The sequence below is a fragment of the Harmonia axyridis genome, chromosome 1, assembly GCF_914767665.1.
Source record: "Harmonia axyridis chromosome 1, icHarAxyr1.1, whole genome shotgun sequence".
Classification (NCBI taxonomy): Eukaryota; Metazoa; Arthropoda; class Insecta; order Coleoptera; family Coccinellidae; genus Harmonia; species Harmonia axyridis.
The window spans coordinates 1,448,725-2,587,244 of record NC_059501.1 but is presented as its reverse complement, the minus strand read 5'-3'; the positions used below and the strand labels follow the sequence as shown (position 1 = coordinate 2,587,244).

General features: G+C 36.4%; 60 protein-coding genes, 2 long non-coding RNA genes and 1 other non-coding gene across 124 annotated transcripts; 39 read left to right on the top strand and 24 right to left on the bottom strand.

The window, feature by feature from the left end:
• Window positions 1-13,812: 13,812 nt before the first annotated feature.
• LOC123671604 (poly(rC)-binding protein 3) lies at window positions 13,813-168,121 on the top strand. 9 transcript variants are annotated; one of them, XM_045605563.1, is made up of 10 exons: window positions 13,813-13,948; window positions 63,599-63,659; window positions 128,835-128,959; window positions 142,104-142,160; window positions 145,439-145,555; window positions 146,516-146,785; window positions 148,560-148,850; window positions 151,866-151,959; window positions 154,042-154,318; window positions 157,012-158,673. In XM_045605563.1, the coding sequence occupies exons 3-10, from the start codon at window positions 128,888-128,890 to the stop codon at window positions 157,343-157,345; spliced, it is 1,512 nt and encodes a 503-aa protein (XP_045461519.1). In that variant the 5' UTR covers window positions 13,813-13,948; window positions 63,599-63,659; window positions 128,835-128,887; the 3' UTR covers window positions 157,346-158,673. The 9 variants fall into 9 exon arrangements, with proteins under 9 accessions (XP_045461519.1, XP_045461525.1, XP_045461526.1 ...); XM_045605569.1 differs by lacking the exon at window positions 157,012-158,673 and adding an exon at window positions 161,763-168,121 and having other exon boundaries at window positions 13,820-13,948; window positions 148,560-148,682; XM_045605570.1 differs by lacking the exons at window positions 13,813-13,948; window positions 63,599-63,659; window positions 157,012-158,673 and adding exons at window positions 128,388-128,547; window positions 161,763-168,121 and having other exon boundaries at window positions 146,528-146,785; window positions 148,560-148,682.
• Window positions 168,122-168,375: 254 nt separating this feature from the next.
• On the top strand, window positions 168,376-183,262 carry LOC123671603 (fatty acid synthase-like). 2 transcript variants are annotated; one of them, XM_045605561.1, is made up of 26 exons: window positions 168,376-168,528; window positions 172,939-173,073; window positions 174,077-174,226; window positions 174,298-174,465; window positions 175,483-175,683; window positions 175,966-176,204; window positions 176,258-176,677; window positions 176,761-176,892; window positions 177,006-177,236; window positions 177,293-177,482; window positions 177,560-178,094; window positions 178,171-178,432; window positions 178,489-178,588; window positions 178,716-178,973; window positions 179,032-179,196; window positions 179,253-179,401; window positions 179,457-179,612; window positions 179,667-180,542; window positions 180,605-180,784; window positions 180,900-181,279; window positions 181,398-181,528; window positions 181,583-181,801; window positions 181,878-182,207; window positions 182,263-182,756; window positions 182,824-183,057; window positions 183,118-183,262. In XM_045605561.1, the coding sequence occupies exons 2-26, from the start codon at window positions 172,944-172,946 to the stop codon at window positions 183,223-183,225; spliced, it is 6,438 nt and encodes a 2,145-aa protein (XP_045461517.1). In that variant the 5' UTR covers window positions 168,376-168,528; window positions 172,939-172,943; the 3' UTR covers window positions 183,226-183,262. The 2 variants fall into 2 exon arrangements, with proteins under 2 accessions (XP_045461517.1, XP_045461516.1); XM_045605560.1 differs by lacking the exon at window positions 168,376-168,528 and adding an exon at window positions 172,829-172,853.
• A 2,704-nt stretch (window positions 183,263-185,966) lies between these two features.
• LOC123670733 lies at window positions 185,967-190,944 on the top strand. The gene is made up of 6 exons (XM_045604268.1): window positions 185,967-186,357; window positions 188,467-188,680; window positions 188,733-188,829; window positions 189,559-189,669; window positions 190,629-190,784; window positions 190,836-190,944. The coding sequence occupies exons 1-6, from the start codon at window positions 185,967-185,969 to the stop codon at window positions 190,884-190,886; spliced, it is 1,020 nt and encodes a 339-aa protein (XP_045460224.1). The 3' UTR covers window positions 190,887-190,944.
• A 3,735-nt stretch (window positions 190,945-194,679) lies between these two features.
• On the top strand, window positions 194,680-197,211 carry LOC123671602 (fatty acid-binding protein, liver-like). The gene is made up of 4 exons (XM_045605559.1): window positions 194,680-194,895; window positions 195,987-196,156; window positions 196,219-196,326; window positions 197,101-197,211. The coding sequence occupies exons 1-4, from the start codon at window positions 194,826-194,828 to the stop codon at window positions 197,158-197,160; spliced, it is 408 nt and encodes a 135-aa protein (XP_045461515.1). The 5' UTR covers window positions 194,680-194,825; the 3' UTR covers window positions 197,161-197,211.
• Window positions 197,212-206,898: 9,687 nt separating this feature from the next.
• On the bottom strand, window positions 206,899-209,714 carry LOC123671601 (zinc finger MYM-type protein 1-like). The gene is made up of 2 exons (XM_045605558.1): window positions 207,430-209,714; window positions 206,899-207,334 (listed from the first exon to the last, which is right to left on the bottom strand). The coding sequence occupies exons 1-2, from the start codon at window positions 209,297-209,299 to the stop codon at window positions 206,982-206,984; spliced, it is 2,223 nt and encodes a 740-aa protein (XP_045461514.1). The 5' UTR covers window positions 209,300-209,714; the 3' UTR covers window positions 206,899-206,981.
• A 7,215-nt stretch (window positions 209,715-216,929) lies between these two features.
• LOC123671600 lies at window positions 216,930-219,681 on the bottom strand. Its single transcript, XM_045605557.1, has one exon. It carries the CDS (start codon window positions 219,590-219,592, stop codon window positions 217,118-217,120), a length of 2,475 nt encoding a protein of 824 aa, XP_045461513.1. The 5' UTR covers window positions 219,593-219,681; the 3' UTR covers window positions 216,930-217,117.
• A 45,263-nt stretch (window positions 219,682-264,944) lies between these two features.
• Window positions 264,945-269,297, top strand: LOC123671599 (circadian clock-controlled protein daywake-like). The gene is made up of 5 exons (XM_045605556.1): window positions 264,945-265,101; window positions 266,644-266,884; window positions 268,252-268,385; window positions 268,733-268,882; window positions 268,973-269,297. Exons 1-5 carry the CDS (start codon window positions 265,020-265,022, stop codon window positions 269,125-269,127), a joined length of 762 nt encoding a protein of 253 aa, XP_045461512.1. The 5' UTR covers window positions 264,945-265,019; the 3' UTR covers window positions 269,128-269,297.
• Window positions 269,298-290,039: 20,742 nt separating this feature from the next.
• Window positions 290,040-291,761, top strand: LOC123671598 (venom serine carboxypeptidase-like). The gene has a single exon (XM_045605555.1). It carries the CDS (start codon window positions 290,066-290,068, stop codon window positions 291,455-291,457), a length of 1,392 nt encoding a protein of 463 aa, XP_045461511.1. The 5' UTR covers window positions 290,040-290,065; the 3' UTR covers window positions 291,458-291,761.
• A 32,506-nt stretch (window positions 291,762-324,267) lies between these two features.
• On the top strand, window positions 324,268-557,041 carry LOC123671595 (protein timeless homolog). 2 transcript variants are annotated; one of them, XM_045605549.1, is made up of 19 exons: window positions 324,268-324,913; window positions 325,125-325,305; window positions 348,084-348,218; window positions 348,277-348,536; window positions 350,311-350,688; window positions 354,497-354,906; window positions 357,952-358,102; window positions 368,394-368,474; window positions 384,611-384,708; window positions 524,429-524,479; window positions 524,727-524,799; window positions 524,867-525,068; window positions 525,132-525,277; window positions 526,036-526,127; window positions 527,374-527,574; window positions 527,638-527,781; window positions 550,469-550,663; window positions 555,534-555,718; window positions 555,773-557,041. In XM_045605549.1, exons 1-19 carry the CDS (start codon window positions 324,663-324,665, stop codon window positions 556,946-556,948), a joined length of 4,410 nt encoding a protein of 1,469 aa, XP_045461505.1. In that variant the 5' UTR covers window positions 324,268-324,662; the 3' UTR covers window positions 556,949-557,041. The 2 variants fall into 2 exon arrangements, with proteins under 2 accessions (XP_045461505.1, XP_045461506.1); XM_045605550.1 differs by lacking the exons at window positions 324,268-324,913; window positions 325,125-325,305 and adding an exon at window positions 344,479-344,742.
• LOC123671597 (trafficking protein particle complex subunit 1) lies at window positions 557,008-558,131 on the bottom strand. Its single transcript, XM_045605554.1, has 3 exons — window positions 558,003-558,131; window positions 557,490-557,699; window positions 557,008-557,414 (listed from the first exon to the last, which is right to left on the bottom strand). Exons 1-3 carry the CDS (start codon window positions 558,099-558,101, stop codon window positions 557,286-557,288), a joined length of 438 nt encoding a protein of 145 aa, XP_045461510.1. The 5' UTR covers window positions 558,102-558,131; the 3' UTR covers window positions 557,008-557,285.
• Window positions 558,132-558,421: 290 nt separating this feature from the next.
• LOC123671596 (transcription elongation factor B polypeptide 3-like) lies at window positions 558,422-564,638 on the top strand. 2 transcript variants are annotated; one of them, XM_045605552.1, is made up of 7 exons: window positions 558,422-558,767; window positions 559,086-560,726; window positions 560,806-560,969; window positions 561,441-561,532; window positions 561,824-562,158; window positions 563,002-563,128; window positions 564,078-564,638. In XM_045605552.1, exons 1-7 carry the CDS (start codon window positions 558,666-558,668, stop codon window positions 564,164-564,166), a joined length of 2,550 nt encoding a protein of 849 aa, XP_045461508.1. In that variant the 5' UTR covers window positions 558,422-558,665; the 3' UTR covers window positions 564,167-564,638. The 2 variants fall into 2 exon arrangements, with proteins under 2 accessions (XP_045461508.1, XP_045461509.1); XM_045605553.1 differs by lacking the exon at window positions 564,078-564,638 and adding an exon at window positions 562,320-562,414 and having other exon boundaries at window positions 558,434-558,767.
• A 2,274-nt stretch (window positions 564,639-566,912) lies between these two features.
• Window positions 566,913-574,010, bottom strand: LOC123671590 (A-kinase anchor protein 17A-like). Of its 3 annotated transcripts, none has more exons than XM_045605522.1 (7): window positions 573,898-574,010; window positions 572,044-572,591; window positions 571,527-571,886; window positions 570,068-570,275; window positions 569,783-570,008; window positions 569,524-569,721; window positions 566,913-567,653 (listed from the first exon to the last, which is right to left on the bottom strand). In XM_045605522.1, the coding sequence occupies exons 2-7, from the start codon at window positions 572,517-572,519 to the stop codon at window positions 567,061-567,063; spliced, it is 2,061 nt and encodes a 686-aa protein (XP_045461478.1). In that variant the 5' UTR covers window positions 572,520-572,591; window positions 573,898-574,010; the 3' UTR covers window positions 566,913-567,060. The 3 variants fall into 3 exon arrangements, with proteins under 3 accessions (XP_045461478.1, XP_045461479.1, XP_045461477.1); XM_045605523.1 differs by lacking the exon at window positions 573,898-574,010 and adding an exon at window positions 572,689-572,756; XM_045605521.1 differs by lacking the exon at window positions 573,898-574,010 and having other exon boundaries at window positions 572,044-572,783.
• LOC123671592 (heterogeneous nuclear ribonucleoprotein 27C) lies at window positions 573,178-587,992 on the top strand. 22 transcript variants are annotated; one of them, XM_045605536.1, is made up of 9 exons: window positions 573,186-573,333; window positions 574,986-575,216; window positions 577,280-577,483; window positions 577,589-577,779; window positions 578,382-578,464; window positions 579,135-579,498; window positions 581,870-581,968; window positions 582,037-582,279; window positions 587,479-587,992. In XM_045605536.1, the coding sequence occupies exons 2-9, from the start codon at window positions 575,203-575,205 to the stop codon at window positions 587,577-587,579; spliced, it is 1,299 nt and encodes a 432-aa protein (XP_045461492.1). In that variant the 5' UTR covers window positions 573,186-573,333; window positions 574,986-575,202; the 3' UTR covers window positions 587,580-587,992. The 22 variants fall into 22 exon arrangements, with proteins under 22 accessions (XP_045461491.1, XP_045461497.1, XP_045461488.1 ...); XM_045605537.1 differs by lacking the exon at window positions 573,186-573,333 and adding an exon at window positions 573,419-573,566; XM_045605538.1 differs by lacking the exon at window positions 573,186-573,333 and adding an exon at window positions 574,571-574,774.
• Window positions 587,993-588,315: 323 nt separating this feature from the next.
• On the top strand, window positions 588,316-632,955 carry LOC123671589 (probable phospholipid-transporting ATPase IM). Of its 7 annotated transcripts, none has more exons than XM_045605516.1 (15): window positions 588,316-588,579; window positions 613,707-614,208; window positions 619,392-619,450; window positions 619,887-620,099; window positions 620,479-620,684; window positions 621,088-621,418; window positions 622,656-622,983; window positions 623,186-623,790; window positions 623,868-624,144; window positions 625,846-626,167; window positions 627,909-628,180; window positions 628,359-628,582; window positions 629,133-629,358; window positions 629,882-629,985; window positions 631,376-632,955. In XM_045605516.1, the coding sequence occupies exons 2-15, from the start codon at window positions 614,166-614,168 to the stop codon at window positions 631,931-631,933; spliced, it is 3,768 nt and encodes a 1,255-aa protein (XP_045461472.1). In that variant the 5' UTR covers window positions 588,316-588,579; window positions 613,707-614,165; the 3' UTR covers window positions 631,934-632,955. The 7 variants fall into 7 exon arrangements, with proteins under 7 accessions (XP_045461472.1, XP_045461475.1, XP_045461476.1 ...); XM_045605519.1 differs by having other exon boundaries at window positions 588,320-588,579; window positions 625,846-626,119; XM_045605520.1 differs by lacking the exon at window positions 588,316-588,579 and adding an exon at window positions 588,777-588,801 and having other exon boundaries at window positions 625,846-626,119.
• A 409-nt stretch (window positions 632,956-633,364) lies between these two features.
• LOC123671594 (syntaxin-18) lies at window positions 633,365-634,415 on the bottom strand. Its single transcript, XM_045605548.1, has one exon. It carries the CDS (start codon window positions 634,308-634,310, stop codon window positions 633,378-633,380), a length of 933 nt encoding a protein of 310 aa, XP_045461504.1. The 5' UTR covers window positions 634,311-634,415; the 3' UTR covers window positions 633,365-633,377.
• Window positions 634,416-634,479: 64 nt separating this feature from the next.
• Window positions 634,480-650,356, top strand: LOC123671591 (glutamate dehydrogenase, mitochondrial). 2 transcript variants are annotated; one of them, XM_045605525.1, is made up of 7 exons: window positions 634,480-635,299; window positions 641,943-642,143; window positions 645,871-646,262; window positions 647,508-647,672; window positions 647,768-647,972; window positions 648,085-648,239; window positions 650,031-650,356. In XM_045605525.1, the coding sequence occupies exons 1-7, from the start codon at window positions 634,870-634,872 to the stop codon at window positions 650,145-650,147; spliced, it is 1,665 nt and encodes a 554-aa protein (XP_045461481.1). In that variant the 5' UTR covers window positions 634,480-634,869; the 3' UTR covers window positions 650,148-650,356. The 2 variants fall into 2 exon arrangements, with proteins under 2 accessions (XP_045461481.1, XP_045461480.1); XM_045605524.1 differs by lacking the exon at window positions 634,480-635,299 and adding an exon at window positions 635,628-635,997.
• A 2,525-nt stretch (window positions 650,357-652,881) lies between these two features.
• LOC123671588 (putative elongator complex protein 4) lies at window positions 652,882-657,155 on the bottom strand. Its single transcript, XM_045605513.1, has 6 exons — window positions 656,971-657,155; window positions 656,763-656,798; window positions 656,018-656,133; window positions 655,289-655,526; window positions 654,702-654,985; window positions 652,882-653,449 (listed from the first exon to the last, which is right to left on the bottom strand). Exons 1-6 carry the CDS (start codon window positions 657,074-657,076, stop codon window positions 653,132-653,134), a joined length of 1,098 nt encoding a protein of 365 aa, XP_045461469.1. The 5' UTR covers window positions 657,077-657,155; the 3' UTR covers window positions 652,882-653,131.
• Window positions 657,156-657,573: 418 nt separating this feature from the next.
• LOC123671586 (eukaryotic peptide chain release factor subunit 1) lies at window positions 657,574-664,046 on the top strand. The gene is made up of 7 exons (XM_045605511.1): window positions 657,574-657,789; window positions 657,848-658,023; window positions 658,152-658,376; window positions 658,432-658,676; window positions 659,081-659,431; window positions 659,765-659,912; window positions 663,222-664,046. The coding sequence occupies exons 1-7, from the start codon at window positions 657,704-657,706 to the stop codon at window positions 663,305-663,307; spliced, it is 1,317 nt and encodes a 438-aa protein (XP_045461467.1). The 5' UTR covers window positions 657,574-657,703; the 3' UTR covers window positions 663,308-664,046.
• Window positions 664,047-666,200: 2,154 nt separating this feature from the next.
• Window positions 666,201-668,008, bottom strand: LOC123671587 (charged multivesicular body protein 7). The gene is made up of 3 exons (XM_045605512.1): window positions 667,130-668,008; window positions 666,859-667,080; window positions 666,201-666,734 (listed from the first exon to the last, which is right to left on the bottom strand). The coding sequence occupies exons 1-3, from the start codon at window positions 667,940-667,942 to the stop codon at window positions 666,477-666,479; spliced, it is 1,293 nt and encodes a 430-aa protein (XP_045461468.1). The 5' UTR covers window positions 667,943-668,008; the 3' UTR covers window positions 666,201-666,476.
• A 226-nt stretch (window positions 668,009-668,234) lies between these two features.
• LOC123671585 (conserved oligomeric Golgi complex subunit 7) lies at window positions 668,235-672,757 on the top strand. Its single transcript, XM_045605510.1, has 9 exons — window positions 668,235-668,396; window positions 668,448-668,537; window positions 668,593-668,893; window positions 668,943-669,143; window positions 669,200-669,613; window positions 669,909-670,315; window positions 670,482-670,838; window positions 672,113-672,359; window positions 672,422-672,757. The coding sequence occupies exons 1-9, from the start codon at window positions 668,394-668,396 to the stop codon at window positions 672,589-672,591; spliced, it is 2,190 nt and encodes a 729-aa protein (XP_045461466.1). The 5' UTR covers window positions 668,235-668,393; the 3' UTR covers window positions 672,592-672,757.
• Window positions 672,758-673,396: 639 nt separating this feature from the next.
• LOC123671583 (U4/U6 small nuclear ribonucleoprotein Prp4) lies at window positions 673,397-677,019 on the bottom strand. 2 transcript variants are annotated; one of them, XM_045605508.1, is made up of 7 exons: window positions 676,982-677,019; window positions 675,720-676,004; window positions 675,462-675,666; window positions 675,046-675,378; window positions 674,779-674,961; window positions 674,237-674,452; window positions 673,397-673,883 (listed from the first exon to the last, which is right to left on the bottom strand). In XM_045605508.1, the coding sequence occupies exons 2-7, from the start codon at window positions 675,871-675,873 to the stop codon at window positions 673,463-673,465; spliced, it is 1,512 nt and encodes a 503-aa protein (XP_045461464.1). In that variant the 5' UTR covers window positions 675,874-676,004; window positions 676,982-677,019; the 3' UTR covers window positions 673,397-673,462. The 2 variants fall into 2 exon arrangements, with proteins under 2 accessions (XP_045461464.1, XP_045461463.1); XM_045605507.1 differs by lacking the exon at window positions 676,982-677,019 and having other exon boundaries at window positions 675,720-676,012.
• Window positions 677,020-680,478: 3,459 nt separating this feature from the next.
• On the top strand, window positions 680,479-726,886 carry LOC123671584 (protein tramtrack, beta isoform-like). The gene is made up of 5 exons (XM_045605509.1): window positions 680,479-681,609; window positions 716,772-716,997; window positions 717,751-717,911; window positions 720,063-720,415; window positions 722,171-726,886. The coding sequence occupies exons 1-5, from the start codon at window positions 681,322-681,324 to the stop codon at window positions 722,586-722,588; spliced, it is 1,446 nt and encodes a 481-aa protein (XP_045461465.1). The 5' UTR covers window positions 680,479-681,321; the 3' UTR covers window positions 722,589-726,886.
• A 1,703-nt stretch (window positions 726,887-728,589) lies between these two features.
• Window positions 728,590-739,556, top strand: LOC123671579 (putative ankyrin repeat protein RF_0381). 3 transcript variants are annotated; one of them, XM_045605503.1, is made up of 3 exons: window positions 730,714-731,718; window positions 733,131-733,289; window positions 736,788-739,556. In XM_045605503.1, the coding sequence occupies exons 2-3, from the start codon at window positions 733,229-733,231 to the stop codon at window positions 739,553-739,555; spliced, it is 2,829 nt and encodes a 942-aa protein (XP_045461459.1). In that variant the 5' UTR covers window positions 730,714-731,718; window positions 733,131-733,228; the 3' UTR covers window position 739,556. The 3 variants fall into 3 exon arrangements, with proteins under 3 accessions (XP_045461457.1, XP_045461459.1, XP_045461458.1); XM_045605501.1 differs by lacking the exons at window positions 730,714-731,718; window positions 733,131-733,289 and adding an exon at window positions 728,590-728,986; XM_045605502.1 differs by having other exon boundaries at window positions 730,714-733,289.
• Window positions 739,557-740,596: 1,040 nt separating this feature from the next.
• LOC123671581 (putative ankyrin repeat protein RF_0381) lies at window positions 740,597-742,951 on the top strand. Its single transcript, XM_045605505.1, has one exon. The coding sequence runs from the start codon at window positions 740,600-740,602 to the stop codon at window positions 741,209-741,211; it is 612 nt and encodes a 203-aa protein (XP_045461461.1). The 5' UTR covers window positions 740,597-740,599; the 3' UTR covers window positions 741,212-742,951.
• Window positions 742,952-743,099: 148 nt separating this feature from the next.
• Window positions 743,100-750,464, top strand: LOC123671580 (phenoloxidase-activating factor 2-like). The gene is made up of 4 exons (XM_045605504.1): window positions 743,100-744,534; window positions 747,213-747,611; window positions 748,260-748,546; window positions 750,017-750,464. Exons 1-4 carry the CDS (start codon window positions 744,338-744,340, stop codon window positions 750,331-750,333), a joined length of 1,200 nt encoding a protein of 399 aa, XP_045461460.1. The 5' UTR covers window positions 743,100-744,337; the 3' UTR covers window positions 750,334-750,464.
• On the bottom strand, window positions 744,568-746,178 carry LOC123671582. Its single transcript, XR_006746126.1, has 2 exons — window positions 745,141-746,178; window positions 744,568-745,080 (listed from the first exon to the last, which is right to left on the bottom strand). It is a non-coding gene; the product is annotated as an uncharacterized LOC123671582 (long non-coding RNA).
• Window positions 750,465-752,163: 1,699 nt separating the features above from the next.
• On the bottom strand, window positions 752,164-754,658 carry LOC123671578. Its single transcript, XR_006746125.1, has 2 exons — window positions 753,504-754,658; window positions 752,164-753,451 (listed from the first exon to the last, which is right to left on the bottom strand). It is a non-coding gene; the product is annotated as an uncharacterized LOC123671578 (long non-coding RNA).
• Window positions 754,659-757,283: 2,625 nt separating this feature from the next.
• LOC123671577 (phenoloxidase-activating factor 2) lies at window positions 757,284-762,784 on the top strand. 2 transcript variants are annotated; one of them, XM_045605499.1, is made up of 3 exons: window positions 757,284-757,440; window positions 759,131-759,519; window positions 761,621-762,784. In XM_045605499.1, the coding sequence occupies exons 2-3, from the start codon at window positions 759,176-759,178 to the stop codon at window positions 762,558-762,560; spliced, it is 1,284 nt and encodes a 427-aa protein (XP_045461455.1). In that variant the 5' UTR covers window positions 757,284-757,440; window positions 759,131-759,175; the 3' UTR covers window positions 762,561-762,784. The 2 variants fall into 2 exon arrangements, with proteins under 2 accessions (XP_045461455.1, XP_045461456.1); XM_045605500.1 differs by having other exon boundaries at window positions 757,309-757,597.
• A 3,385-nt stretch (window positions 762,785-766,169) lies between these two features.
• On the top strand, window positions 766,170-787,367 carry LOC123670713. Its single transcript, XM_045604245.1, has 12 exons — window positions 766,170-766,552; window positions 771,803-772,276; window positions 773,884-774,152; window positions 774,217-774,380; window positions 775,928-776,110; window positions 780,214-780,500; window positions 781,364-781,399; window positions 782,633-782,871; window positions 783,026-783,245; window positions 784,541-784,806; window positions 785,807-785,970; window positions 787,173-787,367. Exons 1-12 carry the CDS (start codon window positions 766,263-766,265, stop codon window positions 787,353-787,355), a joined length of 2,775 nt encoding a protein of 924 aa, XP_045460201.1. The 5' UTR covers window positions 766,170-766,262; the 3' UTR covers window positions 787,356-787,367.
• A 5,808-nt stretch (window positions 787,368-793,175) lies between these two features.
• LOC123671575 (glycerol-3-phosphate acyltransferase 3) lies at window positions 793,176-821,540 on the bottom strand. Of its 3 annotated transcripts, none has more exons than XM_045605495.1 (7): window positions 821,118-821,540; window positions 809,908-810,174; window positions 807,644-807,889; window positions 805,653-805,889; window positions 799,193-799,308; window positions 795,958-796,308; window positions 793,176-794,001 (listed from the first exon to the last, which is right to left on the bottom strand). In XM_045605495.1, exons 1-7 carry the CDS (start codon window positions 821,265-821,267, stop codon window positions 793,914-793,916), a joined length of 1,455 nt encoding a protein of 484 aa, XP_045461451.1. In that variant the 5' UTR covers window positions 821,268-821,540; the 3' UTR covers window positions 793,176-793,913. The 3 variants fall into 3 exon arrangements, with proteins under 3 accessions (XP_045461451.1, XP_045461452.1, XP_045461453.1); XM_045605496.1 differs by lacking the exon at window positions 805,653-805,889 and adding an exon at window positions 803,156-803,389; XM_045605497.1 differs by lacking the exon at window positions 805,653-805,889.
• Window positions 797,633-797,705, top strand: Trnat-ugu. The gene has a single exon. It is a non-coding gene; the product is annotated as a tRNA-Thr (tRNA).
• An 88-nt stretch (window positions 821,541-821,628) lies between the features above and the next one.
• Window positions 821,629-822,383, top strand: LOC123671576 (ATP synthase subunit e, mitochondrial). The gene is made up of 2 exons (XM_045605498.1): window positions 821,629-821,993; window positions 822,097-822,383. Exons 1-2 carry the CDS (start codon window positions 821,952-821,954, stop codon window positions 822,301-822,303), a joined length of 249 nt encoding a protein of 82 aa, XP_045461454.1. The 5' UTR covers window positions 821,629-821,951; the 3' UTR covers window positions 822,304-822,383.
• Window positions 822,384-822,881: 498 nt separating this feature from the next.
• LOC123671574 lies at window positions 822,882-828,096 on the bottom strand. Of its 3 annotated transcripts, none has more exons than XM_045605492.1 (4): window positions 827,201-828,096; window positions 826,614-827,136; window positions 824,770-825,315; window positions 822,882-823,320 (listed from the first exon to the last, which is right to left on the bottom strand). In XM_045605492.1, the coding sequence occupies exons 1-4, from the start codon at window positions 827,860-827,862 to the stop codon at window positions 823,048-823,050; spliced, it is 2,004 nt and encodes a 667-aa protein (XP_045461448.1). In that variant the 5' UTR covers window positions 827,863-828,096; the 3' UTR covers window positions 822,882-823,047. The 3 variants fall into 3 exon arrangements, with proteins under 3 accessions (XP_045461448.1, XP_045461450.1, XP_045461449.1); XM_045605494.1 differs by having other exon boundaries at window positions 824,770-825,273; XM_045605493.1 differs by having other exon boundaries at window positions 824,770-825,276; window positions 827,201-828,094.
• A 1,801-nt stretch (window positions 828,097-829,897) lies between these two features.
• On the top strand, window positions 829,898-832,527 carry LOC123671573 (tubulin alpha-1 chain). The gene is made up of 2 exons (XM_045605491.1): window positions 829,898-830,137; window positions 831,035-832,527. The coding sequence occupies exons 1-2, from the start codon at window positions 830,135-830,137 to the stop codon at window positions 832,382-832,384; spliced, it is 1,353 nt and encodes a 450-aa protein (XP_045461447.1). The 5' UTR covers window positions 829,898-830,134; the 3' UTR covers window positions 832,385-832,527.
• A 2,740-nt stretch (window positions 832,528-835,267) lies between these two features.
• On the bottom strand, window positions 835,268-840,629 carry LOC123671571 (NHL repeat-containing protein 2). The gene is made up of 5 exons (XM_045605489.1): window positions 840,065-840,629; window positions 839,842-840,008; window positions 838,892-839,732; window positions 837,090-837,280; window positions 835,268-836,224 (listed from the first exon to the last, which is right to left on the bottom strand). Exons 1-5 carry the CDS (start codon window positions 840,258-840,260, stop codon window positions 835,481-835,483), a joined length of 2,139 nt encoding a protein of 712 aa, XP_045461445.1. The 5' UTR covers window positions 840,261-840,629; the 3' UTR covers window positions 835,268-835,480.
• Window positions 840,630-841,329: 700 nt separating this feature from the next.
• On the top strand, window positions 841,330-845,138 carry LOC123671572 (E3 ubiquitin-protein ligase RMND5A). The gene is made up of 6 exons (XM_045605490.1): window positions 841,330-841,574; window positions 841,660-841,943; window positions 842,065-842,335; window positions 842,527-842,795; window positions 844,594-844,748; window positions 844,929-845,138. Exons 1-6 carry the CDS (start codon window positions 841,400-841,402, stop codon window positions 844,990-844,992), a joined length of 1,218 nt encoding a protein of 405 aa, XP_045461446.1. The 5' UTR covers window positions 841,330-841,399; the 3' UTR covers window positions 844,993-845,138.
• Window positions 845,139-845,419: 281 nt separating this feature from the next.
• LOC123671568 (protein MIX23) lies at window positions 845,420-846,326 on the top strand. 2 transcript variants are annotated; one of them, XM_045605486.1, is made up of 4 exons: window positions 845,420-845,599; window positions 845,653-845,698; window positions 845,846-846,109; window positions 846,171-846,326. In XM_045605486.1, exons 2-4 carry the CDS (start codon window positions 845,654-845,656, stop codon window positions 846,270-846,272), a joined length of 411 nt encoding a protein of 136 aa, XP_045461442.1. In that variant the 5' UTR covers window positions 845,420-845,599; window position 845,653; the 3' UTR covers window positions 846,273-846,326. The 2 variants fall into 2 exon arrangements, with proteins under 2 accessions (XP_045461442.1, XP_045461441.1); XM_045605485.1 differs by having other exon boundaries at window positions 845,540-845,698.
• A 50-nt stretch (window positions 846,327-846,376) lies between these two features.
• On the bottom strand, window positions 846,377-847,233 carry LOC123671570 (UPF0389 protein CG9231). Its single transcript, XM_045605488.1, has 2 exons — window positions 846,979-847,233; window positions 846,377-846,816 (listed from the first exon to the last, which is right to left on the bottom strand). Exons 1-2 carry the CDS (start codon window positions 847,164-847,166, stop codon window positions 846,627-846,629), a joined length of 378 nt encoding a protein of 125 aa, XP_045461444.1. The 5' UTR covers window positions 847,167-847,233; the 3' UTR covers window positions 846,377-846,626.
• A 132-nt stretch (window positions 847,234-847,365) lies between these two features.
• LOC123671569 (peptidyl-prolyl cis-trans isomerase NIMA-interacting 4) lies at window positions 847,366-848,333 on the top strand. Its single transcript, XM_045605487.1, has 2 exons — window positions 847,366-847,558; window positions 847,960-848,333. Exons 1-2 carry the CDS (start codon window positions 847,495-847,497, stop codon window positions 848,274-848,276), a joined length of 381 nt encoding a protein of 126 aa, XP_045461443.1. The 5' UTR covers window positions 847,366-847,494; the 3' UTR covers window positions 848,277-848,333.
• A 1,146-nt stretch (window positions 848,334-849,479) lies between these two features.
• LOC123671566 (thiamine transporter 2-like) lies at window positions 849,480-853,957 on the bottom strand. Its single transcript, XM_045605483.1, has 4 exons — window positions 853,762-853,957; window positions 853,065-853,415; window positions 851,746-851,950; window positions 849,480-850,514 (listed from the first exon to the last, which is right to left on the bottom strand). The coding sequence occupies exons 2-4, from the start codon at window positions 853,368-853,370 to the stop codon at window positions 849,757-849,759; spliced, it is 1,269 nt and encodes a 422-aa protein (XP_045461439.1). The 5' UTR covers window positions 853,371-853,415; window positions 853,762-853,957; the 3' UTR covers window positions 849,480-849,756.
• Window positions 853,958-854,053: 96 nt separating this feature from the next.
• On the top strand, window positions 854,054-855,366 carry LOC123671567 (dehydrogenase/reductase SDR family member 4). The gene is made up of 3 exons (XM_045605484.1): window positions 854,054-854,523; window positions 854,578-854,859; window positions 854,918-855,366. Exons 1-3 carry the CDS (start codon window positions 854,283-854,285, stop codon window positions 855,214-855,216), a joined length of 822 nt encoding a protein of 273 aa, XP_045461440.1. The 5' UTR covers window positions 854,054-854,282; the 3' UTR covers window positions 855,217-855,366.
• A 2,026-nt stretch (window positions 855,367-857,392) lies between these two features.
• LOC123671565 (3-hydroxyisobutyryl-CoA hydrolase, mitochondrial) lies at window positions 857,393-859,116 on the top strand. 4 transcript variants are annotated; one of them, XM_045605482.1, is made up of 3 exons: window positions 857,393-857,706; window positions 857,822-858,812; window positions 858,862-859,116. In XM_045605482.1, exons 2-3 carry the CDS (start codon window positions 857,891-857,893, stop codon window positions 858,996-858,998), a joined length of 1,059 nt encoding a protein of 352 aa, XP_045461438.1. In that variant the 5' UTR covers window positions 857,393-857,706; window positions 857,822-857,890; the 3' UTR covers window positions 858,999-859,116. The 4 variants fall into 4 exon arrangements, with proteins under 4 accessions (XP_045461438.1, XP_045461436.1, XP_045461437.1 ...); XM_045605480.1 differs by having other exon boundaries at window positions 857,774-858,812; XM_045605481.1 differs by having other exon boundaries at window positions 857,393-857,742.
• Window positions 859,117-860,594: 1,478 nt separating this feature from the next.
• LOC123671562 (CCR4-NOT transcription complex subunit 6-like) lies at window positions 860,595-944,041 on the bottom strand. Of its 4 annotated transcripts, XM_045605475.1 has the most exons (9): window positions 942,680-942,837; window positions 942,501-942,620; window positions 941,203-941,524; window positions 938,705-938,880; window positions 872,801-872,866; window positions 868,891-869,203; window positions 868,015-868,166; window positions 866,656-867,268; window positions 860,595-864,758 (listed from the first exon to the last, which is right to left on the bottom strand). In XM_045605475.1, exons 3-9 carry the CDS (start codon window positions 941,514-941,516, stop codon window positions 864,755-864,757), a joined length of 1,638 nt encoding a protein of 545 aa, XP_045461431.1. In that variant the 5' UTR covers window positions 941,517-941,524; window positions 942,501-942,620; window positions 942,680-942,837; the 3' UTR covers window positions 860,595-864,754. The 4 variants fall into 4 exon arrangements, with proteins under 4 accessions (XP_045461431.1, XP_045461430.1, XP_045461429.1 ...); XM_045605474.1 differs by lacking the exons at window positions 942,501-942,620; window positions 942,680-942,837 and adding an exon at window positions 943,869-944,041; XM_045605473.1 differs by lacking the exon at window positions 942,501-942,620 and having other exon boundaries at window positions 942,680-942,833.
• LOC123671564 lies at window positions 911,212-914,077 on the bottom strand. Its single transcript, XM_045605478.1, has one exon. It carries the CDS (start codon window positions 913,780-913,782, stop codon window positions 912,814-912,816), a length of 969 nt encoding a protein of 322 aa, XP_045461434.1. The 5' UTR covers window positions 913,783-914,077; the 3' UTR covers window positions 911,212-912,813.
• Window positions 944,042-944,279: 238 nt separating the features above from the next.
• Window positions 944,280-955,220, top strand: LOC123671563 (ubiquitin-conjugating enzyme E2 Q2). The gene is made up of 6 exons (XM_045605477.1): window positions 944,280-944,635; window positions 947,662-947,879; window positions 949,512-949,722; window positions 950,182-950,473; window positions 952,558-952,782; window positions 953,858-955,220. The coding sequence occupies exons 1-6, from the start codon at window positions 944,474-944,476 to the stop codon at window positions 953,887-953,889; spliced, it is 1,140 nt and encodes a 379-aa protein (XP_045461433.1). The 5' UTR covers window positions 944,280-944,473; the 3' UTR covers window positions 953,890-955,220.
• A 16,812-nt stretch (window positions 955,221-972,032) lies between these two features.
• On the top strand, window positions 972,033-989,241 carry LOC123671561 (protein obstructor-E). Of its 2 annotated transcripts, none has more exons than XM_045605472.1 (5): window positions 972,033-972,190; window positions 983,210-983,419; window positions 983,535-983,723; window positions 985,094-985,304; window positions 988,944-989,241. In XM_045605472.1, exons 1-5 carry the CDS (start codon window positions 972,142-972,144, stop codon window positions 988,996-988,998), a joined length of 714 nt encoding a protein of 237 aa, XP_045461428.1. In that variant the 5' UTR covers window positions 972,033-972,141; the 3' UTR covers window positions 988,999-989,241. The 2 variants fall into 2 exon arrangements, with proteins under 2 accessions (XP_045461428.1, XP_045461427.1); XM_045605471.1 differs by lacking the exon at window positions 988,944-989,241 and adding an exon at window positions 987,536-988,072.
• A 1,967-nt stretch (window positions 989,242-991,208) lies between these two features.
• On the bottom strand, window positions 991,209-995,143 carry LOC123671560 (acidic leucine-rich nuclear phosphoprotein 32 family member A). Its single transcript, XM_045605470.1, has 5 exons — window positions 994,847-995,143; window positions 994,368-994,531; window positions 994,052-994,264; window positions 993,700-993,980; window positions 991,209-992,300 (listed from the first exon to the last, which is right to left on the bottom strand). The coding sequence occupies exons 1-5, from the start codon at window positions 994,892-994,894 to the stop codon at window positions 992,257-992,259; spliced, it is 750 nt and encodes a 249-aa protein (XP_045461426.1). The 5' UTR covers window positions 994,895-995,143; the 3' UTR covers window positions 991,209-992,256.
• A 1,059-nt stretch (window positions 995,144-996,202) lies between these two features.
• Window positions 996,203-1,002,992, top strand: LOC123671558. 2 transcript variants are annotated; one of them, XM_045605469.1, is made up of 6 exons: window positions 996,203-996,521; window positions 996,719-996,820; window positions 996,886-997,722; window positions 997,828-998,730; window positions 999,652-999,946; window positions 1,002,095-1,002,992. In XM_045605469.1, the coding sequence occupies exons 1-6, from the start codon at window positions 996,434-996,436 to the stop codon at window positions 1,002,855-1,002,857; spliced, it is 2,988 nt and encodes a 995-aa protein (XP_045461425.1). In that variant the 5' UTR covers window positions 996,203-996,433; the 3' UTR covers window positions 1,002,858-1,002,992. The 2 variants fall into 2 exon arrangements, with proteins under 2 accessions (XP_045461425.1, XP_045461424.1); XM_045605468.1 differs by having other exon boundaries at window positions 996,886-998,730.
• A 674-nt stretch (window positions 1,002,993-1,003,666) lies between these two features.
• Window positions 1,003,667-1,014,162, top strand: LOC123671557 (zinc finger protein 98-like). The gene is made up of 7 exons (XM_045605467.1): window positions 1,003,667-1,003,785; window positions 1,004,034-1,004,134; window positions 1,004,213-1,004,290; window positions 1,004,348-1,004,425; window positions 1,005,601-1,005,916; window positions 1,007,295-1,007,699; window positions 1,012,620-1,014,162. The coding sequence occupies exons 2-7, from the start codon at window positions 1,004,065-1,004,067 to the stop codon at window positions 1,014,046-1,014,048; spliced, it is 2,376 nt and encodes a 791-aa protein (XP_045461423.1). The 5' UTR covers window positions 1,003,667-1,003,785; window positions 1,004,034-1,004,064; the 3' UTR covers window positions 1,014,049-1,014,162.
• Window positions 1,014,163-1,023,562: 9,400 nt separating this feature from the next.
• On the top strand, window positions 1,023,563-1,045,743 carry LOC123671556. The gene is made up of 5 exons (XM_045605466.1): window positions 1,023,563-1,023,726; window positions 1,035,312-1,035,347; window positions 1,043,184-1,043,364; window positions 1,045,351-1,045,471; window positions 1,045,534-1,045,743. The coding sequence occupies exons 1-5, from the start codon at window positions 1,023,657-1,023,659 to the stop codon at window positions 1,045,555-1,045,557; spliced, it is 432 nt and encodes a 143-aa protein (XP_045461422.1). The 5' UTR covers window positions 1,023,563-1,023,656; the 3' UTR covers window positions 1,045,558-1,045,743.
• Window positions 1,032,867-1,034,725, bottom strand: LOC123671555. Its single transcript, XM_045605465.1, has 2 exons — window positions 1,033,237-1,034,725; window positions 1,032,867-1,033,004 (listed from the first exon to the last, which is right to left on the bottom strand). Exon 1 carries the CDS (start codon window positions 1,034,574-1,034,576, stop codon window positions 1,033,437-1,033,439), a length of 1,140 nt encoding a protein of 379 aa, XP_045461421.1. The 5' UTR covers window positions 1,034,577-1,034,725; the 3' UTR covers window positions 1,032,867-1,033,004; window positions 1,033,237-1,033,436.
• An 88-nt stretch (window positions 1,045,744-1,045,831) lies between the features above and the next one.
• LOC123671553 (chorion peroxidase-like) lies at window positions 1,045,832-1,065,705 on the bottom strand. The gene is made up of 13 exons (XM_045605461.1): window positions 1,065,645-1,065,705; window positions 1,065,230-1,065,506; window positions 1,063,549-1,063,828; window positions 1,061,631-1,061,845; window positions 1,059,397-1,059,574; window positions 1,054,440-1,054,635; window positions 1,051,177-1,051,567; window positions 1,049,492-1,049,642; window positions 1,049,282-1,049,435; window positions 1,048,062-1,048,220; window positions 1,047,301-1,047,502; window positions 1,047,088-1,047,202; window positions 1,045,832-1,046,090 (listed from the first exon to the last, which is right to left on the bottom strand). Exons 2-13 carry the CDS (start codon window positions 1,065,492-1,065,494, stop codon window positions 1,046,012-1,046,014), a joined length of 2,385 nt encoding a protein of 794 aa, XP_045461417.1. The 5' UTR covers window positions 1,065,495-1,065,506; window positions 1,065,645-1,065,705; the 3' UTR covers window positions 1,045,832-1,046,011.
• A 1,152-nt stretch (window positions 1,065,706-1,066,857) lies between these two features.
• On the bottom strand, window positions 1,066,858-1,067,920 carry LOC123671554. Of its 2 annotated transcripts, none has more exons than XM_045605462.1 (2): window positions 1,067,769-1,067,920; window positions 1,066,858-1,067,491 (listed from the first exon to the last, which is right to left on the bottom strand). In XM_045605462.1, the coding sequence occupies exon 2, from the start codon at window positions 1,067,465-1,067,467 to the stop codon at window positions 1,066,997-1,066,999; it is 471 nt and encodes a 156-aa protein (XP_045461418.1). In that variant the 5' UTR covers window positions 1,067,468-1,067,491; window positions 1,067,769-1,067,920; the 3' UTR covers window positions 1,066,858-1,066,996. The 2 variants fall into 2 exon arrangements, with proteins under 2 accessions (XP_045461418.1, XP_045461419.1); XM_045605463.1 differs by having other exon boundaries at window positions 1,067,546-1,067,780.
• A 2,755-nt stretch (window positions 1,067,921-1,070,675) lies between these two features.
• LOC123671551 (MORN repeat-containing protein 5-like) lies at window positions 1,070,676-1,075,303 on the bottom strand. Its single transcript, XM_045605460.1, has 4 exons — window positions 1,075,123-1,075,303; window positions 1,073,028-1,073,209; window positions 1,072,210-1,072,414; window positions 1,070,676-1,071,094 (listed from the first exon to the last, which is right to left on the bottom strand). The coding sequence occupies exons 1-4, from the start codon at window positions 1,075,278-1,075,280 to the stop codon at window positions 1,070,710-1,070,712; spliced, it is 930 nt and encodes a 309-aa protein (XP_045461416.1). The 5' UTR covers window positions 1,075,281-1,075,303; the 3' UTR covers window positions 1,070,676-1,070,709.
• A 217-nt stretch (window positions 1,075,304-1,075,520) lies between these two features.
• LOC123671550 lies at window positions 1,075,521-1,078,721 on the bottom strand. The gene is made up of 4 exons (XM_045605459.1): window positions 1,078,414-1,078,721; window positions 1,077,977-1,078,255; window positions 1,075,892-1,076,149; window positions 1,075,521-1,075,836 (listed from the first exon to the last, which is right to left on the bottom strand). Exons 1-4 carry the CDS (start codon window positions 1,078,625-1,078,627, stop codon window positions 1,075,538-1,075,540), a joined length of 1,050 nt encoding a protein of 349 aa, XP_045461415.1. The 5' UTR covers window positions 1,078,628-1,078,721; the 3' UTR covers window positions 1,075,521-1,075,537.
• A 50-nt stretch (window positions 1,078,722-1,078,771) lies between these two features.
• Window positions 1,078,772-1,080,910, top strand: LOC123671549. Its single transcript, XM_045605458.1, has 4 exons — window positions 1,078,772-1,079,009; window positions 1,079,201-1,079,387; window positions 1,079,472-1,079,728; window positions 1,080,292-1,080,910. The coding sequence occupies exons 1-4, from the start codon at window positions 1,078,911-1,078,913 to the stop codon at window positions 1,080,832-1,080,834; spliced, it is 1,086 nt and encodes a 361-aa protein (XP_045461414.1). The 5' UTR covers window positions 1,078,772-1,078,910; the 3' UTR covers window positions 1,080,835-1,080,910.
• Window positions 1,080,911-1,082,579: 1,669 nt separating this feature from the next.
• On the top strand, window positions 1,082,580-1,084,986 carry LOC123671548. The gene is made up of 3 exons (XM_045605457.1): window positions 1,082,580-1,082,825; window positions 1,083,285-1,083,463; window positions 1,084,610-1,084,986. Exons 1-3 carry the CDS (start codon window positions 1,082,663-1,082,665, stop codon window positions 1,084,811-1,084,813), a joined length of 546 nt encoding a protein of 181 aa, XP_045461413.1. The 5' UTR covers window positions 1,082,580-1,082,662; the 3' UTR covers window positions 1,084,814-1,084,986.
• A 4,928-nt stretch (window positions 1,084,987-1,089,914) lies between these two features.
• On the top strand, window positions 1,089,915-1,096,768 carry LOC123671547 (synaptic vesicle glycoprotein 2C-like). 2 transcript variants are annotated; one of them, XM_045605456.1, is made up of 11 exons: window positions 1,089,915-1,090,069; window positions 1,090,174-1,090,238; window positions 1,094,023-1,094,184; window positions 1,094,244-1,094,406; window positions 1,094,460-1,094,581; window positions 1,094,821-1,095,062; window positions 1,095,215-1,095,402; window positions 1,095,604-1,095,869; window positions 1,095,927-1,096,086; window positions 1,096,376-1,096,503; window positions 1,096,565-1,096,768. In XM_045605456.1, exons 4-11 carry the CDS (start codon window positions 1,094,246-1,094,248, stop codon window positions 1,096,621-1,096,623), a joined length of 1,326 nt encoding a protein of 441 aa, XP_045461412.1. In that variant the 5' UTR covers window positions 1,089,915-1,090,069; window positions 1,090,174-1,090,238; window positions 1,094,023-1,094,184; window positions 1,094,244-1,094,245; the 3' UTR covers window positions 1,096,624-1,096,768. The 2 variants fall into 2 exon arrangements, with proteins under 2 accessions (XP_045461412.1, XP_045461411.1); XM_045605455.1 differs by having other exon boundaries at window positions 1,089,923-1,090,069; window positions 1,090,182-1,090,238.
• A 1,241-nt stretch (window positions 1,096,769-1,098,009) lies between these two features.
• Window positions 1,098,010-1,104,391, top strand: LOC123671544 (synaptic vesicle 2-related protein-like). The gene is made up of 11 exons (XM_045605452.1): window positions 1,098,010-1,098,274; window positions 1,098,862-1,099,065; window positions 1,099,175-1,099,337; window positions 1,100,705-1,100,883; window positions 1,100,939-1,101,123; window positions 1,101,175-1,101,329; window positions 1,101,382-1,101,523; window positions 1,101,581-1,101,695; window positions 1,102,223-1,102,382; window positions 1,102,575-1,102,702; window positions 1,103,941-1,104,391. Exons 1-11 carry the CDS (start codon window positions 1,098,211-1,098,213, stop codon window positions 1,103,991-1,103,993), a joined length of 1,548 nt encoding a protein of 515 aa, XP_045461408.1. The 5' UTR covers window positions 1,098,010-1,098,210; the 3' UTR covers window positions 1,103,994-1,104,391.
• LOC123671545 (synaptic vesicle glycoprotein 2B-like) lies at window positions 1,104,262-1,111,668 on the top strand. The gene is made up of 11 exons (XM_045605453.1): window positions 1,104,262-1,104,875; window positions 1,105,547-1,105,756; window positions 1,106,911-1,107,073; window positions 1,107,132-1,107,310; window positions 1,108,623-1,108,807; window positions 1,108,872-1,109,002; window positions 1,110,600-1,110,741; window positions 1,110,851-1,110,965; window positions 1,111,021-1,111,180; window positions 1,111,239-1,111,366; window positions 1,111,506-1,111,668. The coding sequence occupies exons 1-11, from the start codon at window positions 1,104,806-1,104,808 to the stop codon at window positions 1,111,556-1,111,558; spliced, it is 1,536 nt and encodes a 511-aa protein (XP_045461409.1). The 5' UTR covers window positions 1,104,262-1,104,805; the 3' UTR covers window positions 1,111,559-1,111,668.
• On the bottom strand, window positions 1,111,669-1,116,208 carry LOC123671543 (synaptic vesicle glycoprotein 2C-like). The gene is made up of 11 exons (XM_045605451.1): window positions 1,116,083-1,116,208; window positions 1,115,724-1,115,927; window positions 1,115,283-1,115,445; window positions 1,115,047-1,115,222; window positions 1,114,166-1,114,350; window positions 1,113,925-1,114,097; window positions 1,113,671-1,113,809; window positions 1,113,505-1,113,619; window positions 1,113,281-1,113,440; window positions 1,111,832-1,111,959; window positions 1,111,669-1,111,766 (listed from the first exon to the last, which is right to left on the bottom strand). The coding sequence occupies exons 1-11, from the start codon at window positions 1,116,153-1,116,155 to the stop codon at window positions 1,111,714-1,111,716; spliced, it is 1,569 nt and encodes a 522-aa protein (XP_045461407.1). The 5' UTR covers window positions 1,116,156-1,116,208; the 3' UTR covers window positions 1,111,669-1,111,713.
• Window positions 1,116,209-1,116,408: 200 nt separating this feature from the next.
• Window positions 1,116,409-1,131,727, top strand: LOC123671542 (synaptic vesicle glycoprotein 2B-like). Of its 2 annotated transcripts, none has more exons than XM_045605449.1 (11): window positions 1,116,409-1,116,700; window positions 1,126,058-1,126,255; window positions 1,127,386-1,127,548; window positions 1,127,856-1,128,034; window positions 1,128,242-1,128,426; window positions 1,128,806-1,128,993; window positions 1,129,775-1,129,922; window positions 1,130,325-1,130,436; window positions 1,130,493-1,130,652; window positions 1,130,706-1,130,833; window positions 1,131,432-1,131,727. In XM_045605449.1, the coding sequence occupies exons 1-11, from the start codon at window positions 1,116,607-1,116,609 to the stop codon at window positions 1,131,485-1,131,487; spliced, it is 1,611 nt and encodes a 536-aa protein (XP_045461405.1). In that variant the 5' UTR covers window positions 1,116,409-1,116,606; the 3' UTR covers window positions 1,131,488-1,131,727. The 2 variants fall into 2 exon arrangements, with proteins under 2 accessions (XP_045461405.1, XP_045461406.1); XM_045605450.1 differs by lacking the exon at window positions 1,116,409-1,116,700 and adding an exon at window positions 1,119,938-1,120,173.
• A 581-nt stretch (window positions 1,131,728-1,132,308) lies between these two features.
• Window positions 1,132,309-1,138,080, top strand: LOC123671546 (RING finger and transmembrane domain-containing protein 2-like). The gene is made up of 3 exons (XM_045605454.1): window positions 1,132,309-1,133,458; window positions 1,133,520-1,133,735; window positions 1,137,190-1,138,080. Exons 1-3 carry the CDS (start codon window positions 1,132,568-1,132,570, stop codon window positions 1,137,421-1,137,423), a joined length of 1,341 nt encoding a protein of 446 aa, XP_045461410.1. The 5' UTR covers window positions 1,132,309-1,132,567; the 3' UTR covers window positions 1,137,424-1,138,080.
• Window positions 1,138,081-1,138,520: the final 440 nt, after the last annotated feature.

Genomic DNA, 1,138,520 nt, shown 5'->3' with positions numbered 1-1,138,520 from the left:
GTCGTTTTTTGGATATCCTGATAAAAAAAGCTTCAAGATCTAGAAAGGAGTTGAAAATATAAGGCATTTTTCAAGACTTTTCATGCTTAGCTTAGTTCAATTGGGAAAGTTCTTCAAATGCTGAATCTGTAGTTCTGCGACAAAATGCTGTTTTGCGATCTATGCTTCATTTAGGTTACATAGAATCATTCATGGGATTCTTACCCGACTTTAGCCCATACGCGTAGGATATCTCCTCGCCATCGGTTTCTCACTCCCCGCTAAGAGGAACATTCACTCAATCCCAGATATTTAAAATATCAGAAGGGTAGAGCTCGGTCGTGTCCGGTCCTTGTGGTACCCCTGGTTCTCGTCGAACTTCTGGTCCTCTTACACTCAATCTCGCCGTTCCTTGGACCTGTCCGTCACATCCGAGGAATTTTCTCACCGTCTTTACTGAACCTAAAAGAACATCTTTCTGCATTATGTTACATATACATATACTCACTAAGTCCTAGTTGCTTGATATTCCTCTTGAGATTTTTGGGTACTATTCCAGTTGTTGAGATGATAATAATTGGAATAGTTCTCGTTGATATGATTCCCCACTGCCGCTTTATCTGAAATTCGAGGGGATTACTATTATTATTATTCACTGAAAGGGGATCGTTGCGGCTCTGTTAGCCTTCCGGAAACTGCGATCAAATTGATAATTTGTTTTTAACTCTACGTCGATGCTGTTAACGAAACCAACCACATCCTTAGGAGCCTTGGCTACTACTTCGTGAGTATCCAGAACAGACTTTTCCATTTGAGTGATTCTCAGGCCAGTCAGCTCTGGGCTATATGTTCGGCTGCTTCTACCTCCTTTCCACAGAGCCTGCAAATCTCATTTGCTGACTTGTAATTGCGGAACAACAAGTTTTTGCAATGACAGAATCCTATCAGCAGTCGAAGCATTACCCGAAGCTCAGCTCTTAGTAGCTTCAGGAGCTTTCTGGAAGAGGTCGGTTAAAGCACCACGAATTTCTTTACCTGAGCAAGACCTGGAGTATTCCTCCAGAAGGTTCTCCTATTCTCCATTTCCCATTGCTGGACCACGGCCTTCCATTGGTATTTTCCAAGCCTACACAAGGGCTCAGGATCAACAGTTGTCAACCTTGATGCCTTTTGTAAGTTTATCGGCTTCTTCATTTTCTTCAATACCACAAAGTTACTTCATTGCCTCTGGCCAGCTGCTTTATGGTATAACGGCATTCCCATGTTATTAGAGACCCCTGGCTATATAATTGTAGGGACCTCAGCGTAGCCTGGCTGTCCGAAGTGATGTAATTAGGCCCCCCTTTGAGGTTTCTTTTAAGAAAGCTAGTCTCGATTTGCAAGATACAGGGCTCACCTACTAGGGATCTAGAGATCCTCGTTTTAGGTCCATATATCCCAAAACCTGTGCTTTTTTCTGATTTTATCCTCTGCTTTATATTGTGGCGAACTTTTTGTTCAAGCGATTCACCAAGTAAAAGCGAAATATTTTGAAGGCCTCATTGATTTTGAACAAACCACAGTTCAATTGAAGAAATTTTCAATGGACTAGTTTAGTGATGTTGATAATACGTTATTCGATACGATAGAATTTAAATATAGAGCAAAACTTGTGAAAACATTTTGAAAATCCATCAATAAATGACTGAGAAATAGATTATTTATATTTACGTATTTTAGCGCGGAACGTCTTTGGTCTCCGACTCGTCTGTGACGTCACGCCACTTGCCTGTGATCGCTACACCATAAATTACGTTTAAATTCTTAGCCGCGCCAAGGCTCTCGCGCCGTTTGTGTTATACAGTGTAGTTTTAACTCGAGTTTTGTTTTTATGTCGCCATAATGGAAGAAGGCTTCGTGAAAGGACAAAGTTATTTTTACTCAATAACTTATTTCAAACCAACTTACACCTTAGTATTTTTATTATCAGAAATAGACTGCTAGTACTGATAGGTACTTACATCAAAATGATCTTCACACACATATGAAGTAGTTTTAGGTCCAATTAAGTCACGCCTCATTAATTTGCACCACTTCTTCCTTTGGTTCATGTCATTTGGTACATGAAAAAACAATTTATTGGGGTTTTTAATTGTCGTGCTTGCACACATAGGCACAATACAATATTTGTAGGATTTTTTTTTATTTCAGCCATCGTGTAACGAACAAAACACGATACGAACGGCACAAGTTATTGTACACAAATGAATTCGTAAGCACTCTGCGAATACCAGTCGCCTAATGTAAGTGGCGTGACGTCACACACTAGACGACTATGAAATTATTCTTTCAAGCGCAACTTCAAAGTCCCATAACTTTTTCATTTCTAGAGATATTTCAATGATTCTTCCACATTTCTGTTTCATTTTACTTAAATTTTTAGAATTAATCCTTACCAAAAAAATGAAAACTGGTCCATTGTGATCAACGTCATTCCATCAACAACCTCGAGTTAAAACAGTTAGCACTGTAAACTCCAAATATTCATCCCCTATCTTCATGAGTAACATCGGGTTATAAAAATCACAGACATTAACCCCAGTTCCCAAATAGGCCTATCCCCGTCGGAACATCAAACATTTCCCTTGAATCTCTCATATCCCGAGATGAATTAAAAGCGAAATAGACAAAACGTGCGGCAGTCGGAGAAATGACACCCGTACATTCAGAAGACCAAGATTAATTACAATTTAATTCTGGCAGCTGGCTTCCCTTTCCCCATGTTCAAACACAGTGACACTGAGGTGCAAATAATACATCAGATACATAACTTGAAGCACTCTACATAATAGAAATTCCGAATTAATGTCAGAACCTAAACATACACGGGAGCGAGGAGCGGTGTCGCCAAATCCCTCCATTTGTCCTGAACAATGCCTGGAGGTTAATCTGGATGTGGAACAACCATTGATGGTCCTAATAAATTGGCTGCCGTTCTTTGCTGCGTTTGGCCAGGGTGTTTTTTGTCCGGTTGACGGACGATGCGACGTGTTTCTGCGTTTTTGGGTTATCAGGAATCGTCGTGGAAAAAAATAGAGTAAAACAGTGGTGCGGTTTGAAAATTCTGCGTGCTTGATCATACAAAAGGTTTTCCAATAAGAGGTTTCATTTTTATCTGGACGGCTGTCACTTTTGAAACTGCATCTTTTGACATTTGTCAAGTAAAAGTTACACCATTACTAAAAATGGACGATACACGCTTCAAAAACGCGCTCTCTCCAACTGAGCCACCAAGGAAGTTGAAAGTTCCAACCGAATATTGAAGAACCGGTTCTCCCGGAATCAAAGTTAGTTGTATCCCTCACAAACTATTTAGTTTGCTAAGATTAAAGGAAGTTTATCTTGGAAACGAACTCATTCACTACCGGTGATTATCACGATTGTGTTTTACCTTTCCTCTAACGTGGTCGATATTTTATCGACTTCAGTATGACTTCCTTGGTAGCTTAGTTGGTGAGAGCGCTGGACTAGTGATTCGAAGGTTGCGGGTTCGAGTCCCGCTCGAGGAGGTACTTTTTTCGGAATTAAAAAATTGTCTGTAAGCCATCGAATATTTCACAGGGGAGCAGCTGTTTTGGTGCCGAGGTTTTTTGAGCTGATTCTATATCAATTTGATGTCCTGAATTCAAGTAACGTATTCATTTTTATCTAGGAGCTCAAATTTTTAAGATATGCAATTTTAGAGAAATACAAGTTACATTATTTTAGCTCAAACCCGTAAGTTTAGTAGACAAAAGTAGATACGAAATTTTCAATTTAGTTATACAAAACACAATTTAATGTCGTACTTGCAAACAAAAAAAAATATGAAGAAATCAAATAGTCGCACAACACTTTGAAAGCTTCTTTTCCGCGACATTCTTGAATGTTTTTTCAAACAGTCCCTTTGTGAACTCCTGTAGTAATCTGCCAACATGTGCATGTCCCATCTTCCTTGGTAGCGGTCCTCCATAACTTTAATATCTTGGTGAAATCATTCACCTTGTTCCTCACTCATGTCTCCTAAGTTTTCTGGAAAACGGTCTAAATGGCTGTGTAAATAGTGTATTTCAATACTTATATTGCACCCTAAGGATTTGAAACTATTAAGCATCTTGTTAACCATTTCAACATAGTTTTGAGCTTTATGTTTGCCTAGAAAGTTTTCTACAACTTCAATAAATGATGTCCATGCTTCTCATTCAACTTGATTCTTCGAATTTATGAAGGCAGGATCCTTAATTAATTGTCTTATTTGTGGGCCGTCAAATATCCCTGCTTTGAGTTTTTCTGTGCTCAACTGATGCATTTTTACCTCTATATTTGCAAAACAAGACCCATTTTTATCAAGAGCCTTTACAAATTGCTTCATTAAGCTCAAATCATACCTATGTAACGGAGGAAGTATGATTTTTTTCTTACTTACTTGAGTTAGGGGACTAAAGGGATCAGTTCAGGTACCTGATAAGCAATGGTTCCACTATTTATAGATTTATCTGGAATTGACTCAATTACAGACTGTCAATAAAACCATTGTACCTGCATTAATGAATATAACGGGTGTTTTTGTTTTTAGGTATATAACTTTAAGTTGGCATTACACTTCAAGATGGCGACCGATCTAACAGCAGTCAAGTGATTTATTCTCAGTTTGGTTTGGCAATTCATCATGAATAGACTCATGCCTAAACAACGCTTGCAAATAGTGCACTTTCATTTCGAAAATAATGGTTCTGTGCGGAATACGTATCGCGCACTACGTCCATTTTATTTTGTTTAGCGATGAAGCGCACTTCTGGTTGAATGGCTACGTCAACAAACAAAACTGCCGCATTTGGAGTGAAGCTAATCCTCAAGTGTATGTCGAAACACCGTTACATCCAGAAAAACTGACTGTTTGGTGCGCTTTATGGGCTGGTGGAATCATTGGTCCGTACTTCTTCAAAAACGATAATGGCCAGAACGTTACAGTCAATGGTGATCGGTATAGAGCCATGACTTTTTCATTCCTGAATTGAACAATCATGATGTCCAGGAGCTGTGGTTCCAACAAGACGGCGCAACATGTCACACAGCTCGTGCCACAATCGATTTATTGAAAGACACGTTTGGTGACCGCCTAATTTCACATTTTGGACCTGTGAATTGGCCTCCAAGATCTCGTGATTCAACACCGCTAGATTACTTTCTGTGGGGCTATATAAAGTCATTGGTCTATGCGGATAAGTCACAAACCCTTGACCATTTGGAAGACAACATTCGCCGTGTTATTGCCGATATACGGCCACAAATGTTGGAAAAAGTAATCGAAAATTGGACGTCCAGATTGGACTACATCTGAGCCAGCCGTGGCGGTCATATGCCAGAAATCATATTTAAAATGTAACGACACAAGATTATCTTGCGGATGAATAAAATTCATGTTGATCGAATAATCCATCGTTGTTTTATTGCAATTTGAAGTTCTACAGCTCTAAAAAAACACCCTTCATAATTAATTTAGAATATACTGAATGAAACCCACATTGGTAGATAAGTTGATGTATCTACGAAAGTAGAGCTGATAGAGAAAAACGGATTGCATGTACAGATTTAGCGCCCCAAGCACCAAAAAAAAAATATTCTGTTGTCCTGTGTAATTAATATCAGAGATTTACCAATTTGTTCTAATCTTGTCAAAGCTTCTGTCTCCACATCACTGCTTTCTTCATCTATTATGTGGACAAAATTGACTTTGGCCACTCATTTTCCATCAGAAAAACGTAATCATCTCTTCAAAGTTCGCAAAACGCAGCCATCGCCACAAAATGACAGGCAATCGAAAAAAAAGCTCGCAAAAAACCTCAACAGAGGTAAATTAGAAATTTCTAAAAGAGCGATCGATCCTGCCGCTCCAACTTCATGGAAATCGCCGACGTCCGGTGGCGATATCCAGAAATCCGTGGATAATTCCAGAGATTGGTATTAACGTTGAAACAACAATATAATAGGATACAATCGAATTCAAATTGACCGTTACAAACAGAGGCCGTGCCTGTTCGTAAATTGAATGCGAAATTAAATGGACCCGTACATAAATTGGTTTATTAGGGAAAATATGTTTGCGAGCACGAATTACTCGATTCTGAATATAAATATAATTTTCCCGATACACAGGTATAGAGAACCGGTGAAGTGCACAAAGGGAGTGCATCCATTCAATTTAACGTGAAATAATTCATTATGCTTCCATTAGTGTGCTTTCTTCTTTTCGAAATTTCAGGTAAAACGGAGTTAATTATTTTCAGGAAAATCTAATACTGCATTGCTTTGTTAAAGCTAAAATTTATGACATTTTGTGATGTTTTCTCTGAATGAAACATTGAATTCTTTCCGATAACTAAGCAATTAATAATGAATTCTAAAAAAAATGACAGTTGGTGTAGTAACAAGAAATCCATAATTTTTTCAATAGATGGTTTTATCTGTACCTATCTCGCATTGTGAAGGGAGTTGTTTTCAGAGCTAAAGAACTTTAAATTGCAATAAAACAACGATGGATTATTCGATTGACATGAATTTTATTTATCCGCAAGATAATCTTGTGGCATTACATTTTAAATATGATTTCTGGCATATGACCGCCACGGCTGGCTCGGATGTAGTCCGATCTGGACGTCCAATTTTCGATGACTTTTTCCAACATTTGTGGCCGTATATCAGCAAAAACACGACGAATGATGTCTTCCAAATGGTCAAGAGTTTGTGGCTTATCCGCATAGACCAATGACTTCACATAGCCCCACAGAAAGCAATCTAGCGGTGTTAAATCACAAGATCTTGGAGGCCAATTCACAGGTCCAAAACGTCTTGTTGTAACCACAGCTCCTGAACATCATGCTTGTTCAATTCAGGAAAGAAAAAGTTAGTAATCATGGCTCTATACCGATCACCATTGACTGTAATGTTCTGGCCATCATCGTTTTCGAAGAAGTACGGACCAATGATTCCACCAACCCATGAAGCGCACCAAACAGTCAGTTTTTCTGGGTGTAACGGTGTTTCGACATACACTTGAGGATTAGCTTCACTCCAAATGCGGCAGTTTTGTTTGTTGACGTAGGCATTCAACCAGAAGTGCGCTTCATCGCTAAACAAAATAAAATTGACGTAGTGCGCGATACGTATTCCGCACAGAAACATTATTTTCGACATAAAATTGCACTATTTACAAGCATTGTTCAGGCGTGAGTCTATTCAGGATGAATTGCCAAACCAAACTGAGAATAAATCACTTGACAGCTGTTAAATCGGCCGCCATTTCGAACAGTAATGCCAACTTAAAGTTATATACCTCGAAAAAAAACACCCGTTATAAGTCCAATAGGGTTCCAATAGATAGCGTAAGAAATATGAGATTTCGTACTACAAAAACTTGAAAGGCAGTTTTGTGATTAGTTGACCCAGTCTAACGCAAAAAACTTCATGGACCGAATTTCCATGTGTGAATCGCTGCTGAATAGCAACAAAATCGGCCTATTTTTGAAGCGGTTGATGAAGAAAAGTGGATCACTTACGACAACGTCAAGTGAAAACGGTTGTGGTAATAAAAAGGATTTTTTACAATGACACAATTTGGAATGGTTTCAATGGCAACACTGTGCATTATTTTTCAACATTTTTGTGTTCAGTAGCCAAGATAAAGATTAATCAATATGAATATAATCAATCAAATCATCCAGGACCTAACTCTAGCAGTATGGATTTCAAATCCACGCAACATTAACTGTTTTTTTAGCAAAAAAATGTTTGCCAGTCTGAAATATTCGATTTTAAATATAAATTCAAATTTTTCCGGTGAAGATGAATATCTAATGAGCTGTACGAAGAAATCAAATCTCAAAAAAATGAATTGATATCGATAAAGTCGAATTTTTCGAGTTTTGCGGAAGAATACCACATTCAAAGGATTGATTTATAGACACAGAGAAAGAGGTTAGGTAAGCATGTCAGAACGAACTAGCGGAAGAGATATTGATGTTGCTCTTCTCTTGTCTGTAACAATCATAGAATGATATATGTCTTCTTTCATGGCGTGAGTATTGTTTGATCTCAGCCTGGAACGAAGTATTCGATTTGTGTTTATTTCGGGAAACTGTAAAAGCGATAATCTAGAACTTTCATTTTCGATACGGAGATTTTCTAGTTATTGTTCACATTATCCTGAATTATGTTTGAATATTACGTATCTGATGGATTAGCTACCTACTTTTTCGAAAATCTCCGAAAAGTGTAATAGGAATTGGTTAATGGAAGAAATTAGTATTCTTATATTTTATCAAAATTCAAACATGACATCATGTATGCTACACCTTTTCCAATTTTAATTCAGAAAAGCAAATTAAAATTCAGAAGAAGGAAATTGTTCTTGAGGATAGGATGTTGCCTGTTATTTCGTGAGTATCCAGGACTGATTTTTTCATTAATATGAGTGGTTCTTGTGCCAGTCAACCCCGAACATTTGCACACTGTATGTTTGGCTGTGTCTACTTCCTTTCCACAGAGCTTGCAAATCTCATCTGTTAACTTACCTATGAGGTACAGAAGGAGGTACCAACAGTGTCCTGTCAACAGTTTCACCATTACCCGAAGCTTAGCTCGAGGTGCTTCGTGGAAGCTTCAGAGCTTCCTGATAAAGGTCGGTGAAAGCATCACAAGGAGGAGCACTCTTGCTCCTCCAGAGAGTTATTCTATTGTTCAACTCCCATTGCTAGACCCTTGACTTATATTGGTCTATTCCAGACCCATAAAAAGGACCAATACCAACAGCTGTTTACCTTGATGCTCATCGGCTTTTTCTTTTCCTTCAATATCTATATAATACCTGTGTTGCATTTTATACTATGTAGTATCAGACATTTGGTATTGTTCTGAATAACATGATCTGAAATTGAATTGATAACTTCGGAAATACAATTTTCCTCTTCTGAAATACACTTATCTGTTTCTGAAATTCAATTCACTATTCCGAATCACAGCTTTGATTTCCTGAATTCCAACTTCCTAATCTGAATTTCAATTTCGTTTTTCTGAAATTGAAACAACTCTCCTGAAATCCAATTTTTTCTTTCTGAATTAAACATTCCTACTCTGAAATACATGTTTCCTTTTCTGAAATTGAATTTGGATTTTTCAAATTCCAACTTCCTAATCTAAATTTCAATATCGTTCTTCTGAAATTGAATTGACTATTCTGTAAAACATTTTCCCTTTCCTGAAATTGAACTTTGATTTTTCGAACTGCATTTAGAAAAGATGTAGTCAGAAGTTCAATTTAACTGGGTATTTTTTTCTCAAAAGTCCTGGGTCTGGCGCACAGATGACAACGATAGGGATAAGATTGATGCAGCCTCAAAGACCCCCCTTGCTGCGCTTGTGTTGTAAAAGTATGGAACCATAAAATTTTTGAAGCCTTTGACAACTCCTTGATCAAAAACAAGGCGAATTAATAATATCCTATTCGGTTGTCATTTGTTTGCAAGCCGATTGTCGGATATTTACTATTGGAACAAACATTTGCTGTCTGACAGTAGTTCATCCTCTGCTGTGTTGCGGCCCGGCGCTGAAACCATAGTTAAACATCGAGTGTTCAAATATTATTCTATGCGTGACTCGAATCGCATCCTAAATACCGTCCACTTTATCGACTCTTGCTGTGATTATCGGAGATTTTGCCCATGTTTTGCCATGAAAGCAATTATTTGATCTGGTGAAGTTGCATGTATAGGGGTTTGCAGCGTTTCTGTTTTGTTTTTTTTTTTAGCTATTCACAGTGGAAATGGTATTCATAAGAAGTTGAGTAACCATAATATAATCAACAAAATATTTAGTGTTTAAACTTCGGTTTGACAACGATGTTGTCATCTTCAGAATCTCTCATCTACCAACACCAATACTATTTTATTTTTTTATAACTTATATACTCCCCAACTTAAAATAATCTTTCTGGCGTTCTATGACTCTCAAATGACGAATCAATCCTCAATCTCGATTTTGTTCGTCCGGACTTAGAGATTGAAATTTCCTGGGTAGGTTCAGACTCCAAGTTCGATAATGGGTAACATTTTTTGGCCAGAAGTTCTCGATCCAAATGTCGTTGGTTCATCCTCTCTCAAGAGATCACGGTGTTTCGTCCAGAGATCGCTGGATGACTCATCAATTGGGCTATCCAGCGATCACTGCCCAAGACACCTTCTCACACCATTGTGGAGAGGTGACTCTGCACAAATTCGGGGATTCAACGCGAAGCCAGCAACGCCATCTGTCGGGCGTTCAGATTCACTTATACCCTCATTCACCAACATATTAATTTCACCCTTGAAGACATATGTACCTATCTATATCTAGTAATATAGTCTCCAAAAGCTTTTTTTGTACTATAATGATTCCCGCAATGTATGCATTCATATCATAATCCTTGTGTTGTACACAATAAAATATATTCAAACACCACCGCGTGTTTCACTTCAATTGTAGTGGATTTACGACCCTCTACAATCCAGTATCTTCCTGAATTCAGAAGCCTTACAAAATACAGAATTCAGCACTGCTACTTCTACGGATTAACGACTCATTGAAGAAAGCAGAAACGTCTTTTGGGAACTCAATCTCAAAAGATGCACATTTTTTTACAATAAGAACTGTAAGCAGTGGATTGTTCATAGGTAAAACCTAGTCAAACTTTCTTTTCTTTTGAACATTTAAATAACGTTCATTGTGCCCAATTGGTGGCTGATAAAACTTCAAGTAGCAAGGCTATCCATCCGTATCTGTTCTAGAAATAGACATTGAGGCTCATTTTTCAACATATGTAACATTCAAAGTATTCTAGATTTTCTTTTTTTCGGACATACTCTTAGTTTTAAAGAAGGTTATTTGATATGGGTTGGTGTTTATAAATACACTGGTGGAGAGTCATTGCGATTCGTTTTATTCGAGATTGATGGCCGAAGAAATCCAAAAACATTTTTGGCATTCGTTGTATGCTAAGAAGATCGGATATAAGTTGAGGATGGTAAGCTATTATTAGTTTAGTCTCGTTGGAAGAGTTTCATCGGACTGTTTATTAGGGATTACAGAATTTACAAGGCTTCTATAGGAAACTTTTAATTCAATAAGAAGAAATTTTCGTGAATATATTATTATTTAATATTGAAACGATTATCATCTATGATATGAAATAAGTGTCATTTATGGCTGGATCCATAGAATTATAAACATAGATAGAGGAAGTATAAGCAAATTCTACATGTCTCCAACATGGTAAGATTACGTTGTCGGATTGTAATATATTTTCAAATCCAAAATTTCACTATATCGTTATGAATGAATATTATATTGAATGAAATATATTTATTTGAATGATTCCCGATTAAATATCCAAAGTTAAGTATTTGGAATCCGATATATTTCCTAATTGTCGAATTTATAATGATCAGAATATTTATTATTTTCTGTATCTCCTGCTGAAATCCAAGGTTTGCCAATTTTTGCTCCTCTAGTATCATCAGTTGTTTCACGTCGTTTGGCGCGCTTGAAGTTTGTTTTCTGAGTTTCTGATATATTGAGGTATTTATTTCAATATATGTTAATATGAAACGTTGATTCACTATGCGACATAAGAAGTGCGTTCTTTGTGGAGAAACTCGCGAATTGATTGAAAGATCGTATCACTGATATGTTTTCATTTCCTCGCGCTTCATGTCAAATTTGATGTTCCTGTTGGGGACAAAGTTTGCTCACTGAAAATGCCATATGCTCCCTCTATCTATGTTTATTACTCTGAGGGTAGATCTAAACGCAAGAGCTTGAGAAAGTTCAATTCTTGGAAAATATTCTGAAAAATAAGAAATTTTGTTTTCCTGATAATTTTAAAACTACTCATTTTAACGATATGGAATTTTGCATTTGAATTTTGAATAACAATTTCAATCTCATAATAATAATCAAGCAATATCTAAAACAATACTACAATTTCCTTCAGTAGAAACCGACTGATTTGAAATTTTCTATATATTAATGAAAGAGTTATTTTTAGCTTTGTGAGAATTTCAGTGGCGATTGTGTTATCAGAACTATATAAAATTCAAGAAGAATATCGAAAAAAAATCCCCCAAAACCAACGAAGTTGAGGTTTTGGGTATTGACAAGAAATAATAATTTCAAGCAGGAAGGAAGTGAAAAAATTAAGCTGACCAGAACCAGAAAATGCAAGAGAAATATTGAAGAAGAAATACTTAATATTTCTGTGACTGTGATTGAACTATTTCAGCCGATACTTTTCGGTAGTTGATAATAATTAAAACAAGTTTGTTAAACCAATTTCTGAATGGACAACCTATCTATCTTTTTTCATGTTGCAAATTTTTGAATTCAAATGTTTACTTATAAAATACTGATTTACTTGTGTTTGTGGTTGGATTTATTGCATTGAATAACAATATTGGTTTGAAGAAAATATTATGGTTTAATCTGGAAAAACAACTTTCCCATTTTTATCGCCGATCATTTTATACCATTCGTAGAATCTTCATTGTCTGAAGATGAACGGTTGAAAGGTATAAGGTTGACTTTAAATGTGGTCGAAGAACCACCGATGATACTCTGTGAAAAATTTCAAGACAATTTCGGCTTTGTCATCATAAAAAAATTCAAGCAGAATTTCGAAATAAAATGAGGGAAGCATTAACGTGAATTCAGGAATTTTTGAGCACCAATGGCGCATTTGGAGTCCAAATAAACATTTGTAGAGCTATGCGGTCTCTAAGGGAGTAATAGTCGCATTTATGATCAGGTGCTTGAAAGCTCCCGACTTCTGAGTTTTCTGCATCTTTTATCATTTCGAATTTTAAAAGAAGCCAGCGATGGACGAGGTCAACAATCAGCCTCTTCCCAATGGATATGCTCTCTCGCAAAATCCAAACGCGCCCTTCGATGTGCTGGGGTAAAAGCTGGGCCTCTTGCCACGACACGACGCCTTAAATCATATTCTCTGAGGCGATTTCTCATTGTCTGAGTGCTAATTTGCACCCCATGAGTTTGCTCAAGCTGATTTTGAAGGAGGCGAGCGGTTGCAAACCGTTGTCTCAACGAAGAAACTCTCAAGTAACGTTCTTGAATGGCAGTTGTTACCCGTGGTCTACCCTGTCCTGGTCTTCGGACATTCATACCAATCTCCCTGAATCGCTGCAACATTTTAGACACACTTGTATGGGAAACTCCAAACCTTTCTGCAATTCTTGTGTATGTCCACCCTTCTTCTCGCAAAACTACCGCTTGGGCACATTCCTGGAGCCAATACATTCAAAATCTGATAATCTCATCTTTTTTTATTCCTGCTGGGGAAAAACATCTGTATTGAAGAAAAACGTTGAAAGTGGATAACATATGCATGCATAATTCTGATAAAAATAATTATCATTGAGAACACCTTCAGTTGTAGAATAAATTTGAGATTTCCATAATGTGCGTTAATTCTTTTGCGCAGTGTATTTCCCTCGAATACATTTTTTTCGAGAATTTCACATCCAAACGAACACTCAAGTCGCAACCTTCCCGTTCCTTCCCCTGAAAAACAAAACCAAACCCCCTCTCCGTCCCCATATCCAAACCACGGTCCCGGAAAAACGGAGCCAAACTCCGTGACGGAACGCGAATAAATTCCCCCTCGTCCCGCAGGAACATAAGGCACGGTGTCAGATATAATTATCTCACCTTAAAACGTAAGGTAGTCCTTATAGCGCCGGTCCAAGTGCACACACAGCATCCCTACGCGCCCGCATCTCGCTGAAGCGCGCCTCAGTTCTCTTTGGGATCTGATCTTGTGCGGTTTGCCAACCTCCCTCCCGCGTTCTCTAACCTGTGTGCAACCTGCCAACGCGCTTTCCCGCTTGTCGACGAGCTATTTTTCCTGGTAAGTGGTGTTTTTGCTAGCCACGGACAGTTTTTCGAAATTTTATTTTTTGAGAAGAGACACCATAAAAAAAACTCAAAAAAATATATTTTTTTTTAATTTTTGAATGAGTCACTCCACACGTGTATGGATTGTTGTGAACTGTAAACACAACGAGCGCTTCTGCTGAACTCTGCCAATTTTCCAAATATTATTTCTTGGAAGATATCGTCTAGAAAAGTACTTTGAAACAATATTGATGGACCAAGAATTTTTCATTGAGTCATTCCACATGTGTACGAATGTTTCTGAACTTTTAACACAATCAGCGCGTCTGATAATCTCTGCCAGATTATTCTTTTTCGGAAGAAATCGTCTAGAAAAGTACTTGAAAACAATATTGATAGACCAAGAATCTTTCACTGAGTCACTCCACATGTTTACGGGTTGTTGTGAACTGTAAACTCAATGAGCGCTTCTGCTAAGTTCTGCCAATTTTCCAAATATTATTTCTAGAAAGATATCGTCTAGAAAAGTACTTTAAAACAATATAGATGGACCAAGAATTTTTCACTGAATTACTCCACATTTGTACGAATGTTTGTGAACTGTAAACACAATGAGCGCTTCTGTTAACCTCTGCTAGTATTTTCGAATATTAGTTTTCGGAAGAAATCGTCTACGAAAGTACTTTAAAACAATATTGTTAGACCAAGAGCTGTTTACTGAGTCACTCCACATGTATATGGATTGTTGTGAACTGTAAACACAACGAGCGCTTCTGCTAACCTCTGCCAATTTTCCGAATAATATTTCTTGAAAGATATCGTCTAGAGAAGTACTTGAAAACAATATGGATAGACCAAGAATTTTTCATTGAGTCACTCCACATGTGTACGGATTGTTTTCAACAGTAAACACAACGAACGCTTCTGCTAACCTCTGCCAATTTTCCGATTATTATTTCTTGAAAGATATCGTCTAGAAAAATGGTTGATTAACCATATTAATGGACCTTGAATTTTCCACAGAGGCACAATAAACATAATTTCTTAACGAACTAGACAAAAAATAGTGTATACTGTATATATTTCAATATACGGACGTAGAAATACGTTATTATACTTGTGAACTCCTGACAATGATTTTTTCATGACGTAAAGAAGAAATCCTAGTTTTTTTTCGTGGGGTTGGAATTTTTGGTAGGAATGATGATATCGGTGGGATTCCCCAAAAAGAATAATGCAAATTCGGCAAATTCGAAGAGTTTTTCAATGGAGTTTATTTAACCACTCAGCACGTGTTACTTTGTAGTAAACGGTAGGAGGAATGATCAAACTGCAATATTTGTGATGTTGGCAGAAAATTCGTAGATTTTTTCAGAACTATAAAATTTTGTTACTTCTATCGACTCAATAAAAAGGCGAGAACTTTGTCGATAAAAACAGAACGAAATTAATTCATTTCTAATGCAATAATGATGGATAAAGATTACAACGCAATTCTGTATTGTAATTCTGATTTCATTGAGAGTACATTTTCGGTAGGTTCCTACTGATTTATCGATGTAACAGGAATAAATCGATTGAATAAAATTATTTCGCGATTTTTTGGCCAGAATTTTTTATAAGAAACTTTATGGTTATCGAAGAAAATATTCATTACGGCCTTGATCTCCGAAGTACCCGCTATTTTATATCTGAAAAATTTGTAGGATTTCACGTATACCTACTTATGCGTTTCGTCCCTGGCACACACACCGGACTCATCAGTGTGACTTTGGTATAATTGTGTGTGCCGTGTCACAGACGCTTGGGGAATTTATTATTATGGGGAGCCGCCGGGACTCGAACCCGGGACCTTGTCGCATCTCGGTGCGTGAGTCTACCTCTTAACCTCTAGGCTACCGAATGCTGTGTATATAGTTGCTATGTGGAGCTTTATGACGAGCCGCCACATGACTCCCTCCCCAGTGACGGAGGAACGAAACTTATGCGTGTTACGAGGTCATCGGTGCAGCTGGGTGATTGCCGCCTAATCAGAGCTGCACCTCGCGGCATCGTGCGGACGGTGAATGCCGCCTATTCAGGTCCGCTATACCGCGGCAGACCAAGGAGCACGTATTGCACGACATGGGAATGGGCGTCTAGAGTTTCGTTGGAAATTGCAGATATATGGGAGCTATGCATCAACCTTCTGCTTTCCAGGACACATCGTTAAGATGGCCATTCCCATCACGTCGGGCTTGCATGCTGTGACGACGGAAACACGAGGCTCGGCGTGCCATCGGCTCTAGTGTCCGACGGACACCCCAGTAGCCGTAACGTTGAGCGGGGCAGTGAGTCGCCTCTGCGCTCCAACGCCGCAGTTTTTCCGCCATCACGTCGGGGTCACCAATGTAGGATTTCACGTATACCTACTTATGCGTTTCGTCCCTGGCACACACACCGGACTCATCAGTGTGACTTTGGTATAATTGTGTGTGCCGTGTCACAGACGCTTGGGGAATTTATTATTATCGGGAGCCGCCGGGATTCGAACCCGGGACCTTGTCGCATCTCGGTGCGTGAGTCTACCTCTTAACCTCTAGGCTACCGAATGCTGTGTATATAGTTGCTATGTGGAGCTTTATGACGAGCCGCCACAAATTCAACTTTTCTATTGAACAATTACTGACGTCGATTTGATGATTTTGCAATTATCCTAAAGAGCTTTAGAGATTTACATACATTGAGAAATAAATAATTTTTTCAAACATTATATTGTGTTTAGTGTCCCGTAATACAATCCACTACAGATCAAGACATTGCAAAATGTTGTCTGCTTATGAATTTTGTGCCAAGTAACTTAAACTCCATGGATTGACTATGATAGAGTATCCAGAGTATTATTTGAAATGAGTAGTTTACTATTATCTTTTTGGCGATAATTTTCATTTTTAGGTCTTTAGCACACGATAATTATTCATTCAAATGCAACAGATTGTGAACACATACAAGCTTTGCTTAGGTCATTCACAATCTTGTTATTTTATTTTCATATTCTATTTGATGTAATGGTGATGAATAAATTATTATTATTATTATTATTATTATTATCTCACACATAGTTAATGGGATTCAAATCTAGTACACGCAGTGGCAACTTCCTTGAAAATGTTCATGGTTCGAAGAAAAATACAGAAATGTAGGTGGCAGGGCATAGTGATAATGAACACGAATCGCTGAATTTGTTATATAAGTTATCAAAAGTAACACTTACTGGACCGGAATCCTTCTGAGGGCTTGAAAAAGAACACTACAGGGGAGTAGTTCAGTAACTGGAGCCTTGGAATAGGAGATCCTGGCTGCTATGAGCTGAGCTTTGAGTCGTTTCAGAATAACTTGATGCTAACAAATTTTGGTCAAGCAAAACCATGGCTTAATAAGTGCTCAATTCTGCTCCATCGACAACAATGGTTAAAGGGAAGAATGTTGACTTTAAAGGTGGTCGAAGACCCATCGACGATGCTGAATGTTCTGGTCGCCCGAACTGGCGAAAACATGTGAAAAAGTCCACGAAATGTTTTTGAGAAATCGTGAATTGGAGTTGCTTGAGTTGGAGGTGGCAGAAGGCAGTGCATTTTGTGTGAACATTTGTCCATAAGGAGGCTTAGCTTGAAAGCCGCCCAAAACCAAAATATCTAAAACACGAGCCGAAACGGTTATGACATAAGTATTTTGGGACTTGCATGGTATATTATCATCGATTACTTTGACAGCGATGAAACCAGTAACAAGAAATATTAGATAAGGTTATTGGTGCAGAAATGAAGAAAAAATGTCCCAAAATGCTAAAGAAAAAATTATCCTTCACCAAGACAATGCTTCTCGTCTCAAATCCTGGAAAAATCTTGATCAAATTGCACTTCCAACTTCTCCAAATTTGGCTCACCCACTAAGTTGTGATTTTGGGTATTGAGAGGTTATTAAACATAGGTACTGTCTGTCTTATACGTCCTATATCTCCAAATTTGGCTCTGAGGGATTACTTGCTGTTTGCAGACCTCAAAAGAGTGCTCCAGATAAAAAAATTTAGCTTTGATGAAAAAGTAATTGCCAAAATTTAATACTATTTCGAAATCAAAGAAGAATGTTTCTACAGAAAATGTATCGAAAAATTTGAGAAGCCTTGGAGTACAAGTATCTTTCTTGAAGGTGGCTACGTTGAAAGAGAAAGTCAAATTTTTAGTGAAGTGTTACCTTCTGCAGTATCCGGGCCTATAGGCGGATTGAAATTGCAAACCGCAATTTGGACATAGCTACATAACATTGGAATGCCCAGAACTAATCAGTCTAAGAAACACTCTTGAGAAAAGCCAGTTTTTAATGTTGACGAAGTGATAGCCAAAAATTCCTCGAAATTTGTCAGATTTATCGATATGGAAGATGACCTTTAGGTGAGTTTTGGTTAAGTTCCATGATCGGAATTCTCTGCCGGAGGAAGTGAGATCAGCACACAACACAGACACCTTCAAGAATAGGCTGGACAATTTTATGAACTCGTTGATTGAGTTGTTATTTTCATTTTCATTGTTTTTCTCCTTAAATTGGAGCACTATAAGATTAGACCTCTGCTCTTTCTTTTGTATAATAATAATAACAAAAAAAAGATCATTCCTTTACACTTCTATAATATATTTGAGTGCACTACAATAAATCGACTGTAAACGAGCTCCAGAACCGAAACTTCAACGTTACGTCCCTGAGGACGTCTCGAAACCTCCGAAACCAGTACGTCCCATCAACGGCATCGGAATTAAAAGCCAAGCCAACGCGTTCCTGATGAATCGTCCCCAAACCAACGGATGAATCGCGAATCCTAGACGATCATGATGAATTGGAGTGGAGAATAGACGACGCTAGCGTCGCAGCCGTCGCACCGTAGCGGAGTTGGCTTTGTTTACTATTAACGGAACGGATTGCAACATGGCGCGCGTTTTCCGAGTGCCAATAATGGTCTAATTTATAATTAGAATGCGACAACTGCTCCCTATTAATTACCGCGTGGACTGCGTGATGATCCGACGTGAAGGACCAGGTGGGTAATGAGAGGTTTTTGCGCTAAGAGTGGTACAACAGTATTGAAAAAAGTTGTGTAGTTTCTATGTTTTTGAAAGGTTTCCATTGAGAGAGGTTTCATTTTGACTATTTCCTTCGTCTTAATTCCCACCAATTACAAACGCTTAATCTATATATATAAAAATAAATCCCTTTTTCCCTTGGACACGGCATCACGCGTGAATGGCTGGACCGATTTCACTAATTCTTTTTTTGTTGTATTTGTTATTATTAGGAGAAGGTTCTTATGTAAGAGAAAAATACAAAAGTTGTACAGGAAACTAGAACATTTCACTTTTCTAATAAAATAATGTGTCACTGGCAGTAATATTCACGTAGTTGACATTAAAACAAAGAAGTATAGTTTACATGCTCTTTGCAAACTTTTTTAATAAAATAATTTGTCACTGGCAGTAATATTCACGTAGTTGACATTGAAAAAAAGAAGTGTAGTTTACATGCTCTTTGCAAACTTTTTCAATAAAATAATTTGTCAATGGCAGTAATATTCACATAGTTGACATTAAAACAGAGAAACGTGTTTACATGCTCTTTGCAAATATATCGGTCGGAGTTGGTCTGTGGTCGGAGTTATAATAGCAGGATACCTACATAATTCATTCACCATTTCTTAGTGTACTTTTCACATTGGTTTCTACAGAATAATTTGTAGTGTGTTTTTTTTTTCTGAAGTGTTTGTTCAACAAGGTTAATCAAATTAATATAGTGTTGGAAAGTTTTGATAGACTATTTTCAAACTTTTATAGAAGAATAGGTACTATAGTTTTTTATTTTCAGTTGAATTTTTGTTTCTGAAAATGCCGGCAATTAGACGTACAAACTTAAGTCGCAGAACCCGTAATGCTGCAAGTCAAAGAAATACAAGAGCAAGTCAAACTCATGAGCAACGTGAAACTCGGAATGAAGTTGAACGGAATCGATGGAACCGGAACCAACAAAATAAGCCACAAACCCTTGACCATTTGGAAAAACAAAATTCGCCGTGTTATTGCCGATATACGGCCACAAATGTTGGAAAAAGTCATCGAAAATTGGACGTCCAGATTGGACTACATCCGAGCTACATATGCCAGAAATCATATTTGAAATGTAATGCCACAAGATTATCTTGCGAGTAAATAAAATTCATGTCAATCGAATAATCCATCGTTGTTTTATTGCAATTCAAAGTTCTAAAGCTCAAAAAAACACCCTTTACTTTGTCTAAACATCGATGATGTAAACCGTGACAGGTTCCTGTTAATATTTGAAGTTGTAACTTCAGAGCGTGTGAAATATTTATATATAAAATCTATAGAATAGAACGTCATCAATGATGTCACCAATGATATAACTGATTTGAATGTACTGAAAGTTAAAAATATTCGATGATATTGACGAAAAATAAGTTTATATTCCGAGCTTCACAGTCCTCGTCCTCACTCGTACACGTGTTTCAGCAACCCCATTCACTTTCTAAGAAAAAAATTAAATCAGAATTTCAACTAAACAAACTGCTCTTTCTCCCTTAAATTCCCGGAATTACTCCACTCTCAAAAAGATACGCACCAAATATTCCTAGACGCTTTCAAAAACATCTCGTGAAACGAACGAGGAGTGCGGTTATAAAAGACACGTCTTTCCGATGAATAGAGCCGAAAGGATTCATCTCCAGGTTTGCAGCATGCCCGAAGCGGATTCCTGTAATATCCGCTTAGTATAAATCATTAACCTAAAACCATCGCCGGAGCAACGCAGGCGAGGAAATTAAACACCAAAGGCAGCCAGTTTGTGATGAATCGTCTTGCGAATAACAAATGAATCGGGGAGACTTTGACGAATTTCTAGGTTTGGGAGACGTTTCAAAGTTGACATGGATGGGATTCTCGTGACCTTTAGATATTAGATGTAGTCCTTGACGGATTTCTCTTAGAAATCCATCATTTGTCCAAGGGTGTTAGTAATCTATATCTCGCTTTGTATAAATTCGATCGGGTTCCACTTGATGGCGTTTAAAAGATGGGATTTGGTACTACAAAAACTCTTTCGACAGTTTTGTGATTAGTTTACTTCGTTTAGTAAAAGTATTTTTTTTCGAGGTATATAACTTTAAGTTGGCATTAATGTTCAAGATAGCGACCGATTTAGCAGCTGTCAAGTGATTTATTCTCAGTTTGGTTTGGCAATTCATCATGAATAGACTCACGCCTGCAAAAAGTGCAATTTCATTTCGAAAATAATGGTTCTGTGCGGAATACGTATCGCGCACCATGTCCATTTTATTTTGTTTAGCGATGAAGCGCACTTCTGGATGAATGGCTACGTCAACAAACAAAACTACCGCATTTGGAGTGAAGCTAATCCTCAAGTGTATGTCGAAACACTGTTACATCCAGAAAAACTGATTCTTTGGTGCGCTTTATGGGCTGGTGGAATCATTGGTCCGTACTTCTTCAAAAACGATGATGGCCAGCACGTTACAGTCAATGGTGATTGGTATAGAGCCAAGATTACAAATTTTTTCGTTCCTGAATTGAACAATCATGATGTCCAGGAGCTGTGGTTCCAACAAGACGGCGCAACATGTCACACAGCTCGTGCCACAATCGATTTATTGAAAGACACGTTTGGTGACCGCCTAATTTCACGTTTTGGACCTGTGAATTGGCCTCCAAGATCTTCTGATTTAACACCGCAGGACTACTTTCTGTGGGGCTATGTAAAGTCATTGGTCTATGCGGATAAGCCTCAAACCCTTGACCATTTGGAAGACAACATTCGCCGTGTTATTGCCGATATACGGCTACAAATGTTGGAAAAATTCATCGAAAATTGGACGTTCAGATTGGACTACATCCGAGCCAGCCGTGGCGGTCATATGCCAGAAATCATATTCAAAATGCAATGCCACAAGATTATCTTGCGGATAAATAAAATTCATGTCAATCGAATAATCCATCGTTGTTTTATTGCAATTTAAAGTTCTATAGCTCTGAAAAAACCTCAATGACCGAATTTCCATCTGCTACTAGCTGCTGAATTGCAACAAAATCGACCCATTTTTGAAGCGGTAGGTGACTGGCGATGAGAAGTAGATCACTCACGACAACGTCAAGTGAAAACGGTCGTTGTTAAAAAGCGATGAGCCTGCAGAAACGGTGGCCAAGCTAGGATTGACTGCCAGGAAGTTTTTTTTTGTGTGTTTGGTGGGATTGGCAGGGAATTATCTTTCATGAGCTGCTCCCCTACGGAGGCTTGAGAAAATCGACTGTCTCAATTTTTTGCCAGTAGGAATGAGGGCTTCTATGGGAGAGGCATAATGATATAACCTTCAAAATGGCAACAAGTTATCGAACAAAACAGCGTATACTCGACTTAAATCGTATAATTTTTTCTATAGTCATCAAAGTTTTGTTTTTCATGCTAAAATAATTACACCATATTTTGAACTATCCGGCCACAAAAGTGGATTGTGGATCATTTACATGAATCTTATCTTTCACATGTCCCTAAAGACAATCCCAGTTTCACTATTGCCGGTCAAGAAGGTGCTTCATGACATGTTTGTAGTGAATTTTAACATTTAAATGTGTTGTCGAAGAGTCTATTGTTATATTTCCAGTAATGGCGCAGTTTTTAATTTTCAATTTCCAAATATCAAAAGATGACAGCTGCCCACATAGTTGCCGGGCTATTCGAAAGGTAACCTCGTATGGGAAAACCTAATAATTCATTCATTTCATTCAATATTCGATGAAAAGTCCCTAATTCCATTGCGAATAAATAGAATTTTTCCCGAATTTCCGTCAAAATTCGAACCACACTTTGCACTCGCCAAAACATTTTCAATAATTATTTATTACAACCTCCCATGGTTACCCAGCCTCCTGCGACCCAATTCATCATGTTTTCCCATCGGAAAATGCCGAGCGAACTCAATGTAACAGCATCCAATCTATAGTTTGATAAAATTTCCCAACAACTTTCCCCCCTCTCTACTACCCGTTCATATTCATCAAACAAAATTGATGCGCTGTGAAAGTTTCTATTTATACTTTATTGTGAAGATCGATGTGTTTCGAAAGTACGAACCAACGTTTATTTTTCATTTAGAGTAGACGGTTAAAACGATTGTGAAACGAACAAGGGTTCCGTCAGACAGGACAATCTATTTTGGGACGTTCAAAACACCTGTTCAAGTTGCGTGAGGATATCAACATGATTCCTTGTGATTTTCCTGATCGAATTTGTGATGCTGGTTATCGTTAATCTTGATATAAATGCATCCAAATGTCGGTGTTAATTGCTAAAGGTTTGGCTCGGCTCCCTGGAATGAGGAAAAATGTAACTACAACTTTAGATGGTTCGTCACCTCAATATAGCTATTGTGTAGCTAGATTATTTCGTCATGATGCCTGTATTTTTCGAAAAAACAAATCAAACTGGGTTGAAATTTAGTTTTATTAGTAATAGTTATTTGTTTTACTAGGCAGCATAGTAGTAGGCTGATAGTTCATAGCTGAGCGTAGCGCGGCTAGGAATTCAGCCAAGGCAGTCAATCTATTTTGCTGCCGAGTTGAAGATATAATTTTTTCTTCGATTGTTTATAATGATACATGGAGGATATTATATTTGCAAATTATTACAATTCTCACAATGTTTTTATTTTTCCTGTAGTGACAAATCAAAACAAAATTTGTAGATATTTGATAGAAATAGCAATTGTTGGAATTTGCGGGAGGTTTAAATTTTCTGTTTTAATATGAAAAAATCTGCGGCTGAGGCTCATCGAATGCTCTCATATACCTATGGTGAGACCGCTATTAGGGAAAGAACGTGCCGAGAGTGGTTTCAACGCTTCAAGAACGGTGATTTTCAGGTCGAAGACCACCATGGCGGTGGAAGAGAAAAGGTTTTCGAAGATACTGAATAGGAGGCCTAACTTGATCAAGACTCGTGTCAAACGCAATAAGAGTTGGCATCATTGAGAGTGAAGCAACATGCCATTTCAAAACGCCTGAAAGTCATGAGAATAGCTCAGAAACGAGGAAATTGGGTGCCTTACGAATTGAAGCCTAGAGATGTTCACCGGCGTTTGTTTTTTTGGAAAAGCTGTTTACAAGGCAAAGACGAAAGGGATTTCTGCATCGCATTATGACTGGAGATGGTAAATTGGTTCATTTCGATGATCCCAAGTGCAGAAAATTATATGGATATTCCAGCCATGCTTCCATGTCGACGGCCAGACTGAATATTCACGGTTCCAAGGTCATGCTCAGTATTTGGTGGAACCAGCTCGGCGTAGTTTATTATTAGTTGTTAAAACCGACTGAAAAAATCACAGGCCATCGTTATCGAACGCAATTAATGCGTTTGAGCTGAGCATCAAAGACAAATTACAGCAAAACAACGAGAGACATGATTCTACAGCATCACAATGATCGACCCCATAGCCATACTTGGAAACGTTGAAATGGGAAGTCCTACTTCACCCGCCGCATTCTCTAGACGTTGCTCCCTCGGTCTACCACTTGTTTCGATCAATGGCACACGGCCTGGCTGACCAGCACTTCCGGTCTTATAAAGAAGTAAAAAATTGGATCGATTTGTGGATATATTCAAAAGATGACCAAATTTTTCAACGCGGAATTCGTACGCTGCCTTAAAGATGGAAGAAAGTAGTGGCCAGCGATGGACAATACTTCGAATAATAAATGTACAACCAGTTTTTTACAACGAAGCCTTGAATTTCGGAAACAAACGGCGGAAGCAAAGTTGTAGACCTATGTACTTATGAAATAAGAAATAATGAATCGGCAAGAAGCAAGTTGTAATAGCAGTTCCAGAGTTATGCAATTTTAAATACTCTCTCGATTAATGTGAAAAAGTAAATCTTTTTGTGTAATTTGCAACGATTTTTCGCTCGATGTTCAGTAACATGGTTGAAACAAACGATTTATAATGTGGTTCAGCGTGTTGGTGACATTATATGGAGCAATTTGTCAATTTTCAGGCTCTTAATTGGCCCGAACGAATTTAATATCTGGAAATCCTAGGAATTAAGACGTTTAACGTTGAAAGAGACAAATGTCTCGGTTATTATCGTTCCAATTCCCTGATTTAACGTTTACCGAGCAGGTGAAGATAATGAAGTGCACTACAAAATTGGTTTGGTCGTGATCCCCTGGTGAATATAAGCGATATTTAGACGTTATAAGCTATTTTCTTGAGAGAGTTATAGGGGGTGTTCTCTTTCTGGTTTATTATTTTCAATTATGGAAATAAATGTGAATTTTCTGCGCCACAATCTAACGAAACAATTAGATACTGTCAGTAGTAATATTTCTAGGACAATGATAATGGACAAGAAAAATTCATGACAATCGAAGCTCGTTACTTGGTAACTTGGTAAATATGTCATAATTAATAGACATTTGTCAATGCCCTAGGGCAGAAAAATTTTTGGCCAAAATTTTATGACTTTTTTGAAATTTAACCAAACATTAGATTCGTTGCTGTTCTCTACTATAGATGATCTATTAACAATGCATTGTTGGCATCTCGGGCTGATTTAAATATATACTATATTTTTAAACGGATCAATCACAATGTTATAGTCATTATAGTACTTTTTGCAACTTTTTTGCTCAAAACGTTCCACATTGTCTTCACCGCTTCTTTATATTCAGTCTCTCCTTTCTTTCTCTTATTTACCTCTCAATCTTTTAGTATCAACGTCAATCCTTCTGAGCTCCTATGTTCATTCAATTCATATTCTCGTTCGCAGCAAAAATATTCCCCAAATATATTTGTCACTGTTTGTTGTATTTCTGGGAATTTTTCTCTGATTAGCGCATTTGTACTTTGTTATACTTTGAATATACTCATTGCCAACACATTTCAAAGGTATGTAGTAGTTATGTTGTCAACTTTTGTGGCCTGAAAACTAGTGGCAACTAAAAACTATGTTAATAACAAAAAAAATGGCAGAACAACTGAGAGTAACTCAAAAGGCCACGGAAAGGATTATACTGGGTATAAGCTTGAGGGACAGAATTCCGAACACCGGAATATGAAAAAAGACCAGAGTAACTGACATCAAGAGTAGAATAGCGAAATTTGAGTGGCAGTGGGTGACACATGTTAAAAGGCAGAGTGTGGAGAGATGGTCACAAAAAGTGACATTTTGGAAACCCCGAGAAACACAAAGAAGCGTAGGAAGACCAAGAAAAAGATGGATAGACAACATATGGATGTAGCCGGAAAGAAATGGATGAGAATGGCAAAAGACAGAGAAGCATGGAAAAAACTGGAATGAGCCTAAGTCCGACACTAGATGAAAGATGGCTGAAGAAGAAGAAGAAGCTTGAAAACAGTTGAATTTATGAGGCTGTTTCCACCGAATTAATCCTCTCAAAAATCGAGATTGGGAATGTGCCATTCATTTTTTTCTAGCTCAGAGAGATTCTGAGATCTAGTCATGAGACAACTCATTTGGGACATCTAATACATATATACAATGGACGAGTTTTCATTTTTTTGTTAAGGATTAATTCTAAAAATTTAAGTAAATGAAACAAAAATGTGGAAGAATCATTGAAATATCTCTATATATATTACTTTTTACTTTTTACTCCTCACATAAATATGTTTTGCCATTGATAGACTTCAACAACCAGTACTCAACTACAAACTGTTTATGAAACGTTTTTTAAATAAATCATCGTTATAAGTTGAACCATGATGAAGCAAACTCAAAAGTAGATACTTACTTGAAAAGTTTAACTCCTTTTATTTCTGCACTGACATAAGATCGATTTGAAGAAAAAAACTCCATCACTGCGAATATATCTATTTTAGGCAAATTGTCACTTTGTCCTTTCACGAAGCCTTCTTCCATTATGGTGACATAAAAACAAAACTCGAGTTAAAACTACACTGTACAACTACAAACGGCGCGAGAGCCTTGACGCGGCTAAGTATTTAAACGTAATTTATGGTGTAGCGATCACAGGCAAGTGCCGTGACGTCACAGACCAAAGACGTTCCGCGCTAAAATACGTGAATTTAAATAATCTATTTCTCAGTAATTCATTGATTGATTTTCAAAATTTTTTCACTGATTTATCAGTTTTGCTCTATATTTTAATTCTATCGTGTCAAATATAGTATTATCAACATCACTAAACTAGTCCTGTGTAGAAAAATACGTAAATTAGAAAAAACTAGAAAAGTAATCTTTGTCGATTCTTCTTTTCTGAAAAACTCATTGATGTTATAAGTCAAACTCAAGGCACCATATGTTTTCTTTCTCCCAAATCCCTTTCAGAATTTTTCATGCTCCTTTGAATGCAATTAAAATATTCAATGAAGGATCAATGAAATAAATTACAAATTCTCATTGTTATTCATCTCTGAACGATACCATAACTTCCCCACAATAATCAGCAGTGTTATCACCGAACACGGCTAACAGGAAGTCATCCCTAACCTCAAACTCACCTCCGCACCATAAGTTCCACAACAACGCTAGATATTCAACCGTAGAAGTTTGTTCTCTCCGATCCGATATCTCCGGAATGAACGCGCACCAGCCTTCTACGCGGGTTCCCCAAACCCCTTTCATCGCGTATCGCGATCCAGATGGAACAATGGGCAGCATTCGTAGTCTGGAGAAGAGGAAACCCCTCGAAAATCCATCGATGTGCACCGCCAAGCAAAACAGGAAAACCGTGCCTCGCTTTTGTCAAGCCATACGATTCGAGATCCGATAGTTCTATCTCAGCCAGCTATGCCGAAAGTTTTGCTTCGTCATTTGTTCTATTGATTCCACGAATCGAACGTGGATGACTTGATTGGGGTATTGTTTCTGGGGGGTGGGATGAAATCTACGTGCAGAAACGAACTTACCTATACGAGTACTCGTTCCCCGAACATAACGACGATTTTAACTATGCATCAGAATTCGGCTGCATTCAATATTTCAGCTTGTGCAGACATTTTTTTCAGGTTCCCCTCTTCATATTCTTTTCATTTTTTAATCATTATTCATCTGGTGACCGAGACCGAATAGTATTGTAGAATGGACTAGTTTTCATTTTTTTGTTAAGGATTAATTCTAAAAATTTAAGTAAAATGAAACAAAAATGTGGAAGAATCATTCAAATATCTCTAGAAATGAAAAAGTTATGGGACTTTGAAGTTGAGCTTGGAAGAATAATTTCATAGTATTCGCAGAGTGCTTACTAATTCATTGGTGTACACTTGTGCCGTTCAAGTCGTGTTTTGTTCGTTACACGATGGCTGAAATAACTTACTATATACATACATATAAATTACTTTTTTCTCTTTTCACTTATAACTCCTCACATAAATATGTTTTGCCATTGATAGACTTCAACAACCAGTACTCAACTACAAACTGTTTATGAAACTTTTTTTAAATAAATCATCGTTATAAGTTGAACCATGATGAAGCAAACTCAAAAGTAGATACTTACTTGAAAAGTTTAACTCCTTTTATTTCAGCACTGACATAAGATGGATTTGAAGAAAAAAACTCCATCACTGCGAATATATCTATTTTAGGCAAATTGTCACTTTCTCCTTTCACGAAGCCTTCTTCCATTATGGTGACATAAAAACAAAACTCGAGTTGAAACTACACTGTACAACTACAAACGGCGCGAGAGCCTTGGTGCGGCTAAGTATTCAAACGTAATTTATGGTGTAGCGATCACAGGCAAGTGGCGTGACGTCACAGACCAAAGACGCTCCGCGCTAAAATACGTAAATTTAAATAATCTATTTCTCAGTCATTTATTTATGGATTTTCAAAATTTTTTCACTGATTTATCAGTTTTGCTCTATATTTTAATTCTATCGTGTCAAATATAGTATGCATTATCAACATCACTAAACTAGTCCATTGTCGCTAACCCAAGGGGATTTATTTACGTTTTTGATCTCGAAATATTCCAGTGATCGTTGTCTGGATTTTTGGAAAACTTGATAGCTCTTTGAAAGAGGATTTTTGTCTCGATGCTTGAAAGGCTCGATTTTCTTCTTTCGATAAATACTGGGTGATTCACCGCGATTGCCTATTACAAGGTTATAGAAAACTGATCATAATTTTGTGCTGAAAATATATTATATTTATGAAGAATTTAATTAAGTAAGTGGATTACATTTATATTGTTTTCGATAGCCGAGTGTTTAATAAAGTTTATTTATTTAAAATTTGCATGTTGGAATTTGAGGCAATGTTATATAGTTATACCGGAAACAGACTACTACTTTTTTTATTTCAAATGGCACACTGAGTATATTGTTGCATCATTAGATAGCTTTTCTGATGACTATTTTTGCAATATGCCATAACTTGGGTAAAGATTCAAGCACAGGCTACGTCACTCAGAAATTGCCTTTTTTCCTCATTTAAAGTTCTACCTCGATAACTCTCAAAGTATTAATTTTAGATATAGTGTTTGCTTGATTAATCAATCCTTTTTTTTTCGTAAAATTGACTGAAATAATGATTTCAGTATTTGCTGAATAAAATAGATAAGGCTTTTACGGGAAGAACTTCTTCTGAGGAAATATTAAAAAAATGTGAGAACTTGTTCAGAAGAATCTCATTAACATGTTGCGTTGCCTTTTCACCCGTGATATGGCATAATTCTGAAATTGTCATAAAAAATATCTAATGATATACTGGGTGTGCCATTTGAAATAAGAAAGTAGTAGTATGCTTCCGGTGTAACCGAATGTTGTAGAGATCTGAAAATAATTCAGGGGGAAAGATCATTGTCTCAAATCGCAATAGAAAATTTTTCAACACAAAATTATGATCAGTTTTCCACAAACGTCTAATAGGCTATTGCAGTGAATCACCCTGTATATTGTAACATTCTAGCTATATGTTGTTGCGACAAAAAGCAATTAGACATAATGTATGTGTCTAGCAGAATTTGTCGTCACAATACTTAATATAAATCTAGCTGCATTACTGTAACAATGATCTTTCGTGGTACTTGTGCATACAACTTCTCATTTATAGGGTTCTCAGAAAGATACAATAGCGAATATCTTTCCCTTATCCTAATTAGTGTGCAGGCAACATGATACCATTGCGCAGGCAAACATCTTAGAGAATAAGAAAAGGAAGAAGAAATTCAGGGTGTACAATATGATTTTATGATTGTAATTCAGGTATAAAATTGTGTGAAAGAGAGTTCAGGGGAGTAAGTTACGAGGTTATAACCAGTTGATTTAGTAGAACACTCTACTAACGCAACTGCTCATAACATAGTAACTTAAGGATGTTTCCAAGTGCTGTACCACAATAAAGTTCTCGTCTATCGTCCATCAGTTTTTAATAATTCCCACGAAAGCGTAATACCCTAAACTAAACATTATTTTGGAATCATTTTAAAAATAAAACCACACTTAATTAAAGTGTGTTTTTTAAAAATTCAGGGTGTACAATATGATTTTATGTTTGTAACCTAGGTATAAAACTGGGAAAAGGAGAGTACAGTGGAGTAAGTTACAAGGTGATGACCAGTTGAGTTAGTAGAATGCTCAAGGGTGTTTTCAAGTGCTGTACCACAATAAAGTTCTCGTCTGTCGTCCATCAGTGTTTTAATAATCCCCACGAAAACGCGATACCCAAAAACGTGATATTTGCGATCAAACTCTTAATCAGTCAATGCCTTAAAACATCATCCAATACCGATTCTTTGAGCTCAATTCAGGCAATAATGAACATGTACTCCAAAAATCCAATCGTAAACAACATCTCAGACTTGATGAACCAAAACCAGGCACCAACAAAAATAATCCTGGTATGGGAACGATCTCATACAGGAATCGAGGGTAACGAACAAGCCGACGAATTAGCAAAAAAAACTATATACGAAGGACAACCTGTGGAAATCACGACTACTTATGACCTAATAATAACTCTCATTCATTGAACGTTCTAATGTCAAATACAATCCCATCATGACGAAAAGAAATCAACTTGTAATTCTGAGAAGACTTAGAATTGTACATATACGATGTACCCACTCATACTTATTGAAGAAAGAACCCCCACCACAGTGCACTTCATGTAAAGTCCAAGTAACCGTCAAGCATATATTAACAGAATGCCCGCTTTATGAAAATCAAAGAAAATCATGTGTACTTAGCTCCAAAATGGAAGATGCCCTTGACATCAACAGACCAGAGGCTCTCAACACGATATTATTCATTAAAACAATTGGTATCAACATATAACAGTACAATATGTTAACTATATAAGCTTTGTAAATGAAATGTAAATTCTATTGTACCAAAATCGCTAATGACCCAGATGTCGAAGCGAAAATTTATAAAATAAAAATCATCCAATACACATCAACTCCCAAACCGACTCCTCTATCACCCCCAAGCGTCGCGAAAAACCCACCCTGTAGATCCGGCAGAAGGTGGAATAATTCATACAGTCCAATATTGATACAAATCGCTTTTCCGAACGGTCGTAAATCACGCATTTCCCGTTCCACGCGACCTTTTGTGAGAGGTGTAGCAGCATGTCGGTTCCATTCAAACGCGACATTCATCGGGAGAGATGATGGAGATTGGGGATGCTGGTAGGAGGGCGATGAGTAGAAAAGAGTGCCAGAATGGGGAAGTCAGAAGTGGCGTGACGATGTCGTTTTATGACTGTTCGAGGGAAAAAAAATCGGTGTTTACAGCTTTCACAGATTGATGTATGTTGAGAGCAGAATGGCAGCTCTATGGGGATACCTAGAAATGCGAGCTTTCAGTTTGTTGCATTTCAAATTCGATGTAAGGTGGAAAATTGTCGCTTTATGTGATTATTACTAGGTCGAACTGAGCCAACGTTCCTTCTAAATATGAACACTTTGTCAATGCTACAGAGAAATCAAACAAAATGAGTAAAGGTTTATCCATTTCTTGGATGCAAATGTAAACGTAACTAAAACACACTTTAATTGAGTGTGTTTTTAATTTGAATCTGATTCCAAAATAATGTCTAGGGTATTACATTTTCGTGGGGATAATTAAAAACTGATGGACGACAGACGAGAACTTTATTGTGGTACAGCACTTGGAAACATCCTTAAGTTACTAGGTTATGAGCAGTTGCATTAGTAGAGTGTTCTACTAACTCAACTGGTCATAACCTCGTAACTTACCCCTCTGAACTCTCTTTTACACAGTTTTATAGCTGGGTTACAATCATAAAATCATATTGTACACCGTGAATTTCTTCTTCCTTTTCTTATTCTCTAAGTTGTATGCCTGCGCAATGGTATCATGGTGCCTGCACAGTAATCAGGATATATACTGTTGAACAGGGTCACCACGAGAAACATTCACATTTTAGAAATATTAAAATAATATCAATTTTTCGAGATAATATTGATTGACATAATATGTTTCATTGTTGTGGGTAATGAAGTCGAAGAAATAAAGAGAAATTCGATTGTTTTATATCCTTTATTCATCTTGGAATCAATTAACAGAAAAATAACCGTTTTTATGCATAATCTTACAATACCCACCTGAACTGTAGACAGAACAATTATTGTTTAATTCAATGAATTCTGCGCCAATAAAGTTAATGTATTTTCAATCAACATAAAGGAACAAAGAATAAACCATTTGAAATCATGAATCATAATCTGAAATTATTCTACAACTCATTATAACTGTCAAAAGTCTAAAAACAAATTCATCTAAAGAATCTGGCTCACAAATTAATTACAAAACACCATTCAACGTTCCAATTAATATACTGACATGTCCATTCTAACCTTTACCGCTTATATTCACAAGTTAATGAAAATCCCCTTAGAGGGCGCCCCGCAGTCAAATTAATCTCTAGCGAACGTCTTCGAACGGTTCCTATGGAAATGTGAACATTGGTTGAATTAATAAGCCTATTTTACAGCAGAGGTAGCCTGAGGCCCATTTCTTGCTGCTATATTGTATAGTTGCCTCGAGTTGGGGTTAGTTTTTTTGTTCCTCACTTCTTAATCCATCTAGCAGATAACTAGCTTGTTTCAGCATGTTCCTAAACTACGAGAAATCATTTTGTTGTACTTGAAATTCTCAACTGAGGAGATCTTGTAGATTTCCAATAGTAGATGATTCGATAGCAGAAGAGGAACGAACTAAGGCCAAGTGAACTTGAACGGAAAATTAAAAATACAATAATTTTCAGACATCTGAACCTCTCCAACGATTTCGTTCCTTTCATTTCTCACGAAAATTATATAGTTTTCCTGCGTAAGCCTGTGCATTTTATGAAGCAGAAAAAACTATAGTGTCTTCATTTAGGTATCATTTTGATACTGAAAAAAAAGAGTATATTTTAAGAGAAATCAAAGGATATTCGTTTAATTGTAAACAGAACGATATTGGTTGCCAATTGTGATTAGATACCTTTCGCTGGAAATAATACGACTAGGAAACTTTTTTGGCAAAATTGCGTTGTGTGCCGTCTTATTGAAAATGAACGTTATCTATATCAATATCATCTAATTATTTCAATAGACAATTATAAATCAAGTTTGGTAGCGCAATCCATTCAAATTTCAATTTTCTGCTTCAATATGAAGAAATTTGCAGCTGAGGCTGATCGAATGCTCTCAAATACCTATAGTGAGGCCACGATTAGTGAAAGAACGTGCTGAGATTGGTTTCAACGCTCAAGAACAGTGTTTTTGACCAGAGAGAGAAGGTTTTCGAAGATGCAGATTTGGAGGCATAACTTGATCAAGACTCGTATCAAACGCAACGAGAATTGGCAGAATCATTGGGAGTAACGCAACAAGCCATTTCAAAATGCTTGAAACCGACTGAAAAATCGCAGGTGATCGTTATCGAACGCTATTAATGCGTTTGAGCCGAGCATTGAAAGACGAACGGCCGCAATACAACGAGAGACATGATAAAGTGATTTTTCAGCATGACAATGCTCAACACTATGTTGCGAAATTAGTCGAGACATACTTGGAAACGTTGAAATGGAAAACCTACTCCACCCGCCGTCTTCTCCAGAAGTTGCTCCATCGGACTATCTTTGGTTTCGATCAATGACACACGGTCTGGCTGACCAGCACTTCCGGTCTTATGAGTAAGTAAAAAATTTGATCCATTCGTGGATCACTTCAAAAGATGATCAGTTTTTTCAACGCGGGTTTCGTACGTTGATCAATACTTTGAATCATAAATTGTATAACCAGTTTTCCCCAATAAAGCCTCGAATTTCGGAAAAAAACAGGCGAAAGCAAACTTGTACGCCTATGTAGTTATGAAATAATCAGTGAGATGAAACTATAGGAACTAAATTCCACAGCTTCCATTATAATTGTGTCTATAATAACAATAATGAAGTGCACAGCCTCCCATTCCAAAGAACCATACCTGTACTTTATAGGGCACTCCAAGGCCCAGATATCTCTCGACAGTAGCGTACCCAGACAATTTGGTTATTCGCTTTCGATGTCCTTTGAATTAACAGAACCTTCTTGAGAATGAGTTTCACCTGTAGTAGTGATGCTGTTGTTTTCAATCGCTAAAAACTTGAAAATTCACCTGCTAAAATATACCTTCCTTAGAAGAAGTTTTTCAAAAAAGTTACTCATAATAAGTTTGTGATATAAGGGGTGTTTTTTTTCGAGGTATATAACTTTAAGTTGGCTTTACTTTTCAAGATGGCGACCGATTTTACAGCTGCATTTCATTTATTCTCAGTTTGATTTGGCAATTCATTATGAATAGACTCATGCCTGAACAACGCTTGCAAATAGTGCAATTCCATTTCGAAAATAATGGTTCTGTGCGGAATACGTATCGCGCACTACGTCCATTAGCGATGAAGCGCACTTCTGGTTGAATGGCTACGTCAATAAACGAAACTGCCGCATGTCACACAGCTCGTGCCACAATCGATTTATTGAAAGACACGTTTTGTGACAGCCTAATTTCACGTTTTGGACCTGTGAATTTGCCTCCAAGATCTTGTGATTTAACACCGGTAGACTACTTTCTGTGGGGCTAGGTAAAGTCGTTGATCTATGCGGATAAGCCACAAATCCTTGACCATTTGGAAGACAACGTTCGCCGTGTTATTTCCGATATACGGTCACAAATGTTTAAATAAGTCATCGAAAATTGGACGTCCAGATTGGACTACATCCGAGCCAGCCGTGGCGGTCATATGCCAGAAATCATATTTAAAATGTAATGCCACAAGATTATCTTGCGGATAAATAAAATTCATGTCAATCGAATAATCCATCGTTGTTTTATTGCAATCTGAAGTTCTATAGCTCTAAAAAAAACACCCTTTATAAGATTGTGACTTATTTGAAGAGTTGGTTGATGTCTGAAATTAATTGAAATAGCATTATACTTTGATGGCTAACAGAAAGTTGTTTAACTCCGGATAAAGTACCTCCCTGAGCGAGACTCGAACCCGCAACCTTCGAATCACTAGTCCGATGCGCTACCAATCGAGCCACCGAACAATTGTCTGTTAGCCATCAAAATATTATGCTGTTCTGACTTCTAATGGCTTTGTCTCTTGGAGGGATATATCCCCCTTATCCCCCTTGGGTACGCCACTGTCTCTCGAATAATCGCCCCCCTCTCCCCAACAGAATCGCCGCTTCATTCGGTTAGGTTATTACGTCCAACCAAGGGCCATATAATTAATCAGTCGATGCAACTGAGGTTCCCACATTGCCAGACTGCCGTTCGGCCATGTACACTGCAGATAACAGTCTGCCAGTGCGGGGTCAGCCTTAGAAGATTGCTACCACCACATCGATCCCGGGTTCCAATCTGCAACAGGCATGTTAATATTAGAGCCGATTCGACCGCTATTAAGAAATAGAGGGTATGTTCAGAATGGGTTGTCCCCGTTTGTATCGAGATGGAACGCGGGGGTGGTTTTGGGGACAGAAATTGGATTGGTTATTATCGGATGTTGTTGCGGTTTCATCCGTACTGGGTGGGTAGGTCTTTTTGTATGTTTTGCTGAGGATTGTAAGTGATGTTTTGAATTTTGAGACTCGTAGACCAAGTTAGTTTATGAGGTTTGCGGACTGTGATATTGATTTGGCTTGGAATATGTACCTACAATTGAGGAATTTATATTGGAAGTTCCAATTTAATAATATCGATTTATACAGTCCTATACTCTTTCAGTGAGGACAACTAGATTTGCAGAAAGTTTTGATATCAGAATACCTTTCTTTCGGAAGAGTTATACTCAAATATTCGTTTTCTATTTTGTTCCAATATTGTATAATCTTATAAGACGAGATCTGAAAGTTATAACGAATATCAAGAAGTTCAAATCAGCTCTTTGAGATCTCATTCTGAAATAGTTATTTAAAATACAAGTGCAGAAGGCATTGATATTTTTACACGAGTTCAAAAAATGGTTATACATTTATGATTATTTTGTCCATTGCTGGCAGTGGCCAGCAGTTCCCATCTTTCGGGAACCGTACAAATCCGCATTGAAAAAACTGGTCATCTTTTGAAGCGATCCACGAATCGAACCAATTTTTCACTTCTTCATAAGAGCGAAAATGCTGGTCAGCCAGGACTTCCCATTTCAACGTTTCCAAGTTTGTCTTGACCACTTTCGCAACATGGGGTCGAGCATTGTCATGCTGATAAATCACTTTATTATGTCCTCGTTGTATTGTGGCCGTTTGTCTTTAAATGCTCGGCTCAAACGCATTAATTAATTGTCGGTTTCAAAAAATCATAATACACTAAGCCGAGCTGGTTCCACCAAATACTGAGCATGATCTTGGAACCGTGAATATGCGGTTTGGCCGTCGACGTGAAAGCATGGCCGGGATATCCGCATGATTTTCTGCAATTGGGATTATCGTAATGGACCCATTTTCCATCCCCAGTCACAATGCGATGCAGAAAGTCCTTCCGTCTTTGACTTGCAAGCAGCTGATCACAAGCAAACAAACGGTTTCAACTCGGCTTCAATTATCTTGTTTCTGAATCATTCCCAAGACCTTCAGGCGTTTTAAAATGGCTTATTGTGTCACTCCCAATGATCCTGCCAATTTTTTTTGCGTTTGACACGAGACTTGATCAAGTAATGCCTCCAATTCTGCATCTTCGGAAACCTTTCCTCTTCTATCGCCATGCTGGTCTTCGACATCAAAATCACCGTTCTTGAAGCGTTAAAAATACTCCCGACACGTTCGTTCACTAATAGCGGCCTTGACATAGGTATTTGAGAGCATTCAATGAGCCTCAGCCTAAGATTTCTCCATATTTTAGCTGAAAATTAAAACCTCCCGCAAATGATGAGAATTTGGCTGGTAAACTGACATGTTTAATCGAGAATAACCTTGCGATGCAGACACAAATCGAATAATATTTCTATGGCGTTATATTTAAAAATACCTAAGCTTATTGTATGACATCTACGATCTTTTTATTTCGACTACCACTCACCGCTATTACCATCTATGTATTGCAAAACGGCGGAAGCAAAGTTTTACACCTCAATATCTTATTATTCTATACTCAAAGCTCCTGAGAGTCGAGAATCGCGAGAAATGTCAGATATCTCTCACAATCAAGTAGGCATAAATCTCCCGTTTTGTCTTGAAATTTAACAGTTATAAGTAGACACATCAGTGATTCTGGAAATCTTACACGACAGTTCCAGGTACCAACATATAATAGTGAAATATAATCGTGAAATTTGTGTGAAACTGAGATATTGTTCTAGAAGATGTGGCTGAATGCACGGATTAGCTATCATAGAATTAGATGAAGAAAAATAGCGTTTTTCTCCAACGGCAAAAAGCCGTTTTCACCTGACACCTGAAACAACCCCCGATATTCATCAACCCTTACCCCCTCCCCTCCTACTCCCCCCCCTCCTACACAACTTAAATTCAAACAGATCTACAGGGTTCAAAAGTGACGTATCACCCTGTCACGTGCACCGTTCGATGCGCGCTTTTCGGAAATGAAACAATTTAAAAAGTTTTCCCATCGAAATTTGAACAGTGACGGGCGCCGGGGAGGCACGCGTGGGAACGGAAGCATATTCTTTTCGAAGGGATCCCAGATTTAACCCAACTTCCTACGGATTTTGTCACTGTTTCATCCGATTACGGATCGGGGTTGTCAGAGATGAGGAGGGAGGCGGAGGGTGGTTTGGGAAGGGGTTTTAACGATAACGATGGGAAAATATTTTTCCTCAATTTCCATGACGCGGAAAAATCGGCCGGATTAGGCTGACAGTGTGTTGTGGGACAGGTCTTTATATTTTAGGTTTTTTTTTTCGGTAGGTGAATACGCCTCTTAGCGTGATGTGATTTAGTCTTACTGGGAGAAAATATAAGATATCTGGGAAACTTAACTATTTCATTTTTTTCGTAAAAAAATGTTTGCTCTTTTCTTTAGTATGTTTTTTATCAATTGACATTTCGAAAATAATTCCCAAAGTTATAAAATAGAAACTGGCACAAGATTTACTTATGTGTCTTCATACCAATTATCTTGAAAAGGAAACATCTTACAGAAAAATGTTTCTATTAAAAAGAAAGTGGTTTTGAAGGAAAAGTCCTCTTATGACAAAAAACTCTTCAACTCATCAAATTCCTTGTTGTGGGGGTACGGTGGAGAACTTTTGACTTTCAAAAGGGAAACTCCATTTCTTAAAGAAGATTTCTATTGGACAAGCGTCACAGATGGCTCTGTATAGGAGTTCGAATTTTCCGTCTGAACGAACCACATTCACATGACATTCTGACGTTTTCTGCTGAACTGTTTGTTTTCAGTACATGTTCTGTCATTGATTATTTGAAAATGGCAAATTATTTGTTCTTGATTCAAAATAATTCTGATTATTTGTGGCTGTATTAATAATGATGTATTTTTTCGAATAGTCCCCTATTTGGGAAACTGACACTTTTGAACTTCTGAAGCTGTCAAATTTCTAATTTTAACATGTAAAAACAACGACATTACGAAAAATGAAACGATAAGCTCTTCAATATCGTAATGACATTTTTAAAATTCACTGCAAAATTGTAAAACTTGAGAAGAAGAAGGAGAAAATTTATTTTCGCCTAATAAACTGGTTACATCGCTGAAGTATATAATACATTAAAACCAGTGGGCGATATGAAATTAATAATAATTCAAAAAATTGATCTATGAAAAAAATATCAAATAACTCAAAAAAAAATGAAAATTATAAAGAGGAATATGTCCAAACAGGAATCAGTATTTTCTATGCTATGATCATGATCTTCTGATAAACACCCTGTATATTTTTGGTCCAAATCGCATACAGTTTAATAATAGTAGGTACGTATTTGCAGAATCAAGAAAAAAATGTCTGCAGAAATATTCAGAAAAATGTGAGGACTCACATTTTTCTGTAATTTTTTGCCACTTTTTTTATAAGAATCCCATTAATCCATGAACCGTTGAGTTTATACTCAAGGTATGGCATTTTGCTGAAATTGTCATCAGAAAAGCTATCTAATGATGCAATAATATACTGGTTCTGCCATTTGAAATGAGGAATTAGTAGTCTGTTTCCGGTATAACTGGAAGTTGCAGAGATCTGAAAATATTTTAGGGAGAAAGATCATTGCCCCGACCCCAACATCCAAATTGTCAGCACAAAATAATGATTAGTTTTCCATAAACGTCTAATAGGCCATCACGGTGAGTCACCCTATATAAATCGTTATTTATAGCAGATATAGCTTGCTCATCGACATATAGTAATGTTGAATTGACGAAATGAATTAGATGAGAAAAGTACCCAGTATAGAACCTTGTGGAACTCCAGCAACTATATTCAATCGATCCATCAAATTCCCTCGAAATATACTCGTTTTTCATTAATGTCAAAACGAAACCTTTTATTCGAAAACCATTAATATGATAAAGTTGATTGCGATTTCAGAAAAAAAAAAAAGTATGTGTACCTCGTGGTCAAAGATAATTCCTGGAATCCAACGCTTGTTGTTTTTGGCTTAACGTCTTGGCCAACAATTAAGAATGTCATCCGGGAAAATATCGCTTCCTCTACTAGATACACAATGAGGATAACATCTTCTCAAGATAGAAGTAAAACGTAGGTACCATATTTCAGTACCTAAGTGGTGAAACAAGATCAATATTCATCTGTTCAAAAAAAAAAATTGCTTTCTCTTCTCATCATCCAAAAAATCCAAGAGTAAAAGGAAAACAACTCCCTACCCCATAACTGGATAAATCTCAACGAAACAAGACCACCACCCAAAAATTGGATGATATCCCTTATTACCCGGCAATTACCCCAATTAGGCAGGGCGTAACCGGGTACTAACGCAACAAGGCACACTGCCTTATTTTCCAGTTCAGACTTGCCCAATTAGCATTTCCGTTCCGGGAACAGGGATCGAGTTTTCCTCCCTGGGAGAAATTCGTTAAATACTGCCGCGCGATATAAACGACGAAATAATGGATAAAATTTGAATTTGTAATGTTCCCAGACTCGGACTGAACTGTGTAAATATTAAGGAACGCGAAGGTCGGCCCTTTCTGTTTTTTCTATCTACCGAGAGAGAGAAGAGAGAATAAATAGCGGATCAGGTAGGGAAGAAGATTGCGGCATAATCTCGCTTCATTTGGTGGAGAATCCGAAATGAATTGAGTAATTTCTTTGATGTTATGGTTGGAGATGGGCCTTGCAGGCTCATCTGGGTAGGAAACGGGGAGGTAATTGCTTCTTTGGAAAGGGTGGTGGGGGTGGTTTTCTTAGGTTATGATTGGAATCCGTTGCTGTTTGAGAGATCGCGAAAGATTGGTTGGAATTTTGGGAGGACAAAGAAGCTGGGTGAAAGTAGAAGGATCATTCATTGTATTTATTTCAAGGAAATAAGAGTTCATTCAATAATGCTCCTCTCGCTTTTCAATACCTTTTCTGTAGAAAGATTCCGGAGCCAAATTCTTTCCTTCGGAGCATTCTCTTGAGTTCTCTCAGAAGTCTTTACTCACTGGGGTCAGACCTGGAGAACGAGCTAGGTTGTCAAGCAGTTGAAAGAGCAATTCTTTCAATTTGACCATGATTTTCATCGATTTTCAACAATGAGTATTGTCTTGGTGAAAAAGAATTTTTTTTGGATTTGAGTAGGTAGGTTTCTTCTTAATTTCTGTTTTCAGTCGATTCAATAGCTGTTAAAAGTTCAACCTTTGTCAAGATAGTCAATGAACAATATACCATACTGATGTCATTACCTTGACGACACCTAGTGTTTGAGCTATTAGTCTCTTTGGATGGCTTCCAACGCCTGATTCCCACTTAGCTGAAACTCTGTTTGATTCAGGATCGTAGTAATGAATCTATGTGTCATCCATTGTCAAATATTGACCCAAAAAAGCTGAGTTAACTCTACTTTCCCAAATTTTGATACGCATCTTCTGAAGCTCAGTACTAACAAGAAAAAAAAGTTGCATGGTACTGTTGGTACCATCTATCTAAAATTTGAATTGGTTACCTATGTTCCCAGACTCGGACGGAACTGTGTAAATATTAAGGAACGCGAAGGTCGGCTTTTCTGTTTTTTCTCTCTACCGAGAGAGGGAGATAGCGGATCAGGTAGGGAAGAAGATTGCGCCATAATCTCGCTTCATTTGGTGGAGAATCCGAAATGAATTGAGTAATTTCTTTGATGTTATGGTTGGAGATGGGCCTTGCAGGCTCATCTGGGTAGGAAACGGGGCGGTAATTGCTTCTTTGGAAAGGGTGGTGGGGGTGGTTCTCTTAGGTTATGATTGGAATCCGTTGCTGGTTGAGAGATCGCGAAAGGTTGGTTGGAATTTTGGGAGGACAAGGAAGCTGGATGAAAGTAGGAGGATCATTCATTGTATTTATTTAAAGGAAATGAGAGTTCATTCGATAATGCTCCTCTCGCTTTTCAATACCTTTTCTGTAGAAAGATTCCAGAGCCCAATTTTTTTCCTTCGGAGCATTCTCTTGAGTTTCCTCAGAAGTCAGTATTCACTGGGGGCCAGATCTGGAGAACGCGCTAGGTTGTCAAGCAGTTGGAAGAGAAATTCTTTCAATTTGACCATGATTTTCAACAATGAGTATTGTCTTGGTGGAAAAGGTTTTTCATTGGATTTGAGTACGTTCGTTTTTTCTCAATTTCTGTTCTCAGTCGATTCAATAGCTGTTAAAAGTTCAACCTTTGTCAAGATAGTAAATGAACAATATACCATACTGATGTCATAACCTTGACGACACCTGGTGTTTGAGCGATTGGTCTCTTTGGATGGCTTCCAACGCCTGATTTCCACTCAGCTGAAACTCTGTTTGATTCAGGATCGTAGTAATGAATCTATGTGTCATCCATTGTCAAATATTGACCCAAAAAAGCAGAGTTAACTCTACTTTCCCAAATTTTGATACGCATCTTCTGAAGCTCACTACTAACAAGAAAAAAAAGTTGCATGGTACTGTTGGTACCATCTATCTAAAATTTGAATTTGTAATGTTCCCAGACTCGGACTGAACTGTGTAAATATTAAGGAACGCGAAGGTCGGCCCTTTCTGTTTTTTCTCTTTACCGAGAGAGAGAAAATAAATAGCGGATCAGGTAGGGAAGAAGATTGCGCCATAATCTCGCTTCATTTGGTGGAGAATCCGAAATGAATTGAGTAATTTCTTTGATGTTATGGTTGGAGATGGGCCTCGCAGGCTCATCTGGGTAGGAAACGGGGCGGTAATTGCTTCTTTGGAAAGGGTGGTGGGGGTGGTTCTCTTAGGTTATGATTGGAATCCGTTGCTGGTTGAAAAATCGCGAAAGATTGGTTGGAATTTTGGGAATACAAAGAAGCTGGGTGGAAGTAGAAGGATCATTCATTGTATTTATTTCAAGGAAATAAGAGTTCATTCAATAATGCTCCTTTTGCTTTTCAATACTTTTTCTGTAGAAAGATTCCAGAGCCAAATTCCTTTCCTTCGGAGCATTCTCTTCAGTTTCCTCAGAAGTCAGTATTCACTGGGGGTCAGATCTGGAGAACGAGCTAGGTTGTCAAGGAAGAGCAATTCTTTCAATTTGACCATGATTTTCATCGATTTTCAACAATGAGTATTGTCTTGGTGAAAAAGGATTTTTTTTGGATTTGAGTAGGTAGGTTTTTTCTTATTTTCTGTTCTCAGTCGATTCAATAGCTGTTAAGAGTTCAACCTTTGTCAAGATAGTCAATGAATAATATACCATACTGATGTCATCACTTTGACGACACCTGGTGTTTGAGCTATTGGTCTCTTTGGATGACTTCCAACGCCTGATTCCCACTCAGCTGAAACTCTGTTTGATTCAGGATCGTAGTAATGAATCTGTGTGTCATCCATTGTCAAATATTGACCCAAAAAAGCAGGGTTAACTCTATGTTCCGAAAATTTGATACGCATCTTCTGAAGCTCACTACAAACAAGAAAAAAATGTTGCATGGTACTATTGGTACCATCTATCTAAAATTTGAATTTGTAATGTTCCCAGACTCGGACTGAACTGTGTAAATATTAAGGAACGCGAAGGTCGGCCCTTTCTGTTTTTTCTCTCTACTCAGAGAGAGGGAGATAGAATAAATAGCGGATCAGGTAGGGAAGAAGATTGCGCCATAATCTCGCTTCATTTGGTGGAGAATCCGAAATGAATTGAGTAATTTCTTTGATGTTATGGTTGGAGATGGGCCTTGCAGGCTCATCTGGGTAGGAAACGGGGCGGTAATTGCTTCTTTGGAAAGGGTGGTGGGGGTGGTTCTCTTAGGTTATGATTGGAATCCGTTGCTGGTTGAAAAATCGCGAAAGATTGGTTGGAATTTTGGGAATACAAAGAAGCTGGGTGGAAGTAGAAGGATCATTCATTGTATTTATTTCAAGGAAATAAGAGTTCATTCAATAATGCTCCTTTTGCTTTTCAATACTTTTTCTGTAGAAAGATTCCAGAGCCAAATTCCTTTCCTTCGGAGCATTCTCTTGAGTTTCCTCAGAAGTCAGTATTCACTGGGGCCCAAATCTGGAGAACGATCTAGGTTGTTAAGCAGTAGGAAGAGCAATTCTTTCAATTTGACCATGATTTTCATCGATTTTCAACAATGAGTATTGTCTTGGTGGAAAAGGTTTTCCATTGGATTTGAGTAGGTACGTTTTTTCTTAATTTTTTTTCTCAATCGATTCAATAGCTGTTGAGAGTTCAACCTTTGTCAAGATAGTCAATGAACAATATACCATACTGATGTCATAACTTTGACGACACCTGGTGTTTGAGCTATTGGTCTCTTTGGATGGCTTCCAACGCCTGATTCCCACTCAGCTGAAACTCTGTTTGATTCAGGATCGTAGTAATGAATCTGTGTGTCATCCATTGTCAAATATTGACCCAAAAAAGCAGAGTTAACTCTATGTTCCGAAATTTCGATACGTATCTTTTGAAGCTCACTACAAACAAGAAAAAAATGTTGCATGGTACTGTTGGTACCATTTGAATTTGTTATGTTCTCGACTTGGAATATTGTCGTGTTTTCGGGGGAGTTTTAGAGTTGTGCTGCTGTGAAGTTGGTATCTTCCTACTAATTGGCGAATGAATGAACGAGCGCCGAGAGCTCCGGACCACATATTTTCTTCTATATTCTTATCAGATAAATAATGGTTTAACATCTATGTATCAACATATTAAATTAATTTCACGGCTTGCAGACAATTTTTCAATGCTGGAAAAAGTACCTCTCCGAGCGGGACTCGAACCTGCGGAGAATCTTCAGCTTCCTCGATGGCTCAAGTGGCTAGAGGGTCGGACTAGTTATTCGGAGATTGCGGGTTCGAGTCCCGCTCAGGGAGGTATTTTTTCCAGAATTGAAAAATTGTATGAATGCCGTGAAATTAATTCAATATGTTAATACATAAACGTTGAATCCTTATTTATCTGATAAGAATATAGAAAAAAAATGTGGTCAGGAGCTTTCGGCACTCGTTCATCCATTCGCCAATTGGTAGAAAGATACCAACTTCACAGCAGCAGAACTCCAAACCTCCAACGCACTCCCAAAACTCCCCGGAAAACACGCCAAACTTCCGGTGGTCCCAAAGAGACAATCGAGTCCCAAAATTACCTCCATTGCCACCCCCATGAATTCCCAAAACCACCACCACCGTCCTCCTACCCCAAGAGAACAACAATAACAGACGCCATAAATCTATATTCTCGTTACCAACCTAATGTAGGTATTTGTTGTACCTATTTACTATATTTAAAATAAATATTTCACTCATTCAAGGTATATCTACTAAATAAATTATTTCTCTAATTCTGTGGTTATTCCGTTCATTCTTCCACATCTTGTAGAACAAAATCGTGCGAGAATATATCAGAAACGCACAGTTTTCATGGTTATATTTTATTATTCTATGTTGGCACTCCGAACTTTCCGCTACGGCTTTATCTGTCAATTCATCAAATTGCCTTAAAGAAATCAGCTCTGCCAACCAACATTTTTCAATGCAAAAATCACTAAATTATATTTATGGAAATATTTCATTGATTTCAATGAAAATGCAATGAATTAGAGAAAATAATGTATAATACTCGTACAGAAGGCTCATTCTACCACTCGTTCATTCCAAAACTCGCCACTTCGTGGCTCGTTTTTGAATTTTGAACTCGTGGAAGAATATCAATGCCATCTGCACTTGTATTATTAATTGTATTATAAATAACTATTTTCGAACTCTTTCAAACTAGTTTCACAAAGAGTTTATGTTTTCAAACCTGAAACCATTGTCTAGTTCGATTTGACTTGAATTATCTCCTTGAGCGGGACTTGAATTACTATATTTAACATTAGTTATATCTACTAAATAAATTATTTTTCAAACTCTTTCAAACTAGTTTGACAAACAGATTGAATTTTCAAACCTGAATCCAGAATTATTTGTCAAACTTGTGCAACTCTAATAAGAATACGTAAATTATGTTCTTTCTGATTTCAACATTCCTCAACCCTTGCGAGTTAATTATATATATATATATATATATATATATATATATATATATATATATAGTTCGTAAGGCATATTAACACTTGATTCTGGGATTAGTGGTTCCTCATTGCAGAGAATCTTCAGCTTCCTCGGTGGATTAGTGGTTTGAGTATCGAACTGGTTATTCGGAGGTAGCGGGTTCGAGTCCCGCTCAGGGAGGTATTTTTTTTCCGGAATTGAAAAAATTGTCTGAATCCCGTGAAATGCGAATATCAAAAAAAAAGTGTGGTCAGGAGTTTTCGGCACTCGTTCGTTCATTCACCAATTGCTCGAAAGATCCCGACTTCACACCAGCGAAACTCCAAACCTCCATCGCACCTCCAAAATTCCCCCGAAAACACGACAAACTTCCACCGGTCCCAAAGAGGACAATCGAGTCCCAAACTTACCCCCACTCACACCCTCATAAATCCCCAACCACCTCCACCGTCCTCCTACCCCAAGAGAACAACAATAACAGACGCCATAAATCTATATTCGAAGAATCCTCGTATCTCGTTACCAACCTAATAGGTGTTCGGATTGGCGTGGCGCAGGGCACCCAATACGGCCTTATTAATTTCAATTTCGTGCCGGGGCGGAAGCGGAGCCGGGCGCGCGGGGGCGGTATCGATTAAAAGTCCGTTAATTAAAACTGCACCGACATGAATAGAGATGCGCTCTACCTGTTTCGACCACGCGGGTGCTTCCGGGAAGCGTCGATTTCGATGTTGGGATGTGCATGATGGATTGCGTGCAGGCTGCAGATAAGGCCGATGGCTCCATTGGGGATGGGATCAATTGGAATCTGGGCTTATAACTTGGGCCGGTTGTTGGGAGATTTCCCGTTGACATTAAAATCCACGGACGTTGTTGTTTACGGTGAGATGGCCTTGGTGGGTAATTGGAGAGTATTATGAAGTTTTTTATGGGGTGTTTTGGAGGGTTGGTGACTTGTTGGAGGGTCAGAGTTGAGGTTGGTGATTAGAAAGGAATGTATGAAAAATGATTACCGGTTAATTTGATATAAATATAAAAAAATCACAACTTTTGTCTATTCCTTCACAATAAAATATCTTCATGATATATTTGGTTTATTTTTGTCTTGGAATATAATATCAATTCTAAAAATGACAAAATTAGTGACCAACCAAAAGAAAATTGAAAATAAACTAAAAATAACTAAAACTGTACAAAATGAATTAACGGTTAACAAATTGAATAGCTAAATTAACATTAAGACAGACTTACGTTTCGGATTTTTTGTATTTACCAATACAATTTTTCCTCATCAGTACCTTATAGTTCAACCAAATTACTGAATTCACCAACTCACCATTCGTATTTGGACATTCTGTATAGTTGGCATAAATGCTATCTCTTGGGACTCGAGTTCTTTCATCATAATACGAAAATAAATTTATGCAATTCTTACATTAGACTGATTTCAGTTTCAGTTTTCTGTGAATTTGCAGATGAAAAAGTTAGTTCTTTTGCTTCGACGTATTTTCTCTCAAGGTAATCTAATAATTTCAACTCATTGTTAATTCGACGGTGTAGTAACGAATACCTACTCGAACATAGACAATATATTTCGATTATACGAATCTCTTCAATCTACGTCGTTCGAGAAACACTACTTGAACTATGCTCTCGTAATGTTTCACGAACTACGTCTCCTGAATCTGTGTATAATCGAATATTGTCTATGCTCTTGTGATACTATAACTGAATATTTCCCTCCTGTCAAAAATTCTATGTATATGGAGAACAATTATCGAAAATTACAGCGATAATTGTATTCAGTGCAATTATCAATCTCTATGACTACACGATTGAGTTTGACAATTTCAGTCTAAATAAATTTCGAAACGTCACGTTTTGACAATATGTATGTTGAAAGTGTAACAAGTTATAAATGTGCTAATCGAAGAAAAATTCCCAGAAATCATCACAAATATATTTGGGGAATATTTATGGACTTTTGCTGCGAACGAAAATATGAATTGAATGAATATGTGGAGCTTAGAAGAATTGACGTTGATACTGAAAGATTGGGCGATCAATATGCGAAAGAAAGACCAGACCGAATATAAAGAAGAAGCAACGGTGAAGAAAATGTGGGACGTTTTGTTCAAACTCTTGCCATAAGGTATGATAACGACTATAACATTATGATTGACCCGTTTAACAATATAGTATTTAAATCAGCCCGAGATGCCCACGATGCAATGGTAATAGATCATCTGCAGTAGATAACAGAAACGAATATAACGTTTGGTTAAATTTTAATAAAACCACAATTTTTTTTGTCACAAAATTTTCCGCCTAAGATCCTTTGGGCATTGATAAATGCCTTATAATTTTATAACAAATTTCTCTAGCTCGTATCTTGGTAACAGCTAAGATGTATAGAATACCTGGTGTGTGCAATGATTCGATTTTGTTTCAGACTTTTTGAGAGACCCACCTGTTGCTTTGGTGTTCTGCTTCACCAGAGTTCTGTAAGGTGGCGCTCTTTAAAATTTTTCGAATTCCCGCTATCTGCTAGGTGCCGTTTAAAAAGGAAATACTGATTTTATACACTGCAAACATTCACAAACAATTACAATTCAGTTCATATCGTATTTTTTATCAAATGAATGGAATATAATGACAGACTATAGAATATAAAATATTATTGTTCTATACTCAAAGTTCACGACAAGAGCGTAGAAATAGGGGGATACTGGGGGTAATTACACGGTGTTCCTGAATTGGAGATACTAATGAAAATGACAGATTTCCGGATCATTTTAAGAAAAAAAGTCCTATAACATGAGTCCCCATACATTTTGTTTTGAGATACATGTGTTAAAATTTAAGTTTTTTTCTCGTATAACCTTCCCTTCACAAGATATTCGATTTGAATTGGCCATAGATATTCCAGTTTAAAGTTTTCACCATTTGATATGCTAATTTTGAATGCAAATCTACAGAGTGATATTTTTCTGGAAAGATGCCTGCTTCCTTCCTCCAAAACTATATTTTGGTGAATGGCTGTTAGTTTAGAAAAATGTAGAAAAAACTCTGGTCCAGTACTACACTTTGTGGTTTGTTATAGTTTTGTCGTGTCTGCTATCGATTTAGGGAAAAAATCTCTAGTAATCCTCAGGAAAATCCAAATTATTATTAAGATCCAGCTAGTAAGCTCTAATGAATGCATTAATCATAAGTTTTGGTATTAATTCACCCAATCTGTAGCGAAGATTACTAAATATTTGATAAACTGATATTAGCATCACAAAAAAGTACGACACACTAGAAGCAAGCTGTATATTGAAAGCAAAGCGTTTGTGGGCTCATATTCATGAAACTTTTTTTTCTCAAAATTATCCAAGTAATTTCTCATTTTCCTTCGTAACTCTAATTTGAGAACACCCAGTATAAGATAATACCAACCGAATTAGTAATAAAAAAAATTATTTCGAGTAATTGATTATTTTCGTTATTAAACTTCTTTTTCTAACATTACAGATATGAGTCAAAGTTGTCGTCAAAAAATTTTTTTTCGATTGTCCCTCCCCCAAGAAAAAAAAGATCTACGCCCTTGGTTCACAAGAGTTGAGAATTGAGAGAAATGTCAAATGTAAACGATGTATGCGCCATCTGAAAAAAACCCGATCCTTCGAAATCAAGTAGGTATAAATCTGAAAAATCTCCCGTTTTGTTTGACAGTTTTACAGGTATAAGTAGACACACCAGGTTTTCTATGCATCTTGGTAACAGCCAAAGGCTTCAGGCCTTCTAGCTTTCAATAGTCATGGAATTATCTCGTCTATAATCAATGGCCTAGGGATATAACTACCGATTATCCCGCAGTAGCGAGTAAGAATCCTCACAACCGCCATCTGTGAGTAACTCGATAACCCTTCCACCTGGAAAAGGGTCAATTCGACCGATTGAATCAAGTACACTCAGCTCCGGGCGTCTTCCGCATAACATTGAAACTCCCACCAGTTCACTGGAACGTGATTGTAGCACGATCTGTAACATGAAAACCGGATCATGTACATCATTACGTCACTCGACATGCCTAAATCAATGAGACAGAGACACAGCGCGGCGCAGTGACCATGGCAACTAAAAATTAGAGCCGCGTGTTGCCTGGTTACCTGTGTTTCACATCCAGGTGAAAGCGTGTTGTCTGGAGTGCCGAGTATCGCTGTTCCAGACCGGAAATAAAGCGGGAAACGAAGGAAATGCTGGAGATGCGCGGCGTGTGTGGAATTATTGAAAAACGGGAAATGTGCGTCGGTACAGGGAAGGGGTCTTCGACCTGATGGAAATAAAAGATTTTATGATTCGCGAAATTTTTTTCAAGGATGAGATTTTGGACTTTGCAGGAATGTGGCAACAGAAATACGCTGCGTTGGGACAGCGATGGAACTGATATGGGGTCTTCGAACTGATGGAAACGATTATTTTTAGATTAGATTTCAGGAATGAGATTTCCGGACTTTTCGAGAAATTTGGCAACATAATCACGCTTCCAGGATCTCTAACCGTATATGTTTTTGAGACGCATGGTATTGTTTACTGATTATTGGAGCAAAGGTGTTGATGAAACTTTTTGCAGCTGCCAAAATTCTTCATAATGACACATTCAATTTTAAGAATATTATATCAGATATATAGGGTGGGTTTTCAAATAACAGGCGTAATGAACTCATTTCGAAAAACTGCTCAGGCACGTCGATTTTGTTTTGAAGGGAACAATTTTTCAGATCAAATTCATATCCATATCAGTTTCAGCCCTTAGAGTTACAACCCCAATCCCTCAATTTCGAATAGGGAAGATGAGGTAAGTGATATCTCATTTGAAAAGTTTTTCTGTCCCGAGTTCAGCATATTGAATTTTTTCTCATTTGATCTATTGGTTTTCGAAATATTCATATTTAAATTCTGAACAACACTGTGAGGAATGCTGTTTAATCAATAGAATTCATCATTCATTTATTCTGTAGAGTTGATGATACTCCATAACTCTCACACCTTCTTTCTTAAAAATTCTACTTTTTTCATCAACATAGTCAAACTATTCGTCGTTGGCTTCATAGGCACTCACTTCCGCTTCAAGGCCAAATGAAGCGGAAAAAATGAAATGAACTTATGGCAACTGTCGACCATTTGCAACCACCCGAAAAGTTTTCTTACAGCCAGCATTGTAAAGGGTGTTTTTTTTAGAGCTATAGAACTTTAAATTGCAATAAAATAACGATGGATTATTCGATTGACATGAATTTTATTTTTCCGCAAGATAATCTTGTGGCATTACATTTTACATTTTAAATATGATTTCTGGCATATGACCGCCACGGCTGGCTCGGATGTAGTCCAATCTGGACGTCCAATTTTCGATCACTTTTTCCAACATTTGTCGCTGTATATCGGCAATAACACGGCGAATGTTGTCTTCCAAATGGTCAAGGGTTTGTGGCTTATCCGCATAGACCAGGGACTTTACATAGCCTCACAAAAAGTAGTCTAGTGGTGTTAAATCACAAGATCTTGGAGGCCAATTCACAGGTCCAAAACGTGAAATTAGGCGGTCACCAAACATGTCCTTCAATAAATCGATTGTGGCACAAGCTGTGTGACATTTTGCGCCGTCTTGTTGGAACCACAGCTCTTGGACATCATAGTTGTTCAATTTAGGAATGAAAAAGTTAGTAATCATTGCTCTATACCGATCACCATTGACTGTAACGTTCTGGTCATCATCGTTTTTGAAAAAGTACGGACCAATGATTCCACCAGCCCATAAAGCGCACCAAACAGTCAATTTCTCTGGATGTAACGGTGTTTTGACATACACTTGAGGATAAGCTTCACTCCAAATGAGGCAGTTTTGTTTGTTGACGTAGCCATTCAACGCTTCATCGCTAATGGACGTAGTGCGCGATACGTATTCCGCACAGAACCATTATTTTCGAAATAAAATTGCACTATTTGCAAGTGTTGTTCAGGCGTGAGTCTATTTATGATGAATTGCCAAACCAAACTGAGAATAAATCACTTGACAGTTTTTAAATCGGTCGACATCTTGAACAGTAATGCCAACTTAAAGTTATATACCTCGAAAAAAAACACCCGTTATGAATAAAATAGTAACTTTAATATATCAAATTTCTTCGAATACTGTAGCCTCCCACCTAGTTGCAACGTCTAGAACACACTGATCTGATCAGTTGGTAGACGAGCCCCCAAAAATGATCGATAAAGCTAGGCCCTCTAATTAGGTCTTCCCCAAAACCCTTTTCACTCAAGTTCCGCCTCTGCTTTCGGGGATATGAGAGCCTTTTTCTATTGGCGTGTTATTCAATATCGCTGCTGCACGGTAAGAGATGTGGAACTGAACCATTTCCCCCAAAAAACTACCGGAAAATTGGAGGTTGATCAGGGAAACTCGAATACGCAATGCAATATGCTTCGTAGGGTCGATCCTTTCCGGTTTTTTCCCAGAACTAAAAGGCTCCACTTCGGGAAATGAGTGATTTTCCACAGTTTGCATTATTATCTGGAATTTACAGATTTTCGTAGATAGGCAATCGGTTGATTCGGCATGTGAAACGGAAACTTTTGATGATTTTTATATTTTGATAAGGAATTTATATATCATGTTATAGACGGCAAAAAAGGGAATTTATTTCTTGAAAAAAATTTGTTTGGTTTACATTTAAAATATTTCGAAGTATTTGCAATAAAAAACGAATTATTACGCCAATGGATTTTACTAAAATTAGTGCCAGTAGAATGTTTTTGTTTCGGTAGGTACTATAAACCAATTAGACTTCCAGATAGAGATGAGCGATACCGTGATTTCTAGAGCACGTTGTGAAACGTGAACGTTACTTTATGATATCAGTGAAATTAAAGCGTGACGTGATCACTGTTTAGGTTGCTTGTTATTAGTATTTGTATATTTGAAACATTATTATGAAAACATCAATTTTTCTTACATTTTCAACTCTTTTCCTGGTTTCAGCTTTAGTTAGAAACGTAACAGAAGGATATCGATTTTTCAAATGTTTCCTCAAATTTGAAGAGGTGGTTCTGAAAGATAATATCACCTTGCATAAATTACAAGTAGCATAATTTACATCAACTTCTGTGAAGAAAGCCCAAAGATTGCTGGTCTTTCGCCTGTTATTATTCTTTCGCCTATTATTATTATTATGTCTCTGACGTGTTTTCGTTTATTTTTTATAATACAGTACCATTTATTGCTTCGGTCGGCAACTTCAATATAGAAAGAATTTCTTTGGGGTTGTTTATCAAAGATAAGCATAAAATTAGAATTTTATTGCCACCACCGATTATGCAGTAATTCAGTAGTTATTATTTGTTTGTTGCAAGTATTTATTGTTCAACTAGTCCTACAAAAATACTTCCTAAAGCAGGCGAAGTTGCCTACGATGCTGGGATTGTCGAAAAAATATGCAAAATGTAAGTCGAAAAAGGTTCCGAAAGCTGCCTTCATAATTTACGATTGCAACGGACGATGATATGCCCTGAAAAGATCTGTGAAATGTTCAAACTGTGATCGCGTCACGCTCTGTATTCGTTTTTCGGAACCGTGACTACCTATGACATTCTGATATCGGTGATTAAATCACAGTTCGTGAAATATCGCTTATCTTTACTCCCAGAGGTTGTTTAAGGGTTCTGTTGGATGACTCTATCAAGTTATCCAATACGAAGACCCTGTGCTAACTTGAGGAGGGCCGAAGAACTTCAACATTTTCGGACTTTTTTCGGTTTTTTGCTCATAACTTCTAACCTAATGAGTTTTCCTCCAAAATGTTCATGTTTAAGTTGTAGAGTATTAAATTCTCTACAATTTAGTATTCCACAAACTTTCTCGTAAACCCAATATCAATTGAGATACAGTCCATCAAAATAATAGTTCAGTAGACAAAGCATCGAAAGTGGGGTCTACTGGAAAAATTTCCGAACTTCCTCTTGATGAAGCTTCTACAGGTTGTTCGGGAGTGTTGTGGGATAATTCTGTCAAGTTATCCAACACAAGGACCTTGTGTTAATTTGAGAAGGGCCAAAGAATCCCAACTTTTTTGGGACTTTTTCGGTTTTTTGCTAATAACTTTCAACTTGGTTTTTGACCAAAACTTTCATTTTCAAAATTGTAGATAATTGAATTACCTATATGATTTTCTTCCAGAAACTTTCTCCTAAACCTCATATTAACCGAGATGTAGACAATCGAAATTAGAGGAATTTTTCCAAAATGCCAAAAATTGAAGAAATATCACCCTGTAGACTTGCATTCAAAACTGGCATTTTACATGATGACAACTTGAAATTGAAATATCTATGCCAAATTTAAGTTGAATATCTTGGGAAATGCAGATGCTATGAGAAAAATCTTGATAAAATCAAACATCAATATCTCGAAAACATATAGCGATTGCGTACTCATGCTAAAAGGACTTTTTTTCTAAAAAATATCCGAAGAATCTATCCTTTTTGTTGGTACCTCCAATTTAGGAATACCCTGTATAGTGACATCCCTTCGCAACATCCTCGAAATCCGACATTAATTCTCAGACATTACAAGGACACGAGGGAGAGAGCAAAAAAAAAAATAATGCCCATATATGGCCTTGGAAATCGACAGCGATGAGAACTTCATTGGACCGTTTCTGGAAGTCCCAACACTGAATGAAAGAACTTGGTTGGGTTTATCTTTGTAGAGTATTTTCCGAAACATAGTAGTCGACTTGGGCAAATCCCCTTCATCCAGAAACTTCCCTCTAACTTTCCCCAGAAACACGGAGAGACTTTGAAAGTGGCTTATATCGTTTGCTGTGAAAACAAGAATGGACCTGTAAGACGTTATTAGTCTACACGAGAATGGAGAAAGGATGTTGTCAAGACACTGTGAGGGGATGTTTGAAGAAGCAGAGGGGTTTTGTATCAATAAGAACTAGGTTTGATTGATTTAGTATTTACTTGATGCAAGTTCATCGTTATTTTTTATTTCTGCAGAAAATTTGAAATGAAATCCCAATTCGATAGTTATTTACCTAACAAGTAGGATATAAATATATTAATAGACGATGAAACTGCAACACCCAGAGGGAGCCGTTCAAATTTTAAAGTTTTTCTTGGTGAAACATAGATAGTATAGCAAGGAGTGAATGATTGAATGTGGAGAAAAAAATCGTGAAGGTTTTTTCATGTAAACAATTTTTGTTAAATATTGTAGTCGTTTTTTGCAAGTTTTTCTCATTTTACAACAAACCAGCTGTTCGAGGAGATCCACTGTTAATGTTTATTTGTTGTTGAAATGCCTAGAGCATGTCTACGCGTAATTTATCACCAGCTAAGTGAATTTGAAAGAGATCGAGTTATTGGTCTACAGGAGGCAGAGTTGTCATCTTGAGAAATTGTTAACCATACGAACAGAAATCCTACAACTGTTATCAGATGTTGTCAGGCGTAGTTTGATAATGTCCAAAATCGAAGAAGAGTGGGCATTGGACGTCGAAGGGGCACAAATGAACATCAAGATCGACGCCTAAGAATTATGGCCATTAGAGACCGATTTGCGACAACTCGATCTTTGGCTGATGAGTGGTTAGGAGAACAAAGCCATCCTGTCACTGTCCGAATGGTTTACCACCGGATAAGATCTTTTGGACTGTAGCATTATAGACCCCATCTTGTGTTACCTCTGACGGTTGAGCATCGCCGGCAACGATTACAGTGGTGCAGAGAACGGCAACGTTGGAATGTGAAATGACATCAGGTCGTCTTTTCTGATGAATCTCGATTCTCCTTGGGTGCACATAATGTCCGAAGAAGGGTTAGACGACGTCGGGGAGAAAAACGTGAACCTCAGTTTGATGTTGAGCGTCATCTACATCGGATAGTAGGCGTTATGGCGAGGGGTGCTATTGCACATGAAAGAAGGTCACCTTTAGTCTTTATTCGAGTTAACATGACAGCGCTGCATTACCTTCAAGAAAAAGTGGAGCCATATGTTCTTCCTTAACCTTAACCGGCTCGAGAATCCAATAATTCAGCAAGATAATGCCCGGCCTCATGCTGCAAGTGGCATCAGCCACTTATCAAAAAATCATTGAAATTGGTTAAAAAGCATAAACGTTATTCTAGATGGTTATTTTTTCAGTCCGGTAAATTTTTCTGTCCAGTGTATTTACAAATCTGATCTGACGTCCAGTGAAAATTGACCAAATTCCAGGAAATATCCATCAAAACATCATTCCCACCTCACAATCTAAAGTATCCTACGTTCCCGTGAACTTCCATTGCTACTGAACCGGAAGCTGTTCATACTCGAAGATACCTACAGGAAGCTTGCTTCGGTACACAATTCACGAACGTGTCATGTATCGGATAGTTCGGAAATCGGGAACAGGAAAATAGAAATTTTCCACTCCATTGCCTCGGCCTCCTTCCCATCTCACTCTCTCTCTCTCTGTCTTTCCGAGAACGTCTTGAATTCCAGCGAGGTCGTGAAACCGAATTCTGCCACAACAACATTTCGTTTCTGCGAAAACGGTTCTGGCTTCTGCGCCAGAAAAGAAGAGGCCTTTGTGTTGTCTCTGATTAGGCACAAATAAATTATCAAAAATCCCACCCTTGTCTTCGGTACAAGGGGATGTCAGGGCGCTTTGTAGTAGGCACATCAAAAGTTATAATGCGTGTTCAATATGGGAATTTCATAACCAACTGCCTAAAAGTTGGAGAACAAAGAGAAGGAACGTCGGAACAGAATAAAAGCCTCAGAATATAATCCTCAATTTGGGAAGGAAGGATGATGTTATATTATAAATATGCCGGTCTTTACTTCGTATATGAGTGGATTTTATTACGGTCGTCATAGAAGCGAACATTCCGGTACGCAAAATGAATGTGAGCAGCTTGAAATTCACGCACCAAGTGCGAATAGTAACGGGTGTTTTTTTTTCGAGGTATATAACTTTAAGTTGGCATTACTGTTCAAGATGGCGACCGATTTAACAGCCGTTGAGTGATTTATTCTCAGTTTGGTTTGGCAATTCATCATGAATAGACTCACGCCTGAACAACGCTTGCAAATAGTGCAATTTTATTTCGAAAATAATGGTTCTGTGCGGAATACGTATCGCGCACTACGTCTATTTTATTTTGTTTAGCGATGAAGCGCACTTTTGGTTGATTGGCTACGTCAACAAACAAAACTACCGCATTTGGAGTGAAACTAATCCTCAAGTGTATGTCGAAACACCGTTACATCCAGAAAAACTGAACTTCGAGACTTGTTATATGGTTATAACGGGTGTTTTTTTTCGAGGTATATAACTTTAAATTGGCATTACTGTTCAAGATGGCAACTGATTTGACAGCTGTCAAGTGATTTATTCTCAGTTTGGTTTGGCAATTCATCATGAATAGACTCACGCCTGAACAACGCTTACGAATAGTGCAATTTTATTTCAAAAATAATGGTTCTGTGCGGAATACGTATCGCGCACTACGTCTATTTTATTTTGTTTAGCGATGAAGCGCACTTTTGGTTGAATGGCTACGTCAACAAACAAAACTACCGCATTTGGAGTGAAGCTAATCCTCAAGTGTATGTCGAAACACCGTTACATCCAGAAAAACTGAACTTCGAGACTTGTTATATGGTTATAACGGGTGTTTTTTTTCGAGGTATATAACTTTAAATTGGCATTACTGTTCAAGATGGCAACTGATTTGACAGCTGTCAAGTGATTTATTCTCAGTTTGGTTTGCCAATTCATCATGAATAGACTCACGCCTGAACAACGCTTACGAATAGTGCAAAAATGAGATTGCCGTTGTTCCTGATTTTCATAAGCGAATTTTGTTTAGCGATGAAGCGCACTTCTGATTGGATGGCAACGCCAACAAACAAAACTGCCGCATTTGGGGTGAAGCTAATCCTCAAGTGTATGTCGAAACACCGTTACATCCAGAAAAACTGACTGTTTGGTGCGCTTTATGGGCTGGTGGAATCATTGGTCCGTACTTCTTCAAAAACGATGATGGCCAGAACGTTACAGTCAATGGTGATCGGTATAGAGCCATGATTACTAACTTTTTCATTCCTGAATTGAACAACCATGATGTCCAGGAGCTTTGGTTCCAACAAGACGGCGCAACATGTCACACAGCTCGTGCCACAATCGATTTATTGAAAGACACGTTTGGTGACCGCCTAATTTCACGTTTTGGACCTTAGAATTGGCCTCCAACATCTTGTGATTTAACACCGCTAGACTACTTTCTGTGGGGCTATGTAAAGTCATTGGTCTATGCGGATAAGCCACAAACCCTTGACCATTTGGAAGACAACATTCGCCGTGTTATTGCCGATGTACGGCTACAAATGTTGGAAAAAGTCATCGAAAATTGGACGTCCAGATTGGACTACATCCGAGCCAGCCGTGGCGGTCATATGCCAGAAATCATATTTGAAATATAATGCCACAAGATCATTTTGCGGATAAATAAAATTCATATCAATCGAATGATCCATCGTTGTTTTATTGCAATTTAAAGTTCTATAGCTCTAAAAAAACACCCTTTATAAAGAATAGTGCACATGTAGCCTTGATTATACTGTTGGCTTTCAAAGAAATTCCCTCTGTTTTCAGTTCCTTGGGTTATGCGATACCGACTAACAAGTGTATCGCTACTCGCCCTGAATGACAGCAAGTTTCTCTATAGTTAACTTTAAACCTTTAGTGCTTCCAATTGGACAATCTTAACTGTTTACGGTCGCTCTTATTTGGGGCCTTATCCATTATTATTATTGTATTTTTTAATTTAAGTCCTGACTCAGTGAAATTTTTCCGTTTCACTCAACAAAACCCACGACTCGACAACACCGCAAGCCGCCATCTTCCCATTCCTCCACAAGAGGTCCTCAATCCCCATCAAAAGCGACAGCTCTCTCGTAAACTAAGGCCCGAATTTCATACACGTCAACCTCCCTCCAACCACCCCCTACCCTTTGCACAAAGAACCCCCTCCGACGCCATTGAATCATTCATTACGAAACGATTAACTTTGCGGCTGGGCCGTAAATCATTAATTTAAATTGACAATTTTGCGGATCCGACGCCGCCGCCGCCGCCGCCGCCGCGGCGCGCGTACGTAATGCCGCCTCGCGACGTCCACCAGAGGTGTCGCCCACCTGGTCTCCCCGCTTATTTCCCGATTAATCGAGACGGGCCGAAAAAGCCCCGAATTTACGGCCCTGCTCTCGTTTAGACGTAACTCAAATTTTGCCCGAGACGGGGCTCTGTTGTTGTATCGAGAGGAATAACAGATTGCTGCGGCTCGTTTGGCGGTACGCTATTGGTTGGGTGGGTTGAAAAGAGGAGGGGGGTGGAGAATATGACGTTACTTTTTTTTTTGTTGGTAGCAATTGAGTGACGGGTGACAGGTGACAGCGAGTTGCGTCAGTTTGACGTGTGGAACTGGCTGGACTATGGGCAGATTTATGAATTATGAGTATCGTCGAGGGAAATTTGGTTGTAGTGAAATGGAGCACGGAAATGTTGGGAAAAATTGAAATTGGAGCGTGATTTTATTTGCCCCCTACTTCCTATCAAAAAAAAAATAATAATAAGGAATAATTTCATCACAATCGGAAGAGTACTCGAGGAGATTCAGGTCATTTTGTGTCAAAATCGAGTAATTTTTTTCTATGGTTGTGATGCAACCACAGAAATAAAATTCGGCACAATTCTCCGTTCAAGGACTGTGATCCTCACTGCAAAATTTCATCACAATCGGAAGAGTACTCGAGGAGATTCAGGTCATTTTGTGTCGATATCGAGTAATTTTTTTCTTTGGTTGTGATACAAGTACAGAAATGAAATTTGACACAACTCTCTGTTCAAAGACTGTGATCATCAGTGCAAAATTTCATCACAATCGGATGAGTACTCGAGGAGATTCAGGTCATTTTGTGTCGATATCGAGTAATTTTTTTCTTTGGTTGTGATGCAATCACAGAAATGAAATAGTAAAAGTCAAGTGCTATAGGTTCACCTTAAGAGTAGTTAACATAGATAGAGGGATCATTTATGTAGTTTTCAGTAAGTAAATTTTCTCCCTAACATGAACTGTTGAATTTGACATGAAGCGTGCGGAAATAAAAACATATTTCACTCAATTCGCGAGTTTCTCCACAAAGAACGCACTTCTTATGTCCCATAGTGGATCAACGTTTCATATTTACTCAAAATATGTATATTGACATAAATACCTCAATATATCAGAAAACAAACTTCAGGCGCGCCAAAAGACGTGAAACAACCGATGACACTAGGAGAGCAAAAGTTGCCAAACCTTGGATTTCAGAAGGTATTTTTTTCCCAAATTTCTATTTCAAATTTCCTGAAAACCGTTTTTTTTATTTTCTTGCATCAGATCAGAAAAACTCCGACACAGTGTGGTTGCATCTAAAAATTGAACCAATTAAGTATAGCAAGTTGAAGAATTTTTAACCTTACTAATATAATTTAATTACTCATCGCTTGATTTCAATGTAAAATTAATATTATTTTAAACCACCCATCAAAAAACCATTTCAAACTCTCCCCTCACCTAAAATCACCACATAATGAACCTCCCTAACCATAAGCAATTCTGCAACAACACTCTGTCGTCTTCCTTTTCGGCCTTCCTTATTCCTTAACATTCCCCCCCTCCCTAACGACGTAATTTGGGCCTTTGGAACTTTCGGCTTATGACCCAGATTTAAAAGTCCGAAACTTCTAAGGGGATATCTGCCAGATTTAAATTCACTCAAGGACGGGATAAATATGTATATATTTCGTTCAAAACGCTGTGGTGCTATGTAAGTGAATGGGGAAGCGTGCCTTCGTGTGGTTGGTGCTTAATCGCGCTGATGAATATGCATGAAACTATCTCACACTCGGAGGGTAGTAGTTGTTGACTGGAAAACACGTTGGTAATCTGGTAAGGGATTGCTGTCGGCGAAATATTTTATGCTGGGTATGGAGCTACAGAATTACATTTTTGTGGGAGAGTGTGGGAAGTAACTGCTTGCAGCATTTAGTGCGGAGAGTAAATATTTGGCTGTGGATTATTATCAATAACATTGGTGTTTATTTTGTCAATATGTCATCAAAATGATATGAATTATGCATCACCATATTTGGAATTACACTGCGCAAAAAAATTAACGCACATTCTGAAAATCTCAATTTTAATGAAAGTTAACTCTACATTGACTTTATAACTTATTTTTTATGTTCTCTCGGGAAGGTTTTGAACGAAACAAGACACATTAAATGGCAGAAAAATTCAGGATTACACCGAATCTTATGTGAAAGAAGAGAAATGAACAATTTTCAAAATACTGGAATGCTGATAAGTGATTTAATATTTGGTATTTCCACCCCTTGCGTTAATTACAGCTCGGCAACGACGGTTCATACTCAAAATGAGTGATCTTAAAATATTCTGATCTAATCCTTCCCAGATTTCTCTGAGTTGGATTCCTAAGTCATTAAGAGTAGCTGGATGATTTTCTGAACATCTCAGCCTTCTATTGAGGTTGTCCCAAACCTGCTTAATCGGATTGAGATCTGGACTTCTTGCTGGCCATTCCATTCGAGAGACTTCAACTTCTTCAAGGTACTCCTGAACGATGCGCGCAAGATGGGGGTCTGGCAGTATCGTCCATAAAAATGAAATTTTCACCAATGTATGGGTCAAATGGCACTACTTGCTCTTCAAGAATGTTCCTTATATACCTATCAGCATTCATAGCTCCATTATCAACGACCACTAGGACTGTGCGAGCAGTCAAAGATTTTCCACCCCATACCATAATCGATTCTCCCCCGAAACCATTATTCAGGAAATTGCACTGAGCATATCTTTCATGTGAACGTCGATCATAATGGTAAAGGCAGAATCTAGACTCATCTGTGAAGAGAACTCTTTCCCAATCAGTCTCTTCCCAATGGAAATGCTCTCCCGCAAAATCCAAACGCGCCCTTCGATGGGCTGGGGTAAGAGCTGGGCCTCTTGCCGCGACACGAGGCCTTAAATTATATTCTTTGAGGCGATTTCTTATTTTCTGAGTGCTAATTTGCACCCCATGAGTTTGCTTAAGCTGATTTTGAAGGAGGCGAGCGGTTGCAAACCGTTGTCTCAACGAAGAAACTCTCAAGTAACATTCTTGAATGGCACAAACCCTTGACCATTTGGAAGACAACATTCGCCGTGTTATTGCCGATATACGGCCACAAATGTTGGAAAAAGTCATCGAAAATTGGACGTCCAGATTGGACTACATCCGAGCCAGCCGTGGCGGTCATATGCCAGAAATCATATTTAAAATGTAATGCCACTAGATTATCTTGCGGATAAATAAAATTCATGTCAATCGAATAATCCATCGTTGTTTTACTGCAATTTAAATTTCTATAGCTCTGAAAAAAACACCCTTCACAAACTAATTTGAATGCTCAAAGGTCGTTCTTCATCAACAGCCCCTTCTCCCTCTTGTCTGACCCCGTACATCCCCTAGCGTATACCAGCTCACCGCAGGAATGTCCCGAATCTATCTAATCAGTCAAACAGAATATCGAATCCAATTTTCCTGCACTGATGCTGCAACGCCGTATGGACCCGAGGTCAATATTTGACTCGACATCCACACACACTCCTACCGTCCATCACATGATGCATATAGGAAACCCTGACCGCCGCCCCCCCTCCTTTATGTTTGAATAGTGAATACCTGGAATATCGATCGGAAAGAGTAGCAGGCTTTGACCAGATATGCGCTAACTGAATATTTCGGCTTATGAGAGAGGGCATTGTGAGGTTGGGGATTTTTATCTCTCTACTGATGGTGTGTTTGGGGTTGTGGAGGGAGATTGATGGGTGTTTATTAGAGGTTTAGTGGTGGTTGGCTGGTTCGGAAGGGTTGTTTTTGTGGTTATGAATGAATAACATTGTTAATGAATGTAGATGAGGCAATGTTTTTCCGAGAAATATTCGGTGATTTGGGGTGAATGGATTGTTCGTATTCGTACTCACGTGTGATTTTATTAGGGTGCTAATGCTAGTTGGAAGCTCCCCTCAAAACAGCAATGTTTGAGAGTTGGGTAGCTTTCGATTATTTTCCACTCAGCTGACTCTCTTTTTGACTCAAGAGTATCGTGCAGACCAAAGCGAATCAGAGTGTCCAGCATCTTCGGTTCAAATTTTCGATTGCTTCATACCTGTAATTGGGATATTCCTGTTGGGTAAAGAAATGTTATTATTATTATTATTATACCTGTAAAACATGACCTTCATTATGTTGGAAAAGCTAAATTGTAGTGATTTAGTTCTGTGTTTTGATTTGAAAATGCTAATTGTAGTTATTTGTTTCAGAAAACATCCTGATTGAAACTACAACCTGATCATCAGCGTTCTACTTCTAATAGAAATATACGTAAGTTGGAAATTCATAAATCATGGTGTTATAGAATGAAGAGAATGATCTCTCATCAGAATCTTAGATGATAATCCAAGAACTATATAAGAAAGGAAAGACTGTTGGTGTAAGTAAGGATCAATTTTCTGCTTTTTGATCCTTACATTTTCGCTCTTTTATCGTATATCATGCACTGCAAAAAAGGACTTTCATCTACTGCATTAGGTACTTCAACAAATTATATGGAATCGAAAAAACAGTTTTATGGTTTGAAATACACATTATTAGCCGTTATAGTCTCCATGAACATCAATACACTTGTTCCAACGAGATTTCAATTTATGAATTCCATCCCTGAAGTGAAAATCTGGAAGGGTTGCATAGAACGCTTCTTCAGATGTTATTTTATGACCTCATCATTTGATGAAAAATGCTCTAACAATTCAAATTTCAATTAATGGATTTTAGCCATTGTCAAAATGTTTTTTTACACGGAGCATTGTCCTTATAAAAAAGAATTTTTTTCTTCTGCAAATCGGATCTTTTTTCACGAATTTTTTCCTTCAGCTCGTCTAAAACGTTACAATGATATTCAAAATTTATTGTTTTGCCAGTTTCCAAGCGATCCAAAAACAAAATTCCTTTCGCATCCCAAAAAACTGAGGCTAACACCTTCTTGGCCGATTTCTGGACACGAACTCGGCTCACATCACTCTTTAGCCTCTTTTGATTCAGAATCATGGTGTTAGATCCAAGTCTTATCCATAGTGATGAGTCGATGACAAAATTCACTTTAGTCTTTCGAAAAGGTTCTAAATGTTAATGAGAAAGTTGCATTCCAATGAGTCTCATATTACACACAGCTTTCTGAAACCTTAAACTTCCGTCAAAATATTGCTAACACTACACAATGTTAAAACAATATGGAATCTTGTTCGGAAGGAGACTGCCAGCAAGAGCTGCCATAGTAGCATCAATTTAAATGTAAACGGGAGAATTTATTGTGATGAACGAGAGGTAGCTGATATTTTCGGTGAATATTTTTCGAATATTTGTTCTTCGAGTTTGAGTCAGCATTTTCAAGATAGTTTGTCTGGCTCCTGTACAACTGAGCCACTATCAGCTCGAAATTTCTTTTTTTTTCCGGTGGTTGCCGATGAAGTTTATGCCGTTATAAATAACTTTAAGAATAAAAATAGCTGCGGATTCGATATGATTTCGATTAAAGTTTTGAAAGTTCTTTCACCTCAGATCTCGGAGCATCTCGCCCACCTGATTAACTTGTCGATCACTTCGGGTAAATTTCCTAGTGTCTTGAAAATCGCGAAGGTTATCCCCGTACACAAGAAGAATGCTGTTGACGACATTTCAAATTATCGTCCCATATCTCTTTTGAGCACTTTATCGAAAGTCATAGAGAAATTGGTATTCAATAGAATGTTGGATTATTTGAATAGGTTTTCATTAATTACTGAAAGCCAACACGGCTTCCGACTCAACCGATCGACCAATACAGCTGCTTGTGATTTACTTAGTTTTGTTTACGACTGCCTTGATGGCGGATCCTATGTTGCAGGGCTCTTTTTCGATGAATCAAGAGCATTTGACTGCCTTAATTTTGAGTTCATTCTGGCTAAGTTATACAGCCTTGGATTCAGGGGTGTTTTTCTTGAGTGGGTCAAAGATTTTTTGAATAGTAGGTATTTCTATGTCCGCATAGGACAACAGGATCTTCCAGATATCCAGTTGAATTGGGGGTCCCGCAGGGTTCTGTATTGGGACCTCTATTATTCATTCTGTTTGTCAATGATCTTCCTCTTCACGTCATGATGTATTCAGCAATGTTGGCCCATATCAAGATAGTTTTGTTTGCTGACGATACATCCTTTATAATTTCCGCATCAAGTCTGATTGAACTCACAGCCAGGTGTGAACTTTTAGTGCGCTGTTTCACTGATTGGTGTTTTCGTAACTCGATAATTCTGAATGTCAATAAAACCGATCTTTTGTACTTTCAGTCGCGGGATATGGGTCGCCAGTTAATCTTGGAGCTTCCGTCGGGTGAGTTGAAGTGTTCCGAATGTGTGAGGTTTCTTGGACTGCAGGTTGACGGTGTCCTGAGTTGGAGGAACCACGTTGACTCAGTATGTTCGAGATTGAGTAGTGCATTTTTCGCAATTAGACGTCTCAAGCAAGTCCTTTCGGAGGAATCTCTAATTTGCGTCTATTATTCTTTGGCCTACTCTCACCTTAACTACAACATCGTGTTATGGGGAGGATCCTCCTCGAGTCATCGTGCATTCATCGCACAGAAAAAAATCATGCGGCTCATTTTCGGCCTTTCACCAGTGGAGTCCTGTAGACCCTACTTCATTTCCAACAGATTGTTGAGTTTTCCCTGCGTTTTCATGTTAAGTTGTTTATTGCATATCAAAAAGAACTCAAGGTTGCTGAAAAAATGCTCTGATTACCATGATTACGATACAAGACATAAAGATATTCTCTGTATTCCAAAACATAGAACAACAAAATTTCAGCACTCGCCAACCTACTATGGTATCAGATTGTTTAATCATCTTCCGGAGAGACTGAAAGTTTTGGAGTACAGAAAATTTAAGAATGAAATTAAGGAATTATTGTTGATGAACTGTTTTTATAGTGTCAGCGAATACTTGGATTACTCTTTTGTTTAAGGAATTTGAATCTTTTGTAGATACAATTTTCTGTTTCTGTTACTAATTTCTTTCTTTTTTCGTATTATTATTATATGCATATTCATTTTGACGTTTTCTATACAGTGTACTCTGTCTTAAGGAAATAAAGAAATATTATTATTATTATTATTATTAATGAGAAGCATGGGGCTAATGCTACATCTGTTCCATTCATTCGACGATTTTCCAATACGTTATCTTGTATTTTTTTCAGGATAACTGTTGTTATTACTGTTTTTCGACGTCCTTGACTTGGATCGTCTTCAAGGCTTGTACGAGTACGTTCAAATCCAGAAACCCATCGCTCTACTGTACTAATTGATAGCGAAGAGTCGTTTTACACTTTCAAACATTCGTTCATAATAGTATATTATTCAACGAGCGGTAATGTAGGTCATAACTTACGCAGATGATGTTTGCAGCACGAGCCGCAGGCGAGTGCTGTAATTCATCAAGTGAGTTATGACCATTACCGCAAGTTGAATACTATACTTCATCTACGACTATATCAATAAATACTAAGAAAAAAATACAGACTTAGAATATAGACAGAAGGAATGGGAAATAAACATATAATGTGCTCGATCCCGTACAAGAGAGATGGAAACCTAGGGCCACCAATAACAATCGAACTAGATTCGGCTAGCTCGAATCCAGTATTGAGTACAGACATTGAACTTCATTGAAAAACCTCAATAGTTACCTATAAAAATGCATTAAAATATACCAAAAAATTTTCCCTGTTAACGATGTAAACTTAATGATCTTACTGCTATACCAATCTTGAAAATTTTTTCAAACTCCTTTATATTTTTTCGGCAATTAATTCTATATGGTAACATTAACTGTTTGTCTTTTGGAAATGTATACCTATATAATATTTCATCTTCACTATCTGAATTAATCGTTTTCAGCAAAACATAATTAGATATCAACTTAATTTGAAAACGTCAAGAGTGACATTCCCTCGGACATACCTCCCCTCAATAACAATAATGGAATGTTCCCTTTCGGCCAATCGAATAGAAGCAGAGAAGTATAGAAGCACAGATCCATATTTTCCGATTTACTACAGTGAGTTATAGTAGTGAGTTATTATAACTCACGGCTGTTTGTTAATAGATACTATTAATTGCTCAAAAGCAGTTGAATAATGAATATATAATTCAATAAGAGTAAAAAAAAAAAAAAAATCATATACCCAATCTCGCATATAAATATATTTTGCTATTGAACCTTTCAAAACTTAAAATTCAATCACTGCACGATACTTGATTTTCCGATTGTAATGGGTGTTTTTTTTCGAGGTATTTAATATTAAGTTGACATTACTTTTCAAGATGGCGACCGATTTAACAGCTGTCAAGTGATTAATTCTCAATTTGGTTTGGCAATTCATCATGAATTGACTCACGCCTGAACAACGCTTGCAAAAAGTGTAATTTCATTTCGAAAATAATGGTTCTGTGCGGAAAACGTATCGCGCACTATGTCCATTTTAGCGATGAAGCGCACTTCTGGTTGAATGGCTATGTCAACAAACAAAACTGCCCTATTTGGAGTGAAGCTAATTCTCAAATGTATGTCGAAACACCGTTACCTCTAGAAAAACTGACTGTTTGGTGCACTTTATGGGCTGGTGGAATCATTGGTTCGTACTTCTTCAAAAACGATGATGGCCAGAACGTCACAGTCAATGGTGATCGGTATAGAGCCATGATTACTAACTTTTTCATTCCTGAATTGAACAACCATGATGTCCAGGAGCTGTGGCTCCAACAAGACGGCACAACATGTCACACAGCTCGTGCCACAATCGATTTATTGAAAGACACGTTTTGGACCTGTGAATTGGCCTCCAAGATCTTGTGATTTAACACCGCTAGACTACTTTCTGTGGGGCTATGTAAAGTCATTGGTCTATGCGGATAAGCCACAAACCCTGGACTATTTGGAAGACAACATTCGCCGTGTTATTGCCGATATACGGCCACAAATATTGGAAAAAGTCATCGAAACTTGGACGTCCAGATTGGACTACATCCGAGCCAGCCGTGGCGGTCATATGCCAGAAATCATATTTAAAATGTAATGCCACAAGATTATCTTGCGGATAAATAAAATTCATGTCGATCGAATAATCCATCGTTGTTTTATTACAATTTAAAGTTCTACAGCCCTAAAAAAACACCCTTTATTTGATGAATTATTATTTATTAATCTGTCCTGGGAACTAGCGCACAAAAATAGCTAAAACTAGTCGATCACCCTAATTGAACATCCGCCCCTCCCCACCACCGGCAACATACCAATAAATCATAATTGGCGTCTGAACGCGGAATGACAGATCCCTCCGGAACACGTCAAAACTCCGTGAAGCTGCACTCCGGCTGATTGCGTCTCCGAAATTTCCATTTTCACCGATGCTGCCCCCAATGAGGCGTCTCGGCGGCGATCTACGCCAGTTATTTAAACTTTAACGGACTCGAACCGTTACGATTCCGCGCCCGTTTCCAGATAAGAACATTTTTCCGAGAGTTTTTTCACGCGAATTTATTGGGGGTCCTATTGATTTCGAGCAGAGGCGGGTTGTGTTTTTTTTTTTATTGAAGTTGGTAACTGGGGGATTTGATTCGTATTAATGTCTCATATGCGCGGAATAGGCGTTGGGGGGTGATACAGTGAAGCGATCGTTTCAGGCACCTCAATTTGAGGGGCGGCAATTCAGCCCACTTTGCTGGACGCTTTTTTTTCATATTTCATCCTTGATTCTTAAAAACAACACAAGGTTGTTCCACTCCGCTGCGTTTGTCAACATTCCCCGCAATAAAAATCTCCAAACCGCCTCTATTCGACCGTCTGTATAAGAAACACATGGCAGCTCAACCAGTATTAACAGAATTCCTTATTATCCTCATATAAGAGTTTCCGCTCCACTGTATTTGTCAACATTCTCTGCAATAGAAAATAACACATGAAAGCCCAGCCAATATGAACATTCCAAACTAGTTACTGTTAAATGCCAAATATTTCCACTAGAATTTATTTTTTTTTGCGCATGATTGCAAAATTCTCCATTGGAAGCAATAAGTTTTGTATTATCATTGGAGCAGGTGCTTTTTTTGTGGTGGTCATGGAGGTCATGTTGCTATTGATGCTTTTTCAGCAGGGGCATGGAAAATTTTTTGTGCTCCGGGCTACAAAATTACTTGTCTACTTTATTGAAGTTGGTTAATAGATTCTCATTTCGCGAGAATATAGATAAAGAAATTCCAAAAGGAATTATACAATTGGAAAAGGTTATCACACTGTGAATTATTCTTTGACATTTCTTATGTCATTCGTATTCAATAGGTTATGTAATTCAATAATGGAAATATTCAACAACGTCTAGAAATTGTTGACTTGTTTCATCAAAATCAGTCTCATTTGTGAATACTGAGAGAAATTCAAGAAGTAAATTGTCTTTCAGAAGAAAAAAATTGTATTTCCGAAGCTATCAATTCTATTTCAGATAATGTAATAACTAATTCAGAACTGTAGCGAATGTGAGGTGCCAGTACAATATGCAACACAGGTATTACATAGATATGACCACCGGGGCATGGTGGTATTGAAGGTAACAAAAAGCCGATCAAAGTTAACACCTTTTGGACTTAAGTCTTTATGTGGGTCTGGTAATGACCAATATAAGTCAACGGTCCAACAATGGGAGTTGAAGAATAGAATACCTTTCTAGAGAAACACTCCTGGTCTTACTGAGGCAAATAAATTTGTGGTACTCTCACATATCTATACCAGGAAGCATGGATCTACCACGACCTAACACAGCTATTATTGGAATATATGGATCTAAAACCAGGATCACTAGATCCCTGGGTAAGGAGCCCTCTATCTTGCAATCCGAGACACTAGCTGTATATACTTGCGTCCAAGAGTGTCTTAAACGAAGAAGAAGAAAAAGTTTATTTTTGCCTAATAAAACAATAATAATAACTGAAGAAACCACAAAGGGGTGCATATTTACATCACTACAGACAGCCAAGCCACGCTAAGATCCCTGAAATCATATTGTCAGGGGTATCTACTGACATGGGAGTACCGTAATACCATGAAGCAATTGGCCACAGGCAATAAAGTAACTGTACTTTGGTACCGGGACATTGTGGTATTGAAGGAAACGAAAAAGCCGATGAACTTGCAAAAAGGGCATCAAGGTCAATGCCTGATGGTCCTGAGCCCTTCTGTTAATTGGAAAAGTCATATGGCAGTGGTCTAACAATGGAAGTGGAGCAATAGAAAATTCCTCTGCAGAAACACTCCTGGTTTTACTTAGGCAAAGAAATTTATGGTGCTTTCACCGACCTCTACCAAAAAACTCTTGACGCTACCTCAAGCTGAGCTTTGGGTAATAGTGGGACTGCTGACAGGATAGTGTCAGTGCAAATACCTTTTGTACCGCATGAGTAGGTCTGCAGATGAGATCTGCAGACTCTGTAGAAACATCCGAACACATAGTGTGCAAAACTGTCCGGGGTTGACTGGTCTAAGAACCACTCATATGGAAAAGTCAGCCCAGAATACTCACGAAGTAACAGGCAAGGCTCCTAAAGATGTAGTTGGCTTCATTAATAGTATCTACGGCCTCCTTGGTTTGTATGAATAGCTTGGTTAAAAACCCACGACGACAATGATTCAGTAATAATAATAAAAAAAGATGTGGCTAACCATTTAAATTCATTCAGATATACATGTAACTATGTAATTCTGAATTACAATTTCCATCTACTGAAATTCAATTTGCTTTTCTGAATTACATACATTTCACGTTTTCTGAATTACAATTGAAAAAGGTGTAGTTAGTGGTAGAAAAGTTTATCTACAGCTAGCACGAATGAGTAAATCTGTTTAAAAATGATTTTGTTTATTTTTGTCATTTGCTTCCAGGATATCAATCGAAAGTGGTGAACTAAATATTCCTTCATTTTTTTTTCCTCTTCATTGTTGCTTAAATTCCACTTCACCGTGTATTTAACAAGTCTCGAAGGTTCCAATAAAAATCAACTCTTAATTTCCGAAGGAACAACATCGTCAAATAGAGCCCCACCTGCAGCAACCGCCCCTGATTTTCCCAGACGCCGTCCAGAATTAAAATGGGAAAAGAATTATGCCGCGGAACGGCGAGAGAGGAAATGAACGATTTTTATCGGCGACTACTGTCAACGACGGCGGGATTGAATTTTTTTTCTCGTTCGGAGAGGGGAGCGTTACAATAGATCCAGATTCGGTCTGGTTGACGAGGCGTTGAAACTTACCAGGGGGAGTGGGGTTGTTGACGGCATGTTCCGGATAATCGTGACAAGACGTCATAACGTTGTCTCTAGGCTTTCACTTCCTTCTTCCTGCTTTGACCGAGGTAACTTCCCGATCTAGAAAATGCTCGTTAGTTGGTGACTGGGGATTTGATTCGTAATCAATGTCTCATATGCGCAGAATAGGCGTTAGGGGTGAAACGGTGAAGCGACCGTTTCAGGCGCCTCTATTTGAGAGACGGCAATTCGGCCCAGTTTGCTGGACACTTTTTTTTCATATTCTATCCTTGATTCTTAGAAACAATATAATGTTGTTCCGCTCCGCCGCGTTTGTCAACAATTCCGCAATAAAAATCTCCAAACCGCCTTTACTCAACCGCCTGTATAAGAAACACATGGCAGCCCAACTAGTAATAACAGAATTCCTTATTATCCTCATTGAAAGAAAGATAAAATCACAAGGTATATCACAAGGAGAAAAAACAACAATACCTTCGCTTTCGAATTATCTGGAAGCCAGTGTTCCGCTTCGCTGCGTTTGTCAACATTCCATGGAATAAAATCCTCAAATGGCGTTTATTATTATTATATTAAAAACATATGGTAGCCCAGCCACTATAAACATTTCAAACTAGTTATTGTTAAATGCCAAATGTTTTCACTAGAATTCGGTTTATTACGCATCTGAGTTCATAACGTGGTCTCTAGGCCTCCTCTTCCTTCTTCTTGCTTTGACCGAGGTAATTTCTCGATCTGGAAAATGGTTGTTAGTTGGTTTGAACCGGTGCCAATTTTGATCGGTTTCGGTTTCTTAACATTCGAAGTATCTATATATACTAACTGATTAATAAACTGTAACACCCAGAAAGAGCTGTTCAAATTTAAAATTATTTTTGGTAAAACATAGATGGTATAGGAAGAAGAAAATGATTGAATTTGGAGAAAAAAATGAGGGGTTCACAATTTTTTCTTATAAATTTGTTTATAATGTGATTGTCCACCGCGATTATCTTAACACTCTCCTACACGTCCCGGCATTGATGCAATAAGATGGTCTATTTCTTCTTGAGGGATACTATCCCACGCTTCTTGTATTTCATGTCTCAGAGACGCTGAAGTCCGTGGTGGCTAGGATGAATTTTTAAGCCTTCTTCCCATGTTAACCAAACATGCTATGGGCCATGGCAAAAAATTCACATTGGTCGGTTCGAAAAAGTTTAAACTAACTCTGGCAACATGAGGTCGGGCTTTATCTTGCTGAAATATTGGATTCTCGAGCCGGTTATTATTATTATTATTTGAACTGGGGTCGTTTTGGTTTGGTAAGCCTTCCGGGAACTACGACCATGTAGATCTTTTGTTCTCTACCCTACTCATTTATAGAAACCCTGGGAGGTCGTCAATGACGTTAATAAAACTGACAACCTCCTTAGGGGCATTGGCCGTTACCTCTCTGGTATCTAGGACCGGCTTACCCATCTGAATGGTTCTTAGGCCAGCCAGTTCTGGACACTTGCATATCAAGTGTTCAGCTGTTTCTGCTTCCGATCCACAGAGCCTGCAAATCTCGTCTGCTGACTTTCCCATACGGTACAAATGATGTTTGTACCGACAGTGCCCCGTCAGCAGTCCCACCATCACCCGAAGCTCGGCTCGCGACAGCTTCAGGAGCTTTTTGGCGTAGGTAGGTGAAATCTTCACGAATTTCTTTGCCTGAACAAGTCTAGGAGTGTTAGTCCAGTGTATTGTCCTGCTGTTTAACTCCCATAGCTGGACCGCAGCTTTAAGTTGGTCTTTTCCTAGCCCACAGAAAGGCTCAGGTCCAGCAGGTGTTAACCTTGTTAATCAGTTGCTTTATGGTGTTACGGCACTCCCAAGTCAGCAGAGACCCCTGGCAACACGATTTCAGGGATCTCAGCGTGGTTTGGCTGTCCGTGGCTCACTTCCCATGATGCCATTCCATATTCCAATGTTGACGTTCTCTGCACCGTTTCCGGCGATGCTTAACCGTCAGAGGTAACACAAGATGGGGTCGATAATGCTGCTGTCCAGAAGACCTTATCCGGCGGTAAACCGTTATAGGAAGGCCTTGTTCTCCTAACCACTAATCAGCCAAAGATCGAGTTGTCGCAAACAGGTCTCTAATGGCAATAAGTCTAAGACGTCGATCTTGATCTTCATTTGTACCCCTTCGACGTCCGGTGCCTACTCTTCTTTGATTTTGGGCATTATCAAACCACGCTTGACAACATCTCTCAAAAGTAGTTGGATTTCTGTTCGTTAAGTTAGCGATTTCTCGAAATGACAACCCCGCCTCCCGTAGACCAATAATTCGACATCTTTCAAATTCACTTAGCAAGACGTGCTCTAGGCATTTTAACAACAACTAAACATCGACTTTGGATCTCCTCGAACAGCTGGTTTGTTGTAAAATTTAAAAAACTTGCAAAACGACTACAATATTCAAGTACGTAACAAAAATTGTTGGCATGAAATAATCCAACTCTTTTTTTTACAAATTTCAATCATTCACTCCTTGCTATATTATCTATGTTTCACAAAAAAAAAATATTAAAATTTAAACAGCTCCTTCTGGGTGTTGCAGTTTCTTCGTCAGTAAGTATATTAATGAACAAAATCACTTTGAAACATCAAATATACTGATTAAATCACGTCATTCAAACCTTCTCATTCGTGATTGAGTAGGAAATTCCCCTGCGACCGTCCCTGTCCCGGAAATCCAAACCGGATCCAGTCGTTGATCAGGTGCAAATTGATACCAAAGTTCGCCAATAGCCGTAACGAATTCCCAATCACTCGAAAAGTAGCTTGTATACATCGGAATGATCGGAAAACCCCGTCTCAGTCTCCAATTTACCGAAGGAGTGGATTTCCTCCTGACGGACGATAGGGATGAACCTTTGAATGAAACGAGAGGGGGTTGGAGGGGGTGGATTTTCACGAATTTCCACAATTTTCACTCCGCTTTCCCGCCTAATCCAATTAGCGGGAGGATATCTCACGTTCGATTCCCTGGATTCAACCTACCCCCTTCCACCCCTTTTACCTACCCCCGGGGGGTGGGGGTTATTCTTGATTATGCCGGGAGTGCACGGCCTTCTAGTTTTCCCTGTCGGCGTACGTTCTGCTCAAAATTCAATTAACGGGGTATGATGAAGAGGGGGTGATGAGGGGGTGTTTGGACCGTAATTTTGGCCTGCGACATTTTTAGGGGCGCGGAATCAAAACGGTCATGTTTATGGAGGCCGTGAAATTTTATGGTTCGTCATTTATTCTTTTGAAATTACGGGTCCACGGGTTTTATTGAAGAAATATCGAGTTGTACGATTAGAGAAATTGAAATATGGAAATATGGACCTGCCGGTTGATTTCGACGAGTGGAGGTCAATAAAAAGGTTATTTATAGTTGAGGGATTCTCATTCATAATGAATTTATTTATGGAATTTATTAACATGCAAATGAAAATATTTTATTATTGTAACGGGTGTTTTTTTTTTCGAGGCATTACTGTTCAAGATGGCGAGCGATTTAACAGCTGTCAATTAATTTATTGTCAGTTTGGTTTGGCAATTCATCATGAATAGACTCACGCCTGAACAACGCTTGCAAATAGTGCAATTTTATAACGAAAATAATGGTTCTGTGCGGAATACGTATCGCGTACTACGTCCATTTTATTTGTTTAGCGATGAAGCGCACATCTGGTTGAATGGCTACGTCAACAAACGAAATTGCCGCATTTGGAGTGAAGCTTATCCTCAAGTGTATGTCGAAACATTGTTACATCCAGAAAAACTGACTGTTTGGTGCGCTTTATGGGCTGGTGGAAGCATTGGTCCATACTTCTTCAAAAACGATGATGGCCAGAACATTACAGTCAATGATGATCGGTATAGAGCCATGATTACTAACTTTTTCATTCCTGAATTAAACAACCATGATGTCTAGGAGCTGTGGTTCCACCAAGACGGCGCAACATGTCACACAGCTCGTGCCACAATCGATTTATTGAAAGACACGTTTGGTGACCGCCTAATTTCACGTTTTGGACCTGTGAATTGGCCTCCAAGATCTTGTGATTTAACACCGCTAGACTACTTTCTGTGGGGCTATGTAAAGTCATTGGTCTATGAGGATAAGCCACAAACCCTTAACCATTTGGAAGACAATATTCGCCGTGTTGTTGCCGATATACGGCCACAAATGTTGAAAAAAGTCATCGAAAATTGAACGTCCAGATTGGACCACATCTGAGCCTGCCGTGGAGGTCATATGCCAGAAATCATATTTAAAATGTAATGCCACAAGATTATCTTGCGGATAAATGAAATTCATGTCAATTTAAAGTTCTATAGCTCTAAAAAAAACACCCTTTACTTTAAAGAGTATGTAATTTCTTTTCAAATCCTCCTGCATTAAATTTAAGCTTCCTAAAACTTTTCAATGAATCCCTTAGCAATAACAAAAGGTCGAATCACACCCAGCCAAACAGCCCTCTTATCTGTCCCTATTAATTTTTCCCAACCCACGCTAGTTCAACACCTAGGAAGCCTCTTCTTCCCTTAATTAACGCTCGAAAATTACAACCCCTACCCCGGAAAAACGTCTTGAGATGTCAGTTTTACACTCATTGGACATCCGAATTGTTCTTTTGAATCCCGGGATGCTCGAGAAGATCCCTCTTACACTCTCCGCCTCTAACGAAGCCTGAGTCCCATCCCTGCGAATTGCCATGACAAAATCAGGAAGGTTTTTTTCATTATTAACGCTGAAAAGATGGTAGCGAAGGGTTTTTTCACGATCGTTTTGCCATAATTAAAACGGCGAAAAATTTCATTACGCTGGCGTCGTTACGTAAAGGTGTTTTAACTGTGGATAGGCTACGTAAAGTGAGGAACGTGTAATTGGGATCTCGAGCGAGAGGAATGGACCAAAGGTTGGGGAGAGTAAGGGTGGAAAACTCGATTGTTGAAAAATAATGGACGTGTTTTTTGATGACTAATATTTTTCTCAATAGATGCAAGTTTGCTTGTACAGTATTTTTGGTTTTGTGAAATGAAAAACGAAATTTATCAGACAAGATTTGTATACTAACTGACAAAGAAACTGCAACACCCAGAAGTAGCTATTTCAATTTCAATTTTTTTTTTTGTTAAACATCGATAGAGTAAATGATTGAAATTTGGAGAAAAAATTAAAGGTTTACAATTTTTTTTTTATAAATTTGTTAATAATGTGTTTGTCCACCGTGATAATCTATACACTTCCCAACACGTCTTGGCATTGATGCAATAAGATGATCTATTTCTTCTTGAAAGAAGCTACCTATCCTTCATGCTCAGAGCTGCCAAAGTCCGTGGGGGCTGGGATAAATTTCCAAGCCTTTTACCCACGATGTCCCAAACATACTCTATGGGCTTTGGTCCATGGCCAAAGATTCACATGGGTCGCTTCGAAAAAGTTTAAACTAACCCTGACAACATGAGGTCGGGCATTATCTTGCTGAGATATAGGATTCTTGAACCGATTAAGGTGAGGGAGAGCATATGGCTCCACTATTTCTTAAAGGTAACGCAGCGCTGTCATGTTACCTCGAATAAATACTACAAGACTTGCATGTGCAATATCACACCATATCATAAAACCTACTGTCCGTGTACATGACGCTCAACATCAAACTGAGGTTCACGCCTTTCTCCCCGATATCGCCTAACTCTTCTTCGGCCATCATGTGCACCCAAGAAGAATTGAGATTCATTAGAAAAGACGACCTGATGCCATTCCACATTCCAATGTTGACGTTCTCTGCACCACTGTAATCGTTGCCGGCGATGCTCAACCGTCAGAGGTATCACAAGATGAGGTCGATAATGCTGAATTTCAAAAGACCTTATCCGGCGGTAAACCATTCGTACAGTTACAGGAGTCCCCGGATCTCAGAATGGCCGATTTCTGTGCATTCCGGAATAATTTTGGCCCTTTGTCAGCATTCGCGGCTGACGCTATATGTCGTCTCAACTCCTAGCAATAATGTGAATGTGGCGTAGTGATGAGCACTGCTCACGAACTACATTTTGCACTGCTGAGTTAGTTAGTTACAGGATGGCCTTGTTCTCCTAACCACTCATCAGTCAAAGATCGAGTTGTCGCAAATCGGTCTCTAATGGTACTAAGTCTTAGACGTCGATCTTGAACTTCATTTGTGTTTTTGGGCATTATCAAACCACGCTTGACAACATCTCATAACAGAAGTTGGATTTCTGTTCGTACGGTTAGCGATTTCTCGAAATGACAACCCTGCCTCATGTAGATCAATAATTCGACTTAGCTGGCGATAAATTCCTCGTACACGTGCTCTAGGCATTTTAACAACAACTAAACATCGACTTTGGAACTCCTCGAACAGCTGGTTTGTTGTAAAATTCAAAAAACTTACAATAAACGTTACAACGTTACAAAAATCGTTCATTTGAGAAAACTTCACAATTTTTTTCTCAAAATTCAATCATTCACTTCTTGCTATACTATCTGTTTCACCAATAAAATTTGAAATTTAAACAGCTGCTGTTTTGCTGTTTCTTTGTTAGTTAGTTTATTTGGATATTGGATATTTCTGTTTGGTAACAATTTACTTTTGAAGGTGCGAATATGTTATAGATCGTCTGTTGTTCGGTGTTCTTCAACACCACCTCATCCAGAAAAAGATCACAAACTCCTTTATTGGCTAAAAACCTTTGTTTGGTATAAGTAAATGTAACTGCAGACATAGAAAGAGATTCAGGAGAAGAGCTGGATTATTTCAAAAAGTAGGCACCTCATGAGAATGAGTCTAGCAGAAAACGAAGAGTACAGATCCTGCAGGAAGAAAATCCTAATCACCTAGACTCAGATATCCCTGCCAATACAAGCCAATGCAAAAAATGCTTCATCAATAGACTTGAAAACTGAAGAAGTTACCTCCCTGAAGCCATTCCAGATACTGGAGTTCATTAGAATTCTAGACCTGGAGGGCGAGCTGTAGACTAAGAAGACTAATGGCGAGAAAAGCTCTCCTGGGGGCACAATAGTCCATAAGGTCTCGTAGCAATGAAACGCCTCTAAAATCTAAATTTAAAATCTAACAACACCTCATAACTTCCACCGTTCCCAAATCAACCCCGGTCAAAATTGAGCCAACAACCGTCCATAACTGGCATATTTCTCGCACCGCCCACCCTCCAAAAGTTAGCTCATTATCACTTCCGAAATCCGACATAGCAAACAACAAACCGAAACCGATCAACTCCGCGGAAAACTGCCAGAGTTTTCCGACGGCATTCAAACTTTCCACCGTCAGGTACGTACGAATTTTCCGAGATCACGTACAACCCGGCGAATTTTCAATTTTCACGGAACGCGCATACCGTCCGTTCTGATTTTTCCGACGGTCCGTTTTCCCTGGAAAACGTGCAGCAGATCGATTTCCACCACGTCTCGCCGAATCATGTTCAACAACTCGGGGAACAAGGTAGATTAATAGCGAGAATTGTCGTGCATTAAGATTGCTTTGTGGTCTTTTTGTGTTAACGTCGTAGGCTCTGTTGTGGCTGAGGTGATGAAGCAGAGATGAAAGGACTGTAGGTTGTTGAAGGCGACTTTGATGCATCGTTTGCAGGAGATTGTCGTTTATTTACAACGAGAGACGCAGTTGGGTTTTAAGCTTCGGCTACACAAGTTGGAACAGCCGAAATGCGTACTGAACTTGTCGTGATTGTTCGTCAGATTCTTTTTATTGTGTCTTACTAGATTACAGATTAAAGCCACGCAGACCTTTATGGATTAATACCTTCCTTCAATTTAATGGAAGGGACGAGGAAATTTGGCGTCTGAAATGGAGTTCTTGTAATGTTTTCAACAAAAAGTCTAATCGAAGATCCTTCAGAAAGAGTTCTGGGTTACAATATCCCTAGAAAAATTTGGTGTTTTTTAAATCGACTTAGGACTGGTCATGGTCGTTGTAATAGTACCCTCTTCAAATGGCATTCTATTAATAGTCCATTATGTGAGTGTGGTGCAGAAGAAACCATTGACCACTTGGTGAATACTTGTCCAATTTATAAATTTCATGGTTGTTTCCAAGCTATCCATTCAGTTTTTGATTCTTTTTAGAATGAGTCGCTAACTTCAAATCAATATAATAGAAACTAACATTTAATACTCCTTTCTGGTTCTTTTCTATTTTGTTTTCAGATTTAATTATAAAGTCATCAACCGTTGGCGAAGAGAAAGGATGGAGATGATTTTGTTTTGGATGAAGAGAGCGCTCTTCAATATAAATATGTCAGCTTATTCTGTAAACAAATACACAAACCTGTCACTGCACCTATACGGGGAGACTGAGTTTTTGCTATGGTTTTTATCTGTGCTCTTGTATCTTACGTTGAAATGTATAATGCTCCGTTTACATTTTTTCTGCTACTACTTACATCTACACATGCTTTGTTGTTTGAAATTGTTAATTTTTTTGTATATTTCTATCTCAAAGAAATATATACAGGGTGTCCCGTAAAACGACGTCAAGCGGGCGTATGATGACAACTTAAGTAATGCCCGATCAGAATATCCAAATTTGAATTAAGTAAAAGTGTCTTAGTTTTCGAGATATCGACAGTTCTGTGCCACAGCTACAAATGTTGGTATTTTTTATTCTTCTCTCGATCGAAAATTGCAGGTGGATCAGCCTACCCAACACGACGAGATCTATTACCACAGCTAGCAGTCAGCATCTCTTTCTACACTGAAACATAAATGAATGAATAATTACATTTACCAAGAGTCATAACTCCGATAAATCAAACACGTGAATGATGATGTCATAGATCGAGGTTTGATAAATAATTACTGTTACTCAATCGGAAATTTTGAAGCCAGATATTTCAATTGATTGGTGTGGTATATACAAAGTCACTTGGAGGAAGCCAGAATATTTTGATTATACAAGGGTTGTCTATAAGTTTGCAGAAATTCCTTTGGGGCCAAATAATTTATTGCCTTACAATACTTTAAAATAAATCCCGGTATTCAGCGGATCGCAGTATCCACATCAAAGGGACATCTGGCCAAGCGTTTTAATAGACTAGTTCAAGTGACTTTGAATATTCTATACCTTTTCCGAATAGCATAATTGCAGAGCCAAAATTCTCCTCAGCTGCGCTAGTGTTACATTGAATTCGAAATGAAAATTTTGTTTTTATAAAACCTTCAATCAAAAATGTTTCGAAAATATACATGTTAAATTATCTAAAGTTTGTAATGTAAGAAATAATACTATCACCCTGTTCATTATAACGAACACAGTTGAACTAACTTACTATGCAGGATCTAAGTCGAAGTGAAACCAGTGCGAGCCATATCGAAAGTGTGTATTAGAGCGACAGTACCTTGGTACCTACTCTGATGATTGGGTTCGATCATAGAGACTCATGTACGTGATTGATTCTGACATTTATGTCCTCAGCATGATGTGCTAAGGATCACATGGGCTTAGTATTGAATTATGAATTCCTAACTTTTTTTCAAGTTGTATAAAGAAATTTTTGCCAAATCTTCTGATACATACATTATGAAACTCTGAGCAAGTCCCATGCGTCCAAATTTCAACTACCTCATCTGAATCCACTAGTGGTTCAAATATAATCCTCTCTTATCACCATTTCCTCCTACTACAATAAGGTGTGCATATTCGATAAGGCTCCATCCCGATCAAGATCCAGGGGATGCTGCTTCTCCTCCCAAAGGAGATAACCATATTCCATTATTCACAAAAGTACCTAATAGCCAACATACAGAAAACGCTCAGGGTTCCGTCGTAGCTCTTCGGGGCTTACGGAGCCCCGGTAAACCCTGAAAGCATGTCGTCGGGACGTCGGGCGTCGCATTCCCTACCCCGTGTGTCTTTTAAAATATCAATTTCAATAGACAGTTGCGAACGAGCCCACGGGACGAAAAAAAAATCTTTTGATCAGAGATCGCCTGAAAGGGGTTCTTCCCCCCCCCCCTTCCGATACCTGTACAGTTGGCGGGGATGATAAAGGGACGCTTTGAATGGGGCTTTCACGCGACGCCGAGCGTCGGCGTTAATTTACGATTCGGGCGAGTTGGATTCCGTCGGCGGGCCAATTTGATGCCGTGATATTTCGTCTTTCATTTTTCTGTTGTGTAGGAATGGGGAGTATACGCGGGGTGAGAGATAGAGAGTAAGGGTGGGAGGTTTGAGTTAGTTTCGATCATTGCGAAGGTTGTTATCGTGTGGTTCGTTAGGGTTGTTAATTATAGGAGTAGGTGAAGTGAAAGAAGTTTTTCGGTGACGTGGGAAGTGAAACGACCATAGAGAATAATTTTTGGACATGGGGTTGTCATATATCGAGAGTGCAACGATAGCATTCGCAAATTTTGCATGTACCTATATCAGTGGTAGCCAGCCAATTGCTCGCTAGCTACCGGTAGCTCACCGAGGTTTAGTGAAATTACAGACGGTTATAAATCAAATAAGGCCTCTAACAATTTCGCAAACAATGGCATCTTTTCAGTAAGCAACCATCCAGGAAAATTTTATTCATGAAAGATATTATTTACTACTACTTTGAAAGGAATAAATATTAGGTATACAACTCGTAGATTCCATACAATAAGTTTTTGTATATGTAATCATAGCGCCATGTTTGCATCATAAAGTTATGTCAGCTTATGAGCCAAATTCTCGTAATTTGCGGGAGGTTTTAATTTTCTGCTCAATGAAGAAATCTGCGGCTGAGGCTAATCGAATGCTCTCAAATACCTATGGTGTGGTTTCAACGCTTCAAGAACGGTGATTTTGGAGTCGAATACCAGCATGACTGTGGAAGATAGAAGGTTTTCCAAGATGCAGAATTGGGGGCATTACTAGATCAAGACTAATGTCAAACGCAACAGGAATTGGCAGGATCATTAGCAGTACAAGCCATTTCAAAACGCCTGAAAATCGTAGGAATGATTCAGAAACAAGAAAATTGGGTGATGTGCGAGTTGAGTCCGAGAGATGTTGAACGGCGTTTATTTTCTGCTTGCAAGGCAAAGACAGAAGGGACTTCTGCATCGCATCGTGACTGGAGACGAAAAATAGGTTCATTACTATAATCCCAAGCGCAGAAAATCATGGGGATATCCAGGCCATGCTTCCACGTCGACGGTCAAACCAAATATTCACGGTTCCAAGGTCATGCTCAGTATTTGGTAGGACCAGCTCGGCGTAGTGTATTATGAGTTGTTAAAACCAACTGAAACAATTACAGGTGATTGTTATCGAACGCAATTTATGCGTTTCAGCTGAGCATTGAAAGACAAACGGCCGCAATACATCGAGAGACATAATAAAGTGATTTCACAGCATAACAATGCTCGATCCAATAATGGGACAGTGGTTAAGACATACCAGGAAACATTGAAATGGAAAGTCTCATCTCACCCACTGTGTTATCTAGACGTTGCTTCCTTAGACTCCCACTTGTTTCGATCAATGGCACACGGCCTGGCTGTCCAGCACTTCCGGTTTTATGAAGAATTAAAAAACTGAATCGATTCGTGGATCGCTCCAAAAGATGACTAGTTTTTTCAACGCGAGATTTGTACGCCACTCGAAAGATGGGAGAATGTAATGGCCAGCGATGGACAATGCTTGGAATCACGTGGACAGAATGACGAGAAAAAGACTAGTGACAATCGCTAAAGATGGTGTACCACGGACACAACGCCTCTTAGAAAGACCTCCAAAGAGATGGAAAGATTCGTGGTCTTCAATATCTCAGAAGAACTGAGAGTTGGAGATTGCAAGCCTAAGACCCACGATACGTGGAAGAAAATGAAGAACTTTGAAATCAGTTGATAATTGAAAGAAAGGAACATGTCAGTCGTCAACCTCAAACTGTTGAAGTAGTCTTTGTGGGATGAGATAGTGACAAAAAAATTTATTGACTTCTTATAAGACTGGAGGAACTGATTTTGAGTGAAGACGGCAAAATCAGATAAGTTCGAGTGAGAAATATATTACTTTATACTGAAACAATATTATAAAGGGGGATTCATGTTCTGAAACTTATATTTTCCGCAAAGCTTCATAGTTTTTTAAATATCAAAATTAATTTGACTCAATCTTTCAAGTTTCAATTGAAGAAGAAAAAAAATACAATACATTTTTTCGAAATTCAACTCCCTGTATTTCGGTAAGTGAGCATTCACAACCCCACGCTCATGGCCTCTTTCTCTTATAAGAGTTCCAAGAACAACCCTTTCGATATTTTTTGGAACACCCTGTATACACGAATCGAACGACATCCAAACAATCAACGCAAAATCCGCACCGATATCTCGTCGTCACATAAATCAGAAATCTGCAATTCGAATCCCTTCAATCTCCCCACCACCCCACTCTATTACCTGACCTACCAAACCCCCCCTCCTCTGCGGAAACTCCATTATCCTAACCCTTTCCGGCCCATCGGCCGCCCGCGATCCCGTAACGCCGCCAACGGCGAGAAGATCACTGCAAATCGAGTCTCAATCACTCGAACCCAGTCCGAAGTGACCTATCAGTTACATGCGACGACGTGCTTCTAGCGTACCCGTAATCTATACCGACGATGGCGCCATCTCTCATACCGGATCCCTTTTCGCCGCCGGTCAGGGGCGGCCACGCGGTATGGAAGCTGGGAGATGGAAATTTCAACTTCTCCTCTTGTTGGCGTTGTTAGTCGAAAATTATGTATGTGAAGAATGAATAGTTTAATACTAAGCCTATGTAATACTGAGGCCATAAAATCCTAAGCACATCATGCCGAAGCTATAATTGTCAGATTCGAACCCAACCTCAAGGAAGGTACCAAGGTACTGCGAACATAAAATCATATTGAATTAAAAATGTTATTATTCAATTAGGGAATATTGTATTGATAATTGGTCTTAGATTTAATCTTCTATATGTGTATATATATATATATATTTTTTTTTGTTGACTTATCCTATATACCTTTTGTATGGTGTCTTAAAGGATGAATAAACTTATTATTATTATTATTATTATTATTGTACACCGTGAATTTCTTCTTCCTTTTCTTTTTCTCTAAGTTGTATGCCTGCGCAATGGTGCCTGCTAATTAGGGTAGGGGAAAAATTGTATCTATTGTACCTTTTTAGATCTCGGAGTATCAAAGTTTAGAAGAAACTTATTGGAATGATCGAACCTAGGAAAATTCTATCAGTTTCCGTTTCTCTTTCGATTTTTTCCTTCTCCTGAAACTATTTTCTTTTGGTACCTACATTTATCCATACCACAGAAAGGTTCTGGGCCAATGAAAAGAGGTTTTGCTGCTTTTCTATCAAGCGTGATGGCCTCTTCATTTCCTGTAATTACCAGGAAACCCAGACTAAAAATAACTCGTTATTCTTGCCCATTTCATTGAGTGTGTCTTTCTGTACTCCAATACCATCTTATAATTGATGATATGTGAGCTCAATGCTTTGATTGCAGCCTGCCTGTCAGAATGTACCGCTATATCACATTCCTGATAGTTTCTTAATAGATTTTCCACAAATCTTTCATCGCGAGTCTTTCTGCCTTAAAGACACTTGGACAGCGGCCTAATGAAACTCCATCGTGGTTTTGGAACTATCTGTGCACCACTTGATGGTATTCTTTTTGAGAGCTGGGATTTTGGACTTCCTTTCCCTATTTTCGTTTCTACTTAGCATCGTAATAAAATTTACTAAAAAGATGGCTGTAATGGACAACAATTTCCTCTATTGGCATTATTGGGTCTCATTTGTTGGAATCATTATTATTTTCCAGGAATTTTATAGGAAAAATTATCCTCCAATTTAAAGGCTGAATTTCCCTTGAGGTGCATAAATACCCAACAACTTTTTGCATAACCTTCAGATTGGAACTCCCCCTCCTCCTATCTAACGGCATCGTGGAAACTAATCGAAAGTTCGCTTGATAAATATTCACGAGCCGCCACTGATTTCCAGAGCGTGGTCTCGGACCGTCGTTTACGAGCGTAATCCAGCGAACTGGATGTTCGGATCTTCGCTGATGAGCCTCGATTTGAGACAATGGGGGGATGTTGATGGAGATCCGACATTGAATCGGTTTTGCCCCGTTTGGCCCGAATCCCGTAAAGAATTGCAGTTTCACACGCTATTGGTTCGAGTGATTTCGGTTCTTGAGAAGACGATCATCGGTGCCTACCTTATGGTCCCTTCGAATGGGGTGATAAACAAGGGGGGTTTATTGATAATTGGACGGGTCATTTATGTGCATAAAGGAAAACAATATTGGAAAAAGTTTTTGTGAAGTAACCAAATCCGTAATTACAATTTCGTTAGTTAGTCCCCATAGTCTTTGGTCATGGTGACTTTGGCAGGTATCGCATCTTGAGTCGCCCCTAATCTCTATGCCAATGGAAAAAGGAGGTTTTTAGAGACACTGTATGTTCTTTCCGACCTTACTCCACAAAAAAAAAGCCGCTAAGAAGTACAGTTTACAAGAAAAATGATTTCAAAGTTATCGATACTCCAGTATGTTACAAAAAAGGAGAACGAATGAAAATATTGATTACTGTGAGCCAAATATTGGTGTCTCATTGGTGATAACATTGAAGTCACATTTCTCGAAGAGAGTACGTCCTAGCAGCTTTTAAGAATGATACCTTCTTAATGAAGAGAATTCGAGAAAATTAGGAAATGGCTCCTTTCCTTGTTTACGTACCTAGGGACTAGAAGCGACTGAAGACACGATACCTCTGAAAACTACTTCACTAACGCATTGTAGGAACTCAACAAAAACATGAAATATTGGGAATTCTCTGAGTAAAACATCCTTCAAAATTCAAACTCTTAGATATTATCCTAACTAGTTCAACTGCTATCATTCGGCTCGTTGAGTTTTCAAGAGTTTTGAAAATCCACACTCACTATTAATAAATGTGTAACTGTTTGGCTTTGTTGAATATTGTGAATTCCCTTGAGTATCTTTAGGTCTCAGGTTCCAGTACTTTTCATTTTGTAATTTTATTTGGCTGTATTGTTTATTCATTTCATTGTCACTGGTCAATTCTCAATTTATGATGTGTTAATCTTGCCTCCCTCATGTGATAGTCATTTTAATTGATTTTGAATATAAATTCATTCAATTTCCCTTAGATCTCATCCATTTTATCTATTATCGATTGTCCAAGGACTCTGTGAGACTTATCAGAATTTTTGAGCTAGTACGATTCAAGAGATGCGATGTGATCTGTGCATTCTTACTGTAGCACAGTATTGTTAATTGTTTACTCAAGATAGAATGATATCCACTGTAAACAAATAATTTCTTTCCTGCTCCTCGTATCGAACTACAGAACCATACGTATCAGTTATTAATCTCCTCAAATATTGACCAGTAAAGAAATGCAATAAACGTTCTATCAACCTCCAATAAAATCGACTGTATTTCTTGACGATAAGGATTTATCACACAGATGCTGGTTTAGGAGATGACACAATTAACTATTTGTATTTGCAATATGAATACTAGTTTTACATGTAATACAAAATAAGTCCCTGACTAAGCACACAGATGGCACCGACAGTGTCATACTACTTTTTTTCTAGTTAGTTTCGATCTACGAAAGATGCGTGTCATTTCGGATTTTCAGATGTATTAGTTTTTATAGTTTTTTCGCGAATAATATGAATTAATGCTTTGTGAAGGGTGTTTTTTTTTCGAGGTATATAACTTTAAGTTAAGCATTACTGTTCAAGATGGCGATCGATTTAACAGCTGTCAGGTGATTTATTCTCAGTTTGGTTTGGCAATTCATCATGAATAGATTAAAGTCTGAACAACGCTTGCAAATGGGCCCAAAATGAGATTGCCGTTGTTCCCGATTTTCATAAGCGAATTTTGTTTAGCGATGCAGCGCATTCTGGTTGAATGGCTACGTCATCAAACAAAACTGACGCATTTGGAGTGAAGCTAATCCTCAAGTGTATGACGAAACACCGTTACATCCAGAAAAAACTGACTGTTTGGTGCGCTTTATGGGCTGGTGGAATCATTGGTCCGTACTTCAAAAACGATGATGGCCAGAACGTTACAGTCAATGGTGATCGGTATAGAGCCATGATTACTAACTTTTTCATTCCTGAATTGAACAACTTCAGGAGCTGTGGTTCCAACAAGACGGCGCAACATGTCACACAGCTCGTGCCACAATCGATTTATTGAAAGACACGTTTGGCGACCGCCTAATTTCACGTTTTGGACCTGTGAATTGGCCTCCAAGATCTTGTGATTTAACACCGCTAGACTACTTTCTGTGGGGCTATGTAAAGTCATTGGTCTATGCGGATAAGCCACAAACCCTTGACCATTTGGAAGACAACATTCGCCGTGTTATTGCCGATATACGGCCACAAATGTTGGAAAAAGTCATCGAAAATTGGACGTCCAGATTGGACTACATCCGAGCCAGCCGTGGCGGTCATATGCCAGAAATATGGTGATCGGTATAGAGCCATGATTACTAACTTTTTCATTCCTGAATTGAACAACTTCAGGAGCTGTGGTTCCAACAAGACGGCGCAACATGTCACACAGCTCGTGCCACAATCGATTTATTGAAAGACACGTTTGGCGAACGCCTAATTTCACGTTTTGGACCTGTGAATTGGCCTCCAAGATCTTGTGATTTAACACCGCTAGACTACTTTCTGTGGGGCTATGTAAAGTCATTGGTCTATGCGGATAAGCCACAAACCCTTGACCATTTGGAAGACAACATTCGCCGTGTTATTGCCGATATACGGCCACAAATGTTGGAAAAAGTAATCGAAAATTGGACGTCCAGATTGGACTACATCCGAGCCAGCCGTGGCGGTCATATGCCAGAAATCATATTTAAAATATAATGCCACAAGATTATCTTGCGGATAAACAAAATTTATGTCAATCGAATAATCCATCGTTGTTTTATTGCAATTTAAAGTTCTATAGCTCTAAAAAAACACCCTTTATGTAACAGTTTAGATATCCGATTGAGCACACGTCACATATTTGCAAATTCGATTCTATATTTCAACTGTTACATCTTAATATGAGTCCCAATCCTTATTGAGCTAAGTGTTAAAATTAGGTATATGCCATTTAAAATTTGAGTCCACATTAAAATTCTCATCAACTATTGCGAGAATGAATACATTTTACATCTCACCTAGCCCTATACAGTTCAGAAAAAAGTTAGTATATTCTAGTTTTTAAGTATCCAAGAAGAAAAATGAAAGAAGAGAAGAAGAAACACGAAAGAGCGTTTCCCATTGTTGTACCCAACGCGAAAATGTTAGGGACCGCTGTTTCAGCGACACCTGAACGGTGTACAGACCGAACAGCATCAGCAATAATAAGGCCCTCATAAAGAGTCAACAAAAATCAATAACGAATGATAAGACATCCCCCAACATCCATTCGCGTTTTCTTCTTCGACGTTCTGGTCCGATCCCCCCCTCCCCCTCCACCTTCTTGTGTAGCCCCGGGGACCGTAATGGATGTTCCTGAAATATCAATTCCATTTTGCCTCGGATTATATTGACGTTAAAATACGACTAAGAGAGTCGACGGCGCTTTTAAGCGCCCCGGCGAGTTCAAAGGGACGTGTCGGTCTTCTGTAATTACCAATTTGACGTCGGCATCAGGAACTGCAAGGCTGGAAGCGGCCCTGGCTGCTTTTTACTGTGTTTTACATTTTTCATGCAGAAACGTTCCGGGAGGATATGCGTTCAAAAGATGCCATAAGATTGTACATTTTATCTACATTTGGGTTTTGTAGTTACTTTGAATTTTTGTTTCTTGTTTAGTGTTGTCGTTTTGTAATCTTTGTCTAACTGAATTGAGGATGATTTGTAGACGTCAAAGACGTCAAAAATATCAATTCTATGGATGTTCATATTATTGAACTTTGATTTCAACGACGTCTATTCTTCATCTTCTTCCTCTAATGAGATCGTAGGATTTTATCTTTATGTTTGATATTCAGTAAATCGAATATGCAAAGGAACCAAATAATTCATTCCTCTTTCATACTTTGACTATTGCCTCCTTAGATTAGAAGAATTTATGGCTTGATTGTTATAAAGCAGTCTTCAAAAACTACTACTTCTTTCATTTGATGCCTACTCTCCTCAACCATTCTCGAAGAGATCGTCTATTATATTGGCAAGTCTGGTATGTTCACGGAAGCCTTGGTTATCATTTGGTGAGCATAAAGAACTGGTTTCTCTAGAAGAGAGACTGGCCAGTTTTTCCACAATATGTATTCAGCTGAGTCCTCAAATTCAATCTGCTGACAGTTCCATGTGGTACAGATGGTGCTTATACATACAATGGCCTGTTAGCAGTCCCATAGTAATTCGAAGTTCAGCTCGTAGCATCCGCATATGACCTCTTTTGAGCAGGACGGATAAAATTCTTCCTATCTTTTTGCTTGTGCAAGTCCAGGTACAGCCTGAAGCAACTCTTATTCCAGATATTCCATTACTGTACTGTTGTTCTGCTTTGTTATCTTTCAAGCGAACATATGGGTTGTTTGGTGTAACCTTTGAGGCACTTCTTGCAAGTTTGTTCACGGCCTTCGCTCAGCACGCATACAACATAGCAATTCTGTAGCTTCTAGCATACGGTATTACAACACTCCTATGTTTGCAAGAATCTTTGGTTATGTGATTATGAGTATATTTGAGCTTCTTTGGATTTTTTCAGATATCCTTACAGATACAGGCCGTTAGGCCTAGACAGAGGATTCCTGACTAAGAGGCATATTCTTCTTCAAGTACCATCTCCCAGGCGATTGCATCTTTACTTTAGACGATACTGCTTTAAAAAGTTGATTAGAAGTGCATTCAAACCACTCTCTCAGGTTTCGTAAACATGACGTGCTCATTATACCTATACTAGGCTTCTCTTGGATTCTCCCATGGATCATGAGATCATTTTTTTCCTCTCATGACCCATATAATTATTATTAATATTAACCAAAAAGAGGAGCTGAGGCTAGGCCTATCGCTAGCTCTAAATATCCAAATAATTAGTTGATAGTACACTTCGCAGCAAAGTTAAGACAGAAGAAGCACCAAGGACCTCCGAATTATGCAGGAAGATCTGACGAGGGGTGTTTCTGAACTTTTCCTTCTGCAACTTGTAGCAATGACCCCTCAAATTGATGGTATTGGATGGAAACAAGCCAACTTCATCATGTAGAGCTCTGTAAGCCACAATCAGGTCTCCGCTGATTTCAATTTTCGTCTTTTGATCGTATTAACAAGCTATCTATCCTTGCCTACGCTTCTCAGAACTCAGACGCCATTAATTTGGCCATAGGCACCTTCGAGAACCATTCTCTGATTGTCATCCATTTTTCTACCAAACGGATGACTTATTGTCCAGTTGATTCACAAAATCCACAGCACCTTAGTGGCTACTAATGTCTGTATGTCCCTTCGTTGATATCACCTGAGATATCAATATTTTTTTTTATTTTTTTTCAATAGATTGAATATTCCCTGAATTGCGATACCTAAATAATGGAGTTGAGGAAAAATTCGGAGAGTTTCAAAATTCTGTGTATTGAACTCCTCAATACTTCAATCCATAATTGGATTATTCTCATGATCAGTAATTCAAACAGTGGATTTCAAAGTGGAAACTGAAAAATTTAGATAGAATCGAAAACCAATAAATTTCCTGTTAGGGCAGGAATTATGGCAACACTGGCAACGAAAAAGTTTCTTCGATGGGTCGAGAGGGAATTTCCCTGAACCGTTGAGAATTCCTGTTGTTGAAATCGTCGTAAAACGAATCTCCGGACTTGAGTTCGAATCTCCGGAAAATATGCAAATGTAGTTTCGCTAATGACCAATTTTCCAAGTTTAAGGAGGCTTTGAAAAGGTACCCGGATTTTTGTTTCACCGTGGGTTGCGATAGCGAGAAACTTTGATTAATTGGGTCTGAATGGCAGCCATGGATTTTTAGGCAGGAGTCGACGGTACTTCTTGAGTGACTCAAAGTCTTTAGACTCCCTAATTTGCCACATCTCATTGCTAGATCCTTTATGAAGAAGTTATTTCACATATTTATACCTGGTGATTTTAATAAGTTGGATCAGTAAAAATCTCGAAAAGGAAACAATAATCTTATTTAGAAAAACCCTATAAGTTTTCATAAACTATTCAGAAGTGGAATCAACAAAATTTGAATAAAGGAGCTCACAAATCCAGAATTTTGGAACCTGTTAAGTCCTGTCAATTCCTATCTAAAAATCCCCCTCTGCCATTCATTTTCTATTTGTCAAGCATTCTTGCTATATCCATCCACGTCGAAATAAAAAAACCAAGTACCATATCAAAGCGTGCTCAAACTTGGAAAACTGGTCATTAGCGAAACTGCATTTACATATTTTCCGGAGATTCGAACTTGAGTCCAGAGCTCCGTTTTACGACGTTTTCAACGACAGGTATTCTCAACGGTCAGGGAAATTCCCTCTCGACCACTCGACGGAACTTTTCCATGACCAGCGTTGCCATAATTCCCAACTTAGCAGGAGATCTGCTGTTCTTTATCCGATCAGATTTTTTTCGTGTTCCACTTTGAAATATCCTATATTATAGTCGATATTAGCCATTCAGACTAATAGCGAGAATAATAATAAGAATAATACAAACTTTACACTTAGTTCAATATAATAACATGATACTGTTCCGATTATTATTCAACCTATTAAATTAAAAATTAAAACGAAAATTTGATATTATCAAATGTTTACAACAAGCATTAGTGTCCATTAAGGTGATGTGGATTTTGGATATAAACTGGACAATAAGTGGCCAGTCTGATGAATTCTCGTCTGGACTAGCAAGATCTTATCCTCACTAAATGATAGCCAATGCTTTCTTGGATTTTTTCAGATTTGGATCTCTTTGGAAATTGTTGAGGAGGCCAAGCGAGCCATACTTTCCCTCTAGCATAATCACACTGTATAAATAATCAAAATTTGATCGATGTCTACAATTTGCTCCGACATAAAAACAGTCAAACCGGCAACACCGCTCGAATTTTACGACAAACATACCATTCGGATCCGTTTTTATTGTCAAGAACTTTACATCCTCATGGAGGTCTTGAATATTCTGCATTCTCACAACGGATCGTGATAGGTGTTGACCTGCAATAAGAATTCGATAAACAAGCCCTGGGGAGAGATTTGGTGATGAGGGGAAGGGGGTGATTCTGTAAGGCACAAGAGAAGGAGCATTCCTAGTCGATATGCTGCACGAAAAATACGATCCTCTCGATTCGAATACCAACTACTTAGGTGTTTTCGCATTGAATGAAAGAAACTCGACGCATTGATGCTTTCTACAGTGACTTCATAAACCACAGTGGCGACACCCGTAGTCTCGTTTTTGATTGGCTGAGCCTAAAATTGGCGACTTTTTGTTTATTTTCACCGAGATATTCGAAGAATTTTAAAATCTTTTCTTTTCAGTAATTGTATGTTTTATATGCTCCCTCTCCCAAGAGTTTGTATTTCATCACGAGATCTCTAGTGGACTCTTCAGTTAGGCTATTCAGCGATCTCTGCCTAAGACTCTCAAACTATCGTGAAGAGGTGATTCTGTTGCAACGCTATGACCCCTATAAATCAGCCGGGGCCAAAGTAAAGGGTGTTTTTTTTAGAGCTATAAAACTTTAAATTGCAATAAAACAACGATGGATTATTCGATTGACATGAATTTTATTTATCCGCAAGATAATCTTGTGGCATTACATTTCAAATATGATTTCTGACAAATGACCGCCACAGCTGACTCGGATGTAGTCCAATCTGGACGTCCAATATTCGATGACATTTTCCAACATTTGTGACCGTATATCGGCAATAACACGGCAAATGTTGTCTTCCAAATGGCCAAGGGTTTGTGGCTTATCTGCATTGACCAATGACTTTACATAGCCCCACAGAAAGTAGTCTAGCGGTGTTGAATCACAAGATCTTGGAGGCCAATTCACAGGTCCAAAACGTGAAATTAGGCGGTCACCAAACGTGTCTTTCAATGAATCGATTGTGGCACAAGCTGTGTGACATGTTGCGCCGTCTTGTTGGAACCACAGCTCCTGGACATCATGGTTGTTCAATTCAGGAATGAAAAAGTTAGTAATCATGGCTCTATACCGATCACCATTGACTGTAACGTTCTGGCCATCATCGTTTTTTAAGGAGTACGGACCAATGATTCCACCAGCCCATAAAGCGCACCAAACAGTCAGTTTTTCTGGATGAAACGGTGTTTCGACATACACTTGAGGATTAGCTTCACTCCAAATGCGGCAGTTTTGTTTGTTGTTGCCATTCAACCAGAAGTGCACTTCATCGCTAAACAAGATAAAATGGACGTAGTGCGCGATACGTATTCCGCACAGAACCATTATTTTCGAAATAAAATTGCACTATTTGCAAGCGTTGTTCAGACGTGAGTCTATTCATAATGAATTGCCAAACCAAACTGAGAATAAATCACAGCTGACAGCTGTTAAATCGGTCGCCATCTTGAACAGTAATGCCAACTTAAAGTTATACCTATACCTCGAAAAAACCACCCGTTAGTTAATTCATGAATATCAAAATACATTACTATTAACCTATAAAAACCTGCACACCTCCTTCATATTATCTCTTTATCGCGTTACCACTGCAGCCAGACGCCAGGCAACGACGTCTAGTTATTATCATGAGGAAACAACAAACCCCTCACTCCTCCCCCCCCCTGCTACACCGACTCCATTATTAAAAAGGTATTGTCTAGCATCGCCTATCAAATGTATGCGTTTCTCCATTGAAATTGATATCTCGAAAAGCGACTCATAGGTACCCGGTCGCCAGATAAAGCCGTTGTAACATTTAAAGCGTCCGTGTCAACGTTGACATGCTTTCAGGCCATTTTCCCTCACGGTGTTGCCATTCTTCCCCTTTCAATGGAGGTCTACCATTTTTTTAATACAACCCATTGTTCTTTCATTTTTTCTCCGCTGTCTACTGTTTCCAATTGGGCGTGAAATGTTTTCTATAGATTTAATGTAGCCGTTTTACATTTTTTATGTTCTGGTGTATCTTTGTTGGCGTTGAGGAGGAAATTGCAAAATTTATATGTAGTATATAGGGTTTTCCAATAAGAGGCTACATTTGATATTGAAAAAACCAAGTATAAGTGTGGGATCCGAATTCTTAACACCCAACTGAATGATACGCTACTGACTTGACAATACGAAAACTACACGATCGATCCTAAAACGGTGGACCATGCAGTTTTATCGATATAGGGAGACGTAAGGGGAAGAGGTACTTGAGACTGAAGACGGAGACTGGAGAACGATACGAACGAGGGAGGTATTCGACGATACAGATTAGACGGAAAAAGTTAAAGAATTCGACGTTAGAGATTAGAGTGATTAGACGCATAGAATTCGAGGTGAGAGAATAGACGGACATAGTTAGAATTCGACGTGATAGACGCATATGATTCGACGTGAAATATATTAGACGCAGCTAGTTAGATAATTCGACGTTAGATATAGACAGATCTACTCGAATAATCATACAATAGACGAAAGTTCAGTGGCTGTACATTCAATTGACGTTGAATTGTACCTAGTGTAAATAAACAATGGTTTAGTACCGGCGGCCTTTCATATGAACCCCTAGACAACAATATAAAATCCTACATAAGTATAAGTTAAATCAAAAGTCTCAAGACCTAGACTTTACGCTAAATACGGTGTTATTGCATTAAAATTGAATTTGTCAGTTCTTGATAATAAAGTCTTATTAAAATATCTCTCAACATTGATTTTAATATTGTCAAGTAGCATACACTCGTATTGTTTTCTCACCTGAACTTAAGCGACGAGACGTGCCTCTAGCTTCATTTTTATATTACTGTTATTGAAGATTTCTAAGACCCATTTCGTGGGGATTATCAAAAAACTGATGGACGACAGATGAGAACTTTATTGTGGTACGGCACTTGGAAACATCCTCGAACACTCTACTAACTGAACTCCCCTTTTTCCATTTTCATACCTGGGTTACAAACATTAAATCATATTGGACACCGTGAATTTCTTCTCCTTTTCTTATTCTCTTAGTTGTATGCTTGCGCAATGGTATCATGGTGCCTGCACACTAATTAGAGTAGGGGAAAGATATTCTCTATTGTATCTTTCTGAGAACTTTATGATTAAGAAAGTTGTATGCACAAGTACCACGAAAGACCGTTGTTACACTAATGCAGGTACATTTATATTAAGTATTTTGACGACAAATTCGGCTAGCCACAGACATTATGTCTAATTGCTTTATGTCGCCACATACACATCTACAGAGCAACAGAACTTACAGAGCCGCAGAATCCGTTGAACGATTGACCAATGAACGTTGAAAATCTACTCTCCTAGATATTCTTGTGGTTCCGGCAACATTGCCGACAACCCTGACGACGTCTGTGACATGCTTTCAGGCCGCGTCCTCAGAAATCCTCGCGTCCGGGGAAGACCCCTTTCGCCGCCCCCTTGTCTGTATTATTTATACTTTCGACTGTCAGGACGTTTTCGGATTTAGTGTGAGAAACGGTTGATTGCTTCCCAGACCCGGCCCCGGTGTACATTATTTAGGATTTCCATTAAGTTACAACACGGCGGACGGACGCGTTGCTCGGGATGAAATTTTCATGCGTCACTCAGCCAGTGACAGTTGGAGGCGTCCTGTCAAGTCGCGGGAGAGACGGCGGATTACGTGCCGAGCCTGGGATGTCACACGATTTTCGGTGGTTTCTCTCGTTTTGATGGTGGGGCCGCCCACGATGTTCTGTGGTCTGGCTGTCAGCTATAGAATGATAGCAAGCAACCTTTTAGAGAAAGTTGCGAGACGTCTGAATCCCAAGAATTCATAAAAAAATAAATATCGAAATATAAAAGCAGAATGTATAATAACTCAAGTATATACAGGGTGATTCACCGCGATGGCCTATTAGCAGTTCATGGAAACATGAAAATTTGCATTTTGGGGTTTGAGACAATGATCTTTCCTTGAAATATTCTCTAATTTCTTCAACTGCCGGTTCTATCGGAAACTACTACTTTCTTATTTCGAACGTATTTGTGAGCTCCTTTCTTCAAATTTTGTTGACTATGCTTCTGAATTCGCGAAAAGTGAATAAAAACTATTTCAAAGGCCACTTTGATGTGAAAATTGTTTATATAAACTCGATAAATATATACAGGGTGATTAACCGGGATGGCCTATTAGACGTTTATGAAAAACTAATCATAATTTTGCGCTGAAAATTTGCATATTGGGGTTTGAGACAATGATCTTTCTTCCTAAAATATTTTCAGATCTCTACAACTTCGGGTTATACTGGAAACAGACTACTACTTCCTTATTCCAAATAGCACACCCAGTATATTATTGTATCATTAGATAGCTTTTTTTTATGAAAATTTCAGCAATATGCCATACCTTAAGTATAAACTCAAAGGTTCCTAAGTTAATGGGATTCTTATGAACGAAATGGTGACGTCGGGGGACTCACTTTTTTTTAATATTTCTGTAGAATTTTTTTTTTCGAAAATGCCTTTTTTATTTTTGTTTCTGCAAATACGTGACATAATAAAACTTTTTGCATTTTGGATCAAAAATATACTCTCGACTCTATAAGTCGATCATGAATTTGGACAAGTCAAATTCATCAAAACTGAAGATTTTCCAATTTGAACATATATTTTTTATCATTTCAATCGATTCTATGTACAATAGCCCTGTACTTATAATGAATATTTTAATAGTTATCGAGAAAGAATTTTCAATGAGGAAAAACGAAAATTTCTTACTGTGTAGAGTAGTTTGTGACCGGAAAACAGAGAAAGGAACTAAAATTCGATGTTTCGATAACTAAATTGGACAAAAATTGTAATGAATTATTCGCAATTGAAAATTGTATTATTTTATGTATTTCTCAACAATCCTAACGAAAAATTAGTTATAATCCATAAAATATAACATTTAGTCATAAATATCGAAACCACAGACCATTCCACTCAGTTAGCTCAGTTAGAAATTGTGGTTTTTCCTCATTTCAAATTCTTTTTCGATAACTCCCGAAGTATTCGATTTGGGTATGAGGTTTGCTTAAGTAATTCCCATTCTTTCTGACTAACACTTGTTAGATTTCACAAATGAAGTAATAATCAACCTCACTTGACAACGCTGAAGAGTCACATACGGTACTACTTATTAATGAATACAGATTTTTGTCACTGCCTATAAGTGATAATAAATGATAAAAATTTAATGAATCAAAACATTGAACCAGTAAAATGAAACAACAGAGAGTAACGTCCATATTACCCTTCAATCAATCAATACTTGAGCTGCAAAATAAATACCTCCAGCAGAAAATGAATTCTCCTTATTCAAGTTTAAAGTGATCATTTTTCAAATAAATCAGTTCTTACAGTGAATAAATGAACAAGGATATAAAACTTCCTATTCCATTTATGTGCTTCTCAGAATCTCTTGAAAGTACACAAGAGAACAGCCGAATATCGAAGTAACACTCATTAAAATGCTTGATGTGAAACACTCACAGTTACTTCCATATTGACATTGAAAAATTGTAGATGTTCAAATGGCTAATCAAAACAATAGAACAATAAAATAAGTCTTCCCTTCTAAATTGCAGCATCAAATACCCACCTCGGGGAAATACTCGTAATAAACCCGCCTTTTATTGAAAATACCGAACGTTACATCAACCAAATATACAATCACTCAAACTACCGGGGGGAAGATTAAAACCTCTACCGCGCATTCCTTTTACAGCCTCCTCATCTTATCCCGAAACGCGTGTTCTTTATGAATAAGGCAGTTATGTTCCTCATTTCCCATCGCACAAAACGGCTAATCCAATATCCCCAGCATGGAAATTCTTTATAACCCGCCGACGCGAAATTGTCAAACGATAAAATGAAACCTTTCAAACCGCGAGGAAGAGATAAAGGGCGTATTAAAGGTTTCGAAACGTCGACACGATTCGCAGTAATAAGGAATTGAAGACGGTATTACAGTATACTGATTGTCGAATGAGTTTCTGCCAAGCTATAATGTTGGATGAGGAATCACTACTGTGACTTTTGAGTTCATATAATTACGTTGTGATTCAAGCTCAGGTCCTTACACTGTTGATAGAGACTAGGAATATTTATATAGCTTCTCATCTTCCTAGATGTACCTTACAAATATTTTTTCTGTATTATCTCACAAAGATGTTTCTCAGATTATCCTTGTTTTTGTTTTTTATTTGTTACAATCGTTGTTTTTTTTTGTTACAGTTGTTGTTTTTTATTTGTTACAATTGTATTTTTTTGTTGTATTTTTTATTTGTTACAATTGTATTTTTTTGTTGTATTTTTTATTTGTTACAATTGTTGTTTTTTATTTGTTCCAATATTGAATCAATCAATAAGATATAATTTTTCTGAAATATCCCTACTAACATAGGGGATATAATACTGTATTCAAACCAAGTCGATCGTCATAATTTTATGCATTCGTTAAAAACGATTTTCAAATAGTTTTTCTTATTATTTCTCAATGAAAATATATTAACTGACAAAGAAACTGCAACACCTAGAAGGTACTGTTTAAATTGTATTTTTTTTTTGTTGGTAAAACATAAATAGAAAAGCAAGGAGTAAATTATTGAATTCGAAGAAAAAAATCGTGAAGGTTTTTTCATGTGAACAATTTTTGTTAATTAAATGTTGTAGTCGTTTTTTGCACGTTCTTTAAATTTTACAACCAACCAGCTGTTCGAGAAGATCCAAGTTCTATGTTTAGTTGTTGTTAAAATGCCTAGAACTCGTGTATCGCTAGCTAAGTGAATTTGAAAGAGGTCGAATTATTGGTCTACGGGAGGCGAGGTTGCCATTTCGAAAAATCGCTGACTGTACGAACAGAAATCCAACTACTGTTATGAGATGTTGTCAAGCGTGATTTGATAATGCCCAAAATCGAAGAAGAGTAGGCGCCGGACCTCAAAGGGGCACAAATGAAGTTCAAGATCGACGTCTAAGACTTATGGCCATTAGAGACCGATTTGCGACAACTCGATCTTTGGCTGATGAGTGGTTAGGAGAACAATGCCATCATATAACTGTCCTAACGGTTTACCGCCGGATTAGGTCTTTTAGACTGCAGCATTATCGACCCCATCTTGTGTTACTTCTGACGGTTGAGCATCTGCGGCAACGATTACAGTGGTGCAGAGAACGTCAACATTGGAATGTGAAATGACATCAGGTTGTCTTTTCTGATGAATCTCGGTTTTCCTTGGGTGCACATGATGGCCGAAGAAGGCTTAGACGACGTCAGGGAGAAAGACGTGAACCTCAGTTTGATATTGCACCGGACAGTAGGCGTGTTGGTATGCAGTGCTATTGCATATGCAAGTAGGTCACATTTAGTCTTCATTCGTGGTAACATGACAGCGCTGCGTTATCTTCAAGAAATAGTGGAGCCATATGTTCTCCCTTACTCCAACTGCCTCTAGAATCCAATATGTCAGCAAAATAATGCCAGACCTCGTGTTGCCAGAGTTAGTTGAAACTTTTTCGAAGCGACCGATGTGAATCTTTTGCCATGACTGCTCAGATCCCCAGATCTTTCGCCCATAGAGCATATTTGGGACATTATGGGTAGAAGGCTTAGAAATTTACCCCAGCCCCTACGGACTTTGGCGGCTCTGAGACATGATGTACAGGTAGCTTGGGATAGTATCCCTCAAGAAGAAATAGACCATCTTATTGCATCAATGCCGAGACGTGTTGGGGAGTGTATAGATAATGTTAGATAATCACGGTGAACAAACACATTATTAACAAATTTATTAAAAAACTTGTAAACCCTTCGTTTTTTTCTCCAAATTTCAATCATTTACTCCTTTCTATACTTTCCATGTTTTACCAACAAAAAAAAATTAAAATTTAAACAGCTCCTTCTGGATGTTGCAGTTTGTCAGTTAGCATATATTCATCATTATTTTACTTCGGGGCAAATGATGAAATAGAGGCTGGCTTGCTTGGATTTTAACGCGAGCAAAACCATTCGAGCAAGTGCATCTCCTCTAAGTTTTAAATACATAAATATGCAAAATGTAATCAATCTACTCATTTGTTGTGGATCTGACAATTTTCATACAAATAAATAGCATAATTCATAGAAATTTTATGTTCGCAATGGTTGTGTTCTGTGCTATCTCTGTGTGTCAAACCTAGGTTTTCGTCACTACTACGGGCGATAGCAGCAATATTCTCGGTTGATCTTGAGCGACGTAGACGGTTTCGATTCTATTCATCACCATCTTGTCCCACCAGCTCTAGAAGTTTACGACGACCAGTGATCTTGTTTTACGAACAGCGATCATTTCACCATTTTTGTAGTGATAAGTGATAGCTGTCCAGATAGCGGGCTATTCGAAATGAAACCTCCTATTGGAAAACCCTATAAAATAGTTTGACAATACATCCTGCTGAACAAGCTTGTAAACTACAAACATTCATCTCAATGATGATGCTCTGTTAAATCGAACAAGCTCGCTAAACACAATCTGATTACTTTTCGTCCATTGTACTACAACCTGTTCAGTGCCTTCCAGCACGCTGTGCACCAGTCAGAAACTTCACCAAAACCCCCACCACGTCCAGAACCAATATATAGGAATATCGGATCAGACGTTTAATTAACTGCACTTCAAAAGGAATCGAACGCAGAGACAACTCCCGGTACAGGCCGGTCAAAATCCGCAATTCAATTTGATTGGTTTAATAGATTGAACGCTCACCTTCGTCACGCTCGCAGCTCGGCAAAGTTTCGAATAATCCCCGCAAAGACTGACGCTTTGTCGATAAAGAGGATGCCGCCTACGTTTGTGATTGAGCCTTAAACTGGCCTGGATTTTCGGACCCGAATTTATGGGCCGATACTACGTATCGGTGCTAAGTGTTGGGATGCAGACGCGGCCAGACAGCGGTTGCTAACCCTTGCAATCTTGTTACCTCGTGACCTAGAGGCTGATTTGAAAGTCTGGAGGCTTCTGGTTGATGGAGGAATGGAGAGTTTTTTTGATTTATAGTTGATGATTATTAGCAGTGGCATAAGTGTCATCTATGTGATTTTGTTGTGAAGTGTGTACTTTAAAGTGGGCTCAAATACTGATGGTGATTTTTGAATAAGCGTTTGATACACGCTTCAACTATGAGTTACAATATCAATCAATAGTTAGGATGATATTTTCATCAGTAATTTTAATCCATCCTACTATCGCCTGAAATCATTGCGAGTCAACCTCCATTCTTTCAATTGAACGAAGTAAAAAATGAAGTAGCTCACATAAATACAGAAATACTGAGGATTCTGGAAAAACTGCGGATTGAGATAGGTAACGGGTGTTTTTTTTCGAGGTATACAACTTTAAGTTGGCATTACTGTTCAAGATGGCAACCGATTTAACAGCTGTCAAGTGATTTATTCTCAGTTTGGTTTGTCAATTCATCATGAATAGACTCACGCCTGAACAACGCTTGCAAATAGTGCAATTTCATTTCGAAAATAATGGTTCTGTGCGGAATACGTATCGCGCACTACGTCCAATAGCGATGAAGCGCACTTCTGGTTGAATGGCTACGTCAACAAACAAAACTGCCGCTTTTGGAGTGAAGCCAATCTTCAAGTGTATGTCGAAACACCGTTACATCCAGAACAACTGGATGTTTGGTGCGCTTTATGGGCTGGTGGAATCATTGGTCCGTACTTCTTCAAAAACGATGATGGCCAGAACGTTACAGTCAATGGTGATCGTTATAGAACCATGATTACTAACTTTTTCATTCCTGAATTGAACAACCATGAATAATTTCCAGGAGCTGTGGTTCCAACAAGACGGCGCAACATGTCACACAGCTCGTGCCACAATCGATTTATTGAAAGACACGTTTGGTGACCGCCTAATTTCACGTTTTGGACCTATGAACTGGCCTCCAAGATCTTGTGACCGCTAGACTACTTTCTGTGGGGCTATGTAAAGTCATTGGTCTATGCGGATAAGCCACAAACCCTTGAACATTTGGAAGACAACATTTGCCGTGTTATTGCCGAAATACGGCCACAAATGTTGGAAAAAGTCATCGAAAATTGGACGTCCAGATTGGACTACATCCGAGCCAGCCGTGGCGGTCATATGCCAGAAATCATATTTAAAATGTAATGCCACAAGATTATCTTGCGGATAAATGAAATTCATGTCAATCGAATAATCCATCGTTGTTTTATTGCAATTTAAAGTTCTATAGCTCTAAAAAAACACCCTTCAGTGCTCTCTCCGTGAAGGAGCGAGGAACACGAGAATAAGTCTCCTATATCAGAAAACTAACCTAAAAATCAATGGTACTGCTACTAATAACGAAAAGCATTCGATTATTTGAAATGGAAACGTATGTGGCATATACTAAAGGAAATGAGAATACCTTATCCACTCATAAGTCAAATAAAGAACCTATACTAGTTAACAGGCATTTAATATACGCAAGATGTGTTGACAGGGATTTCTCAGCCTTTCAACGCATAAGCGAATACATAATGAGAAGTACTCTAGACAACTTTGAGGAGGGAGTGTCATTTGGTTGTTAAAAACTAACGCATTTATGATACGCAGACGGTACAACGTAACTGATGAGAAAGGAGGTAGAAATGATGGTTATGTTGGAGAAGAGCAAGAAGAGAAAGTGCTTACATCGGATGAAATATTTCTATGAATCTCCTCAATATAGAAAATGTGTATGAATTTAAATACCTTGGCTACCTATCAAGTATACTAAGATGGTGACATGAAAGTGTTGAAAAAGGAAGAGACAGAAAGTCGAACCAATGTATCTAAACTGACGATCATATAGAGGAAATCAATACTTTGGACGCACTAGAAGACAAGATAGTGATAATCTGGATAGCTCCGAAATTTACCTGATACTAAGAGTATATGGGTAATCAAAGCAATAATAACGAATCACTCTATAAATCCTGGGCCTAATCAGTGAAAACACTTTTCTTGAACTCTATTTGTCAACATAGTCACCTTCAATAAACTCCAACACTTCTCTAACTTTTCAAAACCTTCTATGTGGAAAAATTAGTCTCAGCTTCATGAATAGCCAGCAACCTTCCATGAAGAAATGAAAGAATGTTTCAAGGAAGATGCTGTATAATGAAACAGCTTCTTCCATGGATCATTGTTTTGAGATCTGTAAAAAGCTAGTGATCACAAGTAGTCTAGATCTGGAAAATGCGCTGGAAGGTCAAGCTGTTGTAAGCGCAATTCGTTCTATTCGACCAAGGTTTTCATCGATTTGTGATAAGGAATCACTTCACATGGTGTTCTCAACCAATCTTTCCATTTTTTTCTAGTAAAAGTTAGAAAAATAAGTGAATAAGGACGGCATCTGAATATTCACCGAGGAATCAACCTACAAATGAAAAAAAAACTAAAATAGGCCATTGGGTCCAAGAGGAAATGAACTACAAACTTGTTTCTTCCTCTAAAAAAAATCGTTCCAACTTTCTCGCAGCAAATAAGTCCTGGCTCCTGCGTGGTGTATTCACACCTGGATTTAGAGCCGTAATAAGAAATTGAATAACAACCTTCAATGGGAGACCATTTTCGTGTACACGGTGTTAGTTCTCGGACCATTTATGGCTGATCCGTATCAACGTCGATTGTTGGGACGCAGACAGCAAGAAAAGTTCCCGTTGACGTCTCTGGAACAGGCTGGGGACTCGTTCGGGATTTGGATGGCGTTGACGCTTCCTTCGCGGTATCCTGGTGTATTTGGCGGGGATGTAAGACGTGGGGGATTACCCTGTCTCCGAAGAAGCGTTCGTGCTTTCCGTCAGGTATGATATGTTCCAATCGTCGCCCGAAATCCATTACAACGTCGAGGAAAACAGGGGATTTGAAGAGAGAATTTAGTACGCTGCTGGTGGAATATCAGATTTTTTTGGATGCGAAGGATTCTGCAGAACCATGCTAGAAATTTCACTGGTTCTTAATGGATATTTCGATCTGGAAATATGGAATTTTAATTTGATCCTTGTTCTACTTCAAAATTAAAACACGTAGTATTTTGAAGGTTGGTAGGTAGCAAAAATAAATCTAAGTAAAATGATCATTACGAGTTTCTCTATAATCTTTCATGTTGTTGTTTCACAATCAACTACATGCTTAGTTTCAATTCCATCTATTTGATGTTTTTCTCGTTATTGAGAACACTGAATTATGCTATAAATCTGTATACATCAGGCAGATTAGGCCAATTAACGAACTAAATCAGCTCATTTGGAATAAAAATACCCTGAAAATACCAATATAATGAGTTCTATTCATTAGAAAAATATTTGTAGAATATACATTTTCAAGTAAATGAGGTTCTTAGTGATACGGATCATTCTTCAATTCAAGGCAATATTAGAATTCATCAACGATTAAGTATCGAACATTGAACCTCGTTATCAGAGGGCGTACACTTCAAATAATAACAGTCTTAAAGGATATAATATGTCAATTATAACTTGACAACGCTGAAGATTCCAATGTGGTAGTATCTCTCAATACATACCTCAATATCAATGTTCGAATGCCCGGTAATTTCAATAAGACCACAGATATTATATGTGATCTATAAGTCAGGTCGGTTTCTGCTACTCATTGGGCTGTCAAAACTTTATGAAATTTGTGGTGACTTCAAGATCTTCTATGCTTCCGCATCACATATTCTACCACTGTTGCCAAGGTCAGCATAAAATAATGGTCAAGGTTTGTGGCTTATCCGCATAGACCAAAGACTTTACATAGCTCCACAGAAAGTAGTCTAGCGGTGTTAAATCACAAGATCTTGGAGGCCAATTCACAGGTCCAAAACGTGAAATTAGGCGGTCACCAAACGTGTCTTTTAATAAATCGATTGTGGCACGAGCTGTGTGACATGTTGCGCCGTCTTGTTGGAACCACAGCTCCTAGACATCATGGTTGTTCAATTCAGGAATGAAAAAGTTAGTAATCATGGCTCTTTACCGATCACCATTGGCTGTAACGATCTGGCCATCATCGTTTTTGAAGAAATACGGACCAATGATTCCACCAGCCCATAAAGCGCACCAAACAGTCAGTTTTTCTGGATGTAACGGTGTTCGACATACACTTGATGATTAGCTTCACTCCGAATCATTCATCGCTAAACAAAATAAAATGGACATAGTGCGCGATACGTATTCCGCACAGAACCATTATTTTCGAAATAAAATTGCACTATTTGCAAGCGTTGTTCAGGCGTGAGTCTATTCATGATGAATTGCCAAACCAAACTGAGAATAAAACACTTGACAGCTGTTAAATCGGTCGCCATTTTGAACAGTAATGCCAACTTAAAATTATATACCTCGAAAAAAACACCCCTTATATAAAATATTCTAACCATATTGGGTACATGTAAAAATTGCATACACTCCCTCTATCTATGTTCACTACTCTATTAACCTCCCTGTCGTTCCACAAACTCGTCATACCCACCACAAAATTCCCCACGATTAATATAAGTCGGTCACCAAACCACAAAAAACCGTTATATGTTACATGCCTCCCACTCTCTTTCGTCCGTCACGTGCTTCCCTAATCCGGCCAGAGGTCGCCCCGATCGCCTGTCGGTTACCTAAGCGATAATTCACGCCCCCGCCACCCTCGATTTTCACGTGGTCGTCCTCGGTCTGTGTGCCGGAACAATAGCCCCACAGAGAAGACGGCTTAGGCCGCTCGCCGACGTCTCCTGAATTATATACCCCGATAGAGAAGCGCGGCCCGCTTCGATCTATATCCTCTCAAATATTCAGGGCGCCCGCCGCAGGCTGCATTATGAGAAGCATGAATCAAAACGCTCCGTCGTTTGTTTCAATTTGCCCGCGCGTCGGTTTTTGTTCGCCGATGAAGATAAAACGTTTCCTTGGCGCTGCCGGCGGAGCGCATTCTTCTTCTTCCGCTGACGGGCCTGGGCTAGGGGTAACAATGGACACGGATAGCGGAAGGCTTGCTTGCGTTCGGATCTTTGGGGGGTAGGTATGTTTAGAGGGAGGGGGTTTTCGAACGGTTAAGGAGGTGGATGATCGGGTTTTTGAGGTGAGATTTATGTGGGCGTTTTTTTGAGAGTGTCCGTATGTTGGAGAGGGGGGAAAAGGTGTGTGTTTTTCATTGGGGGTTAGTTTATTTTCGCGTTGAGGAAAGCGGCGCATTTTTTTGGGGATCAATTCGACATTGAACCGAATTTAATGAAAAAATTATGTATTTTCCTTTAGAAATAGTGACGAATGCTGAAGTATCAATGGCTTTGATTTTTTTCTCGACTTTCATCAGAAAAAAATTTAAAAAAACACGAATAAAGATATGTTTGTTGACAATTACTCCTGAAAACATTGATTGCTGAAAAAAAATTGAATAGGTACACATAAAAGGTGTTTTTTTTAGAGCTATAGAACTTTAAATTGCAATAAAACAACGATGGATTATTCGATTGACATGAATTTTATTTATCCGCAAGATAATCTTGTGGCATTACATTTTAAATATGATTTCTGGCATATGATCGCCACGGCTGGCTCGGATGTAGTCCAATCTGGACGTCCAATTTTCGATGACTTTTTCCAACATTTGTGGGCGTATATCGGCAATAACACGGCGAATGTTGTCTTCCAAATGGTCAAGGGTTTGTGGCTTAGCCCCACAGAAAGTAGTCTAGCGGTGCTAAATCACAAGATCTTGGAGGCCAATTCACTGGTCCAAAACGTGAAATTAGGCGGTCACCAAACGTGTCTTTCAATAAATCGATTGTGGCACGAGCTGTGTTACATGTTGCGCCGTCTTGTTGGAACCACAGCTCCTGGACATCATGGTTGTTCAATTCAGTAAAGAAAAAGTTATCATGGCGCTATACCGATCAGACTGTAACGTTCGGGCTATCATCGTTTTTGAAGAAGTACGGACCAATGATTCCACCAGCCCATAAAGCGCACCAAACAGTCAGTTTTTCTGGATGTAACGGTGTTTTGACATACACTTGAGGATTAGCTTCACTCCAAATGCGGCAGTTTTGTTTGTTGGCGTAGCCATTCAACCAGAAGTGCGCTTCATCGCTAAACAAAATTCGCTTATGAAAATTGGGAACAACGGCAATCTCATTAAGGGCCCATTCGACGAATGTACGCCTTATTTGATGATCGTTTGGCTCTTCATGATGAATTGCCAAACCAAACTGAGAATAAATCACTTGACAGCTGTTAAATCGGTCGCCATCTTGAACAGTAATGCCAACTTAAAGTTATATACCTCGAAAAAAACACCCGATAATACACATGAATACACTCGAAATTGTTTCCTTCAGTCATCTACAACAATTTTGTCAATACTATACTAGCGTCTGAATTTGCTCCTGTAAGTGGACATTCTCGAAGGATTCAAGAACGATTATATTAGGCCAATTGTAAAATCCCCGGTCTGATGCACAGATAACGGTGCTAGTCATTAGTTTGTGAGATATTACGTTGTGAGTGTAGCTACTTTTGTTATTTGAAAAACGATGGAAAAATATTTTGTGTGCTGATAAAATATTGCTCTTTGAAGGGAAAAAATACAGTTGAAGCAAAATCTTGGCTTGATGAAGAGTTTCCGGAATCTGCACCAGAAAAACCAACCATTATTGATCGGTATGCTAAGTTTAAACGTGTTCAAATGAGCACCGAAGACGGCAAACGCAGTGGACTCCCGAAAGAGGCTGTATTTTTCAATTCATCGCCTTATTTTCACTTCGAATCAGACGCTCGAACAAATGTTAGGATCCTTCGTACGTGGCTCCATCTGACGTAACCCCCCTTACCGTATAATTCAACTCTTGATGGGGGTTTGAACACGTGATCAAATCGAGCGCCATCATCCGATATGTGATAGCGATTAATTAGACGAAATGAAGTTGTCGTGATAGCGATTCGGGTCTTAGCAAACAATTGTGTTCGAGTAGGTATCAGTTAGATAAACATCGTTCGGCTGTAGGCGATTAGCAGGTTTAAACCTGACTGCTTTCCGCCCTGTTGGATCGTGGCCATTGTGGATAATTGTCGTGTCCTTATTGCAGTAAGGATTGCTTTGTGAACGGGTACTGTGTGGAAGGATGTTTGTTTATTGGATGATTAGAATTTAACGGACAAAGAAGTATTTATGAAGTTCAAGAAGAGGATTTAAATAAACTTCTTTTCCTTTTTTGCTATGTCATGAATATACAGGGTTTACACTTTCAAAACGGCCTCAATTTAAGGGGAGATTATACAAGTGATTTGCAACAAAAAATGTGATATAACACTTGGTCGAAATGTTGGTGGTAATTCTTCAATTTAATATTTTTCGATTTCACGGAATTTATCACTTCTTTCCATAAAACCAATCATATCTTATTCATTTCTGCGCGTATATATTCATGCAGCATACTATGTTGCGTCCATACATTGTCTTTGGGCCATACACTGTTGCGTCCTGAATAATACTGCGTCCGTATAATGGACGCAGCATTGTTTTTCAAGATTTTCTCTGGTATCACGCCACCACAATGACAAGAGTGGTCGCAAACACTTCAGGACCCTCGGAGATTCTTTTGGAACAACTATAGATCTCTTTCGTCTTATGAGAAGATAGTTATGCCGTCTCGAAAATCGAATCTTAGGACGTAGTATGGTACGTTGAATGAAAGTTGGTGTATATTTTTAGTTCACGTGAATTCTGCTTCGTGGGCGCTGCAATAGGTGAAAGTTTTTATAATTCCAATATATAGGGTGTTTTTTTTTTCGAGGTATATTAGACTTAAAGTTGGCATTACTGTTCAAGATGGCGACCGATTTAACAGCTGTCAAGTGATTCATTCAGTGTTTGGTTTGGCAATTCATCATGAATAGACTCACGCCTGAACAACGCTTGCAAATAGTGCAACTTCATTTCGAAAATAATGGTTCTGTGCGGAATACGTATCGGGCACTACGTCCATTTTATTTTGTTTAGCGATGAAGCGCACTTCTAGTTGAATGGCTACGTCAACAAACAAAACTGCCGCATTTGGAGTGAAGCTAATTCTCAGGTGTATGGCCTGGAAACTATGGCAATAACTAAGAAGACCGCAAACCAGCTGAGGGTGATGCAGAGAGCGATGGAAAGAACTATGCTCAATGTCAGTCTTAGAGACAGAAAAAGAAATGAAGAAATCCGACAAAGAACTAAAGTCGTAGATATTATAGCGCGTGTTACAGAATTGAAGTGGCAGTGGGCAGGACACGTGGCTCGACAGGACAAATCGAGATAGACATATAAAGTAACACACTGGCGACCAAGAACGACGAAACGCAGTGTAGGTAGACTTGCAGAATGATGGCTTGATGATATAAAGCAGTATGCGGGAAATAGATTGTTTCAGAAAGCTCAGGACAGGACAGCATGGAGGAACATGAAAGAGGCGCCTACATCCAGGAGTGGATAAGGGAAGGCTGACGAAGAAAAAGAAGAAGAAGATGTCGAAACACCGTTACATCCAGAAAAACTGACTGTTTGGTGCGCTTTATGGGCTGGTGGAATCATTGGTCCGTACCTTGACCATTTGGAAGACAACATTCGCTGTATTATTGTCGATATACGGCCACAAATGTTGGAAAAAGTCATCGAAAATTGGATGTCCAGATTGGACTACATCCGAGCCACCCGTGGCGGTCATATGCCAGAAATCATATTTAAAATGTAATGCCACAAGATTATCTTGCGAGTAAATGAAATTCATGTCAATCGAATAATCCATCGTTGTTTTATTGCAATTTAAAGTTCCATAGCTCTAAAAAAAAACACTCTTTACATTCTCGAACTCTACCAAAAACTTTTACAACTTCGTGTTCAACTGACTGACTTTTTCCGTCAGAATAAGAAAATAAATTCATGCAATTTTCTGATTACACTCCTTCTTGCTGAATTATCTGTGTGATTATAGCCGAAAATTACACAAATATTTTAGCAGAATGATCACCTGCTCTCCCTTGGAAAACACGCCCAAAAATTGCGTAGAAAATTATAAAAGTTTAACGAGTCTTCTTGATGAAGGATATTTAATATAAATCAAATAATTTGACAACTTTGTGTCTAATCCTTCACAATAATATATCTGTATGATATATTCAGCGTATTGCGTAGAAAATATTTGTCCCCAAAGTGGGTTGGACTTCGAAATCCATCACTTTCACGTTGAATTATTCACCAAAGATACACCCCGGGAGAAAATCCTGATTTGACGAGAAAACTTGTTGAATCCCAGTATAATACCAGTGGGATTGTAAAAAGTTATCTCGAATAAATTTCAATTAAGCGTTCTTTCCCCAGTTCAAGCACTTTCCATGTTGAAATAATATCAACAGTTTAATTAAACACTTGTCTTATCTTTCCCTTAATGAATTCCCTCGAAGGGATTACCATTTTTTTCCTTTCTCCCGCTCATTCGCCAACTGAGGCAGCTTCACTCAGTTTATGATTTTCATTATCCCCATATAACCTTACTTTAGTGAAGAGTACGAAGGAATCTGGGTCAGTGCAGTAATTTGAAACCGTCATCATTTTCATTTCTTGCGGCAATATCGTTAGTTTAACGATATTATAACTGGAAGTATGGCTGGCTTCATTTGATGAGCTGTGACAAAAAAATACCTGTTGATTTGTTTCTTTTCGACCTGAAAATTCATATAAAGGGTGTTTTTTTAGAGCTATAGAACTTCAAATTGGATTATTCAATTGACATGAATTTTATTTATCCGCAAGATAATCTTGTGGCATTACATTTTAAATATGATTACTGGCATATGACCGCCACGGCTGGCTCGGATGTAGTCCAATCTGAACGTCCAATTTTCGATGACTTTTTCCAACATTTGTGGCCGTATATCGGCAATAACACGCAGAATGTTGTCTTTCAAATGGTCAACGGTTTGTGGCTTATCCGCATAGACCAATGAATTTACATAGCCCCACAGAAAGTAGTCTAGCGGTGTTAAATCACAACATCTTGGAGGCCAATTCACAGTTCCAAAACGTGAAATAAGGTGGTCACCAAACGTGTCTTTCAATAAATCGATTGTGGCACGAGCTGTGTGACATGTTGCGCCGTCTTGTTGGAACCACAGCTCTTTGACATCATGGTTGTTCAGATCAGGAATGAAAAAGTTAGTAATCATGGTTCTATACCGATCACCATTGACTGTAACGTTCTGGCCATCATCGTTTTTGAATAAGTACGGACCAATGATTCCACCAGCATATAAAGCGCACCAAACAGTCAGTTTTTCTGGATGTAACGGTGTTTGACATACACTTGAGGATTAGCTTCACTCCAAATGCGGCAGTTTTGTTTGTTGACGTAGCCATTCAACCAGAAATGCGCTTCATCGCTAAACAAAATAAAATGGACGTAGTGCGCGATACGTATTCCGCACGGAACCATTATTTTCGAAATAAAATTGCACTATTTGCAAGCGTTGTTCAGGCGTGAGTCTATTCATGATGAATTGCCAAACCAAACTGAGAATAAATCAGTAGACAGCTGTTAAATCGGTCGCCATCTTGGACAGTTATGCCAACTTAAAGTTATATACCTCGAAAAAAAGCAGAATTATATATCCATTAATGATTCTCGAAATCCATTGAAATTCTCTGAATCATTAAATTTATATGCTACACTATTTCTAATTCCGTGTAAGTATTCGTTTCCATTGTTATCATTTTTCATTTCTCTCATGTTATTCTACAAATTCAGATAAAGCCGCACTAACCAAGGTTATTTTTTTACATACCTACTTCCGCGTAATGAAGTCTCATACGGCATATCATTCTCACTCTCTCAAGCTTGCGAAATTTGAGGAGTCGTATATTTCCATGTTATCCTCCGAAGCGTTCGAAGTTTGATGAGCCATATATTTGCTTGTTATTCTACGGAGTCTCAGAAGTTTGGTAAGTTAGTCGTGATTCTCCAAACTCTGCGACATGTCCCAATCCATGTGATTTATATGTTACCATCCGTCTGTGGCTTCAGGTTGACTTTGCAAAATATCAATCATATTTGATTGTGATTTTGTACTGTCAGAAAAATATGACAATCGGAAAATCTCTTTTTTCACGCATCTTTCCAAATTGAAGGGTTTCTCCAGAAGAGGTTTCATTATGATATGAAAAAAACGAGTATATTACAAGGAAAATCAATGGGTGTCTATTTCAATGTAAATAGGAAGGTATGTCGTTAATGATGGAAAGCGATATCAGCCAAATGGCAGCTACGGCAAAAGTGGCAGCACCATGTCCTTTTTATGAAATTTTCCATGACTCTTCACACATTTGCTGCTTTATGTCTTCGCTAACTTACCACCACGTGAATGCTCAGTTCAAAACGAAATTATAAATTTTTCCAATTTTCATTAGATTTTCACATAATTTCTTTAAACAATATTCTACATTGTAACGGGTGTTTTTTTCCGAGGTATATAACTTTAAGTTGGCATTACTGTTCGAGATGGCGACCGATTCAACAGCTGTCAAGTGTTTTATTCTCAGTTTGGTTTGGCAATTCATCATGAATAGACTCACGCCTGAACAACGCTTGCAAATAGTGCAATTTTATTTCGAAAATAACGGTTCTGTGCGGAATACGTATCGCGCACTACGTCCATTAGCGATGAAGCGCACTTCTGGTTGAATGGCTACGTCAACAAACAAAACTACCGCATTTGGAGTGAAGCTAATCCTCAAGTGTATGTCGAAACACCGTTACATCCAGAAAAACTGACTGTTTGGTGCGCTTTATGGGCTGGTGGAATCATTGGTCCGTACTTCTTCAAAAACGATGATGGTCAGAACGTTACAGTCAATGGTGATCGGTATAGAGCCATGATTACTAACTTTTTCTTTCCTGAATTGAACAACCATGATGTCCAGAAGCTGTGGTTCCAACAAGACGGCCCAAAATGTCACACAGCTCGTACCACAATCGATTTATTGAAAGACAGGTTTGGTGACCGCCTAATTTCACATTTTGGACCTGTGAATTGGCCTCCAAGATCTTGTGATTTAACACCGCTAGACTACTTTCTGTGGGGCTATGTGAAGTCATTGGTCTATGCGGATAAGCCACAAACCCTTGACCATTTGGAAGACAACATTCGCTGTGTTATTGCCGATATACGGCCACAAATGTTGGAAAAAGTCATCGAAAATTGGACGTCCAGATTGGACTACATCCGAGCCAGCCGTGGCGGTCATATGCCAGAAATCATATTTAAAATGTAATGCCACAAGATTATCTTGCGGATAAATAAAATTCATGTCAATCGAATAATCCATCGTTGTTTTATTACAATTTAAAGTTCTATAGCTCTAAAAAAAACACCCTCTAGAATGACACTATTTTTAATTTGCGAATGAAAAGAATGTTGGTTTTTCGCGAAAGAATTTGTGATATGTTCATTCGACATAACACTGATATTCTTGGAAAAAACCTACAAAAAGTCATTACAAAATACAAAAGAATTAAAACAATAATTTAGTAAAAAAATAATTGACCGTCGTACAGTGCTGCCCTCTTTCTATATGCTTCGTGAAGAGAAAGAAGATAAAGCGAATGTACAACTTCGTACACCGTATAAAGTTTGGTCATGGCAGGAGCGCTAGAGAGGAATTGAATGGCTACCTAATATTTGACTGATACGCGGAAAGCCACTTGGTGGTTATCCCTTTTAAGGATTTGTGGAGCATTGCCATCGACCTCATCTTTCACGGGACCCCAAAGAAAAAAGTCTAAAGGTGTTAAATTATAAGATCTCGGTGGCCATTTGTGATCACCTCTTCGAGAAATAACACAACCAGGTAAGTTCTCCTATAAACTTGCGATTGTTTCGTTTCTTGTTGAAAATAAACGTCTTCTACATCAAAATCTTTCAAATCTGGCCATAAAAAATCATTAATCATAGCTCGCAAAATAAAACATTTCTTATGTAAGAAACATTTTTTTTCCCAATCCGCGCATTTTTTCCGCGTCTGCCCCTCTCCCATCGGGGCCAGTCCGTCCCTCCATCCCAGACATTAGAAGAAACATGATTATTATCATGTTAGGCAGGCGCACATTTAGTTCAGTTATGGGGCGTTCACAGTCGCTGTGGGTTATTGATTTATGCGAGTCCGATGGGATAACTTCCGCTCGCTCTTTCACTCGGTTCCCCTTTGTTTACCTTAACGGGTCTCTTTCTCGTCCCCAAGCGGGATTGCTTGCTCCGAATCCGATCCCTTCAATAATAATAATCGGATGATTTCTGGAATGGGCGACGGGAATCGCGAAGTTGTCGAAGTAGAGATGCATCTCTGTCTCGCTGGAAGAGAGCTTCGATGCGGGGCAGTAATTGGCATGACTGGAAGGGTAAATGACTGTTTGAAAAAAGTTTGGAAAACATTTTGGAACCGGAAATCCAACAACTGATTTTGAAAGTTTTTAATTCGGTGATTTCAAGAACGTTACAATTTTTTTTCTATCAGCTTAAGTTTTTGAGATACAGTCGAAATAGAGATGCATCTCTGTCTCGCTGGAAGAGATCCTCGATGGAAGACTGTAATTGGCATGACTGGAAGGGTAAATAACTGGTGATGGTAGAATAAAACATGCAACGAAGATCGTCTTTCGAATGTCTGAAGGTTAAGTGATACTTGACGGTCTTTGTGGGATAGCATATTCGCCAGTTACACAGGCCATCAATGATTTTGAATGTTTTTAATTCGCTGATTTCAAGAACCACGCAATCATCTTCAGTTTTTGAGATACAAATTGATTGATTCAAGCTTTGACACTAGCTCGAAGAGTCGAAGTAGAGATGCATCTCTGTCTCGTTAGAAGAGGTCCTCGATGGAAGGCTGTAATTGGCATGACTGGAAGGGTAAATAACGAGAGATGGTGGAAGAAAACATGCAAAGAAGACGGTCTTTTGGATGTCTGAAGGAAGGTGAAACTTGACGGACTTTGGGGGATAACATATCCTTCAGTTACACAGGCCAACAAGATGGGAAGAAGAAGGTGGTACCGGAAATCAAACAACTGATTTTGAAAGTTTTTAATTCGCTGGTTTCTTCACAATTTTTTTCTATCAGTTTTAGTTTTTCAGATACAGATTGATTGATTCAAGTTCTGATACTAGCTTGAAGAGTCGAAGTAGAGATGCATCTCTGTCTCGCTGGAAGAGAGCCTTGATGCGAGGCTGTAATTGGCATGACTGAAAGGGTAAATAACGGGAGATAGTGGAAGAAAACATCCAAAGAAGACGGTCTTTTCGATGTCTGAAGGAAGGTGTAACTTGACGGACTTTGGGGGATAACATATCCTTCAGTTACACAGGCCAACAAAATTGGAAAAAAATTAGTACCGGAAATCCAACAACTAATTTTGAAAGTTTTACAAATTAGCTGATTTCAAGAACGTCATAATGCGTTTTCTTTAGTTTTTGAGAAACAGATTGATTGATTCAAGCTTTGATACTAGCTCGAAGAGTCGAAGTAGAGATGCATCTCCGTTTCTCTGGAAGAGATTCTCGATGAGAGGCTTTAATTGGCATGACTGAGTGAATAAGGGGTAAATAACAGGAGATGGGTAGAAAAAACATGCAACGAAGACTTTGGAATGTCAGAATTTAAGGTGAGGAGATCTTGACGGACGTCAGATGGTTCTAAAACCACAACGGGGACTGGCATCACATGTTCAATATTGTTAGACCACTGTCTAAGTTTCTTTCAGGCAAAGATACTCGCAATAGAAATATGAATGGAATTTGACCTAGTAAGAAACTATCAGATATGTGCCGAAGAGAACTCAATGAAATAGGCAAAAATAAAAAGTTCTTTTCAGTCTGGGTTCCCGGTCACTCGGAAATTAGAGGGAATGAAGAGACCAATAAACTTACCAGTAAAGAAGCACAAACTCCTTTAATCGACCCGGAAGCTTTCTGTGGTATAAGCACGTTTACCTACAAGAAATAGTTCCAGGAGATGAAAAAACCGAAAGAGAAACACTCTGGTGGAAGCCTCCTGGTTAGGATCATTCCAAAAGTTTCTTAGAAACTTTGACTCTGTGAGATTCAAGAATTATCTGTATCTTAGCAAGAATATACTACACCTCCTCACTGGAATCCCCACATGGCATTGTGTCCTTAGAAAACACCTCATGAGGATGGATCTAGCAGCAAATGACGAGTGCCTCGCCATCACTAACCAAAATTTGCTTTGGTCAAGAAACATGTTGAAATGAGGAAGTAGCCTTCTTGAAGTCAACCCAGATACTGGAGTTCATTAGAACTCTGGAACTGAAGGGTGAGATGTAGATCTTCTAATGGCGAGATAGCTCTGATGGGAGGTACAATAGACCATTAGGTCGCAGTGCAAAGGAACCTCCTTAATTAAATCTAATCTTCACCATATTTGTAGTGAATTGTAGTTTTACTTGTCAAATGTCAACAGATGATAGCTTCAAAAGTAACAGCTTCCCAGATAGCTAACTATTCAAAACCAAACCTCTCATTGGTAAACCCTCTATAAGGACATATTGTTGCATTTTTCCGAATCCCAAACAAATTACCATCAACTGCGGCCGGTCCTCTCCAAACAGATCCTCCTCCTTTGTCAACAAGACATCGAATACCTCTATATCAAACACCCCGCATTCTCTGACACCCCGTCCTGTCACCGACCGTCACCCCCTCCACACCCCTAGAGTCTCGATTGTTATTAAAATTCGTTTCCGTCGTCTACCTTGAGAGGGAGCCTCGCAAACAATCCTCGGAGTCAGACGTCCTGACTCCTCTGAAATGTTTAGATAACTGTTCAGTCAGTTCGTTCGCAGCCGTTTGAAGCAGGAATCTTTGTCTTGGGCCTCATTGTCGCAGAGAATGCGGATTCAAATTCAAATAACTAAATTATAAAGGGTAATGCATTGTGTTGATTAAGTTGTAGGCGTCTGCCTGAAGGGGGCGTCCCTGGTCCTTATGTTAATTCCTGCCGGGGCTCTTGCAGGAGGATTTTCGTCTATTTGATGGTGACGTCGGGTCCGGGGGGGGGGTGGGTATAAATTGAACTTTTTCGGCTTCGACGACCGCCCCGAAGGGTTGGGATGAAGTCGTTGGTTTGCTGTTGATTTTTACTGATAAGAAGAGTTGTGGAGTTTCCGAGTGTTTTAGTGAGTTAGATTGCTTGGGAACGATGAAAAATTATTCCAGAAAGGCACTGATACCAGGTCAGGAGATTTTAGGTGATAGATAAATCATTGTTAAACATTTTCCACAGATTATAATGTTCGAGATTAATATTTCGAACAGCTCGCTAACTGGGAAGCTGTCACTTTCGAAGCTGCAATCTTATGGCTTTTGACAATCAAAAACTGAGCCAATACTAAAAATGAAACAATTCACTCTTCAACAACTCATTGGAATTGTTAAAGTTCACTATAAAAATGGTGAGTGCAGACTAAACCACAGGTGAAGCACCTTCTCGGCCGGCAATAGTAAAACTGGTGAAAAAATGTGTGCTGTTGGAACAAGTTATTATTATTATGCCGTAGGGGAGCAACTCATAATAGATAATTCTCTGCCAATCCCACAAAACATACAGCCTTCCTGGCCGTCAATTCTAGCTTGGTCGCCGTTTCCACCGGCTCACTATGTTTTGACCACGACCGTTTTCGTTTGACGTTTTCGTATGTGATCCACTTTTTATCACCAGTCAGCAATCGATTCAAAAATGGGTCGATTTTGTTGCGATTCAACAGTGATTCGCTGATGGATATTCGGTCCATGAGGTTTTTTCGCGTTAACACGTGTAGTACCCATACATCTAGCTTCTTCTTGAGACCATCCTTATGCTAATGGTTCTGAACGGTTTTAGTGCAATCTTTAGCTCTTAGGCAATTCAAAACCGTGCTTACATGACTATCGCACTCGACAATGTCCATGATTTTATCGACATTTTTGACAATTGGCCTTTCAGTGTGTGGTGCGTCTTTGTCATCAAAATTGCCGAAACCAACATTGCGCGTGATTGATACCATAAACAGTACAGGACCATAATAGTAATTTACGTAACAAGTCCGGAAAATAGGGTTTTTTTGGACGAATAGACAAAATTCCAGGACGAGCGTAAGCGAGTCCTGGAAGTCTGTGAGTCCAAAAAAACCATTTTCGGGCGTGTTGCGTACAATATTTTTTCGGCAACCATGTAAAATAACACTATCGCTGCTGCTTTCCATATTTTATTGCGATTGCGATCAAAAAACATGCAAATTTTTGACAACTAATTTCATATGAACTGTCAGCCGTTATCTCGGTTGCTATGGATTCTATGATCCTTTTCCGGCCTAGTCCGGGAAGTACGTACTTTCCGGACTATGCCGGGAAATGCTACTTTCTCAGAGAAAAAGCGTCCAGAAAGTGAGCACTTCCCGGACGGTTGCCGAAAAACATTATTTACATCGTCAGCCGCCTAAGTCGAATTTATGCCTCTATCGAAGAAAAACGATAAATATTTCCCGTTGCTAGTGTCCATCTCAAACTAAACTGAGTCAACCAATCACAAAACAGTCAGGAAAGTTTTCTCAGTACGAAATCTTACAATGACCTCATTAAACACAGTGGCGACAATTCGTTCAAATTGAGCCTAAAAATAGCGAATAGAACCATAAAACTTAAAAATACAATTGACTGAACTGACACACGTCAAAATCAAAATTATTGAGCCTGATAGTATTTTTCGTGTCAAATAGGCAATACAATTGAAATAGGAAAAATAAAACCTATGACAAACAAACTAAAATACCACAAAGTCAGAGACTGTCGAAGAAAAACAAGAAAGATTAACGCAGATTGCGAAAATTGCAAAGAAAAAGCACCCCAAGAAGTACATCTATTAACCAGACTATGGATCTCATATCTATCTCACCCCATCAAACACTGCTTCAATCTTCTCTTGAACATACCCAAACTTGAAAGCTTTATATTGTTCGGCAAGTAGTTGAAGAACCGATTGTAAATAAAACAAATTTGTTCAACTGAAGAATACCTACTACAGTGACTTAATAAAATGGGCTATATTGAATAAATCCCAAAAATCAGGTAAACGAAGGATGTAAACAAAGAGCCGCCATATTTAGGCTCAGCCAATCAAAACGAGACCACGCGTGTCGCCACTGTGGTTTATTAAGTCACTATACAAAATCTCATCTTTCTTCGCCATCTAATGAAACCCGATCGGACTTATACAACGCGATATACAAATAACCAAAGTCATCCATAGGAAAAATAATGGATTTTTTTTCCTACACCTAATACCCATATGAAGATCTGGGGTTTCCAAGGCCGCATGAGAAAGAGCTCAAAAGCTCCTGACTTCGCACCAACGCTTTCCCAATTTTTTTTAATCATTTAACATCTCCGCAACACATCGTCCATCGGGAACCTCACATAAAACCCCCCATTACTGCACTCCAAAAACCTCCCAACGACTAGCATATTCCCACCGTAAGAACTCCGGGGCGAATAACACACTTTTCTTCCTCCGGTAACGATCATCGTCCGACACGTTCAGCATCCCCCAAACAGGGCCCGATCTGTTGTCCTGTAAATAATCAGCGGGCGTCTTGAGAGGCTCGTTCGAAGAGAGAGGGATCCTTTAATTTTTCAGCGAAATTTTCCCCCGAACTCCTCGGAGTCGAGTGCTTCTGTGGGAGATGGTGGGGAGGAGGGGGTAAAACTGCCGTTCGGCATATTTTCACGAGCTCGTGGGTCCCCCGGACTTGGAGGAGATTGTGAAAGTTTCTATTATTAAAATATCCACCTTGTTATTTTCGCTCCTCGAGGTAGGAGGAGGGTGAAAGGGAGATGAGTGGGATCGTATTTTTGCTCTTCGATAAGGGTGTGCGGGGGTGGGTGGAATTTTAAATGATGACGGTGGTGATAAGAAGAAAAGAGAAGATTTCATATAGCGATTCAGTCTTTCCTCTATCTATACAATTTTTACTTCCCAAGTTACTAGGCGTTAAGGTTTACCCAGGAAAAAGAAGAATTCCTTTATGGTTCAACTGCTTACTCGCATCATGCTCTCGCCTCTATCGAGTGCTTCCATAATAATTAGTATTCTTTTGTATTATTACAATTACGATTATATTCAGTGTATGTGTTCTCTCGCTTAACGAGGCAAATTGAACAAGTTAAAATCATTATCGTATTTTCCTTCATCCACAATCAACATTAAACAGTCCTTCGAACAAGAAGCAACAGTTTTGGTACTTCGAGCCAGAAGAAACAACATTTCAGTCCTTCAAATACAATGGGCGTCTGTACAAGGTCTTTTCGTCGAGGTATGGCTGATGCGAATCGAACTAAACAGTCGCAGGCGATCGTTATCGAACGCAATTAAGATATTTGAGCCGAGCATTGAAAGACAAACGGACGCAATAGAGTTAAAGACATGATAAAGTGATTTTACATCATGACAATTCTCGACCCCATGTTGCGAAAGTGGTACGACAGTTAGAAACATTGAAATGGGAAGTCCTACATTTTTTTCCATTTTCATTATTAATTATAATAGTTATAAGACCTCAGCCTATAGGATATATTTCGATAAATAAACAAATAAATAATAATATTCCGTCTCTACAACACGACCATATGGACATAATACATGACCATATGGACATAATACATTAAACTATAGTGACTTAATTAAACATAGTGGCGACAATTCGTTCAAAGTGTGCCTAAAAATGGAGGATTGGGATATAGAACCAGAAACCTTAAGAAAACAATTCACTGAACTGAACTGACACACGTCAAAATCAAAATTATTGGGCCTAATAGTATTCGATTGTATCGATTGTATATAGAACAAATTTATTTGAATGAAGAATATTACAGTGACTGAATAAAATGGGCCTTACATTTTGAATATATCCCAAAATTCAGGGGAAAGGAAAATATAAACAAAAAGCCGACATATTAAGCCTCAGCCAATCAAAAATGAGACCACAAGTGCCGCCCCTGTGGTTTATTGAGTCACTGTACATTCAACGTAACTGCGACTCCCTCTAGCGGATTTCCCCTAAAACTTCGAAAGTAGGTACATCTCAAACACAAACGTCTCCCAATATTCCACAATCTGCCACCTCGAAACGACTTTTTATCGATTTTCAACTCCCGTTCGCGGCTCAAAAAGCGCACCATCGCCTACTACGGAAAATTTCAATTTGAGCGCCGATAATTAGTTAGCAACTTACTATCCCCGATTATTAACTTCTCGAGTCGGTGCACCGTATCAAAACGCCCAACAAAGCCGTAGAAATAAGCGTCTGTCCGTCGCACACTACGTTTATTAAAGTTCTGGGGCGGGTGCCCCTGGGGGGGCCGAAGGGGTGGGTAAAGTTGCTCGTATCTCTTCTTTCGATGGAATTAGAAGTTTAATTGCCCTACGATTCCGGAATTTGGGGATATCGATCCGGGATAGGTCCCGGTTACGTTGAATCAATTACGCTGATGAGTTGTACGATGGGATTTCCACTTCTTCTGGGGTCTTTTTTTTTTCTTGTTGGGATATATGAAGAGGGGTTATATTTAGAGATGATTTGGATTTGGGGGGTTCTTTCGTGGTTCTGAATGGCGTGGATTCTGAAAGGATGGCTTTCTCGTCGGACGTAAGTTAATGTATTTCTTGTAATGGGGTTCTGAATAGAAAAGACGGATGAGAAAATTAAAGGGAATCTGTGATGAAGTAGGGGGGATTTGGACATGTTTTTATGATGATAACGTTGATTAAAAAGAGTCAAAAATTTAAAAATCGATATCATGTCTGTTTTATGTACGATGGACCTTCCATTTCTTGTACTATTTTTTTTTTCATGTTGGAATATATGGAGAGGGCGCAACATGTGACACAGCTCGTGCCACAATCGATTTATTGAAAGACACGATTGGTGACCGCCTAATTTCACGTTTAGGACCTGTGAATTGGCCTCCAAGATTTTGTGATTTAACAACGCTAGACTACTTTCTGTGGGGCTATGTAAAGTCATTGGTCTATGCGGATAAGCCACAAACCCTTGACCATTTGGAAGACAACATTCGCCGTGTTATTGCCGATATACGGCCACAAATGTTGGAAAAAGTCATCGAAAATTGGACGTCCAGATTGGACTACATCCGAGCCAGCCGTGGCTGTCATATACCAGAAATCATATTTAAAATGTAATGCCACAAGATTATCTTGCGGATAAATAAAATTCATGTCAATCGAATAATCCATCGTTGTTTTATTGCAATTTGAAGTTCTATAGCTCTAAAAAAACACCCTTTACTATAACACAACGTAAAATGTAAAAAAAAATCCCAGAACCACTCGAAAGGTTCAATAACACAAATAAAAGAAAAAGACAAAAAGACCTCTCCAGACCAAGTCCTCGCGCTCTTTGATCAGATTCAAATTGTTTTTGCGGTATCCACATCTTATTCAATCTTCGAAACGCTCTCGCCGAAACTACATCATATTGGCCCTTTCGCGGTGAAATGGCTGTTTCATTCGATCAGCGAGAGGAAAATGCAGTAAATAGCATGCCGCGGCGAAGCACGTTCGCCGCCTACGATATTGGAGAGGCGAATAGTCAAGTGGAAAAACAACGGCGAAATGAAATTTCCATGTTTCGAACGCAGCGGATCGGATCTGTTGTTGTCGGCACGCCTCATCAACTTTTCCAAACTACACACTCTCTCTCTCGGGAAAATATGTTGTTTCACCTTCGCTTCAGATTTGCTATCGACTACAAGGCGGGTTTTGTAACAGGAACGTATGCTTTTGTAACGTCAAGATGATGGTATATCGTAATACTATAAAGTTATTGGCGCATTCGCCAAAAAAAGAATTGAGATTTGAACGCAGCGCATCCACCATTTCGAATAATACAAGATCGATATGAAAGTTCCATTAGTGTGACGTCACACACCGCCATTTTTGGTTTTCCTGTCAGTGTTCGGAATCCAAACAAATAAATTGTCATTCAAATTAGTACGGTGTCGTTGAAGGAATTGGCTTATTTTCCTAAATAAGAGTATTTGAAGAACGCTTTCAGTATTGATTGATAGATAGAAGGAACGAGGTTAATACCAGTAAGTTTGAATCCTATATCATTCTCCAGATTTTGTAAAAAGCCGTGTTTATTAGTTGAATTTCAAGTTCGAACTTAATGGCATTAATCTCGTGCCTTCTGTCTATCAATTAATATTGAAATCGTTCCTTAAATAATCTTATTTATCAAAATAAGCCAATTTTTTCAACTACAACGTACTAATTTGAATGACAATTTGTTTGTTTGGATTCCAAACACTGACAGGAGAACTAAAAAGTCTTGAATTTTCCTAGTCCGTGCGCATGCCTTAATAAGAACTAACAAGGGAGTGCATAAACGCCACTGAATTTTTAGGTTTAGTTCTTAATTCATAGTTCTTAGTCCTTAGTTCTTAGTCCTTAGTTCTTAGGTACGGTGCATAAATCCACCGTAACACTAGCAGGCCAACAGTTGACTAAGAACTAAGGGCTCAGGTAAAATATAGAAGTGCACGTGCGCCGCATGGAATTTCAATATTAACGAGTATATCATTTTATGTTCTTTATTCGTGTATATCGATGAAAAGTATTATGTGTATTTGAAAAAATCAAATTTAATTTTTTCACAATAAATATCAACGTCAAACATCAAAGTATAGAACAAATAGAAAGTAGTTCGAGCACGTGCGCATGCCTTAACTAAGAACTAACAAGAGAGTGCATAAACGCCACTGAATTCTTAGGTTTAGTTCTTAGTTCATAGTTCTTAGTCCTCAGTTCTTAGGTACGGTGCATAAATCCACCATTAAAGAGTTATTGAACTGTCAAATTTCACTCATGAGATGAACATCACCCTGTATATCCCAAACGCACATAGGCGATTGAAACCTCTAGATACGAGTCCTCCATGATCACCTTCAGTCATGGTATCCGTTTGTCGCATTCTTCCCGGGACTAAGCATATATTTAGTTATTTTACGTTATATGACGTTCGAGGGCACAATTGTCTCATAAAACAAGTGACTCAAAAGCCCCTGACTTCAATTCAGTGCTTTCCCCATTTTAATATCATGCATAAAAGATATCTAGAATAATAACTCCAAGAGTAAAACTAGCCACAATGTAAGTTCCATAATGAAGTCGTAACTTGTCAGCATTGTTTGAAGAAGTTAGTTATTTATTCAAGCCGACAATTCCACAGGATCCCAGCGAACTCAATAACGCTTTTGTTCAGCGCATCCGCCAAAAACTCTAACAGCGTTCTATTAGAATTCTCCTCGGCGCATCCGCCATTTTCGGTCGAAGAAAACTCTTGTATTCACAATTTAGGACAAACCATCCCTGTTCGCCCGAAATACCGGGGTCGGAGCATCCCTTCCGGAGAAACATCCACATTATCTCAATATCGAATAGCCGGCATTCCCCGCGCAACCTCCCTCCGTGCAAAGAAGCGCATTTTTCGAATTTAATATTCGGATAACTGAAATATATTAAGGAGAATTTCTCATTGTAGGAGACTGCCCTATATTAGTGCCGTCCCGAGATTGCTTTACCGCCCGCCCGCGAAATTCTGACATTCCCAAATTAAATTAAAGCCAGGTATTAGTCCGTCGTAATATTTTTACAGCGGCGGGCATAGCAGTGGGGGAGAGGGGGCAGGTTAACGATGCCGTTTAACGCCCTAATAGAAAAATATTGGCGGCAATAATTCTCGGCCGTGGTGTTTAGGAGGGGGGGGTCGCAGGAAGACGCCCGGGCGTTGGGGATTAGAAGGGAAGACGAACGGCCGCGCGCTTATGCTAAATGGCTTGTTGGCGGGTATTTGGGAAAAGGGGGTCCAGAGATTATTCGACAGATTTTTCAAACCCTCCTAAATCATTTAAAGATGTTTAGAGCACATGAAAAGTGATTATTTTCAGTTTCCATAAATATTCCTCAGAAAAAAAATTAGGGAAGCACTGAAGTGAAGTCAGGAGATATTCGGCGCTGGATATATCTACGAGGCGTGTATTTAAAGTAAGGTCTTCATTTATTTTTTTCACATCACAGTTTTGTACATTGCTGTAAAGCTTGAAATCTAAGCTATTTTTCTACTTATTCGCCAGTCGCTTCGATGAGCTTCCTCATTCGTACGACAAACTTTTGTATCCCCTTCTCGAACCACGATCCCGCCGCCTCGCGCAAAAACGAAATGACCGCTTCATGCACTTCTTCATCGTTCGCAAACTTCATTCCTCCTAGATGAATGAATAGAGTCACTACTGCACAAATCTTCGAGTTTTTCGGCCAACTCATTGAGAGTCAACCTGCGATCTTTCAGCACAAGCGCCTCAACTTTCCGCACTGTTTCGTCCGAGTGTGACGGCCTGCCGCTGCGCTCCTCGTCGTGAACGTTTAGTCAGCCAGCAGAAAATTCTCTACACCATTTTCGAATGTTTTTCATGTCCATACAATTCTCACCATACACTTCTTCCAATTGACGATGAATTTCTATAGGTGAAGTTTTTTTTTAGTGCAAAAACTTAATGACTGAACGTAACTCGTACCTGGCGGGAGCAACAACCGGCACTTCCACCGACCACCAGGTGTCGATTGGTGGAGGGGGGCCTAACGTATACAACAGTGTTGCCGGATTTCATCTAGCGTAACTTGCGGCGATACAATGGCCTTGGAGACCTTACTTTAAATACACGCCTCGTATATTAAGTTACGTTAGTACAATTGGCCCATGAATAAAGAAAACTCATTTAACGTCAGTGAAATTTTTTTTTCGACATGCTGCTATTAGTCCAGTCAATGTGTGATTTTCACATGAAAGTTTTGAGGTAGTTTTGATTTCTCCAATTGAATATGTTTTTTTGTGGTGCTGAATCCGAATCTATGGTTTGCCACCATAATTTCGTGACGGAACATTAAAAAAAAGGGAAAAAATACGAAAAATTGCATTTTTTGGCGGTTTTGGCATATTATTCGGAAAATATCGATTTTTGTGAATGAACTTCCTTTACAAAAATAAAGTATATAAAATTTCCTATAAATTTTTCTTCATTATGTTTTACTGTCCGATAACCGTTCTGGCTCAAAATTCAGTTGAAAATTTGTGTATCTGTCTTGGCAAAAACCCACTTTTTGGAGTAGTGTTGATTTTTTCGATTTGATATTTTTTTGGGGGTGCTGATTCTGAATCTGAAGTTTACCATCAAAATTCCGTGACGGAACGTTGAATAAAATTAAAAAAACGTAAAAATTTAATTTTTTCGGTTTTTTGCATATAACACGAAAAATATCAATTTTTCGTAAATGGCCTTAGCATACAAACACAAAATAGTTCCTACAAATTTCTTTCACTAGGGTTTTTTCTCCGATGAACCGTTCTGATTCAAACGATAGTTGAATTAATACTAGCGTATTTCATCTGTCTACAAAAACCAACTTTTTCCACTCTAAAACTTCAATTTATTATTAATGGTATGCCTTCTACTCGATGAGTTCCTTTTCCAATATAATCCTGATGGGTTTAAACTATAAAGCCATCATCAGTTCAAAAAAAAAGCATTTTCAAAATTAATTTTTTGAAATTTAGTTTATTTCTTTGTATTCATTTCTATAAATTTATGGAGCAAATAATGCCACCTAGTATTTATACAATAGAGTACTCAAGGGAAATTTTTGGATAGAAAAGTCATCGACAAAAATTGATATTTTTCGAGTTATACGCAAAAAACGCCAAAAAATAAAATTTGTCACCTTTTTTCTACTTTTTCGATGTTTCACCTCGAAACTTCAGTAGAAAACCTCAGATTTGGATTCAGCACCCCAAGAAAAAAATAAAATCATATCATATCCAAAAGAAACATAAGAAATCAAAACTACTTCAAAAAGTGGGTGTTGAAAAGAGGGATAAAACACCCCAATTCCCAAATATCGTTTGAGCCAGAACAGTTTATCAGAAAAAAAAAATTGATAAAAGAAATTAGTAAGAAGCATAAGTTTCCTCGAAATATTATGTTTCACCCAGGGTCAAAAGAAATATTACGATTGAATTTGACATTATTTATTGTGATTCATTTTCTCTTCAACATCCGTCATGTTTTCGAATCCGATTTCCATTATCGCATTCCACTTAGAGTGAATCAATTGGTCGGATCTGAATATTCGCAATTCATATTGTGCTAGATGCGGTCCTGTCGGTTAAGCCGCTCTACCACGCAGACCTGTGAAAACGTTTTCGATTCTGTATTCTGTAATCGTATTCTGTGATCCGCATGACATTTCTTTGAGCATGCCGGACAAATACTACTGCGTCGATTCAGTTTCTAAAGCATTAGAAAGAGACTGTAAAGTGTAATTGTTTGATTTCGTCCTGGAAGTGGTAAATCTGCAGACTCAAACAAAAGTGGAGTGGTTGTTGTCGATAATTATCTTCGTACAAAATACACGTGAGTAAATCATTGAAATATAGCGTCCAACGTTGTTGCGAATTCTTCGACACAAGCTCGTTTCGAAGGTTATGTTTGATCTAGTCGAATTTTTAGCATTTGCAATTTCAGCATTTTTGTTAACTTGTTTTCGCTAAGGTAATCTGAATAGAAACTTACCTAGCACCACGTGTTTCAAGGATTTCTTAAGGCATTACTGAATATATGTTTGTTTCATATTTATTATTGCGCCATTTTCAGCCTATGTATAGCATGAACCTTTGTTTGAATGTTTATTTCTTTTTCAGATCACAACTACAATTCCTATCCCTTTGCCCTGACCTTTGCTCAATAACTCAAAATGGATTTGGATATGCCGCATAAAGATGAACCCAATGTCACACTCACCATTCGACTTATTATGCAAGGAAAGGTAAGAAAATGCTTTGTTTGTTACATCAAACCTTGTTTCACATGCTTGTAATAATTGATTAAACACTGACTTATAGTTCCTCTCGAAGCCTAGCAATGTATTTGTATATCGGGTGTCCCAAGGTGAGTGGCCTATTAGATTATTATGGAAACTATTGATGGTAAAGATTTCAAATTTTGTGGATAGATATTTGGCCATGTAAGGTATATTTTTAAAATAATTTCACATTTCCAGTGTTGCCGGATGTACGACAATTTGGCAACAACTTTGTTATTTTGAATGGGACATCCGGTATTTCTATTTTTTTTATGATACTCCATAAAATATTAAATCTATTCACTCTTACTTTTTCATCCCTATCTTTAACGGTTTTTGAGTTATTAATTATTTTTCGAAATTTTAGATCAAATTGGCGTATTACGAAAGTGTCTCTAGTTCGCTCAATATTTGAGATTTAAGTCAGAAATTTTGCGAGTCGTTAGATATTGATCTGATCTGTGTCACTGCTTCTGAATTATGGTCGTCAATAATACAGGACGGACCAAAAACAATCATCATTTGCCAAGTTACAAAATTGTAAAAAAGTCTATTTTTTCAAATTAGACACCTAGTATATTTTTCAATTTTTGGAATCAGTACAACACACTCTACAATTTTCCTTTTCACGTCCCTATACCTATCTCAACTGGATTCCGAGTTATATGCGTTATATGTATATATCTTTCTTGAGCCATTATTTATAGAAAAACCTCGGAACAAAACACCTGTTAGGCAATAATTGTTTATTTTGACATTTATGGATTGAACTGATTCATTGATATATCGATCTATGAACGACATAGAGAAAATAACAATACAAAAGAAATTAACGCTTATTGAATCAATGTGAGTTCTAATAAACGCATATAACTCGGAGTCCAGTTGAGATAGGTATAGGGACGTGAATAGAAAAATTGTAGAGTGTGTTGTACTGATTCCAAAAATTGAAAAATATACTAGATGTCTAATTTGAAAAAATAGACTTTTTACAATTTTGTAACTTGGCAAATGATGATTTTTTTTGGTCCGTCCTGTATTATTGACGACCATAATTCAAATGCAGTGACACAGATCAGATCAATATCTAACGACTTGCAAAATTTCTGACTTAAATCTCAAATATTGAGCGAACTAGAGTCATTTTCTTAATACGCCAATTTGATCTAAAATTTCGAAAAATAATTAATAACTCAAAAACCGTTGAAGATAGGGATGAAAAAATAAGAGTGAATAGATTTAATATTTTATGGAGTATCATAAAAAAAATAGAAATACCGGATGTCCCATTCAAAATAACAAAGTTGTTGCCAAATTGTCGTTCATCCGGCAACACTGGAAATGTGAATGTATTTTAAAAATGTACCTTATATGGCCAAATATCTATCTACAAAATTTGAAATCTTTACCATCAATAGTTTCCATTATAATCTAATAGGCCACTCACCTTGGGACACCCGATATACTAGTGAAATATTCTTTTCTTAATGAAATAAATACATATTTCCTTCTTCGAGATACATAACGAATTTAAAATAAATCATAGTGTATTCCACTTGTAAATATAGTTTGAACGATACAAATTATGGTAAATGTATAATAATAATCATTGAAATGATTGTGAAAAATGTAGTTTTTCAATGTAAATATTTTTCTGCAATGCTTTGAGTACTATGAAAAAGAATTTCAATGCCCTTTCAAATGCTTCAGATCTCAATCGTAAGTCGTAATATCACTTTCATTGGCATTATAACAATTTAATATAGATATAGGAAAACTACCAAATTTAATCGTAGGTCAATGTATCCATACCTTTTCTACGTTATTACTAATCTTCAAAGTAAATATAAAAATATTTTGATTGTTAGTATGAATTATATGAATATAAAAATTAACAATTAGATCTCCCGATGAGAAAAATTATTTTCTCACATTTATTAAATGATTGATGTTTAGTGTTATTTTTAATATTGACATTGTGAGCCTTGTCACTATTTTATCTTGAAATTCAGTAGTACCCTTACAAAGGGTTATTCTAGTTTTATGAAGAAGTTAATTATTTAATATGATAACTCAAAAAAAAATCATTTCATCATTAATAATAATTAAGACCCTTTCTTACTTATTGCTATAAAGTCTTGGCAACGATACGTCTTCATAGAGTAGATATTTAATGAGCGGAACAGAGATAAAATCCTATTATTTGAATAAAGGGAGTAGATGCAGACATTTAAATAATTCCTTTTCAACATTTCTTTGAGGGAAGAGGGGTGCTAGAAGGAGTGCTCAAAAATGATTCAGTCTAAATTACCTGAAAGTATTTTGTAGGAAATGATAATGATGTATTCTCATATTTTGCCATGTATTCATAGTGATATCATAGTATTGTAATTTGATGATACCATGCAACGGCGTTATTCTAAATAAAAATAGAATCTTAGAAATGAGGGACTCAAACATATAACCCAATTTCTCAAAAATGCTCCACTTAGATGATATTATGACTGTATTCATTTAGAAGTCATTAGGTACTCTAATTTAGGGGAATCGAAAGATCTCGAAAAGGGTATGTTGAACTTGGTTCATTTATTTCATGCATTCAATTAAAAATAGGGTGTTCCATAAGAAAAATAATTTTCTTTTTCATCATTTACAATTTTTTGGGTACATCCTGTGTATTTCCAAACAATTAGATATGTAGCTCTGACGGAGTTATAGAGTAATGAATATAGATAGGTGGAGTATACATAATTTTTACATGTCCCCCAACATGTTTAGATTAGGTTGTCGGATTGTGATATAAAGGGTGTTTTGTTTTACAGCTATAGAACTTTAAATTGCAATAAAACAACGATGGATTATTCGATTGACATGAATTTTATTTATCCGCAAGATAATCTTGTGGCATTACATTTTAAATATGATTTCTGGCATATGACCGCCACGACTGGCTCGGATATAGTCCAATCTGGACGTCCAATTTTCGATGACTTTTTCTAACATTTGTGGCCGTATATCGGCAATAACACGGCTAATGTTGTCTTCCAAATGGTCAAGGGTTTGTGGCTTATCCGCATAGACCAATGACTTTACATAACCCCACAGAAAATAGTCTAGCGGTGTTAAATCACAAGATCTTGGAGGCCAATTCACAGGTCCAAAACGTGAAATTAGGCGGTCACCAAACGCGTCTTTCAATAAATCGATTGTGGCACGAGCTGTGTGACATGTTGCGCCGTCTTGTTGGAACCACAGCTCCTGGACATCATGGTACTGTTCAATTCAGGAATGAAAAAGTTAGTAATCATGGCTCTATATCGATCACCATTGACCGTAACGTTCTGGCCATCATCGTTTTTGAAGAAGTACGGACCAATGATTCCACCAGCCCATAAAGCGCACCAAACAGTCAGTTTTTCTAGATGTAACGGTGTTTCGACCTACACTTGAGGATTAGCTTCACTTCAAATGCGGCAGTTTTGTTTGTTGACGTAGCCATTCAACCAGAAGTGCGCTTCATCGCTAATGAACGTAGTGCGCGATACGTATTCCGCACAGAACCATTATTTTCGAAATGAAATTGCACTATTTGCAAGCGTTGTTCAGGCGTGAGTCTATTAATGATGAATTGCCAAACCAAACTGAGAATAAATCTCTTGACAGCTGTTAAATCGGTCGCCATCTTGAACAGTAATGCGCACTTAAAGTTATATACCTCGAAAAAAACACCCGATATTTTCAAATTCACAATTTTACAATATCGGTATGAATGTATGTTATATTGAATGAAATATATTCATTTGAGTGATTCCCGATTAAATATGCAAATTTGAATATTTGGAATCCGATATTTTTCCTAGTTGTCGAATTTATGATAAGCAGAATATTTATTATTTTCTGTATCTACCTGCTGAAAAGCAAGGTTTGGCAACTTTTGCTCTCCTAGTGTCATCGGTTGTTTCACGTCGTTTGGCGCGCTTGAAGTTTGTTTTCTGAATTTCTGATATATTTAGGTATTTATTTCAATATATTTTGAGTCAATATGAAACGTTGATTCACTATAGGACATAAGAAGTGCGTTCTTTGTGGAGAAACTCGCGAATTGAGTGAAATATCGTATCACTGATATGTTTTCATTTCCGCGCGCTCTATCTCAAATTTGATAGTTCATATTGGGGACAAAATTTGCTTACTGAAAATTACATATGCTTCCTCTAACTATGTTTATTACTCTCTGAGGATAACAGTATCGAAAAAAAAATTAAATATCAGCGCTAACCGCAACAGGGCTTCACGTCAACGGCTGAACACCCTGTATTATGATTTAATTCGAACGATTTACGAGACAACAAACGTACAATAAAGATCTCCTTAAATATCGTCTATAACTCGCCGAGAGCGCTTCCGAGCAGATAAATCGTGTAACGTTTTCTTGGATCTCGACCAAGTCTCTTAAAATTCCTCCGGGTCGTTTTCCGTTTCGCGCGCGTTACACGCCGATGACAAATGCGAATCGACATCCGATTTCGTCATTTCTTACATTCGGCCGTCTTGTTCATTATCGGGACAATGTCGGTCTGCCAATTAAGAACGGTTTAATTATAGATCGATCCGAGTCGGCTGGGACGGCGGCAACACGCGTTTGCCAAAACGTTCCAGATCGGCCGGAAAAACGAGCCGTTTATCTGACACCTTCCCCGAGGAGGATCGACGGAGGATAGGCGCATCGAAACAGACGCGATTTTTTTCAATCAAATTGTAACTGGCAAATTCCTTAGATCGTTTTAAGAAAAAGAAAACCTATAAATATGGGCCCTTAAACGCTTTGTTTACGAAATAAAGGGTGTTTTTTTAGAGCTATAGAACTTTAAATTGCAATAAAACAACGATGGATTATTCGATTGACATGAATTTTATTTATCCGCAAGATAATCTTGTGGCATTACATTTTAAATATGATTTCTGGCATATGACCGCCACGGCTGGCTCGGATGTAGTCCAATCTGGACGTCCAATTTTCGATTACTTTTTCCAACATTTGTGGCCGTATATCGGCAATAACACGGCAAATGTTGTCTTCCAAATGGTCAAGGGTTTGTGGCTTATCCGCATAGACCAATGACTTTACATAGTCCCACAGAAAGTAGTCTAGCGGTGTTAAATCACGAGATCTTGGTCCAAAACGTGAAATTAGGCGGTCACCAAAAGTGTCTTTCAATAAATCGATTGTTGCACGAGCTGTGGGACATGTTGCGAACCACAGCTCCTGGACATTATGGTTGTTCAATTCAGGAATGAAAAAGTTAGTACTCATGGCTCTATACCGATCACCATTGATTGCAACGTTCTGGCCATCATCGTTTTTGAAGAAGTACGGACCAATGATTCCACCAGCCCATAAACCGCACCAAACAGTCAGTTTTTCTGGATGTAACGGTGTTTCGACATACACTTGAGGATTAGCTTCACTCCAAATGCGGCAGTTTTGTTTGTTGACGTAGCCATTCAACCAGAAGTGCGCTTCATCGCTAAACAAAATTGAATGGACGTAGTGCGCGATACGTATTCCGCACAGAACCATTATTTTCGAAATAAAATTGCACTATTTGCAAGCGTTGTTCAGGCCCGAGTCTATTTTTGATGAATTGCCAAACCAAACTGAGAATAAATTACTTGACAGCTGTTAAATCGGTCGCCATCTTGAACAGAAATGCCAACTTGAAGTTATATACCTCGAAAAAAAAAAACACCCGTTAGTAGAAACAAGCTTTGTATTCCAGATCATGTCTCCCTGTCATCAAAAATCGACCTGTCTGAGCGTTTTCACAAATTCTAATTCTTTGTTGAGTTATTGAGGGTGGACACTCTTATAGCAACGTTGCCAAGCCGACGTAAAAATCCCCAAGTCCCCGGAAATCTCTACCGTTTCACCCTTCTCGCATTTTCCATGGGGGAAAACCTGTGGGTTTTCCCTCAATCAGCGTAACCGAATTCGGGGATCGACTTATGAACACGACGACGGCTGTAACATAATTATACAAACAGGGTTAAGCCAGTAAGGTTTCTTGAAAAGATATTTTAATCCCATAACATAAGTAGCGGTGTAACGACGATACACACGGCCGACTACTTTTCTCTTCTAATTTCGCGAGCGTGGGGGCGGCGGGGGATGGCGAACCGCCGCCGAGACGCGGGAACGGGTTGTCGCCCGCGGCCCGCCCTCCAGGACCGTAACGGGCCGCGTTTCCTACCCCGCGGGCCATCTTCAGGACGCCCGTCTTCGGTTGTTATTGGCTTCGGAGAGAGAGACGAAATTTCGGGTTTTCGGGCAGGAAATGAAGCGGGGTCTTTTCAGAGAGAGGAGATTGAATAAATAACGAGTCCTTTCGTTCTGGTCGATAGATAACGAGCGCAGGGCACGGTTTTCGGCCCTATTATGGCTTGAAAAATGCTCGCATTCGCGATTATTCCGGGATTTCCAATGGATTACATAATGCCAATTTTGTATGCATATTTTCCATCGAGAACTTTGACGTATTGTCGAATGTCACCGTGACTTGACATAGCCTTCAAACTTTCGTATAATATATTTCTATGATATGGAAAACTGTCATTACTTCTTCATACAAAATCATTCTCTGAAGTTTGTGGCACTTATTCACCAATACTCTGTATAATTTTTATATGATTATCGTCATTAAGCATTCACATCACTTGAAAAGACCATATCTTAGTGACAAACACGAGAATTTTTGGCGCAGACGACCTGGGTTCTGGTCCTCCGTGTTCGATAAATTTTTTTCATTTTGTCAAACGGTTTTACTCAGGAAAATTATAGAACATAGTGTGAAATTCGACGTGCTTTTCCACAACAACTTCGGCACAATACAGGGTGTTTCTGAATTGGATATACAAAGGAAAGATATTTTTTGATAATTCTAAGAGAAAAAAGATTATATACATAGGCGTACAACTTTGCTTCCGCCGTTTTTTTTTCCGAAATTCGAGGCTTCACTGTAAAAAACTGGTTATACATTTATGATTCAAAGTATGGTCCATCGCTAGCCACTACTTTCCCTATCTTTCGGGCAGCGTACGAAACCCGCTTTGAAAAAACTGGTCATCTTTTGAAGTGATCCAATTTTTTACTTCTTCATAAGACCGAAAGTGCTGGTCAGTCAGGCCGTGTGCCATTGGTCGAAACAAGTCTTAGGCCGGGGGAGCAACGTCTGGAGAATACGGTGGGTGGGGTAGGACTACCCATTTCAACGTTTCCAAATATGTCTTGATCACTTTCGCAACAAGGGGTTGAGCATTGTCATGCTGTAAAATCACTTAATCATGTCTCTCGTTGTATTGCTGCCGTTTGTCTTTCAATGCTCGGCTCAAACGTATTAATTGCTTTCGATAACGATCGCCCGAGATTGTTTGAGTCGATTTTAACAACTCATAATACACTACGTCGAGCCGGCCCCACCAAATAATGAGCATGACCTTGGAACCCTGAATATTCGGTTCGGCCGTCGACGTGGAAGCATGGCCGGGATATCCCCATGAGTTGCTGTGCTTGGGATTATCGTTATGAACCCATTTTTTGTCTCCAGTCACAATGCGAAGCAGAAATCCTTCCGTCTTTGCTTTGCAAGCAGTTGTTCACAAGCAAACAAATGCCGTTCGACATCTATCAACTTCAACTCTTACAGCACCCAATTTACTTGTTTTTTAATCATTTCCAGTATTTTCAGTCATTTTGAAATGGCTTGTTGCGTCACTCCCATTGATCCTTCCAATTCTTACTGCGTTTGACACGAGTCTTGATCAAGTCATTACTTGATCAAGAATTGGAGATGCAGAATGAACCGATGAACACCCGTTACAAGAAAATTGAAATTCATGATTTCTCTATGATCACCATCGTTATTTTGGAATGTTGCCAAACATATCTCCTGTTTCGCTAGACATCGGAAATTATCAAACAGTGCAATCGGTAGAAATTATAAGCAATGTTTATTTTTTGAATGGAGCAATTGACCCTGAAAAGTGAACTGAAAATTTCATTGATAATCAAAAAAAATTTCCTCGATCGATTCCAAAAGTTTATTATTAAAAATAATAAACCAACAGACAGATCCGAAACGTCTGGAGCAACGAGATTATTCACTCGTGGAAATACCCAAAACACCGTCGGAAATAGCAGCGCGCTGCACGGTTATCTGCGAAAAATGTCGCCTGCAAGCACGCGTCGCGAATTTCTCTCTAGGAAGTCTCTCCCGTCTATTTTTAAGCGGCCGGACGGTCGGGCCCCCCAAGTGTAAGGGTACTCGTGCACCGGATACTCTCGATTTGAGTCACACCACGCTGGATAAGAGATGATGATCCTGGATTTGTCTGGTTACTGGTCGTAAATTTCCAATTGTTTATTCGTTTCGTGAGGTTGGTAACATGTTACTCGATAAGTCAAGAGTCTGACGCATATGTGGCTCCGCCAATGACACTGACACTTTTTTTTCTGGTTTGTTCTTAGTTTCAAAAGGTGCGTGTCCAAATTCTGGATCATGAGTTGAGTCTGGAGCTCAGAGTAATAAACATAGATAGAGGGAGCATTATATCATTTTCAGTAAGCAAATTTTGTCCCCAACATGAACTATCAAATTTGACATGAAGCGCGCGGAAATGAAAACGTATCAGTGATACGCTATTTCACTCAATTCGCCAGTTTCTTCACAAAGAACGCACTTCTTATGTCCCATAGTGAATCAACGTTTCATATCAACTGAAAATATATTGAAATAAATACCTAAATATATTAAAAATTCAGAAAACAAGCTCCAAGCGCGCCAAACGACGTGAAACAACAGATGACACTAGCAGAGCAATAGTTGCCAAATCTGAATTTCAGCAGGTAGATACAGAAAATAATTAATATTCTGCTCGTTATGAAATTGACAATTAGGAAAAATATCGGATTCCAAATATTCAAATTTGCATTTTTAATCGGAAATCACTCAATTAAATATATTTCATTCAATATAATATACATACATTCATAACGATATAGTAAAATTGTGGATTTGAAAATATATCACAATCCGACAACGTAATCTAATCACGTTGGGGACTTTTAAAAATTGGGTATACTCCCTCTATGTATGTTTAGTACTCTATGGTTGAGGCCTATTTGGAAAGGTATTGAAAAGTTAGAGGAGCCTTGAAGTACACGTGTCACTCTTGAAGTTGACGAACTAAGTCGAATTTCAAGAAAAATAGAATGGTTTTTGCTGGTTGGGCCCATAACCTGTTGACTGAAGTATAACATTATTCTTCACCCCAAAGTTCTAGACCCAGTGGTAACAACTGAAGGCTCATTCGACAATGTTAAGCAATTGCAATATCCGATTTAGTTCCCCTTTGAAACACAACCCACCTCCACCGTCGTCGGGGTACCTCAGGGACCGTTCCGAGACCCCGCGAGTTTCCTGTCGCGTGGACTGCCTATTCGAAACACCGCTAAAAGGTTTCAATCATCGGAATATTGTGTTAGGGAACCGCGTAGCGCGGTCCAGGTATCCTACGAATTTCTACACCTCCATATATGTATATACCGACCGCTTTATATTCCGTAAACGATCGAGATCGACCGACATGCTTTCGCACTTTCGAAACAAGCGAAAACGTTCTGCCGGTTGTCGCGCGGGAACGGATTTGTCCGATGATTTTGATTGGTTTTAGAGAGGTTTGGGAAGGGGGAGGTGGTATAGGGGGGGGGGTTGAGGTAGGAACCGGATCGGTTTTGGATATGGAGGGGTGGGGGATCGAAAGGTAAAGGGTTGTGTCTTTAACTGCTGGATTTTGATAACTAGTTAGGTTAGGTGAGATGGGAAAAGAATATCGAACCAAGAATGGGTTCAGATTTTTTTCAATTGCAACAAAACGTGATATGTAAATTACTTGAGTACTAATGAGGAGATGTTGCTTGATTTGGCAGTTTTTATATCACACGACCTATGAATTCCATAGGTTATAAATAAGAGGTCTAGAACACTGGTGTTCTCATTTACACTTGAAAAGCCTTAAGTTTAAATTGGAGACTTTTGAAGGGGACAACCTTCTTGGATTTTAATGGTATTGGTCCCTTTTCATTTGATTTTCTCATCGTTTCTTATTGTGTCGCTCACGTCGTCTTTCTGTCAATGTCATTTTGAGATTGAATCAACTACTTTTGACAGAACAAATGAACAATTTACAATGATGTCGATAATTAGATAATTTTCAGAGACTTAATGAACCATAGTGGCGACACGTGTGGTCTCGTTTTTGATTGGCTGAGCCTAAATATGTCGGCTTTTTGTTTACATACTCCATCTACCTGATTTTTGGGATTTATTTAAAATTTAAGGCTTGTTGTATCGAGTCACTGTAGTATTCTTTAGTTGAATAAATTTGTTCTATATACAATCAAATACTATCAGGCCTAATAATTTTGATTTTGACGTGTGTCAGTTCAGTCAATTATATTCGTAAACTTCTATGGTTCTATTTCCCCATTCGCCATTTTTAGACTCAATTTGAACGAACTGTCGCCCCTGTGTTTGATTAAGTCACTGTAAGTTCTTTGTATACCGCCACCTTGAGGTAATCAGTACAATACACACCAGTATCTTAGACATATTAGGTATAAGCTATCAAAATATTAATTATGAGCTTGTTTGAATCTAAAATAATCTAATATTATTTAGAAGACATCTTCTATACAGGTGTTCCTAAATTGAAGGCCGAAAGGAGAATTATTGATCCCTTTGATAATTTTTATAAAAAAGTCCTATAAATATGTTTTCGAGGTACAGGGATTCTTCTAGTCGTACTTTTTTGTGATGATTATGTTGATATTTATCAATATTCGCTACATTTTGGGTAAAGAAGTACCAAAACTTAAAATTAACTTATACATCACAACTTATTAACTAATGGAGAATTGTTAAAAAATTTTTCTCGTAATCGGTAGCTGATAAGATTAAACTAAAAAGTGTAGCACTGGATCAAAGTATCTTTTTGCATTTCTCTGAAGTTCAAATCATTTAAACTCATTGGTCAAGTCATTTACCTCTGATTTATATCGTGAATACCTCGGATCGATGCCAAAAAACTTTTTTTGTTTGTTTTATTGATAATAAAATGGACGTTTCAAATGCATTCAAGAGATGTTTATGAATAATATAACGCTAAGTTAGTTATGTTTATGTCTTGATTGCTCTGATTCTAGCAATTCATTCAAAAAGCCGTTTCAGCAAAATTTCCATGTAAACCTTGGAAATTATGACATATTTTCATCTTGTTGAAATGTTTATGTGAAAATTTAATCGGAATAGGAATCCTCACTGTCATAAATCCGTTAAGGTGATTTGAACGATCAAGAAGTTTATGTTTTTCTTAAACATTTGGCAGGAATTATGAGAATAACTTATGAACGATAAAATGAATATGGATTGTTGATAAATAAAAACCACAAAACCGCAATAAAAATGTTATATCCGAAAGAAGAAGAGAACTAGTGTTAGAATGAGCCTTCTGTACTAGTATTATTTCATTTTCTCTAACTTATTATCTATATTATCTAAATTATTGGAATATTTTCATAAATATCCTTAAGTGATTTTTGCATTGAACATGTTTGTTGACAGAACTGTTTTTTATATCACAAATTTGTACCAACACATTATAGTGAAATATAAACATGAAATCTTTGTGAAACTGAGATATTCCCGCACGATATTGTTCCTCAAGGTATGGCAAATTTACCACATAATTAGATAATAGTATAGTATTCAACGAACGGTAATACGGGTCATAAGTCACTCAGATGAAGTTTGTAATTCATCAAGTGAGTTATGACCATTACCGCAAGTTGAATACTATGCGTTATCTACTCCTATTGAATTATATCTTCATTATTCAACTGCTTTTGAGCAATTAATAGTATCTATTGATAAACAACGTGAGTTATAATAACACACTGCTATAACTCACTATAATAAATCGGAAAAGATGGATCTGTGCTTCTATACTTCTGTGCTTCCATTCGATTGGGAACATTCCATTATTGTCATTGAGGGGAGGAATGTCACTTTGATAATTTTGACGTTTATAGGTATGTTTTGGAGTTTGTCGATAAAGTTTTTTCTCTATTCTTGTATTTTAGTATTTATTGTAATAGTCGTAGATAAAGTATAGTATTCAACTTGCGGTAATGTTCATAACTCACTTGATGAATTACAGCACTCGCCTGCGGCTCCTGGTGCAAACTTCATCTGCGTGAGTTATGACCTACATTACCGCTAGTTGAATAATATTCTATTATCTACGACTATAACAATAAAGAAACAAGAATAGAGAAAGAACTTTATTGACAACCCCAAAAGTTACCTATAAATGTCAAAATTATCGTAAATAATTGCACAAGTGAATCAAAATTACCGAAAATTTTGTATGACAGTCTGTTGTCATAGTAACATTCCTCCCCTCAATAACAATATTGGTTGGTTGGCCTTTCGGCCAACCGAATAGAAGTATAGATGCACAGAGCCATCTTTTCCGATTTATTATAGTGAGTTATGGCAGTGAGTAATCACAACTCACGTTACTTGTTAATAGAAGCTATTAAATGCTCAAAAGCAAGCAGTTGAGTAGAATACATAATTCAATAGGAGTAGATAAAATGATTTTAGTCACTCAAAATGTTCTACGAGGAAATAATAAAACATAGAGGAAACTTTCTACCGTTTTCAACCAAATAACAAAATAATCCATAACACGAATCATAAAATCCTCCTCCTTCCCGGAAGATCCTTCTTTTCCAAGACGGATGTTACCAGAAGGAGAAACGGGACCGCAGAGAGATCCCATGCATCATATTAGCAAAGACACGCATTGAAATATAACGTCGAAAAGCTTAATATCCCGTGGGCGGCGAATTGCCCAACTTTTCCCGCCTTCGGCTCAGATCACCCCCCCCCTACACCCCCCTCCATGCCTTTTCTTTCTCCCCCAACCCCAAACATTCCCGAAGCCCGATGAAAGATTGAACATCTATTAATTTGTAATTTTGTTTCAGGAAGTGGGAAGCATCATCGGCAAAAAAGGAGAGATCGTAAACAGTTTCAGAGCCGAGGTAAGTAGTCGGTTCTCCCGTATGGGGGAGCTCATCAGTTTTTTAACGTTGCGCGAAGTTTGTTGTCGATTGGGCGACTTCGGAAAGTCGGTAACGATCTCTGAAGCTTGGAAATAGGTGTCTGCTCAAAAGGTGAGATGGGAGGATGGCTAGACAGGAAGTTGGGAAATGTTTATGTCTGATTGGGACAATGTAGCTTGTTACAGAAGTCTTAGAGGATGATTAGTTGAAGGATTGAATATAGTCAGATGGAAAAATGAACAAAAACATACCTCCAAGCGTTCTTCAACATAGTTAGAAAATTCCTGTTCTTCTAGCCGCATTTTTGAAACTTGATATTTAGCCTACATCTAGACTACTACTAGAGATCTCCAGAAGTTTCTAGGCTGTAGATTTCAACACCAACCCTTCTGGCTGATTTAGTTGTTGGTGCGCTATGAACAATTGATAACTCTTCTCAGACGTTGATGTTATTGAAATGTTCATATGTTTCCATATTCACCATCGTGTAGTAGCCCTTATTGCTTGACAGAATACCTGCCTTCACAAACAAGATGTAAGGTTTGTAATGCAATTCCTCTCGGATGTATTTTGGCTCACATTTAGGTCGGGTTCTTTCTACAAGTGTCTTGATCATTCCTTGTTTTTGTTGTGGATGGTGATTAGAATCCTTGTAGCAGATATCTATCGGTGTGGGTACTGAGATAGTTAAAAAAGGCGTTTAAATGATCTTCACTGTTGGTCAGATTGAGAAGTTGAAGACTTCCATAAAGAAGCTTGCGATAGCTGGGCAAAAGGTTCTCCATCCAGTTCTCAAAATTCATCCTTCCACTGAAAAAAGATAGATGTTAGGCACACTTGTATCGATAATTCTGATATACTATAAGTATGAAAGGCAAAAAGCTATCTTATTTCAAGAACCAAGAAGGTTTGACTCGAGTGATCTAACTAAGGTCTACGATAAGTCTTTATGCCCACCACTCACGAAGCGTTTCTTCCAGCGTTTGGTAGCTAGCGTCGAAGAGATTCCAGTCGGGCAGTCAAGTTCATACTCTGATTTACAGTCGTACGGCCGTGTCCCGAGCTGTCTGACTGGAATCTCTTCGACGCTAGCTACCAAACGCTGGAAGAAACGCTTCGTGAGTGGCGGGCATTAGGGTTTCTTGTTACCAAAATGTCCAGACACAACAAGGCATTATATCTCTCAATTTCCATGCTGAACTGAAAGTCAGGGAATCTACTATTCAGATTACTTCAGATGGTCCCTTTTTTAGAACAGATGGCGAATGGAAAGAATATTATATCAGCTCCTAGCAGTATGGCTTTGAAGAAATAGAACAAATTCATCATAACATACAAAAATTACGATTATGACTCGACTAGACGAGTTCTATAACTCAATATCCTTGGCCTGGCTCATAGATGACATCGCTAGGACCATACCACTTTTTCTCGTTAGTACCAAGCTTCAACAGATCCGAGTTAATACCTGACCACAGGCACCTGGCACGAGATATTAGAGGTTGAGTGAAGCTACATTTATTGTTGTTTGAAACATGGATAAAACTACTTTTTTTTGTAAAACGCTGTTTTTCAATGGGAAAAAGTTCTGTTCAAGCAAAGCAATGGCTTGATAAATGTTATTTCAGACTCTGCTCCACCGACAACAACGGCTGAAGGTGCTCCAGGGAAAGAAATTATGATTATATGTTGACGAATAAAGTCTAAATTTCAAGAAAAAAATGTTATTAAACTTGTTATGCCCGGTACCTATTGAGTGAAATATTGCATGTGCTAGTAGGTATCTATAGACCAAGTTCAAACAACTCTATGAACGCATATTAGCGTCTCACACCTACTTGACGTTTAAAAGGTGTGCAAATTGTATTACAGATTCCTTCAGACTTCAACTCATATTTTTCCATAACTTCTATAGATTGTCCTGAAGGTCGAAAACAATTAATTAATTCAATCTGAGATATTTTAGAACTTCTTCATGATCTTTGTAGGCCCCCCCCCCCCTTCAAACGGTTTTGTTTCATTCCCCAGCCGTACCGATGACCTTGAGCCCCATCTTACCGCGACCTGCTTACTATTAATCACTCTCATTCCACATATTCCCCCGTTGAGTCATCAAAGTCCCTCGCCCGAAAGGAAAACGGAAAAATTGGGGTGAACTTCCCTCCTCGTCCGACCGGAGTAACTACTTTTCCCAGAGTCTAATGGCCCTTCAACCTCCGCTGATATCTTTGATGTGGACCAGACGCCCGAAAAAAAGGCAAACTTGACGCAATCTGGCGAATTAAACTTTTCGGTAGTGGTCAGAGAGATGAGTGACGTGGTTGGGGGTGGAGCTTGGTTCGGGGGGGGAGAAAAGTTCGTTTCGTTGATTGGTGCGTTTTTTTCTGTGAGGTTAAGAGGGTCGCAGCGGACTTTTAGACTTTGATAGTTTTCCCACTCTGTGAATGTTTGACTTTAATTTTCTATTATCTTAGGAGTTGTGAGTTTTATTTACCGCTCTGAAAGAAAGCAATGGGAGTGATTAAATAAAGCGCGCTGATTATTTTCCACTCCCCTTATTACATACTGGGTGATCCACGGGTATTGGATTTTTTAGTAATCGTTTCTTGGTTATTCTTTCTGAAAAAAATTAATTTATTCACACAAACATGTGTAGTTTCATGTCTTTTGTTAATTCGCATATAAAGGGCTTTCGAATAGGAACGAGATACAATTTTAAATGGTTAGAATAGCAAACTCCATTATTTTTTGTCATTTCTTATGTCATTTGTGTTCAATAGGTTATGTTTATAAACGTATATTCGTTTGGGAAGAAGCAATACAAAAAGCAACATAAAGTATGTGTAGATAAATCTCAGTATTAGCCCAAATGTGAACGGGGCAGCATACATTTGAACCTAAAATCCAAGAGCTTATATAGAAACCTCAGCCAAAACTGTGTCTCCCTGTATAGATGTAATGATTGGTTTATGTATATGTTTACAGAATAAGCTGACATTTATATTGTAGGGCTTCTTCTTCATCCAAACAGAATCTTGTCCATCCATCTTTTTCACCAAAAGTTCTACGACCACTGAGATCACAAAATTGGTGTTCTACCTTTAACATTCCTGCAAGAAAAACTTTTTGTTCAACCTAATTGTATGCTTATGTTTCCATTATTATACTGTTTGGTGCCATTTTCGTCAGAAACTAGTTTATGCCTCACTATATGAATCAAGAATGTTCTTTCTTCTAATCTTTGCCTACTCTTTCAGTCTGGAGCCAAAATAAATATATCAGATGGGTCATGCCCCGAAAGAATCGTTACAGTGACAGGATCTACAGGTGCCATATTCAAAGCGTTCACTCTCATCTGCAAGAAGTTCGAAGAGGTATGTCGGGGGAGTTACATAATATGCTTAAATTTAATTTGTAGTCCATGGTTTTTTTATTCGCACCGATTAGAGCTGAGTTGATTTCCTTTGACACTTAGAAGAAATATTCTTTTGACTAACATTGCTTTAATTTTCATGAAACCTGAGTCACAAAATTCTTGAGATTTTTATAAGATATTTATGAGAATAATTGTTTTATAACAAATCAAATGATAGATATTGACTTATTATCGTGAGATGTACATCAGTCCATTCAATTCACTATGGAGGTAAAACCAAAAAAACTCGGTGAATCAGAATTGAAGGTTTACACACCGATACAAAAGTAACCTAGCTTTGTCATGCTATCGAATGTTGAGTTTACCGAAGAATTACTTTTGTTGAATTTATTCATATTCATTATTTCCCATTTTTCTTTGAATAAACATTATGATTTGAGATAGTTTTAGGTTCTTGATTAAAAAAAAATAATTGATGATAGGTTATGATCAGACACACTGTTTAATCTACTTCATGTAATGAGCGGTTAAAGTCCAACAATTATGTTTATTTACCTCCATTAGAGTAGAATTAGAATGATTCGCTTATACCTGTAGCTATAGGACACAATTTAACGTAGCTAACTGAGTCCCAGAAAAACCTAACCTAAGTGGAACTACTAACTCGGTGAACAGTGAAGGTATCGATAACTTTTTACAGAACCCACCGGAGCACCTAAAGTTGCACTGATCAATATCTAACCCCAATTTTTTTCATTCAGGTTGGCTCGAAACATTAACCCAATAATAGAACCCCACCCGTAAGGAGGTAGGAGGAAATTTTTGGGAGCAGACCAATGGAATGAGTAGTTTAGTTGTATGAAGTTGGCTGTATTGGCAAAATGTAACCCCACCCTTTTTTATTAGTGCGTATATGTTGCATTCGTTAATGTGTTGTATGTATGGTGGGTACCCTCAGTGGTGTTCCCAGTTCCAGGAAGTAAATACCAGTGGCAGCGGCGTACCGAGGCCACCGATCACCCTTAGGTTGATCGTCCCGGCAAGTCAGTGCGGTTCGTTGATCGGCAAGGGCGGTTCGAAGATCAAGCAGATCAGAGAAGTTACCGGAGCGTCCATACAGGTGGCGTCCGAGATGCTGCCCAACTCGACGGAGAGAGCTGTGACCATTTCTGGAACCGGAGAAGCCATAACGCAGTGTATCTATCACATCTGCACAGTAATGCTCGAGGTGAGTGGATTCTATTTATACATATAGGGTTAAGTCTTAATTGTTCCCCAAATTTTCCACAATACTTTGTGGACATTACATTCATATTCTCCTTAGAGTAATAAACATAGATAGAGGGAGTGTACGCAATTTTTACATGTCCCCAACACGATAAGATTACGTTGTCGGATTGTAAAATATTTTCAAATCCACAATTTTACTGAATCGTTATGAATGTAAAGGGTGTTTTTTTTAGAGCTATAGAACTTTAAGTTGCAATAAAACAACGATGGATTATTGGATTGACATGAATTTTATTTATCCGCAAGATAATCTTGTGGCATTACATTTTAAATATGATTTCTGGCATATGACCGCCACGGCTGGCTGGAATGTAGTGCAACAATCTGGACGTCCAATTTTCGATGAATTTTTCCAACATTTGTGGCCGTATATCGGCAATAACACGGCGAATGTTGTCTTCCAAATGGTCAACGGTTTGTGGTTACCCGCATAGACCAAAGACTTTACATAGCCCCACAGAAAGTAGTCTAGCGGTGTTAAATCACAAGATCTTGGAGGCCAATTCACAGGTCCAAAACGTGAAATTAGGCGGTCACCAAACGTGTCTTTCAATAAATCGATTGTGACACGAGCTGTGTGACATGTTGCGCCGTCTTGTTGGAACCACAGCTCCTGGACATCATGGTTGTTCAAATCAGGAATGAAAAAGTTTGTAATCATGGCTCTATACCGATCACCATTGACTGTAACGTTCTGGCCATCATCGTTTTTGAAGAAGTACGGACCAATGATTCCACCAGCCCATAAAGCGCACCAAACAGTCAGTTTTTCTGGATGTAACGGTGTTTCGACATACATTTGAGAATTAGCTTCACTCCAAATGAGGCAATTTTGTTTGTTGACGTAGCCATTCAACCAGAAGTGCGCTTCATCGCTAAACAAAATAAAATGAACGTAGTGCGCGATACGTATTCCGCACAGAACCATTATTTTCGAAATAAAATGGCACTATTTGCAAGCGTCGTTCAGGCGCGAGTCTATTCACGATGAATTGCCAAACCAAACTGAGAATAAATCACTTGACAGCTGTTACATCGGTCGCCATCTTGAACAGTAATGCCAACTTAAAGTTATGTACCTCGAAAAAAACACCCTTTAGTATCACTGATATGTTTTCATTTCTGCGCGCTTCATGTCAAATGTGATAGTTCATGTTGGGGACAAAATTTGCTTACTGAAAATGACATATGCTCCCTCTATCTATGTTTATTACTCTGAGATATTGTCTAACTGGTAAACTAAGGTTATGCATCACCAACTCTAGCAATTGATACTTGCAATAAGGTGAACCTAAGCACACGTTATCTTCATTAATGATTGACGGCGGATTGACCAAAATTTTCTCAACTTGAGAAACTGAAGGTTACTAACTGGTTTTTGAACTCATTGACTTAGTTTCAGAGCAGAAGTTGTAGTAATCACACGTTGAACAACTAACTTTTACTTTCTGAAACTAAACTAATAGTTGAATAACTTTTAGTTGTTGAAGAGTTCCACATCGTTGTGGATGTAGAAACTATTCGTTAAACGCTTATTAAGATTCTGTTGATTTGAGTGTGGTGGTTACTGCAACTAGTAGATACTACTTATTTAAGACAACGTAAGCAAAGTTGTGTTTAAATAAACCTTACAAAAGGTACAATTAGAACTCAAAATTTTTCTAATGCTATCCAATTACAAGTATTGACCACATTTTTTTCTTCTGTTGCAGTCCCCTCCCAAAGGAGCAACCATACCCTACCGCCCCAAACCCCAAGTAGGCGGCCCTGTGATCCTAGCCGGCGGTCAGGCCTACACCATCCAAGGCAACTACGCCGTACCCACACACACAGACGTAAGTAACTCAGTAATCACTCCCATACTTACTCCCACTCACTTGACCGCACTTGGCCATCCCCTGACCGGCGCGGTGGCGCCCGTCACCGCTCCCCTCGTGCCCCTCGAGCCGCTCAAGGACATGCACTTTCAGGCAGCTCTACCGCCGGGGCACCTGTTGCCAGATGTAAGTTTTATGGTTATGGTGACCCCCTCTCTGAACCCCATTCACACGACCCCCTCGTATAAGTATACCACCGTTTACGTCGTATACGTTCGGACACGTGCGGATCTGACGGAGAATTCGTCGGGTTTTGCAAGTGAGTTCGAAGGGTAGGCGCTGGATGCCGGTTGATCGGTTCAAAGTGCGAGACGTATATACGTTTCGAACTCCACGTTTATCTCGGGAACGGATTGTCCGATTTCGATGGATTTTAGTGTGCTAGGATTTTTTTGATACGGCCGATGTTACGGTGGTATATACATTGTTGTCAGATCTTTCCTTTTTCCGGATAAATGATGAACTTTGTTATTTTAAATGGATCGACTTGTATATTTTTTCCTTTTTAGATCTGAAATACAGAATATTTTTCATGTAATGGTGATCTGACAACAATGTAAAAACCACCATAATACGCTCTTAGTGATGACGTCACACGCCGCCATTTTAGTTCTCCTGTCAGTGTTCGGATTCCAAACAAACAAATTGTCATTCAAATTAGTACGTTGTCGTTGAAGAAATTGGCTCATTTTGAGAAATAATATTATTTAACGAACGATTTTACTATTAATTGATAGAAAGAAGGCACGAGATTAATGCCAATAACTTCGAACTTGAAGTTCAACTAATAAACACGGCTTTTTACAAAATCTGGGGAATGATACAGGATTCAAACTTACTGGTATTAACCTCGTTCCTTCTGTCTATCAATTGATACTGAAATCGTTCTTCAAATACTCTTATTTACGAAAATAAGCCAATTCCTTCAACGACACCGTACTAATTTGAATGACAATTTGTTTGTTTTGATTCCAAACACTGACAGGAGAACCAAAAATGGCGGTGTGTGACGTCACACTAATAGAGCGTAAATCGGCCATCACAAGACTCTTGAACACCAAAATCTATAAAAATCGTGCGTTTTTTTTTCTGAGATAATTGTTCCTTAGTTCAAACAATTCAGCAGAAAAAATATATTTTTATATGATAAGAAAGTCTAAAAATTGAAATAATTAATGTAATTGTATTGGGTGTTGGGTCTTTTTGGGCTCATTAGTAATTCTTAACCTGTTGAATGTTTTATTGATAAATTGTCATAAATAAAAAATGTTCTATGGATCCACATAGTTTCGTTGTAACTTTTATTACCATCCAATTCAAAATTTTCATCAATTATTATAACTAGGTAATGTTAATTTTTGAACTCTGATATAGAGATAGATTCAATCAGAAAATTTCGATTCACGGATATTATATTCTAGGACTAGACTAGATGTTTTCGATAATGTATTAATTTTGCACTGGTCCAATTGCTCGAGTAGCTCCTATCCTTCTAAACTCACTGTAAATCTGTAGGCCGATGATTTTCTATTCAGATCTGTCTACTTGATACGATCATTCCCAGTATTTTAGAGCGTGTTCATAATTTTTTTTAGTATGTGATGCACTGGCATGCCCCTAGTGACCTCTACGATCCCGTTCACCAGAGAGACTGTAGGTCTTCTGCAAAACTGTCCTACCAAATCCGAATTTCTATGGGTTGGCATTTTCAAATTGATTTCAGCATTGTATAAAGATACTATTTCGACCGGGGGGTCGAATCAACGATCGGTTAGAAGGCTATTCCATGGCCCCTGCTTTATACACCTCGGCATTAAGCGTGGTAACTTAGCTAAAGAAAGGCCGGGTAGATATCCCTTGAGATGACGTTCTCCCTAGTATTGCAAAGCGTGTGGCGTCACTAAAATATTATATTCTATATTTGTGTTCTCAGAGAGGTATATATTTTAAAGTTTTCTTGTCGAAAATAATCAAGTTAGTTTCATTAGTGAATTTCTATGTAATAACCAAGATTGACCGGTGTGAAAACAGCAAACATCTTACAATTGAATGAATTTTGTTGTGTATAAAAAGTCGGTAATAAATAAATTTCTTTAAAGTTTAAATGTTTCACCCGAAGCATCTGAAACCATGCACAATGACTTGTTTATGTATAACGATCATTTGAAATAGTTGTGAGGTTAGTTATGCAGGCTCTAATTGTGTATATCTGAAGGGAGAACCCCTTTTATCAGTAGGATATGTTGATAAAAACCAGCGAATAATTAATTTCACTCTGCTCCAATGGAATGAAGTTTCCATCGGAGAGCAACAGAAGGGTATCAATTATTTATTTCCGAGCTCCGAAGGGATTGATGCGAACTGTATTGAAGAAAAATTTGGAGAATTTGCTAATAATTTGATGGGGTGGGGGTAGATACAGGTATTTTTCCGTCAATTAGGGAAGTTTTCCATTAGAGAAACTTTTAGGAAAGACATCAGGCATTTTTAATAATTGATTTGAAGTGAAAGAAAAAAGTAATAGAACGAATATCTGTAGCTATCTGAGATGTTTTTTACTTTGATTGGAACCTCCATTATGGATCGATACCCGTTTTTATCAATACTTAATAGTAAAACTCAGTCTCTCGCTTCGATAAGGTTCAATATCGCAGCATGCTAAAAGTTTTTTAGTCCCCTAGCTTAAAAATATACACATTTTTTCGTAGAAACTTTTGATCTGCATTGGGGCTGATTGATATATCATCTCTAATGGATATACAACAAAAATGTATCTATAGAAAGGGTGGTCCACATATGGCATGATTGGCATTATAAGGAGCTTCTCAATTGCCTCTGCATGCTGTTCCTATTTTTGAGGGAACATAATTTCCTTTGGCTGAATAACTAACTCGATTCATAGTCGAAATTTCGATTTCGGTCTCCTCTAGAAGCATGATCCGACACATTAGAACAGAAAGGTCAACATTGAATTTTGGAACGATATCCACTCATAAATACTATTATACACTTTTTTGTACCCCAAACAATTTATCATGACCGAAATATAGATTCCTACTTTGTAACTATGGTTCTTAAGGGAGTATATTGTACGGGGCATGTAAAATCTTGGTCTAATCTTCATTGCCTTTTTTGTTTCAGATCGCATCGCTTGGAAAGAGTCCACTGGCAGGTTTGGCAGCCTTGGGATTGGGAGGTTTGACACCCACGAATACTGGCGGATTAAACCCAGCAGGTATAATTTTATAAGTTCAGAAATTCGAATTGATTGAATCAATATATTGAAGTGAAGTAAACAGTAATATTTTGGCAAAGGTGTTCTCTGCCAATATTGATAGCATCCTCTTTAGGGCGATTGAATCATCGGTAAGGCTATTCGGTGGTTCCTGCCTTATACACCCCTATAGCCGAACATAGTGGTGACTGCCAAATGAACAATCTTCTCTTTCTCGAGTATTGCGGTGCGTTTGGCGCTATCCTACGAGATCGATCGTGATATTCCGGGTTCATTTTTACTTTTCAATTGGGTTTAGACTGTTTAGAGCATTGTTTTTAGTCGTTCTATTTTTTTATTTCTTTATTGTCATATTCCAATACTTTGTTTTTACGTTATTTTGTCAAATGCTACTTTCGCCAATGTTTCATTATAATACTCTCTATACAGGGTGGCCACTTTTTCAATGGGATTGTATTGGTAACTTTAAAACCATAAGAGTTAGAAGGTCGGTCAAATGGAGAAAAAGTTACATGCATAGAAGCATTATCAAGCAGTTCAAACAAATCGAGATATCAGGGCCGGTTATTGAGATATCATAGGAAAAGTAAATTCTGTCATTTTGATTTTTCTTTTTTTCCCACTTTATTTCAAATATTATCAAAAAATGTTACAGGAATTTTTTATTCGACAGTAAATTGTTCTCAATTTGACGTAATCAGATTTTGTATCCAACGTTTCGTGCTCTCTGGGCCACCCTCAACCTCATTTTTTTCAATACGGACCTGCATATTTTATGACACTTTTCGAAATAACTTTTAACGCTGAATTCAACGATATATCATACAATATCATTCAAAGTTGATTTTGCCCCTTATCCAATTTTTTTGGGTCGGATCTGTAGTGAATGCAAATTATCAAAAACTGCTGTTAATAAAATAGTTAAGAGACGCGAATACAATGATTTTAAATTTGAATACCAAGCCTTGCAAAATAAAGTTCGATTCTGTAATTTGTTTCAATGGAACAAATGATAAATCCAACAATAGTGATTTCTCGCTAGAAGATTGAGAATGTATTGGAAGTTATTCAAGAAGACGAAATAAGCAAATGTATAAGAAGTATGGAATCCGGAACCATTAAGTGCATTTTACAAAATGGTGGACATTTCGAACACTTACTTCATTCATTTTCATTTACTTTCGAATAATCATTCGATTTTTCTTTCATTAAATGATAATTCGTTTAATTATTATGAATTGAAATATGTAAATAATTATTACTTGTTTCTTGATTTGATTCTGATATGTTCCATTTAGTTCAAGATGAGTAAGTTAATTTTCTCATCGAAATGTATTGCATGTTGTTAATTAAACTAAAGGTACCTAAATGTAATACAGATCCGACCCGAAGAAATTTGGATAAGGGTCAAAATCACCTGAATATCAAGTTTGAATGACATTGTATGATATATCGTTGAATAAAATATGCAGGTCCGTATTGAAAAAAATGAGGTTGAGGGTGGCCCAGAGAGTACGAAACGTTGGATACGAAATCTGATTACGTCAAATTGAGGATAATTTACTGTCGAATAAAAAATTATTGTAACATTTTTCGATGATATTTGAAATAAAGTGGGAAAAAAAGAAAAATCAAAATGACAGAATTTACTTTTCCTATGATATCTCAATAACCGGCCCTGATAATCTCGATTTGTTTGAACTGCTTGACAATGCTCCTATGAATGCAACTTTTTCTCCATTTGACCGACCTTCTAACTCTTATGGTTTGAAAGTTACCAATACAATTCCATTGAAAAAGTGGCCACCCTGTACTATATCTCTAACTTTCAGTGATTCATCAAGTGTGCTTTTGCTATCGATCAATCAAGTATTCATACTTTATCTACCGGAGGAGGCGGAGCTAAGGGGTTCCTCCCCTCTGTTGATTGTACGAATTTCATAGCTCCGCCCCCAGGTGAAAAACCGAGTACTAGATCACGGCTAAGCTAAAGCTTAGAATTGAATCGATGTTCAAATCAAGCGTTTGATCCTTTTTTTTTATCAAATTTTTCTAAACTAACCTCAAACGCCCCTTTTTCAGCATTGGCTGCTCTTGCTGGCTCACAGCTGAGGTCCTCATCCTCCAGAAATCAGCAGAACGCCAATCAGCAGACCCACGAGATGACTGTGCCGAACGAACTGATCGGCTGCATAATCGGCAAGGGGGGTACCAAGATCGCGGAAATTCGTCAGATTTCTGGGGCGATGATAAGAATCTCCAATTGCGACGATCGCGAAAGTGGCGTGACAGACAGAACGATCACCATATCTGGCAACCCTGACGCTGTAGCGCTGGCCCAATATCTCATAAACATGAGGTGAGTGTTTAATTGTTTTCATTTGCAGGTTACGAGACGGTTTGGAAGTCCCTCTTAATCCTTGAAAAAGTTCCCCGGTATTCCTTTAAAACAGACTCAGAACTGAGGTTGGTGAGGAATACGATGATTATGTGCAATAATCTCTAGTCATTGAACGGTCGTTCAAGTTTGTTGTTTCTCTTATTTTTTTTTTCATTATTTTTGTTTTATTCTTATTTGTATTGTTGATATTTATTGATTGTTATTAGTTTGTTGTTGAAATAAAGGTAGTGATACCCGTAAATCATTTGATGTGTTCTTGGAATCCTAGTTTGTTGACATCCTAATGTTCCGATCTAATTAATACCTCAAGAAGCTAAAACTTATCGATCCTAACAATAGCACATCAATTGATCCAATGCTTTGCTTGGAAATAATTTTGTCTAAGTCAAGGTCAAGATTTAGACTTAATTATTTCCCGGTTTTTAATCCTGTTTTTCTCTTCCAGTGAAACTCCTCCCAAGCCGTTATGCTGTATTTGTGGTTATACTCATGATAAGTTTTCTTCAGATTGATAAAAGTATTTAGGCAGTTTAATTGCTCGTATACAATTTGATTTACGAACAAATATGGTATTCTTACAAATACAGCATTCAATGGCAGTTACTTCAATTGTTGGAAGGCGTCTAAAGTAGTTTAAATCCTTATTTTTACAAAAAAAAGATTATTATATATTATTTTGAATGATCTATTATATTCTAAGGTATTGCCGAATGTTTTCAAAAAATTTTAATTTTGTCAATTAAGGGCCAGTATGTTGAAATACATGATTTTCTACTCTTTAGGAAAGCTTACAGTAAATTCAAAGAACCTGAAACTTTTGAAAATTCTAATCAAATTCTTATCCTCTAGTTGTGGGGTTTCACTATAATCGTTGTATCTCCTTTGAATGCAACTATAGTGAATGAGCCCAACTTTCATAAGATGAATAATTGTATTGATACTTAGGGTCAGTTTCATAATTCATCCAAAAAGGCTCCCCCTTTGGTGAAGATCGTTTCATTAGAAAGTCACTTTCAAATCGAGCTTGAATGATGTTTTGGTTTCATGAACATATTCCGACCGTCTTTCAGAGAAAGCTTTCTTTTATTCGTGAGTGTTGAATTTCCTAAGGTTGGCTACTCTTAGAACAAGTGATTATTATCTGCATTTGATAGTATTTCATATAAATTGAAATTTTGTGGATGAAGAGAAAGTAAATTAAGGTCCTTAATTTTGAATATGATAATTTTAACAAAAAAGTTTGAAAGTTTGATGGAAATGACACAACAGAAAAGGATCCCTTTCTTGCCATAAAGGGCCAATATTGGGACTTTCTGAGGAAAAACACTTCAAACCTTTTTCTAACCTCAAAATTGTTTTATGGAAAACGTTTCATTTGTGAAGGAAACTTCTTACGAAAAACGGGACTTTATTTTTCGTTTATTAAACTGGCACTTACTGACCCGTGGGCTAAGAAAAGAGAAAAGATAGTTTACAGTGCGTACAACTTAATAAAACATCAATAACAAATGTTTTTGGCATTAATTTGAGCTATTTAGTAAATAATCTAGCTATATATCAATTAGAGATGAGCGATATTTCACGAACTGTGATTTAATCACTGATATCAGAATGTCACAGGTAGTCACGGTTCCGAAAAACAGAGCGTGACGGGATCACAGTTTGAACATTTTACAGATCTTTTCAGGGCATATCATCGTCCGTTGCAATCGTAAATTATGAAGACAGCCTGATGTTTTTATTGTTTCAAAACCATTTTCGACTAACATAATTGCATATTTTTTATCAATCCCAGCATCCGTAGGCAACTTCGCTTGCTTTAGGAAGTATTTTTGTAGGACTTGTTAAACAATAAATACTAGCTACAAACAAATAATAACTACTGAATTACTGCATAATTGGTGGTGGCAATAAAATTCTAATTTTATGCTTATCTTTGATAAACAACCCCAAAGAAATTCTTTCTATATTGAAGTTGCCGACCGAAGCAATAAATGATACTGTATTACAAAAAATAAACGAAAACACGTCAGAGACATAATAAGAATAGGCGAAAGACCAGCAATCTTTGGGCTTTCTTCACAGAAGTTGATGTAAATTATGCTACTTGTAATTTATGCAAGTTGAAATTATCTTTCAAAACCACCTCTTCGACTTTGAGGAAACATTTGAAAAATCGACATCCTTCTGTAACGTTCCAACTAAAGCTGAAACAAGGAAAAGAGTTGAAAATGTTAAAAAAAAAATGGATGTTTTTACAATAATTTTTCATTAATTTTGTTATGCTCTGAATGATAATAGTGACCAATACGAGTTGCAGAGATAAACGAGCTAAGGTTTGAGTGATTCATACAAATATTAATAACAAGCAACCTAAACAGTGATCACGTCACGCTTTAATTTCACTGATATCATAAAGTAACGTTCACGTTTCACAACGTGATCTAGAAATCACGGTATCTAATATCAATCAACCTTTCAATAGTTGATCGTAGATCTTTCGAGTGAAAATCATGTAACATACAGATGCTTCAGACTGAAATAATTAATAAAATCTTAAAACCTTCCAACATTCGATCTCATACTTTACCCCCCTCACCTCTGGTCACAATCTCATACTACAATCCTGTGTTTCTATGTTATCTCCCTAGTGTTGAACTGCAGAAAGCTAACCTTGAGGCCCAAAACTCTCCCAGCACTGGCGGAACAAGCCAGTCCTCCACCACTGCCGCCTCCCCCCTGGCCAGTGCAATCCCCCTCGCCCAATTGCTCACGAAACCGGGGGCCCTCAACGCTCTGACTAGTCTCAGTGCTCTGGGCGGCCTCACCGAGCTATTGGGCGGTCAAACCGGAGCTCCTCCCGTCCAGACCACGGGGGTACATCGATCCCACAAGAATTACACTCCCAGACTCCGTTCCCCTGGTGGCGGTGGTCAGTCGGAAGGATCCAAAGTCAAGAACGACAGAAAGTTTAACCCCTATTGAAAACACACACTAACACCGCTACTACCACCACCCGATCAGGAATCTTTCACTTCACCGAGCCCCGCCCCCTCGTTTCGGGTCCTGAGAAGACTTTTTTTTCAATTATTTTTGTTTTATAATTTTTTTTTTTTTTTTCAATAATCCAAAGATACAGATTTATTTGGTACAATGAGTTTATACAATTAGTTTTTTTCTTTTATTATATACAATAGTAAATATTCGATATTTAGAATAAAGCCAGCCATTTGAGCGGAAAACTGTTTTGTTCTCTAGCTCGATCTGGCACTTAATCATATTTTCTCCAATTCCTCAATCGTTTATGCATAATTGTATATATTTCGTATACTTTATCAAGCTCGAGAAAGTATAATTGATAAAATCATTGTTATCGATTTTTGAACGCATAAATTCTTATGCCACATTTACAATCTCTGTAGTTTTAAGTGTTTTTTGAAACAAAAGGGAACAATATTTTTTTTGTGTTGATTATTTCGTTTTTGCCTCTTTTTTTTTGTATAAAATCATTTTTTTCTCATAATTTAATATTTCGTTTACATTGTCTCAAAGAGGTTTGTCTTTACAAATCGACTGTGTTTATACAGGTTAAATTATTTACATTCAACTTTTGTGATAATTGATGACAGTATTTAGATTTCTAAAAACAAATTAATCAGCGCCGAAATTTCTAAAGTAAATAAAAACATTTTCTCATTTTTGTTTTTCTTTTTTTCTATTTTTTTTTTTTTCATGTTCGAATAATAAGGAAATTTGAAGTGTTCAAATGATTATTCTTAATGGAATTAAACAAAATTTATATTTTCACAAAATAAAGGTGATAATAAAAATATTTCCAGTTAAAAATTGTTGACACACTACACTCTAAATTTGAATAATAGACATTTCATTTGAAAAAATATACTGTTTCTCTATTGGACAAATTGGTCATTTTGGAACAATTCAAAATTCGAATTATTCAAATATAATAGAATCATTTTAATTTTGAATTCTTTTTTTTGCGAAAACCAAATTATTTACACGTCGATTTCAATTGATTTTTCTGGCAATTTTAGTGCCATGTGTATAGACACTTTCCACGTAGTCTAGGCTTAAATTTAGGTTTTTTTTGAGCAATTGTATAAAAGTCAGAGCTACTAAAAGATAATCTGAATGATTTAGATTAGAGGAGTCGATTTTTAATCGGATATTGTGTTTTGTATATTGATATTCAATGTGGCTTTCATTAAGATTAGGACTTACAATGAATGTTTTATAATTAGATATATTGTAAGATTTACACAATACAAATTGAGTGTTTTATTGACTCTTTATTTTTGGTGTTTTATTATTCCAAAACACACCATGTTTTGGCAAATGAGAGGTTCGCATAGAATCGAATAATTTCAGCTACTAAATTTTTTCAAAAATAAACTTCAGGAAACAGTGAAGTTTTCATACATCTGCAAAAGGGGATTTCAATGTGGAGATCATTTTGAGTTTGATGCAGGATATTTTCAAGGATGAGTCATTTTTTTAAGATTGAATTCGTAAAAAAAAAATATATTTCACCAAAAATCGCCTATAGAAGAGATTTACTCAAAGTAGTAGAATTTAGATATTAATTCTGTGGCCATATATCGGCAATAACACGTCGAATGTTGTCTTTCAAATGGTCAAGGGTTTGTGGCTTATCCGCATAGACCAATGACTTTACATAGCCCCACATAAAGTAGTCTAGCGGTGCAAAACGTGAAATTAGGCGGTCACCAAACGTGTCTTTCAATAAATCGATTGTGGCACGAGCTGTGTGACATGTTGCGCCGTCTTGTTGGAACCACAGCTTCTGGACATCATGGTTGTTTAATTCAGGAATGAAGAAGTTCCTAATCATGGCTCTATACCGATAACCATTGACTGTAACGTTCTGGCCATCATCGATTTTGAAGAAGTACGGACCAATGATTCCACCAGCCCATAAAGCGCACCAAACCGTCAGTTTTTCTGTATGTAACGGTGTTTCGACATACACTTGAGGATTAGCTTCACTCCAAATGCGGCAGTTTTGTTTGTTGACGTAACCATTCAACCAGAAGTGCGCTTCATCGCTAAACAAAATAAAATGGACGTAGTACACGATACGTATTCCGCACAGAACCATTATTTTCGAAATAAAATTGCACTATTTGCAAGCGTTGTTCAGGTGTGAGTCTATTCACGATGAATTTTGCCAAACCAAACTGAGAATAAATCACTTGACAGCTGTTAAATCGGTCGCCATCTTGAACAGTAATGCCAACTTAAAGTTATATACCTCGGAAAAAAAAACACCCGTTATAACGTGATATGACATTCAAGGGCACATCAGTGCTTCCTCATTTTAATATCATTTATACACCTTGAAAAAAAAACACCCTATATATCACTTTTCAGATTTAAATTTTTGGCATATTTTTGTGGTTTATTTGAATTGCTGCTACCACCGGTTGATGAAAGACTCACCTTGAAAAATATCCTGTATAATTCAAAGATGAACACAATTCCTACAACCCGAGTGTGAACGAGAAAACAATATGCATTTTCTCAGCTCACAATTATAACAAAACTTGTGTTAATACTAAGAGATTGATAATTAAGTCCTTTGAATCGATAGAAGTGTTAACTATTTATTGCTGATAGGAGCAAGAAGAAAAAAGGGTCAACTTTAAAATTTGTTCAAGCTTTAGTTTCGAAAGAAGTTTTCAATTATTCATTTCAATAAACACTCTCTTGTATTTATTGAAAAGCATTTTAGTTGCATATAATTGTAAAATCTCTTGCATAACCCGTTATACGCTAGCAATGTGAAAAATATCATTCTGAGCCATTCCTAAGCCTGCTAACACAGAGATGTCCATCATCCTTTCCAGTGAAGAGAGCCGAACCATCCTGGTAAGATTCAACCATCCATAATTTTCCTTACATACCTCTTCAAATTATAATTTTTTTTACAAAATTCTCCATTTGTTCAATATCTCGAAAAATTATTATTTCAGTCCACTGATTTTCCAATTTTTCATTTTAATTCATCATACTATACATTAGTTCAACTTATCAAAGTGTCCCATAAGTTTATTATTTATCAATCCCAATCGGAATGTTCAATTGTCTTTGTTTTTCAGTTTATTCAAAATGACCTGTTGAGTTTTGAATTTAATTTCGAATACTTTAGTCTTAAAATACCACCCATATCTACTACCTATCAGGTCTATCCGATATTTTCATGTTTCTGTATTAAATATCTTTCTCTGAAAAAAATTTCAACCGATGAAATGATGATCCTATCCGTTCCTATTTTGGATTATAAGCTTTCCAAGAACCTTAGGTCTAACCGAAGTATATAATTTCCTCAGCTTTTTTGCCCAGATATGTTTCTTGTGATAGTTATCTAGTACACTGGACAAAAAGAAATGAGACTCTATTTTTCAAAATTTTTTTTCCCTATCAAATGGGCGTGTAAGTGTATACACTATGATCAAAAGTACCGAGGAAATCAAAATAGACTTTATCTCCTTGAAAGTAACATCAATCTGAAATGACACACTTATGCCAACAATTGATCCATACACTTCTTAAGACCTCCGAAGGAAAGGCCTTTAGTTCCTTTGTATTTTGTATGATGGCCTCCAACATCTGAAAAAGTCCTAAACCCAGAATTACATTAGGCCTTTTTCGTGCCTATTTAAAAAGGTCCATGCTTGTAATACGCATGTCTTCAGGCCTTTTCTACGTTTGAATCAAGCACGGAATTCAACTTTTCCCCTGAAATGTCAAAAAGCAGGTCGACCAACACAATTTGTTTATGTTTAACATGACATTACAACTAACATTAGGATGGATAGGGACTATAAGAGATCATTTTTCTAATTTCACTTCATGTTTTCCGACTTGTATTAATGCAGAAAATGTTATATAAATGTCTCAAATATTTACGTAGAAAACATGAATATAACTTCAAAATTAATTTCAAGGTTTACAGTCCTCGAAGTAAGCCTTGAAATGGCCTGAAAAGACTCAGTGTATATAATATAAAAAAGAGTTCATACTTATCTATAATGAGCCCTAAAATAAGCACCAAAGAAGTATAGTGTAGAAATTAATAAGACTCAAAATTAAAATGTAAAAGGCCTAGTGTAAAACCGAAACCATTAACACTAGTTTATTTGAATTAAAATGTTTTTCTGGTAGGTACTTTTTGATCATAGCTTGCATAACACAAGTATTTTTAATACAACAGTCTGGTTACTTTTATTCCATTAGTATTTACTCAGTTGCTGATGAGTTTTATACTGGCAAATCATCAGCCAATTCTGCTGATTGCACTGAAATCTCGTAGTCATGATTCGGTCTTCTCAGAAATCACTGTATGTCTGTTTTTCAACAGGATATCCATGGAGACAGCCGGTTTGCCACTTCCAGGATATCATTACATTGCACCGAACCATATCGTCAAAGCTCCGATACATTAACTGGACTGGTTCTGGCATCCAGCAACTTGGATGCCATTAACATATCCCCAATTACAATGATGGCATCAAAGATGCCAGAGTAAAAGAATTTATACGTGTGAGAGATTCTTACAAATTTTGACAATACGATTGTCATTGATTATTATGATGGTTATTTAAACTTAAAAGATTGGTAACGGGGAACAAGCCAAAGATTTGTTATTTTTAATTTTTTATATATCATATTTATATGGATATATTTAGATACAATCACAGGTAAGTGTGTTGCGTTTTTCGAATATAATCGTATTGCAACAGGTTAAAAAAGACATTAGTTTTAGGATATTGTTGCAGTATCGTTATATGCATTGTTTTTATTATTATTGTTTTATTAGACATTGGAATTGTACATAGTATTAAGAATAGGAAGCTTTTTGATTTATTGTCCCCACTTATCGATTCAATCATAATATCAAATTCAGTTCACATCTTTTTCGTGTAATAGTAACAATAGTTAATTTTTTAAAATACTTGCATCATAATACTTTATCATATGCAATAAAAAGTGTGCTAAATCTCCAGATCAAAATACAGCTGTCTTTTAAAGGTAGCAAAAACGTTATTTTGAATATGTTTCTTGAAGTTATGATGCAGGTATAATAAAAATAGCGTATGAGACACGTGTATGCTTTCAAAGCACCTTGCGCGTGCTTATACAGCTTAATCATAATATATTAATGAAGCATTCCATCGTACAAAATCTTCAAAATGATATTTTTTAACTTTCGCTATTTTGTTTAGTCAATGGGATGAATTATTTAAGTTTTAAACTTGATGGAAAGTAGGTATTCGGAATGGATTTTCCATTCGAATAAAAGATGGAAAACTGATCAATGACCGTTTCAAAGTACATTAGAAAGTGCCTTTTCTAAATTTTATGGAGTTTCAGTTGTACTCTTGAACAAAAACTGGGCAATAAGTTGAAAAGCAATTTCTCATTCGTATTAAGCATGTAGCCTCGTTGAATAGTGTCATATTTTTTTTAACGACGAAGAAAAATTGTTAACCAGTCTTTTTGTCTGGTTGGTAATGATAACAGTGGTCGAAAACCATTGTTCAAGCGAATCAGGCTGTGGGTGTCCCATTGAAAGTTTTCATTCAACTTCCATACCATTGATTAATATGTGCCAAAATTCACCAGCCCAAAACCAATCAACCGGATTGCCTATTCGATCTTTCTTTAGCGATCCCTCCCACACAGCGTTCCAAGTGGCAAGTGAGAAAAAAAATTATAACCTAATTTAAAAACCAAAAATTAAACCAAAGATTTAATGACGAGAAGGGTCAACTGAGCATATTCTGTTATTCACAAGCTCAAATTATGCTCAATATAGAGGCCAATAAAGGAGATAAGCAATAAATATATGAATAACCGGATATGCTCTGTTCTTATTTTTTAAATTTTATTGCTGAAAATTATTATATCTATTTATTATTAGGAAAAAATTGACGTGAAGTATTAGATTCTGAGTAAATTGATTTATTTTTATATAGACAGTGTAGGCCATGTTATGGCTCTTAACTCTTAAAATATAGGGAGGTCCTTTTGGAGGTACAAACTTAAATGGCAGATTCCTCGAAACATTTTAAGAAGAAAAAAGTCCTATAAGCATTGGTCCGCAAAGGCGTTTTGTTTTCGATATACAGGCTGTTAAAGTTTGCCTTTTTTTCAAGTTTTTTTTTCTCATAGCACCTTTCCTTCACAAGATATTTAACTTAAAAATTTTTGATCATGTGTGTTATATTAAATTTTAATGCAAATCTACAGGGTTATATTTTTTCTGGAATTGTGTTCGCTTCTTTCCTCCAGAACTTTTTTTGTGTGGATTACTGGTAGTTAAGAAACATGAAAAAAGATACTTTGGTCTATAACAACACTTCTGGTTGCTTGTAGTTTTAACGTATCTGCTACCGATTTCGAGAAAAAAAAACAAACCATTCTCTAGAAATCCTTAGGAAAAACCTAATTATTTTAAAGGACTAGTTAGTAAGCTGTGATGAATAAATTAATTATAAGTTTTGGTACTTATTTACCTTATCTGTAGCGAAGATTAATAAAGTTTCGATAAACTGGTATCTCGAAAACAAAGTGTTTGCAGACGATCTTTATAGATTTTTTTTCTTAAAATTATGCAAGGAATTTGTACAATCAATTTAGGAACATCCTGTATATGTTGTAATGAAAAAATCATGTAACAAAACTATAATTTCCTATTATTTCGATGAACAGTTAAAAGTCTCATTGATGTGAAAAAAATATTACATTAGATTTATGTGGATAATATACCTAGTCCCTCAGTAATTATAAGATATTGTCAGGCTCAGGGCCGTATCTAGGGCGTGGCAAAGGTGACACTTGCCACGGGCGCCCAAAAATATCAGAAGAAAAAAATATTGGAGCAGCAGGCGAAATAATTCGAAAGATCACAACTCGGTTTTCATGTATACATCTCGCAATGAGCGATGCCGAGGAATCTAGAAACATTTAAAATATTGTTATCCTTCCCTAGAACTTGCGTACTAAGCCTAAAATAATCACAAGATCAGCAAAACGAAAATATGCAATATCTCAGGTAATTTACATTATTTTCCTGAATTTCTAGTCTCTTTCACTTTTGTCACTTGGAACAGCGTTCTACAAAATTTTATCTTTATGATGTTGACGCGAATGAAATCTCAGAATTGTATTATCGAACAAAAGATGTTCGTTTGTTATAATTAGATAGTTACTGTGATCACTAGAATTGAAACTGCACCTAAGAAAGTATTAAACAGTTAAATTCATCAAATTGTTAAAGCAACTCCTGGAACTGATACCTAAACAACCCTGTAAGCAATTAGCAGGCCCTCAAGTTAAAGTTAAAAAGAAAACAGTTCAACGGAACTGATTATAAAAAAAGTTAGTTTCAAATTGAAACATTTATCCAGTACGATGTATATCTTCAAGTAAAGGCATCCAGATATTTGAACAAGGGCCAAGTTAAGGTATATCAGATTTATCAATATATCACAGTAATTTTTGAAAGTTTCTAAGTGGATTGTTTTTAATGGAAACAGTGATGCTGCTGATTGAACCAAGGCACAAAGCAAAAGCAGTTTCGATTTATACAGAAGTAAAGACGTGTGATCTATCGTTTTTTGTAGCAATATTATAGTTCTTTGAGACACAAAGGAATTGAGAAATTAGTTGTATGTGTAGATCACGAAACGCTTGATTTAAGCAAAGAGATAGTCTTTTATAGTTTAAGTGTTGCTTTTATTAGATTTTGCTTCGAGTCTTGGTTTTTGTGTCGAAAATATGGAAATTAGTGATATGATCTAGTCTTTTTCCAACTTATTTATGTAGTACTCGTTAATATTTGTTGAAAATTAACAATTGACTATAATAGGGACAATCTATTGTTATCCCTCTCGATGTTACTTGATGTTCTTTGATAAAAATTATAAAATTTTCATATTTATGTGCCAAATTTTCGGAGATATCCATAGATTATACAGAGGGTCGTATAATTTTGAAAATAATTGCTCTTTCGAATAGAATCTAGTGTTTAATGATAGTTATCGTACGTTCAACTGCAATTGGTTATTGCTTCTATAAAAGAGAGTAGCAGCACTTACAGAGTGGGATATTAAATTGTTGAATTTACTTTATTGCTTAGTGGTTATAGTATAGTGGGGCCTTAATGTCGGCTAGCGAATAGTTGTCGTGTTGTGAAGGCTTTAATTATTGACTACCTACTTCTTGAAGTATATTTTCTACTCCGATCTAACAGACGCTTAACATGAAGTTTATTTATTATTATATTATTACCATTCTTACATTTTTATGACAAAATGTTACTATACCTATCATTTTTTTCAAGCATAAGAATTTTTGAGATAAATTAGTCATGGAAATAACATTTTCCCAGTATCGAATTGACAAAAATTAAATTTTGTTGAATGAAGAGAAAGTATGAAGGCATATTCATTAAAAATCAATATTCGTTAAAATAAACTCATAAAATGAAGATTCAAGTGCTATAAATTGAGAGAAAATCAAAGATAATAGAGACAATTCCTGTGAAGACTAATTTGAAGTATTTTTGTTTTAGATGGGAAAGGGTACCTGAATGTTTCTAAAAGAAAATTAATTTCCAATACGAATGATGCAATTTGAAATTGTCATAAATGACAATAGTGTATATTAGTTATTGATATTTTATGTCTGATTATCTTGTCCGAAAAAATTTTGAAACAACCGATGAATGATCTGCTAAGGATCTGAATGAATGGAAATGCTCTTAAGTCAATTTGATACTGAGAAAAACCCAATGCGGGAAAGTTTTTTGTCAATGTCATTTTATCAATATCTACACTCAGACATTGAAGTGAGCTTCCCCGCATTTGAGATGCAAATATAACTTTTCCTGTAATAAAATATAAAAAAAAACAGCAGGATACAAATAAAACCAACAATAAGCTAGCCGTATTATCAGCCCTCAAAAAGGAACAAAATTACAATCAAATAAAGTGAAATGAAACTATATATAATTTATAGCCTTTAAAGAAACAGGGTCATAAAAATAATTAGAAGATTGTGAAATTAGATAGAAATAATATTGTGGAATCATATTCAGTATCAGAATCCGACAGTATTTTTTGCGATATAACATTTCTAAGTAGTTACTATCTAAGACTTTTTTGCAAAACTTAACTCTGCCAGCACGGGACTATGAAAATATATCCCTAAAACTATTACGGCACCTTTTAATAAAGAAATGGGCAACATTTTTTAATGTTTTAGGCCTTAGGGGGTTGCTGTATTTGTTCACGTTTTTATTGCAACAAATATTGAATTGTCATATCGGAATATGTCTTATATTCATATCTAGGAGAAAGAGATTCGAATATTTTGAGACTTATCTAGCCTTAAAGCATCATGGCCAATATAGTGAGAAGCAATAGATGTTAATTCGCTTATATCGTATTTCTCGATATTGTTATTCGTTTGAGTGCCAAATATTGCAGATTTTCTGTATTGAAAATACTTGAGAATATTTAAAAGACTGTGTTAAATGTATTCACGTTTCCTAGTTCGATATTTTTCTCCTAGAGTATTCTTGTCTTTGATATAGATTTATTGTAAGCTGCTTACTTATCTGTTTAAAACAATAGTGCCATGAAAAAAAATGAAATATAGAAATTAATTATTCTCTATCTACATGTAAGGCAAGTTATACTGCTTTTTGCTCATACACAACACGACTATGTATTTGTTGTATTTAGGGTAGTTGCAAGCTGTTACTCTAATTATATGGTACGATTTTTTTTAGTATCGTCATATCACGTCTACATATCGTAAAATTCGTTTTATTTAATAATGATTTGCTCAATATAGTATCTTGTTTTAGTGAAATTGAGTAACAGCGTTGAAATTATTTTGATATCTATCATTGAAACTTGTCTGTTGATATTATAGTTTTGACGTTCAATGTTTAGGGCCAAATAAATTCAATTGTTAAAATCTACAGAATGAGTTTAATATGTAACCTCAACGGTCTTATTGAAGAACAATAACTGGAATAATGATCCAATCATTATACTGCATCTTTTACGATATATACCACTACAATTATAAAGAGCATCTTACAAAAAATTATTATTTAATTTATTTCAATATAAGTTACTTTACTCCTTTTGAAATTTCGCATTTTTGAAAGAATGTTGCACACAATTCAAGAATAACTAGAAAAACATATCAGAATGGAGTCAAATTGAAAAATAGTGGAAAATTCCTTACTGAATATATTGGATCTGTGATTCATCAATTGGCATTTTGAATAATAATTTTTAGAATTATCGATATTCATATTATTATTCCAGTTAACTATTCAGATCAGAAATAAGCTTAAAAAGAATGGGGACCAAACCGTTAATCCATGATTATAACACAAATAATTCAGATCTTGAGCAAATATAACTATTATAGAAATTATAACTGAAAAATTCAATTCGATTTACTTTTCCCTTTTAATAAAGTTATAACATTGGCTCTAAACTTAATTGTATGTAATAAGTGGTGAATTATTTAAATTGTGCTGAATTAAATATTCAATGATGCACTTAAGAAGTTTTTCCATATTGCAAGATGTTTAGAATATACGTAACTAGAAGATTAAGCTGTTTTATGTTTTGTTTTTATTGATTATTGAAGTGTGATTATTGACGAAATAAAATCTTATTTAAAATTGAATGATTGTATCTTTTCATCCTTATATCATGGTTTATTATCATTTTCAACAGTAAAATTCTCGAATCACTAGAAAAAGAATTCTCCATGGCCTACCACCCTTACAATTTAAATAATTTATTCTCTCATTAGATATGCAACAATTTTGGTTATTAAATGGGAAAAAAGGTTGTTGACAGTGTTCTGTCAATCACCTTTTCATCCTTTATCCTAACGAAAAACATATCAAAGCTCAGACTGTATAAATAGTATATTGTCAAGTTGACCCCTAAGATCACTGTTTCCTATTTGTCTTATGCATAATTTTATGAGTTTTGGTTAAAGTTATAAAACAATCACCGTTGCATTTCGAATGCATAGTCGTGGTTGTGAAACCAGGGTGTGTTTCTCTTGGATAATATTAATATAAGGTGAGCCATGAAAAAATTTGTAAAATTTTTTGGTCAGGCAATAATATGATTGGATTATTTTGGGTTGCAGTTAATATGTTTAAATACGTATTATTTTAATCGAAAGAACTGAATCAAACTAGGATTATCATTTGCGTAGATAAAGAATTTTAATAATTTAATATAGATCAAATTCCTGAAACATGATAAAAGTAATAGGTAACACAAAAAGCATCTTCAATGAGTCCTGTAACTAATGTGGATTTTTACTCTATATTACTTTGTCGTTGATGATAGTTTTATAGTGTGTAGACTAAACCTGGAATTCTATTGAATATTGATAAAAGAAAACGTAAAACTCTCATTCAAGAAAAAGAACAAAATTTAGAATGTATTAAGAAAATGAAAAAAATACTGCGAAATTTGCACTATACAGTTTGTTTTTTCTTCTTTCAACGATAAATATCTCTAGTCGTGGAAAAATTTTGCAATAATTTAATATCAATATAAAAAATTCAATGAATAAGTAACCTGAGATTATGTTCTACACATAGGTATTGAAAGTTAAATTATTGTAGAAAACTCAAAATATCTCACTTTTAGCATCCAGGAAGAAACTGAATGCAGATTCAAAATTCTTTTCGATATTACCTACATTTTGACCACGAAGAACAATTATATTCTAAAAAAAATTCGGAAAATCTCAGTTTTGGACTGTGCTGTATAGAGAAGATAAATCTTTCACTTTCAAGGTGTGTTTTGCAGAAATTGATTGAGTCGTGAGCATAGATTAATGAAGTGTGCAACTTGAAAAATATTTCATATCAAATTTTGAAGGTGATCCGATTACCTATATGAAAATGCTCATTTTTACCTGGTTAAATTCTATGGTGACATCTAGAAAGAGTAGCCTCAACCAAGTTTTGGTAGGGGCTTCCATTTTACAGGATTCTATACGTGAATGGCCGCAGAAATAATTAGTTCATTAATATTTGTATAGATGACGAAAAAGCCAATTCCATTAAATTTCGTTTTTTTTTAGAAAAATCGATATTTTTGATGTACTACCAGTTATGTATCAAGTCTGACTGCATACGCCTATTCGAATTGATCATTTATTTCTTTTAGACCAAGAAGATTAAGATTCATCGATGCAAATAATCTCCAACTAAATCCCCTGTGATTGTTTCCACAATTCGAAATATCTCAGTTTTCGGACCTTCTAGGAAAGTACTCATTGCAAATAGGTATTCATTATTAACAATTCTTCATAACATCCAATTTCGAAGCCGATTATAAAGAAAAGTTCTTTTTATCGAAAAAATATCCAAGTTTATAGTTCTGGTTTTTCCGAAAAAATCAACTGATCGAATTTCAACATATTTTAATGTTTTTGAGGGGCGTCGAGGTCGTAGATACCGAAAAGGGCATCGACTTCTAACCGAAAAATTTATCTTCACATTCAAAGCATTATTTTTCTACAAAATTTGCGATATATCTCACTCATTAGGTGTGTTAAGAAGAAATTGATTTCACGTGAGTATTCAGACTGAAAAAATCTTCATGATACCAAATTTTGAAGGTGATCCGATGCAATTTTTTCATGAATCCCAAGATTTCTCTGTTCAGAATTGCTTCAAGTAGATAGTGATTGTGGATGGAGCATGGAGATACTTCCTCCTTTTAACGAATTTTCCAGTTGATTTGTGCGAAAATAGTTGGCAAGAACGATATAATTTTACATCATAGACCTATAATAAGAAAATGCAATTTGAAAAATTCCACTAAGAGAGTTTATGACCGGATCTGTTTCAAAATTTAATGTAAAAAGGAGATCTCTCTGGAACTAAATGAAATGTTTGAATTGAATAGGAAAATTTTTCGAATAGCGAGAGAGAGAAACTAAATTTATTGATCATGTCAAATGGCTATCGACCGCAGTCTTCCAGCCAATTTTTCGAATATTTTTTCGCGAAATGAATTTTTATTCAGATCGACTTCAAAATTTGATATAGGAAGAATTTTGTATGCTGAATTCCTATTCGTAATCAGTTCCTCCCTAGAATACCCCAAATTTGAGTTATTTCGAGTTTTGTAAGAGAATTTAAAGTGGGTTTGGCCTGCCCTCTGGTGGCATAAATCTGAAACTTGTGAATGGGAAAAAAAATGCCCCCCAACAGTTGTATGAAAACTGTGATTTTATAGTGTAGAAAAATTTTTCTGGAAAGAATGGATGCCTAATTCGGATTCTACGACCCCGAAACCCTCTAAAACCATCATAAAATGTTTGAATTCCATCGGTCGATTTTTTCGGAAAAACCAAGACTATAGTCTTGGTTTTTCCGAGGATATTTTTTCACCAAAAAAAGTTTTTGGTTCAGATCGACTCTAAAATTTGATATTTCGAAGAATTTTTTCTGCTGAATCCGTTTTTGCAATCAGTTCCTCTCTAGGAGTCACCAAAATTGAGTTATTCCGAATTTTCTGGAAAAATTTAAAAGGAGTATGGTCTGCCCTCTGGTGGCATAAATATGAGGCTTGTTAAATGAGTATGCTGCCCCACAACTGAGACTTTCCAGTTGTGTAAAAACTGTGCTTTTAAGGTGTAGAAAAAATTTCCTGTTAAGAATCAATGACAAATTTGCAATCTACAACCTTGAAACCCTCTATCATACTATAACCTTGGATAGTTTTTTCGCCGAAAAAAGATTTTGATTCAGATCAACTTCAAGATTTGATATCAAGAAAAATTTTTCACACTGAATTTCCATTTGTAATCAGTTCATCCATAAAATTCCCCAAAACTGAGTTGATTGGAGTTTTGTGGGAGGGATTTTTTCAAGTGGGTTTGGTCTTCTCTCCGATGGCCAAAATTTGTGGATTGTAAACTGGGCAAGCATAGATTTACATGTCCAAAATTGCGACATTCCTTTGAATGAATTTCAACAAATTTTTTTTTTTTGATGAATAATGGTTCATAAATGTTGTCGGATCATCTTCAAAATTTGAGATCTTGAAGAATTTTCCATGCTGAACACTAACCCGCAATCAGTTTTTTGAACATAGTTCAAAACTGAAATATTCCCAATTTCACAAGAAAATTATGATTTTATTATGTAGAAACACTTCTCTGCTAAGAATCCATACCTACTTCGGAATCTACGATCTGAAAACCCCTCAAATAACGCGGAAAACATGTTTCTGGCCTAATACAGAACTAGTAACAATCGAATTATGTCAGTTTTTCCTAAAAAAATCAAAAATTTGAATCAGTTAGCAATTTGGCTATACCTAAGCCATCTACCCCCATTTTACTGAACTAATTTTTCCGGCGGCCAAATACGTATAGATTCCTGTGATACTTTCCCCCTCACCAATAAAGGGTTCGAGCTACTCTTCCTAGATGACACCAGTGAGTTATAGAAGAAAATGCAATTTGAAAAATTCCACTAAGAGAGTTTATGACCGGATCTGTTCCAAAATTTAATATAAAGAGGAGATCTCTCTGGAACTATTATATAATGAACTGTTTGAATTGAATAGGAAAATTTTTCGAATAGCGAGAGAGAGAAACTAAATTTATTGATCATGTTAATCAAATGGCTATCGACCGCAGTCTTCCAGCCAATTTTTCGAATATTTTTTCGCAAGAATAAATTTTTTATTCAGATCGACTTCAAAATTTGATGTTATGAAGAATTTTGTATGCTGAATTCCTATTCGCAATCAGTTCCTCCCTAGAATGCCCCAAAATTGAGTTATTTCGAGTTTTGTAAGAGAATTTAAAGTGGGTTTGGCCTGCCCTCTGGTGGCATAAATCTAAAACTTGTGAATGGGAAAAAAATGCCCCCCAACAGTTGTATGAAAACTGTGCTTTTATGGTGTAGAAAAATTTTTCTGGTAAGAATGGATGCCTAATTCGGATTCTACGACCCCGAAACCCTCTAAAACCATCATAAAATGTTTGAATTCGATCGGTCGATTTTTTCGGAAAAACCAAGACCTTGGATATTTTTTCGCCAAAAAAAGTTTTTGGTTCAGATCGACTCTAAAATTTGATATTTCGAAGAATTTTTTCTGCTAAATCCGTTTTTGCAATCAGTTCCTCTCTAGGAGCCACCAAAATTGAGTTATTCCGAATTTTGTGAGAAAATTTGGAGGGAGTATGGTCTGCCCTCTGGTGGCATAAATATGAGGCTTGTAAAATGAGTATGCCTGCCCCACAACTGAGACTTTCCAGTTGTGTTAAAACTCTGCTTTTAAGGTGTAGAAAAAATCATAATTTTTTTTATATTGATATTTATTATATGTTTTTTTATATGTTGTTGCATATTTGATGATAGAAGGTAATAACTTTTTTTGTAAACCTATAGTATTTGTAACGTATTCATTTGGACGCATATTTTAATAGTTTTTCCAAATATTTTACAGCCACAATGAAGGTAAACGAATTTGAAGTTGTTATTTCTGGAGTTGGTGGTCTCTTCCCCAAAGCAAACAACATCGAAGAGCTGAAACAACGCCTCTTGGACAATGAGGTTCTTTTGGAACATCGTTGGAAGTATGGTAAGGCAAACACAAGAACAAGATTTTTCTGATCACAAGTTCTTCTGAATATAGACATTCAGAGAAGTCAATTGGGTAGATATAAAATCACTCATCAGTAGTTATTTGGTTGAGAGGTACTAGTAAATAACCTAACATATTTTTATTGAGTTCTTTCTGGGATGACAGTGTGAGGAAACGTCTGAGGAGGTGAAGTATATGTTCTTACTGAGATGTAGTTACTTTTTGTATCATTATTAAAGTTTAAAGGAACTTATCCAACTCTGAAAAATTCACCAAAAGTTTTCTCCCTTCAGTTTCCACCATATCTCGAAACTCTTTATTATAGCTGCAATTTTCTGGAAAGTTATTGGTTGTTTTTCATTAAAAATGTAATTTATCTTATATTTACCTATCGTTGACATCTCAAGTACTTCCAATTAAGATGTCTAAAAACATGGTGAATGCACTCGTCAAATTTTGAATGCAATGACATTCGACCAAATTGAAAATATTAGTTTTAGTTCGTGGCGGCGCCGCAATGTCATACTTGTCATTTCCGTTGATTTTGATTGGATACATTAATTAAAACCCGATACTGACCAATCAAAAGCGACGTGTAGCCTAGTATGATCGTGCAAAGTCGTGAAACAAAACACGAAACGTTTATTGGAATGAATTCAAATATTTGTAATAGAGAGAGTTTATTGGTATTTCAATTACAAGAATTAATTCCATAGATCATAACTATAATGAAAGATATACATATAGGTATATAATGGCACAAACCTCGTAAATAATAAATAACAAGAATCTTAATTTGTTGATAGCGCTACCTACAGTTGACATAACGAAGCTTATCTAATATTCTCAAAATTGGCAAAACAAAAGCTAATCAGTTCATACACCTGAATTTTAGACATCTTACTTCCAATCAAATACGAATGCTGCAAATCAAAAACCCACTTCGACTACCCAAGCACAATTTTCTATGGACCGATCAGTTTCATAAAGATTTTTTTAGGTGAACGTGGCTGCACCAACGTCATAGGAAAAATAGACGTGGAAACCTTCGACAACGCCTTCTTCGGTATACATCGTCAGCAATGTACCTACATGGACCCCATGCAACGTTTGGTTCTCGAAAGAACCTTCGAAGCCCTATTGGATGCTGGTAAGCTACTCACTTCCAAATTCCGACCCATATTTGAACCAGGCTGTTATCTCATAATAATCTTCTAACAGGTGTGAATCCTGCCGATATCAGAGGCCGCAGGATTGGATGTTTCATGGGTTCGAGTGTTGGAGAAAATGACAACTTGTTCTTGGAGTCTGTGGTCAGCGGTTTTGGTGTCACTGGTCACTCGAGAGCTATGATGCCCAACAGAGTTTCTTATTGGTTGAATTTGAAGGGTAAGTACTGTTGTCGAATACTGTTGTCTTAGTGAAACGCATTTTATTTGTAGCGGGTGTTTTATTTCGAGGTATATAACTTTAAGTTGGAATTACTGTTCAAGATGGCGACCGATTTAACAGCTGTCATGTGATTTATTCTCAGTTTGGTTCGGCAATTCATCATGAATAGACTCACGCCTGAACAACGCTTGCAAATAGTGCAATTTCATTTCGAAAATAATGGTTCTGTGCGGAATACGTATCGCGCACTACGTCCATTTTATTTTGTTTAGCGATGAAGCGCACTTCTGGTTGAATGGCTACGTCAATAAACAAAACTGCCGCATTTCGAGTGAAGCTAATCCTCAAGTGTATGTCGAAACACCGTTACATCCAGAAAAACTGACTGTTTGGTGCGTTTTATGGTCTGGAGGAATCATTGGTCCGTACTTCTTCAAAAACGATGATGGCCAGAACGTTACAGTCAATGGTGATCGGTAAAGAGCCATGATTAGGAACTTTTTCATTCCTGAATTGAACAACCATGATGTCCAGGAGCTGTGGTTCCAACAAGACGGCGCAACATGTCAGACAGCTCGTGCAATAATCGATATATTGAAAGACACATTTGGTGACCGCTTACTTTCACGTTTTGGACCTGTGAATTGGCCTCCAAGATCTTGGGATTTAACACCGCTAGACTACTTTCTATGGGGCTATGTAAAGTCATTGGTCTATGCGGATAAGCCACAAACCTTTGACCATTTGGAAGACAATATTCGCCGTGTTATTGCCTATATACGGCCACAAATGTTGGAAAAAGTAATCGAAAATTGGACGTCCAGATTGGACTACATCCGAGCCAGCCGTGGCGGTCATATGCCAGAAATCATATTTAAAATGTAATGCCACAAGATTATCTTGTGGATAAATAAAATTCATGTCAGTCGAATAATCCATCGTTGTTTTATTGCAATTTAAAGTTCTATAGCTCTAAAAAAAACACCCTTCAAATGAATTTGCCTTTTTTTTTAGGACCAAGTGTGGCCTACGACAGCAATTGGGTCAGTGGAATCGAAATTCTTCGTATTGCCTTCGATGCTATCAAGAGTGGACAATGTGAAGCTGCCATCGTTGGTACTGCTAATCTTGCTCTGAACTCAGAGTTTCAGTTCTTGTACAGTGACATGGGAATTTTATCTCCTGATGGAAGCAACAAGTCTTACGACGCTGAAGGTATTTTTTCTCTAAATCTGTCACATAATAATTATAATTTGACAATTATCTTATCTTATCTTCATTACTGCACTAGTGTGGTAAAGGTATCCAATAAATTCAAACTCATAGAGGTGCTGTTGGAGATTACAAATGTAAGAGTTTCAGTGTTACAGAAATTGCCACCATAAAATTTGAAGAATTCTTGACCAAATAAAAGCCAGTGTAGCTTCTTAAGTATTCAAGTTATATATTTATATTCATTCTCTATTGATAAAAACTGCAAAGGTTGAATTATTTCAGCAACCGGTTACGCAAGAAGTGATGGTGTAGTAGTCTTATTCGTCCAGAGGGCTGAAGAAGCCAGAAGATCCTACGCCAACATCGTCCATGTTGCTACACGTTTCGATGGACATCGTGAAGGTAAACTCACGGACATAGATGTGGACAACCTCACCGAGTTCCTTGGTGAATTTTATGAAACCGCTAAAGTAGATCCCAGAGACGTCGAGTTTGTGGAAGCCTATGGTGCTGCTATAAAGGTACTTGAACGTTTTCAGTATTCGTACAAGTCTTACGTTGTATCTTCCTACAGGAGACTGATAAAAAGGAGATAGAAGCTTTGGAAAGGATCTTCTGCAAGGACCGCAAAACCCCTCTGTTGATAGGCAGCGTCAAACCCAATGCAGGACACAGTGAAGCCACTTCGGCCATGTTTAGTATTGTTAAATCCTTGATAGCTATTGAAAATGATACTATACCAGCTACACTCCAATACACCAAACCTAACCCTGAAATTCCTGCTTTGGTTAATGGTACCATTCAGGTCGTCAGTGAGAACAGGAAGTTCAATCCAAAATACGTTGCTGTTAACGCTTTGGGTTTAGATTCTTACTATGCACATATTTTGCTCAAGGCTAATCCCAAGAAGCTGCCAGCTAAGATCAATGATTTGCCTAGACTTCTTTTGGCTTCAACAAGAACTGAAGAGGGTATCAAAGCTATTCTCGAAGTTGTAAGTTTTTGGATTTCACAAAATATTGTTTTATCTACATGATATTTTACGTATTGGATTTTTGGTTGACATTTTTGTTTCAGTTCAAAACGCGTGAGGACATAAACGATGAGTATGTGTCCCTTGTTCAAGGAGTATATTCGAAACCTATCCTTGGACATCTTCATCGTGGTTATTCTCTACAAGGTGCTGAAGATGTTAAATGTGAATCTGAAGTGAGTATAAATTGAAGTAAGCTAAAGAGGATAAGGTCGTTGTGAATATATATCAATAGTTTGTAACTTAATAATAATGATGATACCTCGATTAAAAACGAACCATTCTCCAGACTCACTTGGGTAACAAACGCCAAATATGGTTTATTTACTCTGGTATGGGCAGTCAATGGGCCGGTATGGCTAGCGACTTGATGAAAATACCAGTGTTCAATGATGCAATCCAGAAATGCCAACAAGTCCTGTTAAAGAAGGGAGTAGATCTCATTTCTATCATAACCAATCCTGACAAGAGCGTTTACGATAATATTTTGAACTCCTTCGTTGGTATTGCAGCAATTCAGGTAAATTTGAGAGTTTTGCTTCGATATCTTTTTACTAAATGGTCATCTCATTTTAGATTGGTTTGACCGACGTCCTACATTCCATTGGTATCACACCAGATGGAATCATGGGTCATTCAGTTGGTGAATTAGGATGTGCTTATGCTGATGGATGCGTCTCAGCTGAGCAGATGATTATGTGTGCTTATTCCAGAGGAAAAGCTTCCTTGGAAGCTGAGTTGATTCCAGGAATGATGGCTGCAATAGGTAACTGTCAAACTTGTAAAATTAAACAGTTTCAGATATTTCAATTACGAGCGAGTTGTAAAATTCTCGGCTTACAGGTTTGGGATACAACCAAATCAAGGACAGATGCCCTGAAAGCATCGAGGTAGCTTGCCACAACGGTCCAGACAGTTCAACCATATCTGGACCAACCAAAGACATGGAAGTCTTCGTCAAACAACTACAAGACGATGGAATCTTCGCCAGATTGGTCAACGTTTCCAACATAGCTTACCACAGTAGATATATCAAACCAGCAGCTCCACTTTTACTGAACTACCTCAACGAGGTGATCCCAACACCTGTGGCAAGGTCTCCTAAGTGGGTCAGTACTTCGAATTTGGAGGAGAACTGGGGAACGGACTTGGCCAAGCATTCTTCAGCTGAGTATCACACCAATAACTTGCTCAGTTCTGTGTTGTTTGAGGAAGGTTTACATCACATTCCCAAGGATTCTGTACTCATCGAAATAGCTCCACATGGTCTCCTTCAGGCTATCCTTAAGAGATCCTTGAAACCTGGGTGTACCAATGTTCCTCTCACTCAACGTGGCAGCAAGAGTGGTGTTGAGTTCTTATTCAACAGTCTTGGAAAGTAAGATTCACTTTCTTCTTAGTTGTCTCAATTTTATAGTATTGGCGTTTATAATTATGATGAAATTTTCTTTAAGGTTGTACTTGGCTGGTTTAGATTTGAACATTCAAAACTTATATCCCAAAATTGAGTTCCCGGTTAGTCGTGGTACTCCTAGTTTGTCCAATCTGGCACATTGGGAACACAGTGAAACATGGAGAACTGGTCTGGAAGACAAGATCAATTCTATGTTGTACGGTGTGAGAAATATAGATGTTTCTTTGAACACTGAAGAGTTCAGAGAGTTCGTTGGTCATCAGCTAGATGATGAGGTTATCTTACCTTCAAGTGCTTACTTGGTGAGTCGAAGAGTTGATCTTAAGTTTGTAGGTTTTAACATAAATTTTATTTTTAGAATATAGTAGCTCAGATCATCTCTAGTATCAGCAGTGGACACCAAGAGGTGGTTTTTGAAAATCTTCACTTCAGAAGCTGTTTGAATATTCCTAAAATGGGTAAATGGTTGATCATATTAGATAACTTTAAAATTAGCTTTAGTGTGGGATGAATTTGAATGATCTCCCGAATGAAACTTCTTCGTAGCATACTAAAAGATAATATTGACTTATTATTTTATCATAGGTGCTGTTGCAATGCATGCTATGATCCAAAAGGGTAGTGGTTCTTTCGAAGTTTTGGCAGATGGAGAAATTGTAGTGACCGGAAAGATGACTTTCCCCCTATCCACAGACAAGTTCATTCAAGAAGATACCGAATTACAGATAAATGAGGAATATGTTCAATTATCTGGCAATGACGTCTATAATGAATTCCAACATCGTGGCTACAAATATTCTGGACCTTTCAAGACCATCAAGAACTTGATGATCACAGAAGAAGGTGAGTAGATTCGAAATTCTTCTTGACATTTTGTTCACATTCCTTTCTGCACTTATAGGTTCAATCGGTACTCTTCAATGGAATAACAATTGGCCAATGTTCTTAGAAGGCATCTTCCAACAATACCTCTTGCAAGCAGGAGAACGCAACCAAGATATCCAGGTGCCAAGGGTCATTCAGAAGATTGCACTTTCACAAGGAGATCTTCCTTCAGAGAAGTGTGGTATGTAAAATCATTTCTAGCTGAATGAACCCATGTAATAAGTCATTTCTTTCTAGATTTGACTGTTCACTACAATTACTCAACACAAATTTTGGCCACCAAGGGTATCCAAGTCGTAGGAATTGAATCAACTTCCATCCCAAGAAGACAAAGAGAAATTTCCTATGAATCCATTGAATTCTTCCCTCTCAACAATACGAGCACAGTAAATATTTTTTTCATTCAAACTTGATATTAATAATACAGCGATATCTTTCCAGGGAATGCAAGACATCTTACACGCATCCCTATACCTGGCTATTGAAAGCTTCTCAGGTTCTGAAGGCGTAGCTACAGTGATGGTCACCGAAATCGAGACTGAAAAATCACTGAACGAACCGCTTAAAGACGTTTTAGCACACTTCAAGAAGTTCAACGTAAGAAGAATCAAAACCATCAAAACAATTACTTAACTAAGTTTCAATTTGCAGCCCAACGTTGCTAAGGCATCCAATCTGAAAGATGTGATGATACAACAAGCATATCCCTCCCTTTACATTTACAATGACTACATTAACGATGAGTTGGCTAGGATAACTGCTGCCAGCAATGGTTTCCTTTTGGTGAAAACAAACAAAGATATTTTGTCCAACAACCAATTGATACAGATAGCCCAATGGAACGTTGGTGGTGTCAGCTATTCCCTTCTGAAGAAGGTACCACTGAAAGAACCAACTATTATCTTAGTTAAAGGGGAAACACTCAGCACCAAGGATTTCTCTAGAGGATCTGTGACTTGGGTGAATGAGCTCACTGCTGCAGCAAGCTCGAACCCTGATGGTGTTCTTCTGGTATCAACAGTTATGCCTGTTGAAGGTCTTGTCAATTTCGCTCAAGAGCTCAGATCTGTGCCAAATTTGAATAAGGTCTTCTGTTTCTTCAACTTCGACAAGAGATCCAGTGAGATAAACGTGAAGGATACTTTGTACCAAAATATTTACAGGTACAGCATTGGTTTATCCGTTCTCAAAGACGGAGTTTTTGGCACCTACCTGCCAATTCCAATCATCTACAAGGGCAATATCCAGCAGAATCTTTCTTTGGCCTCTAACGTTATCAACAACAAGACTATTCAATACTTGAGTGTGAATCCAGTGGATGAAACTATTGATCCACCTATGTACAAGCCTGTAAAACTTGGTAATATCGATTACTCTGCAGTAACAAGTTCTGGCAAAAGGGTTATGGGTCTGGCCAAGATAGACGAAGATACTTTCAAGCTTCTGCCTGATCCCATCTTCTGCTGGGAACTACCTGAGGAGTGGACTATCCAAGATGGTGCAACAGTGCCTAACGCATTCGCTTGTGTAAGTATTCTTTGGTGTGGCCTAGGTTCACAGGTTTTTCTAATATATTGGTTAATTTACAGGCCTACTATGCACTGAAATATAAGGGAGATCTTGTAGCCGGAAACACTGTTCTGATCCATGGAGGTTGCACGAGTATAGGAATGGCTGCTATATGTATTGCCTCTACTTATGGTTGTCACATCTACACCACAGTGGCAGACAATTTGCAAAGGGCTTTCTTGAAGAAACACTTTGTATTTGTAAGTGCTACTTTAATATTATAGTTATATAGGATGTCTCAAAATTGGTGGCTAGAATTGACTTACCTTTTTAATGAAGAAATATTAAGTGATTGATTTTGGTTCCTTTTTTCAGTTGAAAGACCGCAACATCTTAAGCAGCACTGACTCAACCTTCGAACCAGCTCTTCTAACTGCAACCGGAGGATCTGGTGCTGATGTAGTTATGAACTGCCTTTCAGGACCTCTACTCCAAGCCTCAATGGGATGTTTGGCAAGCTACGGAAGGTTCATCCAGTATGGTAAATACGACGTCGACGAAAATAACTCTATAGGAATGTTTGTGTTCTTGAGAAACGTATCTTTCTACGTTGTGGACTTCAACGATCTACTCAACGAGGAAGATAGTGTTAAGAATGAGATTAAAGACTGGCTCCAGGAAGGTTTGAAAGAGTTGGCTGTCAGACCTCTGCATAGGAAGGTGGTTGAACACCAAGACGTCAAGTTGATCCTGAAGTAAGTTTTGTTTTTTGTTTGATGAGTAGTTTTTTGGCATTTTTCGAATGGATTTTTACTTGAAATACCCATGAACCAAGTGTTATAGACATAAGATTTGAATCTGTTAATTTTTTAGTAATTTGAGAAACAACGGAAACATAGGAAAGACTGTCATCAAGATAAACAATACCCTGGAGATGAACAAATTTAACGTGAAGAAATCCAATCAGTTCATATGTGATGGAAAGAGCTCCTATTTAATTTATGGTAAGGTCCAATTTATTTTCTTCGCATGCCAGAATCTAACATCTTCCATTTCAGGAGGAAGTGCTGAAGCATGGACCGATCTAGCTGAATGGCTTATCCTTAGAGGTGCAAGAAGGATTGTTGTCGCTTCTGATTCGAAACCTCAGCAAGTGCACATCAACAGACGTTTGTCGCTGCTGCTCTCCTACTTTGGTGCTGAGATTATTCTGTCTCAAACTAAATCCCATGTGAGAGAAGGTGCAGCTGAACTACTTTCAGAAGTTTATTGTCTAGGTGAGTTTTGGTGACGAAATGTTTGAGAAATATGTAGTCAAAAACAACAATATGTAATCATGAATCTTTTTTTTAGGATCTATCCACATGGTATTCTTGCTTCCAAGCAAAACCAATCTTTCGAAGACACATGACAACAGGACTGTGCAGTATATAGACCACTCCTTACGCACTACAGCGCCCAAAGCTCTGTTTATAAACTTCATAAGTAGTGGTGCAGGTTTAGCTCAAGCTAGAGCAGATGCTGGATTTAACACCTTCAACATTCAGTACGACAAAGGGTTAGACTTCAGCTCTGCACTCCTCAGCTTGGACGATATTCTGTCCTTCAGGGTTAAGAACATCATTATAAAAGACGATAAATTGGAAGATTTCAATCAAGAAACAGCTGCTGTTCTATTCAAGAGTAAGAATTAACTAGAAGAATCGGAATTTTGGTTGTTATCATGTTATTGTTTCAGAGCTTGACTACATCCTGCCAGCTTCTATAGAAGAACTGACCGAACAATATGTTAAAGCTCCCAAGAAACCTGACTTCATTCAACTACCAACTCTAGGACCAAGGAAGATAAGGGAGCTAGCTCCAATGTTTGTCATTCCAGGACTAACGGATATTTCAAGAATAAAGGACCTTGCCTTGGAGCTCTTATACCCCACATATTGCGCAGTGTATTCTCAACAAAACCAAAGCATTACCCAACTAGCCAACGATTTTGTGGTACGCATGAAGGCGATATGGCCTAAGGGTCCATACACCTTGGTTGGAGTATCTTGGGGTGGAGCACTTACAATGGAGATCGCCAGGATATTGGATCAGCAGAAAGCCAGCATCCACGTCTACCTCATAGATGGTGCACCAAAAACCTTACAGATGGCTCTCATGAACTTGGGAGAGACCGCAAGCAATGTTGAACTGAATTTGATCACTAGGTACTTCAAAATCAACGAAGCATCTGTAAGTAACGTTAACATCTTTGAAAATTCGCTTGGCAAATTTTAGTATTTGTGTTTTTCTCTTTTAGCTCATCGAAAAGTTGAGTAACAAAGCAGATTGGGATTCTCGAGTAGCGTTAGCCTTGCAAGAGTATACTGGAACCTTACACGACAAAGCGGCTGCCAAGAAAGCTCTAACAAACCTGAGAGACAAATTGAGGGATATTATTTCATACAGAAAACCTGAGGAGAGGTTATCTGGAGAAATATACTTGTTAAGACCTTCTGGTTGCAGCAAACATGATGGTTGCGATCTTTTAGAGGTAAATAACCTCGTTGAAAATAGTTATGGATAGAAGTATTGAGATTTTGTTTGTTTTCAGGCATCCAAACGTACCCTTGCTGTTCACATAATAGAGGGAGATCACACAAGCATCGTTAAGAGTCCAGAAACTGCGTTATTGATAAATCAAACTTTCTCATTAATTTGAAGATGTTATTCACGAAGAAATAAATGATTTTTCAGAATATTGTTTTTCTTTTTGATTTCTCTTCTGATTTTTAATGATTTCAATCTTGGAAATGACGAGAAAACTCAAATTTTATGCAAATATTCATTGTCTTTCACAGGGTGTCACCTCAGTAGGTGATACGAATTGAATAGAGGATAGTAATAATTAAAATAAGAACTAATTCTCTGCAAATAATATGGCTTTAAACTCTCTTCACTTTCGAGGGTGTTGAAATTTAAACAAAAATACTTTGATGGAAATTTGTTTTCAAAATACTGAAGATGTCTATCATTTTGATAGTTATTCAACACACTCCAAATCAAATGTTTCATATAGGAAATTAATAGAGCATCATCTTGTATTGGGAAGATTGATGCAGAATCTTTTTGATATATGGTTGAAAAGTGAAAATCCTGTGGCGTGGCCTAATGAAGATTTCGTGGCATTTTCCTTCATAAGGTATTGATCGCAGAAAATTCTCGGAGAAACTTCTCCCTTCATCTAAAACGGTGTAGTTCTTGAGGCAATAGTAGAAATGGAAAATTCCTCTTTGATGGTTCTTGCATATAGGTACATATACATTCATTCCATTGGATTTCTACACTTTGCATAATATTGACTTCGGAATCGCTATTTGCAATTCTTATTCGGAATAGATAGAGCCAGTTGAGATATTTGGTTGCAGGGTTGGCCTTGACGAAATTCGTACTCAATAATAGAAGGAAATGAAGGTATTCACTATGGGTGTTTGCACAATATAATTTTTTTTAATTTCCATTTGAGAATTTTCATTTTTACGTATTTTTATTTTGGTGTTAGAATTTCCAATTTGTAGACTTATTTAGCATAACTTATAGAAAGTGTTACACTTGGTTGTGCTTAGTCAAAAAATTTTTTTCGGTTGAACTATCAGAAAAAGGATGGAGAAATATTGAATTCTCAAAAAGGTAACCCTTGTTGATTAATGTAACTAATCGAGTAATTTACTTTCAAAAATTTCATAGAATTTCAATTTCGTAAAAATTAATTCTCTGAGTGTAATAAAAGTAATGAAATTTTCATGGTATGTTCACAGTAATATAGGGTGTTTTTTTTTTGAGGTATATAACTTTAAATTGGCATTACTGCTCAAGACGACAACCGATTAAACAGCTGTCAAGTGATTTATTCTCAGTTTGGTTTGGAAATTCATCATGAATAGACTCACGCCTGAACAACGCTTGCAAATAGTGCAATTTTATTTCGAAAATAATGGTTCTGTGCGGAATACGTATCGCGCACTACGTCCATTTTACTTCTGGTTGAATGGCCAAGTCAACAAACAAAACTGCCGCATTTGGAGTGAAGCTAATCCTCAAATGTATGTAGAAACACCGTTACATCCAGAAAAACTGACTGTTTGGTGCGCTTTATGGGCTGGTGGAATCATTGGCCCGTACTTCTTCAAAAACGATGATGGCCAGAACGTTACAGTCAATGGTGATCGGTATAGAGCCATGATTACTAACTTTTTCATTCCTTAATTGAACAACCATGATGTCCAGGAGCTGTGGTTCCAACAAGACGGCGCAACATGTCACATAGCTCGTGCCATAATCGATTTATTGAAAGACACGTTTGGTGACCGCCTAATTTCACGTTTTGAACCTATGAATTGGCCCCCAAGATCTGGTGATTTAACACCGTTAGACTACTTTCTGTGGGGCTATATAAAGTCATTGGTCCATGCGGATAAGCCACAAACCCTTGACCATTTGGAAGACAACATTCGCCGTGTTATTGCCGATATACGGTCTCAAATGTTGGAAAACGTCATCGAAAATTGGACGTCCAGATTGGACTACATCCGAGCCAGCCATGGCGGTCATATGCCAGAAATCATATTTTGAATGTAATGCCACAAGATTATCTTGCGGATAAATGAAATTCATGTCAATCGATTAATCCATCGTTGTTTTATTGCAATTTAAAGTTCTATACCTCTCAAAAAACACCCTTTAGTTAGATCTCCCAAGTAACGAGAGTCATACCAAACTTCATGATTTAGCTGCGTTAGATCCATCTTAAGGGCTGCACTTTGGAAGGACTATTGTTCTGTAGAGAAAAATTTTTCGAAAAAATGTTTTCAACTTCTCCCAATATTTTGATCGAAGAGTACAGATAATTGTCCAATTCTGGTAACCTTTCAAAGTAACAGCGATGGCAGTTTCAGAGAAAACAGTCGGAGGAATAGCTATCCTATTTTCTGTATTAATAAGAACCTTCAAACTTCATTGAACTTTCATAAGATCAAATAGGTACCTTCAATTCGAAAACTAAGTTTCCAACACTTCCTCTGAATATTCCACCCTCAATGTTACAAACTAATTGTTGGATGAGAAGCATCCAGAAACGACAAAAAGACAATTAATATTTAATTGGGTCAGAGAATTCAATATGTCACCCTGGAATAAAATATGACTCCATCTAAATTTTTGATGAACGATAGACAGTGTTGCTTTTGATTCAAGTGTGAACCATACGAAGTGTTACTAGCGCTAATGAAGAACTCAAAATTTTTTTCATTTATCCATTCCTTCATCCTAATCAGCGGCTTCAACACCCTCTGGTACAATACGGGATGGAAGGGAAAACTGATAAAAGTCTACTGTGTCGTATCCAGACTAATTTTCATCGTACAAATGGTTCTGGTGAACTTGTATATAAAAAAAGTTGCTAACATGGAAGACTGGAAGGACTTATTCTTCTTTATGGCCAGTACCCTGACTTCCAACGTATCTCTCTACAAATCTTTCTTATTCGATTCTAAGACCATGAAGAATCTGATAAAAGAGGCGTTTTTGCATGACAATTCAGTACAAAAATCCCATTATAAGATTAAGGAGGATTTGGAAAAACATGGCAACGTATGCACGAAATTTTTGATGATTTATATCACCATCTTCTTGTGTATCCTGTTCTCTTTGTATGCTGGTTGCGTTATCCTCTACTTGATGTCTTTGAAATGCGATGGTCATATTGAAGTATGTGAGAGAAGTTTGGTGTGGCCCTCTTTGTCAATTTTTAGTTTGGAAACGCATTATGGGCTCTCTCTTTTCGTCCATGGAATAGGTAAAAAAAAAGAGAAGAGTAGGCCAATTTGGCTCCTGTCATTCTACTGATTTCTATCTAGAAACAAAATTGTTTTTAGTTAATCACCAAAACATACTGAATGGGCATTTTTGAAATGTTCATTCGTGGATATGATCTCATGATTACATGACATTGAGTTATCCTTCAGTTGTTGGTATTTAGTCTTGTTGAAAAGTACCTATGCGGAGTTTAATTTTTTGTAATATGTATACCTTATATATAGGGTGTTTTTTTCTAGGTATATAACTTTTAGTTGGCATTACTGTTCAAGATGGAGACCAATTTACAGCTGTCAAGTGATTTATTCTCAGTTTGGTTTGACAATTCATCATGAGTAGACTGACGCCTGAACAACGCCTGCAAATAGTGCAATTTTATTTCGAAAATAATGGTTCTGTGCGGAATACGTATCGCGCACTACGTCCATTTTATCGTCGACAAAATCGTCCATCAGAGCAGTTAATTCGATTAACCATGTAACGTTTTCGCACCACGTTTACTCTTATTGATTACTCGCATCCCCAGAAACGACGTACGGTGCGTAAAGAAGAAGCTATTGCTGCTGTAGAGCGAAGCATTGAGGAAGACCCTTAGGCTAGAAACATAGTGAAGCGACCAAGAGGTGAGAAGAGGATAGTAGAGAGGATAGAGGCCAATTCAAACAAATATATTCTAATAAGGTGGTACATAGTGCAGCGATCCCGAATGCGGTTGCGTGAGGCGGTTAAGCGAGGATAGAGGCGAGATCGGGGAAGTTTGTTTTCCTTCATCGCCACGCGGCTGTGCAATTAATAAATAAAATTGGATTGACGCATTCATTAGTTCGATATTTGTGAAAAGTAATTTGTGGAATCAGAGAGATGCTCAACATCATAATTGATATATTTTGGACAAGTTATGGGACGCTGTAGCGGATGAAATGAAACTAACAAGTAATTAATCCGTGGAAGTGATAGGGTCGCGAATGAAATTAGTCTAGTTTTTCATCAATTTAGATTCAATTTCTTCCAGAATGTAGTCGTTGCAATATTCATACGAAAATATGAAAGACATTTCTCTGGATGATCGCGTAATTCTTTATACAAGTGATGAAATTTACCATGTACTTTCCTAGATTTATTAATTTCGTGAACACTACAAGTTCTTCTATTTTCATCATTTTTCATTACATACCAGAGTTTCAATAACGAATTTTTTAACAGTTTAAATCCATTTTTCGGAAACGCGCCTCCTCTATAATAATCAAACTCGACTATCGCCTTGATTTCTTGTTCGCCTCACTATGAGATGACACCTCGTCATCGCCGCTACTCTCGGGAACCGCTATCCTTTCTGCTATCCTCTTCGCACCTCTTGGTCGCTTCACTATGTTCCTAGCCTTAGAGTCTATCCGCCATCGAGCACAGGAATTGGATCTGTATCCATCCACTTTATGGAAGATTTTGCGGAAGGATCTTGGTTTGCATGCTTACAAAATCCAACTCGTGCAAAAATTGAAGCCAAACGATCATCAAGTGAGGCGTAGATTCGTCGAATGGGCACAAAATGAGATTGCCGTTGTTCCCGAATTGTGAATTGGCCTCCAAGATCTTGTGATTTCACACCGCCAGACTACTCTCTGTGGGGCTATGTAAAGTCATTGGTCTATGCGGATAAGCCACAAACCCTAGACCATTTGGAAGACAACATTCGCCGTGTTATTGCCGATATACGGCCACAAATGTTGGAAGAAGTCATCATTGGACGTCCAGATTGGACTACATCCGAGCCAGCCGTGGCGGTCATATGCCAGAAATCATATTTAAAATGTAATGCTACAAGATTATCTTGCGGGTAAATGAAATTCATGTCAATCGAATAATCCATCGTTGTTTTATTGCAATTTGAAGTTCTATAGCTCTAAAAAAACACCCTTTACATAGAAGTCCGAATACCTAGATATATGAACTTTCTTATTCTCTTCAAATCCAAAGCCACTTAAGAGGTGAATTGGAATGAAGAAATATCCAGCAAAATCTGAAATATGTTATTATCTCTACTTACAATAATGTACCTATTCTACATTATTAACCTTGTTGTTGATTTCAGGAATGACTTACCTAGGTGTCTTTGTCTTAACGTCGAATGTAACTCTTGCTTCACTCTGTATTTTTCCAACATTTAAACTGAAGCATTTACAAAACGTACTGGCTAATTTTCAATACTATGCCGAAATTTCCAGTAAGTCTTTGAATATATCACTTCGAGAGGCTGAATATTATGTGGTCAGAGAATGTATAATAGAGCATCAGAAAATAATAAGGTGCATTACGTAGCAAATGTGAGGCTCCTGATGTTTCAAATTTTTTTTTCAGTCAATTTGGAAAGCTAAAAAAGAATACCCAAACCTTGTTCTTGGTCGATTTTATAACTCGTGCACTTCAAACTGCACCTTACCTAGTGATACTTATGGTGAGTTGTGGAGCTAATAGCCTTTTTGTTTGTAGTTTTTAACGCTGCAATTTTGGGTCTTCATTAATGCATTATCCTAGTGGAGACCACAGAACTGTAGTACATATCATATTATTTTGATTTATTATGATGTGATAGTTGTAGGTTATTTTATAAAGATGAGGACCTCTGAAAATACGATTGAGTGTATTTTACATATAAAGAGTTTTCCAATAAGCAGTTTCATTCGGAATAGACTGCTATCTGGTAGCTGCCACTTTTGAAGTTACATTCGACAAGTAAAAACTACGTCAATACTAAAATTGAGAAGATACACGCTTCAAAAACGCATTGAAATATTTTAAATTCACTGCAAAACTAAAGCACTTTTGTAGAATTGGTGAAAAAAATTTAAGATAAGGTTATTGCCAATGCTCCACAATCGATTCAAGACCTTCAAGATGGAATTAGTGAAGTTATCGAGGACATACAGTCGTGAATGTGCGAATTGATAATGGAAAATTTTATGAAAACTATATGATGATCTGAAGTAGGCGTGGCTGCACTTTGGCTGATATCGTTTTCTATCGTTGATGGAATACCTTCCTCTCCACAATGAAACAAACATCCATTGATTTATCTTAAAATATACTCTTTTTTTAATATCAAAATGAAATCTCTTATTGAAAAACTTTTTATAATACTCCTGTCCGGTAGAATTTTTTTCTATTCGATGAATCTTTGTTTTAGGCTTCTGACGGCCACATAGACTATGTGCTTATAATGACAATATCCTGCATGGCTTTTGTCTTATTCGAGTTGCTCATGATTTACTGGTTTGCACAGATGATCGTCGATGAGGTAATATAATTTTATGAATAATATAGTGTGATATTTTATTCGAATTCGATTAAAAAAGGACTAGCAATACTATCCGAAAATTCATTCATGTAAAGCTTCATTGCTGTTGAATAACCCTAACCTAGCCTAACCTAATAATGAGAGGTTTAATGAAAAGAAATCTATTATTCTTGCATGTAAAAAGGCTTTATTTACCATAGTCAGAATGATCCGATTAAGGTCAAATATGCGTCGTTTTCTTCGATAATTTGTTGCCATTTTGAATGTAATATCTTTATGTCCCTCTCATAGAAGCTCTCGTTCCTATCGGTCAAAAACTGAGACAGTCAATTTTCACAAGCCTCTGTTGAAGTGAATTTTTCACTAGCAAATATGGTAGCCATAGACAGGAACAGATGGTGATCACTTGGTGCCAGGTCCGGACTATGAGGTGGAAGCATAAAAACCTTCCAACCAGGCTTCCGGAGCATCTGACGAGTAACCATTGGTGTGTGTGGTCTGTGGTCCTGTTGAAACACCACTCCTCTCCTATTGGCCAAATCTGGCCACTTCTGGGCGATTATTGATTCTTTCAGACGGTCCAATTGTCGACATTACAGTTCTGAGTTAACAGTTGTGCCGTAGGGGGGCAGCTCAAAGTAGATAATTCCCTGCCAATCCCACCAAACACAAAGCAAAACCTTCCTGACGAAATCAAAATAGGTTGTTACAGTATCAGGATCATGAACACTATTTATCAGAATATTTTCTGTAGTCGATAACTCAGTCTATACTATATTGAAAAAATAATGGATTTATCTTTACTACGCCTAATAGTATTAGTTTTCCAGCTAAACTCTAGCTAGTTTGAGAATCATTTTCGTGAAACTATCTCTGTCCTTCTATTGTATCTAAATAAAATGGTAGATATTATAATAATAACTGTGATAGAAAAGAAACTCTCAAATCCTTGATTGCAGAGCATCAACATCGGAACAAGCATAAGCCTTTCCAATTGGTATGAATCAGACACAAAGACTCTCAAGTTAATCCATTTGCTGATGGTCAGATCCAATAGACATCTGGCTCTGAAGGTGGGCCCTTTTTATGAGATGGACTTGCAGGTTTTTCTTAAGGTTAGTTTGGTTCTGATCTAAGGATAGTCTTAAACTATAATTTTCTTGCAGATATTCAAAGGAATGTACTCGGTTGTAATGATATTCCAGAGGAATACATGAATACCTAGTTATTTACGTCTGATTTGTATCAAACTTTTATTTTTATTTTTCAGCTTTTATTAGTTTTTTTTTTTTGAATAATTGCACTACCATTATGCTTGTTATTAATTGGATTATTAAATGAAAAAATTGGTGAGATCAATGAAATGAACACCTATGTACATTTTTATTCTTTCCATACGAACATAGTTCATATTAATTCTGCTTACATATATTCATTATGGGTACATTTCTCGAAGGCGTCTGCTCAAATACTTCAGAAGAATGCTCCTTTTTATTTTTCAATTCATCGTCAAAAAGATAAGAGTCTGCTCCTTTTTTTCGCTAAGCAAAATAACCGTGTTTTTTGTAACAATATAAAATTACCCTTAGCAATAATGGGTTTGACAGAATTCACTTCAGATTATTGGTTCTTTTTTATTGACAGTATAAAACAAAATTTTAAATGTGTTTTTCTACATACCGATTACAAATATGGTTCAATTCGTATTGGTCATTCTATTAGCATGAAGGAGAAATATAAAACCTTTGCACTATTTAAAAAAATATCAAATACGAAGAACATCAATGGACAATTTCTTTTGATTTAAAAATGGTTAACTTCCTCTTTGGATCCCAAAATGGATCTACAAAATATAATAGCTTGTTTTTGCCTCTTGGACAGTAGAATCGGCTCTACTTTTTAGGATACATCAACTTATCTACCAATGTGGGTTTCATTCAGTATATTCAATTATGAGTGTTCTAAAATCATTATATATTCATTAATGTAGGTACAATGGTTTTATTGTCAAACTGTAATTGAGTAAATTCCAAGTAATCTATAAATAGAGGAACTGTTGCCTATCAGGTACCTGAACTGACCTTTTAATCCCCTAACTCAGGTAAGTAAGAGAAAAAATCATATTCCCTGCGTTTTACATATAAAGTTGGGATTAATCAAGAATCTGAAGGTTCTTGATAAGAATGAGTCATGTTTTGCATATATAGAGGTAAGAATGCATCAGTTGAGCAAAAAAACTCAAAGCAGGGATATTTGACGGCCCAAAATTAAGACAATTAATTGAGGATCCTGCCTCCATAAATTCAATGAATCAAGTTGAATGAGAAGCTTGGACATCATTTGTTGCTGTTGTAGAAAATTTTCTAGGCAAACATAAAGCTCAAAACTATGTTGAAATGGTTAACAAGATGCTTAATAGTTTCAAATCCTTAGGGTGCAATATGAGTATTAAAATACACTATTCACACAGCCACTCAGACCGTTTTCCAGAAAATTTGGGAAAAATGAGTGAGGAACAGGGTGAAAGATTTCACTAAGATATTAAAGTTGTGGAGGATCGCTACCAAAGAAGATGGGGCATGCACATGATGGCAGATTATTACTGGAATTTAAGAAAGGTCTGTTTAAAAAACATTCAAGAATGTCGCGAAATAGAAGCTTTCGAAGTGTTGAGTGACTATTTGATTTCTTCATTTTGTAAAACCAAAATAAAATTAATGTAACTTATATTTCTCTGAAACTGTATATCTTAAAAATTTGAGCTCCTATGTAAAAATGAATACGATATTTGAATTCAGGACATCAAATTGATATATAATCAGCTTAAAAAACCTCGACACCAAAACAGCTGTTCCATTGTGTATTGATTACAAATTCTGGACACCCTGCACAAAGCAGTTTTTTAAAATTATAAAAAATTGACGATCCTTTGAAGCAGAATTTTAAATTTATCAATTCCCGCTTCTGTCTAAATAAAATGTAGAATTGGAGCAAAATGATCTCGCCCTGTTCTGTAAACTAAACTCACGAAGGGTAAATGAAAGCTAAAAAATCCAATTAAAATGAATCTGAAAGGTTTTCGGAAAAACCATGTTCAAACAATTCCCAGAATCCATTCTGGATTCTCACCTGAAAATGACTATTTCAGCATGACTGCCCTCTATTTGCCTTAGAAGAGTAGCTACGACCTTTGTACTCGTGTAATATTTGCGAATGGCGCACAGTAAAATATCGAGCAAACCTTCATGTGAAATATATTTTCCTTCCTAAGCAAACATTATCTAGAATCTGGACATAGTTCGAGTTTGTTTTTTCAAAAGTTGGTATATTTAACTTCAATACCTGATCCTCAGCGATATCTTATCGGTGGATTATCGAATTTTGTCATTCTGTAACAACTCATCAAGTTGCCAGTGGCGTACAGCGAAATTTGGAAGAAAGTGAGCAATTTTAAAAAGGGTTGTTTGGAGATTGCGGTGTTTCACCCTAGGAACATTAATGCAATTGTCACTGTGGAAAACCGGTGTTACCTGCCATATACACCTACCATATTCATAGAAGAGCATGGTGACTATACCGTAACGTATGTCCTGAGCAGTGTCGTTGAAAATCGAACCTCCAAAATAAGCATTTTTAATTCTATTCGCGTTTCTTCAAGGAAATAGTTACAAAAAAGTAAATTGAAAGTATTGCATAATTCTTTCGTTTTATGATATCTCAACAGGGATTTCCAATATAAGGTTTCATTCCAATATTGGAAAAACGAGATTATTTTAAGATAAATTATTGGATATGTTCATTTCATTGTAAGATGAAAGTATGCTGTTAACCATGGAAAACTTTTTTTTGCAAAAATGCGATTGTTTAGTTGATTGTGTGACACGTAGCGCAGTATTGTTGACAATAAACGTCATCCACTCCATATGCCTCCAATTTACCGACTTGAGTTCATGTGTTAATAAAATTCTAAATGCCTTAAGACCAATGTCTTTATTCAAAATTCTCAAGATCGTCCAGTAAGCTACAAACCTGTGTTTTCGTCAACAATACAGGCTATAGCACCAATATTCTCAGTTGTTATTGAGCGACGCCAACGATTTCGATACTTCACATTAGTAACTTGTCCCATCACAAAATTTTTCAGCAGTTTCACTATTGCCGGCTGTGAAGGTGATTCACAACGACCCAATAGTACTTTAGTTTTGCGAATTGTGACTTTTCACCGTTTTTGAAGCGAATTTGAACAATTTCAATGAGTGTTTATTTATCCTTCCATTTTTAGTAATGGCGTAGTTTTTGCTGCGAATGTCAAATTCGACAACAGCCCAGATAGTTAGCTATTCAAAATAAAACCTTTCAATGGATAGCCTTTTATTATAATGGTTTGAAAGTTCATATGTAAATGTCGACAAAAATTAGATAGATACGAAACGGTTGTCCAACAAGATAAAACTTGTGTGTGAAAGAATACTGAACAAATATGCCATTACGCCTTTCAATAAAATACAAATAAGAACAAACCACAAAAGGATTCCGGTCAAAAAGCTGCACATGTATTGAGGTACTATTGTTACCTCATATACTATTGTAGTGACTCTGTCTGCCCGAAAGGTGGCGTTGTATGTGTCGCGCCACACTCTAGTGCTGCCCCGACGAATTTATAATGGTCGCCGCGTTGCAGCAGAGTCACCTCTCCACGGTGGTGTGAGAGGGTGTCTTGGGCAGAGATCGTTGGATAGCCAAACTGAAGAGTCCACCAGCAATCTCAGGACGAAACACCGTAATCCTTAGAGAGACTTTTGGCTAGAGAAAGACACACCAAACTTGTTTGAAGTTTCGAATGCAAGAATATTCTTTCGGCTGATAATTTTGAGGGAATCAATGTTTTAGTTGCTTCCATTGCAGCACGCCTCTGAAAATTTGAGGATCTGACTGTAAGAAAGTGCATCCCAACTGCTCCTTTAAAATTATCGAAGCTTATCTGATAATCTCGTATTGATTTCATCTTACACTTTGTGCCTACGAATCAGGCAACATTGATTATGTTTGCCCATCATTCTTAATCACCAGATTAAGAAGTGCATCCTATATAAGGTAGGTTTTTAGTAGTTTATTACTCTAGATCTTCTGAAACGTCGTCTTGAAAACTAACAAAAATGGTGCAGATAACTGGCAAATACCAATTGGTGAAGAGTGAAAACTTTGCCGCCTACCTTATTGGCATTGGTGAGATTTTCTTTACATTTTTCTTTCAATAAAAAAATTCAAAAATAAGTATGTGGTATTGGCATAATTTTTCGAAAAACTCGACTGTTTGAAGCACTGAAGTCAAGAGCTTTTGAGCGTTCATTGTTTTATGCGTCAAATTGTGCCCTGTGTTTCACCATGTTCTATCAAGGTTAATCGTTGGAATTTCGAATTTGTTTTCGACGAACTGTTAGGAGGCTCCATAGAGTAATAAACATAGATAGGAGGGAGTAAACGTAATGTCCCTAACATGGTTAGATTACGTTGTCGGATTCTGATATATTTTTAAATCCACATTTTTACTATATCATTATGAATGAATATTATGTTGAATGAATTATATTTAGTTTAGTGATTCCTGATTAAATATGCAAATTTGAATATTTGGAATCAGATATTTTTCCTAATTGTCGAATATATAATGAGCGGAATATTTATTGTTTTCTGTATCTACCTGCTGAAATCCAAGGTTTGGCAACTTTTGCTCTCCTAGTGTCATCGGTTGTTTCACGTCGTTTGACGCGCTTGAAGTGTGTTTTCTGAATTTCTGATATATTTAGGTATTTATTTCATTATATTTTGTGTTGGTATGAAACGTTAATTCACTATGGGATATAAGAAGTGCTTTCTTTGTGGAGAAACTGGAGAATTGAGTAAAATATCGTATCACTGATATGTTTTCATTTCCGCGCGCTTCATGTCAAATTTGATAGTAGGTACATGTTGGGGACAAAATATGCTTACTGAAAATGAGATATGCTCCCTCTATCCTTATTTATTACTCTGAGGTAGGCTCCTATATAGGTTTTTCCATTTATGAAGAAACGAAAAAGTGGCAGGTTTTAATCTTATAAAATTTCGAACAAATAAGATTTATTTGCTCAATGCAACTTGATGATTAAATGAAAAAACATAAGTTTGTAACACCACGTGCATTTTCAAACAATTTGAAAATGTAGCTCTAATAAAGCCTAATGATACCTTGTCCAAACAAAATTTAAGCTCTGAACCGTAATAGAGCGTCAATTGTGGAACACTTTGTATTTAAATCTCAAAAATCTTTTGATCAGGTCTCCCAGAAGACAAATCCAATGAGGTCGACAAGATAAAGCCAACTTACGACATCAAACATGAAGGCGATAAGATCTGCGTTGATGTCGACCTTATGGCCGACCTACACGTCGAGTATATCCTCAATAAAGAAATCGATGAGAAACTACCATACGGTGTCGTTGTCAAGGTTAGTAGTCCTTGATTTCTCATAATTTTCACAATTTAATGCATGAAAATGAATCGTTACAGACCACCACTGTCATGAAGGGAGATGACACAATCGTTATGAGCAGTAAAACACCAAAAGGAAGAACAGGAACAAGAACCTATACTTTCAGCGGTAACGAAGTCACCATTGTAAGTACTTTGATGTCTAAAAATAGTTCAATAACAATAGTACTTGTTAATCGACGACAAAAGTTTATTTTACATCTATCAAATATTTTTGAAACGAAAACACTTTGACAAGATTCCCCTGTATATTTCTATATCTCCAACTTATAACAATTCGGAGACGACAACTTGTTCAACTTGAGAACTCGAAACAATACAAAATACAATTTCCACCTGAATAAAGAGACGATTAGAAAACAGGGCCCATAACCTGTTGACGATCGTAAACTCACAGCGCCTCCGTTAACATTCTTCTCATTGCTATGTATATCTATGTCGCTATGTACTAGGGATTCAATTTAGGCATGAATATTATTCTCAAATTAACATTTTACTCGAGTTTATCGTTAGTAAGAATATCATTTTTTCTTTCAATAAAGACATTAAGAAGAATGAATATTAAAAGGGTGTCATACAATATTATATCTCATGAATTTTTATGTTGAGTAATCTTCGCTGGAAGATGGTCGTTTTTAGTTCCATATTGAAAAGATATAATATATCTCGATCTTGTTATCTCTTCCCACTTGATGTCTCTATTTTCAGAACGAAGCAGGTGTAGTTGATAAAATACGAACGTAATCATGTTATATGAATTGGCATAATTTGGAATCCATTTAAGTTGAGAGTGTTTCACAATTAGGGAAATTTCTTTATTGAATTTTTATCTGCCTGAACCTGAAAAGTAGTAAATTATTGAATTGTTTATCGCTCTTTTCAAACTAATTTTTTTTCCAGATCTACAAAGATGACGATCCAAAATGCCCTGTTGCAACTCGTGTATTCAAAAGGCTGTGAAAAGTTAATTTGAAGATGTGAATCTTTGAATAAATATATTCTTTCAATTTTGTTATTTTTTTCATTGAGTTTTTCCTTAAAATAATGCAAGTACCTGGTTAGCATTAGCGAATTTATCGAAGAAATACTGTGAAATATAATGTATTTTCTCTTTGCTAGGGTCCATCTTTGAAGCGCACTCAAACTGAACTCTGTCAACTAATCACAAAACTGTCGGAAAGGATTTTATAGTATGAAATCTCATCTTTCTAACCAAATCTTGTAGAAACCGGTCGGACTTATACAACGCGAGATATAGTCTAAAGCCATCTATTAGAATTTGGGGTATCGCGTTTTCGTGGGACGAGAACTTTATTGTGGTACAGCACCTAGAAACATCCTTGAACACTCTACTAACTCAACTGGTAATCATCTCGTAACTTATTTCATTGACTCTTCTCTTCCCAGTTTTATATTTGGGTTACAAACATAAAATCATATGGTACACCGTGAATTTCTTCTTCCTTTTCTTATTCTCTAAGTTGTATGCCTGCGCAATGGTATCGTGGTGCCTGCACACTAATTAGGGTAGGGTAAATATATTCTCTATTGTATCTTTCTTAGAACCCTATGAATGAGAAAGTTGTATGCACAAGTACCACGAAAGACCATTGTTACAGTAATGCAGGTACAATCATAAAGGGTGTTTTTTTAGAGCTATAGAACTTCAAATTGCAATAAAACAAAGATGGATTATTCGATTGACATGCATTTTATTTATCCGCAAGATAATCTTGTGGCATTACATTTTAAATATGATTTCTGGTATATGACCGCCACGGCTGGCTCGGATGTAGTCCAATCTGGACGTCCAATTTTCGATTACTTTTTCCAACATTTGTGGCCGTATATCGGCAATAACACGGCGAATGTTGTCTTCCAAATGGTCAAGGGTTTGTGGCTTATCCGCATAGACCAATGACTTTACATAGCCCCACAGAAAGTAGTCTAGCGGTGTTAAATCACAAGATCTTGGAGGCCAATTCACAGGTCCAAAACGTGAAATTAGGCGGTCACCAAACGTGTCTTTCAATAAATCGATTGTGGCACGAGCTGTGTGACATGTTGCGCCGTCTTGTTGGAAGCTCAGCTCCTGGACATCATGGTTGTTCAATTCAGGAATAAAACAGTTAGTAATCATGGCTCTTTACCGATCACCATTGACTGTAACGTTCTGGCCATCATCGTTTTTGAAGAAGTACGGACCAATGATTCCACCAGCCCATAAAGCGCACCAATCAGTTCGGATCTTCCTCAATGCTACGCTCTACAGCAGCAATAGCTTCTTCTGTACGCACCGTACGGCTTCTCTGGGGATGCGAGTTATATCAATAAGAGTAAACGTGGTGCGAAAACGTTCCATGGTTAATCGAATTAACTGCTCTGATGGACGATTTTGTCGACGATATAATGGACGTAGTGCGCGATACGTATTTCGCACAGAATATTATTTTCGAAATAAAATTGCACTATTTGCAAGCGTTGTTCAGGCGTGAGTCTATTCATGATGAATTGCCAAACCAAACTGAGAATAAATCACTCGACAGCTGTTAAATCGGTCGCCATTTTGAACAGTAATGCCAACTTAAAGTTATATACCTCGAAAAAAAACACCCGTTATTAAGTATTGTGACGACAATTTCGGCTAGACGAAGACATTATGTCTAATTGCTTTTTGTCGCCACAAGAAAAATAATGAATTTCTTTTTACTGAACCTGATATAAGTTCAACTGTCTCTTGAGACACCTTGTATTTTCATGAATCAATTTCACAAGCGCTTCTCAGCTAAATTCAGGATTATAAATCCACTCAATAGAAATGAAATGATATTCGCCTCCGGAGATGAGGCACAATCCTATCAAACACACAAGAACGGATTGATGGCGCTCCAAGAAGACTGCATAATGTGATAGCCAAGAGTCCCTCACGGGGGCGCAGATGTGCAAGCATAAAGGGGCCTGGAGAAAAGACGAAGAAGCCGGAGAATCATACCGAGTTAGCATTAATGAAGTGGCTCCTTTGTTCGAATTACAATTTCAACGTTTGAAGATCATTCCTTTATTCCCTCAAATTGAAAATATTTCACTCTACTTCTTCGTTATCTCTGCGAGGACAGTCGTGTTTGCTTTGTCAGTTCTTCTTTTGCTGGTGTGCTCAGGTGTCATTTTTAGCTTTTGCAGATAGATAGATGGTATTTTGAATATCAAGAACGGTAGGTATGCACGTTTTACACATCGAATAGAATTATCTTGAAGTGATGATCTGCTTAATTTTAGTTTATTCATTTTAAAATAATTGTATATTAAGAATCAAGAACGGTATGTTTACCGACGAGTTTGGACGAGTAACGTAGCAGCCACTACAATTATTCTCTGGAAACGGTAATCGAAAAACTTTTTTCTTAAGACGTCTACTCATATCTTTAATATGAGAAGGAAAGGTTTGATAACAAAATTTGAACCAAAAAGTACTCGAAATAATAGCATTTTTTTGATTCGATTGTCTTACCATTCGATTGTTCCTAGATTGAAGGTACGAAGAAAAATGATAAATTCCTTGAAAATTTTAAGAAAAGAATGTCTTAAACATGCTTTGTTTTCGAGATACAGGGTGTTTATTGTAGTCCTACTTTTGTGAGATGCATATAACAGTTTATCTAATCTTTATTGAACTTCTCGATAGATTGGGTAAATGAGTACCAAAACTTATATTTCACTATTTATTCATCACAGCTCACTGGATTTTATAATATATAATATATATATTATATATATATATATATATATTATATATTTTATATATATAATAATGTAACGTTTTTCGGTTAATTGAATCACTTATTCTTACTAACACTAATTTATTTCAGATACACAACCATAAACAACTATTCACAGATAATTTATTTCCATTACTACATTAATTTATTTCCACTACTACATTAATTTATTTCCACAACTTATATCTAACGGGTGTTTTTTTTCGAGGTATATAACTTCAAGTTGGCATTACTATTCGAGATGGAGACCGATTTGACAGCTGTCAAGTGATTTATTCTCAGTTTGGTTTGGCAATTCATCATGAATGGATTTACGCCTGAAAAACGCTTGCAAATAGTGCAATTTTACTTCAAAAATAATGGTTCTGTGCGGAATACGTATCGCGCACTACGTCCATTTTATTTTGTTTAGCGATGAAGCGCACCTCTGGTTGAATGGCTACATCAACAAACAAAACTGCCACATTTGGAGTGAAGCTATTCCTCAAGTGTATGTCGAAACACCGTTACATCAAGAAAAACTGACTGTTTTGTGCGCTATATGAGCTGGTGGAATCATTGGTCCGTACTTCTTCAAAAACGATGATGGCCAGAACGTTACAGTCAATGGTGATCGGTATAGAGCCATGAATACTAACTTTTTCATTCCTGAATTGAACAACCATGATGTACAGAAGCTGTGGCGCAACATGTCACACAGCTCGTGCCACAATCGATTTATTGAAAGACACGTTTGGTGACCGCCTAATTTTACGTTTTGGAGCTGTGAATTGGCCTCCAAGATCTTGTGATTTAACACCGCTAGACTACTTCCTGTGGGGTTATGTAAAGTCATAAACCCTTGATCATTTGGAAGACAACATTCGCCGTGTTATTGCCGATATACGGCCACATATGTTGGAAAAATTCATCGAAAATTGGACGTCCAGATTGGACTACATCCGAGACAGCCTTGGCGGTCATATGCCAGAAATCACATTTAAAATGTAATGCCACAAGATTATCTTGCGGATAAATAAAATTCATGTCAATCGAATAATGCATCGTTGTTTTATTGCAATTTAAAGTTCTATAGCTCTCAAAAAAACACCCTTCACATTAATTCATTTCCACAACTTATATCTACTTGAGTGTACGGCACAGACTGCCGTTTACGTCGTCACTGCTCTCTTCTGTGGTTTCCATTGGTATACCGCTGGCATCTTTCTCTAGAAGACTTGATCTTTCCATCGAGCTCTCGGTGCGTCCGGTACCTTCTAGAAAGAGGCAGTGGTGTAGGGTTTGCTAGTGCGTTACAATAATTTGAATTTTCCTGAGGATTACTGAAGAATTGTTTTTCAAGAACGTCAATAATCAATAAAGTGTAGTACTGGACCACAGTTTCTTTTTACGTTTTCCTAAACTACCAGTGGTTCACTAAAATAAATTCTGGTGGGAAGAAGCTGGTACTCTTCCAAAAAAATATCACCCTGTAGATTTGCATTCAAAATTAGCATATCACATGATGAAAACTTCAAATTGGAACATCTATACCTAATTTAAGTTGAATATCTTGTGGAGGGAAGGTGCTATGAGAAAAAATCTTAAATTCGATGTGAATAACTTAGTTCAGTTCTTTGATAACTGCAAAATTAAAATTTTGTGAGGAAAATGATGCAAAAAAACTGAAAACAATGGGTGAGTGTATACCGATGACAAATAAAAAAATCACAGATGGTGAAACAAGGGGGAAGCTGACAAAACGGGTAGAAGAAGGAAAATAATAAACATCGGACATAGATTTGCTTACAGTGTAATCAGAGTACTCATCTTGAAAGCGATAATAAACTCATAAACCGTAATAGGGTCCGATTTTTTGCTGCTGTGTTGATTTTAAAGAAAAGTAAAAAGAGTATTGGTTTATTTTATGGAAGAATTTTCTTTCATCGTCTTTGAGAGAATTCTGAAATTTTATATAATGGAAATCTTGGGGGGTAATTACCCCCAGAACCCCACCATTTCTACGTGACCTTATTGGAGACACAGTGCATATAAACATTCAGCTTTTATAGTCTGGGGTCCAAGCGTTCTTACTCTATAATAAACTGACAAGATACCAACTATTTCTTACGACACCATTCAACGTCCTTTGTCCCTGGGTCCAACCCTGTCCCCAGAGTGATCTACGATCCGCGAATTGCGCTATTTAACTTGACGATGTAAAATTACGGCTTGCTACGAATTATTCCCGATTCATATCTCCGTAATAAAGTGGTTGTTATCACTTCCGCCCAGTTGCTAATAGGACAATGCAGGGAGCGCTGTACAAAGATAATGCGCTGCTCTGGACCCGGCCGAACATGCATGATATACTGGCTCTTTCGGGACCTTCGTACTTTTGTGGCTCGACGCTGGTTCGCCTCGGCGGACTCCACTTCGAATTATGGCCGGTGGTGCCTTTCCTGCAAGTTGCAATTTTTTTTAAGTTTTTTTTTGGAACTACCGGCTGAAAGAGCTCGAACGGATCTTGATTCGTTTAGTAGCTCATATGGTGATTCATAATTTAATACTAAGCTAATGTAATATGCAACGAAATTGCACGATTCAATTCATCGTATGCTATTGGTCGCCGGTGAAGCACAAACGGATGCGCGTAACTAGATAAAGGAACAGAGAGAATTTTCTGAAAGATTTCAATAATGATCGATATTTCAGGAAAGATACGCACCTTGTTTTAGATTTCAGCCATTACTAGTTCAATTTGAGTTTTAGAATTTGATTTATCAGCGAGAATTGTGTCGGGATTCTCGGTAAGTGTTGACATGAATATTTGCATTCAACAAGTAATAATTTCACCAGAGCGAATCGATTAATTTTGAAACGGTAGTTTCTTCTCAGGTTTATTTTATGATAAATGTATGATTTCTTTATAATTTTTTACTTAGAAATCCGAGAAGGAGTTGTAAATTCAGGTTAACCTATTCTAATATCGTTGTTCATTTTCCCAACGCACCTCCCGTGGGATTGGAACAACAGAAACCACTCTTGGGATTGAAAAATATCAAGGTGTATTTCCTTGAGATACAGAATTTGGAATAGTACGCACGTTAAACCAATTTAGTTCCTGAAACTCAGAGAATACCTGCGTAATACCTGGCGTTATTACATCAACTTCGCTGAATGAAAATTGGAGTACTGTAGCTTCCTGATAAGATCTGGTGTTCAGAAGGCTGAAAATAATTTACAGAAGAGGTTTCATCCTAATAGCGGAGTAATTCATTAAAAACTGATTTTATGTTAAGTTTTTATTCCAATAATATTTGTTTAGAGTGAAAAGGATCGATCTTTGTATATTTAAATTTTATTAAATTTGTAAAAACCTGGGTAGGAATTTTGTTGCCAAATAAGCCAAACCACCTCAAGAAATCAGTCTTTAGAGTGTCATGGGCAATTGTAACATTACAAATACTTCTTCTTCTTCTTGAAATACTGAGACCATAAAATCCTAAGCACATCATGCTGACGCCATAATTGTCGGAATCAATCACGCGCATGCGTCTCTTTGATCGAACTCAATCTTTAGGGCAGGTACCAAGGTGCCTTCGCTCTAACACACACATTCACTGGTATCATTTCGTCTTAGATCCTGTATAGTTAGTTCTACTGTGTTTGTTATGATAAACTCTGAATCTGGGGTGATAGAATTATTTCTTACATTAGAGACTTTACGTTATTTAACATATATACATAGGTGTACAACTTTGATTCCGCCGTTTTTTTCCGAAATTCGAGGCTTCATTGTCAAAAACTGGTTATACATTTATGATTCAAAGTATTGTCCATCGCTGGCCACTACATTCACCCATCTTTCGGGCAGCGTACGAATCCCGCGTCGAAAAAACTGGTCATCTTCTGAAGCGATCCACGAATCGATCCAATTTTTACTTCTTCATAAGACCGGAAGTGCTGGTCAGCCAGGCCAAGTATATCTACTTTCGCAATGTGGGGTCGATCATTGTTATGCTGTAAAATCACTTTATCATATCCCTCGTTGTATTGCAGCCGTTTGTCTTTCAATGCTCAGCTCAAACGCATTAAATGCGTTCGACAAAGATCGCTTATTATTGTTTCAGTGGGCTTTAACAACTCATAATACACTACGCCGAGCTGGTCCCACCAAATACGGGCGGAAGCAAAGTTGTACACCTAATACCAATTGCCTTCCAGAATTATATTGAAATGCTCAACATTATTGGTCAATAGGGATTAATGCCATGATAACCTCGTTCACCGGATTTAATGCAGTTGGATTTTTATACACAGTGTTCCCAAATTGTTTGAAAAAAAAAGTTTGGTCCAGTGCTAGACTTTTTAGTTTCTTGTTGTTTGTCGTATCAGCTACCGATTTCCAGAAAAAAACAACAATTCCCTAGTATTCCTCAGGAAAATACAATTTATCATGAAAATTTAGTAAGTTAGCTGTAGCGAATATTAATAAAGATTATAAGAATATTATATATAATCATCACAAAAAGAAGGATTACGATAAACACTCTGTATCTCAAAAACAAAGCGTTAGCAGGCCTATGTTGAAGAATTTTTTTCCCCATCCAAGGAATCTCTGATTTTATTCTGTACCTATCCCCAATTCAGGAACACCCTGCGTTTCCGAGTAGGTATAAAAAGAAAATAATATTCTTCAAATTCTTTAACATCAAAACGAAAAAGAAACTGCATAAACAAAAAGAATGAGGGTTTATGGTGAGAAAGACGGATTCCTCATCAGTGAACCGAATCATATCGTTTTAGACCATGTCAGGCTCGAAATCTGAAAATTACATACAACTTGACAAAATATTAAAGCAATTTATTTAGAGAACGAGTACTTGAAGAAGATGCTAGGCAAAAAACGTAGCAACTTATCGAACATAATATAAAACCCAATTTTATATTCACTCAGTCTAAAAATCATTAATCTGATGGATTTTCATCTCTTTCCAGTTGAGACAGACAGTTCTATCAACACGATACGAAGAACACAACATCCAACCATCTCCATTTCAAAACTGTCACCTCACATCAAAGACGTTACGGTTACAAGCAGACCATAACATAATCCCCCAGATTTCATCTTTACGCTCCCAAGTATGGCACTGCAACGATCCTGCCTGCAAAATAATTCAACTCGGGGAGTCCTGCTTAAGCCTCGCGTAGACTTTGGAACGGTGACGCTTCAAAACTATCACGTTGTTCGGAGTAAATAGGTCAATAAAAAAGGATCAACTGAATTTACGTTATCGTTCCAGCCTTTATGTTGGCCGCGTCATCAATTTTTCCTTCTGTATACATAGTTGAATAACCGTCCTGGCAAGATTAAGGGGTAAAGGAACATCCTATTCTTCCGTCTGACTTTTATTACCTGCCTGGAGACGGCGACAGAGCGGTGTTCGATCTGGAGAACAGTGGCTTGGGGATATTGGATCTCAGAAACGTATCACAACATGTTTGTCAATATTACAGGAATTGAAAGAAATTCGAAATATATATACTAACTGAGAAAGAAACTGCAACACCCAGAAGGAGCTGTTTAAAATTTATTTTTTTTTGGTGAAACATAGATAGTATAGCAAGGAGTAAATGATCAAAATTTGGAGAAAAGAAACGATGGGTTTACATTCTTTTCAATAAATTTGTTAATAATTTGTTTATCCACCGCGATTATCTTTACATTCCGCAACACGTCTCGGCATTGATGCAATAAGATGCTCTATTTCTTCTTGAGGGATATTATCCCGATCTACCTGTATTTCATGTCTGAGAGCCACCAAAGTGTGTGAGGGCAGGGGTTAATTTCCAAGCTTTCTACCCATGATGTCCCAAACATGCTCTATGGGCGAAAGGGATCAGGGCGGCCATGGCGAAAGATTCACATGGGTTGCTTCGAAAAAGTTTAAACTAACTCTGGCAACATGAGGTTGGGCATTATCTTGCTGAAATATTGGATTCTCGAGCCGGTCAAAGTAGGGGAGAACATATGGCTACACTATTTCTTGAAGGTAACGCAGCGCTGCCATGTTACCTTCATGTGCAGTATAGCACCCCATAACATAATGCCAACTGTCCGATGTATATGAGGCTCAACATCGAACTGAGGTTCACGTCTTTCTCCCCGACGTCGTCTTATCCTTCTTCGGTCATCATGTGCATCCAAGGAGAATCGAGATTCATCAGAAAAGACGACCTGATGCCATTCCACATTCCAATGGTGACGTTCTCTGCATCACTGTAATCGTTGCCGGTGATGCTCAACCGTCAGAGGTAACACAAGATGGGGTCGCTAATGCTGCAGTCCAAAAGACCTCATCCGGCGGTAAACCGTTTAGACAGTTACAGGATGGCCTTGTTCTCCTAACCACCCATCAGCCAAAGATCGAGTTGTCGCAAATTGGTCTCTAATGGCCATAAGTCTTTGACGTCGATCTTGGACTTCATTTGTGCCCCTTCAACGTCCGGTGCCTACTCTTCTCTGATTTTGGGCATCATCAAACGCCTGACAACATCTCATAACAGTAGTTGGATTTCTGTTCGTACGGTTAGCGATTTCCCGAAATGACAAACCCGCCTCTCATTCACCAATAATTTGACCTCTTTCAAATTCACTTAGCTGCAGATAAATTCCGCGTACACGTGCTGTAGGCATTTTAAAAACAACTAAACATCGACTTTGGATCTCCTCGAACAGCTTGTTTGTTGTAATATTTGAAAAACTTACAAAAAATGACTACGATTTTATCATTCACTCCTTGCTATCAGGGCCGTAGCTAGAAATGAATTTAAGGTAGGGCAATGAAGGTTACAGGTAGGGCAGAAGTAAAAAATTGTACTCGATGTGATCTGATGAATCAATTTTCATCGTACCTACTTTTGAGTGTATGGTAGTATGTATATATAAAAATATTTATTTCTTCAGTTTATATTATTTCTTTCAACATGTTGTGATTAATATAATGATGATAAAAAACTTCCTCAAAACAGCTGAATCCTTCGATTTGTCATATTATTAAATATGCGAAGGACTTCATTCAGATCAACAGACTGAGTCCTTCTCTTTTCAAAGGCCAGAAATACCATGCCTGCCATTCTTTCGTGACTCATTGACAGCCTCTGAGGTCTATTGATTGCAGTTAAGGTTGAAAAAGTAGATTCACAAACAGCAGTGCTACATCCTATGGTCGCCACAGATGCAAAGAGTTCATATGTATCTTTGAAAGCCTCTCGCTGTCTGTACAAAACTTGCACTATGTCTTCTGTTTTATCCTCACGACGACTCAAATAAGCTTTAACCACTGTAGCCTCTTCATTTGATGGAATTGTTATACCTGAAAAGTTAATTTAAATTGTGAATTGAATATGAATAAACAAGCGTAATATTTTAGAAGCAGCAACATCATTTTGTTAATTGCCTTACACTCACCTAAATTTTTCAAAGGTTCCATTTTGTTCACATCCAACTCATCGAGACTCGCTACAGAATTTAACAGATCATCGTTGTCTGAAAACCTTCTCTGTAATTCAGCAACTAGTATGTCCAATGTTTCGAAATACTCAGATTTAAATGGTTGATCTTCTTCATTTTGTTTCGTTGAGGAACAGGAAGAGTCAAACATCAAGTAGTCATCCATGCGATTAGATCTTCTGACTTGCCTTTTTTGGGTGTGAGTCCTATTTTCAGAATCAATGCTTGTCATAGATTTAGCTTCTTCCAAAATTTGATGATACATTTCATCTGTTCTCAATTTTGTGATTTCATTTTGGACGCAATTTATGATTATTAGGGCGTCTTTCAATCCTGCGCTTCGGGCTTGTAAACTTGCATCTGCAGGCTGAAGCATGGATAGTATTTTTTTGGCCACAACCATAGCCATTCGGAATTCCAAATTAAGCATAATTTTTTTGATGCCGACACTCTTGGCAACGTCGTCACCATTGAATCTGTCATTTTTCATTTTATCTAAAGTTAGCAAAATCTCTGAATAATTATCGTTTACAACTTTTGTAACCGCCAAGTGTCCTGACCAACGTTGTTCGAGTAATCTGCCAATTATTTTTCCACCATACATTGCAGCTATTTTTCCATGATGAAAGAACTCATGTAACATGATGCATTGATCAAAAAATAAACGGATGAAAGTCATTTCAGAGATAGTCCTGATAACTATTAAATGTAAGCGGTGGTTATAACAGTGGACATAAGGAATTTTTCGGCCCAATTGATTCTCTATTCTAGTCGCAACTCCTGAAACTTTTCCGCTCATAACACTTGCTCCATCATAGCATTGGCTTAGCATACGGGAGAGATCAATGCCATTTTTCGTAAGAGTGTTTAAAGTTAATTCGGTAAATGTTGCTGCATCAAGATGTTCAGTTGTTGTAACTGTCAGCAACGACTCATTGACGATTCCATCCTTAACGTAACGTATTGCTATAGCAATATTTTCACGATTATTCTTATCCCTCGTTCCATCTTCCATTAGAGTGAACCAATTCACGTCAGATTCCTTGATATCTTTGACAATGGAGTTCTGTACTACTTGAACCATTGCTTGAATTATTTGGTTTTGAATTTCCGGTGAATGATATGTCGCATTTTGTGGTATATGGCTGAAAGCCTCCTTCAAATTCGGATCTTTCATGCACGTGTATTCAAATAAATTCTGAAATAATCCTTGTTCTTTTTTTTCCTCCAAAACATAATTTCCTCGCAAAGCTAACTCGTTGACAACTAAAAATTGTATAACTTCAACAATTGATTTCATGTAATACCGGTTTTTTTCTAAAACTTCATGATTTATCAAAGTTTCGACACTGCTACCTGTAGATATTCTGCGTAGTTTGTCTTGCCACATCGCCATGGCTTGTGTATGAGGAATTGATTTCTCATGTTTTGGAAACCCAGTTCTTGTATCACTGGCATTTTTCCAGTTTCTGAATCCTGTGGAAGTATAAGAACTTTGTTTGCTTCCATGGGGTAAAAATTGTTGACAAGGATAGCAAAAAGCAGCATCTCTCTCGACCGAATACTGCAACCATTTATATCGCTTAAACCAATCCGCAACAAAGGCCCTATTATTTTCTTTGGGATATATATTTAAAATAATTTGTTTTATCGGTTCTCCGATTCGTGCAATATCCGAAGGAATACCATAGTTAATTCTATTTCTACCAACCTGTTTTGCCAAACTAGTTTCCATAGAACTAGGAGTGGGTTTTGAGCAATGGGGTTCATCGTGATGAATTCCCTCTTCAACTCTTCGTTTTTTGGTAAAGAAAGTCCTTATATCCATCGCTAAATGAGTCAATCAACACTTCACTTCACTTCAATAAACAAACAATTATTTCGCTAAACTCTATTTTGGGTTATATGGGGATCCCCCTACCAAGGGGCGTATATTCCAGTACAGGTCCCATACATACTTCAAATGCCATCTATGTGCGGAATCAAGAAAATAAGCACATGAGGTGCTTCTGAAAATACAGCGTGCTGTATATATACAATGACCACGGTGCACTCTATTGATGTAGTTCGCAATCTCTAACAACTCGTGATTAATTCAGAATTGATTTGCGAGTGATAATTTTTTCCTCACGTCACATAATGAAATTTCCTTTGAATATTATTTAAATTGTTACTATTTTTTAAGGTAGGGCATTGAAAATTAAAGGTAGGGCATTGCCCCATAATGCCCCCCCCTGGCTACGGCCCTGCTTGCTATACTATGTATGTTTTAACAAGAAAAATTTTAAATTTAAACAGCTTTTTCTGGGTGTTGCAGTTTCTTTGTGAGTTAGTATATTAATGTTTATAATATTGGGAGGTAACTATTAACACTTATTGCCTGAGGGAAGAACCTACATGGCATTGAAATGCAGAATTTACGAATTTTTGAAATTTTAACATAACCATTGACATTTTTGCTAAAACAATTCTACCTACCACTAGCTACGCCACTGCTTTCAGGCTACCGACAGAATAGCATCCACCGTAGCACATCAAACTTCGATCCTAGCCGAATTTGGCTTTTCTCCAGACCACGGTATGTTGAATAGGGAAGTTTTGAGATTTTTATAGTTTCATTTTTATGCAGCCAAAGACATCAATTTATTCGTCGTCTACTTCCAACTTTATTACCTTAAGAACGGTAATAAATATAAGTGTGACTGTTTCGACCCCAACTTGAAGTGAATATCTTTAAAGCCTCCAAATGCTGCTCGAATATTTTGTGGTTTTGTCGTCGCTATTGATACGAAATTTTGCAAGCTTGAATTGATATTTTATATATGCATTTTTTTGAACACCCTGTGTAGTGTTTATGCCTCGAAAATAGGTTCAATGTCATAAAGCAAAAATGATTTTCTCTACAGGACTATGTACAAATATGTATGTTTTTGCCAAGATTGTGGTTAAACCTGTATATTAAGCCACTTAAAGAGTCACTGGTCTGATGCACAGATGGCGGTGCTAATATTAAATCCATAAGATTTTTACTTAGTACCAAACTTCAAACGATACGTGTCAAAATTTGACAGCACTCCGACCATTAGTTTGTGAGATTTGCGTTGTGAGTGTAGCTAGTTTTGTTATTAAGGAAAAGATGAGAAAAAAAATTTCGTGTGCTGTTAAAATATCGCATCTTGAAAGGAAAAAATACAGTTGAAGCAGAATCTTGCCTTGATGAAGAGTTTCCTGGGTCAGCACCAGGAAATCAACCATCATTGATTGGTATACTGAGTATAAACGTGGTGAAATGAGCACCGAAGATGGCGAACGCAGTGGAAGCCCAAAAGAGTCTGTCACAGCGATAATTATATAGCGTTATTGGTTCGTTGAAAGGATGAAATCGTTAAAAAACGGCTACATTTGAAAAAGAGTGCTGTTTCATGAAGACAATGCGCCGTGTCACAAATCGATGAAAACAATGGCAAAATTGCTTGAATTAAGCATTGAATTGCTTCTGCATCCTCCGTATTCGCCAAATCTGGCCCCCAGCGACTTTTTCCTATTCTCAGACCTCAAAAGAATGCTCGCTGGAAAGAAATTTAGCGCCAATGAAGAAGTAATCGCCGAAACTGAGGCCTATTTTGATGCGAAAGACAAATCGTACTATAAAAATGGTATCGAAAAGTTGGACGATCCCTATAAAAGCTATATCGCCCTCGAAGGCAACTATGTTGAATAATAAACTCGAATTTTGCCAGAAAAAAATGGAGACTTTTCTATTGACCTATTATCACAATGCGACAACGTAATCTAACTTTGTTGGGGACATGTAAAAATTGCGTATACTCCCTCTATCTATGTTTATTACTCTATGATATTTTCCAATAGCTCATATTGGACATCTCCGTCAAAACACAGATGAAACGAAGAAAACCAAGAAAACCCTCTCACAAGGAACAAATTACGACAAATCGATCCTGTTAACGTAGTTCTGCCGAACTTCCTGAAACCCAATCTCCCAACGCCATCTCGCGATCATATCCACCGCGTCGATATCAATTTCATATAATTAGATCAATCAAAGTTCTCCGACGCCGATGCTACGTGACTGATCGGCCTAATGCGCGTTTTGACAACTTCAGTGTGATATACGATACCCAAGACTAATTCGACCAATCGCAGTTGCAATAAGAGCCGTTTGTACGTTAAAGCGGATAACTTTGCCGCGAACGATGTTCGGGGGATGATTTTCGCAGTGCTCTCCACGCTGTTTGCTCACGGAAGGAAACACGGAAACGGATAATGCCAAAGTTGAGGCCCCTCGACTGTTTGATGTGTTTGATTAACAGTCCCAATATAGATGCCGAGCCGTCATAGCCTAGATTGATTGTATTGGATTAAATTGGTGGATATTATCCGATATGAATCCATAAACTGGAGTGTGTGTGTCAATAAGAGGCTGTCTATTATTTGACAGGGGGTAGTTTGGCAGTTGTCGAATGTTGACTTTGTCGTTTGTTATTGCGGGGATCTAGCATGCGGTGGTATACTTCGAAAAGAGCATTGGAAAGGAATTAAATTTTGAAATCTCTGCAGTAATTTGTCGAATACGGGTGTTGACTTATAAATTTATAAGTTCCGGAAATTAGCATCCCTGTGACTAAACATAAACAGTGTCGTTAACATCGTGAAGTATGACATTTTTTATTCCCAAGAAATAGTGGAAAGTAACAAGACATAGTACTAATGTAACGAAGTATATTCCTGAAATAATTTTTTATTACTTTCAACGTGGATTAACTCAACAAATATGCATCGATGCTGATTTTAACTAAATTCGGGACGCTAAATCTGTACATGCAATCCGTTCTTCTCTATCAGCTTTACTTTTTTAGATACATCAACTTATCTACCAAAGTGGGTCCCATTCAGTATATTCATTTATGAGAATTCTAAAATTATTATATATTCATTTATATCAAATTAAATTCATGGCGTTCAGATACTTTTTCAACTCTGGAAAAAGTACTCCTCCGAGCGGGGCTTGAACCCGCAACCTCCGAATTACATGTCCGAAGCTCTAGCCGTTGAGCTACCGGGGAAAATGTAGATTTTTCGCATCATTATTTATCTATTTATCCCGGCTAGGTAGGTCGGTTGGTCAGATTTAAATACCTGAATCGAGTTGAATTCGCGATATGTCGGAATACTAACATTGACGGGGCTATACGTGAAAAAGTGCATCTTTCTTCCGGCAGCAAAGTTCTTATTTCGAAAAATTCAGAAATACTAATAGTACAAGGAAAATGATTCCCTTTCATTTTCCCCAACACTCTTTAACTTTGACTGAGAGGAATGTCAAATATATGTGCCTGAAATTGTATAACTCTTTACCAAGAAAGATTCAACAAATCGATAATTTCAAAAATTTCAAAAGAGAAATATTAAACTTTCTAATTGAAACTGAACCTTATAATGTTCAAGAATATTTAGATCACTGTAAGTGTAAAGGATTAGTATAGCTGATTTATATTGACTTGTATTCTATTTTTGTTATGACATGTTCTTCTTCATGTATTGTACATTGATTTGGGAATAAAATTATTAAATTATTTGATTTGATGCGAGAAGAAAGGTTAGATGAATCGTAATGATCACTGACGCTGTTGTTATTATGTTATTTTCCATCAATTTCATCTTTCCTCAACCATTTCGCAAGGTGTATTAACACTCAATTCTGGGATTGGTGGTTCCTCGTTGCGGAGAATCTTCAGCTTCCTCGGTAGCCCAACGGCTAGAGCATCGGACATGTAATTCGGAAGTTGCGGGTTCGAGCCCCGCTCGGGGGGTATTTTTTCCAGAGTTGAAAAATTGTCTGAACGCCGTGAATTGAATTTGATATTTATTAATATACAGACGTGAAATCATTATTTATATATTCAATAATGTTTACCAATGGTTTTATTGTCAGTCTGTAATTGAGTTAATTCCAGGTAAATCTATAAAATAGTGAAACTATTCCCTATCAAGTAACTGAACTGAAACTTTTAATCCTCTAACTCAGGTAAGTGAAAGAAAAAATCATACTTTCTCCGCTACATATAAAGTTGGACATAATTAAGCAATTTGTAAAGGCTCTTGGTAAGAATGGGTCATGTTTTGCATACATAGGGTTGAAAATCATCAGTTGAGCACAGAAAAACTCAAAGCAGGGATATTTGACGGTTCACAAGTGAGACAATTAACTAAGGATCCTTCCTTCATAAATTCAATGAATCAAGTTGAACGAAAAGCTTGGATCTCATTTGTTGCAGTTGTGAAAAATTTTCTAGGAAAAAATAAAGCTCAAAACTATGTTGAAATGGTTCACAAGATGCATAATGGTTTCAAATTCTTAGGGTGCAATATGAGTATTGAAATACACTATTTACACAGCCACTTGAACCATTTTCCAGGAAAATTTAGGAGACATTAGTGAAGAACAAGGTGAAATATTTCACCAAGATATTAAAGTTATGGAGGACCACTACCAAGGAAGAAGGGACATGATGGCAGAATACTGCTGGAATTCAAAAATGGAATGTTTAAAAAGGAAAATAAGCTTTCGAAATGTTGAGAGACTATTTGATTTCTTCAATGTTTTATCTTGTTTGTAAGTGCGACATAATATTTTATTTGGTATAACTGAAATAAAAATTTCGTTTCTACTTTTGTTTACTACATTTACAGATTTTAGTTGAGAAAAGGTAACTCATATTTCTCTAAAATTGTGAATCTTAAAAATTTGAGCTCTTAGGTAAAAATGAATACGTTACTTGAATTCAGGACATCAAACTCAAAATCAGCTCAAAAAACCTCGACACCGAAACAGCTGTTCGGCTACAGCAAAAATGACGTTTTCCTGAATCCATTTTCCATTACGATTCCTCGAAATTAATTTATCGCTTCTGCACTCTGCAATCCAAGAGTGTCCAGCACTTATCGATCGACGCGATGAACGGGCCTAATCAAGTTTGCCGAGGATTACCATAAACCGCGCGACCTCCACCTCTTACCCCTTGGAACTTTGGACGTTTAATCGCTCATCAACCTCGACGACAAACTCCTAGGTCACTGAATTAATTATGTAAGTGGGCGGAGTGTCATCTCGCCAGCAACGACATCGAATCTCCATTAAATGTGCAATTTATGACCAAACGAAGAAAGATGTCTCCCCCGGGGAATATGGCTTTTGTTCCTTCCAAAGCCACCGGAGTGGCCCGGAGTCTCTTAATGGATTGATAATAAGGTGTAGTTACACCAAACTTAGTTATATTCCGGATGAAAAGTGATGAAATACTAACTTTTCATTTTTACCCTGGCCATCTGATAGTAAACATCAGTGTTTGTTCTGAAAGTTTTCTTTGATTATTCAATTTGAAAGTATATCAAGTAACGAGGTATATAACTTTAAGTTGGCATTACTATTCAAGATGGCGACCGTTTTTACAGCTGTCAAGTGATTTATTCTCAGTTTGGTTTGGCAATTCATCATGAATAGATTCACGCCTGAACAACGCTTGCAAATAGTGCAATTTTATTTCGAAAATAGTGGTTCTGTGCGGAATACGTATCGCGCACTACGTCCATTTTATTTTGTTTAGCGATGAAGCGCACTTCTGGTTGAATGGCTACGTCAACAAACTAAACTGCCGCATTTGGAGTGAAGCTAATCCTCAAGTGTATGTCGAAACACCGTTACATCCAGAAAAACTGACTGTTTGGTGCGCTTTATGGGCTGGTGGAATCATTGGTCCGTACTTCTTCAAAAACGATGATGGCCTGAACGTTACTAACTTTGATTACTAACTTTGTCATTCCTTAATTGAACAACCATGATGTCCAGGAGCTGTGGTTCCAACAAGACGGCGCAACATGTCACACAGCTCGTGCCACAATCGATTTATTGAAAGACCGCCTAATTTCACGTTTTGGACCTGTGAATTGGCCTCCAAGATCTTGTGATTTAACACCGCTAGTCTACTTTCTGTGGGGCTATGTAAAGTCATTGGTCTATGCGGATAAGCCACAAACCTTTGACCATTTGGAAGACAACATTCGCCGTGTCATTGCCGGTATACGGCCACAAAATTTGGAAAAAGTTATCGAAAATTGGACGTCTAGATTGGACTACATCCGAGCCAGCCTTGGCGGTCATATGCCAGAAATCAATTATATTTAAAATGTAATGCCACAAGATTATCTTGCGGTTAAATGAAATTCATGTCAATGGAATAATCCATCGTTGTTTTATTGCAATTTGAAGTTCAATAGCTCTAAAAAAAACACCCTTTATATCAAGTATATCCGAAAATGAATTTAAGGCTATTCAAAGCTATTTCAAAAAGCTCACTTCGTATATTTCTTATACAGGGTGTTTCATTGGGAAACGGAAATACTTCACAGGTGCATAGTTGGCACCAAGGCGGTTCTGGAGATCCCCACTTATTTGATCTTACTGTCTTCGTAGCCGAGATACAGGGTGTTTTATGAATTTTGCCCGTCTATTTCTGAGGCCATATCAAACAAACCACCCGTTATATTTTCTTCATATTTAGCAAATATGTTCCTAATTGAGAGCCCAAACGTATCATGCAAAAACCGCCTTGAAAATCCAGGTCCGGTTTCACAAAAAATCAAAAATCATTTGAATCCTCTAAACAACACCCTGTACATCGGAATTTTGAAAATCTGTTTTAATACACCACTAAAAACTGAATTGAGACATGTACAACAAATTTTCGCCCAGACAGTTTTACTGCACAAATTTTCAACGTAAAAGTTAAGTTTTTGAGAACATGGATACCTGAAAGTGGTTTGAAGAGACTTTTAACAATGAATTATCAAAAATATTGAATCCGTAATTATTTCAAAATTACTTTGTAATTCATTTTCATATTGGTTTTCCTTTTTATAGCTGTATACTATTTCAGTTTTTATTACAGTACACGTCTCAGTTTAGTTTTTAGTGGCGTTTCCGAATATTAAAACAGATTTTCAAATTTCCGATGTATAGGGTGTTGTTTCGAGGATTCAAATGATTCATAATTTTCTGTTAAACCGGACCTGGATTTTCAAGGTGGTTATTTCATGATACGTTTGGGCTCTCAATTAGGAACATATTTGCTAAATATGAAGAAAATATAGCGGGTGGTTCGTTTGATATGGCCTCAGAAAGAACCGGGCAAAATTCATAAAACACCCTGTATCTCGGCTACGAAGACAGTAAAACCCAATAAATGGGGTATCTCCAGATCCGCCTTGGTGCCATCTATGCACCTGTGAAGTATTTCCGTTTCCCAATGAAACACCCTGTATAGCGATGATCCTGATCATTTCAAAATGAATTTTTCACAGAAAATATGTTGCTACAAAAAACTTAGTTTTGTACTACATCCAACCATTCATTTTAGAACCTTAATTAGACCACAATTTTCACAGTATATGAATATTTGGATTGTCACTTTATTCGTGGTTTGTATTGAAAAATAAAGCCAGATACATCTCAAGAAAAAAAAGTTGATTCTCCCATCTGACACAGCTTCAGTTATCCGAAAACAGGTTCTTTAAAATCTCTTGGCTTCATTGCTCAAACCCAAAACAGAAGTCAAGGAGTTTTTCGAAATTAGATGATGTGGCAGTAGCAGTTGGCATCCCTGGAACAGACTGGGTATAGCTCCCCTATGTGCTCCATCAGATCTACTACGTAGTATTGCAAACTACCCCATTTTCTTCCAGGTCTTATCAAAGGCACCTCGTTCCAATAAATGGAGTCAGAGCCTCTAACCAAAGTACAAGGAATACACACCTTATCGCAAAGAGCCTTGAACAGCAACGAGCGCTCGCAGTGAAAACCCACCTTGAGAAATCCGATCGGTATGATGTTGCTCAGCAACTTCTTCTTCAACGATTCAATATGCAGCCTAAAACTATGCAATTTCTGTGGATGCGAATAGTCCCTTCTAGGTCCACACAGTTGAGCATCAACGAATATCGCTATGATCTTCACTTGATCTTCGACGTTCATATCTTTAGATAGATGTTTCCTCATGTAGAGAATGTAGTCTAAGAGATAAGGATCGCAAGCTAACTTGAAGGGATCGTATTCACTTTGCGCTTTCGAACCAATCGACATATGTTGGTTTGTTTGGTTGCTGGGCCTCTTGCAATTTTTCATCTGACGTTTACTCAAGCTGGTCAAAGAACTGTTTTCATCGAATCTTTCAACCCTGTAGTCCACCAGGTATATAGTCTTCCTAGTGCACATATACTGGGACTCTAAAACCTCCAAACATGGAAACGGAAAATCCCAAGGCTGATTGATCAGGTAAAACCTAGTCTTAAACCTGTCTGACACTTCCAGCTTTCCTGTCTCGAAGAATTTCAGAGGTAGAAAGATAGAGTACAACAGATTCAAGCATCTAAGTACTAAAGGAACCTCCTCTTTTATCTCCCTAGGAAAACTCTTCAGCACCAAAACCAGGTTCTGATTGAGAAACATCTCAGCCATCTTCTTGTACACCAGATTGTTGTGGATGAAGATCAGTATGTTCTTGAATAACGTCTTGCTTTTCGAAGACTTCAGGAGGGTGATCATCATTTCTGTACCACCCATACTGATGAAGTTATCTCTGAATGCCTTTTGATTTATGCAAAAAGTCATGATCTCCAAGCACAATAGGTTGGTCTCCTCGTGGTCGAACTGAAAACCTTTGATGATGGTAGTAAAAAATTCATTGGTTAGAATGCTCTGTTGCCTTGGTGGCGAGGCTATGATCAAGATAACCATTTCGAGAATTTGTTTGTAGGTTTTAGGAGGTACGACATCTAATCCAGCATGGAAGTATTTAACGATGACCTCGATGCCTCTATAAGCCTCCAGTAGGTTCATGGTTCTGCTGTTGCGTTTGCAAAAATTATACATGGTCTCTACTGCAACTTCGTTGTACATTGTAGGGGTGTGATCCACAAGTTCCATCAGTCTTAATACTTCTCTTATAACAACTGGGGTTAACATTTTGTCGCAACAGTATCGATGTGTGGTTAAGTTCGAGATGGCGCTACATGCTATTGATAAAACTTTTTTATCCTTGCTTCTTAAGAGGTATAATATGGAATCTTCCACCGAGAGATCGAAGAGCATCTGTTTCATAGAAGGGATATTCGTGATCTTTTCCAAGATGATAGCGCATGGTAAAAGGTAGACCCCTGAACAGTACTTAGACCATTTGCAAAACTCTAAAAACTCCAAACTTTCTACGAAATAACTGCTTGTGATAGGGTTCTGCATACAGTTCGTGATTATATCAAAAGTGATAGGGTAGTAGACAGCCCTTGAGGGTTCCAGAAGTACCCTGAATAAATTTTCTACCAACTGACATTCTTGCAACAGCTTCATGATTTGGTCGATACTGACGTAAGTAAGCTTCTTGAAGATCTCGAGTATCCATTTGGTCATCACTGGATCATACTCTTTCATTCTCTCGATGAGGATATAAGGGTCGAAGGCTTTGTCCGTTGATAGGATGGATATTGCAGTTGGCGCTTCAAGAAGGTTGTACAAGAGTTCTAGTACGTTTGCTAATAGGACAGGATTAGTGGAGGATCTTATGAGATAGAAGATTGGTGTGTAGAGGTCGCTCTTGAAGATCAACAACACGATTCTTGTGGATTTGGCCATCTTGGCTAGGATTCCCGCACAAAACTCTTTGGTTGGTGCATCTGGATTGTTGATGAACATGTCATTTATTTCAAGGAGGATATTGTCGAATTTTTCGTTATCTAGTTCATAGATAGCGTCGTTTTTGGTAAGAAGAATGGAGACTAGTCTCAAACTAAGCCGGATGATCGGTATAGGTTTCTTGAGCAACGCCAGGAGCTTGGGGAGAATTCCTTTCTTCTGGAGATGTATCAGATTCTCGTCTTTCAAATCGGCATACTTAGAGAGGAATAGGAGGGCATCTGTAATAACACTTATCTCTGGACTCTCCAGTATGGTGATCGATGTTTCTACCTCCTTGGAAATGTAAGTTTTTTCCTTGGGAATGTCTCGTTTCTTAGCGATGACTGTTTCGCTTTTCCGTTTCTTTGAATTACTCATTGCAGTTGTATTGGAAGATTATAAAGAAGATCTAAAAAATTTCAGACGTTTCTTTTGACATTTCATGTAGAGTCTCATCTCAAAATTGAGGTTTTAGGCACACAGAAAATCAGGTTTTATTTTTTGGTGGTATTCGATGCTATGGCCAATCATCGATGTAAAGTCTACCATATCTTCGGTTTAGGAAATAAGAATGAACCAATAATTATTTTGGTTTCGTTCTACTCATGTTCTTTAAATGCATTATCAATGGTTCACTGGATTGGCTAGGCGAAGATATGACGTTGCTATTGATCAACCGGCTTGATTTCTTGTGTTAACTGATTATGGTGTGTAATCTCGTTAGTAGAATGCCTGATTACCAACATCGGCGAAGAATCGACAAACAGCTATACACTATTCCCAAAAGTTCAAATATACTAACTGTGCTCCTCTCGCCACAAAATTTTCGCGTTGCAGAGCCCTCAGGATAGTTTCTGCTGCAGGTTATCGTGATTATTGTGAGCCCCTTTTCATAGATAGGAAAATTCTAACATTCCCTTCTTTATATATTCTGGAAGTGTTGATATTTGTGCAGAAGAATAGGGGTAACTTCGATATAATCGGGTCTGATCATGATTATTGTACGCGAGGAAGACATCAATTTAGAACTAAAAGAGGTCGCTTAAGTAAAACTCAAAGTGGTGCTTCCTATGTGTGTATAAAGCTTCTTAATAGGATCTCTTCGGATATTCAGGAAATACCCACAGATATGTTCAAGCAAAAAATTAAGAGTCTGCTCCTTCAATGTGCTTTTTATAGTATTGATGAGTTTTCAAATTGTGATGTAAGAGCAGTTTGGTACCGCTGTTAGCTGGTTTTTTTTACCTATTATCGTATTTAGATTTTAAGCAAATATTTTATATTTTCCTTCAGTGGAATTCCTGACAATTGCAGACTAATTCATATAGCATGATATGAGTAAATAAATCAATGAATAAATAACAACTTCAATGAGTTGTTAGAGCGTAATGACGTAGTTTTTTTCTTGTCAATTGTTTGAAGGTGGCTATTTGAAATGAAACCACTTATTGAAAGACCATATAACGGGTGTTTTTTTCGAGGTATATAACTTTAAGTTGGCATTTCTGTTCAAGATGGCGACCGATTTGACAGCTGTCAAGTGATTTATTCTCAGTTTGGTTTGTCAATTCATCATGAATAGACTGAACAACGCTTGCAAATAGTGCAATTTTATTTCGAAAATAATGGTTTTGTGCGGAATACGTATCGCGCACTACGTCCATTTTATTTTGTTTAGCGATGAAGCGCACTTCTGGTTGAATGGCTACGTCAACAAACAAAACTGCCGCATTTGGAGTGAAGTTAATCCTCAAGTGTATGTCGAAACACCGTTACATCCAGAAAAACTGACTGTTTGTTGCGCTTTATGGGCTGGTGGAATCATTGGTCCGTACTTCTTCAAAAACGATGATGGCCAGAACGTTACAGTCAATGGTGATCGGTATAGAGCCATGATTACTAACTTTTTCATTCCTGAATTGAACACCGCTAGACTACTTTATGTGGGGCTATGTAAAGTCATTGGTCTATGCGGATAAGCCACAAACCCTTGACCATTTGGAAGACAACATTCGCCGTGTTATTGCCGATATACGGCCACAAATGTTGGAAAAAGTCATCGAAATTTGACGTCCAGATTGGACTACATCCGAGCCAGCCGTGGTGGTCATATGCCAGAAATCATCTTTAAAATGTAATGCCATAAGATTATCTTGCGGATAAATAAAATTCATGTCAATCGAATAATCCATTGTTGTTTTATTGCAATTTAAAGTTCTATAGCTCTAAAAAAACCACCCTTTAGTTTATTACAAAAGGATCTATGGTTTTCAATAGGAGAATTAGTGGTTGAGAGCTCAAAATCCCTTTTTACTAAGTCATTATACTCTAGAATTAATTTCAATCGATCCTTGCAATGTAGGAGGTTATGAAAATACGATATTCTAAGAATAAAATCTAGTCACTGAGAGCAAGATTCCTGTCCTTGTTCATCCATTAACAACACACGAAATTCGTTTGTATTTCTGGGAAGTTGAAAAGGGAGAATTGAAGTTATTACTCAGACGTTGCTGTTGTCGAAAATAACCTTTATTCTTGAGAGACGCAGATCTCGGTACAAAGGCAATTAGCCTAACGGCATGAATTACATTTCTCCCCGTGCTAATTTTTTCTTGGCCCGTCAGAAATTTACGATTTTTGAGATTTATCTCCGCTTGTTCTTGTTCCGACTTGAATTAGAGCGAACGGAGCTAGATGGCACTAAATGAAGTCGTATATCTCGGGGCATATGAAAGGGGGATTTATGTTCTTGGAATATTTATGGAGTAATTTCTGGGACTGGATCGTTTGTAGGATATCGTTTCTTGATGTCTACTCGGAAGCTGCGGGAGATGGGGGGGATCTGATTTGTTCTGGAGAAAAAACGCTGGAAATTCCAAACTCAGATCCATTATTTTCACTCACTTGAAAGACTTTGTGATTTATCGGATAAATTTAAATAATATGACTAGATTTCATTTATTGAGGGAATTGAATGTGAAGTACCACAGGGCCCTGTTATGGGTCCCATCATTTTCCAATTTCGGTGAATTATGTACCGATAGATAGAACCTCGATAGAACCCCACGCTAAAATGCTATATTTTAGATGTGATTCTATAAGTGCCAAATAGGGTATCCTCAAAATACCCATCGACAAGCGATGTGACATACCTCTCAACAGAAAAACACCCTTACACAGCTTCTTAGCAAGCTGATCAACATGGATATCCCAGCGTATCGACGAGTCAAAAATCTTACATTACCATTAGATTCTCAACACTTACGTGCGTGAAAAGCCTCTTAACAGTTTTTTGCTCATTTACAAAGAGTTTATTGGTGGTAAACCAATCGACGGAACCCGACTGCGCCACTCCACCATTCTCCAAGAGGAAAGGAAGGCTCCCAGATGTCAAAGTGACAGTTGTATGATCTGTAAATAAGATGTCAAAGTGACAGTTGTATAATCTGTAAATAAGATCATTGACGAAAATTAAAAAGAGAATAGGTCCCAGAACTGATCCTTGCAGGACGCCGAGTTCCACCCTCTTCCGTTTGACCATTTCTCATTAACACAAACAGCCTGATATCTATCAAACAAATAAGCACTTACTTAACATCAACTGTCACCCGTAAGTCCCCAACTGTCATTCGTAAGTCCTCAACTTCCCCAAAAGGATCAAGTGGGCTACACAGTCGAAAGCCCTCGACAGATCAAGGAATAAAGATAGGGAATAACTGCCGCTCTCAAATCGCTCTATCGTGTAACTCACAAAATCCATGGCTCAACTTCTTCTCTACAATGAAATGATCATCAATTGATATCTCTTAAAATATACCTACTCGCTTTTTCAATATTGAAATGAAACCTAATATTGGAAAACAATTGGCCAGATTTTACTGAGTTCAGCATGTCTATTTCTTTCCACTGACAATATAAAATTAATCTTAAACTAAACTGATTCTATTTCTTGAACGTTTCCATTGAAAACGATGGAAATGAAGGTTCCACAATCTACAAGGCAAAACTGACATCTCAAATTTTTCCTTGTTGTCAGCGAAATAAGTTGAAACTTGAATTTTTGGGGTCATATCTCATTCATCGTGACAAATCTTCTTCTTGGCAGTTGGACAGGATGTAATCCTCTCCGAAATCAAGTCGCTTCGGTAAGGATTCAGGCACGAATAGGAGATTTTACTGTTGTTTTTGTATATATCAATCAATCTCAACAAACGGCCCTGGGGTTCTTGCTTGTTATTTTGGCTTAGCAGTCCACTTTATCTCTGAAAACTCCTCGTATGATACGTCATTTGGGCTGTGTAGAGACAGTGTTGGACTCTGAAATTTGAGGATTCAACTCTGATTAGAGTCACTATCAACCAGAATATGAAATTTCACTAAATAAGTCTAACTAGTGGAAACACATTTTTTCTAAAAAATTCGACTTCATTCGTCAATATAATCACCTTGGCAATGTTGTTTCAACTCCTATTGTATTCATATTCCAGGGAGTGTTTTATGGCTGCTTTTATTAACAAGTTTGTAGTGATCGGATGGAATGAAAAGTCCCCGATCTGATGCACAGATGGCGGTGCCAGTATTAAATCCATATAATTTTTAGTTAGTACCAACCTTCAAACGATACGTGTCAAAATTTGACAGCAGTCCGACCATTAGTTTGTGAGATATTGCGTTGTGGGTGTAGCTACTTTTGTTACTTGAAAAAAGATGGAAAAAAGAATTTCGTGTGCTGATAAAATATTGCTTTTTGAAGGTGAAAAATACAGTTGAAGCAAAATCTTGGCTTGATGAAGAGTTTTCAGGGTCTGCACCAGGAAAATCAACCATCATTGATAGGTATGCTGAGTTTGAACGTGGTGAAATGAGCACCGAAGACGGCAACGCAGTGGACGCCCAAAAGAGGCTGTCACCGATGAAAAATTCAAAAAAGTCCATAAAATAATTTGAAATGACCGTAACGTGTAGTTGATCGAGATAGCAGACATTGTGAAGATATCATCTGAACGTGTGCATCATATCATTCACAAATATTTGTACATGAGAAAGCTGTGTGCAAAATGGGTGCCCACGAGCTCGCAATCGATCAAAAGCAACAACGTGCTAATGATTATGAGCAGCGTTTAAAACTGTTTAAGTGCAATAAATCTGAATTTTTGCGTTGATATGTGACAATGGATGAAACATGGCTCCATCATTTTACTACGGAGTCAATCGACAGACAGCTGAGTGGACTGCACGCCATGAACCGAATCCAAAGCGACGAAAAACACAACAGTCAGCTGGCAAGGTTATGGCATCAGTATTCTGGGATGCGCAAGGTGTAATATTCATTGATTACCTCCGAAAGTGCCAGACCATCAACAACGATTATTTTATAGCGTTATTGGATTGTTTAAAGGATGATATCGTTAAAAAACGGCCCCATTTGAAGTAAAAGAGAGGGTGTTCCATCAAGACAATGCGACGTGTCACAAATCAATGAAAACAATGGCAAAATTGCATAAATTGGGCTTCGAATTGTTTCTGCATCCACCATATTCGACAGATTTGGCCCCTAGCGACTTTTTTTTGTTCCCAGACCTCAAAAGAATGCCCGCTGGAAAGAAATTTAGCGCCAATGAAGAAGTAATCGCCGAAACTGAGGCCTATTTTGAAGCGAAAGACAAATCGTACTAGAAAAATGGTATCGAAAAGTTAGAAGATCGTTATAATCGCTGTATCGCCCTCGAAGGCAACTATGTTGAATAATAAAATCGAATTTTGCCAAAAAAATATGTTTTACTATGGTAGAGCGAGGACTTTTCAATTGGCTAGTAAGACTGATTTCCTTAATTTCGGAGTTGAATTCTATAAAATAATATTCTCTTGAAAAAAATTCCGAGTCCACCCCTGGCTAGTGGGGAAGCTCCGAAGCTCATTTATCAAATTCGATTGACCGGGTTTTCCATCTGCCAACGTTGAGCTAATCAGGTCTGTTCAGCTTTGAAATTTTCATTTCGATTCGGGCATGAAAATGGAGCTCGAGTTTTCATCTGCAAGAGAATGGCCCCATTATAGAGCAGATGTTTTTGAGGACGAATTTGCGTGGAAAGAAGAGTGAGAATGTTTTATTGTCCTCTGGTGATCTTCGACATCCGCCTCCTCTTGTTCCCCATGTGATGAATTGACAGTGCTGCAAGGGATGAAATAACACAGATAATGTTGCCAATAAATTGATTATTCTATCGAGCTCGCTTTCATAATGACTGTGTTTAACGTACTCGAAAGTGGTTGTAAATGACTCTTATTAAGGATTGATCCATTCGTATGATTACCATGTATCTACAACAGAACTAATTATACAGGGGGTATACATGAAAAAGCAAAATTTGAATTGGTGGTAATTTTGGCTTGACACATTTTTTATTTTATCATAGAAGGAAATATGACATGTGAGAATTGGTAAACATAGAGAATAACGACCATTTCGATTTTAGATAGATAGAGAGAATAGAGCAACAAGAAATTAATGGACGAAATCGTTTTCGATGAAGAGAGACAAATCATTCAACCGTTTTTTTTTTTAGTACGAGTTATCCTGACTGATGAACCATTCAAATATATGAGCTGGCTGGCTCGGAATTAGTCCAATCTGGACGTCCAATTTTCGATGACTTTTTCCAACATTTGTGGCCGTATATCGGCAATAACACGGCGAATGTTGTCTTCCAAATGGTCAAGGGTTTGTGGCTTATCTGCATAGACGAATGACTTTACACAGCCCCACAGAAAGTAGTCTAGCGGTGTTGAATCACAAGATCTTGGAGGCCAATTCACAGGTCCAAAACGTGAAATTAGGCGGTCACCAAACGTGTCTTTCAATAAATCGATTATGACACGAGCTGCGTGACATGCTTCGCCGTCTTGTTGGAACCACAGCTCCTGGACATTATGGTTGTTCAATTCAGGAATGAAAAAGTTAGTAATCATGAATCTATACCGATCGGCATTGACTGTAACGTTCTGGCCATCATCGTTTTTGAAGAAGTACGGACCAATGATTCCACCAGCCCATAAAGCGCACCAAACAGTCAGTTTTTCTGGATGAAACGGTGTTTCGACAAACACTTGGGGATTAGCTTCACTCCAAATGCGGCAGTTTAGTTTGTTGACGTAGTAATTCAACCAGAAGTGCGCTTCATCGCTAAACAAAATAAAATGGACGTAGTGCGCGATACGTATTCCGCACAGAACCATTATTTTCTAAATAAAATTGCACTATTTGCAAGCGTTGTTCAGGCGTGAGTCTATTCATGGTGAATTGCCAAACCAAACTGAGAATAAATAAATCACTTGACAGCTGTTAAATCGGTCACCATCTTGAACAGTAATGTCAACTTAAAGTTATATACCTCGAAAAAAAACACCCTTCATTATTAAGTCCTTCCTGAACAAACGCCTATCATCAGTAAAAATGATTGGCGTTTCTTCTGGTAGTCCTCAAAATCTTCATATGCTTCATATGTTGTAGAATGATTTTGCTAAATCTCTTTCTTTATTCAATTCTTTCCTAATGAGAAATGATAAGACCAGAACCGCCAACCTGAAATTGCAATTTAGACCTTTTTTTCTCCAATCCACCTACACTTCTTCATCCATATTGCATAAGTCCAACGTTCTGTAGGCGCAAACAGAAAAATATAGAGGCGATAAGTTCAACACTGGCCTTTTTACGTCCGATATCGTATTACGTTGAAATATGTGGAACTTCAGAAATTTTTTTTATGCCGAATCGCGGAGAAATACGCCGTTTTTATGTTTCTCCAGATTTCGCTCGCGACCCTTATAAACATTTTATGGCCCGTATAGATTTCATATACTTCATGATGGTGTATGTTTCTGTTATCTTGAGTTATACGACTGCATGCGGTGGTCATATGAATGTTGGATATTTTCGGGGGTGTTTTATTGTCGAAAGTAGGGGAGGGGGGGATGAAGGGGTGGATCGATATGGGAAACACGGGGTGTTTTTCCGATGGGGGTGATGTGGTTGTCATATATGGAATTTATAGAAATGACTTTAGTTGTCTCATTAGGACGATCGTTCTGGGGGACTTTGATGGCGGTAATTTGGACACCCTAATGGTTTCGAAAGATTAGATTGGGTGAAATTGTGGTGAATTCGTGTTTCTAGCCAATTCTGTTCGTCTATTATGTCGTTTTTCAATGGGTTAACCTATCCAATTCGATGAGTTCAAGAAAACAATTTTGTTAATGCCCCTCTGGAAAAATTTTTCGAATGTACAAAATATGAATCTCTCGAGTCTTCCTGTACCAAGGATGGGTACATGAATCTCCACAATTTGCATAGCTGGAATATCATAAATATCAGAAGATAGATCACAATATCGATTCAAGATCAATTTATGGACTGGAATATTTAATGGTGCAATTTTGGGCCCGATCGAACTGCCGCGATCACTGAACGCAAACAATCATTTGGAGTTTTTAACCAACCACTGCCCATTTTATTGGAAGATGTGCCACTGGCGATGCGACGTAGTCTGTGGTTTCAACATGATGGATGCCCAGCACATTACGGACTCGAAGTTACCGCACATTTGAATAGAACTTATCCCCACCGGTGGATTAGAGGAGAAGGTGAAATTTTGTGGCCTCCTCGTTCACCTGACCTAAATCCTATGGACTTTTATTATTGGGGCTGCCTAGAAGACAAAGTATACGCAACACCCATACGTGATGAAGCCGAATTGAGAGAACGCATCCTCAATTCGGCTTCATCACGTATGGGTGTTGCGTATACTTTGTCTTTTAGGCAGCCCCAATATCAAAAGTCCTGAGGATTTAGGTCTTAATGTACCCATCCTTGGTACAGGAAGACTCGTCGCTCCAAATGATCTTATTAAAAAATCTGGATCTGCATGATGTTTTCCAAAATTTGCCGGCAAAATTTAATTTCGTTGAGGTGAATAAGGAGGATTTAGGTCTTCATGTACCCATCCTTGATACAGGAAGACTGGTCGCTCCAAATGATCTTATATTTGCCGGCAAAATTGAATTTCGTTGAGGTGAAATGCGAGTAATATTTTCGCACGTAAACAACTGCCATTGTTCACTAAGTAATGCAACATCGAAGATTTCTTAAGAGAATTGACAAACCTAATTTTGTCAGAAACGTACCCATTTGGATAAAAAACAGCCATATCTTTTTTTTTTAATAACAAATGACTTGTGTGATACCTTTTTGAAATCACTATAAAATAGAGAATTTATTGGTGTAATATGCAGCAGTAGCTCAGTACATTTTGGTTCCACTACGATGGGCTAAACTTCATGAACGAAAGAATCCACTACTAAAATTTTCAATAAAAATAATTCTCACAGCCCCCCTTTAAAATATTCGGAGGATGTTTTTAATGTAAACGTTAAAATCGTTCTTCAGCAATATTCTACTGAAAAAATTAACCAGAAAGATGTAAAATTGTACCAACTGTAAGGGCAAAACTATTGAAAGGGGCAAAAATTCATTATTTTCAACAAAAAAAAAATATTTCGAAAACGGTAAGAATTTTATTAAAGGAATTTTGTCATAGCAGGTGGGTTATCCTTTGATCTACATTCTCCCTCGGTTTGACGTGGTCTTTACGGGACACCCTGTATATTTAGGTATCTATTTCAATATATTTTGAGTTAATATGAAACGTTGATTCACTATGGGAAATAAGAAGTGCATTCTTTGTGAAGAAACTCTTGAATTGAGTGAAATATCGTATCACTGATATGTTTTCATTGTCGCCGAATTGAGAGAACGCATCCTCAATTCGGCTTCATCACGTATGGGTGTTGCGTATACTTTGTCTTTTAGGCAGCCCCAATATCAAAAGTCCTGAGGATTTAGGTCTTAATGTACCCATCCTTGGTACAGGAAGACTCGTCGCTCCAAATGATCTTATTAAAAAATCTGGATCTGCATGATGTTTTCCAAAATTTGCCGGCAAAATTTAATTTCGTTGAGGTGAATAAGGAGGATTTAGGTCTTCATGTACCCATCCTTGATACAGGAAGACTGGTCGCTCCAAATGATCTTATATTTGCCGGCAAAATTGAATTTCGTTGAGGTGAAATGCGAGTAATATTTTCGCACGTAAACAACTGCCATTGTTCACTAAGTAATGCAACATCGAAGATTTCTTAAGAGAATTGACAAACCTAATTTTGTCAGAAACGTACCCATTTGGATAAAAAACAGCCATATCTTTTTTTTTTAATAACAAATGACTTGTGTGATACCTTTTTGAAATCACTATAAAATAGAGAATTTATTGGTGTAATATGCAGCAGTAGCTCAGTACATTTTGGTTCCACTACGATGGGCTAAACTTCATGAACGAAAGAATCCACTACTAAAATTTTCAATAAAAATAATTCTCACAGCCCCCCTTTAAAATATTCGGAGGATGTTTTTAATGTAAACGTTAAAATCGTTCTTCAGCAATATTCTACTGAAAAAATTAACCAGAAAGATGTAAAATTGTACCAACTGTAAGGGCAAAACTATTGAAAGGGGCAAAAATTCATTATTTTCAACAAAAAAAAAATATTTCGAAAACGGTAAGAATTTTATTAAAGGAATTTTGTCATAGCAGGTGGGTTATCCTTTGATCTACATTCTCCCTCGGTTTGACGTGGTCTTTACGGGACACCCTGTATATTTAGGTATCTATTTCAATATATTTTGAGTTAATATGAAACGTTGATTCACTATGGGAAATAAGAAGTGCATTCTTTGTGAAGAAACTCTTGAATTGAGTGAAATATCGTATCACTGATATGTTTTCATTGTCGCGCACTTCATGCCAAATTGGATAGTTTAAATTGGGGACAAAATTTGCCCACTGAAAATGACATATGCTCCCTCTATTTATGTTTATTACTGTGCGATTATAATTAATGTCCTAGGGATATTACTACTGAAAATGTCCCCGAAAACCCCCATAGAAACGAAAACCCCAAAAGTAAAAATTTCAAGTACAACATTCTGGATAAGCACGGCAGCATATTAAAATGTCAATTAATGATCCCGTACCCACATTAACGACCTATCTTCCATCATTAATACGCAAGTTTCGGCGAAACACCATTCCCATAATCCAACTTCAATTTCCTAGTTCATAATTCGAAACATCCATCCATCAAAAGGAGGAACATTCATTATTTCCTTGGAAACCCGACAAATTGAACCGGGAAAACGAGTTGCCGCAGATTATCCAGGAAAAACTCCGAAACTGCGCATCTGCGGATCGTTTCCTTTCATCCTGCCGCCCCACAAAAGAATCAATTAATTTAAATTTCCGGCAACGCGGAGCGCACTGACGGAACGCCGCTAAACAAAGAAGGAAAAATATTTAAGCCGATATAATTAAGGTCTTTTCTTTCGGAAGATTCGAACGGATAAATGATGCTTCGATGCCGACCGGGTTTCGCTTCTGTGCGGTGGAATGGACCGATTTTTTCGACTGAATGGTTCGGAGCTGACTGTTTTTCTTTCTTTTCAAGCGGTACTTCCCTGAACAGATCGATTTATCATTTCGTCACAGTGTAGCCCAGGAAAGTCAGTGTCTCGTCCCTAAAAATTGCTCAAGATCTGGAAATTGTGTTGTAGTGACTCTGTCTGTTCACAGATGGCGCTATGGGTCTTCGCACCACACATACTTTATCCTCTGAGAATTTATAAGGGTCTAGCGTTGCAACAGTGTGACCTCTCCGCGATGGTATGAGAGGGTGTGTCTTAGGCAGAGATCGCTGGATTGCCTAACTGAAGAGTCCACCAGCGATCTCTGGACGAAACACAAAAACCACTGGGAGAGGGCGCACCTCGTAACTTGGCTCGAGAAAAACTCGCCAAAGTTTTAATCCCTTTTGGGTTTTTGTCACTACCCTATGGTTTTCAACGAATTTCTTTGTCAGCAGATTTGTCGAAAAGCATCCCTTTATCGGTTTTTCAAAAGTATTGGTTTTTTTGACTTCTTCGTTTGAATGGGATACCTTACATATAAATATTCTTTATTTATTTTGAGATTTGATTCATTTCACGTTTTTTCAGTAATTATTATTGTTTATATTTTACGTATATAACACATCATAGAAATTAATAACAGTTTTGCAGATATAGAGGAGAGTTGGTGTTGTTTCAATGGGACGCCCTAAATAAGCCTTGATTATAATTATACAATGGAAAAAGCCGATGAACTTGCAAAAAACATCATGGTTAATATCTGTTGGTCCTGAGCCCTTCTATGGGCTTGGAAAAGACCAATATAGGGCAGCGGTACAACAATGGGAGTGGAACAATAGAAAAATCCTCTGTAGAAACACTCCATTGCTCAGGCAAAGAAATTCGTGATGCTTTCATCGACCTTTTCCAGGAAGCTCCTGAAGCTACCACGAACTGACCTTCGGGTAATGGTGGGATTGCTGATAGGACACTGTCGGTGCAAATACCTTTTGTATCATATGGGTAAGTCAGCCGATAAGATTTGCAGGCTCTGTGGAAAGGAGGTAAAAGCAGACGAACACATAATATGCTAATATCCGGGATGACTCGCCTAAGAACCATTCACATTGGAGAGTCAGTTCTGGATACTCACGATGTAGCCAAAGCTCCTGAAGATGTTGTCGGTTTCGTTGACCGTATCGACGGCCTCCCTGGGTTTGTATAAATAGGTAGGGTGAAGAACAAACGATCATATTGGTCACAGTTCCCAGTAGGCTAACAGAGCTGCAATAACCCCTATTCAGTGAATAATAACAATAAGGACCCCCAAAGGGGATTCTGAATAACGGGAAGCTGTGTTTTAAGGTAGTGATTTTAGAGCCTAAAAACCTGCATAAGCAGAAAACTTAGAGGAAACCGGTTGTTTCCACCAGTTGTTGAGAAATAGCAGTGGACCGAGCACAGAACCGTGTGGTACGCCACTAGTCACAGCCTTGCAACTGAATGAGGATACACCTACTCTGACCCAGAAAGGAGTTAGAACGATTTACAACTTGAGCCATTTTTAGAAGCTAGAGCTTCTATTAGAGCAATAGCCTGGACTATTGCGTCGTAATTAAAAACCCTGCTGCAAAGATGAGCACGCCGGGATTCTACGTAAATACGTAAGTGTCTTTATATTTTTTGTCATTCTTACAATTTTTGTTCATAACTCGCAAACAAGGGAAGGTGGCAAAAAATGAATATATATGTTGTACATACGAGAGAACGAGAATGTGGTATCAGATTTTGTATATCTCCTCTGATTTAAAAGTTGTATTTGCCCACCCTGTACACAGTGGCCAACATATTTGATTCTGCTTTCTTGAAGGATAATTGGATTCATTTTCAAAACATTGTCCGAGATTTAGATAACAATCGTCAGATTTTTACAGTCTAGACTGTCTAAAGTATTTTAAATTTCGTTTACACCAATCAGACAAGATGGGCTGAGACGTCTATCGGTAGTCTTAAAAGATCTCCATAGTCTGCATTTTCGCCTGCATAAACTGGTCCCGTCAAATTTACGACCAGTCCAACACTCGTTTCGAAATGAGTCATAAACTTTACTGATTAGCTAAGCAGTTTGCCGCGCTGATTGTAATTCGTTAGAACCCCGTAAATTTCGCTCATTGAAATCAGGGGAGATATCCCTATCCTGACAATTGCATGATAAAATATGTTATTGCCCCTTTCGCACCGATAAGGCTCGTTGTAGGAGTTTATTGCTCCAGAATAAAAAGGATTTTCAATCGGGATTTTACAGCAATTTTTTACATATATAACTCAATGTTATCACGGTTTTATGTCCACAATTTTCCAGTTGACCTGTGAACACGTTTTGAAGGAAATCTGGAAACCTTTGCCTAGTTAATGAGCCATAATAGAAGTATGACCCTATTGAATGACACCTCTCTGATTTCCAGAAAAAAAATCATACCTATGACTCCAAATCAGGGCAGACTGTCATAATACAAAAAAATAATGGGATAGGGTTCTGAATAGAGTTTTAGAAAAAAAAAATTGAATTGAAATCATTTATCTAATGGCATAATAACAAAGGATGTATCTAAGAGAAGAACTGACAACAGAATTACGCCTGGTGTCTTTATTTTATGGGCTGACTTTTACGCGAATCTTGAGTCAAGCAGCAGTAGAGACTGGCTATAAGAGTATAATAGCCAACTCCTGGACATAGACCTCCCCTTTTGTTTTCCACTTCATTCTGTCCTGAGCTTCTCTCATCCACTTCTTTCCAATAGAATGGAAACAAAGAGAAAAAACGGAATGGAAGTAGACCACAGAGACGTTGGGCGGATGATATAACCGACCAAGTCGAGATTGACTTGTATAGGGTGTTTTTTTCGAGGTATATAACTTTAAGTTGGCATTTCTGTTCAAGATGGTGACCGATTCAACAGCTGTCAAGTGATTTATTCTCAGTTTTGTTTGGCAATTCATCATGAATAGACTCACGCCTGAACAACGCTTGCAAATAGTGCAATTTTATTTCGAAAATAATGGTTCTGTGCGGAATACGTATCGCGTTTAGCGATGAAGCGCATTTGGAGTGAAGCTAATCCTCAAGTGTATGTCGAAACACCGTTACATCCAGAAAAATTGACTGTTTGGTGCGCTTTATGGGCTGGTGGAATCATTGGTCCGTACTTCTTTAGAAACGATGATGCCCAGAACGTTACAGTCAATGGTGATCGGTATAAAGCCATGATTACTAACTTTTTCATTCCTTAATTGAACAACCATGATGTCCAGGAGCTGTGGTTCCAACAAGACGGCGCAACATGCCACACAGCTCGTGCCACGATCGATTTATTGAAAGACACGTTTGGTGACCACCTAATTTCACGTTTTGGAGTTGTGAATTGGCCTCCAAGATCTTGTGATTTAACACCGCTAGACTACTTTCTGTGGGGCTATGTAAAGTCATTGGTCTACGCGGATGAGCCACAAACCCTTGACAATTTGGAAGACAACATTCGCCTATTATTGCCGATATACGGCCACAAATGTTGGAAAAAGTCATCGAAAATTGGACGTCCAGATTGGACTATATCCGAGCCAGCCGTGCATATGCCAGAAATCATATTTAAAATGTAATGCCACAAGGTTATCTTGCGGATAAATAAAATTCATGTCAATCAAATGACCCATCGTTGTTTTATTGCAATTTAAAGTTCTATAGCTCTAAAAAAAAACACCCTTTATAACTCAACATTATCACGGTTTTATGTCGACAATTTTCTAGTTGACCTGTGAACACGTTTTGAAGAAAATCTGGAAACCTCTGCCTAGTCAATAAGCTATAATAGGAGTATGACCATATTCAATGTCGTAATATAATAACACCTTTCTAATTTTCAGAAAAAAAATCATACCTATGACTGTAAATCAGGGCATACTGTCACAATACAAAAAAAATAATGGGATATGGTTTTGAATAGAGCTTTAGAAAAAAAATTGAAATGAAATGATCTATCTTATGGCATAATAACAAAGGATGTTTCTAAAAGAAGAATTGACAACAGATTTACGCCTTGTGTCTTTAATTTTTGGTCTGAGTTTCACACGCATCTCAAGCAGCAGCCTCTTATAGCCCACTCCTGGACATAGGCTTCCCCTTTTGTTTTCCACTTCCTTCTGTACCGAGCTTCTGTCATCCACTTCTTTTCAATGGAATGGAAACCAAGAGAACAAAAACGGAATAGAGGTAGACCACTGAGACGTTGGGCGGATGATATAACCAACCAAGTCAAGAATGACTTGTACAAAACATCAAGCAGCAGCCTCTTATAGCCCACCTGGACATAGACCTCCTCTTTTGTTTTCCACATCCTTCTGTTCTGAGCTCCTTATGGCCATTTATTTCCAAGAGAACAAAAACGGAATAGAGGTAGACCACAGAGACGTTGGGTGGATGATATAAGCAACCAAGTCAAGATTGATTTATGCAACACATCTCAAATCAAGCAGCAGCCTCTCAGAACCATAGGGGTGGACCACAAAGACGTTGGGCGGATGATATAACCGACCAAGTCAAGATTGATTTGTACAAAACATCTAAAATCAAGCAGCAGTCCTTCATAGCCTAACTGGACATAGAACTCTTCTTTTGTTTCCCACATCTTCTGTTCTGAGCTTCTTTCAGCCACTTCTTTTCAATGGAATGGAGACCAAGAAAACAAAAATGAAATAGAGGTAGACCACAGAGAGGTTGGGGGGATAATATAACCGACCAAGTTAAGATTGACTTGTACATAATCCTGTTTACAGATTGAAAACAAATCGTCCGTTTTCGAGAAAATTAGGATTATCAAGATTTGTAAATAAATCATCCTGTACTCAATATTCGAAGAGTAGTGGATCTCAAATCTTAGCACCTACTTTCCGCATAATATCGTTTCAACCATTGATCAGTTTATTCACTAATGAAGGTCCGGACAGATTTCATCTTGAGGAATGCTATTTTTTTTCATTAAAGATGATGAGCAATAAAAAATGCCAAAACTCCGAAATCGGAGTTGTCTCTTCCTCACTTTATCTCGTTACCAAAGAAGTCAAAGCTCTTAACGTGTCTAGTTATGTAGAAATTGGCTATTTATCACTCTCCTCGCTTGTGCTAACTCACTTGCAATTAGCGGCCTATTGGAGCAAGAAGCCTTTAACACTTTCCAAACCATAAATTATGTCAGAAAAGAGTATTTTCTCGTGTGCCCCGAAATTTTCGGAAAGCGTTAGGATAACATTTTTATGTATTCCGTCTGACATGAAGGATTGAGCTGTTTTTTCAACACGTAAAATGAGATGTCAAAAATATTAAAATAAACTGCTCAACAATTGATAGGGATCATTTAATTGCTCTAAATTTATTTCTGAAATATTCGCTCCAAGATTATAAATTTAGTCAGATATCAGAGTATTTTCAGTTGATAATATGGTTCACTTGAGAAGAGAATGAAAAAATGGAAAGTTGGAGAGAAAAAAAGACTTTATTAGGAACACTCAAAATTCTGTGTTTGAATAACATAAAAATTTTATGATGAAACCACAAGAAGGCTGAAGTTTCGGTTAAGCTAGTACCTAGTTGGTCCCCCACGAGCTCGTCTCAAGCATTCTACCCTACGAGGCATACTTTCGATCAAACGATTTATAAAATTTTGGGGTAAATTCGTCCAAATATCCCGTAAAGCGTTAGAAAGGTCCTCCAGGTTATTGATCGGTTGTTCTAAGGTTGACAATTGTCTAGACATCTCAGACCAGACATGTTCGATGCAATTCATGTCTGGAGAGCGAGCTGGCCAGTCCATCCTATCAATAGCATGAGTTTCTAGCGCTTCATTAACCAGACGACTACGGTGTGGACGGGCATTATCGTCAATTAAAATGAAATTCTCGCCCACGGCAGCCGCTAACGGAACAATTATAGGTTCAATAATCATATCGTGATATCTCTGGTTGGTCATGGTGGTGTTCTGCAGAACAACCAACTCTGTGCGTTGGTTCAAACAAATGCGTCCCCATACACATATAGAACCTCCGCCAAAAGCTGTTGTGGGTACCATAAACTGTTCTGCATACCTTCGACCTCTTTCCCTCCAAGCAAGAATACGTCCATCGGAGTTGACCAAACGAAATCTAGACTCATCCGTAAATCGGCTCCAATCTTCAAGTGTCCAATTGCGGTGCTCCTCAGCCCATTGCCGTCGATGAACCCGGTGTTCCCTATTCAAACGGGGATGTTGTACCCTCCTACGTGCTCTCAAACCACGAACATGTAGTCGTCGTCTTACAGTCTGGTTCGAAATTAGAACTCCTGTTGCAACTCTCAGTGATCTATTGAGCCGCGACGCCGGGTAAGTGGGATTTCTCCTAGCATTGAGGATCAAATGACGATCTTGGGCAGCTGTTGTACTGCGCTGCCGACCTCCCCCATGAACAAAAGCTACTGAGTCGTTTTGGATGAACCTATTCCAAGCCCGACTCACGACACTTCGCAAAACATTCAACCGCCGGGACACTTCTCCCTGGGACAAACCTTCCTGTATCCACCGTATGATTTGGTCCAGTTGCACAGGAGCCAAACGTCTTCTCGGCATGACTGATAAGCTGATATTGTTCTCATTTCTTCAATTATTGTCACCTTATGTGTTTGAACGAGAGAAAAAAAACAGATTTAATAACAAATACCACATTGCTTTTCACTCCACCTGTAACAGCCTACAGATAATAACCGATTTTGTGAACAAAAGCCGATGAAGTGAGGAAGACTTTGATATAATCAACTCAAAACGTCTTACTTTTTCCTTAGAAAACATATAATGTACAGATATTCACGAGATAACTTGAAAAAAATACAAATGAAGAGAAGTTCATAAGTGATCCCTAGCAATTGTTGATCAGTGTAGAAATTTTTCATTTGTGCTCAAACTATTCGTTTAGCGTTGTAACAAAAGGCAGAAAATCATAACATATCCCGGCTTAATATCTACTTATCTTTCATAATTATTTGAAAAGAACAGTGATGATGAACATCGTTGGGAAAAATGATGAAAATGTCATCTTTAATTTGTTGCTGTATCAATCCGAAGAAAAATACTAATACGCTTATGAACGTTTCATGGATTGCTAAGAAAAAAAGACGACTTTCCGATCTGAAAATGTTCTGCTGAATAGAAGCAATTTGCCTAATACACAGGACATTGTTTACGTCGGTTATCTCCAACAATTTTGGCCAATGCTCTGGCAGATTTAATGGCTTTAAAGATGCATGGGGGATGGCAATCCTCAACAGTGGCTGCGGTAAATAATAAAGTAGACGTAGCATAACAAATATCGGGTGTGTCGAAGGTAAATCCGTTAGTTCTCCTATGTATTATAAGGATGAAGAACCTACCCCTTAGAGCTACTTGGTGACCTTTAGGGATTCATCAAGCTTATAAGCTTAACATTTTCACCAACTACTTGACTTAAAAATCAAGCTCGTTACATATTACATTCTTGAGCTTGACTTGACTCGACTCGATTTTAGATATTTATTGCTTGACTTGATATCAAGCTACTTGACATAACTTGAGCTTGATATGCATGCGTCGCACGGCATATATTTTTGCAATTTCGTGCGCGCTCAGACTAAATAAGGGGATTCCTCGAGCGCCGAGAGACTGAAGCATTCGCCAGTGTGACTTCATTAGAAGTTTTCTCACATTTCTATGTCATCTATTGGTAAATGGTCAGGAATATCTTCCCAAACTTGGCCAAAATGGCCAAGGATTTTTTAATAACGTCAGCATCTTCAGCTCCTGTTGAAAGACAATTTTCCAGAGCTGCTCTTACAGTTACAAAAACCCGCAATAGGTTAGGCGACCAATCTATGAGATGCCTAATGTGTCTTAGATCCTGGATGGTAAATTATGAAATCAAACAAAGCTTGGAGGTTTGTCGATATTAAAAAACTTAATTTTTTTATTATTTTTCATTTTGTTTTGATTTATAGTGATTTAATTTATGTTTCTATTTCAAAAAGTTGATATTTTCGTTCAGTTCTTTAATACAAAAATTCTAATAAATAAAAGTGTTTTTTCCAAAGTTACTTCTCATTTTATCATTTTTTTTGAAATGATACTACACAATAAAAGTGCTAAAAATCAAGTAGCTTGATATGATTCGAGTACTTGATAAATAAATACTTGACTTGACTTGAGATTTAAAAACTATTAGTTGACTTGAGCTTGACGTGCAATCAAGTCAAGCTTAAGCCTAGTCGCCTTTTATCGGGATTTGATTTTTGAGTTTTTTTATTCCACCTGTTGAAATTAGATATCTACTCCATAAATTCCAATATTTCCAATACTGTATGGAGGGATACCTTGAACTTAAAAAAAAAGAAACCGTTGAGGCCGTAATGAATACTATTCTAATTGAATGATACCGAGATAATCCTTCACCTTCAAGTTTGATCTTCTCTGACATACAAATACGATTTCACTTCAGTTGAATAACACTATTTTATCTAATTTTTTATCACAGGAATTGAAGAATTATCTTAAAATTCGTGTTCATCAAACGAAAGGTTTAATCCTACGGAAGTGAAGGACAGAACAGGAAAACCTGAGTAAAACAAACAGTGAGTTACATTGAATAATAAATATTTATCCGGAATTTTCGATGTTTCCCAAACCTAAAAACGTTCGAAAATTCCCCATTACATCTCACATGCCAATACCAGCGTCCGAACATCTCCCTTTTATAAATCAACAAATCAGCCCTCAACTACGCCCTCTGGCGGTTCAACTCCCTCCGATGTATACAACATCGGGATATATTATTTATTCTTTCTTGTTCGGAACCGACCGGAGTCGACAATAAATTCTAGGATAGACTCCTGGATACAATTTCGGACAGAAACACGGTTTTAGGAGGCGGTATTATGTTGTTTATACATTCTGGATCCTGGATGTTGGCTTTATTATTCATCTCCGTTCTTCGAACACACGTATTTGTCGATCGGACGCTGGGAAGCTTTTCATTTTCCCGTCTCACATCGTAGACAACGTCGAACAACGTTTCCAGGAAATCAAGAAGCGTATCCTTTGGTGAAGATTTATGGAGCTTTTGGGAAACTGCAGAATAAGGGATACGGTCGAAATTCGGGAGAGTCATCTTGTTTTGCTGCATCTTAACCTGAATCGATATATAAACAAAACTTGGGTTCATAAAACTCAAGGCGAGGAGTGCAACAGATTTTAGTTCGCGTGATTCAATTTTGTCTCATACATGAATCTGTATATTGTATTGAAATTTACGTCGTTTTTCAAGTTATTAGTTCGATTTATTAGTAGTTTTATTCTACAGTAAACTTTTGGATAATTTTGTTTTGCCTTTTGTTGATATAATTTTTTTGTCATATTGAAGTCGCATTAATAGCAAAATCAAAATGTCTATATCATGAGATATAATTTTAATATATCTTCATGCTATTATATTTCACAAATGTTAACATACGTCAAATACAAGAAAAAAAATTGAAAAATCCTGAGAATCATCGGAAATATATCCTTACAATGAAAATAAATATTTACTCAACAAATATTTTTTTAAGCAAAGCTTGAACTGTTTATAAGGCATCACCCTCACCGTGGGTGGCTCTTAAACTTTTATTCCATACACAAATCTGTATTTTTCAAGTTGTTAGTTCGATTTATTAGCAGTTTTCTTCTACTGTGAACCTTTGGATAATTCTGTTTTTCCTTTTGTTGATATAATTTTTTTGTCATATTAAAGTCGCATTAATAGCAAAATCAAAATGTCTATATCATGAGATATAATTTTAATATATCTTCATGCTATCACATTTCACAAATGTTTACATACGTCAAATACAAGAAAAAAATTGAAAAATCTTGAAAATCATCGAAAATATATTACAATGAAAAGACTCAAAAACTCGACAAATATTTTTTCAAGCAAAGCTTGAACTGTTTATTAGGCATTACCCTTTTCGTGGGTGGCAGGTTGTTGAAAAGTTTAGGCCCATAGTAAGTTCAACCCCATTTCATTTTTTTGATTCTATGAAAATCAGTATAAATTAGAACTCTTCTGCATGTGTTATGTGCTTGAATATCCTGACGCATTTACAAACAACAAACACTGAAAAATTAATATATATTTATTAGAAAGTGTGTGAAGGTTTTTTCATGATAGTGTTATACTTTTTAATTTATATGGCATAAAACATGTTTCCAGTATAGCTCATTTGAATATTACGTTTCAGTAACTACTCATCGAAAATGTTTAGATAATTTCAAATATCTCATCAAGAATAGAGTGACAAATTGTCGAGACAGGACTAGGTTCAGCAGATTTCAGTGAAAAAATGGATAGTTCATCGTTTTATGTGATGAAATTTCGTTTACATGTACTAGTTTCCATCAATGCATCAATCCGTGTAACAATTATCATTGTTGAGTTTTCTCAAGCGATTCAACATTCACCACTGACATTTATAATAATATGATAATAAAGTATTCCACATATAACGAATTGTCTTCGGTGTTACCATAAAAGACTCTTCATCGCTGTCTAGTTTACAATGAAATATAAGCTTATCTGTGAATGAATACAACTAAATCAACCCTCTTAACTCTTAAATATTTCAAGAGTTGAACATTCTAACCCCTTCCTATATAGTAGGGAAAGACGAGAAGACAAGATCCCACATGAAAACAATACAAACGACGATTTGTTACAATTTGAGCGGCCACCTAGCAACAAAATATCATTTTTCAACGAAGAATTCCTCGAATAATCACTCCTTGAGAAATAAACTCCACAATTGTATACATCTGGAACAATTTAATAAGATATCCTCTCTCGTAAAACAGTTTATTATACTGCAAACCAAGTTTCCCTTGTCTTTGATACCCTTTCTGTCTAATTACCCCCTAATTTGGGTTTATCTTCGCAGAATTACAGTCTCCGTAGCGAGGAATTTATATTTCGGAGATATATCGATCCTCCTGTTCCAAGAGATGTATTCAACTTTTGGCAGTGGCTGTATATAACTCCAGGAATCCACTAGTCTATGGATTTCGCATTTGCAATGAATAGGGCCATTATTGGTGGATCGATTGCTGTCGGTTTACTATGAGAGACAGCTTACGAACGTGATTCAATACGATTTTCCATATCATCGGTTGGTACGCTGCATTTGAAGGATTAAACCCTTGATCTATGTCCTGATCCTGTGTAGTAATCGAGCAAGGATTTGCATTTGCACGTTTGAAACGTTGGAGTCTGTCGGGAGAGAACGGCAAGTTGTACGACCTGTGCGATAATAGCAAATGATGGATTCATGTTATAATATTCGGGATATATGGTTCCCACTTGGAGCAGATAATGATAATTCAATTGCATTGGAACATCTAACGAGAGTTTCACGAAGCCTTTATCGGCCGATCAACTCGTTGAATGTAATGGTACAATCGGCGAGGGGGTAGATACAATTTCAAAATCAAAGAAAGACATAAATTATTCAGTGAGATTGATGTATACACTGTCCGTCAATTATGAAATAAATTCATTTTCAGCTAAACAGAACATTTTAAGAAATTATTCTGAAACACGTCTATTTTTGATTTCAATTTACCGTATTTTAAATTAATAATCTAATAAACAGGGTGAATTATTTTTGAATAATGAAGTCACCGTCATTTTTTTAAAACTGAACACCCCTATTTTGTCTCAATTTTCGGATTACTCTAGCTGAGCTGATTCCAAAAATGTATCACATGTTGATTCCAATTCGTACAGGATGGACAAAAATACAATAATTTTGTGTGTGCTTATGAAGTAAAGCGTAACATTCTTTATTAGTTAAATTAACAATATTATCAAAAATACTTATTGTCTAGCGGCAATTGGTTTGAATGTAGCACCCTGTAGTTTTTTACATTTTTAGATTAATAAAAATGAGCTGTTTCCAAACATGTTTGATACATGTGGTCTAGCAGATAGAATGTGAAAGGAATTATTTCTTATCAATTTAAAAGCATATAATGTGACAAACTACAGGGTGTTACATTCAAACCAATTGCCGCTAGACAATAAGTATTTTTGATGATATTGTTAATTTAACTAATGAAGAATACTACGCGTTACTTTATGAGCACAAAACTATTGTATTTTTGTCAACCCTGTTCCAATTGGAATCAACATGTGATACATTTTTGGAATCAGCTCAGCTAGAGTAATGGGAAAATTGAGACAAATTGGGGGTGTTCCATTAAAAAAAAAGGACGGTGACGTCATTACTCGAAAGTAATCGACCCTGTATATTAGATTATTATTTTGAATTACGGTAAATCAAAATAAAAATCGACGTGTTTCAGGGTTATTTCTTAAAATGGTCTGTTTAGCTAAAAATGAATTTGTTCCATACTTAATAAAGGACACAGTGTATATGGGATAGTTTGTTTTACTAGGAAGTGAAGAAGTAGATTGACTGCCTGAAATCAGAAGGTGTTCAGTCACATGGCATTTGAAGATAATTAACTGGACCATTTCTTCTTCACTCAATTTTGTTTTCAATGAAACGATTTTTAAGGTTGCTGTGTATCTTGTCGAAACCACATTTCTTCCAAATTCTCTTCAACAGCAATAGAAAAAAAATCATTTAACATTGTTCTGTATCGGTTTCCATTGACTATAACTCTTCGTCCATTTTGTTCGAAGAAATCTGGACAAATTAAGTGTACAACACATGACAAAACAAACGTCAAAAAATAATACACAATGTTGCCATGGAAAATGCTTTTTTGTTTGGCCAAAGTCGACATTTGTGAAAAAAATAGTTTACCATCAATGTTCAGATCCCAAACAGTATATGAACAGACGTGGCTCATTTATCTACGAAAATAGAAGAAAAAAACCCAAGAAAACCAATCCTGTACCTCCCCCCAATCCCCGCCTGTGACGTTTCTGGGAAACGTTCACGCGAAATATTTCCTGTTTTCGTATGCGTCGTGACGCCCGTCGAGAGCACGCGCGTCGTTACCGGAACGCAGCATCCGGTGGCTTTATGTGCAGTCATTTTTATACTTCCACACTTTTCGATCAACTCAGGCCTTGGACCGGCGCTGCGAGAATGCCAAACGACCAAATAAAAACAAACATACTTCATTCTCAACCCACCCAAGATAGGAAAATGAGGCTGGGACGGAAGTGTGGCTTGAATATTTGCACAGCAGTCGTTTTTTTTTTCGTTGTCATGTTAGTTCATTATTGGATTCTTACAATGAAGTTGTAGCATGTAGCAAAGATAGCTAAGTCTCTTCAAGGAGTTTCTTGCTGGTGAGGAGCTTCTTCAATTCAACAGGTTTATATGGGTGTGCCACGGTTGGCTCCCACATATCAGAAACCATGATATGGAAATGAATGGTCCCAGTGGACTTGGTTGGTCTTTTTCAAAGAAGTGGATAGTGCAGTTTTATTCCTTGTCATGCAGTTGAAAGTAACGTGGTTTGCTTGACGTGATTTTTATTGAAGAGAGTTAGTGCTGTGACTGTCAATCAAAGGGTCTTCTGTACGCAGAGAACTGACTAAAACATCACTAGAGTATAGATATCAATCGAACATCTCATTCTGTAAGAAAACATGCTTCTGCTGTCCAATTTTTGGCACCACAATGAGGAGGATTTTGATTACTGACCTAAAGATATTTGTACAAGTTTATCATGGTCCTGGAATTGTCTCCTGGACTGGAGGCAGCATGTGGCTTGTTGCTAGAAAAGCCTCCAGCAAATTACTTCGGTTGAAAATTTAGAGATAAGGCCACCTTTTAGAGTGTGTTAATAAGCACCGCCCTCACTAGGAAACTGTAGGCCTCAAAAAAAACCAACCTACAACAGCCCATAAGTCACAGTTTGTTGTGCAATCTCTTCTATAAACGTCATTGGACCTCTTTTGAAGAGGTTACCCTCACCATTACAGTGAAATCTTAGCAGGACTGTGAAATGCTGCTTTTCAGTCAGGATACAAGGAATTTTTTGGCGTGATCAATGCTTCTGGTAAAGGCGCTTACCAGCTATGTCAGAGAACAATATAACTTGCACGGACCAAAATACGAATACCACCTGATGTTCGAGATTTTGGTCAATATTGACGTATTTCATAGAGTGCTTTCCACTCATCTCAATTCTTAACATCTTCTCTATCGAAATATTGACAAGCATCTTTAGAAGATTGGTACTAACGAGAAAAAACTGAAGTGATTTGTTGCCCAGCACCACGATTCATTGAGTGGTGCGGTATAACCTTTTTGAACAACACATTTTTTTAATTTCTTATCCTCAAGATCGTTTTGAATGTAGGAACTAGCCATGGTACATCTATATCTTCTAAATCAAACTCTCAAATGTCTACTTTTTGCAATGATTATGACGATGTTCAACTACGGAATGCAAAGTATAATTGCATCTCAAGATCATGAACCTTTTTTCCACATCTAAAGTCTTTATGTCAGCTAGAAACAATCTTGGTTGCTTCTAGCAATAATTTTATTTTTCTCTTTCTTGATTTTATTTTTGTTTCAAACAATCATTCGCGATTGTTTAAAACGGAAATCAAATGAAAAAACGCGTTGTATCGAACTGGAAAAACGAAAAATAAAGTATACAGGGCTTTCCAATAAGAGGTTTCATTTAAATGATAAAAAAAAGTATATTTACGTGTTATCAGAGAAATCAATGGATATTGATTGCATTGTTGAGAGAAAGGTATGCCATTGAAGATGGAAAACGATATCAGCCAAATGGTTGTCATGGCTACAGTTGCACTACCCTATCCTTTTCATGAAATTTTCCATTACCAATTTACAAATTTGCGTCTGTATGTCCTCGATAACTGCAGGAATTCCATCTCTGAGGTCTTCAATAAATTGTGAAGCATTGGCATTGGCTATTGTTTCCAACGTAAAATTTTTTTCTTGCAATATTACAATTGGTAGTTGTGTAGATTCGCAGCTTCACCATTTTTGTAGAGAAATTTAATAATTGCAATGCATTGTTGATCTACTTTTTACTTGTTAATGGTCGAAATATGACAGCCTCATAAGTGGCAGCAGCCCAGATAGTGGTCTATTCAAAATGAAAATGAAAAGCCCTTCAGAATGGAAAATGCAGGTTCCGCTCCATATTGCCTGAAGCTATACGCCACGAAAACTTCATAAAACAATGTGATTCCACGTCTGATCTGCAAGAGAAGCAGATAAACATCTCCAAATCTCCCCCTTTCTATTGTCATTCAAGACAACACCTTTCCCAGCCATTTGCCTGGCTTATTTCAATCAGAATTATGTAGCGTCAGCATATTCCCTCTGCGCTGTAAAAATAAAACTTTTACAACGCGGTACCTATAAAGGGGGAGAATAATGACAGCCGTTACTCATAATATTGAAAAATTCGTCATTTATTGAAATTCAGACTTCATTCAAGCGGTATAAGTTGTAAAATGAAATGTCGTTTAGGTCTTGGAATAAGTGGAAGTTAGGTATATGATCGATAAAATTGAAAATGGCTTATAAAAATCCCCTTTTGGAAGTGCAAGAAGGTCTTTTTGATCGGGCGGTTTTCGATTTTATTGCTTGGAAGCAGTGGCAGGAGTTTTGTTCATGAGCAGGATTAAACTTTTTTTCCAACAAAATGTAGTGTTCACCTAGTAGTAAAAGGGGAATCTTTTAAGACAGATAATGTAAATGGTACAACAAATGTTGTAGTTCGAGAATGTGCTTTTTCTACAAATTATTCAACATTATCATGATTTGCGATTTTTTTTCAAAAAAATCCCAATTTTAAGTTACAATCTCATTGCCCATGAACTTTTTTCTTCGACAAACGTTTTGCTTATAGTTGGTAGAAGTCTGATAATATTTACTTTCGTCGGTTCAATATATACTTATCTTCCGAAAATACCTGAAAGGAAAAACAATCCTGGAAAATGAACGATTAAACTTTAAACATGAGAACATGTTGAACATGACAACCAATGAAGATAGCAAACAATTAGATATAATGACGACAATAAAGTTCATTTAGACAAACTAATTCAAAATTCATCCATTGTAAAGGGTGTTTTTTTTTAGAGCTTTAGAACTTTAAATTACAATAAAACAACGATGGATTATTCGATTGACATGAATTTTATTTATCCGCAAGATAATCCTGTGGCATTACATTTTGAATATGATTTCTGGCATATGACCGCCACGGCTGGCTCGGATGTAGTCCAATCTGGACGTCCAATTTTCGATGACTTTTTCCAACATTTGTGGCCGTATATCGGCAATAACACGGCGAATGTTGTCTTCCAAATGGTCAAGGGTTTATGGCTTATCCGCATAGACCAATGACTTTACATAGCCCCACAGAAAGTAGTCTACCGGTGTTAAATCACAAGATCTTGGAGGCCAATTCACAGGTCCAAAACGTGAAATTAGGCGGTCACCAAACGTGTCTTTCAATAAATCGATTGTGACACGAGCTGTGTGAAATGTTGCGCCGTCTTGTTGGAACCACAGCTCCTGAACATCATGGTTGTTCAATTCAGGAATGAAAAAGTTAGTAATCATGGCTCTATACCGATCACCATTCACTGTAACGTTTTGGCTATCATCGTTTTTGAAGAAGTACGGACCAATGATTCCACCAGCCCATAAAGCGCACCAAATAGTCAGTTTTTCTGGATGTAACGGTGTTTCGACATATACTTGAGAATAAGCTTCACTCCAAATGAGGCAGTTTGTTTGTTAACGTAGCCATTCAACCAGAAGTGCGCTTCATCGCTAAACAAAATAAAATGGACGTAGTGTGCGATACGTATTGCGAACAGAACCATTATTTTCGAAATAAAATTGCACTATTTGCAAACGTTGTTCAGGCGTGAGTCTATTCGTGATGATTTGCCAAAGCAAACTGAGAATAAATCACTTGACAGCTGTTAAATCGGTCGCCATCTCCAATAGTAATGCCAACTTAAAGTTATATACCTCGAAAAAAAACACCCGTTATAATAAGCCTTCGTTCCTAGTATCTTCTCAAATTCATTTGTCAGTCTGTTTTCATTCTGTTCAGAAGTTAGGCAATATTGTCACATATTATTATAGCCTCATAATTTATGCTGAATTAGGCAGTTGATATTTTGGGAGATGCTATCTTGAAGCTGCTTGCGTTTCTATTCCTGTAATTGTAGTATTCAATGTTTCTTAACTCTCCATCTTTGATATCATCATGAACAATCAAGATGCAGGTAAAAATAAATAGTGATATGAGAACATTTTTTTTTTAACGAATTTCAATGTTTTTAAGGTCACATATGATAATCGATGGAAATCTTGGTACACCAAAACACTAATCCATAGCTGATCATAGTGTTGAAGTATGCAAAATAGGTCTAACTTCTGTAGAAACAATTTATAATTTTTGAGGTTGCTAATGACATATTCCTCATCAGATCCTCTGTATGCAGATTGAATTTATGTTGATATCGACACATAACACCGTGTGATCTGATCGAACATTTGACAGTAAGTCATTAATGTACAGGAGAAATAATTTGGAACAATATAACCTAATACAGACGTTATTATGCTGGCTATTATGTGAGCTTATAGCAACCAGTAATTTCTCCCATTTGTTTCATCAATTATCCAGAAAGTCATTATGTATTGACCAGCTTTCCAAAGGCAACACGGGTGTCTAAACCTATTCCACAAACTCATAATTTACCATCAGCAATGTTGCCATTCTGTAGCGATGCCCCAACGCAGATCACTATCTCAAATTTATTTTCGAATTTCGCATCAGGGGGACACAAAAAGGGCTGATTGAGCCCTAATTTATTCTCCAATTAGCATGTAGAATGCAATTACTGATATATCTAGTGAGCGGGGCTGTAGCAACGGCGATGTGTTCATAGATGCAGATACTGTGGGGGCAAATAAAGCTATCGAGGCGATTCGTCCATATCCTGACACTAACACCTGCTGTTCAATGCATATTTGATCTAGCCCTGAGGGATTTGTGCCTGCATACGTGCCTGATGAACAGGAATTTGTTGTTTCAGCTAGATAAATTTTGATCATTTTGGCGTTATCCGATTCGTGGCCACTCCCACCTGTCAATTTGATGTAGATAGGCAGGGAAATATTGGCTATATAATTTTCTTCCTCTGTTCGTCGATTGGAATGGTCAGCGTATAAAGAGATAGTGTTTTGTGGATTCTAGTGCCATCAAATGGAATATCCAGTCCCTAATTAGTTTTTGTCCTTTGAAAAAAAATTTCCTACAATAATTTCTATGAGAAGTAGCCTACATTTCACAGCTCACAGAATTTCAAAACTATGTATTGCTAATATTGTGAGAAATATTTTTTCTTACAGTATGAGCAATACATAGTTGTGAGAAATATTATTTCTCACGGCAATTTGCCCACATCTCGCTTGGTAGACCAATTAAATTGGGCTTTTGAGTCGTTTCTATGGAAACGCAATGAATTAGCACATACTGTCAACGAAGGCCATTTTGATTTGAATCAAGTTCATTAGGTACTTGAATTATTGAAATTTGTGCAGTTGTAGGAAAAGTATAGTGTGCAACATGTGGAGAAAGTCCTTTTGTCGCTCGTGTGTTTACGGCACTTGCCTTCCAGGCTCGTGCCACAAACTTCCACACTCTCGAGAAAAGTTGGACTTTCCCCACATGTTGCACAATTTACTATTTGCTCATAATCTGAGAAATATTTTACTCACGGCACTCACACCAAATTTGTTATATCAATGAAATTGGGCTCTCGAGAAGTCGTTCCTATGAAAAAGCAAAAAGAACAGAGAAGGCGATTTTGAATTGAATCAGGTACATCACTTGTATTATTTAAATTTGTACAGTTGTAGAAACAGTATAGTGTTCAACATGTTGAGAAAGTCCTTTTTCTATTTTTTGGGGTGTACGACTTTCAGGCTATTGAGTAAAATGGAAAATTGCGGAAGGTTTTAATTTTCTGCTTTAATATGAAGAAATTTGCGGCTGAGGCTCATCGAATAATCTCAAATACCTATAGGGAGACGAATATTAGTGGAAGAACGTGCAGAGAGTGGTTTCAACTGTTCAAAAATGGTGATTTTGATGTCGAAGACCAGCATGCCGGTGGAATGTTCCTAGAAGAAATAAAATTTCCTGGTTGTTGCTCTAAGATCTTCAAATTTTATTCTTTGAATGTGATCAGAATATTGAATCTAAGGGTATTAAATCCTGAGACCTTGGTAGCTACTTATGGTTCAAGTTCACAGATTATCATAGAAAGGCAAACCACATCGCATTGAAACTATATAATAGATTGCCTGAATATCTGAAGAGTTTGAATGACCTGAAATTCAGCAAAAATTTAAAAAAACTACTACTGCGAAAGAATATTTATGAACTTGAAGAGTTGTATTTTTTCAGCTGTGATGTATTTATTATGTGATACCTTTTTAGTCCATTGGCTTTTGCTTTCATATTTGAATTTAATTTTTCTGACAAGTCGTATATTATTTGACGGCAAGTATTTATCATGTGCAACGCTTATGTACTTTTTTATGACACTAAATAATTATTTTCACACTGTATATGTATAAATTAATTGTATATATGTATATGTATATGTATATGTATGTATATATATATATATATGTATATATTATGTATGAATTATTTATTAATTCATCGTTTGTGATTGATCGCCGATGCATAGATTACGAGTGCGTGTATCTAGACTCTATAAGAAGGAACAGAGAGAAATAGTATGCTCTACTAGGATGAAAGTCTTTTTGTGACTCATGAATAAGTCTATATTCAGCAAACTCATTAAACCTCTATTCAAAATCTCTACATCCCCAAAATCGCATACACAAAATTCACAAAGAGGCGTATCATACAGAAAACACAACTCTACTACGTTCTCCATGAAAAGCCAACGTAAAAAGAACACTGCAGTCGGCTTGTAGTCCTGATTCAATTAAATTTTCTAGAGAGCCAGCCGCGAAGTCAAATTAGAATTATGACGGAAAATAAAATATACCTACTCGACTATTTTGGCCATCTGCGCGCCTGGAACTAACGAAGGCAATGCAGATCCCCCGACTGTGAGCAATTCCCATTATAAACCGGCGACTGCTCCAGATATATACGCGTTCATTTGGAGAAATGAATATATCCGCCATTATCCGGGCTGCCGCTATGATATAAAACACTGAAAAATACGTCGTGTCATCTGCAGACATCGCAGTCAACGTCCAATTACCGGATGGATTCGTTGTAGTCAACGCTGGCGTTTTTCGAGTTGAGATATTCGGAAATTAGATATTTCGGAACGTAGCCCCATAAGTAGTTCTATGGGCGATTGGTTTCCATTTCCATGATTGAAGGGTGGAGATATTCGATGGGTTTCTTGAATTAGTCATATTTTCGTCAATTCCTGAATCAATGGAAGAACAAAAAATTGCTTGTAGCGCTATTATTATTATTATTATTTGAACTGGGGTCGTTTTGGTTCGGTGAGCCTTCCGGGAACTGCGAGCATGCAGATCTTTTGTTCTCTACCCTACTCATTCATAGAAACCCAGGGAGGTCGTCAATGACGTTAATAAACTGACAACCTCCTTAGGGGCCTTGGCCGTTACCTCTCTGGTATCCAGGACTAACTTACCCATATGAATGGGTCTTAGGCCAGCCAGCTCCGGACACTTGCATACCAAGTGTTCAGCTAATTCTGCTTCCGATCCACAGAGCCTGCAAATCTCATTTGCTGACTTTCCTATACAATACAAATGATGTTTGTACCGACAGTGCTCTGTCAGCAGTCCCATCACCCGAAGCTCGGCACGCGACAGCTTCAGGAGCTTTTTGGCGTAGGTAGGTGAAATCTTCACGAATTTCTTTGCCTGAACAAGTCTAAGAGTGTTAGTCCAGTGGATTGTCCTGCTGTTCAACTCCCATAGCTGGATAGTTGTAGCGCTATAATCTTAGCTAGCACAATTTTTTTATCTTTATAATTATTTATTATAACATAGGCGTACAACTTTGCCTCCACCGTTTTTTCCGAAATTCGAAGCTTTATTGTAAACAACTGGTGATACATTTATGATTCAAAGTATTGTCCTTCGCTGGCCACTTCTTTCTCCCATCTTTCGGGCAGCGTACGAATCCCGCGTTGAAAAAACTGGTCATCCACGAATTGATCCAATTTTTTTCTTCCTCATAAAATCAGAAGTGCTGGTCAGCCAGGGCGTGTGCCATTGATCGAAACAAGTGATAGTCCGAGGGAGCAACGTCTAGGGAATACGGCGAGTGGAGTAGGACTTTCCATTTCAACGTTTCCAAGTATGTCTTGACCACTTTCGCAACATGGGGAAGAGTATTGTCATGCTGAAAAAGCACTACTCATCTATCATGTCTCTCGTTGTATTTCCTCTGTTTGTCTATTAATGCTCGCCTCCAACGCATTGATTGCGCTCGATTACGATTACCTGGGATTGTTTCAGTCTGTTTTAACAACTCGTAATACACTACGCCAAGCTAGTCCAACCAAATACTGATCATGATCTTGGAGCCGTGAATATTCGGTTTGGCCGTAGACGTGGAAGCATGGCCGGGATATCCCCATGATTTTCTGTGCTTGGGATTATCGTAATGAACCCATTTTTCGTCTCCAGCCACCCCTTTCGTCTCTACCTTGCAAGTAGCTGTTCACAAGCAAACAAACGCCGTTAGACATCTCTCGGCTTCAACTCGTACGGCACCCAATTTCCTTGTTTCTGAATCATTCCCATGACTTTCAGGCGTTTTCTAGTGGCTTGTTGCGTCACTTTCAATGGTTCTGCCAATTCTTGTTTCGTTTGAAACGAGTCTTGATCAAGTAATGCCTCCAACTCTCGGCCCTCGATTTCAACCTGGTGCGTTCTTCGTCTGAAAGCTCCCTTAGGTAATACCTTAATAACTATTCAATCGTCAGTTGAAAACGAGTCCCAACACTTCCAAAATCACAAAGACCATCAAATAAAATTCAATCGTAATTTGCTCCGAACTCGACGAGAACTTTCAGCTATTCATTTCGTCGATTAAATCCAGAGATTTTTTTTTCTCAAACGCGAGTTTCAGTTGCAGCGTGAAAAGGGGGCCAGTGAATAGTTTAAATCCTATATTCAAACGTCGCTCTGGCGAAATTCCATCGGCTCAATGAGATACCCGCTTGAAAGTAAAACAAACTCGATCAAAGTTGACAATAAAACGACAAGTTTGCGCCGGTAAAGCAGGAATCTAAACGTCTTTTACGTTCGATCTAATTAGTTTGAGATGTAAAAAGGTATCAGGTTGGAATTTTCAATTTAAAGAGTTGTTGCTTTATTTCGGAAGTTGGAAAGGGGGATTGGAAATTGGGAAAGTTGAGTTTGGAATTGTCATATGAAGTGGAGCTTTTTAGTGTTCTCTTCCTGATTTGAAATTTCGTCAAAAATAAAACAAGTTTTATAATTTCTATGTTTTCATTGAATAATTTATCTCAAACTATTCAGTGTATTCGAATAATACTTTTTCCATTTGCATAAAAGTCAAAAATAATGTCTCTTTCTTTGTCATATTTAATTTTTTTTTTTTTGAGTTTTCTTATCAACTCTTTTGTACCTGAATCCTTATGAATACTCATTTGTAGAATCTTCAGTGTCTGCGATGATGAATAAGTTTTGAATTACGCGTTTATCCCATGTTATCTCCAAATTGTTAACAACATTTCATTGGAAGTGGAAACATAGAAAAATAAAACTTGTTTTAGTAAGTACCGGCTGAAACAGTTCATTTTTTTGTCACAATGTCTGTTATTTCGTGTCAAAATTAGTTTAGCACTGAGTACTGACATGAAATTGTATTCATGTGCCATTCGTATCCTCCTTAGTGTAATAAACATAGATAGAGGGAGCATATGTAATTTTCAGTAAGAAAATTTTGTCCCCAACATGAACTATCAAATTTGACATGAAGCGCGCGGAAATGAAAACATATCAGTGATACGATATTTCATTCAATTCGCAAGTTTCTCCACGAAAAAACGCACTTCTTATGTCTGAAAGTGAATCAACGTTTCATATCAACTCAAAATATATTGAGATGAATACCTAAATATATCAGAAATTCAGAACACATACTTCAAGCACGTCAAACGACGTGAAATAACGGATGACACTAGGAGAGCAATAGTTGCCAAACCTTGGATTTCAGCAGGTAGATACAGAAAATAATAAATATTCTGCTTATTATAAATTCGACAATTAGAAAAAAATGTCGGATGTCAAATATGCAAATTTGCATATTTAATCGGGAATCACTCAAATAAATATATTTCATTCAATATAATATACATTCATAATGATATGGTAAAATTGGATTTGAAAATATATCACAATCCGACAACGTAATCTAACCATGTTGGGGACATGTAAAATTGCGTATACTCCGCCTATGTCTCTCATATGTATGTTTATTACTATATGGTATCCTCGAACCATACATACCTAGTTCTACATTTCGTTTGGTCGAAAAACTTCGAAACCTTTGTGTTGCTTTTTTTATCACAAATAATAAACATTCAATTCTGCAAAATGAAATGTCCTTATGAATAAAAAAAAATCTTTACGCAACTATTTTATAATTTACTGATGTGATGAAAAAGAAAGTGTTGAAAATTCCTTCCTACTACTATTCCTATATTTCTAATTCCCGACAGTCGACAATTTCTGTAATCACTTGAGGGAACCTTGCGGTGTTGAAGAGATAAACGACAGCAACTGCAGGTGAAACTGCAGACATAATCCTGAGTAAGGAGCTTTCAGAACAGGTCAGAGTGCACCTACACACTTGCCAGTGATATATGAATGCGCAAGGAACATGTTGAACTCGATATGGTGGACCTGACAGAAAGAAATAAGATCAGTTGTGCAGGTTCCTCCCAGTGCCGCTATCACATTTTTAGAAGTTGTTTTTGTCATTTACAAATTTTGAATCAAGGATAGATTTGAATGATCAGATTGAGCAGTAATTGGTCAAGATGAACATTAAAATTGAGGGCAGGGGTAGATTGTCTATCAAAATTGGGACCATTTTGATGTTATTTCATGAATTGCTTAATAATTCTTACGATACGATAGATCGTCTACCATATTGGCAAATCTGACAATTTTTATGGTAGCCTGGGCTATCATTTCATGAGGATTTAGAACCTTGAATCCTGAAAATTCAAACAACTGTTTTTTTGAAAAATAATGTCGTAGGATTTTTTGTTGTTGATGGCAACTTGAAGATATAAAAATAATTGCAAGATGTCATGACTCCAAAATTTCACTTGAGGGATGTAATTTACGTCAGTCTTTTCTCATTTCTTCTTCTCCTAATGTATCACATGTCAGCTAATTCGGCAATACCGATGATGAATGTAGAAAGTTACAAAGTTCTTTTATAGAGTTTTCCCTCTCATCTTATTCTACCCTCATCCCTTCCAAGTATTCCATCTCATTCACAAAGGATCCGAGCCTACAGCCTCCGATATCCTCATAAATCCCAAACAACCGGAGTAAATCCGTCAAACTGATCTTTTTAATAAAGTTTGCCATTGATGAAAACCTCCTTATCCCCAAAAAATCCCGAAAGATCCCTCCCATAACTCCTCTATTATTGCCGAAACATCCCAAATGAGTTCTTACAAAGTCCAGCGGCGACATTCTCCGAAAAGGTATAATTCCAACCGAAGAAGGAAACATATAGAACTACCCCAGGACGAGGGTAGAATTACAGCGGGGTCAGTAGAGCAGGCTTCAAATTCCCAACAAAAGGATATAGTCGCCTTTGGAGGCTCAGGGAGGATCTAGGCCTGCCATCGACATGCCCCGATCACACCCCCTTCTCTCCCACACTTCGCTCTGGGGGGGTCCAGATAACATCATAAATCTGCTGGTCCAGAAACGGAGGTTTCCCTTATTTTCGGGACCGGATTTATTCTTTATTGAATTGGCCTTTGGGTTCTGCCGGGATAAAGATGGAGAAGGGGCTCTACGGAAGCCAGACGACGTTCTTATTTTGATGTAAGTCGCATGCAAAGTCAAGATATTACTTACATTATAATCCAGCCCTACTTGAGGCTATTTGACGAATAACAGATGCAATTTTACGCGATGTGACATTAGTGACGTCACTTGGAAGTATATACAAGCCAGTGCATACGTTTTGATTATTTATTCAAGCGTTTTTTCTTGTGGATTTGTTGCAATAGATAGCGGAAAGTGTTAGTCGAAATAAATAGATCGTAGATGTCATGCAATAAGCTTAGGTATTTGTAAACATAACGAAATCGAAATATTAGTCGATTTGTGCCTGAATCATGAAGTTTTCCTCGATTAAACATGTCAGCTTACGAGCCAAATTCTCGTCCTATGCGGGACATTTTAATTTTCTGCTTTGATATAAAGAAATTTGTGGCTGGGGCTCATCGAATGCTCCCAAATATCTATGATGAGGCCGCTACCAGTGAAAAAACCTGCCGAGAGTGGTTTCAACGCTTCAAAAACGGTGCTTTTGACGTCGCAGATCAGCATAACGGTGGAAGAGAGAAGGTTTTCGAAGATGCAGAATTGGAGGCCTTACTTGATCAAGACTCGTGTCAAACGCAACAAGAATTGGCTGGATCATTGAGAGTGACGCAAAAAACCATCTCAAAACACCTTAAAATCATGGGAATGATTGAAAAACGTGGAAATTGGGTGCCGTACGAGTTGAAGCCTAGAGATGTTGAAAGGCGTTTATTTGCTTGTGAACAGCTGCTTACAAGGCAAAGACGCAAGAGATTTATGCATCGCATTGTCATTGGAGGCGGGAAACGCGTTCATTACGATTATTCCAATCGCAGAAAATCATTGGGATATGCTGGCGATGCTTCCACGTCGACAGCCAAACCGAATACCCACGGTTCCATGATCATGCTCAGCATTTGGTGAGACTAGCTCGACATAGTTTATTATGAGTTGTCAAAATCGACTGAAAAGATCATAAGCGGTCGTTTTCGAATGTGATTAATGCGTTTAAGTCGAACATTGAAAGTCAAACGGCCGCAATACAACGAGACATGATGAAGAGATTTTACAGCATGACAATGCTCGACTCACCCGCTGTATTCTCCAGACGTTACTCCCTCGGCCTATCACTTATTTCGATGAATGGCAGACGGCCTGGCTGACCAGCACTTCCGGTCTTATGAAGAATGAAAATTGGATCGATTCGTGAATCGCTTCAAAACATGACCAGTTTTTCCAACGCGGGATTCGTACACTGCCCGATAGATGGGAGAAAGTAGTGGCCAGCGATGAACAATACTTTGAATCATAAATATATAACCACTTTTAAAATAAAGTCTCGAATTTCGGAAAAAAAACCGCTAAAGCAAAGTTATACGCTGGCACCAAATGCTCACTATCGTTAGTCCGATTTCCAAGTGTCTTTCAGGCAGAAATACTTGCAATTAAAACATGTGTGGAACTGAATATAGTGAGAAACTGTTTGAAATATGGTATAGCAATACATTCTGACGGTCAGTCTGCAATCAAAGCAGCTTATATATTATCGATTCTAAGATGGTAGAAGTGGAGAAAACTCAACGAAATAGGTAAGAATAATGAGGTCTGTTTAGTCTAGGTTCATGGTCATTGAATTAAAGAAAATGAAAATGAAGACGCCAATGATAGAAAAACGGCACAAACACCTTTCATTGGCCCAGAACCTTTCTGTGGTATAATTGTACCTACAATAAAGAATTTCAGGAGAAAGACAAAATCGAAATACTCTGACGTGATCTTTTTTAGCTGGATCTTTCCAAAAATTTTCTTCAGAACATTGATACTGCGAGGTCTTAGAAAGAATATGCTACACCTCTCACTTGATTCCTTACAGGGCATTGCCGCCTATGAAAGCACTGCATGAGTCTAGCAGAAAACGACGAGAGCAGATTCAGTGGGTAGGTGGAAGAAACTACGGATCGCCATTGCTAGAAAATCCAAAGAATGCTTTAGATAAGAGACTTGTGAGGATGCTGTAATCTACTACAACTTATGACAAGAACAGCTCTGATAGGAGGCACAATAAGGAATAAGGTTGCGGTGCAATGAAAGCCTCCTCAATCTACAATCTAGATTCTAGAACAATATGAATGACATTTATTGGACTATTATTGAAGGTAGAACCTCCTGCCCTGACGTTAATTCATTTTTTTTCTTCCGTTTTCTTGAGTCCATATCTAGCACCAAATCCATACTTGAATAGCAAAAGCCAGATATCAATTCTCGAAGTTGAACACGATGAAAAGACATCTTGAATCCAGGACTATTAGAGCATCATCAAATACGAATCGTATCGCGCCAAAATCTCATATACTAAAAAATAAGCTCATCAATCATTCCCGTATTGAAATTTCTGTTACGGCATCCCCTTCTGCAACATTAACCCCTCAGTATAATAGACCCTTGGCGTGAAGCCTAGCATCGTCTCGTTTCACACAAGACTGAAATGAGTGGTTATCTTGTTTGTGCAAAACGACCGGGTATATCGCATCAATACATGACGTTGTGACATTTATGCGTCTGGATTATCGTTAAAAGAAGCGAATTGCTTGGGGTTGCTGATAAATAGTTCATGTTTTCGACAGATCCACATCTTCTGGATATCTCTGGATGTACAGTGCATCCCATTTTGGGTGAGACAGCCAGGTTTCTCGCTTGTTATTTAAGATAGAGCCTTGCAGTTTTCACGTTCCTGTCCTACTTTTTCGTGTAACTCAAGTTGGTCTAATCAGATTCTGCATAACTGTTTCCGTTCAAAAGATACAGGGTGATTTTGGAAATTGATACTTTTTGGACCCATCCTTTATCTCCGAAATTATTAGAAATAATGCTGAGCTGAAAACTAAGTCTGAATCAGAATTCTGCGTAGAATCCAGTGGCGTACTCAATATTTTTTTTCGGGGTATGGTTTTGAAGATTCAACACAAACCTATATTTTTTTTTAATGGAACACCCTATATATCATTACTTCGTTGAATTTGTTGTTTTTTTCCCTTCAAAATGATATATAATATTATGTAGGTAGGATGTTCAGAAATGTTAGAAAAAACACTAAAACGTCAAATAATGATGATTTTTTGTAAATGGACCATGAATTTTCTGTTTCAATAAGAGGATTATTACTTTCGATTTTTAAAAGTAGTAGATCATTGATGACACAAACATCCTTGTTGTAATTATGGCTACTATGTATTTGGGAGCATTGTTTTATCAAGTAGGCATTGGAGGGAAAAAACCAATCTGACCTAGCTGTCATCGCTATAAATTATTGTTATCATTATAGATTCTTCTTTTCTATGGGAAATCCATTGCCCATTAACAAAAAATCATCATTATTTGATGTTTTAGTGTTTTTTTTTAACATTTCTGAACATCCCACCTACATAGTGTCATATATCATTTTGAAGGGAAAAAAATAACAAATTCAACGAAGTAATGATACACATGGTGTTCCATTAAAAAAAAATAAGTTTGTGTTGAATCTTCAAAACCATACCCCGAAAAAAAATATTGAGTACGCCACTGGATTTTACGCAGAATTCTGATTCAGACGTAGTTTTTACCTCAGCATTATTTCTAATAACTTCGGAGATAAAGAAGGGGTCCGAAAAGTATCAATTTCCAAAATCACCCTGTATCTTTTGAACGGAAACAGTTATGCACAATATGATTAGACAAACTTGAGTTTCACGAAAAAGTAGGACAGGAACGTGAAAACCGCAAGGCTCTATCTTAAATAACAAGCGAGAAACCTGGCTGTCTCACCCAAAATGGGATGCACTGTACAGATATAAAACATTAATAGAGTGGAATGGTATTTTTATAGATCGAAATTTTAGTGGAATGGTGCTCAAAAAATTAACAATTTCGGCCAACAATATTGATTCATGTTCTTTCTCTTTGTACCTTCATGTTTTCAGCATATTATATACAGGGTGAGCCACGGTTGATGGTTCTCCATAGACTTTTGAAGAAACTACGCCATTACTAAAAATAGAAAGATACACGCTTCAACAACGCATTACAATTGTTAAAGAGTATTGCACAAGCCCTCAGGAGAAGTACTAACCGCTGACACGTGTTACGGGCTTTCGGCCCTCATCAGTACGGTGAAAAAGTGTTAGATGAGCAACACTTGAAGGAAAACAACAAACAAACGGAGTCCACAACAGGAGCCAGCCGTCCATTTGTGGTTTCCGCAGGAAGACTCAATGAGTTTTCGGGCAACAACCAACATAACCACTTTTGGGTCATCGCAAATCAGATACTCTGACGGCAAAATAAAATGAAACCGGTGGAACAATTTGAGCTGTTGAGACAGTTTAGCGATGTGAAGAATTGAAACCGTGTGCGTCGCTTAAAACCAACTAAGAATATTGATGCTATAGCTCGTAGAGTTGGCGCTACGTGCCACAAAAGCAACAAAATAATCGCAATTCTGCAAAAAATGTTTCCTGTCCTTATTATTCCTTGAAAGGATGATCAGAATTGGCCACCAAGATCTTGTGGTTTAACACCTGTAGAATTTTTTCATTGGGTCTGTGCATAAAGTAATAATCATAGATAGACGGAGAAAACGCAATTTTCACATGTCCCCAACATGATTAGATTACGTTATCGGATTGTGATATATTTTCGAATCCACAATTTTACTATTTCGTTATGAATGTATATTATATTGAATGAAATATATTTATTTGAGTGATTCCTGATTAAATATGCAAATTTGAATCTTTGGAGTCCGATATTCTTCCTAATTGTCAAATATTTTGTATGCAGTTATTATTTTCTGTATCTACCTGCTTAAATCCAAGGCTTGGCAACTTTTGCCCTCCTAGTGTCATCGATTGTTTCACGTCGTAGGGCGCGCTTAAAGTTTGTTTTCTGAATTTTTGATATATTTGGGTATTTATTTCAATATATTTCGAGTTAATATGAAACGTTCATAAATGGTTCAAAAATTTTCTCTATTTCATTGGTTTTAATTCAGGATAAATCTTATTAAACATTCTGAATATTGTTGCTCCAAGTTGATCGCATTAGCCGTGAAGAATAAACAATCTTCTCAAAACTTATTAGTATAATTACAACCTTCTATTCGAATCGTCTTTCGGTCCAATCTACGATAATAAATTCAACAATATTTCATAATCAATGCCGGTTGTCAGATAATTACAATTAACATGTTCTATGACAGTTCATGGATACCTAATACAGATATGCATTTTGCTTTTATTGTGGAAACAGTATACAATTAAAATAGGAACATGAATTATTTGAAAGGCATTTTTGTTCTCCTTCGATGCGTCTTATGATATGCAGATCATTCCATTTGAAAAAATACTCACTTTTCATCGTTTTTTATGTGTTAGTAAGGCGTTGGACTTTCAACAAACCTAACAGTTTAGGATATCTTCGATTACACGTAAATGATTACACGAGGCAATTTTCTCAAAAAAATTAAAAATGACATTGTATTGAGTAAAAAGTAAAGTAAAGTACAAGTAAAATAATTTTATTTTAAATGGCACCTATCACCTATGTAACTTTTAAGGTTAATGGAGTGAATATTTATATTAAAATTCTTGCAAATTTTAATGTTATGCAAGAATTGAAAAAAAACGGGTAGAATAAAACATGAATTGCTCAGTTATTGATTCATTAGTCAAGTTTTTTTTAACCTTATTCAAAAAACAATATTAGGAAACATCGAAGACACATACATTGCAACGAACATTTATTTAAACGATATTCTCTGTATGCTTTCAAATAAAAAATAAAACTTTCCCTGTAGATCCATACACTTATGCTCAGTCACTTTTCCATCGAATCAAATTATAATGTGTTATACAAAATTCAAACTTTGAAATGAACCTCTGCATTTCCTCTGAGTTATAGCTCAAGATCGATCTGCGGTTAAAAATATGCACAGCCTCTGAATATTGATGAGGATTGTGAAGCAGAGAACTTCAATTTGGAATAAAATACCTATTAATCGAGACTAATGACTTGAAAACCAACAAATTGCTTCATTTTGTTGTTTGAGAAGAGAGATAATGCAGAAAAAAGTAATCCCAAAAACGAATGACATTTTCTTGATGATGTCGTATATTGCGCATCTGAAATCTTCCAGTTTTTTATGATATCCATTGTGAATATTACGTGATCTTGCTAAAATTGGCAAATGTTTGTTTTTGAAAGTGGTCAGATCGATTATGTCATTTAAATCAATATTACATATGGGTACATGTTAAATTTCAACCTAGTCAGATCTGTTGTGACTCATTTTTTCGATATTCTGTCTTCAATGTTCTGGTGCAGCGATCCACATGACCCCCTGCCAGAAAAAGGAAATTTTCAATAATAATAATAATGAGGATCGGATTTGTTGTCTCTGAGATGGATATTGAGTTTTTTCAATATTCTCTTGGATGAAATTTTGCATGAAGCTTCTAATTTCATTATCATTATTTTCGAAGTTTCATAATAATAAGGAAAGCAAAATCAGAAACAGTTATATTCTACGGATTTTGGCCATCAACAAACTTAACCACGTCCCTCGAAATCCACTACTCAAATTGAAAGATTTGCACGTCCAACTGCTTGACCATCCTGCGGATTCTCCAGATCTGGCACCAAGTTATTTGTGGCTTTTTGCAGTCCCCAAAAAATTGTTTGAATGAAAGAAATTTGGCTCTAATGAAGAAGTGGTTGTCGAAATTTAAGCCTATTTCGGAAGCAACAAAGAATACTTCTACAGAAAAGGTATTGAAACGTAAGAGGAAACTTGGAATACATTATGTACACCACTTTAGAAGGTTGATAAATTAATTTGAATTTTTAGAAAAAATGTGTTTTTACTGGATAGTAACTGGATAGTACTGGATATTGAGTGAAATATTATTGTAATCTCACCCTCTCCTTATATCGGACGTCAACAAAATGTTTTTCAAACTAGCATCAGCCTAAAGTTTAGACTCTGCAATTTCATATAGATTGTCCTGATGTCTACTGTCAGATAATTTAGAGGAACCCTGATCAGCCCAATTGGTGATGATTTCGTTGCTTTTTGAAATAATAAAAATTTTGGCAAACGTCGAATCTCTTCTTGACTTTAATATAATTATTCAATTTTCTATATCATCAATGGTTTTTCTAAATTTTTAATAATTTTTTGTTGTAGTTATTCAAAACGATACAAAATTAGTCCAGTCGTTCTTATGTTATAAGTGGTGTGAATGAAAGACTTTATTTTACCTTTATATGTACAGGGTGGGCAAATAAGCGAGATAAGCGGCTATATCTCAGGATCCACTAATCGTAGAGACTTGCGATAAAAAATTTTACCACTAAAGTGTACAAAAAAAAACACACTGAAAATTGTTTTGAAGTTCATACCTCTGCCGCTAGGGGGCGTAATAGCTATCGTCAAGTAGAAAAATGAATTTTACTCGAAAATGTTTCATATGAAGTTGAAGAAAAAATATCATCACTGTAATCCTCGGAAAATTCTCTATCTTTTTGAATTATCACTTTCGATTTTACGACATCAAATAAGGGTAGGGGAAAGGGAGAATTCTGACTGATTGAAATGCCTGTAACTTCAGTTTCGCTCAACATTTTTGAGCAAAGTAGATCTCGTCTAAGAGATAATATCTTGTTGATTGAGGACAAAATATACTCATGATAAATTTGTTTTTGCTGCTTTCGATAGGGGGCGCTAAGTCAGAAGTTCATTGTTTTGTTCATTTTACTTCGAAATTTCAAATGTAATGATAGGATTTTCTTAACAGAAACAGAAGTTCCATCAAATTTGCATGAAAAAATCAGAAGGTCGCAAAGCGATAGCTTCGGGCATTCTGGAGTTATAGCCGAAAGAAGATATAATTTAGTTTCTCAGTGCATCAGTTGAAGAATATTTTTTTTGGCCATAACTCCAGAACACCTGAAGCTATCGCTTTGCGCCTTTTTGGGTTTTCCATACAGATTTGATGGGATTTCTGTTTCTGTCAGAACCTGAAGACACAATTTGGTTTTTTCATGCAAATTTGATGGAACTTCTGTTTCTGTTAAGAAAATCCTATCATAACATTTGAAATTTCGGAGTAAAATGAACAAAACAATGAACTTCTGACTCAGCGCCCCCTATCGAAAGTAACATAAACAAATTTATCATGAGTATATTTTGTCCTCAATCAACAAGATATTATCCCTCAGACGAGATCTAATTCGCTCAAAAATGTTGAGCGAAACTGAAGTTACAGGCATTTCAATCAGTCAGAATTCTCCCTTCCCCCTACCCTTATTTGATGTAAAATCGAAAGTGATAATTCATAAAGATAGAGAATTTTCCAAGGATTACAGTGATGACATATTTTCTTCAACTTCATATGAAACATTTTCGAGTAAAATTTATTTTTCTACTCGACGATAGCTAGTACGCCCCCTAGCGGTACAGGTATGAACTTCAAAAAAATTTCCAGTGTGTTTTCTTGTACACTTTAGTGGTCGAAATGTTTACCTCAAGTCTCTACGATGAGTGGATCCTGAGATATAGCCTCTTACCTCGCATATTTGCCCACCCTGTACAAATACCTTATTGACAATTTTAAAAAACAGCTGTAGCTATCTGGAGAAAAGATATCTATAAAACACTGATAGCAATTGTTCTGAACCTTCATTCATGTTACTTCATTCTTGGATCGAATCAGTCAAACATAAAATTGAGCAAAACTAGGATAATAACTTAAATTTTCCATCAAATCACCTTCAAAGTTAATTACGAGTGGAATCGTTGAATATTCAAAGCTGGAATGCAAAGCGACCAACTAAAACGATATACATAAATAATTAATTATCTTCAATTGTTTACTTAACACTACACAGGTTTCATAAACGTTTGAATTCGTTAAAAATTTCACAAAACTCCTCTCGATGTTATCATACATCGTTTTGACATTAAGAAGTATCTGTAAATTAACTAATTGGGCAACGCTCCACTCGCATTAAGATATAAAGAGGAATTTTTGTTTGGTATGCAGTCAGTGCATTGGCTGGTCTACTAGTTGAAGACCAAGATGACGTTCTTCAAGAGCTTGATTGCAGGGTGCTTATTGGTGTTCACCCTCACAAGGGTTGAGGGTGTTGGTAAAGATTTACGTGAGTTGAACATTGATTTCCTTTGTTCTCTGTTGGTTCTTACGCCCTCTCAGTTCATTAATACTAGGATTGATGAACTAATTCAATGTTGGTATATACAGGGTGTTCGGGAAAATCGCTCGGATTCAAGTAAAACAAAAAAAATAAGATGACAAGTTCCCATCATTTTTTTCCTAGCGGCTCTTACTACGGAGATACGGTTTCCTAAATGACGTCACTGGAAATCCATTTTAGTTAAATACATTTCAAACTACTCCATATAACTTGACGAAAATTTAATATGATAAACGGTAGTAAGGACCTCTTAAAATACTGCCCTTAAATTTAAATTAGCTCTTTCAGTTTATCAGAGGCGGACTAGGTTGTACATTTAAATGCTTACATTTTCAACACTTGTATGATAAGGAGTAGAAAAAATTAAATTTGGATAGCTTGAACATTGAGCTAAAAAAAAGTACTCTTTTTTATCGTCAATAAAATGAACCGTTTTCGAAATACAAAATAACGAAGGAATTATTTTTTTTATTTCTAAAGAAAGAACCATGAATTCTAATTTTTTTTGTCGGCAACTTAGTGTGATACGAAAGTTATTCAAAAAACAAAAAAGTGCTAGTTTATGTTATTGAATCCGACAAAATTACAAAAATTCTTAACTATGCAGTTTTGGCATAGAAATGCACGTTATAGTTTATAGTTATTAAGGGGTAACTAAAAAAGCCTATTTAAATTTAAGGGCAGTATTTTAAGAGATCCTTACTACTGTCATATCAAATTTTCTTTAAATTATATTGAGTAGTTTGAAATTTATTCCACTAAAATGGATGTCCAGTGACGTCATTTAGGAGGCCGTATCTCCGTAGGGAGGGCCCCTAGGAAAAAAAAATGATGGGAATTGTCATCTTATTTTTTAAATCCGAGAAATTACCCACATTTTCCCGGACACCCTGTATACACTCACTGGCAAAACAGTTCGTTGAATAAAAATTTTCGTAATTTTTCATCGATTTCTATAGTGACTACGCCGAACTGAAGAAGAATTCTTTGGTATTAAAACAAACTCCAGAAAAATTCCCCAAAAATGTCTTGATTATAAATACGGCAATTTACTCTGCTTCATTTCATATCAATTAAAAATATTGATTCATATTAACTCTACAGTATTATAGACTTTATTATTGTAATATTCTGAATAAACTCTCTTATTATTATATTATTCCTTGGTATATAAAAACATAATATTTCATTCATTTCGTGGTTGGGACGTATAGCTCAAAGATCAGCAGGAATATCACTTATACTGGCGGGAATATCATTTTCACAGGTAGCAATATGCTTTAAATCAGAAAAAATAACTCAACATCTGCAATAATATTTCGATAAAAATGTTTTTGTCATCAGTAAGAACATAGCGAATAATTGCTGGAATATTATAATCATCAGAAGTAAAATTCAAAAATAAAAGTAATATCATCAAAATAACGACAATCATTTCTTTTGCTTCATACATTGATAGATCTAATGAAAAAAAAATTCATATTTCAGCCTCCTACTTTCCGAAATGTCATCGATCTGACCCCAAGCTGAACGAGTGTCTTCTGAAGGCTACCGACCAAGTCAGGCCCTATCTCATCAAGGGTGTCCCGGAACTGAACGTGCCCCCAATCGAGCCCTTCACCCTCCCGGAAGTCACCCTGGAACAGGGCAGCAATCTCCTTAATTTCAAGGCGAAATTGAACGACATCGTTATCACCGGTCTCTCTAACTACAAATTCTCCCAATTCGAGTGAGTATTCAGGAATCATAGAATTCTCTACTGGGAGAAATTGGAATCGAAAACTATTCATTTCTAATCATAGATAGAGGGAGTATACTCAATTTTTACATGTCCCCAACATGGTTAGATTGTGGTTGTCGGATTATGATATATTTTCAAATCCACAATTTTACTATTTGTATATTATATTGAATGAATATATTTATTTGAGTGATTCTCGATTAAATATGCAAATTTGAACATTTGGAATCCGATATTTTTCCCAATTGCCGCATACATAATGAGCAGAATATTCATTATTTTTTGTATCTACCTGCTGAAATCCAAGGTTTGGCAACTTTTGCTCTCCTAGTGTCATCGGTAGTTTCACGTCATTTGGCGCACTTGAAGTTTGTTTTCTGAATTTCTGATATATTTAAGTATTTGTTTCAATATATTTTGAGTTCATATAAAACGTTTATTCAGTATGGCACATAAGAAGTGTGTTCTTTGTGGAGAAACTCGCGAATTGATTGAAATATCGTACCACTGAAAAGTTTTCATTTCCGCGAGCTTCTATCAAATCATCTTGAAGACAAAATTTGCTTAGTGAAAATGACATATGCTCCCTCTATCTATGTTTATTACTCTGAGTTTCTAAAAGAGGTACTGAGTGTCATAAATGACACATAAGTCATTTGTCAAAAGTTGCCACTATATCATTTTGGAATTTCTATGGTCATCAAATTTTTTTTTGATGTGGAAAATTAGTTTGATGTGTCAGGTAAACTTATTTCGCCAGAAGTTTTGCTATGTATTCCAAATTACAGAAGTCAGCGTCTAGGAATTTTAAATCTTTTGGCCATAATGACTCAAAACGTGAAATGATCAAATAAATAGTCACAGAATAATGAACGTAATTGTTTGAAAATCAATGCAGATGTAATTTTATCAGATTTGATGTTTGTTGCTTGAAAACAATTTTTATGGGAATTGAAGAATAGAACAGTTATGACAATTGAAGAATAGAATGATATTTCTCGCCAACCACACATGAAAATGAATTGAATAATTAGCTGTATAGACACCTTATTTGACATTTCACATGAATTTCTACAAACCAAGAGGATTAGTCTAATCCTGGCAGAAAAACACAGCCGGAATTCTAAAAAATTTCCTTCAAATTAATGAATTTCCATAAAAATAAGTCGTTACACATTCCTACAGAATCTTCAAAATGCTACAAAGTATAATTATTTTTTATAATTGTGTATTACCCATGCAGAAAAGGCTTTAACAGACCTTAGCTGATGCTTTTCTCAGTGTAGCTGAATCTCATTTTCTGCCCTTGTGACTGTTTAATATTTATTTCTCCACTCGTCTAAATATTGTTTCAGTTTTGATGTTCCCAAGCTTCAATTCAACTGCAAAGCTTCGATTTCCGAATTGAAATTGGCAGGAAAATATGACGTGAAGGGTACTGTCATTGGCGCACCAATTGTAGGAAAAGGAGACTTCACAGCAGGAATAGGTAAGTATTAAAAAATACTAAGAGATCGACATTCAAGGTATATCAGTTGGAATATAAGATTCCGGGATATAATTAATTAACATGATTTTCTGCATGAAAGAGAAATGAAATCGTTATCATATGTTGTATTTTACAAAGATAAAAAACAATACTACCTTCGTTTTCCAACTTCTACGATTTTGCATTGGTTATGTGGTAAGTCATGTTGTTATTCATACTTTTTTAGCAGGCGCCACAAAAAATTTTTTGCTTCAACGCCAATATTACTTCGGTCAAACCCACGAAAATTATGAATTGAGCAAAATAATTACATCATAATCGCACCTCCTGACGAATTATTATTTCAGGCGACTCCAACATAACAGTCTTCCAAGCCATCGAAATAATCAAGAAGAAAGGCGTCGAATTCACCAAGCCCATTTTCACCAACAGCACAATATCAGTAGGCCAGCCCAAAGCCCAACTCTACGGTTTATTTGATAATAACGAACAACTGAGTAAGCATCACGATATCAATTCCAGATAGAAGCAATAAAGCACCGCCAACATTGACATAAACGTTGTTAATTCCACGTTTACTATTTCAGCAAAGGCTACCAACGAAGTGATCCAGGACAATGTGGACAAACTGTTCGAGGACCTTAGGCCAGTCATAGAGAAGGTCATAACCAGTCTCATAGAGGACCTGATTTTCAGGGTATTGGCCAACAATGTTCCATACGACAAACTTTACCCGAAATAATTGTAGAGATAGAAATGCAAACAGTTCAGTCGAAATTCAGGTCAATGAGATTGTGATTAATGCAGTATTTACAAAGGAATTGATATAGCTAATTGTGATTTTAAATTCATTTACATCGTGCATGTTATGTAGATATTCCATATACATTAAAATAAACATACGTTAAATTATGGGTACTGTGTTTAATTCGTTTTCTATGATGGTTCTTATAATTAAAATTGCATATCATAGAACTCAGAATGTAACTAATTAAAGTGTTTGGTATTTCATCCAATGTCATAGAATATTTCAACATAAATGAGAAAATATTCAAGAAAATATCTGGCTGCAGAGTTTGAAACATTATTTATTTTGAGCAATATTCGAATGGAATTTTTGAAAAAATCCGCGAAGAATAGACATGCTTCCATAGAATTCTGCTTGAACTCACCAAAATCATGTTCACAACCTACAAATTCGATGCTCACTGAAAGCATCTCGAAAACTATAAGATTTGAAGAAAAAATCTTCAAGGTCCCCCGTTTTCTGTTTCCAAAATAATAAGATATCAGAAAGCAGATTATAGAAATCTCGATTCATTTTCGAATTACAGGGTGTTTCTGAAAAACGACTGTTTTAAATATTTCGCAATATCTTGGTTTATGTTCGAGATAACAAAAAAATTCAAAACATTTTTCTCGTAATCTTCATGCTTTATATGATACTCATATAAGATCATGAAAATCAATTATCGTTTCGAAAATACGAGCAAATTTTTTTAAATGGATACCCTATATTTTTCCACGCAATTTTTTAGCAGTAGATTTGCCGAAGAGTATTCCGTTATCAGTTTTTCGAAAATGTCATCCGTTTCGAAGATATTGACTCAATTTTTTGATGGGACACCCTGTATATAAAAATTTTTCCCTTTTTTTCGGGATTCAATTCATTTTGTGCTCATATTATAATTGTAATTCAGTCGTTAGGTTGTCCCATTCAAAAAACACCAACATATCTCTATCTCTATATCTCTGAATCGATAATTAATTTCTAATTAAATTGGAACACCCTATATATAACTGAATTACAATAATACGATTGAAACAAAATGTTTTGAATCTCGAAATAAATGAGAAATATTTATACATGAGATGTCCCATCAAAACAATGGAATCAAAACACTCAAAATCTTTGAAACGGAAACATTTTTTTGAACAACCGATAACGACAAATCTGCGGACAAAAAACTACGTTGAGAAATATAGTGTGTCTCATTTGAGAAACGCCAACTTTGCTCTATATCTCTAAAGCGGTAATGAATTCCTATGATCTGTTACAAGTGTCATATAAACTATAAAAATTACTGAAAAAATCGTTCTAGAATTTCTCGAACAGAAAGCAAGATATAGCAATATATAAGAAACATCATCATTTTCAGAAACACCCTTTAACTCAAAAATGAAGCAACATATTTACGAACTGATATTTATTATCTTGAAAAAGAGATCTCAGGGGTCATTGAAAATGTTTTCTCTATGTCTTATGGTTCTCGAGATGCTCTCAGTTAGCATCGAATTTGGGGCAGCCTGTACCTAACTGTTCTATAATTTTGGAGAGTTTGAGCATAACCTTTTTTTTCACAATTTCCATTGTATCGATACATTCTAAGTGTGTCTTATCAAATTCCAAAGAATAAAATACACTGGAATCAGATCCTCTAAATATTGATAGTAAATGAAGAACTTAAAGAAAGATATTAAAAGAACATGTGGAAACAAACCATTCAAACCTTGCGGTGTTAAAGAGATAAAGGAAAGCAACTGCAGGTGAAACTGCAGACATAATCCTGAGTAAGGAGCTTTGAGAACAGGTCAGACTGTAGGTACACAAACACCACCCAGTGATTTATAAATGTGCAAGGAACATGGTGAATTCTATAAATCTCTTCATCTAGAAATAGATTAAATATCTCAATCTGAGAAGTTATCAAGAATTGGCTGCAAGAATACCACTTATCTTGAGAATTTTCTCTTAATTTTTTTGTCCGGAAACACGAACCTCTTTCCTCCAGTAAAAAGTCGATGGAGAGCGTACATCCGCTGAGTAATGTGGAATCCTGTAACTCTATACTCGAGCTTCTTTAACTCCCCTATTTCCAGAATAGTGCCAACAACAAATTGAAACAAACCGGAAGTGAAAAGTTTCCCTATGCTGCTCTAACGGAGTCAGATACCGCCATCTTGTTCTTGCAGTTTGTATTGGAATTTCTGCGAGAATTGCAGTCGAATAATGTACGGGAGGTGATCAGGAAATTTATGCCGAACCTCTCAGGACAGAAACAACTAAAACGATGATCAGACCTGATCATTCAAATTATAACGAGTACACTAAAATCAAAATGTAGAGTAGTTTTTCTGATGAATTTGATGAGTTGGAAGAAGTTGGAAGAGGTACCTATGTTACTACAATGGCCCCCACAGAAAATATTCGATACATGAAACCTTTCGGAATAATATGGTGAATTCCATACTCTTGTCAAATTATAATGGAAAACAGAAGAGTCCTATAGATTGTTCATGTATTTAATATGCATGCTTCGATCTCAATATGATCTGGATCCTTCAGATGGTTACCGTCAACCAACGTCAAGTTGTGCTAGTATGTTCGCTTATAGGGAAACAAGTGCTGCAGATTTTGATGAGTAAATTTGGTCTGCTCTGCCACGACTAAGTATTTTTTTGCTTGTCATTTACGAAATGTTTCATATTAAAAAAAAACTCCTAGATCTGCCAAGAGCTTTGACTTTATGATCCAAGTAGGAAAAAATCGAACTAACCGTTGTTATTACAGTCTATTGTGAGGAATTTACGAATAGATTACACCATGGATTTTTTCTTTTCTGGTTTCACCAAATTATCATGCAGCATGCAAATAGTCACTTTTATCGCGTGTAGATTGGTCTATTTAAAATGGGAAACGTGTTATTGGTTGATGACTGATATTTAACAGACGAAGGAAAAAATCATATTTATTTTCAAGCCATATACAGTGGGAGAGCGACTAATTCGACTGTCTATCAAGCCGCAGCTCTGCCCTGCGACCATCCCCACTTCGCCATTGAAAGAGATTTTCGATATCGTATCACGCAGATATTTTAATTGTTGCACTGTATTGAATTGTTACAATAGTATTCACTGGAATAACGTTGAATATCCTATCTTTCAGAATGCATTTTCTAAACCTGTACCTATACAGTCAGTTGGAGTATCTTCTTTCAATAGTGGAATTATCTTCGGCACGAGGTACCGGGCTTTCACCATAATTTGACCCCCTTTTTAACTTTGTTACTAAAAGACGTACAAAAAAATGTTTTCTATAAAAGTTTCACGAAATCGACTAGTGTTTTTTTTTAAATTATTTCACAAAATGAAAAATATACAGAGTGGACAACATATTGATTGCAACTTCATTTTATCAAATGGAACACCCTGTATATTTTTCTATAGTTGACTAGCTTGTGGCGGCTTCTCATAAAATGATTTCGATATATAACATATGTTTGGCCTATCTCTCTTATTCTGAGTACCACAGAGTTTCAAATTTTAAGAACCACCTGGCAAGCTAAGTATTCAGTTTTCAAGTGGAAGGCTGCGGTAATTCAAAATGCCTTTTTTTGAGTTATCTCGTAAGCAACGATATATAACATTCGTTTGTCATATTCATTTTAATCGAATATTCAGTACACAGAGGCGGAAAAATTTGAAATATTTATGTGAAGAACAATAAAAATAAGAAGGCTACAAGGAGAGAATATATGGATTTGCATCCAAATCATCCAATTCCAATTCATAGTGAAAAACGTATGCCATATCATTGCTTACGAGATAACTAAAAAAAAGGCATTTTGTATTATCGCAGCCTTCCACTTGAAAATTGATTACTTAGCTTGCCAGGTGGTTCTTAAAATTTGAAACCCTGTGGTTCTCACAATAAAAGAGTTAGACCAAACATATATTATATATTCGAAGTCACGGGAAAAAGAGCTAGTCAAATATAGAAAAATATAAAGGGTATGCCATTTGAAAAAATGAAGTTGCAATCAATATGTTGCTCACTCAGTATATAATCCATTTTGTAAAATCATTTTAAACAACACTAGACGATTTCGTGAAACTTTTGTAGAAAACAATTTTTTGTACGTCTTTTAGTAACAAAGTTAAAAGGGGGGTCAAATTATGGTGAAAAACCCGGTACAAATAGCCTAGGATGAGATACCTCAGAACAAAATCGACAATTTCATTGAAAGTATGCCCAAGCTTGGTTCTGTGTCCATAACACATCTCAGAGGCCCAACATATTATTACATATTACATGTATTCCAACGGAAGAATTTTTCTGAGAAGTTACTAATCTGTCCCTAAGAGATATCTAGGCAAAAAATTTCATCACTATATCACTAATACCCATTCTCAGCAACGTTCATCAAAATTTAATACCGTCATTAAAATTTTAACCTCCAGTAGTAGGAGTTTAATGGAGTATTAAAATTTTAATGGATTATCAAATTTCAATGAACATTTTTGCAACGGAGTGTTAGTGTAACAAATGTAAAAATCGAGTGAGCAAACACGACATACATTCCCAGAAAATCGTTGCACCTCCCTTACATCCCTGTCCACTGCAATACTCCTCATTTCCGTAGAAAACACAGCCTGCCTGACTTTCCTTCCTGCTGATCGTGCATGATTCCCGATAACAAATGCCGTATAGCAAATGGTGCAGTGTATTTGTTTTCTTCCCGTCTCACAACTACATCCAGATCGGAGAGAAGCTGGTTTTTATCATCAACTCCCGAAATAAATTGCCCATCGATGTTCGGAGTATATTGTCAGATGGGCGGGTGAACGTAGAAATATGTTTGGGAGTCTTTTCTCGACGATCTGCCAGCGTCGTTTACTTTATATCGAATTTTAGATGTTGCGTTAGAGATGCTGAATACGCCTCTGTACGCCGCTCTTCTGGAAATACCCTCCGAGGAATTTTCGGATGATTCAATTGTTACGATGCCGGTTAATTGAATTGTCTGTCTGTTGTACACTGATTTATACAGAATTGTTCACAATTGTCCTCTTCATAGTGCAGATATTCGATTTGTATCTACTTGAATAGCTCGTTGAAAGAGTAAGTTACTGTTGGAATTTCACTTATTTATGGCCAACCTGTACTAATTGAATGTTATAAACATTCAAATTTTGATTCATATCAGAACTTGGTTTTCGCTTGGAAATTTTCTGATACACGTCATGAAATATAAGGGATTTTTCAATAAAAGATATAATTTTGATATTGAAAAAAAGCAAGTAAATTTCGGGAGAAATTAATGAATGTTTATTTCATTGTGAAGAGAAAGGTATGACATTAACTATGATGGACGATCAGCCAAATGGCCCCCATGGCTATGATTGCAGGACCATATCCTTTTAATGAAATTTTCCATGACCAATTCCATAACTGCACGAATTTCATCACCAAGGTCTTGAACCGATTGTGGAGCATTGGCATAAAACTAATCAAAATCTCTCAGTGGCGAATTATGACCACCTTTTGAAGTATCACGTTTTCGTGAGGATTATTAAAACACTGATGGATGACAGACAAGAACTTCATAGTGGTACAGCACTTAGAAATGTGGCGGCTTCTCATAAAGCTCCACATAGCAACAATATATACACAGCATTCGGTAGCCTAGACGTTAAGAGGTAGACTCACGCACCGAGATACGACAAAGGTCCCGGGTTCGAATCCCGGCGGCTCCCGGTAATAATAAATTCCCCAAGCGTCTGTGACACGGCACACACAATTATACCAAAGTCACACTGATGAGTCCGGTGTGTGTGCCAGGGACGAAACGCATAAGTAGGCATACGTGAAATCCTACATTGGTGACCCCGACGTGATGGCGGAAAACTGCGGCGTTGGAGCGCAGAGGCGACTCACTGCCCCGCTCAACGTTACGGCTACTGGGGTGTCCATCGGACACTAGAGCCGATGGCACGCCGAGCCTCGAGTTTCCGTCGTCACAGCAAGCAAGCCCGACGTGATGGGAATGGCCATCTAAACGATGTGTCCTGGAAAGCAGAAGGTCGATGCATAGCTCCCATTTATCTGCAATTTCCAACGAAACTCTAGACGCCCATTCCCATGACGTGCAATACGTGCTCCTTGGTCTGCCGCGGTATGCCGGACGTGAATAGGCGGCATTCCCCGTCCGTACGATGCCGCGAGGTGCAGCTCTGATTAGGCGGCAATCACCCGGCTGCACCGATGACCTCGTAACACGCATAAGTTTCGTTCCTCCGTCACTGGGGAGGGAGTCATGTGGCGGCTTCTCATAAAGCTCCACATAGCAACAATATATACACAGCATTCGGTAGCCTAGACGTTAAGAGGTAGACTCACGCACCGAGATACGACAAAGGTCCCGGGTTCGAATCCCGGCGGCTCCCGGTAATAATAAATTCCCCAAGCGTCTGTGACACGGCACACACAATTATACCAAAGTCACACTGATGAGTCCGGTGTGTGTGCCAGGGACGAAACGCATAAGTAGGCATACGTGAAATCCTACAGAAAGATCCTTGAACACTCTACTAACTCAACTGGTCATCACCTCGTAACTTACTCCACTGAATTCTTCTCTTCCCAGTTTTATACCTGGATTACAATTTTAAAATCATATTGTACACCGTGAATTTCTTCTTCCTTTTCTTATTCTCTAAGTTGTATGCCTGCGAAATAGTATCATGGTTCCTGCACACTAATTAGGGTAGGGGAAAGACATTCTCTATTGTATCTTTCTGAGAACTCTATGAATGAGTAAGTTGTATGCACAAGTACCTCGAAAAACCATTGTTCCACTAATGCAGGTATCTTTATACTAAGTATTGTGACGACAATTTCGGCTAGACACAGATATTATATCTAATTACTCTTTGTCGCCACAACCTCTTCGAAAAATAAACGGCCAGTTAACTTTTATTGCAAAATGGCGTTTGTTCCGTTGCTTGTGTGTCACCAAGCGCCATTCTTGTTGAGAATGCCCACATAAATTTTTGTTCAAATACCAAATAACATGCATGTATGAATCAATATATAAACTTCTTCAAAATTCAAATTTTGGGCATTAATCTGAAGTAAAAAACTCAATTTCCGAGCTCATGAATAGATACAGAATTTGTTGAATTATTTAATAGAAATCAGTAGTCATTTGTGAATACTGAAAGAAATTTAAGACTGAATCATTGAAGACATTATTAAGTTAATCGACTCACCATTCGTCGTATTGTGAACAAATTTGTAAGTGGTACCGAGTAGAAGTACCGGTACTGTAGTATCTCGTAAAGACAGTTGAATTGTGTTGTGACCATTTTGAATTGTATGATTGCTATTCGATATTCCTTCGATAAAAACGATTTGAAGATTCGAAAGATTATATTAAAACGAATTTGCACTACACTACAAAAGCTCTAATCAGTGCTCTTCTAACTTTTTTTAGATTCATAGACTTCTATCATGAAGACCTGCAAAAAACTATATATATATATATATACCTACCATTCTGACAGTCGTTGCGGAGCATGTCACGTGACTCGATTCGCGACGAAGCGGTCGGTTATTCGCCGCAACAACCCCATTTTCCAGTGGAGAGAGTCCATCTTCCACCTTTTGACGTTGCCATCAGGAAGGAATGCAGGAAGGTGTTCGGTAATCTGGTCTCTGGACTTCCGCATCCAATGCAATTTCCCGCTCCGTCCAGCGTGGAATAATAACGCAGGAGTGGGGGGCATACTAAATAGTTGACGGGGTGGGGTGGGGGATGAGCCACTAGGGGATGCTGACTCGACAGGTGGAAAACGCTCGATTTTTCGCCCTTTCGGTTCATCGTTTGCGATGGTGACGAATTGGATGGATTCTCGTGGGATTTTAGGAGTTTTTCTATGAGATAGATCGACGAAACTAATTAATAAATTTTTGTATTTTTCATCAGTGTCTAATAGTTCATAATACTCTCTAAATTTACAATTACAAAGGTAGTGATTTCAAAAAGTAAAGCCATCTTACTCTTCTGTGAAATGGATGTACAAGGCATCAATATAAAATTGAAATATCAATTTTCCAGAATTCAACTTTATATGTCATTATACTGTGTCCGTAAAGTATGGAACAAATTCATTTTTAGCTAAACATACCATTTTAAGAATAAATCCTGAAACACGCCGATTTTTGATTTTAATTTACCGTATTTGAAAATAACAATCTAATAAACAGTGTGAATTACTTTCGAGTAATGACGTCACCGTCATTTTTTCAAATGGAACACCCCCATTTTGTCTCAATTTTCGGATCACTCTAGCTGAGCTGATTCCAAAAATTTATCACATGTTGATTCCAATTGGTACAGGGTGAACAAAAATACAATAGTTTTGTGTGTGCTCATAAAGTAACGCGTAACATTCTTTATTAGTTAAATTAAAATATTATCAAAAACACTTATTGTCTAGCGGCAATTGGTTTGAATGTAACACCCTGTAGCTTGTTACATTTTTAGAATAATAAAAAATCCAACATGTTTGGTAATTGTGTTCTAGCAGACAGAATATGAAAGAAATTATATCTTATTTTTATACATTTTTATTAATCGAAAAATGTAACAAATTACAGGGTGTTACATTCAAACCAATTGCCGCTACACAATAAGTATTTTTGATACTGTTGGTAATTTAACTAATAAAGAATGTTACGCGTTACTTTTTGAGCACACACAAAATTATTGTATTTTGTCCACCCTGTACCAATTGGGATCAACATGTGATACATTTTTAAAAACAGCTCAGCTAGGACTAATGGTGCCTTCTCTTTGATCGATAGGTTTGAATTTAAAAGACTGAGAATTGAAGTTGAAATCTAAAAATGACCAGTAGGACACAATATGGAATGTTCCTGTAGGTCCTTTCACTACTATCATACTTGCGAAATTTGGCATGAACATTTAAGTAGTTAATTTAATAATAATAGATATCATCAACTTGATCGTATCTATAATTATGGAAATAGTAGTGAAATCAAATAGAATGGACTGGTGGAATCCGTTCATTCAATAATTACGTAACAAATTTTATACTTCATTTCCAAAATTATGATCAAGCAGAAATGAACTCCATTTGCTTGTAAAATAACACTTTGAAAGCTAATGTGTCCTCTTGTTAAAAATTACATCGATACAAACATCAATGAGAACGCAAAAGATCTTGACTTGACAACAATGCTTTTCTCACCGGTTGTAGAATTTTCTTGACAAAATTTGCTAGAACAGAATCCCCAAAAATGCCATTTGTGACAGATCCTCATGTCGATAGATACTCTGGAGAGTTTGTCCAACATTTAATGATATTATGATTTTCATACAAATGTAAAATGTTAGCATATTTAATTTATGGTTTGTGAAATTTCCGATATCGGCCTAAAATAGTAAGCATATTCTTGACTTAGAGATTCTACATCGATCCAGTACGATGTTTCTCATTCAGCAACAACAATAGGTGTTTAAACAAATTATTTTCCATCAAAACTTGACAACGTATATATTATAATTGAATCTGATTTGAAGTTAGCGAAACATTCCAAAAATAATTCTTTATTTATTTATTCTTAATTTGGAAATCACCAAGTATTCACCAAGTGGTCAATAGTTTCTTCTGTGCCACACTAAAATAGTGGGCTTTCAATTGAATGTCATTTGAAGAGCATACTATTGCAACGACCATGACAAGTCCTTAGTAGATTTAAAATACACCAAATTTTCCTAAGAAGATCGAAACCTGGAACTTTCTCAGAAGGACCAACAATTAGACTTTTTTTGAAGACATTACAAGAACTCCATTCTGAATGTCAAATTTTCTTGTCACTTTCATTAGATTGAAGGAAAGTAAAATAATTATATTATATTATGTACTGAAAGGACGGATGATATTTTCTTTATCTCTGCATCTCTCATCACAATCTCATTTATCTTGTTCAATTCGAATTTTTAGGAGTTGTGTTATTTCATCGACTATCCATTCTACTTCTCTGAAAGCGACAAAGATATAATAGACGTCCTACTTCGACCCAGTTTCTCCTTGAGCTCTCCCAAACCAAGACTCTATCCTCCCCAAAACGAAAGGAGGATGACGATCCGAGAGAATCCTCCAAGGATTCTGGGCAGTAATTATTCCTAGATCTGGCGGGTCAGATTATGGCAGGCTTATCTCTGTATCATTAATGGCATAATTAAAGTTGGTAAATAATGTATTCTCCAAGTGGTAATTAATTTAGCGTATTTGCCCCGTTCAGTATCGCCGACAATGAATAAATATGGGGGTCTGGCTGGAGAATTTAATATTGGATAATTTCCAATTTCCTAACCAGTGCCCTCTCGGTAGTTTGAACAATTCGCGGAGCCGAATCCAGCAGGAATTCGATGAATATGAATGCGGTCCCGGTTTCCCAGATTGATCGAGGGGGTGTCTTTGATGCTTATCGAATATTGCTGTGATGTAGAGGGAGATGAGTTGTAAACAAGGAGAGTGAATGGGACGGTGGATAAAAGTGGAAATATTCGAAAATTATAACTAGTGATACCCCTAAGGGTCAAATTATTTCCGGAAATTTTTTCGAGCTCATGAATATTTTGATCGTCTTCGACTCGATAATTTTCTGGATTTAATTTGACCTCGTGTGGTATTCGGTGAGAAAATTCCACACCAAATGTGTTTATTTCTAACAACATCAATTTTCGTCTTCATCAAGTACTCTAAATCAGGAACAAGCAACTTCCAATCAACCTGCCATAGTATATAATAATTCAGTTTTCAATATAAACATCAATCATAATGGTCCGAAGAATTTAGAAAACATCTAAGCTTGTAAAGGGTGTTTTTTAGAGCTATAGAACTTTAAATTGCAATAAAACAACGATGGATTATTCGATTGACATGAATTTGAATTATCCGCAAGATAATCTTGTGGCATTACATTTTAAATATGATTTCTGGCATATGACCGCCACGGCTGGCTCGGATGTAGTCCAATTTGGACGTCCAATTTTCGATGACTTTTTCCAACATTCGTGGCCGTATATCGGCAATAACACGGTGAATGTTGTCTTATAAATGGTCAAGGGTTTGTGGCTCATCCGCATAGACCAATGACTTTACATAGCCCCACAGAAAGTAGTCTAGCGGTGTTAAATCACAAGATCTTGGTGGCCAATTCACAGGTCCAAAACGTGAAATTAGGCGGTCATCAAACGTGTCTTTCAATAAATCGATTGTGGCACAAGATGTGTGACATGTTGCGCTGTCTTGTTGGAACCACAGCTCCTGGACATCATGGTTGTTCAATTCAGGAAAGAAAAAGTTAGTAATCATGGCTCTATACCGATCACCATTGACTGTAACGTTCTTGCCATCATCGTTTTTGAAGAAGTACGGACCAATGATTCCGCTTTATGGGCATAAAGCGCACCAAACAGTCAGTTTTTCTGGATGTAACGGTGTTTCGACATACACTTGAGGATTAGCTTCACTCCAAATGCGGCAGTTTCGTTTGTTGACGTAGCCATTCAACCAGAAGTGCACTTCGTCGCTAAACAAAATAAAATGGACGTAGTGCGCGATACGTATTCTGCACAGAACCATTATTTTCGAAATAAAATTGCACTATTTGCAAGCGTTGTTCAGGTGTGAGTCTATTTATGATGATTTGCAAAACCAAACTGAGAATGAATCACTTGACAGCTGTTAAATCGGTCGCCATCTTGAACAGTAATGCCAACTCAAAGTTATATACTTACACCCGTTACAATCTACAAGTCAGTGCTCTCCTCATTTTTCAATCAAAGATTCCGCCTGCTGTTGAATTTACAGAACAAGGATTATAATGCAAGTACGATAAAAATCACTTTCTAGGCTAAAAGTAAAAGGCTAAAAGTCCTGCAGATCAAAGTAAAGATCCCACACAACTCTTATCTGTTATCAGATCTTTTGATCTTTTTGATCTATCCCGTATCACTACACCCTGTTGTCCGCCCTTATGATAAGTCCCGACGTACAAGCAATATCTAATTGGTTGTCTTCTCTAGATGAACAAGAATAGCAAACGCCATGTCACCAGCATCTGGCGTCTACAACGTGTAATTACCATCCCCTTCTAATTACCGATACAAATGACACCGCTCTGCAGCCGTTTCACCACCCCTATCTGCTAAGGGTGACGGGTATCTGTTTCGTGCCATCCGACAGACAGGTCGACCATTTTGAAAACCTTGTCGTGTGTTTCCTTCCTGAAGGGAAAAACTGAATGGGGACCTTTTTCCTTATTTTCATTTGATTTCTTAACAATATTGCAATCAAACAACGATGGATAATTCGATTGACATGAATTTTATTTATCCGCAAGATAATCTTGTGTCATTACATTTTGAATATGATTTCTGGCATATGACAACCACAGCTGGCTCGGATGTAGTCCAATTTTCGATGACTTTTTTCAACATTTGTGGCTGTATATCGGCAAAAACACGGCGAATATTGTCTTCCAAATGGTCAAGGGTTTGTGGCTTATCCGCATACACCAATGACTTTACATAGCCCCACAGAAAGTAGTCTACCGGAGTTAAATCACAATTCTTGGACGCCAATTCACTGGTCCAAAACGTGAAATTAGGCGGTCACCAAACGTGTCTTTCAATAAATCGATTGTGGCACGAGCTGTGTGACATGTTGCGCCGTCTTGTTGGAACCACAACTCCTGGACATCATGGTTGTTCAATTCAGGAATGGAAAAGTTAGTATTCATGGCTCTATACCGATCACTATTGACTGTAACGTTCTGGCCATCATCGTTTTTGAAGAAGTACGGACCAATGATTCCACCAGCCCATAAAGCGCACCAAACAGTCAGTTTTTCTGGATGTAACGGTGTATCGACATACACTTGAGGATAAGCTTCACTTCAAATGCGGCAGTTTTGTTTGTTGACGTAGTCATTCAACCAGAAGTGCGCTTCATCGCTAAGCAAAATAAAATGGACGTAGTGCGCGATACGTATTCCGCACAGGACCATCATTTTCGAAATTAAATTGCACTATTTGCAAGCGTTGTTCAGGCGTGAGTCTATTCATGATGAATTACCAAACCATACTGAGAATAAATCACTTGACAGCTGTTAAATCGGTCGCCATCTTGAACAGTAATGCCAATTTAAAGTTATATACCTCGAAAAATAACACCCGTTAGATCCTCAGTTAAGGTTCATATATCCTTATACCTGTGCTTTAGAGCTAGCTGGCCACTCATTGTCAACGAGTTTTTCCAATTATTTAATATTCTTCAATATTTCATTCGTTGTAAATTTCAGAATTTTTCGTCGTAATTTCCATCCAATAAAGTAAAAATAACGTCATATCATCCCTTCCATCTGAAGCATCGAAGCACCAATCCAACCGACGTAATCAACCAACGCGAATCCTCCTCGAAGGACCATAACTTCCTCCAATTCCCCCTTCCCATCTGGATATCGACAGAACAATGACATATAGACGCCATCTGGTAAATATTACAAGACAAGAAACAGTCTCGCAACGACGGAGAGCGTCGGAACGACTTCATCTTCAGAAATCGACGTCGATTCCGCCGCCCCCTCTTCCTGCTCAGCATCTGCATACCCGCCGTCGTCCTGATGGAGCACAATAACAATTTCGGGAACAGTTGCGACTCCTGCAGCGGAAACGGCATTAGGAGGATCAAGTGGCCGAGGTTTCAAGTTCCGTGGAAATTTATTCATTCGTTTTCCCCGGGACGAAGTTGGGCTGGTTCTGGATTGTTTGGCTTTTGACGGGTTGAAGTTGGAGAGGGTGCATTGTTGCAATGACGGGGTCATATCCGGACCGTTAGGCGTCCTGGAGAGGAGTGAGCGTAGGGATTGGAGGAATGGGAGAGTGGAAAAGTGCAGATACTTGGAAGTTTTGCCGGGATAGTTTCAGCTATGAGGGGTTATAAGTTCCAGTTCGTTTGTCGTAGAGAAGATCGTGGATCGAGAAGAGTTACTTGAATTTTGTGATTTGATCTCATTTTAATACATCAGTCAATAAGTCTTGGGCGTTACCAGTAGAAACATTTTTGCTGAGAACTTTCACTTTATTTGTCAACAGAGCGATACAAGTGCTCTAACGCTCCTCTTCTTCTTTTTCACCTTTTCTGTAGAAAGATTCGTCATTGCTTTCGAAATGGGCTTCAACCTAGACAATCACTTCTTCATTATAGATAAATTTCATTCCTCAGAGCATTGTTGAGGTTTGCAAAAGGTCAGTAATCACTGGAGGCAAGATCTAGCAAGCTGTATGGTCAAGCTGTTGGAAGCTCAATTAGTTCAATTTGATCATGGTTTTCTTCAAATTGTGACAAGGAGCATTGCCTTGGTGGATGAGAATTATTTTTTTTGTAGCTGAGGACGTTTTCCTTCATTTCTGCACTTAATCGTGCCAATAACGTACTCTACAAAGGATGGTCAAAAAACAATGGTACTTTCCAAGAGAAAGATTCCTTAACCTTGTCAGTTGATGTTTGAGATTTTGCTTGCTTTGGACAGCTTTCACTAACTGCTTTCCTCGCAGTAGCCACATTGCTTTTGTTGGATATGAAAATTGTGCTAGCATTTCTTAAGCAAATTCTTAAGTTTTTTTTATAAACATTGCATAAATGCTCGATGAAACAATTGAAGGCGCTGCTTCAAAATGGTGGAAGATCTTATGCCACAATTATCCTGGAAAATTTACAAGAATTCCCCAAAGAATTTTGTGGTTAGAGTCTGATGTAAGGTACAAATAGATGAACTTTACAGCGAGTGTGTTACTTGTATATTTCACCAAGAATGCGATCCATTCGAAGGCTTCTACCAAAAATAATGTAAAAAGTCATCAAAGAAAACTATTCTATTAATTTTGTTGCCATTCGTGAAATTTATCTAAATGTTTCTTCAGTAAGAGAAAACCGAACAAAAACTTTCTGTGAATTATAAAAACAGATGTTTTACACACATTAGAAGGACTGCCTTACATAATACTGTCCAATACTGCTTTCGGTACTCAAGATCATTTTTGGTGGCCGATACAAGCTGATATTGATATTATAGAACGCCATGAAAGCCCATGGTGGCTGAAAATCAAGCAGTGTTGCGAAGAAATGCTAAAAATTCATTGACAAATTTGAACACAATTGCTGTAAAGATTCTTGTGGGAAACATTCAGGAAAGAAATATCAACCTTGAACTTCCAGCGAGTTGAAAAGAGTAGAACTTAATATACCAGATAATGCAATAATTTAACAGGAGATATGGAAATCCCGGTAACTCCAGCGCTTGCTCAACTCATACCTTTTATCTGGAAAAGCCTGGTATTTTCTATGGAACCATATACCTACAGCGCAAACTAATTGCCAATTTCTTCAAACTATGTAGATTAAGAATTAAAAGGAATAATATATCTGATAGAAAGTCACCTTGAAGTTCTTTTTTAAGTTCTTTATTAAATTCAACCAAGCTTTCGACCATTCACTTGGCCATCTTCAGCTTTGACCTGAATTGTGGATTATAACTACCTCTTATTTTTCAATTTTGAGACTTAGAAGTTTTATCTATAGATGTTACTCTCATCATTATTTTTTCTGCCTGTTTTTGCACTGTTAGGGTCACATTGATTTGCCCTGAAGATAGCCATATGAATGGTCGAAGCTGGGCTAAATTTAATGAAGAACTTAAATAAGATCTTTAAGTGACCTTCTACCCGATATATTATTCTTTTTATCCAGTTACAAAGTCGATATTTCTTTACTTACAATAGGTTAAGAATTATTACAGATGTGCAGATACGATACCAAAGTAGTTCAATATTTTCCTAAATGCATTTTGCGATCTAAAATTTTGAAACCGTAGACCAAACTCCTTGAGCACAATGCTTCCTCTAGCGTCGGTAAACTTAGACGTTAATTATTCCACTGGCTGCTATAAAACCCTAATATCCTTGACAGTCTCGATTTCCCCTCTGTGTCAACCAAAACCTAAATCCCTCTCCCTCCAAGTGTGAATCAAATGGAAAACATCTCAATTTAGCGGAAGCAACGACTGAAATTATGCGTCTAATAAAATTTGGATACGAAATAAGGCAAGAGATGACATTTAATTAAGGAACAGATCAATTAGCAGACGGGTTTGATGCGGATATCCCGGGATCCAGGCTGAGGGATATTGGATTTGGATGCTGGGGATAAATCCCGGGGAGAGGCAGATCTTGATGGAGACAATAGTTTACTGGATGAGGAGGAGGGACGTATTTCACGTAGCAGATGCGAAGGGGGATGCTGGGAATGTATCTGTTTCCATCCGTTGTCGTAACTGTCTTATTGCGGTGTGTATAGGAAGACTAGGAAAAAAATTGGGAAAACAGGAAAGTGTACTTTTGGGCGCTAGTTCATTCAGACCTCGATAGGCCTTGGAGACAATGTAAGGTGCAATGAAGATCGCTAAAAACCTGCTGACTTTTAATTTTTGTAATTCTGAATATGAAATAATAGATGAAAGCGTGTGGGTAGGAGATTGTGAGCGCAAATAATTATACAGGGTGTCCCGGGAGGACTGCGACAAACAGATACTATGAATGAAGGTCATCATAGAGGACTCGTATCAAGAGGTTTCATTCGTCTAAGTGCCTTCGTTCAGGATATACAGGGTTCATCTCATGAGTGAAATTTCACAGTTCAATAACTTTTTAACTAATGGACCGAATAATTTCAAACTTTGCCGTCTAGTCACCCTTTACTATCGCCTTCCTTATATATTTTTAAAATCGAATAAATCAGAGCAGGACTAAAGAACTATCAGACTTTTTCTATTTTCATGAATATTGATTGTATCACCTTGTAACGGGTGTTTCTTTTCGAGGTATATAACTTCAAGTTGGCATTACTGTTCAAGATGATGACCGATTTAACAGCTGTTAAGTGTTTTATTCTCAGTTTGGTCAGGCAATTCATCATGAATAGACTCACGCCTGAACAACGCTTGCAAATAGTGCAATTTTATTTCGAAAATAATGGTTCTGTGCGGAATACGTATCGCGCACTACGTACATTTTATTTTGTTTAGCGATGAAGCGCACTTCTGGTTGAATGGCTACGTCAACAAACAAAACTGCCGCATTTGGAGTGAAGCTAATCCTCAAGTATATGTCGAAACACCGTTACATCCAGAAAAACTGACTGTTTGGTGCGCTTTATGAGCTGGTGGAATCATTGGTCCGTACTTCTTCAAAAACGATGATGGCCAGAACGTTACAGTCAATGGTGATCGGTATAGAGCCATGATTACTAACTTTTTCATTCCTGAATTGAACAACCATGATGTCCAGGAGCTGTGGTTCCAAAAAGACGGCGCAACATGTTACACAGGTCGTGCCACAATCGATTTATTGAAAGACACGTTTGGTGACCGCCAAACTGTGGATTGGCCTCCAAGATCTTGTGATTCAACACCGCTAGACTACTTTCTGTGTGGCTATGTGAAGTCATTGGTCTATGCGGATAAGCCACAAACCCTTCACCATTTGGAAGACAACATTCGCCGTGTTATTGCCGATATACGTCCACAAATGTTGGAAAAAGTCATCGAAAAGTGGACGTCCAGATTGGACTACATCCGAGCCTGCCGTAGCGGTCATATGCCAGAAATCATATTTAAAATGTAATGCCACAAGATTATCTTGCGGATAAATAAAATTCATGCCAATCGAATAATCCAACGTTGTTTTATTGCAATTTAAAGTTCTATAGCTCTAAAAAAAACATCCTTTACCATAAATCCAATCACCAAACGTCAGCAACACACCCTGACGGCAACTGGTCCAGCCACATCCAGCCTCTTATCTCCGTCTGCCGCCGAAAGAACGAATACCAGCAGAATGATCGGTCAATTTGCAGTGAAAAGGAAATTCTGTCCCAAAATGAAATCAGGAAAGTACAGTTGACTCTTGCCGATACCTCCTCATTAGATGAATGGAGTCAGATCGTGCGGATCTTCCATTGTTGGATTTGAAAAGTTGGATGCCATTGATTCGATGTTGCGGGCGGGATGCCGTGGATCTAGAGGCCTTGGGCGGGATCCCGAGGGAGCTTTTTATCGAGTTTCGGGCATTTCGGATGGATACAGGACGACAGATTGGAAAATATGGGGATGAAGGGGAAGTTTCACTTCGATATCAAGAAGTTGCGTCGAGTTATTGAGTTTCGATCGTAATAAATACTCATAAATTGGGTTTGCATCGTAGTGAATCTCCGTTTGGGAAGTTCGGAGCTTCATTCTGGACAATTATGGAGATGTTGAAAGGGGGGATGGGTTAGATTAAAGACTACTCTTGTGGCAACAGGAATCAATTTGGGTTTCTGATGGAAAAAGATCAGCCATCGTGTAGATGATTATGTTTCAGGAAATTTGTTGCTTGGGGCTATAATTTTTAATACTTTCCTAAAGAAATATTTTCATACAACCCAGCTTTTAGGATAACTTAAGGTAGAAAAATAGATTTCTCTATTTCAGTATCGTAATGAGTTCATTACAGTTCTAAAAACAGTGCTGTTATGAACTCATTACAGCATTGTTTTCAGTTATATTTTTCGTTTTGTGGTTGTCTACACAGACGTCAGACTTCCAATCCTATCAAAATTCAACACACGTCAATTATTGTCAATATAATATAATTTGGATTTAGTGAAATGATTTGCGATATTATTCTCAATTTTGTTGGGCCTCTTGCCGCGACACAAGTCTTAAATCATATTCTCTGAGGCGATTTCTTATTGTCTGAGTGCTAATTTGCACCCCATGAGTTTGCTCAAGCTGATTTTGAAGGAGGCGAGCGGTTGCAAACCGTTGTCTCAACGAAGAAACTCTCAAGTAACGTTCTTGAATGGCAGTTGTTACCCGTGGTCTACCCTGTCCTGGTCTTCGGACATTCATACTTGTCTCCCTGAATCGCTGCATTATTCTGGACACACTTGTATGGAAAACTCCAAACCTTTCTGCAATTCTTGTGTATGTCCACCCTTCTTCTCGAAAAACTACCGCTTGGGCACATTCCTTTTGGGTCAAATTGCGTGTTTCGCGTTGCATAGCGATCGAGTGTAGAAAATCAAACGAAAGAAAAACTATTGATCACTAGAATTGATCGAGAACAACTGATTTCAGAATGGAGCCAATACATTCAAAATCTGATAATCTCATCTTTTTTCATTCCTGCGGGGAAAAAACATATGTATTGAAGAAAAACGTTGAAAGTGGATAACATATGCATGCATAATTCTGATAAAAATAATTATCATTGAGAACACCTTCAGTTGTAGAATAAATTTGAGATTTCCATAATGTGCGTTAATTCTTTTGCGCTGTGTAATTATAGTTTTACAACTTATGAAATATCTGACAGTTACTTACTCCTCCACAAATGAGGGAGTTGGCAAGAAACATTGATTGTCAGAAAATGTCGAATGTTTTATTCGCATTGAAAATAATCATTTTGCTGCCTTGGCAGAGAAGTAGTTACGTTGCTGGCTGGGCAGGAAAAGTAATTTTTTGTTGTTTGATATGTGTCTGCAAAATCAATATTTGCTGTTGATCGGAAAGAAAATATTTTATTATTCAAAGCTACATATTTCTAAGTCTACTTATCTTTTCACTATCGAAAAAATGCGCGAGACATAAACAAACTGATAAATTTTACTGTTGTGGTTCTTCTTATCATTTTATTAGATAGGTAGCAGCTTCATCTGATAACATGCAATCGGTTAATCCTTCTCGTAGGTCTTAATCCGATACAATGTCTCCAAAGAATTAATCTTCAGACAAATTTCTCTGAAATATTTATTTATACACATTGTATACTGATATGAATCAATGATGAAAATATTGAAATAAAATGTTGTGAAGATTACGTTTTGGAAAAGCAATGTATGAAGGTATTTCATACTATTTCAATGAATAAAATGTGATACAAGAAACCACGATAGTAGAAAAATCAGTCAACAATATTCGGTGTCAATTCTTTCACATGGATCTCTTCATTCATTCATTCATTCCTCTCTTTAATGTGCTCGCCATTTTTCGGTATGTACACAGATCAAGTCTCGACACGTTTTTATTGCATACTACTCAGTCATACTACATTTAAGTCTAGACAATTTTTGCTTTTGTGACAAACTGAGGACATACACAACCATCCATGCCCTTGTCGGGATTCGAACCCGGTACCTTAGCTTTGGCAGTCGGGAACCATCCCACTGTTGCCACCGAGGCGGCCCATGAATCTCTTCATGTCATAAGTAGCTGACAATAAATTTCGACAGAATCAAATACGATCACACACAAACAGGCTTTTTACATTTTACTTTCTATCCACCATTAACCCTTAATATAGTCTGATCGACTATTTTTTTTTCCAGAACTCAAATTATTACTTCGATAATTGAAAAAAAGCATTATCCAAGTCGATTCTCCCAAATGGCCTTAAAAAATGTTTTATCTGAGTGTGATACAATAAATCTGGATGAATAATACCAATTCTCGATACTTTCTGCCATTTATCAGTGTCTAATCATGCACATTAAAGGATAAAAGATCACAAAGAGCAATTCAACCCAATTCTTATCTGAATTTTCCCAATATTCCTCATTGTGTCCACCACAGCGAAATATGATTACTTCCTCTGTTTCTGAAAGTCAACTTATCACCCGATTTAAATACAATGCATTCAGATAACGTAAATTCATAAATATAACCGGAACATTTCAAACAGTCAGTAAACTTACAACAGCCAAGAATGTGCTCTCTCATCTTAATCATTTCAATTTGCCTCACGACGGTTCAATGTTGTCATATGAAGCGAGAAGTCTCAACAACCGATGACGATTTAACAGACGAAGAGCCCAGGTATGCAGGATCTAAAGATGCACTATTTTTGACCCCCTACATAGAGCTGGGTTTCATAGAAGAAGGACGAAAAGCAGCAGAAGTATCTTCTGATATTTTCTTGAACACCAAGTCTTACAGCGGCTTCTTCACTGTCAACCACACCTACAACAAGAATCTGTTCGGGTGGTTCTTCCCTTCAGAGGATCAAGATGATCCAGTCATGCTGTGGCTTCAAGGAGGACCAGGTTTAACCTCAATGTTTGGCATATTTGCAGAAATGGGTCCGTTCGAAATAGATAATGATGCTCTAACACTTCGAGATACAGCTTGGACCAAATCTCACAGCATTCTGTACATCGATAATCCGGTAGGTACAGGTTATAGTTTCACGCAGGAGCAAGGTTTGGCCCATGACGAAACCCAGGTGGCAGGGGAGCTATACGAGGCTCTACGACAGTTCTTTCTGCTGTTTCCAGAGATCCGACAGAACGACTTTTTTGTAGCTGGTGAATCTTACGCAGGTAAATATGTGCCAGTAATTTCTCATGAGATTTTCAAAAGGAACGAAGATCTACCAGACTCCCTAAAGATAAATCTAAAAGGCGTGATTATCGGAAATGGTTGGTTAGACCCTGTGAACCAGATGAACATCGGAGAATACGCCTTCCAACACGGTTTGGTAGACTTCAACACCAAAACAATTATGGACGAGTATCGGGATGAATCTGTCGTGCTCCTCAGGCAAGGTAAGCTGGAAGAATCCACTCTGGTCCAGAGGAAGATCTCCCATCTTTTGAAGAACGCCAGTGGGTACGAGAACATGTACAACTACCTCAACCCAGGCAAACAAGAAACCGAAAAAACCGTCACAGATTTCGTGCAAAAAGAAGACGTAAGGGCGGCCATACACGTCGGGAATTTAACGTTCAACTCGGACGAGCCGGTGGACACGGCTTTACTGGGAGACATCATGATTTCCGTAGCTGACAAGCTGATAGACCTGTTGGCCAAGTTCAGGGTGCTGATTTACAGCGGACAATTGGATCTGGCCGTGCCGTATCCCACGACTGTCAATTATCTGCTGAATCTGAAATTCGATTCGGCCGAGGAATACAAGACAGCCGAGAGGGATATTTGGTACAGGGAGGGGGAGATAGCTGGTTACGTGAAGAGGGCTGGGAATTTGACGGAAGTGATGGTGTTGAAGGCTGGACATTTGGTGCCGACGGATCAGCCGTACGTTGCTATGGATATGATAAACGCTTTTACTAAAAACGAGGATATTTTGGACAAGGAGTGAGTGAATCTTAAATAGTTGATGTTGATGGAATGATAGTCTTCATGTTTTGGATTGAATGTTTTGTAATGTTATTGAATGACTTTTTTATGCTTTTTCTTTTCGAATCATGATCTAGTGAAAAGATGTAGTGATGCTTCATTTTTATTGCCTCATCGAATATTAAAAAGTCTCAAAAATATTAACAGAGTTCGAAATGAAATTGAATTCATCACAGATCAAAATAACAATAAAATTGGATGTGTAGCAATCATTTAATATGATCATCCTCCCAACTTGGTTATCAAATAAAAAGAAATATTTTATAGGTAATGTGTTTCCTATTTACCCTGCAATTTATTTAAACTGATGAGTAACAGGTTCAGGTCTCTTAGTGTTATTATAAGTTGTAAATTGATCAAAGTTTCAGAAAAATCTAATTGAAAAATGTAAGAAATTCATCATGTGTTGGATGAGCCTCTACGATATCTTATTTAACTCGTGGAAGAGTAATAACTTCCCTTAAGTCTAAAACGTTTTCAGTAGTCAAAAAAAGATATCTAGGAGTTCTAGGCATCAAATTAACTCGATTGTCTTTAAACTGGACCAACGTACTGTTAGGTAGCTATCAAAAGCTTACGACTTTACATCAGTTTTCGTCATTTTTTTCGAGATTATCCTCAAATATTCTATAGCCCTGAAGGCGCTATCGTCATTAAATTCTGCGATTGAATTGAAACAAAACTGATTCTTTCTTATTTTATGCAAAAGCATTCTTTCAATTGCGAGAATAAATTATCGAATACATAGTTGTCCAGGATTCTTCAAATCGAATCATATTTTTTCAATTCAATCATATACTTTCTGTCTGGCAAACCAAAATACATCCTTCGAATTGTCAAATTGTACTCTATGGTTGTTCGCTCGGACGGAGGAAAAAGGAAAGCATTGTTTCCGTACGATTTTTTCGAAAATTTTGTTGTAACGGGTTTTTTTTTTTTGAGGTATATAATTTTAAGTTGGCATAACTGCTCAAGATGGCGACCGATTTAACAGCTGTCAAGTGATTTATTCTCAATTTGGTTTGGAAATTCATCATGAATAGACTCACACCTGAACAACGCTTGCAAATAGTGCAATTTCATTTCGAAAATAATGGTTCTGTGCGGAATACGTATCGGGATTTTCATAAGTGAATTTTGTTCAGCGATGAAGCGCACTCTGGTTGAATGGCTACGTCAACAAACAAAACTGCCGCATTTGGACTGAAGCTAATCCTCAAGTGTATGTCGAAACACCGTTACATCCAGACAAACTGACTGTTTGGTGCGCTTTATGGGCTGGAGGAATCATTGTTCCATACTTCTTCAAAAACTATGATGGCCATAACGTTACAGTCAATGGTGATCGGTATAGAGGCATGATTACTAACGTTTTCATTCCTGAATTGAACAACTATGATGTCCAGAAGCTGTGGTTCTAACAAGACGACGCAACATGTCACACAGCTCGTGCCACAATCGATTTATTGAAAGACACTTTTGGTGACCGCCTAATTTCACGTTTTGGAACTGTGACTTGGCCTCCAAGATCTTGTGATTTAACACCGCTAGACTACTTTCTGTGGGGCTATGTAAAGTCATTGGTCTATGCGGGTAAGCCACAAACCCTTGACCATTTGGAAGACAACATTCTCCGTGTTATTGCCGATATACGGCCACAAATGTTGGAAAAAGTCATCGAAAATTGGACGTCCAAATTGGACTACATCCGAGCCAGCCGTGGCGGTCATATGCCAGAAATTATATTCAAAATGTAATCCCACAAGATTATCTTGCGGATAAATAAAATTCATGTCAATCGAATAATCCATCGTAGTTTTATTGCAATTTGAAGTTCTATAGCTCTAAAAAAAACACCCTTTATAAAGATTCGAAATATCAACTCTGAAGGTTTTGTGGTTAAAGACATCTCCAGTAATTTCTTTCGATATTCTTCTAGAAGTTTCTTCAGTTCTGATTATTTATACGATAAGCAAGAAATTTTGCATGAGGCTTGGAATTGTCAGTTTACATTCCAATAGGAATTATCATTTTTATCGAAGCTACAGTTTTGATATCAATAAGAAGAGAAAATTTCGTACAATCATATTTAGGGAACAATAAACCAATTGAATCAGGTCATTCGAACCTACCCTAAAAAACAAATTTATAGGTCAAAAATCGCCAAACCAAAAGAAAGTTCATTCCCTTTCACGTTACGAATGAACTGAACCGATGTGAACTTATGAAACCCAATCGAAGACAACCCAAATTCCTTCACTCACAACCTCCCCCCCTCCCTTCTACCCAAACACCCCTGGCAAAGCCCGAATCCCAACCCTTCCCCGAATCACGGGACGAAAGTGAATCAGTAATGCCAACCAGCCGTGGAGAAAAGGGAAGACTTGTAATTTTTATCGACGGACCGCTTCATTCTCAGTCTGGTCCTGACCCGGGCGATCAAGAAGGCCGGTCACGAGTTAGGTCGCAGTACAAACTGAAAGCTAGCCGTCCCTCTCTGGCCCCCTCCCAAGAAAAAAAAAATTGCCGGCTGCAATTACGTCTTCAGTCGCTTATCTCAACGCATTTTCGCCGCATTAGCCGCTGAAATCGTTGAGTTATAGCGTGGGAAGAAAACGCTGACGATGATTCTGAGCAAGGCCTAGGATGTGCGATGCTGGGTGACCCAAATAATGTGGAGTTTTATGAGCGGGATGAACTCTTGTCTAGATTTGTTGATGTATTGTTCTATTCATTTTATGTTTATATTTTAGTCTATGTTTTGATCTTTATTTGTGCATGTGTGAATCTTCCACAGGGTGTGCCACTGTTACCTCCCACATTCAAATGTGGCAGGAACTTCATATAATGAAGTAGTTTCCAATAAAACTGTTTTATCATTTGATCACAATGTATGTAACAATTGAATTTTTATAAGGTTATGGTCTTAATTGATAGCGATATGATGTCTTTGTTTTGATCGTCTACAGGGTGCGCCCTGTTAACTCTCTTATTTCAAAGAACCATAAACTTTTTATGATAAAGTAGTTGAGCGTTCGTTCTCCAAAGAAATCGCTTTATCATTTCGTCACAATGTCTATTGAGCCAAGAAAGATCTAAAATGATAAGCTTTAACGATGATATTTATACACCCAAAGGGTGATTGACCGCGAAGGCCTCTTAGACGTTTATGGACAACTAAGCATAATTTTCTGTGGAAAATTTGCCTGTTAGGGTTTCAGGCAATGATCTTTCTCCCTGAAATATTTTCAGATCACTACAGCTTCCGGTTATACCGGAAACAGACTACTCCTTCCTTTTTTCAAATAGCACACCCAGTGCCAGTATATTATTGCATCATTAAATAGCTTTTTTGATGGCAATATAGCAATATGGTGAAAAGTGGTGAAAAGTCAAAGGTTCATGAAATAATGAGATATGTTATATTTCAAGACTGTTTGCGGTTTGGACCAAAAATGTATAAGGTATTTATAAGAAGATCATGAACTTGGACAACAAAAAATTCATCAAAACTCAAGATTTTCAAATTCGAACCCATATTTTTTATTATTTTATTCAATTCTTCGTATAAAAAACGGGGGTTTCTGATCAAACCCTATACCTTAAATGAATACTTTAGAATTAATCGAGGAAGAACTTCAAATGAGGAAAAACCGCAATTTCAAACTCTTTGGAGTAGTCTGTGATTTCCAGAAAACACAGATAGAAACTATAATTCGCTATTTTGATAACTAAATTTTACATTTCATGAATTGAAACTTCTTGAAATGAAACCCCACAAAATTCTGCACGAAGTTTTAAATTGTTTTTCAAATATACGCCGAAATTATCAATCGGATTCATTGTTCCGAAAATATTGAGTACTTTTTTCCTCGTTTTTTTCTATATTACTCTCAAATATCCTATGATTCTGATAATATAATCAGCTTGACAGTCATCATCAATTAGAAAATTTCTTATAATAGACAATGTGACGAAATTATATAAGTAGTGCTCTGTTTGGGGAAAAATCGCACAAAAAGAATTGAAGTATGCTATCAATTGTCACCAGTCTTTAAAAAAGTCCCTCAAATAGCGCGAGTTTTATTCTCAACTTTTTCAAGAGAGAGTTGATTTTCCAGTTTTTTTAGAAGACTTAATTATAACGCAATCAATTTCTCTTCTGCTCAAATTTTAAGCAACATTTGTATATTGAACAATACGATTCTACGCCTATAACTTTTCGACCCAAGGATCAATTCCGTAAGATAAATAATGTCTGTATCTACACAAAATATAACAACGCAATGTCAGCAATGGAAAGCAGAATAAACATAAACAAAGAACAAATATCCCTATATCTAGTTACGAAATGGGAAAACGCTGAATCATAACCAAATTTTCCGGCTTTGCCGACTGAATTCGTTATGTTTATATTGAAATTTATATTTGTTTACGATGCTATTTTATTATTATAGTCATTCAACCTGTGTATTATCGATTCGGTTCGGGTAAATATCCCTAGAGAATATTTATACAGTGTATTGAATATAGGATGAATTCGGTAAAATATAACGGGTGTTTTTTTCGAGGTATATAACTTTAAGTTGGCATTACTGTTCAAGATGGCGACCGATTTAACAGCTGTCAAGTGATTTATTCTCAGTTTGGTTTGGCAATTCATCACGAATAGACTCACGCCTAAGCAACGCTTGCAAATAGTGCAATTTCATTTCGAAAATAATGGTTCTGTGCGGAATACGTATCGCGCACTACGTCCATTTTATTTTGTTTAGCGATGAAGCGCACTTCTGATTGAATGGCTACATCAACAAACAAAACTGCCACATTTGGAGTGAAGCTAATCCTCAAGTGTATGTCGAAACACCGTTACATCCAGAAAAACTGACTGTTTGGTGCGCTTTATAGGCTGGTGGAATCATTGGTCCGTACTTTTTCAAAAACGATGATGGCCAGAACGTTACAGTGAATGGTGATCGGTATAGAGCCATGATTACTAACTTTTTCATTCCTGAATTGAACAACCATGATGTCCAGGAGCTGTGTTTCCAACAAGACGGCGCAGCATGTCACACAGCTCGTGCCACAATCGATTTATTGAAAGACACGTTTGGTGACCGCCTAATTTCACGTTTTGGACCTGTGAATTGGCCTCCAAGATCTTGTGATTTAACACCGCTAGACTACTTTCTGTGGAACTATGTTAAGTAATTGGTCTATGCGAATAAGCCACAAATCCTTGACCATGTTGAAGACAACATTCGCCGTGTTATTGCCGATATACGGCCACGAATGTTGGAAAAAGTCATCGAAAATTGGACGTCCAGATTGGACTACATCCGAGCCAGCCGTGGCGGTCATATGCCAGAAATCATATTTAAAATGTAATGCCACAAGATTATCTTGTGGATAAATAAAATTCATGTCAATTGAATTATCCATCGTTGTTTCATTGTACGTTAAAGTTCTATAGCTCTAAAAAAACACCCCTTATGTACAAGTCATGGTCTCACCCTGTATATCCTTCAATTCCACATCCGGATACAATCCACATTCATATCAGAGAAATCCAGCTTCGAATTACAATCTACGACCTAAAAATCTGAAAAGTTGAAACATGAATATAAAAACCTTTGAGACCACGGCTGAAAGACCTTGCATTTTCCAACACTATTCCGGACTCCATCCTCTAACTGAAGGCGACGTACCAATTGGAGACGTCAGCAAACACAGTGTCGAACAAATATCTTCGAGATGAATCTGTAACTCTGACCTGAAAACGTCGCATGGCTGATCCCCTCTCGTTACTTCGATACATCACAATCCCTCCTCAGTTCAGAGGATTCTTTCCATTGAAAACTGAACTCCCAAGCAACCCCTTTGTGTGACAATAATCCACTCATGTTTCCTTCTAAATGAAACTCTCCAGATAGCGATCTCTCCCTCCTCCTCCCCCTTTTACTCCTACTCGGATCCACCAGAAAGCCGAATCATCAGATACTTCTTCCATTATTCAAATGGAAGGGAGCGTTATTCGAATACGCCAAAGAAGTCTGAAAAATGGTTTTGTATAATGTATATCGCTTTGCTCTCGGAATTCCCCCAGTGATCCCGATACACATTTGTCTCTTACACGCATGAATTCCAGAAACGAGAAGACCATACTCTGGATGGTAATGAGGTGTGAATGTTTAATGCTGCGGATCTGGATCTGAGAGGAGAGCATCTTTGAAGTAACGAGTGCAGATGTTTCTTCATATCAATAACAATGGACTGAAGTACTACAAATTTCACTTTATGATTTATAATTGGCCACATCCACAGACATGAATTTTACTAGACTTAAACCACTCATATTGAAAAAATAGTTTATTGTGCAACAAGTGGGGAAAGTCCAAGTTTTCTTGCGAGTGTCGCAAACACACGAGCGAGAATAGTTATTTATAATACAAGTGCAGAAGGCATTGATATTCTTCCACGAGTTCAAAATTCAAAAACGAGCCACGAAGTGGCGAGTTTTGGAATGAACGAGTGGTAGAATGAGCCTTCTGTACGAGTATTATACATTATTTTCTCTAATTCATTGCATTTTCATTGAAATTAATGAAATATTTCCATAAATATAATTCAGTGATTTTTGCATTGAAAAATGTTGGTTGGCAGAACTGATTTCTTTAAGGCAAATTGATGAATTGCCAGATAAAGCCGTGGCGGAAAGTTCGGAGTACCAACATAGAATAATAAAATATAACCATGAAAACTGTGCGTTTCTGATATATTCTCGCACGATTTTGTTCTACAAGATGTGGAAGAATGAACGGAATAACCACAGAATTAGAAAAAAGGACTTTCCTACAACTGCTATGAAAAGTAGCGTATTCTTTATAGCTTATAGTCAATTTCAAAACTATGTATTGCTCATACTGTGGGAAATATTATTTCTCACGTCACCTTGCTCACACCTCGCTTGGTAGACCAATGAAATTGGACTTTTGAGTCGGTTCTATGGAAACGCAACAAATTAGCACATACTGTCAACGAAGGCCTTTTTGATTTGAATCCATTACTTGAATTATTGAAATTTGAGCAGTTGTAGGAAAATTATAGTGTGCAACATGTGGAGAAAGTCCTTTTCTCGCTCGCCTTTCAGGCTCGTGCAACAAACTTCCACACTCGCGAGAAAAGTTGGACTTTCCCCACTTGTTGCACAATATACTATTCTCCATATGTTGCACACTTTACTTTTCCTACAACTGCACAAATTTCAATAATTCAAGTATTAGAATTGATTCGAATCAAAATGGTCTTCGTTGACTGTTTGTGCTAATTTATTGCGTTTCCATAAAAACGACTCAGAAGCCCAATTTCATAGGTCTACCAAGCGAGGTGTGGGCAAAGTGCCGTAAGAAATAACATTTCCCACAATATGGGCAATACAAAATTAAAACCTCCCGCAAATGACGAGAATTTGGGTCGAAAGCTGACATGTTTAATCGGGAATAACTTTACGATGCAGACACAAATCGACTGATACTTTGATGGCGTTATGTTTACAAATACCTATGCTCATTTTATCGACGATCTACTTATGTTGAATACCACTTACTATAACAGCTATCTATTGCAAAACGGCGTATGCGAATTTGTACAGTGCATCCCATTTTGGGTGAGACAGCCAGGTTTCTCGCTTGTTATTTAAGATAGAGCCTTGCGGTTTTCACTTTCCTGTCCTACTTTTTCGTGAAACTCAAGTTGGTCTCATCAGATTGTGCATAACTGTTTCCGTTCAAAAGATACAGGGTGATTTTGGAAATTGATACTTTTCGGACCACTTCTTTATCTCCGAAGTTATTAGAAATAATGCTGAGGTAAAAACTACTTCTGAATCAGAATTCTGCGTAGAATCCAGTGGCGTACTCATTATTTTTTTTCGGGGTATGGTTTAGAAGATTCAACACAAACTTATGTTTTTTTTTAAATGGAACACTATGTGTATCATTACTTCATTGAATTCGTTATTTTTTCCCTTCAAAATGATATATGACACTATGTAGGTAGGATGTTCAGAAATGTTAAAAAAACACTAAAACATCAAATAATGATGATTTTTTGTTAATGGGCAATGGATTTCTCATAGAAAAGAAGAATCAATAATGATAACAATAATTTATAGCGATGACAGCTAGATCAGATTGGTTTTTTCCCTCCAATGCCTACTTGATAAAACAATGCTCCCAAATGCATAGTAGCCATAATAAAAACATGGATGATGGTGTCATCAATGACCTACTACTTTTAAAAATCGAAAGTAATAATCCTCTTATTGAAACAGAAAATTCATGGCCCATTTACAAAAAAATCATCATTATTTGACGTTTTAGTGTTTTTTTAACATTTCTGAACATCCTACCTACATAGTGTCATTTATCATTTTGAAGGGAAAAAAATAACGAATTCAACGAAGTAATGATATATAGGGTTTTCCATTAAAAAAAATATAGGTTTGTGTTGAATCTTCAAAACCATACCCCGAAAAAAAATATTGAGTACGCCACTGGATTCTACGCAGAATTCTGATTAAGAAGTAGTTTTTACCTCAGCATTATTTCCAATAACTTCGGAGATAAAGAAGGGGTCCGAAAAGTATCAATTTCCAAAATCACCCTGTATCTTTTGAACGGAAACAGTTATGCAGAATCTGATTACACCAACTTGAGTTTCACGAAAAAGTAGGACAGGAACGTGAAAACCGCAAGGCTCTATCTTAAATAACAAGCGAGAAACCTGGCTGTCTCACCCAAAATGGGATGCACTGTACATTTAATGAAAGTGTTTTCAAATCAATTCTGAATAACCAATGATTAAAATGTCATCGGTGCTATTCAATGCGAAAAATTCAATTACAAACATAAGTCAGTCTAAACTAGAGTTCATGAGTTTGACCTATAATATGAAATACATAGGACAGACTCTAACGATCGATTTTTGTATCAAATTTCATGCAAATGGCTCTCAACGTTCCAAAAAAAAGGGCTCTGGAAAACAAAAAACGTCCATTTATTGATCCCTTCTGTGATGCTCTGCCATTTTCTGGACCGATTTGTATCCTTCCATAAAAAGCATTTGTCTCAGCCTCCCCAAGTGTCCCTCTAGCACGTCTTTCATGTAAAAAAGCTGCGTTCCGCAATATTCTATTATGCATATGACAAACGGATACATCTGCTATCTTCACTTCAAAGATGCTCCTTCAGATCCAGATCTGCAGCATTAAACATTCACACCTCATTACCATCCAGTATATGGACTTCTTCAGCCCTAAATTCATGTGTGTACGAGACAAATGTGTATCGAGAATGCTGGGGGAGTATTTTTTTTAAGAAGGGTAGCGTTTTGGATATCGACATGTATATTTATTGGGGAGGGGCTGGTGTATCTGTGGCGAACAGTTGATATCCTTCTTTGCTGAATAAATAAGATGTCAAGTAGTATTTTTTTTTTTCGATGCAAAACTTTTTCATGAAAAAAACAAACAGCTGGATTAAATAGCACTTTGACGTGTAACTTGCAGAGAGGGTATTTTTTACCTGGTTACCTATTACGGAAGTCCATTTGCACTCTATAAGATCTTGAAGAGCTCAAACTTTAACAAGAGATAATTGCGCAACTGAGAATATTGGTCGGATATCTTATTTTCTGATGAGTCAAGGTTTGGACTAAATCCAGATTCAGAAACAGTTCCTGTTTGGATAAGGTCAGACTATGTTGAAAGACTGCAGCATGTACAAGAAGTTCACAGGTGCAGTGATGGAACTGTTTTGATATGGGGCGGAACATATTTCGTTTTGCTGAAAGTATTGAATGCGGAATCTACGTGGTACAAATTCTTCAGTCTGTTGTTATTCCATTTGCTACTGTATTTGCGAAAGATATTCGCCGAACAACCAATATTCTAGTAGATGATCAAGGAATTTCGACTTCACCATGGCAAGTTCAATCACCTGATTCATATCAGAAATTGCATGCGATATGCAACAAAGAATATTCACTCATGGTCGAAATGAATTCTATGATAGAGATGGGCTTTTTGTATCTCTAAAAGAAGCCTGGAAGATTAAACCTACCACAACAACAATTCCATAACTAAATTTCGAGTATGCTTAGACATTGTAGGGCAGTGATGAACTCCAGAAGTAGATACACTATCTGTTAATCTACTGAAACTTTTCGCCTAGGGAATTTTCTTTCACTTTATTTTAAAAATTTTGAAATTCATGATTTTGAATTTTATTTTCGAATATTACTAACAGTACTTCGATTCTTTCAGTTTTCAAACAATCATATTTTGATATTTTCAACATCGTATTAACACATTAAAACAAAGAATTGGAGTATATTTCTAGAATAGAATGGAATCTCTTTATTTTCCATCGACCAACAAGGTATAGAAAAGGTCATAACAAAAAAAAAAAAGTAACATGTACCTAGTTCACAAAAAAAAAACATTTTGAAAATCAAAACTTTCATAACAAAGTTTTTCTCCAAAAAATTCTTCTAAGCTGTAAAAGGTGACTGACAATAAGCTCACTGAGTTTTCTCCTGAAACGAACGAGATCCGAGATATGTCGTATATCGGCTGGTATCTTATTATAAATTTTTAAAGACATCACGAGGAAAGAGTTGTGGGTTTTCGAGAGTCTATGTGTAGATATTCTAAGGTCGTTTCTAAATCTTGTATCGAAATTATGATTATACCCATTATTCGTAAATTTTTTTTGTTCTTGTGAACATATAGGTACACCACACTCGATTATATATAGACCGGGAAGTGTGGCAATTGAAAACTTTTTAAATGAGTCTCGGCATGATGTCAATCGGTTAACTCCAGCCATTACTCTAATAGCACGTTTCTGTGCCCTAAATACGCTGCCCGACTCCACAGATATTCCCCAAAAGCAGACACCATACCTAAGTCTTGACATTACTTGCGCATGAAAAAGGCCGATCAAATCATTTTGGTCTCGAATACCCTTTAGACTGCGCAGGAGGTAACACGCACTATTTATTCTTGACGCAAGTTTATCACAATGGGACTTCCAAGTGAGGGTGTCATCAACAATGATTCCCAAGAAGGAAACACAGTGCGATCTCACTACATTAATGTCACCACTACTTATTTTCATGTTCAAATCTTCAGTTTTCTGAGGATTGTGAAAAACCATGTAATACGTTTTGGATAAATTCAAGAAAAAATGATTAACATTGCACCATTCCATTACGTTAGACAATTCCGAATTACATTTCCGCTCAAGAACATTCAATGATCGGTCACTGGTGACAAATGCAGAATCATCCGCATACACAGTAAAATCTGAATCGATTCCTGTATCTATATCATTAATGTACACGAGGAAGAGAAATGGACCCACAACGGACCCCTGCGCAACCCCGATATCATTTGTTATTGTATCTGAGCACACTTGACGCCTAACCTTATCCCTTCGCTACCAATAGTTGTATACTGTGGTCTATTTTCAAGATAACATCTGATCCACTGTAGAGCATTGCCCCGTACTCCATAACCCTCGAGCTTCTCGAAAAGCCTCTCATGTGACACACAGTCAAATGCCCTGCTGAGATCGCAAAAAATCCCAGCAGGACACTGACCGCCCTCCAGATGTGAGTAAATTTGCTCCAAAAAATGGAAAATTGCATCTGATGTACAACGGCCAGGCAAAAAGCCGAATTGATTTTTAATCATCAACTCATTGCTCATGAAAAAATTCACCAACCTGTCCATGAAACAGTATTCGAAAATCTTCGAAAAGGAGGAAGTCAAAGTCAAAGAGACAGAGTATTGTATTATATCCGGTCAAGTGACAAGATTTCCACTAAGCACAGTGATATTTGAAGCGAGAAGGGCGCTATTGAAAAATCCATAAAAACAACATCGCCCCAAAATGTTTGCTAAATATCTAACACGGTGTTTTCCAAGGAAACATGCATGCCATTCATAAGAACCGAGTCTCCTAGATCCCCCCAAGCATTTTTCTCTCCCCAACGGACACCGACAATCGTAAACACGGTTCACATCGATAGGACCACCCTTATTTCGTATTCCTCCAGTATTTACACCGTGTTCATCTCGAATTTTCGCAGCATCCCTCTTTTCCCCAGCACGATAAATCGTTCAACCGGATGACAAGATCATGAAAACGGGAATAAGTTTGTGTTAGCATGAATTCCCTGTAATTCATGTCTTGGGGAAGATATATAGAAACGCCCCTTCGGCTCGACCACCCCTCGATAATGGATTTCCTCAAGGCTTTTTCCAAGCCAACATATGCACATGTCAGTGGCGGCTCGTGGTCTTCCAGATAGAGAAAGCTAAGTTAAATAGTTTTTTGGGCTGTTTCAATCATCAAATGATGGATAACAGCCCGAAAAACTATCTTACATATAGTCCATAATCAATATAAACACAACAATTAGAAAGTCGGTATGGGATCGAATATTATCAAGAGGTCAGGGAAATATGAGAAAACTTCGATTGAACTTGCCGAAGAAACTAAACACCTAACGTCTTTACACCATTCCAGAGACCGTAACCTTGTTTCTGAGGGTCTTAGAGTTAAGCTCCCAATAAGAGGTTGAAGGGTAGACCGAATCTCCAAAAGAGCAAGCCAAGTACTTATAAGAGAAAGGCTCAACTCAACTAACCTAACCTTTTTTTTTAATCCACCTTATGGACATCCAACAAATCTCTACAGGTTCTGTTGGCATCTGTTGGGTAGTGTGAAGCTGTCCTGAAGGACATACTCACTAAAACCTCCATTGATACCTTGCTGAACACGAAGAAAAAGGTTCCAAGGACACCAATCTTCCCCCCGCGTGCTCAGCCTCAGTGTCACCGGGTCACCAAGGGTTTGGTATTCTACGGCGGAACGTCCAGATTTGTGGTACGATGTCCTGCCCTAATGGAGTATGGGATAGGGCAGAAGCAATTCGCTTCTGGTGGTAGTCCAAAAAGCGTGAGGCATCTACCCACCTATGACCTACCTAGTTCCGTGATTGACCTCATAGCTCTGATTACAGAACTCAAGCCTGCGGTAGTTCTGTCGCAGGGACTTGGTTGGCAAGCCTCCTCCCCTAGAACTTAATCACAGTGAAAGGAGGTGCCACTTGACTCGATCCGGGAAGTTATGAGAGAAAGGTTAAACTATCACTGGTTCAACAATGCTGACCTAATTCAAACTTGTGAAGACTCTAGGAGGACTCTAAAAGGATCAAGGAAGCGGTAAAGAGGAGTTATAAGACAACAAACGAACAACAAAAAGAGACGCAAAAGAAAAAATAGAAAAGCTGCAGAAGATATAAACAGCCCAAAACTCTATCATAACATAATTTTTTTCAATTTATTTTTGCAAAAAATGTCTTTCATGCGGTTTGGTGCTGCGTAGTAGAATGAAGCTAGGCCTCATGGCCTCCTCTGACGTGCCGCCGTTGGCATTCGTGCGGATTCTGGCCACAATGCAAATATGGCTGCTGTGATCTTGGCAGATAAAAGTGACGAATTGAATTCGTGCCGAGTCATTGGATTAAAATGGTTGGGGGAATGTACGAGTGCTTGCTTCCGGTTAAGCAAGGAGGGTTGTGAGTGCCGGAAAAAATGAGAAAAGGAAAAAGGAATCAAAGGTTTGGAGATTGAAATTCATATAGGTTTGGTGCGTTCGTGAAGTAATGGATAGATTCGGAGAAAATTACAATGAGGATTTGAAAGGATCGCTAGAATTGGAATAACCATTTTGAGCTCAAACATTTCACGTTCTTAGTAATGGAAAATTTTCATTCAGATGACAATGAAATACACTGCGCAAAAAAATTAACGCACATTATGGAAATCTCAAATTTATTCTACAACTGAAGGTGTTCTCAATGATAATTATTTTTATCAGAATTATGCATGCATATGTTATCCACTTTCAACGTTCAAGAGGAATGTGCCCAAGCGGTAGTTTTGCGAGAAGAAGGGTGGACATACACAAGAATTGCAGAAAGGTTTGGAGTTTCCCATACAAGTGTGTCCACAATGTTGCAGCGATTCAGGGAGACAGGTATGAATGTCCGAAGGCCAGTACAGGGTAGACCACGGGTAACAACTGCCATTCAAGAACGTTACTTGAGAGTTTCTTCGTTGAGAAAACGGTTTGCAACCGCTCGCCTCCTTCAAAATCAGCTTGAGAAACTCATGGGGTGCAAATTAGCAGACAATAAGAAATCGCCTCGGAGAATATGATTTAAGGTCTCGTGTCGCGGCAAGAGGCCCAGCTCATACCCCAGCCCATCGAAGGGCGCGTTTGGATTTTGCGATAGAGCATATCCATTGGGAAGAGGCTGATTGGGAAAGAGTTCTCTTCACAGATGAGTCTAAATTCTGCCTCTACCATTGTGATCGACGTTCCCTTGTATACAGACGTCCACATGAAAGATATGCTCAGTGCAATTTCCTGAATACTATACTGTTTCGGGGGAGGATCGATTATGGTATGGGGTGGAATAACTTTGACTGCTCGCACAGACCTAGTGGTCGTTGATAATGGAGCTATAAATGCTGATAGGTATATAAGGAACATTCTTGAAGAGCATAGAGTGCCATTTGCCCATTACATTGGTGAAAATTTCATTTTTATGGACGATAATGCCAGACTCCATCGTGCGCGCATCGTTCAGGAGTACCTTGAAGAGGTTGAAGTCTCTCGAATGGAATGGCCAGCAAAAAGTCCAGATCTCAATCCGATTGAGCAGGTTTGGTACAACATCAATAGAAGGCTGAGAAGTTCAGAAAATCATCCAGCTACTCTTAATGACTTAGGAATCCAACTCAGAGAAATCTGGGAAGGATTAGATCAGAGCTTTTTAAGATCACTCATTTTGAGTATGAACCGAGCTGTAATTAACGCAAGGGGTGGAAATACCAAGTATTAAATCACTTATCAGCATTCCAGTATTTTGAAAATTGTTTATATCTCTTCTTTCACATAAGATTCGGTGAAATCCTGAATTTTTCTTCCATTTAATGTGTCTTGTTTCGTTCAAAACCTTCCCGAGAGAACATAACAAATAAGTTATAAAGTCAATGTAGAGTTAACTTTCATTAAAACTGAGATTTTCAGAATGTGCGTTAATTTTTTCGCGCAGTGTATATGCAGAACCTTTTATCTGAAAGTTTTCCAGCAGCAACAAAAAAGGATTTTCAGGATTCATTTTGAATAGGCCGTCATCTGGCCAGCAGTCACTTTTCAACATTTGACAAGAAAAAAAACAATTTTGGAATGTCATCGAATTATCAAAATGCAGTGCTTTGCTAATAGTAATTGAAATTATTCGTTATATAATCGTAACGAATACCACTCGAGCATAAACAATATATTTCGATTATACGAACCTTTTCACTCGACGTAGTTCGCTAGAAACACCAACTTTCTGTCATAACACGAATGACTGAAGTGACTCAAAATAGCCATAAATGCTATTTTATGGCCCAAGCGTTATTTCTTTCGATTTCTCTCGGTCAACAGCCAACAAAAGTCCTCGTTCTCCCAGTGGCACCCGATAAAGAACAGTCGCCTAATCGCGTCCTTAATATTCATTGAATTCCTCCGTTTCGAGAAAAATAATATCTGGGAACAAAGTAAAAAGTTGGACCAGGGGACTTATTCAAATTAGAAGTGGATGGATGAATCCCCCTGATACGGGCCAAGATGGAAGCTTTTCAATGTAATATTTTCTGCATCAACAAACTCAAATCGACAAAAGAAGAGGAAAAACACGTCTCGATGTATTCCGTTATTTTAAATGGATTTTCCCAGCGGATGTGAACGGAGACGGGGAAAATATTTCGTCGCTTCTACAATTGCGGGAATTCTTTGAGCTTTTTCGGTATATTTTCCATGTCTGGAATATGAGGGGGAAATGGCACTTGTTCTGTCTGGATTCCAGTAGAGGGAGGCGACAAGGCCAACTATCTATTTATTCAAAATGGCTGTTTCATTATTTCCTATGATACATTTTTTCTTTTGGATAACTAGACAATTATCGTAAGTAATTGCACAAGTGCATCAAAATTACCGATAATTTTGCATGACAGCGTGTTGTCATAAAAACTGCATGAGTTCATTTTCATTTTTGGAGAAAGAGCCCGACACCGAAGGTAGAGGGCTCTTTCTCCAAAAATGAAAATGACCGAATGCAGTTTTTCAAAGAAAACACGCTGGAATGCGAAATTATCCGGTAATTTTGATGCACGAGTGTAATTCGGGGGAATATTTCCCGAATAAACTGTTACATTACCTGTCAAACTGATTTAGAATGGAATTGCCATAGATTCGAACTGTGTAAGATGCATAGAAACTAAGCATCTATGAACAGAACAATTATCGCAGTGCAGTTTCGCTTCCTACAATGCAATTATCGCTGTAATTTTCGATAATTGTTCTCCAGATACATAGAATTTTTGACAGGAGGGAAATATTCAGTTATAATATCACTAGAGCATAGACAATATTCAGTTATAATATCACAAGAGGATAGACAATATTCAATGTAGTATAATCTCCCATTCTCTATCTTTCAATCGTTCCTCCAGGAAAGAATGAATATTTTTGACTACAGAGCCACGGCTCAATTTTGGGGCCGATATTATTCAATATACAGGGTGTCCCGGGAAGAATGCGACAAACGAATACCATGAATTAAAGTCATCATGGAGGACCCGTATCAATAGGTTTCAATCGCCTGAGTGCCTTTGTTTGGGATATATAGGGTGATGTTCATCTTATGAGTGAAATTTCACTGTTGAATAACTCTTTAACTATTCGACTTAATAATTTCAAATTTGAAATTTTGTCACCCTTTACTATCGCTTTCCTTCAATATTTCTGAATTCGAGTAAATCAGATCCGGACTAGGAGAATTTTAGACCCTTCCTATCTTCGTGAATATTGGATCACCCTGTACGTGAACATTATTATTTTTTTCCGTTTTCGGAATCACAAAGAATCAAGTCATTATAAAAATTCTAAATCTCTGCTTGGCACGGTCATACAGGGTGATCAATAAACATTTCCCTTTAGTGAAATTTTTTTTAGTTCAATAACTCTTCAAGAAATCCACCGAATAATTTCAATTTTTCAAGTTTTCTATTTTCGTGAATATTGGATCACTCTGTACGCCAAAATCATAATTTTTTTCTTTTCGTAATCACAACGAATTAATTCATGTGAAACAATTGAAGAGTAAGTGTACAAAAAACCATTCATGATAAATATTCGTTTTACGAGGGGGGTCCATGAATTCAACTGAGTCACACATGATGAAGATTTTCTAATACTGATAAGTTCTCAAAATTATTCAAAATACGCGTCATTCTCTACCTCAACCGCTCAAAAATCTTCAATTTCCGCATCTCCCTCAACGTAACAAACAGAATAATAGTCGAAACACTGATGAACTGTCGCAGAATCCTTCCCCTCTTCGTCCCCAGCCTAAATCGAAAATCCGCCTCTCTTAAGCTACGCCTAGACTCTATTAAATTCTCCTCGTCCCGGATTCAAGACAGTATCAAAGGAACAATCGCAATAAACTGGCTGAAATCCGGGCGACATCGGGCTTTGACAGCTCCGGAATAATCGCGCCAAGGAGTAACGAGTGGCCCATGAAAACCCCCCGGTTTCCGTTTCCTTATCTTCGGCAGGCAGCGAGGGGTGCATTCGAGGCTGTGGTGAAGGGGGGCTGTATGCACCCCTGTTGGTGTTGATGGACGTTGTTTTTGAGGAAAACTATCAGCGATTATTTTCGGTTTTAATGTGGATAATTGTGCAAGAAAGCGTATTATTCAAAAACTTCATGAGTTTTTTTTCTTATTTTCACAAAAGTTCAGGGGGAGGTGGGCTCTTTTGCCAAAATAAGAAAATAACCGTTGTAATTTTCCGATAATTACATTCACGTCATGAGAAAGAGATTCTACTGAACAAGATGGGGTATAATCTCCCACTCTCTATCTTTCAATCTTTCCTCCAGGAAAGAATGAATATTTTGACTACAGAGCGTGAATTCTTGGACCCTCCACGTAAATTGTAAAACGAATATTTATCATGAATGTTTTTTTTGTACACATACCCTTCTATTATTTCACATGTACTAGACAGAGAGAAATGCAGAATTAAATTTCTTCTAATCTCACCTAAGTAAATTTGGCAAAATTAAAAGTTGGTTATATTATACCTTTTTATGGTTAATTCGTTCACGTAGATGGGGTATATGTCTATTATTCCAGAAATTATAGGTTAAAAACTGACATTGAAAAAAATTGGTAAATTGCCATCGATCCGGGATGCAAGATATGAACTTGAAGTCTCATCGTGTTTTAGATCTGAACTCGATCTTCAGAAAACGTTTTATTTGAGCTGTCTGTGACGAATATTTAAGGAGATATAACGATTTTGTAGAGAAAACTGACATTTCCTGAAAAAAATGTGTAAATTTTCTCTGAGATGCCATCGCTCCAGGACGTAAGATATGCGGACTTGAAATCTCATCGTGTTCTAGATCAGAACTCGATCTTCAATAAACGTTTTTATTTGAAGGGTCTGTGACGAATATTTTAGGAGATATAACGATTTTTGTAGAGAGATTGAATTTTTACGGTTTTTTCTAAAAATTTTGAATTCAATTTTTCCTCAAACTATGGGGTCTACGAAAAATCGGTAAGCACAGTTGGTATTGGCGATTCATGATCATTTGAATTTCGATCTAGCCCGAAAATTTTTGAATCGACAAATTTTCTCTAATTTTCTATACCTAGACCGAAGAAAATTTGTAAAAATTAAAAGTTCCTTCTTGGTTATATATATTATACCTCTTTATCGATTGATTCGTTCACATAGATAACGAAAGATTTATTATCAAAGATAGATGATCAAAAATTCTATGATACCTATTTCTCAAAGTAACTACCCGATATATAGGTATAAAAACTGCAAAGGAGTCTATCGTAGAGATGATTCCGAAGATTAAGATAAATTCTATTTCAATTTTCTATTGACATTATGTGAATCATGATCGGATTTGTCTGCTGAAAATCGAAAAACTTTTCACATCGGACATAGAGTAAACGACAAACAAATAGTTTAGAATAAATTGAGAATACTTAATAATTTCTGACCTTATCAAGTCCTTCCCTGAATTCCTCGTTTCTAAGAAGTGCAGATTCAAAATTCAGCATCAATTTAATCATTTCGAACACATACTTTTCTCATTCTCATACTCCTTCGAAAATATATCGTTTCCATTGAGAATCCAAGACTTCTGCTTCAACATAATACAATTATTGATCAGCTACTACTGAAATAATAGAAAATCATGAAATCCTTTTAGATGATCAAAAAATCAATATGAGAAATACTTCTTTCTGAAAAAATACTCACTATTCAGTCGAGACAAAAACAATTCTACCTAATATTTGCCAACAACCTGGTCACAGAGAATTTTGAGGCTGCGCACAGATATGAAATTTGTCAACATTCGAAGATTTGGATAAATTCTATTTCAATTTTCTGTTGACCATATCTAAATCATGAATTCTAGTTGAATTTTCAACTTTAAGATTATATGATGGATTTCGAATGACTTTTGTCGCATAAAAATTGGAAAACTTTATACATTGGACATAGACACATGTTCACGGTAAAAGACAAAGAAATAGTTTAGAATAAATTGAAAACACTTAATAGTCTCTTACCTTATCAAGTCCTTCCTTAAATCCCTCTTTTCTAAGAAGTCTAAATTCATAATTAATTTTATCATTTCGAACACATCCTTTTCTCATCCTCATATAGTTACTCTCTCAAAAAAAAAAAAAAAATGGGATCAGTGAGAATCCATGACATCTGCTCCAACATATTGAAATTATCCTTCAGCTGGTACTTCTGAAATATTAAAATAGTATAAAAATCTTTTAGATGGTCAAAATTCCATATTTGTCATACCTTTTCATGAACTTTTCCAACAAGTAAAGATTTCAATAAATCGAATTTTAATTTCGAAGTTATGAGAATAATGAACAATTCGAGTCAAATTTCCAAATTTTTGAATGTATAGTTACCTACTGTTGGATGATCATCAAAGTAGGAAATAATACAAACCACCTAAATTCACGTAGGTACTCCAGATTTCCAAGCGGTTTGAATTAACGTGGATAAGTAAAAAATAGGAGGTAAGAGTAACCGAAAATATGATAAGGACAAATAACTACACGAATTATATGAAAATAATCGACGATACTTACATATTTCTTCAAAAATCTTCAACAAAATACACACAATATCTCATACTTAGGTATTCACACAATTTGTCATTCGAAACAAAATGTCCTCCTGCTTCGCTTGCAATAAAAGCACGGATTTCTTGATCACAAAATTTTAACCAATTCACGTAAACAGACACCTGCGCGAGAGAGTCAAAAGGAAAATATTTCCAAATGCACCCTGATAAACAGATCGTTGATTTTATTAATGATAGAACAGATGTTCGGAAATTGAAACAAATTTTGCAGTTTGATATATCTACCTATTTACAATTCGAATTTTGGATGGAAGTAGAAAAATTTTGGATTTTTTTAAGAGGTAGATATATTTTAAATGTATCGGGTGGCCTAAATTCGTTGTTTAGTGAGAGGATCTAGGTATAATTCCTTTGAGCTAAAAGAAAATGAATGTCACATTTTCATTCTCGTTTTTTGAGAGGGTTAATTTGATGAAAATCACAACCATATCGGATTCAACTGTTTTTGAGCCATAGGAGAAAATTTGGGAATGACGTGAATTGAAAAGTTCACATAACTTCTTTATTACTGAAGCCATGAATTTGAAACAAAAACATTCTACGGGCAATTTTTTTAGTAAAATTCATTGATGTTATCATTTGTTTTTTATTACAATTAGTCTTGAAGTTATAATACAAACTTATGTTTTTGAATGTAAACCATAAAAAAATATATAATATAAAATATAAATAAATATATATAAATTTAAATAAAATAATATATAATAAAATTTCTATTACGAATAAAATCGTTTTTTACCCTTTTCAAAAATATAACACATGACATATAAATTTCTTATCAAACTATAAAATTCATCAAAAGTTTCAGTTTCACACTCCGATTCAACCAAGTATCTATTATAATGTGTGAACTTCAGATAATTGAAATATTCGGTGGCCACCAAGGTCTCCGGATTTGACACCGTTAAATTTTTTCAACATTTTCATATTGATAATTATTGTTTTTCCAATGTGGCTGAATGAAAAAATATAACGGTGTTAAATCCGGAGAACTTGGTGTCCTCCAATTTTCCATCAAACTACAATTTTGTTTTACAGGGCGCGACACGCTAATACGGTTGAGCGCTGAAATTTCCAAAACTTTTTTTCACATCAGTCACATTCTCAAATTGTTTAGAAATAAGGTCTTGTTAAATTGCGTATACTCCCTTTGGTTTATTGGTATACCATATAGAGGACTTTTTGTCCAAACGGGCGCTTCTTTTGGGTGTTCACACCTGTTAGCGTTCTTCTGTGTGAAATAAAAAATAAAATAAAACATTCAGTCATGATTGATTTTTTCAGAAGATATTTCGAAATCGAAGATAGTTGGAATCACATCTGAAGGTTTTGCCAGGAGTTTTGAATCTAATGCTAAACTACCTGATGAGTTTCTTACAAGCAAAGGCATGAGAAAATGCTATTTTATCGCTAGTGTCCTACTTCGTTTTCTATATTCTCCCTGAAAATGATTTCCAACTACAACTTGTTGCAACCATTGACGTACACCTGACTGAGCTGTACTTCCATCCTCAAGAAATACCATCTACCCTACAGGGAGTCATACACCGCCAACCCCATTATTTTCCAACCTCTCCTCCCATTTTAAACGCCATAATCATAACATCGAAAAACCCATCCATTGCTACCTTATGGGCTGTAAAATAAAAATTGATCCTTCGTTCTTTTTAACGAGCGTATATAACAAAACCCCTTCCCAACGAAAACAAACTCTTCCCATATCTCCGACGCAACATACTCGGAAGAGCAATAAAATCCATAGGCGGAGGGATCAAATCGAAAAGATGATTACTGCCACCCCCCGCCAGAGGGCCGTTATTTCCACTTTCCTCCCTCTTCGAGGGTACTTCCCCGGAAATTATTGTTTTCGTTCATCGGCAACCGGAGTGCAGTGATGCATCGTTCACATGGTTGCTCTCGGAAATGATAAAAGAAAATCAAGAGTGCCATGGTTCCCTGGAGATCAGTTGTGCGAACCCTCGAAAGTTTTCCAAGTGGATGGGACCAACGATGTTATATATTGGCGGAATGGGCGGTGGTAGGTAGGGGAGGGGGAGAGGAAACTAATAATAGAGATTTCGAAGTGGCTCTGTGTTTTGTTTCCTTTTTCTCTGATGGGAAAAGTGGCGTTTATCGTTGGCCTTTCGCAGTAAATCTTTATGGAAAGGATGGAATTGTGTTCTTCATCTAGGTGGTGCTTTTGTTGAGTTTCGTGCCCTAAGACGATCACTCGTTAGTTCAGTTATTTGGTAGTATTACCTGGAAAGTTGTCTAGATGTATTGAAAATCGGAGATTTTATAAATTTATTGCCGCTTGTGTCGTCATCTTGAAAAAATAGTGCTCAAAATCAGTTCGGCAATATCTTCTCTACGACTAAATCAATGATAAAAACATTCATACACAATATTTAATTCCAGAAATTGAGAAAAAATGTCCTCAAATGCAAAAGAAAACATTTTCCTTTACCAAAAAAGTGCTTCTTGTTAAAAATTGATGAAAACCATGGTAAAATTGAACGAATTGCGCTTCTAACTGCTAGACCATCCAGATTATCGGATGTGGCCCCCAGTTATTACTGGCTTTTTGATTACCTCAAAAGAATGCTCCAAGATTGCCGAGGATGAAGCCTATTTCGAAATCAAAGATGAATGTTTCGAAAGGGTGGTTTTTTTAGAGCTATAGAACTTTAAATTGCAATAAAACAACGATGGATTATTCGATTGACATGAATTTTATTTATCCGCAAGATAATCTTGTGGCATTACATTTTAAATATGATTTCTGGCATATGACAGCCACGGTTGGCTCGGATGTAGTCCAATCTGGACGTCCAATTTTCGATGACTTTTTCCAACATTTGTGGCCGTATATCGACAATAACACGGCGAATGTTGTCTTCCGAATGGTCAAAGGTTTGTGGCTTATCCGCATAGACCAATGACTTTACGTAGCCCCACAGAAAGTAGTCTAGCGGTGTTAAATCACAAAATCTTGGAGTCCGATTCACAGGTCCAGAACGTGAAATTAGGCGGTCACCAAACGTGTCTTTCAATAAATCGATTATGGCACGAGCTGTGTGACATGTTGCGCCGTCTTGTTGGAACCACAGCTCCTGGACATCATGGTTGTTCAATTCAGGAATGAAAAAGTTAGTAATCATGGCTCTATACCGATCACCATTGACTGTAACGTTCTGGCCATCATCGTTTTTGAAGAAGTACGGACCAATGATTCCACCAGCAAACAAACGCAAACAATGAATCACTAGCCTAATTTTTCTGAGGTAATCTATAGCTTACAGTTAATGTCATATTTGCATTTTTCTGCCTTCCATAGATTAGCACATCTTTAGATAAACACACCTACGTGATGTGCTTAAATAGATATCTACCTAACTTGAAGGAACAACGAAACAGTTGAACGCTGTCCTTGGACTAAATCACGTACTAACTTACACCCTCTAGGCTCAGAAACACCAAACTTGAGGTCCTCATCCTCGGAGGTGATTCTTCTTATTCACCCTAATCTCATTCTCAATGCTAATGCCGATTTTATTATGATAAGTTTGTTGGCGAAACCAACTTCTCTGAATTTTAATGAAAAGCCGAAGAGAAAATGCAGATACTGAGAACGAATTGCCCTGCCATCTGGAACAGACACCGCGATTAGTTACATCCAGTTCTGGTTATGAGAGAAGTCTCGAATGTTCGATATAAATTTTTTTTATAGTACTTAGATAAGGTTTAAGGTTGTTCTTATTAGAGTGGAACGTTGTCGAAGATTTGCATTGGATCTTTCTTCATCACGGGTGGAAATATTCTTTCTTCAGGTCTAATCTCACGAAAATTATCATGTTTACTCATACACTGCGCAAAAAAATTAACACACATTATGGAAATCTCGAATTTATTCTACAACTGAAGGTGTTCTCAATGATAATTATTTTTATCAGAATTATGCATGCATATGTTATCCACTTTCAACGTTTTTCTTCAATACAGATGTTTTTTCCCAGCAGGAATAAAAAAAGATTAGATTATCAGATTTTGAATGAATTGGCTCCATTCTGAAATCAGTTGTTCTCGATCAATTCTAGTGATCAATAGTTTTTCTATCGTTTGATTTTCTACACTCGATCGCTATGCAACGCGAAAAACGCAATTTGACCCAAGAGAATTGTGCCCAAGCGGTAGTTTTGCGAGAAGAAGAGTGAACATACACAAGAATTGCAGAAAGGTTTGGAGTTTCCCATACAAGTGTGTCCAGAATGTTGCAGTGATTCAGGGAGACAGGTATGAATGTCCAACTGCCATTCAAGAACGTTACTTGAGAGTTTCTTCGTTGAGACAACGGTTTGCAACCGCTCGGCTCCTTCAAAATCAGCTTGAGCAAACCCATGGGGTGCAAATTAGCACTAAGACAATAAGAAATCGCCTCAGAGAATATGATTTAAGGCCTCGTGTCCCGGCAAGAGGCCCAGCTCTTACACCTGCCCATCGAAGGGCGCGTTTGGATTTTGCGAGAGAGCATATCCATTGGGAAGAGGCTGATTGGGAAAGAGTTCTCTTCACAGAGATGAGTCTAGATTCTGCCTCTACCATTGTGATCGACGTTCCCTTGTATACAGACGTCCACATGAAAGATATGCTCAGTACAATTTCCTGAATACTACTGGTTTCGGGGGAGGATCGATTATGGTATGGGGTGCAATATCTTTGACTGCTCGCACAGACCTAATGGTCGTTGATAATGGAGATATGAATGCTGATAGATATATAAGGAACATTCTTGAAGAGCACGTAGTGCCATTTGCCCCATACATTGGTGAAAATTTCATTTTTATGGACGATAATGCCAGACCCCATCGTGCGCGCATCGTTCAGGAGTACGTTAAAGAGGTTGAAGTCTCTCGAATGTAATGGCCAGCAAGAAGTCCAGATCTCAATCCGATTTGGGACAACCTCAATAGAAGGCTGAGAAGTTCAGAAAATCATCCAGCTACTCTTAATGACTTAGGAATCCAACTCAGAGAAATCTGGGAAGGAATAGATCAGAACAATTTAAGATCACTCATTTTGAGTATGAACCGTCATTGCCGAGCTGTAATTAACGCAAGGGGTGGAAATACCAAGTATTAAATCACTTATCAGCATTCCAGTATTTTGAAAATTGTTCATTTCTCTTCTTTCACATAAGATTCGGTGAAATCCTGAATTTTTCTTTCATTTAATGTGTCTTCTTTCGTTCAAAACTTTCCCGAGAGAACATTAAAAATAAGTTATAAAGTCAATGTAGAGTTAACTTTCATTAAAATTGAGATTTTCAGAATGTGCGTTAATTATTTTGCGCAGTGTAATTGTCATTCTTTGTGTTCATTCATTTAAATGATTTTGAACTATTCTCTAGAATTTTATGATTCTGAAATTATAGTGTATTTTGATTCATATAATCATCATATCGAAGGATATATAAATGCCAATATTTCTATACATTTTTTTTATATCACCTACAAAGAATACTAACTCTACAAACTAAGCAATCGGTACTAGACCAGTCTAAAAAGAAATTAAGTTCGAAGAACGTCAGTAATTAATACTTATTGTAAGATCATCGAAAATGCTGAAGAATCGGGAAAAACAGTAAAAGCTTGAATTTATAACGTCATTCCAGTAGCCTACTTCTCCCCTATCGGATTAGGGAACGTAACTACTGACACAGTGCCCATAGGGATCGATAACTAGGCTAACTTTGGTCCAGGGGATGTTATCTACGTCTTCCGCATTTCTCTTCCGTAGATTGCACGTGACTTGATTCGAGCTATAACAATCACGGGAATTTTTTGCCACAGACTTTTAACGTGAACTTACGTCAGTTCGAATGAGTTTTCAACAGTACAGATGTAGAAAATCGTATTTTTGGCCAATGAGCAATCTCATGAGCTTGACCAGGATATTTTATTTCCTCATAATATTTATTGAAACGTAAATCCCAAAACCAATATGTATTTTTACAATTTTTACTTATTTTTTCCACTACTAAAACTTTTTGAATTCGTTAAATAAATGGAATATTGTTTTGTTGGGAGGAAAAGACATTTATAAAAGCACATATTTTCTTAAAAATTCATTTCGTTTATCATTATAGTGATAAAGGTTGTTTTTTTAGAGCTATAGAACTTTAAATTGCAAACAACGATGGATTATTCGATTGACATGAATTTTATTTATCCGCAAGATAATCTTGTGGCATTACATTTTAAATATGATTTCTGGCATATGACCGCCACGGCTGGCTCGGATGTAGTCCAATCTGGACGTTCAATTTTCGATGACTTTTTTCCAACATTTGTGGCCGTATATCGGCAATAACACGGCGAATGTTGTCTTCCAAATGGTGAAGGGTTTGTGGCTTATCCGCATAGACCAATGACTTTACATAGCCCCACAAAAAGTAGTCTAGCGGTGTTGAATCACAACATCTTGGAGGCCAATTCACAGGTTCAAAACGTGAAATTAAGCGGTTACCAAACGTGTCTTTCAATAAATCGATTGTGGCACGAGTTGTGTGACATGTTGCGCCGTCTTGTTGGAACCGCAGCTCCTGGACATCATGGTTGTTCAATTCCGGAATGAAAAAGTTAGTAATCAATAATCATGGCTCTATACCGATCACCATTGACTGTAACGTTCTGGCCATCAGCGTTTTTGAAGAAGTACGGACCAATGATTCCACCAGCCAATAAAGCGCACCATACAGTCCGTTTTTCTGGATGTAACGGTGTTTCGACATACACTTGAGGATTAGCTTCTCTCCAAATGTGGCAGTGATGTTTGTTGACATAGCCATTCAACCAGAAGTGCGCTTCATCGCTAAACAAAATAAAATGGACGTAGTGCGCGATACGTATTCCGCACGGAACCATTATTTTCGAAATAAAATTGCACTATTTAGAGCGTTGTTCAGGCCTGAGTCTATTCATGATGAATTGCCAAACCAAACTGAGAATAAATCACTTGAAAGCTATTAAATCGGTCGCCATCTTGAACAGTATTGCCAACTTAAAGTTATATAACTCGAAAAAAAAACCATTACTATACAGAGTGTCCCACTGAATGGATCTCAGAAACTGTAAGACATAAAAAAAAAATTTTCGAGGACACCTCCGATCTCTCTTTTCGAAATAATAAGATTTCAGAATTCAAAATCCAAATATTTTGTTTTGTTCTAATGTTGCAGGGTATTTCTGAAAAATGAATTTCAAATACCCACATCTCCAAAAGTCTTGCCTTAGGTTTCTCAAAAAATAAACAATCTTTGTTCTGGAAATAAGATGAATATTTTACTCTATTTCAACTGCAATATATGTGATAGAGAATCTTTGTTTGTAACTCTTTGCTCTATGCAGGATGAGACTAAATAGGAAAAATGAGAAAAAATCTAAATTTATCGATTATTTATTTTGGATTAATTATAGTTATTCTATAACTGAATCCAATATCAATACTCCGTATTATCATCTCTTCTCTCAATCAACTACCCAATACGCCTAGACATCCCACGAATCAAGAATCAATGAAATTTTCAGGTATATCGTCCCATTCTTCCTGAAAAGCTCATCTCAATTCCTGAAAAGTAAAAGGTGGGTTTTGACTATTAGATATTGTTTTCCCTAAGTAATTCCATTGGTGCTCAATTGGATTCATAATTGACGAGTTTCTCAAAATTTACCTCCCGAAATCATTATAATTTCGAAGAACCAAATTAAAAAAAATATAAACTCGTTGCTTCATATTCAATGCAATATGAAACGGCATCAAATTTCAATCAGTTCATCAACCTCTGGAACAATTCCAGCAGAAGGAGAAGAAGTTTCTTTCCATGAAAAGGACGATTTCAACTTACCGAAAGTCCTGAAGGACTTCCCCTTCCGTTGAAGTGAATAAGATACCGACATTAAATAAATTATTCAAAGCTTGGCGGAATCCAATTTAAAATTACGATATGCTATTTCCTGGGAGATGGATGAAAGTTTCAGTGTTTCCTGAAATTCTTCCCGATTTATTTTTGCCTCACAAATTTCCCCGTTCACTTTTAGAGTCAAGATCTACGCTTGTTTACTGCATTTTTCCATTTTCCGCCACAATTTCCGACTCTTTTCTTCTATTAATCATCTAATTATTCCGCTTACATGCTCACGTATTGTCTATGAAATTTTTCGAGCGGAAATAAATTCACTAGATGAGAAGATGAATGCAACTCAAAGTTTTATTTGAAGGCCTGTTCACGATGGAAAATTATTTGCAATTTGGCTTATTAAATTCGGTGAAATAAACAGGGAAAAGGCACTTCAAAAATGAGAACAGCACAGACGTGAAGTCGAAACGCCAAATTCAAAAAAAATTGTAAACTTCAGTCCCAACGAAGAAATTGATGATTTTGATCGATTCTTTTGGTACATCAAAACATGAGTAATCTTAGAACATTAAAAAGAGGAACAGAAATGGCCTTGTAACTGATGCATTTGTTTTGATGCCAACATTCGTCACTCCTTGTCCTACGGAAAACTATAGCAGTAGCGTAACATAATTTGATTAATTTCGAAATTATCAATTCATGCTCAAAAATAGTTTCCAATGTGATTTATTCATAAAAATTCTTTCATGTTTCAGAAGGTTGACTGTTTTTCTCGGTTCAATGATTGAGCTATTGTGAAGTTATGGAAAAAGGATTCCTGATAAAGCATTCAACAATCAAATTAGGATTCTCCACGCCTATGGCTCGCACACACAATCGGCTAGCTCCATTGTGATTGGTGACACAAAACTTCCATCTCTCTTGTATTCATAATCGTGTACAAATGTTTACTTTCTGTTCCTTTTATCTATATTATAAGAATATAATCATAATAATGGACTGGTTTAGTGATGTTGAAAATACTATATTTGACACGATAGAATTGAAATATAGAGCAAAACTGATGAATCAGTGAAAAAATTTTGAAAATCCATCAATAAATGACTGAGAAATAGATTATTTAAATTTACGTATTTTAGCGCGGAACGTCTTTGGCTTGTGACGTCACGGCTCTTGCCTGTGATCGCTACACCATAAATTACGTTTAAATACTTAGCCGCGCCAAGGCTCTCGCGCCGTTTATAGTTGTACAGTGTAGTTTTAACTCGAGTTCAGATTTTATGACACCATAATAGAGGAAGGCTTCGTGAAAGGACAAAGTGACAATTTGCCTAAAATAGATATATTCGCAGTGATGGAGTTTTTTTCTTCAAATCCATCTTATGTCAGTGCAGAAATAAAAGGAGTTAAACTTTTCAAGTAAGTATCTACTTTTGAGTTTTCTTCATCATGGTTCAACTTATAACGATAATTTATTTAAAAAACGTTTCATAAACAGTTTGTAGTTGAGTACTGGTTGTTGAAGTCTATCAATGGCAAAACATATTTATGTGAGAAGTAAAAAGTAAAAAGAGAAAAAAGTAATTTATATTTCTGTATATAGTAAGTTATTTCAGCCATCGTGTAACGAACAAAACACGACACGAACGGCACAAGTGATTGTACACCAATGAATTCGTAAGCACTCTGCGAATACCAGTCGTCTAGTGTGTGACGTCACGACACTTACACGTACTATGGAATTATTCTTCCAAGCGAAACTTCAAAGTCCCATAACTTTTTCATTTCTAGAGATATTTCAATGATTCTTCCACATTTTTGTTTCATTTTACTTAAATTTTTAGAATTAATCCTTAACAAAAAAATGAAAACTAGTCCATTCCATCAAATGAGATCTATTCACCAAAGTTCGAATATATCCCAAAACTGCCGCTTCCGGGTAAAACTTTCCAATTTTTAGCTTTCTCCCCACCCTCCTATCCACTCAAAATTGCACAATGTCAAGAGAAAAAGCATCAATTTCAGCGGATTCACATTTCAACAGTTTCGATTTCAATTCCACACTCGATATTCAGGCCGGGCCTTTATTAACGAGAATAATAAACCTAATAGCAGCGTTTAAACAGAACCGCAGACCGTGGAAAGTGGAAAACGGGAAAAAGTCCTGTACAAACAGTGGTTTTTCCCGCGACTAACTTCCTTTATCTCACTTTTACGATCTCTGGAAACGCTGTGCCTCGAATCAGGAGAGAGCAGAGGATGTAGAAGAAGCCAAAACCGCACGGTTTGTCGCCCGAAATGCAACAAGTACGAAGCAAAAAATGTATCACGTACTCTGAGAGTTTTTTTTATTAACTGGCGGAATAATATTTGCCGAATTCCGAGCCTACATATGTGTGTGGGTGTTTGAAGAGATTTGGGATCCTTTGAAACGGCGATATGGGTTCGATTCGCTTTCACTTTGTGTATTTTTGCTGCTGTTATTATAGCTCTGGCTATATTCAGCAATTCCTGAAAATATCTGGTTGTCCTCGAACATTTTCTCTAATACTTGCATCGAAGATGTGTTTTTTTGTGCGAAAATGCTTTCTGGATTAATAACGATAGTTGCTGCTAAGTCGGTAGATTTTCTTTCATTTGTTGTTAGGTAAAGGGTGTTTTTTTAGAGCTATAGAACTTTAAACTGCAATAAAACAACGATGGATTATTCGATTGACATGAATTTCATTTATCCGCAAGATAATCTTGTGGCATCACATTTTAAATATGATTTCTGGCATATGACCGCCACTGCTGGCTCGGATGTAGTCCAATCTGGACGTCCAATTTTCCAACATTTTTGCCACTGCCAATGTTGTCTTCCAAATGGTCAAGGGTTTGTGGCTTATCCGCATAGACCAATGACTTTACATAGCCCCACAGAAAGTAGTCTAGCGGTGTTATATCACAAGATCTTGGAGGCCAATTCACAGGTCCAAAACGTGAAATTATGCGGTCACCAAACGTGTCTTTCAACAAATCGATTGTGGCACAAGCTGTGTGACATGTTGCGCCGTCTTGTTGGAACCACAATTCCTGGACATCATGGTTGTTCAATTCAGGAATGAAAAAGTTAGTAATCATGGCTCTATACCGATCACCATTGACTGTAACGTTCTGGCCATCATCGTTTCTGAATAAGTACGAACCAATGATTCCACCAGCCCATAAAGCGCACCAAACAGTCAGTTTTTCTGGATTGAATGGTGTTTCGACATACAATTGAGGATTAGCTTCACTCCAAATGAGGCAGTTTTGTGTGTTGACGTAGCCATTCAATCAGAAGTGCGCCTCATCGCAAAACAAATTAAAATAGACGTAGTGCGCGATACGTATTCCGCACAGAACTATTATTTTCGAAATGAAATTGCACTATTTGCAATCGTTGTTCAGGTGTGAGTCTATTCATGATGAATTGCCAAACCAAACTGAGAATAAATCACTTGACAGCTGTTAAATCGGTCATCATCTTGAAAAGTAATGCCAACTTAAAGTTATATACCTCGAAAAAAAAACACCAGTCATTAGTTTTTCTGCAAATGGCCGAGACAGGTCAATTTGTAGTTAGAGGGTGATATATTCTGTGATTTCAATTTCTTGAGTGTGCGGAAATGTATTATCACACTAGTAAAAGGAATTGAAAAACCTTCAAAATGATGTGTCACTCGACTCCTATTCCATTTAAAATCCTTATGGCGGTGATCATCCCGATGAAGTGGAAGATCATACGCTCACAAGGATATCCCACTTCAAATAAAACTTATGACTGGCCTGTCTCCGAAAAAATCTATCACTTTAAGGAATTCGGGAAATATTCATTTTTAGAGGGACACCCTGTATAAAGCGTCATAATTGCATTTCAACTACAGGTTGCAAAGACGTTATTATGGATGTAAACACACCCCCCCAATAATTTAACAGCATTTCCGTACAAAGGAAATGAGTAGGATTGATAGAAAATTTTTATTTCGAAAACTGATGAAAACTTCCATCAACCAACCGAATTTGGGAAAAAAAAATTAGGAATTCAATCTCCAATGTGATTATTGCAATTCGATTTTCAACGGAGATGCAAAGGTTTCCGAATTGGGGTAATATCCGGGGCGTTATGTTTGAGACTGCCAATTTAGAGCCCTTCATTTCCTTCGGTCGAAACATGATTTCCTGTTCGAATTTAGGGGCTGAGGAATTACGTTCCTGAACTGGGGACGTCAGGAATTATGTTGGTGATCTGTTGCTCAAAGATCCATATAAATAGTTCACTATTGTATTCAAAGCATTCTTATTGAATAACTTGTTGACTTTCCTGAAACTTTGAGAAAGATAAATATCTGTTATCCAAGAAAACTTTCACAATGATTATGTAGGTCCCTTTGTGCAGTTTCGCGAGTAGTTCAAAAACATCATCACGCTGACAGCTAAATGAGCGCGAAGTTCCTAACCTCACAAAACTTTTGAAATTTGTTGTGTTGTTTCACGTTTACGAGCTATTGTTATTTCGTTATTAATTCCGCGATGGTGAAAACGACATATTGATAAAACAATAGTAGTGAGTGAAAAGCGTTTCTTACTCCCCTACACCTAATTCATCCGTTCATCCTACAGTTTTTGAAATGCGAAAGTCTGCGTTTCAGACCTCGCTCAACTTTTATTATTAATCAAGGCAACTTTGGCAGAATTTTGCAACTTTATTCTCATCGTCGCCTTGTTTACGGCCAAACTCGCCCGAAAATTATTTCGTTTACACCGCCTAGAAATAAACTTTGTTACTTGTCTTAATTAAAACCAATTTGTTTTGGCTTTTCCCTCGAAGAAAATGTCTTTAGTGTCTGCTGAGTTGGCTGCGACCTGCAGTGCTCTTGGATACTACGATGACAAGACGAAAAAGTATCATGCAGATGAGAATGTCCTGGAAACTGTGAAAGATTTAATTCGTTATCTTAGAAGGGATGATGAAAACCATGAGATTAGAAGGGAGCTCGGAGAGTCCAAAGTTCTTGAGGCTGATTTGTTGCCACTTCTGAAATCGTACTGGGAAGAGACAGAATTATTTGACATTCTACTCAGGTAGGGCATTTATGTTAATGCAGAAAATTTTTCTGGAGATAATACTGACTATTGAAAACTGGATATCATATAAAATGGTATCATAAGGAACGATGACAAATATTTCTATGAAAATCTGTTCTCACAAAAGTGTTATTGCTGTTTCTACTTTTCACGAACAAACTCTGGCTGTTAATCAGAACTTCTTTTCAATTGTTTATATTCTTTTAAGGTTATTGGTTAACTTAACAACACCTCCGTTGATCCTTTGGAATGAAGAAATACCAACCGATAAGAATGTGAGAAATTATTATATGCAAATTGAGGAACATCTGCAGAGTTACAAATTGTCATTTGCTGATGAAGGGTTATGGTCAGTTCTCAGCTCCCGATTGAGCAGCATTCTAGAACAAGTGAGTTGAAATTTTAATGATTTTTTGAAAGATTGCTAATACTCTTATTTATAATAAATCAGTAAATACTGTGGAGAAAAAAACCTCGTTATTTCAGAAATTTGCACATGCCTAAATTCTATTTTTACCTCTGCAAGTTTATTGCTTTTAGTATAGGAATTTCAAGACTTTTTATAGTTTGAAATAACAAAGATAGAAGAATTTTATTTTATCAAACCATGATACATAATTGGTTAAATTGATGATAAATTTGTGGTTAATGTAAAATATTTTACTATAATTTATCCCAAATATTTTAGGCCACATGATACATCTGAGAAGTTCAGAACTCTAGCAAGTTGAGAATTGCTTGCGTATTGCGATTGCTTTGATTGTCTGCTTCCTAGTTGACCCATAAGTACAATGCTGGAACAAGACCTTCCTGTAAGAAAATTTCTTCCCAGATTGAAACATATGATCCCGAAACCTTTCCTTCGAGCAGAAGTTCAAAGTCACTACACTACTGTCTTTCTGTATATTGAAATGAATATCTGTTTTGAATAATGACTTCTATTTCTTCGATTGAAATACAGAATTTGGCTGCATGAATCGTACGAAGCATAAATATTGTATTTTAGACTCGGAAGAATGTACAAGTGAGTGAATTATAGTTGAAAGAAATTTCAATAAATTCGGATGACTGAAATATTTTCTGTGTTTCATTTGATCAGTCTGATTGTTTTTTTTTGCGGGAAGTTCAGTAAGAATATTTTTGAATTCTCTACAGCTGAATATTAGTATGCCAAAATATCTGTTCTTTTAAATTATTACAGAAGAACGATCTTGAAGATTGGGTTTCACTTACTGATAGAGAATTGACACAATAACGATAATGTACATTCTCCAACAGATGTACTAAAGACTAAGAAAATTTTAAAGTAGGTTTGGGGTCCGAATATTTCAGTTGAAGTTCGTTTAAAATTCTATCTAAATGAATTTTTTTCTCAATATCTGAAAAAATGAAATTAAGAAATAAGTTTAGAAATAGTGAATAGCAGAATTCATACGATATATTTTAATACACATATATAATATTGATATTGATAATCCATACCCAAAATTTCAGCTTTCTAGGATTCCAAGTACCGAATAGATGAATGTTTAATTGAAGCTATGTTTTGCACAAAAAACAAGTAAATCAATCAATTACTCAAAAACTGCTAGAGATAGGGAAAAAGGAGTTGATACATAAATACTCAAGAGGCTACGGCAAACCTCAAAAAGTAACAATATACAGGGTGTTTTATTTGGAATATCGAATTTGTTAGTACTATTCGATATGAGCGCTGAAAATATTTAATATAAATAGAGCAGTGGTTCCTACCCAGGAAACCAAATTTTCAATAATCTTTTGTTCTCTGTAAAAGTCTAGGGTACCATAGACCGCGGCACACCCTGTATATGCCATTATCGAAAAAAACAAATCAAGCATGCTTTTGTTATTTAAATGCTCTTCCATTTACTTAAAAAGAAAAAACCTTTCAATAACATCGTGCTGTGATCAAGTGATAAATAGCCAATAAACTCATAATATATTCACTCCAACATTAGAGAGAGAAAGATTGAGCCTCATGTCACGTGACCAGGAGGGAGAGGATAAAGATGTTTGAATTTCAATCAATGATAGAATTATCCTGATAGTACTGTCATTGTGAAAATGAGCCTTTAGGTCATTGTAAATAGCTTCACCTTTTCTATGAATGAAGGAGACATTTTGACAAAATTGCCAAAGCATAGATATTGGCCGTAACATATTTAAATGATATGTCAGTTTGACATCTGACACAGATTTTTATTATGCTTTAACTTAATCACAGAAATTTATTCAACTCTAATACAGCGCCAAAACTTTCCTTGTTTGGATTTATTCCCAATTGTATTCAAACGTTTGAACTAGGAAAGGGTACATCGAACAACAACAATCTTCCTCATCGATGAAATGGGGGACGATGATGTAGGGGTGAGTTTCGCAAGCCTTTCCCGTGGCGTCGGAAATATCGGGCATTTAAACATTTTTCCCCTGAATATTCAGCGGTAGTCGAACGGAGCTAAATTGCCGCTTTCAGGACGTCAGCCTTGCTAGGGTATTTCCGCGCAAATTAGATGGGAACATCTAATTATAATTGGGCGCAGCGCGTCACTCCAAACGAGCTACCTTCTTCTTCTTTATTAGATTTCGACAGTGGTGGAGGGACTCCTAGCAAAAATCCTCACGGTTTCGTTTCTAGGCCAACGGGGTTGCGGGGAAAATGTGGCAGAAATAATGTGATGGGGTTGGTTGGGAAGATGGGGTATAATTATTTTTATTTAATTAATGATAGCATTAAATATATCATTCATGCCCATGAAACAAGTATCTACGAAAGAACAGGGACAAATTAATTATTATTTTTCTCCTGTTCTCCTGTCAGTGTTCGGAATCCAAACAAACAAATTGTCATTCAAATTAGTACGTTGTCGTTGAAGAAATTAGCTTATTTTGATAAATAAGATTATTTAAGGAACAATTTTACTATTAATTGATTGACAGAAGGGACGAGATAAATGCCAGTAAGTTCGAACTTAGAGTTCAACTAATAAACACGTGTTTTTACAAAATCTGGGGAATGATACAGGATTCAAACTTACTGGTATTAACCTCGTTCCTTCTGTCTATCAATTAATACTGAAATCGTTCCTCAAATACTCTTATTTATGAAAATAAGCCAATTCTTTCAACGACACCGCATTAATTTGAATGACAATTTATTTGTTTGGATTCCGAACACTGACAGGAGAACCAAAAATGGCGGTGTGTGACGTCACACTAATAGAGCGTATTAGGTGTACAATTTTGCTTCCACCGTTTTGCAATAGATGGCTGTAGCGGTACGTGGTAGTCGAAATTAAGAGATCTTAGATGTCATACAATAAGATTAGGTATTCGTTAACATAACGCCATCGAAATATTAGTGAATTTGTGTCTGCATCATAAAGTTATTCTCGATTAAACATTTACGCTTACGAGGCAAATTCTCGTCATTTGCTGTAGGATTTTATTTTCTGTTTTAATATGAAGAAATCTGCGGCTGAGACTCATCGAATGTTCTCGATTACCTATGGTGAGACCACTTTTGGTAAAAGAACGTGCCGAGAGTGGTTTCAACGCTTCAAGAATGGTGATTTTGACGTCGAAGACCAGCATGGCGGTGGAAGAGTGAAGGTTTTCTAAGATGCAGAATTAGAGGCATTACTTGGTTCAAACTTGTGTCAAACGCAACAAGAATCGACAGGATCATTGGGAGTGACGCAACAAGCTATTTCAAAACGCCTGAAAGTCATGGAAATGATTCGGAAACAAGGAAATTGGGTACCGTACGAGTGGAAGCCGAGAGATCTTGAACGGCGTTTGTTAGCTTGTGAACAGCTGCTTGCAAGGCAAAGAAGGAAAGGATTTCTGCATCGCTTTATGACTGGAGACAAAAAATGAGTTCATTACGATAATCCCAAGCGAAGAAATTCATAGGGATATCCCGGCTATGCTTCCACGTCGACGGCCAAACCAAATATTCACGGTTCCAAATTCATGGTCTGGTGAGACCAGCTCGGCGTGGTGTATTATGAGTTGTTTAAACCGACTGAAACAATCACATGCTATCGTTATCGAAGGCAATTGATGCGTTTGAGCCGAGCATTGAAAGACAAACGGCCGCAATACAACGAAAAACGTGATTTTACAGCATGACAATGCTCGACCCCATGTTGCGCAAGTGATCAAGACATACTTAGTAGTGTTGAAATGGGAAGTCCTATCCCACCCGCCGTATTCTCCAGACGTTGCTTCCTTGGACTATCACTTGTTTCGATCAACTTTTTTTGTGATAATTATATGATACAGATTAGGGAATTATAAGCACCAAAACTAACATTCAATTTATTCATCAGAGCTTACTAACTGGATTTCTAGGAAAATTAAATTTTGCTGAGAATATCGAGAGAATTGTCTGTTATATTTTCATCGAAATCAGTAGAAGAATATACGACAAAACAACAAGAAATCGAACTATAAAAAGGGTTCCAACAATTTTGTATGGCCGTTATTATTGTTGTATCGCCCTCGAAGGCATTCATATACAATAATTAAATGAAATTTTATAAAAAAATATTTATCTATGTTAGCTTTCTCAGGTCAACTGTTACGTTCACCTGACAACTGAACTGAAACTATAAACGTTACTATCTTCCGAAAACCTTTCTAACGATAAATTCCCTCTACTTTCTTGACGGAACACAACAATCTCTCAGTGTCAAATTAACATCGTTTATGACCATCTCCTCATTTCCATAAATGACGTCTTTACTACCATCCACATTTCAAATTCTCCCCCAAAACCCTCTGGGAGCGTTGTCGCAGCCACTGATCTCGCGTCTAGCTCTTATCCGCCAGCTCAGGATATTTTTGTTTAATCATCCTCCTTCTCTCGTCCCCCGCAGTGAGGGTAGTACAGGGAGGGCGGTTAGGGAAAAATCAGGTCCGTGTCTCCTGCAAGATTTCGAGTTCATAATCTGTTTGACGACGTTGAATGCAAGATAAACGAGGTAATCATTTATATTCTTGCGTGAGTTTACAGGAATTTGTACCGGGAAAAGCCTGGCGTTTCGGATTTTCATGCCGTGCATGCATTTCCAAGTGTCCCCCTCATTTCAGGGTTGTTTCTAATGAAGGCTGTTGGGTGGGGAGGAATTTTTTGATGGAGTCTGAATTTGATGTTTATTATTGAGTTGCTTAGTATTTTGGGTAATGTTTCTCTTGAGGAATTTTTTTGTATTCGGTGTCCCCTTAGAGTAATAAATATATCGGGTGTCCCAAACTCGATGGCCTATTAGACGTTTCTGGAAAACTAATCATAATTTTGAGCTGAAAATTTGCATATTGGGGTTTGAGACAATGATCTTTCTCCCTAAAATATTTTCAGATCTCTACAACTTCCGGTTATACCGGAAACAGACTACTACTTCCTTATTTCAAATGGCACACCCAGTATATTATTGCATCATTAAAAAGCTTTTTTGATGTTTGGCTTTTTTGAGTTTGGGACACCCGATATAGTCCATTCAGGAAGTATTGACATCTCGGGTGGCTTTGGAAAATCGAAATTAACTTGGTACTGGCTGATTCAGTAACATTTTGAATTGCAGATTTCGGGTTGGCATTGGAAATGTCATTGACAGGAGGTTAGATTTAGTTTGTTTGTGTTATTGATTTTGATCGAAGAAATTTTGAAACTTAAAAGTTGTATCAATTTCAAACTCACATTGATTAGTTTATGTGAGTATTTCTCACAGTACTGTTTGAAAAAAGAAGAAGGCAAGTCATTACAACCTGGATTATTAGTGTAAGAAATCCTGTGCAATACGATTTAAAGAATCATTGAATGATTTGATTGTTACCAAAAGCAACCAATATATCAGTCTGGATAAAATTTAACCAAAAAGCATCTGGATTTTAATCAATCAACGTCAACATTACATAAACTTAATTGGTAACAAGTTCAAAACAGTTGATAAAAGGAAAATTCTTATTGATGAACAGAAAAATATAATAGATTGAGTACGATTTTATGGTGAATACAGAGAATATTTGCAACAAAATGTGAAATTCATTTATCTGGAGGAAAATTGGTTATTTCGAAATGGCAGCATTATTCAACAGTGGACACTTGAAGGTAATAATAGAATGCAATAAAATTCACAAATTAAAAATAATTTCATGCAAAAATGCTTTTAGTGAGTGAGTTGAAGCTGTTATGGGCAAAATACTTTTGAAATTTAATAGTAACTAGTATAAAAGCATTTCAATAAAAAACAGAAAACTTGAGTACAAATAGTACCTACCTATATTTTTCATACAAGTTTAATCAATCATTCATGTCATGAACAGTTTCAATAAATAGTGACTTTAGAAAGTAATTTACACATCGGCTTATGAATTGGTTTCAATTTTGAAAGTTACAGTACAACTGTTATGACAAAATTTTTCATATACTAAATGGTTAAATTTATCAACAAGTTTTTTCTGTTTTCTTCACCAGTTTAGACACCACAGTTAAAATGCTCCATAAGAGTTATTTGATAAGAATTTTGCAAGCAGTTTGGTATTCAGTGTCCATCAGGAATGCAACAATTTTTGAAGAGCCTTTGGTGAAAAGGAATATGCATATTTTAATGATCGTCAATGGGATCTTTCATGGGCGACTCTTAAATGAATAGATATCTCTTCATTGGATTTCCTTGAAATGAGATAGCATTTCACTATATTTTTACGTTATATAATCTGAATTCCAATTCATGAAATCATGACTGTATGCGTCCCTTCGTAATAATCGTAATTTCGAAAATTCAGGATCTTTCGGATACAAAAATGATGAAAATAATTTAAACTGGTTATTTCTATGATGAACCAGAAATAAAGCCGCGACTAGACGTTCAAGGCCTACTTCGATGTCAATAATTCCCGAATGGACTATAGCCTGAATTCTAGAGAAGGTCAGTCTACTCTACAGATTTCCGATTGAAAATCCAAAATGGGCTTAAAATTGCAATCGTCCAACCGATTCGAACGGCACATTAACCGTCCATATGCAGGAAATGGAAACATTACGTACCCGAATGTTCCAGCGCGTTGGCAATGGTAGACCATTGTTTCGAGTGTGCGGGGGCGAGCCTGCAACCCCCTAACCCCCTAGGGGGTTGGAGGGTGGGTGCCGACTGCAGCCCGCGATCTGAATACAGCGAGCGTTCAAGAACGTATTGAATGTTGATTGAAAACGGCGGTTTTGCTGATAAGGGCGGCTTTTTAGGCAGGGCGTCTTTGAAGTTTCTTCCCGGGGTTGGGTAGGGGAGGGGGTTAATGTGGGAGATTGGAGAATGGGATGCGAACAGGGGTGTAAGATTGACGGGAGGATTTTGTCTCCAAGTTGGTATTACTGCCGGTTTGATGAGAGGAGGGAAGAACGGCAAAAATTTGGAATCGTGCCTGGATCTTAGGGGTGGTTAGGTGAAGGGAGGGTTGAGAAAGCGTTCAAAGTTTAGAAAACCATGAGATGGAGAAGAGTGGAGGAATGTAATGATGTCAGTAGATTTTTTGTGGTTCTCTAAGTGATCACTTGGATTGGAAATCTATTCTGAGATTGGTTGAAATATCATGTGTTATCCTTCGATGAAGCTGTTTTTTTCAAGAAAGTTAGTATTGTTAATATAGCGGCCATCCATCCAGATACTGATCACCAGAGTTGCTGATCATTCGTAATGTTGTTCAAAAAAGACCTAACATTGATGTTTAACTCAACTTCGGTTATTCGAATAACACGTTATTTCTGAATATGTTATAGGATTAAGGCATGAATAACAGGTAGACCGTTATCAAATTTAACGAATAACAAGTCGATTAATTTTGTAAATAACGAGTAACGAGTCGATCATTTTGCGAAATGAGATAGATTAATTTTGAAAACTACGAAAAATCTTGAGGATTTCACACCACGAGATAATTTCTGTTCGAAAACCCAATAAATCTTTTCGAAAAACCTTGATATCGCTCTAGCGGAACTTTTTCTTTGCCATAACTACAATTACAACTTTGAGATAGAAGAAATATAAGAGAATTTACTCACGACCTGGGTTGATATCTACAGGGTGTTCCTAAATTTTCCGATTTTATAATGAAAATGTGAAAAATCGCTCTTACCCGTCAATTTCTGATTCGAGTGGGAATAACTTCTCCGCTTTTTTCATTCTCCTAACAGGAGTGAGAACAACCCCTTGATTTTGAATAGGGATGGGAGGCGATAATTTATTTTGAAAATCGTATCGAGTACTATCTGACCCTAAAATTTTGATTTTGATTTTTGCACTAATTCAAATAGAATTAAATTTAACGAAATTTTTTTAAAAGCGAATAACTCGGTTACTTCTTGAGTTATATGAATGAAACAGGGCTATCTTTTTTGTAGAATTCAACGTTTTTAATATGTTTTTGTTATTTTTATCATAGAACCGGATGTCCCAAATTCGATGCTCACTGAAAGTATATCGAGAACTATAAGACTTGGAGAAAAAAATATCAACTTTCCTCTATATCTCTGAAACGGTAATAATTTCTATGATCTATTTTGAATATCTCATAAACAATAAAAATTACTAAAAAACGTTTTGAAATTTTTTGAATATCCCGAACAGAAAACAAGATATAGCGAAATATTTGAAGCAGTAATTTTTAGAAACGCCTTGTTACTTGAAAACAGGTCAAGATATCTATAATCGCCTTTCTGATATCTTATTTATTCGAAAAAAGAGATCAGGGATCTTATAATTCTCAAGATGCATTCAGTTAGCAGATATTTTCTACAGTTAGCCTACAGTTTTACAAGAACATGTATTATCAAAAAATCATATCAACAGTCAAATAAATATAGACTGACTTGTGGCAGCACAGATAACATAAAAATGCAGACGGAAGTGTTCGAATTTTTTAACAAATCCAAGAATTGAGATTTTCAAATTGTAGGCAGTAAATAAATTCTTATTGAATGTTTTTATCAACAATCTGCAACACAAATGTGTGTTACCACAACAATTTAAATGGCAGAAAGCATCACTCTCATTAATTAATTTCAACCTTCAGGAAATGGTAAAATTCCCAGCCTTTCAACATTAGAACCCCACTATACCCCCATCAACCTTCTTTTTTTACTTCTCCATCATCGATCTAACCCCTTCCACCCCCCAAGACAAACCACGTCGACTTCGACCCATACCTCCCATGATTTTTTCATAACCGGAACATTCCAAGACGGCCGTCCTAAATAACCTCCATAAATCCCGAGAATTCCCGAAGATACGGGTCATAAATCGACGAAACTACCCCTTTCGAAAATATTACCCCGCCCCACGCGCGGGGGGATTCGATTTATCAGCGCGAACTATCGACTGGACCCGCCGCCCCCGACATAATGGCGGTTTAATGCCCTTAAAACCGGTCCCGATATCTCCATTCAATAAAACACCGGCCCTAATCCGCCCGCACGCCCATTCTCGATGATATATACATTATATACGCGCCCGCGTGCGATGCAGCGGGCGACACAGCGCGGTGCCGGTCGTCGATTTCCGGTCTCTGCCGTTAATGCGCCCATTAAGGCGGAATTGCGAACGATTGGAATCGGCCGTTGCAGTTTTAAGCGCGAATGGATTTTTGTTTCGATGGGAAATATATACATTGGATGGACCTAACGTGGGTTTTCCTTGTATATTACGGTAATTGGATTTTTATGGTGAAATACAGGCGGTCAAGTCGGCTGTTGTTTCTACCCGATCATCGGGTAGTAAACAGCGACGTGAGGCCTCGATGAGAGGCGATACAGGTAGTTTCTTCTGAAATTCCAACAATTTATACTCAGTTATAATATCCTAAGAGCATAGGCAATATTCGATTATACAGTCACGAGAAGTAGTTCGCGGAACAAAACGAGAGCGCAGCTCGAGTGATGTTTTAAATTTTAGGCCTATTGAAAAGTCCCCGTTCTGATGCACAGATGGCGATGCTAGTATTAAATCCTTATGATTTCTAGTTCGTACCAACCTTCAAATGATACCTGTTAGAATTTGACAGCAGTACGACCACTAGTTTGTGAGATATTGTGTTGTGAGTGTAGCTATTTTTGTTATTTGAAAAGAGATGGAAAGAAAAGAATTTTGTGTGCTGATAAAATAGTGTTTTTCGGAGGGGAAAAATACAGTTGAAGCAAAATCTTGGCTTGATGAAGAGTTTTCAGGGTCTGCACCAGGAAAATCAACCATCTTTGATTGGTTTGATTGAAGTTTAAACGTGATGAAATGAGCACCGAAGACGGCGAACGAAGTGGACGCCCAAAAGAGGCTGCCATCGACGAAAAAAATCAAAAAAGATCACAAAATAATTTTTGAATGAGTGCGAGCTCATAATCGATCGAAAGCAACAACGTGTTAATGATTCTGAGAAGTGTTTGAAGCTGTTTAAGTGCAATGAACTTGAATTTTTGCGTTGAATCGTGACAGGGGATGAAACATAGCCCCATCATTTTATTCCGGAGTCCAATTGACAATCAGCTGAGTGGAATACACGCGGTGAACCGAATTCAAAGCGAGGAAAACCAAAACAGCCAGCTGGTAAGGTTGTTGCATCAGTATTCTGGGATGCTCAAAGTTTAATATTCATTGATTACCTCGAAAGAGCCAGATCAGCTTTTATTATATAGCCTTATTGGATCGTTTGAAGGATAAAATCGTTGAATAATGGCCCCATTGAAAGAAAAAAAAGGTGCTGTTTCATCAAGACAATTATGTCACAAATCATGGCAAAATTACATGAATTGGGCTTCGAATTTCTTCTGCATCCACCTTTTTTGCCAGATCTGGCCCCCAGCGACTTTTTCCTGTTCTCAGAACTCAAAAGAATGCTCGCTGGAAAGAAATTCAGCGCCAATGAAGAAGTAATCACCGAAACTGAGGCCTATTTTGAAGCGGAAGACAAATCTTACTACAGAATAGGTATCGACAAATTGAAAGATTGCTATAATCGCTATATCGCCCTCGAAGGCAACTATGTTGAATAATAAAATCGAATTTTGCCAAAAAAATGTGTATTACTATGGTAGACTTTGGACTTTTCAATTGGCCTGTTATAACAATTCCCACTATCTCACTACTTCTTCGAACAATCTCTCACCTCCACCTGAACAATCCCCCCTGTATCGAACAACCACTCTAAATTAACACTTTTCCACTCCGCTACCCCTCTGCACCCCCCTCCGAATTATCCATTCTGCGCCAGCCACCCTCCCTCCCGTATGTGAAAATTTACCGATATCGGCTGAATAGAGTCCTCTCCGTTCCCGCTCTTTTGCCTTAATCGCCCCCTTTTTTTCACGTGTTTTAAATAGGAAACGACCCTTCGGCCCCCCCGGGGATTAACGGCCCGCCCCACCCGCTAATGGAAGCCGGCAAACTGGAGATTTATCGCCAGAACAACAATAAAACGCCAAACTGCCGATAAGTAGGTGTATGGAAAACTTTTTTTTTTCGGCTTCCGATCGCCGTTTATTCTCGCCGCTGAAAAATCTGATATTTCCTTAGGCGAATTGTGTTTTGGGAATGCTGGGATGTTTGGGGGAAAGGGGGATTTATTGAGCGTGGGTTTGGATGTGAAATCGAGAAAAAAAATTGTTATGCATCGGGGTAAACATGGTCGTATGCCAGGCTTGGCATGAATCGTTGAGTAATAAACATAGATAGAGGGAGTACACGCAATTTTTACATGTCCCCAACATGGTTAGGTTACGTTGTCGGATTTTGATTCATTTTCAAATCCACAATTTTACTATATCGTTATGAATGTATATTATATTGAATGAAATATATTCATCTGAGAGATTCGCGATTAAATATGCAAATTTGAATATTTGGAATACGTTATTTTTCCAAATAGTCGAATTTGAAATAAGCAGAATATTTATTATTTTTTGTATCTACCTGCTGAAATCCAAGGTTTGGCAACTTTTGCTCTCCTAGTGTCATCGGTTGTTTCACGTTGTTTGGCGCGCTTGAAGTTTGTTTTCTGAATTTCTCATATATTCAGGTATTTATTTCAATATATTTTGAGTTACTATGAAACGTTGATTCACTATAAGAAGTGCGTTCCTTGTAGAGAAACTCGCGAATTGAGTGAAATATCGTATCACTGATATGTTTTCATATCCGCGCGCTTCATGTCAAATTTGATAGTTCATGTTGGGGACAAAATTTGATTACTAAAAATGACATATGCTCCCTTTTCTATGTTAATTACTCTGAGGAATGAATCGTCCAAATCTAAAGGGAGTATTGCAGCGTGGATTCACACTTTTATACGGATATGATTCATTGTGGAAGTTTTAATAGGAATTTATGGACACCCCAGCTTTTGTTGTAATCGCAGTACATTTTTTGATTCATTGACTTCACGGAAAATAATGTGATCGAATGCTGAAAATGAATTAAAAAACCATACAGTGCTCTACGGAGAGCTCCTACATTTAGAAAGTCTTTTTCAAAAATGAGAAAAAAATAGACGGTTCTCGTGCCAAACGCATCCTTGGGTATATTGTTGGCAATCCCTAAACAATAAGCCCATTTATTAACAATTTTTGCTGACAACAACATTTATCTAAAAGATAGATTCAATAATATTTCTATTCTTTCGTAAATAAGTACTTTTTTCCTCAAAATCATACGTCAAGATTTGAATACGGTGATTTGAACAATTCCCTTTCAAACATGGTTATGAGGGAAGGGAGTTACAAGTAGGAGTGTTTGAAAGTGTTTTGTAGGAAACAAGAGTGATATTTGTAGCAATCTTCTATCCTTCATACCCAACCAACCCAACTCATGAATTCTATGAGAAACATGATCAAACTTTCTCAAACCGAAAATGAAGCGGCAACACCAGTTTTGAACAAGCTGAATACGATCACTAACATAAGCACTTATGCAAGATCCATAAACCACATCACAGGAATCATGAAGTTACAATCAATTAGCAGTGTAAATCAAAAAAAGTGGCCCCAAAATTGACCCTTGTGGATCTCTTTCTCTTTGTTGTCTATGGAGCAGTCTGAATAACACTCATGAAGCCATTGCTTTGCGTGCACAGTATTTTCTCCCACCAAAAAACAATGTTATATCAATTAACGAAACTCAATTTTAAGTGACGTATTAATCTCCCAACCTAACCTCACATTGAACGCATCCCATGCATGCGAGAAGCAAAAATTCCGCCATTGTGACAAAGCTACTCCACAAATTTGACTGGTGGAGTATTTCTCGAGCACAATACATCCAAACCTCGTACATCAGAACGGGGGCAATTGAAAGACGACAAGCCAGGGAGATTTATCAATCACGAACTCGCTTAGCATGAAAATGGAACTTTTTCTCAGCCGCCCCCGAGACTCTAGACCGTCCCACGCCCATAGACTCTAATGTATTTTCAATCTAATCTGGCGGGATAATCAAAAAAGACTTAATGGTCCTTGTCTGGGGGAATCGTTCGTTTCTTTTGTATTTTTCCGAAGAGGGCTGTTTCAGTGTTCGACTTTGTGAACTGTCGGAACAATGGATGTCGTCTTGGAATGAGATACTGCTGTTGTAGCGATGAAGCAAGGGTTTTAAGAATTTTATTGTTTTTGAGAGTTTGTTTTTCGAACCGTTGGCTCACAATGTCTCTATTTTTCGTATTGTTAGTCAAAAATGGTTTGAAACGATGAAGATTTACTCATTGATGACGAATACGTCCTTGAATTTGATTTGGTCAGTCCTTGTGCACGATAATTTGTGAATTGAAGGACAGAGAAACTGGAAAATATAGGATGTTTTTTTCAAGGTATATAACTTTAAATTGGCATTACTGTTCAAGATGGCGAGCGATTTATTCCCAGTTTGGTTTGACAGTTCATCATGAATAGACTCACGCCTGAATAACGCTTGCAAATAGTGCAATTTTATTTCGAAAAGAATGGTTCTGTGCGGAATACGTATCGCGCACTACGTCCATTCTATTTTGTTTAGCGATGAAGCGCACTTCTGGTTGAATGGCTACGTCAACAAACAAAACTGCCGCATTTGGAGTGAAGCTAATCCTCAAGTGTATGTCGAAACACCGTTACATCCAGAAAAACTGACTGTTTGGTGCGCTTTATGGGCTGGTGGAATCATTGGTCCGTACTTCTTCAAAAAACGATGATGGCCAGAACGTTACAGTCAATGGTGATCGGTATAAAGCTATGATTACTAACTTTTTTATTCCTGAATTGAACAACCATGATGTCCAGGAGCTGTGGTTCCAACAAGACGGCGCAACATGTCACACAGCTCGTGCCACAATCGATTCATTGAAAGACACGTTTGGTGACCGCCTAATTTCACGTTTTGGACCTGTGAATTGGCCTCCAAGATCTTGTGATTTAACACCGCTAGACTACTTTCTATGGGGCTATGTAAAGTCATTGGTCCATGCGGATAAGCCACAAACCCTTGACCATTTGGAAGACAACATTCGCCGTGTTATTGCCGATATACGGCCACAAATGTTGGAGAAATTCATCGAAAAATGGACGTCCAGATTGGACTATATCCGAGCCAGCCGTGGCGGTCATATGCCGGAAATCATATTTAAAATGTAATGCCACAAAATTATCTTGCGGATAAATAAAATTCATGTCAATCGAATAATCCATCGTTGTTTCATTGCAATTTAAAGTTCTTTAGCTCTAAAAAAACACCCTTTACTAGCATATTCCATATTTCCATATATACATATAACTTTCCATCTATCATATTGTAGATTTCTGAATTTGTATAGGAGTGTAGTGACTTTCTATTAATTATCTTTTGTATTAGGTATGTACTGATATGATTTTGTCAATCAAAAATATTAGAGTCATTAAAAATTCAAGTTAAATTGGAAATAATTCGAAATCTCAGTTGGTGTCAAAGATATTATTTAATTTCATTAATATTATTCAGATTTAGAAATAGTTGATATGTTTGTTATTAAAGTTAAGACATAGAAAATGAGAGCATCGATTGGAGAGTAGAGAGATGAAATGAAAATCCAGGATAGCGGGAGAAAGAATTGAGGAGAAACGTCAAGCAGAAATTTTGATAAATTGGAAGGAAATTAATTGTGAATATTTCCCTCCTGTCAAAAATTCAATGTATATGGAGAACAATTATCGAAAATTACAGCGATAATTGCATTGTAGGAAGCGAAACAGCACTGCGATAATTGTTCTGATCATAGATGCATAGAAACTATGCATAGTTTCTATGCATCTAACACAGTTCGAATCTATGGCAATTCCATTCTACATCAGTTTGACAAGTGATGTAACAGTTTATTCGGGAAATATTCCCCCGAATTACACTCGTGCATCAAAATGACCGGATAATTTCGCATTCCAACGTGTTTTCTTTGAAAAACTCATGCAGTTTTATGACAACACGCGGTCATGCAAAATTATAGGTAATTTTGATGCACTTGTGCAATTACTTACGAGAATATAATTTTGAAATCGATAGAATTTGAAGCTTGAAATGAGTCATTTACGAGTTGAAGGAGAAATCATACAGATATTGAAAGAGATTTGAAATTGGAATTGAGAAGGGAATTTGAAATTGGAATTGGAAAGAATTTGGAGTTATAACATCGAAGTAGTATAGAAAAGGAGGTTGTTTTTTATTTCGAACGACTATGGAATAAGAGTATGGAATTTGGAATTAGAAAGAAAGAAGAAAGAAATATTGATTGAATAGAAAAGAAAATCGGTAATTCTTTATCTTTTATCAATAGATAAGTGTTTTTTTTAATTGTTCATATAAAATTTCAAATAGGTAGTTAGGTAAAATTAGATAGGGTAGATAGCTTTATTAGTTTTAAAAAAGAAAAAAAATAAGGTGATTCTTCATAAAAACGCCCCCTCGTATTTTTCCCTTTTTTATTATTTTTCATTGAAAATGAGCATTTTACAATGATTCTTGATTTTTATAGCTTTCTCTGAACCCACCTGGGAAAAGAATTATTTCAAGTAGAGAAAATTCATATTTTTGTTCGGATCTAGTTGAGAAAATTTTCAAAATTCAAAATTGAGAGATTTATTTCAGTACATCGTACGCCATCTAAATAAAACTTATTCCTATTATAGTAGGTAATTCAATTCTTGTTGGCCGATTACCACCTTGTCATGAATCAAGTCGAATAAATTATTCTTTCGAAGTATAATACTTTAATGTTTCTGAAAAGGTATATAAAACTTCCTTTCAGAGACACAAACAAGAAATATTGCATTGCGATCAATCCATTCTACGACAGCTTTCTTGATCAATCCTTCATTACCGAAGTAAAATCCTACCTTACTGACCAAACCGAACGGGACCTCATAACGTCCAACGGTCGGACGTTCTAATTAAACTCCCTTCTCCAGACTCTCAAGAAAAAACTCAGGTCGTTCCCGGAGAGCAACTGAATTAATTACTAAGGCGCCCGACGACGTACGTCATAACTCAGTTACGAACTTACTTTCAACAAGTAGCCCGCAAATTCGCCAAATTAAGCAGACTGGAGAGAAACGACCCAGGCAGCACATTTTTGCATCGATTGCGCTACTTCGATAATGTTTTGAGGTTAGGGGACGGCTCGAGTGGTGTTTGAATTGATGCTCAGTAAGGTTAGAATAGGTTAGGATTGGAATTGAGGTTTTATGGAGAAAGTAAGAGGGAAAGTATGATGCCAAAGGTTTTTACTGATTTTATTGAGTTAGTTGATGTAAAATGATGGAAGAAGATGCAAAGTAAGAGGAGATTGAGCATTATAAGAATTATATATACATTGGATTATCTATGGCTCTCGTCGCCTCTCTTTTCCTAGTTTCCAACTTCTTCAGTCAAACACAGTCCTCCATGACGTCTTAGACCTCATCTTGGTCGTTGTCCAAAACGTCTTTCAGTAGGTATCCTCTCCAACACTTGGACATCTTGTTTTATCCATTAGTTTTGAATATATGAACCTCAGCAATTGTTTCCTATCTAAGTGGTCAATAATATCTCTATCATGCTCATCTGCCTCCTGACCTTTGCATTCTTTACTCTCTCCAATCCCGTTCTTGCATATCTCCTTCTCAAAATGTCCATCTCTATGGCCAGCAGTTTTTTCTTCAAGTTTTACTCGAATACCATACATCAGTGCAACAAAATGTTTTAATTTGTAGATACTCATTTTTGTTACTTTCTTTATATTTTCCTTTCAAAGAATGGAATAGAGGTGAGATGGCTTTTTTCCTATGCTACCTTGAATCTCATATTTACCATATCCTTCTTTATTGAAGATGACTGCTTTTTAGAGGTAGATTGTTGCTGTCTTTGCTAGATACTGTTTAATATTCACACTTTGTATAGTTTATTATGAGACCTGCTTCTTCCTTCAGATTTCTGAGCACATAACTTAATTCCTATTATTCAAATTTGCAATTACGATCTGGTCATCTGAAAAATACATGTCATCCAATATTTTCAAATTTTCCTGTCCAGCCTTCCAGTGATTCGTCAAGTTGTCTTCACAAGTGTCTTGATAACCATGCTCAGATATTCATTTGAGCAGGTAGGTTTTCCATGTTTCTAATTTCTATACCCGCTACGAATGAATGTGTCTGTACCAGAATAAGTTATTTCATTCTCCCGAACTTATTTTCAATTGCATCTGACCTCCCAGATACTAGAACTGCCAGAATCATGTCACACAAACCTTCATGGGTTTATACTTTCCTAATACAATCTGAGTGACAAGGAATCCTTCAGAGAAAGTTCCAGGTTTCAATCTTCCTAGGAAAATTTGGTGTATTTCAAATGGACTGGTCGTTGTAATATTATTCTCTTCAATTGGCATTCTATAGGTAGCCCACTATATGATTGTGGTGTAGAATGAACCATTGACCACTTGGTGAAAACTTGTCCAATTTATGATTTCAATGGTGGTTTCTATTCAGTTTCAAATTCTTTTTTAGAACTGGTAGCTAACTTCAAATCAATGTGAAATGTGTGATGCCCCGTTTACATTTCCTCTGCTAATATTGAGATTTTATCTACACATGCTTTATTGTTATTGTATTATTATTATTGTTATTGATTTTTGGTATTGCTCTATCTCAAAAAATTTACATTCTAATTTGTCGAAAGTATCTTGGGGACAGTGGTAGAGAAAGCAATATATCCCGAATTGAGTGAGCAAATCCACCCATTTGGAATCTTACGTGGCTAAATACTCCGTTAAGTAACAGCCCACTCGGTTCCTATAACAAAACCTAATTACGAACTTTACAATTCCATAGCGGCGAAACCAGCTGCATCGAATCAACGGCTGGAAACCCGTTGCGAAAATGACAATTCCGCTATTTTCCCCATCAAAACTAACTCCGCTATTCAGGCAGGCTCCGTTATCTTCGAAGCAAGATTCATCGCAGCAGACCGCGTTGTCATCTCCGCAAATGCCCCATCGGCAAAAACGACGTCGAAATTATCTGCGACATAAAATCTGCATGCCGCTTCGATAACCGCGCGCCAGTCTCTGCGCCTGTAGAACGCTGCTTTTTGTATATACAGGGTGGAATTTACTGATTTGGGAATGAAGCTATGCACGGCCAAGAATTGATTAATTTTGAAATATACAAATCAGCGAGGTCCGTTTTGTTGTCACTTGCAGTTCAATAGATTTAACTGACACCGTGAACATAGCTGCCAGCTGCCGCTACCTGAAATACCGTCAGTATGTTGAGTCTAACGAAACGAAGGCTGAAAAAATCAGGGAAGAAGAGGATTGCAGTCAGGAAACCTTTAGTGCTCGTACATTCGTTTGTCAGTTGCGTCTTTGAAGACCATAGAACTGTATTTAGAGGATTATATATGTCGTTGTCCGGATTTTGCAGTCCTGTATCAATGACATATGTCTAATAGAATTGTCATCCGAAACTACATTTGATTAGTTGAAAGTTAACTAATTAACAATATGGATCGTTTATTTTCTGCTGAGCGTGTGAAAACTAATTTAAAAATAATGAAGTACGTTTCGTGCATTATGGGTGACTTTGATCGACATAATCGTCTATCTGCGCATACAACTGGTAAGACAGTGAAAAATTCGAAGATCTCTTGAGGTCCATACATCATCGAGAAGTACGCTCGACCGAAAACATTGCTGCTGTTAGTGGAAGTGTTGAAGAAGATCCAAATTTTTCCTTTCCTCGGTGCGCATAACATTTGAGCCTCTCTTAAAGCACATATGCTTTATTTCGCATCTGGATTGGCTTCTCCATCATTATGAGGTTCAGTTGAAAAGAACTGAAGCCAGTTGGCCATGGAATGCGTAGAACGTATGCCGATTAGGTGCTCGAAAAACAACTTTTGGATGATGATTTATGCAATCGAACATAAACAAGCAAAATTGTTGCATATGAGGCAGTGGAAATCCTCATGTAACTGCTGGGAGACCATTACAAAAGTAACTCTGTATATTGTGCAATTTGGTTTGGTGAAGTGGATTCTTTGAAAATGAAGAAGGTAAAGAAACGTAATTCCAGCAAGATGGTGCAACAAGCCACACCAGACCCGTTTTGGCTTTATTCCAAGAAACATATTTCCGATGATATGAATTGGCCACCAAGATCTTGTGAATTATTGCCTTTGGATTTTTTTTGTCAGGTTATGCGAAGAATCGTGGCAATGCTGATAATCCTCACACTAATGACCACCTGGAAACCAACATCTCTTAAGTTATTGGCAATGTCCGCAGTTCGTCAGGTATCAGTATCCCACGCCACATAAGATCCAAATTTAAGAGTTCCTTCTCATATCAGACCCATTTTATTTACAATGATATCGATCATGATATGAAAGCAACATCATTGAATGTTTTTAAGTAAAAAATTAAAAAATCGCTTTTATTCAGCCAGGGTTCTACTACTTCATAAATGTCAGTATACAGGGTGTTTCCTAAACATGCGGCAAAAATTCAGGGGTTTATTCCTTGGACTATTCTAAGAATATTTTGTCCTTTGATGATTTTTGAAAAACCTATTTGTTTCGAAGATATAGGGGAAACAAAATTTCAGATAATAACATTTTATTATGAAAAATTACATGAAAATTCAACTCAACCTACAAAAACTGTTGAAAATGACCACCTCTAGCCAGCATACAAGCATCCTCATTGACTGCCGAACCCTTTCAAAAACACCAGGATCATTTCTTATTAAGTTACACCCAGCAATGATCCGATTTCGCAAGTCTTCCACATTTTCTACTGGAGTGGTATAAACTAATTCCTTTACCATCTGCACTTATCAATTTTTAGTCAAAAAACTGGCCGTTTTTAGTAATTGGAATGTTGTTAAACAAATTTAAAAATAAATTGTACCTACTTAGTAAACACAGTGCGGTACGCATTTTTATTTAAACTATTATTAATTTTAAAAATATGAAAAATGTTGTTCGCCCTGTATCTTCGAAACAAAGAGGTTTTTCAAAAATCATCCAAGGACAAAACATGCTTAAAATAGTCCAAGGAACAACCCCCTGAATTTTTGCCGCATGTTTAGGAAACACCCTGTATAATTGCTTAATTTTCTTTTATTCTTGATAATCATAAATGTTGATCTTTTTGTTTATTAGAGTAGCGTAAGCTAAATTTTCGCACAATAAGGACGATTATTAGATATTGCTAGAAATATGCTAGCGAGTCATCGAAAGTCATCACGATCAAACGACTGCACCAAATTGGATAATTATTTTTTTCTTGTGTTCATTACTGTCATGATGAGGTTTATACAACAAAATATATTCACAAAAATCGTACGAAAAAGAAAAAAAGGTCATTCTTTTTCCTCCGACCGAGCGAACAATCATAGAGTATAATTTGACACTTCGAAGGATTTAATTTGGGTTGCCTGACAGAACATGCGAAGCTAGGACAAGCAGTTAGTTTATAATAAATGGTAATCAAGTTAGGACCGAATCTTTCGAATATTCACATAGCGTTTTCATTTGTGTGACCATTTGAAATGTATCGAGGACTATAGGCCCATCCTGTAGATCGCCCCGGAGACCGGAAAGAGCCAGTTCCGGGCGTAATTTACCGGTTGCATTCTGGGAAAACCTGGTAGATTTCTCTACCACGAAAAAGGACTCGTTATCTCCACGGAAAAGTCTCGGTTTACGCGAGCAATTTCTGTATTAACGACGTCGTACCTTGAACGGACGCCTACGACGGCTCGGAGTTAATTGTTGGTAGCGAGGAAGTAGCGCAACAGCGAATTGGGTTCTTACGCCTCCTGACTGGGAAAGTAATTTCGCATTTGAATGCAGATTTTCCGGCTTTTCCACGTGCACCACCTACCGTCTTGAACGAGGGAAATTTCAAATGAGCAGAACCGACATCTTGATTTCTGTTGGACTAGAATATAATAGAATTAAATATATCTTTGAACGACTTTAAAATTCACGCAGTTGTTTATTATTATTATTAATTAATTAATCCATTCAATGAATTCAGTCCTTACTTGGTGGAAATGTATGTCAATTTGATGGAAATGAGCAATTTTATTTCCAACAGATCTGTGCAGATTGAAAGTGTTCTTTGTCATCACAGTTATTACAAAATATTGTACCTTAAAATACCAGATGAAGGTTTTGTTGAGGATTTTCCTATGAAAGGTGTTATTTTGAATATCCCGCTATCTGGACAGTTGTTACTTTTGAAGCTCTTGACATTTGAGAAGTGGAAACTACGTCATTACTGAAAATTGATCGATACACGATACAAATTGAAATGGTTGAAATTCACTCCAAAAATGCTGAAATTTTTGCAATTCGCCAAAGTAAAACAATTTTGGGTCGTCCTGAAGCACCTTCTCGGCCAGCAACAGTGAAACTGGTGGAAAAATTCATCTGTTGGGACAAGCTAGTGAAGAATCGAAACGATGTGTCTTGGTCAAGGCCAACTGAGAATATTGCTGTTGTATGCCGTGGTATTGACCAAAACCTAGGTTTGTCGGCTCCTCGTCGATATTGAGAATTAGGCAAATGACATTACTTTGTTTTTTTGATAAAGACTTATGTCTTAAGGTTTTTAAAGTTCAGTAACACAATAAATCAAGAATGTCGATCACCAGCAATGTCGTATCTTCGTTGATTCTGTCCTTGAAATGCATCAAAATGATCCGGATTTTCATCGGAAAATAATCTTCAGTGGTCAGGCTCATTTTCACCTCGAAGGCTATGTTAATAAGCAAAATTGTACCATTTGGGGTTCGGAGAATACAAGAATGATGATCTCCATACTCAAAGTGTCACTGTTTGTTGCGCTTTTTGGGCTGGTAGTGTGATTGGACCTCACTTATTCGAAAATGAAGGAGATACAATTGTTATGTTGAATGTATTGCGCTACATGGTTATGATAAATGATTTTTTACTGCCGGAATTGAAAGATATTGATTTGGACATTGTTTATTCCAATTAGACGGATTTACATGCTACACAAGCAACAAAACAATGGCATCTTTGCAAGACAAGTTTCCTGGTCGTGTTATTTATCGAAGAGGTGATCACAATTGGCCATCGAGATCTTGAGATTTTACACCCTTAGATTTTTTCCTTTACGGCCACGTGAAAGATGAGGTATCTTCAAATGCCCCACAATAGATTCAAGACGTTGAAGATAATATTCGAGAAGTTATCGAGGACAAAAATACAGCCGAAAATGCGCGAATTGATCATGAAACATTTCATGAAAAGGTTATGGTGCTACAACACTAGCCATGGCAGCCATTTGGCTGATATCGTTTTCCATCTTTCCTCTTCACAATGATCTATTGATTTTTCCCAAAATATTTCATTTTTTGAAACCTCTTATTGGAAAACCCTTCACTTGATTTATAAGATTTGTTCAAGAAATGAGCGCTAAAAATTAGTCTCAGTTTTTCTCCTAAAATATTTCATTTTTTGAAACCTCTTATTGGAAAACCCTTCAATTGATTTGTAAGATTTGTTCAAGAAACGAGGGCTCAAAATTAGTCTCAGTTACATTGCTAATTTCACTGAATATATTCGCAATGCTCCTCAATTCAAATTCAATATTTTTATAGGAAGCCGTGGAACGCACAGACGAAGTCAGCCTCATCATCGAGCGAATACTGGTGCTGATCAGAAACATCCTCTACGTCCCAGCTGATCGCACCCTGAAGAGAAGACCAGACAACGACGCCAATGACCATGACCAGGTTAGCAACCCTTCTCTTTACCTCCTTTCAAATCTCTTCCAACTGCTTCTTATTACAGGTGTTGTGGGCCATGCACCAATCAGGCATCCTGGACATCCTGCTGTACATAGCGTCTTCTACCAATGAACAAACTTATCACGCCCACGTACTCGAGATCTTATCTCACCTGCTGAAAGAACAGAACCCAACGGAACTGGGCAAGACGGAACTGAACAGGAACTACGCAGAGAAAGTTAAGGACGAGGCTGAATTGCTGGCTATAAGGCACAAAGAAACGATAAAGAGGCAGCAGAAGGCGAAGCTTTATAGCGGAGCTAGGTGAGAAATTGTTCTGCAAATTGAAATAGGAGTTATTTAGCTTTATGATCTTTCGGAAAGTATAAGTTCTTTTATAGAGCTGGTTAGTTCGCAAACCAGTTCTTCGATTCAGCTCGATGGTTCAGGAACTAATTGCTTTATATGGATCGTCAATTCTATTTACCGAGTTATTAGTTCTCAAACTAGTTCCTTCATATATAGGGTGTTTTGTTAGAGCTATAGAACTTTAAATTGCAATAAAACAACGATGGATTATTCGATTGACATGAATTTTATTTATCCGCAAGATAATCTTGTGGCATTACATTTTAAATATGATTTCTGGCATATGACCGCCACGGCTGGCTCGGATGTAGTCCAATCTGGACGTCCAATTTTCGATGACTTTTTCCAACATTTGTGGCTGCATATCGGCAATAACACGGCGAATGTTGTCTTCCAAATGGTCAAGGGTTTGTGGCTTATACGCATAGACCAATGACTTTACATAGCCCCACAGAAAGTAGTCTAGCGGTGTTAAATCACAAGATCTTGGAGGCCAATTCACAGGTCCAAAACGTGAAATTAGGCGGTCACCAAACGTGTCTTTCAATAAATCGATTGTGGCACGAGCTGCGTGACATGTTGCGCCGTCTTGTTGGAACCAGAGCTTCTGGACATCATGGTTGTTCAATTCAAGAATGAAAAAGTTAGTAATCATGGCTCTATACCGATCACCATTGACTGTAACGTTCTGGCCATCATCGTTTTTGAAGAAGTACGGACCAATGATTCCACCAGCCCATAAAGCGCACCAAACAGTCAGTTTTTCTGGATGTAACGGTGTTACGACATACACTTGAGGATTAGCTCCACTCCAAATGTGGCAGTTTGTTGACGTAGTCATTCAACCAGAAGTGCGCTTCATCGCTAAACAAAATAAAATGGACGTAGTGCGCGATAAGTATTTCGCACAGAACCATTATTTTCGAATTGAAATTGCACTATTTGCAAGCGTTGTTCAGGCGTGAGTCTATTCATGATGAATTGCCAAACCAAATTGAGAATAAATCACTTGACAGCTGTTAAATCGGTCGCCATCTTGAACAGTAATGCCAACTTAAAGTTATATACCTCGAAAAAAACACCCGTTAGATCGTCAGTTCCCAAATTGATTTTCATCTTGATCTCTAGTTCTCTAGTTTATTAATACAGATGAGTTGTTCTCTGACTATTTTTTTCATAAGGATCATTAGTTTTCGAGTTGATGACAAATATTTCAAACGCCTGATTCTTTAGTGGCTCTACAAATGTTTATTGATCTGTATTTATCTCTTGTTGTATTGCTTCGTTGTGCGTTCATTAATGAATACTATCATTAATGGAATCGTCAGTTCTCAAACTAGTTCTTTGAATTAGCTTGCTAGTTCTGAAATAAGTTCTTTCATATGATTCATAAGTTTCAGATTAACCCTCACCTTAATCGTTAGTTCCCAAAGTAATTATCTCAACTTAGTTGACCTGTAGACAAATATTGACTGGTTCTTTCGTTGGTCTACAAATGTATATTGATCTGTATCCTATTTTTGTTGTTATTATTTCTTTTTTGTGAATTCAAAAACAAATATCATCATTACTGGGATCGTCAGTTGTTGACTAGTTCTTTCAAATAGCCTCTTAGTTCCCCATTAGTTCTTTCATATGGATCCTTAGTTCCCAAAGTAATTCTTTCATCTGCATCGTTAGTTCTCTAAATAGCACGCGCTTTTCAATCTGAAGTTTAACTCCTTTGCAGACACTCGAGGTTCGGCGGCACCTTCGTGGTCAAGTCCATGAAGTCGATCAGCGACAACGACCTCATCTACCACAAGCCTCTCAGCCGTCTGGACGCCCTCTCATTCGACGCCGAGAAGCAGAAGCCGAGGACGCCAAGAAACAGACTGCCCATCCACATGGAACCCGTGGAGAGACGCTCTGCCTTCTCCATACGTCTGTTCCTCAAGGAGTTCTGCGTGGAGTTCCTCAAGGGCGCCTACAACACCCTCATGTACCAGGTGAAGGATCAACTGGTCAGGTCCAAATCTCACAACCACGACGCGTCGTACTACCTCTGGGCCATCAGGTTCTTCATGGAGTTCAACAGGGCGCACAAGTTCGAGGTCAAGTTGGTCAGGTGGGTGTACGTTTGAAGAACGCGTAATGTACAGGGAGTTTATTGAATATGCGGCTGAATTACATACAAAGTTGTACGTATGGACAACTTTGCTTTCGCCGTACTTTTCAGAAATTCGAGTCTTATTGTGAAAAACTGGTCATACATTTATGATTCAAAGTATTGTTCATCGCTGGCCACTAATTTCTCCCATATTTCGGGTGGCGTACGAACCTCGTGTTGAAAAAACTGGTCATCTTTTGAAGCGATTCACAAATCGATCCAATTTTTATTCTTCATAAAGCCGGAAGTGCTGGTCAGTCAGGCCGTGTGCCATTGATAGAAACGAGTGATAGTTAGAGAGAGCAACGTCTGGAGAATACGGCATGTGGCGTAGGACTTCCCATTTCAATGTTTCCAAGTATGTCTTGACTACTGTCAGGGATCAAGCATTGTCATGCTGTAAAATCACTTTATTATGTCTCTATTCGTATTGCGGCTGTTTGTTTTTCAATGCTCAAATGCATTAATCGCGTTCGATAACGTCCGTCTCTGATTGTTTCAATCGGTTTTAACAGCTCATAATACATTAGGCAGAGCTGGTTCCACCAAATACTGAGCATGACTTTGGAACCGTGAATATTCGGTTTGGCCGTCGAAGTGGACGCGTGGCCGGGATATTCCCATGATTTTCTGCGCTTGGGGTTATCGCAATGAACCCATTTCTCATCTCCAGTCACAATGAGATGCAGAAATCCCTTCTGTCTTTGCCTTGCAAGCAGCTGTTCACAAGCAAACAAACGTCGTTCAACATTTGTCAGCTTCGACTCGTACGGCTACCAATTTCCTCGTTTCTGAATGATTTCCATGGCTTTCAGGCGTTTTGAAATGGCTGTTGCGTCACTCCCAATGATGCTGCCTATTCTTGTTGCGTTTGACACGAGTCTTGATCAAGTAATGCCTCCAAATGATTAAATTTTCGTCATGATAACATGACGAAACAATTGTTGTGAAAATAAATATATAAAGCGAAAATAAGTTATTTTACTTTTTAATCATCAAGATGAATTTCCGACAAGTAAATTCTGCATCTTCGAGAACCTTCTATCTTCCACAGCTGGTCTTCGACGCCAAAAGCACCATTTTGAAACCTAAAGAGAAAACGATCATTTTTAATAGTAGTATGCCCAAACGTGTTTTTGAAGGCTTGAGACATCGTGAAGGCCCAACACAATACGAATTTTTAAATTTTTTTCTAACTGTTGAATTTTTCTGAAATTTTAATGAATTACCTACCTTACTTTAAAACACAAAAGATTGTTATACTAAATCCATTATTACTGATTTTTTTCTTTATTATACATTCGCTCCAAGCCTATCCAGACCAGTCAATCTCAATCTAATTTCCGGAAGTCAACCTAACCTAAACGACGTACACGTCGAAACGTCAGCGGTACCAATCACGTAGCCGCAAAACGACGCGCAATTCTCGCCGGCTCGAAAATACATCGCGTAGTCCGTGGAAAACCCGAGTTGAATTAACTGCAAATTAGAATGGCGAATTAACAATGTCGCATCGCGTTACCTCGTCCAACATTGATAAATTATTGGACTCGTTGCAGCTATGAAACGTCGGCCTTCGTTCATAATCGAATGAACGTCATTCGTTATATCGAATATTCAATTACGGTATGTTTAGTCGAGTTCGGGTCCAATTATTCGAGTACACAACAACGTGCTGCTCGATTGGAAATCGCCGAGTACTTTCGTAGAGACCGTCGATTTCGCCGCTTTTATCGCCTGGCCAGTTTGCATTTGCAAGTTTCGCAGGTATTGGGTTGGAGAGTGGATTTAAGTTTTATTGATAAGTCGATATTGCGTTACCAACTTCTTATCGGAAATGTTGGGTTGTGTCATGAAGTCAACGTAATACAGGGTGCGATACGGCTAGTGCCCAGATTTCAATGAGTTCTTGAAAAGAGTGGGCAAGAAATACTAACAAACTTTTTAGTTCTGCTGGCGCGATCAACATGATGAAATTTTGATTCGAGCTTCAAATGGCTATTATATCCGGATTTCACAGCCCTGTTTCAATGACATATGTCGAACAGAACTGTCATCCGAAGCGTCATAGGTAAGATGCATAGAAAACCTGGTGTGTGCAATGATTCGATTTTGTTTCAGACTTTTTGAGAGATCCACCTGTTGCTTTGGTGTTCTGCTTCACCAGAGTTCTGTAAGGGGGCGCTCTTCAAAATTTTTCTAATTCCCCTTATCTGCCTGGTGCCGTCTAAAAAGGAAATACTGATTTTAGACACTGCAAACATTCACAATAAATTACAATTCAGTTCATATCGAATTTTGAATCGAATGAATGGACTATAATGACAGACCATAGAATATAAAATATTATTTTTCTATACTCAAAGTTCACGACAAGAGCGTAGAAATGGAGGGATACTGGGGGTAATTACACGGTGTTCCTAAATTGGAGATACAAATGAAAATGACAGATTTCCGGATCATTTTATGAAAAAAAGTCCTATAATATGAGTCCCCAAACATTTTGTTTTGAGATACATGTGTTAAAGTTTAAGTTTTTTTCTTGTATAACCTTCCCTTCACAAGATATTTAATTTGAATTGGCCATAGATATTCCAGTTTAAAGTTTTCACCATGTAATATCCTAATTTTGAATGCAAATCTACAGGGTAATATTTTTTCTGGATGAATGTCTACTTTTTTCCTCCAAAACTATATTTTTGTGAATGGCTGTTAGTTTAGAAAAATGTAGAAAAAAACTCTGCTCCAGTACTACACTTTTTGGTTTGTTATAGTTTTGTCGTATCTGCTATCGATTTCGAGAAAAAATCTCTAGTAATCCTCAGGAAAATCCAAATTATTATGAAGATCCAGCTAGTAAGCTCTAATGAAATAATTAATTATAAGTTTTGGTATTTATTTACCCAATCTGTAGCGAAGATTAATAAATATTTGATAAACTGATATAAGCATCACAAAAAGTACGACACACTAGAAACAACCTGTATATTGAAAGCAAAGCGTTTGTGGGCTCATATTCATGAAACTTTTTTTTCTCAAAATTATCCAATTAATTTCTCATTTTCCTTCGTAACTCTAATTTGAGAACACCCAGTATAAGGTAAGAACAACCGAATTAGTAACAAAAAAATTATTTCGATTAATTTGGTTCAAACTTCATTATCAAACTTCTTTTTCTAACATTACAGATATGAATAATAGTTGTCGTCAAAAAAATTTTTTCGATCATCCCCCATCAAAAAAAAAAAAAAAAAAACTACGCCCTTGGTTCACAAGAGTCGAGAAATGTCAAATGTAAACGATGTATGCGTAATCTGAAACAGACCGCGATCCCTCGAAATCAAGTAGGTATAAATCTGAAAAATCTCCCGTTTTGTCTGAAAGTTTTACAGGTATAAGTAGACACCCCAGGTTTTCTATGCATCTCAATCATAGGTTAGACATTTGACAATATGAATCGTTCATCTACTGCTGAACGTGAAAATTTACTACTAAAATAATAATTCTGTAGTGAGTACTTTCCTTGCATTCCGGGCAGATTATAATGGACTTAATCGTCCATCTGATCCATTTGGCAAGAAAGTAAAAAAATTCGAAGAGACTGATGTCTTAAGGCTCTCATACATCATCGAAATGCATGCTCGTGCCAAAATATAGCAGCTGTAAGCCTATTGGATGCTCTCAAGGCATCACCTCAACACTTAATATTGTAGATCAAGTTCTTATCAACCACAAAACTGATTTCTGAAATTCATTTCCCTTCCAGTGAAACCCTATCGGTCCAAACTTTCCACTACGTGCAGCAGCACATGGAGAACTTCTTCGACATGATCCAGAGTGACAAGAAGAAGCTGAGGGCGTGGTCGCGTAGGCTGCACATAGCCCTCCTCGCTTACAGGGAACTACTACTCACCCTCTGCTACATGGACAAGTCGCCGGACGGCACTGTACGTGACTCCAGCAAGGTGATCAAGAGCAACATCTTCTACGTGCTGGAGTACAGGGAGCTGGTGCTCACCCTTCTCCTCACCTTCGACGAGCTGAAGATGTCCGATCAATACCTCAAGGATTTGATGGAGACCCAGCACATCTTCCTTAGGTCTTTCGAGGCCTTCTGCAAGGATGGCAGCGTTATTGTGCAGACGAAGAGCAAGGCCAAGAGGAAGAAGAAGAAAGGTGAGTTGCCGTTTTTCTTTTTGTTGTCTAAAGGGGTAAAGCATAAAACTCCTGTTGATAATTTTCTCTCTTTCTCTCGTGTTTTTTCGATAGGATGAGCCGTTCTGAAGATAAAGGCTTCTGAATTTATTATCTTGAAGTGATTACTGCGGTTAGGCACGATTATTTTGACTAACTTCTTCAATGAATAAAAATGGCATTATTTTTTCAGAAAGCTTATGGCTTATCCTATCGAAAGAACATTAGATGAATTTTTTAAGTACAATTTATCGGATTTTTAGGATTAACTTTCGAAATTTTTCTCGGATGTCAGAAAAAATATTTAATGTTTTATGCATAACTCCTTAGTTTTTTTGAGAAATTTAAGCCTAAAACTTCCTTTGTAAAGAAAATATAATCAGCATTTGTCGTGAAAAATTGCGGATATGATCAAATTTGAATGTTTAAATGATGCGTTTAAATGTTATCGCAGAAAATGTATGATTAAAATGAAGACTTCCAATGGCTGTAAAAGGAAGCATTTTCGGACATATTTTCAAAGCTCCTTTTTTTCTTATTTTGTTGAATACTACCACATCTTGAAGTTTCTACCCAAAATACGCTATATTAGTGATGACGTCACACACCGCCATTTTAGTTCTCCTGTCAGTGTTCGGAATCCAAACAAACAAATTGTCATTCAAATTAGTACGTTGTCGTTGAAGAAATTGCCTTATTTTGATAAATAAGATTATTTAAGGAACGATTTCACTATTAATTGATAGACAGAAGGAACGAGATTAATGCCAGTAAGTTCGAACTTGACGTTCAACTAATAAACACGGCTTTTTACAAAATCTGGGGAATGAAACAGGATTCAAACTTACTGGTATTAACCTCATTCCTTCTGTCTATCAATTAATACTGAAATCGTTCCTCAAATACTCTTATTTAGCCAATTCCTTCAACGACACCGTACTAATTTGAATGACAATTTATTTGTTTGGAACACTGACAGGAGAACCAAAAATGGCGTTATGTGACGTCACACTAATAGAGCGTATTAAAGAACGTTGTAGACTCTATGGATCAATTAGTTCACTTTAACCACCGTGACAGTTGATCTACTAGAACATTGAACTACCTGTTCATTCGATCTACGAGTACGTTGATCTACCGTTTCAATCGAACTACGGGTTAATTGACCTACCGTCGAGTTATTCGATTTTCAACGGTTTTATGGCATCTCCATGAAGTGAGGCCAAGTTTTACTCGAAAAACGGAATCGCGTTACGAGGTCCCGAAACAATCGCGTCGGCGGGCGCCCTTTCTCTCCTCCCCCACCCCCTCGAATCTAACCGGGTAACTTTACATATTTTTATCCGATCCGCGTACGTGCTGGCCCCCCACCCTCCGAGACGCAATTTTATCGCCTCCCTGAAAAGTTCTCGAGATTCGCGGGCGGTGGGAGTTTGGGTGTCGAGAGAGAGCCCCGAACCGGGGCTCGTTTATCACTGACGGATTTCGAGTAGGCAAGCGGCGACGTGTAGAACTTTTAATGACCATCCGAGAAGACGTTAATATGACAAATGATTTAATTTCGCATGCACGGGGCGCGCGATAGCTTCGGCTGGTTATCGGGTTTCGAGTTTTGAGGAGTCGGGCTTTCCGAGGACGCCGACGAAGACGACGTGGGATGTGGGGAACTGTTACGGCCGACACGTCGAGTTGTCGCTGTTTTTGACTGTTGGTTTCGGGAATGTTTAGCTTGGTCGACAGGAAGTCTTTCGGATTTCTGAATTGGTTTATTAGGTGTACAACTTTGCTTCCGCCGTTTTGCAATAGATGGCTGTAGTCGAAATGAATAGTTCGTAGATGTCATACAATAAGCTAAGGTATTCGTAAACATATTAGTCGATTTGTGTATGCATCCTAAAGTTATTCTCGATTAAACATGTCAGCCTACGAGCTAAATTATCGTTATTTGCGGTAGGTTTTAATTTTCTGATTTAATATGAAGAAATCTGCTGCTGAGGCTCATCAATTGCTCTCAAATAACTATCGTGAGGCCGCTATTAGTGAAAGAACGTGCCAAGAGTGCTTTCAACGCTTTATGAACGGTGTTTTGACGTCGAAGACCAACATGGCCGTGGAAGAGGGAAGGTTTTCGAAGATTCAGAATTGGAGGCATTACTTGATCAAGACTCATGTCAAGCACAACAAGAATTGGCAGGACCATTTCAAAACGCCTGAAATTCATGGGAATGATTCAGAAACAAGGAAATTGGATGCCGTACGAGTTGAAGCCGCGAGTTGTATAACGGCGTTTGTTTGCTTGTGAACAGCTGCTTACAAGACAAAGACGGAAGGGATTTCTGCATCGCATTGTGACTGGAGACGAAAAATGGGTTCATTACGCAGAAAATAATGGGGATATCTCGACCATGCTTCCACGTCGACGGCCAATCCGAATATTCACGGTTCCAAGGGGATGCTCGGTATTTGGTGGGACCATTTCGGTATAGTGTATTATGAGTTGTTAAAACCGACTGAAACAATCACAGGGATCGTTATCGAACGCAATTGATGTGTTTGAGCCGAGCAATAGGAGACAAAAGGCCGCAATACAACAAGAGACATGATAAAGTAAATTTACAGCATGACAATGCTCGACCCCATGTTGCAAAAGTGGTCAAGACATACTTGGAAACATTGAAATGGGAAGTCCTACCCCATCCACCCCATTTTTCGATCAATGACCCACGCCTGGCTGACCAGCTTTCGGTATTAGAAGAACGATTCGTGAATCGCTTCAAGAGAGGACCAGTTTTTCAATGCGGAATTCCTACGCTGCCTGAAAGATGGGAGAAAGTAGTGGCCAGCGATAGACAATAATTTGAATGATAAATGTATAACAAGTGTTTTACAATAAAGCTTCGGAATTTCGAAAAACAAACATCAGAAGCAAAGTTATGCGCCTATGTACTTGTTTATGACCAAAACATCCCTTCACTACATAAGTTCAAGTTAGACTTTTTCTTAATATATCTATCTTTTTTTTTTCAGCGCCTCCTGTACAGGTGCCACTCGAAGTCAGCCTGCAAAATAGGTGGGACGAAGCCTCACAGTACCTTGCAACAGTTTTGGAAGGCAACAACATTCCGACAGATGTCGTTCCGTTCGACGCCACTTCCGATGTACCTATAGACGAACAAAAGTGAGTATCTTTCTATTCAATCACACAAGAGATATCTCAAATATATACTCACGAGGAGTCATGTTCATTTTGGTCTCTTTCAAAAGTTTATGAATGTATTTTGTCAGTGTTTTATTTATTATCAGACATAAAAAATTACAATCAAATTTTAAAACGGAACATTGTTGATAAACGGGAACTTCCAAATACTTTAAGGTAAAATTCAGTTCCTTTTTAACTGATCGTGATTTTCTTCTGTCTATTTTTCGTCTTTCATGGTTTGAAATCAAAACCACTAATTTCTGGAAAGTTTTGGAATGGAATGTTGGTTTTCTTCCATTCTTTCTTGTTATTTCTATTGTTCTATTAGTTCCATTGTGATTTATTGTTGACTATCATTTTTACCAGTTGATATAGGAAAATTAGGAATACATGCCAAATCTTGTTTATCTCTTCATTGATATTATCAACTCTTCGATAGAGAAGGATAGGTAATTTTAGATTGACATCAATAATCCAGACAGATAACATTAAACCATTTCCAAACATCTAATAATAAATATTGACTGAAATTACACATATTGTTGCCTTTGGAATATCAAAAATTGAAACTGAAACTTCTATTGATATTGAATACGAGTTATCCCATTTCTACTATTTCATTATATGTAAATAACAATTGTTTCCCTACACAGAAGCTTTTTCAGGTTTTGTACATTTTGAATAATTCAAATGTTGACATGTGGAAAAGCTGAACAATTGTTTTGTACATAATAAAATAATGGTAGAATAACTGGCATTTGATATCAATTAAATGGATTTCCACCACCAAGAAACTACTTGATCCATCAAATACTCAAACTTTCATTCAGAATCTAAAGGGTGTTTTTTTCGAGGTATATAACTTTGAGTTGGCATTACTGTTCAAGATGGCGACCGATTTAACAGCTGTCAAGTGATTTATTCTCAGTTGATTTGGCAATTCATCATGAATAGACTCACGCCTGAACAACGCTTGCAAATAGTGCAATTTTATTTCGAAAATAATGGTTCTGTGCGGAATACGTATCGCGCACTACGTCCATTTCATTTTGTTTAGCGATGAAGCGCACTTCTGGTTGAATGGCTACGTCAACAAACAAAACTGCTGCATTTAGAGTGAAGCTAATCCTCAAGTGTATGTCGAAACACCGTTACATCCAGAAAAACTGACTGTTTGATGCGCTTTATGGGCTGGTGGAATCATTGGTCCGTACTTCTTCAAAAACGATGATGGCCAGAACGTTACAGTCAATGGTGATCTGTATAGAGCCATGATTACTAACTTTTTCATTCCTGAATTGAACAACCATGATGTCCAGGAGCTGTGGTTCCAACAAGACGGCGCAACATGTCACACAGCTCGTGCCACAATCGATTTATCGAAAGACACGTTTGGTGACCGCCTAATTTCACGTTTTGGACCTGTGAATTGGCCTCCAAGATCTTGTGATTTAACACCGCTAGACTACTTTGTGTGGGGCTATGTGAAGTCATTGGTCTATGCGGATAAGCCACAAACCCTTGATCATTTGGAAGACAACATTTGCCGTGTTATTGCCGATATACGGCCACATATGTTGGAAAAAGTCATCGAAAATTGGACGTCCAGATTGGACTTCATCTGAGCCAGCCGTGGCGTAATATGCCAGAAATCATATTTAAAATGTAATGCCACAATATTATCTTGCGGATAAATTAAATTCATGTCAATGGAATAATCCATCGTTGTTTTATTGAAATTTAAAGTTCTATAGCTCTAAAAAAACACTCTTTACAAACATCCACAAACATTAAAAACCAGTACTTATTAGTTCTACAAAAAATAAAAATCACATTTTTTGCAGTACTTTGTTTCGAATCTTTTTCGATGTCCCTCAGTGCATAGCCAACTCTTTCACTTCTTCAATTCATCCTCCATTGGGATATTACATATGCGGAAAAAAAAGCACGTAGCGGTCTCCGTATGAATGTGGGTAGAAAAAAATACCCGAGTCAGTCTAATTCTCTGTCCGCTTCCATCCGGGCAGACACCCTCTAATGCCGGAATCACACACGTCGAAATATTAAAAGGACTCGTTTTTATTACAGTCCGGACTTTTAATTAGGAGAACGGCCCACGTTCGTTTGTACTTCCTGGTAGGGGGTCTTTGGTTCGAAATAAAAAAACCCCAGAGTAACGAAAATTGTTGGCGAAATGGAGTATGTATCATTTCTATGTTTCCAGTCTGAGGTTATGGATTGGGTACAGGTAGAAAAGTGACATTTAAATTTAGATATCTGTGTACTTTCTGTATGATATCGCTCCGAAAGAAGCTATAAAGGGATATGAAATGATTTTATGTAGAGTAGAATTTTATTCAATGTAAAATTTATACACTCAATCTACAAATACATTTCACCACTGGATGCGGCATGAGCCATCAAAGTATTGGCAGCGTATTGAGTTTTAAGGAAAATTCTAGCTTCATTCATCCATTGTCGTGCTACGCTACGTGAAGTACCTTGCAGAAGATCCATATACTTCAATGTTTGGAGGAAGTTGCCTCTATCTAACCAATACCTAGCTCTCTGCAGGATATTATTTGTTGACAACTCCGAAAAATTGGTCTCCTCATTGTTTAATTTAGCCTGAGGTATGGGACTAGGTGCTTTCGATGAAAGAAGTAACTGAATGTAGGACAAAATAAAGATGGATAATACACCACCTTCAGCCGGCACTAGTGTTAACATGCGACAGGCTTTTTCTACCTTGAGAAAACGCTCTCTTAGAGGTCTATTACTAGCCTTTAGGAACTGCGACTAGTTTGAAATTTGGGAGGAGATCGTCTACCATTGTGGGAAATTTGGAAAACTCTATAGGGGCTTTGATACTCATTTCATGTCGTTTCTGGCTCTGCCAGAAGCAAGCTTTAATTTTCTTCCTTTTTTATTCGATCTCATCTGACAACTCGTGGCAAATTTTTCCATGATACAAATCAAATCTGCCAGGTCTCTCATCCGAAGCGTCATATGTTTAGTTGAAGATTAGTCATTTAACATAATCATTAACATCATTCATTTACTGCTCCACTCACTACAAAAATAATGATTTTATAGTCCGTTTGGTGCATTAAGGGCAGATGATGGTCGACGTAATCTCAGCGTACAATTGGAAAAACGGTGGAAAATTCAAATACTGGATCTGTCTTAAGGCTCATACATCATCGAAATGCACGCTCGAAAATGTTGCTGATGTAAGTGAAAGTGTTTGGTCATTCCATCCTTATAAGAATCAGTTGGACACAACAACTATAGCTAGATTACCATGGAGTGCATAGAACATAAATGCCGATTGGTTGCTTTAACAACAACTTTTGGAGTTTGGACATTCTGCGCATCGAATTTTCTTCAGCTACGAAGAACTTTTTTCCCCATAATGTACAAGAGTTCATCCCAAATTTTTACCCAAGCACTTCATCAATTCCAACATTACTTTACCACTATTCTCTGCTCTATGGTGAGATTTTTTTGTTCTAAAGTTCTGGTATTGCTCATAGTTTTTCTTTTTGTATGTTTTGTTCTCTTCTTCTTTCTGGGATCTGATTTGTCATATCCTGAACTCCATATATTTCCTGGTTGTTTTTTGATTTTAAGTAATAACCTGCACTTTTATTCCCAACTGAAAATTTTTTTGTTAAACAACTCTAAAGGTGTTTGATTTAGGGTTGGATCTTTGATAAGCTCTCCTTCCATGTGATCATCATTAAAATCTTCGGTTTTTGTCATCATTGATGTCTTTTGTCGAACATAAACTTCAAGTTCATTCTAACGAATCTTAAGCACACGCCAGCTAAGTCTCTATCAATACTCTGAAAGAAAATTCGATTTGGAGGATTTTCTTCTGTTGCTGGACAGCTGGGAGATCGACACTTATCAGCAACGAAGAAAATGTTATTCTTGACCTCAGGTTCCGTTTGATATTTTTCCGTATGAAAGTTTTCAAAATAAGATAACATCAAATTGAATATTAGCATCATTTATTTCACAATACGATCACAATATCAAATGATTGCAAAGCAAGGTGATACAATCTAATTCTTTACTATTAATTATAAACGTTTGATCCAATTCTACTATCTCCAATGAAATTAATCCAACTTTAAAAGTTTTCATTGTGCGTTTGTTGGCAGTGAGAGAAATACTGCAAACCATCATCGCCGACTTAAGTTGTAATCAACAACAGCAACTCCGCTTCAGAAACAGCCTTCTCTCCACGAAAAAAAGAAATAACGCCTCATTTCTCGAGAGACCGAAAACGGTTACCTCCATGACAGAACCCTGGGGTACTCCACTCCCTCGCGTCGAACCTTAATCGACGTTTCCTCCGGAAACGAAGAACAACGCTTCGGGGGGCCCGCTTCGCCTCGTTTAAAAGCAGCCTGTTGTATCGAATTCCAAAATACGACGTACGAGCGGGCGAAAAAAAAAAAAGATCAGAGAATCCCGGATTGATTCAGGGCCGTATTCACAGGTTCGCCTTATTAGGTTTCCGTCGAACCGGTGAACCGATAGCGGATTACGATGATGGCGCGCGTTTGGAGGTTCGGCGCGCGGGGAAGTCCCTTTGATGTCGGCATAATGCAAACGGATTCGAAAATCGGATCTGCCGAACGTATATATTTATGAGTTTTTCTGTCGTCTGGGAAATCAGGGCTGGATCGAGGGGTGGCGGGAGGAGGGGGTATGTTTGGGGTAGTAGGGAGGTTTGGATAGCGGAATCGATGCCAACTGTTGGGTGTTTTTTTCGTGTTTATTTTGGGGAAGTTTAGGGTTTTATTGATCATGCATGTTTTTCGGTTCTGGATTTCATAAGGATATTGTTGAAGCTGACACTGGTTTCTTTTGAGAACTCTAACTCAACTCCACCTTTGTCTTTTGCGAAATACAAGGTGTTTCAAAAGAAAGTTTAATAAAAAAAATCGAATGAAAATTTAAGCCGTTTGTCGAAAAAAAGTTTATTTTAGGTTTACAACTTTGCTTCCGCCGTTTTTCCGTTTTGTAAACATAATGCCATCGAAATATTAGTCGATTTGTGTCGGCATCATGAAGTTATTCTGGATTTAACATGTCAGCTTACGAGCCAAATTTTCGTCATTTGCAGGAGGTTTTAATTATCCGCTTTAATATGAAAAAATCTGCGGCTGAGGCTCATCGAATGTTCTCAAATACCTATCACAAGGCCGCTATTATTGAAAGAACATGCCGAGAGTGGTTTCAACGCTTCAAAAAATTGGGGGTATTACATTTGATCAAGACTTATGTCAAACGCAACAAGAATTGGCAGATCACTGGGAGGGACGCAACAAGCCATTTCAAAATACCTGAAAGTCATGGAAAGGATTCAGAAACAACGAAATTGGGTGCCGGATGAGTTGAAGCACAGAGATGTTGAACGGCGTTTGTTTTATTGTGAACAGCTGCTTGCAAGGCAAAGACGGAAGGGATTTCTGTATCGCATTGTGACTGGAGACAAAAAATGGGTTCATAACAATAATCACAAGCAAAAAATCTTGGGGATATTCCAGCCATGGTTCCAAGGTCATTCTCAGTATTTGCCTCGAATACCGGATGAAACGGCGAAAGCAAAGTTGTACGTCTATGAATTATGAAGATACGCCCCTCGGAATCATTACGATCACGCACTAAGCGAAACAAATATAAACTTTCTTCTGAGATACCTTTTATCAATGTTTGTCAGTTCCAAGAATTAGTGTAGTTGGATGTGAACATATAATATCACTATTCCATTTTTATGTCAAACGATAGCATAAGGAGTAATTTTTTTGGCAGTAACCCTTCTGAAGTCATCAATAAAATGTAGAAAACTCTAACATAAGAGAAATTCGACTCATTCTCGTTTCCGAAGTATCGAACAAAATAAAATACACTTGACCTTAGCGCAAACCGAACCTAAACCATTCTCCATTCGAACATAAATTGAACATAGATGGCGCACCAAATTCCCCCAGCTACCTCGATATTTAAGAAGTGTAACCTATGATCTATAAAACCGACGAAGAACATCCTCACGTACAAGTCGTTTCACTTCATCCAACCTTCCAGAACTATTGTACTAATATCCCGGACACCACCTCCTCTCTTGCTCCGGCTCAGATATCGAGTAACTTATGGAAATCTCATATAGGAAGCGAGCGACGTTCCAGGTAATGGCTTCATGCACCTCCATCAATTTATTACAGCTCTATGGCGCGCGGAGACAATTGCCTGCTCGCGATTCTTTGGTCTCGGTACCGGAGCCAATAAGAAGACGACGTATGGCCTTGTTGGAAGGCGAGATCAATGGCGATAATATCCGGTTCAGGATGTATCATCTCGGCAGTAACCTAGTTGCAGATCCGGCTATAGGTCTTAGATGTTCGGATCACTTCAAAGGCGTTTCAATGTGAAATCTAGAATGGAGGTTGTGTGTCGATGGTCTTCGATATTTTAGAAACTTGATATAGTATAGAATAGTGAAAATGCAAAAAGAAAAAGAAGTACGATTTCCAAGTGTGTAATATCATACGATATTGATTAACTATCTGGTTATTGTATCAACAATTATGCCATCCACATAACCATTGTCAAACAGAAGTTTTCCACGCCATTTCATAGGAATCATAATGGAAAGTAAACAAAGGAGAATGTTGTTTGTCATCAAGGGAAAGTAGCGATATACCGGTTTAGAATAGGGTGTTTAATTGTCACTGAGAGCATCTTGAGAATTATGGGAGTTAGAGAAAAACTGTTCAAGGTCTTCCAATTTCTTTTTAGAAATAATAAGAAAAAAAAACAGATTAATGATATCTTGGTTCGTTTTCCAGTGAATTAGCTGAGATCGCATCTGAGAATTTTAAGGTTACCTACATTTGAGGTTCACGTGTAATAAGGTTGCTCCAATATTTCGTGTTCCCGTAACATGTCGCCGTGATGAATTATTAATTCAGTTTGGATGACAATGAAGATTTTGGATATAAGATCCTGAACCATGTACCTGATAACACAACAAACAAGCTAAGATCATTTATAAAATCACAGGATATTGTCTCCGTATTCTAAAGGGTGTTTTTTTAGAGTTATAGAACTTTAAATTGCAATACAACAACGATGGATTATTCGATTGACATGAATTTTATTCATCCGCAAGATAATCTTGTGGCATTACATTTTAAATATGATTTCTGGCATATGACCGCCACGGCTGGCTCAGATGTAGTCCAATTTGGACGTCCAATTTTCGATGACTTTTTCCAACATTTGTGGCCGTATATCGGCAATAACACGCCGAATGTTGTCTTCCAAATGGTCAAGGGTTTGTGGCTTATCCGCATAGACCAATGACTTTACATAGCCTCACAGAAAGTAGTCTAGCGGTGTTAAATCACGAGATCTTGGAGGCCAATTCACAAGTCCAAAACGTGAAATTAGGCGGTCACGAAACGTCTCTTTCAATAAATCGATTGTGGCACGAGCTGTGTGACATGTTGCGCCGTCTTGTTGGAACCACAGCTCCTGGACATCATGGTGGTTCAATTCAGTAATGAAATAGTTAGTAATCATGGCTCTACACCGATCACCATTGACTGTAACGTTCTGGCCATCATCGTTTTTGAAGAAGTACGGACCAATGATTTCACAAGCCCATAAAGCTCACCAGTCAGTTTTTCTGGATGTAACGGTATTTCGACATAAACTTGAGGATTAGCTTCACTCCAAATGCGGCAGTTTTGTTTGTTGACATAGCCATTCAACCAGAAGTGCGCTTCATAGCTAAACAAAATTCGCTTATGAAAATCGGGAACAACGGCAATCTCATTTTGGGCCCATTCCACGAATCTACGCCTTACTTGATGATCGTTTGGCTTCAATTCTTGCACGAGTTGGATTTTGTAAGCACGCAAACCAAGATCCTTCCGCAAAATCTTCCATAAAGTGGATGGACACAGATCCAATTCCTGTGCTCGATGGCGGATCGACTAATTCGGGTCTTCCTCAATGTTACGCTCTACAGCAGCAATAGCTTCTTCTGTACGCACCGTACGACGTCTCCGGGGATGCAAGTTATCAATAATAGTGAACGTGGTGCGAAAACATTCCATAGTTAATCGAATTAACTGCTCTGATGGACGATTTTGTCGACGATAAAATGGACGTAGTGCGCGATACGTATTCCGCACAGAACCATTATTTTCGAAATAAAATTGCACTATTTGCAAGCGTTGTTCAGGCGTGAGTCTATTCATGATGAATTGCCAAACCAAACTGAGAATAAATCACTTGACAGCTGTTAAATCGGTGGCCATCTTGAAGAGTAATGCCAACTTATAGTTATATACCTCGAAAAATAACACCCTATATATCATCAACTGTGTCTTTTAAAGGAGTAACACCAAAGAAGTCAATTGAAGAAAATATTAAGATGTAAAACTTCAACCGTCCTAACATAGAATTCAGAGAAATATCATATTAAAACCATCTCAGCTAGGTTAGGGACACTATCTTCGAATTTTCTTTATAACTCGATGAGCTCAAGAAATTGCAAACAACAACGAATCATCAGTGCAAAAAACTCCTAATTTTCAATATACGAACACATAGATGACACTTATACCGAACGCGATCGAAACGTCTCAAGCCCAATGGCAGACATTCCCTGTAAGAGACAACGTGTTGAGACGATCCCAAAGTAAACCAGCTAACTATAATTTCTCATCTGTTCTCATTGTATTATATGGCATAATGGGCCCAGAATCCCAGACCAATTACGTTTTATTGTCGGCACGCTTAAGGGGAATCGAGACTAGGATGGCTAGCAACTCAGAAAACGAGGGTCTGACTCTTGTCGCTTTCGTCTTCTTCCGGCCTCCGCGAATTTCATCTGGTTCGCACAATAACGAACTTACTGTCGACGTGTTGGGAGAAAAGAGGAGGCAGAGGTTGTTGCCGGTATTGTCTGTGTCTTCCATTTGTGCAGAATTCTCATGAATGTTTCTCAGACGCGTCTGTGTAACGAAGCGTCGAAGAGTCTTCTCTAATCTGAATCGTCAGTTCTACAATGAGAGTAATCAGAGCTCGAGTACCAATGCATGAGGAGGTGATATTCCGAGATAACACGTCACTTAATCAATCTCAAATCCCGGATTTGACGCACAGATGCCAGTGCAATACCACTTTTTTTTTCGTAGATGTAAAAATCATTATTTTTCTAATAGATGGCTTTCGTATCTATATCTCACGTATATAAGTCCGATCAGGTTCCACTAGATGGCATAAGATTTCGTACCACAAAAACTTCCCTGATAGTATTGTGATTAGTTGACTCAGTTTAGTTCGAGCGTGCGTCAAAGAGGGACGAAACTAGAAAGGAGAACATAAGCTATATTTTCCATTTTTTCTTCGATAAAGGCGAAAATGCAAGCCAGCTGGCTGAAAATGTAAATAGTGTTTATGGTCTCAATATTGTAAAAACCAATCATGCCCAATGCTGGTTCCGTTCCAGTAATTTCTATGTCAAATATGCACCGCGCACTGGAAGGACAATTGCCGACAAAATCCAGGACATTGCCAAGTCCGATATTCAGGTAATCACTGTTTCGATTGCTCAAAAGGTGAAGATTACGACAACGTCAAGTGAAAACGGTCGTGGTCGAAACGTGGTGAGCCGGCGGAAAAGGTGACCAAGCTAAGATTGACGACCAGGAAGGTTTCGTTGTTTCTTTGTTGGAATTAGCATGGAATTATCTACTATGAGCTGCTCCTCTACGACACAACTGTTTACTTAGAACTTTACTGTAAACAATTGGACTGTCTGAAGGAAGCAGTAGCCCAGAAGCGGCCAGATAGGAAATGAATTGTGTTCCATCAGGACAAAGCAATGCCACACATATCGATAGTGACTCTCCAGAAGATCCAGGAGCTTGGTTGGGAGGTTCTATTTGAAAAAAATAACGGTGACGTCAATACTCGAAAGTAATTCACCTCGTATATTGGATTATTATTTTAAAATACGGTAAATCAAAATAAAAAATCGACGTGTTTCAGGATTATTCCTTAAAACGGTCTGTTTAGCTAACAATGAATTTGTTCCATACTTTACGGACACAGTGTATATTCAATCAAAATAACCCAACATGTGTGGAACCTTTATCTCCACAAATTAAATTCCTCCAAACACTTTAGAACAATTTTCACGATTCACGACGAATTTCACCCCTTATCTCTTTCTTTACAGATCGGAAACGATGGTTAAGATCCAGAAGCAGCTGAGGTGCGGGGAGCACGAGAACGCAATAGGGCTATTGCGTGCAGCCAGGTGAGTTCCTACCCCTATTCCGACGCCTCGACGCGAGGGGGAAGAAATGATTCCTTGATTTGTAGCTTCCGGCCGTCATTTTAGCCGAGAAAACGCTTTTTATGTATACATTAGCGGCCTACGGGGGCGGTTTTCGAGTCGAATTGGCATAAAGTGGTCGGACTATAGTAGAAGGCTGTCACGAGAAGGGTGGATTTGAGTTTCTACCCTTAAGGAAGTTGCTCGGGCTTTCTTGAAGTTTGTCTAATTATTTCAATGGGAATGGGGGTTTTTCGGTGGTATTACTGTGTTGGACAACATTTTGGTTTATGATTTTCTCTAACTTTTACCTTCTTGAATTTTACATTTCGGTCATTTAGAAGTTCGTTAATAGAAAAAGGGATGAATTTCTCTTTACTTCTCATTTTGCAGAACGTCATTTAATAGAATATTATATTTCTTGGAGTTGGAGCGAAAGCAAAATTAACAACATGGAAATTGATACGACAAAAAAAAAATAGGGAACAACAGTGATGAGTCATCGAAAGTCGATACTAAAAGTGAATAGAGTCATCGCTCTCCCTTCTTCCTTTTTATACCAAAGTAATAATTATCATTGTTGCGAACATAGGTTCTTTACCAAGTTGTAATGAACTATTTTATTTGTCAATAACATTCATATTGGCAGAGAATTGATATACTATTGTATAAAAGTTTGTTTCCGACCAGTAGTGATTCATAAAAATTTATTATTGTGAAACAGTTTGTTATTTTGAGTTTCTTTCAGTTACCAATGATATTATTGATTACATTATGCCTTGTGCATAATATAAAAAACATGGTTAAACATAGATAGTATAGCAAGGAATAAATGATTGAAATTTTAAGAAAAAGCGAAGGGTTTACATTTTTTTTTTATAAACTAGTTAATAATGTGTTTGTCCACCGCGATTATTTATACACTCTCCAACACGTTTCGGCATTGAAGCAATAAGATGGTATTTTTCTTCTTGAGGGATACTGTCCCAAGCTACCTGTATTTCATGTCTCAAACTCGCCAAAGTCTGGGGGGGCTGGGGTAAATTTCCAAGTCTTCTACTCATAATTTCCCAAACATGCTATATGGGCGAAAGATCGGGGGATCTGGGCGGCCATGGCAAAATATTCACATGGGTCGCTTTGAAAAAGTTCAAACTAACTCTGACAATATGAGGTCGGGCATTATCTTGCTGAAATTTTGGATTCTCGAGCCGTTTAAGGTAAGGGAGTACATATGGCTCCAATATTTCATGAAGTTAACGCAGCGCTGTCATGTTATCTCGAATAAAGACTTAAAGTGGCCTACTTGCATGTGCAATAGCACCCCATACCATAACACCTACTGTCCGGTGTACATGACGCTCAAATCAAACTGAGGTTCACGTCTTTCTCCCCGACGTCGACTAACCCTTCTTGGGCCATCATGTGCACTCAAGGATAATCGAGATTCATCAGAAGAGACGACCTGCTGCCATTTCACATTCCAATATTTTATCTACACCACTGTAATCGTTGCCGGCGATGATCAACCGTCAGAGGTAACACAAGATGGGGTCGATAATGCTGCAGTCCAAAATATCTCATCCGGCGGTAAACCATTTGGACTGCTGAGCTAAGTTACAGGATGGCCTTGTTCTCCTAACCACTAATCAGCCAAAGATCGAGTTATTGCAAATCGGTCTCTGATGGCCATAAGTCATAGATGTCGATCTTGAATTTCATTTGTGCCCCTTCGACGTTCGGTGCTATGCTTGACAACATCTCATAACAGTAGTTGGATTTCTGTTCGTACGATTAGCGATTTCTCGAAATGACAACCCAACCTCCCGTAGACCAATAATTCGACCTATTTCAAATTCACTTAACTGGCGATAAATTCCGTGTACACTTGCTCTAGGCCTTTTAACTTGTCAAAAACGACTACAATATTTAAGTACCAAAAATTGTTCACATAAAAAAATCTCCAAGATTTAGTTCTCCGAATTCATTCATTTACTCCTTGCTATATTATCTATGTTTTTATCCAAGTCTTATAGCTCTCGAGGTGCTTCAAGTGAACATCGAATTTGGGTCACCCTGTACATCAAAAACGTCTCATTCGGAGCCTCATGAATACATTTGAGAATAATTTACTAGCCAAAAATCTGAACTTCAAATAATCCAAATATCGACCCAGAATCATCAGATCTCTTTTGGAAATACACAAGGTGTACCAAAAAAGTTCAAATGACCAAACAAATATTTCTCTTATGGAACAACCTGAATTCCATTGAATTCACAGATTGCATGGAAGAAATCAAGTTTGTTGGAAGTTTCAACTGTCGCATATTCATGAAACGGAGAGTAGCTTCATCATTATACGGAGTAGCAAGTTCCAGCCCGAATATACCTTGTATATCTTATTCATTTCCCAGACAGGGCTAAATGAGGTTCGAAAAGTCAAACCGCGAAAACGAGTTACCTAAAAAGACCAAACACGAAGTCTCCCCCTCTCTCTCGCTCCTCTCTCTACCTATCTCTCAACCCGACGTCTCGACGTCCCATATTTTATTCATCGCCTACTTTGAGAACACTCGGGCGAACGTCGCTCACTGGCGCTCGCGTCGCGCGTTTTAAAACGTAATTTATCTATTCGATGACGGTTGCGCTGCTGCTGGCTGGCTTGTCTGTGGGATTTCACCTGGTCTGGGGACTCCTTCTTGATTCATTGTCGGTCGCCGCTGGAATATTCAGGAGACCGGAAGTAATTGGTCAGGGAATTTTGGATATTAAACTGTCTGGACGGGGTCGATAATAAGGGTGTGTACACACCAAGTGATATCTGCCTTGAAATTGGTGGTGAGCGTCTTGGGTGCAGGAAGAACATTATGCCTTTCTGTTTGGGTGTTAAGATTTAGATTTAATTGAAGGGGTTCTGTTCCTCTGCGACCTAATGGTCTATTTTGCTCCCCATCAGAGGTATCTTCACCGTAGCGTGATCTATAACTCGCTTTCCAGTCCCAGAGTTCTTCTTCTACTTCAGGCGCCATCTCCTCTCAGAAGGCTGGCTATCGGAATGGCTACCTTCATCTTTGACACTGCGATCCTGAACAACTCAACAGAACTGCACTTGTACCACTGCCTCAAGTTGTTCAACCAGGAGATTCTCCTCCTTCCGATGTTCCTTCGTCCCTGTATCACTATCTGCAATAAGTTATATTTCTCCCCTCTCAGCACATGACCCAGATACTGCAACTTTTCAATATTTACCTCTCTTTACCCATTCTTTTGAGCACTTCTGTATTTGGTACTTGTCTATCCACCTTTATTTGAAGAGTTCTAATGAACTCCAATATCTGGGATGGCTTCAAGGAGGCTACTTCTACAAGTTTCTTGCCCAAAGCAGATTTTGCGTTGGCTAGTAATGGCGAGGCGTTCCTTCACCAGGTGATCCGAAGATTCTTCCTCCTCCCTACACAATCTGCACTCGTGATTTTCTGCTAGACCCATTATCATGAGGTGTTTCCCGACAATGCACTGTGAGGAATTCAGTGAGGATGTGTATGTAGTATATTCTTGCTAAGATTCAGATATTTTTTGGGCCTCGCAGTGTCAAAGTTTCGATGAAACTTTGATGATGATGATCCAACCCAGGAAGATTCCGCCTGTGTGTTTCTCTTTCGGTTTTTTCCTTCTCCTGAAATTCTTTCTTGTTTTATTTGCCTATAGCACAGAAAGGTTCCAGGCCAATGAAAGGAGTTTGTGCCCCTTTTCTGGCAAGTATGTTGGCCTCTTCATTCCCTTCAAATCCCGAGTGGATGCGAACCCAAACTGTGAATACCTTGTTATTCTTGCCTATCTTATTTAGTTTCCTTCGGCACTCCAATACCATCTTAGAATAGATGAGTTCATTGCATTGATTGCCGCCTGACTATCAGAAGTTTAGATTTTTGAACTTCTCTCAACTAGATATTCTGAGGTTATGTATTCTTATATCCAGATGCAAAGAGAAACACTTGATATGGCTGAATCCATTTGAAGTGTGAAATGCTATCGAAATTGACACATCATAGTAGTGTTGGACTCATGCAAAAATATTTCATCATTAATTCACATTCCAAAAAAAAAAAAAATGTTAGAAATTTTGCAAGACTTATTTATTGCGGATGATGAAGTTATTCCGGCGAATTCTTCCTCAACCACAGCTTTTTAATCATCCAGAGTCCTTGGACGATGTTCGAAAACCTCAGCTTGGAGATAATCTCTAAGGGGCTCAAATCTGGGTTGTCCGGCCATCACTGAAGCTGCTCCTGCAAAAAGATCACCTGGTCAAAGGAAATATCTAGATGATAGTGCCTATCTTGATGAAACTGAAGGTTCTCTGAATCTTGCCTTTACCAAACTCTTGAGTTTTTTGGTCGCAAAGCATTAGTAGTTCACTATAAAAGTGGATAGCTCACAAAATGACTTTCAAATATTTCACTATATCTAGGATTAGTTATGAGTATCATATTAATTTCAGTAAAGGTTGCAATTTTTTCTTTGGTCGATTACGGAGGTATATAATTTGCAATAATACACCAAAAGATCAAACATGCAACTCTAACTCCATTCCAATTCACAACTATGAAAAACACAGAAGAAAACAACCGCATCCTCATTCTAAACCCCGAGTAATAAACTGCAAAACCGAATCGAATAGACAGTGGCAGCACAAGCACCGCGACGCCCACGGCGCTATTTATTCAGTCTCAACACGCGCATAACCAACTTCCGAATCTGCTTGTTCAGCCGGTGTTTATGTTTACCCCAACTTTCCATTATTATTCTTCCCTCTAGCCCGGCTCCCTAAGCCTTGCGCCCACGTACCGCACTGTCCGCACAGCTCAGGTGAGCGGCGCTCAATCCCTTCCACACCACCCCCTACCGCCAACCTCCCACCAGCCAGAACTTCTAATCCCGCTCCAAATCCGGCAAACATTCAGCAGAGCCAGGGTGATGTGGTGGGGAAGTTGCTAAGATTCCGTAGAAATTTACCACCTCTTATTACTGCTCGGCCAAGACGAATAAGAGACACGGCAGCCCGCAGGCAAGCCAAATATTCCCATTTACATGGGGAATTAACTGGGGGGATAACACGCCGGAGGGGAAGCGGTAGATAAACAAGAGACGTGGAAGTCGGCTCTGGCTTGCATGCTGCTTAGGTTTAGACTGGTTCTGGGGAGAGGGGGGGGTTGTGTATATGGAATGTTGGCTGCCTCGCGATGGAAGTAATTTGGTGTGGATTTAGTCGTAGGGGATTTACGCGTGATGAATTAACTCAATATTTTTGTAGGAGTCTTGTTGACTCAAGTAATACTTAGCCATACTGATCTACTCAGCGATCAAATGATAGGTACTCTATGTTTTTTTTATACCAAGTAGAGTAAACAAATCTTATTGACTCAACTAATTCTTTAAGTATCTTGTATTCCTTATGAATTAGCTTCAAATCAATAAGACCCTAACGGCACCCTTGTGGTACTCCCATCTAACTTACAATAATACTCAAATTGTGAATGAATAAACAATATTGTCCCATTCTAACCCTCGAATCTTCCATACAATGTATGACTATTTCTACAGACGTTTGCTTTTTTGTACGTCTGTGTCTGAATCATTCCACTCGCAGATGGTACACTATCAGGTCAAATTGAATGTTCTTGATACTCTAATGAAAATACACTAAAAAACACAATATGAAATAATTATCAGTTGTATCACGTTGCAAATATTCAGAGCAACTGTCAGTAAAGTCATGTGGACCAATGTGCTAACATCCACACCATCAGAAGAAGAAGATTACGATGCAAATAAAATTTTAAGAGGTAAAATTAATCAAGACCTCAAGATTTCTCATAGTGTGTTAATAAACAAAATTGAAGTTACTGCTTAACAAACAAATATCCTGCAGACCATTTGGCGTCAGTGTTGCATCTCACAGCTATATCCATGGAGTGAAAAACATAGATAAGGGGAGTATACTCAATTTTTACATGTCCCCAACATGATTAGATGACGTTGTCGGATTGTTATATATTTTCTAATCCACAATTTTACTATATCATTATGAATTGATATTAAATTGAATGAAATATATTTATTTGAGTGAATCCCGATTAAATATGCAAATTTGAATATTTGGAATCCGATATTTTTCCTAATTGTTGAATTTATAATGAGCAGAATATTTATAATATTCTGTATCTACCTGCTGAAATCCAAGGTTTGGCAACTTTTGCTCTCCTAGTATCATCGGTTGTTTCACGTCGTTTGGCGAGCTTGAAGTTTGTTTTCGGAATTTCTGATATATTCAGGTATTTATTTCAATATATTTTGAGTTAATATGAAAGTTTGATTTTGTGGGACATAAGAAGTGCGTTCTTCGTGGAGAAACTCGCGAATTGAGTGAAACATCTTATCACTGACAAGTTTTAATTTCTGTGCGCTTCATGTCAAATTTGATAGTTCATGTTGGGGACAAAATTCGATTACTAAAAAAGACATATGCCCCCTTCATCTATGTTTATTACCCTGAGGCTAGATCTGAATCACAACGGACGATCGACGATAACATGCGATGGTGTGTCCATACCCACCATCCTATTAGGCCAATTGAAAAGTCACTGGTCTGATGCACACATGGCGGTGCTAGTATTAAGTCCATATGATTTTCAGTTAGTACCAACTTTCAAACGATACGTGCCAAAATTTGACAGCAGTCCGACCATTTGTTTGTAGAATATTGCATTCCAAGAAAAAAAAAATTGCTGTTTCATCAAGACAATGCGCCGTGTCAAAAATCGATGAAAACAATGACAAAAACTTGCATGAATTGGGATTCGAATTGCTTCTGCATCCTCCGTATTCGCCAGATCTGGCCCCCAGCGACTTTTTCCTGTTCTCAGACCTCAAAAGAATGCTCGCTGGAAAGAAGAATGAAGAATGAATCGATGAAATAACCAATGGAGAAGTAATCGCCGAAACTAAGGCCTATTTTGAAGCGAAAGAGAAATCGTACTACAAAAAAGGTATCGAAAAGTTGGAAGATCGCTGTATCGCCCTCGAAGGCAACTCAGTTGAATAATAAAGTCGAATTTTGCCAAAAAAAAATGTGTTTTTCTATGATAGACCGGGGAATTTCCAACTGGCCTGTTAGCAATGTTGAGAATCCATCTTAGCAGCCTCTCTTGCAAAACCGCCCTGATGCTGCCAAACTTCACCTGTTCGAGCCCTCCGGGGGCTAAAGTTAATTAAGCGTGGGTTAACTTCGGGGACGAAGTTAAGACGAATTTGGGTCTAATTATAACAATAGCTCGGTCGTGTCAGTGCCGCAACTCGCGCCTTATGGGACGCGAGGAATTTCTTGAATGCGAACGGCCGTTCCCGAAAGAATTCCGGGATTGCGACCGGTGAGCGGGACCACCCCGTCGGAATTCCCGCGCCCTCCGGGATGGGGTGGGGAATCCGGAGGAGGCATAGTTATAAATAATGGATTTTCGCCGGTCGACTTTTTCACGTCCGGAAGGGTGGATAAAGTAGGTCGGAGTTGTTGGCGATTGAGGCGCCATCTAGTTATCGGAGCATCCAAGGGTATGCAGAATTGATCTTGTATTAATGATGGTGATGAGTTTAATTGGCTGTTGGTTGGATCTCTCGTTAGTGTGGACTGTATTCTCAATAGTTTCGCTGCAGCTCTTGAAAGAATAGAGATAATGTAAAGGGTGTTTTTTTTAGAGCTAGAACTTTAAATTGCAATAATACAACGATGACATGAATTTTATTTATCCGCAAGATAATCTTGTGGCATTACATTCTAAATATGATTTCTGGCATATGACCGCCACGGCTGGCTCGAATGTAGTCCAATCTGGACGTCCAATTTTCGATGAAATTTTCTAAGATTTGTGGTCGTATATCGGCAATAACACGGCGAATGTTGTCTTCCAAATGGTCAAGGGTTTGTGGCTTATCCGCATAGACCAATGACTTTACATAGCCCCACAGTAAGTAGTCTAGCGGTGTTAAATCACAGGATCTTGGAGGCCAATTCACACGTCCAAAACGTGAAATTAGGTGGTCACCAAACGTGTCTTTCAATAAATCGATTGTGGCACGAGCTGTGTGACATGTTGCGCCGTCTTGTTGGAACCACAGCTCCTGGACATCATGGTTGTTCAATTCAGGAATGAAAAAGTTAGTAATCATGGCTCTATACCAATCACCATTTGGGCATCATCGTTTTTGAAGAAGTACAGACTAATGATTCCACCAGCCCATAAAGCGCACCAAACATTCAGTTTTTCTGGATGTAATGGTGTTTCGACATACATTCGAGGATAAGCTTTACTCCAAATGCGGCAGTTTTGTTTGTTGACGTAGCCATTCAACCAGAAGTGCGCTTCATCGCTAAACAAAATAAAATGGACGTAGTGCGCGATACGTATTCCACACAGAACCATTATTTTCGAAATAAAATTGCACTATTTGCAAGCGTTGTTCAGGAGTGAGTCTATTCATGATGAATTGCCAAATCAAACTGAGAATAAATCACTTGACAGCTGGTAAATCGGTCGCCATCTTGAACAGTAATGCCAACTTAAAGTAATATACCTCGAAAAAAAAACACCCGTTATTTACTCAAGGATAAGAATCTATAGTTGAATTTGATGCTTAACCCTGTATACAAAACAAAGTGGAGTTAGTTGAAGCATTTATAACTCTATAAAGGCTGGACCAATTCTTATGATCATCGATTCGTCTCAATCTAGAATAGCTGAATAACTATCGAAATATCAAGTCACTAGATTCTTCACTTTAAAAGAACTCATCTTGCACTATTTTCGATGCTTTTTCCATAACATAACGACCCACCAAATATTTTCTGACTGCCATTCCCAAGAAAAAAATATTTTCTATTTACGCGAAATCGTTCCACTAAAACCCTCCATGCAGCATACAACTCCCCCATCCTCCAGGTCCCTCCAAAGGCTCTCATAACTCATAACATCAAATTAGCGGACGTCTTTTCAGATACCCAATTCTTTCTCCCCGGGGGATCTTTGAAGTCTTCCCGGTCCCGTCTAAAAAGGAAACATCCCAATCTCCCAAATTAAAGGAGGACTCCTCCACCTCCTTCTGGAGACGGGCTGCCGTTACATCGGGTAATTAAATTAAGTAGGAGGCGAGCAGACTCCGTATATTTTGGGGGTGGGAGGCAGGCGGAGAACACGCGCTATCCAAACTCTGAATAATTGGAATTTAATTATTTATTCCCTGGGAAAATTATGGGTTGGATGATTTTCGATACATATATCTGGCAACTCCGCACTAGCTTTGCGGGGGTGTAGTGGTTTGGATGTTAGTTGTAGCTGGAGTTAAGGGATTCTGGAAATTGTCTTCCAAGGTCTCATTTTAGAGGGGTAGGGAGCAATGACTATGTTTGAAATAGGGAGTTCTACAAGGTTCGAAGTTGGGACCTATTTGGTTCTTCTCGATCAAGTCTCGTCAAGTAACATGCAGTTTTTTTAAATATGCTGATGAGAATAATTAATAAGATCTATTCAATTAAGGTTCACATATACACTTTCCAAAAATGGGGCTCGAATGCCTTTTACTAGCCACTAAACCTTCTTTTTCGGCAACCGTCCGGGAAGTGAGCACTTCCCGGACGCTTTTTCTCTGAGAAAGTAGCATTTCCCGGCCTAGTCCGGAAAGTACGTACTTCCCGGACTAGGCCGGAAAAGTATCATAGAATCCATAGCAACCGAGATAACGGCTGACAGTTCATATGAAATTAGTTGTCAAAAATTTGCATGTTTTTTTATCGCAATCGCAATAAAATATGGAAAGCAGCAGCGATAGTGTTATTTTAGATGGTTGCCGAAAAAATATTGTACGCAACACGCCCGAAAATGGTTTTTTTGGACTCACAGACTTCCAGGACTCGCTTACGCTCGTCCTGGAATTTTGTCTATTCGTCCAAAAAAACCCTATTTTCCGGACTTGTTACGTAAATTACTATTTCATAGGAAAAAGACATACCATTCTCATTTCTTTTGGAATGATCCTAGGCTTTCAATTGCCTTACCAATTCTACGCTGTTGATGATTTTTGTCATTCATCCGTATTCGCGAACTATTTTTCATCCTTAGAACACAGGGTGTCCTTCTTCTTCAAAATGAAAATGTGAAACACTTTTCTACGCGAATGCAAGGTTCGCTTTCTTCAGACAGTCTCCGTTGACCGCAACGTTTCGACGACTTTATCTAACCAATCGCAATTCTAGCAATCGTGAGGCTGGGCGGAGCTACGGATTTCTAGAACTGCGATTGGTTAGATAAATACGTCGAAACGCGGCGGTCGACGGAAACTAGCCCAAAGGATAGATTACACTTCTGATTTGAACTAGTTGTCCTCCTAGCAGCTTTTTTATGACGTCAGCTGATAGTGCCTTTTTCCAAAACCTCCCAAATTTATTTTATGAATAATTCTACAGACTGTTTATTCTCAATTGAAATCTCAAACCTATATTGAATTTTGACGAATGGTAGTTTTAAAATTTCGAAATCCCAAAATTTAATAGCAAACTTATAATTCTCAACTTTTTTTCGTCCTCGAATTGGATTCTGTCCTGCCCTGCCACAAAAACTATCTGTTTCTTGCAGACTGAAATCAGGCATTATGAACTGAATTGAAAAACAAAATATTTTGGTCGAAATGATTTCAAAATGGTCCAAATAACTGTGTCTAACATTCACAAATGTGTCCTCCTTCAATTATCGCTAGAAGTTTTCGTAAGCCTACCTTCAATTTATCGAAAGATAAGCAATTCCCTCAGCTAACAACGTGAAACTTCATAGGTACCAAAAAGTTTCCACTTTAAAAAAATAACGACGTAAACTTCGACCCTATCTGCTCGCGTAATTCATATCTAGGTCGAGTGAAAAATTCTGGAAAACCTCAATTAAAAGTTCGTCGAAGATCGACCGTTAAAATTCACCTATCCCCTAGCAATTGTTAATAAATTCACCGTAATCCGAGCTAAAGAAAACCGGTAGCAGTTTTTCATCGTTTCCCGGAAAAGCAGTAGCGGGAAAACCGAAGCTTTCCCAACCGGAAAAAATTATAATAGCACTGACGTTTTACATCGTAATTAACCAAGAAATTTTGCATGAACCTCCAACTGATTTTCAGTTACTACTAACCTTCGAACGATACGTGTCAAAATTTGACGGCAGTCCAACCATTAGTTCGTGAGATGTTGCGTTGTGAGTATAGCTACTTTTGTTATTTGAAAACAGATGGAAAAAAAAAGAATTTCGTGTTCTGATAAAATATTGCTTTTTGGAGGGAAAAAATACAGTTGAAGCAAAGTCTAGGCTTGATTAAGAGTTTCCGGGGTCTGCACCAGAAAAATCAACCTTCATTGGTTGGTTTAAACGTGATGAAATGAGCACCGAAGACGGCGAACGCAGTGGATGCCCAAAAGAGACTGTCACCGATGAAAAAATAAAAAAAGTTCACAAAATAATTTTGAATGACCGTAAAGTGAAGTTGATCGAGATAGCAGACATTGTGAATATATAATTTGAATGTATAAATCATATAATTCACGAATATTTGTACATGAGAAAGCTGTGTGCAAAATGGGTGCCGCGCGAGCTCACAATCGATCAAAAGCAACAACGTGTTAATGATTCTTAGTAGTGTTTGAAGCTGTTCAAGCGCAATAAACCTGAATTTTTGCCACGATATGTGACAATGGATGAGATATGACTCAATCATTTGCCTCCGAAGTCCAATCGAGAATCAGCTGAGTGGACTGCATACGATGAACCGAATCCAAAGCGAGGAAAAGCACAACAGTCAGCTGGCAATGTTATGGCATCAGTATTCTGGGATGCGCAAGGTATAATATTCATTTATTACCTTCAAAAGTGCAAGACCATAAACATCGATTATTATGTAGCGTTATTGGAGCGTTTAAAGAATGAAATCGTTGATAAACCCCTCATTTGAAGAAAAAAGATGCTGTTTCATCAAGACAATGCGCCGTGTCACAAATCAATGAAAATAATGGCAAAATTGCATGAATTGGGCTTCGAATTGCTTCTGCATCCACCGTATTCGCCAGATCTGTCCCCAACAACTTTTTCCTGTTCTCAGACCTCAAAAGAATGCTCGCTGGGAAGAAATTTAGCGCCAATAAAGAAGTAATCGCCGAAACTGAGGCCTATTTCGAAGCGAAAGACAAATCGTACCACAAAAATGGTGTCGAAAAGTTGGAAGATCGCTATAATCGCTGTATCGCCCTCGAAGGCAACTATGTTGAATAATAAAATCGAAATTTGTCAAAAAAATGTGTTTATCTACTCATATTGAATTATATATTCCTTATTCAACTGCTTTTGAGCAATTAATAGTATCCATTAACAAACAGCGTGAGTTATAATAACTCACTGCTATAACTCACTATAATAAATCGGAAAAGATGGCTGTGTGCTTCTATTCGGTTGGCCAAAAAGGAACATTCCATTATTGTTTTTGAGGGGAGGAAGGTCACATTGATAATTTTGACGTTTATAGGTAACTTTTGGGGTTTGCCATTGAAGTTCATTCTCAATTCTTGTATTTAAGTATTTGTTGTTATAGTCGTAGATAAAGTATAGTATTCAACTTGCAGTAATGGTCATAACTCACTTGATGAATTACAGCACCCGCCTGTGGCTCGTGCTGCAAACTTCAAATGCGTGAGTTATGAACTACAATACCGCTCGTTGAATAATACAGGGTGGCCATTTGAAAACGAAACAGACGAGATTACAGACGAAATAAAGTTTTTCGATAGAAATGCTCGGACAGGTCGATTTCTGTTTCGAGGGGGACAACTTAAGATGTAGGTTACGGACACATAGCGCTTCAACCCTTGCTGCTACAACCCCCACCCCCAATTTTTGAATAGGGAAGATGGGGTGAGTGATACCTCAATTTAAAGGTATTTTTATACTGATTTCAGCACAGTAATTGTTTTTTCATTTTATGCATTAGTTCTCGAAATATTCATGCGTTAGTTAGTTAGGAAGGAAGCCACATTCATGGTTGTTTTGAAGCTCAAAATGTCGATTTTTCACAAAACACTACAAGTGCCATGAAAACACCACTTCATTTTCAAATACTTAGTTAAGAATATTTCGAGAACTAATGCATAAAATGAAAAAACAATTACTGTGCTGAAATCAGTATAAAAATACCTTTCAAATGAGGTATCACTCACCCCATCTTCCCTATTCAAAATTTGGGGGTGAGGGTTGTAGTAGCAAGGGTTGAAGCGCTATGTGTCCGTAACCTACATCTTAAGTGGTCCCCCTCGAAACAGAAATCGACCTGTCCGAGCATTTCTATCGAAAAACTTTATTTCGTCTGTAATCTCGTCTGTTTCGTTTTCAAATGGCCACTCTGTATACTATTTACTATGGTAGACCGGGGACTTTTCAATTGGCCTGTTAATCAACCATACAGCGGCTTTCCGTTGAAAATAACGGCTCGCCGTCGAACTCGCGCCACGAAAAGTAATTTTCGGAAGTGGGACGTCGTATCACTATTAGCGCCGTCATTAAAATAGACAAATTGGGACTTAATTTCTCCGCCGGGTTCAAAAGTTCCTCGGGCCGGGATCTGGGAAATTTATAGGGAAACTTTCGGAGTTCTTAATAAGTCAGAACACCGAGGGATTCTCATATACAACGGCACTATTAACTCGATAATATCGGGAGTATGGCTGCAGGGAGTTTTAACCTAGTTTTACGCCCGGCAGAGAGCGATATTTCTCTTCTTCTTCCTCAACGTTACTGGCCCACTCGATCTTTTCGTTTTTTGCACGCTTATTCGAGGAAGCCGGGTGCTGTAATTTTGCATAAGTGCATGAAATTCCCATTTCCGACAACAATTATAGAAAACGATTAAATACTACTTATCAGTGATTGATTCGTGGTCGGATTCAATTTTGGCCATCTATCGTATCGAATTGAAGTTATGAAAATGAGTTATATGACGATCAATTCCAGGCTTACGCAAAATTTACTCAGAAAAGTTTAATAAATTTATATTTTTAATTAAGATTCCACATTTTCATTTATGGAACTAGAGTACCCAGCAAAAATCATTACCAATAAATTCCAATTAGATTAGATTGAAGAGGGTTCCATTGAATCACAATCTTATAGTATAGGGTGTTTTTTTTTCGAGGTATATAACTTTAAGTTGGCATTACTGTTCGAGATGGCGACCGATTTAACAGCTGTCAAGTGATTTATTCTCAGTTTGGTTTGGCAATTCATCATGAATAGACGACTGAACAACGCTTGCAAATAGTGCAATTTTATTTCGAAAATAATGGTTGTGTGCGGAATACGTATCGCGCACCACGTCCATTTTATTTTGTTTAGCGATGAAGCGCACTTCTGGTTGAATGGCTACGTCAACAAACAAAACTGCCGCATTTGGAGTGAAGCTAATCCTCAAGTATATGTCGAAACACCGTTACATCCAGAAAAACTGACTGTTTGGTGCGCTTTATGGGCTGGTGGAATAATTGGTCCGTACTTCTTCAAAAACGATGATGGCCAGAACGTCACAGTCAATGGTGATCCGTATAGAGCCATGATTACTAACTTTTTCATTCCTGAATTGAACAACCACGATGTCCAGGAGCTGTGGTTCCAACAAGACGGCGCAACATGTCATACAGTTCGTGCCACAATCGATTCATCGAAAGACACGTTTGGTGACCGCCTAATTTCACGTTTTGGACCTGTGAATTGACCTCCAAGATCTTGTGATTCAACACCGCTAGACTTCTTTCTGTGGGGCTATGTAAAGTCATTGGTCTATGCGGATAAGCCACAAACCCTTGACCATTTGGAAGACAACATTCGCCGTGTTATTGCCGATATACGGCCACAAATGTAGGAAAAAGTCATCGAAAATTGGACTTCCAGATTGGACTACATCCGAGCCAGCCGTGGCGGTCATATGCCAGAAATCGTATTTAAAATGTAATGCCACAAGATTATCTTGCGGATAAATAAAATTCATGTCAATCGAATAATCCATCGTTGTTTTATCGCAATTTGAAGTTCTATAGCTCTAAAAACACACCCTTTATATTAGAGCTGTTCTTTTCATCTGTCGTCGTAGTCTATAGCTCGCTTTCCAGTTCAGAGTGAACTCCAGTGTCTAGCATGGCTTCATGGAGGTTTATTCCTCCTCCCCAATGAATCTACCACACTCGTCGTTTTCTGCTAAACTCATTGTGACAAGGTGCTTTTTAAAGAGGCAATTCCTTGTAAGGAATCCAGTGGGGAGATCTAACATATCATTGCTAAGATCCAGATAATTCTTAGTTCTCGCTGTATCAAAGTTTCTAAGAAATTCTTGAAATTATCCGACCCAGGAAGATTCCACCAGAGTGTTTCCCTTTCGGTGTTTTCCTTCTCCTGAAATTCTTTTTTGTGGGCACATTTTCCTATACTACAGAAAGATTCTGGGTCAATGAAAGATGATTGTGTTTCTTTTCTGGGAAGTGTGTTGGCCTTTTCATCTCCTTTGATTTCCGAGTGAATAAACAGACCGTGTTATTGTTGCCCATTTCTTTGAGTTTCCTTCGGCACTCCAATACCATTGTGGACTCGATAGTTATATGTGAGTTCAAAGCTTTGATTCCGGCCTCAGGCTGTATTATTGTACCACATTTCTGATAGTTTCTCACTAGGTTCATTTACATGAATCTTTGGATTGGACGTGTACATATCTGCCTGAAAGACGCCAGTCCTCGTCGTGGTTTTGGAACCTTATGTGTATCAGTTGATGGTATTCTGCAATTAAGAATGAATTTTCAAACTCTCATAACATTGAACAAATTAACTAAGACAATTATTGATTTAATTTCCGACGTTTTTGCTTGTGTTCTGAATATTGTAACGAACTATGTTTTATATAAATTTATCGAATAGGGTATTTCATTAGAGCTAATACATTGAAAAACGTCTGTTTTTTTTTATTGAGAAATGAAATATTCATTCTCAATTTTTTATTTCCAGAGAGGTGTGGCCAGAAAATGATTCATTCGGCAGCCAAGGAATGTCACCAGAAGAGGAGTTTGCAGCCTTGAGGGACATATTCCTAGCAGATTTAGGAGGTCAGTGATTATTTTAGTGTTTTTACTGGTTGATCCAGTTTTATCGATAATTTTTTTTTGAATTGAATGAAATGTAAATTATTTGAAATTAAAACGTTTTTTTTTTCTGCACTACTCGCATCTTCAAATGGATTTATATAACTAAACATGTGTTTTATGGGGAACAACATCATACAGTCTTTCAATTTGTGTTCACACCAAGTGAATATAACTATTGTTGCATTCTGCATCATAAAGACAACTTTTCCTTCCTAAAAATGAAGGAAACTTCGTTAATACAAACTGAATACAAAAAAATTGGTCCAAGAATATTGCCTTGAAGCACCCCTATCGAAAGTAACTCATAGAGAAACACGTTTGCGTTTAAATTCGACGACCTCCAAGAGTTGCGTCACCTTCGAGGCACGGCTTCCAGGGGAAAATCGGAAAATCCTCCGTCTGATTTCCATCCTGGAAAACTGAACGCGTCGCGTCAATTTCCAGCAAGCTCCTTCGATATCCTGCCGTTACGAGGCAGTTCGTGACTCGAGGAGGCGGAATTTATTACGCTTTTGAATTTTTCGCCGGAGTCTAAGTCGAATACGAAATCCGAGTTTGCCTTCGGAAATTCCAGATGGCGTCAATGACGCTCAAACAATACCCGTTTGATTATCTTCCTCCCAAGTTATCGGCAGCGGAGAGTATGGAGGGTAGGTAAATTTCCCCGAAGGGGGTGTTTTACTTGTTTGGGTCGTAAGCATTATTCTTCGTGCAGAAATGTTTCATTCGAGATGTTTTCGTATGAGAAATGTTAGTTGTTGAAGAAATCGCATTTTCCAGCTTCGACGCTTTGTATATCGATAACTAGTTATGGGGTTGGGCCCAAAGACTTTCTTGTGCAGGAGTTCGTTTTCTATAAAATATGAAAAATTCAGAAAATTTAACCTGGGACACAATTTTCCATTTGGCAGCTGTATGGTCCTATGGCATAAGTCTTGAAAGTATCATTCTGCTCCCAAGGAAATTTTTATCTCGATCGACTATGTTGTTTTGAAATTAACAGGAAGACAAAAATTGATAAACAAATTCGATAAATTGAACTTAACCTGAAATAATCAACTTTTTGTTCAAAAGTTATCGTGTTAACAGACGGCCAAAATCGTCGCTTATGCTTTGAGAATATTCCCAGTCTCCAAAATTTCCAAATTACAGACATTTTGAGGAAATGATTGAACGATCCCTTTCTTTCGTTCCCTATTTTTCTTGTCTCGATAACAAATGGCTATGTCTACAGGCCTTCAAATAGATGAGGAAGATCTTTCAAACTATGCGTTTTCAATCAAAGAAACGATCCTCTCCCTCCCCAAATCTCCCTCCATTATTTTTCTTTTCCGTCATTACGCTTCGATGAAAAATGGACAAAGGTTTGAAAAATCACCTATGGTTTTTCCGGTTTTCTCAGACACTGAGCGTTAATTATGTAGATAAACTTGCAGAAAGGGCATCAAGGTTAACACCTGGCGGTTCTTAACACTTCTGTGGTCTTTGAAAAGACCAATATGAGGCATTGGTCCAATAATAGGAGCGGGACAATAGAAAAATCCTCTTGAGTAACACTACGGGTCTTGCTCAGGCAAAGAATTTTGTGAAGCTTGCACCGACCTATACCAGAAAGCTGTTGAAGCTAGCACGAGCTGAGCTTCGAGTAATGGTGGGACTGCTGACAGGAGACTGTCAGTGGAAATACTTTTTGAATCGCATGGGTAAGTCAGCAGATGAGATCTACAGGCTCTGTGGAGGTAAACACAGTACAACACATAGTGTGAAACTGGCCCAAGAACCATTCACATGGAAAAGTCAGTTCTGGATACTCACGAAGTAATAACCAAGGCTCCTAAGGATGCCGTTTGTTAACAGTAACGACGGTCTCCCTGGGTCTGAATGAGCCTGTAAGTCCTGAGACTTAGCTACACGGTACCTCCAACATTCCTAGATGGAACATGAAAGCCAACAAGTTAGTAGGTTGGAAAAGGACAAAAGCCCCCCGACCAATCTAGCGAACAACAATACATTGCTTTGATCCTACGGGTCCGTAAAGCAGGAAAGCGTAGAACCGATCTCATATGAGTTGCGGAAAAATTTACTCGTGGGATTCCCATCCTGCAAGACACAGAGAAGAAACCTATTTTGAACTCGTTCCAACCTGTGACAAAAGGCATACTTAAGATGCGGCCTTACCAGACCGATATGAAATGTTTTGAGGTATTGACATTCCTAAACTCACACGAGTGCTGTAATTTGAACCCTAGCATCCGAAGACCCTTATTGACTATGTGGACAATGTGCGCCCTGAAGCACATCCTATTGTCGTAAAAAACACCCAAGTCTGAAACGATGTTCACAGTATGTATGTATTTCTTCGTTATTCAGATAGTAGTGCGATACAAAGTGCTGCTCCTGCCTTACTACACTCATATGTTTGCACTTTCCGAGGGTAATGATGACGGTTATCTTTATACAATTGCTCCAATCGATCCAGATCAGACTGCAGGTTTAGCATATCGATTGGAGTATTAACCATAGGTAGGGTTAGGAACAAAAGATCAATTTGGTCGCAGTTACCGGCTAACAGAGCAGCAACGACTCCGACTCAGTGAATAATAATAATAATAACCTCAGTACTTGAGACTATTCGTTGCTCAAAATCCATAAACTACAAACATGGTGGAGCGATCGTTTTGCAGAAGGATCGCTAAAAAAGACTTTCCGTTTTTTCGTTCCCTATTTTTCTTGTCTCGATAACAAATGGCTCTGTCTACAGGCCTTCAAACAAATGAGGAAGATCTCTCAAACTACGCGTTTTCAATCAAAGAAACGACCGAACCCTCCTCCCCAAATCTCCCTCCATTATATCTCCCTTTCCCCGTCATTACGCTTCGATGAAAAATTGACCAGGCTTTGAAGAATCGCCGACGGTTTTTTTCCAATTTTCTCAGATATACCAGTGCGTTAATTATGTCGACGCTGCCGCGGCGGCTTCATAACTATCGTCGAGACGCCAAACGACGCCCCTGCGTATTACCCGCCATCACTTTAACGTCGAACTCTCACCCCTTTATGGTCCCGAAAAAAACGAGGTGGTTTGAGGGTCGGCGAGATATGAGGATAATTCGACGGGCCGAGACAAAACCTTGGTATCGTAAAATGGCGATTCGCGGGATTTTTATATCGCGGGGACGTTTGGAGCGTCGTTTTCGAGGCGGACGGGCGTCTTTTGCCGTGGATAAGAGCGAGATTTTATTTTTACTGTAAATGGAGGGTGGGAGTTAACAATGTTGGGGTCTAATTCCGTTTATATTATTTGAAATGACAATATCAGACTGGCTGTATCTAGGCTGAATGTTAATCAAAAAGAAAATGTGCTGTCATAAATGTGAGTAGCGATAGACTGGTTTTACTGTTTGATGACAACTGAATGAAAACTGAGACTATTTGATTGTAAGCCAGCGGTAGCATTCAACGTTGTGTGAGTTCATGTCGTCCCAAACCAACACCTAAATGTTCTCCCAGTGGTTATTCAGACACTTACACTTCACTTAATGAGTCCCCAGGACTAACCCATTTTCTCTTGAAAATTCAACAATATTCGTCGTTAGTTTCCAATACTCTCTCTATAGAAATTTTCATCCTTACTTTCGAAAAAGGCTTCATCACTACTTCATCATTACAGCCAAATTTCTTTTTCTGGAGCATTTTTTTGAGATCTGCAAACAACCAGCAATCACTGGGGGGCCAGATCTGGAGACTAATCTGGCTGGTCAAGAAGTTGGAAGCTCAATTCTGTCAATATTACCAAGGTTTTCATCGATTTGTGACAAGAACCATTGTCTTTTTGAAAGAGAGTTTTTTCTTTTGCATTTGAAGATAGTTTTCTCAATTTCTGTATCTGATCGTTTAAATATCGTTGTCTTATTATCCGACAAGAACCTGGATGAAATAAAAATCTGAGTTCAAACTTAACTTAACTCAGCAGTGCAAAATGTAGTACGTGAGCAGTGCTCATCACTACGCTTAGGCACATTCACATTATTGCCAGGAGTTGAGACGACATATAGCGTCAGCCGCGAATGCTGAAAAAGGACCAAAATTATTCCGAGCTGCACAGAAATCGGCCATTCTAAGATCCGGGGACTCGAGAACAGATAGACCGTAAATGACCCTGAGGTCACCAAACAAGGGACAGTTTCTAAGGATGTGGTCGCTTGAACTGTGGGCGACCACATGGACAATGTTCTTCTTCGACCAGACCCAGCCTGAACAGATTACCTTTGAAGGGACCATGGCCTGAAATAAAACAGGCCAGAGGGAAACTTGGGCCGAACCAAGGGTTGTTGGAAATAAAATTAACAGAGGGGATCCAGTCGAAGGTACAACGACCCGAGTCAGACGTCTCACAGTCCGACTGCCAACAAGAGAAGAAATGGCGCAGTGGCATATCCATGGACCGACGGATCGCAGAGGCCCTACCAGGATCGTCCAAGGACACGGATGGAATGTAGAGCTCTCCGAAACGAAATTCAAACTGTTCAAACTGTTGTACCCCAATTTTGATAATTTCAGCTTCAGTCTACTCTGGCAGTATGATTACCTCTAGAGAAAGATGGACATCTGATTGGTCGCCGAATATGAAGATTGGCTACGCGGAGAGGATTTGTCACAGTATCTCGGCCAGTGGTTATGTTATGTGCTTGCTGCCATTCCATAACCAATTCAGGTGCTGCAATTTTAGGGCGTCTTCTAACACTTGACAATAAAAATCTATCCTTGCCGTCGTACAGCGTCCACGCTGAAGGTGATTTCAGCTGGACTTCCAGTTTCCCTGAAACACCTCCACAAACTACTTAAGACGCCTTGGAATAGTCTCATCTGCTTGGCTACTTCGACTTGTCGCAATTAGATTGTATGGTATCCGTCTGTTATACAGAAGGTGTATTACGTCTTTAAGTTGATCACGGTCTAATGCCTTATCCAGATCTATGAAGCACATGTATGCTGGCCTGTTATACTAGATGAATTTTTCGGTTATTTGTCTTATAACAAGGATCTTTCCGATCTGAATCCTTGCTGCTCATCGGACAGGGATATGATGTTATTCAATCTGTTGGTAATGATTCTTGTGGTTAACTTCAAAGTTGTGTTGAGGGGATTAATCGCTCTGTAGTTGCTAGTAGATATTTTTTTATCACCTTTCTTGAACATTTGTATCGTGATACTGTTTCGATGTGTGAATGAATAAATAGATCAAATCCATATGGGTCTAAAAGGCTACTTCTGCATCGATCTCGCCATCATATAAACTCTCGAAACACCTTCAGTTCTATCGGCCCAACTCTAACCTAATAACCTTTCGATCCCAACGCCACTCGATCAGCGACCATAAAAAATTCTCGAGTCGCGGCGCTGCTGCCTGCTTAAGAGGACCATTCGGGCCGCTGCCATGGAAAAGTATCCCGATGAAATGAAGCCATTCCCGCGGGACAGGCGGGGCAGGGAACGTCTCAGACCAACTATAAATCACACTTTCGAGTCGGGTGCTCCTTTTTTAAGGCTACGCTTTATGACCCCTATTATTTCCCGCTCATTTTATTGCGAGTTCGGGTTTGGGGGAGGGGGGGTTGAAAATAGGGGTAGAAGGGGGGGTGGTGGACGCGAGTCAGAGTTAGCGCCAAGTGCTAGTCATGTGAACGGTCGGTCCGGGCGCCAGAGGCGGATTATGAGGCGATAAAACTATCTGGCATCGTTTGGAATGACTTCTGAGGGCTGTTGATTTGTTTTCGTTCAGAGGAAGTGTTATGGTATCTTTGAAAGAGTTAACGATTTTGGTAGGCTAGATTAGGTTGTCGGAGGCAGGAGGATTGAGCTCAGCCTTTTGGAACTGTGGCCACTTTTGGTTATTTTGTTTTGGTAACCGGGTCTTTCAGTCCTAAAAAGATCTTCGATAGTGTTGGCAAATCTAAAAACATTTTCAGGAGCCTAAGCTTTCATATCGTAGAGATTAAGAACTGGCCTGCCTAGGTTTGTGGTTTTTATACAAGACAATTCTGGACATTTCCACAGTACATGCTCGGCTGTTTCCTCTTCGATTTGCAAAGCTTGCAGACCGGCTCATCCTTATTGAAAGAACCTGTATCTGTTCCAACAGTGCAAGGTCAGCAGTCCCACAATGACCCGAAGCTCAGCTCGAAAGAGTTACAGAAGCTTCTTGGCGTTGGGTGGCAAAATCTTTTTCAGCAGATCTCTCTGCTGGATCACAGTAGTGTTTTTTTCCAAGCTCATAGAAGAGATCGAGACGGGCAGGTGTCACCCTTGATGAGTTTTTCGCAAGTTCATTGGCTTTTTCATTACCTTCCATGACACAGTATCTGGAACCCAATCTTTTGGTTTCCAGAGCACTGTGGCATCAACTGTGACTCTCTCTCGAGTCAAATTGTTGTCTCAAGCCAATTGCTTTATAGTAATTCGTGGTCAAGCCTTTTTGATTATTTTGAACTGTTTTGTATTTAAGTTGTATCCGTCTTCTCAAGGTCTCAGTTTCTAGATTGATATGACATCCTTTCTGTTTACTTAATCAATTTTATTGTGCATACAACTTCTAGATATCCAAACTGAAAGACGCTAAACTCGATTCGATTTGATCGAACTACCGGATCTGTAGAGCGAGGTCTGACAATCGAAGGTTCACGCAATTTAGCGAATACACTGCTATATGATATCTTCATCTCCACCGCTATCTCGCTCATCATCTGGTATAGTAGATTCGTTCTGATTCATTTACAGTCTCTAAGCCATACAAGTCGAGTTCAAGGTTATCTTGGCCACCTTTTGGGTTCATGCTTCATCATGTGAGAAGATTGTCGAAGAAATAGAAAAAGGTAATAGCAGTCAAACCTGCATCAGCAGCTGATCTTGTTTTTATTGATGTTGTTATAGCTGCTACTGTTGATGTTAAAACTAAGCTGCTACAGTTATTGCTGCTATAGCTCTAATTGTAGCAATCAACAGCAGCTGCAATGACAACATCAATAAAATTTTAGCTGCTGTTACTGCTGCTGATGCAGTTGTGACTGCTATTAATTTCCTTATGTTTTGACAATCTTCTCACATGGTGAAGATCAAAGATGTCCAAGATAACCTCGAACTCGATTGTATATCTTAGAAACTGTAAATGAATCTGAACGAATCGACTATACCAGATGATGAGTGAGATAGCGGTGGTGTTGAAGATATCATAAGGCAGTGCATTCACTAAATTGCGTGAACATTTTTCTTTGAGAAAGATTGTTTCGAAATGGTTGCCGTGTTGTTATAGCAGCTGCTGTTGATGTTACTACTAAGTTGCTACCGTTATTCCTGCTACAGCTCTAATTGTAGCAATCAGCAGCAGCTGCAATAACAACAGAAATAACAACAAGAGCAGGAGCGACAACTGTAGCAACTCTGGCTGCTGCTACTGCAATTGTGACTGCTGTTTTTCTTTCAATTTTCTCGGCAATATTTTCACACAATAAAGATGAATCAGCTAACCTTAAACATGACTTGAATACGTTAAAAAAATGTACCAAATCGACCTCAGATTTCTCCCATAAGGATTTACATGGGTTTGGTCTATGAATTGTAACTGAAATAATACTACTAATTGCTTTGGCATAGTTTTCCGAGACCTGAATTACTGCTGTCTCCTAACTAGCGAATGGTTGCAAAAGTCTCAACACCAAATTCCATCTCGATACCGTATTAGCTAGAAACAAAAGTTTCCGAAAGCAACCTCTTGATGATTAGAAACTTGTCAAATGATATCTTCGAAGAGTTCTCTTTTTCCTGTTGCATTTTCCCTCGAACCGTGCCTGCCGCGAATCCTCAAAACGTAAAACCCGACTATTACATTGTGAGTGGCCGTATCTTCGGGAGATTGTACGACGGTAAAATAAAGGGGATTTTAAAATAATAAAATCGGCTGTAAACAATTCATCAAACGGGATTCCGCGGACGCCGTACTGGCCCGTAAATATATAGTGGTCGGATTTTTATTGTCGCCGGGCTAAAAATTAATTCCTGCCGCGCCGTTTCTCCACTCGATCCATCAGCGTCGCGACGGATTAGGCCGGGGATTCTTTGCGACGTTACGTCGGACGAAATTGCGGTCCGGTTGATGCACGGAATGCGGACGGCCGTATTTTTTGCCGAATGTGACGTTTATGAAATTGCTTAGGCTTAACTCGTAGTTACCACTTTTCAACTGAAGCGCCACCACAAAATAGTGGTTGAGTTGTCGGTACCAACCACTTTCCGACCACAAATGTGCGACAATTCTGTGGTAGTGTGAATACATGTATAGTTCTTCCAATCCTACTTGGACGACTCTATGAAAACGCTTGTTAGATTTTCATTTGGTGTCATGCCTCAATCATGAGTGCAAGCTTTTTAAACCCTATGGTTGGAAATAATACTTATGCGATGGTATCAACAAAATAGTGGTTGAATTGTCGTAACTACCAACTACTTTACGGTCACGAATGTGCGACAATTTTGTGGTAGTGTGAATACTTGTATAGTTTTTCCATTCCTACTTGATCGATTCTATAAAAACGCTTGTCTCGATTTTCATTTGATATCATGCCGCAATCATGAGCGCAAGCTTTTTAAATCCTATAGTTAAAAATAATACTTATGCGATTGTATTAAATTGTGATGTCGATTTATCAGATAATTCGCGACGTGAATAGCTTCTTTTAACACATCATTAATGCTACTATGAACTTCAAGAGAGAAGTCAAAAGGTTGCTTTTGGATGAAACTATATATTCCATAGAAGAGTTCTTGCTAAGAAAGGAAATGTGATACCTAGTGATTGTTTTTATGGTTTATTATGTTTGTTTGTATATTGTTACCACTGTGATATTTTATATTTATTACTGTCGACACCATTTGTAATTTTCATCACAAATGAAGATCCATCTAATCTAATCTACTATGTTATAATTTGATTATTCTACATAGGCGTATAACTTTGCTTCCACCGTTTTTTCCGAAATTCATGGCTTAATTGTAAAAAACTGATTATACATTTATGACTCAAAGTACTGTCGATTGCTAGCCACTACTTTCTCCCATCTTCCGGGCATCGTACGAATCCTGCGTTGAAAAAACTGGTCATCTTTTGCAGCGATCCACGAATCGATCAATTATTTATTTCTTCATGATACCGGAAGTGCTGGTCAGCCAGACCGTTTGCCAGACCGAAACAAGTGATAGTCCAAGGGAGCAACGTCAGGAGAATATGGCGGCTGGGGTAGAACTTTCAATTTCAACGTTTTCAAGTATGTCTTGACCATTTTCGCAACCTTCGACTCCACTTCATCATACCTCTCGTTGTATTGCGGCCGTTTTCTTAAAATGCTCGGCTCAAACGCATTAATTGCTCTGAATAACAATCGCCTGTGAGTGATTCAGTAGGTTTTAACAAGTCAGAATACACTACTCCGAGCAGGTCCCACCAAACACTGATCATGACCTTGGAACCATGAATATTCGGTTCGGCCGTCGACGTGGAAGCATGACCGGGATATCCTCATGATTTTCTACGCTTGGGATTATCTTGAAGAACTCATTTATCGCCTCCATGAACCATGCGATGCATAAATCCCTTCTATCTCTGTTCACAAGCAAACAAACGCCGTTCAACATCTATCTGCTTCAATTCGTACGGCACCCAATGTCCTTGTTTCTGAATAATTTCCATGACTTTCAGACGTTTTTAAATGGCTTGTTGCGCTACTTCCAATGATCCTGGCCAATTCTTGTTGCGTTTGACACGAGTCCTGATCAAGTTATGCCTTCAATTCTGCATCTTAGAAAACCTTCCCTCTTCCACCGCCATGCTGGTCTTCGACGTCAAAATCACCGTTCTTAAAGCGTTGATACCACTCTCAGTAATAGCGACCTCACCATATGTATTTGAGAGCACTCGATGAGCCTCAGCCGCAGATTTCTTAATATTAAAGCAGAAAATTAAAACCAGATACAAATGAAGAGTTAACAAGTTAAGTATCTTTCCTGAAGTCTCGATAATTATTGAAAATTCTTTCAGAAAATTCTCTCTGTTTCCTTCTCTAGATACGCGCATTCGCATCCCATCCAATGGCATATGATGAATTGACAAATTAACGCGTCTTTGAAAATTCCAGTAGCGTAACATGAATTGAATCGTGCAAAGTCGTTGCAACATGGTCGCAGTTCCCGGAAGGCTTACCGAGCCACAACGGCCCCAGTTCAAATAATAATAATAATAATTAATAATAATCAGTCCACGTCTACTCCTTTAGGTGTCAGATCGCGCCGAATCGCATTGAGACCCCCGGGATTTCGGCCGAACCGTCGATTGGCAATTTCCACGAGAGAGAGCCTTGTTGCCATTTCGCGTTTTCCGATCGGTTTTCGCGCGTCGTCTGGGGACCGTGTCACGGAGGAGAGGGGGGGGGATCGCCGGGTGGCGGAACGGATAAATTGCCGGAGATAAAAGTCGAGGCCCGACGTCACGTTCGCATTTCATACACCGAACGCCTATCGAATTAACGGGGACCGACTTATAAATTGCGAATTATGCCGTTTTGCGATAGAACGCCGTTTGGCGTATCGCAGAGAGGGGGGGGGGGAATATCGGATATCGACGGCTGCGGAAGGAAAAAAAAGGTTCCAGAGGGGGCAGGGAGGCAGGTGGAGGAGGAAGAGAATCGGGGATTCATTGATTATGGACGTGCCAAGAAGAAGTCTTGGTTTATTATCGTCGCCAAAGGATAATGTTATCATTATTATTATTATTATTTTATTATTATTAAACAAAATTACAGAGTTGAGGTACATTAAACCTATAAATTCTAACTGAAAATTATCCATAATACAACTGTAGAGAAAGAGAAAAAAAACAGAGATAAGTGAAATTTACAAAAAGCTACAAAAATGATATTATCAACAACCAAAAACCTAACAATGTACACACTTCAATTACTTTTCCAGGTGTCAAATTTATTCTTGAACGCATTGACTGATACTGCTTCTACAATTTCACTGGGTAGGCCGTTCCATTGTTGATGAAAGAAAGTATAACACTTGCAATTTTGAACTTGAGTCGATTTATAATCTCCTATATTATTAATAGTTCTCATTAATTCTTCTCTTTCAATATAAACTCTTTTGAAATTGAGGATATTGTGGCGATAAAAAGGAATTAGACATAATGTCTGTGTCCAACCGAAATTGTCGTAACAATACTTAATAAAGTGTGTTTTTTCAGAGCTATAGAACATTAAATTGCAATAAAACAACGATGGATTATTCGATTGACATGAATTTTATTTATCCGTAAGATAATCTTATGGCATTACATTTTTAATATGATTTCTGGCATATGACCGCCACGGCTGGCTCGGATGTAGTCCAATCTGGACGTCCAGATTCGATGACTTTTTCCAACATTTGTGGCCGTATATCGGTAATAACACGGCGAATGTTGTCTTCCAAATGGTCAAGGGTTTGTGGCTTATCCGCATAGACCAATGACTTTACATAGCCTCACAGTAAGTAGTCTAGCGGTGTTAAATCACAAGATCTTGGAGGCCAATTCGTAGGTCCAAAACGTGAAATTAGGCGGACACCAAACGTGTCTTTCAATAAATCGATTGTGGCACGAGCTGGAACCACAGCTCCTGGACATCATGGTTGTTCAATTCACGAATGCAAAAGCTAGTAATCATGGCTCTATACCGATCACCATTGACTGTAACGTTCTGGCCATCATCGTTTTTGAAGAAGTACGGACCAATGATTCCACCAGCCCATAAAGCGCACCAAACAGTCAGTTTTTCTAGATGTAACGGTGTTTCGACTCACACTCGAGGATTAGCTTCACTCCAAATGCGGCAGTTTTGTTTGTTGACGTAGCCATTCAACCTGAAGTGCGCTTCATCGCTAAACAAAATAAAATGGACGTAGTGCGCGATACGTATTCCGCACAGAACCATTATTTTCGAAATAAAATTGTACTATCTGCAAGCGTTGTTCAGGCGTGAGTCTATCATGATGAATTGCCAAACCAAACAGTAATGCCAACTTAAAGTTATATTCTTCGAAAAAAAAACACCCGTTATATATCAAAATAAGATACACACTAAAATATAAATACAATCTCATCACATCACATAATTGTACTACAACCCCAAATCCTCCCAATATTCACACATCACTTATCATCCCCCGAGACCCCATTCCAAAATCTCCGGATTATCCCACCTTCCAGTCTCCCGGACACACGCAATCCCTCCATCCCATCCCTGTTCCCAATCCCGGATCTAAGTCTAAAGTTCAAACTCATCTCCCTGTCGTCGTGTCTTCCGGGACGCGCGGAGGGGGTTCCGCAGTCTCCAGCGGCGCGGCCTTGACAATACTTTTCCCGAATTTCAATAACGGCAAAGCATTTGGGCACACACACACACACACAGTCAGACACATGGGGAGAAAGACTAGGCAGAGGGAGACTGGCGCAGGAAGCAATCCAATCGTCCCCCTGTCGAGCTCTGCGAAATAACAATGTATCTTCCGGAAATGATAAAATGAACTGTGAACAATCTATCGCAGGGGGTGGGGGGTTGGATTCCCCGTCGACGACAGTGACGTCGTCGTAAGCCTGTATGTAGGGGAGGAGGTCAGGGAGTGTTTTGGAAGAGAATGAGATTGTGTTAGGACTGACAATAAGTCGATAGTTGTCATTTTTATTGGGCGAAGATGGATTGTTTTTAGTAATTAGCTTTTGTTGGTGGGATGGTTCTAAAATTGGGCTCAGGACTATAGTTGAGTGATGTTGATAATACTTTGGTCTCCGACTCGTCTGTGACGTCACGCCACTTGCCTGTGATCGCTACACCATAAATTACGTTTAGATACTTAGCCGCGCCAAGGCTCTCAAGCCGTTTGTAGTTGTACAGTATAGTTTTAACTCGAGTTTTGTTTTTATGTCACCATAATGGAAGAAGGCTTCGTGAAAGGACAAAGTTATTTTTACTCAATAACTTATTTCAAACCAACTTACACCTTAGTATTTTTATTATCAGCAATAGACAGCTAGTACTGATAGGTACTTATATCTAAATGAGCTTCACACACATATGAAGTAGTTTTCAATCCAATTAAGTCACGCCTCATTAATTTACACCACTTCTTCCTTTGATTCATGTCATTTGGTACATGAAAAAATAACTTATTGGGGTTTTTAATTGTCGTGCTTGCACACATAGTCACAATACAATATTTGTAGGATTTTTTTTATTTCAGCCATCGTGTAACGAACAAAACACGACACGAACGGCACAAGTGATTGTACACCAATGAATTCGTAAGCACTCTGCGAATACCAGTCGCCTCGTGTAAGTGGCGTGACGTCACACACTAGACGCTGCGTATTATGAAATTATTCTTCCAAGCGCAACTTCAAAGTCGCATAACTTTTTCATTTCTAGAGATATTTCAATGATTCTTCCACATTTTTGTTTAATTTTACTTAAATTTTTAGAATTGATCTTTAACAAAAAAATGAAAACTAGTCCATTTAGGATTTCGTCAACTTATATGATACTTCATCGTAGGCTCTGGACGCTGTACTAGAACAAAACATTTGTTAATGATTTTAGGTGTACAACTTTCCTTCTGCCGTTTTGCAATAGGAGGCTGTAGCAGTAAGTGGTAGTCAAAATAAATAGATCGTAGATGTCATACAATAAGCTTAGGTATCTTTAAACATAACGCCATCGAAATATTAGTCCATTTGTGTCTGCATCATAAAGTTATTCTCGATCAAACATGTCAGCTTACGAGTCGAATTCTCGTCATTTGCGGGAGGATTTCATTTTCTCCTTTAATATGAATATAAATGCGGCTGAGGCTCATCAAAAGCTCTCATATACCTATGATGAGGCCGCTACTGGTGTGAGAACGTGCCGAGAGTGGTTTCAACGTTTCAAGAATGGTGATTTTGACGTCGAAGACCAGCATGGCGGTGGGAGAGGAAAGGTTTTCGAAGATGTAGAATTGGAGGCATTACTTGATCAAGACTAGTATCAAACGCAACAAGAATAGGTAGGATCAATGAAAGTAATGCAACAAGTCATTTCAAAATGCCTGAAAGTCATGGGCAAGATTCAGAAACAAGGAAATTAGGTGCCGTACGAGTTGAAGCCGCGAGATGTTGAACGGCGTTTGTATGCTTGTGAACAGCTGCTTTCAAGGCGAAAACGGAAGAGAATTCTGCATCGCATTGTGACTGAAGATGAAAAATGTGTTCATCACAATAATCCCAAGCGCAGAAAATCGTGGGGGTATAATAATAATAATAAAACCATTTATTGTTGAGTCTCACAGTTCCAGTAACCCGTACTCTGCTCAGGCCTCATATTAAATTACAAAGATAAAAAAATCAAGAGCAACCAGAAAAAAAATATTCTTATTGAAAAACAAAAAAAATTGAATACAAAAAACTACAAAGTCCAGAAAAAATCGTGTATCCCGGCCATGTTTCCACGTCCACGACCAAACCGAATATTCACGGTTCCAAGGTCATGCTCAGTATTTGGTGGTACCTGCTCGAATTAGTGTATTATGAGTTGTTGAAACCGACTGAAACAATCACAGGCGATCGTTATCGAACGCAATTAATGCGTTTGGGCCGAGCATTGAAAGACAAACAGCCGTAATACAACGAGAGACATGATAAAGTGATTTTACAGCATGATAATGCTCGATCCCATGTCGAGAAAGTGGTCAAGACATACTTGGAAACCTTAAAATGGGAAGTCCTACCCCATTCGCCGTATTCCCCAGACGTTGCACCCTCGGACTATTACTTGTTTCGATCAATGGCATACGGCCTGGCTGATCAGCACTTCACAATTGGATCGATTCGTGGATCTCTTCAAAAGATGACCAATTTTTTCAACGAGGGATTCGTACGCTGCTCGAATGATGAGAGAAAGTAGTAGCTATGTATAATACTTTGCATAATAAACGTATAACCAGTTATTTAGAATAAAGTCTCAAATTTCTGAAGAAAAAAAGGCGAAAGCAGAGTTGTAGGTACGCCTATGTAGTTAGTAGTATCAATTCTCAGATAGTTAGGGAACTGCATATATCCTTCCTGCTAAAGAATAGGAATAATTCTGGATACATCCAATATTCTGTCAAATCCTGCATCTCTCTCCTTCTCCATGACTCGAATAAACCACAGCTGCCGAATCAGATCCAAGAGCTATCATCCCTACATCCGGTGTTTTTCCACGACTCTCTCCCTTACTCCGATCAAAAGTAGCCTCTCCCCACCATCCCTCGGGAACGTCCCGGAATTAATACCCGGTCCTTCTCTCCAAAACCGTCGCGACGCTTATCCCCGAAAATAACGAACGCCTCGATTCGACGTCCCTCCGGCCGTGGTAGCAGCAGCAGCAGCATACACTCACTCTCTCGACAAAGCTCTCCCTTTGTCTCTTAATTTAATAAATACCGATTAGCCGAGCCTGGCAGCGGCCCGAAAGAGCCAATGCATATTAAAATTTCGCGGTCGCTTATACGGAGAAACTCCCCAAGATTAACTTAATGCCCTCTTCCGTTCTCGGGGCAGCCGGGGAAGGCTGCAGCGCGCCTCCGAAAACCGGCTCGAATCTTGAATATAATATAAGTCCGGTAAATATTGTACGACCTACCCTGAAATTCGACGATACTGTGGGTTGGTGCGGTCGAGTCGGACTCTGCTAATGAAATTTCTGGGTGTGTAAATATCTGAGAAGGAAAGGGGACCTGTAGTTACAATAGGATTCGGATCTTAGAGGTTCGAGAGGAAGTAACAGAGACATACAGGATTGATCGATGGTGCTTCAAGAATTAGAATGTTCATAGAAACTAAACATAAAACATGAAACATAAAAAATGAAGGGAACTAACCTCAAGGTAGAATAAACCCTTATTCTCAGTATGTAGTCGATGATCACCGCTTGTCTCCCGTTGCCAACTGTAATGCTCTGGGCATCATAGTTTCCTATGATTCAAGGTGGTCTCACCACGCAGATTCAGTAATCTCAAACGATCGTGATAGTTTGGTCTTATCCTACCGAAGGAAATCCTTGTATTCCAATGCTATACAGACTCAAAGAGAAATTGATCTTACCTGAGAGAAGGGTACTGCACAGTTGCAGCTTATTCCATCGAAAGACACACAGCTGCAATACAGTGCACGACGACATATTGCCAGGCTGCAACCCCTAAAGGATATCAGAATCATGTAGTTCAATCAACTTGTTAAACCGTACGCCAATGGCATCAATCAAGTATTATTCATTTACAATAAGCAAATCAAAGTGTGTTCATCTCATCCTCATGAACTGCAAGCTGTTCATGTAAAACTAAACAGAATTGGTCCTAGTACGGTTCCTTGTGGTACCCCATATTCGGCTGATCTTTTCTCACATGGTTATTGCTGACTCGACTAGAACTAAAATAAACAAAGTGGATCGATAGTTTTTCTTTATTCAAATGGTTGTTATATGTGGTTAATAGAGTATCAGAAATTTGGTTTTTATCTTGGGGTCCTCTATCATAAATGATAGTAACAGTAACAGCTCTTGATGATAGAAGCTCTTGATTCATGTCATCGTTTCGTCGTCCTTTTTGTACCAGCTGCCGATAGAGCATTCCAAAATTTCGAAAACATTGAGTTAACCTAATCACTCTGCTTTGAATTTCAAATATGAGCAAATCGACTTGGAATTAGGAACTAACCTGGTGTTATAGAAACATAAACGTAAACACAAAAGTTAAGATCTTTTCTCCTTTCGGAACTAAGTTGTAATGCAAATATTTTGTAGATTTACGTGAGTATTATCTCAGATATTATTATTTCCATGTCATTGAAGAATATTCTTTCGAATAGACTAACGGAAGTAGACGTTATCTCCATGTATCTGTTATACATATTATTTTTATCATCTTTCTTGTAGTCTCATCGTTTATTCTAGTATGTCCAAGTTACAAATCCATTATTTGCATCAGATACAATCTAAAATATCTGATGGAGCCCTATCAAATTTGAGGAATTTGAGCTTATCTCCATTTTGTTTAGACAGAAAATTTGTCAAAATTCAAAATCTCCTCCATATGAAGTACGTTGAAAATTTCCACATGAATTCAATAACAGCCGAATATGCAAATTTTCTCCGTTGTGTCGATAGATAGGACCCCAATTTGGAAGAATTGAAAAGCGCCTAACGAATTCCGCCAATTCCCCTTGCCTCGCAAGCGTCAGCCAATGATAAATTATTGCGCTTCATTACGGAGTGAACGTGAGGTAAAGGGTAAACGTTCCGGTAATTTATGTACAACGTGGAAGGATTCCTATGCGGAACCGACTAACTGACTGGAGAGATACGCATGATTCCGTAGTAGATCGTGCGTTTAAAAAAAAAAAGGGTTGGACCAGTTGTCCTCAGGTGTAAGTGTTGTGGACCAGTTGGACGTGCACCGCTTCTAGAAGTGGTGAGGTTGTTGCTATATGTGAAATTTTTTACTCTCGGCTCTCCCACCAACTATTCAGGATTTAGTCATGTATCTCTTTACTCCATTGGTTTCGAAATCACGAATAATTAGGTAATTTTTTTTTCGATATTCTTGAATTTTCTATGATTCAACATCACGATGGACATAAAATTTTGAACAATGTTCCTTACAATAGAATTAGTGAGACCTCTATCCTGCAAACCGGGACACTAGCTGTCTATACTTGAGTTCAAGACTGTCTCAAAAGAAATCTCGAAGAGGCGTGTATTTACATCACTACGGACAGCCAGGCCACGCTAAGATCATTGGAATCAAATAGCCAGGGATCTCTACTGACATGGGAGGGCCATAATACCATAAAACAATAGGCTAGAGAAAAAAAAGTAACTATACTATGGGTACCAGGGCATTGTGGTATTGAAGGAAATGAAAAGGCCGATGAACTTGCATTAAGGGCATCAAGGTTAACACCTGTTGTTCCTTAGGCCTTCTGTGGGCTTGCAAAAGACCAATATAAGGAGCCTCACATCAGGGACACCAGAGGCAGGCTCAACAAGCCCGATATGGTCTGCACTAAGGGTACGGATGTGATAGTTGCAGATGTGGGGGTGTCATGGGAAGCCCCTAGGTCGCTCTCTGAAACATATCATCTGAAGAGAGCGACATATGTCGCTGATCATATGATCAGCCAGAGCTGTTGGAGGTGGTGGCTGTAAGGAATCTTGGCAGGAGCATCCGAGTCCTACCCTTCATCATCGGAGCAAGGGGGTTCTGGTTCCGAGAAAACAGTGCCCTTCTGCAAGCCCTCTCAATAGACACCACGAAAATTAGAAGGGACCTCGTGATGTCAACTCTACGAGGAGGATGGTCCATCCACAAAGATGTCAGTCGCAGAGCATGGGATTAGCATTTTATTTCTTGCTACCTCTGGCAAGATCCACAGAGCGTAATCGATCTTTTGTGCGTGTTGCATGTGTTCGTGTTCGGGATTATGGCCTTTTCCGTTCTAAGTGTGTGAGAGTGAACGGTTGAGCGTTATCAAAGACAATTTTTGATTTTCACTTATACCATTGTTCACTGCCTACATTCCATTTGTTACCTTGTGATATATACTTATATGTGCCATATGACTCTAGAGAAACACTCCGGGTCTTGTTAAGGCAAAGAAATTTGTGGTGCTTTCACCGACCTATACCAGAAAGCTCCTGAAGATACCACAGGCTGAGCTGAATGGTGGGATCGCTGACAGGACACTCTCGGTGCAAATACCTTATGTACCGCATGGACAAGTCAGCAGATGAAATCTGCAAGTCTGAGGAAAGGAGGTAAATACAACCGAACACATAGTGTACAAATGTTTGGGACTGACTGGGCTAAGAACCACTCACATGGTAGAGTAAGTTCTGGATACTCATGAAGTGATAGCGAAGGATGTCGTTGGTTTCATTAACAGCATCGACGGCCTTCCTGGGTTTGTATGAATAGGTAGGGTTTTGGATAAAAGATCAAATTGGTCGCAGTTGGGGAAGAATCTGGAATGGAAGGTAGGAGGATCATAGGCAATTTCAAGAATGAAATAAGTAAATTAGAGCATGGGATTCAGTAGAGTCGATTAACCTTGTATAAGAAGGTTGATTCAGGTCTAATTGCATGATACCAATATGGAAGCAAAATATTTTTAATAAGTGGGTGAACTAAAGGAACCGTAGCATACAATATTCCATCAAAAAAACAATATACTTTGATTTTTGTCAGGTGTGTTGTTGGTGACAACTGTTGTACTGAATGAATATCTGTGGAAATATTAATCAATATGAAGACGAATTTTGTCAAGTATAGATAACGAAATAATGAAACATCTTACTTTCATATATGCTTTTTAGCTATAGGAATATCCGCAACTTTCCCATGTTTTCCCTTGCGTAAAAATCATGTTATCCAATTCCGAAGTTTTTCCGAAATTCCCAACGTGGCTAAAATTCTAACAGAATTTCCCGTCTGAAAGCATAGAATCGTTCTCCATACCGGAAACTACTCCTCAAGGTCGACCCGGTGCCACCCCAAAACCGTCGAGGGGGGCACTTTCTTGGCGGCAGCCACTTCAGGGACCGCTTCGATTCCCTAAGTAGGTCTATACGTGAGACTCCAATTTCCACACCTTTCGATTTTGGCGCGATGTTCTCCCCTTTCGTTTCCCAGGGAGGTTATTCGGTTATTTCTGTTGCGGTCTGAGATGCGGGGGGATATTCCGATTAGGTTCCAGAGGGCGTGGATTTTGGGGGTGTTATTCGAAATGATAAACCAGTGGGGGTGTTTGGAAAGAAAATATTCGACTCCACAAGTTGTAGGTTGCCAGCTTAATAACCACATCATTTTTACAATTTTTCAAACCAACAGAATTGAAAAAAAAATTTGGTGCCACTCAAATAGTAACAAACATCGAGAGAGTGAGCATTTGTCATTTTCAGTAAGCAAATTTCGTCCTCAACATGAACTATAAAATTTGACATGAAGCGCACGGAAATGAAAAAATATCAGTGATACGATATTCAGAGAGTTTCTCCTTAAAGAACGCACTTCTTCTATCTCATAGTGAATCAAAGTTTTATATTAATTGAAAATATATTGAAATAAATACCTAAATATATCAGAAATTCAGAAAACAAACGTCAAGCGCGTCAAAAGACATGAAACAACGGAAGACACTAGGAGAGCAATAGTTGCCAAACCTTGGATTTCAGCAGGTAGATACAGAAAATAATGAATATTCTGTTTCCTATAAATTCGACAATCAGGGAAAATATCGGAATTCAAATTTGCATATTTAATCGGGAATCACTCAAATAAATATATATGATTCAATAAAATATACATTCATAATGATATAGTGAAATTGTAAATTTGAAAATATATCACAATCCGACAACGTAATCTAACCATGTTGGGGACATGTAAAAATTGAGTATACTCCCTCTATCAATGTTTAACACTCTATGGTGGCCCCAGATTCTTTCTATCAGCTTTAGTTTTCGAGATGCAGGTTAATTGATACAAGTTGGCGCACAGGGATCAATTGTTTTTAAAACCCTTTGTACAGCCGATTGAAGGGGTTACAAGGTCACTTTGAAAAGGATGGTCGTAAGTTTCAGTTACCATGACGACCTAGTCAAACGCATATTCATTTTTATAGATGTACATCTGTAGCTTCCATTATTGAAAGAAAAAGAAGAAAGTAAGTGGTTCTTAAACATATATGGAGGTTCCATGCACTTTGACCTAATGGTCTATAGTGCCCCATCAAGGCTATTTTCATCATTACGTGATCTACAGCTCGCTTTTCAGTTGCAGGGTTTTAATGAACTTAAATATCTGGGATTGCTACTTACTTTTACAATTTTCTTCTCCAAAAACGATTTTGCATTGCCTAGTCATAGCAAGGGGTTCCTCCACCAGGTGATCCGGAGTTTCTTCCTTCTCCCACAGAATCTGCATTCATCGTTTTCTGCTAGACTTATTCTCATGATATGCTTTCTGGGGCGACAATGGTCTATAAAGAATCCAGTGAGGAGGTGTGGTAGTAGTATATTCTTGCTGAGTTCCAGATACTTCTTAGATCTCGCATTATCAAAGTATGGAGGAAACCGTTTGGAATGATCCAACCCAAGAATATTCCGCTAGAGTGTTTTTTCTCCTGAAAGTCTTTCTTGTAGGTACATTTGCCCATACCCCAAGCCAATTGTGCCTATATTCTGACAAGTGCGTTGGCCTCTCCATTCCTTCTAATTCCCGAGATACCAGGAATCCTGACTATAAAGTTCTTCTGGTCTATTTTGTTGAGCTTTCTCCGGCAATCCAGTACCATCTTAAAATCGATGATGTGTATGCTATATGCTGTGATTGCAGCCTGACTATCAGAATGTATTGCAATATCACATTTCATACTGAGTTCTTTTCCACAAACCTTTCTATTTTAAGTATCTCTGCCAGAAAGACACTTAGACTTAGCCTAACGAGAATGGGCATTTGGTGCCATCCCCGTCATGGTTTTAAAACCATCTGTGTACCATTCGATGATATTTTATTTGAGAACTGGGATTGTGGATTTCCTTTCCCAATCTTTTTTTCTACTCAGTATCGTAGTGAAAGTTTTCTCGATGCTAATTTTCTTTCTGCCGTTGTCTAACATCACATTTTGAAGTTCATGAGCCTAAAGTCCTGTAATAAAAACAAATCCGCAATATTCATGACTCTCCAACGAACAAATCCACTTACATACATCACTCCACCGGTCACTGAACCGCGAAAAAACATCCTACTCAAAAAACTCGAATGAAAAATCCGCAATCCGCCATTTTTTTTACCGCCGAATTGAACACAATTAAAATCGGTGTTTCTTTTAATCAACGAGCAACGATTACGCCCCCACCACCCCCTCTTCCGCTTTTTTCGTTTCACGACCGACCGACCCAACCCCTACGCCTCCCCCACCCCTTACTCCTACTACCCAGACCCCCCCACCCCTTCTCGCTCGCAACGATCGCGGAAATCCGGCCACGCTTTAATAAAACCGACCGCTGGTAGCCCGAATATTGCCTTAATTAACCTAAATGCGCTCGTTTTCGCGGAATAATTGAATTTTTCTCCCAATGTTCATTTTCTCGGCGAGGAGGCCGTCAGAGCGGTTCCAGGGAGATCTTTACGGGTATTTTGCGTTTCAGGTGGATGTTCGCTCGGAGGATTGACGCTCTTGTCGCCTTCAAAAGGAGCATTTTGGTCGATTTGTCGTCTTTTGAGAGATGTTAAGGTAGATCGGTATCAAATTTAGGGAGTTTGTGCATTCTGAAATTCAAAGGATGAGAGTTATTGAATAAACGAAGGGTTGGGACGACCAAGTGAATTATGTGTGCGAGAAAGTTAAGAGTTATCACCAATACGTGACTGCCCAACTGAGCAATTGGAGATTCTTCTTACAAATCACCGATTTTCACGAGGTTCCACGTAATTTCTTCAAACAATGAGAACTTCATTGTGGTACAGCTATGGGTTACCTCCTTCAATACTCTACCAACTGAACTTACTCCACTCAACTTTCCTTTTCCCAGTTTTATATCTGAATTACAAACATAAAATCATATTGTATATGGTGAATTTCTTCTTCCTTTTCTTATTCTCTAAGTTGTATGCCTGCGAAAGGGTATCATGGTTCCTGCACACTAATTAGGGTAGGGAAAATATATTCTCTATTGTATCTTTCTGAGAACCCTATAAATGAGAGAGTTGTATGCACAAATACCGCGAAAGACTACAAACGGTAAAACTGGTGATGCGAAGATTCAAAACCGTTTGTGTCGATCAACTAACGGGTGTTTTTTTCGAGGTATATAACTTTGAGTTGGCATTACTGTTCAAGATGGCGACCGATTTAACAACTGTCAAGTGATTTATTCTCAGTTTGGTTTGGCAATTCATCATGAATAGACTCACGCCTGAACAACACTTGCAAATAGTGCAATTTCATTTCGAAAATAATGGTTCTGTGCGGAATATGTTTCGCGCACTACGTCCATTTTATTTTGTTTAGCGATGAAGCGCACTTCTAGTTGAATGGCTACGTCAACAAACAAAACTGCGGCATTTTGAGTGAAGCTAATCCTCAAGTGTATGTCGAAACACCGTTACATCCAGAAAAACTGACTGTTTGGTGCGCTTTATGGGCTGGTGGAATCATTGGTCTGTACTCCTTCAAAAACGATGATGGCCACAAAGTTACAGTCAATGGTGATCGGTAGAGAGCCATCATTACTATCTTTTTCATTCCTGAATTGAACAACCATGATGTCCAGGAGCTGTGGTTCCAACAAGACGGCGCAACATGTCACACAGCTCGTGCCACGATCGATTTATTGAAAGACACGTTTGGTGACCGCCTAATTTCACGTTTTGGACCTGTGAATTGGCCTCCAAGATTTTGTGATTTAACACCGCTAGACCACTTTCTGTGGGGCTATGTAAAGTCATTGGTCTATGCGGATAAGCCACAAACCCTTGACCATTTGGAAGACAACATTCGCCGTGTTATTGCCGATATACGGACTACATCCGAGCCAGCCGTGGCGGTCATATGCCAGAAATCATATTTAAAATGTAATGCCACAAGATTATCTTGCGGATAAATAAAATTCATGTCAATCGAATAATCCATCGTTGTTTTATTGCAATTTAAAGTTCTATAGCTCTAAAAAAAAACACCCTTTACAATAACCAAATGAGAATAGTACAAAGTAGTATGAAAATAAAAAAATACAACACACCCCCGTAAAGTTGAAAACTTGTTACGCTACAACGACACCCAATATCCATAGAACCAAAGTTCCGAAACTCTCAGTATCCAATCTACAGCCATGAAAACAACACACCTTAAATGCAAAATTCGCAGTCTTTTCTGGTCCCTCATTCCCGGAAACAATAAACCAAAGACAGCGTCGCTTACAAGCCGCCTTGCAGGAAGGCTGAATGGCATCCGCGCCAGGTTAGCTACCCCTATTAAATATTACTCACCCCTAACCCATGCAAACACTTTACGGCGTGTTGACACACGTCAGAAGCCAAACACTGCTCTCGAACGAGATTTGTTTGCCGGGTATGCGCTCAAAACAACAGGTCCGCTCGCTTTTGCAAGAACAAAACAGTTTTTTTCGCATTGGTTCGCTGGTCTCGCGCCACTACCTTTTTTTTTTTCGTGTGTGCTATGCGGAAATCAATCCGGATATGGCTGTGATGTTTTCTGGGAAATGGTTTGGGAAACTTTCAACACTAGGATTCGATAATTAAGCTGTTCTATGTTAACTACAAATAGCTGTATGAATTTTTTTGAACTGCAATTGATCTTTTATTCATCACTCAGCTGTCTCAGGCTAGTCAATTCTGGAAAATTGTTCAGTATGTATTTAGCTATTTCCATATACAATTTGGTACCCATACCAACAATACCCCACCAGCAGTGACACCAATTTTTCGCTTGTGCAAATCCTTATGTATTCCTCCTAAGGAATCTTCTTCTCTTGAGATCGCATTGCTAGACTGCTAATCAGCTGTATCAACAGAAAGCTTTGACTGAGTGATAGGAACAAAATATTATAAAAATTGTACTTGATTTTCACAGGATTTTAGGAAAGACACTTTCCTAAAATCCTGTGAAAATCAAGTACAATATGACCTCACAAAGAAATGAATCTTCAGACCATATTATAAAAATTCTTGTAGAGTGTAGGATTGGTATATTATTCCATAAGGAGCAGAATTACAAAGTGGGCGGAAGATCACGAACTACTAAAAAAAAAGACCTCTAGGCCGATGCCCAAAGAGGTGGTGTGAAAATTGGACCTCAGGATCAACTGAGACCGAAAATGAAATGGACTGAGTATACACTATCATATAAACTTAAGGTCATACTATTTGCAGATGATACAACTTTCTCCTTGCCATCTGGAAGTCTTCCTTCCCTCTTGGAGGGAACCATGAATTTTATAAATTGGACAAGTGGTTAAGTGCCTTTATTTTTCCTACTATTGTCAATGGTGGTCAATGGGTTCCTTATACACCACACTCACATAGTGGGTTATCAATAGAAATCAATTTGAAGAGCATACTATCACAACGACCACGACCAGTCCTAAATCGATTTTAAATACACCAAATTTTCCTAGGAAGATTGAAACCTAGAACTTTCTTTGGAGGATCAACGATAAGACTTTTGTTGAAGACGTTAGAAGAAGTCCATTCCGAACGCCAAATGTCCTTGTCACTTCCATTAGATTGAAGGAAGGTATTAATCCATAATGGTTTGCGTGATTTCAATCTGGCAGTTCTAGTATCTGGGAGGTAAGAGTCGAGAAGTATGTTCGGGTAAGAATGAAATTTATCCCAAGATTTCTTGACTGAAACCTTTCCACGAATATGAACTATGTGTGATAGCACCGGTAACCAATATAGAGGTGTAGATTTAATAATTCCACTGATAATTCTCATAGAAACGTTTAGCTGTGCATCAATTTTATGAACATGATCACCATTGAACCAAACAGAAAAAAAGTATTCAGCAGCAGAATAAACCAAGGCCAAGGCTGACGTACGAAGAGTGCTGGCATCAGCACCCCATGAAGAACCTGTTATTATTTGAAGTATATTATGAATAAATCGGTAGCAAAGGAGCTCAGGGCTTCATTAGCTGCTCGAATATCATCAGAGTGGATTGCTACGCCCCATTTCTGAATTTCTTTCAACTCCATATCCAGCCTCATCACCACAACCATAAAAGTATCCGATTCCTTCGACTCCAATCGAACGTAACCGACACAATTTCTCGTTCAATCGAGCCTCGCGCTTCATTTGCCTCTCTCTACGATCTCCCCGTACCCCGCCGGCAATCCCGGGGACCCGCTCACGTTGCGGAAAACCTCCACCGCCACCCCCACCCATAAACCGGGATTAAACAGGAATCGGTTCCGTTCGATCGGCCGCGAGAACGACTCCCGGGCGACCGGATCAAAACATAAAATTCCCGAGGCCGGGGGCCATCGATAATTGAAAAATTGATTGAGGTGAAGCGATCTGTGAAGCGGCAAATAATAAGATTTCGGGTGAGGCCTGGAGACGTCGCTGCGTCCTTCCGGAAGAGTCTGTAAGGTCGGTGCGCCTGTTTCTGATGTATTCAGAATTAATTTTTTCCGTATACGTGATTTTTTTTTGGGGGACTCAGGGGTGTTTTTGCTGTTGGACAAACGAGGGGGGGGGTGATTTGGTTATAGTTTTGGAGGGAGAGGGAGAGGATAGTAACCGAGCTGTCAGAAAAATGTATCTTATTCACTTTATACTGCGTTTCAGTATCTGATAACGGTTATTTCTTTTATATTTCGGTTAAATGTTACTAGTGTTGCTGACATGTCCTGAATTATATCCAGTAAAAAAAACTATTGTATCAACCATTTGAAGAAGTAAGTCGGTTACAGTTTATTCCGCGATGATTCCGCATATGCGTCAGATCTCAAGCGCATTCAATATTGAGTTGTGTATAATTTTCTTGCCGATTCTCCTTTTCATTTTTCAATAATTATTCATTTAGTGACCGAGACAAAACATTGCTTATTTGAGGAATTTAAGAACTCGGATATTTCGAGATCAAAAAAGTAATCAATATTGAGAACCGATACACAAGATTTGTGTTTGGTACTAGATAATTTATTAGATATCGGGAATTCCACAACCCAAAAACATGTTATTACATGACATCTGTATGATGTAACTGTTACTCCAACATAGACCTTTTTTGTTTGTTTTCCCTTGTAACCTTTTTGTTACAACGCAAACTTCCCGATCCCAGTCGTTTTGAGTCTGAACTCACCACATTGGTAGGGACAAAAACCCAGGTCGATCAAACACCTCTTATATTCACACAAGTATTCTACAATTTTAATTTTAAAATTTCTGAAAATTCAGGTTTTTCGAATCCTATGATACGCACAGCGTATCATAGCAAGCGACGATCAACGAAACATTGGCAATTTTACAAAAAAAGTTCCCTGGTCGTAAATATTTCCTCTCGAAGAAGGAATCACAATTGACCACCGAGATCTTGTGACCTTTTGCTTTTTTGCCACGTGAAAGATAAGGTCGATGCCAATGCTCCATGTTCGATTGCAGACTTTAAAGATGCAATCCTTTCCCTGTGGTATCTAAACCTCAGAGTAATTAATATAGATAGAGGGAGCATATTTAATTTTCAGTAAGCAAATTTTGTCCCCAACATGAACTATCAAATTTGACATGAAGCTCGAAAAAGAAAACATATCAGTGATACGATATTTCGATAATTCTCGAATTCCTCCACAAAAAAACGCACTTCTTATGAACCATAGTGAATCAACGTTTCATATCAACTCAAAACATATTGAGATGAATACCTAAATATATCAGATATTCAGAAAACAAACTCCAAACGAAGTGAAACAACGGATGACACTAGGAGAGCAATAGTTGTCAAACCTTGCATTTCAGCAGGTAGATACAAAAAGTAATAAATATTCTGCATGCTATAAATTCGACAATTGGGAAAATATCTAATTCCAAATATTCAAATTCGCATATTGAGAATCACTGAAATAAATATATTTCATTCAATATAATATACATTCATAACGATATAGTAAAATTGTGGATTTGAAAATATATCACAATCCGACAACGTAATCTAACCATGTTGGGTACATGTGAAAATTACGTATACTCCCTCTATTTATGTTTATAAGTCTATGATCCATACTTTTGCTAGTTCGATTTTTGGTTAATTCACCTTCGGTCGGTCTCCGTTAGAGCGTTAGTTATGCTTCTTTAGAATTACACAATCTATAATAACTATGTCGGCGACATCATCGGATTGAATGAATAATTTTCAAATATATTGAAAGTTTTGCAAGATACCTGCACAGAAGCCTAATGAGTATTTTCAAATTCTATAATCGCGATTTGGATGCAGAAAGAACTTAGGACTCTTCTAAAAGAATCGAAGTTTATTGCTCTCATTCACTTACCCCCTGCATATCATTTTCATCTCCCATAATGGAAATACGAATATCGCCTCCATTTATTGAAAACCACCACTTCTCCAATCGCATCTCCATCGCACAGCCTCCGCTTATCTCGCATCGTGCAGGAAGCGTCCCCTCTCCACCGGGGCGAATTCCAAACCCCCCTCGACCCCTCCTCGACGATCTCCTAGAGAGCTCACCTGGATGCCACCCGGCGAAAACTCCGCACAACTTTTAACAACCCCCTTCGAATAATGTGTGTGGATGTATGCCGGAGATAAAGAGTCGCCAACTTGCTCCAAAACTCCGGCGGATGGAGAAGGATGCGAGGGAAGAATTGGAGAAGGTCCTCGAGATCGTCAAAAACCTATCCGGATTCATTTACGGGTCTGTTGATGGGGCAAAGGAGTTTTTTTCTATTTTTAGGGTGAGAGACGTTTGTTTGAGTTGTGGAGGTGCAGAGTTTTCTTGGAAATTTTCGATTGTGGAGTTTTGAGGATTCGTGTAGAGCACTGATGTGGACTTAGAGAGTTTCGCGAACGTATTCGACTGCCTATGTACCTTTTGAAGTCATCATCATGAAGAATCCACCTATTTCAGGTCTCTACGTTATTTCTGACAAATACGTTACACTTTACTCAATAAGTCCCCGTCATAACTAGTAAAAATGCATGTTTTTCTCAAATATTCGACTCAATCCATCAACATAGTCACCTTCAAGAGGGAACTGTTACTCAAAGCTCCTTCAACTTTTCAATACCTTTTCTGTCTTTTCGAAATAGACTTCAATCTCTGCAATCATTTCCTAGTTAGAGCAAAATTTCTTTTTTTGGTGCATTCTTTAGAGGTCTACAAAAAGCCAGTAATCACTGGTGGGTCAGATGTGTGTGGTCGAGCCGTTGGACATGAAAATTGTTCGATTTGACCCTAACTTTTACCAATTTGTGACAATAAGCATTGTCTTGGCCGAAGAGAATTTTTTCTTCTGCCTTTGAGGACTTTTCTTCTTAATTTCTGCACTCAATCGATCCACTGTGTAATATTCAATGATGATTTCACTTATGTCAAGATAGTCAATAAATGATGTACTATCTACTTCCCAAAATAATCAGCGTTGAGCAATTGCAGCGCACATTTTGAACAGAGTTTTCTCATTCTTTTCATGGAAAAATGTAGCAACACATGTTGCGTCTCTCAACATCTCAATTCAGAATTCTTCTCATATCCAACAATGTTGACACGGATATTCTGAAGCTTTGTACTCACTAATTAGCCTTACTGATGATTCAATCAGTTATCTAATGATCAAACATCGAAATCCGTCAAGAGAAGTCGCACAAACTATATTAGTGGAGAACCCTCGCTAAATGTCATTAAAACCCATTATTTTTGTGGCTACAAAAATCAATTAGACATAATGTTTGTGTATAGCCGAAATTGTCGTCACAATACTTAATATAAATCAACCTGCATTAGTGTAACAATGGTCTTTCATGGTATTTGTGCATACAACTTTCTCATTCATAGGGTTCTCAAAAAGATTCAGTAGTCGATATCTTTTCACTACCCTTATTAGTATGCAGGCACCATGATACCATTGTACAGGCATACAACTTAGAGAATAAGAAAAGGAGGAAGAAATTCACGGTGTACAATATGATTTTCTATTTGTAACCCAGGTATAAAACTGGAAAAAGAAGTGTTGAGTGGATTAAGTTACGAGGTGATGACCAGTTGAGTTAGTAGAGCGTTCAAGGATGTTTCCAAGTGCTGCACTAAAATAAAGTTCTCGTCTGTTGTCCATCAGTGTTTCAATAATCTCCACGAAAACGAGATACCTCAAACTGTGAAAAGGAGAGTCGAGTAGAGTAAGTTACGAGGTGATGACCAGTTGAGTTAGTAAAGTGTTCAAGGATGTTTTTAAGTGCTGTACCACAATAATGTTAATTATCCCCATGAAAACGTGATACCCCAAACGACTAAAAAAAATCCAATACTCTCAATAACAGCATGTAGGCTCATCAACTCCATCAAGCTTCAATAGGACTTACCCAAATTCAAATACTCACGCGTGCTAAACACAAAAGTTTCACAATTACGGGCCGATGTTATCGCATATACCCAACCATAAATTTGGCCCGCGGACGTTACGCGCGCTAGTTCTTGGGAGATATAGACACCCGTCGTGTTGTACGTGTTTGCAGATCTTATCCCGGCTAACACAGCATCCCTCGGTTCATAGCAAGCCGGATGACGTGTGTATGCTAATACGCCGTAGGAGCGGGTGAACGAGGCATCATCTGGCCGGGGGTCGTTATTATTGGAGAGGGAACGGGTTTGTTTGGGGGAGAAGGGAGAGAACTAGATATGGGTAAGATATTTTGCAAATGTAACCACCAGAACATATAATAATATCGTAATTACAAGTTGATTTGTGTTTTTATACCAATTTTTTTTGTCTTTTTGTACACAAAATAGGCGAAATATATTCATTAATTCCGAGAAGTTTTTTTAGCACTAAAAAGACCAAAAAAAACAAAATCATTCAGAAGTATACCCATAAAGCTTACGCTGTCTATTGGAAGAGAAAAAGCTACAACTATTGTAGAAAAATGTCGTGTAATAGTTATTTATGTAACAAATGCAAAAAGTGAATGTTAACTGCACGAGTTGCATACAACATTTTTTCTACGTTCATGCAAAAAGCAAAAAATGATTTATTGAGGTGCGGCACTAGGTGTAGGAAAATGAAACGCGCAACTTGAATACTTTATTATTAATATCGATTTACATTGAAACAGGAACTAATAAGTTACAAACAATTTTACTCAAACTTTATTTTTACCCTCAATGTTGAAAGTGAATGAACAATTGGTGAAATTTTCAATATAAATATTTCGTAGTGAAGTACTTTTAAATCTACTTCTTGATTTGTTACTGCTGTAAACGTACTAGTACTTGGTAACTGCACATCGTTATTTCCTTCAGGCTGAAATATTTGTTTGTCATGATGACAGCACGTTGAAGTAGAATGACAGATGAGTGCAATAAAAACTTTATTGCACTAGTGCAATAAAGAACTTCTTTTTCCACTGAATATAGTTCAATAACATATAATACAATAAATACATATGTATGTTTATGTATATGTAAACTTTGATGATGAATATATTATTATTATTATTATAGTTCAATAAAGTTTTGTTTTTTGCATGAATGTAGAAAAAGTTAATTACTTGAAGTACCAACCATTTTCCATTACTATTATTTGATACATATTTGATTTAGCAATATGATTATAGATTCGAAGTTGGTTTCATTGCTCGGCGACCCTATGAATTCTGTCCATTAGTCGTCGTAGTTCACAGCTCGCCCTCCAGTTTTAAATGAACCTGGTATGGCTTCAAGGAGGTTACTTCCTCACTTTCACAAGTATCATGTCCAACGCTTTCTTCGTGTTGGCAAGCGATGTCGAGGCATTTCGTCACCAGGTGATCCGGAGTTTCTTCCTCCTCACCTCAAAATCTACGATCGTCGTTTTCTGCGAGACTTATACCTATAAGGTGCATTCTGAGATGGCAATGACCTGTAAGGGATCCAGTGAGGACGTTTAGCATATTCTTGCTGAGATCTCGCAGTATCAAAACTTCGAAGGAAATTTGTGGAATGAAACTTTTTCTTATACGTCATTTAATTATACCACATAAAGATTCTGGGGTCAATGAAAGGAGTTGGTGTTTCTTTTCTGTTGGACTTTTCAATTCATTGAATTGGCGAGTGACCGGGAACCCACAATGAACAAATCTTGTTATTCTTGCCTTATTTAATGAGTTTCCTTCAGCACTTTGTTAGAGTTGATGATATGTGAGTTAATTGCTTTGGTTGCAGCCTGATTGTCAGAATATTTCGCTTTATCACATTTCTGATAGTTTTCAACTAGGTTTATTTCACATATATTTGGATTGCAAGTATCTCTACCTGAAATACACTTGGATAGCTCTTAACGACAGTGAGCATGTGATGTTAGCCCCGTCTACTCCAACAAGAGTTGGTGTACCGGATTTAAAACCATCTGTGTTCCATTGAATGGTATTTTTTTGGAAACTGGGTTTGTATGCTCCCTCATCAATAGCAATATGATACTGATAAATCATGGTCGTTGGCCCTTTCAATTTATTTGACAACAATAACTGTCAAACTTCATATGAAGCTCGAACCACGTTTAGTTTCGTTTCATTAAAATTAGTCCCCATTTGTGAGTGCAGAGAGAAATCTAAGAAGAATTCTTGGACAACATTATTCAGTTAATCGACTTACCATTCCTTATATTGTAGACAAATTTGAAAGTGGTACCGAGTACGACTCAGTACTTGGTACTCTTGTATCGTGTAAAGAAAATTAACTTCCCAATTTGTCGTCAATAGGACGAATAGTGAGTCAATTAACTGATTTTGTCTATGAACTCTTCTTGAATTTACCTCAGTATTCACAAATAAGCACTGAGTTTGATGAAACAATATAACAGTGTTTGAATAGCATAACCTTCCGAACAGTAATGACATAATGAAGGTTAAAAATAATACACAATGTTGCCATTAAAATCCTTCGAAAGTGAATCATTCATTTTAGGAAACCCTTCTTCTTCAGCTGAATACAGTAGTCGCGGACAACTATTACAGAAATCCCAACCAATCTTTAAAAAAAAGGTTGTCACACATAAACCCACAAACCCCCTGAACTCCAATCCGATCGATCGACACCGAGACCAGGCAGGGTCGACGAAAACGAAAAGGACTCCCGGAGGCGCAAGCCGGGATCACACATTATAATCACGTCCTGTCTGAGGCGGCGGTGGAGACGTGGCATCATCCCCTGGGAGTCGGCGGAACATGTGACCTCTCTGCGGACCATCGATTCACGACGACGTCGTCGGCAATTGTCTCCCCCTAGGTCCGTCCAACCCCATCTCTATAATAACAGCAAGATGTGGCCTTGGGTCTGCTAGTGTTGGCCATCAGTGTAGACCTTAAGGGTTTTTCCAATGAGGATTTTCATTTTGAATAGCCCGCTATCTTGGCAGCCTCCTCGTTTGACGTTTGACGAAGTGAAAACAACGCTATTACTAAAAAAGGATCGATACATACTTCAACAACGCATTGAAGTTGTTAAAATTCACTACAGAAACGGTGGAAATTATGCAGTTAGAAAAACTGAAGCACTTTTGGGTCGTCGTGAAGTGGAACTATAGTCGACTATAGTGGAATTGGTGGGAAAATTTGTGCTGTTGAAACAAGTTTAGTTATGTGAAGAATCGAAACCTTGTACGTCGCTCAAGAACAACTGAAAATAAGGCTGCTGCAGCTCGTAGTGTTGCCGAAAACTCAGGTTTGTCGATTCCTCGTGGATCTTGGGAATTAAGCATTCTACAAACGACGGTACACAATATTTTGCATGAACACTTAGGTCTTAAGGCTTTAAAAGTTCAGGTAACACAAAAACTCAAACAGGTGAATCAACATCAAAGTCATTTATTCGCTAATGGGGTCTTTCAAATGCATCAAAATGGTTATCTTCAGTTATGGGGCCCGTTTTCACCTCGAAGACAACGTTGATAACAGAATTGTTGAAATTGGGGATAAATCGAATAATGATTGTTGAAAAGCCTCTTCATCCTCAACGTGTTATGGTTTTTTGGCTGGGGTATGATTAGATCTCACTAAATCGAAAATAAAGCTGGTGTATTAGTTAGACTCGTTTCACACTTATACGGTACGATTCGGTTAGGTGCGTATTCGATTCTTTTTCGGTACTGCCTAAATTTTTTTTTTTTATTGTTACTTATTATTGTGATTGTGTGTTGAATATTTATTGTATCAATTTTTTTTTCAATATTTTACTTTGATGCACCTTGTAAGCTATTGAAGTTTAATTTGATTTATTTGTGATGTTTAAGAACATAACCGTTTTTTTTTTAATACCGAATTGGAACCTCTCATTGTAAAACCCTTGGCCATGTTTCTACTTCTTTCTTCTGTAAATAGTGTCTACTCCCATCGTAAAACAATTACATTATTTATGTTTTTGCGTCAACAATAATTATATTGTTGAAGCAAATACATAAATACTGATTTATCAGTTAATAAGTATCAACTCATTAACTGGTCGATTACCCTCTCAAGTTCTTTGAAAACAATTATTAACAAACATCCCACGAAGCCTGAAATTGTTACATCCAAATGCTAATTTTCATCTCGATCGAATCTGCGGTTCTCAAATTAACAGGAAAACACAATTTCAAAAGGCCATATTCACGGAACCCCTAATTGGATCAGACTCTTTAACGAACTCAATCGCGGCATTCAAGATTCAAACGTACCCTGAAGCCTTCAAGTTTCTGTGTCTTTCCATTCGAAACTTATGGGTTTCATGAACAGATGAAGTGACAGAATCGACTTTAAAGGCAGATTCGTCATCAGTGAGTGGGTACAAGCGTTCAAAATCTTAACAAAGGTGAAACCATCAATTGTGGAAATTATTTAACGGTATTGTATCGGATGAGTGCAGAAATCAAGAAAAAAAGTATTCAAATACAAATTAAAATTCTCCTTCGCCTAGACAATACTCCTTGTCACAAATACATAAAAATCATGGTCACTCGAACGAATTGCGCTCTCACCCAGTTTATTCTCTATATCTGGCCTCTGTGATTACTGGCTTTTTGCAAATCTCGGAAGAATACGTGGTGACAAAAAAGGAATCAAATATAATGTCTGTGTCTCGCCGAAATTGTCGTCACAATACTTAATATAAATGTATCTGCATTAGTGTAACAATGGTCTTATGTGGTACTTGTCCATACAACTTTCTCATTCATAGGGTTCGCAAAAATATTCAGTAGTGAATATCTTTTCACTACCCTAATTAGTGTGCAGGCACCATGATACCATTGCGCAGGCATACAACTTAGAGAATAAGAACAGGAAGAGGAAATTCACGGTGTACAATTTGATTCTATGTGTGTAACCCAGGTATAAAACTGGGAAAAGGGTAGTTCAGTGAATAAGATACAAGGTGAGTTAGTAGAGTGTTCAAAGATGTTTCCAAGCGCTATATCACAATAAAGTTCTCGTCTGTCATCCATCAGTGTTTTAATGATCCTCACGAAAACGCCATACTTCAAGGCAATGAATTTGGTACTAATGAGGAACTGTTTGTCAAGTTCGAAGCCTATTTCGAAAACAAAGACTATTATTTCTACAGGAAAGGTATTGAAAAGTTATAAAGCGTTGGAGAACATCTAACACTAGATTTTTATATTGACGAAAGTACAAGCAGGTGAAATCTGCAGGCTTTGTGAATAGGAGGTAGAAACAACCGAACAAATATTGTGCAAATACTAGACTACTATTGGACTAAGAACCACTCACGTGTGTAAGTCAGTTCTGGATTCTCATGCAGTAGCAGCCAAGGTTCCTGAGGATGTCATCAGCTTCGTTGATAGTGTCGACGGCCTCCCTGGGTTTGTATGAATAGGTAGGGAACAAAAGATCAATTTAGTCAGCTGAAGGCTAACGGAGCCGCAAAGTCCCCCATTGAATTGTAATGATAATATTTTTGGTAATTTGAAAAATTGAACTTTTGTCGCCTTGATTCGCCAGATAATCCATATCTATTGTATGTATAACCTCACACTTCACGCTGTATAATAACCAAACGGATTCTTCGCCGTCAGTGGACTCTAAAAACAATACCATCCTCCACGACGTTGATAAAATCCATAACGGCAAGACGGAACCCCTGAGGCGCGCGGGAATTGTTTGTTCGTCGAGAGACGGCCTGAATTATTATCTCGCCCCATCCCTCCCCCTCCTCCTCGTCCTCCCTAATTTTCTTTCATAACTTCGGGATTTTGCCCGTCGGATTTCAATAAGATTTATCCAAGACGGCCGGGGCCGGTTGCTCATTATCGAGGCGATTTAATTAAAAGTTCGTCGACTAGGAGAAAGACCTCAATTGTTCGGCGGCAAAGTGCTTTTACATGCTGTTCTGTCCTACCCCCCTCTGCCCATCCCCACTTCGCCACCCGCTCGGACCGCTCGGAGGGGGGGTCTCAACTTGGGCGGAAAATCTGGGTCCGGGGGATCCCCGATAAGCTTTCGATGGATTTGTTCTTTGGGGGTTTCGGGGGTCTTTGGAGGGAGAGGAAGACGTTTTCTTTTGAACTCGACACTGTGTTCTTCTTGAATCCGCCGATTTTGTTCGGTTGTAGATAATAATCATATAAGGTTCAATATTTCTTTTCCAACGTTTTCTATTGATTTTCGATATGAATGAACAATATTTCGGATTGAAAAGATATTGCAAAGTTAAATTTTTATGTAACCTATAATATGGGAGTCGAAGCTTTCGAACGCTCGTTCATTCATCTGCCAATTGCACCCTAGGAGGTCGCAGAACAAGAATGCAATAATTTCGTTAGAAAGTAGCTCCTTTTTATTTTACATTTTCGATAACTAAAATCTTCAGAATGAAAGTAACCGACGTACAGGATTTTCCGATAAGAGATTTCATTTTGGTATTGTTGTTGAGCAACTTTTGTTTTCTTCACATCACTTTTTTGTCCTAACAGTTCAAATGTTTCCACCATTATTACAAGCCGAGAAGGTGCTTCACGATGACCCAAAAGTGCTTTAGTGTGACTGCAAAATTTTCACCATTTTAAAAATTTCAATGCATGCTTGTATCTTTCTATTTTCAGTAATGGCGTTCCTATTTTCTATTTGTAAAATATCAAAAGATTACAGCTTCGAAAAGGACAACAGCCCAGATAGCGGGGATATATATTCTTCTGAGAAAAAGCAATACAAAAAATAATCAACTTCAAACAAAAAAGCATGTGTAGATGTAACCTCAGTATTAGCAAAAGGAATGTAAAGGAGGCATCATGCATTTCAACGTATGATACAAGAGCACAGATAAAAACCTCAGCGAAAACTGTCTCCTCGTATAGGTGCAGTGACTGGTTTTTGTATTCGTTTACATAATAAGCTGACATTCATATTGAAGGACTTCCTCTTCATCCAAACAAAATCTTTACCAACGGTTGACGACTTCAAAATAAAATCAGAAAACAAAAGAGAAAAGAACCAGAATAAATGTCAGTTTCCATTGAATTAATTTGAAGTTAGCGACCCATTCAAAAAAAAAATCTGAAACTGAATGGATAGCTTGGAAAGCGCCATCATGAAATTTATAACTCGGATAAGTATTCGCCAGGTGATCAATGGTTTCTTCTACACCAGACTTATACCTATAGTGGGCACTCCATAGAATGCAGTTTGAAGAGCATACTATTGCAACGACCATGGCCAGTCCTAAGTCGATTTAAAATTCATCAAGTTTTTGTAGGTAGATTGAAACCTAGAACTTTCGCTGAAGGATCAACGATAAGACCTCTGTTGAAGACATTACAAAAATTCCAATCCGAACGCCAAATTTCCTCGTCACTTTCATTAGATTGTAGAAAGTTATTAATCCAAAAAGATTTGCATGACTTTAATCTGGCAGTTCTCGTATCTGGGAGGTAAGAAACAATTGAAAATAAGTTTGGGTAGAAATGAAATTCTTCCCAAGATTTCTTGACTGAAACCTGTCTACGAATATGAGGTTTTTTTGATAGCACTGGTAACCAATGTAAAGGTGTAGATCTTATAGTTCCACTGAGAATTCTCATATAAACGTTAAGCTAAGCAATGATTTTCTGAACCTGAGCACTATTGTATAGTATATCCAAAGTCACTTGAACTAGTTCATAAAAACGCTTGGCCATAGATCTCCCTTTGAAGTGGATACCGCGATTCGCTAAATACTGGGGTTTATTTGAAAGTATTGTTAGGCAATAAATTCACTGGCCCTAAAGGAATTTCTAGAAACTTGGACAACCCTTGTATAATCGAAATATTCAGCTTCCTCCAACCTAACACCGTAAGGGCTAAAGTAAATTTTACCAAAAAAAAAATAAAATTCAAACAAAATTTGTAACACATTGAGGCATAAATAATTCTGAATCGATAAACATGAATTCCAATTACGTTACAACGATAGCCAACATGTTGAGCGATTTGCATCTAGAATTCCAATAGTTCTGGCATTTGATCTTCATCATTCCCTATCGACGAGGAGTTTCACGATCAAATCTCCAGGCAGACTGGAGAAACATTCCTCGCGGCAGCTCCCATTTGGAAAGTATCCAAAATCCAAACGAGAAAATAGGAGGACCGTAACGTTTGCAGAATGCTGGGAATGGCCGACTCGGAAGGTAACCGGAAAATATTTCCAGCACACATTTCCCTCCCCGCCTCTCCTGTTTATCATTTCCGGCCGCCCCCCTTGTGACGTTCCGCTGGCGGAACAGAGGCCTATTCATGTGAGCGCAAGCAGCCGCCTATCTACAAGTGATTTCTCGAGGTCAGCCTCCGCTCTTTGGAACCTAAATGGAGGCAGAATGGCGCAAATGTTTGCTTAGGGCCTTTGCTTCGATAGTGTGGATGGGGATCTGGATTCGTTCCAGAAGAGGGCGGTATGCTAATGATTCTGTCAATATATCGAAGGTCGAGAACAACAATTGACTGCTCTTTTTGAGCAGCATCCTGTTAAGTAGAAATATATACCAACTGACAAAGAAAATGCAGCACCCAGAAGGAGGCTTCAAGGCAGTTATAAACACAACTATGTGTTATAAACAAGAGGAAGAATATAAATCTACATAGAAAAAAAGGTCATGAAAGATAATATTAACGAATTGATAACTGAAATAAAAATGTGTGCAAAGATAGAAACCCTAGTGAACAATAATATACGAGGTGTCAAGGTTGTACTTAAAAATGGCTTCATTCTGTTTTCAGTTTTGCAATTCTTCCTCATTGTTGCACTAAAGCAATAGACATGAGTGAAAAACCAATTGTCAGTCAAATACATACGTTAGTAAGAAAGTTATGCAGAAAGTGAATCGTGTCAATCGAACTTTATAAGGATGATGATGCAAATCTACAAAAAAAATGCGCCACAGCGTGCCGTAAAAGAGGCCTAAATGTTGTGCGAGCCAAAGAATGAATGAATTTCGATCTTCATCAACACTCACACTTCCGTAGTTACAGAATCTTTATTTTTGTAGTAAACTAAACGTATGACAGTTCTGTTTGAAGTATGTTATTGTAACAGGGTTGTGAAATCTGAACCACGACATGAATAACCCAGTATTACAGCACATTCGTACTGTCATTCTTCTAGGATATCTCTCAAATGTCTCACTCGGTATAATCAATGTGCTTTATACCCCAGAGGACTAATATCGTCTCAGTATTCCCAAACCATCCGAATACCCTGTTTCGACCTTCCGCAATAAACTTTATCAGAGATTTGACCCTCGGAAATCCTTCGACTAGGAGCAAATCCTACTTGGCAGGGTCTTCAGGGCCGCGCAACCGAATAATACGTCATCCCTGGGTCTCGTCAAAACCCCCGAAACTGCCGTCGCCATACCCAAACCCCTAATATCTCAACAATCATCATACATCAAAGGGAAGACCCTCAGAACGCCGATATCCGACTAAAAAGGGACAGATGGGATGACAACCTTGAGATCGTAATTTATTTTCAACACCCGCGAGACCTCGTTGAGAACGGATAGTGGATGGCCACCTTTAATTGATGGTTAAATTCGATTATACGATTATTTTCGAGAGAATGGCAGATTTGATGATGGATGGTTACACAAACTAGAATATAGGTTTGTTCTTTCAATAAAATTTCAATTGAAATATTTGTAACTTGTAACCACCTTTGTAATTCAGTAACCTGCAGTTCCTGATGCTTGTAATTCGTCATTGTCAAAGTTATGGAAAAGTGCATCAAACGCGCCAATTAAGAATTCCTGTTTACAATAGTCTACCCACTTTGAAATTTCATGATTCATGAGAAATACATCACAGAAAAAAAAGACTCACAAAGGTACACCTGTGGTGAGTGCTATATACATATATGCTGAAAAACAAAATAAAACTCAAATTTTAAGACAATATATTCTATTGGAAACCCAGTAAAGGAGAGAAATGAAATAAAAATTATAGAACAAGCACTACTTCTACTAGTGCTCTAATACAACTTACACTACTTACCACTTTAATGAAACCCCAAATGTCATTCTTGATGGGTACCTCTTTCATTATGATTGTTCGATTGAGAACCTAACTATTAAGTAAATGGATAAAAATTGAGCGTTACACATCTGTATTTCTCTTATCCTTCTTGAATTTCCTGTGGTCCTAATGAACGTGATAAATACAAAATTTTCACAATACTTCAAATTGTCATACTACATCCAAATGCACATTTTCATTTCGATCGTAACTGCAATTTTGAAATTAACAAAACCATTCATCGAGAATTTTTTGTAGGCAAACTGTGAAATCCAAAATATAAATGTTTTCTAATGTGAGTGGTAAAACTCACATTCGGAAAACAAATTTTCTTTCATATTTTCAATGAAAGGTTTTCCACATGAATTAATGATTTTTCAATCATTCTTGTAATGGTTACAGTTAATGAAGAAAACAAATGTAACTATGGATTCACGGCTTGACATGATATTCAAGCTACTTAACTTGAGCTTGACTTGAAATCAACTCAAGTTCAAGTCAAGTAGTAGTTTTTCAATGTCAAGTCGAGTATCTATTCATTGAGTACTTGACATTGGGAAACTACTACTTGAGTTGATTTCAAGTCAAGCTCTAACCAAGTAGCTTGAATATCAAGTCAAATAGCTTGAATATCATGTCAAACCGTGAATTCCTAATGGTAGCTGAACATTTCAAATTTGAATTCAGCCATCGATTTTCCTCAGTCGTAATAACAAAATATATCTACATATCCAAAGTTCGAAGTTCAGTTACTTGGTTATAGGAAAAAGTTGTCGAAGTGACCCAAATGGAGGAACGGCTATAAGACCAATGAGAGTAAAGTCAGAATGTATAAGACAGTGGTGAGGCCTATACTATAATAAGCTGTAGAAAAAAGGACATAAAACGGCGATATCTTAAAGCATCAGCCAAACAACCGAAATCAGAATCCTGAGATCCATTAACGCGGTGACACTCAGAGATCAGAAAGAGAAATGAACTCCAGAAAAAGGATATGGTGCGGTTTGGCAGAATGAGATGTTGAGAAGAACACCTAGACAGAATGAGTGAAAGCAGATGGGCAGAATGGGCTAAAGATAAAAGATCCAACTCGAAAAGACCTCTTGGAAAAACACCTGAAAGATGGTATGAAAGCTAGTCATCAGCTTTACAACTAATACTGAACACATAAACAAGGCTTCAAGGCAGAACTGAACACATAAACGAAACTATGTCTTGTAAACAAGAGAAAGAAGCACCTATTCATCTACATAAGAAAGAATATATATATATATATATATATATATATATATATATATATATATATATATATATATATATATACAGGGTGTTTCATCATAAACTGGACAAACATATATATTCGTGTAGAGGACATCGGGAGAATCATTTTTGCCTTATACAATATATCCCGTTTTCGACGCATAAGAGAGATACAGGGTGTTAAACGTCAAATTTGAGCATGATTCTTATGGGTGTGGTCAGTTTTGTATAACACTCAAAGAAACGGTTTTTGGTCAAATCTCAGTATTTCTGGGTCCTCTATTCAGAAAAGTTGATGAAATCCGAAAAAAGAATTTCAAAATGGCGGAAAACCTGCAACGTTCCTAATTTTTTTTTCCGGTGGTCAAATTGAATTTTAGTTTCTGAATGAACACAATTTTCTAAGAATTTCTGTGCAAAAATTTTTTCAAAAATCGAACACAAATTTTTTTTTACATGTCTACAGCGATAAAAAAATTTCACCCGAAGTGGATGAAATTTTGTACAATTGTACTCCTTCAATTATCAATCACGAATATGAAAACAGAATTGTAAAATATCAAACGGTTTCGTTACTACAGCCATTCAAATGTTTCGTTCAAACCTCCAAAAAAAATTTAGAATGGCTTCTTAGAGTCAAAATTATTAAATTATTGCTATTTCCAAAAATTCCGGATGCTAAAATGTATTTATACAAAAAAAATTCGGTGAAACTTAGTTGGGAGTCGAAACCTCGATTCCAACGTAAGTATTAATGAAGAAATTAAGACAGTTCTAAGGATATTAATATTCGTTGCTAAGCAAAGGAAGTTCGTAGCTCATAGAATTCTACTGGTTCTTTGAATTTCACTGAATATAATTTCGCAAGTATCGTGACACGAATTTGTTTGGAAACGAAAATGAAATATTCTCTTTTGGAAAAAAATTATATTGTGCAGGCTTATTATGAAGCGAATTGCTCAGGCAGAAAAGCAAGGAAAATTTACTCCCGCAGATTTCCAAGCAGAAATTTGCCAAACTTCAAAACTTTTTATGAAACAGTACGCAAATTACATGAAGAAGGAAGTTTGCACCGGAAAAAGAAGGAAACAATAAGAACAAACGATGATCGCATCCTTAATTTAGTAGGAGATAACCCAATGATTTCAACAAGAACTCTTTCGAACCACCCTACAGTGAATAAAAGTAAAACTACTGTTTGGGGGGTACTCAAAAGGAACAGCTTCCATCCGTTCCATTTCCAACTTTGCCAAACTTTAGAAGACGGTGATTTTCATAGAAGAAAAGAATTCTGTCAGTTCATTTTGAGAAGAGTACGTGGAAATAGGGATTTTCTCCATCAAATTTTATTTACGGATGAAGCTACTTTTCATAGGGATGGTTTCTTCAACAGAAAAAATAATATTTTATGGCATAGAGAAAATCCGCATGCCACGGTATCAAAAAATTGCCAGAAGAGGTTTTCAGTTAATGTTTGGGCGGGAATAAAAGATAAATTCATTATCGGACCATACATTCTTCCTCAAACATTGACTGGAAACGGCTATTATTATCACTTCCTGACGGAGATTCTGCCAGATCTTCTTGAAGATATTCCGCTGAGTCAGATTCAGGGCATTTGGTACCAGCATGATGGTTGCCCTGCCCACACAACTCGTGATGTAAGAGGGTATCTAGATGAAGAATACCCACGCCGATGGATTGGCCGATTAGGACCTATCGCATGGCCTCCTCGTTCGCCGGATCTCACATCACTTGATTTTTATTTCTGGGGACATCTCGAAAGTCTTGTTTATGATAAGAGAGCTCCAGTAAACTCAAAGGAAGAACTTATTCAACGAATTGAATCAGCTGCCGAGGAGATCCGGCAAAACCCCGAAATGATACGTTCAGCGGTCGATAGTGTTGCGGAAAGGGCGAGAATGTGTATTTTTAAGAATGGAAACATCTTCGAAAACGATTTATCGATTGATTTTTCCACTAATCTGTTTTTTTTTTGTGTTTATAAAATGTAGAATTATTAGTACAAAATTCAGGTTTATTCCTTGAATAATTCGTTTAATAATAAGCATGAACCATGACTTTTTTCCAAAAGAGAATATTTCATTTTCGTTTCCAAACAAATTCGTGTCACGATACTTCCGAAATTATATTCAGTGAAATTCAAATAACCAGTAGAATTCTATGAGCTACGAACTTCCGTTGCTTAGCAACGAATATTAATATCCTTAGAACTGTCTTAATTTCTTCATTAATACTTACGTTGGAATCGAGGGTTCGACTCCCAACTAAGTTTCACCGAATTTTTTTTGTATAAATACATTTTAGCATCCGGAATTTTTGGAAATAGCAATAATTTGATAATTTAGACTCTGAGAAGCCATTCTAAATTTTTTTTGGAGGTTTGAACGAAACATTTGAATGGCTGTAGAAACGAAACCGTTTGATATTTTACAATTCTGTTTTCATATTCGTGATTGATAATTGAAGGAGTACAATTGTACAAAATTTCATCCATTTCGGGTGAAATTTTTTTATCGCTGTAGACATGTAAAAAAAAATTTGTGTTCGATTTTTGAAAAAATTTTTGCACAGAAATTCTTAGAAAATTGTGTTCATTCAGAAACTAAAATTCAATTTGACCACCGGAAAAAAAAATTAGGAACGTTGCAGGTTTTCCGCCATTTTGAAATTCTTTTTTCGGATTTCATCAACTTTTCTGAATAGAGGACCCAAAAATACTGAGATTTGACCAAAAACCGTTTCTTTGAGTGTTATACAAAACTGACCACACCCATAAGAATCTTGCTCAAATTTGACGTTTAACACCCTGTATCTCTCTTATGCGTCGAAAACGGGATATATTGTATAAGGCAAAAATGATTCTCCCGATGTCCTCTACACGAATATATATGTTTGTCCAGTTTATGATGAAACACCCTGTATATATATATATATATATATATATATGCATGAAGAAAGAATGAAGGATAAGATATAGATGATTAATGAATTAATAACTCAGATAAAAATGTGTGCAAAGATGGAAACTCTAGTGAACAATAATATACGAGGCGTCAAGGTTGTACTTAAAAATGACTTCATTCAGTTTTAAGTTTTGCAAATTCTTCTCATTGTTGCGGTAAAGCAATAGATGTAAATCAAAAACCAATTGTTAGTCAAATCCATACGTTATCAATAAAGTTATGCAGAAAGTACAATTTCACAAATATCAGTGTATTCCAGAAACTAGGTTATTTAGAGTGTGATATCAGCTCAGCACACAGTGCATCACCCTGTGGAGAATGTGTACCTTCTTCAGGAAACCATAAAAAAATACAAAAACGAACAGAAACAACCCCTAACATAAATATCGAAGATACCATCAAGACCCCTCCCAAAGGCCCCATCTCCCTTAGCGAAAGGACAGATCGGATGACAACCTTGGGATCATAATTCATTTCGCAACCCCTAGCTGTGGATCCAGCGTCGCAACCGGATCGAGTTCACCACGTTTAATTAATGGAAAAATTCGATACGTGGCTACCTGTTTCTGTTCACGATACCCCTCTCCGTCCTACCCCCGTTCTAATTAAGGCAAGGGGGTGGCGGCCAACGGACTGATCCCGGTTGCGTAGAGGGTTGGCAGAACAGAACTGTTGGTGCACGATGTTGTGGAGAGACATTGGACTGTTTAGGTTCGACAACGTCAGAAGAAAAGTTGATATTATGATTGAATCGTGTTGTTGTTGAAAGGGAAATTTGGCAACCTTGTTTGGAGGCTGTTTGTCGTGCTATGAAAGGAAACATTCCATGTAAAGACAGTTAGTAAACATAAACGTTTTTCTACTTTTATAGTAATAAAAAGGAAAAAGTCGTTGGGAGCCAGATTTGTAGAATATGATGGAGGCGATAGCAATTCGAAGCCCAATTCATACAATTTTGCAATCGTTATCAGTGATTGCTAATGATTACTAAACGAAAAAGATATTCTGTGGACGAGATCTAAGCCTTTAACATCAAATTCGAAGTTACGTGCTGTCAATTCTTTTCTACGGAATGGAAGCGTGGACATTTAAAGAAAATTGATACCAGAAGGATAGAAGCATTTGAGATGTGGCTGTACCGTAGGATACTAAGAGTATCGGGGACAGAGAGAGTAACCAATGTGGAGATCTTGCGGAAAATGCAGAAAGAGAATTAATTGGTACTGACTATTAAATAGCGCAAACTGCAATACCTGGACATATTATGAGGGGAGATAGATACCAGTTGCTGCAGCTTATTGTCCAAGGAATGGACAAAAGATCAATAGGAAGAAGAAGAAACTCATGGTTGAGAAACTTGAGAGAATGGTACAATTTCAACAACTGTCAATTGTTTAGATCTGCAGTATCGAGAATAGGCATAGCCTTGATGATAGCCAAACTTCGAAACGAAGCCGGCACCTGGAGAAGAAGAAGATAAGTGATTTGTGACACGGTGCGTTGTCTGGAAGAAACAGATGAAAACCTCAGCAAAAACTCTCCCTATATAGGTGTAGTGACTGGTTTGTGTATTTTTTTACAGAATAAGCTGACATATATATTTATATTGAAGGGCTTTCTCACCATCGTTTCTCTTCACCAACGGTTGACAACTTTATAATTAAATCTGAAAACAAAAAGAAAATAACCAGAAAGGTGTAATAAATGTTAGTTTGATTTGAATTGAGTGATCCATTCTGAAGAAGAGTCTGAAACTGAATGGATAGCTTGGAAACCACCATGAAATTCATAAATTGGACAAGTATTCGCCAAGTGGTCAATGGTTTCTTCTACACCACACTCACATAGTGAACTATCAATAGAATGCCATTTGAAGAGCATTATACTGCAACGACCATCACCAGTCCTAGGTCGATTTAAAACACACCAAATTTTCCTAGGAGGTTTAAAACCTAGAACTTTCTCTGAAGGATCAACGATTAGACTCTTGTTGCAGACATTACAAGAACTCCATTCCGAACCCCGAATTTCCTTGTCCCTCCCATTAGATTGAAGGAAGGTATTAAGTCATAAAGGTTTGCGTGACTTCAACTGGCAGTTTTAGTGTCTGGGAGGTAAGATACAATTGGAAATAACTTCGAGCAGAAATGAACTTATTCCCAAGATTTCTTGATTGAGACCTGTCTACGAATATGATGCGAAAGTATATGTGATAGCACTGGTAACCAATGTAAAGCTATGCATCAATTTTATGAACATGAGCACTATTAAACCGTACAAAACATCAGTATTCAGCAGCAGAAAAAACCAATTCGACAGGGCGACTCCCTGCGCCCTCTGCTGTTCAACATTATCATGGACTGAACTGAACAAGTGATTAAACTCAGAGGCTACAAGTTTGGCAACAAAGAAATCAGAATACTGTGCTATCCTCCCAAGGAAATTTGCACTTAAGGCATAAACTGTAATGTAAAAAATGCCGATGAGATAGTATTAATTGCGAAGAGCGAAGATGATCTCCAAAGATTATTGCATCAGTTCAATATAACAGCTAAAATATTCGGAATGATTGTGTCAACGTCATAGACAAATGACCAATTGACCCCTTCAAAGCTACCTCTTAGATGTAAGCTGGAAATTGACAACCAAGCTGTACAACAAGAAATCACTTACAGGGCAAAAACCAGGCCAAAAACTTCAAAAACCGAACAAATATTGGAGTCCACTGGAATGAAGGTAGTGGGCAAAATAGCAGGAAAAAGGCTCACAGATCAGATGAGGAGCGAGAATATCAGAAGAACGTGTGGAATTGATAACATCCATGATTGGGTAAGAAAAAAAAACAGGAGTGGAATGAACACATCAACCGCATGGGTGAGAGCAGGCTGGTGAAGGTAGCAAGGGTCAAGTCACCGGTTGGTCGTAGAAGCGTAGTAAGACCCTGCAAACGTTGGAGTGACGATTCACCAACTGAGTGAACACAGGCCAAGAAAAACAAGCAATTTGTTGAAAATAAGAAGAAAGAAGAAAAGACGAAGAATTTTGAATATGTTAAAATTATCACACTTCCATCTACACAATATTTACTCACGTTCAACACCATTCCAACAACGATGTTACCATAACCAGCAACCAAACGTTACACTAATCCCAACGCCTACTATCGAAACAACCCAAACGGATTCATCAGGCGCATCCCTTTCCCGTGTGAAGCGACGCAGCGCGTAGTTCACCCACAGATCCAATCTCGGAACAAATCCGAAGTATCAATTAACAAACGAGCCTCGCGCGAGGCACCTAATCTAAGACAAATTGCGTTTCTGCGGTTCGGGGTTCGTACCCAATCCCTCCGTATATTTCCACCCCGTGAGATTCTCTAGCAACAACAAGCCAATTCGACAACGAAGCCCCTAAGCGTTGATTCCGAGGATGATGATGAGAAGGAGCCAAGTTCAAGGGTGGTTTCGATTTGTAGATATGTGGAAGAGGTGGTTAACGCAGATTGAGATTATGTCGATTGGTGTCAGAATAGAAGCACTTGGCGTTTGTTGAATATATTGGAATATTTGGTAGAAATTCCTTCGTAAAATCTGAAAAAACTCCCAATTAAGGAAGCCAATGTACGACCACATTATCTTACTTCTTTTCTAGAGTACTTGACGTGTCAAATTCGCAGCCCATAACGAAACTTTACTTCAGCATAATAAATATAATATTTGGTGTAAGTTGTAAGAACAAATCCATTATTTTTTTTCAATAAACGGCTTTAGTTATCTGGATCTCGCACTGTATAAGTCCGATCGGGTTAGAAAAATGAGGTTTCGTACTACAAAAACTTTCCTGATAGTTTTGTGATTAGTTGACTCAGTTTAGTTTGAGCGCACGTCAAAAATGGACACTAGCAAAGGTATTTTACGCTATATTTCACAGTTTTTCTTCGATAAAAGCAGAAAACGCAAGCCAGCTGGTCCATTTTTGAATTTGGTGAAAAGTTAATCACTTACGGCAACGTCAAGTAAAAACGGTCGTTGACGAAAAGCAGAAACGGTGGCCAAGCTAGGATTGACGGCCAGGAAGATTTTGCTGTATGTTTGGTGAGACTGGCAGGAAATTATCTACTATGAGCTGCTCCCCAACGGCACAAATGTTAAATGGGAACTGTACTGCCAACAATTGGACCTTCTAAAGGAATCAATCGCCCAAAAGCGACCAACTATTGTCAATAGGAAAGGAATTGTGTTTCATGAGTTCAACGCCAGGTCACACACATGGGTAGTGACTCGTCAGAAGCCCCGGAAGTTTTGCTGGGAGGTTCTTATGCATCCACCTCATAGTCCGGACCTGGCACCAAGTGTTCCTGTCCATGGCGAACAATTTTGCTGGTGAAAAACTCGCTTCTACAGGCTTGTGAAAATCGACTGTCTAAATTTTTTGCCTATATGGACAAGGGCATTTATGAGGGAGGTATAATGATATTACCTTCAAAATGACGATAACTTATCGAACAGAAGGGCGCATATTTGACCTAAATCGGGTAATCTAACTACGGTAGTTAAAGCTTTGTTTTTAGGCAAAAATAATGTTTTTCCTTTCACTACATTTTATTAGTGAACTGCACTGAAGTTTACATTAACATGTTTAATTATAGTCTTTCGTGTAGTACACAAAAATTAATATTAAGGCATCACCGCGTGGTTCACTTCGATTCTAGTGGATTAACGACCCTGTAAAATCAAGAATCTTTTTAAATTCAGAAGCCTCATAAACTTCTGAATGCTGCACTGCTACTTCCACGGATTCACAACCCACTAAAAAAAGCAAGAACGTCTTTTGAAGACTAACTCTCAAAAGATAAACGTAATGATAAAATCATTTCATCAAAAGTTGATGTGGATTCTTTGAGAAAGTTGTCTGCAAAATACAAGGTTGCTGCTGCATTGTTTCTGCATTGGTGCCCACGCACTCTGGATGGAGAAAGGATAACGTGAATTCCACTCTTGGATATACCTGTAGACTGTTCTATGGTTTCCAAGGATGCAATTGATGCCTAATTTCACTTCCGATTTTTCAGATATTCTGCATAAATTTTCAATGATTTGAACGACGCTATAATTCGATATTTTTTGATCTAGATTTTTTAATCTAGATTTAGTAAAAGGTTTTCTCTAATTCTGTGGTTATTCCATTCATTCTTCCACATCTTGTAGAACAAAATCGTGCGAGAATATATCAGAAACGCACAGTTTTCATGGTTATATTTCATTATTCGATGTTGGCACTCCGAACTTTCCGCCACGGCTTTATCTGTCAATTCATCAATTTGCCTTAAAGAAATCAGTTCTGCCAACCAACAGTTTTCAATGCAAAAATCACTAAAATATATTTATGGAAATATTTCATTAATTTCAATGAAAATGCAATGAATTAGAGAAAATAATGTATAATACTCGTACAGAAGGCTCATTCTACCACTCGTTCATTCCAAAACTCGCCACTTCGTGGCTCGTTTTTGAATTTTGAACTCGTGGAAGAATATCAATGCCTTCTGCACTTGTATTATAAATAACTATTCACCTCTCTAAAGTTCAATTTTCATCAATATTGATAGAATAATAAGCATTCAATAATTATATATGTTATATGTATTTTATATGCAGCATTGAAGAATTGTCTCTCAATAACAAATGTTCAAAGGGGTTTTGATTTACTTTAAAAATATATCTATGAACTATGTGAAATACAGTTAGGGAATCATTGAATTCTGAACTACTTAAACGTGGCGAATTCTCCATATAAAGATTTTTTTTTCGTTATGTGAATCTTATAACAGTGATCTTTATTCGTATATACTCCTTATCCAGTTTCAATTTCTAAACATGCAAATTGTTCATGACTGAAAAACTTCTAAAGACTAGGTCAGCTCGAGTTCCCTCGAGCCATTAAAAAATCATGTCAATTTTTCCATATATTTGTTCTAAATTCAAATGGTCACATAACACTCAGTAAATTTGGCAGATAAATGATATAAATATAGACATTTATTTACAGTCAGTAGCAAAAATCACAATAACTGTCTCCTTAAGTACACAAAATAAAGTCGAAATCATCTTATTATTATCTGATCAATATATTCATATATCATGTCGAAAGTTACACAATCTAGAACTCGCACGACCCAAACCTCATCCCCCGGACCGTTATTACAAAATAAACCCGTGATTGTACGCTCTGTATGGGCCTCTCCCAACCTCGATTTCTTACAATTTTTTTACAAGTCAGCGAAATAGAAAAAATCTCCAATGTACAAAATTTTATCACAACTATACAGGTAGATCTCAGGACATCTCGGTGGTGCGACAAAGGGCAGCCCGATCATCCTCGTCGACGCGCAGATGTCACCACAGTTCCGTCACCCCCGGCAAACTGGTCACCTCGATGTCGCGGTCCCTCCGGGTCACGTGTCGCCTCCTGGTGATCTTGCTCTTGAAGGTGGCGGCCACGGCGCAAACTATCAGAACGCCTATCAACGAAATTATCATACCTGGGTGGTAGGAGCTGCCCTCCGGAGCTGTGGACAGGCCGTGTGCTTGACCGACGGTGTTGGGAACGACGTCGACGAACAGCGTCGTTGATTTTTCACGGTGGATGGTCGGAACGTCGTTCACTTTTGTGTAGGACGATTTGGAGATCACGCTCGGGGTGTTCACCGTTCTTCCACGCGGCGTCTCCGCCACTGCTCTGTACGACGTTCTGGAGATCACTCCGGTCCTGACGTTGTCTGCTGGACGGGACGCATCATTTGTCTTCTTGGCTTTCGTGGAATTGTTAGCTTTGTCGATAATCCTAGGGCTTGGAGAGACTGGCTTCGTGTGATTCACTAATTCTCTCGTCCAACTTGTAGATATCACTTGGATACTCGCGGGAGTAGTTGTTGGAACTTTCGTCGTTGGCACTGTTGTGCTCTCTACCTTCTCTTCAGGTAGATCTACCAGTAAAGTTCTCCAGAGGTCTGCAGGGCTTGCACAGGCCACGTCGCGGTGTCTTCTGTCGTCCTGTCTCCTCATCCAAGCGCCCAACCATCTCAAGTTCGAACAGTTCAACTTGTTACCTTCCAAAGGCAGGCTTCGTAGTTGTGGCAGGTAGTGCAGGAGATCAGAACGTATGACATCGGAGTCTGTGTGTCTCAAATCCAGCTCTTGGAGCTGTTTGGATGCAGCCAGGACTGCTGTGTCGCTCAAAAACTGTCTTGCCAAGCCAGGACTCTCGGATAAGTCCAAGGTGATCAAATGTTCTGGAGCAGCGAGTGGAAAAGACACGTCTTTCGCTGGCGATATCAGGTCTATACCGGATAGTCGTAGGACCTGGAGGTATACAGGTCCTTGGAGACATCCAGGCTGCAGTACGCTGATAGGATTCCGGGAAAGATCGAGCGCAACTAACGACGTCAACTGAGAGAAAGCCCTGGCCCCTATTATACTAATTTTATTGTCGTTCAGTGCCAGCACTTCCAGCTTCAATAATCCCTGCAGATCTCCTTCCGTCACTTTACTAACCTCGTTACGATCTATCCTTAAGACCTCTAGTTTCTCCGGTAGGCTCCTCGGTATCTCCCGGATCTTATTGTCGCTCAAGAAGAGCATCGTCAGAGAATCCAGTCTCCCTAGAGCGTCTTCCTCGATTAAATCTATCCTGTTGGAGGTGAAATCCAGGACTTGTAGCAGTGGGTAAGAGTCTAGATCACCGCAGTTTATGTTCTGGATGAGATTGCGTTCAAGTTTCAAAGTTCTTATCGATGGCGTCAAACTCGGTGGCACCTGTTGAAGACCGACGCCGGACGCGTCGACTGTTTGTAGCTTCCTGCCGATTCCAACGAGGATCGAACCAAGATTAGAGTTACCCTCGAGCAGCAGCCGCGTCAAACTCGGCAACTCCAAACTACCCGGATCCAGCTTTCTCAAATTGTTCCAAGACAGGTCCAGTTGTTGCAATCGATTCAGCCCGTCGAAAGATAACTCGCTGAGAGCGTCCAGACGGTTCTTACTCAAGTTGAGATATTGTAAGGACGTCACGGGGAGAAACACTTCTTGCGTCAGTCTAACTATAGAATTCCCGGATAAATCCAAACACTTCAAGTTGCGCAAATAGACGAACGTCTTCGGTTCTAACACTGACACGTTGTTGAAACTCGCGTTGAGCACTTCCAAACCGTTCAAAGTCCTGAAGGCGAAGTCCCGGAGCACTGTGATGCTATTGTAGGAGATGTCCAGGATTTGTATCGAGACGTCGTCGTCTTGACTTGTCCAGGAGTCTAAATCGTTCCAGGATAGGTCTAAGTGTGTAACGTTTGGCGGTATCGTGAAGTTGTCGAGGGATATGATGGAGTTTCTCAGAGATAACCGTTGGAGGTTGGGAAAGTATAAAGTTAGATTGTGCAAACTGTTGACGGTTGTTTGGTCTAAGTTGAGGAGGGTTACTTCTTTGAGTTTTTCGGTGAAATCGTCTTGAACGTCCGAGGGTAGCTTTGTGCAAGTAGCAACCGTGTAGAAGTCGTTCTGGGTAACGTCCACGGGGTAATTCTTGCAGTCGCACATTGTTGGACAGCTGCATCGCACCAGCGTCCAGACAAGCGCGAACACGAGCAGGAAAAAGTGCGACATCGCACGCTGTCACATTCTTCTTCACGTTTTCACATCTGGTAAAGTCAGATGAAAATCTCGCGACGTCGATGGCTCACATCACGTGTATCTCCGTCCCCTGCGTCTTACTCGCAGAGAGGCGTTCGGCGAACTGAGCCAGAGTCGCGACGGCCGTCGGTTGGAAACTGACGGTGGAGACGCCCGCGCGGACGCAGGGCAAGGCGCGTTTCGACGCCGGGTCTCTGAGAGACGGGGCTCTAGATTAATATGCGCTCGGCGGGTTGGAGAGAGCCTCCTCCGGATTGATGTTTTTTTTTTTTTGGCTGGGGGTTTTCGTAATCTGTATTTGACGCGCGATGTGCTGGGTCTCCTTTCGTTTTTAATAAAGGGGTGGGGAAGGGGTTTACAACGTGTGATTTCGGGCTAGATTGGGTGGATTTTATGGGATCTTATCTTGGGTATGTTGGTGATGGAGCGGCGGGGTTGATGATGACGAGCAGTTGTGTACGAAATCGGGGGTCTTGAGCAGCGTGGATGTATTTTTATGTCCTTGTTGTTATGAGAGGAGACAAAGTGGAGGGCGTTGATCATTCCAATTACTGGATGATGAAAAATTTTATCGTAAATGGAAATCGTGAAATATAGAACTCAAACAGAGTTCTGAAAATCTTACTATGATGTTTTCTGTCGTCATTTGATGGAAATTAATTTTATAATTGAAATAATGATGAACTCTGTTTCCACAAATTTCATTATAATAAAACAATTGTTCTCCCACAATCTGTTTTCTTCGGATATTTATGTTTTTACATAAATTAGGGCTAATCCATATTTTTTCCGAACGAAATCAATCTTTTAATAATCTGATAACTTGATTGATTGAATTAATTATTTTTGCAATTCAAAATTGGGGCCGCGTGAAACATGACATGACATGATGGAACTCATGAAGTAATCGAAGACATACAGCCTCAAATGTATGGAAAATTTCATGAAATGAATATAATGCTGCAACCTTAGCTGTAGCGGCTATTTGGCTGATATCTGATGTATGCATACCATACCACAGAATAAAACAAGCACAGAAGGCCACAAACTATTTAGCGATCAACTTGTACAACTATCTCCCAGATGAGATCAAACTCTGCAGATATTATGGAAAAAGTCTGAAGTGCTTTCTGATCTCCAAGTGTTATTACTTGGTTGATGAATATCTGTCAGACGAATTCAAGTAAAATAAATATAATTTTTTTTTATACCATTCTGTTGGTTTCACTATTTTTTCTTTTCATTGACTATAAATTGTTACCTATCGTTTTGTAATGATTTGTTGAATAAATTTGTATGATCTTTTCCCATCTTTAATGACATACCTTTCTCTTCACAACGAAATAAACATCTACTGATTTCTCTTGAAATTTACTCGTTTTTTTTCTATATCAAAATGAAAACCATTATTGGAAAATCCTTTATATTAAAAATGAATCAATTGGTAAGCGGTGTTCATTTCTCCAGACAAATTTCTAAACTAACCCCCCCCCCCACACACTCCACCAGAAACCATAAAATCTAATCCTCACTAAAGGGTCTCACCCACTACAAGACCTGAAGATTGATGGACATCCATCCCTTCCTTCTTTTTTCTACCCCCCGTTCGGGAGTCAATAAATCCCTTCGCATGCCCCGGGTCGAGCCCCAGTCGGGGACGGGAATAATGTTTGTAACCCGGTTCTTGGGAGGGGGTGGGTACGGTAAACAGGACCACTTCGTGGTGCCCCTCCACACCCCCTCGTTCGAGGCAGTTAGGACCCAGGAATGTATCGGGTAAGTAATTCAACCCTTGGGAAAGATAAATCCGTGGGATACCTGCGGTCCCTCTGATCGAACGTTCTTTAGGGGTGTCTGATTGAATGATCTTCAGGAGGGTGGGAGGTGGTGAGACTCGAGAAGTTGTCTTTGTTGGGGATGAAAGTCTAGGATGAGGTTTTTCAATTGGGGTGTTTTTTCGGATTGAGATAACAGCTGTGAACTGTTGTTTCATTCTGAGATATCTATACTATAATGACAAGAAAACATATCGAATTCAATTTTTGACAAATGGAGCATTTAATAATTCCATCATAAAATACAAATTAGTCTACTTGATAATATGTTAAGCATAAATAGGGTGTTAGTGAGTAAAGGCGACAAGCTTCAAGTGGATTCTCTTCAAAAAAATAATGAAAGTTTTCCATATTTTTTTTTCGCAAATAATTCGTAGTTCGAAATACGGGTTGTTGGATCTAATCTTTACAATAGACTATTTATTTATTGCCCTGAAATCGGTCGAGGTTGGTTTTAAGAGGGTATTGCGCATTTATCAAGATCGAATCAAGAATTTTTGTTCATAATTAGTGCACATACGAGTAATGATTTCTTTTTTAAGGAATAAACGTTACTCCACTGAGATATTTCAAGCTCAAGATCATTTTGAATTCCTCGTTCAATTTTTATGAAAAATGTCTCGTGTGTGGATATTTAAAAACTCAATTTCCATTTTTCGCGTATTTTTCATTTCTTCAATGAATTCCTCCCACAAGATAGTTCTTGTTAATGTATTAAAGTTAATTTGTTTTTTTTTTGCATAAAAACGGCGCCCTATAGGATAAAATAGAAATGAGAAAATTTTTGTCACAAATTGAACGAGCCATTCAAAAATTTTTTCAGTTTAAAACTTCTCAATGACGTTCCATTTTTTTTAAGCAACAAATTAATAGTCAGTTTTTAAAAAACTTCAGCAACCAGTTTCTCGGAATAGAAAGCAATTGCGATCGAAAGTTATACAGGGTGCTTCACCGCGATTGTCTATTGGACGTTTATGGAAAACTAACCATAATTTTGTGATGAAAATTTGCTTATTTGGGTTTGAGACAATGATTTTTCCCCCTAAAATATTTTCAGATCTCTACACAGATTACAACTTCCTTACTTCAAATGGCAAACGCAGTATATCATTGCATCAATTAATAGCTTTTTTGAAAATAATTTCAGCAGTATGCCATACCTTGGGCAAAAACTCAACGGTTCATGAATAGATGGGATTCTTATGAAAAAAAGTGGCGACGTGGACCTTTTTCTTAATTTTCTGTAGAAAAAGTTTTTTTCGTAAAAACTTTTTTTCGTAAGAACTTTTTTCATTTTCGATTCGAAACTTTTTGCAGTCTTCAAAAATGTTCATCAGAAGATTATGAACTTGGACAACTCAAATTCATCGGAACTCAAGATTTTCCAATTATAACTGGGAATGTCATTTAAAAAAGGAAGTAGTAGTCTATTTCTGGTATAACCGGAAGTTGTTGAGATCTGAAAATATTTTAGGGAGAAAGATCATTGTCTCAAAATACAACATACAAATTTGCGTCACAAACTTATGAATAGTTTTCTATAAACGTGTTATTAGACAAGGCCATCTCGGTGAATCACCCTATATAGCAAATTGTCATTATATTTCCATGTAGAATCGCACCCTGAACTTTCGCATTTATTCACTAACACTCTGTATATAGAAGCCGATTTCCCTGAAATGATGAAATTTATAATTGTATATGTTATTGGCTATTTTTGCATTTATTTCTCGGCATATTCAAAATAACTGAATAATATTTTGTTTTCAGGTGAGGAAATATATAATTAAGAGCATCTGTAATCAACCTGGCTGTGGTATGTTGTTAAAGTTTTAATTTAGGTTTTTTACTTTTATCCAAGCTATAAAAATTTCACCAAAGCTGTTAGAGCACCATTTTTTGGTAAGCACTGAATAACTTGATATCTTTAAACCCATCCTGTATATTTTCTGTGCGTGCAGGAATCATTTTTTATAGTTGACCTCCAATCAGCTGTTTGAACAATTCCATATTCGATTTGATTTATATTTCCGAAAAATTATTTTCACAATGGCCATTTGAAATTTAACAAAAGTTGTCTTTACCACCCTATATAATCTGAACGCTTGAATTTACAACGGTGATGTAATGAAAACATTTGATCAGCATAGCGAGCTCTACAACATATAAAAAATTCGAACAAATTCACCGAAAGCCAATTTCTTGGTCCTTCCTCGCTTCTTATCCGACCTGAATGCCTCTCAATAATTTTTTTCTCCACACCGTGCCGCGACACGAATTGAAAAACTGAATTACCATTCGGGGACGCCCAGAAGCGCCATTCGTAGCCGTCCCGACCGCCCGGGCGCCCCATCCTAATTCTTCATCGAAAAAAATTGGATGACGGAATACCCCTAAGGGCCGCAACACACCTACCCCGACTCGCCCTTCCCCTAAGGGGCATAATGGAGTGATTTATGCCGTGCGGATATTTCCTCATCTGTGGGAAGGTGAAAAAAATGCGCACGTGTCACGATATCTTGCGCTTTCGCCTGTTGTTGGTCCGGTCATTTGTTGGCGTGTGTAATTGTGATCGCCTGTATTACTCATTTCAGTGGAATCGTTTGGGAATTCTCGTAGGGTGGGGCATAACGCGACAAATGAAATAATTACGGCTATTTTTCAATATGAGGCGTCTCGTTATTTTTACAATATGAGATATAATCATTACCTATGAAACTTCTAACAAAAAATATTCGTTGGTCCCGTAGTGTTTTTGTAGCTCACTATCCAGAATTTATAAAGGGTGTTTTTTCAGAGCTAAAGAACTTTAAATTTCAATAAAACAAAGATGGATCATTCGATTGACATGAATTTCATTTATCCGCAGGATAATCTTGTGGCATTAAATTTTAAATATGATTTCTGGCATATGACAACCACGGCTGGCTCGGATGTAGTCCAATCTGGACGTCCAATTTTCAATGACTTTTTCCAACATTTGTGGCCGTATATCGGCAATAACACGGCGAATGTTGTCTTCCAAGTGGTCAAGGGTTTGTGACTTATCTGCATAGACCAATGACTTTACATAGCCCCACAGAAAGTAGTCTAGCGGTGTTAAATCACAAGATCTTGGAGGCCAATTCACAGGTCCAAAACATGAAATTAGGCGGTCACCAAACGTGTCTTTCAATAAATCGATTGTGGCACGAGCTGTGTGACATGTTGCGCCGTCTTGTTGGAACCACAGCTCCTGGACGTCATGGTTGTTCAATTCAGGAATGAAAAAGTTAGTAATCATGGCGCTATACCGATCACCATTGACTGTGACGTTCTGGCCATCATCGTTTTTGAAGGAGTACGGACCAATGATTCCATCAGTTCATCAAGCGCACCAAACAGTCAGTTTTTCTGGATGTAACGGTGTTTCGACATACACTTGAGGATTAGCTTCACTCCAAATGCGGCAGTTTTGTTTGTTGACGTAGCCATTCAACCAGCAGTGCGCTTCATCGCTAAACAAAATAAAATGGACGTAGTGCGCGATACGTATTCCGCACAGAACCATTATTATAGAAATAAAATTGCACTATTTGCAAGCGTTGTTCAGGCTTGAGTCTATTCATAATGAATTGCCAAACCAAACTGAGAATATAAATCACTTGACAGCTGTTAAATCAATCGCCATCTTGAACAGTAATGCCAACTTGAAGTTATATACCTCGAAAAAAACACCCGTTATATATTTCGTTGCTCACAATTTGCTCCCCCATCAGAATGCTAAAAAAAATAATTATTCCTAACTTCAATCAGCTGCTAAATAACATAAGTTCTAATCATTGATTAACAGACAGAATAGACATAGTGATCTTTTCATTCATCTTTGATTGAATTATCGATTATTCGGTCAATTATTCACGCACTCTGATGGTTTTATCAAAAGCTATAGCCTTATTCTAGTGAAAATATAGGAAACATAGGCAATGAACTTTCAGCTCTTGTAGAGCACCGATGTTCTGTAGCAAATGGTTATGTACTTGGGAAACTCGGTGTAGTTTTTTCTTCGAGGCATCCATTTGCCGCCTTGTGTTCACCTTCCGAATAAATAAATGTCTTTGCAGGAAGTTATTGCAGTCGATCCCATGCCCTATATTTCAACGACAGTTGTTATCGCAAAGCGGCCCCCACGTCTGAATGAGCGACGTGAGATAAGATCAGTTCAGAGCCGACTCGTGTTGAACTCCTTGGCAAAAAAATTAGTTGAAAATTCTGGAAAAGGGAAATAGTCGTTCTGATCATTTTTCTTTAGTGCCTGTGTTTCTGGACAGGACTATGCTTATCTGATGATTCCGAAGAGAGTCAAAGAAGGTTGTTTGTATTTGTTTTGGAGATTTGAGTCTTGAGGCTGTCACTCTTGCCATAAGAGGAGCATCAACTCCTTTCATTGGCCCTGAAACTTTTTTTTTTGGTATAGGTGAAGGTACCTACAAAAAAGAACAACAGAACAAAAACTGAAAGAGAAATACTCTAGCGGAATTTTCTTGAGTTAGAAGAAAGTTCCAAAAAGTTTCTTTGAAAGTCTGATAGTGTGAGATTCAAGAAGAGTCTGTATCTTAAAGAGAATATGTTGAGAATATGCTCTTCATAGGATTCCTTCCAGGGCATTGACACCTCAGAAAGCACCTTCAGCAGGAAACGCAGGGAGGAGGAAGAAACTCCGGATCACTTCCTGTTGACGCAATGCCTCGTCACCGCTAGCCAATGTAAAGTATCCTTCTGACAAGAGACTCAGAAGTAAGGAAGTGGCCTCTTTGAAGCCATACAAGATACTGGAATTCATTAGAAAAAACGATGGTTTGTTTCGAAGATTCAGTTCCTCAAATAGGTATAATGGTTCTTGAAACGGCTTTGAACTCATTTGATGAGGTAGACAACAATTTAAAACTATAGTAATGCCAAGTTAATTTTTTCTATCCCGAGTCTCATAAGTCTCTGTAAGACCTCTCAGAATCTAAGAGTTTGTATGAATTTGAATAGGCTTTGTTGATGTATCCCTTCAACCCTTCAGCTGATTTCAGTCAATTTTCCACCCAACAGTGAAAAGATATTGATCTGGAGTCTAAAAACAAACCCAGAAAGCCAGCCCATATCACATTTTCAAATCCAACTTCTCTCAGCCAAGGTCACCGACGCGCCGCCACTGTCGATGTTCATGAAATCGTGGGAGTACGAGAGACATATCTCGTATTTTTTACCTCGCTTCAATCAGTTCACGATGCGTCGTTTTGTTCGACGCTATCTTGATCCGAGAGAGCGCATCGTGAAAATCAATCTGTTGGTCCGTCGATTTGCGTTATCTTTGTTGATGTACCGACATCCATTGTGGGACGATGGCGTCGTGTCGTTTTGACATACGTTAGAAAAGATGGGAGCGGTGATGGAGAGTGTTCACTGTTCGGTCTGAAAATGCACCTTCTTTTCCATTTGTGGGGTTGAAAGAGAGGTTGAATGCAGATATTCCCTGGAAAATACAATGGTTCCAATCGAAACTAGTTTTTTGATTTCTATATTTTCACTACCAATACTATAAGTATTGGTGCTATCACATATACTTCTGCCACATATTCGTAGACAGGTTGCAGTCAAGAAATCTTACCTTCTTACCTTCCAGATACTAGAACTGCCAGATTTAAGTCACGCAAACCTTTATGGATTAATACCTTCCTTCAATCTAATGAAAATGTCAAGGAAATTTGGCGTTCGTACTGAAGTTCATGTAATGTTTTCAACAAAAGTCTAATCGTTGGTCCTTCAGAGGAAGTTCTAGGTTTCAATATTTTGGTGTATTTAAAATCGACTGAGGACTGGTCATGGTCGTTGCAATAGTAAGCTCTTCAAATGGCATTCTATTGAAAGCCCACTATGTGAGTGTGGTGTAGAAGAAACCATCGACCAATGTTTTGCTGCTTGGTATGCACACTGCCCAGGTTTCAAAGTAATTTCCTCTTTATAACTCGGAAGATGCAGAGCGTCTTCTCAAATCAGTCATAAGAGATCTTGCTCCAGTAGTATTTTTAGAAAATGATATTTTATATGGTGTTCAGTACCCCATGTTAAATGAAGCATTATCTAAAGATTTCGTACTACCCTTAGGAAAAGCCAAAGTGGAAAGATCAGGCAAACATATAACCTTGGTAGAACATTCCAAAGCAGTATAAACATGTTTAGAAGCTGCTAAAGAGTTATCAGGAAAGGGTTTAGAAGCAGAAGTCATTATTTTGAGAAGTTGAGAAGTTGCAAAGACCAACCATCTTATTAGTGTTGGACAGAGTTGACCTATTTGTGGCGTGGGTGCTAAAATTTCAGCAAAGATAATGAAAAATGAATCATTCTTCCACCCAGATTAACCTCCTCTAAGATTAACTGAATGTTCCAATGACATATGCCCCTGGATTAGAAGCAGCAGCCCTTCCCAGAGATAAAGATGTTGTAGAAGCTCCTAACAAGAATAGTGAAATAGACTTCAGATTTGAAATTGGTGCTTACTAGTTGAAACTTCATTCAATTGAACGATTTTTTTAAAGAATACAATTGACACTTCAGACGGACAAACTTTTCTAATTCAGATATAGCATACAAAATATGTTATTAATATTTTAATTTATCAATGGGTTTTTTATTTCTTCATGTTAAAACATTTTTCTAAATCATAAAATACAGCAAAAACCCTTAAGGTTAACCAACACTTAAGAATCCTCTCAACCAACAACATCCAAAAATATACTGCAACATCCCCAACTCTAAACATACGATCAACCCCCACCTCCCCACCACTAGACCTCCATTTCCGGCCCAGCATCCAAGATCTCATCTCCGACCAACAACCCTTCCGTCCGGGCCATCAGAGAAGACCGATGATGGTCCGGACCGATCTCGCATCCTGAAAGACGCGAATCCCCAAAGGGACGAGATTATTACGTGGATGACTGTACATGTGATCGGCCAATTTCGGGGCGCCGAAGATGGGCCATCACGATACGAGCCGAAAAAATCCATTAAAATGTCCTTCGAGCAAGAGGCGAACATCCTTCGCGGAGACGGAGATGATTAACGACGAGGCCGGTTGATAGATGGCGTCGTGTTCGTCTTGGCGGGATCGTGTAGTGTTCATTAAGTGTACCGGTGGGGGGGGAGTGGTGGGGGTCGAATAACCTTGTTAGACGATGATCGGTCGGTTCTGGTATACGATGTGGTGTCCCGGTGTGAGCCGGTGAAAAATAGGGTTGAGGAAAGGATATGATGAGAATTGAATTAGGTTGGAGGAATTGGGGTGGCTGGGTAATTGGGTTGAGGTCTGGAGGGGGGTCTTTTGTCTTGTGGGATTCGCACTGAGTGTTTCCTGCTTGTTTGGATTAATTCGGTTTCAGGAATATAGGAATCTGTTATGGAGGAAACGAAAGGTGGCGCTATAAGAAGATTATCACTCGGAGCTGCAAGCCTGATTGTTGTTTAGGAGATTGTGGATGTTGGTGAGTCTGAGTTTTGTTTTAAACATAGGTGTACAACTTTGCTATCGCCCTTTTTTTTCCGAAATTCGAGTCTTTATTGTAGAAACTCGTTATACATTTATACATTTATGATACAAAGTATTGTCCAACGCTTGCCACTACCTTCTCCCATCTTTCGGGCAGCTTACAAAGCCCGCGTTGAAAAAAAAGTGTTTGTCAGTCAGGCCGTGTGCCATTGATCGAAACAAGTGATAATCTGAGAGAGCAACGTCTGGAGAATGTCTTGCTGTAAAAACACTTTATCATGTCTCTCGTTGTATTGCGGTCGTCTTTCTTTCAATGCTTGGCTCAAACGCATTAATTGCGTTCGATAACAATCGCCTGTGATTGTTTCAGTCAGTTTTAACGACTCATAATACACTACACCGAGCTGGTCCCACCAAGTACTGAGGATAACCTTGGAACCGTAAATATTTGGTTTGGTCGTCGACGTGGAAGCATGGTCAGGATATACCCATGATTTTCTGCGCTTTGGATCATCCCGATTTTCGTCTCCAGTTAGAATGCGATGCAGAAATACCTTCCGCCTTTGCCTTGAAAGCAGCTGTTCACAAACAAACAAACGTCGTTCAACATCTCTCGGCTTCAACTCGTACGACACCCAATTTCCTTGTTTCTGAATCACTTTCTCAGGCGTTTTGAAATGGCTTGTTGCGTCACTCCCAATAATCATTTTGCATTTGACTAGGGTCTTGATCAAGTGATGCCTCCATTTCTGTAAAGATTTTAATATTCGCCTTAATATTTTAGAGGCAGCGAGTGGGAGGCAGCAAGATATGAGTGGATGGGAGTGAAGTAGCCAGAGGATATTGAGAAGAAAATCTCATAAAAAAAAATTGCAATTGCTCGGAATATCCAGATTCAATGAGGACGACCTGCTAACATTGACTTTGAAACTGCGGCTTCTCAGCAAATCCTCAAATCACATCCTCAATCTTTCATGAACTTAGTTATCTAATTTTTGATGCGATCTTCAAGTTGGTACCTTATGAAATGCTCTTTCAAAGTCGAGATATCTTTTTCCTTTGTCATTCATGCCAAACGCCTTCAAATCGAAATGTCAAAAAGAACAAACACCCTATCACCTTTAAACGCCAACCAGGAGCCGCCAACACTGTAAATCCTGCCAGGATAAAGTTGGAAAATCAGACGATGGTCCCGCTCATTTTTGTCCGGCTAGATAAATAGCCTGGACCTGGATACTTTATGTGCGATAATGGCCATCTGGGACAAGGCACCGTGATGATTTATACGGGCCGGACTCTGCACTGCCCTCTATTAGTTGAGAAAAATTGTCCCCGTGATGAGATTCGAATTGATTCCAGTCGCAATTTACGATAGCGGTGACTAACGACAGGATCAAAGAGTTGGCCGGACGATTGGACGTACGTTGGTTTAGCGGGTCAGTAGTTCGAGCGCGTCATCAAGGATGACCGGGAAAATGAGGGATGATTTCCAACGTTTTACCTTGTTGGCAAGGAAGATTTACCGCTGTAAATGTCGTTGCATACTAACATATGTTTGCATGGTCTTGTTGAATTTGATTGGTAACTTCAGGTGGCAACTTTGTTGTCGAAATGACTTAAAATGCAATCAGTTTGTTCACAAGAATGTAGTTACTTCAGTTTTGAGAAGTAGACACATTATTTTAATTTGAATAACCCATTTTTCATTATCTCAATGAATCAATGGACTAGTTTTCATTTTTTTGTTAAGGATTAATTCTAAAAATTTAAGTAAAATGAAACAAAATTGTGGAGGAATCATTGAAATATCTCTAGAAATGAAAAAGTTATGGGAGTTTGAAGTTGCGCTTGGAAGAATAATTTCATAGTACGTGTAAGTGTCGTGACGTCACACACTAGACGACTGGTATTCGCAGAGTGCTTACGAATTCATTGGTGTACAATCACTTGTGCCGTTCGTGTCGTGTTTTGTTCGTTACACGATGGCTGAAATAACTTACTATATACATATAAATTACTTTTTTCTCTTTTTACTTTTTACTCCTCACATAAATAAGTTTTGCCATTGATAGACTTCAACAACCAGTACTCAACTACAAACTGTTTATGAAACGTTCTTTAAATAAATCATCGTTATAAGTTGAACCATGATGGAGCAAACTCCTTTTATTTCAGCACTGACATAAGATGGATTTGAAGAAAAAAACTCCATCACTGCGAATATATCTATTTTAGGCAAATTGTCACTGTCTTTTCACGAAGCCTTCTTCCATTATGGTGACATAAAAACAAAACTCGAGTTAAAACTACACTGTACAACTACAAACGGCGCGAGAGCCTTGGCGCGGTTAAGTATTTAAACGTAATTTATGGTGTAGCGATCACAGGCAAGAGCCGTGACGTCACAGACCAAAGACGTTCTGCGCTAAAATACCTAAATTTAAATAATCTATTTCTCAGTCATTTATTGATGGATTTTCAAAATTTTTTCACTGATTTATCAGTTTTGCTCTATATTTTAATTCTATCGTGTCAAATATAGTATTATCAACTAAACTAATCCATTGTCATGGAATTTTGTTTCAATGGATATGTTATGCAGACAAAAATGGATTCAGAAAGGTGGGTCACTCAAGGATCTCCACCTTCAACGCATTCCTTTTTACATTCCTTCGCTGACCCATTTGAAGCATGATATATGGGATATATTCAATTGATACAATTCATGTGTATTATTTTTCAACATTTATTATGTAATTTGTGTTCGGTATGTTATGACATTCACTCATGGGAAGATACGCTTCAACTTTTTTGGAAATTGTTGAACTGATTCAGCAAAATCAGTGTTGATTTGTGGATAGGTGTTACTTAGAGGAATAATTCAGTTACTATTGGTGCACAAATTTGCTTCTGCCGTTTTGCAATAGAAGGCTGTGCTGGTATGTGGTAGTCGCAATAAATAGATCGTAGATGTCATACAATAAGCTCAGGTATTCGTAAACATAACGCCATCGAAATATTTGTCCATTTTTCTCTGCATCATTAAGTTATTCTCGATTAAACATGTCAGCTTACGAGCCAAATTCTCGTCATTTGCAGGGGTTTTAATTTTCTGCTTTAATATAAAGAAATCTTTGGCTGAGGGTCATCGAATGCTCTCAAATACCTATGTTGAGGCCACTATAAGTGAAAGCAAGGTGATTTCGACGTCGAAGACCTGCATGGCGGTGGTAGAGAGAAGGTTCTTGAAGATGCAGAATTGGAGGCATTACTTCATCAAGACTCTTGTCAAACGCATCAAGCATTGGCAGGATCATTGGGAGTGACGCAACAAGCCATTTCTAAATGCCTGAAAGTCATGGGAATGATTCAGAAATGAGCAAATTGAGTGCCGTACGAGTTGAAGCCGATAGATGTTGAACGGCGTTTGTTTGTTTGTGAACAGCTGCTTGCAAGTCAAAGACGGAAGGATTTCTGCATGGCATTGTGACTGGAGACGAAAAATGGGTTTATTCCGATAATCCCAAGCGCAGAAAATCAAGAGGATATCCCAGCCATGCTTCCATGTCCCAGTCATGCTCAGTATTTGGGGGCCAGTTCGGCGTACTCTATTATGAGTTGTAAAAACCGACAGAAACAACCACAGGCGATCGTTATCGATGTAGCCAGGTGTAGACACCGCCTTATCTGCAGCGTTCGGACGGCAGCAGTCTCGAATTTCTGGAAAACACGTTTCGACCAACTCTAAAAAAACAAATGTATCGGATGTACGCCGCAAGGAATTGCCGAAACCGTCACATCAACAAATTCGGCCGATATGCACGTTAGGGGGCAGACAATCAAGACGCACGGCCTGGTCGGGAACCGCGCGTGGAGAAAGAACAAGATTGGAAGCGGGAACGTGACGTCACGTAGACCGCGGCCGAAGTTTCGGTTCGGATGTCACGTCTTCAGCGCCTAAGCTTCTCACCTTCGTTAATGCCGGCTTTCATTAGGGGGCCTCATGTGTTCTTCGACTGTTCCCTCGATGTCTGCGAGCTTTATCGAAGAAGAATTGTGGAGGTTTGGGAAAGAGTGGTTTAAAATCATTCTGAATGATGCTATGAAAATGTATGGTTGTTGTTATTTCTCCCTATTGAAAATACTGGACACTGGAATCTAAATAGGGCTTTTTTCCTTTCTTTCTTCGAAATTCCTCATGCCGATTTTTTTCGATATATTTTATCCACTTTCCGAAAAACAAATCTGGATTTGGAAATTCCTGGACTGTGACTAGCTATGAAATTGGAAGGTTTAGTTTCCCTCAAAAAGTGAGTAAGTTACAAAAGATAAACTAGGAGATTTATTCTGACAGCTCTTCACTTTCGAAATAGGCTTCAACTTCGACAATCTCTTCTCTATTGAACCCAATTTTTTTTTTCTGAGATTGACAGCAAATATTAATTTTGCCGAAAAATATCAATTAGCAAAGTATTACTTCTCCTGCCTAGGTAGCAGATTAATGACTTTCCTGTCTAGGCAACAAAATGATTATCCTCAATGGGAATAAAACATTCGACATTTTTCGGCAATCATTATTTTTTGCCACCTCCCTTATTTCTGGTGGAGTAACTACTTCTAATGATATGATATATTGGATAGTTTCCCAAGAAACTTAGATATTTCATGAGTTGCCAATCTATAATTATTATGGACATATACATTCCAACAATTGCGATTTCTATCAAGTTTTGTTTTAATTTATCACTACAGAATTGTGGGAATTGTAATGATTTGCAAATACAATATCCTGCATATATCGTTACAAACAATCGAAGAGAAGTAATATGTTCAGCTCGGCGGTAAAGTAGATTGACTGCCTTGACTGATCTCCTAGCCGAGCTATGCTGGGCTATAAACTATCAACTGCGGCAGTCAATCTACTACTTTGCTGTCTATTGAAATAAATAACTATTCCCTGCAGCATTCTTTTAAGGTCTGCGTAAAGCAACAGTGGGCCAAATCTAGAGAAATCAGTTGGAAACGAAATTCGTTCAGTGGCGTACCTAGAAGCGTATCTATCGTTATAAGCCCTTGGTATCCCATGGATGACACTTATGATCAGAAGAACAACTTGTGCATCCCCTTTATGTTACTCCTTCCTTTTACCAATGCAGCATCTTTTATCACCTGAGCATTTATGATAATCCATTCCTTCACTCAGTACCGGGATCTCCCCACAAAAAACGACGTCACTATGACAACCAGTGGCGTACCTAGAAAGGTATATATCATTCTAAACCCTTCATATCACATCGATGGCACTTATGACCTGGAACACAACGCATATAATCCATCTATGTTTCTCCCAAATGCAGCATCCTCCACCACCTCATCCTCAAAGATAATCCCACCTTCCGCTCAGCGTCGGCTTCTCCCCGTAAAAGGGGGCTACACACCGACGGACGGACGTCAGAACCGAAATGGAAATGGAACATCAAACGGAAGCCGCGTCCCCAATCGGCACGCCGGTTGAGCACATGAGCGGCGGTGACGCGGGCCCTGAAATCGGCGGTAATAATTAATTCAGCGGGGGCGGCGAGGCCGGGGGGGCAGGCGGGAGGAGAGAGGGGGCAGAGTGCATATCATCGAGCTTCCGGGGGCGGATTCGACGAGGCGTGATGGATTGGCGGCGTGGAACACAGGTGCCGCGATCTAATGCGGGGATGATCAAAGGGTGGTGGATGTCTTTATGGAGGGGGGTGGGGGCGGTTGTCGGATCGAAAAGTGTATGTAAATGCGGTCGTGGTGGCGGCGTGTGCAGGTAGGTGGGTAATGAGTGGAAGGATCATCAATTTGTTGGATGGTTTTTGGAGTGGAGGTCGTGATCATTTGGATGTTGTTTCGGATATGGATGCTGCCTCGAAATTTATTAGTTATTCGAGCATGGTTTGTTATGATAATCTCAGGAGACAAGATTCAGTGAGTTTTACTGATGCAGAAGAGATTTTTAGTTTTTATATGATATAAAGGGTGTTTCTGAGTTGGAGGTACAGAGGAAATTGAGAGATTCCTTGGTTAATGAGTCTTATAAACATGGGTCCATTGAGATACGCGGTGTTTCATCACGTCCTACTGTTTGTTTTATACCAGTTTATCGAATCTTCATCAGTCTTCGCTACATATTGGGTAAATAAGTATCAAAACTTTCAATATACTTACCCATCACAATGTATTTACTGGATCTTTATAATAATTTGAATTTTTCCTCAGGATTACTAGAGAATTGTTTGATATTTTTACAGAAATCAGTAGCATATACGACAAAACTACAAGAAACCACAAAGTGTAGAACTGGATCGAAGATTTTTTTACACTTTTATAATCTACCAGTGATCCACCAAAAAAGTTCCAGGGGAAAGTAGTGTTATGTAGACTCTAAGTCATCGGCAACTATGGTAAAAAGGTGGCATGCTGACATATACCGATGATGCTGAACGCTCTGATCGCCCAAATTTAGCAGTTTTTTCAGAAAACACCAAGAAAGTCGACAAAATGGTTTTGTTTAATGGATTCGGTCCTTACTTGGCGGAAATTCATTATAAATAAAATAAAACGAAGTAATTTCCACTATATTAATATAGTGGAAATTACTTCGTTTATTTTATTTAAAATGGTTTTGAGCGATCGTAAAATGGAGTTACTACTCTTGAAAGTGTCTATATAGTGGAATGCATTTTTTTCATGTTTGTACTGGTTTCACAGGGGACTTATTGAGTGAGTTATGGACTGGCCTAGAACAATTTTATCGTATTGGAAAATAGAGCTTTTTGTTATTATCATTTCACTAAATCGGGGTCGTTATGGCTCTGTTAGCCTGCTGGGAACTACGACCAAATTGAACTATTGTTCTTAACCCTACCTATTCATTCAAACCTAAAGGGGCCGTCGATACTGTTAACGAAACCGACGGCATCCATAAGAGCCTTGGCTATCACTTCGTGAGTATCAACAACTGACTTTCCCATGTGAGTTCTTATGCCAGTCAGCTTCAGGCATTTGCACACTGTGTGTTCGGCTGTTTCTACCTCCTTTCCACAGAGTCTGCAGATCTCATCTGCTGACTTGCCCATGCGGTACAAAAGGTATTTGCACCGACAGTGTTCTGTCAGCAGTCCCACCATCACCCGAAGCTCAGCCCGTGGTAGCTTCAGGAGCTTCCTGGTATAGGTCGGTGATAGCACCACAAATTTTTTTGACTGAACAAGTCTCGGAGTATTCCTCCAGAGGGTTTTCCTTTTGTTCTCTCTTCCATTGTTAGACCGTTGTGTTGTATTGGTATATTCCAAGCCCACAGAATGGCTCAGGACCAACAAGTGTCAACCTTGATGCTCTTTTTGCAAATTCATCGGCTTTTTCATTTCCTTCAATTCCACAATGCCTCGATACCCATAATAGAGTTACTTCATTGTTTCTGGCCAGTTGCTTTAAGGTATTGAGGTATTCCGATGTCAGTAGAGACCTCTTGCTGTATGATTCCAGGGACCTCAGCGTGGCATGGCTGTAAATATGCGTCCCCTTGAGGTTTCTTTTGAGACACTCTTGGCGTAAGTGGAAGCAGCTAGTTTTTTGGAAAATAGGGCTGTTTAATGTGAATTAAACATTGAGGAATGTTCAGAGGAAATCACATTTAAATTCAAATTCTATGGAAAATTATCAGGGAGCAGTTATCGACCTCATGAACTCAATACCATATCTAGGCCGAATAATGTGCGAAATTTGCAGATTCCAGCAACTCCGAAAGGCGGTCAATGACGAAAACTGTGTGTCGTCACAACTAATATAAAAACCATACTCATTGTAATTCTCAACAACATTCTTTTGTTCAAAGTTTCGACGTTAATAAATCATTTTAACTCCACCGCGAGTTTTACTTGGTTTGTAGTGGATTTACAACCCTCTACTCACCACAACTTACTCACTGCTACTTCAACGGAGTTACGAACCGTTGAAGAAAGTAGACACATATCTTTAGAGGATATCCTCCAAAGATACAAGGGCTATATAAAAGAGTTTCTTTTTAGAGGGAGGAAACCAGAAGAGAAATTCTCGGGTGGAATCTTTCTGGAATCAATCTCTCCAAAACGTTCCTTCACAACTTTGAAGCTGCAAGATCCAAAATATATTTGAATCTCTGTAAGACTAAGAACATGCTACACCTCCTATCTGACTTTTATACATAACATTGCCGTCTCAGGACGTAGGTACACCTACTTGATGGGAACAATCTCCCGATCTCCTGGTTAATGAATATCTCACCAAAGTAATTCAATACAAAAAATTCTCACTGTTCACTAATGAGACCTTTTACTATTCACCGATGATTTTAATAATCCGTCAAACCAAAAAAAAACTCCGCTAAAATTCCCACCCATTTTTTTTTCTCTCCCTATAAATCCCGGTCCCTCCGGGTCAGATAGAACACCCAAAACAAATCACGCGTCGCAAACATCACTCCCCTGAAAATCGGCGTGGAGAAAAACTCGAAAATTCGAACAACAACAGCGGGTCATCTCGTACCCCATAATCGATACCCATTTCACGGGTGGGTACACGGCGTCAAAACTGGACGCGTGTACGAAAAAAAAAAATAACGGGCTTCGAAACGAGTGGCGTAGTTCCGCCGATGGCCCTCGATCATTGCCACGGGCCGGGGGTGGTACAAATTGCGTCCGTGGAAAAATGGACGTTTTTGGACCCGGGGGCAGTTGTGTTATCATCGCACGCTGCAACGGACCGTGATCGATGGATGTGATAGCGTGTCGATTTTTGGTTTTCGAGCGTTGGGACGACTGCATCGCCGGACGAGAACATATATGGGAGGATTTTGTTCGACAATCGGTATTGAAGTTTTTTCGGAAAATTTGTTAAATGTCGACGTTATTAACGTAGGATTATGAATTTGAAGTTTGATATACTCCCATATACACTTCATCTTCGTGTCGCAAGCGTATATAAAGGGTGTTTTTTTTAGAGCTATAGAACTTTAAATTGCAATAAAACAACGATGGATTATTCGATTGACATGAATTTTATTTATCCGCAAGATAATCTTGTGGCATTTCATTTCAAATATGATTTCTGGGATATGACCGCCACGGCTGGCTCAGATGTAGTCCAATCTGGACGTCCAATTTTCGATGACTTTTTCCAACATTTGTGACCGTATATCGGCAATAACACGGCGAATGTTGTCTTCCAAATGGTCAAGGGTTTGTGGCTTATCCGCATAGACCAATGACTTTACATAGCCCCACAGAAAGTAGTCTAGCGGTGTTAAATCACAAGATCCAAAACGTGAAATTAGGCGATCACCAAACGAGTCTTTCAATAAATCGATTGTGGCACGAGCTGTGTGACATGTTGCGCCGTCTTGATGGAACCACAGCTCCTGGACATCATGGTTGTTCAATTCAGGAATGAAAAAGTTAGTAATCATGGCTCTATACCGATCACCATTGACTGTAACGTTCTGGCCATCATCATTTTTGAAGAAGTACGGACTAATGATCCAACCAGCCCATAAAGCGCACCAAACAGTCAGTTTTTCTGGATGTAACGGTGTTTTGACATACACTTGAGGATAAGCTTCACTCCAAATGCGGCAGTTTTGTTTGTTGACGTAGTCATTCAACCAGAAGTGCGCTTCATCGCTAAACAAAATATTATTCCGCACAGAATCATTATTTTCGAAATAAAATTGCACTATTTGCAAGCGTTGTTCAGGCGTGAGTCTATTCCAACTTGTTTTGAATTTATAAAAATAAATTACAAAAAAAATGGGTTCAACAGCTTGCGTCTCCCAAGGGATTTGAGATAAAAAATTTTACATGAGAGATACCTTATTTTAACTAGAACTATCACTGACCTTGACTTCTGAATCACCCTGTATAGAAAAATTATTTCACTAAAAGAGCGTAATGCTCTATCTAATACTTCAATTGAAGTAACTACACAAAAAGAATAAGTGGTTGCAGAAAATATTTCATAGCGCCCTTTAATATTCTCGTAAATCACGAATATACCAATAAAAAAGGATTTTCCATTTAAATTTTTGTCCTTTTTTTATTAGCGACAATAATAACAATCGATAATAATAATAGGTACATATTGAATTGATACTTCTCAAACGATACTACCAAAATTACTTAGTATGCATTGTTCGTTGCATACCACACCACCTTTGTATACGTGTTAATCGTTCGATACTAGTACACCCGTCTGTAGCGTATCAGTTAAATCGTCTACTCGACTTTCGTTGGTCCGCAGAGCTGTAGGTTCGAGCCCCGTCGGGTCTCCACAACATTCCCATGTGTGGTAGCTTGTCTTTGGTTGCCACACGCATAATCGTTGTAACATAAAATCCCTGTATATCCTTTCGTTAGTGCGCTTCGGTGCTTTCGAAGTGGAAACGCAGGGTACATTTTGCATTTCCGAGTGTTTACAAAATTAAATCATTGAATTAATAATGGTTCCGATTTTGCTTATAGTGAAATATTTCCACATGAACTGAAGGACTGTTCAGAATTCACCTAACAGTCGAATTCTATAAATACCACCTAGCACTTCTAGCGGTGGTATTCTATGCAGGACGATCCGGGTTTTAGTTCAATAACTTTGGTGTCGGATTGAACAACTCTTTCCATGAAAAAAAGTTCATTTGAACATATATCCTAACAAGCTTCTTTTTCGTAATACAGGGTCTTAAAGTTTGAAAAAAATAATTAGTTTTCACTTATGACTCTAGTATTATTACATTTATTGATTTTTAGGTACAATCGATAAAATCATACTACACGTTGTACTTATACTTCTCAAACGATACTACCAAAATTACTCAGGATGCATTGTGTGTTGCATACCACACCTCATTTCTATAGGAGTTTATCGTTCCTAACCTGTACAACCGTGTGTAGCGTATCAGTTAAATCGTCTACCTGACTTTCGTTGGTCCGCAGAGCAGTAGGTTCGAGCCCCGTCGGGTCTCCACAACATTCCCATGTGTGGTAGCTTGTCTTTGGTTGCCACACGCATAATCGTTGTAACATGAAATCCCTGTATATCCTTTCGTTAGTGCGCTTCGGTGCTTTCGAAGTGGAAACGCAGGGTACATTTTGCATTTCTGAGTGTTTACAAAATTAAATCATAAGATTAATTGTTCTGATTTTGCTTATAGTGAAATATTTCCACATGAACTGAAGGACTGTTCAGAATTCACCTAACAGTCGAATTATATAAATACCACCTAGCACTTCTAGCGGTGGTATTCTATGCAGGACGATCCGGGTTTTTTAGTTCAATAACTTTGGTGTCGGATTGAATAACTCTTTCCATGAAAAAAAGTTCATTTGAACATATAAATAAATAAATATTATTATTATATCCTAACAAGCTTCTTTTTCGTAATACAGGGTCTTAAAGTTTAAAAAAAATAATTAGTTTTCACTTATGACTCTAGTATTATTACATTTATTGATTTTTTTAGGTACAATCGATAAAATCATACTACACGTTGAATTTATACTTCTCAAACGATACTACCATAATTACTTAGAATGCAAATAAATAGGTAAAATTTTCAATAGAGTAATTATATCATACGATATTAACTATTTATCTGGTCAATGTATCAGCAATAGGAAAATGCCATCCACACAACCATTGTCAGACAGAATGTCTCCACGCCATTACGTAGGATTCAAAATCGAAAGTAACCCAAGGAGAATGCGTGTCATCAAGGGAGGATAGCGATATACCGGTTTCACCTTTATTAGGGATCATCAGTACCGCATAACCCTACCGAATATGACAAACAAACGAAATAGCAGGCATCTTATTGGCGTGGAGACCTTCTGTCTGACAATGGTTGTGTGGATGGCATTTTCCTATTGCTGATACATTGACCAGATAAATAGTTAATATCGTATGATATAATTACTCTATTGGAAATCTTACCTATTTATTTTCATCAAGTATTTCCAAATATTAGCCGTTTTATTTACTTAGGATGCATTGTGAGTTGCATACCACACCACGTTTGTATACGTGTTAATCGTTCGTTACTAGTACACCCGTCTGTAGCGCATCAGTTAAATCGTGTACCTGACTTTCGTTGGTCCGCAGAGCGGTAGGTTCGAGCCCCGTCGGGTCTCCACAACATTCCCATGTGTGGTAGCTTGTCTATGGTTGCCACACGCATAATCGTTGTAACATGAAATCCCTGTATATCCTTTCGTTAGTGCGCTTCGGTGCTTTCGAAGTGGAAACGCAGGGTACATTTTGCATTTCTGAGTGTTCACAAAATATAATTATTTTGATTTTGCTTATAGTGAAATATTTTCACATGAACTGAACGACTGTGTTATATTAGAATTGTTCACCTAGCAATGAACTTCTATACCACCTAGCAGTGGTATTCTATACAGGATGGTCCGGATTTTAGTTCAATAACTTTGGCATCGGATAGAACAACTCTTTCCATGAGAAAAAATATACAGGGTCTAAAGTTTGAAAAAGAAAAAGATTTTTACTTATGACTCTAGTATTATCACATTCATTGATTTTTTAGGTATTGAAGTCTAGATATTGTAAAATATTACGAACAAGGTAATTGTCCCCTCCAAAATTTTCCAGTGGCGTAGATATAGGGGTTCGATTATACTTTTCCTGTTGAAAATCTACAACACTGTATTTTTTTCGAGAAAATTATTTCATTTCTGAAATCAAAAGAGATTCACTAAAAAGAAAAAGAAATATCTCGTGAATTTTTTTTTTCATATAATATACCATTTTCGAGATAATCGAGTGCAAAGCAAACACTATCGACGAAAATCCACCAAAATTCTTTTTTCAAATTTTCCCATTTGGGGAAATTTATTAATTAATTTTCAGCTAAAATTCATGGTTTTTGAAAAAAAAAATTATCTACAGATAATACTCCTGAGTTGTGGAGGCTGGAATTATTTTCGAACTCAAATTTATGAAATAGGCGGATGTTGAAACGATATTTTTATTGAGAATTGGTACTAATTTAAAATAAATATAACAGAAAAAAAATTATAATTTTTTCACGAATTAAAAACTACTTTTCGGGCGCCATCTTTAGGGGGCTGTAACTAAGCAAGAGGAAGCTCAAAAAAAAGGTTCATATAAAAGGCCCACCCTATTTTTGGATAAGGAATCGCCCTAAATTTTTTCGCAACTATTCATAGACATACACCTTGTATAAAATAACAATTTTAAGCTCCATGTGAAATTTCATGTTCGCCGTGTCATCAGAATTATATCAAGCATAATATCGAAAAAAGCAGCTCAAAAACTCCCTACTTCACCTAACCCCTTTTCTCTCATTTCACCTTTTCCTCTCGACATTCAAATCCTGGCAGATCGCACACAAGAAAATTCCCATCAGGACCCGGCCAGCGGTGGGGTAAAAAGGGTCAATTCCGGGTCGGACAATGTGCCACCATCCCCGTACGAATAGGGGTTGGGGGGGCAAAGGGAGAGAAACAGGCTGTCCGGGACAATAGAACAATGTGCTAAAGGGACAATGGCACTTTTATCGCACTGCTACAGCGAGAAGAGCGATTACGACGGTTTGGGCGCGGATCCCCTTGGTTTCTTGGGTACGTTCCGTTTTTTTCGGCGGCAACTTTCAGACCCTCTTCACTGCCGGTGAAAATGGGGTGGAGGGGGGGTTCGTATAAACGGATGTGGAGCTTTGTTGCCGGAGAGATAGATAGGGGCAATCTCGGTTTTACGTTTGTTTCTTCGGATGTTGATTCATTTGGTTGCGATTTGAAGGGATCCACTGGAATGGATTAATTGTCTAACCGGCCGTAAACACGATAACTCTCGAACGGAGAAACCTACAAATTTGTTTCCCTACAACTGCTATGAAATTAGTGTGTTGTGCAACAAGTGGGGAAAGTTCAATTTTTCTCACGAGTGTGGAAGTGTGGAAGCAAACACACGACTGAGAAAAGGACTTTCTCCACATGTTGCACACTATATTTTTCCTACAACTGCAAAAATTTAAATAATTCAAGTAATGTACCTAATTCGATTTAAGTTAACAGAATTACATTTCTTGCGTTTCCATAGAAACGACTTCTCAAAAGCACTATTTCATTGGTCCAAGCGAGATGTGGGCGTGGAATAATATTTCTCACAGTATGAGAAATACATAGTTTTGAAATTGAGTGAGCTATGAAGAATACGCTACTTTCCATAACAGTTGTAGGAAAAATAGTTTTGAAATTAAGTAAGCTATGATGAATACGCTTCTTTTCATAGCCGTTGTTCCATTTCGTTTAAACTTCGAACTCATTTCAAAAAGAATATACTGGTTTTCTCCTAACAGCCAATAAAACGAAAGTAATTGAATTATTCGTTAGTGACTTCGAAAAAGATTCGAATATGATGAAAACTTGCAATTCTTCATTGAGAACCATTTCAATTTATACGAGTATACCTAGGAATTCTCAGTGTGAACCTATCCAGCCACTGGTGAACTTGTTAGTACTGATGGGGATTTCGAAGAACAAGGGTATATTCAAGTATCGTTGCTACTGTGAACGAAAATGTTTCAGTGTTTGGTACTAGCCTAGACATTTGGAATTATTCATCAGTGAATATTACGTTTTACTTGTTTATCAATTGTCAAGGATTATTAGAAAAATGAGTGAGTTAAATCATGAACTTATAATAGCTAACCATTCATATATTATAAAAGTTCCTAGTCCAATTATTATTGTATCAAATATCTATTTCACTGAGACAAACACAAATAATGTCCATTTTATTGAAATGTGCTGATACAAATACTACTTATTCGTGAAACTCTTATTGTCACACTTTTTTCTGTTGAATTATTCGAATAAGATAATATTTTATAGTACCTACGTCATAATCTTCATTCTATTAATTGAACATCCTTTGAAATCTCAGAATCAAAAATAAAGCTAGTTTCTAAGGTTGCTAGGTAAAAAAGACCAATTAAAATTCTCTTCAATCAAACTTTTCATAATTTCTATAATACGAATCTTTAGATTTACTGATATCAATTTTCATTAAGCTTTTCCCAGTTATTGTGTTATTGATTCTCCAAATTATTTTGTCGCCTTGTTGGTACAACTGTTTTCTATACTCAAGTTGACTTGAACGGTGTCATATATGACACCATTAACTTGAGTATGGAACCTTCTTTCTTCCACCCCCATGCTGGTCTTCGACGTCAAAATCACCGTTCTTGAAGTGTTGAAACCACTTTCGGCACGCCCATTCACTAATAGCGGCCTCACCATAGGTATTTGAGAGCATTCGATGAGCCTTAGCCGCAGATTTCCTCATATAAAAGTAGAAAATTAAAACCTCCCGCTGATGACGAGAATTTGGCTCGTAAGCTGACATGTTTCATCGTGACTAACTTTTTGATGCAGACACAAATCGACTAATATTCCGATGGCGTTATGTTCAGCTTATTGTTTGACTTAGTGCTACAGCCATTTATTGCAAAACGGCGGAAGCAAAATTATACACCTAATACAATTTTTTTTTTTCGACCTGAAAGTAAACACAACCCGAAGTTGGCTACGAAACCCTTTTTTACCCTCCATTGATCCCCTAATCCGATCAATTACCCTCGCCGTACTTTGGTGACGAGCCAACGCGAAAATAATAGACCTCCTAAAAAAAAAAAAAATTCTCAACCCCTTTTTTCTCTTTTTCTTTTTCTGCTCGGAACAATTTCCCCCAAATTCACGGGCGCGGAAGACAATCTGAAATCTAATGCATAGAAATGCCCGGTTTTTCCATGTCCCCGGCCCCCCCTCCGAAGGCGCGAGACCCGCACAAACACAAAACCGACGTCGACGACGCGACGGAGGAAGAATCTGTTGCCTCTTTCCCGTGCCGGCGTCTCGGCAGCAGCATTATTTCCATATTATTTTGCCCGTTCTCGACCGTATACGAACGAGCACATTTTCCTGACAGTTCATTTCGGACGTGACCGAGAAACTTTTATGCAATCTTTCCGTCCTACCGATCCTCGTTATACGCGCGGTGTTGCTCGTCGCAAGGTCCTTCGAGCGAGAATTTCGAGTGAGGTCGCGCGAACAACTCGGCGGATCGGGTTCGGCCGTTGACTTTCTGGATGTTGCCGTTTGGCTGCAAATTTAATAGAGCTTTGTTATCCAGAAAACTATGCTGATTTATAACCATTATTTATTATTATTACTTGGTTATCATCCATTGTTATTTAATAAATAAGAAGATATTGGGAATATTGGACACAATTTTATTCTATTGTTTAATTTGTAAGAACGCCGACGTTTCGAAACAGTTCGTTCCTTTTTCAAGACTAAAAAATAAATAAATATATAAGGCATACAATATGACATAATATGATAACACATTACCTAGTTACGACAAACAATATTGTACGCTTATTAAAATCATAAAGACAATTTTCAAGGAATCGAAATTCTTTCACACCTCAGATAATCAACATCAACATCCATTTAGTTATTTTCAACACCGCTAGACTATTTTCTGTGGGGCTATGTAAAGTCATTGGTCTATGCGGATAAGCCACAAACCCTTGACCATTTGAAAGACAACATTCGTCCAGTTATTGCCGATATACGGCCACAAATGTTGGAAAAAGTCATCGAAAATTGGACGTCCAGATTGGACTACATCCGAGCCAGCCGTGGCGGTCATATGCCAGAAATCATATTTAAAATGTAATGCCACAAGATTATCTTGCGGATAAATAAAATTCATGTCAATCAGATCATCCATCGTTGTTTTATTGCAATTTAAAGTTCTATAGCTCTAAAAAAAACACCCTTTATAACCAGTTCTCTACAATAAAGCCTTGACTTTCGAAAAAAACGGGAGAAGCAAAGTTTTACGCCTATGTAGAATAACGTTTATGACCAAAATTTATCTAGGGTTTGCGTAAATTTGGCCGTCCGCATTATTATTTTCCTAATAAATTCAAAACTACACATTCGATCACAATAAAATAGTGCATTAATATATAAAAAAACAATTTCAAGCTTCATGCTAGATTTCATACATCTAAATCTGCATTAAGACGTAACATTTCCCAAAATCCGTTGTCTCAACTTTTAGTATATGGTCCAGACAGCGGTCGCCTAAAAGCCGTACCTCGACCAACGCTGCTAAACTTGATACAACCGTTTTACGATGATTGTCTGGCCAGAAAAATCCGTTCAGCTTCATGATTCAGTCACGTATTTCGCGGAGTTGTCTTGAAAAGAGCCAGCTCGGCAATGAGACCGTCGGAATTGGTCATAGCAAGCGCATAGCTTCATCTTATTACCGGAGGTAATGGAGGATTTTTGGCTTGCTACGGTCGTTTTTGGCGAGGATCGATTGGCTGACTGCGTTCTGCATTCCTCAGGTTTGTCCGTCTATACACGACACGTAAACATGATGAGTTTCGTGGTAGGAAAAACCTCCAGGGGTTTGAAAATGTTCCTATTTGGTTAGAGAGTTCATTAAGGGTCAAATTAGTAATGTCAAAATTGACGATTGAGGGTTAGATGGGACTTTTTGAACATGAACTGATTCTCTTCTGGTAATGATCTATCTCAATTACCAAATTTTTAGACTTGTTGTTCAGTTTGTAATGTAATTTTTTCTGCATTTGCTATGAAAAGTGGCGTATTCTCCATCTTCTTCTTCTCTTTCAGCTATTCACCATCCACTCCTGAATAGAAGCCTCCCCCATACTCTTCCACATTCGTCTATCTCTGGCCTGACTCAGCCAGTTTCTACCTGTTTTCTTTCGGATGTGGTCCACCCATCTTCTTTGTGGTCTGCCTCTACTTCTCTTGGTCTCACGAGGTCTCCATTGTAGTGTCCATCTGTTGCTGTATTGTGTGGCTATGTGACCAGCCCATCTCCACTTTTTGACCGCTATTTCCTTCATGACATCCCTTACCTTGGTTGTCTTCCTTATTTCCATGTTCCTGATTTTGTCTCTCAATGATATGATGCCTTCTGTGCTTCTCTTAGTTTATTTGAACTTTTAACTGTGAGGGTTACGATCTCCATCCCGTATGTGGCAACATGTAGGATACAGGAGTCAAAAACTTTACGTTTGAGATTTATAGGGATGTCCGCATTTTTTAGGAAAGGGTGTTTTTTTTTTAGAGCTATAGAACTTTAAATTGCAATGAAACAACGATGGATTATTCGATTGACATGACTTTTATTTATCCACAAGATAATCTTGTGGCATTACATTTCAAATATGATTTCTGTCATATGACCGCCACGTCTGGCACGGATGTAGTCCAGCCTGGACGTCCAATTTTCGATGACTTTTTCCAACATTTGTGGCCGTATATCGGCAATAACACAGCGAATGTTGTCTTCCAAATGGTCAAGGGTTTGTGGTTTAACCGCATAGACCAATGACTTTACATAGCCCCACAGAAAGTAGTCTAGCAGTCTTAAATCACAAGATCTTGGAGGTCAATTCACAGGTCCAAACGTGAAATTAGGCGGTCACCAAACGTGTCTTTCAATAAATCGATTGTGGCACGAGCTGTGTGACATGTTGCGCCGTCTTGTTGGAACCACAGCTCCTGGACATCATGGTTGTTCAATTCAGGAATGAAAAAGTTAGTAATCATGGCTCTATACCGGTCACCATTGACTGTAACGTTCTGGCCATCATCGTTTTTGAAGAAGTACGGACCAATGATTCTACCAGCCCATAAAGCGCATCAAACAGTCAGTTTATCTGGATGTAACGGTGTTTCGACATACACTTAAGGATTAGCTTCACTCCAAATGCGGCAGTTTTGTTTGTTGACGTAGCCATTCAACCAGAAATGCGTTTCATCGCTAAACAAAATAGAATGGATGTAGTGCGCGATACGTATTTCACACAAAACCATTATTTTCCAAATAAAATTGCAGTATTAGCAAGCGTTGTTCAGGCGTGAGTCTATTCATGATGAATTGCCAAACCAAACTGAGAATAAATCACTTGACTGCTGTTAACTCGGTCGCCATCTTGAACAGTGATGCCAACTTAAAGTTATATACCTCGCAAAAAAACACCCGTTATATCGTTTCATAGATTAATGAATAATGATCGATGAAAACAAAAATGAAATATCGAGACGAAAAAATCCTACGTGGGACGCACTGTATAAACTGAACAGCTGCCGGGGCATCATTTATATCCATAAGACCTACAAATCCCCACCCATTTTCCGGCTCATTCATCCACATCGGGCTCCAAAACCGCCTCTCTGACAGTTATCAGCTCGCGGTCTAGCACAGGTCTCCAACTTCCCAACTCGTCATCGTCTCAGAAACATCCGGTATTTATGGATTGTAGTTTCTGGTGGGGAAACTTGGTCGGAATACCGGGGGAATATTAAACTTCTCGACGACTACGACGACGTCTCCCGGATAGTTTGATTAATGAAGCGTCGAGATTTTTCGCCTGATCCATATTTCAACGGGGTTCAGACCGTTTTCAAGTCGGGCTTTGGATTGAGCGACGTCGGAGGTTTCTTCGTCGAGTTTCGTGGTTTCTTCAGTATGGTGATAGGTCACCCGAGGCTTGATGAAGGCTGACAGGGCTTGGTTTGATGTGGGTCTGAATTTTTAATCGAAACTTGGAGGTCATGCTGATTTTACAACCAAAACTCATAAACATCAATTGGCTCAAATGGCACCATTAAAAGGACAAACAGGACAGTGGATGAAAAATGGAATCATCGTTGGGTCAAAAAGAGCGTCAGCTGAATCGAAAAAGCCGTCCAAAGCGACCAAAATCTCAAATATCTGCTAGCATCTTATCAGAAATCATCAGTCCCCAATAAGGGTGAAACCGGTATATCGCTATTCTCCCTCGATGACATGCATTCTCCTTGGGTTACTTTCGATTATGATTCCTACGTAATGGCGTGGAGACGTTCTGTCTGACAATGGTTATATGTTGATGGCATTTTGCTGATACATTAACCAGATAAATAATTAATATCATATGATATTATTACACTATTGGAAATTTTACTTCTTTTTCTTTTTATGATATTCATGATTGATCTGGAAAATGAGCAGGTGAGGTGATTTGTAGACTTTATGGCAATAAATTACTCCGGCTGCTGCTTAGTTTATACAACGCGTTCCACTTTTTCGTCTTTATTTCATTTGATATGGTCGAAATTGTAAACAAACGTGGAATGTTGGTTTGATTAATTCATATCTTCATTCATGGATTTGGATTGTTGATCAATTGAGAATTTTGAGACATGCTTTTGCAGTTCGCTGCTGATTTGTGAGATTTATGCCAATAAATGATGCCAGAAGGATGCCAGCGGACTTGTAGATAAACATTTTTCCTCAATAGAGGCCAGTGAAAGTTGTTTGTTCGAGTTTTTTGCCAGTTGGGACAAGGACTTCTGTGGGGCTTTATGAATTTGGTTTCTCATTGACAACAAGTTATTGAACAGAACGACGCATATTTGACTTGAATTGGATGATTGCAACATTTCATAAAGCATTGAAATTTAGCGAAAAATATGAAAATTCTTCTTTCCCAACCTAATAAAAAATCGGAAATACTTTCAAAAGTAGTTGTCACTTGCAACAAATCTTGTCCAATGGTTATAGCTCGAAAGAAATCCAACGAGCTGCATGACCAAGACGTCAATGACGACAAGAAAAATTTTTGAGTTCTTTTAGATCGTATGAGTTTATGAACCAACGCAAAAACTGAGACAGGTCTTAAGCAGTGCTGATCCTTTCTCCTAGACTTTCATAGGACCCTGTTACTCTGGAAAAAAAGCATCTAGAAGCTTTAGACTAGACTCTGCTAAGAAAATCGTAATTTCCAACTCCCCCAACAGACATTCTCAGAAACATAACACTGTTTTGACTTCAATAGCAACCATACCGTCAACATAAACCCCCAAATCCTCCCAACAACCATAGAACTCCAAACACCAGTCCCTGTCAACTTCATCCTCAGATCAACAGCTCCACCTTTGTCTGAATCAGAACGCTCGAAAGTCCTGATCCAATTAGATCCCCACCCTTCCATTATCTGCTCTCATAACAACGCATCAGGGCGTCCAAAGACTCCTTAATACACCCAAATGACCCCACTCCTCTTCCGTCCGAACGGAATTGATGGAGACAATAGGAGAAGTTTGTAGAGGAGTGTCCGACCGAAAGGGCATTTACAGTTCACTTCCGGGGTGCTACGGGTCTCCTCCTTTGTCTCTGCCGCCGTTCGGATACGGGGATGCTGCGTTAACTCGGGGCAAAAAATTCGGTAGCTTGGTCTTGGTTGCGACGTTCCATTAATTCGAATCGATTCCGAAGTTGCAGAATGAGGATCCAGGATCGAAGGACCAAGGCAGCAACCTAATGGAAAAATTTCCACCGGTTAATTTTTCTGAATTTTTTGTATGTTGTACAGAGTGCGGCAGAGCCGAGTGACGAGTTTCAAAGGGCTATTAAAACAAAACTGTGAAAGTTAGAGTAGAACGGTTTTATTCATTCGAAGCAGGAGAAAATATAGTTTTTTTGCTCAAGTTTTTAAAACGATATCACTAAAATGGCGGCCGTCAGCTGCAACACACTGATGTAGTCGATTTTGGAAGTATTCGACCGCTTTTCGGCATATCTCTAGCGGTATGGTTAGGTTATCCGCTGCTTGGGTTCTGGCAGGATGTGTGGATGATGTTTGAAGACCTTATCTTTAAGGTGGCTCTAAAGGAAGAAGTCGAAGATGCTCAAACCTGGTGAGCTCGAAGGCCAACCCATGTCTCCTTTTCTTATTGTTATTTCGTCATCGTACAATGAAAGACATTGAACCGGGTATCCCAAATTCGATAACTCATCTCAAGGACTTGCTGTCTGAGAAGGTGCTTTAGTTTTGCAAACTATGATGGCTGGCGAAGAAATTGCAACACCAAGAAGTAGCTGTTTAGTTTTTTTTTCGGTGAAACATAGATTGTATAGCAAGGGGTACATGATTGAATTAGGAGAAAAAAATCGTGAAGGTTTTTTCATTTAACAAATAATTGTTACTTAAATATTGTAGTCGTTTTTTGCAAGTTTTTGAATTTTAGACAAATCAGCTGTTCGACGAGATCCAAACTCGATGTTGAGTTGTTGTTAAAATGCCTAGAGCTCGTGTACGCGGAATTTATCGCCAGCTAAGTGAATTTAATTAGGTCGATATTTGGTCTATGGGAGGCATGGATGTCATTTTGAGAAACCGCTAACCATACGAACAAAAATCCAACTACCGTTATGAGATGTTGTCAAGCGTGGTTTGATAATGCCCAAAATCGAAGAAGAGTAAGCACCGGACGTTGAAGAGCCACAAATGAAGTTCAAGATCGACATCTTAGACTTATGGTCATTAGATACCGATATGCGACAACTCGATCTTTGGCGGATGAGGGGTTAGGAGAACAAGGCCATCCTGTAACTGTCCGAACGGTTTACTAAGGTCAATTGGACTGTAGCATTATCTACCCCATCTTGTGTTACCTCTGACGGTTGAGCATCGCCGGCAACGATAATAGTGGTGCAGAGAACGTCAACATTGGAATGTGGGAAGGCATCAAGTCGTCTTTTCTGATGAATCTCGATTCTTTTTGGATGCACATGATGGCCGAAGAAGGGTTAGACGATGTCGGGGAGAAATTTTATGTTGAGCGTCATGTACACCGTATAGCAGACGTTATGGTATGGGGTGCTATTGCAAATGCAAGTAGGTCTCCTTCAGTCTTTATTCGAGGTAACATGACAGCACTGCGTTACCTTCAATGGTGGAGCCATATATTCTCTCTTACCTTAATCGGCTCGAGAATCCAATATATCTGCAAGAAAATGCCTTCCTCATATTGTCAGAGTTAGTTTAAATTTTTTCGAAGGGGCCCATGTGAATCTTTTGCCATGGCCGCCCAGATCCCCCTATCTTTTGCCCATAGAGCATGTTTGGGACATCATGGGGTGAAGGCTTGGAAATTTACCCCAGCCCTCACGGAATTTGGCGGCTCGGAGACATGAAGTACAGGTAGCGTGGGATAGTATCCCTCAAGATAAAATAAACCATCTTATTGCATCAATGCCGAGACGTTTTGGAAAGTGTATAGATAATCGCTGTGGACAAGCACATTATTAACAAATTTGTTAAAAAAAATGTAGAGCCTTCGTTTTTTTCTCCAAATTCAATCATTTACTCCTTGCTATATTACCTATGTTTCACCAAAAAAAACTTTTAAATTCAAACAGCTCCTCCTGGGTGTTGCAGTTTCTGTGTCAGTTAGTATATAAACTATCGTCTAAAATTGTCTAGTAATTTTTCCATCGATAAAAACCCTCACTACGTTAAATCTTCACGAAAACTCCTCAAATGATCTGTTGAACGCCCCTGGATCGTAACCCTTGTGCTTACACCCTAAACACCATCTCCGACGTCCCGTCTCCCCTAAGTTCCCGGCCAAAATCTGGACTTCCTGGCTAATTGGACCTCCGTTATCTCAAGTGACCGGTTCTCGTCCCTCCAGTCTTTTCAGGGGAAGAAAAGGAACATAAAAGTTGGCGCGAACTAGATCAAGAGAGCATCCTACTGATAATGCCCTCTGCAGGGAGGTTTAAGATCTAACCCTATCGTTTCTGCCGGCCCGGAGATTAACTCTAACTATAATGGCACTTTTTATGGCCATCTACTTTTATTTAGAACCTACGGGAGGGTGTAATGCGATATCTTCGAGAAGCTCTCCATCCTAAAGTTCGATACTAAGGGTGTTGTTTCTCGAGAAGACGCTGTTTTTTAGGTGGGTTAATGGTTGAGTTTTTTTTTTATTTGTCTGTTTGTTTGTACGGGATTTTGTAAATTATTGTTCACAATCGAATTGAACGAGTTAAAGATGATATTTTTCATAATGTGGCATTTCATTTTGGAGTTTGACCTTAGAGTAATAAACATAGATAGATGGAGCATATGATATTTTCACAGTAAGCAAATTTTGTCCCCAATATAAATTATCAGAACTCGATCTTCAAAAAACATTTTTATTTGAGGGGTCTGTGACGAATATTTTAGGAGATATAACGATTTTTGTAGAGAGATTGAATTTTTACCGTTTTTTCTTAAAATTTTGAATTCAAATTTCTCTCAAACTGTGGGATCTACGAAAAATCGGTAAGCAGAGTTGGTATTGGCAAAATCTGTTGATAATTCCTTCCCAACTCTTCTGTTTTTGTCCAAATTTATGATTGCAGAATATTTTAGGAACTCAATTGCTTTTAAAATATTGAAGTAGATAAATATAGGTAATTTACATTGAATGGATAATGATTTGTGAGATAAGTATATATTTCATACTTATTTGTTGTTTTGTTTTACAGGTGAGTTTCTCGACAATCGATAACTTTAGGACTAAGAATGTGAGTGTTGCAATTTCTTTCAACTGTTATTTTGAATGACGAAATATTATTTTCTCTATTTCTGTATCGTAATGAGTTCATTACAGTTCTAAAAAACAGTGCTGTAATGAACTCATTACAGCATCGTTTTCAGATATATTTTTCGTTTTGTGGTTGTCTATGCTGACTTCCAATCCTATCAAATTTCAACCAACGTCAATAATTGTCAATAAAATATAATTTGGGGATATAGAGAAATGATATGCTACATATTCGCAAATTCTCATAATTCTGGTAGTGTTCAATCGATTTCGTCAGACATAATTCACGAATTTAATGTGTAATTGTAAATTATGTCTAAATTCGAAACATACTATTCATATTAAAATTCCGTAATCTGTCAATTTTCGTAACAGTCACACCAACTGTCAAGATACAATAAAAAAGTCACTAGGATATTTAATCTGAATTTTTCATTGAATTTCGACAATATTTCACAAAACTTGACTGAAATAGAGAAAATATCGTCTAATACTCGTTGCAGAAGGCAATTCCAACACTCATGCGTTCCAAAACTCGCTCCTTCGTCGCTCGTTTTCGAATTTCGCATTCGTGTTGTAATAGGAGCCCATTCTGCAACTTGTTTTAGAATATACTATTCTCTAATTCTGTGGTTACGCCGTTCATTCTTCCACATCTTGTAGCACGAAATCGTGCGAGAATATATCAGGAACGCACAGTTTTCATGGTTATATTTTATTATTATATGTTGGTACTCCGAACTTTCCGCCACGGCTTTATCTGTCAATTCATCAATTTGCTTTAAAGAAATCAGTTCTGCCAACCAACATTTTTCAATGCAAAAATCACTAAATTATATTTATGGAAATATTTCATTAATTTCAATAAAAATGCAATGAATTAGAGAAAATAATGTATAATACTCGTACAGAAGGCTCATTCTACCACTCGTTCATTCAAAAACTCGCCACTTCGTGGCCCGTTTTTGAATTTTGAACTCGTGGAAGAATATCAATGCCTTCTACACTTGTATTATAAATAACTATGATGGCTTAATTTCAAGTGTATTTTCCGATTTTCAACATGTACAATAACATGGATCACAGAAAGTCTCAAATATTTGATTTTCCATGTTTCGAAGCGCTGAAAATACGCAAAATCTCAATCCGATCTTATGTGTAATCGTGGTGATAATTAATTTTATTTTACAATAGTTTTCTTGTATATTTTTTGGTTCTGAATTGAATTAATTATGAAATTTGAAATTTTTGGTTCAAATCAAAGCCTATATATCAACTCTGGCGCTTCTGTAATCACAGCCTCAGAGTAATAAACATAGATAGAGGGAGCATATGTCATTTTCAGTATGCCAATTTTCTCCCCAACATGAACTATCTAATTTGACATGAAGCGCGCGGAAATGAAAACATATCAGTGATACGATATTTCACCCAATTCGCGAGTTTCTCCACAAAGAACGCACATCTAATGTCCCATAGTGATTCAACGTTTCATATTAACTCGAAATATATTGAAATAAATACCCGAATATATCAGAAATTCAAAAAACAAACTTCAAGCGCGTCAAACGATGTGAAACAACCGATGACACTAGGAGAGCAAAAGTTGCCAAACCTTGGATTTCAGCAGGTAGATACAGAAAATAATAAATATTCTGCTTATTATAAATTCGACAATTAGGAAAAATATCGGATTCCAAATATTCAAATTGGCATATTCCAAAAATGTATCTCATGTTGATTCCAATTGGTTACAGGGTGGATTTGCTCATAAGGTAAAGTTTAACATTCTTCATTAGTTAAATTAACAATATTTTTTGAAATACTTATTGTCTAGCGTCAATTTTTTTGAATTTAACACCCTGTAGTTTGTTACATTTTTAGATTAATAAAAATGAGCTGTTTTCAAACTTGTTTGGTACTTGTGGTCTGTCAGACAGAATATGGAAGAAATTTTTTCTTATCAATTTAAAAAAAACATAATCGTCTAGTTAACATGTGATACATTTTTGGAATCAGCTCAGCTAGAGTAATCGAAAAATTGAGAATTTTACCCTGTATATTAGATTATTATTTTAAAACACAGAAAATTAAAATCAAAAATCGACGTGTTTCAGGATAATTTCTTGAAATGATCTGTTCAGCTAAAAATGATATTGTTTTATACTTTATGGACACAGTGTATATTCATAATGATATAGTGAAATTGTGGTTTTGAAAATATATCACAATCCGACAACGTAATCTAACCATGTTGGGGGCATGTAAAAAATGCGTATACTTCCTCTATCTATTGTTTATTACTTTATGACCATAATAAACACGTCTGTTCTATGATTTCCAATGGGCGCATGACTGAACGAGCACTCACAAGCTTCTGACACGATAACAGTGTCTTTTCTATTTTTTTCTTCATTTTCCAATGACGAAGCGAAAGGCGAAAAATGCCGCCAAAGCTCTTTTTCCTAATGCCCTTCGGGGGAAGTTCAAAGATCGGTATGACGCCGCCATCATCTCCCCGAGGACGTAGCACTTGTGTAATTAAACGGAACCCGCACCCTAATTACGTAATTTCTGCACGAAAGAAAACGACGCTAGGCGTCGTTTATACTCCAATTATACATATTCGCACGCGACGCGCCTCCCAGATCGGGTTCTCCTGATGGCAATTACGTGTCGAGTTCGGCGTCGAGGCGGAAGAAAATCGGGAGGCAGACGTCGAGGAAGACGTCGAGAATGCGCCGCTAACAATGCAACAAAATCCAGTTGTTCGGGATGATTGGATTGGATTCGATGAAAGCGTCGTTTTTCGACGACCCCCGTATAGTGCCAGAGTCTCTATCAGATTGAAAATTGAATAATCCGCACAGAATGCTGAAGCACAGTTGTGTTTTGCAACTCAAAATGGTTATAATGGCAACACTGTATAATAACTGGTGTTTTCTTTTCGACGTATATAACTTTAAGTTGGCATTACTCTTCAAGATGGCGACCGATTTAACAGCTGTCAAGGGATTTATTCCCAGTTTGGTTTGGCAATTCATCCTGAATAGACTCACAACTGAACAACGCTTGCAAATAGTGCAATTTTATTTCGAAAATAATGGTTCTGTGCGGAATACATATCGCGCACTACGTCCATTGGCGATGAAGCGCACTTCCGGTTGAATGGCTACGTCAACAAACGAAAATGCCACATTCGGAGTGCAGCTGATCCTCAAGTGTATGTCGAAACACCGTTACATCCAGAAAAACTGACTGTTTGGTGCGCTTTATGGGCTGGTGGAATCATTGGTCTGTACTTCTTCAAAAACGAGGATGGCCAGAACGTTACAGTCAATGGTGATCGGTATAGAGCCATGATTACTAACTTTTTCATTCCTGAATTGAACAACCATGATGTCCAGGAGCTGTGGTTCCAACAAGACGGCGCAACATGTCACACAGCTCGTGCCACAATCGATTTATTGAAAGACACGTTGGGTGACCGCCTAATTTCACGTTTTGGACCTGTAAATTGGCTTCCAAGATATTGGGATTTAACACCGCTAGACAAATTTCTGTGGGACTATGTAAAGTCATTGGTCTATGCGGATAAGCCACAAACCCTTGACAATTTGGAATACAACATTCGCCGTGTTATTGCCGATATTCGGCCACAAATGTTGGAAAAAGTCATCGAAAATTGGACGTCCAGATTGGACTACATCCAGCCAGCCGTGGCGGTCATATGCCAGAAATCATATTTGATATGTAATGCCACAAGATTACCTTGCGGATAAATAAAATTCATGTCAATCGAATAATCCATCGTTGTTTTATTGCAATTTAAAGTTCTATAGCTCTTAAAAGAACACCCTTTATTATAGACATTATAGTACTTAACCCATTCGTTGTCAGTGATCATCACGACCCTATTAACCTCGCTTCGCGCGTCATCGTCATATAGCGACTTCAGCTTATCAATAACAAAAATAACAATAAAGAATCAGATATTTCAGAAGGTCAATTGAAGAATCAAACGAACGAAATAGTGTCATAAAGAACAAATGAAAAAAAATTATTCTATTGAATGAAATCCTCCAGCAACATCGTCGTTCAGGTTTCTGAATCTTCCGAATAACCGAACAAATACGAAAATATTGGTTTTAACGTCTATGTGTTAATATATTAAAATATTATCTCGGCTTGCAGACAATTATTCAATTCTGAAAGAAGTACCTCCTTGAGCGGGATTCGAACCCACAACCTTCGAATAACTAGTCCGATGCTCTAACCAATCGAGCTACCGAGGGCTTGGTGATTTTGAAGCAGTGTTGCCTGAATACAGTCCTTACGAATAATGTCTTCTAAACTTCAAAGTACGACTCCATTCGAGACAATTTAACAGGAATCATCTAGCACCTAGTATCCCAAGGGAACAGCAGCTAGTCCCTCGATTAATCTCAGTGCGATAGATACAGAAGCAGCCCAGCTTCTAAGCCAAATCTCGCAGCGGCGTACGTAGCTATTTTTCGCAATTTAAACTGCACAAAGCGGCTACTGCAAGGGCATCCATCCATTACATTAGCTGGGCAAATACACACGGCACAGACGGGCATTAGTCTGGATTAAGACAACGGTGCCCTTGCCTTTGCGGGAGGGGCGGGTGATCCCGGATCTAGGGATGCACTTGCTGCAGTTTCTAATCCCGAGGATGAATCGGGTTATTTTTCGCTTTTTTAGGGATCTCGGGCCTAATTGAGTTGGTCCGAGTTCAACTTTGCGCGGCTAATCTTCGTTTACTGAGTCTTGCCATTGCTGGACGCGTGCCACTGTTTTAAGGTCGCCATATACGTGTTTGTGAAGATTTTGGAAGTTGTTTATCGTGAATATTTTTCAACAGTTCTAACAACGAATCAAATTTCGATATTTTGTATCATACATAAAGTGATAAGCATAGATAGAGGGAGTATACGCAATTTTTACATGTCGCCAACATGGTTATATTACTTTGTCAGATTGTAATATATTTTCAAATCCACAATTTCACTATATCGTTATGAATGTATATTATATTGAATGGAATATATTTATTTGAGTGATTCCCGATTAAATATGCAAATTTGAATATTTGGAATCCGATATTTTTCCTAATTGTCAAATTTATAATAAGCAGAATATTTATTATTTTCTGTATATACCTGCTGAAATACAAGGTTTAGCAACTTTTGTTCTCCTAGTGTCATCGGTTGTTTCACGTCGTTTGGCGCGCTTGAAGTTTGATTTCGGAATTTCTGAAATATTTAGGTATTTATTTCAATATATTTTGAGTTAATATGAAACGTTGATTCATTATTGGATATAAAAAGTTCGTTCTTTGTGGAGAAACTTGCGAATTGTGTGAAATATCGTATCCCTGATATGTTTCCATTTTCGCGCGCTTCATGTCAAATTTGATAGTTCATATTGGGGACAAAATTTACTTAGTGGAAATGACCTCCCTCTACCTATATTTATTACTCTGGAAAACAACCAACTTAGTGAACAAGGGTCGTAACCAGAAGTAACCAAATGCTCGAATTTGTAGAAGGTTTTGGAAGTATCTAGTCTAGCCTATCTAGCTCGAACAACACAAAATGTGAGATTTGAAACTTGCCAAAGAGATTTATAAGGTAACGAATGAACTAATATTGATTTTGGAGGACACCTAGTTTCCAGAATTCCTTTGGAGATCTCTCACCAAAACAAGCATTACCTAACGTAAAAAATTAGCCTTCCCATCTTGTAGTTATTACTACGTTCTACCTAGTTATGAAAAATTCACATTTTGTCATTGCAGTTTCGAATAATCGTTTATCTTAAGACAAACGGCACGAGGTGAAGACAGTGACGTCACACCTTCCAGGCGTAACCTTGAACTTCTAACCTGCGAAATTGGAGCGGCTTTTTTTCTACCTTTGTCGACCGTCGCGCTTCACGGTGGTTGACGCGGTCTGGGTTTTTGTTGCGGGACACTGAAGAGATTTATGTTACGGGGACGTTTTTCAACGGTGGTTTATCTGATGACCGCAAAAAATTCCGCGATGACGAATGAGTAGAAAGGTCGTGGAGGCACTTGGCGAGTTGGATGGCGACCTTAGAGAAAGGAAGCTGTTATTTCTGGAAATTACATAAGTTTTTTCAGTGTATGAATGTTACGACGTAATACCAGGATCGCTCAAAACGTTACCTTTTTCTGATTAACAATATAAGTCTTATAAGATGGGATTTGTCAATACTATTATGACTTAGATGCTTGCTTTTTTGAGTCGTGGGTTCATTTAGAACTAAATGGTGTTGAAGGTTAATATTTTTTGAGCGATAACACAGGGTAATAGCTGTTTTGGTGGCGAGGTTTTTTGAGCTGTTTCTTAATTATTTGATATCCTGAATTCAAATAACGTATTCATTTTTACCTAGGTGCTCAAATTTTTAAGAAATGTAAGTTACAGTGAAGATGAACATGTTATTGGAAAAAAGAAAGTTTTTGTAAATGGGAAAAAATCAAAGCAGTTACCAAGTGATGAAAATAAAGAAGAGCGAGGTAAAGATTTACCATTCACATTCTCTTTTCCTAAGGATGATGAAAGGCTACAAAGTTTATTGAGTGACATTCAGCTGTGAATCAAGGTATAATCATAGAAAGAATAATTTATTTTAACTAAATTCCTAAGTGTAGTAAACAAAAGTAGATACGAAATTTTCATTTCAGTTATACAAAATACAATATCATGTCGTACTTACAAACAAAAAAAAACATTGAAGATATCAAATAGTCACTCAACACTTCGAAAGCTTTTATTCCGCGAAAATCTTGAATGTTTTTTTGAACAGTCCCTTTACAAACTCCAGCAGTAATCTACCAACATGTGTATGTCACATCTTCCTTGCTCCTCCATAACTTTAATATCTTGGTGAAATCTTTAAACTTGTTCCTCACTCATAAACTGTCTTAAATTTTCTGGAAAACGGTCTAAGTGGCTGTGTAAATAGTGTATTTCAATACTTACATTGCACCCTAAAGATTTGGAACTATTAAGCATCTTGTTAACCATTCCAACATAGTTTTGAGCTTCATGTTTGCATAGAAAATTTTCTACAACTGCAACAAATGATGTCCAAGCTTCTCGTTCAACTTGATTCATTGAATTTATGAAGGCAGGATCCTTAATTAATTGTCTCATTTGTGGGCCGTCAAATATCCTTGCTTTAAGTTTTTCTGTGCCCAATTGATGCATTTTTACCCCTATATATGCAAAACATATATGATTTTTTCTCTTACTTACCCGAGATGGGGGATTAAAAGGGTCAGTTCAGGTACCTGCTAGGCAATGGTTCCACTATTTATAGATTTACCTGGAATTTAATCAATTACAGACTAACAATAAAATCATCGTACCTACATTGTACTGATTATACAATAATTTTAGACCTCTCATAAAGGATTATACTGAATGAAACCCACATTTTTAGATAAGTTGATGTATTTAAAAAAGTAGAGCTGAAAGTGAAAAACGGATTGCATATACTGATTAAACGTCACAAATATGGTAAAAATTTGCTTTAAAATCCCACCACCACCACCAAAAATTTTTGTTGTTACCCTGTGTTATAATTTGCAACGTATGCGCAGTATATTAAAATTGGAACGTTACAAACTCGAACGTTTTGTTATCCAAAACATGTGTCGCGCCTCTCGGTGTGTGTCCACCCTTAGATCACGGACGACAGGATTAGGGACGCGGAAAAATTACGACAGCGCGAGGCTCCGGCGGGGAATTACTGGAAAAACTTATTTTCCCGGATATCCCTTTCATCAGGCGACGCGTCGGACAAAGCGTAATGAATGAAACGGCGCTAAAAAGATTTTCACAGCTCCGACACAGGATGAAGAGGTCTTTTATCTCTTTTTCGGAGGCCGTTTTTCATTCCGGTAAACGGCGGGAGAGTCTGCGGGTTTTCCGAGGGGTTAGTTGTGCTTTGATCGGTCGGTATGTGTGGAGACAACTTTTTTTTATTTTCGTTTCGTTTCGTCGGCGCAGAGGTCGTTAGTGTCGTCAGTTTTTTTTTGTGCGAATATGTGTATATTAATGCTGACGGTAGTACAGGATCTTCATAAATGATTTCAATATCGTAGTGGTCTTTGAAATATTTTCAATTTAACATTTCACTCAATAACTTTCGTTTCTAACCAGTGAAATAGTATATTACGTAACAAGAGTTGTAAGAAGCGCTTAATTGTCTTAAAACTCGAGTTGTGTACTAAACTTTTTCTACAACCGAAGTCATTCGCATAAAAATTTAGGCAAATCCTAAAATAATTCAAATAATTCATGTAATGTACCTAATACAATTCAAAATCGCTTTCATTGACAGTATCTGTTCATTTATCGCGTTTCCATAGAAACGACTTCTCGAAAGCCCAATTTCGTTGGTCTACCAAGCGAGGTGTGAGCAAAGTGCAGTGAGGAATAATATTTCTCACAGTATGAGCAATACATAGTTTTGAAATTGAGTAAGCTATAAAGGATATGCTACTTTCCATAGCAGTTGTAGGAAAAGTATATTGCGCAACATGTAAGAAAGTCCTTTTCTCACTCCACACTCGTGAGAAAAGTTGGACTTTCCCTGATAGAGATAAACAGATTGCATTTACAGATTAAGCGTCCCAAATATAGTTCAAATTAGATCTGAAATCCTATGCACCAAAAATAGTATATTGTGCAACAAGTGGGGAAAGTCCAACTTTTCTCGCGAGTGTGGAAGTTTGTGGCACGAGCCTGAAAGGAAGTGCCGCAAACACACGAGCGAGAAAGGGACTTTTCCTAAAACTGCTATGAAAAGTAGCGTATTCTTCATAGCTTACTCAATTCCAAAACTATGTATTGCTCATACTGTGAGAAATATTATTCCTCACGGCACTTTGCCCACACCTCGCTTGGTAGACCAATTAAATTGGGCTTTTGAGTCGTTTCTATAGAAACGCAATAAATTAGCACATATTGTCAACGAAGGCCATTTTGATTTGAATCAAGTCCATTACTTGAATTATTGAAATTTGTGCAGTTGTAGGAAAAGTATAGTGTGCAACATGTGGAGAAAGTCCTTTTCTCGCTCGTGTGTTTGCAGCACTCGCCTTCCATACTTGCGAGAAAAGTTGGACTTTCCCCACTTGTTGCACAATATACTATTCTCCACATGTTGCACACTATACTTTTCCTACAACTGCACAAATGTCGATAATTCAAGCAATGGACTTGATTTGAATCAAAATGGCCTTCGTTGACAGTATGTGCTAATTTATTGCGTTTCCATGGAAACGACTCAAAAGCCCAATTTCATTGGTCTACCAAGCGAGGTGTGGGCAAAGTGCCGTGAGAAATAATATTTCCCACAGTATGAGCAATACTCAGTTTTTAAGTTGAGTATGCTTGCAGAATACGCTACTTCCCATATCAGTTGTAGGAAAATTTTTTTTCGTTGCCCTGTGTAATAGCCAGTGTTGCCGTTTCAAATTATTTCATTTCCATTGGCAAACCTTTCATGAAATCGAACGTCAGCTCCCTTACCGTCATCCATCCCGCACTCGAAGGGTCGGCAATGGACCAGAGATAGCCATCAAATTCGAATTACACGGTCCTTCCTTACCGCACCGCTTCAAAGGGTTACAAGTTGGTCTGGGAGCAACACGGCAACGTTGATAAGGCCTAATGAATACGGACAATGGAAAGAGGGTCCGGCTAATCTGTTAATCTTGGTCCAGAGGCGCTTCGGACCGCTCTTCTGTTGTGTTCGGAGCTGCTAAATTATCAGTAGTAGTTCATGTACAATTTGGCAATGCCGAACTAGCGGGAAGTTTCGAACGAATGCCTCGGAATTGAGGTTTTCGACCCGAAAGCTTTGCTTTGCACGCGCTGTATTCACAACAAATGTCATAATTATCTTTGCACCCGACTCTCGAATAATGTAATATTATTTTCCTACAACTGCTATGAAAAGTAGCATATTCTTCATAGCTTACTCAATTTCAAAACTATGTATTGCTCATACTGTGGGAAATATTATTTCTCACGGCACTTCGCCCACACCTCGCTTGGTAGACCAATGAAATTGGGCTTTCTAATCGTTTCTATGGAAACGCAATAAATTAGCACATATTGTCAACAAAGGCCATTTTGATTTGAATCAAGTTCATTACTTGAATTATTGAAATTTGTGCAGTTGTAGGAAAAGTATAGTGCGCAACATGTGGAGAAAGTTCTTTTCTCGCTCGTGAGAAAAGTTGAACTTTCCTCACTTGTTGCACGATATACTATTCCGTTCTCTCAAAGTGAAGGTTTTTTAATGTTCGAAACTGACAAGAGCTAAATATGCATTGCGAGAACATCCCCTTGCAAATGACACCACAAACAATACTGCAAATCTGTACAAAAAAGTAAAAAAGACGCATTTTGTTTGATAACAATAATAATAATAATAAGAGAGATTATTCAGAATATTACATAAATGCCCAATAAAATCGATCGAGGAAAATACGGTACCGGAAATCCAACAACTGATAACAGTTGCACCAACCTCTTTTTCGAATAAATAAGGTCCTATGATACCACCAGCCCCAAAACCTCCCAAACAGCCAGATGTTGAGGATGGAAAGGCTTTTCAAAAATCATTCTTAGATTTTTCTAGCTCCAAATGCGACAATTTCTGCTCATATATAGAATACTGCAATTAACGGAAGGGAATTGAGTCAGATCAACTCTTTATAACTCTGAACCTCTCTTGGAGGTCGAACAGAACATGGTTCAATAATACATCAAGCCTCTGGACAGCTCAACACGCAGCAAAAAACGCCCTGAATACAGAAAACTCGAATATAACGGTCTACAGCTGTCTCAAGTATAGTCCGGGAGAAAAAGTGCTGGAGAATATCCAAGTAGAGGTGTCCATGATTAGCAAAAGAGCTGTTTGTATTTTGTATCAAGCAATATGCCTCTGAACTCTCTAGATATGAACAACCAAACTACGCTCTTCCTTTGAGTGATCATCCTTTTCCCATTCCTCTCCCTTCCCATCGTCACTAATGGAGCAGTGTATATGCCTGCCATTCCACAATTGATGACACCCCACTACGTTCTTTTACTCAATCCCAAGACGTACACTCCAAAATTGACCCTTGTTCGTCTCCCTCTCTTTGTCCCGGTCCATTTTTCTCCCAGCGCACAATGCGAGAGAAGAATACGTAGCACCGCGTCTCCTCCATACAACTTCTCCGAGGGTTGTTCTCCCGGGACGCCAGACGTCGGGCGCGCCGCCTCCCCCTCAAAAATAAGAACTATTTATCATCGGTCCCGTAAACGGACGCGGATGCTGCTCTTGTATCAGCCCCAAACAAATGGCGGTTATAAATAGGAACCCGAGAACGCCGCGTTACTAACTCGGGGTAGTTTTTCATTTTCCGGCAATTCCAAAAGTTGCAGGTATACAGAGAGATCGGATCGTTTGTTGTGCCGACTGGCAACTGCAAGAGATCGATACGGGTGCAGGTTGAAGGGTTTTTATTTGTTTTACGTCTAAGATTCGAAGGAGAGGTTGATTTGTGTGATGAACGTGAGGCGGAAATATTGGAGGGTGTTCGACAGGTTATAAAATCGTTAATATTGGTAGATTATGTTTGGTTTTTATACAGCGAATGGCCTATTAGATGTTTATGGAAAACTAATCATAATTTTGAGCTGAAAATTTGCATATTGGGGTTTGAGATAATGATCTCTCTGTCTCCAAAATATTTTCAGATCTCTACAACTTGCGGTTATACCGGAAACAGACTACTACTTCCTTATTTCAAATGGCACACCCAGTATATTATTGCATCATTACATAGCTTTTTTGATGAAAATTTTAGCAATATACCATACCTTGGGTGAAAACTCAATCGTCCATGAGCTAATGGGATTCTTATGAAAAAAAAAAATGGTGGCGATGAGGACTCACATCTTTTCGAATATTTCTGAAGAAAAAAATGTTTTCGAAAAATCTTCTCAACTTTGAGTTCTGCAAAAACGTAGTAGTATAAGACTGTTTGCGGTTTGGGCCAAAAATGTACAGAGTGTTCATAAGAATCTCCTAAACTTGGGCCATTCAAATTCATCAAAACTCAAGATTTTCAAATTGGAACCTATATTATTTTAGTCGATTCTACGTACAAAAATAGTGGGGGGTTACTCAAGCAAACCAAGCAAGCCAGGAAGGTGTTGCTGTGTTTTTGGTAGAATTGACAACTTACACTCCATTGTGAGATTCTGCCCTATAGTTGAACGCTCAATTATGCCATCTACTGTGAGCAACTCAACCGTTGCAAGCTGGAGATCGAACAGAAGCGGCCAGTATTGGTGAATAGGAGAGTAATTAGGACAATGCCAGGCTGCACACATCTCGGGAGCTCGGAACATCGCTTTAGCCCGAAACATCGCTGTAGCCCGGAACTGGCACCAACTAACTACTATCCGTTTATGTATATGACCAACGTGCTTGAGGATACAAATTTGGCCCCAAAAATAGGCCTGTGAAAGTTGGTTTTCCGAGTTTTTCACCTATAGGAACAAGAGTCAGAAGCTCCATGAGCTCGATAATGAAGTTTTTCAGCATCCACACTATAGTCCGGGTCCAAGTGACTGACGCAATCTTGAACTCAGCTGTATCATGATTTGTATCCATGTATCCATATCGACGCAAAAAAATCCCATTTATTTTGCTTGAACTGTTCCAAACAGTGTTCGGAATCGACGATTCGTTGTTGCTTCTTCCTGAAAAAATGTTCTGACAAAATAGTGAATTCTGATATCTTCAACTCCACCGAAATCTCATGCAACTGTCGAATTTGGAGTTTTCAGCATCATCGGTCATTCTTCAAGCATGTTTTGATTCAGCAACTACCTTTTAACCTTTGTTGTTGATGAGCATAGCCTGAATAACACCTATCTAGTCCTAATTGTTTGCATAGTATTTGTATTGTGAAAAAGTAATGTCGAAATATATTGTAACGTTACAATTGCCCATGAGACTCTAAGACTGATTTGGCTTATTTGGCAACAAAACTCCTTACCAGGCTTCTACAAATTTAATAGAATTAAAATTACAAAGATCGATCCTTTTCACTCGAAACAAATAATATTTAAATAAAAACTTAACCTAAATCAGTTTTCAATGAATTACTGTACTATTATTCTACTTCTGCAGATTATTTTCAGCCTTTTAAAGATCTTAGCAGGAAACTATAGTACTACAATCCCCATTCAGCGAAGTTGATGTGATAACGCCAGATATTACAGATATTCTCTCAGTTTTAGGAACTAAAGTGATTCAACATACGTACCATTCCAACTTCTATATATCAAGGAAGTACTTCTTGATATTTTTCAATACTAAGAGAGGCTTCTGTTGTTCCAATCCCACGGGAGGTGCGAGAATTCCTACACAATTCTCGCCGATAAATTAAATTCTAAATCTCAAATTAAATTAGTAATGGCTGAAATCTAAAACAAGGTACGTATCTTTCCTGAAGTCTCGATAATCATTGAAAATCTTTCAGAAAATTCTCTCTGTTCCTTTCTCTAGATACGCGCATCCGTTGGCGCTTCCTCGGCGACCAACGACACACGACGAATCGACAAACCACCGCGTCTTTGAAAATTCCATTAGCGGAACATGAATTGAAGCATGCAAAATCGTTGCAATATTGAAGTTAAAACAATGTTTTTTCTTTGGTAAACAAGTAACTGAAGTTGATTCGGTATTTTGCGGATTTAGCCCATTTCTCTATCTATATGCCATTAATATATTAAGAGAATGGGAAGTTACATAAAATGAGAATCGTCTTCGAAACGTCCACCTAATCATTTTATATTTACTTGACAATACAAAATAAACATATTTTTCCTTGAATAACAGCGTGACAAACCTCCTATTGAAAATCAAAGTCTTCTTCCCGTAGTAACTGCAACCTAACCTAACCTTATACTTCAAGTCAAAGACGTTAACTCCCAATCGCAACATCCCTTCCATCCATCAGTCCCAATTGATCCCGTTTTCCCATTTCAGCGAAAAATCCATTTCATCCCCCCAAAATCCCCACGTCGCCTCTCTTTCCCCCCGCTTCGAGTCAATAACAATCGATCCTCTTTAAATATATCGGCAGTCTTTCGATCCCTGCCCAAATTCATTAGCCCGTCAGTTTTAGTACGTAAGTGCAGGCGGAAAGGTCACATACGTTCCTCTCTGCGCCGCCTCCCGCAGTCTCCGGGAGCCCGTTAAGGGGCTTTTAACAAATTGAAAGACAACCAAATGACCGTGTAACATTCGCTCGGAATCCCTTCGATAGAGGGTGGAATTGAGCGTTGGAGTTTTACGACAATTGCCGGTGAAAGTTAGGCGGAGTTGCAGCTTTTAGCGTACGTTATTTGCTTAGGTTTCGATCGCTGGTGAAGGAGAGAAATGTGGGAGGCGATGGAAACCTTATAAAATGCTTAAGAATATTCTTCTACTTTGAAGAGTGTCATCAAAAACTAGGTTCGCAAATCAAATACAAAACTTCTCACAGTTGTCGAGCTTTAGAGGCAGTTACCTCCTTGCCGGTCGAATCAGAATATTTCAAAATTAGTCATAGCTATAGTATCATGGTACCAATATACACACATCGTCAACAACCTTGGTCTCCCCTATCAACTCTCAAATTGTTGAATGTAACACTATCTTCACTATCTTATCACTCAAATGGAAACAATGAACCAGCAGCAAATGTTTCTTGTTCGGAAGAATACAGGTGTATTCGAAGTTAATCAGTTTTCAGCGAATAACGAGAGTTGTAATATTGAGAATATTACGTGGAAAATGCCGGTATATCCAATTTCTCAGTTTGACTGGGCTACAATAGGAGCTCTACATCAAGATCCTTTGCCGAACCACCAGATTGCGCAACTTTTGAATATTCCACGGATTTCAGTAAGAAGCATAGTGGCTCTTTCCTTTTAAACTTGCAGCTTTATCCGGAGACGGTTGACCCAGAGTAACATCTACAAGGAAAAACCATTATATCGCAAATTTAAATCGAAAAAATCGAACGGTATCTGTAACAGTCATTTTTTGAAGACCTTTAGTCTCAACCAATACCATAAGGAGACGGTCGCATTCCTCAAATTTAACGGCAAGAAGGCCTTCAAGAGTACCTCGACTATCACCTGGACAAGGCAGTGGGCAGAACACCACCAAAACTGACTTTTACAATAATGACACAACGTACTTTTTTCGGACTATTCACGATTCGGTTTACAAAGTGATAGTCAAATAGAAAGTGTTCGGAGAGGTCCAGGCAGACTGAAACGCTCAAAGACGGCGAGTAGCGTGCAAAGTCGCTGGCAGTTTAACTTTTTCCAAAGCCTTTTTACAAGCAGCTAACGGAGCGATTGCATCGCATACACTGTACTAGTGCAACGATTTTGCACGCACGCTTCAATTCATGTTACGCTACTAGAATTTTCAAAGACGCGGTAATTTGTCATTTAATCGTATGCTATTGGTAGCCGGTGAAGCGCCAACGGATGCGCGTATCTAGATAAAGAAACAGAGAGAATTTTTTGAAAGATTTGAATAATTATCGTCGAGAATTGTATCGGGATTCTCGCACCTCCCGTTGGATTGGAACAACAGAAACATCTCTTGGGATTGAAAAATATCTAGAAGTACTTCCTTGAGATACAGAATTTATAATAGTACGTACGTTAAACCACTTTAGTTCCTGAAACTGACTGAGAGAATACCTGCGTAATACCTGGCGTTATTACATCAACTTGGCTGTATGGGAATTGGAGTACTATAGCTTCCTGATAAGATCTGGTGTTCAGAAGACTGAAAATAATTTAAGGAGGAGGTTCCATTCTAATAGCAGAGTAATTCATTAAAAACCGATATAAGTTAAGTTTTTATTTCAATATTATCTGTTTAGAGTGATCTTTGTATATTTTAATTAAATTTGTGAAAACCTGGGTAGGAGTTTTGTTGCCAAATAAGCCAAACCACCCCTAGAAATTAGTCTTAAGAGTCTCATGGGCAATTGTAACGTTACACTAGTTTACGAGCTAGCTTGTAGCTTATAAACTTGCCCCGTTGACTTAAGCTCTAAGACTTCTGTACCGCATGGGTAAGTCAGCAGATGAGAGCTATGTGGAAAGGAGGTAGAAAAAGCCGAACACATGTAAATGTGTTGTGTAAATACCTAGAGCTGACTAGACTAAGAACCACTCTCATGGAATAGTCAGTTCTGGATACACAGGAAGTAATATCCAAGGCTCCTAAAAATGTCATCAGTTTCATTAACAGTATCGACGGCCTCCCTAGGTCTTTATGAATAAGTAGGGTTAAGAACAAAAGATCAAAACAGAGAGCTGCAACGACCCTGATTCAGTGAAATAATAATAAGCATTTAGGCAACACTTTTATTTTTTTGTTTTGTTTATATTCATCGCTGTGGCGTTTCAAAAATAAACGTGACTTGAAATATTCTGAAATATCAATAACTCATAATTCTTCCCATCTCAAGCTCCAATTTCAGACATACCTCAGTCCTTCCCACTGACAAATATCTCCGATTAAATTCTGCGACCGGCCCATCAATTCCTCCCTTGGCTCTGGCCAAACCGACGTCCTTAATATCGCGTTCGGCCGGGACCTTATTGAGGATCATAGAGCGGCCATAGATATTTGTAATTACTGGCGTAGGGGCGTCATTATACTGGCGCTATTAGACGGTATCTCGGCGTCTCGTGTGTGGGCCCCGAATTTACGAGGAAAATGAGCCTCGCAGCTCCGAGCCGTATTAACTTCGGAGTATGTAGCCTAATTGCCGGTTCGTGGGCGTAGGAACTGGGTCCGGAATGACCCGGGTCTATGTCTTGAATCTCGCGTTCTGCGGACGCGAGATTGATGGTTCGATTAGGGAAGTTGGGGGTTGGGTTGGAGGCCACGTAACGAGGGTGTGTATGTCTTCCGATGAAGTTTAGCTGGGGCTTGGTTATGTGAAGGGGTTATCAGTTGGAGTGGATGATTTGAAATGTCCCAAGTTATACAGATACAGGCAGTATCTAGCTTATTTGACAAGATAATAAAAACATTGCTTTGAATTATATCAAAGTACCTTCCTTATGATGTATAAAAAAGGTTCTTACATTTGACAGCCCCTCATTTTTATTTTCAAATGGCACCCCCTGTATATTGTCAGTGGAAATTGTGAGTCATCATGTTTGGAATATAACGATAAGAACCCATTCTTTTATCGTAATGAACCCATTTTTCCTCTCCAGTCACAATGCGTTGCAGAAATCGCTTCCGTCTTTGCCTTGAAAGCAGCTGTTCACAAGCAAACAAACGCCGTTAAACATGTCTCGGCTTCAACTCTTACGGCACCCAATTTCTATGTTTCTGAATCATTCCCATGACTTTCAGACGTAATGAAATGGCTTGTTGCGACACTTCCAATGATCCTGCCAATTCTTGTTGCGTATGATACGAGTTTTGATCAAGTTATGTCTCCAATTCTGCATCTTCGTAAACTTTCTCTCTTTCACTGTCAATCCAGAATAACTTGTTGATGCAAACACAAGTCGATTAATATTTAGATGGAGTTATGTTTACCAGTGTTTAATGACATCTACGATCTACCACTTACCGCTACAGCCATCTAGTGCAAAACGTCGCAAGCGAAGTGTTACACCTAATATATGAACTTAGATTGTAATTCATTTTATCATCATTCCCTTAAAGTCTGATCATTTGAATTGTCGAAAAACTGTTGAGACTTTTCTGAACTTCTGAGCTTGGTTGCACAAAATTGCTTCTCTTCAAGTTTGATTCTTTTAACCTTGTCGACAACCTGTGGACTAACCCTTTGACTTTTGAGTCTACTTGTTCAGTTTGTCGCACAAAAATCGTCCTAAAGTCAAGTGTTGGTTTCAACCATAAAATTATAAGACTTGAAGTTATTATTGTAATTTTACGAGATATCTTGCGTTTCTTCTTCTATGGCGATTCCCCATTAAACTTATTCGATCCCCCTTCAAGTGCCTCATCACCAACCCATATTTACAATTAGATTCAAACCTGGATAGACCATCACATCTTCATCAACCTCAATCCAATGCTGTGAAAAGACGATAATATGACTTGAAGCCCTGGTGCTTGACGCTAATCACCGGAACACTGAAAATCACCCAAACCACCACCCCCAATTCGGCCCTATTCAACCAGCGGCGCAAAACCCCCCCGCCCCCTTCGAAACCCCGTTCAATCGATGCTCACCCCCCTCATTCCGGATGACCTGCATATCTCCCTGTCCGGAAATCAGGAAGTGACCATCCAGAACAATGGGGGTAATTAGTCCTGTCTAATTGGGCGTCCTGTCGGGCGGCGGGGGACGTCCCGGCGCCCCCTCCGGTCACCGGATAATCCCCCCCCCCCCCCCGATGTCGATGGCGTGTGGGCGCCTCTCTAATCGACGCCGCTTGTCGGCAGAGATGAAAGGAGGACGCCGCGCTTAGTGCGGGAATAATCGCGGTGTTTGCTTTTTGATGTGAGAGATGATGGAGGTGGATTGTGGGGGTGTTTTGGTCACTTGGATGTTCGGGAAGACAAATTGAGATGGGAATACTTGACTGGGATGGGGAATGGGGCGGTGTTCCTCTCATTAGATATCTACACGCGAACATTCGTACCGCATCCGAGTCTGGATCCTACTAATTCATTACACAGGGCACCAACAACATTTTTTATGGTGCCTGGGATTTTAGAGCTGATTTCAACTAAATTTGGGGTGCTCAATCTGTACACGCAATCCGTTTTTATCTATCAGCTCTACTTTTTTAGATAAACAACTCATCCATCAATGTGGGTTTCATTCAGTATACTCATTTATGATAATTCTATAATCATTATATATTCATTAATGTAGGTACAATGGTTTTATTGTCAGTGTGTAAAGTGAATTCCAGGTAAATCTATAAATAGTGGAACCATTGTCTATCAGGTACGTGAACTAAACCTTTTAATCCCCTAACTATAAGTAAGAGAAAAAATCATACTTCCTTCGTTACATATAAAGTTGGTATTAATGAAGCAATTTGTAAAGGCTCTTGATAAGAATGGGTCAAGTTTTGCATATATAGGGGTAAAAAATCCATCAGTTCAGCACAGAAAAACTCAAAGCAGGGATATATGACAGCCCACAAATAAGACAATGAATCAAGGATATTGCCTTCATAAATTCAATGCATCAAGTTGAACGAGGTGCTGGGACATCGTTTGTTGCAGTTGTAGAGAATTTTCTAGGAAAACATAAAGCTCAAAACTATGTTGAAATGGTTAACAAGATGCTTAATAGTTTCAAATCCTTAGGGTGCAATATGAGTAACAAAATACAATATTCACACAGTCACTAAGGCCGTTTTCCAGAAAATTTAGGAGACATGAGTGAGAAACAAGGTGGAAGATTTCACCAATATATTGAAGTTATGGAGTACCGCTACCAAGGAATATGAACATGCACATGATGGCAGATTACTGCTAGAGTTTAAAAATGGACTGTTTAAAAAAACATTCAAGAATGTCGCGGAAAAAAAAGCTTTCGAAGTGTTTAATTTCTTCAAAGTTTTTTTTTTGTTTGTATGTACGGCATAATATTGCATTTTTTATAACTAAAATAAAAATTTTGTATATACATACTTTTGTTGACTACACTTACGGATTTGAGTTGAAATGATGTAACTTATATTATTCTTTGAAATTATTTATCTTGAAAATTCGAGCTCCTTGGTAAAAATGAATGCGTTATTTTGAATCAGAACATCAAATTTACATAGAATCAGCTCAAAAAACCTCGCACCAAAACAGCTGTTCCCTTGTTCATGCTTCAACATTGTTGAATTGTTTTATCAAGATCAGTGTTCTTTTGTGAATCGTCATCATCATCATCAGCAGCCTCTCCCAATCACATCAGCCCACTCCTGAACATGGGCGTTATTCGAGAGAGAGGTATTCGAATAAGCTCACCTCATCTCCTACTATTAATTTGATCACAAATTACTGAGCTTTAGCACAGTCAATTGAAGGAAAAAGAATTGAATATCAACTTGAAAATAATGACATTCCTTAGATGAGTGCAAAGCCGCTCTTTTGATATCCATCTAGAATTTTCGCTAATTCTGAAAAACAATGGAATAAGTTTTATTTTCAATCATTTTCTATTTTCCAGCAGAATCTGAGTGTAAAAGGTTGAAAATTAAAACTAATTTGAAACATAATGACATAAGGATGGCCTCTCTCCTAGTTTAGACGCCCAGCTATCGTGCCCTCGCCCTGTATTGACAAACATAGCTGGAACAGCCAGTGTCCACCAGGCAACAACAGAACTGCTTCATTTACTTAAGTAGCGCCTCGTAAACACAATTTAATCCCCAAATGCATTATGCATAATGTACAGGTCTGTTTCCTTCGTGTCTAGCACACGCGATATTGTTTCAACCCCTGTTATCACAATAACGGTAATGGATATTGGGTGGATGAGGGTAATTGAAGCTTGGGTTTGTCCGCCCATGAACACCTAGCAATGATGAAATTACAAAGGGCGCGGTCTGGGAACAACTGAGGGCTTCAACGATGAATAAGAATGATAACAATACTAATAACTAAATTACAGACGTTTCAGCTGTGGTTTAGTCAATGTAATCTTGTACGATTGCTTTTTATAGGGATCTTATACAATTCGGTCATGAAAAGATCAAAAAGCAATATTTTATCAGCATACGAAATTCTATTTTTTTCTCCTTTTTTCAAATAACAATAAAGGGTGTTTTTTTAGAGCTATAGAACTTTAAATTGCAATAAAACAACGATGGATTATTCGATTGACATGAATTTTATTTATCCGCAACATAATCTTGTGGCATAACATTTTAAATATGATTTCTGACATATGACCGCCACGGCTGGCTCGGATGTAGTCCAATCTGGACGTCCAATTTTCGATGACTTTTTCCAACATTTATACCGTAACGTATATCGGCAATAACACGGCGACTGTTGTCTTCCAAATGGTCAAGGGTTTGTGGCTTATCCGCATAGACCAATGACTTTACATAGCCCCACAGAAAGTAGTCTAGCGGTGTTAAATCACAAGATCTTGGAGGCCAATTCACAGGTCCAAAACGTGAAATTAGACGGTCACCAAACGTGTCTTTCAATAAATCGATTGTGGCACGAGCTGTGTGACATGTTGCGCCGTCTTGTTGGAACCACAGCTCCTGGACATCATGGTTGTTCAATTCAGGAATGAAAAAGTTAGTAATCATGGCTTTATACCGATCACCATTGACTGTAACGTTCTGGCCATCATCGTTTTTGAAGAAGTACGGACCAAAGATTCCACCAGCCCATAAAGCGCACCAAACAGTCCGTTTTTCTGGATGTAACGGTGTTTCGACGTACACTTGAGGATTAGCTTCACTCCAAATGCGGCAGTTTTGTTTGTTGACGTTGCGCTTCATCGCTTAACAAAATAAAATGGGCGTAGTGCGCGATACGTATTCCGCACAGAACCATAAATTTCGAAATAAAATTGCACTATTTGCAAGCGTTGTTCAGGCGTGAGTCTATTCATGATGAATTGCCAAACCAAACTGAGAATAAATCACTTGGCAGCTGTTGAATCAGTCGCCATCTTGAACAGTAATGCCAACTTGAAGTTATATACCTCGAAAAAAAACACCCTATATTTGCGACACCCGATACATTGTAATATACAGGTCTTAAGGGTTGAAGAAAAGGATCCATTTATTCAGTAGGGGGTTATATTATGTAATTATATATCATAAAAGTGAAGATTTCACATGATATAATATGACCTTTTTTTAATTTCATAGTTAATGATTCATGTTTTACTGTTTCTTCCCCTTGTTCATTTCATTCCTTAATCCCAACGAACATCACACAACACATAAAGAGGGTAAACGAGCACCCCCAAACGCGAAATTTTCACGATGGATTCATCTTAATAACTCCCAAAACGCATCTTGACGAGGGCATTTAATAATCGTTCAGCCATTAGAGATCCCCCCTTCCCCCCCAAGCTCCACAGGTTCAATTAGCCAGGGCAATTCACGTTACCGAAGCCGTGATTAGTAGCGGGGCAAAACACCCCCCTTTTCATACCGCTAAAAGCGACGTTGCCGGGGTCGTAAACCCCACTTGTAATTCCATTATCCTCCCCCCACCACTGGTCTTGTTTTCATATCGTGCAGGACGCGTGTTCAACTTGTTCAAACAACGCACCTGTGTTGTTACTGTATGTACGCCTGAAGTGGGGATTGTTTTTTACGGTTTTAGGGGCGGGGGTAGATATAAGCCTCCCTTGTAACGGGGAAGAAGCTACTGTGAGTCATAAACAAGCTATTTAATTCCCTCACCATTATTGCTTGGAAGTGATGAGATTGTTTGATTAGATTCTCTTGATGCCTCTGATTCTCTGAAGTTAGTTTCCTTATTCAAACTGCTATTGTTCCATTCCTGTTCAATAAATGCTTCTTCTTCTTTCTTATGCATAAACAATTTGCTTGTTCTTCTTCGCTTGCCTTCTTCTTTTTTTCTTTCTTCATCAGCCACCAGCTGTCCAATAGTAGACAGCTCTTAGCATCTGTCATGGTCTCTCTCCTCCATATACCGTCCATCCAACGTTTGGAAGGTCTACCGACACTTCTCATCTATAATCGTAGCTGTCATTACGTTATGCCTCACGTCCATCTTGTCTCATCTTGTCAGGCTATGTTTTCTGCTCAAGACTATTATTATTATTTGAACTGGGGTCGTTGTGGCTCGGAAAGCCTTCCGGGAACTGCGACCATGTGGATCTTTTGTTCTCTACCCTACTCATTCATGAAAACCCAAGGAGGTCGTCAATGACGTTAATAAAACTGACAACCTCCTAAGGGGCCTTGGCCGTAACCTCTCGGGTATCCAAGACCGGCTTTCCCATCTGAATGGTTCTTAGGCCAGCCAGCTCCGGACACTTGCATACCATGTGTTCGGCTGTTTCTGCTTCTGATCCACAGAGCCTGCAAATCTTATCTGCTGACTTTCCCATACGGTACAAATGATGTTTGTACCGACAGTGCCCCGTCAGCAGTCTCACCATCACCTGAATTTCTTGGCCTGAGTGAGTCCAGGAGTGTTAGTCCAGTGGGTTATCCTGTAATTCAACTCACATTGCTGGACCGCAGCACTAGATTGGTCTTTTCCTAGAAATGCTCAGGTCCAGCAGGTGTTAGTTAACCTTAATGCACTTTTTGCATTAAGTTCGGCGGCTTCTTCGTTTCCTTCAACACCACATTGCCTTGGTACCCATAGTAGAGTCACTTTATTGCCTGTGTTACGGCACTCCCAGGTCAACAGAGACCCCTGGCAGTTCGATTCCAGGGATCTCAGCGTGATCTTGCTGTCCGTGGTGATGTAGACATGAACAGCTCCTGGACAGCATGATTGTTCAATTCAGGAATGAAAAAGTTAGTGATCGTGGCTCTATACCGATCACCATTGACTGTAACGTTCTGGCCATCATCGTTTTTGAAGAAGTACGGACCAATGATTTCACCAGCCCATAAAGCGCACCAAACAGTCAGTTTTTCTGGATGTAACGGTGTTTCGACATACACTTGAGGATACGTTTCACTTCAAATGCGGCAGTTTTGTTTGTTCACGTAGCCATTCAACCAGAAGTGCGTTTCATCTCTAAACAAAATAAAATGGACGTAGTGCGCGATACGTATTCCGCACAGAACCATTATTTTCGAAATAAAATTGCACTATTTGCAAGCGTTGTACAGGCGTGAGTCTATTCATGATGAATTGCCAAACCAAACTGAGAATAAATCACCTGACAGCTGTTAAATCGGTCGCCATCTTGAACAGTAATGCCAGCTTAAAGTTATATACCTCGAAAAAAACACCCGTCATGTATCTATGTTTCACAGAAAAAAATTTAAATTTAAACAGCTCCTTCTGGCTGTTACAATTTCTTTTTCCGTTAATATAAAATAATATTAACAACCATTGTAACGCCAATTGGCTTCTTGAGGTTAATTTACCATCTCAGTCGACATGTAAAACCATTTCAGATTAATTTTTCCCCAAACGTTCATTACCCAAAATACTGAACCACGCTCACCCCTTTCCTTCAAATCGACCATCACGGGGGTTATTAACCCACCCCGAAAACAAGTTGGCCTCGTAGTTCCTGCAAAGTGGGGTCCTGTTAAGGCAAAGTAACCGCTGGACTAAGCTCCCGTGATTTGATTATGCCAGTATGTATATATTCGAACCTCCTCTACTAGTTCCCCATAGTCGGGGTCGTGCAAACATTTACTTTGCACGCTGGCATGACTGACATCGGATATTAGGCTGAGAGCGAGGGAGCGGGGCGGTACACGAGGATGCTGCGGCTGAGCTTCCTCAGACCGAATTGCTGATGAGTAATCCTCGTCTCGTATAGGCTTATGCTCATTGGGATAACAAGGGTGGGACGATCGAATCTGCGGTTGGCGATTGATGGATTGGGTCCTTGGTCGATACAATTTCATTAAATGATATTAGGTAAATATTTGATTGACTTGGACGTTACATAGTGTAACAGTATTAGGCCAATTGAAAACTCCCCGGTGTGATGCACAAATGGCAATGCTAGTATTAAATCAATATGATTTTTAGTCATTACCAACCTCCAAACTGTGATGTACACAGCTAGGGTAGGTTCGGTCAATCGTTATACAGTAGAAGGAATGGTCAATTAATACTCTGCAGACTCATCAAAGGGTATTCATTTCTTATGCCACACTGAACTGATCACAGATGATATCTAACATCATGTAATTCAACAATGTAAGCATCGAATGAATGAATTACAGAATACTACTAAGATTATATTCATGTATCTTGCGACATGATATTTATATATTTAGTATTTATTTTATGTATTTACTTCTTTATTCCTAACCTCTAATACAGTACAAGTACTGGTGACAAGGCCTATTTAACAATATACAATTTATTTTGTATATTCACAACAACCTGCGAGTTGATAAACACAACACGATCGACAAGGGTAAACATAGTAAATATATTTATTATATTTTGAGATGGTGTTTGGTTATACGGGCCTTGCTGTCTCAAGTATAAAAATATACAGGTTCTTCATACTGATACATACTACAAATTGATATATGTCAAAATTTGACAGCTGTCCGACCATTAGTTTGTGAAATATTGCGTTGTGAGTTATACTTTTGTTATTAGAAAAAAAAATGAATTTCGCGTGCTGATAAAATATTGCTTTTTGAAAGGAAAAAAGTTAAATTAAAATCTTGGATTGATGAAGAGTTTCCGGGGTCTGCACCAGGAAAATCAACCATCTTTAATTGATATGCTAAGTTTGAACGTGGTGAAATGAGCACCGAAGACAGTGGACCCTCGAAAGAGGCTGTCACCGACGAAAAAATCAAGTTCACAAAATAATTTTGAATGACCGTAAAGTGAATCGAGATAGCAGTAAAGTGATCGAGATAGCAGACATTGTGAAGATATCATCCTAACGTGTACATCACATCATTTACGAATATTTTTACATAAGAAAGAGCTGTGTGCAAAATGGGTGCGCGCGAGATCACAATCGATCAAAAGCAACAACATGTTAATGATTCTGAGTAGTGTTTTAAGCTGTTCAAGTTCAAAAAACCTAAATTTTTGCATCGATATGTGACAATTGATGAAACATGGCTCCATCATTTCATTCTGGATTCCAATCGACAGTCAGCTGAGTGGACTGCACACGATGAACCGAATCCGAAGCGAGGAAAAACACAACAGTCAGCTGGCAAGGTTATAGCATCAGTATTTTGGGATGCGCAAGTATAATATTCATTGATTACTTCCAAAAGGGCCAGACCATCAACAGCGATTATTATATAGCGTTATTGGATCGTTTAAAGGATGAAATCGTTTAAAAACGGCCCCCATTTCAAGAAAAAAGGTGCTGTTTCATCAAGACAATGCCCCCTGTCACAAATCAATGAAAACAATGGCAAAATTGCATGAATTTCGCTTCGAATTGCTTCTGAATACGATAGATAATCGTATTCGCCAGATCTGGCCACCAGCGACTTTACTGGTTCTCAGACCTCAAAATAATGCTCGCTGGAAAGAAATTTAGCGCCAATGAAGAATTAATCCCCGAAACCAAGGCCTATTTTGAAGTGAAAGACAAATCGTACTACAAAAATGGTATCGAAAAGTTGGAAGATCGCTCTAATCGCTGTATCATCCTCGAAGGCAACTATGTTGAATAATAAAATCGAATTTCGCCAAACAAATGTGTTTTTTTGGCAATTTAAGCATCGGTTAAATCACTCATCGGCGCATTTGTATTAGCAACATTAATCAAGAACTTCCGTTTTGGCACCAGATACTAAAAGTGTCCAAGAAGCTTGATTATGTAACAAAGTTATCAATAATCAGAACACAATCAACGTAAACATTTCTCCTGAGTAAATCAAATAGTTTTCAAGAAAATTTCTTGCTTTGTTCGTAATATCCACCCGGTCCCCAACAAAACAAAAAAAAATTAAAAATGAAAGGACCTAAAACAAATCTCCTACAAAAACCTGAATGCTTCATCAACCCAAAAAAAAAAAAAAAATTCCCGGATGCAGAAAAATGAACTGGCGTCATAACGTGCAGAGCCTGGTGAAAAATGCGACGTCTCTGATAATGTATCAGAGTTAGTACGTGATCGACACAGCATCCTATCTGGAGCCTGCACACCTAATAAATTCGATGATAAAAGTGATGGCTGGGATCAGGGCAAAGCATGATTAATTAACTACCTCGGATAACATGGCGCTATCGCATCATTAACACCGGATAGGAGCCTGTGTTTCATCACCTAATTGCTCTAACATTACGACTGCACGCTGGGCTCTACAACAAAAAAATTGCTCGTCAATGGTGTGGTCCGATGCTTGCTCATCTTTCGCTTCTAAAAAAATGGAAACTAATAACATGACATAATCAAGGAAATAGTTCTATGGCAACTATTACTCTTGGTATCTCTCATGGATCGATACTAGGGTTTCTTCTATTTATTATTTTTATTGACGACTTCCCAAAGAATATTGACTGTCACGTTGTTTTATATCCAGTTGTTATTATTCTAGCTCCATAAAATAACAATCTTCTTCTTCTTTCAGAAGGTTGGCTATCAAAATGGCTACCTTCTTCTTCGACACTGCAGCCCTAAACAACTCAACAGAACTCCACTTGTACCATAATCTCAAGTTGTTTAATCAGTAGAATATTCTTCTTCCGATGTTCCTTTTTCCCTGTATCACTATCTGCAATAAGGTTTATTTCTGAGAAATCATTGTTTCCATCTCAAACAAAAATTACAGCTGGCCATTTATGCCTTCCGACGTGTAAGGCAAATCATCAATCACCAAACAGTCCTTCAAACTTTCTATGCAATTCCATCACAGACTAATTCCATCCAGTTAGAAATTGCGATTTTTTCTCATTTCAAGTTCTTCCTCGATACCTCTTAAAGTTTTCATTTGAATTAAATAACCATTCCGCCTCTTTTTATACATATAATTGGCTGAAGAAGTAAAAATATAAAATTTTAGTTTGAAATTCTTGAGTTTTAATGATATACTCATAAACACCCTGTAAAATTTTAGATCAAAACCGCAAAGAGTCTCATAATACTAAATTGGTATCGAAAGAATTGAAAATTAAAAAGTTTTCTTCGGAAAAACCCTTTTTTCGCAGAAATATTAAAAAAAAAGTGAGTCCTCGTCGCCACCATTTCCTGATAAAAATACTATTAACTCATGAACCGTTGAGTTTATACTCAAATTATGGCATATTGCTAAAATTGTCATCAAATAAGTTATGTAATGATTCAATAATATACTGGGTGTGCCACTTGAAATGAGAAAATAGTAGTCTGTTTCCAGTAGAACCAGAAGAAACTAATTTAGGAAAAAATTTCATTGTCTCAGACCTCGGAATGCAGATTTTCGGCACAAAATTATGCTTAGTTTTTTCAAAAACAACTAATAAGCCATCACTGTGAATACTGTGAATCACCTTGTATAAATCCCACCTTAAAGGGCATAATTGATGTTTTTTTTTCAAATATTCTGCTTCAATTGTCTATGGTGAATTTCGCAGAAAGCTTGAAATTGTTATTTCATATACACCTAAAATTTCAACCCAATCGAATCTGCTGTCACTGGTATTTTTTTTTTTAATTCCAAATTTCATTTATCATAAATTGTCTATTTAAATTCGAATCTGAACTTCAGAACAAATTTCTTGAACAGACAGCCGACACAATCATTCAAAGAAATAATCTTTAATCAGTGGCAACATTCATCTCCCAAACAAACTGCAGAAAAGCCCCAGATTCAAATATTGAATCGCAAACCAGTTCTATGCTTTCGAACTGAAACTTCCGTCGATTCTAAGCCTGCTTTTCATAACTCGGCGCATAGATAACCTCCGTTCTGACCTAAGCCTCCCGGATTTCGATTACGTTCGTTCCAGGGGGCCTCTAAAATAACTTTACAGCGACATTGGCGCAATGGTCCCCCGGAGATCCAACAAGTTCGAATTAGCATCAAGTGTGTCTTGATCCTCTCAATCTGCGGAACCCCAAATAAAGGATTATGCCCTAAACCTTGGCATAACAATGAGCGAATGTCAACACTCCCACCGATGTTCAGATCCATCGAAGATTGTCGAGGCAGCAAAAGGATTAGGACCTCCTTTATATCAGAGGCGAAGATGAGACCGACAAGCAGCGATAGCAACCCTTTGAACCTCCTCGCCCAATTGTATACGTGATCTAATCCCATTGATTGAGTGGCATTATACAGCAATAACTCCAAATACTGAATAGAAGGTGTCTCAAAAGTATGTTTACGTGTAAAAAAGCGAATTTTAAAGAGCCTTTTGTCCAAAAAGTGCTTACAACTTTACTTACGCCGTTTTCTCCCGGAATTCGAGGCTTTATTTTGAGAAACTGGTTATAACGGGTGTTTTTTTTTCGAGGTATATAACTTTAAGTTGGCATTACTGTTCAAGATGGCGACCGATTTAACAGCTGTCAAGTGATTTATTCTCAGTTTGGTTTGGCAATTCATCCAGAATAGACTCACGCCTAAACAACGCTTGCAAATAGTGCACTTCTATTTCGAAAATAATGGTTCTTTGCGGAATACGTATCGCGCACTACGTCCATTAGCGATAAAGCGCACTTCTGGTTGAATGGCTACTTCAACAAACAAAACTGTCGTATTTGGAGTGAAGCTTATCCTCAAGTGTATGTCGAAACCCCGTTACATCCAGAAAAGCTGACTGTTTGGTGCGCTTTATGGGCTGGTGGAATCATTGGGCCGTACTTCTTCAAAAACGATGATGACCAGAACGTTACAGTCAATGGTGATCGGTATAGAGCCATGATTACTAACTTTTTCATTCCTGAATTGAACAACCATGATGTCCAGGAGCTGTGGTTCCAACAAGACATGTCACACAGCTCTTGCCACAATCGATTTATTGTACGACACGTATTGACCGCCTAATTTCACGTTTTGAGCCTGTGAATTGGCCTTCAAGATCTTATGATTTAACAATGCTAGACTACTTTCTGTGGGGCTATGTAAAGTCATTGGTCTATGCGGATAAGCCACAAACCCTTGACCATTTGGAAGACAACATTCGCCGTGTTATTACCGATATAAGGCCACAAATGTTGGAAAAAGTCATCGAAAATTGGACGTCCAGATTGGACTACATCCGAGCCTGCCGTGGCGGTCATATGCCAGAAATCATATTCAAAATTTAATGCCACAAGATTGTCTTGCTGATGAATAAAATTCATGTCAATCGAATAATCCATCGTTGTTTTATTGCAATTTAAAGTTCTATAGCTCTAAAAAAACACCCTTTACCTTTACAAGGTGTCTCAAAAGTATATTTACATGTAAAAACAATTTAAAGAAAGCCATTTATCGAAAAATGTTTACAACTTTACTGACACCGTTTTTTTTTCGGAATTCGAAGATTCATTTTTAGAAACTGGTTATACATTTATGTTTCAAAGTATTGTCTTTCGCTGGCCACTACTTTCTCCCATCTTTCGGGCAACGTACGAATCCCGCGTTGAAAAAAAACTGGTCATCTTGTGAAGCGATCCACGATTCGATGCAATTTTTGTCTTCTTCATTAGACCGGAAGTGCTGGCCAGCCAAGCCGTGTGCCATTATCGAAACAAGTGCATTGTCATGCTGTAAAATCACTTCACTTCAATCACATCATGTCTCTGGTTGTATTGCGGCCGTTTGTTTTTCAATGCTCAGCTCAAACGCATTAATTGCGTTCGATAACGATCGCCTGTGATTGTTTCAGTCGGTTTTAATGACTCATAATGCACTACTCCAAGCTGGTTCCACCAAATACTGAGCATGACCTTGAAATTATGAATATTCGGTTTGGACGCTGATGTGGAATCATGGCCGGGATATCTCCTTGATTTTCTGAGCTTAGGATATTCGTAATGAACCCATTTTTCGTCTCCAGTCACAATACGATGCAGAAATCCCTTCCGTATTTGGCTTGCAGGCAGCTGTTCACAAGAAAACAAACGCCGTTCAACATATCTCGACTTCAACTAGTACTGCACCCAATTTCCTTGCTTTTGAATCATTTCCATGACTTTCAAGCGTTTTGAAATGGCTTGTTGCGTCAATCCCAATGATCCTGCCAATTCTTGTTGCGTTTGGCACGAGTTCTGATCTAGTAATGCCTCCAATTCTGTATCTTCGAAAACCTCTCTCTCTTCCACCACCGTGCTGGTCAATTCAACACCACTAACTATTGTTTTTACATCATAACGGGCCAGATCATAGACAGAACTCAATAGGCAATTCATCAAGACATAACCTATCTAAACATGCTCATAAAACGTTTGCTTAGTCCGAATTGGTCACATGATTTCAATGGCCCTAACCCTGTAATTCGAACTTCAAATTGTTACGACGCACTTTAAACATTCTACAACCTCCAAGCTCGCCATAGAAACAAAAATCGCCAACTCTACCCCCGTAAGAGAAATAATCCCTCCACATCCAGAGGGAACCTCTCCCAAAGGCAGGGAGCACCTTTGAAAGCCGCAACTTTGTCCTGGATTGTTTAATTACACATTCATGAGTTAGAAATTCAGGAGTGCCAATTAACATCATTGCAGGGACAACTCCCTCTCTCTCTCTCGCAACCCTAATCTACGTCATAAATGTCGTAATAACCCCCTTTTCTGCTCCCTTGAACCCACTTGAGTTGCCTCGCATCTATTTGCCTTGTTTTGCAGGATTAGAGGCGACCTGCTCGACTCATGAATTGAGTAACACATGTTAATGTGGCTTGGGACGGGGTGGGAAAAGTTGGCAGTAGGCTGCGATGGTATCTGAGGATGCCGAGAGATGTGGCGAATCGAGATTCGGAGAAATCCTGCTAATCAGGGAATTAAATTTGTTGCTTTAATACGTCCTATCATCCAAGAAAGGTTGGGATAAATCAAAATTAGGGAACCTTTTATCTAATGTCATGCGTCAGACATCACTGGCAACGATATGTCTTGATATTGTAGATATTCAATATCAGGAAATCCCACAAGATGAATGACTCCTCCAGGTGAGTATTACTGGAGACTCACCTGCATACTACCTGTGCAAATGTAAGTTTTGAAAATGATAAGTTTTACCAAAGCTTTCGCAAATAAACTCAAAACGACAGAAAAGAGGACCAGAAAGACTCACAACTATTAACTCGGAACTGTACTGTTTACAATTGGAACGTCTGAAGGAAGCAATCGCCGAAAAGCGGTCATCTTCGGCCAATAGGAGAGGAATTGTGTTCCATCAGGACAACTCTAGGCCACCCACATCGATAGTGACTCGCCAGAAGCTCCTGGAGCTTGGTTGGGAGGTTCTTATGCATCCACCTTATAGTCGGGACCTGGCACCAAGTGATTAACATCTATTCCAGTCACTGGCGAACAATTTTGCTAGTGAAAAATTCACTTCAATAGAGGCTTGTGAAAATCGACTGTCTCAATTTTTTTTCCAATGGAGACGAGGGCTTCTATGTGATAAACACAATGATATTACCTTAAAAAAATAGCAGCGTGTTATCAAATACGACGCATATTCGACCTGAATGGGATCATTCTAATTATGGTAATTAAAGTCTTGTGTTTCATGCAAATATAATGGATTTCTTTCTACTATTTCCCATGGTCCTTTCAAAGGTAATCTGTTCAGGCTGGGTCTGGTCGAGGATGAACATTGTCTATGTGGTCGCCCACAGTTCAGCGACCACATCCTTAGAAATTGTCCCTTGTTTAGTGACCTTAGTGTCATTAACGTCTATCTATTCTCGAGTCTCCGGGTCGTCTCACATTAGCCGATTTTTGTTCATCTCGCAATCATTTTGGCCCTTTATCTGCATTCGCGGCTGACGCTATATGTCACCTCAACTCCTGGCATTCGGCCTAATCTGAGATTCTTCCCTGGGCAGCAATGAGGTGAATGTGCCTAAGCGTAGTGACGAGCACTGCTCATGAACTACTTTTGCAGTGATTTTCTCCTAACTATTCATCAGCCAAAGATTGAGTTGTCGCAAATCGGTCTCCAATGGCCATAAGTCTTAGACGTCGATCTTGAATTTCATTTGTGCCTCTTCGACGTCCGGTGCCTACTCTTTTTCGATTTTGGGTATCATCAAACCATGCTTGACAACATCTTATAACAGTAGTTGGAGTTTTGCTCGTACAGTTAGCGATTTCTCGAAAAAACAAACCCGCCTCCCGTGGACCAATAATTCAACCTTAGCTGGCGATAAATTCTGCGTACACGTACTCTTGGCATTTTGACAACAACTAAACATCGACTTTGGATCTCCTCGAACAGCTGGTTTGTTGTACAATTTTAAAAACTTGCAGAAAACGACTACAATATTCAAGTACCAAAAATTGTTTACATGAAAAAACCATCACGAATTATTTCTCCAAATGTAATCATTTTCTCCTCGCTATACCAAAAAAAATTTTAATTTGAACAGCTTCTTCTAGGTGTATTTAATTATAACGGTTTACAAGGTTCTTACGAATTTTGTTGAAAAAATGACTTTAAATACGAATTTACAAGCACGCAAAAGTCCCTAACCTGTCCACATTTCATCCCATGCATTTCGTTTTGACTTTGTCCAGTCTGTTATCGACCATCATCAAAAACTTCCAACCGAAATGCAATACGTGCAAGCACCGGCAAACGCGTATACGTAATTGATATTACGGAATACACCGGTATCAATTGGAGCTGATGATTAATCTAGCTACAAACAAGCACATAGAGTCCGGCATGATCATCCGTATTTATTATGTGTCTCGAAACAGTAGTGGATTTGGATTGGAAGAGTTAAGCTGAATTAATGTCGGCATAGTGCCTGATAATTATTCAGGATGAAGTTTTTGTTCGTGTTGCTCCCCACTCTCGATTGACGTCACGTACATTCGAGAGTTTATTGAAAATTACTGATTGTGTGATTCGGGCTTAGGTGATTCATTTATGGGAGTGTTTTTAGTAGTGGCTGAAAGTGTTGAATGATGGATGGATTTTGTTGCTCTTTGAAATGGTTCACGCTTTTGGATTATCCCATTCCCTAATTTTTCTATGGCCTCAGATATACATTTAAAAGGGGAATTTCATTGCACCATGACCTTTTATGGTCTATTGTACCTCCCATGTTATTGGAACTATGAATGCAGGCATCATCTTTCCACCTGCCACTGCCTGGACTAGATTTATATAAGATAAAGAAAGAAATCAATTAGACCTAATGTCTGTGTCTAGCCGAAATTTTCGTCAAACCTAGGTAGATCACGCATAAGTGTTTTTCTTTCGGTTTTTTCCTTCTCCTGAAACTATTTCTTTTGAGTATATTTATCTCTACCAAAGAAAGGTTTTCGGCTAATAAAGTGAACTTGTTTTTCACGAAGTTAACACAACTGTCCTCTGTAGTCATTCAACGTTACTTGTGGAGCATTGGCATGGACCTTATCTTCACAAAGTCCAAAAGAAAAAAGTAAATAGGTGGCCGATCGCAAGATCTCGGTGGCCAATTTTGATTTTCGTTCTTCATTCAAAATGTATATATATGCAAATTTTCATCTCGATCGAATATGCAGTTTTGAAATTATAAGAAAAGTAAAATTTCGAACGGAACCCCTAGTCGATTCTGCCCGTTAACGAAAATAATCGTATATAGGGTTGGACGAACGAGCTTTCAAAAGCTCTTTGTCATAGTGCCAGACATCTATCAGAAATAGACATGAAACAGACTTTAAGACGTAATAAGAGGTTAAGTTCACAAATCACGATAAAGCTGTAGTGCAGAGCCTGCTGGTTCTAGGCTTAGTTTTTCCATCCATCGAGAAGCCTATGGGGGGTGAGGCCCTACCATCGCTGGAAAGTTCGACAAGCCGTCCTTTATGCAACTGGCCAATTAATAATGAACGATGGACAAAGTTCAGGGAGTCTATACGGCAGATAAGTGCCTAAGTTTGGGCATTACCGAATATGTGTAATTCTAGGAGTAGGAGGGGGAAGGGGGATTATCGGCATTCCTATTAACGCTTTGGGGTCATAAGTTGAAGCTTAAAGGGAGAAGGTGAGGGTCACCTATGTAACCTTGTGGGACTTTCGACTTTAACCCCGTGTGAGTGGGAAGGTTTGATTATTATTAAAGTTATATTCGGGAATAATTACGAATATGAGCCGGAAACCCAATTTTTCATCAAAATAAACTGAATGAATAGCCAATAATAATTAGTTTTTTCCTGATTTACCGAATATTGAACTGCATCGCCTTAGTTACCATATAAAGGATTATCCATTTCGTCATAAAAATATATATAAAAAAATCATATAAAAAATTTGAGTCAAACTTATCTAATACACACTTCTCACACCATCGTGGAGAAGTGCTTCTGTTGCAACGCGTTGACCTCTTTAATTCCACCATCTGTGAGAAGACAGAGTCACTAGACTTTATATACTTCTCGTTTTTGCCAAATTAATGAGTATTTTCGTGTATTTGGCAAGCACTACTAAGTATCTAAAGGGTGTTTTTTTTTGAGGTTTATAACTTTAAGTTGGCATAACTGTCCAAGATGGCGACCGATTTAACAGCTGTCAAGTGATTTATTCTCAGTTTGGTTTGGCAATTTATCAAATTCAGCCAAACGATCATCAAGTAAGGCGTAGATTCGTCGAATGAGCCCAAAATGAGATTGCCGTTGTTCCCGATTTTCATAAGCGAATTTTGTTTAGCGATGAAGCGCACTTCTGGTTCAATGGCTACGTCAACAAACAAAACTGCCGCATTTGGAGTGAAGCTAATCCTCAAGTGTATGTCTAAACACCGTTACATCCAGAAAAACTGACTGTTTGGTGCGCTTTATGGGCTGGTGGAATCATTGGTCCGTACTTCTTCAAAAACGATGATGGCCAGAACGTTACAGTCAATGGTGATCGGTATAGAGCCATGATTACTTACTTTTTCATTCCTGAATTGAACAACCATGATGTCCAGGAGCTGTGGTTCCAACAAGTCGGCGCAACATGTCACACAGCTCGTGCCACAATCGATTTATTGAAAGACACGTTTGGTGACCGCCTAATTTCACGTTTTGGACCTGTGAATTGGCCTTCAAGATCTTGTGATTTAACACCGCTAGACTACTTTCTGTGGGGCTATGTAAAGTCATTGGTCTATGCGGATAAGCCACAAACCCTTGACCATTTGGAAGACAACATTCGCCGTGTTATTGCCGATATACGGCCACAAATGTTGGAAAAAGTCATCGAAAATTGGACGTCCAGATTGGACTACATCCGAGCCAGCCGTGGCGGTCATATGCCAGAAATCATATTTAAAATGTAATGCCACAAGATTATCTTGCGGATAAATGAAATTCATGTCAATCGAATAATCTATCGTTGTTTAATTGCAATTTGAAGTTCTATAGCTCTAAAAAAACACCCTTTATAATATTGTCTAATCGCTGATAGTAAATGTGTTGTGATCATAGAAACCAAATTGTGATAAATTCTGCCCATACTGCCTCATGCGTAAAAATATATGAGTTGACATTTCGTCTATAATGAAAGATTCAATTATAAGTAGTCTTAAAATTAAAATGGAACCATATTATGTAGTTATATATACAAAGTTATATCAAATGTGAAAGCAGCACAATTTAATATTCGAATGTAAAGGGTTTACGAAAAGGCCTCTAGAGGGTTGATTTTTCCCTAGGAACTCCACTATTGGGAATAACCAGTCGAAATCAGTCACGAGTGAACTCAGCGCCCACCGCTTCCTCGACCCAAACACAACCCCCTACCCCTTTACCTTATCGAACAACCCTTCCTCTAGGCCCTAACCCTCTTCGAAATTAGCCATCTGATTAATCGCGTTAGGGGTCAGGGGAGTCCCATAAACACCGTAGATATAATCGCGCGCATCATTCGGGTTCCGTGAGCCGGAGGGTGGGGGGTTGCCCTGAGAGAGAGGGGTAAGTACAGATTAAAAGTTAATTTGCACTCCTTTAATTCGACCTGGACGGAATTGTTGCGGATTTTAGGGTGAAGCCTGGATATGGCCATTATAAAGCCGGTCTTGTGTGTTTAGGCCGGCCCAGCTGCAGTCTTGGAGAGGGATAAATCGGATTTTGAAGGGGTGAACGAGTTACTGAGGGAGGTTTTATGTGTGTTGGGAGAATTGTTTGTACGTGAATTTGCGGGATGTGGAGGTAGATAACTAATTTCGAGTGGAGAGGTACAGGGATTTCATTGTTAGATAGGAGAACACTTGAGACAAGGCTTGCAATCCTTGGAGCTCAAAAGAATTAAGATCATGAGGTCATATCATCTTTTTCTTTGTACCTGAATTCATATAGATACCCTGTACCACTTTAGAACCTACAGTGTCTGAAGATCAAGAAATGAGCTCAAAACTACGCGGTTACACAATATCATCCCCATATTGTTAATACCATATTCTTGTAGTGAAACATAAAGAGTATGAAACTTGTTTAAAACTAGGAGAAGTCTTAGAAGGGCAAAAACATAAATTTGATCCGCTTTTTAAAACATGAACCTTGTTATTGTAGAAAATATCACATTGAGGCTAAAAGAAGCAGGAACACGAACGAAACTAAACTGTCCGCTCTAGTCAAACATGCTCTCTCCGACTGACTCAACATTTCATTCTCAAAGACAAACATCCTCTCAAATATTGAGAACTTATATCCGCGATTGAAAATGGAAGTCATCGAACTTTAAGGTATCCCATTTTCGTGGGGATTTTAAAACACTGATGGACGACAGTCGAGAACTTTATTGTGGTACAGCACTTGGAAACATCCTTGAATACTCTACTAACTCAACTGGTCATCACCTAATAACTAACTCTCCCTCTTCCAGTTTTATACCTGGGTTACAGAAATAAAATCATATTGTACACCGTGAATTTCTTCTTCCTTTTCTTATTCTCTAAGTTGTATGTCTTCGCAATGGAATCATGGTGCCTGCACACTAATTAGGGAAGGGTTAAGATATTCTCTTTTGTGTCTTTCTGAGAACCCTATGAATGAAAAAGTTGGAAGCATAAGTACCACGAAAGACCATTGTTACACTAATGCAGGTACACTTATATTAAGTATTGTGACGACAATTTTGGCTAGACACAGACATTATGTCTAATTGCTTTTTGTCGCCACAGAAATATACAAACAGTCCAATAGTATCAACAGAAGATAAGAAATACCATTAGTTCATAGCGCTTAGTTAACTGTAGAATGGTGATTTGGTTACCACATTTGGATGAATTCAGATTGAATAGTGACCGAAGTTTCTGATTTTCAATTAGAATATTTCAGTTGTACGGAGTTATATCGGAAGTACCACTTCGATTTCCCAGCTATACACGAACTTCTTAATTGAATTTAATGATGATTAATAATTGAGAAAAAATGAATGAATGTCATTTTGTTACTAAACCCTCACAAATAAAAAATTGTATTATTATTATTTTTTTATCTTCTTGATATTTCAACACTGCAACTGTTTTGCATTGCAATGATAAACGTGTTTGTTTTTTATTACATTGTCCCCTATAGTAACGAATCAATATTGTTATGTAATGAATATTGTCTCTTTCGTTATCTCTATCGACCTTGATCCTCCCGTACGCCACTGCCCGCATTCGATCTCGTTATCATACCAGCGGAATCCGAGCAACGGTGCGGTACACCAACCCGCTGCAATCAGCCGCTGCTGGTTGTTTCCTGTCATCCTGCTGGGGGGCTTTCAACATTCACAATCTGACGCCAACTTATGCGTTGATGATTTCCGGGGACCTCTCATCTGCCCACCCTGCCATCACCTAACCGACGCCATCGATCTGGACGTCCATTCCGGTCGGCGATTGCAGGTTCGAACTCTCGGATGCGTCGCGACGCTATATGGGGCATCTTCATCAATATTTCCCATAATTGAGTAGCATATAAAGGGTGTTTTTTTAGAGCTATAGAACTTTAAATTGCAATAAAACAACGATGGATAATTCGATTGACATGAATTTTATTTATCCGCAAGATAATCTTGTGGCATTACATTTTAAATATGATTTCTGGCATTTGACCGCCACGGCTGGCTCGGATGTAGTCCAATCTGGACGTCCAATTTTCGATGACTTTTTCCAACATTTGTGGCCGTATATCGGCAATAACACGGCGAATGTTGTCTTCCAAATGGTCAAGGGTTTGTGGCTCATCCGCATAGACCAATGACTTCACATAGCCCCACAAAAAGTAGTCTAGCGATGTTAAATCACAAGATCTTGAAGGCCAATTCACAGGTCCAAAACGTGAAATTAGGCGATCGATCACCAAACGTGTCTTTCAATAAATCGATTGTGAAACGAGCTGTATGACATGTTGTGCTGTCTTGTTGGAACCACAGCTCCTGGACATCATGGTTGTTCAATTGAGGAATGAAAAAGTTAGTAATCATGGCTCTATACCGATCACCATTGACTGTAACATTCTGGCCATCATCGTTTTCGAAGAAGTACGGACCAATGATTCCACCAGCCCATAAAGCGCACCAAACAGTCAGTTTTTCTGGATGTAACGACATACACTTGAGGATTAGCTTCACTCCAAATGCGGCAGTTTTGTTTGTTGACGTAGCCATTCAACCAGAAGTGCGCTTCATCGCTAAACAAAATGAAATGGACGTAGTGCGCGATACGTATTCCGCACAGAACCATTATTTTCGAAATAAAATTGCACTATTTGCAAGCGTTGTTCAGTCGTGAGTCTATTCATGATGAATTGCCAAACCAAACTGAAAATAAATCACCTGACAGCTGTTAAATCGGTCGCCATCTTGAACAGTTATGCCAACTTAAACTTAAATGTATTAATTGATTCATTGTAGTAGCTCCTTGATGATCTTGTTGCTATTATGAGGTTTTGCAGGAAATTCTTTTGGCAGTTGACTACCAGGCACTCGTTTCATAACCGCCATAGTATGTAATATCAAATGTATCAGAAACTGATATATCGCCAACAGCCATTTTAACTTTATTCTGCGCTCCACATCACCGAACAGAAATGAACGTGACACGTCCTTTTTCGCCAGCCCATTTACCTCGGACGATGAACAAAGTTCTCCAAGGTATATCCCCTGGAAATAAGACAAACTTTATTTCTTTGTGGATTAATTCAGCGTGAGAATTATACAACTTCTTGGCGGAATGTGGAGACAAAACTCCGCTTCAATAGACAACGAACTTGGAACTTCAAGGGTTTCTTTGGGGTCGAACCGCGTAGTTAGGGGAAATTTTTTATCGCTTCAAGTTTCTGGCTGGTTTCTAGGGGTTGTGATTGAAATTCTCTCTCCAACGTTTGAGTAATTGCAATTAGTTCGAAATATAAGAATCCGAAGATGAGTCAGATTCAGATTCTGTTGTCGATAATGCAGCGGAATTCATTTTCATTGTTTTTTATTAAAAGAAGCAAAATACTGTTATATGAAGGATTAATCGAGAATTAATGATAAAACTCAAAATATGAATTCACGATAACTCAAAGTGATAATTTGATTTTTGGAATAAGGAAACAGACCAAAAGCAATATCTCAGAACCAACGCTCTGTATTTCTTCTTATGGAAGCGTAAGCGAATAAGTAGAGATATCTACACTATTGAGACGTTTCTTTCCAATGCTGTATACGTAGGTATTTATTAACCTATTGTTATTATTCACTGAATCGGGGTCGATGCAAATTGGTCTTTTGTTCTTGACCCTACCTCTTCATACAAACCCAGGGAGGCCGTCGATACTATTAACGAAACCGAGAACATCCTAAGAAGCCTCACCTATTACTTCGTGAGTATCCAGAACTGGCTTTCCTATGTGAATGGTTATTAGGCCAGTCAGCCCTTAACATTTGCACACTATGTGTTCGACTGTTTCTACCTCCTTTCGACAGAGCCTGCAGATCTCTTCTGCTGACTTAACCATGCGGTAAAAAAGGTATTTGCCCCGACAGTGTTCTGTCAGTAGTCCCACCATTACCCAGAGCTAGGCTCGTGGTAGCTTCAGAAGCTTCCTGGTATAGGTCGGAGTATGCACCACAAATTTCTTTGCCTGAGTAAGACCCGTCCATAGGGTTTTTCTATTGTCCCACTCATATTGTTGGACCGCTGCCATATATTGGTATTTTCCAAGCTCACAGAAGGGACCAACAGGAGTTAAATTTGCAAATTCATCAGCTTTTACGTTTCCTTCAATACCACAATGCTCCGGTACCCATAGTAGAGTTGCTTAGTTGCCTCCGGCCAGTTGCATTATCGTAATACGCCACTACCATGTCAGTTGAGACTCCTGGCTATATGATTTCAGGGATCTCAGCGTGGCCTGGCTGGCCGTAGTGATGTAAATACGCGCCCCTTTGGGGTTTCTTTTGGGACCCTCTTGGGCGCAAGTATAGACAGCTAGTGTCTCGGTTCGCAAGATAAAGGGCTCACTTCCCAGGGATCTAGAGATTCTTTGCCTCTTTTTTATTTCGATCCATCCGTATACCATATGGAGGACTTTTTATCCAAGCGATCTACGAAGTTGATTGCACTAAGACAGTCATCAATGACCAAAAGGTACTTCGAAATCGAATATAGTTGACATCACATCCGAGGGTTTTGCCAAGAGGTTTGAATTGAATTGATTCAATATCGCCATATATCCAATCCAGTTTCCTGGATGAAGATTCCTACTGCGGGATATTATTATTGCTTCCAGCAAGCCACATTTCATCAGATCGGAGGGCAAATCGAGTATAATCTTGTGGCGACAAAAAGCAATTAGACATAATATCTGTGTCTAGCCAAAATTGTGGTCACAATACTCATTATAAATGTACCTGCATCAGTGTAACAATGCTCTTTCGTGGTACTTGTGCATACAATGTTCTCATTCATAGGGTTCTCAGAAAGATACAATAGAGAACATCTTTCCTCTACCCTAATTAGTGTGCAGGCACCATGATACCATTGCGCAGGCATACACCTTAGAGAATAAGAAAAGGAAGAAGAAATTCACGGTGTACAATATGATTTGTAACCCAGGTATAAAACTGGGAAAAGGAGAGTTCAGTGGAGTAAATTACGAGGTGATGACCAGTTGAGTTAGTAGAGTGTTCAAGGATGTTTCCAAGTGCTGTACCACAATAAAGTTCTCGTCTGTCGTACATCAGTCCGCACGAAAACAGGATACCCCAAAACCTCAAGCGCTGCTGTGGGAGTTGTGTGTACTTATTACCTTATTTCTAATTCTAATAGATAACTAATGGTTTCACGTCTGTATATTAATAAATATCAAATTAAATTCACGGCGTTCAGAAATTTTTTTCAATTCTGGAAAAAGTACCTAGTGGTTCCTTGTTGCGGAGAATTTTCAGCTTCCCCGGTAGCTCAACGGCGAGAGCATCGGACATGTAATTCGGAGGTTGCAGGTTCCTGCCCTGCTCGGGAAGGTACATTTTCCACAAATTTGTCTGAACGCAGTAAATTTAATTCGATATCTAATTCTAATCTTCTTTCTTTCTTATGGTTAGATGAGATTACCTACCAAATCCTCTTATCCCAATCCCGAAACCACGGCCCATTTCATTCCAGCATTTCCGCAATCAGTTACACGTCGCTACCACAAAAACACCCCATCGTAGAAGCGGCATTTTTCGCCCGACGGGACCTCATTAAAGCCCGCGTAGCGCCATCAATTCCCGCACGGTGGCGCGCATTGTTTCGGACAAGTGTATTATGAACTAATGAGTGCCGTCCCTTTCGGGGTGGGGGAGGGGGGCTCTGGAAAAAACGACGGGAGCGAAATTAAACGGGAGCGTAAGACGATTAACGATACATCTTGTGCTCTAGCTTTGGTTCTTTAGCGAGGGGACTCCCCGAGTCTCGGGGTTAATGAACTCATTAAAAATTGAAGTTTGCGGCCGGATCTCCGTTGCCCCGGGGCTGGATTGCCAAGGTGGAGGGGGTTTGGGGGGTTGAAAAGGGTGGAGGCTGTTGTTTCGGTTATTTGTTCGAGGTTATGGAGGTATTGTGGCGCGGAGGGTGTTTGTAGCCATCTGAGGAGATTAGGGGGAGTCGGGGGGTTTCCTTTGTACTATGCCGACCGGGGTTTTATTGTTGCTGGAAATTGGGAAATATCGGTGTAGGGGATTTTGTTATGAAAATGGAGGAGAACACTTGAATGGAGTCGGGAGCCCTTGAGCGCTTGTTCATTCACGAGTCTGTGAAGGCCACATATACCTTCAAATAGTTTTGAATGAACGAGCGCTCAAAAATATCGACTTCATGTCAGTTTTTTCCTCAATATACAGGGTGTTCCTAAATTGGAGGTACAAAGGGAAATGAGAGATTCCTTGGTTGATTTTAAAACTAAAAAGGTTCTATTAATATGGGTCCTCAAACGCTTTATTTGTGGGGTATATGGTGTTCCTTTGAGTCCTACTTTCTTGTGATGATTATACCAGTTCACCAAATCTTTTTTAAATACCAAAACCCATTAATTTATTCCTCACAGCTCACCAACTGGATATTTGTAATAATTCGAATTTTCCTTAGGATTACTACAGAATTGTTTGAATTTTTTTCTGGAAATTTAATAATAATAGAAATAGAAATAGAGATCGGTAGCAGATACGACAAAACAACAAGAAACTCAAAAGTGTGGTACTGAACCAAAGTTTTTCTTGTATTTTGCTGAACTACCAGTGGCCCACCAATAAAAGTTCTGGAGGAAAGAAACGGGCACTGTTCCAGAAAAGATATCAACCTGTAGATTCATATTCAAAAGTAGCATGTCAATGATGAAATTTTTAAATTGAAATGAACCAAATTTAAGCTGAATATCTTGTGAAGGGAAGATGCTATAAGAACAAAATTTGAAAAAAAAAAATCAAACCTTAAAGCCCTGTATCTCGAAAACAAATCGTATCGAACTTTTTTCCTTAAAATGGAGAATCTGTCATTTTCGTTCGACTTTAGGAACGCCTGTGTATAATTCTGATGATACTATTCACTTGAATTTTCGAACGAAAGCTGGAACCATTGTTCTTCATTTTAATTTGAGCGGACTTGTAATAATTAATTCTCCAATAGGAATTGTATTGGATACAAAAAGAATCAATATGAGAAAGTCTCACATTTGTTAAGATGGCGATAAGCATTGTTTCATCTGATTTGTTTGAACAGTAAACACACATCATACAAACCCGTCTTTGCGATCCCCAAACATGCTCCGTTTTCAACAGACTTCCTCCGATTCCTGCTCTCCTCATATTCCGGTTGCAAATTGGCGGAGGGGACGGGTTCTGTCAGAATAAAACCCTTTTCAATCTTTTTTAAGCTACAAATCGATTTATGCACAGCTTTATGATGACTTGACATGATTGGCTGTAAGTATCTATCTACGTTCCTATATATCTGCAGTTATTTCTGAGTTATACAGTTCTTTGAGACATTTGTTGCAAATTGGCGAAGGAGCATGTATCTTTTGGATTGTCATTTGCTCTTATCTCTAATTTTTTATTTTATTTTCAAATTCTTCATTTTGATTGAAATTAAGCCCGTTTCAGGGGATCCTACGTGTTTGATACGTCTCTAGGAAGATTTTCAGAATTTATTTTCAAATTGGCGAAAGAATCGAATCTATCTCTTGTTAAATTCATTCAAACTTGAACATTAAAATTTTCTTTTCTTTTAATTCCTATTATACAGCAATTGAATATTTTGTGAGGTGATGATGCAGATGTGTTCAGTATAATATTAAACCTAAGTTTCCATTGATCCAATGAGTGCACATTACAATCAGTGGTAACAAAAATTAAATAACAAAGAGTTATGTACACAAAAATCTGATGAATTAGAGAATAAATACTGAAGAATTGAATTTTTGTTGTACAACCTTCAAACCAAGAGAAATTCTTTCGCCAAACTATTTCAAATCTACGTGGTGCAACATAAATAATTGTCATTTTATCATGGATAATTTTAGTTAACAATGTTTGACAATTCGAATAATATCTACGTTTTCTGTTAATTTTCCTATTTTTTTCGTCCATCCATGACCCTTAAAAAATAGTATATTAACACCAATAAATACAAGTACTTGTAAACTCGCGTTGAGCGCTTGTCATGTGATCCTACTCTTAAGTATCCGACTGATGTTTGTTGCAAATTGGCGAAGGATCCGGTTTTCTTTTCTCTGTTGTTGCAAATTGGCGAAGGAACCTGTTACTTTTTTCTCTTGCTGTTGTAAATTGGCGGATGTTCTGGTTGCAAAGTGATGGTACTAGCATCGTGGTTTACTCTATCCACAGTGTAATATATCTTTTCTTGTGTTTTATAGCTTGCATTCTGATTCAATCCATTCTCGTCAGCGAAGTCCACTCATCTCCACTCGCTCGATCAACAGACCTCGCCAAAATCTAAATTTCCGAAACGTCAATCCAACCATTGCCAACGAATGCAATAATCGGGCGCACGTGATCGCAAATGACGCAGTCACATCGACTGTAACGTTAATGAGCGACGCCCGTCCATATCCCTCGATAATGGCCAAAAATGGGACGTAACAAGTGCGTCTAATCGCGTCGGAACGATTGTACGGTCGGATCGGGCCTACGCTGTCTACCGTTTATTGGCACATAATTAACCAGTAAATCACCGGAATTATTCGGAATTCCGGCAACTTGGCAGCGCCGCCGCCGCCGGCTAAGTTTTTTGATCTACGGGGAACGGATTTAATGAAAACGGAACAGAAATGGGTCGATCTGTTACGGGTTGGGCGGTTTAGTTTGGTATTAAAAAGCGTTGTGGATTGTGCAGAAAGGTTCATTTGTTTTCTACATTAAACTGGGAATTTCGAAAATTCAATTATTTTTCGATCGGATATTCAATTATGCATTTTATTGTATCATGAATTATTATATGATCCTTTTATGTTTCTGCTTCATTTATAATTATGAGGAACATAATATTGAAGCAAATGGACAATACTGTTAGATTCTAAAAATGCATTAGTTACTAATTCATAATATCCTAGTTACCTACGCATAAATGCAACGTATTTTTTATTAAGGTTGTATACTACATTTATTACTAGGTTCTTGATTGATTTTTTCAATGTGTAATCTCCTTCTAAATATCCTCTAGCAACCTTACTCTACTCTAGTCCACCCAGCTCTTACAAATCTGAAAATCTCGACCAGCGTTGACAAGAAATGTTGCTGATGATTTTAGCCCTAACCTTTAAAGGTTACGTGTATAAATTTGGCAGCTGGTGGACTATTAGTTTGGAAAAATCTAACCGTATTAAATCCGGAGATCTTGGTGGCCACCGAATATTTTAATTATCTGAAGATTATCATGGTATGTACCGGGTTTTTCACTATAATTTGACCCCCCCTTCAACTTTGTTAATAAAAGAGGTACAAAAAAATGTTTCCTACAAAAGTTTCACGAAATCGACTAGTGTTTTTTGAAATGATTTCGCAAAACGAAATATATACAGAGTGGGCAACATATTGATAGCAACTTCATTTTTTCAAATGGTACACCCTGCAAATTTTTCTATATTTGACTAGCTCTTTTTCCCCTGATTTAGAATATATAACATGTTTGGCCTATCTTTCTTATTCTGAGTACCACAGAGTTTCAAATTTTAAGAACCATCTGGCAAGCAAAGTAATCTGTTTTCAATTGGAAGGCTGCGATAATTCAGAATACCCTTTTTGAGTTATCTCGTTGGCAACGATATATGATATAACATACGTTTGTCATTGAATAAAACTAATCATCGAATATGTACTACACAGAAGAGGAAAAATTTGAAATATTTTCGCTTTATGTGGGGAACAGTAAGAAAGCTACAAGGAGGGAATAAATGGAGTTGCATCCAAATGATCCAATTCCAATTTATAGTAAAAAACGTATGTCATATTGTTGCCAACAAGATAACTCAAAAAAGGGCATTTTGAATTATCGCAGCCTTCCACTTTACTGATTACTTAGCTTAGATTTCAAATTTGCATATTTAATTGAGATTCATTTAAATAAATATATGTCATTCAAAATAATATACATTAATAATGATATAGTAAAATCGAGTGTTTGAAAATATATCACAATCCGACAACGTAATCTAACCATGTTGGGGTGATGTAAAAATTGCGTATACTTCCTCTATTTATATTTATCACTCTATGATCTAGCCCGAAAATGTGTCATCCATTTTTTTCTAGCTCAAAAGGATTCTGAGATCCCATCACTGGATAATGACTTTGGCACACCCGATACATGTAATAATAACCATGTCGAATGTTGCGTATAATTTCAAATTTCATCGCCCACACAAACCAATTACGCACAGCCCCGGATTAAAAACCAGTTACATACTATATTAATACCTTCTCGCGTAATTCAGTCAATTATCAGCGGAGCGCGCAATACCGCGCCAAACATTAATATTCTCGTAAATTTTCGATATATAATTTCGCCGAGCACACACGTGCCACACGTATAGAGAGTTCATGCAGTCGCGAATGCGATTTGGCATTTAAATATCAAAGCAAGGCACCGTCGTCGGAGCTGAAAATCGAATTCTATCCCTTCGTACAGCCGTGATATGGGATTCTACATTTTGGATAAAAAGCAGTTGATGAAACGATCAAAATCTTAAACATCAGCTGGCATAGTTATGGCATCCGTTTTTTTCGGACATGCATAGCATATTGTTAATTGAAGTCTTGACAAAGGTTAAGTGAATATTATTAACGTCATTGGTTCGATTGAATGCATAAATGAAAGAAGAAATTATAAAAAATTATAAAGTAAAAAATCCCCATCAAATCGATGATAATCAAAGTCATCTGCTTGGCCATTAGGGATTCATCAAGCCAAGTATTTTGACATTTTAACCAACTACTTCACTTGAAAATCAAGCTCTTGAAAAATTACATACTTGAGCTTGACTCGATTCAAGATATTTATTGCTTGACTTGATATCAAGCTTCTTGATATTACTTGAGCTTGATATGCACGGCATATATTTCTGCAATCTCGTGCGCGGGGATCCCTCGAGCGCCGAAAGACTGTAGCATTCGCCAGTGAGACTTCATAAGTAGTTTTCTCACATTTCTATGGAATCTATTGGTATATTTTGGTAGCTTCAGAAATATCTTTCCAAAATTGGCCAAAATGGCCAAGGATTTTTTATCAACACCAGCATCTTCAGCTCCTGTTGAAAGACAATTTTATAGAGCTGCTCTTACAGTAACAAAAACCCGCAATAGGTTAGGCCACAAATCTATAAGATGCCTCATGTGTCTTAGATCCTGGATGGAAAATTATGAATCAAACAAAACTCGGAGATTTCTCAATATTAGGAAACTTTATTTTTCATTCTGTTATGATTTATAGTGATTTAATTTATGATTCTATTTCAAAAAAAGTTGATATTTTCTGTTTTTTCATGCAATAAGTTTAATAAATAAAATTATTTTTTGCAAAGTTCCTTCTTATTTCATCATTTTTTTAATAATGTGACACTACTTAATAAAACTGCTTAAAAACAAGTAGCTTGATATGATTCAAGTACTTGATCAATAAATACTTGACTTGACTTGAGATTTAAAAATTACAACTTGACTTGAGCTTGAAAATCAAGCCAAACCGTGAATCCCTATTGACCATAATACTGACTTTTTGCAGACTTCAAAATAATGCTTGAATGTTTCGGTCTCTACTTGACAGCAATTCCTCTTGATATGATCAAAAAACACTTCATTTCCTCTCATATGATATAAGTGAAAATAAAATGTTTTACTTTTTGATCAAAATAATGCTCAAGGGAAAGAAATTCGGCTCTAATGAAGAAGTGATTACCGAGGTTGAAGTCTATTTCGAAAGCAAAGACGAACCTTTCTACAGAAAAGGTATTGAAAAATTATGGAAGCATCGGAGTGCAAGTATCACTCTTGAAGGCGACTATTTTGGCGAATAAAGTCGAAATTTAAAAAAAAATGGCTTTTCAATGATAACTTATTGTAACTAATATTTCTAATCTCGAATCCTTCATATTTTTCGCAGGATTCGCAGGACCAACTCGAACGTACGCGTCTGGACGGAGGCCAAACATAAATATTCTTCTGAAATTTTCGATATATAATTTCGCCGAGCACACACGTGCCACACGTATCGAGGGTTCATGCAGTCGCGAATGCGATTTAGCATTTAAATATCAAAGCAGGGCACCGTCGTCGGAGCTGAAAATCGAATTCTATCCGTCCGTACGTCGTGATATGGGGTTCCTCATCTTGGGCTGGTAATTCGTTTTTATGCCGGAGCAAGAAGAGACTTTCAATCGCGGTCAATACGACCTGAAAAAAGGGGAAGAAGTTGATGTGGAGCGGGACTCAGATTACTGGCGTTTTGGCTTCGAGAACGTTTGGAAATAATGGAGGCAAAAAAATTCTTATTGCCGCTTGGATTTTGTTGGATTACGTTTTGGTAAAAGTGAAGGTAGGAAGTCTAAGAGTTACATGCGAAACATTGAGAAATCTACGTAGTGGATTTTAATTACAACAAGTTCACAAAATCTGTCAACTATATCTAAAGGAATGTTGAGTACAAGAAGACTCGTCGGTCCAAATGATCTTATTAAAAAAATCTGGATCTGCATGATGTTTTCGCAACATTTGCCGGAAAAATTGAATTTCGTTGAGGTGAACAATTGCCATTGTTCACTAGGTAATGCAACATCGAAGATTTCTTAGCAGAATTGACAAACTTGATTTTTCAGAAACGTACCCATTTGGATAAAAACAGCCATATGTTTTTTCTTTGAATAACAAATGACTTGTGTGATTCCTTTTTGAAATCACTATGAAATAGACAATTTATTGGTGTAATGTGCAGCAGTAGCTCAGTACATTTTGGTTCCAATACGATGAGCTAAACTTCATGAACGAAAGAATCCACTACCAAAATTTTCAATAAAAATATTTCTCACAGCCCCCCTTTAAAATGTTCGGAGAATGTTTTTGATGTAAATGTTAAAATCATTCTCCAGCAATATTTAACTGAAAAAATTAACCAAAAAGGTGTAAAATTGTACCAACCTTAAAGACAAAACTATTGAAAGGGGCAATAATTCATTATTTTCAAAAGAAACAAAATTTCTCGAAAACGGTTAGACTTTTATAATGGGAATTTCGTCATAGCAGGTGGGTTATCCTTTGATCTACATTATCCTTCCGTTTGAAGTGGTCTTTACGTGACAGCCTTTATAATCAATTGAACAGGAAAGAAACAATTCAATCTGATCTGATTTATGTTGAACAAACTTCCCACTCTCACTAAGAAAGAATGTGTCAGTGCACCAATAACTCTATGTACCACCTCGTGCCACCTGAACTTACCCACATTCCACCCTTTTTACCTTCTTTTCCCATCCCCGTTTCATTTATTCCGGCACGTCTCCCCGGATTAGCCAGTCCGAAATTAAGCAGAGACGAGTTTCGCCCACAATTAATCACGGCCAACTTCGGGAAAAAAGAACAAAAGTCCTCTCCTCCCCAGAACCCGGAAAAAGGGACGATAAAAACCACCACGTAGCAATAACTCATTATTATCCCATCACAGCCTGTTTCATTCGGCAAGGACAAGAATCCGGCTAATGCAAACGCGGGAACAAAATGTTCCCCGAAAAAAAATGAATCCCGAATTAATATGAATTTATACCCGCCCCCTTCAACTCCACCCCCACCTCGGGGGACGGCTAACAGTCGGTAAAAATCAAGGAGGCCGTTTTTTACGACTAGGGGTAGCTTTGGGCCCGAATGGGGTCGGTTTTCAATGGAAAGAAAATATCTTGATAGTCATTAAGACGGGGTTGTTAATGGTTGGGAGGGAGATAGGGGAGAAGATATCTTCGGGGGAGTGGAACTATCGAGATTCGAGGTGAGATTTACCACTTTTCGAGGGTTGAAATGGATACCCACTCGATGGGAAGGATACGAAGAGGTTGTTTAGGGAAGGAGATACGGTGTTGCCTGAAGTTTTGTGTTTGGTGCTTGAAAGACTCGGTTTTTAATGGTTATCTCCCAATATCTACGAGGATTATTCTTTGAACTCTGTTATTAGAAGACTATTTGAAAGATCTTTATTTTTAAATTTGCGTCTGAAGCTTCGACAACAAAGTTTTCAACATAAAAGATTGCAGGTTATTATAGTTTGTGGATTCGGTGCTTTCAAACCTTGAATAAACATCTTGAAGTTCAAATTAAAGGGTTAGGACCATTAAAATCAATTTGGACTAAGCCAATGTTTCGTTTATATATTAAGACTCTGTCAATGTTACATGGAAAACAATTAGTTTTAGTTGAAGTAATAAATATGTACAATATAAATAAAAGGTTCCAAACGTTTCCAAGTATTTCTTGACCAGTTTCACAACATTAGGTCGAGCATTGTCATGCTTTAAAATCACTTAATCATGTCTCTCGTTGTATTGCGGTCGTTTTTTTTTAATGCGCGGCTCGAACGCATTAATTGCGTTCGATAACGATCGCCTGTAATTGTTTCAGTCGGTTCTGAAAACTCATAATACACCACTCCGAGCAGGTCCCAACAAATATTGAGCATGACCTTGGAACCCTGAATATTCGGTTTGGCTGTCGATGTCGAAGCATGGCCGGGATATCCCCATGATTTTCTGTACTTTGGATTATCGTAATGTACCCATTTTTCGTCTCCAGTCACAATTATGCGATGCAAAAATCCCTAACGTCCTTGCCTTGCAAGCAGCTGTTCACAAGAAAACAAACACCGTTCAACATCTCTCGGCTTCAACTCGTACGACACCCAATTTTCTTGTTTCTGAATCATTCCCAGGACTTTCAGGCGTTCTGAAATGGCTTGTTGCGTCACTCCCAATGATCCTGCTAATTCTTCTTGCGTTAAACAAGGGTCTTGATCAAGTAATGCCTTCAATTCTGCATCTTCGAAAACATTCTCTCTTCCATCACCATTCTGATCTTCGACATCAAAAACACCATTCTTGAAGTGTTGAAACCACTCCCGGCACGTTCTTCGACTAATAGCGGTCTCACCATAGGTATTTGAGAGCATTCGATGAGCATCAGCCGCAGATTTCTTCATATTGAAGCAGAAAATTGTAACCTTCCGCAAATGACGAGAATTTGGCTCGTAAGCTGACATGTTTAATCAGGACTAACTTTATGATGCAGACACAAATCGACTTATATTTCGATGGCGTTATGTTTACAAATACCTAAGCTTATTGTATGACGATCTATTCATTTCATTTTTTCTATTGTATCTACGATCTATTCATTTCAACTACCACTTATCTTGCAAAACGGCGGAAGCAAAGTTGTACACCTTATAATACTTTATTAAATGAATAAAATTAAAGAGAGACACATTAAAAAGTCTATTATAAGATAGTGCAGTGGCTTTTTTGGATCTGAGGGTTATTAGAGAGGATAATGGATTCCTCTTAACAACATCCGATGATGACTAACTCTTAATTCTCGCCTATTGATCAATCATGACTTTATTACAGCTGAAATGTTTTTTATGTCTCAGTCGTCTAACATAATTTTCCTTTTTTTCCAGAAAACGATGAGCTAGTCCAACCTCAACCAGTTTACGATGAGAACGATGAAGGTATGTTCTAGAAATTTTGATCTGATTAAACGTGCTTTAAAGGATTACTTATACACTTGCATGATAATATTGTATACAATTGTATTTGCAAGCAAACTAAAAGGTATTTAAAAATATCCAATTTCTCAGCAATTTTCTTAGGTTTGGTTAAAAACACTTTCGAATTCAGGTTTATGAATAATTCACCCTTTGTATTTGTTTTTATTGATTTCTTAATGCTTATACTCACTACATCGACATATTCTAGAGGAAGAAGAAGATGAAGATGGTGGAATCAACTTTTCCGAAAATGACATCAAATTTGAAGATTTCTGCAAACGGTGAGTACAATTTTCAGACCAGTTATAAGTCTGGAGTTTTATCCATCTCTTTTTTCTTTCTTTACAGGCTGAGCCATCCCAAGATAGTCAGAGCAACAGCCTTGGCTCTGTCCATGTTCGAAGAGAATTCAGTGAACACCAACCATTGCATCGTCAAGTTGATGCACAGAATCGCATTCGATTGCAAGATGTATGCTATGATGTACCAAGTCTCGCTCTTCATGACGTTTAAGAGGATAATGGACCTCAAAGGAATGCCAGAATATAAGGTTAGACATCAGAGGCTCCTTCAGATTGTTTCACGCACTATTTATGCATTTTTTTTTCTTTAGGAACTTGTAAAATTCGTGACGTACATTCTACGCCAGTTCTTCAAAGCGGCGGAAACCAATAAGAAAATCTTCATGGAAGCTCTCTTCTGGAAGTCTTCTAAGGACGCTTACGATGTAGAGTATGGCTATGGAAGCTACCAAGAGAAGTGAGTCTTTGTTTAAATTAGTTTTTATAGCTTGTCTCCTCTCTGATGTAAAGTTTTCTTAGACCTCGCAAGTTGGCAACATTGCTTGCAAGGACCTGCCATTTCTATTTCATTTAAGGAAGTGTATCGAACTGAAATAATATCGAAAATATTTCCCTCTAATGTTTTTATGATTCGTAAGTTGAAACTGTTTCATTTATGAAAAAATAAGGTGAGTTTCATGAGTGAAGATGGTGTTGAACAATTTCAGTCAATGCACAAAAAGTGCTTTTTCCAAAAAAAATCTTTTTTTCTACTTTGTTTTGATTGCTTCTTGTTACAGTCATCTTAGTTTTTCAATATAGAAAAATTTTCGTCGATAACAATACACGTCCCTCCTTTTTTCAGTTTTATATTGTACACCGTGAATTTCTTCTTCCTTTTCTTATTCTCTAAGTTGTATCCACGCAGTGGTATCATGGTATATGCACACTAATTAGGGTAGAGAAAAGAAGTTGTATGCAAAAGTACCACGAAAGACCATTGTTACACTAATGCAGTATCATTTATATATGATATATTAAGTATTGTGACGAAAATTTCGGCTAGACACAGACATTATGTCCAGTTGCTTTTTGTCGCCACAGATATAAGCGGAAAGGAAGTGTTCTACTTTTTAATCTTATCAAAATAATGCTCCAGGGAAAGAAATTTGGCCCGTAACTTATTGTAACTATTTTTATACCTTCCTAACCTCAAATCTTTCGTGTTTTTCGCAGGGCCAACTCGAACGTACGCGTCTGGACGGAGGAAGACGAGGACGAGGTTCGTCGCCTGTTCATGGAGCACAAGGAAAAGCAATTAGAGGACGGTGAGTGTAATCGTAATGAAGGCCGGTCGAAGTGACCAGTCGGGGCCCCCTTTTTGATGGATTATAATAACCGGTAACCCGATCCACGTTCGGGTATCTTGAAAAGGGTCGAGTGGATTGTCTTGTTTGTCGGCCGCCCGCGTTTTTGCCGCTCGCGCGGTAGCTGACAGGTGTCAGATGACGTAATTGAGGTCCCGAAAATATGCCGGGGGATAATTTGTCACGAATTTTGCGTGACGTTTCGAGGGGCGGTGGATTCGAGTGGAGCCAGAGGGGTGCCTTTTTCCGGGGATATCGATAAATGGAATTATGGTGATGGACGGACAGAAATTTTTACGATTTTTTTTTTTGCGGAATTCTGAATGATTTTCTCTGAAGAATGTCCTACATAATATACAGGGTGGTCCAACGAAAACTTACCACCTCGAATTTCCGACTTTAAAATGAAAATGTGGAAAATAGCTCAGACACGTCAATTTCTAACTCGAGGAGGAAAAACTTTTTCGCTTTTCGTATCCCCGTAACTTCAATCCCCTTACGGGGGTGATCACAACCCCTTGATTTTGAATAGGGATGAGGGGTGTGGCGATAACTAATTTTGAAGATCGCATCGAGAATTATCTGACCCTAAAATTTCGCTTCAAAATATCCATCAATAATAAAATAACATCGAAAATAGTGAAAGAGGCATTGTGGAAAACAACAAAATTTAAAAAATATTCATAGGTAGCCTTTTCATTGGTGACACAAGCCCCTAAAATGCCATTCTTCAAATTTTAAACTTGACGAAGAAAATTTTGAAAAATTATTTCTTTTTTGGAAGTGTGGAATTCTTCAAGGAAAGATTTAAGTGCTTTTGTTTACCCCTTCTAAATTTTGACAAAGATTCACCACCTTAAAACTTTCGCACTTATCTGATGACACCCTGTATATTTTAGAGCATTTTTGGCTTAATGGATCCGAAGGGACGATATAAAGGTTAACACCCTTCATTGTTGAGGGGTAAACTCATTTTGGTATGAAGATAGACACAAAATGTTGTAACTGTTAAGAATGACATATCATTCATTATTTCTTCAAATTCATTCATTCATTCAAATTTCTCAAAGCTAGCGGTATACTCTTTTCTCACCAAGAATAAAAGTTTTCCAAAGTAACTGCGTCGGTCGACTAGTCACTATTACCGTTTGTTCTCTAATTTTACGTCTGTACAATTTTTTTTCTGTTATCTCACCCATGTTTTCAGACGTTGTCGATTGGGTGCTGGAAAACTTGATAGACAACACGCGTAGCAGACGAGCCCTCCTGAAGAAAATGAAGGAGCTCTACCTCCTCACCGATTACAAGAAAGGCAACGCAAGGAAATCCGCTAAGGTACCGAAACATTGGAGCCCTGAAGAGGAGGACCAACTGACGGAGTTGTACGAGCAATTCAAGGATGCTATGGGTAAGTTCTTCCTCGGCCGGATATCCTTTGAATGTCAATATCTTACCCGCTTTCCTATTGTAGATCCTCTGGGTTGCATCATGGACAGACTTAATGTATCGAGGTCGAAGAATAGGATCATCGAGAAGTTGCTGGTTCTTGGTTTGATACAGGATAGGAAGGAAGTTAGAAAGAAGAGGACTAAGGGAGCTTCAAGACCCAGATCTGGTGAGTTTGCGTTTCAATTTGTAGCTTGGTGCATCAACTGGGGGATTTATAAATGAAGGCTACGTTGCTGTGCGGATAAAAAATTTCTTATTTCTACTTTAACAGTCATTTCAACAGTTTGTATATTCGTGTGGGTACGTAATATTCGAGATTATCATTTTTTGTTCTGGGGAACAATTTGGAATCGAGTCCCTTTTTTTGATCCTTTACGAATACGTTAAATATAATGAAGTCAAATTCTTAACTGAGACTAATTGTAACCATTATCCACTGTTTTAAACAATTCCCAATAAGATCCTACATAACATTGGCAAATCTGACATAGTTCAAAGGGATCTTTGATATCAACTCGTATGAGTTTAGAACCAGCTTGGCCTGAAGTGCCAATACTTTTTAAGCTGTATAATTCTAGACATTTGCTGAATCTGCAATTTGAATGAATTGTCGCCACTATGTTTGATGAAGTCACTATACAGTAAACGTGAAAACAGTGCCATCTGTTCGCCAGGCCCGACACTCGGTATAACTCCGATTCTCACAGAATTCCAATCAAAGCGTTGTTCCGACCTAATTTCCCTAACGAATATCCATTATTCAGGGGCGCACCGCACCCACAACCCCCGAAAACGTTCGGACGGGTCCATCAATGCATCTCCATCAATTGGAGAGAGAACCGCGTAACTTTCTGCAAGACTTAGTCCGAGAGCACTCCCAGTAACTTCGTACACGAATTCGAAACATGCGGTCCGTGTGTTGTGGTCGAGGAATTTCCTACAGATACGATCGTCCACTGGACGTTTCGGACTCTGCAGACTACGCTATAAAGTTTTGCCGTCGATGCCCGGTTAGAGTTTGATGTGCACGAATTCGATTGAGTTGAATTCGTTGTTGGATTGTAAATTGATGGGTTTGGTGATAGTCATTCATAAATTTACTATACGGGTGGTTAGACAGTGGATAGGACAGTTTGTTATTGAGTCGAAGGTAAGACGTTCGATCCTCGGATTGGGAAAGAAATTTTTTGGTTACGAGGAACCATCAAACCATTCGCTGATGAGTAAAAAAAATATAGTGATGTGACTCATGTGGCGATGAGACACAGTAAGAAAGTCTGCAGTAAACAAAACCGATGTTCCTGGCCTGACTAGAACAAGCTCTTAGTTTCTGAGAGGTCTCACAGAGGCCTATGAGTGTCAGGATTCAAAACAAACATGAACAGTATCTACTCATTACACTAATTGACAGACTAATTGACGACCTCAACCGACAAGTTCGATTCAATTTATACGAAATTTATGTTTAGATGTTTGCACAATTAACACATTTGAACATTACCATAGAGTATGGTAATGTACTCAATGGACTCAACATGTCAACCTGAATCAACAATCAATAAGTGTTAACTTCCAACAATCAATAAGTGTTAACTTCCAACAATCAATAAGTGTTAACTTCCAAAGCAGCAACGCATTGACAATTCAGAACGCTATTTGGAGCTGTTTAATGGAAACAAATAGGAATTTTTGTTTCGATATGTGACAGTGGATGAAACATGGATTCATCACTACACTCACTTAACTGAGTGGAAAGCAGTAGGTGAAAGACGTCCAACCGACCAAAATCTCAAACATCATCTGACAGTGTTATAGCATCCGTATTTTGGGGTGTCCATAGTATTTTGTTCATTAACTATCTTGGTGAAACCATCAACAGAATTTAAGATAAAACTTCCTCAGATGCAATGCTCCTTGTCACAATCGATTGAAACCATGGTCAAACAGCTTATTTCCATTTATCCCACACTCGTCTTCTTCTTCCCTCTTCCACATAGGCTTGGAGCCTGTTCTTCATCAATGATGTATTCGGTGCGTAAATTATCGCTCCATGTCTTTCTGGGTCGACCGATATTTCTCTATCCTTGAGGTGATTTATCTCTTGCCTTCCTCGCTATTCTGTCTTGTCCCATTCTTTCTATATGTGCGTTCCATTCTTCCTTTCTGTTGTCTATCCACTCTCCGATTTTCTTCACTTCACACAGCTTTCTGATGTCATCATTCCTTTCTATCATATGATTCAGTTTGAATTATTTTTGTCACTTTGACATATAATGTAACTTGATAACATATTAATCAACAGTCTCCTTACATACTCTTATAAATTCTTGCCTTCGTTTTTATGTTCACATGTTTATTCCTCCATATAGTGTCGTTAAGGCAGCCTGCAATTTCATTTGCCCGCATGAATTGTTGATATAATTCATCTTCAATACAGCCAAAACTGGGTAATTCGACCCCCAAGTATTTGAATGACATTACCTGTTTTATTATTTTCTGATTAACTTTCAGTTTAAATCGGAGAGGTTCTTTTGCTGTTGTCATTCATTTAGTTTTTTCAGTGGCTATGTTCATATTTAATTGCTTCTCGATATTGAAGAAGAGTTGGAGGATTTTCTGAAGGTCGTCCTCATTTTCTGCGAAGAGTACTGCATCATCGGCATAACAGAGGATCGTTAACTCTCACACTCGTGATTTAAGAAAATTTCTCAGTATTCACTTCAAGAATCAAGAACAGTATCCAATATAGTAATGAAACGAGATAAAGGATTTCATTATTGTTGTTCTAGACTTGCGCTTAATTATTCGCGACGATTGCTCAACTTTGGCTCCAAGGTGTATAGTTATGGTTCAGATTGTAGAACAACCTAAAAAAAACTAAAAACATTTTGAAAGATTCCTGCAAATTTCAAATCTGTATTATGCCCCTGGCAGAAGTTTATATTTTCAAGGACGCCACTGATGAAACGGCTGCTAGTCCGAAAACGGACCGAACCAAGCGCGACATATTAATCCGCGCGCCCTCTATCGACAGACAACAAAGGCACACACACACCACGTTCATTTCGGGAATCGTCGATGTTTGACAAGATCCGAATATCAATTACGTCGGAGCGCGATGACGTACCGCAAACAAAAGCCTCTCGCGCTACTGGAGGGGGGTGGCGTTCGACTCAGTCAGCTGCCGCTTTTTACCGCCGCCTCCATTCATCTGGAGGCGGTCGGCGGAGCGGAATAAATTGCCGCCCGATCAATACAAAGGGGGTTAATTGAATCCGCGAGTTCGGTGAGTTTTTCGATCTTGAATCGGCCTAGGATCGGACCCCGGGGTACGATGCCTCAAGTCGCACGCTCCGCTGCGCCTCTACTGCCGGAATTGTATCGGACTATGATGCGTTCGGTGCGGAGACTCTTTCGGGAGAGTTTTAGCTGGGTGATGGGAAGAAACTGATGGTAGTTCTGGAGATTATTCGATTCGCAGGTGTTCTTGGATGTTCTCGAGAACAAGAGCAGAGTTATCGAGAACTTTTGACACTACTTTTGACAACTATTCCAGATGAAAGTACCTGAAAACGTTATGAAAATAGGAGTGGAAATGCCCTAAACATAGGACAGTTAAAGAATTAAATTATTTTTGGGATATCGCGTTTTCGTGAGGATTATTTATTAAACACCGATGGACGACAGACGAGAACTTTATTGTGGTACAGCACTTGGAAACATCCTTGAGCACTACTAACTCAACTGGTCATCACCTCCTAACTTACTCCCTTTATACCTTGGTAACAAACATAAAATCATATTGTACACCGTGAATTTCTTCTTCCTTTTCTTATTCTCTAAGTTGTGTGCCTGCGTAATGGTATCATGGTGCCTGCACACTAATTATGGTAGAGGAAAGATGTTCTCTATTGTATCTTTCTGAGAACCCTATGAATGAGAAAATTGTATGCACAAGTATGCAGATCTTATCTGCTAACTTACCCATGCAGTACAAAAGGTATTTGCACCGATAGTGTCCTGTCAGCAGACCCACCATTGCCCGAAGCTTAGCGCGTGGATGTCCTTTTTGCAAGTTCATCGGCTTTTTCGTTTCCTTCAATAACACAACGCCCTTAATCTTCGAAATTCATTCGCGCCACTTCTTTTTGTGTCATGATTGTTAGAACTCAAAAATTTCTGGCAGCCATAATCGAAACCTTATTATAATTTATTACTGAATTGTCGGTTATTATTTGTGACGCTAATATAAATGTTGATATGAAGTCATTTTAATCGTCATGTTACAATTTAGTCATATATTTCTCGCATTCAAGCTAAATTGAGTATTTTTTTTGAGGAAATTGAAATAAGGAATTGCACTTCGTCATTTGTATCGACAAGGACATTTTTTGGACTTCTCCTCGCGAAAGTATCTCTGTGAGTCACTGTGAGGTATTGTCCAAAGTAAACTATGGATTGCCAATTTTTTATTCTTGTCTTGATTCTTTTGCGAGATATCCTTTGCAGAAGGTACACAACTCGTGCAGGCAATTCATGTTTGGCTTGAGAAAATATGATAGGGGAATAAGTGTTGGATTAAATAAACTTGCGTGGCTCAGGGTCGAGAATATTATTCGGCTTTAGATGACGATAACGGCAAAAAGAATTTTGAGTTTCTGTAATCCTCCTTATTTGAGGAAAAAGTTGATTTTTAGTTGAGTTGAGTTCACTGTTGTTATCATTGTCATTTCAAGTTTATTGTGTCTTCTTCTAATCTTCTTATTTCTATTTTTTGTTAGTATTTTCCTGGATTGGTTGTTTTCCTTTTATTTTGGGGTTATTTCGAAGTAGCTTAAGCTAGACTTCGCCCCTATTTTATATTGTATTATTTTTTTTATCTACTCCTATTGAATTATATATTCATTATTTAACTGCTTTTGAGCAATTAATAGTATCTATTAACAAACATCGTGAGTTATAATAACTCACTGCTATAACTCACTATAATACATCGAAAATATGGATCTGTGCTTCTATACTTCTCTGCTTCTATTCGATTGGCCGAAAGGGAACATTCCATTATTGTTATTGAGGGGAGGAATGTCCGAGGCAATGTCACTTTAATAATTTTGACGTTTTCAAATTAAGTTGATATCTAATTATTGTGAATGTTTTGCTGAAAACGATTAATTCAGATAGTGAAGATGAAATATTATATAGGTATACATTTCCAAAAGACAAACAGCTAAATAAAATAAAACGAAGTAATTTCCACTAGTGGAAATTACTTCGTTTTATTTTATTTATAATGAATTTCCGCCAAGTAAGGACCGAATCCATTAAACAAACAGCTAATGTTACCATACAGAATTACTTACCCGAAAAAAATATAAAGGAGTTTGTAGCAGTAAGGTCATTAAGTCGTCGTTTACAGGGAATGTTTTTTGGTATATTTTAATGCATTTTTATAGGCAACTATTAAGGGTTTTCAATATAGTTCTATGTCTGTACTCTGTACTGGACTCGAGCTAGCCGAAGCTAGTTCGATTGTGATTAATGACACTAAGTTTCCATCTCTCTTGTAGTCGGGATCGAGCACTTATGTTTATTTCCCGTTCCTTCTGTCTATATTCTAAGTCGGTATTTTTTTCTTAGTATTTATTTATATAGTCGTAGATAAAGTATAGTATTCAACTTGCGGTAATGGTCATAACTCACTTGATGAATTACAGCACTCGCCTGCGGCTCGTGCTGCAAACTTCATCTGCGTGAGTTATGACCTACATTACCGCTCGTTGAATAATATACTATTCTTACAATGAAGACACTATTATTATTAATCATATATATGAAGTGCAATATTTTCGGTGAAATATAACGAGGGAAACATCTTCAACTCCCCCAACAAACAAGCATAACCAACAGACGAACAATAGTCTCCAGAAGAATCCTTGTTGCTCCAACCGCATTCCAAACTCCCTGCGGACGTCACTTCTTACATCGGCCCTTTTCTCCCGAATAATTTATATTTCCACTTTAAGAATTTTATTACCGGCTACATCCGCGTTTAATGGGCCGTCCCGACGTGTTTTTACGTATTTTTTTTTTCGCTATCCGGCGTCGGATCGTTTCGGTGCATTCCTCAGTTCCGAGGATAACTTGATGATTTAATAAGGGCAGTTCGGGTAATTGATGACCGATGGGAGGGGGAGACGGGGGTGTAGAGAAGGGGAATAACAGAAATTATGGAGTCACTGGGCAGGGATAAGGCCGGGTATACACTGGGATCGGAGATGTATGACGCGGTTTTGATTTATTAGCTTGTTTTCGGTTTCTTGGGTGGCATTGGTGAGTGGGAAAGAAGTGGGGGTTGGGGTTTCACGAATCGGTTTTTTTTATGGTGTTGAAGCTGGCTGGAAGAAGTGCCAGATAAATCAGATGTTTAAGGGAAACCATTGGAATGAGGACTATAAATATTGGAATTTGTAAATCACTGACGTGATCTCTGGAGAGCCTCTTTATTCTTGCGCCCAATTGAATTTCAACCAATGATTAGTTCAATATTCAGAACTTATCAAAACTGTGTTAATACTGCGATCAGTTGATGAAAACATTAGGAGTATTACATCCGAATTTGGGATGAAAACAGACATGGAAACTCTGAGCACCATCGCAGAAAAAACATTAAGAGAATGAGAAATAGCAATATGAGATCTGTTTGTAAAGTCTAAGATATAGTGAGAAGGGGAGGAGAAGATATTGGCGAGAGACCACGTAGAAAGAATGGACCACAACGGAGTTTCATACATCGCTAACCAGCAAACCGAAGACCATTAGGAAGACTACTAAAACGATGGAAAGATCTTCAGAATCCAAGGTAGCTGCATTCCACTGAGGCAACCTTCTCAACAAACGTTAAGGTCTAATAAAGAAGTAAAAGAAAGTGGCGGTGTAAAGGCGGAAACAAACTGGCATACATGATTAGCATAGTAGAACGTTTCAACGCATGATACAAGATCACAGATGAAAACCTCAGCAAAAACTCTGCTCCCCTGTGTCTTTTTAGTTATTGGTTTGTGAATTTGTTTACAGAATAAGCTGGCATATATTTGAGGGATTCATCTTAATCCAAAACTAACTAACTTAACTATTCAGCAAGTGGTTAAAGGTTTCTTCTACACCACAATCACATAGTGGGCTTTCAATAGAATGCCATTTGAAGAGCATACTATTGCAACGACCATGACCAGTCCTAAGTCGATTTAAAATACACCAAATTTTCCTAGGAAGATTGAAACCTAGAACTTTCTCTGAAGGATCGACGATAAGACTTTTGTTGAAGACATTACAAGAACTCCATTCCGAACGCCAAATTAGATTTCATTAGATTGAAAGAAAGTATTAATCCATAAAGGTTTACGCGACTTTAATCTGGCAGTTCTAGTATCTGGGAGGTAAGATACAATTGGAACTTAGTTCGGGCAGAAATGAAATTCATCCCATGATTTCTTGACTGCAACCTGTCTACGAATATGTAGAAGTAAATGTGATAGCACTGGTAACCAATGTAAAGGTGTAGATATAATAGTTCCACTGATAATTATCACAGAAACGTTAATCTGTGCATCAATTTTATGAATATGAGCACTATTGAACCAAACAGAACAACTGAATTCAGCAGGCCAAAGCTGCCATAGGAAGAGTGCTGGCATCATCACCCCCAAGAAGAACCAGCTGATTTTGGAAGGGTATTATTCCTCAACTTCAATTTCAAACGTAAATTCTCCAAGTGGACCTTGAAATTCAAAGAAAAATCAAGTTTAACTCCGAGAAGTCTAAAAAGACTTTTGTTGAAAAGATTACAAATATTGGCAATTCTAAAGGGTGTTTTTTTTTAGCGCTAAAAACTTCAAATTGCAATAAAACAACGATGGATTATTCGATTGACATTAATTTTATTTATCCCCAACATAATCTTGTGGCATTACATTTTAAATATGATTTCTGGCATATGACCGCCACGGCTGGCTCGGATGTAGTCCAATCTGGACATCCAATTTTCGATGACTTTTTCCAACACTTGTGGCCGTATATCGGCAATAACACGGCGAATGTTGTCTTCCAAATGGTCAAGGGTTTGTGGCTTATTCTCATAGACCAATGACTTTACATAGCCCCACAGAAAGTAGTCTAGCGGTGTTAAATCACAAGATCTTGGAGGCCAATTTACAGGTCCAAAACGTGGAATTAGGCGGTCACCAAACGTGTCTTTCAATAAATCGATTGTGGCACGAGCTGTGTGACATATTGCGCCGTCTTGTTGGAACCACAGCTCCTGGACATCATGTTTGTTCAATTCAGGAATGAAAAAGTTGGTAATCATGGCTCTATACCGATCACCATTGACTGTAACGTTCTGGCCATCATCGTTTTTGAAGAAGTACGGACCAATGATTCCACCAGCCCATAAAGCGCACCAAACAGTCAGTTGTTCTGGATGTAACGGTGTTTCGACATACACTTGAGGATTAGCTTCACTCCAAATGCGGTAGTTTTGTTTGTTGACGTAGCCATTCAACCAGAAGTGCGCTTCATCGCTAAACAAAATTCGCTTATGAAAATCGAGAACAACGGCAATCTCATTTTGCACTATTTGCAAGCGTCGTTCAGGCGTGAGTCTATTCATGATAAATTGCCAAACCAAACTGAGAATGAATCACTTGACAGCTGTTAAATCGGTCGCCATCTCGAACAGTAATGCCAACTTAAAGTTATATACCTCGAAAAAAAAACACCCGTTAGTATCTGGGAGATAAGATACGTTTGAAAATGAGTTCAGGTAGAGATGAAATTTATCCCAAAATGTCTCGACTGCAACCTGTCTACGAATATGAAGCGGAAGAACATTGTGACCGGCCAAATCGAACCGAATCTTCCGCAGCATCCCGATCGCTCCTTTACCCAGCCGAAACCTCGTTCTCCCAAAGTTATCACGACAATTCAGTCCCCTCTCTCCCGCCTGCTCCGATCGATCGGAACCCGAAGCGAGTGCCAAACTGGCCGCAAGAGTTCGACAATGCAGATCTTGAGTTCGTCGCCCCGAATTGTCCAATATTCCAGGCCATTAGGACAAGGTAATCGAGTACGGCAGTTCCGATGCCATCGGGCCGTTTTAATTGGAATTGTTCCGCTAACTCGACGTAATCGACAGGTAGGATGTTGTTTGCTGAGATACGGCCCAGCATCCTGGACGCCTGGAGAGGTTCTTCCAGAGAGGCAGTTGAAGGAAGACTGTTTTGTACTGAGTGACAAAGAAAAAAGAATACCCTGTGGTAGTGAGTTGATTACAAGAATTTTTTGTATACATGTCTCTTAGGGTTAGGTTAGTGATTGGTCAAAATTTCAGGAGAATCCTACCTTTGGAAAATAATTGAAAAATCAATAATGCGTTAGGCACCCAAAATGTCTTATGAACTCAGAGATACGCCTGACTCTTGAATCAGCTATCGAGCCTTGACCACAGAAGGTGATGATTTTATCAGAGACCCTATCATATTTTCGTAGTCCAAATACAAACCTACAGCATGAACTTTCTATCTTTTGAAGTCTGTATTTTGTAACAGAATCTAAAAAAGGGTAGACAATTATAAGATCATAAGGCAAAACCGATACTAAACACTAGTATCTCTCATGAGACCTTGCAAGAATGAATATTCGAATCATGTAAAGATATGTGTTGGATATCGATCTGCAATCGAATATTAAACCGAGATTCGTTGAGCAGTTTTAATACGGAACGGGCACACCTTCAAATTGATGATTACATTCTAGAGAAAGTAACATCGAAACTTATTATGGGATGCATCTCATCCCAAGCTGCTTGCTTGTACCTCAGAGAGTCAGCGTAGGATAGGTCAGTTGTATTTATATCACTACAGACAGCCAGGTCACGCTGAGATCCCTGGAATCATAAAGCCAGGGTTCTCTGATAACATGGGAGTGACACGAAGTGACCAGAGGCACTCTCTCCACTATGGGTACGGGGGCATTGTGGTATTGAAGGAAATCAAAGAGCCGATGAACATCCAAAACGAGCATCAAGGTTAACACCTCTTGGTCCTGAGCTGATCTGTGGGCTTGGAAAATACCAATACAAGGTAGCGGTGCAACAATGGGAGAGGGAAGATAGGAAAACACTCTGGAAGAATACTCCAGGTCTTGCTCAGGCAAAGGAATTTGTGGCGCTTTCACCGATCTATACCAGAAAGCTCCTGAAGCTACCACGAGCTGAGCTTCGGGTAATGGTGGGACTGACAGGACACTGTTGGTTCCAATTCCTTTTTGTACCGCATGGTTATGTAGAAAGGTAGGAGGTAGAAACAGCCGAATACTACAAATGTACAAATGCCCGGAGCTGATATAAGAACCACTCACATGGGAAAGTCAGTTCTGGATACTCACGAAGTAAAAGCCAAGGCTCCTAAGGATGGCTTTAGTTCCTTAACAGTATCAACAATCTCCTTGAGTTTTAATGAAAAGGTAGGGTCAGGCTTGTTCATTGAGTGAAAGATCGAAAGGTCTAGGGAGACGAGGCAACCAACCGACTTGATAGTCTCCAAAATGAGCTGAAGTACACCTCCTGGATGTAGCGCATAGCAATCCTGTTGACTCTGATCAGCATCATCAGCATAAAGGTTGCTTCTGTAAGTGAAAGCCTCTACACCATTTCGCTTTCTCAACCTTGGAAGGTTTAACTGGGACCTCGAATGGAATACCATCACCTTTAGAAATGATTCCAGATTTTTTGACATGCATAACGGTTGTGCTAGGGTGAAAATGCAGGTTGTAGGAAAACGAGATCATCAATTTTCAGTGGAAAAGCAGATGCCTGTGAAAGGAGGTCATTTTCGGTGTTCACGTCAAGTTGTCAAAAGTTTTATTCAATATAATTTCAGTTTATGATTTAAGTCATGTTCATCATTGGTTTCTGATTACTGGTAAGGGGTTTCTTTGAACCCCAATCTAAAGCTCTTTTCTCACCACCTCGTCAGTCACTGCTCGTCTTCCAGTTCTAGGATTAAAGTCGACGAAAAAATAGGTTTTTACTGTTCAGGCCCGTGACTTATTGAGTGAAGTGTTACCCGAAGAAGCTACAGTGTTAACGAAACATGTCGTAAGTTGAATAAGATTCTGGGGAAATCTAATCTTGTTCATAATTATTCAATTAATATCAAAAATCTTCCTAAAATACACACCATCGAAAGCACAGAAACCTCAGAAAGAATCCCTCCAGAAGAACTTCAACAATGCAGAACCCAATTCCACCCCCAGCGTTCGAGGGACATAACACACCATTCCTCTTTGTCCCATTCAGCGTACGCGAAGATCCATTAGAAAGATGTTACTCGGATTGTTATTTTCTAGTTGAATTGCAGCTTTAACAGGGAATTGTCCCGCCTGTTTGAGTTTGAATGTCGACCCGTACGACAGAGAGAGAGGGACAGAGAAAACCGTCCGGAAAACAAACTCCGGGACTCTGTTAATTAAGTTCAGAGTTAGGAGGTGGACCCGTTAGTTTGACCGCCTGAACTTCCGCGCACGTGGATTTCCGGTATTCTAACGTCAGATTCGATTAGTGCAGGGCGTTGGGTTCGGTGACACTGGGTTTGCAAATACGGGTTTGTTGGTTTGAGTTAGATGGCGCTGGGTTGAAATGTCTAATGATTTTATTAATTTTAATAAAAATTCCAGAAATTACCGGAGTCACCCAACAGGTCTACAGAGATAAGCTTCAATCGTAAAGGCTATGCTGATCTTCAGCATATCAGAGAGCCTGAACCTCTCTAACCAATTAACTACTATCGGCGGGCTTGTCCAGTGACTAGATGATAAAGATAACTGGCATCTAGAGAAACTTCTACTAAGTAGAAAAAAAAATTGTAAAGGGTAGTTCACAATTCCAGCTCTAAAAAGTATACCATCGAATGGTACATAGATGGTTCTAAAACAAAGACGGACCAATGCTGTGCAAGTGACTTTCAGGCAGAGATTCTTGCATTAGAAAGATGTGTGGCAATAATCTTATTAAGAAACTATGAGAAATGTAATAAATATAGTGATATATTCTGACAGTCAGATTGCAATCAAAGCATTGAGCTCACAATCCGATCATCGATTCTAAGATGGTATTGGAAGCATGAATAACAAGGATTTTTAGTTCCCGGTTACTCGGGAATAAAAGGGAATGAAGAGGCAAGCACACTGGCCAAAAAAGAAAAACAAACTCCTTTTATTGACCCAGAACCTTCATCTGGTATAGGTTAATGCAAGAAAGAGTAATCTGAAATAGAAACGGTCTAGCGGAATCTTCCTGACTTGGACCATTCCAAAAAATTTCTTCTAAACTTTAATGCTACGAGATCTAAGAAGTATCTGAATCTTAGCAGGAATATGCTACACCTCCTCACTGGATTCCTTACAGAGCATTGTCGCCTCAGGAAGCACATTCTGAAAATGAGTCTAGCAGAAAACGACGAGTGCAGATTCTGTGGGGAAGAGGTACAAACTCCTGATCACCTGGTGACGGATGGCTCGCATATACGTCGTGTCTTGTTCTCTCCTCACTTTCGTTGTGGATGGTTAATGGATGAATGAAGCAGCTCTCACTTCATGTCAGTGATTTCCCTATTTTTTTTCTTTGAGTTTAGTAGATGGCTTAAATATTTCTCATCAACGTGTTTATCCGTGTTTTCAACCAGACTGGGTAGAATCGTGTACGAAATAATTTAAATGAATTAAGATTCCGTTTGAAACAAAGCTCGCAAAAATTGTGGTCTAAACGTCGGTCCCCCCCTCCCCGCATTTTTTTCCGTACCCACACCGGACCCAGGTCGCTGACCGCCACTTCTCGACGAGAAAGGGAGAGAAAAAAAAATTGCCACCGCGTTTCATAAAACATGCAACCCGCCCCGGGTCTTGCGGTCGAGGTGGCCTTTGTTACCTCTCTCCTCCGACAAGAAAAAAAAGTTGAAAAATGGAACGATCCAATTCGCATTCAGAGCTGCAGCGGCGGTAGGCTCGGGACAATCTATTTTCCTTTACATTATTTATCGTGACCCGTTAATATTTCAGATCTGCGCTGAAGTGAATTTGCGGAGAGTGCGTTGCCTCCTGTCCCGCGTGGGCTCCGTCCGTGGGCGCGTAACAGCCTCCTTTTGTGTATCTGGCTGAATAGTGGATGAAGGATTAAAAATTCAGCGTCTCACTCTTTCTCTCGGAGACGGCGAAGGATCGTTTTACACTTTGCTAGATAACTTTACGAGATTTCAGATGCAGTGCGGAGCTTGGAGAGTGGTAGCTTTGTTCTAATGAAAATAGCGCAATGCTTGAGCTGACGATATTGCTCCAAACGCTATATTATGATGATTAGACCAGAAACAATGCGAGAGAAGCATTATCCTGCTGTCATGTGTTTTGATGCGTCTATTACGCATCAAGGTTCTATTGATGTAGTTGTAGATTTAAAGATCTCCATCAGAGCTGTTATCAGTCGCCATTAGTCGTCATAGTCTACAGCTTGCCTTCTTGTTCCAAAGTTCTAATGAACTCCAGTATCTGGGATGGCTTCAAGGATGTTGCTTCTTTGCTACCACAAGTATCTTGTCTAAAACATCTTTAGCGTTTGCTAGCGATGGTGAGGCATTTCATCACCAGGTGATCCGGAGTTTCTTCTTCCTCTCCACAGAATCTGCACTTGTCGTTTTTTGCTAGACTCATTCGCATGAGGTACTTCTAGAGAAGGCGATTTTCTATAAGAATCCAGTGAGGAACTGCAGAATTTTCTTGCTAAAATCCAGATACTTCCTAGGTCCCTCAGTATCAAAATTGTTGGAATGATCCAACCCAGGAAGATTCCGCCAGAGTATTTCTCTTTCGCTTTCTTCCTTCTCCTGAAACTCTTTCTTGTAGGTACATTAACCTATACCACAGAAAGGTTCTGGGTCAATGAAAGGAATTTGTGCTCCTTTTCTGGCAAGTATGTTGGCCTCTTCATTTCCTTCAATTCTGGAGTGACCAAAAACCCAGACTCAACAGAACTCAAGGGTTATTCTTGCCCATCTCGTTGAGTTTTCTTCGCCACTCCAATACCTTCTCAGAATCGATGAAATGTGAGCTAATTGCAGCCTGACTGTCAGAATGGTTCTCTATATCACATTTCTGACAAGGTTTCGTACTAGGTCCATTTCCGCCCATCTCTCGATTGCAAGAATTTCTGTCTAAAACGCACTTGGACCTAGATCTTAAGATAGTGAGTATTGTTACCAGACCCGAATACGTCAGTCTCCATCATTTTAGAACCTTATGTGTACTCTTTGATGGTATTCTTTTTGAGAGCAAGAATGAGATTCCAGTGATACACGTCACTCAAAGTGACAAAGTCTTCCATCCGTTGGATGGTGTGAACAAACGTTTGGACATACTCTTATATTGTTCATTCAGGAATGTTGTATCCTTTCTGGTCCTCATTTTGTCTCTATTTTGCCCTTTATGAACAACTGAAGCAATTGATACTGATCACCCCTCAACTCTCATCTGAAGTAGGCCCTTTAGTACTTATCAATAGCTCTCTAGCTGCATTAACACCGTCTAGCAGCCTCACATTAGACGCTTTCGACTGTTGAGTATTCTGCGAAATACCCTCATTTCAAATGCTCCAATTAGCCTCAGAAGTTTGGTAAATCGTGTAATTGATATGGAAGCAAAGGGTGTTTTTTTTCGAGCTCTAGAACTTTAAATTGCAATAAAACAACGATGGATTATTCGATCAATGCCAAACAAAACTGAGAATAAATCACTTGACAGCTGTTAAATCGGTCATCATCTTGAACAGTAATGCCAACTTAAAGTTATATATCTCGAAAAAAAACCGTTATTTAGAAAACCTCATAAATTTCCCCACCAACACCTAGTCATGAATATTTATGGAAAATAGAGATTCTATTCCCACCACACAACCCTTCATCAACATCATCTACATCAACATAAGTGTCACTTATGAGAAGAACGTAAGGAAGACAAGACAAAACCCAGCCATTACTTCCCCAATCACGACGCTAATGAGCGTACGCAAAACTGCGGGTAACCCTTCAGGGGTCCCTTCGCGGCCCTACGCAATTCCAGATTCGCCCCGGGGGCATCTCTGGCTCCCCTCCACCGCCGAACAGTACATTAAATTAGTGTCTTGCGCCCGCATTTACCAGAATTAAATATTTCCCGCAATGATGCATCAGCCGCTCGGTCCCCGGGGGTTCCCCCCTACTCTCCTCCTTCCGGCCCGTCGTCGACAAAAGTGAAATTGCGGTCGGGGCGCCCCCTTTGGTCCGGGACGGGAGATAAATGATTCGGCAGAAGGCAATCTTGGCCTTGTCATTGAATTAATCAGAACGCCCTGTTTTTGACAATGCCCCGCCGTACGGCTTCGTGCTGTTTCGTCGGCTGCGTTCCGCCGCCTCCGGAAATGCAGCGTGAACGGCCCCTTTTTTTTTCCGGTCCCCCGCCCGTCCAGTGGCGGGCGGTCTGGGGGCGAATGGGAACAAGCTAGGGGAATGTAACAGTTTATTTTGCTTGATTCTAAATAATAATAAGTTTTTATTATGTGAATATTACAACATTTCAGCAACATTAAACACAATAAACGTCAGTTTGGAATGCTCAACCTGAAAATTCTTTGATATCATACGGTTCAAGTTAAAAAAAAAATTTTTTTTTGATTCTCTCAAATTTTGGCTTAATTTTGCAGATCTGGGTAATTTATTGTAGAAGTTTATACTATAAATTATGATATAAAATGCTCCGTTTTCTGTCAGCGTTAATATGTGCTTTGGGAAATTAGAGTCCAGTGTTCTGCTCGTGGAAAGTATGCTTCAAATAAATGTTTAATTTCGTATAGAAAGAGGACACATTCCTGAATATATACCCCTTATACAGTCAAAATTTTATTTTCTTCGAATTCACCCCCAAAAGATTGTCTATAGTTGATCCTGGCAAGTAGTCTCAAGGTCCTTTTTTGAGTAATGAAGTGGTGCTTAGTTTCGCTATTGCTTCCATAGAATAAATTCCATATGATAGTGCGTCATATGTAGAATTTTCTGTCGAATCTTCTTTTTTATTCATTATTATTGTAGCATTGTTATTAACCTAAGGGGATTCACGATATTATCTCGAAATATGTAAGAAATCGTTGTCTGAATTTTTTGAGGTCTTGAGCAGCTCTTTAAAAGATGATTTTATAGTCCCCAAGTTTGACCCCTATAACTTCAAGAGTTAGCTAATTTTTTCAAAAAATGAGATTTCTTATTTCATGTTTTTTTATTGTACTCAGTTGTATGTTTGTACTTCATTGGAGCCTAATAGACAAACTGTTGGATTGTGGAAGTACAAGTACAACTACAGTACAACTAACTTTCTCCTAGTAAAGTACGGTTAAAAATAAGGCATAGTGTTAGGTTGGGTTAGACAGAGTATTATAGTGGGTTAATGCACCATTCCTAAGAACTAAGACTAAACCTAAGAACTAAGAATTGAACGCTTACAAATCAATGAGAGCGTTTATGCACTTTACCTAAGAACTAACACAAGCACTAAAAAGTTGACCAACTTTTAACTAAGAACTAAGGGCTTAGGTAAAATATATAAGTGCGCGTGCACCGCATAGAATTCCGATATTAACGAGTACCAGTTTCTATCATTTTATGTTATTCTTGTTAATCGATGAAAATTATTAGGTGTATCTGAAAAATTTTTTTTAATTTTTTCACAATCAATATCAATGTCAAACATCAAAGTATGGAACAAATAGAAAGTAGTTCGAGCACGTGTGCATGTCTCAACTAAGAACTAACAAGAGAGTGCATAAACACCACTGAATTCTTAGGTTTAGTTCTTAATTCTTAGTCCTTAGTTCTTAGGAATGGTGCATAAACCCACTATTAGGTTAGGTTAGGCAGAGTGTTAGGTTAGGTTAGACAGAGTGTTAGGTTAGGTTAGGCATAGTGTTAGGTTAGGTTAGACAGAGTGTTAGGTTAGGTTAGGTTAGACAGAGTGTTAGGTTAGGTTAGACAGAGACTAGGTTAGGTTAGGTTAGACAGAGTGTTAGGTTTGGTTAGGCAGAGTGTTAGGTGGAACTAGTGACACTTTGTATCTCAGTAAACATCTCTCTAGACTAAATAGAATTAAGTACACCCACAATGAAAAAATTCCATAGCCGCCGCCGCTGGCCGTTAGGCTTGCCACCCCCTTTTCGCGAATCCTTGAGAACAGGCTTAAGTGGAAATAAATTACGCGCGAACCTGCAAATCGTGCCTCTCCGTTCCGTCTTCTACGACGTCGTCCTGATATTTACGACGTAGTGGAAACGTTGACGTTCTTTCATTTCGTGCTAACTAGGGCCAGGGGGCGCGGAAAAAATGGACCCTCGTTAATCTCTCTCGCGATACTGAAAGATTACGTCTGGCAGATGCCGGTGTCGCCATCTGTTCTGCCGGGCGTTAATCGGCCGCGTGTGTTTGTTTGTGTTTGGTTGAGAACTAACTGAACAAAGAATCTATTTTTTTATAAAATTCAAGAGAGTCATCACTCTTGTTGAAGATTATTCAATCGGAAATAATGTTTTTACGGACAAGATAAAGTTTTAACATTAACTTCCCACTTACATTTAATCTGCGGTTGGAACTTTCAGCATCCTAGGTAGCTCATTGGTGAGAGCACTGAATTAGTGCTTCAAAGATGGTGGGTTCGATTCCCACCAGAGGAGTTACTTTTTTCGTAATTAAAAATGGTCTGTCATGCTAATATTTTCTTAGTTATTCAATATATAGATAGGTAACATTAAAAATATACAACATATAATTCTTTATGAATGCACTGGGTAAGTGATAGGCCTAAAGGTTTATTTTCACGGTGATAGTAACTACTAGTGATATGGTCATAGTTCCTGCGATAGTACTATCACCGTGAAAATGAGCCTTTACGCAATGGCTTGATGAGAAGCCCAGGGAAAGAAATTTGGCTCTAATGAAGAAGAGATTGCCGAGAGGTTGAAGCCTATTTTGAAAGCAAAAACAAATGTTTCTTCAGAAAAGGTATTGGAAAGTTGAAAGGAGTGAAAGCAAGAATAACAAGGTATTTTTATTCTGGGTTTATGACCACTCGGTAATTTAAGGGAAAGAAGAGGCCATGACACTTGCCTGAAAAGGAGCACAAACTCCCGAAACCTTTCTATGGTATAGGCAAATGAACCTACCTACAAGAAAGAGTTTCAGGAGAAGGAAAAAACCGAAAGAGAAACACTTTGGCGAAATCATCTGGTTTGGATCAATCCAAAAAGTTTCTTCGGAACTTCGACACTGCGAGATCCAAGAAGTATCTGAATCTTAGCAAAAATAGACTACACCAGACTGGATTCCTCACAGGGCAATCTTGCCTTAGGAAACACCTCATGAGAATGGGTCTAGCAGAAAATGAAAAGTGCAGATTCTTTAGAAAAGAGGAAGAAACCCCGGATCACCTAGTGACAAAATGGCTTGCCATCACTAGCCAATGCAAAATCTGCTTTGAACAAGAAACTTGTAGAAGTAAGGAATTATCCTTCTAGAAGCCATCCCAGATACTGGAGTTCATTAGAACTCTGGAACTAGAAGGCTAGCTATAGATCACATTATGGTGAGAATAGTTCTGATGGGGGTACAATAGACCATTAGCAGTGAAACGGAACCTTCTTAATTTAATCTTATCTAAGAGGAGTGTTGGAGTACATACCTATATCACTCGTGAAGATGACGTTATTAACGAATCGAGTGGAAGTTTTAAAAATTACTGATTAGACCTAGGACTCATTTATTGACCTCGAAATTCTAGCATACAAACCAAATAAGTCATTAGATAATATATCTGAATCTTTCCAATCCATCAATTTGAAGGTTAGCTGTCATACTCTTAGCGGTGTTGCCTTCCTTCCTCCCTAACCTAATATTCAACAACGTCACAAGATCCAGGACTAATTCAATGCACAATGCTGGCTTGGGGAACGGATCCCGGTAGGGGGCACCTCTCCCTCGGGAGAATTATACATCATAAAACATCATCTGGAATGAATCACGGGCGTCCATTGTTGCCGAGCGGTGCGGGTCGGGCCGTTTAAAAAGTTCCAAATGGATTGCCTGAATGGCCTTTGTGGGAATCCGGGATCGGTAGATTATCCCGATTTTATTGTCGAGGTGCGCCCTCCTCGCAGACAGCAATAATGTTGGCACTTTGTCAACATCTTCTGGGGGTCCCCCAGGTTTGAATTAGCAATTCGGCGGAGATGTATGGCGGGTTGGTGGGAGGTAAAGGGGTGGAATTGATCGGGGAGAGTGCATCCGCGCATTACCCACTAGATGTCGCCCATTGCGGGGGTTGGTTTATCGGCTCTGTTGGGAGTTTGTTGGACGTCTGGTCTTGAGAGTTTAGGCAGGAAAGTGAAGGGTGTTTTTTTTAGAGCTATAGAATTTTTAATTGGAATAAAACAACGATGGATTATTCGATTGACATGAATTTTATTTATCCGCAAGATAATATTGTGGCATTACATTTTAAATATGATTTCTAGCATATGACCGCCACGACTGGCTCTGATGTAGTCCAATCTGGACGTCCAATTTTCGATAACTTTTTCCAACATTTGTGGCCGTATATCGGCAATAACACGGCGAATGTTGTCTTCCAAATGGTCAAGGGTTTGTGGCTTATCCGCATAGATCAATGACTTTACACAGCCCCACAGAAAGTATTCTAGCGGTGTTAAATCACAAGATCTTGGAGGCCAATTCACAGGTCAAAAACGTGAAATTAGGCTGTCACTAACCAAACGTGTCTTTCAATAAATCGATTGTGGCAGGAGCTGTGTGACATGTTGCGCCGTCTTGTGGGAACCACAGCTCCTGGACATCAATTCATCAATTCAATTCAGGAATGAAAAAGTTAGTAATCATGGCTTTATACCGATCACCATTGACTGTAACGTTCTGGCCATCATCGTTTTTGAAGAAGTACGGACCAATGATTCCACCAGCCTATAAGGCGTACTAAACAGTCAGTTTTTCTGGATGTATCGGTGTTTCGACATACACTTGAGGATTAGCTTCACTCCAAATGCGGCAGTTCTGTTTGTTGACGTAGCCATTCAACCAGTAGTGCGCGATACGTATTCCGCACAGAACCATTATTTTCGAAATGAGATTGCACTATTTGCAAGCGTTGTTCAGGCGTGAGTCTATTCATGATGAATTGCCAAACCAAACTGAGAATAAATCACTTCACAACTGTTGAATTGGTCGCCATCTTGAACAGTAATGCCAACTTAAAGTTATATACCTCGAAAAAAAACACCCTATACAATAGGTCCATCAAAAAAAGTTCTGGAGGAAAGAAGCATTCAAAATGAGCATATCACATGATAAAATCTTAAAATTGGAATATCTATGCCAAATTTAAATTGAATATCTTATGAAGGGAAGGTGCTACGAAAAAAAAAATCAAAATTTAGCCTGCTATATCTCGAAAATAAAGCGTTCGCGAGCCCATGTTCAGGGGACTTTTTTTCTCAAAATGAATCTATCAATTACATTTGTACCTTCAATTTAGGAGGAACACCCTGTATGTTTTCCTGGCGACACTTTACAGGTTAATCGAAAAATTCAACGCGAAAGCTCTCAACTTCAAACCGATATTTTGCTCATTTTTTTCCACTTTCTCTCCCACCACCACGCGTATCATCCGGCTAAAATCTGGAATTTTTCCGGATCGCGAGCCGGGAAAGCCGGCTAACCCAATTTTCCGGATACGGGCGACACACGCCGCTTGGAAAATGGGCCGCGCGCGCGAGAACACGCGATAGCGCCGGAAAAATTAGTTTATTTGCATGAACTCACGCTGTTTTTCCGGAAATTTCCGATGGCAAGACGCCGAACGACGTTGGCGTGAAAATAATGCCCTCGACTCCGTTCCTCACCTTCTTTTTTGCCGCCTCTTCCTCACGCTATCGGCGTAATGAAACTTTTTAGCGAAATTTTTAAGGCCCAACCGCCTCGAGTCTGACATATCTGACGTTCGGGGGTGTTCGATTATTGCAATATGCCTTTTTTCCGTGCCTATTTCCAAGCCTTTAACGGATTGAGCATGCCTTCATGTCTATTTTTACATACAAACATCATCAAGCATCATGATCTTTTTCCGTGCCTATTTCTGATCCTTTTTGACCGTACTAGGCCTTTAAACCGCTTGCGCATGCCTATTTTCACATACAAACATCATCAAACATCAAGATAATGCCTTTTCCGTGCCTATTTCTGAGCCTTATTGACCGTACTAGGCATTCAAACGGATTGCGCATGCCTTCTTGTCTATTTTTTCATGTAAACATCATCAAGCATCAAGATCTTCCCTTTTTCCGTGCCTATTCTCAAGCCTAATTGACCTTGCTGGCCATTTAAATGGATTGCGCATGCCTTCATGTCCATTTTTACATGCAAACATCATCAAGCATCATGATCATGTCTTTTTCCATGCCTATTTCTGAGCCTTTTTGACCGTACTAGGCATATTTGAACCGCTTGCGCATGCCTATCTTTATATACAAACATCATCAAACATCAAGATAATGCCTTTTCCGTGCCTATTTCTGAGCCTTATTGACCGTACTAGGCATTCAAACGGATTGCGCATGCCTTCATGTCTATTTTTACATGAAAACATCATCTAATGGTGGGTTTATGCACCATTCCTAAGAACTAAGACTAAACCTAAGAACTAAGAATTGAACGCTTACAAATCAATGAGAGCGTTTATGCACTTTACCTAAGAACTAAGATCTAACACTAGCACTAGAAAATTGACCAACTTTTAACTAAGAACTAAGAGCTAAGGTAAAATATAGAAGTGCGCAAGCGCCGCATAGAATTTCAATATTAACGTGTACCAGTTTCTATCATTTTATGTTCCGTTATTCGTGTTTATCGATGAAAAGTATTAGGTGTATTTGAAAAAATTAAATTTAATTTTTTCACAATCAATATCGATGTCAAACATCAAAGTATAGAACAAATAGAAAGTAGTTCGAGCACCTCCGCATGCCTTAACTAAGAACTAACAAGAGGGTGCATAAACGCCACTGAATTCTTAGGTTTAGTTCTTATTTCGTATTTCTTAGTCCTTAGTTCTTAGGAATGGTACATAAACCCACCATAACATCAACATCATGCCTAATTTCGTGTCTATTTCTGAGCCTGTTTGGTCGTGCCAGAAATTGGCATAAAATCTCCCAAATTATGTGTTTAATTTCATCCCTGAACTCTTTATAGAAACTTATTGTTTCCAGTTTTTCAGTGCCTAACTGTCGGAAATCGAAATGCCTTTCTACCTATTTCTAGTCATTCACCTATTTAGGTACCTACATACTTGTTCTATTTTTTACCTTGTAACAATGCAATTTCGAGAATATTTGTTGGTATGTCTGATTCGTAGTCTAAAGTTGTTAAATCACAAAATGTCGGTGACCAATTGTGAAGATTTTAGGGGTGAGGGTATTAAAATGTTTTTTCCTCGAACGATTTCTAATGTGTATTAATGAAAATAATATACCAAGAGATCACTGCGATTTGAAGACGGTCCTGTCCAAACGCTCTGTCCAGTATATATCGCGAATTTAACGTCCGTCGAGACGCATTTCCGTTGCGGACATATTGAATAATTGAAACGCCCCTTAAGTTCAACAACAGCAACATCTCTCGATCGTACATCGACAACCATGCTAAATAATTAATTTTTCGTTACAGGTCCTAGAAATGCAGAATCCGACCGTTCAGATGGCAGCAGTGGCTCGGACGACGACGACGACTCCGACGGACCATCGACTAGCATCGCAAGAAGAGCCGACGTCGGTAGCAAGAAGAAGAACACCAAGAGAACGACAGTCGTAAATGTTTCATCAAAGAGGTTGGCAGAATTGATATTAGGCGTTGCAGGATCAGGTGGGTACATGATAGAGACGATATCTGCGCCATCTTCCGGCAAATATTTGCACTCTTACCTCACAATGTTATTATTGAGGTTAGAATTATTTTTTTAGAGGGAGATTCATACGAAAACTTCTAGCTGTATCTAAGTTATTTTGAAGCAACTTACTTTGAAGTATCTAAAAATGAGTATATTACTTTCTCATTCTATTGTTTGATGAAAAGTACATTTTAAGATAAGATATCTGAAATATACAAGTATTTTAGATGCCAAAAAATATCTTAGATACATAAAAAATCTGACAACCCAAAAATAACCTGGACACTCCACTTAATTTGTTACAAAAGTACCATTTAATTCATTCAAAAACTGAATGAGTATTCAAGAGATCACAATTTCAAACTTAAAGCTGAACGCTGCAAGCTGAATTTGCGAAAAAATTTCTCTACTAACCGTGTAGTGTACAGGTGGAACTCTTTGGACACTAGTGCGGTAAATGCAACAAGTCACATTAAAATAGAAAAACATAAGTGTCACTTATGTGTATATTTTCATTTCCCTGGATTATGTTACACCTTTCGTTGGATACATACAATATATTCTTTCAATTAATAATTTTAATTGGGGAGTTGAATTATAAAAACAATCCCATACTGGGCTTATTAATTCTATGTCATTTCAAAAGTAGAAAAACATAAGTATCACTTATGAGAATATTTTCATTTCCCGGTATTATATTACATCTCTCGTTATTATAGATTCAATATATTTTTTGATTAATAATTTCAATTGAAAAGTTGAATTATGAAAACTATCCCCTTACTAGGCCTTTAAATTCAATGTCACATTAAAAGTAGAAAAACATAAGTGTCACTTATGTGAATATTTTCATTTCCCCGGATTATTATGTTACATCTACCGTTATGTTAGATTCGAAAAAATGTAAAGAATTGAAAGTGTATCCAAGTCCAAACCTTAAAGGTCACAACTACAAACTTTCAGCTGATCACTGCAGACTGAATGTGCGAAAAAAATTCTATACTAACAGTCTAGTGGACAGGTGAAACTCTCAGGACACTAGTGCGGTAAATGCAACAAGTAAAAAATTTTTTCGAGTCTAGAATATATTTAATTATAATTATAATTATAATAAAGTATTGGAAAAATTATTCTGTAAATTTTTCAAAAGATTAACCAGATATCCAAAGTTATTATAGCCATGGAATTATAAAAACATTTTGCATTATGTCTTATGGCTAATGGGAAGATAATGATGGGTTGACATTAAATTCAATGAACAATAGATGTTTCCATTGAATTTGGCTACCTGCAGTTGAACACAACATTTAATGGAATTTTAATGAACGTTCCTTCAACTGAATGTTAGAAATCTGCACTGTTATGCTTTCAATTTGACCTCCCTAAATTTTTCAATAACATAAACTATAATAGTTACCGAAATATTCGAATGGAACTTTTTCGGAAGAACATCCTGTATATTTTCTTGAATCAGTCTTAATACAGAGCTGTCACAGTTATTTGTGGAAATATTGTAGTAACTTAAGATAATGTAGTTAGTCTTCAAAAAATTAACAGAAAATTCTTAATTGGAAATACTTTTGTCTAAAATACTTGTATGTTTCGAAAACAGTTTCTTCTGAAATGTACTTTCCATCAAAATATAAAATTCTATAAATAATAAATACTTCAAAATGAGTTATTTCATAATAACTAACATACTGCTAGAAGTTCTGGTTTACAGTGGAAGCATAATGTCTATATCGAAACAGTCAGTAATTGCAGAAAAGGAAAGAATTTCATCATGAAAGTGAAACTAATGTTTTCCAGTCGAAGCAAGCACATTAACATAAACCTTCATCAACGCCTTCGAATGATAACACTGTTGAATAAATAAAATTTCTATTTACCGCCTAATCGCCAGACAGTGCTGAAAACAAAGGGACGCATTAACAAAATTAAACCCTGGTAGGTCTTGCTGGTAATTAGTTTCCATAATTGATAGTTACCACGTCATTGGCTAATTAAAAATTCCATTCTCTTGGGTCGACCCTTACGATACGTCAATGGGATGTTCTCTGTGGGTTTTTTCTGCTCTAATTTTCATAATTTCCTGCTGTCTTTAAAAATCTTTCCTGAATATAGGTACCTTTTAGATCGTTTATCAGCGCCATCCAAGAATGAATAGCGATATTGTCCGAAAATTCTTCCTTCCAAAGCAACCCCTTACGGCAATTTTATGAACAACCTAAAAAAGTACAGGGATGGAATAAATCAGGTTTTGTTTAGCATGGCTATTTCCTAATGGGATAATGCTAACAATGAAACTGGAAGTTGTTTTTCACCAGAATGAGTTTTCGAGCTGAAGTAGTAAATAATAGTGATGAACAGAATGAAGAAAAATGAATATACACAGTAACACAATTATACACAACTTCAATAATTTCTTTTTGTCAATTTTTACTTAAAAATGAGCATTATACGTATAATGCTCATGTACTTCTTCAGACAAGCATCAACAACATCGTTCCAGATGAAACCTTCCCAATCGAATACTGTAATTAACTATTAACCATTAACAAATCCCTCCAAAGATGGCATTATTTTCTATTTATTCACTAGCATACCTAAAAAATGGAGAACTTTGATAATATTTTACTTTTCTACTTCAAACTATAGATTTATAATTTAATGCTATTTTTCAAATGAATATTAATTATGTCTAGAAAATTAAAGAAATTTTAAATTTAATGAATAAACATTAGCTAATCAGATGAAGAAAAAACCAAACAAGCACAACAAACACAAATGTATTCCTTGTAAAACCAATTTTATGAATGAAACAAAATTGAAGAGTTCAATTGAAAATATTGCCTTTGTATGAAAATACCATATTGTTCAAAAAACTTTTTTCGTTATTTCGAATGTACAAGTAAAAACGTAGATTTTTTTAACTCATTCAACGAGATATTAATAAGCGAAAATTGATTCAGTTTAACATTAAAATTAAAATAAAACATAAGTGTCACTCATGTGAATCATCATCCCCGAATCATTACCTTTCTCATTACACCTCTTGCTATGATAGATTCAATTTATTTTTTTAATTAATGATTTAAGTTGAGAGGTTCAATTAGGAAAACAATCCCTATACTGAGCCTATTAATTCAATGTCACATTAAAAGTAGAAAGTCACTTATGCGAAGAGTTCCACTTTGTTACATTTCTCATTATGATAGATTCAATAAATTGTTTTTAATTAATAATTTTATTTGAGAAGTTGGATTATAAAAACAATCCCCATACTGGGCTTCAATATCACGTTAAAAGTAGAAAACATAAGTGTCACTTAATATATATTGAGTTATTGGGTATAGGTGACCAAATATATTCCAGTAAATTACTCTTTATTTCTATTCAGTAATGACGACGTTTCGGCTATTGTTTGTAGCCATTCTCAAGTCATTATGAAACAAGTATTTCTAAAACAGAGTAAGCACTATCGTTACTATTATTCTATTATTCATGATCTCTGAGATGTGAAAATATGTTACAATGTTTTGATCATATGATTTTGACGTTGCCTTAACGTTGTTTCTTGTTTCATAATGACTTGAGAATGGCTACAAACAATAGCCGAAACGTCGTCATTACTGAATAGAAATAAAGAGTAATTTACTGGAATATATTTGGTCACCTATACCCAATAACTCAATATATATTATCCTAAGTAAGGTGCAGAACTTCCTCAAGTAAGTGTCACTTATGTGAATATTTTCATTTCCCCAGATTATGTTACACCTCAAGTTATAATAGTTTAAATTTTTTTTTTAATTGATAATTTTAATTGAGAAGTTTAATTATAAAAACCATCCTCATACTGGGCCTATTAATTCAATTTCAAATTAAAAATAATTAATATTTTCCTTTCCCCAGATTATGTTACACCTCCCATTATGATAGATTCAATATATATTTTTTTAATAATTCTAGTTGAGGAGTGGGATTATAAAACAATCATCACTAAGCCAATGTCACATTGAAAGTAGAAAAACAGAAGTGTCACTTATGTGAATATTTTCATCTTTTCCGAATTATTGTTACACCTCTCGTTATGGTAGATTCAATATATTTTTTTAATTAATAATTTTAGTTGACGAGTTGCGTAGTTGGATTACAAAAACAATCCCCAAACTGAGCCAATGTCACATTAAAAGTAAAAAAATAAGTATCACTTATGTGAATATTTCCATCTTCCCCATTATTATGTTACACCTCTTGTTATGATTGATTCGATATATTTTTTTTACTAATAATTTAAGCTGAGAAGTTGAATTAGGAGAACAATCCTTATACTGACCCTAAAACATTAAAAGTAGAAAATCATAAGTGTAACTTATGTGAATATTCACATAAGTTACACTTATGTTAATATTTCCACTTTTTGCTGTTTATTATGTTACATCGCTTGTAATGATAGATTCAATAAATTATTTTTAATTAATAATTTGAGTTGAGAAGTCGGGTAGTTGGATTATAAAAGCAATTACCATACTGGACCTATTAATTCAATGTAACATTAATAATAGAAATACATAAGTCACTTATAAGAATATTCTTATGTTACACCTCTTATTATAAATAGGTTTGAATTTTTTTTAATTCATTACATTAGTTGGGAAGTTCAGTGGTTGGATTATAAAAAAAATCATATAATTGGACTCCTAATTAATAATCATTCGATGATAAAGGCATCTAGTTTGTTAAGCATTTTAAAAAAACTAGTGTTGTCCTAACATGTAATCTTTATACAATAATAATTATTATAGGTCAATAGTTTTTAAAGACCAATTTTTTTATTTGCAGGTATGAACGAGTCTTTAGATTGGCTCAAAGAGAGCTTTTCAGATGCTATAGAAGACTTTGATGAAGAAGCAGATGAAGGAATACCTCTAGTACCTATTATGGACTACTCAGTAACGGCCATGGAAAATCCTGATTTCCAAAATATGTTACAAGCGATGGGCATTTCAAAACCTTCAAATGAGCAAGTCAGTTAACGAGTGATAAAAATTAAAATTTTCACTAACATTTTTTCTTTATAGGAAACTTATTGGAGAATACCAAGTAATTTACCTTTGGATACTCTGAAGATCCTTCTTGATTTATTATCTAAGGCTTTGGAGGGTAACCTCACCATACCTGAAGAAGATGTTCATATTGCTGTTGGACAACAAGATATATCTCAAATAGAGCAGAATGAAGAATCACCTCCGAATACAGCAGAAACTGCCGGAAACAACTCAGAGGAATCCGATGATGAAGATGTTTTCGAGTTGATTAGGAAGAGTAATAATCGAACATTAGAACAACCTTCAACCAGTTCCACAAATGAGAACAAAAGGAGAAGACCATCTAGCTCAGAAGACGATGAGAACCAAATAAAAACGGTTAAAAAAAGAAAAAATACTATACATAGAAGTAACGACATTGTAGATTCAGAAGATGACGATGTTACCAATGGAGAAGAAATAACACAAAAGAAACCAAAACGAAGAGTGTTTATAGATGAAAGTAGCAATGAAAGTAATGCTCAAAACTTGGAAGAACTGCACAATTCCTCTTCAGATGAAGATATTTTCGAAAAGTTGAAGAAAATGTCTGATGGTAATCAAGAAGATAAATCAGCGGAAGAAAAACAGTCCAAGAGTGTGAAACTATCTAAAAAGCGAAGAACTTCTAACTCAAATGATATTTCATATGACAATAATGAAGATCTGCTAGCTATGGCTGAAGAAAAATTAAAGAATGAGAGAAAAAAGAAGAAAGATGCCAAAACATCCAAAAAAGATGGTAGTAAAAAAACAAAGAAAGGAGAAAACTCAAAACTTGAGCAAAAAACATCAAAGAAAGCACCCCCCAAAAAAGTAGACACCATGGTTTACAAAAGTAAAGAATTCATTTCTGAAAGTGAGGAAAGTAGTGATGATGGTGAATCTGAAAGAAAATTAAAAGACCATTATGAACAACTACTACAGAAAGATATAGAGGAGCTGGCTGCGAAGAAAGCTATCTTATCTAAAAATAATAATGATGAGAACGATAGTGATTTGGATACAAGTGAAAATGCAAATTCGAAATCTAACAAGAAAAAATTAGTATCCGGGGAATCCAACACAGATGATACATCTGATGATGAAGAATCAAATAAGGAACATACAAGTTCAAACAAAACAAAAAAGTCTGCAAGGAAGATAATGGAAACTGATGAAGAAGAATAGAAGCTAGATTTTTGTTGATTCCAGTTTTTGTTTTCATTTTAAAATAAAAAGTTTCAATGTTGAGAATTATTATTCAATAAAGAATAAGAAAGACTTTACTTTTATATTACCATTTTATATTTTCCTTTTGTTGCATATTGTATACTTACAAACTAAATTTCAGTTTTTTCTCTTTATAAAAGACAAATATTGAATCAACTCCTTCAACAGTTCTCATTGTAGGAAGGACTATTTCTTGAAAATAAAGAAAACCTCCAACCCAATTTCAATTTTTCTCTTATATTCTTATTTAAATCTTATAAATCTAATAATACATAATAATTAATTCAGAAAAATTTCAAATTGACTTGGAAAAGTATATTGGTGACAGTTTAATCAGTGTATCCAATTTTTCCTTGAAAATTTCGGACTCTATTGGTTGTGCTAGATCAATTAGAGGGTTCTTAACTACATATTCCACATAAACCTGCAATAAAAATATAACAAGAAATCTCTGTCTTTTCTACTGATATAATATAGTTGAACATATCAATTCTGTTACCTGATTATAAATTTGTTGAAGCAATTCTCTTACTGATTGTGCATGATTATCAGTATTCAAAACAAATTTCAATCCGGTCAATGTTTCAAAATAATGCAGGGTATATTTGGATGTTTTGTAGTACAAAAACCCATCTTTCGGATCTGTTGGAGAGATTTTATTCACGAACGATTTTATAGAGAATAGCATACCATACATAAGCTTAGCTTCCTGAAAACTCACATTTTCATTTGTACTCATGTGAAGTTATTTTAATTACAATTTATTGTATGGTGAAATGTGATTTCATAGGTTGTTTCTGAATATATTTATTGTTTAGGATATGACCTCTCATTTGATAGGCAACGTTTGGAGCAGTGCCCTTTTTCAAGCCTGTAATATATATAAAGAACATACTTAATAAACATCACAATGGAATCCTGGAACAACGCTGAAATCAAATTTCACCATAGAATGAAAAGTGAACAGTAAATAATTAAATCAATTTAATTACAACTTGTAATAATTACTTACCTCATCTCTAGTCATTCCAGTTTGTTTTATTCTGTTCCATTCATTATAATACAATAGATTTCCATTTTTATTGAAAATATAAATATTATGAATGGTCATTTTGAAAGAAATAAAAGAGCATAGAGAACTTTATTTATTTATTTGTCTATGTAAAAGAGGTTAGAAAATCAGTTTTGTCATTAATTTTTCTTTTTCTTTGTTTGGCTTCAATTGTTGAATTTACTGTTTCGGTTTTTAAATAAGTCAAAACCCACAGTATCATCTCCTGATATTCTGCGAATATCATTTTCTCATTTTCTAATGACAATAGCATATAATTTTAATTGTCTGTAGTGTTCTCGGTAATTGATATTTAAATATTAACAGTGGACACCATAAATAAAAAGAAGAATAGCTGATTAGTGTTCTGTGGTCTAATCAATGGTCTTCGATCATTCAGGTTATGATGACATTACTCCATAATCAGTGTTATGTTGTACACTTGTACCAGAATTGTACAGTTTTTCCACAAATAGTGCGATATCCTTCATAATCATATTTTGAAATCACTTCGATATATGTTTTATTACCAACAAGTAGTTTTTGTATTTCAAAAGTGTGTTAACCTCAAACTTCCAAGAATTCTTATAGGAGATTTGTTATTTTAGTCTCATAACAAATAAGATGGGAGGCTCTAAAAAGAATGATGAGGAATTGTTATTGAAAGCAATCCAACACTATCAAGATGGTATTGGAAGATATTTGGAAAGAAATGACGAAATCAAAGTAAGTAGAAATATCTACTTTGAAATTTTTGTTTTAGAACATATTATTCTTTTTGAAGAGGAAAATATGTTTAAGAGTTTTTCATTCATTGCTTAACATTTAGTTAAGTTTTCATACTTTCATATCCTTGAAATGTGTTCCATATGTCAGTTCTTGAACTACTTCACTTCATTATAACCTTATTCACTTCAAACTGTAATTGAGAGCAATTCCTTAATACTGTCTTGTATTATTTCTGTTAAATGATGAGCTGTTCTTGTAGTCATAGTCATTATGTATTATTCAATGCAATATTTTCAACATGAAATTTTTTTTCAGATGTTACATAGTCTCAATAAGTTATCGTCCTATCCTATCCGAGTAAGTCATCTTCAAGAGACTGGAGTTGGACGTACAGTGAATTCTTTAGTTAAATTAGATGGTAAGGTGGGAGAACTAGCTAAATCATTAATTGCCAAATGGAAACAAATGGTTGAAAATGAAAAGGATACTGATAGTCCGAAATCAAATGAAGAAGAATCACCAGTATCTCATTCACAAGATGTAGAGCAATTAGAAGAACAAAATTCAAGGTGTGAAAGGTCTCAAACATCTAGTGATGGAAGTAATAGCAGCGAAGAAGAACAACAAAAAAGTGAGAATAGAGATACCAAAAAGCATAGAAGTAGTAATCATTCTAGTGATAATAAAAGAACCAAATCTAGTCATAATGATAAAGATAGACAAAATACCAAGAGAGAAAAGGACAAGTATTCTAGACATGAAAAAGAACATTCTTCTAAAGCCGAAAAAGATAATTCTCCTAAACCTGAAAAAGAACATTCTTCTAGAACTGAAAAAGAACGCTCTTCAAAACATGAAAAAGAACGTTCTTCAAGACATGAAAAAGAACATTCTTCGAGACATGAAAAAGAACATTCTTCCAGACATGAAAAGAAACACTCTTCTGGAGATGAAAAAGATCATTCTTCAAGACATGGAAAGGAGCATTCTTCTAGACAAGAAAAAGATCATTCTTCCCAACAAATCAAAAAAGAAGATAGAGAGAGCAGTAAAAGACAAGATGAGAAAAGTCGTAAAGATAAAGATGAAAAAAGGCACAAAGAAAAAGATAGAAGCAGTCATAAAGAAAAAAGTGGAAGTCTTGAAAAAGAAAGTGATAGTAAAAGTAAGAAAGATAGAAGCAGTCATAAAGAAAAAAGTGGAAGTCTTGAAAAAGAAAGTGATAGCAAAAGTAAGAAAGACAGAAGCAGCCATCGAGAAAAAGATGACAGTCGTGAAAAAGATAGAAGTAGTCGTAAAGAGAAAGGTGAAAGTGATGTTAAAGATAAAAACGATAGAAGCAGCCACAGAGAAAAAGAAGGGAGTCTTAAAGAAAAAATAGATAAAAACAACAAAGAGAAAGATAAAAAAGACAAAATTAGCAAAGAAAAAGACAATGATAAAAAAGGTTCAAGTAGTAGTAGCAGCAAAAAAGAAAAAACATCTAATTCTCATCAACAGAAAGACGAAGTTAACTCAGAATCGATAAAGAAGGATAAGAAATCCTCAGAGATTCGAGATGGGAAGGATAAGTCATCTTATTCTAAGCATCACATCTCAGAAATATCTTCTGAATCCGGTACTAGTTTTGGTGAAGCTTTAGGTATGATGGGATTACCTAGAAAGGAGAAAAGATCCGACAAAAAAGGAAAACCATCCAGTTCTCGGAAGGTACCAGATGAAATAACATCCGAGTCGGGTACCAGTTTCGCTGATGCTTTAGGAATGGTAGAAGTGCCCATGAGAGAAAAGAAATCGTTGAAGAGAACGCGGAATGAAGTTGAGGACGAAGATATTGAATTCAATTCGAATTCTGGGACTAGCTTTGAGGATGCTCTAGGGATGATTGAGGCTCCAAGAAAAAAGAAGAAATCAACTCAGAGACCAGCTCCATCAGGTCAATCTTCGGTGAATAATGTAAGTATTTGTTTGTACAGAAATACTTTGTTAATTACTTGAAAGAGTCAATTTAATAACACCCCATTTATTATTTCAGCTTCTTGCGGTGATGCCAGTCCCAACTGAGGAGGAAAAAACAGAAATACTACAGTCGTTACTGCCATCGATAAATCCACACTATAAACCGATAAGAGCATCAGATACCCGTGCAATGAATGACATAGAGACCTTCGATATTATGATGAAACAGAAGAATCACAGGTAAGAACTGATTTTTTTTGCAATTTTTCTTTAGGGAATGCGATTTCTCTATTTGAGAATGCCAGTCAGTTGTAAAAGAAACCATGTATTTTAAGCAAAATTTATTGAGAATTGTTTCACCTAATACATGATGATTTTTTTCTTCAAACACTGCAAATTCTGGACAATATTCTGAATATAAAGATTTTTCAATAAAAAGCTACTTATAAAAGAAAAAAAGATATTTAACATCTTTGATATGAACCTGCGATCTCTTCTCAATAATCCAAAGACCACATGCAATTTTATATTTCAGTTTAATGTAAAATTTTTCCAAAAATAAACAAGAAGGTTCAAAACATTTACTCGATAATACTATAATTTTGAGATTCCGAATAGGGGATCTTGCTCCTTCTGCAATGTTTTTTAATTTGCAAAAAATTAAGATTTACCAATTTATGCATATCACTAAATAATTTTTTTTTTTTTCAGGACTAAAATATACTCTGGAAACAAGGCTACCTACATGAAAGTGCCAAGTTTGTTTGAAATTTGTGTTCAACTCCTACAAGCACATATTGATGGTAAGTTGAAGCTTGCAAAAATTAACTATGAGTCTTTTTCTAACCTAACCTAACCTTCTTTCAACTCAAGTTCAATTTTAATGATTTTGGAGTGCTGGTTCTACTCAAAACGACGATTTTTCATATAATAACAATTTAATAATTTTTTGCTGATTATGCGCCATCAAATGCCACTTGAATGGCCTATTTCAAAAGTAATGCCTTATCAGACCAACGGAATTTCATTCAGATGAACCAGCACCCAAAAACTACAGCTCTAGACTTTTTAATAATTTTTCCTTTCAATTACAGCAATCGAAGGTACAGGAGGTGTCCCCTATCACATTTTGAAACCGGTCTTGGAAAAGGCCACCGCAGAGCAACTCTTCCGATTGGAATACTACAATTCCTATTTGACTGAAGACTCGGACGAACTGTGGAAGCTCCATTGTCAAAAATCGTTCCGCACCAAACAAAGAGAAGAGTGCGAGACTTGGAGGGACATGTACACCAGATGCACCGAGGAAAGGGACAACAGACTTGTGGCGATAACGGCGAACATAAAGCATTCCAGGCAGATGAGCACTCCGGTCAGAAAAACCAAGATCGCCTACATCGATCCTCCGAGCGCAGGATCTAGAAGACAGGTAAGAACAAAACTAATTCAATCGGGGTATCGCTTGTAAATTTATTTCGTCAAAAAAAAAACAAGGCTAAAAAAAATTTACTGCATGTAGAGTTGAATATTTTGCTAAACATGATTAAGATGGGGTCCTTCTCTTTCACTGTCTTATTCTATTATTTACAGAGGAAAAAAAAGAGGAGGAATAAGAGAATGACATTCATTAGTAGATTTAATTGTAGTGGACGCTCTTACGTATAGGACTTGACTTTTTTACACATGTAAGATTTTATTTTGTTCCTTAACTCATGTCACAAAATCATGAATTAGATCATTTGCCTCGGTATTTAAAAAGAAAAATTTTTTAGTTCAAGATCGCAAAATATTACTTATTTTCTGATTAACAAAAAGTGTCTCTACCTTTTCAACTTTTAATTGAGACTAATCACAATCTATTCGCGAGAAACAATTTCTAAATGAGAATAAACAACTTTGAAAATGTTTAATACAATTTCATTTGTGACTAAACAATTTCGATAATTCTTTTGAAATATCAAATTCAATTGTTGTTTTTGTAATTGTGATTTCTCAATATGAAATTGTTTAGTCTTAATTAGATTGTCTTGAACATTTTGAAGTTGTTTATTCTCATTTTGAAGATGTTTATTTCCGATTTGATTGTGCCAACCATTTTGAAGTTGTTTAGTCTCAAATTTAATGTGATTGGTCTCAATTTGAAGTTGAAGTCCCTCTATCTTAAAATTCAGTTGAATATCTGTAGCAATTTGAATTAATTCGAAAAAGCTATGAAAATTATTATTAGAGGATATGAAAATGCAAAAATTAATAATTGTTTATTTTTCTCTAGTCGAAACACTCTGCAGCTCCAATGGCAAAAGCGAAGGTTGTGAATATGGTCAAGGATATGAAAGACTCTGCAGATGTTGTGGTTAACCATCAACGTAAGGCTGGACGTTCCTCCGGATCAACTCCTGGTAAGTTTTCATACTGAAATTTAATTTTTTTCAATTCTGTCAAATTTTTTGTTCTGCCATACCTTGTAGAACAAAATCGTGCAGGAATATCACAATTTCACACAGATTTTATAGTTATATTTCATTATTATATGTTGGTACTCGAAACTCTTCTGTCACAGATTTATCTTTCATCTGTCAAATTTGTTATACAGAATATTTCCCTCCTGTCAAAAATTCTATGTAAATGGAATGCAATTATCGAAAATTACAGCGATAATTGCATTGTAGGAAGCGAAACTGCACTGCGATAATTGTTCTGTTCATAGATGCATAGTTTCTATGCATCTTACTCAGTTCGAATCTATGGCAATTCCATTCTACATCAGTTTGACAAGTAATGTAACAGTTTATTCGGGAAATATTCCCCTGAATTACACTCGTGCATCAAAATGACCGGATAATTTCGCATTCCAGCGCGTTTTCTTTGAAAAACTGCATTCGGTCATTTTCATTTTTGGAGAAAGAGCCCTCCACCTTCGGTGTCGGGCTCTTTCTCCAAAAATGAAAATGAACTCATGCAGTTTTTATGACAACACGCTGTCATGCAAAATTATCGGTAATTTTGATGCACTTGTGCAATTACTTACGATAATTGCATTGTAGGAAGCGAAACAGCACTGCGGTAATTGTTCTGTTCATAGGTGCATAGTTTCTATGCATCTTACACAGTTCGAATCTATGTCACTTTGAGCCCTCCACCTTCGGTGTTTCGGTGCACTTGTGCAATTACTTACAAAAACAGTTCGACCAACCAACATTTTTCAATGCAAATATCACTAAATGATATTTATGCAAAATATTCTATTAATTGTATAAGTTGTCACAAAATCGATGCTTTAAAAAATCTGTCAAAATAGCCTATTTTACTTAATTCAAATAATCCATGAATTTTTTTTACTTTTTGCAGGTCCTAGTCAAGTTAAAGTGGTTAAGAAGATGGCACCACTGATGGCCAAATCAATATCAGCGTTCAAGAATAGATTATATAAAAGATAACTACTTGCCTTCCTATGTACATATTAAAAATTGTAAATTCATATTTTATAAATTTAATTATCAATTGACTTGTAAATACTTAGTTTTAGAAATAGATGATTATTGTACAGTACAATCAATATTTCTGAGATAATCAGAAAATAATTATATCTTTATTGTCTTTAAATTATTTTATTTAATTTGTGTAGGAAAATATATAAAAATAAACTATATATATTTTAAATATTTGGTGCCCTTAAATTAAATAGTTGAAAATATTTTTTCATATGGATCGTTTTTGTGATTTTATGAGCAAGTGTGAGGTTGACTTGTAATTATTTGTGAGAGGAGTGCCTATATAAGTTCAATTCAAATTGGTAGATTTGATTATTTTATATTTTCAAATGTTTTTTTTTAGCAGCTAGTTAATCAGAGAAAATATTTAAGAATTGTTGAAACAAATGTATTTGTTAATAAAAAACTATACTGCTCAGTTGAAGTCTTTAATTTTTCCCTACCTCCAGCGCAGTATTGCAGTAATTTAGATTCCGAATTAGGCATCGATTCCGTTCAAAAAAATTTAAAAGCAAAACTTATTTTCACCAAATAAGCAATATCTCAGCTTTTTAGTGTGATAGGAAGAAACCGAGTGTAGCTTAGTATTCAGAATCGATATTTCTCCATGATATCATATTCTGAACGTCCTCTGTAGCAATTTTTTTTTCAAAAAATCCAAAAAATGTTAGATATATCTCGGTTCAGTAGAAGTTATCTGATTGCGAGTCGATTCTTAGCAAGATAGCGTTTCTGCATATTAGAAGCCTAATTCGGCATCTACGATCTGAAAACCCCTCAAATAACGCATATTTTTTCTCAAAAAACACTTGATATCTCGGTTCACAGTTCTCTTAGGAATTACAAATTGGTATTAATTATCGAGATTTGCTCATTATATCAAATTTTGAATCAGATCTGGCCATAAACTCTCTTAGTAAAATTTTCCCTCTAATTCAAATTTTAAATTTATTCGGAAAACTGGCATAATTCGAGTGTCACCAGTTTTTTTTTTAAGCGTTGATCATATATTATGCTTTATTTGAGGGGTTTCCAGATCGTAGATGCCGAATTAGGCTTTAATTCTTAGCAGGAAAGCGTTTCTACATATTGGAAGTTAAATTTACCTGAAAAATAGAAAATATCTCAGTTTTGAGCTGTGTTGGGAAGAAACTGATTGCAGGTTAGTATTCATCGTGAGAAATTCTCTAAGATATCAAATTTTGAAGATGATCCGACAACATTTTCGAACCAAAATTAATCCCACAAAATTCGAAATATCTCGGTTTTGGAATCTTTTAGGGAAGAACTGATTGCAAATAAGGATTCAGCATAGAAAATTCTCCATGACATCAAATTTTGAAGTCGGTCCGAAACCAAAACTGTTTTTGTCGAAAAAATATCCAAGGTTATAGTCTTGGTTTTTCCCGAAAAAATGGTCCGATAGAATTTGAAGTTTTTATGGTGTATTTAAAGGGTTTCGAGGATGTGGAATCCGAATAAGGCATCGGTTCCGATCAGAAAAATTTTTATATACGTTTAATGCGCAATTTTTTTTACAAAATTCGCAATATATCAGCTTTGAGAAGAGTTAGGAAGAAAACAATGGTAGGTTAGTATTCAGAATCGAAAATTTTTTTTGATAAACCTGATATTGTAAAACCCCTCGGAGGCCATTAATTTCCTCAAAAAATCCCAAAAAACGCTTGATATCTCGGTTCACATTTCTCTCAGGAATTACCTGATTGCAAATCGGTGTTAAATATCGAGATTTGCTCTCATATCAAATTTTGAAGCAGATCTGGACATAAACTCTCTTAGTGAAATTTTCCTAATCATACATTTGGAATTTTTCAGAGTGTAAAAATTAAGGGTGCCATCTAGCTCGAACCCGGTAAGGATTGAAAGTTACATATCACAGGATTCTATATATGTTTTGGTTCCAGGAAATAATTAGTTTAGTAAAATGCGGATAGATGGCTTATAGCGAAGTTCCCCTCTGATTCAAATTATAGATATTTTTCGAAAAACTGGCATAATTCGAGTGTCACCAGTTTTTTTTTGGGCGTTGAACATATATTATGCTTTATTTGAGAGGTTTTCGGATCGTAGATGCCGAATTAGGCTTCGATTCTTAGCTGGAAAGCGTTTCTACGTATTGGAAGTAAAATTTATTTGAAAAAAAGGGAATATCCCAATTTTGAGCTGTGTTGGGAAGAAACTTATTGCAGGTTAGTATTGAAGCAAGGTTTGGGTAATGATATACTCATTATAGGATTCAATGCGTTTGGCCGCGTGAATAATTATCCTTTTAGACAATATCCTTACTGATTTAAATTTTAGATTATCTTCAAAAAACCCGACAAGTATCACCAGTTTCTCTAAATCATAAGGATTAAGGTTCATCTGTACAAATTATCTCCAATCAAAACCACTTGAAAATTATCCCAAAGAACTCGAAATTTGAAATTTACTGATTGCAAATTTGTATACTGTGTCCTCAAATGCTTCTTCTATCCTGCTTAAAAAATTTTCTCTCAAAATTTATTCAAGGTCTTATCTATTGTCTTTTTTGACGAAATGAAAATATTTGTTCGTTTGTTTCAACATTGTAAATTTTGAATACTGAAAAAAAAAGGACACAAAAATGTGGTAATATCCTTCATCATATCTTTTCCTAATCTGCAAATGTTTTACTTTCCAAAAAAAAAGATTGAATATTTGAACGTATATTATTACTTTATTATAATATCTTACATAACTTTAAATAATATGTTTCATTCTATAAAATTGACTTATAATCTGCACTGCAATATTTGAGATACGGAAGAAGCAATATATGTATAGATATATACATAATCTCAAGTTCTTTTTTCAGGCGATCTAGACCAAGAGTCCCTTTTTCGTTTTTCTTCTTCTCTTGGCAAAGACCATGACTTGGACCTGTCTTTCCTCATCCTATTCGGCGAAATAAATTTTGAGCTATCTTTACTTAAAGATCTAGATTTGCGACTATCCCTTCTTCCTTCCGAAGTTCTTCTGGACCTCGACCTATTTCTACTCCTAGATCTATCTTTCGATGCGCTCCTCTTCGATCTTCGAGATCTCGATCTTCTGGAGCGAGAACGAGATCTTCTTGACCTTGATCTGTGTCTCGAGTGTGTCCTACTAGTACTTCTTGATCTAGAAGACCTTCTTCTGGATCTGGATCTTCTGTGTCTCGAATTGGACCTGGACCTACTCCTTGAATAAGATGTGTGCTTTGAACGAGACCTGCTTCTTCTAGTTCTGGATCTAGATCTATTTCTTCGGTGGTCAGTGTCGTTGTTAAGGAATTTCGAGAAATATTTTATGTATTCCTCTTCAAGTTCTGGAGGATACTGGTTTCGTCCACCATGATAGCCACCCCTATACTGAGATTTATAACCTCTAGATCTTCGGTTGAAATAACCACCTGCCAATAACAAAAAATATATAAAAAACACTAGTTTATTGTGCAAGTTAATGAAGGATTTTCCAAAAATTCCAATCAAATCAATTCAATATAAAATGTACAAATTTGAATTCAGGATATAATGTCATAATTAAGATGCATAGAATACCTGATGTGTTTACTGATTCGATTTTGTTTCAGACTTTTTGAGAGACCCACCTGTTGCTTTGGTGTTCTGCTTCACCAGAGTTCTGTAAGGTAACGCTCTTCAAAATTTTTCGAATTCCCGCTTTCTACCAGGTGCCGTTTAAAAAGGAAATACTGATTTCAGACACTGCAAACATTCACAATAAATTACAATTCAGTTCATATCGAATTTTTACTCAAATGAATGGAATATAATGACAGACCATAGAATATAAAATATTATTGTTCTATACTCAAAGTTCACGACAAGAGCGTAGAAATGGGGGGATACTGGGGGTAATTACACGGTGTTCCTAAATTGGAGATACAAATGAAAATGACAGATTTCCGGATCATTTAAAAAAAAAAGTCCTATAATATGAATCCCCAAACATTTTGTTTTGAGATACATGTGTTAAAGTTTGAGTTTTTTTCTCGTATAACCTTCCCTTCACAAGATATTTAATTTGAATTGGCCAGTTTAAAGTTTTCACCATGTGATATGCTAATTTTGAATGCAAATCTACAGGGTGATATTTTTTCTGGAAGGATGCCTGCTTCCTTCCTCCAAAACTATATTTTGGTGAATGGCTGTTAGTTTAGAAAAATGTAGAAAAAAACTCTGGTCCAGTACTACACTTTTTGGTTTGTTATAGTTTTGTCGTATTTGCTATTGATTCTGAGAAAAAATCTCTAGTAATCCTCAGGAAAATCCAAATTATTACAAAGGTCCAGATAGTAAGCTCTAATGAATGCCTTAATTATAAGTTTTGGTATTTATTTACCCAATCTGTAAGGAAGATTAATAAATATTTGATAAACTGATATAAGCATCACAAAAAGTACAACACACTAGAAACAACCTGTATATTGAAAGCAAAGCGTTTGTGGGCTCATATTCATGAAACTTTTTTTTCTCAAAATTGTCCAAGTAATTTCTCATTTTCTAATTGGAGAACACCCATATGAGGTAAGAACAACCGAATTAGTAATAAAAAAAATTATTTCGAGTAATTTGGTTGAAATTTCGTTATCAACCTTCTTTTTTTAACATTACAGATATGAGTAAAAGTTGTCGTCGAAAATTTTTTTTCGATTATCCCCCCCCAAGAAAAAAAAGATCTACGCCCTTGGTTCACAAGAGTCGAGAATTGAGAGAAATGTCAAATGTAAACGATGTATACGCCATCTGAAAAAAACGCGATCCTTCGAAATCAAGTAGGTATAAATCTGAAAAACCTCCCGTTTTGTCTGAAAGTTTTACAGGTATAAGTAGACACACCAGGTTTTCTATGCATCTCAGTCATAATGTCAAAAGTATCAGATAATTCTGTTTTCATGGCTTGCCACTTTGTAGGTTAATCCAGTAATTAGGCAATAAAGACATTTGTCAAAAATAAAATTCAATATGGCGGCAGTTGGCATGTGGTTGTTTATCAATTTCCTCTGCATATTCGGATTCTATTTGTATCAGTGGGAAATAATTTGAGTAAAAACTGAATAATATCTGGAATCTGGAATGCCTAATTGCATTCTGAAGTTTTGACGCCAGATTTGAGTCCAAAAGGCTGTCAGTGTAAGGTTTAGGCAAAAAATTATATCAATATGAGTTTGAACCATGACGCAAATCTCATGACTTCACTTTAGTGTTTTTCACATTTTTTTGACATCGTAGTAATTTAATTCAGATCTAATCATAGATTACCTCTAGAAGCAGAAGCGTACTGAGATCCTCTAAAATATCCTCTCCTGCCTCTGGTCGGTAGCAAATTGAACGCAGGATGTCCTCTCATGCTTTGAGGATATACACCTGGCAAATGATATGGATAGCCATACAATAATTGTTCTGGATAGATGTCGCCACTATCCAAACCTCTTACAGGGTACAGTTCGTCTGGATTACCTGAAAGTTTAAAGGAACAGTAACAGTGTTAGAAAAACCAAAGCGGAAGTTGTGAATTCACCTGAATTATTAGGTGGTATGTCTTCGTCAGAGCTAGATGTCAAATCGTGTTTTCCTCCTTTCAAAACAGTCTTCAGCATGACTCTTCCCTGTAGTACGTTATGCAATTTTTGTTTCTGGTCCAAAAGTTCCTTTTCACTAGTGAACTTGTATTTTCTCAGTTCACTGTCAGCATTTTTACTTCGTTCAACGTTATAAGAATTAACTTCCTCGATTTCTCTTTTTTCCTAAATATTGAAACCGAAGTTTGAAATCAGATTTCATATGGATGCGACAGAATACTTACTTTGATCCTCCTGAACAATTCTTCAAGCAACCTGATACTCTCCAACTTTCTTTGAGCCTTGAGTAATTTTTTCTCTTCTTTGGCAATTTTGGCATTTATTTCGTCGGCGCTTTTTATTTTGAGTTTCTCCAGAATGGCTGCTTTTCTCTTTTCTTCCCTTAGTCGCCTTCTTTGTTCTTTTTGTTGTTTGGCAGTTAATTCTCTCTTCCTACAAGTACAAGTGACTTCGGTAACTAAGCACTTGTTCCAGATAATGTCAGAGACTTAAAAATGTTCAGAGTAGGTTAAAGATGAGAATATCTCGGTTAAAGCCGTTAATCTGTTCGATAGTTTCAGAGTCAGAACCACATGAAATTGATTGAAATCAGCTGCATAATAGGGAAACAAATATTCATCGGACATTTCATGAGAATTGTATAATTGGGAGATAAAATAATTTTTTTTTTGGGAAATTCGATATCTCAGAATCTATATGCCAGATTTGAATTTTGTGTTTATAAGCACTTGTTCCAGATAATGTCAGAGACTTAAAAATGTTCAGAGTAGGTTAAAGATGAGAATATCTCGGTTAAATTCGTTAATCTGTTCGATAGTTTCAGAGTCAGAACCACATGAAATTGATTGAAATCAGCTGCATAATAGGGAAACAAATATTCATCGGACATTTCATGAGAATTCTATAATTGGGAGATAAAATAATTTTTTTTTTTGGGAAATTCGATATCTCAGAATCTATATGCCAGATTTGAATTTTGTGTTTATAAGCTTATAATGAAGTGAGTTTTAGCTTTTACATAGGAAAATATAACCAAGCTTTTCTAATTCTATAACCAACCCTTTGAACAGCAAAATATCTTCTGAATTTCAATAAAAAATTAAATTTAATCAAAAATGGACAAACTTAAATACAGAGTGTCTTTATGATTTAGTGTCGATATGATATAATGGCATACATCGAAATGGGAAAAATCAAACATTTCTAACATGCATTCTTTATTTTTATATGTTCGTTTTCTGAAGGGAATAATTAAAAAAATGGTTTTATCTTATGGTATGTCAAACCAGTAGGTTTTGACTTCAGATTTGTGTTAAGAAGAGTGAATTAAGTAAAGCATTTTTCAATACAAATTCTACAATTGAAAATGGTTATAACAGCAACACTATGTTTTATTTTTTGACATTCCTTATGTCATTTGTGTTCAGTAGGTTATGGCATTCAATAATGGAAAGATACATGCTCCAACAACATTCAGAAATTTTAAAATTGTTTTATCAAAATTAGTCATCATTTTAAATGGCATCATATGTATTGGAAAACCCTTTATATTGAAAAAACTTATTTTGAATGACTTAAATATTAATTTTAACAAATACTGACATCCCCTTCCATTTTTCCCAAACTTATTTCTAATCTTGTGAACACTGAATGAAGTGAACCTAATATTTTAGATATACATACTTTTCCTCTTCTTCCTTTCTCTTTTTCTCCTCTACTTCATTCATTTCCCTCTCTTCTTTTTCTCTCTGCTTCTTCACTAGCCTGTCCCGAACTATTTCTCTTCTACGAATTGAAGCTTCACTCAAGTGTTTAGATCTATCGAAATCTACTTTTATATTGACGGTGAAAACCTCTTCTTCTTCTTTATGAATCAACTTCATGTCTCTTAAGTAGTCCATACATTTTGAAAATCCCATATAGTCTTTGTATTGCACATAACCCTCAAAGAAACACTTGTCGTCCCATGAAGAATTTTTTATTCCAGATATATGGTCCTTCATTTTATTACGATAAGGATCGCAGAGTGGAATATCTATGCACCTAGTTGTTAATCAAAAGAATGCTTAAAATGTTATTATTCTTGAACTGTCACATCTAAAGCTAAATTTTCTTAGAAAAGGTAGATGAATATTTGACACAAAATTAGTAAGCTTTCATTTTTAGTTAATAATTATATAGAAGAAAACCTACTCTTTACCTAATTGGGCCAAACTTCTCAAATATCTTGTAGAATAGTTTCTCAGAAGGCAGCAAGTCTTCTTCATCCAACAAATGGTAAGGAACAAACCATTTTGTTGGTAAATTTGATATGTGAACCGTATCTGGTCTTTGACCAGGTTTAAATTCATCCATATCCTTAGCTTCATTAAAAAAACTATCCCAGGCTTGACGACTAGGAAAATCACTTTTGGCAATTGCAGCTTTTACTCGCATTAGTTCTGAGAAGTTTTTAAGTTTGATAGTTTTATTATTGAGTTTAAGAACAGCTGCTTCGAGTTTTTTCTTTGTATCGACTTCAGCTTCAAAACGGACAAATTCCAAAGTACTTTTGGATACTTTCAACTCGCTGAATTCTTGTGGTTTCAAAAGGTCACGTAATTTGTCCATAATTTCCAAGTGTGAAATACTTTTTCCATTTTTTACAACGTTGGGCAATTGTAAGGATACATTCATTCTTGCAGTAGGTTTCAGGAATAGTTGTTGGGGAATATAGAGAGGGAGAATATCTGAAGTATCCTTGCAAGTCTGAAAAGCATTCATGATTTATTGATTATTTCTTATAAAATCTAAAGAAAAAAAAATAAAAGCAATTAAAATAATTCATGAATGCTTTTCAAATGACTTGTTTTCGATCTCATTTTTTTGATCCGTTCACAAATTACAATTAGTACACAAACATTCGATTTTAGTATTTTGACATTTTACTTAACCTCAATTGACCTTATTTGAAAGCATAGATTCCTAAGTTAAAGTTTTTTATATAGAATCATTACCAATTTTATCATATCATGAAGAAAATCAATCAAAATTAATTGAAACTTCAGAAAATTATTATTTCAATAGAATAGTTTTCTAATACGAATATTATTCTTATTGAAAAAAAATCCTTATGAGATTCTAATAAAAATAGTTATACATCTCAATCAAATATGTTTTCACATAATAATAAATAACAAATAATATCTCAGATTATAATTTAATTATTCGAGCAATATATCAAATGAACCACAATGGATCGATTAAAATTTATATGTTTTGATTAAATTTTATGTTCGAATTTACCGCGAAATTGCTATCCCCTAGCAGAATTTTCATGAACTATACACTTTAATACCAAGATGGTTCCTCGAATTCCCCTCCCCTTTCATTCACTGTCACTAAAATGAACTAATCTAAGCTAGTTTTAGGATAGTTCTTAACGTTAGATTTAATTAATTTTAAGTTTAGTGTAAGGTGAATTATCAATTATGGAAGAATATGAATTTGGGTATGTGTATTTTTTGATAATTTTCTGTTATCCGTACATTTTACTTCAGTGGCGTTTAAATTTTATAGTCAGTGAATTGGCGGAAGTTGTGAGCTGCCATTGCAGTCGGAAAGCTCTGTCCGTGTTGCATGATTAACCGGCTGTAGAAACAATTTTTTTTCTGAAATTAGTTTTAAGAATATTATGAGAATGTTGCGAGTGAAGCAAGAGATTTTGGAGGAAGATGAGAAAGGGTATTTATTCATTTAGTTTTCCTTTTTTGCAATTCATGTTACGTTTTCATTATTTATAGGTCACACGTTTTCCCAATTTCAGTTTGATCAATTTTCTTGTGTCTTGGCATCACATCTAACTAATTTTTGATAATCTTAGACATTATTTATTATTATTCGTTAGATTCTCGCCATTTAGGGATTATTTAGAATTTTTTTTTATCGAAACCGTTCACCGACCCCAACCCACCATTGGTTGGTACTCTTGCATCATTCATGAATCTATTCCACTTGGAAACGGTAAATACTGTTTTCTTGATTTCTGAGGCATTATCTTTTGTTTATAATTTACCTGTTTTTCACTGTATGTCTTGAATAATTACACCACAATTTTTCAAAATACCTTGAATGAAATTCTTTGTATTCCTTCAAAATAGACTTTCGATACTTTCACCACTTTCAGATCTGAAAATGATGCTAGTTGGTTATATATTTCAAAAAGCTGCCATTTTGTCAATCATACCGTTGCTAACACGATAAAACTTATTTGATATTAATTCGGGATTGTTTAAGAATTAAGTAATTAACAATTTGAGTTTTTTTGCAAGTCATTTTATAAGTTTCGATATTCGTTTAATTTCTCTCTCAAAAAGGTCAACGGCATTTTTAACAGACCAACATATTGTAACACTTTATAGAATAGAACGAAACATTCCTGTTATCTTGAGGATGTTTCTGAATTGAATGAATGTCCAATTGAAATACGTTAATACGTCAATTCATTCTACCGTTTCCTTAATTATTCTGTTGTCGTTTGTTCAGATGATATATTTTCATTGATATATCAGGGAAAATAATTATTCATTGAGTTGTTTATCGAATACGGCTCCCAATTTAATTTGGGATACTGATTCAATAACAAAATATTGCGGAACTGTTACCTAATTTAAAAGTTTGATATTTTTCCATGGAGAGTCGGTAGTTTAATTATTAACTAACTTAATATAAAGAAAGTTGCAGTGATTAATAATAATAATTAATTAATTATCGTTGTTTTAGTAGGAAAACTAGGTTTTAGTTAAGTTTCTAGAATTCATCGATTCTTTGTTAGTTAAGTTCACTTAAGTTTGGTGGAAATTTCCAACAATATTTCCTCTAATTCAGTCTAATCAAGATACATTTTGTTAGTATCAAGATTAGTTTGCACTTGGAAGTATAATACATTTTCAGTGAGTATTCTTGTTATAAGTTAGCTCTGGTGATAGGCTCCCGCATGGGCTTTTGGAGTAAGAGTCATTCTAAAAAACACTCTTGGTGGTGTGCCTTTGAAGTGAGAGAGCCTATGACTGATGTTATGATTACAATAAGTTCTTAGGCTAAGGTTAAGTGGTTGAATTAGTTTATTGTTCAGGCCATTGATTGCACTCCATTCTATTCTAGTGAGCCTCAATCACTCAAAACCAGATTACCTAAACATTTCAACGGTAATCTGGCCCCCAAGTTGAAGGTTTCTCTTTCTGTCAAAAGAGGAATGATGCCACAATTCTTACTGTTTGAAAAGGAGAGAGTAACGCAGGAACAGCCCCCTTGAATACGGATCTTACCTCTGTGTATACATTTGGGGACCTTTACGTTCAATACCTGGTAGTAGGCCGACATGTCACAATGGAGGTAACGGAATTTTTTGTGACTCAAGTCACATAACTTCACCAGTTATTAGTACCACGGTTGATGTAGGACTAGTTACTTAGGTTTAAAAATTTTACGGTTAATTCAGCATCTATCATACTTAACACTTCTCCATCGGGTTGTATTTACTACCATTTTAGCTCGTTTATTGCCTTAGGCGACTGTAGTAAATGCTAAAATCCATTGTTGGCCATCTAATTATATATTTCATTATTAACTGTCGGAAAAACTGCAATTTTTCTATTAGGAAAACCATTGTGTCAATTGAATCTGTGTTGATTTTGACTGATTTATCTTAAGGTTTGGACATTCTTATAAAAACTTGGATGAATTATGTTGTTAATTTTATCTATGGGAGAATGTTCAATGTCCAAACTATCCTAGGTTTATATGAGACTTCTTAGAGTTTGTGAGAGTTATGAGAATCAGTTGTGTTAGGTTTAGGCTTTGTTACTGTGTCCCACTGCCGCGTTATGAACGGCACCTAATAACGAATTGTCTCCCAAATCCAGAAAATATCTTTCCTCTTCCTGACAAACTTGAGGATAAAGGGCCTTCTCCACTTGGTCAATTGATGGAATCCATAATATAATCCACTCATTCCCTGTATGTTTTTTTCGCAAGACATTCCTAAAATTGTATTCTGTTGGTTGTAACCTATATCCAAAGGTAGTCTACATTAATTTAATAATATTTGTTATTATAGTCTTTATCAAATGCAAACACAAATATTGAAAATAAATATTTTTTTTTAACGATAGCAATAACTATAAATAAACTAAAATTATGAATCCCATTAAATAAGTCAGCCATTCTCGTTATCTTTCTGTTGTCTTGGATGTTGGGCACCAATGAATTTAACATAGTTAACTCAAATTTAGACTTTTAGATTTTGTAGAGTTCTTGATTTTACATATAAAGCTCTTAATAAATATGTTAACAATGTTACTCGCGGATTTTGGGGAAGTAATGTGCTATTTTATTGGTCATGTTAATAAAAAATTCAAAAAATTTATAAATTTTTTGGGGTCACTAGGCCTAACGAGGTCTAAAACTTTGACAGCATAAGCATGGAAGTTTCCATTTAATTTTCATTTAATAACATAGCAAACGTGTAGAGTATCGGCCCTCTAATACTTCCCTGAGGAACGCCTCTTGTATTTCTTACTCAAGCAGATGACTTAGACTAAATTGTTATTTATAGATTTGATGTTGAATTAAGCTGTAACCCTTGAACCAATCTATAATAAAATAATTATCCAAACTAGCCTTCATGAAATAAATAAAAGAAGTTTTAATTTTTGTTGTTTTTTATTCTATAAAATTTTTTAGTTTCAATACTTGAAATTGTTCAATTAGCAGAACATCTGAATTTAGATAGGTATAAATTATTGTCATTTGCAAAATTTCATTTCTGCAAATGAGCAACACTATTGAGATATCTAACTCTTATCTAAAAATAAAACACTTGAAATGTAGCTGCTATAACAGATTTTTCAAAATTGTAATTGTGCCAAGAGATTCAGAAATACACATAAGCAATAGGATATATAACATCATAACTAATTGCATTTGTAATTATGGAATAAACATATTTTTGAATTAGTAAGCTGTGTTTATTTGAAAAACTGTGTGTTAAACTAAATTCAAGCAAACTTCTATGGTTTGGGTCAGAAAAACAATATGGCTGCTCATCTGGAATGACAGGAAGTATAGGATTATTGAAAGACATTTGGGAAATACAAAACAATTGAATGTCATTTGAGAAATACAATAAATTTTGAAGGCCATTTGGGAATTACAGAAATATTAAATAAGAAATAGTTGGTCGGATTGTCCTATAGGGAATGGTGTTGTCCTGTGTTGTTTCCTCGTTGATATTCCATGCACTCTTGTGTTTTTGGGAATATTTCGAATTCTCATCCTGTTCTGTTCTTCGATGGGAATATGATCTGCCGAAAGTTACTTGGCCAGATCGTATAAAATAAAAACCCCATTTTGCATTCAAGACTTGAGCAATGTTAGAATGTACTATTTAATTACAGAAAACTCTTTGTCGGCGGTCTGTCATGGGAAACCACCCAGGACAATTTGCAAAGGTATTTTGCAAGGTATGGAGAAGTTATCGATTGTGTTGTAATGAAGAATGCAGAATCCGGGAGATCACGAGGTTTTGGGTTTGTAACATTCTCAGATCCAGGCAATGTTAACGTGGTTCTTCAGAATGGCCCTCACACCTTGGATGGCAGGTAAGCTTATTGTCTCCATATCGTTTATTTTATATATGATTGGAAATATTTTTGAGTACCAGTTCTTGATCGTAACAGGCTGATAATTGAATTTTTTTTTTTAAGAACTATCGATCCTAAACCTTGCAATCCCAGGACATTGCAGAAGCCTAAGAAGGGTGGAGGTTATCCCAAAGTGTTCTTGGGTGGTTTGCCATCCAACGTCACTGAGACTGATTTGAGGTCGTTCTTCACCCGGTTTGGAAAAGTAATGGAAGTAGTAATAATGTATGACCAGGAAAAAAAGAAATCCAGAGGTGAATATTTTAGTTTTGAAATAAGCATTTGTGTTTTCCACCAACAAAATAAATTGACAGTCCTCTCAAATGAAGGACTATTGACATGACATATGTTCAAGGATGCCAATAAAATAAAAATTAATATTTCACTAGTACATCTCCATTTGATAATTTTTCATTTTATTTTTATGGTAATAATAATTAAGACTTGATTTTTTCTTCCTGGGTCCATAATTTTTTTTATTAGATGCAAATCAATTCAAAGAAATCTATTCAATAAATGATTGAATAAATTCAGAACTCGTTTTACAAAATTTTTGAAAGTTTTTGATGCAATTCCAATGCAAGAAGTTTGGATGTTTTTCATTCTGAGGAAATCTATGATGTCTCAATTCTTTATATTGTTATTTCTTCTAATTGTAATAACACATTGGATTGGTTTCATTTGCAGGGTATAAAATTTCATTAATTTTCTGTTGGCTGTTCCAGAAACTAAAAATTAAATTTAAAGTAGTTTAATTTACAAAATCAAGTACTAAGTACAAGGTCCTAGTTTCTTCACATCTCCATGCTTCGAAAAAAATTTATAAGGGCATGGTAATCAATAACAATTTTTTCAGGATTTGGATTTTTATCGTTTGAAGACGATGACGCAGTTGACAGATGTGTATCAGAGCACTTCGTAAACCTAAATGGCAAACAGGTATGTCTGATCAGATTTATTTTCGTCAATTATCTAGGCTATTACATTATGTAAGAAACGTCTTGGTGGTCTTTTAGTCTTTGAGTAGCATATCCTTCTAAATTTGTCAGTCTCTGTATTTCAATTCTTTTTTGTTGCTTTCTTGTTGGGAGTGGGCAATTTTGCTTCTTTTTTTTTACTTCGGTGTTAAGTTTATTTTGTTGTCGATGTTTGTTTAGGTATTCTTAGCATAATTTAAATTTTGTGGAGAAAGTACCGGTAATTGATTATTTTCACTGCCTGGTTTTAAGAGATTGTTAATTCTTTCTGTTTCTCTATAATCACACGAAGTTTGACCTTCTTCTCTAATGTTTGAGTGAAATTTGATGAGCTGAAAATGTACCATGTAATGAAAATAATGTTAAGATCGTTGTTTGGATTTGCGAATCTGGTACAGAATTTATTTTTCATTCTGAAAGTTATAACAAAACAGTTGAAATCGGGAAAAATAAGACTTGGATGCCTCTTTTTCATTTCATAAGTCTTATAAAATGAAAATTCATCGAATTTAAATATTTTGAATATTCTTCAATACAGAACAAAATAATGAACCATAACCTAAAATTTGCAGTATTTCTTCGATCGAATTCCAAAACTTTTTTGATATATTATTATCTGTCCCCCCCCCCAGGTTGAGATCAAGAAGGCCGAGCCACGCGACGGCTCCGGCGGCAATAAGATGGGTGGTGCCGACCCGACGTCCGCCTGGGGCCCTCCGCAGGCCCCCATGGGCATGATGCAGGGCCCGAACGGCCAGATGGGCGGGCCCCCGATGAACCTGGGCGCCCCGATGGGTCCCAACATGATGCAGAGCTATCAGGGCTGGGGGGCATCGCCCCAGGGTCAGAACTACGGGGGCTACGGCACCCCCTCGGGCCCCGGCACCTATCAGAGCTGGGGAGCTCCACCGGCTCCTCAAGGGCCCCCACCGCAGTGGGGCAGCGGTGGCTACGGAGGTCCGCCACAACAGCAGGGTTATGGATCTTACGGTGAGTGTGAGTGTTTCTTTTTCAGTTAGTTTTTTTTCTCTTCCTGGTGGGAAAAGCAACTAACAATCGGTAGGCCTGTTTTTTTCAATTTTTTTTTACTACTCGACGGTTATCTGTTTGAATTAATATTGAATGACTATTTATTCACACTGTATATTATATGGAAAATAACGAATTGTTCCGATACACAGTAGCATCTTCAGATTTTTTCGTTTTTAATATTTGAATTTTTATGATGAAGTATCAAGGACGGTAAGCATATTTTACAATAATGTTCGTTGAGTTAACCAGATTCTGTAAAGCAATTTATTGCTTGAATTATTTGAGTTTTCCTTGTTGTCTCTTGATTGTCATCACAAATATCTATTTATTCGAAATGTAAAAATCTAAAGAAGCTATTGTTTGGCGAAACAGTTGTTATTGATCTAATAAACATTGGAAATATAATAACTGTCATCTAATATTTTTTTGCTTGGCTTTTGGGCACATGGATTTTGAGGATTTGTGATCGAGTGTATGTAATTTTCCATTTTATATTGTCAATTATTTTTACAATAAAATCGATCTCCTCAGAATTTTCTTGCCCCCAACTATTTCACAAGTTCTGTGCTTTAATTAATTTATGTTCTCATTCTTGTGCATTGCGTTCTCAAAATAAAATTAATACTTTTGAAAATGTCTGGTTATGGTGCAATGATATTCATTTACTAATTGTCCCTTATTAATAATGTGTATTTTGCTTATATTTCATTATTATCTTTTTGTACAAACTTATTGTTTTGTTCAATAACTTATTTTGTCATGGCTTGACTGTATTTTATTTATATTTTTTTTATCGTTTCTTTATTTCCGAAAATGAATTGTTTCATTCCTCATTTTATCCATCAGATATTTGACCTTGTAAAAAAAAGACAATTAAATTTTGTATACTTCAAATTGGTGAACTTTATTTAATGCAAGGTTCATTGCTGTGTAACATAAGGTATACAAATTTGAAACAGCTGTTTTTCTGTAAATCGCGTCATTAGTTATGAAAGGTGGTGAAACATAAAAAAAGGGGATCAACTCATTCGCTGCTCTTGTCATTGATGCGTGACATTCTCTGGATCTATTCAAGTGCTGGCTACCTGACGATTTGATTATGAAAATCTGAAATGTATCTCACTCTTTAATAATCTCTTTCATTTGTATACCAATTATAATCAGCTATGCGTCTTTAGCATGGTGGAAGAACACTGAAGATTATTTGATCTACACTTACATGTGAGGAAATGTAGCTTGCTGGAAGCAATAAGAATATACCGCAATGAGAAGCTCCATCCGGTCAACTGGATTGGACATATGGGAATATTGAATCAGTTAGATTCAAACCTCTTGGCAAAACCCTCAGATCTGATGCCACATATCTTCGATTTCGATACACTCTTTGAAACGGTCATTGATGACCATCTCAGTGCAATTCGTAAATTGCTTGGAAAAAAGTCCTCCATATGGTATACCGATGGATCAAAATCAGAGGAGGCAATGGTATTGGGGTTAATGGGCCTAAAATGAGGATCTGTAGATTCCAGGGAAGTGAGCCCTCTATGTTGCAAACCGAGACACTGAGAGAGATACGTGTGTATACTATCTGTGCGAGGAACAGAGAGGAAATCTCATTAGTTGAACAACATTTGAACGATTCCCTTTCTAACATCGAGTTGAGGAAAGGGGTGTACATGTCGATGTGTCCGAAATTATTTGGTTTGAATTGTCTGAAATCTATGTTAGTTTTTTGTGGAATCGTTTATTTTCAACAGATATAATTCAGAACCTCTTGACTGTCGATATGATCAGACAGTAATGTAGGAAAACTGCAAATCGTTAGGTCCCTATACTTGAGTAGATGCCTTAACATTGCTCAACATAGTAGCCATCGATTTCTATTCTGAAAACCTAAAAACGATATTAGCATTGATTTTTTCTCATTTTTAAAATGAACTTCTAGAATACAAGAAGTTTTTTAAATTGGAACGAATTAAAACCAGGTGTTTGAAACAGATTTCGAACTTGGTACTTGTCGGAGAAAACATGTGTTCAAGCAAAAGACTGGTCCAAAGCACTTCCCCGTTTAAATACTTACACTATTTAGTCCATGAATTGGTCCAAAAACAATATTCTAAAACAAAATTCTTGTAGCAGCGAATGTATTGAAGAAATTATTCTCGATTGAGGTTTTTCGCCTCTAACTTGTTCCACAAATCTCGGAAGAAATAACCACTGTTTCTCATACCTACACCTGACCGAACTGCATTTTTGATCCGAACATTTTTATTTATTTTTTCCATGTCGAATGCCTGTACATGTATGTAATCCATATTTTTTTCTCTCAAAACAGTGGATTCGAATTTTGCTCTAGGTCCAAGCGCCGGCAGCGGCGCAGCCAGCTGGAACAGCTGGAACATGCCCCAGAACAGCGGATCGACCGGACCGTCCGGTGAGTATGTCACGTGCCTCCTATACCCAGACGGTCGAATAACACCGAATTCCGCGTTATGCTGACAGGTTACATTGCAGGGGATATGTACACGAGGCAGTCCGGTCCAGGCGGACCGGGGGCCACGCCCTCTGCCCCGCCTAACATGTCCTCTTCCGGCGGCGCCTCCAAACCAGGCTCTGACTACTCGAACTACGCAGGCTACGGCTCCTACACAGCTGCTGACGCCGGATATGGCGCCCCGCCAAGGTCCTACGGAAGCGACGCTGGATCCCAGATCGGCGGATACTCCTCCCAGCCCCCGAACGCAGGTGCTAAACATTTCAATGATTTTAAAGAGTGGCCCAGTTCATGACAACCTTTCGATAACATAAGCATTATTAGCTACGTAAACAATGCGCCACCCTACCAGGTATCGCAGCCGGTCAACTTCGTCGCTTTGCGCGGCCATTTTAGCGCAACTGTCAGAAAGGCGACCGCCCACAGGGCGTGTCTAAGATTCAAGGAAGCCGGACGCAATTGGTCGGCCGATGATGACCCGGTAGGGGTCGCATATTATTGCAAAACCGTACTTGGGTAATTTGAATAATCTATGGGTATGTTGTAACAGTTGGAAATGTGTTGGCTTGAAGAGGACAGAGCAGGACAGGTCACTCCCGCCACAATCACTCAATTATTCTGATTAGACAGACATATGACCCAGTGGAATCAGCAGTCTGTTGAGTTTACCTCGACACCTCTCTATCGTGTATTACTAAATCCACACAAACACACACATCAAGGATCCATCTCTAATATCCTATGTTGAATTTTTTTTTTAAGGGGCTGTTTCGACACAACAGGAGTGCACCGTTACAAACGTCAAAATTTAAAATCCGTTTGTATCGTGAACACCTTGATTGCATCGAACGTCCACAGTAGTAGTTTTTTTCCTTTGAAAAAAAAATTGTTAAAGACACCTTCTGAGTACAGACAGACAGAAACGTTGACTATTTTTAAGCATCGCTCAATTGTTAAGAAAGTAAACAGTAATATATTTAAAAATAGAATAAATTGAAAATTTACCTCATATCTTATGTATGATTAGAATGTCTGGCTGGTTTTGTGTCTCGAGATGACGAAAAAATTAGGTTATAAGATGTTAAGGACCTTATAGTAAAGTTAGTTTTTTGAAATGCATTTACTCATTAATCGAACTGGAATATAATTAGGCGTATTTTTTTTTTTACAAATAATAATCTTAAAGTGGTAAACGGTGATAAGTTGATTTATCTAGTCTCGATGATTTCTCATGTCCGATGATTGTAAGTTGTACATATACTGTAGAGAAATATTTAAATCGAATATATTGAATTTTATATATACTGACCAGCAGGCAATCTAATTATGATAATATCAAAAAGGATAAGTGATCCTACTAGGATATCTTTAGACCGATAATATTCGATAAATATTAATTTTTTATACCGTTTTACTTGTTAATTCATGACCACCAAAAGTAGTAACCGTAAGATTAAGATTTAAATTAAGATCTGGCAGTACTGTTTTAATGCAGACCGTGCCAGTTGGCCAGCCTATAACGGGTATGAACCAGTTACATGAAAGATACATTTACTTGCTAATTGAGTTTATTTAACTTTAAAGTTTAAGTGGTTAAGTGTGAACTAACTTAAAGCAAGTGACAGCTAGAAAAAAAAAATCATTTACAGGCATTAGGCTGGACATCTCGCATCGTTTTATGCTCCTTAGTAAATTTTCAAAACTGTACATTGAGCCTTGAAAAAGTTACGCCAAATATTTAAATTCTGTTGTTATGTTATACATTTCATGATTGTACATTTATTTATTTTTTTACCTTTTTACATATTTTAAGCCGAATTATTTATTATCCTAATTTAAGTTGTTGCATTATTACCCTTTTAAAATCTATAATGGTAGTCCCTTGAGATATTTCTTCTGTTAGAGTAAGTTGTTAAGTTGATCTGGTTGTGATAGAGACCAATGAAATTTAAGTGTTATACTGTATTTCTAAAGACGCGTACTAGCTGTTATTTGTTCTTAAGCTGGTTAAGCCTTCATCAAGCCAATATTCAGATAAGATAAGTGTAGCAAGTAAATGATAAAATATGGTAGTTACGAACCAAGGTGATTTTTATATTATTAAGTAGAATTTGAAAATTCTGTCTGTCTGGGCAACATCTGTCTATCTAATCAAGTATAATTGACTTTTAATTTTGTTCATTGAACTTTTTCGATTCTTAAATTGAGTGTGACAATCTATATTAAGCAATGTTCATCATAACTTAGAGGTAACAATATTGTTGTTTTCTAGTTTTAGTTGTAACAACTCCTCAGTTGAACACAGACCAATATTTTAAAGAAAAATGTTATAGATTTAGGATTCGATTCTCCCTCGTCTTCTTTGGTGGGGGCATTGTATATACACTAGATTTCAAATTATTCAGAAAAAAAAATTTCTCTTATTGTTCACTCATGATATATATAGCACGTAGTCTGTATATTAGACAGTTTCCAGTTCTAGTATTCCAAGTACACTAAAAAAACATTACTCTGGAGGAGTATTTCATGCGTGAGCTGGTCGAAATTGGCAAAAAAAAAAATATAAAACAAAAAAAAATACAAAAAATTAAAAAAAAAACGAAGCGGCATTTATTGCTCTTCGTCACTAAACACTAAAATATTTTATGCATGTACTAAATCTGTTTGTTTTCATTGTAATTTTTTTTTTTGGGTTAATGTTTTTAATCTCCTTGTAAATTGATTTTTTTGTATCGATTTGTTAGACTTGTGGGCTTAATTCTTTTTATCGCATAGTGTTTCTTCCTTCTTTTACTATCTCATTCATACGAGATATCTTGCATTATTTTTTCGGATGAATAGGGATATTTTACTTCTTGTTTGGCCTTTCCCCTCTACCTTATCGACTTCTTTTTTCGAAAAGAGAGTGGTATAGTTATTCATATATTATGGAGACACTTGTCTCCTTTTTTTTTTGTGCTCGAGCATATATTTAAATATCAATTTTTGATATGTTTCTGGAGCCGAAATATGGTTGAGATTTATTTCCTTGACATTTTCCTGATAATTCGAATCTCAACTTTTGAGGCTCTCAAAATTTGAAAAAGCGTTCTTTGATGGTGACCTTTCCAGTTGAATTATTTGGGAATTATCCATCGAAGGATTGGTGAAATGTAGAGAATTCAATGAGCATTCGTTGCGACTAATTGTTTGTTTGTCGTAAGTTTTTTGTTGGTTTTATGTGTAAGTAAGAACTTAGGATACAACCAACTGTTGCCTTATTTAATTTAATTGAAAACAGTTACGTAGTATTGAATTGACATCACCAAGAACTAGCTGCATAACCCTAACCCCTTCCAGTTTAATTGGTTTAAAATTAATGTTTTAATAACATCGTCTGGTGGATTTTCACGGGTTTTAGGTTTCTATGAAATAGTTTCTGAATGTTTGTCCATGTTTGTGAAATTTGTCAAGTTTATAATGCAGTTAGTTTTGAATTGAGAAATGAAGGGACAGTACAAATTAACAGACAGTTAGGTTATAAATTCTAAGTGGTGTTCTGAGATAGTGTTAAAGTAAATTTTTCTCACTTATTGCGAATTGATTGTAGGTGTTGCTTATTCTGTGTCGGAGTTGAATGGAGAATATCTGACGTCACAATACACACGAGTATATTAATATACATTTACTCTGATAAGTAACTATTGTTTACTAGTTTTTAGATTTAAATACCTTGATACAAAATAAATCTAAAATATTGATATAGATTATTTATGAAACTGTATTTTGTATTGGAATATCACTGATATAATTAATTGAATTGTTAGAATAATAAATTCGATTAGAGGAGTAAAAATTAGAACAATTCGACTGATGTACAGGTACATATAAGTTTTAAATTAAACTATTATACAATAAACATATGATTAGGACGTTTATTATAGTGCAATTCTGATAGTTCATTATATAAGATGTTCTCAATAATTTTTTAACTTATTTAAAATTAAGGCATGCGCTCTTTCAGACAAGTCATTGAAAATCGAGGCAGTATCTGTTGCTCAAGAGATATTATTTTGTATTACGTTCATTAAAATAAGAAAATCGATCAGGCAATTATTACTCAACTAGGAAAAAACTGTATATTTAATATATGAGTGTGACTTGTAAGTGTGTAAGTTGTTTTCTAATTCTTAAGTCTGATGTATTTATCGACCTGTTGATTATTGCATAAGGTAATTCATTACACCAAGGTTCTAGGTCTCAATATATCTGGCTGCGAAGTGGAATCCTTCCATTTTTTTTTCTTTCAGTTTGGTCTCCTCAACCCGAAAATTGTGTCTATCTTGTAAGAGAGATCTGTTATTTTGTTACGCTCTTCATTTTTTGTCATGTCCATCATTTTTCGAATATGTCAATATTTTTTGTGTTGGCTAGATGATTTCATTCTGGAGTCACGAACCTTATCTAATATATATTTTTAACTGAATTTTATACTTGGTGATTTAGGAGAAGGATGGGATATGGTTTGGAGGCACCTTTCGAAATGTCTGCAACTTCAATAAATTTCGAAAATTCAATCCCGGTGAAAAATTTCCGATTCAAACATTTCAAAAATTTATTGGGTATGAATTTTTTTCAAATGAATTAATTTTTTAATCGATTGCAGTCGATAATTCAAGCACTCCCATTCTGCTTCTTTGGTTCCATTGGTATACTTCTAATCTACCATTTTCGTTCAATTTTCGATTCACTTTAACTGACTACTGTTAGTTTGAAAAAAAGCTTAATTGAGGTTAATAATAACCTATATAGTCACGGTTGTTCCCAGTAGTAGTACTTGTTGAAGAAAACTGGTTGAATTATGTGTTTTAAGAAGTTAATATATTTATCAGTAGTGCATTTGTATTAGGGTAGATATCTTTATAATATATGATAAATATGAATACACTAGGCTGAGAAATTTATTAGTTAACAAATACTTACAAAACTATGTACCTATGAAACTAATATGCGAAAATGGTAAATATAAACTTAAAAATGCATTTGTGTTTCGATAATCCCTATGAGTTTCAGTTGTAGTTTCAGTGTAGCATCATTTATATCGTCTTGATATTTCATTTGGTAGCATTCGTTCTTTTTCCAAGTCTTGATTTTTTCAATGTTTCTGTGAAGTTTCAACATTGGTTCTTTAAATTCGAAAAAGGTCAATTCATTTTCTTTTTCCTTTATTTTTCTTCTTTAAGTTGTCTTTCACTTCTTCTATATTTATCTATTCAGTTGAAAATTCTTGTACTGTCTCTTCATTCATAAACAATTATTTTTCAAAACGTTTTCAATTTGTTCATATGAGTTTCCTTTAAAAAAAGTTATTGCCAAACTTCACTGAACTGGAAATTACTCTTGAAAGACTACAATTTTTTTCAAACTGCTCCGTTCTTGAGTTTAGTTGATAAATTAAAATTTTACCTTAGGTAATTACTCAGCTGCAGGAGGTGATTCTTATGGAGGAGGACCAAAAAGAGGGAGCAGCTACAACACTCCAACCCAGTCTTACCACCCATACAGACGTTAGACAATGCGATTTCCTTTTCTTCGTTTTCATAAGACGAGGCAATTCCCTTAATATTAAGAAAATAAGAAACGGTTTTTGTAAATCCGCTTCAGATTACATTTATGTCGTATATATTCAAGATTTTTTTTTTTTAATTGAAAGATTCGTCTTTCTGTTCTTCAGTTATTTTATTCGCTTGCTTGCATTGTTTGACTTCAGTATCGTTGTTTTTGTTTATTTTGTGTTGATGAAGGAAAGATATTCGTTCAGATGGAAGTAGCGGACACAAACAACTCTTTAAATGGTGTTTTGAACAATATTTGATTGATTGTTATTTTCCCCGACATTCCTCCAATCGTTTTTTATTAATATGATTGTTTTTTTCTTTTTTTTTTATGTATTTTTACTTAGAGAATAAAGTGTTCTAATTTGAAGGCTTTCGAATAATTTCAATTTTTCTTTTTTGTTCCTTGAGGAACTAAGAGTTATTCATTCATTCACGAGGATTTTTATCCTGTGAAGATTTGGTCCTTCGCATACAAGATAAATCTTTACAACATCCCTGATTTTTCTAGATTTTTCAATATTGTGTTTTTTGAAATAACTCATTATTTGAAGTGTTAGCATTATTGAGAATGTTTTGACGTCACGCAGGTGTTTTTGATGCGCAGGTGTACGGTTTGTGCAGGATATTAAAATTTGATATTTTTTCTTGGATTTGCGTTGGCGTCTGAATGAAAGTAATATTTTACCCGAATACTCGAATTGTAAGACTCGATATGTATGTTTGATAATTGCGCGACGACAATTCATGCATTGGAGTAAATATTAGCTTATTTAACACGCTAAATACGAAAGAGAAACAAGTATTGGTCAGTCATCAAATACACAAGCAGAGGAGGATACGTCGCAGCAAGACCCGTCTTTAGTAGGTTTTCTAAGTGGTAAAAACGCGATGTGCAAGTGACCAGAAAATTGTTAGGCCCAAATCACAACAAACTCGAGTTTCGAACCAACCAAGGTAATTTTTACGATACAAACACAATTCTCCTGATTTGAGGTTAGTGTAATCGGTTTCACTTTCATTCTCGGGAATTTTTGTCGTGAATCACTTGAAATTTCGTAGACTCCTCCCAGTATACAGGGTGAGCGCGAAAGTAGTTTAGTGTGAGACTGTTTTTTTAAGTAGTTGTTTAATGCAGTTTTTTAAAAGGTGAACTGAAGGAGAAGCTAGTTGTGAAAGGTAACAGGTTTTAATTACATAATTGATTGTTTATGTTTCACGCTGCTCGTGCTTCATAAGTATTTTAATTGGAGGATGGATTCTAAAGAAATACTACATTTGGAGTAGACGAGGGGCCCTTTTTTAACGGAGTTTCTTAATTTCTGATCTCTTCCCTTAATAATTTTATTTCTTAAAGATGAAACATTTTAAAAATTAGTCAGTGAGGTAATTTTTGAGATAGGTAGGTAAATGATATTTTCAATCGCTACTATGGGTGGTACTAAAGCGTGTTTTACCCCTATATTCTTATTTTTCATGATTTTGTAGTCTCTAAATCTGCACATTGCTTATCTTATTCTAATTCAATGAAAAGTTTCTAAAAAAATCTGTATCATTTTTGAGGAATTAACTTGATCTGCAGTAATAATTGAAATGAAAAGACTTATATACAGGATGTCTACGTAAAACAGTGTGCAGATGAATATATAGTAAAGGGTGTTTTTTTAGAGTTATAGAATTTTAAATTGCAATTAAAAAACGATGGATTATTCGATTGACATGAATTTTATTTATCATCAAGATAATCTTGTGGCATTACATTTTAAATATGATTTCTGGCATATGACCGCCACGGCTGGCTCGGATGTAGTCCAGTCTGGACGTATATCAGCAATAACACGGTTGACGGTATATAACTACAGGGTGTTACATTCAAACCAATTGCCGCTAGATAATAAGTATTTTTGATAATATTGTTTATTTAACTAATAAAGAATGTTACACACAAAACTATTATATTTTTGTGCACCCTGTACCAATTGGAATCAACATGTGATACATTTTTGGAATCAGCTCAGCTAGAGTAATCGAAAAATTGAGACAAAATGGGGTGTCCATTTAAATAAAATGACGGTGACGTCATTACTCGAATGTAATTCACCCTGTATATAAGATTATTATTTTAAAATACGGTAAATTAAAATAAAAAATTGACGTGTTTCAGGATTATTTCTTAAAATGGTATGTTTAGCTAAAAATGAATTTGTTCCATACTTTACGAACACATCAGTGCATACGCATCTCCATATTCTGCTCTTGCAGTATGTAGTAGCACAGAATAAACTGCAATAAGCGTCCATAAATGTATCTAATAATATATTCAATAAATGTTGTATTCTTAATGTGAGTTGGTTTAAGTATGAATTCACCTACTATCCAAGATTAGATAAAATTCTGTTGCCCTGCAACCTAATGGTCTATTGTGCCCCCATCAGAGCTATTCTCGCCATAAGGTGATCTACAGTTCGCCTTCCAGTTTCAGAGTTCTAATGAACTCTAGTATCTGGGATAGCTTCAAGGAGGCTACTTCCTCAGTTCTACAATTTTCTTGTCCAAAGCAGATTTTGCATTGGCCACTGATTGCGAGGCATTCCGTCACCAGGTGATCCGAAGTTTCTTCCTCATTCCCAAAGAATCTACACTCGTCATTTTCTACTAGACCATTCCCATGAGATGTTTCCTAAGGCGACAATACCCTGTGAGGAATCTAGTGAGGAGGTGAAGTCTATTCTTGCTAAGATCCAGATACTTCTTGGATCTCGCAGTGTCAATGATCCAACCTAGGAAGATTCCGCCAGAGTGTTTCTCTTTCGGTTTTTTCCAACACCTGAAACTCTTTCTTGTAGGTATATTTGCCAATACCACTAGAAGGTTCCACGTGCCAATGAGAGTAGTTTGTGCTTCTTTTTTGGCAAGTGTGTTGGCCTCTTCATTCCCGAGTAATCTGAAATCCAGACTAAAAAGACCTTGTTATTCTTGCTTATTTCGTTGAGCTTCCTCCGGTACTTCAATACCATCTTAGAATCGATGATATATGAGCTCAGTGCTTTGATTGCAACCTGAGAATGTATCACTGTATCACATTTCTTATGATTTCTTGCTAGGTTGATTTTCACACATCTTCCATTGCAAGTATCTCTGCCTGAAAGATACTAATACATCGCCAGTCGTTATTTAAGAACCATCTGTGTACCATTTTTTGTTTTTTTTTTGAGAACTAAGATTGTGGACTCCCTTTCCCAATCTTTGAAGGCTTTTTAGATGATATAGTTTTCTATCCTACTATCTAAAGTGTGCTTATACAAAAAACTAGAACTCGACTTATCCAACCCCTAATTTATCATGATATCAACTTAATGTTCATAATCCTCATTAAGAGTGTTCGATTGTGAATTCATGTAATTATAGTCACATTTTAAGATCCCTTGAGGTAATAAAAACTCATAAAACTTTCATCATGACATTGAAAATTAAAGGTATAATTTATACCTCATTTATGGATACATACAATAAGAAGCGGAACAGGGTCTTCAAAAAAAATAAATACCTAGATAAGTTACAAATGAGCTGCTTCACTATTGATTCAGTTCGTCCTATAAATTATTAAATTTAATCAATATAAATGTCCCAGAGTTTTCTCCATCGTTGGGGAGGGTAACTGGAATTTCAAAATCACTCTAATTGCTATTCGAAATGGAGATTTAAGATTATTTTTCTGGAATAACCAAATGTTAAAGGTCGTGTTCCAGTTTTGATTCGTCCCGCATAGAATAGAACTTAAATTGTTTTATTAATAATGAAAGAATGACTTTTTGTGGAGATTGCGATAATTTTAGTTAGGTAAAGTGTAAAACACTATTTGTAAAACTACAGGTTTTTGATAATATTGTTAATTTAACTAATAAAGAATGTAACGCGTTACTTTATGAGCACACAAAACTATTGTATTTTTGTCCACCCTGTACCAATTGGAATCAACATGTGATACATTTTTGGAATCAGCTCAGCTAGAGTAATCGGAAAAATGAGACAAAATGGGGTTGTTCCATTAAAAAAAAATGACGGTGACGTCATTACTCGAAAGTAATTCACCCTGTTTATTAGATTATTATTTTAAAATACGGTAAATTAAAATAAAAAAATCGACATGTTTCAGGATTATTTCTTAAAATGGTCTGTTTAGCTAAAAATGAATTTGTTCCATACTTTACGGACACAGTGTATAGTGAAATATACGAAACAGTTGCTGTAACTCGAGAACGAAAAAATATCTGTGATCTGCTTTCTGATATTTTATTTTTTCGAAAAAAGAGATAGAGAGTCCTTGAAGATTTTTTTTTTAAGTCTTATAGTTCTCGAGTTGCTTTCGGTGAGCATTGAAATTCGGGACACCTGTATTTAATATTCCAAAATTTATTGTAAATTTTTCTTGAAGAAATGAAAAACACGAAATATTTCTTGTTTATTGCGTCGAATAAGTGACATTATTTCATCGTGTCAGACCCCAAGTTTACTAAATCCTGTTTATCACGAATTATTCATCACTGAGTCCAACCTAAACGTTTGACATCATTCTGAGGACAAAATAAAAGCTCCCCCGTTCACCCAAACGCTGTAGGTACACATTCAAAGACAAATAAATTTAATAAGGCATCAGGCCCTCTAAACCACATCTTTAATTCATTTCAATTTGGCGCCCTTTCTCACTCAAACACTGAATGAGGACCATTCTCATATTTCATTCAGGCACTCCAAACAACATGAGAAGCCAGTGAATAGACGTAGTAGTTGGAAGATAACACGCGAGCAGAGAAGGGAATGTGATCAAGTCACGATTTTTCAACCCGATCTCAAGACAACAAAGCTAGGTCAGGCACACTGGGAAAAATGAATAATTCAGCAGTTTCCGTGTGTGCTGCACAGTCACATAACTGATAACGGAAACAAACGCTGATGTTTTGGTCATTTTCACATGAACTGGACGTGTTTCATTTCTAGTTTCTTCGTTGTTTTATTCTATGATCGTGTTACAAAGGGATACATACTACTACCACAGTTAGTCTGTGCTTATTGTATCTATTTTTGTATTTTTATAGTTATGTTGATCTTTGTACAATTATTAAACATAGGTAGATCTCTTTATCGCCAGCCGCTCTAAATTTGTCCATATTATATTACCTGAATAGTCAGCGACATTTTTGTTTTCTTCTTCGGTAATAATTCTAGGTATTCGATTCTACCCCTTTCAAATATTTTATCTGCTATGTCCACTTTATTTCTAAATGATTCCTCAATATATCCTTCGTCAACTGTTGAGAATTTCCAACCCTCATACCTTTTTGAAGCAATTTCACATCTACCTCACCATCAACCAAAATTGTTGCTGATGACCGACAGAAACAATGTCATATAATTCTGGGAAATATAAAAAGTTGCAAAAATTTGGAGTATTTTGCCGATCTGTGATTCAAACTATTTACTTGCCTACAACCTATCCTTTTGAATATTTAAAGAAAAAGTGGCAATTGTCATGCAATTTATTATCTGTAAAGTGACATAAAATTTTAGTTTATCACAAATGATCTCATCTAGTTCATCTTGTTATCGGATATTTGGATCAAAAGATTATCTTCAAAATCTTCAATAATATTCAAATTCAGTGTACATAATTCATCTGCCAACACCAAATATTAAACCTTCCTAAAAATTAAATCCTACTTAAATATCGAGGTACATAACTTTCAAATTCTTAGATGCTAAATAATATAGAATTAATTGCATAATAAATGTATTCATTTGTTTACCAGAAGAATATTTCAGATATTTTCGCTTTATATTTATCATCTTGGCGTTTCAAAAAAGCACGTTATTTAGAATATACTGAAAAATTAACATTTTATTTTGAATTTAGTGAAACTTTCGACATGGAATAAATTGATCAAAATGAAGATGCTTTCAAATTTGTGAACAAATGGCATTTTCAGCGTCATTCACCAACTCTGATGGATTCCGCGAACATCCCAGATTCCATCGATTTGAGATTTTGCGTGTTGTTGCATATCAATAATTTGGAGCTTTATCCGAATTTTTAAGTTGATCACGTCATAATAGAACCATAGAAAATTCAAGTAGAATATCGAAAGAATGTCTAATATTTTCGAAATCAATTTTGTTAATGTGAAAGTGTTCGTGTCTAATTTCAGGCAGATTGCATCAACAGAAACATATCTACACAAAATAATCGACAGCAATGACAGCATAATAAATGACTTCTGTATATGGAATATATTACTACAGTTATTTGGTCAGTACTTTTCACGATTTTTTTTTAATGAGCTATAGGTATATCTTTTGAGATATGAGGAAATATCAATGATTGCGTAATTTTTCTTCCCTTTTTCCCAAACCCTGATGAAGTCGAAACCTTCACTCTTCGAAACTATGTCAAATCTGCCTGACACACTGACATTAAGGTGCAGTTTTTCCGCAGCTCTGTGACAATTAAAATCGACGTAGGGAACCTGAACCTTTAATTTTCCGCTCCTTACTTTTTATTTGGCCAAAATACAGGGAGGGGCCAAAAATGATTTGTTTGCAGATAACTTCGTTTATGATCACCTCTCGCGACTAGCAATAAACAACACGATGAGGAAAGCACTAAGGTGAAGTCAGGATCTTTTGACCGCTTGTCAGTCATGCGCCAATTGCACACTTGGAGACCACATAATTTTTCGATATTCAGCTTGAATTGTCTATGGATCTGATGAAACTATCAACACGAAATTCTGCACGTAGCTTGAAATGGCCATCCTATATATACACGCAAAATTTCAGCCCCATTGGATTTGTAATCACGGAAATATTGGGTATTTATTTTCCAATATTAATCCTAAATATGGTTCTAATGATGTGACCACCTTGATATTTTGCATAGAGCTTGAATAGCTGTTTTATATAAAAACCCAAAATCTTAACTCCGTCGCTTTTGTGGTCACGGGAATATTAGGTATTTTTTTGTTGATATTCTTGAATTTTCTATTCCGATTATGCGATCAACGAGAAATTTTAAACGAAGCTTCAAATTGCAAGTTAACATCCAAGTGCAAATTTACATCTCGATACTTGATCGAGTATGCAATTTTGAAATGAACAAAATTTCGAACAGTCATAAAGGGTGTTTTTTTGGAGCTATAGAACCTTAAATTGCAATAAAACAACGATGGATTATTCGATTGACATGAATTTTATTTATCCGCAAGATAATCTTGTGGCATTACATTTTAAATATGATTTCTGGCATATGACCGCCACGGCTGGCTCGGATGTAGTCCAATCTGGACGTCCAATTTTCGATTACTTTTTCCAACATTTGTGGCCGTATATCGGCAATAACACGGCGAATGTTGTCTTCCAAATGGTCAAGGGTTTGTGGCTTATCCGCATAGACCAATGACTTTACATAGCCCCACAGAAAGATGTCTAGCGGTGTTAAATCACAAGATCTTGGAGGCCAATTCACAGGTCCAAAACGTGAGATTAGGCGGTCACCAAACGTGTCTTTCAATAAATCGATTGTGGCACGAGCTGTGTGACATGTTGCGCCGTCTTGTTGGAACCACAGCTCCTGGAAATCATGGTTGTTCAATTCAGGAATGAAAAAGTTAGTAATCATGCCTCTATACCGATCACCATTGACTGTAACGTTCTGGCCATCATCGTTTTTGAAGAAGTACGGACCAATGATTCCACCAGCCCATAAAGCGCACTAAACAGTCAGTTTTTCTGGATGTACCGGAGTTTCGACATACACTTGAGGATTAGCTTCACTCCATATGCGGCAGTTTTGTTTGTTGACGTAGCCATTCAACCAGAAGTGCGCTTCATCGCTAAACAAAATAAAATAGACGTAGTGCGCGATACGTATTCCGCACAAAACCTTATTTTCGAAATAAAATTGCACTATTTGCAAGCGTTGTTCAGGCGTGAGTCTATTCATGATGAATTGCCAAACCAAACTGGGAATAAATCACATGAAAGCTGTTAAATCGGTCGCCATCTTGAACAGTAATGCCAACTTAAAGTTATATACCTCGAAAAAAAAACACCCGTTACTTGAGTTATCGAAAAAATAAATCCTGTTTGTTTGGTGTGCGAGTAAACGAAGCCATCGTGACAAATATAGGTTATCATAGCTAGAATGAATTGGGGTTGAGGGAGGTCACCCCTGTATCCCTCCAAGCTAGATGGAGAGTTTAATGTCATGACATTTCGCGCTTTTCGCTATAAATTTATCATGCCAACTTGGACACGTGAAAGTAATATATCCGTTATCTTAGATTCGATATTTTCCCATAATAAACATTTGAAGCCGTTGGGGGAAAAATCTGAAGTTCAAAATCTACGAATAGAAAAGGAAATCACTCGAAACTTTATTATTTAGTATCTATCCAACTTATCTTCAAAATCGAATACTTGAATCCACAATTTTGTTCTCTGATTGATAAGGAATGGAAAAGTTTGAAATTATTTCAGCCCTTGAAATTGATTGATTTGATTTTCGATATTGAACTAGCAGGCCAATTGAATAGTACCCGGTCTTCCATAGTAAAACACATTTTTTTGGCTAAATTCGGTTTTATTATTCAACATAGTTGCCTTCGAGGGCGATACAGCGATTAAAGCGATCTTCCAACTTTTAGATACCATTTTTATTCTATGATTTGTCTTTCGCTTCAAAATAGGCCTCAGTTTAGGCGATTACTTCTTCATTGACGCTAAATTTCTTTCCAACGAGTATTCTTTTGAGGTCTGAGAGCAGGAAAAAGTCGCTGGGGGCCAGGTCTGGCGAATACGGTGGATGCAGAAGCAATTCGAAACCCAATTCATGCAATTTTGCCATTGTTTTCATTGATTTGTGACACGACGCATTGTCTTGATGAAACAGCACCTTTTTTTTTTCAAATGGGCCATTTTTTTAACGATTTCATCCTTTGAACGATCCAATAACGCTATATAATGATCGCTGTTGATGGTCTGGCCCTTTTAGAGGTGATGAATGAATATTATACCTTGCGCATCCCAGAATACTGATACCATAACCTTGCCAGCTCACTGTTGTGTTTTTCCTCGCTTTGGATTCGGTTCATCTTGTGCAATCCACTCAGCTGAATGTCGATTGGACTCCAGAGTGAAATGATGGAGCCATGTTTCATCCATTGTCACATATCGACGCAAAAATTCAGGTTTATTGCACTTGAACAGCTTCAAACACTGCTCAGAATCGTTAACACGTTGTTGCTTTTGATCGATTGTGAGCTTGCGCGGCACCCATTTTGCACACAGCTTTCTCATGTACAAATATTCGTGAAAAAATGATGTACACGTTCAGATGATATCTTCACAATGTCTGCTATCTCGATCAACTTCACTTTACGGTCATTCAAAATTATTTTGTGAACTTTTTTGATTTTTTCGTCGGTGACAGCCTCTTTTGGACGTCCACTGTTTTCGTCGTCTTCGATGCTCATTTCACCACGTTTAAACTTAGCATACCAATCAATGATGGTTGATTTTCCTGGTGCAGACCCCGAAAACTCTCCATCAAGCCAAGATTTTGCTTCAACTGTGTTTTTCCCTTCAAAAAGCAATATTTTATCTGCACACGAAATTATTTTTTCATCTTTTTTCAAATAACAAAAGTAGCTACACTCAAAACGCAATATCTCACAGACTGAAGGTCGTACTGCTGTCAAATTTTGACACGTATCGTTTGAAGGTTAGTACTAACTAAAAATCATATGGATTCAATACTAGCACCACCATCTGTGCATCACACCGGGGACTTTTCAAATGGCCTAATCTTTCCGACTATTTTCACTCTTCAAGAATCGATATTCCCCATTTGGGATCCCATAAAAAACTGTTAATCATACGGCCCAATTCTTCATTATCAACCTGTCAAACTAACCCCACCAACTGCTACAATATTAACAACGTTTTATGTTCTTCCCCTATTTGATTTCTGAGTTAATGAATCCTCTTTTATGAAGGGTGGTAAACGGGAAAGTTTCTGTATAAAATATAAATCCAATGTGAGGGAATTGGGGCAGTGATGTTGCTTTGTCGGCTTTTATCAAACGGAATCGATCGTTACAGGTATGTTTTTTCCACATGGTTCGATACATACAGGGTGGATGCAGTAATAAGAATATCGGATTAGCAGATTCTGAGTTTTGGAGTTGAGAGGAAATACCACCACGTGAATAATCAGTTTAAAACGAAATTATAGATTTTTCCTCGTACAAACACCGATTTCTATGGGGTTTTCACATAATTTCTTGCGAATGAAAGAAAAATATTCGTTGAAAAAAAACCTGCTAAAATTCATAACAAAAGAGATATAACTATAATTTTCTGGACCACATGTCCTACACAGGACCATTTCATTACTGCGATCCTACCTATTACGTCTTCTACCATCGTTTTTCATCTGATCTCTTCATTTCAAATGAAAAGTAAGTGAGAAAAGTAGAAGAAAATTCGAACGAGACCATAAGTCTCATCTATGTGAGAAGAGAGTTAAAAGAATATTCGTACAAGTCCATAAGTGTCATTTATGTGAGAAGTAGAGTAGAAGAAAATTCGTAAGAGAATTTATGTGAGAAGAGTGGTGGAAGAAAATTTGTACGAAACCATAAGTGTCATTTACGTGAAGAAAATTCGTACGAAATCACAAGTGTCATTTATGTGAGGAGAGATGTAGAAGAAAATTCGTACGATATCATAAGTGTCATTTATGGGAGATGTGAAGTAGAAGAAAATTCGTGAGAGACCATAAGAGTAATTTATGTGAGAAGAGTAGTGGAAGAAAATTTTTACCATAAGTGTCAATTATGTGAAATGAGTAGTAGAAGAAAATTCGTCCGAGATCACAACTGCCATTTATGTGAGAAGAGAGTTAAAAGAACATTCATACAAGTCCATAAGTGTTATTTATGTGAGAAGTAAAGTAGAAGAAAATTCGTAAGAGACTCATTTATGTGAGAAGAGTGGTGGAAGAAAATTTGTACGAAACCATAAGTGTCACTTATGTGAAGAAAATTTCTCCGAGATCTCAAGTATCATTTATGTGAGAAGAGATGTAGAAGAAAATTCTTACGATATCATAAGTGTAATTTATGTGAGAAGAGTAGTGGATAAAAATTTGTACCATAAGTGTCAGTTATGTGAAATGAGTTGTAGAAGAAAATTCGTACGAGATCACAAGTGTCATTTATGTGAGAAGAGAGTTGAAAGAATATTGGTACAAGTCCATAAGTGTCATTTATGTGAGAAGAGTGGTGCAAGAAAATTTGTACGAAACCATAAGTGTCACTTATGTGATGAAAATTTCTCCGATATCTCAAGTATCATTTATGCGAGAAGAGATGTAGAAGGAAATTCGTACGATATCATAAGTGCCATTTATGTGAGAAGCGAAGTAGAAGAAAATTCGTGGTGCACCCTGTATAATTTTCAATCCTTCGAAGGCACCGAACAGCAGTATAAAACTAAGAAGTTTATTTTCTGAAGGGAAAATGAAAGGAAAGTGATAAGAAAGCAATGACTGGGTATTGACCATTTTCGCCGATAAGATACGTAAAATTGCTCTAATATAATTGAAACTAAAAGCAACCCAGAGACTTCCAAGGCACTCCGCTCTTATTGAAAACCGTAAAAAGTGTATTATTAACGTCATTACCTCTTATCTTTTATGATTAGATGACACACTGGCACTCCTTGTAAACAAAGTTGCGAAGTTGACTTGAAAGTTTTCCATATAAATTGAAATTTCGAAAAGCCTACAAATGGTACATTCACAGAATAGGTACCTTTTTAAAAAATCATCTTATAAAAGTTGGGCTGCAGAGTCATTTGTTCCTGAATAAAATTTTCTAATTTTAGACTATCTAAAATTCTGAAAGGTAAAATCATTACATATATGAATATAAAAAAAATTATTATTCAATTTATCTTCAATATATGGACAAATTTTCTCATTCCTATTTAATTATTCAGATAGAAGTAATAATTTCACACAAATTCTAAATATTCTTCACTAGAATTTCGACTCATTGAAAATTCAGAGGTTCTTTCTTTTTAAGCAGTTTAAAACATTCGTTATTGGAAATTATATACCAAATGTTCTTGCAGCTTGGCTATTCGTAAGACCTTGACCAAACTTTTTCACGTTATCGTTGTGGTTTAAATTCGGCGATAACTCCATCATTTTCAACCGTGAGAAAAGCAAGATACGAAAATGTCTGTAAAATAATAATAACAAGATGATAAGAGTTCATTGTAAGAAATCTGAACGAAATCATAAGTTTTATTTATGTAGGAAAAGTAGCAAAAGAAAATTTGAACGAGAGCGACCATAAGTATCATTTATGTGAGAAATAGAACAAATTCATAAAGGGCCAGAAATGTAATTTATGCGTTTAATCATTCATTTGATTTGAATGAATAGAAAATTGGTATGAAACCATAAGTGTCAATCATGTGAAAAAAGTAGAAGAAGAAAATTTAAATGAGTTGTACTTCATACGAGACTGTGTCATTTATTCGATTCAAATTGACCACTATTCGTATTGAAAAAATAGTAGAAGAAAATTGGTACAAAACCATGAGTGTCATTCATATAAGAAAAGTGTTATAGAAAATTTGAATGAGACCATAAGTGTCACTTATGTGGTAAAAGGAGTAGAGCAAGATTCGTAGAATATCATAAGTGGTATTTATCTGAGAAAAGTGGTAGAACACAATAATTGTCATTTATATGATTCATCTCACGCACCATTCATATTGAATTAAAAGATAATTTGTACAAACCATAAGAAAAACATCAAAACGAAAAAGTCAAAACCATAAGAGTCATGCATGTGAGAAAAAATAAAAACGAGAATATCAAAAGTGTTATTTATGTGGGGAAAGAATTGTAAGAAAACCATACGCGACCATAAGTATCATTTACGTGAGGAGAGTAATAAAAGAACATTCGATCGAGACCATAAATGTCATCTATGTGAGAAGAGTGTTGAAAGAAAATTCGTACTAGACACTAAGTGTCATTTATGTGTTGCATTGTAACGATTTATATCAAATAGTAGAAATTGACAGAAGACCATAAGTATCATCTATGTGAGGAGAGTAGTAAAAGAAAATTCGTTCGAGATCATAAATGTCATCTATGTAAGAAGAGAGTTAATAGAAAATTCCTACGAGACCATAAGTGTCATTTATGAGTTGCATCCTAACCATTTATATTAAACAGTAGACACGAGTCCATAAGTATCATTTATGTGAGAAGAGTAATAGAAGAAAATTCGTACAAGACCATAAGTGTCATTTATGTTGGGAGAGTAGCAAAAGAAAATTTGTACGAGACCACAAGTATCATTTATGTGAGGAGAGTTGTAAAAAAAATCGACCATAAGTGTCATCTGTGTGAGGAGAGTAGTAAAAAAAAATTCTTTCGAGGTCATAAGTGTCATCTATTTGAGAAGAGAGTTAAAAGAAAATTCTTACGAGACCATAAGTGTCATTTATGAGTTGCATCCTAACCATTTATATTAAACAGTAGACACGAGTCCATAAGTATCATTTATGTGAGAAGAGTAATAGAAGAAAATTCGTACAAGACCATAAGTGTCATTTATGTTGGAAGAGTAGCAAAAGAAAATTTGTACGAGACCACAAGTATCATTTATGTGAGGAGAGTTGTAAAAAAAAAATCGACCATAAGTATCATCTGTGTGAGAAGAGTAGTAAACAAAAATTCTTTCAAGGTCATAAGTGTCATCTATGTGAGAATAGAGTTAAAAGAAAATTCTTACGAGACCATAAGTGTCATTTAGGTGTTAGGTGCATCGTAACCATTTATTTTAAATAGTAGAAGAAAATTAGCATAAGTCCATAAGTATCATTCATTTGGGAAAGCTCGTAAAAACTTCACACGAGAATATAAGTGCGTCTTTCACATCTCACCATAAGTGCCATCTATGTAAAATGAAAATCAGAAGAAAATTCGTTGAAGAGCATAAGTGCCACTTACGCGTTTCGCACAGTTGTCATTCATGCCTTACACGTGTGCTTCTTCCTTACCACATGCGTGATGCATACTTCTTTCCGCTGCCTCCTTGGTGAATATTATCGCGGGCATTCCCGGCATTGGAACAACGGAACCTCCAATTTGAAATTCGATCGATTCTGGGTCTGCATCATCCCCGCTGCTGTCACCTGTGTACCCTCGTTCATTCCTAGCATAAGCCTCGTCGGTTATCAGCCTTATCTCCAGCTCTTCTCCTACTTCGATTTTTTTTTTGAACGCTTACGTTTCGCTTCCCGCGGGACAGTTGACGGTGCGCTTTTTCTGTGATTACAAGTTGGGTTCCGCAATTCGGGAATTTTCGCGGTGTTTTTTTTTTCTAGTTTTTTTTTTAAGGTTGGTTAAAGCAAAGTTGGATGTGTGGATTTTGCAGTTTTTTTGGATAAATCGGTAAGAAGGTGATATTATTTGTAGGTTAGTTTGAAGGAAAATAAAATCTAACCTTCGTTGAGTTTTCACAGTTTAAGTCTTGTTATTATTGCAGGAATTCTGGTAAATTTTGAAGGTTAGGTTAGGTATGAAATTTGTGGATCTTTCGCTATGATGTGTTTTCAATTCAATGATTCTATCGAACATTGTTGGAATCAAATTTAAAGTAAATAATTTCTGTTATAAACATAAAATCATGAAACATCAATCATAAGTTCTGCTTTTGGTTTATTATTCCTAAAATAAATTAATGAAATTGTTTGAGAAAGAAGAATTTAAATATTTTTTAAACGAAAAAGCCATCTGTCTTCTAGAGTTTTTTTTTTCGAAAGCTATTGAAGCTATTCCTATTAAATCTGGTAAAGGAAACGTTTGGTATACCGCTTTGGTCCTCCAGAACAGGATCCATGAATTTTGAAGGCAAAAAATTTTAATTCCTTAATATTATATCATCTCACTAGGTTTTCCCATGAATTTTATTTATCGCTTATCAGTTTCTCGAGTTCCTTGGCAGTTTCTCGAGTTCCTTGGGTTTCTATCTCTAATCTTCAAATTTTCTCCATTCTTCAATCGATTTATTGATATTAAATAAGACTTATATGCCTTAGTCAGCTAGATTTCCAAAATTTCAAGTTATGAGTCTTTTAAGTTCGACTCCAGCAATAATTTTTTTTTATTAGAATTCTTAATCCTTGTTATTGTCTTTATATTATAAAATCTCAGTTTTTAACATGAACGTTTGTAGCACCTTAAAACTTAATGGTTCATTATTTTTGCAGTAATCTAAGTGTTAATAAAAATTCATAAATGGACAACTATAAGGAGATACGAAATATATTCGAATTTTGGAAATCAATTGAAGAAAATTTGTACGATATCGTAAATTTAATTTGAGAAAAGTAGTAGAAGAAACTACGTAAGTGTTAATTCATATTAAAATTAACAACTAGAAAACCATAAGAAATAAAGCGATGTAGTCAAATTCATTAATTTCATGTGTTTGCTGAAAAAAAAAGCTTTTTTCCTGGTTTTTTTAATGTCAAAGCATGAACTATGAAAATTTCGTAGGAAATTTTAAACATTTCTTTCCTGAATTCCAATGGTTCATTCTTGGAAATTATGAACTATTATCAATAAATCATATAAAGAGAAATTTCTCGAAGACTGTTCAAGATTTTGGAAACAATTTTTTATAGGCCAAATAGTTTCGAAGTTTTGAATTATTGAATAATTTTCCTTATAGGAAGTTCAAATAATTATTATATTTCAATTGATCGACTGGATTTTCAGTTTTAGGTCAGTTTTATAAAAATTTCATTTTATCTAATACGTATTGTTTACTGAAATTCTTGAATAGAAGGGTCGATAAATGAGTCTGGACTTCCCATAAAAAAAGTAAATAAATACCAGTTGCTTGATTCATACCTTGTTCAGGACTTGTAATTCATAAATAAATTGCCATAAATACCAATTAAAAACATTAGAAAACTTGTATTATAAATGAAAATTCCCGAGAGTTTTATTTCGTTCTGATCGAAACATTGCATGTTTCTTATCTCACAAGTATTTCCGATAACAACCAGATAATTGGAAAACTCTAAAAACTAAAGTCGAAACACCAAAGATATGGAAAAACTTTCAGTTTTGGGTCAATGCCCCGCCAAAATTAATAACTCAAATTTTGAACCGTGCTTTATTATTCCCTCTTTTATGTATCTTCGAAAATCTACACCTGTATCTATGAATAACTAATTTAAGAAATATATAGATTCTATCATTAGGTTTTCGAGTCTCGAAAGAATGATACTTTGAAAATTTGATTTTCAAACTAAAAAATAGGAAATTCTGTGGGAAAGTTTGTGGGTTCAAGGTTTCATGCAAATAGCTATACGATATATACAGTTTGTCCCAACGAAAATTTATTTTCCTTAGTGAAAAAAGACAGTCCCTATCCTATCACTTTGGCAATATGTACCTGGATAAAGTGGGTTCTTTTGTTTCAATCTGGACGCAAGTAAAGAGTGTTTTTTTCTAAAGCTATAGAACTTTAAATTGCAATAAAACAACGATGGATTATTCGATTGACATGAATTTTATTTATCCGCAAGATAATCTTGTGGCATTACATTTTAAATATCATTTCTGGCATATGACCGCCACGGCTGGCTCGGATGTAGTCCAATCTGGACGTCCAATTTTCGATGACTTTTTCCAACATTTGTGGCCGTATATCGGCAATAACACGGCGAATTTTGTCTTTCAAATGGTCAAGGGTTTGTGGCTTATCCGCATAGACCTATGACTTTACATAGCCCCACAGAATGTAGTCCAGCGGTGTTAAATCACAATATCTTGGAGGCCAATTCACAGGTCCAAAACGTGAAATTAGGCGGTCACCAAACGTGTCTTTCAATAAATTGATTCTGACACGAGCTGTGTGACATGTTGCGCCGTTTTGTTGGAACCACAGCTCCTGGACATCATGGTTGTTCAATTCAGGAATGAAAAAGTTAGTAATCATGGCTCTATACCGATCACCATTGACTGTAACGTTCTGGCCATCATCGTTTCTGAAGAAGTACGGACCAATGATTCCACCAGCCCATAAAGCTCACCAAACAGTCAGTTTTTCTGGATGTAACGGTGTTTCGACATACACTTGAGAATTAGCTTCACTCCAAATGCGGCAGTTTTGTTTGTTGACGTAGCCATTCAACCAGAAGTGCGCTTCATCGCTAAACAAAATAAAATGGACGTAGTGTGCGATACGTATTCCTCACAGAACCATTATTTTCGAAATAAAATTACACTATTTGCAAGCGTTGTTCAGGCATGAGTCTATTCATAATGAATTGCCAAACCAAAATGAGAATAAACCATTTGACAGCTGTTAAATCGGTCGCCATCTTGAACAGTAATGCCAACTTAAAGTTATATACCTCCAAAAAAAACACCCGTTATTTCAGCCGACTATTATGAGATCATTCAGTTCTTTTTGATTGTAACACTGCAGAGTTGTTGAATCTGGCGCAATTCGCTGCCTTCATCAGATTGAATTCTTTGAACTTAATCAGACGATATTTCTGTGTCATCTTCTGGGATACCACGAGTATTTCTTCCGAATTAAATACAAGTATGCTTGCAAAATCTAGATCTGGGTATGACAATTCGTGTCGATTGTTTCTCTTTATGTCTTCAATATGAATGATTTATCGTTAAGAAACCACCATGATGACTGATTTTTTTCGCTAAAAAACCATATAATGTTAATTACAACCTTTGGAATCGTTTGAGAAAGAAAAAATCAACCTCCCTTATGAAATTTCAAAAGTGTATTGCAATGATTGTAATTCGTATAGTATTATTCACCACTGAGTTTAGCTACAATAGTTTTGGATGAAGCATCCTTGAGCTACTAGAATCAATAGGGATATCTAATTTGGTACCCAATTCTATGGAAATAGCTCACTTATTTTTCTATAAAAGCTTGAAATGATGGAACACGGGTGATTAGAATTTTTTCCTGAAGGATTCCAAATATTTGATTATTGCAAAGAATTAACTAAAAATAAGCTGGGCATTTCAAAAAAGGGTTAGTATTTATTTCCTTCTACTTCCAGACTTTAATCATTAAAAATAATAAATTGACAAATAGAAAACTCGAACTTCAACTGATAAGAAATATCAAAATTGATAAAACACACTAGCGAAATGATAAACTAAAATGCTTATGAAAATAACCGACATTGATATTGCAACAATTTTCTACGTTATCTGATAAGTTACGTTTGCAAAAGGTCCCCAAAAAAATTAAATCTAAACCGCAAGCTTTCAACAATGACAGTTTTTGTATAATTTCAAGGTGATACGTGTAGGAAATGGTGTAATAGTTTCAATTTTCTGCTAGAGCACCTAGACATGGAACTATAAAACAAAATATTTATTCATTTCAATGGGTTCAATGTCAGGAACAACATCAAAGACATTGTTATTCATTCATCTTTCTGGGTATTCGTTTCGTCACAGTTCTCTTAACATAAATTTCGTCGATTTTGTTCGGTGTTGATTTTAACAATCATGTTTCTTGAATTTGATCCTTCCTCCAACCTTGAAAATGTAGTAAAAAAGCACTCAACAACTACATGCAAATAGCTATTATACAGGCTGATCCTAATTTGTAGATATGTACCTCAGATGATGAAAAAAAATCTTCCTTACAAAAGTTTTCTCGTAATAACTTCTACTTATTTAGCGAAAATTTCCACTTCCAGGTTTATAAAAGATTATCCATTTTGTGATTACGAAAGTAAACGAAAATAAAACACCTTCATTCAGAATATCGATCAAACTTTTATTTCAATATGAAAAGCGAGGCGAAGCACTTTTGTAATAAAGCCGTTTTACTCCTTGTTGCACCATCTTGCTGCAATATCTTCTCTTCCAATTCCATATAATTAATTTCAAACCAAAAAAATCGGTAATCATTTAGCTATAGCGAAAAAAATTGACGTCATCCGAATTTTGTGGTTCAAGCACCCAATCGGCATATTTTCTGCGCATTCTATGGGCAACTGGCTATAGCTTAGACGTCAACTGAATCTTATAAGAATGGATATTCAAATCCAGATGCAAAATACGCCATAACGTGTCGTAAGAGAAGCCCAAATGTTGTGCGCGCCGAGGAATGGATAAATTTGAATATTCTTCAACACTTCCACTTACAGCAGCAATATTTTTGGTCGAGCATGAATTTCGATATTAAGGTTTAGAGTGTAGATGAAATAACCGAAAACAATGACATTATAACAAATGACTCCTGATGAAATATATATCAACAGTTCTGTGTTATCAAAGAGTATGATTGAAGGTCGCTGAAAAATTCCTGACACAATTCAGTGTTTTTCTACTAACGTTCTTTTTTAGAGTTATAAAAAGTGTTACATCAAGAATAAATAATTATTTTCACCGATAAATGCTACCAAATATATTCATAGAATTTTTTTATCGTTAAATAGGTACGAACTCTTTGTTCCAATAGTTCAAGAATAATCATCATATATTTTGAATAAAATATCATCGTAAATATCATCACACGTTGCCTTTTTCATGTTACTACATTGTTTTGGAACTATTGATGATACAATATTTGAGAATGACTTCAATCTTTTGTGTACTCATATTATTCCATGATATTACAAATCGGATATTATGATTAGGCCTGATGATAATGACCTGAATATTTTCTATTCGGAACTGAAGCATTTGTTATTGATTGATTGATGGGACAGAACGTTGGATCAATATACCCTATTAAGATAAAATCACGTTGATTCAAAACATGGAAAAAATATTGTGAATCATGGTGATTCAATGTTGAGATATTTCACAAAGAAAATACTTAAGTAGTTCTTCAATTTTTTCTTCTCTGAAAAGAGATATTATTCAGAATATACACTTAACATTATTTCAAAACGTATTTGATTTAATTTTTTTCAGTTTTTTAGATTAAATTCAAACTCGTCCTCTAATTCTTTTGAATCTTTCCCAAGGGAATATAATGTAAAGAGGTAATAAACACTCTTCCTCAAAAAAAAAAAATACCTACGAAGAAAGTTCTTTTATGTTTTAGGAAAAGATCTATCAAAATTATAATTTAGACGAACTTCCTAGGATGATAGTTTGTTGTGCATAGCGGATATATCCAAATTTATCAGAATTGCACAATGTACATTGATAACAATTTGAATGCGTTGAATTATCTAATTTCACATTTCATCATACAGGTGAACAAATAGAATCAATGCGGCGGTAACATGAATACATTCAATGATAATCAGATAAGTGATAAAATTGATAAAGGTGCCTTATTGATTTGGTTCATCCTTCCAATGAAGGATTTCTCCGAATTCAATACACATATTATTATCGACACACCTTTGACATAAACTTTCCTGAATTTGTTCATCCAACGAAATATTTCTATTTAAAAAAAAATGTAACGATTTCGAATCACTTTTAATTTCATGATTTTATGTATAAAGGAAAATATAAAATTCCAGATATATGTATATTTGGCTAATTCAATTATTATTGGGTAATTTTGTGAAGAAAATTTTTATTTTGGCCGTTGAAAATTTATTTATTTCTTTCGTTTTTTCTAGTATCAGAACTAACATCAATTAACCTATACCTACATCAAAAGCTAGAGTTGATAGAAAAAAGGTTTTCGACAAGCATATTAAAAACATTTCAAATCAAGTAGATATTGGATTTCCGGTACAATTTTTTTTTCATTTTGTTGGCCCTGTTGTAATTTCAATAGTAATTAGAATGTCAACGCGTTTCCATGAATTCCAATTTCCATATATTTTGTTTCCATGTGATCAGATCGATTTACATCGACAGTATTCACAACTAGTGGACAAAGCAGGTGTTCTTCTGTCAGAAATTCATGTTTGATTTCAGTAGCACATTTTATTTCGAAAATTACAATAATTTGTAATAATCAAAAATTTAATTCCAGTGGAATATTGGAGTATTTTTCTCGTAGCATCTGCACTCCACCAGATATTCAATTTAAATTTGGATACATATCTCAATTTAGAGTTTACATCACGTGATATGCCAATTTTGATTGCAAATCTACAGGCCAGAAATTTACAGTCAATGGTGATCAGTATAGAGCCATGATTACTAACTTTTTCATTCCTGAATTGAACAACCATGATGTCCAGGAGCTGTGGTTCCAACAAGACGGCGCAACATGTCACACAGCTCGTACCACAATCGATTTATTGAAAGACACGTTTGGTGACCGCCTAATTTCACGTTTTGGACCTGTGAATTGGCCTCCAAGATCTTGTGATTTAACACCGCTAGACTACTTTCTGTGGGGCTATGTAAAGTCATTGGTCTATGCGGATAAGCCACAAACCCTTGACCATTTGGAAAACAACATTCGCCATGTTATTGCCGAAAATGGCCACAAATGTTGGAAAAAGTCATCGAAAATTGGACGTCCAGATTGGACTACATCCGAGCCAGCCGTGGCGATCATATGCCAGAAATCATATTTAAAATGTAATGCCACAAGATTATCTTGCGGATAAATGAAATTCATGTCAATCGAATAATCCATCGTTGTTTTATTGCAATTTAAAGTTCTATAGCTCTAAAAAACAGCCTTTACAAGAAATAACCTAAACCCACAAAAAAGCTCTGTTAGAGCAATAGATAGTGGGACTGTTACACCTTCCTGAGTCAATTTTCATTAATATAAAATTCTGACTGTGGATGCTGAACTCAAAATAATATTAGTAATTGAGATTGCTCAAAATAAGAGAGTATATGAGAAGAGAGCCGACTGTCATTCATATGATATAAGATCCAAAGAAGACCAAGGAAACTTGGTTAGAAATTACTGCTAGAAATTTTATTACTAAGACTTCACAACTAGCGTGGAGCATGGAGATTTTTCCTGAAGGATTGCAAAGATTTATTATTGCAGAAAGAATAAACTAAAAGTAATCTGTGCAAGTCAAAAGAGCCTTAGTATTTATTTCCTTGTACTTTCAAAGATTCATCATTAAAAATAATAAATTGACAAACAGAAATCTCGAACTCCAAATGATGACAAATATTAAAACATGAAGAGATCTGCAGGCGAAGTGTCTGAAAAAGAAAATGAAAAAATATCTACAAGATAATCCATCAAACAACCTGATGGCATTCAAACTTTCCAACACTATTTGCTAATGTTCATATACTATTCAGTATTTCTTCGTAACCTGATGTAATTACGATGTAATTCTTATAAATCTATCTATATACATATAGGCATAATCAATATGCAATTTTTAATAATCTATAGTTAATGACTGCAAAGTATAAAGCAACACATAATCATCTTCCACCTTCAGCTGCTATCTTCTACTCATTTATTTTGGTCGACTGCATAACAGCACTCCTCTTACCCATACTGAGGCCTTTCCTGCTGAAACCCAGCACCAAATCAGTCAACATGATGGCGAAAACGAGCATGCAGACGATACCAATGAACAACAATCCGACATCAACGCAATTATTAGCGAAAGAACTGGCCAACGATGTCAGAGCAACGATGAGGTGTAGAACGCAGCCGACGACCATAAAAATTTTTTCAGCGACCTCTGTCTTATTCTCCTCGACGAAACTTTGAAGGAGAAGGGTGGTCCAGATGAGGGTGTAGCCGTCGAAAGAAAGGTGGGCCATTCTGGCCAAGAACAGTCCTCCTCTGCATGTCACTTTTCTGTTCAGCTGGCACAGAAGGGTGCTGCCAAAGATACAGAGACATATCACAGCTATTCGCATCCAGAACGAATCGTTTATTTCACCCATTTCGAAGGCTTGACATTAGGAACGTCAATGTTGGAACATAGAATCGACAGAAAGAATTCTATGGTTATTTACCTCAATCATTTCGATATCCAGTACGGTGAGAGACACGTTGGCGTATACTTATTGCTATTTTGTGATTGAACAATGAAATACACAAAAAAAAAAGATTTTTTCTATGAGTCTTATAAAGGGTGTTTTTTTTAGAGCTATAGAACTTTAAATTGCAATAAAACAACGATGGATTATTCGATTGACATGAATTTTATTTATCCGCAAGATAATCTTGTGGCATTACATTTTAAATATGATTTCTGGCATATGACCGCCACGGCTGGCTCGGATGTAGTCCAATCTGGACGTCCAATTTTCGATGACTTTTTCCAACATTTGTGGCCGTATATCGGCAATTACACGGCGAATGTTGTCTTCCGAATGGTCAAGGGTTTGTGGCTTATCCGCATAGACCAATGACTTTACATAGCCCCACAGAAAGTAGTCTAGCGGTGTTAAATCACAAGATCTTGGAGGCCAATTCACAGGTCCAAAACGTGAAATTAGGCGGTCACCAAACGTGTCTTTCAATAAATCGATTTTGGCACAAGCTGTGTGACATGTTGCGCCGTCTTGTTGGAACCACAGCTCCTGGACAATTCAGGAATGAAAAAGTTAGTAATCATGGCTCTATACCGATCACCATTGACTGTAACGTTCTGGCCATCATCGTTTTTGAAGAAGTACGGACCAATGATTCCACCAGCCTACAAAGTGCACCAAAGAGTCAGTTTTTCTGGATGTAACGGTGTTTCGACATACACTTGAGGATTAGCTTCACTCCAAATGCGGAAGTTTAGTTTGTTGACGTAGCCATTCAACCAGAAGTGCGCTTCATCGCTAATGGACGTAGTGCGCGATACGTATTCCACACAGAACCATTATTTTCGAAATAAAATGCACTATTTGCAAGCGTTGTTCAGGCGTGAGTCTATTCATGATAAATTGCCAAACCAAACTGAGAATAAATCACTTGACAGTTGTTAAATCGGTCGCCATCTTGAACAGTAATGCCAACTCAAAGTTATATACCTCGAAAAAAAAAACTACCTTTATAAAGTCAATGACCTCTCCTGGGAATGGTTTCAATTTTTGCCTCATCATTCACGTGACGAAAACTTCGAATATTGGTGAATTACAGATGGATAGCTTAAATTAATGGTGAAAATTTTAAATGAAGGGGAGTCAACAAACTTGACATTTGCAACCAGGGAAAAAAGAAGAAATACGAAAAAGTCAATTTCAACTCTGGTTCTTCAGCGAATCTACCATTCGATAAGTAAACAAAAAGTTTCCCGAACTAATTCCAACTCCCACATTTCCCAGGAAAAACTTCCCTAGTTCCACTTCCGGAAAATCGCAATTTTCTCAGTTCCGTCGATGATCTAAGGCCGTAAAATAACTCTAGATTGTAGAGCGTCAAGGTCAAAGGCTTAATGAATGATTTTCTTTCACGTCCATATCCATTATCGCCTGGACAAAGGAAGTGAGGGCGCGTTAGCTAATTTCGCGAACTGGAAATGGCCGGGAAAATCTGTGGTCACGCGAGCTCAGGGGGAGCGCCCACAAACGTGAAAATATCGCAAATCTCTGTAGGAGCATTAATATGCATTCACATAAAAGTGCTATTATGTTGGGGTTTGTTTTTCTGTGGGTACATATGGGACAAAGTAATTGTTAACAATGCGGTTCATGTTGATTGGCATTTCTGTATTTTCTAACGTTTTTTTTCAAATCGTTGAAACTGATCCTTCAAGGTGATAATTTGAGTAGTTGAAAGGAATGGCACCCGCCGAAAGAATATCAGTGATCGTTTGATTGGATTTGCTTACACCAAATTTTCGTACAGCCCCTTTTTTCACATCGATGACCTACCATCTACCGAAACATCAGTGGCAATTATGGTCCGGTACAAATTTCCACATTCTACGACTGACACATCAGTGGCACTTATGGTCCGGTCCAAATTCTCACCTACTACTACGACTGACACATCAGTGGCACTTATGGTCCGGTACAAATTCTCACCTACTACTACCGACACATCAGTGGCACTTATGGTCCGGTACAAATTCTCACCTACTACTACCGACACATCAGTGGCACTTATGGTCCGGTACAAATTCCCACCTACTACTACCGACACATCAGTGGCACTTATGGTCCGGTACAAATTCCCACCTACTACTACCGACACATCAGTGGCACTTATGGTCCGGTACAAATTCTCACCTACTACTACGACTGACACATCAGTGGCACTTATGGTCCGGTACAAATTCCCACCTACTACTACCGACACATCAGTGGCACTTATGGTCCGGTACAAATTCCCACCTACTACTACCGACACATCAGTGGCACTTATGGTCCGGTACAAATTCTCACCTACTACTACGACTGACACATCAGTGGCACTTATGGTCCGGTACAAATTCCCACCTACTACTACCCACACATCAGTGGCACTTATGGTCCGGTACAAATTCTCACCTACTACTACCGACACATCAGTGGCACTTATGGTCCGGTACAAATTCCCACCTACTACTACCAACACATCAGTGGCACTTATGGTCCGCTACAAATTCTCACCTACTACTACCGACACATCAGTGGCACTTATGGTCCGGTACAAATTCTCACCTACTACTACCGACACATCAGTGGCACTTATGGTCCGGTACAAATTCTCACCTACTACTACCGACACATCAGTGGCACTTATGGTCCGGTACAAATTCTCACCTACTACTATCGTCACATCAGTGACACTAATGGTCTGGTACAAATTATCACCTACTACTACCGTGACATTAGTGACACTAATGGTCCGGTACAAATTCTCACCTACTACTATCGTCACATCAGTGGCACTTATGGTCCGGTTAAAATTTTCACCTACTACTACCGACACATCAGTGGCACTTATGGTCCGGTTAAAATTCTCACCTACTACTACCGACACATCAGTGACACTAATAGTTCGGTAATAGATAATAATAGATTATAAGAACGAGTTTAAAAACTATAGAGATTAATCTATAAATTGTGTAAAGAAGTTACTGTTTTTTTTTTCCAGATCAGCCCATGGCTTTTCCGGCCGCCACACTGGGCGCCTATGGTTGCCTCCAGTACGCCACCATCACGCCCAGTCAACAGAGGAAGACCACACGGCTCAGATCGCGACACACAACCGTCTCCAAAACCGCCATCTTCATCGACAAGAAAAACCGTACATATCGACTGTAGACAATTATGCCGAAAAAGACCATTTTTACAAAACCGCACCTTGTCCTATTCAATTCTAGAGTTTTCTACTTGCCAGTCTGATTTTTGAACGTTTACCATTGTGATTTTTTCTATACGCTCTGTACAAATCGATCAAGTGACCTTATAGAGATACCAGGACGAATGCATACCTGATTTTTAGGATAGACTGAAGTGGCCTTAACGCTTAGTATAATGATTAGCGTATTTTAGATGTTAGTTAGGTTTTTGTACTAATTTTTTGAACTTGAATTCGACCTTCCTTACTGACATGGCGAGGCAGTCTGCTAGGAGTGCCAGAAAACAATCTATAGGTGAGTTTTGGTTTTTATTATTTTCTATATTTCATTCGGAATTCTGAACAAAATTGAAATTTTTTGAATTATTCAGATTATATTTGGTGATGTGAAGCTTAGGTATTTGTTAACATAACGCCATCGGAATATTAGTCGATTTGTTTCTGAATCACAAAATTATTCTCAGTTGAAAAGCTTATGAGCCAAATTCTGCTCATTTGCGGGAGGTTTTAATTTTCTGCTTTAATATGAATAAATCTGCTGCTGAGGCTCATCGAATGCTCTCAAATAACTATGGCGAGGCCGCTATTGGTGAAAGAACGTGCCGAGAGTGGTTTCAACGCTTTAAGAACGGTGATTTTGACGTAGAAGACCAGCATGGCGGATGAAGAGTGAAGGTTTTCGAAGATGCAGAATTGGGGGCATTACTTGATCAAGATTCGTGTCAAACACAACAAGAATTGCAGGATCATTGGGAGTGACGCAACAAGCCATTTCAAAAAACCTGAAAGTTTTGGGAATTATTCAGAAACAAGGAAATTGGGTGCGTACGAGTTGAAGCCGAGGATGTTGAACGGCGTTTGTTTACTTCTGAATAGCTACCTGCAAGGCAAAGATGGAAGGGATTTCTGCATCGCATTGCGACTGGAGATGAAAAATGGGTTCAATACAATAATCCTGAGCGCAGAAAATCATGGGGATATCCCGGCAATGCTTCCAGTCGACAGCCAAACCGAATATTCACGGTTCCAAAGGTCATGCTCAGTATTTGGTGGGACCAGCTAGGCGTAGTGTATTATGAGTTGTTAAAACCGACTGAAACAATTACAGATGATCGTTATCGAACGCAATTAATGCGTTTGAGCTTAGCATTGAAAGATAAACGGTCGCAATACAATGAGAGACATGATAAAATGATTTTGCAGCATGACAATGCTCGATCCCATGTTGCGAAAGTAATCAAGACATACTTGGAAACGTTGAAATGGGAAGTCCTACCCTACCCACCGTATTCACCGGACGTTGTTCCCTCGGACTATCACTTGTTTCGATCAGTGGCACATGACCTGGCAGACCAGTACTTCAGGTCTTATGAAGAAGTAAAAAATTGGATCGATTCGTGGATCGCTTCAAAAGATGACCAGTTTTTTCAACGCGAGATTCGTACGCTGCTTGAAATATGGAAGAAAATAGTTGCCAGCGATGGACAATACTCTTAATCATAAATGTATAATTAGATTTTTGCAGTAAAGCCTCGAATTTCGGAAAAAACGGCGAAAGCAATGTTGTACCTCTATGTAATAAAGCGATCTGTTCGGGCAACGAGCCCTGAAAAACCTCCTAAAATATGATACACCATTCTCTCTCTACGAAACTGAAGTACATTACCCTGGTTCAAACCCAACCCGAAACTGAATAATTTTTTTCTGTCTATCGTTCAATTCTGTTGCGTACTAGAAATGTTGCATCCCGATGAAACATCGTAGTGGCCTGTGTGCGTCGTATTCTACCGACAAAGCCTGCGAACCGAAACAAATCAAACGGAACAATCGTGATTCATTGATCGTCGCCAACCTAGAGAAATTGTAGGACACGTCATTCAGTCATTTACAGAGACAGCAGCGAAAAGTAACAACCCTTGTATCGACTACCCTTGAACTTCTGCATCATCGTTCCTGTTTTATTCACGAGTTATAATAATTTTCGATCAAGTGAGGATGCAGCTGAATCATTAATGACCCTACCTTGGACTTGCTGGCGGGACGAGGTATCTAGGTCGGCCCTGAGAGAATGTCCACCTGTATAGTTATGGACTTTTTACGATGGCTGTTGGGAAATACTGTATTTTGGCTTGTTATTTCCAATGATAAACGTTGGAATCGGTCGAAGGATAATATTTTTCAACAATTAGTCGGGAATTTTCAGGGTTTCAAGTTTTGAAATGTGTGGAGTGGACGATTTTAAAAAAAGCGGTTTTTTTGTATCAAGGCTTTTGAGTTCCTTCATGCCCGTTTCGAATTATAAAGGGTGTTTTTTTAGAGCTATAGAACTCTAAATTGCAATAAAACAACGATGGATTACGCGATTGACATGAATTTTATTTATCTGCAAGATAATCTTGTGGCATTACATTTTAAATATGATTTCTGGCATATGACCGCCACGGCTGGCTCGGATGTAGTCCAATCTGGACGTCCAATTTTCGATGACTTTTTGCAACATTTGTGGCCGTATATCGGCAATAACACGGCGAATGTTGTCTTCCAAATGGTCAAGGGTTTGTGGCTTATCCGCATAGACCAATGACTTTACATAGCCCCACAAAAAGTAGTCTAGCGGTGTTGAATCACAAGATCTTGGAGGCCAATTCGCAGGTCCAAAACTTGAAATCAGGCGGTCACCAAACGTGTCTTTCAATAAATCGATTGTGGCACGAGCTGTGTGACATGTTGCGCCGTCTTGTTGGAACCACAGCTCCTGGACATCATGGTTGTTCAATTCAGGAATGAAAAGTTAGTAATCATGGCTCTATACCGATCACCATTGACTGTAACGTTTTGGCCATCATCGTTTTTGAAGAAGTACGGACCAATGATTCCACCAGCCCATAAAGCGCACCAAACAGTCAGTTTTTCTGGATGTAACGGTGTTTCGACATACACTTGAGGATTAGCTTCACTCCAAATGCGGCAGTTTTGTTTGTTGACGTAGCCATTCAACCAGAAGAGCGCTTCATCGCTAATGGACGTAGTGCGAGATACGTATTCCGCACAGAACCATTATTTTCTAATTGAAATTGCACTATTTGCAAGCGTTGTTCAGGCGTGAGTCTATTCATGATGAATTGCCAAACCAAACTGGGAATAAATCATTTGACAGCTGTTAAATCGGTCGCCATCTTGAACAGTAATGCCAACTTAAAGTTATATACCTCGAAAAAAACACCCGTTATATATTATAGATTCTAGAACTCAAAATACATATGATGATTCTGTTCAACATGTCGCAATCTCATACAAATATTTAGATTTCCTCAATAATTTGAAAATTAGCAGTTTCACGTTTTTTGGCATGAAAATTGCCAATTTGGGCTCTAATTCAGAATTACTAATAGAGGACGCTAGTTATTTTGGTTCTTTAAATAAAGTGAATCAAAGCAATTTGTTTTTCGGCTAAACTATGAGTAGCAAAATAAAAAGTATTAAAAAGCAAAAATTGAAATTAAAAAAATTGGTTGTTTGAAATTATAACACTTCACTCAGGCCCAACCAGTAAAAACTTTTTTTAATTCGAATTTATTCGTCAACATGAACATCTCCAAGAGAAATACATGTACTTCAACTCTCCTCTAACTTTTTAACACCTTTCCTCGTCTTTACTTCTGAACCTCGACAATCTCTTCTTCTTTAGACAAAATTTCTATCCCCGGAGCAGCCTTTAACAGTTTTTGTCAATGGAGCAGCGTCTGAATAACACTTATCAAGTCATTGCTTGCTTTCACAGTATTCTTCCCATAAAAAACAATGTTTTATCAGTGCACGAAACTCGTTTTGGTCCATTTTTTAAACAACAACAAATGTAGCGCCACTTGAGCTTCAATATCTCAATCCACGTCAAATTTCATCGATATTGTACCAGAGGGACACGAAATATGAAAATTGCGTACCGTCTATATCTGAAAAAGCTAAAAGTATTATGGACCATTTACGGCTCATACAGGATACATATACCAAATTCGATCAAAATCACTAAAGAATTGTAAAAGATAAGGCTGTTATTCAGAAAGGTCAGATGTGCATTTTCAAAACTAAGTTCTTATCGTCAAAAATGCTTCTCTAGCCTTTGAATCAAAATTTAAGTCCTAGAAACTGAAGTTGCTGAATATAATATTTTTGCCGCAAAGTTCTAACTATTATAGTTTTCCGGGTTATTACGTTTTAGTGGACTGATATTTAAATCATGATTTTTACTAATTATGGCCTCAAAGGGTTTTCCGATATAGTGAAATATTGCCACAGTTGAAATTATTAGTAATAATTAATCCCCTAAAAAAAGAATTCTTCGACCCCTTAAACGGTTCTGTTGAGACGACTATGTGCGGAACATCGATCAATAATTCGATATTAGATAAACATTTTTTTAAACCGTGAGTCACGGTTTCCTTTTCTGTAACAGAAATGTCACATCTGTCAAACATGACGTTCAGGTTCATGATTTTTTGCCGATGTGACATCTAATTAGATGTTACGAATGTTTTTAATTAAAAGATACAAAATTCTAAATTGGAACGTCGTCTAACTTTTTATATTCATCTACGAATCTACTCCGTTCTCCGTATTATGGAACCGATGTCGAAGGTCAATGCGACCAATGTTAGTTCAACCAAGACCGACCGAAGTGATTAAATGTTTATAGTGTAATGGCAATTAAATAATGAATCATAAATTGAAAATCAAATGATACCGTCGCCCGAAGGATGGATTACGAATTGGAAGTGTTCGAGGTTTATGACGAGAATGAACAGACTACGAATCGTAAGCATACAAGAAAAAAATGTAAACAGAAAACCGAAAAGAGCGTATTGCAATCGGAACATCCTAGTAATTCTATCGATAGACCTAGCAATGCGAGCAGTATCTCTTCCAGACAACCCAGAACTTGGAATTTAAGAGAATCGATATGTAGTGTGTTCAGTAAGTTGTTACGAAGGAACAAGAGATATAAAAGTAATGTACAGGAACAGGGAGCACATTCTTCCAAAGATTTCCGTAGAGGCTATATACCTTGCGGTAAGCTTAACATTAACATTTGTTGCTTCGCCAATATGATATCATCATGACCTCATTTAAATGGTTATGATTATAAACTAAACTTTCACCTTAATTGATCAGATAAAATTCCCAAGAGAGAATAACTGGCAGTTGATTGAGAATGTTCTAATTTGACAATTATTCAATCAAAAGTTTGACATTGCTTTCGTCTTAATTGAAGGGAATTACTTTCAAATTATGACACTTATTGAAAATAAAACATCTTCAAAATATATATCACACCAGAGCATTGTTCAATTGTAAATGTAGAAATTGTTTCGCAAGATTTTTTCCTGGTTTAGGAGAAACAGATATAGAGGTTTATATCACTGCCAACAATCTTATGCTTGAGAGGCCCATTAAATATTATACAGAAACTTTCTTTTTCAGATAATCAAAGAAGAATCAAAGCTAATGATAAACAATACAATTCACAGTTTCGCTATGCGGTAAGTAGATGAAAAAATCTTAATTCTAAATGCTAACTTGCAAGGATCAAGCAAATCCTACTCTAAATAAATTTCAACTTCAATTGATGCATTATTCTCTAAATTGATTTGAACTAAAATAGCAGCTTCAATTTAGGAATAATAAGGGTCAATTTCATTCGATTTGTATGAAAAGTCTATTGAAACAATTTTTTATGCAGAATGTAGATGGCGCTCGCGTTGTGTCTTAAATAAAATGTTAAATACCCTTTTAACATTGATGATACAAATTTGTAAAATTGCCATTATTCAAAAAAATATTACTACCTTTTTTTGTTTAATTACATAGTGTTTTTACTGATTCAGATTAAATCGTTTCACATGCCGCATATGAATATCAAATAAAATATGTCTGTATTGAACTGTTCGTTATAAATAATACTGAGTTTATTTTCAGAACAATTACATCAAGACGTCAAAATATTCTCTCCTTACATTCCTGCCACTGAACTTGTTCGAACAATTCCAACGACTGGCCAACTTCTATTTTTTGTGCCTTCTTGTCCTGCAGTTGATTCCAGCCATTAGTAGTCTAACTCCAGTTACCACAGCTCTGCCCCTGATCGGAGTGTTGGGGCTGACAGCTGTCAAGGATGCCTACGATGATATAGTAAGTCAGATTATCTGTTCTAAACCTTTTTTTAACGTTAGTATCAATTTTTAAAAGACGCCTGTCAACATTTTGAAGATAGAGTTAAAACTGAGGCTACATTTGGTGTTGTTTGAAAAATAGATAAAAACGAGTTACTTGTATTGATAAAATACTGTTTTTTTGTGGGGAAAATATTGTCTTTGAATGTGGTAGAAGAACTGCCGACGAAACTGAAAGCCCTGTGTGCCCAAATTCGGTAGTTTCAGAGAAATTTAAAAAAGTCTACAAAATGTTTTTGAGCAATCGTAAATTGAAGTTGCGTGAGATAATTAACAAATAACCTATTAATAAGATTTTTAAGTGTGAATTTCATTAAATTTTTCATTGTTTCTTCCAGCAAAGACATTTATCGGACTCTCATGTAAATAATAGAAAATCCAGGGTAGTACGAAATGGTAAACTTGTGCAAGAACGATGGTCCAATGTCCAAGTGGGTGATGTGATCCGTATGGACAACAATCAGTTCGTCGCTGCAGATATTTTGTTGTTAACCAGCAGCGAGCCAAACGGGCTATGCTACATAGAAACCTCAGAGTTGGACGGGTAATGTTCTGTTGATTTTTACAAAACCATCTTAAATTTCATCTAGACTCAATTTATGTTTTCTTCATGAATTTTTTGGAGATTAATATAGGATTTCTGTATTAATATAGTTATAACAGCCACAAACATAAAACAAATCTCATCAACTTATAACTGATACTTTAACATTACTTATAACTGCTTTATATACTGTCCTTAAATTGTCATGTCAAACAGATAAAAGTTGTGTTGGTCGACCTGTATTTTGACATTTCAGGGCGGAAAAGTTAGGTTAAATTCATAACAATGGTGTCAAAAATAGTTCTGAGGGCAGAAATATAAATGAAAAAACCTTGCCGATTAAAAAGTTCACTGTTTTCTATTGAACAACTGTTCTAACAAGGTTTTTTTTCTGTTCATCAAGGGAGACCAACCTGAAATGTCGCCAGTGTCTTGTCGAGACCGCCGTGATGGGCGAAGACAACGATCTGCTGGGCAGATTCGACTGCGACATCATCTGCGAACCCCCCAACAACCTCCTGAACAAGTTCGAAGGGGTGCTGACCATGAAGAACAAGCAGTACCCCCTGGACAACGACAAGATCATACTGAGGGGCTGCGTGCTGAGGAACACGAACTGGTGCTACGGCGTCGTCGTCTTTGCTGGCAAAGACACGAAGCTGATGCAGAACAGCGGCAAGACCAAGTTCAAACGGACAAGCATAGATAGACTACTTAATTTTTTAATTATAGGGGTGAGTTGCTTCGACTTTTTCACTTCTCCTAGGTGTATGTATTTTGAGTGATTTAGGGTGTACAGTAATCTTAAGTCAAGATTCATTTTGATTCAGTGTGGAAATGTCTTGCTGAATTAAAAAAAAAAAAAAAACTAACTTTTGCCTTTATGAAGGACGGTTAGAAACAGGAAAAGAGGTAAAGGGTGTTTTTTTTCGAGGTATATAACTTTAAGTTGGCATTACTGTTCAAGATGGCGACTGATTTAACAGCTGTCAAGTGATTTATTCTGAGTTTGGTTTGGCAATTCATCATGAATAGACTCACTCCTGAACAACGCTTGCAAATAGTGCAATTTTATTTCGAAAATAATGGTTCTGTGCGGAATACGTATCGCGCACTACGTCCATTTTATTTTGTTTAGCGATGAAGCGCACTTCTGGTTGAATGGCTACGTCAACAAACAAAACTGCCGCATTTGGAGTGATGCTAATCCTCAAGTGTATGTCGAAACAACGTTACATCCAGAAAAACTGACTGTTTGGTGCGCTTTATGGGCTGGTGGAATCATTGGTCCGTACTTCTTCAAAAGCGATGATGGCCAGAACGTTACAGTCAATGGTGATCGGTATAGAGCCATGATTACTAACTTTTTCATTCCTGAATTGAACAACCATGATGTCCAGGAGCTGTGGTTCCAACAAGACGGCGCAACATGTCACACAGCTCGTGCCACAATCGATTTATTGAAAGACACGTTTGGTGACCGCCTAATTTCACGTTTTGGACCTGTGAATTGGCCTCCAAGATCTTGTGATTTAATACCGCTAGACTACTTTCTGTGGGGCTATGTAAAGTCATTGGTCTATGCGGATGAGCCACGAACCCTTGACCATTTGGAAGACAACATTCGCCTTGTTATTGCCGATATACGGCCACAAATGTTGGAAAAAGTCATCGAAAATTGGACGTCCAGATTGGACTAAATCCGACCCAGCCGTGGCGGTCATATGCCAGAAATCATATTTAAAATGTAATGCCACAAGATTATCTTGCGGATAAATAAAATTCATGTGAATCGAATAATCCATCGTTGTTTTATTGCAATTTAAAGTTCTATTGCTCCAAAAAATAACACCCTTTACATATCTTTTGGGTGAACTCTAGGCTGATTAGAATTATGTTCAGGTGATCTAAATGAATTCGATAATTGCTGATGATGCACCAATTTACAATGTTGTTTTTTCTTCCTTCCAGATAGTATTTTTCTTATTGTCAATGTGCCTTTTCTGTATGGTCGCGTGCGGCATATGGGAATCTCTGGTGGGACAGTACTTTCAGAAATTCTTGCCCTGGGACACCCTGGTGCCTTCGGATTCCTTAGCAGGTGCCACAATTATAGCTTTACTAGTTTTCTTCTCCTATGCCATTGTGCTGAACACCGTCGTTCCCATATCTCTCTACGTCTCTGTCGAGGTCATACGTTTTGTACAGAGTTTCCTGATCAACTGGGACGAGGAGATGTACCACGAGAAGACTGGAACGCACGCCAAGGCCAGGACTACCACCCTGAACGAGGAATTGGGTAAGGAGTCCTACCACAATTTTTTTATTTCAACTCACTATATTAAAAAAAACTAAATAATATTTACTACTATGATTGTGAATATAGAGATGATCTTTTCATAATAACATCTCTATATAGTAGCTTATTTTTGTCTCATTATGAAGTACATACATTTTTATAACCATAAGTGTCATCAATGTGATTCCAACGAACCTTCCAGGTCAGATCGAGTACATATTCTCCGACAAGACCGGCACCCTCACCCAGAACATAATGACCTTCAACAAGTGCTCGATAGGGGGCAGGTCGTACGGCGACGTGGTGGACGCCCGCACCGGCGAGATCGTCGAGATAACCGACGCGGTCGAATCCCTCGACTTCTCCTTCAATCCGGACTACGAGGCCGACTTCAAGTTCTACGACAAGAAACTGTTGGACGCCGTCCAGGCGAAGAACTCGGACGTTTTCGCCTTCTTCAGACTGCTGGCGCTCTGTCACACCGTCATGTCAGAGGTGGTGGAGGGCAGGCTCGAGTACCAGGCGCAGTCGCCTGACGAGGAGGCGCTGGTGTCGGCGGCGAGGAATTTCGGTTTCGTGTTCAGGGAGCGTACGCCCAACAGCATCACCATAGAGGTGATGGGCACGAAGGAGGTGTACGAGCTGTTGTGCATATTGGATTTCAACAACGTGAGGAAGAGGATGTCGGTGATACTGAGGAGGAACGGCCAGTTGAGGTTGTACTGTAAGGGTGCGGATAACGTCATCTACGAGAGGTTGAAGAAGGGCAACGAGGAGATCAAGCAGGCCACCCAGGAGCATTTGAATGTGAGGGTCTCTTTGAGCACGTTGATTTCAAAATTTTGAGCCGTTAGTCTCTAACTAATGTCCACTTTTTTGCGCAGAAATTCGCCGGTGAAGGTTTGAGGACCCTCTGTCTGGCCTCTAGGGACCTGGACGAAGACTTCTTCAACAATTGGAAGTTGAGACATCAGCAGGCGGCCATAGCGCTGGAGGGAAGAGACGAACAACTGGACGCCATCTATGAGGAGATCGAGAGGGATATGATGCTGGTTGGAGTGTCGGGCATCGAGGACAAGCTTCAGGACGATGTGCCAAGGACTATATCCAACCTTATCTTGGCCGGTATCAAGATATGGGTACTCACGGGGGACAAACAAGGTGAGGTTCTGTTGAGAATTAAATCTGCAATTAATTTTATTATTATTATTATTATTAATTTTATTGCTAATATATATTTGGTGATGGTAATTTTTTTGTAATTTGGATTTTCAAACTTTATTGAAAAAAGTACCATTCTTTTCAATTGATTTTTAAATTTAACATCCTGTACACTCGCAACGAAGCCTTTTGACCTATAGTTTATCAGGAAAACCAGGGTTTTCATGGAATATTTCTTGAAGGAGTGACTAGTTTCGTTACAGATCGAAATATGTCTGTTAGAGTGGGTGCTGCTTCATCATCTACATGTAAAATCAACTTAGGAGTTTCTCAGGGCTCTTGCTCTTATTTCTTTTATCTATGTAGTAACGGGTGTTTTTTTAGAGCTATAGAACTTTGAATTGCAATAAAACAACGATGGATTATTCGATTGACATGAATTTTATTTATCCGCAAGATAATTTTGTGGCATTACATTTTAAATATGATTTCTGGCATATGACCGCCACGACTGGCTCGAATGTTGTCTTCCAAATGGTCAAGGGTTAGTGGCTTATCCGCATAAACCAATGACTTTACATAGACCCACAGAAAGTAGTCTAGCGGTGTTAAATCACAAGATCTTGGAGGCCAATTCACAGGTCCAAAACTTGAAATTAGGCGATCACCAAACGTGTCTTTCAAAAAATCGATTGTGGCACGAGCTGTGTGACATGTTGCGCCGTCTTGTTGGAACCACAGCTCCTGGACATCATGGTTGTTCAATTCCGGAATGAAAAAGTTAGTAATCATGGCTCTATACCGATCACCATTGACTGTAACGCTCTGGCCATCATCATTTTTTAAGAAGTACGGACCAATGATTCCACCAGCCCATAAAGCGCACCAAACAGTCAGTTCTTCTGGATATAACGGTGTTTCGACATACACTTGAGGATTAGCTTCACTCCAAATGCGGCAGTTTTGTTTGTTGACGTAGCCATTCAACCAGAAGTGCGCTTCATCGCTGAACAAAATTCGCTTATGAAAATCGTGAACAACGGCAATCTCATTTTGCACTATTTGCAAGCGTTGTTCAGGCGTGAGTCTATTCATAATGAATTGCCAAATCAAACTGAGAATAAATCATTTGACAGCTGTTAAATCGGTCGCCATCTTGAACAGTAATGCCAACTTAAAGTTATATACCTCGAAAAAAAACACCCTATAGTAGTAAAAATATTATTAGCTTATCAATGATCTACCGGATTATATGGACCCTATATTCTGCCTATATTTGCTGATGACAGTCTGAGCATGGAGTCCTTTTGAACTCGCAGCAATATGTAATGAACTCATTGGTGTCACTCTAATGCTTTGATTTTAAATATCACTGAACTATATACTTTCACATTTGTAACACTTATTCAGATCATTTGGTATTGAGATGTTTGGTTGAGGAAGTCACATGCAAAGATACCGTAAAATTTTTGGGAGTACAGTTGAGTACTCTCTGAGATGGGATCACAAAGTCAAATCAGTCTGTAAAAAAATTTGATAGTTCTTATTCATTCACCATTAGTGAATATCTAGCTGATGACTTAGTTATAGTATTCCTGTTAATTTTTTTTTCTCTTTGACTTGTCTTATACATATTGTCATGTCTTATGGAATCAATAAAAGTTATTATTATGATATTATTATTATAAAATTTTCTTGCAGAGACGGCAATGAACATCGGCTACTCCTGCCAACTGCTGACCGACGACCTGGTGGACGTGTTCATAGTGGACGCCTCCACCTATGACGAGGTGCACCAGCAACTCAACAAGTTCAAGGAGAACATAAGGATAGTCAACACCTTCCATCCTTGCAGCCCGTCCGGCATACAGATCGGAACCACCAACGGCAAGTTGGACTCCACCCATCGGATGACGGGGGAGTCCACCCCGCCCCAGATGAAGAGCCCGCCGGCAGTCAGTGTCGTCACGTTCAGGTGGGGTCACTGTGATGACGATGAAATTCGCGAAAATTCGAGAGCAAGGTAGCCCCTTTTTGGCGGAATCGAGACTGCTGCACGCTGTCGACTAATCATTCTTCAATCTACGTAGTTAGAGTACTTAGGATAGCTTACTAATCATTTCGGAAAGGGTTTTCGAGGGGGTACTGAAGCTGTGGGAGGGGACTTTTTCGTAGTTCACTTTTCGATCAACTGCACTGAATTCTGACTTTGTCGAAAGTTAGCACGCTACGAATATGGAAATGCTTATTTTTTTGTCTGTGGGTTGGTATGTGTGTTAAATGTCATTGAAGTTTTTGACATTATGGATATTGGCGGAAGCTGTAAGTTAATTTTCTTAAGCTATGACAGCAGTTAATCAACTGTTAGGTAATCACCTAACCTCAATATAAAGTGAGTTGAAATAGAGATAGTACACCCAGAAAGGATCAAGGAAATTTACTCAAAGGGTAATACTGTCTCTTATCTTTGATAATTTTTTGCAAAAGCAATATTTATCTCTTTATTTAGCTTCTTTACTTCCGGTTCTACCAAAGGCAATATTTATAGGAGGAAACTTTGTGTTTATAGAATAAAACCAATTTTGGTCCTCGATTTTGAAATTTCCCCTCGCAAAATTCATTTTGAACCATACTTTCGTTTTGTGTGTTCACAAATTTTTGTAACTTCTGCTATTTTTATTTGATTTCAATAAGGTTTGGTATGGTTATGCCATAATTATTTTATAACCATAAGTGTCATCAATGTGATTCGAATGAACCTTCAAGGTCAGATCGAGTACATATTCTCCGACAAGACCGGTACCCTCACCCAGAACATAATGACCTTCAACAAGTGCTCGATAGGGTCCTCGATTTTGAAATTCCCCTCGCAAAATGCATTTTGGACCATTCTTTCGTTTTGTGTGTTCACAAATTTTTGTAACTTCTGCTATTTTTATTTGATTTCAATGAAGTTTGGTATGGTTATGCCATAATTATTGGGTAGTGATCAGTTTTTCAGTTATTTCTCCACAGCGTTGCAAACTACCTCGAATTTTTAGAAGTCGAAATTATAAACATGTTGGCAGCTTCAACAGATATTCAAATTCCATTAAACACAGCGCTTATGCAAATTATTCTACCCCAGTTGCAATTACTTCAGAAATATATCGATATACTTCAATAGCTCCCAAATTTAGCAGTACTAGTACAAACGTACAATTAATTTGGAACAATATTAAAGCATGTTCAACATTGTATCTACCTATGCTCTCTGATTTCAACTAACAATGGATTTTCATCCTATATCTAAATGAAGAAGAGAAACAACTCTAACTTTTGAAGCGATCTGGAGAATTGGAAATGTTGACAAATAATCAGTTTTGGAAAACAAAACAATCATTAACATTTAATTTTAATATTATAATACTTGCCTTCAAAATAGGAATGTTTTATTAGTAACATTTGTTATTCTTAAATTGATATCTTGAATTTCTGTCATAAGTGTCAATGATGTAAATGAGATACACCAAAAGCTGGTATCTAAAATCCCAACCTCATCAAAATGGTTACTTTAAAAAAGTTCTTACCGAAAGTTAGAGTTGATTCTTTTTTTTCTCAAATATTATTTAGTGCTAATTTCACTTGCTTTTTAGTTATCACACGCCCAATACGTTCGACAATCATTCAGTTACACACAAGCTCATATGTTACATAGCCATTTTCGTTCTCTCCCATACGCCCAATTTTTTCATCCTCCATCTCACGATAAAAATTCGATCTAGCACCCAACTCGAGTACCACGAACCCAACTCGTCCCACGTGGAAGAAACCCAAGCTGGTTTTGCCATCCTGATAAACGGTCAGTCTTTGGTCCACTGTTTGCATCCCCAAATGGAGAGGCTGTTCGTCGAGGTGGTGATGCAGTGCAAGTCTGTGATCTGCTGTAGGGTGACACCTTTGCAAAAGGCTCTGGTTGTCGAGCTGATTAAGAAGACCAAGCATGCTGTTACGCTGGCCATCGGAGACGGGGCCAACGATGTTTCTATGATAAAAGGTGAGGTTTAGTTATTTTGTAGGTTAGGTGAGGTTAGTTTATTAATACTGTAGTTGTTTGGTTAATTAAATGGTTTTTTTGTTTAGAAAGTTAGTAATGTTAGCTTTTTTATTCAGTTATTTTGTTGTTTAGTTGTATCTAATATTGTTAAACTCTCTACATTGAATTCTCTTTGTAGCTGCGCACATAGGAGTGGGGATATCGGGTCAGGAGGGAATGCAAGCTGTTCTTGCCTCAGACTATTCGATAGCCCAATTCAAGTACTTAGAACGTCTGTTGTTGGTGCACGGTAGATGGTCCTACTATAGGATGTGCAGTTTCCTAAGATATTTTTTCAATAAGAACTTTGCCTTCACTCTGTGTCATTTGTGGTACGCGTTCTTCTGTGGATTCAGTGCGCAGGTTAGTATTTAGCTTTAGATTTGTGATAATAAGGGTCTCTAAGCAGTGTCCTTATAGCTAAACCTAACCTAACAGTCAATTCAAGCAGAGTTTTTGACTTTTCAAAGTAACTAATGTAACTGTCATTAAGTATATAGGTTATGATCCCAATTCATTGAACTCTATACTCTATATGAAATGCTTAAGTGTGCTGACGTAGTACCTTGAACTAATGGCTTTAATTACTTCTTCCACTAATTTTTTCTTTCCCTTTTATATTGTTGTTAACACGATCTTTTTATATTGTAATTTTTAGAAATTCAATTCAATGAGTTTTCTATGTTTATCAACAAGTTCGTTGAAGTATAGAGTTCAATGTCTCAATTTGATGCTGTCACATGAAGACAATGAAATCAACTAATAGAAACGTCCGCTTTTTTCTGTCATTTTAGCGATATTCTTGTAAATGTAAAAGTCGTAACTAAACTGCGATATTCTCTTCAGCTTTTATATACCTAGTGAAGAGATTGATCGAACGCATTTTTTCATTTTAAACAATTCTGTATTCCAGACCGTGTTCGATCCTATGTATATATCGGTATATAACCTATTTTACACATCTCTACCCGTCCTAGCCGTTGGCATATTCGATCAGGATGTCAACGATAAGAATTCCATCCTGTACCCTCAACTGTACAGGCCCGGTCATCTGAACCTCTTCTTCAACAAGATGGAGTTCTTCTGGAGCGCCCTGCAGGGGTGCTACGTGTCCATAGTATTATTCTTCATACCTTTGGGTGAGGATCTTGCTTCTTTAAATGTTACATGACGCTTAACCTCCTATTACACTAGGCCTTTTTCGTGTCTATTTCTGAACGTACTGAAATCCAACCAAACTTTTCCCTCTTAAATGTCAAAATATCAGGTCTACCAACACAAATTTTATCTGTTTGACTTGGCCTAACTTAAATGTCAAAATATCAGATCTACCAACACAAATTTTATCTGTTTGACTTGATCTAACTTAAATGTCAAAATATCAGATCTACCAACACAAATTTTATCTGTTTGATTTGAACTAACTCGAATTAGGAGGGACAGTGTCTATAACAGTTATAAGTAAAGTTTTTTGTGATTTCAAATATATTATTTATTATTATTTTATATGATCAAAACATAAAGATAACTTCAAGGTTTGTAATTCTGTAATTAGTCCTGAAACAAGTGTCGAAGAGGCATAGTGTAATGGTGCCCTGAAATAAACATGAAAACACTCGTCAAAATAGGCACAAAAAGTGTTTATTTTATTTGTTGCTTCAGGTACTTACTACGATGCTGTGAGCCCGAACGGGCAAGGACTATCGGATTATATGTTACTATGTAGTGTTATGGCCGCCATACTTGTCATCGTCAATACTGCACAGGTAAGTACTTCAATATACACTGCGCAAAAAAATTAACGCACATTCTGAAAATCTCAATTTTAATGAAAGTTAACTCTACATTGACTTTATAACTTATTCTTTATGTTCTCTCGGGAAGGTTTTGAACGAAACAAGACAAATTAAATGGAAGAAAAATTCAGGATTTCACCAAATCTTATGTGAAAGAGGAGAAATAAACAATTTTCAAAATACTGGAATGCTGATAAGTGATTTAATACTTGGTATTTCTACCCCTTGCGTTAATTACAGCTCGGCAACGACGGTTCATACTCAAAATGAGTGATCTTAAAATGTTCTGATCTAATCCTTCCCAGATTTCTCTGAGTTGGATTCCTAAGTCATTAAGAGTAGTTGGATGATTTTCTGAACTTCACAGCCTTCTATTGAGGTTGTCCCAAACTTGCTCAATCGGATTGAGATCTGGACTTCTTGCTGGCCATTCCATTCGAGAGACTTCAACCTCTTCAAGGTACTCTTGAACGATGCGCGCACGTTGGGGTCTGGCATTATCGTCCATAAAAATGAAATTTTCACCAATGTATGGGGCAAATGGCACTACATGCTCTTCAAGAATGTTCCTTATATACCTATCAGCATTCATAGCTCCATTATCAACGACCACTAGGTCTGTGCGAGCAGTCAAAGATATTCCACCCCATAACATAATCGATTCTCCCCTGAAACCAGTAGTATTCAGGAAATTGCACTGAGCATATCTTTCATGTGGACGTCTGTATACAAGGGAACGTCGATCACAATGGTAGAGGCAGAATCTAGACTCATCTGTGAAGAGAACTCTTTCCCAATCAGCCTCTTCCCAATGGATATGCTCTCTCGCAAAATCCAAACGCGCCCTTCGATGGGCTGGGGTAAGAGCTGAGCCTCTTGCCGCGACACGAGGCCTTAAATCATATTCTCTGAGGCGCTTTCCCCATTAGTTTGCTCAAGCTGATTTTGAAGGAAGCGAGCGGTTGCAAACCGTTGTCTCAACGAAGAAACTCTCAAGTAACGTTCTTGAATGGCAGTTGGTCTACCCTGTCCTGGTCTTCGGACATGGACTGGTAACCAGCCGCTGTGATGTGAACGATTGGTGTCTCTTCTCTCCTGTTGATGTGTTTGGTTCTTTTAGCAGCTAATGCTTCACATTCATATTCTTAATTTGAAACTCTGCTTATGCGGTAAAATATAGTCGCAGCTTTTTAATTGATTGAGGCTTGATCTTTATATTTTTACATTACAAATTTAAAATAGTATGCTTGAAAATTTTTATGCCAGAATTTTTTATAGTTGATATTGATTGTGGGGAAGCAATGCTTCCTGCATACGATCCAACAGAAACTCTTTATTTGAAAACCAATTTTTTTTTCAGATAGCCTTAGACACCTCCTACTGGACCACGGTGAACCACATAATGATCTGGGGTTCCCTAACGTTCTTTTTCCTAATGGACAATTTCTACAATTTCGTCATAGGCGGTCCCTACGTCGGTTCCTTAATAAAAGCTATGAGCGAGGCCAACTTCTGGTTCACCACAATCCTCGTAGTGATCATCTCCATCATGCCCGTGCTGGCATGGCGGTTCTACTTTATCGACACCGCTCCCACCCTAACCGATCGAGTTAGGTTGAAACAGCGCGTAGACCGGGTTAGATCCAGACAAAGTCAAGATGTGATGAGAACGCCCTCTGCCAGGAGGGCCAGAAGGTCGATCAGGTCGGGTTACGCCTTCGCGCATCAAGAAGGCTTCGGTCGATTGATTACCTCAGGGAAGATAATGCGCAAGATGCCCAATCCTGAGTTTAACATTTCCAATATTATAAGGTTCAGGGATTCGACGAAAGATACCAGAGAAACCGATCCCAGGTCTGTGGGTAACAGTAGTGATGCGCGCGCACCTATGCAGGATTTGGATACCATTAATTTGTGAGGTTAGGTATACTGGCATTCCGTGAGTGCCAGTTCGAAGGGAGGGGGAGTTGATTCGAAATCGTTAGTGGTGCTTTGTTGATTTTTATAAACTCGATATTTATTGATTAAGAGTAAAACCTGTTTTATTTCCTTTTTTTTTTGTATAGTTTTATATTTGAAAGTATTTTGAAGTGATATAGCAGTATTTGAAGTATTAGATATTTATGTAGCATTTACAGTGTTATGCCCTACTGTGAGGAGAATTCTAACGAAATGAATACCATGATTTTTTTTTCAAGTACAGTCTGTTCTCCTTTTCTCTAATGTAATTGAACGATTTATTCAAATTATAAATAAGTGAAATACAAGTTTTTGATGATGATCTTGGAATTTACTCCGGTTTTTTACTTCTCTACAAGAATTATAAAAATACTGTACAACTTACAAACATATACATTTTTAGAAACTTGATACTTAATAATTTTGGATATTTTCAATTATTATTATCTTTTTGCTAAATTCTTTACTTTGGTACGAATATAATGACAATGTTAAGTATTAGAAAGTTTTATCGTTGAATTAAATAGAAAAGAAGTGCTGTCTATTATCAGTCCCAAAAATGTATCTATTATTGAAAATTAACTTTCTAAATATTATATTTTAATATTTTTTCTTTGCCAATTTTTACTTTTTTTAGTTAGCTCGTTGAATTAATAAAGCACACTGTTGCTCTAAGTGTTCTAAGCTTTAATACAGTAATATATTTTAATGGTAAAAACTGTTGAACCTGTAATTACTAAAATTGTTACATTTTGTTTTGTACTTGTTTTACTCCTTGTTTAATACTTTTTTATTTTACATATACCGTTGAATTTCCACATTTTTTTTCTATTGTATTATACAATATCCTTCTTTATATCCTAATCAGATTTCTTGTATTTTTTATAGAAGCTGCTAGTCATTATAATGTTAAAATTTATTACAAAGAAATATAATGTATAAATTCTTGTTTTTGTAAAATAAACGTTTATTTTTGACCAAGATTTTGATTGATTAGGTTTTCTATGAAAACTAAATATTCTTCAGGGAAATAGCTACCATTTTGTCCAAATAACATTTATTTTCAATTTTGTTCTCAAATGATTAGGTGATTAAACACAAAAACTCATGAATAGAATGTGTTAGAATCTTGAAATTTTTATGGTCTGAATATTTTGATCGACTTCCATAATAGGCAAAATCCATTTGATGGTTCGTAAATAAAATTTTGTTTTATCAATTATTGAAAAAACCATTGGATCAAACAGACCAAAATTTTTTGTATAATATGGATTGTGTTATTCATTATTTTAATTTGATAACATGTTCTGAGGTCTGAAATAAATGATATAAAAAAAATTACAGAATATCTTTTCCTTCTTTAAAGATAGGGGAAAAATCACAAAAACTATGCAGTAAATAATTTAATCATTATACCAATCTAAAAACAGTAAAGAAAAAGACATGACAAGTAGAAAAAATAAAACCCAAGCACGTAACCCAGCTTTCCGTTGGATAGCTTGACGAATCTGCTCATTAGCATCTTTAATTTGTTCAGTTGAACCTACCACCACATTGGCTATCCTATCTATATCACCTTCTTGTTGCAACACTTTTTCTGTAAACAATTCCTGTAACTCAGCAATATGAACTATTTTACTTTCCATTTGTTTAACTTCATCAGACATTTTATTCATTTCATTATAAAGGGTTTCGTTTTCTGCTTCAAACATTTGCATCTCTTCTGCGGATAATTCTTCCTCTACATTAGGAGTGTTCACCACTTCAGGGATTATAACTTTTTTAACTTGCGATGTTTCCTCGGTGCTCTCATTTTTTAAAGAATCATTTGTCTCTTCAGTTTTTCTTTTAGTAGGACCTAGTTTAGAAAGATTGTGAACTTCAATAACTCTTTGAACCCTGATTGCTTTAGCTTCGGTATATACTTTAGATACTTCTTTTAAATATTTTTCTAACGAGACTATTACAGCATTGTAATATTCCTCAGTCTGTGCGGTTTTTTTCAATGAAGCCATTTCTTTCTTATAATCGTTTATAATATTTTTGCACTTATGAACTATATCTTCAGCTACTGTTTCAAAATTTTCTCTATCTTCTTCTGTCATGATTTTAGTTGTCGACAGGTGATTCAATATATTTAAATATGGGGCTTTATTGTCAATAAGGAATTGTCTTAAATGTGTTAACTGTTTTACCACTTCCTTTGCCTTAGATAAATTTGGATCTTTTTTCGATTTTAATATATTTGAAGTTGGTTTTTTGTCGACAATACCAAGAGATTTATTTGTAGTACGGATCATTTTTACATGAGCTAAAAACATAAGTGTGATATCCATGATTTCGCCTTAAATTGCCTGTTCAATAAATAATGAATATAAAAATACAAAATTTAAATAACCAACACGTCATCCAGTGTATGGTGATCTGACAGTTTCAAGAAAAGAGGCTAGTAGTTCAAAGTTCAAATGAACATATTGTTTTGAACTACAGTTTGACAACCGAAAAAATTGCAATAGGGAATTCAGAAACTGATAAAAAATTTCCAGCCGAAACGAATTTGGTTTTGTCAACCTGTTAGATACTGATAGAACTTCGATTTTATAAAGTGGAATTTTTAAATATATTGTTAAAGTTTGCACCATCTACCTGGCTTACGAGTTGGCAATTGAATTTTACTTTTTCCCCTACTCTATTTTATAATTGCATAATCAGTATCTGATCCTTCCTTATCTGGAGATTATTAAAGTTGTTCCATACAGTTTGCCGGTTTTCTAGTGTATCATTCCTATTGGAATGTGGTGATAAAAGTATTACTACTTTAAAGTGTTATTGAATCCCGTATCGGGAGTTGCTTTGTCTATACCCAGTTTTATACAGTATTGTCATTTTACCAAGATGCTGAGTTTTAGATCAATTCCAAAAACCTTCAACACACTAAAAACATGTCAGGAGGCAAATATGGCCCTAAAACTGTTGCCTGTAGCATCAAACAGCCTCCAGACCAGGAATGCCCACAAGATTCCGGAAAAACTGAAAGATATGCCAACAAATGCAAATCCGAGGTTCTTCGACATGGTGGAATATTTCTTCCACAGGGCTTGTATGTTAGTTGAAGATAAACTTGTTGAAGATCTGGGTAAAGTTAGGGGATCTAAGTTGACTTTGGAACAGAGGAGAGCTAAAGTAGAAGGTATCTTGACATTGATGGAAAAGTGCGATCATGTCTTGGAGGTTGCTTTTCCCCTTCGCAGAGATAATGGGAGGTACGAGATGATTACTGGTTACAGGGCCCAACACAGTGGTCACAGGACTCCTTGCAAAGGAGGTGAGTATCATTCATATTTCCCAATCTCTCGGCTTTGTTCTATATCGATGTGAAGCGTCTTCATTCGTAGTAGATATCAGTTTTGACATTTAGGGGTGTAAAATTGATCCCATCAATTTGAATTGGCTGCTTGGAAAATTATATGGATGTAATAAGCCATCCCATGATGTATTAGTGTTTCTTTTCTCTTTGAATTAATATTCAATTGAGGATTTTTCACCAAGTTAATTTTTGCTTCACTGACTGTATGAAATATCTTGACATCTATCAATGTCATCTTGAAGTTTTTTTTTTGAAATCTTGAAACAAGAACAACAAAATGTTTACAAGAAGTACCAGATTCTTCAGAAAATTTCTCCGACACTATTCGGATGAAGGTCACAAAATGCCTGAAAGGCTCAAAACAATTGTGAACGAAGAAAAGCCGAGATTCTTCGATATGGTGGAGTACTTCTTTCACAGATCGGCTATTTTCGTGGAGAAAAAGTTGCTGGAGGAAGTAACGTGTGGTAACTTCCAACACAATAAGTGCGCACAGGAACGAAGAAAGAAAGAGATTAGGGGAATATTGGCGTTGATGGAAGATTGTAGCTATGTAGTGGAGATCAATATTCCTATAAGAAGGGACAATGGAAAATATGAAATAATAAGATGTTATAGAGCTCAACATAGTCTGCACAGACTTCCTGCGAAAGGCGGTAAATTTAATTTAAATTTCAGATTTTAAGTAAGGTTAGACTAGGTTAGATTGGATTTAAGATTCTAGACATCAATGTATTCAATGCCATTATTTATTCATTCATCGCTAAAAGATACAAAGATATATGTACTTTTCAAGATTTTGACCATATTCTACTCTGCTAGGTTGTCATAACTATACTCAATACTCAAGCGGAGTATCAGCGTTATCTTTAACTTAAATTATAATTAATTTCTAAACAAATCTTATCAAGCAACAACCCAGTATCCATCATATGGCTTCCTCTCAAATTACAAATTGGAATCAAACTTTTTAGTGGATAGAAGACATAAAAGAGTATTCAGCTGATTCCTTAAAATGCGTTCAAAAATGTTTTGTTGATTGGATTATTCATTGGTGAAGTGTATTGTTTCTGCGACCTACTTTGAAAACGGTTTTATGAATTGCTTTCAAGTTTACCGGAGTTAGGGGTAATTTGATGAAATTTAGTATGGATATTTGGATTGGACCGTAATTGATTTAAGCGCTTTTCTTTATAAAGGTGCGCATTCGCAAAAGTGATATTCTCCGATTTTCATTAAATTTTGTTGGGGTATTACCTCAGAATAATAAACATAGATAGAGGGAACATATGTCATTTTCAGTAAGCAAGTTCTATGCAGCATGAACTATGAAATTTGACATGAAGCGCGCGGAAATGAAAACATATCAGTGATACGATATTTCACTCAATTCGCGAGTTTCTCAAAGAACGCTCTTCTTATGTCCCATAGTGAATCAACGTTTCATATCAAGTCAAAATATATTAAAATAAATACCTAAATATATCAGAAATTCAGAAAACAAACTTCAAGCGCGCCAAACGACGTGAAACAACCGATGACACTAGGAGAGCAAAAGTTGCCAAACCTTGGATTTCAGCAGGTAGATACAGAAAATAAGAAATATTCTGCTTATTATAAATTCGACAATTAAGAAAAATATCGGATTCCAAATATTCAAATTTGCATATTCAATCGGGAATCACTCAAATAAATATATTTCATTCAATATAATATACATTCATAACGATATAGTAAAATTGTGGATTTGAAAATATACCACAATCCGGCAACCTAATCTAACCATGTTGGGGACATGTAAAAATTGCGTATACTCCGTCTATCTATGTTCATTATTCTATGGGTATCACAAAGGAATTCAAGCTATTTCGATTATCCGTCGCGCATTCTTAAATTAGAACTTTTAGGTAGTGTAATAACCAAAATTCGGGTATTGTGAAGAACTCATTTTTAAGATCGTGAACACATATTGTCAGTTGTCACACCCACTTGCATAGTTTTTGTGTTTCATTGACCAATTCCGATACTTTTTCGACATTGTCGTATGCGCCTATTTATCTATTCATAGTTTGTGATCAATATTTTGAAAACGCCAATGACCTATGCATCATGTTATGATGAGGTTAAAAAAAATTGCGACTCGTTGCAGATAAATAAACGTAATTTCAGAATTTATTAATAACCATCAGACTCAGTTTCATTTAATTCAGCGTATAGAGAATTTCAAGGTCAATTATTCGTATTGTACTAATGAGTTTAAAGTATAAAAATACTTTTTGTCGCCAATATAAGAAACAGGAAACTATCAGAATCTGATTGCAGTTTTGGTGTATGTTTCTAAGAGAATGCATTCAATATGTACTTATTACAATTCTTCGATGCAATTTGAGGAATTCGTCACTCCTGATGAAATATCACACCTTAAAGATAAAAATAACTCGATTATTTATTATCTTGTGTGTTTGCGCAAAAAATACCACTTGACTTACATCCGTTTGTTGACATTCTGCCAATTCAAGATTACTATTGTTAGCTACTAGAGTGTCCTATTCTTCAATGGGTTTTATAAATCAAAAAACTGCTGCTTAACTTTTTTCTCAATATGTATTGGTGGACTGTTACCTGAAGCAATGTTTAGAATTGTTTATTTTATATAATTTTTCATTTTCAAAATAAATCCTTGGAATCGTTTTAGAAAAAATATACCTCTGAATAAATAGATTTATCGTTTTAATTTGTAGAGGAAGATCAATGCAGTATAGAATCCGATTTTACATATTATTTGATTTTGTTGTTTTCACAAAAACTGAGGACTATAAGCATTGTCGGTGGTTCTTCTAACGGGTGTTTTTTTCGAGGTATATAACTTTAAGTTGACATTACTGTTCAAGATGGCGACTGATTTGACAGCTGTCAAGTGATTTATTCTCAGTTTGTTTGGTTTGGCAATTCATCATGAATAGACTCACGCCTGAACAACGCTTGCAAATAGTGCAATTTCATTTCGAAAATAATGGTTCTGTGCGGAATACGTATCGCACACTACGTCCATTTTATTTTGTTTAGCGATGAAGCGCACTTCTGGTTGAATGGCTACGTCAACAAACAAAACTGCCGCATTTGGAGTGAAGCTAATCCTCATGTGTACGTCGAAACACCGTTACATCCAGAAAAACTGATTGTTTGGAGCTCTTTATGGGCTGGTGGAATCATTGGTCCGTACTTCTTCAAAAACGATGATGGCCAGAACGTTACAGTCAATGGTGATCGGTATAGAGCAATGATTACTAATTTTTTCATTCCTGAATTGAACAACCATGATGTCCAGGAGCTGTGGTTCCAACACACAGCTCGTGCCACAATCGATTTATTGAAAGACTCATTTGGTGACCGCCTAATTTCACGTTTTGGACCTGTGAATTGGCTTTCAAGATCTTATGATTTAACACCGCTAGACTACTTTCTGTGGGGCTATGTAAAGTCATTGGTCTATGCGGATAAGCCACAAACCCTTGACCATTTGGAAGACAACATTCGCCGTGTTATTGCCGATATACGGTCACAAATGTTGGAAAAAGTCATTGAAAATTGGACGTCCAGATTGGACTACATCCGCGCCATCCGTGGCTGTCATATGCCAGAAATCATAATATTTAAAATGTAATGCCACAAGATTATCGTGCGGATAAATAAAATTCATGTCAATCGAATAATCCATTGTTGTTTTATTGCAATTTAAAGTTCTATAGCTCTAAAAAATACCCTTTACAACGTTTCAAGACATCATACCACCTTTTATCCCTACGTTTTCGATGGAGCAGAGTCTAAATATAACTTATTATTACTGCATGCATAGTATTTCCCATAAAAAAAAACCGAGTTTTATCGATACACGAAACTCGTTTTCATCCATTTTTCAAACAACAACAATGTAATGTCTCTTAACCTTCAATATTTCGATCTACACTAATTATTTCGAAATTTTGGCACGCACCTTTTGAAGCTTGGTATTAACGAGAGAAAAAAGTGGTATGGTATTGGCGCTTTTAATAAAAATCGAGAAAATTATTGAATATATTCATGTTCCACTAGCCCAAGTAGGAAATGCATTTTATGATGTCATGAACGCTTATTCGAATGCTTAAAAAACTTTCATGTTTGGTTTACATTTGGACCTCAAATCGAACCTAGGTATTTTCTTTCAAAACTTGTTATGCTTACGAACAGGCAGAATGAATCAACCTAACAAACTGATAATTTGTGACCAATTTCGAATAGAAACTTCACAGCTATCTACAGCGCAAAAAATTCTGGTTACATCATAAAATCTTATAATTGAAAGCGTCGCATTTTAAACAATTTTGGTGTTATGACGAACATAAAGTAATGAGCGATTTACGTATGAAGGTTACTCATTGATGGATAAGGCAAGAAAAACAATTGAGGGAGAAACAATAACTGTCGGTGCACAAGTATAAATAACAATTTTTATTCATACTTGTGACTGTAAGAGGCACTAGTTCATTTTATGATGAGATTGTGTTGTATAATTTTCCGTGAACTTGAAATATGATATTTGTGGGAGTATGAAGCATTTGCAATGTGTTGCCAGCAAATGTTACGTGTCGATTCTATGATGTAAACAATTGGCTTTGGAAAAGCCACAAATTTCACACAAAGGCTACTGAGAAGTTATCTCAACATCATATGGCTCACCTTTTACAGATTCATTTCGTTTTTTCCAACATAGTTCTGATTAATTTTTGTTTGTAAGTTACATGAATTAAAAGAAAATGTTTGAACTTAAAACATTGTATTAATCTTCCTCCACAACAATAAACAATACAAATTGTTTGGAATATCCACCTTCAGATTCCCTTGCTTGGAGGATCAGATTTGGGCCTAATTTGAATTGCTTTCAACATATTAAACAAGCTGTTTCATTTGTCCCTTTGAATAAAAATCTAACGGATTGAGATCCGCTGAACAAGGTGGCCATTACATTAGTCCCTTTGAATAAAAATCTAACGGATTGAGATCCGCTGAACAAGGTGGCCATTACATTAGTCCCCATTGACATTTATTCAAAAAATTATCATTTTATTAAACAGCTACTTTTCTACCTTTGTGTGGTGGCACACCATCCTGCTGATACCACATAATTTTAACATTTTTGAGCTCTAGATCATCTATGAAGTCAAAAAGGTTTTGCTCATACAATTCATAACAAGTATTAAAAACAGTAATAGGTATTATGATTTTTGAATAAGAAAAAGGACGATTAGAGTCATATCAGGGAAATACGGTGGTCATTCCATAAGATTTGTTGGGAAATTTGTTATAGTGTGAAATCTGGTATTTTTGTAGAATTATATAACTATTTCAACGCTTCATCACATGCACTTCCGTATTGTCTGTTATCCATCGTAAAAATCTCAAAATTCTTGAGAGTAACTGAAAAAATACAACACTGTTAACAAACTGTTAAACTCCGAGTGAGTATAAAGGGCAGTAATGCTATATTAGCGACGATAATAATTTCTAAACGAATTATTGTATACAACAATATCCATTATTTCAAATCGAATCGATTTTGAACGTGTTGCATTCATCTCGACCTTCTAGTATATAAATGTTGAAAGTTCTGATCTTCTACGCCTATCGAGCAGGGAAATCGAAGGTCACTACACCGTTCTTGCGGTGTAGTAGATTATAATACGTTTTTTTTTGGGTTTCTAGAGGCACATAAAAAATTAATTGTTTGTATGGTTTGGAATGAGGTGTAATTAAAATTTAGTTTTTAACTGTCGGTATCGTAAAGGGAAAATAAAAAACGAAAAAACAAGGATGTAAGGTTAACAGCTTTTGAGCGCTCGTCATATCACACATATACCTAGATACAGTTATCTATTGTAATTGGCGTAGGAATTTTTTTTTTTTTAAGATAAGCCAAAATTCGAAAATTACAGACATTGTGACGGTTCGTTCGGTTTGGGGAACAAGCGCTCAAGTTTGTTCGAAATTTCACCTCGATGGTCTATACTCTTCAAAGAAGTTATATTACTCTTGAATCCAATAATTACTGTTGATTATTCTCAAATTTCGAAACAGTAAGCTTCGGTATTATATCACCAGTGTTGCTAAACTGTTTAATCGGAGCTTATATTATGATATGATAAACCAATTACATAATTTTTTCGTTATCAGTAATACACACAGATAAAGAACAGGATATTTCCTGAAATTTACATTAGAATCAAGATAGGTGGTTGGATACTTGTTTACCGATACATTTAAGGGTTGATAGCATGTCATTTAAAATATTCCGTATCTCAAAAACCACTCAACTAATATTATCCAAACCCTGTGTTTTTCTTGTGTTCATAACACATTGAATAATAAAAATTATACAAAATGGATATAATTAAAGTCTGAAAGATATTTCTTTAATATATACAACGTTCTACAGGTTGAATAGGTACCTAAGTACACAAAAAGGAGATTAAGAAAACAAAATATTAATTAAAATAGTACTACGTTCCTAATCTATATATTTACATCTATCCACAATCGACTAAACCAAAATTATTATTTTTTTCAGGTATGCGTTTCTCCAATGACGTTACTCGCGATGAGGTTAAGGCCCTGGCGGCCCTGATGACCTTCAAGTGCGCGTGCGTAGATGTTCCTTTCGGTGGAGCGAAGGCAGGAGTCAAGATCAACCCTAAGGAGTACTCCGAACACGAACTGGAGAAAATCACCAGGAGATTCACCTTGGAATTAGTCAAGAAAGGTTTCATGGGTAGGTGTTAAATTAGTCCTAGACAATAATAGTATATTATTCAACGAGTGAGTTATGACCATTACCGCAAGTTGAATACTATACTTTATCTACGACTATAACAATAAATACTAAGAAAAAAATACAGACTTAGAATATAGACAGAAGGAACGGGAAATAAACATATGTGCTCGATCCCGACTACAAGAGAGATGGAAACTTGGTGTCACCAATCACAATCGAACTAGCTTTGGCTAGCTTGAATCCAGTACAGAGTACAGACATAGAACTATATTCAAAAACCTTAATAGTTGCCTATAAAAATGCATTAAAATATACCAAAAAACATTCCCTGTAAACGATGACTTAATGACCTTACTGCTACACCAATCTTGAAAATTTTTTCAAACTCCTTTATATTTTATTCGGGAAAGTAATTATTTATTTATTTATTAAACGGCAAGCCAATTTACAATTAAACAGAAAGATACAAAGTAAAATACACGTGCACACATTAATGTAATCATAGGATGAAAAAAAAAACCAAAAACAACAATTATAGCCTTCCAACAGCTCTTCTAAAGGAAGCCAAGGGTGAATCAAACAGCTCAAGTTTGTTGCTGTGAGCGTTTGCTGATCTCATTGCCTTATTGAGCGACTCATTTTGTCCATAGTTTGTTCTGCAGAAAGGAATCTTGAAAATTTCACTATTTCTATTTCTTCTAACATTTACTGATAGCGGGACAAGTTCAACAATTTGAGGACAATCGATACAGCCATTGATAATCTTATGGAGGAACACCAGACCGATCTCCAATCTTCTATGTGTTAAGGTGTTCAAGTTCAGAGCTTCTAGCATTCGTGGGTAAAAGCATTCATCTCTATTCACTCTCAAGCTATAGCCACAGTACCTCAAGAACTTATTTTGGGTACTCTCTAAGAGTTCAATATCAACTTTATAAAGTGGCGACCAAATGACAGAGTTATATTCAAGTATGGACCTCACTTGTGCACAATAGATAATCTTGAGAGAGTTGACAGACAGATCTCTTGCCGAACGGAGAGAAAAGCCTAACATTTTTCGCGCACGAGATGAGGTTTCAACTATGTGATTCTTAAAGGTCATCTTTGAGTCGAAAATAACCCCCAAATCGTTGACTTTATTGCACACTGATAAATTGGTGCCTTTTATTTGGTAACTGTAATCAATAGTCTCAAAATTACGTGAAAAAGTTATTTTTTGACACTTAGCCAAGTTCAGTTTTAGCAAGTTAATGTCACACCATCTTGAAAGGTTATCTAAATCAGACTGCAAACTCCCAGCATCAGATATGGATTGAACCGTTCTAAACATCTTCAAATCATCAGCAAATAACAGAAAGGAACTATTGGTAATAACATTTGGAAGGTCATTAACAAACATATTAAACAACACCGGCCCCATATGAGATCCCTGGGGAACCCCAGAGGGGACCTTGATAGGGTCAGACAGTGAACTTCCGTACTTGACATATTGTACTCTATCACTTAAATAGGATTTAATCCACTCTAAGATACTTCCTTCAAATCCTATAGATTCGAGCTTTGCTAGTAATAAACCGTGATGCACCCTATCAAAAGCTTTAGAGAAGTCCGTATATATAGAATCCACTTGCAGTTTATTCTCCAATGCGCCAACAATATACCTCTGGTAGAGTAATAAATTTGTGGTTGTTGAACGACCTCTGCAGAAGCCATGTTGTCCGCCGGTAACAATGTTTTTGAGGTCCCAGGATAATTTTTTTGATATTAAACAGTCCAGCATCTTCGGCAACTCAGATTGATTACATATACCTCTATAGTTGGTAACATTATCACGAGACCCACTTTTGTGGATGGGTGTTATGAAACTGTGTTTCCAAGAATTGGGAAATATTCCTCTCTGAAGAGATAGATTAAACAAAGAGTGAATTGGTTTTGCTAAAGTAAAAATGCAATTTTTGATCAAATGTAAAGGGATCCCATCAGGGCCGTATGATAATTTATATGGAAGGGTGAGCACCAAATCGATAACTTCTTTAATCTCTACAGTGTAAGAGCAAATGTCAACAGCATTATCATGGGTGTAATGTGGTATCTGATTTACTATAGTATCATCATACACCGTCGAAAAATAGTCCGAGAAGAGATCAACTATCTCGTCAGAGCTTGAACCAGAAACACCATTATAAGTCACACAAGATGGTAGATTATATGTCTTTTTTTTATCGTTAACGAACTTCCAAAAATAGCGAGGATTGGATGCAATGCTGTCCTCGGTCTGCAAAATGTATTTACGATAGCAGGCATCACGCAAAATTTTGCATTGTTTCCTTAAATATTGAAACCGCTGATATGCCTCAAGATTGCCTCTTTTATATTCCCTATGAACCAATTTTTTCTCAGAAACCATCTGCTTCAATTCCCCACTGAACCAAGTTGGAAAGGTGGAAGTTTTGAAATACCTTAGAGGAACAAATTTTTGAATAGCTTCATTTAATACTTCATAAAACCTACTCAAGGAATGATTCATGTCATCGTTCAACAAGGAATTCCACTCAATGCTCGCAAAGAAATCGTTCATGAGTGTATAATCACTATTCCCAAAATCATAGTAGTACTCTCCAATTTTCAGATCAGGTATTTTTCTAACATTAATATCAAAGGCAATGGCAGAGTGGTGAATGCTATTTTGAAAAAGCGGGTCAGCAGGGTTATTAACAACTATATCATGGTAAGACGAAAACAACAGATCTAAGAATACATTCCTTGAGTTAGGAACAGAATTCACCTGGTAAAGGTTATGATAACTGAATGAATTAAGCATGGGAGTTATCGGGGCAGTCAGCACTGAGGCCAAGTTCATCGTTAAACCAAGTGGTATTCGATAAGTTATAATCCCCGCAGAGCAACAATTTATGATCAGGGTAGTTTTTTAAAATAGTGTCAACGGTGTTAACATGATTAATATAGTATTCAGCATTAGAGACTGGTGCGATATAAACACCACCGATAATAAGATGATCTCCACCAAAAGAGAGCTTAACAAAAACCTGCTCAACATTATTGTTCACCAATTCGACGGATGTGGCAGATATTGAGTTCCTGACAGCTATAAGAACACCACCTCCACGTGTTTTCAACGAGTCAGTCAAATCCCTATCAAACCTGAAAACATCAAAATCCCTCAAACCTAATTCAGAATTATAAAAGTCTTTACTCAACCAAGTCTCCACCAATATTATAACATCATAAACCGAACACATAACAGCTTTCTGAAGATCCAGTAATTTTGTACGTAACCCACCACCATTAATTATGTATGGTAACATTAGCTGTTTGTCTATTGGAAATGTATACCCATATAATATTTCATCTGCACTATCTGAATTGATCGTTTTCAGCAAAACATTCACAATAATTAGATATCAACTTAATTTGAAAACGTCAAAATTAATAAAGTGACATTCCCTCGGACATTCCTCCCCTCAATAACAATAATGGAATGCTTCCTTTCGGCCAATCGAATAGAAGTATAGAAGCACAGATCCATAGTTTCCGATTTATTATAGTGAGTTATTATAACTCACGCTGTTTGTTAATAGATACTATTAATTGCTCAAAAGCAGTTGAATAATGAATATATGATTCAATAGGAGTAGATAAAAGGTTTTTAACCTCAATATTCATTCGAATATATCATTAATAAAACCATCTTTCTTCCTCTCAGGTCCAAGTATAGACGTCCCAGCTCCCGACATGGGCACAGGCGAGAGGGAGATGTCCTGGGTGGCGGACACCTACTCCAAGACCATCGGTTACCAAGACATCAATAGCCACGCCTGCGTCACCGGCAAACCAATCAATCAGGGCGGTATCCACGGCCGTACCTCGGCAACGGGGCGTGGCGTGTACCACGGCATCGACAATTTCATCCACGACCACTCTTTGATGGAGGCCTGCGGTTTGAAACCAGGCTGGGCCGGAAAGACCTTCATCGTTCAGGGTTTCGGTAACGTGGGACTTCATTCCACCAGGTACTTGCACAGGGTGGGCGCCAGGTGCATCGGTGTGCTGGAGTACGATGGGTCCATTTACAATCCAGAGGGTATCGACCCTAAGGTAGGTGTAAAAGGAAGACATCGTAAGATGGTGTTATCGATCATAAGGTTGATGTGACCACAAATAGAGATGAGCGATATTTCACAAACTGTGATTTAATCACTGATATCAGAATGTCACAGGTAGTCACGATTCCGAAAAACGAATACAGAGCGTGACGGCATCACAGTTTGAACATTTCACAGATCTTTTCAGGGCATTTCATCGTCCGTTGCAATCGTGAATTATGAAGACAGCCTGATGTTTTTATTGCTTCGGAACCTTTTTTCGACTAACCTAATTGCATATTTTTATGACAATCCCAGCATCGTAGGCAACTTCGCCTGCTTTAGGAAGTATTTTTGTAGGACTTGTTAAACAATAAATACTTGCTACAAACAAATAATAACTACTGAATTACTGCATAATTGGTGGTGACAATAAAATTCTAATTTTATGCTTATCTTTGATAAACAACCCCAAAAAAACTCTTTCTATATTGAATTTGCCGACCGAAGCAATAAATGGTACTGTATTATAAAAAATAAACGAGAACACGTCAGAGACATAATAATAATAGTCGAAAGAATAATGATAGGCGAAAGACCAGCAATCTTTGGGCTTTCTTCACAAAAGTTGATGTAAATTATGCTACTTGTAATTTATGCAGGTTGAAATTATCTTTCAAAACCACCTCTTCAAATTTGAGGAAACATTTGAAAAATCGACATCCTTCTGTTACGTTCCTAACTAAAGTTGAAACAAGGAAAAGAGTTGAAAATGTAAGAAAAATGGATGTTTTCATAATAATTTTTCAATAATTTTGCTTTGCTTTGAATGATAAGAGTGACCAATTCGACTTGCAAAGATAAACGAACTAAGGTTTAGGTGATTCATACAAATATTAATAACAAGCAACCTAAACAGTGATCACGTCACGCTTTAATTTCACTGATATCATAAAGTAACGTTCACGTTTCACAACGTGATCTAGAAATCACGGTATCGCTCATCTCTAACCACAAACAAATATTTGTGTTCAATGGATTTTGTCACCTCCTTTAACTAAAGGTTCTGTGTGTGGTTACATCAATCCTGATTTTAACTTGTCCATGTAAAAGCCAATCTCTTTTTGTATCAATCGAAATTATCTTTGATATAGAATAGATGGGTTGAACACGTCTTATATCAAATTTAAGACTAGTATTTTTGGGATCAGAACATCTCAACTCAAAAATCCCTTTTTTATGCATTATTGCTTTCCAGGAACTTGAAGAGTACCGCAACAAGAATGGTACCATAAACGGTTTCCCTGGTGCCAAGCCTTACGAGAAGAAAGAAGATCTGCTTTATGAAAAGTGCGATATACTTGTCCCCGCCGCTGGAGAACAGGCCATTCACAAGGGCAACGCCCACAAAATCCAAGCTAGGGTAAGTGACAAATATATACAGTACGTCATATTGAAATTTCTAATTTTGATATTTTAAAAGAAAAATCTTTGAAAATGATTGATAAATTTTTTCAGATCATCGGTGAAGGTGCTAATGGGCCAACAACTCCAGCAGCCGACAAAATCCTGATCGAAAAGAATGTCCTGGTAATTCCCGATCTTTACATAAACGCTGGTGGTGTTACTGTATCCTTCTTCGAGTGGTTGAAGAACATCAACCATGTCTCTTACGGTAGATTGACATTCAAATACGAAAAGGACTCCAACTACCATCTTTTACGTGAGTATATCTTGACTTATGTATTTTTAATTTTAAACAGGTAATCTAACACTAATATGACCTCGAAAAATGGCAATTTTTATATTTAACAAATCTTTAATTTATCTAACAGAATCTGTCCAAGAGTCTTTGGAAAGGAAGTTCGGTAAATCAGGAGGAAGGATTCCAATAACACCTTCGGAGAGTTTCCAAAAGAAAATTCATGGTGCTTCAGAAAAAGATATCGTACACTCTGGGTTGGACTATACGATGGAAAGATCTGCTAAGGTAAGAAGTTAAGGCTTTTGTAAAAGGGTTCGATAGCTTGAAAGAGATATTGTTAAATTGTTCTGTCACAACCAGTTCTTATTTGTGAATACTTACAGAAATATAGTAGAATTCACAAATTAGAACTGATTTTAATAATAATCTTTATTCCTGACTCTTAATCAACAAATGTTGGTGTCAGAGCCTTTGTAAATTGTTACAAAAATAAACTTTAAATTCTAATATATATAACACATAATTTTCTATGAGATCCTAGTTATTTTTTACATACATTTTAAGGTTTTTAACAAATTTGTAATAGTCATTATTTTCCACTATGTTCCCTGGTATTCTATTATATGCTGCAGTACTCCTATATACTGGCGAATCTTGTGCCTTGGTTGTTCTGGCAAATCTATTTCTCAGGGCCTCTTGCTTTCTTATCTGATAACTATGACATTCTTTCATTGTTTAAGTCCTATTAAAGTTTTCAGTCTTCTGCTTTTCATTTTGTAAATAAGTTTTACCTGTTCAAAGATCTTCAATTGTTCTATATTCATAATTGTTGAGTCCTTATATAGCTGTTCAGTTGGTGTTCGGTAATTCAGCATGTATATCGTTTTAACTGCTTTGTTCTGGGTCCTCTGTAGTCTATTCATGATATAATCTGGTGCATTACCCCAGCATGGAAGAAGATATCTAAGTTGCGGTTCTATAAAGCTGTTATAAAGTAATTTTTGTCCTTCCCAATTTAGTAGGTGAGCACTTTTTCTGATTGCTCCCACCATGGGTGAAATTCTAGCTATTACGCCTTCTATATGATTGTTCCATGTCATATCCTTTGTTATCTTCAGTCCCAGGTAATTGTATTCACTAACTTCTTTCAATTTTTTGTTATTTAAATATATCCCCATATCTATCTTTTTTTTGTTCTTCTGTTTTATGATCATATAAACAGTTTTTTCTACATTCACACTTAATTTATTATTGCACAGCCATTCAAATTATAAATCTAGATCACAGTTTATTATCGTTTCCAACTCTTCAACATCACTGCCTGACATGACTAGTACGGTATCGTCCGCATACATGAAATACTTTGATTTTATTGGTACATACTTCAGATTATGGACATATATTAAATATTCCAAGGGTCCCAGTACTGATCCCTGTCCTATTCCAACCTTCATTTTTTGCGTTTCACTCACAGTATTGCTAATCCTGGTAAAGTGTTTTCGTCCTTTAGAATATGTTTTCAGTAGTCTGTAGCATACCCCTCTGAATCCCATCTTCCAAATCTTGTCCAGCAGTATTTCAATATCAACCGTATCGAAGGCTTTTTTCAGATCGATATAAACCACGACAACATAGTTATTTTTGTCTAGTTCACTTGTTATATAGTCCAATAGATCTACTGTAGCTCCCAATGTATTACTGTGTTCTTGAAATCCATATTGTTGTGAGTCAAACCCATAGTGTTTTTTTATGAAGTTTACTAGTCTAGTTTTTATTATTTTTTCGACTATTTTAGAAAAATGATTGAGCATTGATATAGGCCTGTAATTATTGACATCATCACTTTGTCCTTTCTTATGGATGGGGGTTATTTTTGCTGTTTTGAGTTCTTCTGGATTTTGATGAAACAATGTAATTATTTCTGAACATTTTTGGAGCATGTACCTACTGAACAAAAATGACGTAAGAAATGTCAAAAATTATTATTTTGACATTTCACGCAATGTTGCCATTATAACCATCTTGAATTGTATCATTTCTATTGGAAAAACCTTTACAATATTGTTTTCCTTGCAGGCTATCATGAGAACAGCTCAGAAGTTCAATCTTGGTCTGGACTTGAGAACAGCCGCTTACATTAATTCAGTAGAGAAGATATTCAACACTTACTCAGAGGCTGGTTTAACCTTCTAAGATTAATATATATTTTTTTTTTATTTCATTGTATTACGCTCATGATAACTACATTCTCATCTTTATACTCGCTACCGAAATGTATTTTATGTAATTTATGGTACACAACATCTTAAGAATATACTTTGATGTTATCATTTGACTTTGAATGTTTGAACGTTTCACTAATGAAACCTAATTGAATTATTCAATAATAAAACATAAATCAATTTGGCTATTTGTGTCCAAACACCTCATATTTTACGCTAAAAGAAAAAGACTGAAAAGAATATTAAATATAATATAAGAAATTAGATTTTTCAAATTGCATTTTCTTCTAGAACTCACTGGTGTCATCTAGGAAGAGTAGCTCGAACCCGTTATTGGTGAGGGGGAAAGTATCACAGGAATCTATACGTATTTGGCCGCGGGAATAATTGGTTCAGTAAAATGGGGGTAGATGGCCTAGGTATAACCAAATTGCTCACTGATTCAAATTTTTGATTTTTTTAGGAAAAACTGACATAATTCGATTGTTACTAGTTCTGTATTAGGCCAGAAACATGTTTTCTCCAATTCTGTGGTTATTCCGTTCATTCTTCCACATCTTGTAGAACAAAATCGTGCCAGAATATATCAGAAACGCACAGTTTTCATGGTTATATTTTATTATTCTATGTTGGTACTCCGAACTTTCCGCCACGGCTTTATCTGTCAATTCATCAATTTGCCTTAAAGAAATCAGTTCTGCCAACCAACATTTTTCAATGCAAAAATCACTAAATTATATTTATGGAAATATTTCATTAATTTCAATGAATATGCAATGAATTAGAGAAAATAATGTATAATACTCGTACAGAAGGCTCATTCTACCACTCGTTCATTCCAAAACTCGCCACTTCGTGGCTCGTTTTTGAATTTTGAACTCGTGGAAGAACACCAATGCCTTCTGCACTTGTATTATAAATAACTATTCTGCGTTATTTGAGGGGTTTTCAGATCGTAGATGCCGAAGTAGGTATCGATTCTTAGCAGAATAGTGTTTTTACATTATTTAATTACAATTTTCTTGCGAAATTGGGAATATTTCAGTTTTGAACTATGTTAAAAAAAACTGATTGCGGGTTAGTATTCAGTATGGAAAATTCTTCAAGATGTCATATTTTGAAGATGATCCGCCAACATTTTTCAACCAGAATTCATAAAAAAAAATATTTATTTTTCGGAATTTATTCAAGGGAATATCGTAGTTTGGGACATGTAAATATATGCTTGCCCTATTTAAAATCTACTGATTTTGGCCATCAGAGAAAAGACCAAACCCCCTTGAAAAAATCCCTCCCACAAACCTCCAATTAACACAGTTTTGGGGAATTCTATGGATGAACTGATTACAAATGGAAATTCAGCGTGTAAAATTCTTCTTGATATCAAATTTTGAAGTCGATCTGAATCAAAATCTCTTTTTGACGAAAAACTATCCAAGGTTATATTATGATAGTTTTAGAGGGTTTCAAGGTCGTAGATTCCAAATTTGTCATTGATTCTAAACAGGAAATTTTTTCTACACCTTAAAAGCACAGTTTTTACACAACTGGAAAGTCTCAGTTGTGAGGCAGGCACACTCATTTTACAAGCCCCATATTTATGCCACCAGAGGGCAGACCATACTCCCTTTAAATTTTCCCACAAAATTCGGAATAACTCAATTTTGGTGACCCCTAGAGAGGAACTGATTGCAAAAACGGATTCAGCAGAAAAAATTCTTCGGAATATCAAATTTTAGAGTCGATCTGAACCAAAAACTTTTTTTGGCGAAAAAATATCCAAGGTTATAGTCTTGGTTTTTCCGAAAAAATGGACCGATCGAATTCAAACATTTTATGATAGTTTTAGAGTGTTTCGGGGTTGTAGAATCCGAATTAGGCATCCATTCTTACCAAAAAAATTATTCTACAAAATAAAAGCACAGTTTTCATACAACTGTTGGGGGGCATCTTTTTTCCCATTCACAAGTTTCAGATTTATGCCACCAGAGGGCAGACCAAACCCACTTTAAATTCTTTTACAAAACTCGAAATAACTCAATTTTGGGGTATTCTTGGGAGGAACTGATTGCGAATTGGAATTCAGCATACAAAATTCTTCATAACATCAAATTTTGAAGTCGATCTGAATAAAAAATTTATTTTTGCGAAAAAATATTCGAAAAATTGGCTGGGAGACTGCGGTCGATAGCCATTTGATTAACATGATCAATGAATTATTTAGTTTCTCTCTCTCGCTATTCGAAAAATTTTCCTATTCAATTCAAACATTTCATTATAGTTCCAGAGAGATCTCCTCTTTATATTAAATTTTGAAGTAGATCCGATCATAAACTCTCTTAGTGGAATTTTTCAAATTGCATTTTCTTCTAGAACTCACTGGTGTCATCTAGGAAGGGTAGCTCGAACCCGTTATTGGTGAGGGGAAAATATCACAGGAATCTATACGTATTTGGCCGCGGGAATAATTAGTTCAGTAAAATGGGGGTAGATGGCCTAGGTATAGCCAAATTGCTCACTGATTCAAATTTTTGATATTTTTAGGAAAAACTGACATAATTCGATTGTTACTGGTTCTGCATTAGGCCAGAAACATATTTTCCGCGTTATTTGAGGGCCTAAGAATCCGTTTTCGTATGTCATTGAACGTAAAATTTCCATTTCATTCATCATTTCATCTGTTAAGTCATAAATCAAACACTATATTATTTCCAATCTTTTATTCACGAAATTACCTCCTTTCTATGTTCATATACTTTTTTGGCAGTCATCATAAATTCTATAATAACAATCAACTCTTGATGTCTACTAGACTCTTAATCACAATTTCTCGAGAACATATCGTAATAGAATAAAACACAGTTAATAAGTTATCACATTCATAAAAAAAATAATTCGGCTCAATAAGATCTCTGGTAATAAATAGAATCTCTAATTGTTTCATCTTCTTCATTCCTAGAAATCCAGCAGTTGTCTGTTCGTCCCGTGGCAACCTGCTGTTGCAAATTTTTCTTTTTTACTATCACTAGCACTGTCCTCTAGGTCTGGCGGCAAGTGTAATTTCTCAACGACGAACTTCTTCCTCCTCAATTTGAATACATATTCTAACGAACCAGGGTGTTTAGATGCGAACGAATTTATTGGTGCTAATTTTGTTAGTTGAAAGAAACCGTGATACTCTGATAAAACTTTGTTGGTCTCCAATTCTGTACCAGCGAACGATTGAAGCCTCATAGATATGTCGCTTGAGTGTATGCATCTTTCTAGTGCATGCTGAAAAAAATTAAGTAATGAATACTCAACTATTACTGAAATAATCTTTTTGAGAGCTCTATCGACTGAAACAAAGGCTATTTTGTTTTGTCAAAATTGACAATTGAAGACACCTCTTATATGAAAACTCTGTATATTTATATATAGGGTGTTTTTTTTCGAGGTATATAACTTTAAGTTGGCATTACTGTTCAAGATGGCTACCGATTTAACAGCTGTCAAGTGATTTATTCTCAGTTTGGTTTGGCAATTCATCATGAATAGACTCACGCCTGAAAAACGCTTGCAAATAGTGCAATTTTATTTCGAAAATAATGGTTCTGTGCGGAATACGTATCGCGCACTACGTCCATTTTATTTTGTTTAGCGATGAAGCGCACTTCTGGTTGAATGGCTACGTCAACAAACAAAACTGCCGCATTTGGAGTGAAGCGAATCCTCAAGTGTATGTCGAAACACCGTTACATCCAGAAAAACTGACTGTTTGGTGCGCTTTATGAGCTGGTGGAATCATTGGTCCGTACTTCTTCAAAAACGATGATGGCCAGAACGTTACAGTCAATGGTGATCGGTATAGAGCCATGATTACTAACTTTTTCATTCCTGAATTGAACAACCATGATGTCCAGTAGCTGTGGTTCCAACAAGACGGCGCAACATGTCACACAGCTCGTGCCACAATCGATTTATTGAAAGACACGTTTGGTGACCGCCTAATTTCACATTTTGGACCTGTGAATTGGCCTCCAAGATCTTGTGATTTAACACCGCTAGACTACTTTTTGTGGGGCTATGTAAAGTCATTGGTCTATGCGGATAAGCCACAAACCCTTGACCATTTGGAAGACAACATTCGCCGTGTTATTGCCGATATACGGTCACAAATGTTGGAAAAAGTCATCGAAAATTGGACGTCCAGATTGGACTACATCCGAGCCAGCCGTGGCGGTCATATGCCAGAAATGATATTTAAAATGTAATGCCACAAGATTATCTTGCGGATAAATAAAATTCATGTCAATCGAATAATCCATCGTTTTATTGCAATTTAAAGTTCTATAGCTCTAAAAAAATTACCCTTTAGAAAGGATTCTCATTATTGCCGATAAATAACCAAATAATAATTATTGATAAATGGCCAAATATTATTAAGTATTAGGGATTTACTTTTGTGTTGAATAAAAATTGTTTTGAATTGTTAATCCAGCAAAAAAAATACTTACTAAATAAAAATAATCAAAGAAACACCTACCTCTCTATAAAGATGAGACGGAATAGTGATCACAGCCACAGCTAAAGCTGACCTAACCAAGGCCCTTAAACAGAATATAAACATGTCCAAATCTCTACTGTAATCCAGGGAATGTAGGGAATTTTTACTTGGTAACCAAAGCGGCGATCCTAACGAATGCAGGGCTATTCGTAATATTGATTTTTTGGGCGGATTATCTTTTAGAAAATATTTATCCTCTTTTATCTTCGTTTTGATCTGGCGCAACAGGTCATGGTAGGCTGGATTCGAGAAAGCACTGACACCTGGAAATACAAAGGGGTCAACTAAATTGGTTACGATGGGAAGCTGACAAACCCACTCAAATTATTTAATGATTTCGATTCTTGAATTTCTCTCATTATTCATTAGTGATCAATGATTCTGGTAAAACAAGTTCTAAACTTTGTTGAAGTATGTATATTGAATGACATAACCTACAGAACACAACTGACATAAGAACTGTCAAAAAAAATACACAGTGTTGCCATTATAACGTTTTAAATTGTATCATTCCTATTAGAAAACCCATTATATGAATAGGAAATCTTCAAACTGCATTTACTCACAATTTTCAACTCTATATCCGTTCCAATAATGAATATCTGTGTTTTCAATGTCCGTTAAAGACATTCTCTTCGTCAAGTCATAAAAGTGCCCTAATTCGATATGTTTGTCCTCATCCTCTTGTGTTGGTAGATTCTCGTACCTAAAGGCTATTTTCATTTTGGTTTCTGATGGTTTTGGTTTGCAGAATGTTTCTGTGTGTTCTTGGTCAAATTGGATCACAGCAGGTAGTTCCCTAATCTGAAAATACATAATTAAACAAGTATTCAAGATACTCGAGTACCGACAATCTGCAAGTTTTGAAGAGGAACTGATTGCATGGCCAAATGAATTTTGTTTTTATTGAATGAAACATTAAGGTCTAATAAATATTGAATAAATACATGATGCAGCAGAAAGATAAGATTGTTCTAAATTAGTTACGAGTATTAAATTGTCGGTAAACGAAAGAACATTCTGTAATCAAATTTGTCTTTTTCAGATAAAATCAATTTTTTGTTGGAGTCAACAATTTTTAAAAGATAAAATACTGTCCTATTGTTGAGATCAGAATAACTCATTTCTTCCTATATAAAAGCTATACAGCAGAATATTTGGATATCCCATTTTGTCAATGAGCCTCATTCAAAAACGAAATTCCAGAAAAATATTTCAGATTAATTCAGAGGTATCGAATTTTCACAAAAAAAAATCTTTTCTATCTCCTAACTTAACAGTATATAAATACTCACCACTTCATGTGGACTTTCATCTTGGCTAGCTAAAAATATCGAATGGTTACTAACAACTCCTTCCGCAACAAAATATTTAAGCATAACTTTGGCATATGCCCCATACAAATCTTCTTCTGCAAAAAATAATGAATGAATGTTAAGATAAGATTAGATTAAATATTGAATGATGTTTCTTCAAATAATTATATGTTCACCTGAAATGTAAAAATTTGGTGTTCATTATAGAAAACAAAAGGTAATCTTTGAATGTACTTCTTTCAGTAAACTATATGGTGATATCTTCGAAAATATTATAACAAAAGAGCTGCATTCTAGAACAATGCAAGTTTTTGATTATTGAGCTGAGTCATGCAAGATAAGAAATAATTAAACAATTTTTCTTGTTATTTTATCCAGTAAGAAAATAGTTATGATTAATTTGAAAAATACTTATTTACATACAGGGATTACTATTATCTTTTCCATATCATAAAAATAATTCAATGATGAAAAATCTGATGACGGACTATATAAAAAATCTGAAAATAAAATTTTGGAACAATCAAGTAACTGCAATATTAAATAATGAGTCAATATAACCATCAATTAAAGAGAATAACTTTTTGGGGAATCTCGATCACAGCTGACTTCACTAACTTTATCATTGCACAACTTGTTAGATGAATTTGAAAAAATTAAATCGAATTCAGATTCCGCAATTTTTCATATTTTTATTATAGATAGAAAGCGAAGAGAAACTTACCAATTAGAGCTACAGTTCCTACTGGTAAACCCCCTCCTGAAAAATTAATCATAATCAGCTAAAGAATTCATCCAACTATAATTACATCTAAAAACAATATTTTTTTTAATCTCAAAAAATGTCGTATTTGAATAAAGAAAATTAACAAAACAAATAATCTAATTGGATTTTTCGCTAGTAAATTATAACCTGCAAGGTAAAATATTACCTAAAATTTCATCTAGAGCAGGCATTCCAGAAGACACCAACATTTGCGAACTTTGAGAAACATATTTTGTTCCTTGAATTTGTACTGCACCCGTTTTCCTTTCCATTTTTATGAAAATTAATTAGAAAATTGCCTAATATGTGAAGTTGAACATTTCTAATAAGTACTTTCTAGGTTTTTTGGTTCTACAAGTAGAAATTTCTATGACTTCCTTTCAAAGATAACTGTCAACGTCATAAAGTTTTCACTTTTCATACTCCAAATAATCTTACCTATGTAATAAATTTTCCAGAAAAATTTATCCTATGAAAATCTTCATGGTTTCCCTTCGAATCGAATGAATTCGTATAATTCGAATTTTTATGACCTCTAGTGGAGATGACCATTTTCTTCTGTCCCTAATTTTTAATCATCATTCTTTCTTTTTTAATGAAAATTTCACTTTCCCTCTGATACTGATTTAAGGTCAGTAATAAAAGTTGGTTTTATTATTTTATAGACAAGAACTGGGTATTTCTGAGGCTGCCTGAGGTACAATTTTCTGGTTTCAGCTGGTTTGGTACTGCACCATACCAGATATATCTCGCTCTTTCTTTGCCTGGATTTGTGTGACAGGTTGACATCAGCACAAGTTCTCTTTTGACAGGGTCGCGCCATTTGTAAGTCAAAAACCTCAACTTGGTACACGTTTATATTAATTACACAAAGCTATACCAATAAAAACTAATTAAACATGTCAAACGAAGAGACTTCAGCTGATCGCAACGTTGAAATATGGAAAATAAAGAAGCTTATAAAGAGTTTGGAACTAGCAAGGGGGTGCGTGAACCTACTGAACTTTTCACAAACATATGCCTTTACCACGTATTTTTTGTAGAAATGGCACGAGTATGATTTCTCTCATCATTCCACCCAAGGATCAAATATCACGTATTAGTAAAATGTTAGCAGATGAGTTTGGTACAGCCTCGAATATTAAGTCTAGAGTGAACAGGTTGTCTGTGTTAGGTGCAATTACTTCAGTACAGCATCGTTTGAAACTTTATACAAAGGGTTAGTATCTAGAAGTATTCGTTTACGCCTTTTCACTTTTTATCTCAAAAGAACTCACTCACTAAGTAGATCAAATAGTGATTTAGGAGGGGCCGTAAGAAACTTACTATTTATATTGACCTTTCCAGTGCCTCCAAATGGATTGGTTATCTATTGCGGGACTATAGTAACTGATGAGGGCAAAGAAAAGAAGGTGAATATTGATTTTGAACCATTCAAACCAATAAACACTTCCCTCTATTTGTGCGACAATAAATTTCATACTGAAGCCTTGACAGCTTTGTTAGCCGATGATAACAAATTTGGTTTCATTGTTATGGATGGTAACGGTGCATTATTTGGAACATTGCAAGGTTAGTATTCTAAACTCATTCTCAAATTAAGTCTTATGAGACTAATTATTCATAGGTAACACTAGGGAGGTATTGCACAAGTTCACCGTTGACCTTCCGAAAAAGCACGGTAGAGGAGGTCAGTCTGCATTGCGTTTTGCTCGTTTACGTATGGAAAAACGACACAATTATGTTAGGAAAGTGGCTGAAGTAGCCACCCAACTGTTCATCACCAACGACAAACCCAACATAGCGGGTCTCATTTTGGCTGGTAGCGCTGACTTTAAAACTGAATTGTCGCAATCCGACATGTTTGATCCGGTAAGTAGGCTCTTCAAACTCTAATCATCACATCAAGTGTTGTATTTAAAAAAAGAACATATTATAAATATTCTCAATTTCTCAATGAACTAAGGAAACTAAAGTTTGCTAACCTCACTAACATATTTTTAAGTACTTCAGATTACAGTTTATCTTACAATTTCTTTAGCAAATCTCATTTTTAGAATGTAGTTGAATATTTCGATTTTTTCATCAAGATTATCTGAAATCATAAAAAAAAAACAGTCTTCCTTTCTATCATAACCAGAGAATATAAAAATAATAAAACAAATCGGTAAAGAAAATGAATAGCTTCAAAATTTTGACATTTATATTAAATGAAAACTGACATTATTCATGTTATAGAGTATTAAATGCTAAAATTCTATGACCAATGATTTCAGAGGTTACAAGTAAAAATAATCAAACTGGTCGATGTGTCTTACGGTGGTGAAAATGGATTCAACCAGGCCATTGAGTTGGCCGCTGAATCCCTTCAGAATGTCAAATTCATCCAAGAAAAGAAGCTGATCGGTAGGTATTTCGACGAGATCAGCCAGGACACGGGCAAGTATTGTTTCGGTGTAGAGGATACGCTGAGAGGTCTTGAGCTGGGCGCGGTCGAAACATTGATCTGCTGGGAGAATCTTGACATTCAGCGTTACGTTCTGAAGAATCACACCACAGGAAGTGAGACCATCCTCCATCTGACGCCGGAGCAAGAAAAGGACAAGTCCCACTTCACAGACAAAGAAGTAAGTCGGTTGTTAAATTTTTCAAACCATCTATAATTAGCTGAATAACTATATAAGAATATAGGAAAATTTGACAAAAAAGTTTTATTAAAAAAATAAGGAAGGTAGGACATTTTCTTGAAACGCTGATAACTCCTGAAACCATAGAATTCATTACCAACATGGCAAGCCCAATTTCTGTCATATTAACTGACATTAGACATCATGATAGGTAATTTTTTAAAGGTTAAGTGCCGCAGAGAAAAAACTTGAATTTCTTATTAAGATAAAGTTTTTTAGGTCCACTAGATATCGCTGAAAACAGTTGGTGTACATTTAAATTTTCTTTTTCAGAGTGGTGTAGAATTAGAATTAGTTGAATGTCAACCTCTACTTGAATGGCTGGCCAATAACTATAAGAACTTTGGTGCTACATTAGAAATAATCACAGACAAATCTCAAGAAGGTTCTCAATTCGTTAGAGGGTTTGGAGGAATTGGTGGTAAGTAATCCTACATTTAAATTGTAAAATTCAAAAATATTTCGGAATACATTTCTTTCAGTGTACGACCAATTTCATAATCTGCTCTAAAATTCCCTCAACAATATTTTAAGCGCAACAAACATTTGCTGTGTATTTCCTTATCAAATTAGAAAATAAAAAAAATAAAACAAACGTGATCAAGATGAACTTCAGGGTTATGTTTCGTTGTCATTATACTGTCAAATTTTTCACTAAGAAGTTATAAAGGGCAAAAACTCATTAAAATGATCCAAATTATTCACAAAAGATGTTCAGAGTGTTAGTCTAGTGTGCGCACAATAACATCAGTTTGTCCACTAATAAATCGACAGAAAACCATAAAAATAATGTGAGATGATTAACAAAAAGTCCATAACATTTTTTCAAGAGGTATTTTTACCGAAGGTGACTAGAAATGGATTATGAAATCGGCTCGTAATCTGCTATACTTGTGGTTTCCCAAAGGGTTGAGTTCTTGGTCCAACTCACTTCATATTAACAAATAAACTAACAACCCTTAATATTTTGTTTTTGGAGTATTTTCATCTTCAAACTTACTAACACTAATCCTGTTTGTCCCATTTGTGCCGCTCGGATAAAAATGCTAAAGGTATTCTACGCTACAAAGTTGATTTCCAATCTCTACAGGCAGATGAGCCTCTGGATGATGTTGACCTTGACGACTATTAAAAAGGTCCACATGCATCCTAGAGGTTTAATTCTATTAAAAAAAAGGTACACATTGTATGATAGATGTTGTGTTCTTGTAGTTTGCTTTTCGATGTCTTTCGATTTTTTAATTGGTTTTGTTTTTTTTATTTTCGAAGTTAGTTGGGGGGTATTAGTTTTTTAATTTTATTTTTTTTTCAAGTAAATGGATATATTGCAGTGTTTTGGTGTGGAATGTAATGGAATTAGTCTTATTGTGGTATCGGTGTTAATTGTTCAAATCCTGAAGTAGTGTTGAAAAAGATAGAAATTCACCTTTAATTTTTTAATTAATTATTTTCGTTTGAGAAGAATTTTATTTTCAACTTCGACATTTTTTTCAATTCAATTTTTTTTATTTTTGTATTTCGATTTAAATATTGGTGATATTTTGTTAAGTCAAATATTCTTCACCTATAATCTTTTCTATTTCTTGTAATATGAAATTTTGTTGACCTCCATTTCATTTATTTCATCAGAAATAATCAATTCATTTTCAAATTGTATTTTCTCTGTTTTGAATAATCTATACTTCAAATAGGCTATTTGACACTATAATAAATATAGCCTTATTTTTTGACATTCTCATAGAGGATGTTAGAGGACTTTTATGAAAGAACAATGAAATAATAAGTTTATTGTTCGAATCAAAATTATATTCACAAAAGAAAACTGTAGAGTAAATAATAGAAACAAACAGTTTAGTATATTGCCCTCAATTGTTTATTCTTCCAATTCACGTTCTTTTTTTTATTTCTATTTTTTTATCGCCGATTATTTTATATATTTTTTTATGCGAATCGAAAATACCTTTTTTATTCGTTCAATGAACATCACTTAAAAATTTGTCAAATATATACAGGGTGATTCACCGGGATGGCCTATTAGCCGTTTATGGAAAACGTTGAGCTGAAAATTTGCATATTGGGGTTTGAGACAATGATCTTTCTCCCTAAAATATTTTCAGATCTCTACAACTTCCGGTTATACCGGAAACAGACTACTACTTCCTTATTTCAAATGCCACACCCAGTATATTATTGCATCATTACATAGCTTTTTTGATGGCAATTTTGTCAATATGCCATACCTTGGGTAAAAATTCAACGGTTCATGAGTTATTGGGTTTCTTAAGAAAAAAATGGTGGCGATGAGGACTCGCAAGGATTTTTCGAAAAAATTTTTTTCTTTTTCGATTCCGCAAATACGTAGTATTGTTTTCGGCTTGGACCAAAAATGTACAGGGTGTTTATAAGAGGATCATGAACTTGGACAACTCAAATTCATCAAAACTCAAGATTTTCAAATAAGAACCTATATTTTTTATTATTTCAGTCGATTCTACGTACAAAAATAGTGGGGGTTACTTAAGCAAACCCTATACCTAAAATGAATACTTCAAGAGTTATCGGAGAAGAACTTCAAATGAGGAAAAACCGCTGTTTATAACTGTGTTAATAACTGTCTGTTACTGCCGGAAAACACAGAAAGAAACTAAAATTCGATGTTTGGATAACTAATTAATTAATTTTTCTTTGGGATTGTTGAGAAATCCATAAACCAATACAATTTTCAATTACGAATAATTCATTACAATTCTTGATATGTCAAATTTAGTTAAGAAAACATCGAATTTTAGTTTCTTTCTGTGTTTTTCGGAAATCGCAGACTACTCCACACAGTTATAAAAAGCGGTTTTTCCTCATTTAAAGTTCTTCCTCGATAACTCTTGAAGTATTCATTTTAGGTATAGGGTTTGCTTAAGTAACCCCCACTATTTTTGGACGTAGTATCGACTGAAATAATAAAAAATATAGGTTCTAATTTGAAAATCTTGAGTTTTGATGAATTTGAGTTGTCTAAGTTCATGATCCTCTTATAAACACCCTGTACATTTTTGGCCCAAACCGCAAACAGTCTTATAATACTACGTATTTGCGGAATCGAAAAAGAAAAAAAAATGTTTGGAAAACGCTTTTTTTGCTGAAATGTTCAAAAAAATGTGAGTCCTCATCACCATATTTTTTTTCATAAGAAACCCAATAACTCATGAACCGTTGAATTTTTACCCAAGTATGGCATATTGTCGAAATTGCCATCAAAAAAGCTATCTAATGATGAAATAATATACTGGGTGTGCCATTTGAAATAAGGAAGTTGTAGTGTGTTTCCGGTGTAACCGGAAGTTGTAGAGATCCGAAAATATTTTAGGGAGAAAGATCATTGTCTCAAACCCCGATATGCAAATTTTCAGCTCAAAATTATGATTAGTTTTCCATAAACGTCTAATAGGCCATCCCGGTGAATCACCCTGTATATATAAATTTATTTTGAACACTCTTGTTACACTTTATCGTAGGGATCATACTAATTTTATATCATGAAATAGTTGTAAACTTCATGACACCTAATAAATTTATACAAAGCGTGATTTTCTAAAAATCTTTTTAGTCCATTTGAGTATTGATAATTCTTGATCTTTAGTTTGTATATAGTTTTTGGAAAAAATATTATATTTGAATTGTAACAAAGCACATCTTTAGAATTTTTATTAGTAATTAATTCTGTTTTCTCTTTCAGGTTTGCTAAGGTATAAGGTAGACTTCCAAAGTTTGCAGTTAGACGATGAAGAGAATGGTGAACTTTTCGATGTAGACGATTATTAAACTTCTAAGGCGGCATCTAAAAAAAAAAAAAACTTAGACCGGTTGATACATCAAGAACAGGTTGAAACGTATAAGTTACAGTTTACATACAAATAATTTAACGGTCAAATTTTCGAATTTTAAAAAGATTGTATATGGTACTCGGCTCCCCCTTATCTACATTTAATTCATTCCAATCGAAGCAGTTTCCGTATTCGTGGTAGATTTATCGATATTGTTCTGTGCTGGAACGTTAAAGTTGTTAAAACGAATCAGGGATAATTGCGAAAACAGTTTGTCTCGACTTGATCAAGGACTCCCAAGAACTGAAGTACTTTATGCGACTCAAGGTGCTAGGTCGGATGTCAAGTGCCCCCTTATAATATATTGAGAATAGTTATTTTTCAGGTGCAATTAAGGCTTACGGGGCACTTGAAACTTGACTTTTACCCCGAACAATAAGTGCTTTTCGTTCGTTTTCAGTTACAGGGCGTTGGATAAGTTGCGGCAAATCTTATCGGTGGATAGCTTTGTTCTAATTGTTAGTATTTTTTATTCTATTTATATACTTGGAGTTACGAACATATGTTTCCATTATGAAGAAAAAGTGGACGTTCGAACGCTCTGTAACTGTTGTTTTTTGGGCGTTCTTGACAGTTTGCCAACCAGTGTGTATATATATACGTTAAATGGTTTTTTGTATCATGTCAAATGGAAATGTATGTCAACTCAGATGATTTGAAATTAAAAATTGTTTGTAGATATTGTACTTATTACAACCTGTGGAAACTCTGTTTTTTTTTTTTTTTATTTTTGTTATTTCGAGGGTTTTTACTTTGAAATTGTTTTGGTGGTTGCAGTGTTCCTAGATTGGAAAAGAAATGTTGCAACCACGTTTGTGCAGTTTTGAATATAAAAAATTCGCTTTTAAAAGATGCTTAGTTTCTCCACAAAAACACCTTTCTACCATATTCAAGTAAAGGGTGTTTTTTTAGAGCTATAGAACTTTAAATTGCAATAAAACAACGATGGATTATTCGATTGACATGAATTTTATTTATTCGCAAGATAATCTTGTGGCATTACATTTTAAATATGATTTCTGGCATATGACCGCCACGGCTGGCTCGGATGTAGTCCAATCTGGACGTCCAATTTTCGATGACTTTTTCCAACATTTGTGGCCGTATATCGGCAATAACACTGCGAATGTTGTCTTTCAAATGGTTAAGGGTTTGTGGCTTATCCGCATAGACCAATGACTTTACATAGCCCCACAGAAAGTAGTCTAGCGGTGTTAAATCACAAGATATTGGAGGCCAATTCATAGGTCCAAAACGTGTCTTTCAATAAATCGATTGTGGCACAAGCTGTGAGACATGTTGCGCCGTCTTGTTGGAACCACAGCTCCTGGACATCATGGTTGTTCAATTCAGGAATGAAAAAGTTAGTAATCATGGCTCTATACCGATCACCATTGACTGTAACGTTCTGGCCATCATCGTTTTTGAAGAAGTACGGACCAATGATTCCACCAGCCCATAAAGCGCACCAAACAGTTAGTTTTTCTGGATGTAACGGTGTTTCGACATACACTTGAGGATTAGCTTCACTCCAATTGCGGCAGTTTTGTTTGTTGACGTAGCCATTCAACCAGAAGTGCGCTTCATCGCTAAACAAACTAAAATGGACGTAGTGCGCGAAACGTATTCCGCACAGAATCAATTTCGAAATAAAATTGCACTATTTGCAAGCGTTGTTCAGGCGTGAGTCTATTCATGATGAATTGCCAAACCAAATTGAGAATAAATCGATCGCCATCTTGAACAGTAATGCCAGTTATATACCTCGAAAAAAACACCCGTTATAATGGTTATTTATACAGGGTGCCTCAGAAAGAATGCGACAAACGGATACCATGAATGAATTTTTATTTTATAAATCAAATCTTTGTGGTTATGAACACGAAAAAAAATCATGATACATATAGGGTGATCCAATATGCATGAAAATAGAAAAAGTCTAAAATTTTCCTAGTACGGATCTGATTTATTTGATTTCATAATTGGAGAGTTATTGAACAAAAAAAATTCACTCTTAAGGGAATGTTTATTGATCACCCTGTATGACCTTGCCAAACAAAGATTTTGAATTTTTAATATGAATTAATTCTTTGTGGTTAGGAAAAAGAATCATAATGTTCACGTACAGGGTGATCCAATATTCACGAAAATAGGAAAAGCCTGAAATTTTCCTAGTCCGGATCTGATTTACTTGATTTGAAAAATATTGAAGGAAGGCGCTAGTAAAGGGTGATAAAACTTCAAAATTTGAAATTATTCATTTAATTAGTTAAAGAGTTATTCAACTGTGAAATTTCACTCATGAGACGAACATCACCCTGTATATCCCAAACCAAGGCACTCGGGCGATTGGAACTTCTTGATACTAGTCCTACATTCATTGTATCCGTTTGTCGCATTCTTCTCGGGACACCCTGTATAGATTTTTCCAATAAGAGGTTTCATTTTGGGTAACACGCTATCCAGCAAATGTCGCTTTTGAAGCTCTCATCATAAAAATGGAACACTACATGCTTCAACAACACACTGAAATTGTTGAAATAAATAATCAAAATTGACTACAAAAATAGTGAAAAGTTTGCAGTCACAGTTAGCAAAACTAAAGCTCTTTTAGGTTGTCGTGAAGCACCTTCTCAGCCGGAAATAGTGAAAGCGGTAGAAAAATTTTATTTCTCAAAATATACTCGTTTTTTTTTTTGAAACTTTTTATTGGAAAATGCTTTATGCTCAATTAATTTGAGGGGATTTGGAAAATCTGTCAAATACCTACTCCAAATTGGTTTCAATATTTTAAAGGATTGTTCCAAATCAGAAAATCTCTTGTTTGTAAAGAAAATACTTTTTTATTAAAAACATGGCATCACAATATAGTAGCGACCCAGAACATTAAGATTATTCACTATGACTACTTGAGATTTCTGGTGAAATAAAGATTTTTTATTATTAATATCACCTTAATCTCCCAATGAATCTCTTATATAAAACAAAATTTAACAAATGACTGAATAGCAACAAACAATATTGATCAAAAGTGTGTAAAAATATCTGATAATTCAGGTATAAAATATTGAGTAAAAAAATTAACAAAGAACACGTTGAACTGAAATTCAGTTCACTTGAGAACTCATGTTTTGACTCAAATCACCAATGCTAATAGGCGAAGAAGGCACACTTGGTAAGTTTAATTCCATTTTTTCCATGGCTTTGATTAAACTCTCATCACTGTCCTGGCCAGGACTCCCCTTATTTTCATCATTAAATTTATCTTCTGCGAGCAAATCCTCTAATTCCTTCTCAAGGTCTTCGTCTACATCTATCACTGGTCTTCCTAGAGCATTTTCCATATCCGATTGGATTTCCAACATCTAAAACAAGATGAACATTACTTATGGTACTTCAACTATTGTGAGGTTAAACTTTAGAAAAAATCGATTATTTTTTCTACTGGATTAACTACTATTAAAAGAATAACTTCAGTTTTTACTCTACCTCTGCTACTTTCACCATTGTATCATCTATAGCATCAGTATTCATGCCTTTCTTTAAGGTTCCCTCAAATGCCTTCACAGCATTTTTATAAGAATCTAAAACTTCCTCACCAAGAGTCGCATCATGTAACTTATTCCATAAAATATTAATATTACAAAGTGTTTCAGTTTTTTTATCAATCCGCTTTTCAATTTCATGTTTCTTCTTTAAACTTGCTTTGGCCTACAAGACAATATATTCAAATTTAGTCAAACATTTGTGACATATTTACCAATTGCTTCTGACCTCTGACTAGGTGGGATTTTGCTTCTTCTCTGCATTTATTAGCACTATCTGTTAGGAACTCAATATTTTTCTCTAGGGCTTTTTCGTTGGCTTTTAGGGTACGAATACCTAAATCCACCTCTGATATAGGCTCAAAATGATTAGGATCACATACTTTAATTAATAAATTTTCAGGCCTAAGTGAACCTGTTTGGGTCTCTAGTATATCAACTTTATTTCTATTGTACAAGCTTAAAATCAAAATTTCAACATCCTTTTGCTTGTTTATCTCTAAATTTTTTTCTTTCATAATTTCTTCTAAAGTTAAGATTTCATTTTTATGATTGGAAGATAATTCATTCAGAAGTAAATCAGCTTCTTGATGTATGATATTTAAAGCAGCATACTCCAGTTTACTCAATTCAGGGGATAAAATTATATTCTTCATCTTATTGAGAGACCAAGTCAATGGTGTAGAAATAAGTGATTTAGTAGCCCATGCTGCCCATGTTTTTGGCTTCTTTTCCATAAATACTGCCAAGGGTTCGATCTCTTTATTCAGAGACATATTCTGCAATACTTCTTCTAAGCAGCTTGGCGTTCTTCCATTATCATGAAACGCAACTTTCAAAGATTCTAATGAGAAATAGTAAGTTTTATTTGAAGAACAATATAAATTAATAAGCTGTTTCCAAGATGTTATTTTGAAATTCCAATCATTAGGGTTTGCAGTTTTTGATCTCAACGGAGCATATAACACGTTTCTCCTTTTTTCATCTTTGAAGAAATCCGGTAAATTGTCTGTAGAAATAAGAACCATTTTAAAAATTATGATGAGAAATGATAATAAAGGATGATTTGTTATTTGTTATGTATTTTTAAAAATGATTCATGATAACATAACCAATGAAATAGTTCATTAGAACTACCAATTTATATATTGTACTATTGAAAGATATTTCCTTTTTAATCAATATATTTCATTACTGAAATTTTAATTGAATCTTTTGTGGAATTTTTTTTCCTTTATGATTGTTTACAGTCATTAAAATATGAATTTTAGTTGTACGAATGTCAGAAATACAAAAAGTAGTTCAAGAATCTCATAATTCAAATATATAAATATTTTGATTTTTTTATTCGTAAGCAGGAATTCTTCAGTTCAGGATCCCTAATATTTCAGAAGAATTGAGGGTTTACCGAATTGAGTTAACAAAATTGCCACTAGGAATTCAAACATTAACTGGAAAGCATCTTAGCCTCCGGAAAAGATGGTAGGTTACCGCAAAGTATCTAACAAGATTTAGAGTATTGAATTTTTTAAGGATATAACAGTGTTTTCGGAAGATGATTTCGATACCAAAGCCTGGGTAAACAAAATACTCGAAGAAGGAGAAAAACAGGATAAGAAAGAGGTGATCTTGAATTCTTGATGAAAACAATCAAGCATACGTCTTAATTTGATTTTAGAATTATACAATGTCTCTCGTTATGAAATTGCAACTATATGTCCAGCAAGTAAATAAGTCCTTGGAGGAAACAAGTCAAGAGGTTCTCTCCTCATTACCCAAAATAATAAGAAACACTAAACAACTTCAAGAAGAAGCTGAAGCTCTTCGATTGAAGATGAGTATTGTGCAAGAAGAAATCACCAGAATTGAAAATGAAACTGGAAAATCAATCAACACTATCGAGAAGTTAGATGATATGAAAAATAAATTAGAAATTGCAAAACAGGGAATTCATGAGAGTGATAATTGGGACATACTAGGTACTATAATTTCTGCTATTGAAAGATTTATACAATTTAATCATTTCAGTTAATGATTTGGAAGATGTGTTCGATACTAAGAATATAGAACAAATTTCAAGGAAGATCTTAGGAATGCAGCAATCATTGAAGTTGCTGGTGAATGTAAGTGATTACGAAGTTCGCAAAATGCAGTTGGAAGGTTTAAAGAATCGGTTAGAAGCAATAGCTAGTCCATTGATAGTGCAAGCATTTACATCAAACAGTACTGGTCTGTATTTTAAATAATTGTTAAAAAGTATGTTTCAATGTATTTTTGTTACTCAGATAATGCCAAGATATATACAGAAATATTCATGTCAATGGAAAGATTACCGCAGCTCATGAAATATTACCACAAATGCCAAAAAGAGGTGTTGCTCAAGAAGTGGCGAGCCAGCCTTGAAAAGGATCAAGATGATACTGTTACTCAATGGATGCATGGTTTCTACGATCTCCTCATATCAAACTGGCATACTCAGACTAAATGGTTCAACCAGGTGTTCAAAAATCAATCATCTACCGACTTTTTGATAGAAATATATGTAGACGTGCTGACATCTATGGATCCAAGCTTCAATGAATGCATCGATGCCTCACTTAAGCAAGTTGGAGATAAGTTGGCAATGCTGCAGGAAATCAAGCAAACAATGTTCCAGTTTTGTAACAATCTGAACAACGTTGTTAAGCAAACTACACAAGGTATGTAGAAGGATTGTATAAAGGTTAGCTAGTGAGACAATGTCATTTAAATCTTATTTGACATTAGTTAGCACCATCTAGGAAGGGGCTGCGGTACTATCCAAAAATTCATCAAATATTGACGAAACATATACAATGAAGGTTCGGATATCTGTGCTACTATTTATTCATTCTCCTTGAGTCCACGAGTAGTTCAAATCTGATTTAAATAGCGTTGTCTTACTTTAAATAATCTTTATCCAATTGTAGAATACATTTTTTGGAATTTTCTATTTCAAATCTGATACATTTGTAGGAAAAGTGGATTCGGCAAAACTTCTTATTCTATTCCAAACTGTCTGCAACCCTTTTATTGTTTACGTTAACAAGTATGCAGCCTACGAGCAGGCTTATCTGCTGAAGAAATTGTCCGGTATCAATTTCATGCAGGAAGAGCTATCGGACACTATTCAGAATCTGGGATTGAGCGTAACCTCGGTTATGGACATAGCAAGAGAATCCAAATATCGTTGCGCAGATATTACAGAGAACTGCGGTTACTGCGGGCTACTGATCGCACTCAGGGCCTTCTTTTCTAATTATGTAGACCACTTTAGAGTGGCGCTTAGACAAATTGAGAGAAACAAGAAGAACGTTGAGGATTGGACCACTCTGCAGCTTTGCTTCTCTCTACTGCAGATCTCTGGTGATGTCATGTTGAAGGTATGTTTAATTATAGAACGGTAAACATTTTTGCCAAACTGTTTTTTAAGTACGTTACATCAAAGGTGCAAGATCTAAACATATAATATATAACATCAATCCATTATAACACATACACTATTTGTGACATAACCCAACCTAACCTAACTGTCACTGATATTGAAAGGTGAAGGAGTTCGAGAAGGAGTTGACGGAAACGGTTTTGGGAGATCTCAACAGAAAATTCGACGATGTGGAGTTCAAGTACTTGATTCTCAACAAAGATGATCGCAGAGAGATAGAATCCTTGGTGAAATGCGTCACCGAGGGTACCAAATTGTCTTTGTTGGATCACGTCACCAACGAGTTCGTCAGTCTGTGTTCCGACATCCACGACACAACCTACCAAGTAGTGCTGTCACCTATTTCCAGTCAACTCAGCGTGGTGCAGTCCGCCAAGACTTGGGCCCAGTTTGCCAATTCCACCTTCCACTCCTCCGACATGCCAGACTATAGTTTATCACCCCAGGAATATATTACTGAAGTGAGTTCTCAAGATGATTTGTAAAGTTCAAACCCCAGGCAAGAAAGTTGTTTGTTACCATTTGTTGTTGGGTAAAAAACTAACAGTGCTGTTCATTAAGTGATGTATGGATACAGTAAAAATGCCTATATACAACACAACCGGTTCTCGTAACTTGTTACGGGTGTTTTTTTTCGAGGTATATAACTTTAAGTTGGCATTACTGTTCAAGATGGCGACCGATTCAACAGCTGTCAAGTGATTTATTCTCAGTTTGGTTTGGCAATTCATCATGAATAGACTCACGCCTGAACAACGCTTGCAAATAGTGCAATTTCATTTCGAAAATAATGGTTCTGTGCGGAATACGTATGCGCACTACGTCCCTTTTATTTTGTTTAGCGATGAAGCGCACTTCTGGTTGAATGGCTACGTCAACAAACAAAACTGCCGCATTTGGAGTGAAGCTAATCCTCAAGTGTATGTTGAAACACCGTTACATCCAGAAAAACTGACTGTTTGGTGCGCTTTATCGGCTGGTGGAATCATTGGTCCGTACTTCTTCAAAAACGATGATGGCCAGAACGTTATAGTTAATGGTGATCGGTATAGAGCCATGATAACTAACTTTTTCATTTCTGAATTGAACAACCATGATGTCCAGGAGCTGTGGTTCCAACAAGACGGCGCAACATGTTACACAGCTCGTGCCACAATCGATTTATTGAAAGACACGTTTGGTGACCGCCTGATTTCACGTTTTGGACCTGTGAATTGGTCTCCAAGATCTTGTGATTTAACACCGCTAGCCTACTTTCTGTGGGGTTATGTAAAGTCATTGGTCTATGCGGATAAGCCACAAACCCTTGACCATTTGGAAGACAACATTCGCCGTGTTATTGCCGATATACGGCCACAAATGTTGGAAAAAGTCATCGAAAATTGGACGTCCAGATTGGACTACATCCGAGCCAGCCGTGGCGGTCATATGCCAGAAATCATATTTAAAATGTAATGCCAGAAGATTATCTTGCGGATAAATAAAATTCATGTCAATCGAATAATCCATCGTTGTTTTATTGCAATTTAAAGTTCTATAGCTCTAAAAAAACACCCTTTACAAGCTCTAGAGACAAGTTTCTAAGAGGTCTCACAGAGGCCTAGCAAAATAGAATAATAATATAGAATAGTTACTTTGAAGTTAATTTTCATTTTTTTTAAAATTCTATAATCTCTTAATTAATTTATCTGTAGATAATTTTGAGTGAAGCAGTTACCAGCTTTATCTCTTCTAGATTGGCCAATACCTGATGACTCTTCCTCAACATTTGGAGCCCTTTCTATTTAGAGAGAACCCTTCATTGGCCTATGTCCTTAGAGCTATAAACGAAGAATACAGCATTACAGATGATACAGAAGGAGCTTTGGCAACCGTTTTTCTCAAACTTGTGGCAAAGGGTACTTGTCAAGCGTTTTCCGATAAAATATTGTGTATCTGCGAATTGAACTATCCTGCTAGTAGACAACTGTCCCATGATATTGGTATGTAAAATGCTTATTGGAGGTTTCAACTGGTGAAATTTTATTCTGTCTATTTTTCGTAGGTTATCTGAGTAACGTCATGCAAGATTTAGGTCTAACCCTTTCGGAAAATCTGCAACAACTTTCGATACTATTGAAGATTCCAGCGGATCAATATCAGTCTCAAAGTTCAGGTTATTCAGCAAGAAATGTTGCAGCTGTGAGGCAGATGAGGAATATTCCCTCCAATTAGGTGAAAAGGAAGTTGTTCCATAGTTGGGTGAATTAATTTTTAGCTACTTAAGATGAATATACCCAAGATGAATATATTATAAAAATTTTTTTTGTAGTAAGCATAACATCATGTACATAAACATAAGCTCGCTTATTTTGAAGATCCTAATATATTTTATTATGTTTCAATTGTTTTATTTTTTGAAACAAAGTACCTTAACGTTGTTTGAGCTATGAATGAATCGTCGCGTAAGGCAAAAGAGTTATGCCCAGGCGATTTTTCCTTTCTTTCTACTACAAACTGATGTATTATAGGAAAAGTTTCCTGGACTTGTTATTTCTCAAAGAGATGATCATAATTGGCCACCGAAATCTTGTGATTTAACACCTTTAGACTTTTTCTTTGGGGCCAATGCTCAACAATCAATTCAATACATTAAAGATGGAATTCTTGAAGTTATCGAGGACATGTAGCCACAAATTTGCGACTTGGTGATGGAAAATTTCATGAAAAGGATATTGTGCTGCAACCGTAGCCGTAGCCTAACCTAACAATTAAATAAATATAATTTGATTTCTCTCAAAATATACTCGCTTTTTTTTGAATATCAAAATTATGTTATGTTTCCACAACAAACGGCTCACCTCAAAAATTTTTATGAATATTATTGCATGGTTGAAGAAACATTCAAGTATATTTTCAACAAAACAAAATATCGTTTAAAATTCTGTGGAGAAACTTTCATCAACAGTTAATACTTAAGAAATCAAGATTTCCTAAAAAAGATTTTCCTAAAAATCAAAATTAAAATAAAACACAATAGAACAATGTACAAGAATTTTATTAAAAAGAACATTTCTTAACAATAAATAAAATCACTTAACTGACATCATTCGGGGGCCCACAATTTAAATGTCCTATCATACGAACAAGTAGCAATATATTGACTATCCGGAGATATATCGCAACACATAATCTTTCCATCGTGACCAGAAAGAGTCTTCAACGGTTGCCAAGTACGGTTGGTCCACAACTTGGCTGTGTTATCGTAGGAGGCAGTCACCAAGTAATCGCCCCCATCTCTTTGGAACTTCACGTCCGAAATCAAGTTTGTATGGGCCGGGATAGTGTACAGTATGTTCCTCTTTCTCAGGTCCCAGATCTTGCATGTGTTGTCTTCGCTCGCTGTGGCTATGTGATAACCGTTAGGGGAGAAGTCTATGCCGATTATGGATTGCAGATGACCCTCCATGAACATGATGCATCTGCCTGTTCTCAAGTCCCATACTCTGCCGAAGGAATCTAAGCCTCTGATTGAAAAATTAGGGTTAAGTGATTTTGATTGACATTCACTGCTATAATACTTTCATAACAGCCTCTTATCAAAATAAAAATTCGAATTTATTTGACAGAATTCTAACCAAAAAAGTCAAATTTAATGTCATTCCATCAAGTCAGACCTAACCTAACATAACCAAAAACGTTAAATGTAATGTCATTCCATCAAGTTAAATTTTTCAGCTACAACAAACCTGATGAAGCGAGTGTTGTGAAACTATCGTTTTGTTTTATTAAAATCATTAACATTGATATTAAACAGCCATATATATATATATATATATACAGTGTTAGCCAGATATAGGTTAGGATCACGAATGCTTACCCTGTAGCGCAAACAGAGCCATCTATTTGGAACGTAATGCAATGTACAGGTTTGACATGGCCTTCTTGATGGAGCACTTCGGTGCACTGTTGTAAGTCCCACAATCTCCAGGAGTTATCGTAGCAGCAAGTTCCAAGAAATCTGCCGGAAGGGTGGAATCCCATGCGAGAAACCCTGTGAGGCATGTGACCTTCTATGTCTGCAATCGGTTCCTTTCTGAAGTGAAAATAGATATTCGAAAGGGGCTAAATAGAAGAATATGGAGAATATTTTAGTTTTCAATTGGAAATTTATTTGTGATAACCTTTATGTGATCCAGTTTTGCTCCAACTCATTTCATTAAAAAATGTCATTTCAACTTTTTCAAAGCTTTAAACAATAAATCCAATTATATTTCAAAATTTGAGATAAATTCTTTGTTTGATATTTTTAATTTTTTGCAAAATGAAGCAAAGTAAACAGGTGACACTCAAACTCAGCGTAAGTATTAATGACAGTTGTGCCAACTTAGCAGAAAGAGATTCCTACAATCTTTCACTTACCCTTTCAAATCCCACAATTTGACAGATCCATCGGAAGCACAAGATGCCATATTGCAAACGTTCTCATCAAGACTCAGTGTAGCCTGGGGGTGAAAAACTATGGCCCCTACATTACAGGTATGTCCTTTCAGTACCTGCTTTAATTCGCAGTCTGGCACAGACCATATTTTACAGAGACCACTCCTAAAAATTCCGTAAATTAGTTTCACTCATTAACACAACAATTATTTCTCTTCTACATGTTATCAATAATCATAATTAACTCACCAAGATGCAGTCGCTAGTAATTTGGAATCTGGACTGAATTGACAGAAAGATATAGGTCTTGTATCTCCAATCTGACTGGCATGAATCGACAATACCTGTATTCTCTTTTGGAGTTCTTGCATTTTAGCTGTTTTGGTAGCACTGTTACAATCAAGCAACCTTCTTGCTTCTTCCAGCCGTTCCTTTGCTCTTGGTAATGAATAATGAGCTATCCAATGCCTGGCAATTCTCAAAGATTCGGGTCCTTCATGATACCAGGTAGTTTCTTGATCTTTCTCAAAAAGTTTGCGTTCTTCTTCAGCTTCTCTTCTGATTACAGCGTCTTCACCTATTCTAGATTGCGAAAAAAAGATTTTACACTGCTATGTAAAATAAGAGAGGACACTAAGAGGTAAGTAATAATAACATTAACTAACCGGCTTAATATTTCCCTAAGCCTACTTCTTCTCTCGGCGGGACCTTCTCCGAAAAGACAAATGGGTTCTCCAAGTTGTCTCAAATTCCTTTTCACCTCAGCATCATCGGTTGAAACATTAATCGATCTAGCCTTTTTCCTCCTTTCAAACTCCTCAAGCAATGCTTGTTTGTCCCTGGACATAGCATCTTCCAGTTCCATATATTCTAAAAATTATTGATGATAAGTAATTTGCTATAGAATAAACGTTGAAACTCACCATTTGTAGTGTGTACTTGAGGTACGCTGTTAGTTTCTTCATCCTCACTTTTATCTTCGTCTTTTTGTTCCAATCTGGCTCTTTCAGATTCTTCCAAAGATCCATAGTGGATGGTTTTCTGTTTTTTAACGTATTGTACTTCTTCGTCAGACATAATTATGTATTATAATTCGCTCAAATAAATTAACCTAACCTAACTAATAAATTGTCTGTTTACACTTTTTCTCGGCCTGTTCGGCAACCAGAAATGCTCTTGATTCACAAAACAAAGGTAGGTAGCGCCATCTGTAAATATACGTTTTTTGGAATTTTCCCTAATAAGTAATGTCGGACGATTCTCGTAAACATACAAAAACGTTCTGTTCGAGAAAGAAAATAGTGTTTTTCTGAAATCGTTCAAGAATTCTTACTTTCTCGGTACAAATTCAGATCAATAATTGCGCTTATCTAGTATGATACTAACTAAACTTTACGGGACTGTTTTTGGTCCGGAAAATGTACTTTTTCCAGTCTAGGACTTCAAAATTTATTCCTACTGGATTTTTGGATTGTGGGTAAATTGATGCTTGAAACCAACTCGCATCAAGAACATACATTTATTAAATATACAGGTGTTCCCATAAATTGGAGGTACAAATGAAAAAGACCGATTCCTCGCAAACGTTTTGTTTTCGAGAAACCAGGCTGTTAGAGTTTGATTTTTTCTTCAAGTTTTTTCTATAAGATATTTAACTTAGTTTTGGCATAGCTATTCCAATTTAATGATTTCATCATGTGTTATGATAATTTTTCTGGAACATATGGCCCGCTTTTTTTCTCCAGAACTTTTTTTTTGTGGACTAAGGTAGTTTAAAACAAATGTGAGGAAACACTTTGGTCTAGTGTAGGTACGACAATTTTTGGTTCCGTGTAGTTTTGTCGTATTTGCTACTTTGAGCAAAAATTCAAGATTTTAGCAGCATATAAATCAACTCTGATATAGTGTCTCGCACTTCTGATGAACATCATCACTGTCGATTTCAAATATTTTGGAAGAAGATAATGATATTTTGAACCAAAATAAGTGATTATCTGACTTTAGTCAGAACGATAGATTCAATCGGCATCAGATTCGAGATGATTTCAGCAGCATATATCAACTGTGGTGTTCTACACATCTGAATTTCATATTCACTGTCCTTTTCAAATGATTTGGAAGAGGATAAAGAAATTAAACCAGAGAAAATGTTATGTGAAGTACAATCACATTTCCGAACACCAACCTTTAATAGTAATTCACATTGTCGCTGTCGTCCAGAAAAGTATCGCTAGGACTAGGTACACACTACACTTGGAAGTGGTCAACCCTAGAGCCCCGGTCATCCGAGTTACGGCGGGAGGAGGCTTGCCAAAATAGTTCAAAAGTACACAAAGAAATTATTCACAGGCATCAGGGGATTCCCCTACGATTTTGAATGGAATTTCTATTTGAGCTTGGATAATTAGGCCACAGGCAAAAAAAATCGTCCTGTTCTTTTTATGACATTACCAGAATAAAAGGATATTTTGAAATTCAATCATTTAATATTATTATTACGTTTGATTGATAATTTGAAACCTAGTGAATTATTTTTGGCCTATCTTTTGGCAGTTTTAGAATTGTTCATGGGAATTTTTAGGATGTTTTAAAAAAGAGAGCATGGTTAAGCTAAGTAGTTTTGATAATTACTCGAGTATGAATGCAACAACTCAATTTATTCCTTCTGATTTTTCACATTTATCAGACTATAATATCTATAATTGTATAAATACTATCTTCATAGCAAATTAATACCATATATGTATAACCATTTGCCAGTTGATATGAATTATTAAATAAAAGAAAAAATAAGATAAAATTAATTTTATTGTTTCAAAATCAAATGACTGCCGACCATAGTCTTCCAGTCAGTTATGCACATGTTTGACTATAAATAATATATAATAAATAAATGAAAATTAATTCGAATTAATATATTATTCCAGGGACAGTATTGTTGCTCATTCTGTAAAATAAGATATAGTTTGAAAAGGTTGTTAGAAACCTTTTTACTGAACATGCTTTAATATACAGCACAAGAAAATTTTTAAATGTTTATTTTCCATGATTTCATATTTCTTGCACAATTCAGCTTCCAGAATTAGTTTTAATTTCTATGTAATCTGAGATATCAGAAAATTTGATTCGTTTTATAGAGCGTTTCTGAAAAATTGTTTCAAATATTTTGCTATATTTTAGTTTCTGTAGGTATTTCTTCGATGGGACACCTCGACATCGTATTTTATAGAATAGCTTCCAGACAAAGATTTTTTAAATATTATAACGTTTCAAACGTTATATGACGTTTAAAAAAAAATCAATAACATGAGGCTAATAAACTATCTTAAAAAATATAGGACATCACATTCACTTTCTCTTTAATAGTATGTAACTAACTTTAGTGATAATTTAAAACTAGCATTAAGTTGAAAAACGTTTTGGAATTACATAAACGGAACCTAGATATAGCGAAATATATGAAACAGAAATGCCCAATAACTAAAAAAAGGACCAAGATATCTGATTTCATCTCTTATTTAACTCTCATAGTTCTCCAGATGCTCTCTGGGAGCAATTAATTTGGAACATCCTGTACAGCTTGTTTTGAAGGTTTTTTCAAAGAAATGAGATGAAACCCATCTACAAAAACTAACTAAATTCTAAGTAAATCCATTTGCTTTTTTTAAAATCATTAAAACATCTTTTGAAATAAGATCTCTCTGTAACTATTTGAGTCAACTTTGTTAATTTCCAATCTATTATTTAAGTCCCATAATCACCTATAATGATAGTCAGTAATTATATATGAGAAATTCAATACTCTTACAGCTACATTATCTAGAAATCACAAAGATTTATGGAAAATCAATAGAAACAAAAGAACTGCTATCAACAGAAGAACTTTCAAACTATACTTTACCGAAGTAATGGTTATGAGGATTATATTCTAGATTATGGATATTAAAAGTTTAAATTATATTGAAAGAGAGGTCTAAAATAAATGATTTAAAAAAGAAATGTTTCTTGGTGTGCACTAAATCTAAAATGTACTAGTGTCTAAGTGAACTAAGTCTAAAATGGAGAACCTTTGGAGCAAACCTTGTCGTATTGAACAATATCCTTCACTGTGATGAAGTTTTCATTATTGCAACCATACAATCTAAAATACATATATCACCGTTACCAACAAATAAAGGTTATTTTTAATTTTAACCATTCATTGAGTATATGTATAACATACATATAAGACGTTGCGTAATGCTAATTTGAAATACTTTGATTATTCGTATAGTAAATATTATAAAAAAAAATTACCAGCTGCATGATTGAATGGAGATTGATTCTTTCATATCACAGACAGGACCTTAGTCAGCTATAGTATAAGAATAATTAGTAAATATTTAAATGAAAATTGTTTGAAAATTTTTTATTTCACTAATTTTGAAAGTGTAATGAGGTTCGGTTTGATTTTCTACGGATCGGATTCAGGAGTGTTGGAAATTTTCCGTATACAAAAGAGAGTCATAAGAACTATATTTGGACTCAAATACAGAGAATCATGTAGAGGTTTATTTAGGAAAAATCAGATTATGACAGTATTTGCATTGTATATATATGAATGTTTAGTTTATTTATTCAAGAATAGAAATAAGTTTGTATACAGTAGTTCCGTCCATGATTATAGTACTAGACATGTAAATATTCTTTATCCTGAACATAGATTAGTCAAATATGAGAAACATCCAACATATGCCGCAATAAAATTTTTCAACCAATTACCAGATGATATAAAAAAAAGTACAACACTCAATAAGTTTAAAAATGATGTAAGAAATATACTCATTAACATGGAACCTTATTCCATTCATGAATACAACATCAAAGAAGTTAGGATTTAACAATTCTGTTAGTTGACACTATTCCATCTAATGTACTGTATTGTATGTAATGTATTATATTGGGCATTCTTTCGGAATAAAGATCATTATTATTATTATTATTATTAAAAACACCAAAATCTATATCTAAAATATCGGAAAGAAATTTTAAGCTTCACTTATGATTGGCAGATTTGCTCAGACAAAAGTTCAACATAAATTTTGTTAAGACTGACTAAATTTTAAAGGATACTCAATTGTGGAAAACTGTTATACCAAAAAGCACTCAAGAGTAATAAACTCGTGAGGATATCACTTAATATTTAGTACAAAGAACCCATTGAATATATAAAGGAATATACAGACCTAACAGGAACAGAACTCGCTTGTTGTCAAACGTGAAATGGCAACTGCTTTTTGAAGTTTGTTGAATGATAGGTTATTTCTACAATTGAACCTACTTGTAGAATATTGGAACTACTATCATTTTTGAATTTTCACCATGGTCATATTATATTATCCGAAAATTTGTGCTTGATTCATATGATGAGTAAAGAAAATATTTGTTACAACAAAATTTGTAAGATATTGATTTCATATGGTTTTTCATTAAACTGAAATCTCTTGATTAACATTGGATCTACTGCAGAAGGCGGGGACTTTTCCAGAGAGCCACGCCCACAATTTTTTCGGAATTTAGTTTTTCCTTCTCGCTCTTCAAAAATCCGTATTCAGTTCAATCTATGCATCCTGCTGCGGTCTTCTTCTAATCATTTTTCAAAATAAATAATTATTAACGGGAGAGAGAGAGAACGAGAATAATAATTACACATTGTATTACTCATGAAAGAAGTTTTATTTTATGAAATATCTTGAAATCTATTGCTTGCTTTTTGAATTCTTCTCGAGTTATATGCAGTAGTCGCCAGTTTAATTGACTTAATTAGTGGCGTGAAAATTGTGAGATCGTTGAACCTTGCACATGTCAAGTTCATAGATTTTCTATTTCTTTTTATAGTTTCAGAAATGAAAATTTCTCAAGATTCAAGATTATAAAAATAAATACGGCCTAAGTGTGTGTTGCCTATTTGCGGCGTACTGTCGGAGTTTTGACCCCGTTTTGATTTCGTCGTTAGTAGCTGTATGGTGCCGTTAGATAGCACTAAAAAGGCTAATATTCTTTGTGAAAATCTACCAGTGCACGTAGTTTCTCTTCGACTGGGAGAATAATAGAACGTCAAACGTAATTTGAAGATATTTTGGAAAGGTGGAAATATCGATTCGACTGGAAAGGCTTGGCCCGGCGAATTTTACAGAGTATACATGTTTTATGTAAGGGTTCTACGTGCTTTCTATTGGTTCACGGACTCGTAAAAAATATAGATACAGTTTTTTTGACGGAATTTTCCATACATGTGTTCAACGTTCTGTCCGAAATTTGTGAAAATGATTGTGTGAACAGTCAGTCGTGATATGAAGTGCTGTAACCAGTTTTTGTGCATTATGAGAGTGTTATTGTTCGAAAAACTTGTGTGTACGAGAGAAGGAAATTGGGAATAACCTGAAAATCGTGAGGATATAACATTCCAGTGTTTAATCGCAACAAATTTCCTATTTAAAAATATAGTGCTGGCCGAACAATACATAAACAATTTAATATTTCAAAATGTTGCCACAACAATATTGTTTGAGATGGAGATATCACCATTCAAATCTTCAAACCATGTTTTCCCAGTTGCTGGAAAAAGAGTCTTTTTGCGATGTTACTTTGGCATGTGAAGGAAGGACAATCAAAGCCCACAAAATCGTTTTGTCCGCATGTAGCACATATTTTGAAACGATCCTTTCGGAATATGAAGAAAAAGACCCAATCCTCATAATGAAGGATGTGAAATTTGTTGATATCAGATGTTTGGTGGAGTTTATGTATAAAGGAGAGATCAATGTTGAGCATGTAAGTTGACTTTTTCGAATTCCATTACTGTTTACACAAGTAGATATGCCTCACACATGTTTTTAGTCGAAGTTGGTTTTGTTTGTACAGTAAATTTCGATGTAGATTTCGGAAGATACAGGGTTTAATCTTCAAATTCCAAAATTTTGCACTAAACATTGGTGATGTAGACTCTAGAATTTTTCCAATCAGAAGTGTGGGATTTCAAGAAAAGTTATATATCGAAAAATATTAAATACTTCCAAGTACATATTATTTTTCATCGCTTCCCCCATGTTATTTCCAAAAAGAGAATTACTATTTCTTAGAATACTTCATAACTCAATGAGGATCTTGAAAATAGTGGAAAATTTTAATGCAATTCTGGTTGTTTTGATTTGGGAGTAACTGTAACTAACAGTTATATTAATTCATTTTGTTCATAAATTAATCATGAATTGAGAAGTCGAAACGGAATTCCAAGTGTTGGGATCTTCGAAAATTTATTTTTGGATTTCAAACAGGTTTCTTCAACCAACAAGATTCATTCATATTATAAATTGGTTTATTTTGTGATCTTCCATTGAAAATGTTATTGAGTTAATGTAACGTTAATTACCAATCAAATCAATCAGATTCAATTATTTTGGAATTATTGATTGATTCAAGCATTTTCTTATGTTTCCTCCTGGATAATTTTCCATTAAAATGGAATCATGTTTATCAAGAATCAAATTTTGAAATAAATACTAGAATTATTTGTAGAATTTTCATTAGCTCTAGATAGCTCATGATAACTATGTAGGTTTTGAATATACCAGGTGAGCCATAGAGAGTGAGCTGAAAATTAAATAATTTTTTTTTATATTAGATATACAGTATATATAGGTTGGTCCAAATTTCAGTGAAACAACTTTGGCATCAGATAGAACAACTACTTTTCATTTTCGAGATACAGGGTGTTAAAGTTTGAAAAAAAAACCGTTTTTTACTTATAACTCTAGTATTATTACATTCATTGTTCTAATGTTCAGGTTTTGGAGTCTTGATAATGTAATGTTTCGAATAAGGTAAGTGTCTCCTGCCAAACTTATCCAGTGATCTACGCCACTGGATAAGTTTGGTGCGATGATCCTTTTCTTATTGAAAATCTACACCACCGTCTTTTAAAAAAAAATGTTTCTTTTCTGAAATCAACAGAGCTTCATTAAAAATAAAAGTCTTGAATTTTTTTCATAGAATGTACCATTTTCTAGATAATCGACTACAAAGCAAATACTATCCACAAAAATCCATAAAAATTAATTTTTCAAAGTTTTTCTATTAGTGATAAATGAAACAAAAATTGACGTAGTGCATCATAAAGCTTTCAGATGCCATTTAATTGAATATTTCTGAAAGACACTCAAACAATAAAAAAATTTTGTGAATTTTTTTAATGTTTAAGAGTCTGATAAATTTTCTTCCTGAAATGTTGAATTAAATGCCATCTGAAAGCGTAATAATACATACAATTTTTATACCTTTCATTTATTACTAAATTCGAAATCGAAAAGTTAATTTTGTATATGAAACAATTTCTTCGAAAAAAAGACAGTGGTGTAGATTTTCAATAAGAAAATGATCATCGCAGCCCTATATCTACGCCACTGGATAATTTTTGCAGGAGACACTTACCTTATCGAAACATTATATTATCAGGACTTCAATACCTAAAAATAAAAACAATGAATGTAATAAAGCTAGAGTTATAAGTGAAAATCCATTTTTTTTAACTTTAACACCCTGTTCCTCGAAAACGAAGCTTGTTGGGATATATATTTATAGGAATTTTTTTCATGAAAAGAGTTTTGCTAACCGACGCCTAAGTTATTGCACTAAAATGGACCACCCTGTATACTTTGTACTCGGTTTTTTTCAATTTGTTTTGTTCATTATCAGTCTGGTGTTTTTTTATCAATAGTTGATATATAAATTAATCAATATTTCCATAAAACCAAATGAATTACTCTGTGTTGAAAGTTTTCACAACAGGATTTTCAATAGAGGTAAGGGATTCTCTGAATAGGGCTTAAAAATTCCTCGGGTTTTCTAGTCGATATATCACCCCAAACGTTTCGTCTAAACCTGCGGTAGGCATCTTCAGGTCAAAAATAAACTAGACCTTGGTTATTCCTAGAGTTATTTAGCATTAAGAAATTACTAAATTTCTAATATTCAACTGCTTTTCATATAATGAATGAATTAATCTAAGAATGAAGAAGTCAAGAAAAATTATTTAGTAAAATATAACTTAGAGAATGTATTCTGGACACAACTACTTCAGGGTATTATCAGGTGGTAATATAGAAGGTTATTTTAATTCCATTTTGGTGAAATCGGCAACTTTCAATTGTTGCTAATTGTTTTCTAGGTTTTATCTGCCAGATTAGAATTACTTTCGATCTGTTATTAAAACAAAATTCTTGCAATTTACTGAAATGAAAGTTTTGTTGATAAAAAAAAATGTGTTATATACTTATCGATACAAGGTGCTGAGCGTTGTTTGTGTACTGGGTGGCTCCAATTTTGATCTATAACTATTGATTTCGGACAAAAATTCAATAGTGAAATTTGAAGAATTGCATCGGACCTAGAAGAAAACAATTTATATTGCTGTCAATGTAATAACCTGTCAATTTAATCCGTATTTTTATGCAATATTCAGTTTAATAATTTTTGAATGGGTACAAAAACGATTTTCTTTCATATATTTACAATTTTGATTTATTTTAATTTTCAATATTATTTAAAAATTTTTTTTTGCTGTAAAATTTGACATATTTTCCATTTGTTATGTTTGAAACTAGTGCAAATAATTAATAGATCTACTATAATTCCTTTCGAATACAGCAAGAGATGATGAGTTTTGGAAAATCTCTTTCTTGTGGTGCAAAAGTTTTTGCGATTTTTTTTTGTCACGAATTGACAATTATGAAAATTAACTAGATGAAGCGAAAATAAAAAAAAATATATTTTTATTTTAGAGTATTTTTCCTAACCTAACCTAACCAAATAATTTCATTTTTGAAATTATATCGATTAATTTTGGGTTTTTTTAATGGATATTGATAAAGTAGGATACTCAGGACCTCACTGCAATTTTCACGTTAAGATTCAATATAGCTTTAAACCGATTATTTTCAATCTGTATTCTCCACATTCCAGACCTAACCTAACCTTGTGTCATGGTATATACATGACGTATGTGAGGTTAGACACCACCACTGTCATAATATGTGTTCATCTATGTATCTCGTATGTACCTATGTGTCCCGAAACCTTACCTCAATAGTACCAAAAATTTCAAATTTCTTCTGAAATTAATTTTTCGTTTTTCAATATCTTTGCCACGTGGCCAGATATTTCTAAAACTTAAAAGCTATTCAACACACTACTCACATTTGATTTGATGTTGTAGATGTAGACCCTGAGACACTGGTCTACTGTTCATCCTGCACAACAATATTTATAGTGAACTATCATTTAGTTTATTCAAATCAAATTTTATCTGCACTTTATTTGAGTGCAACGTGGTCCAAAATTGATGCTACCCATCTGCACATTGGCTTCAGCGCAGGTACCTCGTCGTAACATAGTCACTTGTCTGGCCATTGGCAGCACTTGCAATATTTATGCGTTGTGAATTTTTCATTTAATTGAAAAAAAATATCTATGAAAGCGAATGAGGAATATTTTGTGCAAATTGTATTATGGCAACTGGTGAATGTTTGGAGTACATAATTAAAAATTAGTCCACAATTTGTACATTTCAACTTGTGTTTGGAAAAAAGGTTGGCAAGTCTGAAAACATGCCATCTCGGCAGCCTGTTAGGTTTTTCTTGAGAAATAAGGAAATTATTTAAATTTAGTTCTCAGCGAGGTTCTCAGTTCACTTCTTTTCTCTGATGCTATTCAGTTAAAATTGTATCTTCAATTTCAGCTAAAAAATGCAGATTATTATTTTGTAATTGAAATTATTAATTATAAAATCTTCTTCGCGCTGTATATATTTGTGAATGTCGAATAGCGAAAGCCCAATAGGTTATTCGATAGTATGAAAAATATTGTTCTATTTACGGACATCCTCGTATAGATTATATTTTTGAGAAAGATATACATTCATTTGAGTAAATTAGTGGTCAGAAACGAACTGGATATGGTTGAATGAATAAAGAAAACACTTTATACCATCCAAGTGACGTCATTGATGACGACACGTTGCATAAAATTGTCCACTTTTTGAATTTGACTCTTTTCGTTACAAGTTTTTTAAGAATTATCTCTGCGATAATAAATATTTACTTCGCACCATAAACTATTCGCTCCATGAACACAATAGTTTGGGTGGATTTGAAAAATCTTCCAATCAGCCTGTTCATATGTTTCTATCAGGAAACCTGCATAATCCCTTATGTGAGATTGCTTTTGAAAGATCTCTCGATTTTGATGTATAAAAAGCCTCTTCTGAAGCAGTTCCCACAAAGGTCTAAAATTCATTGTCATCAAATAACTACAAGGGTTCATATTACCCGCATTCGTATTATTGGTCTAATTTGAAAAAAGATTACAGATAAAGGTTCGAGCAAACAGCTTTATGAACGAACATAACTGCACAATTAGAACTGACAGTTATAAAATGCGATTGATAGTTTTTGAATATTTTGAAAATCAAGATATTGCATTTAAGAGAATTAATTAAAAAACACTTATATAAACAAAATTGAAAAATAATGGTGATATAGTAGTTTTGAAAAGAATATTTGAAACTTAGATTAGCTTAAAGTTTCATTTTGATAATTTCCGAACCATGTATTAAAATATTTTTTAGTACTTCGTCTTCAATTTTTTGAATTTTGAGCCTAAAATTGTCTCAAATGATTGTGTTCGACTCACTGAGGACAAATTCATTTAAATTAGAATTGAATTCTGTCTTTATTCTTACGGCTCGATTTGGAATGCTGCGCTTGAGTTGGATAATACAATTTGTTTTCCTGAGAATTTTGAGCTGCGTGCAGACTTTTATATTGATTACGTCATAAGAACCACAGAAGCGAGCACAGAAGGTTATTGTAGAATATCTAAAAAAGTTATCCAACATATTTGTAACAACAGATCAGATTAGGTTGAAATTGAGTTTGAATATATTAATTAACCAATCTCTTCAAAGAAATTAAAATATTTTTGTAGACGCAAAACTAGGCTTAAAATTCAGTAAAAATTCGATCCTTCAACATATAAGCCCTATTGATGATCTATGAACTTTAAAGGCAGGTGTCATATGTGTTCCTACTCGAACGAACATACCAAAATTGTTAAATTTTTAATGAATTTGACCGCATTAGTTTTTTCTCTATTCAACGTGTTTAAACAATTTTAAAATTTGAACCTCGCGATAACTAAAGGAAAGTCTTAGGTAAAGACCAAAAATTTACCTGGAAAAAACTATCTATTCCAAGAATTTTTATGGGCTAAAGGTTCATTTCTAAGGACTAAAACTAAAAGCTTTTGTTGCATCAGCTGAGATAAATGTTAATAGCATTTGTTGTTGAAACCCAAAACTGAGGAGATGTTTTGAAAAGTCATGGCGTTCAAATTCAAATGGTCACTTTTAGTAATGCGTTCATAACCAGAGCCTCCTTGATTGAGGTCAATTTAGTTAAAATTTTATGAACTTCACTGTTCTCTGCGGTATTATTTTTTATTTTATCTACGATGCCATGATCTAACAAAGTTGAATAAACTAAGAATTTATTAGATTATATAGGGGGGCCTAAAGATCTATTATGCACCACGTGCTGTTTACCAGTCAGTCGACAAAGGGTTATTAAAGACAATAAGTTTATATTTTTTTTAAATCTCGAGTTATGCGAAATGATGGGCTCAAGATTTGACCCCTTAAGATCACCACTTGCGTGGTCGGAGTTACTCTCATCTTGAATCCATTCATATCGATTTTGATTAAAAAATTTAATTTTTCAACAAAATTTTCGTAACACCCTGTATAACATTCCAGATTAAAAATTGGACAAATTTCGTGGATTCAGTTTACAAAATCTACTTGGAAGGAAGTTTAAATACGTTCATTGAAAAACGAAACTTTATTGAACTATGTTCACGGTTGTTTATTGTAACAGTGCAATAAAAATTTTATTCCACGCAGCTGCCCTTTTGTACGGGGTTTATTGACTTGACAAACTTTCGAATCGACGCCATGTTTATTTCATTTTCTTCACTGACTTCGAGTCAGTTTTTTCGAAAAAATTGTTTTAATTTCTTTTTCAACAGGGCTTCATTAAAAATAAAAGTCTTTTGAATTTTATTAATAGAATGTACCATTATCGATATAATCGAGTACAAAGCAAATACTATCCACAAAAATCTATAAAATTTAATTTTTCAAATTTTCCCATTGGTGGTAAATGAAAGTACAAAAATTGGCCAGTTTATCATAATGCTTCCATATGGCATTTAATTGAACATTTCAGAAACAACAACTATCAGACACTTAAAAAATAAAAAATAATCACAAAATTGTTTTATTGTTTGAGTGTCTTTCTGAAATGTTCGATTGAATGCTATCTGAAAGCGTTATATCTAATATACTACGTCAATTTTTGTACCTTCATTTATCACTAATGGGAAAATTCGAAAAATTAATTTTCGTAAATTTTTTAATGATACTATTTGCTTTATACTCGATTATTTCGAAAATAGTACATTCTATGAAAAAAAAATTAAACTTTTTCTTTGAAGCTCTCTTGATTTCTGAAATGAAAAAAATTTTTCGAAAAAAAGACAGTGGTGTAGATTTTCAATAAGAAAGGGATCATCGAACCCCTATATCTACGCCACTGGATAATTTTGGCAGGAGATACTTACCTGATTCGAAACATTACAGTATCAAGAATTCAATACCTAAAAATTAAAACAACGAATGAAATGGCTCTAGAGTTATAAGTGAAAAATTGTTTTTTTTTCAAACTTATCTCACCCAGTATCTCTAAAACGAAGCTTGTTAGGATATATGTTTATAGGAATTTTTTTCATGAAGAGACGTTCTATTCGACGTCAAAGTTATTGCACTAAAATCTAGACCTTGTACATTCATAATGATATGTAGAGTAAAATTGTGAATTTGAAAATATATCAAAATCCGACAAAGTCATCTAAGCATTTTGGGGACACGCGGTTACTTGCGTATACTCCCTCTATCTATGTTTTTTTGCTCGATGGTCTAAGCATGGACAACAACCATCGAAACTTTTCATGCATCTAAAAAAAAATGCCCATTACTAGTTATTTTATATTGCATAAATTCAGTAATTTTCAAAATCGAAGGAGATCCCAACCTCGCCCCGCCACTGCATTGTCGAAGGAGGCGCCGCAACGCCACTGGCGTCTGACGATTTCGAAATAATTCGAATTTCGAGCGACGGAAACGAAAACTCGACGACCCCATCAGGTAGCTCGAAGTTTGAAAGAACGGCAGATGTTTGAAGATAGGGTGAATGGAAAAAAAACTGTTGGCGGGCCTCCTCCCCCCTCGCATGTTACGTATGAGTAACGTTTTTGGGCAGCGTCGATAATTTTCAAAGAAGCGGAGGAAATAACGGAAGAGTTCGACTCGAAATTTTAACAAAGACTATCCGGTTTCGAATGAAATGAGAAACGCGTTTTAGACAATGGTTTTTGGTGGTTTTTTATTACGTCTCGTTTGGGGATTCGGTTCGTTGAAAAATAATCATGCGGGATTTACATTTTGGGTTGCTTATTTTCTGTTTGAAAGCAAATTGAGGCGGAACGTGAACGAAAAAATTGGATAATATCGACGAAAAAAAATTTTTAATAATTTTCCAGCGGCAGGGTTTGAACCGAGGTTCATCCCGTTGTGTAAATTTTCGAAAATTCATATCTCCGAAACTGTAAAAGCTAGAAATTCCCAATACGAAAATATTGTTTCTCTAATTCTGTGGTTATTCCGTTCATTCTTCCACATCTTGTAGAACAAAATCGTGCGAGAATATATCAGAAACGCACAGTTTTCATGGTTATATTTCATTATTATATGTTGGTACTCCGAACTTTCCGCCACGGCTTTATCTGTCAATTCATCAATTTGCCTTAAAGAAATCAGTTCTGCCAACCAACATTTTTCAATGCAAAAATCACTAAATGATATTTATGGAAATATTTCATTAATTTCAATAAAAATGCAATGAATTAGAGAAAATAATGTATAATACTCGTACAGAAGGCTCATTCTACCACTCGTTCATTCCAAAACTCGCCACTTCGTGGCTCGTTTTTGAATTTTGAACTCGTGGAAGAATATCAATGCCTTCTGCACTTGTATTATAAATAACTATTCTCTATTTCAGTATCGTAATGAGTTCATTACAGTTCTAAAAACAGTGTTGAAATGAACTCATTACAACATCATTTTCAGATATATTTTTCGTTCTGTGGTTGTCTACACAGACTTCCAATCCTATCAAAATTCAACACACGTCAAATTGTCAATATAATATAATTTGGATATAGTGAAATGATTTGCAACTTTATTCGAAATTTCTCTCGATTCCGGTGGTGTTAAATCGATTTCGTCACACATAATTCACGAATTTAATGCGTAATTATAAATAATTCCAAAATTCGAAACGTACGTATTTCAAATTGAAATTCCGTAATCTGTCAGTTTTCGTAACAGTCATACCAACTGCCAAGATCCAATACAAAAGTCACTAGGATGTATAATCTGAATTTTTCACTGAATTTCGACAATATTTCACGAAACTTGACTGAAATAGAGAAAATATCGTCTAATACTCGTTGCAGAAGGCAATTCCAACACTCATGCGTTCGAAAACGAGCGACGAAGGAGCTCCTTTTCGAATTTCGCATTCGTGTTGGAATAGGAGCCCATTCTGCAACTTGTTTCAGAATATACTAATTCAGTTTCATCGTAGCAATACGTATTGCTAAGTTTCCCTGATTTTATTATTTTTTTTTTAAACCTTTTTGGAACGTGTTCTCGAACTAGTAGGATATTGCAATTGATTTTTGTGCTGAATTTTAGGGCGAATAGCATTTTTTTTAGAAAAGATTTAGATGAATCATGAGTATTGCTGCAAAATGGCGAATGTTCGACTCCAAGAGTTACTCTGAGCTATTTAACTATAATACTGAAAAATATATGTATTAACTTCTAAAATAAGAAGAAAAAGGTTATGCTTAAATATTCGCAGAAACACAATTGCGAAAATACTATTGATAATAAGTTTGAAAAAAAAAAATAAATGAATTGAATCAAAATGTTGATAGTTCAATTAAATATTAAATTATTACAGAAAAGTCTGAAGCCTTTACTGTTAATATATATGTCTTGTGAAATATAAATAATAACACTTACTCAAAAAACTTTTGATAGTGACATATTTTTAAGTCTGATAATATAATAATTTTGTCATTGTGGAAATAGTAAATATCAACCGAATAAAAAAATTCAATATGAAATTATTTCGAATAATTTCGTTTGGTTGATATAATAATTTGTGACTGTTGAATTTGACAAAATTGAGAAAAATGAAGGCGTTACACTGTTATGTAGTAATTTAATATTTGTACTTAATAACCTTTATCAATTATACGTAGATCTATTTGAATTTTATAAAAATCAGAAAAGAAATCAGAAATTTCTAGGAAATTGTCCCATAAAGATGCAAAATGGCGAACATATAAATTTTATTAATTTTACAATTTTTCGTTTTATGGATTTACGTTTTTGTAGCGTTTTTTGTCATTATTGAACGAAAGCTTCCCAAAATTTTGAATACGATTCTTCAGTGTGGTATAAAATTTCAAGCTCCAGGCCAAAAATTTTGAGCCAAAATAACCATTATAGCCCCGAAAAGGTTATTAGGTTTCATTTGGTATTTGACAGTGTTGCCAGATTTAAGGATTTCTCCCCAGAATACACGGAACCGATTTGAAAAACATTTTAAAGAATTTCTCAAAACTGGCATAGCTGGTTTCTGGGAATTGTGCATCTATTGATAAACTTGTGGGCGGTCTTGATTATTCGAGAAAAGGACTAGAATTTTCTGGAAAAAAAGCCATTATATACTATCATGGGCGTCGATCCTAGGAATTCGACAATATAATATACCACCCTATGTATGTTGAAAACTACCTGTGTTATTGGTTTTTGGCCGATTTAATGCGGTGAATGACAGGGGGTGCACTCCAAAGGTGCATTTTTCTGATTCCCCGAAGTCTATTTTTGAAAAACACCAAAAGAAATTTTATCTCGAATTTTATACATGAGGGTCTAGTATAACAGTGTTGTTGAAGGCGTTGGGAGCAAACAAAAATTTCGGTTGTTTCAGCTTTGTGAATCCACTGTGTACAGGGATTTTGAAACCGAAGATTTGCACCACGTGTTACAGTTTCAGTGCAAAGTGGTTTTCGAATTTTGTCGTATATCGATATTTTCAGATGCAAAATTTAAAATTTTGAAATATTGGTATAACTCAGGATATATATTTTTTGTAACTCAAAAACCTGGTGTCACGAAAATCTCGAAACTTAAGGAATTGCGGGACACCCTGTACACGAAATATTTCAAAATCTGCACATATGATTATTTTTAATTTCTGCAATATAGAACTAGTTTTTCGAATTTATTAAATCGAAAACATTTATAAATAGGAAACATGTTATTAAGTTGATACCATAATAGATCGTATTGCAATTATAATTTTTTTTTTCGACGATTTTTCTGGGAAACTCGGAATTTGATTGTATAATAACAGAACATAAAATTCATGGGAATCATTAGACGCGTATTTTTTTTAATTCCACGTCAGAAGCTAATTGACGTTCCGACGAACATTTTGCAAATTCAAGATTTTGATTTATTCTTTCTAATAATGAAATGGGAATTGAAGAAGGAAATAATGAAGCATTAACAATGAACTGACAATAAAACAAATGAACCCCCCTTAAAATTTCTCAGTTTACGTTTTGAAATATTGAATTAAAAAACCAAAAGATTTTCTCGAAAACTAATTTTTTGCTTGATAATTGGTGGTTGATACATGAAGCAATGGTCCTTCAAGGTCGAGAACACAATGAATGCATTTTTGAGGGAAAAATTCCAGTAATCCAATGAAAAAATGATTTCTCAGGAACTGTTCCCAGTTAATTCAAACCATGACAAAATTGAACACGTTTATTTTCAATCTAAATAAATTTTTTTCATTGATCCGAGTTAGTTTTGCGCCGATTACAAAATTCAGAGGATGAGAAGTCCTAGAAATGTTGACCCTAAAAATTCCCCTCGAAATCAATCTGAAGGGTGACGTTATCGATTTTACAATATACCCTCAGCATATTTAATAAAACTGCATAAGAGATGATGAAATGTCGAGCGTATATTTTTTATGATGTATCGATTTTGTAGATTCCACACCGATACTTTGATGTGGGCTCGTTCGTTTTGAGTTTATTGTTTCTAATGGTGAACCTTCGGAATTGTTCAAGGAAAAACAGATTTAATCCCATCAGAATTTTTCACAAATTACGTTTTGCAATGTGTATAATCCGAAAATCGAATAAAATATCATTAAAAAGCAGTTGAAAATGAAAAAAAGGTTCAAGTGCTAACCACTAATCCCTTCATAGGTAAATGTGCTATCATAATATGACAGTTATATTGTGAAACTATGACTGACTGTTAGCACTTTGCGGTAAAAATATTATTATATTCAGTGTCATCGCAGTAATATAATGTATATTTTCGACGTCATAATTATGTGTTGTCAAGTTTTCGAGAAATGTATTTTTAATATTGTTCTCTCAGAAAAATTTTTTTTTGGATGTATTCTCAAGCATTTCATGCAAAAAGTCTTTATAGTTTCCGAGAAAAAAGAGGAAAAGTGGAAGGGTTTTTTTATAAGATCTTCTATCTTTAGAGGGTAATTCAAAAGTCCAGGCCATAACTTTATGAAGTAATAGTTCTAGTTAAAATAAGAATTCTTTCAAGTTTTTTTTTCCATCTCTAATTCATTCGAAGATACAAGTTGCTTACCTTAATTTTTTTTTATAATATTTTATAATTTTTTTCTAAACGACTTGGGAATAATGAGCGTTTAAATTTTGGAGAAAATTGTACTTAGGATTTCCAATATTTTCATGTTTGAGTTCCTACAATGCCTCAGTGGTGTGGTTTTGCGGGGTTATCGTTGTTTCTGTTGCCCCTAACCCTACACCATTGTGGTTAGGGGCTATTTATAGCCTTTTCCTAGTTCCTGGTTCTCTTCAACCCTTAGGGGGAATACGTTTTTCCCAAATCTAACCGCTCTTTAATGATATTTTTATTCGATTTTCGGATTCACAATTTGCAAAACGTAATTTGTGAAAAATTCTGGTGGGATCAAATCTGTTTTCCCTTGAACAATTCCGAAGGTTCACTATTAGAAATAACAAACTTGAAACGAATAAGCCAATATTAAAGTATCGGTGGGAATCTACAAAATCGATATAAAGGGTGTTTTTTTTAGAGCTATAGAACTTTAAATTGCAATAAAACAACGATGGATTATTCGATTGACATGAATTTTATTTATCCGCAAGATAATCTTGTGGCATTACATTTTAAATATGATTTCTGGCATATGACCGCCATGGCTGGCTCGGATGTAGTCCAATCTGGACGTCCAATTTTCGATGACTTTTTCCAACATTTGTGGCCGTATATCGGCAATAACACGGCGAATGTTGTCTTCCAAATGGTCAAGGGTTTGTGGCTTATCCCCATAGACCACTGACTTTACATAGTCCCACAGAAAGTAGTCTAGCGGTGTCTTTCAATAAATCGATTGTGGCACGAGCTGTTTGACATGTTGCGCCGTCTTGTTGGAACCACAGCTCCTGGACATCATGGTTGTTCAATTCAGGAATGAAAAAGTTAGTAATCATGGCTCTATACCAATCACCATTGACTGTAACGTTCTGGCCATCATCGTTTTTGAAGAAGTACGGACTAATGATTCCACCAGCCCATAAAGCACACCGAACAGTTTTTCTGGATGTAACGGTGTTTCGACATACACTTGAGGATTAGCTTCACTCCAAATGCGGCAGTTTCGTTTGTTGACGTAGCCATTCAACCAGAAGTGCGCTTCATCGCTAAACAAAATAAAATGGACGTAGTGCGCGATACGTATTCCGTACAGAACCATTATTTTCGAAATAAAATTGCACTATTTGCAAGCGTTGTTCAGGCGTGAGTCTATTCATGATGAATTGCCAAACCAAACTGAGAATAAATCACTTGACAGCTGTTAAATCGGTCGCCATATTGAACAGTAATGCCAACTGAAAGTTATATACCTCGAAAAAAACACCCTATACATAGTAAAAAATATGCGCTTGACATTTCTCCATCATTGAAACTTGAAACATTTGATTAATTATTCTTATACACATAAATGACATACGTAATTCTGCATGTTGTTCCCATAGTTACCTCATCATTGGCGTCAATTAAGCGTTCGGTGCATAAAGACATAATATAATATTGCCTTTAATTTTTGCGTGTGGGAAAAGGGTTGAAAGCGCATGCTTGTTAAAAAAAAACTTCTTATTTTAACTAGAACTATCACTCAATAAAATTATGACCTGGACTTTTGTATCGCCCTGTATATTCAGGTGTGGTATACAATTCTTTTGTCTCGACCTCTTGAAAACTGCTGAGGCCAAGTCAATGCTTGAATTTGAATTTTTTATCTGTATTATATCGACGTTAAAAACATCGATATTGCCAAACGTTCGAAAACTGTCGATGATTCAACATCGATTAGAGAGTTTTGGAGTGAGTCATGGCGGAAAATTTTGATTCGAAATTACGCTGAGTCTGTCTCCGTTCGATCGACGGTGCGGAGAATGTGAATTTTGGACGGTTTTCGAGACCGTAGGACCAGATCGAGAGCCTTGGGGGCCGAAATCCATTTTATTTTCGGAATTCTGATGGAAATGTGTTACGGAACCAGCATTCCGAAATGACTGACTCACAACCGGTTTTTGTTTTTGATCACATCTCTGAATTACATCAGAAACGCAGCAAATTTGCTTTCACGTTTTCGAAAATTATACAGGGTGATTCACCGGTATGGCCTATTAGACGTTTATGGAAAACTAATCATAATTTGGAGCTGAAAATTTGCATATCAGGGTTTGAGGACAATGATCTTTCTCCCTAAAATATTTTCAGATCTCTACAACTTCCGGTTATACCGGAAATAGACTACTACTTCCTTATTTCGAATGGCACACCCAGTATATAATTGCATAATTAGATAGCTTTTTTGATGGCAATTTCGACAATATGCCATACCTTGGGTAAAAATTCAACGGTTCATTAGTTATTGGGATTCTTATGAAAAAAAAAAGGTGGCGAAGAGGACTCACATTTTTTCGAATATTTTAGCAGAAAAACCTTTTTCCAAAAAATTTTTTTTCTTGTTCCATTCCGCAAATACGAAATATTATAAGACTTTTTGCGGTTTGGGCCAAAAATGTACAGGGTGTTTATATGAGGATCATGAACATGGACAACTCAAATTCATCAAACCTCAAGATTTTCAAATTAGAACCTATATTTTTTATTATTTCAGTCGATCCTACGTCCAAAAATAGTGGGGTTCACTTAAGCAGACCTTATACCTAAAATGAATACTTCAAGAGTTATCGAGGAAGAACTTTAAATTAGGAAAAACCGATATTTATAACTGTGTGCAGTAGTCAACCTAAAAACACATAAAGAAACAAAAATTCGATGTTTTCATAACTAAATTTGACATATCAAGAATTGTAATGAATTATTCGTAATTGAAAAATGTATTGGTTTATGGATTTCTCAACAATCCCAACGAAAAATTAATTAAAATTATGAAATGTAAAATTTAGTTAGCCAAACATCGAATTTTAGTTTCTTTCTGTGTTTTCCGGAAGTAACAGACAGTTATTAACAAGGTTTTTCCTCATTTGAAGTTCTTCCCCGATAACTCTTGAAGTATTCATTTTAGGTATAGGTTTTCTTAAGTAACCCCCACTATTTTTGTACCTAGAATCGACTGAAATAATAAAAAATATAGGTTCTAATTTGAAATTCTTGAGTTTTGATGGGTTTGTGTTGTCCAAGTTTATGATCCTGTACACCCTGTACATTTTTAGTCCAAGCTGAAAACAGTCTTATAATACTACGTATTTGCGGAATCGAAAAAGAAAAAAAAAATCTCGAAAAAGCTTTTTCTGCTGAAATATTCAAAAAAATGTAAGTTTTCATCGCCACCTTTTTTTCATGAGAATCCCAATAACTCATGAACCGTTGAATTTTTACCCAAGGTATGACATATTGCCGAAATTGCCATCAAAAAAGCTATCTAATGATGCAATAATATACTGGGTGTGCCATTTGAAATGAGGAAGTAGAAGTCTGTTTCCGGTATAACCGGAATTTTTAGAGATCTGAAAATATTTTAGGGAGAAAGATCATAGTCTCAAACCCCGATATGCAAATTTTCAGCTCAAAATTATAATTAGTTTTCCATAAACGTCTAATAGGCCATTTGCAAAATTTTACAAATTCTTTACTTTTGATATTAATGATTTTCATGTTATTGAAATAGCTTTGGATGTGATGGAATATCATTCGAGATAGAAGGAGATAAAAACCATTGTGTTTTGTTCTACGATCCGTTTGTTTTTAACTATTCGGGATATTCCACATAAAGTATGTACGTTTTAAAAATAAATTTGTCGCTCGAATGAAAAAATTCATTATTCGTACAAATGTGAAATCAGAAGTGGATATTCATATTCAAGAAGTTGAAGTTATATTCCCTAGCCTCAAATTAATTCATTTTTTTCTGATCGAACCAATATTGAGCTATATCGCCTTAGTTACCATGTGTCATAACACACTCATATTTCCCAAGGGAAATATGAAACGTCAGTTCATATTTCCCTAGGGAAATATGAAACTATTTCTTTATTTAGTAACAAAATGGAAACTGCAATTGTTGAAATTTCCACTAAAAGTATTTCCACCAGATACAAAGGAAGAAGAAATATCTTGTTCATAATTATTCGACGACGAGACTACAGTTTTCTTGAGAACATTCCTTGCAGCAGCAGTCTCGGACGATTCTCCCAAAACGGTCTTCAAAGATTGTGATGCTGCAGATGGCTCACCCTCCACACCTGCTATCATCTTCGCTACCTTATTTTTGTGCAGCATACTGTCCGCCAGATAGCCTTCTGCAACAGACGAACTTTTCCAACCACCATGTCTCTTGAGTGTTGTCATTGAGGCTCCCGCATCGGCAACCAATGTCGCGGATGTTCGTCTTCCACAATGACCTGTATAGGTTTTCGGATTATCTAAACCCAACCATTCAGCAACCTTACTCGGAATTTTTCCGAAGGTATTTTTGCCGACAGGCTGAAGAGTACACTTCTTATTCCTATAAGCTACGAAGAACCTAAGAACGCCTTGCGGGCGCAACGCTGAATACTCCCTCACCAAACGAGCAGCACCCAGATCTTCTTCATCAATTATAGTGAATATTCTGTTTATATCATTCTTAGTCTTTGAGACTTTGATTATGATTACCGAACCACGATCTTCGATATCTGAAGATAGCATATTCACCAACTCTCGTGTTCTGCAGGCGCCAAAGATTTCCATTATTAAAACAACCTTCAAAATTATGAATGTAAAAATCTTATCAACAGAGGAAATCAAAATGAAACTTTTACCTTATACATCAAAAAAACGTCATTAGGAGCTTCACTCAAGAATGTCTTGAGCTGCTCCCGGGACAACACTGATGATTTTTTAGGAACGTATCCTTTATTTTTGTTCTTAACAAATGCTTCGACTTCATCGAATAATTTGACATCAGTTTTTTCCTTCAAATGTAGCATTGATCTTAACATCGATAGTTTCGGCCATAACGTGTTTGGAGAATATTTCTGGGACTGGGGATCGAATGAATTAATCATACATCAAGAATAACAAGAATCAGAGCAACATACCAAATCTTGGAAATATGCTAACAAAATACTATCGCTCACACCGTCCACCAATTTTTTTCTTTTCCACTCCTGAAAGCATTCGTACTCTTTACTGTAGGCAGCTTGAGATTTGGCTGGAACCAAAGATTCACGGGCCTTTGCCGCTTGAGTTTCGACGTAGTTCGACATTTTTTCATTAATTTTATTTTTGACAAGACGTCAAAATGAAACCAGTCAACCAAGATTCTCAGAAACATGGCCCATAGCAACGTTAAAAATTTAATTATTACAAAAATATACAATCTAATAATAATTTTTCCTTATCAGATTGTTTCAATCAGAAAAAAACTATTGATTACACCACGGGAAATATGAATACATTTCCCTCGGTTGTCTATACATCCCTCGGGCTCCGCCCTCGGGATGTAACTTTGACAACCTCGGGAAATATACTATTCATATTTCCCTAGTTGTAATAATAGCTATATTCACAACAAGATAATCGTCTATAGTAATTTGCATTATGTTAGTAACGTTTTTGTCCATTTCAGAATTGATGTTATGAGGTTGGCATAAATAATTCATCGAAAAAAAACTAATTATTTTAAATATCTATCAGATTCAGTTTTATAGCTAAGTTTTTGGTTTTTCCGCAGTAAAGAATATACAGTTTTTGATGTGTTTTAGTTTCAGATGCTTATACTCATCGTTTTCAAGAGCTTTCGAAATGCAAATTAGGATTAAGGTTAATAATTAGGAATCGAATTTCAAAAATTAATTTAAACCATAATAATAGAATTAGTAATTTTCAGTGATGTGATAAGTCATATATATTTATAATTGTTCAGAGTTTTGATATTCCTGGACCAATTCTCGTTAGATAACATCATTTATTCTTATTATTGATATTAAAAAAATTACGCAGTGTTTTGCGAGACTGACCTTGAAAGAGGGCGCTATAAAATTGCCAAAAACCTGTAATTTGCCAATTTTGTACCGAAAATAGTCTGGAACGATCAAATTAGATTCACCGATGAAGAATTCATGGTCAAATTTAATTCTATCTGTTTTTTTCAACGGTCGGTAATTTTCGAACAGAAGATCTTATAGAGAATTTATCGGGGTAGATTTCAAGATGAGAATCAGCCAGTTTTATAACGGGCTAAATATGTCCAATAGTTTCAGGGGCTTAAACATGTGAATTTTTCAATAACACCAATGTTATCAATTCGATATGATCAAAATACAGAATCTAGTTGTTGAATGACGACGAATTATTTTTTTTAAAAATCGCAAACTATTCGCTAGATTTTGTTGAAGGTTCAACCGAGCCTCTAAAATGAATTATCAATAAATTGGGACACAAGGCAATGCCACGTGATGAGAAAATCAATATTATATGAAGTTAAACAGTGCTGGTCGGGATCGATACGTGGATGGTGTCTCCTTGAGTTTCAGGTCCCACGTCTTCCTTCCGTGATTTTTGAGAATTTCCCATTCCGTAAGGTTTTTTCTATGATTTTATTATCAGGTTAAAATTAATTTGTTAAACTCGATGAAAATACCTAAAGATTTGAATTTATCAGAGTAGGTATGAGATGTGAATACGCCAGTTCTATAATGGGCTAAATTTCGGGATTTCGGTAAACGAAAAATTTGAATTTTTCTCGGCCAATAACAACAATATTACTGATTTGATAAAATTAAGTACTATTTAGTTGAATAACGTAGAGCATAACATTTTTTTCAATATTCACTTCAACTTTACTTTCTATATTTCGTTTAAAGGTGGTGATTATATCTACAGATTTTCGAATTGATTATTAATTATTAAATAAAAATTAAACAAAAGAATATAAAATGAAAAAGAATAATTTCCAAAAATATTTCAATGGTAATAACAATAGTTTTGCCCACACTGTAGCCTCTTCAGTTTAATTTAAAATCAACCTGTTGTCGAAATAATTGTTCTCAACATTAAAATATTTGTGCATATAATTTTGATTTATTTTATTTATTAATTCAATTTATTATTTGAATCATTATTATATTTTGCCAAGCACCATCGGTGGGTGAGATCAATATCTATTTCGAAAAGGTTTTTCTCGACTTTCGGATTCCTTACCCCTCCTGAATTTCCAAAATTTCATTTTCACTATTTATCGTCATAAATCAAAGTGATCACTTCTTTCTGTCTATTTTTTAGGCTCAACTATCACCAATTTCCGGCGTTCTATTCGCACAATTCGTTGACGACAATTTTCACATTCCTTCTTTTTTGTACTACGTAAACAAAATTTCTAATCTTTTGTATCAGGTAATTTTTAAACTTTTGTTCTACAAATTCCAGAAGGCGCCGGAGTTTAAATGGATTTTATTTTTTGTGTGTGCGTATTTTCGAAATTTAAGGGTCCTATTCTATTTTGGGAAGAGGGTTCGTGCCTGAAGCAACTCTATAGGTCCGCCTTCATGTTTTCCAAAATTTAGGGTACCACCTCTAGGTACTAGGTAAGAGTTAACAATGGAGGCTATAGGCTGTAGCCTATAAGTTGAGGCGGTATTAAGCTTGTAGATATATAAGTACTAACAGTCGGGCAGGTCAGACTATGAGGTTCACAGTAAGTGGTATTTTCTTTCTTTAGTTTAGATTTTTTCTATTAAGTGCAAATATCATGAAATTTATGACTAAATTATCACACAAAAAAGTTTGATTCGAAATTAAACGATACTTCTTTATAATTTCAATAACAAATTAATTAATTTTTATCGGGTACCGCAGGTAGCCAAAAGGTGTTCTACAGTGACTATGGGTATTCCCAGTCACTGTAGGTGTTAACTATACCTATTCATTTACGATATTTTGAGAGGGGGGGGCGGTAGCATGAATTACAAATGATAGTTGTAGCTCAAGGTAGTCTCTGATTGCTCAAGTACATTTTTTTCTCGAGGGAGGGGGTGTATTTACTGCTTCAATGATTGTGGTTGGATGGTTGAAGCGAGTTAAAGCACATGTTAGGTCTAGTTCTAGCCGTCAGGCTGTCAGATACCAGAGTATTTTTTGACCATTCAATTGATTGTAGTTTTTTCAAATCGTTTTTATGGTTTTGTTTGCTGATGGTTTTTGTATTTTTAGGTTGACCATCTGTAATATGAGTTGAAGATTATGCTGGTGTAGCTCTAGCAGTCAGGCTGTGAAGTACCAGAGTATTTTTTCTTTTTTTTCTCTTAAGGAGCATTTTATTGTAGTTTTTAATTTAATCGTTTTTATGGACTATTCAATTGATTGTAGTTTTTTTAAATTGTTTCTGTGCTTTTATTTGCTGGTATTTATATTTTTAGGTTGAGTATGAGCTGAATATTTTGCTGGTGTAGCTCAAGCAGCCAGGCTGTGAAGTACCAGAGTATTTTATCTATCTTTTTTCTCTTAAGGTGCAGTTGATTCTAGTTTTTTTTGATGTTTTTATGGACTATTCAATTGATTTCAGTTTTTTAAATCGTTTTTATGGTTTTGTTTGCTGGTATTTGTATTTTCAGGTTAACTATCTGTGGTATGAGCTGAAGCTCATCGTAGTCTAGCTCTTGCAGTCAGGATGTATGGATGGAAGTATTTTTTTTCCTTCAGATTACATTATTGATTTTATGTTCAGCACTACTTTATATATTTTTTCAATTTTTCTCTGTTTGTACCTGAAGCGATTTCAAAGCATCTGTTTAGATGGTGAAAACCGCAACTCCATTGTTATCACCGTTACATAGTTACCGTGTGTTTTCCGAAAATGTTCATTTTCGAAATATTGCTGTACCTTTTCTTCTGTAGAAAATTTTTCATTTTTTGTAAAAACATTCTCGTAGCAACTTTTCACGGAGAATTCAATGACGTTATTTGAATTTTCCGCAAACTGATATTTTATGAGATATCATTATGGAATTTTTTTTCAAATGGGGCACCCCGTATATTTTTGAATATTTCGATAGAGCTCAAAATTACCATTTCAAAAATATAGCATACTTGATATTTTTCTCAAGTCATGATCGAGAAATCGAATTTTCAAATTCGGACTGTATTTTATTTTCACCACTTCCGATGCCTACTTGTCCAAGAGATAACATTTTTAAAATCCAATACCTCGAACATGATTTCAGAATAATATAAGGTATGCTATATTTCTGGAATGGTAATTTTAAGCTCTATTGATATATGCAAAGAGATATGGAATGCCCCATTTGAAGCCATATCTCATAAAATATCAGTTTGCGTAAAATTCGATTAACGTCGTTCAATAACGTAAAAAGTTGATGCAAAATTGTCTTCACAGCAATGAAAAAATTTTCAACTGGAGAAAAGTAGCAGCAATATTTCGAAAATGAACATTTTCGAAAAACATCCTGTAACTATGAAACGCTGAAAGCTATTGAGTTGCGGTTTTCGCCAATGAGTTTCTCATAAAACTCTCCGTCAGACTTCAGTTTTTGTCTATCTAGTATAGAAAAATGACTTCCCTTCCAAAAGTGTCCAATTTGGCCACCCTTTACATATTGAAGATCTGAACTGAACGACGTGCACTGAAACTCACGATGGCAGTCAGATCTTCCATCGCCAGGTCCAGTCGTTCGATTCGTAGTAAAGGGTGTTTTTTTAGAGCTATAGAACTTTAAATTGCAATAAAAAAACGATGGATTATTCGATTGACATGAATTTTATTTATCCGTACGATAATCTTGTGGCATTACATTTTAAATATGATTTCTGGCATATGACCGCCACGGCTGGCTCGGATGTAGTCCAATCTAGACGTCTAATTTTCGATGACTTTTTCCAACATTTGTGGCCGTATATCGGCAATGACACGGCGAATGTTGTCTTCCAAATGGTCAAGGGTTTGTGGCTTATCTGCATTGGGCAATGACTTTACATAGCCCCACAGAAAGTAGTCTAGCGGTGTTAAATCACAAGATCTTGGAGGCCAATTCACAGGTCCAAAACGTGAAATTAGGCGGTCACCAAACGTGTCTTTCAATAAATCGATTGTGGCACGAGCTGTGGGATATGTTGCGCCGTCTTGTTGGAATCACAGCTCCTGGACATCGCGGTTGTTCAATTCAGGAATGAAAAAGTTTGTAATCATGGCTCTATACCGATCACCATTGACTGTAACGTTCTGACCATCATCGTTTTTGAAGAAGTACGGACCAATGATACCACCAGCCCATAAAGCGCACCAAACAGTCAGTTTTTCAGGATGTAACGGTGTTTCTACATACACTTGAGGGTTAGCTTCACTCCAAATGCGGCAGTTTTGTTTGTTGACGTAGCCATTCAACCAGAAGTGCGCTTCATCGCTAAACAAAATAAAATGGACGTAGTCGCGATACGTATTCCGCACAGAACCATTATTTTCGAAATAAAATTGCACTATTTGCAAGCGTTGTTCCTGCGTGAGACTATTCATGATGAATTGCCAAACCAAACTGAGAATAAATCACTTGACAGCTGTTAAATCGGTCGCCATCTTGAACAGAAATGCCAACTTAAAGTTATATACCTCGAAAAAAAACACCCGTTAGTATTTCGGATCTCCATCGTCAGATCAAATCGACAGTTCTCGATCGACAGGTCGCTATCAGGTGAGTTTGGCACCTTGAGAAATAAAATCAGCCAAAGTTCTACAACTTACTTATCGATCAGACATGATTCAAAATGCAATTTTTGACTTCGTACGATTGCTGAAGTTCTCAATCGAATACGATATGCCGGATCGTTCGAATTTCGAGCGTATACTCTGAGAATCAATTTCGATTTTTCTTCCCGGATGGTATAGACGACAGGTATCCGATGACGAGGCACCATTTCGATGCCACGACGTGTATAGACGAAGCCTTATTTTATAATATCGCGTTAGATCCGAGAAATTTCGAGTCTCTAAGCTGCAAGAAAGAATCACCATAATCATCGTCGGGAAACTGTGCTTCTAGAGTTCTCTAACCGTGCCGCTTGGCTGCATCAGCGATCGGTCTCGTTTTGTGGTCGCATTTTTGGTCTTCCGACTCCGGATTTTTATGGTTTTGAATCCTTTCGAGGCGTTGGGCAAGACTCTCGAAGTGAGAACGCGGTTTTGTTTCGTTTCGATGGCGCGTTTGACTTTGGAATCGTTTTGAAGGTTGAAAATTTCAGACGGCCGGTTACGGTTGGTTGTTTTCGATGATGAAATTTTTAATTTATGGTTATTGAATTTTTACAGTTCACGTTTTGGTTTCGTCTTTTTCGAAATTGACGCGAAGGTTTCCGAATATTAAAACAGGTTTTCAAAATTCCGATGTACAGGGTGTTGTTACGAGGATTCAAACGATTCATAATTTTTTGTTAACCCGGACCTGGATTTTCAAGGCGGCTATTGCATGATACGTTTGAGCTCTCACTTAGGAACATACTTGCCAAATATGAAGAAAATATACCGGATGGTGCATTTGATATGGCCTCAGAAAGAAACGGGCAAAATTCATAAAACACCCTGTATTTCGGCTACGAAGACAGTAAGACCCAATAAATGGGGTATCTTCAGAACCGCCTTGGTGCCACCTGTGAAGTATTTCCGTTTCCCAATGAAACACCCTGTATAATCAGCAAAAATTTTCTTAGCCTCTGAAATTCATAACAGACTAACCAAAACATGAACTGCAGAAATTTCATTCAGTAACAAAAATTTCGAAAAGCTCAAATGCTTTGAGCTTACAATAACAACAATCTGATTTACCATAATGCCATCGTTGTCGGTTAGTCTATGTAGATGAGAGTTTCTGATGATAAGATACTCTTGTAATTCAGCAAAAATATTGTAGTAATTATTGGATATGAACAAACTGAATTTCAATGTTGCGTGAGCCTAAACTTCATTTGAAACAATTCTCTCGATCTGTTGCCGATCAGTTTCAAGTCAAAAGTAACCAAATTTCTGATTGTCATTTGTCATTCGATAGTCAGACTCGTAATCGATATCAAATCGTTTTGAAAGTAATCCCTCATGAAATTATCAAAGTTTACGTTTTGGAATGTATATAATTCATAACTATGAAAGACATAAACATTTTAAAGCGAACAACAATCAAATTTATTGAAATATTGAATTTCAATTCAATTGAATACACTCATACAGAGAAAACAAAATGAATCTCAATTTATAACGATCAGTCTTCTCGATTTGGAGAAACAATAATATTGTAGAGCTCAAATCGTTTTATCCTCAGAAAAATGGATTTCCTGAAAAAAATTGCTTATATCACTATGAAACAAAAAATTATTATTTTCCAATTCATTATTTCAATCGATATTTGATGCCTCTGAAATCTGATTCATTAGATTCTGTCATAACAGTTAATCTAATAGATTGCTATTAAATATTCGATAGCATAGCAACCTAAATGAGAATATTAGATACCTAGGTTCATTCATTTCTATTTTCTAATTCATTCTCCCAATCGAAATCTGCTTCATCTAAAGAAGCAGATTTTAGACGTATCACCAGTGGGTTTTATATAAGTGAAGATTTTGCGATGATCATTACGAAATTTTGATTTTTATCTAATTCCTCCATTTTTCAAAGTTATAAAAGTTTATTTTATTTTAACTAATTACAAAACAGTCAAAAGCAGAATTTAACTTTAAGGTTAAGTTAGGTTAGGTCAGGAAATGACTTGAGCTAATTGTCACAAACTCATTGGTGATTTATATAAGAACGAATTTTTCGGTTCTTCCCGTAATCTACTATTGGTTTGTTTATGAATAGCTCGAATGTTATTCGCTACCCCGTAGAGGGCTTATATACTCTGTTTTAGTACCTGCTACACCAAGATCCCTCCTATTCATGCCTAGATTCGCACCAACCGTAGGCCTAAATGCTAGAGACCTCAAACTGGACTCAAATCCCTCCTCCGGCACCTCAAAAACTGATCTTCACCTTCCAGGACATCTTGAACAAGATGTCGCCCGAAATTCGCACAAAATATTTAGACATCTGATTGTCAAATTATGAAGTTTTCATTCTCGATTATAATAAAAGCCACTATCGTGGTTAATGAAGAAGGAGAATCTTTATATTTTGCCATGTATTATAATCGAGAATGAATACCGCAAAATTGAAAAATCAAATATTTATTGAACCACAGACACATGGATATATTTCCCGAATATGAAATCTGAATTTCCTCAGGTTGATTTAGAATTGAATTGCTTGAAATAAATATAAAACTACCGCTACCACATTCAGAAAATACGAAAAAAATATTATGAAGTATACAGGGTGATTCACCGGGATGGCCTATTAGACGTTTATGGAAAACTAATCATAATTTTGAGCTGAAAATTTGCATATTGGGGTTTGAGACAATGATCTTTCTCCATAAAATATTTTCAGATCTCTACAACTCCCGGTTATACCGGAAACAGACTACTACATCGTTATTTCAAATGGCACACCCAGTATATTATTGCATCATTAGATAGCGTTTTTTGCGGCAATTTCAGCGAATTGGGTAAAAACTCAACAGTTCATGAATTAATGGGATTCTTATGAAAAAAATGGTGGCGATGAGGACTCAAATTTTTTTTTTAATTTTTTTGGCAGAAAAAACTTTTTTCGAAAAAAATTACGTAAGTAAAAAACGTAGTATTAAAAGCCTGTTTGTAGTTTGGACGGAAAATATACAAAGTGTCCATAAGAAGATTATGAACTTGGACAACTTAAATTCATCAAAACTCAAGATTTGATGATTTTGAGTTGTCCAAGTTCATGATGTTCTTATAAGCACCATGTACATTTTTGGTCCACACCGAAAACAGTCTCATAATACTAAGTATTTGCAGAATCAAATAAGAAAAAAAATTATGACTTGTAGTCCTACTTTTTTGTGATGATTTATACAAAAAATTAGGATTACAAAAAGCACCCTTATGTATCTTGAAAACAAAGCGTTTTGGTGCCAAATTTATGGAAATTCATTATACGAGTTTATCGAATCTTTATGAATCATTCTTGAATTTCAGGAAAAAATAAACACTGGAAGTAATAATTAGATAATTCATTCATCACAGCTAACTGGATTCTTATGATATTTTGGAAATTCCCGAGTATTTAGAGAAAATTTTTCGGATTTTTTTTCGAAATCGGTAACAGATACGACCCAACTACAAAAAACCAAAACGTTCAGTGTAGGATCAAAGGTTCTTCTTGAATATTTTTGAACTACCAGCGGTGCACCAAAAAGAAGTTTAAGAGGAGAAAGGGGGCACGTTTCTAAAAAAAAAATATTGACGCGTCAGTGGCGTTCCTCATTTTTTTTTAATCTTTCTAAAAGTTTCGAAAATGGAATTTTTCCAGTGGCGCGCGAATCTGAAAAATCTCGCACGGCCCCCGTACACTCCTAGCATGTCGGAATTCGCGAAAAACGCGAAAAACTTTTCCTTATCGCCCGCGCGCCTCTCATCATCGCTTCCTATACTGCCGATTGTTTTCGGAGCGTCGTCTCCATTGTTTTTCGCTTTCCTTACGATTTTTTTTATCGGCTTTTCGGGTGAGTCACGCCGGCCCCCCCGGCGGCGGGGAACAATGGAACGCGTCGCTCGCGGAGAGCGCCCGCGACCGCGTCACGTGACCGTTTCCGAAAACCGGCCGCCGCGATAGCGGCTGATGGTTTTCCCACAGCCTGCTACGCGATAAAAGGAAAGAGATTCTGCGTTTTCGGATTTTGATATTCGAGTTTATTTCGGGCGGTGATTTGGAGTTTTTGGAATGGAAGGATCCCCTGAATTTTGGTTCAATACTTTTATTAGAGTTTTGGGGGTCTCTGGAATTTTCGTACAGGGTGTTTCACCTAAGCGGGTCACTGGATTTTGTGGCTTATTCTCGAAGCAAAATTGGCAAGTGACCCATCAAATGATAGTTTATTTAACGGACTATCCAAAAACCATTTTTCCAAAAAAGCAATTTCTTTGGCAAATTTGACTGATTTTCAAAATAAGAAGGTCTAGAGACTATTTCTCACCAATTGTTTCTTCATTAGAACGGTTTTCTAGAAAACGAATTTTTTTTTTGTGAAAAATACAGGGTGATTCACCGGGATGGCCTATTAGACGTTTATTTAAAATAAACAGGCTTTTAATACTACGTTTCTTACTTACGTAATTTTTTTCGAAAAAAGTTTTTTCTGCCAAAAAAATTCAAAAAAAAATTTGAGTCCTCATCGCCACCATTTTTTTCATAAGAATTCCATTAATTCATGAACTGTTGAGTTTTTACCCAATTCGCCGAAATTGCCGCAAAAAAAGCTATCTAATGATGCAATAATATACTGGGTGTGCCATTTGAAATAAGGAAGAAGTAGTCTGTTTCCGGCATAACCAGAAGTTGTAGAGATCTGAAAATATTTTAGGGAGAAAGATCTTTGTTCTAAACCGTAATATGCAAATTTTCAGCTCAAAATTATGATTAGTTTTCCATAAACGTCTAATAAGGAATCCCGGTGTATTCATTACTGTCGTGAAAAGGTTTATACAACAAAATATTTTCGAAAAAAACCGTACGAAAAAAAAAGGGCTTTCCTTTTTCCTCCGACACTCCGAAGGATGTATTTTGGCTTGCCTGATAGAAAGTAGATGATTGAATTCAAACGAAAATGATTTTTCTCATTTTATTAACTAATAATCCTTCAGTGTAATATAAAAATATTGAAAGCGATTAGCTCTGGGAAAAAGTTACTCTTTTTTGTTTCAAGTAACTCAAACGAGTATCATGTTATATGCTGCTTAAAACAGTTGAACAAATCTGTCATTCATATTTTCAAATGAAAAATCGATATAAAGATCAATTTTTGGACAATTCACTCCATCTTTGATCTGAATTCTTCAGTTCCTTTCTTTCTAAACTTATCACGCTTATTATTGACCACAAATTCTTTATCAGTAAATCTAACGTAATCATCACAAACGATTTTCTGGTTAAAATTCGTAATAAGTTCGTTTAGGTAGAATGAAACCGTGCAAATAAGAGGAAAGTTATAAATCTGTAAAATTTAATGTTTTTTTCGTGATATTATGAACTATCATTTTCTACTTGCATTAATTTATTAAGGATTTTTTTTCTTTTAGCTATCTTCAAAATGACAAAATATTATAACTATTCTGTATGATGAGGGAAATAAAAGTCATATACAGTGAGCACAAAGTGTGGTGGAAAAATAAACTTTTTATTATAAATGATAACAAGGAAGTGATTTTCCATTTGAAAGGAACTACATATAACAATTGTTTTTTTATCGCATTTGAATGTTTTAGATGTTTGAATGATACACAGGATGGTCCACATAAAGCCCAGTCGAATATTTCTTTAAATATGATTTTTTCCGGAAAACGCTCACACAGGTCATGATATAATCTTGAGGTTCATATACCTATGTACAGTTTTCACAAAAAAAAAACTGCTGACACTAAGCCTTTTCTCTAATTAAATTATCTTCAAATGATCTTGAACTCGACATTGAAAGGTCTTCATTTTTGCTAGACCTTAATTACTATGAATCTATCGAGTACAAAGTTTAACCATATGAAAGTAGAGCATAATAAATATTACACCAAGTCAGTCATTGATACTCTGAAAATTTGATGTCATCCCCAGTACAAAACGTCAACATCCAAGGGTCCACCACATCGATTTCGAAACGTCGAACGACATCTATATACAAGGTGACCCAGAAATAGAAATATCGAGCAATATTTTAAGGGTTGATATAGAACACCGAAAATAACTACGTTTCTTTTATGAACTTATTGAGGGCGCTTCAACCCTTAGAAGAAGCCTAACGATAATCCGTTTTTCATAAATAACTCTGGAAAGAAGTAACATAAGCGTTTTTAATTTTGGATATTATTTGGATTCTTCAGATTCACTGAGAGTAGTTTTTTGATCTAATTGGTTATATATTTAAAAAAAACAAAAAAATAAGATAATATTCTTTGTAGTTCTTTCTTGATTAAAGGTAATCAACTGTCTCTATGCGAAAAAAGGAGGGTTTCCGTCCTTCATATAATAGATGTATTGTTGATGTATTGAAGAATATACATATATGTATAGGGATTCAAGGCTTTACTTGATATTCAACCTACATGGCTTGATTTCAAGCTACTTGCCTTGAGCTTGACTTGAAATCAACTTAAATAGTAGTTTTTCAAGGTTAAGACTTGAAGTACTTGAAGAATAAAAATAAATACTTGACTCGATATTGAAAAACGACTACTTGAGTTGATTTCAAGCCAAGCTCAAGTAGAGTAGCTTGAAATCAAGTCAAGTAGCTTGAAATCAAATCAAGTAGCTTGAATATCAAGTCAAGCCGTGAATTATTTGATCTGGAATTACTCGGAAAGGGTTAATTTTTTGAGCAATCCTCAATACAACTTTTTTTCAAGAAAATGTTTTCGAAAATATGATTTTCCCTTAAAGAAATTATGACGAAAACATATGACCAAAAAAGGGTTATTCATCTTTCAAAAACTACCCTTAGCGAAATCTCAATAATCAAAGTGGTAAATTCAAATAACTCGCCTTGGATTCCACAAATAATATCCAAAATTCGAATTGATCAATATATTCCTTTCGAAAATAATTTATGAAAAACCGATTACTATCGCCGGGCCACTCTTAAATAAGCGTCCCCCTATAAAATATCGCCCGACATTTGCAGCTCGCCTTGTATAATAGATAAACCAAAAATCGATGCAAATCCCAAAGCCGCCATCTTTACACCCCTGCCCCCCCGCCTCTACCGATGGTGAAGGGGCGAGAGGGTGGCAATTTCGAAAAGGTCGTCTCGTGCTGCCAGCAGGCTGCGCCCCTTCCGAAATACCTTCGAAACCCTCCCCCCTCTCTACCCCTCGCGCTCGAAGTCCAATTTCGAAACCCGACCACCACCCCGCCTCTGGGTGTTCACCCCCTCACCTCCGCCCGCGTCTTGAATCGAACTGGCTCGAAAATCGATAGGTCGGGGGTTTCCTATATATATATATATATGTGTGTGTGTGTGTGTGCGAGAGCGTATATGAGTGTTTTCCGGGAAAACTTGGAAATTCCGTCGTCGAAACGATCGTCTTTTCCTCTTCCTCTTTTTTTTCTCTCACCCCGTCTGTGTCGTTTTTCTTTGGGGAAATTTTCGAGGGCCGCGAGGCTTCGATATTGATTTTTCCTACGCTCTGTCTCTGTCGCTCTATCGGCTTTATTCAAAAAGGGAGCCCGGGAGATGTTATTGGAAATTGAGTTTTTTTTTTCTTGATTTAATTTTGTTGCTTGGAGGCAATTTTTGTCTTTTTGTTTTTCATGATTTTTATGTTCTATGTATATTTGATGAAAATAAATAGAAGTACTCTTTAATTTCCACAGATTTTAAATTTTTTTCTGACGATTGATTTTCCGTCACATCGCAATGTGACCTTGATGAAGATTCCAAGGTCACATTGCAATGTGAACTTGACGAAGATTGCAAGGTCACATTGCAATGTGATCTCGATGATGCCGCTTGGACGGCGAAACGATAACTGTCGGAAAAAATTTAAATCTGTGGAAATTCAAAAGTGCTTCTATTTATTTTTATCAAATCAATATGAATTTCCATCAAGTACGGACTGAATCCATTGAATTCTATGTAAATGTTTCGGTGGTTACCTTGTTATCTTTTATGCTATTTTCCTTTTTTATTTTTCCTAGCTCGTTCATACCTTAAAATCCTTGTGAAATCACTGAAAGGAAAAAGACAATACAGAATATCTGAAAACGATCATTTACTGAAAATTTCGAATACTTCTTGATAACATGAAGAATTTGAATAACAGTCAATGTCTCTTTGAGTGCATGTATTGCTTTTTCATTAGAAACCTTTAACTTGTAGGTTTTTCATATGTTTTGTTTCTTTTTTGCTGTTTCGTTGCACACACAGTTGTTATTTCTTTTATTCGGTTTTAATTCCACTTGAAACTTTGTGTACAAAAATAATACAGATTTGGGAAATTGATCGAAAATGATAATTTACCGAGAGAAATTTAAAGTTCTCATGAAAATTTCTATGAGTTTCGAAATGCTTTTCGTTGGTAGAAAAAAATAGAATTGGAAAGTCAACCTTTCTTTGATTGTATTTATTCATGGATGTTTTTCTTTGCCTCTTATGTTTTTAATATTTCTCTAAGCATCAAAATGCTACGTCACTTTCTTAACTCATAAGATAAAATTCTTTTGTGATTAAAGGAAAGAGAAAATAACACAGATATTGAAAATACTTGAAAATTTTTGCAATTATTTTATTATATACTGAAACCTTTTCATATAGAGTTTGAAATGATTCTCGATAATCGAAAAAGTATAATGCATTTTTACTTACCATTATTTCTGATGTTTTTATCATGTTTTACCTATCGGTTAAAACTGAGCAACCAATTAAAAAAAAAGCATGGATATTTTTCAAAATTGGCAGCTTTTTAAACATTTCCTAAAATTTGAATATCATTCTCGTAAACGTAAAAACAAAATGAGAAATAAAAATTTGAATAGTTTTTTGTATCGTAGAAAAACAGCCTTTAGAATAAATTGAGTATTTTCTCAAGCTAAACAATCACTGCCAAATAATTGCAATAGATTTTCCAACAATAAACTTTTATAATCTTTCCAAGAAAAACTATTCTAGTACTTCTTGAAATATTCAATGGATTCAGTCCTCACTCAATGAAAACTGATATTGATTCGATAAAAATAAATATGAATCCTTTCAATTTTCACAGGTTTTTCGTTAATTCGACAGTTACCAAGAAAATTTGTTTCACTTAGCAATGTTCCACCAATTTTCTTGATGAAACCGCTAAGACAACAATTGTTGAAATAATGAAAAAAACCTATGGACATCTAAAGTTTTTATATTAATTTTAATGAAAAATTCTTGAAATTGTCACCGTTTGTAAATATATCAGAAATTCAGAAAACAAACTTCAAGCGCGTCAAACGACTTGAAGCAACAAACAACTTGGCAACAAAAGTTGCCAAACCTTGGATTTCAGTAGGTAGATACAGAAAATAATAAATATTCTGCTTATTATAAATTCGACAATTGGGAAAAATATCGGATTCCAAATATTCAAATTTGCATATTTAATCGGGAATCACTCAAATAAATATATTTCATTCAATATAATATACATTCATATAACGATATAGTAAAATTGTGGATTCGAAAATATATCACAACCCAACAACGTAATCTAACCATGTTGGGGACATGTGAAAATTGCATATACTCCCTCTAACTATATTTATACTTTATGGTTCTAACTATTCCATAATCATTATTATGTATTACTATAAGCAAGTTCGAATGTTCACACTGTGTATAAGGTTTAAGTTTTGTAACTGCACTTTCGAGCTTTCATTAATCGATGTTTTTCTCAAATCTAAGCAATCTTTTCTATATAAACATTCCAAGCTGTAATAAGTCAAAAATTCAAGGCGAACTTAAAATCATTTTTCCTCCAACGATATACCAAAACCTTTATCATCGGAAACCGTAAACCAAAATTTGTTCGGTCGAGGTTGAAACGAATAAATATAGAGTCCGATTGCACGCTTTCAAAACCGGCACGTATAGCAATTCTAGAAACGGCAAATCGCCCGATATCAAAACTTGATTACGGAGAAATCCACGTCGTCATCAGGTATGATTCAACGCTAATTCGAATCGATGATAAATTGACTCAGTACCCGGCAAATTGGTATTGGAACAGAACGTTAGACCCGATATTCTATCTAGGCTTCCCACGTTACGGAAAAAGACGAAATTCAGAACGTTCCGAAGCGTCGGATCCGAAAAAAATCGACCGGGGTTAAATCTGGCAGACGCGGTGGCCGCCGTGAATCCCTAACTTGCTTCGAATGGTGGTATAACCGGGCTTCAAGATGACCTTTGGAATCTTTCGAGCAAATAACAGGCCAATTGAAAAGTCTCCGGTTTTCCATAGTATTAGTAAAACACATTTTTTTTTTGACAAAATTCGATTTTATTATTCAACATAGTTGCCTTTGAGTGCGATACAGCGATTATAGCGATCTTCCAACTTTTCGATACCATTTTTGTAGTCTTTCGCTTCAAAATAGGCCTCAGTTTCGGCACCCATTTTGCACACAACTTTCTCATGTACAAATATTCGTGAATGATATGATGTACACGTGCAGATGATATCGTCACAATGTCTGATATCTCGATCAACTTTACTTTACGGTCATTCAAAATTATTTCGTGAACTTTTTTATTTTTTCGTCGGTAACACCCTCTTTTGGGTGTCCACTGCGTTCGCCGTCTTCGATGCTCATTTCACCACGTTTAAACCAAGCATACCAATCAATGATGGTTGATTTTCCTGGTGCAGACCCCGGAAACTCTTCATCAAGCAAAGATTTTGCTTCAATTGTATTTTCTCCCTTCAAAAAGCAATATTTTATCAGCATACGAAATTCTTTATCTTCCATATTTTTTCAAATAACAAAAGCAGCTACACTCACCACGCAATATCTCACAAACTAATGGTCGGACTGCTGTCAAATTTTGACACGTATCGTTTGAAGGTTGGTACCAACTAAAAATCCTATGGATTTGATACTAGCCCCGCCATCTGTGCAGCAGACCGCGGACTTTTCAATTGGCCTAATATTCTTTCACTTAGAATCTGCATATTATACCTATAAAAATCATTGAAAAGAATTCATATCTCGAAAACTATACCTTGAAGAAACCATGGAATTGTAAACTATACGATGTAACTTCATACGCAAACTTCTACCTATAATACCTGTTTTTTCTTGCTTGCATACTCCCATTTATTTTTTCACTTTCATTTATTCACTCTTTTTCATTCTTTTGTGCTTTCAGTTTAATTTTTTTTCTGTAAAATAACTCTAACATAATGACTAGGAAAGAATCCAACGGTATCGAATTGGAAGATCTTGGATGCCAAGAAATTCCATTTGCATCTGTATAAAACGTAGTGAAGATACTTTAGAGAACTAGAGAAATTTAGAGAAAAAAGTCGCATTCTTAAGAAGTATCTGGCATTACTTCAAGTATCTAGTACTGTTTTAGAAATAGAATTCAAATACTTATATTGAGTAATTTTTTTCAAATGCTCGATAAGATACTTTTTAAGTGTATGATTGTCTCAGTCTTTACTTGTCGGAAATTCATCTTGATGATTAAAAAGTAAAATAACTTATTTCCGCTTTATATATTTATTTTCACAACAATTGTTTCGTCATGATAACATGACTTCGTCAGGTGAGCATGGTAACCTGACCATGCTCACCTGACGAAGTCATGTTATCATGACGAAACAATTGTTGTGAAAATAAATATATAAAGCGGAAATAAGTTATTTTACTTTTTAATCATCAAGATACTTTTTAGATCCATGATTGATTAAGTGAGACTTTGTTGGGTATCAAGTTAGTTATGTTAGATACTTTCCGATTGTTATGTCAGATACTTCTCTACAGATATCTCACATACTTTTCGATAGCTATCTCAGATACTTTTAGAAATATATCTCAGACACTTGTCTATAGATAGATATCTCAGATATTTATCGAAAGGCAACTCAAATACTTCCAAGTCACACTTTATTCGATACTTTAAAGTAATTGTGATACTTTTTTAAACAGCTTCGTTGCGTAGCATCCTCCTGTTTATTGACCAAAGTCATCAGGAACCGGAAACAAAATGCTCTAGAGGAAACACTAGACTAGACACTAGATTGTATAGTAGATCAATTTCCTTCACGCACTAACCGCTTTCGTAGATTTCCTCCCCCTAACCTAACCATTTCTGTTCTGAAATCGATTGGTGGTGGTTCCGGTAGACGAGGTGGCCGTTCGAATTCCCCCCACCTCTATTCGATACGAATTGCCCCTTTCTTCGGCGTCGTCCCATCGAGTGGCGTCGAATCTGGGTGACGAAGTGGCCGTGAAACTCTACATTTTTTATTTTATTAATTGCAGTGTCACTTGGCTACTTTACTGAAGACGGCGGAGGATCTGAGAATAAAGGGTTTGGCAGAGGTTTCCTGGAAAGATGAGGAGCCGGTGCCTTCTTCGAAGGAAACCGCTGATTCCAATGGCATACAACAGGCCGCGCTGCCACAGGTGACCACGGTCATGGAGGAGAGTCCGGAGCCCTTTCTGAGGAAGAAGAGAGGCAGGCCTCCATTAGACGACTACGATGCAGGTAATTTTTTTATCGTAATTTGTTCTACGTAAATATAATAAATAAAACGGCTGATATTTGGAAATGAAAGAAAATATATAATGTAATATATAATAATAAGGTGCCTCTTATTTCGTTTGTTTGTCATCTTGGGTAGAGTAATGCGGTACTGATGATCCCTAATAAGGGTGAAACCGGTATATCGCTATTCTCCCTCGATGACATGCATTCTCCTTGGGTTACTTTCGATTATGATTCCTACGTTATAGTGTGGAGATCTTCTGTCTGATAATGGTTATGTTGATGGCATTTTGCTGATACATTAACCAGACAGGTAATTAATATCGTATGATACACTATTGGAAATTGTACTTCTTTTTCTTTTGTTCTACGTAGTTTCTACATCTAGGCAGTCTCTTCAGCTAGGGTAGCTGCGATCTTCGTGTGATGAAGTTCAAAGGATCCTCGATCTTGCAGTTTGCTTATACTTGTGTCTTCGGGTTAGGTTAGTTATGGATCAAAATTCCATAGAGATCCAACCTTGGCAAAAAAAAAATCAAAATGTTTTTATATACATTCAGAAAAAAAATAATAATATAAAAAAAATAAAATGAAAAAACAATTGAAATAAGATGATATTAATGAATATGTACTACTAACAGATTATTTCGAAATATTACAATTATTGCTCTTATTGATGCACCCTTCAATACTATTCATGTGATATGTTATGTTTCTAACCTATCCTAACCTTATTTTCGTGGACGATTTCAGGTTACATGACACCACCAAAGATATCCCACCACGATGATAATTATTCCAACGATGCCACCAGTGAACAGGATGGTTCAGTGTGGGATGGTGGTGAACAAGCCAGCGACATGGTGCAAACCATGGAGGAACCTCGCATCAAGGTCAAGAAAGAACTACAGCAGGTATTTGAAGATCCAAACCTTAATATGACTCTTATTATTGTTTTTATCACAAAAAATATTGGTTATTAACAATATGAGAATAAGATGCCCATTTTCAGACACTGAAGGTTCTAGAAATGTTATTCAAATGAATTCAGGTACGAAAAAGGTGATAAGGAAAACCTTATCCATGGGATAGTTTCAAGGAGGTTACTATTATTATTTGAAATAGGGTCGTTTTGGTTCGGTAAGCCTTCTGGGAACTGCGACCATGCAGATCTTTTGTTCTCTACCCTACTCATTCATAGAAACCCAGGGAGGTCGTCAATGACGTTAATAAAACTGACAACCTACTTAGGGGCCTTGGCCGTTACCTCTCTGGTATCCAGGACCGGCTTACCCATCTGAATGGTTCTTAGGCCAGCCAGCTCCGGACACTTGCATATCAAGTGTTCGGCTGTTTCTGCTTCCGATCCACAGAGCCTGCAAATCTTGTCTGCTGACTTTCCCATAAGGTACAAATGATGTTTGTACCGACAGTGCCCCGTTAGCAGTCCCACCATCACCCGAAGCTCGGCTCGCGACAGTTTCAGGAGCTTTTTGGCGTAGGTAGGTGACATCTTCACGAATTTCTTTGCCTGAACAAGTCTAGGAGTAGTCCAGTGGATTGTCCTACTGTTCAACTCCCATAGCTAGAACGCAGCTTTATATTGGTCTTTTCCTATCCCACAGAAAGGCTCAGGTCCAGCAGGTCTTAACCTTGATGAACTTTTTGTAAGTTCATCGGCTTTTTCGTTTCCTTCAACCCCACAGTGCCCTGGTACCCATAGTAGAATCACCTTATTTCCTCTGGCCTGTTGCTTTATGGTGTTACGGCACTCCCAAGTCAGCAGAGACCCCTGGCAACACGATTCCAGGGATCTCAGCGTGGTTTGGCGCTCCGTGGTGATGTAGATATGCGCCCCCTTGAGGTTCATTTTGAGACACTCCTGGGCGCAAACATAAACATCCATTATCTCGGTCTGTAGAATCGAGGGCTCACTTCCCAGGGCTTTAGAGATCCTCAGTTTAGGTCCATATATCCCAATGCCGGTGCCCTTCTCTGTTTTTGATCCATCTGTGAACCATATGGATGACTTTTTGTCCAGACGATTCACGACTAGGACGGTCATTTATAACCGTTTCAAAGGGCGTTTCAAAATAGTAGGTGGTTGGCATAACATCCGATGGTTTTGCGAGGAGGTTTGAATCTAATTGATTCAGTATCCTCATATGTCCAACCTAGTTTCCAGGAAGGAGCTTTCCATTAAGGGAAATTCTTATTGCTTCGAGCAGGCTACATTTCCTCACATGTAGATGTAAGGGAGGCAAGTCTAGTATGACCTCCAGCGCTGCTGTTCAAGGAGGTTACTTCCTCACTTCTGCAAGCCTCTCGTCCAAAGCATTTTTTGCGTTAGCTAGTGCAGAATCTAATGCCCGCCACTCACGAATCGTTTTTTCGAGCGTTTGGTAGCAAGCGTCGAAGAGATTCCAGTCGGGCAGTCAAGTTCATATTCTGATTTACAGTCGTACGGCCGCGTCCCGAGCTGTCTGACTGGAATCTCTTCGACGCTTGCTACCAAACGCTCGAAAAAACGCTTCGTGAGTGGCGGGCATGAACTCTTCAATTTCTGCTAGACTCATTCTCATGAGGTGCTTCCTGAAGCGACAATGCCCTGTAAAGAATTCAGTGAGGAGGTACTTCTTAGATCTCGTAGTATTAATTTTTCCAAGAAACTTTAAGGAATAGTCCAGCCCAGGAAAATTCCTCCAGAGTGTTCCTATTTCGGTTTTTTCTTTCTCCTGAAACTCTGTCTATGGATAATATGTGACCTTAATGCTTTGATTGCAGTCGATTGTCAGAATGTATCGCTATATTATATTTTTCATTTGGATAATGTTAAGGTGGAAGCTCTGTAAAGCAATTAAAGAAATACTGAAATTTTGTGTGAACATGGGTGGTTTGAGTCTAGTAAGGCGATCCTCATATTGTTAATATCCAACTTTATTGGTAGTGCAAACATAGAAAGTATAAAACTTGTTCAAAAATGTAAACTACGACTTGAGTCTCTTGTCCACCGGCTCTTAGACCATTACTCGAATAATTAACTTAACGAACGTCTTCAATTCCAGCCTCAAGAATCCAACGATTCGTTCACCGACTTGAACGATTCAAGGCATGAGGTCAAGCAAGAGATGTCCCAGAAGAAGCTCAATTCGTCATCCAACGTGACCACCTCGAGCGGCCAGTCGTTTTTGACGCCGACCCTGGAGAAGGAATGGTCCGATGTTGTCAAGATGAACGACTATCTGAGCACCAAGAGAAGGCAGCAGTTCTGGGAGGAGCCGTTCACGAAGAGGGTGATGGACGCGATCAAAACGAAAAACTTGGAGATGAAAGTTGCCGCCGAGCTTCTTGGAGTGTCCTATGGTACTCTATACGGACGGTATAGAGATTCGTATGGTTGTTTGAAGCACCCATACAGGTATGTACAAATGGGGACAAGAATTTAAAGGTCTGAAGATTAATGTTTGCACGATTCGCTTTTACTTTTTTACTTACGTTTTCTGTTTCCAAGACTTTAGGTCTTGTTTGCTGGTTCTTAGGTTAAGGGAGGTGGTAGTGAGTTTTTCCACTGATTTCATTTAAGTATGTACCACCTACTGTGAGTGAAAACCTACTTTCCTAGGGAAAGGGCATCAAGGTGGTCACCTTTGGTCCTGAGCGCATCTGAGGGCTTTGAAAATACCAATACAAGGTAGTGTGATCTAACTGGCTGTTTACGTATGCGCTCAAGAGTGTCTCAAAATGAACCTCAAGAGGGCGCATGTCTACATCACCACGGACAGCCAGACCACGCTGAGATCCCTGGAATCGTACTGCCAGGGGTCTCTGTTAACTTGGGAGTGCCGTAACACCTCAAGGCAACTGGCCAGAGGCAATAAAGTGACTCTACTATGGGTACCAGGGCACTGTGGTGTTGAAGGAAACGAAAATGCCGATGTACTTGCAAAAAGTGCATCAAGGTTAACACCTGCTGTATCTGAGCCTTTCTGTGGGCTAGGAAAAGACCAATATAAGGCAGCCGTCCAGCAATAGGAGTTGAATAACAGGATAACCCACTGGACATAGGACATACACTCCTGGACTTACTCAGGCCAAGAAATTCGTGATGATTTCACCTACCTACGCCATAAAGCTCTTGAAGCTGTAACGAGCCGAGCTTCGGATGATGGTGGGACTGCTGACGGGGCACTGTTGGTACAAACATCATTTGTACCGTGTGGAAAAGTCGGCAGATGAGATTTGCAGGCTCTGTGGATCAGAAGCAGAAACAGCTGAACACATGGTATGCAAGTGTCCAGAGCTAGGTGACCTAAGAACCATTCATATGGGGAAGCCGGTCCTGGGTACCAGAGAGGTAACGGCCAAGGCCCCAAAGGAGGTTGTCAGTTTTATTAACGTCATTGATGACCTCCCTGGGTTTCTATGAATGAGTAGGGTAGAGAACAAAAGATCTGCATTGTCGCAGTTCCCGGAAGGCTTACCAAGCCACAACGACCGCAGTTCAAATAATAATAATAGTGGTCCAACAATGGGAAGGGGATAATAGGAAAACCTTCTGGAGGAATACTCCGGGTCTTGCTCAGTCAAAGAAATTTGTTGTGCTTTTGCCGACCTATACTAGAAATTTCCCAAAGCTTCCACTAGGTGAGCTTCGGGTAATGGTGAGACTGCTGATAGCACACTGTCGGTGCAAATTCCTTTTGTACCACACGGGTAGGTCAGCAGATGAGATCTGCTGGCTCTGTGAAAAGAAGGTAGAAACAGTCAAACATATAGTGTCCAAATGTCCAGGGCTGACTGGCCTATGAACCACTCGCATGGGAAAATCAGTTCTGGATACTCTCGAAGTTATAGCCAAGGCTCCTAAGGTTGTCGTCGGTTTCGTAAACAGTATCGACGGCCTCCCTGGGTTTGTATGAATAGGTAGGGTTAAGAACTAAAGGTCGCAGTTCCCGGCAGGCTAACAGAGCCGTAACGACCCCGATTCAGTGAAATGATAATAATAATAATAGGGTTGAGTAGTAAGTTTTCGTTATTTTATAACCTTATTTTTTCCTTGGTTCACAATAATCAGCAGACAAATTAAACAAATCCTCGTTATGTTTGATAATTTAAAAAATAATCAACTTTGAGTACCACTTGGCGCCTAACCTAACCTATACTTATGTTCCAGAGCAAGAGACTTCTGGAACGAACCCGCCCCCAGCGAGATTCTTGTCAAGCTGAAGAGAAAGGAAGTATCTTTGTTCCGAGCGGCCGAACAGTTGAACCTGTCACCGCAGACCCTATCCACTTTCCTCATCTCACCGCACCACCAGTTGGAAGACAACTCGCAACGAGCTGCCAGCTATCCAGCGATGTCTGAAGGTGAGGAGATGGAAGAGGACGAGGCCGATTCCATCCTCCCCGACCACCCCAACAATCACCACTTCCAGCAGTTGGTGAACTACGGCAACAGCACGGCCGCCTCTGATAACTCCGGGCTTGCCAACTGTCCGGACATCACCATCGTCAAGAAGGAGAAGATGGACGATGGCAAGGTCAACAACAACTCCGACCATTCTAACGCCAGCGAAGATCAAATCAAGTAATGAAGGAGGCGACAACGATTGTAATTATTCCATTTGAAGTATTTATAAAGACCAAAGTAATTTTTATACCTTTCTTCCCTTTCGGTGTCGTTCTTGTAACGTTAAGGCGTCCGGAACTATATTCGGTTGTTTCAGAAGGTTTGTTGTTTATATGAGCGCTTTCGAATGATCACTCTATATCATTTTTTGATTCTTTCATACTAATAGTGTTTCTTCTTCTACCAGAATAACTGTAGCCTTTTTTTTAAGGGGTTCGCCTGTTTAGTCTGTTGACGTTTTTTAACATTCAGATCTTCTCTTCTTGCATTCCAAGTGATATTTTACACAGGGAACTCCATTTTAATGTTTTACACTACATTGATACATTATCCGTGATTATTATTATTTGGTCGTTTAATTATCATTATTTGTGGATCCAAAGGATTGGCTGTTCACTAAGTATGTCTTGTTAATTCATTTATACTAATGGTGTTCTAGAGAACTTGGGAGGTCCGTGTCCACAAGTGGAAAGCTGATGGCTTATGAAGCCATCAGCTGATTACTGCAGAATTCTTTTAAAGGGTTTGCTGTTAAGGCCGTATCCCTTGTTAAATTTTATCCTTTGGGTCTTCTTTTATCGCATTGAAAATGATATTTCATCCCAAGAATTTTAATGAAAATCAACTCGTTTATCTCACTCGATAAGATTAACTCGACATTAGTACAATATCTGTACATTGTACTGATTTTATTAATGTTTTTATTGTTTTGCTGTTCACTCTTATTCGTTACTTATTCGTTTTATTATCATTATCAGTGGTTCCGAAGGTTTTGCTCAACTATGTTCTCATTTTCTGTCAGAATTATCGCAGCATTCTTTTAATGGGTTTGCTATTTTTATCGTTTGGTACTGTAACTCACTCATTGTTCCTTGCCTTATGGTATATCCATATCGGAGCATGTCAAAGACCCACTAAAATAGAATACCTGTCATTTTATTCTTATAGGATAATATGTTTTATGTCCTCTTTTTCTGTCAAAATTCTTGCATCATCTGTGTTTCGGTCTGAACTCTTGGTTCCGTTCTTAATCCTTTTTGATTTTGTTTGTTTCCCGTTTATTGGTCTTCTTTAATTCTTTTTGAAATTATGGATATAAACGATATTTGATTTCAGCTATACAATTAAATATATCAGAAATCGATCATATCTTTCATTATATTTATATTTATTTCAGTTCAAATGTTTGGTCATACCATACATCTGCAGATATGTATTACGGTAATGACTAAACAGTTGTCGTGAAATAAAAAGAGCCATAATGAGACATTATTTTCATTCGTAATCTCAAAATGAATATACCTCAAGCACTATTTATACTCATTTATGTGTTTGTTCACAAGACCACAGCTATTCTACAAAATTCAAAATATTTGTGTGTTCTTTGGCCCCTATTACAATCCACAAGCATTCTAAACGATAAAATGACGCTAATGATAACATAAGATGAACACAGTTGAATTTGCTGCCATCAAAGGTGAGTAGTGATAGACTGGTTTCGCTCTTTTTCAAGCCAAACCTGTATCGCACCCAGTATTTGTTTTTGTGGCTCAACTTCGATGACAGCACATCTGCCTGTGATTAAAACCTAATTAACTCTTAAATTCACTCGGTTTACTGAGCACGATTTCCATAAATTGCCTGAAAATGAATTGAATATCATTCCGTACGCCTAGCTGAAAGGGTATATATTCGAATATTATTTAGGTAGTAATTCTTAGCTATTAGGAACATATCACAGGGTTAACCACACCTGTTCCAAGGACAATTGATTGCACTGATTACATTGCAAAAAATCCTATTCATAGTGCTTTAAACAGTAGTTTATAGAATCAGTGTATATGCTCTTTTCAGTATTTATATATTTACATTTGAGAACCGTAACTTATATATTCGTAACTTATCTGTGTCTTTTCGTTATGACATTTTTTTTATTATCTTATTTATCATTCTCAATATTATTTATTTCTCTAATTTTTCTTTTTTACATTTTATGCTTATATATGTGAATTTTTCATTGCGTTTTTTGCTAAAAAGTATTCATTAGAAATGAGGTCAGTATTGAAATATTAGGTTTAAATGTTTTCTTTTCAGTATGTAGCAGTTTCGATTTTACTTCATTGTAGTTTGAGGTCTGAGCACTTTCAAACACTGAAATTGAACGGTTTTTGAAAAAAATTTACATCGTATGATTCCATTGTGGAAATTTTGATATCAATCGATATAAATGTGCAGGATATACTAAATGATCATTGTTTGGATGTGGCTTAAAATGAAGTATAGAAAAATAAGTTCATGACTCGCATTCTTTGATATAAAATATATATTGTTCAGATTCAGGTAATACCAACAAAGCAATAAATATCAGTGTTACTTTTAACAATATTACAGTTTCGAAATACGTTTAAAATTTACATAACAATTTTTATATAGGATATTCATGTAGAGCTACAATAATTTTTAATTCTGACAGTGTTTGAAAAAATTGTTGTAGTTCGAACCTCCTGAATTCTCCTATAGTTTTTATTTCAGTGAGAAAACGCAACAGTCTTCCATAATTCCATAATCGAAAATATTTCTGTTTTGTGTTTGATATTATTTCGTTCTTTATTGTGATCTTTTTCCTACAATTTCTTTCGATTCATTCTGCAGGAATTGAAATTGTTGAAATTCATTATTTAGGATGACCCCATTTCAATGCAGACGTATTTTCAATAAAATAGTTTTCCACCGTATCGATTATTTTAGTGCTTGATTATATCCCGAAATATTGTTTCGTTTTCACTTTTCCATAATGTATATTGAAAAAATAACTCTACGAAGGAGTGATTAGATCGAATATTATATTTTACCAGTGAATTAAACATGTGTACAAGGTTAACAAAAAAAAAACCTCCATTCATTATTGATATTATATCATAAAAGTATCCATTTCAATGTAAATAGTAAAAGGCTATTTTAATGAAAGTGGTTAGTTAATTTGTAGAAGATATGTGTCTGCAGATTTAAAATGAATTTGTATTCCAAAAAGTAGTATTATATGGCAGTGTGCGTGGAAGATATAAAAGGAGCATTCAATATTTATGACATATTTATGTACCTATATATTAATCGTTTACAGAGTAACTTAGATAGATTTTGTCATATATTTATATTGAACATTGAAATATGTAACTTTCCTATGACAAACATCAAAATGGAAGTGGGCAAACATACAAAGTTATCTGAAATCGTTTTTTAAAAGTTTTACATCAGTCCTAACAAAGGTATCCCTTAAAAATTTTGTATATTCTTTATTTACATCTTCTACAACTTAAATCTCATGTTTAAACCTATAATTTTCCAAAGATCTCCCTGAGTATACCATCTACCATTTTTAAATTAAAATCTGAATTATATTAATTTAATTAATTTAAATCCAAACCTAAACTATTTTAATTCAATTAATTTAAACTATAACCTAAAATATTTAAGTTTAATTAATTCAAATTAAAATTGTTAGGTAATAAATCTGTCAGAATTTTGATGATGCTATTTTCTCACAAGTTTAAACAGGTACTTCGAAACTTCTTAAGTTTAAATTAAAATCTATTTGTCCTATTGCTCTAATTTTTCTCTATTTACTAATCTTTTTTTTTTTACTTAAAACATTTTTAAAAACCTTTTTAGAATCTCAGTGCTTCCAACATGAGTTCTTGGTGTCTTGTGTTAAACTTAGATTTAAAAAAAAAGGAGTTCTTAGGAAAATTAAAACCGGTTCCACTAAAATATAAATATGAGTTTGTTCGCTTCCTCAACACAATACATAACAAACTATATATTTATATAATGATTATTTGTTGAGTGCCTATTCATAAGTTAATATAGAAAGTATTCTATTTACACTATTTTAGGTATTCATATTATAATGCATATGCAAACAGGTTTTCAGTGATTTTGAAAAAAAAAAAACCGAAAACTGAAAATTCACCATACTCAAAATTCTCCAGATTGGGTGGAATATTCCGCACATCTAGGCAATTTCCTATCATTATTATATTTATTTTGTAAATTTCAATGCATGTTGTAATTTACAGTATTCATTGATCTGTATTTTAAGGACATATATTTTTATTTATAGCATTGAATATTGTTTGGAGAATTCAAGAACAGTCTTTTTTTATATCAGTGAATTAGAACCAAGTGATGATATGTTAGTATACTTTTGCCTGTAATGTTTTATGTAGACTTTTTTTATTTATTAAATTTTTGATATAATGAGCCTTGAATTTATTTTATTTATGCATAAGATTTTTTTATGCCTTTTATTAATAGTGCTATGCCTGAGGGCATTAAAGCTCAAGGTAGGAAACACGGGCGTAGCCAGATTTCAGTTTCGTGGGGGGGTTTTGAAAAAAAGAAAGGCTAATGGCAGAAATAAGAATTTTTTTCATAGAAGTAAACGAGAATAAAAGAAGAAAAAGATTAATAAATTTCGACATCTTAAACTTTTCGGGGGGGGGGGGGGGGGTTTGAACCCCCAAAACCCCCCCCCTGGCTACGCCCGTGGTAGGAAATCCTAAACATGCTCAGAATTTCTGAGAGGTATTTGAGGTAGATGTAGGAGTCGAAATAAAAAACAAAAATAAATAATTACATATCTTAGTTCCTTTTTTTAATTAATTTACAGTAAATCAAATGAAAACATGATGACATGTAGAGCTTTTTTGAAAACTATAAAAGCTAGGGTCTTAAATTTTTGCACAAAAACCATGTATGGTTTACAAAATTGATTTAAATAAAACATAATATTTCTGAAAAACTATACAATATAAGAAAGTAAAAGTCATAAACATGATGAATATTTTGTTTCAATAGAAATTATTCTATTTTGGATAACACTTAACACTGATGGCTGTTGTTTGTTGAAAGATGTCAAAAATAGGGTGTTATTGATTTTCCAGGATATTCTGGGAGACACCCCATTAAAGTGTGCTCAAGAAGATCACATTAAAAAGTTTTGGAAGTTGATAATTTCTTTATATTTTTTTGAGATATCAACCATTTTTCGAATTGAAATATTAGAATAATAAATATTATAAAATAAACAATAATTTTTTTTTATTTATATTTTTGAGTACACAAAAAAAGGAGGACCCAAGAAGCGAAAAATATTTAGGATTATTCGAAAAATTTTCATCTTCATCATGAAATTTTTTCTGCTTTTTCATACAAAAAATAAAACATCCCAACTTTGATGAATAATAAAGAATTATCTAATAATAGATAATTTATTGAACAAACGAAAAATACGCATTCAAATGTTTATTTTTTTGCATTGAAACACGAAAGCCTTTATGATAGATTTTGTCAAAAATTGAATGAGGAATAAAAGAATGGTTTTTAGCTTGAAATATCTCAGTGGCGTACCATTTGAGATCATTACCAGTATGTGCGTCATGATGAACATAAAATTATTATATGCATGTCAATAAAGATTTTTTTACAGCACTTATAGATTAGGAGATAAGAGATGTCTAGTCTTTAAAATTTTTACATTGATAATTTTATATTTTTTCTTCACGTGAAGAGATATTTCGCGTTGAACGAGGAAATATTGATTTGTAGCGCTTTTTCTCATTTAAAATGAAAATTTAGTGTTTTTCTTATAATTCAGAGAATTTTGAAGAAATGTTCCTAAGGAAGTTTCATCAATTTTTCATAGTAATTGGAATATTTGAAAAAATTCAAGTGTTTATAGAAGAAAAAACATAAATTTAATTAATTTCTGTTAGAAAACAACGTGGTGCTTTTGTGGACATTTTGAGATTGTGCTGAAAAATATTCTAAACAAGACTGTAGAAGAAAACAGCCAAATATCTGCTCGTACAAGGAGTGACTCGAAACGCAAAAACTAGAACCACCCTGTACAGAGTATTGATCCAATTTAGGGCCCATACAAGCGTTCTTTCCTCCCCCTATTCATTTATATCTGAGTCATCAGCAGCTTCAGTTCGAACAGTGAACACAAGATAAGAACTTTAGGGTTCATCAAAACAGCGATCATTTCTTAAAACCAAAGCATTTTCAAATAATTTCAAGACAGTATGGAAAACGATCCAAACAGATTATATACCCAATTATTGTTAAATTGGGGACATATCCGTGAAATAGAAAATATAGTTAGAGCAAACAAGTCTGCCATCAACAATACCAATAATGAAGGAAAAACAGTGTTGGGCCTGATTGTGAGCAACCCTAATTCACCATTACCATTGGATCATGTGATGGAATGTGTACTAATGAATGAAGCGGATCCACTACTACCTTTGAGCAGAACGCATCCAGTTACTATAGCTAAATACATCATCAATAAACATGGTAAGTAAAATTACCTGGAAATTGAGATGATATAAATGTTCGAAAAAATGCTGGACGATTAGAAATCGGGAATTTAAGAATAGGCTTTTTATTATTATTGGTAGGATGAAATGTAATTTATGCAATCGCGTGATTTTTTAACATCAAAGAGCAAGGAACATATGGGGAAATGTTTTTAGAGCTCCAAAAAAGAAGATAGTTTCTTTAATTTGGACCTAAAATCCTTTAACTTACGTTAAAGAGAGAGTTGGTAAAAGTAAAGACGTATTGAGTAGTTTATAATAATAACGTGATATACAGGGTGTTAGTTAATAAGTGCGACAAACGTTTGGAGTTGATTCGGCATGAATAAATAATGACAGTTTGCTATACCGGGTGGCACACCCTCAGACGCGGTCACCAGACCAGTAACGTCGCTGATACATATAATGTTTTTTTCGATTAAATAAATTGGATACTTCTATACTGAAAAAAAAATCAACTCTGGATCATACAGAGTGATCATAATTAATTTTCAAACATTAACTACAAAAAATGGCCAAAAACTTTATTTTTATATCCAATTTAACGTAAAAATTATATGATAAATATAATAAAATTGCGCTGCCATGCTTTGTCTAATTTATCCGAGTTTTCTTTGAAAGAGCCTTTCCCAATTTCATATGAAATCGTATTTTTTAACTTGAAATCGCCTTGTCAAAGTTATCGAAGGACGTTTTGTAGATTTCATCAAAAAACGTACTGCTTTGTTTAACATTTCGACGCTCTATAAGTCTATAGTAAAAAGGCGAAGTAAAGGGTGTTTTTTTTCGAGGTATATAACTTTAAGTTGGCATCACTGTTCAAGATGGCGACCGATTTAACGGCTGTCAAGTGATTTATTCTCAGTTTGGTTTGGCAATTCATCATGAATAGACTCACGCCTGAACAACGCTTGCAAATAGTGCAATTTCATTTCGAAAATAATGGTTCCGTGCGGAATACGGATCGCGCACTACGTCCATTTTATTTTGTTTAGCGATGAAGCGCACTTCTGGTTGAATGGCTACGTCAACAAACAAAACTGCCGCATTTGGAGAGAAGCTAATGCTCAAGTGTATGTCGAAACACCGTTACATCCAGAAAAACTGACTGTTTGGTGCGCTTTATGGGTTGGTGGAATCATTGGTCCGTACTTCTTCAAGAACGATGATGGCCAGAACGTTACACTCAATGGTGATCGGTATAGAGCCATGATTACTAACTTTTTCATTCCTGAATTGAACAACCATGATGTCTAGGAGCTGTGGTTTCAACAAGACGGCGCAACATGTCACACAGCTCGTGCCACAATCGATTTATTGAAAGACACGTTTGGTGACCGCCTAATTTCACGTTTTGTACCTGTGAATTGGCCTCCAAGATCTTGTGATTCAACACCGCTAGACTACTTTCTGTGGGGCTATGTGGAGTCATTGGTCTATGTGGATAAGCCACAAACCCTTGACCATTTGGAAGACAACATTCGCCGTGTTATTGCCGATATACGGCCACAAATGTTGGAAAAAGTCATCGAAAATTGGACGTCCAGATTGGACTACATCCGAGCCAGCCGTGGCGGTCATATGCCAGAAATCATATTTAAAATGTAATGCCACAAGATTATCTTGCGGATAAATAAAATTCATGTCAATCGAATAATCCATCGTTGTTTTATTGCAATTTTAAGTTCTATAACTCTAAAAAAAACACCCTTTAGTTCTTAAAGGTGCATTTTGGATACCTTTTTGTATTTTCATAACTAGATATTGTTGAGGGCGCCTATTCGATTTATAAAAAAATGGCTTCTTGTTATTTTATTATTTTTCTACAAAGAGTGAAATTTCCATTGAGAAAACATTTTGTGTCAGAAAATATGTCTTGCGCCCCTTACATTTGATGCCCCGGCAAAATTTCCGGTTTGCCGCTCCTGGCGACAGCCTTGGTTATAGAATCGTCGACGTTTCGTTGTTAATTTGGATCTTCTTCAAGACTAAAACATTCATTAATTAATTATAAATATTGGCTTTGACATAAACATTACGAACAATACAACAGTGCACAAGAAATTGCTTTAGCACAAAAAACACAAAATATTATATTATAAAAACGAAACTATAAAATAAAATATACTATATACATTAAAATATTCTACAGAAGCAGCCAGATACATCAAGACGAAAAATTATTAAACTTATATGGTGCTCAAATTGGATTTATCCTCTCAAATGGATTTATAAGGTAGCACGATATAAATGTTAAACCTTTAGGTCATTACATATAAAATTAATCTCTGAATAATATATTCAACTCAAAAACAGTCAATCCTGTCAATCTGAGATGGGATGGATGAATTATATTGAGATGTATAATAATATTGTTATCAACTTTCTATTGATTTCAACAAATACAAAAATTTAACAACAACAAAAATTTGAAAAAATTAAACCATCAAACTGGTGCATTTTTTCCTGCAGTTTTGTATTTGTCGAAGTCAATAAAAAGTTGATAACAATGTGATTATACCTTTCAATATGTTCCATTCATTCCATCTCATTGTTCAAATGCAGATTGACAGGAGTGATGACCGTTTTCCAGTAGACATTATTATAAAGTGATTAATTTTTATATGTAAAATGACCTATAGATGTTTAACATTCACAACGAGCTAGATGTCCATTTGAAAAGGTAAATCCAATTTGAGAACCATATAGGTAAGTTTAATAATTTTTCGTTTTGACCTATCTGCCATCTGGCTGCTTTTTCAGAATATTTTAATCTATATAGAATATTTTATCTTATATCTTCGTTCTTATAATGAACTAGTGGAAAAAATAAAAGGATCAAAATAAAATTCAAAATTTTTAGCGGTTTTTCAAACGTCTGTAATTTTGATAAAAATGGTCGTATCTCAATTTAAAAAAAACTTATTGAAGCTTGAAAATTATAGTTCAGAGATCACATGATGAAAAAATTTTTCAAGCAACGTGTAATGCTCAATCTCAATGAAAACAGTAAATAAAATTTCTGCGAAATTTTTTCAGTTTTTAATTTTGGTATACAGACTTGGAAATTTTTTTCCAACTTAACCACTTTATGAATGATGAAACTTGTTCACTCTGCTTCAAAATCCTTCTTTCAAAACGATACGAGAACTTCTCGCTGAAATATCGAACTTTGACCTTGTTGTCTTTAATCATCAATATCATTCAAATTTTTGATTTTGATTTGAATCTCTCATAAAATGAAGAAATAAAATTTTTGAGTTTTTTTTTGCTTTTTTATCAATATTAAATTTAAATTCATGAACTACTTTATTTTTTATATAAAAAAAATTTCTTTTCACTTTTTTTTTATTGACTCCAAATAATTCAAGACAAAATGTTATTATCATTTCTTATGCGATTCCGTGATCTCATTCTATGATCTTGATGATAAAATCCAAGGGAATTTCGAACTCGATCTACTCGCCTTTCAGAAATTTTCATCTACCGAACTTTTACAAAGGTAAAAAAAACCAGTTTATTTTCAAAACAAATAAAATAGCTACTTCTTATAGAATGTTGATTCAAGATTTCAAAACATCCCTTAAATTTTCTGTGCAATCATTGATTGGTGAGATATTGATAGTTGAAGACAAAAAGGTCCATTTCAATTCAAAGTTCCATATTTCAGCGAGAAGAGCTCGTATCGAAGTTTTGAAAAAGGGATATTGAAGCTGAGTGAACAAGTTATCTCGTCCATATAGTGGTTGAGTTGAAAAAAAAGTTTCCAATTCTGTAAACCAAAAATAAAAACTGAAAAAATTTCTCAGAAGTTTTTTTTACTGTCTTCAATAGCACTGAGTGGTACACTGTGCTCAAACAATTTTTTGATCAGGAGATCTCTAAACTATAAACTTCAAGATTCAAAAATTTTTTTTTTTCAAATTCGGATTGGTCTATTTTGATCGAAAATACAGTCATTTGAAAAACCACTGAAAATTTCGAATTTTATTTTGATCCTTTAATTTATTCCCTTAGTGTATTATACTTTGTGTTGCTAAAGCAAGTTCTTGTGTACTGTTGTATTGTTAGTAATGTTTATGTCAAATCCAATATTTCTAATAAATTAATGAATGTTTCAGTCTCGAAAAAGATCCAAATTGGGATAGAAACGTCGATAAGTCTTCAAAGATTTGTTAGATTGGACCTGTACTCAAGCCACAAACCCATAATTCGATCAATGCGATTTAAGGACACCAAGAAGACTTTTTTCGTAAATTCTTCGTATTTCGAGATACAGGGTGAGTGTACTATTTTTCTTGATAATATATTGAAGTTAAGTTTTTGAGTGTTAAAACGCCGCTCCATACGAAAAGAAGGTATGAGATTTGATAGATTTTCGAACGAGAAAAAAATTTTTTGGTTAAAATATTCTAGTGGCGTACCATCTTTTTCTTTCAGTAAATTGGGTTCAATAAATAGTCAGTTTTTAAGAAGAACTTCAACACCGTGTATTCCCGGAATACGAACCATTGCTGAACAAAAATTATACAGGGTGTCCCGGGAAGAATGCGACAAACGAATGCCATAAATTAAGGTCATCATGGAGAACCCGTATCAAGATGTTTCAATCGTCTGAGTGCCTTCGTTGGGGATATACAGGGTGATGTTCATCTTATGAGTGAAATTTTACAGTTCGATAACTCTTTAACTAATCGACCGAATAATTTCAAATTTTGAAGTTTTGTCACCCTTTCCTATCGCCTTCCTCTAATATTTCTGAATTCGAGTAAATCAGATCTGGACTAGGAAATTTTCAGACTTTTCTATTTTCGTGAATATTGGATCACTCTGTAAGTCAATATCATATTTTTTTTCGTTATCGTAGAAAGAAGAAATTTTTATTTATCACCCTGAATGATGGCCAAACAGAGATTTAAAATTTTTATTATGAATTAATTCTTTATGGTTATGAAAACGAAAAAGAATGATGATATTAACATACAGGGTGATTCAATATTCAAGAAAATAGAAAAGGTCTTAAATTTTCCTAGTCCGGATCTGATTTTCTCGATTTCAGAAATATTGAAGGAAGGCGATAGTAAAGGGCAACAAAACTTTAAAAATTGAAATTATTCGGTGGATTTGTTGAAGAGTTATTGAACTAAAAAAATTTCACTCATAAGGGAATGTTTATTGATCACCCTGTATGACCGTGCCAAGCAGAGATTTAGAATTTTTATAATGAATTTTTATTCTTTGTGGTTCCGAAAACGGAAAAAAATCTTAATGTTCACGTACAGGGTGATCCAATATTCACGAAAATAGGAAAAGTCTGAAAATTTCCTAGTCCGGATCTGATTTACTCGAATTCAGAAATATTGAAGGAAGGCGACAGTAAAGGGCAACAAAACTTTAAAAATTGAAATTATTCGGTGGATTTGTTGAAGAGTTATTGAACTAAAAAAATTTCACTCATAAGGGAATGTTTATTGATCACCCTGTATGACCGTGCCAAGCAGAGATTTAGAATTTTTATAATGAATTTTTATTCTTTGTGGTTCCGAAAACGGAAAAAATCTTAATGTTCACGTACAGGGTGATCCAATATTCACGAAAATAGGAAAAGTCTGAAAATTTCCTAGTCCGGATCTGATTTACTAGAATTCAGGAATATTGAAGGAAGGCGATAGGAAAGGATGACAAAACTTCAAAATTTAAAATTATTCGGTCGATTAGTTAAAGAGTTATTCAACAGTGAAATTTCACTCATAAGATGAACATCACCCTGTATATCCCAAACGAAGGCACTCAGGCGATTGAAACCTCTTGATACGGGTCCTCCAGGATGACTTTAATACATGGTATTCGTTTGTCGCATTCTTCCCGGTACACCCTGTATAACAAACTGTCACTATTTTTCCATACAAATTACCCACTGAAGTTTGTTGGACCTATTAACTAACACCCTCTGTAATATAATGATGCGATTGGTCTTCAATGGGGATATTGAGTAATATTTTTTCGAAATTTTTTTTAAATTTTCTATGATTTTGATTATGCAATCGATAGAAAATTTTGCACGAATTTTGAAAGTATCATTTTACAATCAAATGCATATTTTCATCTAGATCGAATCATTCGAATTCCAGATCTGATTCATTATATTATTGCATAATTAGATAACTTGGATAAAAACTTAACGGTTCATGAGTTAATAGGATTCCTATAAAAAAAAATGGTGGCGACGAAGACTGACATTTTTTTAAAAATATTTCTGCAAAAAAGTTTTATCGAAAAAACCTTATTCATTTTCGATTCCGCAAATACGTAGTATTAAGAGACTGTTTTCGGCTTGGACCAAAAATGTACAGGGTGTTTATAAGAGGATCATGAACTTGGACAACTCAAATTCATCGAAACTCAAGATTTTCAAATTAGAACCTATATTTTTTATTATTTCAGTCGATTCTACGTACAAAAATAGTGGGGGTTACTTAAGCAAACCCTATACCTAAAATGAATACTTTAAGAGTTATCGAGGAAGAACTTTCAATGAGGAAAAACCGCTATTTATAAATATGTGGAGTAGTCTGCGATTTCCGAAAAACACAGAAAGAAACTAAAATTCGATGTTTTCATAACTGAATTTGACATATCAAGAATTGTAATGAATTATTCGTAATTGAAAAATATATTGGTTTATGGATTTCTCAACAATTCCAACGGAAAATTAATTAAAACTCATGAAATGTAAAATTTAGTTATCCAAACATCGAATTTTAGTTTCTTTCTGTGTTTTCCGGAAGTAACAGACAGTTATTAACATAGTTATAAATAGCGGTTTTTCCTCATTTGAAGTTCTTCCCCGATAACTCTTGAGGTATTCATTTTAGTTATAGGGTTTGCTTGAGTAACCCCCACTATTTTTGTACGTAGAATCGACTGAAATAATACATATAGGTTCTAATTTGAAAATCTTGAGTTTTGATGAATTTGAGTTGTCCAAGTTCATGATCCTCTTGTAAACACCCTGTACATTTTTGGTCCAAGCCGAAAACAGTCTTATAATACTACGTATTTGCGGAATCGAAAAAGAGAAAAAAATTTTCGAAAAAAGCTTTTTCTGCTAAAATATTCAAAAAAATGTGAGTTCTCATCGCCACCTTTTTTTCATAAGAATCCCAATAACTCACGAACTGTTGAACTTTTACCCAAGGTATGGCATATTGCGAAATTGCCATCAAAAAAGATATCTAATGATGCAATAATATACTGGGTGTGCCATTTGAAATAAGGAAGTAGTAGTCTGTTTCCGGTATAACCGGAAGTTGTAGAGATCTGAAAATATTTTAGGGAGAAAGATCATTGTCTCAAACCTCAATATGCAAATTTTCAGCTCAAAATTATGATTAGTTTTCCATAAACGTCTAATAGGCAATCCCGGTGAATCACCCTGTATATGATCTACTTTCTGATATCTTATTATTTCGAAAAAAGGGCTCGGAGATTGTTGAAGATTTAGGTATAGATCTCGAGATGTTCTCAGTGAGCATCGAATTTGAGACACTCTGTATATATTTTTTTTTTTGAGTAAGAAATTTCAGTTTTAATTCTTGGCTAATATCAGAACTAACATCAATCAACCTGAGTCTCAGAAACTAGAGCTGAGAACCGAGCACATTTTCTGTCAGTCGTTTGATTTCCTACCCTGAATTTTGCATTCATTTTGTGTCCTGTGTAGTCGATATGAATTTTCACTAGAAATATAAGTCTTCTAAAACCTCTTTTTTTTTCAGAGGACAGATTGATCAGACTCCTCTATGGATACATCCTAGTAGACAGAATATTGGACGAAGAGGGTAATACACTTTTCCACTTACTAGCAGAAAGAAAAACAGTAAGTTGTCTCACCGATTCCTTAGCTAGTTGTATACACATAAAGAATAAAAATGGCGAAACACCTCTACATATCTCAATCCGGCTGAAAGATAAAATAGGAATTCCACACTTTTTACAACTTGGAGCAGATGTAAACGATATTTTGCCAATAGGTGTACACAAAGGCCTAACACCCTTGATAAGTTTCTTCAAAGACAAATATATTGATCTTGATAGCATTTTTATGCTACTACAGCATCCAAGAATTAATGTTAATGCTGTAGATCACAGAGGCAATACCGCCCTTCACTTGATGTCCAAGGGTGTTAGGTTCAAGAAGCTAAGAAAGGAATGTGAAAAACGAGAAAATCAAGATTTAATCCTGAAATTTAAGTCTAACATCAGCATCAGGAACAAGTATGGGTTTACACCTTTGCTTCTCTACTTATCAAGCATTGATGAAGACTTCTCATTCTTCCACCTTCTTCTGACCAATGGAGCAGATGTCAATGCCACAAACATAGAGGGGAATACAGCTCTTCACTACGCAGCTAGAAAAAAAAACCTTAATATTCTAGAATCACTTATAAAGCACGGAGCTAAAGTTGACGTGAAAAACAGCGCAGGTTCAACACCTTTGAGCATTTTGTGCAATAACTACCATTGCTATTTATATTGCCTTCTATTGCTTTTGAAGAGGAAGGCTGATATTAATGTGGTTGATAACGTTGGAAATACACCATTACATTACTTGTCCTCGCAGATTGAACGCAGAAAACGAGAAATGTTCGGACAATTCCTCAATTACAAACCCATTATCAATTGTAGAAACGCTAAGGGTCTAACTCCTTTAGTGCTTTTATCCAGAAACTGCCATGCTGATCATAATTTATTTGCCGAGCTTTGTAAGGAAGGTGCTGATGTCAACGTACTTGACAATGAAGGTAACTCGTTGCTTCACTTGGTGGCAGGTTTTAGGCCAGGTCGGGGTAAGGAAGACATGATGAAGCTTCTTTTTACCCACGAGGAATTCTCACAAGATATCAACCTAAGGAACAATAAAGGTTCAACACCTCTACATGTCTTATGCAGAAGTAGCGAACATCATATTGAACCTTTTGCTTTACTCTTGAACGCAGGCGCTGATGTTCATTTGGTGGATGATGGAGGAAACAGTGCTCTTCACTTGGCAGCGGCTGCAAAAGACGAAGGTGAAAAAGCTGAAATTTTATCAATACTGATAGTGCATGGGGCAAAGGTTAACATGAAAAATAACGACGGTTTAACTCCTCTAGAAGTTTTATTTAAACGAAGAGAAGAAGAATGCGAACTGTATCCCCTGGATGAAGGTGACCCTCAAATTATCGAAAAAAGTGGAGAAAGTGATGAAGATGGGGATTATTCTGATATAGGCAAGATTACTTGGAATTCTATGAGGAGTGTAATCAAATTCGTTTTCAGGTACAAAATTGAACAGTTCTCATTTTATGTACTTTTGAGAGCAGGAGCTGATGTAACTGTTATTGATGACGAAGGTAACACATTGCTTCATCTGGTAGCAGCCATGAGAGAGTCTCCCGACAAACAGGAAATATTGAAGATGATATTGAACAAAATGCTTAACGTCAACGCCAAGAACAAAGATGGTTTGACACCATTACTCGTTTTGTGCAAAAGTGGAGATCTTAGTCTTATCCACTATTGTTTGTTATTGAGAGCAGGAGCTGACATCATGGCAACAGACTCTTCTGGCTGTACCCCCCTCCATTTTGTCGTTAGAGAGAAGGATAAAACCGAAAGAAAGCTGGAAGTCATGAAGCTTCTCCTGGCGAATGGAGCACAGGTTAATGTTAGGAACTACGCGGGATCAACACCGTTCCTTGAATTATGTAGAAGCAAGGAGAGTAATCTGGAGTTGTTTACGTGTCTTCTGGCACATGGCGCCGATGTTAACATGTCGGATTACAAAGGTTATACCCCTCTCCACCTCATCGTAGGAAACAACAACCTACTGTGCTACTTGTTGGTGTCCAACCGTGCTGATGTGAATGCCAAGACGCATCTCGGTATCAGCACATTTCAGTTGAGTTTTGAAGATTACAAATGTGCAGAGAAATTGATGGAATGTGGTGTAGACATGGCTAAGTTGTACTTTCCACATACGAATGAACAGACGGTGCTTTTCTGCGAGGTGACGTGGAAACATATATTGTTGAGAAAATCGAAAGACCCAACATGGACGCATCCTCACGTTGAGAAATTCATGGAACGTTCTCAGAATATGTTCCATGAGAAATTTAGGGCATATACAAGTGAGGTGAAGGAAGATATTGACAAATTGAAAGCAGCGGGTATTGGTAAAACTGGACTAACCCTGTATGATATTATTACGTCCAGTATGGATCAGAATGTTAGATACTTCAGGGATGAGAATGTTAGGGAGCAAATTAATCTGGTGTCTGGACGCTCTGCCTATTCCCGATTCTACCAGTGCTTGAACAGGAAGATGCACCAAGCACTTACGAGACGGAGTTTGTTGCAAAGCTGTATTGATCGTCTTCACGTGATATTCAATCGAAACATTCCTGTGCCTTGTTTAGAAAATATTCTGTTTTATCTCGGGGAAGAATCCTTGAGAAAATTGGTCAAGACATATGAACTGATTACGGGCTCCAGATCGTTGTAGAACGTTTGAAATATCGATTATTTTCGTACTTTTATATACGATGCTTGTGTCTTCGTCTAAGCAGTCGCGTGGTTTCGTGAAACTTCATTTTAAGGCTAATAAAGCTTATATTAGAGGAACAGTTGAGCTACTTTTGAGGAGGAGAGACTGCTCACACTTTCTTGTTTCAGAATATGCGAAGCGAGAACTTAAATTCATCTTCAAGTTAATGCCAGAACAGTTGGTGGCTAATCATACCATGGTAAAAACGAGGGCCTGCCTTGGTTATACCACATTCTTGTTCATTTATGTAAGATCTCAGAGTTTCAGAGTAAATTATGGAATGTGGTTTTGACATATCACCATACCCAGGTGAGCACAGACTGTCCTTTTGTGAGGTAACCTGGAAGGATATATTGCAGAGGCATATTCACTTTGAAAAATTCCTTGAACGTTTCTACAATGTGTATATGAGGAGGGTAAAGAAATCCAACTTGAATCAGAACGCAAGCACTTGAGGGATGATAGAATTAGTTTTCAAGTCACTATGATCGATGGATTTTTTGTTCAATCTTATTTCTACTAGTACCTGACCAGGAAATTGAATCAAGTACTAATTAGACGTAGTTTGTTAGAGTGCTATATTGATCGTCTTTATATATTATTGTTCCATTGCCATGCTGATCATCATTTATTTGCCGAGCTTTGTAAGGAAGGTGCTGATGTCAACGTACTTGACAATGAAGGTAACTCGTTGCTTCACTTGGTGGCAGGTTTTAGACCAGGTCGGGGTAAGGAAGACATGATGAAGCTTCTTTTTACCCACGAGGAATTCTCACAAGATATCAACCTGAGGAACAATAAGTTTCCAACACCTCTACATGTCTTATGCAGAAGTAGCGAAAACCATATTGAACCTTTTGCTTTACTCTTGAAAGCAGGCGCTGATGTTCATTTGGTGGATGATGAAGGAAACAGTGCTCTTCACTTGGCAGCGGCTGCAAAAGACGAAGGTGCAAAAGCTGAAATTAAATATTATTGATAGTGCAAGGGGCAAAGTTTAACATGAAAAACAACGACGGTTTAACTCCTCTAGAAGTTTTATTTAAACGAAGAGTAGAAGAATGCAAACTGTATCTTCTGGATGAAGAAGACCCTCAAATTATCGATATAGGCAAGATTACTTGGAATTCTATAAGGAGTGTAATCAAATTCGTTTTCAGGTACAAAATTGAACAGTGCTCATTTTATGTACTTTTAAGAGAAGGAGCAGATGTAACTGTTATTGATGATGAAGGTAACACATTGCTTCATCTGGTAGCAGCCATGAGAGAGTCTCCCGACAAACAGGAAATATTGAAGATGATTTTGAAAAAAATGCTTAACGTCAACGCCAAAAACAAAGATGGTTTGACACCATTACTCGTTTTGTGCAAAAGTGGAGATCTTAGTCTTATCCACTATTGTTTGTTATTGAGAGCAGGAGCTGACGTCATGGCAACAGACTCTTCTGGCTGTACCCCCCTCCATTTTGTCGTTAGAGAGAAGGATAAAACGGAAAGAAAGCTGGAAGTGATGAAGCTTCTCCTGGCGAATGGGGCACAGGTTAATGCTAGGAACTATGCAGGATCAACACCATTCCTTGAATTATGTAGAAGCAAGGAGAGTAATCTGTAGTTGTTTACGTGTCTTCTGGCACATGGCGAGGATGTTAGCATGTCGGATTACAAAGGTTACACCCCTCTTCACCTCATCGTAGGAAACAACAACCCACTGTGCTACTTGTTGGTATCCAACCGTGCTGACGTGAATGCCAAGACGCATCTCGGTATCAGCACATTTCAGTTGAGTTTCGAAGATTACAAATGTGCAGAGAAATTGATGGAATGTGGTGTAGACATGGCTAAGTTGTACTTTCCACATACGAGTGAACAGATGACGTTTTTCTGCGAGGTAACATGGAAACATATATTGTTGAGAAAATCGAAAGACCCAACATGGACGCATCCTCACGTTGAGAAATTCATGGAACGTTCTCATAATATGTTCCCTGAGAGATTAAAGGCATATACAAGTGAGGTGAAGGAAGATATTGACAAATTGAAAGCAGCGGGTATTGGTAGAACTGGAGTAACCCTGTATGATATTATTACGTCCAGTATGGATCAAAATGTAAAATACTTCAGGGATGAGAAGTTAGGGACCAAATTAATCTGGTGTCTGGACTCTCTGCCTGTTCCCAATTCTACCAGTGCTTGAACAGGAAGATGCATCAAGCACTCACGAGACGGAGTTTGTTGCAAGGCTGTATTGATCGTCTTCACGTGATATTCAATCGAAACATTCCTGTGCCTTGTTTAGAAAATATTCTGTTTTATCTCGGGGAAGAATCCTTGAGAAAATTGTTCAAGACATATGAACTGATTACGGGCTCCAGATCGTTGTAGAATGTTAGAAAAATCGATTATTTTCGTACTTTTATATACGATGCTTGTGTCTTCGTCTAAGCAGTCGCGTGGTTTCGTGAAATTTCATTTTAAGGCTAATAAAGCTTATTTTAGAGGAACAGTTTAGCTACTTTTGAGGAACAGAGACTGCTCACACTTTCTTGTGTCAGAATATGCAAAGCAAGAACTTAAATTCATCTTCAAGTTAATGCCAGAACAGTTGGTAGTAACCTGGAAGGATATATTGCAGCGAAGATCGAAATACCCTACGCAGAGGCATATTCTCTTTGAAAAATTCCTTGAACGTTTCTACAATGTGTATATGAGGAGGGTAAAGATATAAATATTGAAAAGTTGAAGGCAGCCGGATTCGGGAAAAGTGTAATAACCCTGTATGATATTGAAATCCAATTTGAACCAAAACGCAAACACTTGAAGGATGGTAGTATTAGGTTTCAAGTATATAAACTATTCACTGTTTCTTGGAAGTATGTACTACTAAGGATCATAAGGTCCACTTTGTCAGTGGATGCAATATATTAAAATATCAAGTATATATTTTGAAACTACTGTTGATCGATGTAAAAGTCAATGAGGTTAGACTCTTCAAGAACTCTGATTTAGATGCAAGGTTTAGAGGAAGTGCTCTTCATAATAGTTCAATGTGAATGGAGAGTTTTCTCAGATAATTTTAAAAACAATAAAAGACGATGAATATAGCAGATAATTTCTTTGTATGTTTCAAAGACTAGGTAATTTTTGAGTCTATCGTTAAATGGATATTTGATATCATTTCTCCATTTTTTTAAGGCTGTGATGATACTCAGGATATTTGTAATTTTGTACCTATTAATGTGTTTTGATATAAAGACTGATATTTGTGATTGACGTACCTTTTATACCGTAACTTTATTAATTTATGTGTGATTAAACTATATGTATACCTACTTATCTATCTTGTTTTTTTTCACCTAGTCTCAAAAAATTAGTGTAAATTTACATAAGAGTTTGTTGATTTGTCTTTCTCGTGAAATATTAACTTTCAATTCATTTTGATGGTAAAAAATACTGTGCAAGTAGAGCAACTCTATTTCAAAAGCAAAGACGAATCTTTCTACAGAAAATATATTGAAAAGTAAGAGGAGGATTGGAGTACCTATATGTACCACTCTCGAAGGTAACTATGTTGTAGAAAAAGTTGAATTTTGAAGAAAAAAAAGTGTTTTTCCTGGTTTGGCCTGAGGTTTCTCAGAAATTAGTTACAGCCGAAGTGGTTCGAGGAAAATATTATCGAAAAAAGCAAATATAAATGTTAGAAACTCTTATTAAAATCAATCAATCTACTAAAGAACTGATGATCCTATTCTACAATATATTATACAGAGGGTTCCTGAATTGGAAGTACAAACGCTAATGAGAGATTCCTTGTATAATTTCAAGAAAAAATGTCTTATCTATTAACATTTGCCCGAAAACGCTTTGCTTGGGGATACAGGGTGTTCTTTGTAGTCCGCCTTTTTTCAGATGATTATATGTATCAGTTCATCGAAACTTTATGAACTATAGCTACTGATCTGGAAATTCAACACCAAAATTAATTATTAATTAATTCATCACAGATCATTACCTGGATGTTTATGATAATTTGAATTTTCCTAAGGATTACGATAGAATTTTTTGAAATTTTTCTGTTCCAATCAGTAGTTTAGTACTAGATCAGAGTTTATTTTCAATTTTTTTAAAAATACCGACTAGTGGTCCACCAAAAAAAGAGTTCGGGTGGTAAAAAGTGCAATGTTTCACAAAAAGTGTCAACCTGTAGACTTGCAAACGGAATCGACATATTACATGATGTGAAATCTAAATAGGAATCTCAATGCAAAATTTCAGATGAAAGCCTTGTGAAATGTGGATGATATGAGAAAAAAATCAAACTTTGACACCATCTATCTTGAAAACCAAGCCCATGTTTATAGTGCATTTTTCTCTTAAAATCTCCCGAGGAATCTTTCATTTTCGTTTGCACTTCCAATTTAAAAACACCCTATAAAGTTATCATTAAAAGATGAAAAAGAAATTATCACAAATTCCTCTCCTCTATATGATATGAGCAAGCCTAGTTTTCAAAATTGAAATTTGTGAGTATCTATAAATTGTAAAAATTAACATGAAATTCAAAGAAATAGCGTTTTCACGTACCTAAACATGAAAATACGACAAATACAAAGCACTAATAACAAAACCTCTAATCTTCGAAATAAACAAAATCTATGTTATGAATGAGTAACATCCCAAAGATAACCTTTTTAACCTCTATGATCGTGAACTAATTTCATCGATAGACTCATTAATAGTTATGAATCTTGAAGAGATGCACATCATTCACGTGCTCTTTTTAATATTGTGCTTTAATTTTTGTTGTGAAGCTTCTAAGAGCATACTAGAACACAACGACACTGCCCTAGAATTATTGAACAATTGCAAGTGTACCTTGAAGGAATACTGCTATAAGGGTAGATTGAATGTTAGAGGAGTAGGCATCATAACATTGAGGTAAGTATGGACCTTCAAATTAATTCAAAAATATAATAATTTTACGTTTTATCAGAAACTGGTTCACATATTTTATAATATCTCTTTTGCTGACGATCTTTCAGAGCAAGACTTCATTTATCAATCTACGAAAAATCACATATTCAAAAAAAAAAAGGTACTTCAAGTGAGAAAATGAATTAGTTATCAACAACTGCCATCAATGTCTGTCTGTTCAAAAAAGAATAACTCGTTAAAAATTCGTGCACTCTTGTATACCTAACTTTATACCTAGCTTACAATAAAAATTTACAATGAAAGAAAATTCAAGATTAATAAACAATCAGAAAATTTGATCTGACCTCTGTGTTTGTAGTGTTCACCTCTGCGTACAGAATTCCAATATTTTCTTCTAAGTCCAATTTGATATTGTGATAACTTGATTATTGATCTCTGTTTCCTGTGGTCGAAAAAAACTGCACTCTGATGACCTTGGAAATTTCGTACCTCAATGGTCCTAATATAGTTAGGTAGATATTTACGGCAAGATAAGAAGAAAGAAGCCTTCTGCAAGATAATATGAATTGTTATAAAATAAACACTCAATCACTATAACCCTATACTCACAAGATGTTGATCGACTTTTTGGGTAGGTTTTATTACAATTTCATTCGTCTTAAGTAGTAAAAAAGTGTCTTCTACAAGTAAGATGACTCATAAAGGCAATAGAAACACTTCCATAACAATTGCATAAACTTATCGAACATTATTTGCGTAAAAACGACCAATTCTCTGTTCGAAAAGCAAAACCAATTCATTGTTGAAATATATTCAATTCTAACACCAGTCAAATGCCTATCATATGTGCAACTGCGCTCTCATACCGTACCATACGAAAAAAACAAACAATCCAGAAACTCATGGGCTCATAAACAAAGAAAAAAAAGTGAAAATATTAAATTTTAGACTATTTTATATCGGTGATCAAAATTGAGAGTCACCTTCCCCTCACAAGGTATTTAACTTAAATTTGGCATAGATATTTCAATTTGAAGATTTCATTTTGAATGGAAATCTACAGGGTGATATTTTTTCTGGAATAGTGCCCGCTTCACAGAACTTTTTTTTTTGGTGGTCCTCTAGTAGTAGAAACTTTGGCTCAGTATAACAGTTTTTGGTTTCATGTAATTTTGTAGTTTTTGCTTTCGATTTCAAAAAAAAAAAATTCAAACAGTCCTCTAGTAATCCTCAGGAAAATACAAATCATTATGAAGATCCAATCAGTAGATGAGATTTGATGAATAAATTAATTACATACAAGTTTTGGTACTCATCATTAACTCAATCTGTATAGCGAACACTAATAAAGATTCGAACTGTTATAATCATCACAAAAGAGTAGGACTACAAGAAAGACCCATGTTAATAAGACTTTTTATTTTATATGATACAGAATCACAAAATTTGAATGGTTCTTAGAACTCTCAAAAAACTTTCGAACAGTGCACAAGATTGGATTTAGAAATTAAGATATCTAGCAGTTTTCTCAGGTATTTTAGAAAGTAAATGAATACTAAAGGGTGTTTTTTTTTAGAGCTATAGAACTTTAAATTCCAATAAAACAACGATGGATTATTCGATTGACATGTATTTTATTTATCCGCAAGATAAACTTGTGGCATTACATTTTAAATATGATTTCTGGCATATGACCGCCACGGCTGGCTCGGATGTAGTCCAATCTGGACGTCCAATTTTCGATGACTTTTTCCAACATTTGTTGCCGTATATTGGCAATAACACGGCGAATGTTGTCTTCCAAATGGTTAAGGGTTTGTGGCTTATCCGCATAGACCAATGACTTTACATAGCCCCACAGAAAGTAGTCTAGCGGTGTTAAATCACAAGATCTTTGAGGCCAATTCACAGGTCCAAAACGTGAAATTAGGCGGTCACCAAACGTGTCTTCCAATAAATCGATTGTGGCACGAGCTGTGTAACATGTTGCGCCGTCTTGTTAGAACCATAGCTCCTGGACATCATGGTTGTTCAATTCAGGAATGAAAAAGTTAGCGATCATGGCTCTATACCGATCACCATTGACTGTAACGTTCTGGCCATCATCGTTTTTGAAAAAGTACGGACCAATGAATCCACCAGCCCATAAAGTGCACCAAAAAGTCAGTTTATCTGGATGTGACGGTGTTTCGACATACATTTGAGGATTAGCTTCACTCCAAATGCGGTAGTTTTGTTTGTTGACGTAGCCATTCAACCAGAAGTGCGCTTCATCGCCAAACAAAATAAAATGGACGTAGTGCGCGATACGTATTCCGCACAGAATCATTATTTTCGAAATAAAATTGCACTATTTGCAAGCGTTGTTCAGGCGTGAGTCTATTCATGATGAATTGCCAAACCAAACTAAGAATAAATCACTTGACAGCTGTTAAATCGGTCGCCATCTCGAACAGTGATGCCAACTTAAAGTTATATACCTCGAAAAAAAACACCCGTTACAAGATTAAACTGCGCATTTACCTCTTCTGTTGTAAAGAATCTTCTTTGTGTAACAGGAGATGGGAGCTAGGTTGATTATTCTTTAAAAATGTCATTACTAGATATAACTGCGAAATTTGATATTTCGAGAACATGGTAGTTATCATCAAATTTTTTGTACCAATAAACACAATTTCCAGGAGTAAAATAACTAATGAATCTGAGCTGATAGAACCTGCTGAAATCCAGTGCTCAAAACCGTCCTACATCTGCTGCAAAGAACCCAATACCGACTTCGGAAACAGGGTAGACAACACACTGCAACTCCATATAGGAGATGGAAAAGCTTCCTCGCTAACAAGTCAGAAAGATACTTTTAAAGTTGGAAAAAAGCCGCTGAAATGCGGGTTTCCCAAACCAGCAGTAAACATCAGAATTTCCACTGGTCCAGATGAGATAAGCACTGCATTAGATGGAGAATTTCCTTGGATAGCCTCCATCTACAGGAAACATCAACTGGATGGATCTTACCAGTTTAGATGCGGTGGCTCTTTAATAAATGAGATTGTTGTGTTAACTGCAGCACATTGTGTGTATAGGTGAGTGTTAGGACAACTTTTAACATTGTATTGTACAGGGTGTCCCAAATTCGATGTTCACTGGAAGCATCTCGAGAACTAAAAGGTTTTGAAAAAATCTTCCAATTTCTTTTTTCAAAATAATAAGATATCAGGAATCAGATCGCAAATATATTGATTCATTCTCGAGTTACAGGGCGTTTCTGACAAAATATTTCAAATATTTCGCTATATCTTTGTTTCTGTTTGAGATATTAAAAAAATTCTAAATTTTTTTCTATAATTTTTATGGTTTATATGATACTCATATAAATCATAAAAATTTGGTCCATAAATCAGATTCTTCTTAAGACCAGCCTTATGCAAGTGGTTCCAAACGGTTTTTTGTGTAATCTTTAGCTCTTGGGCAATCGAAACAGTGCGTATCTACATGATGGTCAGAGTAGACAATGTCCATGATCTTTGACGCACGCTCAAACTAAACTGGGTCAACTAATCACAAAACTATCATGAAAGTTTTTGTAGTACGAAATATTATCTTTTAAACGCCATTCAGTTGAAGCCGGACTTATACAAGATAACTAAAGCCATCAAATTGAAAAATAATGGATTTCTTTATTACTACACCTAATACTGCGACACATTCTACCTGACCAATTTTTTTTCTAGCTCTAGGAAGAGACCTTTTGAATTGAAAGTCATAGCAAACGCTAAGAAAGAGCTGGGTGAAATTGGCTCGAATCCATCTGAAGAAAGGGAGGTAAAAAAGATTGTAGTCCATCCTAAGTATTATGCTGGAGGAGCACATAACGATATAGCCTTGATTTTTCTGGAACGAAGCTACAACGACTCCAAAGACCTTAACAGTATTTGTCTACCAAGCAGTAATTCAAGTTATGACAACACAAGATGTCTTGCTGCTGGTTGGGGGGATGGCAATAAAAAAAATAACGATGGTAAGGTATATTTCATTTCCTACAAACATCTGAACATTTTAGAATTTACAAAATCATTCGAAATTTCTCACTGCATTGAAAAATTAGAAGGTAATAATAATAATAATAATTTTATTCATACCTTGCTTCCATTCTATTTTTCATATCTTCCTTGTTTTGGAAGTGTATTACAAACAGATTCAAAATGCGTCTGAGAAAAAATTATACCTATAGACGTTAAGTCGAGAGATTTTGGTGGCCATTCAAGAGATCATTTTCAAGTAATGCATTTCAAAGAAATTTTGTTATTTATCTTCCATTTTCCTCATTTTTCGAATAAGTTTATATCGAAATACTATTGGAGTTCATTTCGTTAACAGATGCATTGAAAAAAATAATCATTATGATGAAATATGATATAAATTTGGAGAATCTCTGCCTTTGAAATAATAACTACACAATACTGGACTTGGATTATTCTCTACTTCTAAGGCGCAGAGCATTAATGTTTCAGATATTATACTTTTAATTTCACGGCACTCTCAATTGAAGAAAAAGAAATTCTCCTTCAAAATGTAAGAGTTCAAATCATGAAGTTTTTATGAAATCAGTAAGCATAATATATTTCCCAAAGAAGAGCAAGAGTTTCTTCAAACTAAAAGTGCGTCGATTCCTCCTCTTTTGTAAGCACTAAAACCAGTTTCTCCTAATTTAAGAAGGAATTCCAAAACATAATCATCAATCAAATTACCATTCAGTTTCCGATCAATAAAAACATCTGCCGTTTTATGTGCAGAATCCCGAAGTTCCCCATAAATAAAAAAATATAAATCCCGTTTTGTCAATGACCTTTGTGTACAGGGTGTCCCAAATTCGAAGCTCACTGGAAGCATCTAGAAAACTATAAGAATGAATGAATTAAATCTCAAAATAAATGAGTAATATTTATATCTAGGGTGTTCCATTTAAGAAAAGCCTTGCTGTGTCTCGAGAACGAATCGAGATATCTATGATCTGCTTTTTGATATATATTTACTTAGAAAAAAGAGCTCGGGAGTCCTAGAGGATTTCTTATAGTTTTCGAGATGCTTCCAATGAGCATCGTATCGAATTTGGGAAACCCTTCACAATGAAAATTTCATCGAGATCTGTTGAATATGATTTCACATAATTTGAGAATTGTGAATAAATTGTCTATTATTTATTGGCAAATTATAATTCTGGATTTTGAGTATTGATCACCTCTATTGAAAAATACCGATTAGTTATTTTCGAAAAATTAAAAGGGATATTTCTTTTAATAAGCTTAATAAGTTGACTTCACCAAGTTCATAATATTTATCAAAAGTTTACAACATTGTGTATTTACAATATGATCAGTGCCTTATAGTTCAAAAACTCACTGAATATAGCAACTCACACCCTGTATATCTAATTCACAAACTAATAACCACATAAATCAGTAAAATAATAATATACTATCCTTCTTAGGCGTCAAGCTCCTTTCAAAAGTTGAACTACCTCTAGTAGACCAAAAAACTTGCCAAGAGCAACTAAGAAAAACCAGACTTGGTCAAGAATTCGAGCTGCATGAATCTGCAATATGTGCTGGTGGTCAGAAAGACAGAGACACCTGTAAAGGAGATGGTGGAGGACCCTTAATATGTCCCAATGAAGGAGGTTACTTTATACAGATGGGGATAGTATCATGGGGAGTTGATTGCGCCAAGGAGGGCCATCCTGGTGTCTACACAAAAGTCGAGAAGTTCGTGGATTGGATACATGATAACATTAGGGCAAATTCGTAACATGTCCTAATTTTTTTTGTGTTTTTTTTTAGATAGTTCAAGTGAAGTTTTGAGCTGAAAATAAGTTATTAGATTATTTGTAATATATATTGTGATGTATCTAATGAAATTAAAGTCGGTTTTGAATTTTTTTTTTTAGTTTATCTAAAGGGTGTTTTTTTAGAGCTATAGAACTTCAAATTGCAATAAAACAACGATGGATTATTCGATTGACATGATTTTATTTATCCGCAAGATAATCTTGTGGCATTACATTTTAAATATGATTTCTGGCATATGACCGCCACGGCTGGCTCGGATGTAGTCCAATCTGGACGTCCAATTTTCGATGTCTTTTTCCAACATTTGTGGCCGTATATCGGCAATAACACGCCAAATGTTGTCTTCCAAATGGTCAAGGGTTTGTGGCTTATCCGCATAGACCAATGACTTTACATAGCCCGACAGAAAGTAATCTAGCGGTGTTAAATCACAAGATCTTGGAGGCCAATTCACAGGTCCAAAACGTGAAATTAGGCGGCCACTAAACGTGTCTTTCAATAAATCGATTGTGGCACGAGCTGTGTGACATGTTGTGCCGTCTTGTTGGAACCACACCTCTTGGACATCATGGTTGTTCAATTCAGGAATGAAAAAATTAGTAATCATGGCTCTATACCGATCACCATTGACTGTAACGTTCTGGCCATCATCGTTTTTGAAGAAGTACGGACCAATGATTTCACCAGCCCATAAAGCGCAACAAACAGTCAGTTTTTTTGGATGTAACGGTGTTTCGACATACACTTGAGGATTAGCTTCACTCCAAATGCGGCAGATTTGTTTGTTGACGTAGCTCATTCAACCAGAAGTGCGCTTCATCGCTAAACAAAATAAAATGGACGTAGAGCGCGATACGTATTCCGCACATAACCATTATTTTCGAAATAAAATTGCACTATTTGCAAGCATTGTTCAGGCGTGAGTCTATTCATGATGAATTGCCAACCCAAACTGAGAATAAATCACTTGACAGCTGTTGAATCGGTCACCATCTTGAATAGTAATGCCAACTTAAAGTTATATACCTCGAAAAAAAACACCCGTTACTTGAAGTATACAGGGTGTTTCCTAATTACGTTACAAAACTTCTGAGGGTGATTATGATTATTATATCGTTTAAAAAAAAGGTTTCTATAAAGATATGTCTGGAGTTGTTTCGTTTTAGAAGTTCAAAAGAAGGGACATAGGTTATAAAGAATCCCAATTCAACTCTGTCCATCCGGCTGGCCAAAACATTGAATTTCGAAAGGAAGGACCTGAAAACTTGTATTCAATAATACACTATCATGTGATAAATTCTAGTTAATCGGCTGAGACAATTATGGAAAAAATAAAAATCTGTGGAAATTAGAAAAAATATTTTTATTACACCTAGATTTTGGATTTGAGAAGCTTTAATTATTTTTGTAAGAAATAGTAAAAATAATAATACAATAATATATTTATTCTATATTGCATTCAAAATCACAAAGGCAATTCAAAATAATTAGAATGAAATAGTCAATTTTTTTTATTTATAATAAATAGGAATACATTCAGGATAAACCCAGAAACAGTTTTCTGTTGAATAATATGCCATATCATACGAAAAAATAACCCCATTACCTCAAATTACATAATATGACAAAAACAAAACACAATATAGGTAAACAAATTAAATATCAATTATTCGAAAGTCAACAACAAATTAAGTCACAATTAATTCACTAATTCATGGGAGATCCTTCTTTAACACTCTTTTGAGCGTCGAGAAATTATATTGAAAAAGGTCCAAGCCATAAGAAAATGCCATATAAGTATCCATCAATGCCTTGGAATATAGAAAATTTTCATAGAATAATAATGACAAACAAAAAAAAATATATAAAATACCTCAGTGCACACAGAAGAGAAAATCAATTTTGTAATAAAAAAAATAATAATAATAAATGTCCTAAGATTTTAGGTTTATAAAGAAATATTCTTAAAAGTCTGTAAACAAATACATCTTCCACCTTTGTACCCCTGCTGATCTCTTCGATTCTTATGTAGTCCTGGAGGCTGACCATTAGTCTTTCAACAAAGATTAAGTGATTCTTTGATAAATATTTTCTGGAGCTCTGATTGGCAGTATATTAATTGAAAGACTACTGACAAACAGAGAAAAAGAAATACTTGCCAATGTGCCATAGGAAAGCAAGTTATGGATGCTATAGGTTACAACCAACAGATGAGAATGGTTATAACCTATATTACCAATAGCTTGTTTCCCATGACACATATCAATGTGCCATAAACAAAAAAGCTATGACACATATCGATGTGTCATGGACAACAATCTATTGGTGCTAAAGGTTACAACCAACAGATGAGAATGGATACATTGATGCATAGCCTGCTGTCTGCAACCACTTCTCCAGGTGCCACTATACCATCACCATCTAATATATCATGCTGCAAAGCTGATCTATTCGTTGTGGTATACATCAATGGTCCTTGCATAATGCATTTGTTTGGTTGGGATATCTTCTAAGGGTGCATTTAGTGGTCTTATAGAAGAGACGCTAAGCACTAGAGAATCTTCTATGTTATAACTATTGTAGCACATTACTGCATGGATACATTGATGTATAACTTAGTATATACACAAAGACTTTTGGTAAAAACAAAGAGTATATAACTAACAAATTATGATGTGTTACCAGCATCATATAGTGAAAACTATAGAGTATAGAACTAACAAATTATGATGCTGGTAACACATCATAATTTGTTAGTTATATACTCTTTGTTTTTACCAAAAGTTTTTGTGTATATACTAAGTTATACATCAATGTATCCATGCAGTAATGTGCTACAGTAGTTATAACATAGAAGATTCTCTAGAGCTTGGAGTCTCTTCTATAAGACCACTAAATGCACCCTTAAAAGATATCCCAACCAAACAAATGCATTATGCAAGGACCATTGATCTATACCACAACCAATAGATCAGCTTTGCAGCATGATGTATTAGATGCTGATGGTATAGTGTCACCTGGAGAAGTGGTTAAAGACAAGCAGGTTTTGGTGGACATGTCAACTCCTTCAGATGTCTCTGTAAAAAATTGTTATTTATTCATGTGTCTGGTCCTCTTCGCTCTACTTACCAAATAAAGATTTTCAACTATTTTCACGACAGCAATCCTACACCAATCCGGGTAGACTTCTTCTGTTGCTGTGGTAGATCGAGAGCAAGTCCTCGTCAAGAAAGACCTAACACTTGGATCTCCCAGGTATTGTTGGCCGTCAATTTTTAATCCGAAGTTTCAGACGATGAAGATGTTTCAAGAAAAAAAAATAAATAAATATCTAAAACAAGGAAAAGAATGCCTGAAAAAATCTTTAAAGGTGTCAGAGTTGAATCGAGGATGTTTCTTTTGGAAGAAATCTTCGTATGGTAATTTAGAATAGATTCACCAATTTTTTCTCAACAAAAAAATGTTTAGTTTTTCTTTTATATCACTTTGAGAATTGAAAAGTTTTTCAATCGTCATTGAAAAGATTGCTACAATCTAATACGAGTTTTTCTAAAAAAAATACATTCTCGTGTATTTCAATGTAAAATACAGAATATCAATAAATGGAAATATTATCAAATAAGAAAACAATAAATGATCATTGAATTCAAGGAGTATTTTGGAAGAAATTGTAATAGCATGATAAGGAAAAAATGTTGAAATTTTCATCATTGAAATAATTGAGATACGACTTCAATTTTCAAAGTGATATAAAACAAAAACTATACATTTTTTTTTGTGGAAAAAATCAGTGAGTTCATTCTAAGCTGCAAGAATTGATCAAGCATTTTCCGCACCTAATTAAAATGAATCTGAATACCTAGTGAGAAAGGTATTGTACACCTTTTTGTTCTCTTATTATATTGAACATCCACAGTTTTGAAGACTAGGTACTTACTTAGATGTTCGGCGGCTTTTCAGAAATCTCCTCTATAGTATTTTTAAATCCCAAGGTGATATAATATAGTAATATATCGCTAGTCCACACAATTCTATAGTAAATATATTGAGAAATTAAAAAATTTTATTCTCGAAATCAATCGGATTTTAACTATGAAAATTTGAAATAATTCTCGATATACTCACATGTACATTCAGGAAGTGATTGAAACTTGTTCTTTTTCGGGCGTCCACATGTAACAAAAAAAAAAACAACAAATATAACTTTTTTTTCGATAATTGAAATCCGATCGAAAGGCAACACACAATTCAAATTTCTCAGTTAAGTGTTGTAGACCGAAAATAATGAATTTCAAAAATTCATGAGCATGACCGAAGTTATATGATATCAAGCTTTATAAAAAAGATCTGTAAACAAAGTATTGGAATTGCATCTACCTATAGTTTATTTATATTCTATTTTTGAATTAAGTAAAGTTATATCTGTTTTTTGTTCTTCAATGAGTAATCCAAAAATCTAAAAAATTCTGATTCCTATATATAATTTTCACTGAGTATTCAATCGAAAAATATATTTAGAAATGTGAAAGCATTTCACTATATTTCTACATTATAGAACCTGAATTCCAATTTATGAAATCATGACTGTATGCGCCCCTCCGAAATTTCGAAAATTTGATAAAATTTTTCATACCTAACCCTTAGAAAATTGAAAAAAAATAAAAGTACCTTCATGAGAATATTGTACGATTTCACTGATTGATTCGACTCTGTAGATCTCGAAAATCCTCACAGTTGGGCGATCAGTACATTATTTCAGAAATTATAGGTAAAAATATGAAATTTTCCAGAAAAAAATTGATAATATTCCCGAGGCTGCAACATGTTCTGGACTCAAGCTACGCCCTTGAAACCTCAGTATGTGTTAGATCGGAACTTGATGTTCTCCGTTCCCTAATGGATTAGAGCAACTGGTTGCGGAAAAATGGAAACGGAAAAATGCTTCCCGTGTAACCGAATGTTATAGATATCTATTGTCTCAAACCCCAATGTGCAAATTTTCAGCTCAAAATTATGATCAGTTTTCCATAAAAGTCTAATAGGCCATCCCGGTGAATCACCCTGTATATAATTAAAATATACATACAGTGAAGAACTTTTTTCAAATGAAACCTGGATCATTTTGATTCATTTCAAAAGGACCCAATCAGCAAAGATTCTACTTTGCTGGTGATCGACCAGATTGAGTTCGTTCGTTTCGTTGATGTTAACTATACTTTAAAAGACTATGCAAAATACATAATGTCGTTTGTGAATAGTCTGAGATATCTGAAATTTTTATTTGAAACTGATTTCTATATTTCAGTTCAGTTAAATTTTATATGGGTGTAACTTGGAACCATCAAATGGATTTTGGCCATTAACAAAATCAAAGTATAGGGTGTTTTTTTTTGAGGTATATAACTTTAAGTTGGCATTACTGTTCAAGATGGCGACCAATTTAACAGCTGTCAAGTGATTTATTCTCAGTTTGGTTTGGCAATTCATCATAAATAGACTCACGCCTGAACAACGCTTGCAAATAGTGCAATTTCATTTCGAAAATAATGGTTCTGTGCGGAATACGTATCGCGCACTACGTCCATTTTATTTTGTTTAGCGATGAAGCGCACTTCTGGTTGAATGGCTACGTCAACAAACAAAACTGCCGCATTTGGAGTGAAGCTAATCCTCAAGTGTATGTCGAAACACCGTTACATCCAGAAAAACTGACTGTTTGGTGCGCTTTATGGGCTGGTGGAATCATTGGTCCGTTCTTCTTCAAAAACGATGATGGCCAGAACTTTACAGTCAATGGTGATCGGTATAGAGCCATGATTACTAACTTTTTCATTCCTGAATTGAACAACCATGATGTCGAGGAGCTGTGGTTCCAACAAGACGGCGCAACATGTCATACAGCTCGTGCCACAATCGATTTATTGAAAGACACGTTTGGTGACCGCCTAATTTCACGTTTTGGACCTGGACTTGTGATTTAACACCGCTAGACTACTTTCTGTGGGTCTATGTAAAGTCATTGGTCTATGCGGATAAGCCACAAACCCTTGACCATTTGGAAGACAACATTCGCCGTGTTATTGCCGATATACGGCAACAAATGTTGGAAAAAGTCATCGAAAATTGGACGTCCAGATTGAACTACATCCGAGCCAGCTGTGACGGTCATATTCCAGAAATCATATTTAAAATGTAATGCCACAAGATTATTTGCGGATAAATAAAATTCATGTCAATCGAATAATCCATCTTTGTTTCAATGCAATTTAAAGTTCTATAGCTCTAAAAAAAACACCCTTTATTAAGGATCCCATTTCCATATATCATATTTCGTTTGAAATATATCGTGTATACCTACAAATTTCATTCTGACCACAAATTATTCATCAGTGAGTGTTAACCACAAACCCTAAGCACTCAAAAACCACAAACCTCTATCTTTGTTTTCAAGTTAAACAACTTTGTGGTATGTTGATGTTGAAATAATTAGATATCACATGAAATATACTAATTTTAATCATATACACGAATATTCTTTTGTTAACTATAATGGTCTATCAACGAAGAAGCATTCGTTATCTCTTCAAATTCGATCAATTCGATTCGAAGGCTGAAAACTGGTAATGAAATTAAGTAATTCCCAACAGCTCTTCGATCAAGCTCTTGACACACATAATCACGATCAAACCAAGTACCACCTAGCTTCATATACTATCAATTTGAATTTTCCGTTTTAAGACGACACAAAAGCTGATAACGACCTGAACTGCTATATATTAAGGTGTCTCTTTTAGGGGAATACCCTCTTGGAAAAAAGTAAAGGTCAACGCGATCCAAGAATTCTCAAGAACTGGTACTTGGTGTTTCCAACAAAATCTGCCTCCCACCACACCGTGATTATTGATAAGCAGATTAGCGAAACAAGCTTCGGTTTCCTTTGGAGGTGGACTCTGTATACACTGTGTCTGACAGACCAAGAACATCAATTGTATATTATTGAATGTGACGTCAATAACGTTCAAGGTGTTGTTGTTGCGAGATCTATCACAGTTTTCGTTTTTATCTGGTGAGTTTCATCGAAAATGTCAAGTTTAGTCTTCGATTGAGGATGTTCAAGTGCTTAAAATTGTTGGATAAGTCATCCTAGTATCATCAATACCAACGTATTTTATTGTTTTCGTATGTTATATATTGTTTTCGAGTTCTTGTTGAGGAGTTGAAAAGTGAGTTTTCGAGTTGAGTGTCTTTGTATTGCATCGAATTCAAATCTTAATTCAACGTAGTACCTTCAAAATACAATGCATAATGAGTTTTTTCGTTAGAGAATTTTGAAAAATCGATCTCTCGTCAAGAAAACATCGAAAACTATCACGATCACAATTTCACAGAAAAAAAAATATTGAAAAAACCTCCGACGCGAAGAATCTTTTGTGCCTTCATTCAAATTTGTATTGAGGTAGTTTCTTACGAAATTTTGTATGATTCTTCAAACCGCTAACAAGTACTAGATTTCTGCTTGATTCAGTGTTAACTTTCAGAAGAATATTGCAGCTTTTATCACAGTTTGCAAATTTTGGATTCTATGTACTGAATACAGTCTTGTGAATAAAAATATGAATTCCTGATCTGTCTAATTTTTCAAAATATGTGCCCCAAAGTTCGCCTTTTAACAATCATAATATAATGCATTTGGGGACTTAAAACTACTTAATAACTTGTTTTCGAAATATTCAAGTTTACTCTCAAGTGGCTTTTATTCAATGGCCTGCTAGATCTTCCGATCTCAACCTGTCGATTATTCTCCTTCGGGTTATGTAAAACCAACTGTCATATACAGGGTTCAGCAATAGTGGCGCGATGCTTCAAATCCTTAGTTGGGGAAGAGATAGACATCTAACATTTTATAAAGTAATCTTATTGCTTGACCACTGCGTAATAAAATTATTTTCGGTAGCACAGCTTGTTTCTGGATGGGTTTCAAATTTGTTTGTCCAATGGACAAAATCAAATATTCTCCATACTTCATCTTCACTTCGAAAATATCGATGGTTTTCGAGATATTTAGGATGACATATCTTTTTTTTTCAATATAAGTCACTCAAAATATTTGATATTCTATTGGAATTTATTATTGTTCAAATATCGAACATGAGTTATTCTCTGGCACAATTTATCTGAAAAACAACTTTTCAGAGTTTTCGAACGAAAATTTGTAGAATTTTCCTCATTTTCAATTGTCTACATTTTGTCTATGTACAAACAAAGGCTCTTCAAATATATAATTTCAAGGAATCTCTTTTCGAAGTGAAGATTAGTGTTAAGTATCTTAATCTATATTTAGAACTGAAAAAATTTAATTATGTTAGATCGGTTCTATTGAAACAACAAAGTTAGGACCTGTCCAGAAAAATCTAAACGCCATGTGTGACTGAAAAAATTTTCATTATGTAGTGCTCAAGCAATTAGATAACTCTTTGACATTTCTATGTCTTCCTCAACTGGAGACCCTGTATATTGCAGCTATATCCATGAAAACCCAAACCTGTTTAAATCACAGGGAAATCAGATTCACAAGTTTTATCATTGAAAGTATTGAACCTAACACTTGGTCATATTAATACCAAATTGTTCAAGTTTTGAGGAAACCATTAAGATCAAAGAAAGCATGTTTATCACTTCTGTTATCACTCAAGCAAGGTCAATGAAGTCGACCTAATAAATAATAGATAACTCTTAGTCATTGCCAATAATTATAGGTTACTGGTGTACTCCAGATCAAGAACAATCATTCCCGATTTAAAATGCAGAGATTAACAACCATATTCTTGGTATTGTCTTGCACAACGACGATCTTGTGTCAACAGCAACAAGGAGGCGATCTTACAGATTTGATCAACTCCGTCTTCACTACACAAAAACCTGCAACAAACAATCCCAATCCTTCTAGGGGAGGAGACACTGGAACTGGTGGTAACACTGGAACGGGTGGTAACACTGGAACAGGTGGTAATACCGGTGGTGGAGGCCTCAACTTAGATCCAAACACAGGTGGGATACCAGGAACAGGACAGTGTAACTGTGTACCATACTACCTCTGCAACAATGGCTCTGTCAACACCAATGGTGAGGGAGTCATTGATATAAGGTGAGTTTTTATTTGGAGATGGTGATTTTCATTCTTTCAACGAAGTAACCGAAAAAAACATTGTTAAAAGAACTTTTCAAAAATATTTTACGAACTTAAATAAAGGGTGTTTTTTTTTAGAGCTATAGAACTTTAAATTGCAATGAAACAACGATGGATTATTCGATTGACATGAATTTTATTTATCCGCAAGATAATCTTGTGGCATTACATTTTAAATATGATTTCTGGCATATGACCGCCACGGCTGGCTCGGATGTAGTCCAATCTGGACGTCCAATTTTCGATGACTTTTTCCATCATTTGTGGCCGTATATTGGCAATAACACGGTGAATGTTGTCTTCCAAATGGTCAAGGGTTTGTGGCTTATCCACATAGACCAATGACTTTACATAGCCCCACAGAAAGTAGTCTAGCGGTGTTAAATCATAAGATCTTGAAGGCCAATTCACAGGTCCAAAACATCATGGTTGTTCAATTCAGGAATGAAAAAGTTAGTAATCATGGCTCTATACCGATCACCATTGACTGTAACGTTCTGGCCATGATCGTTTTTGAAGAAGTACGGACCAATGATTCCACCAGCCCATAAAGCGCACCAAACAGTCAGTTTTTCTGGATGTAACGGTGTTTCGACATACACTTGAGGATTAGCTTCACTCCAAATGCGGCAGTTTTGTTTGTTGACGTAGCCATTCAACCAGAAGTGCGCTTCATCGCCAAACAAAATTCTCTCATGAAAATCGGGAACAACGGCAATCTCATTTTGCACTATTTGCGAGCGTTGTTCAGGCGTGAGTCTATTCATGATGAATTGCCAAACCAAACTGAGAATAAATCATTTGACAACTGTTAAATCGGTCGCCATCTTGAACAGTTAGGCCAACTTAAAGTTATGTACCTCGAAAAAAAACACCCTTTATATGCCAAATTCAAGTTGTGAAGTGAAGGGACTAAAAAAATCAAACTTCAACACCCTGTATCTTGAAAACAAAGTGTTTGCGGGTCTATGTTTACAGTACTTTTTTTTCTTGAAATGATCCGAGTGATCTATCATTTTCATTCTTAGGTCCATTTCAAGGAACACCCTGTATAGGTAGTCATATTTTGGACTAGGCCGAATTTCATGGCGTTTGTTAGTTCTATTCAAAGTAATTCTGAAATTTTTCAACATTTCAAGAAATGTCTATTCAAAATTAATCTCTATAAATGAATTTAAAAATCTGTTAGAAGAAATAATGAATCGAGTAATGAATCAACTCTTATTATTCAAATGCAGTACACATCAAACAAAACAACATGAGATCAATGCATGAATATCATTTGTCTCTATCTAGAAGTATGTAGAATACAAATTATTCCCATAAAAAAAATCTACGAGTAAAAAAAGAAAATTATATAAGCCTGAAACTTGATATGCATTTAAAAGAGTTAATTGATGCATACATTATTGCAGATAGATTATCCATTCAATTATGTACCAACATGACTCAAATTAATTCTTCGAAAATAATAATAATGCGAATTTCCAACAAGATTGAATCTGAATTAACACATTGATATTCTGTTAGAGTGTTGGTGGTTCAACGAGTTATACAAATTTAAAAATCCTTGGACAACACAAACCTTGAAAAACTCAAGACGTTAAGAGGCTTACATAAGTTTAATATGTCAAGTTTTAATCTTCAAACACTCAACAAGGTTGTGATGCAAATCCAGGCTGGTTCGCCTCAAATATAAGGCTTGGTCTAAAAAAAGTCAATTTTCATGGTTTTTATAATATACGATTGTTGAAAACCATTTCATAGCATGAATCGATTAAAAGCAATGAATTAAATGAAGATAATTCATAATATATACTGAGATTTCTTCTTTTCAACATAGAATATTATCATTATCTATACAAGTATAATATTCATTGAAGGTAATCATGCATACTCGAGAATTGTACTCTTTACATTTATACGAAATCAAATCGCGATTGAAAACCTACTTAAACCCCAACTGGTGTTCCACAAGGCTCAGTTTGAACCCCAATTATAATCCATACACCTTCAATACAACTCCTTCCAAACCAAAACTGACTTCTTCATTTTGCAGAATCAACGAAGGGCCTTGTAACGACTACATCGACATCTGTTGCGAAAAAGACCAAACAGCCGAAACTCCCATAACACCAGCACCCCGTCCTGAAAGAAACACAGGCTGCGGCTACAGAAATCCAGATGGCATAGCCTTCAGGATAACAGGAGCCAATGACAATGAGGCCCAATACGGGGAGTTTCCTTGGATGGTCGCCATCCTCAGAGAAGAGACTGTGCAAGGTTCAACCAACGTGCTCAATGTCTACCAATGTGGAGGTGCTCTAATTCACCCTAGGGTTGTAGTGACCGCTGCCCACTGCGTTACAGCCAAAGACAAGAGGTTCAAGATCAGGGCAGGGGAGTGGGATACCCAGACCAAAAAGGAGCTGTACCCTCACCAAGACAGACAAGTGCAGAGGGTGGTTTCACACAGGGAATACTACGCTGGGGCTTTGTACAACGATATAGCCCTTCTTCTCTTGGACACCCCTGTGGAAATAGCAGAGAACGTCAATGTTATCTGTTTACCTCAGCAGGACGAGGTCTATGACAACTCCAGGTGCTTTGCTAGTGGATGGGGTAAAGATGTATTTGGTAAAGAAGGAAAGTACCAGGTGATCTTGAAGAAGATCGACCTGCCGATGGTACCAAGAGACAGGTGCGTGGACGAGTTGAGAAAGACACGTTTGGGCAAGTACTTCGAGCTCCACAAAAGCTTTGTGTGTGCTGGTGGTGAGAAAGGAAAGGACACCTGCAAAGGAGATGGTGGTAGTCCCTTGGTGTGTCCACTGAAAGGACAGTCCGAGAGGTATGTCCAGGTTGGAATCGTAGCCTGGGGTATTGGTTGCGGAGACACCAACACACCGGGTGTTTATGCTAACGTGGCCAAGTTCAGGAACTGGATTGAAGAACAGCTCAATCTTTTGGAGGTACAAGGCAAGCCTTTCGAGTATTAGTGGTGTTAGCGAAATGGTTTGAGTTGAAAGGACAGTCTTGGTTGCAAGGCTGATATGTGATGTTTTTATGTTGATTTTATTTGGAGAATTTGATGCTTTTATTCGTGAGGATATATCTTAACAAGTGCCACTGTTCGTGTCTTATGAACACTCAACGATGAACCTGATTTTATTGTCAGAAAAAATTGTTACTGTCTAATAAATTCGATATTTTATTAATTATACATAGTTTTTTATTGTTTTGATCCTACAGAAATTAAATTTTCTTTAATAATATTTTTTTTAATAACTATCAAGTAGTTAATGTGGTTCCTGCGATAGTTTTACTATCACGATAGTATTATCGTCCTGAAGATAAGCCTCAAAAGTAAAACCATATTGAATGAACATTTGACAAGGACTAACAAAATATTGAGATTGGCTACAATCCCGAAATTTTGGGAAGAATTTAAGCAATTAACGAATTTAACTAATATCTTTAGACCAAACATGTGACCTGAAAATTACAAGTATGTAGTGTAACGTTACAATTGCCCATGAGACTCTAAGGACTAATTTCTAGGGGTGGTTTGGCTTATTTGGCAACAAAACTCCTACCCAGGTTTTTACAAATTTAATAAAATCAAAATATACAATGATCGATCCTTTTCACTCCAAACAAATAATAAAATAGAAACTTAACTTAGAACGATTTTAAATGAGCCACTCTGCCACTAGGATGGAACCTCTTCTGTATATTATCTTCAGCCTTCTGAACACCAATTCTTATCAGGAAGCTATAGTACTCCAGTCCTCATTCAACGAAGTTGGTGTGATAATGCCAGGTATTTCGCAGGAATTCTTTCAGATTCAGAGAGTAAAGTGGTCTAACATACGTACTATCCCAAATTCTGTATCTCAAGGAAGTAGTTCTTGATAATTTTCAATCCCAAGAAAGGTTTTCCTTGTTCCAATCCCACGGGAGGTTTCTTCGTTCTAATCCCACGGGAGGTTTTCTTCGTTCTAATCCCACGGGAGGTGCGAGAATCCCGACACAATTCTCGCCGATAAATAAGATTCCGAGTCTCAAATTAAATTAATAATGACTGAAATCTAAATCTACTACTAAATCTACTTATTCTTACTGGAGTCTCAATCATCATTGAAAATCTTTCAGAAAATTCTCTCCAGGAACGCGCAGATCCGAAAGTACACGATATGAAACGATTAATTGACAAATTACCGCGTCTTCAAAAATTCCAGTAGCGTAACATGGAATGAAGCGTGCAAAATCGTTGCAGTAGGTCTTGAAGTAAATTTTTGCATGAATTTTTTATAAATTATAAATTCAAAAATGATCAAAAAACCAAAAATTATCCGAAGATCAAATTGATTGATTAACAAGGAAGCATACTGACGTCAGGGAGTCAGGAGCTTTTGAGCGCTTGATATGTAATTAATAAATCACATCAGTGTAATTAATAAATCACAAAAGGTTCTGAGTTCATATCGCTGTTCGAATATTTGTTTTTCAATCATTTCATAACTGAAAATTCGATCGAGATGAAAATTTAAAGTAACAATATAAGCTCTTGCAGAATTTCATGCCCATTGCATAACAAGAATCAAAGAAATTTCAAGAAAAAGAAAAATATCATCAGTGTTGCGATTTTCGTTTTTGGTATGACCTAAAAATTTCAAACTAAGTGCTGATCACATAATCAGAATCATAGAAAATTCAAGAAAAATATTGAAAAAGAAATGCATACCAATATTTCCGTGACAACAAAGCACTGAAATGAAGTCAGGGATTTTTTATTGTTTTGACTTGTTTATTCATGCGCCAATAACGCCCTTGGATACCAAATATATCGATATACAATTTTGTGGTCTCCAAAAGTTAAATCGGCGGTTGTTTTCTTTTTTTATAATTTTATTTTCTTCTTGTTTCAAATAGGTATTACTAAATTTTAACTCGATCGTTTCTGTTTTTACTGAAATATATTTTTTCTCCGATGGTCTTCTTGAATATTCCATGGTTCTTTTCGTTCTATATAAAATTAAGTATTTAGCATATATACAAATTTTTGAATCGATCGTTTCAAACATGTCAATTTTTCAATTCCAACGAACATGAGCATTCGAGATCAAATTTAAAGTTATTGAATTTACGGGCAGAATTGAATATGATGTCTCTGAATTCTTCATCATTTTCTCCTTTTAAGATCAATCTCAGTTTGCTATTCGATAAGTACAGATATCGTGAGGAAATTATAGAATTATATAGAATATAATTGTTTCATGTTGTTTTGCTTTATATTTATATTCATTGTTATTTGTCATCTAGTTTATATTTCATATTTATTATTGTATAGCGACATCATTTTATGTATTTTTTATCTTTATTGCTACACCAATTGTATGATCCATGCCGTTGTTTATAAATTGGTTTTTGTTTTTAGCCTGATGAAGGAGCTAAATGCTCAGAAACGTTGCCATTGAATAAATTGTATACAACTGTTCCTTGTGACTGATATTCCTCACCATCGAATTAAATCTTCGGAACGATAATTTTATCTGAAAAAAATATAGAATATAGAGAGAATATTCTCAAGTCCTCATTTAGATTGGTTCCAAACTCTGAGAACCCTTGTATATACCTATAACGAGCGCTCAAAAGCTCCTGGCATCAAGTCAGTGATTCGTTCATTTGTTTTGTGATGCTTCTTGAATTTTTCATGGTTCTGATGGTTAAATTTCGCACGAAACTTAAAATTGTTATTTCATATAAACACCTAAAATCTCCACTACGGTTATGATGGTCACAAATATATTGAGTAATATTCTTTAGATATTATTCTTGAATTTTCTATGGTTCTGGATACACGATCAACATGAAATTCCAATGAGAGCTTGAAATATTTATTTTAAACCCAAATCTGAATTTTAATCAAGATCGTATCCGCAGTTTTTGAATTATTATGAAAACTAAATTCTGAACGGAACCCCTATTCGGATTTTGCCTATTAACGTAGTTAACCAGACATTCGGGTCCTAATATAGGTACCCAGAAAATTTCAAGTTAGCTCAAAACGTAGCTCTTTTCATTTGCTTATAGTTATCTTGTTATTCTTGAATTTTGAGAGGATTTCATGAAAAGTGAGTCGTTTAAGACCGTTCCTGACTCAAAATTTTAAAGTTATTGACATTTGAAGAAATTATTAGGAAGTCTTAAATCATCTAAAGACCAAAAAATTTGGCAATAAATCAAACAATACGTAAAAATACGGGGATTCACACAATCTTGGTATGAATAATATTTCTTAAACTTGAATCATATTTGAGTAGTTCCTCCAGTCCAAGATACCCAGAAACCACCACAAAACCTTCAATAACAATTACCAGAGACACCAAGTCAAGTACCAAATCCTCATCCAAACATCGAGACGAAAAACCGGATCTACAAGCATCCATGACTCACTCCATATACCTGCAATTGACCAGATAAGATCATACCAACCATCCACAAGGCGAAAATCAACAAACCAATTAACAATTCATGAGGTATTTCCAGTTCAAAGTCAACCTTAATGATACCAGCAACCTGAATAGGGAAAATGGAGGGAGAAGACAGTTCGAACTCACCAACAAAACACAATCGGGCGACATAAAAAGAAGACATCTGTTGGTGTCAAGTTCGTTCTTTCGACCTTCAATTGCATAATGTACTTTGGCGTATGTCTAGTCGCCTTTTTGGTGTGGAGTGTACCAAGTACTTGCGGTCAGAAAAATGGTACAAACAAAACGGGATTGTCTAGTAGAGCTGGGTTTGTACCCGATGGGTATGAGGAGGTTAGCACGAAGAAGACTGAGGGGTATGGAGCCATAGAGAAATGCGGGGAGGGTGCTTCTAGAGGGGTGGATTTGTGTGTACCTTACTACCAATGCGATAGTGACACCAGGATGATTTTGCAGACTGGTAGGACTGATGGTTTTGGTGTTATCGATATAAGGTTAGTTTCGAGTTTTCTGTATTTTGTTAAGTTGGATGAAAAATTGCCGGTTCGTGTTTTTATTGTGAATTTAGTGATGATTTTAGTATTCTATTGAGTTATGAAAAATCTTTCTTTGATGCACTCTCAGAAAATGACATTAACATTCAAATACCTACAAAATAAATATTTGATTGACTTAATTTAATAGATATTAAATAAAAGTTGATTTCCCCTATTTCATTATGTGAACAACAATTTTTTCGCTACCCAGTATCTTCTTGAGATTACTTACATATCGAATAACTATCCTACAAATTTCATATATTTAGGGGTAGGTACCTAGATGTTGAAAACAAAGCATTAAGGGTATTACACCAATAAATAATTTTTAGAAAATTATTAACAAATAAGTCTTTTTATGAATATCTGGTCGTTGAGCAATATTCTCATTTTAATATGTTTGTTTATTTCTTAAGCTTCTAAAGGCAGGTGAAAGCATAATTTTCATTTGAGGTATCCAAAACCAATTTAAACCTCAATAAATTAATTAAAAATTATGACAAAAAATATGATTAATCAGGATTCTTTAAATTTTCATGCAGTTATTGCCAAAATATATAGGTATATATAGGACAAATAGGGAGATCACTTCAACAAAGAATTAACGAATATCTGATGTGTTTTCTCAACAACATAAAAAAATAAACTTATTCCAACCACCTTTAACAACGACGACATCATTTTGACTACGATTTTGAAATTTTTCATATAGAAAATAAAAAATCCTTACCTGCCTAGAAGCCTCAGAAAGAAATGAACCAAAAAAAAAAATTGATTTAAAAAACTCACCAGTGTTGAACATTTCCTAAAAATTATTTATTGCTATTCAAAATTTGATCTGAAAAAGCTACTGTATAGCGAAACAATTGTTATTTGCATAATAAAATAGTGGAAATTAGAATAACATGTATTTGATACAAAATAACTGTAGGTTAGTGTTTCATACCTAAAAAAAACCAAAAAACGTCCCAAATTTCGCATTTATTACATAATTATTTAATTTGACAGCTGTTTTGTAAAGATTTTCATTTCAACTACAACAAATTAATGTTGTTTGTATGTCGATTATAAAAATTCATCATTCTGAAGAAAATTGGATTATAATTTACATGACGAGAATTACCTCTGTCAAATATTTTTATTCTTCCCAAAAAACATTCGCTAAAAAGCTCATTTTTTTCGATACATCACCTTCCCAGAAAATGTGAACTCAAACTTAAAAAAATTGACGTTTTTGCGAGAACATTGAGTGAATTGAGTAAATTTAACTGATTAGGTTAAAAAATACTCTAATCCTAAAAAAATTCACGAAAAGTTGTTACTTTAGAAAATTTAAGACGGCTGTAACTATGAAATGATGTTTCTAAGTTAATTCAGTCATTCAGTTATCATGTTCACATGATAACTAATATTGTCTCAAAATGATAGGCCAACAGAAATGTGTAGGCATTTGTATTTTCAAACAAAACATAAAGTCAAGGAAATAATGTAAAAGATAGAAAACTTAATGTAAATTTTCAACCTTGAGTCTATACTTTTTATGCTGATTCCTGAGTAATTAAAAAATAATAAAAATCACATATCAATAAGAAAAAATCTTACTTATGCCATCAAATCATCTTCAAAAATTTTGAAAGATTTAGAAAACAACCTAAAGGTATATTGAATTTGCACAACCTTTTTTTTTATAATCGTGTTTGAAGAAATTCCTATGATACCTATATGCATAATTGAAAATTATTTAAAAAGAACTTTAAGTGAATCTAACAATCAATTATTTTCAATTATAATAACTGGCCACACATAAAGGAAGTAATTGTGAATTTCCACAATAAAAATATCTCATTATCTTTTAACGTTTATAATCTGCACATGTACAATAACAACACATGTGAAACAAATTTCAATAAAATGAGTAATCAGTAATAAACAATGTTTATTACCGCCCCACAATCAGAATTCTAGTTACACACATATTCTTGAATATATAAAAATATTATAGATCAAGGTTTCCATTAATTCCATGGAAATAAGACAACTTGTTGGAAATGATAAAAAGTTGGTAACAAACAGCATATTTTATTAGTATCACCTGAAGGAGAAGGTTGATTTATTTTTATTGTAAAAATTTAATATTCATACTCTGTGATATGAATATCTACTTATTTTTTATTGTATAATTATTCACTCCATAGTCCATAGCAAATAAGCTAAAAATATTACTTTATTTAAATTTTGAATTTCGAACTTCATATTACCTACACTTATCATATTATTAACATCGAAATTTGCAGGTATCGTCTGCATTCATTAAAATCAGAAGCAATTCGTTTCAGAACATTAATAAAGCGCGGTTGCCAGCAAACAACGAAAAAATCGCAATTTTACAAGAAAAATTTCCTGACCCTGTTATTTCTCGAAGAGGTGATCTTAATTGGCCACTGAGATCTTGTGATTTAACTCCTTTAGACTATTTTCTTTGGGGTCCCCTAAAAGACCTCCCCTTCACAAGATATTCAATTTAAATTTGGTATAGATATTCCAGATTAGAGTTTTCATCATGTGATATGCTAATTTTGAATGCAAATGTACAGGGTAATATTTTTTCTGTTAGAGTGTTCGCTTCCTTCCACCAGAACTTTTTTTTAGTGAACCACTGGTAGTTTAGAAAATCGTGAAAAAAAACTGTGGTCCTGAACTACACTTTTTGGTTTCTAGTGAAACAATTCTTCAGTAATACGCTCTATTAGTGATGAAGTCACACACCGCCATTTTAGTTCTCCTGTCAGTGTTCGGAATCCAAACAAACACATTGTCATTCAAATTAGTATGTTGTCGTTGAAGAAATTGGCTTATTTTGATAAATAAGATTATTTGAGGAACGATTTTACTATTAATTGATAGACAGAAGGCACGAGATTAATGCCAGTAAGTTCGAACTTGAAGTTCAACTAATAAACACGGCTTTTTACAAAATCTGGGGAATGATACAGGAGTCAAACTTACTGGTATCAACCTCGTTCCTTCTGTCTATCAATTAATACTGAAATCGTTCCTCAAATACTCTTATTTATGAAAATAAGCCAATTTTTTCAACGACACCGTGCTAATTTGAATGACAATTTATTTGTTTGGATTCCGAACACTGACAGGAGGACCAAAAATGGCGGTGTGTGAAGCCACACTAATAGAGCGTATAGTCAGGAAAATTCAAATTATTATTTGATTCAGTGAGCTATGATGAATAAAATTAATTATAAGTTTTAGTACTTATTTAACTGTTCCTACAATTTAGGAACACCCTGCATAAAGGTAGAACAATCGAATAGGTAATCAAAAAATGCTATTATTCCGGGTAATTTTTGCTTCAAACTCCGCTATCTTTCTCACATTACAAGAAAAAAAAGTTTATATCAAACCTTGATGTTTTTTTGAAAACGTAGCATCATCGTAATTTTTTTGCTAGTTGATAAATCTCCCATAGCAGATGTGAAAATAATTCCGAGAAATCTGCAATACCTCTAAAACGTTCATATAAATCACTCCAATTTTGAATGACTGAGGACACTGTCCCGGAAATTTTCGCTACACTTTAAAATCACGACCTGTAGCATGTTTACAAGAAGGCATTACACATACCCATAACATATACACTGCGCAAAAAAATTAACGCATATTCTGAAAATCCCAATTTTAATGAAAGTTAACAATACATTGACTTCATAACTTATTTTTTATGTTCTCTCGGGAAGGTTTTGAACGAAACAGGACACATTAAATGGAAGAAAAATTCAGGATTTCACCGAATCTTATGTGAAAGAAGAGAAATAAAAAATTTTCATAATACTGGAATGCTGATAAGTGATTTAATACTTGATATTTCCACCCCTTGCGTTAATTACAGCTCAGCAACGACGGTTCATACTCAAAATGAGTGATCTTAAAATGTTCTGATCTAATCCTTCCCAGATTTCTCTGAGTTGGATTCCTAAGTCATTGAGAGTAGATGGATGATTTTCTGAACTTCTCAGCCTTCTATTGAGGTTGTCCCAAACCTGCTCAATCGGATTGAGATCTGGACTTCTTGCTGGCCATTCCATTCGAGAGACTTCAACCTCTTCAAGGTACTCCTGAACGATGCGCGCACGATGGGGTCTGGCATTATCGTCCATAAAAACGAAATTGTCACCAATGTATGGGGCAAATGGCACTACATGCTCTTCAAGAATGTTCTTTATATACCTATCAGCATTCATAGCTCCATTATCAACGGCCACTAGGTCTGTGCGAGCAGTCAAAGATATTCCACCCCATACCATAATCGATCCTCCCCCGAAACCAGTAGTATTCAGGAAATTGCACTGAGCATATCTTTCATGTGGACGTCTGTATACAAGGGAACGTCGATCACAATAGTAGAGACAGAATCTAGACTCATCTGTGAAAAGAACTCTTTCCCAATCAGCCTCTTCCCAATGGATATGCTCTCTCGCAAAATCCAAACGCGCCCTTCGATGGGCTGGGGTAAGAGCTGGGCCTCTTGCCGCGACACGAGGCCTTAAATCATATTCTCTGAGGCGATTTCTTATTGTCTGATTGCTAATTTGCACCCCATGAGTTTGCTCAAGCTGATTTTGAAGGAGGCGAGCGGTTGCAAACCGTTGTCTCAACGAAGAAACTCTCAAGTAACGTTCTTGATTTGGCAGTTGTTACCCGTGGTCTACCCTGTCCTGGTCTTCGGACATTCATACCTGTCTTTCTGAATCACTGCAACATTCTGGACACACTTGTATGGAACACTCCAAACCTTTCTGCAATTCTTGTGTATGTCCACCCTTCTTCTCGCAAAACTACCTCTTGGGCACATTCCTCTTGCGTCAAATTGCTTGTTTCGCGTTGCATAGCGATCGAGTGTAGAAAATCAAACGAAAGAAAACTATTGATCACTAGAATTGATCGAGAACAACTGATTTCAGAATGGAGCCAATACATTCAAAATCTGATAATCTCATCTTCTTTTATTCCTGCTGGGAAAAAACATCTGTATTGAAGAAAAACGTTGAAAGTGGATAACATATGCATGCATAATTCTGATAAAATAATTATCATTGAGAACACGTTCAGTTGTAGAATAAATTTGAGATTTCCATAATGTGCGTTAATTTTTTTCCGCAGTGTATAATATAATTCTTTCTCATTTCAACTCAGATTCGGTGAAGACAAACCTTGCGACCACTATCTGGACATCTGTTGCATAATACCACCAAACTGGTCTTCCTCAACTCCTCCAGATGTAGAACCACCACCACCAGAACCTACCAAAGCCAGACCAACTCTTGAACCCTATGGAGATACCACACCCAAGCCTACACCAGAAGTACCACCTTATTCCGAAAGACCAACACCAGTAGTACCACCTTATTCCGAAAGACCAACACCAGAACCACAACCAACACAACGCCCAAAACCAATGCCAAACTGGACGTGTGGTGTAAGAAATGACAACGGTGTAGACTTCAAGATCACCGGAAATAACAACCATGAGGCAGAATACGGGGAGTTCCCTTGGATGGTGGCTATAGTCAAGACCAACTACAATCCTCCCAACGATAACCTCTTGATTTGTGGTGGATCTTTGATATCGCCTAATGTTGTGCTGACAGCTGCCCATTGCGTCAACAAGTAAGTTTTCGTTAGTTTTAAAGGGTTTTCCAATAGTTTTAATGCCAACACTGCATATTATTATTTTTTTTTAGTATAAATTTTTAAGTATATTAAACATCAATAATTTACATGTAACGTCTAAGAAAAGTTACAAAATGATTATGTGAATTCTGTGTTCAGAAATTCCTCAACTGAATATAAAGTTTCAGAGATTAATAACTCCTTTATCCTCTTCTTGAGAGCTACAGGAGTCAAGTTCTTAATATCCTCTGGTGGGCGGTTGGGATCCCAGAAGTCTATACCCTGTTGAGTTCTTTTCTATTCTCTCTTCTATTTTTTGACATTCGACACCAAGAACATTGTGGATGGACAGCCTCAAGAACTTCTAAAGGGTGTTTTTTTTAGAGCTATAGAACCTTAAATTGCAATAAAACAACCATGGATTATTCGATTGACATGAATTTTATTTATCCGCAAGATAATCTTGTGGCATTACATTTTAAATATGATTTCTGGCATATGACCGCCACAGCTGGCTCGGATGTAGTCCAATCTGGACGTCCAATTTTCGATGACTTTTTCCAACATTTGTGGCCGTATATCGGCAATAACACGGCGAATGTTGTCTTCCAAATGGTCAAGGGTTTGTGGTTTATCCGCATAGACCAATGACTTTACATAGCCCCACAAAAGTAATCTAGCGGTGTTAAATCACAAGATCTTGGAGGCCAATTCACAGGTCCAAGACGTGAAATTAGGCGGTCGCCAAACGTGTCTTTCAATAAATCGATTGTGGCACGAGCTGTGTGACATGTTGCGCCGTCTTGTTGGAACCACAGCTCCTGGATATCATGGTTGTTCAATTCAGGAATGAAAAAGTTAGTAACCATGGCTCTATACCGATCACCATTGACTGTAACGTTCTGGCCATCATCGTTTTTGAAGAAGTACGGACCAATGATTCCACCAGCCCATAAAGCGCACCAAACAGTCAGTTTTTCTGGATGTAACGGTGTTTCGACATACACAAGAGGATTAGCTTCACTCTAAATGCGGTAGTTTTGTTTGTTGAGTAGCCATTCAACCAGAAGTGCGCTTCATGTCAAATGGACGTAGTGCGCGAACGTATTCAGCACAGAACCATTATTTTCGAAATAAAATTGCACTATTTTCAAGCATTGTTCAGGCGTGAGTCTATTCATGATGAATTGCCAAACCAAACTGAGAATAAATCACTTGACAGCTGTTAAATCGGTCGCCATCTTGAACAGTAATGCCAACTTAAAGTTATTTACCTCGAAAAAAAACACCCTTTGGTAGTTTAATTATAATTATTTACATTAATTTTCTGTTCAGGAATTCCTCAACTGAATATCAAGTTTTAGAGATGAATAACTCCTTTACCCTCTTCTTCAAAGCTTCTGCAGTCAAGTATCTTCTGGTAGCCGGTTATATAATTTGAGACCCCAGAAGTCTATACCCTGTTGAGTTCTCTTCTATTCTCTCTTCTATTTTTTGACATTCGACACTAAGAACATTGTGGATTAGATTACAGCCTCTACAACTTCTATAATGATAGTGCCCTGGATAAAAATCAATCAAACTTAATCTCTGAAATTCCTTAGAGTCAACATGCAAGATATGAAGGTACGTGTTGGTGAATGGGACACCCAAACCGAAAAAGAAAGACTTCCTTACCAAGAACGCAACATCCAAAGGGTGATTGTGCACGAACAATTCAAACCACAAGTCCTTTTCAACGATATAGCCTTGTTGGTCCTGGATCGTCCTTTGGAAGAAGCTGAGCATATAGGAACAATCTGCTTGCCTGACCAAGGTGTGGTTTACAACAGTAAGCAGTGTATTGCTACTGGTTGGGGGAAGGACAGATTTGGTAAGAAACACCAGATTAAAATAAAATCACTGATCACTTTCAACTTGCTTAATTTTCATTTTAGGCTATCAAGGTGTCTACCAAGCAATCTTGAAGAAAATCCAGCTTCCAACAGTACCTAATAATGAATGTCAAGACAGATTGAGGAGGACTAGATTGGGAAAATATTTCGTTTTGGACAAGAGCTTCATGTGTGCAGGTGGACTCAAAGAACAAGACACATGCACTGTAAGTATTTCACGAAGAGAAAACTTTTTTGGGAATAATATAAAGGCGTAAAATTCGATACTTTATTGTAAAAAACTGGTTATACATTTATAATTCAAAGTATTGTCCCACGTTGAAAAAACTGGTCATCTTTTGAAGCGATCCACGAATCGATCCAATTTATTACTTCTTCATAAGACCGGAAGTACCGGTCAGTCAGGACGTGTGCCATTGATCGAAACAAGAGATAATCCGAGGGAGCAACGTCTGAAGAATAAGTAGGGTGGGGTAGGACTTCCCATTTCAACGTTTTCAAGTATGTCTTCACTACTTTCGCAACATGGGGTCGAGCATAGCCATGCTGTTAAATCACTTTATCATGTCTTTCGTTGTATTGCAGCCGTTTGTCTTTCTCTGCTCGGTTTAAACGCATTAATTGCGTTCGTTAACGATCGCGTGTGATTGTTTCAGTCAGTGTTAACAACTCATAATACACTACGCCGATCTGGTCCAACCAAATACTGAGCATGACCTTGGAACCGTGAATATTCGGTTTGCCTGTCGACGTGGAAGCATGGCCGGGATATCGCTATGATTTTCTGCGCTTGGGATTATCGTAATGAACCCATTTTCGTCTTCAGTCACCATGCGATGCAGAACCCCTTCCGTCTTTTGCCTTGCAAGCAGCTGTTCACAAGCAAACAAACGCCGTTCAACATCTCTCGGCTTCAACTCGTACGGCACCTAATTTCCTTGTTTCTGAATCATTCCCATGACTTTCAAACGTTTTAAAATGGCAAGTTATGTCACTCTCAATGATCCTGCCAATTCTTGTTGCGTTTGACACGACTCTTGACCAAGTATTGCCTCCAATTATGCATCTTCGAAAACTTTCTCTCTTCCGCTGGTCTTCGACGTCAAAATCACCGTTCTTGAAGCGTAGAAACCACTCTTGGAACGTTTGTTCAGAAATAGTGGCCTCACCATAGATATTTGAGAGAATTCGTTGAGCCTCAGTCGCAAATTTCTTCATATTAAAGCAGAAAATCAAAACCTCCAGCAAATGACGAGAATTTGGCTCGTTGATATATTTAATCAAGAATAACTTTATGATGCAGTCACAAATCGACTAATATTTCGATGGAGTTATGTTTACAAATACCTAAGCTCTATTTATTTCGACTACCACTTACTGCTACACCAATCTATTGCAAAACGGTAGAAGCAAAGTTGTACACCTAATAATTTAATCAAGTCAGAGGCTAGAACATCTTGGTTTTGGATACATGTTACACCACAGCTAACTTCCACATTTCAAAGGTCTCTTGAAGAAAGTCGAGTAACAGATAATAAAGTTGAAATTGATTTGCAAAAGTTGTTGACAATGAAGTTTATTCAAAACTATATAGTTTAAAAACTACATCGTTCAAATGATACAGCAATACAATACAAAATTAACTCTTCGTAAAGTTTTGAATGACAATGCTGTCTAATAGGTCATCATGAAAAACTTCATTAGGCTTCTTCTTGTGATTGATTTTACTCCTATCTCATTCTTCTTTTTCTAGGGAGACGGTGGAAGCCCTCTGGTATGCCCTGATCCAAATCAACCTCACAGGTACAGCCAGGTTGGCATAGTAGCTTGGGGCATTGGATGTGGAGACGAAATACCGGGTGTTTACACCAACGTGGCAGGTTTAAGAAGCTGGATAGACGACAAATTGAGGTCTTTGCAGGGCGGAAGCTACCTCTGATGACATGGATTTAAATCGCTATTGAAGAATCGCTGTGATAGACAAAGTGCTATGAGATATGTGGAGTATATATATCATTGCTGTTTTCAGCTTGACTAACTGATATGTTGTACTTTTGTATATTTATTTTTTTGTAAGAGATTGAATGTTTTATGAACCTTTGTTTGGAATTATTTCAAAACCTAGCCTGTGAATGACTAGAAACGTCTCATTTATGGGTTTATTGCGCCCTCGAAGACCACAGAACTGTATATAGGTATACAAACTTAAATATATTCATCGTTTTGAAGACTCTATCGAACACACTTAATAGAAATTGGGTCAAAAGACTCAAAAGTGTCTAAGTTGAAGAACACACAAGATCACTTTTCATTCGAAATAATAGTCAAAATAGTAGTTTAATTGTTAAATAATTAAGTAAATCAATCAAGTTATTATTGTTCCTTGAATTAATCATTTTCTTATTGTTGTCATTGTACACATTAAGAAAGATTGCTGTTATTCCCGAATTCCTTAACATTTGACCTGTAATGTGATTAATTTCAAACTGAATTGATATTTCTTATCGATTAATACTTTTGTATAATGGAGTGTTCTAAGTTTGAGAGTTCAGGTTAACGTGATATTTTTTACACTGGATGTTTATTTCTCTACTGTAAGTATAAGTTTACTTTGTTAGTGTTATTATGTGTGAAAATGAAATAAAATCCATTATTTCGTTTTTAAAATACACTCTCTTCAAAAAATATACTTATTCTCCTTTTATCGAAACAATTTTAAACGCATCTTTAAAAACTTTCTCATGCATTTTAAAGATGGGTGTCTTAATATCTGAATTTTGATTTTGGAAAAATAATATTATTTGTTTATCCCACATAAGATCTAAGTAGTAAGTAGCCTAGTAAGAACTTCAATAATTGATTTCAAGGAACAGAATGAAGTTTGACAGGTAGGATATTAGTTGCCGATCATAACGGGTGTTTTTTTTCGAGGTATATAACTTTAAGTTGGCATTACTGTTCGAGATGGCGACCGATTTAACAGCTGTCAAGTGATTTATTCTCAGTTTGGTTTGGCAATTCATCGTGAATAAACTCAAGTCTGAACAATGCTTGCAAATAGTGCAATTTTATTTCGAAAATAATGTTTCTGTGCCTAATACGTATCGCGCACTACGTCCATTTTATTTTGTTTAGCGATGAAGCGCAATTCTGGTTGAATAGCTACGTCAACAAACAAAACTGCCGCATTTGGAGTGAAGCTAATCGTCAAGTGTACGTCGAAACACCATTACATCCAGAAAAACTGACTGGTGCGCTTTATGGGCTGGTGGAATTATTGGTCCGTACTTCTTCAAAAACGATGATCGCCAGAACGTTACAGTCAATGGTGATCGGTATAGAGCCATAATTTCTAACTTTTTAATTCCTGAATTGAACAACCATGATGTCCAGGAGCTGTGGTTCGAACAAGACGGCGCAACATGTCACACAACTCGTGCCACAATCGATTTATTGAAAGACACGTTTGGTGACCGCCTAATTCCACGTTCTGGACCTGTGAATTGGCCTCCAAGATCTTTTGATTTAACACCGCTAGACTACTTTCTTTGGGGCTGTGTAAAGTCATTGGTCTATGCGGATAGGCCACAAACCCTTGACAATATTCGCCTTGTTATTGCCTATATACGGCCACAAATGTTGGAAAAAGTCATCGAAAATTGGACGTCCAGATTGGACTACATCCGAGCCAGCCGTGGCGGTCATATGGCAGAAATCATATTTAAAATGTAATGCCACAATATTATCTTGCGGATAAATAAAATTCATGTCAATCGAATAATTCATCGTTGTTTTATTGCAATTTAAAGTTCTATAGCTCTAAAGAAAACACCCTTGAGTTGCGTATCATAGAACTGGGTAGGATTACAGTTAACCCAGAAAAGTCATTCTGATTTCGAGAAGAAAGTTGAAAATTGTATTATCGATATGAAATTCTGGAATTTTGGAAATAAAAAGTCGAATGTATGAGAATTAAATAAGTTAAATAGGTACCACCGGAAAATAAGTAGATATGTTCACAAAGGCAAATGTAATTGTATTGATTACCTACAATTTCTTCATATTTTTTAAATCAAACGATATTCAAAGTATCTGTTATTTCTCATTTGTTTGAGTGGTCAAATTTATTTTTGATCAGTGTATATTCCAAGCGAAATTCCAACCAGTTTTCTGTGTAACTAAAACCAGTTGCCTGCCGTTCACGAAACTTTTGATATTATGTTTACATTATGCAAAAAAAGCACGCATATTTTCAAGAAACCTTCCTTTTAATATGGGATTACCAACTGGTTTCATATTGATTTTTTTCTATTTGGATTTTTCATCTGCATTGCGGTTGATGACTTCTTGAATGGGGACCAAAGTATCTTCTTGTTGAAATGAATTTCCAGATCACTCGGGATTAACAGGAATATCTTTATTTATATTTTCACACTAAGAGAATGCTTTATTTCGAGTCGAACCGTTCGAGTGATATTATCTATAGATATGTATAAGAAAACTTATTGAATTTTATTCTTGTTTTATTTGTAAATAGTGTGTGCATAGAGGGTATGTCAATAGCTTATTCTTTGGAAAATCTGTCATTGCAGACAAACTATCAGTATTTTAGTATAAATTCTGGATGGAATATAGATTCACAAGTCTTATTCAAAGGTGTTATTTGAAGAAAAATCTGCTGTTCATCATAAATTGTAGAAAAAATGAATATATTCTGCATGAACTGTCGAATAGTTACAATAAAATAACAAATTTTCCATGGATCTTGTTTATAATTTTCAAAATGGCATGTAGTGAACTTATAATAACAATTATCTTGAGGAAATGAAGAAGTATATCAAAAGAATGAATGACTGCTTCCATAAAATATATCATTATACAGGGTGTTTTCTATCGCTATCTACGGTATGAATGTTCAGAGGCTGATTTGTTAGGTCCTTTTAAAAAAGATTTCATATGTCTGCAATTGATTCGTTTCTGAGATTCTTGTAGTTAAACAAATGGTATTTATAAAATTTCATAATTTTTTTTGCTTTGATCTATTTAAGAATATTGGTTTATTGTTGAAATTGAACGTCGTCTACAATAATATACTCCAATTCCAGTATATATGTATACATATATCAGTAATTTGTACAAAGTACAAATACCATAATTTGACCCCCCCTTTAACTTTGTTACTAGAAGAGGTACAGAAAAATGTTTTCTACAAAAGTTTCACGAAATCGACAAGTGTTTTTCAAAATAATTTCACAAAACGAAATATATACAGAGTGGGCAACATATTGATAACAACTTCATTTTTTCAAATGGAACACTCTGTATATTGTTCTATATTTGACTAGCTCTTTTTCCCCTGATTTCGAATATATAACATATGTTTGGCCTATCTTTCTTATTCTGAGTAATTTGAAATATTTTCGCTTTATGTGAAGAATAAGTGAAAAACGTATGTCATATCGTTGCCAACGAGATAACTCAAAAAAGGACATTTTGAGTTATCGCAGTCTTCCACTCGAAAACTGATTACTTAGCTTGCCAGGTGGTTCTTAAAATTTGAAACTCTGTGGTACTCAGAATAAGAGAGATAGGCCAAACATATGTTATATATTTGAAATTAGGAGAAAAAGAGCTAGTCAAATATATAAAAATATACAGGGTGTTCCATTTGAAAAAATGAAGTTGCAATCAATATGTTGCTCACTGGGTATATATTTCATTTTGTGAAATCATTTTAAAAAACACTAGTCGATTTCGTGAAACTTTTGTAGAAAACATTTTTTTGTACCTCTTTTATTAACAAAGTTAAATGGGGGGTCAAATTATAGTGAAAAACCCGACATATAAAGTTACTAAAATCTTTATTTTTTTTTCATTCACAAAATATTTACTTTCTTCCATCTAGATTATTGTTTATTGATATTATGTGAAATCTCATAAAAATCGGTGATTTGCAAGAAGAAATATCTCTAATTTCGTTTTAAACTTAACAACCACGTAGTGTTGTTCCCTCTTAAAGTTTTTTTTCTTTTTTAGTGAACCATGAAGACGCCCCTCATTTTCCTGTCATTTCTATTTGTCGTTAGAGTTAGATGTCAAGTCAAGCCCAACAGCAGCGTGGTCCAAGCAGTCAACAACATCTTCAATACCACCTATTACGAAGAAGTAACTCAGCAACCCCTCAGGGGATTCGGTGCCTTACCAAAATGCGGAGAGAACGACAGACAAGGAAAAGATGTATGTGTTCCATACTACAATTGTGATCCAAACACCAAGACAGTCATTCAAACAGGTGTTTTCGATGGTTTCAACAGCATCGATATCAGGTGAGGTAACAGTATTAACAATAATCAGAGACACCGACCCATGGGTTAGGTTTAACCCCACTTTGAAAAAGCAAAATCTTTCAATTTTTCATAAAAACTTTTTTTAATTGTTATTTACAATTTTTTTTATTTTTTCTAATCAATGGGGGTCATGTCCCCAATATCACCCCCCTCGATACGCTTATGGCAATTGGCAACTGATGTAGAATGGAATTGCCATAGATTCGAACTGTGTAAGATGCATAGAAACTATGCATCTATGAACAGAACAATTATCGCCCTCCACCTTCGGTGTCGGGCTCTTTCTCCAAAAATGAAAATGACCGAATGCAGTTTTTCAAAGAAAATACGCTGGAATGCGAAATTATCCGGTCATTTTGATGCACAAGTGTAATTCGGGGGAATATTTCCCGAATAAACTGTTACATCACTTGTCAAACTGATGTAGAATGGAATTGCCATAGATTCGAACTGTGTAAGATGCATAGAAACTATGCATCTATGAACAGAACAATTATCGCAGTGCTGTTTCGCTTCCTACAATGCAATTATCGCTGTAATTTTCGATAATTGTTCTCCATATACATAGAATTTTTGAAAGGAGGGAAATATTCCCTGTAATTTTCCATAATTGCATTCCATTCACATAGAATTTTTGACAGGAACGAAATATTCCAACTAAATCTACCTGAAATATAATTATTTTGATGTAAAATCAGAGCATCTTGATGGATATTGTCTTTGACCTTAGGACAATGTAAAGCACTATCATTTCGCTTCTCCAAAATGCCCTACCTATATGAATTGAATATTAAATAACATACTGACTAGACTTTATAATCAATAAAAAAACTTAATTTCAGAAATAAAACTTTGAGACCATCAATTTTAAGTGGAAAGTACGTATTTTAATTATTAGAGATGGTGGTGGTCTTCACCTTCAAAGTCAAATGAAAGTGCTCTATTGAAATTTATTCTTAAAATTAGAAGTTTATCTTATTTACGTTGCAAGTGCATTCATTTGAATTGAATTGATGTAACATACATATTTATCTTCTTCTTTTCTTCTTCTTAACTTTCTTTTCATGTCTACCTCTATAATTTCTTTATCACAGAAATGCTGATGAATTTTACTCAAAGGTTCATTATTTATATAATTGGTGAAAACAATATACTACATATTATTGAATACCTCTACTAAATCCTAAAATCAAAATTCATGATGATTTTTTGAATTAAATCTCTAATTTCAACATTTGATACAGTATAGGAGAAACAATTTCGAATGAAAATCAAGAAGGTAAATTAATGAAAATAAATCTGAAACTTAGACCTAAGAACACATTTTGATGTTCAGTTGGTGGAAGAGTTGACTGAGACTGAGAAAGTGATGAACCTTGTTAAATTTGCAGTCATTTCAGAATATGTAGTACCATTAACTGTAAATACACTGCCCAAAAAAATTAACGCACAATATGGAAATCTCGAAGAGCATGTAGTGCCATTTGCCCCATACATTGCTGAAAATTTCATTTTTATGGACGATAATGCCAGACCCCATCGTGCGCGCATCGTTCAGGAGTACCTTGAAGAGGTTGAAGTCTCTCGAATGGAATGACCAGCAAGAAGTCCAGATCTCAATCCGATTGAGCAGCATTGGGAGAACCTCAATAGAAGGCTGAGAAGTTCAGAAAATCATCCAGCTACTCTTAATGACTTAGGAATCCAACTCAGAGAAATCTGGAAAGGATTAGATCAGAACATTTTAAGATCACTCATTTTGAGTATGAACCGTCGTTGCCGAGCTGTAATTAACGCAAGGGATAAAAATACCAAGTATTAAATCACTTATTAGCATTCCAGTATTTTGAAAATTGTTTATTTCTCTTCTTTCACATGAGATTCGGTGAAATCCTGAATTTTTCTTCCATTTAATGTGTCTTGTTTCGTTCAAAACCTTCCCGAGAGAACATAAAAAATAAGTTATAAAGTCAATTAAAGTCATTAAAATTGAGATTTTCAGAATGTGCGTTAATTTTTCGAATTTCTTTAAAAAATTCCATTTGACAATTAGTGAACTAACCAATTAATACGGTAAATGAAATATATTCCATTTAAAATTCTCCAAACAGATACGAAGATGGGGAAAACCAATGTGTCCACTATCTCGATGTTTGTTGCCAAATACCACAAGATAACAGTTCTTTTATTACGTCAACAACACAAAGAAGCAGTTCAATCCCTCAATCCGCCTCTGAAGGAGCATTTACTTCGAGACCAACATCCAATACCGAAAGAACCACAAGACCCACTACAACATCAACCACAAGAAGACCAACACAAACCGATAATAGACCAAATGGATTTGAAGGTAAATAAATCAAACAGAATAGGAATACATTTCCATTAGAAAAGTCTCTTGGCAACTGCCGTCTATACTCACGTTGTTATTTGTTGTTAAAAAAAATTAAAATCATAATGCTGTCCATTTTCTAAGACTACCATGTTTTCTGAATTTTTGACAGATGACAGCTGGTCGGAGTGTGGTATTAGAAATGTCAACGGTATAGACTTCACACTACAGGGTAACTTATACAACATAGCTCAGTATGGAGAGTTCCCATGGCAGGTGGCCCTTCTGAAGACCAATTACAGTGAGGCCATCCATGGTAAAACGCAGTGTATTTGTGGAGGTTCTTTGATTCGACCAAATGTTGTTCTGACAGCTGCCCATTGTTTATCAGTGTAAGTTTCGAGAAAAAATATGAAAAACCTACAATAATTGCTTTTAGTTACTGATAATGACATCATTGTAGACTCAGCGTTATGTAAATGCAAGTTGAATTCTTTGCATAAGAATGAACTAATGTTAATTGTTTCTATCTTAACGACAAACCACAAGAAATGATAATTTCTTGAAAAAAATTAAATTAATTGATAATAATTAAAAATTATTTCATCACTACTATATGAATAATTACTACACTGTCTGCACTGGAAGGCTCAGAAGTGATTGTAACGGGTGTTTTTTTTTCGAGGTATATAACTTTAAGTTGGCATTACTGTTCAAGATGGAGACCGATTGAACAGCTGTCAAGTGATTTATTTTCAGTTTGGTTTGGTAATTCATCATGAATAGACTCACGCCTGAACAACGCTTGCAAATAGTGCAATTTCATTTCGAAAGTAATGGTTCTGTGCGAAATACGTATCGCGCACTATGTCCATTTTATTTTGTTTAGCGATGAAGCGCACTTCTGGTTGAATGGCTACGTCTACAAACAAAACTGCCGCATTTGGAGTGAAGCTAATCCTCAAGTGTATGTCGAAACACCGTTACTTCCAGAAAAACTGGCTGTTTGGTGCGCTTTATGGGATGGTGGAATCATTGGTCCGCACTTCTTCAAAAACGATGATGGCCAGAACTTTACAATGGTGATCGGTATAGAGCCATGATTACTAACTTTTTCATTCCTGAATTGAACAACCATGATGTCCAGGAGCTGTGGTTCCAACAAGACGGCGCAACATGTCACACAGCTCGTGCCACAATCGATTTATTGAAAAACACGTTTGGTGACCGTCTAATTTCACGTTTTGGATCTGTGAATTGGCCTCCAAGATCTTGTGATTTAACACCGCTAAACTACTTTCTGTGGGACTATGTAAAGTCATTGGTCTATGCGGATAAGCCACAAACCCTTGACCATTTGGAAGACAACATTCGCCGTGTTATTGCCGATATACGGCCACAAATGTTGGAAAAAGTCATCGAAAATTGGACGTCCAGATTGGACTACATCCGAGTCAGCCGTGGCGGTCATATTCCAGAAATCATATTCAACATGTGATGCCACAAGATTATCTTGCGGATCAATAAAATTCATGTCAATCGAATAATCCATCGTTGTTTTATTGCAATTTAAAGTTCTATAGCTCTAAAAAAACGCCCTTTACAATCCCATCATAGATCATATTTTCCTACCTTCGATTCAATAGGCAGGATCGTCCACTATATCAAATCTTTTTGGTAATTCTAGATATAAAGTCCCAAAGATTACAGTAAGAGCAGGAGAATGGGACACCCAAACTACCAAGGAGAGGATACCTTACCAGGAACGTTTGGCAATTAGGACCATTCAACACGAGAGATACGGAGATGGTGCAATAAACGACATAGGTCTGGTAGTGTTGGACAGGCCTTTCACCAAAGTGCAGAGCATTGGCCTGGTGTGCTTGCCCAAAGCAAACCAGGAGGTAGATAAGCAACACTGTTTCGCTAGTGGCTGGGGAAAAGACAACTTCGGTAAGATGGACTTTTATTAAATTTTCAACAAAAAAGCAGTATAAAGAACATGTGAAAGTTCTCAAACTGAAATTTACAAAATTCTTATTGGAATTGATATTCACACATTGTCAAAAATCTTGTCAAGTATTTATTTATCAAGTGCTTGAATCATATCAAGCTACTTAATTTTTAGCAGTTTTATAGTGTAGTTTCACATCAGTAAAAAAATGATGAAATGAGAAGAAACCTTGCAAAAAACACATCAATTTATCAAACTTATTGTATAAAAGAACCGAAAATATCAACTTTTTTTAAATAAAAACATGAATTGAATAACTATAAATCATAACAAAATAAAAAATAATAAAAAAATGAAGTTTCTTAATATTGAGAAACCTCCAGGCTTTCTTTGATTTCTTATTTTTCCATCCAGGATCTAAGACACATGAGGTATCTTATAGATTTATGGCCTAACCTATTGCGGGTTTTTGTTACTGTAAGAGCAGTTCTGGAAAATTGTCTTTCAACAGGAACTGACGATACTGGCGTTGATAAAAAAATCCTTGGCAATTTTGGCCAAGTTTGGAAAGATATTTTTTAAAGTACCAAAATCTACCAATATATTTCATAGAAATATGAGAAACCTACTAATAAAGTCACACTGGCGAATGCTTCAGTCTCTCGGCGCTCGAGGAATCCCCTTATTTAGTCTAAGCGCGCACGAGATTGCAGAAATATATGCCTTGCGACGCGTGCATATCAAGCTCAAGTAATATCAAGTAGCCTGATATCAAGTCAAGCAATAAATATCTAACGTCAAGTCAAGCTCAAGTGTGTAATTTTTCACGAGCTTGATTTTCAAGTGAAGTAGTTGGTTAAAATGTCAAGTTACTTGGCTTGATGAATTCCTACTCCCGAGCACACATACAGACAGTTAGGGTCTCAACCTATAAATATTTAACTTCAATACATCCTTTCAATGACTGTTATCAACTATGTTTCTTAATTCCTTCCTCAGGTAGACAAGGAGCTTACTCGGTGATACTGAAAAAAATCGAACTACCCATAGTAGCCAACGACAGATGTCAGAATTTGCTGCGTAAAACACGTCTAGGGCCATTGTTCAAACTTCACTCATCTTTTACCTGTGCTGGAGGGGAAGCTGGTAGAGATACATGCACCGTGAGTACCACCATAGCTCGTTATTTTTTTTTTTTTGCACCATCCAGCTTTCTGGATTGCTTACGGTATCTGTTGACTGTAGCCAAAGCGGTATTTCCTGTTTACTAGTTGCTAGACTAATGGTGGATTTATGCACCAGTCCTAAGAACTAATGGTGGATTTATGCACCAGTCATAAGAACTAAGACTAAACCTAAGAACTGAGAACTAAAAATTGAACGCTTACAAATCAATGAGAGCGTTCATGCACGTTTCCTAAGAACTAATGGTGAATTTATGCACCAGTCCTAAGAACTAAGACTAAACCTAAGAACTGAGAACTAAGAATTGAACGCTAACAAATCAATGAGAGCGTTTATGCACGTTTCCTAAGAACTAAGAACTAATGGTGAATTTATGCACCAGTCCTAAGAACTAAGACTAAACCTAAGAACTGAGAACTAAGAATTGAACGCTAACAAATCAATGAGGGCGTTTACGCACGTTTCCTAAGAACTAAGAACTAACACTAGCAGGCCAACTGTTAACTAAGAAGTAAAATATAGAAGTGCGCTGCGCCGCATAGAATTTCAATATTAACGAGTACCAGTTTCTATCATTTTATGTTCTTCATTCGTGTTTATCGATGAATAGTATCAGGTATATTTGAAAAAATTAAATTTAATTTTCTCACAATAAATATCCATGTCAAGTTAGCGTTCAATTCTTAGGTCTTAGGTTTAGTCTTAGTTCTTAGGACTGGTGCATAAATTCACCATTAGTTCTTAGTTCTTAGGAAACGTGCATAAACGCTCTCATTGATTTGTTAGCGTTCAATTTTTAGTTCTCAGTTCTTAGGTTTAGTCTTAGTTCTTAGGACTGGTGCATAAATCCTCCATTAGTTCTTAGGAAACGTGCATAAACGCCCTCATTGATTTGTTAGCGTTCAATTCTTAGGTCTTAGTTCTTAGGTTTAGTCTTAGTTCTTAGCACTGGTGCATAAATCCACCATTGGTTTAGTTCATAGTTCTTAGTCCTTAGTTCTTAGGTACCATAAATACGTCGGTAAGTGACTTTACCGACGATTAAATGACTTACCTTACGAAGTCCGGAGATCAAATTTTAAGAACAAAAAACATTTCAACGTAAATTTTTAGGAGTAAAGTATCAAAACGTTTTGTTGTTAAAAAAAATATTGAGATATTATTTTTTTTATTTTTTTAGGGTGATGGAGGTAGTCCTTTGGTCTGCCCAGACCAAGAAAACCCAACACGATATGTACAATCCGGTATTGTATCTTGGGGAGTTGGTTGTGGACAACAAAATGTTCCAGGAGTGTACACAGATGTTGCAAAGATGAGGAGCTGGATTGATAGAAAACTAAGAGAAATTGAAGAGAGAAATTGAAAATTGTATTATTTGGAGTTGAAAATAAATTATGTTGATTGAATACAACTTGAATCTGATTATTCGTTCTGTCAAATGCCCCAAAACATATTGCTACAGCTACAATATTGTTAATACAAAACTTGTACGTTCAGGATACCCCAATCAGGGCGTGATTTTTATAAGTTGCACATTGAATTTACTCTGCCTAGATGGCACCACTGATTTTTATTCTTGAAAAAATTCAAATAGGAGAATTTGAAAAATTTTACTCAGAGGGTTTATGGCCAAATCTACTTCAAAATTTGATATAATGAGCAAATCCCGATACTTAACACCAATTTGCAATCAGGTAATTCCTAAGAGAACTGTGAACCGAGATATCAGGAGTTTTGTGGGATTTTGTGAAAAAAAAATTGGCTTCCGAGCGTCTTCAAAATATTATATAAAGAAGAATTTACCATTCTGAACACTAACTTACCATCGGTTTCTTCCTAACTCATCTCAAGTCTGAAATATTAGGAAATTTGTAGAAACACTGTGCTTTAAACGTGTAGAAAATTTTTTCTGATGGAAAGCGATGCCTTATTCGGAATCTACATCCTCGAAACCCTTTAAATACACTGTAAAAAGTCCGAATTTTATAGGTCGATTTTTTTGGAAAAAACCAAGACTATAACCTTGGATATTTTTCCGACAAAAACAGTTTTGGTTTCTGATCGACTTCAAAATTGGATGTGATGGAGTATTTCATATGCTGAACCCCTATTTGCAATCAGTTCTTCCCTAAAAGATTCAAAAACCGAGATATTTCGAATTTTGTGGAATTAATTTTGGTTCGAAAATGTTGTCGGATCATCTTCAAAATTTGATATCTTGGAGGATTTTCTATGGTGAAAACGAACCCGCAGTCAGTTTCATCCTAACACAGCTCAAAACTGAGTTAAATTCCCAATTTCTCAGGAAAATTGCACTTTTAATTTGTAGAAACGCTTTCCTGCTTCGAATCGTAGCCTAATTCGGCATCAACGATCTGAAAACCCCTCAAATAACGCTAAATTATGAACAAAGCTTAATACAGAACTGCTGACACTCGAATTATGCCAGTTTTTCGAAAAAATAATCAAAGATTTGAATCAGTGGGGAATTTGAATATAAGCCATCTATCCGCATTTTACTAAACTAATTTTTCTGGTGGCGCAACTCTTATAGAATCCTGTGATGTGTAACTTCCCACCATCACCGGGTTCGAGCTACTTTTCCTAGATGGCACCACTGATTTTTATTCTTGAAAAATTTCAAATAATAGAATTAGGAAAATTTTACTAAGAGAGTTTATGACCAGATCTACTTCAAAATTTGATATTATGAACAAATCCCGATACTTTACACCAATTTGCAATCAGGTTATTCCTAAGAGAACTGTGAACCGAGATATCTGGAGTTTTGTGGGATTTTGTGAAAAAAAAAATTGGCTTCCGAGGGTCTTTAAAATATTATATCAAGAAGAATTTACCATTCTGAATACTAACTTACCATCGGTTTCTTCCTAACTCATCTCAAGTCTGAAATATTAGGGATTTTGTAGAAACACTGTGCTTTAAACGTGTAGGAATTTTTTTCTGATGAAAAGCGATGCCTAATTCGGAATCTACATCCTCGAAACCCTTCAAATACACTATAAAAAGTTCAAATTTTATAGTTCGATTTTTTTGGAAAAAACCAAGACTATAACCTTGGATATTTTTCCGCCAAAAACAGTTTTGGTTTCTGATCGACTTCAAAATTGGATGTGATGGAGTATTTCCTCTGCTGAACCCCTATTTGCAATCAGTTCTTCCCTAAAAGATTCAAAAACCGAGATATTTCGAATTTTGTGGAATTAATTTCGGTTCGAAAATGTTGTCGGATCATCTTCAAAATTTGATATCTTGGAGGATTTTCTATGGTGAAAACGAACCCTCAATCAGTTTAATCCTAACACAGCTCAAAACTGAGATATATTCCAATTTTTCAGGAAAATTGCACTTATTTTAATTTGTAGAAACGATTTCCTGCTAAGAATCGAAGCCTAATTTGGCATCAACTATCTGAAAACCCCATAAATAACGCATAAAATATGAACAAAGCTCAATACAGAACTGCTGACACTCGAATTATGCCAGTTTTTCGAAAAAATAATCAAAGATTTGAATCAGTGGGGAATTTGAATATAAGCCATCTATCCGCATTTTACTGAACTAATTTTTCTGGTATCGCAACACTAATAGAATCCTGTGATGTGCAACTCCCCACCATCACCGGGTTCGAGCTACTCTTCCTAGATGTCACTACTGATTTTTATTCTCGAAAAAATTCAAATAATAGAATTAGGAAAATTTTACTAAGAGAGTTTATGGCTAGACCTACTTCAAAATTCGATATAATGAGCAAATCGCGATACTTTACACCAATTTGCAATCAGGTAATTCCTGAGAGAACTGTGAACCGAGATATCTGGAGTTTTGTGGGATTTTGTGAAAAAAAAAATTTGCTTCCGAGGGTCTCTAAAATAAGAAAAATTTACCATTCTGAATACTAACTTACCATCGGTTTCTTCCTAACTCATCTCAAGTCTGAAATATTAGGAATTTTGTAGAAACACTGTGCTTTAAACGTGTAGAAATTTTTTTCTGATGGAAAGCGATGCCTTATATGGAATCTACATCCTCGAAACCCTTCAAATACTCTATAAAAAGTTCGAATTTTATAGGTCGATTTTTTTTGGAAAAAAACCAAGACTATAACCTTGGATATTTTTCCGACAAAAACAGTTTTGGTTTCTGATCGACTTCAAAATTGGATGTGATGGAGTATTTCCTTCGCTGAACCCCTATTTGCAATCAGTTCGTCCCTAAAAGATTCAAAAACCGAGATATTTCGAATTTTGTGGAATTAATTTCGGTTCGAAAATGTTGTCGGATCATCTTCAAAATTTGATATCTTGGAGGATTTTCCATAGTGAAAACGAACCCTCAATCAGTTTAATCCTAACACAGCTCAAAACTGAGATATATTCCAATTTTTCAGGAAAATTGCACTTATTTTAATTTGTAGAAACGATTTCCTGCTAAGAATCGAAGCCTAATTTGGCATCAACTATCTGAAAACCCCATAAATAACGCATAAAATATGAACAAAGCTCAATACAGAACTGCTGACACTCGAATTATGCCAGTTTTTCGAAAAAATAATCAAAGATTTGAATCAGTGGGGAATTTGAATATAAGCCATCTATCCGCATTTTACTGAACTAATTTTTCTGGTATCGCAACACTAATAGAATCCTGTGATGTGCAACTCCCCACCATCACCGGGTTCGAGCTACTCTTCCTAGATGTCACTACTGATTTTTATTCTCGAAAAAATTCAAATAATAGAATTGGGAAAATTTACTAATAGAGTTTACGGATCTACTTCAAAATTTGATATAATGAGCAAATCCCGATACTTAACACCGATTTGCAAACATTATCTTCTGTTAAAGAAAGATTCATACAAATCAACCAGACGGATAGATAAAACTTATTAAAATTATTCAAATAGATACTTATTTCAATTTTTGCATCACCTTGATCATACAATATGAATTTTATGCACTCTGCTGAGTAGTTCCAAAATATTTCTCCGAACTTTTTATATTACGACATCTAAGAAGTATCAGGATCTTAGCAAGAATGTTCTACATCTGCTCACTGCCGAATGAGATGAAGAGGGATTTTAGAATCGCAGCGACATTTTCAAGCAGCTTAAAAATACAGAGAGTCAAAGGGAGAGAGGGTTGCCTGGTGGGGGTATAACACTTTTTCTTACGTGACAATTTCTATCGTTTTACTTACACCGCTAGCTGTATTAAGGATCTATATAGCCCTGAGTTATTCTCCCAACCAGCCATCTCACAATCCACAAATTCTTAAAACTTTTCAAAATAAACATAACATAATATTATGAGTTCTTTAATCAATTACCTAATGTACAATTGATCATTTGGACATTTATGGTTTTTTAATGTTTTCATACTTTTTGGAATCAACGATAAATGCTCAAATTCAGTCTTCACATTGATCGCTGCCACAAAGGCCTTAACCGAAAAACAATGTTGTTGCTTGTTTTCAAATCAGACATAGGCACAATCGACTTTTTTTCCGTTTATTTCGAAAGTCATTTCAAAAAATTTCAATAAAATGATTGCTTCTCCATTCTTGAAAAATAAGTGAATATATTCCTTAGAAGTATAAAAACATATCCTGTAGAAATTTCTTGGACTCTTCGTATAATACCGAATTCAACCACAAAGAAAATGGCTATCGATGGAAATAAATAATGCAATAATGTTCTTAGATTCGATATTACACCAGCAATTCTTTTCCATATTGTTATTATTGCGCAAATGCACTTGAGTAATAATTTAAATCTGTAGTGAAATGCAGAGAGTTAACATTTGAGAAAAAGTTAACACAGCTTAGATACTGTGTATGGATAAAGTAAAAAACAGTTTATTACTCCATTATTCAATGTTTTCAAGCAAAACGACCAGACAGTTAGTTGACAAAAACATTTTACTTATGACCCAATTAATTTTTACAGTGTGAAGTCATAATTTTTTTTTTAAATGTCCACCCCAACTTATTTAACTTATCTAGTTGATGGTGTATCAAAATTGGTACTGTAGATAACGATTTTGTCGGGAAAATCAACAAATGAGAGTTAAAAATGCTTAACCGACCACAATTGGAATACAGGGTGATTCACCGGGATGGCCTATTAGAGGTTTATGGAAAACTAATCATAATTTTGAGCTGAAAATTTGCATATTGGGGTTTGAGACAATGATCTTTCTCCCTAAAATATTTTCAGATCTCTACAACTTCCGGTTATACCGGAAACAGACTTCTACTTCCTTATTTCAAATGGCACACCCAGTATATTATTGCATCATTAGATAGCTTTTTTGTTGGCAATTTCGGCAAAATGCCATACCTTGGGTAAAAACTCAACGGTTCATGAGTTATTGGGATTCTTATTAAAAAAAAGGTAGCGATGAGGACTCACATTTTTCTGAATATTTCAGCAGAAAAAGCTTTTTTCGAACAAATTTTTTTCTTTTTCGATTTCGCAAATACGTAGTATTATAAGACTGTTTGCGGTTTGGGCCAAAAATGTACAGGGTGTTTAAAAGAGGATCATGAACTTGGACAACTCAAATTCATCAAAACTCAAGATTTTCAAATTAGAACCTATATTTTTTATTATTTCAGTCGATTCTACCGATTCTACGTACAAAAATAGTGGGGGTTTCTTAAGCAAACCCTATACCTAAAATGAATACTTTATGAGTTATCAAGGAAGAACTTCAAATGAGGAAAGACCGCAAACAATCTTAAAATACTACGTATTTGCGGAATCGAAAAAGAAAAAAAAATTCGGAAAAAGCTTTTTCTGCTGAAATATTAAAAAAAATGTGAGTCCTCATCGCCACCATTTTTTTCACAAGAATCCCAATAACTCATGAACTGTTGAATTTTTACCCAAGGTATGTTGCCGAAATTGCCATCGAAAAAGCTATCTAATGATGCAATAATATACTGGGTGTGCCATTTGAAATGAGGAATTAATAGTCTGTTTCCGGTATAACCGGAAGTTTTAGAGATCTGAAAATATTTTAGGGAGAAAGGTCATTGTCTCAAACCCGATATGCAAATTTTCAGCTCAAAATTATGATTAGTTTTCCATAAACGTCTAATAGGCCATCCCGGTGAATCCCCCTGTATTTGCGTTGAATTTATTTTTTGTTTGTTTTCCAGTAATTAATTTTGTTACTTACTTTATCCACACACAGTACAGGTCGACTCCGATTCGCTTACAGCCAATTCTAAATCAGTAGACCCAAAACAAACTGACACATTTCAACATTGATTTTGTGAGGTTACAGTTCAGTCTTTATTCAATCTTAGCAATGCACGACTCGTTTTTTTCAAATTATTTACAACAACACTGTAACTCAGTAAAATACAAATATCTTCAATGAGTAACAAAAAGTTAGAAAAACTACATAAATTACAAAATTAAATTTAACAATAATACAATGCTTAGCATACAACTATAAACCGGTAATCAAAATAGCTCTTTTCGATACACTACTCAGTATTATTATCCTTTTTAATCCTATAATTAATCTGAAAGCAGATGATTATCTATCAGTGAATGTTAATCACATCTATCAACGAACAAAAACAATCACTTCACCTTCAAGCTCACGAGGTACCAAACGTAACGTTGGTATCCAAAAAGTAAACACTCAAGCCTTACACAATTTGTAAAAAAAAATCGAGTTAAAGTGATCGAATTTGAGAAATTCTACCAAATGAAAATATAAGATAAATATGGTGAGGAACAGAAAAAGAGCATCTTCAATTATTAGAATATATAAAGTGACTAGAACTTTGAATCCAAATAATTCAGCTAAACCGAGCGGAAAGAAACAAAGTGACTTTTCCCCTTCCATGTCGATCACTTGGGGTTATTGCAATATCTTGGTTTTTACTCGGATTTCAATCTTTTACTGAATTCTTCCTGTTGCCTTTCCCTCCATTCTTTCTTTGGCTTCATCCTTTTCAGTTGGCCATCCCTGAAAAATAATTTTACATATCATATCATAACAATTATATCATAGGATCTGCTCAGATTTCAGCAAATTTTTTTTCAAATCGAACTTCACCTCATTTCAATAATATTGAAATTATTAAAAAAATTTGCAGTCTTCTAAGCAGATCATATAAGCGATTAATATTGATGAGATTTTTCAGGCTGAAAATATACAGTCATTTCGAACGAATTCTATCTTTCCGTTTGTTCAAGTGGTCTCCATTTCATTTAGTTAAAATGAATATTTTTGAATATTTCAATGATTTCTCTGATCTGGCTTATCTCAAATTGATATTATTAGTAGATATCATGTACAGTTGAGTAATTTTATACCTTTGAAATTGTATGAGTGACCAAATTTTAACTAAGAACTAAGGGCTCAGGTAAAACATGGAAGTCCGCGTTCGCCGCATAGAATTTCAATATTAACGAGTACCAGTTTCTATCATTTTATGTTCTTTATTCGTGTTTATCGATGAATAATATTAGGTGTATTTGAAAAAATTAAATTTAATTTCTTCACAATAAATATCAATATCAAACATCAAAGTATAGAACAAATAGAAAGTAGTTCGAGCACGTGCGCATGCCTTAACTAAGAACTAACAAGAGAGTGCATAAACGCCACTGAATTCTTAGGTTTAGTTCTTAGTCCTTATGGTGGATTTATGCACCGTACCTAAGAACTAAGGACTAAGAACTACGAACCAAGAACTAAACCAAAGAATTCAATGGCGTTTATGCACTCTCTTGTTAGATCTTAGTTAAGGCATGCGCACGTGCTCGTACTACTTTCTATTTGTTCTATACTTTGATGTTTGACATTGATATTTATTGTGAAAAAATTAAATTAAATTTTTTCAAATACACCTAATACTTTTCATCGATAAACACGAATAAAGAACATAAAATGATAGAAACTGGTACTCGTTAATATTGAAATTCTATGCGGCGCAGCGCACTTCTATATTTTACCTGAGCCCTTAGTTCTTAGTTAACAGTTGGCCTGCTAGTGTTAGTTCTTAGTTCTTAGGAAACGTGCTTAAACGCCCTCATTGATTTGTTAGCGTTCAATTCTTAGTTCTTAGGTTTAGTGTTAGTTCTTAGGGCTGGTGCATAACTCCACCATTAGTTCTTAGTTCTTAGGAAAGGTGCATAAATCCACCATTAGTTAACAGTTGTCCTGCTAGTGTTCGTTCTTAGGTAAAGTGCATAAACGCCCTCATTGATTTGTTAGCGTTCAATTCTTAGTTCTAAGTTCTTAGGTTTAGTCTTAGTTCTTAGGTACGGTGCATAAATCCACCATTAGTTAACAGTTGTCCTGCTAGTGTTCGTTCTTAGGTAAAGTGCATAAACGCCCTCATTGATTTGTTAGCGTTCAATTCTTAGTTCTAAGTTCTTAGGTTTAGTCTTAGTTCTTAGGTACGGTGCATAAATCCACCATTAGTTAACAGTTGTCCTGCTAGTGTTCGTTCTTAGGTAAAGTTCATAAACGCCCTCATTGATTTGTTAGCGTTCAATTCTTAGTTCTAAGTTCTTAGGTTTAGTTTTAGTTCTTAGGTACGGTGCATAAATCCACCATTAGTTAACAGTTGTCCTGCTAGTGTTCGTTCTTAGGTAAAGTGCATAAACGCCTCATTGATTTGTTAGCGTTCAATTCTTAGTTCTTAGGTTTAGTCTTAGTTCTTAGGACTGGTGCATAAATCCACCATAAGCTCAACACGTTGTGAGAACTGTCATAACAAAGATTTTAGAGGTTAGGTATTATCTAACCGTTCAGAAGACCGCTCTCTGATCAGTTTAGGATCTGTGAGCGCTCAGTAATCAGATTTGCAACTGCTCTTTCCGCTGAACGCAGCCATTTACTCGTCAACACACAACAGACTGACCAACTTCCTAAAACCACCATAAAACTACAAAAATAACCTCTAAAACTCACCACACCAAATCGACAAGTCCACCCTGTTTGGCAATGACGCTCTTGACCCTGTTGGCGAAGTCTATCGCCGACTCCCCCTCCTTCCTGTGCATGGGGGGCAGGTACCACACGTCGCACACTATGGCCCAACTGGTCATCATCATGTAGAGGTACTGCAACATCGAGAACCTGCTGCTGTTCCAGAAGGCGTCGCCGAAACGAGGATCGTACTTGATCGCCACCGGATAGATGACGCTCTCCACCTCGAAACTGCCCTTCTTGAACTGCATCACGGAGGTGTTGTTGATGCAGGTGCCCTCAGGAAAGATGAGGATCGGTGGGTTGTTAGGGTTTGAGACGTGCTCCTTCAATCTGCGAAGAATACAAGCATTATATTCACAGGATGCGTTCGCCAGAAGTTGTAGTGACCACACCTTACGACTACTATGTGGACATCTTCATGTTAGGAGCTAACAGACACTGTTGTCATGTTGAAAATTAGGAAAGCGCTAGACATGGTGAAAAATTGATATAACGGGTGTTTTTTTTTCGAGGTATATAACTTTAAGTTGGCATTACTGTTCGAGATGGCGACCGATTTAACAGCTGTCAAGTGATTTATTCTCAGTTTGGTTTGGCAATTCATCATGAATAGACTCACGCCTGAACAACGCTTGCAAATAGTGCAATTTTATTTCGAAAATAATGGTTCTGTGCGGAATACGTATCGCGCACTACGTCCATTTTATTTTGTTTATCGATGAAGCGCACTTCTGGTTGAATGGCTACGTCAACAAACAAAACTGTCGCATTTGGAGTGAAGCTAATCCTCAAGTGTATGTGGAAACACCGTTACATCCAGAAAAACTGACTGTTTGGTGCGCTTTATGGGCTGGTGGAATCATTGATCCGTACTTCTTCAAAAACGATGATGGCCAGAACGTAACAGTCAATGGTGATCGGTATAAAGCCATGATTGAGCTGTGGTTCCAACAAGAAGGCGCAACATGTCACACAGCTCGTGCCACAACCGATTTATTGAAAGACACGTTTGGTGACCGCCTAATTTCACGTTATGGACCTGTGAATTGGCCTCCAAGATCTTGTGATTTAACACCGCTAGACTACTTTCTGTGAGGTTATGTAAAGTCATTGGTCTATGCGGATAAGCCACAAACCCTTTGACCATTTGGAATACAACATTCGCCGTGTTATTGCCGATATACAAATGTTGGAAAAATTCATCGAAAATTAGACGTCCAGGTTGGACTACATCCGAGCCAGCCGTGGCGGTCATATGCCAGAAATCATATTTAAAATGTAATGCCACAAGATTATCTTGCGGATAAATAAAATTCATGTCAATCGAATAATCCATCGTTGTTTTATTGTATTGTATTTAAAGTTCTATAGCTCTTAAAAAACACCGTTTAGTTTAATAATCAGCTGTTGAAACTAACAATGAAAAAAGTAGCATGGCAGCATCAAAACGGTAGACCTGGCAAGAGTGATAACACAATTTACTGTAAGGGTTTTCCAATAGGAATAATAAATAATGGTTTCACGTCTGTATATTGATAACATATCAAATTAAATTCACGGCGTTCAGACAATTTTTCAATTCCGGAAAAAGTACCTCCCCGAGAGGGACTCGAACCCGCAACCTCCGTATTACATGTTCAGTACATCTTCAGCTTCCCCGGTAGCTCAACGGCTAGAGCATCGGACATGTTATTCGGAGGTTGCGGGTTCGAGCCCCGCTCGGGGAGGTACTTTTTCCAGAATTGAAAAATTGTCTGAACACCGTGAATTTAATTTAATAGGAATAATGCAATTTGAAATGCTTATAATGACAACACCGTGCAAGTATTATTGTTTGACATTTCTTATGTCATTTTCGTTTAGTAGGTTATGCTATTGATTCGAGGCAAGATACATGTTCATTTAAATTTAGATTCGAGTTTCTCAAAAATAGTTGAAAAGTTAATCAAAACATGAATGATGGACTTTATTCAAGAAACAATGAAATTTGACGAGAATCAGTACGGCTTCCAGAAAAAAAGTAATACGTTAACACCTACAGTAGACCTGATCGAACATGTGCTAAAGGAAATTAACCAGAACAAATATGTTGCTGTTGTGTTTATAGACCTCAAGAAGGCGTTTGACACGGTTGACATACAACTGCTGTTGGAAAAGCTTGACAAAATGGGCTTCCGTGGAATGTGCCAGAGCCTGCTGAAGACATACTCAATGGGTAAAACACAGTATACTCTACTGGATGGTTATGGAAGTCACAAGAGAGAGTTGAGGGTAGGGGTGGCCCAAGGATCTGTATTGGGACCAATCATGTATCTTCTCTATGTTCACAGCTTAAGATTCCTAAATTTGTATTCTAAATATCTTATGTATGCTGAGATGACACTGTGTTGCTCCTATCAGATGCTAATTCCGAAAATTTAAAGCGTGATATTAACTGTGATATGGAAAAATACTTGAATGGCTGTGTCAAAATAGACTAAGTACTGACTGACTGTCAGAATGTATCATAAGATCACATTTATTTTCTATCGAATACAAATAACATAAGAATAGTCAGAAGAAAATACAGTGTTGCACTAATAACCATATTAAATTGTATAATTCCTATTGGAAAATCTTTATCTACCAAGCCAACTCCCTCTACTTAATCCATTACACCTTAACTCTGAAACTAATCACTACTCAATATGCCTAGTTTTCTCTTTCACACAAAAACCCTCAAACAATGGATTATTCATAAGGGCCAGGTCAAAATTAAGCAAACTATTTTACCTTTCAAACATTCAAATACCTTCCATAATGACCAAAAACTCTTTTCCTAATACTTCAGGAGGTTTAACAAACTTTCAGATACAGCATGTCCAGTTTTCAAAACATGATCTTTTGCCACTTTGATTATTCTTTATGTGACTCAGTTTCTGAGAATCAGAGTGTGGTTACTACAACTTCAGTATAATTTCATATACACTATTACTGGGAACTCAAAAACGTTCATATTATATTCACAGACCACCAATGTAACTTCTTGATGTTGGTAACACCAACTCAAACTTTTTCGAGTGATTAAAATATGAAAATTCAAATTGAGGTCGAAATTTTAAAAATGAAACAAAGGTTTATAACGTTGATTAGATACAAAGACACATTATGACATAATTTCTACCACTAAAAAAAAGTTAGTATATTTTATTTATCCCCAAATCCTCAAACTTACTTTCTAGCTACAGCATGCCTATCTCTGACCTCAGACCTTTCAAACCAAATGTGCGGTGAAGCTCTAGCCAGCGCCCTCTGCAATAATCCCAAGAAACCTCCGTGGCTTTGACCAATCTAAAAATCGCAATAAAATAAATATCACTTACCCCTTCAAATATGCATAATGAAATAAACTGAAACAAGTTCAGTTGGTACTCACCAAGTTAGAAATATTTAAAAAGGAAGAATTGCACTATTAATCTACAACTTCATGCAACTGCATTCAGTCAAGCCATCAGCTATAAGTAGTGTTAGTTGTGAGCAATAGAATTGAAGTGTTGTAAATAAGAAAACGAAGAATTAGAATTTTGTAGAAATTCTGGGAATGGGTTTCAAATTAGAATGAGCAATAGGTGATGAAAGTTATTAAATCAATCTGAATATCTTTCTTCGCACTTCACTCAATAAGTTCAGAAATTGCAGTGCAACGAATCTCTTGGTAGTTCATTTATTTTAGAAACGGCAGGACTAAAATGTCTAAAACACTGGTGTGCTCACTTTCTCTTGAAAAACCTTAAGATTAATGTGCCGACTTTTGAAAGGATCAACCTTCTTGGATTTCAATGGTATTGGCCCCTTTTCATTTCCACATCGTTTCTTATGGCGCTATTGTCGTCTTTCTGTCAATTTCTTTTTGAGGTTAGATCAAAAGTCGATCAACTTTTGACAGAACAAATAAAAATTGTCGTTGATTGGTCAATTTACAGTGACTTGATCTATCAAGTCACTGTAGTCAATCCTTCGTATAGCGCCATCTTAAGGAAGAAAAGGGAAAAGGGATCAATACATCTAATCATTGAACACACTAGTATTTTAGACATCTTAGGCAGGACAAAACGAACTTTGAGATCATATTCAAAACATTTCATTGTATATTGGAAGATTAATTATTATTCTTATGGAATCATATTAATTATGACGCATACCATTGCTTGAATGCTCTTTTTCAATGTTATCATTGCATATATCACGCTTTCATTAATTAAAAAAAATTTGGTCACATATGTCCACCATTCACCTAATAAAAAAACATCTCGATATTCAGATTGAAATTTTCGAGAAATAAGAGCATCTTTTACTTCTGTCCAGATAGAATTTAGTGAATTTGAGGATGTTGGTTAATGTTATCGGTTAAATGCAAGAACATACAGAGGCATTAGAAGTCAACAAAAAAGCAAACTACGGAAGTCAAATGCAAAGAGTTTAAGGCATATATTTTCTACTACATTAATTTTATTCTTGTCTGAATTGTCTTGCAACTTCTGAGGTAGAAACAATGGAATATTCAATAGGTAAAATCCAGTGGATCATTTTGGATTTAGTTTTCCAACAAAGACGAAATAAAGTTATAATAAATGAATATATAATAATAAGTATATAGATTGTATATACTACCATAAAGATGGGAGTTCATGAAAGATGAATTAAATGGAAAAAATACCATGTTTAATCCCAATACAAAGCAAGTGAATGCGCTTCGATTGATCACCAAAATGAATTAATTAATATTTTCTACCACCACATAAGACGTTCAACAAGGAACAAGAAGCATTTCATAACTTGTGCAGGCAAGCTTATGCTTGACAGTGAATTTAAACAACCAAAATGTTCGAGCATTGTAGAGGTCCACAGGTACAAAAAATTAATAACGCTTCATGATAAATGTATCAAAATGATCAAAATGTAATAGGACCTTTGAACCTCACAATCAAGATAAAAGGATATGTGCATATATTTCCTTATATAGCATGATTTAGTCATATTCATATAAAGTTTTGAACGAATTATGAAATATATGTGTATCTTAAGTAAGTGAAAATACTCATTTCAACTAATTCAAACTGAATAAACATTTCTGGCTACAACCAGAGGCGTACGACGGAGGCAAGCAACTGGTTGATGCCACCATATTCTAGGCCACTGGAGTGATTGCAATTATATCATAATTTTTCGATTCTTCAATAATTTTAAGTAAATAACGTAATCTTCATTGAAAGCGATCTCAGACTAATAAACATATATAGATAGAGCATATGTCATTTTCAGTAAGCAAATTTTGTCCTCAACATGAACTCTCAAATTTGACATGGAGCGCGCGGAAATGAAAACATACCAGTGATACGATATTTCACTCAATTCGCGAGTTTCTCCATAAAGAACGCACTTCTTATGTCCCATAGTGAATCAACGTTTCATATTAACTCAAAATATATTGAAATAAATACCGAAAATATCAGAAATTCAGAAAACAAACTTCAAACGACGTGAAACAACCAATGACACTAGGAGAGAGAAAGTTGCCAAACCTTGGATTTCAGCAGGTAGATACAGAAAATAATAAATATTCTGCTTATTATAAATTCGACAATTAGGAAAAATATCGAATTCCAAATATTCAAATTTGCATATTTAATCGGGAATCACTCAAATAAATATATTTCATTCAATATAATATACATTCATAACGATATAGCAAACTTGTGGATTTGAAAATATATCCTAATCCGACAACGTAGTCTAACCATGTTGGGGATATGTAAAAATTGCGTATACTCCCTCTATCTATGTTTATTACTCTATGATAGCAATAGTCCCTATTCCACGATATATTTCAAGTTAAACATGTAGCTGCACCAATATAGTAAGTTTATCTCCTCAAAGAGCAGTACGATGTTCACGTAGAAAGTATTGGATAATCGAAAAATTGTAATAAAATTGCAATTCCGCCAGAGCCGTAGAATTTGGGGAGGATGAAGCAGTCACTTGCCCTCATCGTACGCCTCTGCAAAAAAAGGTCATAGTACCTACACTTCCTACACAACATCTTAGTGTAATGAACTATGGTTTTAACACATAGTAGTACAGTGACTTAATAAACCACAGTGGCGACAAGCGTGGTCTCGTTTTTGGTTGGCTGAATCTAAATATGGCGGCTGTTTGTTTACATTCTCCATTTACCTGATTTTTGGGATTTATTCAAAATGTAAGGCTGATTTTATTTAGTCACTGTAGTATTCTTCAGTTGACTAAATTCGTTCTATATACAATCAAATGCTAGCAGGTCCAATAACTTTGATTATGACGTGTGTCAATATACTCTATTATTGTGACGTCACACACCGTCATTTTTGGTTCTCCTGTCAGTATTAGGAATCCGAACAAATGAATTGTCATTCAAATTAGTACGGTGTCGTTGAAGGAATTGGCTTATTTTCATAAATAAGAGTATTTGAGGAACGATTTCGGTATTAATTGATAGACAGAAGGAACGAGGTTAAAACCAGGAAGTTTGAATCCTGTATCATTCCCCAGATTTTGTAAAAAGCCGTGTTTATTAGTTGAACTTCAAGTTCCAACTTACTGGCATTAATCTCGTTCCTTCTGTCTATCAATTAATAGTAAAATCGTTCCTTAAATAATCTTATTTATTAAAATAAGCCAATTTCTTCAACGACAACGTACCAATTTGAATGACAATTTGTTTGTTTGGATTCCGAACACTGACAGAAGAACTAAAATGGCGGTGTATGACGTCATCACTAATAGAGCGTATTCAGTTCAGTCAAATGTATTCTTAAGTTCTATGGTTTTAGCATAGTATAAGGAAAGGACTTTATACTATGGTTTTAGATCCCCATTCGCCATTTTTAGGCTCAATTTGAACGAATTGTCACCACTATGTTTAATTAAGTCATGGTAAGCGCCATCTCTAACGAAAACAGGGTTTTATAGAAATCTACGAAAAACACAGATGGCGCTGTATCTAAAGTATCTAACAAATAATAGACTGTCGGAACGATCCATGCTACAAGAAATACATGCAAATTCCCCCACCATCAAACATCGACATAACCACATCCCAAAAAAAAAAAGAAAAAAAATACTTGAAATAACATTACAACTTGGACTCTTCTCTACCTACCAATGAATAACAATTATCGCACATTAAGGTCAACACGTCAATGGGAGAGGTGTGGTTCGCCACGCAAATGCCACTTTTCGGTCTGTTCTCTTCATTATGATACGTGATCACCGCAGAAAGTGCATTCGACAATATTCCAAAGCACATAATCGATATATACCTATTTACTTTTTGCTTAAGATCTCCGTCCGGTACATAGCCCACAAGGGCGGTGCACATGGTTAGCCAGCAAACCTGAAACACCCCACAGAATGCTAGCGTTTCAGGCAAAAAAGGGATAAAACATTGGGAGGGTATGCAGAGTGGTGGGAGGGTCCTTTCTGGAAGACTGATCATCATCAGGGTAAGCGAACTGGTGACTGCAGTAGGTTCTTACATCTACAACAAGTTTCTGATGATATCCAATGGATTCAGTCTTTAATTGATGGATATTCTTTTATCCAAAAAAATAATTTCTAACTGCAGGGAGCACAATATTTTGCAGAAAAAATTCTTATCAAAATGTCAACCAAATGGCATATTTCCAAGGCACATTAAGCAGAACATACACTGCGCAAAAAAATTAACGCACATTATGGAAATCTCAAATTTATTCTACAACTGAAGGTGTTCTCAATGATAATTATTTTTATCAGAATTATGCATGCATATGTTATCCACTTTCAACGTTTTTCTTCAATACAGATGTTTTTTCCCAGCAGGAATAAAAAAAGATGAGATTATCAGATTTTGAATGTATTGGCTCCATTCTGAAATCAGTTGTTCTCGATCAATTCTAGTGATCAATAGTTTTTCTTTCGTTTGATTTTCTACACTCGATCGCTATGCAACGCGAAACACGCAATTTGACCCAAGAGGAATGTGCCCAAGCGGTAGTTTTGCGAGAAGAATGGTGGACATACACAAGAATTGCAGAAAGGTTAGGAGTTTCCCATACAAGTGTGTCCAGAATGTTGCAGCGATTCAGGGAGACAGGTATGAATGTCCGAAGACCAGGACAGGGTAGACCACGGGTAACAACTGCCATTCAAGAACGTTACTTGAGAGTTTCTTCGTTGAGAGAACGGTTTGCAACCGCTCGCCTCCTTCAAAATCAGCTTGAGCAAACTCATGGGGTGCAAATTAGCACTCAGACAATAAGAAATCGCCTCAGAAAATATGATTTAAGGCCTCGTGTCGCGGCAAGAGGCTCAGCTCTTACCCCAGCCCATCGAAGGGCGCGTTTGGATTTTGCGAGAGAGCATATCCATTGGGAAGAGGCTGATTGGGAAAGAGATGAGTCTAGGTTCTGCCTCTACCATTGTGATCGACGTTCCCTTGTATACAGACGTCCACATGAAATATATGCTCTTTCCCAATCAGCCCCTTCCCAATGGATATGCTCTCTCGCAAAATCCAAATGCGCCCTTCGATGGGCTGGGGTAAGAGCTGAGCCTCTTGCCGCGACACGAGTCCTTAAATCATATTCTCTGAGGCGATTTCTTATTGTCTGAGTGCTAATTTGTACCCCATGAGTTTGCTCAAGCTGATTTTGAAGGAGGCGAGCGGTTGCAAACCGTTGTATCAACGAAGAAACTCTCGAGTAACGTTCTCAAATGGCAGTTGTTACCCGTGGTCTACCCTGTCCTGGTCTTCGGACATTCATACCTGTCTTCCTGAATCGCTGCAACATTCTGGACGCACTTGTATGGGAAACTCCAAACCTTTCTACAATTCTTGTGTATGTCCACCCTTCTTCTCGCAAAACTACCGCTTGGGCACATTCCTCTTGGGTCAAATTGCGAGTTTCACGTTGCATAGCGATCGAGTGTAGAAAACCAAACGAAAGAAAAACTATTGATCACTAGAATTGATCGAGAACAACTGATTTCAGAAAGGAGCCAATACATTCAAAATCTGATGATCTCATCTTTTTTTATTCCTGCTGGGAAAAAACATCTGTATTGAAGAAAAACGTTGAAAGTGGATAACATGTGCATGCATAATTCTGATAAAAATTATTATCATTCAGTTGTAGAATAAATTTGAGATTTTCATAATGTGCCTTAATTCTTTTGTGCAGTGTATTTTAAAATACGGTAAATTAAAATAAAAAATCGACGTGTCTCAGGCTTATTCCTTAAAATGGTCTGTTAAGCTAAAAAATACGTTTTACTAAATATGATGTTCAATTTCATCACTTTAAGTTGACAGTCAGAGATTCAAGTAGGAATATCTTAGTTACTTTTGGTTTGTAACATGCAAGAAATCCTTGTATGAACCCATTCAAGACTATTACTGATGAGTACTGATTTGAAACTTGTTCCTCGAAACCATAAGTACCAACCTAACGTCTTCCCGAAAAGACCCACCAACACACAGAAAACAGTAAAACATCCCTGAAAAATAGAAAAAACGCAAGGACAGAAAACAGAAAGCGATACGGCATGGTAGCTTGGACGTATTTCTAGCGTTGGACAACCTGGACTCTTTGACCCCTCGAACCTTCTAGACTCACCAGTGAGAAGCAGTTGTCCGTGGACAGTATCACCACATCTATGGGTGTGGTATGGTTGGCAACACATACCGACGCGTTGGCAGGCCTGTACTGTTTATTGTGTATGTTGATGTAGCCTATAAAGGATCTGGCGAATATTCTGAAAGCTATAATGTACGCCTGCTTGTTCACCCATCGCTTCAGGGCGTTCTCTGGTAGTTTGCCGAGAAGGTAGGTCGATATAACGAGCCATAATATCTGTTCGGATAACAAATTTGGTTTGTTGATTCGTTCTCTTGACTTTACTGAGCTCGTGAAATGAGTCATTGATGAAACCCCCCCAAAAATATACCAACTGACAAAGAATCTGCAACACCCAGAAAGAGCTGTTTAAATTTTAATTTCTTTTTGGTGAAACATAGGTAGTATAGCAAGGAGGAAATGATTTAAATTTGGAGAAAAAAAAACAAAGGGTTTACAATTTTTTTTCAATGAATATGTTACTAATGTGTTTGTCCACCGCGATTATCTATACACTCCCCAACACGTCTCGACATTGATGCAATAAGATGGTCTATTTCTTCTTGAGGGATACTATCCCAAGCTATCTGTAATTCATGTCTCAGGGCCGCCAAAGTCCATGGGGGCTGGAGTAAATTTCCAAGCCTTCTACCCATGCTCTATGGGCGAAACATTGGAGCGTCTGGGCGGCCATGGCAAAAGATTCACATGGGTCGTTTCGAAAAAGTTTAAGCTAACTCTGGCAACATGAGGTCGGGCATTATCTTGCTATTCTCGAGCCGGTTAAGGTAAGGGAGAACATATAGCTCCACTATTTCTTGAAGGTAACGCAGCGCTGTCATGTTACCTCGAATAAAGACTAAAGGTGACGTACTTGCATGTGCAATAGAATCCCATACCATAACGCCTATTGTCCGGTGAACATGACGCTCAACATCAAACTGAGGTTCACGTCTTTCTCCCTGACGTCGTTTAACCCTTCTTCGACCTTCTTCTGCACCCAAGAATAATCGAGTTTCATCAGAAAAGAAGAGCTGATGCCATTCCACGTTCCAATGTAAACGTTCTCTGCACCACTGTAATCGTTGCCGGCGATGCTCAACCGTCAGATGTAACACGAGATGTGGTCGATAATGCTGCAGTCCAAAAGACCTTATCCGGCGGCAAACAGTTTGGACAGTTACAGGATGGCCAGGTGTTCTCCTAACCACTCATCAGCCAAAGATCGAATTGTCGCAAATCGGTCTCTAATGGCCTTAAGTCTTAGACGTCGATCTTGAACTTCATTTGTGCCCCTTCGACGTCCGGTGCCTACTCTTCTTCGATTTTGGGCATTATCAAACCACGCTTGACAACATCTCATAACAGTAGTTGGATATCTGTATAATTCTGTGTATAATAATTCGACCTCTTTCAAATTCACTTTGCTGGCGATAAATTCCGCGTACACTTGCTCTAGGCATTTTAACAACTAAACATCGACTTTGGATCTCCACGAACAGCTGGTTTGTTGTGAAATTTAAAAAACTTGCAAAAAACGACTACAATATTTAAGTAAGAAAAATTGTTTACATGAAAAAACCTTTTTTTTTCTCCAAATTCAATCATTTACACACCTTGCTATACCATCTATGTTTTACCAATAAATTAAAATTTACACATCTCTTTCTTGGTGTTGCAGTTTCTTTGTCAGTTAGTATAATTTAAATGATAATTCATGGCTACAAGATTCTGTATAAGATCTAACCCGAAAAATGAAGATGATATATTTATAGAACCGAAAACATTGTTAAGAAAGATATAAAAAGAGATAAGCATACACATTATCCTGTAGTTCACTAACAATACCCCTTAGAAGGTGACAGTCGATTTGGAAGTCTCAATGTTCAACTTTAGCTTACCCGAATAAAATAAGAATTGAAAGCAAGGTATCGAAAGATATTGAAGTTTACCCCCCTAAGAAATCAAGGATATAATGATTGACAACTTACCCCAAAACAACAGATCAAAACTCTCAGCGGAAACAAGAAGAAATACCTCAGGAAGAAACCACAAATCCACAGGATTGTTAGCTTCAAACTGATGAACTCGTAATGCCTGTTTGTCCTTATCAACAAGTTCCAATTTTTCAATTCTTCAGCCTCGAATCTAGACGTTACTTCATCTTCTATTATGGCTTCCACTCCCACCTTGATGTAGTCCACCACACTGGACAGATCGAAATCTTTGAATACTTCCTGTAAGAATCAGAAAAGTATTACACCTATTGAATTGAATGATTCATATTCAAGCCGAGTTAATTTTTACTGATCTAGTGTTTTTGGATCAATAATATTCTTGGTTAGAAGCATTCAGTGCTTTTTAGAATAACATTTCTTGGTTTAAGACTACTTAATCTACAAATCGCTGTTGAGAGGATCCTCGAATATCATAACGTCACATTGAAAATATCACAAAATAAATAATATCATTATCATTTCCTGAAAAATAATAACTAGAAAATGAGATAATGTAGACCAAATCTATTCGAATATTCCTACTTGTACCCCTCTGCCTTCAATGTGATGTTGGAAAAGGAATTGATCAAAGGATCTCAACATATATTTTTATCTCTTGCATTACACAGGGGGTTTTTTTCGAGGTATATAACTTTAAGTTGGCATTACTGTTCAAGATGGCGACCCCCTTTGTATTATTTTTTTTTAATCTTTAAACACCATTGTAACTATTATTGAGTACATATTTTTGGGTTTGTCCTGTCATGTACTCCATTTGAATAAATAAATAAAATAAATAAATAAAATAAATACAGGGTATTTTTTTCATCTGAGCCCAATATGGAAAAATTATTAATAAAAATATTGTTTTATTTTATGACATGAATCTATAGTTAAATTTAATGCCCAACTTTAAGACTCTCCTTCCATAAAATAGAAATAACGGGTGTTGGCATTACTGTTCAAGATAGCGACCGGTTTAACAGCTGTCAAGTGATTTATTCTCAGTTTGGTTTGGCAATTCATTATGAATAGACTCACGCCTGAACAACGCTTGCAAATAGTGCAATTTTATTTCGAAAATAATGGTTCTGTGCGGAATACGTATCGCGCACTACGTCCATTTTATTTTGTTTAGCGATGAAGTGCACTTCTGGTTGAATGGTTACGTCAACAAACAAAACTGCCGCATTTGGAGTGAAGCTGATCCTCAAGTGTATGTCGAAACACCGTTACATCCAGAAAAACTCACACTTTTTGTGCGCTTTATGGGCTGGTGGAATCATTGGTCCGTACTTCTTCAAAAACGATGGTGGCCAGAACGTTACAGTCAATGGTGATCGGTATAAGGCCATGATTAGTAACTTTTTAATTCCTGAATTGAACAACCATGATGTCCAGGAGCTGTGGTTCCAACAAGACGGCGCAACATGTCACACAGCTCGTGCCACAATCGATTTATTGAAAGACACGTTTGGTGACCGCCTAATTTCACGTTTTGGACCTGTGAATTGGCCCCCAAGATAATAATAATAATAATAATAATTGACTTTATTCCCACAAAACAAGATCAATACAAATAATTTTACAAAGAAAAAAAATAACCTCGAAAATGTGAGAATAGGCGGAGTCCAGTGATGCACCTAAGTACATCTTCTGTTCAACTCAACCTGATCTTGTGATTTAACACCGCTAGACTACTTGTTGAGGGGCTATGTAAAGTCATTGGTCTATGCGGATAAGCCACAAACCCTTGACCATTTGGAAGACAACATTCGCCGTGTTATTGCCGATATACGGCCACAAATGTTGGAAAAAGTCATCGAAAATTGGACGTCCAGATTGGACTACATCCGAGCCAGCCGTGGCGGTCACATGCCAGAAATCATATTTAAAATGTAATGCCACAAGATAATCTTGCGGATAAATAAAATTCATGTCAATCGAATAATCCATCGTTGTTTTATTGCAATTTAAAGTTCTAGAGCTCTAAAAAAAACACCCTTTATATCGAAACGTATCTTTGCCATTGTTATACTGTATAGATAGTGTTTTGAATTAGAAGTAACAGAACCTTGATAAACAAAGACCAAAAATGCCAACATGCAAAAGAAGTAGCCTCTTAAAAATTCTATGTTTCTTCCTTTAGATAAGGTTCTCTGTGAAGTTCACTCTTTGTTGTCGAATAGATTTGATTGCAAAGATTATCATCATTGATGACCAATTCTTATGAACTCATAATTTATTTGGTGCCTCACCTTCAAAGCAATCTCATTTTCAGGACTGTTTTCCTCCACTTTTTCTATTTTTTTGGCAGGAGTAGGTGGTCCCGGTACTAATATCAAATCTCTACTGATTAGAGGGTTGGAATTTGGTATGTAGCCGTTCTTGTGCGTTCCGTTGTGCTTGTTGGTATCCACCTCGTCAACAGGTGTGTTGTTTGAGCTCTCGCTGTATCCTTCATCGTCACTGTCCTCTTCGGGTTTGCTTTTGTTCTGCGCCGATTCTATGTTCTGTCTTCCATACTGAAACATAATGGAGATTCTACATTAGAAATTTATGTGTGTAAGAGGATAGTGGTTACAGTACAAAATTTGTAAAGGGTTTTCCAATAGGAATTTTACTATTTAAAATAATTATAATGGCAACACTGTGTGTTTTTTGACATTTATTATGTCATTTGTCTTTTGTAGTTTATGTCATTTAATCGTACAAAAATATAGGCTCCAACAATGTTTAGAAATTGTTTAATTATTTTATCAGTGATCATTTGTGAATATTGAGAAAAATTCGCCATTCATCGTATTGTAGAAAAAGTACTGATCTGTACTTGATACCGCTAAAATTTTTTTTCAGTATTCACAAATGAGCATACATATATTTTAATCATATCAATTTAAAAATGTCTAAACGTTGTTCAAGTGTGTATCTCTCCATGATCGAATGACATAACTTATTGAACAGAAATGTCAAAAATCATACGCAATGTTGCCATTATAATCATTTAGAATTTCATCATACATATTGAAAATTCTTATATTGGGAAAATTAGTCACTAACTTTGCTGGTGTCAAACAATGAGAATGCATTGAACTCAGAGCGTCCAATAAGTTTAAAATTTAAACATTTATGTCTTCCAGAAAACCAGTCAGGGTGAAATAAATACAATACAAAATGTTAAATTTCTTGATAATTTGAGATAATCTATGAGTGACAGAGAGAGAGAGAGAGAGAATCTAATAATGAATATATAATTCGATAGGAGTAGAGAAACCTTCTGAAAAAATCCATGTTTTAGCTTCTACAGTTTTTTTTAAAGATTAGAAATATTTATATTGTGAAATTTAATATACCAAAGGGATGCTTATTCTAATACATTTATTTTATGATCAGCAAAAGTGACACCGACGTTCATTCCTGCGCCAATTGCGCTCTTGGGGACCACAGGGTGTGTCCTAATAACGGTACGAAACTGTTCATCAAGTTTCTTCGTTTCTGAGAAAAAACGGTGAATATAAATATTATTGAACCATTTTGAAAGAAATTTGATACAGTTATTTAAAATAGTAAGGTCGAAATTGTTTATTTTTTACTTTTAGTTTTTATTTTATGATGTCATGGAAAGTTTTCAGAATCGGAAGTGAATTCAATTTTTTTTCTCGAAAATGAAGCTTGATGTGAAGAAAACACAAGAGAAGTTTAACCTTCAGTTGTTTAGTTTAAAAAAATTTCGAGAAGTCAGTAGCTTACTTATTCTTCTTGATAATATCATTACTGTGGTGTTCACTGAGACGCCACTGGTAATAATAATTTCAATCTAGGACTAAATAAGCCCCTTTTCATTGAAAATGACTGTATACCGTTTTTCCCTTGAAACTTCAACGCCTTCTATCTCAGAAACGAAGCAACTCCGGAAAAAATATACTCATAGAATTTTTTTTTTTTTCAGAAACATACTAACGATCACTCTCTGAAGTTCTTATGAGGCTTTCGACAGCTGGAAATTGTTTTTCAGATAAACGTTCTAACGGGTGTTTTTTTTCGAGGTATATAACTTTAAGTTGGCATTTCTGCTCAAGATGGCGACCGATTCAAAGCTGTCAAGTGATTTATGATATTATGATTTGGCGATTCATCATGAATAGACTCACGCCTGAACAACGCTTGCAATTGGGGTTGAGTTGAATAGATTGCTAGACTTCGCCTGCTTCTCTGAATAAAGACGTTATTTATTTATTTATTTATTTTAAATAGTGCAATTTTATTTCGAAAATAATGGTTCTGTGCGGAATACTTATCGCGCACTACGTCCATTTTATTTTGTTTAGCGATGAAGCGCACTTCTGGTTGAATGGCTACGTCAACAAACAAAACTGCAGCATTTGGAGTGAAGCTAATCCTCAAGTGTATGTCGAAAAACCGTTACATCCAGAAAAACTGACTATTTGATGCGCTTTATGGGCTGATGGACTCATTGGTCCGTACTTCTTTAAAAACGATGATGGCCAGAACGTTACAGTCAATGGTGATCGGTATAGAGCCATGATTACTAACTTTTTCATTCCTGAATTGAACAACCATGATGTCCAGGAGCTGTGGTTCCAACAAGACGGCGCAATATGTCACACAGCTCGTGCCACAATAGATTTATTGAAAGACACGTTTGGTGACTACCTAATTTCACGTTTTGGACCTGTGAATTGGCCTCCAAGATATTGTGATTTAACACCAAGACTACTTTCTGTGGGGCTATGTAAAGTCATTGGTCTATGCGGATAAGCCACAAACCCTTGACCATTCGGAAGACAACATTCGCCGTGTTATTGCCGATATACGGCCACAAATGTTGGAAAAAGTCATCGAAAATTGGACGTCCAGATTGGACTACATCCGAGCCAGCCGTGGCGGTCATATGCCAGAAATCATATTTAAAATGTAATGCCACAAGATTATCTTGCGGATAAATAAAATTCATGTCAATCGAATAATCCATCGTTGTTTTATTGCAATTTAAAATTCTATAGCTCTAAAAAAAACACCCTTTATATTTCATTCTGATCGAATCTATAGTTTTGAAAATTATCTGAAAAACAAAATATTGAACGAATTCAATCAATTTCAAGTTTCTAGCTCTTTTCATTTGGGAGTTATCGTGTTTACAGCTTGTCGAGCGGACAGACTGATGAAGTGTGATCTGTTCAGGAAACGACCGCATTAAACAAATTGAATATATGGCGAAAACAAAACGAGAAATTGGGAAAACAGACGTCCAAATCGAGTAAAACAAAATATCTTAAATAATGGCATGTTACTATCCTGCATTTACCTTGTTGAAAATAAAAAATTAGTTATTAAGTATTTTTTATATTTCTTAATGATGGTTCTTAAAGAGAAAAAAGAACAATAAAATTATGGAAACGCTTTTCAATTATAGTACCGTGTGTTATTTACTATTGTTTACTTATCATGTTCATAATGCTGGAAGCATTTTTGGTTGGTACATGCAATACCAAAAAAAAAATGAATGATTTCCTGTTGGTATAATCAGCTATAATAACTTCTTGAGAACGGACAGTTTTTACTGCCATTACCGGACAAAATGAGGACAATAAGTTTCACGTCAATAGTTTTTGTAACTACCGCATTAGAGAACCGAAAAAAATCCAGAAACTTTCAGTTTGAAGCACTTGAAATGAAAATAAGAACGTTCTAAAAAATGTTTCAATTGTAGCATAAAGTAATCGTTATTCCCCAAATACAAATTGGAAAAATTGACAATAAGAATTAGGCGAGCAGGCATTTTATACGCTCTCTTCTAAGCCATATATTAAGCCAAGGCCGACATGATTCCAATATAGTCAATTAAGGACGCTTTATTTCTTTTTTTTTCTGGGGACATTGTGAATTTTGGTCGATTCAGTCAATTAGTCAATCTATCCAATGCTTCCAGAGAAATTTCCGTATATTTTTTCAATAATCAAAAGTCGATACAATATTCAAAAAACTGATAGCTATAATATATTTCGCACGAATCAATTCAAACCATTATAAAATTTTGTTTGGGCATGAAACGAACATGTTAGAATATAATGACATGTTAAACCGAATAAATTTCGATCTCACATTCATAAAATTAATTGCAACTTGTTGTGAGACATAAAAATTATATCAGAGTGAATCAAAATTGGTGAGAAAATGTTAGCATTTTTTTTTCAATTGTCGCGTTGTTATACATATTTTGAAATTGATCTTAATGCAGAGCAGATTCTACATAATTAATTTGATTAAATTTCTCTATGTTTACGCCAATTTAGAAGTTGATCGACATAGATGCCAAGGAATTTTACTGATTCTGACAATTTAAAAGTAGACTGTGATCTGTTTGTGTCGAAATTAGAACATTTGACTTCAGAAAAATATAATAAGAGTTTATTCAGAACATAAATACATAAATAAACTATACTATAATACTGTAGAGTTAAGTTTAAACTATTAACTGTGCACAGCAATATGTTCAGCTTTTTCTGATAGTTTTTCATAGACCTCAGATCCAACTGATAAATTTGTTATATCGAAATAATTTACCACATAGCCTTCATTTCTAGGTATAATTTTTCCTAAATCATTGATACAGGGTGTTTCATTGGGAAACGGAAATACTTCACAGGTGCATAGGTGGCACCAAGGCGGTTCTGGAGATACCCCATTTATTGGGTCTTACTGTCTTCGTAGCCGAGATACAGGGTGTTTTATGAATTTTGCCCGTTTCTTTCTGAGGCCATATCAAACGAACCACCCGGTATATTTTCTTCATATTTGGCAAATATGTTCCTAATTGAGAGCCCAAACGTATCATGCAATAACCGCCTTTAAAATACAGGTCCGGGTTAACAAAAAATTATGAATCGTTTGAATCCTCGAAACAACACCCTGACATCGGAATTTTGAAAATCTGTTTTAATATTCGGAAACACCACTAAAAACTAAACTGAGACGTGTACTTCAAATTTTCGCGCAGATAGTTTTACTGCACAAATTTTCAACGTAAAATTGAAGTTTTTAAGAACTTGAATACCTGAAAGTGGTTTGAAGTGATTTTTAACAATGAATTATCAAAAATATTGAATCCATAATTATTTCAACATTACTTTGTAATTCATTTTCACATTGGTTTTCCTTTTTATAGCTGTATACTATTTCAGTTTCTATTTTTGAGTTACTCTCTCGTCGTTTCGCATTACTGCACAAATTTTCAAATGCTTCAAGTGGTTTAAGAATGCTCTAGGGAAAGAAATTTGGCTCTAATGAAGAAGTGATTACCTAGGTTGAAGCCTATTTCGAAAACAAAGACGAATCTTTATACAGAAAAGGTAGATTTAGAAGAGCGTTGAAGGATGTGCATCACTGTTGAAGGTGACTATTTTGACCAATAAAGTAGATTTTTTAAGAAAAAATGTGTTCTTGCTGGCTGGGCCCGGAACTTATTAACAGAATTGGCCGATTCAAAATATTTCTCAATGAAAATAATAAAAAAATCAGTCAAACACCTATCTGATTCGTACATAGGACTTCTCCGATCTAATCTAGTGTGTAACCAGCGCGTAGCAGAGTACAACGAATGGTTATTTTCAAATCCTGCCTACTACGACCAGCACACCTAACAAAACCGTTGTTAAGGCTTAAATCACAAGGTCACAGACGATCATTCAGTCAATATTCCACACATCGGACAGGAAGATTAGTCATCCTTTTGCGTGTCAACGCACTCTACCTTTACCTTTACAACACATACCAATTGTCGAATTTTCCTTCGCAGTTTTCCACTGAAAACCGCCCGATTTTCGCCATAGCGAACACAGCCTCCTTAATTTTCTTGTCGTGATCGAGATGCCGCGCCAAGGTCATAAGATCGCAGTGTGGAGGACCAGAGATTGAGCGGCCAATCAAAGTCCGATCATTCAGTCGGCTAGTGTCTGTCGAATCCATAGACGTAGTCGAATCGATCCCGTGTATGAACCGTGTTGGGGATATACGGGGTGTCTCAGAAAAGGCATATATGTTCGAAGAAGCTCTATTGTTCCCTCCGCCTAACCTAACGGAGTATCACAACTAGTCAAGGGGAAACACAATGATTTATTATTTCTTATGAAGGAAATGGGAATGTCTAAACTTAGAAAGGGCAGTGTGGGGTTTTTATAACGGTTCAATAATAAAGGCCAACGAAATGAAAAGAGAAATTGGTACCGGAAATCCAACAACTGAATTTAAATGATCTCGAAGTGCTGATTCAAAAACTCCAGTAGATTTTTTCTATCACCTCTTGTTTCTGAGATACAGGAATTGATGTTGATTCTAACACAAACCAAAAATTGAAATTTCATTTCCCACTCAATATTAGAAGGCAAATATATACCTGGAATTATACCTGAATCAAAATGACCTGGTATTTTGTAACAATATGTATAAAAGGACCTTAAGCCAAAATGGGTTTCACAGAATACACATCAGACGATTGTCGCTTTTTTATTGACAGTTGAAAACGTAGTTTGAAATGTATTCTTCTACAGGGTTCTCCAATAAGAGGTTTTATTTTGAATGGCTTGCTATTTGGGCAGCTGTCACTTTTGGAGCTGTCATCTTTTGACGTCAACGCATTGAAATTGTTAAAATTCACCACAAAAATACAGTCGTAGTTCGCAAACCTAAAGCACTTTTGGTTCGACCGGCAATAGTGTAAAAATAGTGGGAAAATTCGAGCTGTTGGGACAAGTTGGTGATGTGAAGAATCGAAACCGTGTGAGTCGCTCAAGAACAACTGAGAATATTGATGGTGTAGCCTGAGGTGTTGACGAAAACACAGGTCGATTCCTCGTTGATTTCAGGAATTAGGCTATGCTTAATTATTTTTTATGGCCCTAATTGGAAGATATTTATTTTTAACAGGACGACGCTACGTGCACCATAATCAACGAAGCAATATCAATTCTGCAAAAAAAAGTTAGCAGTCTTATTTCTCGAAGAGGTTATCAGAAGTGGCAACGGAGATCTTGTGATTTAACACCTTCAGAATTTTTTTTTCTTGACTTTTTCTTTGGGGCCACATGAAATATAGGAGGAAAGATTCCATCAGAACATTGAGACAATAGAAGATCGATATCAAGGACGATGAGATATCCACATGATGATCCACTTTACTTCAGCGAAACTACTGAACTTCATGCTAGAATGTCATATAAAGAGAAAGTGATCAGTGACTGTAATACATTATAGTCACTAATCACTTTCCCTTTATATGACATTGTAAATTCTAAATACGTGTATTTAAGCATTTACTATAAAATTGATATACATATAAATGTATTTTTTCTAACTGACAATAGTAATAGTTGAAACGTGAAATATACAAGTTGAAAATAAGAAAAGCTAAAAGTAGCATATATCAAAAAATAATTCTGTTGGACGAAACCTGAGGGCTATTTCAAATTCTACGTCCAAAGATTAATCAGGAACAGTTGAAAATCTCAGGCACCTAAGTGTCTACTTGATCTTGCTTTGTATCAGGAAAGAACGACAAATTGATAAATTGAAAAGCTCGCTTGAAGGAAGTTTACAATTATGTTTATCGATAATTGGCACAACTATTCTCTGTACCCAAGTTAAATCGAAAATAATAAACAGAAATCCTTTGTTCCATCCAACTCCACCTGGCCGATTATCTAAGGAAATCAAATTAAAAAAACATCAGTACCAAGAAACCTCACAACATAAAATTGAAAATGATTAATAACAAGGACACCTTATTGATTTTGAACGTATATGCGAATTCTGGCCATATTTTCTCACATACAGTATACCCCAGAAATATTTCATGAATTCGGGACACCCTGTATAACTTCCGCACTTTGACTGCGTGATGATCAATCCCAACGTTAACCATCAAAAGGTCGAGAATCCAAAGTTTGAGTGATGTAATCTAAATAGTAAATATTTTACATATGATCTCAGCAAAAGTTCAGATCTTCCGAAAGTTCAAATTTACTGAGGCCGAATTCTCAAGAAAAACGTGCCAGGTGATTTTCCGTCACGTTAATGACAATTAAGCTCTGTGATGTGCGATCTTTGACCACAGATACAAAAAAAATTATCGTATAGATACTAAAACATCACTATCTTGCAGTTGGAATCTATTCGGAAGAAATCAACCTTGGACAGAACGTTCCTTGAATGAAAAAAATCTAATAAAAACGCTTCAAATCACTCTTTCGCAAAATGTTAAACCGCACTCTAGATATGATTAAGTAATCGTTCTTGCCAAATGATAAGAATTCAGAGTGTTTCAGATAAGAAACTAAAATTTAAAATGAGGCAGCAACTAGAACATGTGATCTATTCAAGCAATTTTTGAGGTTTTCTTTGAAAACAAAAGGTATCCACTAAGAATCAAGGGTATAGAGATTTAGGGGGTATTGATAATTACCACCCCTCTCAACCAAAAATAAAAATTAACACATAATGAAATTTGTTTTCGATTAGCCCTCAACAAAAAAATTTTACGCGGTGTTCCAAAATTGGAGGTACAAAAGAAAATGACAGATTCTTAGGATAATTTTAGGAAAAAAAAAGTACCAAAAAAATGGCCCGCAAACGTTTTATTTTTTCGAGATACATTGGCATCACTGTTCAAGATGGCGACCGATTTAACAGCTGTCAAGTGATTTGTTCTCAGTTTGGTTTGGCAATTCATCATGAATAGACTCACGCCTGAACAACGCTTGCAAATAGTGCAATTTTATTTCGAAAATAATGGTTCTGTGCGGAATACGTATCGCGCACTACGTCCATTTTATTTTGTTTAGCGATGAAGCGCACTTCTGATTGAATGGCTACATCAACAAACAAAACTGCCACATTTGGAGTGAAGCTAATCCTCAAGTGTATGTCGAAACACCGTCACATCCAGAAAAACTGACTGTTTGGTGCGCTTTATGGGCTGGTGGAATCATTGGTCCGTACTTCTTCAAAAACGATGATGGCCAGAACGTTACAGTCAATGGTGATCGGTATAGAGCCATGATTACTAACTTTTTCATTCCTGAATTGAACAACCATGATGTCCAGGAGCTGTGGTTCCAACAAGACGGCGCAACATGTCACACAGCTCGTGCCACAATCGATTTATTGAAAGACACGTTTGGTGACCGCCTAATTTCACGTTTTGGACTTGTGAATTGGCCTCCAAGATCTTGTGATTCAACACCGCTAGACTACTTTCTGTGGGGCTATGTAAAGTCATTGGTCTATGCGGATAAGCCACAAACCCTTGACCATTTGGAAGACAACATTCTCCGTGTTATTGCCGATATACGGCCACAAATGTTGGAAAAAGTCATCGAAAATTGGACGTCCAGATTGGACTACATCCGAGCCAGCCGTGGCGGTCATATGCCAGAAATCATATTTAAAATGTAATGCCGCAAGATTATTTTGCGGATAAATAAAATTCATGTCAATCGAATAATCCATCGTTGTTTTATTGCAATTTAAAGTTCTATAGCTCTAAAAAAACACCCTTTAATTACTTATAATTAATCTATTCATCACAGTTAACTAACTGGATCTCAATAATAATTTAGATTTTCCTGAGGATTACTAGAGAATTGTTTTTCTCGAAATCGAATGCAGATACGACAAGACTACAAGAAGTCAGAAGTGTAATAATGGACCAAATTTTCTTTTTACATTTTTATAAACTACCAGTGGTCCACCAAAATAAAGTTCAGGAGGAAATAAGCGGGCACTGTTCCAGAAAAAATACCACCCTGTAGATTTGCATTCAACATCAGCATATCACATGATGAACACTTTAAATTAAAATATCTATGCTATATTTAAGTTGAATATTTTGTGAAAAGAAGGTGTTATGAGGAAAAACCTCAAACTTTAACACCCTGTATCTCGAAAACAAGACGTTTGCGGCCCATGTTCAGGACTTTTTTCTTAAAATGGTCCGAGTAATATCTCACGTTTCTTTGTACCTCTAATTAAGGAACAACGTGTATAAGAATGAAGCTGTATGTGTTGCGCCGACTTTTATGCTGACACTGTATGAATAAATGATTTTATTTTAAGAGAACATTGAAATTTTTACCACCATTCGTAATAATGACTCCAACAACATTATTAAGCAATGTGTTATGTGTTAGTCTTACATAAAAACGGAACGATTACATTTCTATTGACTCAAAAGATTATTACAAATTGTTCTAATTCACATAAGACATACAACCATTCAGAATAATATGTACATATATCGATATTCTTAGCATGCTCAATTAGAAACAGGAATACAAGTGTTTGATAGGTTTTATATTTATCAAATAACCCTCGTACATACTATATGGCACATTTATATGGAAATTTATGCATTTGGAGAGAACCACTACGTTCTAGACATTTAATATCTTAAAATCTCGAATAATCTGGAAAATTTTGTATCTATTTACCAGACAGTGGAAAGATGAATATTCATATGCTGAACGAAAATAGATAGAAGAAAGTGTCATTAGAATAATCACCTAAAATCCATATACTTTTATAATTGAATGGAATAAATAACGCAACGATTTGCAAGTCAAAATTCAATAAAAAACACTGCAAATTCAACAAAATGTTTCATTATTTTCTTTATATCAAAGAAGAACTGAATTCGAAACAACTTACAGTTTTTTCTGTAACAATTCTTAAGGATTATTTTGGACATCATTAAACCAAAGGGGAATTCAAACATGTAGAAGGGTCAAATTATTACTTAAATTGCCTATGAAATTTTCAAAATTAAAATCACTAAAAGCTTCAACATCTAAATATAAGTATTATGAAGCTTTCAGCTTTATTGTTTCAACCTATAACGTTAATTATACATAGTTCTAGGATATTAATTCTTGCCATCTGTTAACAAAACAGAAGTAATGGTTATTACCTTAAGCCATAAATGAAAATATACATACTAAAAGGGTAAAATATAATGCATCACCTTGATTGCTTGATTACCCAAAAAATAACATTAGTTTTAATAAATATCTTCTTCATTACCTATTCGGTAAACATTTTACGAACATATTTGACTCATTAAACGTTAATATTTTAATTAATATTCTTTATACGCACTATAGGCATCAAATGAATGAGGAAAATTAAATAAATGAAATGCACATAAAAATTCGCCTTATTTCCTTGTAAGGGTAATCAAATTGTTTCATTTTCCATTCAATAGTTTTGGTCGTATAAATCATCAATTCAAAAACGATTTCATGGCTTTGCATACTACAAATGGAAAATTAGATGTGAAATAGCAATAAAAAGGAACCAAGATAACTTGGAAGCCTCTCTCATTTTGTAATAAATTGGAATTTCGGAGTTTTGAATTTTTTGTTTTTTGAACAAGAAAGAGAATGAAATTAAAACTTACCTCAAATATCATCAAAAGTATCCTAACATATAATCTCCTCACTCCAATTGACTTTCCGATTGCTGCTAAAAATACAATGCACAACAAAGTCGTTAAGAAGGGAGTGATTAATACTGAAAATAAGAAGGATAGGGTTGAAAGGAGCCACATCTCGTTGGTGTTACTAATCCAGATTTCACCGAAAAATATAATACATCACTGGCGGAATACGTAGCTACTTTCTATACTGTTCAAATTTCAAAAGCCGAGTGAGACCACTTATCTTGGAATTATTTCACGATATATCTAATCTTCGAACAAATACTTTCAATCGAATGGATCGTTATCTTCCTTTTCATCGGCAAAAATCAAAATTTAACACTCAAAAGCTTTGAGAAGTGGACGCTGTTCGGTTACATCTAAAATATCGCTCCTAACTTTGGATTCTTAAGGATCTATTGACGTATTTGCTGAATTTTTTGGTTATATTTTTCTGTCATAAGTATTGATGACATTTATTTTATTTCATTCTATAGTCGAGAAAAATCAATTGTTTTTCGTGTTTGCATTTTCATCGGTACTTCTAAAAAAAAATTAAAAAATTCATTTCGTGTATAATTTCAGATATGTAATACCCCGATATTATAATATTAATCAATTATTTGGCCAAATTATCGTTAGATGCAACGTATCGTATAATATGCCTACTTCTGACAACTAAACCTGTCAGTAGTCAAAAACGTTAACCTCCTTGACTCTAGTGAACTTTATCGAAGGAACACTTCGATATCTACAAATTTCATAAGAATTATTGAAAAGGGCATTTAAAAGCTCAAAATCTTCAAATCCAAAACCATGTCTCTTCCACCACCACTTCGAGTATCCCCTCTAATTAGGGTAAGAAACATATTAATATGCAACTTGATTATGTAATTGCCATAAAAATTTTCCCGACTAAAACTTCTAAGATATCAATCTAAATTAATAAATATCTTTTCAGTTTGCTAGATGGAGCTTACTTTCTGTTGGCGTAGTTTATGGTGCTTTCCATCATAATAGGTTATCCAAAAAAGAAAATCGTATAAGAGAAATCGAAGAACAACACAGAGAAGCTAGGGAAGCCCAATTGTTAATGGAAAAGAAAGCTCAAACCGAGAAAGAAATGAAAGAGTTGGAATCCTATATGTCTCCTAAAGCAGTTGCTTAGAATACTCTTTCAAAACTAGTAGAAGTCTAAAATATGTGTTGTCATCAATTTGATATATTAAATAAATAGGTTTAACTATTTCAAACTGTTTTCTTATATCCAAGTATTAAAGGGTGGAAATAAAGAAGGGATACTTTACAGATATTTATTCATTATTACGAACTCTCCAGGCACTATAAATATGTGAAATAAATTATATCACAATAAAAGCTAATATATATAATCAACACAAATATAATTTATCATAGTTTAAAAACTTTATGAAATTGTATCATTTCTAAAATACTTATAAAATAAACATCTCTCAAGGAAAAACAAATACAATTAAGTTTTAAAGCAGACACATCTAAAATTTCTTTAGAGAATAAAAATAATTTGCCCTATAAAATTCCGAAGGTTCTTTGTTTTTGGTATTGTCCGAATGCTTAATCGACATGAATTCGACCCTCAGTCTAGGCAGTATTATTAAAGGGATTTTTAAAAGTGATAAATTCAAAAGCTGCCGAGTCTAAATAATTCAACTTCGGATTAGACACATAAAATTTGCAGACATATCCTCAAATTCATCTTCAACGCCCATTCGGTGTCTTTCAAAAGGTCAAAATCGATTATGATTCAACTTCATATAAATAAATCATTTTGTTATCTCAACACGAACAAATATCTGTCTTAAAATAGAAAAGTCAATTTGGAGCGTTAGTCTATAAAATTTGTGGCAAGTAGCATTAGAGAAGAGAATCCAGCTCATTGTCTTTCTCTACTTAACTTATCTCTTTTCTTCATATCGTTAAAACTGTAACCCCCTACTCTTCTAAGTCTTTTTATCTTGAAACTGCCGTCGTCCTTCAGGAGTCTCCGTAGGCTCGAGTGGGGACTTGTTGAGCCCTCCGGAGATAAATCAGGTAACCTTGAAGGGGTCATGGATCGACATGGTTTTCTCAGTTTGACCTGTTGCAACATATCCTTGGTAATCTCTGGTTGGCTCCCAGTCGATCTCCTCGCCATAACCGATCTCTCCTGAAATAATTCGGAAGAATCAGTGGAGTATCTTGGATACAGGGTGATTCATTAAGAAAATCCAATCTAGACCTCAAAATATGATGATTCTACCCAGCATGCCTTATGAAGTTTTTTCCAATAAGAGGTTTCATTTTTATATTGAAAAAATGAAGGGTGTTTTTTAGAGCTATAGAACTTTAAATTGAAATAAAACAACGATGGATTATTCGATTGACATGAATTTTATTTATCCGCAAGATAATCTTGTGGCATTACATTTTAAATATGATTTCTGCCATATGACCGCCACGGCTGGCTCGGATGTAGTCCAATCTGGACGTCCAATTTTCGATGACATTTGTGGCCGTATATCGGCAATAACACGGCGAATGTTGTCTTCCAAATGGTCAAGGGTTTGTGGCTTATCCGCATAGACCAATGACTTTACATAGCCCCACAGAAAGTAATCTAGCGGTGTTAAGTCACAAGATCTTGGAGGCCAATTCACAGGTCCAAAACGTGAAATTAGGCGGTCACCAAACGTGTCTTTCAATAAATCGATTGTGGCACGAGCTGTGTGACATGTTGCGCCGTCTTGTTGGAACCACAGCTCCTGGACATCATGGTTGTTCAATTCAGGAATGAAAAAGTTACTAATCATGGCTCTATACCGATCACCATTGACTGTAACGTTCTGGCCATCATCGTTTTTGAAGAAGTACGGACCAATGATTCCACCAGCCCATAAAGCGCACCAAACAGTCAGTTTTTCTGGATGTAACGGTGTTTCGACATACACTTGAGGATTAGCTTCACTCCAAATGCGGCAGTTTTGTTTGTTGACGTAGCCATTCAACCAGAAGTGCGCTTCATCGCTAAAAAAAATGAAATGGACGTAGTGCGCGATACGTATTCCGCACAGAACCATTATTTTCGAAATGAAATTGCACTATTTGAAAGCATTGTTCAGGCGTGAGTCTATTCATAATGAATTGCCAAACCAAACTGAGAATAAATCACTTGACAACTGTGAAATCGGTCGCCATCTTGAACAGTAATGCCAACTTAAAGTTATATACCTCGAAAAAAAACACCCTATACAAGAAACACTTGAGACGGGATAATCATATTGATAAATAGAACAAATATGTTTTTTGGTACAATGGAATGTATTGAAATGTTGGAAAGAAAACAGTTTGCTCAATTTTGACCTGACATCAATTAATCCCACTGTATACGGTTCTTAGTTTAAAATATAAAGCTAGTCTACTTCTTGGTAGATATTCATGTAAATTTGTGTTAGTAACTTTTAGTTTTCGAATATGACAACCTCGCTTATCAAAATCTGTTGATTATAGTTTAGTTCCTACAGCTTCAATATAATATTTTGTCCACTGTGAACTTAAAGTACTTTATTTTTTGTGATATTTGTTATTTGAAGGTGCAGAAACGCCCTCTTATACTTACTGTCGTTTTCTTCAGCTTAACCTTCAAAATATCGTCCAAAGAAATAACAGGCCTGGGTGTCTCGTTCTGCGCTTTCGTTTGCGTGGAACTTTTCTTCAAAATATTTATCTTATTCGCCTGGGGTAAAAGAGGTGGGGGTGGAGGAGGAGGAGGCGGAGGTGGAGGGGGAGCGGCCACTGGTGCGACTCTGGTAACGGACATCGGAGTTTGAGGGAAGGAAGAGTGGTTCAAAGTGTTGAACCTATTTCTCAGATTGTCCATCTCGTCTTTCAAAGATTTGAGGTTCTCCACCTCCTTGGTCAGCTCCTCCAAGGTCGCGTTGAGGGTTTCCACCTTTCTGTTATTCTTTATGTTCTCCAAAAGTTGATTTCTCAGATCCCCTATACTTACGCCCAACTCCTCGATCTTGATCTTCAACTTGGAAATCTCCTCTTGGTATTTGGTGCATGTACAAGATTTGACGGATTCCGGGTCTACGCAGAGTGTACAGGGCGTCTCTGCTATCTTCTGAAAGTCAGACAAGAAATACTGACTTAGAGTCTGAATCTGAAAATACCAGAAATTGTCATTTTGGGTCGTTGTTAAATTGCTTTTGAAATCACTAATTCTGAAACGTTAAAGTACACGTACTTCTTTCTCATTTTGAAAAGGTTGGCAAAAACTTCTGTGTTCGAGTAAACTGATCTCAAAAAAAAATGAGAAAAGCGAGAGCCTTTGGGCGCTTGTTCAAATTTTTATTAAAATAAATGGATCATTTTCGGGTACAGATAGAGATGAGCGATATTTCACGAACTGTGATTTAATCACTGATATCAGAATGTCACAGGTAGTCACGGTTCCGAAAAACGAATACAGAGCGTGTCGGGATCACAGTTCGAACATTTCACAGATCTTTCCAGTCCGTTGCAATCGTAAATTATGAAGGCAGCCTGATGTTTTTATTGCTTTGGAACCTTTTTTGACTAACATAATTGCATATTTTTATGACAATCCCAGCATCGTAGGCAACTTCGCCTGCTTTAGGAAGTATTTTTGTAGAACTAGTTAAACAATAAATACTTGCTACAAACGAATAATAACTACTGAATTACTGCATAATTGGTGGTGGCAATAAAATTCTAATTTTATGCTTATCTTTGATAAACAACCCCAAAGAAATTCTTTTTATATTGAAGTTGCCAACCAAAGCAATAAATGGTACTCTGTATTATAAAAAATAAACGAAAACACGTCAGAGACATGATAATAATAGGCGAAAGAATAATAACAGGCGAAAGACCAGCAATCTTTGGGCTTTCTTCACAAAAGTTGATGTAAATTATGCTACTTGTAATTTATGCAAGTTGAAATTATCTTTCAAAACCACCTCTTCAAATTTGAGGAAACATTTGAAAAATCGATATCCTTCTGTTACGTTCCTAACTAAAGCTGAAATAAGGAAAAGAGTTGAAAATGTAAGAAAAATGGATGTTTTCATAATAATTATTCATTAATTTTGCTTTGCTTTGAATGATAATAGTGACCAATTCGAGTTGCAAAGATAAACGAACTAAGGTTTGGGTGATTCATACAAATATTAATAACAAGCATCCTAAACAGTGATCACGTCACGCTTCAATTTCACTGATATCATAAAGTAACGTTCACGTTTCACAACGTGATCTAGAAATCACGGTATCGCTCATCTCTAGGTACAGATCGGTCCTATGTGAACTAACGAAGTCCAAACATGTTATTGATACAGTCACTCAATTGTTCGACAACAATAGAACCAAGTAGACTTAATTCCTCTATTTAACCCTCATAAATACATCCTAAACATTAAATAATGGACGGATACTCACTGGTCTAATAGAAAATCCCAACCGCATGCAAACAGAGAAGAGAGACATTGTCCACTTCGCTGTAACACTGCCATACTTATGCATCTGTCTCATAACTTTCCTGAAACCACCTAGTGTGTCATCCCTGGAACTTGAATCGTCCCCCAAGGTCTTATAGGTGTTAGGATTCTGATTAACCTTGTTCAGGACTCTGGTAATCTTTGCCATGTTAGTACCTATCTCTCCTACCGGTGCTGTTTTCGACAGGAACTCTGTTATCTTTCTCTGCACCTCAACTTCATTATCGATGTTCCCCTCTTTGGGTAAGGGTTCCTCGATAATTACAGGTGTTAGGGCAGATCGTCTAAGCATCGAATCTCTGAGATTTCTTGTCTTATTAGTTATCGAGTTAGAATTACTGATATCGTTAAACGGTAACCTGGGTACACTTCTTTCGTTCACAGCGTGTATAGGAGTTGATGCGGGTTTGGATTCTAATAAGTCCCGAGTGAAGAATGATTGTTCATTCACGTTATCTTTTTGGCTGAAAGAAGACATCACATTTAAGAATAGACATAACTAAATCCAAAAATAGCAGAAATTATCACCTTTTTATATGATATTGTTTGTAATCCATATATGGATTGATATTAATAATTCCCTGCAGATGCTTTACTTCGTTTTGGGATTTTGTACGGGTGAAACAGACTAACTCATCACTTTTAATTACCACAGCATCCTTCTTCGTATTTACAATTTCAAGGTTCGAATCTCTTTTAGAGATATTGATTGAATCATATCTAATCTTTGGAGTTGCACAAATAATCTCATCTTTTTCCTTTGCTTCAAAATCAACAATATCTTCATTGACGGGTGGTGAATCATTGTCACCACTGTATGGTTTACCTCTTTCATGGCTAAAACACAAGGGGGAAAAACGATTTTTGGAATGACTGAAGAAGGAACCTCTACTCCGAGATGAAAATCTATCAGATATATTTCTATTGCTTTTAGGAGTTGTTTGCAACGAAGCATCTCTCTTATGCCCATCTTCAATTAATTGCACAGATACAGACAGTAAATCAGGACTAGGAGTACGGAGCACATTACAAATTGAGACCATAGGATTGCTACTGAAAGAGCCTGATTCTGATCTTGGTCGATCTTCATCATAAAAAGATGATAACAGTTCAGCTCCTTTCAATCGAGTATTTTCTTTAGCTACATGATTTATTCGTCTTTCCTTTAATTTCTTACGAACTTTCGGCATGATTGCTTGGTTCCGAAATTCACTAGATTATACCTACCGACAATTTTTTGTACATATTACGAATTTCAATAAAAATGAAAACTAAAGTATTAAAAATAGTTAGCACATTATTTTTGGTTCATTATAACAAATGGTGATCACTCCACATTTCACTGAATAAAAAAAAAACAAAACATGAAACACAAAAAACCGTTAAACAGACGTTACTTTAATTTTTGAATTTTCGAGCGTTTGACAACTTGTACAGCTGACGGTTGTTTACATGCTCGAACATAGATATCTTCAGAATCAGATTATTTCATCTTCACAAAACTATTTTCTGAGTTATTAATTTTTAATATTAATTTTGGGCTGATAAAGTAATTATTTATTTATTTTTTTTTAATGTAGATATATGAATTTAAATGTTTTTCTGTAACACCTACTAACAATACTTTGAATTGTATGATATGTTGCATATCAAAAGAACTTTCTTCGAAAGTTTGGTGGATGCGTTATTGTCATTTTACAAAAAGGTGGATGCATTTTTTTCAGTAACGTCCATGTTATCCAAAGATGCCTCCAAAATGATCTTCAACTCCAATACTGCATAACAATCGAACTCCCTGACCTTAAAAGCAGATATTACATCGTAGGATGATATCATTTCAAGTCGACAACAGACCTGACAAGTCGTATACCCAAAAGCAAATAATATAGCATTTTATAAGGCAAGAAGCCGCCTACAGAATTGGTCTGAGCCACTGGAAATGGTAGGTCGATATTTTAATGAATTGGATGAGTCACACAACATGTCTTTGACCATATCGGGAGTGAAACGAAAACCTTTTAAAGATGTATGTCGGTCGTACACTTGCTTAAGGAAATATCGACCATATGGTTGATATTAAAAAGTTAAATAAGGGCATTTTATCAATTGAAGATCACTGAATTTTATATTGTTATAAGATTCAAAAAACATATAGTTATCTCTGCATTTTATCATTTGTTATCATAAAAAGCTATTTCAGATAAAAATCATTGGCCTTATTTGATAAACAGATAATGAAGAGTTTATAACCATTTTACGACTTTTTGAAGTTGGCAAATTTTATGAAAATTGCAAAATAACTAACATTTGTTACTTGGCTTCTAGTTTTAGTGAATATCTAGGATATATTCCAATTATTCACTTCAGTAAGCGTATCCAAGTAATTATGATCGTTCAAGATGACTTATTCTATTGTTTGGAGATAACTATTGAGATCATCATATTGATAATGCTTTCACCACTATTTTTAACATCTATTCAAGTTGGTAGACTACAAAAATGCCGAAATTGAACAAAAAACAGTTTTCTGAACTGAGTTTATTGTAATGAAAATATTCAAATATATCTTTAGAATACTTCCTGCTGTGAATAAGGCTCAAAATTCCCATACCAAGTTCTGTCTGCATTTGTTCTATAATTAGATGAAAAAAATGTTCTCTTGAACTGAAGAACTGGAGTCATTGACTTTGTATATTAATGCTGGTAGAAACAATTGAAGCGAAACATACCATCATTATAAAGTAGATATGGTATTCAAGAGTTTTAAAATTGAATTTCCAGGTATAGGGAAAATGAATATACTGAGTTCTGATTAGAATTAAAATAAAATTGTTTGAATTCAACGCCAAATCCTTATCATTCTTATAAGATTGTTTTGATGGAAAATTTGATGATTAATCATAACCTTAGTTTGGAAATCTGTCAGGAAATTTATATATTTTTTCGTAAATCTATGAAAAACCCCACAGATGAAATTTGAAATTACATTCATAGAATAATTAATCAAATCAATAAATGGAGTCTTTTAATAACGATTAATTTAACTGAAATCAAAAAAATTCAGAGATGTAGACGAATGAATTATATCAGATTTTTTATTATAAATGACTGTTATGCTTTAGATAGAACGTGAAAACCCCATAGTTCAATATTTCTAAATATTCTTAAGAATTCTAGCATGTGGGGAAGGAAGGACATAACGGCAGACGGCAATGCAGATGAATCGATCCAGAAACAGCGCCATGCTAGTTTCCGTTAAGAACCGCGGGGACGTGAACCAATCCGCGTTGGCGAGCTAGGGCGTCGGTTAGTGACGTCAAAAAAACTATATATAGCAACCGCGAATTGAGAATCGACACTTCATTGAATTCGTTTGGTAAGCTGCATTACTTGCTTATCTGAACGATCAAGCTTTTAATTTCAATTTTGTGTGTGTGATAAACTTGATACAACAAAACCAAAATGGTGAGTATTTATGCATTTTCCACTTTGTTCGAATTAAGGCAGAATTTTTCCGGAAAAACTAGTTCATTTGACATCTGTTTCGAAATCTTGAGTTGAGGCCGGCTTTTAGAACGCCATATTGTTAGATTACCGGTTTATAATTGCAACCGTTATTCTAGATTGGATCGAACTTTTCTAGAAGGTATTATGGAAAAACTCGTATTTATGGTTGCCTTCAGTTGTTTTTTCTGTCAAAATTCCTCCTAATCTGATTTTTTTTGCACCCCCGATTTTTTTATAGTTTGATCTTGTACACTTAAATACAAATTTTAGTCCTCATCCTGAAGATATATTACTGTGTAACATTTTCTGAAAGGAAAACTTATAAGGGAGTGTCATTCCGTGACATTTTAGATTTTCATTGCAATCGATTGGTGACGAGTCATCTTTGTCATAATTATTTTTAGTTTCTTTATCGATAAGCGTATTATGTTCAAGGGTACTGGAATATTAAACTAACTAAAATGACAATTATGATATTTCCACTTTTTAATTCTGTAAATTAAAATTGCTTCGCAGCTTCTTTCGATTTCACAATTTCAATGACTGTCATTATTTTAGATTCAAAATAAATTTTTATCAGTAAAGACTGGGTTAATCCAATTTATAATGAGTATTTTGTTAATTCTAAATTTTTTTTGAGGGATTATTCTTTTATTTATTAAACCTTTGTCAATGTAAGGGTAGCTCTTGTTTCACTAATGTTTTAAGCAATTGAAATCTGAATTTTTCCGAATACCTGAAGGATTAATTTTTGATGTAAAAGACGTTTACCGTTTCTAAATTTCGCATTATAGCAGGAAAATTTTGCAATTAAACTTTGAAAGACTTGAAGATTGACGTTTGAATTTCTTTCAGCGTGAATGTATCTCAGTCCACGTTGGCCAAGCCGGTGTCCAGATCGGTAATGCCTGCTGGGAATTGTACTGCCTGGAGCATGGCATCCAACCTGACGGCCAAATGCCATCCGACAAGACCGTCGGAGGAGGCGATGACTCCTTCAACACCTTCTTCAGCGAGACTGGAGCAGGCAAACACGTACCCAGGGCCGTGTTCGTTGACTTGGAACCCACAGTAGTCGACGAGGTCAGAACCGGCACCTACAGACAGCTCTTCCATCCAGAACAGCTCATCACAGGCAAAGAAGACGCAGCCAACAACTACGCCAGAGGTCACTACACCATCGGCAAAGAGATCGTAGACTTGGTCTTGGACCGCATCCGTAAACTAGCTGACCAATGTACCGGTCTGCAAGGTTTCCTCATCTTCCACTCCTTCGGCGGAGGCACCGGTTCAGGTTTCACCTCCCTGTTGATGGAAAGACTTTCCGTTGACTACGGAAAGAAGTCCAAGTTGGAATTCGCCATCTACCCAGCACCCCAGGTCTCCACAGCCGTCGTTGAGCCCTACAACTCCATCCTGACCACCCACACCACCCTGGAACATTCCGACTGCGCCTTCATGGTTGACAATGAAGCCATCTACGATATCTGCAGACGTAACTTGGACATCGAACGTCCCACATACACCAACCTGAACAGGCTGATCGGACAGATCGTATCCTCCATTACTGCCTCCTTGAGATTCGACGGAGCTTTGAACGTCGATCTTACCGAGTTCCAGACTAACTTGGTGCCGTACCCACGTATCCATTTCCCTCTGGTCACTTACGCTCCAGTTATCTCAGCCGAGAAGGCTTACCACGAGCAGTTGTCCGTTGCTGAGATCACCAACGCCTGTTTCGAGCCAGCCAACCAGATGGTGAAATGCGACCCACGTCACGGTAAATACATGGCCTGCTGTATGTTGTACAGAGGTGACGTTGTGCCTAAAGACGTGAATGCAGCCATCGCGACGATCAAGACCAAGCGTACCATCCAGTTCGTAGACTGGTGTCCAACAGGGTTCAAGGTGGGTATCAACTACCAACCACCCACCGTGGTGCCAGGCGGTGACCTTGCCAAGGTCCAGAGGGCCGTGTGCATGTTGTCCAACACCACAGCCATCGCTGAGGCCTGGGCCAGACTCGACCACAAGTTCGATCTGATGTATGCCAAGAGAGCCTTCGTACATTGGTACGTAGGTGAAGGTATGGAAGAAGGTGAATTCTCAGAGGCCCGTGAGGATTTGGCCGCCCTGGAGAAGGACTACGAAGAAGTAGGCATGGATTCCGGAGAGGGAGAAGGAGAAGGTGCCGAAGAATACTAAGATGGAAACTACCGATAGATAGATGCTGCTGTTTTTTCGGAAGATGCAAATTTACGTTTTTTACATTATTTATTTGATTACTACTCCGGATACATTTGTTTAAAAGTCTGGTTGTTTTTTTGATTACATTTTATACATCAGCATTTCTGTGTTTTATTTATTGTGGGAATTTTCTTTGAAAAAAATTATTAAACGGGATAAAATTCCAATAATATACTTTTAAAGTATTGTTACATATTTTTTTAGGGGGTTAATCTTTGCGGAAAATTAAAGGGGGTCATTTATATTAATGAGCTGCTTAGGCCTTTGAAAGTTATAAATTTTCGAAAAAACTTCATTTTCTTGAAATTTCTGAAGAGCTTAAGGTATGGCTTTTTGTGAGTAATTCCTTTTATAAGAAAGTTTTGAGCCATCTAGATTTTTTTCAAATCCATTTACTTTGTTTTTCAACACGAAAATTAGAAATTGCCATGAATCACTACAATTGAGAAATGTTATTGCCTAATAAAATTCTAGTAAACGTGCAGTAGGAGGGGTTACATTTTGGGACTTTTCAAAAGTTACCCTGAAGAAAAGGTAGACATTTCACTTGATGCTAAATAAGCTTTGAGGTGAATTAAATATCAGAATTTTTACTTGAAATTTATCTCCTAAAGATTTTCTTAAAAAAGCAAGTTTCTAAGTACCCTCTTTCAAGTTGTTTTGATTTTAGTTGAACTAAATTTAAACCAATGTAATTTGGTATATTCCCTCAGGAGATGAAAGTTTATTTACAATCTCCATGTTAAATGAATATTCAAGTAGAAAACCAAACTCCTTTAACTTGAAGTTAGAAAAACGCTTTATTTGAGGGGTCTGTGACGAATAATTCAGGAGATATAACGATTTTTCGAGGCAAATTGAATTTTTTCCCATATTTCGAGTCCGAATTTCCTCGAAACCGGGAGCTTTACGAAGAATCGGTGAGCGGTGCCATAATTGACGATCTCTGATTTCGAAGAAAAATCTAAATACTATTCGAATGATTTTTGGACAGATTTTCAAAATACTTGAAACGAACTGACCGACTAAATAAGAGATGGCGTAAGCAGGGCTTGCTAGAAATCTAAATTGCAATAGAAACATTTATCAAGTAGTCCGTCATAAAAATCCAGGCAGATTAATAAAAGTAGATTGAGTCTTGAAAATTGTATTCCTGATCGGAAATAATAAAATAAAAAAAAAATTAACAAGAGAAGATATAAATAATCGACTTCTGCTGAACAATGGCGACGCCAGCTTAAAAAAATAGGGGGGGCAAGATTTTCAAGTCCATTCTGGTTTCAGTTCAATTCATATTTTATTTTTTGCTCATATAGCGTTTAAACGAGGCCAGCAAAAATTTTGGGGGGCCCGGGTTCCCCTCAAACGTTAGTTACTGCTACTGTAGGTAGAGGAAGTAAAGGGTGTTTTTTGAGAGCTAGAGAACTTCAAATTACAATAAAACAACGATGGATTATTCGATTGACATGAATTTTATTTATCCGCAAGAAAATCTTGTTCTTCAAATATGATTTCTGGCATATGACCGACACGGCTGGCTCGGATGTAGTCCAATTTTCGATTACTTTTTCCAACATTTGTGGCCGTATATCGGCAGTAACACGGCGAATGTTGTCTTCCAAATGGTCAAGGGTTTGCGGCTTATCCGCATAGACCAATGACTTTACATAACCCCACAGAAAGTAGTCTAGCGGTGTTAAATCACAAGATCTTGGAGGCCCATTCACAGGTCCAAAACGTGAAATTAGGCGGTCACCAAACGTGTCTTTCAATAAATCGATTGTGGCACGAGCTGTGTGACATGTTGCGCCGTCTTGTTGTAACCACAGCTCCTGGACATCATGGTTGTTCAATTCAGGAATGAAAAAGTTAGTAATCATGGCACTATACCGATCACCATTGACTGTAACGTTCTGGCCATCATCGTTTTCGAAGAAGTACGGACCAATGATTCCACCAGGCCATAAAGCGCATCAAGCAGTCAGTTTTTCTGGATATAACGGTGTTTTCGACTTGAGGATTAGCTTCACTCCAAATGCGGCAGTTTTGTTCGTTGACGTAGCCATTCAACCAGAAGTGCGCTCCATCGCTAATGGAAGTAGTGCGCGATACGTATTCCGCACAGAACCATTATTTTCGAAATAAAATTGCACTATTTGCAAGCGTTGTTCAGGCGTGAGTCTATTCATGATGAATTGCCAAACCAAACTGAGAATGATTCATTTGACAGCTGTTAAATCGGTCGCCATCTTGAACAGTAATGCCAACTTAAAGTTATATACCTCGAAAAAAACACCCTATATAGTACCGCACCCATATAGGCATAGTATTTTCCAAATTTGCTACACATCTGGGCAGGTCAAGTTTTGCTGAATCAGCAAGAAAGGCCAGTTGAGGCCACTCAGCAACAATATTTTTGAAAATCTCTTCGAAACGAACATTCCTCATAGGAATTTGCTTTGTTAATTTTATGTTTGAAAAAAATTGCATGGTTTTTGTGTTGCGAAATATCGGAAGATGGATCATTTATGCTTCAAAAATAAAATTCCTGTACAAAAAAAAAAAACATTGAAACTTTTAAAATATATTTATCATACTGTATAAAAATATTTCCTTTGTAAACAATAAAGATATAGGATATAAATAAAAATTTGTTGATATTTTAAAACCTCAAGGACTGATTAATAGCAAAAATAATAAAAACAAGAAACATTAAATTAATTAAAATTACGAATAAATAGAATAAAGCTTTGGAATAATGTCATACAAAATTCAAGGTAAACAATTTATAAAATCTTCAAACAAGACTCAGCTATGGGAAAATTGTTACATGCATTTGTGAAGTCTCTTACTGAAAAGTGGTAACGTTTGAAATCTTAAAATATAAATAATAAATAAAATTTGAATCAGATACGAAGTATTAAGTTTGCAAAAAGAAGATTGTAATAATATTAGTTTTATAATATAAACTATTCGAATTATTTTCTACACCTGAACCAAATAATGTGAAATAAATACTTGTTATAATATATAAACAACTAATTCCTCATGAAATCAAACAACCTCGATAGAATTCTGTTTTATATTTACCGTAACCAACTTCTCCTCATCTTTCTTCTCGCTACAAGACATCGGAATCTCAACAGCAAATTTCTTAGGAATACAAGCAGAATCAGTACAAGTCATAATATCAAAAACTACAAGGACCCTATCATCAGCAATTTCAGGACCTGGGGGAGCACTAACAAAGAACTCCACCTCTTTCAAATTATTCCCAGATTTCGGAACACACGAATACGAAACATTCGGTATCTCCACCTCCCAGTTTTGCGAAATGTCTTCTGTCAACTTTAATCCATCGGAGAACTGCACCGCAACTCTCACAGAAAACTGTCCCCCTTCCTTGGTCAAAGACACCGGGGTAGTTTTCACAGTATCTCCGCGGAATTTGGGAGATTTTTTCGAGTTTGCGGTAGAGCTGAAAGTTAGTTGAGTCACTTTGGTTATTTTGTAATCCGAATCCAGTTCGGCTACTTTGATGCAATGGTTGTTTGTATCAGCTATGTACAATTTGGGCTCGGTTAGGCTCATGCAGAGGCCACCTGGTTCGTTGAATGTCCCTGGGGGCGTGGCCAAAGTGGTGATGACATTGGTTTTGATGTCGACTACTTTGATCTTGTGATTGTAAGTGTCGGTCACAAAGAGGTGTGAATCGTCGTTAGACATTGCAACTCCCAGCGGATGTTGAAGTTTGGCGTTGTATTTCTCACCATCCACATCACCGAAGGCGAACAAATTCTGCAAGTGTTCATTAGTTATTCAATTTTAGATCATTCAATATTCGATAAAATAGGCAGTAAAAAGTATCTAATACAAATGTTACAAGATCTTTTCTAAAATATCACTATTATAAAAACTATTATGTTATTTCTTGACATTTTCTTAAACTAGATATGACCCATTTTGAAAGATTTTCTGAAATAACTCCTTGAAAAGAACCTAGTTCAAAAAATGTTCAATGTTGACTCCAAGGTTAGGTTAGGTTGGAAAGAACCTAGTTCAAAAAATGTTCAATGTTGACTCCAAGGTTAGGTTAGGTTGGAAAGAACCTAGTTCAAAAAATGTTCAATGTTGACTCCAAGGTTATATTGAATGATGTTCCCCTGAAGACTAAGAAACTTTTTGATCCAGGTTCTTCCCAACGAGTTATTTCCGTGATTCTTTTAAAATGGATCACCCTGTATATCTTACAATCAAATATAATTCCAGAAATATTTTTTAACATTTATTCCATGAATAAAAATAAGATAATAGATCAGGTTTTTAGAAGTTAACTTGCAAGGCTGGCTGAAAATTCAAATTGAACAAAAAGAAAGAAATTTTCTAAAAGAAATAGATGAACATAAAAATGAGTAATTTAACTTTGTAAAAAATTTTGTCCTATTTATTAGCATCCTCATGGATTAAACTTTTGAGAGCGTTTTACATATTTGGGAGGAAAAATATACTGTTAAAGGACGCATGGAAGAACGAGCACTCAAAAGCTCCTGACTTCAGGTCATTGCTGTCCTCATTTTATTTTTCCGGGAAATATCTATGCAAATTTGAAAAATCTATCGAATAGCCTATTGAGACATAAAATTAGCCATCTGGGGCTACTCACTTTGGGGTCCTCCTTTCCACCAACAACAGCCGATACTCTTCCATCTATCAGAGAAAACCTTCTAATACTTGAACTTTCACTATCGGCAATATAAATTTCTGATTTCTTCTTGCAAAGAGCAAGACCAGAAGGTTGGGCAAAGGCTGATGCATGTGCATAAGTGTTATTTCTGTTCTCCTCACGACCTGAACCTTTAACCAAAGTAGAAAACGTAAATAACAGTTGTACTCTCACAAATATTATTCAATTTCAACACTCGAATGACGAAATAACTATCATTTGATAACAATGCCTGTAATTTTCTCAAACGAAGTTTTAATATTTCCTTGATCATAAAACCGATGGAGTTGATATTTTAGATTATTTATTATAAAGGGTGTTTTTTTTTAGAGCTATAGAACTTTAAATTTCAATAAAACAAGGATGGATTATTCGATTGACATGAATTTTATTTATCCGCAAGATAATCTTGTGGCATTATATTTTAAATATGATTTCTGCCATATGACCGCCACGGCTGGCTCATAGAACAAGTATGTACTCTATGGGCTGGCTCGGATGTAGTCCAATCTGGACGTCCAATTTTCGATGACTTTTTACAACATTTGTGGCCGTATATCGACAATAACACGGCGAATGTTGTCTTCCAAATGGTCAAGGGTTTGTGGCTTATCCGCATAGCCCAATGACTTTACATAGCCCCACAGAAAGTAGTCTAGCGCTGTTAAATCACAAGATCTTGGAGGCCAATTCATTGGTCCAAAACGTGAAATTAGGCGGTCACCAAACGTATCTTTCAATAAATCGATTGTGGCACGAGCTGTGTGACATGTTGCGCCGTCTTGTTGGAACCACAGCTCCTGGACATCATGGTTGTCCAATTCAGGAATGGAAAAGTTAGTAATCATGGCTCTATACCGATCACCATTGACTGTAACGTTCTGGCCATCATCGTTTTTGAAGAAGTACGGACCAATGATTCCACCAGCCCATAAAGCGCACCAAACAGTCAGTTTTTCTGGATGTAACGGTGTTTCGACATACATTCGAGGATTAGCTTCACTCCAAATGCGGCAGTTCTGTTTGTTGACGTAGCCATTCAACCAGAAGTGCGCTTCATCGCTAAACAAAATAAAATGGACGTAGTGCGCGATACGTATTCCGCACAGAACTATTATTTTCTAAATGAAATTGCACTATTTGCAAGCGTTGTTCAGGCGTGAGTTTATTCATGATGAATTGCCAAACCAAACTGAGAATAAATCCCTTGACAGCTGTTAAATCGGTCGCCATCTTGAACAGTAATGCCAACTTAAAGTTATATACCTCGAAAAAAAAACACCCGTTACAATTGCAGAAGGCATTGATATTCTTATATAAATTCAAAAACGAGCTACGAAGTGGCAAGTTCTTAAATAAACATGAGTTAGAATGAGCCTTTGATACTAGTATTATATAGTACTTTCTCTATTTCAATGAATTTTTATTGAAATTAATGGAATATTTCCATAAAAACCGTTTAGTGATTTTTGCATCGAAAAATGTTGGTTGGCAGAACTGTTTTCTGTATAATAGATAAATCCCTCACAGGAGTACCAACAAAAAAAAAAAGAAATATAACCATGTAATCTGTACGAAACTGTGATATTACCGCACGATTTTGTTCTACAAGATATGGCAAGATTTGCAAACATGATTGAAGAAAAACAGTTTGAAGCTCTCTGCAAAATTTCAAGCTGAATTTTCCAATTCTGATACAAAATAATAGTTTTATGAATCGAAAATTAATCTGAATGACCTACCTGCAATGCACTTGCAAGTGCCAACCGCCCCTTTATTGTTCTTCCAAAGTTGCATAGTGTTTAAGAAATAGGCCCATATTTGGTGAGTTCCTGCCATTGCTATAACCAGTGCTTCCAAATTATCCTCATTTCTGTACACCACCACGTCCCACGGAGAAGAAATTGATTGATTCATCGAAAATTTTCCCCCTGTATAATCGTCGTGGTTTTGTTCACCTGTTCCCGTAATTGTTTTAACAGTGTCATGCGCAAGAACAGCCATTCTGATAGCATGATTTTCTGTATCTGCAATGAATAATTCGTTCTCGTCGTAAAATGTAAGACCTTGAGGGCCATTGAATTGGGCCTCTTCGAAACTGCCGTCCTTGAAACCTATCTTAGAAGATCCTATTTGCTTAAGGATCTTTCCAGTCTTATCGAAGACTATAATCCTGTTATTACCAGTGTCAGAGACGGCAAAGATCTCTTCCTTATTTTTCGTGAGGACATTGGTTATCTTTCCAGGAAATAACAAGGGTCCCTTCTTTTCTGGCAGATGATGATACACTGATTTCATGGGTAACGTATGGTTTGAGATTTCTCCTCGAGCTTTGTAATATTTCAATGCATTTCTGATGTACAATTTTAACTGTTCCTTGTTTCCTTCTCCCGTAAGGAGAATGATTGGATTGGCATTGGGACCCAACAGTACCATAGAGGGCCAACAATAGACATCACATTCTTGCCACATATCCATCTCAAAGTCGTTTACAACGGGATGTTTAATGTTATAACGTTGGACAGCTGCTAGGATGTTTGATGAGACTTTTTCATTTTGGAATTTGGCGCTGTGTACCCCAATCTGAAAAAATTCGAAACTGAGATTTCATCCCTTCAAAAATCAATCTACTTCATTCGAAAATCGATTTATAAATTAATTGAATTTAAGAGATGATCTTGTTTTCACTCACAACAACTAATCCATCTTCTATTGAAAATTCTTCCTCTATTTCCTTCAAGTCAGGCAATATATGCATACAGTTGATACAACAGTAAGTGAAAAAATCCAATAACACCAATTTACCTTTCAAATCCTCCTTAAAGGAAATTGGTTTAGAAACATTGAACCATTCAAGTCCTGCAATATGGGTCAATGATTTAGTTTCCTTAATTCAACAAATCCCATTTACCTACCTTTCTTGAAATCCTTTACAGGTGGATATTTTATTTCTGAAATATATTTAGAAAAAGCATTTTCCCATTCTTCTCCTTTCAATCCTTTGAGACTAGTGGATATTTTTCGATTGGAATTGGAAAAATTTTCATCCATTTTGTAACGTGTTGAAAGGCTGAATAGTGGAAAAAGTACTCTGCGGAAAATTTTATTCATATAGGTGAAGAGAAAGTTCACCCAATATAATTCAATAATTTGGTAATGAAAAAGGTTAGACTACGGAGTTGTATATGTGATTCTATCAGAGAAGATGAATTAAGATTGTTGCTGGGCCAATTGAGAATCAGCAATACCTATAAATTTGAAAATCTTCGGAAAACCTTAACTAAAGTCCTAGATTATGAAAAAAATTTAAATCTGAAAAGTCAATAAATGAATGTAAAAATTTCTGTGATATTTGTTCGGTCATTTTTTCATTGTGACATCTACTTTTCTATTTTCAAAAATTTCTAATGAGTTATTATTCTAATATCTCCAATTTTTTAATTCTTATTATAATTTGGAATTGCTTCAAATATGATTGATATTTTGATGGAAATCTTATGAATTTGCATGTGAGACATCTATACACTCTTTAATGAACTAATTATTATGCGATCCAAGTACAGAATTTTGTGACGTTCGAGCTACTCCCCCTAGATGTCGCTATGGAAAAAATGTAAGAAAAATATTTTGGTGAATGTGCTTCTTCAAGCGCATCCGCCCAATAGTTTTATTGTATTCGTTCTTTACTGGATGGAAATGATTCGATAAACTGGTATAATCATCACAAAAAAATGGACTGCAAGAATCACCCTGTACTTTGGCAACATAGCGTTTCCTCACCAATGTTTATAGGACTTTTTTCTTAAAATTATCCAAGGAATCTCTCATTTTTCTTTATACCGCCAATTAAGAAACATCCTGTATGTGGATTTAACGAAATTCGACTGATCAATTTAATCGGAAAAACCAAGATATAACCAAAAATTTTTGGTTTCGGATGCTTCAAAATTTGATGTCGAGTGAAAAAATGTAAAGGAATGAATCCTCTCTGAAGCTACTCGGAATAGAATTAAAATTATGAATTTTAAGAACCAGCTAAACTAAAAAATTTCCCAATTTGAATCCTGTTTCATTTTTAATATTTATTTTTTATTTTATTGTTGAATTGATCTGAAGGTAGTCTGAAATCTGGTCAGTCAATAAAAAGTAACCTTTCTGTGAGATTGTGAGATATTTTTTCGGTCATTTGTTCCAACTGTCATTGTGACGTTTATGAACTCGTGTTATGGTTGTTGTTTGTGTTATTAATCATGTCAAATAAATTAGATTCCTTTTCATTAAGTTCAGGGATGGAAGCTTGTTTGTCCCTTGAAAGGGAGTTGAATAAACTTCTGGTGAGGTTCGAGGGTATCAAGGACATAGGCCACAATCTTCTTGATACTGCTATAAGTGATATAAAAACTCTTCAAGATGATCTCGGAAATGGTAGGAATTTAGGAAATATTTTAGTTAACTCAAGTCCTTTGTTCTTGATTTTCCACGTACGCATAATGACAATGTTTGATTTTAGTCCCTGAAGACCAATTTCTCTCTAGTGAACAGGTTGAACGTGTTAAATCTGTAATGATGAAAGTGAAATCCTCTTTAGCTAAGTTTGGAGGAGAACATAGAGAGTTGCACAGCGCTTTGTCTAAATATGGTAAATTAATTGATCGTAATTTCGTTGCTGATTATGCTGCAACTAGCAGGCCAAATATTTTCAACCACCCTGATAAAGTGGGTCTTATAAATAAGATTATATGCCAACATTACCATAGACAAGGAATGCATGATGTTGCTGAAGCACTAGCTGAAGTAAGTTTCATTGAATCGGAAATCTGAAAATTGCTCATATTTTTCATGTTATGATGACATATTGATGACTTCTTTATTTTATGAAAATTTATTGATTTATTCCAATACATTAATATTTCAGGAGACTGACGTTCAATACGAATTCACCGAAAAAGAATCTTTTGGAGAATTGAATCATATATTAGATTGCTTAAGAAATAAGGACTTAGAACCAGCTCTAGTTTGGGCTACTGCTCACTCACAAGCACTCGATAATATAAATTCTTCCTTAGAATTCAAACTTCACAGATTAAAATATATAGAACTCTTATCAAAGGGTACAAACTATCAGGCTGATGCAATAACATATGCAAGAAATCATTTTAGGAAATTTGTAAAACAACATGAGAAAGGTAAATTACTCATGTTTAAATTTTCTTGATTTATAATTTTGAACGTTATCATTTTTTCTTTAGGAAAATTGAAAACATATTCTGGTCAAATCCATTTTTTTTTAGCAGTTTTAAGTCGAAAGTCAAATGATTAGTTTGATAATAGAGCTGTGTAATTTACTTTCAAATCGTTTACCCACAAACTTTTTCAGATATTCAAGTTCTTATGGGTATGCTGCTGTATATTCCAAACGGTATAAACACTTCCCCTTACAGCTGTCTGGTCAGTGAAGAATTGTGGTTGGACACATACGAACTGTTCACCCGCGAGGCTTGCCAACTGATGGGTATAACTGTACATAGTCCTCTGGCGATATGCTTGAATGCTGGTTGCTCTGCTATTCCGGCCCTGTTGAACATAAAACAGGTCATGATGCAAAGGCAAGTGGGGCCTATGTGGAACGGAAAGGATGAACTACCGGTAAGTGTATTTTTGGGGAACGATTCCTTGTTCGCAGCAACCGTTGAGTTGTGAGTCGAATTGGTTGTTAGAATTTTCATATCGGTGTAAAGCGTCTAACAAAATTCGAAGAAACATTCACATATTTGGAAAAATTAAGATAATGCCTATTTTCAGTTGGGATCTCAAATTTAGTTTGAATTCGGACACATGCGACTTTTGAATGTTCAAATCCTAAAATTTCGTTTCGAAATTGTGTGCAATTTCAACTTTCTTTTGGATGCAGAACAACCTGGACCAATTTTAATTTCACCCTCTTCGGCAGCCGATGTAAATTCTTTCAAACTAACGTCAACCTATGTTCTGGAATTTGACGTCTATTGTCAATCCATAACCTATGAATAATTACCTATCCTGACCTATTCTGTCAGATAATATTGTGAGACTTGTATCGGCTGTGTTGTTAGTAAATTTTTAAATTTTTGGAATGTGACTTTGTCAGATGTTTTGTTAGTTATTCTGCTAATAGGGACAAAGAAAAATCTAACAAATCAGAGATCGTAAAAATCGGTCCAGCTGTTTTTGAGCTATAAATACAGGGTGTTCCTAAGTTGGAGGTGCAAAGGAAATGAAAAAGATTCCTTTGATAATTTAAAAATAAAAGTCCCATAACCATGGGACCACAAAAGCTTTGTTTTCGAGATACAGGGAATTTTTTTTATCTGAGCCCAATATTATTATTATATGGAAAAATTATTAATAAAAATATTGTTTTATTTTATGACATGAATCTATAGTTAAATTTAATGCACAACTTTAAGACTCTCCTTTCATATACAGTAGTATATAACTTTAAGTTGGCATTACTGTTCAAGATAGCGACCGGTTTAACAGCTGTCAAGTGATTTATTCTCAGTTTGGTTTGGCAATTCATCATGAATAGACTCACGCCTGAACAACGCTTGCAAATAGTGCAATTTTATTTCGAAAATAATGGTTCTGTTCGGAATACGTATCGCGCACTACGTCCATTTTATTTTGTTTAGCGATGAAGCGCACTTCTGGTTGAATGGCTACGTCAACAAACAAAACTGCCGCATTTGGAGTGAAGCTAATCCTCAAGTGTATGTCGAAACACCGTTACATCCAGAAAAACTGACTGTTTGGTGCGCTTTATGGGCTGGTGGAATCATTGGTCCGTATTTCTTCAAAAACGATGATGGCCAGAACGTTACAGTCAATGGTGATCGGTAAAGAGCCATGATTACTAACTTTTTCATTCCTGAATTGAACAACCATGATGTCCAGGAGCTGTGGTTCCAACAAGACGGTGCAACATGTCACACAGCTCGTGCCACAATCGATTTATTGAAACACACGTTTGGTGACCGCCTAATTTCACGTTTTGGACTTGTGAATTGGCCTCCAAGATCTTGTGATTTAACATCGCTAGATTACTTTCTGTGGGGCTATGTAAAGTCATTAGTCTATGCGGATAAGCCACAAACCCTTGACCATTTGGAAGACAACATTCGCCGTGTTATTGCCGATATACGGCCACAAATGTTGGAAAAAGTCATCGAAAATTGGACGTCCAGATTGGACAACATCCGAGCCAGCCGTGGCGGTCATATGCCAGAAATCATATTTAAAATGTAATGCCACAAGATTATCTTGTGGATAAATAAAATTCATGTCAATCGAATAATCCATCGTTGTTTTATTGCAATTTAAAGTTCTATAGCTCTAAAAAAACACCCTTTATAAGAGCAGTCATTTGGGATCTCACACCCATAGTTTCATTGATTATTTTTTTCAGATTGAGATTGATTTGGGACCTGACAGCAGGTATCATTCTATGTTTGCTTGCCCCATTTTAAGACAACAGTCAACGAAGGGTAACCCGCCAATGAGGCTTGTTTGTGGTCATGTAATATCCAGGGATGCCTTGAGTAAACTTTGTAATGGAAACAAGTAAGAGATTTATTTTGCTCTAATTTTTTTTTTGTTATCACCCCACCCCATTTTCTTTGAAGTTTATCGAAAAGTTGCAGTAACTATCAATTTTCCAATTTTTGTGAAAAAATGTAATTATGAAAAAAAAAATTCTGCTGCATTATTGCTTTTAGGATTCAATCAATTGCTTTGTTTCAGAATGAAATGCCCATATTGTCCAATGGAGCAAAGCCCAGGAGACGCTAGGTTTGTCATATTTTAGTATTGTTTCTAATTTATAAAATATAATCAAGAATTGTCCTTTATTGATCCGAAGTTTATACCTTATGGAATTTGAATTTGCATGTGCCGTGATCTCTGAGTGGAACTTGAAATAATAAAATGATGAATTAAAATATTTTTAAGGAATTCTTTGTTTTATTTTTGATTTTCACCCTTGTGTGAAGTAAAAAGGAGATAAATTGTGGTATAATATCAATAAATTCGGAGAGTTTTAATACATAAAAGTTGAAATAAGTGTTACTTCTATTGGCGCAGAAAAACACGAATTCCTGTGATGTAAAATCCATAAAACGGTTTGTTGGAACTACTTATCCTAGATGGCGCCACATAGTTGATTCCTAAAAATATAATTAGGTGGATGCGCTACACGTAAGCGCATCCGCCTATAAAGCCAACGGAAAAGCTTTATTTTTGAGTTACTGCTCAGATCAACTTCAAATACTGGTGGATAAAATCTTGTGAATAGGTTGTCAGCACAAAAAACAGACTAGTAGTTTGTGACAAAACTATTAGTTCGCCTGAACTACGACATATGAACTACATAACCCCAAATCATGAAATTTAACCTTATTTAAACCTAATCAAAAGTTATCTTAAAAGTTTAGAATTATTGAATTTTTTATTAAAATATTATTTTTAGAATGCCGGAAGCTGTAATGGAATGTGGAGATTTTAGTGAATTTCAAGTTTGTACTTTTTAATAGTACTGGAAGTTATAAATACATTTCCAAATATATGATCATAATTTTTAACTTTTCCTATTACAAATTCAATATAGAACTATTTAATAAAAGACTGCACCTATAAATGATTGATCAAATTTCTTCTTTCAGGAAGCAATAAAAAATATGAGGAAGTTCGATGATATAATTGTGAATACTTTGAACTCTGTTATCCCTACCGATTCCTTCCATCCCAATGGAGAAAAATCATGCAAGGAATTATATGCGCAATTACAAGAAGGGAGTATTAAAAGAGAATCTACTATCAAGAATTGCATAACTATAACAGCTGATAAAGTACGAAAATTAAAGAATCAAAGAGAACATTCAGATGATATTAGTTTATCCAAAACACTTAGAGCAGAACAGACAAAGGTAATGATATGTTTATTTCTCCGATCAATGAATAAAGTTTTGATTTAATTTTAATTTGCAGTTGAGAATGTTACAAGTTGAACTCTCAGTAGAAGATCTAGTTGGACAACGTACTTCCAAAGTTTTCAATGATAAATGTAGGAAGTATTGGAAGCCACAATAGTCCTTTTTCTCATTACGTAGTTTTTGGTAAATAAATCTTTTACACTGAAAGGATTATTAAGTATATGATTAAAATGTTCACAAACCCATAATAAAATTGCATCATAAGAGGAGTTAACAAATTGAATACTTTATTTATTGAATTTTTAATTACAAAAATTGTAGATATAAAATTTTAGTAATGTTGAAACAACAATTTTACAAAGGTTAATATCTTACCTGTAAATATTTTTATTCAACACTAATTTTTTCAACTTAATATCAACATAATAGAGAGTATTCAATATTTGCTAAAAGAAGTTGACCCAAATGTTCTATATAAATATACTAACTGCGAAATGATGGAGCATAAAAATCAATTTGAGGAACTTTTTTTATTAATACTTTCATGCCAATCTCTGCCCATTTTTTCAACTGACTCTCCTCTTTCGTGTGCTCTTTTTCCAGAAATAATCATAACAACACAACCTAAAGCAGTTAATGCCATCATAATGTTTGCAACTCTTATTCTCAAACGGTTCTTGGCTTTAGCAATAACTTGCGGTCTGAAATAGAACAGAATTTTCACTGAACTAATATAAAGAGATAAAACGGTAGGTAGTATTATTTGTTTATACATTCAATAGTGGTTATATAACCTAGATGGAAACGTTGTTTTAAAGTTGGATATAATCTTATAAATTTTTTTGCGATTCAATAACACCTACCCAACATATTCCGGCACTTCTGCCACATTTTTATAATTTCCAGTTTTAGTCCAAACTAATACTTTTTTATCGAAATCAGATGTTTTGTGATTGTTGGAAACATTTTCATTACTTAACTTTCTGCGAATGTTCAATGTAATATTTTGATTTCGCATGAATTTACTAATAATGTATCGTTGAAAATTCATTTTTGAGTCTTAATTTTCTTATAAGTTATTGCATTTAAACATATGATAACGGAACTATTTCTCAAGGTCAAATATCTCCATCTGTTAGAATCACAAAGTTTATTTCATGAAGTTGCCTCATATTGTTTATAACTTATTAACATAAAAACACTTTTAATATGTTGTTGGTAACTTATGATTGAAAATTTTCGACAATATTTGAAAAAAGGCAGTTCATTTAGTTCAAGCAAGAATTCTATGACTTAACCTCGCATTTATCAAAACAAAATATCCAATAGGATCAATGAGATGCTTTTATTTTTAATCTCCAAATAGTGATTATTGAATAATGCCTCCAAAAAAGAACGATTCTAAACAAGCTGCCAAAGGCAATAAAGGCGGAGAAGATAAAGGTACTATAAATGCATACATCTTTTTTATATTTTTAGTAGCAATCAAAATTCAGTGTTTGCTATTAGCTAAATAGTTAGCAAAGGTTTTCAATACACCCCATTAGGAGAGGTGATGCCTCTTTCAATGAAGAGACCTTTTTACCCTCAGCACTTGGTCACTTGGCCAAGTTGTCTTCGACTCTTACGTTGCATCAGGAAGGTTTGGAGTGTCGAAATGAAATTATTTGTTGCCTGTCCAAGGTTTTTTGGTTGTTCTGAGGGACACTTTCAAGTTTATTTTTTAGTTATTAACCTCCTGTTTCCTGGTAGGTTCAGTTATTGGGTAGTTTGGACATTTTCTTGATTGATTTTAGAGTAGTGCTAATTGTGGCATATCTCTAATTATTTATATATATTTACAGGAGCTGCCAAAGAGAAGAAAGGTGGTACAGCAGTGAAAGTAAGGCATATTCTTTGTGAAAAACAAGGAAAATGTTTAGAAGCTTTGGAAAAACTGAAAGCAGGCCAAAAATTCCCAGAAGTAGCAGCTGCCTATAGTGAAGACAAAGCAAGACAAGGGGGTGATTTGGGTTGGATGACTAGAGGCTCAATGGTGGGACCATTCCAAGACGCAGCTTTTGCTCTACCTATATCAAATGTAAATAATCCCGTTTATACTGATCCACCAGTGAAAACAAAGTTTGGGTATCATATTATAATGGTTGAAGGAAAAAAGTAATGTATCAGAGGCAATTGTAATTTTTGTAAGTTCATACATTATATATTTGAAGATTTATTGTTTTCCACTGGCTTACCTTCAAGTAGAATACTACAACTAGCTATTTGTATTATCAAAGAGAATGAAGCTTCAAAAGTAAGGTTTTGATAATTTTGTAAGTGTGAATCAATTGGGTAATTAGAGAAGAGCGATATTTCACGAACTGTGATTTAATCACTGATATCAGAATGTCACAGGTAGTCACAGTTCCGAAAAACGAATACAGAGCGTGACGGGATCACAGTTTGAACATTTCACAGATCTTTTCAGGGCATATCATCGTCCGTTGCAATCGTAAATTATGAAGCCAGCCTGATGTTTTTATTGCTTCGGAACCTTTTTCGACTAACATAATTGCATATTTTTATGACAATCCCAGCATCGTAGGCAACTTTGCCTGCTTTAGGAAGTATTTTTGTAGGACTAGTTAAACAATAAATACTTGCTACAAACAAATAATAACTACTGAATTACTGCTAATTGGTGGTGGCAATAAAATTCTAATTTTATGCTTATCTTTGATAAACAACCTCAAAGAAATTCTTTCTATATTGAAGTTGCCGACCAAAGCAATAAATGGTACTCTGTATTATAAAAAATAAACGAAAACACGTCAGAGACATAATAATAATAGGCGAAAGAATAATAACAGGCGAAAGACCAGCAATTTTTGGGCTTTCTTCACAAAAGTTGATGTAAATTATGCTACTTGTAATTTATGCAAGTTGAAATTATCTTTCAAAACCACCTCTTCAAATTTGAGGAAACATTTGAAAAATCGATATCCTTCTGTTACGTTCCTAACTAAAGCTGAAATAAGGAAAAGAGTTGAAAATGTAAGAAAAATGGATGTTTTCATAATAATTTTTCATTAATTTTGCTTTGCTTTGAATGATAAGAGTGACCAATTCGAGTTGCAAAGATAAACGAACTAAGGTTTGGGTGATTCATACAAATATTAATAACAAGCAACCTAAACAGTGATCACGTCACGCTTTAATTTCACTGATATCATAAAGTAACGTTCACGTTTCACATCGTGATCTAGAAATCACGGTATCGCTCATCTCTATGGGTAATAGCTTTTTCTTAAATTTCTGAAAACGGTCTTCATGCCAAACCTCATAAAATGACTGGTTCTGTAGATATGAATTGAAAGTCATGTTCTAAAATTACTATTTATTACTGAAACATCTCCAAATGTTAAACAGGTAATCACTAATCAACAAAATTCACTAATATCTAAACCCTGTAAAAAAAAACTGATCGTAAAATACTTTTGAGGATAATCGAGTTTAATACTGCAGTAGCTGAATTACATCAAATAATGTTTCAGTCTTTAACAAATAACACTAATGAGCCTCTTGTCTAAGCTTTACAAACTATGACCAGAAAGATTCTTCTCCTCCAATTTGTTGAACTACTTTGAAATCAACAAATTTTAAACTTCTCTCATCTCAACTTGGCCCCTCTCATGACAAAAACACCAAAGAAGTGAAATAACCAAGTAAACACAACTTATGACCAAACAAAAAGAACCGTAAACAAGGTACTGCTGCTTCACGGACAACATCAAATCAAAGACATCATTGACTACTAAAACAGTGAGCAACGAATGGAATATCATGGCTACAAAAGTGTTGAACCCAAAGATCAGACCGAAAGTATCAAGCTTCAACTTCTTGGCTATCTCCGCACTAACCACTGTTATCGTGAAGTGGTACAGCACCGAGAAGAGGATGTAACAGAAGTAGCAGATGTATATGTTGGGAGTAGTGGCGCCCCATATCACTATTAAGCCCTGAAACCCCGAACAGAGAACCAGAAGGAGTCTTCCATACTTCGACCAATCGACTTCAAGGAAACCAACAAGTAGGGCAGCAAGGAAACCGAACAAGGTCAGGATGGCTTCGACAAGGCCGTTGTAGTGGATTTGGTTGGCATTGCCCACTACTTCCTGCCACAGTGGCTGCATGTAGACTTGAACTTGAAGAAAGCAGGCCGTGCCAAGAGCGTACCACGCAGACCAGTAGATAACGTAACGGTTGGCGTAAGACTCTTTGATTTCAGAAAGCATTAGGGAAACGCCTTTTCTTATTCTGTCTTTTTTGGAGATTTGATCTTCTTCTTCACGGTGGAAGTAGATGGTGTTCTTCACCGGGGGTAGGAGAAAGCTCCAACAAGTGGCGAAGACCATAGCTGAAGAAAAACATGTATAAGTGTCATTCATGTGACTTTATCTGATATTTAGCTTGAAGTATTATGAAATTTGAATGTAGGTTGTTTTGAGTTAACCAAAAAATCATCAAGTAAGGAAAAAGCGTTATGCCTACACCCTCCCTCTCTGGTTTTGTGGTACAGAGTATTACTAAATAAGTGTGACAGTTTTTAGGGGGTCTTTAAGAAAACAAAAGCTCTTGGGCCTTTTCTTGAAAAGAGCTGGCGGGATGGCATTTTGTGGGCAAGTTTTATGAATATAAAGGCTACATATGAGAATTTCCTTTAATGTTGTTCATCTTATTAAGGGATGAAACATGCAATCTTTAATGCATTTTTCACCAGAACTTTTTATCGAAACGAAATTTCTCAATATTAAAATTAAGTGTTGAAGATAACGATTCATTGCAAAACATTTTTTAATTCTTGTATGTTTCTTGAAATGTTATTAATTATTTTCAATGTCTAACACACTTCTTCCCAAAAACCAACATAGCAAAATCAATTTTTTTTTTTGGTAGAGAATAATGCAAACATGGAAAAAGATCATAATGTGATTTGGCATGAAATCTGATCAAATATTACAAAGCAAATTTTAAGAAATTCATTACGGGGATATTGAATCAATGTTTTTTCCTAAAAGTTCTGTTAGCAACTCTAAGTTTTGCAATAATTTTAAAATTATTGATTTTCAAATATTATTAATAAATAATGTATTTTATTTTGAATATTATGGCAGTATGAACAATAACAAGATATTCTTTTCCCTGAACAATTTCCAATATTGATTACAGGAAGTTATAAATCAACAAAGATAACATAGGCAAACTGAAAGACTCATTCATAAAACTAGCTGGAAAACACATTAATAAAACTTCAATATCCAGTTGACCACAATCAGTCAATAACCTTGTATCATTATGTCATTCAAATTTCCCATGTTTGAATTAATTGGTTTTCCCCGTAAGCAAGGAAATGTATTTATATATCCATATCTTAATTCCAAAGCAATCTTTTGATATTACTGCTTAAGCTAAGAAATGAGTCGCAAAAATTTATCGTTCAACAAACTAATTTTCAACTTGGAGATTTGAATTTTTCAAGTTTGTACAAATTGTAAAAAGAAATTGTAGTAATTTTGAAAACTTCTGAAGAGAATCTTGTAAGACAGTTTTCTTTACAGTTTTTGTAAACTCTGTTGGAATTTATTTACCTCCTAGTGTAACATAGTTGAGCTCCTTGTAGTCCATGAGGTGGTAAAGTACTAAAACTTGAGATAGTACCCCAGCTAAAAATCTACCAAACAACAAAGAAGCTCTAGTGTGCGATGTTACAGCTTGGTAGTGTTCCTTATCGACTTTTGCATAAATATAGGTGTAATATGCAACTTCTGAGGCCATGAACATACTATAGAAGACCTGTAAATCATATTAAACTGTAGTTTTTTTGATTCTTCTACATCATTATTAGGAAACAAGTGAAAGATTAATTAACAGTGCTGTGCCTCTAAAGTGTCGATGTACATAGAACATAACTGGTTTTGAGAGGTCTCACAGAGGCCTAGATGAGTCGGAACAGAAACCATTGAACTTTCATCCTTAAAGTTTCTAAAATTATCAGGAATTTGACCTGATTGCAAGCATCTAGTAGTAGCCAAATGAGTGGCTTCCAAAGAATTTAGAAAATGCACATTCTACTATCCTTTGTATTTGGTTTTGATACATTTTGATGCACATAATGAAAATTAATGTAGTATTTATGGGAACAGTTATTCAAGCTGCAGAATAACTCCGCTAATTTGATAGATAGAAGTGCATAAGACAATTATTCCTATTGTTATCTTCGACAATAAGAAAAGCATTTATCTATAACTAAATATATCAGATGACTTAAAAGAAATCTAATCTTATCTGATGCAACAATATTTTCCCTGTTGTAATGGAACTCTCCAAAATGTGTTATTTGGATCTATATATATATTTTTAAGAAAGATACCAGAAATATTTGAGTTCATCAAGAAATATTCTAAAAATTTCTAGAATCGTTATTAGGTGAAATTCTAGAAAACCGCCAATTTTAAAAATTGGATATCTATGTATTAAATTGGTATATTGGTATTGAACAATGTAATTTGATCATGTTGATAGGAAAATTGCAAACATGCAATGGAGTCTAATTACATGTTTTGCTTCGTGATGCTAAGAACAATGCCTCTTTGAATTTTGGTATGAAGTAGACATATTTTTTATTAATGATAATGAGATTATGAATTCATTTACTAGTCAATGAATGAGTCAATAAAAATGCATTGTCTCCTATTTTTACTGAATAAACATGTCATAAAAAGCGATTTAATCAATATTTTTTTTATTACATAAGTATCACTTATGTGAATTATTTTCAATCAAAGTAACAAATGGATATATTCAAGTTGATTAATTCAAATTGTTCTTGGTTTTTATTCCAACATTTCAAAGGAGGATTAAAGGAATGTTCTAATCTATTCTAACATTTTGAGTATCCAGATATTACCTCTAAAACTTGAAGAGCAAATAGAGACGTTGTCCAAATCAGCATAGAAGAGAATATAATGCCGCAGAATCCAAGAATAATTATCAACGGCTTGTATCTCAGCAAATCGGTTATTAGGAACACTATGACCAAAAGAACCAGATAGCCGTAGGTCCCTACTGGGTAAACTTCTGATATAACTTCTTCTCCTGTAATATTTCTCCATGGCCCGCTCAGGAATTCGTAAATGTAGTGTTCGGAGGGCCTGATTTCCTTGAAAAACCCGAAAACGCACAGTAAAAGGGATAGCTTCAACCAAGTTTCCATTCTTCTCGATTTATTTCCGAGTTCACCAAGCGGAAAATTTAAATTCTAAAATGAAATGCGTACCATCAATTTTGAATCGAACGGAAGTTGTGCAAAATTGATCAAATCAATTAATCAATTCACAAGGCGACGTTTTATAGAACCGGTATTTGCCGACAGTTGAATGCAACTGGTTATTAAAAACGTTGTCTGCTGCGTTACCGCATCCTGTGGTTCGGAAAGAACCATAGTCGCACAATTCCTGGAGTGCAATTTTAAATTTCTATTAGGAAAGGTTATGTTATTTCGGTTCAAGGTCATTACAAGGACCGATTGCCAACAATTTCTCCATGAATGAAAATCTCGTGACTCTTCCAAATATTCAATTCTTACAACTATACCACTATCATACCTCACGTGTTTTGCTATTTAAAGAGCATCCTCAGGAACTTGTTTTTGATTCATGGTAGGAAACACGTGTCATGATTTTATCGTGTAAATCCAGTTTAATTGCATATTTTATGAATTTTCTTTCAATACTGACGAGATTCATTCAATTTACCCTTCCTTGTCAGGAACGAATTGAGTATAGCTTTTTGCGTCATATTTTATTACTGAAACGGTCGTTTATTAAAATGTTAACCTACAATCCCAATAAATTCATTTTGTAATTAAATGGTTCATCTTCTTCTATATTCTACAACAAGGATTTAAATTTGCTTTAATAGAGTTCTGTGTTAATAGCACTTAATAATTTGAAATTAACCTCTGACATTTGATCACAATCCAAAGTTCACTTCGCTGATTCTCTACATTGTGATAAAAGAAATTTGTCGAATTTTCTAATAAATTTCGATAAGGAAATCCTATTATTGCATCATATCCAATTCCAGGTTTATCAAATCTACAACAAAACATGCCATTTACTGTAAAATGTTGAAATCGAAATTTCTTTACAACTGTGCCCTCCAAATAAGAAAGATGAGTTCCAATGCGTCTTGTAGCCGTTTAACTGGAAGAGTAGCTGTTATTACAGCCTCAACAGATGGTATTGGTTTGGCTATAGCTCGTAGATTAGCTAGGGAAGGTGCTAAAGTAGTCGTGAGTAGCAGAAGGGCTACAAATGTTGAAAAAGCAGTTAACGACTTGAAACAGGAAGGCTTGAATGTAACAGGTTGGACAAATGTGAACATTTTTTGAACAAACATGATTACTTTCGTTTTTTAAGGGGTTGTATGCCATGTTGCTAAGGCTGAAGATAGGAAGAAACTCTTCGCTGAATCGGAAAAGTTGGGAGGATTAGACATATTGGTGTCTAATGCAGCTGTGAACCCAGAAATCGGTGGAGTTTTGGACGCAAGTGAATCAGCTTGGGATAAGATTTTTGATGTGAACTTGAAAGCTTCCTATCTCTTGGCCAAGGAAGCTTTGCCGCAGTTGAGAAAAAGCAAGTTCGGTAGGATAGTTTTCATTTCTACCATATCTGCCTATGTGCCACTAGATGTTTTAGGTAAGAACTTTGTTTTTTATGTTTTTAACATTTATTTTTCAATTGTGTTATATTCAAGGTGTCTATTCTGTAAGTAAGACAGCTCTTTTGGGTTTAACGAAGGCAGCAGCAAATCAATTGGCACCCGAAAATATCACAGTGAATTGTGTGGCACCAGGGGTGATAAAAACTAGATTTGCCACAACTTTAACAGAATCTGATGAAACTAGAAAACAAGTTTTAGATAAAATACCTCTGGGAAGGTTAGGAGTACCTGAAAATATTAGTGGGGTTGTTGCGCTTTTGGTCTCTGATGATGGCTCTTACATAACTGGAGAAACTATCGTAGCAGCAGGAGGCATGACCTCCCATTTGTGAAGAGCTCACTTCAATACTTGCAATTTATATAATTTTACAGAGTATTAAATATGCTCAATTATATTTTATATATCAAATAAGTTGATGAGATTTATACAGATTATTATTTTTTCACAGTATGGCACTTTAATAAAACCATAAAGAAATTGAGTTTCTTGATTGTTGCTAGACCTGTTAAATCAAACATAAGAGTGTACTCGAATTTAATTTTGTTTTTATAAAATTTAACACGAAATTTAGAAATCTATAATCTTTTTTTTAAATTTTCTGGACGACGCCCTCTCTACTCCTATTCGAAACGTAAAGAATTATTTAGAGAAAAACTTCTGTTTTTTTTTTTAATTCTACTACTGAAATATAGCAATTTGGCTATACCTAGGCCATCTACCCCCATTTTACTGAACTAATTATTCTCGCGGCCAAATACGTATAGATTCCTGTGATACTTTCCCCCTCAACCATAACGGGTTCGAGCTACTCTTCCTAGATGACACCAGTGAGTTCTAGAAGAAAATGCAATTTGAAAAATTCCACTAAGAGAGGTTATGACCGGATCTGCTTCAAAATTTAATATAAAGAGGAGATCTCTCTGGAACTATAATGAAATGTTTGAATTGAATAGGAAAATTTTTCGAATAGCGAGAGAGAGAAACTAAATTTATTGATCATGTTAATCAAATGGCTATCGACCGCAGTCTTCGAGCCAATTTTTCGAATATTTTTTCGCAAAATAAATTTTTGTTCAGATCGACTTCAAAACTTGATGTTATGAAGAATTTTGTATGCTTAATTCCTATTCGCAATCAGTTCCTCCCAAGAATACCCCAAAATTGAGTTATTTCGAGTTTTGTAAGAGAATTTAAAGTGGGTTTGGTCTGCCCTCTGGTGGCATAAATCTGAAACTTGTGAATGGGAAAAAAGATGCCCCCCCAACAGTTGTATGAAAACTGTGCTTTTATGGTGTAGAAAAATTTTTCTGGTAAGAATGGATGCCTAATTCGGATTCTACGACCCCGAAACCCTCTAAAACTATCATAAAATGTTTGAATTCGATCAGTCGATTTTTTCGGAAAAACCAAGACTATAACTAGTAATCTGTGCTATAACCTTGGTTATTTTTTCGCCAAAAAAAGTTTTTGGTTCAGATCGACTCTAAAATTTGATATTTCGAAGAATTTTTTCTGCTGAATCCGTTTTTGCAATCAGTTCCTCTCTAGGAGTCACCAAAATTGAGTTATTCCGGATTTTGTGGAAAAATTTAAAGGGAGTATGGTCTGCCCTCTGGTGGCATAAATATGAGGCTTGTAAAATGAGTATGCCTGCCCCACAACTGAGACTTTCCAGTTGTGTAAAAACTGTGCTTTTAAGGTGTAGAAAAAATTTCCTGTTGAGAATCAATGACAAATTTGGAATCTACGACCTTGAAACCCTCTAAAACTATCATAATATAACCTTGGATAGTTTTTCCCCAAAATAAGATTTTGATTCAGATCAACTTCAAAATTTGATATCAAGAAGAATTTTTCACGCTGAATTTCCATTTGTAATCAGTTCATCCATAGAATTCCCCAAAACTGAGTTAATTGGAGTTTTGTGGGAGGGATTTTTTCAAGGGGGTTTGGACTTCTCTCTGATGGCCAAAATTTGTGGATTGTAAACTGGGCAAGCATAGATTTACATGTCCCAAAATTGCGACATTCCTTTGAATAAATTTAAAAAAAATTTTTTTTGATGAATTATGGTTCATAAATGTTGTCGGATCATCTTCAAAATTTGAGATCTTGAAGAATTTTCCATGCTGAACACTAACCCGCAATCAGTTTTTTTTAACATAGTTCAAAACTGAAATATTCCCAATTTCCCAAGAAAATTATGATTCAATTATGTAGGAACACTTCTCTGCTAAGAATCAATACCTACTTCGGAATCTACGATCTGAAAACCCCTCAAATAACGCGGAAAACATGTTTCTGGCCTAATACAGAATTAGTAACAATCGAATTATGTCAGTTTTTCCTAAAAAAAATCAAAAATTTGAATCAGTGAGCAATTTGGCTATACCTAGGCCATCTACCCCCATTTTACTGAACTAATTATTCCCGCGGCCAAATACGTATAGATTCCTGTGCTACTTTCCCCCTCAGCAATAACCAATAATAGGTCTGTGTTTTCATTAAAGTTTCTTTCATGAATGAGAAGTGTTTTCCTTTCATCATACAAAAATTACAAAATATTTTGATGCCATTACGTTAATGACTTGCATAATTCTATCCAAGTTCATTAACCTTCTCATTCCATTTAGACACGATTAATGAATTTTAATTATTACTTTTATGAAAAGTCTATAACCTGCTTTCGAACTTTGAACTTTCAATAATCTCATTGCTTAATTATTATCTATTCGTTGCAAGCAATAATTATGAAATAATCAATCATTCAAAATTAAACAATATTGAGATTTTTATATTCCACTAACATCCAAGACATAAAGTACGTAATTTTGAAATAGAGTAAATTAAAATAGAGGTGATTATAGTCATTATAATATGGTAATAAGTTTTAGGCTTTAACAACTCTTCGGAATCCTATACAATTTTAATTTTAGCTGTCCAGGAGTATATCAAGCACAAAAATAAGCAAACAATTCAGGACCATCTGCATAACTTTTCGCAAAATGAGTACTGAAGCACCAGATGTTATACTGGAAGAAATAAACAATAAAGGAATTATTACTTTAAATAGGCCGAAAGTACTAAACGCATTGGATCTTTCCATGGTTAAAAAAATCGTTCCAGCTCTACAGAAATGGGAAAAAGATGGAAAAGTGTGTGTTATTGTAAAAGGTGCGGGTGAAAAGTCTTTCTGTGCCGGTGGAGACGTGAAAAACATTGTTTTGGATGGAATGAAGGGTGGAAAACTAGGCCATGAGTTTTTCCGAGAAGAATATGCTATGAATGGCATGATCGGAAACTATAAAATTCCTTATATAGCTTTAATAGATGGAATTGTTATGGGAGGGGGAGTAGGTTTATCAGTCCATGGAAAATATAGAGTAGCAACAGAAAGATCCCTATTTGCTATGCCTGAAACTCAAATAGGACTATTTCCTGATGTTGGAGGTTCATACTTTCTACCTCGTCTGAAAGGAAAAATAGGATCATATCTAGCACTAACTGGTGAAAGGCTAAAAGGTGCAGACTTACTGAAAGCCAAAATAGCAACTCACTACATAACCAGCAATAAATTACAAGATTTAGAAAATGCCATTGTTCAATGTCAAAGCGCAAGTGAAATAGAAAGGACATTAGATAAATTTAGCATTCAGGACAATAATCCTTTTGTATTAGAACCTGTTATTGATAAAATTGATGCTTGTTTCTCCTCAAACTCTGTCGAGCAAATTTTCGAAAGACTGGAAAAAGATGGATCTGATTGGGCTATCAAAACTTTGGGAAAATTGAAGAAAATGTCCCCGACCAGCTTGAAAGTCACTTTGAAGATAATTAACGAGGGGAAAAAGTTGAGTTTGATTGAGGCTTTGCAAGTTGAATACAGGGTAGCTGTGGGATGCTTATCTCATCATGATTTTTACGAAGGTTCGTTCTTTTTTTGCATTTTTGCTCGATCTAAAAATAATTATTTCAGGTGTTAGGGCTCTGCTGGTAGATAAGGACCAAAACCCAAAATGGAAACCTAGTACTGTTAGAGAAGTTACTGATGACATTGTCGATAGACATTTTGCAAGATTGTCTGAAGATAAGGAACTGAAGCATAAATTGTGAAGAATCCAGTTTAAGGGGTGTGGAATATATATTTAATTGTTTTTAATCGTTTTGAATGACTGATACCCAGTTATTGTTGAATTTGGTTCAAATATTTTAAATAATATATATAATTCTGGAGTTTTAACTTTTAACCCTATGAACTACAGAAAACGGACAATGGAATAGTTTGGGACAAATTTGAATGAAGAATGTTCTTCTTTTATGATTTGGTACCGATATACAGGGTGTCCCAGGATTAATGGGAATAACTTGGATGTAGATTCATAACCTCAATATAACACCATAATAAAAACTAAGTTTCTATTGTGGTATGTCCAGGAACACTACGTTGGAGAGTTACCTTGCAAAAGCTACAGGCTTTACGTTAGAGCTTTTCTAATTTTTTAAAACAAGGAAGTGCCGGTACTTAACCCAATATAACGAGCGTTATTTAAAATTCGTGGAGAAATTAGAGTTGATTTTCTGTGACAACGAGTAACGCTTAGCTGGTACCATATCACTAACATTTGTTTACATACTTTGGATCTGAAAACTTACGGGTGTTTTTTTTTGAGGTATATAACTTGGCATTACTGTTCAAGATGGCGACCGATTTAACAGCTGTCAAGTGATTTATTCGCAGTTTGGTTTGGCAATTTATCACAAATAGACTCACGCCAGAACAACGCTTGCAAATAGTGCAATTTTATTTCGAAAATAATGGTTCTGTGCGGAATACGTATCGCGCACTACGTCCATTTTATTTTGTTTAGCGATGAAGCGCACTTTTAGTTGAATGGCTACGTCAACAAACAAAACTGCCACATTTGGAGTGAAGCTAATCCTCAAGTGTATGTCGAAACACCGTTACATCCAGAAAAACTGACTGTTTGGTGCGCTTTATGGGCTGGTGGAATCATTGGTCCGTACTTCTTCAAAAACGATGATGGCCAGAACGTTACAGTCAATAGTGATCGGTATAGAGCCATGATTACTAACTTTTTCATTCCTGAATTGAACAACCATGATGTCCAGGAGCTGTGGTTCCAACAAGACGGCGCAACATGTCACACAGCTCGAGCCACAATCGATTTATTGAAAGACACGTTTGGTGACCGCCTAATTTCACGTTTTGGACCTGTGAATTGGCCTCCAAGATCTTGTGATTTAACACCGCTAGACTACTTTCTGTGGGGCTATGTAAAGTCATTGGTTTATGAGGATAAGCCACAAACCCTTGACCATTTGGAAGACAACATTCGCCGTGTTATTGCCGATATACGGCCACAAATGTTGGAAAAAGTAATCGAAAATTGGACGTCCAGATTTGACTACATCCGAGCCAGCCGTGGCGGTCATATGCCAGAAATCATATTTAAAATGTAATGCCACAAGATTATCTTGCGGATAAATAAAATTGATGTCAATCGAATAATCCATCGTTGTTTTATTGCAATTTCAAGTTCTATAGCTCTAAAAAAAAACATCCTTTATATATGGTACAAGCTAAGAGCTACTTATAATCACAGAAAATCAACTCTTATTTCTCCACAGCACTCTTGACCACGAATTTTAATGAATGCTCGTTACAAGAGTAGCAAATGAAACAAGTCATTTATGGTCCAAGAGTTTTATTTCTCATCTATATAATAATATACTTTGTCGATCAAGGAACACTAGGAATTAAACATACTTTAAAACCATTGTCCTTCACCTAAGCACTACTTAAAAATTACAAAATTGAGATCTGGAGAGTATATGAAGATAAATTTCGATAATTCAAGTACTTAGTACATTCCCAAAAAAAAAAAAAAATCAAAAATTACAGTGGTTTCCTAGTAATAAACAAATGATTAAGTAAATAAATTCAAACAAGTCTCAACCTCAAAAACAGGAAAATATCACTTATGAAAATAGAAAATTCTTTTGAGAAGAGTTTGTCCCGATTTGTTACAGAATAAAATATTTTCTCAATTCGTCTTAAATCAGTCATTTGCGTTTACATACAGATATAAAATTGGATCCAACTGCAGCTTTTCCCCATTTGCACTGACTAGAAAAATGTTCAAATTAACTAAGAGATCGGAGAGAAATACCAAAAAGTTACAACTAATATTAAAATTTTTTTCTTTATTATACACTTGAATTCATATAGGTTGAACTCTGTAGTTGGATCCAAAAATGCACAACCTTTAAATTAGCCATAAAAAATATAATAGATACTTTTTTGTGGATTTTAATTTACAAGGGATTCATAGTTCTTTTTCATAACAAAATCACGATGCCTTCAATTTTTTGAAGTTTTCCAAAAATCTCGAGCTATTAATAACTTAATAACGAATAGTAAAACTATATTGAAATACAAGTTATAATTATATGACATTCAGTCATCTTAATAATTGATGTTTTCTAAAATTTAGTTAAGATCTAGGAAAAATCAACTGAATTATCAGTCTTTGAATTTTCACAGATCGTAATCATCTCAACAATTATTGAAGATCCTATGACATATTCAACTTTTCCACTTATTTCCGGAAATGTTGAATATACTCATAAGTTGATAATTTTAAAAAATTTTGTACTATTGTCTGTTGTCGAGAGGATTACTAAAACTGTTTCCTAACAAATAAATGAGGCTAATGAACGATATTCGTGATGAAGAATTCAACTGCATCAGTTTTTTTCCTAAATCGTACACAAAAATGAATGCCACTATGCTAAATGATCAAGTATAAAAAGAACACCTTATGAATTACAAAAAAGTTTATCTGCATGAATCGTTGACTGCAATTTTTCGGAGAAAAAGCTCGGATATCCACTTCTTATTGCATCTTCAAAAATTGATCACAATAAAATATACCACTAATGACTAAGAAAGTTAATGTCACCTGAACAAAATTAACAAGAAGTGAGTAGCAAACGAAATATCAATAAACAGTACCATTGAAATAATACATGAATTATTGGATAGTTAGGTTCAAAATGTTTAGGCGTAGGTTCTGTATCATGTTTGAAGAGACTATTTGACCATTTCTCGATATGGATAATGTATATGAAGTAATTCGAGTTCAGTGTTGACTCGATGTATGAAAAATGAAGTAACCGCACTTTGTACTTTGTCCCAGAATACATTTGACTCACGATTCGACAACAAAGAGGTCCATTAGAAACTACATGTCACTAACTACTTTACAAAAACATGCGAAATGTTTAGTGTGCTAACCCCAACAGCAATCCTAACCTAAGCTAACCTAACTATTGTCTACAATTTTGACCAGCATATCCTTCATAATTCTATTGAACAAAGTAAATTGTGGGTTATTAATAGGAGGTTAAGTCCTTATTTTGCTAATTATCTCTCTGTATACACTTTTCTATTGCATTTAAAAAAGTGTTTATACACAATTTTGAAGTATTTTTCAATACGCATATCCAGTCATTATAATGTGATCAGTTATTGCAGATTTATCTATTTTATTATTCTTTTATCCCTCATATCAAGTAAGAATATTCCTAGTATTCTATCCTATGCATATTTTTTCGCAATCTTTAAATTCCTTAGATACTTGATTTTAAAGAGTATAACCAGAAAATTGTTCAGTTTAATGTTGAATTTCTTAAATGAAGATCTTTCAAAATTTAATTAAGAAAATCAACATAAAATAAGCTCATAGAACAGCAAATGAAATAGGTAAAAAATAATTAGGCATAAACTTCTTCTAAAATTTAAATCCGGTATCCAAGAAATCAAACGGTCAGATTGCGAAACAGTACACATAGAAAAAACTACTACGAATATACTCACTAGATATAAGAAGTATTTAAAAATATAAATAAATCAGCAACAGATAATAACATTTTTACAACTGGACATGATTTATTGGGACAATCGATGAACTTAATCGTGAAACTTAAAATTTTGTAAAAAACGTTTTTGAATACTATAGATGGTTTAGAAATGTGTATAAAGACAGATAATTCGCTTAATAATGACTAAACGTCTACCAACAATCCATTGTTTACTTTTTTAATTGAATTTTTGAAGTATTGGAGGTAAAAATTCTAGCCAATAGAAGGCTAGATTAAATTAATGTTGAGGTTAGCAGTCTAACCAAGTGCCTGATGATGACAACTTTGTTGGCGAAACTTGCGTCAAACGCTAAATTAAGTGTGTTTACTTCAAATGGATAATGAAGATGAAACAGAATTGAATTGTTTAGTTCTATTGAAACATTTTAGTCGAATCAACTAAGGGAATAAACATCGGTACTCGAATTAGACAATAATTTTAACACCGATATTAAGTTTCGAATTCATCACATCAATTAATTGAACCAGATCTTCATTTGTTGCGGCGTATAGACACAAATCATTCATTTTTTACAGATAAGAAACATCAAGATCAATTTTCTACCGATGAAAATCCAACTTGCTTGACTTTCGACAATTCGAATTATTATGAATGAAAAAAATGTTTTCATTGGTAGAGTATCTATCCGGATAAAATCGTGCACTTGATTACTAACATTGCACGACTTTTACCAGGTAACGTTGAAGAAAAAAAAATAAGAATTAAAGAATTACATTAATGTGGAACTTCAAGCTCTTTAATGAAGAACAAATGGAACAACAGAGGATTCGACACTTATGGCTGTTTTCCATTGAATATTAAAAAAGAAACCTTTTCTTCGAGATTGGAAAAAATACTGAATATTCAAAACAATCAAGATATTATTTTTAGGGTAGATTGAATGTAAAATGATTCAACATTTCGAATATAATCAAAGAAGAAAATTACAACAACAATTTATTTCACTAATAACATAACACAGATGTTCACGAGTATTGGTAATATTAACAACAGTTATATCTTTGATAATTGCCAGTATTATTTTAGACGTTCAATATCAATTACATGTACCTCGATATCGAATTTATCGATTTTACGGATTATAAAAGATTTTTCTTCAGTTTAGTTAGCCTCGTTCTTTTCTTCTTCATTGAAATCTTGAAGCTATTTCACACAAGATTCACTATCAGATTATAATTAAAAATTATCGAATAAAAGGGTTTATTATTGTAAAATCACTCAGACACATCAATTAATTTACAATAGTGTACACCAACAACTTAAAACAGAGAATAATTTTTGGTACTGAGGAATAAAAAAAAATTTCGAAATAAAATGTGCGTACGTTTATAAATGAGACAGGGTTTGGTGGTTGCTCGATGATCATCTAAATAAGTTAAATTTCATTTAGAATCAAACTGTACATTGCGTTCGAATCGATCGTCCAGTATAAAATGTGAACGGTCAATATTAATTAAAAAGAATGCAGCGCGATCGTTTTTGAAAAACACAACAATTTCAATTAACCGGTGTAAATAGGGCGTGCCATATAAGTTCATAAATTTCATGGCCAAATCAAAACGAGAATCAAAAAAACACTTAATACTCAAATGTGTTAAATTAAAATAGAGAATACAAGCAACTGAAGACTAATAAATTCGTCTATTGTCAAGTTTAATTATGAAATATATTGGATAATTTCAGAGGTTACACATTTAATGTGTGTATATTTTGGTTGTCACACTCCTCGAATCGTTAGAGATATAGAGAGAGGAAAGACGATGGTACAGCTAATGGAGGTGATGGTTGTTGAAAAAGGGACGCTGCTCAGGTACCATTTACACGAGAATGATCTCAACAGCGAGATGTACAGGTACAGCAAATGCAAAGGCGACAATGGTTAGTTACCACATTCTTCTGATTGCTACCTATAAAACAACAAAGGTTTACATGACCTTCTAAAGATTCATGTTTATGTCAAATAAACATAATCGTTACAAACCATATTGCAGGGTATTTCAATAAGAGCGCAAGATTTAAATTGATCATGTCATGACATATCGATATGTTGGTACTAAGAACTCTAAAATACTGGTGCGTCCACTGATTAGATTTTGTTTAAGATAATTCTGGCGATTCTGCCCGGCATGGGTACCTTTTCATTTTTCTTCCTCAAGGTGGCGCTATACAACGAATTCAATCAACTTTTGACAGAACAAAATTTTAAAATGATGCCGTTGATTGGTCAAATCAAAGGCATCAAATGATGTTCTGTCAAAAGTTGATTGACTTTTGGTTTAACCTCAAAAGGATTTTGACAGAAATACGAGTGAGAGCCATTATCAGTATCATTAAAATCCAAAAATCGCCACTTTAATTTCAAGATTTTTCAAGAGTAAGTGAGCACACCAGTGTTTTAGACATCTTAGTTGGTACACCACTTAGTTGCAGCCTTCAAGGCTCAACCAGATATTGTGCATTCCAAACACACAAATGTCTACTCTACCTGTATATAAAATGTGGCATTTAAATAATAACTAGAAAATGAAACAATATTACAAGATGGTGAAAGTGACCAAAATTCGTTTCTCTCTATTCTAAATATGATGTGTCATGTTATATTTCTGTTTGTAACGGGTGTTTTTTTTCGAGGTATATAACTTTAAGTTGGCATTACTGTTTAAGATGGCGACCGATTTAACAGCTGTCAAGTGATTTATTCTCATTTCTCAGTTTGGTTTGGCAATTCATCATGAATAGACTCACGCCTGAACAACGCTTGCAAATAGTGCAATTTTATTTCGAAAATAATGGTTCTGTGCGGAATACGTATCGCGCACTACGTCCATTTTATTTTGTTTAGCGATGAAGCGCACTTCTGGTTGAATGGCTACGTCAACAAACAAAACTGCCGCATTTGGAGTGAAGCTAATCCTCAAGTGTATGTCGCAACACCGTTACATCCAGAAAAACTGACTGTTTGGTGCGCTTTATGGGCAGGTGGAATCATTGGTCCGTACTTCTTCAAAAACGATGATGGCCAGAACGTTACAGTCAATGGTGATCGGTATAGAGCCATGATTACTAACTTTTTCATTCCTGAATTGAACAACCATGATGTCCAGGAGCTGTGGTTCCAACAAGACGGCGCAACATGTCACACAGCTCGTGCCACAATCGATTTATTGAAAGACACGTTTGGTGACCGCCTAATTTCACGTTTTGGACCTGTGAATTGGCCTCCAAGATCTCGTGATTTAACACCGCTAGACTACTTCCTGTGGGGCTATGTAAAGTCATTGGTCTATGCGGATAAGCCACAAACCCCTGACCATTTGGAAGACAACATTCGCCGTGTTATTGCCGAAATACGGCCACAAATGTTGGAAAAAGTAATCGAAAATTGGACGTCCAGATTGGACTACATCCGAGCCAGCCGTGGCGGTCATTTGCCAGAAATCATATTTAAAATGTAATGCCACAAGATTATCTTGCGGATAAATAAAATTCATGTCAATCGAATAATCCATCGTTGTTTTATTGCAATTTTAAGTTCTATAGCTTTAAAAAAACACCCTTTATTTGTTACATTTTGTAGTAACACGTACATACTTGTGAATGCCACACTTTATATTTCTAAGAAAGTTGGGTTAGTAACATTTATGATCTTTGTTGGATTCTTCTCCATCCTGAATCGCAGCAACACAATCAAAATGAAGGGTATTCCATTTGAAACCTGCACTTTTACTCAAACACCCTCAATGCGTTATGGTATCGATCCGAGATGATCGGTACTTGATGACTTGAAACAGAAAGACAACTTACCTATGTGCTATGATCCCATTGATTGGAGAAACTGTTGGTATCATCTCAAGCTCTACGAGCAGTGGAAAATGGTCGGAGTACACGTGAGGATGGGGGCAACCGATGACTTTATTCTGGGTGAGCCATTCGGACGACAATGGTCCAAGCAGACCCAATGGAGTCATCGTGTTCTTAGCGTAGAAGATGTAGTCGATGATACCCTTGAAATCGAAGGTGTAGTTCGTGAAGGGCATGATGTCGTCGCTGTACGCAGACGCGAGCTTGAAGGAATGTGTAAATTCATTGGGTTTATCACAGCTCATTATCTTCTCCAGACATTGCTTGTAGCTCAAGTCTTTGAAGTCCTTGTGGTCTTGAGAGACCCTACCGGTACTAAGGAATTCAACTACACCAGAATCTGGCAGAGAGTTGAAGTCACCGCACAGGACCAGCTGTATGTTTTCAGCGGCCACCGACGATCCGTCGACCGATTTTAACAGCTTGGCCGAATTCTCCAGTATGCTCTTCAGCTCCTTGTTGAGCATCATCGTTTGGATCAGTTTAACATCACAGAATTCTGGATCCCAGTGGATATGTGCCGTGCAGACCAATATGGGTTGTTGGATCGCCAGACCTAGAACCAGAAGGGGACGTCTTTAGCGAGGCTTCCATCATTGGATTACCCAACTCTATACGCTAACAGAAAGGGTGCTCCTGCTTTGTTTACATGTTAACATTTTGAAGCTACTGTGTTTTTGGAAGAGAGTGGCAGCACTTATCTTTTTTGTGAGAATTAATTCAGAGACCTTGGTTTTCTCTAACCAAGTGAATCTTCCTAATACATCAAAAATAACTTTACTAAGACGGGGAAAAAGAAATGCACTAACCACACTTTCAAAAAGAATCTGGTCACAGGATGTGTCGCCTTGGTGAGCAAATACAAAAAACGATTTGGACGAGTAAGAATGAGGATGGAACCTCTTTGAGACCATCCCAGATACTGGAGTTCATTAGAACTCTAGAACTGGAAGGCGAGAAGTACTCTGATGGGGACAACAATAGACCTTAAGTGTAATCACTAAGGTAGTATGACTAAGAAGGAAATTCATTCAGCACTTCCCCCTCTTTCTAACCTAGTGGCTCCACTTTTATGCTGCTTTGAGCGTTCCATGTAGTGAATAGAGCTCATTTTCTTTCATCAATGTCAGTTGTCACACATTGAAGTGGCTGTCAATTTCTAGACATTTCAAGGAAGCTTTCATCAATGTTGAAGGTAACAATTAAAGAAAACCACATATCCTTTTGAACCAAACGACAACTGACACTAATGGCAGATTATATTCGAGGACGTCAATGACAGAACTGAGTGGAGGTCCTTACCGTTGTCCCAAGCGTTCTCTGTCGTTTGCAAAAGAGCTGCCAAGCCTATGTTGTCTTTAGGCATGACCCTGTTGAGCATGTGTTCTAAACCATCCGCATTCGCCATTGCCAATTGGTTGAATTCTACCAGGTGCTCCTTTATCAGTGTGAATCTGAAAATTAAATCAACCGAATTATAGTTTTTAAATTATGAAATCAACGGAACAAAATCCCCTGGAAGGAGAATTGCTATTTTCGCCTTAGTGCCTATTCTGATGCTTATGTCAGGTATCAAATTATTACGTACAGACATAGAACGAAATAGGCACGATGTTTTCGTGCCTATTTCACTGTCGTTTTCGGGAATCAGATTTACTTATTCAGTTCTAGTCTTTGATCTTCAAAATAAAAACAGGACCGAAATGGACATGCCGTCTTCATGCCTATTTTGATGTTTATATGAGAGATTGAAATGGGCACGAAGGCGTGCCAGTTTCGTTTAAATTTTAGGCACGGCCAGTCAGCCCGATGGATGAGCACAGAAAATGACTTGTGAATTAGAAAAAAGACACGGAAATTAGAATAAGGCACGGAACTTAGAAAAGGGCACGGAAATTAGAATAAGGCACGGAACTTAGAAAAGGGCACGGAAATTAGAAAAGAGCACGGAAATTAGAAAAGGCATGGAAATTAGGAAAAAAGGGATAGAAATTAGAAAAAGGCACGAAAATTAGAAAAGGGCACGGAAATTAGAAAAGGGCACGAAAATTAAAAAAGGGCACGGAAATTAGAAAAAAAGGGACAGAAATTAGAAAAAGACACGGAAATTAAAAAAAGGCACGAAAATTAGAAAAAAAAGGGACGTTGGAATAAAGTGGAAATTGGTATGGAACTCACTTGGATGTCCTGAAGAATATGGCGCAGCCGTCTACGTATTTCCTCTCGCTTTCCGCCATGTGTTTCGCCCTTGATTTCGGCGAATAGATGCCGTTATAACCGTCTCTCTTCAATTCTGGCAAAAAAAAATTGTAGAACTGGTCCATCTCCACCTCTTGCAGGTTGATAATGTCCGCTTGGTAGTGCCTTATCTCTGCTAATATTCCTTTTTTCCTATAATCCCAGCTTAGGGCCCAGCTGGGACAATAACTGTACATTTGTCGAGTGGCATACTTATCACATAACACATTGTAACACATCACCGTGAAGATGCCTGCGGAATGAGGAGCAATTAGTTGAATTCAGAGCGCTGCACGTTCGAAAAAGTGTTAATTATCGATTAAATATATCGAGCATTTGAAAGGAGTGAACTACGAACGGTTTCTGAAAAACTGAACGGCTTAGAGGTAGACAAACTACATAGATAGAGAACTCGACTACTCATGGGTACCTCAGGAATAATTTTATCAAAGAAAAAACACTGCAATTTTACTAGACTATGGTTTATTATTTCTACATTCAACGCACAAATACCTCGAGGAAGGAAAAAAATAACAAAACAGACTCATGATTTTATCTAAATTCGGTTTGCCTCAAATAAACAAGATGAAATTTTCAAATTTTTTTGACTATGTTTCATTTTGCTCCATTAGAGCTTCATTCTAAAATTATTCGGGATTTGCACAGGGTAAAATAAGATGTGAATGACCAAACATACTTTTTTTAAAGAACATCCTGTTTTTTATTACATTTTGAGATTGCATAGAATGAATGAACCCAAGTTTGTTTAAAGTTGCATTGTCTTAAAACTTACCGTTTTTGAAATATTTCGATTTTTCATAAATTGGAGATTCTTTTGAAAAATCCAATAGCTTCGAAATGAATTTAGTTAGTTGAATGAGAATTTGAAAGTGAATACTAGAAGAACGAAAGAAACTGACTTTTTGATAATCATTGAGAAATCTAGTGGGTGTTCAAAATGATGTTCAAACGTTAATATCGGGCTTATTGTAAATGCACACTCTATATTTTATTCTCCCATTTAGTGGAGAATTTTACGAAGACAATAAAATTTGCTGCCTAATGAAAAATAAAATACAGGCATTGGAAATGAGCTCGATATTAAAGTTTGAATAAGTCATTTATGGGTCATATTTTGAATGATTATCAAAGAGTCAGTATTCACCTCCGCTATTCATTTATTCACTTGCAAAATCACTTTCAAACAAATTCATCAATTTCGGAATCGTAAGGTTTTTACAAAGACCCTCCAATTTATGTAAAATTTCAAAAAATGAAGTACATGGGTTCTTTTATCCATGCAATCTGAAAATTCAATAAAAAACTGTTCCAAAAAAAAAACATACGTCGGTTAGTCGTTTACACTTTTTTGGTACACCCTGTGTATTTCCAAACAATTTGAGAATGTAGCTCTGGTGGAGCCAGATGAAACTCTTTCGAAAATTTCAGCGCTTAACAGTAATAGAGTGTCGTGTCAATGATGGAACACCTGTATATATAATATAGTATTTACAGAATTATCAAAAAAAAAAGGATTGAAAACACTTTTACAATTCAAAACAGGAGATTGATTTGATTTGTCAAAACTAACAGCAGCAGATGGTACACCCTGTATACATATTTCGAAACAATTTGAGAATGTAGCTCTAATGGGGCCTAATGATACTGTGTGGAAAAAAAATCAGCACTCAACCGTAATAGAGCGTCACGTCAATAGTGGAACACCCTGTATATTTTTTAAAATATCCTAAAAAAGAATTGCAGAATCGACTGGACTGATTTACATGGGCGTTCCTTTACTTCTGATTGGATATTTACTTTTTAGGGGAACTTTAAAAGTGATTAAGTATCTTTACAGATATTATACTCGTTTGAATAAATAACAAATACTATTTGACATGTAAACCGATTGTTTGTACTTGAATTCTGAAGTAAATAAAGAATGTTAGAGTACTCAGAATCATTTAATAGTCTCAAAAGTACCCATTAATGATTACTTTGACTAATTCACTTCCCAGCTAAGATGTTCAATGAAAATGAACGCTAAATTATCTTTCCGTTTATTTAATTCCTTAAGGTATCTAATTATATCTGCCAATTACTTGTTGTTTATGCAATGTGCGAATGGATTACGATTACAAAGGTAGCAGCAAGTCGAAATACGTGAATGTAGAATATAAATAAATAATAACGTGACTAATTCGAACTGTAAACTTTTTATCATATGGCGAATTCGAGGTAATCTTTCTTTTGTAACAGAGTTTCTCAATTTTTCGTTGAACCTGCAATAACCGATAAGAGAATAGATCAACAATAAAAATTGGAAATTATAATCGGACGTTTCTGAATTGGAGATATAAACAAAGAAAAAAGTACGATAAACATGGTTCTTCAAATGTTTTTTTTTTCGAGATAGAGGGTGTTCGAAGTTTTCTCAAGGTCATTTTCTCATAGAATCTCCTCACATATGACATGTCAATTGCCCGTGAAAATCTACAGGGTGATATCGTTTCAGGAACTATTTCCCCTTTTTCCTAGATAACTCTGGTTGTTTGAAAAATATAAAAAAGAGTCAATTAAATTTTTTGATTTCTTGCAGTTTGTTTGAAGTTTCATAATTATGCTTAAAACTAACCATTTTTGGGATATTTAAATTTTTCGTAAATTTGGGGGTATTTGGAAAAACTTAATAACTTTGAAATGAATGAATTTATTTCAATGAGATTTTGAAAGTAAATACAAGAAGTACGGAGGTAAGTTCTGACTTTTTGATAATCATCGAGAATTCTACTGATTGTTCAAAATGGGACAACATGCTTATTCCAAATGGCACAGCATGAATTTTAGTTTTTTTATTAGGAAGAAAATTTAAGTATCTTCGCAGAATTCTCTACCAACCAATAATGTAAAATATAGGTACCATTTGGAATAAGCCCGATATTAACATGTGAATAATTCATCAATTCATTTTCTCATTTCGAACACTGATTATCAAAAAGTCAATACTAACCGCTCTTCTTCTAGTATTCACTTTTTAAATCTCATTTGAATACATTTATTTATTTAGAAATTATTAGGTTTTTCAAACCACCCTCCAATTTTTGGATATGAAACTTCCAATAAACTTTGGTTAATTTATTCCATGCCATCTGAAAATTCACTTAAAATCAGGTTGTTTCATAAGAAAAAACATATTTTTGCATTTAGTCATTTACACTTTTTTGGTACACCCCTTGTATTTCCAAACAATTTGAGAATGTAGCTCTAATGAAGCCTAATGATACTGTATCAAAAAAATCGAAAATTTCAGCGCTTAACTGTAATACAGAGTCGCGTCAATGACGGAACATCCTGTATATATAAAACAGTATTTACATAATTACCAAAACAAGTTTTGAAAACACTTTTACGATTTAAAACAGCAGGAGATTGATTTGATTACTCGAAACTAACAATTGCTGGTGAATTTTTTGGTTCATGCATAAAACAAAGACTATTTATGGAATTTTTGGAACTACCAGTAGCGTAACACCAAAATTTCTGGAGGGAAAAAGGATATTCTTCCAGAAAAAAATGCATCCTGTGGACTTTCGCGTATATATAAGAATGTAATACCTTTGCCAAATTTAAACTGAAAAAAAAAAATCAGATTGTACGACGAAAAAACTTCAAACTTCATCACCCTATACCTTGAAACCTACTTCAATAACACTTATTATCCTTGAAATCATCAATTTAATCACCCCTCTTCGTGTGAACCTCCAATTAAGAAACACCTGCATACACTGCCCGAAACAAACAATGGACATCTTTACATCGACACAAAGCAAAAAAAAAGTGCGTTACTCACATGTCCTATTGCCAGAGGGTCTAGCCAATGGTATCCATGGGCGTGCGGGTGGCCTCGGCGCATTCACTGTAAGCAAAAACATTTCCATGTTGAAAAAAAAAAAAATTTAAAAACTAAAAAAAAAAAATCGAAAACTACGTGTCGGAATTCGACCGAGTCGGGTCGCGTGTAACGCGATATTTTATTGTTCTTCGAGGCCCGAGCGAAGGTCTGGGCAAGGTTCCTGCCGTAACAATAGAGGCCCGATCATCGATTCGTACGAGGTAATGAATTTTTTATCTGGGCCTGTTCCTGCTAAGAAACGGCCATTACTAAGCGACGAGATAGTGACATTATACGATTGCCGGTGCGTCGACAATGATTGTTGATATTAATTCAATCGTGCGCTATCGATACGGGATTAGCTGGAAGAATTCGCGCGATGGTATCGTCACGTACGAAGAACGCTTCGGTACTTCCGCAACAGAGTACGATTTCGGGTACGACCCGATTATTCGGGTACGGAACCTCCGTTACGCGTCGGTACGTTTCGCCAAGTGAGGTTCAGGGTACAAGGACGCGTCGGGTAAATATTATCGGTTCAAGAACGACCTGGTTGAAAAAGTTTTAGGGTACAAGGGCGACTTGAGTCAAAAAAGTTTAGGGTACGATGAAAGTGTATGTAATTCCTTCAATAAAATATTAGGGTACTAGAAAAAACTTGCGTTTTTGTGCACATTTTGAGTATGGGAGTGACATGAGTGGAAAAAGTTTAGGGTACGACGTCAAGTGTATGTAATTCCTTCAATAAAATATTAGGGTACGAGGATAACTTGAGTTCTTGGGCACATTTTGGGTATAAGAATATCATGAGTGAAAAAAGTTTAGGGTATGATGTCAAGTGTTTGTAATTCCTTCAATAAAATATTAGGGTACGAGGATAACTTCCGTTCTTGTGCACATCTTAGGTATAAGAGTGACAAGAATGGGAAAAGTTCAAAGTACGACGATGAGTGTATGAAAGCCTCTAGTAAAATCTTGGGGCACGAGGACAACTTGTGTTCTTGTGCACGTTTTGGTTATGAGAGTGACATGAGTGAAACATTTTTAGGTTACGACAAGTTAATGAATGCCTTCAGTAAAATATTAGGGTACGAGGATAACTTGAGTTCTTGTGGACATTTTAGGTGTAAGAGTGACAAGAGTGAAAAAAGTTTGGGGTACGAGGACAATTTGTGTTCTTGTGCACATTTTAGGTATGAGAGTGATATGAGTGAAAAAAGTTTAGGGTGCGAGGCGAAGTGTATGTGATTCCTTCAGTAAAATATTAGGGTAGGAGGATAACTTAAATTCTAGTGCACATTTCAGGTATAAGAGTGAAAAAAGTTCAGGGTCTGAGGCCAAGTTGATGTAAGCCAACTAATAAAAAATTGGGGTACGAGGACCACTTAGGTTCTTATTGACATTTTAAATATAATAACAAAATCAGTAAAAATAGTTTAAAAGTACGAAGTGGAGTTGACGAAATGGAAATCAGTAGAAAATAAGGGTACTAGAACGATATAAATACTTGAGATGATTTTGGGTATGATCATTTTTCAAGTAAGTACTTCCTTCTTCAAAATAGCTTTGTCGAAGGTAATTATGCAAATATTTTGTGAATAAAATACCGGGAAATGATAAGCTACAGATCCTGCTTAAAGGGATTGTGATTGTATCATCTATACCCAAGCGAAGTTTGAGTCATCAGTAATATAGTTTGTTATGGTGATTTTGTTAGTTCATCAAATTTTACATTGTTACATAATCTAATGAAGAAAACCAAGATCTTTATACACTTTTTTTGCAAAATTGCGATTGTTCCGTTGTTTGTAAGGCACGTAGCGTCGTCTCATTGAATATAAATGTCGTCTACATAAATATGTTTCAATTCCGCCAATAAAAAAGTATTAATCACAGCTCGGTAGCTTAATCCATTCATCCTTACAGTTGCACTAGGACAACTTGGGAGTATTTAAGACGATCTAGGATTTTGGGCCGACTTGAGACTAGTTTAGGGTATTAGGCCAACTAGGCGTACCCAAGACCATTAAGGATACTGGGAAAGCAAATGTAGTACTTAAGATTTTCAAGGTGCTAGAACAACTCGAAACATTTAGTGTACTAAGAAAGCAGTGGCTAGGACGATTTAAAATGTTAAGATAATTTTGGGGAGTTGAGACGATTTAAGGTACTTGGACAACTTGAAACAATATATGTACAATATTGGGACAACTTGGAGAAGTTGAAACGGTTGATGGTACTAGGACAAGACTGCTTGATAAGGGTATTAGGACAACCAGAAGTAGTTTAGATACGGACAAATTGGGAGTAGTTGAGAGGATTCAGAGTACTAGGACAGCATGACAAGATTATGATATTAGGACAAATGAGAGAAGTTGTACGGTTTAGGGTATTAGGAAAATTCTGGGTAGTTGAGACAATTTAGAGTACTAGGACAACATGAGCATTTTAAAAGACTCAACGTAGTAAAACAACATGACACGATTTAAGATATAAGGACAACTTGGAGTAGTTGAAACGATTTAGAGTACTAGGACAACATGAGCATTTAAAACGACTTAACGTACTAGGACAATATAACACGATTCGGGATATTAGGACAACTAAGGCTAGTTAAAACGATTTGAAATAGTCGAACAAATTGAAACGACCAAGGATATTAGGACGACTTGGGTAGTAGTTGGGAAGATATAGTTTACTAGGACAACTGGCAGTAGTCGAGAAGATTCGGGGTACTAGGACAACCAGAGACGAATTTGGCTATCATCGCAGCTCGACCGCGTCGATCGCGTAGCAACATAAATCCTTCCAGTCATCACCATCACCCATCTAATCCTCGGAGCGTGTCGTTAACCAAGACAATTGTCGTTTTGTGCACCGTCATCGAGACTGGCTCAGGTAATGACGGTGCACAGTCTGCGGGTAATATGTGTGCCAGTCGCAACAACAGCGATGGAGAGAAAGTTCCAGCGACCGACGGTAACGAGGCGTGTCCTGCTACTCTGTCCGTCCGTCCGTCCGTTGGCTTCTCTTCTTTCCATCTGGTGAGGACACTGAGGACTGTGCGACCGCGACGCTCGATAACGTTTCAAGTGGACGACGACGACGACGCGCGTGGGAAAGTCGACGGAGCGTGTCGGGAAAATTGACCCGGTGATGCCGCGTCGTCGTTGGGAAAAATAACTGGTAGCTGCGTCGACTGTTATGTGAATACTTCGTTATTTCGGAATATGCTATAGTAACTAATTGTTAATATGGAGAATAGCAAGTTGATTTTCTAAACGTTATTTTAGAATATGTTATAAAAACGAACAATAGTGTTTGAGCCGACTGTTATTCGATAACATGTTATTTTTGAATCTGTTATAGGAAATAGTAACGAATAATAAGTCGACTGTTATCAAAAATATCGAAAATAAGAAGGCTGTTATTCGATTAATACGTTATTTCAGAATATGTTATAAGAACGAATAACAAGTCGACTGTTATCAAAAATAACGAAATAATTAGCCTGTTATTTGATCAACACGTTATTTCAGAATATGTTATAGGAAATAGGAACGAATAACAGGTAACCCTTGATTGAATATAAGGAATAACAGGTCGATTAATTCTGTAAATAACGAGTAACAAGTCGATAATTTTACGGAATTAGGTAGATTAGTGAATTTCGGTGAATTTGATCAAAAACCCATTAAATCTTCTTGAAAAGTCCTGATATCGCTCCAGCAAAATTTTTTCTTCGTCAAAACTAGATTTACCTTTTTGAGGACACCTTTTTCACCGGAAAGAAGAAATATAAGAGAATTTAAGACTAGCGTTGATTATCTACAGGATGTTCCTAAATTCAAGGTACAAAGAAATATGAGTCCGCAAACGCTTTGTTTTTGAGATACAGGGTGTTTCTTGTAGTCCTACCTTTTTGTGACGATTATACCAGTTTATCGAATCTTTATTAATCTTCGATACAGATTGGGGGAATAATTAATAATGAATAATTAATTTAATCATCACAGCTTACCTACTGGGATCTTCATAATAATTTGAATTTTTCTGAGGATAACCATGAATGAATTTTTCTTTGAATCGGTAGTAGATAAAAAACTAGAAGAAAACAAAAAAAGTGTAGTACTGGACCAAAGTTTCTTTTCACCTTTTTCTGAACTACTGTTCCAGAAAAAATAACATTTGTAGATTTGCATTCAAAATAAGGGAAAGTGCCATGAGAAAAAAACTTGAAAATAATCAAACTTCAACACTCTGTATTTCGAAATCAAAGCATTTGGGGGCCGCACTTTATAGGACTCATTTTTCTTCAAAATGATCCGAGCTATCTGTCATTTTCGTTTGCATCTACAATTTAGGAACACCCTGAATTAAAAAAAAATGATTTCTCACTCAAATTGTTTTTCTTAAGCTTAGCTGCCTGAAATTATCAAACCATCAATTCGATTTTGTAACACACGTTGAAATCAACTAAATTATTATAGAAGTTCCAGAATTCTTTCAAGACCTTCTTCAGTTCTCAATCCTGAAATAAGTGACATCTAGACGAAATGCAATATTTATTGTTATTATTTTGCCTTCTGAAATAAGAGCGCAATCAAAACAAGAATTATGACGAAACAATTCATGACACACTGCGATCATTCTTCGCCAGTAGCAAGTTTGTATATCGAAAATTGAACCAATTTAGTTTCGAATACTCTGCTTATCTGTCAGATCTGACACCGTGTGACTTTTCGATCAAAATTATCTTAAACTTCGCGAACGCAGTTTGGTTCAAGTATTTTTGTTTACAAAATATGAAATTTTCCATCAAAATAGTTATTTATTCAACAGGAATATAAGACGACTGTTTTTTTGCAAGGACGAGATATTATTGTTTTGGCAGTCATAGTGACACTAAGCAATTGTGTATCTGGTAGTAAAAGTGACACTTTCCTGGGCGACAATGTAAATTAACGATAAGCTGAGGTCAACAAACGTTGGAGTTCGGGAATATGCTTTTACTATGAGATACACATATCGTTATTTCCGAAATCGCAATCAACATCATCATAAAATGAGGATTTTTTAAATAAATAATAAGTAAACTGGATTAGCGTATTTTGAATCTGCTCTAATGAGAGTAAGTGTCTTTGAACGATTAAAGTCACAATAAAAACTTTCCAGGAAACATTAGAGAAAAAAAAATGGGTTTTCAATAAAAGCATTAACAGTATTAACTTATACAAGGAAGATCATTTGAATTCGTGCTACAGCAATTATTGTATTATTGTTATAATTCTTGTAAAAAACTAGTTTGACGACTAGGATTGCAATATCTTCAGTAAAAAATTCGCGAGAATCACTTTATGTATTTTTTTCAGGAAAATCCTAGATTTGACCCTTGAAAGATATGAAAATGATTCTGAAAAAAAAAAAATTTCGGGTACCGTTGACAAAAAACCTCTCTTCGATGTCACAATACGACAATATGGAAGTGATTTATGACTTGTGCTGAGAAGAACATGTCCACTCAAGATAATGTTAGGTATATACTGAAAACTTTCACCTCGAGAATTCTTTTTTTTTCCACTTTCACCATAACACGAACGCATCGAAACGAAGCTTTCTTCTTTTATCGACCGTGAACAAAAAAAAAATTACCCAGTGAAAGGCTTTCACGAAAGAGATCAAGAAGATGTTGCATGTGAAATTTTAAACGATTATAACTCCGAGTAAATCACAACTAAGCACGAATAACCGTTCTGTGTAAATAACGATCTCGAAAAGAACCTCCTTTTTCAATAACAATAATTTTTAGCTGCATACAGCAATTAGTAGTGGACTCTCAGTTGTTGTCTACAAGGAAATTTGGCTTTCGTTTCGTTGATTAAGCTGATGTATTCGGATACTTCACCGATCTTTTGGAACATTTTTTTTTCGAGTTCTTCTCCATGGCCCAAATATTAAATGACTTTGATGGTAAATCAGAATATTATAAAACAATAAAACATGAATCCATCAATCTAACATTAACAGAATCCTTTCAGCATTGCCAATTTCATATTAAATCGAATAAAAAATGTTAATAGTGTTCATAATTTGTTATAGTTCTGTAAATAACACTTATTAAATAGATATAAAAATTATTTCTCTCAGCATAATATACTTAATAATTACATTAGTGACTAAGGAATAAAACCGAAATAACCAGCTGGTATGACATAAACTATATTGCAAGTACACTTCAATAAAGAGGTTTGAGGAATATTCTCAAAGAATAATTTCCACTATAAAATATTCAGTTATTGCGATTCTATTGAATGGTTTTATCAATTCATGTGGTTTTAAATGTCAACCAAGCACTTTTTCAATTGGCGGTATTAAATATGCACATCGACCCTGAAAGTATCAAGCTTAGATAAGATATAACGGCACTCTTGAATGAAAATTACTCAACAAAAGAGATCTGTGTTTTCGAAGGATAAAGAACTGTTATCTATAAATGGAAGAATATCCAGTTACTCATTGCAGCTAATAAAAAGCTTATTGAGTAACAATTATTGTTTTCAGAAAGGGAAAGAGTTATGTCATCGATAGGACTCGAAAATTCTTAAGCGTTAACAGAAAATAGCAATCCATACATACATAAAGTCTCCAAAAACGATTGTTACATCGAAGTGGTTTTGGAAATATTTTACTTGTAGCGAGAATTCATAAAATTTCAATAAGAATTGGTAATTCATAATTCGAACGTTACAAGAACACTGACAATTTTGGGTGAAGATAAAATAAAATTATTCGAGAAACACATTGATAATAAATATGTATATGTCCAACATTGAAACAATCCAACAGTGTTGCCTAACTCAAAAAAATTTCTGTTTACTCGGGATCATCTGGCAACAATGTCGCGACGCCTGTCAACCGCCAAAAAAGCGTGGAAACACTGAAAACCACGCCCAAAGCGTTGGATACGACCGAATCCAAATTTTTCGATGGATTTCAAATTATGTTTCAAAAATTTCGCATTGACAGCAAAAAGCCTTGTATCTTGTAAACATAGGGACCTGCATGAAAGGTGCACGACGATGTTTACGACCGGATATTACAGAGGAGTATCAGCTGTGAGCAACAGGTGTGGGTGTTTGTCGCTTGGCAGGTCGTTGAAGTCTCCGACGTTGAGGAACTCTGTGGTGCGTCGTGATCGTTTTGATAGCTTTCTGTGACGTTTTCGATGCTCATCATCGGAGGCATAGAATAAGAGGATAGTTTTAGTACTTAAAAATGAGGGAAGCACTTACGGAGAGTCGGGAGCTTCTGAGCGCTTGTTCAATGGTGTGCTAATTGCACTCTTAGACAATACAGAACTGAATATAGGTTTGTATGTGGGGTTCATGTGTGCCATTGATGCATGAATAAATGAGCGCTCAAATATTCCTTTCTTCACGTCAGTGTTTTTCAACATTTTTTTTTTGGTGTTCTTCTCGAATTTTTAATGACTCTGATGTTATCACCACGAAACTTTGCAGAATTGAATTTAATGACGTATTCGTTGTCAGTGAGTTGAATCTTATCGTTTGAGACAATACCAGGGACAAAAATTGACACTAATTCAAATATATTTTTGTGACATCGATGTGTATCAATTTTGATGTTAAATTTCATATACCTATATCATTTCGATGCTGTATGTGTTGACACAAAATTTCAACAAGATGGTAAATATCTCCAGAGTAATAACAGGTGTTTTTTTCGAGGTATATAACTTTCAAGTTGGCATTACTGTTCAAGATGGCGACCGATTTAATAGCTGTCGAGTGATTTATTCTCAGTTTGGTTTGGCAATTCAAGCGCACTTCTGGTTGAATGGCTACGTCAACAAACAAAACTGCTGCATTTGGAATGAAACTAATCCTCAAGTGTATGTCGAAACATCGTTACATCCAAAAAAACTGACTGTTTGGTGCGCTTTATGGGCTGGTGGAATCATTGGTCCGTACTTCTTCAAAAACTATGATGGCCAGAACGTTACAGTCAATGGTGATCGGTATAGAGCCATGATTACTAACTTTTTCATTCCTGAATTGAACAACCATGATGTCCAGGAGCTGTGGTTCCAACAAGACGGCGCAACATGTCACACAGCTCGTGCCACAATCGATTTATTGAAAGACACGTTTGGTGACCGCCTAATTTCACGTTTCGAACCTGTGAATTGGCCTCCAAGATCTTGTGATTTAACACCGCTATATTATTTTCTGTGGAGCTATGTAAAGTCATTGGTCTATGCGGGTAAGCCACAAACCCTTGACAACATTCGCCGTGTTATTGCCGATATACGGTCACAAATGTTGGAAAAAGTAATCGAAAATTGGACGTCCAGATTGGACTACATCCGAGCCAGCCGTGGCGGTCATATGCCAAAAATCATATTTAAAATGTAATGCCACAAGATTATCTTGCGGATAAATAAAATTCATGTCAATCGAATAATCGATCGTTGTTTTATTGCAATCTAAAGTTCTATAGCTCTAAAAAAACACCCTTTATAACTTTTTGAATAGGTTTTTTTATCAATTCATACTAGTGAAACCATTCTCATGAAATTTTCCATAATTTTTTTCGTATCGAAGCAATAAAATCAAGTTGCAATTCGATCTAAATCGTATTTTTGAGGTAATTGGGAAAACAAAATTCCAACTGACTAAATCTCTTCGAAATAATTGAGAAGATACATGCATCTCCTACTCATATGATGGCAGACTACTGTCTGAATCTACATAATATACGAATAAATATGTATCTGATCCGTGAAATAAATTCCTCTGATACCATACTTTGTTATTATTCAAAGCTCGTATTAATCACTGAAATTTATAACCATACAAATGAATACGAGTCAACAAAGAGATCTAAAATTAGATCTGACAGACTGACGGTTCAGAAAATTCTCTTCATCCTACATAAAAATGATAATATAAACTGCACCAAAATCCTTTTTGGCTTGTCTTATTCATTTTTTTTCTTTCTTCAAATGTGTCATTCTGTACGTAGCAACTAGGATTTACGAATCATCATATCCACCTACTCTCCAATAATCGATTTTCAAGGACAATCAAATGGCACTACGTGTTTGACATTCACCTGGCGATATGAAATCGCGTACTTGGTTTTTAGAGGACTGGAAAAAATTCACCTTGTACACGATATCCATTTTTTCGTTTAGTTACGTGAGGTACAGTTTAGGTACCTTATCTTGTTTCAGCTCTCAACAGTGTACGTGGTTTCTAGTTGATTCGATGAACGATTGTTACCAAACAATTAAATAAACGAATGTCATTGCTCTTGAAGTGAGGCTGTTATTAAATTTGTCCTGTCGGTTGAAAAACAAGATTACGGAAATAGGATATATAATATAGGTTATAGGAAACGTGAATATTTTTTATAATAGCTGGCTGCTTCATACTTTTCATAATTCTTGTCCTATGAACTGTGAAGACAATAACAGTAATTCAATTCGGAGAATCCTGAAACTTACCGAATCTGCAAATTGCAATCTCACATTGGTGCCATTCTCTGTAGTATGATCTAGGTTTGGTCTAGATTAAAGTCAAGCCAATGAGAAGTGTAGATGAGGTTTCATTTTATGGATTCAGTAAGTTTTTGAACTATTGAACAAAGAAGAGAAAAAATGGCAACACTGATATTAGTACCATTCTCTGTCAATTAGTCTTGGTTTGACGTTTCAGTTTGCAGATTTAGTAAGATTATGAACTATAAAACTATGAAAAATAAAAATGGCACCACTGATATTGGCACCATTCTCTGTGGTGTAGTATTGGTTTGGTCTCAGACTCTAGTCAGTGTAATGAATAGATGATGTCCAGTTTGTAGATTCAGTAAATGCTTGAAGAAGAAGTGACCATTGATATTGGTACCATTCTCTACCTGGTAATTTAGGCTTGATCTTCGACTCAAGACAATGAAATGAATAGTTGAAGTTTGAATTTTCAGATTTGGTTAATTTTCAAACTATGAGGAGGAAAAATGGTACCACTGATACTGGTACCATTCTCTGCAGTGTAGTCTAGGTTTGATCTCAGAATCAAGTCTATGGAAGGATAGTTTGTAGATTTACTAAGTTTTTGAAACAAAGAATAATGGGGATAAAAAATGGCACCATTCTCTGTAGTATAGCCTAGGTTTGATTTGACTCAAGTTGATGAGAAGAATAGGTGAGGTCTTCAGTTGACAGATTTAGTAAGTTTATGAACTATGATATGGAAAAAAGACACCATTCACTGATATCAGTACCATTCTCTATAGTGTAGTCTTAACCTCATGTCAATTAAATGAGAATTTGTGAGGTCTTCATTTAGTAGATTTAGTAAGTTTATGAACTATAGCACTATGATAGGGGAAAATGGCACCATTCACTGATATCGGTACCATTCTCTATCGTGTAGTCTTAACCTCATGTCAATTAAATTAGAATTTGTGAGGTCTTCAGTTAGTAGATTTAGTAAGTTTATGAACTATAGAACTATGATAGGGGAAAATGGCACCTTTCACTGATATCGGTACCATTCTCTATCGTGTAGTCTGAGACTCATGTCAATCAGATTAGAATAGGTGAGGTTTCAAGCTGTAGATTTTCGAACTAGAGAACTTTTAAGAGGTAAAACCAGCCGTAATCTGACATTCCTACGAATTGACAGTATTATACAAGCAAATAAAAGTTATTTTCGAAAAAACGAATCGACCTTTCTCTAAATTTTTCACGTAATTGGCCGTTTTCGTGACGGTAACACGAAAAACAACACGACAAACAATTATCACCAGTCTTCACTAGATAAATGGATATTGTTGCTCTTGTTAAGAGGCAGTTACGTACAGTTATCTATATACGTTTAATACCCGAGCAAGATGTCACTGTCTGGCCGGCAATATTTTCTCATTAAATAAACCGACCAATAATGATATTACTGTAAATCGACTTATACGGAGATAGGCACAATCTCGGTCACAGCATTCAATCACTGCAGGTGATTATGATCTCTAACTTAGGAACGGCAGTGCCCGGTGTCTGTTTTTATTGTTGTCTGGGCTCAGACGCCGTGCCCAGCTCGTGATGGATCTCCTCTTTCTATCCCGTGTATCTCGAGGAGACCCCACCCGAAGGATTTATGGAAACTTTTTACGAGAACACGATCGACAGATCCATAATCCGCGAGTTGAACACGCTGTACAACAAACCAGATGCGACAGAAAACGTAGTAAAGGTTTCACCTGAGCCATCACTTTTGAAGCTGTCATCGTCATTTGACAAGTAAAAATTATACCATTACTAAAAATGATAAATACACGTTTAAACAACGCATTGAAATTGTTAAAATATTCACTATATGAATAATGCGTAAGTGATATATCTGATTCTCACATTCACAAAGATGAAAGATTACCTATCACACCACAAGATACGAAGGGTGGTAGGGCATGCAAAGCTTCGAAAACTAATTGGGATTAAAAACATGTGCTCCACTGAAAACATTCAGCATTTATCAGTAACTAGTTTCGAATGCAGAATCGTAGAAATTTTCCATATGTTGAATTTGTAAACAACTTCCACGTAATTCGAAGTGTTGTTTTTCGTCTTTGTGAAATACATTCCATCCCTCATTCAATTAAGGTAATAGGCAATGCTGCTTATTGGTTGGGTTGCGATGTGTTATTTATTGAACAGGCGGCTTAGCAAAAACGGTTTTGAGATTTTTATTGCAGGGAATGTTGATAAACGCCTTTTAGATTGTGGTTTCAGTCCTTCTCGGTTTTTCTTCAGAGCAGTGTAGAGGAAACAGAGCCATTTCTGCAGGAACGACTACCATTATTCATCGCAAATTGATAATATCTAGATATATATTGTTTTCATAGAAACCCATAATTATTTATTACGAAATGTCGAAAGAACAACCTCGTTTTGATATCTAAGCCGAAAAGCAACAATATTTCACACGCTTGAGTTAACGTATGCAGTAGTTTGTAGAGCTTGTCTGTCTCTCCTATCCAGTTGAGCGTTTACATATCAGAATTTTGTCATTGATAACGCGAGTTTTTGTTCTCTTGAAACAAGTTGTAATATTACATATTTGAAGATTACGAACAGGCTTGTCTTGTCCATTTGTGTGCGACGTATCAACATCGAAAATGGAATGATTCGTAAAATATTGACACGTGGTTAAAACAAGTTTTGAATGATCTTAGGATATTCTGGGAAAATTATCATTTCCACATTATTTTAAAAGCTGAACAATAAATTTTGGACTGAGAGAGCACTATTATCTTACCAAGTACATCTCAGTATTCAGTAATGGTACTCTTGTATCGTGTAAAAAAAATCACTTTCAAATTTGTCCACAATACGACGAACAGTAGGACGATTAACTGAATAATGTAGTTTATGATTTATCCTTGCGTTTCTCTCGATATTCACAAATGAGCACTGATTTTCTTCAAACAATTTAACAATTTTTAGGCCTTGTTGAAGCATGTATCTTTCCATGATTGAATGGCATAGCCTACTAAGCACAAGTAATATAAGAAATGTCAAGAAATAATACGCACTACGGCCATTAGAACTATTTTAAATCAATGTTTGGAGGTATGAATTTTTCAAAATTTGGTTCCTTGATTTTTCGCCTTTAAAATCCGAGTATCATTTCCTCAAGCTGGGAGAATCAATGCCATATATAAAATCTGTTTTTTGTACCAAATTTTGTGGATGGCGAACCGGCGTTTATTCAATCAATTTTTCGATTCCAAAACGTCAACTTTGAAAATTTTAGGAAGGGTTAAATTTTTTTTTTTGGCCGATTCCAAAGGTTTATCATTGAAAATAATAAACCAAAATTAAAGTGCATATCAAAATCCACATCTTGATTTTTTCAGTGTCGTAACCGGCGATGGCCGCCTAGAATATGGGACACGAACCCACCAGATTTTTTTTTCGTAAATCTCCGCCGTTACAATTCGGGCGCAATCTCCGCAACCGTTACGAAACGTCGCGGTGTCCATTTTCGCCGGTCTGTATGATATCACGTCCCGCATCAAGATCCTATTCTCTCGAAAAGGAATTGCGCCATTATGGTTTAATTGGTGAAGGTGCGCGCACTGCAGCGGAAAATCGACGAAACGACGAACCCACTTGCTCGATGACACACTCAGTACTTCCCGTGTCTCAACGGAGCTCCGCTCTGAAAAGTCTCCATGTCGAGTGTCGCTTCGGACTAATTTGAGGTCGAATTTGTCGAATGTGAAAGGCCCTGTGAGGCCCTTATGTCGAAAATAAACATCAAAGCTAGTCATCATAGAGTATATAAATGTGAAAATCTGGAGAATCTGGAATCGAATTCGGGGTCTCTGAATATATGAAGCTACTGAGATACACAGGCTTATAAATCGGAAGTAGAAGAAGCGGGCCATCATAGAAGATCCATCACTATTCAATGAGGCCCAGAGGGCCTCATTGCCTTTTTTTGGAAACCGAAGAAGCGGGCCTCTCACGACTTGTGTTTGTCTCAGTGTTTCAAGAAAGGGTAGGAAATGCTCCGAGATTTCAGATCCATCACTATTCGATGAGGCCCAGAGGGCTTCGTTGCTTTTATTCAGAAACCGAAGAAGCGGGCCTCTCACGACTTGTGTTTGTCTCAGTGTTTCAAGAAAGGGTAGGAAATGCTCCGAGATTTCAGATTCATCACTATTCAATGAGGCCCAGAGGGCCTCATTGCCTTTATTTGGAAACCGAAGCGGGCCTCTCACGACTTGTACTAGTCTCACTGTTTCAAGAAAGGGTAGGAAATGCTCCGAGATTTCAGGTTTGATTGAATATTTCAGAAACTTCTTTGAGTCAGTGAGGCTCTCAAAGCCCCGGGTGTTAAATCGGATGCAGCAGTAAACAGGTATCTTACGATCTGTCACACAATCTTTGTTTGAATAGCAAAAAGGTGGAACCTTCAAAAACCCTGGAGAGTCTATTAGCAAGTTTATAAAATTTTCTATCCGGCTAGAGAGGCCCCAGAGGCCTACAATTCTAATGTGAAGCGGGCCATCACAGAACTTGTGAAACCGCAAAAAATACGGAATAATCAGGAGATCTGGCCATGCTATGATGTCACGTCAAAAAGACGAAAGTTATCAGAAGCTCTACAACGAATTTTCTTCATACAAAGAGATGCCTAGGCCCAGAGGGCCCTCAAGTCAAGAGTATTTGAAGAGAGATATTCTAAGACTTGTGTGTCACACTGTAAAGTTTGAACTGTGAAGAGACCGAAAGTCTTCAGAAATCCTGGAGTAGATTTGCAAGTTTCTAAAAACCAATATTCAGCAGTCGAGGCCTGTAGGGCCTTTTACTGTCAAACAGGCCATATTAAGGGGATCTGGATTTGATTCTGAAGATTCCCGAAACTTCAAGTCAAGCAGTGAGGCCTTCCTACGACATGTGCCACACCATTATTAAGGATATTCTGCAACCACAAAAAGCTGAAGGCTTTCAGATATTTCGTAGGCTTCGGAGGGCCCTTAATTTGAAACTAGAAGAAGTGAGATTTGCTCTGATGTCACGTGAAGAATCAGAGATTATCCAAGGACTTTCCATCATTCTAAGGACGCCTCAAGCCAAGAGTGTGACACTGTTAACTTACGCACTGTATATAGACTGGAAGTCTTCAGAAATTTTGGATTCGATTTCAAAGTTTTTGGACACTTCAGTCAAGGTGCCCGTGGGCCCTCAAGTAAAGTGCTGAAAAAACGAAGTGTCTTACTATCTATTCTTTGCCACCTCTTTATTAACTAGGCCACAAGTTCCATCAGCATATAACACATAGATTTTTGCGCCCGCCATTTCGCAACATTCCAGTCAGGTTCAAGTTCGTTATATTGAAATCAAGTCTAACGAAATAAAAGAGATCCAACGTAAAGATTGTGTTTAGTACCAGCTTGTAACGATTCATACAAGGTACGAAATCCATTGCGCAAAAAGATAAATACACGCTCCCAGGTTATCATTTGAAAATTTTCTAGAACGTAGTCTAGCGTAAGGACATCCTGTCGGCAGACACCAGAAGTGGCCGTTTATCACATGCTTAACCCCTTCTTCCTCGATAATCGTTATTCAGTCGTTTCAACGTCCTGATGACATCTTTCTCCCGGTTCTTCAGTATAATCAGCCAGGTTACACGGGAACCGATTCCAGCAGTCGCGGAGGCAGTTAAGTTTTATGCCCATTTACAACCGAGAATTTCATAGTTGGAAATCATAGTTTGCTCCGATTCCGTGTAATTTTCTCCATTATAATGGACGTGGAATTTTTTACAACTTTGGCAAATGCACTTCAGGCGTTAGATATGATCTTCGTCGTTGATGCGGTAAATTGTTTTTCTTTTATGGCCGCCGATCCATTTGGCGGCTGCTAGATACCCATCTTTGCTTTCGTTTTCAATATGCTAATTCAAGGAAATTAGTGTTTTACGTTTTCGACGCGAGGTGCAGTTTCGATTTCACAGACTGTCGGTCCAAACAAAGACCGTGTGACCCGTTTCTTCTACATTCACTGAAAGGGCTACTGAAAAAAGTAAAAAGAACACACTTTGAAATTAACTCAAGATTCTCTGAAGACCATTTCCTTTACACGAATCGAATTTGAATAATGCGGCATGTCCAAGGGGGTCCCTTCTTTTTCTATACTCGACTTGAAGGCCCTACAAGCCTAAGAGCCTCAACCACTGGATACAAATATTAAAAATCTCTACGATTCAAACGTAGATATTGCGAGACATCGTAGGGTGGTACCCCATTTCTTATAACGGGTGTTTTTTTTGGAGGTATATAACTTTAAGTTGCCATTTCTGTTCAAGATGGCGACCGATTTAAGAGCTGTCAAGTGATTTATTCTCAGTTTGGTAATTCATCATGAATAGATTCACGCCTGAACAACGCTTGCAAATAGTGCAACTTCATTTCGAAAATAATGTTTCTGTGCGGAATACGTATCGCGCACTACGTCCATTTTATCGTCGACAAAATCGTCCATCAGAGCAGTTAATTCGATTAACCATGGAACGTTTTCGCACCACGTTTATTCTTATTGATAACTCGCATCCCCAGAGACGCCGTACGGTGCGTACAGAAGAAGCTATTGCTGCTGTAAAGCGTAGCATTGAGGAAGACCCGAATGAGTCTATCCGCCATCGAGCACAGGAATTGGATCTGTGTCCATCCATTTTATGGAAGACTTTGCGGAAGGATCTTGGTTTGTGTGCTTACAAAATCCAACTCGTGCAGGAATTGAAGCCAAACGATCATCAATTAAGGCGTAGATTCGTCGAATGGGCCCAAAATGAGATTGCCGTTGTTCCCGATTTTCATAAGCGAATTTTGTTTAGTGATGAAGCGCACTTCTGGTTGAATGGCTAAGTCAACAAACAAAACTGCATAATTTGGAGTGAAGCTAATCCTCAAGTGTATGTCCAAACATCGTTACACCCAGAAAAACTGACTGTTTGGTGCGCTTTATGGGCTGGTGGAATCATTGGTCCGTACCTGATCAAAAACGATGATGGCCAGAACGTTACAGTCAATGATGATCGGTATAGAGCCATGATTACTAACTTTTTCATTCCTGAATTGAACAACCATGATGTCCAGGAGCCGTGGTTCCAACAAGACGGCGCAACATGTCACACAGCTCGTGCCACAATCGATTTATTGAAAGACACGTTTGGTGACCGCCTAATTTCACGTTTTGGACCTGTGGATTGGCCTCCAAGATCTTGTGATTTAACACCGCTAGACTACTTTCTGTGGGGCTATGTAAAGTCATTGGTCTATGCGGATAAGCCACAAACCCTTGACCATTTGGAAGACAACATTCGCCGTGTTACTGCCGATATACGGCCGCAAATGTTGGAAAAAGTCATCGAAAATTGGACGTCCAGATTGGACTACATCCGAGCCAGCCGTGGCGGTCATATGCCAGAAATCATATTTAAACTGTGATGCCACAAGATTATCTTGCGGATAAATAAAATTCATGTCAATCGAATAATCCATCGTTGTTTTATTGCAATTTAAAGTTCTATAGCTATAAATATGCAAGCCAGCTATATAGTAATATTTGAATCTACTGGGATCGAGTCCAGCATGAAAGACGGCCATTACAAACACCAAACACGGACGAAAGCGCCACGATAGGCGACTCATATCGACATGCTGACTTTTTTAGCCTGTAATATAGTCATCAAGAAAACATTATCTACGTCTCCCTACGGACCCACCCTATATGTCTAACAATAGAAGGAAACCGCGTCTCTCATCAATTCCCTGAAAATACCGACAATCGCATACTAACAACCGGTAATTATTGCATAGTCTCTTATATTAACTTATTGTCGGATTTCCAAACCGCACACACACTCACATTCTCATGGAAGCGCAAATTGCACATGCCGCATTACGATAAACCCAATAAATCAGGGGTCCCTGGCGCGCGTGAGAAGAAGAAGAACTGCCGACCGACGTAAAGGGGACGCCGATGTCCTTGAGGCACCGCCTGGGCACTTGATAATCCAGACCCGTGGACGTCCTAATAATAATAACAACCGGCGTAGCATAAATGATAATCACTTGTCGCAATTTATACCTGTTAGGAGTGCCCCGCTCAGTTTCTAATGGTGCCACATCTGGCCTTCGACCATTGGCGGCGGAGCGAAGGTATGAGAGATCGGATTCCTCTCCGGGGGACGCGAGCGTGACGGATAGTGTGTGGTGACCCTTAACACGATTACACGACTTACCGCAACTTTGGAAATTAATCCGATTTGTGGCGATGAATTATTTATGATTTATCGCAGACCGCAAATCGGTTCCAAGATGCTGGCTAGGTGATAATAATGAGATAATGATGACAAAAGTACACAAGTATTGAGAGGACGACACTGCCTTGAAATAAAGGTGGCAGGGGTCTGCTAAACATCTTGGACTTGCTCATGGGCAAATAGAAAGCCTATGAGAAACATCAGAGACCAAGCAAGTATGTCGGAGATCTACCAAACATTGTTTGAAGTACACCTTTACAACGGCACAAGGATCTTGCTTCAAACAACCACAAGACAATCCCAGAAAAACTGTAAAGATGGAGGAGTGAGATCCTACATGGAAGACATTTCAAAGAAGTGAACCAGAAATATCGTCAGCATTGCAGCGTCAAGCTATTGGCTCAGATCAGGTGGAATGTGTCCAGAAATGGAAATGGAAATCAAAGTAAAAATGTATCGATAACTCAAAATAATAAATTACAAAGAGATACCCTTTTCATCTATTCACCGAAGCTGACATCTTTAGATTGTTTCTATCCACTATGTTTACCATAGCAACAACACTCTTTCAACATCTTCGGATATCAACTCACTCGATAGTTTACTAGCAAAAGTATGCTGATCTTCAATTGCTTTCAGAATCGTAACAAACTCCCACATCTTCTTGCTCCTAAATCAAAACAACAAAGGAATACTACAACTGGCTTCGCAATAAAGTGTAATATCCTGGAAGGCAGGGATCTCTATGTAGTTTGTTACTCTGAGATTGAGTAGTTTGAATAGAGAGATAGAGAAACGTGAATGATGTTAGGGTTAAGCTGTACTGGGGATAGTTCGAAGTACCCGGTACAAGTTGTGCAAATCAAGTTATTATTATTATTTGAACCAGGGTCGTTGAGGCTCGGTAAGCCTTCCGGGAACTGCGACCATGTAGATCTTTTGTTCTCCACCCTACTCATTCATGGAAACCCAAGGAGGTCGTCTAAGACGTTAATAAAACTGACAACCTCCTTAGGGGGCTTGGGCGTTCCTCTCTGGTATCCAGAACCGGCTTCCCCATATGAATGGTTCTTAGGCCAGCCAGCTCTGGACACTTGCATAACATGTGTTCGGCTGTTTCTGCTGCTGATCCACAGAGCCTGCAAATCTCATCTGCTGACTGCCCCGTCAGCAGTCCCACCATCACCCCAAGCTCGGCTCGTGACAGCTTCAAGAGCTTTTTGGCGTAGGTAGGTGAAATCATCACGAATTTCTTGGCCTCAGTAAGCCCAGGAGTGTCACTTCAGTGGGTTATCCTGTTATTCAACTCCCATTGCTGGACCGCAGCCGTATATTGATCTTTCCTAGCCCACAGAAAGGCTCAGGTCCAGCAGCTGTTAACCTTCTCCACTTTTCGCAAGTTCATCGGCCTTTTCATTTCCTCCAACACCACAGTGCCCTGGTACCCAAAGTAGAGTCACTTTATTTCCTCTGGCCAATTGCATTATGGTGTTACGGCACTCCCAGGTCAACAGAGATCCCTGGCAGTACGATTCCAGGGATCCCAGCGTGGTCTGGCTGTCCGTGGTGATGTAGACATGCGCCCCCTTGAGGTTCATTTTGAGACACTCCTGAGCACATACATAAACAGCCAGTATCTCGGTCTGTAGAATCGAGGGCTCACTTCCCAGGGCTTTAGAGATCATCAGTTTAGGTCCATATATCGCAATGCCAGTACCTCTCTCTGATTTTGGTCCATCGGTGAACCATATGGATGACTTTTTGTCTAAACGATTTACGAAACTTATTGCACTAGGATGGTCATTTATGACCGTTTCAAAGGGCGTTTTTGAATAGTGGTTGGTTGGTATAACATCCGATGCAAATCAAGTTGGTAATGTTAAGTTTTTATAAATGACATCAACGTTGACGAAAAGTTCCTCAAACGCTAGTAGATATTTCATCGACTTAAGTATTGTTACAATAAATTCTGTAGAATACAATGCTCAATGTGAGAGCAACTCACAACCTCCACATGTTGGAATATCGCAGCAACAGCGCCAAACGCACTACAAACCATGCTGCATTTGGAAGTCAGCGGTGGTGTGTGGTGCCTCTTTGCTTAACCGCAGGATGGCGCCAAATGGTGCGAAATACTCGATACTACCGCAGGTAGCAGATATCTCCCAAGAAGGAGAATCGAAGATGAAGCCCAAGGCGTGAAATTCCCCCAGGGGGGAATATTAATATCGATCGCTGCCACTGACCAGTCGAGCATTCATAATTGGCAGCGGCAACTTCAGACGGCACCGTCAATTTATCCAATCATACCGATGGGACACACGGGATGCTGAAGCTAGAGGCGGATATCTCTCACAAAGGCGAGATTCATCGATCGTCATCAATCTTTTAATTGTCTTTTACGCGATTACGGCCCATTCGCATTTTATTGAGTGCCGTTTTCTGCTGAAGTCTAGTCAGCGAATATGCTTACGTATTCATTCTTAAGAAAAAAAAAAGGGAAAAAGAATGTTTCATTTGAAAACTATTTGATTAATTTCTTCATACCTGTTGTTGTTTTTGAGAACATGAAAATGTCAGTAAATCAAAATTTCCAAATCAGATTTTCGAGGAGAATTGTTGAATGATGTGAATTTCAAATCAACCTAGATATAAAGGGTGTTTTTTTTTAGAGCTATAGAACTTTAAATTGCAATAAAACAACGATGGATTATTCGATTGACATGAATTTTATTTATCCGCAAGATAATCTTGTGGCATTACATTTTAAATATGATTTCTGGCATATGACCGCCACGGCTGGCTCGGATGTGGTCCAATCTGGACGTCCAATTTTCGATGACTTTTTCCAACATTTGTGGCCGTATATCGGCAATAACAAGGCGAATGTTGTCTTCCAAATGGTCGAGGGTTTGTGGCTTATCCGCATAGACCAATGACTTCACATAGCCCCACAGAAAGTAGTCTAGCGGTGTTAAATCACAAGATCTTGGGGGCCAATTCACAGGTCCAAAACGTGAAATTAGGCGGTCACCAAACGTGTCTTTCAATAAATCGATTGTGGCAGGAGCTGTGTGACATGTTGCGCCGTCTTGTTGGAACCACAGCTCCTGGACATCATGGTTGTTCAATTCAGGAATGAAAAAGTTAGTAATCATAGCCGATCACCATTGACTGTAACGTTCAGGCCATCATCGTTTTTGAAGAAGTACGGACCAATGATTCCACCAGCCCATAAAGCGCACCAAACCATGTAACGATGTTTCGACATACACTTGAGGATTAGCTTCACTCCAAATGCGGCAGTTTTGTTTGTTGACGTAGCCATTCAACAAGAAGTGCGCTTCATCACTAAACAAAATAAAATGAACGTAGTGTGCGATACTTATTCGATTATTTTCGAAATAAAATTGCACTATTTGCAAGCGTTGTTCAGGCGTGAGTCTATTCATGAGGAATTTCCAAACCAAACTGAGAATAAATCACTTGACAGCTGTTAAATCGGTCGCCATCTTGAACAGTAATCCCAACTTAAAGTTATATACCTCGAAAAAAAACACCCGTTATAAAACGAGAATTAGAATTAGTTGAAAATGATTAACTTTTCATTTTTTGATAATGTAACATTTATTTACATTTCTTACCACACTTTTCCATTGGCGAAAGACAAATCGTCATATTAGAGAACATCGCAACAATTAACACACACCCACTCACACAAAAAATGGACAACTATATAATACTAAAAGACGACCATAGAAAAATTCTGCTCAATTTAGCGTTCGCGATCAGAATGCCACTACCGGCGCCATACATCTGTAGACTGTTGTTCCTTATTAGTACACCCAATAACAACAGTAAGAAATCAGATGGAGGCAATGCCAAAAGATAACCTCGTGGCGATCTAGAAACGTTTTTGTCGTTTTCAAGAACCCGACCTTGCCTTCAAACTAATTCGGAAGCTCGCTCGTCCTCAAATAAACGTTTGCATTATACAGAGTGATTAAAAAAAAATTGCGCGGATATTACGCGGTACCGTTTCGAAATGGAATATAAATATTATCACCTGAGTGAACTTAGGAGCTTTGGATTGTTAGAGTTTTTATTCATTTAGTTTTTTGACAAAATTTCGTTACACAATTAACACAGGAAGATGATATGATTATTTATATTCGATATATCGAAATTTACAAATTTTTTAGAACTAAATCCGCATCTTTTTGCTAAAAGCTCGACTCCCTAGGTAAATATCCTCCTCATATCGAAAAATCTAAAAAACCTCCGAAAAACATTTGTGCTCTAGAGGATTATCACATTGAAAAAAAAACTTGATTGTCTTTTTCCAGCTAAAATACAGGAAAGAACTGTATTATCACATGACTTCATCGATGAACTTTTTATACACACAAAATATAGTATAATATAGTCAGTATAACCTGATAGATTATAAGATAGAGAAGTTTGCAAGTTACAAACATTTGAGCAAAACTATAGCAACATCAGGAGTACCGCAAGGTTCCATTCTCGGTCTACTACTATTTTTTATTTATATTTCTGATAATATGTATAAATTCGTTTCCATCTATTTTATAGTAATGATACCTAGGTTCATTGACGTTTCAGTGCTCCTTCGCTTATAATGCAGTGAAGGTATATATTATTCAGGCTCTCTGTGAGCTCATTGAGACAAATTTTGATTGATAAGTTGTTGAGGTACCAGATGATTTGATTAAGATGAGTTCACTATTGTTATCATTGTTGCTTCATGACTATTATTTCTTGTTACTTTTTTTTATTTGTATTTTCTTTAGTTGTATTATTTGGCGGTCAAGTGGAATAGCTTAAGCTAGACTTCACTTCTATATTATGTATTATTTCCCTTGCAAATTATTGATATTATTATCATTAGGCGGCCTGGTATAAGCGCGAGCATTGTTATTTCGAATCGATTCCTCTTCAAACAACCAAACGACCACAATTCGTGCACCACCCTGTATAAACCTATCGGTTCGGGTCATCGGCAACTTTCAATTCGTTAACCCACTGACACTGAAAATCTTCATCGAATGGGCGGTACAGCTGAACAAGATCCACGTCGTTAAGCAGTTCTTTAACGGTCCACAGTTTGATCCGTGTGGGATGACAGTGAAGATCAAAACAAACTGGTATCTCCTCGTGATTCATCGTCGACCCATTAAACATTGGACGAAAAGTCAACAGACCGATTTTCTTTTTGCGCACTTGTTCTAGAACAACAGCGGTGTTTCATTTTTCCCAAATGTCTTTGATTTTCTTCGAAATTTGAGCAGAGGTGGATTCGATAAACTGGTATAATCATAAAAAAGTAAGACTACAAGAAACAACCTGTGTCTTGAATACACAGCGTTTGAGGGCCCATATTTATAGACCTTTTTTTTATTATCCAAGTAATCTCCAATTTTCCTTTGTAACGGGTGTTTTTTTTTCGAGGTATATAACTTCAAGTTGGCATTACTGTTCAAGATGGCGACCGATTCAACAGCTGTCAAGTGATTTATTCTCAGTCTGGTTTGGCAATTCATCATGAATAGACTCACGCCTGAACAACGCTTGCAAAAGTGCAAAAATGAGATTGCCGTTGTTCCCGATTTTCATAAGCGAATTTTGTTTAGCGATGAAGCGCACTTCTGGTTGAATGGCTACGTCAACAAACAAAACTGCCGCATTTGGAGTGAAGCTAATCCTCAAGAGTATGTCGAAACATCGTTACATCCAGAAAAACTGACTGTTTGGTGCGCTTTATGGGCTGGTGGAATCATTGATCCGTACTTCTTCAAAAACGATTATGGCCAGAACGTTACAGTCAATAGTGATCGGTATAGAGCCATGATTACTAACTTTTTCATTCCTGAATTGAACAACCATGATGTCCAGGAGCTGTGGTTGCAACAAGACGGCGCAACATGTCACACAGCTCGTGCCACAATCAATTTATTGAAAGACACGTTTGGTGACCGCCTAATTTCACGTTTTGGACCTGTGAATTGGCCTCCAAGATCTCCTAGACTACTTTCTGTGGGGCTATGTAAAGTCATTGACCTTGACCATTTGGAAGATAACATTCGCCGTGTTATTGGCGATATACGGCCACAAATGTTGGAAAAAGTCATCGAAAATTGGACTACATCCGAGCCAGCCGTGGCGGTCATATGCCAGAAATCATATTTAAAATGTAATGCCACAAGATTATCTTGCGGATAAATAAAATTCATGTCAATCGAATAACCCATCGTTGTTTTATTGCATTTTAAAGTTCTATAGCTCTAAAAAAAAACATCCTTTACCTCCAATTTGGAACACCCATTTTATAAAATAGCAGTTCCAAGCTTCGTGTGAAAATTTGTATTGATTGCTTCAACGGAATCATAGAAAATTCAAGCAGCTCAATTATGGATGAGTCAGGTACACCCTTTGGTGACTTCCCGTCACCACTTCACCAATCTTTAAAACATATAAACGATTTGTGAGGTAAGAACTCTCAGAGTTTTTCACGCGTCGAAAAGAAAGTACCTGCAGTCGCCTCGAATCGTCCCGGTAGGTACCACAATAGCTAATGACATTTCCTGGAATCGTATCGCGAAGATGAGTTCGAGTTTTTCCACATCCTTATTACGATTCTAGATGCGTTCTACCCACCTTTTCACTAGCAGAACATGACTTATTGTCGTTATTACTGACTGGCGCCGTTCGACAAGCAAAACTGCGTCTTGTACGTCTGAAAATGACGAGGAAGAAGAAGAACAAGACGGGTTTGGTGTTGTTGTTGTTGTTATTGTGACGAGCGCCCACACGCGGCGCTGTGTGCCTTCTTCGGTTACCGTGTGCGATGGTATCGGATGTGTATTGTTTTCGTAGGAACCGTGGGAAGGTTGATTTGGATCTGGATTGGTTAAAGTAAATAATGAGATGATTTATTGGTCGTACTAACAAGTATAGCAAGTGTTCCAGTAGGCAACACAAACTAGTCCTCAAGTACTGAGTGATTAGGTAGGTACTCTTGGGTACTCTTATTCAAAAACGACAACCAGGAGCTGACGCTGAAGTGCCTAGGCTAGGTACCAAGTCCCGACTATTGTTAGGTTCTTGTTCAAGTGCTTTTCAGAAAGAATCACTGTTGATAGAAAGAATCTTTTCTGATACTCAAGCTGCTATCAAAACATTCGGCTCTAGTATCATCAATTTTGAAGTTGATATAATATGACGAAATAAAATCCAGAATAATAAGTTCTTCTCAATCTGGGTCACTCTAGAATCGAAATAAACGAAAAGGCTATCATACGCCATTCCATAGCCTACAACCTTCTTTTGACACAGGAAAATGATCCTATGAGGAAGAGTTCCTGTAAAACGTTTCTTCGAAACATTTTTACTGTTGAATCCTAAGGCTTCCTGACGTCCCAGGAAGTAATAAGCTTGTCTAAAAAACAAAGGTTTGGACAATAATGAAATCAGAAATCTCTATTGGAACCAGAAAGCAAATATCAAAATAGAATCGAATATGTTGAAGAAATCCAGAAAGAGTCAAGCAGGGTTTTATTATCTCACCACTCCTGTTCAATATACCTTCTGAGGAAATTTTCAAGGTACTGGAGGAGGTTGAAGGGGTGATACTAAACAACTTGAGATTTGCTGACGGTCTTATGTACAGACAGTGATGAGTCATTACAAAAGATAATAGATCTGGGAAACAGGAAAAGAAAATACGGTATAAGAAGACCGATACAAAACATCCAACATGGTTCTAGAGGACCAGAACAAGTGAACAAAGTCAAATGCTTGGGATGCTGGATAACAGACAGACATAAAAATAAGATCAAGCATTTAAGAAAATGAAAAGACTTTTAAGTAACGCATTCTTGAACATAAAACTACGACCTACAAATGTGGAGGAATGATCATTATCAATTGCTGCAGCTGATCATAAAGGGCAAAATAGAGATAAAACAAGCACAAGGAAAGAGTCAACACTACTGGGTGAAGAATAAAAGAAACTGGATAGGGATTTGTGTCCAAACGTTAGATAACACCGTTTTAAAGAGGGACGAATTTGTCATGGCTGTCTTCACTAGATGATTCATTAAAAGAAGAAGGTATATTTACATTTGATCGTTATCGACTAGTAGTACCAACGAACGAACAGGCAATATCTTCTAAAATGGCGCTCTATTGAATGGTGGTCTCATAGTACTCTCAGGTATCATGTTCCAACTATAGTTGATGAATTTTAGATACTTCGTATGGCAAAGGTCTTGGTACTTTTGATATCTTCCTTTGATTGGTATCGATTGAAAGTACCAACAAAAGAACAGGTACATAATTATATTGCTACATTCGTAGTTGTAGATAAGCCATCACACTAGTACTTCTATTCCTACAGCAACTGAGATATTTCGGGTACTATACATATTGAAGATTTCAAGTACCATACATTTTGAAGGCCTTGGTACCTCTGATTCCTACATTTGAACGAGAGTACCAACGAATTCACAGACAACTCACGTATTCAAGTTATGGAGCAGTTTTTCGAGCGCTACCACACGTGATATCTCCCAAATTATCGGATTGTAGTCAGAAGTAAATGATCCTGCCACCGTTCTTCGAGAATTACATAATTATAAGGTATCGGCCTCGGTATCTTCATACGTTCCATGGTACTGGACCACGCCCCAAGCTATTATATAACCTAAACCGCGGCTGTTCTGGCGGATTTTTTTTTGCCACCTAGTGATACGGTCCGGAGTATATAACCACATCGAAATTAGGGTTCAGGCATTGAGATTATCGTTTTTGCGAACGAAATTACATAATGAAAATCTTCTACTGGAGAGAATCTCGTATCTTTAGTTCTCAACGATCTTAATAATGGTACCTACTTCATTCAGCGTTGTTGATGTTAATTCTTAATCTGAATGATGGGCGGTGACAAAGTCCTATAACTTAAAAAGATGATTTTTGAATATTCATTTAACTCTGCTCATCTCGGGCTGATTTGAATAATATTTTGTTAAACTGGTCAATCATAATGTTATAGTCATTATATAGGGTGTTTTTTTTTCGAGATATATAACTTCAAGTTGGCATTAATGTTCAAGATGGCGACCGATTTAACAGCTGTCAAGTGATTAATTCTCAGTTTGGTTTGTCAATTCATCATGAATAGACTCACGCCTGAACAACGCTTGCAAATAGTGCAATTTATTTCGAAAATAATGGTTCTGTGCGGAATACGTATCGCGCACTACGTCCATTTTATTTTGTTTAGCGATGAAGCGCACTTCTGGTTGAATGACTACGTCAACAAACAAAACTGCCGCATTTGGAGTGAAGCTAATCCTTAAGTGTATGTCGAAACACCGTTACATCCAGAAAAACTGACTTTGTTTGTTTGGTGCGCTTTATGGGCTGCTGGAATCATTGGTCCGTACTTCTTCAAAAATGATGATGGCCAGAACGTTACAGTCAATGGTGATCGGTATAGAGCCATGATTACTAACTTTTTCATTCCTGAATTGAACAACCATGATGACCAGGAGCTGTGGTTCCAACAAGACGGCGCAACATGTCACACAGCTCGTGCCACAATCGATTTATTGAAAGACACGTTTGGTGACCGCCTAATTTCACGTTTTGGACCTGTGAATTGGCCTCCAAGATCTTGTGATATAACACCGCTAGACTACTATCTGTGGTAAAGTCCTTGGTCTATGCGGATAAGCCACAAACCCTTGACCATTTAGAAGACAACATTCTTCGTGTTATTGCCGATATACGGCCACAAATGTTGGAAAAATCATCGAAAATTGGACGTCCAGATTGGACTACATCCGAGCCAGCCGTGGCGGTCATATGCCAGAAATCATATTTAAAATGTCATGCAACAAGATTATCTTACGGATAAATGAAATTCATGTCAATCGAATAATCCATCATTGTTTCATTGCAATTTAAAGTTCTATAGCCCAAAAAAAAACACCCTTTACAAAATACGCAAAATTCAGAAAAAAACAACCGCTGACAATGTTTCCATTAGGCTGCTGCCTGGTTCTCCTCACAAACAGATCCAACGATGTTTGCATAACTAATCGGCATACATAATGGCCATCGTTCGTGCATTCTGCGAACCTAGTTAAGCGCTCTGAAGACGTCATTAGTCCGAACTGTCGCTCCGGACGCTTCAACACCCAAGAAAAGCAATTGTCGACGGTAGATTAATCTGATACAAAATCCTCGCTTTCAATGCGATCCGATACGCAGGTCGCCTTCGTCCAAAGAAATATTTCAAGGTCCAAACCTGCTTCGTATTTATGCGAAATGATATACGAGACCTGCGTTTCGTAAGCGGAATGAATGGCAAGTATGCGTTGAGGTATTGTAATCGCGACGTTTTGCTGTGCGCGCTGGGTCACCTCCCAGCCATTCTGCCTCGGCTCCTCGAAAGATTGGCACACGAGTACAGGAGGTTTGTTTATTCTGGTTTGTAATGGATATTCAATCAAAAATTCGCATTGAAAAGATTGAATCAATTAGATTATTCAGACTCCAACTGCCTGAACATTACCAAGAAAAGACCTAGAAAATAAAAATAATAGAAACCCTCACATGAGGTTCTTTCCTTATAGTCAATAACACGCATGTAGAATAGTCTTTTGTGTATTACTCTAGTTGTCCTTACAGAAATTCGGAATTCTCATAATTAACACTTTAGTCAATAAGTCTCGGGCCCAAGCAGCAAAAACATTTTTTCCTAAAAAATTCGACATTATTCGTCAAAAGGTTAAACTTCAAAAGTGATAAATATACTCCAACGTTTCTTCAATTTTTTAATACCTTTTCTATAGAAAAATTCGCCTTTGCTTTCGAAATAGGTTTCAATCTCGGCAACCACTTCTTCATTAGATCTTGGAGCATTTCTTTGAAGTCTGCTGAAGGCCAGTAATCACACCGGCGTGAACTTGGCAGCCACTTTTCAGCAGCCGAATTCATTCCAGCAGCCAAACGACCAGTGGCGTCGGTAGAATTTAAAACTAACGAATCGATCTGTTTTTGGGGTGCAACGCAAGAATTTGCTTTTTGAGTTTACTTGAACGACTTCAGTCAAGTTTTTATGACATTTCAATGAACAAAATAATATTATAGATGAATTTGAATAATGCTGATCAATGAAACGACGGGGTATATACAAGAATTTTCACGAATGAAACCTTGAAGAACGTTTAGCCAAGTTGAAATTTGGAATACTTACTCTTCAACAGAAACAGAATAACATATCCGAAGCACATTGATTTGCAGGCCGTCTAAGGGGTAGTTTACACTTGTGAATTTTTCGAAATTTTCAAAAATGACCCTGTCAAAAATGTTTAGCCAAGTTCATATTTGGTATTATTACTCATAAATAGCTAAAGAATAACATATCCGAAGGATTTTGATTTGCAGGCCGTCTAAGGGGTAGTTTACACTTGTGAATTTTTCGAAATTTTTGAGAATGACCCTGACAAAAATGTTTAGCCAAGTTCATATTTGGTATTATCACTCATAAATAGCTACAGAATAACATATCCGAAGCACATTGATTTGCAGGCCGTCTAAGGGGTAGTTTACACTTGTGAATTTTTCGAAATTTTTGAGAATGACCCTGACAAAAATGTTTAGCCAAGTTCATATTTGATATTATTACTCATAAATAGCTACAGAATAACATATCCGAAGCATTTTGATTTGCAGGCCGTCTAAGGGGTAGTTTACACTTGTGAATTTTTCGAAATTTTCAAAAATGACCCTGACAAAAATGTTTAGCCAAGTTCATATTTGGTATTATTACTCCTAAATAGCTAAAAGATAACATATCCGAAGGATTTTGATTTGCAGGCCGTCTAAGGGGTAGTTTACACTTGTGAATTTTTCGAAATTTTTGAGAATGACCCTGACAAAAATGTTCAGCCAAGTCCATATTTGGTATTATTACTCATAAATAGCTACAGAATAACATATCCGAAGCACATTGATTTGCAGGCCGTCTAAGGGGTTGTTTACAATAGTGAATTTTTCGAAATTTTCAAAAATGACCCTGTCAAAAATGTTTAGCCAAGATCATATTTGGTATTATTACCCATAAATAGCTAAAGAATAACATATCCGAAAGATTTTGATTTGCAAGCCGTCTAAGGGGTAGTTTACACTTGTGAATTTTTCGAAATTTTTGAGAATGACCCTGACAAAAATGTTAAGCCAAGTTCATATTTGGTATTATTACTCATAAATAGCTACAGAATAACATATCCGAAGCACATTGATTTGCAGGCCGTCTAAGGGGTATTTTACACTTGTGAATTTTTCGGAATTTTTGAGAATGACCCTGACAAAAATGTTTAGCCAAGTTCATATTCGATATTATTACTCATAAATAGCTACAGAATAACATATCCGAAGCACATTGATTTGCAGGCCGTCTAAGGGGTAGTTTACACTTGTGAATTTTTCGAAATTTTCAAAAATGACCCTGACAAAAATGTTTAGCCAAGTTCATATTTGGTATTATTACTCCTAAATAGCTAAAGAATAACATATCCGAAGGATTTTGATTTGCAGGCCGTCTAAGGGGTAGTTTACACTTGTGAATTTTTCGAAATTTTCAAAAATGACCCTGTCAAAAATGTTTAGCCAAGTCCATATTTGATATTATTACTCCTAAATAGCTAAGGAATAACATATCCGAAGGATTTTGATTTGCAGGCCGTCTAAGGGGTAGTTTACACTTGTGAATTTTTCGAAATTTTTGAGAATGATCCTGACAAAAATGTTTAGCCAAGTTCATATTTGGTATTATTACTCATAAATAGCTACAGAATAACATATCCGAAGCACATTGATTTGCAGGCCGTCTAAGGGGTAGTTTACAATAGTGAATTTTTCGAAATTTTCAAAAATGACCCTGTCAAAAATGTTTAGCCAAGTCCATATTTGGTATTATTACTCCTAAATAGCTAAAGAATAACATATCCGAAGGATTTTGATTTGCAGGCCGTCTAAGGGGTAGTTTACACTTGTGAATTTTTCGAAATTTTCAAAAATGACCCTGTCAAAAATGTTTAGCCAAGTCCATATTTGATATTATTACTCCTAAATAGCTAAGGAATAACATATCCGAAGGATTTTGATTTGCAGGCCGTCTAAGGGGTAGTTTACACTTGTGAATTTTTCGAAATTTTCAAAAATGACCCTGTCAAAAATGTTTAGCCAAGTCCATATTTGGTATTATTACTCCTTAATAGCTAAGGAATAACATATCCGAAGGATTTTGATTTGCAGGCCGTCTAAGGGGTAGTTTACACTTGTGAATTTTTCGAAATTTTTGAGAATGATCCTGACAAAAATGTTTAGCCAAGTTCATATTTGGTATTATTACTCATAAATAGCTACAGAATAACATATCCGAAGCACATTGATTTGCAGGCCGTCTAAGGGGTAGTTTACACTTGTGAATTTTTCGAAATTTTCAAAAATGACCCTGACAAAAATGTTTAGCCAAGTTCATATTTGGTATTATTACTCCTAAATAGCTAAAGAATAACATATCCGAAGGATTTTGATTTGCAGGCCGTCTAAGGGGTAGTTTACACTTGTGAATTTTTCGGAATTTTTGAGAATGACCCTGACAAAAATGTTTAGCCAAGTCCATATTTGGTATTATTACTCATAAATAGCTACAGAATAACATATCCGAAGCACATTGATTTGCAGGCCGTCTAAGGGGTAGTTTACAATAGTGAATTTTTCGAAATTTTCAAAAATGACCCTGTCAAAAATGTTTAGCCAAGTCCATATTTGGTATTATTACTCCTAAATAGCTAAGGAATAACATATCCGAAGGATTTTGATTTGCAGGCCGTCTAAGGGGTAGTTTACACTTGTGAATTTTTCGAAATTTTTGAGAATGACCCTGACAAAAATGTTTAGCCAAGTTCATATTTGGTATTATTACTCATAAATAGCTACAGAATAACATATCCGAAGCACATTGATTTGCAGGCCGTCTAAGGGGTAGTTTTCACTTGTGAATTTTTCGAAATTTTCAAAAATGACCCTGACAAAAATGTTTAGCCAAGTTCATATTTGGTATTATTACTCCTAAATAACTAAAGAATAACATATCCGAAGGATTTTGATTTGCAGGCCGTCTAAGGAGTAGTTTACACTTGTGAATTTTTCGAAATTTTTGAGAATGACCCTGTCAAAAATGTTTAGCCAAATTCATATTTGGTATTATTACTCCTAAATAGCTAAAGAATAACATATCCGAAGCACATTGATTTGCAGGCCGTCTGAAGGGTAGTTCACACTTGTGAATTTTTCGAAATTTTCAAAAATGACCCTGTCAAAAATGTTTAGCCAAGTTGATATTTAGTATTATTACTCTTTAATAGCTACAGAATAACATATCCGAAGCACATTGATTTGCAGGCCGTCTGAAGGGTAGTTCACACTTGTGAATTTTTCGAAATTTTTGAGAATGACCCTGTCAGAAATTTTTAGCCATGATGATATTTGGTTGTGTTACCTTTATGTTAACCATCAATAATATGGATTCAAGTTAAATAAACTCAAATAAGATTTTACAAGTTGCACAATAATGAGACACAATAGCCCGCAATTATGCGGTGGGAAGACTGTCCACAATCCACAAGTGCAAACTACCTCTTAGACGGCCTGCAAATCAATGTGCTTCGGATATGTTATTCTCTAGCTGTTGAAGAATAACTTTGCGCAATATCAACTTGGCTGAACATTTATGACAGGGTCATCCTCAAAAATTTCGAAAAACTCACATGTGTACTACCCCTTAGACATCCTGCAAATCAATGTGCTTCGGATATAATATTCTCTACCTACTCAGGCGTAACTATACCAAATATCAACTTGGCTAAACATTTTTGACAGGGTCATCCTCAAAAATTTCGAAAAATTCACAAGTGTAAACTACCCCTTAGACGGCCTGCAAATCAATGTGCTTCGGATATGTTATTCTGTAGCTATTTAAGAGTAATAATACTGAATATGAACTTGGCTAAACATTTTTGACAGATTCATTTTTGAAAATTTCGAAAAATTCACAAGTGTAAACTACCCCTTAGACAGCCTGCAAATCAAAATCCTTCGGATATGTTATTCTTTAGCTATTCAGAAGTAGAAATCCCAAATATGAACTTGGCTAAACATTTTCAACAGAGTCATTTTTGAAAATTTCGAAAAATTCACAAGTGTAAACTACACCTTAGACGGCCTGCAAATCAAAATCCTTTGGATATGTTATTCTGTAGCTACTTAAGAGTAATAATACTGAATATGAACTTGGCTAAACATTTTTGACAGATTCATTTTTGAAAATTCCGAAAAATTCACAAGTGTGAACTACCCCTTAGACGGCCTGCAAATCAAAATCCTTCGGATATGTTATTCTTTAGCTATTTATGAGTAATAATACCAAATATGAACTTGGCTAAACATTTTTAACAGGGTCATTCTCGAAAATTTCGAAAAATTCACAAGTGTAAACTACCCCTTAGACGGCCTGCAAATCAATGGGCTTCGGATATGTTATTCTGTTTCTATTGAAGAGTAAGTATTCCAAATATCAACTTGGCTAAACGTTTTTCAAGATTTCATTTGTGAAAATACTTGTATATACCCCGTCGTTCCATTGATCAGCATAATTCAAGTTCATCTATAATATTATTTTGTGCATTGAAATGTCATAAAAACTTGACTGAAGTCGTTCAAGTAAACTCAAAAAGCAAATTCTTGCGTTGCACCCCAAAAACAGATCGATTCGTTAGTTTTAAATTCTACCGACGCCACTGGTCGTTTGGCTGCTGGAATGAATTCGGCTGCTGAAAAGTGGCTGCCAAGTTCACGCCGGTAGTAATCACTGGGAGCCAGTTGTTGAAGAACACATATTAAAAAAATTAATTTCAACTTGCATCTTCTGTGATAACAGATTGATGGATATACAACACAAACAAAACTAAATAAAATAAAACAACTCAATACGAAAAGCATCAATTTAATATGTAAAAAATATACAGCGTACTCAAAAGCGCCAAATACTGTACAAAACGGACAGACGATATAAACAGAAAAAATAAACTAATACTTAAAACTAAAATACAATAATTTCCGCAACCAGTATCCTTTGGAGTTTGTCGATTTCTCGGCTATAACAAATAATGTTCCATTTAGCATTCACCAGCATAAATCGAAAGTTTCATTGGAACATTAATAATACGGCCTGGGGGATAACAGTTCAATTACTGCATAATTAATTATTCTAGCATGAAATCACCCGACCGTATACAGATTTCTATACAGCTACATCTGATTAAATAGGCGATCTTTCAACGGACATAGTGAAAGTACCATCCAGATAATCACATGATTCAAAAATAATCGAACATACGATCAATCTCCACAGAATCCACCTGAAGTTACAGTAGAAAGTAACCGAGAACAAGGACACTGGTTGCGGTTCTCAAACATGCAAATTAAATGTGAAAAAAATGCTAAGGTACGTTTCACACAGTGAAAGTATCCTGTCGTATGGTTGTTACAATTGTTGAGATTCTCTCATGTGTGAGAAATCGAAGAAGATCCGGTGATCTACCTCCCCAACAATGCCTAGATTATGTACAGCAGGGTCTCAGATCCAAACCACGGTTTTCCAAAGATCGGGAGACTTGCACCGTTTCGGATTCGACACTATAAGTTCGCGAACCTTTATTGGTTTATCGGAAAAATTTCGAAAATTCGAAGTATCGTTATACTTGCCCTACGAATATTGACCGGTATATGTAAAAATTGACGTGTATATATGAAAATTGGAGAGTATATATGAAAATTGAAGAGTATATATATAAATTGACGTGTATATATGAAAATTGAGGAGTATATATAAAAATTGACTTATATATATAAAAATTGACTTATATATTTATTCATTAGATAGATATTTTCAAGGTACTCATGTATTTTGGCCAAATTTTCAACGTAATTGACTGAAATACCTCTATATTACTTCTATAAGTTTATATTCCCCCTGTATCGGTATTCAGATACATCATAATAGATCTAGAAAGCTTTGTGTACCCAGGAAATTATCACGACTCGATTTCTACATCGAAAGATGAATATTAATATGATTTTGTAGAACGGAAAAGTTGTCGGCCGACGTAACAGCGTAAGGTCTCTAATGATGAACGCAAACAATCTCTCTGGCGTTCACGCGTAACCGACTTCTTGCTCAACAACGCAAAGGCACATGGAGAAGGATCCTTGACCACGGTATTACGATTCAGCGCACGTATAGCTTTCGTACAAAAAAAAAATCCTAAATAATTGTCGATCCCGATTCTCGTTTCGCAACGGACTTGATCTCGTTCTTCTCTCGACGACGGGAGGCGTATCAGGGCGGCTTGAGGGTTATGCAACCGCATATCTGAGGTCGCAGAAGGATAAATGAATATTGAGAGATCGTAGATAGGTGAGGTTGTGGGAACATGCTTTAAGTGAATGCTCTTTGTGAAGAAAGAACTTGAGGCTGTTTGAAGATAGTTATTAGAAAAAGGCTTACAAGAAATGGAAAAAAGCAGTATGGAAAAAGAAATTACGAAAAAAATGAAAAAAAAAATTAAACGAGATATTAGCCGAAAAGATATTCAGTCACTGAAATATTCTTCTTGTTTCTCACTGATGACATATTCAATTTCACTCTAAATTTGTCAGCATTTGTTCGGTAAACATCAACTTCAGAACAATAAAGGAAAATATTATTTTCAAGCAGTTATGATCAAAGTTCAGGAAAATAGAAGCAACAGGTAATAGATCAGAGTGATTGTTAATGAGAGATTTTAGTGAAGGAGAAGTCACCTGATAGGTGTAAGAATGTTTTCTCTTCACGAAATTGCAAGCTATATTGAAAATAATATAGTGGGGGAAATTGAAGAATTATAAGAAGAAAAATAATTTTACTTATAAACTTGTTTCAAAATCAGGAGAAGTAGAAAAAAATAAATTATGAAGAAAAATAAATGAAACAGAATAACAAACAGCATATTTCAAATTACCACAGAGTTGAATAGAGAAAGTTATCCAATAGCTGATAAGGCAAGACCTTTGAAATGGAAAAGATTACAAGGTAGAAAAACACAGTTAAACAGAAAAAAAAAGGGAAAATAAAGAAGCTAAATAATCGGAATGGGATTTTAGTGGAAAGAATGTTCAATCATTAAAATTCCTTTCTTGTTTGTTTCCCAATATTGTGAATGAACAATCTAAATTATGACATTCACAATGTTAGTAAATACTGTAAATATGTCAGTCTTCGTTTAGTGAACATCATCCCCAATACAAGAAAGGAAAATGCTCTTTTCAAACAGTAAGAAAAAAATGTCAGAAACGTAGCGACGCTAGTATGTTTGACCAATATGCAATTTAACGATCAAATCAATTTTTTATTATAGTAACCAGTAACTTTGGCGCAAGCGGAAACTGAAGTGTAAGAAACAAAATTGAAGTTGAACAGAACAAAAACATTATCAGTTCCTAGCGATCAAATTTACAAAAATTACAGAATCTTCATTATTATGACGATGTTTGAACAACTGAAGGAAAAGACTGTCAATAATAATCGATGAATTACTAAAAGATAATTAATAAGAGCAAATGTTAAAGAAAGTAAGGAAGAGATAAAGTTAAACAGAGAATGCTATAGAATATATATAAATATATTATTTCAAACCATGGAGCATGTGTCAATAAAACTCAGTATTAGCAGAAGAAATGTGAACGGGGCATCATACATTTCAACGTATGATACGAGAATGAGCACCTATTTCGATATAATTTTTTTCTTATCCTTCAATTTAGAGTGATGATTTCAATCATCATCATTCAATGTGGTATATAATGGAAACTATAACATTTAATAACCTTTCTGGTTCTTTTCTCTTCTGTTTTCAGATTCAATCATTATAAATGTGTCGCCAACTTCTGGTGAAAAGGAAGAATGAAAGGATTTTGTTTGGATGAAGAAGATGAAGAAGTAGAGAAAATTCATATTTCAGAATTTGGACAACTAAGTATTCTGTCAACGACTTCTGGCTTCTTACCAACAAATGCTAAAGAATGCTTCTAATCAATTCGAAGTTACGCTGAACGTTAACTACTCGCGTGCCTGCTGCTTCCTTACGCCACAGACAAGAAGACGCCAAACATAAAATTAGCAACATCCCAATACGTGAACACCACGTTGGGCAAGTTGGGTTTTCGTAAGGTGGCTGTCATACCAGTTCAACGGCGGACCATTCCCTCCCCTCCACACCAAGATAAACAACGAGTCGCGAAATGGAATCGCTTCTTCACATCCTGAAACTCTTTTTTATCAGCCAACGCCAATTATACGCGAGGCTCGTTCAGTATACCGGAAACGCAATTAACTACTTATAGTGATAGTATTATCGCTCGAACCATCTGCTAATGACCTGCGGAAATATCGACCATAACGCTTTCACTTGGGAATTTCACCGCGGATAACGATTCCGACCTAGCCCTACCGGAGTCAGGTCCGGCCGTCAAGACGGCCATTCGAGAAAATTGTTCGAAATCGATTCGTTCCATGCGGGCTTTCGCTCGGGAATTATCCGATTCGGACCAAGACCGACCGGCGTCAGGTCTGGCTATCGAGAGGGCCGAAAACGTTCGAAATCGATCCGTTTCATCTCGGCTGTCGTAACCGAGGCGAACCATGACCTGTGGCATTTCAAAACCGAGAAAGTGAACGTACAAGGCAGCGTTTAAGTTCCCACAACTCGGAGAGCGTACGCTATAAACAATCCTTAATTGATTCAGTGGAGCAATCTCGGTTAGAAGTGGTAATAATCCGCATTATACTTCTGGATAGTCGTTTAACTGTTTGCTAATGGGGCTTTTCGTGTAATTATCATTGCTCCTCTCTAATTTCACGTAGACGAGGATATGGGTGCTAAATAGTCCTTCCTCGAGAGGCATATATGCCTGAGGAGCGAAAAATTGACTGTTTTGCGAAACCAGGTCGATTCGGTAATAACGCTGTTGTTCTCGACAACTTATTGAGGTTTGAGGGAACTGTAACATGGGAGTAATTTTCGAGTTATAAATACGGTAATTTTGATGAATTAAAGATGTGTAACATTTAGAATACGTAGACTGTCCAATTAGGAAACAATAGATACAGAAGGTAATTTCAATATTGCTCACCGTATTGAAAGAAAAATTAATGAACAATTGCAGAAACGAAGTAGGGAAAGTAGAACAATAAATGGAAGAGACTAATAGAGAAAATGTTAAAGAAAACAATACAGAGTTAAATAGAGAAAGATATGCAATAGTTTATAAGAGAAATTCTTTGAAATGAAAAATGGTACAAGGTAGAAAAATACAAAGTTAAATAGAAAAATAAAAGAAAATTTTAAGGAAGCTAAATAATATCGAAATAAGACTTTAGTGGAATGAATGTTGAATCATTAAAATTGCTTTCTTGTTCCTTAATAGTGTGGATGAATGATCTATATACTGACCTCTACAATTTTACTTTAAATATGTCAGTCTTCGTTTAGTTAACATCATCCCTGTATAAGGAAAATGGGCTTTTCATAAAGTTAGGAAAAAAATTCAAAAACATAGCGAAGCTAAATAGCTCCACCTCGACATGGATGTAATTTTGGAGTTAAAAAGACGGTAATTTTGAGGAATTGAAGATGTGAACATCAATAAGACAGGGTATGTCCAATTTGAAAATAATAGGCAATTTAAAATAATAGACAGCTTCTAGGTGACAATAGTAACAGGCATAAAAAGATCATTTGGATGAATAAACGAAAATAAACAAAGATATTAGAAAAAAGAACATGAAGATACTTTTTAAAGGAATGGACTACATCACTATTCTTTTAGAGAAAAATATAAGAGTTGAACATTAGAATATTCATCGGTAAACCCAGGGAAAACAACAAGCTCTACCTGAAAACTAACAGCCACAACAGAAATGGCATTCTCACTAATTTATTGGTTTTAAAATACCGCCGATACTTATTATTCGTTCGTTCAAATTCCCCTACATTAAAATATATAACAGATTATTCATCCACGAAAATTCCACGCTGAATAATATCTTGACTCGACACATTTGGAGTTTCTTAACCACGAAGACCATCTAAAATTTAATTCGAGACACAATTATTCTGCTCGTCTAGACTTCCTCCGAAAGAAGATAAAACTTAAAATTTACGACTGCTAAAAATGATTGGAGAGTACTCACTTGTCTTCCATTTAGTCCTAGAAAAAACTACATGTTCGAAAACAGCAGCAATCGATACTTAAGATGAGTATTATTTCGGTTTCTACTACGAAACCCTTCATTGTGCGCCAAGTATCGCGCCACTCTACTCGTATTCAAATTCCCACCGACGAATCCATTAAATTAATTCAATGGTCGAATTATTCTTATTACGTTAGATCAAAAGTGTGGCCCAGACCTTGAACAAACTTTTTTCATCGGTATTAATTGCCAAAATCTCATTCAAGTTTTTTTCTTCTACACCGAGTTCAACGTAACGAGAAACGTCCAAGATCAAGTCTGAGGCCGGGGCTACGACGATCAAACTGGAACCAACCGCCGTAAATTGAACGATCGAATCAATTAGAGCCTCATTTCGAACAATCGAACCCAAAGGTCAAGCCCCAGAGAAGCGTCGAGCAGCACGCTTTCTCACGCTAGAAGAAACCGTAAGCCGTCATCCGAATTTCCTCAAACGACTCCGGCCGATGATAATTCAGGCAAAAGGCACCGCAGAACGTATAAATCAGATCCGAGAACGGTGCAATACCTCAAGTACTATCTCTCCCATATTGGAAGATCGTGATTTGCACTTTACAATCACCGTGACCCCTTGACGGGTAAATTGAGATCACAGCTTCTTTTCCTTAGGTTTGAATAAATAAGTTAAGACATACATTTTAGATACGTAATCCCAGAGACGCGCACAACACTCAACACGTCTCGACGTCGACGCCCTTCTGGTGGTACACTTTGTCGTTGGCGGTCGAGAAGAACTTGATCTCCAGGTCCCTCAGTCCGTTCAGCGAGGTCACGATCTGCGTGGACACCTCCAGGTCGGACGCTGAGGCTCTACGACCCTTGACGCCGTCGTCCTCTAGGGTTAACGCTGACAAGTCGGGGTAGACGAAGGCGTCGGTTCTTTCAGGCGGCGTCAGGAACGACGAGTACGACGTCTTGTCGGCGTCCCATATCATGCCTGGGTCGCAGTACCTGCATTGGCACCTGGTGGTGCTCTTGGAGTCTTCGTCCAGGTCTTCCACTTCGTCGAAGCTATGGTGCAACCTTGGTGTTTCGGCGTCCAGGAAGTCGAAGGGGCTGGTGGTGGACTCCGGGCTGGAGACGTCGGCGTGGAAGACTGGTGGGTTCTTCCTGTCTTTCTTGCGACGTTTGCGGGGTTTTATGATGCGGGGAAGGCACTGTTCGGAGCCGGTGGAGCCGTAGCTTTCATCGCTGGTCACGCTGACGGTATCGGCGGTGGAGTTAGGACCATCGCACTTCGTAGGTTTGCCAGAAGGGCAGCGGTACTGCCCTTGATTCCGTTGCTGCCGGTTCTTCCGGTGGTTGTACGTTTTGGCCAGGATCAGAGGTGCTCCTTGGGTGTGGACTGCCAGACGAGCCAGACTTAGGTCTTCGTAGGGCTGAGACCTAGCCTGGTTCTGCCTGTTTCGGTTCACGAACGATATCAGCGGCACGCCTCCGGCCCAGCCGTCCAAACTCCCGCATCTCTGCGTCCGGTAACCGGCCTCCTCGGCCTGTCTGTTAGGGTACAGCCTCTGTTGCTGCTGTTGGTAGAAGGGCTCGACGCCCTGCTGCTTGGCCTTCTGACGGTTCTGGTTGGTGATCAAACAGGCGCCGATGTAACGTTCCACTTCCAGCGGTAGGGCTGGCGAAGGGCTCATCGCAAGACGCGTAACATACCTGGTTGTCTCGGTACGATGTCGACACGACGAGGTATCGGAACACACTGACACACCGCAGCAGGAGGAAAGAGAACGGCGCGCTCAGACCGCTGTGTGCCACGGAGAGCCCCTTCCAAAGAGCCTGTACTAACCTACTTTCGGTTGCGCGCTCCGTGTGTATGTGCCAGACTCCGGGTGACCGGTCGGTACGACGTCCACCCACACAACTGGGTCAGCGGAACGTGGGTTGTGCTCTCTCTCGACGAGCGTGTTCGGGCGATCTCTGCCCGCTCTCGGCTTGGGGTGATTGGAAAGTGCGACACAGTCAGAATTTCGTCGGCTCGATTTCACTTTTTCCGATTCGAAACTTGATCGCGCGACGTAGAAAGTTTCGACGACGACGGCCGGATGTGCAGAGGTTCTTTGTTGGGCCGGGTTAAGTCGTGTAACTTTCCGATTGAGGAGATTTCTCTACGGTCAGGGTCTCTCGGAAAGAATGTCCTTTGTTGTTCGGATGGCGCTTCGGAAACGATGTTTACAATTTCACGAAATGAAGACCTTTCAAAACGTCATTCGTCCACCTAACTTGGGTGATATTTCTCGAGTACTTTCTCTAGATTTCTTCGTGAAAACAACACAGGTTTTTTATTTTCTCCTTACTCGAAGAATATTCCAGAAACCCAATGATTTTTCAATAAAAAGCTATGTACTTAAAAAACGAAAAAAAGGTACCATTCTCTTGGAATCGAACTTGGATCTTGTTGGTAAACCGATGTTGAAACTTTCATACAGGGTGTTATTGAGTTAGTGCGACAAACTTCAAAAACTGATTTTGCATGAAAGAATAATGAATATTTCCCTCCTGTCAAAAATTCCTTGTAAATGGAATGCAATTATCGAAAATTACAGCGATAATTGCATTCAGTGCAATTATCAATCACCATGACAACACGATTGAGTTTGACAACTTCATTCCATATAAATTTCAAAACGTAACGTTTTGGACATGCGTATGTTCAAAGTATAACACAAATTATAAATGCGCTAATCAAAGAAAAATTCCTAGAAATACAACATACAGTTACAAATATATTTGGGAAATATTTATGGATTTTTGCTGCGAACGAATATGAATTGAATGAAAAAGGATCTTAAAAGAATTAACGTTGACACTAAGGAAGCAATGTGCAACATTTGTGCAAACTCTTACAAAAAAGTACTATAAAGACTATAACATTGAATCAGCCAGAGATGCCCACGATGCAATGGTAATAGATTATCATTCTATAGTAGAGAACAGCAACGAATCTAATGATTAGTTAAATTTTAATAAAGTCATTAATTTGTTTGTCAACGAATTTTCCGCCGAATATCCCTCTTGCATTGACAAATGTCTCATAGTTTTGTGAAAAATTTCTCAAGCTCGTATCTTGGTAACAGCCCTTGTTACCAATGCACGAGCTTTCGATTGTCATAAATTTATCTTGTCTATTATCAATGTCCTAGGGATATTACTACTGAAAATAAAACAGTGTTGGTGAGACATTTTTTGTTGATATATTTGCGGGAATTTTTACATATTAATGACATTTTTAAAACACGAAATCAAGTTGGTACGAACAACCGACGGCACAAGACAATGAGACATCAATCTTGGTCCGACGTTGTAGATTTTCCGAAGGATCCCAAGCTCTGCCGCTACTTGGTCGAACTTTCACTTGTGAAATCGTCACAGTCGCCGATTCCGCATGACCGCCTTCGACGACTTTGGTCTCGCCGCCGAAATCACCGCACGTTTTGGAAAGTGACACCATATGATTCAGACCGCTACGAAAGTAAACGTTTTCTCTTCGGAGATGATTAATATTTGTCGATGTGAAGACTTCGCGATTACCAGCTAGCAGATTTGAGAGATTGACGGACTGTGCTAAACTATACTGGCGGAACTTCAAGCGTTTTGAGTTGGCGATTGACTAGATCTTGGAGCTCTACAGCATTATGAGTGTTGCGTCAAGTGAATTTCACACAAACTTTACGGGCAGTTGAATATTCAGAGATACGCATTTAGGTCGAAAAACCAACCCCTGCAGGTACAGCGAGGGCTAAAAATAGAACTTGGAGCCACATTGCCGCTACATATGGTCATCCTGAAGTCACATCGAAGGGCAAGGAACGAAGACGTGGACCAATCAGGGACCTGGATTGTGCTTTGGTATGCAGAATCCAAGGCGACAATTAACATCCCCAGGAAATTGGGGTACCATATTCAGTACGCTCGTAGCTGTTACCTGGTAAACATATAACTTGTACAGCCAAATTCAATATATTAGTTAAGAAATCCGGTGTTTCATTATCCCAATTTAATAGAATTACAGTTGATCGATTCAACCAAAAACAATGAGTATTGTAGATATATCTGATTTCCAAGTGTAGACTACCAGCAAGTACTGTAGGATATTCCGGTTTGGTAATGTATGGGCATGTTGAGTGGAATATGAAGATTCTCTAGAACTGTCAGCTCTTAAATTCTCCTACAAATTGAGCAGTGTTTCTACTCCCAGAATGGATTTGGTTTTGTTAACAGGCGTACAAGCAGAGCTTCTTTTACGATTCCCTCAAAATTCAATGTCTGTACGTGTAACAGACTATTGGTCGCAATGTTGTAAACAGTTCAAATTTGGCTAAAATATACAGATCCATTGTCCTCCAACCTCGGCAATCACTTCTTCATTAGAGCCAAATTTCATTCCTTGGAGCCTTCTTTTGAGGTCTGCAAGAAGCCAGTAACCACCGGAGGCCAGGTCTGAATAATCAGCTGGGTGGTCAAGCAGTTGGAAGCGCAATTCTCTCAATTTGACCATGGTTTTCATCGATTTGTGTGAGGAGCATCGTCTTGGCGAATGATAATCTCTTTTCTTTTGCATTTGCTTTCACCGACTGCTTCCCCTCATCTGGAGTTCTCTTTGACTCAGGAGTGAATGATGAAGCCGTGTTTCATCCACTGTGACATATCGACGCATCGGTCGTTAAGAGTATGAAAGGTTGTATAAAACCCTGAAGAATATCGGGCAATGGACAGGGAAGATGACCATTCAAATATTCAGAGCAGCTGTCAGGAATGTCATGTGGATGAACGTGATTGCCAACATCCATACAGTAAGGCACAATCAGAAGAAGAATATTAAGATAAAACCTTATGTCTCAAAAGTGATGGTTGTGTAGATCTCAGACGACTTACACTTTTAAAAGATTACTTAGTTATCTATGGGGCGGAAGATGTAGATCGTAAATTATACTGCCCATGAAGAGACTACAGAAACTTCTCTGCAATATCAACATCATTAATTTTGGTTCATAATGGTACCTTATTGAAGTTTCTCGATGTCATCGAAGAAGACGTGGTTGCACTTTACAGTTACGAAGAACTGTATTCTCCGCTCCCGGAATAGATCTTATTATCTCTTCATTCCCTCAAATCGGATTTTGGGCGATTTTGAAGATGAGATCTGTGTCAATTTTGATATGTTGCACCTACGCCAGACCCACACGCTTCTCTGTATTCTCTGATTATCGTCGAAAAATGTAACGGATGACTCGCCCGGGCGTATCGTACGAATATACGAAAACGAAAGGCCGGATAGCGTTTGGACGTCTGAACAGTAAATTTTATCGGGCTATGAGCGAACCGTTCGATATTCCGTTAAAACATAGCATTAATTGTTCCGTTCTCATTCGTATGGCCACTTCAATAGACACTCTATGATATGGCCGAATTTTCGTGAACGTTACGGAAAAAACTACTTGCAGGAAATGAAGAAATTCTGGCTGTAGATGTAAGAAACTTTCAGAAATGGATGGATTGTTTCGTAGTGTCAAGGTTTTTATCAAATTTCCGTTGAGAAATTTCAGAGACTATGTGTGTAGAGATGGTGTAGGGTTTTCCAATAGGAATGAGACAATTAACAATGGTTATTATGGCAACACTGTATTGGTTTTTAACATTTCTTATGTCATTTGTGTTCCAAAGGTTATGCCATTTGATCATGGAAAGATACGCGCTTCAACAGCGTTCAGAAATTGTTTTATCAAAATCAGTGATCATTTGTGAATACTGTCAGAAATTTAAGGAAATTTTCCCGAATAAACTGTTAACTTGTCAAAGTGATATAGATTCCATAGATGTCATGATTCGAAGTGTGTAAGATTCATAGAAACTATGCATCTATGAACAGAACAATTATCGCAGTGCTATTTCGCTTCCTACAATACAAATACGCTGTAATTTTCGATAAATGCATTCCATTTACATAGAATATTTGACAGGAGGGAAATATTCGCCCTAATTTTCTATAATTGCATTCCATTTACATAGAATTTTTGACAGGAGGGAAATATTCAGTGTAATGTTGACATGATTGGGTGAAATTGTTTCATATGACACAAAATGACAAATTTTCATTGTTTGTTAGAACTGTCAAAAAATTTTCATTGCAAGTCGAAGATAAGTTAAATGAATATTCAGAAAAACATATTTTTAAGTAATAGGTCATCGCATAGCCCATCGTTCAGATTTAGAATTAACATCAACAACGCTGAATAAAGTAGGAACCATTATTATGATTGGTTGTTGAAACTGTCGAAAAATGTTAATTTTACATTTCGACTGCAACTAAACGGAACTAGTAGACTAACTCGTATAGGTAACAACATCCTAAAAATCCATGAAGACTAAAAAGGACCTAATCAAATTTACAGGTTCATCGGACATTTGCCGCCTAGGATTTCCAAACTAACTGAAGTTATTCAATACTGGGTATGAGTTTACATATGTTTGTTCATTCGAAAGAATATATTGGAAATTGTACCTATTCATTACGGGAAATCCTATAGGTGTTAGTCTTGTACCATTAACTCAATAGCATCTTTTAAATTATCTTTTTAAATTGGTAGATATTCATAATTTTGATGGAGACCGGTAAATGATTGTATAATGTTATAATTTATGAGGTAACTTTTGTGCTATGAATGATGAATCAACTGCAAAGAGATAAATACAGCTGTGTTGATACGATCTGGTGAATAATTCATGAATAATAGAAATGAGGCGGTCCAAGCACTGAACCTTGTGGAACTCCAACACCGACATCAAAGCAGGTATTATCGAGTGTTAGTGATATATTTCGGTTTGTACAATAACTTTTCAGTCAATTGAGGAACCTTCCTCTAAATCCTAGGCTTAAACTTTGTGTCCGAACTACTCAGATTGGAATAATCATCCTAGATTATTACATGATATTTCTGGGGTCATACCGCAATCGTACCCCCAAAAGACAACACAACAACGACCGGTAGACCCCTCGGTACCCACAAATTTCTTCCCAGACGTATCCGGTTCACTTTGCAGTACCGACAAGTAGTGGTACCGTGTCCAAACCGGGCTATACCGATGGCGCAGCAGCAGCATCTCTTGCGGTACCAGTTCGTCATTCTAGATGCGACGTCGATACGCCGGTGCATCTCACGTAACCCGGTTATCGTCTGCTGGCCCTAATTCTCTCTTCTCTCTCAGTGTGTCAGTTTGGGGGGGGCCATCGTCGATCGTTGACGAGGTCCCATGGAGTTCAACGAGATGAAGAACGCGCCGTGATCGACGTTAAAGGGAGTGGAAACGAGGTTCGGTTTCTCTGGGTACTACTCGATGGCGGAACCGATTACAATGGTTCCGGGGGGTCATTTGGCACGCATCAAGTACCGCGCTTTGGTACTATGGCGGTGGTACGCGGTTTTGGGTACAACTTTGTGGGGACATTTTATAATTTTATAGGGGACTGGAAAGAGAGTGACGAATTGAAAATACTGCAGTTTGATTTAATATTTTTCTTAAAGACTGCCTCGGTAGTACAGTGGACTGAAAGGTCGACTGTGGTGCCGAAGGTACCTAGTTCGAATCCTGGCTAGGTCATGGATGTTGTACATGTCTGGTAATGGTTAGGTTAGAGGCTAATGACCGTAGCAGACGATGCCTTCAACGAAAACAAATTTTTTTTCTTCTTAAATCATTGAAAAGTTAGGAATACTGTAGACTCAAAGGCAGGTCACAGTTCGGTAGTTAAACACTGCGCCATGGATCTTCTCGGAGATTTATGCCTAATTATGATGATCATTTACAGAAAGTAACATACACAAATTTATAATGTTCCCAATTTCAAGAGTATGTGTTAAGTTCTCGAGAAATGTATTTTTGAAGGTTTGTTTCCTCGATTTTTTGTTTTGATAATTTATAGACCTCGTTCTCGATCTAAGAGGATCAATGTAGTTTACCAATTGATTTTCGTACGAATTTTTATGCGCAGATGATAGTTTCCGAAAGACGCTCTTGACCAATATAGGAAGATATTTTTTTCAATTCAATTCATGAATGAGTGTGAAAATTCTCAATTGGGATTATAATTTTTTTTCTTTGGACGACTCTAAGGGCTTGCTTATCATTGAAAATAAAAAACAGAAATTAAAAAATAAGTTAACTATCTCTACGGAACACTCTAGTATAAATACATACAGATTGATTCACCGCGCTGGCCTATTAGACGTTTATGGAAAACTAATCATAATTTTGTGCTGTTGGGCTTCGAGACAATGATCTTTCTCCCTTAAATATCTCTAGATCTCTACAACTTCTGGTTATACCGGAAACAGACTACTACTTCCTTTTTTCAAATGGCACGCTCACTATATTATTGCATCATTAGATAGCTTTTTTCATGAAGATTTCAGCAATGTGCCATGCCTTGGTGAAAACTCGAGGACGAGGACACACATTTTTTTGAATATTTCTGCAGAAGAAGTTTTTTTCGAAAAAACCTTCTTCATTTTTTATCCTGTCAAACGCAACAAGAATTGGCAGGATCATTGGGAGTGACACAAAAAGCCTGAAAGTCATGGGAATGATTCAAAAACTAGGAAATTGGGTGCTCTACGAGTTGAAGCCGAGAATGTTGAACTGCGTTGGTTTACTTGTGAACAGCTGTTTGCAAGGCAAAGACGGGACGGATTTCTGCAAAGCATTGTGGTTGGAGACGAAAAATGGGTTCATTACGATAATTACAAGCACAGAAAATCAAGGGGATATCCCGGCCATGCTTCCACGTCGTCGGCCAAACCGAATATTCACGGTTCCAAGGTCATGCTTAGTATTTGGTGAGACCAGCTCGGCGTAGTGTATTGAGTTGTTGAAACCGACTGAAACAATCACAGGCGATCGTTATGAAACGCAATTAATGCGTTTGAGCTGGGCATTGAAAGACAAACGGCCGCAATACAACAAGAGACATGATAAAGTGAGTTTACAGCAAGACAATGCTCGACCCCATGTTGCGAAAGTGGTCAAGACATACTTGGAAATGTTGAACCGCCGTATTCTCCAGACGTTGCTCCCTCGGACTATCACTTGTTTCGATCAATGGCATACGGCCTGGCTGACCAGCACTTCCGGTCTTATGAAGAAGTAAAAAATTGGATCGATTCGTGGATCGCTTCGAAAGATGACCAGTTTTTTAAACGCGGGATTCGTACGCTGCCCGAAAGATGGGAGAAAGTAGTGGCCAGCGATGGACAATACTTTAAATCATAAATGTATAACCAGTTTTTCACAATAAAGCCACGAATTCCGGGAAAAAAACGACGGAAGCAAAGTTGTACGCCTAAGTACTATTGATACAGAAATATTCAAAATGAGTCATGAAAATGAATTGTGCTGTCTTGACTTTCAAAAATCTTGATACAGTCGTATAACCCAACCTATCATTGGGAATGTCAGAAATAAGACGAACAGCAGTTCCAAAATGGTTGTGTTACGGTGAGACGACTACATATCCTTGCGTCCCATTTTGGAGCTCAAAACTTTATGTAACTGTTGAAAATATTATTGTGGTTTGGGAAACTAAGAAGTGAATTGAAGTTTTAACATTGCAAATCGATATAAAAGTTGAAGATGGTTGTTATTAACTGTGATTGTCTATGTGGGATGATATAGGTTAATCCTAGACTCCGTGACCCCAGGAATCATTCCACATTACTGTTACCGATTAAATTATTTGTCCTACATTACTTGATTATGGTTACATAGCATAACTGCTGAGCCCAACTGATATTTTGGTCCACAGCAGGTGTTTACACTGTCCAAACTATAGTGCTTTGAATATGAAATGAAATGAAGACGAACATACGTTGAATCGAGCCTGACTGACAAAGTCTCGACCACCTTGATGGTACCACCTGCCCGTATCCTCGTACCCGTCGTGCAAAAACCGACGCACACTTTCCTACAGAAAGTGTGCACTTTTTTCCGCAAAACCTTGGAAATTATCGCCCGTCCCAAAGGTTCCGTTCGCTGACATTTACAAGTCACGACGATTGGTTTATCGTTCTCTCTTGTTGGTGTTTCGCATTCGTGAATGGATGCGATGGCACTTGTGGAAACGATATACGTTTGGTATTTCGAGGAGTACGTAAAGGTCGTAGGTCGTACGAGATGAGGTTATGTAATCGCTCCGATCGAGGAAACTTTTTTCTCTGGTATAGTAACGTCGAGAGTAACGTAAAGGTGAATGGCATATTGTGCTGGTGCGAGCGTAGCTTAATGCGAAAATGTTAGAGAAGGATTTGGAGGTGGTAAAGGTTGTTTTTTTTCGAGGTATATAACTTTAAGTTGGTATTACTGTTCAAGATGGCGACCGATTTAACAGCTGCCAAGTGATTTATTCTCGGTTTGGATTGGCAATTCATCATGAATAGACTCTCACGCCTGAACAACGATTGCAAATAGTGCAATTTTATTTAGAAAATAATGGTTCTTTGCGGAATACCTATCGCGCACTACGTCCATTTTATTTTGTTTAGCGATGAAGCGCACTTCTGGTTGAATGGCTACGTCAACAAACAAAACTGCCGCATTTGGAGTGAAGCTGATCCTCAAGTGTATGTCGAAACACCGTTATATCCAGAAAAACTGACTGTTTGGTGCGCTTTATGGGCTGGTGGAATCATTGGTCCGTACTTCTTCAAAAACGATGATGGCCAGAACGTTACAGTCAATGGTGATCGGTATGGAGCCATGATTACCAACTTTTTCATTCCTGAATTGAACAACCATGATGTCTAGGAGCTGTGGTTCCAACAAGACGGAGCAACATGTCACACAGCTCGTGCCACAATCGATTTATTGAAAGACACGTTTGGTGACCGCCTAATTTCACGTTTTGGACCTGCGAATTGGCCTCCAAGATCTTGTGATTTAACACCGCTAGACTACTTTCTGTGGGGCTATGTAAAGTCATTGGTCAATGCGGATAAGCCATAACCCCATGACCATTTGGAAGACATAATTCGCCGTGTTATTGCCGATATACGGCCACAAATGTTGGAAAAAGTAATCGAAAATTGGACGTCCAGATTGGACTACATCCGAGCCGGCCGTGGCGGTCATATGCCAGAAATCATATTTAAAATGTAATGCCACAAGATTATCTTGCGGATAAATAAAATTCATGTCAATCGAATAATCCATCGCTGTTTTATTGCTATTTAAAGTTCTTTACAAGTGTTGCGCAATCTGGTGGTTCGGCAAAGCTTTATGATCTATTCTTGCTCAGTCAAACTGAGAAATTGGATGTCGGCATTTTTCACGGGTTATTCTCAACATTACAACTCTCGTCTACGTCAACTGTCAAATAATATTAGGTACCGGCCCGGCTATGTCCATGACAAATTCTCACTTTCTAAAATTGTCAGAACGTCGCAAGTCCTCTATAGATTCAGTATATCTTTCAATTTCAAATTTTTTCTTATTGCATTTTCTAACATTTTGATGTTCATTTTGCTATAAACAGAGACAAATCCAACATTTAGGTAGATAATGAAAAATAGCTCTCTAGTCGAAAAGATGGTCACTCAAATATGACGCCACAACAAAAAAAAAAAGAGGCCACAACGTTGATTCAATCAGTTATTCGAACAATAAACACAATTCAAAATTAACTTCACCGAGCAAAAAAAAAATTCAATCGATTTTCAGATTGCAACATAATTCACGAATAATGCGTATCAATATAATAGCTATATTCGAGAGCAATTCCAGAACCCACAATCGGAAATATCAAACGCAGGCTGATCCAACAACAATCCTTCGATTGTAACCGTAGCAACCATCCGACCATACAAGTGGAATGTAAATAATTAGAGAGATATGGCATAAATTTGCGAAATTCGAACAGTTCGACGACCCCAATTATGACAAAATACAATTTGAATAATGAAATATAATCACGGCCTACTGCGGCCTCTATAATTCGAGCGTAGGCCAACCTATATTCTAGTCGATAAAATTTAATCAACAACGGTAATTAATAGCAACAATTGTCAAAAAATTCGAGTCGATTATGAATCTGGAGCGGAATTTTTTAGGAACGTAACGGCGCGAATAAATTTTAAAATCGTGTCGACATTATCGAATAGAAATTACGTCGATTGATAAAAACATAAATTACGTCGACTTACCGATGTAAGTGTATCTATAGGGACTTCTGTATATCGCAAACATGGTGATCTTCCAAAAAACTGATCCAACTTACCTAAAACAAAGAAAACACATATTATTAATAATAATCATAGTTTAGTCACATCTATAAGAAAATTATTTAAGCTGGTAGATCAATAGAGTAATCAATCATATCAGGTAGACCGATGAATCCTCACTACTAGTAGATCTATGTATTTTATAGATCTACTTTATTGATAGATCTATAGCGACCAATGTATAAAAACGAATCCAATACATCTGCATATCAGTAATTCATAGATATTTTTTGTTGGTTGATCTATAGAATGATAAATCTATAAAGACGATCCGATACATCTGCATATCTGGTAGACCGATGAATCCTCATTATTGGTAGATCTATGTATTTCATAGATCTACTTTATTGGTAGATCTATAGCGATCAATTTATAAAAACGAACCGATACATCTGCATATCTGGTAGACCGATGAATCCTCATTACTGGTAGATCTATGTATTTCATAGATCTACTTTATTGATAGGTCTATAGTGATTAATGTACAAAAACGAACCATACAAAGTAGACAGATATATCCTCATTACTGGTACATCTATCTATTACATAGATCTACTTTGTTGGTATTTCTGCATATTAGGTAGACCGATACTCATAACTGGTAGATCGATTTATTTTATAGATCTTCTCAGTTGGTAGATCTATAGAATGATAAAAATTATAAAGACAAACGGATAAATCTACATATCTGGTAAGCCGATAGATATCCTTTTCTAATAGATCATTGTATTTCATAGATCTACCTTATTGGCAGATCTATGCAATTCATTTGTCTACTATGTTCATAGATCTATAGAGACTATAAAGATGAGCCCATGACATACATTTGCATGTAAGGTAGATCGATAGATCCTCATACTGATAGAGCTTTGAATTCCATAGATCTACATTGTTGGTAATTCAATAGAATCGATAGTTTAACATATACCAAAAATTTTCCCTCCAAATAAGTATTTATGTAGTCAGTGTTTTCTTATTCATTATTTTATTTTTTATTTATTGGAATAGTAATAATTTATTTTCAATTTTACCAAATAGATCCATACTTTTAGAAGTACTGCGAGGTGTTATCTGTATCATACAATGATTCTGAGTTACATGGAGATTTTTGAAATCTTACAACGGAAATAAAAAAAAAACCAATCGATGTGAAACTATCAAATTGAAAGAAGTGTAATGAACTAATAATATTTTATCGCCCCATTATTTCAAGAATTGAAAACTTCAGGGAACGATTCCAGAGTATAATTATCATATCTCTGAACACAAAAAATTCAAACTCTTTTACTTAACACAACAAAAACGAAAAAAAAAATAAAGACCCTGACTTGACAGCATAGATATTTCTCCAATAAACCCCTCCCTAACGAAGAAGTCAAACTGGCAAATGAGAAGTTTCCAATAAAAACCCCATACCAGTTGGTTTTGCATATCGTCATATCCGGCCACTCGCCCAGCGGGATTTATCACGGGCAGACGAGAAAAATGCCGGCAGACGTGGACAAATGGGGACGATCCTAGAGATGGCGATTTGCATAACCTCATCTCGCCAAAGTGCTGCAATCAGCCGCAGAGGCAGAAGAAACCCCCCGGGGGCCTAGGAACGTCGTCAAGGCTACCCACACACGACGGGATCTTCTTCCGATTGCTGTCGATCAGGCAGATACGATCACACTGAACTCGATCTATAGGGTGTTTTTTTTTTCGAGGTATATAACTTTAAGTTGGCATTACTATTCAAGACGGCGACCGATTCAACAGCTGTCAAGTGATTTATTCTCAGTTTGGTTTGGCAATTCATCATGAATAAACTCACGCCTAAACAACGCTTGCAAATAGTGCAATTTTATTTCGAAAATAATGGTTCTGTGACGAATACGTATCGCACTACGTCCATTTTATTTTGTTTAGCGATGAAGCGCACTTCTGGTTGAATGGCTACGTCAACAAGCAAAACTGCAGCATTAGGAGTGAAGCTAATCCTCAAGTGTATGTCGAAACACCGTTACATCCAGAAAAACTGACTGTTTGGTGCGCTTTATGGGCTGGTGGAATCATTGGTCCGTACTTCTTCGAAAACGATGATGGCCAGAACGTTACAGACAATGGTGATCGGTATAGAGCCATGATTACTTACTCTTTCATTCCTGAATTGAACAACCATGATGTCCAGGAGCTGTGGTTCCAACAAGACGGCGCAACATGTCACACAGCTCGTGCCACAATCGATTTATTGAAAGACACGTTTGGTGATCGCCTAATTTCACTTTTTGGACCTGTGAATTGGCCTCCAAGATCTTGTGATTTAACACCGCTAGACTACTTTCTGTGGGGCTATGTAAAGTCATTGGTCTATGCGGATAAGCCACAAATCCTTGACCATTTGGAAGACAACATTCGCCGTGTTATTGCCGATATACGGCCACAAATGTTGGAAAAATTCATCGAAAATTAGACGTCCAGGTTGGACTACATCCGAGCCAGCCGTGGCGGTCATATGCCAGAAATCATATTTAAAATTTAATGCCACAAGATTATCTTGCGGATAAATGAAATTCATGTCAATCGAATAATTCATCGTTGTTTTATTGCAATTTAAAGTTCTATAGCTCTAAAAAAAAACCCCTTTATATTTTGATAAATTTTTGGCAAATGCTGACTTATCTGTTTGATTCGGTCGGCAACACCTGCGGCATTATGTAGAATTGGTATCGTCGACAAAGTATTGTCGTGTCGTCGCACCTTTATTTCCGTAATGTTACGTAAAGGCGCATTGTTGGCCAATGGCACGGTAGTTGTTCGTACCCAGTTTTTGTCGTGCGGTCTATGTGTGCCAATCGAGCTGTAATCGACGACCATCTGTCCATGTTGTATTGAGAAATTGAGACGCGATTCTCAACTGTTGGAAACGTTGAGTTTGCCCTTTCAAGATACACGAGTTATCTATATACCTTTCCAGTTGTTAGGGTTCGATGTTACGGCTGAAGTTCTTGTCATGAGAAAATTGCAAACGACGTTTCGTCAAAATTAAAAATATTCTTCAAGTAGGGCAACTAGTTATATAGACAGTTCTATAGACTTCAAGGGTGCGATTGACATGAACGAATATTGGGAAAAGGAGTCCTCAATCTAGGTTCTCAAAGAGAATACCACCAAATGGTACACAGATGGTTCTACAACCACGACGGGAATTGGCGCTGGAATATGGCTTGGAGTATGCTCACTATCGTTAGGCCGCTGTTCAAGTGTCTGTACATTCTGACAGTCAGGCTTCAATCAAAGCATATAGCTCACATATCATCGATTCTAAGATAGTTTTGGAGTGCCGAAGGAAACTCCATGAAATAGGCAAAAATAACAAGGATATGAAGAGGCCAAAACACTCGCCAGAAAAGGAAAACAAACTGCTTTCATTGACCCAAAACGTTAATATGGAATATGTAAGAGTACCTACAATAAAGAGTTGAAGGAGAAGGAAAAAACGAAAGAGAAACACTAGAGAAACTAAACGAAAGTACGAGATCTAAGAAGTATCTGGATCTTAGCAAGAATATGCTATACCTCCTCATTGGATTCCACAGAAGGCGTTGCCGCAACAGGAAGCATCTCATGAGAATGGGTCTAGCAGCAAATGACGAGTACAGATTCTGTGGGAGGAGGAAGAAACTCCGGATCAACTGGTGACGGAATGCCTCGCTATCGCTAGCCCACGCAAAAAAGCTTTAGACAAGAGACTTGTAGAAGTGAGGAAGCAACCTCCTTGGAGCCATCCCAGATACTGGAATTCATTCAGTTAATTTTTGACACTTCCATAGTCCGATCAGTCAAAGTTTTATGGAACCCTTCTCTAGGCTAGTCTTGTAACCAGAGACAACCCTGCTAGAGGTGTAACACCAAACCATCACATTATCGCAAATTTCAAAGTGTGTTCGATTACCCCATAAATAATAAACCTAGCTATACACTCCTTCTAGAATCCCATACGAAGTGTCAAACCCTCCCACCTTGTTCTCACACTCCAATTAGCCTCGGAAACAATCGTACCTAAGAAACTCTCTCTGTATCTCTCCATCCAATCAGACTAATTGACTATCGGACGAAAAAAAAACGGTATGAATCGCCGCCTGCTGTTATCAAACTAGTTGTTCCAACAAACGATCGCCATTGTCGGGAACAATACCGTTTCTCACGTTCGGCGATCTTCGCTCCTATATCTGGCGATACGATGATAAATCAGCATAATAGGCGATCTAGGACCTGGTGAAGTGGCCTATTTCTCCCGCGTAGAGATAGAGAAAGAGCCGACGAGAATTGGCCTAGTTTCGGATCTCGCGAGATATACATGACGGCCTTTCTCCGATCTAGATCGATTTGCATAAGCGAATGTTCGATACACGTCGAAAATATCGCTGATAGAAATCAGCTGTTTTCTAATTGGGGGGTCCGACACAGGAAATGATCCGAAAATTTGAGGCAGATGTCAGAAATAATTATATTCTATTTTTACCGCGTCTGTCAATAAGTTCCGGGCCCAGATGACAGCGCTGAAATCGCTATTAAATCAAATAACCAAATGAACTGATGGAGGTTTCGAAACTTTGTATTTTTTTAATAGAATTTTCAATATTTTTGATATCAAATGTAAAATTGTACGAATTCGAAATGTACTTTGTGTTCATACACAGGGTGAATCCATCGTACTCGATTGGTCGAGAACTGTTGGAAATTTTGCAGCACTCAGAGCACGAGTTTAAATTATTTTTGACTCTACAAGCTGGTCGAAACAAGATACCACCCTTTTTTCAAATGGGAATGCCCAATTTTCATATCATACTCGAAATCATTTCGAAAAATTTCATGGTTATGATGGTTTGAACCAAAGATCATGTCTGGAAAATATTCGAGATAATTGTACGATTTATTTTTTATTAAATTCTCGAAATGTTTTCAAGTCTTCTGCAAATTTAAGTATCACTATACAGATGGTTCGAAAGTCGCTGCTTTTTTTAAAATGACCTTGAAAAAATTTCAATAAGTCCATTTTTCAAATGACATGCCCTGAGTTTTTTTTTCTTGTCGGATAGCCTAGTCAGTAGTCTTTATTTTTTTGTCAAGACATGACATGAATAATTTTCAAAATGCTTCGCATTTCATATTTTGTACTGTGGTATACTTTACACGCCTACAATTTCAAAGGTATAAGATTACTCGACTCTACTTATGCGCTTTATGGGCTGGTGGAATCATTGGTCCGTACTTCTTCAAAAACGATGATGGCCAGAACGTTACAGTCAATGATGAACGGTATAGAGCCATGTTTACTAACTTTTTCATTCCTGAATTGAACAACCATGATGTCCAGGTCCAGGTGATGGTGACCGCCTAATTTCACGTTTTGGACCTGTGAATTGGCCTCCAAGATCTTGTGATTTAACACCGCTAGACAACTTTCTGTGGGGCTATATAAAGTCATTGGTCTATGCGGATAAGCCACAAACTCTTGACCATTTGGAAGACAAAATTCGTCGTGTTATTGCCGATATACGGCCACAAATGTTGGAAAAAGTCATCAAAAATTGGACGTCCAGATTGGACTACATCCGAGCCAGCCGGTCATATGCCAAAAATCATATTTAAAATGTAATGCCACAAGATTATCTTGCGGATAAATAAAATTCATGTCAATCGAATAATCCATCGTTGTTTTATTGCAATTTAAAGTTCTATAGCTCTAAAAAAAAACACCTTTATATTAGATGTGCTGGTACTATTTTAGGGTCTATTTTCACGCCTAAATATTTGATATTCCTCAGGTCCATATTCATCTCAAGAAGTCCCATTCATGACAGTCCTGTTGTGCACGAATAAAAGGGCACATATTTCCTATATTTTTTTCTTTCATGCATTTCCAGGTCGACGAACCAAGCTTCGCCCGCACATTCCAAGGAGGCTCCCCGATCTACTTAGCATAATCACGCCTCCGGCAATGAGAATCAAAACATCCAAATTTTTTTCCACGTCCTCGTCTCAATCGAGGAACAAAATGCTCCTCGGAACAATCGAATGTCTTCATCCACCCACGTACACACGTGAGCGACTCTCCCCGTCTAATTTGCAGACAAAGGGTATTAATGACGGTTATAATACCTTGTGTTTTTTTTTCCGCTAATCTCACTCCTACGATCTACCGGCATCTCTTGTCGGGATCTACAACCTCCGAGATGTCATTCTGTGGTCTTATCCGCGATGGAAATTGTCGTGGATGTCGAAATGATATACAGGGCGCTCACACGTAAACTTGAAACACTCTATATGAGTCAGAAACGAAAATGTGATCAAAAAAATTAAAAAAACACTTCAATTTGTGTTTCTAGACATTCTGATATAAAGTTTCGTCCCCTTGCGATCAGCATCTAACCCCCCTATTTATATTTTATTGGCATGGGTACAAATTTCGTTAAAACTTTTTGCATTATTTTCAAATTCAAATATATTAAAATTATACTTTATAATTTCGGACAGTATGTTCAATTAACTATTAATTTTTTTTTTATTCACTAACAACCTTCCTTCAATGAAGAAGTCAACCCCAAAGTGGAAAAAATTTGCAACTAACAAACCCAATCTAACGTTTTCAGGTATCAAAAAAAAAGTTACGACAATCACGAGAGTGTCTGTCTGCTAACGTCAACATTTTCCAAAATTTCCGGTTGTCATGGTTACTGAATGAAGTTGGAGGTACTCACGTAATTTTTTCAACAATCACATCGCTTTATTTCGAGTCGATTTTAGCCTGGGAAAGATCAGAAAATATGTAGTCGTCTTCAAACGTCAAAATGTTGGAATTTTCTAAGCTGTCATGGCGACGGTATGAAACTGGTGTTATTGTTGAACCATAGAAAGGAAAGAAATTCGGATAGATATGCATTTTGACTGGCTAATTTCCGATAAATGGCTTCAATAAGAAGAAATCTGCATTCTTCGAATTTATTATTGGCTTCTGTTAGCTAAAGTACGGTTACATTCTTCAACTGAAAGTCGTATTTTATTAATTCACATGTTTTTCGAACGTAGTTGAACAATACTCCAAAAATAAATAGATATTTTACCAAATCAAAATAAAATAGCGGTTTTATATTTCTATACACGTAATGTACATTAATTAACCGTGATCTGTGGCCCAGTTGATGTAATTGGGCGATATTTTCAGCTTCAAATAGAATTGTTCCTCTTATTAAGCAGAAAGCACATTGATGTCAAATACGTGAAATGAGTTTTTACACGAAGGTGCATTATTTCCAGGTCACTTATCATTAACGTTCCGTGAAATGTTTGAATTCGTTCCAAAAAAGAAAAATGATACGTGTGCTTAATTCATAGAAAAATTGAAGGAGATAATTGGCGAATTATAGTTTTTTCGTTCAGAAAGACTATTATTTGATAGATTTTTGAAATCCTCTGATGATGTTTTTCGAGCACCTGAAGAGTGCGGGATTATCAATTTTATATACAGGGTGGTCCAACGAAAACTTAACACCTCGATTTTCCGACTGTATATTCTTTCATTCATAATTCATAATCAAAACCTACTAGATGCAAACAACATAAGAAATTGCCGGCCTCTTTGGATTTCACATTTTTTTAACTACATACAGTGTGATCCAACTAAAACTTAACACCTCGATCTTCCAGCTATTAAATGAAAATGTGAAAAATCAGTCTTCAAAAAAGTTTGTATATTGTTGGATTGTTTTATCAGAATCAGTCCTCATTTGTAATACTGACAGATTACAAGAAACACCCTGTATCTCGAAAACAAAACGTTTGCGGCCCCATGTTTATGGAACTTTTTTCGTAAATTTTTCTTAAGAATTTTTCATTTTGCTTGGTACCTCCAATTTAGAAACACCCTTATGGAATAACAAAGTTAAAAAAGTCAATCAGAATATCGAAAAAAGTATAGTATTCAATGTCAACCGATCAGCTAGCGTACTCAGAATGATAATAAAAATCAAAAAGAATTACGAAAAAAATAAGTAAAAACTGACGTGAAGTCCGAAGAGCGCTCCTTCATTCACTCGCCAATTGCGCCATTGAAGGCCACATATACGCCTCTAAAGAGTTATGTGGTCTCCAAGGATGCAATTGGCGCATTAACGAACCAGAACTTCTGTATTCACGTCAGTGCTTTCCTTATTACTTCTTATAATTCCCATTTCTAGGATCTAAAATCTGTTCTTGTGGAGCACCAACGTGTACTTTTGTACAGGTGGGCCAAATTGGACACTCTTGAATGAGAAGTCCTATTTCTAGATAATCGAAAACTGATGTCGGTGTCTGAAGGCCAATTTTCATGAGAAACTCATTGGCGAAAACCGCAACTCCATAGCTATCGCCGTTACATAGTTACAGGGTGTTTTTCGAAAATGTTCATTTTCGAAATATTGCTGTAACTTTTTTACTGTTGAAAATTTTTCATTTCTGTAAAAACATTACTGAAGTAACTTTCAATGTAGAACTCGATGACGTTTATTGAATTTGCCGCAAACTGATATTTCATGAGATATCGCTATGATTTTTTTTTTCAAATGGGACACCCCGTATATTTCTACATATTTTGATGAAGCTGAAAATTACCATTCCAGAAGTATCGTATACTTGATATTCTTCTGAAGTCATGACTTTTTTTACCTTTGGGTAAGATTAGAAGATAATCTTCCCCGCAGACGTTAGGTCAGGCGACCTAGAAGGCCATCTGTTGGGACTTCGAACTCGACTTATATAAAGGGTGTTTTTTAGAGCTATAGAACTTTAAATTGCAATAAAACAACGATGGATTATTCGATTGACATGAATTTTATTTATCCGCAAGATAATCTTGTGGCATTACATTTTAAATATGATTTTTGGCATATGACCGCCACGGCTGGCTCGGATGTAGTCCAACCTGGACGTCTAATTTTCGATGAATTTTTCCAACATTTGTGGCCGTATATCGGCAGTAACACGGCAAATGTTTTCTTCCAAATGGTCAAGGGTTTGTGGCTTATCCGCATAGATCAATGACTTTACATAGCCCCACAGAAAGTGGTCTAGCGGTGTTAAATCACAAGATCTTGGAGGCCAATTCACAGGTCCAAAACGTGAAATTAGGCGGTCACCAAACGTGTCTTTCAATAAATCGATTGTGGCACGAGCTGTGTGACATGTTGCGCCGTCTTGTTGGAACCACAGCTCCTGGACATCATGGTTGTTCAATTCAGGAATGAAAAAGTTAGTAATCATGGCTCTATACCGATCACCATTAACTGTAACGTTCTGGCCATCATCGTTTTTGAAGAAGTACGGACCAATGATTCCACCAGCACATAAATCGCACCAAACAGTCAGTTTTTCTGGATGTAACGGTGTTTCGACATAAACTTGAGGATTAGCTTCACTCCAAATGCGGCAGTTTTGTTTGTTGACGTAGCCATTCAACCAGAAGTGCGCTTCATCGATAAACAAAATAAAATGGACGTAATGCGCGATACGTATTCCGCACAGAACCATTATTTTCGAAATAAAATTGCACTATTTGCAAGCGTTGTTCAGGTGTGAGTCTATTCATGATGAATTGCCAAACCAAACTGAGAATAAATCACTTGACAGCTGTGAAATCGGTCGCCATCTCGAACAGTAATGCCAACTTAAAGTTATATACCTCGAAAAAAAACACCCTATACATAAAAAGTTGCTATGAGAATGTTTTTACAGAAGTGAAAAAAAGAAAGAAAGTTACAGTGATATTCCGAAAATGAACATTTTCGAAAAACACCCTGTAACTATTTTACGGCGATAGCTATGGAGTTGCGTTTTTCGCCACAATTTCTCATGAAAATTGGCCCTCAGACACACATCAGTGTTCGTCTATCTATGTAGAGTAGAAATAGAACTTCCATTCAAAAGTGTCCAGTTTGGCTCACCCTGTACTTCACACCACTGTCCAGTTTACATTTCGAAGAAATCTGATTCATACCGACGGTATTTTTTCTATTCCGAACGTTCCCACGACAATCCGCCTGGGACGACGTTGTAGTAAAAACGTCCGGAAATTTCTACGTTCCTCTTTTTTTTTACGACGCACGCACGGCAAGAGAACACCGAAAGAAACGACGGTGCAAACGTGAGGTTAATCCTTAACGAAGTGCCCAAGCAGCTTCCCCGCGGCCGATTAGAGATCTGTTATCTCCGAGCTATGTTGACATTTCCAGGGCCGCGTCCGTCGTAGGTGCTTCTATTTCTTCAAGTGGCCGTAGGAAAAAAAATCCACTGATAATGTACTAATCGTGTGTGTACTAATTAAAATATTTTATGGCCCAAGAGCCATAACCTCAATACTCTATGCCCCTTTGGCATAATCTAAATATGTTATGGTCTTTGGACATATTACTTTATGACCCTTGGACATAATCTAAATACTTTACCCTAGGCCTAGGGCATAACCTAAATACTTTGTAGCCCTTGGGAATAACTTAAATACTTTTTTACCCTAGGCCTAGGAAATAACCTGAATTCTTTAAGGCCTTACAGTATAATCTAAATACTTTATGGCAGTAGGGCATAATTTAAATAATTTACTGCCCGTGGCATAACATACTATATTGTACTTGGCATGATCTAATTATTTTATGGCCCTTGGGCATAATCTAAATACTTTTTTTACCCTAGGCCTAGAGCATAACCTAAATACTTTGTAGCCCTTTGGAATAACCTAAATAGTTTTTTACCCTAGGCCTAGGAAATAACCTGAATACTTTGAGGCCTTAGAGCACAATCGAAATACTTTATGGCACTAGGGCATAATCTAAATAATTTACTGCCCGTGGCATAACATACTATATTGTCCTTGGCATGATCTAATTATTTTATGGCCCTTGGGCATAATCTAAATACTTTTTTTACCCTAGGCCTAAAGCAAAACCTAAATACTTTTTAGCCCTTAGGAATAACCTAAATACTTTTTTACCCTAGGCCTAGGAAATAACCTGAATACTTTAAGGCCTTAGAGCACAATCTAAATACTTTATGGCACTAGGGCATAATCTGAATGATTTACTGCCCGTGGCATAACATACTATATTGTCCTTGGCATGATCTAATTATTTTATAGCCCTTGGGCATAATCTAAATACTTTTTTTACCCTAGGCCTAGAGCATAACCTATATACTTTGTAGCCCTTAGGAATAACCTAAATACTTTTTTACCCTAGGCCTAGGAAATAACCTGAATACTTTAAGGCCTTAGAGCACAATCTAAATACTTTATGGCACTAGGGCATAATCTGAATGATTTACTGCCCGTGGCATAACATACTATATTGTCCTTGGCATGATCTAATTATTTTATAGCCCTTGGGCATAATCTAAATACTTTTTTTACCCTAGGCCTAGAGCATAACCTAAATACTTTGTAGCCCTTAGGAATAACCTAAATACTTTTTTACCCTAGGCCTAGGAAATAACCTGAATACTTTGAGGCCTTTGAGCACAATCTAAATACTTTATGGCACTAGGGCATAATCTGAATGATTTACTGCCCGTGGCATAACATACTATATTGTCCTTGGCATGATCTAATTATTTTATAGCCCTTGGGCATAATCTAAATACTTTTTTTACCCTAGGCCTAGAGCATAACCTATATACTTTGTAGCCCTTAGGAATAACCTAAATACTTTTTTACCCTAGGCCTAGGAAATAACCTGAATACTTTAAGGCCTTAGAGCACAATCTAAATACTTTATGGCACTAGGGCATAATCTGAATGATTTACTGCCCGTGGCATAACATACTATATTGTCCTTGGCATGATCTAATTATTTTATAGCCCTTGGGCATAATCTAAATACTTTTTTTACCCTAGGCCTAGAGCATAACCTAAATACTTTGTAGCCCTTAGGAATAACCTAAATACTTTTTTACCCTAGGCCTAGGAAATAACCTGAATACTTTGAGGCCTTTGAGCACAATCTAAATACTTTATGGCACTAGGGCATAATCTGAATGATTTACTGCCCGTGGCATAACATACTTTATTGTCCTTGGGCATAATCTGAATACTTTGTTTACCCTAGGCCTAGAGCATAACCTAAATACTTTGTAGCCCTTAGGAATAACCTAAATACTTTTTTAACCTAGGCCTAGGAAATAACCTGAATACTTTAAGGCCCTAGAGCATAATTTAAATGCTATATGGCACTTGGGCATAATCTGAATAATTTACCGCCCGTGGCATAATATACTTTATTGTCCTTGGCATAATCTGATTACTTTTTTACTCTAGGCCTAGGACAGAACCTATATACTTTAAGGCCAGTGGCATAACAAACTTTATTAACTTTGGCATAATTTATATACTTTAAGGCCAGTGGCATTACAAACTTTATTAACTTTGGCATAATTTATATACTTTATGGCTCTTTGGCACAATCTAAATACTTTACTGTCCTAGGGTATAACGTAATCACTTCATTGTCCTTGGCATAATCTGATTATTTTATGACCCTTGGGCATAATCTAAATACTTTATAGCTCTAAGGCACAGTCTAAATACTTGTTTTACCCTAAGACATAACCTAAATACATGGTCCTAGTCAACAGTCGAATTTAGATTAGCGATAATTCGAACTTGACTAGAGCTCCTGATTGGTACATTCATATAAGAGCTTGAAATCGTCGATGAAGCAACGCGCCTTGCGAACCATTAGGCAGGCAACCAAAAATACACGAAGAGGAAATCGAAATAGAGCAATTACTGATATTTCATAGATTTTTACTTTCCACCTGAAATATCAATTTTTCATGTGGGCAGCCGTTATCAGAATCTGTCAAGTACGGAAACAGGAAATAGTCAATTGCTATCAAAGTCTGAGGTTTAATGCTTTCATATTTACATATTGCTGCTTATCCCTATTTATTGTTCAGGTAAGTTCTTTGAACATGAGCAATAAGTCTAATTGTAAATGTAACTAATGCAATTGTTTAAAATGCTTGATTACAATCCATCATTTATATTCAATAGAAGGATCTTGTTATTACACTATGCTTTTTTCATGCTCATTTGTGTGCTCAAAATATCATCGAAATTAGTAGTGCTACAATGATAATTAATGCATTTTATGCTATGAATTTTGTATAATGGCATGAATCATTTGCATTTTATAGAGTTGTTTGTACTTTTGAAGAATTGAATATTGTTTATTGGTCTCAGAAAAATTAATAACGTTTTAACAATTATAGATTTCTTTTTTCTGAAGGTTTTCGTACTATTTATTGTTATTTGTCATTAATAATTCAAATAGGGAAGAACATTTTGATTATTTTTCTCAATCATAAATTTTTGGAACCATTTGAGAAAAAAATATATTCCTTTTTTCTGTTCATTACACAATTTGCTTTTTATTGAATAATTTTTGGATTTGGAAAATTCTCCAGCAGAAGGAAATAATTAACCATTCTGTGAAATTTGCAGCGTTCTTTTTAAATTGCCAGAAATTTGTAAAGTGTTATGAAATTTCACCTCATCTTCTGTCCTTTATATTATTATTAATGCAAACAATGCGATATTGATTAGAAATCGAAAATTTGCAATACAACAAGCAACTAACCTCAAAAACTTCTGATAGGTAAACGTCAATTAATACAGATGTCAAAAAAGGCATGCATTTCCAATAAATAGAGCCATAAAAATAGGCAAAAGTCTTCCACAAGTTCAAAATTAAAAAACCAGCCAAGAATTGGCAGGTTTGTAAATGAAAGAGTGTTTGAATAAGTCTTTTATACGAGTATTATACATTATTTTCTCTAATTCATGATTGATGAGTGAGTTTTGCATTGAAAAATGTTGGTTGACAGAAATGTATGCTGTATCACAAATTTGACAGATAATAGATAAATCTGTGACAGGAGAGTGCCGAGTACCAACATATAATAATGAAAGATAACCATGAAATCTTTCTGAAACCGAGTTATTTCCGCAAAATTTTCTTCTACAATTATTCAACAAAAATATAGTAAATCGCCCCTCTCAACGATAGATATTTTTCAGGAATAACAAAAAAAACATCAAGTTTTTAAGTTCACAGCGGAAATAAGTTAATACAGAAGTTGTAGTAACCACACATTTAACCTCAGAATCTTTACAACTGTTTAACAAAACGTTTCGACAACAACGCTGTCATTTTCAGGAACTAAAAATTACCGAAAGAACAGAAAGTAACAGAATACCTAAAACGAAAAAGAATCCTACCTTGCAAATTGTCCAGCATGAACGTGAGGAGTTTCTGAGTGCCGTTAGACTCGCCATAGATACTCATCAGATCCTTGCTCAGAGGATTCCCCGCCAGTCCAAGAACCATCAGATTGAATAATTTTCCTAGTTCGTAGGGGAGTATCCGCAACATGTTGTGTGACAACTGGAGCTCCCTGTAAACAGACAAAGGTCAGTCTTTGAATCGACACTGGTAATCTCAGCATACGTTACCGATAGGTCAGGAAAGGAAGATGGTTAGTTCGAAAAGGGGGGAATCGTTGGATGGATCTTGACGGGACATTGGGTCTTTATTTTTTTCTCTCTACGGATAAATACGCAAAATCAACATTCACTCTTAGAATAGCATTAATCACTGTCCCTATTACTCAGAAAAATATTCACAATATTGTCAGTATAAACTTGAAAGTTAAGGTTTATGCAAAATAATGAGATATCTTTTTCAATTCTGATATGAATGACAATACCAAGAAATCCAGGAAATCCTACAACTCTTGATGATCCGTTTTCCAAACAATCGAAATAAAATATAAAACTACACTGCGCAAAAAAATTAACGCACATTCTGAAAATCTCAATTTTAATGAAAGTTAACTCTACATTGACTTTATAACTAATTTTTTATGTTCTCTTGGGAAGGTTTTGAACGAAAAATTAAATGGAAGAAAAATTCAGGATTTCACCGAATCTTATGTAAAAGAAGAAAAATAAACAATTTTCAAAATACTGGAATGCATATAAGTGATTTAAACTTGGTATTTCCACCCCTTGCGTTAATTACAGCTCGGCAACGACGGTTCATACTCAAAATGAGTGATCTTAAAATGCTCTGATCTAATTCTTCCCAGATTTCTCTGAGTTGGTTTCCTAGTCATTCCTAAGTCAGCTGGATGATTTTCTGAACTTCTCAGCCTTCTATTGAGGTTGTCCCAAATCTGCTCAATCGGATTGAGATCTGGACTTCTTGCTGGCCATTTCATTCGAGAGACTTCAACCTCTTCAAGGTACTCCTGAACGATGCGCGCACGATGAGGTCTGGCATTATCGTCCATAAAAATGAAATTTTCACCAATGTATGGAGCAAATGGCACTACATGCTCTTTAAGAATGTTCCTTATATACCTATCAGCATTCATAGCTCCATTATCAACGACCACTAGGTCTGTGCGACCAGTCAAAGATATTCCACCCCATACCATAATCGATCCTCCCCCGAAACCAGTAGTATTCAGGAAATTGCATTGAGCATATCTTTCATGTGGACGTCTGTATAGAAGGGAACGTCGATCACAATGGTAGAGGCAGAATCTAGACTCATCTGTGAAGAGAACTCTTTCCCAATCAGCCTCTTCCCAATGGATATGCTCTCTCGCAAAATCCAAACGCGCCCTTCGATGGGCTGGGGTAAGAGCTGGGTCTCTTGCCGCAACACGAGGCCTTAAATCATATTCCCTGAGGCGATTTCTTATTGTCTGAGTGCTAATTTGCACCCCATGAGTTTGCTCAAGCTGATTTTGAAGGGAGCGAGCGGTTGCAAACCGTTGTCTCAACGAAGAAACTCTTCAAGTAACGTTCTTGAATGGCAGTTGTTACCAGTGGTCTACCCTGTCCTGGTCTTCGGACATTCATACCTGTCTCCCTGAATCGCTGCAGCATTCTGGACACACTTGGATGGGAAACTCCAAACCTTTCTGCAATTCTTGTGTATGTCCACCCTTCTTCTCGCAAAACTACCACTTGGGCACATTCCTCTTGGGTCAAATTGCGTGTTTCGCGTTGCATAGCGATCGAGTGTAGAAAATCAAACGAAAGAAAAACTATTGATAACTAGAATTGATCGAGAACAACTGATTTCAGAATGGGGCCAATACATTCAAAATCTGATAATCTCATCTTTTTTTATTCCTGCTGGGAAAAAACATCTATATTGAAGAAAAACGTTGAAAGTGGATGCATAATTCTGATAAAAATAATTATCATTGAGAACACCTTCAGTTGTAGAATAAATTTGAGATTTCCATAATGTGCGTTAATTTTTTTGCGCAGTGTATTTCATTCTTTTTGTTCACCGTTGTATACAGGCTGTTTCCTAATTGAATCTAAACTCAAAAGGTAAGACGTTTAGGACATATGTTCATATGAAGTTTTTTTCTTGAAATGGGCCCAAAAATGACCCACATAAATATTGAATTAATTAATCAATTAGGAAACACCCTGTATAACAAAAAACGAAGTAACTGAGGACGGATTCGGAGCAGTTATGTTCCTGAGGACTAAAGCTATAATTCAAAATAATAAAAATTTCTAAAATTGGCCGAAGGATTCAAGAGAAAATGTACTTCGTTGAGATTTTGTCCGTTCCCCTAATCATGCCGATGTGTATACATATATCAACAATAAATGAAGAAATACAGAAAATCGACGCAACATCAGCGTTTTATAATTCGAATTGTGTACATTACATATAGCAAACTAACCTGAGATGTATCAATTCACCCAGCTCGGCAGGTAGTGTTCTTAGCTTGTTGCCCGATAAGTCTAAGGTCCTTAAATTAATCAAATGACATATGTCTGATGGCAGTCTTATGAGGTTGTTGTTTTTCAGGAGCAACCCCGTCAGATGGGTCATCTTAAACAGGCTAGGGCTCAGATTCTTTACAATCCCTGTTATCTCCAATTCTGACCATGTTGACTTCTTTCCGGTGGCTTGGTCTTCAGGTGACATGAACGTGTGACTCCGCCTATTAGATGTGCTATTCTCATATTTGTTGTCCTTGAAATTTCGTGGCATAATATATCCTGAAATCAAGGCAGTGGATCAGAAACGTAAAATATAACGTAAAACATAGATTCAAGTATGAATCTCATGGGTTCTGGTAGGAATATAAACCTACAAAATATGGCAGAAGATCAATAGACAAATCATGGCAATGTCTATAAACATATTGTGGCAGTGTCTATAGAAAAACTATGGCAAAATATCTTGAGAAACTCTATAGAAAACCTATCGAAAAGTGTCCATAAAAAACTGGAAGAATGTCTAAAGACGAACTATGGAGGAGTGGCTATAGATGAACTATGGTAGAGTGTCTATAGACGAACTATGGTAGAGTGTCTATAGACGAACTATGGTAGAGTGCCTCAAATAAATATTAGGAGAAAACATGTAACCGAGAAATTGAAAGTCGGACAGCACTCACAGGCTTTACAAGTCCTCCGGAGCATACCCACACTGGTCTGTGTCTAAAATATCTAAAATAACGTCTAGCTACCACTTAAATCGTAGATAAAAAACACAACAACTTCGCGTCTTGGCAAAGAGAAGGTTTAGAACTAAGTATGATTAAATCAAAATATAAGAAACCCCGAAATAAGATGTAAAAAAAACAGTTATACTAGATGGAAGCCTGAGAGAAATAAAGTGCTCAGATTTCAATCTTGGACTGGTTTTTATATCCAGATAAATCAACGCAATAGATGATGCTGGAAATTGCTTAGCCAACTACAGAAATCATTAACACTGGTGCACTCAATAATTGTTGGTTACATCCAGTCCGCAAATAACATACACAAATTAAGTTATCTTCAGTCCAAACCAACGAATTAAAGACAATAAATATTGACATATCTTTCTTCATGACAACAAGTAACCATAAAAAATTTAGGCCAGGCTTCAGTTTCTGAAATGATATGGAAATTGAATGGTTAGCGAAGAAGGTAAACAACACAATAGATTCATTGTTTTCAGGTTTTATCAAGAGAAAAAAATTGTTACCTGTTAACTGATCGAACGTCTTGTTTCTTAGGCAAATAAAATTTTGAAATAGGATTGACTTGATAAATGGGGAATTATTTCACTATTTCCTAAATAACTTTCTTACGAGTTCTAAAGGCACTACAAAGCAAAATTTATGTTATGAAGTGTATCGATTATCACATTAATAAATTACTTACTATTGTTCATTTCAATAATCTAAAACATAAACTACCACCAAACTGTGGATATTACAACAAGACCATTCTTCTTAGTTTTTTATTCATGTTGTCAGAAATTGACAGTGATGAATTTTTTCAATAGGATGTACAAAATTCACTCTACAATAAAAATTAGGTAACACATGAATAATTTTGACAATTGAACATATGGTTATCTAGAGAAATTAGTTTGATTTGTTTTTCTTTAAATATTCTTGTATTTATTATAAAACAAAAGTTAGAAGCTAATTAGAAATTTCCAAAGCTATTATAATTTAAAAAAAAATATAAATTACTTTCTTATTTTTATGGGCCAACAAATATACAAAGAAGATAATTCCTTTTGTGTCTAAAAAATGAGAATATAAAAAAAGAAATATGTTCCAGAGGTAATATACACTTTTATGCAGATAATTTGCAATAGCAAAGTCCCTTTCAGCTTTGAATAGTTGATATTCCAATCACTGTGAGATCTCGTTTATTTAAATTTTCAGCAAAGTTCCAAACTGATCTATTTATTGTTTTGTAAGTATATAGAAGTATAAAAACAAAAGCTCAATCTCTGAAGCAACTTTAAAATGACACAATGTGTTCAGAGTGTATTTATACACAAAGAAATATTTTCGAAATTGAACAAAACAAACATCTATAATTATCTGATTTATTAATATTTCCATAAATAGGTTAAGTAAATTGTTGTTTTTCAAAATCAATCAACATCGAAAAGAAATGTTTTTATTGAATGTGAATTGATATCTTGATCTTTCAGAAACTTTCACCATAGGAATGGATTTTCATTGATCTTAAATTCAGAAGATGGATTTAGATCACCTATGAATAATTGGAAGCTGATTGAAAAGTAATATATCGACTAATATGAATTATTTACTTGAAAAACTATACAATCGTTGAATTTCTCGTGAAAATCTCTATCTAAAAACTGAACATACTGTCTCCCTGACCGAGATATAAACAATAGCATCATATGAAAAATGTGGATATTATGGAATTTCAAATATGTACTACTGATATACAAATGGAAGTATCTTCCTTCAGTCAACAATTTCAAAATTATAATCAAAATATGAATAATGTGAAGATCATTCATGCAAAGCCAATAATTGACACTTTCGACAGATAGTCTAAAAAAAGGCAATATTTTTGTTACCTTCATCTACCCCCTTGATTGGTGAGATAAGGAAAAAATCAGTTTAAGTCACTTTACGCAGATTTTTGATTGTTTACTCTCTCTGAAATAATTTTCCGATAAGAATACTCAAAGCCTGCATAAGCATTGGATTAGAACGGCGCTTTATGTTTTGACTTGACCACTTTGATGACAGATAGATGAAACGAAATTGTAACCATAAAAAATCGAAACGTCAAATATAGTAATTCGTGATAAAAAATCGAATATATAACTTCATAAAGATAACGAAATTGAGGAGGCTGATCAAGAAAAAATTGTTAAAATTGTGGTTTTTCCCTTGAATTTGAATTGAATCGTGTATTATGAAAGTTAAAATTTCATGCGGAACCCAACCAGAGAATCGAATAAGAGGAAGAAGTTGTCAAGTGTTAATTCAAGTCTGGGTCGAAAACTAGCATACGCGGTGCGAGCGCTTGCTGCAAAGACGGAACGTCCTATCAAAAGTGGCCATATTGGTCTTTAGGGAGTGAACAAAATAATAATTTTTATACACAGTGCTAGTATTCATGCAGTAGTTCATCGGAGAATCATAATATTTAAACAAACTTTTCCTTAGTGGCCATATGGCGTGTTTAAATACACTTAAACAAGAAATTAGGACATTAGAATCAATATTTCCTAAGACTCATGAACGATTTCAGATAATAACCGCGAGTGTTGACGAGTTGAGTTGTAGATTTATAGGGAGGAACGGTAAAAAGTATGAGATTCATGCTAACATAACGGTAAGTGCCTTATTCTTATGACCTGCACTATAAATATCTTCCTAAAAGGTCTATCTTGTCCTTTGTGGAAAGTCAATATATATATTATTGATAACAAAGGCTGTCCATTTTGATTTTTCTTTTGACATTTAACATATGTATTCCCATCTTTTGTTTTCCTAAACAGCTGAGCTTGTCAATTACATGAATTTCCCGATATTGTATTCTGGACATTTCCATCTTTCGTAATTATTCTGTTGAAATGATGGAAAAGAAAGTACGAGGAAGTCATTCCATGAGTAGTTTGTTTATTTTGTAATTTATTATTGTTGTTATTGACCTCGATTGAAACTTTCCCCAAATCTTGTAGCCGCTTTTGGGTAGCCCCATTTATCAAATTGGTTGGTAACCGTGAATCGGTTTCACTTCCCAAGTCACTCCAAAATTTAATCTAGGTGGATAGTTTCACTTTTCAAGTAATGAAAAACCGAACCTTATAATTAACAGTTATTTCTGAATGAAATTTGTAACTTTCTTTTCTTCTTGTGGGGGATTGTTATGATTCTTTCCAAAACCCTTTCATTACCTGTGCGGAATACCTTTGGATGCAACCATAAAGGACGCATTTACAGTTATTTGAGTGACCTTCCACCTACTATATTGTCCTGTTTAAGTCACCACTATTATATTTTTATTTCCGAAGAAGTTTCGGCAGGGAATTTTTCTGAATAAATTTTTGCAATTGTGATTTCAAAATAGAAGTTTTTTTAATGACGCATATACAGCTGGTTCATGGTTGATGTACCTACTCAAATTACTGATAGTTTTTTTGACCGTTGTATAATCAATTATAATCTACGTGACGATCTGAATGTACGTATCCTTTTTAAACTTTGGCAAGAGATGGCTTTATCGGCCACAAACCGAAATTATGTAAAAAAATTAAGGATAAATGACTAGGTTAATTTTTGGGTTATCGATTTGGTTGAAACCACTTTTAATCAGCTTACTCTAGTCATCCACATAATTTACCATCTATTGTTTTCTTTTTACAATGCAACTATCTCTAGAATAAAAATCGTTGCAAATAGATGTAATGAAGTTGGTCATGAGGATAGCTGAGAGTGTAGCTACTAATCAAAAACACTCCAAGCAGAAAGACTTGAAATGAAATAGATGTGAAATAGAAACGAACACCCCGTATGAAAGTCACGGTTTGTATTTCAGTAAGTGGGTCGAAATTAAAATAATCAAATCCGGGAAAAAACAAAGGGATCGTACAAAAAACGGTATAAGCATCAAAAACGTTAAGAACTGCCTATAACACACAATAACGATAGGCCAGATGATAGATTTCGAAACTCATGCAATCTTCTATTTCCTAAAAGAATAAGTAAGTTTATTGATAAATAGGAAAATCCAAATATTCACAATACAATTGTTTTACAATTTACAATAAATAACACGTTAATATATAATAATAAAAGAGAATTTGATCTATTATAGTTTATACAAGTAAAAGACTACAAAATATGAAAACAAATACATAAATAAACAAAATCACAGATTCCAAAAGGTTTTCCTTGAAAGATACGAGAGTATCACAGGCCTTTATTTCATTTGGGATGGCATTATCTATCTTGAAAACGCTCATAATGGCAAAAGCATCGTCGATCTTGGAAGTTGAATTATGATTAAGATTTTTTATGGGCGGGATTGGAAGATATTGATGTGGACGACATTTATTTTAACAAGACGGCGCTACGTGCCACACAAGCAACCAAACAATCTTTGCGAGAAAAGTTTCCTGGCCGTGTAATTTCTCGAAGAGGCCACCAAGATCTTGGGATTTAACACCTTTAGACTTTTTTCCTTTTGGTTTGCGCCTTGGACCAAAAATATACAGAGTGTTCATAAAAGGATCATGAACTTGGACAACTTAAATTTATCAAAACTCAAGATTTTCAGATTAGAACCTATATTTTTTATTACTTCAGTCGATTCTACGTACAAAAATAGTGGGGGTTACTTAAGCAAACCCTTTACCTAAAATGAATAATTCAAGAGTTATCGAGGAAGAACTTTAAATGAGGAAAAACCGCTATTTATAACTGTGTTAATAACTGTCTGTTACTTCCGGAAAACACAGAAAGAAACTAAAATTCGATGTTTGGATAACTAAATTTTACATTTCATGAATTTTGATTAATTTTTCGTTGGGATTGTTGAGAAATCCATAAACCAATGCAATTTTCAATTACGAATAATTCATTACAATTCTTGATATGTCAAATTTAGTTATGGAAACATCGAATTTTAGTTTCTTTCTGTGTTTTTCGGAAATCGCAGACTATTCCACACAGTTATAAAAAGCGGTTTTTCCTTATTTAAAGTTCTTCCTCGATAACTCTTAAAGTATTAATTTTAGGTAAAGGGTTTGCTTAAGTAACCCCCACTATTTTTGTATGTAGAATCGACTGAAATAATAAAAAATATAGGTTCTGATTTAAAATTCTTGAGTTTTGAAGAATTTGAGTTGTCCAAGTTCATGATCCTCTTATAAACACCCTGTACATTTTTGGTCCAAGCCGCAAACAATCATAAAATACTACGTATTTGCGGTATCGAAAAAGAAAAAAAAAATTCGAACAAAGTTCTTTCTGCTGAAATATTTAAAAAAATGCGAGTTCTCATCGCCACCATTTTTTTTATAAGAATTCCAATAACTCATAAACCGTTGAGTTTTTACCCAAGGTATGACATATTGCCGAAATTGCCTTCAAAAAAGCTATCTAATGATGCAATAATATACTGGGTGTGCCATTCGAAATAAGGAAGTAGTAGTCTGTTTCCGGTATAACTGGAAGTTGTAAAGAACTGAAAATATTTTAGGGAGAAAGAAGATCAATGTCTCAAACCCCAATATGCAAATTTTCAGCCTGTATATGAGTAAACAATATCGTCAAAAAATTGCCTACCGTTCTTGTTACTCAAAACACTATTCTCAAAGCGAAATTGTTGTATAAATAGACCCTTTTGCGTTCTAGGAAACCTACCCTGCGGTTCCACCAGTATGGTTCGCAGACTCGGAAGATACAAACATCACAAACGCGGTCCAGTTACTGAGCCACACGCAGGGCTTGGACAATCACGTCATCCACCAGGTATCCATCCTACTCAGGGAGCTATGTAGGCTGCACTCTGTTCCAACACATCCCGACTTAGTAAGACTGCTCAATCCGCCGGCTCAATCTACGGAGGACGGGTAAGATTTACAGGCCTTCTAGATAGATAAAAAGACGTTGAAATGCACACCTTTTGTGTTGGATAGACAAAGACGTTGAAATGCATACCTTTTAGAGGTTGGAGAGAGTTTTGTTCATTGAAAACATTCCAGAGAAGCACTGAAGGTTAGAGGCTTTTGTCGATTTGTGACAAAATTCAATTTACCCAAGGTTGTCCCGGTGACGTCATTTGGAAGTATAAACAGTCAAGTGCATAAACTGCTTAATAAAGAATAGAAACAAACTAAAGCGTTTGTTTCAGTTTCAGTAATGATTCTACCGTTTTGTGAGATCGTTTTGATATAAGTATAAAACTTATTAAACATATCTTCATTATTATTTTGTACAAGCTTTTTTTTTTGTATATACATGGTGTTAGTGAATAAGTACGACAGACTTCAGGGGGTGATTTAGCATTGCTATTTCCCTCGTCTTAATATCCACCAATCGCAAATGCTCAATTTTGTATTACAATTATTTTCTAGATGGAAAACTGTATGACAGCACCTGTCAGCAGATTTTTCCAGTTTACCCGCGGCTTAGATGTCTAAAACACTGGTGTTGCCACTACACTTGAAAACCCTCAAGATTTCTGTCAATGTCGTTTTGAGGTTAAATCAACAATAAACACTTTTGACAGAACAAATGAATATGTTGAAATGATGCCGTTAATTGGTTAATTCTTTGTATCTCTTCAGAATTTCAAAATAACTAGCATATTTCATTGTAGAAATTGTCTCGGCAAATCCACGAAAAACAGCGAAAATGTAAATGAAACATGTGTTTACTTCAAATTGACGTCATCGTAAGTTCACTCAACCCAGTTCGTTTCTCAATGCGTGTCAAAAGGAATGAAATGTTCGGATTTTTTAAGCTTTTTGTATTTCGAAGCAATATTTTTGCTACTCCCGGTACTTTATTGACAAAATGTATAATACTTGAGCACATTCGACAGATCACAACATATTTTCCAAAAAAAAAGCCGATTTTACATTTATGGAGTTTGGTTTCACTATCTTCACTTTTATCTATGGACTTGAGCCTACAAAAAAAGTTAAGCTGTCTAAAACACTAGTGTCCTCACTTACTCTTGAAAAATCTTGAGCTTAAAGTGGGTATTCTTTAAGGGACCAGCCTTCTTGGATTTTAATGGTATTGTCAATTCATTGTATAACGCCACCTTAAGGAAGGAATAATTTTCTTGAACAAAATCTAATCAGTGAACACACCAGTATTTCAGACATGTTAGAAAAAGTTGAGGTTGAAATGACATATGAATTCACAGAAATATTTTGACAATTATCTTGTTTAATTGTTAAACTTTGAACATCCACAGAACTAGTGACCACAGAAATGTAATTTTCCTTCTTATTTTAAATTTACAAGCTGTGCTGGAATGTTTTCGAGAATGTTGTTTGTGAGAATAATTGTGTTTTTTAAGAGGAGCACTTTTTGCGGATCAACTCAATTGTCAAAAATTCAGTAGCGCTACTATTCAGAAAGTACCATTTTTACCTCCATTAAAACCATATACTATTTTATCAATTATATTACTCTCTGTCCAGAGTTATGATAACATCGTCTTGTATCTAACCAAACATTCCTTTTTGCAGAATAAGCAGCGGTGTGGAGACTATGGAAGACGAAGGCTTGGACAGTGAGGCTGACGGTGAAGTATTGGACAGTGATGCTGAAAGCAGCGATGAAGATGAAGATCTCGCCATGGAAATGGAAGAAAGCAGACCCAAAGTGGACGAAATGAACGTTGAACATCTTGCGATGTTAGAACGTTTGAGACAAAATCAAAGACAAGATTACCTTAAGGTGAGTGATCAGTTGTTGTTGCTGTACTTCACTTAACCACCCAACTTGTAGTTTTCCAAATAACAACTTGTTCGCGGCCAATTCAATCAGGTTAGGTTTGAAGATTTCAAAAATGCAACAAAATCGAAATAATAGCACTCTTCTTTTTTATCAAACAACACAATGGCTTCAAAATAAGAGCGTATGTATAGAGGTCGACCTAACCTAGAGGATCACCTCAACCATAAAGTTATAATCTCGGTTGTCATATATCTGTGGTTGAGATAACCTCAAAATTTCTTTGTGAACTGGAAGAACCTTCAAACTCCCCTATTGAATTGGCCGTTCAGCACCACCCTTGTAGCCAGTAGTTTAGTGTCATCGAACGTCTTTTTTTCACTAGATGGAGAAACATTTTCCAGCTTCTCTGGATAATTTTGTATGGGAAACCGTTTGGCTCATTGAGATGAACATTTTCAGGGATCTGTTTCTGGTTCTGTGCAAGCGACTGATAGGCTAATGAAAGAACTCAGGGATATATATAGATCTAACTCGTTCAAGAACAAAATGTACCAAATCGAGTTGGTCAACGACTCGTTGTATGAATGGAACATACGCCTGATGGCAGTAGATCCGGACAGTCCCCTTAGCCACGATCTGAACATACTGAAGGAGAAGGAGGGGAAAGACTTCATCTTGCTCAATATGATGTTCAAAGATACTTACCCATTCGAGCCACCGTTTGTCAGAGTTGTGCACCCGGTTATATCTGGTAAGGAAATTTCTAAAATATATATGGACATTAGGCATGTCCTATCTCTGAATTGCAGATTCTAACCTCAAATTATGAAGATTATGTTCAACACGCTTTATACAAATATTGTTAGTTTGAGAAATACCGAGTGTTTATAATTTAAAAATGGCTTTTGATGTTTGCTATAGTTTTTTGTTTTTAGGATATCTTGAAAATTGTCCATTTTTTTATTTTTTGGTATGAGGAATGAAAATTTAGGGTTTAATTTAGCATACCTATGGGGGCACTAGTTCTATTTGGTTGTGTTTAGGAAATTGAAGCAAATTTTTCGTTGTCTGAAAAAAATAATAAAAAAATATTGAAAAGTGTTGAATTCTACAAAAAAGTTTCTCTTTTTGGATTTATATAACTCGAATGCTTATTTGCTTTTAAAAAGTTCAATGAAATCTAGTTTCATAAAAAATTTTATTCTCTAAATGTGTAACAACAACCAATTAAAAAAGAAATATATAAAAACATTCTGAGTGAATGTTCAAAATGGCCACTTTACGATTCTCTTTCGTAAAGATTTATTAATATCAAATAACCGTTGTCTTGCTTTGGTTTACTAAACCCAACCAAGTGTAACTAGCACCCTCAATTAACAATGTTAAATTAGAGAACAAATTGGCAATCGTCATGCCAAAAAGCGTTAAGTTGTCAATTTTCAAAAAGAAATTTCAAAAACAATAAAAATCATAAAAATCAAAATCCACATTTGAAGTAGGTTTCCAAAAAAGAAACTACATTAATTTTTTCTTCTCTTGAATATTAAAACTTATTTATTTAATAGTTTTGGTGCCTATTTAATGAAAATTCATTATCAAACAAATAAAATAAAACAAATATATAGTTTGTTCAGGAATTATTGACATCCTCGGTAGCTGCGGAAAATAAGTTGGTAATGACTCATTCAGTAATATTTTGATCTGCAGAATTCATGTTGGTACTGAAAATGTCATTGACGGAAGATGCATTATATTGAATATTTCCCTCCTGTCAAAAATTCTATGTATATGGAGAACAATTATCGAAAATTACAGCGAATATTTCCCTCCTGTCAAAAATTCTATGTATCTGGAGAACAATTATCGAAAATTACAGCGATAATTGCATTGTAGGAAGCGAAACTGCACTGCGATAATTGTTCTGTTCATAGATGCTTAGTTTCTATGCATCTTACACAGTTCGAATCTATGACAATTCCATTCTAAATCAGTTTGACAGGTAATGTAACAGTTTTTTCGGGAAATATTCCCCCGAATTACACTCGTGCATCAAAATTACCGGATAATTTCGCATTCCAGCGTGTTTTCTTTGAAAAACTGCATTCGGTCATTTTCATTTTTGGAGAAAGAGCCCTCCACCTTCGGTGTCGGGCTCTTTCTCCAAAAATGAAAATGAACTCATGCAGTTTTTATGACAACACGCTGTCATGCAAAATTATCGGTAATTTTGATGCACTTGTGCAATTACTTACGATAATTGCATTGTAGGAAGCGAAACAGCACTGCGATAATTGTTCTGTTCATAGATGCATAGTTTCTATGCATCTTACACAGTTCGAATCTATGGCAATTCCATTCTAAATCAGTTTGACAAGTAATGCAACAGTTTATTCGGGAAATATTCCCCCGAATTACACTCGTGCATCAAAATGACCGGATAATTTCGCATTCCGGCGTGTTTTCTTTGATAAACTGCATTTGGTCATTTTCATTTTTGGAGAAAGTGCCTGACACTGAAGGTGGAGGGGTCTTCTTTCTCCAAAAATGAAAATGAACTCGTGCAGTTTTTATGACAACACGCTGTCATGCAAAATTATCGGTAATTTTGATGCACTTGTGCAATTACTTAAGAAAATTTACCAAATACATTTCTAGGTTATATTTTATTTCTATGATGAAACCACAGCAATTTTTAGTGATATATAGTAACTAAAAATAAAGTTGCGACTGGAGTTTCAAGGCCTACTTCTTCAATGTCAATAATTCCTGAATTAAATTTTATTTTATTGAAACTTATATTGTTTTTTGAAATTAAGTGTTTGATCGATATTTCAGGAGGGTATGTGTTGGTTGGAGGCGCGATATGCATGGAATTACTCACAAAGCAAGGATGGTCCAGTGCTTACACTGTAGAAGCTGTCATCATGCAGATATCGGCTACACTAGTTAAGGGAAAGGCGAGAATACAGTTCGGCACCAAAGTCTGTTCCCAAGGACAATACAGTTTAGCTCGTGCTCAACAAAGTTTCAAATCACTTGTCCAGATCCACGAAAAGAACGGTATGTATCAGAATTTTTTTTTTAATGTTGCACGGTTGTTTTGCCCAAATTCCTTCGACTCACCGTGGGTAATTGTAAAGGGTGTTTTTTTAGAGCTATAGAACTTTAAATTGCAATAAAACAACGATGGATTACTCGATTGACATGAATTTTATTTATCCGCAAGATAATCTTGTGGCATTACATTTTAAATATGATTTCTGGCATATGACCGCCACGGCTGGCTCGGATGTAGTACAATCTGGACGTCCAATTTTCGATTACTTTTTCCAGCATTTGTAGCCGTATATCGGCAATAACTCGGCGAATGTTGTCTTCCAAATGGTCAAGGGTTTGTGGCTTATCCGCATAGACCAATGACTTTACATAGCCCCACAGAAAGTAGTCTAGCGGTGTTGAATCACAAGATCTTGGAGGCCAATTCACAGGTCCAGAAGGTGAAATTAGGCGGTCACCAAACGTGTCTTTCAATAAATCGATTGTGGCACGAGATGTGTGACATGTTGCGCCGTCTTGTTGGAACCACAGCTCCTGGACATCATGGTTGTTCAATTCAGGAATGAAAAAGTTAGTAATCATGGCTCTATACCGATCACCATTGACTGTAACCTTCTGGCCATCATCGTTTTTGAAGAAGTACGGACCAATGATTCCACCAGCTCATAAAGCGCACCAAACAGTCAGTTTTTCTGGATGTAACGGTGTTTCGGCATACACTTGAGGATTAGCTTCACTTCAAATGCGGCAGTTTCGTTTGTTGACGTAGCCATTCAACCAGAAGTGCGCTTCATCGCTAAACAAAATAAAATGGGCGTAGTGCGCGATACGTATTCCGCACAGAACCATTATTTTCGAAATGAAATTGCACTATTTGCGAGCGTTGTTCAGGCGTGAGTCTATTCATGATGAATTGCCAAACCAAACTGAGAATAAATCATTTGACAGCTGTTAAATCGGTCGCCATCTTGAACAGTAATGCCAACTTAAAGTTATATACCTCGAAAAAAAACACCCGTTAAATACCGCCTGCTTCAAGTGCTTTCCTTATTTTCTTGATATATTCTTTGTTTTTCAGGATGGTTCACCCCACCAAAAGAAGACGGTTAATGAAATGTCCGGCGTGCCAATTCATCAGCAAAACCACTACTCCATCGGTCTTCTGTTCGAAGTGTGTTCTTATTTAGTGCCTATTTTTCATTACTTTGAAAGAAGTTCTTTTTTTCCCATTGTAAATATTCACGAAATTGAGCTACATTTTTTCTGCGCAAAATGTAACTTTGGTATAATAGTCGACCTTCCAGGAAATATAAAACTATAAATTTTTGGGTAAAATTGTTTCCCAATTTCACAAAGGAGATTATTTTTTCACAATTTGTTCGTCGTTTGAAGGAATTATTCGAATGGATTCTCTTTTTTTTTTTTTTTTTTGATTAATTGATCTGATTGTGGCTGATTGATTCTTCGAAGTTGTCTCTCTCACATCTCTGTTTTTTTTTTCTCTTTTTTGATTCTGTGATAGTATCTCGATAATTTCGATATTTGTAATGATGGGTCTAAAGAATCGTTCAATTCGTGTAAAGGATTTGTACGTTACCGCTCTTTACAATTACGGATGTGTGTTTGAATCAAGTGTTTTGCGACTTAGCACTGAATCGAAGAATGATTTCGGTCGATCAATGTTGTGGAGGATGGCAGGGAAAAAGCTAAACTACTTATAAGACTTGCCCTCGATCTTGTAATTTTTTTTCGTTTTCACTGCGAATCTTGATTTGTGGGTAATTTTGACGGTGAAGATGGTTCTGCAACTGATGATTTTGTATCCTATAGACTAAGCCAGCCAGTTGGGGGAACTTATGACTGATTAAAGAAAAAAACAACAATATTTTTTGTGCAATTGAATCGGACGAGTGATGGTTTTGTAAAACATCTTTTTTTATTATTCGTTTTCGTGTTATGAACTTGGTTATCTTCGTTTTTCCTCTTTGATTCTGTTGAAAATATAACTACATTGTTTTTGCGAACAATTTTGCAACATTGAGAAACCATCAACGATCAGCCTAAATTACACATTTTTAGTTGACATTATTCGGCTGTGGACACATTTTTTCTCATTTTTTTTTTTACAAAAATCACCCTCATTACAGAAGCAAGCTCCATGCAAATGTTTCACTTAATATTAATATCGTTAATATTAATTGAATTTTCTCTTAGTATTATGTTCGATTGATTTTTGATAAATATCCTTCTTAGAATAGCCGTTTTCCATACCTACGTCTACTCTAGTTTAAACTTAGTGTTGTGTTTTAGTTGATTGGGGCAGCAGAATTTTTCGAATTGTGTACAAATCTAAATTGTTTTTGCTGTCGTATCACTTTGAACAGTATGTGAAAATGTGCTTTTTAGTTTTAAGTTTAAGTAATAAATTAATAATATTACTATTTGTTTTGTTTTATTTCGTCTTGATTTGAAGGGGAAATTTGAGTGAAAAAACAGGTTATGGTGTAATAAAAACAAGATAATCTCAAAAAGTTAGTCAGTTTTTTTTAACATAGTTCAAAACTGAAATATTCCCAATTTCACAAGTAAATTATGATTTATAATTATGTAGAAACACTTCTCTGCCAGGAATCGATACCTACTTCGGCATCTACGATCTGAAAACCCCTCAAATAACGCAGAAAACATGTTTCTGGCCTAATACACAACTAGGAACAATCGAATTATGTCAGTTTTTCCTTAAAAAATCAAAAATTTGAATCAGTGAGCAATTTGGCTATACCTAGGCCATCTACCCCCATTTTACTGAACTAATTATTCCCGCGGCCAAATACGTATAGATTCCTGTGTTACTTTCCCCCTCACCAATAACGGGTTCGAGCTACTCTTCCTAGATGACACTAGTGAGTTCTAGAAGGAATTGCAATTTGAAAAATTCCACTAAGAGAGTTTATGACCGGATATACTTCAAAATTTAAAAGAGGAGATCTCTCTGGAACTATAATGAAATGTTTGAATTGAATAGGAAAATTTTTCGAATAGCGAGAGAGAGAAACTAAATTTATTGATCATGTTAATCAAATGGCTATCGACCGCAGTCTTCCAGCCAATTTTTCGAATATATTTTCGCAAAATGAATTTTTATTCAGATCGACTTCAAAATTTGATATTATGAAGAGTTTTGTATGCTGAATTCCTATTCGCAATCAGTTCCTCCCTAGAATACCCCAAAATTGAGTTATTTCGAGTTTTGTAAGATAATTTAAAGTGGGTTTGGTCTGCCCTCTGGTGGCATAAATCTGAAACTTGTGAATGGGAAAAAAGATGCCCCCCAACAGTTGTATGAAAACTGTGCTTTTATGGTGTAGAATAATTTTTCTGGTTAGAATGGATGCCTAATTCGGATTCTACGACCCCGAAACCCTCTAAAACTATCATAAAATGTTTGAATTCGATCGGTCGATTTTTTCGGAAAAACCAAGACTATAACCTTGGATATTTTTTCGCCAAAAAAAGTTTTTGGTTCAGATCAACTCTAAAATTGGATATTTCGAAGAATATTTTCTGCTGAATCCGTTTTTGCAATCAATTCCTCTCTAGGAGTCACCAAAATTGAGTTATTCCGGATTTTGTGGGAAAATTTAAAAGGAGTATGGTGTGCCCTCTGGTGGCATAAATATGAGGCTTCTAAAATGAATATGCCTGCCCCACAACTGAGACTTTCCAGTTGTGTAAAAACTGTGCTTTCAAAGTGTAGAAAAATTTTCCTGTTAAGAATCAATGACAAATTTGGAATCTACTACCTGGAAACCCTCTAAAACTATCATAATATAACCTTGGATAGTTTTTCGCCAAAAAAAGATTTTGATTCAGATCAACTTCAAAATTTGATGTCAAGAAGAATTTTTCACGCTGAATTTCCATTTCTTCCATCAGTTCATCCATAGAATTCCCCAAAACTGAGTTAATTGGAGTTTTGTGGGAGGGATTTTTTCAAGGGGGTTTGGTCTTCTCTCTGATGGCCAAAATTTGTGGATTGCAAACTGGGCAAGCATAGATTTACATGTCCGAAAATTGCGACATTCCTCTGAATAAATTTCAAAAAATTTTTTTTTTGGAATTATGGTTCATAAATGTTGTCGGATCATCTTCAAAATTTGAGATCTTGAAGAATTTTCCATGCTGAACACTAACCCGCAATCAGTTTTTTCAACATAGTTCAAAACTGAAATATTCCCAATTTCACAAGAAAATTATGATTTAATTATGTAGAAACACTACTCTCCTAAGAATCGATACCTACTTCGGAATCTACGATCTGAAAACCCCTCAAATAACGCGGAAAATATGTTTCTGGTCTAATACAGAACTAGTAACAATCGAATAATGTCAGTTTTTCCTAAAAAAATCAAAAATTTGAATCAGTGAGCAATTTGGCTATACCTAGGCCATCTACCCCCATTTTACTGAAATAATTATTCCCGCGGCCAAATACATATAGATTCCTGTGTTACTTTCCCCCTCACCAATAACGGGTTCGAGCTACTCTTCCTAGATGACACCAGTGAGTTCTAGAAGAAAATGCAATTTGAAAAATTCCACTAAGAGAGTTTATGACCGAATCTGCTTCAAAATTTAATATAAAGAGGAGATCTCTCTGGAACTATAATGAAATGTTTGAATTGAATAGGAGAATTTTTCGAATAGCGAGGGAGAGAAACTAAATTTATTGTTCATGTTAATCAAATGGCTATCGACCGCAGTCTTCCACCCAATTTTTCGAATATTTTTTCGCAAAAATGAATTTTTTTATTCAGATCGACTTCAAAATTTGATGTTATGAAGAATTTTGTATGCTGAATTCCTATTCGTAATCAGTTCCTCCCTAGAATACCCCAAAATTGAGTTATTTCGAGTTTTGTAAGAGAATTTAAAGTGGGTTTGGTCTGCCCTCTGGTGGCATAAATCTGAAACTTGTGAATGGGAAAAAAGATGCCCCCCAACAGTTGTATGAAAACTGTGCTTTTATGGTGTAGAAAAATTTTTCTGGTAAGAATGGATGCCTAATTCGGATTCTACGACCCCGAAACCATCTAAAACTATCATAAAATGTTTGAATTCGATCGGTCGATTTTTTCGGAAAAACCAAGACTATAACCTTGGATATTTTTTCGCCAAAAAAAGTTTTTGGTTCAGATCAACTCTAAAATTGGATATTTCGAAGAATTTTTTCTGCTGAATCCGTTTTTGCAATCAGTTCCTCTCTAGGAGTCACCAAAATTGAGTTATTCCGAATTTTGTGGGAAAATTTAAAGGGAGTATGGTCTGCCCTCTGGTGGCATAAATATGAGGCTTGTAAAATGAGTATGCCTGCCACACAACTGAGACTTTCCAGTTGTGTAAAAACTGTGCTTTTATGGTGTAGAAAAAATTTCCTGTTAAGAATCAATGACAAATTTGGAATCTACGACCTTGAAACCCTCTAAAACTATCATAATATAACCTTGGATAGTTTTCGCCAAAAACATATTTTGATTCAGATCAACTTCAAAATTTGATGTCAAGAAGAATTTCTCACGCTGAATTTCCATTTGTAATCATTTCATCCATAGAATTCCCCAAAACTGAGTTAATTGGAGTTTTGTGGGAGGGATTTTTTCAAGGGGGTTTGGTCTTCTCTCTGATGGTCAAAATTTGTGGATTGTAAACTGGGCAAGCATAGATTTACATGTCCCAAAATTGCGACATTCCTTTGAATAAATTTCATCAAATTTTTTTTTGATGAATTATGGTTCATAAATGTTGTCGGATCATCTTCAAAATTTGAGATCTTGAAGAATTTTCCATGCTGAACACTAACCCGCAATCAGTTTTTTCAACATAGTTCAAAACTGAAATACATATTCCCAATTTCACAAGAAAATTATGATTTAATTATGTAGAAACACTTTTCTGCTAAGAATCGATACCTACTTCGGAATCTACGATCTGAAAACCCCTCAAATAACGCGGAAAACATGTTCATTGGCGCTGAATTTCTTTCCAGCGAGTATTCTTTTGAGGTCTGAGAATAGGAAAAAGTCGCTGGGGGCCAGATCTGGCGAATACGGTGGATGCAGGAGCAATTCGAAGCCCAATTCATGCAATTTTGTCATTGTTTACATTGATTTGTGACACGGCGCATTGTCTTGATGAAACAGCACCTTCTTTTCTTCGAATATAATAATCGCTGTTGATGGTCTGCCAATTTTGGAGGAAATCAAGGAATATTATACCTTACGCATCCTAGAATACCGATGCCATTACCATGCCAGCATACTGTTGTACTTTTCCTCGCTTTGGATTCGGTTCATCGTTTGCAGTCCACTCAGCTGACTTTCGATTAGACTCCGGAGTGAAATGATGGAGCCATGTTCCATATCAGTGAGCAATTATTATAGGTCTATTATAGATTATTATAGGTCTATATCTATGATGGCCTCATATTTATTGGGATTCTATGGCGACATCTAGGTGAAGTAGTCCCAAGCAAGTTTTAGAAATGATTCTCATTACAGGATTCTATAAGTGTATGGTAGCAAGAATAGTTAGTTCAGTAAAATGTTCAGAGATGAAACAAAGGCAAATTCTCTAGTTTTTTCAATTTTCGTTTTTTTTTGGAAAAATTGATCTAATGCCACCAATTCTGTATCAGTCCAGAATGCACACCTATTCAAATTGATCATTTATTTCCTCAAGACTATAAAGATTGAGGTTCATTGGTACAAACAATTTCCAATCAAACACCCTGATGTATAAGCTCTAGATATCGATTCCGATCAGCAAAAAAATTTCTACACTATTTTGTTACAAAATTCGCAATACTTCACTTTTCGGGCGATTTAGGAAGAGGTGATTTTTGAACCAAAATTAATACCAAAATATTTGAGTTTTGTGGCCTTTATTGTTAGGAGGAACTGATTGTAAATAATGTGTTCAGCATCAAAGATTCGTCATGACATTAAACTTTGAACTCTCATAAGTTTAGAAAATATTATTAATTGGTTTCTTTTAATATTGTACAGTAGATTCAAAAATTTGGTTTTAGCTAGCGAAAACACCTGCCTATGTGCCTACCTCATTCAGTTTAGGTACGTCCCTGATTTTGTTTGATAATGACATTGCAAAATCACCAGAATACGTCTTTTCGTGAACGACTCTTTGTCCGAAAATAAAAAGAAAGAAAAAAACGGTCAAAACCGGCCTCAAGGCTTGTGTCGAGAGCTACAGTCAAGGGTCGAGCAATCTTTGCAATATTCCTATAAATTCTTGTTGGAGTACTTTCACTTGCTACACGCCCAGGTAGACGTTTTGCAGAAGTAAATGTGTCTTTTATTGTCCCACAGAAGCCTCTACCTATATTCGACTATACAATTGAAATGATCAATTAATTTCACATCCTATAGGTACGTTAATACTATACTAGATAAATTGTTGATGAATAAAAACCACAAAACCCTTAAAAAATATTATAACAAAAAAAAAGAAGGGAATTCAAATATACAGGGTGGTCCAGATTTTAGTTCAATAACTATGGCGTCGGATAGAACAACTTGCTTCATGAGAAAAAAATTATATAAACAAATATCCTAACAAGCTTCGTTTTCGAGATACAAAAGTATCAACGCATTATTGAACTAAAATCAGGATCTAAACCTCATTAAATAAACGACCAGAAAGATGTAAGCAACTCATCGCTGTTAAATATTTTCTAAAAATTAATTATAGCTGCAATTATCTCAGTCCTTTTTTCCTTATACATATACTTATATATGAAATTTATTCATCTCTAAGTTTAGTTATTCAAAATGTAAGAAATTTAAAGAAGCTACTGATGTGTAGCGAAAAAAAAATTAAGTAATCAAAAAGTGGAAATAAGATTAACTCGTATTCAATATCAATTAAGTAAATGGATTTCTTCCAAGTCCATAAAATACTTAAAATGAGAATCATGCAAGACGGAATTTTTATTCTCTACACCCACACATATATCTCATTACAATACTGCATGTTTTAATCATCTAATATACAACATTTGACGGTGATGATTAACATTTCCAAAATGCCAGAGTTAATACGACAGATTCTCTCTTAAAATTGGCATTTCGTAAGGTGTGGAATTGCATCAACCTGCTTGACGTAACACATTCGTACTACGCAAAGAATCGAATTTATAGGAATTCAATATGCATAATCGTATTCATAAAAATTTCGTCGGTTTCCTTACTACAAGACTATCCGTTATTGACAGGTTCGTACCAAGTAGTTTTTATTATAAAATCGATGTTGAAAAAATTTGATAAATATTTTGCGGTGGCATTTTAACCCAAGATTATTCGTTTCAAATTCAATTAAAAATGTCAAAAATCCATAATTCAGAAACTATTAGAGCTAGGAATTTACGGTAAAAAATATCGTCTACACTATGTATTCCTAATTTTATGATTATACCCGAAAATTTATTTTTTTTTATATATTTCTTTTTGATTTTTCGTTTTTATTCAAATATTGGATTCTATACATTCCAAAAAGCATCTGCGAAAATTTTATTCCATTCGAAAGGTTTATTACCATAGGAAATAATCCAAAATATGTAACGGGTGTTTTTTTTCGAGGTATATAACTTTAAATTGGCATGACTGTTCAAGATGGCGACCGATTTAACAGCTGTCAAGTGATTTATTCTCAGTTTGGTTTGGCAATTCATCATGAATAGACTCACGCCTGAATAACGCTTGCAAATAGTGCAATTTTATTTCGAAAATAATGGTTCTGTGCGGAATACGTATCGCGCACTACGTCCATTTTATTTTGTTTAGCGATGAAGCGCACTTCTGGTTGAATGGCTACGTCAACAAACAAAACTGGGCTGGTGGAATCATTGCTCCGTACTTCTTCAAAAACGATGATGGCCAGAACGTTACAGTCAATGGTGATCGGTATAGAGCAATGATTACTAACTTTTTCATTCCTGAAATGAACAACCATGAAGTCCAGGAGCTGTGGTTCCAACAAGACGGCGCAACATGTCACACAGCTCGTGCCACAATCGATTTATTGAAAGACACGTTTAGTGACCGCCTAATTTCACGTTTTGGACCTGTAATTTGGCCTCCAAGATCTTGTGATTTAACACCGCTAGACTACTTTCTGTGCGGCTATGTAAAGTCATTGGTCTATGCGGATAAGCCACAAACCCTTGACCATTTGGAAGAAAACATTCGCCGTGTTATTGCCGATATATGGCCACAAATATTGGAAAAAGTCATCGAAAATTGGACGTCCAGATTGGACTACATCCGAGCCAGGCGGTCATATGCCAGAAATCATATTTGAAATGTAATGCCACAAGATTATCTTGCGGGTGAATAAAATTCATGTCAATCGAATAATCCATCGTTGTTTCATTGCAATTTAAAGTTCTATAGCTCAAAAAAAAACATCCTTTATATTGGAAAACACTAACTTTCACATTGAGGTGAATTATTTTGTGTTTTATCGAAAAATTTTCACACTTATTTTTAATCTTACTGCTTGGGTTTTAGCCTTTAGAATTCATCAATCGTTCTTTCGAATTAAGTGGATCAATATGGTATATAAACTGATCTTTCACTGAATTTTATTCAAGTGAATCATATTTTAAGAGCTCTCTGCATAAAACCTTGAATATTGAATTTTAAAAACGAAACAGTTAACTTTGTGATGTTCTAAATAAAACATTCAACGTTTAACAGAAGATGCTTCAAGTTGTATCGAGAGAAATTTTATTTATATTAGAAGCAAACACACCTTGAAATAAAAATTGAAGGAATGAATACATTTTAATAATTATTGTCAATCATGATTGTTATTGTATTATCGTTTGAAAAATTGTTTCATAAATCAGTCTTTTATTTATTTTTTTTATATAAATATATAGTTTTTCTTTACAATGAAAAAGAAACCTCGATGAATTCTAAAACAAAAGTGGAGCAGTTAATTCAATTAAAACCTCAGAATTTGATTACTTTATTAATTTCACACAGAATTTCTCTTTCGGCAGCTATTACTTCATCGATTTTCTGTATTTTCACTAAGTCAGTTGCGCATAAATAAATAAATGAAGTATCCGTTAACTTCGTAGATGAATGTCATCTAAATTCGGTACATTCTCCAATTATTTAGCCAAGTTAATGTTCATGAGATTCATCGTTAGGTACTCAATTACTTGGAAAGGCTATTAACTGTATAAACTGTTAGATTATGCACTTAACGGACTTGAATTTCTTTCTAGATATATACGATGAAGGATGTGTTGAAATCTTGATTGATAGATCTGCTTGGGTTAACGATTATTGCAAAAAATACATACACTCAAAATTCGCACTAACTCTGACTTATTCATCACATTTAGTAAAAGGAATTTTTCAGCTTAACAGACCATTTTAAGGAATAAGCCTGAGACACGTCGATTTTTCATTTTAATTTACCGCATTTTAAAATACACTGCACAAAAGAATTAACGCACATTATGGAAATCTCAAATTTATTCTACAACTGAAGGTGTTCTCAATGATAATTATTTTTATCAGAATTATGCATGCATATGTAATCCACTTGCAACGTTTTTCTTCAATACAGATGTTTTTTCCCAGCAGGAATAAAAGAGATGAGATTATCAGATTATGAATGTATTGGCTCCATTCTGAAATCAGTTGTTCTCGATCAATTGTAGTGATCAATAGTTTTTCTTTCGTTTGATTTTCTACACTCGATCGCTATGCAACGCGAAATACGCAATTTGACCCAAGAGGAATGTGCCCAAGCGGTAGTTTTGCGAGAAGAAAGGTGGACTTACTCAAGAATTGCAGAAAGGTTTGTAGTTTCCCATACAAGTGTGTCCAGAATGTTGCAGCGATTCAGGAAGACAGGTATGAATGTCCGAAGACCAGGACAGGGTAGACCACGGGTAACAACTGCCATTCAAGAACGTTACTTGAGAGTTTCTTCGTTGAGACAACGGTTTGCAACCGCTCGCCTCCTTCAAAATCAGCTTGAGCAAACTCATGGGGTGCATATTAGCACTCAGACAATAAGAAATCGCTTCAGAGAATATGATTTAAGGCCTCGTGTCGCGGCAAGAGGCCCAGCTCTTACCCCAGCCCATCGAAGGGCGCGTTTGGATTTTGCGAGAGAGCATATCCATTGGGAAAGAGTGCACTGAGCATATCTTTCATGTGGACGTCTGTATACAAGGGAACGTCGATCACAATGGTAGAGGCGGAATCTAGACTCATCTGAGAAGAGAACTTTTTCCCAATCAGCCAATTCCCAATGGATATGCTCTCTCGCAAAATCCAAACGCGCTCTCTCATGAAATTTTTCATGGCCAATTCTCACATTTGCGGCTGTTCAAAGTCTTGAATCGATTTTGGAGCATTGGCATGGACCTTATCTTTTACGAGACCGCAAAAAAAAAATCTGAATGTGTTAAATCACAAGATCTCGATGGCCAGTTGTGATCACCTCTTCGAGAACACGGCCAGGAAATTTCCTTGAAAAAATTGGGACTGTTTCGTTGCTTGTGTGGCTTGTAGTGCCGTCTTGTTGGAAATAAACGTCTCCAAAATCAATATCTTTCGAATCGTTTTTCATCCAGAATCTTGAGTTATCGTCAAAAAATCTCCAGTCCGCTCCTGTTCTTCGTCTCGTCCAAAGGAAACACGTATAGGATCGATGCACTGTTAATTTCGAAAAATGCACAAAGAATAACATACCCACACTGAAGTCCTCTATTTACAAATTAAAATTCTAGAAAGCTCTAAGCGATATATCTATGCGTCTTTTCTAAGAAGAAACAATAGAATCACTCTCACGTCGATGGTTGTGAAACCGATATTTGTCTATACCTAGTAGATCAGTTCGATCTACAGGGCGGATCGATAGAAACATGCTGATAACTAGCGAATATAACAAATGCTGTACAAAGTAATGTTATGACGAAATTACAAACAAAGGATTGATACTAGGTGGTCCAACGAAATCTCAACAATTTGATTTTCTGACTCTAAAATGAAAATGTGGGAAATCGATAGACCCCGTCAATTTCTGACTCGAGTAGAAACAACTTTTTAATTTTTTTGAGATTTTAATTATATGACTAGGAAGTTTTGTTGAAAGGTGACTCTCATTTTTATGGTTCTGCCTAATTTTGCATTGTTAGGTTCAGATTAATTTGCCCTGAATATGGCCATGTAAATGACCGAAAGCTAGGCCAAGTTTGATAAAGAACTTAGTAAGATCCTTAAGTGACTTTATACTCAATACATTATTCATTTGATATTGTTACAAAGTCGATAATTCTTTTCTTGCATTTTTTCCGCTTTTTTCATACCTGTAACTTCAACTCCCTAGAAGTGGTGAGCACAACCCCTTGATTTTGGATAGGGATGAGGGGTATTAGGATAACTAATTCTGAATATTGTATCGAGTACTATCTGACCCTAGAATTTTCGTTTAGTGAAAGAGGCAATGTGGAATTTATCTAGAGAATATTATTCGTATCCAACCATTTCAAAGGCATTCAGTATTAACAGGCCAATTGAAAAGTCCCCGGTCTACCATAGTAAAACACTTTTTTTGTCAAAATTCGATTTTATTATTCAACATAGTTGCCTTCGAGGGCGATACAGCGATTATAGCGATCTTCCAACTTTTCGATACCATTTTAGTTGTACGATTTGTCCTTCGCTTCAAAATAGGCCTCAGTTTCAGCGATTACTTCTTCATTGGCGCTAAATTTCTTTCCAGCGAGCATTCTTTTGAGATCTGAGAACAGGAAAAAGTCGCTGGGGGCCAAATATGGTGAATACGGTGGATGCAGAAGCAATTCGAAGCCCAATTCATGCAATTTTGCCATTGTTTTCATTGATTTGAGACACGGCGCATTGTCTTGATAAAACAGCACGTTTGGTGACCGCCTAATTTCACGTTTTGGACCTGTGAATTGGCCTCCAAGATCTTGTGATTTAACACCGCTAGACTACTTTCTGTGGGGCTATGTAAAGTCATTGGTCTATGCGGATAAGCCACAAACCCTTGACCATTTGGAAGACAACATTCGCCGTGTTATTGCCGATATACGGCCACAAATGTTGGAAAAAGTCATCGAAAATTGGACGTCCAGATTGGACTACATCCTAGCCAGCCGTGGCGGTCATATGCCAGAAATAATATTTAAAATGTAATGCCACAAGATTATCTTGCGGATAAATAAAATTCATGTCAATCGAATAATCCATCGTTGTTTCATTGCAATTCAAAGTTCTATAGCTCTAAAAAAACAACCTTTATAATCATAAAAGTGTGTGAGTTGGTTTTAAGCGTGAATTTAGCTACTTTCCAAAGTGTATCTGTATAAAAAATAATCAGGACGGAAAAGTAATTTTTTCCAGTCGAAAACAGTCTAAAAAATTAGGTATTCTCAGAAAAATTGTATTTTCCGTACGCATAATTTATGCTCAAAATCAACCAACCCTATCAACCTTCGTTCTGAAGGACTCAATTGCCAACACATTGAATCCCACACAATTGGCAACAAATATAAAAAAAATTCGACAACTAAATAAGACGAATAAGGAAAATATCGTATGAAAACTGGATCAAGATCAAAGAGCCCAACCTCTTCTTGTCGACATTGCCGCTAACAAAATACCACATTGAAGTAACAATTTTTTTCTTTAAGGTTGACATCGGTTTATAATAATGGACTGTAAGATGCAATGTTAATGATAGACGTCTGAAAGGTTATAGAGGTATGAATTATGCATAGAGATCTGTTTGGAGAAAGTAGATTTATACCAGATATTAAATTTTTGCATTCGATCCAAGACAATATCTCTCCTGTTTGGAAATCATCTTGGTTAAGTTTTCCTGTAAGGAGATCAGAAATATTAGTTTTCCTCTCTATTTGTTCATTACTTTCAATGATTTTGCATTTAGTTTGTTTGTCGTACAATTATAGGTATAAGGTTTTCAAATAGGAATGTTTTTTTGACATTGTTCAATAGGTTATGTCATTTAATCATGGGAAGAATATTAATTACAAAACTTGATTGCTTGATTGAACACTTGTACCCAAAACTAATAAAATTTTCATTCAGCAATTGCACCTGTAATTTTGTTGAGGTATTTAAAGACAATTTTAGAAAAGAGTTGAACCTGAAACGTTTCCTTGTGGTACTCCAAACCGATCGTTTTTGGTCAGCATCTTTTTCAAACTCGAGAAAAAACGTGACATTCTCTCTATTACAATTTCTCTAACACCATCGCAAAACAAGCATTTTTTTGCCAGTTATATTCAGATCTCAACCACAGGCTAACCTTGACTGAGCCAGGAATGCATAGACGTAGAATCATTGAAAATGGGATGTTGGAATGACAGTGTCGTAGCTCTAGCCGCGCCCAGAATTTCTTGTTACCCTCCTTCTGCTTAGCATTGATGAAATTATTAGGCTGAATCAGAGTTACCTAGATTGGTTAATTGCCTACGACTAGGAAGCTGAATTTAAATAAGGAATTAGATGAATTATTGGAAATATCGAAAGCTCTATGACGAAAGATATTATATTTACCTACTAGATGGAGAGTCACACAGAGTGTTGTAATTCATTTTTCTCTAATTCTGTGGTTATTCCGTTCATTCTTCCACATCTTGTAGAAGAAAATCGTGCGAGAATATATCAGAAACGCACAGTTTTCATGGTTATATTTTATTATTCTATGTTGGTACTCCGAACTTTCCGCCACGGCTTTATCTGTCAATTCATCAATTTGCCTTAAAGAAATCAGTTCTGCCAACCAACATTTTTCAATGCAAAAATCACTAAATTATATTTATGGAAATATTTCATTAATTTCAATGAAAATGCGATGAATTAGAGAAAATAATGTATAATACTCGTACAGAAGGCTCATTCTACCACTCGTTCATTCCAAAACTCGCCACTTCGTGGCTCGTTTTTGAATTTTGAACTCGTGGAAGAATATCAATGCCTTCTGCACTTGTATTATAAATAACTATTGCGCGATGGCGCACTAACGTTTTGTCAAATGTGGGATAGTTTAGGACTAAGTGATGAAAAATTCGAAGTAAAAATTTCCATTCCTCAGTTTCCATCCCACAGTTTTCCATAATCAACATATCGAGGTTTTTTTAAAATATTTTTTGAAGAGGGTCTGATTTATTTTGAATCTTTTTGGTCATTCTCCGGGGGAAACAAACAAAAAATTACAAGATAATTATTACAAATTATTATCAATTGAAAACCTTTATTTTAAAGGGTGTTTTTTTTAGAGCTATAGAACTTTAAATTGCAATAAACCAATGATGGATTATTCGATTGACATAAATTTCATTTATCCGCATGATAATCTTGTGGCATTACATTTTAAATATGATTTCTGGCATATGACCGCCACGGCTGGCTCGGATGTAGTCCAATCTGGACGTCCAATTTTCGATGACTTTTTCCAACATTTGTGGCCGTATATCGGCAATAACACGGCGAATGTTGTCTTCCAAATGGTCAAGGGTTTGTGGCTTATCCGCATAGACCAATGACTTTACATAGCCCCACAGAAAGTAGTCTAGCGGTGTTAAATCACAAGATCTTGGAGGCCAATTCACAGGTCCAAAACGTGAAATTAGGCGGTCACCAAACGTGTCTTTCAATAGATCGATTGTGGCACGAGCTGTGTGACATGTTGCGCCGTCTTGTTGGAACCACAGCTCCTGGACATCATGGTTGTTCAATTCAGGAATGAAAAGGTTAGTAATCATGGCACTATACCGATCACCATTTATGTAACGTTCTGACCATCATCGTTTTTGATGAAGTACGGACTAATGATTCCACCTGCCCATAAAGCGCACCAAACAGTCAGTTTTTCTGGATGTAACGGTGTTTCGACATACACTCGAGGATAAGCTTCACTCCAAATGCGGCAGTTTTGTTTGTTGACGTAGCCATTCAACCAGAAGTGCGCTTCATCGCTAAACAAAATAAAATGGACGTAGTGCGCGATACGTATTCCGCACAGAACCATTATTTTCGAAATAAAATTGCACTATTTGAAAGCGTTGTTCAGACTTGAGTCTATTTATTATGAATTGCCAAACCAAACTGAGAATAAATCACTTGACAGCTGTTAAATCGGTCGCCATCTTGAATAGTAATGCCAACTTAAAGTTATATACCTCGAAAAAAAACACCCGTTAAAATAAATTCTTGTATCTGCATTAGACACCTATTGCTGAAATTTTCCAAGTAAATACATTACGCCAATGAGCTCACCCAAGTTTGCTCTGTCGCTGAGATAGCAATCTATCGGAACATTAATATTGATGAAAAAGAAAATGAAAGGCTAGACAATTTCGAATCGGCATCTTACATACCCAGAATGCTAAATGCTCTTAACACTGTCCTGTTGAGTGTTGAGAATAATGCAACAGTTGTTCTTTGTAGAGATGAAATACACACTTTCGTTTTGGGATTGTACGATTGAATTCAAATAGTTCATTCATGGTACCTACACTGCAAATTTGTCGTATATTTTCGAAATCAGTAAAAATTAAGCTTTCAAAAAATGGCACTGAAATCTAGCGTTCCCATTTAAAAAATAATAGTAATAGAGGAGATATACATTTTTTTCAATATCCCCATTTTTTCAATTTTCGCTTAGGTATAACTCGAAAACAAGAAAAGATGGCCAAAAGGCCAAAAATGAAAACTACCCTTGTTAGTTTTTCAGAAAAAGTGAATGAGTATCAGATTTTGTTTATATCTCATCTGATTTAAAAGGTGTAGAGCTAAAACTTCGAAATTTGCCCACCCTGTAAAATAATTCTCTGATTTTTATACAGAATTTCATTCAGATAGCTGTAATAATTCATTAGAATTAGAATATGGCGAATCAATTATAATATCCTTAAAGAATACACTTACCCATAAAAATTGACATATCGAAATAGATTCAGTAGGTAGATATCAATGCTAGTTTTTGAGAAAAACTCTAGATAGCATACATATAATTAACCTATAGGTAATGTCTTTCATTCATACCTGAAACTTGATATTAAATGAGTATTTAACAATCAGAAATAGGTAGCGTTCTTAATTTCCAAAGGTTGTATTACGTTTTATATCACATTCTGGTCATTTTGTCGATACCTACATAACTTGGAGACTTCAACGTTCGATAAAGTAACAAACCTGTATCTGTCGATCAATCATTTGTCGATGTTATCCAATCAATCTTATGTCAATAGGCATATTTAATAGCTCTTTAGTTATTTTTGGATTTCCTATAGATAATGGGAATTTTTTGTTCTATTGATTTAATCGTAAATTCTTAGCACTTTGAAGTTTTATCTCCCAAAATATTTTTATATTAGATTTAAATATAATATTCACTCCATAAAAAGAATTTTTGTCAATAACGTTGCTTACATTTTGAAAAAATTTTGGGTCAAAAGTTTGATTTGACTCGATGATGAATAATTCAAAGTCGAAATCAATTCTGACCAGCATCTAAAGGGTGTTTTTTTTCGAGGTAAATAACTTTAAGATGGCATTACTGTTCAAGATGGCGACCGATTTAACAGCTGTCAAGTGATTTATTCCCAGTTTGGTTTGGCAATACATCATGAATAGACTCACGCCTGAACAACGCTTGCAAATAGTGCAATTTTATTTCGAAAATAATGGTTCTGTGCGGAATACGTATCCCGCACTACGTCCATTTTATTTTGTTTAGCGATGAAGTGCATTTCTGGTTGAATGGCTACGTCAACAAACAAAACTGCCGCATTTGGAGTGAAGCTAATCCTCAAGTGTATCTCGAAACATCGTTACATCCAGAAAAACTGACTGTTTGGTGCGCTTTATGGGCTGGTGGAATCATTGGTCCGTACTTCTTCAAAAACGATGATGGCCAGAACGTTACTGTCAATGGTGATCGGTATAGAGCCATGATTACTAACTTTTTCATTCCTGAATTGAACAACCATGATGTCCAGGAGCTGTGGTTCCAACAAGACGGCACAACATGTCACACAGCTCGTGCCACAATCGATTTATTGAAAGACACGTTTGGTGACCGCCTAATTTCACGTTTTGGACCTGTGAATTAGCCTCCAAGATCTTGTGATTTAACACCGCTAGACTACTTTCTGTGGGGCTATGTAAAGTCATTGGTCTATGCGGATAAGCCACAAACCCTTGACCGTTTGGAAGACAACAACGCCGTGTTATTGCCGATATACGGCCACAAATGTTGGAAAAAGTCATCGAAAATTGGACGTCCAGATTGGACTACATCCGAGCCAGCCGTGGCGGTTATATGCCAGAAATCATAGTCAAAATATAATGCCACAAGATTATCTTGCGGATAAATAAAATCCATGTCAATCGAATAATCCATCGTTGTTTTATTGCAATTAAGCAATAATAATAATAAGCATAAAGTTCTATAGCTCTAAAAAAAAACACCCTTTGGAACGGAATATGCTATAGAGTATTCAAAATTTCTGTTGATAGGCTCAGTATCTGAATTTAATTTTCTCAATAATCTTATCGAACTAAAATTTAAAAATTCTTTTCCATATTTCTTTGAATTCTTCCTGAAATTTTATTGTTGTGATGACGCTAGGTACCTATATGAGTAAAAAATTTTGCAAGAACTTGAATTTGTTATTTTTAATAAAGAATATAAAATTATTATTAGATTTTTTCATATTCTGCTAGAACTTTTTATGGTTCTGATCATGCTTTCAACACAAAATTTTTTCCTATAGGCTTGAAATTGTTATTTTTTATAAACACGCAGAACTTTAACTCGGTCTGATTTATTTTCACTGAAATATTAGGTGTTCTCTATTCCCTTCGAATTTTCTATGGCGCTGATGACTTTATCAGCTCGAAATTTTGGAACAAGTTCGGAGCTTTCGAGCGCTCGTCATCAATTCGCTCTGAATTCATATTCAACGATTTTGCACATTTTAAATCGTTTCCAAAAACCTCATGAAGGGTTACAGCTGAGGTGTTGTTCGATCGAGTCTGAAAGCTGCCTAATTACCAGAACTAACCCACCAAAAAAGTTTTAATCAGATGAAATTCCCTAAAAGAATCACGTCACCATAGAATACCAAATGCAAAACGCACTTAAGTATGGAAAAAGTAAATAGCGTGGTGTTAAGACAGGAGGGGACTTAAGGACGGTATAAAGTAAGAGGTTGTCAGTCAAGATATACCAGTAGTTTGTTGTTTCTGTGTCAATTCCAAGATGAGGAGCTACGCGTGTATATTGGTACTTAGTGCATTCACCTTCTCTGGTACGTAAAAACGAAAAAAAAAACTTATCAACAAAAAGTGTCAAAATCGCGTGTTAGTGTCGATAGTGATGATCTGTGGTTCTGCAGAAGGAAATTCAGTGTTCTCGAATTGTAGAGTGAATTTTTAAGTTTTTGGTATAGGATTTCTCTGCAGAATCTCAGGTTGTCCAGGAAGATTTTATTTTTGCAATGAGCAGTTTTTAAATGACAAATTTATTTCAAAACTGAATCATTTTTTACAATTTTCCTCCATTGTTCAATACGATTTTATTTTTATTAGAGTGTCGAAGAATTTTCACGAATGGAAATAATATCGATAAATCAAATATTTCGCGAATTTTTCAGAAAATATTAACTCTTCTATAATTTAAAATTTTGCGCTTTTACGAAAAAATTGATTACTGCTGTAGAGCTTTTTCTTTCAATTCACAATTTAAATCTTGAGTATTTTATGCGGTTTTTCAGTTCAGTTTTTTCAATTTATTTCTATCTTTCATTATAATGTTAGAAATTTTAATTATTTTATAATTTTACATGTCTTATTATATCTGAAGTTGTTACCCCTTTAATATATCTTTTTGATTTAATATATTCAATAATATACCAGTGTTAAAAAATTAAATATTCCCTTGAAATTCCCCCCTTCATGCAGAAGCCAAAAATTAAATGAAAAATCCGTTTGTCCAGAGTTTACCAGAAATTTTATCAGCCTTTATATTAACTTTGATATCTAGATCAAAAATTAAGTCATCATATTTAAAAATATTTATTTCGAAAATCTTGAGGATGCATGATCATGAAAATGTTTTTTTCAGTTGATTCAAAAAAATTTATCGCAAAATTTCATCGTTCATTTTAATCGGGTAAATTTTGGTTTAATTTGATAACTTTTTTTGTTTTTTTTTCGAACACGTTGATAAATGATGAAATTATAAACCGTGCATGGTTTTTCAATAAAATCATATATAATTCTTATGGAAATGAAAACAATATCACCATTTTAATCTTTTTATATATTTATAAGAATTTGTAATGAAAGAATTTGAAATTTCTTCCTCGATACAGAAACTCTAACAGGATATAATACTGTTAATTGAAACTAGTCGAGTGTCATAAATTCACATAAAACAAAATCGATACGCTTATGTCTCCGAGCTAATTTTTTGCACCACGATTTCTCCAAGTATTAAATATCACATTATAACAATCCATCATTATCTCAGATATATATTTATGGGCATGAGTCCAACAAATGTTGCCATAATAATAATAAGAAATGATCATCAACCATATGTCCAATTGTTGATATAACGTCTGAAAGATGTTCAAAATGTTCACTTTCAAGTTTTCTCGACATAATTCATTTAAATCAACCACAATAAAATAACCACGATGTTCTCTATCAATTGAAAATCAACAATTCCCTTCACTTGATATTTGAAGATATTCATGAGTTGTATTGTAACTTGATGTTGGCATGAATATCGAAATTTATCACTTCCTGTATCGAATTCACCAGTTGTCCTTACAAGGATTATACAGGAGTGTCTTTAAAGGACATCCTTCCTTGCAAATTGTGGTTTATTACCGTTATTGCAATTGAAATGACTAATTGTTAATTCCAATCCTTCATTACAATCCATTGTTACATAACGGTATTGTGGAATTGTTACAGGATCGAATAACATTTTTGAATGAATTTATCCCATAAATTTGAAATTTCATAGAAAATGATTATGAAGCAATTCTAATCACTGAATTTACATAATTAGCAGATTGAAGAGAATTGCTGCTCTAATTATTTATGACAATAACTGATGTTCAGTTCGATTTTGCGGTTTGTTATTCTTCAATAGAATTTTATAAATATTTAAATGTTGTTTACCAACTGATTATACATTTCGCTGGTTCCTTATGAAACAATGGTGAAGGTGTTATATAATTAAAATGGGATTGTCGATGAGTAGTGATTTTTTTCGAGAAAAAGTAAAATGACAAACCTATTTTTTTGTGAAACTATTCCATCATAAAATGTTATAGATACAGATTTCCCATCAGTTACATAACTACTTTCTACTTCAGTTGTTTATCAGGAAAGGAATTTGTTAATAATTCTTAAGTATGTGAGAAATGTTTTTCGACCTTTTATTCTCAATTGCAATGTTCTAAATTTGGTCGACTAATATTCAAATTGATACAGCTTTCTTTCAAGCTATTTCCTGATTTTGTCAATTGATCCAATTAATAATAGTAGATGATGTCCTTATTGTAAGCCTAATTTTAGCTTGCTAGTTCTAACTTAATAGACATCTGAAAAAAATCTTGACCCTTTTGCAATTCTTTCTGATGTTTTGGGAAGTGTAGTATACAAAATTGAAAAAAAAATGGAAAATCACTCATTTGAAGTTAGGCACAGATATGCTTTGGTTTGAATTTCTATTCAAGGAATTTTAACATGAAAAAACAAATTGGAAATTATGAACATTATGACAACATTTCAAAAGATATATTGGATTCATCAGGTCTTTACTTGCTGGAAATTCATTTTAATTGAAATTGAATGATAGTTATTCTATTTTCACGTTTTAAGTCTATAAATAATAATTGTTTCACTTCGTAACAGATTTTACATTTTCAATAACAGTTATTTAAAATATAAAATGTAAAAAAGTGGAAATGCATAAAATAACTAGGAATCATTTAATTTTAGACTAAAAAAAAGGCGAAAAAGTGAATTTATATTGTGGAGTATATTAGTTCACAATTTTCATCGCTGCTCTTCTTTAGTTGGTTATTAAATGTTTAACCTTGCAGTCGAAGATCTCCAAGTCATCCTTTTGAAAGGGTAAAGGATCCATTCTCCTTTTTATAAAGGTCCCTACCTTGACCTTATGAAGAAGAACCGGCCTGGTATTCAAACTCTCGTTTTTATTTTTTTTTAAGACAGCTCCACATTTTAAAAAAGCTGCTATTTTAAGTTGTCGAAACGATTTGAATCATTAATATTCTAAATCAAGTCGGCGTCGAATTGGACAACTTGTGAAATTTGAGACCGGTGTTACCAACATTGCGGCACAAGCCGAGCCTTAGGAGAAAGTGAGGCATATGTGAATTTAACAATCGATTATGCGATTAAGTCGTGAATTATTATATAATATGTCTGTTAAATAATTAATTTCGTTGGGAATGTCAGGTGGTTGAGACAGCACGGGTTTATCTGTCACATATTGGTGTTATTATTGGTATATTAAGTTATTTTAAAGAAGAATCCGGGATAGCACAATTTTTTTTAATCTGTGTTAAATCCGGAGAACTTGGTGGCCACCGACTTTTTTATTGTCTGAAGTTTACAGATTATCATAGATAGGCACTTAATTGATTTATCGTGTGAAAATGAAGCTTTTGATTATTTTTTCAAAGGCGTAGATCTTTTTTTTTCTTGGGGGGTAATCGAAAAAAATTTTTCGACGACAACGTTTACTTATACACTGCGCAAAAAAATTAACGCACATTCTGAAAATCTCAATTTTAATGAAAGTTAACTCTACATTGACTTTATAACTTATTTTTTATGTTCTCTCGGAAAGGTTTTGAACGAAACAAGCAACATTAAATGGAAGAAAAATTCAGGATTTCACCGAATCTTATGTGAAAGAAGAGAAATAAACAATTTTCAAGATACTGGAATGCTGATAAGTGATTTAATACTCGGTATTTCCACCTTTGCGTTAATTACAGCTCGACAACGACGGTTCATACTCAAAATGAGTGGTCTTAAAATGTTCTGATCTAATCCTTCCCAGATTTCTCTGAGTTGGATTCCTAAGTCATTAAGAGTAGCTGGATGATTTTCTGAACTTCTCAGCTTCTCAGGTTGTCCCAAACCTGCTCAATTGGATTGAGATCTGGACTTCTTGCTGGCCATTCCATTCGAGAGACTTCAACCTCTTCAAAGTACTCCTGAACGATGCGCGCACGATGGGGTCAGGAAATTGCACTGAGCATATCTTTCATGTGGACGTCTGTATACAAGGGAACGTCGATCACAATTGTAGAGGCAGAATCTAGACTCATCTGTGAAGAGAACTCTTTTCCAATCAGCCTCTTCCCAATGGATATGATCTCTCGCATAATCCAAACGCGCCCTTCGATGGGCTGGGGTAAGAGCTGGGCCTCTTGCCGCGACACGAGGCCTTAAATCATATTCTCTGAGGCGATTTCTTATTGTCTGAGGGCTAATTTGCACCCCATGAGTTTGCTCAAGCTGATTTTGAAGGAGGTGAGCGGTTGCAAACCGTTGTCTCAACGAAGAAACTCTCAAGTAACGTTCTTGAATGGCAGTTGTTACCAGTGGTCTACCCTGTCTTGGTCTTCGGACATTCATACCTGGCTCCCTGAATCGCTTCAACATTCTGGACACACTTGTATGGGAAACTTCAAACATTTCTGCAATTCTTGTGTATGTCCACCCTTCTTCTCGCAAAACTACCGCTTGAGCACATTCCTCTTGGGTCAAATTGCGTGTTTCGCGTTGCATAGCGATCAAGTGTAGAAAATCAAACGAAATAAAAACTATTGATCACTAGAATTGATCAAGAACAACTGATTTCAGAATGGAGCCAATACATTCAAAATCTGATAATCTCATCTTTTTTTATTAGTGCTGGGAAAAAACATCTGTATTGAAGAAAAACGTTGAAAGTGGATAACATATGCATGCACAATTCTGATAAAAATAATTATCATTGAGAACACCTTCAGTTGTAGAATAAATTTAAGATTTCCATAATGTGCGTTAATTTTTTTGCGCAGTGTATGTGTACCTAAATTAGAGTTACGGAGGAAAATTAGAGATTCCTTGGATAATTTTAGGAATAAAAAGTCCCATTAATATGAGCCCGCAAACGCTTTGTTTTCGAGATACAGGGTGTTTCTAGTGTTTCGTACTTTTTAGTTATGCTTACATCAGTTTATTAAATCTTTATTAATCTTCGCTACAGAGTGGGCAAATAAGTTCCAAAATTTATAATTAATTCATTATTACTACTTACTAGCTGGATCTTCAAAATAATTTGGATTTGCCTGAGGATTACTAGAAAGATTGAAATTTTTTTCTCGAAATCGATAGCAGATACGACAAAACTGTAATATAATGTAATTTCAAAAAATTCTAAACGAGTTGGGATAATAAGCGTTTGAATTTCAAGTTTTATTGAGAAAACAAAATTGTCCAGTTATCAGAATAGTTCAGGTGCCAACTTATTCACAGGTTTATAAGAACAGATTGCAATTTCATATTGAGTTCTTGATGCGTATCCATTTCATCACTTTCTACAAGGTGCTACTCAAGCGAGTAATCGCATTGATTTGTTTCAATTGCTTGATAGCATCTCCATTGGGAAACTTCATTCTCATCTGATTCAACAGCAGATCTTTAGATTCTGTATGGAATATTTCGAGTTCTCAGCGTATTATTCTCAAGTTTCGCGTGTTTCAATTGAAATTTATAGATTTTTTTAATGAATGATGATGCGTCTTCTCTTCATTGACAATTTTAAAAGAAATTTTCCTATGAGAATGAACAATTTTAATGCGTTGTTGAAGGGAGTATCGTTCCATTTTTAATAATGGCTTGACAGCTGCCCGGATAGCTGGCTATTCAAAATAAAACCTCTTTCACACTTACCAAATTTTTCATATGAACAACAGTAACATAAAAATAAGTCAGATGATATGCACAATATCTGCAATAATACCACACAGAAGACACGTCTTAATATTAATACTTCTTACTATATAGATTTATCTCACAAAGTTAGGGCCTCTGTCACAATGTTGGTAGATTTAACGATATGCAAAAACAATCAATCAAAAATAGAAAATCAATACTCAATCGAAATAGTAAAAAAAATTATAGAAAAGCAGGAACAATACCTTCATGAGCGGTTAACCGCAACAAATTTATTAATAGCTATTGAACTATCTCTAAGGAATGCAGGAAATTATTCTCGATTTTTGAAAGGATAACATGAAAGCTTCGATTCACGTACTTGGCATTCATTAGGCCGACAATTTCACCTTGAAAACACATTGGTTTTCATGATAATGAATAAATAATAAGAACTGGAGTAAATGTGAGAGAAATATTCTAGTGTAACTGGACTGGAACAGTCAAGAAATTATACATATTAACAGAAAACATCGAGATTGATATGATTTCCATTTGGTAGAAAGTGGCATCTCTTTGGAATGTAAGGTTTGCAAGAAAGTTTTCGGTGAGGGAGATATAGGACCTCAAACTGCATGAAAATTATTAATTATCAATTAGATATAGATAGGGTTAGTTTAGAAAAAATTGTGAAATTATGGTCTACTTACTATATTTCGATTATATGAAAAATATTTTGCTGATATTTAAAAACATTCAAATTTCGTGTTAGGTAAAAAACACCATAACTTTTCTATTTATTATTAATTCCTTAACCTCGAAAATTATTCTATATAAAGGGTGTTTTTTTTAAAGCTATAGAACTTTAAATTGCAATAAAACAACGATGGATTATTCGGCTGGCTCGGATGTGGTCCAATCTGGACGTCCAATTTTCGATGACTTTTTCCAACACTTGTGGCCGTATATCGGCAATAACACGGCGAATGTTGTCTTCCAAATGGTCAAGGGTTTGTGGCTTATCCGCATAGACCAATGACTTTACATAGCCCCACAGAAAGTAGTCTAGCGGTGTTAAATCACAAGATCTTGGAGGCCAATTCTCAGGTCCAAAACGAGAAATTAGGCGGTCACCAAACGTATCTTTAAATAAATCGATTGTGGCACGAGCTGTGTGACATGTTGCGCCGTCTTGTTGGAACCACAGCTCCTGGACATCATGGTTGTTCAATTCAGGAATGAAAAAGTTAGTAATCATGCCTTTATACCAATCACCATTGACTGTAACGTTCTGGCCATCATCGTTTTTGAAGAAGTACTGATCAATGATTCCACCAGCCCATTAAGCGCACCAAACAGTCAGTTTTTCTGGATGTAACGGTGTTTCGACATACACTTGAGGATAAGCTTCACTCCAAATGCGGCAGTTTTGTTTGTTGACGTAGCCATTCCACCAGAAGTGCGCTCCATCGCTAAACACAATTCGCTTATAAAAATCGGGAACAACGGCAATCTCATTTTGGGCCAAATTGCACTATTTGCAAGCGTTGTTCAGGCGTGAGTCTATTAATGATGAATTGCCAAATCAAACTGAGAATAAATCACTTGACAGCTGTTAAATCGGTCGCCATCTTGAATAGTAATGCCAACTTAAAGTTATATACCTCGAAAAAAAACACCCTATACTTGGCGAAGTCAATTTCTACACGAATTTTTCAAAATTTGAATCCTAAATATTTTGCCTTATGTGTCATTAAAATAAGTTTTTATGTTTTATAACGTACAGAATTTTGCGCCATACTGCAAACAGTGTTCTTGATATTTTTCACTTTTTACGAATTTCTACTCGAAGATTTTCATCTGTTCATCTTATACACTGAATGTTATTTTTCACCTTACAAGTTATTCAAGTTTTTTGAGTACGGGCCTGAAATTTTTCGAAATATCTAACTGGTTTTTCTGATGAATCATTTTCTCTGGAATTGAAGAGATATTATTTCACATACGATATGTTGCTATTGTGACCTATTGCTATTTCCTTAAAGCATGGTCAACTACCAAGTGTCCTTGTCTCGATAATATGTAGTTATAAGATCAGGACTCAAAGAATTTTGCTGATTTTCTTCTCTTATCAACTTTTTACTCGAAGAATTTTTAAGGGATCGTTTTCTTCCAAGAGATAATCAAACTTATCCGTTCGATTATGAGTATTCCATTTTGTCAATAAATTTGAAAATAAAGGGTGTTTATTTTAGAGCTATAGAACTTTAAATTGCAATAAAACAACGATGGATTATTCGATTGACATGAATTTTATTTATCCGCAAGATAATCTTGTGGCATTACATTTTAAATATGATTTCTCTATTTCTGTATCGTAATGAGTTCATTACAGTTCTAAAAAACAGTGCTGTAATGAACTCATTACAGCATCGTTTTCAGATATATTTTTCGTTTTGTGGTTGTCTATGCTGACTTCCAATCCTATCAAATTTCAACAAACGTCAATAATTGTCAATATAATATAATTTGGGGGTATAGAGAAATGATTTGCTACATATTCGCAAATTCTCATAATTCTGGTAGTGTTAAATCGATTTCGTCAGACATAATTCACGAATTTAATGTGTAATTGTAAATTATGTCTAAATTCGAAACATACGATTCATATTCAAATTCCGTAATCTGTCAATTTTCGTAAAAGTCACACCAACAGCCAAGATACAATACAAAAGTCACTAGGATATATAATCTGAATTTTTCATTGAATTTCGACAATATTTCGCAAAACTCGACTGAAATAGAGAAAATATCGTCTAATACTCGTTGCAGAAGGCAATTCCAACACTCATGCGTTCCAAAACTCGCTCCTTCGTCGCTCGTTTTCGAATTTCGCATTCGTGTTGGAATGGAAGCCCATTCTGCAACTTGTTTTAGAATATACTATTCTGGCATATGACCGCCACGGCTGGCTCGGATGTAGTCCGTGCGCTTCATCGCTAAACAAAATAAAATGGACGTAGTGCGCGATACGTATTCCGCACAGAACCATTATTTTCGAAATAAAATTGCACTATTTGCAAGCGTTGTTCAGGCGTGAGTCTATTCATGATGAATTGCCAATCCAAACTGAGAATAAATCACTTGACAGCTGTTAAATCGGTCGCCATCTTGAACAGTAATGCCAACTCAAAGTTATATACCTCGAAAAAAATACCCGTTACAATCTTCAAAATTGTGTGGTTTTGAAAAATTTATAATAAAATCTAAGAAAAATTCTTCAACGAAATCACCTACATCAATCCTGTAATTGCATTGAAGGGGTGGTCCTATCTATCGCCACCACGATTGCCAGATTCAAATCTTATCGATTTTTATTTTTTGGCGTATCTAATATTCAAATATTGGAAGAAAAAATCAATGTAAAGAAGACTCAATCCTTGGTCAGGAATTGTAGTTCTCCTTCAAGAACAGAATATACAGACGATACCTGAGGCAGATAAAATTCAATCGATACGATGATATAATCGTTGAGAAATGTCTTCATTTTTTTGGTATTCACCGGCAGCTATCTTCAAATTGCAACACAGCTTCCAAGAGTCAGATTCATTCACTTATTAAAATCGCTGAAATGGAAAGTGTGAGCTTTTAACGCATATAACCGAGAGAAAAAGTTATTTGTTTAACGGGTTATGACACTTGATGTACAGGGCCGCACCAACGCTGAAATTTCCGATAATTAATATAGTAATTTATATTCGAAGATATTTAGGTTTTTTTTTTTTTTTTTGAACAAGACAAGATTGCTTTTTTTTCTATTCATATTTTTTTTAATTTTTGAATAACTCACAATTTTAAACGATTTACCCGAAATTGGAACTCACCCGAAAATTTTTATATCGAAAAATTTTTGAAAATTTTCCTTACCTAACCCTTAAAGAATTCGAAAAAATTTAAAGACTCCCCACGGAAATTTTGTACTCTTACATCGATTGATTCTACTACGTGGATCTCGAAAATGCTTACGTTCTGGAAATGAGTCCATTATTTCAGAAATTCTAGGTGGTTATAAACTGAAATTTTCAAAAAAAAAAGTTGATAATTTTCTCGACGCTGCCATTTCTCCTGGACGCAAAATACGGCCTCGAAAACTCATAGAGTTGTAGATCAGAGCTCGATCTTCAAAAAACGGGCTCTGTGACGAATATTTCAGGAGATATAACTATTTTAGTATAGAGATTCAATTTTTACTGATTTGTTTCCTAAATTTCAAAGTCGAATATTTCCGAAACTGTGTGTTCTACAAAAAAATTTAAATTATATATACACGTAATGTGACTGCAACAACGCTGAATCTTCTAATAATTAAGTAGATACATCTATAGATATTTCAACTTTAAAAAAATCTCAGCATTAAGCAAATTATATCGTCTCATTTTCCTTTTTTTGAACAAGAGATTACTTTTTCCTGGTCATAATTATTTTTCAATTTTTGAATTACCTTCAACGTACAACATTCATTGTTTGCAAAGTGAGCTTTATTATCAATTGAAAATTAATTTTATCGGCCCAAGAACTGAAGCTTGGGGAAGATCAAATCATCATATCTCACCTATATTTACTGTAAATGTTAAATTATCTACAGGGTGTTCTGATTTGTTTCCGGCAAACTGAAACGGGTGATAGATCACATCATTTTAAGCAAAAAAGTTCTATATACCAAATGTAAATAAGAAATATGGTTTGTGGGTGAAGTAGATTCAGCTCTGTTGATTTATTATCAAATACGATCCTGGAGTGTGGACGAAAGTGCTTCTCTTTGGGTCAGTTTTTATTGGCGGAGACTGAAAAGTGTCCCAGTTATGGGTCTTTCACCCAGAAACCATGCAAATGTGTGTACCACGCCTGTCTTTATTGGTTACATAGAAGGTATTTGCTAAGAAAGGTACGATCAAGTTGATTTTCTGGTTTTCGATCACGCAATTCTTTATCGTATTGCATTTTTGGCCTCTCTTATTTCCTCGTCATGGCGATTTTCGATAGTGCATTTCTTTTCGTTTCATTAATGAGTGTTAACTCAAGACTAAAAATTTATTTTGAATTGAATTGAACCAGCCTCTTGCTTTCATCAATTTAGGAAAAAATGACTGATTTTTTGAAGGAAGGAGAAACTAATTCTTGAAAGTTTTGGTGCTCGAAGGAAAGTGTCAAGTTTCAAAATCCATTATCAAATCAACGTTTTTCTCTGCAATTTAAAAAAAAATTAGTTATTTTTCTCTTACCTATCAAAAATCAGTATTATCATCTTTCAGAATTTTGTAGGAAAATTCAACGTTTTTTCTTTATTTCAGCACACGCACAAGAAAATTTCAAATGTCCTGACGATTTTGGCTTCTACCCCCACCACACATCCTGTGATAAATATTGGAAATGCGACAATAACGTTGCAGAATTGAAGACTTGTGGAAATGGTTTGGCTTTCGATGCCAGCGACTCAAAATATCTCACAGAAAACTGCGACTACATCCACAACGTAGATTGTGGGGATAGGACACAATTGGGTAAGTTAGAACCCGAAAGAGAATTTTTTTCCGCAAACTCCAAACAATATAAATTGCAGTTTGATTTCTTTCGAAATTTCGAATATTATTTTCTATGTTTTTCTTCTTCCCATAGAACCACCAATCTCAGCTGGTCACTGTGAACGTCTCTATGGAATATTCGCCGACCCTGTCAAATGTGACGTCTTCTGGAATTGTTGGAATGGAGAAGCTTCTCGTTATCAATGTTCTCCTGGACTAGCCTACGATCGTGAGGCTAGAGTTTGTATGTGGGCCGATCAAGTACCAGAATGTAAAAACGAAGGTAAGTCACTACTGAACGACTATTTTCTGAATTTTAAGAACACGCAGGTACTCTATGTTAGATGTTACACTGACATCTCCTTCAAATGATTGTTTGATATCTATGGTCTGCAATTTTGAGGTAACGTGTCAAAATGACGTCTCATACAGTCATAGAAAAATATGTGGTCTTTACTCATAGAAAAATGAAAATTTGTCAGTCATAGAATGTGTAGAAAGAGTTCGTAGAAAAATGTTATTTTTTTTTTGATAAAGAAAAAGGCGAAATCAGATGGACTATTCCTGATAAACTGCACTTTTCAGAAGAATAACAGAGCGTTAGTTAACCTCAATTTGATTTTTCTGTTACTCTTCTACCTGACAACTTTCAGCCCATTCCTATTTTTTCTTGCGAAAAATATTTTGACGGAATCCAACAAGATGGACCTACGACAAACTGGCTCTAGGAAAATAAGGATTGTCACAATAATGGACATTAATTTCTTCAGCTATCTGTTTAGAATTGCATAGCGTTTCTTTAAGTGTAGGTTTTCCAATTGCCATTTCAAGTTAGAAACTTCACCTATGTCATGCATATTCGAAGGATTGTTCTGAGCCTACGCTTTTGATCTTACGAAAGAGCTATTATTTAAGAAGTTAAAACCGATGAGCAATTGTGGGCGTTGCTGAACAATACCGAGACTTTTTCACACTCCTACAGCGAAGAAATTTTAATTTTAAAGAGGAATCTATATTTTTGATTCTGGAAAATTTGTGGTTACATCAGGGATAAAATAATTTTTGCTCTCTAAGAAGATTATAAACAATTTTGGTTTTGTTTTTTTTTGTATCAGCAAATCTCAATAATAGCCTCAACCATAAGATGTTTCATTTTGTTATGGCCGCCATGCAACACTATTTCCATATTGAAGGTTTTGAATAGATTATAGAGCATTGGCATATAAAGACCTCATCTTTTACGTGGCCCAAAAGAAAAAAATTTGATGGTATTAAATCACGAAATCTCGGAGGCCGATTGTGATCAACTATTCGAGAAATAACATGGTCAGGACCCAATCAGCTAAGATACGATGTTGCTGGTGATCGAACGGCTTGAGTTCTTGTGTAACTGAACTTTAAGAGCCTTAAGGCCTAATTCTTTTTGCAAAATGTGTAATGTCGCTTGTGGGATACCTAATTTTCAAGATCGACAAACCTTAGTTTTCGCCAATACTACGGACTACAGCAGCAATATTCTTAGTTGGCCTTGAACGACGCACACGGTTTCAATTCTTCACATTACTAATTTGTCTCAACAGCTCAGATTTTTCCAGTTTCACTATTATAAGTTTTCTATCGAAATAATACTCATATTCAAAATTTACTCTTTAGAAGTTGCCGGAGGTTTCTCCTGCTCAGCTGCTGCTGAAGGATCCAGCTCAGGAATCTTCTCAAGACATGCACACCCAGACGACTGTCGTAAATACTACATCTGTTTGGAAGGACAAGCCCGTGAGTACGGATGCCCAATTGGCACAGTATTCAAAATTGGAGATTCCGATGGTACTGGTAACTGTGAAGATCCAGAAGATGTACCTGGATGGTAAGTTTCAACGAAAAGATCTATTACTTTTATCTTCTCATATCTCTACCAACAATTTTAATTCTTTTATTGGAATGATAACTCTTATTTCTTGGTCTTTCCTTGTACAGAGCTGAACAGAGTTAGGCAGCAGAGTACTACAGTATAAATTCAATTCCACAAACACACTAATCATGCACTGTACAAAATTTGTACTTCACTATAATAATAAAGGGTGTTTTTTTTTGAAGCTATAAAACTTTAAATTGCAATAAAACAACGATAGATTATTCGATTAACATGAATTTTATTTATCCGCAAGATAATCTTGTGGCATTACATTTTAAATATGATTTCTGACATATGACCGCCACGGCTGGCTCGGATGTAGTCCAATCTGGACGTCCAATTTTCGAAGACTTTTTCCAACATTTGTGGCCGTATATCGGCAATAACACGGCGAATGTTGTCTTCCAAATGGTCAAGGGTTTGTGGCTTATCCGCATAGACCAATGACTTTACATAGCCCCACAGAAAGTAGTCTAGAGGTGTTAAATAACAAGATCTTGGAGGCCAATTCACAGGTCCAAAACGTGAAATTAGGCGGTCACCAAACGTTTCTTTCAATAAATCGATTGTGGCACGAGCTGTGTGACATGTTGCGCTGTCTTGTTGGAACCACAGCTCCTGGACATCATGGTTGTTCAATTCAGGAATGAAAAAGTTAGTAATCATGGCTCTATACCGATCACCATTGACTGTAACGTTCTGGCCATCATCGTTTTTGAAGAAGTACGGACCAATTATTCCACCAGCCCATAAAGAGCACCAAACAGTCAGTTTTTCTGGATGTAACGGTGTTTCGACTTACACTTGAGGATTAGCTTCACTCCAAATATGGCAGTTTTGTTTGTTGACGTAGCCATTCAACCAGAAGTGCGCTTCATCGCTAAACAAAATTCGCTTATGAAAATCGGGAACAACGGCAATCTCATTTTGCACTATTTGCAAGCGTTGTTTAGGCGTGAGTCTATTCATGACGAATTGCCAAACCAAACTGAGAATAAATCACTTGACAGCTGTTAAATCGGTCGCCATCCTGAACAGTAATGCCAACTTAAAGTTATATACCTCGAAAAAAAAACACCCGTTAGTAAACAGAACCTTTCACCATAAAAAACAAAAAAATGCATATCAAAATATAAATTGGAAAATTTTAGTTTATACTGTAAATATACTTAACAATGCACTCTTTGTAATTTATAGAATACTTCAAGTACTCTATTTACTCGAGTACTGTAGTGCTGTCTAGCTCTGGCACCGAATATATTTAATTCTTCTATTGTATATACCAACAATTTTTCGGAATTATGAACTAACACTTCTCTGAGTTTGCATGAGCATGATTTTTAACTTTCTCTTCTCTTTTCATCTTTTACATATATTTTGTGAATATCTTCATCAAACTGTTTAACGTCCTACAGAAAAAAAAACGTGAAGAACGAATCCAAAAAAAATCTACCACAAAAAAAAATAATAAAGTTGATAACTTGCGTGGAAAAAAGTCTATCCCGATTGTTTTACTATAGAATATTACTTTTTCCGCATTAGTAAAAACATAAAAGTTGAAAAAGAAATGCCTACTTATGTTTCTATTGACTTTTCTAACTTTTCAAGCTTGCAGCTTCAAATGTTCATCTTCTTGCAACACTGAACAAAAAGTAATGAGAGTTATGTCTTTCAATACATACTATGTCAAATAAGAATCCAGAATTAGTCAATAAAACACAAAATAATTATAGTGATAGCAAAAAAGAACAGCTAATAAGTAATAATGAATTTATTACATAAATGTTTTGTATACAATGTCATATAGGATTAGCTTGGTGTTTGTTAAAAATTTCAGCAAAACCCAACTGCTGAATAAATGTAAAAAATTATGTTATGTAGGTACTAAGAAACACGTCTGGGAACTCTTTGATTTTGATTACTAATTCAACTTTGAAAGACAAGTACACAAAAAATTGATTAGTAATAAATCCATTATTACTGGGTGTTCTTTTTTCTGTGACTTAGTATAATACATATCGGTAACATTTACTTACTCAACGATATCTCAAAGAGTAGACTCTCATTATTGTTTGTATAGTGCGGTATAATTCTCATTCTCCACTGAATGGAGAATTCGAAGAAATCTTTGTATCTAGTCAATTAAAAAAAAAGTTCAACAACATCTTCCTTCGGCTTTACAGTGAAGACTACTACGGCGACTTGGACCTTAAAACCATTCGCAAGAGCGAGCTCTTGACTGGTTTAAATAGCAGCGGTTCTCAAAGAGCAACAAACTCAGCTGGTTCAGCACCTAAAACAAAACAACCAAGACCAGCAGTCTCTAGGAATGCACCAGAACCAGCCGATAGAGAATAGATAATCAATTTTTAGGTTTAATAGAAACATCTTGAATTACCAAGCTGCTAAGCAGACAGAGAAACCCCAACATTCAAAATGATCACTACCAAAAATAGTTTGCATTTGTTAAATTTTGTATGTATGATCTCTCTCATACTTCGTCCAAACATTACATTTCAGTGAATTTGGTTTCCAAAAAAGTTCCTCAAGAGTTATAAGTGCTATCTCCGTTAAGTTGAACAAAAGACTTCTCACATATTTATTGATTTACCTTTGTAGGTTTTAGTTTTAAATTTCGTTACCTATATAATTTTATACCGATGAGAACGTTTTTGTGAAGACGACATTGTCATTTTTTTTTAATAAACTGAAATGTATCATTTTGTCTTTCATTTTCATGGTTCATTCTTCCTCATCGTCAATTTTTTGGCTATGGGTTCATTGATACTTATTTGGTGAATACTAATCAAAATGCACCTCTCTAATGACTACATTGGTCTAATTTACTAAGTTTGGGAACTTTCAGCACTTAAAAAGAATTTTCTTTCAGTGGTTGAATGAAATCTATCAAGGTATATAATTTTCTTTTCCTTTCTACAGTGGTTTCATAATTCTACATGAAAAACTGAACTAAAATAGAAATAAATCGATAAAAACATGAACCTGGTGATGAGAAAAAAAATAACAGAAAACCTAACATTCATTCTTCAGAAAATATCATTCAAATATATCATTATTTTATATCTGCATATATTTTTGGGATTCAGATGAACCTTGAAGAAAGGATATTAAATCAAATCTTGAAAGTCTTATTTTGAGTAGTTGTAAAATCAACATGCATCATATTGATCAAAATTACTTAAAGACTTCAATAACATTTCAAAATATTATCTAAAAAATAAGAACTCCTCAGTAAAAAGTAAGTACTTTTTTGTTCTGTATTTGCAATGAAAACATTACAAATATTACATAAAGATTTATTATTTCCATGAAAATTACGATATTGTAGTCAGAATAAATGTTTTTGAAAAGATATTGATTTAATTATTAGTATTTAATTTCAAATAGATTTTTTGAGTTGCGATATATAGGAAATAGTGAATTAATTGTTTGAATATTTGCATTGTTTCATTTTATATTGTTGATCAGGTTCATTTGACCTAATAAATTCCCAAAATTAAGTTAGTTCATCACACATTAATTATAATTTTGTATGCATCTAAAACTGATTTTTTGGCTGATCGTTTACAGCGAAGATTACTACAAAGATGTTGATCTAAAGGCTCTCAAGAAGTTGGGATACTAAAACTTCGTTCACAAAACCTAGACCTAGTCATCTCCAGAGAGATGTGGATGATGCCTTTTGGTGTTTTGCAGTGTATTATTTATTTCAGAGAGGACAATGTTTTTACTGTAAGAACCAAGTTGAAGAATGTTAAATTTGTATTTGTTGTTTTATAAAAATAAGTAGATAATGTACGTTGTAATATAGATAGCTTTTACTATGAATGTTAGTTATGTACAAATTTGAAATAAAACTTTAATTTAATCTATGACTTTTCAATAATTTTTAAATGGCTAAAGGGTTTCAAAAAATTTCAATAAATGATAATTACAGACAAAAAATTTCAATAAGGTAGATTTCCGAGATATCGAAATTCATATTGTGTTTTCCAATAGGTGGTTTTATTTTGATATTAAAAAAGATTAAATTAAGAGAAATCAATGTATGTTCATTTCATTGTGAAGAGGAAGGTATGACATTAACAATTGAAGAGAATATCAACTAATTAGTCGACAAAGCTACAGTTGCAGCTAGAGAAGAGCGATATTTCACGAACTGTGATTTAATCACTGATATCAGAATGTCACAGGTAGTCACGGTTCCGAAAAACGAATACAGAGCGTGACGGGATCACAGTTTGAACATTTCACAGATCTTTTCAGGGCATATCATCGTCCGTTGCAATCGTAAATTATGAAGGCAGCCTGATGTTTTTATTGCTTCGGAACCTTTTTCGATTAACATAATTGCATATTTTTATGACAATCCCAGCATCGTAGGCAACTTCGCCTGCTTTAGGAAGTATTTTTGTAAGACTAGTTGAACAATAAATACTTGCTACAAACAAATAATAACTACTGAATTACTTCATAATTGGTGGTGGCAATAAAATTCTAAGTTTATGCTTATCTTTGATAAACAACCCCAAAGAAATTCTTTCTATATTGAAGTTGTCGACCGAAGCAATAAATGGTACTCTGTATTATAAAAAGTAAACGAAAACACGTCAGAGACATAATAATAATAGGCGAAAGACCAGCAATCTTTGGGCTTTCTTCACAAAAGTTGATGTAAATTATGCAAGTTGAAATTATCTTTCAAAACCACCTCTTCAAATTTGAGGAAACATTTGAAAAATCGATATCCTTCTGTTACGTTCCTAACTAAATCTGAAATAAGGAAAAGAGTTGAAAATGTAAGAAAAATTGATGTTTTCATAATAATTTTTCATTAATTTTGCTTTGCTTTGAATGATAAGAGTGACCAATTCGAGTTGCAAAGATAAACGAACTAAGGTTTGGGTGATTCATACAAATATTAATAACAAGCAACCTAAACAGTGATCACGTCACGCTTTGATTCCACTGTTATCATAAAGTAACGTTCACGTTTCACAACGTGATCTAGAAATCACGGTATCACTCCTCTCTAGTTGCAGCACTGTATTATTTTAATGAAATTTACCATGACCAATTCGCACATTTGCGACTGTATATTCTCAATAACTTCAAGAATTCTATCTTTGAGGTCTTGAATCTAACGTGGAGTATTTGCATTCACCTTATCTTTCACGTAACCCCAAATAAAAAAGTCTTGTTAAATCACAAGATCATGGTTGCCACTTGTGATTACCTCTTCGAAAAATAAATTTTCTTGCAAAATTGCGATTGTTTCGTTGCTTGTCTGGCACGTAACGCCGTCTTGTTGAAAATATAAAATAGCCTAATTTCCAAGATCGACGAACCTGGGTTTCCATCAACACTCCGGGCTACAGCAGCAATATTTTTGAGCGATGTACACGGTTTCGATTCTTCAAACCACTAACTTGTTCCAACAGCTCAAATATTTCCAACAGAGAAAATGCTTTAGTTTTGCCAATTGTGACTACAAAATTTTGAGCATTTTTGGCGAGTCTGTCTCGAGCCAATTACCAACATATAAGGACCTTGAAAATTTCGAATCTCTAACAAGTTATTGTTATGTAGAATTTTGAATCATCAAAATTTAAAGACCTATAAGCAAAATGATTACCTGCTCTACACTGGAACAAGCACGCAAAAATTAAAGAATTCGTCACTTTTCCTCATTCTTAAAAAAGCTGCTATTTATTCTTTTATACAGTGTTTTTAGTCACTCATGACTTATTTTTAGTGGTCGAATAAAGGATTAAGGATTTTTGGGACAGTGTGTTCAAAACAATCGTTTGAAGGTAGATTAAGGACTGTGAAAAATTCAGTTTAAATTTTTTATATAAATAGAAAATAAAAAATACATCAAATTCAAATTTCAATATTTTATCAACTATTAACCTATAAGTGCATAAAAAACAAATTAAATGTTGATTTTACTGGAGAAAAGAGGTCAGATGATAGACTGTATTCCAAAAAAAAAAAACAAAAAACAAAATTGTAATTACCAATTGAAATAAAAAGTAATCTTTAAAAGAAGATATTTCCTTGAAGGACAATGATCATTAGTAAACTTAGTATGATTCTCTCAGTTTTAACAACTACATATCATTAAACATCAACGTAACTTTACAGTAATTCCCTAATTAAAATTTGAATATATATATTAATAAGTTAATATTTATATAAAACGTTTGATGGCAAAACAATATGGGTTTTGTAAAATCCGATAAAAATTTTGTACTGCATAAAATGCTTTTTTGCGGTTTGTTCACCAGACCCAGCTGTAATACCCAATGGAAGTGAACCGAACCACGTTGAAAAAACTCGAAAATTCAACACAAAGGACATAATAAAGAGGAAAAAAATGATTTGTCCCAGAGATCATATAATAAACGACTTAAAAAAGATTTTTAATAAAAATTAAGTTTTTTCAACATGGATTAAATATCAAAGGGATAATTCGGGAACACTGAATACAGAATCAACAAACAGAAATATTTTAGAGCAACTCCATTTTGATCAAACAAAATACATCAACCCATAAAAACTCAATGTTCAATTGGAAATAAGTGTACGTTCGGAATATACATTTTAGCCTTGAGCTAGAATAACAATATTAAAATTTTATTGACAACCTTTTATAATTATAAATCGATTATATTTGAATCTGTTCTGCTATTATTTTTTCGAATCTAAAATTATTGTGAAAACTCAATATTGATTATGGACTTTGTTTTTTTTTTTCCAAAAACCGATAGTGTAGCTCAGATACCACAGCCAGTCTGATGTCGTCTCTTCTCTCCAAAAATCGAGACACAAATCATTATTTGGTCAATAGTATAGTCCTTCCATATCACTAACATAGCACTTATTCCTGATTCTCTTCAAGCTTTCTCTTTTTTCCCCTTGACACTAGAAATAATGGACATCATTAAATTGACGTCGAATTGAAAAAAAAAAAAATCTTAACTACGATGAGCATCGAATTTGGGACACACTGTACAGCGACTCTCAAATACAACCACAGTTTCGACCAAATTTACTCTCAAATTATACAATGATGTTTATCGAGAACATGAGAAGTGGTTATTTTCAATTTGCCTTAATATTTTTCAAAGAAATAGTAATTTCACACTAAGTGGAGTCAGTGACGTTATTTTGAAGTATAAACAATTAGGGCGATTCATCGACAGATCAGAATGTTTAAGAACACTCACATGTTGCCTCATCTTTTCTAAGAATTTCTCATCTCTTTATTCATAAGGGTGTCACAATTTTGAGTGAAATAACAGCACTTTATATGGTAACGTAGTTGAACAAAAAATTTATGTTTTGAATCGCAAAGCTAATGACAATTGTTACACTGAACCAAAAGTGTACATAAATTGCAAGAAAAAGTTAATTGTATTGATGAAATGTTAATTATTACAATGTTGAGTTCATTTTTTGATTGGTTATCTGAAACAATCAATGTAAAACTTTATAGATCTAAAGAACAAAGTTCTTCTATACAATAAATATTTATTCAAAACAACGAACACTTAACAACAACTTGATATTCACGAACAGGAAATCATATCAATAAATGGGGTAAACTTTAAAGAATGAAATTTCATTATATTGATGTAAAAGTACATTGTATCAATGAAATAAAGTCAATGATCACATTTTATGATACAACAATTTTTTTTCAATGAACTGAAACCATTCAAACTGCCGTAATTTCTCTCAAAATTAAGATATCTCAATTAGTAAAAAGAAGAAATGTTCAGAAAAGATAAAGCAATATCTGAGTGTTCCTAAACATTCATTCTCGTCTGTCAACAATTCACTCCACAGGGTGTTCTGAATAAAAGTTTGGCTTTAATTATTTTTATTTATCCCTGTGTATCAAAAAACCAAGTAACTGAGCATCGGAACAGCAACAATTTTAAAAAATAATTGCAAAAATTGGCCAAACGATTCAAGAGATACTTTTGATAAATGTCTTAGGAAAGTTTCCGAAATATCCTAAATGTGGTTCATTAAAAAAAATTCTATTGTGAGATGACCAAAGATTAATTTCAGATAAAACACATCAAGAAATGTTGATCTAATTTGCAATAAATGAGTGATATTTTTTCAGGCAAACGCAATAAATTATTCTGTTTCTTTAAGAGTTATGAAATATGTCGACAGTTATTCTCATTTGTTATCCGATATTCATTCACTGATAATGATATTTGATACATTCCTCATGTGATTGGCAGAAGCTTTAAATATATAAGAAGTTTTAAGATATCAAAAGAAATATGAAATAAAGATGACTTACCTTCAGGTGTTTCCGCTTCGTCGCTGCTATTACCATCTTCCTCCTCCTCAGCCTCAGAATCTTCAGCTATCTCAGAATCTTCCTCTTCCTCCAACGCCTCATAATCTTCTTCATCACTCAATTCATCAATATTTGCTGAATAAACTGCACCCAAGCCAACACTTTCATTCAAATTTTCTTCATCATCTGATGAACCACCTTCTTCATCTGATTGTTCAAATCCTTCATTTCCATTGACTTCTTCATCACTGTCTTCTGCCTCTCGATCTTTTTCATCATAACTATAAAATATTTCAATTATCACTATGGATTCTTTTGTTACAAGGATTAGTAAAAATATTTTGTTACTTACCCATCTAAGTATTTGAGGCTTGGGATGGTTTTAAAAACAGCATCTCTGTAATACTCAACTGTTGTGACCTCATTGTTGAATAAGTCCAAACTTTTCAAATTTTTGAAACTCTTAAGAGGTTCTAAAGTCTCCAAATCTTTGATTTTATTTCCACTTAAATTAAGATGGGTTAGCTTAGGGCTGGTTTCTAACAAATTTAGACCATTATTAATCCTGAAAAATATAGAAAACTATCAAAACAACTCACCTAAATGTTTAGTCAATAATCACACATGTGGTAGTAAAATTAAATATGGCTATTTGATAGCATAGTTACCTGTTGTCACTCAACTCCAATTTTTTGAGATTTGGTAGCTTTGGAAATCCTTTAAGTGATGTGAGACCTACATTTATTAGAGATAAGCTTTCCAGATTACAAAATTCATCTGTTAATCCTACAATACTTGTACTTCTGCAGTTGTCCAAATTGAGTTCTTTAATCTGGAAACAACCATTTGTTAAATACACCACATTTTCAATATTGCATTACTCATGAATTATAACGGAATATGCCTTAAGTTTGGCGGTCAACTGATATTTAGCATTTCCTGTTCATAATAGATAAAAACAAAAGATGTAACACCGGTACACTATTGCGTTGTTGTAATTTTCTTTGATTCGAAAGAGATCAAACGTTTTGCTGTATTACTATCAAACAATATAAACTTCAACTGAAGTTGTAGTGAAGAGAAAATATCACATTTGAATCTATGCGGATGGCTTATTTTGATGGAATAACTTAGTTTGAAAACTTACATTTGCTGGATTTTTACCCCTTTTCTCTAGTTCTATACGCTTTTCCATTTTATTATCTTTCAGTTATTTTCATAAAACACCAAATGAAATTATAGGCCAACTGAATTAACCCGCCTCTTTTCAACTGTCCCCGGAATAAAACAATTGGAAAATAAAGATTCAAGTTTACTCCAGACAGCAAGATAGAAGCTCACATCGATTAACACTGCCTTAGCACAGCCACGCACAGTGGAAACCGCGGCGATTCGATGAACGACAAGTTTGATGGTTTGCTAGTCAGACAACGGCGTTCTTGGTTCAATAAAGTCTAGAGGGGTACCGACAATAATAAAGATTTTGTAGTGGCGGGAGAAACTTGACCAATCATATTTTAGCATTTGACATTTGAAACTACGAAATTTGAATTCAAATTTTATATTTCTCAATTTTTCTTCATTTTTAGCAATGAGCATTTTTGACTTAATGATAATTATATTCGAAAATTAATGTATTGCTGATGTGTTGGTTTAATTTAAAATATTTAATATCAAATATAGTTAATGAATATGTAACAATTATTATTGTTATTCGAAGTTCACGAACTTCATGAACTCTCTACATTTATATTTGTTGATAACATTTCTAGGTTAGTGCGCTCTTGTAATATGTCTCAAGTTTTTGAATTGAACCATTATAAACTCATTTTGATTTTATCTCTAGCAGTGAATAAATTGAATCAATTAGAACAAGTTTTTATCACTACTAAGTTTTACTATCAAATAAATTGGATTCCAATTTAATTGGTAGTGAAACTTAGTAGTAATAAAAACTTATTCTAGTTGATTCAATTTATTCACTGCTAGTATTAAAAGAACACCTGAGTTATTTCAAAGGATGGCAAAATAGTTTAGATATAATTTAATATTTACTCCTAAAGCATATAATGAGTGTATTGTGTTGAATCTTAACAATAACAATAATTAACACTTAATATTGATATCTACGACTTGATATTTTCAAATTATTACTGGCTGAAATGTTATTTCTTGATCAGCTCAAATATCAATCTAAAGGACCTAGCTAACCTTTTGTTTACAATCTGAGATTTGTGTTCATGGTGTTGAGTATACCTTCTCCTTGAATCCTTGTGTTTGGGAACCTTAAAAAAAACCTCAATTTAAAGATAACATAGGAATCAAGACCGGATTTGGGAAGGTTGATGGTGGACTTGTTAGATGTCTAAATGGCGGATAGCCTGACGGCTGCACCTTGAAAAAAAAGAAGGTTTATTAGGGTTCTGTGGTTTAATCACGGAATATATTTTAAGTAGCCTGGCACATTGGAAAAGAAAAGAAGATTCATTAAGAGATATATCTGTGGTCCTAACCTCAATGTAATACTTTTTTTAAATTCCTGATTAAAGGATGAATATTGAATTCCTAAATATACAAAATAGATATATAATATTAGCTTATTAGTAGGTCAATGGAGTTGTACATTTGTGAAGTTTCGAATGGAATATTAGAAAACAATTATTTGCTGATTTAATTATTTGCTATTACATATGCATTGAATTTATACGAATTTCAATGAATATAAAATTCCCTGATGGAACTTTGCTGTCGTGAATCAAAAAGTGAAGACATGGATATGAACCAAGATAACTATTTTTCCTATCTCAATTTGAAGAAATCAGGTATGTAATAAAATAATCATATATGAAAATAAAAATTGAACTGTGTGTATTAGGTATTAGATTGAGTTTCATTTAGTTAGGTAGTAAATTGTAGTATTTGGAGATTATATAGCATGCCAAATTATTTATTTTTCAGCTAATGGCCTTGTTAGTCAAAGCCCTGAAACTTAAAACTAACTAACTATATCTTTTTGTAGGCTCTACTTTGGATGAGAAATGTCAAGAGGAAGTGATTACTGTTAGAAGAACTAGAAGAGTTCTTTATAAGTGTACCGAGAACAACGGCAATAAGCAAAAAGGTAATTTTGGAATATTCATATTGTTTGAGTAGTTTTTAAGATGCTAAAATGTATATGTATTCCAGGTGGAAGTGTTGGTAATAAATCTGAAGTCGAAGAAAAAATATCATGCAGAAAGAAAAAGCAATTGCTTAATATTTCCATACCGCCAAATAATGAGATGGAAAAGAACCAAAATAACTTCGAAAAGACAAATTTAAATACTGGAAAGTTTGAGGAGCTTGAAGAGCAAGAATTAAGTGAATATATTACAGAAACATCAGAAAAAGAATATTTCAATGGTTTCTCAAATTCAGATAGGAGGCAAGAAAATTCAAATTGCAATCCGTTATCTGAAACAGAGGTATTTCTAGAATCATTGAAATTGAAGAAAATTGATATTTCTCCTGATAAAAAGCAAGCAGTCAAAAGACCTTTGAGAGAACCAGTTCAACATATTCTAGACGAAGTGTATAAATACACTGATTTTAAGAACATTCCATGTAAGAAAAGAAAAATTGTTCAAGGTTTCTTAAGCCCAACTGTTGACAAAACAACATCTGAATTCAGTAAAAATCTGAAAGAAAAAGGATTCCTGAATGAAGAATTTAAAGTTGAAATAGGAAAAGTTTCAAATGACTATATACCAAGAATAAGTGAGAACAGTTATGCCACAATGAATTTAATGCATACTCCTGAAATAACACTCTCTAATATTTCTCCACTTAGGACTGATCTTGACGATGAGGCAGAATTAATAGAGGCAAGCGAAAATTTACATCTCTATATCCCAAAATCTAATAACTCACTAGAAGATGCAATCTTCATACAAAAAATAAATGAAAAAACAATTGAACCAAATTCTACTACCCAAGATTCACATTCTAACAAAAATGAGGAATTGTCAAAAGCAGTCGAAAAATGTAATGGTAAAATTGCTACAATAACGAATTTCTGGAAACATTTGATGCACTATGAGAAAAATATAAAAGATCTTACTGCAGAAATATGTAAACCATTTGTTTCAGATTTAGCAACGCAATGTGACGCTACATCAGTTATTGAACCAAAAGTTGAACTTGTAACAAATGTTGATGATGAAGATTCTACTAGAATAATTATAGAATCGAATGAAGTTCATGCGACAAAACAAAATGAGTGTATTGGAGCTATTTTAGAGCCATTTATAGAAGTGAAAGTTGAAGATAAATGTCCAGAAAATGATTGTGCATTAGAAAAATCATTAGAAACTGAATCTTTACAGCTTATAAACAATGAAGATGTGATACCAAAGGAAAATGAAGAAGAGACAAAAAATGAGCAAGAGGCAGAGGTTTATCAGAAGGAAGTTGAAAAGTCACCTGAAGAAGAAAAAAAAAGTGAGGTTTCCCCGAGAAAAACAAGTTGTTCTTTAGAGCATGTAAGTCATACTTTGACAAATAAAGAACAATCTCATCCAAATATAGATGAAATGAAGAGCAAGCTTTCTACAACTAGAAAAAGATACAATATTCTGAAGGAAAATATTTTGAAGAAAATCAAGTCTTTTTCAAATTTAAAAATTTCAAAGAAGAATAAAAGTTCTACGAAAATAAGAACAGAAGAACCAGCGAATTATGAAAATCGATCTTTAATTAACCCTTTAAGAATTGTTGATGCAGAGTTGATAGCAAACAATAACTTGCAAATAAAACAAGAATTAATAAATTTTTCAGAGCAAGAACAACCAGTAACAGATAATTCTTTTGAAATGGAATGCCGGGATTGTCCCACTCCAATGATAATAAGGATAGATAAACCATCATACAATCAGATATCACAAACTGAAGAATTACAAATAAATGATCTCCTTTTCACAATTAGAAACCTTTCAGAGTCTGTACAGAAAGAAGTAGAATCATGTAATGATTGCCAAATCTTGGAAGTAAAAGGTGAGAGGTTCAATTATCTTATAGTAGAGCTAGTCGTTACATTATTTCACAATTGTGATTTCAAAATTTATCGTAATTCTGATCTCAGAACTCTGTTTTTACTGTTTAAGGGTCAACAATGAAGATTATTATTATTATAAATATGGGGTCATTCCAAGTTGAAGGGGCCCAAAGTATCACTTGAATATTGGCATAAGAGTCACTTGAGAATTGAAATTTACAATTTTTTTGTATTTTAAAACAAAACATAGAAATGATTAGAAATTTCACTTCACAGTGGCATAAGTGTCACTTGTGAGTTAAAATATTTAGAAATTTTATTGCAAATTGGCTAAGTATCACTTGTGACTTGAAGTGTTTAGAAATTGTGGCGTGACACGTTTAGAAATTTTTCTTCACATTGGCACTTGCTATTTGAAATATTCACTTATCAATTGAAATGTTTCGAAATTGAATCACTTAGTAATTTCATCCAAATCAGTGCAAGTATCACTTGTGACTTGAAATGTTTAGAAATTGTGACTCGAAATTTCATTTCACATTGGGGTGAGTGTAACTTGTGAGTAAAATATTCTGAAATTCCATTGCAAATTGGCTAAGCATCACTTATGACTTGAAGTGTTTCGAAAATATGACTTTAAACTTTTAAAAATTTCACTTCGCATTGGCATAAGTATCACTTATAAGTTCAAATTTTCAGAAATGAAATTGCATAAGAATCACTTATGGCTAAAATGTTTTTATAAATTGAATTTAATCTTTTACAATTTTTTCTTCAAATTGGCATAAGTATCACTTGTGATACTTTTTGAAGGTGATGCAATAAATTTTGATAAATGACACATAATTGATGATCAGTTCTTTTCCTTTAGTTGACTTTTATATGATTTCATATTTTATAGTATCATTTAACTATTTCAGATGAATTCGAACCGGATAAAGAGCCAATCCAGTTTGAGGCCATCCATTATGATAAAACACCAAACCTGTACCTTGGCATCCACATTAGGAAATACTGTAATTTCTGCAATGTTGGATACATCAATGAATATTCTCTCAAAAAGCATATGCTTCGTTGTAAGTCAAACCCCAAGAACACTAAGGAAGATTCAATGAGGTTATTTTACTGCAAATATTGTAATTTTGGAATCGCCAGTGAGGTTAATTTCGAAAAACACGAAGAAACATGCCGAAAGGAATTAGTGTGTGGAACAAGGTGAGATATTTTTGGAATTTTCGTTAATTGGAGCAGCCAGTTATTATTTTGCCAAAATTTGGCATTAAACAATTGATTTTGATACTGATGAAAAATTCCATATTAAAATCTATTTCCAAGTGTGTAATATCATGCGATATTAATTGTCTATCTGGTTAATGTATCAACAAAAATGCCATCAACATAACCATTGTCAAACAGAATATTTCCACGCTATTTCATAGGAATCATAATCGAAAGTAAACCAAGGAGAATGTATGTCATCAAAGGAGAGTAGCGATACACCGGTTTCATCAGTAACGCATAACTCAACCTAAGATGACAAACAAACGAAATAGCAGGCACCTTATTACACACTTGGAAATCGTAATTCTTTTTCTTTCCCTTTTTGTATTTTCTTCATTCATTACTAAGTGCAGGTGTTAGCCAATTTTATATTATTTATTAAAATCTATTTTGATCATAAAATCTGTGCAAAACTGAGATATTCCCGCAAGATTTTGTCCTGAAGTTACACCAGAATGAACATACAGGGTGATTCACCGGGATGGCCTATTAGATGTTTATAGAAAACCAATTATAATTTTGAGCTGAAAATTTGCACATTGGGATTTGAGACAATGATCTTTTACCCTAAAATATTTTCAGACCTCTACAACTTCCGGTTATACCGGAAACAGGCTGTTACTTCCTTATTTCAAATGGCACACCCAGTATATTATTGCATCATTAGATAGCTTTTTTGATGCCAATTTCGGCAATATGCCATATCTTGGGTGAAAACTCAAAGGTTCATGAGTTATTGAGATTCTTATAAAAAAAATGGTGGAGATGAGGACTCACATTTTTTTTGAATATTTCAACAGAAAAAGCTTTTTTCGACAAAATATTTTTCTTTTTCGATTCTGCAAATACGTAGTATTATAAGACTGTTTGCGGTTCGAACCAAAAATGTGCAGGGTATTCATAAGAAGATCATGAACTTGGACAACACAAATTCATCAAAACTCAAGATTTTCAAATTAGAACCTATATTTTTTATTTTTTCAGTCGATTCTACGTACAAAAATAGTAGGGGTTACTTAAGCAAACCCTTCACCTAAAATGAATACTTTGAGAGTTATCTAGGAAGAACTTTGAATGAGGAAAAACCGCTATTTATAACTGTGTTGAGTGGTTTGTGACTTCTGAAAAACACAGAAAGAAACTAAAATTCGATGTTTCAAAAACTAAATTCTCATACCAAGAATTGTAATGAAGTATTCGTAATTGAAAATTGTACCGGTTTATGGATTTCCCAATACCAACAAAAAATTAATTAAAATTTATGAAACGTAAAATTTAGTTATCCGAACATCGAATTTTAGTTTCTTTTTGTGTTTTCCGGAAGTCACAGACAGTTATTCACACAGTTATAAATAGCTGTTTTTACTCATTTAAAGTTCTTCCTCGATAACTCTTGAAGTATTTATTTTAGGTGAAGGGTCTGATTGAGTAACCCCCACTATTTTTGTTCGTAGAATCGACTGAAAAATTAAAAATATGGGTTCTAATTTGAAAATCTTGAGTTTTGATGAATTTGTGTGTTGTCCAAGTTAATGATCTTCTTATGAACACCCTGTACATTTTTGGTTCAAACCGCAAACAGTCTTATAATACTACGTATTTGCAGAATCGAAAAAGACAAATATTTTGTCGAAAAAAGCTTTTTCTGCTGAAATATTCAAAAAAATGTGAGTCCTCATCTTCACAATTTTTTCTATAAGAATCCCAATAACTCATGAACTTTTGAGTTTTCACCTAAGATATGGCATATTGCCGAAATTGGCATCAAAAAAGCTATCTAATGATGCAATAATATACTGGGTGTGCCATTTCAAATAAGGAAGTAGCAGCCTGTTTCCGGTATAACAGGAAGTTGTAGAGATCTGAAAATATTTTAGGGCGAAAGATCATTGTCTCAAAACTCAATATGCAAATTTTCAGCTAAAAATTATGGATAGTTTTCCATAAACGTCTAATAGGCCATCCCGGTTAATCACCCTGTATTTGCTACATAATTAGAGAAATAAAATACTTGATTAGAGTATAACGAAATATAAAAAATATCCAGTGTTAAATTTTCTTCATCTCCTATTCTTATTTCAGCTCCTTATCTACCACAGACAGCACCAAGAAACACAGCCCGAAAAAACCAAGTTTAGAGTGTCCTCTTTGCGACTACACCTCGTCCAATGCCGGTCACATGACAGTCCACCGAAGAACACATGATAATGTGCCTCTGTGTGTTTGTGATATTTGTCTGAAAGGGTTCAGTAGATTTGATGCGCTACAAAGGCACATGTTCAAACACATGGATTTTGCGGAGGACGTGGAAGAGGTAGAAAAGGATTTTGTGTGTAACGGGGGAGCGTTGAGGACTACCCTCAAAGTGAAAATAAGAAATAAGCCCTTTACGATCCTGAAATACCAGTGTTTAGAGTGTAAATATGCGACGACTGTTCGAGTTAGCATGGAACAACACTTCAACTCGATGCATTTGAACATCGTTAGCTTCAAGTGCAGCATGTGTCCTTTCACCACTAAATTGAAGACGAATTTGAAGCAGCACTTGAATTGGCATTTGAGAGAAAAAGTTTACAGGTGTTCCCATTGTCCTTACGAAACAATTAATAAAAGTTACATCAAAAAGCATGAGAATCAGGTTCACCTTAAGGCCATTTCGTACGAATGTAATTTCTGTGTTTTTAAAACTTATCGCAAGGAAAATCTTAAAACTCACATAAACAGTATGCATTTAAAGGCAAAGAAATTTTCTTGTGACGAGTGCAATTATTTTTCTTATGTACAGTCCAATCTGATCGCTCATGTTAAAGGAATCCATCAAGGTATTAAGAGGAGACGGAAGTAGAATTTATTTTCTGAATATATGTAAATGTTGTTTTTTTTTTTATTTATTTGTCAGGCTAACTTGTTTGCCATTGTTCAAGGTGATATATTTAGAAGAAACAAATATTTTTATAATAAAGTGTTGTTTTGTTTATAATCTGTTTTTTTTCTACTCATATTGAACTGATCTACAATATAATTATTACATTACATTTTTTTCACTTTTGACTGCTTTGAAAATTCCATTACGATATTTATTAGAAGGTATAACTATTACGATTTTGTCTTTTTCCATCGGTCCATGGTTTCATAGCTAAGCCACTGATCGAGATCACTTCAGTTGGCATAAGTATTAGTTGTGAATTGAAATGTTTGGAAAATTTAATTATGAGATTTGTTAGGAAGATGCTATTTGCTCTATTAAATGAGATTTTGACATCTCTGAGGAATAACTGATTATACATGTTACTAGTTACTTCTAAAATTATTACACTAACCTATTGAACAAAACTCCCTCATCTGAATTTATACTCATTAATGCCATTTTCGAAGCATTGAGGGCCAAAATCCTGTCCCCAACAAGTAGATAAATCATTCAATTCCAAGATAATTCTCATTATTTAATTAGTGATCTTATAAAATATAGACTTCCCGATATTGGAATTATTTCAAAATTTGAGTATAGCATTATTCTGTGGTTGGCACTAGTTATTCTATGCAAAATCAAATAAGGTTATTGTGAGAAAACCACAGAGAGATTGATCATAGAGGGAATGTGATTTCCTGTTTTGTCAAATCAATGTTTTATGATTTATATCAATTCAATGTCTATGATAAAATCACAGATTTGAAATGGGGACATGTTTGAATTGGAGTAATATTTATAAGCTATTTATTATATCCAATTAATGTGATAAGAACGAGAGAACTTCGAATTCTTCCAATTTCATGTAAGTAACTTTCTGTTACACAATTTCTTTGAATTGTTGAACTCTTCGTAAACTAATATCAACGAAATTTCGAAATAATATAAGAGGCTACGCGATAATTCTGCCATTTTCTTTTGCGAATTCGCTGTGCAATATAGTTGAACAAAAATCTGTATTGGTATTTGCGCGGTAGTATCCTACGATTGGCAAAAATATACATAATACAATACTTTTTCCGAAATAATATCTAGGTACTAATGATTTTTCAGATTGGGACAAATTGAAGTGACTATATCGTAAATGGAGGACGGATTCATACCTAAGCACTTGATCAAGCCACCTCTGAGGAAAAAAATTAATTCTCAAAATGGTAAAATTACAGTTCGAATTTCATTATCACTTAATTTTCGCATACGTATTTCTTTTTAAACAATATCTTTGATTACAGTTAAATCCGCTGCTACCACGAAAAACGACAAAGACGTCGAATTCAAATTGAAAAAAGCTATTGTAGAAAATTCAGAAGGTAACATGTAGCTATTTTTCAATACCTAGTGCACTTTTAATTCAAACAATTTTTCAGTCCGTCGAAATCCTAGAAGGCAAGTAGGCGAGAAAAATTACGAAGAGATTGAAGAGCCGAAGGATGATCGATATGTCTGTGAGTATTTTGATCATTGGTCTCTTATGGTTTCGAATCAATTTTTAAAATTAATACACAAACTCAGAACATAGAATAACAGCTTGGACCATAGTGTTCATTAAGGTGGGAGCTAATAGAACTTTAAATTGCAATAAAACAACGATGGATTATTCGATTGACATGAATTTTATTTATCCGCAAGATAATCTTGTGGCATTTCATTTAAAATATGATTTCTGGCATATGACCGCCACGGCTGGCTTGGATGTAGTCCAATCTGGACGTCCAATTTTCGATGACTTTTTCCAATATTTGTGACCGTATATCGACACGGCGAATGTTGTCTTCCAAATGGTCAAGGGTTTGTGGCTTATCCGCATAGACCAATGACTTTACATAGCCCCACAGAAAGTAGTCTAGCGGTGTTAAATCACAAGATCTTGGAGGCCAATTCACAGATCCAAAACGGAAATTAGGCGGCCACCAAACGTGTCTTTCAATAAATCGATTGTGGCACGAGCTGTGTGACATGTTGCGCCGTCTTGTTGGAACCACAGCTCCTGGACATCATGGTTGTTCAATTCAGGAATGAAGAGGTTAGTAATCAGGGCTCTATACCGATCACCATTGACTGTAACGTTCTGGCCATCATCGTGTTTGAAGAAGTACGGACCAATGATTCCACCAGCCCATAAAGCGCACCAAACAATCAGTTTTTCTGGATGTAACGGTGTTTCGACATACACTTGAGGATTAGCTTCACTCCAAATGCGGCAGTTTTGTCTGTTGACGTAGCCATTCAACCAGAAGTGCGTCTCATCGCTAAACAAAATAAAATGGACGTAGTGCGCGATACGTATTCCGCACAGAAACATGTCAGTATGCCACTTGGTGGTTCCGGTCCCTGCCATATATACCTTCTACCTACATAGCGGAGCATGGTGACTTTGACGAAGAACGGTCATCTGTGCATTAGTGCACCACTAAAAAAGTCTTGAATAATCCTCTCTGTAACATAAGCGTTAAAATAAAGTTAATATTAAAGATGTGTTATAAATGAGTTATCTCTTACTGAGTGATTGTGTATCTCTTAAATAAAATTCTGTGTGATTTTTATTTGAAGTTCTCCGATCCTTCCTGATATTCTATGTTCCAAGACACTATCCTAACCTTACATAACCTAATCTCTACAGATTGCGACTTTTGCGACGAAGTATTCGTGGACAACTGCGCCAAATGCGGCCAGTTGTGTTACTTACGAGACGAAGAAGTTCCAATGGGAACGGAGAGTAGGGCCAAGCTTACGGTACCGAAAAATACTCTGGTTGTTCATCCTTCTCCAATTCACGGTTTCGGAGTTTTTGCCAAGACACCCTTAAAGAAAGGGATGAAGATGGGACCGTATGAGGGTAAAATAACGAAGGTGGAAAGCACAGCCGGGTACAGCTGGAAGCTGAGCGATGGCAGACTGGTAGATGCTGCTGATGAGAAATTCTCCAATTGGATGAGGTCTGTGTTGTATGGATGTTTTTTGATAAGAAGCATTTTGATTTTCTTCTAGGTCCTATTGCATATATAAAGGGTTAGAACTATTTAGAGCGGCACTACAGGGATATCGAAAACTGTTAGAAATACTTGAATAACAAAAAAGTTGAGTTATTTAGGGATTAGTGTGTTGGTGTTAACAAATCCATAATTTCTTCAATGGTTTCCGAGATATATCGTAAGAACTAAAAATCGAGATTTTCTTTTTTTTCTGTATCTATAACTAATTTTTTTCTGAATATAATTTCACGAAATTCGGTTTGTAGCCATTATCCAATATAGAGATTCTAATGGTGTCGTTAGTTCTTCCCTGTTTTTCATTATTTCAAAGACGCGATAGTCAATTTTTATTCTTATTGATTTAACAGGCCAATTGAAAAGTCCACGGTCTACCATAGTAAAACACATTTTTTTGGCAGAATTCGATTTTATTATTCAACATAGTTGCCTTCGAGGGCTATACAGCGATTATTGCGATCTTCCAACTTTTCGATACCATTTTTGTAGTACGATTTGTTTTTCGCTTCAAAATTCGGCGATAACTTCGTCATTGGCGCTAAATTTCTTTCCAGCGAGCATTTCTTTGAGGTCTGAGAACAGGAAAAATTCGCTGGGGGCCAGATCTGGCGAATACGGTGGATGCAGAAGCAATTCGAAGCCCATTTCATGCAATTTTGTCATTGTTTTCATTGATTAGTGACACGGCGCATTGTCTTGATGAAACAGCACCTTGTTTTTCTTCAAATGGAGCCGTTTTTTAACGATTTCATCCTTTAAACGATCCAATAACGCTATATAATAATCGCTTTTGATGATCTGGCCCTTTTGGAGGTAATCAATGAATATTATACCTTGCGCATCCCAGAATACTGATGCCATAACCTTGCCAGCTGACTGTTGTGTTTTTCCTCGCTTTGGATTCGGTTCATCGTGTGCAGTTCACTCAGCAGACTGACAATTGGACTTCGGAGTGAAATGATGAAGTTATGTTTCATCCATTGTCACATATCGACGCAAAAATTCAGGTTTATTGCACTTAAACCGCTTCAAACAATGCTCAGAATCATTAACACATTGTTGCTTTTGATCAATTGTGAGCTCGCGCAGCACCCATTTTGCACACAGCTTTCTCATGTACAAATATTCCTGAATAATATGATTTACACGATGAGATGATATATTCACAATGTCTGCTATCTCGATCAACTTCACTTTATGATCATTCAAAATTATTTTGTGCACTTTTTTCATTTTTTTTTGAAAAATCAGAATCGTTATATTCTTGAAATATGTATGAGGAAATAAATAAATCTTTGTGTTATTTTCTTTTATTAACCTCTAGATTCATAAACTGTGCTCGCCATTTCGAAGAACAGAACGTGGTCGCCTTCCAATACAGAAGTAACCTGTACTACAGGACCTGCAGGGATATACAGCCCGGTCAAGAACTCCTTGTATACTACGGTCATAGCTTCGCTCAAAACCTAGGAATAGACGTGAGGAAATACTTCGAGCCTAAGGAAGAACAAATGTTACAAAATCCAGAGTGTTGTCCTCACTGCAACTATTGTTACAAGGATCTAACGAAGTTGAAGAATCACTTGGCTTTGTGCAAATGGAATCCTGAAAATTTTAAGAAGCTTCCGGAGAAGATTTATTATTGCAAGTTTTGTCCACTGGCCACTGGAGATGAGGAATATCTCAAGAGACATGAGAAGAGGTGTGAAAAAGAAAAGGAGAATAATAAGTGAGTAGAATGCGATAAGTCAAGAATGAAAAGTATAGGTATTAACCATAGAGTAATAAACATAGATAGAGGGAGTATACGCAATTTTTACATGTCCCCAACATGGTTAGATTACGTTGTCGGATTGTGATATATTTTCAAATCCACAATTTTACTATATCGTTGTGAATGTATATTATATTGAATGAAATATTTTTAGTTGAGTGATTCCCGATTGAATATGCAAATTTGAATATTTGGAATCCGATATTTTTCATAATTGTCGAATATTTATTATTATCTGTGTCTACCTGCTGAAATCCAAGGTTTGGCAACTTTTGCTCTCCTAGTGTCATTGGTTGTTTCACGTCGCTTGAAGTTTGTTTTCTGAATGTCTGATATATTTAGATTTTTTTTTTCAATATATTTTGAGTTAATATGAAACATTGATTCACTTGGGACATAAGAAGTGCGTTCTTTGCGGAGAAACTCGCGAATTGACGAATTTGATCGATCCAGATTTCCGGGATATGTTTGTATCTTTACCGATGCTTCGGTATCCACTCAGCGGCCCTCAGTGGGCTAAGGCGTATATTCCTTTGACCCTCCTGTTGAGGTATCTGTAAGGTTGCCTGATCACTAGTAATTTTCTTGGCGGAAATTTATGCTATCAGTGTGGCTGTGGATTTGATAATCATGGAGAATATCTCACATGTCACAGATTCCATGAGTGCTCTAGAATATATCAAAGCTAAGAAATTCGACTCGAATTTGGATATTATTGTGGTGGATATGTTAGATAAATTTTGGGAGGCAAAGAATAGGGGCCTTAGAAGCCATAGAGTCACTCACATATTCGCGGTAATGATATAGCTGACAAACTTGCAAATGAGGGCAGACTGATCCCCTGCCCCCAGATGATACAGGCAGGACCTAATCAATTGTGGCCCTCTTATAGGAAGGTATTGAAAACGCTTTGATTCAAGGACTTTAGACAGATCAGTCAGGCTAAGGGTGAAGGCTACGCTCAGATGGTTGATCACATATCACCGGTTTCGTAGTATCGATAGACCCAGAAGGTTCATATCAATCCTCTGCAGATTGCGCTCAGGCCACTGTTCTTCACCCCCTCACCTTTTCGAACTGGGAATAGCTGACTCTCCACCATGTGATTGTGGAGAGAGTTTTAATTTGTTTCATCTTTTCTTTGATTGTGATAGACTGAAACCTAATACAACTTTATTAAATGAGGGTCTGACCCGGATTAACTTCAAATTATCAATTAATATTCGCGAAGCCCTTTTGGGACCTTATTGATTATGATGCTTGTCAGATCAAACTGTGAGTTAGTAAATTGAACCTGTAGTTACTGAGGTTTGTAGAATTTAGAAGAGTTTGTCAGCTTGCATAACAACCTTTGTACACACTTGTCCGCATGTGTATTTTCCTTTTCCACTGCTCTGCGCTTGTGAATATCTAGATGTTTGTTTTCTATTGTTAATATTCTCTTCAGATATAGATTCATCCTAGACTCATCAGCTCCATCCCACAGTACTGTGATGTACCCAGCCAATACCTCCTAGACTACTGTTTTCTAGGAGGTATTGACCCAGCTGGGGTAGGTTCGGTCAATCGTTATACAGTAGAAGGAATGGTCAATTAATACTCTGCAGATTCATCAAAGGGTATTTATTTCTTACGCCACACTGAGCTGATCACAGATGATATCTCACATGATGTAGGTAATTCAAGAATGTAAGCATCGAAGAATGAATTACAGACTACTACTGAATAAGATCATTATTACTTCTTTATGTATCTAACGACATGATATTTAGTATTTATATTGTATATTCACAACAACCTTGCGAGTTGATAAACACAACATGATCGACAAGGGTAAATATAGTAAATATATTTATATTTTGAGATGGTGTTTGGTTGTACTGGCCTTGCCGTCTCAAGTATGAAAATATACAGGTTTTTCATACTGATACATACTACAGTACAGTTAGTCAAGAACCTGGATTCGCATAATTGCTGAGCCCAGCTCCTTCTCTGGCCCACAGCAGGGGGCTCTGTTGCCCAGGTTAGGACCCAAAGAAAGAAGAAAGATCAGGCCAAATAATTTTAATTTTGACAAGGTGTCAGTTGAGTTCAGTCTAAGATGCATAGAATACCTGGTGTGTCTACTTATACCAGTAAAAAATTTTCGGATTTATACCTAACTACTTGATTTCGAGGGATCGCGGGCTTTTCAGATGGCGCATACATCGTTTACATTTGACATTTCTCTCAATTCTCGACACTCGTGAACCAAGGGCGTAGATCTTTTTTTTCTTGGGGAGAGATAATCGAAAAAAAAATTTTTGACGACAACTTTTATTCATATCTGTAATGTAAGAAAAAGAAGTTTGATAATGAAGTTTGAACCAAATTACTCGAAATAATTTTTGTTGTTACTAATTCGGTTGTTCTTACCTTGTTCTCAAATAAGAGTTACGAAGGAAAATGAGAAATTACTTGGATAATTTTGAGAAAAAAATGTTTCATGAATATGAGCCCACAAACGCTTTGCTTTCAATATACAGGTTGCTTCTAGTATGTCGTACAGTTTATCAAATATTTATTAATCTTCGCTACAGATTAGGTAAATAACTACCAAAATTTATAGTTAATGCATTCATTAGAGCTTACTAGCAGGATCTTTATAATAATTTGGATTTTCCTGAGGATTACTAGAGATTTTTCTAGAAATCGATAGCAGATACGACAAACCAAAAAGTGTAGTACTGGACCAGAGTTTTATTCTACATTTTTCTAAACTAACAGCCATTCACCAAAATATAGTTTTGGAGGAAGGAAGCAGGCATCCTTCCAGAAAATATATCACCCTGTGGATTTGCATTCAAAATTAGCATATCACATAGTGAAAATTTTAAACTGGAATATTTATGGCCAATTCATATTAAATATCTTGTGAAGGGAAGGTTATACGAGAAAATAACTTGAACTTCAACACATGTATCTCAAAACAAAATGTTTGAGGACTCATGTTACAGGACTTTTTTTCTTGAAATGATCCGGAAATATGTCATTTTCATTTGTATCTCCAATTTAGGAGCAACGTGTAATTACCCCCAGTATCCCCCTATTTTTACGCTCTTGTCGTGAACTTTGAGTATAGAACAATAATATTTTATATTCTATGGTCTGTCATTATATTCCATTCATTTGAGTAAAAATTCGATATGAACTGAATTGTAATTTATTGTGAATGTTTCCAGTGTCTAAAATCAGTATTTCCTTTTTAAACGGCACCAGGCAGATGCGGGAATTCGAAAAATTTTAAAGAGCGCCACCTAACAGCACTCTGGTGAAGCAGACCACCAAAGCAACAGGTGGGTCTCTCAAAAAGTCTGAAACAAAATCGAATCAGTAAACACACCAGGTATTCTATGCATCTTAGTTCAGTCAATAGTAAGATGCATAGAATACCTTCTATGTGTTTACTGATTCGATTTTATTTCAGATTTTTTGAGAGACCCACCTGTTGCTTTGGTGTTCAGCTTAACCAGAGTTCCGTAAGGTGGCGCTCTTCAAACTTTTTCGAATTCCCGCTATCTGCCAGGTGCCGTTTGAAAAGGAAATACTGATTTTATACACTGCGAACATTCGCAAAAAATTACAAGAGCGTAGAAATAGGGGGATACTGGGGGTAATTACACGTTGCTCCTAAATTGGAGATACAAATGAAAATGACAGATTTTCGGATCATTTTAAGAAAAAAGTCCTATAACATGAGTCCCCAAACATTTTGTTTTGAGATACATGTGTTAAAGTTCAAGTTTTTTCTCGTATAACCTTCCCTTCACAAGATATTTAATTTGAATTGGCCAGTTTAAAGTTTTCACCATGTGATATGCTATTTTTGAATGCAAATCTACAGGGTGATATTTCTTCTGAAATGATGCCTGTTTCCAAAATTATATTTTATGAATGGCTTAGTTTAGAAAAATGTGGAAAAAATCTCTGGTCCACTTCTACACTTTTTGGTTTGTTATAGTTTTGTCGTATCTGCTATCGATTTCGAGAAAAAATCTCTAGTAATCCTCAGGAATATCCAAATAATTATAAAGATCCAGCTAGTAAGATCTAATAATAATAATAATAATAATAATGTAGTTTATTTTATCATAAGCATTAATCGCAGAGGCTTTAGAGCCTGTACGCGATAATGAATGAATTAATTATAAGTTTTGCTATTTATCAACCCAATCTGTAGTGAAGATTAATATATATTTGATAAACTGATATAAGCATCTTTAAATAAAAAACACCATCACAAAAAGTACGACACACTAGAAACAACCTGTATATTGAAAGCAAAGCGTTTGTGGACTCGTATTCATGAGACTTTTTCTCTCAAAATTATCCAAGTAATTTCTCATTTTCCTTCGTAACTCTAATTTGAGAACACCCAGTATAAGGTAAGAACAACCGAATTAGTAATAAAAAAATTTATTTCGAGTAATTTGGTTCAAACTTCGTTATCAAACTTGTTTTTCTAACATTACAGATATGAGTATAAAAGTTGTCGTCAAAAAATTTTTTTTTCGGTTATCCCCCCCCAAGAAAAAGAAGATCTACGCCCTTGGTTCACGAGAGTCGAGAATTGAGAGAAATGTCAAATGTAAACGATGTATACGCCATCTGAAAAAGACAGCGATCCCTAGAAATCAAGTAGGTATAAATCTGAAAAATCTCCCGTTTTGTCTGAAAGTTTTACAGGTATAAGTAGACATACCAGGTTTTCTATGCATCTCAGTCAATCGTATTCTTAAGTTATATGGTAAAGTCCCGCTCCACGTATTGTCGTTACTGTAGTTTGAATGAGAATCATTAGACTCTATGTAATTCAATTTTTCTTTCTATTTTCAGAATGAACACTGACTTAGCTGATGAGACAGAAAAGAAAAAATTCCAATGTCAACACTGCAAATATTCTACGAACAAGAGAAGTCATTTAAAGGGACACGAAATGATTCACAATACTGAATGTGAGAAAAAATTCAAATGTGAGGAATGTCAATATTCTACTAATAATAAATCTGACTTGAAAAAACATAAAAGAATTCATGGAAGAACCTTTTCGTTCAGTTGCAGACTTTGTCAGAAAGGTTTCAATCAAACTGGTTGTTTGAATAATCATATGTATAAGAGTCATCTGAATTCGGCAGAGAAAAAAACACTATTGGATACTTTAGAAATCTATGACGATAGGGCTAAAAAGAATGTAATCGAAGCAGAATTTGCTAATGGTTCAAAAATGAAATTTGTAGAGTATAAATGTCAACAATGCACGTTTGTAACGATAAGAGAAGGACATTTAAGAAGTCACCTTAACATTCATAGAAAAAAACTGATGTTCTCTTGTTTCTTTTCTTGTGAATTCATGTCAGCTGAATTAGATGAAATTCGATATCATTTGAAAAACAATTGTATAAGGAAAACATCAGAGTGTGACATATGTGAAAAAAGTGCATTTTGTGAAATGCACATCAGAAAGAGTTATAAGAATGAGGAAGGTTACACTTGTGGCATCTGTAGCCATATTTTTTTTCAAAGAAGTAATCTCAAAAAACATGTTTCTTCAGTACATTTAGGAGAGAAGAACTACAAGTGTCAACTGTGTGACTATTCTGCAAACGAAAAAGGAACTCTCAAAAGACATATCTCATCAGTACATTTAGGAGAAAAAAACTGCAAGTGTCATTTGTGTGACTATTTAACAAACCGAAAAGGGGATCTCAAAAGACATATTTCATCAATACATTTAGGAGAAAAAAACTACAAGTGTCAATTGTGTGACTATTCAACAAACGAAAAAGGAAATCTCAAAAGACATATTTCATCAGTACATTTAAAAGAAAAAAACAACAAGTGTCAATTGTGTGACTATTCAACAAACGAAAAAGGAACTCTCAAGAAACATATTTCATCAATACATTCAGGAGAGAAAAACTACAAGTGTCAATTGTGTGACTATTCAACAAACGAAAAAGGAACTCTCAAAAAACATATTTCATCAATACATTCAGGAGAGAAAAACTACAAGTGCGAATTTTGTGATTATTCTGCAAACCTAAAATCATTTCTCCAAAAGCATGTTTCTTCAGTACATTTAGGAGAGAAAATGCACAAATGTCAATTGTGTGACTATTCTACTAACCGAAAGGAAGATCTCGAAAGTCATATAAACGGCAAACATTTGAAAACAAATAAGTATAACTGTGATTTTTGTGATTATTTCTCATTTTACAAAAACCAATTGAGGAAACATATTGAAAAACGACATGTGAACATTTGAACTCCACTGAAAGAACACACAGTAAGAATTTCTGAATTCCTATGTGCTTTTTCTTCCACCCTTTCTTTCTATTCGCAAATTAAATTTAAGTACTTGATGACATAAACTGACATAACTTGCTCTAAGACGATTGCATTGTGAAGATAATTAAAAATAATAAATAATCAAAAGTTTTCTCTAGTCTCTTTTATTCATCGAAGATATTCATTACTTGGACTAAAAAATGTTATCTAACTTTATTCAAATTCAAAAACTCAAAATAAGCTAAATTTATTCTACTGGAATTGTTCAAGAATGTCTACTTTCTCGGAGTGAATTCAAAACACAAAATACGATAAATTAATTCTTCTGGAATTGTTCAAGAATGTCTACTTTCTCTGAGTGGCCAAACACAAAATACGCTAATCCAGTATTCTGAACCGTCGCTTTACAACGAATTTTCGGTCCCGGAATTATTGTGCAACAAGTGGGGAAAGTCCAACTTTTCTCGCGAGTGTGGAAGTTTGTAGCACGAGCCTGAAAGGCAAGTACCGCAAACACACGAGCGAAAAAAGGACTTTCTCCACATGTTGCACACTATACTTTTCCTACAACTGCACAAATTTCAATAATTCAAGTAATGGACTTGATTCAAATCAAAATTGCCTTCGTTGACAGTATGTGCTAATTTATTGCGTTTCCATAGAAACGACTCAAAAGCCCAATTTCATTGGTCTACCAAGCGAGGTGTGGGCAAAGTGCCGTGAGAAATAATATTTCCCACAGTATGAGCAATAAATAGTTTTGAAATTGAGTAAGCTATGAAGAATACGCTACTTTCCATAGCAGTTGTAGGAAAAGTTACTTTTCCGGCTTAGGCTCTCAAAATTTTTTATACTATAAGAATATTTTGGATAGTAACTAAATTCACGCAAATCAATTCACATCAAGAACATGCATTTATTAAATACATATATTATTAGTTAGAAAATGGAACGCGTATTATATCTATTTGTGCTTATTGATAGTTATATTACAGTTTGTCCAATAGTTTGAACTCTACTTCAATTTGATTAATTTATTAATACCCAGTTGCAGGGAGGATCATTAAAATTTAATGTCATCATTAAAATTAATTAATCCACCGTTAGACTTCTCCTATTGGCTATCAGCACCGTTAAATGGAGGATTAAAATTTTGTTGCGGCATTAAATTTTGATAAAAGTTCCTGCAACTGGGTGAATGAAGGAATACCGTTATTACTAAAGTTGTCAAAAAGTTGCATACAAAGAAAAACATTGTACAGGGTATCCGAACTCACTAAGAGCATCTCAAGAAGTATAAGACACAGAGAAAAAATCTTCAAAGACCCCCGATCACTTTCTTAGAAATAATTAGATGTCAGAAAGCAGATAAGAGATTACTTTACTCAAATATTTCGCTTTATCTATGATCCGGAGTATTATATAAAACATAAAATATACAGAAACCAAGATATAGCGAAATATTTGAAATAGTCATTCTTCAGAAACGCCCTGTAAATTCAGAACAAATCAAGATATTTATGATCTACTTCCTGACATCGAATTATTTAAAAAAAAATCGTGTGAGCATCGAAGTTGGGATAACCAGTACAATGTCTTTCATTGTACAATCACAAAGTAAAAATAAATAAACGTCAACGTGTGTCTTACCCTTACTCTGTATGAAATTTCCAAAGAACTAATTGTATACAGGGTGTCGCCTTCGAAAAAATTGAGAAATAACAATGTTAAGTTTTTCATATTAGGACATTCATAACGGACAATCTGTATATGACAGGTAGATCATTCAGGGATGATGACTAGGCAAATTTTTCAGTTTAAAACTTTTTGCTTCTGGCAATCGAAAGAGGACTTTTGCCGAACAAGTGTTCCCTCAACTTTTTGGAGTTTTCTCAGAATTAGATCTGTACCTCCCATTTTTGAATAACACCCTATATGTTAGAAAATAATTTTCTAAGATGCCTTATTCCGCAGTCATGAAAGCATAACGCACTATAACAGGACTCTGTATATCCACTTCTCGTGTGGATAAAGGTAAATCCAATCATACCCAGTTTGCTGAGTTCTTAGATATGTGAACTTTCCAGTTGAATGAAAAACGCAGTATCGAACATATCAATGATTTGAAAAAAAATTCATTTCCAAACATTTCCCACGCTCATGTTATATCAACGTGAAGATTAAATCTTGCCCTCCCTCGATATAAATTCGAATTTTAGTCAGACGTCAAGGGGTGCCTCGGAAATTTACTTTCATTATATGTGCCCACAGTTAAATTGATTCCTCCTGTGGTTCAGTATATTAACTTCCCAAAATCCCGTCTTTCGTTTATGTGCCATTATTATTAAATGTTAAATGGCGGTCAATCCTATTGGAGGTTATTTTGAATTCGGAGTTCGGAGAAATTCGGTGTCGAAAATCTTCGACCGAAGATCTCTGAAGATGCCTACCGCAAATGTCTTAGAATATAGATATATGCTCCTATGAATGCAACTTTTTCTCCATTTGACCGACCTTCTAACTCTTATGGTTTAAAAGTTACCAATACAATCCCATTGAAAAAGTGGCCACCCTGTATATTGTTCATGGATAATTTTCTTTTTGAAATTCCCTAAAGATTCACTTCTCTTAGGATCAGCACTTCATTCTAAAACACCTTGTATTGATAAACTGTAGCGTGATATTCTCGTAGTATTTATTCTGTATGAATTGAATCACCTGAAAAATCTTTCTAAATCTCACTAACAACTTTTTATTGATACATAGTGCGAGTAAATCATCCTGCAATATTCTTGGATTTGTATCCGCATTTCATTATCATTGTCGATTTGTCAAATATTGGAAAATGAACCAGTAAATTGTGTTTACCCAATAGGGGTTTCTCACACACGGAAAAGTCCATGTTATGGCTGTATATCTGTGTATACACAATCTACAGATTTCTCCTTTCGGAAAGTTTCATTCGAACTTTTCAATTGAATATATGAATCTTACCGAAGAAGAGTTTTCTTTTTCTATTTAGCAATACCAATCTAATTCCGTAATTTTTTTTTAAATCCAAACTAAATTAAAAATTCGAAGCATGAGAATATTTTGATAACAAATTGTTGGTGTTAATTTCATTTTTAAACTTGGAAAAACCACATTCTGGTAACGATGTTAGATATGTTTTCTCTATTTCAGTATCGTAAGGAGTTCATTACAGTTCTAAAAACAGTGCTGTAATGAACTCATTACAGCATTGTTTTCAGTTATATTTTTCGTTTCGTGGTTGTCTAGCTATGACTTCCAATGCTATCGAAATTCAACACACGTCAAATTGTCAATATAATATAATTTGGATTTAGTGAAATGATTCGCGATATTATATCCGCAATTTCTCTAAATTCTGTTGGAGTTAAATCGATTTCGTCAGACATAATTGACGAGTTTCATGCGTAATTATAAATTATTTTAAAATTCGATGTAGGATTCAAACTGAAATTCCGTAATCTGTTAATTTTCGTAAGTCACACCAACTGCCAAGATGCAATACAAATGTCACTAGGATGTATAATCTGAATTATAAATAGATACAAAATGGCGAATGCACTAGTATTTATTGACTTTTGAAATGAGAAAATTTCAACATAGTATTTTTGTTCACTAGTCCATTTTAATAACTAGATGCTTATGTTCGTTTATTAAAGATTAAATAGACCTAAAGATTCTTAGGCACACTCGAACAAAATAATAACAATAATAAGCTCATTAATCACATTAAATATATTGTCAGATTAGAAAACGGTTGAATCAATATAGAAAATATTGTAACATCATGAAAAGCACCATGGTATCGTCCGCGAAACCGATAATTTCACCTTTGTTATCAACCCTGAAGAGACTGCTTATATACAAATATAAACAGAAGAAATGAAAAAAATGAAAGTAACAATTCAAAAGTAAAAAATTTCATACAAAATTGAAACATTTTGCTTTTTCAAAGTAGAGGTAAACGCCCCCATGTGTCAATTCTAGTTACACCACTGCTTTCAAGTGACCAATGTTGCTTATAATGACAGCCTTTTTTGAATTTTACGTTTCTGATCATGTTTTTGAGGAATATTCATGCAAAGGACCCCGCACGTTTAGTATGGGAAATGGCTTTCCGTGAATTTGACTGAATTTTTGATATGTTGTAATTCTTGATGAACTGATCAGAAAAATCCTTAGCCACAAATCTCAAAAATGGACAGTTTTCGAGATATGGAACTTTGAAAATGGGTTTTTTGCAATTTTCGGGGTTTTTGCTCATCAATCGGGGAGCTCTTATTTCTGGTTTTGATGGAATTTGGATGTTCGGCGGCCAGAACCCGACTGAGAAATGATCTTCCTTGGTTATATTAGGCACCGCCATCGATAATTTTTTATACACTACTCCACATTGGCTATGAAATGAGATACAAAATCCAAGATCTTCCATACATCTTTTCATGCCACAAGATGACGCCAGAATAATTCACATAACCGAGAAACGACATATTGTGAGATTTTTTTAAGAGAGACCATAATAACTGAATTCTCATATATCTGATGTCCTATAATATCAAATATGTTAGCCGAAATGTTCAAAACCAGGCATCGCGAGCTGTAATGGGGGAAAATGGGAAAATCATAATCATATATCCTCAGGGATAACAATTGTGATCACTATTGATGTCATTTACATATGATATGTGATTTGTTTCTCACAAATCTCGAAAATTTTCTGTAAAGGTTGGCAGGAAGATATCGCTATGCGATATGCTCGCCTTTTGCACTTTTTTAACAAACTTTAGTACAACCTTTTATGCAATAAAGAGTTCTAATAATAATAATAATAATAATAATAATAATAAGATTATTATTATTAACTATTATTGTTATTATTATTATGAATGTTACTCTCATTATTAAATTGTTTTTGATTGATCTACTCATTCATTTTGCCAACGATCATATTATTAGATAGTATTCATTCGTATGTGTGAAGTTCAAAAAGTTCATAGAAAAAAAAAAATTATTTTCAAGAATTCGTGGGTTAATATCGGAAGTTCCATTCATAGTAAGCTTCCAACACTTGGACTTCTATATTCTACCAGGATAGTACTATATTGTATCAAAACTGCAGACATTTTCACGGATTCGTTTGTCTGTGAGATGCTATCATCAATTTCGAGACATTCTGAGGAAAATGTCTTGGCACCCCATTGTCAGATTATCGAGATTTGTGAGAAACAAATCACATATCATATGTAAATGACATCAATAGTGATCACAATTGTTATCCTTGAGGATATATGATTATGATTTTCCCATTTTCCCCCATTACAGCTCGCGATGCCTGGTTATGAACATTTCGGCTAACATATTTGATATTATTGGACATCAGATATATGTGGATTCAGTTATTATGGTCTCTTTTAAAAAAAATCTCACAATATGTCGTTTCTCGGTCATGTGAATTATTCTGGCGTCATCTTGTGGCATGAAAAGATGTATGGAAGATCTTGGATTTTGTATCTCATTTCATAGCCAATGTGGAGTAGTGTATAAAAAATTATCGATGGCGGTGCCTAATATAACCAAGGAAGATCATTTCTCAGTCGGGTTCTGGCCGCCGAACATCCAAATTCCATCGAAACCAGAAATGAGAGCTCCCCGATTGATGAGCAAAAACCCCGAAAATTGCAAAAAATCCATTTTCAAAGCTCCATATCTCGAAAACTGTCCATTTTTGAGATTTGTGGCTAAGGACTTTTCTGATCAGTTCATCAAGAACTACAACATATCAAAAATTCAGTCAAATTCACGGAAAGCCATTTCCCATACTAAACGTGCGGGGAAAAATCTATCAAATCTTCTGCAATTTTCGAATACCGTTGAAATGTTGAACTGAATAATTTTCAAACGGAACATGCGGATCTTTCCACAAATGGATAGTTGCATTATTCAAGGTTTATGACATCGCATTTGATTGGCATTATCTGTAGCCATCCGAATATCAGCGATTTGTGAAGTGACGCGTGAAATCGTCCAGTTGGGGCTTTATGTAAATCTTCGAACTTGGTCCGGTGATTTCGGTGAATTTTTTGAACTGTTACCTGGAATTTCCATCGATCTCGTATTGGCTACATATGTATGAGTGTTGGATGGAAATCTGTACTTTATTTCCATTGCGTTGTGTTGTGATCACTTTTGAAATATTAAATTATTGCGGTTTTGTCACTTTGATATAGATGAAACACAGTAAATTTAACACTTTTGTTTATTATTTTCTGTTCCAACATTTTTAGAATAATCGGATAAATTGTTGAGGAATTTCAAAATGGACTCATGGTGGCCTTGCTCCGATATGGAGGTGAAAGGTGTATATCGCCATACTGATGTTTTCATCAGAGGTCTCGGGATGCAATCCCCTGAGAGAGGTTGCCCCATAAAAATTGGTTGAGAACGACTTGCCAAACTAAATCATGATACAAGTGTATAAACGAGACTTTTGAGTTTGCAAAACCATAAATTTTCTTTCTTACTCTTCTGTGAAAAGGATATACAAATCCTTCATCGAATGTATATACAGGGTGATTTACCGCGATGGCCTATTGGACGTTTAAGGAAAACAAATTATAATTTGTACTGAAGATTTGCATATTCGTGTTTGAGACAATGATCTTTCTCTCTAAAATATTTTCAGATCTCTACAACTCCCTTATTTAAAATGGCACACCCAGTATATTATTGCATCATTAGTTATTTTTTTTGATGACAATTTCAGAAAAAAGCCTTACTATGGTTATAAACTCGACGGTCCAAGAGTTAATAGGATTCTTATGAAAAAAAAAATGGTGGCGACGAGGATTCACCTTTTTTCGAATATATCTGTGTAGAAGTTTTTTTCGAAAAAAAATTTTTCATCTTCGATTCTGCAAAAACGTAATATCGGGTGTTTTTTTGAGGTATATAACTTTAAATTGGCATTACTGTTCAAGATGGCGACCGATTTAGCAGTTGTCAAGTGATTTATTCTCAGTTTGGTTTGGCAATTCATCATGAATAGACTCACGTCTGAACAACGCTTGCAAATAGTGCAATTTTATTTCGAAAATAATGGTTCTGTGCGGAATACGTATCGCGCACTACGTCCATTTTATTTTGTTTAGCGATGAAGCGCACTTCTGGTTGAATGGCTACGTCAACAAACAAAACTGCCGCATTTGCTCAAGTGTATGTCGAAACACCGTTAAATCCAGAAAAACTGCCTGTTTGGTGCGCTTTATGGGCTGGTGGAATCATTGGTCCGTACTTCTTCAAAAACGATGATGGCCAGAACATTACAGTCAATGGTGATCGGTATAGAGCCATGATTACTAACTTTTTCATTCCTGAATTGAACGACCATGATGTCCAGGAGCTGTGGTTCCAACAAGACGGCGCAACATGTCACACAGCTCGTGCCACAATCGATTTATTGAAAGACACGTTTGGTGACCGCCTAATTTCACGTTTTGGACCTGTGAATTGGCCTCCAAGATCTTGTGAATTAACACCGCTAGACTACTTTCTGTGGAGCTATGTAAAATCATTGGTCTATGCGGATAAGCCACAAACCCTTGACCATTTGGAAGACAACATTCGCCGTGTTATTGCCGATATACGGCTACAAATGTTGGAAAAAGTCATCGAAAATTGGACGTCCAGATTGGACTACATCCGAGCCAGCCGTGGCGGTCATATGCCAGAAATCATATTTAAAATGTAATGCCACAAGATTATCTTGCGGATAAATAAAATTCATGTCAATCGAATAATCCATCGTTGTTTTATTGCAATTTAAAGTTATATAGCTCTAAAAAAAACACCCTTTATTAGAAGACTGTTTGTGGTTTGGACCAAAAATGTACAGGGTGTTCATCAGAAGATCATGAAGTTGGATAACTCAAATTAATCGAAACTCAAGATTTTCAAACTTATATTTTGTATTATTCCAGTCAATTCTACGTATAAAGAGAGGGGTGTCACTTAAGCAAACCCTATACCTAAAATGAATAGTTAAAGAGTTATCGAAGAAGCACTTTAAATGAGGAAAAACCGCAATTTACAACTGTGTGGAGTAGCCTGTGACTTCCTGAAAACACAGAAAAAAACTGAAATTCGATGTTTCGATAACAAAATTTGGCATTTCATGAATTGTACAGAGTTTCACTAAAGTCGAGCATCTACTAGGTATTGGAAAATGGAAAGGACTAGCCTAAATATAGTTTAATGTGTTTAATTGTTTCCGTTTTATTAATCATGAATGCATTATTTCCTTTCTTTAAGACAAGCCGTGTATTTTTTGATTTTTTATGATGTGGTCATTGAGTGTATTGTAATTAAGAGGTGTAGATATATTATAAATAAATGAAATAATACCATGAAATATCTCGATACGTCAAGAAATACATATTATCAATTTGAGAACATTTTCAGGAATATCCTTCGGCAGGATTCGAATCTGGGCTCATTATTTTCAATATGAAAATTTCAAAAATTGTGCAGCCTAATGGAAAAATATTTACCGGATAATTTTCCGTATTTTGTAGAATATGACCTTCTGAACAAGAAATTTCATGACTCTAACTCAATAATATTACTAGTTATCGAGATACAGGGTGTCGAAGTTGAAAAATGGCATTTCTTTAAAGTAACATTACTCGTAGGAAAACATCTTAAACGTAATATTTTTGCTTACCCATAAGATAATAATTTTGGACTGGTTTTTAATAAAAATTATTATTATATACGAGATGAGTCAAACATTATTCAAAATGAAATTCGTTTAGTTCATAATTCACCCTGTACTTGAAAAAGTTGTCCGTGAAGTTTTTCAATTTTTTTGTCATTATTCATAGTTCGGGTACACTATTATAATGTCAAACAGTTAATCTAGAAGGGCGATCGTTATCACAAAAGTTGTATGCAATGAAAATTTTATTTTAATTGAAAAAAAATTATTTGAGATTTGAGCATCTGCCCATGTGAATTAATCTTTGAATGATGGTTTTTTTCAAAGCTTACTCAACATTTTCAATTTTACAATTTTTTATTACAGCTGAAATTTGTGCTAAAACTTCTGAAACATACATTAATTGAAGTCTTGACGTTGGTGCTTTCCTCGTTCAAAGTAAAATTTGACGTCAAAACCTCAAATCTATTTTCCCTCCCTCATATCATATTTTTGACGAGTTTACTCAGATTCCTAACAAACAAACCCTGTCAACTCACACTCACCATCTAACGTGACCATATCTTCTCAACCCTATAAAAAAACAATGAGCGAAACAAACCAATGCAGTCCATCTAGATCACGTTTGAAAATAACGACACATCATCATCGAAGTAGGCGTTATGGCCTTATCATGCACGGTGGGAGGATCCAGGATGCCCGATATAAAGGAAGGATGGCACAGGACCAAACAGAAAGTCCTGAATCGTCTGTAACATCTCTTACACAACAGACGCAACAGGTTACCAGAGAATATCCTCAAGTTCTGCGTTTTCAGTTCTTTGATTTTTTTCAATACGAAGATGACCGTGGTATGTACTGTTAAGTTGACGGTGTTGTTGACGTTCTTCCTCTTTGCTGAATGCGCTGCTGGTAAGTTATTATTGTGGATTTTTGACTTTTTTTTGGGATTTGGTCTGACTATAGAGTAAAATGTGTAAATTTCTTTTTTTAAATTATTTTAAAGAACACCGCACATTTTATTAGGGAAATCCTGTCAAATTGGCTGAATTTATGATATGTTATAGTCCAAGTCATTCCAAAGAAAAAATTCAGTAGGCAAAAGTTTTTCTATTGGATAGTCTTGAAGCCTTGATAACTCTCATTTGTTCTTCATTATTAAACAATACAAAACTTTATCCTAAGTAATTTTCACTATTCTGAATAATCAAGGTGTGAACAATCATCAATATGAGATACTATTGAAAGCTTCTTTCTTTGGTCTTACAATTATGCAGTGTGTCCCAGCTACTTGAAATTTCAAATATTCGAAAATGGTTTCAAATCGTCTCAGCTATTAACAAACAAAAAATGTTTTTATGTTCTTCCTCGATAACTCTTAAAGTATTCATTTTAGGTATAGGCTTTGTTTAAGTAACACCCACCCTCTTTTATAACGTAGAATTGACTGCAATAACAAAAAATATAACAAATAAAACGGCTGATACTTGAAAACAATTTTTCTTTACAAAATATATAGGTTCTAATTTGAAAATCTCGAGTTTTGATGAATTTGAGTTGTTCAGCTTCATGATCCTCTGATAAACATCCTGTACATTTTTGGTCTAAACCACAAACAGTCTTATAATACTACATATTGGCAGAATAGAAATTTAAAGAGGTTTTTTCGAAAAGCTTTTTCTACAGAAACATTAAAAAAAATATGAATCCTAGTCGCCAACATTTTTTTCATAAGAATCACATTAACTCATGAATTCAAGGTATGGCATATTGTTGGAATTGTCATTAAAAAAGCTATCTAATAATGCAATAATATACTGGATTTGCCATTTGAAATGAGAAAGTAGTAGTCTATTTCCGGTATAACTGGAAGTTGTAGAAATCTGAAAATATTTTAGGGAGAAAGATCATTTTGTCTCAAACACTAACATGCGAATTTTCAGCGCAAAATTGATTTCCATAAACGTCTAATAGACTATCTCGGCGAATCACCCTGTATAGTTGAATTGAAAGTTCTTTAGTCTCAACTAAGATGTCTAAAACACATCTTAGTCTCAACAGTCACAACATTTGAAACCACAGAATTATAGCAATGCTTTTTTCTGAATCTGTCAGTTTTCGGAATTTTTTTGATAACATTCTCTCAATTAGATTGAATTTTGTAATTTTGAAGAAAAAAAAGCATGTTTTATATGGGTAAATGCATTTTTGGTGACCTGACTGAATTGTCAAACATTCAGTCTCGCTACTTTTACTAATAATGGAAGAATAAACCCTATTTTTGAAACATTCAATCGATTCTGAAAAAATATAGATCATGAAATATTAAATGAACAAATAATATTGCCCATTGTCTGTTTTTTCATTTGAGTTGTAATATTCCTTCATATTAAACCATTCTCCAAATTATGCAATATTTAACGAATTACAAGAAGAAGGGCCAGATAAGAAATTATTGAGTTTATAAGTTTTTTTCATGTTTATTGCGATATCCTCTATGTGATTAACTAGGTACAAAGCATTTTTCTGCTTGGGACAGATGGGATTTTGCGCTAGTGAGTTGAAAATATGGGAACAGATATTTTTCATTTGAGGAAATCACGTGATAGTCAAACGTTTTACTGGGAGAAATCCTCGTAGAATGTAATCATGTTCTGCATTCTTGAAACATTTTAAATACTATGTTGACTTCAGGAGGTCCCATAAGAATTGGTACGATAAAAAGAGAGACTAACAAGTGAAATAATGAAAAAACTTCTTCAACTCAAAAAACTTTGTAGTTCATCCATGTGACGGAATAGATAAATACATTTTTTAATAGAATTTGAATTATATATTTAATCAAATGATTAGATATATAATTCAAATTCAATTGAAAAATATATTTAAAAAGAATATTTCATTTTCCAAACAAATTCGAAATTTGTGGGAGCCCAGCATATTTGTTTGTAAAGGACAATCATTTTTGGTTCAGTTTGTGTAAAATTCTCGGTATTGTCGACATGAGCACCAATTTTCTCGGAAATTTCTCTGTATGTGTATTGTAAATCAGGTTGTTGTATTTGGAATGAAACATAACCAATTTATCGTTCTGAACTGTTACATATATCATTTTTCACGTAACAAAGACTAAATTAAAAAAATAATTTGGTAACTCGTGTGCTGAATACATTAAAAGAATTATCATTCTGAAGCTGAATTTCCATGGTCCACTGTAATCTGTGACTTTTCAGATGGGGAGTTGATTTCAATGCATGGATAATTCGGTATTTTTTTTCGAATATGAATAAATTAATAATAAATAGCTGTTTCAACTCCCTCAACAAATGGAATAAAAGTGAATTTCGGTTTTCATTTGAAAACCATCGTAATAGGTTATTTTGCAAATTCATTTTTCGAATGAATAGCCGATGAGAATTGATCAACTGAAAAGTAGATTTTTTCAATTAGAATATCGAAATAAAAATTACATAATTTTTCCACAAAGAAAAAACAGACGGAGGTGAGATTTTGAGGTTCATTTGAAATTCCAATTTCAAACTTGCATAATTTGGAGTTGATCACATCTTCACCAGTCTTGTTAACAGAAAAACAATATTTAGAACGGATTTTGCTCAATAACGAACTCAACTGTGGCTTTCGAGATCCGAATTTACTATGAAAATTTCATGTTTCTAGATCTCTTTGTTTGAAAGTTGTCAAGTGTTCGTAATCAGTGAGTAGAATAGTTTGAGACCATTTTAGGTTCAAAATCGGTTCGATAAAACTAAAGCGTTTGTTTTCTTTATTTATCCAAACGTTTTTTTTCGATGAGAGGATTTCTTCCATTCTTATCACAGCGATATGTTCTGGATTGATATTCAATATTATTGTGAATTCCCTGAATTTTCAATATGTCTCAAAATGAGTATTGTAGAAAATGTCGATACTCCTAACAAAAAGATGATACATGTAAACCTTTGTTTTTACATGATTCATAAATTTTTTCTTGGAATAAGTAATATGTTTAATTCCGAAATTCTCATTTATGAGGATTATGTATTATTTTTTCGAACGTGAAACAAAACATGTATGTATATTCTTATTATTAGATATGGATTGTTATTTGTGTTTACGTCAACCTCTATGTCAGTTACAATGTGTTGAGACATCTCTTACAGAGATTACCAATCTGACACTTACTGATGAGGAGGCTTAATCATAATGCTACTAATTTCAATTAATTTTTGACGAATTTCAAGAATTAGGTTCTAGTTGTTCCAAAGAAAACTTTAGAGGACGCAGTTTCAAAATATTACATCAGTAAAATGTTCACTCAATGTTGAAATATTCATGCAGTTCTTCGGTGAAATCTCATATCAATATTAATTTATTATTGTTATATGGATGTATGAATTCTTATACCAATGTGATTTTATTACGTAGTTTGCTTCAAATTTGTATGTTTCTTAATGTTTAAATTTATGCATTAACTTATCGGTAGGAAAATAATTGTTTTATGTATTTGATGTGTAGATATTTATTGAAATCAACCGAATTCTATATTGTGAACAGAATGAAATAATCAATTATTTACAACACTCAATAATCTAACATCAAAACGATCGAATTAAATTTATTGTTACCTAAATTTGGCATAAAATAAAGAAAACTCTTCGTTTCCAAAACATTTCATTGCGAGTGAAAAACACCCAAATATTCTGACGTTGATCAATTAATTTGAGGAGGGATACTCAGAAAGTGGAAAGTGCTTTGTAGATATTCAAAATAAAAAGACAAAGAGCTATTATTATAATTTATACATAGACAACTTCGTGCAAAATTAGTCTGTGGTTTTCAATTAATTCTGAATTATTTCGTTGTTGAATATTGGTTTTTAATGAAATTATCTGCAGTTAAGATACTCTTCATTACGATGAGTTTCATAAAACTTCAACTCGTTGATTGTAGTTTGAAATCTATGGAACTGCCAAAAATGAACTGAAATTGAACATAGAAATGATTCGACAGAGAAAAATTCAAGATTGCATCATTCGTTTTGGAAAACCCTACATTTTGTGATATTTGGGAATTGAAAATATGGAAATGATCAGATATATATTTCAAATTTCATTGAAATAAATAATTATCTATTTCGTAACATAGGTAAACTACAAATTAATTTCTAGTATTTTTATTCTTTCAATTGTTGGTCTCAGTTTTCATCGTATAAAGACGATTTTATAGGATCTCGTGAAATCGATATAGCATTGTAAAATGTTTCAAGAATATAGAACATGATTAGACTCTACGTTTGACCGATTTCCTAATGGATGATATTAAAAAAATTTTTTCTTGTAAAACTTGAACACCCTGTATCTCAGAAATAAGGAGTTTGAATACTAAAGTTCATAAGACCTTTCGTTCTTGAAATCTATTGAGGTAATTTCGGAACATTCTGTATCGATCTCATCAAACCAATTCTGTAACATATCCCCATCCAAGATAAACTATTTCAAATTCGATATTAGCATCCCTTTCACAACCTTTCAATTAATTCTGAATTATTTCGTTCTTGATTATTGGTTTTTAATGAAATTATCTACAGCTGAGATACTCTTCATTACTTTCTATCCTGAAATTATATAGAAAAAAAAAATACTTTTGCGAAATTCTCATCTAAACTATCCATCGTACATGAAAGAATTGGTGATGGACATAATATGATTGGATGAAATTCAAATGATTTGATATATTTTGTGTTATTAGGTACCTAAATGCAAATATGGCAATGAATAGTGTAGACTCAATAATTCAGTTATACTATTCAATCATGAAAAGATACACGTTTCAACAACGCTTAGAAATTGTTGAATTGTTTAATCAGAATCAGTGCTCTTTGTGAATGAGAAAAATTCAAGATTGTATCATTCCTTTTGAATAACCCTACATTTTGTGATGTTTGAAAATTGAAAATATGGAAATGATTAGATATATATTTCAAATTCCATTGAAATAAATATTTATCTATTTCGTAACATAGGTAAACTACAAATTAATTCCTAGTATTTTTATTCTTTCATTTGTTGGTCTCAGTTTTTATCGTATAAAAACGATTTTATAGGATCTCCTGAAATCGATATAACATTGTAGAATGTTTAAAGAACATAGAACATGATAAGACTCTACGTTTGACTGATTTCCCACAGCATAATCGCAATATCAATGAAAAATGCAGTAAAACCCGGAAAATTTCATCGAATTTTTTTTATGCTAATTATACATTAGCGCTCATTCTCACTCCATTTTTCACAATCCAACGAATTCTTTTTCGCCAATTCCAAAGATAACAGTCCCTTTGCAACATTACAACCCTCATGCAACTGGAAGATTTTAATGACATTTTTGGATGCAAGAATATCCCAGTGAATTTGTCTGACCCTTTCAATTAGCACTCCGCCCACGTTTCAACATTACCGTACTTTCATATCATCATGAAATGGTAAATAGGGAACGCATAATTCGATTGTTGCCTAAGAATGTAACCAGCCCTAACAGTGGAATTAAATTACTGACAATTTGATGGTCCTTAGGAGTTTAAGCACACCTAACCATTTACAAAATGTGTTTTTGAAAGAACACCTATGTGACAACGCAGTGGCTTACCCAGACATAAGCCTTGGGGGGAATAAAGAAAAAAAAATTCAAATTTTCCTACTTTTGAAGAAGTTTCCCAAAGAAGTTTGCTTACTCGTAATAAGATTGTGAGGTTGTTACATATAATGGATATTCCTCCTGGGGGGGGGATACATCCCCCTTAACCCCCTCTTGGGTACGCCACTGTGACAACGAGAGCTTTTTTGCGCTTGTTCAAATTCGTATTCATTCGTAATAATTTTTTTCTATTTCAGTATCGTAATGAGTGCGTAACAGTTCTAAAAACAGTGCTGTAATGAACTCATTATAGCATCGTTTTCATTTGTATTTTTCGTTTTGTGGTTGCCTTAACTGATTTCCAATCCTATCAAATTTCAACAAACGTCAATAATTGTCAATAGGATATAATTTGGATACAGTGAAATGATTTGCAACATAATTCGCAGTTTTTCTTAATTCTGTTGGTGTTAAATCGATTTCGGCAGACGTAATTCACGAATTTAATGCATAATTATAAATTATTTCAAAATTCGAAACGTACGATTCAAATTCATATTCCCTAATTTAGCAATTTCGTAACAGTTACACAACTGCTAAGATACAATACAAATGTCAATAGGATGTAACGGGTGTTTTTTTTTCGAGGTATATAACTTTAAGTTGGCATTTCTGTTCAAGATGGCGACCGATTTAACAGTTGTCAAGTGATTTATTCTCAGTTTGGTTTGGCAATTCATCATGAATAGACTCACGCCTGAAAACGCTTGCAAATAGTGCAATTTTTTTTCGAAAATAATGGTTCTGTGCGGAATACGTATCGCGCACTACGTCCATTAGCGATGAAGCGCACTTCTGGTTGAATGGCTACGTCAACAAACAAAATTGCCGCATTTGGAGTGAAGCTAATCCTCAAGTGTATGTCGAAACACCGTTTCATCCAGAAAAACTGACTGTTTGGTGCGCTTTATGGGCTGGTTGAATCATTGGTCCGTACTCCTTCAAAAACGATGATGGCCAGAACGTTACAGTCAATGGTGATCGGTATAGAGCCATGATTACTAACTTTTTCATTCCTGAATTGAACAACCATGATGTCCAGGAGCTGTGGTTCCAACAAGACGGCGCAACATGTCACACAGCTCGTGCCACAATCGATTTATTGAAAGACACGTTTGGTGACCGCCTAATTTCACGTTATGGACCTGTGAATTGGCCTCCAAGATCTTGTGATTTAACACGGCTAGACTACTTTCTGTGGGGCTATGTAAAGTCATTGGTCTATGCGGATAAGCTACAAACCCTTGACCATTTGGAAGACAACATTCGCCGTGTTATTGCCGATATACGGCCACAAATGTTGGAAAAAGTCATCGAAAATTGGACGTTCAGATTGGACTACATTCTAGCAAGCCGTGGCGGTCATATGCCAGAAATCATATTTAAAATGTAATGCCACAAGATTATCTTGCCGATAAATAAAATTCATGTCAATCGAATAATCCATCGTTGTTTTATTGCAATTTAAAGTTCTATAGCTCTAAAAAACACCCTTTATAATCTCAATTTTTCATTGAATTTCGACAATATTTCACAAAACTCGACTGAAATAGAGAAAATATCGTCTAATAGTCGTTGCAAAAGGCAATTCCAACACTCATGCATTCGAAAACTCTCTTCTTCGTCGCTCGTTTTCGAATTTCGTTGTTGGAATATGGGCCTATTCTGCAAGTTGTTTTAGAATATAGGTACTATCAATATTTTCTGATGCCTCAAAACTCTCCGTTCAAAATTCTAAAATTATAGACATTTTGGCGAAAAGATGCGAAACAGCTTATAAGTTTCTTGAAAAAAGAGTACATACAGAAAAATAAATGATGCTATAGGTTTCCTACCAGTCCTAATTGTTGGGAAAACCGATTCAATTCGTTGGATACCTCTAGTAGTTGAAGAGTGCATCAAACTTGCAGTGGATAGGGTGTCTTCTGAAGTCCGATCTAGTCCACTGATCCTATTATTAATCGGATCTGAATTATCTGGCCAACTAGACCATCAGAGAACGTTTGTTCCTCTAATCCAGATGATATTGATCCAACTATTCGAAACTTAATTACTTGATTTTCACTTTGGACATCACTCCACGTGATACTAGTATGTAGAAGAAGAACGACAAGCAAAAACTGTATTATTCATTTGAATTAATCGTATTACCTCTATAGTAAACATTTCATAAAACTTCAACTCGTTGATTGTAAATTGAAATCTATGGAAGAAAATTTCAAGATTGCATCATTCGTTTTGGGAAACCCTACATTTTGTGATATTTGTGAATTGAAAATATGGAAATGATCAGATATATATTTCAAATTTCATTTAAATAAATAGTTATCTATTTCGTAACATAGGTAAACTACAAATTAATTTCTAGTATTTTTATTCTTTCACTTGTTGGTCTCAGTTTTCATCGTATAAAGACGATTTTATAGGATCTCCTGAAATCGATATAGCATTGTCAAATGTTTCAAGAATATAGAACATGATTAGACTCTACGTTTGACTGATTTCCAACAGGATAATATTTAAAAAAAATATTTCTCGTAAAACTTGAACACCCTGTATCTCAGGAACAAGGAGTTTGGATACTAAAGTTCATAAGACCTTTCGTTCTTGAAATCTATCAACGTAATTTCGGAACATTCTGTATCGATCTCATCGAACCAATTCTGTAACATATCCCCATCCAAGATAAACTATTTCAAATTTGATATTAGCATCCCTTTCACAACCTTTCAATTAATTCTGAATTATTTCGTTCTGGAATATTGGTTTTTAATGATATTATCTGCAGTTGAGATACTCTTCAATACTTACTTCCTCTCCTGAAATTATATAGAAAAAAATTCTTTTGCGAAATCCTTATCTAAATTATCCATCATACATGAAAGAATTGGTGATGGACGTAATATGATTGGATGATATTCAAATGATTTGATATATTTTGTGATATTAGGGAAATGAAAATATGGCAGTGAATAGTGTAGACTTAATAATTTAGTTATACTATTCAATCATGGAAAGAAACACGTTGCAACAACGCTTAGAAATTGTTAAATTGTTTAATCAGAATCGATGCTCATTTGTGAATACTGAGAAAATTCAAGATTGCATCATTCATTTTGGAAAACCCTTCATTTTGTGATATTTGGGAATTGAAAATATTGAAATGATCAGATATATATTTCAAATTTCATTGAAATAAATAGTTATCTATTTCGTAACATAGGTAAACCACAAATTAAATTTCTAGTATTTTTATTCTTTCACTTGTTGGTCTCAGTTTTCATCGTATAAAGACGATTTTATAGGATCTCCTGAAATCGATATAGCATTGTAAAATGTTTCAAGAATATAGAACATGATGAGTTATTGGTTTGAGACCTTTTTTAATGATGAACTAATTTCTTGACAGGGTTGAAGGTCAGGTTGTTGAAACAAAAACCACTTCTCAGACCATTGCCGACATGTTTCGATTTTATTCAAAAATCTTCTTCAGGGCTCTATAATAAATTACAAGATTTTTTTTTTTTAAAACACTAATAAATAAGTCATGTTGGAATATACAATGGGACATTACAATTGAATAAATAATTACATGAATATATGAACAATACAATGCAAAAAAGGAATTTTTTTTAAAAAACGAATAGAGAGAGAAACACTAAAAACAATCCAGCCCAGCATACAGGTACTTGATGATTTTACATTAAAAAGGGGAAACCAATTACTTACAGTCTATTTGCGGTTTTTTTGTCAGAATCATGAAATATATGAAATAAATATCACTTTTTGACACCATCAAATTATAATCTAAAACGAACGAAATGATAAAACGGGAACAGACCACTATGATAATACATATGTTATAAGTAAATAATGAATAATGTTTATATCTACATACATGACATTGACATTAAATTTGAATAATTAGTTCAAGTTATTTTTCTTTTTATTTTGTTGATGAGATAGTAATAGGCCGTATTTAAACCTTCAATGTCTGTTCTCCTGTTAATGGATTTTTCATCTTGTTTAATTGAGATCATTTCATGTAGTAAGCGCTTCTTTAAAATTTTTTGGTGTCCTAATATTTTTATTGAATCGATGTTAAAATCAAAAGAATGGAGTGAATTTGACACATGTTCAGCTAGAGCGGTGTTGTTCTCCTTTTTCTTTTTTAGAGGGTTGAGTATGTTAAGGGAATCTCTCTTATGTTCAGAGATTCTGTCTTTAAGATATCGACCTGTTTGCCCTATATATGTAGATTGACAATCCCTGCAACAAATCTTGTAGATAACATTACTCAACAATTCTTTTTGAGTTGTACTCTTTAACCTTGAGAAAAGCTTTCTGTTTGTGTTATCAGATCGAAAAGCTATGTCGACATCAAGCGATGAAATAATTCTTTTGATCTGCTCAGATAAACCTTCAACGTAAGTCAAGGCGTAAAATTTTTTGTTTTCGATTATTTCGTCTTGAATCCGTTCTCGATTTCTTCTGTAAATAATTTCTTCAATAATCTTGGTGGGATAGTCATTTTTCTGTAAAATAGATTTTATTTGGTTCAAGTTATCTTGGTGAAATTCTGGAGATGACAGTTTCAAAGCTCTATTTTTCAAATTGTTAACAATATTAATTTTCTGTGTGATAGTGTGTTTTGAATTAAAATTTAAAACTCTGCCTGAAAAAGTAGGTTTTCGATACCAATTATATTTTATTTCATTACTGCGTCTTATCAGCAAAACGTCCAGAAAAGGTAAGGTGCCCTCCTGTGATTCGATTTCAATGGTGAATTTTAATCGTGAATGTACGCTGTTAAACACAGTGATGGTCTCATCTGCCTTATCGGCTGGTATCGACGTGCAGATATCATCCACGTATCTCTTAAAAATAGGTGTGCAGAAGGAAAGTCGGCCTAGAGCAATCTTTTGAATTTCCACCATAACAATGTCAGCCACCACAGGAGCAAGACAGTTCCCCATTCCAAGTCCAAAAATCTGTTTATAGTATTTGTTGTTAAAGATAAAGAAACTATTTTCAACACAAAAATTGAAAAGTTGTAAGAATTCTTGCATTGATAGGGTTGTATGTGGCTCGATTTGATTCCACTTTTTCTCTATTAATGTAATGGCAAGATCAATAGGTATATTTGTGTATAAAGATGTTACATCGAGAGAAACCAGAATATAACTATCTGGGAGGATTACATTTTTTATATTATCTATGAACTAGTGGTTTTTGTTTCAACAACCTGACCTTCAACCCTGTCAAGAAATTAGTTCATAGAACATGATTATGACTGATTTCCTACAGGATAATATTTAAAATAAATTTCTCGTAAAACTTGAAACAAGGAGTTTGAATACTAAAGTTCATAAGACCTTTCGTTCTTGAAATCTATCGACGTAATTTCAGAACATTCTGTATCAATCTCATCAAACCAATTTTGTGAGATATCCCCATTCAAGATAAAGTATTTCAAATTTGATATTAGCATCCCTTTCACAACCTATCTCCTGTTTCTGGCGTAAGCCCGGAATTAGTAACAATACACCCCGTCACCTTTTACAATATGTAATAACTTTGTTCGGACATTATTTTGTACATTAAGCTGGTAATTTGACGATATAACAGCGACTAACTTCATACTATCCGAACGTATAAAGTTGAACTGAATAAGTTCCGGTTTATAATTAATGAATTTATGCCATCGTTCACTAAACGATATCCTTAGGCAAGACCAGAGGGGTTAAAATCTTCTTATGCAGGTGATATCGAATAAAAAATTATTCTGTATTTTTTTTTTATAGGTTCATGCTTGAGCTATGGTCATTCCTGTTGGGGTGGTAAGTGAAAATAATAATAATCATAAGTTTTATTGATTTGAAGAACATGTAATTGATTTTTGAATTAGGTGTTTCTGATTGTTTGTTCTATTGATTTGAAATATTTTCATATAATTTTTGAATGTAATTTCATTGAATATAAGATCCATGGTTTCAAAAACATTTTCTGCGGACTTCACATCAATTTATGACAAATGAAATAAAACGAAATAATTTCCAATTTTTGACTGTTCAAAAATGTAGTCTGATGAAGCCACAGTGTGGCAAAACAATTGTTGCTGGCAATTAAATAATTCAGCCGAAATTAATTTGTTTTATTTTATTTGTAATGAATTTCCGACGAGAAAGGACCAAATCCCTTACATATTTAAATTTATTACAACTTCACTATTTAAAATCCAAATATTTTGGACAAGTAAAATAAGGTCCTGTGTTCTAGTAATGTTTTAAAAAAATTTATTTTTCATTGAATAGGGTAGTTAAGAATTTGTGATTCTCCCGATAGACATAAAAATATGTCGTATATTCCATAGAGTTTCATTGAAATTTGTTATTATGTTCGAATACCCAAGCAGTTAGGTTTTTTAAATAAAAAATTTGAACGTTTTCATAAGTGAATACAATAACTTTGGCGTTGGATAGATTAACTCTTTTCATGAAAAAATATTCCTATAAACATATATCATAACAAGCTTCGTTTTCGAGATACACGCGGGTGTTAAAGTTTGAAAAAAATAGTTTTCCACTTATAACTCTAGTATTATTACATTCATTATTTAAATTTTTGGGTGTTGAAGTCTAGATAATAAAGGGTGTTTTTTTTCGAGGTATATAACTTTAAGTTGGTATTACTGTTCAAGATGGAGACCGATTTAACAGCTGTCAAGTGATTTATTCTCAGTTTGTTTTGGCAATTCATCATGAATAGACTCACGCCTAAACAACGCTTGCAAATAGTGCAATTTTATTTCGAAAATAATGGTTCTGTGCGGAATACGTATCCCGCGAATTTTGTTTAGCGATGAAGCGCACTTCTGGTTGAATGGCTACGTCAACAAACAAAACTGTCGCATTTGGAGTGAAGCTAATCCTCAAGTGTATGTCGAAACACCGTTATATCCAGAAAAACTGACTGTTTGGAGCGCTTTATGGGCTGGTGGAATCATTGGTCCGTACTTCTTCAAAAACGATGATGACCAGAACGTTACAGTCAATGGTGATCGGTATAGAGCCATGATTGATATTTTTTTCATTCCTGAATTGAACAACCATCATGTCCAGGAGCTGTGGTTCCAACAAGACGGCGTAACATGTCACACAGCTCGTGCCACAATCGATTTATTGAAAGACACGTTTGGTGACCGCCTAACTTCACGTTTTGGACCTGTGAATTGGCCTCCAAGATCTTGATTTAACACCGCTAGACTACTTTCTGTAGGGCTATGTGAAGTCATTGATCTATGCGGATAAGCCACAAACCCTTGACCATTTGGAAGACAACATTCGCCGTGTTATTGACGATATACGTCCACAAATGTTGGAAAAAGTCATCGAAAATTGGACGTCCAGATTGGACTACATCCGAGCCAGCCGTGGAGGTCATATGCCAGAAATCATATTTAAAATGTAATGCCACAAGATTATCTTGCGGATAAATGAAATTCATGTCAATCAAATAATCCATCGTTGTTTTATTGCAATTTAAAGTTCAATAGCTCTAAAAAAACACCCTTCATTATTATCTTCTAGCATCTCAAAACTTTCTCGATTACCCAATTAAATTTTCGAGCTCTTCATCTTTATTACAAAGATGAAGTAGAAGAAACCAGGCAATACAAAGTTAGTTTTTTCCATTTGAAATTCAACTAACGCATCCCGCCAAATTCTATTGTTTTCGATTGATACCGATGCAGCATCCATTTCATCAATAGTAGCAGGCTAATTGGAGATCAAAGACCTGGAATATTAGATTTATGGATGATTGCAACGGTGATCCAGATACAGGACTTTAATTGAATGAAACAAGTTGTTCGAAATCACGGCAGCTAAAGTGGATGGCCTAATGGCGATATGAAATCGAGTTAAATCATTTTCACGCGTCACGTGAAAAAAACGCAACCAATTTGAAGCAATTAGCTTTATTTAACTGGCTGTTATTTCATTTTTTTTGTCGGTAAAAAATATTCAGTAGGATGACCGTTTCGAATTATTTCGACTCGAACATTGAGATTATCCTGAGGATGGATTCCAAGCGCGAAACATTGGAATTATGGTTCTCATATTTTTTTACGATAGTTTGAGTGCTTTCTTCGAGTTGAATTAGTTTCACTTAATTGATTCTTTAATGTACTACTCCCTCGTTCGTTTACTGAATTCACAAATTTAAAACTTGTATATGGTTTTCACCAACTTGCATTTTAGGAACTCATAGGCTATCTGAACTATAGTGTTTCTCTGGAAGATACGGATTTAAAGAGAGAAATTCCAACAGATCTTCTCTCTTACTCTTCTGTGAAATAAGTATACAAATCAACTCTTACAATTGAAATAACAATTTGAAACAGTTTAATTTCATTTTTCGGTTGATGTTGACTCTAATTAATAAATGATTACTTCAAATAATAAAGGTTAAATGAAGAAAATTAATATTAACATGTACCAAAATTATGCCTTATTATGCGGAATCCTTTATTATTTAGCACAATGATATCTTAACAGGCCGATTGAAAAGATCCCGGTCTACCATAGTAAAACATATTTCTTTGGCAAAATTCGATTTTATCATTCAACAAAGTTGCCTTTGAGGGCTATACAGCGATTATAGCGATCTTTCAACTTTTTGATATTTTTTTGTAGTACGATTTGTTTTTCGCTTCAAAATAGGCCTGAGTTTCGGCGATTACTTCTTCATTGGCGCTAAATTTCTTCCCAGCGAGCTTTCTTTTGAGGCCTGAGAAGAGGAAAAAGTCGCTGGGGGCCAGATTTGGCGAATACGGTGGATGCAGAAGCAACTCGAAGTCCAATTCATGCAATTTTGCCATTGTTTTCATTGATTTTTGACACGGTACATTGTCTTGATGAAACAGCACCTTTTTTTCTTCAAATGAGGCCGTTTTTTAACGATTTCATCCTTTAAATGGTTCAATAACGCTATATATAATAATCGCTTTTGATGGTCAGGCCCTTTTGGAGGTAATCAATGAATATTATACCTTGCGCATCCCAGAATGTTTATGCCACAACCTTGCCAGCTGACTGTTGTGTTTTTCCTCGCTTTGGATTCGGTTCATGGTGTGCAGTCCACTCAGCTGACTGTCGATTGGACAAAAATTCCCAGGTTTATTGCACTTAAACAGCTTCAAACACTGCTCAGAATCATTAACACGTTGTTGATTTTGATCGATTTTGAGCTCGCGCGAAACTCATTTTGCACACAGCTTTCTCATGTACAAATATTCGTGAATGATGAGATGTACACGTTCAGATGATATCTTCACAATGTCTGCTATCTCGATCAACTTCACTTTATGATCATTCAAAATTATTTTGTGAACTTTTTCGATTTTTTCTACGGTGATAGCTTCTTTTGGGCGTCCACTGCTTTCGCCGTCTTCGGTGTTCATTTCGCCACGTTCAAACTTAGCATACCAATCAATGGTATCTAGTTGATTTTCCCGGTGCATACCCCGTAAACTCTTCATCAAGCGAAGATTTTACTTCAACTGTATTTTTTCCCTTCAAAAAGCAATATTTTATCAGGACACGAAATTCTTTTTTTCTCATCTGTTTTCAATTAACAAAAGTAGATACACCCACAACGCAGTATCTCACAAACTAATGGTCGGACTGCTGTCAAATTTTGACACGAATCTTTTGAACGTTGGTTCTAACTAAAAATCATATGGATTCAATACTATCAGACCGGGGACTTTCCAATTGGCCTAATAATTTTCATATCTCTAATGTTCATTCACTCATTTCCTACTGCAAGAAAAATTTTCTTATCCATGTGCACTTTGTTTCTATTTTTTCTTGTCATATACTGAGAGTGGTTGTCGAAATCTGCAAGGACGTAATATTCATGAATCATTTACACATATGCACAACTTTGAAAAAAGTGAATGTGCGATAAATCATTCTCTTGGGCATGTTTCTATAATGCATGGTGGGAAGCTTCATAGCCATAAATAATCATTTGTTGAAGGATGCAAATATCAATGCACTCCACAGGGAAGTTTTGTCCTAGCAGCATCAGGCACTTTTCAACGCTGTAACAATATATATCGTTTATTCCAAGCTTTAGCTAAAAGGCGATTGAATAATAACACCATTTCCTGCTGTATTAATTTCATATACCTACCAAGCCATCTCATTAGAACTCAACTTCTGATTAATATCGGTTTGAGTGAAATTTAATAATGTTCTGGCCGCCTGATTTACTCCGGTTTGTTTATTTTATGGTTTCGAACATAAAACATTTTTTCTCTTAATTTAAGATTATGATATAGAGGATGATGGTAGGATTATAGGGAATTCAGTGCCGAAAAAAAACGATGATTTTAAATATGTTGAGATCATTCAATTTATTTTTTTAAATGGGGATAAAATATACCGGATGGCTCACATGAAACAGCCCGGCAGAATATTTTCTTGAGTTTTTCCGGAAAAAGTTCAATTTTTTTCCTGGAAGAGGAGATTTTGTAGAAATATGTGATTTAGAGATCTTTTTAACTAGTGTGGTGAATCAAACATTATAATTAAAAGATTTCATCGAACTGTAAGTTTCATCAAAATCCATCTAATTTTTCATTTTGTGGACGTCGATTGTTTTCTAGCACGAGAAAATTTTTTTCAAGTTGTACAGTGCATCCCATTTTGGGTGAGACAGCCAGGTTTCTCGCTTGTTATTGAAGATAGAGCCTTGCGGTTTTCACGTTCCTGCCCTACTTTTTCGTGAAACTCAAGTTGGTTCAGTCAGATTTTGCATAAATGTTTCCGTTCAAGAGATACAGGGTGATTTTGGAAATTGATACTTTTCGGACCCCTCCTTTATCTCCGGAGTTATCAGAAATAATGGTGAGGTAAAAACTACGTCTGAATCAGAATTCTGCGTAGAATCCAGTGGCGTACTCAATTTTTTTTTCGGGGTATGGTTTTGAAGATTCAACACAAACCTATATATTTTTCAATGGAACACCATGTATATCATTACTTCGTTGAATTCGTTTTTTTTCCCTTCAAAATGATGTATGCTACTATGTAGGTAGGATGTTCAGATATTTCAAGAAAACACTAAAACATCAAATAATGATGATTTTTCGTTAATGGGCAATGGAAGAATCAATGATAATAACAATAATTCATAGCGATGACAGCTAGATCAGATTGGTGTTTTTCCCTCCAATACCTACTTGATAAAACAATGCTCCCAAATGCATAGTAGCCATAATAACAACAAGGATGTTTGTATCATCAATGACCTACTACTTTTAAAAATCGAAAGTAATAATCCTCTTATTGAAACAAATAAAATTCATGGCCCATTTACAAAAAAATCATCATTATTTGATGTTTTAGTGTTTTTTTCAACATTTCTGAACATCCTACCTACATAGTATCATACATCATTTTGAAGGGAAAAAATAACGAATTCAACGAACTGATGATATACATGGTGTTCCACTAAAAAAAAATAGGTTTGTGTTGAATCTTCAAAACCATACCCCGAAAAAAAAAATTAAGTACGCCACTGGATTTTACGCAGAATTCTGATTGAGACGTAGTTTTTACCTCAGCATTATTTCTAATAACTTCGGAGATAAAGGAGGTGTCCGAAAAGTATCAATTTCCAAAATCGCCCTGTATCTCTTGAACGGAAACAGTTATGCAAAATCTGATTAAACCAACTTGAGTTTCACGAAAAAGTAGGACAGGAACGTGAAAACCGCAAGGCTCTATCTTAAATAACAAGCGAGAAACCTGGCTGTCTCACCCAAAATGGGATGCACTGTACAGAAAAAATCCATATTTTAGTTGGGGAATATCATGAGAAATCATTCAAATCTGAAAACTACGGACTTTCTCTGAAATAATTACGCTCCTCTAGATTAATAAAAATGACTAATTTTGAACATACGTGGTGGTGGAGTACCTCAGTCTATATTTTGAGCTAATATATGTTGAACATATTGGTGTATGGTTTCTAATCACGTAGATGGATACCCTCATAATGATAAGGTATTGTATCGAATAGACGGTCCAATCTGTAACTATTCTGGTCCAGAATTGAAATCATTAGCATTGTGACTAAGATCATTTGGAGAAATACGAGCATCCAAACAACCTGAAAGAATATAGACATCTTCAGATAACTTGGGTCCAAATTATATCATTTTGGATTATTGTGATAGTGTTTCCTGATCTCTACCATCGATAGCAGTTTAAAAAGCTCCTTACACTCCACTGAATAAGTCCTGGGCCCACAGTAAAAATACACTTTTTTTTCTCGAAAATTCGAGTTTATAACTAACTCTAACACTTCACTCTAACATTTCTATTTCTTTTCTGTCTTTGCCTCAAAAGTAGGCTCCAATTTCTACAATCACTTCTTCATTAGAGCATAATTTCTTCATCAGGGACATTATTTTGGGGTCTGCAACAAGCCAGAAATACATAGGCGTACACTTTTTCTTCCTCCGTTACATACTAGTATGTAACAGAGGAAGAATCATAAATGTATAACCAGTTTATATACTAATAAAAACCGGTTATACATTTATGATTCAAAGTATTGTTCATCGCTGGCCACTACTTTCTCCCATCTTCTGGGCAGCGTACGAATCCCGCGTTGAAAAAACTGGGAATCTTTATTTGAAGCGATCCATCCGGAAGTGATGGTCAGTCAGGCCGTGTGCCAGTGATCGAAACAAGTGGTTGTCCGAGGAAGCAACGTCCGGAGAATATGTCTTTACCACTTTCGCAATATGGGGTCGAGCATTGTCATGCTGTAAAATACTTTATCATGTTTCTCATTAAATGCGTTCGATAACGATCACCTGGGATTGTTTCAGCGGGTTTTAACAACTCATAATGCACTAGGCCGAGCTGGTCCCACCAAATACTGAGCATGAATTTGGAACAGTGAATATTCGGTTTGGCCGTCGACGTGGAAGCATAGCCGGGATATCCCCATGATTTTCTGCCCTTGGGATTATCGTAATGAACTTATTTTTCGTCTTCAGTCCCAATGCGACGCAGAAATCCCTTCCGTCTTTGCTTTGCAAGCAGTAATCAAACTCCGTTCAACATCTCTCGGCTTCAACTCGTACGGCACCCAATTTTCTTGTTTCTGCATCATTCCCATGACTTTCAGGCATTTTAAAATGTCTTGTTGCGTCACTCCCAATGATCCTGCCAATTCTTGTTGCGTTCGACACGAGTCTTGATCATGTAAAGCATCCAATTCTTCATCTTCGATAACCTTCTCTCTTCCACCATCATGCTGGCCTTCGACGTCAAAAACCACTGTTGGCACGTTCTTTCATTAATAGCGGCCTCACCATATTTATTTGGGAGCATTTGATGAGCCGCAGCCGCAGATTCTTCCTATTAAAGCAGAAAATTTAAACCTCCCGCAAATGACGAGAATTTGTCTCGTAAGGTGGTATGTTTGATCGAGAATAACTTTATGATGCAGACACAAATCGACTAATATTTCGATTATTGTATGACATCTACGATCTATTCATTTCGACTACCACTTTTCGCTACAGCCTTCTATTGCAAAACGGCGGAATCAATCAAGATACCTATAACATAATTTTTCTTTTTCTCAAGCCCATGGTAAAAGAAACGGCGGAGCAGCTATGAACCCACAATACCAGAGCAACAGGTTACTCTTGTCCAGATTGATGCAACCCAACAGCATGAACGATAAAGAACTGGATAACACGCCGACCATGTTGGAAATAAAGCAGTTGCTGAACGAGGGTGAGGTGGAATCCAACCCCTTAAAAGGGTAAGGCGATGATAATTCAATACAAAACAGCGCTGCATTATGCTTAGGTCGTTCGCGTCTTCTCCAGTTACCCAAAACGTTTAATGACATTAATTTGGTTTCCCGTATGTGTCTTCCAGTCTGGAACGCAGATATTGGGTGTCATAATATTTTGGGGGGTTTCAACGAGGGCGACGAACGCCTATGTTTCAATTTGATAAATCTTGCTGTTGAAATTTTTGTTTTGGTCTAGTATTAGAATCGTAGAAACTTGAGTTCCTAATGGTGACGTCTTTAACAAAATCTCAACATCTATATTGCACATTTGATTTTGTCCTATCGAATATATTCATGTACAGGGTCGGCAAATTTCGATGTTTTAGCACAACAACTTCTAAACCAAAGGAGATGGTCAAAATCTGATACCCCATTCTAGGCCTCTTTTTCTGAAAAACTAACAAGGGTAGTATTCATTTTTGGCCACCTTCTTTTGTTTTCGAGTTATAAGCGGAAATTGGAAAAATGGCGATATCGAAAAACATTTATATCTCCGCTAATACTGATGATAGAGCTCTGAAATTAAAACATTATACATCAGGCACTTTTTTACGTAGAATCCAGTGGCGGGCTCGTATTTTCCAAAGGGTTTTTAATTACGAAGCTATGACCCAAAGTTATGTTTTTTTAAATGGGAACGCTAGATTCCTGTGTCAGATTCGAATTTTGTAGAAATTAGGGAAAAGCATAGAAATAATCGGATTGATGGAAGGACACTGCTCTCGTTATAGAAAGCTCAAGTTTTCTGTGCTCATCAAAAGTTGAAACCATAGAAATTTAGAGACTCTCTATTATTTATATTGATACGAATCATACGATGTTATATATTTTTGAAATTGGGAAAAATTAAGATTTGAAAAAATGACACAGAAATCTAGTGTTTCCATTTGAAAAAACATAACTTTGGGTCATAGCTTCGTAATTAAAAACCCTTTGGAAAATACGAGCACGCCACTGGATTCTACGTAAAAAAAGTGCCTGTATAATGTTTTCATTTCAGAGCTCTATCATCAGTATTAGCGGAGATATAAATGTTTTTCGATATCGCCATTTTTCCAATTTCCGCTTATAACTCGAAAACAAAAGAAGGTGGCTAAAAATGAATACTACCCTTGTTAGTTTCTCAGAAGAAGAGACCGAGAATGGGGTATCAGATTTTGTCTATCTCCTCTGGTTTAAAAGTTGTAGTGCAAAAACATCGAAATTTGCCCACCCTGTACAGGATGTTCCTAAATTGGAGGTTCAAACAAAAATGACAGATTCCTCGGATGATTTAATGAAAAAAATCTTATAAACATAGGCCTGTAAAAGCTTTGTTTTCGAAATACAGGGATTTAAAGTTTGATTTTTTATTCAATTTTTTTCTCATAGAACCTTCCCTTCACAACATATTTCATCTAAATTGGGCTTAGCTACCTCAATTTGACATTTTCATCATGCGATATGCTGATTTTGAATGCAAATTTACTGGGTTATATTTTTTCTGGTGCTTTTTTCCTCCAGAACTTTTTTTTTGTGGACCACTGGTAGTTTACAAAAACCTAAAAAGAAACTTTGGTTCAGTGCTACACTTTTTGGTTTCCTGTAGATTTGGCGTATTTGTACCAATTTCGAGAAAAGAAAATTAAAATAATATTTTTTTGATATTTTGCATGACTCTTCTATGATTTAATATCAATATGATTTTGTATAAAGCTTGAACTTGCTAGTTACGCGAAACTTGGCAAGAGCTTATTATACCAAACTAGTTTGCAACTTTTAACTTGGCATTTTGTCAAATCTGCAGAGTAAAAAGCTGTTACACACAAAATTTTGCACGAATATGGAAATTGCCGTTTTATATCTGCATTTCAGCTCATTTGTCGTCATAGGAATGTCGGAATATTTTTTCCTTCATTACTTGCTCCAATAAGAAATTTTGTTATGAACTACATATTTAAAAAATTTCAGGATGAACGACTACGATTCTGCTGTTGATGTTCTTTTCGATGAGTCTCTTCCATCCTACGAAGATGTTCCAGTAAGACAGTTCAAAACAACGAATGGTAGAAGAATACCATCAAGAATATTCGTAAGTATATCAATTTATCTCTTTCCAATCCTTCTAATTATCAATTTCTATTCTGCATATAGAAGCGGTCAACGAAAACTACTTAACTTCAAACTATGGATTATTTAGTTGTGTGAAAACGACTCTAACTTCAATCTTCAACAGAAAGGCTGGAATGGTGAATATTGAAGATTATTCGAGATCACCTATAATAATTTTTTACCATGTTATATGTACTTGCAACCTATGTATGTATCAATTAAAATATGTATGAATAAAATACGTGAACAAGTTTTATTTGGTATTTTGTCATTCTTTTTTATGATGTCCCACTGAGAAATTGGAGATAGGTAAATTTGAAAACTAAAAATATACATGCGATTATAAAACAATTTTCATATTTTATTAATGAAAATAATGAAGTTCAGCTCAGTAACAAACAGGTATAAATATCAACTATTGTACAAAATATAAAACTCACAACAATGCGAACAAATAATACATGTATAAGAAATATAAGTACCGAAATTGGTGAAATAAATTATTTGCTTATGCTTTCAATTAGTTGTAGAATCCTTCTCTCCAGTGTCTCAAATCGATACTAGGCAATGCATCACTCTTACAATCCACCACATCGTTCCTAAAAATTATAAATATTTATAGAAAGGGTGTTTTTTTTTAGAGCTATAGAACCTTAAATTGCAATAAAACAACGATGGATTATTCGATTGACATGAATTTTATTTATCCGCAAGATAATCTTGTGGCATTACATTTTAAATATTATGATTTCTGGCATATGACCACCACGGCTGGCTCGGATGTAGTCCAATCTGGACGTCCAATTTTCGATGACTTTTTCCAACATTTGTGGCCGTATATCGGCAATAACAAGGCGAATGTTGTCTTCCAAATGGTCAAGGGTTTGTGGCTTATCCGCATAGACCAATGACTTTACATAGCCCCACAGAAAGTAGTCCAGCGGTGTTAAATCACAAGATCTTGGAGTCCAATTCACAGGTCCAAAACGTGAAATTAGGCGATCACCAAACGTGTCTTTCAATAAATCTATTGTGGCACGAGCTGTGTGACATGTTGCGCCGTCTTGGTGGAACCACAGCTCCTGGACATCATGGTTGTTCAATTCAGGAATGAAAAAATTAGTAATCATGGCTCTATACCGATCACCATTGACTGTAACGTTCTGGCCATCATCGTTTTTGAAGAAGTACGGACCAATGATTCCACAAGCACATAAAGCGCACCAAACAGTCAGTTTTTCTGGATGTAACTGTGTTTCGACATACACTTGATGATTAGCTTCACCCCAAATGCGGCAGTTTTGTTTGTTGACGTAGCCATTCAACCAGAAGTGCGCTTCATCGCTAAACAAAATAAAATGGACGTAGTGCGCGATACGTATTCCGCACAGAACCATTATTTTCGAAATAAAATTGCACTCTTTGCAAGCGTTGTTCAGGCGTGAGTCTATTCATGATGAATTGCCAAACCAAACTGAGAATAAATCACTTGACAGCTGTTGAATGGGTGGCCATCTTGAACGGTAATGCCAACTTAAAGTTATATACCTCGAAAAAAAACACCCGTTACATCTGCAATCAAGAAAAAAGACATACCCTGAAATTCCAGGAGCTTTGAAAGCATTCAGAGCTTGTTTCGCCAGTAGGATACCATCGCTATTATCACATATTATACGAGACATAGTAGTTTTTCTTAATTCCTTGAGTTGAGCTGAAATTAAATTGATTGAAATTTCGAGAAATAATTTATCAATAATAATTAAACTATGAGAAAGATTCATGAATAGACGTTAGTGCTTTCTACAATACCTGGAGTGAAATGACCTGGATTCAAACTGGGATCATTTTCGAAGAAGTATTTATCGCCATTCTTCAATCTGACAAATTGATCTGCTATTATATCTCTGAACACCGGACCTACTATGCTTCCTTCTGGTTTTTCTTCTAGCAAACCTCCAACCCATAGGTCGACATCGTCAACATTACTATAGACTGTGCTTAATGTTTTACCCTGCAAATAAAATTCACTACTTAGTTAAGGCATCCAATCCCGCAAATGCTGGATTCCTCAAATGCGGGATCCCTCTGAAATTCTGCAGGATCAAAATTGCGGGATTTCATACCTAACCCTTAGAAAGTTGGAAAAAATTAAAAGTTGCTTTATGAGACTATTGTACCATTTTATTGATTGATTCCACTATATAGATCATGAAATTGCTTGCAGTTTGGTGATTAGTACATTATTTCAGAAATTATATAGGTAAAAATCTGAAATTTTCAAGAAAAAAATGGATGGTATTACCGAGGCTGCAACTTCTCCTAGACGTAAGCTATGCTCTTGAAAGAAGGGCCATTCTTGGTAGTTACCAAAATATAAATTTCAACCAAAATAATGACAAAAATATATATCAGCTTAGGTGGAAACTTAGGCCATCCACTTCATTCATCTGATTCTTCTCCAAGAGAATTAATATCTCTGAACCTTTTTGAATTCCTATCCCCTGTGGATAATCATCACCTCAAATTTGCATGAGAAAACCTGCACAAAATTAGTTATTTGATGCACTCACCAATCGTCCAAACTGTTCGAAATGGGTATATGGTTGTAGTCCAACAAGTTCTCTATAGTCATTGTAAGACCTAAGACCATGGTCTCTACCACGTTGGATGTTTAAGGCTGCTAGGTCCACGCCAAATGGATTTCCAGCTCTGAACATGTACCTTGTTAACTGCAAAAAGAGAAAAAAGACGTGAAAACAATTTGGAAGGAATTATTTGGCAGAAATGTTTGAGTTATCTATCAGAAAACTTTACTTTTCAATTCAACATAATTATAATAAATGTTATCTAAAGGGTGTTTTTTTTAGAGCTATAGAACTTTAAATTGCAATAAAACAACGATGGATTATTCGATTGACATGAATTTTATTTATCCGCAAGATAATCTTGTGGCATTACATTTTAAATATGATTTATGGCATATGACCGCCACGTCTGGCTCGGATATAGTCCAATCTGGACGTCCAATTTTCGATGACTTTTTCCAACATTTGTGGCCGTATATCGGCAATAACACGGCGAATGTTGTCTTCCAAATGGTCAAGGGTTTGTGGCTTATCCGCATAGACCAATGACTTTACATAGCCCCACAGAAAGTAGTCTGGCGGTGTTAAATCACAAGATCTTGGAGGCCAATTCACAGGTCCAAAACGAGAAATAAGGCGACCGTTTGGTGACCACCAAACGTGTCTTTTAATAAATCGATTGTGGTACGAGCTATGTGACATCTTGCGCCGTCTTGTTGGAACCATAGCTCCTGGACATCATGGTTGTTCAGTTCAGGAATGAAAAAATTAGTAATCATGGCTCTATACCGATCACCATTGACTGTAACGTTCTGGCCATCATCGTTTTTGAAGAAATACGGACCAATGATTCCACCAGCCCATAAAGCGCACCAAACAGTCAGTTTTTCTGGAGGTAACGGTGTTTCGACATACACTCGAGGATTAGCTTCACTCCAAATGCGGCAGTTTTGTTTGTTGACGTGCGCTTCATCTCTAAACAAAATAAAATGGACGTAGTGCGCGATACGTATTCCGCACAGAACCATTATTTCCGAAATAAAATTGCTCTATTTGCAAGCGTTGTTCAGGCGTGAATCTATTCATGAAGAATTGCCAAACCAAACTGAGAATAAATCACTTGACAGCTATTAAATCGGTTTCCATCTTGAACATTAATGCCAACTTAAAGTTATATACCTCGAAAAAAAACACCCTATACTTACTGCATCTGACATATACTCATCCGATGCTTGTATTGGATCATTAGTAATGGAACTCAGAACTTGGTCTAAGAAGAACCTCTTACGCATTCTGGATGGATGGAACATCACTTCCGGTAGGAAGATGACTTCTTCCATTTTCTTGCGACCGTATATCCTAGAAACATCGCGAGAAATATAAATTTTGCAAGGAAAAACCATTGAAGTACTTACTTTAACTGGCCATCAACAATGGAATGGCCGAACCTAAAAGCAGCAGCAGCAAATTCGTTGGTGACTGAGGGTTCTATAGAAGGATCGTAGTCGTAGGAGTATTCTTCTCCATCTTTCAGATTAAGCCCGAAGTCTTTCATAGCTTCTTCACCTGAGAATTATCAGTATAGAATGTGAAGAGAATCTCAATAAAGATTTGACGACAAATAGTTCGCTTGCTGCCTGAGGAAGCAATTAATATGAACAGGGTAATCAGAAATTGTCGATTGCAGATTCTGTGAGGAACAAGAAGAAACTCCTGATCATCTTGCTATAAAATGCATCTACATTTCTAGCTAATGCAAAAAATGCTTTGAAGAAAAAACATAGAGCATGAACGAAATGGTTTTAAAAATCTCCTGACGTAATCTCACTACTTTACTCAATCTTTTAGAGTCAACTATGGTACATCCTCCCTGACCTGAATAGCTTTAGAGGTCAGGATAGGTTGAGGGAATCATTAATAGGTTCTAGGACTCCGTAAAGTTTCTGGAATATTTGAACAGTTCGGGATGAAATTGAAATAACGGGTGTTTTTTTAGAGGTATATAACTTTAAGCTGGCATTACTGTTCAAGATGACGACCGATTTGAAAGCTGTCAAGTGATTTATTCTCAGTTTGGTTTGGCAATTCATCAAGAATAGACTCACGCCTGAACAATGCTTGCAAATAGTACAATTTTATTTCGAAAATAATGGTTCTGTGCGGAATACGTATCGCGCATTTTAGCGATGAAGCGCACTTCTGGTTGAATGACTACGTCAACAAACAAAACTGCCGCATTTGGAGTGAAGCTAATCCTCAAGTGTATGTCGAAACACCGTTACATCCAGAAAAACTGACTGTTTGGTGCGCTTTATGGGCTGGTGGAATCATTGGCCGTACTTCTTCAAAAACGATGATGGCCAGAACGTTACAGTCAATTGTATAGAGCCATGATTACTAACTTTTTCATTCCTGAATTGAACAACCATGATGTCCAGGAGCTGCGGTTCCAACAAGACGGCGCAACATGTCATACAGCTCGTGCCACAAACGATTTATTGAAAGACACGTTTGGTGACCGCCTGTTTTCACGTTTTGAACCTGTGAATTGGCCTCCAAGATCTTGTGATTTATCACCGCTAGACTACTTTCTGTGGGGCTATGTAAAGTCATTGGTCTATGCGGATAAGCCACAAACCCTTGACCATTCGGAAGACAACATTCGCCGTGTTATTGCCGATATACGGCCACAAATGTTGGAAAAAGTCATCGAAAATTGGACGTCCAGATTGGACTACATCCGAGCCAGCCGTGGCGGTCATATGCCAGAAATCATATTTAAAACTTAATGCCACAATATTATCTTGCGGATAAATGAAATTCAAGTCAATCGAATAATCCATCGTTGTTTAATTGAAATTTAAAGTTCTATAAGTCTAAAAAAACACCCTTTATTTCATTTTCTGAAATCATTTTAAAAAACATCATTGGTCTTCGTGAAACTTTTGTATAAACATTTTTTTGTACCTTTTTCAGAAACAAAATTTAAGGGGGGGTCAAATTATGGCGGTACGCTTATGTATAAAAAATTCAGTCAATTTGACTGGAGCCACTTTCCTTAATGAAGTGTGCAGTATCTTTTGAAAATGAGTCTCATTACCTATGACTGCCGGTAAGAATTCCTTGTAAGTCACAATCTGCAACTCAGCCACCAAAATCTGCCTGGCCTCGAGAAATAGCTTCTCGTCTGACCAATGACGGTTGAGCTTCAACAGCTCGGACGCTATCCTGTTGTGCTCCCTCATGAAGACGGTGTGAATGGCGACCAATGTTATCATCTGGTTGGTCCTGGTATCGCCCGAGCTGAAGCAGGCAGAACCCTGCTCCATCGTGAGACAGGCGTCCGTGTCTTTGCTGATTGGCAGAAGATCTCTGCCAAAATCCTCGAAGGTCTTCAGTTTGCCGTCTTCGAAGCTTCTCAGCTCTCCCGTCTGATCCGGCGTTGAGCCATACACGGAGGAACCGTCTATGAAGTGGGTGATTTTGTTCATCTGGAAGACCAACCCGTCTGTATGATATTATTATCATCTATACAAACTCTCATTATTGTTATTTTTTATCAACGATTTATCATTTTGACGAAATTATGAGGAGTTGCTTTCAAATTAGGTGTGAACCTTGAAGTACGTGTTAGTATGACTCATTTGCTGTCGTTTGGGTCATACATTTAGTTTTAACCAAAAATCAACAGTTTACGAAATACTTGAGTTTTTGTGATTTTTAAAAGATTTCTCACCTTACTTCATTTTTCGTCAAGCTTTTCTACGTTGACCAAATTTGATTTGAAATTTTGGATAATTTTCGTGACCAGCGAGAAGTCCGGATTTAACACTGTTAGAATAGACGACACGAGAAGATGGAGAGTTAATATCAGGCGATTAGTAGCAAACATTGAAATGAGAAAGAGGGCAAGTGCTTGTATCAGTAATGGTGAAGGTCATTTCAAACATAATTTATGAACAGCCATTTTTCAGAAACGCTCTGTAACTCGAGAACGAATCAAGATATCCATAGTCTACTTTCTGAGATACTTTTTTTTGTGAGTCTTATATTTCTCGGAATGCTCACAGTCAGCATCGAATTTGGGATACCTAGTAAAATGTCTTTAATTGTACAATGAATAAGTAAACGCCAAAGAGTCTCTACAGAGTGTTACTCTGTATAACATTTTCATTGTAATCAACTTTTTGACTGTCGCCCCTTTCAATTTAATATCCTGTGTATCTCAAAAACTGATCATAGCAAACGTTCCACATTATAATAGTGTGCTAGAATAAAGAGTAATGACAAAAATTTGAAAAATTCCATGGACGCCTTTTTCAATTAAAAATGTTACACTTATCAAGCCCCTAAACTATATAACTCACTACCAGATAGAGATGAGCGATATTTCAGGAACTGTGAATTAATCACTGATATCAGAATGTCAAAGGTAGTCACGGTTCCGAAAAACGAATACAGAGCGTGATGGGATCACAGTTTGAACATTTCACAGATCTTTTCAGGGCATATCATCGTCCGTTGCAATCGTAAATTAGGAAGAAAGTCTGATGTTTTTATTGCTTTTGAACCTAATTGCATATTTTTATGACAATCCCAGCATCCGTAGGCAACTTCGCCTGATTTAGGAAGTATTTTTGTAGGACTAGTTAAACAATAAATACTTTCTACAAACAAATTATAACTACTGAATTACTGCATAACTGGTGGTGGCAATAAAATTCTAATTTTATGCTTATCTTTGATCAACAACCCCAAAGAAATTCTTTCTATATTGAAGTTGCTGACCGAAGCAATAAATGGTACTGTATTATAAAAAATAAACGAAAACATGTCAGAGAGACATAATAATAATAGGCGAAAGACCAGCAATCTTTGGGCTTTCTTCACAGAAGTTGATGTAAATTATGAATGAATGTCCGATTTATAAATTACATGATGGTTTCCAAGCTATCCATTCAGTTTCAGATTCTTTTTTAGAATGGGTAGTTAACTTCAAATCGATATAATGAAAACTAATATTTAGTACTCCTTTTTGCTTCTTTTCTTTTTGTTTTAGGATCCAATTGGAAATTATAGAGTCGTCAACCGAAAAGAGAGGATAAAGGAAATTTTGTTTTGGTTGAAGAGGAAGTCCTTCAATATAAATTATGTCAGCTTATTCTGTAAACGTTTACACAAACCAGTCACTACACCGATACGGGGAGACAGAGTTTTTGCTGAGGTTTTTATCTGTTCTCTTGTATCATACGTTGAAATGTATGATGCCCCGTTACATTTCCTCTGCTAATACTGAGATTCATCGACACATATGCTTGATTGTTTGAAATTAATATTTTGTATTGCTCTTTCTCAAAAGAATATATATATGCTACTTGTAATTTATGCAAGTTGAAATTATCTTTCAAAACCACTTCTTCAAATTTGAGGAAACATTTGAAAAATCTATATCCTTCTGTTACGTTCCTAACTAAAGCTGAAACAAGGAAAAGAGTTGAAAATGTAAGAAAAATGGATGTTTCCATAATAACTTTTCATTAATTTTGTTTTGCTTTGAATGAAAATAGTGACCAATTCGAGTTTCAGAAATAAACGAGCTAAACTTTGGGTGATTCATACAAATATTAACAACAAGCAACCTAAACAGTGATCACGTCACGCTTTAATTTCACTGATATCATAAAGTCACGTTCACGTTTCACAACGTGATCTAGAAATCACGGGATCGCTCATCTCTACTACCAGACCATATTAAATCTGAAAATACATTAAAAAACTTCAAAAATCAACTGAAAAGTTTTGTTTTCGAAAACTCTAGAGAAATAATTCACAGAATAATAGAGTGAATGAGAATATAATGCATACACTGTCCTAGTTGGTAATGCTTACACCTACTCTATTTTCATGATGAAGTTTTTGATGGAGCTTCAGTAAAAGACCGACTGAATTTGCTTATATAATTTGCTCCATTTGTTCTGTTCTAAATGATCCCCTCTTCTTGTTTTATTCTACTTTGGTTTATCTGTTATATTGGTCAGTTTAATAAGTTCAAATAGTTATGTTATTATTATTTTTATTATATATTATTATTGTTATAGTTGTTCTCGTCTTAGATTTATGTGTTCATAGGTATGTCACGTACAGATATGACCTTTAGTGACTGCTTCCTTGATTTATTTATTATCTTTGCGGATTCATTTATTATGAAAGATTATTGTAATTCATAATGAATAAACTTATTACTCATACTCGCTTATTTCCCTCAAAACTAATTATTTATTAGGCTTATTTTTTCGCTACCTTTCAGATTTCTGGAGAATTATTGGCCCACCCAATATCTGGGAATTGCATTGAGAAACTCACCTGCTGCGAATATCCTAGGGTACAGTCTTCTCTTGGTGCCAAAACGGATCTGACAAAATTCATACACTTCTGTTGGAACACAGAGTAGAACGGGTCGTCATGAGGTATATCTATGGGCATGCAAGCGTCGTGACGGCTCTCTGGATCCAAAGGAGCGCTGCCGTCTGGTTCGCAGCAGGCTATGGCACTTCCATTTCTGAAGGAGATAATGAAATGAAAACGAAATAAATTACAAAAATTTCCACAAGTATACTGCTCTTCAAAAGTTAGGGAACTCATGAAAAAATTGTTATACCTATTATGTACCCTTTTGAAATCATTGTTTAAAGTAGCATATTAAAGTAAGAAATAACCACAAAAACAAAAAAGGGGTACAACTTTGCTTTCGGGCAGCGTACGAATCCAGTGTTTAAAAAATTGGTTATCTTTTGAAGCGATCCACGAATCGATCCAATTTTTCACTTCTTCATAAAATCGGAAGTGCTGGTCAGTCAGGTCGTGTGCCATTGATCGAAACAAGTGATACTCCGAGCAATATGGACATGCAGACACAAATCGACAAAACTTTCGATGGCGTTTTCTTTACAAATACCTAAGCTTATTGCATACATCTACGATCTATTTATTTCGACCACCACTTACCGCTACAGCCATCTATTGCAAAACAAAGGAAGCAAAGTGGTACACCATCACATACAGCCATTTCAGAACATTATATGCCAATATACGTGTGTTGTTCGAAAAATTCCCTAACTTTTGAAGAGCAGTATAGTTTGATGTCTACGACAATTGTTTCGCCAACACTGTGGCTTCATCAAGTTCAATCATCAGGTTTACAATAAAATGAAAGCGATATACTGTCACTGCCAATTCTAGGGCCAGAACTTATTGACAAATTGAAAGCGATCCAGATATATTGAACTACCAGACGTTTTTAAGCCTTACGGAAATAACTTTTACATTAATATTGGGAATGAAGACTCCTTAATATAAAAGTATCGGATTGCCAGAAATCTAGGTTGTAATCAATGTATTGTGGTGTTGCAATGATCAGCTCCAAAAAAATTCAAACCAGTTTATCGCTACTTACCTTCGATCACAGCAGGTTTTCCTATATATGTCACAATTGAAATGAAAGTTCAAGTGGCTGGATATGGTTAGATATCGGGAGACACACAAGCGATTGCATACGCAAGTGCTACCCCTGATATCCAATCAAATAGCCTTGTTTTCACTTGGTTGTTATCGATTTTGGTTTCTGCGGTACTGATGATCTCTAAAAATATCGTAACCAGTTTATCGCTATTTACTTTCGATGACAGCACATTTTCCTGTATGAATCACTATGTATGAAGTAGAAAGATCATATGGTTGAATATTAAGAGGCACACCAGCGAATGCAAACGCTAATGTGCCGCCCTTAATATCCAATCAAATACCTTGTTTTCACTTGGTTGTTATCGATGTTGGTTTCTGCGGTACCTACTGATGATCTCTAAAAATATCGTAACCAGTTTATCGCTATTTACTTTCGATGACAGCACATTTTCCTGTACGAATCACCATGAAGTAAAAAGATCATATGATTGAATATTAAGAGGCACTCCAGCGAATGCATACGCAGGTGTAACCCTTAATGTCCAACCAAATAACCTTGTTTTCACTTGGTTGTCATCGATGTTGGTTTCTGCGGTACTGATGATCACTAAAAATATCGTAACCAGTTTATCGCTATTTACTTTCGATGACACCAGATTTTCCTGTTTGAATCACCATGAAGTAGAAAGATCATATGGTTGAACATTAACATTCAAGGAGCATGTCTCGATGTTGTTGAGAAATTCTTTTCTGGCACTACGTTATTTGTATCGCCAGAGACAGTTTTTAGATTTCCATTCACGTAAGTATCTCTGCGAAACACTCGTGCTGTCCAAGCTGAGCTATGGATTGCCAGTTTTTTATCCTTGTCTAGACTCTGTCGAGAGATATAGGTTACAAAAAGTGCAGAATTCGTGCTGCCGCTACGTTTTAGGTTTGAGAAAGTACGATAGGGGGATCAGTAATGGAATAAATGGGTTAACGTGGCTCAGGGTCGAAAATATTTTTCGGCTTCATATGAGTATTTTAGTACATCGAATTTTGAGAACGGGTATTCCTCCTTATTTGAAAGCCAGGTTGGTCTACAGACGAGATGTTCACCGTGTTGCTTTAAGACATGGGCAGAGGCTCATGCTGCCTCGATTTGGTTCAGCCATGTTTCAGCGCTCTTTCACCTTTAATGCGGTGAAGTTGCATAATGAAATGCTGATTTCATGTAGGGGTTCTTCTTTGAACTCTTTGAGAAGAGAATTGAAGAATACATTGTTTTTGAGCCAGTTATAGTTTTTGTAAATAATGTTCATTTTTGGAAATATTTCAGTTGAATATTGATAGGGTTCATTTATGTTTTTTTCCTTTTATGTTTTTTTTGTTTTGTTTTGTTTTTTCTTTATTTGTATTTTGTCGGGGGTTGAGTGGAGTAGCCCTGGCTAGACTTCGCCCCTGAAAATTGCCAAAAATAAAGACTCTATTATTATTATTATTATTATTATTAAGAGGCACACCAGCGAATGCAAACGCAAATGTGCAACCCTTCATGAACAACCAAATAACCTTGTTTTCATTTGGTTGTCATCGATGTTGGTTTCTGCGGTACTGATGATCACTAAAAATATCGGAACCAGTTCATCGCTATTTACTTTCGATGACAGCACATTTTCCTGTATGAATCACTATGAAGTAGAAAGATCATATGGTTGAATATTAAGAGGCACTCCAGCGAATGAATACGCAGGTGTAACCCTTAATGTCCAACCAAATAACCTTGTTTTCACTTGGTTGACATCGACGTTGGTTTCTGCGGTACTGATGATCTCTAAAAATATCGTAACCAGTTTATCGCTATTTACTTTCGATGACAGCACATTTTCCTGTATGAATCACTATGAAGTAGAAAGATCATATGGTTGAATATTAAAAGGCACTCCAGCGAATGAATACGCAGGTATAACCCTTAATGTCCAACCAAATAACCTTGTTTTCACTTGGTTGACATCGACGTTGGTTTCTGCGGTACTGATGATCTCTAAGAAAAACGTAATCAGTTTATTGTTATTCACTTTCGATGACAACAATTTTCTCTATAGTAGTCACTATTGAGTAGAAAGATAATATGGTTGAATATCAGGTGATACCCAGCGAATGTATACGTAGGGACTACCCCTGACACCCAATCAAATAGCCGTTGTTTTCACTTGCTTGTCATCGATGTTGGTTTCTGCGGTACTGATTATCACTAAAAATATCGTAACCAGTTCATCGCTATTTACTTTCGATGACAGCACATTTTCCTGTATGAATCACCATGAAGTAGAAAGATCATATGGTTGAATATTAAGAGGTACTCCAGCGAATGCATACGCAGGTGTAACCCTTAATGTCCAACCAACTAACCTTGTTTTCACTTGGTTGTCATCGATGTTGGTTTCTGCGGTACTGATGATCACTAAAAATATTGTAACCAGTTTATCGCTATTTACTTTCGATGACAGCACATTTTCCTGTATGAATCACCATGAAGTAGAAAGATCATATGGTTGAACATTAAGAGGCACACCAGCGAATGCATACGTAGGTGTGCGACCCTTAATGAATAACCAAATACCCTTGTTTTCACTTGGTTGTTATCGAGGTTGGTTTCTGCGGTACTGATGATCTCTAAAAAGAATGTCATCAGTTTATTGTTATTCACTTTCGATGACAACAATTTTCTCTGTATGAGTCACTATTGAGTAGAAAGATCATATGGTTGAATATCAGGTGATACCCAGCGAATGTATACGCAGGGGTTACCCCTGACATCCAATCAAATAGCCTTTTTTTTCACTTGGTTGCCATCGATGTTGGTTTCTGCGATCCTGATGATCTCTAAAAACATCGTAACTAGTTCATCGCTATTCACTATGGATGACAGCATGGTTCCCTGTATGAATCACTATCGAGTAGAAAGATCATATGGTTTAATATTAGGTGGTACCCAGCAAATGCATACGCGAGGGCTACTTTGATACCCAATCAATTTATCACTTGGTTCCCTGGTCACCATTGATTGAACTTCAAGTATCACACAAGCGAATGCATACACAAATACAACTCTTGTGTTTTAACTATAGCCTTCATTTTCATTTGGTTAAATAAATAACTAAATATTTCAGAAAACAAATTTCAAGCGACCGAAACGACGTGAAACTACTGATGACTCTAGGAGCGCAACAGGTGCCAAAGCTTGGACTTCAGCAGGTAAATACTGAAAATAATAAATATTCTGCTCACTCTAAATTCCACAATTAGGGAAAATATCGAATTACTGATATTCAAATTTGCATATTTAATCGGGAATTACTCAAATACATTCAATATAATATAAATTCATAAAAATATATAAGTGAAAAGATGAATTTGAAAAATATCACAATCCGACAAAGTCATCTAACCATGTTGGGGACACGTAAAAATTGCGTATAGTCCCTTTATTTCTGGTGGTTGAAGGTAGCGTTGAAGCTACCCCTCCCTTTCAATCGAATGGCCTATTTTCATTTGGTTGCCATCGATGTTGGGTTGTGCGGTACTGATGATCTCTAAAACGAGCGAAACCGGTCTATCTCTACTCATCCTCGATGACAACACGTTTCAATGTGGTTAACTCTTGATTTCTGTCAGTCCAATACTCTTATATTATCAAGATTTCCGAAACAGCGTTATTTTTCATCAAATTTAATCTTCAAATACTTCGCCACTAACTGAAATTGGTATTTATAATAAGGTTTTCTTTGTATTTCTTCTTAAGATGGCTGAATGACCCTTGTACTCATCGATTATTTATTACGAATTTCAGAATCAGAAGACAGAAACTGCTTACCTGAAGGAAGTGTCAATGGACTGTGTGATCTCGTGAGACAGATACTGACCGAACTGCATCACCAAGAGGGTGCGGTCGGTTTGGTAGACATTTTCGTCCTTGAAGAGGGTCGTGCTTATCATTCTTGGGCTGGCCAGTGGCTTGCCGTCGTGCTCTGAGACCCTTGGCGACCAAACACCTGTAGAATATCATTGAGATATTATTAAATATTAATATTGGAAAAGAAATCATTGATTCTATCGAAACTTGAATTGACGAAATTAAACTTAAGTAGGGTGTTTTTTTCGAGGTATATAACTTTAAGTTGGCATTACTGTTCAAAATAAAGACCGATTCAACAGCTGTCAAGTGATTTATTCTCAGTTGGGTTTGGCAATTCATCATGAATAGACTCATGCCTGAAGAACGCTCGCAAATGATGCAATTTTATTTCGAAAATAATGGTTCTGTGCGGAATACGTATCGCGCACTACGTCCATTTTATTTTATTTAGCGATGAAGCGCACGTCAAAAAACAAAACTGCCGCATTTGGAGTGAAGCTAATCCTCAAGTGTATGTCGAAACACCGTTACATCTAGAAAAACTGACTGTTTGGTGCGCTTTATGGGCTGGTGGAATCATTGGTACGTACTTTTTCAAAAACGATGATGGCCAGAACGTTACAGTCAATGGTGATCGGTATAGAGCCATGATTACTATTTTTTTCATTCCTGAATTGAACAACTATGATGTCCAGGAGCTGTGGTTCCAACAAGACGGCGCAACATGTCACACAGCTCGTGCCACAATCGATTTATTGAAAGACACGTTTGGTGACCGCCTAATTTCATGTTTTGGACCTGTAAATTGGCCGCCAATATCTTGTGATTCAACCCCGCTAGACTACTTTCTGTGGGGCTATGTAAAGTCATTGGTCTATGCGGATAAGCCACAAACCCTTGACCATTTGGAAGACAACATTCGCCGTGTTATTGCCAATATACGGCCACAAATGTTGGAAAAAGTCATCGAAAATTGGACGTCCAGATTGGACTACATCCGAGCCAGCCGTGGCGGTCATATGCCAGAAATCATATCTAAAATGTAATGCCACAAGATTATCCTGCGGATAAATGAAATTCATGTCAATCGAATAATCCATCGTTGTTTTATTGCAATTTAAAGTTCTATAGCTCTAAAAAAAACACCCTTTACAATGAAAGACATTGTACAGGGTGTCCCAAATCCAATGCTGACTGAGAGCATCGTATTGACTATTTTCAAAGACCACTGATCTCTTTTTTCGAAATAATTAGATATTAGAAAGCAGATAATATTTTTCGAATTTCACCACCAGAAACCAAGGTATATCAAAGTAGTTTGAACAGTCATTTTTCAGAAACGCCCATTGAATTCAATTGAATAAATACTCGAGAACGATTCATCTATGACTTCTTTAATTACAGTGTGAATTATGAACTAAACGAATTTCATATTGAATAATGTTCAACCAATTTAAAATTAATACCTTATGGGTAAGCAATATTTTCAATAGTATTTCATTTTCACAGGATTTTAGGAAAGTGGGTTATCCAAAACTAAAACCAACTAATGGGAACGTTTCGCTGATATATTTCCACTTCTTCAGGGCAAAGTTGAAACTTATATTTTCCACATAAAAGATCTCAATATGAGCTTGTTGAGCAAATTGAAACAGAAATGAACATCAATTAGGAGAATCTTGTCGTGATCTTCCATGAAATCGATCGTCCTCTACAAAACAAATTGTCACCATCAATGAGAGTGTCAAAACTTGGAAGATCACGACAAGATTCTCCTAATTGATGTTTATTTCTGTTTCAATTTGCTCAACAAGCTCATATTAAGATCTTTTATGTGGAAAACATAAGTTTCATCTTTGCCCTGAAGAAGTGGAGATATATCCGCGAAACGTTGGCATTAGTTGGTTTTAGTTTTGGATAACCCACTTTCCTAAAATCCTGTGAAAATCAAATACAATATGTCCTCACAAGGAAATGAATCTTCAGACCATATTTTCAATAGTGTTTCATTTTCTTACGAAAAATGTTACTTCAAACTCTTTAAATAAATGCAATTTTCATATGATTGACTATGCCCATAGACTTTCCTATTCAGGAGATCCTATTCTACAAAATAAGAAAAATTAACCGGTGACAATGTTGCTATTAGGCTGCTGCCTGCCTGGTCCTATGATCTTCATCAATAAACTTACCATCATGGTAACTTGGAGGAAGAAGTCTAGCGTAAGGTGTCAGATGAGCACCCCAAGTAGAATGCAGGATATTATTGCAAGCACCGTCGATCCTCCTATACTTATCTGGAACGGAATGACAGAAAGGCAGTGGCGTGCAGGCTCCTCCTAAAGGTGTTGTCCTGAGGTCGTCATGCAGCATACTCAATTCCAATTGTTCTGTGGTGATTCCTTGCCTGAAAAGGCATATACATACAGTGTGGCCAACGGAAACTCAAATCCTCGATTAAAATTGAAAAATTCATCCGAAATCAGCCATTCTGTTCGCGGTGACGATTTATAATTGAATATACGCGAGCACTGAATTCAATTCTTTCTTAAAACGGCCAAAGAAGGCAATATGTTATGCAAGATCGAAAGTTTCAGGGAATGTCCTTTCTGTATAGAAAGGATAATCAATCAACGAAAAGGAGTGCGTCCATCCAGCCGTAAAGGATTCGAGTCAAACGAAAATAATCCTTCTCATTCAAACTGTTGAAAGTTCACGTCTCTTTTAAGGCATCCTAACATTCTTTGTTGCGAGTGGTGAAACTCTGACAGTGAAATGGAAACTTATTGAGAATGCCATAAAGAAGTTAATTCGAATCCACATATCATTCGAAATAGATTATAAGTCATCCTAACTTTATTGAAAAGGAACAAAGTCCTCAAAAATATCTGCCTATACCGGGTGTAACAGGATCATGGTACACCCCCTGTATCTCTGTTAGTTTAAAACATAATAGATTGAAATTTGGGATATTCCATATACATAATAAGCGGCACTTTTTGATCTATAAATGATTTTTTTTCACTTCCGGTTTCGCCGGAAGTGATACCAACTTTCGATTTTCAAATGGAACTCCCTGTATATTATTACATTTCTGAAATCTGCATAATTTTCAGAATCCAATGATACTAGATAAGTGACATTTCAAACGTCGAAATTTTTTATAATTTAATTTTCAGTTTTCCATTTTAGTGTGCCATGATGGTTCCGATTTATTCCAATAGACCCGTCTAATACTAAAAAAATCGAAATCCCGTCAAAAGACTAAATTGCGTTTTTTATGAGCAAATAAAGTTCATCGTAATCGTTTTGGGGTGACACTCATTTTTTTCAAATGGAACCATATTGGTACCGTGGTACTATTTATTAGTATTGTTTATAAGGAATGTATCCATACCTGCCAATAAAATGTGCGATCAATAGAATCAAATTTACAGCTAGAACAAAATAATTGTATTTTCTTATTTTCTTTTAGCTGTAATTTTGATTGTATTGATCGCAAATTTTATTACCAGGTTTGGATAAATTCCTCAAGTACTAATAAATAGTACCACGGTATCAATATGGTTCCATTTAAAAAAATTGAGTTTTACCCCAAAAACGATTACGATGAACTTTATTTTCTCACAAAAAACGCAATTCAGTGTTTTTGACGGGATTTCGATTTTTTTTAGTATTAGACGGGTCTATTGGAATAAATCGGAATCCATCATGGCACACTAAAATGGAAAACTAAAAATTAAATTATAAAAAATCTCGACGTTTGAAATGTCACTTATGTAGTATCATTGGATTCAGAAAATTATGCAGATTTCAGAAATGTAATAATATATAGGGTGTTCCATTTAAAAATCGAAAGTTGGTATCACTTCCGGCGAAACCGGAAGTGAAAAATCATTTATAGATCAAAAAATGCCGCTTATTATGTATATGGAAACGCCCAAATTTCAATCTATTACGTTTTAAACTAACGGAGATACAGGGGGTGTACCATGATTATCTTATCATTTATTATCTTATAGATAATGATCCTGTTACACTCGGTAAAGGTAGATAATTTTGAGGGATTTTTGATGAGAAATGAACTAGATGTCAAATTGGAAGTGTCACCTGTCTCTGAATGCTCTTGTAGCAATCGCAATCTCCAAAGCCTTGCTGGCAATCTCCATGACTTGATGTAAATCAGCTGAATTGAACATTCTGGAATTTCTAAAGTGACTGTAGCTAGAGGAAGTGCGACTTAGTATAGCATGTTTACTAGAAGACATCAACTTAGCTTCCTTTGACCTCAAATCTGCAAGGTGCTCTTTGCTTTGTCTTCTGACGAGATTCAGTGTGAAGGGGTCTGTTCTGATGATCTTGTGACCCCTCTTTTTTTCTTCCAAAGGCTCTGCGAAAGAAATTTGATATATTCATAAGGAATGTTGAAGTGAGAAGAATATTTGAATATCTTGATATTTTTGTCTCATAAAATATGGTTTAGTTATGTTCTTGAAGTTCCCATTTATTGATTCAAAATACAGTTATTAGTAATATTGTAAAACATTTTGTATTTGTGTAGCCCAGTTAAATTCTTGTTCTTGAAGGTAAGTTTTATAGGATTTCAACGCTTCAAATTGCAGTAAGTAATTCACTAAAATATTATGGTAAGTAACGTAGAGTGAAAGTATTGTTGTTATTAAAATTATGACTGAGGTTAAAACTCTCTCCATACTTCACTCAATTATATGTAATTGTCAAACATTTTGACGCTTTTTGTAATCGAATCGAAAACATTCTCTTTACGTAGAATCCAGTGGTGTGCTAGTCTTTTGAGCAGAATTTTTAATCTCGAAGCTATGACCCAAATTTAGTTTTTTTAGTGATTTCTCAGTCGAGCACGTGGATATTTTCTTTATTTCCGAATCCATTTTGAGAATTTAAAGAATAAATCTAGAATCAAATTTTGCAGAAATTAGTAAAAAGCATAGAAATAATCAGATTGATGGAAAGAGACTGCTTTATTTTTTTGTGCTCATCAACAGTTGAAAGCATAGAAATATTGAGACTCTTAGACGAAAAAAGGTTTTTGACCATTTTCTATTATTTATATTGATGCAAATCATACGTTGTTGTATATTTTTGAAATCAGAGAAAATTGAGCTTTCAAAAAAATGGCACAGAAATCTAATGTCATAGCTCCATAATCAAAAATCCTTCTAAAATATGAGTACGCCACTGGATTATACGTAAAAAAGTGGCGGTATAATGTTTCTCTAATTCTGTGGTTATTCCGTTCATTCTTCCACATCTTGTAGAACAAAATCGTGCGAGAATATATCAGAAACGCACAGTTTTCATGGTTATATTTTATTATTCTATGTTGGCACTCCGAACTTTCCGCTACGGCTTTATCTGTCAATTCATCAAATTGCCTTAAAGAAATCAGTTCTGCCAACCAACATTTTTCAATGCAAAAATCACTAAATTATATTTATGGAAATATTTCATTAATTTCAATGAAAATGCAATGAATTAGAGAAAATAATGTATAATACTCGTACAGAAGGCTCATTCTACCACTCGTTCATTCCAAAACTCGCCACTTCGTGGCTCGTTTTTGAATTTTGAACTCGTGGAAGAATATCAATGCCTTCTGCACTTGTATTATAAATAACTATTTTCATACTTTTTTTCAGTGTCATCATTATTCCAATTTTGGACATTTGAACTGTAAAATATACCTTTTTTGAACTTAATAATCTATTTGATTCTTCACTCACCTACATTTTCGCTAAAATTCCAGATTTACCTGTATGATTTGATCCTGTGGTACAGCAGGCTCCAATATTACCCTCTAAGGTAATACAATGTTGAATTTCTTTGATTCTTACATGAGCTGGACATCTTACCAATGGTTGACAACAGGATCCAATTTTACAAGGTTCTGTACCAATTTTACCTTTTGAACAGTGCGTTGAATTGGAGATAACGTGTTGGTGCTCATTTGTTAAATGAGATGATCGAGCTGATATTCCTGATACCAGAAGTAAAAAAATCCAATTATAGGTCTCCATCTTGACCTAATCCTGTTGGAAAATGATCGAAATTATATAGCTAATAATAATAACGGTCCTTATAATGAAGAATTTAGAAAACACATTGAACGACACTGTTGCATCAATATCAAGAATGAAAAATTATTAAAAATTTAATATTATACTCACCCAACGGTTGAAGAACAACTGATAGAGTTCATATGTTGATGATAATTCCTGTTTTTTTCTGTAGACCAGATAAACATATTTATGTTATTTCCAGGAAAAAATTTCAATTTCTAGAATGGACCGCTAGGCGCATTTAGGAAAAATATACAAGTTCACTTCAATTGATATGAAAATACTATACTTCTGAATTCATCTGGGGTATATCTTGAGAATTCAAATGAGCAGGGGCGTATCTACTGTTGTATCAGGAGCTCCGAAATTAGTATACCTACTAGTAAAATTTCAAAAAATTTTATTTAAAAACCTGTAATAGAATTATAACATTTTTGGGAATAACTGCTGGACCAACCATTATAATTAAAAATCACATTACACCGAATTGATGACTCAGATCAGTTGTAAAACAAAAATAAAAAATTTTACAAAAAATGTTTTTCTCGATTGAGATGGGGTAGCAAGGCCTTGAAAAGGGGGTTTTCAATAAGAGATGTTTTCAAAAGGAGAGGAAGACACGAGGTTTTTTTTTGATGAGTTATAAATAAATGGAATAATTTCGTACCTGGGATCTTACTTCAATGTGAATGTGTATTATTCGTGTCTAGATATATTAATTTCTGAAACTAAATAAAGATTTCTGAGCCTCTGTTACCTGAGCGATTAGTATTACATCCGGAAAATCTTGCTCAAACGGAATAAAAGAAAAGTCTAGAAATAAGTCTGCTTAAGACACCAAGAATATTTCAGTTGATCTGTATGAACAACCATTTGCTTTGAAAACATGCCTAAAATCTAAAATTCAGAAAATTCATTCCATCTATGATTTTTTAGAGATTTTTCTGAACTGAAACTGACGAGAAATAGCCTAATGTTTCCTATAGGACAGAAAAATAGATCAGATTTGTCATTATTGTCTATAAGGTCAGAAAAACCCATAAAAAAGCTGAAATTGACGTCAGCCATGGATAATTTGATAATTAAGTAATAAATAATAAGTAATGAGAAAGGTATCTGTATCTTTGATTCGAATCGTTCCTATTATATTGCTGCTTCTAGGATTACGTATGGAAAACATTTGATTCTGTATAACTTATTATTGTTTTAATTTGAGTTACTCACCTTTCGTCCTACAAAAAATGTTGATGGCAAACTACGCCACTGAAAATAAGATTTTTTATGTTCTTAAGATTGATAGGGAAGAAATAAACAATTATTGTAGCATTAAAATTCAGAAATATCCTTTATTAATTGACATTTAAAAGACACACATCAAAACAATTGATTCAATTTTACGAACAAACAATGGAAATGTCAAAAGAAAAGGTTAAAAGACAAACATTCGATCACATCAAATTTTAAGGCAGAGCAGAGAGATCTTCATCAATTACTTCTTTGTTTCTCTGTGGCAATGGGTTCTCGTTTTTGTGTTCCCTGATCTTCTCGATATCATCAGCAATATGATCAGCTTTGGCTTTATTTTCCGCTTGACCTCCATTGACAGTAACCATACGCTTAGTGCCATTTTCGAATATGACTTCAACCAAAGTCAAAGCATCCGATCCACAGCATAACCCTGGTACACCATCATCTCTTAAGCATTTCTCTGATACAACCATAGACAGTAACCCTGATGCACCCTCACAGCACTTGTAAAAGGGAGGAGCACAAGTAACATAATTTCCATCTTTATTTTCTGTAGTGAATTTTATTTTTTCGCCACTTTTCGAAACTGTGTGGTGCATGGCTCCATTTCTTTTGGTTCTCTCATGGAGGGCAGTTACCATGCCCAGGGTTAGAAGAAGAAAAAGTGCAAACCTGATACCCATGGTTCGGAAAAGTCACTAATAATCCTGCAATTAAAAAATATTTTTTAATGAAGTCATTACTCTCTGAAGAGATTTTACCATGTTTCATGTTGTTTCTGAATATGTAAAATCAACAGAGTATGAATAATTAAACCCAACATTTTTATTGTTATTCACATTGAACAAATTACTGTTGTAAGATCTACTGACTATCTGAATTGAGGATTGAAATTATCACACATGTGAAACAAAAAACTATTTTGAAAATCAAATCACGGATGAATATGCAAGATTCAAATGATTTTTACGGAAAAATTCTTACCTGCTTCGAGTCAAACAAATACAAAACTGAGAGAGTTTCACACATTCAACTGTGTAAATAGCATGTGCTACATTTTTTTTTGAACCAGCAACAGACGATATTAATATTATTTTTATATATATTTTTTTTTGGTTTTCATGGCTAGATAATGTAAATATCCTAATAATAAATAGATTGAAGTAGGCTTAAAGAAAATACTTAATCCTTCAGACAAATATCATATATTAAATTTATTATAAATATAGGTCAGTTGATAATTAAAAATATAACATTCAAATAGTGAATATTTTTCGAACAAAAATACATAGTCTCAAAATATCAATTTTTCTCCTTCTTTTCATTCTCCTCCCTCATTTTCCTGTTTTGTTCGATGACCTTAGCTAAATCCTCAACTTTTTTCTTCAATTCGTCTGCAGCTTTATTGGTTCCAAAGAATATTTGAGTGCCGTTCCCAAAGGTACCCTCAAAAACTCCAAATGGAGATTCGTTATCATTTGGATTGCAGCATACTCCAGTGGTGTTGTCATCTCTTAAGCATTTACCGTTTATTGGAGCCACAACTGATGCCTTGTCACAACATTTGTACCTTGGCTGCGAACAGGACACGTAGGATTGAGTAATTGAGAGTGTTCCTGTTTTTTCTGTATCACATCCTGATAAGAAATCGACAAACAGGGTAACACAGTAGAAAATGACGATGAAGCGGACATCCATTTTTTCGTTGATTATTCTGAAATGGAATAAAATTTTTAGTACATTTAAATGAAACAAATAGGAATATCTATACTTCAAATGAATTATAATGAAAATGTCGAGAATTCGCAACAATTTTCTTTATAACATGATACATACCTGTTCTTTGATGAAGGATAATATTAAACTGAGGAACTCGAAATATGTTTTGAATTTTATCATATTCCATATATGAACGTCATGCCATCTGGGGGTTCAGAAAATTTTTAACGTTATCTATATGATTATAAAATTTAGTAGGTGTATGTATATCTATGGAATGAAGAATAAATTTTTAATTCTACTGAAGATAAAGGGAGTACAATCGAGATTCATTTTACAGGGTGATTCAATAGTGCTTGATCGGTCAATAACTCCTGTAAAAATTTTGGGCGGAAATCGACCAAATACTCAGCGCATAAGCCTAAATTATTTTTGACTCTACAGAGTGGTCCGAAAGTAGTGAAACACGATACCATTTTGTTTTTTTTTGGATATAAATACCCCACCTGCCATCATTCAACTGTGGTACTTTTTGACGTAGACCACTTTTTTCGAAAAATTCCATGGTTATAATAGTTTAAACTTAAGATTATATCTTGAAAACCGTTCGTGATAAATGTACGATTTATTTTTATTTATGTCCATAAAGTTTAAAAGTCTTCTGCGAATTCACGGATCGCTCTACAGATGGTCTGAAAGACATTGCAATTATTCAAAAATGAACTTTGAAAAATGTCCTGTGGTTTTTCTGCTTGTGAATATCTTAATTTTTCTGTGTCCAAAATTAGTAATGCTCAAATCAAAAAAAACTTCAGTCCATGACATTTGAAAGAAAAAGAGTTACTAACACCTATACACTTGCTAAAAAGGCAGCCCGAACGTTTTTGTCGGCATAGAAGGTTTTTCTGGTATATGAGAATATACTCATAAGAAACAGTTTTGAGATGAAGGATAAAAAAGTATCTGGATCTCAGTAAGAACATAATACACCTTCTCACTCAATTCTGGAGAGACCATTGGTGTCTCAAGAAGCGCCTATTGAACAGATTGATCAGAATCTGATGATCACTTGAACACATAATACCCCATCATTGCAACGCAAACAATGCTTTAGGCGAGAAGATTGTGGGAGCGTGAAGTTATCCCTGATACTAGAATTCATCAGACTCTGGAACTGGAAGGCTAACTTTAGATGGTTGGAACAGCGCTGATTGGGACACAAAAGACTTTGGGGGATCATGTTTTTGTGGGAATTATTAAAACATTGATGGACGACAGACAAGAACTTGTGGTGCAGCACTCTGAAACATCCTTGAACACTCTACTAACTCAACTGGTCATCACCTCGTAACTTACTCCACTGAACTCTCCTTTTCTCAGTTTTATACCTGGGTTTCAAACATAAAATCATATTGTATACCGTGAATTTCTTCTTCCTTTTCTTATTCTAAGCTGTATGCCTGCGCAATGGTATCATGGTGCCTGCACACTAATTAGGGTAGGGGAAAGATATTCTCTATTGTATCTTACTGAGAACCTTATGAATGACAAAGTTGTATGCACAAGTACCACCAAAGACCATTGTTAATGCAGGTACATTCATATAAAGTGTGTTTTTTTAGATCTATAGAACTTTAAATTGCAATAAAACAACGATGGATTATTCGATTGACATGAATTTTATTTATCCGCAAGATAATCTTGTGGCATTACATTTTAATTATGATTTCTGGCATATGACCGCCACGGCTGGCTCGGATGTAGTCCAATCTGGACGTCCAATTTTCGATTACTTTTTTCAACATTTGTGGCCGTATATCGGCAATAACACGGCGAATGTTGTCTTCCAAATGGTCAAGGACTTATCCGCATAGACCAATGACTTTACATAGCCCCACAGAAAGTAGTCTAGCGGTGTTAAATCACAAAATCTTGGAGGCCAATGCACAGGTCCAAAACGTGAAATTAGGCGGTCACCAAACGTGTCTTTCAATAAATCAATAAACAGACATTATGTCTGATTGCTTTTTATCGCTACAAGACAAAAGGTCACCCTATCATCACTATGTTGATGATTGTAGCCAGATGACTGTCATTATGACATTCCTAGGGCATCAAAGACCAAAAATTTGATATAACTTCTAGTTCAAATCTAGAATAACCAAAATCAAATAAATTTAATGATTTATTTAACATCTACATTACATTACGAACGACTAGAAAAACTCAACTCATTCTTCCTCGCTTCCCCAATCCATTTGAAGAAATCCAACATCTTCAAACAGTTGGAAACAGGTACATCTGTTGGTGTAGTGAACTTTTTCCTATACCTTTCTGTTTCTTCAGCTCTCCCACTCATCCATTTCTCGTAAAGATCAGGCCTGTACCCTGTAGGCTGATCCCAAGCTTTCCTACAACGTTCAAGTATGAACTTCTCATCTTGGTAGATTGGGACAAATGGAACTTTTCGGATGAAAGCATATCCATTTGGCAGGTACTCAGTTGTGTCGATTGGTTGGACTCTTTTCAAAGGCATACGCATTGGGGTCGGTGCTCCATTTTGGGAAAAAGAGGGGGCACTGTATATCCACCTTGAAATAGAAGAATTTGCATGAACGAAGTAAAAATTCACTGTTAAGTTTTTTTTTTCTGGTGTTCTGGTTCCCACGAAAGGAGATATCCTGTAATGTTCAAGGAACATCGTGAGAACCAAGGGGAATAAGGTAGGAATTGGTGTTCTTTTTGAATTTATGAAGGTTATATGCCTCGGGGAACACCTCCCTAGGCAATGTGTTCCAGAGCCTTACTGTTCGTTGGATGAACGAGTTTTTGAGAAGAGATATTCTGCAGATCTCCAACGCAACCACAAAGGGGTGTGAAGACTGAACTTGATGGGTTAACCTCGAAGAGACTGCCAAAGGAGGAACGATTGTTGATATTTCAGAAGAGCATCGACCATGAAAATATCTATAAAATAGAGACAGTTCGCTAACTTTTCTACGGTGTTCCAAAGTAGTACGAGTTTGTAAGCGAGGCATCACCGACGAGACAAATCGCCCTTTTTTGGACAGAATCCAGCAGTTTCAGAATATGTTTAGGTGCCGCATTCCAAACATGGGAACAGCACTCAAGGCAGGTCGGATCTGTGCCTTATAAATCATAAGTAGCTGACTGAAAGTGAAATAGCTTCTAGCACGAAACAGAAAACCAAGTTTCTGGGATACACTTTTGGCAATTGATCTCACGCGATTTTCCCAAGAATTGCTGATATTAATACCAAGCATCGAGATGCATGACTTCAAAGGTACAGTCACTCCTGATAAGCTTATGGTGGGCATACTGATAAATAATGAATTCAATTTTTCCTTTGAATGGCACACTTTTTTGAGCATAGTAGCAAACACCTTTCATAAAAAGAATTTTTTTCATGGAAAGGCTTGTTCTATCAGACGCCAAAACTATTAACCTGAAATCTGAACCACCCTGTATAATCCGTCCAGATATACCAATAAGATCGCTTCTTGTTCTCTATTTCAATTTTTTTTTTAATTGAATGGAATTATAGAATAAATAATTATAGAAGAATATTATTCAGTGAACAAATTGCGAATATTGAACAGCCACTTTTGGTTTCTGTGCTTTTTGTCAACTTGCTTTTACGATTATTATGCTCATTAGAATAAGCGATTCTACCAAGAGAACTTACCCTGTTTTCGGGTTATAGAATCCATCTTCTACGTCATAATGACCTTCTGGTATAGGTCTTTCGGGTTGCCGATCTGTTAACCTCTCTTTTCCTGCTGGTAAGAAACCCTCTTCGATCGTACTTTTGAATCTTCTGTCTGGAAACTTGCAGTAGTTTTCCATGGATAAACCGTTACCGAATGTGAATTCCCAAGAAATCATTTCACCTGGAAACGGACAATTTTGAAAATTATTTTACTTTCAGAATATCTACATGGTTTTCCTGAAATATTAGGTTTCATTTTGAATAGAACATGATCTGGACAGCTTTAACATTTTACAAGTAAAAACTACGCGTGAAGTACCTTTGGGTCGTCGAAAATATTAAAACTGTTGGAAAAATTTGAACACTTAGAAGTGGTTATTGATGTGAAGAACCGAAACCGTGTGCATCGCTCAAGAACTACTGAAAATATTGCTGCTGTAGCCAGTATTGTTGACGAAAACCTAGGTTTGTCGATTTCTCTTCGATCTTGGGAATCAGGCATTCCATTATAGGAACCGTATTTTGCGAAATTTGCAGATGATTGTTGGAAAGCATCTCTATCCTCAACGTGTCTTTGTTTTGTGCGTTTTTTTCGTAGGTGGTGTGATTGAAACTGCCAGTCATTTAGGCTAATATAATTTTTCATTGTTAATAGCATATCTTTCTCTTTACAATGAGAAAAACATCCATAAGTTTCTCTCAAAATATACAGATTTTTTTCAATCTTGAAATTTAATCTCTTATTGGAAAACCCTCCATTTAAAATGAGGAACTACCATCAAAATGTCCCTTACCATTATGAAAGATCCCTTTTATGGATTGACCCTTAGGATATGTTATTTTCCCCTCCCCATGAAATTCTCCATTTTTCATTCCACCCTCGTATATAACTCCATGCAGAAAGGTGTATTTTCCATGTCCATTCATGCTCAAACTGTTCCATTCCCCCGTATATGAACTACCTGTTTTGAAATCTCTGAAAATATTTCATATAAGGCAATATAAAGACCTACATGAATATAAAGGGTGTTTTTTTCGAGGTACGTAACTTTAAGTTGGCGACCGATTTAACAGCTGTTAAGTGATTTAGTCTCAGTTTGGTTTGGCAATTCATCATGAATAGACTCACGCCTGAACAACGTTCGAAAATAGTGCAATTTTATTTCGAAAATAATGGTTCTGTGCGGAATACGTATCGCGCACTACGTCCATTTTATCGTCGACAAAATCGTCCATCAGAGCAGTTAATTCGATTAACCATGGAATGTTTTCGCATCATCTCTTACTGATAACTCGCATCCCCAAAGACGCCGTATGGTGTGTACAGAAGAAGCTATTGCTGCTGTAGAGCGTAGCATTGAGGAAGACCCGAATGAGTCTATCCGACATCGAGCACAGGAATTGGATCTGTGTCCATCCACTTTATGGAAGATTATGCAGAAGGATCTTGGTTTGCGTGCTTACAAAATCCAACTCGAGCAAGAATTGAAGCCAAACGATCATCAAGTAAGGCGTAGATTCGTCGAATGGGCCCAAAATGAGATTGCCGTTTTTCCCGATTTTCATAAGCGATTTTTGTTCAGCGATGAAGCGCACTTCTGGTTGAATGGCAACGTCAACGAACAAAACTGCCGCATTTGGAGTGAAGCTAATCCTCAAGTGTATGTCGAAACACCGTTACATCCAGAAAAACTGACTGTTTGATGCACTTTATGGGCTGGTGGAATCATTGGTCCGTACTTCTTCAAAAACGATGATGGCCAGAACGTTACAGTCAATGGTGATCGGTATAGAGCCATGATTACTAACTTTGTCATTCCTGAATTGAACAACCATGATGTCCAGGAGCTGTGGTTCCAACAAGACGGCGCAACATGTCACACAGCTCGTGCCACAATCGATTTATTGAAAGACACGTTTGGTGACCGCCTAATTTCACGTTTTGCACCTGTGAATTGGCCTCCAAGATCTTGTGATTTAACACCGCGAGACTACTTTCTGTGGGTCTATGTGAAGTCATCGGTCTATGCGGATAAGCCACAAACCCTTGACCATTGGGAAGACAACATTCGCCGTGTTATTGCCGATATACGGCCACAAATGTTGGAAAAAGTCATCGAAAATTGGACGTCCAGATTGGACTACATCCGAGCCAGCCGTGGCGGTCATATGCCAGAAATCATATTTAAAATGTAATGCCACAAGATTATCTTGCGGATAAATAAAATTCATGTCAATCGAATAATCCATCGTTGTTTTATTGCAATTTAAAGTTCTATAGCTCTAAAAAAACACCCTTCACAACAAAGTCTGTCCCAACGTAAATTTAATCCGCCCTGAACTCAGAAACGAAGAATTCAAAAGAAGTTGAAAAAAAAACAGGTCAACTTTTGTTTTGAGGGGGACGAAGTTCCATCATGAGTTTTTTCCCGGAAAAACCACCCCTTTGGAGGTAGCAATAACCTCCAACATTTTTTGAATAGGGAAGAGATATTTTAAGTTTTGGTTAGTTTGAAAGTTATTAATGTTCTGTGCACAACCCAGTTGAAATTTTTAAAATCGGTTCACCACCTAAGAGTGGCAATAACTGTTTTTAACTAAAACACACCTGCTATTTCTTTCCTATTGAAAAAAAATTGGAGTTTTTGCCTCAAGTGGTTTCTTTCGAAACAATGTTGTCATAGGAATTCTTTCCTCCTAATATACAACTCAAAATTATTTTTGGATTCAAAACTCTTACATAGATTCTTGTTTTTGGGCGGTTCAACAATTCAAAAAATTTTGGGGGTTGATGCCACCTTCTTTTTTTTTAATCTTCGAAAATTCTTCTTTTATAAGTTCTGGGGGGAGTCAGATTTTCGTTGAGGCACCCTGTAGAATTCTACGTACCTGTAATATTCTTGTTTTGGTTCACTATTTTCATTCAACTCTATTTCGGCAGCTTTTCGTTCATCATAGCACACTTTTCTATAATAGGGATTTGAGTCTATCTTATATTTCCTTAGCCATCCTTTGTTATAGCTTACATCAAAAGTTGTATCAGTCATTTTTCTCAATTGTGTGAACTGAATTCTAATATAATGACAGGAATTGTCAATGAATTTAATGATCAAGATGCGTAGAGTATATTATATAATTTTTCATTATTTCATTGTGAAACGGAACTGAAAAATTATTAAAAGAAGAAGAGAAGGTTAATTAAATTATTCCAATCTTATTGTGCTCGTTTTATTTTCATAAATAGTTAGTTATAATATGAGTATATAAGGCAAAATAAAGAAACATAAAAGTTGAAGTATTTTATTCACTCCATCTGATCATAAGTATTTTTGTGCACGTTTTCAGTAGAAGGAACGTTATCTGTGAAATATTTGAGGCATTCCTCATTTATAGATTCCTCCTTTACAAAACGACCACCCTCGTCTTCATACCTCATCTTCAATTTTTCCCTATCTCTATTTTTTCCAGTGAACCAATACTCGTAGAGGCTGGGCTTGTAGCCAACATTTTCATCCCAAGCTTTCCTACAGTGGTCCTTAACCCACTTCTCGTTTTTGTAGATCGGCACGGTTGGTATTTTCTCTATAAATTCCCTTCGAGATTCTAGAAATACAAGAAAAATTAGCACCAACAACTCCGAAAAAAAAATTGATCTCACTTTCAGACGACAGCTTTGATTTTTTCTTTCCCTCCGGTATCATGTACAAGTAGGTGCTCATATCACCAGCACGATGCACCCATTTGGTCTTTGGATTGAAGAAACCATCTCCAACATCATAACACCCTTCTGGTGGCTCTCTTGTTGGTCTGATGTTGCTCAAATTTTCCTTAGGTGCTCCTTTGAGTCCTTCAGAATAACTCACGTGGAATCTCCGGTCCGGTGGCTTGCAGTACGTTGCCATGTCCGTTTCCGCTTCTGAAAACATTCTTGAAGTGAAGATAAAACACTTACATAGTATATATTTTATTTATATTCGTAATTTTGTTGAATTTGTGCTTTCGAACAATAATAACAAATTATTTTCTCCAGACGTCAAAAATATCGGTGTCAATTCACAATTCCCGTTGAAGTTTTCCCTTACGTCAGTTCCACCAATGGCTTTGCTGTGAGATTAGAAAATAGTTATTTATAATACAAGTGCAGAAGGCATTGATATTCTTCCACGAGTTCAAAATTCAAAAACGAGCCACGAAGTGGCGAGTTTTGGAATGAACGAGTGGTAGAATGAGCCTTCTGTACGAGTATTATACATTATTTTCTCTAATTCATTGCATTTTCATTGAAATTAATGAAATATTCCCATAAATATATTTTAGTGATTTTTGCATTGAAAAATATTGGTTGGCAGAACTGATTTCTTTAAGGCAAATTGATGAATTGACAGATAAAGCCGTGGCGGAATGTTCGGAGTACCAACATAGAATAATAAAATATAACCATGAAAACTGTGCGTTTCTGATATATTCTCGCACGATTTTGTTCTACAAGATGTGGAAGAATGAACGGAATAACCACAGAATTAGAGAAAAGGTACTTTTACCTCTGTTCATGTCATCAGATGAAAGTGACGATTATGAACTCAAAGAAATCAAACACAAGATAAGATAGTAAATATTACTCGAACTTTGCAACTTTCCCATTGGTAAAATAGCGTTATTTGGAGAAAATGACTGTTCGTACGACACAGCTTTTTGGATTTCGTTTGATATATACCCACGTTTTTTCAAAAATACAATTCTTCAACAATGACAAGAACATTTGTATTGAAAGTACTCCATAAGTATGGACTCATTTTAATTTGGAGATGATCGTTGAGAATAGAACAACTGAAGCCTAAAGTCAGGCTTCAGTTGTTCTCAACGATCATTATGACGGTTATCTCAATATCTCAATAATAAGAAATCCTCTTTACTTTTGGTCCAATGTCAATATTAACTACATTTGATTGCAAAACATCCTTCATGATGGTTATTCGTGAGGGTTATATCGGCCTATCAATGCCTCTGGGGACATAAACCAGATGTTATGCATGCTGGAACTCTAGCGTTTTGCATATATGCTCAGAAGAAACAATAACTTACAAAGGACAGCCAGGCTACACCTTGAACACCTGAGAACATATAGCTTGGAAATGCCATTATACCATAAAGTTAACTGGCTAAAGGCAACAATGTGACTCGCGTATGGATGCCAAGGCACTGTAGAATGGAAGGCAATGAAAAGGCTGATGAATTTGTGAGAAAGGCATCATCATTAAAAATAACACTACAGGGCAGCAATATGATAGTGGGAACTGAGAAGCAAAGAGTCCCACACTCAAGTATGAGTGTGTATACTAAAGCAAGCAAAAACATTTGTGCAATTTTTACTGTCTTTCATCAAGATTCTTCTGTAGCTGCCACGAGCTGAGCATCTGGTCATTGTGGGAATAATAACTGGTCAATGTTTGCAGATGAAATTTTGGCTCTGCAGATATTAAGAATAAACAACCAAGCATTGTGCGAACAGAATTGGCTACATAAAGACCACACACCTAGGCTGACCAGTTTACATCTTTTGATGTGATGGCTAAATCTCCTAAGAAAGCTGTCAGTTTTGTCAACGCTAAAGAAGATTGTTTTAGGACTAATGGAGCAGGATATTAGAACAAAAGATCAAAACAATCGCAGTTCTGTAGATAATCGACATCAACAATAATTAATTTGATATAATTGTGGTCTGACGTAATATGTAGGTCCTCACCTGTTTTGAACTTGATAGAAAAGTCACTAGCAGGAGATTGTCTCCTTGAATCTGGATAAGTATAATCTTCTTCAGGTTCAGGTGCAGCAGTTGCACTAAATAGAAACTCCCATTCTGTCAATTTTCCCTTTTGGAAGGTACAATTCATAGCTTGTCCCTGAGGATAAACCAGTATTCCTTTGCCGTGAAACATCCCGTCCCTGAATTGACCTTCATAGACCACACCATGAGGAAAAGTGTAAGTGCCCACACCTTCCATTCCAGTTTTGCTGCATTGTCCTAAAAAATAACACATTGACTCCTTGAATTTTGTAAATGATCAGTTAATGTTTGAATTGAGCTAGTAATCAAACTATTTCAGTTTTGTATGGCCATGTTAGCCAGAGGCAGCTTTAAATTCTTCATAGAGTATTCAACATCTTATGATCACTCAGTACCTTCGTAAGTACTGCCGGTCACAAATTCCAGAGTGTTGAAAACCAAATTTTGCAGGTCAATGTTACTTTCCAACCATACTTCGTTGACATAAGTTTTTCTTCTAGTGGTGCACTTGCTGAATCTGTAGTCTTCAACATCTTCTGCTAAGATACGCCAATCCCTTGTCAACCTTCTCCTAGAGAAAGGAGAGATAGAAGCTCTTTCGTACATCATTTTGATATCCGATAGTTTCTCATTAGGCCTCTGCAGAATTTGAATTTGACAATATTTTTTTGACTGAAGTGAATCTAAAAATAATTTTTCTTTTGCTTGTTTTTTCTGGATTCCTAAGCACGGTACAGAATTGAAGTACTCAAGTTCTATGAGAATAAATAATATATTTTTACTATTCTCTATACACTTTGTCAATTAAACTTGTCTTCTTCTGACAATTCTAGAAATCCTTTTTTTCGTGTAGAAGGCTTTCTTCCTGGGTATACACTAAAAACTTACGAAAATGGAGGAGGACGCACTGAAATGGGGCAGAATGGATCAAAGAGGATTCTTGAGTAAAGTTATAAAAAAGTACAATCCAAAGATGAAAGGAAAGTATCATGTAAGTACCATAAAGTGAGACAAAGTGAAAAAACGTTTAGTTCATTATAATACCAACATATGCTCTAATGATTTGATGTTGAACCTTGTTGAGTTCGTTACTAGGGATATAAAATACCACCAACATCAAGGCATAGAAAATGGTACAAAATGGAGTATAAGATATTAACTGAATTCTTATAATTTTTCAAGTTGGATAGACAGCCAGTGAAAGGATTCATATCTGGTAGTATTTATGCAGGAGAGTGGTCTCCAATTGATATGGATGGAATTGGTTCCTACATATTATCCCATGGAGTGGTATACGATGGTCAACTCAAAGATGGCATGTTCCATGGAAAAGGAGTACTGACGTACCCGATGGGTCAAATGGTTGTAGGTAAGCTAGACATTTAATAAGCTATGGAACAATATCTTCGACTTCTACGACTTCTATTCATTCAAATATGGGATTGATCAACAGGCGAATGGTATGAAGGTGAAATCATGTCATGGACGTTCAAGTACAAAAACATCAAGCAATGCACTTTGGATACCTATTGCAAGCAACCTGACAGAAGATTCTTGAAGACCCTATACAGCCAACTGAGGCCTGCAGGTAAAGAGTACTTAACCAACGATCAACCTACCAGAAGAATACCAGAGGGATGTTACGATGTTGTGGATGGATTCTACAATCCCAAAACGTTGTGGGTGCATAGTATCAAGAGCATGAGCAAGGTAATCAATCAATTCTCAAAAATCAGAAAGTTCTACATAGTAATGTCATCACCAATCGCTATGAGGTGATTTGTGACTCATTTTTCATGTTGGTGCTAATTTGATGCATATGTTTATCGAAACCACTCGACTGATTTCCTCAGCATTCCTTAAAACTTTATCTTGTTTTTGCTTTGATGAAACTTCTTGTTCTTTATTTGGTCTCATCCTTGATGTTGAAGCTTTAGCTTGGTCATAAGACAGGGACAACTTTAAGGTACTCATAATAAAAGTCCTGCACAATTTTTGAGTGAAGAAGACAAAAAAACCAAATCCTTGCAAAAGATTGGGCTTTTTAATATTTAATGAAGTAGAAGCTTTTTTGTTTATTTGATAGTTCTAGTTTTTATACTTATTCTGATGAATCCATTCCTCATCCCTGGATTCCTTGGGGAATTCAAAAGACCAAAGATTTTATTAAACGTGGAAACTTATTCATGGGAAGTTGTAATTTCAAATAAAGGATTTCACGATCTTCATCTAACCAAAAACTCATGTTAAAATGAATATTTATTATTATCCAGGTCCTCTACATGCCAGCACCTCGTAGGAAACCGATAGATCTGAGCTACTTCAGAGACGACTGCGCTCAGTTCATCAGGAAGGTTCCCTTCGTACCAGTCTACAGAACCTCCCAATGGATAGAGGACAACTGCAGGAAGGCCTGGGACCAACCTACTGGCTTCAAACCGGAACTATACGAATACTGGTTCTCCGGAAGAAAAGAACAGGCTGAAAGACTCAACATGAGGGTGCAGAAACTTGGAGGAAGATTTGTTTGGAACGAATCGGTATGCGACGAGCTGTTAAGAAACTTCGAAATAGTTGCCGATAGGAAGAATAAGAGAAGGGAGGAGATAATGCAAGACCAGGGGGAGGAGATGGATGTAGTGATGCCCAAATCGGTGGAGTTCCACGAGGTCAAGTTTGCCAAGACGGAGTACTCAGAGTCAATGTCCCTAGGGACGGTGGATCAGGCTTCAGTCGAAACTAAGGAATCAGCACCGCCTGCCAGGAAGAAGAGTATAGGCGGGGAGGAGCATTCTTTGGAGTCTTCGCAGCTTTAGAAGAGGATATTTAGGGTTTACTATCATATTGATATTGATCTGTGAATATTGCTTTAATATATTCACAAGAAAAGTTGCCAGGAGTATGAATTTCATTACTTCTTTGGAGTAGACTCTGATTTGCTCAGTACTTGGATACGCTTACGTTATAGCTTTCTTATTATCTTTCAGAAGTTCTTTAATTTAGAGCCAAACATAATTAGAACATATATAAACATATAAAATAATCATAATTAAAACCAGATACGAGTGACCTCGTACTTCAAATCCAAAGGTAGAGAGTCCTAGACCAGTAAAGAAATTAGTTTTTGATTAGAAAATTAAGAGTCTTGTCTGAGCTGGCGATGGGATATAGTACCAAAACCCATATAGAACAAAACCAATTCTAGTAACTCTTATTCTAGACTTCTGATAGGTTTAACAGTGGCAGAGTCAGAGGATATATTGAACTTTTCTGTTCTAACTGATGAAGTCAAAATATTCAGAGTAGTCGTTCGAATAGGTTTTTCAACTACTTGGCACATATTTTCCAGATGTTCATTTGTTATGAGCTTGTTGTTATTACAAACTTACAAAGTTATTTTGTACACAGTTCAAAATATTATTATTAATCTAACGGGTGTTTTTCCGAGGTATATAACTTTAAGTTGGCATTACCATTCAAGATGGCGACCGATTCAACAGCTGGCAAGTGATTTATTCTCAGTTTGGTTTGGCAATTCATCAAGAATAGTCTCACGCCTGAACAAGGCTTGCAAATAGTTTAATTTTATTTCGAAAATAATGGTTCTGTGCGGAATACGTATCGCGCACTACGTCCATTTTATTTTGTTTAAAGATGAAGCGCACTTCTGGTTGAATGGCTACGTCAACAAACAAAACTGCCGCATTTGGAGTGAAGCTAATCCTCAAGTGTATGTCGAAACACCGTTACATCCAGAAAAACTGACTGTTTGGTACGCTTTATGGGCTGGTTGAATCATTGGTCCGTACTTCTTCAAAAACGATGATGGCCAGAACGTTACAGTCAATGGTGATCGGTATAGAACTTTTTCATTCCTGAATTGAACAACCATGATATCCAGGAGCTGTGAATCCAACAAGACGGCGCAACATGTCACACAGCTCCTGCCACAATCGATTTATTGAAAGACACGTTTGGTGACCGCCTAATTTCACGTTTTGGACCTGTGAATTGGAATCCAAGATCTAAACACCGATTTAACACCGCTAGACTACTTTCTGTGGGGCTATGTAGAGTCATTGGTCTATGCGGATAAGCCACAAACCCTTGACCATTTGGAAGACAACATTCGCCGTGTTATTGCCGATATACGGCCACAAATGTTGGAAAAAGTCCTCGAAAATTGGACATCCAGATTGGACTACATCCGAGCCAGCCGTGGCGGTCATATGCCAGAAGTCATATTCAAAATGTAATGACACAAGATTATCATGCGGATAAATAAAATTTATGTCAATCGAATAATCCATCGTTGTTTTATTGCAATTTAAAGTTCCATAGCTCTAAAAAAAAACACCCTTTATAAGCCAAATTTGAGTTGGTTTGTAAACAATGCCTTTTGTGTAAAATTTTCAGCTGATGTTATTCAATGTGTTTGGTCGAAATGAATGATTGAAAAAGATTAAATTTGTGTAATTATTTTAATTACGTAACGCAATTGGACAAATTCAGTGGTCGAATAACTTCAAAATGAAGCAGTCCTAGATCATGTCAGTCATCACCAAGACATTTTGACGTTCAATTCAAGTTGACATTTAAGTAATCTTTCCATTCGACTCGATCGACTAAATTCCAGTTTTAAAAATGGGTGATGAAACGGATGAAATGCCATCCATCATAGAACCACCATCGGAACCAGCAGCTCAAGATGAAGGAGTTGAAGTCAATAAAGCACAAAGTTTGAACGAAAACTTCTTTTATAACACCATGCTGGCAAGAGCTCTACTTCAAATCCTACCCTATAGAGGTAAGTACCTCCTGACGTATTTGAGTATCTGACTAACTATGAACACAGATTATTGTTAAGAGTTCTTAAGGTCTATTTTTCCCTCCTCAGAGCCGTTCTCATCATCACAGTTCGTCTTTCAATTCTAGAGTTCTAATGAATTTAATTGTCTGGGTTGGCTTTAAGAGGGTTACACTCTCAATCCTACAAATTTTCGTCTAAAGCATTTTCTGCGTTGACTTCCAATGACGTGGTGGTCAAGAGTTTCTCCTTTCCACAGCATAATTCTCACACGCTACTTTTTCATGACTCAATTCTCCTGAAATGCATCTTGATACGTCAATACCCTGTAAGAAAGCCAGTTAGAGAGTGCAGTATTAAAGCTCCTTTTTTGGAAAGTGTATTTGCCCTCTCAAACTGCACATCAAAGTATTAACCATATGAGGAAAATGTCTGAAAATGCATTTGTTTTTCCTTTAGATAAACAGTGCGTGAAGAACTGGTTGGATAGATTAGCAGATATGGACCAAAGCGATGACGAATTGACTCTAAGACACGAGTATATGTGGTTCTTACTGCTCATGATGGAGACTAAGAAGATCAGAGAACCCTTTAACGTGTTGCCACCCAAAGAATTGGTACCTCTCAAAGATGCTGTGGTAATGTTCACTCCTTTTTAGCAATTATCCTATATCATTTAACATTGGGGAGATGCTAGGAAAGCACAGTTTCCCTAATAATTTCGAAATGAACGAACGCATTCATATTTAAAGTGGGGATATTCACTTGGGTAGGAATAAGAGCGTACGATGTTAAAGGGTGTAAAGGATGTAAAGGGTGTTTTTTTTTAGAGCTATAGAACTTTATATTGCAATAAAACAACGATGGATCATTCGATTGACATAAATTTTATTTATCCGGTAGATAATCTTGTGGCATTACATTTTAAATATGATTTCTGGCATATGACCGCCACGGCTGGCTCGGATGTAGTCCAATATGGACGTCCAATTTTCGATGACTTTTTCCAACATTTGTGGCCGTATATCGGCAATAACACGGCGAATGTTCTCTTCCAAATGGTCAAGGGTTTGTGGCTTATCCGCAAAGACCAATGACTTTACATAGCCCCACAGAAAGTAGTCTAGTGGTGTTAAATCCCAAGATCTTGGGGGCCAATCCACAGGTCCAAAACGTGAAATTAGGCGGTCACCAAACGTGTCTTTCAATAAATCGATTGTGGCACGAGCTGTGTGATATGTTGCGCCGTCTTGTTGGAACCACAGCTCCTGGACATCATGGTTGTTCAATTCAGGAATGAAAAAGTTAGTAATCATGGCTCTATACCGATCACCATTGACTGTAACGTTCTGGCCATCATTGTTTTTGAAGAAGTACGGACCAATGATTCAACCAGCCCATAAAGCGCACCAAACAGTCAGTTTTTCTGGATGTAACGGTGTTTCGACATACACTTGAGGATTAGCTTCACTCCAAATGCGGCAGTTTTGTTTGTTGACGTAGCCATTCAACCAGAAGTGCGCTTCATCGCTAATGGACGTAGTGCGCGATACGTATTCCGCACAAAACCATTATTTTCGAAATAAAATTGCACTATTAGCAAGCGTTGTTCAGGCGTAAGTCTATTCATGATGAATTGCCAAACCAAACTGAAAATAAATCACTTAACAGCTGTTAAATCGGTCGCCATCTTGAACAGTAATGCCAACTTAAAGTTATATACCTCGAAAAAAACACCCTTTATTTCGACAACTAAGCTTTCATTCAATCAACCATAATTTCAGCCTACAAATGTGTACGAAGAAGTTCTTCTTTGGAATGATCAGACCAGTTTTTCTTCGGAAAAGGAGCCAGAAGGAAAGGCGCTAGCTGACAAGGGTCCTGTTCTGAAGAATTCTTCACCTGCTAAGTTCTTGGACAATCAACCCTGGCCAAAGCAGGGTGTTATTTGTTACCTAGCTGCTTTTAGTGATCGGGATACTTACTGAGATGTTTGTCTCTAAAATGAATATATTTTCTCTTTCCATCCATTTTGAATTGATTCAATAAATTAATGTTTGTTTGGTAGTTAGCTCATAAATGTCTTTATAACGATACTTTCAATGAACATTTTTATTTGTCAATACTTACTTATAGTGCAATTGATAAAATCTTGTTGACGCGTTTGTGTTTTAGTAGGAGATTCTTGACAAAATGTATCAATATTATTTCAACAATATTTTTCAACTAAGATATAGAAATAGGCCAGCAGTGAGTGTACATGCTTCAGATGATGATCTTTAAAACATTATTATCTGGTTTCTGGATGTTTCTGGTGTCAGGGTAGATGTTGCTACATGTAGTAGGACAATTTCTGAATGTTCACCAGGTTTGACTATTAAATAAGGAGACTGCACGCCTAGAGGGCGCGTAAAAGGGTTGGGGAAAAAACGAGTAGTGCGTTGGGTATCTAGATATCTTGTCTATGCACTTACCAGTTGAACCTCATCATTTGAGACCATACCCAGCTCAAAATTTGAAAGTTACAGACATTGTGATTAAATCATAGAGCGATCTGATCGATAAATGAGCGCTCAAAAATACTGAAATACAAAGGCTATTGGCTATTGTCCCTAATACGAAGCATTCAAATCACCACTTGCGTGCGTGGAAAATTTTTTCGCCTTTCTGAGCACACGTACTGCGTTTCAATGAAACGCACAGGATGCATGATGACAAATTTGTACGTATTGCATCATCCTTGTTATCCTTTTTCCCAATAAAAACATACACTGATAAGTGCTGTTTGTGCCAGAAATCCAGAGAAAGCAGAATCCACATTTCGCTGGAAACTGCGAAGTTCCTAAACGAAATTTGTAAATAAGGTGAAAACTCTTCTGAGAAATATGAATCAGAATTTCTCAAAAAATGTGGTGGATTCTCCACGAATATGAATGATTTCAAATGTCATGATGATCGCGAATAGTTTTCTATCTCAGAAATTTTTTTGAACTTTTTCTTCACGCGATTTCTGGAGAATAAATCAATTTTAGAATTTCAAACACCTAAAGGTAAAATGGATCTAGATTATATATGGATAGATATGATTTTAGAATTTTGGAGTTTTTTCTATTCATTCAGGTTGGCTAAGACTTTTTCAGATATCATTTCCTGCATGATTCAAATCAGGCAAAAAATAATGAGAGCTATAAGAATCATGAAGTTTGAAAAGTACCGATCTCAGATGCTTATTGTCTAATATCGGTAAATGCTTACCCTTCATGGTAGGTGTCTTTTAGGTTATTTCATTTAATCTTGGAAATATACAGGCTCCAATAACGTTTAGAAATTCTTTTATGTTTTATCAAAATCAGTGCTCATTCTTCAATACTAAGAAAAATTTTAAAAGAATTCATAAACAACATAATTCATTTATTCGATTCTCTATTCGTCGTAATGTGGACAGATTTGAAGGTGGATTTTGTTTGCACGATACTTGAGTACCATCACCAAGTACCAATTTTAAATTTGTCTACTATACAGGGTGTATCACGGTCGATGGTACGTTAGACGTTTACGGAGAACGACAAGCAAGAATTCATTGAAAATTTGGTTTCTTAAACAAGAACAACTGCTCTATCAATCTCAAATATTTTCAGTGCTGTGGAGTTGCCGCTTATGTCAAAAATTTGTAAGCTCTTTGTTATTTCTAATGGCACACCCTGTATATTATTGCATCATTAGATAGCTTTTTCGACGATAATTTTGGCAATGTGCGATACCTTGGTTGAAAACTCAATGGTCATGAGTTAATGGGAATAAAAGTTTTTTTCAAAAAAAAAAATTTCTCTTTCGATTCTGCAAGTACATAGTATTATAAGGCTTTTTGCGGTTTGGACCAAAAATGTACAGGGTGTTCATAAGAAGATCATTAACTTGGACAACTCAAATTCATCGAAACTCAAGATTTTCAAATAAGAACCTATATTTTATATTACTTCAGTCAATTCTACGTACAGAATTTATTTTCACAACTTATAACAGGTGTTTTTTTTCGAGGTATATAACTTTGAGTGGGCATTACTGTTCAAGATGGCAACCGATTCAACAGCTGTTGAGTGATTTATTCTCAGTTTGGTTTGGCAATTCATCATAAATAGACTCACGCCTGAACAACGCTTGCAAATAGTGCTATCTTATTTCGAAAATAATGGTTCTGTGCGGAATACGTATCCCGCACTACGTCCATTAGCGATGAAGCGCACTTCTGGTTGAATGGCTACGTCAACAAACAAAACTGCCGCATTTGGAGGGAAGCTAATCCTCATGTGTTACATCCAGAAAAACTGTCTGTTTGGTGCTCTTTATGGGCTGGTGGAATCATTGATCCGTACTTCTTCAAAAACGATGATGGTCAGAACGTTACAGTCAATGGTGATCGGTATGGAGCCATGATTACTAACTTTTTCATTCCTGAATTGAACAACCATGATGTCCAGGAGCTGTGGTTCCTACAAGACGGCGCAGCATGTCACACAGCTCGTGCCACAATCGATTTATTGAAAGACACGTTTGGTGACCGCGTAATTTCACGTTTTGGACCTGTTAATTGGCCTCCAAGATCTTGTGATTTAACACCGCTAGACTACTTTCTGTGGGGCTATGTATGGTCATTGGTCTATACGGATAAGCCACAAACCCTTGACCATTTGGAAAACAACAGTCGCCGTGTTATTGCCGATATACGGTCACAAATGTTGTAAAAAGTCATCGAAAATTGGACGTCCAGATTGGACTACATCCGAGCCAGCCGTGGCGGTCATATGCCAGAAATCATATTTAAAATGTAATGCCACAAGATTATCTTGCGGATAAATAAAATTCATGTCAATCGAATAATCCATCGTTGTTTTATTGCAATTTAAAGTTCTATAGCTCTAAAAAAAACTCCCTTCAGTAGGAGCAAACCCTCTACCTAAAAAGAATACTCCAAGAGTTATCGAGGAAGAACCTTAAATGAGGAAAAACCGCAATTCCCCATACTGTGTGGAGTAGTTTGTTGTTGTATTCGACGTCAAAGTTATTGAACTAACTTCTGGACCACCTGTATAATTGAATTCGATTCTTATGCGTTCATGAACAATTAATCTCAAGGTTGTATCATGGCTATTTCGATATTTAAAAATTTCTTCCAGATCCTGATAAAGAAAACTTTACTTCCGATTTATATTTTATTACCCTTCAACTTTTTATTGCTATAAAAATCCGCTGATAATTGATTGTTTAAGTTGAAGATCATCCAGGCGATTAATTTCAACTCAATGAACCATCTATATGTCATTTTTACTGATAACACCGCTGAGAGTTGCAGAAATTACGTTTTAACTCGAGTCTCAATGTGCAAAAGGTTGATTATATAAACAAATAAAGAGACGAAATTATTTCATGAATATTGTTTATTTTACATTGCCGTCGCCATTATTTTGACTTGAAAATTGACCTAGGGATGAATAGATTAAATATAGAACTTTATTGACCATCAATTCTATTCGAAACAATACAATGTTAAAATTAACGCTGTTATTTTGGTTTATTCCTTTCGATAAAGGAACTTTGGACTCATTTGAGAAGAGAGATTCGATCTTCCTTTGGACTTCCACAGTTTATGTTTTCCAAAGTGAAGAAAAAAATTAAAAAAAAAATAGTTATAAAAAAATTTTAGCCACTTTATTTTCCTCGACAGAGAAGTTTCATAGCCTCGCGAATGCAAGAAATGAAAAAAAAAACTCTAGCGCAGTTGTCAAATTCGTATTGAAGACATTTTTTGTAAATGGTATTTTTTTATGGCTATATAACTTCAAATTGCAATAAAACAACGATGGATTATTCGATTGACATGAATTTTACTTATCCGCAAGAAAATCTTGTGACATTACATTTTAAATATGATTTCTGGCATATGACCGCCACAGCTGGCTCGGATGTAGTCCAATCTGGACGTCCAATTTTCGATGACTTTTTCCAACATTTGTGGCCGTATATCGGCAATAACACGGCGATGGTTGTCTTCCAAATGATCAAGGGTTTGTGGCTTATCCGCATAGACCAATGACTCTACATAGCCCCACAGAAAGTAGTCTAGCGGTGTTAAATCACAACATCTTGGAGGCCAATTCACAGGTCCAAAACGTGAAATTAGGCGGTCACCAAACGTGTCTTTCAATAAATCGATTGTGGCACGAGCTGTGTGACATGTTGCGACGTCTTGTTGGAACCAAAGCTCCTGGACATCATGGTTGTTCAATTCAGGAATGAAAAAGTTAGTAATCATGGCTCTATACCGATCACCATTGACTGTAACGTTCTGGCCATCATCGTTTTTGAAGAAGTACGGACCAATGACTCCACCAGTCTATAAAGCGCACCAAACAGTCAGTTTTTCTGGATGTAACGGTGTTTCGACATACACTCGAGGATTAGCTTCACTCCAAATACGGCAGTTTTATTTGTTGACGTAGCCATTCAACCAGAAGTGCGCTTCATCGCTAAACAAAATAAAATGGACGTAGTGCGCGATACGTATTCCGCACAGAACCATTATTTTCGAAATAAAATTGTACTATTTGCAAGCGTTGTTCAGGCGTGAGTCTATTCATGATAAATTGCCAAACCAAACTGAGAATAAATCACTTGACAGCTGTTGAATCGGTCGCCATCCTGAACAGTAATGCCAACTTAAAGTTATATACCTCGAAAAAAAACACCCGTTAGTTTGACAGCTTCTGAAATATTTTATTCCCATTAAAAAAATCATTTTGCTGTCTAGGCAAAAACATCCTCACTTTGCTGACTAGGCGGGAAAAGTAATATGTGTCTACAAAATTCTAATCTGATTTCTGTTGACGTAAGTTCAATTCCGATACCTACTAAATCCAGGGTCTAATTTTCTCTCCGCAGTAACCCAAATGCCCATGCATTTACCTCGTTGACTGAATTTTCCATAGAACAAAATTTATCGACTTCTTAGAATGTTTTATAAACAAAGTAAGCGGAATCTTCCGAGCTCTTATCACAAAGGACAGTTCTGATACGAAATATTTTTGTCTCTTCATCGATCGATGGGATATTTAATCTAGCTCTGCTTTCATCTTTAATCATTCGCGATTTAGTGCCTATATTTAACACAGTTCCTCATTCTGAAGTGATGTAAAAAGTTTCAGCGATAATGTTGAAGACACTTAGTTTCAGTTTCGCTCACGATCAGGGTACGTTCTACTTCAAATTGTTTCAGCTCGATTTTTTTCATTATTTTGTTTTTATATTTTCTTCATATTTGTTCTTCATGAAAAATTGTTTTGATGATCGTTAGTGTTGCAGTGTTTGACATTAACAAGGACGAAGAAGCTGATTTTGAGACTGCTATACACCATGCACGTAAGTGAAATTATATCTTTTGGGATTCCATAAAAAAAATTTCAAATTAATCAAGTTACCAAAATATCCATTATTATTAATTATTATCCTCCAAGGAATAATTTGACATCGAGAAATGGGATAACAATGAAATTTTCACAGTAGGCCAGTTATATTTTATTCATTTTAAGGGCATCTTCAATAATATACCATTTAGTACTTTCTGACTTCACACTTTACCGAACGAATTTAATTTGAACCTATGCAGTTTATATGTTTTTTCATAAGTTTTTTTTTCTCATTTCATATACTCATTTCTTATCGGAATCAAAATGCAATAATTTTTCAAGTATCTACTAATATCTTGAATCGTCAAGGTAAAAAGTTATTTTGCGTTTCTTGGCTAGAATATCTAATCATGATTCCAATTATTAGCATTCAATTTCCCATTCCATTAAGATTTATAGCAGAACTATGACGAAATTCAATGATTATGCATGACGTAAAACTATATCAGAATTGCTTGAAACAAATAGATTGGGACACCAAAACAATGATCAATTCAATTTTAAGGGTCATTGATTTGCGTATCATGATTGGACATGGTTCAGTTCCTACTGTTTTTGATATTACATGAAAGTGAAAAAAACTGCAGTTTTTACATATCAATTCAAATTCCTTTTTATTTCAAATAAAATATTGGATTGATTGAAATTCAAAAATATGGCTGATAATTCAAACTCTGTAACTCTTAAATGAAATGCCAAAAGCTCAATCACTCAATAACCTCATGAGAATATTCAAAACTTCAACGTTTTTCTTCTTCATTTTAAGAACTTAGTATTCAAATATTCCTGCAAGTTTTTCTGGATTTGTTTATCGATCTATGGAGTAGTTTATTCCGAAAACTGATATCACGTAGAACTTCTTATTTGCGTTTATGATACGATCTTTATGATAAATATTTATTTCCTAAGCCATCTAGAATTTGGGAAATGTCAAAATTTTATCATTTTATCGATCTTGTTGAATTTGCCGGCTTTGTTATAAGAACTTTCTATTTAAAAAAAGGAGAAGTAAAATTGTTAAATAAGCATATAACTAGAATTCTCTGATCAAAGAGGTATTAAACAGAATCGAGGCCTTTATACGAATAATTTTTTTATGTTGTAGACTGTGGAGGAACGGTAATCAAAAAACCTTCGTGTTATTTCCTCAAAACTATAAGGTGTCTGAATAAGTCTTTCCCGTTTTTTGTAAGAGATGGCGCCACCAATACTGTGCGAGTATTTAATGGTTACATATGTCATAATCAAAGCTTATTCATCTGTCAAGAATTCCACACTAACACATTAGTTGAAATTTTTTCGCATCATAAATTTTTGAAATCGTGAAAATGTCGAAATTTGAGCCGAGTTATATAATTACCAAGTTCCAATTTTATAAAATAGACATATTCAGAGTTATATGAAAAACAACATTTCAGTAACTCCGAAACCATTTGACCGATTTCAAAGACTTAAAATTTAGGAGTTATATCCAGTGGAATTCAATAGCAGTAAGAACATTAAATTTACAATTTTCAATATTTAATGATATGAAAATTTCAAATGTGGGTACCTAGGTTCAATAATTATGAAGTTATTCTATTATGAAAATCAGTTCAATAAAGTTGGGAATAACGAATCGTAAAATTTGCTGGATTCTAAGATTCACAACAACTTAGGAGCCATCGAACAGAAAACAGTTCATTTGTAACTCTGACAGATTTTCGATGAACTTGACACACCGCTATCAGAATTAATTCTAGAATAATTAAGGGGTCAATAAATTCTTTCTATTGAATCAATAAACAAAAGCTTAGAACATTCCGCACTTCTCATAGTGGAAAATTTTCGGCACATCAATGGTGACCTATCAATTAGTTTGACATAATTCAATCTGTATTATCTCTAATTTTAATTGATAATACGTAATAACGCGATTCCGCTGTGTGATGGAATTTTTACATTCGGGTTTGAAGAAGGTCCCTCAATTATTTCAGGGATACCCTCCTTGTTTATGATTAATCTGAATCACAAGATGAGATATTGTGATGAATTGCGTCAGTACTTTTTATGCAATATCTCAAGTATTTGAAGAAATGAAGGGTGTTTTTTTTCGAGGTATATAACTTAAAGTTGGCTTTTCTGTTCAAGATGGCGACCATTTAACACCGTCAAGTGATTTATCCTCAGTTTTGTTTGGCAATTCATCATGAATAGACTCATGCCTGAACAACGCTTGCAAATAGTGCAATTTTATTTCGAAAATAATGGTTCTGTGCGGAATACGTATCGCGCACTACGTCCATTTTATTTTGTTTAGCAATGAAGCGCACTTCTGGTTGAATGGCTACGTCAACAAACAAAACTGTCGCATTTGGAGTGAAGCTAATCCTCAAGTGTATGTCGAAACACCGTTACATCCAGAAAAACTGACTGTTTGGAGCGCTTTATGGGCTGGTGGAATCATTGATCCGTACTTCTTCAAAAACGATTATGGCCAGAACGTTACAGTCAATGGTGATCGGTATAGAGCCATGATTACTAACTTTTTCATTCCTGAATTGAACAACCATGATCTCCAGGAGCTGTGGTTCCAACAAGACGGCGCAACATGTCACACAGCTCGTGCGACAATCGATTTATTGAAAGACACGTTTAGTGACCGCCTAATTTCACGTTTTGGACCTGTGAATTGGCTTCTAAGATCTTGTGATTTAACACCGCTAGACTACTTTCTGTGGGTCTATGTAAAGTCATTGGTCTATGTGGATAAGCCACAAACCCTAGACCATTCGGAAGACAACATTCGCCATATTATTGCCGATATACGGCCACAAATGTTGGAAAAAGTCATCGAAAATTGGACGTCCAGATTGGACTACATCCGAGCCAGCCGTGGCGGTCATATGCCAGAAATCATATTTAAAATGTAATGCTACAAGATTATCTTGCGGATAAATAAAATTCATGTCAATCGAATATTCCATCGTTCTATAGCTCAGAAAAAAACACCCTTTAGAACCACTTGGTTTCAATAGGACATTATTGAGAGAAATTAGAGACAGTTTTTCAACTGAATATACAGAGTGTCTTACAACTAATCAGCCATACTTAATCAGACCTACCTGGTGGTGTTAAAAACCAAAAATATTTCAGGTCTGAAGTCCACTGTTTTGGAGATTCTTTTCGATAAGTAAAAACTAGGGGATATCTTTTGATGAGATGGTCTTAACTTTTTGAAATCATTTTTGTGATAACAATTTTTAGAATGCGTATACAGAGTGAACATTTCCAAAAAAAATTGGATTTTTTACTCATTATGTTTTTTGTGCTGACATCCTGTACAAACTTTGATTGAAAAATAACACAAAAAAATCATTCTTGGGTCTATCTAATAAAAACGCCAGTAATCATTGAGGGGCAGATAGGAAGAATAGGCTGGTTTGGTGGTTTCGATACCTTTTCTTCGGAAAGATTCGACTTTACTTTCGAAATAGGCTTCAATCTCGGCAAGCACTTAATCATTAGAGCCAAATTTCTTTCCCTTCTTGTATCAGTAAGAAAGTGCTGCACCAAGTGCACATCCTATCGTCCATTTGCTATCCAAGAGATGTTACTCAGCTAAAAGATCTCTTCTTAATAATTTCTCATATTTATTTTAGTTTGGGATACCACTGAAATATGGAAAATAGACGTGTCACACCCTGTACTTTCGACCGAAAAGTACTGTCTTTTATATTAAATTTAATGTTTCACAGGCTATGGGAGGTTCCAGAGATTCCTTCTTGGGGTATGTGGCCTTGTTTACGCTACTTGTGCCATCAGTACCACAACCCTTTCTTTTGTCCTACCCTCAGCAGAGTGCGACTTTCACTTGTCTTCCAGTGACAAGGGAAAACTTTCAGCGACGCCCCTCGTAGGTAAAATACTAGAGATTTTACATTTTCGTAACTATTCTTCAACCGAGATTAATTTTTAGGTATGATTTTTGGATGCTGTGTTTGGGGGTTAGTTGCCGATTCCAAAGGAAGGAGAACTGCGATAATGTGCTCTCTTCTAGTAGACTTTCTAGCAGGGTTCATATCAGCCTTCGCACAGACTTATCCAGTATTCCTGATCTGTAGGTTTTTCAATGGTTTTGGGTAAGATAGATTATAAAATAAAAGCAACTTAAATTAATTGAATTCCTCTTCAGAATTATAGGTGCCACAAGTATCATTTTCTCCTACCTAGGGGAGTTTTTGCCAAATAAGAAGCGTGATCGAGTTCTTGGAAGACTAGAACTTTTCTGGAATGTAGGAATGATCATTTTGCCAGGTGAGAAAAAACTACATATATCTCGTAGAGTTAAGAATAACCAATCTTCTTTCTGATGCAGAGTAGGCTTGCAGTCTGTCTGGCTTGGAGAGCAAAGTTTTTTCCTCCTTGTAGGTTCTTCTAGTGATGTCAGTCAGATGTAAGATAATTGCAACTTACTCGTACTTTTTCATCATCCTAAACAAAACAGCAGATGTTGCAATAATTCACCGTCTCATTCTTTTCCTTTGTCTTTGCAGGTATTGCCTGGGTTTTGCTTAATAAGAACACATTCGACACTTTCGCCAGATTGCATTTTTACAATCCTTGGAGGATTTTCGTGCTAATTTGTTGCTTGCCAAGTCTGCTAAGCTTGGTGTGCTTGTATTTCTTGCCAGAGACTCCAAAGTATTTGATTTCGAAGAAGCGGTACCAGAATGCTATCAAGGTCTTCCAGAGGGTCTATAGGATCAATACTAGGAAGCCTCTCAACACATTTCCGGTTAGTAAGAAACATCAAACATAAAAAACCTACGAAAACTAAAATAAGTTAAGAAGATTCGTTTGTTGCTGGAAATAAGAATACATGATACACAAATTTCTGTTAGATATTGCAAATTTAAAGATGTGGTAATTTAGGGATTTATATTCCAGATTACTTCCCTGTCAGGAGAGGGAAACAACAACGAAAAAAGTTTTGCAAATAATAGCGATTCTCATTATTTCGAACGTTGGAGAGAAAATTTGATCAGTGGCTTGGAAGATCTCAAGGAATTATGTACCCAACCTTTTCTCAAATACTTGAGCATAACAGCGATCTCAGATTTTGGACTAATGGCCAGGTAAGTTAGGTTAAGTAAGATAATATTAAAATATTCGGATGAAAAGTCATTTTTTGTATAGTAGCAACTAAGTCCTTGCAGTTAGATGAATTAAGGCTAAATGCTGACATGTCTAATACTTCAATAGATAATTATTGGGATAAAACATTGAATTAGCAATTCAGAATTCTGCCCAATATTTCCAATGTCCTCTTTTTTCAGTTACTACACTCTTATAATGTGGTTCCCAGAAATTTTCGAGAGATTCAACAACTTCGAAAGCTCTCATGGTGGCCAGAAAGCTGGAATCTGCGAAGTATCTCAGCTTGGCAACTACAATGAAACCCTTCAGTATTCACAAAAATTGTGTGAACCCTCTGTCAATGACAGGGTGTTCATTGAGACCATCATTATAGGTTTGAGCTGTATACCCTCATCCATATCGTTGAGTTACTTCATGGCCAAACTTGGAAAGAAGTATGTTTTAGGTAAGCTTGAAGATGTAAATCTTAACTTGTTCCTAACTTAAATTATTCTGTTTCCAGTGATTAGTTTGTTCTTAGCTGGACTTTCAACTTTAGCATTGAACTGGGTGTCTAGCTCAGAAGAAACACTAGTATTATCTGCTATATTTGAGGCACTCACCAGTATTTTGGAAGCTGTACTCTTCTGCGTGGTTGTGGAATTGTTTCCCACAAATTTGAGGTAAATACAGCGATAACCACATAAAATAAAACGAAGAAATTGTAAAGGGATTTCCAATTCGAATGATACAATTTCTGTGGTTTTAATGGCAACATTTTATCAAAATCAGTGCTCATTTGTGAATACTAAGAGAAATCAAAGAAGAATTCATAAACAACATTATTCAGTTGATCGACTCACAATTCGTCGTATGCCATTATCATAATTTCAAATTTTATAATTCCTATTGTAAAACCCTATATTATTATACTGTGATTTATAGTTTTTATATTATGTTTGTTATTTTCAGAGCTCCAGCTTTAGCAATCACAGCTACAGCTGGTAGAATAGGAGCTATTTTTGGAAATATAGTATTTGGTACACTCATTGATATTCAATGCAGCGTACCAATCTACCTTTTTGGTGTTTTACTAGTTGGTGAGTGGAATCAAATTTTTTCACATAGATGATATTTATTGATTGTTTTTTATCTTTACAGGAAGTGGTATACTGACTTTGGGCATTCCACAATCAGAGGATTATTTCGTCCTAGTCTGAATTTTCTTCGTCTCATTTCTTGATGAAATGTATCGACAATTATGACTGACATTCAGTTATTAATTATTCATTTTATTTTATTGTCCATAAGGACTACTTAATCTATATGTATTTTCATTTTTGAATATAACTTATTTATATGGAATGTGTTTTTTTTCTTCAAATAGGGGTTAGAATGATACTTGAAATGATTCGTGATATGAATAATGATCACATATTCGTCAGATATTTCGTAAACTTCTTCTGGGAATATATTGACAACTGTATTGACGATAGTAGTTTTTTCAGATCAATATTTTCGTTTTTAATTTCCATAATTATGATTATCAATTAATTTTCATTCAACCAGATCAATCCTCTTCCTCTATTAAAAAGTGTATTACTTGTTAAACAGAAAAAGTATATTTTTCAATTATTCAATTCCTAATTTAATGAAAGATGGGTATCTTAATATTCAGAAAGAAATTCGATCATACCCAATAACTTGATGAAACATTTCAATATAATTTAGCAGATATTTAGGAAAAAAATCGATATTGAAAAATCGTGATCTTCATTCTCAATTTCTCAAACTTTCTCAGACAATTAGTATTCATCTTTGTACCTATAAAACTTGAGAGGGGTTCATACTAGTGACTGTCTCGTGATCTGCCAAAGTTTAACTAATCCTCCCTCCTCAGCGTTTTGGAGATTCCACCAATTTTCAAGATGAGTGAAGCAAAGGCAAACGTTCCTCTGATTGAAATCCCTTTTCTACCACATGCAGGAATTCAAAATACTATTTGACGTCTTCATTTTTAATTTTAGAAAAAACTTTTTTTCAGCTTTTGACAAGACTTTTTGTAGTTTTATGTGAAAATTCATAGGAAATAAATGTTTGATCGGGAAGTTATATCAGGCATATATTTATTTTTCAATAAAAAATTCATGAAATTCTTTTTTTCCTTTCGAAAAAATTCAATAACTAAGGATTTTCCACAATGACGTACTATTGAAAATTAATAATAGTGAAAAACTCAAATACATCGATGGTCTATAGCCTAAAATGAAGTGAATTAATTTTTGAAATGATAGCTAAAACGGTATAGAGTATAGACCCCTCTGAAAACTCAAATCAGATTCGCTCATTGTGCCATCTATTATCAAAAAACTCAACTATCAATATAAAGATACATATTATCATTGCTCCTTGATATGGTGGCTATGTATATAAGAAACTTTTTTATCATGAGAATAAATGTTCTTCAAGAATGCTTTCATAAATTTCACAACCTCATGAGAAAGGCCAACTAAGATAAAAATAGGGCGTATTGTTTAACGTACTTAGATACTCATTGACCATTCAGAATGTGTGTGTATCTCAATGAAAACACTGAAATTTATTTACTTTTGGGTATGAATTAAAAAATAAACACATACTATTTCATTTAAATAAATTTGTGTGTTCTGAATATCCTTATGTTTGTCGTTAGATTCAAATTTTGGACGATATTTATAGATAACGTAGATAAAAGAATGTGAGGTATAGAATGAATGAATTGATAAGGAATAGGAAAAAAAGTTTAATTGGTATTGTCGATTGAGAGCATGATGGTTGTGGAGAAGGTTCCAAATGAGATTGAAGTGAATAAGGAACTAATAGAGAAAAAAGGTTAGTAGACAATTATAAAACAAAGCTTTATATGCACTCCATATTTATGTACACCGAATTTGAGCATATAAATGAATATAAAATGCATTCTGCATATCACTTATATAAAATGTGTTTCCTGTCTGAGATAAAGGGTGTTTTATTCAAAAAGTTATAAATTATTTATGTCTCGTAAACTAGAATGATTTGATATATCGACAGGAATGATAAAATCTATTATACTGCTGGTAATCTAAAAACTGTGACAAAATTGTATTTCAGCCAGTGGAGTAGAATTTGGGACGGATCAACCAGTCATTTGTCCATGTCGTACGCTTCTGGTTGAATCCAGAAATTAGTAGGGTTAATAATTCCTGGAATTCCCGTCGAATATGAAAATAATATGTTAAAAATTTCAGTTTATGGGGCACAAATAATTTATAAATTTTGAAAATACAGGAGACACTTTAACTAGGTGGATAGGGTTATATCTTCATATTTCATCCTCTTGATTCTATAGTTGAAAATACTCCCAATTATTTATCATACATCATGTATACTTGAATTGAATAGAAGCAAATAAAATGTCAAAAAAAACTAATTTACAGAACATGGAAAAGCCAACTTTGAAACTGCAATAAGAGCCACAGGATTCGGAAAATTCAATGTTTTACTCCTGCTGACATCAGTTCCAACATGTTGGGCTTCAATTTTTCAACTGACAACGATTTCCTATGTTTTTCCTGCTGCTCAGTGCGATTTGAAGTTAAGTTTGGAAGATAAGGGAATGTTAAGTGGTGTTACTTTCGGAGGTGAGTAATCTTTGCTACCAATTATTGAACACTGTAAGTAGTCAAAGAAAAGGTTTGATAGTTGTGTTTTTGCTTAGTTATATTTTTTTTCATTTGATCAAATCTTCAGGTATGATGTTCAGTGCCTTCCTATGGGGATTCTTGTATGACACTTATGGAAGAAGGAGTCTTCTGACGATAGGATATTTTCTGGATGCTTTGTTTGTGATACTCAGTAGTTTTGCTCAAAGTATTGAGTTTCTAATGATGACAAAATTCCTAGGGGGCTTCATGTAAGCAAGATTAGTAACAAAACACATCTACCTACTTTTCTTCAATAGGAGAATACCGAGAGTTACAAATCAGGCTATCAATTTTTTTTGAAATACCTCTTATGAAGTTTAAAGGCTTAGAACATGTGAAAAAATAATGTCAATAGTATATAATGATTTATCAAGATAACCAAATACAAATTTAGATCTCGTTCGTATCCAGTTTTCAAATTAGCAGGAGAACAGAAAAGTTTTTGTGCTTATGACCGGACGGACAGAATGTAGGTTGACATTTTCATCATCAGTAAGTCGGACCTTATATCGTTTGAAACCAGGTTCAATATTTTGAAATTACAGACGAAATCATTGAGTAGTCAGAAATTTAAAAGTGAAGGTTTTTTTTAGAGCTATACTCTAAATTGCAATAAAACAACGATATATTTATTCGATTGACATGAATTTTATTTATCCGCAAGATAATCTTGTGGCATAACATTTCAAATATGATTTCTGGCATATGACCGCCACGGCTGGCTCAGATGTAGTCCAATCTGGACGTCCAATTTTCGATGACTTTTTCCAACATTTGTGGCCGTATATCGGCAATAACACGGCGAATGTTGTCTTCCAAATGGTCAAGGGTTTGTGGCTTATCCGCATAGGCCAATGACTTTACATAGCCCCACAGAAAGTAGTCTAGCGGTGTTAAATCACGAGATCTTGGAAACCAATTCACAGGTCCAAAACGTGAAATTAGGCGGTCACCAAACGTGTCTTTCAATAAATCAATTGTGGCACGAATTGTGTGACATGTTGCGCCGTCTTGTTGGAACCACAGCTCCTGGACATCAAGTTTGTTCAATTCAGGAATGAAAAAGTTAGCAATCATGGCTCTATACCGATCACCATTGACTGTAACGTTCTGGCCATAATCGTTTTTGAAGAAGTACGGACCAATGATTCCACCAGCCCATAAAACGCACCAAACAGTCAGTTTTTCTGGATGTAACGGTGTTTCGACATACACTTGAGGATTAGCTCCACTCCAAATGCGGCAGTCTTGTTTGATTTCGTAGCCATTCAACCAGAAGTGCGCTTCATCGCTAAACAAAATGAAATGGACGTAGTGCGCGATACGTATTCCGCACAGAACCATTATTTTCGAAATAAAATTACACTATTTGTAAGCGTTGTTTGGGGTTGAGTTTATTCTAGATGAATTGCCAAACCAAACCGAGATTTAATCACTTGACAGCTGTTAAATCGGTCGCCATCTTGAACAGTAATGCCAACTTAAACTTATATACCTCGAAAAAAAACACCCTATACATTTTTACTCAATAAATTGAAAAACTCATAAATTCATGTGGTTTTCATCTTCTTTTCAGAATAAGCGGACCTTTCGCTGCATTGGCCACGTATTTCTCAGAAATGCATGACTCAAAAAATAGACCAAGAGTACCTTTTATAATGGGTATATTTTATGCATTAGGAGGTATCTATTTACCGTTGTTGGCATCTCTGATTTTACCACTGAATGTACATTGGAAAATCGGCGAGAACTTAGGTAAGCTCTTATTCTGAAAACAATAAATATTTTGTGTACATTCTCATTTTTCTAGTACTAAACTCATGGGGTATTTTTCTTCTGATCAATGCTATACCTTCAATTTTGAGTGGATTAATTTTTTGTTTTCTTCCTGAATCTCCAAAGTTTCTTATGTCTATGGGAAGAAATGAAGAAGCTTTGAGCGTATTTCAAACAATTTATTCTTTGAATACTGGAAGAAAAAAGACTTCGTTTCCTGTAAGTATTGCACTTTTTCCACACTTAAACATCTGAACAAATGTTTTTAAGATAAAAGAGCTCATAATGGAGAAACCAAAAAGCCTTGAAGATAGTCAAGATTCTTTCTTAGTGAGTAGATACAAGCAACTCCGAGAACTTTTTGAGCCTAAACTGTTGAAGATCTTCATACTCGTATGCTTTCTTCAAATGTTTATGACAACAAGGTTAGAAAAATCAAATGGAAATGAAATCTTTAACTATTCATCCATATTTCAGCTTCTTTACATTGAGAATATGGATGCCGCAACTTTTTCAAGCAATAAACGACTATAAGTTCATCAACAATGGCACATCTTCCAACTTATGTGATATGTTGACAGTTTTGAAGCGTGCCAAGACGACGAAAGAATGTTTTGTAGTGAGTATGTTAGATCAGCTGTAACATCGAGAAAATATTATCACATATTTTTTCTAGAACTTCGAGAATTTCGAGGTTTACATTAATTCAATGATTGTTTGCATCACAAGTATGGCTGGATATTTTGTTGCTGGAGGACTTATCAATTTGATCGGACAAAATAAATTGTTAGGTAGGGTAGAAAGCTACAGAATTTCAAAATTTTAGATCAAATTCCAGAGCTCAGCTTTGTTGCAAAAATCTTGTTGTTCAGTTGAGTATATAATGTAAAAAAACTGTTTTCTCTAATTCTTTGGTTATTCCGTTCATTCTTCCACATCTTGTAGAACAAAATCGTGCGAGAATATATCAGAAACGCACAGTTTTCATAGTTATATTTTATTATTCTATGTTGGTACTCCGAACTTTCCGCCACGGCTTTATCTGTCAATTCATCAATTTGCCTTAAAGAAATTAGTTCTGCCAACCAACATTTTTCAATGCAAAAATCACTGAATTATATTTATGGAAATATTTCATTAATTTCAAGGAAAATGCAATGAATTAGAGAAAATAATGTATAATACTCGTACAGAAGGCCCATTCTACCACTCGTTCATTCCAAAACTCGCCACTTCGTGGCTCGTTTTTGAATTTTGAACTCGTGGAAGAATATCAATGCCTTCTGCACTTGTATTATAAATAACTATTAATTTCCAGGTATCATCAGCTTTATATCTGGGTGTTCAGCTCTAGGAATATATTATTCTCCAAATGGTACTACCGCAACAATATTCATTGCTGCTTGTTCCAGTACTGCTAGTATTAGTGTTAATGCAATAATAGTGGTCATTGTGAATCTCTTCCCAACTACACTCAGGTGCGTCTATCAATGTCTATTCATCAATCTGGATTATTACAAAATAAGTATCGAAATTTCAGAAAGATCAAGAATTATTTCAAAATAAGAATCTACGGTATCGAAATTTCAGGAGATCAGAATTTTTTTTCTCCACACATCAGTTGGCAAATGTTTCTTTACCGATCGTTAAGATTTCAATTCTTTTTTCAGAACAATTGCTTTGTCCTTGACGATGATTTTTGGAAGAATAGCTGTCATGTTGGGAAACATGATATTTCCAATTTTGCTAGAGAGTGGATGCTTACCACCATTCTTATCCTTCACATTCTTAGGGTTTGGTGAGTTTGAGATTCTATTTTTGCAAGATCTAGATTTCTGTATTTATTACATTGCGGTATCAGTTGCCAGGGCTGTATGTCATATTTTCCCTAGATCAAAATTACTTACTAATTGCTCCATAATATCGCATTCGATTTCACAAAAATCAAGAAGCAAAAATAAAAAAACGAAATAACGGGTGTTTTTTTTTCGAGGTATATAACTTTAAGTTGGCATTACAGTTCAAAATGGCGACCGATTAAACAGCTGTCAAGTGATTTATTCTAAGTTTGGTTTGGCAATTCATCATGAATAGACTCACGCCTGAACAACGTTTGCAAATAGTGCAATTTTATTTCGAAAATAATGGTTCTGTGCGAAATACGTATCGCGCACTACGTCCATTTTATTTTGTTTAGCGATGAAGCGCATATCTGGTTGAATGGCTACGTCAACAAACAAAACTGCCGCATTTGGAGTGAAGCTAATCCCCAATTGTATGTCGAAACACCGTTACATCCAGAAAAACTGACTGTTTGGTGCGCTTTATGGGCTGGTGGAATCATTGGTCCGTAGTTCTTCAAAGACGATGATGGCCAGAACGTAACAGTCAATGGTGATCGGTATAGAGCCATGATTACTAATTTTTCATTCCTGAATTGAACAACCATGATGTCCAGGAGCTGTGGTTCCAACAAGACGGCGCAACATGTCACACAGCTCGTGACACAATCGATTTATTGAAAGACACGTTTGGTGACCGCCTAATTTCACGTTTTGGACCTGTGAATTGGCCTCCAAGATCTTGTGATTTAACACCGCTAGACAACTTTCTGTGAGGCTATGTAAAGTCATTGGTCTATGCGGATAAGCCACAAACCCTTGACCATTTAGAAGACAACATTCGCCGTGTTATTTCCGATATACGGCCACAAATGTTGGAAAAAGTAATCGAAAATTGGACGTCCAGATTGGACTACATCCGAGCCAGCCGTGGCGGTCATATGCCAGAAATCATATTTAAAATGTAATGCCACAAGATTATCTTGCGGATAAATAAAATTCATGTCAATCGAATAATCCATCGTTGTTTTATTGCAATTTAAAGTTCTATAGCTCTAAAAAAAAACACCCTTTATTCAATACACTATTACTAAGACGCATTAAACATAATCCTCAATATGAACGTATTGTTTGTATTCACAATTATTTCCATACTTATTGTATTATTTTTTTCTATACACATTTTATGTTTCAGCATGTACCATCATCACTATGTTGCTGCCGAAAAAAAATCTAAATTTCACATAAAAACATCTATTAGATGTGTTGGGAAATAAACAACTGTGAAGTGATTATTTATACGTAGATCAATGTGATAATCTGATGAAAATAAGGAAAAGTATACGTCTAAACATAGTAAATAATCAATCAATTATTCAAATTATGCCCTAGAAGGAAAAAATCTAGAAACTTGTTTGTCAGGTTCATCCCATTAAAAATAAAAGTTTGGGTTCGGAATTTGTTGATAAGTTTGGTAGACATTTAGTACCTAACTTTCAGTCTTTAGATAAGAAGATCTTGACATTGTATTCTCCAAGCAGAGTGTATGAAGTCAATTTATACAAATAGTTCTCAGTGCAAACTTTGAAAAGTGTTTATAATCACCTGTAATTCAAATGGAATGTGCTGACTATATTAATACTATCCAAAATAAATATCCGTTACAACTCTCCTCTTCAAAAATTCAAGAAACAGATGTAGTATTAGTAGTGATTACGTTGTTTTGGTTAACTACCGACAAGTATGGAAAATAACTTAATTAGGTACCTCATTTTGAAATATCATCTGATTGCTACAGAATAGAAATGATTCGAATTTCTTAAGATCTTCAAATTGTATTTGAATTTTATCCATCAAAAATAAAGGAGAAGTAATTTAAGAGATAGGAGTCCAGTGAGCAAAAGCTGTGTTATGAGATTTGTTGCGAAAATCTGTTTAATCGTGCTGATAAAGTTTGAACATTGCGACAAATAAATTACTTAGCATTTCTACTCAATCTTTCGCGTAATCAACAGTATTATTATTCTAAATCCACGGAACACCCAGAGATATGCTACAGGATGAAGGATTTCCTCAAGAATCTGTTCGTTTCGAAGGCCACAAGTTCTGGAGAGGAAACAAAATCAGATCGTAAGTGAAAAAAAATTTTTTTTAATTTCTTCCAAAACAGTTCTTATCGTTCGTTGGTTCTGGTGATGCTAAAAATAGAAATATTTGCTTCAGTATAGAAATTTTCATTCTGATTCGAAACAATTGTTTTCCTGAAATCGTTCCTTCTTTCTCAGAACAAAGTCAGACCATAAAATATGCTAATCCAGTGTTTCGATCCGTCGCTAATCAAATCACTTATGATATCTGCCTCAGCATTGACCAAAATTATTATAGATGACCTACAGAAAGGATGTCCTCTGTATTCATGCATCTTAGGTAAATTTGAAAAATTTTGTTCAATTTTGCCAAATTGATGTATTTCCACTACTTTCCTACAACTATTATTATGCTAATATTCAAAGAAAAAATGGCAATTTTAAAAATTTCATATTTTCAAAATGTATTTTTAGGATTCTTGGATGTATTCGGCTTTAATCAGTATTCACCATCTCTGGTGGTGTCACACATATCTGAACATCATCTTCATTATCCATTTCAAATATTTTGGGCAGATTAAAATAAATTAAACTGGAATAACTAATGCCTTTTGACAAAATAATAAAAGAATCGAATATTGTCAATGTTCATTGGCAATGAGATTGTAATCGAGAAAACAGAGTACTGTTAGTGTATATAATTTTTTTTTCCAGATGATGAAAGCAATGCAGCAGATTTTGAAACAGCTCTGGCTGCTACTGGTTTCGGAAAATTCAATGTATTAGTTTTCCTGGTGGCTTTTCCATCATGCTGGGCATCAATGTTCCAAACTACCACAATGTCTTACGTTTTCCCAGCAGCGCAGTGTGACTTGAACTTGACATTAGAGGATAAAGGGATGCTGAATGGTGTTACATTTGCAGGTACTTACTTTACATTTTTCACGTTTCATGTTACCTTTATTGTTTCATTGTCGTGTTTCCATATTTGTGGGACATATTGTAGGTACCTACTTCCAAAAATATTCATATTTTGTTTCATAAACTCATTTCAAAATACACTGCGCAAAAAAATTAACGCACATTCTGAAAATCTCAATTTTAATGAAAGTTAACTCTACATTGACTTTATAACTTATTTTTTGTGTTCTCTCGGGAAGGTTTTGAACGAAACAAGACACATTAAATGACCACAAGGTCTGTGCGAGCAATCAAAGATATTCCACCCCATACCATAATCGATCCTCCCCCGAAACCAGTAGTAATCAGGAAATTGCATTGAGCATATCTTTCATGTGGACGTCTGTATACAAGGAAACGTCGATCACAATAATAGAGGCAGAATCTAGAGTCATCTGTGAAGAGAACTCTTTTCCAATCAGCCTCTTCCCAATGGATATGCTCTCTCGCAAAATCCAAACGCGCCCTTCGATGGGCAGGGGTAAGAGCTGGGCCTCTTGCCGCAACACGAGGCCTTGAATCATATTCTCTGAGGCGATTTCTCATTGTCTGAGTGCTAATTTGCACCCCATGAGTTTGCTCAAGCTGATTTTGAAGGAGGCGAGCGGTTGCAAACCGTTGTCTCAACGAAGAAACTCTCAAGTAACGTTCTTGAATGGCAGTTGTTACCCGTGGTCTACCCTGTCCTGGTGTTCGGACATTCATACCTGTCTCCCTGAATCGCTGCAACATTCTGGACACACTTGTATGGGAAACTCCAAACCTTTCTGCAATTCTTGTGTATGTCCACCCTTCTTCTCGCAAAACTACCGCTTAGGCACATTCCTCAAACGAAAGAAAAACTATTGATCACTAGAATTGATCGAGAACAACTGATTTCAGAATGGAACAAATACAGTCAAAATCTGATAATCTCATCTTTTTTATTCCTGCTAGAAAAAACATCTGTATTGAAGAAAAATGTTGAAAGTGGATAACATATGCATGCATAATTCTGATAAAAATAATTATCATTGAGAACACCTTCAGTTGTAGAATAAATTTGAGATTTTCATAATGTGCGTTAATTTTTTTGCGCAGTGTAGTATTTTGGATTTTTCCCATCGTATATTTTTCAGGGACTGTAGTGAGTGCTTTCCTCTGGGGTTTCCTTTTCGATACATATGGAAGAAGAAAATTGCTGATGATCGGATTTTTCTTAGACGGAATTTTCGTCATTCTAAGTGCCATATCACAGGATATTATTTTTCTGATGGTAACAAAATTCATGGGAGGCATTATGTAATTATAGGTATAATTTAAGCCACATACCTCCAATATTTTTTATACATTTTTTTAGGATTATAGGACCTTTTGCTGCGTTGACACCTTATTTATCAGAACTCCATGTTGCCAAGTACCGATCTAGAATACCTTTGGTGATGGGGGCTTTATTTGCTATTGGTGGAATTTACCTGCCTTTCTTGGCTTCATTTATTTTACCAATGAACTTCCAACACTCAGTAGCTGACAACTTCGGTGAGTATCTTCAACTGATACTCTGATAATAAGGAAGCGAATACCATCTTTCGTTAATAACTAGTCAAATAGCCCTCCAAATTGGTAATTTTGAATACTAGTTATAACGGGTGTTTTTTTTTCGAGGTATATAACTTTAAGTTGGCATTACTGTTCAAGATGGCAACCGATTTAACAGCTGTCAAGTGATTTATTCTCAGTTTGGTTTGGCAATTCATCATGAATAGACTCACACCTGAACAACGCTTGCAAATAGTGCAATTTCATTTCGAAAATAATGATTCTGTGCGGAATACGTATCGCGCACTACGTCCATTTTATTTTGTTTAGCGATGAAGCGCACTTCTGGTTGAATGGCTCTGTCAACAAACAAAATGCTGCATTTGGAGTGAAGCTAATCCTCAAGTGTATGTCGAAACACCGTTGAATCCAGAAAAACTGACTGTTTGGTACGCTTTATGGGCTGGTGGAATCATTGGTCCGTACTTCTTCAAAAACGATGATGGCCAGAACGTTACAGTAAATGGTGATCGGTATAGAGCTATGATTACTAACTTTTTCATTCCTGAATTGAACAATCATGATGTCCAGGAGCTGTGGTTCCAACAAAACTGCGCAACATGTCACACAGCTCGTGCCAAAATCGATTTATTGAAAGACACGTTAGGTGACCGCCTAATTTCACGTTTTGAACCTTTGAATTGGCCTCCAAGATCTTGTGATTTAACACCGCTAGACTACTTTCTGTGGGACTATGTAAAGTCATTGGTCTATGCGGATAAGCCACAAACCCTTGACCATTTGGAAGACAACATTCGCCGTGTTATTGCCGATATACGGCCACAAATGTTGGAAAAAGTCATCGAAAATTGGACGTCCAGATTGGACTACATCCGAGCCAGCCGTGGCGGTCATATGCCAGAAATCATATTTGAAATGTAATGCCACAAGATTATCTTGCGGATAAATAAAATTCATATCAATCGAGTAATCCATCCTCGTTTTATTGCAATTTAAAGTTCTATAGCTCTAAAAAAACACCCTTTAGTAGTAATAAGAGATAATCCATTTTATTATCACTGCATCAGCCCTATCTGATCAACGAAAATAATTATTCGAATGCTTTTAGCCAATTACTTTATCATAACTAACATCAGATTCTAGGAATGTTCAATAAATTTGAAAAGTTGAATGACGTCTCTGTTATTGATGGGAAAATGGGAATGTAAGATATTCATTCATCATTTGAACAGAATTACCAGCAGTACCTACTCCTCCGCCCTTGTTACATACTTACATTTTGTTTTTCCAGTTCTTCATTCATGGAGTTTGTATCTGTTCATAAATGCCATCCCTTCACTATTGGCAGCATTTCTGTTGTATTTCCTGCCAGAAAGTCCGAAATTTCTAATGTCTTTGGGAAGGAATGACGAAGCTTTGGAAGTTTTCAAAAAGATCTATAGTATTAATACCGGGTGTCCTAAGGAAACTTATCATGTAAGTAAACTTCATACGGATATAAATAATACTAGAGCAACTTGTATACCTTATTTGTTTGTAGGTGAAACTACTAGTCCAAGAGAAACCTAATCAAGATGTATCATCTTCATTCAAGAATTGTAGTAACTTGTTCAGGCAATACTTAAAACTGTTTCTTGTAGTTTGTTGTCTTCAGGTACTAATTACAACAAGGTGAGTCACAAATGGTACCGCCAATGCCATATCAATTTTTGAGGTGGACTTAAAGCGTGGTTGAAGAACTTCCGACGATACTGAAATCTCTGGTCATCCGAATTTGGCAGTTGTTGAGAAAATTACAAAAAAATCCACGAAATGGTCTTCAGCTATCTTAAATGGAAATTGGCCACAAGGCAGTGTATTCACTATTTTGCTTTAACATTAGTCCATGAGAAAGCTCTGCTGGGAACAATGTTTGGTGCTTTGCTTTTTGTTCTGGAGTAAACATGATTTTCTGTATTGATATTTGACAGTGGATGACTTTGAATTCACTATTACACTTCTGAGCCAAAAAGAGCGTCATTCAAGTGGAAAGCGACCAAACAATTGAACTGGCTTTTTGCAGACCTCAAAAATATGCTCCAGAGAACGAAATTTGACTCTCATGAAGAAGTGATTGTCGAGGTTGAAGCCCATTTCGAAAGCAAAGAAAAGGTATTCAAAGGTTCAAGAAGCTTTGGAGTACATGTGTCACTCTTGAAGGTGACTATGTTGACCGATAAAGTCCAACTTTCACGGAAAAATGTTTATATGATATACTGTTTAGGTTCGGGACGTATTGAGTACAATGTTACATGGAAATAAAGGGTGTTTTTTTTTAGAGCTATAGAACTTTAAATTGCAATGAAACAACGATAGATTATTCAATTGACATAAATTTTATTTATCCGGTAGATAATCTTGTGGCATTACATTTTAAATATGATTTCTGGCATATGACCGCCACGGTTGGCTCGGATGTAGTCCAATTTGGACGTCCAATTTTCGATGACTTTTTCCAACATTTGTGGCCGTATATCGGCAATAACACGGCGAATGTTGTCTTCCAAATGGTCAAGGGTTTGTGGCTTATCCGCATAGACCAATGACTTCACATAGCCCCACAGAAAGTAGTCTAGCGGTGTTAAATCACAAGATCTTGGAGGCCAATTCACAGGTCCAAAACGTGAAATGAGGCGGTCACCTTACATGTCTTTCAATAAATAGATTGTGGCACGAGCTGTGTGACATGTTGCGCCGTCTTGTTGGAACCACTGCTCCTGGACATCATGGTTGTTCAATTCAGGAATGAAAAAGTTTGTAATCATGGCTCTATACCGATCACCATTGACTGTAACGTTCTGGCCATCATCATTTTTGAAGAAGTACGGACCAATGATTCCACCAGCCCATAAAGCGCTCCAAACAGTCAGATTTTCTGGATGTAACGGTGTTTCGACATACACTTGAGGATTAGTTTCACTCCGAATGCGGTAGTTCTGTTTGTTGACGTAGCCATTCAACCAGAAGTGCGCTTCGTCGCTAAACAAAATATAATGGACGTAGTTCGCGATACGTATTCCGCATAGAACCATTATTTTCGAAATAAAACTGCACTATTTGCAAGCGTTGTTCAGGCGTGAGTCTATTCATTATAAATTGCCAAACCAAACTGAGAATAAATCACTTGACAGCTGTTTAATCGGTCGCCATCTTGAACAGTAATGCTAATGTTAAAGTTATATACCTCAAAAAAAAACACCCGTTAGGTACATATCTATTTTTTTTTCAGCTTCAACACATTCCGACTTTGGCTACCACAATTATTGCAAGCTATGACAGATTACAAATACTACAACAATGGCACATCTGCCTCATTATGCGAAATGCTTAGCATTCTTCGTAATGGAAGTCAAACAAAAGAATGTTTTGTGGTAGGTTTTTTACATTCTTATTATTTTCAAACTTACTCTACAAAAAAGAGAGTTCGGTCTTTCTGGATCTTCTGTGGATGGCATAAGCATACAAAAACTTTTTTTTCAGAATTTTGAAAATTCCGATGTTTACTACAACGCTATGACAGTTAGTCTTACATCATTGATTGGTTGTTTGGTAGCTGGATCTCTTGTCAATGTTTTGGGTCAGAATAAACTCCTAGGTGATAATTGCAAATAGATCCTCATGAATCTAATATTAAAAATGTTTTCTTGCAGCAATTGCAGGTTTTTTAGCTGGATTATTCTCAATAGGAATTTATTTGGCACCAAATAGTCTACTCTCTACAGTATTTATGGCGGGGTTTTACAGTTTATGCAGTATTACAACAAGTACTACTTCTCTAGTGGTTATTAATCTATTTCCAACTTCAATAAGGTGAAAAATTTACGATATATTCTCCAATTTAGTTAAAAACATTGTATTACATTTTCAGAACAACATCTCTCTCTCTAGCATTTATGTTTGCTAGAATAGCTTCCATGTTGGGAAATATTGCTTTTCCTTATTTGATAAAAATGGGATGTGAACCACCCTTCATATTGATGTCTGCCTTAGTTTTCTGTAAGTATAACAAGCAAACATTTTTTTCATACTTTCAACATTTTGGCTGAAAATTACTCTATTTTTTTTAACTTCACTGTCTTTTGTTTCGAGGATTTGTATTTTCCTTATATTTCTTCAATCTTTTTTTATTTTCCAGCTTGTTCATTTCTCACCATGATTCTTCCTAAGCAGAACAAAACTCTGAAATAATGCATCATTTCCTGTGATAAGAATTCCAGTGGATTCAAGATAATTTAAGTGTTGATTATTTATTATATTTTAAGTGTGCCCTAAATACAATTTTAGAAGAAAAACACAAACAGAACATATTATTTATTCCAACTATTCTCTTTGAACAATTATCCTCATATAAAATTTTTATTCTGTTTCGGAATCAGTAGTGATAATATGAAACTCACTGAAAGAAATAAAGTTAGTCATGACATGATTATCAACTTCGTATTAGGAATTTAAGTTACTCACAGAACATAATACAAGCTGCACTGAAAAAAGGTGGGCCACAACCCAATTCTAAAAGATATGGAAAAATTATATTTCCACACATTGCAGCTCCTCTACCACACATCATCGCCAAAGATACAGTCATAGTCCTGCAAAATAAACACTCTGAGGCATCAATTTCTGACGAAAATACACTGCGCAAAAAAATTAACGCACATTCTGAAAATCTCAATTTTAATGAAAGTTAACTCTACATTGACTTTATAACTTATTTTTTATGTTCTCTCGGGAAGGTTTTGAACGAAACAAGACACATGAAATGGAAGAAAAATTCAGGATTTCACCGAATCTTATGCGAAAGAAGAGAAATAAACAATTTTCAAAATACTGGAATGCTGATAAGTGATTTAATACTTGGTATTTCCACCCTTTGCGTTAATTACAGCTCGGCAATGAGGGTTCATACTCAAAATGAGTGATTTTAAAATTTTTTGATCTAATCCTTCCCAGATTTCTCTGAGTTGGATTCCTAAGTCATTAAGAGTAGCTGGATGATTTTCTGAACTTCTCAGCCTTCTTTTGAGGTTGTCCCAAACCTGCTCAATCGGATTGAGATCTGGACTTCTTGCTGGTCATTCCATTCGAGAGACTTCAACCTCTTTTAGGTACTCCTGAACGATGCGCGCACGATGGGGTCTGGCATTATCGTCCATAAAAATGAAATTTTCACCAATGTATGGGGCAAATGGCACTACATGCTCTTCAAGAATGTTCCTTATATACCTATCAACATTCATAGCTCCATTATAAACGACCACTAGGTCTGTGCGAGCAGTCAAAGATATTCCACCCCATACCATAATCGATCCTCCCCCGAAACCAGCGATCGAGTGTAGAAAATCGAACGAAAGAAAAACTATTGATCACTAGAATTGATCGAGAACAACTGATTTCAGAATGGAGCCAATACATTCAAAATCTGATAATCTCATCTTTTTTTATTCCTGCTGGGAAAAAACATCTGTATTGAAGAAAAACGTTGAAAATGGATAACATATGCATGCATAATTCTGATAAAAATAATTATCATTGAGAACACCATCAGTTGTAGAATAAATTTGAGATTTCCATAAAGTGTAATAAGTTTTTTTGCGCAGTGTATAAAAAGAATTAATGTTATTCTCAACAAGAGCAAGAAACTCAAGCTTCTTGCTCATTTTTACCTTCTCTGAACAATAACTTCTAGACAAATAAAAGTATGAAGCTTTTTCATGTACTCAAGTCAGGCCAAATCAAATTACGGCATCTTTATTGGAACATGAATTAGAAATAAGATTTTCGATTGTATTGAAAAGGTCACGACCATCAAAATGATTTATGAATGTGCTGAGAAGCTTGAAAGGCGAAAATATAAATACAAATCAACGCAACTCTAAAATATACAGTGTTGCCAATTTCATTGAAGCTTACCTCAAAGTTGTTGGAAATAAGTTGACCACTACTATAAGTATAGCGTTAGTTCCTATACTAGCCAGACTTGTGAATCCAGCTATAAGTGCAGTTGCTATCTCACTATTAGGAGAAAAATATATTCCTGCCGCAAAAGAACCAGACAAAAGGCTCACAATATCTGAAAATACATCATACTTAATGTCAATTCTTTTTACACATACATATGTTATATCTATACTCACTCAACAGAAAGTTTTGGCCTAACAGATTTACAAGACTGCCGGCCAGAAGATATGAGCAAACTTGGGTTATGGACACTATCATTGAGTTCCGATAGACCTCAAGATTATCAGTATTCTGGAAATCTTGGAATAAAAAATTCATTCTCAGCTACATAGGGATACGTACCACGAAACATTCATCTTCTTCTTCTTTTGGGTGTAAGACAGAAAGCATCTCACATAGAGTAGATGATTTTCCATACTTGAATTTGTAATCTGTTATTGCTTGGAAGAGCTGGGGAAACCACAATCTCAAGGTGTTCAAACTGAAAACACAGAAATTGAATGAAGAAAGTACTGACGTACTTTTGAATAATTTCACAAATTCATCACTTTGTGAAATTTTTGTAGATATTATATAATATCCCAAAAAATTCCTACCTCATTGTCATGAAAAGTTGTATTGAGCACACCAAGAGCAAAATCTTCAGGAAAGGTGCATGGAATAGGGGACGCATTTGTTGCCATCCATCTTTAACACCTTTGACCAAACTCTTTCGTTCTTTGTTTTCAACTTCTTCGATTTCTCCACGTTCTTTTACCAGTTTTCTCACCTTAAATTCAAAACGTTTTTGTTGTCTGTTTCATCCAAGAAAACAGAAGGAGATGAAGTCATAGTTACTGGATATGTATCCTTTGGTTTTCCTGTGTTCATACTGTAAATCATCCTGAAAACTTCCAAAGCCTCCTCATTTTTACCCTGGGACATCAAGAACTTTGGACTTTCTGGTAGGAATACGAAAATAGCTGCACTCATTATTGGTGGAATGGAGTTGATGAGGAGAAAGAGGCTCCAAGAGTGGAAAACTGAAAGAAATCCATGATGTTCTCTCAAATATACAATCATTCATGGTTTATTATATCGTCGGCTAAGAGTGTAAATCTGCTAAGTCCATTTTGAACAATTTCACAGGAGACCAAAAAAACCGTACAGTACAGTGTTATAATAATAATAATAAGAGAGTTTATTCATGAAAATACATTCAATAGAGTTTATTGAATGTATTTTCATGAATAAACTCTCTTATTATTATTATTATTATAACACTGTACTGTACGGTTTTTTTGGTCTCCTGTGAAATTGTTCAAAATGGACTTAGCAGAATTACACTCTTAGCCGACGATATCCAAAATTGAATATCTAGAACTGTAATCATGACCGGAGAAGGCGAAGCTATATGGTTCTTCCTCTGCACTTCTTACACTTTTAAGCAGGTGCGATGGACTATTGTTGTCTTTTCTTTGCTGTTGATTTTATTCGAATGTTTTTAAATTTCGATGAATTCTATATCCATTCGACAATAATAACTTTTAATATCTATCTTTGAGAATGAGATGATGTGATATAGATCTTACCACAATAACCTATCAGAAGTGTAACGGAAGGACCAAATAGCTCAATAACTCCTACATTTGGTACACTCTATAAGAGTCTTTTTCGAATAATCAATTTTGAATTTTGAAAAATTTGGAAATAAGAAAGGTTTCCATAATTTACTTTACCCCAATGTCCTATCTTCCATTCGATCTTCAAGGGAAGCACAAACGAAGCAAGTAGAGGAAGATACAGGGATCCAGCGGCATTCCACAAACCCAGCAACATAGGTGCCTTAGGCCGGTAAGATACAGAGTGTATTTCCGAGAGGTATGTCGTTAGAGCAGCAAACGGACCTGACATTCTAGAACACGACTTGTTTATTGGATTAAAGCACTGAGATCGAGAATTTCGAAACATTTACATAAATCCTCCCATGAATTTCATAACCATCAGAAATTCTAGCGTTTGGGAAAAACTTCCGAGAACAGCGAATATAGCATTGAGAAAGAAGCCTACAATCAGCAGTTTTCTCCTTCCAAACGTATCGAACAGGAAACCCCATACGAAGGCACTGACGAAAGTCCCTGAAAAGGTAAAAACCCTTGAAGAGTCTCTCTGAACCCTTTATTACACTAGGCCTTTCTTTGGTGTATTTCATTTTCTATTTCTGTGCTTATTTCTGACATAATTACTACCTTAAAGGCAGATAAGAATTGGGTTGGTCTACCTGCATTTTGAGGGGAAAATTCGATTGATTATTAACCTTACTTTCTGGCTTCAAAAATAGGCACACACTGTCAGGCTCAGAAATAGGGAGCAAAAAGGCCTAGTGTAATACTAGATTAAGTTAATCAATACTCACCTGCATAAGTTATAGCATTCAGGAGACCCTTATCTTCTAAGGACAAGTTGAGGTCACATTGAGCTGCTGGGAATACGTAGGACATTGTAGTTGTTTCAAAGATTGTTGTCCAACACATTGGTATGGCGAGAATGATTATCAGCAAGTTGAATTTTCCAAAACTTGCTGATGAAATTGCGGTTTCAAAGTCTGCCTCTTCATACTCTACAAAATTTCATAGTTTTACTTGAACAATTTGGTATTGCTTCATCTCATCTCTGTGTGATGATAATACTCCCACTCTAGGTTTAGTTACTCATTTTTGGCACTACTCAATTGCAATTATATGTTTCATCAATAAAAAAAAATACATTTCCTACCTTTGCTTTCCACTTTTTCAATTTTTACCTCAATATTTTTCTTCTTGAAAAGTTTTTTCAGTAAGTCCAACATCTTATCTATCACGAATCTACCTCGGTTAAGATCGCAGCGTATTGATTGAACAAAAAATGTTTTATTATCGAGGTGTTGAACATTATCATCAGTTCAAACAAAGACCTTAATCCAAGAATCAACAGTTTGTTTGCTATATTTCGTGTTCTAGAATATTTAATCTCGCAAAACTATGCAATGAAATATTTGGTTTATTTTTCATTTGATTTCAACAAAACACAAGATATGTCGAAAGATGACATTAGACTTTTTCAATGGAAATTTATTGAAAATTTGTTATCTCATACATAAATATACTCTTAAAATATACTGAATTGATTCTTTCCCAGATATAATCTTATGATAACATCTGGAGGTAAACTTCTGAACAAATACTTTGCCAAATGATGATGCAAAACGTATTACAATTAATGCAGTTATTCGAGATTAAAAGTGATGTTCTCTCATCAAGATGTACAAAAAACATCGTGGAAGCACTGTTAGTGTCATTTGTAAACACGTGAATCAACTAAATTTCAAGGAAAAATGTCAACAGGAAGACTTGGGTAAGATAAAAAATAGAAGTTCATAGATATATTGATATTTCTTCATCATCATGAGATGTAAGCTGAATCTTATGCAAATTTCGCATTGTGCTTCATTTTTTGGCCAAAAATTATTATAGGTAGTGAATCATTCACATTTCATAACTTTTTTTGGATGATTTTCTCGTAGATCAGTATTCTCATTTTCTCGTTTTATTCAATGGATGACATTTTAGAAAAACCGATAAAGGGAGGCTTTTTGGCAAATCTGCGGCTAGAAATCTGCATTGAAAAATATAAGGTGCCTCATTCAAAAAACACAATTTTTTCTCTATATCTCTGAAACGGTTATTGATTTTTTTGATATGTTATGGGTATCATTTTTCGAATATCTCGAATGAAAACCAAGATAAAGCGAAATATTTGAAACATACATTTTTTAGAAAAGCCCTCTAACTTGCGAACGAATCGAGATATCTATGATCTGCTTTCTGTTACTCATTATTTCGAAAAAAGAGATCAAGGATATTCGAAGATTTTTTCTCTTAGTCTTATAGTTCTTGAGATGATTTTAGTGAGCATCGAATTTGAGACACCCTGTATTCACCAATCCGAGAACAATATTTTCGTGATAATGGTTGCAAAATTCAAATTTTGCGTGTCTTCAAATAAATTCTGAAATATAAAGCCTCTTGCAGAATTAGTTTTTGATAGCATCATCAGAGGCATAGAAAATTCAAGCAGAATATCGAAGAAAAGGAAAGTGCTGATTTGTAGTCAGCAACTTTGAGTTATGTGGTACTCAAGGGCGCAATTTACGAAATCAAGTGTGTCTGTGATATGAGAAAATGTTATTGCCATATTATATAATTTGCAGTGATATTTCCAATTTCAAGATTTTCTGTTACCAAAGACGAACTGAAAATTTAGTGAATTATTTTTTTGAGAAAATTTTCAAAAATTAGATAGAACATATCGAGCTATAATCAAGGAGGAGTGTTCATTCTGATCAATCAGAATTCAATTATTCATTATAAAAATGTAATTTTAACTGCAGGAGGCTTCCAACCTCGCTTCCAACTGCAACCAAGCAATCACACAGAATTGAGTAATCTGTAATTTTCGTTGCCTGCCATCAAAAAGATAATAATTCTGATATTATTTTAAATTCACTCGCTTATCTCATTTAATTTATAACCTCCAACTGATATTTTCTTCCAAAACTACTCCAGAATTTTTCATTGAATGAGGACTTATCTCAATTTTTGAGTGCTCTTTCACTGAACAAGTCACATTGTTAGACTAATTAAGGTACTGCTATCGTAAACAGGATAATTCCTAAAAGAAAAGTGCAAGAAAATTTAAATTTTCTAGCCTTTTTTTTTAGTGAAGGTCAAATGCTGTGGTTTAGTTTGTTGGTGGAAATGTTCCGAATAAGTTTGCGTAAACATGGCCATTTGGAATCTTGTTTTCTTGTTAATTTCGAAACACCATACCTAATCGAAGGAAATGAAAATTTGCAATTAGATGTAAACTGACATTTACAACCACCGTGCAAAATTTCAAGAATCAAAAAATTGAAAAATTGGAAATACTATTTCCATTCACACACAAGTGACACTAGTGGAAATAATGAATTTGAATGAATAATACATATACATAAATAGGAATAAAGTAGTAATGGTGTTGAAATTATGTACTATTGTTGATGGAAGTGTTTCAGATTGGTGTCAAAATGTTAACAATTCCATTTCTTGGTTAATTAATCAGCTCTATTACAAGAGCGAGCGTTATAGGGATAGCTAAAGTGATACATAATCTCAATACAGACTCATTATTGTATACTGTATCTTATTATAAGATACTGTTTTGGTCGCATGCTACAATGTGGTGGCAATAACACATTAGTGGTACTAGTGGAAATAATAAATTTGAATGAATTAAACAATTTTTTTGTAACGGGTGTTTTTTTTCGAGGTATATAACTTTAAATTGGCATAACTGTTCAATATGGCGACCGATTTAACAGCAGTCAAGTGATTTATTCTCAGTTTGGTTTGGCAATTTATCGTGAATGGACTCACGCCTGTACAATGCTTGCAAATAGTGCAATTTTATTTCGAAAATAGTGGTTCTGTGCGGAATACGTAACGCGCACTACGTCCATTTTATTTTGTTTAGCGATGAAGCGCACTTCTGGTTGAATGGCTACGTCAACAAACAAAACTGCTGCATTTGGAGTGAAGCTAATCCTCAAGTGTATGTCGAAACACCGTTACATCCAGAAAAACTGACTGTTTGGTGCGCTTTATGGTCTGGTGGAATCATTGGTCCGTACTTCTTCAAAAACGATGATGGCGAGAACGTTACAGTCAATGGTGATCGCTATAAAGCCATGATACCTAACTTTTTCATTCTTGAATTGAACAACCATGATGTCCAGGAGCTGTGGTTCCAACAAGACGGCGCAACATGTCTATGCGGAAAAGCCACAAACCCTTGACCTTTTGGAATACAACATTCGCCGTGTTATTGCCGATATACGGCCACAAATGTTGGAAAAAGTCATCGAAAATTGGACGTCCAGATTGGACAACATCTGAGCCAGCCGTGGCTGTCATATGCCAGAAATCATATTTAAAATATAACGCCACAAAATTATCTTGCGGATAAATAAAATTTATGTCAACCGAATAATCCATCTTTGTTTTATTGCAATTTATAGTTCTATAGCTCTAAAAAAAAGCGCTCTTTATCATTGATCCATTTTTTCATATTTCATTGAGACATAAAGTACCCAGTAAAGATTAGTGTGAAAATTATGAACTATTGTTGATGGAACTATTTCAGATTGGTGACTAATGTCAACAATTCCATTTCTTGATTGATCCATTCATTAATCAGATCGATTAGTGCTGGCTTTATAGGAATAAGCTAAAAATAGATCAAATTTTCATTCACCATTCATTCATTTATGCTGCCTTTCATAAAATACTGTTTTCGATAAAAATTACACATAAGTGGCACTAGTGGAAAAGTTCCTTGATCCGACCAGAAGGACCATTAAACTTTCACATAATTTCAAATTTCAATAATAATAACTGTTGCTCTCGAATCGATTGAATGCAGCTCTCAATAATGGATTTATCGATTTATCTGAACTCCACGTTTGTGGATCATACGTCGTCCTTGTCCCGATATATTTCATTGATATTCCGACAATAATCGGAATTAAACGACTCCTTTCAATTTACATCCATATCGGCAAGAAATAGCATAAGTACACACACACAAGTGTTCCAATATTTCGTCTGCTTATTTATAAACAGTTGGCCCTGGTCCGTTGAGTTGTATCGTATCGTTGCAATGGTATTGGTGGCAGATTTTCGCGTTGTTTTTCTGTGATTCTGTGATGTAATATTGGCACGGGATGAAAGGAGATAAAAACAAACGTATGGATGCCGAAACGGCAGCCACTCTGCTCAAAAATCCAGGTACTTGTTTGAAAATGAATGAATAAAAATATACACACCGGCAAAATCTCAAAGAAGTTTGTAGATTATTTTCTCTTGAACCCTTTGGCTGGTTTTAATAATTATTGTTTTGAATTTTAGCTTGATTCCTCGGAAACATAACCGTTTAGATACCGTCCTCTTTTAATTCCTTTTTTGTAAATTGAAGGGGTGAACAAAAAAAAAAGTGAGTTTTTATTCAGAACATCTTATGGAGTAAATCCTGGAAGGACGAGAATGTTTACGAACACTCAAATTAAATGTTGCATCATCTTTTCTGAACATTTCTTCTTTTAAGCACCTAATTGCGATAATTTGATTTTGAGATAAATTAAAGCACTTCGAATTGTTTCAGCTCACTGAAATAAAGGGTGTTTTTTTAGAGCTATAGAACTTTAAATTGCAATAAAACAACGATGGATTATTCGATTGACATGAATTTTATTTATCCGGAAGATAATCTTGTGGCATTACATTTTAAATATGATTTCTGACATATGACAGCCACGGCTGGCTCGGATGTAGTCCAATCTGGACGTCCAATTTTCAATAACTTTTTCCAACATTTGTGACCGTATATGGGCAATAACACGGCGAATGTTGTCTTCCAAATGGTCAAGGGTTTGTGGCTTATCCGCATAGACCAATGACTCTACATAGCCCCACAGAAAGTAGTCTAGCGGTGTTAAATCACAAGATCTTGGAGGCCAATTCACAGGTCCAAAACGTGAAATTAGGCGGTCACCAAACGTGTCTTTCAATGAATCGATTGTGGCACGAGCTGTATGACATGTTGCGCCGTCTTGTTGGAACCACAGCTCCTGGACATCATGGTTGTTCAATTCAGGAATGAAAAAGTTAGTAATCATGGCTTTATACCGATCACCATTGTCTGTAACGTTCTGGCCGTCATCGTTTTCGAAGAAGTACGGACCAATGATTCCACCAGCCCATAAAGCGCACCAAACAGTCAGTTTTTCTGCATTTAACGGTGTTTCGACATACACTTGAGGATTAGTTTCACTCCAAATGCGGCAGTTTTGTTTGTTGACGTAGCCATTCAACCAGAAGTGCGCTTCATCGCTAAACAAAATTCGTATTCCGCACAGAACCATTATTTTCGAAATTAAATTGCACTATTTGCAAGCGTTGTTCAGGCGTGAGTCTATTCAATAAGAATTGCCAAACCAAACTGAGAATAAATCTTTTGACAGCTGTTAAATCGGTCGCCATCTTGAACAGTAATGCCAACTTAAAGTTATATACCTCGAAAAAAAACACCCGCTAGTATTAAAGAATGGCAAGCATGAACTTGATTTCATTGATACAATGTACTTTTTGATGAATATACTGAAATTCAATTCTTTGACAGATACCCCTTTTCACTGATATTATGAATCCCTGTGAGCTTAGAATTGAGTGCTGCGACCAGCTAGTAGTCTATTGAGCTGTTCTCTCCATAACGTGATCTTCAGCTCGCCTTCCAGTTCCAGAGTTCTGATTAAGTCCAGTATTATATGGAATGGCTTCAAGGAGGCTACTTCCTCGCTTCTAGAAGTTTCTTGTCCAAAGCAGATTTTGCGCTGGCTAGCGATGGTGAGGCATTCCATCACCAGGTGATCCGGAGTTTCATCTTTCTCCACGCAGAATCTGTACTGTAGACCCATTCTTATGAGGCCTTTCCTATAAGGAGGGCGTGTAGCATATTCTTGCGAAGATCCTGATAGTTCTTAGATCTTGCAGTATCAAAGTTTCGAAGAAACTGTTTGGAATGATGCAACCCAGTAAGATTCCGCTAGAGTGTTTCTCTTCCAGTTTTTTCCACCTCCTGAAACTCTTGTAGTTACATTTGTCTTTACTACAGAATGGTTCCAAGCCAATGAAAGGAGTTTGTGCTACTTTTCTGGCAAGTGTGTTGGTCTCTTCATTTCCTTCAATTCCCAAGTGACTGGGAACCCACACAAAAAAAAAAATTCTTATTTGTTTCGTTATTTTTTCGGCAGTCTAATACCATCGAATAATCAATGTTATGTGATCTCAACGCTTTTATTGCATCGTGACTGTCAGAATGTATCACTATATCACATTACTGATACCTAGTTTCTTACAAAATTAATTTCCAGAGATCTTTCCTTTGCAAATATCTGGTTGATACCAACCCTAAATACTCCAGCGCCAGACCTCATTTTGTTTTTAGAACCAACTAGTACACGCCGTAGATCTACCTTGTAGGTAGATCAATATATCCTGTGGATCAATAAAGCCCATAGATCCACATTGCCCATAGATCTACCTTGTAGGTTGATCAATGTTGCCCATAGATCTACCTTGTAGGTTGATCAATGTTGCCCACAGATCTACCTTGTAGGTAGATCAATGTTGCCCACAGATCTACCTTGTAGGTAGATCAATGTTGCCCATTGATCTACCTTGTAGGTGGATCAATACAGCCCATAGATCTACCTTTTAGGTTGATCAATATAGCCCATAGATCTACTTTTTAATTCATTCATAAATACTCCCATATCTCCTGTAAAATCGATATCGCACTGAGATAAAGCGAGATACTAAGGATTCATGAATATACGCGTGAGTAACCCGCATCTTGTATGTAATTTGAGGATTGGAATAATATCGAATAATTCCTATCGAGTGACAATCAACTCGACCCTTTATAAACTGTATATTTACATGAAACATCCTGTATATAAAGTTTTTGTTGAAACACATAGAAGAAACTTAAAATGACAATCAACATGTCTGATGAGTTAATGAATTATGCATTGGAAAAATAAGCAAAAGCTATAATCTCAATTTTCAGATTTAATAATTCAGAAATGGCTAATTGCCACTAAATTGTACACCCAGTATAATTTTGAATCAATTATAATATATTTCCTCACAAACTATGAAAAAAAAACCTGAAGCTTATATTCCGATGGTTCAATATTTCACATTTCTGCATAAAAATCTAATTGGTACTCGAAAATAATACACCCTGTATATGATCGTCAGTCGCTTACTGTATACCTTCAACAATTATGCAAAAAAAAAATAACCTGGAACTAAGATCTCAACTATCAGATTTCAACAGGTTTCAGTTATCCAGAGTCGTCCAATTGGAACTCAGAAATTGTGCTTTCTGTATAAAAAATATTCATCGCACGTATATCTTCGCAAATTATGCAAGAGAAAACAAATCTAAAGCTCTTATTCCAATTTCCAGATTTCATAAGGTCTCGATTTTCCAGAAATGTATAATTGGCGCTTGAAAATTGTACACCCTGTATATAATCGTCAATCCCCACCTGTATACCTTCAAGAATTATGCAATTGAATGATAACCTATAGAGCTAACATGACAACTATAAGAAAAGTTTTCAGTTCTCCAGAGACATCTCGGAAATTGTACACTCTGTATAAACGTTATTCATCGCACGTATATCTTCGCAAATTATGTGAGAGAAATCTAACTTGAAATTTCAATTTTCAGATTTCATAAGTTTTCAATTTTACAGAAAAGCATAATTGGCGCTCGAAAATTGTACACCCTGTATAATATGGTCAATTTATCGAAAAACCTCCAATAGGCAACTTGAAAAAAAACAATGTATAATCGTTATTCTTATATGTACTTTGAAAATCGGAAAAACATAATTATATGTGTATACTACGAAATCATTCACACAATAGACTAAACAAAAAATTGATCCATTTCAATAATCCGAAGCATTCACCGCCAAATAATATAAAAATTAATAACTGGCGAAAAATTAAAAAAAAAAAATTATCACCTGCTGCAAGATTTGAACTCGCAGACCTCAGATTGTACGACTACATCCCTAACGACCCGGCCACAATGCCTTTGCATATTTAGGTGCATTTGTGCTTCTTATACGAATAATGTCAAAATAACTGGTGACAGAGATTCTATAAATTGATGAATTTTCATGAATTTCGTTTAAAAAATCGTTAAATATAAGGGAAATCGAATTAAAATATCTCTACCTACCAGTTTTCTTCGCCTCAAATGCTGATATCTTTCCAAAATGATATATTTACCTTGACAATTCACATGAAACGGAATGCTTCAAGATTTGACCAATTTCCATGAAAATATCAACAAAACGCAAAAATACCATCATAAAAGGGCGGTACATACAGGTGTAGTCTATTATTTCCTCAAATTTCTCGTTAAAAACTTTTCAAATAACCAAATGACTCCTGTAGAGGCTTCTGGCAAACCAAGCTTTCCACTGACACAAAACGATTCCGCTTGAAAATATCATAAAATATACATGGAAAAAGGGATATAAATCGCATCTGATTCATCTTTTCTTGCATATTTCCTCTCGATTCGTCCAAATTTCAACATTTCCATTAAAATATCATCTGACGTTTCCCATTTTCATTCTGTATTTCGACGATTTCATGAATGAGCACAGAATTGGTTAAAACGTCAGAATATTTTGAATAGATTATTAGATTGATCCTTGATTTTATTATACAGTTATTCATATTTCAAATAGTTCTATTCATCAAGAGCCCTCTAATGGACACGGTAAAAATAATATAAAACCTAAATATTCTAGAAACGTCAATTGCCGCGGACGTTGCTAGGCCCGTTGCTACCCAAGGACATCGTAGTATTTTCCTATTGGTCGTTCACGTCGACGTGAATCTGGAAATTCGTCGGGAAATTTCCCAAACTTTATCCGTTCATTCCCAGGTTATCCCGAAAAATCGGGAAACGGGAATATCCGCGTTAGTTAATTCGACATTTTCTCTTTCTTTCCGTACTTTTAGTTTTTCTCGTATCTCTCCCAGAGCCGAGAACACTCGACCGCAAAATCGGTCCAAAATCGTTCGATTTTCGGTGGGAGGAGCGCTTACGAGTTTAATATAGTATAGACTATGTACTATTAAATGGTATTTTTTTTGAGAACTTGAATTATGAACTCCCTTTCCCAATCTTCTATCCCATAGGTACTTAGTATCGTAGTGAAGGTTTTCTCGATGCTAGTTTTCTTTAACATCTCGTCATTGGGAAAGTCCGCTGATGGTAATATATAATATATGAAAACAAAGTAGAGGGCACCAGTTGATGTCCAAATTCAGAAAATATTTCTCAAATCCTCGACAATTGCATGAAAATAAGTCCAGATACAAAGACGCAGAACATCCACCAATTTACAAGTTTGAAAAGTTGAACTAAGGGATCTGATTTACCCTCTACCTAGTGTCACTAACCTACAGAAGATGGCGCAACGAAACTCATAGATCTTATACGAAATTTCAAACCCATCTTCGAATAAAAATGTGGAGATGTATTGAATTCATACAGAGTGAAATAGAAAGAACATCCAGTAGTTATGAATTTATTGAATTTTTTTCATCATGTGGTATGCCAATTTCGATTTCAAATCTACAGGGTGATATTCAGTGCCTGCTTTTGTTCCTCCAGACCAGAACTTTTATTTGGTGGTTAACTGGTAGTTCACAAAAATGAATAAAGAAACTATGATCTAGTACTTAACTTATTCTTTTTTGTTATTTTGCTTTATCTGAGAGAAAAATTATCTCTAAATCCTCAGGAAAATACAAATTGTCATGAAAATCCTATTAATAATATGCGATCAATAAAGTAATTAATAGTTCAAGTGTTTATTTTTCCAATCTGTAGCAATTATTGATAAAGATTCCATCAATGTAATATAATATCATGGTATAATCATTACGAATTTTTTCTTAATATTTTCCAAGGAATTTCTCATTTTCATTTATATTTATAGGTACCTAAAATTTAGGAACATCCGGTACATCATTTCTTATTTAAACAAAATATATAACGAAGAAATTTTTGCAGGTGCAGCAGATTTCGAGGAAGCAATATCAGCTACTAAATTTGGAAAATTCAACTTGATCCTCATACTTATAGCAATTCCTTCAGGATGGTCTTCCATTTTCGAGACCACCACCATGTCTTACGTTTTCCCAGCTGCGCAGTGTGACCTTAGCCTTTCTTTGGGAGATAAAGGAGTTCTGAATGCTGTTACATACATAGGTAACATAATATGAAAATTTGAACTGGGTATAGAAAAAATCAAACCTCTCCGAAATATTATGAAGTTTAAAATAAACTAAATTTAACTATAGACTCCTCTCAGTAAGTAAAACACTCTTCTCATTTACCATATTTGCAGATTCGGCTCAGGAGAAAAGTTATATGCATTTTGTGGCTTTAGTTGGCTAATACAATCCTGTCCTTTTGATAGCACAGAAATCAATAATCGTTTGGCTTGTTTTCTTTGATATGAGGAATCTATAGTTAATGCCTTCAACTTTTAAGATACATCCGGTATATATAGATATTCAATTTGCAGTTTGGTTGCAGTCGAGTTTCTCATTTTATGATTATTGAAAAAATAATTTTTCATATCGGCCTAACTCCGAAACCATTGAATGCATTTCGACTATAAACAAACTCAACCGAGATATTCGTACCCTGAAAATAACCTGAATATTTCGAATCTCTAGCTCATTCAAAATTTTATATCAACTTCTTCTTTGAGTTTCTTCTGCATTCAGCTCCAACAATTGTAATTTTTCGTAGATCTTATTACTTCCCCCAAGTAATAGAAAAGGGATGTTTCGGTGACTCACAGGGTGTCAAACCACCCCTAACCTTCAGCAATGACTCATTTCACATCTGACCTGACACAATACAATCAGAATTAAGTCTTGTTTGGGAAAAGACATGAGAGGAAATAGAGAATAATTCACAAGAATGTCCAGAACTGTAGATTGCTTTGAATCAATATTCTAGATGAGCCCCAGTTGACTCAAATATGAAACACTCAATATATTGAAAAAAAAAACGTTCATCGTACATTGTACTAGATTATTCATCATCTGAATTTAAGTTTCAAAATACTTATGTTTTTCAAATTTTTGGTTTTTATTTCGTTTTGTTTATTTTTTTTTAATTCAATGTTTTAGAATTTTCTTTTCATATTATTTAATATGATTATTGAGATAAAAATAGTCAGGTACTGACTTCTCGTGAATTACATAGGTATATCTATCTCTTATTTGAATTATATCTCATAAAAACCTTATCAAAGGGGTTTAAAAATTTTTCTTCAATTTCCAAATGAATGATCGATATTGGAATATATTCATTTTTTTTTTCAGGAATGATTTCGAGTGCCTTCATTTGGGGCTATCTCTGTGATACTCTAGGTAGAAAAAAATTATTGTACATAGGATTTTTTCTGGATAGTTTATTTGTTGTCATGAGTTCATTTTCACAAACTTTGACCCTCTTAATGATAACAAAGTTTTTAGGAGGATTTATGTAAGTAAAAGGAATTAGAATAGCACTGACGTGAAGTAAAAATTTACGCACTCCTTCAAATTTGAATTCAAAGTATTTGCATATAACCGAAAAAAATTAGATCAGAAAAATTCGATATTTTTTTCCTGTAAAAGCTAATACATACCTTGCTAAACTTTGAACGAAATCTGACAGATCCTGAGATATTGAAATTGAAAAAAAATTGTTTTATGCTGAATTAAAATGTAAAAAAAAATATCCCAGGGGTTTCTGGATCAGATTCATTAACCTCTTCGAAGAAATGGAATGAATAGACCTTTTTTTTCAGAATAAACGGACCCTTTGCTGCCCTAACATGCTATTTATCAGAATTTCATTGTGCCAAATATAGAGCAAGAGTACAAATGGTCCTAGGTATAATTTTCAGCGCTGGTACAATATGTTTACCACTCCTAGCAGCCCTTATTCTACCTGAAGAAATAGATATCGTTTTGTTTGACTATTTCAGTAAGTATATTGAAGATTTTCAGCTCGAAATCCGTCTGAAAATTAGAACATAAAAATATCAAATTTTTTTACTATTTCAAAACGAAAATGGACAATTTTTTGATAGCTATGTTTCAGAAATATATACTTATTTTCTCTCGGAATGATCCTATATAAATATGACACCAAATATCTGATTATGACGTATTAAGTGGTAACATTTTTCAGGAATACATTCTTGGAACGTCCTACTTCTAGTAAGCGCTTTTGCGCCTTTGCTGGGTGGTGTTGTCTTCTTCTTTTTACCAGAGAGTCCAAAGTTTTTGATGTCAATAGGTAGAAACGAAGAAGCGCTCAATGTTATGAAGAAGGTTTACAGCTTGAATACAGGAAAACCTGCAGAAACATATCCGGTAAGGAGAAGAGCTGAAAATTTTCACACAATCTTTTAGAGTTTTTATAAATGATTGCAACGTCATAGTGACCGTTGAAATGTTCTTCACAACTTATCAGTAATACTGACAGAGAGGCAACTAATCTATCTGATGAAATGACGAAATTAAGGATTATAAATATTCTTCAATATCAATTTTAATTCAAATTCTTTGTCTGGGATAAGTAAATCAACTATATTTCAAAAGTATCATTGATTTTTAAAAGACCCCGTATTATATATGATAATTTATAAGTAGAAACCCACAAAATTATTAATACTAAAAAGCTTCTCCTTAAAAATTCGAAGATGTATAATAGAAACAACGCAAATTTATATTTTGAAAAGAATCATTTCAGATCAAAACACTGATAGAAGAGACGAAAGCAAAAGAGAACAAGACTGCTGATGGTGAGGTCCAAATATCTGAAAAAACATCGAGAAAAACTTTTTCACAGGGGTTCTCACAGCTGAAGCCATTATTTGCTCCTCCATTGCTGCAAAACATTCTTCTGGTATGCTTATTGCAAATGATGCAAATGATGAGGTTTGTTGAATTTCTTAAGTTAACACGTCACTCTAAAAGTCCCGAGCCATACCACTCTTTTTTTAGTGAAGCTGTATTTGTTGTTGCTTGAAAAATGGATAAAAACGAGATTTCAGTATTGATGAAGTACTGTGAAACAAAGCTAGTAATATTCAGACTCTGCTCCATTGATATCAAACGGTTAAGAGATAATATTATGCTAACTTTGAACATGGTTGATGAACCAATGGTCTTGACAAAGGTCATCAACAGTGAATGTTATATTAGGTTATTGTATTGATTGATTGCAGCATTCAAGACAAAACGTCTTCCAATGCAAAATAAAATAATTATTTTCTTTTACCAAAACAATGTCCCTTGTCACAAATCAATAAAATTCATGGTTAAATTGAACCAATTGTGCTTCCAACTGCTTGATCACCCACCTTATTCTCCAGATTTGACCCCAAGCGATTACAGGCAATTTACAGACCTCAAAAGTATCATCCATAGAAAGAAATTTAGCTCTAATGGAGGCAAATGAGAATATTTCAATAAAAAAGATATTGAAAAGTTGGAGAGGCTATACATCACTCTTGAAGATGATTATGTTGATTAATAAAGTCAAATTTTCAAGAGAAAATGTATTTTCACTGATTATGTTCGGGACTTAATAAGTGACGCTCCACATTCGAAAATATTTTTTTTAAATAAGATGTATACTAGTTTAGTTGCGTTTATAATAAATATAATTACAACTGAAATAATTAAAATGAGTTTAAATAATATTTTCTCTTTTCAGCTTGAATACCTTAAGATTATGGCTTCCCCAATTATTCCAAGCAATACACGACTATGAATATTACAATAATAATACTTCCGCTGACCTTTGCACCATGTTGGAAACAATAAGGCCAAAAAATGTTACTGCTACTACTGAATGTGTGGTTGTAAGTGTCTACTCAATCGATCATCTTTCAGCGTTTTCTAAACTTCGTCTTGTTGCTTATAAATTTTTGAATGAAAAATTAAATGACTGATAATTTTTATCGTATTGGACCAAAATAATTCTTACATTGATAATATCCTTTTTAATTGATTTACTCACTGACGTACTTCTACTCTGATAACAACACAAATATATTGGGAATCCTTTTAAAAATAATAATTTGGACATTGTAACTTTTGAAAATCACATTAAAAATTAATTATCTTAAGGATTCCATAACTTTGACGTAGTTTTGCTCTTATGTAGAAAAATTTCGGAACTCAATTTTTTCGCACAGCCTACCATCAGAATAACTGCATTTCTAATAAGAAATATTCAATATTATTCTTATATTTATTTCCAGAATACGAACCTTAAAGTTTATGTGAATGCAATGATAGTTTCTACTGTTACTTTATTTGGGTATATTGTTGCTGGTTCCCTGATAAATTATCTTGGAAAGAAAAAACTTATTTGTGAGTAACAACAAAAAATAACTTGTTGCCGTGGAATAACAAATTTTAACTTTTAGTCATACTAGGGTTTTCTTCTGGCTTATGTGGTTACAGTATGTATTTTGCACAAAGTTCTGAAGCCACCCTGGTAATTTCATCACTTTTCATCGGACTGGGAAGTATCAGTATCAATGTTATACTGAGTGTTGTTGTGGACCTATTTCCAACATCTTTGAGGTACTCAAATCAAAGACGAAATAGATGAAAAATAATCACTCAATTTTTTTTAGAACTATGACAGTGTCTGTTACAATGATGTGTGGTAGATTGGGAGCCACTTCTGGCAATCTTGTATTTCCTACTTTGTTGAAATCAGGTTGTGCTCCACCATTTTTCACTGTGGGTACTGGCATGCTAGGTGAGATGATATCATTTTCACCCAAAGAATAAACCACACTGAATATATTGTTCCCTAAATAAATTTGAGATGCTTATTTACAAATACAACAAAAGTGTGTGAAGAAATTATTTTAGAATTGAATAACTCTATTCACCTATGCTGTTTTTTATTAGTCACAAAAAAACAAGAACGTGAAAAAAATTAAACAATTTTGAAGAAAACATTCAAGACAAACTTTACTTAAAAACTCCTAAAAATTGCTTTTATGAAAGAGAATTTGAAACATTGTAGGTCATGATATAATAGAAAATCAAAATTTTCAAACTAAACATGCATAATTCTCAGACAAGCAGTTTGTCGAACTTTTTCTTCTCATTTCGAAATAAAACCAACTTCAATGGTTTATTAAATTGTTATTATTCTTTCAAGATCATTACCTCGGATGAATTTTAAAGGTATTTTAAATTTTTTCATTCTCTATCACCTAAACGAAGAGAATTGATATTCGATAGTTTTATATTTTGCATAGGGGCTGAAATATATAGGGTGACGATAAACTTTGATACACACTATACACTTATCTCATATAGAAAACTTATTCTAAGAAATGTTTTAGGTGTGGCATTGTTTTGCCTTCTACTTCCAAATACCGACATGAAATCGCTACAATAGAAGTTGCAGTTGAATGAAAAAATGCAGTATTAGATGAAAAGGTAGACAAAAGATATATGGCACCTTGTTTTTGTGTGGTCCCTTTTTGGAATGCATTTTAGGTCCGCTTTTTGACCTCTCCAAGATGAAATTCTTGGAAGATCTTTAGGGGAGTAAACCTCTACATGTGAATCTCTCAGGTTGCATTTCTACATTTATACAGGGTTGTACGAATAAAAGAAATAAATGATTCTTTTTCTATGTCTTGTATTTTTGAGAAAATATTGATCGTTGCTTGTTGTGAATTGAACTAGTTGGCATTCTGAAAGTTTCAGCGTGCATTTATACTTATTTGTTGAAGGGTTAGAAATGTTTTAGTTCATTTTACATTTACGTATTCAGAATAAAAATTGTTTGTTTTTGTTGTTGAAATGTTGTCATCCAAACATTGATTCTCTTGCAAAAGTCACGAATGATCAATAAGAAAAGAAACAAAGACTTTCATTAATTTGTCGGTTTTCATTCGACTATCCCCCGTATACGTATGAAAAGGGTGGTGCATGTTTGGAATCCCTAACGGAAAAGTTTGGGAAACTCTGGCGAGGCCCTAAAAATGGTTCACTCAGTAGCAAACTAAAATCGAAGGAAAAAAATTAATAGTTTCTGTTACTTTTCGAGTAAATATAACCGATACTCAAAATTAATTTGAAAACAAGCATATTTTAAAGCAAACGCAACATTCCTGATTTGAATTCCGCCACATTTCAATACGCATGTCCGGTGAGGACGATGGGCGCGTCTGCATTTCTAAATTCTTTAACCGCAACGCTCGACAGTGCTGCCCCAGTGGAACTCGGTCTTTTCTGATTGGAACATTCCCTAGGCGGGCACGCTTCTTTTTCGACATCCGACAGTAACAGAAATGACAAAATGCTCTTTATGATGACACAGACCACCATATTTGACAATAATCTAAATCAACTTTAGTGGTGTCGAAATTCGGTCAGAATGATAGCGTTTATTTATTTTGTCGATCCGTTAACAGTTCCGAAAACCCAGTGAGTTGTGTGCAAGTTAGAATGGTGCAGTTGAGTGTTGAAAATGGCAAGTAACGATAGGTCATCGAGCTCTCCAAACTTCCATAACTTATCGGATATGGCATCGTCTTCGCAGGCTAGGCATTCCTTACCGGCGATATCGGCTTCGGATTCATTTCAAAGAACCGTGGAAAGTGCTAGGTATTTCCGGGACAATCTGAATAACGTAATTAGAGAAATTCAACCTCTGGTGGAAACCGCCCGTGCGGTCAACGCCGGCGTAAGCATCTCCTTCACGTCTCGTTTAAATCGACCTTCCTCTTCTTCTTCGGATCCTCCTAATATTTTGCGTCAACAATCTGCACCAGCCGAGGTAAATCCGAGTTTCGTGGTGAATATTGAGGAACCAGAAGAGCCTAACGATGCTAACACGCATATTAACCCAAACAACAGCGTGAACGAAGCAACATCATCGGAGGACACAAGCAACGCCTCCGATGGGGAGAATCTTCAAACGGTTGTGGAGGCCCAACAGATGCTCCAGGTTGTTCTTAAGTACATTCCATTCATTCTGATCCTTCTTGCCAAAGGTATTTACGATTATCACGAGGGCATTTTTATAATTTTGATAATGTTGATCACCTTCGCCAATGCCAATTCCACTGTTCGGAGAGAAGCCACGAAGAGGCACCGAAGGAGCATATCAAGTCTTGGGGTCGCTCTTCTATACATAGCGGCATGTCTATTGTTTATTCACTTCATTTTCGACGACGAGTTTCAGAAATTCGACGACGTTTTGAACTTGGCACTCATAAGAACTTTCCAACACCCATTAACGGTGTGGAACTTGATGTGGATTGTCATCGTAACTGACTTTGCCCTCAAACTTATCACCATCGTTATCAAAATCTTGTTCTCCATGCTCCCAGGGAAGATCCTAGCGTTCCAGAAAAGGGTAAGTGTAATTTTCTCAATGATTGAAAGAGTAATAACATGTGTCGTTTACTGTTTTTCAGGGTAAAATCTACTTATTGATAGAGGCATTCTCCCAGATGTATCGTAGCATGGCTACCATACAACCTTGGCTGTACTACCTTCTGGAAAGTTATTCGGGACCTGAGAAAATCGTTGCTGTCTTCTTATCTGCTTTCTACATGATCTCCAAAGGTCCAGATCTAATGAGTCGGCTGAAGCTGTTCAAGACTGCCTGTTTCAAGTTGCTGCAGAATGTGGTGAGTGTTCCCATCAAGAAATCATTATATACATTGTTTTGGTTTGGCTTGCATCATTTCTAATCCAAATCAATGGTTTGCATACACACATAGTCCCTATACATTGTAATACTTTCCACATATCATCTTTGTTTGCTTTTTTTCGTTTTTCTGTAGGATAGGATTATCTGACAGGATTTTTTGGTACTTATTTGATACAAGGAAAATTCTCATTTGGCATGTAATTTATTGAAATAACACATTGGGCCAACTTAACATTGTGCTGTATAGCTTTGTTGGTTTGATTGTTTATTTAATCATTGTTTTCATTTGGACATTGACTAATGAGAGTATCAATTGAAATCGATATTTTTCCATTTGAATGATAGGTTTTTTAATCATGATACTAATGTTCTGAAAAATTCTCGAATATCTTGATTTCTTAAGGAATTATTATCAATTGTGAAAGTTCAGGTCTTTGCCTGATGACTTTGTTATTTGTTTATATTTTTGTTTGATGTGCGACGTACTCGATTGTCAGAAATTTGTGTTATCGCTCTTTTTTAATTACTCTAGGATCATATCCATTGATATCCAGTCCTTAAATTCGAGACGTACGTAAATTTAACAGTTATTTACGTAGTGTTGTTAAACTCTGAGATAAACAGAACAAAGTTGAACAATTGGGTCAATTTCACCTGATGGTTTTACGCAATACACGTGCGACTGTTTTTTTCTCATTTCTTTAGAATTTTCGCTGAAAAATTGGGAGGAAACTCGAAAGCGTTCCTTTGGAAGATCGTAGCGTCCTTAGCAGTCACGAGTGTCACAAAATGGCCGCCCCTTCCGATTTATTACGTTAGATTTGGGGGAAGAGTATAATTCACTCTGAAATCTTCAGATAGTTACTAAATTTCGTTGAACTTTTTATGTCTGAGTGGACGTTGGACTGTTTGTTTTAAGTTTCATTTTTGGTTTGTGTAAACATTTGATTCTATAAGGATTTATATCGTTGATGGCTTGTTTTGGCTTTATTTGAGTGGTGTAACTATGGTTTTTAGTTTTTGTATCCGGATTTTCGGAAAATTCAATGATTTTATTCTAATTTTTCTAAGAATAAAGTTTATATTTCTCGGTTTCATGTTTTTCTCGATGAAAATTGAGTAATATGGATTTTTTCGATTGTGAGTAGGTCGAATTACTGAATTTTAAATTGATGAGAATATACTTAAAATCATCAATAACATCAATGAAAAAAATTGTTTTGGAAAATAAACGCAGCCATAAAACACCTAAATTTTTTTCTACAGTTTCAAAATTCAAAAACCTGTATTATCCATATTGATGGTATTCCAATACGTTTAAATTCTGTAATAAATATGTTTTTGTTTGTCTCCCAGTCATATCATCGACGATATGATAAAATATCACGTTAGTTATTTGTTCAAGTGGCTATCGAATTGGTTGCATTCTGAAAAGTTCGAAAAATTTGTTTGATTACAGAGTTCGCTCACTTTTGTTTTTCAGTTGATTGTTTCTATAATCGAGCTGATTTTATTGATAAGTACTTTTGATTCGTTTATATTGGGTTTTTCTAAATTTACAACAATTTTATTGGTTGTGATTGTCGGTAAATCTACATTTCAAAATTTAGATAACTAGTGATTAAATGTTGATTAGTTGAAGATTGAAAAACTCGAAACAAACTAAAACATGTAGAAAAAGCTGCTTCCATTAGTTGACATTGTAAAAATTAAGATATCATTGCTTTATCATTTATTGTATCATAAACACTAATTATAAAAAGGCATTTCCAGTGCAGTACATTAGAATACGTCGTCTAGTCATCTTTTACATTGGACAAAAAATTTTGATATCTACTGTTATTTATAATTTTTCGTTAGTGGCATTTTTGAAGAGAATATAATAATTTATTTAGAGTTGAACGTTTTTAGTGAAAGGTTGTCAGATTTGGTATTTGTCTTGTTAGGTCAAAAATTTAAGTTGTGTTCCATTAAAAATTTCACTAAAGAAACATTGAGAATGATTGTTCTATTAATATCACTCTGAGATCGAAAATTCGGACTTTTTTTTATTCAATACAAAATTTTAGTCGAAGAAACTGACTAATAGTATTTCCCATGAAAGAATATACAGGATTTTTTTTTTGAGAAGCTATAAATACAATAATTTCATTCAATTCTTCTTTCCTATTGAATAAATTTAAAAACCTACAAAAATTGAACCTGAACATCATGATTTTTTTCATTATATCAAAACAATTGTATCGATAGATGTATACAGGATGTTCCAAAATTGAAGAAAAAGATCTATAAACATGGGCCCTTAAACTCTCTTTTCTCGGGATACGGGATGTTGAAGTTTAATTTTTTTTTTTTCAAGTTTTCTTTTATCCTTTGCATTTTATAAGGTATTTAACTGAAATTTAGCATATACATTCCAATTTAGATTTTATCGTTATATGCCAATTCCGACTACCGTTCTACAGTGTGAAATTTTTGTGGACCGCACTTTTTTCTACTACTTTTGTTGTAGTGGACCACTGATAGTTAAGAAAACACGATAAGAAACTTTGATCTACTACTAAACTTTTTGGTTTCTTGTTGTTTTGTGGTATCTGCTACCGATTCAGAGAAAAAAAATCAGATAATTCTCTCGAAATCCTCAGGAAAATCCAAATTATCATAAATATCCCGGTAGTAAGCTGTGATTAATAAATTGATTATTAGTTTCGTTGCTTGTTTTCCGGATCTTTAGCAATGATTCATGAAGATTCGAACAACTGGTATAATCGTCACAAAAAAGTAGGACTTCAAGAAACACCCTGTAACTCGAAAACAGCGCGTTTGTGATTCCATGTTTATAGGACTTTTTTTCTTACCATTAATCTGATTTTTACTTTCAATCTTACAAATAATACTTATTAATTTCGAATATCATCAAAAGGAAGTCACTGTTAAGGCCTTTAACATTCAGATCTTTTATGCCATTTGTCAGAATCAATATTTTATCCGAACACTTAAATATATCTCGATCTGTAACCAGAACAGGACGAATTTTGTTATGTTTATCAACTTGTATAGAGTAAGATACAGAAATATTCTAAATAAACGTACACATCCGGTATCTGGTTAGATTTTGTCCAATGTAATCCTCGTGACCGTGACGTCACCGACTTCCTCTAATATTATTGGTTGAATTTTGTAATTTTCCAAAACCGCTGGAAATGTCCGTTATACAATACCGTCTCATTAACAGCTTAGGCGCCAAAGGTCGAGTCATCGTCCATCTGTAATATATGTTATTTTTTTTTGTCATTCAGTCTACAACACCCCAATCATCCCCTCACTCCCCTAACAGGTGTGGCGTCCATTTCATTCCACCTTATATAACGGTTCTTTCATTGGCTCTGTGAATCCCGCGCCATCAATTGTCAATAACTTAAATCTTGCAGACGGTTGGTTCGGCGCCCACCAAGGAACAGATCCAGACGGCCGGCGAAAACTGCCCGATCTGCCACGACGAGTACGACTCTCCGGTGCTGCTGGAATGCAGGCACATCTTCTGCGAGAACTGCGTCACCACCTGGTTCGATAGGGAGCAGACGTGCCCCCTCTGCAGGGCGAAGATCGTGGACGACCCTTCATGGCGCGACGGATCCACGTCTTTCTTCGTGCAGATCTTTTAGGGGGCGCGGACCTTTAGACCCCCCATCTTCGCGCAGATCTCGTAGGGTGTGCGGGCCTTTAGACGCGCACTTCGTTTTCAGACCCTTTAGGCGGTACCGACCTTTAGCCGAACGCCCCTAGGGGGGTAGGTTCGTTCTCTGCGCGTTTTATCCCTCTTTTGTGTCGTCTAGTGTAGAGGAAACGGCGATTGTCTGGGTTGCGTATTTCGGTTTAGAGGTTATGTTAGGTTAGGTCGGAGAAAGTCGGGCTCGTGAAGGTTGGAAAGCACCTTTAAATGTTTTTTTTTTATTCGGGATTTCGAACGATATAACATTTCCTGAAAGAGTCTAAATTTTTTTTGTATATTGAAGAAGGTGCATTTTTGCTGTGGCAGCAAAATTTGGTTGTGCACAGACTAGGCTTTCGGTCCCAAAGAATAATCGTGGGTTTTAGAAAAGCGTTTTTAAACATTCCCGAGAGAAAAATTTTCGTTCCGAGAATGGGTGATAATATTATAATTTACACGTGAATATTTATATATTTTTATACAGCGATTTATTTCTCAAATTGTAAATATCTGTTGTGGAGATAGCTTCCCCTAATATATTGCTTTATTATTTTTATTATATTGTTGTCGAAAGTTTTATAAATCTGTATAAATATATTCTGTTGAAGAAGTTGGTGTTTGACTGTACCCGATAAAAGTGTTTGTTTTCTGTGTTTCATTATGTTTCCACAGTTTCAGCCTACAGCACATTCTTTGTGAAAGACATAGGTAGTGAGATGCTTCAGGTTCCTCTCACTACCTTGTCTTTCATATAGCGTTTGCCTCGTCTTCGGCTGCAGCACCCCGGAAGACAGCTGATAACAACACACCAGATATAGTTGGCATACTTTGATTATCAGAGTTGGATGTCTTAGCTCTTCCATGTTATCACAGCCAGCTTTGATAAGCAGAGATATGCCCGATCGCATCCTAGCCAGCTTTACCACCCTAGTCGTCGACTCATCTCAAATTGGGAATCTTCAAGTCATCAAAATGGTAGTGAAACCGTGTTTTACCAGTATCACAGCCAGCTTTGATGAGATGGATATACCAAAAGACAACGGCAGATCG

What these genes read in the sequence shown, in the direction of transcription:
- LOC123671604 (XM_045605563.1), top strand. Translation starts at nt 128,888, where the DNA reads ATGGATTTGGATATGCCGCATAAAGATGAACCCAATGTCACACTCACC. An exon ending in GACTTATTATGCAAGGAAAG is followed by an intron (nt 128,960 to 142,103) that starts GTAAGAAAATGC and finishes ATTTTGTTTCAG; the next exon opens with GAAGTGGGAAGCATCATCGG. An exon ending in TCTGCAAGAAGTTCGAAGAG is followed by an intron (nt 145,556 to 146,515) that starts GTATGTCGGGGG and finishes GGGTACCCTCAG; the next exon opens with TGGTGTTCCCAGTTCCAGGA.
- LOC123671603 (XM_045605560.1), top strand. An exon ending in ATGTTAAATGTGAATCTGAA is followed by an intron (nt 176,893 to 177,005) that starts GTGAGTATAAAT and finishes ACCATTCTCCAG; the next exon opens with ACTCACTTGGGTAACAAACG. An exon ending in TTCAGAAGTTTATTGTCTAG is followed by an intron (nt 181,802 to 181,877) that starts GTGAGTTTTGGT and finishes TCTTTTTTTTAG; the next exon opens with GATCTATCCACATGGTATTC.
- LOC123670733 (XM_045604268.1), top strand. Translation starts at nt 185,967, where the DNA reads ATGGAAGACTGGAAGGACTTATTCTTCTTTATGGCCAGTACCCTGACT. An exon ending in TCTTTTCGTCCATGGAATAG is followed by an intron (nt 186,358 to 188,466) that starts GTAAAAAAAAAG and finishes TGTTGATTTCAG; the next exon opens with GAATGACTTACCTAGGTGTC. An exon ending in CTTACCTAGTGATACTTATG is followed by an intron (nt 188,830 to 189,558) that starts GTGAGTTGTGGA and finishes TCTTTGTTTTAG; the next exon opens with GCTTCTGACGGCCACATAGA.
- LOC123671602 (XM_045605559.1), top strand. Translation starts at nt 194,826, where the DNA reads ATGGTGCAGATAACTGGCAAATACCAATTGGTGAAGAGTGAAAACTTT. An exon ending in CATACGGTGTCGTTGTCAAG is followed by an intron (nt 196,157 to 196,218) that starts GTTAGTAGTCCT and finishes GAATCGTTACAG; the next exon opens with ACCACCACTGTCATGAAGGG. An exon ending in GCGGTAACGAAGTCACCATT is followed by an intron (nt 196,327 to 197,100) that starts GTAAGTACTTTG and finishes TTTTTTTTCCAG; the next exon opens with ATCTACAAAGATGACGATCC.
- LOC123671601 (XM_045605558.1), bottom strand. Translation starts at nt 209,299, where the DNA reads ATGGATATAAGGACTTTCTTTACCAAAAAACGAAGAGTTGAAGAGGGA. An exon ending in GGAACCTTTGAAAAATTTAG is followed by an intron (nt 207,335 to 207,429) that starts GTGAGTGTAAGG and finishes TTAACTTTTCAG; the next exon opens with GTATAACAATTCCATCAAAT.
- LOC123671600 (XM_045605557.1), bottom strand. Translation starts at nt 219,592, where the DNA reads ATGAGTAATTCAAAGAAACGGAAAAGCGAAACAGTCATCGCTAAGAAA.
- LOC123671599 (XM_045605556.1), top strand. Translation starts at nt 265,020, where the DNA reads ATGACGTTCTTCAAGAGCTTGATTGCAGGGTGCTTATTGGTGTTCACC. An exon ending in GGGTGTTGGTAAAGATTTAC is followed by an intron (nt 265,102 to 266,643) that starts GTGAGTTGAACA and finishes TTCATATTTCAG; the next exon opens with CCTCCTACTTTCCGAAATGT. An exon ending in AGACTTCACAGCAGGAATAG is followed by an intron (nt 268,386 to 268,732) that starts GTAAGTATTAAA and finishes TTATTATTTCAG; the next exon opens with GCGACTCCAACATAACAGTC.
- LOC123671598 (XM_045605555.1), top strand. Translation starts at nt 290,066, where the DNA reads ATGTGCTCTCTCATCTTAATCATTTCAATTTGCCTCACGACGGTTCAA.
- LOC123671595 (XM_045605549.1), top strand. Translation starts at nt 324,663, where the DNA reads ATGTCTTTAGTGTCTGCTGAGTTGGCTGCGACCTGCAGTGCTCTTGGA. An exon ending in GTACCTATAGACGAACAAAA is followed by an intron (nt 358,103 to 368,393) that starts GTGAGTATCTTT and finishes CTTTCTTTACAG; the next exon opens with ATCGGAAACGATGGTTAAGA. An exon ending in TTACGATGAGAACGATGAAG is followed by an intron (nt 524,480 to 524,726) that starts GTATGTTCTAGA and finishes GACATATTCTAG; the next exon opens with AGGAAGAAGAAGATGAAGAT.
- LOC123671597 (XM_045605554.1), bottom strand. Translation starts at nt 558,101, where the DNA reads ATGACCATTCATAATATTTATATTTTCAATAAAAATGGAAATCTATTG. An exon ending in CTGGAATGACTAGAGATGAG is followed by an intron (nt 557,700 to 558,002) that starts GTAAGTAATTAT and finishes GTGAGTTTTCAG; the next exon opens with GAAGCTAAGCTTATGTATGG. An exon ending in TTCAACAAATTTATAATCAG is followed by an intron (nt 557,415 to 557,489) that starts GTAACAGAATTG and finishes TTTTTATTGCAG; the next exon opens with GTTTATGTGGAATATGTAGT.
- LOC123671596 (XM_045605552.1), top strand. Translation starts at nt 558,666, where the DNA reads ATGGGAGGCTCTAAAAAGAATGATGAGGAATTGTTATTGAAAGCAATC. An exon ending in ATGAAACAGAAGAATCACAG is followed by an intron (nt 560,970 to 561,440) that starts GTAAGAACTGAT and finishes TTTTTTTTTCAG; the next exon opens with GACTAAAATATACTCTGGAA. An exon ending in GCGCAGGATCTAGAAGACAG is followed by an intron (nt 562,159 to 563,001) that starts GTAAGAACAAAA and finishes ATTTTTCTCTAG; the next exon opens with TCGAAACACTCTGCAGCTCC.
- LOC123671590 (XM_045605521.1), bottom strand. Translation starts at nt 572,606, where the DNA reads ATGAATGCTTTTCAGACTTGCAAGGATACTTCAGATATTCTCCCTCTC. An exon ending in GAGAAGTTTGGCCCAATTAG is followed by an intron (nt 571,887 to 572,043) that starts GTAAAGAGTAGG and finishes ATTAACAACTAG; the next exon opens with GTGCATAGATATTCCACTCT. An exon ending in AGAAAGGAAGAAGAGGAAAA is followed by an intron (nt 570,276 to 571,526) that starts GTATGTATATCT and finishes TTGTACTTGTAG; the next exon opens with GAAGAGAGAATTAACTGCCA.
- LOC123671592 (XM_045605526.1), top strand. Translation starts at nt 573,517, where the DNA reads ATGAGAATGTTGCGAGTGAAGCAAGAGATTTTGGAGGAAGATGAGAAA. An exon ending in TTATGGATCTTACGGTGAGT is followed by an intron (nt 579,499 to 581,869) that starts GTGAGTGTTTCT and finishes CTCTCAAAACAG; the next exon opens with TGGATTCGAATTTTGCTCTA. An exon ending in CGGATCGACCGGACCGTCCG is followed by an intron (nt 581,969 to 582,036) that starts GTGAGTATGTCA and finishes TTATGCTGACAG; the next exon opens with GTTACATTGCAGGGGATATG.
- LOC123671589 (XM_045605514.1), top strand. Translation starts at nt 618,668, where the DNA reads ATGGATTACGAATTGGAAGTGTTCGAGGTTTATGACGAGAATGAACAG. An exon ending in CGATGTTTCTATGATAAAAG is followed by an intron (nt 628,181 to 628,358) that starts GTGAGGTTTAGT and finishes TTCTCTTTGTAG; the next exon opens with CTGCGCACATAGGAGTGGGG. An exon ending in TCTGTGGATTCAGTGCGCAG is followed by an intron (nt 628,583 to 629,132) that starts GTTAGTATTTAG and finishes TCTGTATTCCAG; the next exon opens with ACCGTGTTCGATCCTATGTA.
- LOC123671594 (XM_045605548.1), bottom strand. Translation starts at nt 634,310, where the DNA reads ATGGATATCACACTTATGTTTTTAGCTCATGTAAAAATGATCCGTACT.
- LOC123671591 (XM_045605525.1), top strand. Translation starts at nt 634,870, where the DNA reads ATGCTGAGTTTTAGATCAATTCCAAAAACCTTCAACACACTAAAAACA. An exon ending in CAGAGGGTATCGACCCTAAG is followed by an intron (nt 646,263 to 647,507) that starts GTAGGTGTAAAA and finishes ATTGCTTTCCAG; the next exon opens with GAACTTGAAGAGTACCGCAA. An exon ending in CTCCAACTACCATCTTTTAC is followed by an intron (nt 647,973 to 648,084) that starts GTGAGTATATCT and finishes TTTATCTAACAG; the next exon opens with AATCTGTCCAAGAGTCTTTG.
- LOC123671588 (XM_045605513.1), bottom strand. Translation starts at nt 657,076, where the DNA reads ATGGAAAGGAAAACGGGTGCAGTACAAATTCAAGGAACAAAATATGTT. An exon ending in TGCTCTAGATGAAATTTTAG is followed by an intron (nt 656,799 to 656,970) that starts GTAATATTTTAC and finishes TTAATTTTTCAG; the next exon opens with GAGGGGGTTTACCAGTAGGA. An exon ending in ATGAAAGTCCACATGAAGTG is followed by an intron (nt 655,527 to 656,017) that starts GTGAGTATTTAT and finishes ATGTATTTTCAG; the next exon opens with ATTAGGGAACTACCTGCTGT.
- LOC123671586 (XM_045605511.1), top strand. Translation starts at nt 657,704, where the DNA reads ATGTCAAACGAAGAGACTTCAGCTGATCGCAACGTTGAAATATGGAAA. An exon ending in ATTATTTGGAACATTGCAAG is followed by an intron (nt 658,377 to 658,431) that starts GTTAGTATTCTA and finishes AATTATTCATAG; the next exon opens with GTAACACTAGGGAGGTATTG. An exon ending in CCCACTTCACAGACAAAGAA is followed by an intron (nt 659,432 to 659,764) that starts GTAAGTCGGTTG and finishes TTTCTTTTTCAG; the next exon opens with AGTGGTGTAGAATTAGAATT.
- LOC123671587 (XM_045605512.1), bottom strand. Translation starts at nt 667,942, where the DNA reads ATGGTTCTTATTTCTACAGACAATTTACCGGATTTCTTCAAAGATGAA. An exon ending in TCAGAGGTCAGAAGCAATTG is followed by an intron (nt 667,081 to 667,129) that starts GTAAATATGTCA and finishes ATTGTCTTGTAG; the next exon opens with GCCAAAGCAAGTTTAAAGAA. An exon ending in CAATGGTGAAAGTAGCAGAG is followed by an intron (nt 666,735 to 666,858) that starts GTAGAGTAAAAA and finishes ATCTTGTTTTAG; the next exon opens with ATGTTGGAAATCCAATCGGA.
- LOC123671585 (XM_045605510.1), top strand. An exon ending in TGATAATTGGGACATACTAG is followed by an intron (nt 668,894 to 668,942) that starts GTACTATAATTT and finishes TAATCATTTCAG; the next exon opens with TTAATGATTTGGAAGATGTG. An exon ending in ACAACTGTCCCATGATATTG is followed by an intron (nt 672,360 to 672,421) that starts GTATGTAAAATG and finishes TATTTTTCGTAG; the next exon opens with GTTATCTGAGTAACGTCATG.
- LOC123671583 (XM_045605508.1), bottom strand. Translation starts at nt 675,873, where the DNA reads ATGTCTGACGAAGAAGTACAATACGTTAAAAAACAGAAAACCATCCAC. An exon ending in CTTAGGGAAATATTAAGCCG is followed by an intron (nt 675,379 to 675,461) that starts GTTAGTTAATGT and finishes TTCGCAATCTAG; the next exon opens with AATAGGTGAAGACGCTGTAA. An exon ending in GGCTCTGTTTGCGCTACAGG is followed by an intron (nt 673,884 to 674,236) that starts GTAAGCATTCGT and finishes TTTTTCAATCAG; the next exon opens with AGGCTTAGATTCCTTCGGCA.
- LOC123671584 (XM_045605509.1), top strand. Translation starts at nt 681,322, where the DNA reads ATGTTGCCACAACAATATTGTTTGAGATGGAGATATCACCATTCAAAT. An exon ending in TCAAGAAAGAACTACAGCAG is followed by an intron (nt 717,912 to 720,062) that starts GTATTTGAAGAT and finishes CTTCAATTCCAG; the next exon opens with CCTCAAGAATCCAACGATTC. An exon ending in TGTTTGAAGCACCCATACAG is followed by an intron (nt 720,416 to 722,170) that starts GTATGTACAAAT and finishes CTTATGTTCCAG; the next exon opens with AGCAAGAGACTTCTGGAACG.
- LOC123671579 (XM_045605501.1), top strand. Translation starts at nt 728,713, where the DNA reads ATGGAAAACGATCCAAACAGATTATATACCCAATTATTGTTAAATTGG. An exon ending in ATACATCATCAATAAACATG is followed by an intron (nt 728,987 to 736,787) that starts GTAAGTAAAATT and finishes TTTTTTTTTCAG; the next exon opens with AGGACAGATTGATCAGACTC.
- LOC123671581 (XM_045605505.1), top strand. Translation starts at nt 740,600, where the DNA reads ATGAAAAACAACGACGGTTTAACTCCTCTAGAAGTTTTATTTAAACGA.
- LOC123671580 (XM_045605504.1), top strand. Translation starts at nt 744,338, where the DNA reads ATGAATCTTGAAGAGATGCACATCATTCACGTGCTCTTTTTAATATTG. An exon ending in GCAGCACATTGTGTGTATAG is followed by an intron (nt 747,612 to 748,259) that starts GTGAGTGTTAGG and finishes TTTTTTTTCTAG; the next exon opens with CTCTAGGAAGAGACCTTTTG. An exon ending in CAATAAAAAAAATAACGATG is followed by an intron (nt 748,547 to 750,016) that starts GTAAGGTATATT and finishes TATCCTTCTTAG; the next exon opens with GCGTCAAGCTCCTTTCAAAA.
- LOC123671577 (XM_045605499.1), top strand. Translation starts at nt 759,176, where the DNA reads ATGCAGAGATTAACAACCATATTCTTGGTATTGTCTTGCACAACGACG. An exon ending in GAGGGAGTCATTGATATAAG is followed by an intron (nt 759,520 to 761,620) that starts GTGAGTTTTTAT and finishes TTCATTTTGCAG; the next exon opens with AATCAACGAAGGGCCTTGTA.
- LOC123670713 (XM_045604245.1), top strand. Translation starts at nt 766,263, where the DNA reads ATGTACTTTGGCGTATGTCTAGTCGCCTTTTTGGTGTGGAGTGTACCA. An exon ending in TTTGGTGTTATCGATATAAG is followed by an intron (nt 766,553 to 771,802) that starts GTTAGTTTCGAG and finishes ATTTCAACTCAG; the next exon opens with ATTCGGTGAAGACAAACCTT. An exon ending in TTCAACAGCATCGATATCAG is followed by an intron (nt 780,501 to 781,363) that starts GTGAGGTAACAG and finishes ACTTAATTTCAG; the next exon opens with AAATAAAACTTTGAGACCAT.
- LOC123671575 (XM_045605495.1), bottom strand. Translation starts at nt 821,267, where the DNA reads ATGTGGCTCCTTTCAACCCTATCCTTCTTATTTTCAGTATTAATCACT. An exon ending in TACTTTTGATGATATTTGAG is followed by an intron (nt 810,175 to 821,117) that starts GTAAGTTTTAAT and finishes ATTATGTTTCAG; the next exon opens with TATGGAAGACAGAACATAGA. An exon ending in CGGACAACTGCTTCTCACTG is followed by an intron (nt 799,309 to 805,652) that starts GTGAGTCTAGAA and finishes TGCGATTTTTAG; the next exon opens with ATTGGTCAAAGCCACGGAGG.
- LOC123671576 (XM_045605498.1), top strand. Translation starts at nt 821,952, where the DNA reads ATGTCTCTTCCACCACCACTTCGAGTATCCCCTCTAATTAGG. An exon ending in GAGTATCCCCTCTAATTAGG is followed by an intron (nt 821,994 to 822,096) that starts GTAAGAAACATA and finishes ATATCTTTTCAG; the next exon opens with TTTGCTAGATGGAGCTTACT.
- LOC123671574 (XM_045605492.1), bottom strand. Translation starts at nt 827,862, where the DNA reads ATGCCGAAAGTTCGTAAGAAATTAAAGGAAAGACGAATAAATCATGTA. An exon ending in TGGGATTTTCTATTAGACCA is followed by an intron (nt 825,316 to 826,613) that starts GTGAGTATCCGT and finishes TGGTATTTTCAG; the next exon opens with ATTCAGACTCTAAGTCAGTA. An exon ending in TTAAGCTGAAGAAAACGACA is followed by an intron (nt 823,321 to 824,769) that starts GTAAGTATAAGA and finishes GAATTATTTCAG; the next exon opens with GAGAGATCGGTTATGGCGAG.
- LOC123671571 (XM_045605489.1), bottom strand. Translation starts at nt 840,260, where the DNA reads ATGAATAAAATTTTCCGCAGAGTACTTTTTCCACTATTCAGCCTTTCA. An exon ending in CACTTGCAAGTGCATTGCAG is followed by an intron (nt 837,281 to 838,891) that starts GTAGGTCATTCA and finishes CTTTGGTTAAAG; the next exon opens with GTTCAGGTCGTGAGGAGAAC. An exon ending in GTGGAAAGGAGGACCCCAAA is followed by an intron (nt 836,225 to 837,089) that starts GTGAGTAGCCCC and finishes GAACACTTGCAG; the next exon opens with AATTTGTTCGCCTTCGGTGA.
- LOC123671572 (XM_045605490.1), top strand. Translation starts at nt 841,400, where the DNA reads ATGTCAAATAAATTAGATTCCTTTTCATTAAGTTCAGGGATGGAAGCT. An exon ending in TTGCTGAAGCACTAGCTGAA is followed by an intron (nt 841,944 to 842,064) that starts GTAAGTTTCATT and finishes TTAATATTTCAG; the next exon opens with GAGACTGACGTTCAATACGA. An exon ending in ACGGAAAGGATGAACTACCG is followed by an intron (nt 842,796 to 844,593) that starts GTAAGTGTATTT and finishes TATTTTTTTCAG; the next exon opens with ATTGAGATTGATTTGGGACC.
- LOC123671568 (XM_045605486.1), top strand. Translation starts at nt 845,654, where the DNA reads ATGCCGGAAGCTGTAATGGAATGTGGAGATTTTAGTGAATTTCAA. An exon ending in GAGATTTTAGTGAATTTCAA is followed by an intron (nt 845,699 to 845,845) that starts GTTTGTACTTTT and finishes TTCTTCTTTCAG; the next exon opens with GAAGCAATAAAAAATATGAG. An exon ending in TTAGAGCAGAACAGACAAAG is followed by an intron (nt 846,110 to 846,170) that starts GTAATGATATGT and finishes TTTAATTTGCAG; the next exon opens with TTGAGAATGTTACAAGTTGA.
- LOC123671570 (XM_045605488.1), bottom strand. Translation starts at nt 847,166, where the DNA reads ATGAATTTTCAACGATACATTATTAGTAAATTCATGCGAAATCAAAAT. An exon ending in GAAGTGCCGGAATATGTTGG is followed by an intron (nt 846,817 to 846,978) that starts GTAGGTGTTATT and finishes GTTCTATTTCAG; the next exon opens with ACCGCAAGTTATTGCTAAAG.
- LOC123671569 (XM_045605487.1), top strand. Translation starts at nt 847,495, where the DNA reads ATGCCTCCAAAAAAGAACGATTCTAAACAAGCTGCCAAAGGCAATAAA. An exon ending in TAAAGGCGGAGAAGATAAAG is followed by an intron (nt 847,559 to 847,959) that starts GTACTATAAATG and finishes ATATATTTACAG; the next exon opens with GAGCTGCCAAAGAGAAGAAA.
- LOC123671566 (XM_045605483.1), bottom strand. Translation starts at nt 853,370, where the DNA reads ATGGAAACTTGGTTGAAGCTATCCCTTTTACTGTGCGTTTTCGGGTTT. An exon ending in TTGCTCTTCAAGTTTTAGAG is followed by an intron (nt 851,951 to 853,064) that starts GTAATATCTGGA and finishes TATGATTTACAG; the next exon opens with GTCTTCTATAGTATGTTCAT. An exon ending in CAACTATGTTACACTAGGAG is followed by an intron (nt 850,515 to 851,745) that starts GTAAATAAATTC and finishes GTTTTTCTTCAG; the next exon opens with CTATGGTCTTCGCCACTTGT.
- LOC123671567 (XM_045605484.1), top strand. Translation starts at nt 854,283, where the DNA reads ATGTTGAAATCGAAATTTCTTTACAACTGTGCCCTCCAAATAAGAAAG. An exon ending in GGAAGGCTTGAATGTAACAG is followed by an intron (nt 854,524 to 854,577) that starts GTTGGACAAATG and finishes TCGTTTTTTAAG; the next exon opens with GGGTTGTATGCCATGTTGCT. An exon ending in TGTGCCACTAGATGTTTTAG is followed by an intron (nt 854,860 to 854,917) that starts GTAAGAACTTTG and finishes GTTATATTCAAG; the next exon opens with GTGTCTATTCTGTAAGTAAG.
- LOC123671565 (XM_045605479.1), top strand. An exon ending in TCATCATGATTTTTACGAAG is followed by an intron (nt 858,813 to 858,861) that starts GTTCGTTCTTTT and finishes TAATTATTTCAG; the next exon opens with GTGTTAGGGCTCTGCTGGTA.
- LOC123671564 (XM_045605478.1), bottom strand. Translation starts at nt 913,782, where the DNA reads ATGAGCCCTTCGCCAGCCCTACCGCTGGAAGTGGAACGTTACATCGGC.
- LOC123671562 (XM_045605473.1), bottom strand. An exon ending in ACCCTCTGGCAATAGGACAT is followed by an intron (nt 869,204 to 872,800) that starts GTGAGTAACGCA and finishes CTCATTCCGCAG; the next exon opens with GCATCTTCACGGTGATGTGT. An exon ending in AGAGAACGCTTGGGACAACG is followed by an intron (nt 867,269 to 868,014) that starts GTAAGGACCTCC and finishes TTCTGGTTCTAG; the next exon opens with GTCTGGCGATCCAACAACCC.
- LOC123671563 (XM_045605477.1), top strand. Translation starts at nt 944,474, where the DNA reads ATGGCGTGTTTAAATACACTTAAACAAGAAATTAGGACATTAGAATCA. An exon ending in AGATTCATGCTAACATAACG is followed by an intron (nt 944,636 to 947,661) that starts GTAAGTGCCTTA and finishes TTTGCGTTCTAG; the next exon opens with GAAACCTACCCTGCGGTTCC. An exon ending in TGTGCACCCGGTTATATCTG is followed by an intron (nt 950,474 to 952,557) that starts GTAAGGAAATTT and finishes TCGATATTTCAG; the next exon opens with GAGGGTATGTGTTGGTTGGA.
- LOC123671561 (XM_045605471.1), top strand. Translation starts at nt 972,142, where the DNA reads ATGAGGAGCTACGCGTGTATATTGGTACTTAGTGCATTCACCTTCTCT. An exon ending in ACCAGAATGTAAAAACGAAG is followed by an intron (nt 983,724 to 985,093) that starts GTAAGTCACTAC and finishes TTTACTCTTTAG; the next exon opens with AAGTTGCCGGAGGTTTCTCC. An exon ending in CCAGAAGATGTACCTGGATG is followed by an intron (nt 985,305 to 987,535) that starts GTAAGTTTCAAC and finishes TCGGCTTTACAG; the next exon opens with TGAAGACTACTACGGCGACT.
- LOC123671560 (XM_045605470.1), bottom strand. Translation starts at nt 994,894, where the DNA reads ATGGAAAAGCGTATAGAACTAGAGAAAAGGGGTAAAAATCCAGCAAAT. An exon ending in TTGGAGTTGAGTGACAACAG is followed by an intron (nt 994,265 to 994,367) that starts GTAACTATGCTA and finishes TATATTTTTCAG; the next exon opens with GATTAATAATGGTCTAAATT. An exon ending in CGAAGCGGAAACACCTGAAG is followed by an intron (nt 992,301 to 993,699) that starts GTAAGTCATCTT and finishes CATTATTTCTAG; the next exon opens with TGTCAAGGGGAAAAAAGAGA.
- LOC123671558 (XM_045605468.1), top strand. Translation starts at nt 996,434, where the DNA reads ATGGAACTTTGCTGTCGTGAATCAAAAAGTGAAGACATGGATATGAAC. An exon ending in CAACGGCAATAAGCAAAAAG is followed by an intron (nt 996,821 to 996,885) that starts GTAATTTTGGAA and finishes TATGTATTCCAG; the next exon opens with GTGGAAGTGTTGGTAATAAA. An exon ending in CCAAATCTTGGAAGTAAAAG is followed by an intron (nt 998,731 to 999,651) that starts GTGAGAGGTTCA and finishes TAACTATTTCAG; the next exon opens with ATGAATTCGAACCGGATAAA.
- LOC123671557 (XM_045605467.1), top strand. Translation starts at nt 1,004,065, where the DNA reads ATGGAGGACGGATTCATACCTAAGCACTTGATCAAGCCACCTCTGAGG. An exon ending in AAAAATTAATTCTCAAAATG is followed by an intron (nt 1,004,135 to 1,004,212) that starts GTAAAATTACAG and finishes CTTTGATTACAG; the next exon opens with TTAAATCCGCTGCTACCACG. An exon ending in TATTGTAGAAAATTCAGAAG is followed by an intron (nt 1,004,291 to 1,004,347) that starts GTAACATGTAGC and finishes ACAATTTTTCAG; the next exon opens with TCCGTCGAAATCCTAGAAGG.
- LOC123671556 (XM_045605466.1), top strand. Translation starts at nt 1,023,657, where the DNA reads ATGACCGTGGTATGTACTGTTAAGTTGACGGTGTTGTTGACGTTCTTC. An exon ending in CTTTGCTGAATGCGCTGCTG is followed by an intron (nt 1,023,727 to 1,035,311) that starts GTAAGTTATTAT and finishes TTTTTTTTATAG; the next exon opens with GTTCATGCTTGAGCTATGGT. An exon ending in GAATCCAACCCCTTAAAAGG is followed by an intron (nt 1,043,365 to 1,045,350) that starts GTAAGGCGATGA and finishes AAAAAATTTCAG; the next exon opens with GATGAACGACTACGATTCTG.
- LOC123671555 (XM_045605465.1), bottom strand. Translation starts at nt 1,034,576, where the DNA reads ATGCAAGAATTCTTACAACTTTTCAATTTTTGTGTTGAAAATAGTTTC.
- LOC123671553 (XM_045605461.1), bottom strand. Translation starts at nt 1,065,494, where the DNA reads ATGGAGACCTATAATTGGATTTTTTTACTTCTGGTATCAGGAATATCA. An exon ending in ATGAGTATATGTCAGATGCA is followed by an intron (nt 1,048,221 to 1,049,281) that starts GTAAGTATAGGG and finishes CTCTTTTTGCAG; the next exon opens with TTAACAAGGTACATGTTCAG. An exon ending in TCGAACAGTTTGGACGATTG is followed by an intron (nt 1,047,503 to 1,048,061) that starts GTGAGTGCATCA and finishes TTTTATTTGCAG; the next exon opens with GGTAAAACATTAAGCACAGT.
- LOC123671554 (XM_045605462.1), bottom strand. Translation starts at nt 1,067,467, where the DNA reads ATGGGTATCAGGTTTGCACTTTTTCTTCTTCTAACCCTGGGCATGGTA.
- LOC123671551 (XM_045605460.1), bottom strand. Translation starts at nt 1,075,280, where the DNA reads ATGACTGATACAACTTTTGATGTAAGCTATAACAAAGGATGGCTAAGG. An exon ending in CCAAAACAAGAATATTACAG is followed by an intron (nt 1,073,210 to 1,075,122) that starts GTACGTAGAATT and finishes AAATATTTTCAG; the next exon opens with AGATTTCAAAACAGGTAGTT. An exon ending in TTCTATAACCCGAAAACAGG is followed by an intron (nt 1,071,095 to 1,072,209) that starts GTAAGTTCTCTT and finishes TTCTATTTCAAG; the next exon opens with GTGGATATACAGTGCCCCCT.
- LOC123671550 (XM_045605459.1), bottom strand. Translation starts at nt 1,078,627, where the DNA reads ATGATGTACGAAAGAGCTTCTATCTCTCCTTTCTCTAGGAGAAGGTTG. An exon ending in TTCTATCAAGTTCAAAACAG is followed by an intron (nt 1,076,150 to 1,077,976) that starts GTGAGGACCTAC and finishes GAATGTTTTCAG; the next exon opens with AAGCGGAAACGGACATGGCA. An exon ending in ATCAAAGCTGTCGTCTGAAA is followed by an intron (nt 1,075,837 to 1,075,891) that starts GTGAGATCAATT and finishes TTGTATTTCTAG; the next exon opens with AATCTCGAAGGGAATTTATA.
- LOC123671549 (XM_045605458.1), top strand. Translation starts at nt 1,078,911, where the DNA reads ATGGAGGAGGACGCACTGAAATGGGGCAGAATGGATCAAAGAGGATTC. An exon ending in GATGGGTCAAATGGTTGTAG is followed by an intron (nt 1,079,388 to 1,079,471) that starts GTAAGCTAGACA and finishes ATTGATCAACAG; the next exon opens with GCGAATGGTATGAAGGTGAA. An exon ending in GTATCAAGAGCATGAGCAAG is followed by an intron (nt 1,079,729 to 1,080,291) that starts GTAATCAATCAA and finishes ATTATTATCCAG; the next exon opens with GTCCTCTACATGCCAGCACC.
- LOC123671548 (XM_045605457.1), top strand. Translation starts at nt 1,082,663, where the DNA reads ATGGGTGATGAAACGGATGAAATGCCATCCATCATAGAACCACCATCG. An exon ending in TCAAATCCTACCCTATAGAG is followed by an intron (nt 1,082,826 to 1,083,284) that starts GTAAGTACCTCC and finishes TTTTTCCTTTAG; the next exon opens with ATAAACAGTGCGTGAAGAAC. An exon ending in TACCTCTCAAAGATGCTGTG is followed by an intron (nt 1,083,464 to 1,084,609) that starts GTAATGTTCACT and finishes CCATAATTTCAG; the next exon opens with CCTACAAATGTGTACGAAGA.
- LOC123671547 (XM_045605455.1), top strand. Translation starts at nt 1,090,030, where the DNA reads ATGTTGAAGACACTTAGTTTCAGTTTCGCTCACGATCAGG. An exon ending in TTCAGCGACGCCCCTCGTAG is followed by an intron (nt 1,094,185 to 1,094,243) that starts GTAAAATACTAG and finishes ATTAATTTTTAG; the next exon opens with GTATGATTTTTGGATGCTGT. An exon ending in AGCCTCTCAACACATTTCCG is followed by an intron (nt 1,095,063 to 1,095,214) that starts GTTAGTAAGAAA and finishes TTTATATTCCAG; the next exon opens with ATTACTTCCCTGTCAGGAGA.
- LOC123671544 (XM_045605452.1), top strand. Translation starts at nt 1,098,211, where the DNA reads ATGATGGTTGTGGAGAAGGTTCCAAATGAGATTGAAGTGAATAAGGAA. An exon ending in GGAACTAATAGAGAAAAAAG is followed by an intron (nt 1,098,275 to 1,098,861) that starts GTTAGTAGACAA and finishes ACTAATTTACAG; the next exon opens with AACATGGAAAAGCCAACTTT. An exon ending in CTCTTCCCAACTACACTCAG is followed by an intron (nt 1,102,383 to 1,102,574) that starts GTGCGTCTATCA and finishes TTCTTTTTTCAG; the next exon opens with AACAATTGCTTTGTCCTTGA.
- LOC123671545 (XM_045605453.1), top strand. Translation starts at nt 1,104,806, where the DNA reads ATGAAGGATTTCCTCAAGAATCTGTTCGTTTCGAAGGCCACAAGTTCT. An exon ending in GAATGGTGTTACATTTGCAG is followed by an intron (nt 1,105,757 to 1,106,910) that starts GTACTTACTTTA and finishes TATATTTTTCAG; the next exon opens with GGACTGTAGTGAGTGCTTTC. An exon ending in AAACAAAAGAATGTTTTGTG is followed by an intron (nt 1,110,742 to 1,110,850) that starts GTAGGTTTTTTA and finishes CTTTTTTTTCAG; the next exon opens with AATTTTGAAAATTCCGATGT.
- LOC123671543 (XM_045605451.1), bottom strand. Translation starts at nt 1,116,155, where the DNA reads ATGTTGGACTTACTGAAAAAACTTTTCAAGAAGAAAAATATTGAGGTA. An exon ending in GAATGCTATAACTTATGCAG is followed by an intron (nt 1,115,446 to 1,115,723) that starts GTGAGTATTGAT and finishes TTACCTTTTCAG; the next exon opens with GGACTTTCGTCAGTGCCTTC. An exon ending in AACCAAAGGATACATATCCA is followed by an intron (nt 1,114,098 to 1,114,165) that starts GTAACTATGACT and finishes TTTGAATTTAAG; the next exon opens with GTGAGAAAACTGGTAAAAGA.
- LOC123671542 (XM_045605449.1), top strand. Translation starts at nt 1,116,607, where the DNA reads ATGTACAAAAAACATCGTGGAAGCACTGTTAGTGTCATTTGTAAACAC. An exon ending in AACCTGCAGAAACATATCCG is followed by an intron (nt 1,128,427 to 1,128,805) that starts GTAAGGAGAAGA and finishes GAATCATTTCAG; the next exon opens with ATCAAAACACTGATAGAAGA. An exon ending in TGTGGGTACTGGCATGCTAG is followed by an intron (nt 1,130,834 to 1,131,431) that starts GTGAGATGATAT and finishes GAAATGTTTTAG; the next exon opens with GTGTGGCATTGTTTTGCCTT.
- LOC123671546 (XM_045605454.1), top strand. Translation starts at nt 1,132,568, where the DNA reads ATGGCAAGTAACGATAGGTCATCGAGCTCTCCAAACTTCCATAACTTA. An exon ending in TCCTAGCGTTCCAGAAAAGG is followed by an intron (nt 1,133,459 to 1,133,519) that starts GTAAGTGTAATT and finishes ACTGTTTTTCAG; the next exon opens with GGTAAAATCTACTTATTGAT. An exon ending in TCAAGTTGCTGCAGAATGTG is followed by an intron (nt 1,133,736 to 1,137,189) that starts GTGAGTGTTCCC and finishes TAAATCTTGCAG; the next exon opens with ACGGTTGGTTCGGCGCCCAC.